Source organism: Lingula anatina, chromosome 3 (assembly GCF_051362555.1).
Source record: "Lingula anatina isolate TDL-2025a chromosome 3, LinAna3.0, whole genome shotgun sequence".
NCBI classification, from domain to species: Eukaryota; Metazoa; Brachiopoda; class Lingulata; order Lingulida; family Lingulidae; genus Lingula; species Lingula anatina.
Window position 1 is genome coordinate 27,760,018 of NC_141769.1, and position 1,127,216 is coordinate 28,887,233.

General features: G+C 36.8%; 99 protein-coding genes, 6 long non-coding RNA genes, 6 other non-coding genes and 1 pseudogene across 183 annotated transcripts; 61 read left to right on the top strand and 51 right to left on the bottom strand.

Moving 5' to 3' along the window:
• Nucleotides 1-1,235: 1,235 nt before the first annotated feature.
• On the bottom strand, nucleotides 1,236-57,147 carry LOC147763162 (tumor necrosis factor ligand superfamily member 6-like). Of its 6 annotated transcripts, XM_087007903.1 has the most exons (10): nucleotides 56,854-56,967; nucleotides 36,259-36,315; nucleotides 29,073-29,111; nucleotides 28,735-28,773; nucleotides 7,279-7,436; nucleotides 6,351-6,492; nucleotides 5,921-6,005; nucleotides 4,483-4,571; nucleotides 4,156-4,270; nucleotides 1,236-2,418 (listed from the first exon to the last, which is right to left on the bottom strand). In XM_087007903.1, the coding sequence occupies exons 2-9, from the start codon at nucleotides 36,263-36,265 to the stop codon at nucleotides 4,194-4,196; spliced, it is 636 nt and encodes a 211-aa protein (XP_086864029.1). In that variant the 5' UTR covers nucleotides 36,266-36,315; nucleotides 56,854-56,967; the 3' UTR covers nucleotides 1,236-2,418; nucleotides 4,156-4,193. The 6 variants fall into 6 exon arrangements, with proteins under 6 accessions (XP_086864029.1, XP_086864026.1, XP_086864027.1 ...); XM_087007900.1 differs by lacking the exon at nucleotides 36,259-36,315 and having other exon boundaries at nucleotides 56,854-57,147; XM_087007901.1 differs by lacking the exons at nucleotides 1,236-2,418; nucleotides 36,259-36,315 and having other exon boundaries at nucleotides 4,155-4,270; nucleotides 56,854-57,147.
• Nucleotides 57,148-57,300: 153 nt separating this feature from the next.
• On the bottom strand, nucleotides 57,301-107,196 carry LOC106167903 (E3 ubiquitin-protein ligase HERC2). Of its 3 annotated transcripts, none has more exons than XM_087007895.1 (75): nucleotides 106,940-107,196; nucleotides 106,354-106,639; nucleotides 105,788-105,946; nucleotides 104,982-105,337; nucleotides 104,378-104,637; nucleotides 103,784-103,955; nucleotides 103,076-103,349; nucleotides 102,572-102,772; nucleotides 101,791-102,019; nucleotides 101,419-101,561; nucleotides 100,968-101,137; nucleotides 100,570-100,757; nucleotides 97,052-97,207; nucleotides 96,471-96,656; nucleotides 96,023-96,205; nucleotides 95,608-95,657; nucleotides 94,856-95,120; nucleotides 94,414-94,657; nucleotides 93,997-94,156; nucleotides 93,473-93,668; nucleotides 92,883-93,145; nucleotides 92,478-92,651; nucleotides 92,006-92,142; nucleotides 91,483-91,669; nucleotides 90,893-91,040; nucleotides 90,507-90,682; nucleotides 90,027-90,213; nucleotides 89,538-89,723; nucleotides 88,975-89,165; nucleotides 88,425-88,575; nucleotides 87,857-88,047; nucleotides 87,294-87,503; nucleotides 86,791-86,950; nucleotides 86,144-86,439; nucleotides 85,659-85,992; nucleotides 85,292-85,473; nucleotides 84,654-84,827; nucleotides 84,062-84,182; nucleotides 83,320-83,481; nucleotides 82,867-82,975; nucleotides 82,435-82,571; nucleotides 81,928-82,136; nucleotides 81,486-81,683; nucleotides 80,813-81,091; nucleotides 80,404-80,485; nucleotides 79,952-80,095; nucleotides 79,536-79,626; nucleotides 79,046-79,223; nucleotides 78,456-78,709; nucleotides 77,949-78,093; nucleotides 77,321-77,546; nucleotides 76,881-77,055; nucleotides 76,399-76,561; nucleotides 76,008-76,130; nucleotides 75,283-75,628; nucleotides 74,828-74,935; nucleotides 74,233-74,523; nucleotides 73,649-73,788; nucleotides 73,091-73,216; nucleotides 72,494-72,762; nucleotides 71,982-72,180; nucleotides 71,355-71,569; nucleotides 70,782-70,959; nucleotides 70,343-70,466; nucleotides 69,703-69,832; nucleotides 69,428-69,567; nucleotides 69,116-69,211; nucleotides 68,219-68,592; nucleotides 67,751-67,892; nucleotides 67,011-67,205; nucleotides 66,506-66,640; nucleotides 60,740-60,902; nucleotides 60,379-60,484; nucleotides 59,752-59,964; nucleotides 57,301-59,400 (listed from the first exon to the last, which is right to left on the bottom strand). In XM_087007895.1, exons 1-75 carry the CDS (start codon nucleotides 107,170-107,172, stop codon nucleotides 59,131-59,133), a joined length of 14,214 nt encoding a protein of 4,737 aa, XP_086864021.1. In that variant the 5' UTR covers nucleotides 107,173-107,196; the 3' UTR covers nucleotides 57,301-59,130. The 3 variants fall into 3 exon arrangements, with proteins under 3 accessions (XP_086864021.1, XP_086864020.1, XP_086864022.1); XM_087007894.1 differs by having other exon boundaries at nucleotides 91,474-91,669; XM_087007896.1 differs by lacking the exons at nucleotides 100,570-100,757; nucleotides 100,968-101,137; nucleotides 101,419-101,561; ... (7 more) ...; nucleotides 106,354-106,639; nucleotides 106,940-107,196 and adding an exon at nucleotides 97,867-97,963 and having other exon boundaries at nucleotides 91,474-91,669.
• On the top strand, nucleotides 97,958-100,302 carry LOC106154752 (E3 ubiquitin-protein ligase TRIM56). The gene is made up of 3 exons (XM_013529216.2): nucleotides 97,958-99,128; nucleotides 99,477-99,550; nucleotides 99,874-100,302. The coding sequence occupies exons 1-3, from the start codon at nucleotides 97,958-97,960 to the stop codon at nucleotides 100,033-100,035; spliced, it is 1,407 nt and encodes a 468-aa protein (XP_013384670.2). The 3' UTR covers nucleotides 100,036-100,302.
• A 178-nt stretch (nucleotides 107,197-107,374) lies between the features above and the next one.
• On the bottom strand, nucleotides 107,375-117,363 carry LOC147763163 (putative E3 ubiquitin-protein ligase HERC2). The gene is made up of 6 exons (XM_087008766.1): nucleotides 117,238-117,363; nucleotides 113,925-114,030; nucleotides 109,048-109,165; nucleotides 108,238-108,438; nucleotides 107,726-107,849; nucleotides 107,375-107,504 (listed from the first exon to the last, which is right to left on the bottom strand). The coding sequence occupies exons 2-6, from the start codon at nucleotides 113,991-113,993 to the stop codon at nucleotides 107,375-107,377; spliced, it is 642 nt and encodes a 213-aa protein (XP_086864892.1). The 5' UTR covers nucleotides 113,994-114,030; nucleotides 117,238-117,363.
• Nucleotides 117,364-118,123: 760 nt separating this feature from the next.
• Nucleotides 118,124-121,115, top strand: LOC106167921 (uncharacterized). 3 transcript variants are annotated; one of them, XM_013546816.2, is made up of 4 exons: nucleotides 118,124-118,216; nucleotides 118,508-118,718; nucleotides 119,241-119,342; nucleotides 119,532-121,115. In XM_013546816.2, the coding sequence occupies exons 2-4, from the start codon at nucleotides 118,558-118,560 to the stop codon at nucleotides 120,853-120,855; spliced, it is 1,587 nt and encodes a 528-aa protein (XP_013402270.2). In that variant the 5' UTR covers nucleotides 118,124-118,216; nucleotides 118,508-118,557; the 3' UTR covers nucleotides 120,856-121,115. The 3 variants fall into 3 exon arrangements, with proteins under 3 accessions (XP_013402270.2, XP_086865841.1, XP_086865840.1); XM_087009715.1 differs by having other exon boundaries at nucleotides 119,241-119,299; nucleotides 119,532-119,700; XM_087009714.1 differs by having other exon boundaries at nucleotides 119,520-119,630.
• Nucleotides 121,116-121,272: 157 nt separating this feature from the next.
• Nucleotides 121,273-124,714, top strand: LOC147763164 (uncharacterized). The gene is made up of 2 exons (XM_087009716.1): nucleotides 121,273-121,777; nucleotides 124,327-124,714. Exons 1-2 carry the CDS (start codon nucleotides 121,706-121,708, stop codon nucleotides 124,609-124,611), a joined length of 357 nt encoding a protein of 118 aa, XP_086865842.1. The 5' UTR covers nucleotides 121,273-121,705; the 3' UTR covers nucleotides 124,612-124,714.
• Nucleotides 124,715-126,266: 1,552 nt separating this feature from the next.
• LOC106167904 (uncharacterized) lies at nucleotides 126,267-128,940 on the top strand. Its single transcript, XM_013546799.2, has 3 exons — nucleotides 126,267-127,237; nucleotides 127,545-128,270; nucleotides 128,453-128,940. The coding sequence occupies exons 1-3, from the start codon at nucleotides 126,481-126,483 to the stop codon at nucleotides 128,938-128,940; spliced, it is 1,971 nt and encodes a 656-aa protein (XP_013402253.2). The 5' UTR covers nucleotides 126,267-126,480.
• Nucleotides 128,941-133,680: 4,740 nt separating this feature from the next.
• LOC106167905 (uncharacterized) lies at nucleotides 133,681-135,356 on the top strand. Its single transcript, XM_013546800.2, has 3 exons — nucleotides 133,681-133,854; nucleotides 134,144-134,797; nucleotides 135,014-135,356. The coding sequence occupies exons 2-3, from the start codon at nucleotides 134,149-134,151 to the stop codon at nucleotides 135,229-135,231; spliced, it is 867 nt and encodes a 288-aa protein (XP_013402254.2). The 5' UTR covers nucleotides 133,681-133,854; nucleotides 134,144-134,148; the 3' UTR covers nucleotides 135,232-135,356.
• A 653-nt stretch (nucleotides 135,357-136,009) lies between these two features.
• LOC147763165 (IQ domain-containing protein M-like) lies at nucleotides 136,010-141,667 on the bottom strand. The gene is made up of 7 exons (XM_087008250.1): nucleotides 141,522-141,667; nucleotides 141,092-141,160; nucleotides 140,723-140,843; nucleotides 139,638-139,782; nucleotides 139,244-139,378; nucleotides 138,700-138,855; nucleotides 136,010-138,363 (listed from the first exon to the last, which is right to left on the bottom strand). Exons 1-7 carry the CDS (start codon nucleotides 141,602-141,604, stop codon nucleotides 138,170-138,172), a joined length of 903 nt encoding a protein of 300 aa, XP_086864376.1. The 5' UTR covers nucleotides 141,605-141,667; the 3' UTR covers nucleotides 136,010-138,169.
• Nucleotides 141,668-141,844: 177 nt separating this feature from the next.
• Nucleotides 141,845-160,089, bottom strand: LOC106165523 (uncharacterized). Of its 5 annotated transcripts, none has more exons than XM_087008256.1 (30): nucleotides 159,776-160,089; nucleotides 157,851-157,951; nucleotides 157,535-157,600; nucleotides 156,506-156,593; nucleotides 155,903-156,049; nucleotides 155,271-155,318; nucleotides 154,876-155,007; nucleotides 154,352-154,550; nucleotides 154,067-154,093; nucleotides 153,097-153,219; nucleotides 152,564-152,692; nucleotides 151,930-152,146; nucleotides 151,348-151,495; nucleotides 150,925-151,034; nucleotides 150,627-150,776; nucleotides 150,143-150,287; nucleotides 149,766-149,881; nucleotides 149,398-149,433; nucleotides 147,710-147,752; nucleotides 147,134-147,263; nucleotides 146,945-146,975; nucleotides 146,331-146,526; nucleotides 145,746-145,985; nucleotides 144,889-145,414; nucleotides 144,623-144,646; nucleotides 143,842-144,054; nucleotides 143,191-143,355; nucleotides 142,531-142,808; nucleotides 142,288-142,349; nucleotides 141,845-141,977 (listed from the first exon to the last, which is right to left on the bottom strand). In XM_087008256.1, exons 1-30 carry the CDS (start codon nucleotides 159,848-159,850, stop codon nucleotides 141,872-141,874), a joined length of 4,071 nt encoding a protein of 1,356 aa, XP_086864382.1. In that variant the 5' UTR covers nucleotides 159,851-160,089; the 3' UTR covers nucleotides 141,845-141,871. The 5 variants fall into 5 exon arrangements, with proteins under 5 accessions (XP_086864382.1, XP_086864381.1, XP_086864384.1 ...); XM_087008255.1 differs by having other exon boundaries at nucleotides 143,191-143,358; XM_087008258.1 differs by lacking the exon at nucleotides 154,067-154,093 and having other exon boundaries at nucleotides 143,191-143,358.
• Nucleotides 160,090-160,821: 732 nt separating this feature from the next.
• Nucleotides 160,822-176,574, bottom strand: LOC106165521 (uncharacterized). 3 transcript variants are annotated; one of them, XM_087008252.1, is made up of 22 exons: nucleotides 176,393-176,574; nucleotides 173,622-175,263; nucleotides 173,044-173,210; nucleotides 172,406-172,513; nucleotides 171,779-171,912; nucleotides 171,440-171,517; nucleotides 171,094-171,267; nucleotides 170,653-170,749; nucleotides 170,357-170,464; nucleotides 169,868-170,056; nucleotides 168,840-169,160; nucleotides 168,379-168,524; nucleotides 165,366-168,016; nucleotides 164,795-165,045; nucleotides 164,392-164,568; nucleotides 164,021-164,125; nucleotides 163,743-163,833; nucleotides 163,112-163,511; nucleotides 162,672-162,747; nucleotides 162,317-162,400; nucleotides 162,033-162,122; nucleotides 160,822-161,731 (listed from the first exon to the last, which is right to left on the bottom strand). In XM_087008252.1, the coding sequence occupies exons 2-22, from the start codon at nucleotides 174,796-174,798 to the stop codon at nucleotides 161,630-161,632; spliced, it is 6,726 nt and encodes a 2,241-aa protein (XP_086864378.1). In that variant the 5' UTR covers nucleotides 174,799-175,263; nucleotides 176,393-176,574; the 3' UTR covers nucleotides 160,822-161,629. The 3 variants fall into 3 exon arrangements, with proteins under 3 accessions (XP_086864378.1, XP_086864379.1, XP_086864380.1); XM_087008253.1 differs by having other exon boundaries at nucleotides 176,472-176,569; XM_087008254.1 differs by lacking the exon at nucleotides 176,393-176,574 and adding an exon at nucleotides 175,847-175,964.
• A 3,967-nt stretch (nucleotides 176,575-180,541) lies between these two features.
• On the top strand, nucleotides 180,542-189,959 carry LOC106167968 (tubulin beta-4B chain). Its single transcript, XM_013546877.2, has 9 exons — nucleotides 180,542-180,748; nucleotides 185,031-185,139; nucleotides 185,478-185,588; nucleotides 186,321-186,565; nucleotides 187,049-187,256; nucleotides 187,508-187,750; nucleotides 188,150-188,335; nucleotides 188,792-188,910; nucleotides 189,356-189,959. The coding sequence occupies exons 1-9, from the start codon at nucleotides 180,692-180,694 to the stop codon at nucleotides 189,410-189,412; spliced, it is 1,335 nt and encodes a 444-aa protein (XP_013402331.2). The 5' UTR covers nucleotides 180,542-180,691; the 3' UTR covers nucleotides 189,413-189,959.
• Nucleotides 189,960-192,296: 2,337 nt separating this feature from the next.
• On the bottom strand, nucleotides 192,297-201,259 carry LOC106167925 (uncharacterized). The gene is made up of 6 exons (XM_013546822.2): nucleotides 199,208-201,259; nucleotides 198,270-198,357; nucleotides 197,986-198,090; nucleotides 196,256-196,376; nucleotides 194,351-195,348; nucleotides 192,297-193,754 (listed from the first exon to the last, which is right to left on the bottom strand). The coding sequence occupies exons 2-6, from the start codon at nucleotides 198,349-198,351 to the stop codon at nucleotides 192,607-192,609; spliced, it is 2,454 nt and encodes an 817-aa protein (XP_013402276.2). The 5' UTR covers nucleotides 198,352-198,357; nucleotides 199,208-201,259; the 3' UTR covers nucleotides 192,297-192,606.
• A 1,422-nt stretch (nucleotides 201,260-202,681) lies between these two features.
• LOC106167963 (uncharacterized) lies at nucleotides 202,682-210,180 on the top strand. Its single transcript, XM_013546872.2, has 6 exons — nucleotides 202,682-202,870; nucleotides 204,947-205,034; nucleotides 205,938-206,042; nucleotides 206,321-206,441; nucleotides 206,661-207,658; nucleotides 208,082-210,180. Exons 2-6 carry the CDS (start codon nucleotides 204,953-204,955, stop codon nucleotides 209,227-209,229), a joined length of 2,454 nt encoding a protein of 817 aa, XP_013402326.1. The 5' UTR covers nucleotides 202,682-202,870; nucleotides 204,947-204,952; the 3' UTR covers nucleotides 209,230-210,180.
• A 5,655-nt stretch (nucleotides 210,181-215,835) lies between these two features.
• Nucleotides 215,836-220,970, top strand: LOC106167939 (uncharacterized). Of its 2 annotated transcripts, XM_087008827.1 has the most exons (6): nucleotides 215,841-216,130; nucleotides 216,589-216,676; nucleotides 217,008-217,112; nucleotides 217,338-217,458; nucleotides 218,246-219,243; nucleotides 219,514-220,970. In XM_087008827.1, the coding sequence occupies exons 2-6, from the start codon at nucleotides 216,595-216,597 to the stop codon at nucleotides 220,659-220,661; spliced, it is 2,454 nt and encodes an 817-aa protein (XP_086864953.1). In that variant the 5' UTR covers nucleotides 215,841-216,130; nucleotides 216,589-216,594; the 3' UTR covers nucleotides 220,662-220,970. The 2 variants fall into 2 exon arrangements, with proteins under 2 accessions (XP_086864954.1, XP_086864953.1); XM_087008828.1 differs by lacking the exon at nucleotides 217,338-217,458 and having other exon boundaries at nucleotides 215,836-216,130.
• Nucleotides 220,971-229,455: 8,485 nt separating this feature from the next.
• LOC106167908 (uncharacterized) lies at nucleotides 229,456-234,512 on the top strand. 2 transcript variants are annotated; one of them, XM_087008323.1, is made up of 6 exons: nucleotides 229,456-229,621; nucleotides 230,093-230,180; nucleotides 230,371-230,475; nucleotides 230,701-230,821; nucleotides 231,582-232,579; nucleotides 232,902-234,512. In XM_087008323.1, the coding sequence occupies exons 2-6, from the start codon at nucleotides 230,099-230,101 to the stop codon at nucleotides 234,047-234,049; spliced, it is 2,454 nt and encodes an 817-aa protein (XP_086864449.1). In that variant the 5' UTR covers nucleotides 229,456-229,621; nucleotides 230,093-230,098; the 3' UTR covers nucleotides 234,050-234,512. The 2 variants fall into 2 exon arrangements, with proteins under 2 accessions (XP_086864449.1, XP_086864450.1); XM_087008324.1 differs by lacking the exons at nucleotides 229,456-229,621; nucleotides 230,701-230,821 and having other exon boundaries at nucleotides 230,127-230,180.
• Nucleotides 234,513-235,935: 1,423 nt separating this feature from the next.
• On the bottom strand, nucleotides 235,936-236,007 carry Trnam-cau (transfer RNA methionine (anticodon CAU)). The gene has a single exon. It is a non-coding gene; the product is annotated as a tRNA-Met (tRNA).
• Nucleotides 236,008-237,225: 1,218 nt separating this feature from the next.
• Nucleotides 237,226-242,971, top strand: LOC106167940 (uncharacterized). Its single transcript, XM_013546844.3, has 6 exons — nucleotides 237,226-237,416; nucleotides 238,627-238,711; nucleotides 239,145-239,249; nucleotides 239,410-239,530; nucleotides 239,768-240,765; nucleotides 240,990-242,971. The coding sequence occupies exons 2-6, from the start codon at nucleotides 238,633-238,635 to the stop codon at nucleotides 242,258-242,260; spliced, it is 2,574 nt and encodes an 857-aa protein (XP_013402298.2). The 5' UTR covers nucleotides 237,226-237,416; nucleotides 238,627-238,632; the 3' UTR covers nucleotides 242,261-242,971.
• An 8,001-nt stretch (nucleotides 242,972-250,972) lies between these two features.
• On the top strand, nucleotides 250,973-256,648 carry LOC106167265 (uncharacterized). Of its 2 annotated transcripts, XM_013545995.3 has the most exons (6): nucleotides 250,973-251,158; nucleotides 252,219-252,303; nucleotides 252,574-252,678; nucleotides 252,846-252,966; nucleotides 253,481-254,478; nucleotides 254,918-256,648. In XM_013545995.3, the coding sequence occupies exons 2-6, from the start codon at nucleotides 252,225-252,227 to the stop codon at nucleotides 256,306-256,308; spliced, it is 2,694 nt and encodes an 897-aa protein (XP_013401449.3). In that variant the 5' UTR covers nucleotides 250,973-251,158; nucleotides 252,219-252,224; the 3' UTR covers nucleotides 256,309-256,648. The 2 variants fall into 2 exon arrangements, with proteins under 2 accessions (XP_013401449.3, XP_086864701.1); XM_087008575.1 differs by lacking the exon at nucleotides 252,846-252,966.
• Nucleotides 256,649-257,804: 1,156 nt separating this feature from the next.
• On the top strand, nucleotides 257,805-267,651 carry LOC106167911 (uncharacterized). 2 transcript variants are annotated; one of them, XM_087008577.1, is made up of 7 exons: nucleotides 257,805-260,245; nucleotides 262,421-262,574; nucleotides 262,816-262,902; nucleotides 263,193-263,297; nucleotides 263,749-263,869; nucleotides 264,294-265,291; nucleotides 265,507-267,651. In XM_087008577.1, exons 3-7 carry the CDS (start codon nucleotides 262,821-262,823, stop codon nucleotides 266,652-266,654), a joined length of 2,454 nt encoding a protein of 817 aa, XP_086864703.1. In that variant the 5' UTR covers nucleotides 257,805-260,245; nucleotides 262,421-262,574; nucleotides 262,816-262,820; the 3' UTR covers nucleotides 266,655-267,651. The 2 variants fall into 2 exon arrangements, with proteins under 2 accessions (XP_086864703.1, XP_086864704.1); XM_087008578.1 differs by lacking the exons at nucleotides 257,805-260,245; nucleotides 262,816-262,902; nucleotides 263,193-263,297 and having other exon boundaries at nucleotides 261,743-262,574.
• A 1,925-nt stretch (nucleotides 267,652-269,576) lies between these two features.
• On the bottom strand, nucleotides 269,577-276,057 carry LOC106167912 (uncharacterized). Its single transcript, XM_087008576.1, has 6 exons — nucleotides 275,970-276,057; nucleotides 275,060-275,146; nucleotides 274,711-274,815; nucleotides 273,465-273,585; nucleotides 271,616-272,613; nucleotides 269,577-271,293 (listed from the first exon to the last, which is right to left on the bottom strand). Exons 2-6 carry the CDS (start codon nucleotides 275,139-275,141, stop codon nucleotides 270,146-270,148), a joined length of 2,454 nt encoding a protein of 817 aa, XP_086864702.1. The 5' UTR covers nucleotides 275,142-275,146; nucleotides 275,970-276,057; the 3' UTR covers nucleotides 269,577-270,145.
• A 3,928-nt stretch (nucleotides 276,058-279,985) lies between these two features.
• On the top strand, nucleotides 279,986-284,840 carry LOC106167890 (uncharacterized). 2 transcript variants are annotated; one of them, XM_013546783.2, is made up of 5 exons: nucleotides 279,986-280,183; nucleotides 280,528-280,728; nucleotides 283,066-283,160; nucleotides 283,583-283,676; nucleotides 283,932-284,840. In XM_013546783.2, exons 1-5 carry the CDS (start codon nucleotides 280,033-280,035, stop codon nucleotides 284,126-284,128), a joined length of 738 nt encoding a protein of 245 aa, XP_013402237.2. In that variant the 5' UTR covers nucleotides 279,986-280,032; the 3' UTR covers nucleotides 284,129-284,840. The 2 variants fall into 2 exon arrangements, with proteins under 2 accessions (XP_013402237.2, XP_013402238.1); XM_013546784.2 differs by lacking the exons at nucleotides 279,986-280,183; nucleotides 280,528-280,728 and adding an exon at nucleotides 281,811-282,040.
• Nucleotides 284,841-285,827: 987 nt separating this feature from the next.
• On the top strand, nucleotides 285,828-300,415 carry LOC106167913 (uncharacterized). Its single transcript, XM_087008987.1, has 18 exons — nucleotides 285,828-286,169; nucleotides 289,709-289,944; nucleotides 290,354-290,440; nucleotides 290,675-290,831; nucleotides 291,306-291,607; nucleotides 291,802-291,879; nucleotides 292,581-292,738; nucleotides 292,899-293,060; nucleotides 293,561-293,734; nucleotides 294,353-294,494; nucleotides 294,625-294,826; nucleotides 295,053-295,232; nucleotides 296,080-296,259; nucleotides 297,076-297,228; nucleotides 297,769-297,918; nucleotides 298,555-298,758; nucleotides 299,130-299,266; nucleotides 299,464-300,415. The coding sequence occupies exons 1-17, from the start codon at nucleotides 286,082-286,084 to the stop codon at nucleotides 299,243-299,245; spliced, it is 2,769 nt and encodes a 922-aa protein (XP_086865113.1). The 5' UTR covers nucleotides 285,828-286,081; the 3' UTR covers nucleotides 299,246-299,266; nucleotides 299,464-300,415.
• A 1,744-nt stretch (nucleotides 300,416-302,159) lies between these two features.
• Nucleotides 302,160-306,889, top strand: LOC106171035 (uncharacterized). The gene is made up of 8 exons (XM_087008767.1): nucleotides 302,160-302,256; nucleotides 302,920-303,158; nucleotides 303,836-303,922; nucleotides 305,010-305,145; nucleotides 305,536-305,837; nucleotides 306,080-306,157; nucleotides 306,299-306,462; nucleotides 306,736-306,889. The coding sequence occupies exons 1-8, from the start codon at nucleotides 302,160-302,162 to the stop codon at nucleotides 306,887-306,889; spliced, it is 1,257 nt and encodes a 418-aa protein (XP_086864893.1).
• A 233-nt stretch (nucleotides 306,890-307,122) lies between these two features.
• LOC147763166 (semaphorin-5A-like) lies at nucleotides 307,123-312,409 on the top strand. The gene is made up of 9 exons (XM_087008989.1): nucleotides 307,123-307,278; nucleotides 307,570-307,711; nucleotides 308,177-308,375; nucleotides 309,113-309,292; nucleotides 309,840-310,001; nucleotides 310,305-310,454; nucleotides 311,025-311,228; nucleotides 311,608-311,720; nucleotides 312,258-312,409. Exons 1-8 carry the CDS (start codon nucleotides 307,193-307,195, stop codon nucleotides 311,712-311,714), a joined length of 1,230 nt encoding a protein of 409 aa, XP_086865115.1. The 5' UTR covers nucleotides 307,123-307,192; the 3' UTR covers nucleotides 311,715-311,720; nucleotides 312,258-312,409.
• Nucleotides 312,410-312,482: 73 nt separating this feature from the next.
• LOC106171044 (caspase-3-like) lies at nucleotides 312,483-319,314 on the bottom strand. 2 transcript variants are annotated; one of them, XM_013551135.3, is made up of 8 exons: nucleotides 318,304-319,314; nucleotides 317,666-317,716; nucleotides 317,123-317,173; nucleotides 315,718-315,867; nucleotides 315,058-315,251; nucleotides 314,187-314,289; nucleotides 313,748-313,930; nucleotides 312,483-313,502 (listed from the first exon to the last, which is right to left on the bottom strand). In XM_013551135.3, exons 1-8 carry the CDS (start codon nucleotides 318,593-318,595, stop codon nucleotides 313,273-313,275), a joined length of 1,254 nt encoding a protein of 417 aa, XP_013406589.2. In that variant the 5' UTR covers nucleotides 318,596-319,314; the 3' UTR covers nucleotides 312,483-313,272. The 2 variants fall into 2 exon arrangements, with proteins under 2 accessions (XP_013406589.2, XP_086865114.1); XM_087008988.1 differs by lacking the exon at nucleotides 318,304-319,314 and adding an exon at nucleotides 317,893-318,292.
• Nucleotides 319,315-320,052: 738 nt separating this feature from the next.
• On the bottom strand, nucleotides 320,053-326,619 carry LOC106152129 (TNF receptor-associated factor 3). Its single transcript, XM_013525622.2, has 9 exons — nucleotides 326,454-326,619; nucleotides 325,001-325,300; nucleotides 323,983-324,087; nucleotides 323,445-323,606; nucleotides 323,145-323,222; nucleotides 322,702-322,776; nucleotides 322,238-322,456; nucleotides 321,649-321,811; nucleotides 320,053-321,148 (listed from the first exon to the last, which is right to left on the bottom strand). Exons 2-9 carry the CDS (start codon nucleotides 325,259-325,261, stop codon nucleotides 320,577-320,579), a joined length of 1,635 nt encoding a protein of 544 aa, XP_013381076.2. The 5' UTR covers nucleotides 325,262-325,300; nucleotides 326,454-326,619; the 3' UTR covers nucleotides 320,053-320,576.
• Nucleotides 326,620-333,776: 7,157 nt separating this feature from the next.
• Nucleotides 333,777-343,461, top strand: LOC106152139 (uncharacterized). Its single transcript, XM_087007505.1, has 7 exons — nucleotides 333,777-334,291; nucleotides 337,071-337,936; nucleotides 338,624-339,156; nucleotides 339,409-339,591; nucleotides 340,128-340,301; nucleotides 340,950-341,279; nucleotides 342,004-343,461. The coding sequence occupies exons 2-7, from the start codon at nucleotides 337,123-337,125 to the stop codon at nucleotides 342,322-342,324; spliced, it is 2,355 nt and encodes a 784-aa protein (XP_086863631.1). The 5' UTR covers nucleotides 333,777-334,291; nucleotides 337,071-337,122; the 3' UTR covers nucleotides 342,325-343,461.
• A 650-nt stretch (nucleotides 343,462-344,111) lies between these two features.
• LOC106167884 (zinc finger protein 474) lies at nucleotides 344,112-348,901 on the top strand. The gene is made up of 4 exons (XM_087007506.1): nucleotides 344,112-344,274; nucleotides 346,232-347,237; nucleotides 347,647-347,967; nucleotides 348,601-348,901. Exons 2-4 carry the CDS (start codon nucleotides 346,284-346,286, stop codon nucleotides 348,886-348,888), a joined length of 1,563 nt encoding a protein of 520 aa, XP_086863632.1. The 5' UTR covers nucleotides 344,112-344,274; nucleotides 346,232-346,283; the 3' UTR covers nucleotides 348,889-348,901.
• Nucleotides 348,902-349,094: 193 nt separating this feature from the next.
• Nucleotides 349,095-374,045, bottom strand: LOC106152140 (ureidoglycolate lyase). The gene is made up of 13 exons (XM_013525636.2): nucleotides 373,857-374,045; nucleotides 372,574-372,705; nucleotides 372,048-372,263; nucleotides 363,723-363,813; nucleotides 360,907-360,983; nucleotides 360,331-360,441; nucleotides 359,719-359,778; nucleotides 359,105-359,261; nucleotides 356,907-357,099; nucleotides 355,774-355,852; nucleotides 353,130-353,222; nucleotides 351,360-351,500; nucleotides 349,095-351,036 (listed from the first exon to the last, which is right to left on the bottom strand). Exons 1-13 carry the CDS (start codon nucleotides 373,992-373,994, stop codon nucleotides 350,764-350,766), a joined length of 1,761 nt encoding a protein of 586 aa, XP_013381090.2. The 5' UTR covers nucleotides 373,995-374,045; the 3' UTR covers nucleotides 349,095-350,763.
• Nucleotides 374,046-374,494: 449 nt separating this feature from the next.
• Nucleotides 374,495-382,483, bottom strand: LOC106167917 (ubiquitin carboxyl-terminal hydrolase 38-like). The gene is made up of 9 exons (XM_013546812.3): nucleotides 382,393-382,483; nucleotides 380,802-381,755; nucleotides 380,254-380,355; nucleotides 379,618-379,776; nucleotides 378,904-379,097; nucleotides 378,446-378,539; nucleotides 376,856-378,150; nucleotides 376,131-376,305; nucleotides 374,495-375,925 (listed from the first exon to the last, which is right to left on the bottom strand). Exons 2-9 carry the CDS (start codon nucleotides 381,744-381,746, stop codon nucleotides 375,731-375,733), a joined length of 3,159 nt encoding a protein of 1,052 aa, XP_013402266.2. The 5' UTR covers nucleotides 381,747-381,755; nucleotides 382,393-382,483; the 3' UTR covers nucleotides 374,495-375,730.
• A 290-nt stretch (nucleotides 382,484-382,773) lies between these two features.
• Nucleotides 382,774-388,814, top strand: LOC106152135 (uncharacterized). Its single transcript, XM_013525627.2, has 8 exons — nucleotides 382,774-383,045; nucleotides 383,957-384,062; nucleotides 384,287-384,372; nucleotides 384,677-384,769; nucleotides 384,970-385,035; nucleotides 385,386-385,466; nucleotides 385,834-385,987; nucleotides 386,454-388,814. The coding sequence occupies exons 1-8, from the start codon at nucleotides 382,974-382,976 to the stop codon at nucleotides 386,540-386,542; spliced, it is 747 nt and encodes a 248-aa protein (XP_013381081.2). The 5' UTR covers nucleotides 382,774-382,973; the 3' UTR covers nucleotides 386,543-388,814.
• Nucleotides 388,815-388,968: 154 nt separating this feature from the next.
• Nucleotides 388,969-399,305, top strand: LOC106152136 (uncharacterized). Of its 5 annotated transcripts, XM_087007507.1 has the most exons (9): nucleotides 389,083-389,118; nucleotides 389,466-389,504; nucleotides 391,360-391,395; nucleotides 394,534-394,630; nucleotides 394,996-395,106; nucleotides 395,521-395,580; nucleotides 396,011-396,214; nucleotides 396,771-397,024; nucleotides 397,318-399,305. In XM_087007507.1, the coding sequence occupies exons 1-8, from the start codon at nucleotides 389,098-389,100 to the stop codon at nucleotides 397,013-397,015; spliced, it is 813 nt and encodes a 270-aa protein (XP_086863633.1). In that variant the 5' UTR covers nucleotides 389,083-389,097; the 3' UTR covers nucleotides 397,016-397,024; nucleotides 397,318-399,305. The 5 variants fall into 5 exon arrangements, with proteins under 5 accessions (XP_086863637.1, XP_086863635.1, XP_086863636.1 ...); XM_087007509.1 differs by lacking the exon at nucleotides 391,360-391,395 and having other exon boundaries at nucleotides 389,056-389,118; XM_087007510.1 differs by lacking the exon at nucleotides 389,466-389,504 and having other exon boundaries at nucleotides 389,061-389,118.
• Nucleotides 399,306-403,959: 4,654 nt separating this feature from the next.
• Nucleotides 403,960-406,505, top strand: LOC147763167 (uncharacterized). Its single transcript, XR_015333475.1, has 3 exons — nucleotides 403,960-404,483; nucleotides 405,391-405,571; nucleotides 406,004-406,505. It is a non-coding gene; the product is annotated as an uncharacterized LOC147763167 (long non-coding RNA).
• Nucleotides 406,506-406,516: 11 nt separating this feature from the next.
• LOC106152138 (uncharacterized) lies at nucleotides 406,517-426,133 on the bottom strand. 2 transcript variants are annotated; one of them, XM_087008886.1, is made up of 17 exons: nucleotides 426,084-426,133; nucleotides 419,359-419,439; nucleotides 414,760-415,063; nucleotides 414,449-414,513; nucleotides 414,196-414,279; nucleotides 413,702-413,784; nucleotides 413,151-413,265; nucleotides 412,810-412,904; nucleotides 412,196-412,325; nucleotides 411,782-411,895; nucleotides 411,241-411,442; nucleotides 410,920-410,984; nucleotides 410,522-410,629; nucleotides 409,962-410,159; nucleotides 409,684-409,796; nucleotides 409,111-409,255; nucleotides 406,517-408,669 (listed from the first exon to the last, which is right to left on the bottom strand). In XM_087008886.1, exons 1-17 carry the CDS (start codon nucleotides 426,103-426,105, stop codon nucleotides 408,521-408,523), a joined length of 2,073 nt encoding a protein of 690 aa, XP_086865012.1. In that variant the 5' UTR covers nucleotides 426,106-426,133; the 3' UTR covers nucleotides 406,517-408,520. The 2 variants fall into 2 exon arrangements, with proteins under 2 accessions (XP_086865012.1, XP_086865013.1); XM_087008887.1 differs by lacking the exon at nucleotides 426,084-426,133 and adding an exon at nucleotides 424,931-425,405.
• A 1,620-nt stretch (nucleotides 426,134-427,753) lies between these two features.
• Nucleotides 427,754-433,851, bottom strand: LOC106152126 (uncharacterized). The gene is made up of 6 exons (XM_087008247.1): nucleotides 433,345-433,851; nucleotides 432,432-432,527; nucleotides 431,736-431,969; nucleotides 431,313-431,475; nucleotides 430,147-430,244; nucleotides 427,754-429,680 (listed from the first exon to the last, which is right to left on the bottom strand). The coding sequence occupies exons 1-6, from the start codon at nucleotides 433,765-433,767 to the stop codon at nucleotides 428,562-428,564; spliced, it is 2,133 nt and encodes a 710-aa protein (XP_086864373.1). The 5' UTR covers nucleotides 433,768-433,851; the 3' UTR covers nucleotides 427,754-428,561.
• Nucleotides 433,852-434,004: 153 nt separating this feature from the next.
• LOC106167970 (uncharacterized) lies at nucleotides 434,005-444,561 on the top strand. Of its 3 annotated transcripts, none has more exons than XM_087008248.1 (8): nucleotides 434,005-434,193; nucleotides 437,041-437,167; nucleotides 438,146-438,202; nucleotides 440,453-440,692; nucleotides 440,996-441,133; nucleotides 441,477-441,645; nucleotides 442,298-442,440; nucleotides 442,847-444,561. In XM_087008248.1, the coding sequence occupies exons 1-8, from the start codon at nucleotides 434,051-434,053 to the stop codon at nucleotides 442,961-442,963; spliced, it is 1,134 nt and encodes a 377-aa protein (XP_086864374.1). In that variant the 5' UTR covers nucleotides 434,005-434,050; the 3' UTR covers nucleotides 442,964-444,561. The 3 variants fall into 3 exon arrangements, with proteins under 3 accessions (XP_086864374.1, XP_013402334.2, XP_086864375.1); XM_013546880.2 differs by having other exon boundaries at nucleotides 440,471-440,692; XM_087008249.1 differs by lacking the exon at nucleotides 440,996-441,133.
• Nucleotides 444,562-445,023: 462 nt separating this feature from the next.
• Nucleotides 445,024-466,563, bottom strand: LOC106167967 (alpha-1,3-mannosyl-glycoprotein 4-beta-N-acetylglucosaminyltransferase B). Its single transcript, XM_013546876.3, has 13 exons — nucleotides 466,391-466,563; nucleotides 461,533-461,695; nucleotides 459,388-459,545; nucleotides 455,471-455,604; nucleotides 453,843-453,892; nucleotides 453,425-453,538; nucleotides 452,949-453,024; nucleotides 452,461-452,575; nucleotides 451,967-452,097; nucleotides 451,561-451,668; nucleotides 450,855-451,048; nucleotides 449,355-449,631; nucleotides 445,024-448,672 (listed from the first exon to the last, which is right to left on the bottom strand). The coding sequence occupies exons 1-13, from the start codon at nucleotides 466,476-466,478 to the stop codon at nucleotides 448,643-448,645; spliced, it is 1,638 nt and encodes a 545-aa protein (XP_013402330.2). The 5' UTR covers nucleotides 466,479-466,563; the 3' UTR covers nucleotides 445,024-448,642.
• Nucleotides 466,564-469,254: 2,691 nt separating this feature from the next.
• Trnav-uac (transfer RNA valine (anticodon UAC)) lies at nucleotides 469,255-469,327 on the bottom strand. Its single transcript has one exon. It is a non-coding gene; the product is annotated as a tRNA-Val (tRNA).
• Nucleotides 469,328-470,232: 905 nt separating this feature from the next.
• LOC106167923 (bile acid-sensitive ion channel) lies at nucleotides 470,233-484,462 on the bottom strand. 4 transcript variants are annotated; one of them, XM_013546819.2, is made up of 12 exons: nucleotides 478,094-478,233; nucleotides 476,262-476,376; nucleotides 475,503-475,663; nucleotides 474,861-474,961; nucleotides 474,238-474,375; nucleotides 473,288-473,440; nucleotides 472,901-473,048; nucleotides 472,431-472,487; nucleotides 472,019-472,178; nucleotides 471,604-471,695; nucleotides 471,132-471,290; nucleotides 470,233-470,714 (listed from the first exon to the last, which is right to left on the bottom strand). In XM_013546819.2, the coding sequence occupies exons 3-12, from the start codon at nucleotides 475,645-475,647 to the stop codon at nucleotides 470,701-470,703; spliced, it is 1,167 nt and encodes a 388-aa protein (XP_013402273.2). In that variant the 5' UTR covers nucleotides 475,648-475,663; nucleotides 476,262-476,376; nucleotides 478,094-478,233; the 3' UTR covers nucleotides 470,233-470,700. The 4 variants fall into 4 exon arrangements, with proteins under 4 accessions (XP_013402273.2, XP_086865091.1, XP_013402272.2 ...); XM_087008965.1 differs by lacking the exons at nucleotides 476,262-476,376; nucleotides 478,094-478,233 and adding an exon at nucleotides 484,385-484,462; XM_013546818.2 differs by lacking the exon at nucleotides 476,262-476,376 and having other exon boundaries at nucleotides 471,159-471,290; nucleotides 478,094-479,017.
• On the top strand, nucleotides 481,266-490,027 carry LOC106164875 (organic cation transporter protein). Of its 3 annotated transcripts, none has more exons than XM_087008962.1 (11): nucleotides 481,266-481,506; nucleotides 484,351-484,461; nucleotides 484,810-484,910; nucleotides 485,310-485,415; nucleotides 485,769-485,923; nucleotides 486,181-486,349; nucleotides 486,653-486,865; nucleotides 487,174-487,397; nucleotides 487,727-487,911; nucleotides 488,576-488,739; nucleotides 488,903-490,027. In XM_087008962.1, exons 1-11 carry the CDS (start codon nucleotides 481,364-481,366, stop codon nucleotides 489,018-489,020), a joined length of 1,689 nt encoding a protein of 562 aa, XP_086865088.1. In that variant the 5' UTR covers nucleotides 481,266-481,363; the 3' UTR covers nucleotides 489,021-490,027. The 3 variants fall into 3 exon arrangements, with proteins under 3 accessions (XP_086865088.1, XP_086865089.1, XP_086865087.1); XM_087008963.1 differs by lacking the exon at nucleotides 481,266-481,506 and adding an exon at nucleotides 482,313-482,618 and having other exon boundaries at nucleotides 484,810-484,912; nucleotides 485,318-485,415; XM_087008961.1 differs by lacking the exon at nucleotides 481,266-481,506 and adding an exon at nucleotides 482,313-482,618.
• A 568-nt stretch (nucleotides 490,028-490,595) lies between these two features.
• Nucleotides 490,596-497,275, top strand: LOC147763168 (organic cation transporter protein-like). Its single transcript, XM_087008964.1, has 10 exons — nucleotides 490,596-491,101; nucleotides 492,725-492,941; nucleotides 493,161-493,264; nucleotides 493,525-493,679; nucleotides 494,052-494,220; nucleotides 494,563-494,775; nucleotides 495,150-495,373; nucleotides 495,672-495,856; nucleotides 496,154-496,317; nucleotides 496,537-497,275. Exons 1-10 carry the CDS (start codon nucleotides 490,959-490,961, stop codon nucleotides 496,595-496,597), a joined length of 1,635 nt encoding a protein of 544 aa, XP_086865090.1. The 5' UTR covers nucleotides 490,596-490,958; the 3' UTR covers nucleotides 496,598-497,275.
• Nucleotides 497,118-497,190, top strand: Trnav-uac (transfer RNA valine (anticodon UAC)). Its single transcript has one exon. It is a non-coding gene; the product is annotated as a tRNA-Val (tRNA).
• A 2,587-nt stretch (nucleotides 497,276-499,862) lies between the features above and the next one.
• LOC106164874 (protein trapped in endoderm-1-like) lies at nucleotides 499,863-502,124 on the bottom strand. Its single transcript, XM_013542916.3, has one exon. The coding sequence runs from the start codon at nucleotides 501,505-501,507 to the stop codon at nucleotides 500,440-500,442; it is 1,068 nt and encodes a 355-aa protein (XP_013398370.2). The 5' UTR covers nucleotides 501,508-502,124; the 3' UTR covers nucleotides 499,863-500,439.
• A 136-nt stretch (nucleotides 502,125-502,260) lies between these two features.
• Nucleotides 502,261-511,751, top strand: LOC106164894 (uncharacterized). Its single transcript, XM_013542935.2, has 6 exons — nucleotides 502,261-502,549; nucleotides 503,663-503,785; nucleotides 510,134-510,170; nucleotides 510,511-510,827; nucleotides 511,081-511,279; nucleotides 511,537-511,751. Exons 1-6 carry the CDS (start codon nucleotides 502,447-502,449, stop codon nucleotides 511,571-511,573), a joined length of 816 nt encoding a protein of 271 aa, XP_013398389.1. The 5' UTR covers nucleotides 502,261-502,446; the 3' UTR covers nucleotides 511,574-511,751.
• Nucleotides 503,842-509,441, bottom strand: LOC106164895 (uncharacterized). The gene is made up of 6 exons (XM_013542936.3): nucleotides 509,199-509,441; nucleotides 508,929-508,974; nucleotides 507,944-508,147; nucleotides 506,766-506,872; nucleotides 506,144-506,297; nucleotides 503,842-505,679 (listed from the first exon to the last, which is right to left on the bottom strand). The coding sequence occupies exons 2-6, from the start codon at nucleotides 508,951-508,953 to the stop codon at nucleotides 505,396-505,398; spliced, it is 774 nt and encodes a 257-aa protein (XP_013398390.2). The 5' UTR covers nucleotides 508,954-508,974; nucleotides 509,199-509,441; the 3' UTR covers nucleotides 503,842-505,395.
• Nucleotides 511,752-513,808: 2,057 nt separating the features above from the next.
• Nucleotides 513,809-526,299, bottom strand: LOC106164892 (uncharacterized). Of its 3 annotated transcripts, none has more exons than XM_013542933.2 (3): nucleotides 526,171-526,299; nucleotides 520,300-520,718; nucleotides 513,809-516,961 (listed from the first exon to the last, which is right to left on the bottom strand). In XM_013542933.2, exons 1-3 carry the CDS (start codon nucleotides 526,200-526,202, stop codon nucleotides 516,813-516,815), a joined length of 600 nt encoding a protein of 199 aa, XP_013398387.2. In that variant the 5' UTR covers nucleotides 526,203-526,299; the 3' UTR covers nucleotides 513,809-516,812. The 3 variants fall into 3 exon arrangements, with proteins under 3 accessions (XP_013398387.2, XP_013398386.2, XP_013398388.2); XM_013542932.2 differs by lacking the exon at nucleotides 526,171-526,299 and adding an exon at nucleotides 524,580-524,747; XM_013542934.3 differs by lacking the exon at nucleotides 526,171-526,299 and adding an exon at nucleotides 523,877-524,377.
• A 559-nt stretch (nucleotides 526,300-526,858) lies between these two features.
• Nucleotides 526,859-531,172, bottom strand: LOC106152736 (uncharacterized). Of its 2 annotated transcripts, none has more exons than XM_013526444.2 (3): nucleotides 531,022-531,172; nucleotides 529,184-529,664; nucleotides 526,859-528,470 (listed from the first exon to the last, which is right to left on the bottom strand). In XM_013526444.2, exons 2-3 carry the CDS (start codon nucleotides 529,653-529,655, stop codon nucleotides 528,319-528,321), a joined length of 624 nt encoding a protein of 207 aa, XP_013381898.2. In that variant the 5' UTR covers nucleotides 529,656-529,664; nucleotides 531,022-531,172; the 3' UTR covers nucleotides 526,859-528,318. The 2 variants fall into 2 exon arrangements, with proteins under 2 accessions (XP_013381898.2, XP_086864490.1); XM_087008364.1 differs by lacking the exon at nucleotides 531,022-531,172 and adding an exon at nucleotides 530,085-530,442.
• A 601-nt stretch (nucleotides 531,173-531,773) lies between these two features.
• Nucleotides 531,774-539,576, bottom strand: LOC106152738 (uncharacterized). Its single transcript, XM_087009948.1, has 12 exons — nucleotides 539,490-539,576; nucleotides 538,685-538,928; nucleotides 538,203-538,399; nucleotides 537,660-537,835; nucleotides 537,283-537,348; nucleotides 535,487-535,681; nucleotides 534,964-535,061; nucleotides 534,077-534,165; nucleotides 533,660-533,782; nucleotides 532,864-533,020; nucleotides 532,507-532,631; nucleotides 531,774-532,110 (listed from the first exon to the last, which is right to left on the bottom strand). Exons 1-12 carry the CDS (start codon nucleotides 539,490-539,492, stop codon nucleotides 531,868-531,870), a joined length of 1,716 nt encoding a protein of 571 aa, XP_086866074.1. The 5' UTR covers nucleotides 539,493-539,576; the 3' UTR covers nucleotides 531,774-531,867.
• A 508-nt stretch (nucleotides 539,577-540,084) lies between these two features.
• On the top strand, nucleotides 540,085-546,397 carry LOC106164888 (uncharacterized). The gene is made up of 12 exons (XM_087009513.1): nucleotides 540,085-540,214; nucleotides 540,762-541,005; nucleotides 541,454-541,650; nucleotides 542,170-542,345; nucleotides 542,756-542,821; nucleotides 543,382-543,576; nucleotides 543,931-544,028; nucleotides 544,277-544,365; nucleotides 544,601-544,723; nucleotides 545,232-545,388; nucleotides 545,570-545,694; nucleotides 546,106-546,397. The coding sequence occupies exons 1-12, from the start codon at nucleotides 540,212-540,214 to the stop codon at nucleotides 546,346-546,348; spliced, it is 1,716 nt and encodes a 571-aa protein (XP_086865639.1). The 5' UTR covers nucleotides 540,085-540,211; the 3' UTR covers nucleotides 546,349-546,397.
• A 1,053-nt stretch (nucleotides 546,398-547,450) lies between these two features.
• LOC106152737 (uncharacterized) lies at nucleotides 547,451-555,918 on the bottom strand. The gene is made up of 12 exons (XM_087009515.1): nucleotides 555,900-555,918; nucleotides 553,686-553,920; nucleotides 553,143-553,345; nucleotides 552,167-552,342; nucleotides 551,555-551,620; nucleotides 550,328-550,522; nucleotides 550,051-550,145; nucleotides 549,755-549,843; nucleotides 549,252-549,374; nucleotides 548,791-548,950; nucleotides 548,306-548,430; nucleotides 547,451-547,778 (listed from the first exon to the last, which is right to left on the bottom strand). The coding sequence occupies exons 2-12, from the start codon at nucleotides 553,777-553,779 to the stop codon at nucleotides 547,533-547,535; spliced, it is 1,572 nt and encodes a 523-aa protein (XP_086865641.1). The 5' UTR covers nucleotides 553,780-553,920; nucleotides 555,900-555,918; the 3' UTR covers nucleotides 547,451-547,532.
• Nucleotides 554,904-554,996, top strand: Trnam-cau (transfer RNA methionine (anticodon CAU)). Its single transcript has 2 exons — nucleotides 554,904-554,940; nucleotides 554,961-554,996. It is a non-coding gene; the product is annotated as a tRNA-Met (tRNA).
• Nucleotides 555,919-556,613: 695 nt separating the features above from the next.
• Trnam-cau (transfer RNA methionine (anticodon CAU)) lies at nucleotides 556,614-556,704 on the top strand. Its single transcript is given in 2 exon segments — nucleotides 556,614-556,650; nucleotides 556,669-556,704. It is a non-coding gene; the product is annotated as a tRNA-Met (tRNA).
• A 2,871-nt stretch (nucleotides 556,705-559,575) lies between these two features.
• LOC106152726 (small ribosomal subunit protein uS2m) lies at nucleotides 559,576-562,817 on the bottom strand. Of its 2 annotated transcripts, none has more exons than XM_087009531.1 (3): nucleotides 562,681-562,817; nucleotides 561,332-561,421; nucleotides 559,576-560,796 (listed from the first exon to the last, which is right to left on the bottom strand). In XM_087009531.1, the coding sequence occupies exon 3, from the start codon at nucleotides 560,732-560,734 to the stop codon at nucleotides 560,000-560,002; it is 735 nt and encodes a 244-aa protein (XP_086865657.1). In that variant the 5' UTR covers nucleotides 560,735-560,796; nucleotides 561,332-561,421; nucleotides 562,681-562,817; the 3' UTR covers nucleotides 559,576-559,999. The 2 variants fall into 2 exon arrangements, with proteins under 2 accessions (XP_086865657.1, XP_013381888.2); XM_013526434.2 differs by lacking the exon at nucleotides 562,681-562,817 and adding an exon at nucleotides 562,443-562,553.
• Nucleotides 562,818-565,976: 3,159 nt separating this feature from the next.
• On the top strand, nucleotides 565,977-566,900 carry LOC106171018 (alpha-1D adrenergic receptor-like). The gene has a single exon (XM_013551107.2). It carries the CDS (start codon nucleotides 565,977-565,979, stop codon nucleotides 566,898-566,900), a length of 924 nt encoding a protein of 307 aa, XP_013406561.2.
• A 6,824-nt stretch (nucleotides 566,901-573,724) lies between these two features.
• Nucleotides 573,725-603,178, bottom strand: LOC106171084 (uncharacterized). 3 transcript variants are annotated; one of them, XM_013551215.2, is made up of 13 exons: nucleotides 602,842-603,178; nucleotides 594,484-594,558; nucleotides 589,561-589,740; nucleotides 583,867-584,165; nucleotides 583,235-583,430; nucleotides 582,532-582,608; nucleotides 582,013-582,097; nucleotides 581,271-581,448; nucleotides 580,714-580,898; nucleotides 579,953-580,105; nucleotides 579,409-579,498; nucleotides 579,014-579,148; nucleotides 573,725-578,785 (listed from the first exon to the last, which is right to left on the bottom strand). In XM_013551215.2, exons 1-13 carry the CDS (start codon nucleotides 602,957-602,959, stop codon nucleotides 576,522-576,524), a joined length of 4,035 nt encoding a protein of 1,344 aa, XP_013406669.2. In that variant the 5' UTR covers nucleotides 602,960-603,178; the 3' UTR covers nucleotides 573,725-576,521. The 3 variants fall into 3 exon arrangements, with proteins under 3 accessions (XP_013406669.2, XP_013406671.2, XP_013406673.2); XM_013551217.2 differs by lacking the exon at nucleotides 594,484-594,558; XM_013551219.2 differs by lacking the exons at nucleotides 589,561-589,740; nucleotides 594,484-594,558; nucleotides 602,842-603,178 and adding an exon at nucleotides 585,395-588,321.
• Nucleotides 603,179-604,998: 1,820 nt separating this feature from the next.
• On the top strand, nucleotides 604,999-607,779 carry LOC106171020 (monocarboxylate transporter 12-B-like). The gene is made up of 4 exons (XM_087008768.1): nucleotides 604,999-605,320; nucleotides 605,683-605,826; nucleotides 606,234-607,268; nucleotides 607,506-607,779. Exons 1-4 carry the CDS (start codon nucleotides 604,999-605,001, stop codon nucleotides 607,649-607,651), a joined length of 1,647 nt encoding a protein of 548 aa, XP_086864894.1. The 3' UTR covers nucleotides 607,652-607,779.
• Nucleotides 607,780-609,947: 2,168 nt separating this feature from the next.
• LOC106171021 (monocarboxylate transporter 12-B-like) lies at nucleotides 609,948-613,541 on the top strand. Its single transcript, XM_013551109.2, has 4 exons — nucleotides 609,948-610,802; nucleotides 611,182-611,325; nucleotides 611,602-612,618; nucleotides 613,000-613,541. Exons 1-4 carry the CDS (start codon nucleotides 610,478-610,480, stop codon nucleotides 613,143-613,145), a joined length of 1,632 nt encoding a protein of 543 aa, XP_013406563.2. The 5' UTR covers nucleotides 609,948-610,477; the 3' UTR covers nucleotides 613,146-613,541.
• Nucleotides 613,542-614,073: 532 nt separating this feature from the next.
• Nucleotides 614,074-618,546, top strand: LOC106171111 (monocarboxylate transporter 12). Its single transcript, XM_013551262.2, has 4 exons — nucleotides 614,074-614,626; nucleotides 615,140-615,283; nucleotides 615,696-616,733; nucleotides 617,422-618,546. The coding sequence occupies exons 1-4, from the start codon at nucleotides 614,269-614,271 to the stop codon at nucleotides 617,568-617,570; spliced, it is 1,689 nt and encodes a 562-aa protein (XP_013406716.2). The 5' UTR covers nucleotides 614,074-614,268; the 3' UTR covers nucleotides 617,571-618,546.
• A 1,078-nt stretch (nucleotides 618,547-619,624) lies between these two features.
• Nucleotides 619,625-624,654, top strand: LOC106171114 (monocarboxylate transporter 9). 2 transcript variants are annotated; one of them, XM_087007370.1, is made up of 5 exons: nucleotides 619,625-619,812; nucleotides 620,200-620,900; nucleotides 621,345-621,488; nucleotides 621,719-622,765; nucleotides 623,480-624,654. In XM_087007370.1, the coding sequence occupies exons 2-5, from the start codon at nucleotides 620,612-620,614 to the stop codon at nucleotides 623,611-623,613; spliced, it is 1,614 nt and encodes a 537-aa protein (XP_086863496.1). In that variant the 5' UTR covers nucleotides 619,625-619,812; nucleotides 620,200-620,611; the 3' UTR covers nucleotides 623,614-624,654. The 2 variants fall into 2 exon arrangements, with proteins under 2 accessions (XP_086863496.1, XP_086863497.1); XM_087007371.1 differs by having other exon boundaries at nucleotides 619,631-619,812; nucleotides 620,176-620,900.
• A 518-nt stretch (nucleotides 624,655-625,172) lies between these two features.
• On the top strand, nucleotides 625,173-628,649 carry LOC147763169 (monocarboxylate transporter 12-B-like). Of its 2 annotated transcripts, XM_087007366.1 has the most exons (4): nucleotides 625,173-625,619; nucleotides 626,289-626,432; nucleotides 626,694-627,755; nucleotides 628,263-628,649. In XM_087007366.1, exons 1-4 carry the CDS (start codon nucleotides 625,259-625,261, stop codon nucleotides 628,403-628,405), a joined length of 1,710 nt encoding a protein of 569 aa, XP_086863492.1. In that variant the 5' UTR covers nucleotides 625,173-625,258; the 3' UTR covers nucleotides 628,406-628,649. The 2 variants fall into 2 exon arrangements, with proteins under 2 accessions (XP_086863492.1, XP_086863493.1); XM_087007367.1 differs by lacking the exon at nucleotides 626,289-626,432.
• A 59-nt stretch (nucleotides 628,650-628,708) lies between these two features.
• Nucleotides 628,709-632,670, top strand: LOC106171113 (monocarboxylate transporter 12-like). Its single transcript, XM_013551265.2, has 4 exons — nucleotides 628,709-629,928; nucleotides 630,312-630,455; nucleotides 630,758-631,690; nucleotides 632,056-632,670. Exons 1-4 carry the CDS (start codon nucleotides 629,316-629,318, stop codon nucleotides 632,190-632,192), a joined length of 1,827 nt encoding a protein of 608 aa, XP_013406719.2. The 5' UTR covers nucleotides 628,709-629,315; the 3' UTR covers nucleotides 632,193-632,670.
• Nucleotides 632,671-633,040: 370 nt separating this feature from the next.
• LOC106171112 (monocarboxylate transporter 12) lies at nucleotides 633,041-637,930 on the top strand. Its single transcript, XM_013551264.2, has 4 exons — nucleotides 633,041-633,513; nucleotides 635,214-635,357; nucleotides 636,267-637,301; nucleotides 637,604-637,930. The coding sequence occupies exons 1-4, from the start codon at nucleotides 633,141-633,143 to the stop codon at nucleotides 637,732-637,734; spliced, it is 1,683 nt and encodes a 560-aa protein (XP_013406718.2). The 5' UTR covers nucleotides 633,041-633,140; the 3' UTR covers nucleotides 637,735-637,930.
• A 1,375-nt stretch (nucleotides 637,931-639,305) lies between these two features.
• Nucleotides 639,306-644,085, top strand: LOC106171066 (E3 ubiquitin-protein ligase CCNB1IP1). 2 transcript variants are annotated; one of them, XM_013551192.3, is made up of 12 exons: nucleotides 639,306-639,398; nucleotides 639,613-639,676; nucleotides 639,871-639,886; nucleotides 640,066-640,125; nucleotides 640,233-640,303; nucleotides 640,760-640,834; nucleotides 641,199-641,313; nucleotides 641,720-641,740; nucleotides 642,078-642,169; nucleotides 642,423-642,534; nucleotides 642,826-642,891; nucleotides 643,546-644,085. In XM_013551192.3, the coding sequence occupies exons 2-12, from the start codon at nucleotides 639,614-639,616 to the stop codon at nucleotides 643,674-643,676; spliced, it is 822 nt and encodes a 273-aa protein (XP_013406646.1). In that variant the 5' UTR covers nucleotides 639,306-639,398; nucleotide 639,613; the 3' UTR covers nucleotides 643,677-644,085. The 2 variants fall into 2 exon arrangements, with proteins under 2 accessions (XP_013406646.1, XP_086863498.1); XM_087007372.1 differs by lacking the exon at nucleotides 639,306-639,398 and having other exon boundaries at nucleotides 639,414-639,676.
• A 166-nt stretch (nucleotides 644,086-644,251) lies between these two features.
• On the bottom strand, nucleotides 644,252-672,192 carry LOC106171023 (phosphatidylserine lipase ABHD16A-like). The gene is made up of 19 exons (XM_087007368.1): nucleotides 672,060-672,192; nucleotides 671,626-671,682; nucleotides 669,066-669,132; nucleotides 668,531-668,617; nucleotides 668,105-668,190; nucleotides 667,739-667,812; nucleotides 667,326-667,418; nucleotides 666,746-666,819; nucleotides 649,940-649,977; nucleotides 649,339-649,443; nucleotides 648,867-648,980; nucleotides 648,160-648,324; nucleotides 647,682-647,745; nucleotides 647,085-647,205; nucleotides 646,787-646,849; nucleotides 646,444-646,520; nucleotides 645,958-646,056; nucleotides 645,476-645,522; nucleotides 644,252-644,965 (listed from the first exon to the last, which is right to left on the bottom strand). Exons 1-19 carry the CDS (start codon nucleotides 672,123-672,125, stop codon nucleotides 644,846-644,848), a joined length of 1,617 nt encoding a protein of 538 aa, XP_086863494.1. The 5' UTR covers nucleotides 672,126-672,192; the 3' UTR covers nucleotides 644,252-644,845.
• Nucleotides 651,150-653,956, top strand: LOC106171065 (uncharacterized). Its single transcript, XM_013551190.2, has 5 exons — nucleotides 651,150-651,427; nucleotides 651,825-652,015; nucleotides 652,448-652,626; nucleotides 653,124-653,290; nucleotides 653,705-653,956. Exons 1-5 carry the CDS (start codon nucleotides 651,187-651,189, stop codon nucleotides 653,752-653,754), a joined length of 828 nt encoding a protein of 275 aa, XP_013406644.1. The 5' UTR covers nucleotides 651,150-651,186; the 3' UTR covers nucleotides 653,755-653,956.
• Nucleotides 654,052-657,941, top strand: LOC106171071 (uncharacterized). The gene is made up of 5 exons (XM_013551196.3): nucleotides 654,052-654,114; nucleotides 654,692-654,881; nucleotides 655,211-655,612; nucleotides 656,369-656,710; nucleotides 656,952-657,941. The coding sequence occupies exons 1-5, from the start codon at nucleotides 654,052-654,054 to the stop codon at nucleotides 657,353-657,355; spliced, it is 1,401 nt and encodes a 466-aa protein (XP_013406650.2). The 3' UTR covers nucleotides 657,356-657,941.
• On the top strand, nucleotides 658,475-664,458 carry LOC106171068 (uncharacterized). Its single transcript, XM_013551194.2, has 4 exons — nucleotides 658,475-658,803; nucleotides 659,256-659,652; nucleotides 662,958-663,247; nucleotides 663,512-664,458. The coding sequence occupies exons 1-4, from the start codon at nucleotides 658,548-658,550 to the stop codon at nucleotides 663,925-663,927; spliced, it is 1,359 nt and encodes a 452-aa protein (XP_013406648.2). The 5' UTR covers nucleotides 658,475-658,547; the 3' UTR covers nucleotides 663,928-664,458.
• On the top strand, nucleotides 659,656-662,500 carry LOC106171067 (complement C1q-like protein 4). Its single transcript, XM_013551193.2, has 2 exons — nucleotides 659,656-660,846; nucleotides 661,109-662,500. The coding sequence occupies exons 1-2, from the start codon at nucleotides 660,588-660,590 to the stop codon at nucleotides 661,537-661,539; spliced, it is 690 nt and encodes a 229-aa protein (XP_013406647.2). The 5' UTR covers nucleotides 659,656-660,587; the 3' UTR covers nucleotides 661,540-662,500.
• Nucleotides 665,112-666,566, top strand: LOC106171072 (C1q-related factor). Its single transcript, XM_013551197.3, has 2 exons — nucleotides 665,112-665,547; nucleotides 665,855-666,566. The coding sequence occupies exons 1-2, from the start codon at nucleotides 665,316-665,318 to the stop codon at nucleotides 666,268-666,270; spliced, it is 648 nt and encodes a 215-aa protein (XP_013406651.3). The 5' UTR covers nucleotides 665,112-665,315; the 3' UTR covers nucleotides 666,271-666,566.
• A 164-nt stretch (nucleotides 672,193-672,356) lies between the features above and the next one.
• Nucleotides 672,357-682,564, top strand: LOC106171062 (tubulin polyglutamylase TTLL11). Of its 2 annotated transcripts, XM_013551185.3 has the most exons (10): nucleotides 672,357-672,746; nucleotides 673,204-673,303; nucleotides 673,476-674,173; nucleotides 674,718-674,932; nucleotides 675,220-675,345; nucleotides 675,789-676,046; nucleotides 676,269-676,372; nucleotides 676,844-676,885; nucleotides 678,822-678,938; nucleotides 679,923-682,564. In XM_013551185.3, exons 1-10 carry the CDS (start codon nucleotides 672,486-672,488, stop codon nucleotides 680,117-680,119), a joined length of 2,118 nt encoding a protein of 705 aa, XP_013406639.2. In that variant the 5' UTR covers nucleotides 672,357-672,485; the 3' UTR covers nucleotides 680,120-682,564. The 2 variants fall into 2 exon arrangements, with proteins under 2 accessions (XP_013406639.2, XP_013406641.2); XM_013551187.3 differs by lacking the exon at nucleotides 676,844-676,885 and having other exon boundaries at nucleotides 672,358-672,746.
• Nucleotides 682,565-687,058: 4,494 nt separating this feature from the next.
• On the bottom strand, nucleotides 687,059-690,908 carry LOC106171074 (heme-binding protein 2). The gene is made up of 5 exons (XM_013551201.2): nucleotides 690,753-690,908; nucleotides 690,233-690,328; nucleotides 689,059-689,188; nucleotides 688,395-688,575; nucleotides 687,059-688,043 (listed from the first exon to the last, which is right to left on the bottom strand). Exons 1-5 carry the CDS (start codon nucleotides 690,801-690,803, stop codon nucleotides 687,854-687,856), a joined length of 648 nt encoding a protein of 215 aa, XP_013406655.2. The 5' UTR covers nucleotides 690,804-690,908; the 3' UTR covers nucleotides 687,059-687,853.
• A 176-nt stretch (nucleotides 690,909-691,084) lies between these two features.
• On the top strand, nucleotides 691,085-700,419 carry LOC106171120 (heme-binding protein 2). The gene is made up of 5 exons (XM_013551278.2): nucleotides 691,085-691,181; nucleotides 696,987-697,209; nucleotides 697,672-697,801; nucleotides 698,306-698,483; nucleotides 698,960-700,419. The coding sequence occupies exons 2-5, from the start codon at nucleotides 696,997-696,999 to the stop codon at nucleotides 699,132-699,134; spliced, it is 696 nt and encodes a 231-aa protein (XP_013406732.2). The 5' UTR covers nucleotides 691,085-691,181; nucleotides 696,987-696,996; the 3' UTR covers nucleotides 699,135-700,419.
• Nucleotides 692,208-696,254, top strand: LOC147763170 (uncharacterized). The gene is made up of 2 exons (XM_087009208.1): nucleotides 692,208-693,599; nucleotides 695,257-696,254. Exon 1 carries the CDS (start codon nucleotides 692,401-692,403, stop codon nucleotides 693,592-693,594), a length of 1,194 nt encoding a protein of 397 aa, XP_086865334.1. The 5' UTR covers nucleotides 692,208-692,400; the 3' UTR covers nucleotides 693,595-693,599; nucleotides 695,257-696,254.
• A 1,826-nt stretch (nucleotides 700,420-702,245) lies between the features above and the next one.
• Nucleotides 702,246-704,814, top strand: LOC106171010 (heme-binding protein 2). The gene is made up of 5 exons (XM_013551098.2): nucleotides 702,246-702,347; nucleotides 702,830-703,024; nucleotides 703,211-703,325; nucleotides 703,603-703,765; nucleotides 704,241-704,814. Exons 2-5 carry the CDS (start codon nucleotides 702,845-702,847, stop codon nucleotides 704,413-704,415), a joined length of 633 nt encoding a protein of 210 aa, XP_013406552.2. The 5' UTR covers nucleotides 702,246-702,347; nucleotides 702,830-702,844; the 3' UTR covers nucleotides 704,416-704,814.
• Nucleotides 704,815-708,197: 3,383 nt separating this feature from the next.
• LOC106171094 (uncharacterized) lies at nucleotides 708,198-712,393 on the bottom strand. Of its 2 annotated transcripts, none has more exons than XM_013551232.2 (3): nucleotides 712,250-712,393; nucleotides 710,941-711,191; nucleotides 708,198-709,315 (listed from the first exon to the last, which is right to left on the bottom strand). In XM_013551232.2, exons 2-3 carry the CDS (start codon nucleotides 711,059-711,061, stop codon nucleotides 708,513-708,515), a joined length of 924 nt encoding a protein of 307 aa, XP_013406686.2. In that variant the 5' UTR covers nucleotides 711,062-711,191; nucleotides 712,250-712,393; the 3' UTR covers nucleotides 708,198-708,512. The 2 variants fall into 2 exon arrangements, with proteins under 2 accessions (XP_013406686.2, XP_013406685.2); XM_013551231.2 differs by lacking the exon at nucleotides 712,250-712,393 and adding an exon at nucleotides 711,992-712,175.
• A 113-nt stretch (nucleotides 712,394-712,506) lies between these two features.
• On the top strand, nucleotides 712,507-721,698 carry LOC106171093 (uncharacterized). The gene is made up of 7 exons (XM_013551230.2): nucleotides 712,507-715,287; nucleotides 717,020-717,220; nucleotides 718,769-718,870; nucleotides 719,348-719,534; nucleotides 719,906-720,045; nucleotides 720,425-720,517; nucleotides 720,782-721,698. Exons 1-7 carry the CDS (start codon nucleotides 713,986-713,988, stop codon nucleotides 720,968-720,970), a joined length of 2,214 nt encoding a protein of 737 aa, XP_013406684.1. The 5' UTR covers nucleotides 712,507-713,985; the 3' UTR covers nucleotides 720,971-721,698.
• Nucleotides 721,519-734,535, bottom strand: LOC106171092 (pre-mRNA-splicing factor ATP-dependent RNA helicase DHX16). Its single transcript, XM_087008422.1, has 23 exons — nucleotides 734,447-734,535; nucleotides 732,904-733,271; nucleotides 732,460-732,594; nucleotides 731,953-732,032; nucleotides 731,381-731,546; nucleotides 730,790-730,962; nucleotides 730,443-730,566; nucleotides 729,947-730,078; nucleotides 729,596-729,673; nucleotides 729,147-729,335; nucleotides 728,691-728,801; nucleotides 728,276-728,391; nucleotides 727,800-727,941; nucleotides 727,340-727,408; nucleotides 726,801-726,935; nucleotides 726,384-726,503; nucleotides 725,749-725,889; nucleotides 725,395-725,508; nucleotides 724,798-725,033; nucleotides 724,127-724,289; nucleotides 723,521-723,682; nucleotides 722,696-722,872; nucleotides 721,519-722,229 (listed from the first exon to the last, which is right to left on the bottom strand). Exons 2-23 carry the CDS (start codon nucleotides 733,099-733,101, stop codon nucleotides 722,092-722,094), a joined length of 3,099 nt encoding a protein of 1,032 aa, XP_086864548.1. The 5' UTR covers nucleotides 733,102-733,271; nucleotides 734,447-734,535; the 3' UTR covers nucleotides 721,519-722,091.
• Nucleotides 734,536-734,556: 21 nt separating this feature from the next.
• LOC106171097 (microtubule nucleation factor SSNA1) lies at nucleotides 734,557-736,651 on the top strand. The gene is made up of 3 exons (XM_013551235.3): nucleotides 734,557-734,746; nucleotides 735,368-735,567; nucleotides 736,117-736,651. Exons 1-3 carry the CDS (start codon nucleotides 734,695-734,697, stop codon nucleotides 736,228-736,230), a joined length of 366 nt encoding a protein of 121 aa, XP_013406689.1. The 5' UTR covers nucleotides 734,557-734,694; the 3' UTR covers nucleotides 736,231-736,651.
• Nucleotides 736,483-739,360, bottom strand: LOC106171096 (B-cell lymphoma/leukemia 10-like). The gene is made up of 3 exons (XM_013551234.2): nucleotides 739,210-739,360; nucleotides 738,472-738,751; nucleotides 736,483-737,901 (listed from the first exon to the last, which is right to left on the bottom strand). Exons 1-3 carry the CDS (start codon nucleotides 739,297-739,299, stop codon nucleotides 737,852-737,854), a joined length of 420 nt encoding a protein of 139 aa, XP_013406688.2. The 5' UTR covers nucleotides 739,300-739,360; the 3' UTR covers nucleotides 736,483-737,851.
• Nucleotides 739,361-740,009: 649 nt separating this feature from the next.
• Trnas-aga (transfer RNA serine (anticodon AGA)) lies at nucleotides 740,010-740,091 on the bottom strand. The gene has a single exon. It is a non-coding gene; the product is annotated as a tRNA-Ser (tRNA).
• A 2,455-nt stretch (nucleotides 740,092-742,546) lies between these two features.
• On the bottom strand, nucleotides 742,547-746,429 carry LOC147763171 (uncharacterized). The gene is made up of 2 exons (XR_015333303.1): nucleotides 746,169-746,429; nucleotides 742,547-743,451 (listed from the first exon to the last, which is right to left on the bottom strand). It is a non-coding gene; the product is annotated as an uncharacterized LOC147763171 (long non-coding RNA).
• A 37-nt stretch (nucleotides 746,430-746,466) lies between these two features.
• Nucleotides 746,467-787,795, top strand: LOC106174963 (TNF receptor-associated factor 2). 4 transcript variants are annotated; one of them, XM_087007362.1, is made up of 11 exons: nucleotides 746,467-746,532; nucleotides 746,977-747,609; nucleotides 778,048-778,265; nucleotides 778,550-778,616; nucleotides 779,317-779,421; nucleotides 780,458-780,619; nucleotides 780,906-780,986; nucleotides 781,387-781,455; nucleotides 781,729-784,566; nucleotides 784,755-784,823; nucleotides 785,184-787,795. In XM_087007362.1, the coding sequence occupies exons 2-9, from the start codon at nucleotides 747,007-747,009 to the stop codon at nucleotides 782,722-782,724; spliced, it is 2,301 nt and encodes a 766-aa protein (XP_086863488.1). In that variant the 5' UTR covers nucleotides 746,467-746,532; nucleotides 746,977-747,006; the 3' UTR covers nucleotides 782,725-784,566; nucleotides 784,755-784,823; nucleotides 785,184-787,795. The 4 variants fall into 4 exon arrangements, with proteins under 4 accessions (XP_086863488.1, XP_086863489.1, XP_086863487.1 ...); XM_087007363.1 differs by lacking the exon at nucleotides 746,467-746,532 and adding an exon at nucleotides 746,549-746,647; XM_087007361.1 differs by lacking the exon at nucleotides 746,467-746,532 and having other exon boundaries at nucleotides 746,931-747,609.
• On the bottom strand, nucleotides 749,428-752,354 carry LOC147763172 (uncharacterized). Of its 3 annotated transcripts, XR_015333306.1 has the most exons (4): nucleotides 752,090-752,354; nucleotides 750,583-750,675; nucleotides 750,400-750,473; nucleotides 749,428-750,174 (listed from the first exon to the last, which is right to left on the bottom strand). It is a non-coding gene; the product is annotated as an uncharacterized LOC147763172 (long non-coding RNA). The 3 variants fall into 3 exon arrangements; XR_015333304.1 differs by lacking the exon at nucleotides 750,400-750,473 and having other exon boundaries at nucleotides 752,090-752,352; XR_015333305.1 differs by lacking the exon at nucleotides 749,428-750,174 and having other exon boundaries at nucleotides 750,187-750,473; nucleotides 752,090-752,353.
• On the bottom strand, nucleotides 756,972-761,414 carry LOC106181382 (caspase-3). Its single transcript, XM_013565752.2, has 5 exons — nucleotides 759,630-761,414; nucleotides 759,188-759,328; nucleotides 758,772-758,931; nucleotides 758,445-758,587; nucleotides 756,972-758,056 (listed from the first exon to the last, which is right to left on the bottom strand). Exons 1-5 carry the CDS (start codon nucleotides 759,964-759,966, stop codon nucleotides 757,671-757,673), a joined length of 1,167 nt encoding a protein of 388 aa, XP_013421206.2. The 5' UTR covers nucleotides 759,967-761,414; the 3' UTR covers nucleotides 756,972-757,670.
• Nucleotides 774,718-778,145, bottom strand: LOC147763173 (uncharacterized). Its single transcript, XR_015333307.1, has 3 exons — nucleotides 778,007-778,145; nucleotides 775,879-775,960; nucleotides 774,718-775,372 (listed from the first exon to the last, which is right to left on the bottom strand). It is a non-coding gene; the product is annotated as an uncharacterized LOC147763173 (long non-coding RNA).
• A 1,806-nt stretch (nucleotides 787,796-789,601) lies between the features above and the next one.
• On the bottom strand, nucleotides 789,602-796,749 carry LOC106174992 (sec1 family domain-containing protein 2). Its single transcript, XM_087007364.1, has 16 exons — nucleotides 796,579-796,749; nucleotides 796,156-796,386; nucleotides 795,589-795,822; nucleotides 794,896-795,048; nucleotides 794,604-794,681; nucleotides 794,274-794,405; nucleotides 793,659-793,840; nucleotides 793,277-793,361; nucleotides 792,892-793,019; nucleotides 792,395-792,610; nucleotides 792,090-792,189; nucleotides 791,785-791,851; nucleotides 791,431-791,533; nucleotides 790,804-790,959; nucleotides 790,324-790,456; nucleotides 789,602-790,011 (listed from the first exon to the last, which is right to left on the bottom strand). Exons 2-16 carry the CDS (start codon nucleotides 796,333-796,335, stop codon nucleotides 789,931-789,933), a joined length of 2,028 nt encoding a protein of 675 aa, XP_086863490.1. The 5' UTR covers nucleotides 796,336-796,386; nucleotides 796,579-796,749; the 3' UTR covers nucleotides 789,602-789,930.
• A 121-nt stretch (nucleotides 796,750-796,870) lies between these two features.
• LOC106174987 (uncharacterized) lies at nucleotides 796,871-854,654 on the top strand. Of its 12 annotated transcripts, none has more exons than XM_087007346.1 (34): nucleotides 796,871-796,913; nucleotides 803,166-803,225; nucleotides 803,611-803,666; nucleotides 808,899-808,962; nucleotides 815,240-815,648; nucleotides 815,835-816,012; nucleotides 816,347-816,419; nucleotides 821,099-821,185; nucleotides 822,027-822,186; nucleotides 823,047-823,233; nucleotides 823,694-823,762; nucleotides 824,011-824,139; nucleotides 824,659-824,790; nucleotides 825,048-825,180; nucleotides 825,598-825,668; nucleotides 826,680-826,869; nucleotides 827,259-827,411; nucleotides 827,804-827,893; nucleotides 828,185-828,309; nucleotides 828,659-828,869; nucleotides 842,986-843,165; nucleotides 843,595-843,732; nucleotides 844,137-844,206; nucleotides 845,837-845,928; nucleotides 846,105-846,202; nucleotides 846,448-846,568; nucleotides 846,756-846,892; nucleotides 847,341-847,533; nucleotides 847,905-848,107; nucleotides 848,490-848,605; nucleotides 848,879-850,858; nucleotides 851,161-851,362; nucleotides 851,509-851,596; nucleotides 851,955-854,654. In XM_087007346.1, the coding sequence occupies exons 5-34, from the start codon at nucleotides 815,597-815,599 to the stop codon at nucleotides 852,168-852,170; spliced, it is 5,874 nt and encodes a 1,957-aa protein (XP_086863472.1). In that variant the 5' UTR covers nucleotides 796,871-796,913; nucleotides 803,166-803,225; nucleotides 803,611-803,666; nucleotides 808,899-808,962; nucleotides 815,240-815,596; the 3' UTR covers nucleotides 852,171-854,654. The 12 variants fall into 12 exon arrangements, with proteins under 12 accessions (XP_086863472.1, XP_086863480.1, XP_086863474.1 ...); XM_087007354.1 differs by having other exon boundaries at nucleotides 815,501-815,648; XM_087007348.1 differs by lacking the exons at nucleotides 796,871-796,913; nucleotides 803,166-803,225; nucleotides 803,611-803,666 and adding an exon at nucleotides 804,360-804,494.
• Nucleotides 809,881-813,828, bottom strand: LOC106171090 (uncharacterized). The gene is made up of 5 exons (XM_013551226.2): nucleotides 813,460-813,828; nucleotides 812,790-812,957; nucleotides 812,198-812,458; nucleotides 811,520-811,782; nucleotides 809,881-811,344 (listed from the first exon to the last, which is right to left on the bottom strand). Exons 1-5 carry the CDS (start codon nucleotides 813,780-813,782, stop codon nucleotides 810,632-810,634), a joined length of 1,728 nt encoding a protein of 575 aa, XP_013406680.2. The 5' UTR covers nucleotides 813,783-813,828; the 3' UTR covers nucleotides 809,881-810,631.
• On the bottom strand, nucleotides 829,319-839,482 carry LOC106174989 (uncharacterized). 2 transcript variants are annotated; one of them, XM_013556785.3, is made up of 4 exons: nucleotides 839,264-839,482; nucleotides 838,539-838,947; nucleotides 830,651-832,176; nucleotides 829,319-830,435 (listed from the first exon to the last, which is right to left on the bottom strand). In XM_013556785.3, the coding sequence occupies exons 2-4, from the start codon at nucleotides 838,778-838,780 to the stop codon at nucleotides 829,801-829,803; spliced, it is 2,403 nt and encodes an 800-aa protein (XP_013412239.2). In that variant the 5' UTR covers nucleotides 838,781-838,947; nucleotides 839,264-839,482; the 3' UTR covers nucleotides 829,319-829,800. The 2 variants fall into 2 exon arrangements, with proteins under 2 accessions (XP_013412239.2, XP_013412238.2); XM_013556784.3 differs by having other exon boundaries at nucleotides 838,539-839,482.
• Nucleotides 854,655-870,374: 15,720 nt separating the features above from the next.
• On the top strand, nucleotides 870,375-874,187 carry LOC106171118 (uncharacterized). The gene is made up of 2 exons (XM_013551274.2): nucleotides 870,375-871,699; nucleotides 872,394-874,187. Exons 1-2 carry the CDS (start codon nucleotides 871,571-871,573, stop codon nucleotides 873,372-873,374), a joined length of 1,110 nt encoding a protein of 369 aa, XP_013406728.2. The 5' UTR covers nucleotides 870,375-871,570; the 3' UTR covers nucleotides 873,375-874,187.
• LOC106174988 (gamma-aminobutyric acid type B receptor subunit 1) lies at nucleotides 874,104-911,354 on the bottom strand. Its single transcript, XM_013556783.2, has 18 exons — nucleotides 910,618-911,354; nucleotides 896,841-896,975; nucleotides 886,476-886,646; nucleotides 883,435-883,536; nucleotides 881,862-881,927; nucleotides 881,480-881,674; nucleotides 880,938-881,074; nucleotides 880,253-880,358; nucleotides 879,839-879,902; nucleotides 879,607-879,684; nucleotides 879,068-879,218; nucleotides 878,665-878,797; nucleotides 878,195-878,302; nucleotides 877,641-877,845; nucleotides 877,022-877,149; nucleotides 876,400-876,528; nucleotides 875,786-875,923; nucleotides 874,104-875,586 (listed from the first exon to the last, which is right to left on the bottom strand). Exons 1-18 carry the CDS (start codon nucleotides 911,068-911,070, stop codon nucleotides 875,125-875,127), a joined length of 2,961 nt encoding a protein of 986 aa, XP_013412237.2. The 5' UTR covers nucleotides 911,071-911,354; the 3' UTR covers nucleotides 874,104-875,124.
• A 1-nt stretch (nucleotide 911,355) lies between these two features.
• Nucleotides 911,356-918,246, top strand: LOC106174991 (box C/D snoRNA protein 1-like). 2 transcript variants are annotated; one of them, XM_013556787.2, is made up of 8 exons: nucleotides 911,356-911,564; nucleotides 912,783-912,961; nucleotides 913,269-913,354; nucleotides 913,629-913,732; nucleotides 913,941-914,009; nucleotides 914,408-914,569; nucleotides 915,271-915,395; nucleotides 915,818-918,246. In XM_013556787.2, exons 1-8 carry the CDS (start codon nucleotides 911,530-911,532, stop codon nucleotides 915,994-915,996), a joined length of 939 nt encoding a protein of 312 aa, XP_013412241.2. In that variant the 5' UTR covers nucleotides 911,356-911,529; the 3' UTR covers nucleotides 915,997-918,246. The 2 variants fall into 2 exon arrangements, with proteins under 2 accessions (XP_013412241.2, XP_086864483.1); XM_087008357.1 differs by having other exon boundaries at nucleotides 912,789-912,961.
• On the bottom strand, nucleotides 916,676-919,848 carry LOC106171027 (hippocalcin-like protein 1 pseudogene; annotated as a pseudogene).
• A 2,232-nt stretch (nucleotides 919,849-922,080) lies between these two features.
• Nucleotides 922,081-925,528, top strand: LOC106171038 (Golgi-associated plant pathogenesis-related protein 1-like). The gene is made up of 4 exons (XM_013551128.2): nucleotides 922,081-922,557; nucleotides 924,014-924,175; nucleotides 924,514-924,633; nucleotides 924,955-925,528. Exons 1-4 carry the CDS (start codon nucleotides 922,545-922,547, stop codon nucleotides 925,146-925,148), a joined length of 489 nt encoding a protein of 162 aa, XP_013406582.2. The 5' UTR covers nucleotides 922,081-922,544; the 3' UTR covers nucleotides 925,149-925,528.
• Nucleotides 925,529-925,689: 161 nt separating this feature from the next.
• Nucleotides 925,690-930,245, top strand: LOC106171028 (uncharacterized). The gene is made up of 3 exons (XM_087008355.1): nucleotides 925,690-925,901; nucleotides 927,421-927,634; nucleotides 927,895-930,245. Exons 1-3 carry the CDS (start codon nucleotides 925,822-925,824, stop codon nucleotides 929,926-929,928), a joined length of 2,328 nt encoding a protein of 775 aa, XP_086864481.1. The 5' UTR covers nucleotides 925,690-925,821; the 3' UTR covers nucleotides 929,929-930,245.
• A 16,308-nt stretch (nucleotides 930,246-946,553) lies between these two features.
• LOC106174958 (galanin receptor 2a-like) lies at nucleotides 946,554-949,224 on the top strand. The gene has a single exon (XM_013556739.2). It carries the CDS (start codon nucleotides 947,158-947,160, stop codon nucleotides 948,313-948,315), a length of 1,158 nt encoding a protein of 385 aa, XP_013412193.2. The 5' UTR covers nucleotides 946,554-947,157; the 3' UTR covers nucleotides 948,316-949,224.
• Nucleotides 949,225-960,996: 11,772 nt separating this feature from the next.
• Nucleotides 960,997-1,022,471, bottom strand: LOC106171031 (uncharacterized). Of its 4 annotated transcripts, XM_087007425.1 has the most exons (33): nucleotides 1,022,326-1,022,471; nucleotides 1,010,847-1,011,416; nucleotides 1,009,477-1,009,605; nucleotides 1,005,507-1,005,602; nucleotides 1,004,949-1,005,065; nucleotides 1,004,350-1,004,489; nucleotides 1,003,776-1,003,989; nucleotides 1,002,910-1,003,087; nucleotides 1,002,173-1,002,299; nucleotides 1,001,298-1,001,451; nucleotides 1,000,398-1,000,736; nucleotides 999,655-999,969; nucleotides 999,244-999,390; nucleotides 998,719-998,914; nucleotides 997,942-998,004; nucleotides 996,074-996,191; nucleotides 995,433-995,640; nucleotides 994,075-995,115; nucleotides 993,095-993,824; nucleotides 984,690-984,802; nucleotides 983,561-984,383; nucleotides 974,787-974,913; nucleotides 973,578-973,661; nucleotides 970,976-971,123; nucleotides 970,226-970,339; nucleotides 969,201-969,326; nucleotides 968,535-968,783; nucleotides 967,876-967,980; nucleotides 966,931-967,155; nucleotides 966,498-966,620; nucleotides 965,680-965,825; nucleotides 965,302-965,377; nucleotides 960,997-964,604 (listed from the first exon to the last, which is right to left on the bottom strand). In XM_087007425.1, the coding sequence occupies exons 1-33, from the start codon at nucleotides 1,022,360-1,022,362 to the stop codon at nucleotides 964,465-964,467; spliced, it is 7,518 nt and encodes a 2,505-aa protein (XP_086863551.1). In that variant the 5' UTR covers nucleotides 1,022,363-1,022,471; the 3' UTR covers nucleotides 960,997-964,464. The 4 variants fall into 4 exon arrangements, with proteins under 4 accessions (XP_086863551.1, XP_086863552.1, XP_086863553.1 ...); XM_087007426.1 differs by lacking the exon at nucleotides 997,942-998,004; XM_087007427.1 differs by lacking the exon at nucleotides 966,931-967,155.
• Nucleotides 1,022,472-1,023,450: 979 nt separating this feature from the next.
• On the bottom strand, nucleotides 1,023,451-1,032,362 carry LOC106174976 (organic cation transporter protein). 2 transcript variants are annotated; one of them, XM_013556765.3, is made up of 10 exons: nucleotides 1,032,244-1,032,362; nucleotides 1,030,448-1,031,010; nucleotides 1,029,598-1,029,701; nucleotides 1,029,030-1,029,184; nucleotides 1,027,468-1,027,636; nucleotides 1,026,925-1,027,155; nucleotides 1,026,149-1,026,363; nucleotides 1,025,383-1,025,491; nucleotides 1,024,833-1,025,051; nucleotides 1,023,451-1,024,586 (listed from the first exon to the last, which is right to left on the bottom strand). In XM_013556765.3, the coding sequence occupies exons 2-10, from the start codon at nucleotides 1,030,865-1,030,867 to the stop codon at nucleotides 1,024,421-1,024,423; spliced, it is 1,788 nt and encodes a 595-aa protein (XP_013412219.3). In that variant the 5' UTR covers nucleotides 1,030,868-1,031,010; nucleotides 1,032,244-1,032,362; the 3' UTR covers nucleotides 1,023,451-1,024,420. The 2 variants fall into 2 exon arrangements, with proteins under 2 accessions (XP_013412219.3, XP_086866060.1); XM_087009934.1 differs by lacking the exon at nucleotides 1,032,244-1,032,362 and adding an exon at nucleotides 1,031,836-1,031,935.
• Nucleotides 1,032,363-1,036,010: 3,648 nt separating this feature from the next.
• Nucleotides 1,036,011-1,040,931, bottom strand: LOC106174977 (uncharacterized). Its single transcript, XM_013556766.2, has 4 exons — nucleotides 1,039,915-1,040,931; nucleotides 1,039,369-1,039,445; nucleotides 1,037,291-1,037,452; nucleotides 1,036,011-1,036,865 (listed from the first exon to the last, which is right to left on the bottom strand). The coding sequence occupies exons 2-4, from the start codon at nucleotides 1,039,424-1,039,426 to the stop codon at nucleotides 1,036,579-1,036,581; spliced, it is 507 nt and encodes a 168-aa protein (XP_013412220.2). The 5' UTR covers nucleotides 1,039,427-1,039,445; nucleotides 1,039,915-1,040,931; the 3' UTR covers nucleotides 1,036,011-1,036,578.
• Nucleotides 1,040,931-1,042,620, bottom strand: LOC147763174 (uncharacterized). The gene is made up of 3 exons (XM_087007575.1): nucleotides 1,042,511-1,042,620; nucleotides 1,041,731-1,041,892; nucleotides 1,040,931-1,041,501 (listed from the first exon to the last, which is right to left on the bottom strand). Exons 1-3 carry the CDS (start codon nucleotides 1,042,566-1,042,568, stop codon nucleotides 1,041,278-1,041,280), a joined length of 444 nt encoding a protein of 147 aa, XP_086863701.1. The 5' UTR covers nucleotides 1,042,569-1,042,620; the 3' UTR covers nucleotides 1,040,931-1,041,277.
• Nucleotides 1,042,621-1,043,611: 991 nt separating this feature from the next.
• LOC106174999 (mitoguardin) lies at nucleotides 1,043,612-1,055,070 on the bottom strand. The gene is made up of 12 exons (XM_013556799.2): nucleotides 1,054,929-1,055,070; nucleotides 1,051,950-1,052,167; nucleotides 1,051,542-1,051,727; nucleotides 1,050,251-1,050,354; nucleotides 1,048,011-1,048,247; nucleotides 1,047,580-1,047,695; nucleotides 1,047,226-1,047,298; nucleotides 1,046,875-1,046,961; nucleotides 1,046,226-1,046,327; nucleotides 1,045,803-1,045,991; nucleotides 1,045,129-1,045,245; nucleotides 1,043,612-1,044,570 (listed from the first exon to the last, which is right to left on the bottom strand). The coding sequence occupies exons 2-12, from the start codon at nucleotides 1,052,149-1,052,151 to the stop codon at nucleotides 1,044,433-1,044,435; spliced, it is 1,551 nt and encodes a 516-aa protein (XP_013412253.2). The 5' UTR covers nucleotides 1,052,152-1,052,167; nucleotides 1,054,929-1,055,070; the 3' UTR covers nucleotides 1,043,612-1,044,432.
• LOC147763175 (uncharacterized) lies at nucleotides 1,052,571-1,053,678 on the top strand. The gene is made up of 2 exons (XR_015333618.1): nucleotides 1,052,571-1,052,637; nucleotides 1,052,873-1,053,678. It is a non-coding gene; the product is annotated as an uncharacterized LOC147763175 (long non-coding RNA).
• A 199-nt stretch (nucleotides 1,055,071-1,055,269) lies between the features above and the next one.
• Nucleotides 1,055,270-1,066,759, top strand: LOC106174998 (integrator complex subunit 5). The gene is made up of 21 exons (XM_013556798.3): nucleotides 1,055,270-1,055,325; nucleotides 1,055,987-1,056,194; nucleotides 1,056,611-1,056,714; nucleotides 1,057,892-1,058,046; nucleotides 1,058,292-1,058,384; nucleotides 1,058,857-1,059,052; nucleotides 1,059,355-1,059,472; nucleotides 1,059,749-1,059,824; nucleotides 1,060,140-1,060,240; nucleotides 1,060,682-1,060,743; nucleotides 1,061,007-1,061,146; nucleotides 1,061,446-1,061,554; nucleotides 1,061,753-1,061,940; nucleotides 1,062,177-1,062,370; nucleotides 1,062,579-1,062,697; nucleotides 1,062,936-1,063,142; nucleotides 1,063,369-1,063,643; nucleotides 1,063,962-1,064,032; nucleotides 1,064,154-1,064,302; nucleotides 1,065,514-1,065,667; nucleotides 1,066,064-1,066,759. Exons 1-21 carry the CDS (start codon nucleotides 1,055,281-1,055,283, stop codon nucleotides 1,066,171-1,066,173), a joined length of 2,874 nt encoding a protein of 957 aa, XP_013412252.2. The 5' UTR covers nucleotides 1,055,270-1,055,280; the 3' UTR covers nucleotides 1,066,174-1,066,759.
• Nucleotides 1,066,760-1,069,335: 2,576 nt separating this feature from the next.
• On the top strand, nucleotides 1,069,336-1,081,125 carry LOC106174968 (neuronal calcium sensor 1). Its single transcript, XM_013556749.2, has 9 exons — nucleotides 1,069,336-1,069,601; nucleotides 1,069,856-1,070,008; nucleotides 1,070,296-1,070,320; nucleotides 1,070,981-1,071,029; nucleotides 1,074,433-1,074,522; nucleotides 1,078,259-1,078,337; nucleotides 1,078,787-1,078,875; nucleotides 1,079,454-1,079,531; nucleotides 1,079,701-1,081,125. Exons 2-9 carry the CDS (start codon nucleotides 1,069,939-1,069,941, stop codon nucleotides 1,079,797-1,079,799), a joined length of 579 nt encoding a protein of 192 aa, XP_013412203.1. The 5' UTR covers nucleotides 1,069,336-1,069,601; nucleotides 1,069,856-1,069,938; the 3' UTR covers nucleotides 1,079,800-1,081,125.
• A 274-nt stretch (nucleotides 1,081,126-1,081,399) lies between these two features.
• LOC106174993 (protein GPR107) lies at nucleotides 1,081,400-1,090,502 on the bottom strand. Its single transcript, XM_013556789.3, has 16 exons — nucleotides 1,090,327-1,090,502; nucleotides 1,089,534-1,089,656; nucleotides 1,089,235-1,089,285; nucleotides 1,088,428-1,088,528; nucleotides 1,087,755-1,088,091; nucleotides 1,087,383-1,087,523; nucleotides 1,087,089-1,087,193; nucleotides 1,086,613-1,086,746; nucleotides 1,086,149-1,086,224; nucleotides 1,085,736-1,085,809; nucleotides 1,085,292-1,085,409; nucleotides 1,084,785-1,084,915; nucleotides 1,084,517-1,084,610; nucleotides 1,084,071-1,084,118; nucleotides 1,083,642-1,083,805; nucleotides 1,081,400-1,083,375 (listed from the first exon to the last, which is right to left on the bottom strand). The coding sequence occupies exons 1-16, from the start codon at nucleotides 1,090,426-1,090,428 to the stop codon at nucleotides 1,083,246-1,083,248; spliced, it is 1,929 nt and encodes a 642-aa protein (XP_013412243.2). The 5' UTR covers nucleotides 1,090,429-1,090,502; the 3' UTR covers nucleotides 1,081,400-1,083,245.
• Nucleotides 1,090,503-1,090,539: 37 nt separating this feature from the next.
• Nucleotides 1,090,540-1,094,497, top strand: LOC106165130 (uncharacterized). Of its 6 annotated transcripts, none has more exons than XR_015333401.1 (7): nucleotides 1,090,540-1,090,705; nucleotides 1,090,859-1,090,957; nucleotides 1,091,390-1,091,461; nucleotides 1,091,833-1,091,921; nucleotides 1,092,257-1,092,351; nucleotides 1,092,729-1,092,833; nucleotides 1,093,215-1,094,497. It is a non-coding gene; the product is annotated as an uncharacterized LOC106165130 (long non-coding RNA). The 6 variants fall into 6 exon arrangements; XR_015333404.1 differs by having other exon boundaries at nucleotides 1,090,859-1,090,928; XR_015333402.1 differs by having other exon boundaries at nucleotides 1,090,540-1,090,684.
• Nucleotides 1,094,498-1,098,228: 3,731 nt separating this feature from the next.
• On the bottom strand, nucleotides 1,098,229-1,099,254 carry LOC112042737 (putative ascorbate peroxidase). Its single transcript, XM_087008769.1, has 2 exons — nucleotides 1,099,196-1,099,254; nucleotides 1,098,229-1,098,796 (listed from the first exon to the last, which is right to left on the bottom strand). Exons 1-2 carry the CDS (start codon nucleotides 1,099,252-1,099,254, stop codon nucleotides 1,098,229-1,098,231), a joined length of 627 nt encoding a protein of 208 aa, XP_086864895.1.
• Nucleotides 1,099,255-1,099,838: 584 nt separating this feature from the next.
• Nucleotides 1,099,839-1,117,033, bottom strand: LOC106174994 (protein GPR107-like). 2 transcript variants are annotated; one of them, XM_087008176.1, is made up of 17 exons: nucleotides 1,116,873-1,117,033; nucleotides 1,108,063-1,108,185; nucleotides 1,107,757-1,107,807; nucleotides 1,106,996-1,107,096; nucleotides 1,106,512-1,106,665; nucleotides 1,105,956-1,106,096; nucleotides 1,105,656-1,105,760; nucleotides 1,105,009-1,105,142; nucleotides 1,104,548-1,104,623; nucleotides 1,104,123-1,104,196; nucleotides 1,103,693-1,103,810; nucleotides 1,103,069-1,103,199; nucleotides 1,102,792-1,102,936; nucleotides 1,102,523-1,102,570; nucleotides 1,101,965-1,102,128; nucleotides 1,101,492-1,101,627; nucleotides 1,099,839-1,101,124 (listed from the first exon to the last, which is right to left on the bottom strand). In XM_087008176.1, the coding sequence occupies exons 1-17, from the start codon at nucleotides 1,116,972-1,116,974 to the stop codon at nucleotides 1,101,119-1,101,121; spliced, it is 1,809 nt and encodes a 602-aa protein (XP_086864302.1). In that variant the 5' UTR covers nucleotides 1,116,975-1,117,033; the 3' UTR covers nucleotides 1,099,839-1,101,118. The 2 variants fall into 2 exon arrangements, with proteins under 2 accessions (XP_086864302.1, XP_086864301.1); XM_087008175.1 differs by having other exon boundaries at nucleotides 1,101,474-1,101,627.
• Nucleotides 1,109,859-1,111,274, top strand: LOC106175329 (uncharacterized). Its single transcript, XM_013557270.2, has one exon. It carries the CDS (start codon nucleotides 1,109,859-1,109,861, stop codon nucleotides 1,111,272-1,111,274), a length of 1,416 nt encoding a protein of 471 aa, XP_013412724.2.
• A 3,601-nt stretch (nucleotides 1,117,034-1,120,634) lies between the features above and the next one.
• LOC106174956 (putative ascorbate peroxidase) lies at nucleotides 1,120,635-1,121,591 on the bottom strand. The gene has a single exon (XM_013556737.2). The coding sequence runs from the start codon at nucleotides 1,121,589-1,121,591 to the stop codon at nucleotides 1,120,635-1,120,637; it is 957 nt and encodes a 318-aa protein (XP_013412191.2).
• A 2,461-nt stretch (nucleotides 1,121,592-1,124,052) lies between these two features.
• On the bottom strand, nucleotides 1,124,053-1,125,012 carry LOC106174955 (putative ascorbate peroxidase). The gene has a single exon (XM_013556736.2). It carries the CDS (start codon nucleotides 1,125,010-1,125,012, stop codon nucleotides 1,124,053-1,124,055), a length of 960 nt encoding a protein of 319 aa, XP_013412190.2.
• Nucleotides 1,125,013-1,127,216: the final 2,204 nt, after the last annotated feature.

Genomic DNA, 1,127,216 nt, shown 5'->3' on the forward strand with positions numbered 1-1,127,216 from the left:
CCTGTTTTTTTCTTAAAAGTTTTTTTTGTTAAAATCTCTTAAGAGATTTTAACAGAGTATAGTCATCAATGGAGGTCATGTGGTCTAAAGACAAGCTCAGATATCAGAATAATAGCTATAACTGCCGTTTTTGTGGTAGAACAGAATATATTATATTTCTATGAGTTATTCACAATGTTTTTATTGTGAAATATAGATCTCATACGAAGAGTTATTATCCCTTTAACCTTCATTTTCCATGCACAGAATCCCCAAAATACCTGTGCAAGTTTTTACAATTCAATGAGTATCCCCTTTATTCTATCAGAGGAATGTCTCCTATACAATACAATGCAATAAAGGTGTCCTGCAATAATGCCCTAGTCAGCCATAACCATGAGGAACAAAACCCAGATAAAAATAAATTACAGCCAACAGCTTCCAATTAAATAACAGAACTACAGAAAGCCCTTTGAGCATTATGGGAATTTGTGGATAACACAAACACAAGGATATGATATCATATCATATCAGAATCATAATACTGCAAGGGTGTGGTCAGATGGCATTAATAAAGAAAGAATACTGACATTTTGAGGTACATGTATCACACACAAATGGACAACACTTAGGAAAAACACACACAACCACAGGGAGCATGGATAATGAGCCTTGTTGTATACCGTTGAGCCATGGGGCTACTGTTTCACATTACTGCTGTTCAGTACAAGGTGCTATTTGAGCATCTATATTTTTTTACTTTGGATTTTTCGGTAAAAGGTTCATTTTTTCAGAAAAAGAACCCCCCTTTGAAATTGCTGGCTACGGGCTTGCATACCATTTGTCACGTTAATAGATAAATACTTACTTACTTACATACTTAAACTTCTTAATAAGGGAAATTTGTTTACTACCCAGGTTTCACTAACACATCTGTACATGCATCAAGAAAATATGATTAAGACACTAAGTGTGGCAATACCCATCACTTCTAAATATACCTTTTCTTTTATAATGGCTATAATACCAAGTATAAGAAGGACCCCACATCCATTTATTGAAAATTCACATACAATCACATCCAACCCTAAAAGTACATGTTACTTATCCATTTTACTACTGGCAGCAATGATTCACATTATATATATATATATATATATATATATATATATATATATATATATATATATATATATATATATATTACTGTTATTGCAAAATATTAATGCACATAACCATAGTCTGACACTGTGTATTTTTACTGCAGTCCTTTATAGAAGTATATATATTGATGCACCTTGAAAGATCTACATTATAGTTGTTAAATCTAATCCAAGCTTTCGGCCCCTTTGCCTTCTTCGGGGATTATGAACAAAAAGTAAAAAACAAACCCCTAGGATACGTGACGTCGGTGGTGTGTTGAAGACATGTGATGGCCCAAAAGCGTGCTATACGTAATCAACACCAAAATTATGTAACAAAGAAAAAATCAATACTCATTTAAAAAACTATTGTCCCTATTGAGTCCATTACTCAAGGTGTCTAGTGTTATTATAAATTTCTGTTCGGCGATCCGTCTTTGCCTAGTGTCGTTTAATCCTTGTCGCCAAATGTTTTGATTCACTGTAATTTCATAAATCACTAATAAAATCAACAGATGCATATGGAATTATTGTGGAACATTTATTGCATCGTGTCACCTAACATGGTGCAAGCCACACCACTAACTCCCGCTCTACCAACTCACGCGTTCAAGACCGGCCACATCATATTACAACAATAGATCGTACTGAAAACTTTTAAACTGGGTATATGTTCAGACTAGTACCGTACATTATAATACAATTAAGAGATAATTTCAACAACATCCAAACATTGGGGTATGCGAATGGTAAGACATAAAACATACAAATAAGCAATTTGCCGAGCACCTATAAATATGTTCAAGCAATAAAATTAACTTTGTCTTATAAAATAAAGGAAGTTCGAAAATGGCGTGAAGGCGTCAATCCATTTGTGGGTCCAGAGTCAAACTTTTGACTTTTCACCTCCTCATCATCTTATCTTAATAAGGTTAATGTCTTTCAGTCCTGCCCAAAAACTGTATATACAGGTTCATACGTATTAAAAGTACGTACATTATAATACAATTAAGGTATGACTTCAACAACATCCAAACATTAAAGGATGCGAGCCGTAAAACATTAAAATAAACAATTTCCCAAGCACCTATAAATATGTTCAAGCAATAAAATTAACTTTGTCTTATAAAATAAAGGAAGTTCGAAAATGGCGTGAAGGCGTCAATCCATCTGTGGGTCCAGAGTCAAACTTTTCACCTCCTCATCATCTTCTGTTAATAAGGTTTATGTCTTTCAGTCCTGCCCCAAAACTGTAGATATAGGTTCATACATACCAAAAGGAACTTGCATTTTTGTCCTGAAACACAAATTTAAACATTTCATTAAATTTCGTAGGTCTGTCTTATTATCAAGTTGTATCTTTGATACTTTTGTATGTTACGATTAAAGATACTGTGAGCATTTGCCATAAACTCCTTATTACAGCCTCACATATATGCCTTTAGAAAACAGATAAATAGTCAGTGTTCACCCGCAAGAAAACGCAGTAGATCGAATCATGCAGTGACCCAATTTATAATATCAACATTTACACACCTCATCTTACGAGTGAAGAAAGGTTATTTTTGATATTTGATATTTGAATGACTTTATTGGGTACATGATTATATACAAGAATTTTAAAAAAGCATAATAAAACAACTTACAACTAAGAGTACGACATCACTTTAAAATAATGCAAAAATAAGATTGTACCCAAAAGGGTTTGCCTAAAGGGTCAATGACCCATGAATGGACACCCCCAATGATATACAAATAATAAAATATATAAAAAACTCTACTTAAGTACTAAAAACAACAATGTGAACATCTAAACACGACAATGTGTACATCTGCAACGACCCACCCAAGTGCAAACGTTCTCGGGGTCAAAACGCTCCACCAGAAGAGTACTATAGTGCTCTCTGACGGATCGTCTAAACATTGATCTGCCAACCCCTGAACGTGTGCAAATGGGAAGGGCGTTCCAGATGGGAACAACGCGATTGAAAAAAGACCGGCAAAACGTTTCGGTTCTACAGAAGTTGGCACTGTGGATGATAAAATTGTCTCCCCTTCTTTCTCTAAAATACAAAAATTTCGTATGATCAAGGTCAGTCCTGCCAATAAAACAACTATGCAGAAAGGTAACGTCTAAAATTTCTCTTCTATAAGCTAAAGGCAGCAAATTTAAAGCAACCAGTCTGTCTTTATAATTCATCTGGTTACCCAGTATATGTCTTGTGGCAGTTCGCTGCACCCTTTCTAGTTTTATTAAATTTTCTTTTGTAATGTGATCCCAAGATACCGAATTAAACTCAAGCTTTGAACGTACTAACGAATCAAAAAGAGGCTGCATTAACCTTGGGTTCCTATTTCTGTCAAACACTCGCCTAATAGTTGCCCATGTCTGATTTGCATTCTTAACAATGTTATTTATATGTGAATTAAAAGTCAACTCGCTACTAACGGTAACTCCTAAATCCCTTACGTCATGTACCTTTGTCAGAGCATGTCCAAGAATGTTATAATAAAATACAGTTATGTGTCTAAATAGCATGTGGAATTGCTTTTTGGGGTTGGGTACCACGAGAAATCAAAGTTAAAGGGATAGTAACTGTTCATTTGGTAAAAAAATGGATTTTCCCGTTGTAAATGACAATTTTCTTATACTTACCGTTGATTAATCCTTTCCCACATTCAAAGTTGATCCCTGTTTTTTTCTCAAAAGTTTGGTTTTTGCAATATTTTCTTAAGAGATTATTACAGAATGTAGCGAGGTCTCGTGATGTGATTCCAAGCACAAATTCCAGAATAACTGCGTTAACCGTTGTTTTGGTGATAAAATATAACTTATTTTATCTCTATGCGTTGTTTACGAGGTTTTTTTTTAAATATGAATATCTTACGAACAGTTGGTATCCCTTAAAGGTCTTTTTATAAGTCATAATGTTGGTTTGCGGATAGATTTACAGTTCAGATTAAAAAAGACATAAAACATATAATGAAGAATTTAATATAATTGTTTTTAAGTGAATGGAGATTGTATACGTACACTGCATAGCACCTGTCAACCATTCCCAGCATACTGCATCAAAATAGCATTAGGATGACTAGTATGACAATGGACCTGACCGTCTTAGCACCAACAGTGGCGGACATATTAGCACCTACATAATAAATGGAGTGTTTATATACTTTTACAAAACTATGTGCAAAACATATAAAATCAAGAAAGGAGAGTATTCAACCTTAGCTGCTCACACCATAATCTTCAATAAAAGCAACTATCATGAGAGGTAATATGTTTACATTCTGTATGGTATTAAATTAGTGGTGACAGTATAGCTTTGTAAAGAAGCATGTTTAATACTGTATTTACCATTTGCACTGGTACATGTAATTCCACTTGTTGTCTTGTTGATCTCCGTTGATGTTTTAATCACATCAGAAGTGCGTGTTTCCTCCGAGCTAAAATGATATACATGAGGAAAACATAATGTAATGATAAATGCTTGTTATTTTAGGAATAGTTAAATAGAGTTGACTAGTTCCTGTACTGGTGTGGCAGGAGCACACGTCTTAGTAACGCAAGTCCTCCCTGGGAGTGCATTGCTGGGAATGAAAGTCCTAAGACATACATTATAAGGATTCAATGTCCGTAGGATGAAGGCTCCCATGTAATGAAAGTCATAAGTATAGGACTAATGGGACGTGCATTCCTAAAATTTCAGTAACGCATGTCCTATATAGTTTACACATAAAACTATGAATATAGACATATCGGGAGCGTTCAGAACAAGTTGAGCTGCAGACTAACAGCGATGTTTTGATTTTCTGATAGGCAGTTTATATCCATTTATTGATAAAGAAACAAAAAGTAACACAGCCTTCATAGTTTTCTTCATTTGTATATTGTGTATATTTTTCTACTCAACGTTAATTAAGTTACATGCGTTAGTGCATCATTTGACAATACTTCCTCTCTCGGAGCAACAATATGTATAAGCCCGTTTTGTATGATATTTTTTTAAACAAGAAAATAAGGTCCCAGCCAAGGCAACATCTCTTCTTTTCCTCCCTTGCAATCTTGACGCAATACAAATACACTGATAAAACTTTCAGGCTAATAGAAATTTAGTCAAAAATGATTATCTTTGTAGTTGTCATTACTCGCTCTTTTTATGACTCTTTTTTCTTTTAGTGTGGTTTTTGGTGGATACTTATTCTTAGTGAGATAGATTTTCCGTATGTTACATGTAGGACCTTAAAATGGATTACTGCAACAGGAATAAAAGTCCACTAGTAATACAAGTCCTGCCTACTATAATTATCGGCCAGGAACCCAAGTCCCTGTAGGACTATTATTCCCAAGTAATGGTAGTCATACGGACAACCATTAGAACCACTGCGGACTTGGACTACTGTTATGCCGGACTCTCTGTCATGTTACACCTGTATTCGCCACTCTACTATGTCTCGCTGTGGTTAACAAAATGGCAATATACCTGGAACATTCACAACACCACATAAAAACCACAACACCGCACGAAAGTCACAACATCACACAATGGGTCAAGTTTGAATGGTCCCCTGGAGCAAACATGATACACATGATACACATGATACTCAGGTTTGCTACTAGCCTCTGTATTTTCAGGAAACAAGTAAACAAAAAATGCCAAATTCCTCATGTTTACTATATAACACATTCAATGAAAATCTGAGTGAAGGATTTTATGTTTATGAATATTTTTAGTACTACATGCACAAGAACTTAGGATCGTCCATGACACCCTGAACACAAGTGCACATATTACCTTAAACGAACAGGTTGGCATTGCTTAAACTTTCTTGTTTTATTGCCCTCGTCAACAACATCTGGTGTCAATTCTTCAATTAATCCTGCAAATAATTGGCAAGCAAGTAAAATGACAGGAAATCACCCTACTAAAATTTTATAATTTAAAATCACTTTATTACTCTGTAATTCATTTCAGGGAGCGAGTTTGAAAATGTAAATTAAGATTGCCATGTTTGGCTCATTATGACAATATTACGGTAAGTTTGTATCTCTTCAGGCAACAGCTATATTAAATTTAATGTATAGGCCTACATCTTTTTAATTGGCATCTACATCACACTATAACCATTATTCAGTGTTGACATTTTTTCACTTAAATGAGACATACTGCAGGGACATAACATTTTCTTTGACAGGCCCATATTTTACATCTACACTAAACTCACCATGTTCAGTACGTATTTTCGGAATGTACCCGTCAGGGCATTTTTTGCAATGACAAGAATCTTCTGGGTTGTTGCCTTGGTCACAATCACGTGGCTTTTTTGGTGCATATCCTCCCGTTTCGTTGCACCAACATTTAGCATTCTGGAAATATGCAAAAAAATATTTAGTAGTACTTGTAGAAGTACAATTCTCAAGTGAAACGCACAGTTACACTCTGCATGGAGAACTGCCTGTTACCAAAAGATTGCTGGCTCCATGAGCCCTGGAAACAAGTACTTTGCATGGCGTATTTTTTCAATCTCTCTCTCTCAGTACAGAGTTCTCTGTATCAGTCTATATGGCTTGTTAAATGTAAAGTATGTAATCGTTAACTTCTAATTAACAAATCTATTATTCCGTTGTCATTGTAATTATTAAATTTTAATGTAAAATCTGACACAATGTAATTAATGTAGCCAAATGTTCACAAGCATAACGAAGCTCTGTTTTTGCTCCAAGTTAAGTAAGATAAGTCCATAGGACTGAAAATTCTCATTTATTAATGACGAAAACTAATAAGATACAAAGTTACAGAACTGGGGAGATATCAAACATACCCCAAACTATATAAGTGCCATAATATAAAAATAATAAAGTATGTTAATGAGTGTAACCAAGATTAATTAAGAAAAATATGAGAAATCACAACAGCTATAGGAGCAAAAGGTTGGCGCAAATGAAAATAAAAGGCAGTTTGGTAATATGGCGGTTTGATATCGATTGAAATAAAATCTAAAAAATTAAGGAAATTTTGCATACGCACCATACGACAATGCTATATTCTTATAAACTGCTCTCATGGTGTCGCAATTTGTTTCTATTCATAAGAACAAGTATAAAAATTCAAATGGGTAGGAAAGGAGCTGAAAATAAACATCATGTCCTTACCGATACGTTAGTGCCTCTCAAAAGAGTGATCTGCCCAAGGGTATTACATATAACCCATCTCTCGCAGCGAACGTTAGATTGTACGGAGATCCATTTACTTTGAAATGTGCCATCTCCACATGATGTGCATTCATTTCCTGCAGCATTGGGCATGTATCCTACAAAAAGAAAGGGAAATATATCATGGAGAGAGGTTTACAATATGAACAAATGTCTTTAACCAGTTCTGAGCATCCGGTGTGAGGAATGCATGGCCCTGGGAGGGTCCTATGGCTGTCCATAGGATGAACTGTCCTACCCGATTCAAGATTCCTAGTTTTTATATACGCAGCTAAAACATACTCTTGTCGGACATCATTTCCTTTTACATATACACAAAAACACAAGTCCTACATATTTAATGTCTGTCCGAACAATAATAATAAACACGAACCGATAAACATATCGGTAATTTTCAGTCGGTTGGTCGCAGCGTCCACACAAGATAGTGAGTAAGGCGTCTGGATGAAATACCAATAACGTAGAGAAAAGTGAGTCCCAATCCTCAACAGCAGTGTTACTCGCTATATGCAGAAATTTTCTTAATTTATTCTCCATTTCAAGGAACAAAACGCACTTTATAAGCACATTTGTGTATAATTAGTATTATTTTGATGAAGAACGAATTAAAATTATTTAAATTTGTTTCAATTTAAATATTAAGAGTTTTTAAACAATGAGCTATTTTAGAATTTCTTTAATCCCATCGAGGGAGACTATTGGAGGTCGTGGCTGAGTTTTACTGGACAAGTAGTGGGCGCTCTACAGTATATAAGAGCATGCAATGTCATGCTTCTTGCCTCTTCCTAAAAGTACAAAGAAATAAAATGGGAAATTCGGGAACCAGAGCCATCATTTCAGATATCACGAGATATCAGATGAGTTTAAAAAATGAGGTGGCAAGAATGTTAAGACTAATAGTAGAAATACATGTCTGCACGTCCACGGTACTGGGTAAAACATTGGGACATGGGGAACATGGTGCTGATCTTGTGAGTAATCTTTCCGCTTAAAATGTGCATCGTATTTTGCTTTGAATTTGCATTGAATTTCATTGAATTTGAATTCATTTTGGAAATGTAACATGAAACGCCTACAAAAATTATTAGCAAAGAGTACACTTAACGTCACAGAGTTGGGAAAGCACGCTGCAATTCTGAATTGGCGGTTAAACAGCGACGATATAAAATCGTCTTTTGTGTGCACGCTCCCCGTTTATAATATACATTGTATTTTGCTTCACATTTATTAAGTTAGGAAAATGTAATATTAAACTCACACAAAAATTATCAGGGAAGAGTTGGGAAAGAACGCTGCGATCCTGAATCAGCGATGACATGACTCGTTTTTCGTGAGTTGCACGCCGAAAAGTGGGTCTGTCCTTTTTCATCTTTTGTGGAAATAAGTGCGCGTGACAAATTATTAAAACAATGCTCGGTTAGAATTGGAAAACAATTACATTGACAGTGTAGGTCTATATCATGTTAATGCTTTTCTTTATTATTTTGCTGTTTCATATCGCCCTCCCAGTGAAAAAAAAAACGATAAAGGTGTATCAAGAAAACAAACTTCACTGGTTGCTTTTTATGTACAGACACAGATGTGTCTGTACATATAGCCATCATCTGCGTCTGTCGTCGCCGTCGTCGCCGTCGTCGCCGTGCACTTTTACCGATAACACGATAAGTGGAAAACCATTTTACCTTTTGACTTGAAACTTGCAGAACTGATGAATATTCATAATACGCAGGTCAAGTTCGAAAATCAGCATGATCGGGTCACTTTTAGGGAATTTATGCTGTTTTTTCACTTTTTTCAGCATATATGCAGCACCGATAACACGATAAGTGGAAAACCATTTTACCTTTTGACTTGAAACTTACAGAACCGATGAATATTCATAATACGCAGGTCAAGTTCGAAAATCAGCATGATCGGGTCACTTTTAGGGTATTTATGCTGTTTTTTTAATTTTTTCAGCATATATGCAGCACCGATAACACGATAAGTGGAAAACCATTTTACCTTTTGACTTGAAACTTACAGAACTGATGAATATTCATAATACGCAGGTCAAGTTAAAAAATCAGCATGATTGGGCCATTTTGAGGGAATTTATGCTGTTTTTTCACTATTTTCAATATAAATGCAAAACTGATAACACAATATAAGAAAAACGGATTGGCCAATTGTAATTATACTCACAGGAGTGGTCAATCTTACTAAAACCAGGTTGAGTTCGAAAATCAGCATAATTGGGCCATTATTTTAGAAGTTATACTGTTTTTTTCACATTTCCTCAGATTCAATTATTAGGCATGTTAACAGTCTCATTAAAAGTGTTTGTTTGATATTTCCTGCATCTTTACAACATTGTTAGTTGATTATGTAAAAAACATGGTAAACTTGTTATCATGTATTGTGTAATAAAGTGTCAAAAATGGAAATAAACTCATATCATTGAAGTTTGTCAGATTCAATCATCCACTATGTTCAGAATCTCAGAATGGAGGAAATTGGACATTTAACACTGTTCTATTGATACTTTTCCCATCTCATCAATTTTCTTAGTTGGTCATATAAAAATGGCAGTAAAATGTTTATTTTGTTTTATGTTAAAAAAGTGTTAAAAATGGAAATAAACCCATTTCAGAACAGTGCTATCTTGTTTACATTTTGGCATTTTCAAGGTGTGACTTTGAAGTTCCATGGGCCTGAAGACCTTTGCTAGTCACATTTTCTGAATATCTGTGATACAAATATTTTATAATTAAAAATTGATGGTCATTAAGCTGTTAAACATTATGTAATATTGCATCAAAATTTGAAGAAACCCCTATTTTGGGCACTGCTTCCATGATGACCACTTAAGGAAATTTATGTCACTTACTGTTCTCAAACTTACAGGAAAGAAACATGGGACTAAAATACAGCTTCAGTAGGCAATGCAGTCTGTTTGGTAAATTTTTTTGGCAATTTAACAGTTTTTTGTGAAAATTTAATTTTTCACTTATTTGCATCTTTATTTTCTGTTCTTTGTCTGTACATTTGACAGCTTTGCTGCCTTGTTATATAATCTGCAGCTTATGTATAGCTAGGGAACGAGCCAAGTGATTACTGCTGATTGAGGGACGCTATATGTTCGCTTAATGCGTGCTGAATGCGCGGGTCATCCGTCCCCTGCGTCAAATACCCGTTGTGCATTCGTTGGGTTTTTTTTTTGCACGTGCTTTATATATTCGATCTTCATGCGCCCTTTATACGCAAAGTAGCCAACAAAACGCTATGTATAAGCTATTAGCTTGCACTTTTCTGGCACATTCTGTCAAAAGTTGGACGCACAACAGCTCATTTGGCATATTTTCATGTGTTCTGTAGGTGTGACCGGACCTTGACAATTGACGGCGTCCTTTCTGCGTCCCGTCTGCGTTCAAAAATGGGTCTAGGACGCTCAATGGTCGCCAAAGGAATTAAATCGTGTCTCAGTGTAAAGGCATCTGCGTCCGTTGTGCGTCCTTTGAACGGCTGAATCTTGATTTTACCTGTTAAACTGCGAGCGACGTGTGCGTCCGGTCCGCCTTCCTTGTGCGTCCCCTGTGTAACCCACGGCGTCCATTGCCATGTTAAAGCGGCCATTGAGCATCCTTGCTGCGTTCTCTGTACCTTCATCGGCGATCAGTGGCGTCCATTCTACTATCTTTCTGCCTTATGCTTGACCGATGTGCGTTGTTTGGGCGTCCTTCGATATATCTAACTCACTTATATTTTTTCATCGGTTCTAACCAGGTCAACCAATTAAGAACATTTTCAGAATAAAAAAACAGACGTGAAGTTTTTAAAACTTTAGTCATGCAAGGTCTGCATGGATTGACAATAAGCCAGTTGCTCATTGTTATCCTTATAAAAAAAGATGGGCAGGCGCCGAAAACGACTGACACAACACATGTGTAATGTTTGAATCCTTTTTCAAATGACGCATTCAGCAAAAAGTTTCGACAATTACTGCATCGTGTAAAAAAGGCAAAACAGAGGATGCAGAAAGGACGCCGTCCAGTGTAATAGGGTTTTAAGAGGGACGGCCACAACTATGGTCTTTCCTCTGTAATAAAAAACCTTCTAATTTCGTATGTTAAATAGATGAGGCAGGTATTTTCGACTCCTTTCTAAACGGTAATTACACTGTTTACCGTGTCTTACAATAGTACAGTAGAAATAATAATTATGTTTCCGTTGTACGACGTTTTAAAAGCGTCAGAATGTTTTAATCCCTATCCTGTGAATAGAAGGGGGCGGACAAACAATGGAAAGCCGTCTAATCCCTTCAAAATTCGAACGCAAAAACACAATTGTTTAGGCGTAATAACACACAATACCTTAGGCGAGTGAACCCCATGACGCCTGTTTCTGTGGTCCAGCGCGAGCGCGACAATCCGCTGTGACTAGGTGAAATTAACAGCAGGATACATCAGCCAGAAGGTGCCCATTGTTTGTTGCGGCGATAGGATTATAGCTTTAAGATGCTAGAACCCATGCTAATGCGTGCCATTCCCATGGCCACCTATCCTTATGTTCACTAGCTTGGCACACGCAGCTGATCATGTTTTAAGTGTTGCAAGATAACTGCTAGTTTAATTTAGTATCAGTTATTTAATTCAATATGAAGTGTTCTGTGGTCAAAAATTGAATTTGATAAACATGCATGAGCATCGTACATCAGCATGATCAACAAATCACCCCGTCTCAAAAAGTTTAAAGATGCTCCGTACACAAATTTTCATCATCGCGACCTGTGTAAAAATAGATTACTGTTTAGAAATAACAAAGAAAGAAACATTATTAAAACAATTTATTCACATTACAAGCTGACGTGTTGCCTCAATTACTACATTAAGTTACATTTTATATAAAATAATAGAGCGAATCCGTAAAAGGATAATAATAGAAAATCTTAATAAATAAATAAATAAATAAATAAACAGGCCCGCAGCCAGGGGGAGTTCAAGAGGTTCGAAAGAACCCCCTTTTGCTGAAAAAAGGTCCACTCTGGGTAAAATTTGACATAAGTACATGGGGGTTTTTCGGTAAAAGGTCCACTTTTTCAGAAAAAGACCCCCCCCCCTTGAAATTGCTGGCTACGGGCTTGATAAATAAATAAATAAATAATTTAAAGAATTAAGTAAATAATTAGATGACATTAAGAAGATAAAAATTAGATGGTATAAATCATTAAAAAAAGGTAAATTATTTCAAATAATTTAATAAATATATTATGATTTAATAATTAAATGAATAAATCGCTGTGAAGAAATAATCATTGTCGCAAATAACGCGGTGAGTGTCTACCCATTATCAAAGGCCACAGATAGATTTTCACTAGTTACCATGATGTGTATCTGGTTATTTGATGGGACCTTTTGGCACGCGCGTTAGGGGAACGAGCACATTAACTAACTTCTTTTAAGATTAAAGTGAGTGTTCTATCATTTGAAAGCCAACAAAATATTTCATTCCACATTAGAGAAATTAGCCTCATAACTGGGTTTATGTAACTCTTCGCTGTTCAGAAACAGTTATAAAGGAAAGTTAGATTTTGCTTGTATGAAACACACTTTTTATTTTGATAAAAATCGACTGCGCATGCAGCATATTGATATAAGGCTTTCGATGATGATTGTGCATGAAACGTCAAGTCATTTTTCCTTTTCATAATAGTGCTGGGCACCCAGGTGTTGAATCTTTTACTCGACGTGCATCTCCTAATATTGTATAGGCATGATTTCAGGTTGTCCGGGAGCGATGACGATTGCGTTCATAATGGGTTGTTTGCAGCATAAGGCCCTTATGCTTTGTGATATATGTGAATAAACCTAGCTTACTAAATAACTATTACCAAAGTGAAGCATGGCTTTAGGTTTAACAGTCCAAGATTTATTCAATATGGGCAGTTAACTTGGACCAGTCTTGTTTCATTAACTTTGCGAATGGAAGTCTCCGTCGTCAACGTAAATTTCCAATATGATTTTACATTACTTATCTGATTTAACAATCTTATTGTTTACGTTTTGTTTAAGGTTGTATGAGAAAAGATAATAATCGCGTTTAACAATAGATTGAGGGTTACAGTAAGTCCCTCCTCTTTGGGCGATGTCGAAGACTGTTAATTCAACGTACTTTCATAAACATGTAGTGTGACCACACTGTCAGCCATCCCCCTTGTTGCACGTTGCAAGCGATTTGTCTCATAACTATGACAAGGCGTTCTTTTTTCTCGTTGTTGTTTAAAAACGGACCACTTTGTCAAGGCTAATTGCTTAGCTCTTTGCGCGTCATATGTACTTAGCTCTTTGCGCGTCATATGTAAACGCTAAGATATGAATGTTATACCGGGTAGTTGATTGTTTTGCCCGGGCGCCGCACTTATGCTTTCTTACTAGAGCGATCTAGAACAACTAAGTCGCTAGTTTTCCCTGTTTGTAACTGTAGCAAAATAAGTTCGACATGCCGTTTCTGCACGTCAGCCGGAGACACAGTAATTGTTTAAGGCATGGTTTAAGCTTGTTCGAGAGATAATAACAGTCGCGTTTAACAATAGATAGTAAGACCCCCTCCTCTTTAAGATGTCTTACACTGTTAATATTGACCGCACTTTCATATATTATGTAATACACTGTCAGACTTTCCCCTGTTGCACGTTGGCGTTGGATTGTACTTGTGCCTCTGTCAATGCACCTCATTTAGTTAAAATATTTTTACCGCACAAACCTTTGTGGTTTAGAGTTATTAGTTTAGTAGTAGGAATAGGATGCTTGGACAAAAAGCTTCTAGTCAACTCGCTTAGACCTAGGGTGTGATGCTGTTATCATCCGAGGAAACACCTACACTGAATCCTCTACCTGAAGTCCCTAGCTGAAACAAAAAATGCCCCTTGAACCGGTTCATTTTTAAAGCGTCGAATCATTTTTGATATCATTGAGCGTCTTTAAACGAAAGCTTTTAAGTGACAAAAACAGAACCGTGTGGTGATTATTTATTAAAGCGTAGGTTTATTCATCATGATCTATTTTGTAAACAATACTTGCCCAGATTTTACTTGGATTGAACATCGTCACTGTTTGGCTACTCGTCTATAATGCGTGCTGAACGACAGACAACTTATAAATATTATCTGTGTTACTGTGTATATGACCACGTTAAGTTAAAATAGAACGGTGTCCGTGATTTAATCCATCCAACATATTTATATTTCTCCTTTTAAAACCAGTGTTAGGTTAACATCAAGACAAAGCAAGCCTTGCAAATTGATTTTGTTTAAATTTTCGTAAATTAAGTAAAGCTAAGTAAAGCCTGTTTCTAGTTCATCCACGCTATAAAACTGCATAAAGGATAACAAGTCTCTGTAGCCAATTAACTTTCACAATGTCCTGTGCTTTAGAGTCCCATGTTATACAATAAAATGAGTATGGCCTGAGAGAAATATAAATATGAGGCGGTGTATGAAGATGTTTCAAATAATAAAAATCAAGAATTTAAACATGTTCGGTACATACACATCACTTAATAAGTCATTTCACAAGAATGGCATCTAATTTTTCAGATTAACCTCCACTTTTATCGATCTCAACGCCTTGTCTGATGTTTACATGTAGGCGGTATACTCCAATATTAATTGCGAACAATATCAACAGCGACTCGAGATCGTTGCCTGTCTTTCACACTTTTACACAAACTCATGAAGGGTTAATAAAAGGATTCGCGTTGCGACATCTATCTCTTTCTTTCGGACAAGCAAATTAAGGGCTGACCCGATGTAAGCTTTCATAACTTATTTCTCTTTGACTGTACAGGGGTATATTGTAATTACCCCACTTGGTCGCCTCCATTGTCTTGTAACAGTGACAAAGAATGTGTTTTCACACGCTAGTTTACATAACTCCTTTACCTTGTGTCTTTATCAAGGTTATAATCAGTTTGAATAGGTTGTCTTGCCTCACTTAAAAGGGAGTTGTTCTTCACACTGGTTGTTGCCTAACTTATGCTAACCTACTTTGTACAATTATGGTTTTAATACATCGCCAAAATTATGACACTAGTGAACATTGTGTATCAAACGTTTTGATACCATTAAATAAATGTGCAGGAAGGATTACGGAATGAGTTACTATTTACCCCCCCCCCCCCCCCCACCACGCGCCCCCCCAAAAAATGCTCTTTTGATTTCGAAATGAATTTGTTTTTAACGCAAAGAAGTCCAAAACCCCTTTCACGACTCAGTCATTGTACAGCATGTTGTAATCGATATTTAAAAAAGTTAATTTTTGTACCCCGCCTTTCAGTGTTTATTGTGGTGCTTGCTTTCATCGGGGACACTGCCTGTTGAGGTTACAATGACGTCGCTATCCTATCTCCATAGGTTACTGGAATATATCTAAGTACACGTAAAGCTTTGTAAAGTCTCTTTTGTCACACATCATAGTTATTGAATTTTGTCTTGAATGAAAAAATACCCTCAAATTATCGTTTTGTGCTTAAACGTTTCATAACTTGGACCGAAGTTTGATATACAGTGTACTGTAGCTACAATGGCATTCCTCAAGTTGGGTCTGCTGGGGGATGGGGGCATTTAAATGGTAAACGAAGAAGTCCAACTGTAAACAGCAGCGGTTTAAATGATCGCTATCTCGGTTCCTTTTTCTTTGACAGCATCATAGAAAATGTTAAGGGAGAAAGTCACACATACCCACGGCGTTGTTTTGTCTTCAGCATTTCCTCCTTCTTGCTTACTGCAATTATTATCGCCAATTAATGAAACCGAGAAAGCAATTAAATGATGGCACATTGAATATAATCACTAGGTGCATTTTGCTGAGTGTTAACAAGATCTAACGAAACATTTTATTTCAAAATAAATTTATATGTGATTTTACCTCTGTCGTGTGTGTTATTTCAAACAATAGAACTATAAATATTTTGATGCATCTAGAAAGATCTACATAATGGTTGTTGAATTATGAGTGAATGAACCATTGGGATGGCCCACAACGTCCGACACTATATACATTATGTAGATCTTTCTAGATGCATCAAAATATTTATAGTTCTATTATTACCAAGATCTATACGGTGAATCAACATGAATCCTCAATGTTATTTCAAACAAAACGATTTCCTGAAAGACCAACTTTAAAATGTATGTCTATTCAGCAAAATAATGTAATTAAATACAACTATGAGTAATGTATTTAAACTACGGCCGTATATGCGATGGCCATGTGGGATTATAATTGCATACCTTGATGCAAAACAGTCTATCGTTTCTTCCACCGCGAGTCCCTTTAATTAATGTATTATATTACTCTTTACCCTTTTTATTTGACACTGTCTCCGTTTCTCTCCCCTTTTCCTTTCTCTTGTAAGAAGGAGGGCAAATAATTAAGCATTCGAAATATGCATCACCAATCTTCAGAAAAGAATGAGTGAATGAATCATTGGGATGGCCCACAACGTCCGACACAGCAGAATAAATTAAGTAACAGCTTTCACAGATTTAACTGCATTTAGCTGTATAGCGTCACTATATACATAATCCGCTGCACGCGCGAAGCTGTTGAACAAAAGGATAGTTCTCTATGGAAGACCTTTTGTTTACATAAGTACTCTAAGGGGGCGTGCCTACCCAGGCGACAAGAGAATAAGGCTAGTCACTATATTCCGTCAAATTCGTTTAGCGACCCTATCATTATCACACTCCCTCTATTGTATTTTCTGACGTTATAATTGTATCTAATCTTCTTACGTTAGATGGAATAAATGCACACATACATAATCTTATGACTGTATATGTAAAAATTTACGACAGGTAAAAATGTCCGACTTTTGGTCTGACAAGTGTGAAAATTCTGTCAAACTGAAGCAAACCCGTCAGACCAGAACAAAATGCATTTAATATTTTTCAACGTATTAAAATCGTAGTGTAATACTTAGCATATTTGTATTACTTTACAAATACGCTGTTAGATTATTTTTATTATCCATTTAATGTCCTACCAAACATGTGCTATGCACGAGAAGCTTATAGAAAGGCTTTTCTAAATAGCAATATATAACCCATAAATTTTCCAATTAACTTGTCGTTGAGTTCAGAAATACATAACTTTTTATTTTGTCGATAACGCATTCAACAAGAGTTCTGAGCCGATGTACTTAAAAAAATGGATAAATCAAGCACAGTTTTAAAACCTGAATTTTATCTGATAACTTAAGAGGAGGCAATGTTTATTGAGCAGTTGTATTAAATTCTATACAGGATAACCCTGTGCAAAATACAAACATGTAGCTTAATACTTTGACATATTTACAAATAAAGCGAAAGGAGAACATTTAGTAACTGCAGAATTTATAAAAAATGTCACTGCAACATAGAGTAATGTGCAGCAACAATTTATGCATAAAAATGGAATTGCACAATAAACCACAACTGGAGACCCACAGAAAAAAGAGTGAAGCAACTATACAGACTTTTTTACATTTTGTTTTGGAGAGTTTTCCTCATATTCATGTAGATAACTTTTCGAAATATAAAATACATAACATTAAATAACAAATTTACTGATGTTTTACTGATGTGACAAGCTAAAATTGAGGGTAAATCTCCAGTATCTTTTCATCCCCATCTCCTCCTTCCATCGGTTATTTCTTTCAGTGTCTTTTTTCATTCATCATTAAATTTTAGGTTACTTGGAACAAAAAATGGTGACACATTCTGGTGGTAGGGAATATTTCCAAATGTTATTCGCGGTTCCATTGTCATTGAAAAATTACGTATCCTACACATCTTATCACCTGTTGTACACTTTAGTTCTAAAAAAGGACTAGAACTTTCATTTTGTCTGATGGGCCTCGCTCTTGGCTTGACACAAAACTCCCTAAAAATTAAATACAGACTTGACATTTAATATTGAATATTTTTTCGAAATCATAATTCATCATTTTTTCCTATTTTGCTCACTGTTAAATTAAAGCAATAATAACTCTTCCTTTGAGATTCAAAATTCCGCAAGGAATACATTGTAAACAACACATGGAAATATATAATATTACCACTGAAAAGGCTATAAATTGTAGTAAAACTAAAATCTGTACTTGTCAATAGGGCTTTCGATGCCTTTCTTCCCGGTCGTCAAGGCATCCGTTGCCAATAACTTTGGGGTGTCACGCGGATTCTCGCGTTCATTCGAGACCAAAATAACATACTGGAATGCAGACGCGTGATGCAATCATCAGACGTAAGTTGCGAGTTTTTGTACAGTGCGTCGGAAAACGAAAAAACCAGAACTGCACACATTGTAGACATAAATGCATTTTGGGCAATAATACGAACATATCTTATGAATCTTATATTATTGTTATATAGTTATATTATTGTTGTTGTTGTCTGCTTTTCCCGCGGTTTTAAGCATCCTTGTAAAATATCGCTTGATATTGCGAGACTATGTAGTGTCAGACAGGGCTTCGTCAGTAAAAATCTCTTAAGATTTTAACCAAAAAACAAACGTTTAGGAAAAAAACCTGGGCTCCGTATCCCGAAAGGTTCTCTATGTTGCGCACGTGCGCACGTGTCTCGATTCCATGGCCCCGTATCTCAAGAGCAAGAGCGGTGTCGCATCTGATAATCCGAAACTTAAACTCTTGAAACTACATCAAAGTACATCTATGAAGGCATAGAGAAGGCATAGAGACAGATATGGTAATATTTATTACTTAAACTCGAATCGTTTGAAAGAGGAAAAACTAGAAAAGTATCGGACTGAAGCTGAGTTTCAAATATTTAGCAACTTGCACTCAGTAGTCAACATGCCTGGGGGTTCACAGAAGAAAACTGTTCAGCCACTAATTACCCAAACAGGTATACAAGAGAAGGCAGCCAAGCGTAAAAAAGGACACATTCAGATGTGGCTAATGAGAGCCTGGAGGGGACAGACTGGGTAGTAATACAATCAGATATCATAGAAATAAAATATGCTCTTAAAATTGGAAAAGGCAGTAGAAAAACTGGCGAAGAAAAATAAATTGCAAGAGATAGTAGAAAATATGATGGAAGATCTCATGGAGAAAATGAAAGACAGTGTGATCAAGCAGTGTACGGAACAGTACCAAGAGAAGATTGTGGAACTCCAAGATCAGCAATACTATATGTAGGTGGAAAATAACAGCCTGAAAGCTAGAATCACACAACTACAAAATAAATTGGACTACATAGAAGGCCAATCGAAGAGGAATAATGTTATTATTCATGGTATCCAGGACTCAGGGCAAGGAACAGAAGAAACGTGGGAGGCAGTCGAAGAAAAAGCAAAAACATTTATATGGAGTCGTTAGGAATGACCCCCGAAACTATAAGCAAGATGCCAATTGAAAGGGCACATCGATTGAACAAACCAAGGGGATTTCAGCGGCCAGTAATTGTGAAATCCCTAAATTTCGAAAACGAAAAACAGTAAACTTGCTGTCATGGAATATATCCAACATAAATAGAATTCTTAATAGACGTGATATTGCAAATAGTATACCACAACACTATGACTTCGTGTCTCTCCGAAGTTTGTACTAATGATATAGAAAAATGCAACAGTATTATGGCTGATTATGCATTATTCAGTAACCTCAGAGAAAGAAATAATTAGACTGGGAGAACAAATGGTGGTATATGCGTCTTTGCTGAAAAGAAAATACGAAAGTATATATTAGAAATAACAAAACCGTGTATTGATAGCCTGTTTATTTTATGTACTGAAGACTTACTAGGTTATGGCAAAGACGTAATGTTTTGTTTCACATATATCCCTCCTGAAACCTCTGGTGTTTATAAATCATTACCTGAACCAAATGGTGATTATAATCTTGGACAGTGTATGATTGAATTATCTGAGAAGTACATGTTTAACCACCCTTATCTTATTAATGCTGGAGGTTTTAACGCTAGACAGGTTTTTATAATTGATGATAGCAGTATATATATATATATATATATGCCTTTAGTTGAAAACTATGACGGAGACACTTTTAATATAAATCGCTAATCAAAAGATGACGGGCAAAAATTAATTTGGTACGTCTTTGTTGTCCTTGTGCAAAAATTTTGGTATACATGTGTTAAATGGTAGAAATGCCCGAGTTGCTCAGGGAGAGTTCACTTTTGTACCTCATGTAGGTAAAAGCACTATTGATTATGTAATTGTACCCACTGACCTGTTCCCACAGGTAACCGATTTTATAGTGTTGGAATGCGACCTATCTGATCATTTCCCCATTGCAGTCTCATACAGAGGCTCACGACCTATAAATATACATGATACTAAACCCATTAAACAAAGAATTATATATAAATGGAAAACAAAATTTACGGAGGTTTTCCAAGATAAGCTACCGTGTATTAGACGCACCTACACAAACTATGATAGAAAAGTTCCATGATACTGTAAAAGTTAACGTAAACACAGATGTTGATATTCTGTGTGATATACTATACTATGCAGCAGACTGTATGTCTTGCAAGCAGATAAGAAATTTGAAAAGGCAACCAAATTGGTGGAATGAAAATTGTGAAAAAGCCAAAGTAGAAAAATGTAAGCTATTGAATGTGTTTAGGCATACAAATTTAAATGCAGATCTCCAAGCATATAAAATAAGTAAGAATAATTTTAAGAAAAATTGTGAGCATGCTCAAATGCAATTTAAAATCAAGACAACGGAGGACCTGTTTAAAGACCCTGGTTCTTCAAATGAAATCTGGGATCGGCTCAAAGAGTATACTTTTTCAAAAGCAGGGGAAAATAGCATATCAGCAGACAATTGGCTTCAATATTTTCGGTCTTTATTAGGAAAAGCTAAACACCCTATTTATCTCGTGTTCAAAAATGAAGCTAAACAGCTCATTGATAATCTGGAAACATTTGAAAATGAAGTAATTGATAATTTAGAAGATGAAATAAAAATGAAAAAATAATTGCTGCAATGACATACAAGTCCCCTGTTTATGTTCATTATATATCCAAGTTATGCAAACTGGGGTCTTCACGGCAAAATGGGAAGAGGCTATTATGCTCCCAATCTATAAAATAGGTGACAAAAATGATCCAAATAATTACAGAGGTATTTCTCTATTAAACGTAGTGGGGGAATATTTAGAAAAGTCCTTAATGAAAGGTTAATAAAATGGGCAGAAGATACAAATAAGTTTCTCCTAGACCATAACCAACACTGTATAACATTAATAATAAAACAACACAAACAACATATAAAGTGCATATGGACGCAGTTAGCGCACAAGTCGAAAACAAAGAACGGGAATCTTAAGTTATAAAGACCCAATTTTTTACTAACAAAAAATCTGTCAGAAATTATCTGTCACATAGCCATCTTTATCCGTTACCGAACTCCACTTTCCATGTCTTTTAAATAACCTGTCTGGAACACCAGCTCTTGTGGCAGCAGTAGCAGCACCTGCTCTCAAACTATGTTAAACAAATTGTTTTATATCTTTAACAAGAGGAGAAAAAGAGGAAATAAATAATTCTCTCATTCTAGTATATGAAATAGGCTTATCATCATCTCTAAAACGAATGCAATTGAAATGCTTGGTGACAGATCTAAAAAGATACAAATCCGAATGCTCAAGATTCACATAAGAGAACAATTACTCTAAATTTTTAACAGGACAAAGTTTTGAATAAGCAATAACCATATGAGAACCATCTCTATAGATGTCCGTTTTGCTCTTTTCAATAAAGATCGACATGTATGAATCGTGAAACGAAACATCGCTAATCCTTAAATTTAACAGCTCTAAAACTCAAAGAAATCCTGCATAAAAAAGCAAACAAGCACATATAGCACATTGAGAATACACATTTCCTTCTTCAAAATTTGCATCAAACATTTTTCCAAAACATCTGGAGATATGGGCTCCTTTTTGCAAACTGGCTGTGACTTGCGCCTCTTATATACCTTCCAACACGATTTTTACTAAATTAGAGTCTGTAGGAGACTCTGCGCTTATAACGGCATAAACCCATTCAAGCCCGTAAAAAGCCTGATAAACAGGACTAGAAGAATTGAACTGTTCTCCTAAGCACGACAAGTACAAAGCAATAGGAAAACCTTTTGCCCGAAAATTCCCTTGATTGCCGTTCTTCTTCGCCCATAATTCCCACTGCATGAAAGCTGAATAATAACCCTTGACTGTGTTCAATGACCGACTCTCAGACAAAAAATCCAGCAACCAATGGCATTTTACCAGCCATCTCGCCAGGAAGCTCAGAAATGTCATCCTTATAAGCCTGCAAAAACAAAAAAATTAATAAGTAATTTAAAATCAGTTTCATTTATTAAGAAAAATCAAATCTGACTGCCAGCATTTTAAACGGCAAATCCACTCTACCAAACAAACCTCTATGAACATAACAAGCTTTTTCTCTCGGTAATTCTACATATGCTACAGCTTCCTTTATAAAACCTGCCTTTAGATAATAAAGGCCAAAAACTAGCTGAGTGCCAACAAGGTAAAAGCACCGTGCCACAAACCTTGCATTGCATTAAATACAGTATAACTCTAGATAATACACACATTGGGGGCACAAACCAACCATTCATACCACCCCAATGAACAGTAAATGCATCAGTGCCCACCGCACCAGGAGTCCAATATCTAGAATAAAAAACTGGCAATTTATTGTTATGATCGGAGGCAAGAAAAATTCAATTTCATGCTGCCCCCAGACTGAATCTAAATAATCGAAAATACTATCTGCCACCGCCCAATCATCATAGTCTACTAATCTGCTGATTTGATCTGCATATACTTACAGAAATCTTGCATACATTAGATACCCAAAGTTCCATTTGCTTCATACTGTTTCTGCTCAAAACAGTTTGTTCATTCCAACATTTAGCTTTAAAAATATCAAAACTCAGACATTTTGTCATAATATAAACCATATTGCAAGTAACAAAAGACATAGAAATGATCTGACCTACTAAACTAGCAACTAAACGCACATGAACTCTGCCTTTTCCTCTAAACAGAGAACGAATATCCGTTATAGTCTAACGAACTTTAAGAAGTCTGTAATCAGAATGCATAAAGTGCCTTTCTCTAAATTCAAATTATACCCTATAGTAGGGGAGCCAAAATCCAAAAGCCTTCAAAAAAGGGTAGTAAAAAAAATTAATGATATAAAATTTTCGAACATATCGTTGGAGAGCCTGATACCTGGGGTTTATGAATCTGCTTATTGGACAAATGGGCTCAATTGCGAAAGTGCTCAAAAATCCAAGATGGCCGCCAGCCATGGTGAATACACAGAATAAACATCAATTATGAAAAGTGATTAATAATATTTCTTTGCTGAAGTGTAGATTACTTATATTGTGTATATATTGTGGAAATATGTACTTCCTGGGAGTCTGTTGCAATAATTTGTCAATTGGATTCAAAATGGCCGCTTCATCCAAGATGGCGGACAATATTTCACTAATTTTTTCAATTAAGTCATGTTTTCTTCAATCTAGAATTTCTTTTAATCGTGATATAAGCAAACTGTCATCAAATATAGCTTTTCTATAATATTTCACACATTTCTGTTGTCTGCATGCACTATGGAGGCTTTTTGATTAAGAGAAAAATCCAATATGGCCGCCACATGCCCCTCACCATTATGAGTCAGAAGCACAATGTATATCTTTTTGAAAGTTGAAATACCTTATTAAATGAAGTATATTTTATTTTTATTTTACAATATGCAGGTATAGGACAATTGTTTTAAATTTTAAAGGTAAATTTGAGATGGTGTCTTGACCCAAGATGGCTGCTTTATTCAAGATGGCGGCCAAAATTTTGCCAATTTTTCAGTTAAGTCATGTTTTATTTAATCTAGAATTACTTTCAATCATGATAGAAGCAACACAAAATCAAATATAAAATATGTACAGTATGACCTGTATTTTTCTCTCTCTGTACAGTATAAAGCTTAATGATTAGAAGAAAATCCAACATGGCCACCATGTACCCCGACTGTTATGGCCTAAAGGTGCCCACAGCATGCACCTTATTTGCAAGATCAAATATCTTCTTAAATCAAGTATATTTCATGTTTCCTTTGCAATTTATTGATAAAGGACAATTGTTTATTTTTAAAGGTAAAGCTAAGACCATATCTTTTTTTCAATATGGCTTCTTTATCCAAGATGGCTGCCATTATTTTACCAATTTTCGCAACTGAGGCACATGTTCTATGCTCTAGAAATTATTTCAACCATGGTAAAAGCTATATTTCAAGAAATATAGATTCTCCTAAATATTTCCTACGTTTTAATATCTGTAAAGAATACGTTTAGGCCTTTTTCATTGGATTTCTCTCTAATTTATAATGGTAAGGTGTATATGGATACCCCTTACCATTATAAATCAATGGTACCATGTGTACTTTACTGATAGTTGAAATCTCTTATTTAATGAGGTATATTTTTCAGTTGGCAGTGATATATATTTTATAGATGACATTCAATTCTAGATGGCATGTAATGAACTTTTCCTTATATATGGAGTGAATGACGTAAACTTTAAAAATTTAGGATGCTTAATTCAAGTGTGGGCTTGAATTAGGAAATTACAATTTCACCTAACTTAGTGGATAATGCAATCTAAAGATTCCATGGTTCATGTCAGATTTACATAAGGTCGCGCAAAGAAAACCCAAGTCCACATAATGACCAGTTAAACGATTTATTTGTAATAAAATCTCAGTACTAGGAAACCACGTTGATATTTCAACTTTAGGAACAAATCCGCTGTTGATAAGATCTTGCTTAATTTAAAGCAATATTCTTACATCCGCTGTACTGCTAATGACAACCAAAACCATCATCTAAATACATCATCACTTCATTGCCCTCTCCTCGCCACTTTTTAACCAGCAGCCTGGTCACTTTAGTAAAAATATAGCATGCCGAACTGAGACCAAATGTTAAAACTTTAAATATAAAAATTTTTGAAAGTATTTCCAAATTTCCAAGAAAACCTTTAAAAATTAGCGTGAGACTCAAAATTATCAATGTGATGATATACAGAATGTAAATCAAATTTGAAAACAAAAATCTCCGTTTTAAATAAAACATTACGAATTTCTTCAAATTTTACTGAAAATTTCCAAAGATGTTTATTAACATGCCGCAAATCTAAAATTAACCGCTTTTTACCGCTACTGCTAATGGCCACTGTAAGCGGGTTAACTTCAACAGATATATCTGAGCACTCACTAATAAAACCTCTGACTAATAAATCTTGTATTGCCTGCTCAACAAATGCACTATGCAAAATAGCAGATCTATTGTTATCCAAACAAACTGATGCGGGTATAGAGAAAAAAAGGAAGCTTGTATCCATTTTCTAAAACATCAAGAATAAATTCATATGTGCCAATACTTTTCCAAAATGCTAATTTACTTCTTAGCCTACCTTTAACCCAGATATCTACATTGCCTTGCTCGTGCTCAAAATAATCAATAGTAAAAAATAATTTATCATTTTTCACATCAAAACAATACTCATCTTTAACAAAATCATGGATTATTGGTTTTTGAGAATCCTGGAGCACTTCCTGGTGTTTTAGTGTAGGGACAATCTCTCCTACAATGGCCGAAGGACCCACACGCAAAACACGACCCGCTCCTTCCTTGTCCATAGGAGCTGACAGCGGAAGAAGTGGCTGGTGGTGTGAAAGAACCTGAACTGACTGCTCCTGGTGCAACACAGGGAAACGCCCATAGTTGTCCACGAAAAATAGGCTGAGCACAGTAAACAGGATAAGTACTACTAACGTTAGATTTGCTGGAGCCATGACCTCCCTTCGAAATAGGTTTGCTCAATTACGCTTTTTTCAATGCCTTGCTTTCCGCTCTGTTAACTTTCTTTTCATCCTCAGAGTCACTGGCCAAAGGATTGGCTTCGTAAAAGCGGACAGAGTCCCACCTGTGTCAATAACTCTTCTAATTCAGTATCGAAATCAAACTGAATGCGGTTGCCTTCTTGACGGCATTTGGTTGAAATCTTTATTAGATAAAACCATGTAATTCGCTCATTAAGATTTCCAACTCAGAAGTTAATTTAGCCTTTAGGTCTTTTAACGATTCCGCCTGCGACTGCACGGACTCTAGTATTTGTATTAGCGAAACGCCCTCCGACACCACTGAAAAATGCGCGCTCCAAAATTTACGTGTCAACTGGTCTGCGCTAACTGGTCGAATGAACAACTGTCGTAACTTACTCACAATTCTTACCAATATCACAACTAACACAATATATACAGTGTCGCCCCCTAGGAGAAAATAATTCCATTCTTATTCACTTCGCTCAACCGAATAGAATTATATTTTGTGAAGAACAAAGTGGGTTTAGGAAAGGCTATAATACAATAGATAATTGCTTCACATTGCAAGCCCTAATACAGAAATATCTTACAAAACAGAGGGGAAGATGCTATTGTATTTTTCTCGACTTTGCTAAAGCATTTGGTTGCATTGACCATACATGATTAATATATGTCTTACTGAAAACAAGGATAATACAAAGATAGTCTAAATCATTCAATCCATTCAAACCATACATTATTAATATATGTCTTACTGAAAACAAGGTTTATACAAAGATAATCAAAATCATTCAATCTATGTATAAACAATTGAAGTCAGGTATACAGATGCAAGATGGTATATCTGATTATTTTGATTATACCATAGGCACCAAACAAGGCTGCGTCTTAAGTCCATTTATGTTTTCTTTATATCTAAATGAATTTGTATATATGTTATGAAATGATGAAAGCTACAGTAAAGCATTTTCGTAAATGAAGATGCACCAAACATCTCACATTTGCTCTTTGCAGACGCTGCAGTAGAGATAAGTGACACGGTTGGTAGCTTGCAAAAGCTTTTAGTAAAACTAGAAAACTTCCGCAAAAAATATGACATGATGATCAACATAGATAAAACAAAAATCATTGTATTCAAACGAGGTGGTTATTTAAATAAACATGAAAAATGGTTCCTAAATAATAGGGAGGTAGAAATTGTTAGCCATTATAAGTACCTAGGGCTGATATTCTCAGCTTTTTGTCCTGGAGCAAAGCTAAGAGTACCCTAGCACAGCAAGGAGAAAAAGCCATGAATATTCTGTTATACTTTATCAGAAAATTTGACGTGCCTTTGACTCAGTCGCTATATTTGTTTGATCATGTTGTTGTACCAACTCTGTGCTATGAAATTTGGGGCTTCGAGAAAAATGTGAACAAATAAAAATAGTTCAACGTAAATTCTGTAAAATGTATTGGGTTTGAGTTCAAGGACATTAAATGTCGCGGTCCTGGGAAAAACTGGTAGATTACCATTGTAATTTTGGAGAGCATATAATGCTTCCAGCGCCTTGCCTCCACTTCATTCTTTTGAATAAACGTTGTTTAAAAAAAAACCATTATATCCAGTTTACACTATACGATGTGTTGAGTATTAGCAGAAATTGCTTAGGATGGAACCAGAGAGGTAACCCAGAGCTTGCTATAATATGTTGCGTGCACTAGATGAACCTGGAAGGACTAACTGGGTGACTAAAGTGAAACAAATAATTTATATGTATGGTTTTGGTTATTCATGGATATCACAAAATTTGGGTGATATAAATACCTTTGTTAGCCAATTTTTACTAAGGCTGAAGGACTGTGTTAGACAAAATTGGGTTGAAAGCATGCAAAATAGTCCAAAACTTTGTGAAAACTATGCATTGTTTAAGAGTTTGTTAGAACCTGAAAAATATTTTTTTGATGTTAATGTTAGGAAATACAGAGCAGCATTTTCAAGATTCAGGGCTTGCAATAGAAACTGGTAGACATGAAAATTTACAAAAAATAGGTTGTGTAAATATTGCTAGGACAAAAAATATTTATGAAATTGATAGCATATGGAAACACAATCTAGGCTTGTTACATACCCTCCCTCTTAAATATATATATATATATATATATATATATATATATATATATATATATATATATATATATATATGTGAATATAACAATATTTTAATTAATTAATATTAATTAATTAATATGCTACTAATAGCAAAAGACATTGTTCGCCACATCAGACAAACCATGCATGCCTCCTGGACACACGGCTTTATGGAATTTCAAAACAACCAATCATTTTTCAGATTTGTTCCTCCTATTTGAGCACCCAGGCACACAACAAAAATCCGTTACCCCATCATGCATCATGCACAGCCTAATAACGTTCTATATAAGATACTTTATACATATCGATATCGGAAAATATTGTATAGGTTTGACCACGCTTAAAAAAAGAGAGAGTTACCTGGTGGGCAGGAGGGTGACGTCGTTGGACTTGCTTTACCTGGAGAGAAAATGGCATTGTCTATGATCAAAGCTCTTTAAGTCAATCATTCGGAAAAATTGCCAATCTTCATTATAAAAGTAAAATAAATAAAAGGTAGAAGATGGTATTCATTCCAGCACTTTAAGCAAGCTTAAATGTAGTTACACCTTCTTAAGATATGATGTGACGCTACCAAGAGGAGTTTACTTGAAGTAAAATTGTACCTTTTTCATTTTTGCAATATTAAAAAGTGTTTCTTAAGAAAATGAGTCATGATCAATGAGGGAAAAGATCTGCTATTTGTATTTTGCACTTACCTGTAACTACCACGGAAATAACTATGAATACCTCTGTCACTAAAAAGAAAATGGATTGATAACATTAATATTTTTACGGTTACCACAACAAATTAGATACATGTATGTATTTACAAGTATTAGCGCAATAAGTTGCCCTAGTGTTTTAACCCAGTGTTTTATTCCCTAAAAACCTAATACCTACAACCAGGAGTTAAAAAGTAGACATCTGTTATAATACAGCGTTCATCCAGCCATGCATACACCACCCCACGCACTTTGCCGACATTGTTCACTGTGACAGTGCCATAAGTAAATCATACGAGTGAGCATAGTTGAATTTTAATTAAAATTTTACAATGTATCTTTACATTCTGTAGTCAATTATTCCTCTCCATTTTTTCCTTTTGTGGTGACCGTGTATATACATTTCGACTTTTCATAATTGCTGTCATGGTTTTCGATTTATAGCACACATTGTTTGTATCCATATTTCCGATAAAATTTCACGACGTTAGTTGATATGTGAAATCCTGTATGTTTTGCAACTGTGAAATTACGCAGGCACCCAAAAGGCCACATTGTGAAATCTCAAACACCAGCGGTGAACTCTCTTTTGTCAGCGGTGATGAATCGGTATCCCTCATGACGAAACTGGAGGAGATTGAATATGAAATAAAGCAAACCGTTAAGAAGGAGGACCTTAGTGAAATTATTAAAACAGTTGTGGGCGAAACAGTCAAAGAAATGAATGCTAAGTTACAGAACCTGGAAATAAAAATTGACGAAATCAGAGAAAGTAGTAAAATAGAAAATGAGGAAAATAAAAGGAAAATAGGAGTTCTACAAGACAAAATTGACGGACTAGAGCTGGAGAATCATAATTTGAGACAAACATTACGAGAAAATGACCAACGCATCGACAAAATGAACAGAGCGATGAAAGAGGCAGCCAAGGTAGCTTCGTCGGCAATGATAAAAGCCAACCATAACGAACAATACAGCCGAAAAAACAATGTAAAAATATATGGCATCCCGGAGTCTGAATCGGGCGATCAGACAACTTCTGCCCTAGTAATTAAAACATTAAAAGAGAAGATACAGGAAGAGGTGAAAGGCGATGATATTGTGGCAGTGCACAGAATTCCCGGCAAACCAGGGGAACCCAGGCCGATCATCTTAAAGTTAAAAAACACAGAGATAAAATCCCGTATCATGCGTAAAAGAGGTGTGCTTAAAAGGTCCGACAGAGCCCTGAGGCTAGCAGACGATGTTACAAAAGAAAACAAGGATCTACTTAAATTGCTGAATGACCATCCGGAATGTGAAAGTGCGTGGTATTTTAATGGCAGTATATATGCCAAGATTAACGGCAAGGAAGGCAAGAAAAAATTCGACATCGGGGACGACATTGGAACAAAAATTCGTCACTAAAACCTTAACACTATAATGTTGATGCAAGTAAAATTGATTGAAACGATACATCTCATGTCTTAATTTGTACAGAATAGTGCAAAAAAAGTAATATATAATTAGGATCTCTGTAGATTTAATACATAGAAATCATACATGTAAAAAGTGGTAATTAGGCATATAGGATGTAAATAAGGAATTTTGTTTTATTTCCAATTATCTTTAGTATTATCCTTATTGCTATTATAATGTTTTCTACATCCACGACAAATACAGAGTAAAGGTGTGCTTCATGTCTAATCACATAGACTAAATGTTTGCCGAAGTGGTATTATTAGAGAGTAAATGCTTGGCACAAGAGCACACAATTATGAAATTCTATTCATGTATATTGCTCTCTGCGCATCAGTGTGGAAATCTTTTGTCAGTGAATCCGTGGATGATGTGTGTGAATACCTGAGGAAAGACAAGCTACTTAAGACTATAGAAATAGGAAGTACTAGTGTGAATGAGATCGCGAGGATGGATGTTGTCTGTGTGGGAGGAGAACATGTGTATAACTTTTGGTGTGTGTGGCTCCTGCATTACACTTGCTGTTCTTTGTACAGACACAGATGTGTCTGCACATACTATAACTGTTATTTGTGTCTGCCGTCGTCATTGGTAACACCGTGACTTTCAAGGACAACATGATAAGTGGAAAGCCACAGGTTAGGTTAGAAAATCAGCTTCTTATATTTTTTCCTTCCACTCTAAATGATTAAAATCGCCACAGTAAATTGTCAAGGACTAGGTAACCCAGAGAAGAGAAAAGACGTTTTGAATTATTATAAAGGGAGAAAATATTCAGTGATATGTCTTCAGGATACGCACTTCACAACAAAGCTAGAGCCCAATATTGAAACACAATGGGGCTATACTTGTATCTTTAATTCATACCGCTCAAATTGTAGGGGAGTTGCAATTCTTTTTAACAACAATTTTGAGTTAGTTGTGCATAAAAAAACACAAGATGATAAAGGTAACTTACTCGTTGTAGACTTAACTATTAATGACTGTCGAGTCACGCTATTAAACATTTATGGTCCAAATGAGGATTATCCAGAATTCTTTGATAAGGTTAGGGAATCCATATTTGAATTTGCAAATACAAACATTATAGTGTGTGGAGATCTTAATATCGCAATGGATCCAATTTTAGATACTTTTAATTACAATAGGAATAATAACCCAAGAGCTAGAAAAAATTAATTGAAACTATGGATGAATTGGATCTAGTAGATTACTACAGAGTTATAAATCCTTCCAAAAGAGCATACACATGGCACAAAAAGAACCCAGTTAAACATGGTAGGCTTGATTATATACTAATATCAAATAACCTCTCAAATCTTGTCACGGATATCTCAATTAAAGCGGGTTACAAATCAGATCACTCGTCAGTTGTCTTAGAATTAAAATTTAATGATTTCGTTAGGGGACCCGGTCTGTGGAAATTCAATTGTTCTCTTCTAACCGACAGAGAGTTTGTTGACAAAGTAAAACTAACCATTAAAAGAATAAAAAATCAATATGCCAATATTTTGGCAAAAGTATCCATAATTGATTGTATTCCAGAAGAAGACCTGCAATTATCCTTATCCGATAGCCTATTTTTGGAAGTACTACTAATGGAAATAAGGGGGGTAACTATATCACATGCAAGTGCTAAGAAAAAAGATAAGAATAAGAAGGAAAAGGAACTTATTGATGAGATACAAAAACTTAAAGATGACAATGACGCAGGAAATTTAGTACATAATGGCATCTTGGAAGAAAAAATACAATCACTAGAAACATTAAGGAAAGAGAAACTACGGGGAAGCATGATAAGATCACGCGCACAATGGGTTGACGAGGGGGAGAAACCGACGCAATATTTTTGTGGTTTAGAGTCCAGAAACTTTCTGAATAAAACTATACAGGTGCTAGATATAGATGGAAAAGGAACAGTCTACGAACAGTCAGAAATCCTTAAGGAGGTGAAGCTTTTCTATGAAAATTTGTATTCAAGCAAAGAAAATGAAATAGATGACGTAGACCTCAGTAATGTACTAGAACCGTATTCCTTTAATAAATTGGACAATGTTACTGCTCACGAATTAGATCAAGAATTTACATTAACTGAAATCCTAAGTGTTATTAAATCAATGAAGAATAACAAGTCCCCAGGAAGTGATGGCTTTTCAGCCGAGTTCTACAATTTTTTTTGGAATGATCTCAAGTACTTTATCAGAAGAGCTATAAATGATATTTTTTTTAAAAAAATGTTGCCTATCTCACAAAGACTCGGAATCATTGTATGTCTCCCAAAAGGAGAAAAATCAAGAAAAGACATGAAAAACTGGAGGCCGATTACACTCCTGAATGTATTTTATAAGATTATTTCTGGATGTATCTGTGGACGAATAAAACGCACTCTGAATTCTCTCATACCTCCATCGCAGTCGGGTTTCATACCCGGTAGATACTTGGGTGATAACATACGAGCAATATATGATCTGATGGACTATACTGAGAATAGACAGATTCCTGGCCTTCTAATGTTGATTGACTTCGAAAAAGCTTTTGATTCCTTAGCTTGGTCCTTCATCTATAAAGTTCTTAACATCTTCGGCTTTGGCAGAAATCTAATAACATGGGTAAACATACTAAACACTAACATTACAGCATCCGTTCTACAATGTGGTTTCCTGTCGAAACCGTTTTCTATCCAAAGAGGTTGTCGACAAGGTGACCCAGTAGCCCCTTATTTATTTATATTGAGTGCTGAAATGCTGTCAATACTGATAAAGAGCAACACATTTATAAAAGGAATAACAATTAATGGAATCGAGAATAAGATTTTACAATATGCAGATGACACTTCACTTACATTAGATGGATCGAAAGAATCTTTATTCAATTCCCTGGAAACCCTTGAATACTTTGCAAAATTATCTGGACTACACATCAATGCCTCAAAAACTAAAGTAATATAGTAAAGATGTGTACCATCATTCCAGATGGAAACTTTATTGAGGGGTACAAATATTTGAGCTGTTAGGCATAACTTTTTCAGTAGAGTTAAGTGACATGATTGATCTGAATTATCAAAAGCAAATGACAAAAGTACAAAGTCAGATTAAACAATGGAAAAAACGCAATACCTCTTTGGTATAATACTGAAATTAAGATTAACAACGCTTCGGTGTTTATCCCTTCCTGGTACAAACAAGGAATAAAAGTTCTTGGAGATATGTTGGACAATCAGGGAAATTTAATGAAAAAGAATGTGCTTGAACAAAAATTCAATTTGAGAGTCCAAACTATGCAGTTTAATAGCATGTACAGTGCAGTTAAGGTTTTTCTAAGACAATTTGATAAGGAAAAGGTGGCTATTACAGTCACCCCTTACTACCCGTTTCATTTCAAGGGGCTTATGCTAAATGAAAAAGGAAACAGATATGTATATAATGTCCTAAATAAGAAAAATATTATTCCCACTGGTGTCTGTACATGGAACCAAAAACTATTCAATAACGGGGACGCTCGCTTAAAAACGGAAGAAATTTTTGAGACTTGTTTTGGAACTTCTCGAGATACAACGTTACAATGGCTTCAGTTTAGAATAATACATAGGATACTCCCTTTGGGTGCTTATTTGAAAAAGATTGGCATTCAGGATAATGACATATGTGGCTTTTGTAAAAGAGACCGTGAAGATCTCCTTCATGTGTTTATACAATGTAATAGTGTGCGTCCTCTTTGGAATAAGTTTCAAGACCATATACTCGAAAAAACTAATGTCAATTTGGATCTCGATGACTATAAAATCTTGTTTGGAATAAAATGCACAACGGAAAGTAAAATTTTTAATTTACTTATTATGTTTGGAAAACTATATATTTACAAGTGCCTGAAACAAAAAAAAGACCCCAAGCTTTCAAAGTCTTTTGGGTTACATAAAATTTATGTATCATGTTGAAAAAATCATTGTTAAACAACTTTGTTAAACAATGGGCACAATGGTTACCACTTTTTGTTGAAGGGGAATAGCAGTAGCATCCCTTTCTTTATCTTTTGGGTTTAAGTTTTCTATTATATTTTATTTAATTTTGTTTTGTTAATCAGCAGGCACTTAGAGATGAAGTTACTATATTTGAGTGAAATGGACAGACAACTAATTAGTCTATTTTTGTAAACACAACTGTGTAATGCAAGGATAATATACATATTAGCAGTGACCAAGTATGAGTGTTGTGCGTACGTGGGTATGTGTGCGTGTATGAAAGGAACATATATATATACTCTATTTGTGTTTATTTATTTACTTATTATTATTTTTTTCCATAATAAAAAAAAAATGTTTTGCAACTGTAATTCCATGGATTTCTGAGGTCTGAATGCATTAAAAATGGAGGTTATATATAACGGTTGAAGTGCTATGAGAAGATTTTCCAATAAAACCCCTTTACCTTACTCTTCGTTAAATAAATTTCATTATAAGAGTCATAAAATGGTTTTTGTATTTGATAAAATTGTACACGTTTTCTTGTTTATTTCAAAACATACACGTTTATTTGGCAATGCAAGTATGCAGTGTAGGCTATGTTTCATAAAGCATCCTACTTTCTTTCAAGTACATAGGCATGCAATTCCTTTCTCTCTAAAAATTAAGTGAAGCTTTAGTCCGCAAGGAGATTATCATCATTATTGAAACTCCGTACTCAGATAAATATAATTTATTGGGCACAATAAAAGGATTTATGTGGGATGAGATTATCAGTGTTAGACAAGTTTCCCAGGGAGCTTGGCTCTTTTAAAACACGCTCTAGATGTTTCCTCCTTAATTTCAGTAAGGATATCTCCTTTGTGTTTTCGCACTTAGACTTAATTACTTTCAAGCGGCACTTGTGAGACAGAATTAGGGGGTGCAACCTAATTGGACAATGCCACTTTGCCTCTGTAAGAGCAGCCAATCAGAGGCATATGAGTTCAGTTACTCAGGAGAAAGTTAATGCTCTCCCTCACTATTCTAATAAAATTCTCAGCATTCAGTAGTGCATTATTCAGGAAAGAAAATTTTAAGGTGAATTTTGGAAAAGTTATTCAAACCCAACCCTGCCCCCCCCCCCCCCCCCCCCCCCCCAATGAAACAGATTTGAGCATTGGTTAAATGTAACATGGTTGTATTTATGATAGTTAGCTGTAAATCGTTTGGCACATTTATCAGTAATTAAAGATCATCTAGATATCATTTGTTTATTAATATTTATCATACATGTGAGATATATTACTTTAAAGCAATAGTTAGGTAAATGTACTATGCAGGGCACATGTGGCAGTACAAAGGCCAAGAGAGACAACTCTTATGATTGGGCTGTCAGAGCAATGAGGAAACCTACGTCCCCGTCCTAAAAAGGTAGGGGTTGCGTAGCTCGCTCTCAGCCTAGGCTGACTTTAGAACGTGAAACTTCTTTTTAAAAAATAACTGCCCTTTGTGGCCCTTTTTTCCCTCCATCTTTGTTAAAACTTAAAATTTTATCTGAAAATTGTAAATAATTTACCATACATGAGTATCATTCATATAATATTATGTAACTATATGTATTTTGAATTCGTACTTTGTGTATTAAGCAAAGTACAAATGTCAATAAAATGACATTTTCAACTAACTACTTATTCTGTTGTAATTGAAGAGATCACGAAATTGCCGACAGCAAACTAGCCCCAGAGACTCCTCTCAATTCATGCACACTTAAATAATACTTACATTTCATTTTTGTAGACTGCAACACAGACTGACTTCTCCGACGTTTGTTCTATCTCACTGTATGAAATGACAAGAAAAAGATATAAATAAACCACATATCCGGGTATATATATATATATATATATATATATATATATATATATATATATATATTTAGAGAGAGAGAGAGAGAGAGAGAGAGAGAGAGAGAGAGAAGATACCGTGCAAGAGTACTAAAAAGTGGTATAACCGATTTTCTTACAACCTCACTACTTACATTCCATCACTTTTAACTTATAGTATATTTCCACGAACATCTTCACATAAAGCATTTTAAAAATATTATTAACAACCCAAGTGCAGTTATGCAAACAATTACCAGCCATGAAGTAAGCCTTGAGATTCCGGATCCATTACAGAGTGACATCAGACCAAAATGACTATTTATCTAGAGACCTATCTGTGAAAAGATCAATCTGTCGCCATGGTAGAGGGTAAGCCATGATGTTTGTGCCCCCCCCCCCACCCCACGTTTAAGAGATCAACGTTGGGCAAATGATTTTCCGCTTGTTTTCTTTTCATTATGTTACCCAAATGTTATATGTTGGAGATCAGCAATAAGAAATTCCCATGCCATGTAGTTGAAAGTGCATGTAGACAAGCATGAATTCTTTAAACGTGGGTGGAGCGCTTCAGTCTACTGCATAGTTGCGGCTTACTGTTAGCACCTCATAAGTAGCCAGTATTGTACACTACCACTCCATTTGCCTGACTTTACCACACAACAGTGTCAACCTGTTCCCTCAGGTAAAAGTGATATATTTTCGGTGAATATCTTACCTTCTTGTAAAGCGTCCTGGGATTGAAGAAAACACAATTAAGGTAACCTCAGTAGCTGATGTAATAGCCGATGGTGGAAAATATCGATGGACAGGTCACTGCTGCCAGGTCAGAGATAAAAGATTCAGGTGACCTACCTCTATTTTTCCCCTATGTTAATTAATTCACTCAGACTGTCCTTAAAAAGGTATCATGTTGCAGACTGTGCTCCTATGCCTAGATCGATCTATCTGGATCGATCTAACTCCCTGGTGGGTCTACGGGGTGGAAAATTGATCACATCATTTAGTGACCGTATCCAATAGTGCTAATAAAGAGGTCGTAAAGAAGTGTTATTTAGGCAGTGGGTCCAAATGAAAGAATTTAGCATCTTAAAGTAACTTTATTAAAGAGACTTAAAATCTATTTTCGTAAGCTTTTGATCGAATATATACGGAACAAAAATATAAACGCACGAAAGAATAATTAGATTTATTTTCATATATGGAACTAGAGTATTTAGCTAAAAATAACAGCAATTTTTTCTCGACAAATAGACATAACTTTGAGAGCATTAGGGGAAGTTGAAATGCATAGTTCAAGAGTTAGGGCATCAAATACACCATGGTATGGAAGCGTGTAAGGGTCACAACACCAACACCAAAAACAAAACTCACAACACAAACACCAAAAACAAAACTCACAACACCAACACCAAAAGCAAACTTCACAACACCAACACCAAAAACAAAACTCACAACACCAACACCAAAAACAAACTTCACAACACCAACACCAAAAACAAAACTCACAACACCAACACCAAAAACAAAACTCACAACACCAACACCAAAAACAAACTTCACAACACCAACACCAAAAACAAAACTCACAACACCAATCAAAGAGCGCTTTAAACAAACCTGAGTATCATGTATACCGTATCATGTCTGCATTAGATAACCACTCTACTTGACCCACTTCAGTGGCCGTTAAAGAACAATCAATTGTCAAGTTTAAGGCCCTTTGATTGAACAACCATATTTTCTCTCATATTTTAGTTTAGAGGTAAAAACTAAAATAGGATAGAAAATATGGTTACTTTGGCTGCTTGGCACGGCTGTCTATCCTGCTTTTGTGAAAAAATCTTAGATGATCTGATTAAGATTAAAATAGATCATTTTCTCTAGAAGGGTTGGAATTGCCACTACTCTTTAATTTGCAACCTTGACAAGTGATTGATTGTTCTTCAATGACTACTGAAGTCGGTCAAGTTGGAATAGTAACCCGGTGCAAACATAATACATATGGTTCTCAAGTTTGCTACTAGCCTCTGTGTTTAAAATGCTCCCCGTGCTTGTTGTTGCCAAAGCAACCAAAGTAACCATATTTTCTATCCTATTTTAGTTTTTACCTTTAAACTAAAATATGATAGAATATATGGTTGTTCAATCAAAGGGCCTTAAACCATTGCAAGCTAATTAACTTTGAGACACTTCTCGGGCTTAACATCCAGAAGTCACACGTACATCGCTTCTGACTGTTAAATCGTTTAAGTCATGTTTATCAACTTCTGTAGTTGAGGATGATGCCTGAATATCACATAATCATATGAGAAAAACATGATTTTTGAATAATTGGCGATCCTCAAATGTAGCTGGGATTGATTGATGTGTAGGAATAGATTCAGAAATTGACAGTTGACTCTTAATTTGTTCTACGTTACGTTATTATTTCTACAAGGACCACACCTTCATTACTGGTGAGCTTTATTTTTATAAACACTGTGCCCCAACAGCCGCACAGCTGAATCCGAAATCTCAATTAAGCTTTATTGTGTAAAAGTAAGACACAAACTTAACATCTTGAAGAGTTGGAACTGCCTCTACTCTTTCATGTGTAGGCTTGACAATTGATTGATTATTCTTTAATGGCCATTGAGTGGTCATATAGTGCAAATATTCATATAATTTACTACTATGTAGAGAAGATGCCTCATTTTCTTTCAAATAAGAAATAAGAAAGACTAAAAACATGTTTTAATTCACTGTGACTTGTTTAAAATATATTCATATACAATTAAAAGAATCAAATGAAAATGTCAATTAATCTGGGGTGGGCACTGCTAAATCCACGCACATTATAGATAGTAGTTTATGGATAAGAAAATTTTTTTCCTGGACAGTGGTAGAAGGTCCACAAGAGATTGAAACTGAAGCTGAGACTGGTAGGAGATATTTCTCAACTATTGGATGTCAACCAAAAGAATACCACCACATTGCTGTTATTGTATGACCTTGAAAGATTAACACCCATTGTCCCATTGTGAAAATTCATCATTTTAAAGTTTTTTTTTAAGATCACAAAAATATTTACCTGTGTGCTTTTGACTAAATCAAGTTATTTAGCAGGACACAAGTACAAAATTTGTATTTTAATCCATTTTTAAAGCAGAAATAGCGAAAAATGGAAAATTTGGTTGACGCCATCTTGAATTGTGAATTTAAAAATTTGACTCCCAAGGACATGTAACATTTAACTTTTATTGATACTACCTGTTGTGCAATATTTGCAACTTGACTGTTCTTTTAGGCAAATAATTAATTTTATTTCTAAAAAGTGGGTTTTTTTTGTTATAATCTCTTAAGATATTATTACAAAGTATAGCCATCTATGGATTTCACATGGTCTGATGAAAAGTTCAGATATCAGAATAATAGCTATGACTGCCCTTTTTGTAGTAAAACAAAATATATTATATTTCTGCGAGTTGTTTACACTGTTTAAACTCAAGTTGGATGATTCATATCATGGTTATGCACCTAGACTGAATGGCAGCTTTAGTGGAATATATTTGTAATTTTTTCTTTAATTTTTAATTTTTCAAACTGGCATTTTTAAGATGTTTTCACTTTTCAGCATATATGCAACACTGTAAACACATTTCAAGAAAAAAACGATAGGCCTGTTGTCATGAAACTCGCTGGGGTAATGGATCTCATTAAATTGAGGTCAAGTTCGAAAAGCGGCATGATCGGGCCACTATTTTAGTAGTTATGCTTTTTTCCCCACTTTTCAGCATATATGCAACACTATAAACACAATATAAGGAAAACAGATAGGCCAATTGTCATTAAACTCACAGGAGTGGTCAATGCTGCTAAAACACACGTTGAGTTCGAAAATCAGCATAATCGGGCCATTAATTTGGAAGTTATGCTGTTTTTTTCACATTTCCTCACATTCAATTCTTAGGCATGTTAACAGTCTCATTAGTTAACTAATAAGATACGTACAAGTGTTTGTTTGACATTTCCTGCATCTTTACAACATTGTTAGTTGATTTTGTAAAAATAATGGTAAACTTATTATCGTGTATTGTGTAATAAAGTTTCAAAAGTGGAAATAAACTCATGTCATAGCAGTTTGTCAGATTCAATCATTCACTATGTTCAGAATCTCAGAATGGAAGAAATTGGCTATTTAACACTGCTCTATTGATATTTTTCTTAGTTGATCATATAAAAATGGCAGTAAACTGTTAATTTTGTTTTATGTAAAAAAAAAAAAACATTTCAGAACAGTGCTGTCTTGTTTACATTTTGGCATTTTCAAGTTGTGACTTTGAAGTTCCATGGGCCTGAAGACCTTCCCATATCACATTTTCTGAATATCCATGATACTAATATTTTATTATTAAAAATTGATGGTCATTATGCTGTTAAACGTTATGTAATATTGCATCAAAAAACTATTTTGGGCACTGCTCCCATGATGACCATTTAAGAAAAACCAGGTCACTTACTGTTCTCAAACTTGCAGGAAAGAAACATGCGACTAAAATACAGCTTCAGTAGGCAATGCAGTCTGTTTGGTAATTCTTACTGCCAGTTAAACAGTTTTTTTTTTTTGTGAAAATTTAAGTTTTCACAAGATATGCTTGAAGACCTGTGCTAGTCACATTTTCTGAAAATCCATGATACGTTTATTTTATTTTCAAAAGTTGCCGGTCTTTATGCTGTTAACCATTATGTAATATTACATCAGAATAGAAGAAAACACAATTTTGGGTGCTGCTGCCATGATGACCATTATGGGAAAACCATGTTATTTATGATTGCCAAACTTTCAAAAAAGAAATACAGGGCTAAAATGCAGCCTGAGTTGGAAAAGTAGTCTAATTGGCTTCTTTTTCTGGAAGTTATACATTTTCAAAGTGTGAACTTGAACTCCCATGGGCCTGAAGCCTTATGCTTGTTACACATTTTACTTACATTGGTATTACCTGTTGAGCATAATTAAAATTTAATGTTGAATTTGCAGTTCAACATAATGTACTTTTTGCATCAGAATTGACAGTAGCCTATTTTGTGCATAGTTATTTCCTGTTTTTTGTCTGTACATTTGACAGCTTTGCTGCCTTGTTTTTTTAATGTTTGAAAAAAGATTTTTTTATAATATTAACTCAAAACATTTACTTATAATGTATGACAATATTAGGTGGGTTTGGCCAGTCTATGAAAAATGTATTTAAAAATGGCAAAATTTGGGCATTTTAGCTAAAATTTGAAATTTTGGAAATCTGCCATTTTTAGAGTTGTTTTTCTAAATTTTTAGGACTGTTTAAAATATTAAGTAATATGCATTTGACTAAATCAAGATATAATATTTAGCAGGATACTAAAATGAAATGTGTGTTTTATCCATGCTTGTTTAGTTTAAATCTGAAATAGGGACATTTTGCCATTTGATTGCCGCCATCTTGGATTAAGAATTTTAAAATTTGAATAATTTTTTGAAAAATGTGTTTGAAAAAAATTTATTTTTGATTAAAACAGTTCAATAATAGGTGGCTTTGGCCAGTGTATAAAAAGTGTATTTGAAAATGGCAAATTTGGGCATTTTAGCAAAATTTTGAATTTTTGAAAATTCCCCATTTTCAAAGTTATTTTTTTAATTTTTAAAGGCCAGCAAAAAATAATATTTTTTATGTTTTTCAATAAATCAAGATTTGGGATTTAGCAACATACAAATATAAAATATGTGTTTAACCATGTTTGTTATTTTTAATATACACAAATATGTAAAATGTGCAATTTGGTTGCCGCCATCTTGGATTAAGAATTTTAAAAATTGAATAATTTTTTGAAAAATGTGTTTGAAAAAAATTTTATTTTTGATTAGAAAAGGACAGTACATGTACTTTCTTATGTAATGTATGGTGATAATAGATGGCTTTGGCCAGTCTATGAAAAATGTATTTGAAATTTGCAAATTTGGGCATTTTAGCAAAAATTGGAATTTTTGAAAATTCCCCATTTTCAAAGTTATTTTTCTAATTTTTAAAGGCCACCAAAAACATTTATTTATATGTTTTTAGTTCAAATAGGATATGATATTTAACAATGTCTGAAAATGAAAAATAAATATTTATCCACATTTATGGTTTTTTAGCTCAAATATAGCTGAAATTGAAATTTTGCAATCTGGATTCCGCCATCTTGGGTGAAAAATTTTAAGTGCTGTTACCATGGCAACCGAGGGTGATTCAAACTAACCAATATCCATTATGTTGGTTTGGGGCTATAATGAACAAATACACCAATTTTCATCAAAATCTGAGAGGGTCATGTGCCACCCTATTCTGAACCTTACAGAGACTGGTACTTAAAAGTCGATTAGTCAAAAAATTTCCTGAATAGGTATGTCTTCAATTCTTTTTTTAAATGCTTGGTAGACTCAAATGATCGGATTTCCAGTGGTAATAAAACTACAACTAAGATAATTAATTGTATTTATGTAGGAAAAGGTTTGTTTTAGTGGTGGTAATAACTTTTTGATAATACATCTACGTTTTGTTTATTGGAAATTAGTCTTAGTTTGGGTCTTCTGTCTGCACATTTTGACCTTAAGTAGTTGACCAAGGCAAGGTGATAACAGGTGTCCAGGGTTATGGAATGTCTTAGCTGCTGTGTATCTAGGCACACATATTTATATTTTATGAAAGATGTTTTGGGGACTAATTCTATCGAGCTGCATCCGTGAGAAGCCATTCAGCTTTGTAGCTGCGGAGATATTTACCCGCAGTTTTAGCAGCTACACTGTATTATTGTTTGCGTTTCTTTATTGTTATTTGTACACTGGTTACCAGCCATCACTTGTGGTTTCAAGATTTGGGGACGGCTATTTGTTACTTGGTGACTTTATTTTCTTCGGATAATATTCAGTTTTCCCCAGCCACCAGTTTTGGTATTCAAGTTTCAGCGACGGTTGTTGACAGCTATTTGTTACTTGGTGACTTTATTTTCTTCGGATAATATTCAGTTTTCCCCAGTCACCATTTTTGTTATGCAGGTTTCGGCGACGGCTGTTTCCTTTTATTGGGTGACTTCAAGTCTTGGATCACACACTGGCTAGTATTTCTTTATTGTCTTTATTTTTCCCCTTATTTATGTGTTCCTCGGTTGGCGGGGATGTGAGCTTCTCTCACATCTAAGGGCCTTTTATTTTCATTTGCGCCAACTTCTTGCTCCTATAGCTGTTGTGATTTCTTATATTTTTCTTAATTAATCCAGGTTACGCTCATTAACATACTTTATTATTTTTATATTATGGCACTTATATAGTTTGGGGGATGTTTGATTATAGAGGCAGCCAATGTAATTCTTTTAAAACTGGGGTGATATGGTTACTCATGGCTGTACGAGTTAATAATCTAGCTGAGATGTTCTGAATACGCTGCAGTCTTTAAATCTGTTTTTTTTTTTTTTTTTTTTTTTATAACCATATAAAATAGAATTGCAGTAATCCAATCTAGATGTTACTAAACAATCTGTAACTGTAGCTGCAGCAGATTCAGATAGGTGATTACGAATTGCGCCTATATTCCTAATGTAATTTACTCCTGATTTGCATATGCTAGTAATTTGCTTATTCATGGAAAGTGTTCTTATCTAAAAAAAAAAACACCAAGATTCTTAGCATGGGGCCGTTGGTTTAATGATACTGGATCCAATTTTGAGTTCAATTTTTTCTAATATTTTCTGATTATGTGGTTGGGTTACAACTAAAAGTTCAGATTTTCCTTCATTGATTTTCAGCTTATTTCTTATCTACCACCCTCGTAGATCATCAATACACCTAAACAGCTTTTCAATTGATTCATTAGGATTTTCTACATTACAGCATGTAAAAATTTGTGTGTCATCAGCATAGATGTGATAGCCAATAATGTGATGTCTCAATATGGCCACAATAGGTAATGTATACAAACAAAAAGCTATTCATTTAATGTATCTTCAAAACATCTAATTATGCTGCTTGAAACACAGCTCCAGCTTCGTGTTACGTAATATTGGATTTTTGGGGACAAAAACACCATTTTAAACACCTGATTATCTCAGGCCCCTGGACAGCTATAAACATGCTTTTAATGGTATTATCAAAGAATTACACAAGGGAGTCAGGGGTTTTTCTTTAGATCAACAACAAGAAATAGATGCAACCAGGCAGGGCTTGTTAGAGGAAATGTCTAAAGTTGTGTTTGTCAGAAATTGGGATAATCATTGAAGAAAAAACATCATGTCGGCCTTGAAAGTGCACATGCATCCAGAACTGTACCTCGCGGTATAACAACATTTTGGTTGAAAATGCTAGGACTTATTCTCCAGCTCATATCTCATGGCCAAAATGAATAATTCTGAAAAAATCAAAATGTTATAAATACTACAGCTCAGTGTAACAGACTGAGACTGACGGGTAGGGATTCACATTATTTATTATTGTAGCTGCAATAGGTTGGACAACGTGAGTTGACAGATGTCCTAATAATAAAAATCCAATAAAAAAATGGGCACCACACAAGAGCAAATTCATTGATCAAATTGAGGGAGTGCAGCGTAGAGCTACAAAACAGTTACCGGGTATGAATAACCTTAGTTACCCAGAAAGGTTACGTAAACTTGGGCTTCCAACACTTAGCTATAGGAGGGTGAGAGGGGACATGATTGAGATGTATAAACTAGTCACTGGGAGATACGACGAATCAACTAGAGATCTTATCAAATTATGGTCCAGTCATTCACATAGGTCTGGTAATAGAGGAAATTGTTTCAAGCTATTCCCCCAAAGAGCCAAATTAGACTTGAGAAAATACAGCTTCACTGTGCGTACAACACAAATATGGAATAGCCTACCTGATCCAGTTGTCAGGGTAAAAAGCCTCAACTCTTTTAAGAACAGATTAGACAAGTGGTGGGATGACCAGGAACTCAAATATGACAATTATAGGTCCGAAATCAACATCATCGGAAGTCACAAGTTAGTTTTGGAGGAAGAGTCTGATAAAGAGGATCCAGTAGGAACCTGAATCGGAAATCGACGCTAATCTAATCTAATCTAATAACGAACAGAACAAATCACAGAACTAAACAATAAATAAATAACATTCAAAATGAACTAAACAAACTAAAAAATACTTATCTTTATAACAAAATAAGACTTAATTAAAATCTTTAGTAAAATAAAAAACAAACAAACCAAGCCAATATTTACCTGCAATAGGTTGGACAGCGTGAGTTGACAAATGTGCCGCCAAATGAGGAAGGGCGTGTATTTATAGTAAAACGGACGAAAAGACAAAAAAGACGAAAAGTCACGAAAACACGAAAAACAAACGAAAAGACACGAACACAATACACTACCACAAGTATACCTCACACATGCACATGTTACATCCCCCCCATGGTTTCCAACCCATTTACAAAACGACAAGGGAATGATAATTTTTCCATTTTGTTAATTTTTTCTGTACAATATTTACAAAAAATAAAATTTATACTCTGTATGATATTTAAAACACCCAGTTGTTATCATTATACCAAACTGGTTTTCTACTACTTCTCTTACTTCTCTTGGGTCTATTAGGAGTATCAGAATATCCATGTTGCTTCTCTAACAAATCATTTTCTTCTAGTGGTAGAGAATATATTGGCAGGAGCTTGTTTCGGTGTACCGTTTTCTTCTCCCCTGTACCATCTTCTCTTTTAATTATGAAAACCGGTATTTCTTTGTTAGGTTGTGATACAACAACATACACTTCAAAAGCAACATTTTGTTAAAGTACTCGGTCCCCCACCGACAAAATACCCCTCTTCCTTTTTTGTCAAAATTCTTCTTTTGTCTGGCCTGCGCTTTCCTCGTATGTTCTACCGCTAAATGATACGAATTGTGCAATTTCTGCCTTTGTTCTTTTATATAATTAGATTGTGAAGTAGAAGTACTTTCAAGAGAACAGTCTAACAGTAAGTCAACGGGTAGTCTAGGGTGTCTTCCAAACATGAGGAAGTAAGGAGAAAAACTGCTTAACCTGTTACGTGTACAGTTATACGCATGCACCAGCGAACCAATATGTTGTTTCCAATTCTTTTTTTACTTGGCTTAAGCGTAACGAGCATATTTAAAAGGTGCAATTCGTACGCTCACACTGGCCAATTCCCGTTGGATTGTAAAGGGTAGTCCAGGATTTTATTATCCCCGCTAACTGACACAATTCACATAACTTTCCCTTCAAAATTCTGACCTTGATCCACCTTTCCCATCCTTTATTGTAAGGTTGTCCATGCAGACTAATTCTAATGGAGCAGAAGACAATATTTCTGCGTGGACAGTGGGCAACGTTTTACGTTTTATGCATCTACTAATGTGTTGAGACATTTGCTTTGTCATTCCGGGCCAATTAACACGTTGTTGAAGGAGATCTACAGCTCTATCTCTTCAAAGATGACCTATTTCGTCATAACAACCATACAAAGCATCTTTTCTCTAGGCTTCTGGTAGAAACAACTGTAGTTACTGACCCATCATTAGATCGTCTTGTACAATAGAGTACATCATCACACAGCACCATTCTCTCTAGCTTTCTTCCAAAAGTCTTACTTTCTACATCTTTCCCTCTCATTCTTTTCTTCACGCCTTTCAAAATATCCCGTACATTTTTACAATAGGATCTGCTTCATGCAATTGTATCTTTTTTCTGATTTATTTGAACAAAAGCAGACAGTACCTTTGGAAAAACACTCCCTGTACAAGGAAAAACAGCAATTAATGGCTCTTGGATCTGAAAACTATGAAAAATAGCATGGCAACTATTAACTGTAATCTCTTGCGGCCATCAAATTCGAGAAAGAGTATCTGCTTGCAAATTTGACTTGCCTGGAACATAAAAATGTTAAAATTGTAGTTAGACAGCTCTGCCACCCAACGTTGACCTGTGGAATCCAATTTTGCAGACGTCAGCACATATATCAATGGGTTGTTATCTGTTCTGACTGTAAAAGAATTTCCATAAAGGTAATCAGAAAATTTTTCTGTGACGGCCCATTTTAAAGCTAGAAATTCCTATTTGTAAATGGAATAATTCTTTTCACTTTGCCGCAAACCTCTACTTGCGTATGCAATTACCCTGTTTTGACCTTCCTGATTCTGATAAAGCACAGCTCCCGGACCGACTCTACTGGCATCCACCCGCAATTCAAATGGTTTGGAGAAATCTGCAAATGCTAAGATGGGCGATTTAGTACATACATCTGTTAACAAATGCATCCTGATGCTCTAGAAGCCAATTGAAATTTTGTTGAGATTTTCTAGACTTTTTATGCACTTGATTGTTCGTGAGTTCATGCAATGGGCTAGCTAATTTACTGAAATTTATTGTACACACTTTGGAACAGGTCAAGATTTCAAAACCTCAGTCTTTGCTGGATCAGTTTGTCCTCCATCTTTAGAAACAATGTGTCCAAGGTATTGGGTTTTCCACTGAAATAAACGGCATTTATTAGGGTTGAGTTTCAACCCATGATCTTGCAATCGTGTCAGCACATCTTTTAGCTTGGTTACATGTTCCTCATACCTTTTGCTGAAAACAATAATATCATAAAAGTAAAGTAAACAATTTACTAGGTTTAAATCCCCCATGCAACTTTCAAGCAGTCTTTGAAATATAATAGGCACATTACAACACCCATACGGCATGCGTACACACTCATAAAAACCTAAAGGACCAACCTTAAATACTGTTTTTGGTATGTCAGATACCTCAATTTCTACTTGCCAATACGCAGACTTCAGATCCAACACGCTGAACCACGAAGCACCATGGAGGAGATCTACTGTTTTGATGGAAATTTTGAAGCAGATACTATAGAAGCCTGAGAAAGCTTACAGAGTTTTGATCCACTGAGAATAGTAATGCTATGGTTGGAAAATTTAGTAATATCCACGGCAATTTTTTTTGAGTTGATAAAGCAGGCTGCACCACATGCACACTAGGAGAAAGTATCAACCCAGCTGGTAGAGCAGACTCTGAAATTTTCTCAGTCATGGCTACAAAACGTTGACATGAAACTACTCTCGACAAGCCGTTAATCAACACCTTCCCACCTTTAGACACTATAACTGACTTGGTAGTGCGGACTTCACCCATCACATAACACTGACTTTTGAGGGTTTTCAAAACCAACTTTAAAGACGTGGGCAAGTTCAAGTTTTGTTTCTTACTGACCTCTAATTTCAAAATGTTATCAAGCGGCTCAATTTTTTAAATAACAAGACTTTGCAAAAGAAGACACTGTACTCACAAAGGATCCAGTATCTAACAATGCTCCAACTTCCTTTCCCTGAAAAACAACTGGTAACTCATTAGAATTACCTACAAGATTTCTCACTAATGATTTGGGGCATTCCGAAACAGAGCCTTACCGTTGCACTGCTCGACGTTTAAATGATTTTGTAAAGACAATTTGACTACCTATGACCTTGATTTCCACAACGTGGCAACAACGTACCTGATCTGATCTTACTAGGTTGGGAAGGATTCTGTCGACTTTGGCAATTTAATCGACCTTCAAGAACACTCATTCTTTCTTTTAAGGAATTCACTGCTTCCAACAATATGTCAAACTTTTCTTGGGACTCGGAAGAAGATTGTTGTAATTTACATGTGATAGGAACTCTTCCTTTCTCTTCCAACTCAATTGTTCGTGCTTCCACCCAAAACTCCTCAAAAGTTGCTCCGCCTTCATATCTGTATCTCAACAATTGTCTTACTGAAGAGGAATAAAGACCATTGTAGAATTTCAATCTCAACATAGACTTACCACCATCTTCAAAAACAGAGGAGGTTTTTTGGAAACCATATCTTGTACAAACCCAAGCTGCTACACTTTCAGCTTTTGACTGATTAGAAGCATAAAACTGTTGTAAAATACAGAACATCACCATAGACATAATCAAATTTCGCCAAAATTTGATTAATATCAACTATCTCTCCAAGATAAGGTATACAGCGTTTCTGCTGCTGGACCTTTCACTGAACGTCTAATCTAATGGCATGTAATAATACTGAATCTGAGTACAGTTTATCCCTATAAAGGGCCCCAGCGGGCAAATTATGTTGTTTTAACATTGAAACAACGTTGAACCATAACGTTGATAATACGTTGGATAAACATTGGATTTGAAAGTTGACTCAACGTCAGATAACAACATTGTATCAACCCCAGTTGTTAGACAACATTCTTGCATGAAAAGACATTAAAAAGACCTGAACTATTTTTTTTATTTTTGGTACAAAACACAGGTACACAATTAAAACGTACAATTTCACAATTTCAACGCATTTAGCTCCTAAGCATGTTTTGCACCTGAGCATGGTATATATATATATATATATATATATATATATATATATATATATATATATATATATATAACAAAGTCACAGTCACCTCAACCTGTCTATCTATAATAGGGTACCGAGAATTGTCAACTTTGTTAACTTCACTCCATCAACTTATTCATCCTAGTGTTAGCTAACCTTGCAAAGAATTCAGTTTAATGGAATGTATTTCTGAATAACAAGTTTACAAAATTCACTAGTTCACTAAAGACACAAAACAACTGTCACTTTTACTTTAAAACACTATTTTATTATTTTGATAAAGTTTGTTACAGTATTGATAAACAAAGTATCACATTTTCAATAATTAATATTTTAAATTACAATCCATGTCTACAAGGTTGTGTCAATGACCGAAATACAACATTGAGTCAACGTCACATTATGACGGTGTTTTGACATGGCTGGAATCAACGTTGATTTTACGTTGAATTTAGGTAGATCAAGGGCAATTCAACGTATCAACCTGTTTTCAACGTTGATCCAACGTCACTATGCCTGCTGGGTTATGAACTCCAAATGTTCCAAAAAATTACTTTTGAGTTCGTTTCCTTGCCAATATGCCATGGTTTAAACATTTAGACTGGAACTCTTTTTTCCTGTTGTTGGTTAATTGGTCTGCCAGCAGGAGCAGTCAAAGTGACGACTACTCTCTTGTGACCTTAACCGTACTATCTAAGGGCAGCTAGAGTAGCCCAAGTGAGTACAAGTACACAACCGAGCCAAGCCTCTAACAAACGCCAAAAATGCCCGATATGTATTCGGCGTCAGCAGTATTGATTGTGAGCTGCGCGCGTTATATAAAAACCAGGTCAAACTTCGATATATCAATGCCTTTCAGATCATTTAGCCTTCAGTCACTTAATTTCAGTCATGATTTGGTCTAAATAGACCATATTTAAATGAGCTAAATCGACTATTGTATGATAGCAATCAAAACACACCAGAAAACCTCCGCGCTAAACACAAATAAAGTGAAAATGCTCTGCAAGTTCCCGAAACTTTAATAAATATAACTAATTAAGCATTTGAAGCAGCATCGAGTTACAGAATGATTCATAAAAAGACAAAGTTTCGCTTCGTAAACAAGATCAATTCTGATACAATGCCAAAAACAGCAAAGCAAAAGAGGTTAAAAATTTAAAACGTTCCATGAAGGATATTGTCACCCTTCGCCCGAAACACCTTATTTACTGCCTTGCGTACATTCTTCTGGGTAATAAATAAATCTTGTGTTTAGGGACTATATTTATTAACATTTACACATGTCATCTTATGGGTGACGTCATAATTGGATAATTGGGGTAAAAACGAAAAAAAAACGTTTCCCCAAATTTCTTTTACCTGAGCACCCACGATCACCGTTTTAATGGCAATTCAATGACACTATTTAGTACTCCAGAACACTGCCAGCGATTTGTCTCAAAAGTCTTTTCGTGATAAAGTCTTGTTCAGGGATGAAGTTGCGCCCTATACAGATTGCTTTCTCACCTCAAAATAGAAAGGTGTGAAATTGATGAATAGAGCTTTGAACTTACCTATGCTTATGCATTGCAACTAAAAAATATAAACGCCGATATTTTATACATTGAATGGCTTTTTCATTGTTTTAAGTCAGCACAAAGATAGATGCATTTAATGCTGAATAATTACATGCAGGGAAAAAACTAAATTTCGGTATCTAAATGATAACAAAGGGTTACAACGTTACATTAATCGGACTAAAGCTGAAACATTCCAAAATACAAGACATTCCTTTCATGTGTGACATACTCTCGTTTTTCTGCCTCGACAAATACTCCGCATTCGCTGGTTAGCTGAACCACTCCACTTACAAAGCTGCAATGATCGTGGAGTTCCCCAGGCAAAAGATATATAGTTTTCATTTCACGCAAAACTCGTTTTGTTTTAAATTCACATTTCGTGTTCATGAAATGTTTAATGTATACAGTGGCTGCTTGATCAAGTTGAACGCTAAAGCACACTTGGCTGTAGATGAAATAAAAGGCGGGAACATTCGAGACCAACAAAGTACGTCTATTGTCCTGTACGACGTGTACTTCACCCCGCTGTGTTTTTCCGTGATACCCTGACTCTACACTCCATTCAATGTCGTCTCCTAATGCAAAAATAGAAAAGCTTCTAATTTACAATACTTGGCACTTTTATGTATTTGTTCGAAAATTTAATATTCAACATAAACACGGAAACAACTTTATGATATTGGAGTGTGCAAATATTAGGAAAAATGTTTCAATATCTTTTTTATGCATGGAATTTCTATCTTCAACTGCAAGGTACATAGATATTCAATACCAGCTGGGCACAATTGCACAGAAATGTGTATTCAATTAGCCAGCAAAAAATCTAGCGAAAAAATCCCTGGGGTCCCTTCGTCCCATATGTAGTTGTCCAATAGGTGTATTTACATTTCACTGCAGCAGAAAGTTGAGAACAGGGCGTTAGATAAGCATAGAGCGTATTCTATGTTTTTCTCCGATCAGTGCTCGCTTAAAGGGATAATAACTCTTCGTTTTGGCCAAATAAAGAATTTTCCTGGAGTAAACAACAATTTTCCCATACTTACCAATGGTTAATGAATTCATTTTAACATTCAAAATTAGTCCGTTTTTTTTCTAAAAAGTTTGGTTTTTTGTTTTAACAAATTAAAAAAAATTAAATTTAAAATTTAAATTTAAAATGAACTTTTAAAAAATCTCTTAAGAGATTGTAACAGAGTATAGCCATCAATGGAGGTCACATGGTCTGAAGACAAGCTCTGATATTAGAATAATAACTATAACTGCCGTTTTTGTGGTAAAACAGAATATATTATATTTCTATGAGTTATTCACAATGTTTTTATTGTGAAATATAGATCTCATACAAAGAGTCATTATCCCTTTAAGCACGATAATGGAAAATATGCGAGGGTGATTGTTAGAATTAGGACTACAACAGAATGAACGATAATGATAGTTTACCATAACGCTGCCCTAGAAGGTGGACTGCAGGTCGGACGTATTTCTCCGTAGAAACATATCCATATCTAGAAACATTCTTCTCCAGGATGGGGCGTGGTGTAGGGATGGAGGCGTTCACTTCAGCCTCCACGAACTGATATAAAAGTATATTTTAACAGTATACATCAAACCACTTAAATATTCCTACTTAAATGAATTTAACCAAGTGAAATTGTGTATTGATAAGGATTAATTGTGTATTGATTAGGATTTTTTAATTGACAATCTACGAAAACATTTATAGCTAAATTTTATTTGCATCAAACAATTACGTTATCCTTCTTTTACTTTTTCTATCAAAATTTATGTTATACTTTAAAATCCAAACGCAAAAAGTAAATGTTATGCACGAAGAATGAGAACTAAATTAGATTATATTTTAAATAAATGGCTTTTAACAAATAAATGTCACCTGATGCAATGCCCTCGACTAACGTGCATAGAAGAAATACTAACCGTTTTGATTAAAAGCAATAACTGATCAAAGTTTTGGGCACAAACTTTGTCCGTCCATTCGCATTGTTCCGGTCTCTCGCCTATGAGGGGAAATAGATCACAGGATAAACAGAAGTTGGACTTCTCAGCACTATATTCTGACGCCGACACATTACTCTGTGACAGGTGTACAAGGTCGGCCCTTAGTTTGTCCAGTTCTCTCTGCGTTGAAACATAAAACCAAACAAAAAAAACAAGGGCAACAGACAAAAATAGCGCCTGCTGAAGGCAAAGAAAGAAACATAGCTTCTTTGACCACGGAGATCCTACAATAATGCCGTTTTTTAATTGGTTGACATAAGTATACTTGTTCTCTGAGCTTCCTGCCACAATTCTCCGGCGACTTTGCGATGAATTTAGCTGATGAGGATTCAAGACGGGTATGGAATCGTCGTCAAAATCACTCTCTGGAAAGCATGCCCAGTCATGTTGAACATTAGACGGCGGTGTTGCCGCGTCATTCGGTATGGCATATAAATGACTTGACTCGTCAGAGCTAGACACGCTGCTCAGAATCTCTGCGGTATTAGGAAGGGGAGGAAGAGGGGCGTTAACGATGCAATGATCGCAATATCCGTTGGCATCGGTTCCATCGCACGGATTGCGATGAAAAAGCTGCAGAGGGGCAAACATCTTGCTTCTTCCTCACTTCCTATGAATATGTAGATAGAATGAGAGGGACATTAAAAACACCGCTGGCTAAATTTTAGTCCAGCTATATATATATGTGTTTGTGTGTCAAATAAAACTAGGTAGAGTTGGCTCTGGGCCAAAATCAACATGCAGGAAGGTTCCACTGCCAGGAGTACATGACCTTATAAACAATTTTTTGTCAGACTCTAAACCAACTTTTAGATCTCTGCGTTTTCTCACAAGACAAACAGAATGTTTTACAATATTTTAGAATGTTTTACAACGTTTTAGAGTGTTTCGGAAAAGATGTAAATGTCTCAAAATAATTTAGAATCATAGGATATTTTCATAAGTTGTCTCAGTGTTTGATTTTATAAACTATACGTTTTAAATTGAAGTTTAATCTTAAACACCACAAAAATGAAATGATTGTAATGAACTAGGAAATTGATGGGCAAATTACAGTCAGACTACTAGCAGGGGGCCTATGTAGTTTTGGAATCTGCAGTCTATATACTGAATCAAAATCAATTTTGGGTGTGCTTGATTGTGGTTTATTTTGTCTTTGTTACATACAATAGAGCCAATGTTTGCACTGAAACCAATGCATATGGTTATGAAAACTTACTGTAATCTACAACTACACTGTAAATAAACATGATTTTGACTGGGCTTTTATTTTCCTCTTAACCAAATGTCACCTTATTGGGTTCCCATTTAAATGATCATGAGAAAAAGAAAAAAAAACGTTAAGTCGAGTTCCCTCATTAACAGCTTAGTTACCGCCGTCAGGCCTTTTATTCTTACGTCTATCAGTCCCATTTCACGATAAATCTACAAGACCGGTTAAACGTCGGTTTTTTCTAAGCTTTTTTTTAGTCGACTAAACCTATATAACCTCTTCGGGGGTGCCTTTAGTCAGCAAGTTCAACTAAATCTCGGTAAAAATAAGAGCACAATCAACAAAACTTTTGGAAGTACATACCTTCTTCATGATATCGTGTCAAAATACCTTCGCATGCTACCGTGCAATTTATTGATTTTTTTAACAGAAAATAAATACAACGACCTAGAAGCCGATCGCGGGTTTGTTTAGACGTTTTGATCGATAGATGTCCGGTACATTGGTAGTGCTCCACGACAAGCAGAGAATTTAACTGTTACTTTTAAGTTGCATTAAAGTTAAATTAATCAATAAGTTTAAAAAACAAGCTTTATATATGTTTTGGCTGAATTTATTGTTTATAAGCGACCATACACATTTAAGTCGGTCAGTTAATAGCAATTTAGTGAGACTCCCCAGAGAGTTAGATCGATCCATATGGATCGATTTAGGCATGGGAACCCAGTCTTAGTCGACTGCATCGTAGTCGATCTAGCTTGGTCACTCAGCTCGGAGTAGTCAACTAGGTCAACTAAAATTATTTGTGAAACCCAAGCCGTTCATTGCTTTAGTTGAGACAACTAGGTGGGACAGGGCTGGAGCAAGGGGTCTCTGTAACCTTAGACTGGGTTCCCATACTTAGATCGATCCATCTGGATCGACCTAACTCCCTGGGGGTTCTCGCTAAATTGATATCAGATCAAGAGGGAACCGAGCGCGCACGAAGGTTAATTACCCCCTAACAGCTTTTAGTATGCGGGGCATACATTAAAGCCGGTTTAGCTGACAGCAATTTAGTGAGACTCCCCAGGGAGATAGATAGATCGATCCAAATATCTGTGGGAATGGTCCCTAATACAGCGGGCTCTGGTGCATGTACATGTAGAAGTTCACTAGTAGTAGAACATGTAGGTATTGCTCGATCTCTTGTCGCCGTTTTACGATTTATACCTTTTTGTAAAAAATGTGATTTTTTTTCTTTCAAAACGGTCACCGAGATGCCACTAGACAAACTCGAGTAGGCCTATTTTGAATTTACAAAATTGCGAGTATTTACCGTACAGAGCGTCGCAAACAGTGGACTATCTCAGCCATGTTACCTTTTCACCTGGTGGTATATATATATATATATATATATATATATATATATATATATATATATATATATATATATCGATTTATTTTGCCTGGAGGCATTCACACTGCCAACAGACTGTATATTGGCCTGGAGGCATTCACTATATATATATATATTCAAATGATGAAGGAGTTTTTAAAAGTCTAAAGTCTGTTGGCGTGAATGTGAATGCCTCCAGGCCAATATACAGTGCTTGCTAAGGTCCATCTTTTGTGCATAATTTGGCGTTGACAGTTGAAAAATGAAGGTTCCAAATTCACTTCCAAATACGTATACGTATCACTGAAATATACTCATCCAAATAACTGGATTGACAGAATTTGAAAAAGGATATGATCTGCAGGGGAGTAGGGTTAAGATGGATATTTGGGGGAGATGGACACATAGGTCCTTTTTATCTTATTTATTTGGTTGTTGATTGACATTTTTGTTGCTTTCTGTTGTCCGGTCTTATTAAGGAGACAATATGTAGAGTGGCCAAGGTTAGAGAGTAGCACAGAACATGGACATAATAAGTCTTAAGACCTAAGGACAATTGGGTCTTTGCATTGTTTACACCATAATGAGCATATTAATTGGCCAAGTAATTTACAGGTGAGGTAAACATATTTTTCAAATATGAACCAGTGCCTACAGCTATATTAAGCAAACTGAACTATATGTGCATACCCAATAATAGAAATAACAGCGAAAATTGGAGTAAAATAAATCGATTTACTTCTAGTGTTTCTTGGATGTAAACCACCTCATGTGCTTCATGCCTGACAAGTGTCCGTTCCACGTGTAATCCAGGTGAAGTGAGAACAACGCAAAAACACACTTCCAAAAGAAAACAATTAAACCCCTACAAGATACTAGGAACTCATATAGGAAAACATCTGGTACTCACACGTGTAGCTGGTTTCTTTGTTCCAAACAGTTTTAAATATTCTGTCTCTCTTCGTTTTCGTAGTGACGAGTTGTGAGAAAGCTCCTTTTTGGTGTTGAGCTGTGAGATAACTTGTCATTCAAGGAAACGTCTGATTGGTCCAATTATGACGTTTCATTTTCCAAACTATGCCCTCGCTTCCGTTGAGCAAATTCAGACATCAGTGGTACTAGCGCCATTTACGTTTGCGACATTTATGAAAATCATTAACTTTTGATGGTCGTATTTCAACTGTCCTATTACCAGAATTTGAAATTGTCATACAAAGACAATTCAATTGCAAAATGGTCACTTACGTTATATTCACCAAAACGTGAGCATTTCACTAATCCCGTCCCCCCTCCCCAGAAAAAAAATTAATTAAATTAAAGAATCTATCTCAGATTGATTAAAAATAAGACGCCTGGATGAGTTTATAACAACTGCTTTTAATCAGTTTGATTTCAAACACAAAAGCAACGTTAAACAGCTATATACATTTACACGGGCTCCTACCATAAGCTTGCTGGATGTCCACTTAACTGAAGCAATCTACACAACTTTACAGACATCCGCAAACCAATTACTCCAACACACGTACAAATATCATATATATTAAGCACATTTGAAATATCAAAATGAATAGACATGTTCAATACATGTACATCGTACATGTAAACAGCTTATCGCTTAGTATACTGTCAGAAAAGGAACCAATGTACATGAAGCGCATTCTATATTTTATACCTATATGACCTACAATTACCGTGTTTATATGGGTGAACACTGACCACAACATGCAGTCACTTAGTCCACTACACAGCTTAAGCAATTTAACCTTCATTTTCCATGCACAGAATCCCCAAAAAATCTGTGCAAGTTTTTACAGTTCAATGAGTATCCCCTTTATTCTATCAGAGGAATGTCTCCTATACAATACATTGCAATGAAGGTGTCCTGCAATAATGCCCTAGTCAGCCATAACCATGAGGAACAAAACCCAGATGAAAATAAATTACAGCCAATAGCTTCCAATTAAATAACAGAACTACAGAAAGCCTTTTGAGCATTATGGGAATTTGTGGGATAACACAAAATGCAAGGATATGATATCATTTCATATCAGAATCATAATACTGCAAGGGTGTGGTCAGATGGCATTAATAAAGAAAGAATACTGACATTATGAGGTACATGAATCACACACAAATGGACAACACTTAGGAAAAACACACACAACCACAGGGAACATGGATAATGAGCCTTGTTATATACCGTTGAGGCAAGGGGCTACTGTTTCACATTACTGCTGTTCAGTACAAGGTGCTATTTGACCATCTATATATTTTTACTTTGTAAAGTATTGTGCTGATGAGAGCTGTTAATTTATTTCTGTTCAATTGTGCTAATTTTGAGTTAGAGGATGAAACAAAGATGGGCTGGTGAAATTTTTTAAACTTAATTCTGTGCTAGGATAGTTATAATCAATATGCATCAGTTATAAGGGTACAGTGTTCTCTCTGAAAAAGTCTAGTATTACATAGTGTCCACGGCTTTGTGGCAACTTACAGGCAAATGTGTATGGCACATATTACTGTAATACCCATGGAAATTTTTTAAATCCAGAGAGGAATTACATGGTCAGATCAAATTCTTTAAATCTAAGTATAATGTAAATCACTACCCAGCACTTATTAATCTCTAATCAAAATTTTGTCACTTTTGTATCAATACATAATAAGGAGCATGAGGACCCACTTATACTTTAGTTAGCAGAGCTAATAATAATACATATACTCACTACTGAATCAAAACATCCATTTTTCTATAACAAAAATATCATAACATTTTACAACAAAATCTAATAAAATCAAACAAATGATCTCGACCAAAGTTTGATGACTGTATCTGTTCAGCCATCACTTTTTTACCCAAAATTAGAGAGCACTGTACAACACATATCACATTAAAGTTTCAAATGTTTCGATGCTGGCACATTACTTCAATTCTGCTATGGGGATCCAGGCTGCTTCCTCTTTTCATTCGTGCTACAGATAATTAAATGCAACACAGTTTTTACATAATATCCATAATCATAATAATAACAACAATGAAGATGCCCTTTTTCTTCTTAAAATGTATACTTAAGGTGTCTCCATCCACATTGGTGATACTGAAGCAGATAAAACGTTTCTTCAGACTCACAAATAGTTTTTTGACCATATAAATATAAATATGTAGCCCCATAAAATAAATAATTCACTCAGATCCATACACCAGGTCTCCATCAGAATCCATACTGTCAAAATCATCGGACTGCACATCATCCGTGGAGTCGTCTTCCATGGGGTCTCCACTCAGGGCGACGCGCGCATAATCGTCCGTGTCTATAGACTTACAGAAATGTATGGCATACTTCAGTTTCTCTCTTAGAACTATCTTGCAGGAGTAGCGTGGGAGTTTGAGGAGGAAGAAGCAGGTGTAGCTCTCTGGGAGGAAATGATCTGGAGGGCTGTACTTATCCAGGACCTGCAGAAGAAATGGTTGAATTTTCATAAAAGAAAGGCCACCAGCCTTTATTACATTTACTGTAACAGGAGCTTAAATCTCGATTCATTTTGCAGTCTGCTCATTCCTTAAGTATATATGAGTATAAATTGAATATATGGGCCATAAATATGTTCAGAGTATATATATATAAATTTATGGATCATGTATATGGGTATATATTGGATAAATATGAATCATGTATATGTCACACAATCCATCATGTGAAAAAGAATGTTATACTGATACTGTATTTCCACACCAATCATTTAATTTAAAAAAAACTGATTTCAAGTTCTTTGGTAATAAACTTTTCAAAAAAAATTTAAATACCTGGAGAACAAAGTCCCTTCCTCTGAAATCAGCAATAGTTCTGGGCAGACGTGTTCTTCCCCAGACAAAACGTAGAAACAAAGACCTTTCCTGATTGGTGAATTCCTCCATGACCTCCCAGAACCACTGAATCAGAGGAGCTGTTGCATCGATGCCTTTGTAAGTGGCCACAGACTTCAGTAAGTTGATAGGGATGTCTGGGCTACCACAAACCTGTAAAGGAAAGAAAAATCAAAATTATATCAAAACTAACTTCTTTTATGACTGTACTCTTCACTGAGATGACTAAATAACAAAATCTTTTGGCTTCATATCCACTTAATTCTCCAGTTCTCATCATATTCTGAGCTTCAGATTTGGTTTTGCGAACTCAAATTTCCATTTGAAGAAAAACAGGGAGGTAAAATCTAAAGGTTAGAGGTATAATAATGCTTAAAGATCAGTAATTTCGCTAAAAACTGCACTGCATAAGCATGAAATAAACAACAATTAACTTAAAGCCTAACAGTACAAACAACTAATGGTGGACATCTACAATATTATTATTACTATAATAATAATAATAATAATAATAATAATTATTATTATTATTATTATTATTGCTATTATTATTATTATTGTACTTACCATGGTCTCCAATTCATATCCAGTGAAGAGAGACAGAAGAGGTACAGGAATAACCCTGGCTATACCCTCTCTCATCCAGTGTATTTGGTCATCAAACTCGTGCAATCTAAAAATGAAAGTGAAACCAGCGTGTCAGTCACAGCCCATAGTGTGTCCTTATACCAGGTTAAATCCTTTACTGAATACAATTTTGTGAGCCTATTAAGACAGTGCTGTTCCACACACTTGCATCCTATATTTTTATTACAAAATCATTTTACATTTCCCTGTATGAAAAATGTTCATACGATATTTTAATACATTTACCTTAACTTCTGCAATATAGTTAGATAAGGCATACTTCACAGACAAGAACACTAACCTGTAATTGAGAGCGAGTCGCACATATTCATTTCTGTTCTCGGTGGTTATCTTGGAGAATTTGCTCTTCAGATGGACTTCATGCCCCGCTGCACTTGGTGTGCTGAAGGGCATATCAGCAGCGCTTAAAGCATCCTCACTCATGTCCTTGATACACATGAGACCTGTAATCAATTTATAAAGATAAACTAGAGGATCAGAGAGGCGATACCGCCTCCGAATATTGTACCACCAGCTGGAGCAAGCGCATTCGTATAGACCCCCACATACACAAAATAAGGGACACAGCCACCAGTTTTGTGCTTGACAAGCTGTAAAAATGCAATCAACAAGAATTTTTAAACTATTGCAAAAAACATATATGGTACAATCAAATTTAAGTTCTTCGTAAGGTAGGTCAAGGGTCAATTTCAAGGTCACAGTAAATTGCCAGTATATGACTTCATATTCAAGTTCAAGAATAACTATGAACCTATCTCTGTCAAGTTTGAAGTTAAAAGAGAAAAAAAGTTCAGTTCATGATAAAAAGTAGGTCAAAGGTCAATTTCAAGGTCACACTTATATTGCCAGTATAGGACTTCCTATTCAAGTTTAATAATAACTATGGACCTATCTCTGTCAGTTTTGGAGATAAAACGGAAGCAAAATTTGCAAAATTCAGTTCATGGTGAAAAGTAGGTCAAAGGTCAATTTCAAGGTCACATTTAGATTGCCAGTATATGACTTTCTATTCAAGTTCAATAGTAACGATGGACCTATCTCTGCCAGTTTTGGAGATAAAAGGAAAGCAAAATTTGCAAAGTTCAGTTCATGGTGAAAAGTAGGTCAAAGGTCAATTTTAAGGTCACATTTATATTGCCAGTATATGACTTCCTATTCAAGTTCAATAGTAACTATGGACCTATCTCTGCCAGTTTTGGAGATAAAAGGGAAGCAAAATTTGCAAAGTTAAGTTCATGGTGAAAAGTAGGTCAAAGGTCAATTTTAAGGTCACATTTAGATTGCCAGTATATGACTTCCTATTCAAGTTCAATAGTAACTATGGACCTATCTCTGCCAGTTTTGGAGGTAAAAGGGAAGCAAAATTTGCAAAGTTCAGTTCATGGTGAAAAGTAGGTCAAAGGTCAATTTTAAAGTCACATTTAGATTGCCAGTATATGACTTCCTATTCAAGTTCAATAGTAACTATGGACCTATCTCTGCCAGTTTTGGAGATAAAAGGGAAGCAAAATTTGCAAAGTTCAGTTCATGGTGAAAAGTAGGTCAAAGGTCAATTTTAAGGTCACATTTAGATTGCCAGTATATGACTTCCTATTCAATTTCAATAGTAACTATGGACCTATCTCTGCCAGTTTTGGAGATAAAAGGGAAGCAAAATTTGCAAAGTTCAGTTCATGGTGAAAAGTAGGTCAAAGGTCAATTTTAAGGTCACATTTAGATTGCCAGTATATGACTTCCTATTCAAGTTCAATAGTAACTATGGACCTATCAGTTCATGGTTAAAAGTAGGTCAAAGGTCAATTTTAAGGTCACATTTAGATTGCCAGTATATGACTTCCTATTCAAGTTCAATAGTAACTATGGACCTATCTCTGCCAGTTTTGGAGATAAAAGGGAAGCAAAATTTGCAAAGTTCAGTTCATGGTGAAAAGTAGGTCAAAGGTCAATTTTAATTTAGATTGCCAGTATATGACTTCCTATTCAAGTTCAATAGTAACTATGGACCTATCAGTTCATGGTTAAAAGTAGGTCAAAGGTCAATTTTAAGGTCACATTTATATTGCCAGTATATGACTTCCTATTCAAGTTCAATAGTAACTATGGACCTATCTCTGCCAGTTTTGGAGATAAAAGGGAAGCAAAATTTGCAAAGTTCAGTTCATGGTGAAAAGTAGGTCAAAGGTCAATTTTAAGGTCACATTTAGATTGCCAGTATATGACTTCCTATTCAAGTTCAATAGTAACTATGGACCTATCTCTGCCAGTTTTGGAGATAAAAGGGAAGCAAAATTTGCAAAGTTCAGTTCATGGTGAAAAGTAGGTCAAAGGTCAATTTTAAGGTCACATTTAGATTGCCAGTATATGACTTCCTATTCAAGTTCAATAGTAACTATGGACCTATCTCTGCCAGTTTTGGAGATAAAAGGGAAGCAAAATTTGCAAAGTTCAGTTCATGGTGAAAAGTAGGTCAAAGGTCAATTTTAAGGTCACATTTATATTGCCAGTATATGACTTCCTATTCAATTTCAATAGTAACTATGGACCTATCTCTGCCAGTTTTGGAGATAAAAGGGAAGCAAAATTTGCAAAGTTCAGTTCATGGTGAAAAGTAGGTCAAAGGTCAATTTTAAGGTCACATTTATATTGCCAGTATATGACTTCCTATTCAAGTTCAATAGTAACTATGAACCTATCTCTGCCAGTTTTGGAGATATAAGGGACTAAATGTTATAATTTTGGAGTTACCATAATGTGCCTTAAATTTCGTACAGAAAAAATTAATTAAAATAAAGAAAATGTCATTTTGGTCAAAATTCTTGAAATAGGAGGTGCTCTGAAGTTTCAGAAGTTCAAGTTTGATGAAATAATGTCATTTTTGAACACAAGTTGTCTGCTTTGCCAAGCCTTATGTTTTATTTTTCCAGAGTTCAAAATTTATTATCCATTACCGTACTGCACATTTTGCTTTTACCACCAATATGTACTTTTTGATACAGGGTAACTCGAAAACCGTATGGAATACAAAAAAACCCGAGACCACCTCCAGTATTGGGCTTTACATGCAAAGTTCAGTTCATGGTGAAAAGTAGGTCAAAGGTCAATTTTAAGGTCACATTTAATTGCCAGTATATGACTTCCTATTCAAGTTCAGTAGTAACTATGGACCTATCTCTGCCAGTTTTGGAGATAAAAGGGAAGCAAAATTTGCAAAGTTCAGTTCATGGTGAAAAGTAGGTCAAAGGTCAATTTTAAGGTCACATTTAGATTGCCAGTATATGACTTCCTATTCAAGTTCAATAGTAACTATGGACCTATCAGTTCATGGTGAAAAGTAGGTCAAAGGTCAATTTTAAGGTCACATTTATATTGCCAGTATATGACTTCCTATTCAAGTTCAATAGTAACTATGGACCTATCTCTGCCAGTTTTGGAGATAAAAGGGAAGCAAAATTTGCAAAGTTCAGTTCATGGTGAAAAGTAGGTCAAAGGTCAATTTTAAGGTCACATTTAGATTGTCAGTATATGACTTCCTATTCAAGTTCAATAGTAACTATGAACCTATCTCTGCCAGTTTTGGAGATATAAGGGACTAAATGTTATAATTTTGGAGTTACCATAATGTGCCTTAAATTTCGTACAGAAAAAATTAATTAAAATAAAGAAAATGTCATTTTGGTCAAAATTCTTGAAATAGGAGGTGCTCTGAAGTTTCAGAAGTTCAAGTTTGATGAAATAATGTCATTTTTGAACACATTGTCTGCTTTGCCAAGCCTTATGTTTTATTTTTCCAGAGTTCAAAATTTATTATCCATTACCGTACTGCACATTTTTGCTTACCACCAATATGTACTTTTTGATACAGCGTAACTCGAAAACCGTATGGAATACAAAAAAACCCGAGACCACCTCCAGTATTGGGCTTTACATGCAAAGTTCAGTTCATGGTGAAAAGTAGGTCAAAGGTCAATTTTAAGGTCACATTTAATTGCCAGTATATGACTTCCTATTCAAGTTCAGTAGTAACTATGGACCTATCTCTGCCAGTTTTGGAGATAAAAGGGAAGCAAAATTTGCAAAGTTCAGTTCATGGTGAAAAGTAGGTCAAAGGTCAATTTTAAGGTCACATTTAGATTGCCAGTATATGACTTCCTATTCAAGTTCAATAGTAACTATGGACCTATCTCTGCCAGTTTTGGAGATAAAACGGAAGCAAATTTTGCAAAGTTCAGTTTATGGTGAAAAGTAGGTCAAAGGTCAATTTTAAGGTCACATTTAGATTGCCAGTATATGACTTCCTATTCAAGTTCAATAGTAACTACGGACCTATCTCAGCCAGTTTTGGAGATAAAAGGAAAGCAAAATTTGCAAAGTTCAGTTTATGGTGAAAAGTAGGTCAAAGGTCAATTTTAAGGTCACATATAGATTGCCAGTATATGACTTCCTATTCAAGTTCAATAGTAACTATGGGCCTATCTCTGCCAGTTTTGGAGATAAAAGGGAAGAAAAATTTGCAAAGTTCAGTTCATGGTGAAAAGTAGGTCAAAGGTCAATTTTAAGGTCACATATAGATTGCCAGTATATGACTTCCTATCCAACTTCAATAGTAACTATAGACCTATCTCTGCCAGTTTTGGAGATATAAGGGACTAAATGCTATAATTTTGGAGTTACCATAATGTGCCTTAAATTTCGTACAAAAAAAATTAATTAAAATAAAGAAAATGTCATTTTGGTCAAAATTCTTGAAATAGGAGGTGCTCTGAAGTTTCAGAAGTTCAAATTTGATGAAATTATGTCATTTTTGAACACAAGTTGTCTGCTTTGCCAAGCCTAATGTTTTATTTTTCCAGAGTTCAAAATTTATTATCCATTACCGTACTGCACATTTTGCTTTTACCACCAATATGTACTTTTTGATACAGCGTAACTCGAAAACCGTATGGAATACAAAAAAACCGAGACCACCTCCAGTGTTGGGCTTTACATGCTCTACAAAATGCAAAAAAGAATGGGTCTCTAGCATTAACGGTTCCCGAATTAGAGACAGTTTTCAGTTTCGGTATCTTATGGCCGCTACTCCCGTGAAAATGCACCGATTGACCCCAAATTCATGGAGATGAAAGATGACCTGAAGGGTAACACTTTCCAATAATATTATTGGTTAAGTCTGTGTGGTGTCTGAATAACAGGGCAAAAAAATTTTTTTTCGTAAAAAATTTCATTTTTTTGAAAATTTTGGCCCATTTGACCTTGAAGTAAAGGTCAAAGGTCAAATCCAAGGGTATATTTGAAATCTACACATATGACTTTTGGAAAGCCGTCTATAGAAATTTTTCCCATAACTCCTTCCGTAGGGTAGATAATTAGCATTTAATTTTGCCATTTTTAGACAAGGGTGCATTGCAATGAGTGCCACACCCAGACCCCAATACCGACAAAGCCCAAATTTTACGTGGAACGAGTTGAGATTATAGGTGACCTAAATCCATGAGATGGGTATGGGGGGCCTTACCGTCTAGGAGGAGAAGCGGTAACGGTAGCCGTCCGGCGGAACCGGCGGAGCCGGCGGAGCCGGCGGAACGATCCGGACGAGACCGAAACCATGTGTACCGCCAGCGCTAACGCTGGTGGTACAATTACATTTAATGCCTATAAGTACAGGCATATTTATTTTTAAGGCTTTGACATGACAAGAATTTTAATTATAATATACAAATGATAATCATGCACTCTGTGGGGACTCGCTGAATGCAATCAGATTAACAGATTAAAACACCTCCTCTCATTTCCAAGGTTCTCGTATAATCACTAGCTCTTCTGTGTTCTACTCAATGCCAGGATAGGCACATTTATTTCTCAGCAAGAGTCCCTGTGGAGTTGGATCAATCTATGTACACCGAAATGAGCTCATATTTATTTGCCTAAACATCCGACCAGATATGCATACATAAATTTGGCCAACTCTGTGGAGACTCTTGCTGAATGCAACCACATTAACCCAAAAATTAATAAATTAACAAACATAAATTAGGCCACACCCCTGTACCTGGCACATAGTCTTTGTCCACCTCCTGGAGGTCAGTAATACTGAGCTGCATACCAGCCAACTGTTTCCACACACACTCGGCCAGGTTTAGACTGAGTGGGCTGCCTGTACGGATAGCTATGCCTATCAACATGCCTGCAACAGAGGAAACATGCTTCCCAAGTTATGATGTATTTTTTAAGCAATGCATCTACTCACTTCAAATCATCATATGAAGAACAAATAATATTACTATTCTGAATAAATTTAACTGAAAAATGGAATAAATCTTTTTGTTTCTTTTTCCATTTTAAATATCATATTAACAAATGTAAAGTGTAACATAAATTTTCTGTTAAATAGCCCAATGTTTATATAATGGTGTAAAAGTAACTTAATTATCATCACTTTCTTACATAAAAATGATGAGCTCTAAACACACATCTTCATCATGACCTTACACAGAAATCCAAACTGCTCCAAAGGCAAAAGAAAAAACAGACACCTGACTACACAAACATCTTACCTAGGAACTTGAACATGCTCTGATGGAGAGCAGTCTTGCAGGTAGGGTTGGGCAGAAAGCAGTCCCTGTTCGCCCCTGACTCATCCCTGCCATTGGGGGTCACTATGATGACTGGGGTGGAGCCATTCTGTAACTCGTCACACATCTCTGCAATAGACTCACTGTAGCCTCCTCCACAGTCATCCACACTCTCACCTGAAAAGAATTTAAAATAGTTGTTAATAATTTAATTAAATATATGCATAAACAATAAATATTTATGTTTAGACAAATAAAAAAATAAATACACAAGTTGAATAAGTCCAGGTCTAGGACATTTCAGAATAAATCAGAAAATATGATTTTTCACTATCAATGACATGGGCAAAGAATGTATTGTTGTTTGGAAAAAATATCTATAATAAAAATTTTATCTCGAAACTTTTCCTGCAATATATACTACCTACAAATTTGACCAGGGTGTGGTAACATCTATCTTACCTACAAATTTGACCTTCCACACCCTGTGTGGTAACATCTATCTTACCTACAAATTTGACCTTCCACACCCTGTGTGGTAACATATATCTTTACCTACAAACTTGACCTTCCACACCCTGTGTGGTAACATCTATCTTACCTACAAATTTGACCTTCCACACCCTGTGTGGTAACATATATCTTTACCTACAAACTTGACCTTCTACACCCTGTGTGGTAACATATACCTTTCACACCCTGTGTGGTAACATATATCTTACCTACAAACTTGACCTTCCACACCCTGTGTGGTAACATCAGGCTGTCTGGACCGAATGCTGCTATCTTAGAGCACATCTGGCCAAACACAGACTTTGTTCCATCTGGACCTGCTAGACCACCTTTGCTTCTAGACCGCTTCACCTGAAAGGTAAGACAAACAATGTATACAGCACAGCCAACATACCCTAGTAATATGTAATGATTACTCACTGGATTCTAACAAATTAGACTATTATTAAATGTTGGACATTAAAAATCTAAATGAAGACGTATATCTGAAAATGCACAATGACTGTAAAAACAAAATTCACATATTATATTAAACATTAAAACCATTTCTCTTTTTCAAGTTTAATATATGATGTAAAAGGAAAAAGCAGTATACAAATTCTCAATTCCATCCTAGATATCACATAATCCATTCATTTAAATGAGTTTACATATATTTGTACAACAAAAATAACCACCTGTATCCTGTTCAGCTCAATCACAGGGCCATGTTGACGATCTCTAATCATGGTCGCCTGGACAACCTTTCTGAAAGACGTCTCCTTGGCTGCCGACACCAGTATACCACGCAGTGCATCAGTCACCAAGAGCGGGCCTCTCTGCTGTCCCTCCACAGCCCCCTCTAGGTCAAACATCGGAATAGACGGACAGAAAAGGTCCGAGAAGTGATGCAGGAGGACCAGACGGTTCCGCAGCACAGGTATGGGGATGTTAGAGAGATGGTTGTACTCCATGGGTATGGCGGAGGGCAGGCGACTGGTTTGTATGGGTTTGTTGGTGGACCAGGCCAAGGTGTGGGCAGAGCCACAGGCGACACGGTTGATCATCTTGCCTGGAAGACACAGATTGAATATGAGTCTTATATACACCAACTGAACAATATATATTTTTAAAAATGTGGGATTATTAGTTTATTTATCACTTATAATGTATTATTGTTTAGCTATGAGTGTAGAAAATAGATTCTGTAACTTAAACGCAATTATTAATGTATTGTTTTTTTTTTTTATGTGAACTATCAAGGCAAGCTAAACCACTGTCACAGTCATAGTTATAATTTCCTGAAAAACCGTGTAGGTACACATTCAAAACTCACGAGTACACACCACCTTCCAGGCTCATAGCCAGCAATTACAAAGAAGGGGGGGTGTTGTTGTTTTCTGCAGAAGCAGACGTTTTACCATGAAATATTTTTGTAGTTGGAGCAAATTTTACCCAGAGCAGACCTTTTCCAAGCAAAAATTGCAGATCATTCAACCCCCCAAGCTCCCCCTGGCTAAAGCCTTGACTTCACTAGGATGTCTAACAATCTTTTATTAATCTCTTCTACCTCTTCATCCATGGTGTCAACTTACCCTGCAGGGCGGCCACCAGTCTGGGTCTTTGGATGGCGTTGGTGGTGCCGTCTCCCAGCTGACCCTCGTCATTGTCACCCCATGTGAACACCTCACCTGTATGGTGTAAAAACTGTGTTAATGTGTGGGTGTGCATGCACATTTTTTTTTCTTAAAAACAATATCATTTCTTAAAACAACATTTTTTTTACATAAAACAACACATCCTTTTCTTAAAACGAAATTCAACTATTTTTATATTTTACAAGCACAACATTTCAAATTGTATTTTCTTATACTTCCTATGAGAAAAAAAAAAACTCTCTTGACTACCTGTGTCAGTGCAGCAGACGCAGTGCAGACTTCCACAGGCGATGTGAACCACATTCTTCCCCTGAATCGCTGTCACACGCTTGGGACGCCTGACGTGGTCATCTGTTCCATGACCTAATCTGTGGTAATCTCCCTTACCCCTAGTTAAATGGGACAATTTCAAAGAGGTATTAAACGGGAGTAACAAGTAACAAGCCACTTTGGAATTTAATACAATAAAGCAATAATGATGAACAGATCAACTTAATTTGCTAAAAGGAACTTGGACTACTCACCATGTATAGACTGCTCCAGTAGAGGTGAGAGCCACTGAGAACTGGGACCCACACTCTACCTTTATCACACCAACCTCATGCATGGCGTCTATCTTCATTGGAACTTTACAGCCATCACTGCCTCCTCGACCTGAGATATCACAACATGTAAAATTGTAGATTTACCACAATAGTATCATCTTTTAATTGAACCTGCTTGTGAATGGCCAATATTATGTGAATAGCACTTACAGACATTCCAAATGCTATTTTTCAGATATAAAGTGTAGGTATACTAACAAGTGAGTCAGGGTTCATACAGGAATATAAAGAACAAATTCTAGGACTGTCAAGGAATTTTGAGTCTCTAATTCAAGTATTTTTCCAGTACTTTTTGAATGCAATTGAGGACAATATACTGTCATCTTTAAGAGTACATAGCAAAGAAAAAAGACGAGTAATATTTCATACAAATTTTACATTTAAACACATTAACAAGGTTAAATAGTCAAGATTTGAAATAATTTTGACATATTGCTAAATGACTAAATTCAAGTACTTTTCATAGGTAGAAATGATGAAATATAAGCCCTTTTCAAGGGTAATAGCAATTCTAAGTACTCTTCAAGGCTGTAAGAGCCCTATGTGTTTTTCTGCTGACCTAATTTCCCATAGTCTCCGTCTCCCCAGGACCAGACTGAGCCATCATTGGTGATACACAGGGTCTGAGCATCACCACTTCCACAGGCTACATCCTGGACAAAATACCCTCGAAGAGCTTCAACCTGAAGGTGTATTAATCAAAAGAGATATTATTTTGTTATAGTATCTTCGTGCAGGCAAGATGTGCACTGTGCTTTGTGAATGGATACTGGTAAAGTAGACGTGATATTTTATGACTGGCAATTATTGAGAAGTTGAATAAAGAGCACTCACACACATATCAGTGCTGAAATAAATGTTCCGTTGAGTTACCAATTTATTTTGGGTATAATCAAATATGGATCAATGTAGATTATTACTTTATGCTGACTTGTGAATGATTAATATACAACCAAATCATAATCAAGTACCAAATATAACTTTACAAAAGAACTCACCAGTTTGGGTTTGAGTTGGTCTTCACTGTCCCCATGACCAAGTCGTCCATATCTTCCCTTCCCCCATGTGTACAGCTGACCACCTGACGTAATGCATGCAGAGTGTGCGCCACCTGCTGCGATGTCAACCACTTCAGTGCCTCGCAGGCTCTCTATCACACGAGGCCTGTCACATGGACTACAATGAAATTGAACACAATTTTACTTTGACAGGAAGTAAAATGTGAATTATTAATATCAATATCAAATTCTGCCTTTTTCCAGAAATTCTCCTTTAAGTTACATAACTCTTTGGATGTTGCTGCAGAAAAATCATGCTGTGAAAATTAAGAGGATATTCTTGTTTTGATGAAATTAATGTTCCTCTCTCCCATGCTTGATAACTTCATTCGTACCTGAGGTAATTGTCTTGCATCTAAGTTTTGTCTGCATTGTCAAATTTCCACATCCTTTAAACCTCATCCTCAGAACAAATAGCCAAAAAATACCTCACACCATTATACCATATTCCCATGCCCCATCTTTTCCTCCATCATCAATATTTTTCACACCTGATAGGACCTGAGAACTAACCTCTTATTTCCATGCCCAAGTTTCCCATCCTCTCCCTCTCCCCAGGAGTACACCTCTCCCTCAGCAGACAGCGCCAGGCAGTGTTTCCCGCCAGAATTCACGGTCACCTTGGTGATAAAGACGTGCTGTATGGACTCCAGCAGCGTGGGGCTGGCCACAGAGTCTGAACCTCCAATACCCAGCCTTCCTCCTGCCCCATAGCCTGTGGCATAGACCTGAATATTAAGGAATTAAAATGATTAAATTAATCTATCCAAAAAGATTTGTAGATCAGATTATTTTTTTTACAAAAATCATAAAGGCACTGTAAGCTTTCTACTGTGACTGCAGTCGTAATCACATTGACATCTTGGATTCGCAAAGGAATGTTTCAAATACATGACTGTGTGACGTTAGTGTGAAGGTGAAGGTGGCTGCAGCCAGATAGCTTAGTATAGTACTTCTCTACTTTTTGGGGCAATGAAGAGCTGCTGGGGCCAGAGTGTCCGTTTTGTTTTAAATCTGTCCATGCTGACACAAATAGATGACTACATCAACAATGCTTTGCATTGCTAGCTCAATATTTACTGCATACTTAACCATTTTAAATGAAAATGCACAGTGGTGTAACAGTGCCCCATATTTTACCTTCCCATCAGCTGTGACAGCAAACAAGGTCTGCTCTCCCCCCACTACTTGTATAGGCCTTAGCTGGGCCAGGGCCTCACAGCTAGAGGGCAGCTTGACCTTTGCCCCTTCCACACCTCCTAACTGACCCCTGTGATTGTGGCCCCAGCCCCAGATCTGACCACTTCCTCCCCAGGACAGCGTCCAGTCATCAGGGTGTCTGGAAATGGACATTTAATTTTTTTAACAAATTGTGTAATACTTCAGCACACTCTTAACTTCCACCATCTTTAAATACCAATATCTAAATCATATCTGTGACATCTAAATAATACCTGAAATACATTATATAAGAGACTTAATGAAAAATTTAAACATCATGATCTTGGAGATTTTTATCAAGTATTTGCATGGAAATATGATAATAATTAAAATTTTCTTACAGTCACTTTTCTGAGGAGTGTTAACACCACAATTTCGCCCACAAAATTCTAGTACACAAGAATATAAGATACACCATCTCCCCACTGTACCTGTTGAGCCACAGCAACAACTGCTCATCCTGCTCTTGCTTGAATATCACATGGTCCTCATGTCCTCGTATCTTCTCATCGTCTGGCGCTATCTCCATTACCTTTTTGTGCACTTCTTCGCAGAAAGGTTGCGGTAATGCTGTGCGATGCTGTAAAGCCACTGCAACACGTGCTGCCATGCAGTAACGACGGAACCACGACCATTTGTGCATTTCAATGCAACAAGACAGAGTATCTAGGCCAAGGTCACAAGCAAGGGCAACCAGCACCTGAAAAGGTAAGACACAAAATAGAGGTCAGTGAAAAAACTGAATATTATGGAAAATGTAATTCATATAAATTTCATACCCACAGAAGTATTATTCTTTCTAGCTAATAAATATTCAGAAAGATCCAAGTTTTAAATAAAAATTTGTCTATTATAAATAAAACAAATACCTTTGAAATAGACAATGCAAACAAATGTATTCAAATACAATAGGAAACTGAAACGTAACCCATGAGAGATTTAATATAAATTCTTGTAAAAACAAGCAAAAGTTTAATGTAATCTCCACACATAATCAGTGAAAAGATCTCTGGCCACATCAGCATTACCTTGAAGAAGGAACTATGCATGAGATGTTTCCCACTCCTGACAATGGGGTCTTCATACTCATACTGTCTCTGAAGAGCTTCAGGGAGGCCTTTTACCAAGGAGGCCAGAGCCGTTCCACTCAGAGACTGGAGTGAATTGTAAAGTAAATTTTATATGTAAAATGTTAAAGCAGACTGATGCAATGCACACTAATAGTAAGGTATTTCCACTCTAGGGCTTATTAAAACCAGCCATCTTAAAAAAGAACCTCGAATTGACATTTTAAACTAGTCTTTCTGTTTTGTTCAATCCATGACAAATCGGCAGTAGAATTATAAAGTGAACAATGATCTAAAATATTACTCATAACACACCTTTTGTAAAACATATCTACTATTCTTATTTAACTAGACTACTTCTGGTTTTATAAATCCCGACCCCACTCCCAGCCCCACTGCGTCCAATCTAAAAGTCTCAAATCCAATGCTAAGCAATCCATTACGCGATTTCAACATTTTCTCTCTTGCCTAAATAATTCCACCATGAAAAACAGGGTTATAATTCCCAAATATACTCACTGATTGCCTTGGTTCATCCAAACCATCTGAGAAAGGGCTGCAGGGAGCCTGCATCAAGGTACTAACATTGATCATTGGACCAAAATTTGTTGTCATCAGTTCCCTTAGCTTCTGTAAAGCCCACATTCTTTGTCTAGCACCTAAAAGGAGAGAATAAGAAATTATATTTAAACTTGTTACAAAATTTACTGTTGATATGATGGCATCATCTAACTGATTAAATAATGATACATACCAACTTTTAAATAGCAAAACTGTAAAATGAGATGAATTTCAGTATTCGTGAGTGAAACAAAAAGAATTGACAGAAGAGAAGGCAATTACCTGTTCAGACTAAAAAATGGAAAATTTCCATTTCTCTTCAAAAATATTGCACATAGTGATAATAAGATCATCTCTTTTAAAAGGTAATCCCTTATTAAAGTTGATATTTCAGTTATATAACTTTAAATAATCTTGCATCATGCATTTTTCTTGCTATAAATATCTATGCATATTCATCATGACTGTTGGGTCATACACATAATAAACTATATTTCTGTCAATATATATAAACAAAATATATCAATTAAAAGGTACTATACCAAGTGAGCTTAATTGAGCACAAGCTGCCAGGGCTGCGGCCAGTCTGGTCACAATGGTCTTGTCCATAGAGGCCTCCAGCTTAAGGTCCAGCAGGCAAGTGACCAGGTCAATGGAGGGCCTGGACTCCACCGTGCGGTCAGAAAGGCGCTCCAGGGCAGCAGCAGAGGGCATGATGGGATAGACGGTAAAGCGCCATCCCCAGCCATTCACTGAGCCGTCACTGGTGAATTTCCATCTGAGTTCTTCACTGTTGATTCTCAACTCCTGAGACCAGTCAGACCACTCCCGCCCTACAGAATAAATTCAAGAAATAATACATATATTAAGTAAATTAGTTAATAAATAGATTATCAATGTGAGAGAGAGAGAGAGAGAGAGAGAGAGAGAGAGAGAGAGAGAGAGAGAGAGAGAGAGAGAGAGAGAGAGAGAGAGAGAGAGAGAAATCTGAAGTTAACTTTTCAGATACTACCATGACACTGATAGTTGGCATTGAGAGACAGCAAAATACTGGTCAACTAAAACTGCAACTGTTGATTGAAAAACCAATCAAATCTTTTATTATAATAACAAACACTAAACACATCATCCACATACCTGATCTGATAGTGACAGTCCTGCCCGAGGCATCCATGATAGTGAGGGGGTCATGACGTCTCTCTGTAGAACACTGGCGGTCAAATTCCACTCGCAAAGCTTCAGCACCTAAAGATAATATATAGTGTATCATAGACTGTGCAACATTTCATCTAACTGGTTTCCAATAACAATATCAGATATACCTAAAATACAATAATCATTGCTGACAGTCGTAGAAATGTCTCACAACTTAAGAAATGTTTGAAGATACATTCTGATTGAGTTTTTCTAAATACCTTTCCTTCACAGACAAGCATACATTAAGCAGTCAAGAAAATAAATTCTGCATGAACTATCACACACACACACACACACACACACACACACACACACACACACACACACACACACACACACACACACACACACACACACACACACACACACACACACACACACACACACCAAATCACCTGGTATCTTCACATGGCCACTGAGTGAGGTATCATCAGTGTAGGGGTGCGAGCTCTCCTGTACCACAGGCTGGGCAGCATTTCGAACCGACTCTCGATCCGCTGCCACGTCCTCCAATTCTGTCACACACAGTTCTAGCAACATCTCCTGGACTTGTGGGTAAGTCTTCCCCAGAGCCTTCAGCACACCAGACAGCGCCTCCTTGCCGTGAGCACCGGCACGACCAGCTACTGCCAGTTTGAGGAGATCAACCAGCATGCGGGCATCGTTGGCGGTCAGTTTGGCCGTAAAGTCATCAAGGTCAGTGTGGGATGTTGAGTGGTCTGTCTCCTCTGGCTCGGCAACCTGGAGATAGTGGTTGTATGAGATACTGTTGATTACGTTTGTAAAATTACATGATTTAAAGACAGTGTGATGGTAACAACTGCTACATCTCTTTGGATCTAATTTTGATCACTCCCATGCATTTATTTCATCAAGTATTTCTAACTCTTATCAATATAATATATCACACGAACTTGACCCTTTACTAAGATAATACATATAAGTTATTGACCCTTTAATAAGATAATACATATAGGTTAATATATTTTGAAATAGGGACAAAATTTCATTAAAAACTTACATTACAATCAAAATGAAAAACATTTTAAGCAATAAGTAATCGTTACTGTCTGGTAATGTAATAATGTGCTATACAAGACTTAAAAACCACATGACTTACCTCTTCTGTTGAGGTGACTGTCTCGGCCAGTATACTGGTGGTGGGGCTGGCTGCCACTAACGCATGGAATGATGGGAGGTGCTCTGGCCTTATGGGTGCTATTGCTGCCATCTGCTGGATTGTCTGAAAACAAGTGGAGAAGTCTGTTGAAAACAGAGCCAACTCTGCATGATTCGTCTGATAGAAACTACTTCTTTAGTCTAAACAGCATGATTAATTTCAATATCTTTCTATCACCACCTTTGACCTTGTACATTATTATCATTTTTCTTTCACACATTTCACACTTGTTCAATCTACATTTTTACAAGATTAAACAGAAATAATATTGCATATCTTAACAAATATGCTTTCCATATCTACATTCATCCAGCATTCTGTTAATTAATACCTGTAGCTCCTGCTCCCCACTCCCACTGAGACTCCTAGGGCTCTCCACAGGAGTGGCCGACACTGGGGAGATACTGGCTGGGGTGGTCATCTTCCAGTTGTCCAGCCCTGGCACTGCACTGACTGTGTCTGGCTCCTTGGTCAGTGCTCCCACTATAGCACCTCTGAGATAATAATAATATTATTATTGTTATTATAATTGTATTAATAGTAAATAGAATAATTTAAAAATACAACCAAAAATTAATCATTAAATCGGTTCATTTTTCAAAATGATTGATAATAGGGTTACCAATGAACTAAAAAAAAAAAAAAAAATTCAGAGACAGAAGACGTTTATTTTTTGCAATCATAAATGTGTACATCTACGTCATCTTTTCACAGCCAAACTATCAATTTTTTTGTCAATAATGGATTATGGACCTCTGAAAAAGGACAGTGTTTACTGGAAAACCACCCTTTATATAAAGTTATATAACTAACCTTGCATACATAATCTGCAGTGCAGTTAGAATATGTTTGAGGGCTTGCTGTTTGGAATAGCTGCTTTCTTGGGACAGAATGATCTTGGTCAGAGAGGGTCGGACACTGCTCTTTCCAATGGCGTTGTTAGGGGTGGGTGACACAGGGCTTTCCTCGGAACTACTATCTTCAACACCTGTGACATAAAAAATTGATTGAAGAATAAAATGTGCTGAACATTCACAGCAACAGGGCTAAGCTTGGCTTATCTTACCATGTTACTTATTAAAAATAATTTCCAATAAAATAAATTGAGAAGGAAAAGAAACATATTTGTCAAAGGAAAAACTACCACAAAATTTGCAGATGGCGTTTGTGAGATGTGCTGCCTTGTTCCTTTCAACACAGACTCAGAATAAGTTAAACAGAATGCAAAACAATCAACACAGAGTCACACTCACCCACAACAGATGCTCCCAGTGGATCCCTAGGTGTCCCAAACATGACAGGTTCGTGTGAGGAAGGAGCCGACATATCGGTCAGTGTCCAGGCCACACTGTGAGATGACCCACAGGCCACACGGGTGATCTTATACCCCTCCAGTCCATGGACCAGAGCGGGCTTCTTGTTGACTGTTGTGGTGCCATTGCCTTGCTGACCATGGTCATTGTCACCCCAGGCATACACCTGAAATATTGCAGCAATACTTATTTGTTTATCTCTAATTTTCTTTACTGAACGAAATAAAATAATACCCAGGGCTTGACACATCCATTTTCGGTAAATAATTTTTCTATATTTGGAGCTGGTCTTAACCTTTTTGGTATACATTTTTCTTACATCTATTCTGTACAGATTTGAAAATACATCATCTTCATTATCAATCATTACCATTTCAGTTAACTATCACTGCTGCTATCATTTAATATTATAACTATTTTTTATAAGCATGAAATGTCTTTTCTGAAAAAAAAAAGAAAAAAACCAACACACAACCCAAAAATATAAAAAAAAAATTGTAACAATAAGTATCTGGTAATGCATGTTTCATTTATGAATCAATCCAAACCCAAAGAAACCACCACCTACCTGTCCTTGATCCTGCACTGCCAGACAGTGTAAAGCTCCCACTGCCACATGAACTATTTTCTTGCCCTTCAGGCCCTCCACCAGCTGGGGTTTTCTCACATGGGCATCTGTGCCATGACCAAGGCGAAAATAATCCCCCTTACCCCTATGGAGAACAATGCAAATAACTTAGTACAATACTTCCCAAGTTTTAAAAATAAATCACAGAATCTGTCATTTTATTACTAATTTTATTTAAAAAATGATTTCCTTCCTCCAACACAAGAGTGCAAGATGAGCTGATATTAACCAGAAAATAACTTAATAAATATGAAATACAGTTGAAATATCAAATCCATTAACTGCACCAAATGTGACATTAAAAATAATCTACAAAAGCAAACTAAGTTAAATCTATGTTCTATTTCCTTTACCCTGAATTTCAGAGACAGGTAATCTTTAACATCAGCATGCCTGATAATGGTTTGTTTCCAATAATCTCTGAAATTCAGGGCAGTTTCCTCTTACCATGTCCAGACCTCTCCTTCTTTGGTCAAAGCCAGCGAGAACTGTGCCCCACACTCTATCTGTATCACCCCCAGTCCTGTCAGTCTCTCAATGATGCGAGGCACACTGCATCCTTCACTACCTCCGCGGCCAAGTTTCCCGAAATCTCCATCACCCCAAGAGTACACATGACCTTCATCTGTCAGTGCCAGGGTCTGGGCGTCTCTGCTTCCACAGGCGACCTGGACCACCCGCTTCCCAGCCAGACCCTTCACCTAGTAATACAGCAACCCAATTTCAAGTTATTAATCTAAGCACCTAAGACAGGTGGTTGTGTAATTGCAGAGCTTTGCTCAAGGCATCTATTACATTGTTAACTTTTCTTTTCGACTTAAGCTGATGTAAAGAAACCTTGGCCCACCACATAGGGCTTCCATACTAAAATAATAGCCATATTACAGAAATACTACTTTCGAGGATTCAAAAAAGGAAAAATAAAAAAGAATTTCATCAATTTAAAAACATTCAATATTAATTTACCCTTTCACTACTACATAACAGTGTAATTTCATCACTACAGGGCAAAGGCATACTATCAGGGTAGCACCAACCTGTTTAGGTCTTAGCTGTGTTAAGTTGTCCCCGTGTCCCAGGCGTCCATACTCCCCAAGGCCCCACGTGTACAGATCTCCATTAGATGAAATGGCTGCGCTGTGAGAGCTCCCACACGCAATGTCACGCACACGCTTTGATCTTAAGGCTTCAATCAGCTTAGGTTTATCAGAATTGCTGAAATACAATCAATATATACAGGTATGGGCTATCTTACAAGTAAATATATTTCTCAATAAGGTATGTGCATGTCTCCTGACTCATGCAGTTATGCAGACAGACACAGGTCTGTGTATCGAGTACTTGTATACGTATATGAATGCATCTGTGCAAGCATGTGCATATTAAATCTTATATAAAACCCCTTTTATATCTTTTAAATACACATTATATACATTTTTACAATATCTTGAGAAATATTTAGGAAATCATTTATTTTCTTTTTAAATCTTCAATCCTAACAGTGGGCATTTTAAACAGAATACTTACAACCTACTGAAGTGTCCCAGCTTTCCATCATCACCTTCTCCCCATGAAAACACCTTACCATCCACAGTTAAGGCAAGAGCATGCCGACCACCTGATATTAATATTAAACAATCCCTTAAAGTATGGTACACATAACATTTCTTAAAGAATCAAAATATTTTAGGTATCTTAGTATTTTCAATAAATGTATGTTTTACCTCAAAACACACCTGTACAGGAAGATTTTCATCATTAAATTAGTGATTTCTTTATCTTTCTTATTATTTGTTAAATAAAATGAAATAAAAACATTCTAATTTCCTTAAATCAACAGCTTTCCCATGATTTTTCTTTGACAGTTCTCAGAAAGAAATTTTCGATATTGCTTAGCTTTAACTAGAATAAGCTCAGAGAGCAATTTATCCACTCGTCTTTACCTGAATGTACTGCAACCTTTTTGATCACATACTGGCTCAGTGAGACCAGCTGTCTTGGAGTGGAGACATTCCCACTGGTAATACCCAGACCCAGTCTGCCATGTGTGGCTTCCCCACAGGCATACACCTTACCATCCTGAGTTACTGGAATATTATAATACAAGCCACATCAAATACTTTTGCTAAAAAAAACTCTATCAAAATATTATTATCATCTGCACCTTGGTGTCTGGTTATGAGTACAAATTGAGGGGAAAATTGGATTTTTTTTACATTTAATTTGTTATCTAAAAATCATGTTTGGCTATTGATAATTAAATCGTAGAATACATATCACATTGTTTTTCCGTGCAAATTTACAAAGTTTTAGTACAATTTTCCTCATGATCTTAAAATGTTCCATATATTTACTGAACATAATCATAAACAGTCACAGCTAGCACAGGACTTACCACAGAAGAGACTCTTGGATCCCCCTGCTATCTGGATACACTTCAGGGAAGAGTTAAACTCATTTAAAGCTGGCATTTTGATCTGGAAAAAAACATAATGAAACAGATTAAAAACTACAATACATACAAATTTATAACTGTATCTAAAACTGGAACAAAATATTATATGATTTTAATATAGATAATATCTAATACTTAACCTTTTAAACTATTCATCTTAAGTGATTCTTTTGTTATAGGCAAAGGCTTTTAGATATGATATGTTGGGTATAGAAGAATTACAGTAATTGTTGTTATTGTTATTATTATCTGAACTTGCTGAATCTTCTGAACTTGCTGTATCTTCTTCATTATAAAAATTCAGTAAAATAAATAAATAGTACAGAACACAAAACAATTTCCCACTCACTTTAGATCCTTTAGGCCCTCCAAGCTGGTCCTTATCATTCAGCCCCCACACAAATACATGAGTCTGGATCTCCTTGTTACTGGACAGCTTCACCTTCTTGGTCTGCTGCTGGCTTGTCGTCTGCTCCTCCTCCTCTTCATCCGATTCCAGGAAAGGGAAGTTTCCAGCCATGTCATCCTCTTCGGCTCTCATCCTCCCTGAGATGGAGAGACCGTGAATCTTACAGTCGATGCCACTGCTGCGGCACTGCTTAATGGAGAGTTCGATGAATCTGAAATACTGCAATAAAATAGAGAGTTAATTTAGTAAAAGAATCTGTTGGAGTAAAGAATTTACAACTTCCAAGGGATTTCGATATAATGTAATAAAATTAAAAATACCCTTTACAGAAATTTTACAATGAAGAGTGATATTCACATTCCTACCAAAACCATTTCATAAATCATTGGGGAATATATTTTTTTTTGGTATAATTGTTGAATTTGCTGAACATATCTCCTAATTATCTAACTTAAATCAATGACATCAAAGGGAAAAAGAAAATACCATTTTTGCAGCTCAGATGCTAAAGCTGCACAGTCAAAATCCAACAGCACTTAAATATGCTGGAGTTACTTTTTAAAACACTGTCCAGTCTATGGTCATTCTTAATTGACCACCAGCCCTGACCTACCTCTGCCATGTCCTGCAGCAGGACAACAGTAGTGTCCAGTTGTCCCACATGTATTGTCCTTATCTCTTTCATGGAGTGGACAGTGTCCCCAGCACTGACTACCACCAGACTGGGCATGTAGCTGGAGTCTGAGGGCTCAACTCGCATGGTCAGCTTGGTGATAATCAGGTCTGGCTGCATCTCTAGCTTGATCCAGTGCTGAAAATGTCAAAAACAAATAAAATTGCAGCTCTGTTAAGAAAATACCTATAAGTGAATGCTATAAGGAGGATTCAAAATCCTTTTTTAACCAGTGTTTGGTTTTTGATTTTTTTAAATAATTCAGTATTTTTTTCCCCAAATTTTCCAAATTTTTGTATTTAATCTCTCTCATTGGGCTTAAAAGCATCAGCTTAATAAATTTGTTTAATTCTTAGCAGTGGCCTCCTTTTCCTTCCTATACCTTGCCCTGTGAGCCCGAACTTTGCCAGCAGCCTCCAGAGCCATCTATCAGTCTGTGTGCCTGGTTCTCTCTTGATGATACTGTCAGGTACTTGACACACCTGTGCCAGTCATCGATGTATGAGTCGGATGTGCCGCCCCCACTGATGTTAGAGTCGTTAAACCTACTGCGATAACGGCTGGGTTTGCCAGCATAGATTGCAGGGCCACCTATGGACATATATCAAAATATAAACTTATAGTGTTAAAAACAATCTTTTTATAGGTTTTGTTTTTTATCAATACAGACTTCTCTTTTGTAGGGACTTCAAACTCCTTTTACAAGTTTCAACAGAAACACTGCACTTAAATGACATATTGAATATTCTACTCCGATTTGCTGACATATATAACTCAAAAGACTTACCCATATTTACCCAAGTAAAGGACATGGTATTTTTTCTTTCTTGCCTAGTCTGGATGTTTATACTCAAATTACAATTACAACCTATTATTTTTTGTTTCATACCTGGGTCTGCAATCCTGTTGAAGGCATGCCTGTGACTGCGTTTACTTCTGAAACAATTCTCACAGAAATCGAAGTCATAGCATGTTTTACACTTGTACCTAGGCCCCATGATGGGAAACTGACCACATCCATCACATCTGCAATGATAAAAATAAATAAATAAATAAATAAATAAATAAATAAATAAATAAAAATGTTATATCATATTATTTCAATCCATATTTTTATTTTGCCACAACTAAACATTTGATTTATAAACAGGGAGTAGCAGTAATAATTTTTCTACATGTGTTACTTTCAAAATTAAATATTTTCTTTAACCTTGAAGATAAAACCCATTGAACAGTTTACTTTAAAAGTGGCACTTTCAAGCCAGATCCAGGGTTCAACGAGTATATATGCTCTTGGTAAAATAAATAATACAGGACTCACGTGACACCAGGATGTGCACTTGGCACCAGTTCCATCTCCGCCATAAGTCCTGTCCAGTGACTTTGCTGTGGAAAATCCACCGTGACATCTTTACCACTGGCACTAATAGCTGAAGAAGTTTTTTATATAAAATTATGTCATTGTATAAATATATATATCTAAATCAAACCAAAATTTAATATCAAAACACCACCATAGTCATAGTGGGAGTCAAAAATGGATTCAAGAAAATTTGATGTATCTGTCATATCAAACTACTATGGAAGATTCTCTGTGACAACTTCTATAATACTGAACCTTTCCAGAAACTTAAGTCAATATATCTATAATATCAAGCTACTATGGCAGATTTTTAGTCACCCTACCTGTGACAACTCCTATACATCCAAGAAATTTCGTCAATATTATATCTGTAATACCCAAATGCTATGACTGAGTCCCCATAACCCCTACCTGTGACAACTCCTATACTGTTATGTGTGACAGAACCCCATCTATACTTTGGAGTTGTCACGCTTCTCTTGACCCGAACTCTGTCCCCAACCTTGATGTTCTGTTGTTGTGTGGCTGTGGGCAGTGCTACTGCTGTTGATGACCCTGTTGTCACTGCTGGTACTGAAAAAAACAACACCCAATTTATGGAATAAATATCAGGAATAATCAGAACATGCTCATTTTGGGACTTGAACAACGTTGTAGGCCAAGAGTGAGCGAAGTCAGAGAGTTTGAAGTGATATGGCAAGATTGCTTTCCAGTCATTTCCAGAAATATGTTTCTGTTCTAACAAAACAGAGGCTGGATACAACAGTATTAGTTTATATTGTCTATACAAATGGTTAGATTCAGCGTTGCTAATTGAGATGTAGTGTAATAGCATTAAAACTGCTGAGCAAAATGTTAGAGTCTCTTGGCCCACACAAAAAAGAACTTATCAACCAGTTAATCTCAGAGAACATTATATTTTATGTAGCTAAATCACATAATTGTTTTGCACAATCCAAAATCATTCCTACAAATTTCCATATATCAAAGTTTGCCATAAGCTGAGATGAAATAAACCAAATATAATATACCAATTTGTTTAACAAATTGTCTTTTCAAAAGTAAATACAATTTATCGATCTTCACTGAACAGCAAATATCAGTACTAAAAATAAATTCCTGCCAAAAAAAGTGGTCCCCAAAGATGACTTACTCTGTTGTCCAGGAGGTATGAATCCCAGCAGTTCTACATGGATGTACCTGACCCAGTAAAGACCTCCCTTCCTGGGCCATTCTGCCTGGATGTTCAGGTCATGAAGACCATCGCTGTCAAGCTGGAAAGGTAATAAATTCGATTATGTTAATTTATCCATCTGTATCAGCGTCTGAACAATTTTCTCAATGACCATGTACACCCCCCCCCCAAAAAAAAAATTATAAATAAAGGAACAGTGTAAACAGACTGATGAAATATCAGCATGCTCTTTTTCTTTTAACTCTTATGTAAACAAACAGTAGCACTACAACAGTAGAATAAACAGCCAACAACTTGAATGTTCTCATGTAACATTATAAGCTGAATAAATTATCATTATTATAATTATTATATCCATATAAATAATTAAAGATACATTATGGCAATAGCAGGTCTAGCTCCATGCCTAATTTCAAATAAGCTTATTAATGTAAACCTTAAATCAAATAAGGACAATTCATACTTGTCATCTAGGACTAAAGTATTCAACATGCTTCAAGTAATTTCCTTTACTACCTACAGACAAAGTTCTGCTGAACTTCATACTTGCCTTCATAACTTTCCCAATATCGCCTTCATGCACTTCTTCGTATGTCCTGCAGCACCTGACCATCATGCCCACTTGGATGTGGTCACTGAGATAGATGGCGTACTCGTCATTGTTAGCGAACTCTGATCTGCGTTTGTACGGCGTGGCAGGCAATGGAGGTTCTATGGCAACTGCCTGAAAGTAATGAGTTATAAACAGGACATAAGGATTGCTATTTACACGTTCATTACTTGTCTATGTCTAAATTTCTCTGATTTAAATATATGAGATATTAGGTTCCAAATATATTCCTACATATATTTGGAATCTCATGTCTTATCAAAAGTATCAAATAAATTGCTACATATTTTCACAATATAATATATTCTGTTTCTCCACATTCTTTGATTTAAAGAAGTTATTCATGGTGTTCACTGAAATGTCGAGAAACAAAATTTCAAAATCCTAAAATTTGATAATCCTTTTAACAGCAAATTTTTGTTTTGATTTTGAATTACAGATATGTAGATAATAATTTGCTCACAAGTTCAAAGTTCAAGAAACTACGATGTTCAATAATGCCTTAGCTCCCCTGGCAATAGTTCTGTTACTAACACAGAAATCTAATCAATCAAACTATCCGTCTTATCTATCCCTACCTCAGCATATCCACCATCCAGGTCCTCCAGCTCATCAGACATAGACTCAGAATCAGAACACAGATCTACAGAGGAGTCGGAGTCACTGGAGGAGGAGGGGGGCTGGACATCATGGTGTTCTAGTAACCAGCCCACCAAGGTCTCTGCACTGGGGGTGTCTGCTCCTGGGGCACAGGCCCCTTCTGGATATCGTAGAGAAATAACATGTTTTTCAGTTATATGACACACTTTAGATATTAGTTCTTAACTACTTTACTAGAGCATTGAAAATCAATTTAAACTCATTGAAGAATTCAACATCATAGGAAAGAGCAATTGTACATTTTTTTCTCTATTTCTTAATATCATTAGATGCCAAGATACAAACCTAGAGCTTTCAATGCCATCTCCACCCTTTTCCTAACGAACCCCATCTCCATCAACTGAGCCACAACGGGCACAGGTGGAGGACTAGGTGGCTTTATACGCTTAGGTTTCTGCAACCTAGCAACAATCTGAGATTCCTGGGGCTTTTGAGTAAACTTTGGCGCCTGTGGAGCAGGCTCGTTGTTTGCTTTGGTGTTGCTGTCAAGAACCGAGGCAGGTGCAGCAGCACCAAGATCGCTGAGGTGTGAACTGGCCATAAGGGAGTCTTGGCTCTGACTGCTGTATGGATTGTTGGCCTGAGCTGTCAGGTGTTGACAAACTGCCAAGGCTGCAGCCTGGAATAGAAAACCAATGAACTTATGACAACCACGCTATAATATTATCATTGTTATATTACACCAGAATACATTTTCATTTCCAGAAAAATCTAAATGAAGAATAAAACAATGCAAGATTATAGAGTTTAGATGGATGAACAAAACCAACTTCTAATTCCTGTCTTGAAAAGACAGCCTTGACTTGTGAGGGTTGGGTGGCTGCCAACATTAGCTGCTGCATCAGAAACTTGGGACCAGACTCAATCTCTGGACTAGTGTCCTCTTGGCCACCGGTATCAGTGCTGCCATCTACATCTGAAGTGGCTTGAACAGATACACTGTCTACAGGAATGGGTTGGAGAAGGATCTTGCGTAGGTTTTCTTGCTTGCTGAAAAGAGCTATTGCAGCTTTCAGAAGTCCAAGTTTCAGCTGTTGAATTTGAAGGAGTTTCAGCTGCACCATGTCTGTAAAAGATAGGTAAAGTTAAAACTATTGAAACTAAAAGTAATGAAACTAGCAAAATAATCAAAAAAGACATACAAAGTTACATTTAAAAATTTCTTCAAAAACTTCTTTAAATCATAAGATCTTATGTTTTATTAAATTTTCATGACTCCATAATAACATGTTTGCTGTTTACCTATAAATTCCTCCAATCATATTAAAAAAATCTATAAGTTTCTCATCCAGCAAATTGTTTTCAAATAAAATTATATTCAACATTTAAAATTAAAGTAAAGGGATGGTGAGCAGATCTGTGCGGAAAATGTTGAAAGTGAAGTAGCTTTAGGTGATGGAGGTCAACCAAAACTGACCAGAAGCAGTTGTCCCCTCTGCTGGCCCAGTTGATGCCTGCAAACTGGTCATGTGGTCCTTTTCCCTAGTGGTGGACATTATGGTGACCAGTTTGGTCCAAATCTGTAACAGACTGTCTGTGAGGGGCAACTGGTCAACCAGAAAACGACTGGACTTTATCTGAAATAAAAAGTTGTTCAAATGTATCAGATGTCTTGAGCAAATAGATAAGGCAAGTTACTTGTAAACATTCACTTTATAAGTTGTTTACTTGAAAATTACCTTAAATGTTAATACTTTAATCTGTATGTTTATTCTTTTTTCTTTGTTTTTTAAGAGTTTAGGAAGATATTCATTAGGAACAACAGATAAGAAAATTACAGTTACTGCATTGCAACATTTTCTTTCTCTATGCCAAATGTCATACACACCACAAAAGATTCTTTTTATCTATTCTTTTCCAACAGCATTATAATGGATCAGAATTGAAATTTCACAAAACATCCCAGAAAATTTCACTCACTGGTTTAATCTCGGAAAGTTTAAACGTCCTGATCTCCTTGTTCTCATGAAACTGTAAAGTCACCTTCCCTCTGACATGTATTCTAGACACAGTAGCTAAACCACATTCTTCATATGTGGCCAGTCCTCCAAGACGCACACGGTCATCCACCCCGCCTATCACTGCCAAAACGGCCAAGATGGACTTGTACGCACTACTGGCTGTGGTGTCCTGTGAACAAAAATAGACAAGGATTTGAAGGGTTAACAATCATATTCCTTCCCTCAGTCCAAATATTTAAAATGCACTTAATATCAAAATAGGTTACTTGTTAATCTTATGTTTTAATTAACTCTCTAATCATCATTCAGTCTTATTTTCAATTTTTGTCATCTTTTTGAAATACGTACACCGAACTACACAAGTCAAGAAAATTCCAATGGTATTTCTAACCAAGAATCTAGTTATGCAAAAACTGCTTAACTTTACAATTGCATTTACAATGAAACGTGTACTAAGTACTTATAAATCTGAAAAAGAAAAACGAGCATATATTAAGGGAATGGTTCCAAGTTTCCCCTCACCTGTTTCCCAGTGAGCAGTTCAGCAACAGCGCCTAACTGGTCGCATAAAAACTTATTGATATGAGGGTTCCAGGCATCATGGCCGTGCAGGCAGCGTAGAAGACTCACCACCTCCTCGGCTATTGTACTGGAGTAGGAGGCAGTCAGGGAAACAGGGGCCTTGATCTTTTTACTGGCCTTGGAATAAGAATCTGTGAGAGGAATAATGAAAAGAGAAGAAAAACACATGAAAAAAGATTAAAGTTTAGAAGAGAAAAAACGAATGCTTCCAGGGGAATATGTGGATGGACAATTTCAATGGAACTAAAAAATCTACAATCGTCCCAAAAAAGGAAGCACAGTATTTTCTGAGAAATGATGCAAAATTTTATCAATAAATCTGAATCAAACCAGGGCAGTTGACACAAACTCTAACCTGAGAATCAAAAGTAAGTCTTCAATATCTCCACTACTTCTGAGGTATGACTGTTCAAATGCCTGATATTTTAACTTGGAATTTCCTATTAAAATAACATTTTCTTAGTATACCAAATATCTAATATTTTTCTTAAAATAATCTGGTGCTTACCCTGTGTAGTGAGTGTTGGATCTGAATCACAGGTCATCAAAACATGTCCCAAAAGACTGAACAGTCTGCTGATAACTTCTGTCATCTTAGACCTGTCCACTCCACTGTCCCAGGCTGGCAGCACTCTTCTCAGCAAACGTAGTGTTAAAATCTGGAATTTTAGCACATTATATGTGTATTGTTTGCATTTCCACACATGGTGTGCCACATGACAACACTTGAAAAAAGTGTTGCTGTTTATGCATATTAAGGCTTACATCTTAGCAATATGACATAATACCAAAATCACAACAAAGGCACATAGTTAATCAGATAAACCACAATGATTGTTTTAATATTTTGTACTTTACCCAAAGTTAAACACCTAATTAAATACTTCTTCAAGAAGAGTTTATACCATTTCTTTAAATGTATTTCTAGACGTGTAATGTCTGTCAAGAAATTTGTAGTCAACAAATATTATCTCAACTGGAAACCTAAACATCTTCCTAAAGAATAAAATCATGGAAGCTTGTCAGGCATCTATTAGTCATAATAGGACATGCCATACCTGTCTAGGCAAATTCCTTGGCTCAGAGGGGTCCTGGTCCTCAGTGAGTATTCTAATCAGGAGTTGGATCCAGGGGTGTGTGCTGAGGGCCTTACACAGACTGGGACTGTGAGCCAGACTGGAGATAAAGCCCAGGCTGCCCCAGCTGTAGTACTGCTCCCTGGCAATTAGTATCTGGGTGGAGTTGGTGTCTGGAATTTAGATAACAAGATATTAGAATTTATGTGACTTTAAATGAATCATATGTTGATCATTGAAATCTGGAGATATTTGAAAATTTTTTTTTTTTAAAATTTTTTTAAATTTCCAACATTTCATAAACTTAAACAGATGTCAATCAAAATTTTAAGTAATAATATCAATAAATCATTTAAATTAGGGAAAAATGATGTGGGACTGATATCTTGTTGAAGACAGAGCCAGTTTTTAATCCATTTTCAAAACCTTTAAATGTAATATCTTAAACCTGGCATAGATCTTCAACTTCCATAACAGTGATTTTCCAAAAGATATAAACTGATCTGACAGTAAATATAATATAACATCATCAATCCACAGCTTACTGAGCCCACTGTTACACCCGGCCTCCACAATATTTCTGACCAGTCCACACAGTGTACAGATGGCCTCCTCCTGGACCTGTTCAGCATGGACGCTGGTCATAATGGCTACACTCTTCAGGAGCTGTGTGGTCACACAGCGCAGCAGGGCAGTGGGATGTTTACGCTCTCTTCTCTCATTATCTGCTACTGTATTATGTAATAAATGAAAACATAAAATTGCATAAATAAAGATATAAAATTTGGTATTAATATAAAGGTATGTTTTAATCTATGCTGAAAGCCAACTAGCTTACTATATGAATGTTTCTTTTAATAATATTTCAATTAACAATTCTGTCATTGTTGGGAAAACACTTAGGAAGTTTAAATTACTAGCTGGACATGAACAGTTCCCAGTGAAAAACTAGGCAAGGTTACCAAAAATATAAACACCATTAACAGAAATCCTGAAAAAATTTTGTAAGAGGTCCTGAAGTAAACAAAACCTACCAACATCATCATCTTCTTCCTCATCCTCTTCAGTGGACATCTGTGGAGGCTCAGCCAGCTTCAGATCATACTTCCCTTCCTTCCCCATTCTGTAGGAATTAGTACTGCCAGTGTCCCACTGGACTCTGATCCAGCCATCTTCTCCAAGCTCTCCTATCACACGACCAAGACTGGGAGGGGGCCCATCCTGGCAAGAGAAAAATACACCATAGATGTCACCAGAAGTTTTTTCAAGATGACCTGCTCCATGGTTACGAGTAGCTTAGAATGAATACATTCTGTCTGTTTCAAAGTAATCTTACATCTCATCCAACATTTCTGCACTTTGACAAATTAGATTTTTAGTATATACCAAAATCAACCACATATACACTTGAAGTATTAAATAAAGTGTGTTAATAAATCTGTGTTTAGCCCCCCCCCCCCATAAAAAAATGTCAGCAGCATTCAAGGGAGCAACATTCAAGATAAGCTGGTTACCTGGTCTCCCCACTTCCAATCCACTCCTCGCATCACCCTGGTGCCCACTTTCATCATGGCTGCCAGCTCTGGTCCAGACAGAGGCACTGGCTGGGTACGTTTCTGTTTCTGGGACTCCTCCAGCACAGCACAGAGAGAGTTACAGCTCTGCTGGGGTATGGTCTCCAGATCTGGGCCTGAGGGGAATACAGAATCGGTTGTGATTTTAAGAAGGTGTTCCAAGTTAAAGTTTGCATGGTTGAAAATTTCTGCATTGTTACTAGTTGATACTGTTATAAGGTCAAAATGGGACTCACATTTGCAAATAAAGAAAGAAAGAATTTTAATAATAATATTATGAATTTATACAACAAACATAAATACTTCAGTTGAAATCTCGTCATCACCTGCCAGTCTAAGTAAGCTCTGTGTCAGAGCCAGGAGACCAGAGTTGATAAGCATGCTGATGCCATTAGCCTGATGCTCTGTGAGAAGTAAGCTGAGAGTTGCCAACAGAAACCTGGCCACTGGCAGCACACCAAGACTAATATCCTCCTGGGAAGCAAAATATCATGATTTGTTATTATTTATTTATTTTTGAATATCAAGGAAATGAACCCACAGTACTGAAGGGATGCCACACATGCTTACACCCAAATAGCAAAACCCAAGCTTTCAAGCACATCCTTCTCAAAGTTTTCATCTACTGGCTTTTTTAAAAATTTTTTTCTTACTATAAACAACATTTACAAGTGGAAAGTAGTTTGTTCATGCAGTTTATAACACCAATTTTCAAGCGACTTTTACTGAGATTTTTATATTTTGCTACAAAGAGTGATGCGCACATTGAATTAAAAGTTTATGTGATAATTATACACAAAAAAATTTTAAAAATTGACAAAACCTAACAAGATCAAATACAGACAAGATACAGATGCGAAGTGAAAAAGAAAACACATCTAGGAAACAACAAATAGCCGCAACGTACCACACAAACCTTGCTATTATCCTGGGTATGAGAGGCGGGCAGGCTATGGGCCTTGAAGAACATATCAGCCTCTATGATACAACTCCTCAAGGTCTTCACCACCCACTTGTTCAGCTCTGAGAACATCATTTCCAAGAGGATTCTATCACAGGGCGGGATCAGGTTCACGTTGGAGAGGCAGTTGATGCTGCTGTCACTATGTGAGAAAAAAGTGAAAAATTACAGAGACACATTAATTTCATCCATGTGCTACTTAATGAGGTTAACCTGTTGACATTCACAAACAACCACAAACAATACCTTTAAAATACATTCTCCAAAGATGTGAAAAAGAAAGGACTGTAACAGCTGTATAAGACATTAAGATATGGCTTCCATCTATACATATAACTAAATATTAATACTCTCGCTCAGATAAAAAGTAAAAAGAAATAAATAAATAATAACACATACAACAACAATAATAATAACAATAAAGCAAATAAACATATTTAGATATATCTTTTCAAAAGTAACAATAGAAAACCAGTACCTGCACTTCCGCTCAGCTGCAATGCTGCCATGCCAGCCACACAGTATGTTATACTTGACTGAAGGGATCAGGAAGTCCTTGTGGACCAAGGTCAGCATGTTCTGGATGCCAGTCAGTCTGGACTCTGCTCTCTCAACCTACAAGAAAACATAAAGACTCACAGTGTAACTTGCTACGAGGCATGTGAAAATTCAGTCCAAAATTCAGAAATGAAGAACTGCATCTCAACTGTGTAAAAAGGTGCCATTTGAGAAAAAAGGAAAAAAAAAGGAAAAAAATTCAAGATCCTTATTTTCTCTACAATTTGGATTCATATATATGAGCATTGAATGAAAAACTGTAACAGTTCAATTTTTATTTATTCATTTATTTATTTATTTATTTTTTGTACCATAACATTCTTACATGCTTATAAAATGTGCTTATAAAATATTTTTTGTTTTAAAGAGAGTTTGGGGTGATTAGAAGTTACCTGATGGTGCAGTGATGTCCTCAGCATCTCAATATCAATGGGGTCCTCATAGAGGACAAACTCTACAATCCTGGTCATAAGGGTAGGGTGGACAATACTGCCGGTCAGCCTCTGCTTCAGCCACATACGTTCTCTGTGACTGGACACAGCATAGTACACCAAGTCCCAGAGTTCCTGGTGGATAAGTATCAAAAGATTCAATTTGAATATATTAAATTATAAACGCATTACTGAACTTGATCACTGGGCATTCATGGGGTCATATTCAAACATGTAAAGATCCTTTAATGATTTGACAAAAATATTAAATCTATTCCTACTGAATATTGCAGTACAGCTAAATACTACTTTCTCAGAACAAATCAATATAATATCAAATCAAACGCGTAACCACATATATCTTACATTCACTCTTCTCTTCCTGGGTGTATCTTTTGATTCCATCACCTGACCTATGGGCTCTTCAATCTTGACCTCATGAACTTTGACCCCCTGACATTTGACACTTGAAGGTTGACCTTTACTCGAGTTGACCTCCCACATGTCCTTGACCTCCAGTTTCAGGTCCTCCTCTTTGATGACCAGCGTGACATCCTCTGGTTGAATTGGACTGGAGTTGTCCGCACTTCCCGATGCCTGAGGCTGTGGGGGAGAGGGCGGACTGGCCACTAATTTGAAAAATACAAATAAATTAAAATGAACATGAACTTGAAAATGTACACACAACTAAATATTGCTTCAGTTGTATCCATGATCTTTACGAGTTCAAACATTTGATTTCTTATTTTGTCCATGATAACAACTTTACTTGCCTCAACTTTTCTGCAATACTGCTTTTAAAGCAATGTATGAAATTTTGCTAATAAAACTATGTTTGAAAAGAAAACGACAATGAAGAAAAAAATCCATATTAAAAAAATGTGAAATGATTTCTCTCCTAACACTCTATTAAATGAGAAAAGTTATATGAACTTCAACTGTTACAGAAGTCTTACATTTCACTTTCCTCTTTTCTGCAATCATTCTCTTGGTCACCTCCACCCAACGTGGTTTACTTTTCAGCATCTTGGATTTCTCCATAGTGTGAACCTCGTTCCCCATGGCAGGACGCAGCTCATTGAACAGGAACATGCAGCGCTCGATCACGGGCGCACACACCTCCTTGTATGAACGACTGAGATCTTGATGAATCTGAAACAAGAAGAGTCAGAATCACATTATCACTCCACCTAAAGGTGTTTCAAATGAGTATTAGCCTCAAAATGACAATGAATAAATCATAAATCTTTAGTTTTTTTTTACCACATGATCATAGGGTGAATATTTTCTAAAATACTGATTATTACATCTATATATAGCTTTCCACATTTTTCTCAAAATTTACAAAACAAAAAAATTGGAGTAATATATTAAAAGTTCTGAGACTTTAAATTGATAAAACAATAAGGGGTCACTCTATCAAGCTTTAACCAAGCTTTATTTGACAGTGCATCTACCACATAAAGTCATGTATACCCACCTTGATAAGAGATCTTTTGACTTGAAACACAGTTTTGCAGACCTCTGCTATAGACCTTGGGAGTCCAAACTTGTTCCCAGACTCACTCAGCCCATGTTCTACCAGCCCCAGGGCCACATGCCCCAGGTCGTGATGCTTTAACAGCACTGCCATCAAACGTCTTAAAGAACAAAATGTACAAATCAAAAGTGGGATTAATAGGAATGAGACTACCGTTTAGTTAAAAAGTTGGAAAATAAGGTGTGGGGTCCAGGTGCCTCCTAGGCCAATAATGCTTTTGGCTCCAGGCCCGACACCTGATGATGATGAATACACAAAATAAATTGAACATGGGACCAAACCATTTAATAAAAATATCTTGAACAAAAAAAGGGGGCATTTTAAGACAATACAAATAACATACAAATCATATCTTACCTGGCGACTTCTTCCACAGGATGATCATTAGGAAACTCAATGGGCATGACAAGATGGTGGTGCTTGGCATAGCGGCTGACGTAGCCCATGAAGGACTGGACAGTGTGCTCCTGCAGACCCCCATCGGCCAAGGACTGCAGAAAGGGCTTCGATGCATCAGCCAGGGAATCCTGGTGCTCTAATAGCTGCTGTTTTTCATTGAGGGATGCATGGAGTTGTTTCTGTTCTGATGTTGGGGTATGGCCTTAAACAGAAAATTTGAGTTTGGGCTCTAATACAACTCTTTCAAAAATATTTTTCTCGACACAGATAGCCTCACAATGTTATCATGACAAGTGCAATTACAGTAGAGAATTACAGCTAGCATATTAAAATGTAAAACAATTTGGCTTTAAAGTAGTTTTCAAAGGTCTGCTTGCCCAAGTGTCCTTGCAATACTAACCAGGAGTGGTGGTGCAGGAACTGGGTGTCCTACTTTCTCCCTTCTCCTCATCAAATGGATTCTGTGGCTGTAGCACCTGTAATCCTCCAGCAAAAAACTCCGACTCCAGCCACTGCTTGCTCTCCTCCTCTTGTGCAGACAGGCGAGTGCCTCGCGCCAGACTTGACGCATGGAGTCCAAGTAAAAGTCCCAGTGTCCTCTCTGTGTCCATCAGGGGAGAAGAAACTGCATTGCTGGGTGTTGATTGGATGAGATCATGTTCAGGCTGCAGAGAAAAAAAGTTGGTATGCAACGGTTCACAACAAAGTCTATTTCTCTTTGTTCTTATTTATTCCATACCATCTGTAAATATATAAAGAGCGATGAGCAAAGAAGAATGACAGAAAAAAGGCGGCGACGATATTTATAAGCGACGAAAGGCGGGAAAGATGACCAATGGGAATGACAGAGTAAGATGACGCCCACGTGACAAAACAAAAGACGAACACGAGTGAAGAAAATACATTCATACGGCTACAGGTATTTCAAAAATCCAATGAACCACTTTGTTTTTCTTTTTTCATGTATAAAGACATTTGTAAACTTTCTTCATATTCAGATTACTTGTGTCCCTCAGACTAAATATCTAAATTCTGTCTACTTTAGAAAATGTTCCCAGTATCCAATCTTAGACAGCTTCTTGATATCATAACTAAGGCAATCAAGTCCTTATTTCAACTCAATGCATTTAATTTCTTACATTTTCAACTTACATCTATATACTGTCCCACAAAAAAGGTTTCCATCATTTCACGAGCAGATTCTGAAAAAATGAAAATCCAAGTTTAACACTTTCTTATTTCACTTGATTAAATTTTAAATGATGAATATGTATATGTATGAATTTTATATCAAAATTAGTAACTACAAACAACCTTGAATGTGCACGTGCACATACACACACACACACACACATACTACAAAAAATTCAAACAATTTCATAATCTCCTTGATACTTTTGGGAAGACGTGAAATTGAATCTCTTTGGTGAGATCATTTCTATTACTGCAACGTACAAAGTACTGAGAGTGTGGTTGCTTCCACGAAAATTTGATCTTTTTAGTAAACTCCTCAATAACAATTGATAGATGTGAAAAAGAAGCTCCTTGGTGAAAAGCACATTCATACCTGCATACTGCATCAGGATCTCCTCTCCACACTGTGCCTGAGCCTTAAAGTCCTGGACATCATAAACTTTGCCATGGATCACAATCCACAGGCCGCCATCTTTATTGTGGTTTTCTAAATCAGATTTTCTAACTACAGGAACATCCTCTAGGTGGTGCTGTATCTGTTTTTCCACAGAAGTGGCTAAAAAGGAGAACATATTTTTCTAGAGAATCTACAAGATATTTCAATGAGCTTCCTTGCTTAAATCCATTTTAATGTATACTTTGGCTTTTGTGGGATTTCTTTACATTGTCATGTTACTGTTTTTATTTTATACATTCTTTAGACAGCATGAAAACACTTATACCATTATCCCAAAGTCACCTCTTCAAAGTCAGATTTTCCATTTCAGCAGCCTAAACAAATCCCAAAAATTCCGACTTGTGTATTAAGCACTAAATCTTACCCATTATTCCAGGCCATGCCATATCCTCCTTGTCATCTTTCTCTAAACCAGGAGCCAGCCTGTTAAATTTGTCTAGTATGGGCAGGAGTGCCTCTAGCAGTGGGATACAACCTGAAGCCTTGATCACTGCTGGGGAGATTGTCTGTAGTAACACTGCACTGGTGATTAGCTCTGGCAAAAGCACACCTGGAGGAAAGTGGTGATAATCATTATACTTTGCAAGCCAAAGCACATTAAAGTGTACGGGGAATCTGGGCAACCAGGGTCTAAGAATACACTGCCCAAAAAGTATTTTACTGGCCTGGCTACAATAAACTGACGTTTGACATAAGGCCAGTGTTAACGTTGCTGTCTTGCTTACTTAATACAGATTTGAGGATAATGAATCATCGCAAAGATCCAATTTTTTCACACATTTTTTATGAAAAACTTTATCAAAGAAGCTGATGATTCACATAATGAAAAACCTTGGTTTGAAGGTTTTGTAAGGAGTGAAACTTGATACAATTTTCTGCTGCAAAAAAAAAAAGTCCATGATTCAGAAAGTGTCTAGTGACAAAGCTAATACTTTTGCAACCTACCTGTGACATCAGCACTTATCACCTTGGCAACCAATGAAAAATATTTGCTAGAATATCCTGCCAAACTTGCCGCCAGAGGGAGAATGTCTGCAACATGAGCCACCAAGAGATGAACATATTTCCTCAGTAGTGACCCAGCACCAAGCAGCTCTGCATCTGTAAAAAGACAAGTTAAAAAGTCCTCAGAATGTTTTAAATATAACACCTCACACTGTTAGCTAGAAAGGTATTTTATATTTAAAAAAGTAGACAAAACCTAACAAACTTCAGAGAAAGAGCAAAAAAATAAAAAGCTGAAAGAAAGATTACACAGTGAATATGAATAAAAACATGGATATGTTATGTATATTGATATGTTATTGAAAAATTAACAATATATGACCATCATTATCAATATAAACAAACTGTTGATTTCAAGAATAGTTACTCAATGCTGCAACACATATTAATAATATAATCAACATCAGTTTAGATGCATGCCCTCAAGTGTAAATAGGTCAAAGCCTTTTTAATTTTCAATCCTTCTCCCAAGCTTGGAATTGCCACAAATCTATGACCTATTTCCCATTGTGTGTGCTATGTGATTTAACAATGAGAACTCACAATACATTTGTGTTGATCATGGTGCAGGTACACAAATAGCTCCAAACAGCATGTTAACTTATAATAGAGCACCAAGCATTCAGATTACTTCACTTTGGCAGGTAGAGAGCTCTATGAGACATTACATATGCGTGTACTTCAACATATTTTAAATTTATATGATAAACTTTAGGAGGAGAATACAAATTTAAACAGAATTATGAAAAGCCTACCTGTATCTAATGTGGGCATTTCTAATGTTGGTCACGATAAGGGAAAAGACTGAAGTCTGACTGCCTGACTTTAACAAGACCACTTTCCAAGATGGCTACATACTCAGCAAAAGCAGGCACAGCAAGCAGAGCTGGAGGTTATGTTACTGACATAGGAAATGTAACAGATAAACTGCTAATATGTTCTGTGTGCAAGGAAAAATTAAAGGAGCCAAAGTTTCTTCCATGTCTCCATACATTCTGTGCTCAATGTCTGCTGGATAAAACAGCAGACAAAGGAGAAGGGGAGAGGTTTCTCTGTCTGGAGAAGGAATGCAAGGCAGACGCAATCCTCCCACCAGGGGGAGCTATGGAATTTCCAGACAATCTCTTCTTGGCTAACATCATTCAGTCTCGGCATCCCAGTGAGATGGACCACCTGTGTGATTTCTGCAAGCACCAAGAGAAAGAGGAGCCGGCCGTGGCAAGATGCCTGCAGTGTCGTGAGTTTTTATGTGCAGACTGCGCTGACATGCACAACCAGACTTCACTCACAATCTCGCATGACGTACGAGCACTTAATAATCTCAGCTCTGCGACCATCCAAGGAAATATTCTACATAATGGCACATCTCATAACAGAGGAGATGCCTGCATCATTCACCCAGACCAAACAGTACAGTTCTACTGTTACCAGTGCAAGTCACCTGTATGTGAAAATTGTCTGGAGGAAGACCATAGTGGACACAAGAAAATCAAGCTGCAGTCTCTGGTGCAGCAGTATAGAGGACAGGCCTTAACCTTGGTGGGGAAACTCCAAAACAAACTGGTAGACATACAGCAACTCTCTATGAGTTATGATGCACGTCTGGCAGCAAGAAACATAGACCAAGTGAAGGCTCAGATACAGAACACCAAGTTGAGCATGTTCAAAACCTTGGAAGACGAGGAACGCAGGTTAATAGCAGAGATCGACAAAGCATTCAAACTGAATGAGAGACAAGGAAAAGGCACCAGCTTTCAAAAGGCCATGCAAGGACGGGAGTATGACCTCAGGAGCAGTACAGAGATCACAGGAGCCGTGCTTGACCATGGCAGTAATACTGAGCTGGTTTATATGCAGCCTTCTATCAAGGCTCGTTTGGAGGCCCTGGACAGGGTCCCGATACCCATTATCCCTCAGCAACAGTCCTTCCACTTTAATCCTGCACCCAAGCCTCTACTGGGGACATTACAAGTCGAAACCCTTAAACCCAAACAAGGGGGCAAGACACAGAAGCAATGTAAGTACAGCTAATTATAACTAGATCTATTAAATGAAATTTTATTACTGTTACCGATTTATGAAGTGTCATCCACTTTTGAAGCAAACTGATCTAATATGAAGCTGTTTTTGAACACAGTCATAGTATTAGTAATTACTTAAAAAAGTATAATATTGTACCGAAGTATGTAAACCTGAATAGACAAATAAACTTAAATACTACTGAAAATCAAGCAGAAAAGTAAATTCCCATGTTAATATTTTAGAATTATATTTATCCATATGTAGCCACTGTCCTTAAATCTAATTATCCGTTAAAAGTTCTGTCATCAAAATATTTTTATCAACTATGTTCTATTCCATGCAGATGAAGGAATGGGAAAGAAAATGGTGCCAGGCACAAAAGTGAAAAGAGGAAGAGACTGGCGCTATGGCAATGAGGTGAGAGGATAGGAAATTTCTATCATAATGTATATCATATGATACAAGGTTCAGATTAGACCCAGTTATCTGACCAGCTGTCTCAATCTCTCCCCCTCAAACTGTGTACTTCTTACATTTTTTTTCTTGTGTAATAAATAAACCTTTTTACAAGCATTTTCAAAATGAAAATTTCAAAAGTAAAAATCACTCCACGTTTTACTTCACATCTTTTTTGCACAAGCGTTAAATACTCCAATACTCTTCCACAATGATATTAAACGCAATCTCTTAAATTTTAAGTGAAAGTCACCAAACATTCTATTTCATTTATCACCTTTCAGGATGGTGACCCCCCTGGACAGGGGAAGGTGGTGGACCAGTTATTTGGCCTGAATGGCCAGGACACAGAGGTCAGTCACATTAAAGTGAAGTGGGACAAGAGTGGACGAACAGAAAAATACAGGATGGGGGCAGACGGCTGCTACGACCTGCAGTTAGCATAATCAGTAGCCATTTCATCAATCATGGTTAATCCTATAATGGGTCAATTAATGATAATATTAACTTTAAATTCAAATGTGAGGTTTTTGTGGTTCTTAATGTGAAATTGGTTTTCTGTAAGTAGCTCTGCGAGGCATGCAAAGTTCATTTTTTTATTGAATAAACGGATACTGTTACTACAAAATGATTTCTTGGAATTATAAAGTTGATTCATGGTCAATGGAAGCAAGGACATTTGAACCCAATTAAATTACTGCCTATTTCATGAAGACAGTGTAAAAAGATGCGTTATAGAATTTGAATTACTTATATATAATTAATATGATGAATCTAATGAAAAATAAGGAAACTACAAACAACTCCTTCTACTTACTGTGGAAAAGTGACCTAATAAGATGCCAAATCACTTCTTAATTTTGATTTAGCAACTACTTTCATGTCTTTTTTTATATGAGTATACATCAACAAAAGCTGACATGCATGATTATATATGTGTATGTGCATGTATGAATGCTGAGTAAATGGTATTTACTGACCTATCTCCATAGACCCCTTCTTCTCTTTGAACTCTTCCCTCGGGAAAATCTTTGCCATGAGCAGTCTTTGAAACTGGAGCAGTAAGTTGATGGAAGCTATGTTGTCTGAAAGGTCCAACGCTTCTGTTTTCACCTGAGGGTCCTGAGACAGCTCATTCAGTCTCGAAAGCATCTGTGTAGAGGCATTCCTGGTGAAAATGGAAAATAGATTCATAAAATCAGGTCAAATTCTATGTCACAGATATTCATTTAAGTGACATTTTAAATTATTCCTTTAGAAACAAGATCATATTGTCCTTTCTGTTACATTGCAGTTTTAAAATCCTGTTTATCAGTCTTTTGCTAATTTCTCAATGTATCAGTGTTTTGGTTTTTAAACAAGTAAAATATATAACTACCTCAAAAGTTGCTGCACTAATTGTAGCAAAGGTATGGACGAATCGCCATCTACTTGGATATCTTGGCACTTTTGTGCCTCCTCCTCTAGAAGAGCTTCTTCTGACTTTAACATGTTGGTTGCCTGTCCAATTTTGTCCATGTCATCTGGTTCTTTTTCTGTGTCCTTTTCCTAAAAGAAAATATGACTCAGTAAGATATCAAATTTCAATAAAAATTTCATACATTATTGCAGATTTTAAAAATGCAAGCAGTAGATTTTGGACAAACCAAATTCAACACTTCTTCAAATATATGCTTATGATGATAAAATGGAGCTCAAACTTACAACAGTCACAAAATAATTTCATTAACATACTAATAACACGAACAACTGATATTTTATTTCAACCAGTCTTAAGGACTATAAATAACCTGTTCCAATTATAAATCCTGTCAGATGCCTGAACTTACTGTTTTCTCCTCTATCCCTTCTTTCTCCTTCTTAATGGCCGTCCTGAGGGCCATCTCCAGTCCACCATCGGCCATCAGGCTGCTGACCAATAGATCTGTCATGAATCGCTGACCAGGACTTAATACTGCCATGTCTCTGGATCCTGCAAGTGTTGAAGACAGCATTATCTTCAAGGCCACATGATTTTAAAGCTTTAACATATAATCCAAATACATACTACTACTAGTTAAACAGCTTTTACATCAAGCAACATATGTTTGAAATATTTAGAACTATTAAGTATACTTCAAATCTAAGAATTCCAAGCCCAATGACACCTGTCCAAGTTTTCAAGTTTATCCACCTATATGTCAATTCAAGATGACTTTTACCTCCTGTTGGCAAGAGTGTGCTCAATGTCCTAGCCCTTTCTTCTGCAGTTGGCAGTAATAATGACCAACCATTCTGCAGGGCTGACTGTGCTGCAGACTGCACTGTTGCTATGACACCACTATTGGTTGCCAGGGCAATAATTCTCTGCTTGAGACTGGTGATAAGTCTGCTTCCAGGGTTAAGCCCTAGGTTCTCAGCATCTTCCTCTTGATATATAGCTGCATACAGCTAAAAAATAAATCAAACTTTTTAACAAACTTCTGCATTGAAGCTCTTGACATAAAGCTGCATCTTAGACTGCATTCCCACAGATTTAGATCGTTCCATCTGGATCGACGTAACTCCCTGGGGGTTCACGCTAAATTGCTGTCAGCCGAGCGGGCACATAAGTTAATTACCCCCTTACAGCTTATCGTAGGCGGGACAGACATTTAAGCCGGCTAAGCTGACAGTAATCTAGTGAGACTCCCCATGGGGATAGATCAATCTAAAATCTGTGGGTAGCACTCTTACACTTGATATAAAGCTGCATGCAGCTAAAATCATGAAATAAATTTTTGAAACAAATTTCCGCACTGAAGCACAGCTTCAGTGTGGAAGTCCTTTTCCATAAAGCTTCAGCAATTTTTTGTTATCTATACTTGGTCTATCTCATGTGGATCAAATCTTCATTCATTTGTCCAAAAATAATCACAAACCACCTCTTAGGCTATCCGATAATACATACACACACAAAAAAGAAATTAACTGTTGATTTAATATACTGTCAGTTGATCTCACCTGCAGACTCAGAAGATTCAGTGCCCCGACTGCCATACATTCTTTCTCTTGTGGCGGTGGCCAGTCACTGCGGCCGTCCATCCCCTCACACACACTGTCCAGAAGTCTGTCCAGCTGTTCAAAAGTGGACTTACACAGGTCCACCACAAATGGCACTCTGGCCCCCACTGACCACTGCATGCTGGATGACCAGGCAAAACTCTAGAAACAGAAAGAGAGCAGTTTTTATACATTCCACTTTGGAGCAATACTGAAGAATGTAGAATCATATTAGTTGTGAAAATTGCACTTCATACAAGCTGACTTTTTTCTGTCTATTAATTTCAGTGTGACTGTAAAATAATCAGACCCTGTTAAAAAGTTGTTGAATGAGAAGACATAAGAAAATCAAAATTTTCCAGAAAAAAAGGATCAAATGATCAAAATACAATGTATTTACACAGTCACTTTCAATACCTTTCACCTGATTAAGCATACAAGTTAACATGTACTCTCAGTTCTCACCTGCCCAGGTCCACAAGCCACACCTATGATATGTTTCCCCTGCAGGTGGGTCACCACACCGGGGTCAGTCTTGGTGCTACTGTGTCCATCTCCCTGCTGCGACTGGTCATTTCTTCCCCAGCTGTACACGTCCCCGTCCTCTGTTAGGGCCAGGCAGTGTGTTGGACCTACGGCAATGTCCACTACCTTCTTACCAGACATGGCCTCCAGTTGTTTTGGGTGGCGTACATGCTCCTCTGTGCCATGGCCGAGTCTGTAATTATCTCCTTTACCCCTGGGAAATAAGTAAGAGGGATATATTTAGTATGTCTTTACAGTGAAAATATGTACAAGGATGCCCCTGAGGAGCAAATAATAGTAAGAGATATGTGTTTCTTTAAAATGTTTGGATAAAAATGCACCCGATTCTATACTCTACATATATTTCAGGATAAAGATACATCCATATTTTTCAAAGTACAGCAATCATCACTACTGCATAAAAATATTTTTTTCAATTAAAATATGAATACCGACTAAAATATATGAACACTACCATTTATACGTGTACTATATACCAGACTTTTCTTGTGGTATCGCATTGATCAAATTTGGCAGACTGGTTCAATAATACAGTAACAGGCTGGCATCAATTGTCATAATTTATTTCTCAATCCTCATGATTTGAAAACTAAGCAAAAAGTTTCCTATATAAATCTAGATACTAACCATGAGTAGACAGCTCCTGCCTTAGAAAGAGCCAGACTACACTGTGCTCCACAGTACACCCGCACTATGTCCAGACCCTGCAGTTTCTCCACCAGTTTGGGGCTCTTGCAGCCCTCACTGCCACCTCTGCCTAGCTTGCCATAGTCCCCATCACCCCAGGAGAACACAGAACCTGAAGGGACAAACACTCAATAACTGTCCATAGCTTCCATATCATACACACTAAAAACAGTTTTTATCATTATAAATGACAAAAAAGATCTTAGTCAAATTTTTTACCATCATCTGTGAAAAAAGAACCTGAAATGACAAAGACTATTTTCTCCCTTTCAAAGTGACCATAGCTTCTACACTAGATTACATCTTACACAGTTTTTACAACATATGACAAAAATGATCTTAGTCTTACACCATGTCTGTACATAAAAATGATCTTAGTCAAACACCTACCATCATCTGTAACAAAAGAACATGGAACCTGAAGTAACCAATATTCAATATTGTCCCTTCCAAACTATTCACAACAAGCGTCTACACCATTAAGATTTTATGTTTTTCATAAATATGAAACCCAGACCTTTTTGAAACCCTTACCATCATCAGTAACCACCAGTGTGTGTGCGTCCCCACTCCCACAGGCCACATCCACCACCTTATGCTCCTTCAGAGAGGCGACCAGGGTGGGAACGGTGACATCCTCGCTGCTGCCGTGACCCAGGCGGCCATAGTTACCCCGTCCCCACGTGTACAGCTCTCCGTCTGCTGTGACAGCAGCGCTGTACGTGCTCCCACAGCTGATGTTGACCACGTGCTTGCCACTGAGGGAGTTGATTTGGACAGGCTGGTCCCTGGAACTGGGATTAGGAATAGGTTTTAAAACAAAGAAGATGTAACAAACAGGCATAATATAAACAAGTAAGCAGATTTTTTTGATACAATTTTGATGAAAGAGTGACAGACTAATGTCAGTTTTCAGTAAAACATTAATTAAACAAACTTATAATTAGCACCATTTGGACAAGTGATATCAGATCATGTGTTCATGAAAGCTGGATTTAGATTGCTGAATAAGCTGGTTTTATTGGGCTCTTCTAAAGCACAAACAGCAAGATAAGTGGACTTTCTATAACTAATGTCAAAGGAAAACTAATAATTAACTACAAATGATAGGTGTTTTTTCTTTTGTTTGTAACCCTACTTGTTATCTCCTAGACCAAGTCTTCCACCATCTCCATTTCCCCAGGCGAAAACATCCCCATCACTGGACAGAGCCATGAAATGCTTGCCATCAGGGTGGGCCACAACCTTCACGATATCTTTATCACCAAACCCTTCCACTGCCTGTACATTCTGTGCCTCGGAGGTGTAGTACAAACTGAAAACCTTGCCTGTCTTGGTCAGTGCCAACAGCGCCCTCTCTCCACAAACTATCTGCTGGATACCCCCCAGGTCACTGAGAGCTTGGACAAGCTGAGGTCCAGTTTTGCTAGTGCCCACCGTCCATGCTAGCCAGCCCCATCCAAGTACCTCCTGAGTTACTCGACTGCTGTTTGACTGGAAAAGAGAATAGGTTTTCTTATAGGTAGAGAAATGACAGAATGTTGCCTAAATGTTGCATAGAACCTCTGTTTATAAGCAAATAAAAGATAACCAGTTAAATTTTGAATAAATTCAAAAGATCTGATTGATCTAAGCATGGCATAAGCAAGGAAAATTTTGATCTGGGTGTAGTTTTAGAAACGGACTTACAACGAACCTCAAAACCCATGATAAATCCAGATTAGTTTACTTAACTGTGAAACTGTTACTGATATATAAAAATAATAACAGTTACATTTTATACAAACAGGCACTTTATTTGATTGGACTACTACTTATTTATTCTGAATCAAAGGAATAAGACCATATCATCAAAGTTTCTTAATCTGGCTTCAGCCCACAATTCCATCTCAATATAATAGAGCAATGAAATAATATATATGTGCATCATTTAGATTGACCAACCTTGTGGCTTTCTTGTGGAGGGTTGTAAGGTCCAGAGAGGCGGTCAAGGTGTGACACAATGACCACAGCACACTGTCTGAGGTCCAGCAGCATGTCTTCATCCTCTGGAATGGTGAGGTATCGGAGAAAACACTCCGTGGGACTGAAGCTGTAGTTGGACTGCAAAGAAAGAATTTTGTTACCTTAGTAGTACTTAATATTATCTCAAATTTTTCAAAAGAAATATGAAGCAATGGCGTGCATTGCCTCAGCAGAATTACAATCAGTCTCATACCATACTTTATCTTGCTTAGAATGACATTTAAAAAGAGTTTTAAAATACATTATTCATTACCTTATTTTCATGATCAAAATATCACTTTGGCAATCCAAAAGCAAATTTCATATTTCAATGTTAAAACTGCTATCTGTAAAAGTGAGTGCCACTGTGTATATGCACAAATAAATAAATGGATGAAATAAAATATATATAAATAAACAATCTACAATAAACAAACAAACAAATGAATAAATAAATAAATCACTGGCAATTGTAATTCAATAAACACAGCTGCCTCTTTCCATACCTCGTCCATTTTCCCATGGTCCCAGGCAGAGTGGGACTTCTGCGACTGAATCTCATTGAACCTCTTCAACAGAGGGACAAGAGGGGCACTACTGAGTCCACAGCTCCTGTTGTCATGGTCATACTTGCTGTTGTTCCACAGATTAAGCAGCAAGTGGACTGCACCGAGCAGGTGGCTGAGAGAGCCACGCTGGACGGCCAGCTCTAACAGTAAAGCTAGTGCTATCTGCTGGTCCTGAATGGGGACCTTGCCTGACCCTTTGGCTGTGGCAGCTCCATTGAGGTCACTGGAAGGTCAAAGTTTAAAGGTCAAAGGGTAAATGTTGATTACTAGGGGCTATAGTTAACTGAACTAGTCTTATATAAAAAAATATTTCTTCAAAAAAATTTTAAGTGAATTCTATCATATGGGGTGATAGCAAAGTGTTTACCAATTGAATTTATTGCTGGGAAATATCAAAAGTAAAACTCCACATAAAAAAATTCAAAAACGTTAGGAAAATAAAGAAATTTACAAAACCATTTTTATCTGCTTGTGGTGAGAGAGCCTTTACAATCTACAATATTCATGCAGTAAAGGTACTTACCCTGCTACAACAGAGCGCAGAAATTTGGATGCTCTTTCCACCACCTCCATCCAAACTGGTGACACTGTGCTCTCATCAAACAGAGTAGCTTCTGGCAATGCTCTGAGAGCATCCAGAGATTCTTGGAGAAGTTCGCTACACAAATCTGCGTCTTCTCCAGACCTCCAAGCGCGGCGTAGGAATGCGAAAGCGAAACTGAGGGCAGCTCTGGAGCCCACCCTTGCTAAACCCATAGTGGCTTTCTCCACAGGTTTCTGACAGCTGCAAGATTGAAATGCAGAAAAACTTCAATAATTTCTGTTTCATGTTCTTTTACAGAGGCATATAGTTAATAGCAAGTCTGTTACAGCATTTCCAGAATTTTCTTTTTCTTTTTTGGAGAACAATTATTACTATCATATATAATATCAACTGATGTGAAAACAAATAAAACCATTAACTCATAACAGCATCAATTTTTAAAACATGCCTTTTCTTTTTGTCCATGTTGGTTTGAATTGTCTGCTTTTTTCTTGTTGGAGATTTGCCCTCAGAGGGACTGTGGCGAGACAAGGCTGTGAAATATCTACAAGAAAACAGAAAACTTGAAAGAAATACTTTGGTACTTATACCTCAAACTACATCCAAACTAAAACTCATGATTCAATCTCAACAATCGCACATCTCTGATTAAAAGCAATTAATATCAATTTTTTAAAATTTTATTCTGTTCATATGATGATTTCATGTAATCTTCCTTCTCTTTAATAATATGGGATGACTCTATGCAGAAAATTATATGCGTACCTTTCCAGCACCACCAGCCTCTGTTTGAGTCTCATGGCGGACAGAGTGGTGCCCGCGGCATCACTCACCAGTTGATGGTGCTCATGAAGAAGGGAGTGAAGGCAAGCATTCAACTGATTCGAGTCTGAAAAATATGTGACACACTCTCGGATAACTCAGATTTACTTAATGTAAGATTTAAAACATAAGTAAAAAGAAATAAGCTATGCCTGTTAATTTGAAATAACCTGAAATCAATCTTCACTTATGCTCAGATCTCAGAACCAACAAAAACCATTGTGTAATCAAGGTATCAAGTCAAAAGTTCTTCATGTAGGAGACAAAAGGATGCTATTGCGTTAAGTTGAATTTCTTTGAATTACAGTGGATACTTCTGAAATGTCTTTTTTTGTCCCCCCTGTATATGCCTTTTTACTTCTAACACACGAGCACACACGCATATGTGCACACACACACATACACAAACACACATGCACATACACACATATACACACACACACACACACACACACCTGGTTGCTGGCCCCAAGTCCAGGAATCTATAATGGAGTGGGATGGTTTCGGCATCTTTGCCTCTTCTTCTTTTCTTTCTTTCTCCTCTTGGTCAAGTTTCTGGCAGGCTGAACAGTTGCAGCCATTGTTTGGACCACAGTGACTATCACAGCAGGCACACGACAACACCTTGGCGCCACAGTAATACCTGCCGGTTTCACCTGTAGCAAAAACAAGGTATTCTATAAACACTGTGATTTAGATAATCTGTTTCTAATTGTCATTGATTTTTCTTAGTCACAGCAACTTTGTGGCAATCTGGAGTTCTTTATGTTTGAGTGAGAATAGCTTACTAGTAGTACTTTTACCATAGAAAATTTCAATCCCAGTGATTCCACAAAACATAAACATGCCAGACAAGACATAGTTCACCAAATCTGCCTTTAAGTTTCAATCTGATTGATTATTAGTTAAGTACTACATCTCAAATTATTGTAACTGGCATAACTTTTCAATAACTGTCAAATCTTTGCCCCTGACCACTGCAGCCTTTTTACCATTTATTCTACTTTATTTTGTTTTGTGACAAGTTTCAAGCATATTTTGTTACTGGTAACAACCTTCAGTAACCTGTCATTTTTTTCCATACAACTGATGATGCCAATTTAACAAATTGCATTCATTATCTTTAGACCACTGCTATAATACCCATCCTGTTTTAATTTGATGTTTCGCTCTGCTTGAAGTATCCTAGGAAATAATTGTCAAGTTTGTTGTTGGCTTGGTTACAGTACAAAAACACAGTTTAACTAGAAGAGATTAACACCTACCTTTCTTGGCCAGTAGCCCAGCACTGTTAAGAATCCCATCACTGACATCACTGACTATCTCCCTGTCTTTGACCAACTCATTCCACAACTGACTCAGCCCATCATGAGAGAAGGCAGCCTGGAAAATAATACAGAAGTCATTAAACATCCCTTTTAATTCCAATGTATTAATTTTAGTCATTAAACATCCCTTTTAATTCCAATGTATTAATTTTAGTCATTAAACATCCCTTTTAATTCCAATGTATTAATTTTAGTCATTAAACATCCCTTTTAATTCCAATGTATTAATTTTAGTCATTAAACATCCCTTTTAATTCCAATGTATTAATTTTAGTCATTAAACATCCCTTTTAATTCCAATGTATTAATTTTAACAAACGATGACTCGGGAGAGGGGGTCAAAAACAAAATATCATCTTCGTCAATAAAAAAAAAAAAAAGAAATACCAAAAAAATTTTTCTGCTAAAACATTTTGAAGTACACGTATATTTAACTTGGGCTCCTCCCAAATGAAAAGCCTTAGAATTTGTGTTGTTTATGAATGTATTCCACAATTTAGTAAGGAAAGGTATCACAAGGCTAAAGCCAACTTCCTTGGTTTATCAATTATGCTAGTAAATTTGCAGCCAAGTATTTCACAAGCCTTTGCTGGTCTGTATCTATTAAAACTGATTTCAAATCAATTTCAAAAATAACTTGGCTCTCAAGTCTCAACTATTATGAAAAAGTGCATACAGTGCAGTAGTAAATGATACACTGATGGATTCCACCTGTTTTTGCTGTTGGTTTATATTATTAGCACTGGCACATAATCAGAAGAAATGTTATATGTAGTCAGAGTAATTGGCTACTTCTTTGTAACAAGAGACCGTTCATCACCACCAACATCACTTCTTTCCCATTAGTACTGTCAGTGGGTGTGTGTAAAACAGGCAGCCTTGAGAAATATTATCTGTTAGAGCAAAGGAAATCTTCCACATAGATCTACATTTCACATCCCTATATACACCATTACAATCTTTTCACCCTGGTAATTTTTTTTTTCCAATACATCATTTATTACCATTTATTAACATGTTAATTTGTTTCATCATTTTATATGTAAATTTCAAACACCTAATTTCTTCTCATATTTCATTTACTGTAATGAATAATTTTTCAAAAATTCAAAATTTCTAGACACTTCATTTCTTTACATTCCATTTAATGATATATAATATATTAACCAAAACAGTTTCTGACATGAATACAACTTGCTTTGCCAAACTTCCAAGCATGATTTCCAAGAATTTACAAGTAAATCACAGAAATATTATTGACCAATCTTGTTTCAATATAGTCAAAACCATGAAGAAGAAATCTTCACTGGCTGACATCCTAACCAACTCTTAGTAATTTCAGAAATTGCAACCAAGTTAAGATACACGCATGTTGTCCTGATTTCTCTTTATTAACACGAACCATGGGATTAGAACATCACGAGCCAGTGCTAATTGACAGCTCTTCCAGAAGAAACTTGCAGTCGATCTAGACTGAGGTGCCTAGTATTAATGATTTCTATACCTGCACTAATCTTGTCAACATGAAGCTCCTGTTCAGAGTGGTAATACGGTAAAAACTTGAAAATTTTGTTGGTCTTAAAAATTTTGTTAGAAGATGATTCTCTGCCAAAATAATTTTTTGTCAAACTTGAAAATGGGCCTCTTGATAATTTTGGAAAGTTTGTCACCAAATATTGTCGTATTAGATTCATGCTTTTTAAAATATTAATTAATTTTTAAGTGACAAAATTTTCAGGTTTTTACCATAATTGCTAAGCTCCACATACATATTGAAGAAAGACGGTCCTGGATTCTTATGATATATCATAATTATCTTGGTCTAGTCATACACAGAAATGTAAAGGATAGAACCACTGAATATAAGCGGGTGGTGCAATTACTAGTATACTTGACCAATGTTCAGTTTTATAAAGCCATCACAGACCAACCATCATCCAACAACTATAGCTGTATTCAGTGCTAAACTATTTGTACACTGAGAAAATGGGAATATTGTGAAACAAACAAGCCGTAAGATACACCAGCAAATTGAATAAACAGTTATTTCTGAGAAAACCATTCATACCAGATAATTGCATTGCTATAAAAAGACAAATTATTCCTGGAATACTGCCAGTTTCAATAAAAAAAAAATCTCAGAAAAAATCCCATACAGGCTCTGATTCATCATATACCATAGGTTTTGGTTTCCAGTCCCAGGTTTTCTTATCAATTTCTACTTCCTTCCATTTTTTTTTTTATTTTTAAGTATTTTATTAAAAAAAACATGATATTAACTGTTCAGATTTGTCAATAATGTCTGAGACAACCCAACTTAACCCGAAATAAAAATACAAAATAAAGAAATAAAATTAATGCTAATTAAAAGGAGAAGATTGTTAGCAGTAAAATTAAAATGTATATATGTACAAGTAATATATCATAAATTATCCATTCACAGCTTTCATGTATTTACTAGTATACTCAGTGCTGTGGAACAGGTTGTTCCAGGAAGACACTAATTAAAAGTCTCGGCATTTCCAGCACTGATGCCGATATAGCACCAACTGTAAGTGGATATTAAGACAAACTGGTGTTTATTTTTGGGAATCCCTGTAGGATATCTGGATGCACTCTTAAACAAATCTTTCTCTGATGAAATCATGAACACTGAAAGGTTATGTTTAGAGGTTTGCCCACACTGTGCGTGGTAAGAGAAACTGCTATCCTAGCTGCCAACATAGCAAAGCTCAAAACATGCAGATGTATTGTTTAACATTTCACAATAAAATAACACTAAAAATACACAGGCAATCAATATTGAAAATTTTTTAGAAAATTAAAAACATTGATTTATAAGAAGAGCTGCGAAAATTGTATTATGACATTCCTGAAGGCTGGACAAATGCTGGCTACAACTGACTTCTCTAGATACTGGGAAGATCTGTTTTCTCTTCCTTTTCTCTCTTTTCTCTTCTATTATTTCTTCATCCTCCCTTCTTTCTTTTTTCATTTTTTTTTCTTTATTACTTAATTATGTAGGTGGGAGGGATGCAAGATTTTCTGGAGGCCACATATTGCTGTAAAAGCACTGCATTTTTGCCACAAGTCCAGAGGCATTCCATTAAGACTGAAGCTGTTCAGACTGTTACCCTGTCTTTAACCTATCTAAAGAGCGTCTATAGCTAGAGGAGTGTTATGGTACTATTGAAGAAAGATCATACCTATATAACCCTGGTACATCTAAGCAGAGGTTGGAGGGCATGAGCTACAATGACAACCTGAAAGTCCAGCAACACTGCAGTTTACAAGACCAAGTTCATGGTAAAACGGATTGCTCTTTCGACCTGCAATTATTATTAAATATTTCGTAGAAAAACAACTCTGCTCTAAGTCTCTAAGTCAAACTATTATTAATAACGCAGTACACTGTACAGTAGATGTGTGTGCCTGCAATACTTCATTCCCCCCCCCCAGCCCCTTCTGCTCAAAACAATTAATCAATTTTGAATCTGCTCCATTAAAATATTTACCAAGAAACCAGAAGCAAATCTATACTGTGTGTGTGTATATAAGGTGCCGTTTTCCAGGCTCTGCCACCTGACCTGGTAATTAGACTTGTCAGGTGTTGTCAGGTAGGTATTACCTGTTCAGGGTTGTAAACAAACGTCTCTCAGTCTGGCAAAAAAAAACAGGGGAAACAATTTGTAGGCAGCTAGAAGCCCATCAGGCCTCCAAACTGCAAGCTTACTGGAACGGTCTTAGTATAGAGACCAAGATCTCTTACTGCCCTCATTATATCGTCTCAGTATATATTAAATAATCTACCGTTGAATTCAATTTTACTTGAAGGGAGCTATCTCATGTTTTCAGATGTGCAGTGAGAAAAATAAATGGAGAAAATATTTAGAATAGTAAATACATCAAGAAACAATTATCATACCTAAGTGTTTACACAGCAGAAAACCAGGACAAAAATAACTGTTTATAACTGAGGCTAGATTGCATGTTATGATAATCAAAATGCCAAATGATGAATATGACTTGTATTTTTGGTCAAAGAAAGACATAATTCTTTTTATCCCAGATGTATACCTGTAACATCTTCATGAAGAAGGTAAACAGTTCTAATGGTTTGGTGTAACCAAGATTGTGATGTGCCTGTGTATATGTGCACACATACACAAACAGAGAGAGAGAGAGAGAGAGAGAGAGAGAGGGAGAGAGAGAGAGAGAGAGAGAGAGAGAGAGAGAGAGAGAGAGAGAGAGAGAGAGAATTTCAAACTCAGATCACCTAGCCAAAGCATTCTCAATCAATAACTAAAAAACCTCAGCCTGCTACTGTTACTAAATGAACTACCTACGGAGTGCTTCCTAACTTGTCAAAACCTTTAACAATAAACCAATCCTTTTATGCCCAGCAGAAATACCAAGATACAAGGTGCTTCAATAAATATTTTAGTCACAGGTCTGTTTTAGGCATATATGTATGTAAGCCTGTTATTAACCGTTTATTTTGATGAAATAGAGTGCTGCAGTGTTTTGCTTGAAAACATCTACCTTTTCTAAAACAAAAAAGCCCAAATGAAAGGAAAAATGCTACAGACAGCTTATGTCTGGCACGGCAGTAAATCTAGTAAAAATTTGGCTTTATAAGTTGCATCTTTGCTATGAACTCGGTCGAAATTTTCACCTGACATCCTTTATCCTTTTACATTAGTACCATCATGAACATAATAAAAAACTGAGATCAAAGCTTAACATTCTTGCCACAATGCCCTTTTTTTTGTGCTCATAAAGAAAGTCACAAAAAAGGTTATTTTTCTTCTTACCTGTATGTCTGTCTTCAGCCACTTGGTGTCCAGGCGAACCTGAGGTCGCAATCTTGGAGCACGCTGCATGTTGGTCTTCAATTCTTCTAACTCACTTCTTCATATTCTGGGAAAAAAAGCACAGTTATAGATTTACTTACAATGCACATTCACTATTTGTACTTAGAACAAAATATTTTTTTTTGTTTAATTAATATGTTATTTGTAACCCTTACTGTAAACTGTCTCTCTTCCTTAGCAGGATGAAAATCATGAGACAACGAACAAAAATATTTCGACATATCAAAAAAAAAAAAAAAAAAAAAAAAAAAAAAAAAAAAAAAAAAAAAAACAGGCTAGGCATAACACAACTTCTATCTTAGAATTGAATAAAATACAGATGGTTTCAGTCTGTTATTTCTTAGTTTAAGGTAAACGGTGTTCAAGTCTAATCACTGTCTAGACTGTACCCACACTGACAAGAACCAACTGTGCCGTAACAAAACATTGGCTTTAATTGATGAAAGATGTGATAAAAATACAAATACTCAGGTTAACTTATATTTACTGCTGGTGATGAGATAAAAGAATACTATTAGATTAATAAGTAAATTGACAAAATACAGAGATGACTGGAGGGAAGAGCAGTAAAACAGATAAAGCCAGTTAAATAGAGGAAAAGTTGGCTGATATATAAGGATGGATGGACAGACTAACCAACCGCTAAATACTGGTGTTATTAAATACTTCTGTCTGGTCAATGAGAGGTCAAATCTATCACTGACCTATGCCCAAAATGTTTTTGAACATGTATATAATTAGTTTGAGTATTAGTTCAGCTTCTCTAGACTGTTTTAAACATAGTCTGCACATGTGCAGAGACTGCCTAAGTAAATGGATCAAGACTAGAATCCCACATAAAAGAAAAAAATTACAGAAAAACCTTTTACCTACAAATGAATAGAAAACAAAGCTGGTAACTTTCATCATATGATTTTATCATTGCTCAGACCATGATTCATCTTGTGTGCAGCTTGCTGTTTGACCCCAGGATGTTCTTAACACGAGCGCACAGGCAATTGATTTTCCTTTGTATCAATTTTTCTGTTGACCCTACAAACAGCCATCTTATCCTAGTTGCAATATCCTGAAAATTATTTATGTTAATGTATTATAATATAGGGCCACATGCTTGGTTTATTACTTTAATCTAAGAATAGGTCTTCACATGATTTTACCCTTACTTTTATTTATATAGTATAAATGATGTAGCAGTTCTTGTTAAAATACAGTATCTATATTACAATAGCAGATCAGCCAAAGTCTCCTTTTCATGTTTTTCTCCAAAACTACAAGGAACTGTTGACAACTGACAAGTGTTAGCAATACTTTAGGGTAGTGGAAAGATAGTGGCCGTAGTTTGTATTTGATTATAACTGTTAAAAGTATATACAGTATTGAAGGCATTTTCTAGCCTTCAGCAATTTTCGTAAAGCTTCGATATGTGTGACAGGTATCATATATATATACTGTCAATAACAATACATCAGATAGCAAGCTTTGGTAGCTGAGTGGCAGCGTCCTAGGCTGCCAAACACGGTGAAGTAAGTTCAATTCCTGCTTAGTCAAGTTTTTTTTTTCTTTTCTTTTCTTTTTTTTTTTTTTTAATTATTATTATTATTAAATGATTGTTGAACATTATATTTGCACCTAAAGGCAGGGTATGGAGGTTGTTTTTTTATTGTTATTGTTTTTCACCAGATTTTGGTTGATAATGCATGTCACAAATAAATGAAAGATCACAATTACCATGATGAAATATTTAGCATCATTTATAAATTACACCAAATACTGTTTATTGCATTTATTGATGTTAAACACTTTCAAAATAAATATTTAATGTTTTGATATCGTGATAAGCTTTCATTGTCTAACTGACTCAGGGCAAGAGTGGAAATAAGACTTTCACACAGAATAAAGTATATAAAGAGATTCTATAAATGGTGTATACTAATCTCTTATCATGGTTCAGTGATTGATGTGACGGGTATCAGCAAGTCACAAATCAATACAAGTTAAAATTTACACTCACAAAGTGTTTGTAACAAAGGAGTAATGCAACCTGGTGAATCCTACTATTTAGATTAGTAAATATTAAGTGAGATAAAGAGTGAATTTTAAACATCCTTAGTCATATTTGGCTTGTAAAACAATATGAATTCCAATACTTCTACCAGTCCGCAATTTCATAGGGCTACTATTCAAAATTATAACTACAATAAAATTTTCTCCCTTTGTCATATTACCATTATCCATCTATTTGACTTAACATGATACTTAGAACTTGGCAAAAATTTACCATACTAAAAACAGAGACCAGTACAGAAAGGCAAAAGTATATTGGTGCTGCTGTGATATACACGTACTAGTAGCAACTAACTTTGATAGATATGCTCATTCAATTGGGAAAATGTTTAATTAACTACAGTAACTGCACCTGTGGGATATACTCAAAACCTGCAAGAAGCCTAATTCTAAGTTGAAGTAGGGGTGGGGGTTCAAAGGAAGAGATGGAATTTGTTTAGTGATAAATATCACATATTTCAATGGCAGAGAAGTTAGTCTGACAGTCTTACCTGCTGACTTACATCCAAGCGAATTTCCCAAATTTCTGCCCACAGTCATAAAGTCTCTATCAATTTACAAATAAGTATTCTAAGCATATGCCATTCAGATAAAGTTAAAACCATACCTGATTAAAACTGTGCTATGCTGAAATGTATGCATTCAAGGCTATGGTAGACATGATAAATTACTAGGCAATATAGCAGCACCAGTGAGTAATTATAAGTGGAGAGATAATTCCTCAAAACTTGTCTCCATTTAGACCAATTTTTTCAGCAGCATAAATCTTCTGGTTATGAGATATAAAACTTCTTGATCATTTAATCATAAATGTGACAAAGAGGTCCTGGTGTCATCTTGAAAAACTGGGAGTAACACCCTGTCTTCAAACTCATACTCTAACTTAAGAGTCTAAGTTTTGATCAAAGTTGTTGGTTGCCTATAGTTGTGCAGCCTACAAGTAATGGACCTTTTACATTTGTCTGAGATCTAAATGCTGCACTTGCCAATGCATTAAAATTCTTAACAAGCGTGAAGCTGGAGGTAACCTGCAGGAGTTTCAAAACAAGCGTGTGACGCCTGACGGCTGTGCCCCAGTAGCACATCTTTGTGGTTGCAAGTCAAAAATGAAAGTTTAAAGAAAACATTTTCACGAGACACAAAATAAAACAAAATAAGTTGCTAACGATTGAGATTGTTCATCACTTACTTTCGAGACTAATCGACATCTCCGAAAAGCTCCGAGGTCACCAGAATTCCGTTTTTGTTGTACGAGTGAAAAGATGCATCGCCAAAACCAACATGGAGACGAATAAGGTGAAGGTCGGGTGTACCGTCGCAATGCTCTATGGCTTGTCTCAACTATCACATCCACTGGACGATGTCTTGCAGGATAAGAAAAGAAATCGTTATCTGTTACAATAGATCTAAACATCCACAAGTGTTTTATGAAAATTTACGATGAAAATGAAAAAAAAGTTGAAATACAAAGAATAAAACGAAGGTAAAATAAAGAACATCATAATACCAATAGAATGACTGTGTTCGTACAGCGGTACCCTAATTTGTTTAAAAGTTCATTGGTCCGAAAAGTGTACAAACTACTAAAATGATTTACTTCATTGATCTAAAGTCTCTTCTCTCCGAAAGTTGATTAATACGACAGCAAAAATTTATCAGTTGGAAGGTCTAACAGTTCCAAACTTATGTATGAGCTCTGACAATTTAATTTCATACATGAAATTCCGAACGTTTGAGAATGGAATAGACTAGACTAGATCAGACTAGAGTAGAATATTTGCAAATCTATAGTAAATAAAAATATGTCTAATTGATATTACGTGTTTTTCACATAAGGAACAAATATCTTGTAGGTTGGTACTTTGAATATACATATGTAATTGGAAAATATTTATCAATTAATTCTATTATTTATCAAAACGTTTAAAACAATTAAATGGATTTTTAAAAAATCTTTCTATATAAAACAATAGAGTGACCCCAGTTTACGTAATATGTAGCCACATAATCATGACATATTCAGCAAAGTTTTTAAAATTTTGCTGCAGTCAACGCAGAAATTACAACCCGAAGCACAAGAATATTGTGTTAGTTGAGATTTCACATCAGACAAATGCAGTGTCGATGTGTGCTTGTTTTCCATACTAACGGAGGTTGAAACTGTTCAAGTGAGTGAAGTCTACTTATTTTTCTAAAGATTTTAGCATTGTATAACAATGATAAATTATCTATGTAATTAAAATTGACCAGCGTCTCTCTCTCTCTCTCTCTCTCTCTCTCTCTCTCTCTCTCTCTCTCTCTCTCTCTCTCTCTCTCTCTCTCTCTCTCTCTCTCTCTCTCTCTCTCTCTCTCTCAATTTATGTATAATTATATTATAATAACATTTTAAATGATAAGTGTTAGCCATGCACATATTTATATGAAGTATTTTAATATCTGTAATTTTATACTTTTGTAAGAACTGGCAAAAATCGAATCTCATCAAAGGAACAAGGTTGATGGCACCAGCATGGAAGATCTTGTAATAACACCATGTATCAATCAAGTCTGGGAAAGGGGTAAAAATGCAAGTTACATAAACATTGGCAAGCAAATAGACAGATGGAATGCTCTAAAGGACCAAGTTCAACTGGAAACTAATGAGAGCCTAGCGAAACATGTTATTGATGTGTAAGTACCATACATGTGTGTGTTAATAGTGTTATAAAGCATCCTGCTCTCATTTCAAAATGTCTCAGAGTAATATTTTTATCCTGCAAAGCTTCTTATCTTTCCCAGTCTCCAGAGTTTGATATTTATGATAAATGCCTTTTATTAAAGTTTATTTGAAGTGTGCCTTACTTTTTGCCTTGAGAATCTTGCAAGTCCCATGTCACCGCATCTCACAGCTTCACATGAAATATATAGAATGCTCTACATTATACGTGAAAAAAAGACCAAGGTCATTGGTTCTTTTCTTACAGATGTGGTGGGAAAATCAAAGATACAAAAATGTTTCATACAAAATCATTAGATGACAAAATATTAAAAGTTGTTTTTTGCCTGGCTTGACTGTGTGGCAGATATTTAGCAATGTATGCAGAATTCTATATTTGTAATATTGAGGGAGGAGGATAAGCAAAGTAATCTTTGACCCCTTTGCCTTTTTACCATTAATATGTATATCACACATCTGTAAAACTTTTTTTTCAGCTACCACATGTTTATCAGGCTTTGTTCTGAACAATACGAGGAACCAGGTTTTATTCAAGGTGATGATGAAGATGATGAAGAAGAATGCATCAGTTCATTTGTGTAAGGATAATGTTTAAGTGCTAACATTAGCATTTTTGTTGATAGCTTTCCTTAAAGATTTAGAAATCTGATGATTTTTGTCCACTTTCATGTTTCTGAATACTGCTTTGGCTCAGCAGCAATCATTTTGAAACTAATAGATAATGCTTTAATAAACCGTTTTCCTCACTCTGTTAGTTTTCTTTGAAGGGTGATCAACAAAGAGCAGACAGGCCAAAATAAATCCATTTGTCAGGATGCTGCTGACACCAGTAAAGATGGAGATGTTTCCCTAGTTCAAGATAATTTTAATATTGAAATTAATTCTATCCAAAGAGAGAGAGACATACCAAGTGAAGAGAATGACTTTGAAGAAGACATTGGAAACTTCATTACACAACTTCCTGATAACCAACAAATAATTATACCAAGAGATAATGAGAGTGAAAAAAACACTGATGTCTTTCAGGTTCCTTTATTAAAGGATGCATTAAGTCAGTCAAACAAGAAATTAAGAGAAAATGGAAAGGAAAAAGGCCCTTTCACCTGCAGGACTTGTGGTAAACAATTTAAATTTTTATGCCGAATTAAACGTCATGAAGCTATGCATGTTCGACCAGCCACACTAAAGCCATATACTTGTTGTTTCTGTGGGAAGGGATTTTTTAAATATGCAGCCCTAAAGAACCATGAAACCATCCACACTGGTAAAAAACTTTTCCAATGTCAGTTTTGTTTAAAGGAATTTGCACGTAAAATAAATTGTATTTACCATGAGGGAATTCACACTGGAGAAAACCTGAGGAAAAAGAGCAGTGAAAGAGAAAAAGGCCCCTTCGATTGCCAAACTTGTAAAAAACAATTTCGATTTTTAAGTCGCCTTAAACGCCACGAGGAAACTCACTTGCGACCACCCAGAGATAAACCGTATAAGTGTTGCATATGTGGGAAGAAGTTTGTTAAGTATTCAGCACTTCAAACGCACGAACTTATTCATACCGGCGAGAAACCATACAAATGCCAGTTTTGTACTAAAGCATTTGCTTTAAAAGTAAACTGTATGCAACACGAGAGAATTCACACTGGAGAAAAGCCATATGAATGTCAATACTGTGAGAAAAAATTTAGCGATAGCCAAGGCTGCCGAAATCATGAAAGGATTCACACGGGGGAGAAGCCATTCGAGTGTCGGCACTGCGAGAAATCATTTCGACGAAGGAGTAACCTAACAAAGCATGAAAGAATTCACCTTGGAGAAAAACCATACAAGTGTCAAATCTGCGAGAAATCGTTTACTGAAAAACGTACACTCAAAAACCATCAGAAAGTTCACTCAGGAGAGAAACCCTTTACGTGTAGTATCTGTGAGAAATCATTTGCACGTAAGGACGCCTGTAAATTACACGAGAGGAGTCACTCGGGAGAAAAACCATTCAAGTGCGAACTCTGTTATAAAAGTTTTGGGCACAGCTTCTCCCTTAAAAAACATAGAAAACTTCAGCATTCTGAAAATTCGCCATCAGAAGAGAATTGAATGTATTTCAATACATGTTTTGAATACTGTTTTAATGAAAGACAATTTTTGAGAGCGCTCACTGAGACTTATGATAGCATGAGAGGGAGTGTATATTTTAGTATCACATTATCTACTCCACTTCGTTAGTTTGATGGCGGTATTGTTTAAAACGGTGGTGAGGTTTTGAATACGGAACTCGGTAAAGCGATCACCAGTTAGTACTTGAAAATTGCAGATAAAACCAGAAATGTTATTGAGTAAATCCTATGAATGGCCTATTAAGTTTTTGTTGTGCATTAGTGTTATTCAAATTAAAATGTATCATACAAATCAAGTGAGTGTCCCGCATTATTTAAACGGGTTTTCAGGTGAAAATTCCAATAACGTCAAACCCAATATCCGCCAGACAGAAAGTATATATTTAAACGGGTACTTAAAAAAAGTCATTTCAACAGGAATAACAGACGTTTTAGCAAACGGGTAAGCTTTTGATATCGTTCGTCATTTCAATCTAGATTTTTCTTCTTTTAGAAGCGGTAATGTTGATGACTAGATGTTATAGTGGCTCATGTCTTACGTGTATCACATTGCTCTTTAAAATGATTATGGTGAAGGAATTTCGAGGAGAATTACCGAATTTGGCTTAAAGAAGCTGCAAGTTGATTTACCAGTGTGACAAAATAGTGATGGGAAGTGGTGCGCGATTTAATATCCAATTTTTTTTTTTACAAAAAAAAACCATGCATGATATTTAGCCCTGTTCTACTGACATTATCAATGACATTCTCGCCAAAAAAGTTTTTTTAAATTGTTATTAGTATGATTCCTACACCGTCAGGACTGTTTGTAACATCGGCATACCACCAACATGAAGACTCTTTTCGTGGTGATGTTATGGGCATGCGCACTGATGGTTCACAGTGGCCCTGTTTCCAGAAAGGTAACAAAATTACATAACCTTAGACGAAGAAGAGAGCTTTTACTGTTTGCACAATTTGTTACTTTTACGAAAGTGTAAATCGACAACAATACTAGTGGATAGAAATGTAAAGGACATGCTATTTTAGAATCGGTTTGTATTTTACTGATGTTTATACATAAAGGTATTTAAGTACCATAACCAGTGTTCATCTTTAAAAATCATCTCTCAAAATTATATGCTTTTCACAATGAATAGTCGTAAGATAAAATAAAAAACCGTGTCAATTTTGTCTTATTATAGACCCTAGCTATTTTCTATCAGTTTGTTTGTGGCCCAACGTATTGTTCATGTTTGCGATTCACTGCTCCCAGTGAAAAGTTTTGTTTTTTTTTTTTATTTTATTTTTTTGCTAATATATGATATAAAAGCAGTATTTTATACAAAAGTGTAAAGTAGTTGTGCTAAAAGTTTTGATAAATTGTCGAAAAACCTCAGAAATATTTGTTGGATTTTTTTGTCCCCTAAACGATTTATCTGTCTCTAGCATCCAGTTTGGCTCTAACTGCTTGCTTCGAGTGCATGATGTCTGGTTTCCAAATCAACCGTTATCTTGTCGGTAATATGCAGGTAAACAGAAATAGAACAATGCATTGAGTAAAAAGAGCTTTACTTATGCCACCTATATGTCAGAGTTAATTGATGTTTCTGCAGTGCGATATCATTTACATCCGCTCAAAACACAGAAAAAATTATCACCTTTTTTACTTCACTTATAATAAAAAGCAAATGTGGCAGATTTGAAAAATGGCATCATATGTTTTTCAGGCTTCATTTGTAGTTTTCGCAGAAATAGTGTGCGACTTTAATCTACTCTTTTTTTTAATACAATAGAAATTTTAGTCTAAAACTCACTTTACTAGTTCCTCTCCAGAAATGAAAACGTTTTTGGCGTCAATTTCTGCTTATGTTTCTGTATTTCACAAAAGTATCGTTTAAATTCAGTATCGCTGCAGTATGCTAAAGGTTTGTTTCACAAATAATAATTTAGATTGAAATTGCGCTTTAAACTTGAAACTTTAAGAGCAAAAATATATTACGAATCTGCCAAAACAAGGTAGAAATTACTACTATTCTTGACCAGCGGTAACTCTACTATCTGACCACAGGGTGCGCTAGTAGTCCGCTAAAATGTTGAAAAGCAGCGTGATTTAGTATAGTTTTTAAGGGGGACTTGATTTCAGCGGGTTTGATAGCTCCATTTCAGTGGTTTATTAAATGCATTTCCCTAAACCGACAAAGACTAAAGTTATTGGTCTAAAATTTAAAATCAACTTTCGGTTTTCAGTTCTTTTGCAAAACCTTCCCTTGTGTGCCCCAAACCAAAACCAAATTGCAAATTAAAAAAAAAAAACGACTTTTGTGTTCTTCTGTTTTTAGACAAATTGTGCACTGGTGAGGTGCCCAATCGAAAACTGTTGTGTAAAAAGGACTGTTGTTGAAGGTAAATGCTGCCCAATCTGCACCCGATTTGCCAATACCAGAGGCTGCATAAGAAGGGATGGTATGCTCCCACTATCACCCTGCCTCAGGATTCCATGCCAGGCCCTGCCGTGCTGTGCTTACATGACGAGCACTAAAATAGCTGGCACCAACTGCCAAGGGTGCCCGGTTTGCAAACTCATTGATCAGAGCTGCATAGCTAGGAGCTCCCCTTAGGAGCAATTAAAAACCACCCACTGTGCGTTTACTGCTCAATTACAGTAACTGATCGGACAATTTTATGATACATGATATTCAGGCTTCGTTATTCTATCTATGAAATAAATAAATAAATAAATAAATAACAACAACAACAATAATAATAATAACAACAACATTAGTAATAACAACAAAAAGAATAATAATGATAACCACAGCAATAAATAATAATAAGTATCGGAAAATTGTTTTTAAATATAGCCTTACCCAAAGATCGAATGGGCGTCAAATCATTGCATAGACATTAAACATGGGGACACCTAAATCTGCATTTCTATGCATTCGGTTGAGATCGATCGGTTGATGATTTTACGAATGTGCCATAACAAGGAAGAAATTACTACTATTCTTGACCAGTGGTAACTCTACTATCTGACCACAGGATGCGCTAGTAGTATGCTAAAATGTTGAAAAGCAGTGTGATTTTGTGTAGTTTTTTAGGGGGACCGGAATTTAGAGGGTATTGTAGCTCTATTTCAGTGGTTTATTAAATGGATTTTCCTAAACCGACAAAAACTAAAATTATTGGTCTTAAAATTTAAAGTCAACTCTCGGTTTTCAGTTCTTTTGCAAAACCTTCCCTTGTGTGCCTAAAACCAGGGGGGAATGATATCAGAGGGTTTGGGATCTCTATTTTAGTGGTTTATTGAATGAATTTCCGTGAACCAATAAGGACTAAAATTATTGGTCTAAAACGTAATCCCAACTTTCGTTTTTCAGTTCTTTTGCAAAACATTCCCTTGTGTGTCTCAAACCGAAAACAAATTGCAAATTGAGGAATAAACGGCTTTGTGTTCTTCTGTTTTTAGCCAAACTGTGCACTAATGAAGTGCCCCATCGAAAACTGCTGTATGGAAACCAAGGTTGTTAAAGGTAAATGCTGCCCGGTCTGCACCCGATTTCACCATACCAGAGACTGCCTGAAGAGGGCTATTATTCTCCCACCACCATCACCCTGCCCCATGATGCCATGCCAGGCCCTGCCGTGTTGTGCAGTCACGAAGAGCACTAAAATAGTTGGAACTGACTGCCCAGGGTGCCCGTATTGCGTACTCACTGATGACAACTGCATGGCTGAGACAATGAAACAATGAAAACCACGGTACACTGTGCGGTCACTGCTCCAATACAGTAATTGGACAATTTTATGATACGTGATATTCAGACTGCGTTATTCTATTTATGAAATAAATAAATAAATAAATAAATAAATAAATAAATTACAACAACAACATCAATAATAATAATAATAACAACAACAACAACAACAATAAATAATAAAAATCGGAAAAATTGTTTTTAGATATAGGCTTACCCAAAGATCGAATGGACCTCAAATCATTGCATAGTCATTAAACACGGGGACACTTAAATCTGTATTTCTACGCATTTGGTTGAGATCGATCGGTGGACAGACTTATATAAAGAGAAAAGTTAAAATGTTAGAAAGCAGCCATAATGTTCGACCAATTTCATTTTCAATTATCCACAACAGAAATCTCTTGTCCAGTATTTCTGTCAGCATTTCTTGAAGTGAACAGTGAATGTCTGGAGGCAACATTTCATATAATATTTTATTCCAATTCTTTTCATGCGTCCTCCATCGCTCAAAATCTTCTTTAGCACAAAAAAAAAAAAAAAAAAAAAAAAAAAACGTTTCAGGTCATCCCTTTAGCGTCTTCTCTCCACATCGGAAAATTTTATCTAGCATAAAACAAATTTCAGTGGCACGCAAAAACAGTGAGTCAAACAATGAATTAATGGAGTAGAGAAAGTTTCAAGTCATCGAGACAAAACGCGTTGGTTTTTACAGATGAATGGACCATTTCCTTAGCTTTCACAGGCAAAAAGGTCATGTAGATAAATGCCATTTTCAGTCTCCTCTGTTGATTCCTTGGTGTATTGGATTGCGGATGCCGCACACAATTACATGAATGGTGGGCAAACTTAAAAACGTCGCTCTTCTCTGTCACAAGACCGGATTTCACCATGTACACTCGGAAATAGGCCTTGTTTTATCTATTTTATGACAGACTCGTTTGATTGATACCGTGGAAACTCAGTTTTTACAGTAATATTGATGTCTATTGAATGACTGTTTGTCATTCATGGATTGTAATGATGTAGCATTTTTACCTGTGCCGAGACAAAATGGACGTTCACAGTTTGAGGAGATTTGCGTTCATATTTACAATTTATCTGAGTTTTGTGGCTCGTACGTATCAGAATATTCGAGAGGGTAAGCGGATTTTATAATTATGTGCCTGTATCATTAAAAATGATTGTTTTGGATTATTATTGATATCATGCGAGAAATGAAAAGTTAAATGACATATTACGACATAATAATCCACACATGTTGTGGCCTATGTTAAATTGTATTTGGTTTTGAAATCCCTAGTACACGAAATTTTCTGTAATGTGTCGATTTTCGTATCAAATTATGATGAAACTTTTCTTTTAAACGATAAAGATTCACGAAGGGAACCATAAACATAAAACTGTCTGAGCTTACGAGTTTGAAAGTGAAATATTAATAGAGGAAAAAAATATTTGAGCAATTTCTCCTTAATCACCAAAATGTTTCCTATCCAAAAGTGCAGCCAACGGTCTTACATTCTAGGTTTATAGATCGTAATTTTGCCAACTGTGCTAGATATAGTTTAACTTGGTAATTTAGGTAAGGGTGTTGAAATCATCAGGAAAATTCTTTTTTTTTCAAACTTTCTTTGTGTGACCTAAAATGATTTTGCCAACACCTCGACGCAATGCAACGTACTTTTTGGTAAAATGTTGATGACATTGAGCGTATAGTTGATGGCTAAATTTTCAATTTTCCAACAGACTGGATCTGTAATGATTTTACCCATTCGATCTGAAAATACTAGTATTTTTAATCTAACGTCATTTTCAACTCATGATCAGGTGAACCTGCACCACTGCTTCGCTTGCCTCTCAATCAAATGTATGGGGGTTCTGACGTCACGGGATATAACGACGCCTACGTGTCATGTTTGGGACTTGAGGAGGGGCCACGCGGGGGTCTAAATGGGGCTTTCACGTTCAGAGGTACCAGGGACTCATTCATTGCACTGACAAACATAACGGGTCAGACAAATTCTGCATCGGTCCTAGTCTCTTTTCTTCCTGAATGCGACGAGTTGAATGCAACATGTAGGGTATTAACATTGCAGAAGCCGAGCAATAAAAACTCTGAAATTCACAACGACAGCAACAGTTACACTGGTAACAGAAGTGCTAGTTATAATGACAGCGATGTGAACGTCAACAAAGCAAATAACATTAGTAACAACAATATTAGAGGCACTGAAATAACTCTATCCATCCAGCCCACTCTTGATTATCCAGGTCTACAAGACGTAGTCCTGCAAATCATCAATTCAGCTTACATTCTTCTGGTGTATGCTCCTGTTCCGGTGCAGAAATGGCTCAGTTTGGCGCTAACGTATGACAACGAGAGTGTAGAACTCTGGATTAAAGAGAACAGTTCGACGTCTATTTTAACACAACTTGTGCAAGTGGAGGTGGATTTGACTGATGACGTTGACGATGACGAAGCAGGGAGATATGATTTATTGCTGGGAACAGCTGGACTGCAAGATGATTGCTGCGATGAACCGTTTCGAGGACGCATGTCATGTTTGCAGTTGTACGATACTAAACTATTAAGTTCAAAACTGAGGGATCAAATGGATTCTTGTAAGTGTAAGCTAGATTTATTTTCCAGACTAAAATGGGCGACTATCAAATTTTGGCTTCAAATCACAAGATTCAACATTTCTCCTATTCTTCAAATCAGTACCACCATTCATTGAGGAAAAAAATTCATATGTCTAAGCAGTGTCTTTCCACTACTTCAACTTCACAAACAGATCATTTTTATAAAGATACCAGCTTTATTCTATGTGAATCAACTAAAATCGATAGAAACTTAGATTTCTTTTTTTTCCCCCATAGATCTTAAAAGCACTAAGTATACGTTTCACTTAAATTCTACTTATTGTAGGTCTTCCCCAACCACAAGGGCTATGGCCCCTGTCTCCACTGTTTCAAAACCAGGATCTGAGTGGAAATCAAAACGAGGCTAGGCTTCATTCAGTGAGATCATCGAACGAATCACCGCACGAAACAATTAATGGATCGAGCGCGTTTTTAGGATCCCGCTCATCTTACATAGAAATACAGAACATTATCTTAAAAGTAGATAACACCAACAGCTTCATTGTACTGGGCTATGTAGCCCTAGAGAAAAGTATAGTGTTTAGCCAAAACAACTCCAGCGTAAACGCTTCCGTGCCATTATTTGAATTCCGGGATAATGAATCCGGAAAAACAAAAATGCATTTAATGGTGGACAAGGAACAAAGAATATCATTGCTTTTAAAAGATAAAAGCACTGCCCCACAAGAAGAACCTAATGTGTATCAGGTACAAAGCGCAACAACACTGATGTTCGGTAAATGGTATTTTGTCGGATTTTCTATACAGAAAGAGGGATCTTCTGAAAACGTAACTGTCAGTGTGTATGTGAACGGCAAACAAGATGCGGTAGTACGTGCAAAAATTGAACATACTGAGATAAAAGGAAGTATACTGTTAGGATATCACACGGAAGAAAAATATCAAGACGCAGTTATTCCTTTTATGGGGAAGATGGCGTGTTTTCAAGTGTATGATGTCGCACTGACAGAGCGAGAAACTGAAGAAGCCATGGGCGCTTGTGATATTGAAGGTGAGAATGGGAGGGTTTTTGATTTGGTTTCGAATATATCTCCTACCAAACCCACATAATAAAATAAAGATTTGGTAAAAATAACTGTCGCATAAAAAAGATCATTAATGCGCCGAGGAAAAGGTGTGACAAATGCGCTTTACATACATATTATAACATTTAAGTTTCCTGTTTTATTTTAGGACTGAGAACTACAGCTGAATATAAAGAACTGTTGGGCCTTATCACCGAAGTGAAAAACAATACGTCTTGTCAACATGCAAACGCGCACTCGGCTGAGGCAAAAACAAAAAAGCTGACAGATTCGAAATCTGTGTTCTCGGAAACCGCGGCACTGTCATATGCATCTTCAGCCATTGTGTTATCGACAGAACAACAAAGCAAGGCATATATGCTTAGTACTCTGCACACGAAAACAACATTAACAGCTACGGCTGAAGTACCAAGGGACCCGTCGCACACACTTGGCGTCCAAGCAAGCATGACATCTTCAGTATATTCTACAGCATCACCAACATCTTTTGCACTGCCATACGTTGAAAATTCCAGCCCAGAACCGTGTTTTTTATATCCTGTAAATTGTCATGATTGGGAGATAAGCGCAACGGAGACGGCATCAGCACAATTAACAACAAGCGCGTCAGGAGGTAAGATATTTATATTTTCTTGACATTTTAAACTTAAAAGTGTTAAATAACATTATTGAAATTTTAAACTTAAAAGTGTTAAATAACATTATTGAAATATAAAGCGAAGGCAGTCACTTGATAACTTGTTACCAACATATTTTGATTCAGATATCTGTACAAATAATTTCCAAAACGGTAAATCTAATTATTTGGGGGAGTCTGGGAGAAGATGTTTATTTGGCAAAAGAAATATATATATGGTTCGGTGGTCAATGTAGAAATTACTTCAATTAACGTAAGGCCACACTTTTTTAATTTTATGGATGACATCCTGCGCGCGCACGGATTTTCGCCCGTTCTCAAAAAAAAAAAAAAAAAAAAAAAAAAAAAACCCCCCAGCCCCCAACGAAGTCGGTTGTCTCAAACGTCGTTATTGAATGTCAGGAAATGAGCTTTCTGCGCATGCGTATTATCGCCACGTGGAAATGCGTCCTCTTTGCCGTCAAATTCATCTCTAGGATTACTTTCAAATTACACAACAATAAAAGTCATAAAGAGAACGGGCGCCATCGTTTTGGATTGGTATGCCATTGATATTGGGCATGGAGATATCACCTTTTTACAATTGTGCGAAAGGCTGGCGGCGGCCGAAACATTTCTGTGACATTCTGTATAAAGCAGCACATTAATACCAGGTTTTCTGTAGCGAAAAAAGGGTCAACAAGGGCGTCGAGGTATTTGGTGGGCTGAAGGTCGGACAGGCCACCTGACGGTTTAGCTGCTTCGTGTGAGTTGAAGTTGACAAAATGGCATCGTCTGAAATGACCTTTAATAGATTTGGTAGTATTAAGCATATCTTTGCATCATTTTTTAAACATTTCTGTGAAGTGTTCAAAATGTTTTAATATTCTGAGAATACAAATAAAGACACACTGTTTGATTGATATTTGTTTTATTGATTGCTATACCAAATGAATGCATGAAATAACCTGAAATAGATTTGGTAATATGAAGTATATCAATTCATGACTTTTTTTACTTTTCTACGACGTATTCACATTGCTTTAATATTTTGAGAGCATGGATAAAGACATATTGTTAGTTTGATACGTGTTTCTGTGGTTAAATTTGTGTTTCCAGCTGTGTACTGACAGCATTCCTTTACTTAAGGAATTTTTTTTTTTTTTTTTTTTGGACTGTTTTTTTTTTTTTTTCGCCCTCTCGCACCGATTTTGGGGTACTCAGAGGATGTCATCCATAAAAATAAAAAAGTGTGGCCTAATGTAATGCCAAGGTAGAAATTACTAAAGATAATGTTTCATTTCTTTTATTTTCGGGTTTCAATAGATGTTTTCTGTCAGCCGACGCCGGAAGTACATGCTACCTTCAACAACGGCTCTGGCCTACACCCTATGGCCGCAGGCACCGTCGTCATGTATTGGTGTTTAGATAACACATCATTTATCAATGGGGAGTTTCAGCGCACCGTTCACTGCACAGAGCAAGGTGTCTGGAGCAAAGAAATACCACCATGTGTAGGTACGTCATCGAGGCTGTTTGGCACTCACTGACAAAAATGTCGATCTATCTCAAGAAGGATTTATAAGAATAAATAAATAAATAAAGCTAATGAATGACTAACGCAGAAAAATCTTTAACTATCACTAAGTGGTGTTTGAAACATTTTCTCATCTTGTTTTAAAGTCTGCAGTGATTTTTTTGTACTCTAATTGTAATGAAAATTCGCATATTCGCAGTTTCGCCAGAACCACAAATTGAATTTAAAGTATTTTCTTTTTTTTTCAGATATATCATTGGTTGCAAATATGAAAGTGGTAAAAGCACCTAAACGCAAATATTCCCAGAATCCCTTGGAAGCTCCTGGCGCTGCCATAATCGGGTCGTTTGGGTTGTCATGCTTGTTGGGAATCGTGTTAGGAATCGTTGCGTGGGATTTATCAACAATCCATCGTCAGCTGAAAGTAATGCTGAGGAACCTGACGTACCTAAGGAGAGTCCGAAAGCGACGCCTTAAACAAAATCGAGTAAGACAGGAATTTGTAGAAGCAAACGTTGTCCAACATGGGAATAACTACATGCTGATAACAGATATCTGAATCAAATGTGTTGGTTACAAGTTACAATAATGACATAAAATATATTCTTTCCATCAATATTTTATCTATATATATTGATGGCCTTTTATTGAGAACCGCCGAGACAAAGCGGTGTACAGGGTTGACATTAGTTACTTGTTATAGTTACCCCTATCTTCATTTTTAGGACAGTTATATCATGAGAAAAAAATAAGAGAACATATTCAGTCCACTTTGTACTGTGGAAAAAATCTCCATGTTGTCAAGACAGTTGGCATCGGACAAAAACCAAGTGAAACCTATTTGTTGTAATGTATTTTTTTACATATTCTTTGGATGACTCATCTAAAAAGGTTTTCATACCCTGAGTTTCAGATACAGACTTGACATTTAATATGGAATATTTCAGTTTCGAAGGTATGCCTAGGTAAAAATGCATTCTTTTTTCAAAAAAATCCGATCTCATATAAGATATGTGAATGGAGAAGTGTGTAGTCAGGTGTGTCGCATCCAATTAACTGAATACCAGGTTAGTTGCGCTGCTGCATTATGTAATATGCAGGGATTTAATTGGGTAGTGCTCCTTTGGGCAGGTCAAATCTTGGCTTTGGCAAAGCATGGTTCTGTCAAAAAAGTATCCATATGTCGGCAACTACTGCATAGAAGAATTTGAAATTTTGCATGCAGGTGGTCGGTTTTGCAAGGTGTAAGATGAGCTATGCAGTGCTCTGCATATTTGTTTATCTGTGGCAGAATGGCGCGAAAAAGACAGACATTGCCAGATAATTGCGCCAAACGAAACGGTCCGCACAGTTTTATAGAGTAATGCCCAGACTGATGTACCTACACAGAGGCCACAACCAACGTATTGAAATCTTACCACCAGGGTACAGGACCCACTGTCTGTCGGGATATGCTATTGCAACTACACAAAACCACCCAGTCCGTTCAGATTGAGGGGTAAATTGCCACCAAAACGCATTTTTCAAGGCCCTTAGCGAACACCAAACTGGTTTTAGCTGGTTAGAATACCAGACGACCTCAGGGGAACCCACTGTAAGCAGCAAAACATCGTTGTATGTTTCTCTAATGAATTGGGGACCCTGATCGTTTCTGAGTTGATCACTGAAACTTCGTGACTTTCTTTATTGAGGTCAGATTTCACCAGTACCGCTCAACCAGTCAAAACAGAGTTTACAGACATCCAGAAGAGGCCAACGACTAAGCGTGTGCCGCGTCTAAAGTGACTAAGGTCATTAACAGCGTCAGTAATTGGAGTGGATACCACATTGGTGCCAAAACACCAATGATGGTCATCCACGAAAACCTGAACCAGATCAAATAAAGGAATAATCTGAGAACCACTTGACTATCATTTGATAGGGGGCACCTTAGGGACAATTTTAGGTTGCACGGTGGAATTCCCGGTACACACATAGCACTTTTAATAGCAGATTACTTACAAAACCAAGGGAATGAGCAGCTACCTTGGTAATCAAAATCGCCATATTTGAACCACATAGACCATATGTGGGTAGGCCATTACTCGCCGAATCAATGGCCTACATGTCCTACAACAAAACTGGACCAAATTGGACAGATTTTGACCGATGCATGGAATGTTATCCCAGATTGAACTCTAAAAACCTAACCCAAGGAATGCCTTGTCACTTGAGAGCGCTGGTAGCAAACAGAAGAGGTCAAGCGTAACAGCGACCGTTACTGTGACTAGACACTGACATGGGGGTTCTTTGTGAGGCGTGTATCTCTTTTACAGAAAACAATTTGGAAAATATGGTGATCCAAAATATCTCTTTTAATTGTTGTCGTATGACATAGAATAGGCAATGTGTTTTTGTTTGCTTCTCTGGCGAATTCCACTAATGAACTGATGTCACAATGACATCAAAGAGATAATTAAAAGTTATTAAAACACAATTTTAATCCTTATTTTCATTTATCAGTCAGCAAAATAGAAAAAAACTGATGAAAAATGATTTGGAAAAAATATTCCATATTAAATGTCAAGTCTGTATTACCGGAGACTCGCCTCTGCCATCAGCATGCCTTCGCCGTTTCCATTTACGTTATTATTTATTTCTGAAATACAGGGTGCGAGAACCCACATAGAACAATGTTACTGTTGACGTCCAGGTGTCCATGTCCCATTGTGTCCTGACTATTGACTTGAAGCTAAGATTCTGCATTAAACCTTATCAAATAATCTCCGTGATGTTTCACAAGAGGGTATCCATTGCACCTACCCATCGCTTAAGGACCATTAACATAAATTAATTAATTAACATTAATTAATTGAATTTGGCGACGGTCAATCTTACATTTTTCAGCAAATAAAACGTTTTTGAAATTGTTTGGTGAGATAAGGATTTAGATTTAGACTAATTGAAAGAGGAGAGGCTTGACTCAGTAGATTATGGAATGAACTCCGCCTCAAGTCCACCCCTGCCCACACATCCAATTAAAACCCCTTTACACTGGACGGTGTCCATTTTTGCATCCTTTGTGCGACAATGAAACTGGCATCGCTGTGGTCGTAGGAAGGAAGCACAAAAATCTCTTTGGCTGCCGAATTAATGCTTAATGATCGGCCAGTTGTCGGCAAGTAAAATATTATTTTTTTTATTCTCAAACGGGGCCACACTACGGGACGCAGAGAGGACGCTGTCCAGTGTAAAGGGGGCTTAATGGACTATACCAATGTCACATTGGCCGTGGGTATAATCGGATTCGCTCCTACGCGCTAACGTACGTCTTTATATATTGGGCTTCAAGATAAATCCGCGCACAGGACGGGCACAAGCACAAGGGCACAAACCCAAGAAGAGCGAACTTACAAAGGTACGTTTAGTTTCATAAATTATTAAAATAAGAACGCATATTTTCCATTCATTGACTTAACAGTATATTGTTCCAAAATAATTCTCATGGTATACTAACTTAACCCTCTGGGTGACATACTATGATTTTATCATTTCAGTGGATATACATTTGATAATAAATAACAATTGTTCTTCAAAGCAGCTACGATCAATTCGTGCCGATTTCCCAATCTTAGTTCTATTTTCGTTGTTTCCACGCCTAACCAGCCCTTGCGAAATAAAACATTTGAAGTTGACTAATTTTTCAGTTGCCATGCATACCCTAGCTGTCTTTGCTTGTGTCGTTGGCGTTTGCGCCGCTCTCACCAACAAAGAAATCGCTCAGTTCGTGAATGGCGTAAAGATTACGAGCACCACCAGCTCCCACAAGATCAGCGCCACTGGTATGCCCGAGCACACACCAGGAAATGTCAACCCTAACGACGCCAAGGCGCAAAATTACAACTTTAACATACCCAAGAAACCGACCTACGGAAGCAAAGGCGGCTGCCTCCCTATGGGTATTATCGGTGTGACCATTCAGGGGGTCGGAATCTTTAACCCCTTGACCGCTGAGGCATGCGATGCTGTTTTGGTGGAGAAAATGGACAAGTGTAACGGCCACCCCGACATGAGAGGCGCCTACCACCATCACGGAGTCCCAACATGCCTAGTCAATGGAACCGCCGATCAGTTTATTGGTTTCGCATTGGACGGGTTCCCAATCTACGGAGCAATGGCCTCTGACCTGAAACGCGAGGTCACTGCCGACGACCTTGATGAATGTCACGGCCGTGAGGTCAAGGGTAAATACAGATATCACGTGACCAAGGAGTGGCCTTACTTTTTGGGTTGCTTCAAAGGTGCCGCCAATAGACAGCAAGGGTTCATGGGCTCACAGGCGTGGTGCACTAACACCAAAGGTAAAGTCAATAGACCATTTTTCAAGTTACTGTACCAATATGTATAGAAAACTTTAAAGGAATCTAAAAGAATCAACATTTCATATGTAAAAAAGGTGAAAAAAGTTCGTTTAAGAATTTTACCGATGCCAAAATCACGATGACAAAGGCAAGATGTAAAATTAATTTGTGTCCCTGAGCAAATTCATAAATCATTTTGAAAATAACCACTTTCAGCCACTCACATGTGTTCCTGCAAGGATCGTAAAGTGTTCAAGAAATCCCCAGGCAGAACCGATGCTTGTCCCGAAAGACCACAGCGTCCGAATGGCAACGGCGGTCCCAACGCTGGGACCAATAACAATGGTGCTACCAGGCGTCCTCACAGACCAGGTGGTGGCTCGAGACCTATGAGACCATTTAGACCCGGTCCAGGCACACTTGTTGGCTTCTAATTTGAAGAGTGTCATGTTGATAAATTTCTCCGTTTTACTTTAATGTAGAACAGTTACCAAATAAAATTTTTCTTTGCAATATAAGCTCACCTGGTACAGAATAATTGAAATTTCGTCTTCCTACATACATGGACTATCCAAACATCTGGGAACTGGCAAACCGAGTTAGTGATACTGTTACATGCCTAATTGCAGTATGGTATCGCAGTGACACTTTTATTCAACGTTATAATCTAATTTTAAGTATTAAAATACTTAATTGGTGCATAATTCGTTAATATCACAAAATTTTACTTGATAGCCTACGTGTGACAGCCCAGTTGTGAAGCACGTATTTACTAGGGAAGATCGGGTGCTGAAAACCATTATAAAATATAACTATAAAACACGTTTTTTCATTAAAAATTTAGGGGTTTTCACACGTGTAGCGTTGTCAAACATAAATCAACATGAAATACTGACCCTGAATGCGTCCAGTTTTATTTTATAGTGAAACACTTCAATTCTCTTTCTTCAGAATTTTACCTTTTAAAGACCCCCCCAATTAATTCGGCTGAATGGATGTAACTAGAATGGAGAACGGTTTATTACTTGTTGCCGAGAGAGATCCTTGTAAGGTTTGCCATTATGCCGAGAAAGACCTTAAAATGCCTTCCCTAAAAATTCAATTATCCACCCCTACCCCACCCCACTCCTCAATACAAGCGACCATATAAATTATTTCATATCATGCAAAAAAAATTGTATCAGTAGGCAAGATTCAAAATATTTTGGCAGATTTTTCATGTCAAAGCTTGTCGTTTTATTTCCATACTCGCAGAACATTGTACTGTATTCGTAAAACTAAATCACATAGGCACGCTGAATGCGATTGTATGTCATAACTCTTATACCACAGTGACGCGAACAAACACAAACATCCTTAATAACAACCACTGACAGTGAAAAAGCTCTAAATTTACTATTTGGAAAATTTGATTTCACAACTGTAATTAATCAAATGATGTGCTATCATTAATTGTTCGACAGCCAGGCTGGTACAAAGTAGTAAGAAAAGAAAAGATCTCAGCATTCACTTCCAACATTTAACCAAAACCCCAGATATTCACAAAATGGGAGTGAAAATAGATCCATTAATTAAAGAAAATCACACATATCGGAACTTATTTTGAATAGATAATAGATAATACGCCTATCACAGACGTTGGAAGAAAAATTCTAAATTTATAACGAAAAGAATGTAAGCAAAGGTTCCATCTACCTATTAAAATAAATATAGCAGACCTATAATCACTGAGATGACTTAAGGCAAATCTTAACATGTGTATATGATATGATTCTGTTCTTGATTTCAAGATAAAAAATTTCAAGGTTGTGACAAGTAAAAAAGTGAGCAAATATTCAAGTACAAAAATATCTGATTGTCAGAAAAAGTTTGGAACTTTCTTTGGTATCAAAAACATTAACACAACAGAACAAACTACTAAAATAAGGAGTAATTACTATAGGAATACCATATTGCATTCTGTGACTTCGTGGCATAGCCGAAAGCCCCCTTTACACTGGATGGCGTCCTTTCTGTGTCCGTAGGACGGTCCCATTTGAGAGTAAAAAATTACTTTACCTGCCAACAACTGGCCAGTCATCGAGCATTCATTCTGCAACCAAAGCGATGCTTGTTCCTCCTTTCTACAACCATAGCGATGCCAGTTTCATGGTCGCACAAAAGACGCAGAAAGGTTGCCATCCTGTGTAAATGGGTTTTAAACACATGGTGTATAAATAAAGCTATACTATAAAGATATCTACAAAGATAAAGAAACATTGCAGTCAACCTGGGCAATATTGAGCACGTTTCACAGTTCACTATTCAGTAGTTTGTACATACAGTACAAAAAAGGCTTATGATCTAAACCAGCAGTTACCATATCTAAGATGGTGCTTAATTTTTGAAAAAACCATTACTTAAAATATCTTTAGCATAACAAAAGTGAAAACACTATCCAACCTAAAAGGTTATCTTTGGTAATACAATACCTGGATTTAAAATAATATAGCTATAAAAATATATACTGTAAAAGCATTGGGATACAACTGATCTAATGCTCTGGAACAATATCATTTGTTCTGAAGTACACCTGTACAGTAAAAATATGGACCGATTTGAAGGAGGGAATCACATTCATAAAGCAGGTTATTTTTCAGCCACTGGCATGCTAGGCATGCATTTAAATAGAAGGAAAGAGACAGAATATGTAAAGTATTATTGTTCATGTTTGTCTGTTGATGAACTAGTTAATATAATATATATAATATACATAAGATATGGACCAACAGTGGCCATTTAAGGAGTCCCGAACCTTCAAAAACACTCTCTCTCTATTTATGTATACAATCTACTCTTACATTCTGACAATATTGTCTTATCATAAATTCATATTAATAACAGGGACAACCCTCCAAAAGAGAATTTATGTAACAGTGACACAGCAAAAACACACATACAAAAAATATTCTTTTGATGGTGGGAATGGGAATTTAACTATTTTACATAATTTTTTACAAGGCTAATTAGTTGGCACACAATTTACATGATGGTGGGTGGGCATTCCTTTAAATGTAATTTGTAATTTACACACTAACTTACTATATGATTTGTTTGATTAGCTAAAACAGATCAATGGCATACGTTATTTGTGGATGAAACCTTGTTATATATTACATTATTCATAAATCACCTTAAGGTGCCATGAATTCCATATTATGTACAATTTATCATACTACAGCACTGGTCCTCTTATCTTTCCCTAGATTATTTTATGTCTAGTTCCGAGTTTAGTCTCACCATTCTTTGTCTTTTCTAATACTGTTCAGGATCTTTGTCAAATTTTTTCTTTCCTAATTGCCTCTTTGGTTCCAGTACCAGTGTTGTTGGCCTTTACTTATCTTCTGATGTTTGGTCTCTTTTTTCTTTTATTTTTCTAGTCTGGTTTGCACCTTTATTCCCCTCTTTCTTCAGGTTTTCTCCAACTGGTGCACCAGAAGCTGATTCTCTTTCCTTTCTCTCCTTGATGGAGTTGATAACCAAGTCCATGCATGGCTTCAGTGGAGCCGGCTCCACCAAATCGCTACCTATAGATGTAAAAATAAATACCTTCAGAAGAATGAATGGATGAATAAATTCAGGGTTCATTAACAAATGAGCTGCAATTTGTCCGAGCATCTAAAATGAAAAAGCTTTTTTTTTTTTTACTTCCAATGAACCTGGGTTTAAATATGTGAAGTATCATGATAAAGTAGAGCTTAAATTCTGAGCACAACCTTCATGTATTTTTTAATCCTTATAATATTATTGCCACAAACTCCTTCAAATTTTAACTTATATTTACTGACCTAATACATAACCTTTCAGATGCCAAGTAAAGTTGACATATATTAGACACAAACACCCACCATTCTTAGTCTTACCTTGGAGTTTCCATGCTTCTTCCCCATCTATAATGGGATTCATCCAGGTGGACTTCCTGCGGTTCTGAAGTCCTGTTGCCTCTGGTACATAAATTTGGAACGTCAACTCCAGCGCCTCCTCCTTGTGCAAGCCACGCTTGTTTTTCATGGATTTCCCTAAAAAGAGAAGGAAATATTATGAAATACACAATGACAAATAATACCTTTGTGAACTTAAACAGAAACACACCTACGTTTGTTTGTTAAAATTTCTCTTTATCTATGCTAATGGGTTATTCTCCTTGTTAAAGGCCTTGCACAAATCATATTTTGTCATGAACCCTACTCCTTACCACCCTCAGAAAGTGACTGCATAACTAATAAGATAATGCCATTCATATTCTAATTGAGTTCACATTTCATAACCTGCTGCACTGAGACTTGTTATCTTTTTCCAAATTATACACTCTAAAATATTTGCTCACAGCACTCAAAAAGCCACAAAAAATGTAAAATTCTTATACATTCTGACATAAAAATATCTCCTAGCGACTGTACTACAAACCTCTGAAGACTGAATCCATTGCCTCATTTATCTCTGATTTGGCTGGGTACAGGTCACTTTCCTTGAAGTATTGAGGAATATCTTCCAGTTCCAGTTCCCCTCCAAATGAGATCTTGTCAAAAACACTCTCAAACCCTGAAAACAAAGAAATAGTATTCAATATCTGTAACTGTTTGTTCCCATGCCAAGAAAAATCTTGGTATGTTATAAATATTTGTAGGATCCCATGGTCTGTTTGTCACAAAAATATTCCTTATCATGTCGCATCCACTTTCAACTTTTAATTTCAATTTAATTTCGATTTCACTTTTAATTTACTTTCAACCTAAAATATAAAAAAAAGGTCTAAATTTTATAAATAAATCTTTCTTCACTATCATTTTTCAATACTTACTTTTCTTTGACTCCATAAATTTCTGGATCTGTTTGAAATCAAATGGCGTTACAGGCTTGGGAACCCCATAGCGCTTCTGTATTCTACGCAGCAGGTCTTTGTAGTCTGTGATGAACTTATCCCAAGATCCCGAGTGCCAGATACCCTGGAAACAGCAATCTCTACTTTTATTTAAAAATCAAGGATGTGCCTTTCATGAGATTAAATGATAGAAAGTGGAACACTATTTTAACCAAATGCAGTCATATAAATGATATGAATTGTGAATGTTCATAATGTTTGTATCTACAAAAGCTTCTATCTTGAGCTTAGGTAATATCAAAATATTATACTTTACTTTTAAAATTCTACTCTGGATGACTGCTAACGGTTTGTCACAAAAATAATCAAGTGCAATGATTCATACACGAAATCAACAAAAACGAGATATAACTAAATATCAGTGCCCAGTAAAATATGAATAATAATGCAGAGAAGAATATTATTGTCCTGGAGATCAAAAAGACGTAAAAGTGTAGAGTGTAAAAACTCTCAAGATAAGTATTCAATTCAACAAGAATTTTTTTGTGGCAAAAAATCCATGCAAACTTAAAACTGTGATGCAGACAGACTGGTCACATGAACATTTTAATGAACAATGCTGGCTCAGTTCTGAACAACTGAGTCACTGTTACACATAACACATATCACTCTCACTACTTACTGAAATCTAGAAAATTAAACAAAAATGGGATGAAAAATGTGATAAACTTTCAACGTGTTTACATTTGCCTTCTCAAACATGCACATAAAAGTAAAAGCAACCTTCACCATCTATATGTTGTAGTGAGTACATACTAAGTCTACTATTGCATCACTATACATGTATGTTACACATCTACATCTACAGTTGCATCCACTTAATTTGTTGGAATTGCAGTGAAGCTGGATATTTTTTCTTACATAATAAGAACTGAAAAATTCCATAGATCTACCAAAGAAGCTACTAAAAACACAATCTGTTATTCTACAAAATCTAAATTATTACATTTTTATGAAGTACATGAAAATTATGAAAGTTTTGAAAAAAGTTTTGTTGAACCCACTCTTCTCTTCAAGGCATCCATCTGTCTTCTAACATTCCATCCCCGGAACATTTTCTGCAGTGTTATTGCAGCCTCTATGATCTGCTTCTTGTTAGGCCCAGTTTTCTTAGGGTGGAATGTGCTGAGAAAAAAAAAAAAAAAAAAAAAAAAAAAAAAGGAAGAAAAATCAGATCATCAAAAAAATCAAAGAGGAATCAGAAGTAAGCCTCAGAGAACTACTATTGCTAATTAAAATGGACCAGTCTGAAGATGAAATTTATAGATAACAGAAAAATAACTGAGGACAATGTTTGCTAAAATTTCCACCAGTCCAATCAGACTGAATAGTAACTCTTGTTCACATTACAATTAAGACATATCAAAACTTACTCATATATCTCCACATGGGGACCAATAACCGACAACTTTGCATTTACAATTGCCTTGTTCCTGGTATGTCTGAAAAGAAATGGGGCAAATTTATCATTCTGATTATGATACAAATTAAACTAATGCACATCCAGCTTAATTTCTAGTAATCCTACACTGAAAATAAAGGTGTTAGTTTTTCAAGCTGGTCTATATTAAGTCATGTGTGTAAGAAAAGATTCAAATAAGAAGTATCCTGGATAATGTTAGTCCGTCAGTCATCATCATAATAAAGGGTGTGTTTATGTCAGATCATCTGTATTACACATCAAATAACATACTTGTTGTCACCTCTGCCTTTTCCATTCTCATAGCTTTCCTTACATTGTATTGTGTTGTATTGTATTGTATTGTATTGTATAATATATTAATATATATTATGTCTACTTACTGTCTTGTTGTCTCCTCGGCTTTCACCATTCTCATAGCTGCCTTTTCTACCTGCTTAGTTTTAAACTCCTTAGCCCAGATCATGGTGTCAGGATTAGGCTCTCGATTGTAAATGGCTTTCTTCCTAGATATATGCCCCCTATATGCTCTGTGATAGAGAAAACTCAAATTACTATATCTGGACTATTCAGACAGTTTATGTAATATAGAAAACTCATAGTGTTACAGGTGGACTGCTGGTGTAATATTGAGAAAACCTCTACACACACAAGAGTTTAAAAAGACATTTTTGTACTAAAATTCTCATGGAAAATTTTACAGACAGACATTTATTTTGTAAAAGTCAAAATTTCACCTTTGTATTTCTATGGCAGCTTTCCTTTCATCCTCCTTTCTTTCTCTCTCCTCTTTCATCAGGTACTTATAACTCTTCCTCACCACATAGCCTCGGAAAATTCTACAGTAAAAACAGTGTCCAATGGAGATGAATTTCTCAGTATAAATTGTTACATAAATTAGAAATAAAGAAGATTCTGTTTCATACTGCTACATGAGAAATGCAATCATGTAAAAATCAGTGATACTACAGCAAGTTATATAAAGATTATATTTTAATTAAAATACTAAAATTATATCAAATTTTCAAAAATCATGAAGAAAATATCAACATGCATTATTCACCTTATGCTGAAAATAACTTATAAATTGAAAACAGACTTATTTCAAAGAACTTTTGATTAAAAAAAAAACATTTCCAGATTACTGACCTCTGGATGTCTACAGCAGCATTGGCCTCCTGCTGTCTCTTGACTGCTTCTTCCAATGCATCCTGTAAGAAAGTATTTAAACATGTACAATATGTGTTTTGCAGCAGTATCTGGTCTAAAACATTTTAAAGAAAATTATAGTAACAGTTAGACATTTTACAATTAGTGAGGAGCATAGTAAACATATACTTGAAATCATGAACCTTAAAATTAAAAATTCAGTTGAATTTCCCATGGACTTACAGGATCAGTTGGCTGAAAATGCTCTGGAATTGGGCGCCCTGCTTTGGAGGGTTCCCTTTCCCCAGTGTTTGTCACAAAAACCATGTTATCCTCTTTATCATCTGTGTCCTCTTGTGATTCCTCAGTGTCCCCTGTGTCCCCTGTGTTATGTCTAGGACTTGTGACAATGGTGACACTTATTGGTGGACCAACAGGGGTGTCATTACTTGTGACTGAATTTGATGTCACCTTCTCTGTCATTGTGTCAGAATTGGAGATGTCTGCTGCATATTCGGAATCTAAAATGTATGCAGAAAATCATGGGATTAATATATAAGTTTCTCTAGATATGTCTTTTTCTTTCTTTCTTTTTATTTAGTTTTTTGTTTTTTTGAAAGTAACTCATGGTAATTATTTAAATGAATGCAGGATCTTTCCCTTCCTAGTACACATAAGTTTGAGATCTTGTGAAAAGGGGTGTTTCTTTCAGGCTTTAAAAATCCTTGCGAGGCTCTAAATGGTCTCAGATACAAATATGCCTCCTGACAGTTAACTCTTCAGAGACGGATCTTGTTCGTGTAGTACTAAAGGTGTGGAAATCTTCACATAAGCATGTAATTGATATACTATTACCCCAATACATTTATTAGAGAAATAAATACATAAATTCAAAGCACAGACCTTTAACACTGAGCTGGTCAGATGATCCAAAAATGTCCAGTTCCTTTCTAATTCCTTCAGAGGTTGATGAGCTTGAAATGCTGGGGCTTCCTTTACTATTTGTATAACCTTCATAACCTGGTAGATCTGGGTCTCTCTGAGGCATCTCTGGCTGAGACTTGCTATCTGCTAAAATGAACAGATTTTATGTACAACAAGTATTTAAAGGTATTACATTTATAATTTTATAATAATAATATATGCATAATAAAATATAATAAAATACTTGTTTTAACAAAGTTGACTTTCTGCCATTATTTTGTGGCATGGTTTCACCAAGGAATAATTTTTATAAACCGGTTGACAACAAGATTCCTTAATATATATTACTTTAAAATTGCAACTGGTTGAGAGCAAAGGGAATACATGCATTTCTTGGATGCACTTATAACATGTAGCAGATGCATAATTCGACCAAAACATCTTATCTTTATACATATCTTTATGTGTAATGTATTGGACATAGTATCTTGAATCAATCTTATATTGGTAAAATTGATCAATTTTTCAAATTTAGTTTGGCCACATGACACAGTGTCTTCATCATTTGGCAAAACATTGGCTAGTACCTAGCTTGAGTCTAGATTGATATTTAACAGTGACTGTCCTTACCATCATCCAATGCAATTTGATTGGCCTGACACACCTCTTCAAACTCATCAAACAGATCATAAGCGTCTTTCAGAGGTACTGGTGTTGGCTGACTTGATGAAGTTCTGGAGTTTAGTCTCAGAACAGTCAATGCTGACTGGAGTTCCTGGGGGTTGCTTGCATGACCCAAATTTGCTTGAGACCTTTCTGTGTCTGCTTGACGTAAATTGATGACTGAAAAACAAAGATATTAAATAATTTGTTTGCAAAGATTCTTTATCATTTTGTCTTTATGGCAGAGATTGTGCAGTGGAGGAATACTTTTTGTTGCTTGTTCACTGCAATTCTTTACAATTAATATTCTACATCATTCTGATAAATGTATAATATGTAATCAATTCAACCAATAAATTCTTATAACACAAGTGTTGTATTTGTGATAAACAAAAGTTAAAATTTGAAAGAAGAGAAAATCATAAAGTTGCAACAAATTCAAATTCAAAAATTTCGTAAGCTGAAATGAGACAGATAACTTCAACAGGTTGGAATAGAATATTAAGCTCTCATGAGGTGGTCACAATTTCAAAATCAGAAATCAATTTCATTGATAATGAAAAATGATATCAATGGCCGATCATAAAGAGATCATCAAAATAATAGTCTTTTGAGAAAAACAGCACATGAGCAGTACACAAGAGCATGGCCATACATCAAAACCACAACAGAACAAAATAATAAACAGGAGATTTCACAAAAGTTTTAAATCAAGAAAATGAAGGTCACGAGATGAATAAAGACTTACTCTTCTTAGCAGTGTTCAACAGGTCTAGGGATAATTAGAAACATGATTGTGAAGAAATTGGCTTAAACTTGTTTTGAAACATTGAATATGTGATAAATATGATAAATGATTTTAAAATAGATTAATGCATTATTCAAATACTTAAAATGACTGGGATTACGACAATAATTATTAATCTATACACAAATATAAGTAATTAATCTACAAACATTAATTCACACACAAACTAGTAAAACTGCAATCTCAAAAACAACATAAAAACATACTTTTCTCCATGAACCTTCGGGGACTCTTCAATGTTCTGGCATGATGCTCCAGCTCAGCTAGATAGGAGCTACTCCTGCTTGCTCCTCGGGGGGTCCTGCCACCCAGGGGGTGATTTTGGGGGCTGGGAATGGAGGGAGGGGTTCTGGTAGGGGCTGATAACAACCTCTTTTTCTTCTGTTGCTGCATGTGCTGAAGATTCTGTAGTCTTTGGAATTGAGCACCGTGAATACGGAGTAAATTTTCCAGTTCCTCCGCCTTGGCGTCAATTCCCCTGGTTTTGGGTTTACTCGGTGGAGCCGTATGAGGTCGACAATCCCCGCAATAGTTCTCGGGTTTCTGTATTGCAGTTAACCAGTGTTCTCCATGGATCAGTTTCTCTGGGTCTGGCAAGTTGCCCTTCATGTATTCCTCAAAGTTGATATTTTCAAAATCCACGTCTGGGGCAAATGACCATGGATTGGAGATGGTCAGGTGGTATTTAGATTCTAGTCTTTGCTTGGCGTTGATGAGGGATTCATTTTCTTCCTGTGGAAAAGAAAAAAATGTTTTAGTATCTTGTGAGTGTGTCTGTATATAACTTTTAATTACCATTAAGCTGAATTTTCAACATATATATATATCTGAAAAAGCTTAGAAATAAAATTCTTTTAAAAAGTCAAAGAAGGTATAAACATTTAGAGAAAAAAAATATCACCTGCATTTCTGACAGTCATCTAACATTACTAGAATACTTTACATAAAGTATGCCAACAACTGCTCTGATTTTAACTGCTGATTGGAAAAACTAAAATGTATCAGTAACCGAGTATTTAACATAGGGTAGGAAATTCTTTTCTGCCATGGATCACAATAATACCTTAGTTTCCTTAGTTTCAAGCCCTTCTTCTTTGTCAGCTTTGTTTTCCTTCTCCTCCCCCTCATTCATATCCTCCCTCTCTCCTGTGATACTTGGAGGCTTGCCCAGAGATGAAATATCACTGGCATTGTCCATGTGGTCAAAGGGGTCATTCTGGTCAGCGTCGTCCACCTCTAGGTGGTCAGGTTGGTCACTTTGGTCTTCACTAATGAGTTCTTGGTCATCTCCTTTATAACCATCCTACAAATGTTGATTTTAAAATCATTGATCTTGGCCATCATCATCTCCTTTATGGCCATCTTACGAGCACTAATTTGTTTGACATTAAACAGAACACGAATGGTAGTTCACTTTGCAATTACTTTTAATATTCATGCTTATAACAGATAATGAAATTCTGAACTTTATAATCCTGACAAAAATTAACTGAAAAATGTTCATCATACACCATGTATGCCTGATTATGAGACATATAACTCAAAAGAATTTTTTTACCAAAAGATAAAATTCAACAATACTTGTTATGTAACAAAATAATGCCAGATTAACTTCATCTCTCCTCCAGGTACCACATTTTTTTTTTACCTGTAACCGATTAATAAGATCCATATCTAAACTCTTCATCATGGTATCTGGCCTGTCACCATCTCCAATGTTGGAGTCACTGCCCTTGTAGCCATAGTATTTCTGAGATACATGTGCACTGGAGATGCTGGGGGAGTCCCCCGCAGCAGAGTGTAGGGGAACGGGAAGATTGACGTCGCGGGGTGTGGTGACCATGCTGCGGGTGGTGACACATAAAATAAAATAAATTTTGAAGTGCACTTATATAGATGGAGGTTAAGGGGATAAAGAGATCTTGGGGAATCACAACTTAAAATTTCGTGATTTCAAAGCTGGATATGTATTTCAAAATAAAAATAGTTTTTACATTTTGTTGATCAAAAGCATATTAAACTATTTAATTTGTGTCTAACTTGGAGACATGTAACATGCTTAGAATAATGTGCAGAATAAAACAATAGTCAGGAGAATAGCTGCAAACAGAAATATGCTAAAAATATGTTTAAAATGATAATAAGTAAATTTGTTCTACAACTGTTTAACTCAATAACTGTGGGCAAGAGCAAATGAATTTCAATATTGGTGGTTTTGAACAACACAAAAATAAAATGACAAGTAATGATAAATTTCCTCACCTTTCCATGTGACCATCTTTCTTTGGGGGTACTAAAATAGAACAAAGGCATTTTTAAATGATTGTTAATTAAAATAAACTTGCTTTGGATTTCATTTTTTCATCTCTTGACATTTGAAAAATAAATTTAAAAAAATTCAAAATAAATAAATGAACATCAGTAGTACAATAAATATAAATAAGTACTTACTTAGGATTGATCTGGGGGCCACAAGAGAGAGGAATTCCATGTCTTTAGAACCTGGAGGAGGATAGTCTGCTCTGAATGAAGGAGCACTGCTGCCACCTTCTGGAGAGAACAGGGTCACTTTGTGATGAACCTGGTGGTAGAAAAAAAAAAACACTCACAGTTGTTGACCCATAAGAGTGGTTACATTCTAAAATTAATTCTTTGCAATTCAATTTTGTACTGTCAAGTTAAATTCCCATCAAATTAATAAGCATGAGTTTAAGATGGCACATTCCTGGCAGTTTATAAGATTAATTTTTAATTTACAAAATAAAATATACTTTGTGAGGTATTTGGAATTTAAGGATAGACTAGTCAAAAATATTATTTATAAAAGGGGAAAATTTGACAAGTGAATGTATGAATGTAAAATTGTGAAAAGTAATTCATTTTAGCGTTTTCAAAATGATAACTACATGAGGATAGTTATTGTGCCAATGATGCCAAACACTGAGTATATTTGGAAGTAAGCAATCAGCACTTGAATGTAAATAGGCAGAATACAGCCCTCTTAAGTAAAATAAACACATAAAATACCTGTTTGACTTTGGACAGTATATCATCTTCTGGTTCTCCTGGTCTGAAAAAGTATTATATCCAGTGAACAGAAAATATAAATTTCAAATAAAAAAAATCCCATATTTCTACATATCTTTTTGCCACTTCTTGATTCAATATATATCAATTTTCACACTATTTTCTCCGCGTATTAAATGCAATATTAACATGTAAGTGCAAATCTTTAATAAATTATTTCAATTTTCACGCCCATGAAAAAAATCTGAACTGAAAGACAACTGAGAACATGAGGGGCTATGGGACCATTCAGATCGTGAAGAACCGATTGCTAGCTAGGCCCCGACCTTAATATAAAGGCAGACCTACATGAAAGGAAGACCGCTTAATCATGTAATGGTCTCTCCACCTCTCACATGCCTCCCCACGCGATGATTCTCAACCGGTTGAATTTAGCCTTGATTTAATTACTGTGCCCCTGCAATGACGATGCATGGGGAGGTGTGTGAAAGGCAGAGAGATTATTAGAAGATTAAGCAGTCTTCCTTTCATGTAGGTCCGCCATACTTAGGTTGTGGCCTAGCTAGCACTTGGCTCTTCTTGATCTGAATGGGGCCTTGGACACAACACCTTATTATATTCTTCACAGTTAAGGGTGAAGGGGAGAATTGGAGCAAACATCTATTAACAGCACTTTTACTTTACTCTCAGATTGCAGATAGTAGAAGTCTTGGTAGATTTAAGCAGGACTCAGTTTCACAAAAGAATAAATTTGAGATCAAAGTTGTTTAACTATAAAAACAAACTTGAGGTTTTAGTCAACTTAACCTAGAGATAATCGGTAACAGTCAACTTAAAAAAATGTTGTTTTCTAAAAAAAAAGTTGTTTTTAAACTTAAAGTACTTCATCTTGTGAGCAGTTACAGAATTTACCCTGGCTTGAAAAAGACCAATTATTTGTTTTAGAGTTCAGGCAAAGTATTTCAGTTTAGTTCATTTGTGAAACTGGCAGGGCCTAGAGAAGGATCTACTAAAGGGCAATTTAGGCAACATGTTGAAACAAGTAACACAGTATCTGAATGATACCATTCACAGTTTGAAATAAAATTAACGAATAAAATTAACTGGCAAGCTTAACAATGCTCTTATATTTATATGAAAAAAATTAATATCCCAGCAAATCTAAATTGCTACATAGTAAAGGAGAAAATTACTCTTCTATTTACGTAGCACAAACAAACTCATTCAGTCACTGGCAATGGAAATTGGGCTCAGTTAAAAATTTACAAAAAGACTTTTACAAAGATTGTTTTACCTGAAAATATTAATGTTAAATATAACTAAACAAATTAAAAATTTTATTACACAAATCAAGAAAAAAAATCCAGTACAGTAAGCAGCACTTGGACAATTATTTACTGCAAAATAGGATGACTTACTATTAGCTAAAGAAAAGGTAAATTTTTTACTTTACATGCATCTCTCTCTCTTGCTCTCTCTCTCTCTCTCTCTTTGTGTACATGCACATGCCTTCCCGTAGTGTACATGTGCATGGGTATTTGCACTTGACAATTATTACTTCATGCGTGTGTGCAAATGCAGGTTGGGAAAATGAAGAGTAAATGCAAAAGGAGTTTCTAAAGGACTATACTAAGGTTTACCAACATCTACTTCCCTCAAATTAATTATAATAACATGCTATACACTACCTGACAATTCGGACCCTCTTAATTTTTGGTAATTTACTTAAATGTTAATGAGAAAAAAAGAAAATAAGTTCACCTAATTATAAGTATTCACAATAATGAGCAATTCTGGTCTACTACTTGTAAAAAAAAGGGTTTCTAAACAAGTTGAAATACAATGTACTGGAACTTACTAGCTAAGTAAACTTAAAGTAATGTCATTAGTACATTGAATATGGAGTACGGAATAACTGCTCAAACCCCAATAATTGTTCTAGAATCTCTGGCTTTCTCAAATACCAACAAATGTGAAATAGAACAACTTAGAGGCAACAAGGTTACCAATGGGTCATATAAATAAATAAATGACTTGTTCATTAAGTCATTCTCACCTTGGATTTCCTGATCCCAGGTTGTGTACTTTCACCATGGAGGAGACCACTGAGGGGTCAACCTGGGTCACGGTGTTGCTGGCCGCCTGAGCTATCCGAGAATTGTCATCACTTGGCTGAAAACCAAAGTCATATTATAGATTTCAGGAGGCTTCTTAAGTTCTGACAGTAAAATTATTAATTTTTAGTTGATAAGACATTTATTATAAATTAAAAATGCTTCTTTTGACTTACATGGACCCCAATGGATTTTTACTTTCTTGTGTAATGCTCGTATTTATCATGTATTTTTATGTGTAAAATAAAAAAAATAAATATTATTAAATAAATTATATCATTATATCATATCAAATATTGACTATTATCTAGCACTATACCTTGTCTGTATTCCACTTCTCCCTGACTGTCATTGGGGCTGTCTTGGGCCTTTTTCCAGCAGACGTACTCCCTGCTGACCTGTGAGATATCTTCTGCTTCAACTTCTTCATGTAAGTGTGGCCTCCAAAACTTGTGGTGGCCCATCTGGAAAGGAAAGGGGATTCATGTATTCATTGCCCCACTATGTGCTCAAACATGTAAAAAAATCTAGGAGTCACTATCAAAGATGTTTGAACATGATTAAAATCTTAAGTAACAGAAATAAAAAATGCTCATACCCCTGAAATCTCCCTGTCGATCAAAATTTTACATGAAAAAAAAAAATTACTGAAATATTTTTCAAGAATACGAAATTATTAAAAAATTGTTACACCTCAGAGGAAGAAGTACAATTTATATGATATCATAAAGACCATATGACATTCAATACACTATCACAACATTTATTCTGAACATAATATGATTATCTGATAATAAACTTACTTGTATCTTGTGGTGTCTGGAGTGATTCTCCCCCTCCAGTCTATTGCCTGCATGACAGGGTTCTGGACAGCGGGCGGCGGCTGTGGTCGACTGAAGTGGACAGTCCACTCAGAGTCCTCCTCTCTTGGAGATTCATCATTCCTCTCAGATCTAAAGGAAATAGGAGACAGAAAATGTTAAAATTATTACCCCAAAAAAAAAAAATAAAAATTCCTTACAGACCAAGCAAACAAATAAGAACTTCCTTACGTCCCTCAAGTTCCCCAAAGTCTCTGATCATATATTGTGTACTACTTACTGTGGACTAGTAGGTGGGTTGGACCTCATGAAAGGTACGGCAGTGTTTGGACGACTAGCGACAACTACAGCGGTTGGTGGGCGGAAGCCATTTAAAGGTTCAGGGGTCAGCTGAAATTGATGGTATGAAGTAAGCATTAGAATGATTTACGAATAAATTCTATTTTGATCTCCAGTTTACTTCTCACCTTTGCAAATTATATTGGGGAAATATGACACATTGTTCACTTCCTTTCATGTATTTCTTAAAATCATTAGTCTATGGCCTATTAGAAACAAAAGAAATATTGATGTAAAAATTATGATTCTGACAATAAACAATTCTGAAATATCAAACATTCTAATGGCCATGGGAAAAAAAGGAATATTTCAACATAAACATCAACAACATCGTAACTTATTAAATCTACCTGCTTCATCTTACCTTTTCTTTGTAATAATTTAAGTCATCAGTGACTGAGTCTATGAGGTTGACCACAGTGTCCAGTTTGACGTCCAGTCTTGGTTTGGGCTCAGGAGGAGGGTCAGGCATCACATGTTGGAGGCTGACCGCACCAAGGGCAGACTTTGACCTAAAGTTGAAACAGAATAACATTGTCAAGTCTTAGAATTTTAGAATATATGTCTTTCAACAAAATCATGATTCATAGAACGTTCCGCAGTGATTCTGACAGGACTTTTGGTATCCATTATTTGTGTGGTCAATATCAAGAGTGTGTAATGTAAAAAGTGTTTGAGTCCACTCCCAATTCTCTCTTTAATACTATCAAATGCCTAAGACTATAAAAACTTCAAGATACCACAGAATGTTTGTAAATACATATCTAGTGCCCAACTCAACCATGGCTGGAACCTCACTGAAAACTTAAACTTACTCAAAGCCTACAATGCCTAGAATATATTAAAGTTCAACTCTATGTATTCCCTTGACTTTAAAGCTGTACAATCAAAGCCATGAAAAAATTATAACAAAAACATCAATAATTATCACAATTGTGCTTCTTACCTATTCTTTGGCGTGGCTGCTCTACTCCTCATGGCACCAAAATTGGTCATAACAGAGGCTGACCTCTTGGCCCCGGGAGGAGTGGACTTTGGCCTCGTTGCAGCCACCACAGAAGAGGGGTATTTGGGTGTGTCTGGGTAGTACCCCTCGGCCAGCTGATAGAACTCTTCTGTAGTTTTGGACACCAGCATTTTCGGGTCAATGCCGGGTGCTGGACCTGTTGCATTAAACGTGTGCATTTAAATAATTGAGATGAATTTAAAAAATTAGATGATTTCAGTTGATGATGTTCTGACTCTTCTGGTGCTCACCTGTCACATTTTAATTTATGAAAATTATTATTAATTTATTAAAATAAATGTTACAATATTATCATCCTATCAAACAAAGTTTTACTATTAATAAAATAAACCTAATGCTTAATGAGCACAAATCTGAAATGTTGCAGTTCTTTTTTTGTGACAAAAAACAGCCAAGCAACAATTCAGGGAATAATCCAAAATTTTACAAGAAACTTAGATAATTGAATCAGATGCTCCATAAAAGCATCTGTATTACTTATTTGCACGAAAAAAACATATAAAAGAGGGTGTTTTTGTTATCAATCACTACAGAAATGAAAAGAAATATGAACCTGTGCCATGCAGTCTAGAATATCCCACAACAATATCCTTCGTGTACTCCTCTGGGGTCTCACCGAGGTCATGCGCTGCGTAACGAACCCCCTGGGGCTGACCCCCACGACCAATAAACTGGAGGTTACCTGATAATAACACAGTCAAAAAAAATTAAAGATATTTTTTTATCTTACAATGTTGCAAAAGTCAAATATTTCTATGCACTACTTCAAATAAGTCAAACCAAATATACTCCCGACAGTTTTTTTTAACAGTACAAATATTGCAGACTGAGGCTTGAATCCTCCTTTACATATTACATAGACCCTTTTGCATTTTTTCCCACACCTTAAATTTGTGTAAGTTTGCACCTGTCAAACTTGTAAAATTAAATCTACTATTCTGACTGGGAATGAGTGTCAATATTTGAGCCAACAAAGTGTCTCATAATGAATACAATTCTAAACTGCAAACCTCTTCAGTAACAACATGAGAAATATAATATAGTAATTAAGGAAAGAAAAATAAATCCTTATAGAAAATAGACTACCTAGCATCTCCTGTCCATAAGTCTGGTCCTGCTGGAATTCATTCCATGATCTCAGTCTGGCATTGCGCTCCTCTAATGGCGTCCTAGCCCTATCTGGCGATAACTGACCAGAAGACAGATTATCTGAAAATAATAGTCTGAAAGTCATTCATATGATTAACTTGACGGATGATACATGTAATTTTAGCTTTGTACTAAAGTGATTTTGTTCTGGGTATTCAGAAAAACTGCAGACTTCTGCTACAAATTGCACTCGTTAATCTTCATCAATGTCATTTATCACTATTCTTAATGTTAATCTAGTCATACACTTAACAATACAAAAAAAAGACTGATGACCCGATTTCAAGCAACACACACTTGCAGAACATCAATTTTTTTTCAACTTTTTTAGGAAACAAAAAAGAGAAATGTCACACAGAAGATGAAGAAATGAAACCCAACTTTTTGCAAACAAACTAAACCAAATCAAAAACAAATAAGATAGAAGTAAACAAAAGTGACAAAACGTAAAACAGTGATGAAGCAAAAATGAAAAGGTCATAAAAATAAAAACTGACTGCTATTATAATAAAAGTGTGACTTTTTCTTTAATATGAGTTAAAAGTAAAAAGGCAGTGGTGAACAGGCACATACCTGAGCATTTCAGATACGTGAGTTATGACAATATTACCAGATCACATAACATGTGATCCTCTGACATCAATAAATAATTATCAGATCAGCACACCTGACATTTGATAATTTGTCAGATATTTTAAAAACACTTGGATTGAAATGACAATAAGCAGAAAACTGTCAAAGTAGCAATCTTGAGATGTCCAGAGTTGACATGTAAAAGTTGACACTCAGGCATGACGCATATCACTAAATGAATGTGATATGCCAAGAACAGATTTCATTAACATAAAATGTGAAACAGAAACTGAAATATCACTCCTGAAAGCAAGAAGCAGTGACACTTAAATACCTTTCCCTTTCTTTTTCTTTTCCTTTACTGAAAGAAATATGTATCAAAACTTGCAATGAATTAATGAAAACTTGGGTGTCGTCCATGAGTGCATTTGCAACCTATGACTATTGTGCTCATATCAAACAACAGTTTAAAATTTATTAGCTACAGATATTTATTATGTTATTAGCTATAACAAAACATCAATTAAACCTCTAATATCTAACACTATGTCTCTCTGTCTCAACCCCATTGGCTATTATCTAATTCATTTGTAAATTTTATAATTAGTGTCCTCATTACCTGGATTAGATTCTACTCTTATTTTCACGGGACTACTGACATCAGACATTTGGTCAATGTCAAAATGAGGCTGAGGTGTGGAGGGGTGATGTTCACTTAATTGCACAACATGGGGATTGACTAAGGCTGCCACCGGGTGCACCATTCTGGGAGGCACAGTGACATCTTCTCTAGGGGCAGGGGGAGGTTGAGGGATTGGCTGAAATGAGACAAGATGTAACTATGTAGTATTGATAATACTGTATAAATATTGTCAAGTGTAATTTGCCTGTTTAGTCTGCTCTTGTTAAAGGATATCTTTTTATTTACCACTTTTCTCATCATTTTCCATGGAAACAAAAACCTATTAGCTCTTATACAGTTAGAAAGACAAAAATGTCAATTCGACATTTATCTTTGGACTCATACCTTTAAAACAGAAAGAGAAGCTCCTGGATATTATCACATAATTAATATTTAATTAACAGTTACTGTTATCAGTCACCAATGATTTCACCAGCAAAATTCTTGCTATTTTTAATTACCTTGGTTTCTGTACTGGCAGCTGGTTTATTATTTGGCACTTCAGTGGCTGGTAAGGGAGCTGGAGCAATATTCTCATCTTGTATTTTTTCTTTGCTGGGTGCTGTTGCCTTCAGTGGCTTTCCCTGGGTAATCTGACAAAGTTATGTTTTCAATAAAATTACCAAGATATATCTTCACTTAATTTTATGCAATAACTTTAAGATAATTCAATACACTGGTTTGACTATGATTAAATTTAAGATATCAACTGAAAAGTGTAAATAATTTTCATTTATAAGCCTGTCAGACTACACCTCTTGTATAAGCACTTTAAAAAGTTATTCGTTAAGAGAGGTTTATATGGTACTTCTGTCAAACAGGTACTTGAGAGCTATTGCACTCTTTCAATATTTACCTTTTCTCTATTCAGCTGTGGAGGGGACTGTAGCCTAGGTGACTCAAACTGGAAAGACACATTTTGAATGAGAAAATAATCTACTGCTTCAACCTAAACCCTGCCACTTTCATTCCACTGCTGTTATTATATATTGAAATGAAAAATATTTGGTCTTTTTTTGTTTAATTTTTTTCCTGAGAATACCTATAATTTTAGGAATTTTCATTCCTCTTTTTTTGCCTGGCTGTACACATATTTGTCATTTTAAGTGTCAACATAAAGAAATCTATTTATAGGCTTCTTCACTTTGTGAAGGCAGTGACTGCATCCAATTCATACATCATTCAGATAAAAAATTGCATTAACTCAGACAAAAATTGTCACAAAATGCATATTTGAACAAATAAACATTTTAGCAATGCCATAAGTTTTTCAAATAGGACATTGTAATTATGTTGTCAACTTGGCATTTGCTTCACATTTAAAATATATTATGAACTATATTTCACCAATGCCAAACTCTCTCTTAGAGTCTTTTATTTTAATCAGTCACCTTAAAGCGAATTTTTGAATAAAGTTAGTTTGGTAAAAAAAAAAAAAAAAAAAAAAAAAAAAAAACGAGTATTCACATTTTGCAGTTTTACAATTACCTGTTCCACTTCCATGAGCTGTACAGCTTTGTTTCTCCGACTTCTAGCACTGCCAGTGCTTCCACTGTATGGTCTCATTGATCCTGTCCTTGGGTCTATACGCAAGATACCTTGGGTGGCCAACTGCTTTTTAGCTCGTCCAAAAATCTATAACAAATGTAATCAAAAGTGATATTCTATCTGCAATGTAGTGATTTGCACCAATGACAGGCTATAAACTGAAAAAAATTCTCCTTACACTATATTAATACACAAAGGTTCTTTTGAAAAGAAATACAACTTTAAATATATGGTATAATTTTTTAAATGGAGGAAATTCCCAGGAATATTGTGCCTTAATAGAGATCACAGCTGAGATTACTCCTGTATGCATGTCAAAGCAATCATATGTTTACCATGGCACGTTTTAATTATAGCAGATAATAAAAAACAAAAAGACTGATATTTGGCTTACTTGCAGCCTTTCGAGACAAGTTGTACTTGATTTAAAAAATTTTGTTTTTTCCACAATAGCACAGTAAAAAAAAAAAAAACGTGATGGGCTTGTTTTGAGATTCCATGCCTGTTTGAAATGTAAGTGTTAGTACAAATGTTTCTACTTACAGGGGCAGAATGTAAAGTCTGTTTATTAGCCATGAACCAGCTGTGAACTTTTTGAAGGTCCTGTTTTTGCTGCTGGTGACTCTCAATCCTAGGATAATAAAAATCAAAACAGTTACATAAATAACAATCCAAGATGAAGAAAAAAATCAATCAACAAATAAATTACTAGTAATTATTTCAAAGCTATTCGCTTACCCAAACTGGCTACATAAAAAAGAAACACATGGTATGGAATTCTTTATCCAGACTGTACAATTCTGTACATACTAATTTTACCATCCAGCTATTGTGCTGTGTTTTTACCCATACTGGACAGCTCTTCTATATTACACATCATTACTATGGGCTCTTATGCATCTGACTGTAAAAGATCTGTTGAAATCAAATTCAGTCACTGGCAAACATCTCTAGAATTCAGAGAGTTTGTTCCATGCATTACTTCAGGTGTAATCACCACGATATCGATTGTAACACAAGTCACATAGGAAGGAAATTCCCTTTTAGAAAGTGTTTTAAGTAAATCATGTGTGAACTCAATAGTTGCATTAATGGATTTTGCACAATAAAGCATGGGACAAACACCATGCTGAGATGGAAATTCAAAGTAGGTCCTCAAACAAGAGCCCACAGTACAGAAGTACCCAGAGGAAATGTCTAGCTGCTGAACCAGTTCACCGACTTTGTATTTTGAGTGCAATAATTTTTGCAGTTGATCAATACCTTTTGACGCAGGAAAAGAAAGTTTTAAGCTCTCATAACTTGACATGTCTACTTCTGGGTTTGACTTAGGAATAACACAACATTAAACTTTATAATCCTTCATCAATTGTTATTGATGAATTTATCCAAAAGCAAGGCTATCAGAATCATTTTTAAATCTGCTTTTCCATAACAAAATAAACAATAAAATAACCATTAATCAACCAGTTTTATTCATCATTTATTAATAAGTAAATTCTAGCTACTGGTTTCTCTCTCTCGTTTTTACTTCCATGCTACTTGCAGGCATTTTTACTATTAAGTACTTACATGCTAACTTCTCCCAGCATATGAACAAGAATATTGAAAAACTTTGTGTCTTGCTGATCATGTTCACTGAAATATAAAAAAAAAAACAATTAATCACTATCTTTACCACCAGTTCTCTTGTCCATTTATTGAAAATTAAGTTCCCAAGCAATGAAGATAAATAAATGCTTACAAAAACCAAGTGTGCCACTGCTGTTTATGCTGATTACTCATTTATTTGCTGAAATATCTATCATCTCCAAGATTTGTTTCTTGGTAACCTTCTCTATCTACAATCAAGAAATAATCTTGCCACAGTTTAAAGTGTCTTGCTTACATGAGATCCTTGGCTTTGCCAGTAAGGTGTGCCAGTCTGATGTCCCTGTGGTGATGTTCTATCATGCTGAACATATCCTTGAACTCTCGCACCTGCATCAACTGGAAGGAAAATAAAATACAATATTTAAAATTTCAATATAAATTTTAGATTTGTTCAATAATCAAAACAAACACAATTTGTGTAGTGATAAAAATTCTTTCTTTTTTCAGTGACATTTCCTACCAAAAATATTGCCATTTCTATCTGAATGCTAAATAAGGGTTGGATCTAATATTGTCCTCAAAAAATCAATGTAAAAAAAAAAAAAAAAAAAAAAAAAACAGTGGAGAAACATGACAACCAGAAATAAACACAACAGCAAAAAATGGAACAAAAATACAAAAATAACCAAAAGCAAAGTTTCAGGATTTAGTATTACAGTCTTACCACTTATTCTAAAAATATCAAAATGTACTGATTATGATTATGGAAACAGAAAACTACTGCGTACTATACAGAGAAAAAAGGTGCAATAAAAAGCCATACAGTCCTACGCAAGGAATATCCCAACTTTGAATTGTAGGCAAATCATACCTAAAACAAATATTAAGTCAACTATATGTAGTTGTCCACTAAAATCAAAGAGTTTGAGACAAGCAGAAAAACTTGTATGATTCTCCAGGCACTGGCGTATACCAAGCATTGCAAGCACCAGTGCTGCTTAAAATTTCTCCATTGTATGCAAGCTGCCTTTATTATTTATAATGTTGACAGAGACGAAACCTAAGTAGCTTTCAAAAAACAGTCTTTCTTACTTCTTATAGAGAAGGGCATGTACTGTGACACAATGCTAATATTTTTCTTGCAAATGTAAACATTACTTGCATAAGTACCTTTTGAATCAATAAAAGTGATTATTTAAATTCTTTTATCCTGGAAGCATCAAATTTGCCATGACTGATGTAATCATCCATTAAATTAATATTCATTACTTGTAATATATATATCATGCTGCCCAGGGTCTCTACCATATCTTGTGACACTATAATCCAGTGTGCCCTACGTGAAAATGATATCGATGTTTTCATTCTAGATTCTACATCTGAAAGTTCATTTTTGTGAAATTTCAAAATGAATAAACAGATATATGTTATATTTTGCATACAGATTTTTGTCACTTTCAGAGGAATAAGTTTAAAAATAAAATTGTCACAGTAAGTAGCAGCACCCTGTTAATTTAATCTATTTCAAATGAAGACAAGTGTTTTTTTCTTTGTTCAAGCTTGAGTTAAAGATCATCTTATGATACTTTAAATTGTTCTAAAAATGTTTTCAGAGCAAAAAAAAAAAAAAAAAAAGCTTCTGTTTTTTGAGGATTTTTTTATATGAATTTCATCAAAGATAAAGATTTAAATTAGCTAAATGTTTGATTTATTTTATTTTTATAAAAATGAATTTTGTTTTTTAAATTTAAATCTTTCTATGAAACATTTTAATATTTTTTAATAATGTTACTAGTACATGTACAATAACCAATTCTCATTTTCATTTGTTTGAATACATGCTTTTTCAATAAATAAATTTAACAAAATTAAGAAACTTTCCTCTGTACAAGTAAAAAAACCCATGTGATAACAGATGTACATAAATCCAGTCACCATAAACAACATAAAAACAAATAGACAGGCTAATGTTTAAAAACATTCTGCTTTTTAAAATATACAAGGCAGCAATTTACACAGATATGAAAATACCAGTATACCAGGTAAGTATCAGACTTGAAGGAGTCATGCGAAGCCCACTCAATCTTAAACTGCAGAGAGATTGAACTACAAGTTCACCTCTAAACCCTAGTCTTCTGAAATCCTTGACTTTTAGGTCCATCTCACCCGTCTAAATTCCATCAAAAAGAACATCATTACAATAATAAGGTGAAAACCTACCCGTGATCTTCTGAGAGACTTTATTCCCTTCTCCAAGAAGGCCACATTTTCTCGGTGGTTAGCGATAGTCGTCATTCTTTTCACTTGAAGTTGATCAAATAATATTTAGCTCAGCTGTTTTAACTTTTCCCCTTTTTCCGGTTGAAAACTTTTGTTGATATTAAACACTACTTCTTTCACAACTGGCACCATTTTGACGAACATATACCGTTCCTAAAAATCCATATTGAAAAGCGTTCCTACATATTCTCCTTTAGGTTAATTCGTCGATAAACTTAAGGAAAACGACAGCGACTGTTGAAACGGCGACCCCTCATGTCAGGGGTAATCCTAGAGAGGGGTGAGAAACGTCCATTGTTCTCGTCAGCGAGGCTGGCTTTTTTCAGGGTATGTACGCACAGACAGAAAACTAAGTATTGTGGGAACGTTACTAATGAAGCCACTGGTAGTACTAGTAGATATCAGCCTGTAGTCTTGAACAAGCGCCTCGATGACGAGTGAACAGTTGTCAAAAACAAAAGACCCAGGTGTGGTAGTTCAACCACTGTTCATGCGTGCCGCATCGACCAAACCTAATTGCTCCTCAAGGTCACAAAACAATATCCGGTACTGACGGCCAGGCTCGTCTTAATCATATAAGTAGCGCGTTTCCACCCCCTGCTCATGTTTACAGTAGTCCGCCATATTTGCCCTAGATATGCAAATAGGATGTAGTCATTGACGACCAACAAGTGCGTGATCACGTGACCGTAATTGGCTAAACGTGAACTACTACTACATGTCGTTAACCACTTAAAACGGCTTTACTTCTTTTCCATTTGTTTTTTTTTTCACATATATATCCTTGTGTTCTGTTATATACTGTAAGGCATTATTAAAAGACCTATGCTACAAATATGAATGCATCATTGAAAAGCAAATATAAAGTTGCTGGGTTATCTAAATTTAAATCTCACTTTCAAATTAAACCAATTTTAAATTATAAATAAATAAAATTTATTTAAAATAATGAAAAAATAACAGAAAATGAAAAAAATTAAACTCACTGTAATTTGCATTATAACACCTTTATCCTTTTATTCATGCAGTGATAAAATAAATAATTTATCCATCAAAATTCAGCTACAGAAACCTGAACTATTTGTTGAATCAATCTAACAATCAACACATTAAAAATTCTGAATTGCATACACAATCAATCATTGGTCAATTGAGTATTTCAACAATAAATGTTGCTGAAAAGTTGTGTCCAATCTACAGGTTAAGATGGAGAAAAGTGTATTTAAAGTTAAACCTATGTATTCTCAATAAATTAATGAAATTCATGTGTACTCAAAATAGTACCATGGGCTATGAATAGTGCAAGAATGACCTTAAAATGGTGCAACAAAAGGTGTCCTTTTGAGAAAAACGCCAATTGGAATTAACAAATAATCATACAAACACTCATGACCCTAACAAGTATTGACTTTCATAACCAGATGATGGAATTAACCACTATAGAATCTGGTTACGTCCTGAATTTTCTTTCTTTTACTATCCCACTCCCTGACTCTACTATAAATACTATACAACTCCAGTCATTCATCTCATGCAGTGTTGCCGCCTTTCTGGTTGCAGAGTCCTATTTTATCCTCAATTACAAAAGTGTTCTTCTGAAATCCATGTCAATGCAATATCAAAATAACATCATTGATGTCAGGCTGTCCAGGTGTCTGGCCAAGCAATACACACACGACTCCTGATATGCGACACAAATTATCATTGCGCTGTTACATCTTGTTAAGTTTTTTCATTGTTTTTTTTTCGCCACTGCTTTGCTTAATTCTCTCCTTCATATTACTGGGCCCTGCATTATTCATTATTTTGTGTTGATTTGACACTTTTGTCTTTTTTCTTTGTCTGCTTTTTTCTTCTGTCACCTTTTTGAAGCTTTCTCATGGTAAATGTGATGCACTGTGAGTAAAGAAAAATTTAATTCTGAACAAACATACAAAAAAAAAGAAACACTAAAAGTAATGCCTTATAATATTCTAAATTCATCTGAAATGTGGCATCGATATCTATATGCAACCTTACATGAACCAAGAATCTAAATTGAAGGTATTTCAATTATCTTCATGGAAAATGTTACTGAACAAAAATAACATAAAAATATCTGACAAAAATTTCATAAACTTCCCTTTAATACTCAAGAATCTTATCAAACAACACAATGAGCCTAAAAATAAAATCAATAAACTTTTGAATAATTTACCTTTTCGTCCAGAAATTCCATCAGTTTTTGCTGTCCACATCTGATACCTGCTGCATTGATGGCATCCTGTAAATCTCCCAGCTCAAGAGGCTAACATAAAATATGGAAGACGTTTTTTTTTTCTTAAATATCTTAAATTTGCTTTAGCATTTTTATATTTATTCAGCAGCATTTTGAATCTCACATACAATTTAATTTTCCTTGCAAAGTCAGAATCTGAAAGACATTTTTATAAATAAAACACATTTTCTTATACTTAGTTTTTTGTGAAAACACTCACTTACCTCATAGTGTAAAATCTTGGAGTGTAGTTGTTTATCAGACAGGATGAAACTCATTAGTTTGGAGTGAAGGTCTGCAGATGAAACCTGTATTCAAATAACCAAAAGCAGACATTAACTGGAGAGTGGGACTGACAGCTGTTATAATATGGGTCAGATGTTTGTCATCCAATCTAGATTTCATCTTCTCAAAGATCATGGAAACACTCCAGACATAGATACTGGTATTTTTCTTCAGTATAATAGAAAACTAAAAGCATTTTTCAAAACAAATCTCTTGATATTCATGCTCAACCTCATTCTTCGATTTACAGGCAATATACTGGTAGGTCAACTGGTTGCATAAACCTCCACTTACCTGCTGAGAAGGTGATATATCTTCATCTTCTTCTGGCATAATAGTTTCTTCCAGCAAAGCTTCCTCCAATCTCTCTCTGAAGTAGTCATGTTTATATTAACCACCACGCACCAGTCAATTTAGATTTCCAATCTTTGAAAAATTTGACAATCCAAATTCATGCATTTTTTGAAAAATAAATGGAATGTTATTGTAAAATTAGCAAAAACTCCAACTGATAAAATTAATTTTTATATTCTTTATAATTCACAGTTCGAAATTTATCAACATTTTTCATTTTCATAATATTCAGACAAATTTAATTCTGAAACATGTAACTTTTCACAACTGTCACAACATGTCAACATGTAGAAAATAAGATGATCAAATTATTTTCAAGTCTTAAAATGATCACATTTCTTTAATATCACACTAATGAGAACCAACAAAATGGCCCTTACTCTTCACTTTCCTCCTGTGTGCTAAAACTCTCTTCTTCCTCACTGGAGATTTCATGTGCCTTGGTCCTACTCTCAGAAACAACAGACTTTGCTCTAGTAGCACTTATCTGGGTTTGTCTTGAAAGAGTGCCATCTGGGGAGGAATTTACTTCAACTTTATTTGTGCTTTTCTTAGGTGCTGCCACCTTTCTTTCAGTCCCAGATACAGAAGCTGCCAACTGTTTGGTTTTTCTTGGACCCCTTGGTCCCCTCTTTATCCCTTTAGGCTCTTTGGTGGCATCTATGTTTGGTAGGCCATCACTGGTATCACCACTATCAGGTCCAACAGCCTTTGCAGGAATACCTACGTCATCTGATTTTTCGTTGTGGAAGCTCATTTCACAGTCTGTGTCAGTTTCATCTGCAAATAGATGGAGCACACTTTCTGAATATATTTATTAAAAAGAATATTACAAAATCTTGTTGTTCTAGTTATTACTCATAATTCTACACAAAACTCTCTCAGAGGTTTCTTGTATATTAAATTCACAAACGCTTCAAGTCAGACACATATCAGTATGAACTCTAATAATACACATTACAATAATATATAGTCTGAATATCAAGACAATTTAATTCTTCTGGTACTAACATTGGTGAGTTTCCTTGTATATATGGGTTAGAAGGGTTCTCATACGTTTCTTTGCCATGTTTGGTCGTACCCCATATTTTTGCACTGCTCTCTAAAAAGAAAAAAATAGGAACAACTTTGAAACTTTAAAAAATAAAAAAAATCATGATATAATTCAAATGTTGAAAGGTATGAAAAAAAACCCTTTAAATTCAGTCTGCAGATTTTTCACTGAAACTGCATAGAAACCATGTTATAATCTTATTGTTTCCATAATAATTACAATAAATTTTTACTACCTTTAATTCTGGTGTGACCATGTCATCATAATTAGGCATAGGAGTAAAGGGAGATGGCACAGTTGGTCGCTTGAGTTTCTTCTGAAACACGGGTGTGCTGGTTTCCTTTAACCAGAGAAATTATCATAAGAATTTTAAGTGAGAATGAAATAAAAAATACTTCATATATGGCTTGCTAAAATATGTATTAAAGTGATTGTTTGTTACAGAAAGTTCACTGAAAATACCTTTACACTATTTAAGTATATCCAAAGTTCATGGAAACTGAACGTTCACATTGAAAAGACATTTCGTTAAGTGAACTAGAATTTGTTATGGTCTGATGCTAACATCTAAAATAAATCTGCATTTAAACAAGTTACAACACTAACTTTCTTAGGATCAGCATTTTGCTTTGCCAGATCTAGAAGTGGTTCATTTTCTTCACTCCAAATAAAACTATCAAGACCAAGCTCTTCAAGTTCTTCTTTAGGAAGCTTCTCTGGAGCCGTTTCTGCAAGTGGTACCACCTGCTGTTTCTTGGGCTGAGATGTCTGCTGTACAGTATCCTAATAGCAAACAAATTGACACATTTACTAGTAACTCATGACACATAAAACACAATTGTTATCCCAATAACAATCACTGCATGGAAACATTATACAATCTGGAAAATTTTGCATAAAAAATTCTGCACTTTGCACATATCTGCAAAGAAATTATACTTCAGATTAAAATTTTCATGTTCAAATTATTGAATTATCTTCTTCTTCAAAAATCAAATCAAAACCTTACCAATTCTTCATCAGTTTCTATAAAAGTGGGTGGGCTCAAATAGCCACCATCTCCATCATCATCATCTTCATCCACATCTCCTCCACTTTGATCTCTGTTCTTTGTGTGTCTCTCCTGTTCTTGTCTCACATATCCAACAAGCTCGCTACCACCAAGCTGTTGACTGGGGGATACTGGGAAGTCTACAAAGCCACCACCATCATCAAAGTCGTCCCACACCCCAGGGTCTGGGTTGTCTAGGCTCAGGTTCACTAAAATACAAAATGTGTTAACATCTTCTAAACATGGGATTACTGATGTCCTGCCTACTCTTTTTAATTGGTCAAGTTATTCACTGCTATAAATCTTAATATTTGTATAAAAATTGCATGATTGTCTTTGATCTCTCATTTAAACAATCATAAATCATCCTACTAGGGTACAGTACTGGGTAAGAATAAACAACACCTTATATTACCTCTTAAATTTATTTTAAAAATACTTCACTTAAAACAAATAATTAAGTAGAAGTTGTTCAGAATGTTAAAATTTCTAGACAAAAGGATCTCACAGTAATGAAAGGTACACCAACCTGACTCCACCACTTCAGCTCCATCACTATCATGAACACTGTCCACTTTCCTTTTCTTGTTTCCATCCCCATCATCCAAACTGTCATTGTTCACATCAACTTCCTCTATACTCTCATCACTGGAATAACTGCGCTTTCTCTTCTGTGAACCAAGAGACGAGTTTCGCTTAAAAACAGGAGAGATATTGGGGCTGTCAAAAGGGGTTATTGTAAGACTCTCTGGTGATGTACTCTTTGAAGGGGACATATTATGGGGTACTGGAATTTGCCCATATCTGCCACTAGAGGGTGCTGAAAGACTGGGCTGTGTCTTGTCTTGAAGAGGAGGTTGAGAACCAACATGAATTGGGGGCGCTGCACCTGGACTGTCATTATCCTTCACAAAGCTTTCCTCAACAAACTCCACCTCATCATTAGAATCTGACTCATTATCAGTACCATTCTTGGTTGGAATTTGAGATCTTGTTTTCTCTTCGTCCTCCCTGTGCCCAATTCCAAAAGAAAAATGATTACCTGCATTGCTCTCCTTCTTTAATGCATCTCCCATTTCTGACGTGCCAAAAGTGGGTGAAAGTGGGGGTGTAGGTGGAGAAGAGGGTGGGGTAGAGTCCTTATGTTGGCTTTCTATGGGTGATGCCAAAGTGTATGAACTCTTTCTCAGATCACCAGAGGGAGACATGACCACAGGAGACAAAGACTGGTCATTGACAACATTTACAGCCAATTTCTCATTATTTTTCCCAGTGGGAGAGTGAGATGAAAAATCAAGTTTCATTCGGCTTGGAGAAAACTGCAATGTCGATTTAGATGTCCAGTCTTCTTTTCTTGTTTTTACATTTTTTTGTGTACCACTTGGAAGACTATTGTTTATGACAGATTTAGCATCTCTGAGGTTCTTTGGACAAGAACTTCTGGCTTTTGTAGAGCTCTTCACACTGTACACAGCTGTGATGGGTCCAACCTTCCTCAATGGAGAACACTTAATGTCTTGAACTACGGGGTTCCTTTCATACTCCTTGTTAACAGGTGACGCTAAAACCTTATCAGAGCATGGGTCATTTTTTACCTTGGTCAGAGTGTGGCCATTCTGAGGTGTCAATTGAGTGTCGGCAAACATATCAGGAGTGCTGAATAAGGAGCAGCTGGACGCTGCACTGGCCCTTCTTGTGGTCAGCGGGGTATGACTTTCAGTTTGGTCTCTATCATACATACTGTCTCTTGATGGTTTTGCTGATGGAGAATTGTCTTTCTTTGATGAGGATCTTATTTCTTTGTCAATTTTGGCATCTCCACAATTCAACTCTTTTAAATCTCCATTCTTTAAAATGTTATCAAAAGAATCTTCATCATCAGAATGCACATCAATTATGTCGTCTAGATTTTCAGAGGTTAATCTATCTTTATCAACAGGTGAGATAAGTTTATTTCCATGTTTACGCAATTTCTGAGAACACTGTAAGTCTTTCTGAAAGAGTGTTCTTTGAGATTTAAGGATTTTTCCAGGGCTAGTCACAGAGGAGGTCCTTTTTACATTGGAATTGGCATGTGATTGATCTGCTCTCCTCATGCTGTCCATGTCGGATAGATTTTTTCTAGTAGGACTGGTTAAGGAGTTCAACGACTTTCTTGGACTGCCAAAAGAGACAAATGGCAATTGATTTTTTGTCTTCTTTGGAGACGGTGATGTCTTTGGAAAATCCGGTTCAACTACTAACATGCCTTCATTGGTAATGACCCCATCATCTCCACTGTCTGAATCTAAAATTTCAACATCTACTTTCTGCTTTTCGTGTTCATCTTTTTCATTATCCCAGGAGCCTAAAATCATGTCATAATCAAAGCTATTTTCCCTAATATCCTGAAGAGCATTGTTTTCAATATCACAGCCTGAATGTTTATTATCAGTTAAAACACTTTCAGTCCTTTCCTCTTTACTGTGATTTTCAGAGTCTTCATCCATTCTATTTGTTAAGACAAAATCTTCCGCCTGTCCTTTCTTCTGCAGACTCTGGGAGTCTAAAACACTGTCAATTGAGTCACGTCCAGAATCTGAATTCACATCATAATTCAAAAAGGATAACTGTTTTTTCTCTTGCTCTTCAATGGGCAACAGATCTCCATTATAAGAGGATGTGCCATGTGTTGTGTTGATTTTTGATAGTACTTCCTCATCAGTCAAACCCACAAATGTGTCATGAGACCTTGGACTGGTTGTTGATATTTCTACCCTATTTTTATCCATGGAAGAATCCAAACTGACAGCGTGACTAGAATTCTGGGAGGATAATGAACCCTGTAAAAACTCTTCTAGGTCACTGTCATCAGTGTCGTCTGCCTTTTCATTCTGCAAATTGCCTGACATCTTCCTCTGTCTCTGTGTTGCCATAATGGTGTATAATTCCTCCATCTCTTCCTCTTCCCTCTCCTTATCCACTTCCTCTTCATTATCTTCTTCAGCATCAGTACCACTTCTATCTTCATTTGATCTGAGGTCATCTTGGTCAACAGCGCCATCTTTTGAATTAGAATCTTCTTCATGCCAGACTTCCTTCAGTAACTTTTTAATGTTGTCCTCAGATGTGCTTGAACCACTCTTCTTATCAGTTGCCATTATTTGATCACATGCCTCCATTAACTCCTGTAGATGAAACCTACAAAGGAAAATGCTCAATGATAAAGAGGTGTATCTTATCACGTGTAAAAAGTAAATTGTGTACTGGTATTTATTACAGAACCAAGACAGATATAAAAAAGCTTGGCAGGACAGCACACAAAGAAATGATACTTTGAACTAACACCATCCCATTACTAAAAGTAGCCTATTAAGGAAACATAGTAAAAATGGTTCATAAAATCAAAGCCACAAAATACTCAAAAAACCGAGTACTATAACATTACTTTCTTATTGCATCAAATTTTCTTTTTTTTTTGAGGGAGGGGCTTCCTTCACATTCAACTAAATTATGTGATACTATTTCTACTCAAGCTTTACCAGCACTGATGACATACTAACCTTTTAGCAATATCACAGACTTGAGGTACAACCTGCAGGGCAATGTCCACCACACCTGTGTACAGATACCTGACCACACTGGACACCGCTGACGTAGTAAAAGTGGACATATCTAACACTGGCCCTGCCTCAGTGTGGGAGACATGCTAAAAATATACAATATACTGACATCAAATAGTGGCAATGTAATATAATTGACATAACAGCATACTGCAGTTCTAAAAAAATGCATCTCTTGGAAGCTTTATCTGTAGAGGCAGCCAAAATGATCACTCTTCTGAATCAGTTATTTTGTAATATGTTAAATGGGCAAAGTGAAGAATTCTTCAACTTCCATAACTAAATGGTCTACCTTTTTCACAGTGAGTGTTAAAAAACATAGCCTTTCACACATTGTGATCAATCATTGATAAACCTATTACAATCCACACTGACAAGAAATGACAGAGCCCAAGCAATACCTTGTACATGACAGGAGCTCTCACAGCCAGCATCATGCAGTGCCCAGGCAAACTCCCATCAGAGCACCTTATGGTCACGTCACTCAGCTCAACCATACCCATCAGCCTCTCTAGATCTTCCTGGAGCTTTACAAGGTGCCTGGGAAGATGAGGACCATGATCCTCTTCCTCCTCCTCCTCCTGATCCTCCCTGGGGTCCTCACAGAATCCCTGGCTGCTAGTTGGGAGGTTTACAGGTGAGGAGGACTGGGCTGCTAGTTTGGCCAGTACTACTGCAGTCTGGGTGAGGGGAGGTGTGTCTTCTTGCTTATCCTCTTCTTCCTGAAATATTAAACAATTGAAAAAAATTTAATATAGTCACTTCTTTAACTACATGCATGAGCAAAGTGAGAACTATAATCTATAACTGAATGTATGACCAAAGGCTGGAAATCCAAGGCTCAGGATAGGAAACAATGGAAAAAGCATGCTGAGGCCTTTGTCCAACAGTGGAACACTATAGGCTCTAAATGATGATGATGATGATGATGATGATGATGATGATGACCAAAGGCCATACCGTTCGATACAACATGACACTCAATAACCATTACGAATGTGTAATAAAATGCTGACACACTTCAGCTGCTTCTCCTTTCTAAGAAACGATTCTTAAACTACCCTTATATGATAGGCAAATGATAAGTTCTCTGTCATCACTGAACAGAGTCAGCAGGAATGTTTACTCTTCATATTACCAATTAGAAGTTTTTAAAAACTATCGTTAGTATTTTAAAGTCAACTTTCTTCTCAAAGGTTAAACTGAATAATCAAAGCTGGTGAGATATGTAAACACAGACCCACTCAAAAGGAGTAGCAGACAGAGGACATTTTCACAAATGAGAATTCTGTGTTGGATTTGCAAATTGCAATTAAAAGCCACATTTTATTCAGTGCCCTTTTATCAAGATTTTGTCCTTTGTATGCATGTGAGGATCCAATTTACAAGCTCACAATCAGTATATAGACAACCAAACAGTCTTCATTACCTCTTTTATCATTTGCCCAGACAATGACACCCTGCCTCTCCCAGGGATCTCCGACATCCTCCTTAGCTTGCTCCCAGCTACAACTTTGCAAGGGGAGATAGGAGGCATCAGGGTGCTCACATAGTAGGTCTCTCTGGGCTTCTCACTGCCATCCAACTCCAAGGCAGTCATCGTCCACAGCGACTGAACCTTATGGGTAAAATTCACAAATTACCAATTTTTCAAGTCATTTCAGCCTGGTCTCTTTTGCCAGTTATATTTCAATCCACGCAACTCCATAGCATGACCAGTCTGTGATGTAAGCACTGGTGATACACTAAATGCCAGTAAAACTGAAGATGGGTGAAGTAACTTTTGAAAATCCGTTAAGCCCAGGTGCACCTTGGTGGTAATGTGGACATTGCTGAAAAATTCAGGATTTTTTATCCATTTAATATAATGGGCATGCAAACACACACTGCATGGCTTTAAACAGCTCCTATCACTCACCTGTTGGCTAAAACTATGTTGTATTGATCTCAGCACTTTGGTGTTGTTAGCTTTTACTTTGCTCTCTGGAAGTTCTGGAGTGGGATGCACATCATCACTGACAGCATCCTAGAGGACAAATAAGTATGGGAAAAACAAAAATAAGTAATAACACTCAATGTTAAATAAATGGCAGAAATATAGTTTAGATTCCAGTAGCTAACTTTGAGAATTATTATCTAGCAACATTGTAAAATATCTTTGTCAAAAATGAACGATGGATTAATCAAAAAGTCAGATTTTGATTCTGTGTTTACCTGTTCTTTTTGCAGCACCATATTAGCAGCTCTGTTGGCCAACCTTTCCTGGATTTTTTCATGGCTCTCCAGCAGCAGTGTGTTAATAGGTTCATCTCTAAAAGGATACATTCAAAAATGTAATAAGCATTTGCTGCCAATAACATTTTTTTTCTTAGTTTCTAATACCATTCTTCTTACGATGACATTATTGTAGATTATTTTAAGAGTTCAAAATTTACTTAATCTGTACAATTCTCAAGACTGGTGGGTTTGGGTAACTTTCAAATTCAATAAAAACACATTTGAATAGCTTAATATATGTCTCTCTTTAAGTCCTATCTCCTATGGTATTTTTTCTCAAGGTTGCCCAAAGATGAAATAAAGAAGAATTACAATGTGGTGCTTGCATAGCAAATGAAAAGGAAATTACTTTTTTCCTTATTTTAATATGTTGCATACCTCTTTTTCTTCCCTCTTTTTTTCTTTTCCATTCCATCCTTGTAAGGCTTCAAGGGCCAATCAATCATAGCACTACTGCTAGCCCCTGTTGTATTTTCTGACTGCTGCTGCTGTTTTTGGTCAAGAAGAGAGCGAGACAAAGCAATGGCAACCTGGGTGTCTTCATCTACCTGCCTGGAAGTATTGTAATTGGAAAGGGTTACTGTAAAAACTGTGGTCAAATAAGCTAAATTCTGCAGTTGTGATAAAGAAAAGTAAAACGAGGAATGTCTTTCTTGAAAAAGAGACTTTTTCTTGAAGAGTGTGTGCGAGTATAAGAGAGTTTAGCTATCAAGGTATTACTCACCTCGTTGGTTCTGTGATGATGTTTGTATTGGTTTCTGTGCTTGTGTTCTTTTTCCTTCCTCTTCCCTTCTTTGGTGGCCTAGAATCCAGTATGAGATTTAGAAATCCAAAACTGTTTAACGCACAGAGTATTTTGGTTCCTTATACATATCTAATCTATAATAATAATAAACTTTATTTAAAGAGGGTAAAACATGTTAAGAGCACACACTTATCTTACACATGGTCCTCTAGAATATCTATATTGATAATAGCTAAAATAATAAGAAAAATTATTCTGCAATTAACAAGTGAGGTCATATTCTTATTATTTTAAAATCCGAAAGATTAAACTACTTACAAAGCATCAGGTGGAACTATCCCAGCATTCAACAGTTGCATGGCTTCCTCCTGTTGTTTCTGCACTATTGTTACCAGCTGCGTTGGTGCTATGCCAAATTTGGTGGAACACTTCTTCAGGTGGGTTCTTCTAGCCTGCAATCAAATCATTCACAGCACACGTTCTTTTCGTTTAGTTTTCATACAAATACATAAATAAGCTTCCTTGAATTGATGACACAATCATAATGGTTTCTCTTTTAAATTTGAAAATACATGTTGTATATTAGGTAAACTGGAGTTGTGACATTGTTTACAGGCCTTATAAACGGATACGGCATTTACCAACACTAACTGCTGATCTTTTACTTTCACCAACACCCATATTAACCACAAATTAACCAACACATCCTAAAATATTTACCACTAACACAGCAATTCTTAGCATTAACTGTATTCATTCGCTACATTAGTGTTGGTTAATTTGTTGGCTAATATGGGTGTTAGTGCTAAAAGGTCTGCTGTTAGTGTTAGTAAACACCAAATCCAGTTATAAGACCTGGTTTATATCAGCAATGACAATAAAATCAATCACAATCTATTTTTTGTTTATTCTTTCATTTATTTATCCTTTCATCATTACACTTACATTTTGTGTTTTCAAGTGCTGACCACAGATTGGACAATTTAGTACTGCATCCTTTGCCTTGGAGAGTTGCTCTGCTTGTAGCTTCTCTTCTTTGGCAGCAATTTCAGCCTTAAAAACAAACAACTTATATCAGATCACAGATTGTTTTCGTCATTCATCAAATTATTTCTAAGGTACGCAGAGACAGCCAAAACATTGATGACTGAAAGAACAGTAATTTTCTAAAGATTATTATCAATGTTATGATACCAGTGTACTAGGTAAAATGAAGCTTGAGGTCTAGGTTCATACTGGGGTGCAAATTCTGATAAATGCTTTAAGTTCTTTACTTTTGTTAAAGAAAATATTTGAAAAAAAATTTTAAGTGTTAATTCGGTGAAAAAATGGCTTCTCAATGGCTTGATGTGCAAAATATGAAAAGACTCCCAAGCTGTTTTAAACTGTCAATAATATGAAATACACAAATACCTTACACTATTATAAAAGCAAAATTAAGGGAATGTATATTTTTTAACAACTTTTTATGAATTGAATGTAAAACATTATTTGTCTGAAATGCATTATATGCCAGCTTAACCCTAAGTATACTCCTTTTTTTTTTTTTAGTAATTTGACTAATAAGAATTCCCTTTAGTTACCTTATCAGCACATCTATTGACATGTTGGAGACGTCTATGTGAATTGAGTTTTGAGAGGTCCTTTTGACAGAATTGACAGAACAAAAATTTTTCGTCTGTTGCTTTTTCCTCTTTCAATTTTTCCTCTTCCCTTTTCTGGAGTTGTCTGGCAAGGGTTTCATCAGATTCTTCATAAAATTTGAAATCAAGATTTTAAATCAAAATCGGTGCTCTTGAAAAATTTCACAAATCTCAGTTTTTCCAACATTTTATTTCTCAAGCTTAATCTTTTTTGTCAATAAATAATAAAAATGACTAAATTAAAAATGATATCTTGGGTAAAAGCAAGAAAATCGCTAGGTAGATATTGAACAATTCGATTCATATTCAGTTGGTGTGTGCTGTATATGAGATAACAGACACTTCTGGGTTGTAACCGAGTATATTAAAGTTTAAAATCAAGAGTCATCAAAATGTATCAAACAGTTTTTAGGTACATCCTTCTACCCCCATTTTTCATTGACAACCAATCAAATAAGTGCTTTCTTTAGACTAATCATCTTCTAGCTTTTTATCATAATAATAAAGACGTCACGAACCTTCTTGGTCATGTAGAAGTGATGCAGTTTTATGGTTTCCGTAGGAAGTTCTCATGCACTGTAAAATATGTTCACGGAACTTGTCGAGCTCTACTACAGCTTTACAAGTGGGGCATCCTTTTCCCTGATTTTCTTCTTCGCCATCAGATTCCTTTTTATCAGGATCAGATTCCGGCTGCGTTTTCTCTTGCTCACTGCTACGTGACGGTTGCTGCTCATTTTGATCAGCTGATGGGCATTTTTGTATCTCCTCAATTTGTTGCTTAACAACAGTTTTTGAATTTTTGTTTCTCGTGTCAACACCATTTGACTCAATATGTTCAATTTCAGTCTGTCCATTGACTGAAGTCTCTGGAATAAGCACGTCTTCATTTTCATTATTTGAAATAGCCTTGGTGGCATTTGAGCTTTTGTTTGCAGTAGTTTGAAGGATTGCATTTATGTCACCTAAATCCTCATTTTCTTTTCCAGCAAGTCCATCCCTTTTACTTGCAGTAATAGTGCTTCTAGACCCCCTCTTTAAGGGTTTTGCATTTTTGTTTTTTGGCACAAATTTAACATTCAATGTATCATCTTTGAAATCATCCGTTTGATTTAGAACTGTGTCATTTTCAAAGATGTCAGTGAACAGTTTTAATTTGCTAGTACCTCTGGAGCCTTTGGCCGAAGATTTTTTGGCCAAACTCAACTTTGCTTTCTTAACTGCTTTCTTGGCATGTTTTTCTTGAGGTGTGGTGCCAGATTTGCACAGTGATGGGCTCTTGGTATATTTTGTATCTGCAGAAATCTCGCCATTCGGCATAGTTTGTATCACATCTTTGTTATCTCCTAAACCCAAAGAACTACTTAGTATTTCCTGACGTCCAACATCTTTATACTTTTCAATTTTGCCTATGTCTTTGCATTGATGGGCAACACAATTTGTTTCCCTTAGCACCAGCAGTCCATCACTTTCTTTTTTATTACCAGATGCCAAAGAACGAAGACTTCTTCCACTTCCTCTCCTTGATTGAGCAACTTCACAGTTCTCGACCTCAGCTCGGTCAATACCTATCACAACTGTTTTAGTAACCCTAGCCTTTACTTGATCATTGTTAAGTTTGGCATACCCAGAATCTGCAAACACTTTTGATTTGTTTTTAGCACTCCTGGTATGCTTGTATGGTGAATCATCCATCAAATCAGATTGTTTCTTCAACAGTGGATTTCATTCAAATTGAAAAATATGTTTCTGTCACAAATGACTTCCTTATTCAATAAGCCTTCCCATTGTAAATTTTGTCATGTGACGTCAAGAATGAATTTTGAATTTAAGCAGATTTCATGTCTGGTCACAAAATTGAGGTAAAAAAATAAATTCAGTGTTTACCAACTTGAAAGTTGTAATAGTAACAATAACATCTTTGTATCATCAGTCATGTCTTTGAGGTATATTTACTCCTTTTTATCAACTGCTGGTGTCTCTGAAGGACCATCCTGAGATTCAGGTAAGTTTTCACTTGTCTTAGATGTAACACGCTTACTAAGGCGCTCCCTTCTTAGTCCTTCTAAATACTGAAGACGCTTTTCATATGCAGCCTCCTTCAAATCTGCCTCTGTCATCTCTGTTGGGCTATTTTCCGCTTTTTTCTTCGCATGCCTCCTATCAGAAAATGAGAAAAAAATTACAGTTTAATTGTCATAATAATACATTTTCCACACATGTGAACTTTTGCTATGGCTGCAAACCAGCCTTATCACTCAGAGGCCCTTTTTCTTCTCTGGACAAGCAAAGTATGACTTGAAGTAAGACGTAAGCAAATGTTTTGTAGCCCATGACTCTCAGCTACCAGTATGTTGCTTGTTGAATGTCCTTTTACAATCACTTACAACTGAATCTTTCCTGTGTCAATACATATAATTCTACATATCAGAAAACATAATGAGTGCTAACACATAAATGAATTTTCATAGAGTATCACTACCACGTCACTTGCCACTGAACTGAAACATGAAATCTGACATGTATATGCTTGGGATAAATCTCAAACATGCTTCTGACATATGGAGGTTTAAAATTGAAAAAAAAAAGTATGCATGGAAACTGGACCTAAGTCTAAGTGCAGGGTATCTACACTGGTCCCAAGATCGACTTAAATTAAAAGTAAAATCAAGGGCATATTCAGACTGCAAACCTTTAAATTATTATATCTAAAACATTTTTATGCTGTTTGCATATATTTGACCTTGACAGATGCCCATAACCAACAGGTGCTCACTGATGTAAAGTGTTGTTTCAAAAATGAACAGATCTACATTATGAAACCAACAAGTCACATTGTAGTACAAGTGCTGCAAGGGCACCCTTTTCAGATGTCTTTAGATAAATTGACATGCAGTCATATGATTCAGTGCCACCCTGTGATGAAATCTCAAGGATGATTACATGGCTGGTAATTGCTTGCTTAACTGCTTAGGCCCAAGCCACTTAACAGACCCAAGTCAAGTCCCCAAGAAGGTTGATTGCTGTGATTTTAATTACTCGCTCTTTTGTGACTGATAAAAATAGCTAGCCCCTTATGTCATAAGTTATGAATATAGCTTGTTACTCCAGACTGAAGTTAACTGAGGAATCTACTGTACTAGCTCCCTACAGAGTGGGTACAATGCCATCTGCGAGCGTGCAGATTTAACTACTTTCAACTGGCCAAAAGTCACAGGGTGGCCTTTTGAAATTTTCCTATGATATCTGCCACCCTAGGGGATAGAGGGTACTCCAAGGGGGTACTTACATAGCAATCAAGCCGCTGCCAATAACGAGAAGAGCTGTAGAGCCGTTTACCAACCATCTCAGAATATTCAATGACCTACTTAAGTTTTTTACTCCCTTGTTATATTCGTCCCTTATAGTCATATTTATTAACTGCTCTCGATCATCTACAGGCAGTTTTGTCCATGTGCGGCAATCTTGCTCTAAATTCGGTCCTGGGCATGCGCAGTAAATTCAAAATTCACCGACTTCCGACACACTCAGTATAGCACTTATCACAACTAACACAGCAAGAAGGACCTACTCTGATTAGACCGAGTTAACTTCTCTAAATATTCGGAAATTTGAAATGACATAAGAGTTTCTCTTTTTTTCCTTTTTCTCTTTCTTTACTTCTTGCTATTTTCCCTTTTCTCTTTCTTTACTTCTTGTTATTTAACAAAGGATATGACACTGCTTCAAATGTGATAGAGTAAAATAAGATATCAATAATAATAATAATAATAATAACAATAATAACAATAATAGTACGTTGTTGTTGTTGTTGTCATTATTATTATTATTATTATTATTATTATTATTATTATTATTATTATTATTATTATTATTATTATGAAAGAATTGGTTGAATATGAAATAATAAGTTTAAAGGTGAATAAATAAATGAATGGATACATTAACAGATGCATATAGGCCTGCATAAAGAATGGAATGAAATTACGTACAAATCAAACGAAAATAACAAATCGATTTTAACTGTTTTAACGATGAGATAGGGAACAGAAAAACAGAAAGCTATACATGTATATGTAGGTTATTAAATGAGATGTATCAACTAGGAAGCCCTCTATGTTTACCCCCCCCCCCCCCCCCCCCCCCCCCGATACATTGTTTGCTAAGGCGTGTACCCCAGTGGGCCTACTACCATCACCATAGGTTTGTATCTTACCTGTATTATATAGCTCTATACGCTTATAAATGCTTTTCTGTTGCGACGAAAAGACTAAACCTTTTTACTAGCCCTCGCAACGCTGTACACAATTAATTATTTAATTAAATTTTATCGAGGAAAACGAGACAAAAATAAGTAATATCCATTACTGTGCCCCACGCATTACAGTAAAAGCATCCTCGTCGACTATTTTACTCTTAAATATGTCCACTGACCCCCCCTTAATTTCTAGCAAAATCTTGGATCCGCCGTTGAGTCGTGCAGCATTCCCTAAAATCTGAAAATCATGAATACGGCGCGCGAGTCACCTCTCTTGTATATAGAGTCCTATGCATATAGACTTATAAAATGTTTAAGTCACGTTTGGAAAGTTGGTGCAGTAAGCCGAAATATCCAACAGGGTCAGCTTACTTTTTGTGTACATATGCATAAATCTAAGTTTGTTTTTTTGTGTACAAATGTACATAAATCTAAGCTCTTCGATATTCGCATGAACAAGGGATTTGTGCGCGTGGAGTTATTGCCGAAATGGATCCATTGCTTTGATTTAAAACGGAAAAAAATATACTAAGGTTTATCATGGACCCAGTTTACTGGGTCCCAGGGTCTAATTCTGGTAACGTGATCATTCACTTGTGTGGTAGAGACGGTAGAGAGTCGCCGGTGTCAGTTTAGACCTAATGGAAATCAAACACTAGGCCTACATAATAAAGTAGGACCTATTGGTATGTTTTATATACGTGTAGTTTGTAGTCATTGATTAATCCATTAAATAACCATATTGTCAATAAATGTAATTATTTATTAAATGACTCTATATGACTTATTTCTATCCAGTTCACTGCTGAAAATAAAGGTGACAGTTCTTATATAGTCTCCCATTATCCAACGTAAGCTTTTGGATAGCACCTAATGCCGATAAGCCTGTGGGTTTTAAGAATACAACTATTTATAGGAAAATCAGAGGCTGGGAAAGACACTTTATTTATTTGCAGAGATAAATATTTGAATGATTCTCGGGTATATATGTTGCTATATATATATATATATATATATATATATATATATATATATATATATATATATATATATATATATATATATATATATTTGTTTTACAGGGCGATGTACAGTGCTCTGGCGGATGGACGACTAACGGCTTATTCAGAGAGACGAGGAAAACCCAGAGAAAATCAAGCCAGTGCGTTTTGACCCAAGAGTAGAGAGAGATGCTATCTGTAAACGGTAGATACAGGTAGTTTATAGGTCTATAGCAATCGAAACAAAACGTTTCCTTTCATTTAGTCACGGCAATGTACTTGGTGCCATAGCTTGAACCCTCCGGTCAATATTAGGATAGAGATGATACGATTCTTTCACTTATCTTTATCGGAAAATTGCGCGGTAAACAAATCAAATGGGTTGGTTTGAAAATCACTTTTTGGCATATTAAATGAAAGACCTTTGCAACTCGGAGGGAATATAACGGGTTTATTATGAAAATATATTGGCGTTTGTTTAGTGATATAGTAACCGTTTCTTTCGATTATACCATTATTTATACCATCACTATATCAACGATTAAGTTTATTACAAAATTAAGAGCCATCAACCTTCAGTTACCCTGCGGTGCGTCTAGCTTTATCTGTGAAATTTTGTACCCACGGTAGGGTTGCGCGAAATTACCGCATCTTTAAGATGTTGATAGTTTGATAAACGTTACTTGGTAAATATCTTTATGCCATAACCTCTGCCCTGTAAACGTCTTGAGTCAACTTATGGGTATCTTTTAGACGCCCTTTGTTGATTAAACGCCAGTAATTTTGCTTCGTTCCTAACCCTCCTTTTCCAAGGTTGGATTTCCGGACACCGATATACGAAAACAGGGGCTATAATCCTTCTTGTCCCTTCCCAAAAAATAGATAAACAAAATGAAATATAATAAAGTAAAGACTAAGGCTTCGTTCACATGCAATGTCTATTTTCTAATTTCTATTTTCTATTTGCGCTATCTTATGATCACGGTGTGTGGCCTGAATATCCCGCCGCGTAATTACTGGCAGCGCGAGCCAGTTACTTATAGTAACTTATAGTAACTGGCTCGCGCTGCCAATAATTACGCCGCGGGATATTCAGGCCACAGACCGTGATCATAAGACATACCGAAAATAGAAAATAGAATTTAGAAAATAGACATTGCATGTGAACGAAGCCTAAAATACATAACATAAATACATTTATAAACTCTGCCCCCTCCACTCTTTATCCGCAAGTGTGTACAACGGTAGCTTCGTAACTTAATGTGTGAGAGAGAAAGAAAATGTTCGAGTGCAGTTTGAGGGAAGCACGCATTTTAAATAAAAAGTCACTTTGTTATATACGTAAATTATCAATTTGTACATGATTAAACTGATAAAAGTACATTAAGATCATAAATTTAAAGTAGATGTCTTAAAAGCAAGCTACCGGTAGTGTGGTGTGAAAGAAAAAGATGAAAGAAGAGTTTAAATGTGCTTATTTAGTTTGACAAAAGAAGATACGATTTATTCATATGAACTTGCGTTATCACTCACAATTCAATGAGATTAAGATATATTCGAAATATAATAATATCACAAATATTTAACGGCAGTAAAAAATAATATATGAAATCACACAAGCTTATATATATTATAAATGTCCATGTAAAATACTATGGGCTGTTTTTATACATGATTTTAAAACAAAATTGAATTGATCGATTAACATATATCTGAGTACTTTTCATTTAGCTGACATTTTCATGGTTTATATGCAATATCTGATCCTTTTCATATTGCAGGAGAAATCACACAGTCAGTAGAGAACGGTCCAGAGATCAATCAACTGGCGGGTGGGTAGAGAATTTCCCCGTGGTTAATACTCGGTAATTGGACGAGGAAAAAATCTCCCAGTATGGCACCCTAAGTCTGCCTGCAAGTCACGCAAGCCACCGTGGTCATCAAATATTTGGTTGCCATCGTGTTATCACCGGGGGATTTAAAATTGAACCTAAATTCATGCGCGTCGTTATCTTATTAATAACACGCCATTCACGGGGGGAAAATCAAAGCTGTCATCGCTTGGGTAAGGCCATTTTAATATATGTCCGAAACTTAATTGTTTAAAACCATCTCCGTTGAGTTAGCTCAATTAGTCATGCGCTATATTGTTGTTATGGAGATACAGGTGCGCAGAGCGCGGAGGAATATTTTCTCACGGGGAGTGCACGCGGCTTATTAAAATCCCTGTTGCTATCCAAGAGTTCAAAGCAGAGCTGTCAAAGTTCAGAACGATATACCCGGAGGGAAGCGATTTTTGCTACAATCTTTTTGTAGACATCCGTCCAAAATGAGAGAGATAGTGCATTTACAGGCTGGCCAATGCGGCAACCAGATCGGAGCTAAGGTTAGTGATTTTTTCCTAAGGTCAGAGAAAATGTTGTATTTTGCTAAACCAGTCATTAAATAACTCAGTTGCAAATCCCATTTAAGCAAGTGCCTTCGATAACATAATACTGGGGTCTCAAATTTACTACAAGTCGAACACTAGCTATTGATAAGGCTGTATAAGTATATTGATTTAGCGCGATTTTCCAAAGTTGAATCGAGGAAAGTTATGTTATTCAGACCATATTTCATCGTCCACTGCACCCCTTTTGTACATGTTTCAAGACGGCATTTTTTCTGTTTGACCATCAGCAAGTGGGCATTGAACCAAGAGGAAACTTCTTATTTATTGGCGTACATTATACATAAAAAGAAAGAAAGAGAGGGCAGGTTTGTTTGTAAATATCACACTCTTATTATATTCCAAGAATGCGTCTAGCTGTGTGAGGGCGTTTTGAATATACTCAATTGTTAATTTTATTATGAAATGCAATGGATAGTGTTACACCTGTTATTGTTATAACAGTATGGTATCGCACGCTTTAAAAGTTTATTCCAGGGGTTAAACTTTACAACTCTATTGTTCGAATCGTGTAAATATACCGGTAAGTGTGAAGCTTATTGTTTGATGTTTTTGTTTATTGCTCGATAATCGTTTCGCACCGAGGGTCTGTTTTGCAGGTCTTGGTGCCAGATCCAAGGTATTGTGACCGATATGAGAAAATGACCAATGTTAATCCTTTGGCAACAAATTTCTTATGTCCATAGATTACACAATGGCGGCGCAATTTCAAGTCAATGATTAAGTGATACAGAGGTTGGCGCGTTGTTGATAGCATAATTTAACAGACAGCATATCTATCTTCGGTTGCTATTTACTTCAACTGAAAACTAAAATGTACATTAAACCAATATTTGTCACTCTTTAAAAGCCACGTGCATTAACATTATTCTTCCTTTAATATCAAAAGCTTAGCATATTTGAATTTGTTGAAATTAAATCAAACAGTTACTTTTCTTCGCTGCCTAAGAGGCAGCAACGACGAAGCTTGGGCATTCAGCTCCTTCCATTTGAGCTACTTTCGGGTAGCATTACAAATGTAATCCTTTATCAATTAAACACTTAGGAAGTTTGAAGAGCAGGACTTCTATAACATTTAGATATGTGTTAATCTTAATGTGAGACTTCAGTATTTGTTGTTCCATGTTCTTTTATTATATAAGCAGTCCGTTAACGTCTTATCCCTAGTACTTGAAAAGGGGAATAATTACTTTACTCGGTCAACCTTTGTTGCAGAAAATCCTGCTAGGAAAGGGTCTAATATTGCCCAAACGGATAATCGGCATCAATTAAGCACTCCAGTAACAATGCCACGTTTACTTTTTCGATTTACGACAAACAAATCGTTTCATGAAAATATACGGTGAATGCATTTGCTTGTAGTAAAGTTGAGTTACTCACAAAAGATCGGGGGGAGGGGTATAGCAGGGGCCGTTGATTCAACAGTGCATTTCACACACGTATAAGATTATTACGATTTAGTAATATCAAAGACAAAAAGTAAATGTTGATTTTACCAATTGAAAGCTGTGATTTTATTACTTTTTGTTGCTGCTTAACGACTAAGTTTAACATAGCGACACCCTTTTCAAAGCGAGGCAGTCGTAAACAAACTGGGTCGTTATGATAACTTATATTGATGCAAAATAATTGTATATCAGAACTTTAGCCATTTCAATACTATAATACAATCCATCTCTGGGTATTCAAAGAAAAATGTGGATGACATATCTAGAAAAAAAAAAGAAAAGATTTTCGATATCATTTGTAAAAATTTACCATTACATGGAGGTTGAAAATAAGTTCTCGTCATTGTATGTTAAGGTATGCATTCCACCCACTGAAACGACTTACCATAAAAATTACAGTACACAACCACACACACAAAAAGAAAAAGAAAAGGAAAAAATAATAATGCTCGAGGCACAATGTTCACAATGAACACGGTATATAGAAAACTAAGGCAAGCTTATTTAAAGGACTGACCTATCTACATTATTTCCATCGATGAAAAGAAAAGCCATTGACACGGAAATATATAGTTCTTAACAAATCAGGATTATTGTATTGATTTCTTTTAATAATATTGCGCATTATTCTCATTGACTTTTACATGGGGAAGGTCTGTATCGAGATGGTTAAGATAGTGCGTTTCTAAGCTTTAAGCTCTTTTTCTCAATTGTAGCCTAGGCAAGGTCATGTTTTGGGTCAGAATGGAAGTAGTGTAAGATATCCAGGGTATTTCATTTTAATTTTTTTTTAATATTTGCAGGGAAATTGTGACGTAATTAAAGAGTAGTGCATAAAGAATTTCTGGGATACAAAGAAAGGGTGGTTTACAGAACATATTCATGTTATATTATGTCATATTCAGTATTGGTTGCGAATTAAAATTTACCCAGGTTATATGAGTACGATTGTCACAAGCACCCCTCCTCTAGATCGCCCTAAAGTGTTTTTCATGAATTTATATTTATGGTTAAAATGACATACCTATACTAGTATTTCTCAGAGATTTCTTATCCCACGATTGCGGAAATGTTTTTGTTGTGACAAAAGAACGACTGTATTCTGAGGCAGATTCATGTTTTAATACATGTACAAAAGCAGGGGAGGGAGATTCTTAATCGCCTCTGCCCTGGTAGATTTTAAAAAAGGTATTAATAGCTTCTTTTGACAGCATTTTTGCCTTTTTGGTGTTCCTTAGTATGTGTGTATCTTTTTTCTTCTCTTTTGAGAGGGAATGGGACTTAATCTGCAATTTTCTTTTTTTTGGAAAAAGGGGGCGGGGTGGGCTCTTCTTAACCCTAGTAATTTAGTTTCCTTTACATGTCACGATATAATCTGATTGAAAAAGAGATTTAAATATTGATGGTATTTGGAAGAAACTATGATTGCGATCTCTTGCCATTCATCACGGTCTAGTCCATCATTTTAAAATCTATTAAGATTCGGCCCTTTATGTTGCGTTGCCATGCCTTCGCTATGTGTACACGTTAACGGTCATTTCTTGTTTATTTAAGGTCAGCGGTTATCTTGTGCTGTAGCATTTTAATTAGGGCCAAACTTATCGATGGATGTCGTAAACAAAAATGGAGAATTATTTACAACTGAGTCTATAGAGTTATCGATAATGCTAAGTTTAGGAATTAATGGGGGAGATTATCGTTTCTACTAGGTTACCAATGGTATATCCCCATTAAAAGTGACATGAATGTGGTTCAAGTTAATTATTCTAGGCACATTTAAACATAGTGGAAAGGACTACGAACCAGAGCAGCACATCGCCTCAAAAATCAGACTGCGATCCACGTAACTCTAGCCTGTTTCGAACCAGTGTGTGTGAACGGAAGTTAGAGATCTGTTTGATCAGTTTCGATGACCACACCCATGATTAAAAACGCATACTCTCACACCCAAAGTAATCGAATGATATAAGGATCGCCGTAACTGTAGCAGTAAAAAAGGAAATAATAAGGGGATTTTGAAAATGTGTTTCTCAAATTCTTTTTTAAATGACAGAAATGAAATTATGTAAAAAATATAGAAGAAAATAACGTAAATCTGATACCTAGAAATACAGCAAAATGAAAATAAGTTATTTTAAAAGAAGCATACCACTGGTCAGAATTCCATCCCACGTATTTTTATGTATTTATTATCACTGTACCTAACCCCCGGTCTTCTGAAGTGAAAGGAACAGGAAATTAAAGGAAGGAAAACTTGCTACACAACAAAGGAAAAGCTGATTCGCGGTTTGTCAATATGTGCACCGCAAACATGGCGGGACCGTGACTCCACACTATTGCAAAGACATATTGCGTAATACATTAACTTTTCAATCAGTTCGGCATACAAAGACATCACAATGTCAAGAGCGAGCACGAGAGAGACGCTCAGCAACTACTCAACAGGGCCAAAATAACGGTTGATTTGTTTGAAGAAGGTTTTTATCAAAGTAACTGGCCCATGAGTGTCAAAGCCAACGGCTGATTTGACGGAAGGAGGTACGGATCTAAGCAACGGGCCCAAAAGTGCCAACTCCATTCAAACTTTATTTTTCCAATAGCATCATTACAGTATACACTCATATGTTATTGCCCAAATATGAATGCTGCCAAACAGGTCTACAAGCCGCAGATTTCGTTCTTCCATCTCTTCTGACTTTTTGCAAATGGGCAATTTCCACCGCAGTTGCTCTAAGATCCGGCCTTTATGCCCAATTTTATATATATTTCAGTTCTGGGAGGTGATATCTGACGAGCATGGCATTGACCCGACTGGCACTTACCATGGTGACTCGGACCTACAGCTGGAGAGAATCAACGTATATTACAATGAAGCCACGGGTACGTTGTCGCCCATTTTGCACCCACCCATCTCTCCCAAGTCACTTATTATATCAGGAACTTTACAAGTCGTGCATATGGACAACCTGTAGTCTTACATGGCATCAATAAAACTGTAAATAAGTACATGTACGGATTGATTGTCAATTTTTAGAGTAATGGTTAACGGGTCTGCATGCTTTTGTAATTATAAAGGCATCAATGCCAAATTAAAAAAAAATCAGATTTATGAAAGTAATAAACGTGGAGTAAATAAAAGTCTCTTAAACATTCAGAATGTGTAAATTTGTGGATTTTTCTATTTGTAAGTATTTACATGGGCATTACATTATTTGTAGGTGGGAAATACGTCCCACGTTGCGTACTTATTGACCTGGAGCCCGGCACCATGGATTCTGTCCGTTCTGGACCCTTTGGACAAATCTTCCGACCAGACAACTTTGTTTTCGGTGAGTACACCATCATTAACATGGTCCTGGACTATCAAATGAGACTTGACCATTCGCACAAACCTTGGTCACTGATGGCACTAACTAACCTCGTATGACCTTACTTTGTTGTAGACACAGAGCACGATGGCGAGCCTTTCGTCATATCTAAATTAAATAAATTTCATGAACATAAGCTAAAATTAAGTAGTCCTGCTGGTAATAAGACCATATTTGATACCATGAGGTATATACCAGATTGTATGCAAAGCTTCCTTGTCTAAAATGTACAGGTATTTCGAATACAGAGTCAATCTCAACTTCATTCGTTGAATATTATTGGCAACTTAACGCGAATTGTAAATCAAGTAAAGGTCTTGACACAATAGTTAAAGCAATAAAAAGATGAAGTATAGATAAAATAAGAAATGAAAAAATATTGACAGTAAATGGCTTCTTGAGGTAAATGCTTGCTCCGCAAGCTTTGAGAGTCTACTGAAAAAATCAGCTATTTGAGGCCGTTTGCTCACTATTTGTGCGTTTTATTAACCTGATTTCAGGGAGCACACTCGTTGAGCTACATGTACGTATTTAGAATTTAACCTATACGTTAAATTGGGTATTGCTCGGGTTTTTATAAGTTTAAGGTGAAGAGAATGTGAAAATATATACATTTTTGTATTATGATACCCGCCTTGCCAGCCCGCAATGGTGTTAAAATTTGTTTAGATGATCATGATTTCCATATTGCAGGCCAAAGTGGAGCAGGCAACAACTGGGCCAAGGGACACTACACCGAAGGCGCAGAGCTGGTCGACTCCGTGCTGGACGTGGCTCGTAAGGAGGCCGAGAGTTGTGACTGCATCCAGGGCTTCCAAGTGACCCATTCACTAGGGGGAGGCACCGGCGCTGGGATGGGGACTCTACTGATCAGTAAAATCCGAGAGGAGTACCCCGATAGAATGATGAACACTTTCAGTGTAGTGCCTTCGCCAAAGGTAAAACTCCACACACACAAATGCACACACATAAGTGCGCAAATGATACTTTGATAATATGTACTTTTCATGGTAACACCCAGACTTCTTTTGTAATTCCACCCACCTTTCGTAATTTAATAATAAATCCAATTTGTTTTTGTCTTTCAGGGTCTGCAAAGTGTATAAAAGTGTGTAAAGTTTTATATTCATTAATCGAAATTGCAAACAACAAGGGTTCTCAATACTTTCATAACAGAAACCACGACCAAAACACACTTCTGACATTAATATCTATCTCCCACTCAACTTTTCGGTATATAGGCCTACACGTATTTGAATTTCTTCATAAAAAAGGAAAAAAAAAACATTTTCCGTCCCTATGCTATAAACATTATCGCATTCGTTTAGTAATCCTTAACTACACTATTTTATCCTCGTGCTACCCCCTCAGCCAAATTTGGGATCTTCAAGTGTATAGGATACACTTTTTCATTTTCACAGGTGTCCGACACTGTGGTGGAGCCGTATAACGCCACCCTGAGCGTACACCAGTTGGTTGAAAACACGGATGAGACGTACTGCATCGACAATGAGGCTCTGTACGACATCTGCTTCCGTACACTCAAGTTGACCACGCCCACTTATGGTGACCTCAACCATCTCATTTCCGCCACCATGTCTGGCGTCACTACTTGCTTACGTTTTCCCGGTATGATATTTTTTAAAAAAATTTATTATACAAATATTGACATTTGAAATGACATGCGTGTGCTGGTTATTTATATGAATATGGTAGAGACATTTTGCCGGACTCACAAACACAAACTTTTCTGACGGTTACGATAAAGACATATTGGCCAATCCTCATTTCTATGTGCTGTTTTTCCTCTCTCATGTTGTAAGTTCTAATTTTTCCGTTCAATAAACGGACATGCATTTGATTTCCCTTTTGGATAACAGGTCAGCTGAATGCAGATCTTCGCAAGCTGGCCGTGAACATGGTGCCCTTCCCCCGTCTTCATTTCTTCATGCCTGGCTTCGCTCCTTTGACGTCTCGCGGCAGCCAGCAGTACCGCGCTCTCACCGTCCCAGAGCTGACTCAACAAGTGTTTGATGCCAAGAACATGATGGCTGCCTGCGACCCACGACACGGTCGCTACCTTACCTGTGCCGTCATGTTCAGGGGACGGATGTCAATGAAGGGTAAGTGCATGTGGGCGTTGATGGCGGATGCTAATGTGGGATGGTGGGTGTATGTGGAGGTGGGGGGGGGGGGGGGGGGGGGGGAGGGAGGAAGGGGGCACAGCAGGCAGGTGCCTGGTGTTATTTTTTAAGGTATCCCATTCCCTCTATTTCAGCCATCCACAAAACAGTATGCGAGTGAAACAAGACAAAGTCATTTCCCCTGGGCCGAATATAAATAGTAAAATTGCCATCATCTGCTGTTTTTTACATGCCAAGCTAAGAGGTGAAGAAAAGTGTGCCAATCTTGGATAATATGTTAAGAACATTATATTTTTAATACATGATGTACTTTTGAGTGGGCAACTTTATAAGAGGATATCATTGTGAATTGTATGTATTTTTCCTTTTTTTGCACAGAGGTTGATGAACAGATGTTAAACGTTCAGAACAAAAACAGCAGTTACTTCGTGGAATGGATCCCGAATAACGTTAAGACCGCGGTCTGTGATATCCCGCCACGGGGCCTCAAGATGTCTGCCACCTTCGTCGGCAATACGACAGCCATTCAAGAGCTTTTCAAGAGGATCTCAGAACAATTCACTGGTATGTGTCGCTTAGGTTAGATATTGTTACGTTAAGTAAATAAATAAATTGATTTGCTCGTTTTCTGGTTGAACATCATTTCTAAGAAAGTATGGATGTAAATGATTTGTAAAATGGGTTTATGATTTTTAAATTGATGTATCAAAATATTATTATGAAAGAATTATTGTGTTGAAATCCATACCAGCCAGAGACAATACCACGAAGTAGTGTAGAGTGAAATTTCAACTCATTATAAAATAAGATTGAGGAGTTATTAAAATATCAAGTTCATCTTGTTGATTCTTATTCATGTGATTTACACATGTAAGCGTTTCATATACACCAACATAGGTACCAGTCTAGGGCCTACTGTTTTAGGCAATCCATTGGGATGAGCGCTATTATAAGCACACTGAGCACCATAATTGTATTGTTTTTTCCGTGTTATTATTATTATTATTTGATATATTTCAGCCATGTTCCGGCGCAAAGCCTTCCTCCATTGGTACACGGGCGAGGGTATGGATGAGATGGAGTTCACCGAGGCGGAGTCCAACATGAACGACCTTGTTTCTGAATATCAGCAATATCAGGTGAGGAGGTTGTGGAATACTGGAAAAATGCACAGTATTACTATTGGTAAATTTTAGATATGTCTAACATCTAAGTGCTTTGCGTTTCTTTATCGATAATCAGTGAGTTAATTCGGTGTTAATTCTAGTGTCGTGTTACAATGTGAGGGGTGGACATGCTAAATTGCTTCACTATGGGAGCGCTCCTATGAGCCTGTCGCACTAGCTGAATCGATTTAACTCTGGAGCGATTTTCGCTAAACGGCATTCACTGTAAGTGGCTTAAATGTCTGGCACGCCTATTCAAGCTGCTATTGGAGGGTAATTAAGGATGGTCAATTACTTCCTAGTTACTCTGTGTTTTGTTTGTGCGTGCGTAGGCGAAAGGTCGAACCGGAATAATTTATTACACGAACTCACACATACAGCTCACGAAATCTGGAGATCTATATTTCTTTATTTCCAGGACGCCACTGCTGAAGAGGAGGGAGAATTTGACGAGGAAGAGGAGGAAGAGGGATAAATTCAATTCTCATACTAAATGCCCAGTCCGCGATTTATTGTTAAAACTTGGACTAACTCCACTGGTCATTGAGTGTCAAAGGCAAATGTATTGTTTATGAAAGTATAAGATGGCCAAACTACATATATGGATTAAAGTTTTTAGAGTGCTATTTGCGAATATAACTTTTATACTCCTTATAACTTTGACCTGGGTACTTTTCAATCTCGCATTTTAATTACTTCTCTGCTTTTGCGGTTTTATAGTGCAAATTTTTTGGTGTGTGCAATTTCGTGCGACAGAAATATCTTATGAGTGAAACAGCTAACATTTAAGTTTTGAGAAAAATTGCATTTAACACATGAGGTTAACTGAAACCAAGTTAGTATATGTTTGTAAGGGCAGTAAGTAGTATGTTTATATAAGGAACTTTTTTTACCATGTACACTGCTGTATTCCTACGGTATTCCAGTATGTATTTTTTCTTCGCATACTTGTGGCGATATGAATGAAAAGTGTCCCTTTTTTATCTTGTATATATTAAACCTTTTCCTACACTTTTTGCTTATACTGTCTTTTGTTATCTGTGGGATTCTGCTGAAATGGACATAAACGACGGGGGTGGGAATAAAAACTCCAGCAAAACACAGCGCCAAAAAGACTAAATTTCTGAGAACAATTTTTTCTATGAAGAAAACACGGACAATGTGCTCGCTTCATTCATAATTCTATTGTCAAAAAACTGTCTTTTTGTTGATATTTTATAATTCTGTATGCAGTGTACAGAGAGCATTCGAACTGTGAACACCCAAAATGTTCGCTTTTTAAAATATGAATTCTTATTTGAGAATGAGTGGGAACAGAAAATTTTCGTCACATCTTGAGAAGTTAAAGCCGACATTTTTAGGGAAGAATTTGTAGTCTGTTACAAAACTATTGTATGGCACACGCTCTAATTTTGTATACTATTAAAAAAGACCTATATCAGAGGGCCACTTAATACATGTAGCCACCCGTCGCTCGGCTATGATGGCACAATCCTATGTCTGAAATTGAATGGAATTGAAAATAACAAAAAAAAATTCGCTCACATTAAGGGAAAGTCACTGTAATCTTTTCTGTAAAACAAAGATGTATAAATTTTACGACCGAAGTATCCTTGACGTAGCATAAGACGTAAAGTACATTCCGAGAGTGTAAAAACCGTAAAAGAACTTACGTTGTCGGTCACAAAAATTCATCTTTTTTGTAGAAAGCAGAGAATATGCCGAAGAATGATGGAGTAAACTTTGCTTTAAACGAGCCATTAAAAAGTTTAATCCTTGCTTACCTGAATTCATCGAGTGAATGTATTCAGTTTTTATGTTCTTCTTGGTTTTACACACTGTTTTTTTTTTCAAACTTTAACAGCGTGTCCTTTTTTTCTTTTTTCTCTTTGGTCTGGCATATTTTTAAAGAATAATTCACGACCTGTCACCAATTGCGGACGACAAAACGGGTTTTATTATAACCACAACTAGCACTGAAAAAACCAGCGGAGCGCAATGTACTATTTATGGAATAATTACTTTCAACCGAGGGACAAGACTTTATCGCGCAACTGTGACATGTTTCGAAGAAAAACTTATTTAAGAATCCAGCTCTATAGAGAATAATTTATAAATAATAATTTTGTTACTCTCTTTTATCTTTTTGTCATAATCTAGGATTAATATTTAGGCGTTAACAAGAACTAAAATGGTGCTATTCCGTAAAATGTTGGGGGTGGTGGAAGTAAAAATCAGCCTGTTAAATCTCCCCTTACTTTAAGATTATGTCCTTAATATCATGGAACTGTAATATTGACTCTGCTGTATCCAAAAAAGTAATAAATAAACAGCATATATTTGACTAGCATATCTTAAAATAACCAATCGAGAAAGCAGACCGTGCAAGGTGTAGTTCAATACAAATGACGACTGGTTGAGAGGGCAATGTTGCCAAATGCAGACAATGAGACCTATCCGATTTTTAAAAGTAGGGCCTAAACATAATATCAGAAGTGATTGCATATGTCTTGTAAGTGAGTACGACGCGTCCATTAATTTATGCATTAACCAATGCAAGTGTATTCTACTTTATAAAGTCGATTACTAACCGTGTTTTTTAAATATTTTTAGCTCATCACGACGTCAATTCGGGACAGTCACAACTAGCTTACGGGGACACCCTCTGTCATTATTATGCACTCGTATTCCAATGTGCTTGGTGACAGATAATTGCCACGTTAATGTCAAATTCGTTTTTTAGCCCGTGGCGAGATTACGTGCTCTGTGAGCATCATTGTTGTCGATGTCAGGCATGTGCCCTCTTTGACATGCTGGCGGCATAGTTATCTATTTTCTGGTTTATGTGGGCGAAAAAAAAATGTTTTTTTCATTCCGAAAAAAAAAGATAAGAACATAAATAACGGCATGTCACGAAAACGCTTCCCAGCCTACATGTAACCCTTGATGTGACAGATTTGTTTAACTTAAGGACCCTCTCCAGAGTGTCTTTTAGATGGAATACATGTACTTAGCTAGTACAGACTTATAATTCGATATTAGTTTTTGTCACAGTGTGATATACGGAGATTTGAAAAAAAAAAAACTCAAAATCTTGTTAGTTTTTTAAACACACAAGTGCACTGAAGCAACGGGAGGGAAATTATTAAAAAAAAAAACATACAGCATGTGAACTTAATTTGGAAAAGACATGGACATTATGAAGACAATACAGAAGGCAACATCAAGATTTTACTTTTAAACACCAATTTTTTCGATCATATTTCCTTGGTATTTGTAAAACCAAACTTGTTTCGAACAAAGGTATTTTACAAGATCATTTTACTTAATGCGAAATATGATAAGTAAAACACGGCATGTATGCTTCTATGTATTTTATTACACGTAACAGTGTATATTCAATAACAAAATATTCAACAACTTCCAATATATATCACTTCAATGGTCATTTCACCGGACAAGTAATGATTATTGCAAAGTGCATAATACAAACAAAACTTAACAACGAAACAACTTCAACGTATGTAAAATTATAGGTTAATATACTTTGAGCTCAGCTACTTCCTGAAACTTGAGCAAAAAAGAATTGGGATAAGAAATAATAACAAAAATAACAAGTTTGTAAAGCTATTTCCATTGAAACGTTGACTTAACAAAGCTGCCAGTTTTCTAACAACTGGCAGCATTTCTGTATTTTGTCAGATCTTCGCCATTATACGCTGTCTCGGTGGGATACTCTGCGGCAATCACCTTCAACACATCAACTCTGGTACAGGCTTGGCCATTGCATGGGTTTGCAGGGAGATCACCGGACTTGACTTTTCTTTGTATCATCCCAACTATAATATCTGGAGAAACGCCGAAAAGTTTTCCAGTCTTGATGTCATCAACAACTTTCCCAGTTATAGGAGCTGCTTTGGCTAAGAACGCTTCCAGTTGTGCCTGTGACTTTATGGAACCACCAATACAGCCGAGTGGAATTCCGTCGTAGGAAGTGCGCGACGGGAATGCGACCTTGATGACCTTCAGGACGGAGAAATGGTTGGGAAGACGGGCATTGAGATTCAGCGTGACCGCGTTCGCCAGCATCCTGTCCAGAGTCAGGCCGTCGGTCACCCAATTCAAGACGTTGGTGGTGACTATGGCAGAGTTGTACAGGTCAATCATTTCCGTCTTGGAGGATGTCAGGGCTACCATGAAGGCTATCTGACTAACCAGAATTGTACTCGAGGTGACGGTGTCTTTATTCCACTTAGAAAGAAAGTCGGAGATAACTTTGATTTGGGCAGCGTCACGGAGGAAAATGCACAGGGTGTCTTGGCAACTTGGGTCGTCTGCAATGGTGTTATCGGTGGTGCTAAAGAGATTGTACAACGACACGGTGTTATTCTTGATTTTTGCGTACAGGTTTTTCTCCGCTGCAAGAAGACCATCTAAGTCTGCCTTTTTCTTTTCCACGCTTGCCTTGGCTTCGTTCAGCTTGCCGTCGATATCTATGATTTTCTGCTCTACACTTTTGCTAGATGAAATGGTCATGTACAAACACAGTGCGACGTTCAGGGCACCACCTACAGTGCCCATGTTCAGAACGTTGCTGACCTTCACTTTACGTCCCCTCCAGTTGAACAAATTTAAGTTCCTGAAAGAAGACCACCCATTTTTAACTCTTTGCGTGAATGTTACTTTTTTGGCAGGCACGTCCCAGTCAAAATGCTTGAGGTTGCCGTCGGGTAACTCGGGGGCTGCTGCTTTAACTTTTGCGGCGTAGGCGTCGAACTCTGCGTCTGTGAGTGTTTTGGAGTTTTCCAAGAACTTTCCTGAAACGATCAACAAATTAAAATTTGAAGTCACATGTAATTAAGATGGACATTCTGGGGGTGTGCTGAGTGTTGTTTCGAACAAAAAATTGTGACCTTATAATTATTTCCCAATGAGCAATTTGGTTTTGCTGATACACATCAATCTCAGATATCGGTATATCGAAGTATTTTAAGAACATTCCTGAAACGATCACCAGAACTTCAGGATTGTTTTAATTTTGCTTCACAACAATTTTTTGATATATTGTGTTTAGTGTTCAGTTTTGGTTCTGACAGATCGGTCACAGTCTTTGGCAAAACGAAAAAATCCTGCCGATTTTGCAAAATTAAACCAAAGGTCGACATAAGTCAAGTAAAATGCTGCCTCACTTAGCAATTCCGCCTCACCGATAAAAAGGTTTATTCAGTTATGCTGTGTAATAAAATGTAATGATCTTTGGAATTATGCGCGATTGAGGGTTTGGTTAAATACATCGTTCTCACATATTGGTTCAACAAAATTGGCCATTTGATTATTTAAACAACGAAACTGCCATCATAACTCACATCAGGTGTATAGTTTCCTATACATTTGAATATTGATTGAATCGTACCTGTTGCTCCTGCTTTATTCAACTTATCCAGCAGGTCAGGGTTAGTAGCCTTCAATCTGTTGTATGCTTTGACCACGGCGATGTCATTTGGGTTCAGAATGTCTGTGCCTAGCTTCAATTGTTTTGGAAGATTAGCGTCAGGGATATCGGTATCGTACTTGTAGAACTTATCTTGATCTAAAGTTTGGGCTTTCTTGACAAAGTCATCGAACTCCGTTGATGTAAGGCCTTCTGTTCTAGTCAGGAAAGCAGTAACGTATCCCTTTTGTTTCAGTGTGTCCAGGTAGTCGGGATTTTTTTGCTGGAGCCGTGCGATTTTCTTGCCTCTCTCAAAGTCGAAGCTTTCAAGGAACTCGGAGACCATGGCGGACTGTCCGGCTGGCATCATGAACTTCCAGAACCGTCCAACTTTTCCGCTGTCACTGACCGATTGCAGAACCTTCAGTTTACCCAATTCCGGCGCCTCTTGCACTATGTAAAGTCGTCCTGACGGGTTATACGCGAGTTTCATCTTTCCATTACCACCAACTATATCTACTACCTGATAGGACTGACTTCTTGTGAGAAAAGCTTGACGGGCAGATGTAAAAATATGGCCAGTGTGCATAGCTACAAGGGGGACCGCTGTCATGATTGCAAACATTACGTAGTCGCGTTTTTTCAGAGAATCTATTTGGGAACCTGCAGCTACCAGTGTTGCTTTGACTCCGTTCAGGTAAGTTTCCAAGTCAACTTGGAAACGTATTCTGATTTCTGTGACATTATCGGTGGCCGAGTCGTAAACTGTGTCCGTTTCTTCTTTAACGCTGATTGCCTTTAGTATGCCCATTAAGCGAAGATTGCTGGCTGTGACCAGTTCCAAGTCTTTCTCGATTAGCTGTAGATTACCGATGGCTTTTTCGTCGGTGGAATTCAATGTTGCCCACTCAACTTGTCTCTCCAGGGTGTGGTTCACTAGGGTAGCTATCGTGCTGCGCTTGGTATCTAAATTTTTTAACCTGAGAAGAATAAAAGGTGAAGGATACGTCAGGATCTATTTCCTTATCCGCATTGATAATGAAAAAATTAATCTTGTCCTGTTAAGAAGTAATGCTGTCACATCAAAAGTAAGGCGGGGTAAATTTGTTAATTCGAGCAAATGACGTAAAAGAAGAGTTTTTGGGTTAAAATTGTCTCCAATTCAAATATATTTATGTCTGTCAAAATGTCTGTCACTGTTAACCGCCTTTTTAAAATCACATTAAGTACAACAATATGGTGCCAAAAACCTAGAAAGGCTTACAACTGATTTTTTCATTAATTTGCCGAAATAATGCCTTTGTTGGATGGAACATCGTAATTGGAGGGCCATATCTTATAAACAAAAATTTAAACCATGCAAATTTTCACGATGATGTCCGAGAGTTACGGAGTTACATCGCGAACTGATCACTATCTACGCCGATTTTCAGTGAAAATGCTGATAAACGGGAGGGGGTATTTAAAAGCAGAAGTGCGTGGGTGGTGAATAAACAAACGGAAAAACTTTTACTCTAAAATTGCTTGATTTCATTGCAATAATATTTAGATAAGATTTTAACATAAATGAAATATGAAAAATGCCAATTAAGCCATTTTAACGTATCGATTTTGATTTTGAGTGAATTGCCCCCGATTTTTCAATGTGCTTACAGCTACAGTTAGTTTTATTTTACGTCGGTTTGAGTTATAAGTGAAATCTTAGCTTTGCAGCTACTCACCGTCGGTTCAGTCCAATTAACATTGTGCAATCGCTGTTTAAACGCAATTTGTCTCAAATTCCTAAGTAACTTTCATATACTCATCGAAAAGGATATAACAGGTCTTAGGTATTAACGAGATGAACCGAGTTATAAATCATCTGCTGATAATATATCATAAACTCACCTTTGGCAAGCTCCGGGTGACAAACTGTTGCAGTTTGCTAGGGATGCTAAGTGAGTTCCGAGACACAGCAAGTCGTCCCAAAAATTTTTAAAGACGAATTTCAATCCAGCTCCTATAATTGCTGCAAGGGAAAATGTTACTTAATTTTTTTTTTATAAAACTGTTTCATGTTTCGCTAATTTGTTTTGTAAAGGAACAAATAAGTTGCGAAACAAGATTACAGCAAGAAAAAGACTAAAATTTACAATCATTAAAAACTAAAACAACTAGAACTAAAAAAAAAAAAAAAAATAGAATAGCTCAAAGAGCGGAAATCTCCAACAAAGCAACTCAATATTCTCACTATCATTATTTTTAATAAACTAATTACCTTGCTAGCCTGGGTCTCATTACTAATTAATCAATTTAATTTATCACTATCAAACTAATGGTTCCCTTTCGAAAGTTTCAGCAAAGACCCTTCCCAATTTTTTGCTTAGTGTTTCTAAGGTACAGACAAAAACTAACAGACAAAGGGTACCGAAAAACAACTTCATTCCTATTTATCCATTTTAATGTAACCAGGCAAATTTTATTTAACGTTGAAAACACTATAAAAGATTTAATTTGGATATACCAGGTATTTTATTACACAATGGACAACACAAAAACAAAATGAACTAAAATAACCAATAAATTTAGTGATAATTAGCTAATCATGATAATTTTCTGACTGAACATTTAGTACTAAGATGAACGTGGCAGAAAACATTAAAAACAGTTTGATATTGAAGATAAATTAAGGGTGAACAACGAATACGAGTTGACACCCCCATAAAAGTTGAGAATAGATAGAAATAGGTAGAAATAGGTTATTCATTATAATCATTGGTTCAATTAAGGTGTATAGGAGATCTAACCTTTTTCACCCAAGAAAAAATAATTAGACAATGCGGTATTCGGACTAATTTTCAAGAATATCAAGGTGTGGTCAACTTTAGCCTGCATGGTATATACAAATTTAAAGAATCGGTCCCAAAATTACCAAAATATTTGAGTATTTTTTAAGTGAGAAAAAGTGTCAAGATTTTTACTAATTACTTTGTAAAAAACAATTCAACTCCAACTGATTAATAACAGGGATCAATCGTTCGCTATTAATGACAAGAGTGACCTCCTCTTCCACGTTCCTATCAATCCTAAATTAAAATGGTTTCAATAGAAAATAAAATGTACCAAAACTTCATACAACTGGTTTGGTTGAGACGCCGGCATGTAAATGGTGTGAGAAAGAATCGGAGGCAATTATTCATCTTTTATGGGATTGTTCAGTAACCAAAACCGTTTAAAAAGAAATTGAAGATAAGTTAAATTGTTATTGAAGAAGATACCGTACATGTTTGGAATTTTAGACAAATATTGTATGTTTATATGCTAGTCTGTGGTGTGAATAGTGCAGTCCATTGCTTTTGTGCTATATTAACTTTTTACTTGTACTGTACTTTGTGCAGTTATTCGGGTTATTATTCATTAAAGCAGATTCTATCAGAATATCAAACTCAGGTTTTCTATGATGACTTACTGTTTTTCAGCTATTATTTACCCATAATTTATTGAATTATGTTGTTTTCACTCGTCCTCCCTAGGTTTATAATTTACTTGCACGGCAATGCCCGAAGTTATCAATGATGTGTATAGTAATACATTTAATTTTCAACTGCTGACGAAGTGTTTAAACTTGCAATACGTACATCTTTTCTCAGGGTTATAACCAGATCCATCATCTTCTTTATCCTCCAATAACTGCACTTTTTTCTTAGCAACCCTTCTCTGATCTCTGATGGCGTAGCCAATAGCTGGAATTGAAGAAAATCATTAATTAAAATTCAGTCATATCACGTTACATTTTATATTTGGAAATTGGATATGGCTGAAGTAAAGGTGAAATGAGGTAAAATGTATTAAAATAATGAAAGACTAAACAGGTAAATTAAGATTAAGAATATATAGCTGATGAAACATTTCATGTACCAACCTGGATGAAAATTCTGCACCAACAGCAGAGCCGTCATCACGGCCCAAACATACAGGGTCGCAGTTTTTGACAGGCGGACCATGACAGCCTGTAAGTATATTAGGATTGGGTTATTATAATTACTCTGACCACAGGGTGCACTAGTAGTTTTTTTGGGCATCCTGTGATTTTCGAGCAATCAACGGGCACGCGTTTCTTGCCAGACATACCCTTTGGATTTGTCAGTGAGGACAATTTCATGCCTAGGTACTGAATAGAGCACATCCCTGTTTCTGTTACGTAATGCAACTCAAGCATGGCCTAATATCTACTCCAGCTTCCCCTCTTAGGGGTGGGAATACAGTAAACAAGTTTATTGACAATCGCCCTACATCTAGGCATAAGTAAGTTTCATTACACTGCTACACAGTCAAATTGGATTTTTCCCCACAGGGGTTCACAATAATTTTGTATGCTATTTAAGGAGCCGCTGGTATCAGAGGGCAACTACGATAACGGTCGCAACTAAAAACTGTTTTGCCGAAGGGGGCCATCAATAATGTCTAGTTGTTACACTGATTGGTGTCAATTGGTAAAGTATCTGTACGTTATTAAGTTTAAAAGCCCAATTTCCTTACATTATTTCCTGAATAATGGTATTTCCACATAAATTTCCTGTTTACGTTCTGTGCTTTATGGAGGGAGTAAATTAAAATGACATTCACAAACCAGAAATTTGAAGAAGGTACAGTTTGGGAGTTTTTTCTGCTGCCCAAGGAATATATTTCTGTGGTTTTCAGCACGTGGTGTTAAGTAGTACTGTGCAAGAATCTAGTGTTAATAATCTACAACCCGGCATTCTCTGTCGTTTCTTATGCATCCTTCATAATGTAGTGAAAACAGCGTCTTATACCTAATAAAGGGAGACACACACACAAAGACACACAGAGAATGCTTACCTTTTTCTCCAAGTAAATGTCTCCGGTATTTGTCCGAACTCCCTTCCGTAGCTCAGGGTTCTGGTGCTGACCAAGCCCTCGTGGTCCACTTTATACTCTTTGGTCACGCGCATTCTTCAGCAGTACTCAACATTTCAACAAGAACACATGTTTCAGAATTGTGACTTCCATTTGCGTAAATTATCAGAGCGTAACACCTGATAACTGGTCAATATATTGCCCTGTAGGTTTTCACAGAAATATTTTCCTAATGCTATTTAAAATGGCATTAAACTTGGATTAATTACAAACAAAATCTGGTAGTTGTTTTATTTCAAAATTATGACTATAAGCACAGGGCCTAAGAGAATGGTGTAAATATCTTAACGTTATCCTGTTTTTTTTTTCAACTCAGGGGAAAATGTGTTGGGAAAAGACGTGATTCGATTCCTCTGACACTTATGGGCAGTAGGAGGCATAAACCAAATTATTGAAACCAAATAGACGCATTTTGTTTTCTTGGTCAATTCAAATTAAGTGTCTTCTTTATTTTGAAATAGGCACAAACACTATCGTGCTGAACCAGTTCCTTTAAAACATCCTCGTGGAAGTTCCTGTTATACAATACCGGAAGCAATGGACGTAGTTTGATGTGTTTATAATTTATAGGTGATATCCAAAATGTTTGAAGGAAGAAAGAGAGAAATGTTAAGTTCATAATTTTGCGCTTAATGAAAGTGATTTTTCAAACGGTTCAAATGAAAGCATGCAACACACTTTTAGGGTGGGGTTTAGCATTTTCGCTCAGTGTTTTGGTCCGGATCAAGCCTTCGCGATCTACTTTATACTATTTGGTCAAGCGAATTGTTCAGCAGTAGCTTTACTCGTGGACGCGTAGTCTACACGCACGAACACGTGTTACAGTACTATGACAGCCACTTGCGTAAATTATCAGAGCGCAACCTCAAACATAATGGTCAATACATTGCCCAGTAGGATTCTATTGAAAAAGTTTCCTTATGTCACAATGACACGGAGCTGGAATAAATTGCAAACAAAATCTGGGAGTTGATCTATACAAAATACCATGGGGCTGACATCACCCTATGAGCGGTGATATCAGCGTATTCTATTCAAAATTAAGGGTTTTGGGTGAAAAACTTGAATGATTTCCTCTGTATGTATGACAAATAATTCTCTGCAATCCCCAATCCCACTCTACGATCGTCCCGCATGCTATCGTGTATACCGGGCGCGTGGGGCAGTGCATTATTTGGTACTTATAGGCTCTATTCCCATAGATTTTAGATCGATCTATCCCCGCGGGGAGTCTCACTAGATTACTTTCAGATAATCCGACTTAAATGTCCGTCCCGCCTTCTACAAGCTGTAAGGAGGTATTTAACTTTCGTGTCCGCCCGGCTGACAGCTATTTAGCGTGAACCTCCAGGGAGTTAGGTCGATCTAAAGTAGGTCGATCTAATCTATGGAAATGGGGTGATACACTTAACGGCTATAAAAACGGGGCTAAATAGAATGCTGTAGATTTTTAACGTCATCCTGTTTATTTATTTTTGTCAACTCCAGGATCAAAAGTTAAAACTGAAACAAAATACGACATCGATTCCTGAGAAACTAGTGGGTGGTATTATTGAAACCAGATTGACGCACCTTGTTCTAGGCCAACCAAATATTATCTTCTCCATACAGTATATATTAGGTATATTTCAAAATGGACACCAAGTACTAAACTGTTTTATTTTTTACATCATCACGTGTGTTCCTTTTGTACAATACCGGAGGTAATGGAAGTAATCATATGTATGTGATATTAAAATGTTTGGACTTGACGTAATTAAAACTAGCTTTATAAATCTGTACACTATGAAAGTGATTTTTCCAAAAGGTTCAAATTAAAGCATGCGACGCTTCTTTTAGGATGGAGATAAGCATAAAATTTTCACAATAAAGTAATGGAAGTATTCTTTGAAAAACAGATGATAATGAAAAGTCAGTGAATATACTATAGTATAATAACATTGGTTCTGTTTTGCTTTATACAGGTGTATGAGTTTCAATATTATAATTCATTCTCATGAGGCGTTATCTGTATTATCCTTAATAAAAATAAACGAATGCGGGGGCGTAAGTAACAGTTGCTAAGTAGTTACGAAAACAGGTTTTACTCATCATAAACATGAATAGAATTACAAGAAGTAGGATTCTTTCACTATTTTTAGTCCTATAATCCACAAAAGAAATAAACACAAATAGAACGTAGGTCAGTTATGTCCTTTTTCTATTTCATTGCTTTAACATGTAGACCCAGGCCACCGGAACTCAAAGCAGGGGTACTCGCGTCAGATGGCCGAAAAACAACATTAATTTCTTCCGCCGGCTAACTACTAACATCACAAATATATTGATGAAAATAACTGCCAATCTGTCACTCATCCTGTGTCATGGAAATAAGCAGGAGATGACAACCCCTGTTCTCATGATATATAACAATAAACGCGAACATTTGTTAATTTATTTGACCTTCATTTTAGCAGGCGGGCTACAGACTGCGTGTCCTATAGTGATCACCGGTCTGTTATAAATTTAAAGTGGCCCCATTTCCATAAACAGGGTACCTACGTCACAGTCTATTTATAGTGCGAGTGGGCAGAACATGTCAAGAAAACACATGCTTGCTTACGTTTCTTCTTTTTATTTCAACATTTAATTTTCAAATTAGAATAATAATACGGGTTGTACAATATTCATTAAGGAGTGGGAGGATGAAATATTTTCTCACTTCCAGAGGCAAATACAGAATAATAAACGATGATAATTTTACTGTAATATGTACTACACATGGATGGAAAAATTGCTTGTCTTTTCTACTTTCGCCTGTTATAATTATAATTTTTTTGGTTGGGCACGGGGTTGGGGGGGGCACCCTGGATCCACCTTTAAACTAAGGCCACAAGGTTGTTTAGCAGAATTTCTTTATAAGCAAATGCTTTGTATTTCTCAAAGTCAAATAGTAATAACATTTTTCAAACTAAACTTACAGTGTACAGCAATTCATAATTCGTAATTGTAAATGACACATCATTTTACTGATGACAATGAGTAATGGGATATTCTGTGACTAGAAATACACATTTCTTTGGGTAAACTTAAGAACAAAAATATTATTTATATATTAACTGAATTTCCGTCTTCCTTCCCATTTATTACGGTATAGCAGTTAAAACTAAGGAGATTAGAAATAAATAAGTATATCAAGTGCTCTCTGTTTCTTTTATCATTAATGCATTTCCGAAGATAAATAATAACGAATAACGTTTGTTCATTCTGTTTTGACCGTTTAACTCATACTTCCACGACCACTGGAGAGAGCAATGGCCCAATAGCGTGGTATAAAGGCATTAGGCAAATGTTGCATATAATTACAGGCTGCAGGGCAATAGTCTGTTCGGAAGTATTTCGCAATGCCCTAGTCATTTACGCAGCCTGTAGCTATGGCAACATAGGTTATTGTAGGCCATCCTTAACCACAAGTCGTGAGTACCGGCCAACCGTATCCGGGACCGTATAGTATAAATGAACAACGCCGCTGAACCCAGCAACAAAACACTGAAAGAAGCGAAGAAGAGAAGTGCAATACTGAATACTTTCAATTGAAGGAAAAAGGTAAGCAATTTTTTAAAAATATTTTTATTGCTCTCTTCGACAGAGTGCACTTGGTTATGTTAAGGCTTCTATGATGAGTCAAAAAGCAACTAACGTTTTCGCATTTAGTATATCACATCTAAATGATAGTTTTTCCAACAGACCAGCTGTCGTTGTACCGGTATGTGTTGTCTTTGGGATATCATCTGTCTTCGCTTGTATCTAGGGCAAAACTGCTACACACACTGGACAATAGAAGTGTCACCCCCTAAATCACAGTAATCAAAGTAGGCAGATCTTGGGTAGTTATAATGCCTGGGTAGTTATAATGTAACTAATGGGTATAAAACCGCTATACCATGGAATTTTATTGTTGGTCTTGTACATGTACAGCAAATGTCATTCCTGTCTTCCTCCAATATGGCAATTTAACGATTACAGTCGTCAAGTTATAAACCTGAAGAGGCGGAATATAAGCAATGTCAAAATATCGATACAGTTGAATTGTTCAGTCAGAACCGAGCAGAGGGTCTGATCTCGGTATAGAAACACTGGATCAAGAGACAAATTGCCTCTGATGGGTCGTCCAAGAAAAACTACTGACCGTGAAGACCGACGACTGATTTTGATGTCCAGTTTGTCAAGGTTCGACGTTGCTTGTCAGTTGACAACACAGTGGAACAATTTCACACATAAGAATCTGTCTGTGAAAACTGCTATGCGTCGGTTACATGCTCAGAGAGTGTACAGTAGGGTAGCAAGACTGAAACCTCTTATATCGTAATAAAACAGGCAACGTAGAGTGAACTAGGGCCCACAGGATCTGGAACTAGACAGCTCCCATGGCAATTGGTCCTATATAGTTTTTCTGATGAGTGTCGCTTTGGTCCTATGCTGGCGAACTGCTGGTAAAGCATTTTAACCACATGCACGGAATTTTCGAACCCGGAGCAGCATATCCATTATGGTGTGGGGCTGCATCAGCATCGATGGCGTAGGTGAATTGGTAGTGTTTGATGGAAACATGAATCACCAGAAATATATTGATGCTTTGGAGTCACCCGCACGAAAATGCAGTAGTATCGAAGTAGCAAAAAAGCATTAACGCAGTAGTGGTGTGGAGCATATTTGCAGTAGAAATGCAGCATAGCCTACTGCAATTCTACTCCAAAAAGTACATAGGTTTGTACAGAGAGGAGCATTAATGCAGTAGATATGCAGCATGATAGAAGCATGTTTCAAATATGCTAATTAGCTCCCAAATCGAAGCAGATTTGAAGCATGTTTGCAGTATGATTGCCGTAGTCTACTGCGGTTTGCAGTATGATTGCAGTAGTCTTCTGCGCTGGAGTATATATATCTTCTGCGTTTTCTTGCGGGGCATGCAGACTTGCTACCATCTATTACTAACATGTTTTGTGACAAGAACTATCCACTTATTCACCAGGATGACATTTATTCACCTTGTCACAGACCCAGAGCAGTTGATGATTGGTTTGACCAACAGGACATTCGCAGGGTGATGTGGCCTGCCCAGAGTCCTGATGCAAACATAATAGAAAATGTGTGGAATGATACGTTAAAACCTTTGACAAATGCCCGTCCAACCAGCAGACAAACTCTGTTAGATTCAGTGTTTCATGCTTGGGCCAGCATAAACCATGAACGCATCAGACAATTATATGAATCCTTGCCTCGCACTGGCAGCTATTATTAGGTCACGAGGCTATGCCACTTAGTACTAATTTTGGACTTGAAACTGCATAACTTGGTAGAATGTATATTTTGTTCTCATTTCGTGTTTTTTTTTTTTTTGTGAAATTTGATGTTAATAAAATGATACCAGGAGCATATCATTCTACAGTCATTTATCTCCCCCAAAGTATTGGTTCTATTGTCCAATGTGTTTATTTGCTTCGTTCTAGCTCGTATGTTACATTAAGAAAAAGTTCTCACTAGAGTAGGTTTCGATCTGCGTAATTTTGTGGTCCTTTACAGTACCGGTTGCTTCACGACGGCGAGATTCGTAATGTCCAATAACAAATTTAATAATTTTGTACATGTTTATTCTGAAATTTATGGAATATTTGCTTACAGACTGTCATGGTTCGCCTGTCAAAGACCGCGACGCTGTATGTTTGGGCCGTGATGACGGCTCTGCTGTTGGTGCAGAATTTCCATCCAGGTGAGTTAGTGGCATTATACCCCCATCACACTAGAGGCGGAATGAGCAAGAATGCCGTGGGGAAGACAAATCTTTGTGCGTTCCTGGATATTCATAGAGCATTCTTAAAATTCCGAGTGCATTCCAAATATTTTTACCCGTTCTTGTGGCCGACCCGAATGTTTTGCTCATGTTAAAAAGTTTCCAAGTGGAAAATTATCGAATGGCGTTTGAATGGCATTCTAACTGCACTATGACTGCTTTCTAAATATTCTCACGGCATTCCGACAGCATTCGAAACATTCTGATCACATTCGAGGGAGAACCGAAATGGCAAGACACTTCAAATCCTGCTAGAATGAGCCAGAATGCAACTCAAATGCATCTCGATCCTATTTCAGCTAGCAATCGAACCACACTCGTTCGGCATTCGAAGTGTATTCTAAATATTCTGACTGCATTCTGGCAGCATTATTGATATTCCTAGTTTTCCAACTACATTCGAGCTGCATTTGAGAGCTAATACAGCCGAAATGTGGATTCAAGGGCATTCTGAGTATTCCAACAACATTCTTACAAGAATTTAGGTCAAGTTGAAATTTCTTCCCGAATGTAGTACGAATTTTTAAATTTAGTCAGTCCGGCTGGTTCTGCTTGATTCCTGCTGATTCCGAATAAGTGTGACGAGGGCTTTAAATGTATTGGCCCCACGTTTTTTTTAACAAATATGTAATAAAACCTGTTTTAGTCGAAATGTTTGAATGTTATAAAGCTTTTTTTGCCCGTGAGTCTGATTTGGAATTTTTACCATACTTCATTCGATCCTTTCTAAGTATTATTTCAACAGTAGGCTACACATTGATCGTTTTAAATTATAATAAAAATAACAGGTTAATGAACGGTGAACCTTCTCCTTAATTTCAGCCATAGGATATGCTATCAGAGCTCCGCGAAGAGAAGCTAATGATGAGATGCGGTTATTGGAAGATAACGCAGCTGATGGATCAAATCACCACATCAAGAAAAGATGTATGTATTGTTATTTTTACGCATATTTATTCTACAACAAACGCTTAAACGGGTGATTTTGATAATATAGATTTTCGTTTGTACCTGTTTCACCCGCACATCGGTGTATTCACGTTCATTATCATCTTCTTCTTTCGAAATTTATAAAAGGACTTTCAAAATAAAATTAGAATGTAAATTTACGCTACATTTAAGTTTTCTAACGTGAAGTGTTAGCTGTAAATTTTCTTAGATCTAACATAGCTATGTATTTTAAGTGAGAAACATTTCCCTTGCAGCAATTCTTGGAGCTGGTCTGAAATTCATATTCAAAAATTTCTGGGATGATTTGCTGTGTCTTGGAGCTCACTTAACGACTCTAGCAAACTGCAACAGTTTGTCACCAGGAGCTTGTCAAAGGTGAGTTTATGATATCCTATTAAGAGACAATTTTACTTCTCCGTTCGTTTCTACCACGGGCTAGGGAAAGGGCTACCTACTTTATCCTCGTTGAACGATAAATACTTTTACACAATCTGCCTTCGAATAATCCCCCATTAATATGTTATGTACATTAAAACTAAAGTCTTGACTTTTTGGATTAATTGAAACGGAAACCGTATCTTTTTTCTTCTTCAGGTTAAAAGATTTGGAAACTAAACGAGATAAGATAGCAACCTTGGTGAACCAGACCCTGGAGACCCAAGTTGAGTGGGCTACATTGAATTCCACTGACGAAAAAGCCATCATTAATCTACAGTTGATCGAGAAAGACTTGGAACTGGTCACAGCCAGCAATCTTCGCCTCATGGGCATACTGAAGGCAATCAGCGTCATAGAAGAAACGGACACAGTTTACGACTCAGCCACCGATAATGTCACAGAGATCAGAATACGTTTTCAGATTGATATGGAAACCTACCTGAACGGAATCAAAGCAACACTGACATCTGTAGGTTCCCAAATCGACTCTCTGAAACACCATGACTACATAATGTTTGCCATCATGACAGCAGTCCCCCTTGTAGCTCTGCATACCAGCCATATTGTGACATCCATCCGTCAAACTTATCTCACGAGAAGCCAGTCCTATCAGGTGGTGGATATCGTTGGTGGCAACGGCAGGATGAAACTCGCGTATAACCCACAGGGGCGACTTTACATCGTGCAAGAGTCCCCAGATTTGGGTAAACTAAAGGTTCTACAATCGGTGAGTGACAGTGGAAAAGTGGGACGGTTCTGGAAGTTTATGACGCCATCTGGACAGTCCGCCATGGTGTCCGAGTTCTTGGACAGCTTCGACTTTGAGAGAGGCAAAAGAATTGCTTGGCTTCAGCAAAATAACGCCGACTATCTGAACACACTGAAACAAAAGGGGTATATGACTGCATTCCTGAGTAGAACAGATGGTCTTACAACAACAGAGCTAGATGACTTTGTAAAGAAAGCGGCAGTTTTAGACCAAGATAAGTTCTACAAGTACGATGCCGATATCCCTGAAGCTGACCTTCCCAAGCAATTGAGACTAGGCTTAGACATTATGAACCCAAATGACATTGCCGTGGTCAATGCATACAACCGACTGAAGACTACCCACCCAGACCTGCTTGAAAAGTTGAATAAAGCCGGTTCAACAGGTACGACCCCATATATATTTAGATACGTGATAAACTACCCCAATCCTTGTATGAGTTAGTTTACTGTGTCTTTAATAATTGGATAATTTCTTTTGCCCACCTGTAAGAACTTTCTATATTAGGTATTTTTCAGTTAAATATTCAAAGATGAAGTTTATTATAATTTTTGGAACATCACAGTGAAGCAAGCCTTTCAAAAATATAACCGAGGCGATAGGACGGGTAAATATAAGCGTTGTGGTTTGCGCAGTTCAGTGGTATATTTCGGTTTAGATTTACCGATAACTACGGGCGATGTGTATCAGCAAAACCAAATTTGTTATTGCGAAAATATGTCAGATTTTTGTTCAAAACAACACTAAACACACCACTAGACACTTCATTTGAAATTAACTTCAAATTTTGATTTGTGAATCTTTTCAGGAAAGTTCTTGGAAAACTCCAAAACACTCACAGACGCAGAGTTCGACGCCTACGCAGCAAAAGTTAAAGCAGCAGCCCCCGAGTTACCCGACGGTAATCTCAAGCACTTCGACTGGGACGTGCCTGCTAAAAAAGTCACATTCACGCAAAGGATCAAAAATGGGTGGTCTTCTTTCAGAAACTTTAACTTGTTCAACTGGAGAGGACGTCAAGTGAAGATCAGCAACGTCCTTACTATGGGAACCATAGGTGGAACCCTGAATGTTGCACTCTGTCTGTACATGACAGCTTCTTCAACCAAAAGCGTGGAAGACAAAATAATAGAAATCGACGGCAAGCTCGACGAAGCCAAGACAAACGTAGAAAAGAAAAAGGCAGAGTTAGATGCTCTTCTTGTAGAGGAAAAAGACCTCTACACAAAAATCAAGAATAACACCGTGTCTTTGTACAATCTCTTTAGTACCACCGATAACACCATTGCAGACGACCCGAGTTGCCAAGACACCCTGTGTACTTTCCTCCGTGATGCTGCCCAAATCAAAGTTATCTCCGACTTCCTTGCTACGTGGAATAATAATACGGTCACCTCGAGTACAATTCTGGTTAGTCAGATAGCCTTCATGGCAGCCCTGACATCCTCCAAGACGAAAATGATTGACCTGTACAACTCTGCCATAGTCACCACCAACGTCATGAATTGGGTGACCGACGGTTTGACACTGGACAGGATGCTGGAGAACGCAGTCACGCTGAATCTCAATGCCCGTCTTCCCGACCATTTCTCTGTGCTGAAGGTCATCAAGGTCGCTTTCCCATCACGCACTGCCTACGACGGAATTCCATTAAGTTGTATTGGCACTAAAATTACAACACAGGCAGAACTTGAAGCGTTCTTACTAAAAGCAGCTCCTATAACTGGAAAAGTTGTTGATGACATCAAAACTTGTCAATTTCTCGGCATTTCTCCGGATGATATCGTTAGGTTAATACAACGCAAAGTGAATTCCGGTGATCTCCCTGCAAACCCTTGCAATGGCCATGCTTGTACCAGTGATGATGTGCTGAAGGTGATTGCCGCAGAGTTCCCCGACCTAACAGAGTATAATGGGAAAGCCTTGGCAAAATACAGAAACACTGCTACTTGTTAGAGATTCCTCATCTTTGTTGAATCCATGTCCCAATTATAAGAGCTTTAAAGGCGGATATGCCATTTAGCAATACTTTCTATCATCCATTACTTTTATTCACTATGCATAAGATATGTAGAGAGCTCAATATACATGTTTAAAAACTTTCATTTTCCCACAAATTTATTTGTTTATCAAGTTTATTTTTGAAAAAGCAGCTCCTATAACTGGTTCAGTTATATTTTGAAAATAAACGTCTGCATCCTTAGTGATAATGAAAACTTGACCAATGGAATGTTTCATAATGGTACGGCGTTTAATGTTTTGTTATTGAACTTGTTGTTTACAAACGCACAATGAAATATACATGGAACCATAAGCACCGCCTTTATTCTGGGTTCTTTTATTTGATCTTTTAAGCTATAATAACTCATCCCTTAATTGTTCCAATCCAAAACCCATCCCTGTATCCAGGAGCAGATATTAATGCTTGATAGTTTTTTCTTAATTGTGTTTGTAATTCTCATACCATGGATCAGACTTGTGTTGATTCGAGAGAAAAGCTGCTCTTGTTATTACCTCTTATCGTTTGACTATATTTGTAACAGGCGGAGCACTCTCAGTATCAGGGTTCGTTAATAATATACTCGTTTGTGTATTTTTATTTGTGAATTTCTTTCTAATGATCTTGATGAAATTCTAAAATGGTTCCACATCAGATTTGTTCAGAGATATCTTTGGAGGAAAATAATTACCATATAGACGCAGACACGTGAACTGGATTTCCTTTGTGCAAAAATCTTTATTACTGTTAACTTGTCTAGGAAGGTTTAGATAAGATTAGTAAAGAAACCCTCTTGGGAGTAGAGGTTTGTTGATTCATATACACTGCAAATGGAATATGACAGAAAAAGTGTAGCTGTGTTATAAATTGAAAATGGCTCGAAGAATAAAATGGAGATTTACTGAAAAGTTACAGATTTATGTTGTATTCCCCCCCTCCTCGTCCATGCTACGTGCAAGACACTGGATCTTATCTAAGATTTATAAACAAGATTTATGGGGGAGTCACCCTATTGAACGAAGGTTGGGAACTGATAGATGAAAATAAATAACTTAGTTAGAATGATTTAACACATACAGGGTTACCACTTAATATGGAATATTATTTTTTGGCGAGTAAATTTTCTACAAAATATTTAATTTCTCTCTAACTACTTTAAATCTAAAACTGAGGTGTCACTCCATGTGTAGCCAGGTGTGTTACCTAATTACCACAAAACTCTCGAAACAATTGATGCATGCAGCTGCATGTTCTGTTGTCAGAAATGTGAGGGGTGGTCTTTTCGGCAATTTCTGCCCTTGTATAAAAACGCATGGGTTTGGTCAATCTTTGGAGTGTGTTTAGAGAAGCAACAAAGGGATCGCTCTGAAACTTGACTGGTACCGTAGTGAAGATATGGTTCGACAGCTAAGCAACGCAGCTTACTATGGGATTCTTGCTCTCAGAGAAAATGACCAGAAATGGACAGCCATTGCCAGGCAATGCAACATTTATCAGGAACCGTTAGTAAAGTCCTCCAAAGAAGTGCTACAACAGGGGGACCTACTCCAATACCTCGACCTGGGTGTCCGCGTATCACACCAGGAAGACAGGATCGCTTTCTCCATAGAGTGCGCCGTGCTGGTCGTCAAAGACAACCAGTGTCTTCAGAAAAGAGTGACAGAATGTCATTCAAACGCCCGTTTCAAGGTCCCTCGTGAACAAGAGATTACTGCAAGCTGGTTATTTTGCACGAAGACCAGTAGGGAAACCAATGTTAACAGCAGGTCATATACAGCGCCGTCTGCAATGGACTGGGGACCACGTGCCCTTGCAGCCAAAACACTGGAATCACGTCGTTTTCGGTGATGAGGCCAGATATGGAGTTTTTAGGGTTGGCGGTGGAATCCGTGTCTGCCAACGTGTACGAGAGGCATAAAACGATAATTGTGTACTGCCTAGGGTACAAGCATGGGGTGTTAACGTCTCTGTTTGGGGAGCATTTCATGTCGGTGTCCAGAACCAGTTGGTTTTTCTAGGAGGCAACCTCAACCAGGGTTCCTACAGAGACATTCTACAGCAAACAATGCTTCGATTGGTAAGAGTCATCTTCAGGAACAACTTTGTGTACCAAGACGACTGAGCAACCCCACATCGAGGCCGCAGAATCACTGTTTTTCTTCGAAACCAATGGGTTCAGCAACTGCCCTGGCCTGCAAACTCTCCAGATATGAACCCAATTGAAAAACTTTGGACAAAAATAACCCACAGAATTAATAGCTATGGTCCTCGGCCGGTAAATAGTGATGAACTGCAACAGGCAAATATCACTGCGTAGAATGATATCCCCATCCAAACTCTAAAAAACGTGTCACAGGGTATGCCATGTAGGATGAGGGCGCTGCAAGCGGCTGCTGGAGGTCATACTCGCAGTTACTGACTTTTCATGATTTACTGTAGTGAGTTCTTTGACTGTGTAACATATCACTGTCTGGAGGCTATCATTTTCTTTAATATCTTAGCTTAAAGTTAATACTGACATCAAACTGTTGATATGGTTTTCTTCTGGGGGTGTTCCTTTCTTTTGAATGGCATCTTATGTCAGATTTGATATCATTGACCAAAATATCTCACAACAGAAGACTAGATGTTTTTATCACTCAGTGACATACTTTTTTAATGACTCAAGCCAAAAAATAATTAATCAGCACTCAAAAATAACAATGATAAAAAATATTCCATATTAAGTAGCAACCCTGTAATTATTAAAGGTGGGGCTTATAATATGCCGCTTGGGTTGGGAGGTGGAAAATAAGGATGATGAAATTTCTCACCTTGTCTTGGGGGTCTTGTGTCCATGTCCCTGTTGCTCTCTTATGCAGGTTTGTTGTATAGTCCTTACTCGTTCTTCTTTCTGTGGTTGTCTTACTGAGTGGCGTAAGACTGCCTAATTGTAAGACAGTAAATGTTGTGGTAACTAAACCTTGTGGACCAGTGGTAACTTACCATTGGTCAATGTGATGTAATAATTACCCTTTGATGTTCTCCTGTGTAGCCATAAAGTCTGGTGTGCACACGTCGGATTAAGTTCAGAAGGGAGAATCCCTGTGATGTTGCAAGCAGGTTCTTGGTTATAAAAGTAATTATAGTTTGCAAGGATAATTTTGGATTGATAACCAAGACTTATTGAATAAAATTATTTGGTAGCTTTTATAAGTATGTGTGGGTGTGGGCGAAAACGGGAGTCACCCTACTAAACGTAGGTTGGTAACTAATAGATGAAAATAAATAAACTTAGTTAGAATGACTTAACACATAATTATAAAAGGTGGGGTTTATAATATGCCGCCGGGGGGGACTTTAGTAAGGTTTCACTCTTGTTGTATGTGACACTAAGTGATTTCTCATGGAAATATCAAACTGGTTACTCAATTGGTAAGGTCTGATATAGTCGTATAAGATACTAGTAGCAGTGGTTTATATGCATTATGGAGATTCCGCACTCACTTCATGTATGTACGCTTAAGGTACTTAATTTGCACCCTGTCTCTGTCTTCAATATTTTGATTACCGTAAATATCACAGAAAAGATGGGGTTGAACATCAGTAACATGTATTTGCGCTCTATAAAAGTGATTTCTCTGCACGATTCAAATGACACGCTCGGGTTAGCATGCGGATAAACATGCAAGCTCAGTGTTCTGGGCCTACCCAAATCCTCGTGGTGTCAAGGCCGCTATTAAAGCTGTCATTAAAAAAAAAATCACATGCTGTAAATGAATTTTCCTATTCCATTCAATTTCCAAAGGCCAGAGATGAGGATGTTCTATAATATTATGTGCCATGAATGTATTTCCTTTTGTTATAGCTTAGAAAATCAAATGTGTTTTCAGGACGTATATGTTAGGAAGCCAGTTTACATGAATCAAATTTTATTTAAAAAGAAGAAGCCATATTATTCACCTGGTTTAAAATGGGTAGTTATTAACCTGTATCTATAAGCCATTTAGTGTCTAAGTCTCCTGTATCATAAGTACATAATTAATTATATACAAAATAATTTTAAACAATGACATCAACAATATTTACACAAAGTAAGACGAAAGACATGGAAGACAGAACAGAGAAAGAAAAATATAAGAGTTTAATATAACAAACAATGCCAAATACACCATAAATAAGTAAGTATATAAATTTAGAAATATGACATTTAAACCGTGGATTGGTCCTTGCTTTAATATATTAACACTCACCTGCAAGAGTGCTAGAACAATTATTTCAACTATTCCAGCCTGCAACGTCCGTCTGACTTTCAAGTGCAAGTGCAAGTGGTCTTCAAACCGATGATATCCACGCACGCAAACGAACATTCACGACACACACTGAACACAATCACAGCAATCACAACAAACCCTTACAGTGGTTTACTTTATTATTTTCGTTCAAACGAATTGTTCGGCAGTACTCATATTTCACTTGTCAGGGAGGAGGGGGGAGGGGGTACTACCACTTGCGTTAATAACCAGATTGCAACACCTGATTTACAATCAATATATTGTCTAGTACGATTCCACCGAAATATTAACTTTATGCCAGAACGAGACAAATTATTACCAATTATGATGTTAATTTATGTAAACTTTATGGCCATAATAAGGCACAGGGTTAAACGGAGTGGTGCAAACTTCAGGATTGGATTAGAGAACAATAACAAAACATGCCCTTATGCGATTCCTGAGGCACAAATGGTCAGGAGTCCGTACATTTAAGTAAAGGTCCTCCACTCCCCCATGCAGTTTCACCGTTTAATAGGGTGGTGGTCTTTAGGGGCATAAGCATTAAATTATTGAAACAGTTGGTCGCATTTAAATCTTAGTCGGTTGAAATTCTACATTCTCATTATACATTCTTTTTAGATAGACACTAAGAGCTGAGCATTTTTCTTTTAACATCATGCAATTTCTATGTACAGTATCGGTGGTGATGGATGTGGTTCTAAGTGCATAAAATTTCTACACGATATTTAAAATATTTGCGTTCTATGAAAGTGATTTCTCCGAACAGCTCAAAAGTCGTTTACAACACACTTTTTGGGACTGGGTTTATCACTTATTTTTAATGCTAAATATAGGCAGTTTCTTACAAAAACCCAAAATATCATCATGAAAAGTTAGAAAAAGCCCTTGCTTTTGCGTATACCTACCTGTATATCTCATCCATCCAACATACACTGTGCATGCATACATAGCATTATAAGACAGGAAGATATTTTTTCCTATTTATAGTTGCATGAGTTACAGAATGTTGATTTTGAGATCAACAAAAATAAAATGTAGGCCAGTATTATCCTTTTGTTATTTACTTTAACATCTTGACCCAGGTCACCGGAGCGGTGCGACACAGTGGTACGTGGTCAGTTGGCCGAAAAACAAAACTAATGCCTTCCGCCGGTCACCACGTGTACATAATGTACGAGTACAGAAAATTATTTACATATTAAATATAATGTTCACAATAACTGTCACTCATCACTGATCGTAAAAATAAGCAGAATATAACACCCACTGATCTCAATATTTTAATAAATATACAGTAACATTTCTTATTTTATTTGACCTATATTTTAGCAGACAGGCTACAGACTGCGTGTCCTATAGTCATCACCGGTCTGGTCTAAATATAAAGTGACCCTACATGTATTTTCCATAAACAGGGTACATACGTCATGATCTATTTATAGTGAGAATAATCAAAACATGTCACGAAAACATGCTTGCTTACGTTTGTTAGTTTTATAATACCAATTATCTTCAAAATTAAAATAACAATGAACGTGGCACAATATTCATCTAAGGAGTGGGAGGATGAAAGAATTCTCGCTACCTACGGTAAACGCAACATAAAAACGAGAACAACTTTGCTGTAATTTGCATGGCACAGGGATGCCAAAATTGTTTTGTCTTGTCAACTTTAGCCAGGTACACTGTTGTTGGGTTTATCGAAAAAAGGGGGGAGGGAGAAGAAGGTTTCCCCCGTAATCTAAGGTTAGGGAGGCCCGATGCCAACAGTGCCCCGCCCCCCTCCCCCATACAACACCTTTCTTTATCCACAAAGTGTTTTAGTGAAATTATTAGAGTAGCTGATATTTTAGCAGTCAGAGTTAGACAACATCTTTCAAATGACACAATATTTTTTCTTCCGTGGTTTTCTAAACCAACTACAGTAACCTGAATAGAAAGCATAAATACTGACTCTCATCCTCTAAAATTTGTTGCATGGTTTAAAATCTATGAAGGGCAACAGTTATAAAACTAGTTTGCATCCTTCGGATACATTCAAACTTTTAAATAACGCAGTCATTTTAACTTAATAGAATAAAATCTATTGTGATATTGCAGATATTCTACAGAAGAGGTTCAAAGACAAATAAGAAATTAAATAATGAAAAATTAGTCACAGTTTCTATAACACTTAATAGCGGTGTTTCTAAAAATAAGAAAAAGGCACTGAATATACTTTAGCCAAAATTGAGGTTTGTTTACTTTGTTTTTATCTCGGGTACAAAATAGCAATACAGGGATCGCATCATAAAACGCCTGGCCCAGCATCGTGTCATAGAGGTATTAAGTAAATGTAGTAAATAAAATTTAGCTGGACAGTGGACTGTCCGGAAGTCGTTTACTACGCACTGATGACTTACGCAGATTGTAGCCATGGCAATTTAGGCCATCCTTGACCACAAGACGTGAGAGCGGCGAAACTGCATCCTTGACCAGAGAGTATAAATGGACAGCGCCGCTAAACCCAGCAACCAAACACTGAAAGAAGCGAAGAAGAGAAGAACAATAGTGAGCATATATAAATTTTGAGAGAATATAGGTAAGCAAACATTTTTTCATTTATTATTTTGTGACTGTCATATTTTCGGCATACTGTAGTTTACTTGGTTATAGTAAGGCTTCTATGATAAGCAAAATGAAAGTAGCTATCGTTTTGGTAATTTGGTATGTCATATTCAAAACATTATTCTTACAACAGGCCCACGTTCGATACATTTAGGATATCATATGTATTTGCTCGTATCTTCGACATACCAAATAATAACTGTTGATTGCTTCGTCCTAACTCCTATATTTTATTTGTAAAAATATTTTGCCGTATTCGCGTAATTTTGGGGGTCTTTGCAGCATCTGCGTGATAAAAAACAACATTATATGAGCTGCTTCACTACAGCAACATTCTGAAATTAAACGACAAATTTATATCTCACATAGCAAATTTCATGATTTCATCCATGTACATATAAATTCTGAGATTTATGGAATATTTGCTTACAGAATATCATGGTCCGCCTGTCAAAGACCGCAACGATGTATGTTTGGGCCGTGATGACAGCTTTGCTGTTGGTGCAGAATTTTCATCCAGGTGAGTGAATGCCATTAACTACTACTTTGGCCCATGCCATAAACTACTATTTTGGCCCATGTTCTCAACATAACTCATATATATATATATATATATATATATATATATATATATATATATATATATATATATATATAAACCTATTTTGGTCAAAATATTTCGACGTTTTAAGGCTTTTGTGCCTGTGGATTTGTGATTTGAAATATAAATATCCGTCTTGTCTTTTACAATCCAAGTTTAGTATTACCCGATTAAGCCACACTGATCGAAAAATTAAGTTTTAAGTTTCAAAGAATAAATGGACAGAAGTAATACTTCTCCTTTATTTCAGTCATAGGATACGTCATCAGAGTACAGCGAAGAGAGGCTAATGATGACGCGCAGTTATTGGAACATAACGAAGCTGATGAATCAATTCACCGCATCCAAAAGAGATGTACGTATTTTTAGATTATGCACATACATTGTACAGTGAACGTGCTAATTGGCGTTTTGGAATTTTGTATTTTAATTGTATTTTAATTTGCAACCGTTTTATCTTCATCTTTTGGAACGTATTAAACGGGTTTTTAAAAATCTGTCAGTACATGAAACTTGTAGCATTGCTTTAGTTAATCTAGCATAGTTATTGAGTTTTAAGTGATATGATTTTCCCTTTTAGCCGTTGTTGGAGCTGGTCTGAAATTCGTATTAAAAAATTTCTGGGATGATTTGCTGTGTCTAGGAGCGCACTTAACGACCCTAACAAACTGCAACAGTTTGTCACCCGGAGCTTGCCAAAGGTAGGTTTGCGTCCTACTTGGTATGACTATGATACAATGTATTACCAGTTGTGGTCGTCTGCTATACAAATGCAGTAAATCTTTCGATAAAATGCAGTATCTGTTTTCTCCTTACTTAACAGTAGTGAAGGAGAGGTCAAAGACATGGCCATGGTAGAACTGACAGCTACGGTAGTACAATTAAGGGATCATATACATTAACGTTGGGTAGAAGTCCTACTGGACACGAATTTAAAAGAACTAATAGGTCGTCCTAGAAAAGTTAACAATCTGTACCAAGCCATATAAAATTGCACATTTACGGATATCCTCTGAATATCTCATAATCATCATCGCTTAGGAATGTGCATAGGTCTTTTAAAATGTGATATTTAAATAATTAATCATTTGATTGTTGGCATTAATGTGTAAGACAAACGGAATTCGAGATTTTAACAGAAAACGACGCTGTGAAAGGAAAAAATAAACCCCGTTGCATACTCGCACTCTCATCAAAGCCGCCAAACCTTCAACCATATAGTTGTAAAGGTAGCCATGGACCTCCGCAAACTGTAAAATGGACTTCCAATAGAACTTTATAAAATGATAATTCACATTGTGACCGGTCTCTTTGCTAATATGCAAACACTATCATGTAACTTTGGTCAAGTGGTAATCTACCCAGCGTGTATAGACAAAAATGCTTTTCTATACGGCCTATACAGAAACATTTTTTTAAAAAACTGTCGTTATGAAAAGTCACATTTCATAACATTTTCATACTTATTTGCAATTGAATCATTTTCAGACTAAAAGATTTAGAAACCAAACGCAGCGAAATTGAAAACCTTGTGAACGAGACACTGGAGACACAAGTTGAATGGGCAACATTGAATGCTACCAACGAAAAAGCCATTACTAATTTACAGCTAATTGAAAAAGACTTGGAACTGGTAACATCCAGCAACCTTCGTCTTATGGGCTTACTAAATTCAATCAGCGTCATAGAAGAAACAGACGATATTTACGACTCGGCCACCGATAATGTCACAGAGATCAGAGTACGTTTCCAGATTGAGATGGAAACCTACCTGAACGGAATCAAAGCATCACTGTCATCTGTAGATTCCCAAATCGAATCTTTAAAACACCGCGACTACGTAATGTTTGCTCTCATGACAGCAGTCCCCCTTGTAGCTCTGCACACCAGCCACATTGTAACATCCGCCCGTCAAGCTGTTCTCACGAGAAGCCAGTCCTATCAAGTGGTAGATATCGTTGGTGGCAACGGCAAGATGAGACTCGCGTATAACCCAGAAGGGCGACTCTACGTCGTGCAGGATTCTCCAGAATTGGGGAAACTGAAGGTTCTGCAGTCGCTCGATGACGCAGGGAATGTTGGACGGTTCTGGAAGTTCATGACGCCATCTGGACAGTCTGCCATGGTTTCCGAGTTCCTTGAAAGCTTTGACTTTGAGAGAGGCAAAAGAATTGCTTGGCTCCAGCAAAATAACGCCGACTATCTGAACACACTGAAACAAAAGGGGTATATGAGTGCATTCCTGAGTAGAACAGATGGTCTTACAACAACAGAGCTAGATGACTTTGTAAAGAAAGCCGCAGTTTTAGACCAAGATAAGTTCTACAAGTACGATATCGATATCCCTGAAGCTGATCTTCCAAAGAATATGAAAGTAGGCCTAGACTTTCTGGACCCAAATGACATTGCTGCGGTCAATGCATACAAAAGACTGAAGGCTTATAACCCTGACCTGCTAGACAGTATGAATAAAGCTGGCACAACAGGTAAGAATTACATAGATTGTTGGGAAATTGTTTGTCAATCGGTTTGATTCTTTCGCCTTCCAGCAGTTAAATAAGTTGACAAGCATTACACTAACTTCCAAATATAATTACATGTATTGTAACAAAATGGGTGGTGCTGTATAACTGCCGGTAAACAAACCTCTTTTAAACGTTTCAGGCCAACTATTTGTTTGATGATTTTTCATTTGTAAAACTCTAAAAACTCTCACACCAATTAAACATCAAAATTCTATTTGTTACTGGTTTTAGGTAAATTCTTAGATAACTCCAAAGCACTCTCAGACGCTGAGTTCGACGCCTACGTCGCAAAGGTGAAAGCAGCAGCTCCCGAGTTACCCGACGGTAATCTCAAGCACTTTGACTGGGACACGCCTGCCAAAAAAGTAACATTCACGCAGAGGATCAAAAGTGGTTGGTCATCTTTCCGAAACTTTAACCTGTTTAACTGGAGGGGGCGTCAAGTGAAGATAAGCAATGTTCTTACCATGGGAACTATTGGCGGTTCCTTGAACGTCGCGCTCTGTTTGTACATGACCATTTCGTCAACCCAAAGTGTAGAGGAAAGAATCGAAACCATTGACAGTAGCCTCGACGAAGCCAAGAAGAGCGTGGAAGAGAAACAGGTAGAGCTAGATGCTCTTCTTGTAGAGGAGCAAGACCTCTATACAAAAGTCAAGAACAACACCGTGACCTTGTACAATCTCTTTAGTACCGTCGATAGCACCATTGCAGACGACCCGAGTTGCCAGGACACTTTGTGTACATTCCTCCGTGACGCTGCCGAAATCCAGGTTATCTCTGACTTCCTTGCTACGTGGAATAATGATACCGTCACATCTGGGACTATTCTGGTTAGTCAGTTGGCTTTCATGGCAGCCCTGGAGTCCTCCAAGACGGAAATGCTTGACATATACAACTCCGCCACAGTCACCACCAACGTCATAAATTGGGTGACCGACGGTTTGACACTGGACAGGATGCTGGAGAACGCAGTCTCTCTGAATCTCGACGCCCGTCTTCCCGACCATTTCTCCGTCCTGACGATCATCAAGGTCGCTTTCCCATCGCGCACTTCCTACGATGGAATTCCATTAAGTTGTATTGGCACTTCCATCACAACACAGGCAGAACTTGAAGCGTTCTTGGTCCAAGCAGCTCCTATAACTGGAGATGTTGTTGATGACATCAAGACTGGAAAACTTTTTGGCGTTTCTCCAGATGTTATCGTCGGGATGATAGAAAGCAAAGTTAATTCCGGTGATCTCCCTGCAAACCCTTGCAATGGCCAAGCTTGTACCAGTGATGATGTGCTGAAGGTGATTGCCGCAGAGTATCCCAACGAAGCAGAGTATTATGGGATAGCCTTGGCAGCATACAGAAACACTGCTACTTGTTAGAGATTTCTCATCTTTGTTGAATCCATGTCCCAAGTAAATGAGTTTTAAAAGCGGATATGCCATTTAATAATAATTTCTGTGATCCATAAGTGTTTTTGCTATGCATAAGATAAATATAGGACCATGAGTGCCATTTTCATTGGGGTTATATTTATTATGTTTTAAAGTTTTAATATTTTTTATTCTCCCAATCTAAAACTTTTTCCGATATTTGATGCTAAAAGGTTATTTCTTAATAATCTTGGTACATGAACCGGTGTTGATTGCAATTTTTCGGAAGAAAATAAATGTTAAATAATTTTTGAATAATTTCCTTGTTTCTTATTTTTTCTTTGTTATTCTTATACACGCAAAACATTAGTCAGAAATATATTGATTCGACAGGAAAGTTAGGCTTGTTATTACAACAAAACATTAGACTTTATGTGCAACAGGTGGAGCACTCTCAATATCAGGGCCTGTTGACTATTTTGTTTGTGAATTTAATGTTAGAATTTCTATCTATTGATCTTGAGTAAATGTTTTAATGGTTACACTTCAAATATCACTTATTCTAGACTTAAAGGCCATTTGAAGAAAACAGATAAGTGAAAAATGGAGGTAAAGTTATAGTTGCGAATTCTATTTTTTTTCTAAATCTCTGATGCCCGCCAACGCAAGTGACTTTCTAATGTATCTACTGCGTAACGTCTCTGTCTAATAATTCAGAAAAAAGAAAAACAATTGATGAAAAAGCAACTCCCTGGCCTTTTTTTCTATTTTTATTATGTCTTTTAATATTCTAGTACTCTCCACGACGTACGCTCTGTGCCTAATTGTCGGTGCGCCCCATTATTTGAACAACCCTCTACTACTCTTCAGTTTCATTATACTGGTACAGATGTTGTTTCCTAGAAAGCTGAGGCAAGAATTTGCCGACTGGACGACCTTATTATCATTTTCGGTTTTAATTTGGATTAGAAGCACAAAAATTACTTTGAACAGCATGTTACACAACGCGTGACCTAGTGTAATCAACGATGTCTGAGCAAACTTACCGATTTAGAGGCCTTCACACGGTGCGAGAGCAAAATTTATTCACATAACAGGCTGAGATAGTTTAATCTAAATAATTCACAGACATTCCATTATTTGCAATCATGGGGCAAGTTAACGCGTTTCAATAAGGGAAACGTCATGTGACCGGTTTTCTATACAGATATATGTATGTCAGTAAATTCGACTTCATGACATATATTCCGTGTATTTTCTTGTGTGCTGTTATAAATACAAACCTATTAGCTTTATGGGCTCTGTCGTTTGCATTCGTTTATCTTTACGGGTTTGGCAAGCGACTTTTAAAATGCATATTGCTGTCTTATGCGCCTTTCAAAAGACACAACCCCGGTAGCTGTCTCCCCGACACTGAGACAGTTTGGTCGGCCTAAACATATACGAACAAGCACTCTGTGTTTGAAATGTGATTTTTGATTGGGTCAGTTTAGTTTCCGTAACCTCCCCCCGCCCCACACTCACACACGCACACAAACACAAAATGATTTATTTGGAAAACTCCACCCTGCCTCCCGGTATTGTTATATACGCTCAAGTCATTCGACGCAGGATTTTACACTAGTCGGGATCACCGTAATTAAATGCTAGTTAAAGAATTGATTATACGGAACCTGGCTTCACGTGTGTAAAGCCTCTCTTCTGGTCCTCAAATCAAGTTCGGTCCCTTGGTTCTAAACTGTTTACAAGAAGCTCTGTACTGGTCCTACACCTGTAAATGTCCATCATGACGAGTTCAAACGTGTTCCCCAAACGTGTCCTTGGCTGACTCTATTATGGTCTCCAATATTTGAGGTTTAAAACTTTGAGAGGCTACCAAAAAACGAACGTAAACTGAATGTTAGAAAGAAATGCATTTCAATTATTTAAAATTGTATTATATTTGCTATAATATATTCTCATATTTTTTAAAGAACACAAAAGTTTTGCTGCGTGACTACCTTTAGGATGCTTAATACTACTACAATATTTATGGCGTTCTCTGCTTCTTGTTTTCAAGACAGTGACATTCGTGGGTGATTGTGTGCATGTGGAGGGGGGCTACTCACTCACTGTCATGGTCGTGCGTTCTTTATTCCGTTTTAAGTTAGTATAAGCTCTTATTTTCATATGGACGCGTTTATTCCCGTGAATTTCCCAAATGTCCACTGGACCATCAAGAATTATAGTGATTCAGAGCTTATATAGGCACAGTATAATGCATTTTTGCTGCATACGTTTTATAAATCTATTAATACTGCAATTTATGTAAAAAGCTCCCTATCAAGGATAGTCTAGCTACTTTATTTTTTTACGCATTTTGTTTTCAGATTTTTTTTTCAATTTTCAGGATTAAGGGTTTAGGTATGGTCACTATAAAACTGCCAAAATGTAGGCGTTTTGTGCAAGTAGTAGAAATGGATTATATTATTTTCGAATCAGCGGATCTAAAATAAACAAAGTTTATTAATAAACGCGCAATATATTCGTAATTAAAGCACAATTGCTTGTTTGACTGCATTTAAACTAGGACGCAACTGACCATAATGTGTGTTTGATTGACGGGGCTGGTTTAGAGATGTGCTGCATACCTTGTTGGTATTTATACCTATGCCTTCACAAGCTACATATCCCATATCATTCGGATAATGTTCAAGTGATGTTTTGCTACAGGATGACAACTTAGCATCCCAATTGTATTGCTTTAGGAGCGTACAGTGAAGGGAATATCATGAAAACCCAGTGATCTGACCAAAGACATTGTGGCGATTTGATCGACTAATGGTAGAGGACAGATCCAGTATAACTACGTAGTATAAGTATGCATACCAATGCAATTTACTGTTACACAACGCTGTACTCCCTTGGGCAAAATTAAAGGCTAACATCCCCGTTTCAATTTACATGTACCACTTCAAGGGAAAGATTCAGAACAGCGCCCTGGCCTGAATTTTGATCTTACAAACTGACCTCTGGAAAACCACAAAATTTTCTTTCATGCCCGAAATCTGTGAATTTAAATACTCGATCCCCACCATTAAAAGTGCCACCGACCCTCACATTGACTGCCTCTCTTGTTATAGAGCACAATTCAAATTAATTTATTAGAGACAAACCTAACTGTTATTACAGAATCGGGATTCTTTAACATACATTTTGTCTCGACTCCAGGGTCGTCTCAATTTCTGTTTCATCCTATATATATATCTTATTCAGATGGGTGGCCCTTATCGCAGCATCTATATTTAAGTTCATTAAAAACCACACATCAAACGAATTGTGTGTACGCGCCGTAATGTACATGATCTTTGGATGGTTATTTTAAGTAATCCGATGTTGATAATTTCGAATCCTATACATTATAGTAGATGTGCGTACATGGAAAGCATCAACACAGACTTAAGGCATTTTCGCGTCGATCATTATACCGTTTTATTTGCATCTCATCTGTAGCGAGATTTGTTGCCAGATTAACGAAGCACCGCACAATTATGTAAGAGAACCACGAAAACAGAGCACCCGCACCAGACACGGGCATTTAATTTTGGTTGGTCCGTAAGGGGCTTGCAGTCGACCGGAGACAGAGTTGTGAATCAATCTACGGTATATTATTTTCCGTTTATATAAAAGTTACCTAAGTCCCGCATAACGCTATGTCAAAAATTGGTCACTTTATGACCCTTTAAAACACCGCTACAGATGTAGACACTCCAACCCAATTAATTAAGTTCGATGTGAGAAAAATTTCAACAAAAAGTGAAAATGTGAGCCACATATATTCAGATTAATATCGGAATAAATATATGACACGTTCCATTACTTTCACTGGTTTATTTCATTGTACCCTCTAACAGGGAAAGCAGTCAGCAGTTATTAAAAGTAATATGAAACATTAATAAAAACGTTATGCAAAACGTGAGCGGTTGGGATAAGTTAATTTACGCTCTCATCTTTCATATGAAAAAAAAAAAGAATATTTATTACAAGAGTTCAGGGTGGGAGGGGGAGCATAAGGGCATAGCAACTATTATGTTATGAAATAACGATCTGAAATGAAAAAAGTCAAGTTGAGCCTTTTTACTGATATACTTTATCGTGTTTCGTGACTATCTAGCTTGGTCGGTTAAGAAGATATATAGCCCCCCTGCCCACACTTATTTCAACCTGTAAGATTGGAATGTCGGTAGTCTGGCTCGGGCAATAAAATCTCACTATCTCTACATCTGGTTTCTATCAAACGCGTTCAGAGCTTCAGAGCTTAGGACAAACATATTGCTCCTCGGGACAGGAAATCTGGAGAGGGGGAGTAGAGGAACATGTCTTCTCAATATGGAAAGCTATATATTTTTGGTAATTTCCTTTGTAACATTTAAAAAATACTATAAAATACCCTTTCTCGAATTAATATCATGTTCACACATTTCTGTAAATATCCTGAATTTAAATAGGGGAGACCGGGGCTAGTTGGACCCCGGGGTAAGTTGGCCCCCCGTCAATTTATGAAAAAGTAACTACGAGGTAAAAAAATTGGCCACATACTCTTGCAAAGTGACCGTAGCCTACAATGCTAAGGAAGTGTCGGACGTTAAAAAGTTTTACTTAAGCGGTGAGTCGAAATAAACGATTTTTGCACCTAAAAGTAATTTTGTTTAAGAGATTTAAAAATCTATTTTCATAGGCTTTTGATCGAATATAAGATATGTATAGGGCATCAAACTGAAGCTCATTGTCTCAAGTTTCACATAGATGTATCATCGTTGCTCATTCTAGCACCATAAATGGCTACCATCCTTTAAAATAAATAATGTGCACCCGGGGCTAGTTAGCCCCCTTGACTCGGGGCAAGTTGGACCCTCATATTACCCACAAACCTTTGCGCGCAACGCTGTTTGAAATAAACAAGTTGGTGAAATTGACAAAGCTTGCCGGTGTCTATTACCGTCTGATTGATTTTTTAAATTTTCTCTCTGGTGTCTTTTTGAAAATTTATATTAGAAATATTCTGTTGATTGTAAGTATTGAAAAGAAAATCCACTTGACTTTCCGTAGAAAAACATTTATTTTGCCTTAATTCATTGTAAGGGGATTCCCTTTGTATTTATAGTCTTATATGTGGCCCCAAGGGGATTTTCCACCCTTCCCTAGCTAGAGACCATTATTGAAACAAACTCAATGGTTTACAACTGAATTTGTTACTTTCTTTCAAATAGAAAATTTATTATTCGTTTTCATTCATTAAAAACCTTCTTTATACCATTATTTATTTATTCTTAATTAAAACAAAATACATTTTATTGATAGATATTTTGGTTCTTGCAACACATACCCCCCCCCCCCCCCCAACAACGTGACGAACGGAAACCTCAATAAATCTGCCTCATTTGAACTGTTTATTCATCAAAGACTCTCAAAAATCAATTAAATAAATTAAAAAATTATAAAAATGTATTTCAATGCGTTTACATGGGATATATACTTCATTTTCGTAAAGGGGGGCCAACTTGCCCCGACCCTGGGGCCAACTTGCCCCATGGCGGGGCAAGTTGGCCCCCTTGACGTCAACTGCGTTTTTTGTCAAATTGTGAGCTACCTGGCATTATATTCGAAAAATAATGACGTTGCATACGTAGCTTAGTTCATGGGGCTTACTTTGAAACCGGTTTTGTTACTCTAACCCACTCCTAGTTGGCTCTACAAGGCCAAAAGTGTCTAACTGGGCCAACTAGCCCCGGTCTCCCCTACTAATGTTAAATGTCAGAGACTTCGATTTATGACGAGAGAGAGAGGTTAAGACATTCTGTAAATGTCCCGAACTAGAGAAGAGTGTTATAAACTAAACACATCTTGGCAATAACCCGTAGACAGTAAGCCTGCAGAGTGGTTTAGTTATTATTATCAGCATTATTGTTTATATTTTTATTAATATCAAACAATTTTACTGTTAGCAGCTATACCTGTTTGGAACCTCTATTCTGTGCCATATAATAACAATATTGTAAAATCCTGCAATGAAATTTTCTTCAAGTTCAAATATCAAATTTTATTAGATGGTTGAATACAACATCAGTAATAGGACAGTAATAGAATTCAGTATAATGATACTGAATTGTTGTAAAGACATGTAGGAAGCAGGGTGACCATATATGCTCGGAATTTTGTCGGAGAGGGAAATTTCTCGAGTTTGTTCACTGCCCTGTGAAGCCACATTTTGTGGTCTGAGATGCCGTATCCGTTACTTCGTGACCTGACCTGTCAAAAGCACGTCTGCGCGCTCTTTTCATCTTTCGTCGATTCTTCCACATTAATCAAGATACGGAGTATCAATTACAAGTGGCCCGTGGGGGGGGGGGGGGGGGGGGCATGAAGGGAATAAATAATTATATGTAGTATCCTTGCGACACACGGTTACTCTGCAATTTATATCTTTCAATTTATGCTGTGAAATAATAGCCAGCAAGTCGGTTGATCTCTCGAATCAACCAAATGACCGTTAGTTGAGTTGCTTAACTGCAAGTAATCAATCCCTTCCCCTCCCCCGAACGTCATACTGGCAGGTTTCCAAATGAAGACTATACCGCAGAAAAAGTTTGGGGCCCAAAAGAGAGTCAGCCAAGGACACGTTTGGTGAACACGTTTGAACACGTCATGATGGACATTTACAGGTGTACGACCAGAACAGAGCCTCTGGTAAACAGTTTAGAACCAAGGGACCGAACTTGATTTGAGGACCAGAAGAGAGGCTTTACACACGTGGCTTTAGGATGGGGGGGGGGGCTAACAGATACGTTAATTACCAGAAAGCAACACCTGATCTCCAATCAGTACATTGTCTAGTGCCATTGAAATATTATCCTCATGCCAGAATGAGACAAATTATAAGCAAAATACGGGAGTTTAATTATATAAACGTAATGGCCATAACAGAGCAGGGTTAAAGAGAGTGCTGCAAAGTTAAAGATTAAATTTTGAAACAATAACAAAACATTCCATTATGCTGTTCCCGAGGCACAAATGGTTAGCGTCTCGTGCATATATAAGGAATATTCTCCACTCCACCCCTAACATGTATTGCAGTTTTACTGTTTTTTATTAATAAAAGGTGGTCGTTAGAGGTATTATGATTAAATTATTGAAACGAGTTGGACGCACTTTATACTTAGCTCAATAATTTTAAATAGACACTAAGCGCTGAGCAATTTTTTTTTAATATCATGAAATTTCTATATACAATATCGGCGGTAATGAATGTCGTTTAATGTTCCTATAACTTCTACTTGATATATTTGAAAACTGGGTTCAACATTTGGGTTCTATAAAAGTGATTTCGCCGAACGGTTCAAATGGGGCATAGAACAAACGTTTTGGGACTGGGCTTAGCACCTATTTTTAACCGTTAAATGATGGAAGTTTCAATTTATAATTAAAATTATAATTAAAATTATTAAAACCAAAAACTGAAAATTGGAGAATTAACAAATAGCCCTTGCTTTTGCGTATTCCTACCTGTATATCTCATTCATCGAAACATGCACTACATAAATACATAGCATTATAAGACAGGAAGATATTTTTCCTATTTATAGCTGCATGAGCTACAGAATGTTGATTTTGAGATCAACAAAAATAAAATGTAGGCCAGTATTATCCTTTTGTTATTTACTTTAACATCTTGACCCAGGTCAGCGAAACGGTGCGGCACAGTGGCACGTGGTCAGTTTGCCGAAAAACAAAACTAATGCCTTCCGCCGGTCACCAAGTGTACATAATGTACGAGTACAGAATATACATCACATATTAAATATAATGTTGACAATAACTGTCACTCATCACTAATCGTAAAAATAAGCAGAAGATAACACCCACTGTTCTCAAAATTTTAATTAATATACAGTAACATTTCTTATTTTATTTGACCTATATTTTAGCAGACAGGCTACAGACTGCGTGTCCTATAGTCATCACCGGTCTGTTATAAATATAGTGACCCTATTTTCCATAAACAGGGTACATACGTCATGATCTATTTATAGTGAGAATAATCAAAACATGTCACGAAAACATGCTTGCTTACGTTTGTTAGTTTTATAACACCAATTATTTTCAAAATTAAAATAACAATGAACGTGGCACAATATTCATCTAAGGAGTGGGAGGATAAAAGAATTCTCGCTACCTACGGTAAACGCAAAATAAAAACGAGAACAACTTTGCTGAAATTTGCATGGCACAGGGATGCCAAAATTGTTTTGTCTTGTCAACTTTAGCCAGGTGCACTGTTGTTGGGTTTATCGGAAAAAGGGGGGAGGGAGAAGAAGGTTTCCCCCGAATGTAAGGTTGCCAACAGTGCCCCCCCTCTCCCCCACCACCACCTTATTTTATCCACAAAGTGCTTTAGTGAAACTAATAGAATAAAACTAACTTAATAGAATAAAATCTATTGTGATATTGCAGATATTCTACAGAAGAGGTTCAAAGACAAATAAAAAATAAATAAAAAAAATTAGTCACAGTTTCTATAACACTTAATAGTGGTGTTTCTAAAAATAAGAAAAAGGCACGGAATATAATTTAGCCAAAATTGAGGTTTGTTTACTTTGTTTTTATCTCAGGTACAAAATAGCAATACAGGGATCGCATCATAACATGCCTGGCCCAGCATCGTGTCATAGAGGTATTAAGTAAATGTAGTAAATAAAATTTAGCTGGACAGTGGACTGTCCGGAAGTCGTTTACCACGCACTGATGACTTACGCAGATTGTAGCCATGGCAATTTAGGCCATTCTTGACCACAAGACGTGACAGCGGCGAAACTGCATCCTTGACCAGAGAGTATAAATGGACAGCGCCGCTAAACCCAGCAACCAAACACTGAAAGAAGCGAAGAAGAGAAGAACAATAGTGAGCATATATAAATTTTGAGAGAATACAGGTAAGCAAACATTTTTTCATTTATTTTTTTTGTGACTGTCATATTTTGGGCATACTGTAGTTTACTTGGTTATAGTAAGGCTTCTATGATAAGCTAAATGAAAGAAGCTATCGTTTTCGTAATTTGGTATGTCATATCCAAAACAATATTCTTACAACAGGCCCACGTTGGATACATTTGCCCTAAGGATAACATATGTATTTGCTGGTGTCTTGGACATACCAAATTGATTGCTTCGTTCTAGCTCCTATATTTCATTTGTAAATATATTTTGCCTGTACAGAATTTATTGTTAGCGTAATTTTGGGGGTCTTTGCAGCATCTGCGTGATAAAAAAACAACAAAATATGAGCTGCTTCACTACAGCAACATTCTGAATATCAACGATAATCTTTATATCTCACATAGCAAATTTCATGATTTCATACATGTACATATACATTCTGACATTTATGGAATATTTGCTTACAGAATATCATGGTCCGCCTGTCAAAGACCACGAAGCTGTATGTTTGGGCCGTGATGACAGCTTTGCTGTTGGTGCAGAATTTCCATCCAGGTGAGTGAATGCCATATATATATAAAGAAACCTACTTCAGTCAAAATATTCGACGTTTTAAGGCTTTTGTGCCTGTGGGTCTTTTACAATCCTAGTTTAGTATTACCCGATTAGGCCACATTGATCGAAAAATTAAGTTTTAAGTTTCAAAGAATAAATGGACAAAGCTAATACTTCTCCTTTATTTCAGTCATAGGATACGCCATCAGAGTACAGCGAAGAGAGGCTAATGATGACGCGCAGTTATTGGAACATAACGAAGCTGACGAATCAAATCACCGCATCCAAAAGAGATGTACGTATTTTTAGATTATGCACATACATTGTACAGTGAACGTGCTAATTGGCGTTTTGGAATTTTGTATTTTAATTGTATTTTAATTTGCAACCGTTTTATCTTCATCTTTTGGAACGTATTAAACGGGTTTTTAAAAATCTGTCAGTACATGAAACTTGTAGCATTGCTTTAGTTGATCTAGCATAGTTATTGAGTTTTAAGTGATATGATTTTCCCTTTTAGCCGTTGTTGGAGCTGGTCTGAAATTCGTATTAACAAATTTCTGGGATGATTTGCTGTGTCTAGGAGCTCACTTAACGACCCTATTAAACTGCAACAGTTTGTCACCCGGAGCTTGCCAAAGGTAGGTTTGCGTCCTACTTGTTATGAATATGATACAATGTATTACTAGTAGTGGTCGTCTGCTATACAAATGCAGTAAATCTTTCGATAAAATGCGGTATTTTTTTCTCCTTACTTATCAGTAGTGAAGGAGAGGACAAATACATGGCCATGGTAGAACTGACAGATAAGGTAGAACAATTAAGGGATCATATACATTAATGTTGGGTAGAAGTCCTACTGGACACGATTTAAAAGAACTAAGAGGCCGCCCTAGACAATTTAACAATCTGTACCAAGCCTTATAAAATTACACCTTTATGGATATCCTCTGAATATCTCACAATCATCATCGTTTAGGAATGTGCATAGGTCTTTTAAAATGTGATATTTAAATTATTTAAATAATGTATCATTTGATTGTTGGCATTAACGTGTAAGACAAGCGGAATTCGAGATTTTAACAAAAAACGAAGCTGTGAAAGGAATATATAGGAATATGTATGTATACTCACACTCTCATCGAAGTCAAACCTTCAACGAGATAGTTGTAAAGATAGCCATGTGGTCGGTCTCTTTGCTAATATGCAAACACTATCATGTAACCTTTGGTCAAGTGGTAATCTACCCAGCGTGTATAGAACAAAATGCTTTTCTGTTCTTTATAACAAGTAATTAATAACAGATATACGGCCTATACAGAAACTTTTTTTTAAACAGAAGTTATGAAAAGTCACATTTCATAACACTTTCATGCTTATTTGCAATTGAATCATTTTCAGACTAAAAGATTTAGAAACCAAACGCAGCGAAATTGAAAACCTTGTGAACGAGACACTGGAGACAGAAGTTGAATGGGCAACATTGAATGCTACCAACGAAAAAGCCATTACTAATTTACAGCTAATTGAAAAAGACTTGGAACTGGTAACATCCAGCAACCTTCGTCTTATGGGCTTACTAAATTCAATCAGCGTCATAGAAGAAACAGACGATATTTACGACTCGGCCACCGATAATGTCACAGAGATCAGAGTACGTTACCAGATTGACATGGAAACCTACCTGAACGGAATCAAAGCATCACTGGCATCTCTAGATTCCCATATCGACTCAATGAAAGAGCGCGACTACGTAATGTTTGCTCTCATGACATCAGTCCCCCTTGTAGCTCTGCATACCAGCCACATTGTAACATCAGCCCGTCAAGCTGTTCTCACGAGAAGCCAGTCCTATCAGGTAGTAGATATCGTTGGTGGCAACGGCAAGATGAGACTCGCGTACAACCCAGAGGGGCGACTTTACGTCGTGCAGGATTCTCCTGAATTGGGGAAACTGAAGGTTCTGCAGTCGGTCGATGACGCAGGGAATGTGGGACGGTTCTGGAAATTCATGACGCCATCTGGACAGTCTGCCATGGTTTCCGAGTTCCTTGAAAGCTTTGACTTTGAGAGAGGCAAAAGGATTGCTTGGCTCCAGCAAAATAACGTCGACTATCTGAACACACTGAAACAAAAGGGGTATATGAGTGCATTCCTGAGTAGAACAGATGGTCTTACAACAACAGAGCTAGATGACTTTGTAAAGAAAGCCGCAGTTTTAGACCAAGATAAGTTCTACAAGTACGATATCGATATCCCTGAAGCTGACCTTCCAAAGAATATGAAAGTAGGCCTAGACTTTCTAGACCCAAATGACATTGCTGTGGTCAATGCATACAAAAGACTGAAGGCTTATAACCCTGACCTGCTAGACAGTATGAATAAAGCTGGCACAACAGGTAAGAATTGGATAGATTGTTGGGAAACTATTTATTAATTGGTTTGGATTCTTTCGCTTTCCAGCAGTTAAATAAATTGAGAAGCATATGTTAGTTTTATTATTAATTGAAAACGATGTTTATCAGGGACGCCAGAACTACATAAACTTCCAAATAAAATTACATATATTGTAACAAAATGGGTGGTGCTGTATAACTGCCAGTAAACAAACCTCTTTAAAACGTTTCAGGCCAACTGTTTGTTTGATGATTTTCCATTTGTAAAACTCTAAAAACTCTCACACCAATTAAACATCAAAATTCTATTTTTTACTGGTTTTAGGTAAGTTCTTAGATAACTCCAAAGCACTCTCAGACGCTGAGTTCGACGCCTACGTCGCAAAGGTGAAAGCAGCAGCCCCCGAGTTACCCGACGGTAATCTCAAGCACTTCGACTGGGACACGCCAGCCAAAAAAGTAACATTCACGCAGAGGATCAAAAGTGGTTGGTCATCTTTTAGAAACTTTAACCTGTTTAACTGGAGGGGACGTCAAGTGAAGATAAGCAATGTCCTTACCATGGGAACTATTGGCGGTTCCTTGAACGTCGCGCTCTGTTTGTACATGACCATTTCGTCAACTGAAAGCGTAGAGGAAGGAATCGAAACCATTGACAGTAGCCTCGACGAATCCAAGGCAAGCGTGGAAGAGAAACGGGCAGAGCTAGATGCTCTTCTTGTAGAGGAGCAAGACCTCTATACAAAAGTCAAGAACAACACCGTGACCTTGTACAATCTCTTTAGTACCGTCGATAACACCATTGCAGACGACCCGAGTTGCCAGGACACCTTGTGTACATTCCTTCGTGACGCTGCCGAAATCCAGGTTATCTCCGACTTCCTTGCTACGTGGAATAATGATACGGTCACCTCGAGTACAATTCTGGTTAGTCAATTGGATTTCATGGCAGCCCTGGAGTCCTCCAAGACGGAAATGCTTGACATATACAACTCCGCCACAGTCACCACCAACGTCATGAATTGGGTGACCGACGGTTTGACACTAGACAGGATGCTGGAAAACGCAGTCTCGCTGAATCTCGACGCCAGTCTTCCCGATCATTTTTCCGTCCTGATGATCATCAAGGTCGCTTTCCCGTCGCTCACTTCCTATGACGGAGTTCCACTTAGCTGTATTAACACTTCCATCACAACACAAACAGAGCTTGAAGCGTTCTTGGCCCAAGCAGCTCCTATAACTGGAGATGTTGTTGATGACATCAAGACTGGAAAACTTTTTGCCATTTCTCCAGATGGTATCGTCGGGATGATAGAAAGCAAAGTGAATTCCGGTGATCTCCCTGCAAACCCATGCAATGGCCAAGCTTGTACCAGTGATGATGTGCTGAAGGTGATTGCCGCAGAGTATCCTGATGAAACAGAGTATTATGGGATAGCCTTGGCGGCATACAAAAACACTGCCACTTGTTAGAGGCTCATTGTTGAATCCATGTCACAATTATAAGTTTTAAAAGCAGATATGCCATTTAAAAATAATCTGTGATCTATTAGTGTCATTTACTGTGCATAAAATATCGAGAGAGCTCAATACAGATGTTTAGAAACTCACTTTCCCAAATATTTACTAATATATCGAGTTTATTTGTGAAAATGTTTTCTTGGCCACTGAAATGTTACCCACCTCTGAGGTATTAATGTTTTAATATAGGATTTATTGTTTACAGAAACACAGATACACATAGAACCAAAAGTGCCATTTTTATTCTGGTTCTTTTATTATATTATAATGTTATAATATTTTGTAATTCTCCCAATCGAAAACGTGCCCCGATATTTTATGCTTAAAGGATATTTATTGATAGTTTTTGTACAGGAACCGGTGTTGATTGCAATTTTTCGGGGAAAAAATAAATGTTAAATTATTTTAAAAGTAATTTTCTTCTATTTGTTATTCTTATTAATGCGAAACACTGATCAGAAATATGTTCATTCTAAAGGAAAGATGCGCTTGTTATTATAACAAAACATTTGACTTTATGTGCAACAGGTGAAGCACTCTCAGTATCAGGGCCTGTTGACTATTTTGATTGTGTATTTTAATGTGTGAAATTCTGTCTTTTGATCTTGAGTCAATTCTTCAAGAAAACAGAAAAGTGAAGATGGCGTTTAAGATGTTATTGCGAATTCTCTTTTTTTCTAAATCTCTGATGACAGAAAGTGATAAATGTGGGATTTTTTTCAATCATTGAACATTTTAAAAGTCATGCCTTGCTAGTATGGGGACGCAGTAACGAAGTTTTAGCCTATTTGGCAATGAAAGTTTTAAAAATAACAACTCTTTCGATAATATTCGCACGTTATTACCATTAACAAGAATAAGACTGCAATAAAGGGGCATTAGTGATGCACGTTAATTTTACTGATACATTTTGTCCTCAACCTCAAGTATATTTTTTACAATGTCTTGTAAAGAATTCGAAAGTTTTTCAAATTATACTTTCTATGAGAAATCAGTTTTGCCGTGTTTCGTGTAACACATTTGACAGCTTCCTGTTTCCATATACTCTTGCTTGTAATGGGTAAAACTAAACTGAGGATTATTAATGGCTATAATATTACAAAAAATCAAGCAACTAAAAATGATGACTTGGTTTTTCAATTTTTAAAAATCCGGTGACACCATGGATATAGATGTAAGCTATTTATTTATTTGAAATAAACATTTAAAATTTATTCTGAGATATTAGACACCGCTGTCGCTTCCTGATTCTGACAAGTTGCAGGTTCTCTACTTAATCAAAAAAGTAGATCGCTTGGAAAATGTGAGATGGTTCTTTGAGCGACAATAACGAATGTTTAAAATTTAGTCCGTTTATGTTTTTTGCTCGAGAAAGGCTACATCAATCATTATTTTTATATTTTAATTTGCTAAACTGATTTTCGGCAAGTTCCACTTGGACAAATTATTTTTCCACTTGCTTTTAATAAAATAAAAAAATGTGAAATGGACCTATTTACTGAAAATGAGTGCGTGTGCACAAGAATCTTTGGATGGACATTATGTAAATCTAATTAGCCTATAGAGATAGCCAAGTTAATTGAATTCCGCTACCGAATGTCATTAAAATAATACCCAATTAGCAATAGCATGCACTCTTTAAAAGTCACGCGTCTCTTAGGGTGTGCGTCTATGCGTCTACGGTGTACTGTAAGCGGCGAGGCCTGCCTCCTTAATTTCACTGGTTGATTTGTTTTTTGTAATTATTTTACGTAGCAAATTTTTTATTCCTTTAATTTTGTTCTGAAAAAAGACAGTGAATATGCGATTTGATGCACTTCGTGATAAATAATGAATTCTAGCAGAGCTAGGTTTCGATCCTAGGACCTCGGGGTTATGGGCCCCGCACGCTTCCACTGCGCCACTCTGCTGTGACTACATAGTGGTTATTTTGCAATTACTAGTATTTCCCATGTCTTTCGTTTTAATAATTTATCAACTATTTAATAAAATTATTTCTTTCTGAAGCACTGAAAACAGTTTATTTCAAAATAAAAAGTGTGTGTGTGTGTGTATGTGTCGGGGTGGAAGAGGTAAGCCTACTGATTCTATGTGCAGTACCTTGGAGGTCGCGCAGGGAAATCTCCCTCTTTATCAGGTTGTCAGGTACATGTATGCCATCACTTCTATCACCTTCTTCATCTTTTGTTACAGAGCTAACATATTTATGTTTTTCTTTCTACTTTTATCGGAAGGTGTAAGGCCTACAATTTGGTTCGCACCTTAATCTTTGCTTATTTCATAACTGTCTTTTATTTTGTTATTATATATAGAGGAGTGATTATATATTTGTTTCAGGAAATTACACTGTATCTCCGGTAAAAAAACTCTGTACCTGTAGCAGAGTATTTGGTTTCCTTACCAGCTTAAATTTGTAGATATTTTCAGTAATTGAAAGTGTCAGTTTTGATGGCTCTTTATAGTGGATGACGACAAGGAAGTCCAAACAACGGCGATCTAAAGATAATGATACCGTGACGTCTGCAGTGCTATATCTGACGTAACACTTCCCGTCTGATAATGCTGAGATAATAGGGTTTTCACTCATTTACTGTCATTTCACTTTGCTTTGCTCCCTTCACCTCAGGCTATTAGCAACGCACCTTGACAATGGAGTCTTGATTTACTGGTAGTTGTGGGCCTGTTTTCGCCGTGTGCAAGTAGAAAAACTCATTAAAATGCATAACAGGCTATTAGCAACGGACCTTGACAATGGAGTCTTGGTTTACTTTTTAAAAAACTTTTTAAAATACATAATTAAAGTTAAGGTTAAAATTTTCAATTTATTCAACGTGAGGTATGTTGTGATTATTACAAACACACTAAAACCTTTAAATATCTTAAAACGTTTCACTCGTTAAGAAATCTTGGATTTAAACCATTCTTCCCCTCTAGGTCTCATTAACACTGCTTGAACTTCCGTATCACAACAAAGGATATATACATTACTTGTACTGTACATTGTACCCCTGTAATTTAGTTTCGGTGTGACCTGTATCGTTGCCCGCCCCCCTTTCTTTTGTACAGGTGAGATTCGGTAATATCGTGTCAATTGGTCAGCAGGGGGCCGGGATATCCTCATACCTGCACCTTTTTACTGGACATTGAAATGACCGGAACTCGGGTGACGCGGTCGGATAGCCAAGTCATGAGTCATGCCAAACAATAGGAGTGACCAAGTAGTATATAATTGGACTGGACACTCTGGGGGAGCAACAGAATATTGACCAAAGTAAAGAAGAATAGACAGATACTGGACACCACCACTTGGAGAAAACAGGTATGGAAACATTTATTTGAATTTTTTTGCAAAGTTTATTCGGTCATATTATGAACCATCTAAGGGGAAAGCAATATTCAAAACGTAGAAAATTTTCCCTCTGTTGAGGAGTCTTTTCTACTTTTGGACTTGCAGCCGATAAAGTTAACATGTTGACTAAAAAGCAACCAGCCTATTCCTATCTTATCCCTTTATTGAGCAGTACTTCTCGCTGTCTGTTTCTCAAGAAATTCCCATCTACTTTCTTGGAATTCTATACCCCCTGATAGCAGGAGGTTTTAAAATACTATACAAAATTAAATACGATGATTTTGTAACAGACTAGTAGCGGATCCTGTGGTCAGAGTGCAGGGTAGGTTTTTCCAGACACACGCCACGACACAGACACACGCGTTCCATCTTAATGTCATTCGTTAAAATACTTCTTGGAAAGATCCATAGGTGGACGCCGTACACACCTTAGGCCAGAAACAGATGCATACTGTACATGTGTAATTTTTCCATCTTGTGCGCGTTTCTGAAGCATGGGAAGCTATTAAAACGGACGTGTTAAGATACTTCATAGTATATTACCACTTCAACGTTCTAAAAGGACCGAGTCCTGTTATTTTGATGCGGTGGGCGTGAATGAGCCGGCCACACGCTAAAGAGTGCATATCACGCTTTATTATTAAATGAGGAGGCCCAACAATGTAATTATCATGTGCGTGATTTCAAGGCAGCTACCATTGTGTGTGTGCATGTATTGTACAACATATGTGCAGTTACGGCATATTATCTGTACATTGAAATTTGTGAAATGTTTTAAACGGATCATTTTATATATATGTGATAGCGTGTACACCCACATATCATTTTACAGTATTTCTGTATAAGCTGTAGCAGTTATTGAGTACATGTTCATCTATTTTGGATCATTCAAGATATGCTCAACTATTAACTGAATGGGGACACTATGGTTTAAACTTAACTCTAAATCTGTTTAAATTATATTAACTGGAATTCTATATCGCCTATTTTTTGCCCTTAAATTCTATTATGTACAAATATTCCTAGGGATTGCCTTCAAAGACATGAGGAGATATGAATTAGGAAACTTAACCGTCTTTATTTTCTCCAGCCGTTATCATGCCTGTCCCATATCACCATGTATTTTAATGTATTTATATATGTGTATGTAAAATAAAATTTATTAAACATTTGCTTTCAGGCGATCATGGTGAGCCTGTCACATTCCAAATTGTGTCTTTGGGCCGTGATGGCTGCTTTACTACTGGTGCAAAACGTCCATCCAGGTGAGTTAATTAAAATTCCTTATCTATGTAATGGTGTGGTGCCCGTTGCACTACACGGGTGAACGTTCGTACTGATAAATTTTATTTACATGTAGCTTTTCGTAAAAACTTAGCCGACAGTCAACCTGCTTCTGTGTTTCCTTCATTTTCAATTTTAATAAGGACACACTTGCCAAGAAAATATTAATTAATAATTTCTTCCATTGCATCTGTATTAAATTTACAAATAAAGAAACATTTTATCCCAAAAAATATTTCTTGCATCGAGAGCTTTTAAAATACTGTTATACGTTATTCGAAATAATTTCAAGCTTCCTCACTGAAGGAATAACTCCACGCATAGAAAACTTTTGATTATAGAGAATTATTTACTATGATATTTAAAATCGATAATGACATAACTGCTAACAAAGTAATAACATCTCGATTTCAGCCATTGGATACGCCGTCAGAGTACAGCGAAGAGAGGCTAATGATGAGATGCGGTTATTGGCACATAACGAAGCTGATGAATCAAATCACCGCATCCAGAAAAGATGTACGTATAGTAAAATTTATCACATTTCATCGAGAGTTTGAGATTTAAGTTTATTCGTTGGACTAAATCAATCAATCATTATTTTATACTGCACCTTGTAAAACGAATTTAAAAGGGCATTTGTATGCACTTGTTTTTAACTGGTATCTTTCTGTTACAGCAATTATAGGAGCTGGACTGAAATTCGTGTTTAAGAATTTTTGGGACGATTTGCTGTGTCTCGGAAATCACTTAGCTTCCCTAGCAAACTGTAACAGTTTGTCACCCGGAGCTTGTCAAAGGTGAGACCAGATGTAACATGAATTCGTATATGCTCTGAAAACATGTATATGTATATGTAATCTAGTAAAGCTGATTAAGAGGCCTACGCAGACGGCTATACAAATTTAGTCTACACTGAGGTCAAGTAATCCTATAAATCAAGCCCACTGGAAAATTCTGTCCTGCTTCATTATAGTTAAGGTTAATTAAAAAACGTTTTACCCAGATCAAATTTAATAAAAGTGATTCTTCTTCAGATTAAAAGATTTGGAAACTAAACGAGATGAGATAGCAACCTTGGTGAACCAGACCCTGGAGAGACAAGTTGAATGGGCAACATTGAATTCCACCGACGAGAAAGCCATCACTAATCTACAGTTGATAGAGAAAGACTTGGAACTGGTCACATCCAGCAACCTTCGCCTCATGGGCATACTGAAGGCAATCAGCGTCATAGAAGAAACGGACACAGTTTACGACTCAGCCACCGATAATGTCACAGAGATCAGGATACGATTTCAGATTGACTTGGAAACATACCTGAACGGAGTTAAAGCAACACTGGCATCTGCAGGTTCCCAAATCGACTCACTGAAAGAGCGCGACTACGTTATGTTTGCTATCATGACTTCAGTCCCCCTTGTAGCTCTGCACACCGGCCATATTGTGACATCTGCCCGTCAAGCTTTTCTCACGAGAAGTCAGTCCTATCAGGTGGTGGATATAGTTGGTGGCAACGGCAGGATGAAACTCGCGTATAATCCAAAGGGGCGACTTTACATCGTGCAAGAGTCCCCGGAATTGGGGAAACTGAAGGTTCTGCAATCGGTGAGTGACAGCGGTAAAGTGGGTCGATTCTGGAAGTTTATGACGCCAGCTGGACAGTCTGCCATGGTTTCCGAGTTCCTTGAAAGCTTCGACTTTGAGAGAGGCAAAAAAATCGGCTGGCTTCAGCAAAGAGACCCCGACTATCTGGACACACTGAAACAAAAGGGATACGTTACCTCTTTCTTGAGTAGAACAGAAGGCCTTACATCGAGACAATTCGACGACTTTGTGCAGGTAGCCAAAGATTTAGACCAAGATAGGTTTTACAGGTACGATAATGATATCCCTGAAGCTGATCTTCCAAGGCAATTGAGATTAGGATTAGACATGCTGAACCCAAATGACATTGCTATGGTAAATGCTTACCAGAGGTTAAAGGCCACTCATCCCGATTTGCTTGACAATTTGAACAGAGCAGGCGCAACAGGTAAGGCTTTATAAGATATATGGAGAACTGTTTATTTATTCTATTAATTCAACATTATTAACAAATTACTTATATTTGATAAGATTTCTTATCAGCCACACCAAATTTTTTGCAAATCACATAATAAGAATATAAAAGACATAATATTACAAAAAAAAAAAAAAAAAAAAAAAAAAAAACTGAAAATTTTGCACATCGAAATAACAATTTTCTTATCGTTTCAGGGAATTTCTTGGAAAACTCCAAAACTCTCACAGACGCCGAGTTTGACGCCTACGCTGCAAAGGTAAAAGCAGCAGCCCCCGAGTTACCCGACGGTAATCTCAAGCACTTCGACTGGGACGTGCCTGCAAAAAAAGTAACATTCACGCAAAGAATCAAAAGTGGGTGGTCTTCATTTAGAAACTTAAACTTGTTTAATTGGAGAGGACGCCAAGTGAAGGTCAGCAACGTTCTTACCATGGGAACCGTAGGTGGAAGCTTGAACGTCGCGCTCTGTTTGTACATGACCATTTCGTCAACCAAAAGTGTAGAGGAAAAAATCACAGAAATTAACAATAAACTCGACGAAGCAAAGACAAGCGTGGAAACGAAAAAGGCAGAATTAGATGATCTTCTCGTAGAGGAAAAAAACCTCTATGCAAAAATCAAGAATAACACTTTGTCTTTGTACAATCTCTTTAGTACCGCCGATGGCACTATTGCAGGCGACCCGAGTTGCCAGGACACCCTGTGCATTTTCCTTCGTGACGCTGCCAAAATCAATTTTATCTCCGACTTCCTTTCCACGTGGAATAAGGACACCGTCACGTCGAGTTCAATTTTGGTGAGCCAGTTGTCCTTCATGAAACTCCTGGAGGATTCCAAGACTGAAATGATTGACTTATACAACTCTGCTATAATCACCACCAACGTCATAAATTGGGTCACAGACGGTTTGACACTGGACAGGATGCTGGAGAACGCAGTCTCACTGAATCTCGACGCCCGCCTTCCGGACAAATTTTCAGTTTTAAGAGTAATTAAGGTTGCATTTCCATCTCTCGAAAATTACGATGGCATTCCTCTCAGATGTATTGGTGGCTCCATAACAACGCAGGCAGAGCTGGAAGCATACCTCAACCAAGCAGCTCCTATAACTGGAGATGTTGTTGATGATATCAAGACTGGAAAACTTTTCGGTGTTTCTCCAGATATTATAGTTGTGATGATAACAAGCAAAGTAGAGTCTGGTGATCTCCCTGCAAACCCATGCAATGGCCAAGCCTGCACCAGAGATGATGTGTTGAAGGTGATTGCCGCAGAGTATCCCACCGAGACAACGTATAATGGGGAAGATCTGACAAAATACAGAAATGCTGCCTCTTGCACAGGTTCAAATTCGGTTGGCCAATCTAAATTCGCGCCTCAAACTCAGGGTCAATTCCGAGCCCAGGGTCAGGGCGGAGTATTGGCTCTGGTATCAATTGCTACGATTTTATTGTTTTATTACTGAATTTATATTATTAACGGGCTATGAAATGTTAGTTATACAGAGGCAGGGGAGCCAAAAATTAGCTTAACCAAAACTCCGTAAGCTGCCCTAAATTTACGGCCTACGTTATTACGAAAGTGCCTGTGAGATAATTGCTTGATAGTTGCATCGGCAAGAGAAAAATTAAATCTGAAATCTGGCGCGACTGGTCAAGAGAGAGGCCAACAAACATGGCAGACAATCAATATTTTCTCAGCGTAAAATGCCTGCTTTGTTTAAGTGTATCGATGCTGAATCAGTGTACATTTAACATCGGTTTGAATTGATATATAATTTGCTTGAGTCTGTCTTCATTATTGATAAGAAATCACCAAAGAATTGTTGTACTGTTTGTATTTCATATCAGGGTGTATATTTAAAATCGGGGAAATTCATGAATGTATCTTTTCAACAACAACACAACACTCATAGACTATCAGCCGTTTTAATCGCCTCATGGACGTGACAAAATTTAAATTTTCTCTGATATTTCTCTCCTCCGCCTGGAGGTAACAATATAGTTTGATTTGAAAAAGGTAATGCACAGACATCCTTATTCAGATACTGTATATATTAACGGAGCTTATCAGATATATTAACTGTCTCGTGGATATAATTGAGCAATACGTGTTAAGCTTTTGAAGCAGAAAATAAATACCACCATTGAACGGAAATAAAATTGCTGAAAAACTATTTTACATGTAGTTGTTTTTATGATTTCGAAGTTGGCGTCATTTCAAAATACATCCAAAATTTAAAATAAAATCTGACCGCCTTTCGTACGTAAGTGGAGAAGGTTTCAATTAACTCTTTTGTATGATTAGTATATTTAAACAGTTATAACAAGTAAAGCACTTACGCTGCGCACACCCCCTCCAAAGACTTACACTGAAATATTGTGGTAGTTGAGATGGCACCCACTGCATATATTTTCGGGTCATTGGTCCTATCTCGCAATAGCGATGGATTGTTTTATCCTTAGGGTGATCCGTATCACTTATAAGTAAGCCCATTTCTTACCCAAAGATTATATTACATTCCTTATAAGTAGATATAGACTTATTTGCAAACGTTCATCATTGTTTTTTATTTTTCTGAAACACAATCAAGTTATTGCCAAAAAGATATATTATCACGAAAAGGACAAATTGCGAATATACAACATTGGTCAAAAAGGTTGTCCCACCCCCATTTCCATGTACTTTTATTTACAAATGATCACCTCACAGCTGTAAATTTTCTTACAGATACCGTGTCTAACATGATTAATGGTTAAAATGAATACAAAATATTGGTGAAAATATTCAATTTTATACCATTTAGTAAATTTTAAGAGAGGTACCCCCTCAAATCCAATGTTTCACTGTGACTTCTACAGATGTAAAGAAATGTCTATTAAATTGAAAAGACGCCATCAAATGTCACCAAATTCACACACAATTAGCATTAGGGTGTGCTCGTCAAAGTTCACGTGCCTAACAGCGTGTGCGTCTACCGCGTACTGCAATTATCTCCTGTAGACTGCGCGACAAGCCGTCAACATGGGTAACAATTGTTTTATGTGGGATATTGTCCCATTCTTCTTAAACAAGTTGGGGGAGTTGGCCCACGTTTTTATGGGGTTGGTTCTCCTATTCACTCCAATTCATGTCACAGTTGATTAGTAAGTTAAATATCAGGGCTCAAAGACGGTTGTCCCATCCTCAGAGCCCAGTGTTTCTGCAACAAATCGCTTGCCAGACGAGAGCTGTGAGCAAGTGCGTTGTCACAATGAAGCCAGTAGCATCCCTGAAGTCACCTCTTGCAAATGGGGTGAGATTACTGTTGAGAATGTTACATTAAAATGCCCCTGTAACGTTTTGTTCTGAAAGGAACAATGTACTAATACCATGGGCTTGGAATGTTTTCCAAATGCGGTCTGATCTAACACCTCAGGCGATATTATCCTACACACACCCTTTCAAGAGGCATTTTTAACATGTCTATGGACCCTCATTTGACCATCGATGGGATACAAGAAATAATTTGATTCTGCATCAAAATCAACTTCCTTCCAGTGATGGATGGCCAGGTTCTGGTGCCTGTGGGATCACTGGACGTAGCATTCTCAGCTTATATTTCATTTCATCTTCAAGAACTAACTTTGGAGTTAACTCCAGGCTTGCACACCTCTCGCCTGGCAAGTGTTTTTTGAAGAAACGCAATGCTCTTTGGATGGAACCACCATCTTTGAGCCCTGATATTTAACTTACTAATCAACTGTGACATGAATTGGAGTGTGCAATGCAAAGGAGAACCAACCCCATAAAAACGTGGGCCAACTCCCCCAACTTGTTTAAGAAGAATGGGACAATATCCCACATAACAGAATTGTTACCCATGTTGAAGGCTTGTCGCGCCGTCTACAGGAGATAATATCAGTACGCGGTAGACCCACACGCTGTTAGGCACGTGACCTTTAACGAGCACACCCTAATGCTAATTGTGTGTGAATTTGGTGACATTTGATGGCGTCATTTCAATTTAATAGACATTTCTTTACATCTGTAAAAGTCACAGTGAAACAGTGGATTTGAAGGGGTACCTCTTATAAAATTTAACTAAATGGTATAAAATATGCATATTTTCACCATTATTTTGTATTTATTTTAACCATTTATCATGTTGGACACGGTATCTGTAAGAAAAAAAGCACTACTTCTAACAATTTACAGCTGTGAGGTGATCATTTGTAAATAAAATTACATGGAAATGGGGGTGGGACAACCTTTTTGACCAATGTTGTATGTCAGAGTGATGGTATACGAAAATTATCAAAACAAAGTTTTTCGATCGGACGTAGGTCTGACTGAAAAACTGTACAATGCATGTAGTCACCCTGGCAGTTTGAGATTACGAAACACTGTTAAATATAAGTGGGCAATAATTTTAAAGACAATTATTCATTTTGCCTTAATACTTTATTTAATTGGTAGTGAAGCAAGAGTGAATGGAAAATTTCACAAGGGTAATTTTTTTTACCTGTGCGAGTGAGTTAATCTGTGTACAAATTTGTACGAGAAGGATACTGTGCCATATTTGTCATCTACGCAGCAATCAAATGTCACAGCAATCTACATATCTATGTGCACAGCAACCACATGTCTTTTGTAACGATTTGCATGTATTCCAATAATGTGTAAGCTAGCAATATTTTCAATATCGTTAGCAAAGATTAAAATTACTACCAGTTTGGACGAACTCCGCCCACCCAGTGTTGTCATCTACCGGGAAGTTCTGGGCAAGCTCACACAAGCACACAAAAATATGGCGAATCTGGGCAATTTTCTTGTTTGTCAACCTAAGCTATAGTTATGAAATCAGTCAAGAGACAGAGTCAACTAATCAACATTTACTACATAGTACTTGTACTCGCCAATTTTCATATTTAGTTGACAGAGATAAATAAAACTCCCTGTAGTCTACAGGTGTCTTTGTAATTTTTAAGGTGCCTATTTGAAAAATGCAAATTGTTGTTCAAACCTGATGATTTTTTAATGAATGGTCATTTGCAAAATTGGAGTGGGTGGCAGCAGTCGGAGATGGACTGTCCACTTAAAATGTGGTTATCTCTCAGTGAAAGTGACAGTGTAGCTAGTCAACCAGTTGGTGATGACAGGGGCATTATCTTTCGTGGCAGGCAAGCACAAAACATGTCATTATCGTTCCTGCCTTCCAGCATCTTGTAATGTAAACAACAGTAAAGACAAGGACTTTAATTGTGCCAGTTCATGATCATGTCTATAGACTCAGTACATGTACATGTATCGGTGCATGATAAACTACTTAAGATGCCAGACACATGCAGGACATATGCTTATACTTGATTTACTTGATTAAGGAATAAGAAAATATGTTTTAATTTTAAGATTAAATTTTCAAAAACCACCAAATACGTTTTATATTAGCATATCAGTTTAAAATAAATTACGCGCTTTGACTTGGCCTTTGCTTTTTTAAGGTAAACAGACGTCTAGTCGTTAGAAGACAGCTTTCCTCAAGATTCTGATAAGTTTTGGAACTTTAGATAGTATTCCCAATTTTAAACTGCACAGTATAACGATTTGCTTTTGTGGAATAATCACACTCACATCCTGTAATCTTGCAATATTTTGTCGAAAAAAAAGAAATAGCAACAAAAGATTGAGGATAAGCAACACGATCAATAACGAATGAGGGCATATAAAATAAAACCGCTATTTATAAAAGACCTGATTCTACGGCTGCAGAGTAAACAAAAAGAAAATAATTTTTTTAACCAAAGGGTTTTTCTTTTGAAGGACACATGGGCATTTTGAACTATCTTAACAAAGGCGTAGCAGGCCACTTAAAGAAAGATAAGTAAGCACGCGTAAATCGCCAAGTTATACAACAGTAGCGCGAAAGGAGAGGGATGATTACTCTGTAAAGGTACATACAGGTAATCGAGGAAATTTATTTTTGACTCCATATCTTTGTTAGACGTATTTTCTCTACAGTATTATGAGCAGAGATTTTACCTTTTGATAAAACATTATTGCCAGCATTTGCAAAAAGTAGTATACCAAGAATAATTGACCTATTATTTTGGGATTTTTACAGTAAATACGGTAGTAGCCTTAATTGACACAATTCAAAAGCATTTGCAAAAAGTAGTATACCAAGAATAATTGACCTATTAATTTGGGATTTTTACAGCAAATACGGTAGTTCCTTAATTGACACAATTTAAAAGCCTCTTTTGCTTTTTAATTTTTTTCTGCATGGTTGCTAAAGCAGTCTGATGTCATTATGACTGATATATTGTTACCCATGTTAATAATATCACATTATTGTCACCATTCGTTTATTTGGCACAAACGTTTTTTTAACAAGGTTTCTACCTATTACTTTCATATGGACAACAGTACATGAATAAAATGCTTTGGCAAATTCCGTGCATTATCGGAAAGTCTCTTAGAGTACTAAAATAATGAATGAATGATGAAAATGTTAAGAAGGAGGTTGTCGAAAAGCAAAAATGTGCATCTCTGTTCACGCACAAAATGAATAATTCTTATAACAGAAATGAAGTAGAAGAAAACGCACTGATCATATTCGTAATGTTTTTGCAGCAGGTTTGAGGTAGTACATGTACTCGCCCTTATAATGACTAAGTCTACGAAAAATAAAATTAAATTTTACTGCTTAAAAGTAGAAAGAAACGCATCGATAAAATCCAAGCTATAGGCTCGGAGTTAAAAAAAACCAACGCGATGATTGCTTAGAGCTGCCGATGATTGAAAGAGAGCAACAGGCCAATTTGAAGCATAGGCGTGAGATAGGAGGTGGGGAGGGGGATTCTTAGTCCCCCTAATTTTTTTCAACCACGACTGTCCTAGGTGCAAGAAGCATGCCTCTTAGGGGCCATGTCTACTTTTTTTTTTACGTCAGAACTAGACTAAAAAGGCATTGAAAAATCACGCAGAAAGCGAGAATCCTGACATCATCTGCTGTCCAACTTAAAGTACATGATTTTACCGTTACCTCCGTGTTTTTGTTGTTTTGTTTCTGAATGGATGGTCCGCACCTAAAAATACTACTCGCCCGCTGCAAAAATTGCATGTTTACTTATTTGCAACAAAATTATACTCTGTCGTGAATACCGGTAATTCAATGACTTATTCATTTGATGAAAATTACATTTCAAATGAGATACAGATATATTTAATTTTCTCTGATGTACAGTTTAATATGAGTAAAATATTTTTTGACAAAAACAAGATGTTGACAAAGTGTCCTTACAGTAAATTACCTCTAGATTTTAGCACACTTAGACCCCATTTCCAGATATTAGATCGATCTACTTTAGATCGACCTAACTCCCTGGGGGTTCAAGCTAAATAGCTGTCAGCCGGGCGGACACGAAAGTTAATTACTCCCTTACAGCTTGTAGTAGGCGGGACGGACATTTAAGCCGGATTATCTGACAGTAATCTAGTGAGACTCCCCTCGGGGATAGATCGATTTAAAAGCTCTGGGAATACAGCCTTACACCCCATTTCCATAGATTAGATCGACCTACTTTAGATCGACCTAACTCCCTGGGGGTTCACGCTAAATAGCTGTCAGCCGGGCGGACACGAAAGTTAATTACCCTCTTACAGCTTGTAGTAGGCGGGACGGACATTTAAGTCGGATTTTCTGAAAGTAATCTAGTGAGACTCCCCGCGGGGATAGATCGATCTAAAATCTATGGGAATAGAGCCTTAGTTCTTCAAGTCCCACCCCCGGCTGGAGTGGTTCATGTACCATTAACAGACCAGAACAACAGAAAATCACATCACAACACAACACCTGTCATTAGTCAATCATCAATTGTCACGACAATAAACAAAAGTTGACAGCCACTGTCTCCGTTGTGCACCGGGCAATTATGTGCGTTAATTGACCTTTCTTGTATAGGGGTATATCACAGCCTTGTGAAGGGGTGTTATTAAGGACCCTTAAGGTATTTACAGTGACGTTTTGACTGGACACTGTGTTAATGTCCTATATGCACGAGGGTCAATATAACACTTTTATCTATTCTTAGTCTTATCTTTACTTATAACGAGTTTCTCCTGGCTTGATCACAATGAAAGTAGCAATAAAACTAGGATGTGAGGAAAGCAAAGTACGCGTGGGTGTTGGTCATTTAGATTATTTTTAGAATAAGGAGACTTCATTTATGTAATATACAAGGTAGTTTAACGGAAGCGCTTAGCTAACAGAGACACTACATGTATATACTCTATAACCTGAACAAAAAATGAAAATCCAACATCAACAAATAATGATACGATAATTAAAGTATTGAAAATGATGATAAAAAGAAGAACGTTCATAGTAAATTATCTGTTGGCATGGGTGGAGTTATCTTAGATATTTTCCTAAAAAAAAGAAACAAAGAAGAATAAATCACAAAAAAAAAAAGACAAATGATAATTTTGGTTCTAAAAATCTGTCGCATGTTTTAGGTCGAAGCAGTATATACATATAAAAATGTATGGGTCAGAAGAATAAATGATGCTTATTTCTACCCCTTATATTCCTTCAATTCTTTTCCGGGACCATGCAGATATTATAACAAAAAAGACTATAAAACAAAATAAAAACACTCCCATTTATCTCTGACATTCAAGAATAACATTAAAAAGCTATAAATATTTAAATACGATGCATATACATTTAAATTTCTTTGTTTTAGATGCAAGTTAAATATATTGAACAATTTCTGGCAAAATCGCGAAAAGTCGTGGACAAAATGTCCTGTATTTTTTCTTTTGATCATTCCACACGGAGGCTAAATCTTTTACGAACACGCTGAGCGTTAAAACTTCCACTTTAACTCACGCCCACGGTCATCGAACCACTCCGCGTGGCGTGGACAAAAGCCACAACGCAGGTCCGGCTCCGATCTCGAAATCCTCTGTCTTCCTTCGGGATGGTGGTAACAATAACAGACAAGAATAATAAAGTATCAGATTACAGCACCAGTCATTTGTCAATCATGAAGCGCCGTGACATAATAATCGCGTGATGAAACACACTGACCCCATTGTGCATCTGACAGTAATATATGTGGTGATTGACCATTCGGCAAAGTTTATGACCTTTCGTGATGTGCGTCACCTACCACGATTACTAGTTACTGTGGGGTGTCTTAAAAGACTGAGTACCCTCTGGTAATTTTTAATGACCTTTTCGTCGGACATTGACCTTATAGAATACATGTAAGATTTCAGTTAGTAACTATTTATAGTTTTATTTTCACGTATGTTGAGGTTATTACAGCTTGATCAAAGTGATAGTAGTATTAAAAATAGAATGTCGAGAGAACACAAACTTGCACGGATGTCATTTTGATTATTTTTAGCATAAGATTTAATTAAATTTAGTCCACAAAGTGGTTTAATCGGGAGCAGTTTACTACCAAAGACTTAATTGGTGTTTGTCAAAGTCAGATCTGCCGGTGGAGTACAATGCGCAAACTTGAATTTGTGTTTGATTTTAAACACAAAAGTAAATTGATCTAAACCACGCACAAGGAAAGGCATACGCAGCAACGTGTTGTTGGGCATAATTGGAATAGTATTTCATTATCGCTATTAAATTATATCAATTTTTTTATAAAAATAACTTGAAGACAAATCAATGTGGAGGAAAGTTTAAGGAAGGAAAAAATATTATGTTATCCACGACCTTTTTATTTCTTATCTTATATATTTTATGAAAACAAATGATTAGATAAATTTAAAAATACATAAACTCTAATTCTAAAAATAAATTCCTGAATATTTTCGGTTGAACTTTCATTTAAACAATCTAATTTATGGGGCACAAAGATATACAGTGTGCGATCCTACATGTATTTCCCACTGCTCAGACATCTTCAATATTTTTTACAATACTATACAGACATTTTACATTTCATTTCTTCCCTTGCAAGATAGAAATGAATTTCATATCGTGTAGGAAAAATATGTTTTCATGTACGGGAACAATACACTGGTACTTTCACCACACACCCATCTTACAGAACTATTTGTTAAGTTCCGGTTAAGCTAGAACAACATGCCATTCGGTTAGTAGGAAAATATGTTTACGTATCTTTTTTCTGGACAATGAGATGACCGGAAATTGTGTGATGCGCTCTGCTAAATTTGGGCAAGTGGTAGTCAAGGCAACAGTTTTGCGTGACGTCGTGAGTAATGCCTGACAACTGGTGGCCGAAGAGTATATAAAGGACAGTGTCCTTTGGGTCAGGAACAGAAAATTGACCAAAGAAAAGAAGAGAAGACTGAATACTGGAGAATACTAGATACCTTCACCTTAATACAGGTAGGCACACATGTAATTTGTCCTTAATTGGTTTGTTATGGATAAGTTTATACGGCAAAATTAAAATGAGCGTTTGGATATCTCGATATTAAAGCAACGGATGGAAAATAAATATTAGCTTTCAGATTCGGGATATTTCAATTCCATTCAAACAATTTGTTCCATAAAACTCGCAGTCGGTTAAAGCGTTTTCTAAAAGATACCCCAGTGCATGTACTGTACACGAAGTACTTTTTTTCTTTCGAATTCCACGAAAGGATGAGACGTGTTGTTGCTCTTACATGTACTAAAATGTAGGGCCAACCAAACGTTTGGTGCGTCCTAGCCGAGATCATGAAAATGAAAACATATCCGATGCTAGTTTTAGCATTTTTAACGATATTGTTCCGATCGAATGTTTTGCGGCCAAGTACCTGTACCTGTAGGACCGTTGCACTTGACATTCGTTAACGAGGCTACATGTACTCACGTGTACATTGTAAACCTAGCACAGATTGAATACAATGCAGAGAGCTTATTCCGCGCTTTTCTGTTAAATGGATAAGCCCGAAAATGCTATTACGGTATTTAGCAATAATTGTAGAAAATAGCTTGTTGTATATTTTTTCTGTAAAATATGCACAGTTATATTTTATTAAAAAATTGTCAAAAGTGCTCAGAGTTAAATAAATCTTAGCAAGCGTAATTACGAGTGTGAGTTGCATTGCGTCTCTCACATCTAAAACATACTTTTTAGTGATCGTATTCAGGGTACTATTACCTTTGTCATATTGGATAAATCAAAATATGCTCAACAGTTACTGTAATTAAATGGGGACATTTTGAATCTCATTATAACGTGGCTATTTCACTATTGAACATAAATTCATGGCCATAAATCCATATATAATTTTCATTAACTCCTTTTTGAGACAACAGTGACCGTGCACGTCGAGATTGAGTTATTATACTTGTATATTTTCTAGATTTGCAGCCGTTATTAAACCTCCCCCTAACTACACGCCTTTTAATTCTTAATATATGGTATAATTCATCACATTCATTAAATTTTTGCTTTCAGACAGTCATGGTGCGCCTGTCAAATACGAAATTGTGCCTTTGGGCCGTGATGACGGCTCTGCTACTAGTGCAAAACGTTCATCCAGGTGGGTCAATTAAATACTAAGAACTGGCGCTGTGATGTAATTCAATAAACATGCATTTTGTCGAAATATTATTTCCTTTTTGTCTGAGATTTACAGTTTTGTCTCTGATTCACTTTCAGAATGTTCTTCTCCGCTTATTAAAAATTTTCAGAGTATATGTTGATCGTAAAGATCCGCTTACTGCTATATTTTATAGAAATGATAACATATTGGTATGCATGGTTCGCCCCCATATTTTTTGCTGACGAAGTAGCCGGTTCTCAATTTCAGCCATTGGTTACGCCATCAGAGTACAGCGAAGAGAGGCTTATGATGAAATGCGGTCATTAGAAGATAACAAAGCTGATGAATCAAATCACAGCATCCAGAAAAGATGTAAGTACAGTATATTATTAGACTTGTCAGTTTTGTCTATAGTTTTACATTCAGTTTTTTTTTTTTGCACCAAAGCTTTGATGATTTCATACCGCATGCTTTCATATCGCTTTGAAAAGGGTTCGATGTATTCCTTTATAACAGACGCCTCTCTCTCTCTCTTACAGCTATTGTTGGGGCTGGTTTGAAATTCGTGTTTAAGAATTTTTGGGACGATTTGCTGTGCCTGGGGTCTCACTTAGCCACTCTAGCAAACTGCAACAGTTTATCACCGGGAGCTTGCCAAAGGTGAGTCCTATATAGCATGATTTCATCGTGCTCTACCCCCAGTACCTCCAAGACCAATAAGATAAAGGTGACACAATAGAGTCGACTATATATGTAAGAGTTAAACAGTCCTAATTATAGTGACCCAAGCCAAGATTTTGAAAACATTCTAAGATCATGCATTGCTTCTTGAGGACAGTTAAAGCGGATTTTGCTCTTTGGCTTTTTCGAAAATTGTCACATAGTTATAGCGAGTGTCAGCAAGAAAAGGTAAATAACGGTAGCTAAATCGGTACAAAAATTCCATTGGCCCCAAGAAATTTAGTTTAATATGGGTTTTTTGGAAAATTCTGGCTTGGAAGGCTTTAAGCCCTTTCTTGTTGTAAAATAGACCTGATTGTAAATTGTTTCTGCTTTATCATGGTTAAATTTATCATTTTTTAAAACTATGTTGCCAACCATAACAGGAAGAGGAATGTGCGCATGCACACTGATCTATTTCATGCAGAACTAAATAATAAGATTTCTACTTCAGGTTAAAGGATTTGGAAACTAAACGCGACCAGATAGCGACCTTAGTAAACGAGACACTGGAGACGCAAGTCGAGTGGGCAACATTGAATTCCACTGACGAAAAAGCCATCACTAATCTACAGCTGGTCGAGAAAGACTTGGAACTGGTCACAGCCAGCAATCTTCGTCTCATGGGCATACTTAAGGCGATCAGCGTGGTAGAAGAAAACGACACTGTCTACGACTCGGCCACCGATAATGTTACAGAGATCAGAATACGGTACCAGATTGAGATGGAAACCTACTTGAACGGCATCAAAGCAACACTGACGTCTGTGGGTTCACAAGTCGATTCTCTAAAACACCACGACTACGTTATGTTTGCTATCATGACGGCAGTCCCTCTTGTAGCTCTGCACACCAGCCACATTGTGACATCTGCCCGTCAAGCTATTCTCTCGAGGAGTCAATCCTATCAGGTGGTAGATATTGTTGGTGGCAATGGCAAGATGAAACTTGCGTATAACCCAGAGGGGCGACTTTACGTCGTGCAGGATTCTCCAGAATTGGGTAAACTGAAGGTTCTGCAATCGGTCAGTGACAGCGGAAAAGTTGGACGGTTCTGGAAGTTTATGACGCCAGCTGGACAGTCCGCCATGGTGTCCGAGTTTCTTGAAAGCTTTGACTTTGAGAGAGGCAAAAAAATCGCCTGGCTTCAGCAAAATAATGCCGACTACCTCAACACACTAAAACAAAAGGGATACGTTACTGCTTTCCTGAGTAGAACAGAGGGTCTTTCAAATACAGAGTTAGATGACTTTGTGAAGAAAGCGGCAGTCTTAGATCAAGATAAGTTCTACAAGTACGATGTCGATATCCCTGAAGCTGATCTTCCAAAGAATATGAAAGTAGGCCTAGACATGCTTAACCCTAATGACATTGCTGTGGTCAATGCATACAACAGATTGAAGACTACACACCCCGACCTACTAGACAATTTGAATAAAGCCGGTGCTACAGGTAATAGATCCATAATTATTTAGATAAAGCATCTTGGAATTTGCATATCTTAATGTGGGTTGACTTCTCGTACTTTTAATAATCGGATGTGTCATTTCCTTTACCATTTAGTCCGAATTATGTGTATTTAAAACCTCATAGTCAAATATTCAAAGCTAAAAATTATCTTAAGTTTTGTGGCGCATCACAGTTAAGCAAGCCTTTTAAAATAGGGCGACAGGCGAGGCCAAACAGATGGGTGAATATAAAAGTTTGAATTGCAACATCGACTGCACCTTGTTTGAATTAATTCAACAGGATTTACCGATTACGGAGTGCGATGTGTAACAGCAGAACCAAAGTTGCTCATTGCAAATAGTTTAAAACGACACTTAACACATCCCCGATAGATAGTTTCACCTGTACTAAAATTCAATTTTTTATTTGTTGATCGTTTCAGGAAAGTTCTTAGAAAACTCCAAAACTCTCACAGACGCTGAGTTCGACGCCTACGCCTCAAAAGTGAAAGCAGCAGCCCCCGAGTTACCCGACGGCAATCTCAAGCACTTCGACTGGGACGTGCCTGCCAAAAAAGTAACATTCACGCAAAGTATCAAAAATGGGTGGTCGTCCTTTAGAAACTTTAACTTGTTTAACTGGAGAGGACGTCAAGTGAAGATAAGCAGTGTTCTTACCATGGGAACCATAGGTGGAAGCCTGAACGTCGCGCTTTGTTTGTACATGACCATTTCGTCAACCAAAAGTGTAGAAGAAAAAATCATAGAAATCGATGGCAAACTCGATGAGGCCAAGGCTAGCGTAGAGCAGAAACAGGCAGAGCTGGAAGCTCTTCTTGTGGAGGAGCAAGACCTCTACTCAAAAATCAAGAATAACACCGTGTCTTTGTACAATCTCTTTAGTACCACCGATAACACCATTGCAGACGACCCAAGTTGCCAGGACACCTTGTGCACATTCCTCCGTGACGCTGCCCAAATCCAGGTTATCGCCGATTTCCTTTCTACGTGGAATAATGATACCGTCACATCTGGGACTATTCTGGTCAGTCAGTTGGCTTTTATGGCAGCTCTCACCGAATCAAAGACGGAAATGATTGACCTATACAACTCTGCCACAGTCACCACCAACGTTATAAATTGGGTGACCGACGGCCTGACACTAGACAGGATGCTTGAGAACGCAGTCACGCTGAATCTCGACGCCCGCATTCCGGACAAGTTTTCAGTTTTGACAGTAATCAAGGTTGCCTTTCCATCTCTCGAGAATTACGATGGAATTCCTCTCGGCTGTATTGGTGGTTCAATTACTACACAGGCAGAACTTGAAGCATACCTGGTCGAAGCAGCTCCTATAACTGGCGATGTTGTTGATGACATCAAGACTGGTAAGCTCTTGGGAGTTTCCGTTGATACGATCGTTACGCTTATTCAAAACAAAGTGGCTTCTGGCGATCTCCCTGCAGACCCATGCAATGGTCAAGCTTGTACCAGAGAAGACGTGTTGAAGGTGATTGCCGCCGAATATCCAGACGAGACATCGTATGATGGCGAGGATTTGACAGCACATAGAAATAGCGCCTCTTGCACTAATGCAGAATCGGCTGCTCAAGCCGAAGCCCAGGCTCAAGCAGAAGCCCAGGCGCAAGCCGCAGCCCAGGCTCAAGCCGCAGCCCAAGCTCAAGCCGCAGCCCAAGCACTAGCTGCAGCCCAGGCTCAAGCCGCAGCCCAAGCACTAGCTGCAGCCCAAGCTGAAGCAATTGCCAAAGCCAAAGCCGCAATGGAAGCTATGCAAAAATCTTTGAAAAAAGCCTTTAGGATATCATTTGGATAATTTCTGCTGCTAATTTTATTTGATTAAATGAAGGAGGATTTGATTAAAAGCACTCCATTTGTAATAGATATGCGCAGTTTTCAAAATTGTTCATTTATGCTCTTGTTAAATTGTGCAAAGAGCTTTAATCCTAAACGATATGCCACTAATATACCAGAGAAATGATCACTGAAACTGTACTTATTGGTACTGTTGCACTTTTATTGTTTTGTTATTGTATATGTTTAATTATAACATACAATGGGAAACATGTAAGTTACATGTACGTGTGCTTGGTAGAAGCACGCATATTGTCTTTCTTCAACTTATTTTTTAAAATACATATCTATTCTTCAAATAAGTCTTCGTTGTTTGGGGGTCAGTATAAAAATGGGATTTTCCTTATGCAGAGTATAGTTCGCACACCCTCTTACAATCTCATCGGTATACACAACGTTTTAAAGCGGTGAAAAATTTTATTTTAAATGTTTTTTCTTCAACTGCGCAGCTTGGATCGAACAATGACACTGGTACATTTGTAAGTAAGTATGTGACAATTTTGCAGCAGAGCCCCTGTTCACGAAGCCGAAGCAAAGTTTAAACCGATCAGAACTAATTGGCGCCTTCAAGTTGTGAAATGGGGTTCTATTCATAACAAGCAGAGACGTTCTATTATTTGAAAGTGTCAGGGAAATGAACATCTTCGAAAATTACATGTAGGTCAACATAATCTGATTTATTTCAGTTTTGTTAGTCGCAAAAGTACCAGTTCATTTTACAAGATTACAGCCTTTATTGACGATAAATATACTCCCCTACCAATAAAGCATCACCCCTTATGCAATACGAAAAATGATACAGAAAATCAAGCTATTACCCATAATTTATTCAACTTTAGATTGATATTTCACAAAAAGTTACTGATTGTACATCCAATTAATAAGCTAACCATACTAAAATAATCAGCCACGATGAGTAAGTAGGATGTTGTCTAATCCTCTAAAACTACATGGTCAAAAATCTTTTTCACTAAGGAGACGCATCTTAAAATTATTCCCTTAGCAAAATATCAGACCTGCTGCACATATGTAGCGAAAATGCTACAATATTGCTGCAGTATTGCTGGAAACTGCAATTCTTTTTGGCAAATTTGCTGCAATATTGCTGCCAAAAAGCAGCAATAAATCATTTATTGCAAATTCCAGCAAACTTGTTTTCTCAAACTTTTAGTTTGCGGCAGATTTTTACACCACAGTAATCTGACACCAGTGCTTGCAACTTCACGTTTAGTAACGTCAGTGATTATAATTTATGAAGTAAACACTGATAGTCTGGGGGAAGTACTGTACCAGTATATGCAATTTCTTATTATTACTGAAAAAAAATTTATAATGTGTCTTATTTTAAGACAACAAAGAGACCCGCATCCTTCCACAAACGTAGTGCTCAAACGAGTGAACTCTAAGACAGGTGAGCGGATATGCGAAAGAAACTTCGAAAAAAAAAAAAAAAAAAAAAAACGAACAAAACACGAGGCGGACGCAATCAATACACTAGCCTGCAATCACTACTAAAGCATTCACTGATGCCACAGTCTGTCATACTAATATGCCAGTTACGCTACCTCATGACTTAAATCGAAAGCGTAGGGCTTGAATTTCTTGGGAGATATCCTTCTGCGGATAACGAATATTAGTAACGTATGCCCTAGTGCTTTCCATTCCTTGTCCTAGGACTTGTATTCGCAGGACTTGGACGTACGCTCCTGCCACAACGGTGGTATAAAAAGACCAAGGGCTTTGTTCCATTAAAAACCATCGGTCTAGGTAGAGTGGTATAAATAGCAGACTGAGGGCCTATTTTCATTAAAACTATCCGTCTCTATCCGATCGATTCAACACACTCCTTGTTTTCAACGTACTTGAATAATCACCAACTTTTTTAGTATTCTGCTCAACGCCAGGAGGAGACATGTTAAGCCGTGAAACTGATTGCATTCAGCGAGAGTCCCCTGGAGTTGGATCAATCTAAGTAGACCGACGGCTTTAATGAAAATAGTCCCTTATTAGCTTGTTATTTATACCACCGGTGCGACAGGAGCTCGCGTCCTGAGAATACAAGTCCTAGGGCAGGGAACTCAGGGAATTCAGTAAACAACAGATGTCATTTATGAATCATCAATTGCCACATCAATAATTGTAAGTTTATTTTCACTTTTTCTATTGTAAACCTGGCAATTGTGTTTTAATTGAACAATAGGCAAAATTTGCGTCTTTTTTGTGTACGTCATGGACTCCGATAACTAGTGCGTCACCTCTATTTTTGATGAGGGTGTCTTGAAAGACTGAGTGACCTATGGTCATTTTCAATGGCGCTTTCGCTGGACTTTGTCCTAATGTCCTTTAGGCACGACACATTATTTAAGCTATGCAGTTAAAGGGAAAACAATTGTTCACTTTGGTGGGAAAAGTGCAATAAAACGGATTTTAATGGGGTAAAAGACAATTTTCCCATACTTACCAATGATTAATGAATCCGCCCCGACTTTCAAAGTTAGTCCATTTTTTTTAAAGTTTGGTTTTTGTAATAATCTCTTAAGAGATTTTAACGGAGGATAGCCATCTGTGAAGGTTCACGTAGTCCAATGGCAAGCACAGATATCAGAGTAAATGCGATAACCGCCGTTTTGGTGGAAAATGGGATTCACTATATTTCCTTGAGTTGTTTACAATTTATTTATCAGAGATATGAATCTTATACAAAGCGTTGTTATCCCTTCAACTGTCTATGGTTTTATTTTGACGTATACTGTCTTTCTCAAGGCTTGATCAAAGTGATACTGTAGCAGCATTAATTACAGGATGTCAGGCAAACATAGGCCTATTCGCACGGATGCATTTTGATTATTTTTAGAATGAGATTGATTTCATTAAATAAAGTCCACAAAATCTGGGGCACATTACTTGCAGAGACTTAATTGGTCTTTGTCAAAGTGAGATCTAGAGTATGATACGCAAACTTGAATTTGTATTTGATTTTAAACACAATAGTGAATTGATGTAAGATATGCACAAAGAAAACGGACAGGTAGTGTCGTGTTGTAGGGCATGGTTGAGATAGTGTGTTCATATTACTATTAAATGATATTAATTCTTTATGCAAAATAACTTGAGGACAAACAATTGTGGAGGGAAGGTAAAGAGTGACAGAGGAAAACGTTATTTTGCATCAACGTCTTTTTGTTATTAATTACTTTAGATATTCTCTTACTAAAAACAAACGAATATATTAATCACAAATCAGAGATAAATTCCCATTTCAAAAAAAAAAAATTGCATTTTCTAAGTTGATCTGTTATAAATCGATATACACGTAATTCATGGGGCGAATTATTTACAGTATATATGCTACTTCCTCAGATGCCTTCAAATTTATTTCAATACCATGCAGACATTGCACCAAAACCATTACCCTGTTCCATATTCATTGCTGGTATTATATACAGAATAAATAAAAAAGGACAAAATATTTCTAAATAGTTGCATACATGAAAAATCAATGCTGAAAAGGTCATATCCCCATTTCCAAAATGGAAATGGATTTCATATTATGTAAGGATAATATGTTTACAATATGTTTACACGTACGGTGACATACTTTTCCACTATCAAACAGTTGTTGGAAACACGTCAGGGCTGTTTGTTTTATTCCCATTTAGTAAGAACAGCATCATGCCATTTGGATATTAGAAAAAATATTTTTTCTGGACATTGGATTAACCGGAAATTGTGTGATGCGCTAGGCTCAGTGGCACGATTGGTGTTCAAGGTAAACATTACGTGAGTAATGCCTCAATGCCCCAAAGAGTATAAAAGGACCAGCAACAACGATTGGCCAAATTAAAGAAGAGGACCTTGAATACTGAAGAATAGTGGATACCTTCACTTGGAGCATACAGGTACTGTGGTATGCAGACATTTGTCTTTGTTTTGTTTTATATGGCTAATTTAAGTGGTACCGTACCTGTATGAATACCTGTCTTTCAGATTCACTATGTGTCATTCAAATTCTATCCACTCGCGGTCGGTTAAAGAGTCTTCTTAAAGTTATCTCTGTAGTGCATTTTCGCTTTTGTATTCCACGAGAGACGCCCCAAAACTCGTGTTTGTATTAAAGTCGTGTTTGTTTTTTTATTTGGTACATCAAAGAATACCCGAATTCTAAAACAATACCGTATTAGAAAAATGAAATTCAAAACGCTGCCAATTTTAGCTATTTTCAGTTCTTGTAATCTCTTGAAAACGGTATTGCAGGATAGCCTGCACATGAAGTGGATCACTTCTAAGACCTGACTGGCGTTCGTTCGTTTTTAATTAAAAAAAATATTGAGGTTTATTACAAGTCCATGCTCTTTCTCCACCTCATGGAAGAAATCGAATGCAATTTTTTGGGCCTTTTTAAAAAGTCTTTTGGTCTTTTAAATTTGATAAGTTGTCTTATTTATTTAGTTGTTGAGAACAAAAATGGTTCTGTTTCCAATAGCGTGTGTAAAAACAGTAACGGGGATGAAATGACTTCGCAGTCACGTAATATAACCGTCTTTACTTTTTATCAACTAGCAAGCACCAACCTGAAATTATGAAAATACAGATTACAATAAATCGTTTCCAATTCGTAGTTGTCATGTCCCCAATACCATTAACAGCAAGTCACTGTCAATATAAATAAGCACCTGTCAATCTTTCTGCACTAAAGTACAAAGGACAACGTTTTTATGCAATATAACAGATTATACTGCCTTGTCACCTACAGTACGTACCAGTGGGTGGTGTTGAGGCTGTGATTTAATTAAGGCCTAGGTCCCAACTACATTTTGGACGCACGGTTTTTTAGTTCCTTGCGTCCGGCTAGGACGTAGCTAGATCGCACGTAGCGGCTGTTGATCATGACGAAAAGTTACTACGTGCTGTTTGCGTCCTCCAAAAGTCGCACGATGGACGTGCTCCTCACGCACGAACTCCCAAGTTTTCCCCATTTTTTTGGCCGTCGACCACACGTAGCAGCCCGTACGTTCGGTTGGGACCTAGGCTTTACGTGGACTGACATCGGCCGATTTTGAGTCTTTAAGGAAGGCTACGCAAAATATATATAATATAGGCCGCTACGCTTTCATTACAGTATATTTACTGAACCATTCTCGGATACATCTTTTCTCTTTGATTTGTAGATGGGGGTATTGATAGTAAAGTATTTAGCGACATTCGAATATAAAGGTAATGACAACTAAAAAGTATTCATATCGCGTAAACCTCCACCAAGGGGAGTCATTTCTCATTGCTATCATTTATTTATTCATTAAGTAAATATTTCATTGACTAAATTCTCATTACAATTATTTAATAAATCAACCACCTCCAAAATCTTAAGCCATAGCTGACCTATTGTGAAAGGTTTATCCAAATCCCCCTATACCGGCAACTTCTTGCATAATGTTCCTAACAGACAAACAGGCTTTATCAATTATTAACTTGCTAGCTAATCTCTGGATCACAACTAAAGCCTGATTGTTTGTTTCTTGGGCTTTCCCAACAGTTTTGAAATTTTCATCAAAATTAACCCACAATTGTTTGCATAATGTTGCAATCAAAGAGACAAACATACAAATAATTAACCAAATAACCGTTAATGAATTAATGGACCACCACTAAAATACCAGTGACTGAAACTGTTTGTAGCTGCCGTTCCATAGAATGAAAATACGCCGCAGAATAGTCTAAAACAGTGTTTATTCTCTAGACATCATAGTATACCAGAGGGTTCATTGGGACATCGTGGAATACTAAAAGCACTACAGATTACAGTAACATATGTAAAAAAAATGAATTTTATTAGCTGACTACACGGTCATCGTACAGTGCATTCACGCACTACTCAAACACTGAAGGTGAGAAATAATCTGACGCTTTACCCACGATCTGACAGCAGTGTTCCGAGACTAACTTGTCTGCTCTCTCTCTTTCTCACACAAACACCCTCCTATCATGGCAACTGCCCATGCGGGCACAGTGTAGTCACATGATTGATTGCCGTGACATGAACTTCAAGAATAAAGGTAGTTCATCTTCTCTTCGAGGTAGCGCACACGTTCCCGTCCACTGGAATTGGCAGAAATAAAAAGGGGCCACGAGTGTGAAAAAGAACATAAATAGGACTGGAATTTGGATCAGGAAGAGAAGATTTTGGGAAGAGAGACCAGAGAAGAACAGAGTGTATTTATTTGGTGACAGGTGAGTAAACATATATATATATATATATATATATATATATATATATATATATATCTTTTTTAACAAAACTGTTAGAAAATCAAGTTATAGGCAAAGAAACACACTATGAATGAAATCTCGGGTTGAATAACCACGTGTTATGCATATCCGTAATCTACATAAAATCAGTATGTATTTTGATATTTTAATTTAATTTTAGTATTTTAATTCAAAAACCTTTTATCTGCTCCTTTTTTAACAGCAATTATGATCCGCCTATCAAAGAACGCCATGCAGCGCCTTTGGGCAGTGATGGCTGCTTTACTTTTGGTGCAAAACATTCATCCAGGTGGGTTGTGCAAAAAGTATTTCAACAGGCGCTATCTATCGTATAATCTACTTAACTCTTAAAATTAGACCTACTGTATTGTATTAGTAGCTGTAAATTATGAGGCGATATTAAGAATTTTTCTATCTGTCAGTGAACGTTCTTGGTGGTTGTTAAATTCGATAAGAATGCTTCATAGAAAAAGCAAAGTACCCCCACATTTCTTGCATGCGCCTTGATGCTATGTTGCAGTTAAAATTTAAAACGAAAATTGTGGGCGACGGATTTTTTTTACCTATCTTCAATTGCAGTTAGAGTTTCGGCCGCCCTAGTACAGCAGAAAGTTGTTGATAGTGAGGTGCAGCCATTGGAATATGAAGCAGCCGATGAATCCCACCATAACATTGAGAAAAGATGTAATTTTTATCAGATAACTTCTACTTTTTCTAATCGTGTTTGTTTCTTTTAATCGAGTTTTTAATAAACCAGATAACTTGGGACATAGGAAAAGTAAAAATGTTTCTACTCAAAATTAAATTGTGTGTAGTGTTGAACATAAGAAACTTTATCTTTACCGTTTCATTACACCATGTAACCGGGTTATAAATAGGAACATCTGTATAGTATTTTTGGAAAGCTCTTTGTTTCAATTTTGAAAACATACAGAGATTTGCAAATTTCTTAAAACTGTTTTACTCCCGTGTGACTTGCATCAACTCTTCTCCCTTTCGCTGTTTATCCAATTTATTTTTACAGAATGACCCCACCTCATGTATATAGGCTAAGTTATTTTCACTCTGTAGTCTGTTTGCTAATTAATTTTGGTATGACTGGGTTTTTAGTCGACATATTATTTCCTTTTTACAGCAGTTGTAAAAGCGGGTCTTAAATTCGTGCTTGACAATTTTTGGGACGATTTGCTGTGTCTCGGAGTTCAACTAGCGACCATGGCGAACTGCAACAGTTTGTCCCTCCAAGCTTGTGAAAGGTAAGTTTATACTTTGTTCCTATATTTGGAACATTTACAATATCTTGGTGCATGTCACACTCTTGAATGTTGGTACCAGATCTGTGCGTCATGTTCAATACTCAGCACATGTATTTTGTGGTGATATCAAGGGAGTCCCAAACCTTGAGATAAACAAAACCAAATAAATCAGCCTTAAAATACACATCCAAATGAAATTATTCAAATTCCACTTCATCTTTTCTTACCGTCCCTATATTGATATTCAGGTAACTGAAGCGTAGATCTGGACACAAATGATATTTAAATATTGCTCAGGCAGGTTAAATTTTCTGAGCTCTAGACAGATCAGTGACCTCACAATACTAACTAACTTTTATATTTTTCCTCTTGTTAGAAACTTAAATATTTACGAAAATTCAATAAGCAATTGATTTTTTAACAGAGTTAGGGCTATTAATGCTAAACGCACCACAGTTGCAACGTTGGTGAACGAGACACGGGAGACACAAGTCGAGTGGGCAACATTGAATTCCACCAACGAAAAGGCCATCATTAACCTACAGCTGATCGAGAAAGACTTGGAGCTGCTCACAGCAAGCAACCTTCGTCTCATGGGCATACTAAAGGCAATCAGCGCGGTCGTAGAAAGGGAGAATCTTTACGACTCGGCAACCGACAAGATCGCAGAGATTAGAATACGTTTTCAGATTGATATGGAAACCTACCTGAACGGAATCCAAGAAAAAATGGCAGCTGCAGGTTCCCAAATCGACTCTTCAGAACAGGGCGACCACTTAATGTTTGCCATCATGACAGCAATCCCGCTTGTAGCTTTGCACACCAGACACATTGTGACATCTGCCCGTCAAGCGGATCTCGCGAGAAGCCAATCCTATCAGGTAGTAGATATCGATAGTGACCAGGGCAGACTAACACTTGCGTTTAACAGCCAAGGGGGACTCTACATCGTGCAGGAGTCATTAGAATTGGGCACAATGAAGGTCCTGCATTTAGTTAGTGGCCGCGCCAGTGTGGGTCGGCTTTGGAAGTACTTGACCACTCCTGGCCAGGCAGCCTTGGCCGCAGAGTTCCAGAATAGCGCTGACTTTGAAAGAGGGAAAATAATTGCATGGCTTCAGCAAAACGACCCCATTTACCTGCGCACACTGGAACAAATGGGCTACGTTCCTGCATTCCTGAGCAGGTCTGAAGGTCTTTCACCAGGAGACGTTGCTGACTTTGTCAGGAAAATAAAACGTTTAAACCAAGATAATTACTTCAAATTCGATACTGACACACCTCAAGGTGATCTTCCAAGACAGTTGAGACCAAGCGTAGACGTTCTGAACCGAAATGACCTTGCGGCGGTAAATGCATACGACAGGTTAAAGACTACGAATCATGACCTGCTTGACAAATTGAACAAAGCTGGCTCAACTGGTAAGGCTTAAAAGATTAGTTTGAAATATAATATGTACTTTCCCTGGTTTGTAGAATTTGTCAGGAACACTAATTTTTCAACGTGCATGTATGTCACAAATTCACTTTATTAGATGCATATCCTAAAATTATAATACAAATTATAATAATTGTGGAAAAAATGGAAACTAAACAGACCTACATCATTTAAACTTTGTATTTGTTCTTGATTTTAGGAAAGTTCATTGAAAACGCAAAAACTCTCACAGACGCAGAGTTCGACGACTATGTCGCAAAGGTTAAAGCGGCAGCCCCCGAGTTGCCGGACGGTAACCTGAAGCGCTTCGAATGGGACGTGCCTGCCAAAAAAGTGACATTCACGCAAGGAGTAAAAAATGGGTGGTCTTCTTTTAGAAATTTTGACTTGTTGAACTGGAGAGGACGTCAATTGAAGATAACCGATGTTCTTACTCTAGGGGCCATATTCAGTACAATGAACGCCGCACTCTGTTTATATGTGATCGGTTCGTCAAGTGAGAGCGTAGAAGAAAATTTGGTGGAGCTTGAAACTAACTTAAACGAGGCACAAATAAACATTGTAGAGAAAAAAGGAGAACTAGATTCCCTTCTCATCGATGAGAAAGACCTCTTCGTAAAAATAAAAAGGAACACTGTGTCCCTATACAATCTCCTTGGAACCGACGATAACACCATTGCAGACGACCCGAGTTGCCAGGACACCTTGTGCACATTCCTCCGTGACGCTGCCCAAATACAGGTTATCTCTGACTTCCTTGCTACGTGGAATAATGATACGGTCACCTCGAGTACAATTCTGGCTAGTCAATTAGATTTCATTGCCATTTTAAAAGATTCTAAGACGGAAATGAGTGATTTGTACTATTCCATCGCAATTTTGACCAAGGTCATGAATTGGGTGACCGACGGTTTGACACTGGACAGGATGCTGGAGAACGCAGTCTCGCTGAATCTCAATGCCCTTCTTCCCGACCATTTCTCCATCTTAAAGATCATCAAGGCTGCTTTTCCATTGCGCTCTGCCTACGACGGAATTCCACTCAGCTGTATTGGTACTTCCATCACAACACAGGAACAACTTGAAGCGTTCTTGGTTATTGCCGCACCTATCACTGGACCCGTCATTGGTGTCATAAAGGCTGGAGCACACATTGGCGCTTCTGTTGATACCATCGTTGTGGTGATAGAAAATAAAGTGAATTCTGGTGAACTCCCGGCAAACCCATGCAATGGCCATGCTTGTACCAGAGATGACGTTTTGAAGGTAATTGCCACTGAGTATTCCAACCAGATTGCATATGATGGAGAGGTTTTGGCAGCATACAGAAACACTGCTACATGTTGATCAGTTGTGCTTGTACATTAAACTTTTTACGTCACAAACATAGGGATTTATCGTATGTTGTTATTTTTTCTGCAACCCATTTGCCTGACGCCTTTTGTATATAAGTTATATTTTGATAATCACTCTGTTTATTCTTTTGAGTAATATTTCCATATTTCTTTCCTAAGCGATCTTCATAAGATCCTCGGTTGAATAATCATTCTGATTGTTATTGGTAGAGAGATACTTTACTGTTAACCCAGGCTCTTTGGAGTCATATTTTTTGTCACTAATGTATGGGAGAGAGACCATAAGAAGTCTGGACTTTCATGTGTACAACATTAACTTTATTTGTATCTCGCACACCTCTTTTCTACTCCATAATATTTACTATATTTATGTACTATCTCTGCCCCTATGGGCCGAATGGAATCACTAAACACAATATCTTTAAACAAAGTTTCAAGCCATAATCATGTGTAAAGCTTTAAAGATATTAAGGGTTCAATTTGAATTGGAATTCAAGAATATGAAATTCTGCCAACAATAAAAAGTGATTTACAAAAATAAAATTGGGCTCTTCTTTACCGTACACAAGCAAGGGTATATTTTGATTAATCCGAATATCTATTGTACTTGTATCTATTGTCTTGTATGTTTTGCTTGCTCCGGAATAAGCATTATGGACGAGAAATCACGCCCGCACACTTTCGTTCATCCATTTTAGATTAAATGAGTGAAATAGCTAGTCCAGTTAAAAAAACGAATGCGAAAACGATTAGAAACATTTGTATACATAAATACTTAAGCTGCATTTAGAAAAGATGATCCGCAGACTAACTCGGCATCGGCATCAAAAATGGCCGACCCCACTGGAAAGCGATGCCACTGACTCTCTCAAGGTCTCTCCGCCTACCATATGCACTAGGCCTGCAGGGGCCTCGATATTACACTGATTAAATCTCGGCTAATTGCTAGGCCCGTGCATTGAGGTTGCTTGAGGGGGCTGGTTGACCATAAGGGGTTTAGGCGGCAATGCTTTAAAGCGGGGTCACACATATAAGTCCGCGGATCAGTTAAGCAGTGGATCATATGTTGTGAATGCGACCTGATCGGCAGAACAACCAGTTTGATGAGAAACATGACTCTATTTTTAGTTTATTGAATGGGGTCGGTACGTTGGGATTTTTTTTTTTTTTTTTTTGCTTAGATAATGCGGAAATAAACATAATCATATTTTAAGATGATGCTACGGCATCAAAGATACATCAGGATGAATTTGCTTGACGTAACAGAAGCGGTTTTTGGACTGAAAACTGCAATATTGATTTTGAATATCTCCCTCGCCCGAACAACTAACGCCTATTTATTCAAAACAGTAAGTACCACAATCTCGATAGACGAAATTTATATGGAGTTATGACTTCTGATTTTATCGGTAAAGAGGAGAAATAATGATTTGTTTAATGGAACTTCCAATTAAGAGATCATACCTCTCAAACATTACAGTTCAAAACAAAAAAAGAGTTACTAGATTGTGGGTAACACCCGTTCCGTCAAACATGCCCATTATTATTACAATATCTTACTAAACTACGCTAACGACAGAAACCGACCAGTCTCTCACACCAATTTACAAAGCAGCGAAATTGGCGCTTAACAACTGTCATGTCTAGGTGGTTAAGAGGGTCGGGTGGTGAGTGGAGCAACAGAAAAAGAATTTTGTATTCCTAGTGTTTGATTCTATTGAAATAATGTTAAGATATATATTTCACAGCAAAGAAACGGGAAATACTATTTTTTCTAATGTAAGCCTTAATGCAAAAAACGTAGCCGACTCTTTTTCTTTATAAGCCGTACAAAGGTTTAATATTCAAATGTAAAAAAATTCCCGAATGCGCAAAAGAAAATGTAAAATGATATAGATTTTTTTACTAAATAGTGAAACGTTTTGGCCAAACTTTAAAAAATGGCCGTCATGCAGGTATCTCTGGTACAAAATTGTTTGCAACAGCATTCTGTTGAATAGACGAAATTACGGAGAGCAGAGGTAGCAATGTTGATAGTCAGTCCAGTAATTAGTCTTAAAAGACATTTTCCATTACATTTACAAAAACCAACAAGCCTATAAGTAAGATCTGCGGTGTTGTCCAGTTTTGAGTTAAAGGATTAGGCAAGTTAGAATGCACGTATACCTGACTATTCACTAACTTGTTTTCTCTGGAAGGTAAAAATCCAAAGATTAAAGGCGCGTTTTTCAAGATGATGACAGCGAGCATTTCCGGCGCACAGGTATGTTTTACAATGTGACATGTGAAGAAAATGGGATGAATTATACATATACTTTCTAGAAAAAATGACTGCTAGAGGGCTTGTGTATTATATTATGTTATATCATTAAGTTAAGAGTGTAGTAAATCCATTCTGGTTTCCAAACGCTAGGTTTCCACTATTGTGCCATTCTTTGCATCCCGTCCAAAATCAGATGTGACATGTGAAGGAAGGACATCTTAAAACTTTCAAGTCAACTTGCATGTGTGCACCCAAATGAATACACGCACACAAACACACACACGTGCGCACACACACACATAACCGTCGTAGCAACTAAAACCATTCCGTAGCCAAAGAGACGTTTCATCTAGACCACAAACGACAATTAAATGTCAACAAGAGGTGTACATGATTCTTTTGAGATTGTTCTATTTAGAATATGTATATTAGAAACATGCGTGTTTATGTAACTGTATGACTGACACTGAATAAGTTGTGTATTTTCTTTTCTGCCTCATAAATGTACACGGGGCGTCAAATAGTGAGCTCTTGTTTTCAGTTATTGCGAAGCATTTGAAAAATATATATACTGGGTTTTTGATTAATTTTTAGAATGGAAATTTTAGATACCCAAAAATTCAAAGACAAACACAACACAGAGACTATATATATGCTTCTAAATATATTTTGTTGCCAGGAGGCAATAAAAATCTAAGACCGAAGAATTAAACACGGTAAAAGGCCTCTATAAGTACAACATTTTCATGTGAAAATATGGTATTAAATATAGATATCTTCACCGGTATTCTGGCTTTTTAAATCCTACGTTATGTTTAAAATAATGTATGGAATTTAAGAAAACTAATTGAAACGGTTTACAGCTGTCATGTGATCATTTAAAAACAACAGCACATAGCACTAAACTTATTTAATGGAGAATGTATTCAGGGTTCGTCAGCAGGTGGTTAATTTGATAATTCTTTGTGACATTAATCAGTGCCAACTCTGTTAAAGTATGATCAAAAACTATTGCTTAATTGTCTTCAGAAAAGCTTACCAGGACGCACTTTATGTACTTTTCATTGAACGTAAAGTGTATGTTTAAAATCTCACAATTTGTCACTTTAAGCTACTTCTATTGTTATCCAAACTAAGTGAAACAAATGGATAATATGAATCATAATGAATGACATATACGTTTTCTTTTGGGGCTTAATTGGAACAGGCGACAAGGATCGTTAACAAGTGGCAGTGCTTCTGTATGGTGCCAAAGCTATGCCATTATATTCTGTTTCGTTGGGATACTCTGCGGCAATCACCTTCAACACATCATCGCTGGTACAGGCTTGGCCATTGCATGGGTTTGCAGGGAGATCACCGGAACTCACTTTGTTTTGTATCATCCCGACGATAACAGCTGGGGAAACGCCAAAAAGTTTTCCAGTCTTGATGTCATTAACAACATCTCCAGTTATAGGAGCGGCGTGAGCCAAGAACGCTTCAAGCTCTGTCTGTGTTGTGATGGAAGTGCCAATACAACTTAATGGAACTCCGTCGTAGGAAGTGCGCGACGGGAAAGCCACCTTGATGATGTTCAGGACGGAGAAATGGTCGGGAAGACGGGCATTGAGATTCAGCGAGGCTGCATTCTCCAGCATCCTGTCTAGTGTCAAACCGTCGGTCACCCAATTCATGACGTTGGTGGTGACTGTGGCAGAGTTGTATATGTCAAGCATTTCCGTCTTCGATTCGGCAAGAGCTGCCATGAAAGCCAATTGACTAACCAGAATTGTACTCGAGGTGACCGTGTCATTATTCCACGTAGCAAGGAAGTCGGAGATAACCTGGATTTGGGCAGCGTCACGGAGGAATGTGCACAAAGTGTCCTGGCAACTCGGGTCGTCTGCAATGGTGCTATCGACGGTACTAAAGAGATTGTACAAGGTGACGGTGTTGTTCTTGACTTTTGTATAGAGGTCTTTCTCCTCTACAAGAAGAGCATCTAGCTCTGCCTGTTTCTCTTCCACGCTCACCTTGGATTCGTCGAGGCTACTGTCAATGGTTTTGATTCTTTCCTCTACACTTTGGGTTGACGAAATGGTCATGTACAAACAGAGCGCGACGTTCAAGGAACCGCCAATAGCTCCCATGGTAAGAACACTGCTTATCTTCACTTGACGTCCCCTCCAGTTAAACAGGTTAAAGTTTCGGAAAGATGACCAACCACTTTTTATCCTCTGCGTGAATGTTACTTTTTTGGCAGGTGTGTCCCAGTCGAAGTGCTTGAGATTACCGTCGGGTAACTCGGAGGCTGCTGCTTTCACCTTTGCGACGTAGGCGTCAAACTCAGCGTCTGAGAGTGCTTTGGAGTTATCTAAGAATTTACCTAAAACCAGTAACAAATAGAATTTTGATGTTTAATTGGTGTGAGAGTTTTTAGAGTTTTACAAATGAAAAATCGTCAAACAAATAGTTGGCCTGAAACGTTTAAAAGAGGTTTGTTTACCGGCAGTTATACAGCACCACCCATTTTGTTACAATACATGTAATTATATTTGGAAGTTTGTGTAGTTCTGGCGTCACTGATAAACATCGTTTTCAATTAATAGTAATACAGACAAATGCTTGTCAACTTATTTAACTGCTGGAAGGCGAAAGAATCCAAACCAATTGATAAACAGTTTCCCAACAATCTATCTAATTCTTACCTGTTGTGCCAGCTTTATTCATACTGTCTAGCAGGTCAGGGTTATAAGCCTTCAGTCTTTTGTATGCATTGACCGCAGCAATGTCATTTGGGTCCAGAAAGTCTAGGCCTACTTTCATATTCTTTGGAAGATCAGCTTCGGGGATATCGATATCGTACTTGTAGAACTTGTCTTGGTCTAAAACTGCGGCTTTCTTTACAAAGTCATCTAACTCTGTTGTCGTAAGACCATCTGTTCTACTCAGGAATGCACTCATATACCCCTTTTGTTTCAGTGTGTTCAGATAGTCGGCGTTATTTTGCTGAAGCCAAGCAATTCTTTTGCCTCTCTCAAAGTCAAAGCTTTCAAGGAATTCGGAAACCATTGCAGACTGTCCAGATGGCGTCATGAACTTCCAGAACCGTCCAACATTCCCTGCGTCATCGAGCGACTGCAGAACCTTCAGTTTCCCCAATTCTGGAGAATCCTGCACGACGTAAAGTCGCCCCTCTGGGTTATATGCGAGTTTCATCTTGCCGTTGCCACCAACGACATCTACCACCTGATAGGACTGGCTTCTTGTGAGAACAGCTTGACGGGCGGATGTTACAATGTGACTGGTATGCAGAGCTACAAGGGGGACTGATGTCATGAGAGCAAACATTACGTAGTCGCGCTCTTTCAGTGAGTCGATTTGGGAACCTGTAGATGTCAGTGATGCTTTGATTCCGTTCAGGTAGGTTTCCAACTCAATCTGGAAACGTACTCTGATCTGTGTAACATTATCGGTGGCAGAGTCGTAAATATCGTCTGTTTCTTCTATGACGCTGATTGAATTTAGTAAGCCCATAAGACGAAGGTTGCTTGATGTTACCAGTTCCAAGTCTTTTTCGATCAGCTGTAGATTAGTGATGACTTTTTCGTTGGTAGCATTCAATGTTGCCCATTCAACTTGTGTCTCCAGTGTCTCGTTCACAAGGATGGCAATTTCGCTGCGTTTGGTTTCCAAGTCCTTTAGTCTGAAAATGATTCAATTGCAAAAGCATGCTAATTTTATGAAATGTGACATTTCATAACAACTAGTTTTTTTTAAAAAAGTTTCTGTATAAGCCGGATATCTGTTATTAATTGCTTATTATAAAGGACAGAAAAGCATTTTTTTCTATACACGCTGGGTAGATTACCACTTGACCAAAGTTACATGATAGTGTTTGCATATTTGCGTAGAGACCGGCGACAAAAAAGTGAATTATCATTTAAACAAGTTCTATTGGAAGATTTACAGTTTGCAGAGGCCCATGGCTGTCTTTACAACTATCTGGTTGAAGGTTTGGGTTTGAAGAGAGTGCGAGTATGCAACGGGGCTTTTTTTCCCTTCAAAGCTTCATTTGTTTTCTGTCAAAATCTCTAATTCTGATTGTGTTACACATTACTGCCAACAATCAAATGATTAATTATTTAAATATCACATTTTAAAAGACCTATGCACATTCCTAAATGATGATGATTATGAGATATTCAGAGGATATCCATAAAGGTGCAATTTTATAAAGTTTGGTGCACATTAATAACTTTTCTAAGTCGGCCTGTTAGTTCTTTTAATTCGTGTCCAGTAGGACTTCTACCCAACGTTAATGTATATGATCCCTTAATTGTTCTACCTTAGCTGTCAGTTCTACCATGGCCATGTCTTTGTCCTCTCCTTCACTTCTGATAAGTAAGGAGAAAACAGATACCGCATTTTATCGAAAGATTTACTGCATTTGTATAGCGAGACCGCGATGATAGATCCCAGAGGGCCACTACTGGTAATATCACATTCATAATATAAAGTGCAATATAAATCGCACCGATTAGGACGCAAACCTACCTTTGGCAAGCTCCGGGTGACAAACTGTTGCAGTTTAATAGGGTCGATAAGTGGGCTCCTAAACACAGCAAATCGTCCCAGAAATTCTTAAACACGAATTTCAGGCCAGCTCCAATAATGGCTGTAAGAGAAAACATTTTTTGTCTAAGAGCATATATCCGTATTGCTTCCACATTATACCGTCCGTATTGCTTCCACATTATACCGATATTCCAGTGCCCATATTGATAACGAACCTACTGACAATCAGCGCACTAAATATAGTAATTTGTGTCTAAGATACATTGGAAAAGCAGGGAAAAGACGAAAAATTGGATCCTAGGAACAAAAATAAAAATCAATATTGACACCGAGGCCTGGAAATTGAACATTTTAGGTATTTTCTCCTTTATTATAGCCAAGTACATATTTTATGTTATAAGGTCCCGTGCGGAATAGTGGAGCAACTTATAATAAGTTTTATTTTCTTAATCAATTGAAAATGCCAGCTACCGAAACCGTGACAATGAGAGACCCTGTCCCTGCCACGTTGTTATAATAATCAGTCACGTGACAACACACCCAGCAAACAATAATCCCATTTGAACAAGATAAACAACAAGATAAAAAACTGTAGTAATCAAGTAGTGGGAATAATGAGGAACATTTCAAAAAAGTGCTCATATGCATGTTATTGATGATAATTGTAGCCGTAAAGATAACAATGCGGTTTCTGCGAATGAATGGGGTGTTTAAAGTTGATATATAATCATATTGCTATATGTTTCTGCGTACCCAGAAAAGCATGTATTGTGGATATTATGAACTCATTTAAAAATAAATAAATATATCCACCCAGCATCGAATCCATCAATCATTTTATAACACAGGAAAATTATAATGATATTTACTATCTTGCGCAACTAGGAAAACGCACAATGGCCAGACACATATACAAACACATAAACAAAATGTAATCACTTTTAAGTTATCCCATTTTTGAACATATATCAAAAGCTATCCATAATTTAGGTAATGATGGTGACGAACGAACAGGCAAACAACCCCCCCCCCCCCAAAAAAAAAAAAAAATAATAATTATAATAAATAAAACAATCAGAAAGCAATAAAAGCCAAACTTCCTGAACAAAGCTGGGTATACTAATATGTTCTTCACTTCTATTATAATGCCTAAACCATTGAAAATCTTCATGAAAAGAAATCAACACGGAATATCGAAAAGACGAATCAGTCTGTCAATGCTTACATCTCTTCTGGATGTTATGTTGGGGCTCGTCAACTTCTTTATATTTCACTGATTGCACCTTACTATCAGCAAAACCCTGCTGTACTCGGATGACGGATCCTATTGCTGAAACGGAAGAAATGTATTCAATTCGCCGTAGCGTGGTTTTGTTATAATTTTGAAATTGCAAAGAATACTGATTGACATGTTACGTTTGTGTTGTACCTGTAACAGGTTTCCAAAATCAACTGTATTCAACGACCATCATATGCTATTGTTAAAGAAATGTAAGGCAAAAATTACAAGACAAACCGTTCATACGTGTAAATACACAAGTCTACAAACATATCTTCATTCTTTTTCTTCTCACCTGGATGAACGTTTTGCACCAAAAGTAAGGTCGCCATCACGGCGCAGAGGTTCTGCAACGCATTCTTCGACAGGCGGATCATAGTCACTGTTAAGAAAGAAATTTGAAAAGAATTCTAATACTTAATTTTTAAAAATTCTAAGATTGTCTTAAACCGAGATTTCATTCTTGGCTTGCTCTATATATAATGGTCTCATGTTATTATTATTATTATTACATACAATCGCAGTCCATAATTTCACGATATAGTGTCATACAATTTGAGAACCAGGCCTTAAGGTATCAATACCTATGATATCACCTATTTCTATGAAACTATTGAGGAACAAAAAAAAAAAAAAAAAAAAACTACAACGTTCTCATGTTAATAAGAACGTGCTACTTTGATTCTAGAGAACAATAACTTTTTTTCAACACCCAACAATGCGCACAGAAGAAGAATATCTCAATGTGATAAGATAAGAATTTCTAGATATTTTCTATGATGCAAATAAATAAACTGTAAAATAAATCCCGTTGGATAAAATGTTCTCACTCGTTTTGCGCCTTCACCACGTTGAAAATCGCGGTATTTTGCATATTAATTAAATAAATCGCAGAATCGCCAAAAGTGGCCATGTAATGTAAAAATAACCTATTCCGTACATGCGCACATATAATCCGTTTCAGCATATAATTGAAGTATAACTGACAAGAAATTTTACGAAATTCTTTAGCTTTCACGGAGAATATGGAGGAGGAAACCAAAATTATGCAAGAGAAAATTCTGACTTCGACCGCAGCGAAGGATCCCTCTACTTTAAATAGACTCCCATTTGGTATATCAGCAGTAAACGGCGCTGTTGAGTCAACAACCTCTGAGTATAAACACAGCTCTTGCACTATAAAAAATACATATACGTTTGCTTACCTGCCTCCGAATGATCTGTATTTTCTCGTCTTATAGTCTTCCTCAATCCTCTGTAGATATCCCGAAGCGTATGTTCTATTTATGCTATCTGGTGAAACCCTTGTTTTGGCGATAATTACCTATTTTGACCAACCACAGTGGACAAACAGATACACGTTTCCGCGGATATAATTTGAATGGACTGTCTGATTGGAAAATTACTGAAATTTCAACCAACGTGCTAATTATCTCATCAATCAAACAATGCAGTCATGCATAACACCCCAAATTACTGTTCTTCACAGTAAATCTCTGATGTTAAAAAGGAATTATCTGCACTGCTGGCTTAGAGCTAGACACACCTGTAACTGTACATTATTCAGCAATTAGAAATTAACACACATTAAACGTAATACCTACATTGTATTCCTAACCCGCTGTTTCTCTTTCTTTTGCGACGTATTCCCCAAAACTCAAAGCAAAAGCGATGTGATACTTTTGCAAAAGTAGCTATGAATACAAGTTTCATCAAACTGTACATTCCAAATGAACAAAAATACTTACTTTCTTACTTACATTTGGACTTGCAGTGACATAATGATACGCATGTGTCTCTTAACTATCAAGATTGCACATTGTCGTTCTTTTTGTTTGCAATTAGTTCTCTAAAGTTGTTACACGACACCACGTCCAACGAAAGTATTAACCTTTATTAAAATATTTCCAGAAAAGGTCAAATAGTTATAATGCAGCGAGCAGAGTTGAAAATGCAAAGGAAATGGTTGATATAGCAAAATCTACAATAGTATTATGGCTCCAATATATCTATTGAAAAGTATTTTGAAAAGAGTATTTTGAAAATAATGAAGTTGGCAGTCCAATGCTTTAAAAGCCTAGGATGCAAATCAAAGATTAAAAAAACAATATTATTAATATTTTTGCACGCCTTTGACAAAGGCTCAGCAAATATAGTAGTGCAATTGCAAGCCTCGTTATCTCCTTAGAATAAGAGCCACATTGGACCAATGTCAGTGTGTTTGAAATCTCGATTTTCACAAACAACGCCTTCATAGCTGCTCACAGATATCCAGAGCACAATGACGTAAAAACAACATGTTGTGTAACACCAAGCTGTTTAGATCAAACTGGTGATGTCAGGAAAAACAAGATAATTGACAATGCAAGCCTCATCGCCACCCACGTAACATGTACGTGTAGGTCACGATGACATAGTGTTGGTGTGTCCCTTGCACGCAGTCAGTATATTGCATAGACTATAATGCAATGATTGACAGGTGCGTGTTAGTGACGCTGGCTAAATTGTCGCCGATGGCATGGGACGCATGACAAATGGAAAACAGATGCAATCATTATAATGTTCGTTTTTTTCTCATTTTAGGTTGCGGGTTGTTGATCGACCAAGGGCAATAACTGTAACGTGATGAACACCTACGCGTATTTCTGTTGCTCCCCCCCCCCCCCCCACCACCCTCTTCCCCTTTTCTTGTTCGAGAAGAAGACCGTGCAGTTGTGCCCATTATTTTACATGAAGTTCATGGATCATGAAAGCAAAGATGAAAGCAGGCGGGCAACTGCTGTGCGTTTTTTTTTTGTTTGTTTTTTTTTGTTTTTTTTTTAACTTAATAACGGTCTGTTAACGCTCCTCTTTTCTCAGTTTAAAGATTATTTTAGTTTATAGATGGACAGTTCATTAGGTTTTGTCTAATTTAACACAAACGAACATAATTTCACTAGAATTTTATTCAAAGAAATAACATACTTGTAGGTTTTGGAATTAGATAACTTAGTACAAACACGAGTGCGTTTTACAAAATAAATTTTATTATTCTTCTTATTATTATTAGACAACGTCAAATGAAATAAAATACCTTTGGCCATGGTTACAATCTTAAACTTCAAAACTTATTGTTCAACAAAAATAATCACGTTTTCATGCACACTTTAATTAATAGTTTGAGGCGGTCCGTGTGTTTAATCAACTTATCATTCAGTTCGATGCTACATGTAGTATTGACAGTATTGCTGCACTGTGTTACTCGAGAAGGATTCAACTACAGTTCGAGACAATGTTTTCAAAATGCCCTGAGTAATATGTTAATGATCTTAATAGTTGTCCCAATTTATAAGACACAAGACTAGTTAAAATCACAAATATAATAATAATTATAATAATAATAATAATAATAATAATAATAATAATAATGGTTTTGTTGTACTATATTTGTAATATATACTACATATATTAAATGCAGTTATCAAAAAAGTATAGTATTAAAATGTTAGATTCAATCACTCAAAATAAACATTTGAAATAAATACTGAAGATAATATTTAAAATGAAATTTAGTTTTCATCATTTATAATTATTTAAAAGCTAAGAGTGCATGAACAGACAAAGTTCATCGATAAGTGTATAGGCAGCATGGCATAAAAGTGCTCCTATATCGATTGGTCCAACATTTTAGTAAAACATAGGTGTAATGATTTCTGAGGTCCTTTTCAATGACACGGGTGTTAGTTAAAAGATGGTTCAATGTAATAAAATCTCATTAAACATTCTTTGCTTAAGTAAGCTCGCTGAGATTCCAAGGGGGTAGTTCAATGATGATCATTGCTTCATGGCATGTGAGCTCAGGCTATATAATAAAGATTGATACGAATTATCCTAATATAAAGGCTGGACGGCTGGAGGAAATTGCAATTTTAGAGATAAATACTAGTTGAAGTGAAAATATGCACGAACCGCTTATATGATTTATCATTAGATTGTATAGTTATGCAATGCCATCACGACTTCCAAAAATCGAAAAATACGAAAACTGTTGATTATAATGATATTCTTTTCTGCTGATTGTATAACAACCCATTTGTATATTTGCGTCGTTACGTATTGTCATAATTGTAAAGAACCTTTGTAATAACTATATTTGTAGTGTCACTGTTTACTGCACCAAAAAATTACGCGTACGCTAATTCCGTATGTTAAAAGACTGGTACAGACGAAACTAGCAATTATATACATTTTTAAAAGTGTGGGCGACAACGAAAGTGAACACGACGCCGTACACAATAAGAAGGCCCTATGCCCTTCTTAACTCGTAGCAAGGTAGGCGCTGATGATTACGAGCACACTGTAGAAAATGAGCCACGCTTCTGGCCTGAAGCCTACACGAAGCATGAGTCTAACTAGTGTGTGCGCTTGACTTCCCGTTAAAAGTGCGCCCGAACTTTGTCTCGTAGACTTCCCTGAGGCGAAGATTCTTAGTTTTTGACTGTGCTTTACGGTGTTTGTCTTTTACCCAATTTTAAGTGTGCTAACCTCCCTGTTAAAGTGTTATAAAAAGTATATATGTACAGTGGTGAATTGATTTCAATATTTCACAGGATGAACCCCAGTCACATGTAATAAAACGTTGTCTATCACGGTTTAATTATCTGCAAGTTTTCGTAGTCAGACATATTTTTTCTCTTTTATATTTAATGTACATGTAAAAGCATCCTAATGCTTTCTTTTGAGCCAAGATTCATAAACTGCATTGAGAAGTATACTGTATAAATCAATAATGCTTTATAGAAATATACGTAAAAAGTCAATTGCTACGGGCTTGGACAGATGGTAAACTATAGGTCCATACCAAGTGTAAAACTTACTTGTACATTTCCCTTAACCCTCATTCGATTAATAAGATAAGAAGATGAACCCATTGTCGCGTATAAAATATAATGAAATGTTCATCAAGACAAGACTTTTTGAGTACCAGTACGAGTAGAATAACGTCATTCTCAAATATGTTTAAAGGCAAAGTGAAACGTTTGGCCAGAGACGCGAGTCTGAAGGAAAGAGAAGAAGGGCATGAATAAATGAGGTCGTAAATTAATTGATGTAGAGTTTGAGTTAGAAAACAAATGTTTGTGAACGAATTGATATTCTGTCCACAATTAAAACGTCCTTACCGTGGCATTATATGTTCCAGCTCATTAAAAAGAGCATAAAAGGCTATAAAGAGCCATTTCTCCACAGAACAAATTTGCCGAAATCTGCTCTTAATGCGTGTGTACTAAAATGATTTGTTCCGGTTCAAGCGCTTTCGAGTTGCATGTAGGAAAGCTAACAGATAACATTTTCCCTACTTGCGCTCACTCCAAGAGAGAGATAATGGAATGGAAGATTATTCTTTTTGTAGTTCTGGGTGCGTCGAAATACACGTCTGCAGGTACTGTACATGTATTTAGATTCGAACTTTAAAGGCGCTAGCCTCTCTCTCTCTCTCTCTCTCTCTCTCTCTCTCTTTGTGTGTGTGTATTCAATAGTTACGTTAATCACATGCACTTTAAAATCTTGTAAATATTCAATAGTTAAATTCTATTATGAAGGCAAAAACGATTTGTTGAAACTCAAAAACACGCTCTTTAAATCACTCTTTTGTGTAACTTTAAGTTTTCGATACATATTCACTTCACACGACAGATTACGTACGGCTATATAAAAGATAATAAACACTTCTTTAAACACATGCTTGTCCATTTGTCTTTTTTTCTTTCTTTCTATTTTACTTAGCTTCCGCTCGGGTGGCAACCTGGGGCCCATGGAGTCGGTTTACCCCGTGCAGCGTGACGTGTGGGGGTGGGACTAAGATGCGGACGAGAGACTGTGAGGTGAAGCTTGTCTACGGGAGACGGGCGCCCTGCCTCACGGCTAGTTACTGCGCTGGGGCGTATCTAGAAAGTCCGCCTTGTAACACGCACGAATGTCCAAAAGGTATGGCATCTTACTTCTTTTGTGAAATTATTTTGAGGGTTTTAAAAAGATGAGTGTCGGAAGGGAAATATTCATAGATAAAAAAACAAAAGAAATCTCACACAAAGCCTGTGAGTAGAAAACACTGACTTGAGGATACATGTGTACCCCCCCCCCCCACACACACACACTTAACCTTGGGATAACCCCTTCCCCAAATACAAACACACTTACACACACACACACACACACACACACACACACACACACACATACACACACACACACAGGATTGAGGTGCAAAACAATTTAACATGCAGACTCACAGGTAAATATAGGTGATGTCCGCCTCCTCATCCCCCATGCCTTTAGTTTTTTATTTTCAATAAAAGAAGACCAGCGAAAATGTTATACAATGTATATGTAAAATAAGTTAGCCATCAAAAAGCGCAGAATTCCATTAGTGGTATGTTGAATCACTGAAATGATAAAATAATAGACGATAAATTTCTTTTAAAACATTAGAAAACCCGTGTTCAGATGAAATGTCAATAACTTTCTTCTTTGTAGAGAATAGTGTTATTATCTACTGATAGTGGCCGCTTGGTGAAATTTCTTTTGATTGTGCCTTGGCAGAGGGATTACCGACAGGATCCTGAAGTTATCCGTGTGCTGCTTCGTTTTCTTTCTCACCCCTTTCCCTCTCCTCGTGAATCCCCACTTACTTGTCCTATCTTTTATTCATTTACCTATTGAATAGACAGGGCTTCGAGACAAATAATGTGGCGTAATGATGACACAAAAATTAAGAACTTAATCATGTTTAAAGACACTTAAATACATGTACTCAGACGCAATCTGATGGGGGAGTCATTAAGTGTAAATGTTGGACCTTGGCGTTTATGAGATATTAAAAAAATTTAAAAAGATGAATACGTGACCACCTTCGTCACCGCGGGTAATGAGGAACCAAAGAACGACATCTATTTAATGCCCATAACGTTGCATTAATGACGCACGCATGGGCCACATCAATCATGAATGATGGCATTTCACAGCTGATGGATGTGATACAAACCAGATGTGCTCGGGACACAGCAAACACAATCAGAAGTCGGCCCACCGGGTCAAACTTTGTAAACAGTTGGAATAAACCAGAATGCGAGGTATTCACTGAACTGCGCCGGTTGATTGCCCGGCAGACATTCAATGATGGCAGCCTCTGCTGTTTCTACCAGAAAGATCGTTCTGATTGCCGTGGTTACTGCTGCAATTGTCTTGGTTATTGTCGCTGTCGTTGTTGGTATTGTCATCGGTGTGACCCTGAAAACAGGTATGTCTATTACCATAGTCATGGGCTATAAACCTTTACGATAGGATGACGCTACGGCGGTTTCTTTACGTACTTGCGGCAGCGGGGAGGGAGGACAGAATGCTTTGATCATGGCCATATCAAGGTTTGCTAATGTGGAGCAGTCATTTATTGACGAATATGTGGTCTTTATGGTCCACTGCCCTTTTGCTTCAGCTGGTACCCAAATGCTCTAAACTACCTCCGTGATGTCATGGAGAACAGGCGGGGTGTTTTTTTCTTTCATTTGGGGGGGGAAGGGGTGGGGTCAAATCCCATTTCTAATTTCTTGATCCAACAGTGTGCAGGTTAAGCTGGATTTTAACTTCCGACTTATTTCCCTTGTTCTTCAACCAACAACACCCAAATAGTTGAATTCTTATGCTTGCATAGACATATCCATATAGGCCTACAACGCAAGTGTTTCGCGGCGGGGTAAGAGATAAAAACGACAGAGCAAAGCATGCTATCATTAGCAGCACTCCTAATGGTTTCCACTGATAAGATTAATAAAATTGTAAAGTTCGCGATATCGATACTCCCGACTCCTGCGTTTACACACATACAGAGTGAGAGAGAGAGAGAGAGAGAGAGAGTGAGAGAGAGGGGACGGGGAGAGGGGGGGAACAACACGAGAAGGTTGGAACATACTGGTATCCTCAATGCGAAAGAGGCGTAAAGGGGGGAAATTAATATTAAAAGGAGAGAAGATGAATCTATAACAATCTTCATGGATCATCGTTTTACTCATATTTTGATAATTTTGCTGTTAGAAAACAGCTTCATTTCAAAGGCAATACCGCTAACCGGCCTAGTAGTACATGCATCATTTACTATAATAATAAATGCTTTTCTTTTTTCAGTTGAAAACACCGATTAAATTAAATGTAAATTGATTCAAATGCTATCAAAACGAAAACAAAAAAGGAAAATCACTGTAGAGATGTCCTTCACAATCTTGTCCCTTCTATTATTATTACTTTTATCACAATTATTATTATTTTCAGAAAATACGCCTTCCGTGAGATACGGGTCCGTCATTAAACTGCCGCCAGAGAATTATCAGAAGTATAAAGAGCTCCACGCTAACGTTTGGCCAGAGGTATTATTTCATTTATGATAAAAAACAAACTCGAATTAAGTTATGTTTTTTTCGCCATTTCAAACTGACAATGTTCAAATAGTTTACATAGAATTATAAATACGTTAGGTCAAATTAAAACATATATGTACTTGATCTAACTTTCCGAAGCAGAGCTAACTCATTATTGTGTCTTCTGTATTAATGTTTCTGGTGCTTTTTCTTAACTGTTGATCGTTGGGCTTGAAAAACCGTACAAAATTTGACTTTTTTTCAACTTTTTCGTCAAAAAAAAAAATCAATCACAAATGCAGATACACATTTGAGTATGGAGTGCTACAGGGAGCATTGTCTTTAAAATATACCTGTATCGTGTATAACATTTAATTTTAATGTTAAACATAAAAATTTTAATAATTTTAAATATCTGGTTTGGTCCCCAGGTGTTAGACCGGCTTTCAAAGAGCAACATACGAAACTACGTGATCTATTACAGCAACGAGACGAGTCTTCTTTTCTCTCATTTTGAATATATAGGTAAGTTTACGCGATAGTTTGCATGCATTTGAACTAAAACTGGTGCTAAAAGAGTGAAGAAGAGAGCGGATCAAATAATCACACTTTGGTTGGATTTATTTAAAAAAGTTCATACGCCTGTTTATGAGTCTCAAAAATTATCATCCTGCCTTCAAAAAAAAAAAAAAAAAAAAAAAAAAAAAAAAAATTGCGTTTGTAGAGATTTTCTATGGCAACCAATTAACAGATTTTCTCATATTATCTTTCATTTCTTAGGAACAAACTATGCCGCTGACATGAAAGCTATAGCAGACGATCCAAAAACTTTAGAATGGTGGCGAATCAATTGTCCTCTCCAAGAATCTTTCACTTGGACCGACTCCAAACAGTTGTATGAGGGCGGGACAGGGAACTGGTGGGCACCCATGCAGGAAGTTTTTCATGACGGGCACTCTGCGGTGAAATTTCTCTAGTTTATGATGGAAAAAGTGTATTGAGCGAACTGTGACGAACTTATTCTTTAATATATGATACGCAGTGAATAGCGGATAGTCTCAATCACTAGATTGGAATGTTAGCAAAGTAACAAAGACAGTGAAGACAGGAGAGAAAACATTGTTGGTGTTATTCGCAACACTGTGAGGTTTCTTATATGTAAACAGTCTTTTTTTAGAACGGGCTCCCTTCTTGTCTTATATACAGTTACACGTATATATGTCTCTTTGCCAATATTAAATAACTTAATCAAAATGTTCTATATGTTATGCAGTAGAGTCAGTCTAAATAAGTAACTAGAAAAGCACTCCGAGAGCGCAGACCTCCGCCAAGGTAGCAAAGTCTCTACGCAATGCCGTTTCACTCCTAAATTTTCATTCTATAATGAATTAGTTTTTTGATTTTTGATTATTGTTTGATTTTTGATCCGGATCACCACCAAAAACTAATCATCTGTTTTTTGGCCCACTTCTGACAGTTCCTGAAAATTTCATCAAAATCGGTCCATAACTTTTTGAGTTATGTTCATGACAGACGGACAGACAGACAAACAAACAAACAGGGGTGAAAACATAACCTCCTTGGCGTTCTGTTTGCAAAACGACATCCAGAAATACATTATATTAGATTTTATTTACTGTAAAACTCATCCTTCCAAAGATAGAACATCGAATGAATGACTGATTTACAGTCAACGGATCTCTTGAATTGCTACTATTGATAATCACCTACATGCCATAACCCGCCGGTTGTTAAAATTGCTTGCTCCATGCGTTCCCTCTCCTGCTTATATCATTGTAGGCAATATCTGGGTGAAATAACATGCGGTAGATGAGAGTTGTATGAGATAGCATTTGGAAAGCACAACTGTCGCATTACGCAGTGGACGCCAGTCGTGGTTTCTAGTTTTCATGCGCTATTTTCTCTCCGAAAAAAATGATATTAACCTTTTATCTTCTTCAAAGCAATAATTCAAATATCATGAAATATACAGCACAGAAAACCTTAATTCTTAAATTCTTGGCGATGAAACGCAGTTAAATACATTTTTGATGTTGTCTTTGCTGCGCGTAAATGATGTTTTTTTCCGAAGAAAACGCGCTAAAGCTGTGAATATAAAACTAATAAGAATAAACTACAAATTTATTATACAATCTATTTTAAAACTTATGACAGTCTTCCGAATGGTTGACTACGCATGAAAATAGGCATATCCCATCAGGCTTAGTATAATTGAAATAAATATCCTACTGAACGTATATCCACATACATGTAACTCGCCAATCTCAACATTTTTACGGTATTACTAGACGAATGATCAAACATCTGAAGTAATCCCCATTAAGTTATTATACACCAATTTTAATCTGCAAATGTTATAAAAATTTGAGTAAATCAAATGGTACAGCACATTCCGACATGTCTATAATATTCAAGGTACTTGTACATTTTTTTTAAATTTCTAATAATTGGTACTGAACACTGTCGTTTTAATAACAGCTACTTTAATAGGAACTTGGTAAATAATTTAATGCTGCAACAAACCTCAAATGAGAAGCCCGTATGTAATGCCATTATCAGGATCATAATAGTAAACGCATGGATCGGTGCAGTTATAAAGAGACGACACCTTTACTCAGGTTCGTTTTTTAAACATAAAACCCTGCTGTTTACTTTGACGGAGATTCACATTATTGTGAAGAGTTAGGCAGTGTTTGCCTGGCAGGCCTAGCAAACAACTACGAGGGTACTATATGTCAACACGGGAACACTTTTACATGGGTAAATGAACACGAACCCCATGAAAAAAGCGCACTGACACAATACACGTGACGCAGCTGAAGTCAGAGGGCGCGGTCGTTGGTGGGCGTACAGTCCTATAAACTGGTCCCTGGGAACTGACGTGCACAGCACAGGGCTGACAAGCAGGGATGAAGTGGCTGAAGGTTGTATCCGTGATTTTTCTAAATACTGGCCTGTTACTGGCCGCCCCGTATGATGAGACAGAAACAGAGACAGGTAGATATAGTCTATGATTGTAGCGCTGATGTAGATACATGTGTACTGCGCATTGATTGTACAGTGTTGCATAAAATATTTCTCTGTCATGCTTAAACATAGCCTGTGCACCTTTCTAGATTAGATGCGTGTTAACATTTTTCACATTTTATGAATTTTATGCATATTAATGAAAAATATTCTTGACAGAGGCAGATGCGAATTAGCCAATGTAATTCCTGCTACAATGTAGGAGCAGCTTTACTGATTTACATGGAAACATTTTGACTATTATTTTGGCAAAAGCAGTCGAATTATATAAATTTACACGTCACTTTGACGGACTGCCTGTTATTAGTCAAATATTCTTCTCTGCTAAAATAAATCTTTTTATTATTCTGACATATAATTTAGAGGAAAGGAAGCCAATACCGGTGCATTTTCGCTGAACATGATTTTTAACTTCATGAATAAGAGCAGTGTATCTATTCGTTCTGATAAACACCCACGCATTGAAACGCAGAAGTAAAACTGACCAGGGAATTATATCGTACACTATGATATAATTTCCTGAGCTGACACTGACTGATGTTACAAAAACAGTGAATACTTGAGCAAAGTTTCAGATTTTCTTTTTCAGATTTTCAGTCGCTCTTTTAAGTCTTGTCCAGCTCGCCATGTACGGTATCTATTATCAATATATACAGAAGTGAGTGCTCTGCACGTATAGTTTTCCCTTTAATACAGGACTTATTATTTTGTTGTGTTTTTGTTATGTGAACTCGGAGAGCCTACGTTACGCAATAACAGTGTTTACAGACCGACCGGACAATATGGCATAGAATCTGTTAGCTTAACAGATCTGTATCTCGGTCATTGGTTTTCCATTGACCGTTGAATACTTCTTCAGTCGAATAATGTTATACACATAAGGTTGGAGTTTCGACCCGGGGGTTCATGGCCTACACATCATGGGTTCAAGATTAGAAGAAGTGGAGGAAGCGGACTGTATAATTGCACTCTGTTCCCCCGAGTCAAGTTTTGGGATACTCTCCACCACAAGTCTGGCGGATGGTGACGTTTCCCGTTAAATGTGCATAAAACTCTCGCTGATCACAGTGCAGAAATATGCACAGAGAAATATCTGTGAAAATCTAGGGGAAGAAATTCTCTCTTTGTCCCTGAAGAGGGTGTGTTTTGGGGGTTATTCTGTAGTTCCCAATACCTCTTCAAAATATAATAATACAGTATATAGTGCTGGGTGATATGTTGAATTATTTCTTAGTGAGACGGAACAATCAAATATTCTTATCTATGTGGTGAGTGTGTCTCCAACACTTATTTGAATAATTGAAGAAAACTTTCTGTGGAGATCAAAAAAGTGATCAATGACGAAAGATAAAGGTAACTGCAGTGATTGCATAATCATCTCCATCTTGCTTGTTTTAAATGTCGTGCTTTCCACGTACTGGCGCATGTACCATAACACAAAATCCCTAAACAAGTGTACCTCTAGTTAGAAGCCTGACAAAAGAATCTAAGCGCCCATTCATTTTTACCTTTTCAACCTAAACTTAAGAAATAAGCTGTGAGATTTGAAGGATCAGCAATTTTAACTCGACAACCGCTGAAAGATCATTAGCCGACGACCATCACTATGCACGTTTTTAAAATAAAGCTCAACTTCTTCGGTGTATGTGTAAGACTTTTTTTTTTTTTTTTTTGGAGGGGGGGTTACGTCATACATCTTTATCCATATACACGATAAAATGGGCCATCATGGGCCAAGGACTTTACACAATTTGACTGAACAAACAATCTGGAGACCTTTCAGCTGAAAGGATGTGCCCCCAGGGGCAGGATCGTGACTAAAAACACAATGGGATCCCATTCCCTTGTTGCATTTTTGTTGTTAAACGGATTTTCGGCGACCAAAGGATTATAATCCATTTCTAGACAGAATTCATTTATGTGAGAGCGGAGAGAAAGGTTAATACCTTTGCGACGTATTTTCACCTGGCTGAAATTGAAAGACAGGTGTAATGTTAATGATAATGCGATGCTACTCATTTTCTTTAATTGTAGTTGGTTTTGAGGCCTGGGCAGAACCTAATGGCTTGGAGTTATTTGTTTAAGTGTTTGGTGGGCGGCAATATATATTTGTTAATAATCCTAACGTATCGGATAACGCTTAAGACATACACTGTATAACAATGCTGAATAAGAAAGTCCATTCTTTAGCTTTCAATAATAGTCCAAATACCATTGCTTGACCTTATTCGTGTGACACTAAAAGCAAATATTGTATCCTCGGCTCTCTCTCTCTCACAAAAAGGATAAGAAACAAATGGCGACAAAAGCAAGGCAATATTCATTCCTGTACTGTACATATTACGGTGAAAACGATTTAGGGCTCATTCCCATTAAATCTATCGGTGTACGTCGATCCAACTCCGCCGGAACTCTCATTTTAACAGATTAACACGCCTCCTCCTGGCGGTGAGTAAGAACACATACAAGTTGGTGATTACACGAGCACGCTGGAAACAAAAGGAGGCGCACCATGTTCTCATATACTCATATACTATATATAGAATTCACCAATGCATTACTCCGTTGAATTACTGTATTGCTCAATGCAGTGGTCCAAGCGTGTGAAAAGGAATAAGCTCTTGACATCATACTTTAAGTAAATTGGTTTTGGTGTGAAACACCTTAATCTTGTTTGTTTAGTTTGCCTTATGTTGGTTACTAATCTCTCTCTCTCCTTTGTCTTTCCCTATCCCTTAAGATATTCCCTCTCCCTCCACTCTCACCCCATTTTGCTTTTCTCTTAAAAAAAAACAACAACGTCGTTGACTTGACATAAAATAAACATAATTGGCATCACCATCGGTCTTCCTAGATTCCTTTCAGCCACAGCAAAATCGATGTTTTACCCTTTTCGAAGTTAGTAATTTAAGTCATATACCACAAGAGCGTACGAGTGTTTGTAACTAATTTTCGTTTTGAGTCCGAACCTTACGCTTGTTTGCTTTATGTATTGTATTTTTATATGGCTTAATAAATAGTGTGTATATATATAGGCTAGCGCACAATATAAATCTATTTAATTTCATGAATGCTATGCATATTAACAATGTTTAAAGTACAGAAATAATGGAACCTTTCCTAACATCATTCAATGAGGCAATGCAAAACAGATCGTTTATATCCATTAGATGTACACATAGCAGGCGTATGATTGACTACGGATAATGATTTTGATACTTTTATCAGTTAATACATGTATGATTAAAATAATCTCTCCAGTAAATACATGGAACTCTACGCTTTTAATATCCTTACCGGTAAATAACTCTATGCTTTTAATATTCTTCCCATATATTCTTTTAATATTCTGTATTTAACTTTATTTTATTTACAAATTAGTAAACTTTATTTAATGAGGGTATAAAAACAAGGCCTTCAATTGCCTTCATGGTAATTTTTTTTTTCTCTCCCAAGGCTTTTATTAATATTCTTCCCCTAAAATAACAGTATTTCCGTCTCTTTAATAGAGGCCGAGGTGGTGTCCATCCGCGCACTGACCCCGGACATCCAAGCATTTCCAGCCCAGCGCGAACTGGACGAAGAAGGCGACCAACACCTTCCTTTTCTTCGGTACCAGTTCGACGCACACGGCCAAAAGTTTGATCTTAATTTGGAGAAGAACAAGCACGTTGACGTGAGGAACGCACCAGTGTATTTTGCAGGGGATAATGGCGAAGTGGCGAAGAGGTCGAACACACCAGTTGTATGTATATACATGTACTAGTATTTAATTATATATACAATCGAGGTTTTAATATCCTTTTTTCATACAGTAGTGTTGTCAAAAGAGTAGTATGTTGCTCAGTGCCGTGTGTGCTCCCTCCCCCCCCCCCGCGCCCCCCCCCCCCCCCCCCCCCGGCTGCAATGCAGGATAGCGCTCTCATAATCACAGACTGTGCGAGACCTCAAATGCAGACCATAGGCATCGTTCTCCATTCTTCCACCAGTGTAGTTCTTAATTTATGGACGTGGTAGGCTTTCGTTGGTGGTTATTAAGTCGACTATGGTGCTGGAGAAAACCCGTAGAACACCACGCACCCAATCCATATCAGGATTGGAAAGACATGTACTAATATCAATATTGCCACTTGCTTTTTCCTTTTTTTTTGCAGAACTTTGCCCTTTACCAAGACAAGAAAAACAACGCTGCAGTAGCGGTTTCAAACGTCAAGACGGACGGAGGGATGAGTAAACGTTTGGTAAGTCTCTCTTACAGCCTTAGATCTAACTTCATCGTGTCACTGCATACTATCAAGTGAGTTCGTATATTTTCGTCATACACAGAGGTTTTTTTTAGAGTTTTGGGTAGTACATTGTAGCTGTATTTTAACAACCTTGTATATTCTAGACTTTGATAACTACTTGTATTTTTACCTATAATGTATTAACTTTTTGTGTTACTGATCGTTTACCTTTAATGTCAAACCACACAGGAAGGATTCGTGATCGACAAGGACAATGTGTTTGAACTACACCATTTAGATGAAGACAAATACCTTGTAATTCGACAACCTGTGGAATCCAGACCCAAACCCAAACCCAAACCAGAGGCGGAACCTGAAAGGCGCTCTTTTGACGATACCTACACAGGTGATTGTATCTTTTCCTTTTTTTTTTTTTTTTTTTTTTTTTTTTTTTTTTTTTTTTTGGTGCGAGGCATTGTATGTTGGCTATAAATTCACTGTATATTATACTTGCGAGTGCCTTGGGCTACGCTACTGTTGACAGCACCCTTGAATTCGTTTTAATTAAATATATTTCATCCCAAAGGATTATAGTTAAAAAATAAAAACGCAGCAAGTAAAAGTGAAGTGTATGCGTAGGCTATATACAGAGGTTTTCGCTGGGTGAGCTTGCGCTGGGCAACTTTGTGTTGCGATAACGAGAGACATAAAGAAAAATTGCTTAAAATAAATCATTGGTCTCATATTTTGATTTGATTGTGACCTCACACAAAGACAAAATGTTGAATTTATGGGCATTATTTCATGTTTTAATTCTTACAAATTACCCCTCGATATTTTCGGAATGTCTAACATATAGTTACTTGCATTTTTATCCTAGCCGAAACTCGGAGACGAACCCTCCACCCTCTCCCTGCCCAAAGGACAGCCACCAATGGTGAGACCAATTTGTTACGCAGTTTACTGAGAATGCTAGACACGGTGGAGGCTAGGAAATCTGAGAAAGTTCTCGAGGCTCAAAAAAAGCAGACGACATTTAGCAGTAGCCACATCAACGCTGGCGTTGAATTGTTGGTTTCAACAGATGATTCTGTCTGGGATTATTTCATGACTCGGAATAACAATAACCAACAGGCGGCAGAGACCGAACTGAGAAAATACTACGCTATTCTTGTCAATGGGGTAAGTCCATAACGTGTAATTTCACACTTTAGATGTCCGTAATGTTTTTGTGCTTGGTTTACACTGATAATGTTTAACGTGTTTACTATCGAGCAGTTTTACTGGATTTGCTGAACACTGTAGATGATAATCTATTGAAGTTATGAAAGGTATGTAATGTAAAATTGTAATAATCCAATTATTTTGCACTGCAGGTTGATCTACGCTATCAGAATATACAAGACTCCGAGATAAATATCTACGTAGTACTGGCTGGTTATCTAATCGCGAAGGTGAGGGCACAGTTATACAATCTAATTTCAATTCGAACTCGCTTCACTTCTCACATAAATAATCTTGGATGATTTCCATGCAAAGTTGTGCCCGGTAGTCGAACCAAGTCTGTTTAGAATACGTTTTGAGCCCGGAAATCGTTTTCAGTACGTGTACGTTGGTTTTATATCAGCAGTACTCAAAACGATCCTTCACATGTGCACGTACTTTTTTGCATTCCCCTGCAGAACTACTTATCTGGCAAACCGTCCCAAAATACTTTTAACTGTTGGTAATGTACTCGTCTCTTTGATGTTGTATTTGTAAAATGATGTGAGATAATCGTTACATTGGCCAACAAAAACAAGTTGAATAGTCCGTAGTGATTCTCAACAGTCAAGGTTATTTGGGCAGAATATATTCGTTATTCTTTTAAATTATTTTTGATAATCAAAATAAGAAGACAATTGATTGAACACCCCCCCTTTCGTCCACCCATCTGCTTTTTCATTGTTTTTTCATCCCAGAATTCCAATTCACAAGTGTAGGGCCAGCTTACAAGCAATTAGTCCCCTATTAGAAGGACAAATTCACCGATAATGTTTGAAAAGGCAAGACAATCCACGGGGGTGTAGATCTGTTGAGTATAAGTTGAACATCTACAAGGTGTCTCATAAAAAGAGTAGTATTAATTCTTAACTGTCTGTTTCCATCACATTAGACTCCAGGGCAATCCTCGTGGTTTAGTGGTAATGTGGTTGGATCGAATGAGGGCAGGGCAGCGGTAGATAACAACAAAGCCTTGGACAAATGGTGTGAACACAGAAAAAACAACTATGACAGTCTCATCGAACATGACCATGGTATGGCGTTCACCATGTAAGTATACACTTAACATTCGATATTAAATATATCATGATGTTTAATGTCCAGCACGCAATTTTGAATTCGTCAATCTCTAATATAAATTACTATCTCAAAAGCCTAACACGCTATTATGACAAAATACTATAATTATTGCTGTTTCTCTACTTCTCAGGCGTGACCTGGCACAATGGAATAACAAGGGAGGACTAAGTTACGGTGTAGCTGGCTATGCACCTGTGTCCGGCATCTGCTCTCGCAGCAGCTCGTGCTCCATCGTCGAGTCTCATGGTGGTTTCACCTCTTTTATTACAGCTGCACACGAGCTTGGCCATAAGTAGGTTGCTATTTTCTGCAGTCTCATTCGATTGGAATTCTTTAAAATAAAGGAACATATTTTTTGGTTTGGTTTCATTTTTGTACAAGGTATACCAAGCCTCTGATAACATAAACGCCACCATTACACATTTTTGTACATTTACATGTAGGTGGTATGTGCATAATCCAGTAGATATATGATGTCATCCTTACTGTAATAAGCAATATATATATATATATATATATATATATATATATATATATATATATATATATATATATATATATATATATATAAGTTTATTTAATTAAAAAAATAATTAGTAAATAAATAAACACGAGACATGTGTGAACCCCAACTCTGAGTTTTAAGGGTATACCCATAAGGTATGCCCGATCATCAGGATGTGTTTATTTAAAAATGGTGTTTCAACCGTTTATTTACACGGCGTGGTGACACTTACCTGTACTTTGGCACCTGTGAGTATTGCAGTGTCATGCCGTTTTTTTTTTTTTCAGCTTGGGGGCCCAACACGACGGCTCGTACAGCACCGGTGGTTCTAACTCCTACGACAACACTGCGTGTCCTTCCAATGCCGCCAATATTATGGCGCCAGTTGCCGGAGGTTCCAATCCTACAAATGGCTATTATTTCTCCGCTTGTTCCATCAAACAGTTCAAAAGCGGCCTGAAGTAAGTTGTACTCATTAAGCTATATGGGTGTACATGGAATTGACAAATTTTGAAGCGATTGGGACTTTTTTAAGCAATCTGTGGTAACCGGCCTCAAGGTATGTTTAAGACCCCAGTTCCATAGATTTTAGATCGATCTATCCCTGTGGGGAGTCTCACTTGATTACTGTCAGCTTAGCCGGCTTAAGCGTCTGTCCCGCCTACTGAAAGCTGTAAGGGGGTAATTAACTATGGTGCGCGCTCGGCTGACTGCAATTTAGCGTGAACCCCCAGGGAGTTAGGTCGATCTAAATCTTAATCTCTGGATCGATCTAAATCTCTGGGAATACACCCTAAGTGAAATTTGCACATATGCGCTATTGATATAATTTGTGCTAATATTCTTCATACTAATTAACAAAAACAAAGTATCTTAATGAGAAAGTTGACTGATGATGTCAAATTACACAGTTCACTGCTCTTTTTTCTGGCCCCAGTTTCACAAAAAAAAAAAAAAAAAAAAAAATATATATATATATATATATATATATATATATATATATATATATATATATATATATATATATATATATATAGTCAGGTTCCCTGGCTAAGAATGTTATAAATTATGTCTTTCAGGGATGCGTGTTGTCTTAAGGATACTGGAAAATACGAAAACCTTGAAGAGTTCAAGTCACATACTCAGGATTTACCAGGGCAGCTGTATGATGTGAATAAGCAGTGCAAAATGCTGCATGGTGAAGGCTCTAATCCGTGCCTGGTGAGTACTCTCTCTCTCTCTCTCTCTCTCACTCTCTCTCTCAGCAATTTTTTTCATTATCAAATTATAATAAAAGAACAGGAGGTGTCTTCACAACCATTTCTTAACTAAAGCTCCGATATATTTTCAGAGCTTTATGTCAAACAACTTTTGTCAGCACTTGTGGTGTACTAACTCTAATGGACAATGTTCCACCGGCTACAAACCACCTGCGGACGGTTCTGAGTGCGCGACAGGAAAATGGTGTATAGAGGGCGTTTGCGTCAGCAAGGACACTCCTCTCAAGAGCAGCAAAGGGAGCAGTGGCCAAAGCACAGAGTGGTGTCCTTACGGCAAGTTTTTGTTATCACCATAAAAATTAAACGATTTATCGGAACAGTTATATTACTGTGTGTTGTGGTGTGAACATCTGGTGCAAGAATGATATAATACTGGTGCGTAGTCTTGCAGTAGAGACGTGTAGTTCTGAAAAAGAATAAGAGGCCAGTATAATGTATAGTATTGAATTATAATTCTTTAAAATATTATTGATAGATAGAGTTGATATACATTATATAGGTTGGCCAGGAGACTTGTGCCCGGATGCAGATGCTTCGGACATTAATGTGGGGAAGGGTTGGGAGAACTGTACAACTGCCATCAACAGAGAAGGAGACAGCTTTTGTGCAAGTGCGCAGAATTCAGCATCCGGTTTCTGCTGTATGCAATGCTATTACTATTCGCAGTCAAAATTAACTGGTAAGGGCCACTTTTATCAGTATTAACTGGCGTCTAATATCAATTTGCATTTATGACTTGTTCAAACTTATCTTTCATAAAAGTAGCAAATCATTCAGAGTTAGTTTCTGAGAGAAGAAAATGTTTATTCAGAATTGTTGTAGAATTTAGAGCTCGACATGTACATATGAAGGAATATATTGTTCATGGGATTAATAGCTATACAATGCCGGTTGCTAGACGAAGTCATTACTAGCAACCGGCATTGTATCATTACATCCTGAGTTTTATAAGGTCCCATGTCGATGCGTGGTAGCTTATTTTATTTTTGAGCTCTTGCACCGTCAAAGGCAAGTCTGGATGAAGTTTATCGCACAGAAATGTTTTTGTATAAAAAAATAAAGTTTTTGAAAATCTAGTACTCCATTTATTAAATTCATTTATGTAAAATACGACTGGATAACAAGCAGACATAATGTAAATTTAAATAAGTTTTCCAAAATTTTGACCTCTTTGAAGGACATTTACATGCTTGTGTTTTCGTTAAAACCCGTGGCACTGTAGATGTACAAGCATTTTAAGATCGCTGAAGTAAACTTAACATTGCAGACACCGCTGCCCTTTCAACCGGTGTAAAAGGAATGACAGTCCTGGAAGTCCGGACACCCATATGCTTAGTACAGGTTAGGGTTAGTTGGAGAATTATATAGGACGTCAGTCACTTGTATAAAGTAATAGGAAGCGGATCACATGTATGGTTCCTGGTACGCCGGCACGCAGAGGTGTACGGGAAATTTGGAAAAGCTGGCCACCAACGGTTCTGAAACTAAGATTAATTAATTAATTCATTGCTACCTGCTTATTTCAGGAGTGTGGGGAGAGTGGCAAGATTGGGGAAGTTGTAGCGCTAGTTGCGGTGGCGGCACTCGCACGAGATCTCGTACTTGTCCGACTACTGGCGCCTGCGCAGGAGAATCTTCACAGACTGTGCAGTGTAATACTGATCCTTGCGTCGTTTCTCAGCCGACCACTACTGGGAGTAATAATGGTGAGTGCCACTTTCATTTGCTAACTTTTGGTGTACATTTTTTGACACTCTGGTTAGTTTTAAAATTGCGCAGGTTCCGAAACTAAGGAACAGGTCATTATATAAGTTGGTGGGTGGGGGTAGAGAGGGGAAAATGAGGGGTCCGTGGAATTATTGAAGCAAAATTTTGGAGGGGTCTTGAAATTTGAAAAAGATAGATATGGGGGGTCTTGAGGCCTTTTTTATGTGACTTGCCATACAAGCCACAGTGAAAAATGTAAATAATTTTGTACATTTCGCATATTTTTATTGCGGGGGCTCATATTTTTCAATCAGTCCAAAAAATATGATGCTATCAGGGGTGCTTTCGAATTTTTTTTTTTGGGGGGGGGGGTGGAGGGGGAAATAACAGGCAATCTCTCTCCCCCCCCCCCCCCCCCGCCCTCCGGCTTAAATAATGACCGGTCCCTAACGTCGTCCCCAGTTGCCGACAAGTTTAGTTTCGGCAATATTATTTTCAAGTTTTAAATAGCTTGGATCCTAAAGCTCCTAACCAAGGTCTTGTTTTCGGAGTACCAGTACATAATTCAAAATCACAGCACATATAAGCACCCGTATACAATTAAACGTTCCAGTGGAAGGAATATCAATAAAGTATTTTTTCTTTCAATCAACAGCTTATATTAAATTTTAATTAAAAAATTACTTTATTAAAAAAAAAATAACACAGCGGTTGAAATTCTTCTCTAAGAGGATATCAATATTTCATACATCAATCATTAAAAAAAGTATTGGCATTTCTCAACTCATCTTTACTTCCCGGCAATGTAATTACAGTACCAGGAACATGGGGCGCTTGGAGTGGATGGTCATCCTGTTCTCAGACGTGTGGCGGAGGTACTAGGTCAAGGTCGAGAGAATGCGGAGACGGCTCATCCTGCAGCGGCGAGGCATCGGAATCTGAGAGCTGTAATACTGAAACTTGTGCAGGTATGAATTAATACGAAAAGGTTATATATATATATAGATATATAGATATATAGAATTAATACGAAAAATTTATATATTCATACAAAGACGCATATCTATAGAAAAAATGCTGATGACAAGAACTTAAATTGCGCCCATGTCTAAACATCTTACAACCACTTGCCTATAAATGCTCGAATAACTTTACCACAGAGCCAGTCAACTTTGCCACTCACAAATGCACATTTTCCTCCAAAAAATACCTTCTTATTTACTTTCAGCTTTTATTTCTTAAATGCCTTGTTATAGGCCTTATACCATATTAACTAATCTTAGAATTGCGTTTAAATGTCCATTTTGAAACTTTGCAACTTTGGTTCTACTGGTACAGGTACCCCGGTATATGTTACGTCATACATATGTACCGGTAACTGCTACCCATGCCGTGTAATTATCTCCCCCCCCACCCCCCACCCTTGACGTAGAGGAAAGTGATACCCTTGCATCGTAGTTTTTATAGGGTTCACATTAACTGACCTTCATTTCGAAATGCGTTTGTAGCGCCCTCTTGGGGCCCCTGGGGCGGATGGTCAACTTGCACCAAGACATGTGGCGGCGGTACCCGGTCCAGAGACAGATCCTGTGAAAGCGGTTCTTCATGCGACGGCGTGTCTTCCGAGACTCAGGAGTGTAACACCAATGAGTGCCCAGGTATATGGTGAACATGCATCGTCATGCATGTGCTTTGACTCTGATTACAGAGCATTAAAATTATGTTACTTAGAAAAGTGTGTTGTTCTCTAACCTTGCCAACTTTAACTTCAAATACTTTGGATTGGTCCGAGTATGATCACAATTCTGTAGTGTAGGTGACGATAAGTTCCATGTGGAACCAATTTGATATTATATCGTCAGAGACTTGAAATCATTTATGATACACGTGAGTCATCTGGTTTTTGTACTTAAATAACCATCCGTTGTGCCACTAGAAAAAAAAAGGGAGTCGCAAATAAAAGAAATAAGCAGTGCAAGTACTGTAATCGATATTTGTCGGAGGTAGAAATTGAATAGTTACCGTCAGTGTCAACAACAATTACATAGGCCAATTTGGGTAGTTTGTTTACAATCTATATGCATTTCAAAAAGTTCTTGCAACGGATCTAAGAAATTTTTGTTCTTTAATTCTTATAAAACGTTGTTTGAAATGTATTTTCTCAAGTTTTGCTTCCTCTGTTACAAATATACCCAGTATGTACATGATGACACATAACGGTGTTTTCTGTCACTATTATTTTTATTCAAGCAAAGCGCGTTTTCCATAAATCCGATCTTTTTCTCTGATTTCAGTATCTTCCGTGGACGGTAATTGGGGTGGCTGGGGACCTTGGTCTGCATGCAGCGCCACCTGCGGTTCCGGAAAAAAGACTCGAACCAAAGCGTGCGATAACCCAGCGCCATCTAACGGTGGATCGTGGTGTTGTTATAACGGCTGGTGTCAGTTTAACAGTTTGAAAAGCACCGAGTTCTGTAACGCTGGCCCATGTGGTGGAGGTGAGTTCAAAGTATTCCTCAGTTGAAAGTGCTTCTTGAGACAATGGGTATACTTTTTATTTTAATGGACCTGAAATGATAGATTATATTTATTGTTTATTTCTTTACTTTCATGCCCACATCACCTATTTCTAGAAGGTTCCAAAAATATTTTGGAAAACAACGTTTGTCAAGTATTGCAGCAAGCCAAATGCTTTATTTCTCCTGCTTCTAATTACGTACGGCGGTGATAATAAATTTGTTTAGAACTAAGTAATTTGATAGAGATGGTACAAACTGGCCGCCGTTCGTATCTTTACGTTATGAGCTAATGCATACACCACTATTTTAATTGATCTGAGATGATTTTCAAGGTTCACTTTTATCTCTAGGTTCGTGCACAGATAAAAGATTCTGCAGAACCTTTGACAGAAGAATTTTCAAAATGTACTGCGTAAAGTCAAAGGCTTTGAAAGATTTCTGCTGTTTGTCGTGTAGTGGTGTCTGACACCTGGGCTGTGAACAAAAAGTAAGTACTTTTTAATACGGTACAATCAATGTATTATATCTGCTCAAGTGAAACGGGCTTTATATCTATCGCTCTCTTGAAAATTCGTGTTTTATATGTACTTAGTACCATATACATTTAAAACTTATATTGTGGTCTTTCATGATGATATTGTAAAACACCTTTAATATAATATATTATTTTATTCCATATTTTAGGTCGAACAACGATTCAAGACAAAAAGACAGGAAAACGATAAAAAGGAATCAAATGGACTTTCAGAGCTTCTACACTTTTGCAGACGCGTTGTTTAAAAAATGTGAAAAGATTCTGCATGATAACCTTATACAGTTTGTACTAGTATGATTTATTGAACAGCAGTCCGTCACAAACTAGCAAAGCAGAGTAGACCCTCACAACAATCACACCAGTAGCATTACCGATATTTTGTTGTACGGATCGCTGTTTTACTGCGTGCATAATATCCTTAGATAGAATCTTTATGAGATACCACAATCTCACGCTATCCACGCCTTTAATATGTATGTATAAAACTAAACTGAACTACGGCTTAATTATCACAATTATTTCTCATTTAAGGTTTGATGATTAATTCTTCTTATATGTGCTAATTGCACTCTGTTAATTCGCATCATATTACAAAAACCCAAGATTTATATACACGTAGGATAATACGTCATTACATTATTTTTTATGACAACTTTTCCTTACATCTTTTACTCACGTTTTTTAAATCTCAGAGATTTTTGAGATAGTCTTTGAAATAAAATACAGGCATCTTTTCGTTTTAAAATGATAGCGTTCTTTAGACTTAATGTGTGTGTAGTGTTGTTGCCATACCTTTGCTCATAAAATATGGTAAATTATTTCATAGTTCTATGAAATATAGACTTATTGTGTGGTAAAAATGCGAATTGAAATGATGAATATGACGACGTCTTTTTAATTCAGTGAAAATATATGTATTACACGTATGTGTAATTATATCTAAGTTTATAATTAACTAAATAATGTTCAATGAAATCAGCTCTAAAACATACGAGATTGTAATCAGTGGTCTAATCAAAGTGTAAAGCCGGGTGTTTTCAAAGAGTATATCCTCCGGTTGACTAAGGTAAGTTAAAAAGAAAAGAAAACCATAAAAATGCGTTTCTTTTTTTATTTTATTTTATTTTATTTTATTTTATTTTATTTTATTTTATTTTATTTTAATTTATTTTAATTTATTTTATTTTATTTTATTTTATTTTATTTTTATTTGTTTGGTTGGATGGATGGACAGACACATTTATTTCACATTGCCGATTTGCAGGAAAGTATCAAAATATCAAACTGAAAATTAAAACTAATAACATAAACAAAATAAATTAAAAAAGCACATGCATATAGGGGAAGCAGGGGAGCGTTACCGTAAACATTTTCGTTTACTGAAGTATTGTTAGTCAATTAATTGCCTTTCTTCCCAAAATTTCGATGAAATTTATATTAAATAATTTGATTAAATGATTAAATGATTTGATTAAAATCGCATCAAAGTTAAATGACAAAAAAAAAAAAAAAAAAAAAAAAAAGATCCCGTTCAAGTTGCTATTTACTGCTGAAGAATTTTCAGGAAAATAAGACAGTCATTCTATATGAGCACGTTAGTGACGATCTGCTACAGTAGGATTAACAACAAGTTGAAATAAAGACCACTCGTTGAAATAAATGCGACGACGCGCGGTTTGTGATTTAATTGAACTGTTAAATGAATTTGTTCTAATTGAAATGTATAGACGAAAAGGGAACTCGCATTTTCATGGTCGGATTAAAGTTTTTTAAAGATAGTTAGCCCAATTTGTTAACACAATAAGCTAATAAGTATATAAAGATGTCATAGTCGAGAATTTCAACTTATACTTATCGATGAGTAATCTACAGGTATGTTTCTTGTTATATTACCTGACACTTTTAACCTGACTTTTAACCCCACATAATCATACAAGGAATTTCAACAACAATCCAAGAGACGGAGTTTCGATCAAGTCCAGAGTTTGACTGCAAATATGAATTCGTGCATACCAACACAAGAAGTGGCTTTTCTTGCGCGAGAGTGCAAACAAAAATTACGTCCTTGTCAACATTTGCTGTTGCGTTTAAAGTTATCAAATGAAGATCGTGGCCATTTTACCTTGTTTCACGGACATTCGCCGGACATCACGTCGTTAAAACTGAAGTGGACCCGCAACTTGATGTGCTTTGCAAGGGGGATAAAAAATTCATGGACAAATGATGAGGTCACTTTCGAAGCACCCTTCAAAAAGGAGCCTTTTAAGCCACAATTGTCATTTGAATAATAATAATAATAATTATTATTATTATTATTATTATTATTGTTATTATTATTATTATTGTGCGCATTAACAGCAAGGGAAGGGAATCTCCGGCGAGAATTTTTTAAACGCCTTTTGGTCCTCTCCACAACAGGTAGATAAGTATAAAATTATCTTCAGCATGGGTCATTTACATTCGAAAAATCATATCTTTTCATATTGACAATATGTTAGAACGTGAAGTTCTACACGACTTTTGTCCATTAAAGTCTATTACCACTGCTGAGGTTATATTTTATACTTTCTGCAAAATTAGTATTGGGGAGACAAGTAAATGTCTTATACATTACTTGAAGTACAGTGCCCATACCCTGGTCACATAATCAAACTAAAAAGCGGACCACTCATATGAACACTGATTTAAACATTCCGCAACATTTTGATCACCCCCCCCCCCCCCCACCTAAATTCACTTCTTAATAAAGAGGTCCCACCAATGGTCATGACCCATGCCTCAATGGGGGCCTATAAAAGGTGTAGCCAGTAGCCCCAGCGGCACCAGAAGTGAATGAGATATGAAAATGAAGAGTGGTTTACCCCTATGTGTGTTCCTTCTAACCGTGACAGGGACGGTGCTGGACGCTGCTTATATCACAAAAATAGATCTCGGCGATGTCCGTAAGTTATTTTACTTCAGTTGTTGTTCTTTTTAGTTTGTTGGATTGTAATTGTAATTTTTGTCGTATAGTTTTTGTCTTTATTTTAATTTTAGTCGTCAGACTACTCTAGATATGTTGGATGTACATGTATTAGTAGTATCTGAAATCAACCATATTTCAGCGGTTAAAGAGAGTTTGAAATCTGCATGGTTCCTTAAAACCAAATACTGCCATTTGCGTGCCTCTTGTTTATTTAAAGCAATTTTTGATATTTCGCTTTAAGAAACTCATTCTCGTACTAAAATTGAGCAATTCGATAAGGAAAAGGGGCTGAAAACTATGTTATGTTTCAATGGATGGATCTTGCGCTTGGCTTGGCAAACATGATTGCTTTAAAAATTGATGCAAAGTTGAAAAACATATAAAAAAGTGTCCCTTCTTCGAGCTGTCGTCTCATTTGGTAAAATTGGGCACTGGGTTTGCTTTCACTGCACAAAGAGACATGCAAAATATTCTTTCTTGAGAGATAAAATAAATTAAGTGAATCAAGAAATTAATATCATAACAGAAACATCACTTGAGGACCTATTGAATTTGAAGTCATAAAGATATATAACTGGCAAACGATAGTTTAAAATTTTTTAAAAAGTACATATATTTACTGTTTACGTGTGTATTTTAGAAGCCCAGGCTGTGAAGGTGCGAGAACTTGCTCCGGATATAGAAGCCATTCCCGCTGAACGAGATTTGAACGCTGCCAGCGACCAGCTTGAGCCTTTCCTTCGGTACCAGTTCGAAGCTCACGGCAAGAAATTTGACCTTCAGTTGGAGAAAAATAAGCACGTGGACGTCAAGAACGCGCCCGTCTATTATGCCCAGGAGGATGGAACAGTAGTAAAGAAATCGACACAAAACAATGATGTATGTATTATACCCGGTACATGTACTTCAATATGACATACAGTACTTTAGCTATATGCAATTATAAATGTGTACTTGTTTTAATCTGAATGTAAACTGAGGTACAATTTAAGTTGTGTTTGTTTATTTACTGGTATTCAGATAACCGTTAAATTGAGAAGAATAAAACGGACTTTGTGAGAGAAAATCAAAAAAGGAGGAGGTAGTAATTTTGGTGTGGACCGAACACAGTGTTTTGAATAATCGAACAAGGGAAAATAGATATAGGGCTCGTTTCCAATGAAACTATCGGTCCACTTAGATCGATCCAAATCCGCAGGGACTCTTGCGCTGAATGCAATCAGTTTAACATATTAACACACCTCCTCCTGGCGTTGAGTGGAATACAGAAAAGCTGGTGTGTTAATTTGTTAAACTGAACGCATTCAGCAAGAGTTTCCGTGTAGGTGGATTGATCTACGAAGACCGATTGTTTTATTGGGGTTGAGCCCATACAGTAAATAAAAGTAGCGAAAATGAGATTAGACTCAATGCAATTTCTGTAGAAAACTTATGAATGGAAAGTAAACACTGGCGCTCACTTGTACTACATGTAGTAACTTCTCATGCGTCAACGACAGAATATACAGTGTGCCACGATTGGATCGAAAATTGATATTTGCACATTTTTTCTCCAGGACTTTGCTTTGTATCATGACAAGAAGAATAACGCTGCAGTGGCCGTTTCCAAAGTTAACACAGATGGAAAGACCAATAAGCGAATGGTAAGTTGTACATGTATTAAGTTTCTTTGGTATATATAATACTTTTCATTGTAATATAGGCCTATATACTTCCAATCGGATGCCAATGATATTGGTATAAATTACATAATTTACTTTCTTTGTCATGAAAAAGCAGAACATAAATGCATATCATTTGACATGCTAGTTGTTCCAGTTACCAATTATCTCCATAAGAGATGCTAAGTCCATTCATAAGATGTTTGATATTTACAAAATGTCTGCCAATTAAATCACTGTCGCCAGCGCTCGGTACTCGCACCAAAAAATCCAAATATTTAGTCCGTTTGATATTATATCATGCATTTACCATATCTAAACACGTTGGTCCGAGTAAGGGTCAATTACAGAGTTAAAGTGGTTGAATTTGAGGCCCTTAGCATAGTTTGTAGAGGTGAGTGAGGAATATAGGGTGTTGAGCTTTCATAAATCAACATGGAACTCTGCCTGCCAGGCTGGTATATTGAATACGATATATAGGCAATCAAAACATTGGTATGATGATTTGGCGAGGGATACATAACCTCTCTCTCTCTCTTCGCCTTGACTACGGATGTGTAAGATGAGAACCGTGGAAACTAAAGCTGTTGGGATGGTCTAAATATAGAGTACAAGTGTGTTCCATTCAAAGATGATCCTGCCCTGGTAAGGTCCAGATGGCGTCAAATATTGCAACAAGTTGGTTTTTGATATGTCATTTGATTGTGTTATAAAAACGACTATTTTGCTAGCATCCCTTGTCGATATTCTTTTAGATGGTTATTTCTTTGATTTCTTAGATCTCTTTACCTGTTTTTATTTGAGTGTACATACATACAGACATGTAGAAAGTAATTTGCAAAACCTTCCTTACCAGGCATTGTGAAAAATATACTCGAGGTTGAGGACAAAATGTTTCACTAAAATAAACATGCATGTACATGTAGATAATCCGCCCTACATAAGATTCATACAAAGTTTACTTCTGCATAATTACTATCTCTTAATTTACTAAAACAGGGTCTGTAAAGTGCATTCCTCTCAAATAAATATCGCCCAATTAATTTTAACATCATGTTTTGTTGAATAGGAAGGGTTTGTCATTGACAATAACGACATGTTCGAGATGCGCCACCTGAAGGACGACGAATACCTTGTCTTCCGGCAAAATATTGAGGCCAAAAAGCCAGGTCCAGAGGTGCGGTCTTTCGACGACACTTATGAGAGTAAGTATGAGCCATTGATATTCATTATGGAAATTTGTCAAAACAGAATCGATTGTGGAAACTTTTAAGTTTAAGTCATTAAAATTACATTACAGATACTGTGAATGAATGCATCCGTTTTGGATATTTGAATGAAATCCAATAAGTAGAAGAATATTTAAAGTTAAAAAAAACTGCACTTAAACAGACAATATTCAGATATCATATGAATAATCGAATTGAAGAAATCAAATAAAACGTGCATTACAGTTTAAATTACAGTAAAGGGCGAATCGTAAATGGAAGGCAAACCTTCCGAATACCAAATATACAGTATATTGCCATTCAGAATACTATAAACTGCTTTTAGTTTGAAGAATGCTGGTATGTAATAAGAAAACTTCATTTCAGGGGAAACAAGCAGACGATCGCTAGATCATGTTTCAGATAAGACAGCGAAATCTAATGGAGGGTCCGACTTGCTGCGCAATCTGCTAGAAGTGTTGGAAACTGTTAAGAACAAAAAATCGGAAAAGGACGTAGAGTTGCAAAGGAAGCAGACGTCATTTAGTAGCAACCACATCAACGCTGGCGTCGAGTTGTTGGTGTCTACTGATGATTCCGTCTGGGACTATTTCTATTCGCGGAATAACAACAACGCAGAGGCGGCAGAGACCGAGTTAAGAAAATACTACGCACTGCTTGTGAACGGGGTAAGTGGTCATCAGTTTGTTATTATAGCAATATTCTACATGATTATTTAAAATATTTTTTACTATGATATAGGCCATACAATACTTTCATATTTACGTGTGCTAGGATTCCTTTTTTTACGGCCTGGTATTCTACTAGCCTAGCTTACCGCGGTATATAAAAAATATGTGGGCCAACATTATCACACTATTCATACAGTACTTGCGTAAGAGGGTTGACATCATAAGAATTACACTTTCAGATTGACTTACGGTACCAAAACATAGAAGACCGGGATTTGAACATTTACATCGTTCTATCCGGATATGTTATCGCAAAGGTAAATATTTCAATCAGCGAATCAAAAACCACACGCAAAGCCAATTCAATCAATTAAATTAGAACTTAAAAGCAAAAAGAAAAATACTCCAAATCAAAAACAGGAAAATTAATCTTACGCTGCAATTCTTGCTATCATCAGAGCCCCAGTCAGTCCAGCTGGTTTAGCGGCAACTTGTTCTCTGGGGCCGTAAAGGACGGGCGGCAGTTGGTGAGACATGACCAGTCCCTAAATGCCTGGTGCAACTACAGAAGGGATAACCTCGGGAGTCTCCCAGAACATGACCACGGGATGGCCTTCACAATGTAGGTGTACCAAGTACCGGTGTTACTGGGCTGTCTGTCTGAACATGAACGGACTCAACTAAAATATAAACCGTGGGTTTTTCCCCTTCAAGGCAGCTTGTTATAATGTGGTATATACCTTCCTTTCTGTGAGCGTCGTGACAGTAGTAAAATATATATTTAAGTATATTCTAATTCGTTCTACTTAAGTACATTCTAAAAGTGAATAGAAGTACATGTAAATTGTTATTTGCATAAGTACACCTTATTATTTTTATTCTTTTTGATATGCAGGCGAGAACTTGCTTCGTCTACATCAGACACCAACGTGGCCGGTTATGCACCTGTTTCTGGCATTTGTTCCTTGGCCTCGTCTTGCTCTGTCCTCGAGTCACATGGCGGATTCAGCTCATTCATTACAGCGGCTCACGAGCTGGGGCATAAGTAAGTTGCACTATTTTTGGTGTCTGTAGGCCCGCTGTACGCTCGTGCGCTGACAGTACCTACCCCGCGACAAGTACACCAGCACGACAGTTTGGTCTGCAAATACCATTTTAAAGGAAAAAAGTAAACTCTATAAGAACCATATCTTATAAATTTCGGTTCTTGTTTGTCTATTCTCCTTTATTCGATATAGGTATTTTATATACCTTTCTCTACTTTAATTTTTTCTAGTCTAGGATCTCACCACGACGGAGCCTACAGTAGCTCGTACGACAACAGGGCGTGTTCTGCCTCAGCCGGAAACATCATGGCGCCCTCTGCCGGTAGCTCGAATCCAACCAACGGATACTATTTCTCCGCTTGTTCTATCGCAGAATTCAAAACGGGGCTAGCGTAAGTATGGGGGTTTATCCTACTTCTGCCGTAGCTGCTTATTATGAGACATTCTGCAAATATTGAGGACCCGGCGAGAACAAATAAATTTGCGTACAAGAGGGGTTGGAGAGGTTACAAAAATGTAACTGGCCTTTAAGCCTATATGTAAGTCAGATTTCATTATTTACAGACTGTGAATGCATTGCACGGTCCTTTCCAATCACACAATAGTATTCAAAGGTTTAGCGCTCCACCCTCGCTGCCTCTCGTTACGAGAGTGAGACTGTAATTGTGGTCATGTCATTTTAGAGATGCGTGCTGTCTTGTGGACACTGGTACTTATGGGAATGCTGCGGAATATAATTCACACACCCAGCATCTACCAGGACAGCTGTATTCGGCAACAGAACAATGCAGGATGCTCTACGGAGATAATTCTGTACCTCGGAAGGTAAAAAGACTCAGTGTTCTTTTTTGAGAAAATGTGCGCGCAAAAACGTGTGTAATTAAAAAAAAAAGATATACAGTGTTCAATTTGAGTACGTTTTTTCTTTTGACAGCAAAAGGCTACATCTTCTGTGTCCTCTATTGTATATGAAGCTAAAATTAAGCTACATATTCTGTATCCTTGACTGTATATGAAAAATGTGTGTGCGCGCGTGCTTGTGTGCTTGTGTGTTCATATGTTTGCATTTATTGGAAAGCAACTTAAATTTTGCCCTACGGTTACCACTTTACTCCAATGTGAAAATATATTTACAAAACCAAAACATGTCGAGACAATTTACATGTCAGAAATTTCACCACGCCGATAACGACACACAATGATTTATTTTATTATTATTATTATTATTATTATTATTATTATTATTATTATTATTTTTTTAAATTATTTATTTATTTATTTATTTTGCAGGAAGAAGGAGATCACGACTTCTGTCAGTACCTTTGGTGTAGATCAGGCAACGGTTACACACATGGCTACAAACCTCCAGCAGACGGCACTGATTGTGACACAGGAAAATGGTGCATAGAGGGCGTTTGTGTCAGCAAGACGGACCCCCTCCCAAGCAGCCATGGTAGCAGCGATCAAGAGACGTCCTGGTGCCCCTATGGTACTGATGCTTTTATTGAACGAATTCATATCTACCGTGCATGTTTATAGTGTAAAATAACCTTTGATTCTATGCAATTTTTTCGTTTAGACTTCTTTTTTTTTCATTTTTCGACAAACTTTCTGAACAAAGGATGACATTCCATGAAAAAAACTTATTGCATAAATACTACGTTTTCTTTAACATTCAACATTATCATTTATAGGCAATTTTGTTTTATTTCAAATTAACGCAATTTTTATAACCAATTATCACAACAGTAACCATAATATAAGACAAGCACACTGCATGCCATTTCAAGTTCATTTAAAACTTTTTTGGAGTCATCGTAATCTACTATGACACAGGTATGTTCATAAGGATATGTTCTTTAGATATTTCTGCAAAATAATCTCTATGCCCCAAACACAACTTCACTGGAAGTGTTTTGATTGCCACATATCAATTAATATTGAGTTGACAAGATCAAAATCCGCTTTATGGATTTCTACATAATGAACGAACAATCCTTGCGGCACATTGCAAACATTTTTAGATTTCGAAGGTTTGTTTACACTGCACTATTCTCAGTGTGTATCTTTAGTCTTTCGTTTGAGGCCAAAAGTGCGTGTTCACATGTAAGTGCGAACGTGCTTGCGTGGCCCTAGCGTAATATGCTATTACTAAAAAAAGCGATACACAACACTTTATCCTAAAATAGTCGAAGTGTTTAATAAATTTCCGTTTTTTTTTTTCAGGATGGCCAGGGGACCAATGCCCAGATTCAGATGCCCCCAGTATAAATGTAGGACAGGGTTGGGAATCTTGTAACTCTGCCATCAGAAGAGATGGAGATCGTTTGTGTGCAAACAGTCAGGTTTCAGCATCTGGTTTCTGCTGTATCCAATGCTATTACCATTCACAGTCTAAGCTGTCGGGTAAGGTGTATTCTTATGTTGTTAATTATCTATTGAACATTACTTTATGAAAGTAAAATAAGAGAAAATATTTTTTTGCATGTACCCTTTTCAGATAACGAGAATAAAATGTCCGATAATTGTTTTAAGGTTTTAACCGTTAACTTTTTTGTTTCTGCGTTTAGGCTGAAAGAATTAATATCCATTATTTCACTCCAGACAAAAGGGTGTAACGATTGTAACAGAAAGTCTGCCCTTTATTTAGTTATAATGGTTAGGGTAAGTCTGTCCTGAGTGCGTCAAAATCTAGGGCGAGGCTTACTTGTACAAATGAATGGGAAGCGGACTCTATCATTGGGGACTCTCTGTCACGTTACACCGGACAGTCATGGCCAGAATTAAGAGTGCCTCCTGCCCCAGTTATAGTTACATGCAGTCTACGGCTAAGAGTCGGGTTAATCTGAAAAATGTAAGAAGCAAGTACATCTTTTTCTTAACCGATGTACGGCAACAATTGTATAGCAAACGTCATATAACGATAAACAAAAAAGCGAATTTCTCACGATAGGTGTGTGGGGCGAATGGCAAACTTGGGGTGGCTGTAGCGCTAGTTGTGGCGGAGGAACTCGCACGAGATCTCGCAGTTGCCCACAGACTGGCACGTGCGCAGGAGAGGCGACCCAAACCTCACAATGTAACACGGATTCCTGTGCAGGATCTGGCACAGCTTGTGAGTGTAATATGTTTATGTTTTATCACCATTGCACAGTAGGAGGATATATATATATATATATATATATATATATATGTGTGTGTGTGTGTGTGAAAACTGAGTCTTAAGAAAGATTACTAGTGGCAATACGTATTCCAAACCATTTCTTATAATGGCCTTTTACCGACTAATTTGGCCGCATACAGGGCTGTCTTCCGTTAATCTGGTCGTCTGATGTTGAAATTGAAGTTGATTTCTTGTTTGTCCGCGGCTTTGAACATTGGTTTCATTCAGCTCAGAGACTTTAACTATCGTTTGTAGCGCCCTCTTGGGGTCCCTGGGGCGGATGGTCAACTTGCACCAAGACATGTGGCGGCGGTACCCTGTCCAGAGACAGAGCCTGTGAAGGCGGCTCTTCATGCCTCGGCGTGTCCTCCGAGACCCAGGAGTGTAACACCAATGAATGTCAGGGTAGGGCAGTTGTCTCCAAATATGTTAATCACCGAGTTAAACTTGACTGGAAATAGCATTGGCCATGTCAGCCAAGGATCTGTTGATAGAAATATGTCCATCAGTTATTACTCCCAAAACGGAAAGGAGTAAACAAAAAATGAACTGAACTCTAGATAAAGTAAATTGCTGAATCTTGTAGACAATTACATATTTATTTTGCGTACTTTTCTTCTTAACTGCAGCTAGACACCTTTTTTTTAATCTATATGGTTTCAAGTATCCTAGCAAAATTTATCTGTAACATGTGGAAATATGGTATGTCTCTGAGGAAGGAAAGTAACTGAATAACCGTTTTCTAACTACGGAATAAGACAATAAGAGGTTGTGTCTGTTGTTCCTTTTAATATTTGTAGTGTGAAAGTGTATGTGTCGGACAACCAACGCGACAGTGATGACGGCGAAGATAGACACAGATGATTAAAGGGTATGATGATGTCTGTAACTAAACATTCACAACAACAGAAGTTTTCTATCCCTTCACATACAGCCGCGTACACTTTGCATCCGATCTTTTTTCTCTGATTTCAGTATCTACCGTGGACGGTAACTGGAGCGACTGGGGAACTTGGTCTGCATGCAGCGTCACCTGCGGTTCTGGACAGAGGACTCGAACCAAGACGTGCAATAACCCAGCGCCATCTAACGGTGGATCGTGGTGTTGTCATAACGGACATTGTCTGTATAACAGTTTGAGAAGTACTGGGTCCTGTAACGCTGGCTCGTGCGGTGGAGGTATCAATCATATTTTGGATATAATTTAGAATATATGAGATATGTTCATTATGAGAAATTAAAAAAGGAAGGCAGTTGCTTAAATCCCCTTTTCCCAAAACAAAAATCCAAATTTGTATACTATTGTACATGTGGGAGTTTCAATGTTGTGCTCATTCACGTATATTGTTTTCCCAATATGATACAAGAGAGTAAAACCTGAAATGCTTTCTAATATAAATTTAGACATTGGCCTTTAAGTTGATAAAATGCTGGTTAAATGCATGTACTCCTTAATGGCCGGGTTTACAGCAAATGATTTAGAACTAGGATCACATCTACGCATACTGAGGTAACAACGCTATGCATTTAACACTGTTTTATTAATTTGCTTTTACAGGCACATCGTCTTGTACCACTGATGCCTATTCCTGGTGTCCGTCTTATGCCGCCTACTGCAGCAGCCTAGAGTTCCTGCAGGAGAATTGTTGTGCCACTTGTGAATAGTCAAAGGTAAAGGTTCCACGAGAAGACACATGCACGGGTTCTGGTAAATAATCTTAAACATGTAACTTCCATGAACTAGTTCGTTTCTCAAATAGAATCAATTCCAACCTGCTTCGATTCAACTTCCTGAGGTGCTGAGACTAATTTCACAAATAAAAGGCATTCCGAAAGTTGGTCCCAACTTTGAGGTTTAAAGTTTACTTAAATTGGCAAAATGTTGGGTTGACACTGTGACTTTTCCAAAATGCAAGGGATATTAGAATTCTTTTTAAAATGCTGTCGACTCGTTATGTGGTTTGAATCAAAATGCAGACGTGAGGAAAACACTTGTAGTCTAAGTTTTGGTTCAGTTTTGTACTGTACGGTCCACCGTCGTTACCCCCCCCCCCCCCCCTTGCCCAATTATTACATTCAGAGAAACTCCAGCTTTTATTTGCAACCGTGTTTGTATAAGCTTTAGTATATATATTCAGTTTAAATGCCTAGTCGCCAGTTATAATTTACATCGAATACAGGTATAAACAACCCAGGTTTTTTTTTCAGAACGAGCAATGGAATCCCAAGATATCATTCAAAGCATAAGAGAATTATGAAAACCAGAAAAGTATAGCTGGTGGAAAATCTGGAGTATGACTTGTGCAGCTTGTTTTGTTTCTATCTAGGCACAGACTCTTTCAACTAAAAGTCGCCACAGGTAATACGAGTACAAACGTTTTTAATGAAGAAAGGAAAGAGGTTTATTTTCTCTTTGACAAATAGAACTACAGGTTAATTTCAGATAGGGATTTATTACATCATTAATTTGAAAAAATAATTTCAGCCTGCTAATACTGTGTTGTGTTAATAAGTTAACTACGATGAACTACATTTCAATATATTATTTTTATACATGTAACTACAATATCCAAGCAGTTATGTCCCATGGATCAGATATAATTCTAATAAATGCTATATGCTCAGTGATTATGTATTGCTTTGTCGTCGTGCACAAATCATACTTTGTATATATATATACATACAAATTAATATTATGCAAAATTACATTTCAGCACTTCAATACGTGCGTCCTCTTCCATCTGTCTTTTATATAATTATATAGTAGTAGCGGTTTATTTCACTGAATGTGTGGCGACATTAACGACAAAATTAATGCCCAATCAAAAATAAAAACAATTATCATTTTGATAGAGATATTTTGTCAACTACTGTAAAACAGTATGACCGGCGCTGAAACAACTATCCCTGCAACTATCTCCGCCTCATTACAATGAACACAGTATTGAATTAAAGCTACTCTCTTCAAGAGGCCAGTTATGAGATGAGGTCATTTCTGTGTAAAATACACAGTAGAATATCTAGTGTAATACCTTTCTGTGGTCCCAGTAGAGAGTAATTAAAGTATAACTTGCACAAACATCAAGCCCTTCTACCTTGATGTGTAGATATACTCGCACTAATACGTATTGTATGTATTCTACAAAAAAGAAACACGTATTTGCATACACAACTGACAATATATGGGCGGTTTTACTTTCTATGTGATTATTACTTGCGACTTTTAAGTGTCAATCAAATACATTTTCTTTCTCAGTGTGGAGACAAATATAGGCATTTGTTTAGCAACAGTCTTGATTCCGTTTGACTCTAGAGGCGCTGTTAAAAGTGCTACAAGTCGTGACGTTTCCGTCAAAATGTCCACAAAGTGTTCATTTCTGTGGTCGGTTATCACCTTACAGAGGTTGTGTATAAACCAAGAACCTTCATTCGTCTGTCGCCATGCAATATGACCTAAAATATACACATTCATTTATTATTCGGGTTGGGAATATGATTTTACTTGAAGACACGAAAAAATATATATCTATTTGCATCATTACACAGCAAATTCCCACCCCATTTGTCTTATGTTATTAACGTTTTAAATGTTCACCATATGAAAACTTAGTGCCCTATTTTGATATGCCTTGACTTTGCACAGCGTATTTTAAACGCAGGCTTACACACACCTCGGTTGTCCGTACCCACCGACTCACCTGGAGTTGTCGCATACGCCACTAAGTTATCTGCATCGATTGGCGTAGAAATTTGGATCCGCAAATTTTCCATCTGCAAGTTGAGGTACTCGGTGTCGTCGACAGGGCAAGTATCTGACCTTAGCGTCGCCTTCTGATGATCTTCACCGCGACAAGCTTGTATGATAAACACCTTGGGCAAGTCTGGAAGCAAAATGAACTTACGTCGCCAAATTATACACTTACAACTGGAATGGAAATTACAAAATTTTGAAGAAAAATAGTCAGAACATATTAATCCTGTTATATTATAAATATATTTATCAGAGAGAGAGAGAGAGTTGTTGTGACGGACTGGTGAATACGCAGATACATGAGATTCAGTATCAAATAAACGATGCAAATTGCCAATGAGTTGATAGATAAATTAGGTAATTAATGATATTGTAGATGTCTATACCTATCATGAGCGGTGTATCTCGGAATATCTCAGTTATTTCGTTTACTGTTATGATTTTATTGTCCCAGGTTTTACCATCAGCTTTGCAGGTGCGAATTCCATCCTTAAACAAAAACGTTACCAAATAATTAAAGAAAAACAATATATTACACAAGAATATGCTAATAACCTCAATTTTAGTGATTTTATGTCGTAATTCAGTGCAACATTCACAACCATGAGTGCAAGTACACAATGAAATACTAAAGATGGACTAGCATTAAATGTGCAAGAATGTTCAAATACTGGACTTAAGAATATGTCTTAAGTCGATTTTTAAAATCGTTGATAAAATCGCCCGTACTTTCAGTATGACGTACTCCAAGCCTGAGACATTTAAAAAGTCTTAACAAAAACGAATCATCTTTATTTTCGACATTGTATGCTGAGTTTAGATCCCTAGCTACAAGATGTGTTCAATAATATTTCTAATAGATGAGGAATGGTAATTGATAAAATGAGATGAACTATGTTGAAAATGATTTTGGTCGGTCTATTCGAAATGACCATAATCATTTATCAACACTATTCAATGTCATACATATGTTTATCATTAATCTGCTTCATTTCTTTTTATTAACGGGACCTTCAATAAATGCGGCCGTCAGCGGCCAAATTTAGAAAATTATACTTCAGTTTGTTCTATTCTTTTAACTGTCATGTCCTATTACTTAAATCAGCTTAGATCAAGGAGACATAAATTGCTTTGACTTTTTTCGCTTGTTAGATATTATTTTATATTTTGGGAGGGGGTGGAGTTTTGGGGGAGAACCTATGAACCTTCTCACTAGATCAAACTACATTGGCCTACGTACGTGCCAAAAATATGTACCTTATCTCCATGACTCAGTATTATCAGAAAGAATCGGCTGTATCCCGGGGTCTCCTGCAGCATGTCCTTTATGTGCTGTAATTTGCTGTCCAGCAGCTCTCTTGACAAGTCTTTGTAACCTGACCCTGTGAGCACCGTGTATTGAAGTAGACCACCAAATACACTCTGTATATGCCTCACGTCAAACTCGGTACCTAAAAAAAAAGTAAGACAATTGTCAAGACCACAATGTAAACGTTGACTTTTGTACATGTAACTCAACCCGTAGGTCTTATGTTCAAACTTGCTGAATATCTGCTTCAAACCAAGTCCCACTATGCTCGATATATCATTTTAAAAACATTTGAAAACTGCCTCGGCAAGAAAGGTATTAAATTGGTCCCGTACAGTTTAGAAAATGCATTACATGACCGCCCGATGTAACACTTGTGACAACATGCACGACAATCTTGGATCTTGTTTGGCACAGAAGTAAGAGAAAAACAATAACATCAACATCAAACAATATCACGTGACCACATTAATTCCAAAATCTCACGACATTGCCTCATTCGCCGTTATAATTCCTCAGAGCATTTGAAATACACATAAATGCATACGTTAGACAGGCTCTAAAATCCTATCTAATATATATATATTTTTTTAATTTGATAATGGTACCTTCTCTTTCTTCTGTGAAATTATTGATGATGACGACAAGGCCACTGTGACGGGAAGTCTCTGTAGGGTAGACACAACTAATAAATCCAGGAGCCACCTGCACAGGATACCTTGGCGTCGGCGAAAAGGTTTCGGAGTCAAAGGAAGAGCCTGTAACAATAACGAGGTGAAGAAGAATCTGCTTATATGTCGATCGAGTTCGATAAAACTGTCACTGAAAAAACAACGGTAAAACTAGAATTCCCAAAAGGGAAAAATAAAAGAAATAGAGTTTGAGAAAAGGCACAGCTGTGCATAGAGACCAATTGGCGTTTATACAAACTGGACGTATTTATTATCTTGGATATGTATATCTTAGGGCATAAGTCGGGGACCATATCATCCAGCTCGTCCATTCGAATGCACCGCCCATCTACATGTACCCTGGTATCATTTTTTTAATAATTCCCGTTGTCCCTTCAAAATATGTACAGTGTAAAAGCGACTGGACGTGGATTTGTCCATGGGGTGAATAATTCCATTTTTTTCACACGAAGACTCTTTCAATTGTGCCTTTGTAGGACCATGTATGAAAGAAGATCCCCTATGCTTTTTATATGTTATATGTATTTTTATAACGCAGTGGCACAGATATCCATTGGGAGCCGGGCGACGGGGGATGATTAGTTGTTAATTTTTTACGAAATTTTTCATAATTTTCATAAGTTCATTGTTGATGAATCTCACGTGCAACAACGCTTGTAAACACTTAGGCAATAGAACACCTGGTACTGTCTCTGGGGAGGATGATCGTATTTTTTTCACACAAAGAATCATCTCATCGATATTTTTTAGTAGCCACGCATTAAGGCAGACTTGGTGTGCTGTTATTTAGTTTAGAACTTATATTCTAGATCCAAACAGCAGCACAGGTTTCCGTGGTGGTAGGATCCTTGAGGGTGAGCTATTCTTGACAAGGGACGTGCGATCATCGACATCGACAGGAGCCTCTGCTTTTGAATCAACAATCGTTTCATTATTGTATACACGGAGTACATGTAGTGCTACGGGACAAAATCGATAAAAGAATGAATTACATATTTGTAGTAAAACTGCTGAATTGATCTCTTACTACATGTTACTGTGACAGCCCTATGATTTCAGTTTTAAAAAAATACTCATCGTTTCATTTATGCATAAATATATTTACTTGCTCGTTCATTTGTCTATTGATTACTTTCAGTTTTTATTTATATGTTATAGTTTTTTTCATTCGTTTCTGAACAAGAGACAAATCAAAAGAAGTCTTTTTATAAAATTATTATTATTAATATTATCATAATTATTATTAATATTATCATAATTATTATTATTATTACATTAATTTATCAACACATTAGTCTACACAGCCTTGACTGCAACATACTTGAACTCGCGTCCGTACCAAGCCGTGACCTCTTCCTTCTAAGTTCAGGGCCTAAAATATTAAATAGTATTAATATTAAATAATCACAAATATCATTATAATGTAATTAACAACACAAACAACAGCCGGATCTTCGCGTTTTTTATCAGCACTTACTGAGAGGTGCCATACATATCGATAAATACAAAGACCATCACACAGGGAGTGCTTAAAAAGATGCCTCAATTAAAAACACCATTAAAATTTAAAAAATCAGAGTATCATTTCTCCAGTTGCTGCAAGGGGAGGAAGGACTTGAAAATCTATTTACTTTTTGAAAATGCTGGGGACCTGGGATTAACATGCTATGTACAGTCACCAATCTAATCTTACCCCGGTACTTGTGCACTGGTAAGTAAAAGTGCTACATCATTTTTGAACCTCTTAATGTATGCGGGTATGAAATTATAGCACGTTCTTGTGTGCTTACAATACAATACAATACAATACAATACAATACAATACAATGCAATACAATACAATACAATACAAATTTATAATCACCTGGAGTCTCGTATGTCCCAGCTTCCATCGGTCTAACCTCTAGAGATGGTCCTAATAAAAATATCATCTTATATGTTAAACAGAGAAGTTAGCAGCTCACCTGACACAATAAAACGCATGACCTAAATAGTGCGCCAATACCGCATTAAAATCTAAAAACGTTCTATCAATGCATAGGCTATTGATAAATCATAAGGCATCTTATAGTGCTTAGGTTATTCACTGACCTCAAAAATTAGTTATAGATAACCCATGCCCGTCGATAAGCCATTGACACAGATATAGTTTGTTCCCTCATAGCATTACCGGTATATCTCATCTTTACATACATCCGGTTTTTCCAACCGGAGAATATTAAGATTACAAGGGACTTGCTTAAAGTGAAAGTAAACGGGAAAATCTAAAAACAAAAAGACATGTTGACACAACCAGTAGGCTCATTTTTAGTGTCCATACATTAATAATAAGTAAAATCAATACAGAAATATGAAGGTGAGAGGACAAGGTACTAGTGCACAGATCTATATGTACCTAAAATACATATACTAATAGCGATAAATACACTAGATTTGCTACGTACAGTAAATGCATCAACTGAATCAATGACACAGACGGCGTGGGGTTGTACATGTACTTACTCTCAGCTCTAATACGCGCCTCGGCGTCTTTTATTGTCGTTACCAGGCCATTAAGACCAGCATGTTGGAACATATCTTTCAAACGGTCATACTTTCCAACCGCCAAAATACCGACGTTCTCCATTGTATTCATTAAATTCAACGAGTCTTTAGCTTTTGCTAGACGTCCTTGGCCAATATCTCCACTCAGCATTTTTTTGAGATTATCAAGATATTGCTCGTCATCAATATCTTCGGACAGCTCAACTAACAGTTTCCTGTGGATATCTTTCTGGTTTGCTGAAAACGGCATGGTCACAAGGATCACATACAAATGTGTTGTTTTAAGAATTCCGTCTTAGTCGAGGAGATCGTGGATTTTGACGTGAATATGCCTGGATGAAAATATAATTCCTTGGGATCTTGTTGCGCGATCTTTACCTGGTTTGAATTTAAACCATCATTGCATGTACAAAAATGTGTGTAGCTTTGTGTCCTTTACATATACAAGCTCAGCTGCTTAACGTAAACAGGTCGAATTCTATATGCCACAATAAAAACCCCAGTAAGCTGATACGACAACAAAAGTCCTATTTTCTAACACATTTCCGTTGCGCTGCATTAATACTATTGACTTAGGAGGTCGTGACGTGACCTAGTTTTTATTAGCTCGCAGATCACATGACTTCCTCATTGCATTACCAGGGCCGTTGCGTACAGTTGCCAATCCCCCGTAAGATCTGATTGAGATCATAAAATTAAGTCTTATAAAATGGAATGTACTATGACAGTATCTCGCCATACAAACTACAGTGTACAGCTAGTTTTCGTACGTTCTAATTGTAACGTAACCGGCATTCTCTCAAACATAAAACACGTTTGGCTGAAGTTTAAGGTGTGGTAGGTCTATACATGTAATATACCCCCGGTACCAGTGCATTTTCTGAATGAAGTAGGCATGCGCTGTTTAGAATATTTAGACATGAAATACTTAATTTTTTTTATAAAAAGATATAAAAAATACAGCTGTTGAAGTCATGATATTCTGAAATTGACCAAATTTTTTAGGCCTACTAATGCGGTTTGGGGAGGGGAGGGCCCCCTCCCCTTATCGAGCCCTGAAGGTACCCCGGGACGTCTCCCTTTCTTTGTCACAAAAGACCAACACCACATGCGCGAGACAAAATAAAAAACTTTTTCCACTTTCATCCCTTTCCCCTATAAAATATAGACAGCCCAGCAAACAAAGAACGTTTTATAGCCATACCATGATGGCCCATTACGCGCCATTGTAATAACGTCCTGTGTTTGCTAGGAGTACAATATTGCCTTCGTCTAGATGTTTTATTTTTTCAACCTTGTCCCCCTAGCAAAAAATCCTGGAACCGGCAGTAGTTCAAAAGATAAAAACTGACAATATCAATTCAGTCATGCAACAACATGGCCCAGGGGCGGATCCAGGATTATTTGAAGGGGGAGGGGGGGTCCACGGATGCGAAGCCCCCCACCCCACCCACCCACCCACCCTTTGGCGTGAGGTTCAGGGCCTGCTGAACGGTCGAGAATTTTTTTGGTATTTTAGAGGGCGAACTTTGCATTTGGTACGGTTTGAAACTATGCTTCAGCTAGTCAAATTTCTGTTTTCATAAGGGGACCATTGGTGTGATTTTTTTTCAGAAATCGAGGGGGAGGTCAGGACCCCCCCCCCCCCGACACCCCCTAAACCCGCCCATGTGGTCTGTAATCGTGCACTTTGACAAATAAAATGTTTTATTCGCCCAAAGTTAAAACTACGAAGGATATAACATTTTGTTTACAAATAAACAGGCTCTTTGTAGGTTAAATATTTAATATAAATCAAAATCGTTAAAAATGCAAATAAGGGTGTTTCTTCAAAATAGGTATATAGAGCTAGTAGGCACAGTATTATGTTGAAAGTTAGGTTTGTACCCCTGTATATCATAGAATAGTATATACAGTGTAGTATGCATATTACATAAATTAGAAATTGTTACTGCGTTTTATGTGAATAACGTACCTACAGGTACATGTGATATTTCTTTAGAATTATTGGTATTACTGCAAAATACCTTCAAAATATCTGTATGCTACAACAACAATGTTGTTGATGACACACACCTGTATTCCCGTGTCTGGCCAATTTAAAATTTGATACTGGACGCGTGGTTTGTCACAAACAGCATTATTTATCGTACACCATGCAACCACAAGACTGTATCTTCCATTTATAACGGTTAGTTTACATTTTTATTTTACAAACTTTTTCAGATTTCCTATGGTTCTTGCAATCCATAGGTGTCAACAACGACCTTGATAAAAATAGTGTCATCTTTTAGATATGTCTCTGACTCTACTGAACTTTGTGGGGCAAACTTGGGGCATCCGCTGGCTACATTCATATCAGAAGTGGGAAACTTGAAGCTACTGTTGCCTGTTTCCGGGCAAAATGATTCCGATAGATGGCGCCCACTCCCATCTTGCGCTAATAAGGCAAGAGTAACTTTTTGCTGAAATGGCCAATGCAGTAAAACGTCATAGTCGCCTCTCATGATGACAAAAAATAAGGAAAGATGAGTTCCTTTACCGACGCCGTCCCCATTTAAGAACACTCTGGCGCACATTTTATAGCCGCGGCTGCTACTATAAAATGGCTGGCTGTACAAAGATAAAGTCTTTGAAGTACAAGCATCTCGTTTCAGGCGGATGTAGTCTTTGATTATCCAAATAAGGGTTCCATCGTATGACGTTGACTCATGAGTGCAGAAACGAAGAGCTATATCTGACATTCTGTCCTCATGCTGTCTTAATTGCAGGTCGTGGGAAGCAAGGAGTTTTTGCATTTGTCCTGCAATGTTAAGGGAAGTGCAAGTAACAGATTCCTTAATTTATAATTACTCTATTAATATCTCATTGGTTTCGTAAAAATGCTGTCAAATATGCACTGTAGTTTCTAGAACAAAAACAACTGAATTTAAAAGGAATTGTGCCAATCCCGCACGAAAACGAAGTAGATACTCCAGCGCAGTAGACTACTGCAATCATACTGCAAACATGCTTCAAATCTGCTTCGATGTGGGAGCTAATTAGCATATTTGAAACATGCTTCTATCATGCTGCTAATCTACTGCATTAATGCTCCTCCTCTGTACAACCCTATGTAATTTTTGAAGTAGAATTGCAGTAGACCATACTGCATTTCTACTGCAAATATGCTCCACACCACTACTGCGTTAATGCTTCTTTGCTACTTCGATACTACTGCATTTTCTTGCGGGATGTGTCGTGCTTGTAATGGGAGATGTAATGCATTTCAAAATTGCACTTTTGACGTTCTATGATACATACCATTAGAATTTTCCAATCTTTGAATCCTTCTTTCGTGATTTCCCTGCTTCTCCATGATATCGGCAATCTCTATAGTCTGTCGTACAACATCGCCTTCTACGGCGGCCTCCTGAAGTGTTTCTTCCAGTTTCATCACTCTTGCGCTCTGTCCAGCCAAAAATTTCTTAAACGTAATATTGATTTTAAATGATGCAATTATATAAGTGCAATTATTTATGTCTAAATATTGTACAAAATGCAAGAAATGTAGGGATCCGTTCAATGATTGGCTTATCCGAAGTAGAGAAAAAGTTTTCATAAAAACGTCTTTAAATATATTGATAGACCGTGTTTAAATATATTGATAGACCTCGTATTGATAGACCACATGTAGATACTCGCAATACGTTTTCAATACCGCCCAAAAATACCAAGAACATAGTCCTATAATTCCTTTACTTTAAAAACTTTATTTCAACGTTATGTCGCAAAAATGTTTCAATCACAAACGCTAACTGAAAAAGTACCCCACCTAATCTTATTGAGAAAATGCACATTATCTATAACCAAAAGCATCCCAAATAAAGCTTTTAAAATAATCTTATCTCACCTCAGATTTCTTTATTTTGTCTTCCAAGTTTCCGACAGTATTATCCAATGAAAGTTTATTCAGTTTTTCGGCTGTCTTCTGTATTTCTATATTCGCTTTCTGATACTTCTTATCGAAATGTTCAACACTGAAATCAAGTGTGTTAAGCGCCCTCGAAAGGATTGTAATATGCTCTTTGATTGCAGAATGTTCATGCTTTCTGATTGTAACTTTGGTTCCCTGAAAAAGGCAAATACAGATGATATTGCATACAGTTTCAGTTACATTTTGCATTTCAGCAACCATAGAACTCCTCAAGTAAACAGAGGAGCCGTTTCAGGATGGCTCGTTACCTATTTTTGATTCAACCAAGCTTGCAATGAATGTTTATAATGATTGGTTTCAAGAAAGAGAAAAGTAAAAGAATGTAAAAAAAGAAATGAAGCACGCCATTGAAAACAGTAATTGTGTCAAGACTGCATTACCGTGAATTCACACCCTTGTCGGTACAAGGGGCATCTCCTTGGCATCTTACTGCACGTTTTGTAGTGCTCTTCCAACTGAAACATTCGAGTATCATATCCTGAATTAAACTTCAATCTTAGAATGAAGCCTAGTTGACCTAACGTTGGCCTGGATACTACTTATATGTATATTCCATAGAGTATTAGGCTACAGCATCGATACAGCATGATGACAATGCGCACCTGATATTACTAACTCAAACGTAACCCATACTAATTCAGCAAGTTTACACTTTTTACGGCGTATCACTTCCGCCAAAGAGATAATGAGATCTGCGCTCTCTGAACGCTTTTCTAGTTGGTATTGAATTACCTCCGGTACAAATATACAGAAATACCTGTACTATACAATATACAAATATACAATATACAAATATACAGTACATGATTCAGAACGAACATACCTGAGGTCTTTTCATGTTCCCGGATCCACAGTGAGGGCAACTAAGTAAAGCTTCTTGGCAAAGCTCCTCTACATGTTCCTATATTTAATATGAAATAAAAACTTTGTTAACTAATTTTGCAGTTGCAATACTGATCGAGACGTATTGTTTCGCACAACTATAGTCAACATTTGTCTAAAATACATTTTAGATTTCTCTATTGCTTTACAACCAGAGGCATTCTACAGCATGTAAAATCTTATAAAATGTTTCTCATTTACCGGTATCGACCGTAACACAATCTTAGTGCTAGCATCCCACCTGTAAATCGCCTGATAACACATTTGTTCCACAGCTAGGGCACGTGACTGGCCGTTTGGGACATTGTTCCTTCTCGTGATGCTCTAGTTCTTTCTGTGCAATCACGTGACCGCACCCCAGGGGACAAAGTAGTGGTCTGTATTCACAGCTTTCGACATGTTTCTAAAGACGTTTAAAAGGGTTAAAAAGACATAATCAAGGTGAAATATTTGATAAGAGAGGTATAGTGTTGTGCCTGTAAAGCCAGAATATCACCATTCATATGGAAAGGGTGTGTGTGTGTGTGTGTGTGTGTGTGTGTGTGTGTGGATCAAGGAGGAAGCCACACCCCCATAAGCCTTTTCAATTTACATATAACTTCTCTTTCAGCAAAAATGAGCACTTATATATTGGACTAATGTCACACAAAACAGCTATGGCCTCCATAACACGTCATGGCTTTTGAATCAGCCTCTAGACATAATGTCCTTGTAGTAGTTCTAAACTGTAGACAAAATAATAAGAGACATTTATCCCAACCAAATAACAGTCTACTTACTTTAATATCTTTCCACTTATAAACGCCGGCACATCCTGTATTTTTATTAGGACAGAAAACCTTTAACTGGCCCATCTCCCTTCGCACGCAGGCATCTTTAAATATCTAAATGATAAATCAAAAATTCTAATTACAAAATATGAGAAAACGAATAAATAAATAAATAAATAAATAAATAAATAAATGCAAAAATATGGGTATGAACAGTTTATAAGGTTTAGAATAAAAAACATATTCAGTAAAAAGATATATGTATAATGACGGAAGCAAATGCGATTAAAAACCTACGGTGATATATCTTTTAAAGCTGCAGGTCCAAAGGAATGGAATTTATTACCGCTGGAAATCCGAGCAATTCAGTCTACCAAACATTTTAAAAAAGAACTCAAAACATACCTTTTTAGGAAATATTTTGATTAACTCTTAATTGGTTTTATAAATCTTCTATTAATTGCATTTAATTGTATGGAATAATGGCTATTTTACCTAGATTTTATTTATGATATTTTATGTAGTATTATTTTTGATATTTTATGTAAAGTCTACTGAACATTTTAAATGGATTTTAGACTTAAAATAAATTTATTTATTATTATTATTATTAAATGACTTTGTAAGTGAAGCAATGCACAAAAGAACAGATATACTGACCACAAACTTCATTTATATACAAGCAAATGAAGGGTCTAATCATATTTGGACAAAAAGAAAATCTATACCAGCACAGACCAAAAGAGGAAACGACCTAAATAAATGTTGACCGGAGCCAGCTGCTGAGAGTGTGCAGCGACTTGAAAAAAACACACAGCCAGGAAATATACTTGTATGTATCACATGACGTGGATTTCATGTCCCATTTCAGTCAATCTAAAGTGTAATCGGTCAGCAAAGAAACAATATAATATAATATAATATAATATAATATAATATAATATAATATAATATAATATAATATAATATAATATAATATAATATAAAGCTTGGATCAAGACTCAATGTACCGAGATGTCAAACTTACTGATTTTGGGTCATTTTTCCTTAACTGATCACAATCTTCTTCCCGTCCCGGGCAGTCTGCAGTGTCTCCGTGTTCAGCAAACAGTTCGTCCACACATATGTCGCACATCCTGTGACCACACGAGGTCTGAAGAGGTCTTCGTAGCATGTTATTGCACTTCACACATTTGTAACGGGCGTCCATATTGACAAACTCTAGCCTCTCAGGGAACAGGGAGAGTGAGCTGCCGCCATCGCTGGGAGGACCCCCGCCAGTTGCCATGGTAACAGAGCTAGGGTAACTTGTAGTACTAGCTATTAACTGAAAAAAATGAGATACGTGTGAATGCATGATACAAATCCAGTACGAGGCAGGAAAGTTTAGCTAGATTTTACTGCCGTGGGATTCAAGGAATACCGGTGTAACGAAACTGAGGGTCCGTGTCACAGAAAGTCCGCCTTCCATTTAGATATAATGGTTAGGGTTAGCCTGACCTATGTGGGTCAAAGTCAAGGGGGCGAGGTTTATCTGTACAAATGAGTGGGAAACGGACTCTCTATCTTGGGGTACTTGCTATAGAATGTACGCTTAACTGCCCTAAGAGAAGAACCGTTGCATGGTCACGACGATAAAACGTACAACATTTTTTTGCCAATTTTTAGATCTTGATCCGCCCGCTCACTGCTAAAAAAATACTTATTGCTATATAGCGTTAAAAACTGAATTACGGATATTTTTTCATTCGAAGATACCAGATCCAACTTTCCCTTAAATAATAGCAAGTGCAGTGCATGAAAAAACACCGTGTGGAGGCGGAGAGACTATCATGGAATTGGCGGTATCGCTTTCGAAGTGGGATCGGTCATATTTAGTCGGCGGATCAGTTAGTACCCGGATCATCTATTCTGAATGGCCTCTTAGTCCGTAATGAATGGCGCACAGACATGTGACCTGAAGTCTGTAAGTCAATATAAAGATAAGTGTAAGTGTGTACTCATTGAAATGTCCCAAAATTTCACCTTCACGAATAATGAAAATGACTTTCTGTTTCACGGAGCCTTATTTTCGTTACACCGGGAAATGATTCGTGGGTAGGCGACAATTGCTTTATTTTAATGAAAAGTATATTTGCGTGGATGGGGGGGGGGGGGGGGGGGGAGGGGGGGGGGATAGGATAGGCCATACCGTTAACATACGGCTTGCAGCACATATAGCTTTCCTGTTTACCTACATATATTAGTCTCTAACAGACTGAAAATAAACCAAGAAAACGTATTTAGTGTTGTTAGACTACCATGACTAGCATGAATATATGCTTTTAACCAGCTGCATAAAACTAGTGACGGTGACTCAGTATTTTGAAGATGCTAAAACCATATTAATGTACGTACATTGTATCACATCATAGACCTATACATGCATGTAGGTTCATTAATCAGAGTCTGACCGCTATAAATATAGGTCTCCTACTCACTTATTGCCCCTTTGTCTTAAATTATCACCCATTAGCATGTGACTTGTCCTATCTTATCTACCGTCCAGTATTTGGTAAGTGGTTCTTCTAAGGCAGTTCATCCGACATGATGATAGTTGCAAATACGTATGTAGCCCATGTGCCCATTATAAGGCCTTCTTAGTCAAATACCTTCAATGACGAAGGCTAAAAATAGATCGGGGGTTTCCCAACGTAATAAGTCATGTGTTTGATAAGAGTGCATGCATTGGTGGTAGCACGTAGGCTACAATGTACGGGTATGGTAGTGGACATAAAGTTATCAAACACCAACGTGGCTGGTCTCACATCTCTGATAATTCATAATATTGATATGGCTATAGTGGCAGTGGATGCTGTGCTCAGTAGGAAAAACAAGTGTGATCAGTGCTGAGAGGTTAAGTCTCACTGGTCCCGCAGTTGTTCTTTTGGCCTCGTTTTAAAAGAAAAAAAATTAATTCATACTTAAGATACATTACACGCAAAATAATTGTGTATCAGTTCATCATATACGTGTAAACTGACCGAAAACTTGAATAAAAGGTATCAGCTCGTTTGTTTAAAAAAGCCCCCTAAGGCGCTTTTAAAAAATCGAACAAAAGGATACTGGGGTTATATAATAAAAGCGACATTGTGTGGCCAAATCTCGTACAATTGATTTCCTTTGTTGTCTTCTTTCTTGTTGTGAATGGGAGTATGAAAGTTTGTGGTACACTGGGATGGAGGAGACATAAAGAACATGGGGCACAAGCACTGCGAGACTCTCTCTCTCTCTCTCTCTCTCTCTCTCTCTCTCTCTCTCTCTTCATTATGTGATTCGATATAGTACTTCATACAAAAAGTCAATACTCATTAATATATATGTATGGTATTGTGCAAGTATTAAATTAACACAATATTGTATAATTATACTAAAATGTAAACAAATTATCGTAACTATGACTGTTATATAATTAAGAGCACCACAATAACAACTGCCTTTTCAGGGCGATGCTAAATCATTCTTCCTCTTTGACCGGAAACACCCTGAAAACACCCTGTAGAGCCGCATTTTACAATCAAACGCATTTTGCCAGCTCAATTGTACAGCTCAATATTGTACATGTATGTACATGTATATATAGCTTGCCATATTCTACTGTTCGGCCTGCACTCTCAACGGCAGCATGAGCGGCTCCTGACAGCCCTCGTCTCAGCGGTCTACCCGGCAGCCTTAGACGTTGACCAGCGGTCTCTCACCGACTTACCGACACAGCGGTCACCCTGCCGCAGTCGACTCGGGCCCGTATCTCGAAAGCATCGCGCATTGCGACCGTGCGCAAGCGGCTCGATTCCATAACTCGCGCCATAGAATACCTTGTAGCCTCTATCATCTATGTGATCTATCGCTATTCGCAATAAGCAATGCTTTCGAGATACGGGGCCCCTTCCTTCGGCGACAGCGGTTTCACCAGCAGCGGTTTTTCAATTTGTTTTGTTTTATTTGAATCGACTTTTTGTATTTTTTCTTTACATTATTTTAATTAATTATTTTATTTATTCTGTTCTTGTCTTCTTTAATATTTGATCCCAACACCTGCATTGCATACGTAAGACCGAAAGCTGAGACAACTGCATGATTACTATGGTCTCTGCTCACCCATCGGCTCTTGTAGGCCCTACATGTTTTGAAATTTGATGTGATTTATTAATAATGACCGTTTTTCTCTCCACAGGTCATGAGAAGCGATGGGAATAGTGATGGAGACTGCTAGGTTAACGTCTAGGTTTTCACTTGTACCAGTTACACATGCAGTGGCGGATTTAGAAGGGGGGTCAGGGGGGGTCCTAACCCAACCTCCCCCCCCCCCCCCTTTGGTTTCTGGAAAATATATCACACCAATATTCCCCTCTTGAAATGAGAGAATTTTTACTAGCTGAATCATAGTTCTAAACCGTACCAAAGGGCGCCGTTTTTACTCCAAAACACCAAAATCCCCGGGGCCCTTGAGCAGGCCCCAACCACACGCCAAGGGGGAGATGGTCGGCTTCGCATCCGAGGCTTGCCAATCTGGACACCCCCCACCCCACCCCCACCATTTCAAATAATCCGAGATCCTCCTCTGACGTATATTTCAGTTTGATTTTCTGTTCAATAATGTTTTATATTATTAATTTGTTTTGTTCTCTTTGCTGCTCTCCAAACATAATTAATGCATGCATTATACCACAAGTAAAGTGCAGTCTTCTGCTACGTCTCCATGATACAGTTTTTCTTATTTGCGGTCATTATTAATAAATCACATCATACTACTAGCTCCGTGCTCAAGATACGTCATTTATTATGAGGATCTTTTCTCTCGGATTTTTCACTTCGTTTGTCTTCATGGCATACCGTCAGATGAAGTCTACGGTGGAGAGTCTTCGCAGATGTTTTTGTTGCAAGCGGAAAGCCCTTGTACCTTTAATGCTGTTAATGACTGGGGCGTTGATTTACATCTTCAAATTCATGAACGGTTTTGAAAGCACATGTAAGCTTTATTCGCCATTAAAGGCATAGAAGACGAAAGAACATACAGCTTATAATTATTTATAGCCTATTAGATACATTCAGTGGAGCCAAGACCATTGAGATAGTTGTAACATGTAAAACTTGTTTTTTTAGCTCTTAGTCAGAATTTAATCTGGTAGGATCGCCTGCAACATTCCATTGTCAGTATGTACTATTTGGCATATTTGAAAATACTTTTTATATATATAAAGAACATTTTCAATATTGTTCATGTATTGAAAGGCTCAATTTTATGTATTTTCGTGTTACTAGTATATTATTATATCTTTATTTCCAACTAAGCCCTATCGTCAGCAGTGGCGAAAGTTAACACAAGTGGCAATTCGGTGGCTATGAACAGGCCCGTTACGTCTGCAGAAATCATCTACCGGAAGAATAAAAAGGGTCCTCTTTCCCAGTTTACAAAGGCAATGTCGACTGTGAGACCAGCCAATACTGGCAGCTCGAAATCTTCTACATCGACATCCTACAAAGAGGATTCGTTAACTGCAGTTCCACAACACTTGGGCCTACATCAAAATGCGACCTCAGATTTTGTCATGGTCTGGTCGCATTATGCCGCAATTCCACAAATGTTTATGGATAAAATAGCGACCTTCCTCCAGTTAAATCCAGGGAAACGCGTTGTATTTTTATGTGGAAGCAGTGGATGTATAGATCAAATAGACGCCAAGTCGTGGAAACACGTAACAGTACTTCGTTTACTGTTATCTGAGTTAGCCCAGGGCACACCACTGGACGATTTTGTCTCTAAATCCGCCATTTTGAAATTGCTCATGGGTCGTAAATTTATGGTAGTCGTACATGAAATAAGTGTTTTACTTGCCCTGTGGAGATTTGGTGGACTTTACATAGATATAAGAAGAATAGTGCCGTCATATTTACCAGCTGAATATTTCAAGGGACAATGGGTGTCCACTGAAGGTATCTTTTTCGTATCCAGATTCGAACAACATTCGTTGTTCGTTAAAAATGCCATGGTCGAGATTCAGTCGGCCTACAGCAGTCTCAGTAGAAGTCAAATCCAAAATTGGGACACTGCTTCAGTCTTACTGAAATCAAAAGTTCTAAGCCAGGTAGATAAGAGACAGACTGAAAAGGGCGGTACAGATTCTGTAATAACATTTTTGCAAGAAGAACTCTTTGGGATCCTAAGTTTTGACCATCGAGTGAAGGTGGCGAGAGACATCAACGTTGGCGACGAGATTCAAACGCTAGCAGGGCTACAGTTTCTTCCCTTTGTGGACCTATTTGTGGACAGGGATACCTGGAACGTCACAAATGTAGCAAAACCGCCTGCACAGAAAAAGACTACTGACAATTTTTGGGAAGAAAACACTAGAAGAGAAAGGCATGGAAATGCAACAAATTGGTCTTTGTACATGACCCAAAATACAGCAGGTAATGGCATACCTAAAACAAGCGATACAAAAGATCCGTTTAGAAAAGGGTCAATTGTTTCCAACGAAACCAATAATCTCAAAAAAGGAATCACAATATTTCTTAATGGATGGTATAACGCCGGCAACATGATGTGGCCACCAAAAGTTAATCTAAACCCTCTGATTTTATCGATGTATTTTGGATCAAGTTTCTGGAAGAAATTACTTACTGAGCCGGGCAGAAATTACCTTCGAAATCATGGCCCTGTGGGTGCTCGTGATGACGTCACTTTTAAGTTCTTAAAATCCCAAAATTTTTCAGTATATAAATCGGGCTGTTTGACACTTTTAATGCACAATCCCAATCCCACCATTAAAACAGAGGATATATTTGTCGTTGATGTGAACAAAAGCGCTTTAGAATTAATTGTTCCATATCAAATACGAAAATCAGCGATAAACGTCACCCACAACTTGCCCAGTTCGAAGAAATTTGATAGATTAACACGCTACGAAGCCGCAAAAAGTTTGATGGAAAGATATTCACGTGCAAAATTAGTTATAACCTCGCGCATCCATTGTGCCCTTCCTTGCGTTGCCATGGGAATTCCAGTAGTTTTTGTAGAAACTGACGTCCTACCTGGAGGTGGAGGGCGTCGAACTGAGGGCTTAACAGAACTTTTTCACACAGTTACTGTCGACCTAAGGATGAAAACCTACAGAGGCCTGGACAACTTTAATTGGGACGAACCGGAAATGAATCCAAATCGTGAAATCTACATGCGCTTTCGCGCCACCTTGTGGTATGAGATACGCAAATCTCGCGCTTTACGAGAAACGGCGATAACATTTGGGATCGCACCCTTTAAAACATTCAGGCAGTTAAACAAAAATAAAACAACTGAATCGGTATTCTTTCAAGTGTACACAACGAAGAATCAGACAAAGCGGAACCGCCGTTCACTCGAGAGTATATTTTACCACCATCCAAATGCGAAAGTGCGCATTCTAAGCAATGCTTTGACACAAAAGGCGTTTTCTGAGTTCAATGAAGCAGGTTTTCAAGTAGAGGTCGAAAACTATACTCTTGAAAACTTACTAAGGCACATTGAAAATCTGGAACCAGACACCTTTGCGGGTCGCTCGAAAGCGTTTTTGAAAAGAATGCCTGTTATTTCAAAAGGACCATACTGGTATAGCCACGAAACTGACTTGATAAGGTTGTTACTGTTATATCTGTACGGTGGCATTTACATGGACACTGACATCATTTTAGTAAAGAGTTTAAAAGTTTTGAATAATGTTACTGCATGGGAAGACAGAAAAAATTCCGTGTTAAATGGCGCTGTTGTAAAATTTGATAAGCACAATCCATTTCTCCGTGAGTGTATTAAAGAATACCTCCTTAACTATAAGCAGAACGATTGGGCGGCAAATGGACCGCATCTTCTCACCCGCGTGGCGAGAAAACATAGCACGTGGGTGTGTGACGTCAACAGTTTTGAGGATGTATCGAAAGGCAAGCCATGCATAGTCAGACGTATGTATCGGCAATCGTTTTATCCTATTGAGTGGCCTAATGTTACACGAGAATGTTTCCTTGATAAAGGCAGAGTAAACGAAGAGTCCTTTTCTGTGCATCTATATAACAAATTATCGAAAGCGTATGGGGACGCTACCAAGCCTGGGACGCTCTGCCGTTACCTTCTGAACATTTTTTGCATTTTCTGTGGAGACTTTGTTTAAACCGTCTATAATGCTTGCATGAGAGAAGCAAACGGCAAAATGATGGGGCTCTGTAATATAAAAACTGCGTGGTATAAATATTTATGGTGATGGTGTATATAATTTTCAGTTCACGTTTCACATGAGAATGCATGTAAGAGAAAGCATGTAAGAACACGAAGTGTTATTAAATAATCGGATTTTCCTATTAATACCACTACTGCTCTGTTTGTTAATAACACATCTAAATTCTTGCTCTTTTATATAGCATTACTAGCCCCCCCTCCCCCCCTCGCTTCAATTGTACATGTTTCGTACTTCAAACCATATCTGGGACTTACAAAAAATTATGTTTGCAAAATTCGTTGTGTTGCAGTTGCAAAATGCGGCTCTACAACCCTAAAAGCAGTGACCCAATTTATACTCTGTACAAATTGTCATTAAGAGGCAAGACACTCGTCGTTATAGAATGGTTGTATCCACGAACAATTAGAAATGTGTCTTTAATAATAAGTAAAGATACGTGTATTTCTCTCTTTTTTAATTCACATTAAATTATATAAATTATATATTATATTTAATTATAAACTTTGTACGTAAACTGTACAAGCTTAACCTTTTCAACACTTAAACCATTTCCTCTTTAACATTTTCGGAGTCCCTTTTTTCTCAATTAACAGATCAAAACATCAATTTCATTCAACTTTAAGTGAACAGTAGTCTATTTCAATGGGATATTCAAAGCAGACATGTGCCCCTGTCGTAGTTCCTGAAATACTCTTTCTTTTACCCCCCCCTCCCCCCCCCCCCCCCCCCCCCCACACACACACACACACGCAAATATATAACGGAAATATTAAAGCAGTATAATGAACAAAATGAAACAGACGTGATTTTCAAACTCTTAATAGGCCCCTTCTTAGAAAAGGAGGAAATTGGCACCTATAGCGTTCCGGAAGCACATAACGTGACTTTACCAGGTATCAAATTACAAAAGAAAACCAGGCACCGCTGTGCATACCGGCCTTGACATTTGTTGATTAACTGCGGTCTAATGGGTGAAAGAGGGATCGGTCACGCGGAAATTTCTCATTTATTGAACAATCTGCCTCTGTTGGATACCAATTCTTGTTAATCTGAAGATCGCAAAGTTATTTTTCACATGCTTATAATGCGTACTCGATTGTGCTTTTCTCCGAAGTTTCTCGGCAGAGTGGCAAATATCTGCGTCGCTACCTAGAAAACTAAATCGAGGGGAGGTATTTCCCAAAGGCCACTTAAGAAAACTACCATAATAGGCATGGTAGTAGGATCAGTACATGGGTCTTTAAAAATGTGGAGCACACAAGCCTACAGAGTATAAATAGCACAAGAGATGAATTCGAGAACTATTTCTCGTCAGAGTTTAAACGCGACTTACTGTCTCAAAGCTTTCTCTCTCTCTCTCTCTCTCTCTCTCTCTCTCTCTCTCATAAGTAGGTCAGTAAGTGCAAAGTGACACAAATACAATGCAGTATTTTTCTTTCTCTTTGCAAATTATTCCTGATAAGATCGACCTTGTATTGATCACCAACAGAAATATCAATAATCCTGATGGCCCAAAAGTGACCCATTGAGTCTGTATACATTAATGAAACAGTAAAAAATGTTGGTGTTGGAATATTACCTCCAAATTACGAAAATACAAGGATTTATAAGACATTTAGAGCAAGTATAAAATTAAAGAACGCCAGTTCTGGTAGAGCCAGCAGGAAACCCAATTAAGCTAACCCAGAAATGAAAATGCAGCTAGGTCACAAGAGAACATAAAGGACCCGCAGGATTTTTTTATTTATGTTTAATTTAGGATTTGATTGTGCTCTTCTCTGAAAAGATGGATCAGTTCGACAAACAGAACTAGGCTGAAGCGAAAAGAAAGCAATGATAGGAATTTCTTTATCAAACTACCTTGTAAGGGAAAAGGCGTAGGCAGAAAATTTACGTCTTCCAATTACATGCTCAATGTTGAGGTAGGCTATTTATAGAACGTGCGCTATAAGCTTTGTACATTTAACCACTGGAGCCTGTGATATGAAAGAAGGAATTGGCAGGAGTGAACGTTGGTATTGTATATTGCAGGATACAGACAGGACACGTACAGTGATCACAGAGTAATAACAGAGGTAGGTAAATACGGTTTGGACATTGATTTGAACTTTCTGGTAGAGTACATTTACTTCAACACGAACGCACATAGTCTCTCTCTATCACGCACACACACACACCTCACACCTCTCACACACACACGCGCGCACACAAACGGGCACATACAAATACTCACAAACGTGGTAACAGCAGCAGTATTACACGTAGGAGAGAGAGAGAGAGAGAGAGAGAGAGAGAGAGAGAGAGAGAGAGGCACTTTCACTTTTAAGTGCATCTCTTCAAGCACGCCCACACACAAAAAACGAAAAAATAACTGCTTACATGAAGGAGACAGAGAGAGAGAGAGAGGAGGGAGAGAGGGAGAGAGAGACACTTTCACTTTTAAGTGCATCTAGGAGAGCACGCCCACACACACAAAAAAAATCGACAAAATATCTGCGTGCATGTAAGAGAGATAGAGAGAGAGGCACGAGGCACTTTCACTTTCAAGTGTTTCTCGGCACGCACGCCCATATAAAAAAAAACCGACAAAATAACTTAAGAGCGAACGGTGAGAGGGACGTACACAACCATTTCTGCGTGCGGACAAGTGCATGATTGTAGACCCTGCACATTTCAGGGCACACGAAGAATAAACGTATAAAGAGAAACGTTTTTAAATAGTAAAGTAATTTTTATTAAGACTGATCCGTGCTAACGTGTATCACAGCTGCTTGTTACTCTTTCACTTAGTAAAAAATTTATGTTAACATCAACCTTGTATCGGTGAACAAGATTGATTGATACAGCTACAGGTACAGGTACACATCAACAACAGTGCGGGCACCTTGTTTTAATGCATCGATTCTACAATAATGTCGTTTTAAGACTAATCCACCGTGATAAATATACTCCAACAAAAGCAGTTTAAACTCGATTTAGATAAAGATGCTTTCTAATGGACTCCTTATTTAAGAGTCTAGCTTTTGATTATAAATTTGAGTCCAAAGATAGATTCGAAAAAGAAATTATCAAATACACTTTGATAAGTATGTACGCTCTGCTCTTAATATGGCGTCATTAAATCAACTCCCAGTCTGCGTCAGTCCCGTCTGAAAGAAATGTATTTTTGCCAGTTTCCTCTGTTGCCATTCTTGCCGTGACCCATTCAAATCAGCGACGTAATAGAATAATGTCCACAATTAAAAAACAAATTAATAAATCAAATGGATAAAGAAATCAGTCAAAGGGTTTTGATTGGTTTCCTCAAAGAACACGGGGCACAAGCACTGCGAGTCTTACTCTCTCTCTCTCTCTCTCTCTCTCTCTCTCTCTCTCTATATATATATATATATATATATATATATATGTATATGCAAGTCCACGATAGTGGGGAACAGCAGTAGTTTATCATCTTTGAAAATCTGTCAAAATATTCTTATGTGTTGGATTACAACGGGGGTGCTTTTATCTGAAAGGGGATAGATATCATCTTAATATATCTTAATATAACAAACAATTTTGTATTTCCATTGCTGTGTATTTTAAACGTTTTGATTCTAAGCAGAAAATGACAATAAATCTGGGATGCAGTCTCTTTTGCAGCTGTACCATATGGAAAAGAAGGCTCTCTTAATAGTATGGTTATGTTTCTTGGTCATCCCAGGGATCATTTACGGCGCACACACTAGAGAAAAAACAAAATTGCTCTTCGTCGCAAGTTTTGATGGGTGAAGAAAACGGGTTGTTGTGCAGTACCATCCTTTCTTCGATTTCAACTTCAGTACAAAGTATTATCTCCCTTACACGTGATCTATTCAATTTCGGGATTTAAATACCCGAAATACACCCTGATTTTCATAAAACAACAATGAATATATAAATCATGTCATCTCAGCGTGTTTTTTACAGATGTTTTGACAATTATCCTGTTTCGTTTCCTTCTGACTCGCACGACAGCAAAACCACAGCTAGCGTATACGTGTGGTTTCGTTTCCCCAACCAGATTCGAACCAGGGACTTAGCGTAAAGAGTGGAGATTCCCAATGATGACGATATAGCCCGGTCATATGAATATAAATGAGACTAATTAAATTAGCTATGTCCGGTACCCATTTTTAGTGTGTAATTCGCACAAAACGATTCCATGTCATCGCTGTTTAACCTCCGATTTAGGGTCGCAGCGTGCTTTTTCAACTATGTGAAGTTAAGTTTTCAGGCCTTCCCAACTACCAGACTCGGCACCGAATAATCCTGAATTCACCGGTTTATCGGACCACACCACCCGTTTTAAAGCTGTGCGTCAGTACGCGCTTCGAACGCGGTGTGATAGTGATAATTCTCAGCGGGTTTGGAAAGTAGTGCATCTCATCTCAAAATTTGTTCCGGGGTTTGATACTGTGAAATGCGTACTGACACACACCTTGAAAACGGGTAGTGTGGTCCGATCTACAGGTGAATTCGGGATCATTCGGTGAATATGAAGCAAAATACGATGCATATTCTAAGCGGAAATGTTGAAATCTTGATGTTCCTGTCCCACTGTTGTTACCCAGCATCGGGGACGTGTACACACACACACACACACACACACACACACACACAGTGTAATATGTACAATGGACCGGTAAAATGTGTGTGTGTGTGTGTGTGTGTGTGTGTGTTATTTCCGTGTCTTTGTGTATTACCGGTCCATTGTACATGTTTAAATAGTCCCTGGAACTGTTGGGAGAGAGTAACCATTTCAATTCAAATTAAAATACAGTGTAACACAAAAAAAATTCTGTAAACTGATTAAACCATTCTTTATTTATTCAGGTTAGCAATCACAAAGAACTGTGTTCGGGCACGTGATATTCACTCCAAAGAGATGGCTGACTCAGAGCAAGTGCAGTGTCAATTTTGTAAAGGAACGTACAAAAAGAGAGGTCTGGCAAATCATCAACGATCCTGCAAACAAAAACCGCAGGACATAAAACCTGGTGAGGACAGCGAGTTGCCATCAGGCAAAGTTTCCTCTACAGAAAAATGTGATCAAGAACAATCAGAAACAATACAATGTGAATATTGCGGCAGAACATACAAGAAAAGGGGTCTGGCAACTCATCAACGGTCTTGTAAACAAAAGCCACAGGATTCAAAAGAGCAGCGTGAAAGCAGCGAGTTGCAATCAAGCAAAGTTCCTCCTGTAGCAAACCCTAAACAAGAACAATCAAACACGCTGCAGTGTCAATTTTGCGGTGGAACATATAAGAAAAAAGGACTTGCGACTCACCAACGAGCATGTAAACAGAAGCATATGGACCACGGGGAAGACAGTGGAATTGGAACCATCAGAAGTGTTTTGTCTGAAACGGTGACTGACCCGGTGCAAGCAGGAACACTGCTTGGGCGTCTTTGCAACGAGACACAGAAAACTGAACTAGAACCACATATGTGGGACTTTAAACAAAACCCAGGGAATATGGCAAGCTGTCCTTTTTGCTGTTGGGAGTTTGCCCACCAAGATTTACCGACACACGTGCAACGTTGCAAACAAAATCGGAGCAGACTACAGTCGGATTCGCAAACTGGTGAGGTAATTTCTGAAAATCAGAAGATCTCTCCACCGTTACATGAGAAATTGCTGAGCACATCGAAGTCATATAACCATAAGCGTGGTGGTGCTGCCAAGGCGAATGGAGGTAATTTCTTTTCGTCCTTTACACTATACACTTTCAATGAAAACAGTAAAAAGGTCCCTTATGTTTTGCTATGTTATAGATATAGCTGTCTTTTTTAGAACCCAAAATTGGAGAGATTTTAACATTTTGTTTTATAGCTTAATAAAAATCATTATTTCAATGTAAATTAGTCACAGTCATAGAATTATCGGTCATCATTGATTGATCCAACTCCCCTGAACTTTTGCTGAATTCGATCAGATTAACACGCCTCCTGTTGTTTCTTACGTGCTCTTATAATCACTAGCAGCTCTGTATTACACTCAACACCAGGAGGAGGTGTGTGAGTCTATTTAATATGGATCTAAGGGGGCATTCCCATAGATTTTAGATCGATCTATCCACGTGGGGAGTCTCACTAGATTACTGTCAGATAATCCGGCCTAAATGTCCGTCCCGCCTACTTTAAGCTGTAAGGGGGTAATTAACTTTCGTGCCCGCTCGGCTAAGAGCTATTTAGCGTGAACCCCAAGGGAGTTAGGTCGATCTAGTTGGATCGATCTAATCTCTAGGAATGGGGTCTGAGTAGAACGATAATTTCATTGGGAATGAGCCCTAACTTAGTGTTGGTATTTCTCAATATAAAACACGATTGCTTATATATTGTCCAGTACGTTTTTGAACACGAACCCATGTTTACTATTTCAGCGACTAAAGACGAGTTGTTACTCCTCAAAAAATTCCTGATCACCCCTCAAGGTGGCTATGCCTCGCTTCCACAGCACGGGGTATCCATTGTGGTCCCAGAGGGGGCAATCACTGAGAAAAGTAAAGAACTGTTTATCGGCATCAGCAATAGGAAGGAAGATCGCCCAGTCCTTCCTACTGGCCAGTCAAGAACTAGCCCAATCATCGTGTGCGGGCCTCACGGCACGCATTTCAAAAAGCACGTGCTCCTCAGTTTTCCGCACAATGTACCAAATGTTGATAACGCAGTTGTAAAGCTCTGGCAATCGCAGACAGATCTGAACCAACAATGCAAATGGGAAGAAGCCGATGCCCGAACGTGTGTTAACTTCACACCGACAAGATGCTTGCTCTCTTTGAATCATTTTACAAAACACACAACCTCTTGCAGCCAAAAGCGTGTACTTGCAGCTGCGTTCGGTGACTACGATTGCGACACTGCTAAGCTCTCTCTTAACGTCCACTGCGTAGATGACATGCCTACTGCTCTAAAGGTAGGCCTACATATAGATATTCGGTTTATTGTTATTTTTTGTATACGCTCTGTTTGCAATTGTTATTGTTATAGCTTTCAGAGTTAATGTTATTCTCTCCTAAAATTATGGAACCTTTATACTCACCAACTAGGAAAAACCACGTTTAATTGAAACGATAACAGAAAAAGTTGGGTTAATAAATCTGTTAGATATAAAGTTAGAACAGCGATTTCATTAATATTCATAATCTATTACTACCCTGTATGGCAGGAGCTGAATGAACAGATGGCAGAGTTGAACATGCATCGCCTGGCACCAGATGGCAGGTTTGTGTTTCACTCATGCGTATGCCGCGAGGATGAGGAGCGAGATGTCAAGGTCGCATTGCTGGACCTTGGAAAAAAGTGGAGAGTGATCTCGCCAGGGGGCGCAACTGGTGGTGGCACACCTCAGGTATACAGTTTTCTGCAGTCAATTGACCTGGAGCATGGTGGACATATACTCCCTCCCACCATCTCGCTCAAATCCTTATTGTCGAGAATATATCTGTCTTATTACATAAAAATAGTAAAATTTCTTCTCTTTTAATAAACAGACTCAGATCTAGCCGTAGTCGTTAACGCCGTCTCCCTGCAATTTCAGTGTTATACAAATAAAATGAAAACCGTTTTACCTTTTGTCTGTTGGTGCTGTTGTTATATGTAGGCCTATATTCGGTAGCTTTGCTGTCTTGTTTAATGCATTTATCCAAGTCATTAATTTAAGTTGCCCCCAGTACTTTTCGTCTTTGTGCTACGGAATCGACGGGTGACTGCTCGGCAAATCAAAAAACATTTTTTTGTAATTAATTACATGAAAATACTGCATCTTGATTTTTCAGATGACTTACCTCGATATATTGCAAAACAACTTGCAGGCGTATCACAACAATTTAACTTGGATCCCTTTAATGTACATGCTGCATATATGTATTAATCTCGCTTTTTCAGATAATTTACTTCGACGAATTGCAAAACAACTTGCAGCCATATCGCAATTACGTTCTCAAGCCACATGGAAAGGACCCTGTCCGTGACCTTCACTGTGACATCGACGTCCGTCAGGAGAACCAAGATCCAAAATCATCAAGCGCCAAAATTCTCGTTAGGAAGTCCATGTCACAGGTATAATGATCTGCATTTTTGGGCTATTATTTATTCTTTTTATTGTGGACCACGTTCATGAACGATCGAGGAACATGTATGGAATATGAATCTACCAGTACCTACAATGTACATGAATTTCCTCAAAGACGCAGAATATTTATTTTAAGTTCTATTAAAAGCTCTTAGAATTATTTACCCATTTTATACTTACAAGGATGCCCTACAGGCTAGTAATCTCACCTCTCTGAGGGAGAGAAGAGATGTTTCATTTAAGAACTTTTTTTACAAAAATCAAGAATTTTAGTAAGTTACACCATCTGTTTAAAGAAAAGAATCCAAGAAATCTAAGGGTCAGCAACAAATTTTTAATACCAAGAGTGAAAACGGAGGGTATTAAATTTTAAATTGAAAATTTTAAATTTCATGTAAAATACTGCTCCAAACTGTCTTATAAGTCTTGTTTTTAGCTTTGGTCTTTTACATTGTAACTTATAATTTTTAGTTACCTTTAAATACCTTATGATTTAATATATGATATATTGTAAAACTTCAACCCTTTAGTTGCGATTATAGCAAATAAATAAATAAATCATTATTAAAATACGACTGAATTATCAAAATTTTAAAGGCTTGCTGTCATACATACATCTTTTGGCATATTTACAGATCGTCAAATTCAATACCCCAAGAAGCTCGTCGTCTGTACAGTTTGAGATCGGCACAGGCACACTAAAATCGGACTTGCATCCAATGCGCTTTTTGTCTCCGAAAGAGCGGACTTCTCTTAACGAAGCTGTCAAAACCCCAAAGATATGGCGTATTATTGCCGCCGACATTGGGCTGGATGGAACCGCAGAAAGAAAAGGAGTGGATTTGGAGCCTTGTGCTTTGGTCTTTTTTGCAGTGGGTGAATCGTTTCTGGAAATGCTGAAATTGTTTAGAAGGGTCGAGCGAAAAGCACATGTTAAAATGCAGAAAAGTTTGGACATTATTTATGTAAGTATACACAATGTGGATTTGTTTTCAGTATGTGCAGGATGCAGTACCTTGTCGTCGTGTGCGTGAACACGCATGTATGTTTGTGTTTGTGGGTTTGTTTTTGTTTGTGTGTGTGTGGGGGGGGGTGGTGTTTGTGTGTGTTGTGAATGCATGTATAAACAATAGCTGTGTTGTAGAAAGTCTGGGTCATACAGAATATACTGAAAGAAACTGAGGTTAATTCTTAGCGAGGTAAAATGTTGAATACCGACCAATAAAGTCTTGACCCGAAAATAAAATGAACACGTCGATGACAGAAAATCAAAGAGATTGTTAGTATAAGTAAATGAACTGAAAATCATAAAGTGTACTTAAGTTTAAAAATTGAAAATAAAAAAGCAATTTTCCTTTTAAACGACGATTTAAACTGTTCACAGAATTGTGCTCCATAAAGTAGTATTTGAGCTCTAAGTTTCAAAGAGAAATTCGCAAGTCTCTGTCTCCAATGCGATTGACTCGAATCTCAAAAACTATAAATTTAATAACAGATTTATGGGCCGTCATTCTGTGAACGGTTTAAGATATGTGGTATATGCCCTTGTGATGAAAAGAAAATAGTATATATTTCATGCAAAATTCAAACTTTGCTGCATGAAGACGTTACATTCATTGTCTTCCTTTATTTGTGTACGTCTAAGAGAGACTAATATTATAATAATACTTTATTTATTTTAATCGACAGAATGCCCGCATCCTAGAAGCAAGCTACGAGAAGTTGAAACGTCACACCCCTGAAATTATAAACAGCGTTGACCCTAAGGACGTATATATACAGCTTTTTGCTGATGGGATATTGACATTCTACGACAAAGACGAGATAGAAAAGGCTTGTACAAGATCCACTGTCAATGGGTGCTCCATTTTACTGAATAAAATCTTTCTTTGTCCAGTGGAGAAAACCCCGATTCCCAAGCTGTGCAATGCGCTGCGCGAACAGAACTGTAAAAGAATGGCAGACCTCCTCGAGTTGTCGTTAGATGACATTGAACCAAAAGAGACTTGACAATCTTTGAAAAATGAGCTTTGTCCATCGATGGATGCACGTGATAAATTCTAATGGATAAATGGGCAAAATAGTAATTAATTTCAAATTTGTTTTTCAATAGTATGATAATCTTTAAATAGTCTTTTTGTATGTATGCATATGCTATCCAGCCAAGTTTATGTTCGTTTGATTATAGTGTTGCAACTGTGTGCCTAGTTACTTAAACACGCTGAAGTATTATGCATTAAATATTTTCCCCTTTCAACGAGGAAGTTTTTTAAGGTGCTAATCTAGTACTTTCCCAAAACCTCCCCTTTTTCTCCCCCGGGCTAACGTGGCTCTGACTCATAATCTCTGGAGATAACGAGTCAGAGCTCTGGCTACAGGGTGCTCATACTTAGACTGGGCTCCCATGCCTAAATCGATCTATCTGGATCGATGTATCTCCCTGGGGAGTGTCACTAAATTGCTGTTAACTTAACCGGCTTAATTGTCTTTCACGCCTACCGAATCAGCTAGGGTTAAGATAATAACCCCCTAACAGCTTTACTAAGTGTGACAGACATTAAAGCCTGTCAAGTTAACAGCAATTTAGTGAGACTCCCAATATCTGTGGGAATGGTCCCTTCAATTTTGTACACTATTTTAGAAGTCCTTGATAGCAGACACAAGGTGGTGAGTCACCAAAGTTATCTTTGAGTGTTTGTATAAACTAGGGATGGGCGTTTTATGGTTTCCAAATATGCAAGGCATCTTATCTCTTACTGGCTGAACTTTTGCTTATGAATTTCTGCTTTTTGTACTTGGACTAACGTCTTTTGTGTTCTCTCAAAGACATGGAAATAAGATAAAGTGAATTAAAAAGATATTCGTGTACAATAAATAAAAAATTAACTTAAAATCAATCAAATTACAAAGACAAGGCACCCCTAGCTGGGTATATCCGCCTTGGCATTTGATTGAACCACGAGGGAATTTCATATTTATGAATCAATCTGCCTCGCTTGAATATCTATTCTTCTCAATCTGAAAAAAAGGTAAATTAATTTTTTTCAAATGCTTTAAATGCATGTTTGGAAGGCATTTCCTAAAGACTTCTTTCTAAAACTACCGTAATATGCAAGGTAGTAGGATCAATACACGGGTGTTAAAAATGCAGGTCTCACAATTAGAGGGGCAAGCCTATAGAGTATAAATTGCACGAGAAATGCATTCGAGTGCTATATCCCGTTTAGGTTTACCCGCAACTCTCTATCTCTCCCATGTAGGTCAGTTACAGTGAAAAGTGACACAAATAGTATTTCACTTTCTCTTTGCAAGAAAAATCCAGATAAGATCGACCTTGTATCGATCACCGGCTGCAATGTCAACTATCTTGTTAGCCAAAAAGTGTCTCTACGTGCCAGTGCATTAATGATACACAATAATGATGATCTTTGAATGGTAATAACCCTCTTACTTACAAGGATAATAGATTCAAAAGTCAAGAATGCCAGTTCCACTTCAATACAGCTATCTGAAAACCAAGGCTTCAGTAAAGTCACACTAAAAGATGTAGGTCACATTACAATAAGAGTACAGAAAAGATTGTCAGGATTTTTTATCCATGTTAATTTGGGGTTTGATTGTTCTCTTCTCCGATATCGCGGACCAGTTCCACGAACAGAATACTTAATACCCGGAAAACTAAAGCGATCATCATGAAAAAATTTATTTTTATCAAACTACCTTATAAGGGGATAGGCGTAGGTGGGTGAATAATTCCCCCCCCCCCCCCCAAAAAAAAAAAAAATAGGTCTTCCAATGACATGCGCAATTCTGGAGTATAACATGTATAAAGAACGTGCGATTTAAGCTTTGTACATTTTACCACGGGAGCCTGTGGAATGAAAGAAGGAATTGGCAGGAGTGAACGTTGGTACATGTATATTGCTGGATACAGACTGGGCACGTGCAGTAATTACAAAGGTAGGTTAACAAGGGTATGCATTCCAATAAGGTGTAAGCTAGGACTAAATGTCCTAATCAAGGTGTGTGGGACGCACATGCACCCCTTCGGGATTTCTCAGACCCTTTAAGGATATTTTAACCCTTTATTAGCATCCAGATACGGAAAATGAGTGTTTTATTGAATCTTATTATTCAAAAATGCATCTACATGTATCTTTGTGCTAATTTAAAAAAATGAAATACCCCTCGAAGATATAAAATATCGGCGTTTATTCTTTTTTGTTGCAACGTGTAAGCATAGACCACTCAAAGCTTTAATTGTCAATTTAACGCCTTTCTATGAGGTGAGATAGCAATTGGTATAGGGCGTAACTTCATCCCTGAACAAGAATTTATCACGAAGATTGGCGACGTTGACCAGGAGTATATTCGCAACAAACTGGTGCCGTCATTTTTTTTTTTTTTTTTGTTATGGAGTTATGAACCCCTAATTACACATTTTCATGAAACCGAGACTTTTAAAACAAATCGCTGGCAGGATTTTGGAGTACTAAATGGTGTTATTCAAACGGCATTAAAACGGTGATCGTGGGTGCTCAGGTAAAAGAGAAATTTATGAAACCGATTTTTCAGTTTGTACCAAAATCGCAATTACAACGTAATCCGCAAGGTAACATTTGTGTAATGTTAATCAATTTAGTTACTGAGCACTCAAGATTGAGACTGGGACTGGGTTCCCATGCTTAGATCGACCCAAATGGATCGATCCAACTTCCAGGGCAGTCTCACTAAATTGCTATCGACTAACCGGCTAAACTGAATCAGATAGGGGGTAAAGATAATTACCCCTAACAGCTTGACTACTAGACGTGACAGACATCTAGGCCGGTTAAGTTGACAGCAATTTAGTGAGACTCCCCAGGGAGATAGATCGATCCAAATACTTTGGGAATGGTCCCTTTGACTGGGTCCCCATGCCTCGATCGATCCATCTGAATCGATCTTACTCCCTGGAGATCCCACTAAATTGCTATCAACTTAACCGGCTTTAATGTCTGTCACGCCTACCGAATCAGCTAGGGTAAAAAATAATTACCCCCTTACGGCTTTACAAGGCGTGACAGACATTTAAGCCGGTTAGTTTGATAGCAATTTACTGAGACTTCCCAGGGAGATAGATCGATCCAAATATCTGTGGGAATGGTCCCTTATTTATTAATCCAAAGAATGTATGTAAGGCAGTAACTAAGGATTTTGGGGCGAAGGGTAACAATGTCCTTAAGATGTCGCGCGCCTCTCGAGACAATTGTGGGTACGGTCGTAAGAGAGATAATATCTTAAGTATGTAGTTAATGGGTAATGTTATACAACATTGATCAAAAAGGTTGTCCCACCCCCATTTCCATGTACCTTTATTTAGAAATGATCACCTCACAGCTGTAAATTGTAAGAAAAAGTGATTTTTATTACAGATACCGTGTCTAACGTGATTAATGTTGTAATAAGAGATGTGTATACATAACACTGGTTGTGGGTAGATTAGGGGAAAACTTAGGGACCATTTCCACAGATATTTGGATCGATCTATATCCCTGGGGAGTCTCAATAAGTTGGTATCAACTTGACACCCAGCCCCAGTGGGCTTATAAGTCACTGTTTCATTTATGTTATTCTAATATATTAATGAACACTGTGTGCACACAGTTTTTCTGAGTGCACTTATTTATTCCATTTTCGTGACCTATTACTATTTATATCAGCGACTTTATCTATCTACATGTATCTGTCTATTTTTTTTTTTTTTTTTTTTTTTTTTTTTGGGGGGGGGGGGGTAATGACGCTATAGCTAGGTGACAACAACTTAAGTTATTTCCATGTCTCCGTGAACTCTAGGGAGAGAGAGATGTAATTTTAATTCAAATTGAAATAACTTGATAAATATGTCTAATGATTATACTATTCTTCATTTTTTCAGGTTAGCAATCACAAAGAACTGTGTTCGGGCACATGATATTCACTCCAAAGAGATGGCTGACTCAGAGCAAGTGCAGTGTCAATTTTGTAAAGGAACGTACAAAAAGAGAGGTCTGGCAAATCATCAACGATCCTGCAAACAAAAACCGCAGGACGTAAAACCTGGTCAGAGCAGCGGGTTGTCACCAGGTAAAGTTTCTCCTGCAGAAAAAAGTGATAAAAAACAATCAGAAACAGTGCAATGTGAATATTGCGGTAGAGCATTCAAGAAAGGGGGTCTGGCGACACATCATCGGTCTTGTGAACAAAAGCCACAGATTTCAAAACAGCAGCGCAAAAGCAGCGATTTGCAAGCAAGCAATATTCTTCCTGTAGCAACCTCTGAACAAAAACAAGAACAATCATACACCCGGCAGTGCCAATATTGTGGTGGCACATATACGAGAAAAGGACTTGCGACGCACCAACGAGCATGTAAACAAAAGCATGTGGATCACGGGGAAGATAGTGAAACTTTAACCGGCGGCAGTGTTTTCTCTGAAACAGTGACTGGCCCGGTGCAAGCATATAATGCACTTGCAACCTCTGAACAAGAACAAGAACAATCAAACACCCGGCAGTGCCAATATTGCAGTGGCACATATACGAGAAAAGGACTTGCGACGCACCAACGAGCATGTAAACAAAAGCATGGGGAAGACAGTGAAACTTCAACCGGCAGCAGTGTTTTCTCTGAAACAGTGACTGGCCCGGTGCAAGCATATAATACACTTGCAACCTCTGAACAAGAACAAGAACAATCAAACACCCGGCAGTGCCAATATTGTGGTGGCACATATACGAGAAAAGGACTTGCGACGCACCAACGAGCATGTAAACAAAAGCACGGGGAAGACAGTGAAACTTCAACCGGCGGCAGTGTTTTCTCTGAAACACCTGGTGGTCATCGTTGCTATGAGGGACAGAAAAGTGGACTAGGATTAGGCAGCAGAAAGTCCATGTCACAGGTATAAAATATTTGTTTTTGGATAATTATTGTTTTTTCTTTTAATTATTGAAATGAACGTGACTAGGAACGCGGAACATGTATGGAATATAGATTCACCAATATCTATTTATATGGTCTGTTTATATTTGCCAATGGCTATTTGTACTTAAAGGAGGTCAAACTATAAATTTTGTGCACCAGATGTAGCATCATGATTTTTTTATTATTAATAAATAATGTACAACATTTGAGATGTTTACATCTCAACCTCAGGCGAATGTTTTGCAATGACCTTCCAATCAAGTAGTCTCATTTGTACATACGTAAATTAAATTTCATCACAGACAGGGGTTTATTTATTTAATCGTTCTTGAAATACACTTAAATTAGCAACATATCATAAAATATTTGTTTTGGCTAATTTACAGATCGTCAAAAACAATAACCCAGGAAGCTCGTCGTCAATTCCGTCTGAGATCGGCTCAGGTGCACTAAATACGGACTTGCCTCCAATACGCTTTTTGTCTCCGAAAGATCGGACTTTTCTTAACAAAGAGATCAAAAGCCCAAACATATGGCCTGTTATTGCCGCTGACATTAGATGGGATGGAAGCGCTGAAAGAAAGCGGGAGCCGTGTGACGTGGTCTTATCTGCAGTGGGTGACTCCTTTCTGGAAATGCTGGAATTATTTAGAAGGGTCGAGGCCAGAGCGCATGTTGACATGAAAAAAAGTTTGGAGATTATTTCTGTAAGTATGAGCAATATGGATGTGTTTGCAGTATGTATATAAACCTTGTCATTGTGTCCGTGACCATGCGATTGTGCCAGTTGTGCGTGTATGTGTTGGTGTGTGTTTACGTTTTGTGCGAGAGTGTGTGTGTGTATGTATGTGTGTTTGTGGTGTTGTGGATGTATGTGAAGTGGTATAATAAGTCTGGAATTTTACATTTTACACCGAATATACAGAGAAAAACTGAGGCACATTCTTAGCCATGTATAATGTAAAATACTGAGGAAACTTAAGCAATTTTCCTTTCAAGCCAAGATATACGCAATCTAAAACCATTCACAGAAGGATCCAATATGAGCTCCAAATGTTGGAGTGCAATTCACAATAAGTTTTCATCTCCATTATGACTGACTCAAAACTCAAATACTAGAAACAGGTTCAAGGACCGTAATTCTGTGAACTGTTTTACATATATAATGTACCCTAAGCTTGTGATTAAAAGATAATCCTAAACGTTTCCTGAAAATTGAAATTTTGCTGCATGAAGACCTAACATTCATTGCCTGTCGTTATTTATCTACTTCTAACAGATAGTCACGATAGCAAGGCTATTTTACCAATATAAATTAATATTTTATTTTTAATTGACAGAATGCCCGCATCCTAGAAGCAAGGTACGAGAAGTTGAAACGTCACATCCCTGAAATTGTAAACAGCGTTGACCCTAAGGACGTATATATACAGCTTTATGCTGATGGGATATTGACATTCCACGACAAAGACGAGATAGAAAGAGCTTGTACAAAGTCCATGCGGGATGGATGCACCATTTTACTGAATAAAATCTCTCTTTGTCCTGTGGAGAAAGACCCGATAACCAAGCTGTGCAATGCTTTGCGCGACCAGAACTGTAAAAGAATGGCAGACCTCCTTGAGTAGTCGTTAGATGACATTGAACAAAAAAAAAGCCTTGACCATCTTTGAGAAAAGAGCTTTGTCCATCGATGAATACATTTGATAAATTCTAATGGATTATTAGGCAAAATAGTAATTAATTTCAAATTTGTTTTTCAATAGTACGGTTATCTTTAAATGGTATTTTTGGTATTATACATCAATTTAGAAAAGGAAAAAAATGCTTGAAATTCACTTTAAACATCAGTTTTTATTTTGTGGAAAGAAAGATAGTGGGGTAATTTTGTGAATTTTACAGATACTGTATTTTCAAAGTCATAATTTCTTAAAATTAGAGCATTCCTATTGGATGGTACATGTTGCAACAACATTAAAAGCAAGCTACTCTATACTTCTTTTTTCTGCAGTAAAATCACCACAAATGCTATATAGAAGTATATTTTTTGTGATTATAAAATTATGCAACTGAAAATCTGATAATTTCTGCCCATTGAAATATATTATTTTGTGTGGTATAACAGGGACCTTTCATTTTCATCTCATATTTAAAGTTCCTTTATGCATTACCATTATTACACTAAGAAAAAAAAGATTTGAAAGAAAAATATGCCCAAAATATTATTAGCAATACCCACATTGTTAATTTCAATTGCTTGTGCAATTGTATAATTCTTAATCATTTGTAAATTAAACTGTGAATTATATGTATCAATCTTGTATGTATGAATGCTATGAATAAAATGTCATTTAGCCATAATGTATTGTTCAGAGCCCAAAAGCTGTTTGCACTCACAGCTTCAAATTTAACTCTTAGCTAGCAAAACGTCAATTTTGTTATATTAACTTTCTAATAGAGAATCAACAATGGCCCATCAGTAGCTGACAATGGCTTAACCAAACAAGCCATTCCTGTTAAATAATCAATGTGTTAATACATTACTTTTATATCATATGTAAACATGTATATTTTCTCTATCTTAAATCATAAAATTAAGATACATATATTAATACAGCAAAATGCTTTTTACTCACACCACAAATTCGACATTGAATTTTTATGACTGAAGTTGGTCACACTAGCATTGACTCCTTTATAAAACACTACCTGTAACTCATTTTGACTTTAAGTCATGTTTCTCATAATTTGTTTTAAAATTTTAAAAAAAAAAGTCAACTTTCCTTTTACTCTAAAACTGGCTAACTGCATTATTCCTGAAAGGACCTTGAACCCAATTTTACCGAATTAAACTCAACTCAACTCAAATATAGACTTGTCTGCTTTGTCCCTTGGTATATCAGCAAGTATTCACTGAATTCACCAACATTTTGACCTTTAATTATAGCCTACTACAAGTAATACATACAGAGATTTAAGATATTTAAAGTCTGACTAACTTCCTGCTTAATGTTTTGTAATTAAGCAAAAGTTTAAATTTTAAACTGACTTCTACATGCAATTCTTGATAGAATTAACAAAATAAGAAATAATACTGTAATATCAGCACCAATGATAAATTAAAAAATCATTTTTCTTTATATTTATTAGTATTCCTAGCTCATATTATAACCCCCCCCCAAAAAAAAAAAGAAAAAAAAAAACATATAAAACAATTATGATAAAATAAAATGTGAAGTTTTGCCATAACACAGTTTGTGTGACCTCGAACCAAGGTGAACCATTTCCTCACCTTATCCAGCTGCCCTAAAAAAAGGAGTTGTTTTTCAAATCAGATGAACCGCAAGGACCCTGTTTTTCAAAACAGTTACTAATGAGTGTCACGGACAATGTCACTGGGAGGTCTTTCCATAGCTACCATGAAGGAAACTGTACCCACAAAAATCGATATATCACACGTAATGAACAACCACAAAAATATATGATAACACAGTTTACAAATGTCATTTCACATGATAAGAATGTGCATTCAAAAATGTACGAGACTCGTACAAGTACGTAGTGATAAATGCTGGGAAGTCTCGCTTGGTGACTATCTCTTCAAATATTTCTGCTGCAGCCAAAAGTCTGTGCCTAGAGGGCTCAGAGTTGAAATCAAAGTGAGGGCTGAGCATGGTTTGTTGTACTAATTTCCCAATAGCCTCCTGAACCAGGTGTCTTGTCACTTTGACAGTGGTGCCCTCTATATAAGCCTGATGTTTGATCCACTGCCAAACCTGATGAAACAAGGCAAAATGTTATCCAACTACTCAATTGCCAAGATAAATGACAAGAAAATTAAATCCAAATTAATAAAACAAATTCATAGTTTCTGATCATAGTATCTTTTAAACTTTTCTGCAATGAAAATATTGCTGTCTTGAATAATTTCTTTAGCCTAGCTGTAACAAAATGCAACATATTTTAAAAAAACCATAAACATGACCGTTTTACCTTTTGGAATGCACTAAGCTGAGCATCATTATTCTGAATCTTAAAATGCACAGAAATTATCATTATGGAAATTCTAAACACTGATAGGACCCATGCTTTCTCTTACCTGTGAGCGTGAAATTTCTGCTGTGGCTGAATCTTCCACACACCCTTTATAATAGAAATGCCCTTTTCCTCGAAGCCATGCTTCAATAAAGAGTACACCTACGCCGATGTTGTGCAGAAGACCTTCTTCTGTTACTCCACCCTGTTGGAAAACAACTAAATCTTTAAATAATCAGATAAAATGGCTCGCGTGGTCAGAAATTTTAAGTACACACTGGACTTTGATTTTTGAATTATTCACTACTTACTTTTCAAGAAAATGCCCTTTTTAACAACAGTTTACTGCATTTCACGTTACTTTTCAATTTTTTTAATCATTTATAATTTCAATTTTGAAGTCATTAAGTAGTGCAATAGCTAATTCCATTTGAATTATAACATGCCTTTCCAGCACAAAGAGGAATACCGTATGTATACTTGGAGAATACAAAGTTAATACTACTTGTAAAGACTGACCCAGCCACAAAATCAAGTTATAAAATTCATTCAAACAAAGTTCAACAAAAGTTGAGATATTTATCAATTTTGTCATGCATGAATTAAAAAAAAAATACTGATTGTTTTCCTTTCCAGGAGCTGTGTTGTAAGGCCACCCACAGATGCATTTTGCCATTGTGTTAGGTGTGACAGCTCAACCAACACATCTATACTCTAAACTGGTGAATGTTGTATGGCCTTGGATGTATTTTTGCATGAAAAAATGAATGATGCTGTTCAGGTGGCACATATTTTTTAAAAATATCTTTAAAAAGATCATTTCTTAATTATTGAAGTTCTGCCATAATGCAGTTTGTGTGACCTCCAACCAAGGTGAACCATTTCCTGGCCTTATCCAGCTGCCCTAAAGAAAGGAGTTGTTTTTCAAATCAGATGAACCGCAAGGACCCTGTTTTTCAAAACAGTTACTAATGAGTGTCACAGACAATGTGACTGGGAGGTCTTTCCATAGCTACCAAGAAGGAAACTGTACCCACATAAATCGATATATCATACGTAATGAACAACCACAAATTATATCCTTTGTTTGTGGTTTTATAGAAACTGATTGAAAACTGAAGGAGAATTCAAAATGCATGTGAAAATGTGATAATGCTCATTTTGCTTATTTTGTAAAGAAATGAAAAAGAAAAACAAAACAGAAAAAGATAATCACTGCCCAGTTTAAAAAAAAACATGATAAGGGTTTTATTTGTTTAAAGGTTCAATGAAACAAAACTTCAGGAGAAGATAAGGAGGCAAACTGTGGCCCCCAACTGAGCAGGAAAAGAGATAGACCAAGAGACAAGTCTATTAGCTTACAGTTCCAAACTAATGCAAACATGTAGATAACATATATGTTTAACTTGATTGTAGAACTAAAATCTTAAATTTCATGTCTGGGCTCCTTATATTTTTTGCAATCTTTTTTTTTAATTTCAAGAAAGTCAGTAAAAGAGTATCAACTACTAAGTAAACACATTTGTATAATAATCATGATGGTTTTCTGAAATCGTTCAATTAAAATGCTAAATTAATTAACTGCATGAAAATATAAAAAAAAAAAAAGTAATTTTCCCAGAACGAAACTTCTGACAGATTAATACCTGCCTGGCAATCTCAATTTTAGCATTGCCTGGTGACGCGTGGAGACCTCTAGTGTGGCAACATGGTCAATTGGGGGCATTACTGAAAATAGCGTACCCACACTCCCTGAATGCAGCACTTCTTTCCCATACTTTGTAGCAGGGGAGGTTCTGTAAGATGTTTTCCACTGCGTTGACTAAATACTTACAGCTGGCATTCTCAGCAAATCACCTGCGGTCACTTTCACGTCCATCCTCTTAACACCGTTCTGATTGACGCCAGGTGCAAAACGCTTAAATAGCTGGAATAATGATGTAACAATTATAACAAAATTATTATGAATCATGAACAATGGCAAACATGTAACTTACAAAATCAAAGTCTAACTTCCTCTGCAGCTCATATTTTTGGAATATTTTTCAACCGCTTGGGGGAATGGATAACATTTTGATTTTCTAGCTAGCCTACTACTTTTGAGGTATTCACTAGATTACCTTGTGGTCAGCATGCCTATTTTCTCTTCTTGGCAGAAGTGGTTAGCTGTACATATATACAGGCTGTCCTTAAATACATCACTTTTCAATATGTGACAAGGTTTCTCAGTTAAATTTTTACTATTAATACCTATTACTTAATTCATTATCTACTTAGTATACATATTTCAACTAAATAAAATGTTTTTCAAAATCAAAGTTCTACTGATTACATCCATTTTTCTGTATGTCCAGACTTCAAGGGCATCCTATTTATAAACCAAAATTATCCAGTTATTTAGTGGACTTCTTTTTAATCACAGATAAAAATGAAATTAAACTTTTTTGGGTTGGTTTCACAAAGAGTTTAAAGTCAGCTTTTGGGGCCTCAGTTCTTGATTAGCCTACTAAGATCCAGCTTACAAAGTTGCCTTTCACAACTTTTAACTAAGCCCCCTTGAACATATTAAGATTGCCTTGAAGAAGGAATTCACTCTCATTGGTGACATTAACCAACTAAGGTCACCATATATACATGTACATACATAGTAACATATATACATACATACATACATACATATATATATATATATATATAAGTAAAACGCGGCCCTCCATAGGTTTCGTTTGCAAGCGTACAAAGGGAGAGTAACAGAAAACTTCTATATACAGGGCCATTAAGGTAGGCTTTTTTTTTTTTTCAAATTTTTCAAGTCAATCATTCTAAAAACATCTTGGACATTTGTGCACTGGCTTTCCAATTTTACTAGACTAAGGCTCTGTTCTCACAACTTTTAGATCGATCTATCACCGCGGGGAGTCTCACTAGATTACTGTCAGATAATCCCCCTTAAGTGTCCGTCCCCGCCTACTACAAGCTTTAAGGGGTAATTAACTTTCGTGTCCGCCCGGCTGACAGCTATTTAGCGTGAACCCCCAGGGAGTTAGGTCGATCCAATGTAGGTCGATCTAATCTATGAGAATGGGGTGTAAGTCTTAACTTGGCACAGGAAAGAATTTTATGTGTGTGTTTGTTGTTGAAAAAGGACCTTGGTGTATGAGAACAGTTATATGAAGAAAGGTAGGAGGTGCATAATTATATTGCTGGATAGAGACTTTGGTTTCATGTAAGAATGTTCATTTTCTCCATTTCTCAATTAAAATGGAACAAAAGCTACAAACAGGCATAATGGTAGACATCAATATTAGCCACGAGAATCTTATCATTATTATTTCTCTTTGTCCAACTTTGAGGTAGGGGTATACTGTGTCGTCATGAAAAATGCAGAAAATCATTCAACAAATCTGGTAAAACTGTCACAGACTTAAAATCACATTCAGCTGTTTTATTTTGAATGTTTAATTCTTTTTGATACTGGACAGTCCTGTAGAAAATCAACCAAGCTGTAGGAAATATTACTCTAATAAGTTTTCATGTACTAAATAATTTCCCTTTTAAGGTCTTCTGTCCTAACTAACACTTACACTAGGTTGATTGACTTAATTACGAAGGTATTTAATCTAATTGACCTTTACAAATTACAGGTTGACAGACATTAACAAAATTTATCAGGAATTTTGGTATTAATGAGAAATTTGAAGTTCAAGTTCATTAACAAATTCCCGTGGCAGCAATCAGTGTTTTTCATAGAAACCAATGCCTAAAAGATTTCCGTGTATGCTCAATCAGCATATCTAATTTAACAGAGGACAATTCTCTAATTATCCAGAATAACACAGTAAAAGAGTAATTAACATGACATATAGAATGCATTTTAGGTTTCTACATCCTTAGAAACGCATGCACCGTGTTGACCAATCCATTTAATGAAGTAATCTAAATAAGCCAGACTCTGATAAAATAAATTAAGCAACCAATAAAATAGACCTTCAATGAGGTACTTAAAGTTTAAGCCTCATTAACACCCTAATTACTTAATGCAGTACAAGGGCACAAACAAAAAGTACTGATGTACCATTTAGCAGAAAACAGTACTCTACTATCTTCAAGGTACCCAGGTACTCAGCAATTTCAAAGATTGGGGGGTGGGGGTTGAAAAAGTAGACCTTTTAACATGAAACCTTTGTGTACCTGGATCAATTTTTACCCACAGAGCCTTTAGAGGTCAGCATATCAAAATTCAATTTTTCACCTTCAATTTGATTGTATTTTTAATCCCTTTCAAGATTGGGTTTCACAATCACCATCTTTTTCTCACTGGATAAAAGGTGTTTTAGTTGAACTCAAATATGTAGAAAATGTTGGGAATGTCCTTCTGCTGTTGCAGTGGCAAACCGCTGAAACTGCTACACACTGTCTGAAAAGGAAATTGGAATCCCACAGCAAAGATGACTAAATTCATAAGACACTAGACTTACCTCTTGCATGACTTTAACAAGGCCAACATCATACACCATGAAGCCGTCTACACCAGCATGTATCTCCTTCAATTTTGAACTGTAAAAAATAGTACAAGACAAACATTAAACAAGAATCCTCATGGTGTCTTTGTAATTTGCCAACTTTGGATTCAGAGCAATTTTTCATCAACTACACAAACCATTCACTACACTACTGGTCAATTTTACCTTAAAATATTCTGTTCTGCCAACATTGATTATACAAGTGCATAACAATATGTCCAAAGCATAAATGATTGTTGAAATAAAATTTACTCTACATAGAAGAGTGCAAAATGTTGATAGACTGAAATCTATGATTAAGTAAGATGTGTTCCATCCCCACATGCAACTTTAGCAGTAGAAATAATTACTGTCACAGTATCTTTTACAAAGGTTATTCTTCTTGTGTTTAGTTATTTTTTAATTTTTACTGGTAATTCAAAAATGCAATTTTCCATAAGACTAGGCTCTAGAAGTCAATAGCTCAACCCTGAAATTCTGAGGATACTGGAAGTCATTTCTACTTCCAGTCACCATATCAGGGACCTACGCAACTTCAGGGTGCCTTTGATAATAAGAACTTGGTTTAACTATAATGTGAATTTTTGAACCCATAAAGAACAGCAGACTAAAAGATATGCAGATCAAATGTGGCGATCAACTAAAAAGCTTGCTGCTTTATTCCCCAATAGATGCTGAATAGATTCCCTGTAGGGATTACACAACAAGCATTCAAGTGGGTCAGCCATATTTGATCCACAGATCTGTTAGTCCTCTGTTCTAAATGTGCTCTTATAAAAATTTAGGAAAATGGAAAGAAAATTTATCGGTAATGCTTTAGTCTTAAATAACATGACATCACATTATAATTTTCCTACAAAACCTTACTACATGTACCTCAAAATGGTACATGTAAGTTACTCAAACACAGTCTATGAGTTCACCATTTTCTACCCCTCTCATTTTTGTAATCTTGAAATAAAGTGTGACATCTAAGATTCAGAATAATATAAAAAAAAACTGATGCAGATATACAATTGCAATTTTATTCACAGTGTAAGCTACTACTGGTAACTCCTATTCCTAGCCATGATATCAAATGTATCTACCTTGCTGCTCTTTCAATCACCTGTTGCCTAGCAACCCAGTCATCTGGCAACAACAATGCTGACATGCCCCCAGTAGCGTGACAACCACGTTTGTGACAAATTTGAATGAGAAGATCCATATAGCTTTTCAAGAAGTGACGGTCCATGTTTACATATTTGCTGCGATCAGGCAGGACAAAATCTTTTCTGTGACCTAAAAATATAATTCCCATCACTGATATTATATTAGGTATCAAACTTTTATAAAAGTATCATTCATTTATTTTAGAACTAGAATAATTAACCTTCAAATATCTCAAATATCATTTCTAGTCTTTAATGCAATAAAACACGTTTGTGCAAGGAGTCCCAATACATATTTTAATAACCTAAATATGATTAGGTTATTAAGTTTCACGATCTTTATTCAAATCATTTTGTCACCCTTAGTTAGAATTCACTTTGTATGTATCTACCCTTTTCAGAGAGAAATTGACTGACTTTCTGGTGACTCACATTACATATCTCAACATTTTTATTTTGTGATGTTCTGCATTATGATGACAAAGGAATAAGATATTTCCTCTTGATGAGACACATAACTATTAGGTATTAGGGAAAGACAAAAGAAATACAACTGAAATATCAAAAAAAAAAAAAAAATACTCAATTCTATTAAATCTTTTAATGTTTCACTTCTGTTTTGATTCATGACTGCAGTGGTTTTAAGAAAATGCCGAAACAGTGGGAGAACCTCGGCTTTGGCTTCAAAGTGGCTTCAAACACAAAAGTGTTTGACTTTAATCAAGGTGTGATGAAAAAAAAAAAAAAAACTCACTGACAAAATTCCAAATATTGTATCAAAAAGGCATCAAAGTCAATCACAAGCAAAACCAGCCTGTAATGCTCTTTCTCTTGATTTATTTTTCTAAAAAGATCCTCTAATATTGAACCAGACTGAGAGTAAAACCTAAACATCATTCAGAAAAGGGTGTCAATAACATGACTGCATTTACCACAAGACACGTTTTCCAAACTTAAATAAAAGGAATTAAATGAATCACACTAAAATATAGTTACTGTTACTGTAACCTTTATATAATTTCTATGATAAAAATATAACAGGAATTATACAGGCACTGCAAGGACTCTATGTATGTGATATAACAGCAAATAGCAACATTGGATTCAGGAGTCAGAATAAAGCAACACACTAATCATATATAATTCAACAACACAGGAGCAGCATATGGCATCAAGCCAATTAACTTATTACTTCACTTAACAACCAATACTGTTACATGAAGATTGACAAGCCTACCGAGGGCCTTTACTTAGAGTGTGTTTTTTATAGCATAATGGAATATGAAAAAAAAAATGAAAAGTGGATATTTCAACTCATTTGGCAGGGGTGCTAGAAAATTTGAAAATTGTACACAATGATCCCAACCAAAGATAAACAAAATTTACCAAAAAATATTAACTCCATAAAACACAATTTTCTGCACCTGATATTATCATTTATCATCAGATCAATCTCTTTTGGTACTGAAGGTTTTAGATTTTGTGCAGAAATGGACTCACTTCAAAATATAAATAAATAAATAAATAAATAAATAAATAATAGGCAGAGCAGACAGTGCTAGCTTGACTTAAGGATAGAGGAATAGACAATTTCACTCAGGTAGTACTGTAAAAACTGAAAATCCCGAAAAAGTATCTTGCAATTGCTCATCACATTTAGACTTAAAAAAAAAGCGAATCAAATGAAGACAGAAAATCCTGAAACCAGGCAAAATCCTAAAAACTTTCACCTATGTACTTTTATCAGAAAAACCAATATAATCGCAATTCTACTTACTAGTCTATTTTTTTTTTCTACTTTACTTATGAGCATTACAAGTGCAGTCCCATTTTTAAGACTAATACATAACATTTTGTACGTAACATAATATACAGATTGGGGGATATGTTTTCCGCCATTAACATTTAACATCCTATATGAAATAAGTTCTCAAAATCAAGTGAGGTATGATAATCAAGATGACATTTCACCTGACCTTTTGGTAGCTTATCCAGGAATTACCATCAACACTGTTTATTTCAAAATTAGCTAATTCTACATAAATCCCTTAACATATTTGAGAAGAAATAAAGCTGTAATGTTAAATTTCCAAATTCTTCAATATATTCTGGTAAGAATCATGAAAATAGCTCACCAAACTTGTTCACAAATGATGCAGAATAGTCCCATATCCCACAGTTCAGTCCGGCTGAGTGGTCTCTTAGCTCGTATAAGATTTCTTCCATCTCAAATGTGGCCAGGATGTTCTCAATGAGAACACAGGCTTTAATGCTGCCATGCGGGAGACCAAGCTGAAGAAGTCAAACATTCACCGATAAAGATCTCTCCCACATACATTTCAACTTCTTTGTGTGCCAATTTTACTATGTTTCTTACATTTTATTCTCATCTATTCATTTTTTTTATTTCTGAAGAATGGCACCTCTTTCTCCCTCAATTATAATATTTGCTATTATATTACATTTAATAACCAAGATGGATTTTTATTTATCTTTGAACTTGAAAATATATCTTCCCTTTTGGTATTATTTGGTAACAACTCTCTAGAATCTCTCGATCTCTCTCTCTCTTCACCCAGCCCTGTCCTACATCTTTTTTTTCTTTTCTTTCTTTTTTTTTTGGTGTGGGTGTGGGTGGAGTTTGAATTGGAAAAAGGATTGTCTGTGAAACAAAAATTATTTTCAAATGAGGGAAATGGGGTAAATAACATGATAGTATTAACCTTCAACTCTCCCTATTATAAAATACCTTTTGTTCTGTCCAGGTAAATATTTTATCCCACAAACGAGCTTCCAAGAACCCCTCTACCTGAAAACACCAACAACTTCAACTGAAAATATACAGATCAATTGTCAACCCTGATATTTTGAAACATCCAACAGCTTACAGGGGCGGATCTAGAGATATTTTCTGACAGTCTTCCATATTATATTTGTTGGTCCATCCTCCATTTTTTGACCGTTTTCCGACAGAAAAAATTAGATACCCGTCAATGTAAACTTGAAAATCTGACCGTCTTCCGGAAGACCCAGAAGACGGCCTAAATCCGCCCCTGGCTTATATAAAAATATTTAAGCAAAATGTACAAAGACTACAGTGTAAGTTCTGTTTGACATAAGTCAAGACTTCCCACGTCTCTTTTAAATTGTCATGGAAGTGCACCTGAAGAATATCTACAGTCACTGTTACCGTGTTGATTTTAGCCACGGTGTTAATTATGGAAAGCTTTATTATAACGAAGCTCAAGTGTCCCATCCCTCATTGGTAATATTTCAGACAATTACCTTTAAATGAGCCCCTCTCCCTAAGAAAAATTATAACTCCAGTTGTGACAAACTTAACGTAGTTTGTTTTGAGTACCTTGGACAAATAGAAGTATGGCCCACTTTCCATCTTAAACAGCCTCTGACCAACATGGAACATCAACAGCCCAAAGTCTACCAGGGGACCTGGGACCTCTTGACCTGCCACCTAGTGGATGCGTAATTGTTAATAAAAAAAAAGAGAGTTAATTATAATTAAAATATGTCCTAATTTTAATTAAAAACTCTTGAGGATTGCTCCCCACAAATATTTTGAATTCCACAGCCACTGAAATTAACTAGGCAAAATACAAAAAAGCATTTACTGTTAAGTACATATTCTGATCAAGATGCAATTAAGCTTTTTTTTTTTTCTTTTTTTTTTTTTTTGCTTTTCAAGGCCTTAATTTAACTTATACCATATTAATTTGTACATCTAAACATTTGATTTTTGCATGATTTTTAACTGCAAGTCACTCAACTGTCTGATCAAAATCTTAATTATCCAAACATTTTACCAGGCTCATGATAAGTAAGTGAAATTTGTCTGAAATTGACATTTCCATACAACATTTTATTATAGGCTGAGATTGAGCATGCAGTAATACATAAATCCTGAAATAACATTTGTTACCAAAATACTGTGCTCCACCATGTTCCAAGCACGAGGTCTTAACATCAAAACTGGGGCTTTCTCAATACACGGAACATCTGGAAATAAGAGATTATTACATTTTTTTTTCATTGGATAAACAAGAAAGAAGAAATCAAGTTACTACAAAACCTTGTCAATTACATAACATACAATGTCAAATATTTTTTATTTTGTTGAAATTTGATATTTTTTTAAACTGCTTACAATTTAAACAGGGAACTGTTCTGAGTAAACCAAATACTTGGTTTCTGTATCTAAGGCTCTCATGTAAGGCCCATTTTATTTTTCATCATAAGCAATTACTTTTTCAACAAATCATCCAAATAAACACATTCAGGTATTATATCCATTCACTTCAACCCCCAAATTTTCCTTAGTTCAGTAAAAAGAAATGCTGGTAATAAGATGTCACAGTGCGTTAACATATCCTAGTATGTAATTTCAGCAACTATCATTTGTGGTAAAAACTGGTTTATAATTTGATATTCACATCACGTGTATATTTCTCTGAAAAACCCTTATTGAATTTTTTTCTTGTCTAAGTAACTGAGGTAGCCGCTAAATACAACTCAGATGTATCAGGTTTTTATAGGAAATGCTAGCGCAGGAAATAACTGGTTTCGACTCTGATCATAACTGACTTCAGATAAGATTTACAGGGAAATTGAAAATAAAGTTATCTGTTAGAAGTCAACTTTCATAAATCAGAACCACGGTCTTATGAGGATGAGGAAACACGTGAAAACGTGAACACATGCAAAAACACATGCTGGAACACATGTGAAAGAGACTAGCACAAAACCCATGCAAGAACTTCAAATACTTAGGAAAACTTAAGAGCGCGAAACCCTGTGACAATTCAGTAATCTTCAACTCAAAATCAAATGCCAGTGTTGAACAATTTTTTTCTGTATGAAAAACCAATCCAAACATGTATTTAGGCCTTCTTCTAAACCAGTCAGGAACCTATAAGGAAACTCAAAGTAATCTCCTCCAACATGTTACAAAAAGCCTTCATTAGTTCTAGTACAGAAGATTAGTATGATAGTCTTTAAGTTAGTGTCTTCCACTTCAGAGAAATGCTTACACATCCCTTAAAGAAAATTCACTCGATACCCTCATACCCTTTTTCCACTCTAAACATACTGTTCAGAGATATGGGGCTACTCTGTGTCAAGTGATAACTGCCCTGCAGAAAAATGGCATCTAAAATTTTGCAAACAAATCCTTGGACCCTATCAAAACATATCTAACTACGGTGTGTACACAGAGTTTGACCACCTTCCCCTCTATACCATAATACAGTCTACATCTATCAAGCTGTGGTGTAAAATTATCCAAAAAATAAATAAATAAATAAATAAATAAATAAATAAATAAATAAATAAATAAATATACTTTACCAAAAATGTGAAAGAGCATGTATGTTGAAATAGTCACAAATTATGACACTCTAAAATTATCAGCCCTTGCTTAGCTATGTCTTAATGAACATAATTCCACATCAAAACTGGGGAGGGGGGGGGGGGGGCGCACACCAGGTCAAAAACTGAAAGGTGTGACAGAACCAGTCACCTGTGTACCCATGGGGCAATTGAAAATAAATACCACTTTATACTTCAATGCCCGATGTACAAAACAGACCGAGAAACCTGGAAGTTCTTTAGTAAAATCTCAATCCTAAAAGCTGATACAAAGTCACCAGAAAGTCAATTATGTAGAGTTTTTAACAGTGCCAACAAATACAATTTAGTCTCCCTCTCCAATTTATTAATAAAACCATTCAAGAAAAGAAATGAAGTGGTAGCTCTGCTTGGTAACTCTTAGGACATTCCTTGAAAAAAAAGTCAGCGTGTGCCCTCTCATCAGTGGAAGTAAACATGGCACATGGTCAAGAGTCACAATATTTATGTAACTATGTTATTTACTTAATATCTATTTAATTACGTAGTTGTAGTTCTTCCTCTCCAGCTTATAAATTTGACTCACTCTGTACTGTGTGACCTATGATTGTGGCCATATGCTTCTTGATATGTGTTTATGGTAAACTTATACCAAGAATTACACCAAGAAGTTCTATCTCACCGTTTAGCTTGAATATATTATTAGTAAATTTAACTTGTACATCAGATATGTATTTGTTCAGACACATACTGGCAACACAATTACTAATAAGAGAATGGGAGTGCACAAATTGTATAGTTGTTATAATTGTATATTAATATTTTGTATTGTAAAAGGTCATGATAATCTATGTACCAGTACAGAAATGAACTGAGTACATACGAAACATGCTTGTCTGGTAACATCAATCTGAAACTCACTTTTTTTTGTCTGAGTACACCTTCATTAACCATTGTCCATTTTTCATATGTTTATTGTTCAGACAGTCCTTGAAGCACATTGGTCAGAAAAAATTAAGATCTTCATTTGGATTTAACTTCATTCATTTGGGTTTAATTTCATAACCTTGCAGACCAATGAATATTCAGACCCATTTTTAAATGTACCAAATTAAAAATTGTCAGTTTTTCGTCATTTTTGCACCAGCCAACATTCAGATCAAAGAATTGTTAGACTAATAAACAATGAAACCAGTATAAAAACCCATTTAAAACATATAAAAAAAGCTTTACTGGACAATTGTAATCATCATAATTCAGTAATTATACTGGGTGAAGCAAGGGCCATTTATGAATGAAGATATTGCATTTTGACATCATCTTTCATCAGATTTTATTTAAAACATATTGATATTAATATACTTATATTAATATTAAGATTTATTTTCTTACCTGGCAATAGGTTGTGGACAGACAGGTAAACATTATACCAGCCCAGAAGCTGATTAGACTTAGTCGGACAGTGGCCATCGTCAAAGTCAGTCTAAATATAAAATCATATTGAAAAATTACCATCAGTTTATAATATGTAACTAAGCAATAAATACATAAATAAATAAAGTTTATTTTGAATTCACAAAGATGGTGAGGATTAAACTCCACAAATAAACAAAAAAGATCTGATGAAAAACAAATTAGACCTTAGACTAGAGAGGAGGCTTTTAGCCTGGTAAAATCACCTAATAGTATATTTAACAAATTCTTTTTTTACAAAATGTAAGTCAGAGAAGAATCTCATCAGCTGTGTCATGCTATAAAAATTAAGTAATTTTTTTTCTTCAATCAACAGCTTTATATTGGAGTAAATACTGAAGGTAAACTATTTCAATAATAAGCTGTTCAATGAAGAAAAAATTACCTTACTCTTTTCTTACAAAAGATTTCAACAAGCGTAATATGAACAATTGTGCATTACTATTACTGGGGATATATATGGCTAGATTGTTATTACATACTAGTAATTTTGTGGTAAGCAGCATCAAACTACTTCATCACTGATAATCAAATTGTACCAAAGTACATACCGTAAACAAAACAAACATGAATATCAAGCCAATTCATTTTGATGAATGCAAATTTAAGAGGTGATAAAAAAATTAATGAAAATTTAAAGATTCATGAACAAATAGACAAAGGAGGAGCACAAAGGAAAAAATCATTGTTCATCGACTGTTTTATGCAGCTGGATCACATTTAACAAGAAGTGCTATTCCAAATGTGTTAACCACAAATAGGAGATTTTGAATTACTAATTGGATCTGCACCTCTGACCAAAATCAAGTATGAATAATACGACTCTATGAAAATCAATATGCATGAACAGACAAAAAGACTAATGCCCAAGTTTTATGGATAGTCAAATTTAACCAACATTTCAATTTTCAGCTTTTGTTAATTTTAATTATTTATAATTGCTTTCATTAAATTTCAGGGTGGATGTCAGTATTAAATCTATTTACATACAGCAATGCTACTAAAACGAACAACATCTGAACTGTCATAGTGGAAATGGATAATATTTTTCCTTTTCCCTCCGAGAAAAAGAGCAATCACAGGAAACATGACATTCAATTAATTAGATCAAGTTTCTCTCCATTCAAAACAGAGCTTATATAATTATCAGACCTCTGACACACCTGCCGTCCCTAATTTTCGTATGCAAATGTACATCCTCATTAGTCTGTACCTACTGTCAACTAATTAACACCAAGTTGGTATATAACCAAAATGGGAGAAACCTTTCCAGAAGTTTCAAATCCTTAGTGACAGGGAGCAGCTTTCCCAAAAATATTCAGAAGACTTGACATACAAGGCACACAGTCAATTTTGAAAAGTCTGGTAAGTTAACATTTCATTATTCATTTCTTTCTTTTATCTTTTCTGCCTTTTTTGTTCTTTTTTTCTCATTGAAGTTGAAGTTGAGTTACTTCATAAAATTTTTTTAATACATTTTTATTTTCAGGATTTTCTCAATTCAGTTAAAAAAATTTTGATAGGTTAAAATTTAACTGATTTTATTATTACTTCAATTCCTCTTAAAAATGCAAGACACCAACCAAAAAGGATTAGAAAAGGAATTTTTTAATTAAAATTAACCTCTTTTTATTAAAAAAAAACTTTTGAAATTTCTCTTCTAAATTCTCTTGCTTCAGTTAAAATTTTTTCATAATTTAGGATTTAATCCATCTATTAATTTCCCAAAAAGTGAAAAATAAAATCAAGCAAAGAGGAGTAGATAAAGCAAGTATTTTCCCTAAAAAAAAAAAAAAATAGAAAAAAAAAAAAAAACAAATTAAATTTTTGAAATTTTCTTAACTTAGTTTTAATTTTAACTTCAAATAAATTCAAACCTTATATATATTATGAAATGTTCCATAGTTAATTTCAGCCTTACATGGCAAAACTTTTCTTTAACAATATTTTTATAGCAAACATCAAAATTTCATCTTCTTCAGATAAAATTATCAATACATTTAACCATGTATACTATTGCTACATTCAGTTTGACAAAAAAAAAAAAAAAAAAAACATTTTTACCATAAATGCATTAGTTTAATTAATCTTAATTAAATGAATCTGAATTTCCAACATTTTTGTGAACTTCTGTCTTTCAATCTCTCCTAGACTTGAATATCCAATTTCAATGACCAATTGGAATTAAAACTAAACAACCCTTTAACTCTTATAAAATATGACAACCCAAGAGATATGTTTATATCATCCCTTGATTCCAACTTTTGTTTACACACATTAAAAGAAAAATAACTCCAAGAAGACTTCTTACTGAATGCTAACCAAACAGTACAGTTCAAAACAGAAAACACTTCCAAAGTATTGAAAACTTCTTTCTGACATTAAGTAATCACTTATCCAAACATTATGCACAGTATTTTCTTTCTTCTCTTTTTTTTTCAAAAAAAAAAAAAAAGAAACTCCAGCTGAATAAGTTTTACCAGCAGCATTTTTGTGAAGGGTGATTTTTTTTTCTGAACTGTCATCTAACCATTTCCCCCATTGCTCTCCGTTTTTTTTTTAATCATTTCATTAAGTAAAGCTCTAAATTTCCTCCTGAAAATTTTCAACTCGTAACCATAAAATGTTATAAGGTGACCTTTGATATTCTGATGATATCCAGGCCCTATATAAGTGATGGAAAATGATGAAAATCTCAGTCTTATTGGATTTTCATCCAGATGATACTTAGACAATGGAATGAGCAGAGGACGGTTAAAATTTTTCAAAAGGAGACCATTTCAGCAAACTAAGGATGCAGTTGAACTGATTAAATGGATAGCAGGGCTGGTGCTTTACTAAGATAGGGAGTCCTTTTTTTTTCAAAAAAAAAAAAAGTATAAAAAATTAATGAGATAAGAAATTGTTTACATTTCAGCAGATACATTGAATCAGCTATGGGATTTTCCATACTAAAAATTTGATGTCAAAAGATGTCAATTTCTTTTATTTTGTTTCAAGAGAAAAACTTCAGGAAGAATTTTCAAGAAATACTGTTATTTATAAACTTCGCGTTCCATTTGTGATATTATGAACATAAAGGACCAACCTGTGCAGCTCCAGTATCACGTGAATGTTTTATTCAAGCAAATAGCTGAATGGTGGAGTGTTCTCAGCGAAGTCACTCTTTAGTGAGGTTTTGTTACATGTTACATTGATACAAAATATTCAGTGAACATCTAACAAAAGTCATTTTTGAGTGAAGAGACAGCATCAGAAGAGAACAATGGGGAAACCAGCAAAAGCTATCAAATTAAATCTATGCTTATGCTTTTGATGACCGATATCCAAATTAAGAATTAATCATAAAAATTGCTGCATTTTAGCACAAAGGAAGCAGACTATTGGGATGTGTAAAATACCATAATTGCATCAGCCAGCAACTCCAGCTACGTTTTTAAAAACTGAGTTTCCAAGGCCTGGGTTTGTAGTGTGGTCTTGTTTCATAAAAGCTTCATGACCACAATGCAATTTCCAACGTCTTGGGAATCATACACTGCTACACAGGACTAGATAAGTGAAATCATTAAAACAAGATGCTAGATCAGATATCACTTTCAATAAAAGGTCAATAGCCATGGGCTTTTAATATTATAGTCTGGTTAAATATAGGTTCAATTATATTCTATTTTGGCTAATTTCTTAATTTTTACTTCATACACAAAAAGCATATTATTATTTATGATCACTGGTACATGTAGGGCTATAATTATGGACTCTAAAATTTTGCGTTTCCGTCTACTTAATTTAAAACTCATTAGTAAAAGTTTACGGCATGCGTTAATTAATAATGTGTTTAACACACGCACATACACAAACACACGCGCACACACACACACACTCAGTTCAGATTTAATAATCTGACTTTTGGTCCCTGTGGTGTTTAGCTTGAGTTAGTTACCCTAGCAGCCGTCATTTTGTAGCACTAAGTTGGTTTTTAAACTTAATTTAAAACTCGTTAGTAAAAGTTTATGGCATGCGTTAATTAATAATGCGTTTTACACATGCACATACACAAACACACGCGCACACACATACTCAGTTCAGATTTAATAATCTGACTTACGGTCCCTGTGGTGTTTAGCTTGAGTTAGTTACCCTAGCAGCCGTCATTTTGTAGCAATAAGTTGGTTTTAAAACAAAAGTTTGCAAACAGTTTTTATTATGTCAGCTGGGGCAGTAAAAAAAAAAAAAAAGATATTATATCTCCTTGGGTTGTGACTTTTTTTTTTCTCTCAAGAACTGTCACTTTAATCAATATCCATGGGGTATAAATTGAAGCCACAGACTTAGTCATCCTTAGGTCTAATATTTCCATTCATCAGCAGACAGTTCTGCTTAAAACTCTTTCCTTCCTCTCAAATTTTGATAAATGTCACAACATTAATACTTCTCATCATCTAATATATTAAGTATTTATCAATGCATATCAGCTTACTAGTTTCTTTATACTTCATTTTATGTTAAATTATAATAAATTATTTATCTACTTACCATTTTTAATTCAATTTCATTTTATGATCACTTTCATTCAATTTCTATTTTGCAATTAATTGTCAACTTCCCAATTTTTCCCCCTACAAACAAAGATATTTAACATTGCACTTCATGTTTAAAGCCTGGCACTTGAAAAGTATTTATTAATTTATTATACAAAGAATTGTCCATGCTGGATGCAATATCATTCAGAAAATGGAAATTTATCAATTAAATACAATCATAAAAAATCCATGCAATTGCTTTCAGGGCATCATATGACAAAAAATTGATATGATTGAAAAATAATAAAAACCAAATATCAAATTCAGGATGTCGAGTGTTTTTTTTTTTTTTTTTCTTTTTTTTTTAATATCATGGACAACAAAAAACTGAATTTGTCTTGATTGTCAGTGAATTCTTGAATTTTATTTTTAAAATATAAAACCGATTCTTATCAATAATGATACTGTCAAAGTTGTGTTATAATATTATTATAGCTGGTGTATTTTTAAGACGAAATTTCCTTCTTATCCATTTCAGGCATGAACCAGGAATTGTCCAATCTTAAAGACAGAAGAGACAAGAAAATGATAGGCATGACTACAATGGTGTAACCTAGATGTCACAGTTGGTATATAACAAACTGGGCAGCTTTTGCACTAAAATAGCCTTGCCTCTTCACAGCCAGGAAGGCAAAATGATTTCATTTACAGATACCATAACCTGGTCAGGAGAGCACATTGCTACTTAGAGTCACAAATATTCAAATAAAGCACAAAACGCATTAGGGTTACTTCCAGTTACCTAAACCAAAACAACCCCTTACATAACGCAATACTTTGCATAACACAATATAATGCACAAACAGGAAAGCAAGACACCACAAAATTTGGCAAGTTAAAAAATCTCAGCCTGCTTTTTGTTAAATAAAGCCGACTAGTATATTTCAGGTTAAAAAACGATCAAAAAAAAAAAAAAAAAACATTAAGTTTGGTAGATATTGGTAAACATCACAGGACCACAAACAGAAAAATTCAATAACCTAGTACATAGCTTGAAATTATGAAATTGTGCTGGTTTGCAGCCTAACCTTTTTTGGTCAAACAGAGTGCCATAGTAAATCTAAGGTGGAACAAAAAAAAGTTTAGCAGATGTGTCAGACAACTGGCAACAGTAATGACATGTAAAAACATAGTCAGGTAATCAGAATTTAAACAGACACTTAATGTCTGCATATATGAAATAATACTAAAGAAACATATCAATTCTGGACATCCTTGCTATACATCAAATAGTGCCATTTTTTCAACAAACGATTTTTATACATTAGAAATTTTTTGAAAAAAGTTAGAAATGAAAATATTTGTCTTTAAGAAGAATTCTTAGCTCTGCAGCTGGGGTTTGAAAATAAGAATTGAAAAGTTCATCTTTGTTTTGATTAGAGACAGAATATCAATTTCACTGCAACTGACATTATTTTGAACTGATATAAGAGGGTTAAAAATACACACTAGTACACAAATATTTATAACTTGTATAAAGGTGGCTGTAACAAACTAAACACAATCTTAATTCTTATTATAAGAATAAGGACGAGCTAATGTGTTGAAGTTAAATTTGAAATAATGTGACTGTGATAAACTAAGGTTCAATCTCACATTTGATCGTGATTTAAAGGTCTGATTGGGAGGTTTACAAATCTTATTGTGTTTAGTTATAACCACCTTTTATACAACAGACATGCTGAAACTGTCGGTCCGATCGGTCATGACCGGCAAAATTTGTCTGGACCGGTAAAAAATTGGACTAAGTGGGTCCAAAGGATTTTGAATTCACAGCCGTCATTTGACATACTTCACTAATAAAATTATATAAGACCCAAAGCGTTTTTCCCTTCCATTTCAAACCTATCACATTCACAAACAAAGTAAGCTACCCTAATAACATTGGTAGTATCTGTATCAAACAAATAGGGTGATTTTTGGTTCGACAAAAAGCCATTCGGTCCGGCATTTTTTTCATTACTGCCAGTCCAAATGACTGACCATTCTGGATAGTTTTCAGCATGTCTGAAACAACCACCTTTATCTAGTAATAACCTTAAAGATAGTCTGTCCCTATAAGTAACTCATTAAAATATATATCCACATCATGAAAATACTAGAGTCAACACTCATAATGGTTTACAGGGGGGGGGGGGTTATTTAATTGTTACTGTCCGTGTAATCTTTGTACTTGTGTATAGCGCAGTCCCTTGTACTACATATTGCAGTAAAGCAAGCTGAACTCCATAAACCTTAATCTCTTGTTTACCCCTGAAGAGATCAAAATGTGCAGAAAATGTTTGGAAATGACTAGAAATTATCACTTAATTAATTTTTTTGGCTCTAGAAAATGCTGTTGTCCATGATGATTCAAAATCAAATAATATATTTGCTGTTAAGGAATACTTTATATTGATAGCTATATTGGTTGCTAAAAAATTGCAAAAATGAAATTTTTACCCCCAAAAAAAGGCTTCTACCTCAATTAGGACTAGCAGATTTTGAAACAGGGGTTACAGCTAGTAACTAAAGTCTATTAATAATATACCACGGTATTCCAAAAGTCACTTGTACCAGCCTACCAGGTGACAGCTGTTTTGTGCTAACCTGTCACAGCATCCATCCTTTGGACCCATTCTGAATGGAGGCTCCAGAAATTCATTACATGCCACTGAGCCAAATGCATGGCTAGTTGTAACAACTATATCGTGCCAAAAAAAAAACATGCTAGTTTTCCTGGAAGCGGTTTCAATTGCAATCACAATATCTCTTGTGTCAGCTTCCTCTTGGACATATTTTCAGTCTTCTGAAATTTAGTTTTTGACTATGGATAGCAGCCACAATATGAATACAGGTGGGATATTAGACCTACAAAGCCTCCAGCAATGACTTGAAGCTGCTTAGCACTTTGAAGCCCATTTTCCTGTGGTCCTACAATCTGTAAGCCATATTCATACAGGACAACTACTAGTAGTTAAATTTATTCTGTTTGTTGCTGGTACTAGTATACATATTATTGCTTTAGTAGAGGAAGATAAAGGTTTCATATCTTGACTTCCAAGTATCTTAGTATGATGCCAGATCCCAACCCTTGTGTTAAGTAAATAAATGTTACATCCGTTTAAAACTTGATTGATTTACACCTAACTGTAAGAAGCCAGTAATGATGGGATTTTGTTTTTGTGACAATTTGCTAAACACCTCTGATTGTTAAGTCTGAAAAAGGCCCATGGCATTATATATCACAGAACCTGGGATGTTTGAGAGTCTAGCAGCAGCAAAAACTACTGATAGAAGTAACTACTTATAGAACTACTTAACTACTTATAGAAGTATGCTCACAATTAAAAAAATGTAAAGGTTCTATACAAAAGCAAATTCTCTTTAACTAATATCGTAATTAAATGATGACCTCACTGTAAGTTGAAAAAAATTAGGTGACTTATAATATATTGTAATATATTGTAATATTGTTGGGTTAATTAAATTTCAGGGGTGCAAATCACAGAGAATTTAACTAGTAAGTCACTGCAAAACTCTGTAAGACTTCTAAATCAATTTCTGAAATAACAGTCCATATACTATCGTGAGCATGAAGTGCATCACAAATTACCACAAAGCCCTCATCCCTAGGCCTTATAGTGCCCAAGTCTGCTTACATAATGATTCGATATTCTGATACCTGAATTCCCTGGGCAGTGGAGCGTAGTGCTTTGACAAAATGCTCTGTGTTGGAAGGAGAAACATCCCCTAGATCAACATGCCGGCACTGCAGACGCCGTGGTACTGGCTTCACTTTCCAGTCAGCCTGGCGAATGCTAGCAGAATCTGGGTGGAAATCGGGAAGAGCTCCTGTTTGATCGAGTTGCACTTTTCTAATGAGTCTTCTTTGGTGCAACTAAAGAACCAACAAATAACGGAACATGACACAAAAATTGAGAATGAAACTTTCAACATGGAGATTGCACAAGGAATATATTTGCAATTTACAAATTATTTACTGTAGTAGAGTGATATACAAACCATTAAACTGAACTTGACAGCTGTTAGGTCCTTGCAAATGTTTTTGTCAACCCTTTGTAATTTATTTTTGCTTATCGACATGACTGTCCATTTCAATATATTCTGTTACTGTGTCTCTGCAAACTCATCCACTCATCATGAAAATATATTTGAAATATGTTTTTTGTGTGTGTGTGTGATTTTACCTGGTGCACATCTCTGTCAAATGTTCTACATAGGTCAGCAAGAAAAATCACTGCCTCTGGAGTCAGCAGAGTCCTGAAGTGCTCCTCATAGCCCACAGGTGGTGCTTCAACTTCGACATCTTTTACCCCAAGCTAAAATGTAAAAGCATCAAAAAAGCTTAATTTAAACATGTATCTATGAAATGAAATGCTATATAACTTTTATTTACGAATAGAAATATTTACTTTATCAGAGACATTACATTGGAGTTTTTTTTTTTTTATTATTTCTGATGTCTGACTTCTTATTGAATATCACATGTCTTAAATGCTTGTAATATCTCTTTTGTGAAATAACATTTCACTCCCATGTGTAGGAAAGAAACTGACCTTTCACTCACTCTCAGAATAAAACAACTTAAAAGTGCATATTCAACATAACAATTATTTCTCCTGTTTGGAACTTGATCTAGTCATAAGCCAAGTGAAGAAAAGAGTAGGCATAAATCACATACACGTATACATTTGTGAAGATGAGAGATAAGTGATGGAGATCTTTTCACACAGAGATGAGTGAACGATTAATTTTTACTAGTACTGAGGTACCTTGGCGGTATTGATAAATGATCATCTTTCAGACTCAAGCACAGCAGTAAATCTTTTTTTTTTATGTAAAAAGAAGGCAGTTTTAGTATCTGATCAACTGGGTTAATCCAAGAGCAAACAGGTTAGGGCTAATCTGGGCCCCATATCCCAAAAACATTGCGCACTGCGACCATGGCAAGCGTCTCGATTCCACAACTCGCCTATACTCTCCCCACATAATACATTGTAGCCTCTATGTGATATCGCTATTCACAATACGCGATGCTTTCCTGACACTGGGCCCTGCTCTCCATTGGCAGCAAAAAGCCTTTGCCTTACAAAAGTGTGGGTCATGTTAACATCAGACAAATAAGCTAAGAGCTCTGTCACACCTCCAATCAATTCCAAGACTATTTTGGCCATAAATTCCTCTAATTTCTTAATTCCCTCTATCCCAAAATTACTCTATATGTTATAATACTGTACATGTGTTCAGCCAAAACAAACATGAATGATGCCAAAAAAATGTAACTACATGTTCAGCTTAGCTGTTTAACTTATACCATATGACTAATGTATGCAGGTCCCAGCTACTGGCACTGTAAAGTCACAGTATGGAATTACGTGACCGAAGTGATCAGCAACTCAGTATTAAATAAATAACGAGTTGTCCTTGCTGGAATGCTGGTCTTGACATTATGCATACAGTGAATACATACTCGTTCTAGTTCCTTCATCAGATTCTTCCGATCATCAACATTTGTATTTGCTGCTCCTTTAAGTGCAATCTTGCTACTTCTAAAATTACTAAGAGCAGGAGAAAGAAAATGTGACTTATAAACTTCCAACCTGTTCATTTTGTTTTTATGTGCTGCAGTTATGTACCTCCTGACACAAAAGAAAAGGACAGGCTACATGTCACAGTCGGATTGAATGTGGCTCTCTTGGATCACGCTCGGCCGTCACCTTGAGATCAAAAGAAATCTTTATACTAACATATTAGTCAACCATATCAAAAAGAAAAAAAAAATTAAAGCCTGCCTTTTAAAAGTATTTTTAAACGAATTTCATGAAAAGAAATAAAAATTTATAAAAAAAAAATTTTAAAAATAAAATAAATAAATAAATAAATAAATAAATAAATAAATCACAAAAATTGACATATTTTCGCCTTTCTGATTTTGGCATTGAAAGTGGGATATTAATGCATTTTCAGGTAATAGAAAAAATAAGCAATAGGCCAATTTTGTTACTTTTTAGTCTAACACATCTTTTGCGATATTGATATTGATGGCCAGTAAAACAATGACGAATCCCGTAGGGCTAAAGATGCAAGAACACACCAAGACATTTCTCTCAAGTTTATTTTCCCATCTTTCTTTTATTTGATTTTGAAAATTAAAACAGTCATATGTTACTGAAAAAAAAAAAAAAAAACACTAGCAATTTGTAAGTGAATGTCTTGTCAATTATTATATGATATAATTTTAAGTTTTCTTTTTCAACAACTTATCAACACTTAAATCTAATTTTTACACATGATTTGGAACTGTTTAAATTGATATACTGGTATCTGGTATGTAACACCAGCCAGAAATGTTTCAGTGATTTAAGTCCAAGTTATTGTTGAGCATTGTTGGTGCAGAAAGATATGCAAATACTGTTAACACTGTCATAACAAAATCTGTTAACCATAATAACATTATGACGTGCACTGTCTAAGTGAACAAGTATATACCAAAGATAAAAAAAAAAAAAAAAGAACCAGACACAATAATAACTGCAATGGAAATGAACTACAGAGATTAAATTATAATATTAAGCAATTTTTATCAATATTAATCTTTAATAATGAATACGATGTGTGAAGTAATCAAACACAACTACAGTAATTAATCACAGTTATCAAAGACAAGTATCAAGTCCATAAAATTTTTAGTGCCAATAACACTAACAGTCTATTGTACAAGTAGAATCTATATCAAGGGGAGGCACTTCTATTACGAAAAAAAATGCAATACAATGAATGGAAACAATTACTTGTTTTCAGGGTACGTTTACAGAAATGAAGCCAAAACAGAGGTAGAGCTTAAGTACAGTTATAAGAACCCTCCACAAATAGGTCAAATCTAATTACTTGTCTGTGTAAAAGAAAGATTACATTGATTGCCCTCACTTATTGTATTAGTTCTTAATGTATTTTCTCAAAATCCAAACAGTCACATCTTCATGAATCTATAAGAAAACAATCCTTCAGTTAGAGTGTACTTCAAATGTTAAGCACCGCTTATAAAAGCATGATAAAACTTCATGCATCTAAACGACACAGAAAAAATTAGAGAATTAAATAACAATACATGCAGCAGTTTAGAGAAATAACAAACACAATTTCTCTTTATAATGTATCAACTTTACTACATGACATGTACTACTGTAAGGATCTGTTATGTACCCATAAATAATTGATATACAGGTCTAACCATTTTTTAGATTCTGTAGAATCAAGTGAGTTTTTGCTTATCCATAATAGGAATCTACTCTGACTATCATATATATTATGCACTTGAAGATGAACAACTGTCCAATCAAATGTCTAATAGACAAATCTTGACCCTGAGAGATCTATTCCACCAAACCCACCTCCTCCCCCACCCCCACCACCCCCTGGACCACAACTCCCAGGGGGTCCCCCCTTGTCGTCAAAATCACTCCATCGATTCCAACTTCGTGCTGGGGACGTGCTAAGGCTTCTACGAACTGCTTGACTCCGCGCTTCCAATTCCTGCTCCTGAAAATGACAAAAAATATATTATGTATATATATGTATTAAAATATATTATCATAAAATATATTTTATTTTTTCAAAACCTTGGTTCAAAATCTCATAGTCAAAAACCGATGGAATTTAATATCATTATCATATCAATAAGAATTATAGTTTAATGAACTAATATTTTCAGTTAGATGGGTTGAAGTTTCGGTAAATTACTGACCTGCAAGTACTTAGCATTATCCTGTATCACAGCATCTCTGAGATCTTTCCTGAGAGGGGGGTCTACCACAGCTGGGTTGATGCTATCATCTAGGTTCAGAATGCTGTCATCAGAAGATATTTTCTTGTAGATCAGGACATAGGCTGTGTCACGGGAAAATCTTTTTGTCACATTACTGTAAAAAGAAAAATACATTGAGGCAAAAAGCAAAAGCAGGTTCTATCTGAAATAGCGGAAATGATGGAGAATAATTAGTTCAAAATACATGGGAGGTTATCAAAAAAAAAAGGAAAGAAAAGAAATGTTTTTATAACTAATGATAAGAAAGCAGGGTTTGTCTTACAATAATATTTTTGTAAAACAACTGCAAAATGCAAAATAAAAACAAAAGTTGGCATAGTCTTGGTTTTTTTTATAACTGACATACAAATGCTTTCAAGATAAAACCATTGACTTGAACTGTCACTGGTACATGTTTGTCAGTGTGTTAGAAAAATATATCAAATTAACAAAGCACTTAACACGGTTCTTCCGCTCTAAGCTACCCCTCATTGAACCTATACTAGTATAATATTTGTCTCAGCTGAAAAAAAATGTTTGGCCGAATCATTCAATTAATACAAAAAGATTGTTTACTTTGAAAAATATTTTTTGAAAATTTTCTTACTAATTTTTCTATGAAATTTATTCAACAAATTAGCACAAAACAGCATTAAGCTCCTAACCTGAAGGAGTCAAAAGAAGCATAAGTTACTCTGCTGTCATTGAACAAGTACCACTTGTCCTGCAAGTAGTCCTGGTCATCACACCTATTCCCGGTCTCCTGGTCAGTCTCCTGGTCAGTCTCCATTCTGTCCACCAGGCAAGTGACTGGTAGGGAGTGACGGGCATAGCAGTAGTAGTGGCCACATTCACTCGATGCACCTGAGTGTATAACTACTCCACAGAGTGCATAAGTGGCCAGAGCAGTCGAATCGTCAAAACCCGAATCTGTTGTCGTCTGCTGTGCAAATGCATGCTGGGGCTTATCAAGTACAGCATAATCGTGGGTTCGTTGATCAAACTTGAGCGGGGATTGCACTGGATCATCGGTGGTAAATTTCACTTTCAGTTCATCTCTGTGAACAGGTAACATTAAAGTCTTAGGATAGCTCACCTCATTGAAAAGTTTTGAGCGCGACTGAGTCTTGATGTTGTAAGAGAATCTTAACAAAGTCAGAATTAGAAAGTTTGGGGAGTGAACAATTTTAATAGACCTTTCCCCATCTTGCAGACCCTGGCACTTGTCACAATAGTACTTATTATCACCTTCCAGCTTTTCTGGCTCAAGATAATAGTCCAGCAGATTTTCCAATGTCAAAGAGTCATTTCCGCCATCCTTGTTATCAAGACCTGCAGAGCTTCTACTTAATGTATCTAAACCTTCCAATTTTGATTCTTTGACTTGAGCTGCATCCATTTTTGTCTCCCCTGTTTCATGCTCTACTTTCCCCACTGTGTTCCCCTCCTGTTCCATTTCAACATTCTTTTCAGCTGGAGTCGATTTACCTCCTACAAGGGAGGAGCCATGGCTTGATATCTTATTTCCATCAGGAAAAGCTAACGGCAAATCAAAGAAGGACTCTGTTCTTGCCGACTCATGTCCACATGTTAAACACCTACAGGTGGTCATCACTTTCCCACCAAAAGTTTGTCCAACCAGTGTTGGATCCACATCGTCTTTAGTTTCGATGACAATCTCTCTCTGATGCTGCTGCCCTCTAGTGGATTGTTCCTGTTGAGCAGAGCGCAGTTTTGATTTGTAGAAGTTTGGTTCCACACTGTGTTCTGGTGAGGACATGGGGCTGGGGAGTTTAACAGGGGATGTAGGATTCCGTTTTCTGCGTAGAGCGGTGAGTTCTTGTTCATGAAGCTGGTCTAGTAAATAATGGAGGAATTCAGCACAGTCCTGTTGATGTCCAGGTATAAACCATGGGGGCCTGGATACCTTCAAGAAGGAGGTCGGAGAAAAGGCAGCTCTCTACATAAATAAAAAGATGACAGTTTTTCCTTTTTATTGCATGCATATATATATATATATATATCTCAATGATTTTTTTAATATGTTAATCTACATAGACTGAGATCAAAAATAGACTCATCTAACTATCACATTTCAAGCATTACTATATGATCGTGGCCACCAATATTTAGGAGATTTACACTTAAATTTTTCTTCTAACCATAATAAATACAGCCTTTACATAAAACCTTCTAATCCAAAATTTAATTTTAAATATACAAACATGTAACCATAATTTGAGATCTTTTCATACCTGAGAATGGCCCAGGAAAGCTGCTAAATACTGCATTTTGACCAATAGAGGGCAGTGTGGATCTGCTGGGGAACTCAACAAAGCTTGACGGAACCTTAAAATAACAATTTACCTTGCCTCAAATACTGAAGTCAAACAAGACATAACAAAACTATACTCTAAATCTAAAATCTTAATGCAATGTACTGAAACAATACAAGATGATATATGAATAAAAAAAAGCAATTATATGAAAAACATAATTCTCCTACGGAGGTGAACTGAAGGTGTTAGTACTATTATGATGACTTAATTCAATAAAATAATGACTTTAAGAATATGCATGATTGACAATTGAATTTAAAATTAACAGATTACTTAACTAACCAGTCACAACATCAATACGTAACTTAACAAAATAAATAAATAAGAAGAACCTATCATATATCTGATAATTATAAAATAATCTTGCCACATACCCATCACACATATAAAGTGCCTGTATCACACTGTTCATATAACATGTGTTCCCCAGGTTGACCAGTCCAACTTTCCCAGTCTCTGACTTCCTGGTTATCTTGGACAGAACTCCGGTCGTGGATTCCTGTTGAACTCCCCATCTGTACTCTGACAGTCTCTGCTTTATCACATCTGAGGAGGGTCTGGGAAAATCCTTAAATGAAAGAGAAAAATGAAGTACATATGTTGAAAATAAAATATATAATGCTTGATAAGAAGACTTCATTAAAAAGTAGTAATATATCATAAAACGATACTGTGTGAGTTTGCACGTTAAGTTTCATCTTTGAGTAAGTTTTTACATAACAATTCCCTCAACACCATCACTGCATCATTGAAGGCAGGCACTGGCTCGTATAACACAAACATGAAGGATAAATTGTTGAAAATTACAACCTAAAGTATGAAGTTTTAGACTTAAAGTCTCAATACAAAAGAGTATTGTAAGACACATAAAAAGTGTGAAAAAATCTCACATCCAGATCATTTCTGACATAACTAAGAGGAAATTTGAAAAATATCATTCTTAAATGATTCTTAAGTTGCTTTCTTCTAACATATTTGGTTTCATTTCCAAACAAATAAGCATCTCACCCTGTATGTTCAAATATTCAATTCAAAATGATCTGAAAAAACAATTCCTGTAAAATATGAATACATATATTATTACTCACCTTAATGGCTTCCAACACAGGATCATACAACTCAGGAAAGCCTGCATGCAGATACATGAGGCAGTGCAACATATGTGAAAGTTGCTCTAAGCAGTTTTTACTACTAGGTGAGTTCTCTGCTCCCAGGTGGGCTATCACAGTAGGCACATCGTTGACTATCTGGAATTTAAGGAATATGCGTCAAAATACAGACAATCCAACCTGTGTTTATAAAACGTATCTGCACAATCCTTATCAAATCCTGAGCTCGGCATATATACATTACGTTTACCGGCCTGGCAAAAGTCATTTCTGGAGCTGGGACACTAGAATTTAAGTCACAGTTGCCTGCATGTGCAAGTGATTTGTTAATGGATCGCTTGTCCATCAGAGATTGGATTTTTTATTGAATAAGAGCATATTTTTTCCTATATTTTTCCGGAATTTCTTCATACGAAAAAGACAGTGGGCTTACTCTTATACCCACAGAACAGAACCAGTCTGTAAAGTTCAATTTTAAACCATATTGAAACAATTAAAAAACAAGAATCCTTGCTATCAAAACAAGATCAGGGTAAACTAAACTGGGATACATTATTTGAAACTGAGTGAAAATAAAACTCAATCTATCGAATGTGAACAGTACTTTATCCTCACCTTGTGAAATGCATCTGGTGAATGTTGGTATCCTAGCAACAGGCTGTAAAGCACCCTGATCACACCCTGACGTGCAAAACGAAACTGCAGCAACCTGAACACCTTTGAAAATTATGAAAATAATATTTACTCTTAAGTTAACTGTACTTCAGTTTATATGACTAGGCGTGAAATGCAAAACAAATACTTTAAGTAATACTTAAGTACTTTAAGAAAAAATAAGATCCAATTCACACAGAGATGGCGGCAAGGCGAAATAAGAGGAGAACAGACGGTACACACCGTGACACGGGTCTGTCAAAGCACTTGCCAGAGCAGAATTTATGCACTGACATATGCAGGTTGATGAGTGTGAGAAGGAAGAACTTGATTGTTACCATTAGGTAACCCAAGGTTATCCCGTCCATATCCAGATACACTTAGAACTGGTGGATCAAAAACGAAAAAAATGAATGGCAAACAAGTACCTAATTTTAAATGTAGGAACTAATTTTAAACCATTTTGCTAACACTTTTCTGAACATGCCTTCTATATTCCATAAACTTACCATGTCAATGTTCTCCTCTGTGATCTTAATCAATATAGTATACTTGTGGACACTTGCCAGGCCCTGTAAAAATGAACCCAACCACTCGTCCACCCCATCTGACTTTGGCCACCTAAGCCAGTCCAGCATTCTGGTCAATGCTATGGTCATCATGTTGTCATTTATCCTAGGATCAGTGACCACACTCTTGACCACTGTCTTCCTCATGTCTTTTGGTATGTGCTGTACCAGGGAAGCCAGGCAGAACGGGGGACCAAAGACCTCATCTGTACAAGAGATAAGCCTGAAGACTGTCTGTAGGCAGCGGACTATGGTATCTGTGTCACTATTGTCCCAGATATGTTTTAAGAGAGAAGCAACCTCTTCAACGTGATGAACAAATTCTGGTAATTTCTGCAGTTCACCAGCACCATCTGGTGGTTGTAACATGCCCAAAGCTGTGATAAGGGTCTCGCAGAAGGGTCTACTAGCTTCACCTTGAGGTATACAGTTTCTGAACTCCAGTAAAAATTTGGCAAACTTTCCAACCACCTCTGCATCTGGGTGTTCCCTCACAAAGCTTGCCCCTTTGACTGCTATGATTTGACTAAGGTGCATGAAACTAGGGCTTGCCTGAAGTATTCTCATGCTCTCATGAATGAGGTCCACTAATGCACCACTATTCTGATACTGTCCAGACAACAAAGAAAGTAACACCTCCTTGGTGAAGAAACTCTCAAATGTTGCTCTGTTATGTCTGGCCCATGATATGTATATCTTAAGACCTTCTTCGTATTCCACTTGTGTTTTTCCATCAATCACACAATGCATGGATATATTCAATACTTCTGATATAGACCCTACTTGCTGAACTAATTTGCCTTTCTCTGCTATCATGTTGAATAAGGCCCTCTTCAGAGGTTCTGGTTTGTCGGAGGCAAGCACACCTCTTAATATCTGTTCCATTGTGATTTCCTAGAAGTAACAAGAAAGAGTAAAAATTGAAGTACTTCTTCCAAGTAATAAGAAAATGAGAAATACTGAATGAATGAATTAACAGTATTTATTTAACAGGACGGTGGGGGAGGGGGGGCTCCCCCCCCCCTCCCCACTCACCCACCCGTTAAATAAAACTGTTAATTCATACATACAGGATGAAGCAACAGAATTTGGAATATTCATGTCAAGTTTACATGTAAGCTTCTATCATAACGTTTAAATGTTTTAATTGAACTCATTAAAGGTAACCGAAATCTTATTTTCGCACATCGATCACTGACTCAGAGTCAAACCAAATCGTAGCTTTCTATCACAAAAACTGGGTATCTTAGACTTTTTACAATTATGATCAGAACAAAAAAAAAAATAATAATAATTCTTCAATTCCAAACAATTATATCGACTGACACTTGAAGGGATTTGTTCGACCGACCAGCGTGACATCAGGAGATTTTACTTTATTTCGGAAAGCCTACAGGCTACATTCAGCTCAATGTAATGCAGTTCAACCCAACGCTACCATCATCCTGGTTAACCTCGAGATGATATTATTAGAAATTTTATTATTAGAAATTTGGCTTGAGTGGGTAATTTTGATGTTTTTACTACTCACCGAAGATGTACCTATAGCAAGTGCACACAGAAAAGCAAACTAAATATTATCAGTGCAACAGGGCGCGTCACAAGGAGGCGGCCATGCTGGGTCGATCTAAAATTAGACTTACATTTTGTAGTAAAGGGACGTACGGTTAAAAAAGTTCAGGTTTATTTAAATCAAGTAATCAAGTAATTTTAATTATTTAAAAATAACATCCAATCGACGCAAATCTCTTGACAGTGGTAATTATTATTATCATTATTATTATTACTCTGTCCCAACCCACGTTTGTTTTATTTCTTTGCTTTTTTTTTGTTGTTGTTTTTAACCTTCATCGTCCTCACTGCACCCATAACTACTAATGTGTGATTATTAAGTCTTGGCGTAAAAACTATCAAAACACGCTAGCGCTTTCCAAATGGGTGTGACGTAAGTACCTGCTGACGAAATACACATTTCATTTGGAGGAAAAGCTGGGTCGAATTTTCTACGCGCGTAAGATCTTACTTAAAACTCAATCGTAAACAAGCCAACGTGCGGAAATCTACCTTGGTTTTACAAAAAATTGTAACTGAGACCATGCAGGAATCAAAACAATGACGATCATAAATACTTGTTGCTGTTGTAATCTACGAATTGGCGCTTTTGCCTGTGGAATCTATACTGCTGTAAGTGAATATTTTAGTAAAATGTTTCGCTCACGTGTTAATGAACTGAACGTGATATCATGCACAGTTGTGTTTATCTTGGCTTTGGAAGAATTGTGATGATTTGGACACTAGTGATTCAGAATAATTTTGATAAATTTCATTGCTCAAGGCATCACCATTAACCTGTTGAAAGAGAAACAGACTTTATACTTAAACCAGGGTTATTTATTTTATGCTGTTATTTCTGTGATTGAGTGTTATTGTTAAAAAATACACATTAAACGAGTGCTAATAAGTCAAATTAATGCCGCAAAACCCGACCAAATGCCACCATATAGTTTCATATAGCATTACATAAAAATTTCCGCAGAGTTTTATTACATTATTTTCTGAAAAGTGATATTTGCACTGCTATTTATAGCCTCCCTTCTGAAACTATCAGTGCAAATATGAGCATATAAATTACTAGTATATCATCAAAAATATACCGTAATATAGTCATCCTTTCTCTCAAAGTTGTGTTTTGACCTCCAAATGATTATTTTTTGTGCCTTTTGAAGATGATATTGAATGATCTTTCACTTTATGTGACATTTGTCAGTATAGAATACTAGTACATGCCTGTGTCCTACTCATGTACTGTATATATACTCGAGATCATGGGTCATTGCTCAGCAACCTAGCTGTCCCTGCACTTGCATAAAGATTTAGTGTTTTATTTAATTTAGTGTGCAGAATTAATGTTTTGGTAGCAGATGTTTCCTGTTTTGAAATTTTAGCAAAACATGTACTAAGACACCTCAAATGTTTTGAATCATTTTACAAAACTTTTGAATAGCCAGGATTTTTACCTTTTAGCTAACTGCTAGTAGTTCTATGATCTGTAAATGTTGCCGTTATTTATTTCACTCATTCCTGTATTGTTTTAGATCTTATCCTTGGTTACTAGTGGTCTGTCAGGATACAATTTGTACCATATACAGTTCTTTGACCTTACTCGAGTTGAAGATGAAACTGAGAAGCAAATGTGGGAAGGTAACTCTCTCTCTCTCTCAGTTTTACTCACACACATACACACACACACACACACACACACACACACACATTTGCAGTAATGACTGAAAAAAATCATATTATTATATTATTAATTTTGCTTCTTTGGTCTACTGGTACATTATGATTCTTTATGTTTGATTTATAGATTCTATATTAATTTTTGTTTGATTTGGGTCACCTTAAAGCTAATTTCCTTTCCTTAGGTATTGAGGCTTGGTGTTATGCCACATTAGCATTGTGTTCCCTAACGTTTTTGGCTTCCTTACTTCATATTGTTGGAGTGCATAAGGTAAGGATAATTGTACGTGCTCACATAAAAATCAGTATCAGATTAATTTGAAAAGGAAAGTGAGAGATAAATTAAACTATTTAATTTTCTATTTAGAAATATATAAATTTACTAACAAGGTCTTAAGTAGTTATTGATAAAATTTAACTATTTTGTAGACATATATTGACTCCTTTTCAAATGTTTTAAGATGTAGGACTTGTTTAAAAACATTGACTTCTTTTGATTAAAAAATGACTAACTTGGTCAATCTGTAGAACTTTCTGAGATACTAATGATATTCCTCAATATATATTTATTTCAGGATCAGAGATTTTTATTCCTTCCATGGATGTGTATGATGGTCCTTGTTATACTGGTGGATGCCATCTCAGTTGTTTATGGTATCTTTACCTATGTAAGTTTATCATTATTTGTGTAAAAAAAAAAACTTATTTTTGTCTAGTCTGATGTTTTTAAGCCTTTTGACCTCAAGAGAGAGTAAAGCCTTTTATTTATTTTTTTTTTATTTCCAAAGAGTCATTACAAAGAAAATTATTATTTATTTATTACAAAATTATTTATTTATTTGTCTGATTATTTTGTATTTATTTGCAGGATAATGTTGAAGTTACGTTCTCCATTATCCATTCTATCCTGTGGCTAATATTTACCCTGATCAGTGTAAGTGATATTTCTATCTATACATCACTAGTAGAAATATGGATAATGATAACAGGTTAAATTTAATATAATTTTATATCTTTTTAAGAAACATAGTGCAATTACCTGTGTGTTTGAAAATTTTAATGCATCTTTGTTATGCAGTTGTAGCATGAAAAACATTTTGAGATCTTTCCACTTTTTCTTTCTTCCATTAATTGTTCAGTGGAAGGGATTTAAATAATGTCTAATCTTTTTTATTCATCTAACTTCAGATATGGAATGAACTGATAAAACAATGGGACATACCAAAGTTACCATATGCCCATTCTGTTTCACACATTCTTCTTATTTCCTGTTGTTGTTTCCAGATGTACTGTCTGTTGTGTGTAATCTCCCAGTACCAGGAGTTGGCAGCAGGAAGAGGAACTGCAGCAGATTACAGGCATCCAGTAAGGAAGAGATGATGATTTTCAGTGTGTGTGTGTGTGTGTGTGTGTGTGTGTGTGTGTGTTATTTCTGTCCAAGTGAATGAAAAACAATGTTTTACCCAAGTTTAGATCATTTGTAGACCTTCAGTTTGTTATGAAGATTTCAGACTAAATACATTTCTTAATGTTCTTAACTGGCATTTGCAGTCTTCTTAAAGCTATATCTTTACATGCCATGGTTTGGTTAATAGCTAGTGATAGAGACAACATTGCCATGTCATTGAGTGTCTTTCCAAATGTTTTTTTTTCTTTTTATACTCTCTTTTTTTCCAAAAGCAACATTTTGATATTTTGTTTTTCTCTGATTGCTGTGTAATGTTGTTTTCAGGCTGTCATCTATGAGTCCTCTATCAATGAGGTGATGATTGCTCCAGGCCCAGTTATTATTTATCCACATCACGGGGCATACAGTGCAGTTCCCACTCAGCCTGGAGAGGAACCACCCCACTACCAAGATGAGGATGAAGAAAAGGAAGGGACATGTAAGCCACATTCACATTTAAGTTCCAAAATAAATTTTGTCATTTACCGAGATAGTGCACTGAGAAATGCTGTGCAGCAGAATATGATATGAAATATTTAATACAAAGTATTTTTGTCATCATTAAATTAAAAAGTCTGAAGAATGTTTGGAGAATGTGTACCAATAGGCATAGAAAATTACTTTATGTCATTTTCAAATGTAGATAGACCAGTATACTTTTTGTTTATTATAAACAAGCAGAAAAAATGCAAGTGCACAATCAAACAATGGCCTATAATTATGACTATATCCAAAGGTGATTTAGTAATTTAGTTGGCTGCTGCTCTGAAATTTGGACAAGTAGCAAATCATATTCAATAAAACGGGGCAACAATCGTGATAACTAAATTTAAATGGAAAGAATGCTCCTCATATTTATCAGTCTAAAAAAACATTTGCTGACTATTGTTATTTTATTTTTTCAGCATCAGCAGAAGCCTTGTTGAATGATGACAACTTCCCTTCATCACAAGAACATCTGGTGGCACAATCAAAAAAGAAGTCAAGGAGATAAATTACCTTATCTACTGTGAGATTTTGTATGCTCTTTTAGCAAAAACATGTTCTTTTCCAAAAATGAAAATAAGGTTATGCTTACAGAAACTGAGTTGGATTTAAGAGTAAACTTTTGAGTGAAAAATGTTTTTTATTGATGGGTTTTTCCCTGAACTGTTTACTGATCATCTGGAATTCCATGAGCAGTAATACAAGAAATACAATATAATACCAAAAATCTTGAGGGTGTAGCTTTAACCAGTGTCATAAAAGTGCAGAATCCACAGTTACTTTTGTACATGTAATAGAAATAGAAATTTCATGAGGAGGGTTGATATTTTAGATAAAATGAAAGAAAGTTGCGTATTAGAGAGTATATTATTTTGTGTAAGTGTAAGGTGTATTTGCACATTTGCTATTAGCTTTAGGATGCATGGTTTGTTTTCTATACATATTTCATTTTGTTTTTTATATGATAGCATAATTGTATTAAGCATAGCAGGATGTTGGAATTATTTATAATGCCTTATATTTATAATATAAATTCATGGGTAATAATTAGAAGGTTGAATCTCTTGAGGTGAAGTTGTTTTGCACCGGCAATTTGATGATTTTTTCTTTCTTCTTTTTTTAAGGGTGGGGTGGGGTGGAGTCACCATTTTTAAAAGAACACCAGTTAACTTTTTTTCTTTTTTAAGAATAAAATGTCACTTCACAGAATGGTTATTTGTACCCAGTGCTAGTCAATTCAAAAACTTTCAGATGCATTTCACAATTATACTAGTGTGCATTTCTGGCTCTATACATACGACACACAGATGTACATTTTATAGTTAGTATATGGTATAAGGTCATAATCCCTAGATATTCGTATGGGCATGAAATTTCATTTTATTATTTATTGTGATTATAAATATTTAAGTACTTAGAAAATCAGTTAAAAAGATCATACCAAAATTATGTTGTTTTAAGACTCCAAGATTATAATGTACGTTTTCTCAAGCCAAGTACATTATATACACTCTGAATTGTCACTACTATTTTGGTAAAAAAAATTTACTTTTTTACATTCAAATCAAAACGCTTTAATTCATTTTTTAAAATATCTAAAGAGCATTACAAAGATATGTGAGTGTAAGATTTGAAGATAAAGATCCCTGGTCTACTTTTTTTCTATTTGAGCTAATTTGAGAATGTTTCATATACATGTCACATCATCATTATACCAAACTGTAACACGTTTATAATGGTATTGCTATATTTACAACAAACTTTTATCTGTTCCATTGACAAACTGCTTTACAGTTTATTAATTGATATGATTGCTTCAGGTTATTATTATTATTATTATTATACAGGATATTTATACAGGGCATTGAATGTATAAAATTGATAAAGAATTTATAACAGTGACATACATATATATATATATATATATATAAGAAAAGTTCCCATTTACCATGCTGGCACCTAGAGGTGGGGGTCCCCCTCTGATGCATCCTCATATGCAATAATATATTAACATAAGATATAGGTTAGAACACCCTCTTCTAAAAACACATACATATTTTTTAACATTTGAAAATTCCTGCCATTTTTAGGACATTGTTTCTCTAAAATAACAGATTGAAAATAGAGTCGATAATTTATAATTTGGTATAAATGTTATAAAATGGTGCCACAGTTCCGATTATCTTGCTATGGTGAAATCCTACTCCAAATATTGGACATAGTATTATTATAAAATGAACATAGCTTTGGACATAATAATTAAAAATGTTATATTTTTCTTGTTATGTTGAGTTCCACACAGTTTGCATATTCTTAATATTAAAAAAGTATATAAAATTTTTATTCTTTTTTCCTCTGTCAAAATCATTGATAATTTTTAACATGTTGAAGCTGAAAAACGTCATCATCCTATCTGAAATGTTTATTTCAGCCAGATATGCAAAAGGAAAATAGGAAGTTACCTCAGGCTCAAGTTATGTAACAGAAATGTGACCAAATATTATCAGTTCTTAATTCTCATAATTAATCTGTCATTATAAGGTTGATATTTTGTGTGGAATGTCTAATATTATTTCATTAATTAGCACAATTTGAGCATTCTTGTTTTGTTTCATGTGTTTAAGCTGATCTTATTACTGGTATTTTATCACTGAAACTGCTGACAAATTAAAGTCTACGCACATTCAGTAATGACTATATTTGTTCCCATTTGATAATTTCAGTGCTGTATAAATACCTTTTCATACGCTTGCACGGTTTCAATAAATATGTTGAGATCACTCGGTCTTCATATAGATCTACCAACTTATACTGAGACTTTAGTAATTTACGTTATAAATATTGCAATTTCCATATATGTCAATAAAAGTAAATTCAAGAAAATTTTATTTGTTTGTTCAATCAGGGAATTCCCTGGTTCAATTCATTGCTACGATAGATGTGACCTGGAAAACTGAGGCGCAACTGTAGCAATCGGCAGGCTAGCAACGATCACTGCATTGACCGGGGCACGTCTTGCTAAAAAATAAACAAACGTTTTACATGGAGACATTACCAAACAAAATGGCGTCCGAGAAGGAAGCGGTAAGTGCGTCGCAAAGCCACTATGTCGGCTTTAAAATATCATTCTGCATGTTAAAATGTTGCTAGTCAGCCTGAAATATTTACATCAGTTTGCATTATGTGCTGCAAAAATTCTTCAGTTGACGTTTAATCTGATAAAGCTAAAAGCTACCGTCAGTTTGCTGTGCTACTAACGTTGACGTCTAATCCTTAACTCCGAAAATCACTGCCTCGATATACAGAAAAAAAAAAACGTTGGACTGAGGCTAATTGTCAGCACATACACCTGCTTACCATGTAGAGATAAATGTGGACCGTGGAATTGCATGTTTGCTTTTCTTGCTTTGCTTCATTGGGCATGGTTTCAGGTGAAGACAGAGGAAGTTGTATTGAAAGCCGACAAAGGGGTATGTGGATATTCCCGATACACATGCAATATTAGGCCATCCAAAATAACATGTCTTTGATTTTCAATGTTTTCCTGTATTTGATTATGTGGTGACTATTTGGTCAGTGTATCTGCTATTGAAATTACTGCTGGTTAGTTGTTTGAAAATTTGCTTACAGTACTACAAAAGCCTTCCAAGACTGGATTTTCACGCCAAAAACTCACATTATATTTAACCAATTTTCCCCCCTTTAAGCCTAACAAAAAGTCAGTGAATAGATTGCAAAGCTATTTTGGATAGCAGGACACTGATCAAGTCACTATGCACAAAAATGAAATTTGGAAAACCATAAAAAAATCTAAGACTACGTAAGGCCACATTCACAACAGCTGACTAACAGATATGGCAAGACACTTAAAAACTTGCTGCATAATTCACTAATAGATACTGAATAGAAAACCCCCCACAGGGATTATACGACAAGCATTTAAGTGGGTCAGACATATTTGATACAGGGATTTGTTAGTCCGCTGTTGTGAATGTAGCCTTATGTATAAAGGTTTAGGGGGCATGCATACTGCTTATAAATACTGATTAGACCAGATATAAATACTCTCCTACAACGACCTGGATTAGATTTACACCCCATTTCCATAGCTTAGATCGACCTACTTTAGATCGACCTAACTCCCTGGGGGTTCACGCTAAATAGCTGTCAGCTGGGCGGACACGAAAGTTAATTATCCCCTTACAGCTTGTAGTAGGCGGGACGGACATTTAAGTCAGATTATCTGAAGGTAATCTAGTGAGACTCCCCGCGGGGATAGATCGATCTAAAATCTATGGGAATAGAGCCTTAGATTGTGATATGTAGTGTACTCTTAGTATGCTTCATAGTTACTGTATGTAGAAATTTGTAAAAAAAAAAAAAAAAAAATTAAAAATTAACCACACCCAAGTATATACAGGTTCTCCAACAATACCTATAGAAATGGGCAAAATTCTGGAAAATGACTTCCCACCTTTTTTCGCCATCAGAGAAAAGTCAGATTTCCTCAAATTGGGAGGAAAATTGAGGAATTTTGTTCAGTCACAATTTCTGGTATGTGTTCATACCAAACAGCAATAGTTCATTTTTTAGGACCTACAAAAGCTGTTTCAAATTGTTAGTATTCAATATTTTTAAACAAAGCAATAGTCCAAAATTATACATTTGCACCTCAGCCTACCAAGAAAACTTGTACACTGTATTAACCCACACTATATTAACATTTTAATTTTATTAAAGTAGAGTAATATATAGATATACTAATTTTTAATGATATTAAATTATATGTTGCTGATTCTAAGTGAAATACTTCTTTGCTGAACCTGAGTGAAATTAGTTACTAGTATCTGTTTCTCAACTCGCAGATAACAGTGTATGAGCAAGTGTGCATATATGCCAACCATGTGCTTGGAGACAGAAGCTGAGCGTTAAGGAACCCAATTAAAATATATAAGATATTTTATGTTGTTAATTGCAATAAGACAAATTGCTAGTAGAGAAATCTCATGTGGTCCTTTAAACATGGTTCCTGAAAGTCAAATAGGAGGACAAATTGTGTCTGTGTTTAGGCTTATTGCAGTGCCTAAATAATTCAGGAATTTCCAAAGTTATTTCAAGTCCATAAGAAAATGGCAAAATTTTTGCTCTCTCTCTCTCTTTTTTTTTTTTTTTAACTGCTTTGGCTAAGCTAATTAAATCATTTGAATCTGTTTTACAACATTGTAATATATTACCCTTTAGCGTATCAGTTTAACCCTAAAATCTTAAAATAATAATCACTTTTACTGACACAAACCTTTTGACTATTTGTATGGGCAATTTTAGGAGGCTTCTCTTGCTACTGTATCAGGTCAGATTCAGGTAAGAGAAGATGAGTGACTTAATAGTTTTATGATTTTTTTCTGATTTTTATGATGTGTGAAGTAAAGGAGGGTCAAAATTATATCAGATTGCCAAAATATATAAAAGAAAAAAATACTATAAAGAATTTAAGACAAAATAAACATGATATAGAAGGAGAAAGAAGAAAAATGACTGAAAAAATTGTTTAAACAATTTATGCTTTTGTTAAGAGTTTTTTTTTTCTAAATTCAAGAATGATGCAGTAATCATTTTTAAAGATGTTTCAACAAATATGCATGTATTACATACAAGATTACATAATTTTTGACTCTTCTTAGCCTAGCTAGGTTTGTCATTTTTAGAAAACATCAAACTTTATGTTTTCCAATATACAGTCTTGCTATACCTGCAGGTCCATGTTGTCACAAGTACAGTTTATTGATCCTGTCATTTCAGTTTGTTTGCAATTATAGCAAAATACCAGTCATATAAGATACTAGTAGATTTTTTGCCTTTAAATTATTTAAATGTGGTTTTGATCACCTGCAGTTTTATCCAGTGCATTTAAAGTGTTGTGTGTTTATTCTGAGTTCTGTCTAATTTTTAAATATTAAGAAGTTGCTTTGACTGGAGTAACAATGTTTGTTTTTTTTTGTTCACTTTTTCTTGAGTGTTTTCTTTTTCTGTTATTTTGCACTCTCAGTGTTGTCCATCTAATTCATTTGATTTATTGTAACATTATTCTTGATACAGTGTTTTTGGTGTGCATAGCATTATTCTAAGTGCAGTTTAATGTAGGTCCAGGTGCACTAATTACATGATGGTATGGTAGTAACAGGTTCATTACATACTGAAAGGATTAACTGTAGTTATGTCTAGGTGACCGTAGTAAAACTTTCAAACTTGTTTCAAAATCTGTGAGGTCTCACTCTAGATTCAATCTACATGGTGATGAAGTTAGCCCTTTGAGTCAGAGTCACCTGTTTGTAATATAATTGAGATGAGTCTGATGACAAGTTAATAAAAAATTCTGAATGCAGGTGACATTTTAACATAAAAGCATTGTATCAGATTTATTTGCATGGCATGGAAAACATTTTGTAAGTGGTTGCACGAAAAAGAGGAGAATTTAGACCTCAGAAAATGCTCCAATGCAAATTAGGGTTCAACAATAACTTGAATCTGAACATTGAGACAAAATGTGATAAGAATAAAATTTAAAAGTAAAAAAAAAAGATAAAATTTCAAGTGATGTAATATCCCAGTGACATGTGTATCTTTTGTTTGACTAAAAAGAAATTAATGTCAAGACTAAGTTGACCACACCCACAGATTGTTTGGTCAAAGTGCTCTCTCTCTGTGATAATATTGTGTTGAAGCTATATGAAAGGTTTAAAGATATAACTTGAAAACACGTGTTTGAATAATGGTTTAAGATATATGCATGCCTTTCGTTTGTGACCTGCTTAATATATTCGTATGCCAGCTGGGTAGCTGGTTGATTGCCCTTTCTATACATCTATATTTACCTGCACAATATACAAAATACATATACGGTCTATAATATCTGTATTATTGATGCACACATGGGTCCATTTCTATAGTCTCTTTCACCTTCAGCAGTAAAGTGATTACTCAGACCATTAATGCAATGTTTAAGCAGTCAGCCCCATTGATTGGTATTTAAATCTCCTTGGACACAGTGCACATTCTTACTGGTCACACCTTTGTACACACTTTGGCTTAAGATCTACTCGGCTTAACTCAGTCTGGGCTGTTTACATGTATATTAGTAACAGCAGCAACAAGTTCCATTAAATACTGCCTTATGCTGTGCATTTGTCAACTGTATTGATCATATATGCATACAGAATCATGGCCTGTACACATTTATCTACATTAAAAAGACATTCGGCCATAATTATCACTGTGGTTTTTTCTTCCTCTGTTCTGAATTTTCACATTAAATATATTGTCTCGGGAGGGTGGGGGGTTGAAAGAACTGCTTTTTTTGCCAGGAAAAGGTCCACCCTGGGTAAAATTTGAGCATACTAGTACTCGGTACATGGTTTTATGGCATGAGGTCCACTTTTTCAGAAAAAGACTCATCTCCCCCCTTTTAAAATTGTTGGTTAAGAGCCTGCACGTGCACACACACACACACACACACACACACAAAAAGCACACATTTCCTCCCAAATACAAGCATGCAGTTACTAGTGCACGGATGTGTCTACGTTGCATACTAGCACACAGATCTTCATGTGGTACATATACATGGAAATCATTTAGCAATACAAAATCATCAGAGGTGAAATATTGATCAGTCCCCTATTATGAATGGCTGATATGCACAGATTTTGTCTTTGATGTTATATTGTGTGATATGAAGCAGGTGCTTGGTTGTTTAAAGCAGAGGAGATGTGATAAGCAGCTGATGGATTAATAATCAAACATGCTGCCATGATGAGGAGAAAATTGCATTGTATATCACATATCTAATGCTGTGGCTTTTTTAGTGATTAGATAAGGGATATTTGAGGGAAATGCTGACCTGGGACCTTCTGTGACTCTGTTTTGTGATAACTAGTTCATTACTGTGGCGTCACACAAAGATCATAATCTGGAGCTGTTATGATGAAATCTTGACTATTAAAAGAAAAACATTTCCACAACTTTGTGTTAAATGACCATAACAATACTATTATGTCTGATTCATAGTTCACATTTCTGTCATTTATCATAAGTAATATTTTTCTCTCTTTCTGATTAGATTAGGCATATGTAAGGAAAGGAGTCTTAATACTGGGTACAGTAGTTTGGCACTTGAAAGAATACATCTTCAGAAAAATTTACTGAATATGAACTTCTAAATTTCCTTTGTAATCCTGTAAGGTATTTTGTCAGCATGAGGCATTATAGGTTAAGTCCTTACTTAGCTACCGGTACCAAGAAGACAATAGCTCAGTGTCAGGTGACAGCATTTAGTATGATTGAGTAAGCAGAATCTGAGAGGGATCACACACACACACACACACACACACACACACACAATCACACTTGTAGGTGTATACACTTTTCTTATGAATTAGACTAATGTTCACTTGAAGAAAGATGACAACTTTCAACTGTTAACTGTTAAATTGCTGTTGATAGGAGGCAGAAAGGACAGTTGAGTCCCCACCACCTCCATACAACTATGGCTCTGGAGCTGCAGCCCCACCCTCCTATGTGGAACAAGGAGACACAATGGGTAATGTCACCATGTACACAGTGTGAAATGTAGTGTTTATGTGTATACAAGATCAAGTTATGAACAAAAGAGAGAGAGAGAATAGGAGTAGAAAGTGGTACATAGAAAAGAATTTTTTAAAAAATTCCTTCAGCACCATATGCATAATGAATATGAGATCTTTTTTTTTTTTTTTTTTTTTTTTTTTTTTTTGTAATTAAAATATTTCAGATTTTGATAAAATTTTCATTTCAATATGAAAATATTCCCACTCAAATTTGAGCTTGTTGTAAGCATACAACTTCATGCTAATCACGTATATGAAAGTCTGTCAGCTTTATATTGAATACATAATATTCATGATATTGCTTTGGCTTTCATTTCAGCTCCTCCTCCTTCATATGATTCTCTTTATGGTAGGGTCAAGTCATTAAAACAGGAGTCTTCAGGATTTGTGGACTTCTTCAAAAAATTCATAGTCATTCTTTTAGGAACAAGTAAGTTGTTAGATTTCTGTGATTCAGTCTAAATGTGAACATAAATTACAGGTTTGAGATATCAATATAGAATTTTATTTTTTGAGTCCATATAGAGATTTAACAACATACATTTAGACTGGTACGATTGTGACACTTCAAAAGAAAATTGATGGTGAATGTGATGAATCAGAATGACTTCACTATGTTTTTAATCTCTGAAATATAGAAATTGTCTGGTCTGATCCAAATGTCACTGACTGTACTTTTTTTGGATAGAAAATCACTTAAGAGCAGTTTTCATCTGAAGAATACTACAGAAAGTATTCTTTAGTAAGAAAGAAACTAAGTATTTCAGTAATTGCTTATGACAGTGATAACATTGTGTAGTAATAATAATAATAACAGTAAAACATGTTTATTATTGTATTTTAGTTGGCTGCACCATCTGTATAGGTCTGATTCTTGCTATTCCTATATCAATGATAGCCATGGGTAAGTCCTTTTGTCCATACAAGATAAATGGGTTAATAGATATATTTTGTTACAAAATTTTAAAGTTGTACATGTTTCACAGATGATATAAGAGAGAATTTTCTAATTTGATTATTTTGATATTTAAATTATCTTGTATTCCCTCTTCTTTCAGAACTTTGGCCTATTGTGAGATTGCTAATATAAAAGTACTAAAATATGTAAAGATTCGTTCAGTCTTTTTTCTGCTGCACATGGTGTTTATTACATTAAAGTCTTATACTCATACCTAAATTCATTTGGTATTATCATGAACTCTAATTTTTATTTTCTCTGAGCATTAACAAAGTTGTCTCCCCCCCCCCCCCCCCCCCCCAATTAATCTAATAATTTGGTATAAATATAAAAAAGATAAGTTTTTTCTCATTCTTTATTATCATTCAACTTCCAGGATCAGTATACTTGTACCAGTGCCCCATACAAAGGTTCATCCCTATTTATCTCATAGTGGGAGGAGTGTTTGGTATCATTAAAAATCTCAGCAGCTTTGGACAACGTGCACGCAATCAAAAGGAGGACAAAACCGACGAGAATGCCAAGACAAACCCATTTGATGGTTTGCTTGGCTGTTTTCTTTGTGCCTGGTTCATAGCAGGTAAGTGACACTTGTTGATAAAAATGACTCTTTTTATATGTTCAGGTTATTTTGAGTTGAAAGTAGTGTAAGAATACCACACCAACTTATTTAGTAGCCAGTTGGAATGTTTCATTGAGCTCAGTTAGCATATGAAATCTGGTATATGTAATGCGACAGGTGAGGGACATTTTTTTTACATGATGCAATTGACATAACAATACAATGTCCCATGAAATTAGAACATGATTGCCAAAACTAAGGTTTTTGGCAATTTGTATTTCTTTGGGTTCTTTCTTCTCATGAGACAAGGTTTGACAAATGTGACTTGAGAAATGTATATGGTATACATGAAATGACATTGCTTTGTAAAGTCTAACCACTTTGATTGAAGGTGGCAAGAAGGGGAGGGGGGGGGGGGACGGAACAGAAACATAAAAAAGAGGATATTCCCTCAGCATAAAGTTAAATCTGAACCACTCTCACCAGCTGCCCCAGACTCTACAATTATAGCATTTAAAATTCATACATGTTCTTTACTAACAAAACAACAATGCTCTGTATCACTGTTTTCCAGGCAATTATTGGATCTACAGTGTGCATAGGACTTGGTCACCAAATGAGATGATCCCTGGCCCTGTCAACACTACTGTGACACCAGTCCCCACAGCTGCCATGGTTGCCAATCCCAACTACTGTCAACCCACTCTGTATCTGTACGCATTCTGGCTCACCACGTCCTCGTACATCCTGGTCGGGTGCATCTGCTTCTTCATGTGCTGCTGCGGCATCATTGCTGCTTGCTGTGGTGGCAAGGATTAATTTGTATTGGTGAGTATGAATTGTGTGTGTGTGTACTGCAGGGAAGAAGTGAGATGCTGCTCTCTTACTAACAGGGGGTTGTTTCTGTTGTTTCTGTTCGCTTTGAATTCTCACAATTTGATAATCTTTTTTTGATTTGATTTGGTAAAGATAATAAGCAGATGAAAATCAATGTGTTTTTGTTTTCAACAGATGTTTGTTTCTTGTTTTTATTATGATAGATTAATATTGATCTTTCAATTACAAATTAATATCATTGACTTATAAGATGCCTTAAAATGTTCTATATTTTAATATTTCAGAATAGGACTTGTCACGTAGACTTATCAAGACATTATGGTGTGGGGTTGCTGTTGTCTAGAATTAGAATTGTTTTGGGCTGAAGTCCATTTATATATATATATATTTTCTCATGAGATCTGAATAATGTAAACAACATAGAAGTCAGGGCTAATAATGATGAATTCTTATATGCATATTCATTAATGTCTCTCAGTCCAATGATGAGTGAACTTATAAAGGTTGGAAGACTAAAATTTTGTATCAGTAAGGACTGAATTCAGGATTAACAAAACTAATTAAACATTTTTTATCAAAATTTTCGTTCTCCCTTCGATAAGATATATAATGGAAATAAGAATTATGAGGACTGCATTGTAGAAAGGACCGTTGCATATTATATTTCTATTTATAAAGGTTTTTAGAATCCCTATTAAAATATTTTTGGGATCCTATTTTAGAGGGATACAGCATATTATTTTATAGGATTAGGTTATTATCCATGTTATGTAGGAGTATTTGCATGAAATATCTGGGAGTATATTTTATACAGTTTAAGAATAGAGCAGAAATGTATGATAAAGCCTTTATGATTGCTGATATTTTCAGAGATTCAGAATTTTTCATGAATTGTGCTCCAGAATTAAAAACAACATGTTTCATAGGTTCAATATAACCTATGTGTATGTGTTGGTAAGAAATGAAATATTTTGTATTGTGTATTTGCTGAATATATTTTGACTGAATATACACATTTCTCAAAAGTGATCAGTTTGTTGTGCAAGGCTATTTTTTGTATATCATTTTTATTATTTTATTTATCAATTTAATTTTATTATTTTGGTAGTGTTTTTTTTTTTCTGGTCAATCAGTAATTGATTATTTTTGGCCTTGATTGATCTCTTCTGTGTGAAATCCATTCATCCTTATCAGACATGTTATCATCTTAGAAACTTAAATATATTACATTTAAACTGTAAAAAAAGAATAATAGAAAAAATAAGTCAAAGTTAATGATGCACTGCTCCATTAGATAAAGCACTTGCAGGTACATGCCAAAGTAGCTTTTGCCAAAATGTTTTTAAAATGTCAGTTCTGAAAAAAGTTATATATATTGTGTGTAATGGAAATGTTTTGCAATTGAAATGTTAGGTGTGGAAGTTACATAAAATATCATTAATCATAGTTTGTTATTTTTCAACCAGTCTTTTGGTTTTTGTTACATGATCATTAAAATATTTACTGATTTTACTTTGACAATATTGTTGCAGTGTTGAATTAACACGTTTATTTGTTGTGTTAAGGTAGATTTTGGACTGTGATGTGTATATTTTTTGTTATTCTCGGGTGTGGTTTACGACTTGTGTAAGATTTTCCTCTGTCAATTCAATTCTGTTATGTTTATTATCTTTAAATCAACTCAGGAGTGGACTTGTGAATATATATATATATATATATATGTATATATATATATATATCAAGTACAAGTTGACTGGTGAAAATGTGGACAGGCATGAGATGCGCGCAAATATCAATAGCTAGGTAATTAATTAGGATGAAGACCATAACAAGGATGAGATGAATAGAAGATGGCTATTTCCACTCCTGGTGTATATAGTTCAGGGCACTTACCTTTTTATTTTGGGCGAATTTAGTTTCTTCAGTGTCTGTGTAACCGTGTAATTTGGCACATAGAAGGGACAGTAAGGAAATCTGTTTAATCAAGGACCCACCCAGTATTCCTTTGCAATATAAATCTTACATAATGATATTAGATGTTGTGTTGATTCTTTTATGGAGTTATATAATTATTCACTTTTGAATGAATTTATTTTCATGAAATTTGAAACTTTGGGGCAACTTACACGTAAGCGTTTTTAGTATAGGAACCTCTCCTCTAGTTTTCTATAAAGGACTGTCTGGAATGGGGCCCGTGGCAATGGTTGCCTAATTTAGATATTTACTCTTTATTGAATACACTTTATTAAATAAACGGATCTTTTCAAAAATTCGTGTATTATCTTCCTGTTATTGGCACGAAATCTATACAATAGAATTGGGGTGTAATGAAAAAATAATTTAGTTACGACCTTTCATTAATGGAGGGACACTTATTTGATGTTGGAAAATTTACGACCTTATATATCAATCCTCTATTAGACTCGTATATCATAACTGCGCTATAAATTTTGAAGCTGTGGAGAACTTATTAAACATGAACGCAAAGCAAATTAATTACAACTGCAGGCAATTTTTTTAATGTGCGCTCGTCGTTGAGTTTCGTATACGTATAGAATATACCACGTAAACATACTATTGCACCCTGCAAGATATTTTGTTTTGCTCTCTCAGTTCGCAAAAACTACTAAACCAAATGTACTGCCGGGTACAAGGTGTCGCAAGAATTACAAAACAAAACTATACGAAAAATATTCCGTTCAACTAGAGTGTTTTTTCAATTTCAGTGCACTGTCATTTACGTAATGAATCAGGCATTGTTAAATTTCCTTACTTAGATACGGCATGCACCTTTAAACTTTGCAAAGATAACGACCTTCTATATAATTCCTTGTTTATCTGACTTATCCCGGATTATCTCCATCGCATTTCGGAAATGTTTTTCGTTTCTTTTCCATACTTTCACCTCTTAATTTACAAGTTTTCATGAGTTGAATGATCGAAATGAAAATCGAACTGATTGTTTTGTTCAGCTGTTTCACCGTTAGTAATTAATTCGACTCAAGTCAATGAAAGGGCTAGTGGACAACATAAATTATGCTTTGATAGCTTGCTTGTTGATTCAGTGAGAGCAGCGTTACCGTAATCATTGCACGATAGCCATTACTATCAAATTGCTGATGATAAATCTCCCCTAGCTAAATAATCTCTAATCGTATCCTCGTAACTTCTTGCTGTGTTATGAAGTACCGCCTTTCAAAGCCAATTTGGACATTGAATTGTGGATGGGCACAGATGAGACCCAGGAGTGAAAAGTTTGGGTTTAAATTTCAAAAAAAAAAAAAAAGAAAAGAAAAGAAAAGAAAAAAACGATCACATCTTATGTACATGGTATGTAATCTGAAACAAAAAAACCCTGATTAGTCTCGCTTGAATCAGTTCGAAACCAAAGAGCATCTTGCTCGAAATAGGGTCAGATCATTTTCTCCAAATGTAAACCAGACTTCACTGTAAACACACCATGCAGTTTGTGGACCCAAGGTTTTGGCAAGTGGTCTAACGCATCACTTATGAGAAGATTTTTGATCATGATTGGTACGTTTGGAAACAGTGCACTGGACCTAAAACGTGTTTAAACCAAATAATGCTTACCTGGAAAACGTTGGCTTTCTGCGTTTTGACAGCAACAATATTGAAGAGTGGTCATAATGCGTGCGGTGGGTAAACAAATATTTATGATGTTGGAAAAGTTTTTTGAAGATATTTCCTGACATTTTTCGTTTGGTCGTTTGGTCGCTTTCAGTATTAATTCTGCCTTTGATGGCGCTTGGATAGCTAAGAGTAAGCAGAGATTTGTCTTTAATGAAGAGAAATAATTAATTTGATTTTAAATCATTAATTAGGGTGACCTTTAAAAATTGTTCTAAGTTTACTATCATTAATGTTAATTTTCAGTCACTCGAGAAGCCGACATTGCCTTTCTTCTGGACGTGACTGGTGTCGCAGGCGACGCGGGAAAGATCGGAAACTTCATCAAAACATTAGCCAACGATTCTTTCATCATAGGTCCCAACAACGTAAGCGTCGCCGTTATATCGTTTATACCGTCTGTCACAGCAATTATTACACTGGATCGTGAGCAGTCTTATGGAAACATATGGAGGAGCATTGATACAATTACTGTTGACGCTAATAATTTCCGTGGGAGCCAAGCTTCGAGAGCTCTCAGCTACACGCGCTCTTCGTTTCTAAATCCATCACACGCGCAAGGTGGGCGTCATAATACAAGGAAAATCATCGTGCTCATGACAACAGACTTGTCGCCAGTACTTTGCAGAGCTGTAAAGAACAGCGTGTTAGCAAAAAATCAAAGTATCGAAGTGTTTGTCATAGGCATTGGAAACAAAGTCAATATTTATGAGCTGCAAGCATTGTCTAGCGATCCTGTAGACACGCATGCGTTAGCCGTCCAGACGTTTGGGGACCTGGAGGATGTAACCGTCAACATTTCAACGTCTCTCTGCGCAGGTATTCTTGTGTGAGAGTGTGCCTGTGGCATTTTTCCGTTTCCATAGCTTTCCCTTTTCAATTTTTCTCTTTCATATGTTTTGCCCTCTTCTCCAGTTTCGCAATCATTTACATATCTTTTTATATGTTCAAGTGGTAATTCCTTTTCAGCGAATCAATTAATTTATTTATTCTGTTTTACAATATATATAATTAAAAAATTCACATAAATAAAAGGTGCGCATCGAAAATCATTGAAGTATTCTTCTTTTCTTGATAAAGCAAGTGGTGCAAGTTATGCGCTGTTTAGTTTCACTACAATTTCTTCGCTTTCCAGTTCCAACAACCCAAAGTACAGATCGTACTACAACTAAATGGTATAATTACTACAAACGCCAGTGTCCGGATCCTACGACCACAACTAGAACTACTTCATCCACTGCCAGATATGACTTAACACTTTCTACAGTGACAACATCGGACTCGTTCACTGCCACAGGTGGCCCGTTTACACGTTCTGATGTAACAAGCCGAACCGGGCTCGGTTGTAGTACACGTAAGCAGGCCACGTCAACGTCTCCGACCAATGCAAAAAACGAAGACATTTTTAAGAGATTTAATCGTGAAGAAGTGATCATCTTTGGTCTAAGCGGTGCGGTATTTGCTTTAGCATTTCTTTGCGGCTTGTGTGGATTATTCTTGTATCTGACAAAAAGACGTTTAAGGGTCGAACAAGACCGCTCTCGGGAAGGAAAAACAGAAGGTGAGGATGATGTGGCGATAAAGAAGAAAACTGACGATGCTTGCACTTTAGAGGCGTTATAATTTCTGTGCGCCTTGTTTACGAATAGAGCACAGACAGAAGTGTAAAAGACAGGCGAATTATAAATGGTTAACAGGGGCGGATTAAGGCCGTCTTCTGGGTCTTCCGGAAGACGGTCAGATTTTCAAGTTAACATAGACGGATATCAAACTTTTTCTGTCGGAAGACGGTCAAAAATGAGGATGGATCAACAAAGATATTTTGGAAGACTGTCAGAAAATATCTCTGGATCCGCCCCTGATTAATAAACCCAATAAAAGAGTGTGTAAGAATGACAAGCCTTCTGTTTATGGCACTACGTAAACAGAAGCAACATTATGCAAAATACAACGAAAAGGTGTGACAGTTAATAAGACTTTCAATGAACTGGTTGAAGCACCAGATATTTCTCCTTTTTTTAATTTTCATATTTTTTCTCACAAATTGAAAAAAGATGAAAAACGATTTCAGTTCTAAGTTTCATGTAATTGGGACGGAGAAAGTAATTGAAATAATCAATATTTTATTTGTTATTTAATCTTTTACGCCAAAACAGACAATTACAAGGTTGTGGTTAATTCTAAGGATAAAAACATTGTCATCGAGTTTCAGATGTATATCTTCGCGAACAGGAAAAATCGGTTTGTCAAAAATTTGATTTTGAATTATTTGAACAGTTACTTAGTATCCATAACCCACTCTTCATTTAACTATGGTACATTTATTGGACTAGGACCTGAATAAAAATCACTACATCTTTATAGATTCAAGTCTGGTATCATTGTTTTAAAACAGGTTATTAAAAGCATGATGATAAATTGTAATACACTTCTTCTCGCTTCAGGGATATTTCTATTGCCCTTAATATAAATCTCAGTGGGAATCTAGCTGTTGTTTTATGAAGACCTCCGTACCCCTGTAAAGTGTAATATCTAAAATTACCTTGCCTTCTATGGAATACATGCACTTTAAATTTCACAAGCACCCTCTCTCTCTCTCTCTCTCTCTCTCTCTCTCTCTCTCATACAATTGCGCCGTTCAGATAATCTCATATCCTGTTATGTACTTTCAATACTCTGTAATGTGGGATCGTCATTTCCTTCATTTACAAAAGAAAGGAATATTATTTTTGTCCGCCATAGAGATCTGCTTCCCGGATCTTCCATCATTTTAGAAAGATATAGTGTGTGTGTGTGTGTGTGTGTGGGGGGGGGGGGGGGGGGGGTTCTCCTTTAAACAGCCAAAATCTGTACATATCAGCCATTCATAATAGGGGACTGATCAATAGTTCATCTCTTTTGATTCTACAAATGTGCTAAATGATTTCCATGTACCACATGAAGATCTGTGCACCAGTATTTCACATATACACACCTTTTCACTAATAAGTGTGTGCATGTATTTGGGAGGAAACGTGTGCGTTTGTTTATGCATATGCATACCAGTAGGCCTATGTGTGTGTGTGTGGTGGGGGGGGGGGGGGGAGGGCTGAGGCGTTTGACATGGAGTGGGAGCGAAAACTGAAGACCATTTCTAACTTGCCTTTGCCTATGGGACCGTTCGCAATGAATTTTAGCTGATGTGCACTAACTCCACGGGGACTCTCGCTGAACACAGTCAGATTAACATGCCCCCTGGCGTTGAGTAGAGTACAGAAAAGCTGGTGATTATTTGAGGACGTTAGAAACAAAGTTAGGCGTGTCAGGCTGATTGCATTCAGCAAGTCCCCTTGCAGCCGCACAGAAGCCAGGCCGATAAAATTCGTTGTTAAACTCAACACGCCGCTGCTTCTTAATACGTTGACAAAGGAGGAGGGATATCAGGTGACTGTCTGGCTTTTCGATAAAAATGTGATACTCGTAAATTAGGAAATAAAACGGGACTACTAGTTACTAACGGAACAAATATGAGATATCACAAAAAAACAATTAAGTCAAAGTAATAGACACTGATTAAATAACTGATGCCACGCTGCCTTTATAAAGAGACGGCTGCACACCTTTTTCAAAATTTTCGTCAAAATCTGAGATCCAGCTACTTTGAAAGAACAAACCTTTTGGTATTCTTTGAGCACCTACTAGTTAGGAGACCACCGCGTAGAGAACATACTTCTACGAAACCAGACAAGATTCTCAAGAAGTTACACCAAGACAATTGGAGGAATTCAGAACTGATCTTGCATTGGGTTGCTGCTGCTAGAAGGTGAGTTTAAAATAAGATGTGAGTGCACCAGTGACCGATGTGATAAACAAGAGATGAGGTTGTTTAGGGGATGAGTTCTGTATTGCAGTTTGGAAAAGCGTTCTTGAATAAAGAAGTATTGCGCGTGAGTTTGCGAGCTTGCATTTTATACAGCTACATTTATTTTGTTCGTCGATGTTCTCAAATGGTAACAGTTTCTTACTTAATTTTCAGGTAGGTAATCAAACTTACGGTTTACCAAAACGTGTGAATATTAATACGGTATATAAAATCACGAAAGTTTTGGCTTTGGGTCAAAGTTAGGAGAACAGAAAACGAAGTTGATGCTGATTTTTATCAGAATTCACCTAGCCCCCTGCTAATAGTCTCTCTTGGACAATATTTATTTTATTTGCGTCTTTTGGTCAAAACACTTTACTAAATGTAGGCTTAAGTCTATCCTTCAAGTATTCTTCCCAGGTTAACCAATTGGCTATTATTTCAAGACCCTATGTAAATAGTATTTAGTGTCTGTTGTCTTACTGTCAGCTGTATTATTCTAAACCACACCTCTACCCTTTATGAAATTTTGAGAACAGGGAAAAACAAGTTGCACTGCAGCTTCTTAATATTCTGCAAGGTTCTCCAGCGTTTTGTTCTTGGGATACATATAAATATTCCGAGTGACATCTTTCCTTTTTTGGCCGAGAAATTAGCATGGTGTGTTTTTAAACCAATTCCTTGTAAGAACTAAAATTCTCTTCTGAAAATTTTTGGAGATTTTTTGTCTCTTTGAGAGGTAAAAAATTGTAGTCGTTCATACCTCATTCACTAATGGTAGTTTTGGGATAGTGTAGCGAGGGTTGGGGAATTTCGAACGGGGAAGGGAAAAAAGGGGGATTAATGTTTTACACCTTTTGATTTTCAGGAAAAACGTTTGGCATGGCTGCTGGCAAATCGTTCATTTCCATGACATTCACGGCCTTTCTGCTGATTGGTTGGATCATGGCAGAGGAGGAGACTGAACGGCAAGGGATACGTACTCTGGGACAACTGAAACAGTTGCTGCGAACCATCAGCCTGGTACTGGATGTTGAAAGCAGAGTAAAGTAAGCTCTTAACATATGTGTAATTTGAGTTAAACTTCCCAAAATTAGCGCTGAGTGTTTTTCTATTTTAAGTTCCTTGATATTTGAATACAAAGAGACCCGCTTGCATCACCATATTGGAGTAATTCCCAGAAAATATCGGAAAATTCGGAACTTCGTGTATTTTTGCATGCGGCACTAAATTTGCCTTTCACGTTCGACGTCAAAACAAAAACTGGTCGGTTGAAAATGGCTCCAAAATACACATTGCATTTTGCACACTGAACGGCAAGGGATATTATCATTATAATGCAGCAACAAACAGGCCGTACGACCACTTCATAACGTGACAAAATTTTATGTAATGTTTTATATTCCCCAGCCATTTTGCCCGTTGAGAACATTGCAAGAATAACAGATTAATCACCCTTTTTTCTCTTAATATTTTTGCAGATTTGGAAAGCGCATGTGGAATGGACACTTAAAGGCTAACTCTACCATCCAAAGAGATGCGGAGTGATCTGAAAAAAGAATGCATAATGCGAAAAACGACCCGATTGCTCTACAGATTGTAACGCTTAACGTCCCGATCTCCATTAATTTTGTTTCGTGATTTTAGCTTCCTTTTGCGTTCACATAAAAACTTTTTTGTTCAGAGATGGTTACCGGTTTTTTTTTTTTTTTTTTTTTTTTATCACCTCAGTGAGTTTGGTTGCAAAAAGGGAAAATCAAATTTGTAACGAAATAAACAAAGAACATAATATACGTCTTTCAGGATATGTTATATCACATTACACATCCATGCAAGGGTAGCAATATTTATGAATATTTATGTAAAAACGTTTGTATGGTTTTGGGGTAGTGGGTGATAGCAGCAAAAAAAAAATCTTGCTAAAAAGGGCAATTAAAAACCTTTTATGTTTGGCATTTAAAGGTCATCTTTGATTTAAAAAAACATAAACCTAATAATTATGTCATAAATTTTATTACACGTTTATAACACAACTTACAATATTTACTTAAATGTATTAAATGGCGAAGATAGAAAATATATACACTTTTCTCATCATTTCGTCCTTGTCAATTTTTCATTATTGGATGTGATAGCACCTTTTCAATTCAAACACCGTACTGTATGCAACCATTAGGTAGTGCAAAGAACCAAATCGTCGTTGGCGGCGATTTCTTTCTCTTTCTTTCTTGTTATTTCTCATTTACTGTTCATGACCATTTTTAACGACGTGGTGTACGACACTTATACGTAAATATATTCCAATAAAACGTGAAATTTTCATTTAAAACACCCTCAACGATACAAACGTTGTGGTCTTACATAACATAAATCTTACACAATTTTGTGTATACTTTAAATTAAATTTGTGCGGTTGTCTTGGACCGTGTCAACTTGTTATTTGCAAGTTATGCAGTGGTGCTACAGTAAGCTCAAGTTTGGTGGTATTTGATTTCAAAGACAGTCAACTGTCCGACAATCGATCCACAAATCTCATTTAGATCTAGCACTCAATACTGAGTCCTACTTCAGATGGACTGCCGCTGACATTTTCTCTACCAAGAAATAAACGAGAAGGTGGTTCTAATGCGTGTTGTTTGCTGAACAAAACGGAGTAATAAGTGACTTAATAATAACGAGCATACATTTATATTTCTTACATTGCACATGTATCTCTAACTTTAAAGCTGGCCCAAATTAAACCGTTGGCATTTTACCAGCGTATGTTACGTTTACATAACTAAACGTAAAACAACGCTGTGAAGATAAAATGATGAACAATAATAAGCGAGCACCGTAAGTATGAAATGCTTACTAAATATTTACAATCAGCAAGTTATTACAAGGGCGTCCATTAGCAACGATTACATATAAAAAAATAAATAGGCGTACATCCACTGTTTTATAGACACAGTTGATTTTACTAAATTTGTCATGGCAATACACATTGAAATATGGAACAAATGTCTTACAGTTATTCCATTGTGTCGTTTCGTGTACATCTACCAGTACCGTATCTTTGCAAACGTTTATGAATTCGACTATTTTTGCTTTAAGCCAGAGAAATGCCACTAAACATTAGGACAAATGGTGCATTTCAGGAACGATTTGAGTTTTCGAAAAGGAAGACACATGTAGATATTTCACTTTCATCAGGTAATCACAATACCCTGGTTCCTAAACCTGGTTTTGATTCAACCGTGGGTCACCTTTTATGTGTTCTTAATTTATACATAACATGATAACCAATGCCTGCACATTTGTTGGTGGCAACCCTGAAGTCCATTGGGAGTTGGAATTGGCTATCGTAAAGGAGTCGGTTAACATAAATTACACAACGCTTCTAGACAGTTGAGAGCATGGGGCATTTACATCACAGTTAAATAACAGATACACTTCTATTTCTTAATCAATCTCCGATGAATGTTGTCACTTCTGGCACCTACATTCTTGCTACATTCACGTGAGTGGAACCACGCACGGTTCCAGAGTTGTTTTTGTTGCATTCTGGACTAACAATGTTCATACTTTTAGGACATAACAAATCAAGCCTCACCTTAAGTATTGGCCATATAAAGAATTTTTAAAAAAATGAGCAGTGATAAAGCTCGCTGGGTGATTTAATTGACACATGTTGGAATGAACTTTCAACACATACTGTACAGGCGATTCCAGTATTTCTAAAGAACAGAAAGGTTTATTTGCTTGTTAAAAGAAGAACTGACTCATACTTCTTTCTATTTTACACATTAAACGGTACATCTGTCTATTAAGAATTTTAATTAGTTCACACACGCACATTTCTCCCTAATTCTAAAGCTACCTACTTAAGCAGTTACTCACTGCATGTACAAGAATTTTCCGTACAAAACTTTCTCGTACGTGACGATATCTGTAAACTTTATTTCACTCCCCTGCACACGGACTTATCAAATGTTACTTTTCATCTTTACATCATTTTAATGAAAACAGCGTAGAAACAATATTAAAACTAAATAAACGAAACTTTGACTAATCATCGTCTGGCTTATGCTGGTGGCTCCACCTTTCGAGTTGACCTTAGTAGCCGTCTTGCAGTATGATTGGTTTGTTGGATTTGACCGGTTTTCTGAAATCCCAAAAAGTATTTGAAACGCAACACTTGTTTATGTTTTTGTTTTTTTCTGTTATGCGCGTAATTATTAAAGGATTTTTTTTCCTCAAGGTACCAAAATGGCGACTTAAAAACAGATGTACATGCATTTACAAACACCAACCACGGAACAAAATCCTTTGACCTGTTTTTCAAACATTAATTTCGAAGCCTTTTCATCCTACTTTGTTAATAAAACACATTGTTAGCAAATCGTGTTATTAAATATCGACTATGTCATCTATGAAATAATATATCAAATCAAATTATCCAATTATCCTCAATTCATACATGTATTTCCAATATCTTTTGTTATTGGATTTTCCAAATCTAGTAGCAGAAAAGATTGTTTTCTTATTTCCTTCATCAATGAATTTAGGAAATTTGACAGGTACTAGTAATTGGAGTTAGACTCACCTAAATCTAGGTAATATGATGCCGACTGTGTGTCACTTATCGTGACATCTCTCCGCGTTCCCTCGTCACACTGTGGGGAGGGCATTTGATATAATACTGGTCCTTTTCTGTCTGTTGGTCCAGAGCCTGTATAGTTCGTTAACACCTGATAACACATAAAGGCAACCGATGATTAGAAAAAATGGCCAAAAGAAAAGAAATTGGTTTACTTTGTATTGAATTACTTAACAGATTGTTTTATAATGGTTGTTTATTTGCCGTTAGTTTTACTATGGGGGATTTTGTATTTAAGTATATCGTATATGGCCACGGGTTCCAAACAAGAGTGCGAACTCAATGGTCTATCGAAATTTCCATCTTATATAAAAATATGAAGACTGATTTAAATATGCATATGGCGGCACAATATTTTTCATAAAAAGCCTTTCTAATTTTATTTTTTAGAAACCATCTCTAACTCTTGGTTAATTTTTTAGTGTTATCCGTTAATAGATAGATTGCTATCCCATTGTAGGATGAAATAAAGAGTAAAGCATTCTTTTTATGTGAATATAACAGACACTGGAAACTTACCCAGCACCTAAATCTGCTCTGGTTAAATGCTCTGTTTTTGTCCTCGGTAATAATAAGAGTATCATCTCCACTTGTTTTCTGTGGCACTTTTAGGTGTGCCAGACAAGTAAACCCTAAAGAAACCAGACAAAAATTACGCTCTCTCTTCCATCAAAACAACTGCCGATTATCAAAATATTATAGGCTCTGTTTGTTAGTTTTTAAAAAAATCAAACGTTTCTGGTTCATTTCAACAATGTGTTTTATCTCGATTTCATAATTTGAAGTTAAAATCAAACCTTGATCGAGTCCTTTTGGCTCGCTACAGTCTCCTTTCTTGTCCAAGAACAGCCATAGTGAAGTCTCATTGGACGTGCACGTGGTTTGGTCGTACTCCCCTATGTGTCCTGTGCATGACGCACCCCGGCCTTTGAACATGGCGTCAAAGGGGGTCTTGCCTGGCAACCCACAGGGAACGGGTACTCGTTCCACAGCAGCTAAGATAAAATACAAACGGTAGTTGTTTTGACACCATTGCTAATGGAACATACTGCCCCGTGGTGTTTACAGGATCCTTTTTGGAGGTTTTGAAATACAACTTTTTTTATTTAGTTATTTTATTCAGGCTAGGTTCCAACAGTATGTTAGATCATGGATTCAGGGCATGGAATCAAACATATGGTAGTGCTCGAGTCATCTTAAAATATCAAAGAGCTTTAAAACTCATTAACCAACGGACAGCGTTTTTTTGTTTTTTTTTTTTTTTCAGACACAAATACGGCGCTTTTGGGTTTGTCATTTGGCATTTTTCCTGCAATGTTCTGTAAACTGTGCATGGTACTGTGATGATAAAACTTACCGACTAGATTTTTGAAAGAAGCACTTCTGATTAGTGCGTTCAGGGGAGCAGGGTCGTTGGAAAAACTGCAGATCGTTTCTAGTGGTTCGTCGGATCTGACGCTTTTTGCTGAAAGTACAAAATGCAACCTTACATGTACAGGCTATTCTTGTATTTCGCTTTGCTTTATAGTCACTATCATCTCAAATGAGTTTCTCCTAGCACAATCGGTAAATTCTCTTTTCAAGTATAACACATTTTAAAAGACTTTTCAAAGTAATAGCATTTTAACGTAGTTATTACGTACATATGAAAAGAAAAGTAATTACTGCTTCAGTGGTGTAGTTGGTCACATTAGAGTATTCTGTTCTATTCTTTCTACTCTAAACTAATCTGGTTTAAAGAGTGTTTGTACTTACAAAGTCGATACTTGAGGACATTTGGGTTAGCCCTCTTGAAGGACATACACGTGTATCGTGGACGGCTGGAAATGGACGAAAAATACGACTATAAACCCCCAAACACGATTTTATTCAGAAGCAAATAGGTCTACCTTTATGTCACAAAATAGGACTCTCTTCGGTTACATAGAAATGTGTATGCTGTTGTTTGTAGGCCTATTACTGTTCTGTTTAACTATCCCTAAAACACTGTATGGCATAAATCTGATTCCCCCCCCCCTCCCCAAAATAAAAAGAAATAAAGTTAAATAAAAAGAAGTAGAAAAAGACATATCTTACCATCCATTGCCAAAAGTTGAAACCATCTTATATTCTTGCCCTTCATACTTCTTGCCGATACAAGAGAACGTTCCCAGCTCAGGAGAATGGACATGTGTTTGGTTGATATTCAGGTTAAAGTTTTCAATGACTTCCTGTTGCACCCACTGACCCCGAATGTCTTCTGCTAGGTTCTGGGTAGGGGCTGGATTTGGAGCTCGGTCTGAAAAGAGTAACAATACAACGTGTCCCAGCGTGCCTTGATACCCACTTTATCTAATTTTGTGAGACAGCGCGCCTTCTGTTGACTAAAAACTATTTCCTTTCCTTCCATTTTAGGTGATGTATGAAATTATATTACGATATAAACATAATCTTTTTGCCTGGTAAATTATGCGGTCAACTACACAGGCCCTACATGCATATTCTCTATAAAACTGTGTCCACTGGCGTTTCTATTTGAGAGATGGGATGTTATTTGCCTCCAACAGAATCTTATAAAGTCAGACAAAGTGTGAAATAAAATGAAATTAGATAGAGTACACGAAGGGTTGGTACTCACCGCACAGGTTACAACTCTTCTTACAAGGCTCACTGTAATTTGGGTCAGAGCACATTCCAAGAGATTTGAAATTTTGACAGTCCGTTGGATTGACGTCGAAACACAACTCGGCGGCTTATAAAATAAACAACATTTATAACTTCATCAAAAGAGAAATAAATGTTATCTTATGTAATGGGTTTACGTCGAGATAAAATGGACCTCTTATTTTAGTCAACTGTGTTTATGATTTCGACAGGAATCATGTAATCATCAAATTACACCATCACGTACCAACACAGCATACCAAAAAATTGCCAAGGTTTGTTGGCGAAACGCAAAAAAGGCATTCCGCTGGAACGAAACTAGTCTTTTACTAGAAATTACCAAAACACCCGTGACAGACAAGTTTATCATATTCTCAAGTTATCTTACACGTCCTGGTCATTGACATCTCCAGGTGCGTTACATTGCGTGGAGGGACACCAGTGGATCCGATAGGTGCTACGGCACCGACGTATAAGTTCGCCGTGAAGGTCGCGTCGCCTATGGTCTTTGGAAAAGTCTAAGAACAGAACGTGAATATTGATATTTATATGTACATAAATGAAATTTAAAGCATTATCATAAATGTTCATCGTATGCAGGATCTTTAACAAATTAAAGATAAAGATTTAATTTAGTAATTTACTGACGATAACGTCAAAATGAAAATCAAATAATTTCAAAAGACTACTTGTTCTTCAGGTAGCAATGTTTCACTTTTATTTATTAAGTGCTGCATAAGTGAACCACGGTAATACACTTAGTGGTCATCCATTTTTATCACCATTTTCACAAGTCTACAAAGAGTAGACTTTTCCCAGACCCCCGACCCTCCCCCTTCAGACAGTACAAGGTGAAAAGCTCAAAATGATGATTGATGAATTTTTACAGCAATTTGCATCATCATTTATATTTTTTACAAAAGCGTACCGTGTACGGTTTGAAGACTTGTGAAAATGATGGTGAAAATTACTTAAAACGTATTTGTACCTATTCAGACCTACCATGGCAAATTTAGGCGGTAACTGCCTTGGCTGGCTCATGATAAGGTACATCCAGTGTTCGTCCTCCCAACTAGCATAACAGTGTATTTTTTCCTCTGTAAGCACAAGTAAATTTTATATCTACCCTCTACCAGAGTCACAGGTTGATTTTTCACTAGATATTTACAGATATGCTTCTGGTTAATTGCTGACACTTTTATGCACTGTGAAAAACTTGCACAAATTTTATCTGCGGCCCTAGATTTACTAGATATGACTGTGTAAAAAACACTGTATTGTCAAGTAAAAAGCCAATATAAGTAATGCAATATGTACACTCTAGTGTAAACATTTGGACTTACCTTTCGTGGTGGATATAGGATTGCATTCTTCCGTAGGGAAAATAAAGTCCATCCCTTCTCCCTGAATGCATTCACTCTCCAATCTGGACGGAATGAATTGTGTCGGACACAACTTCTGTAAGAGTCAAAGACATGAAAAGCTGTTATTAAAATGTTCTAAGTAACGATGCCTGTGGACAAGCAAGCTATAAGAACAAGAACGATTTAAACCCTTAAAAATTGTTGTCACTTCCAAGGGAGTAAATTGTAATGGCAATAAGAAGAGAATTCTTTTAAATTCCATTGATGACTCAAATGATAGGGGCCTACTATGTAGAGAGAAATTTAGACCCTGGACAAGTACATTACGTACATATTGATCATTCTTCAAGTAGTACATGCATATGTACATGTTGTGTGCACGTGCGTGTAAGGCTGTATGCTACACATGCGCGTGTAGGTGCAAACACAAAAGTCAACCACTCATCAGAGCGTGTGATTTTACAACCTCATGAAAAATATCCATACGTAAGGACTCGGCTGAGAAGAACGAGATTCTCGCCAAATCTCACCTGTCTCTTAGCAATGTCCGTGGTGACGAAGTCAAACCCTCCAATGAGCGGGCACTCTATCCACTGTTCCGTCAGTCTAGGACCTGGAGAATAAGCACGTGAGGTTTGAATCTTAGAGCAAAATTTGAAGCAATTTTCAGAAGCACATTTACGACAGTAATCATACTCTAACAGGGAGATTCAGTGATTACATAGTGTATCACAGACTTCTCATTGATATTTGACATATATAGATTGGTACACATTTCAATCTTAAGCTAGAGATTTTTCAATTAGTTTTAAACTTGCGTAAATTCTAAATTTTGTAAACTGAGTGCTAATCATATAGACTTTTCAAGTTCTCGCAATTGATTCCTAATTAACTTTCAAATCTAAATGGGAATAATCGGCCTCCAATGATTTACGCCTTTATGTCCTATTAAAAAAGAAGGCAGGTGTCTATTTATGTAAGTAGCAATTGAACACTATTTTCCTATTTCAGACACTATACTAACCAAGCCACGGCCAGTCATAATCGGCGTCCACGGACAATGAATCATCGTCGCATTTGACTTGGTCTATCGACGACCACGCCACTCCTGAAATGTTCAATTAAAATATTATTCAGTTTAAAATGTTGGCAAAACACGAACGCTTACTCTATCAGGCGCTGTTAAATATATCTCGTTTTATTTTCTTATTCATTTTTTTTTTCAATCTTTAAATATCAAAGCACTAGGGGAATTCCCAATATACTTCATGTATTACCTGTCCGGACTTGTACCACTATACCACTCCGTCTGATAAACTGCATGCATTTATATTCTTTGACTCTGAAAAAAATAAAAAAAATCTAAATCCTATAAAAAATTGTGATACATCATATAAAACGACAAAAACCATTTAATTAACAATATTTTAATTCTCTAAGTTTTATGGACACGATCACAACAAAGAATCAAACAGTTTTGTCAATCATCACACAAGTAGAGTAATTTTGTTAAAAAGAATCTCTGTCACATTCAAATAAGACCTTCTCTAACACAATCACACAAACTCAGAACAAGCATGGAAATTACCCTGGGCGGTGTTTCTTCGTTTCTCTTACAATGAATTTATTATGGTGTTGGCTTTGCAGACAGACCCTCGTGTAAAGCTCCGCCGTGCTGATGCATATGCCATCCGAACAGTCTGCTTCGTTTCGCCGTAGAGATTCTATGGTGTTTTTGTTAATTCTGTGTTCCACTTGGGTGATCCACCGGGAGCCGTCCGCCTTCCACAGTCTTTGTGTTATCCAGGGCATGAGATCGCCATCCTGTGTCATGGGACTCTGGACGAATCTTGGAAATGTGCACTCACTCGGGTGATCGTGCTGAGCAGCCACTTGAAAAAAAATTGTAAAAAAAAACTCCAGTTTCATTAATGAAATAATTAATGACGATTTCATTTTGAGACGATCAAATGGAAGAGATCGAAAGTAATTGGTGATTTAGGGGAGTGTGGAATGTACTCTTGCAAAAGGTCGAAGATGCTATAATGAATGAGTAAAACCCAAGGTATCAATCTAAACTAGTGAATGATGTAATAATGGCAAAAGATTTATCATAATCAGCGTTAAGATGAACCAATTTGCCAAAAACAAAAAATGCACTTGTAAACTCGGGCAACAGATGACCAAAAATTGACAAGAGCCTTAGATCGCCCCATAAATGTTCAGGAAGCTAGTTTCTGTTATCAATCATAAACACATTTGAGTATCGATCATTTTCAAGTGTTATAATAATAACAATGCACATGTATATTCACTAACCTACCAGTTCTTTATTGCAATACCACAGCCGATTACGTAAGTATCTTTGAATGTTCTTTATAACTCTTTTCAGCAAAGAGGTAAGTTTGAAAATAGAGAAAAGAAGAGGAGAGAATGAAAGTAAGAAAATTGATTTTCTTAACAATCAGAAAATTTTAGCATTCATCCCCTTAGTTTTTCTGCATTGCATTTCATTTGTTGTATAAACCCCTTAGGCCTTAGAATGATCAATGGGATTTATTGCAATTCAGATGGCACGTTTTCAATTGAGATATCTTCTCGGCGAATCCTGCATTTATAAAAAAACATGCAGCGGGAGTAATTAAGGCCTGTTGGTGAATGAGAGCAGATGCCATTCAACTTACCATGACGCTAACTCGCAGGTCGGTATTTAAGTTTTATTTATGGCCAGGAGACCAGCTGCTACATACGTAAACAGAATGGTGTTTGCGCAAACTAATTTGCAGCCAACTACTAATTTGAGATAAAGTAGGGGTGCTCTTTTGCGTTATATTAGAGCCATTTATGTTGAATGTCCCATTTATAATTAGCCAATTTTGTTAAAGCGTTTCTGTTTAGTAAGCTATATCCATCTAATTTTTTTTTCATAAACCAAAATGCCTTTGAGATTAGCTAGAAGAAGGCGATACTGGTTTGCTCACATTCCCATAGGACGTCTTTTGATTTAGAAGTTTAATATTTTTTTTTACTTCTTGATAAACAATCTTTAAAGGAAAAATGGAAAGTATTTCCTAAACTTGTCCTTAACACTGAATTTCGATTTAAAGGAGCAAAATGAAAATTTGTGTAGGTGGTTATTTTCTTTAATGTTGGCAAGTAAAACATTTATAAAAACGTGTCGAAAAACTTCCCAAATTCCAGAGATTCGTTTTAGCCACAGTTACTCATCAAATCATTGACAATGGAAGATGCAGGGGCGAAGGTTCTTCCTTCTCCATCACACACACAAAAAATATAAATAATGCAAACGAGGCGAACCAAAACCAAAAAAGCCCTGTAACCCTCATATTATAGCACAATGTCCTCGTCTACTAGTTTAAATATTTCGTGCAGAGCAGGGCCAAATCTTAATCTCTCTCCCCCCCCCCCCCCCCCACCCCACTTAGCTGGACCCGCAGTTGTACTTCCTTTTACTTAAATACTTATATTCGGAGTTCCTTAACAAGAGGTATATTGCCCAGGATTGACTGTCAAACCTACAGTTGAAACTTTATCAAATGACATAAATAGCTAGGTGAACATGCTCTAAATTCGACCTTATAGAGCGAGTTGATCATAAAAAAACTTGCTGCATTCGTTTTATCAGTGAAGACAGGAAACATATTGTGGTGAGCGTATTTTAGAAAGACCTGTCATTATTTTTGGTGACACCTTCCGTTCCATCTTCCTCTACTTCTTCCTCTAAAGTGAGCGGTATCGTTAACTACGTGCTGCAGATGCCGTTAAAAACAACATCACGATGCCGTGGCTTATATAGCGTTTGACCACAATCGAACGACCTATTTTATTTTTATTTTTTTATTATTATTATTATTATTTTTTTTTGCTTCGGTCAGGACTCGGACGATTATTCATCCAAGGTCAGGATGTCAAAATATCTAAACCTATTTTCCCTGGGCTATTTGAACTTTTCTTAGGTCAAGCTTAAGCTTTTGCACCACCAGAGTAAATCAAACTGGTATCAAATTTAGATCTTTTTTGCGTCACCTGTGGACAAGGGCATATCTTTTTACTTACTACTTCGCCATGAACAGAAAAAACACAATAAAACAACACACATCATATTAAAAACACTTTCCAAAATGACTACAATAATCAAAAATTACAATTAAGCCCAGTTTCTCCATAAATGAAAAAAAAAACATTTCTCTATCTATACGTTAAAAATAGTAATTGTCTTTCTATTTTTTATAATAGCTTCTTTTCTGACATAACTTATAAGTATAATATCTGAACAGTTATATGATCTTCATTTCCTTTGGCTGTCGTCACAACTTCGAAGACTATCAATTAAAAGTGATACATATATATTTTACTTGTGTGTTCATTGCAAAAATTCTCACTACCCTTCCCCCTCCCTCCCCCCCCCCCCCCCCCTCCACCACACAAAATGTAAAAATGCGATTACTATGTTACTTATAACGTGCAGGCCGTATCAAGAGAGAGAAGAGAGCCTGATTAACCATATCTGCCTCAACCTTGCTACAGCCAAGAAATATCCTCCAATGCCCCAATCTGCCCCCGCGCTTCAAATCGACCAATGTCATTTAATCAAAGTAGATGGTCTATAGATAGCCAAGTTAGACGCATTCATTATTCAAAGCTCAGGGGATCAATTGAAACGTACATCTTTTCTCTCAACCGAAGTAGTCGTTTATTTTCTCGTTCATCTGGGGCCGCCTGCAGTTTTACTCGGTTGGCAATTCCCAGTTCGTACAATGCTACAAGCAGTGTTGCTGAGCCATGAAATGCCATAGACACGAATGGAAAATGAATGAAAGTTTCCTGAAATCGCTTGTTTTATTTACAGATTTCCTGGAATATGTTCAGGGGATTACTTTTGCGCTATTTATTGCATATAAGACGATCGTATTTTACTACTGAGCGTAATGAGAGGCTCAATCGTGATAAGCATGCACATTTAAGTACCTTTCTTACCTTTTGCTTTTCTTTCTTTGCCTTTTTATATTATTATTCGTTTATCTATACATATATTTATTCATGAGAAAGAGAATTTACAAACATTCCCTATCGTACCATCATAGAAATCAGACAAGAACAGGGCTGTCATTACCACAAGCCATAGGCCAAAATTTTTAAAAAAGCAATTGTTACACAAGGTTAACATTATTTCATGCAACGATAAATTGCAATAATACAGTTTTATTTTCACAGCCATACAGATGTGTTACTTTAATAAACGTTATTAGAATATAATTTTTCGCTCCAAATCAATATAATGATAGAGAAATGCATTTCTAATTAAACTACAGAGATGATGTTTCCACAAAACGAGTCTTTTTCTCGTAAAAAGTCCATGAAATAAAGCAAACGTGATGGTTGAATTGGCACAGCTACATATATCGAATGAAAAAATAAAATATATCCATTGTATTCGCTTCAAATTCGACGTTTACTTTCCCCATCAATCTTAACAAATAATTTGTACATGTAAAAAAGCATCCCAAATGCCTCTCTATCTTCCGTTAGATGCTTTACGCTTAACGCTTGCAGATCTCAGAATCTCGTTAGTTTCGCATAATTGGGTGCCATTTATGCTTGCGTTCTCTTATATTCTCTTTTATCTTCACATATTCTACGTCTAGTATTGATCAAAAAATACAACACACTGGGTTTTCGTTCTGACTTCAATTATTCAAACCATTTTCCATCCAAGCAGGATTCAGCTTAAGCAGATATATCAATAACCTTTTTTGACTTTATTTGTTTTTACACAGATCATTCTGGATGCCTGTATACCAATTGCAAAATTTGATAGTAAGCAGAAGTACCAAATATCCAGTTTGAAAGTCAGTATTGTAAAAGGGTAGGGAGATTGTATCTTGATGCTTTCAATGCAACGTTTTCAATTACCTGCGGGTTGAAATCCTTTAATCTTTAACCTATGCATCTGTTTCCTAGCAACGCACGCTGGGAGCGGGGGAGGGGAGGGGAGGGATTGCAACAAGCCGTTTCTGGGTTAAATGTTTAGTGCTTCTTCGTACAACAGGTAAGATACATGTAGGTGATAAGAAATCGTTGAGATAATACTCGGAAAATCGATTAAAATTTATATATTGGTCACAGCTTTATAACACATTCACGTCTATACACTCATTAAACTAACCTGGTAGAATGCTAAAATTCACAACCAAACTCCACAGCGCCAAAATACACCACCGCCACATGTCCACAGAGTCTGAAACGGCTGGAAAAGAAAAAAGGTATTCTGGTAAAACAATGAGAAAAACACCACAGAAAGTACGGTTTCCGTTTATTGTTTACAGAATAAACGTTTCCCTGGATTCACCAGCCCATGCGTGTAGCTTTGAGGGCTAAGACTGACCTTACAGAGGCCTTTCAGGCAGCGCCGTCCATTACGCCAATTGGCCCAAGCATTTAGCGATATTGTTAGACACGATTTTAAGAGAATGAACTCGGGAGAACAACCGCTGATTCGTGTAGACTGCAAAACTTGCCATAATATGACAGTCCCATTTTTGCCTTGCCCACTTCATTGTCCATTCTGCGCTATATTTCGCTTTCAATTTCCTCTCATGACATTTGAAATAAACTTCATCTTTTCTTTACCTTTAATTTAAAATATTACTCACACCTCGTGTTACACTGTTTAGATATAGTGCACATGCTCGGTAAGCGTATATTACGTTAATGGGAAGCGGAATTACGGATTGAGCCCAATGGTATAACTAGTGACTCATATCTACGATGAAACATGCTTCTTTTAAAAATTCATTTGGACTCTGTTTAATACGTATTTTTATTAGATGTGGTATTGAATCGGAACGGATGGATAAGATAAGTGTTATCTCTATGGCGGGTTTTTCAAAATGTTACATTTTATGAGACAGAGATAGAGAGAGAATTTTTGTTATCGAAAGGGAACAGCTTAAAGATTACAGCGGAAAAGAACCCGGAGTTTCAGAGATTACTTACCCCACCCCCTCCCCCAACCCTCTAGTGCAAGGAATAATAGAAGTGAGCTTCCGGTAATCCATAAAATTCAGGGTAGGATTTAGAAGACCATTGTTGAATAGAAAAAACTGAAGCGAAACACACGGTGCAGGCTCATGTTCGCTGACCTGGGTCGAAAAAGATAGCGGAATACCTCGTTGTTGTTGTGAAATTCCTGAGAGCCTATCAGGTGTATTCAGTAAACACAATTTACCCTAAACTACCGTTAAATAAGACGCTGCAAGTGGTACAAAATAGATGATATTTCGCTAGGGGTTTTCTACATCGGTGTAGTGTTTTTCACATCGTGTCAGCTGCCCTTTTTATAACCCTTTTTTTTTTTCATTCACTCATGTTATTCAAACCTTTTTTTAAAACAGTAACTACCAGAAAGTACGCACATGCAATGTCTGATTAAGTATAGTCAAACAGTAAAAGGTGAGAAAAAAGTAAATAATTCAGTTTGATATGAGAACTTTTACTTAGTTACTTTTAACATACATGTACACATATAGGCCTACATGTCCGTACAAAGGGTCGCAGTCACATATAAAACACTGCTACATGCATACATTTCTTACGTTTTTGAACGGAAAACTTTGACAGTTTTAAAACCTTATCAAACTCATAAAAATGATGGGAGTATCAACTGTGATTAACTAAGTCTCCTCTCGACAAACGAGTATCGCTACACCTGCGATTATTACAATGCGACATAACTGTTATCGCCTACTTCTTCAAACTTTCTCTTTCTCCGAACGCCACGAATCTCATGGCTTGTAAACAGTGAGCAAAAAGATAATTTTATCGTCCCGGGTTGGCAGTTATTTTGCACTTTTATGTGGCGTAGGAGGCGTTTGCGGTTAGATTCTGGTATGTCTCACAACTCAATTACTATATATACCAGTAAAGCTAAGGAAACTTTGGTCGAACCTAAGACAAAACATAATGACGCATCAGTCCGTGTTAGGCTAACGGTGATAGTTTCTTTCCGAGTTTCTGTAAAATTTTAGGAAAATCGATAAACGCTAGAACTTAACTTAACTTTATAATCTTTTTTAAGGGGACGCAGCTCGTTTTCTATAAAATTAATGAAGAAGTGGCCGATCCTGTCAGATCCTGTGATATACCCGCATATGTCGCGGTTGTCCTTGGTGAATGTCTTAATGACATTCATGAAGTGTTGTTTTATTTCGAGATTCTGTAAATTCAAGTGAATGGGCGTGTACTTGTCGGTAGTCATGATAAGTAGTTCACCACGACCATCGAAGTACCGAATGCCCATGACCCAAGTGAACTCAAAGAAGCGAATTCTCTTGAACAATGAGTGGAACAATGGGTTTTTTCTTTGTCCTGGTAGTCAGAAGAGCTACATCTGTAGCAACGTATTTTCTTTAATTTACGCTAGGGCCCATAATGCTTTCACGGGTCGAACGATCATAGTTTTACCTGAACCGCACCGACACAGATAGTTTTGGAGATACTAAAAATAAAGATCTAAAAAAAAATGGGAGGGGGGAGATGTGATTTAAACATATATAATTATTCTCTTAAGAAGCGAAGGGATTGGATAATTGCAATGAGCAAATGCGTGGACTTGGCAGGTACATTTATCATCTCAGCTTGTAAGTTCGTTCTCATAGTTGGTGGAAAGTATCTTCATCGAGTATATTAAGAAAAAACACGAGTACCCACCATACCTTTACCTAATGACTCACATCTGGGGGAGTTTTCCTTGTGCAAACTCTTGCGCTGATATTGAACAAAATAATCAACCGTTTACCTGCAGTAAATGCATCTTGAGAGGAGATATATTAGTGCATTCAACCCCTCTGCTCACACCATACCGTCATGTTAACTGTAGTTCGCTATTGTCAGTCTTGTCTGTGTTCCCGTTAGTATCGACATTATACTCAAATGTGCTCGTTAAATTAAACTTCTTTTAAATCCTAGTTGGCAGGTTGGATCGTAGACAAAGCAAGAGTTTGACCTGATAGCCCATGACATGGTTAATAAGGAAGGGTTGATGCTGATGACGGTAATCATGATGATGTTGATGATGATGATGATAGCGGATATGATGATCACAAGGATGGGAGAACCGAAGGCATCAGAAGGCAGACGATTTCCCGCCCTAGAATTTGTCCAGATATTCACCGTTCAGTCTATGCCCAGGTGAGAAGGCACAGGATTCTGAGAGATCACTACCACGGGGTGGTTAACCTGATCGATTTTCAACCTATCTACCTCAGGGCAAGGACAAGCGTGATAGTGGACAAAACATACAATCAAAGCATTAAAAAATCGGTCGCTCGATAAAGGTTGACATGTCAGTCTTGTAATAATTTGATTACGTCTAGCAGTATTTCCGTGATTTATGATAACACTCTTAGCTATAACTGTGCTTCCCATCTATATTGCCATGAGCTTAGATAACGTTTATCTAATGGTGATAATTACTTTGATAAATGTCACTTTTAATACAAACTGGCTGACAGTTATTAGATTAATAACCGATTTTGCACTAAAATATTAACTTTGAGCTTCTATTATAATATACTCGACACAGAAAAGGGGAGGCGGGGAGGGTAACATATATCCAACTGGTCAATTATATTTTTGTTATATCAATAAACATTTGTTCCAGGAACAATTTCTCACTTTAACATATATTGGGTACATATATTTATATCAGGCTCAAACTACTTCATGGGCCTTTTTTATCTAGGGTCATCCATTTTCATCATCATTTTTACAGGTCTACTAACCGTACGCTTGGGGGTGGGCGGTGGGGCTGGGGGTTAATGAACTCTGCACGCTTTTAAAAATAATTAAAGTGATGATCCAAATTGCTGTCAAAGGCTATCATTTTTACTTTTTCACACTGTACGCTCTAAAGGGGGGGGGGGCTGGGAAAAGTCAAAGCTTTGTAGACTTGTGAAAATGATGATAAAACTGGTACATGTAGACCCCTCATTAGAATTGCTCTGGAGGACCAACATTATAAGTTTTCGTGATGGGGCTTATACAACTGTATTGTTTATGATTACCATAATATACTAAACATACAGATACTCAAGCATAAAGTAGTGAGAAAGGAGTTAAACTGAAAACTAATATGTCCAAGTATCAGGCTAGAACTACTAAAATATAACCCAAGTAAGGGAAGACGTTTTCTATTGGTATATTGCTAAATCCTTTCCTTTCAAGGGAATTTGCCAGATAGGAGTCGAGGCCATCCAGTTAATAGTTTGTGGTGAAAATGTAGCTCAATTAATACTTGATAGAATATGTATATGTATCAGCCTTCTTTTCTGTCCCCAGCTTTAATTCACATACATCACTCTAAATCTAGAGCAAAAAAGATATTTAGCTGAACAACAGCACAAATAACATAACAACTTTAACATACTCTAGGAAAGGTTGTACCCCGTCATGGTAGAAGTCTATTCCCATCAGATATAGGCCTAACTGTTAGAAAATGAGGTTATAAAAAACTATTTCCCTACCTGATGTTTTCTTTTCAAACTTAAGCTTTCACGCCACAGTAGCTTTCAAACTCGTCAGGATACCAAATTCATATTGACTAGGTGTACAAATTACCATTGCAAGTATGCAGCGAAAAAAATTCTAGGCGCGCCTCGGGCCAGACAACACCGTCTTTTTATTTTTTCAATTCTGGCTTTTCACCAAATTCTACAGGGTTGAACTATGACAGCTCGTCTTTCACGGCCTTAATAGGTGTACCGGAATTAACATTGCGTCGGTTTTTCTTATGTCAATTTGTCAGGTGAACCAAGTACCGGCTTACAACCTTACATTGAGTCTTGAAGCACAAACTGAAAAACCCAAGTTAAGGTATTTTACTTGTTGGCCGCCATATATATATACACATATCTTGACTGTCTCTAACATGGATACAAACCATACCGTCATTCTAAAATGTTTTGCCAAGGAAAAGGGGAAATCCCAATTTGTCGCTACGCCTACAAAAACCATTAGCTAATGAATTAAGCCTTCTGGTGACATCATCTAGACTTGAATGAGGACAGGTATATATCTGTGTCAAAGCGCATCCTTTTGGTGACGGAAACGGTTATATCTGGATCGTGGTCAAATCAAGGAGCTCCAGCAAAAACTCCGTGGTCAAATCAACTCTGAAGTAAAACAGTGGGCGGCTTTAAGGTTCTACAAGAGTGCACGACTGACAAACAAAGACAGACAAAAAATGCAGAAAAACAGCGCTCACCTCGATAACGAAGCCAATAACGACACACTAACACAAAGAACAGCCTTTATCTTTCAGACAAACCCTATCAGGTTTACTGCTCCTTTGAAGACATGTTATCTGAACAAAAAATAACCGCACATCCTTTCGAATCCTAACTCAATACACAGCGGTAGTGAAGGGGGGGGGGGGGGGGGGGGGGGCACAGGCACCAAATGCTGATGTACGAGCTAGTACAATTACAAATAAACCGACTTCACCTGGAGTGAGATGCGATGGAAAATTAGTCTGAATACCGTCTGCTGCTGCTAGCTGTTCGTCTACTGCTGGTAATGTAGGGGGAAATAAAACTCGTCAACCGTAGACGATTAAGCTTGCCCTTCATGTAAAGGAAAACGATCATCTCTGAATGCATAACTTAAAGCGACAGCCAAGCCACCGGTATTCCGGGCGGTTAGTTAGTTCTTCTATACTCCATTCTACCGGTTCTACCTACCTGACACAGTAGATATTCCGTAAAGGTGTGAGGAGGCTCACAATTCAGAATCAGAGAAGCAATACGGCAGTCACTTTGTGCCTTCTTAACAGCTGAGCGTTAAAATGAATCCTAGCTCCTTCCACGAATCCCCGTTCACCAACCCAAAAGCTCATGTGGATGAGTCAGTTCAGCAAGGTGAAACGCATAGGTGAACGAATCAGTAAACTTCATTAATATTTTCAGCTCGGTTATAGGGTCCAACCTATTTACTCATATGATAAATCCTGGTGCTGTCTACGGCAGGCTCTCCTCAGCATATGAACTTGCCTTCAAGAGCTTCAGGCGCTGTGCAGATCTTGCTGCTAATGTCAATCACACGCTTACTGTGCCCATATACACACATCCGTCAGGCTTATAGGCAAACATCTAACGTTATGGCATAGTTGCAAGGGAATGAATCGCATCAGGTCTGATTTTTATAAGACGCATGGTCCATACGTAGCACCGAATGGGGTTGTTGTTTGCAGGAGGAGTTCAAAGTGACGTGGAACCAAGTGCGCGTGACGTGAGAGAGGGGGGGGGGGGGGCGGGAGAGAGAGAGGAGAGAGTCTGTAGAGTTGTGTCGTAGGCTGAGAAACAATACAGTGTGGGTTAGCAGGTTACTTGTCTGACTTGGACCGCCTATAGTATACTGTACTCATCCAGACGCTTACTGACGTTCTTTTAATTACTGTAATGGAGAAGATTTTGTGAGACACTGCCGATGGACAGGAGAACGATAAAAGCTGACACTTTAAAAAGATGCTCGAAATAAATAAATAAATAAATAAATAAATAAATAAATACCCCCCCCCCTCCGCAGTCCTGGCCCTTGACAGCTTGAGAGAGACATTGGAATATGTTTTTGTTTCCCACACTAAGGGTGAGATGTTATCCAATCTGACAAATAGAAAGACCAGAAATAAGATACTCGTTCTCGAATATTTAGATTTATTTCATAAGATGACATGTCCCATGAGCCGTCTGGATCCCCGTAGTAAGAGATAGCTACATGTACTGTAGCACAGTCACTTTTGATCCCCTGACTTAAGGACAGACCACATATTACATTAAATCATATTGGATAGATATAAAATGGGACATTCATTGTTTTGGATTTTAAAAAGCTTACCTGAATACAGTTGGAATTCCATTAATACGGGTCAGGGTCGCGGCATTGGCCTATTTAAGCCTAAATGCGTACGGGTAACTTTTAAACGAAGTCAAGCCGTAAAATATTAGCATAACAGAGTCAGGTTTTAGAAAGAACGTGGGCGTATTTTTGATTCTGTTTAAGAATCAACGCCGGTTTTAACAGTGGGCTGTGAACGTGACTTAGTGATGAGCCTATCACGTACCCTTCCAAAAGTTTTCCCGTTTCTAGCTATTGATGATAGAAAGGAGACTAGTCCGGCTACAGATGTACGTATTAAGATGCTGACCCCCCCTCCCCCCCCGCCCCTCTGCCCATGGCATTTGTTTGGGCTTGGTGTCTGTACTCAAACTGTAATATCACACCTTCGCCATAAATGTCTGTGACACTATTTTTTACATGGGTGCGTCGTGAAGTGGAAATATGTAGGCACTTGACTTCATTCATCAATTTCCACACAACCCGTTTGACAACAACACCGGCAGCTATAGCCTCTGCCCTACCTGACTGCCGACCTGAGGTCCTGTTCTCACCAGTTCAAGCATAATCGAGTTTAAGATATAGGGAGTCAACACAGTAGGGATGGGAGAGAATAGATATAAAGGGCTTAATTGACTTTATGGACTTTATGGATCTAGCTAGATTTCCGCCGGCGCGGATATACAAGTCCAAAAACAAGTCTGACTTTATTTACACCAAGTGAGACGGGGGTTTCCTGTGCACACCTTTGGTTTCAGTTCAATTGAACTGGCATCATTAAGTAATGATATCACCATTTTACAGGTCTGCCTATGTACGTGTAATCACCGCGTGTTTCAGAGTACTGTATATATACCGGTGATATGTCACTACCCATCAGACGCACTCCATCAGCCCTAGGGATTAGAGAGGATCTAAGGGCTCATTCCCAATGAAAATATCGGTTCACGTAGATCAATTATCCACTACCCATCAAACGCACGTGCAATATCAGCCGAATAAATGAGGTTCTAAGGGGTCATTCCCAATTAAACTATTGGTCTACGTAGACTGATCTAACTCAGTGGGGACCCTCGCTGAATGTAATCAGATTAAGAGATTAACTCGCCCCCTGCTGGCGTTGAATAGAATACAGAAAAGCTGATGATTTTACGAATATGATGGGAGAAAAGAGGAGGCGTGTTAATCTTTTAATCTGACTGCACCCAGCAAGAGTCCCCACAGAGTTGGATCGATCTCCTTAGACCGACAGTTTCATTGGGAATGAGCCTGAAGGTTTTGATCAGCCTGAGATGAAGGTCCCTACATGTAACTGCGACTTTCCCCACACCGGGAACTAGCTAAAGCTAATGCATGGACTCGATGGAGATTGTGATAGAGAGCAGTTTCCCATTGCCTGTCAAAACGTTAGAGTTGTCGGTCACGCACCTGTTGCACTGGAGTACTTGTCTGTTTTAGTACGTGAACCTCGGTGTTCGCCGGTGCCTAATAAAGACGTATTCATAAGGATTTAAGTTTTTAATGTCCGATGTTGTCCTGAATACCTATACACGGGATGCACATTCGGGAGTAAACAAATATAATCGTGTATATATTTTTGTTGCGATTTTAATATCTTGAATATATCTTTTTCATGTTCATTTTTCGGGTAAGTTGATAAGAAACAACGATTAACAAAATCATAACTTTTATTGCATTTTGGCTAGTTTTTTAAAATAAATATTGGTAGTGCTTCTCATATATTCATAGAGCTCTAAAATAAATAAACGGCAAAAGGTGGTGATGAGTTAATTAATTCTGTAATATACTGGTCTTTGAAAACTAATTAAGAAACATGATATTATTTTTAGGCTGAATATAACTCCACTCTTAAATCTTATTGTATGTGAATATAAATAAGTGCATGCACTTAAAATATGCTTCAAAGCAAAAAATACTGGAAGGTACATGTATTATGTGTAATGAAAACTGCTTCTCTACACCACAATATCAATATCACTCACTTATTTAATGAAATATTGCATCATATTTTGCATTCTGTCATCTCTACCTTTAAAACCCATTCACACAGCATTAAAGAAGGAGCAGGGTTATACACACTTTGCCAAGAAAAATTTCCAATGTTTATTTTTGCTGGATTTTATTTCATTTATTCTCCTTAAAATATAAGGAGCTTGCATTTATTCTCCTTAAAATACATGTATTAGGAGATAATGTATAAAATGGGTATCCCACTTCATTGTTTTACATACGCATAGGTCACCTCATAAATAGGCCAATTTCACTTTAGTAGAATTCACTTTTAAAGGGGAAAATTTAAAAAGAAGCATATTATATAGTAATGCAATGCTCTTTACTAATAGTCAGTCCATGGGATATACATGCATCACCGTATCCAACAACAAACATTAATAAATAACATGCGATTAAGTACTCCAGTAAAGAGCCCATTGCAAGTAGATTCTCTGTCATGACCAGTCATTTGTGTCTTAGTCTTCTGGCAGCTTTCCTAAGGACCCTACCACTTGATTTAAATGTCACTGCTGGACTGAGAGCAAAGCGAAACTCTCCCGTCCCAAACACACTTGTATTCCCCGCTGCTGCTGCACCATATGGATTAGACAAGGCTTGATCCGAATTAGAGGCAGCTTGTCCAAGATCACTGAAAGCTCCATCTGGGTTAGAGACACCTTGAATTGAATCACCCCTTGCTTGATCTGGATTAAGTGTACTTTGATCTGAATCAGGCAAAGCTGCTCCAGTAGAAGTGCCTTGATCAACTGTAACATTGTGACCTGAAGTTATATTTTGGTCACCACTGTGACCGTGATTTTCAACCAATGCACTGTGTGATCGTGTGTTTTGATTATTTGGATTCTCAAGAGTGAATACCTCTGCAGTTGACTGCAGCAGCTGTTCTTCCTCAACACTTGGCACAGCATTGAAGCCAACTGTTGGATTCAGGGGACTCCAACCTTCAGTGATGGGAGTGACACATGCATAAGGCCTCTCACTATCCGAGTCTGTATTGGAGAGAGTAACAGAGGAAACTGATCCTCTCTGAGCTACAAGAGAACCACCAGAGCTCATTCTTTCTAGTTCTGAGCAAGAGTGAGGGGAAAAAGCACGGGGTGCTGCTCCTGCAAAACCTGTGCTACGATTCCCCGCTGGGTTCGTAGCACCCACTCCTTGTTTTTCCCCTCCTCTTACTGCATCCAGTGGTTGGTCAAATAATCGAGAAGAAATCGACCTGGCCTCTTGAGCTAAACTCTCCTGGTTGGGTCTTGTCATTATGCTATTAGATGCTGATGCTCCAGCAGAACCATTACCCCTGAAAAAAAGACTTGTCCCATCAGGCACACTAGTTGACTTTGACTGATCTGACCAAAAGCTTGTCAGCGTAGGCGGCACTGTGTTTAAAGCCAGTGACCTCTCTTTGCGTCTTGGTTTGCTGCTTTCTTTGTCAGATTTTTTAAAGCCAACCTCAGCAGGAATGTCTTCAGATGAGAAACTGAACCTTGCAAAGTAACTGCTGTCCAGCGAGTTTCTGGGAGACCTGGATTTAGAGCCCTTGCTGAGATGACAATTTTGCATGTCCTGTAAAATAAGTAAAAGTAATTATACAATTTACAGTATCTAAAAGGGTTTTGGTCGCATATATCCCTGTTTCTCCAAGTCTGGGATGGTAGTTCCATATTGAATGAATATAATAATTCATATTGAATGAATAATAATTTCTGTACTGTGGCTTTCGATCCCTTTCAATTAACTATACAGAAAACAGTTCTTGGGAACAGTGCTTTGTTACAGTGTTAATAAGTACTAGCTATGAAGGAAGTCTTCTTTAATTAAAATTAACACATTCAAACGTGCATTGCATGGTGCAATAACACTTTTCCATGCACACATACAAACATACAAAAAAAATACCTTCATTTACATCTTTGACTATCCATAACACAGTCAATATTACATTTCTCAGCTGTACTCCATTAAGCAACACCATACTAAAGCACACGGCCTGTACATGTACATTATATACATATACTTCTTAATCATTTACCTTGACAATGTCCTTCAATTTAAAATTTGCTTTCTTGCCATGGGCCAAAGGCGTTTTCTTTCCAGTGTAGTTGGTATGCTGTGCATTAATTGTCTTTTCTACAACAAGATAACCATACTTAAGTTGATAGTCATTTACTAGTAATGACATATGACAGTATGGGGTCATGCATTTTTTATCATCTTTCTTCACAAGGCTTTAAATCGTACCCTTGGGAGGGGGTGTTAATGCCCTCTGGACACTTTTGAAAATTAATAAAAATTCTGATCCAAATTGCTGTCAAAGGTCATAATTTTTTAGCTTGTATTCTCCGAAAAGGAGGGGGGGGGGGGGGGGGGGGAGAGAGAGAGGTCTGGAAAAAGTGTTTTCATTGAAGTACCATAAGAGAAAATGATGATAAAAATGGACGGCCCTTAAGAAACAAGAGAGAAATGACATTTCCAGTCAAATTATGGCAACTTAATAGCACTATTACTGAACTTAGTTATACATGTAATATTGGCCTTTTTTTAGCAGACCTTGTGATTCAATTTCTAACCACAGGAAGCCAATATACCTAACACTCAGATACCTTAATTATTAGTACAATGATGGTGGGCAAAGCCACAGAAAGATGAAACAGGCTTCCTATGACAGGAAATCAATGTACGTAATACTACTAAAAGGCATCCTTAGGCTAGTTCTAGTGTAAGACAGGAAAAGTGTCTTTTAAAAAAAATCTTACATACTTTTTTTAACACAAAAGCATAACTGCCATGATAATACCAGTAAAGATTTCAAATTGATAATTATAAATGAAAATGCCATGAAAAGAGGTGAAGGGATGTGTGAGATTACTTGTAGATGGCATATTGTATAATGTATTATCAAATTCAATTTTACACACTGTCATACTGTTTATTGGCCCAAACTATTAATGCCAATTTAAAATCAATGTGAAATTGGAAAGAGAACAAAAATGCTCTAAAATGTCTTTATCCAAATTAAACTAATTTACCTTACACTTGGCAAATATTTTATCTAGCTGAAAACTTGTGCAGATACATGTATAAACTTAATACTGGTTCATCAAATACTCTACATTTATATTATCTAAAGTATATCATTATAGCATACAAACTTTTCTGCCCAATCAATGATTTACTTTAGATAATAGTTATTAATACCTTGCATAAGACCACTCCCGCTCCCATTCCAGCTGAGAGCTTTGATGGCATGATCTACATCTGAGAAGTCCACCCCCTGGTGTCTCATTGTCACCTTGCTCACCACCCCAGTATCACAGAAGGCCACAAAACTGGACAGCTTGGCAAACAGCAACTGCATCCCCTGAGAATGTTATATGGCAAAAATTAATAATTGAATAATAATGAGGCTTTATCTAATTAATTAGTGAAATAGAATAATAAATAATAATTGTAATATTCTAATTAATAAATTTAATAAATAATTAATTGGCTGATAAACTTATCATTACATAATTAAAAATAATGAGTATTGAGCTACCCTGGTACAAATCAACACTTTGAGTACTTTTCTAGCTCTTATTTCAGACCCATCACTCTAAAGACACCTTTCATCAGTCATACCCTCAGTTTATTTTGTGATGTCCCAGTAGAGCGGACCAGTTTGTTCTCCTTCAGCATTATGTCCAGCTGCTGTTCCTTCTTTCTTAGCTCACTGGCAAACTGATGAAGTGGAGCCAGGTCTTCAGACAGTGCCATTTGCAAGGATGACTCCAGTTCCTGCTTCTTCATGTTCAGCAGTGCTATCATGATATCACAGTTACTTCGCATTGTTTCAGTTTTTCTTTTGACTTCTTCCTAATTCAGAAATAGAGACTACTGTACAGTAAAATCAAGGTTGTCAGCAGTCCCAAGCTTGTGTCTGCTACGTATGACTTTTCTCATATCACAAGCACAAGAGTGTATATGCTGGTAACTCTATAAAACAACTAAACCAGAGAGAGAAAGAGAGAGAGAGAGAGAGAGAGAGAGAGAGAGAGAGAGAGAGAGAGAGAGAGAGAGAAGCACATGCTCTACAAGAAACACAAAAACTAACTTTAAACTGATTACACTAGTTAAAAAATACTACTGGTACATAATTCCAATTACATTGATACTTGATTCCAGTTTATGTACAGAGGGAGCAGAACACAAATATAATGTGACACCATGATAGGTGTAAACAGTCCTCTACTGATGATCAGTGACAGTGCAATATATATTTGGACTGACATGAAATTCAACCCATTTTGATAGATACATGTGCATCATGATTCTCACCTTAATACTTTCTTCTTCTGCCTTAATTTGCCTCTGTTTTTCATGGATGTCTCCTTGTAGTCTCTTAGCTTCTTCAACCACAGGATTTAATTTTCTCTTTAAAAATACAAAAATTGTCTATGTTTATATATTATTAATAATAGAATTTAGATATACATGTACTCCATGACTAAACAAAATTTATACCAAAACACAAGATTTTTTGACAGGATACATTTGCACATCAAATTGGATGGCCCAAAAAAAGAGACCTGGTCAACCGTGTATGCCAATAATGTGGCAAAATATAAAACAATGTTGCTCATTAACATCAGTGAGTGGTCGCAAAGACAGGGTGACAGACAGTAAACAGCAGTTTATGCACAGACACAATGGAGATGCATTTGCATTGACTTTTATTAACAGACACCTCTTTTAAGTGTTAATCCATAGTCATCGGTAAGGACTTATCTAATCACCTAACTGTGTTCAACAGAAGCTTATTTTTCCACTTTCCAATTAGCACCTACTAGTAGATATTTCACAAGAATAAGATCATTAGATGGTGGATTATTAACAAGATACAGTGTACTACATATACTACTGTAGTACATGAACTATTGTAGTACATGCATCTGTTCTCAGTAGTTACATGTATCCAATAACTTATAAGTGTCTGATCGATCATATATGTGTACAAAGCTGAAGGACTCAGCATGATGATACCAGCCTATTTTGAATACTTGTAAATGTTACAATTAATGTTGTAAATAAATCAAGAAAAGAGAACTTGAGCATCCACTTTCACTTTTAATTATCATAGCATACTGTAGGGTGACATGGTTTATCAAACACGCAGGGAGACACATTACTAGTTACTCGTTACTTAAACTTAAGAATAAATTATAATGTAATTCCAACCAGGAACATTTACCTTCTCCTCAGTGATAAGCTCTTCAACAGCCGCCACATGGTGACCGAATCGGAGATGGGACTCGTCCTTTTGCAGACATTTTTGGCACATGTCCGTTTTACATGTCGTACAAAACAAATTTCTGGGTTCGTTGTGTAAGAAACACATACTGGCTGCCAAGGTGTTACTTTCTTTCTCCTTAATGAAGGCCTTGACTACCTGATTAAGACTTCGATTTACAGGGAGAGAACTCAAAAATGAACGGTCTTGCACCACTTCTCGACGGCAAGTGGGACAAGCGAAAGTCCTTGCTCCACCACCGTGTCGTACGAGGCCCTGAATGCATTGTTCACAGAAATTATGTGTACATGGCAACATCAGCGGTGTTGTATATAACTCTAAACATATCGAGCACGTCAACTCTCCCTCCATTCTATTGATCATTGACCTACATGATAACTAAAAACGTCAAAACAGCACACAATCGCGTCGGCTGCACTATTTCAACTTCCTGTTAGAGCAGAGCAGCCTGGGAAATCTTTTTTATAAAATATATTCTTATAGTTTTCTTATCCAAACTGAGAAACGCTCACAATTATGCCTGCATATGATTTAAAAAACTTTTTAATATCATTTTGACTAAAATAGTCGAGATCACATCAGCTCATTAGATATCGACATTTCGTTGTAATAGTCTCGCGTGACAAAAGTGCAGTATTGATTAAAAATGGCGACTCACAACTCCAGTAAGCCAGCTGATTCTAGAGTAAACGACTTTCCACAGAATTTTTTCGACAAGTACAGGAAAAGCGGTGCTACGAGAGATGGCGGTAAGATGCAAGAATGCTTCCGTACATTCGATACTGATAGGTAAGTAGACTGACCAAAGTTATTTTCGAAAGTCTGTCAGTGTTTACATTTACGAATGCACGCTCGGCTGTCACCTTGATTGGATAGTAAACGATTGTCGTAAAATCGCTAAATGATATTAAAACCGGGTGCATAAACTTGAAAACCACCTACAACAACCTTGGACTACCACATTAATCCAATACAATGCAAAAATAAACTATAACAAGTGGTTAAAGCCTTCAAACCGAATGTCGTAAAGTCCCCATATACCTCCATAGAGACAATAAAATAGAATGAGCTTCTGAAACAAACCTGATCCAGTTCCAACAAAATAATCGAAATAAAATACTGCCGGGCATCGGAGCGGCCTAAAACTTGGCACGCTTACCGCTAATACTGCAGGCTACATCATCCCGTCGCTCGTTTGTAAATTCCGTGCATGGCATACGCACAATCAAACCGTAAAAAACAAATTCTCGGGGTGTCGTTGGCTAGGTCCACTCAACAATCCAATTCAGGAAATGACGTAACCGCAGAGGTCGCATTGTCCAATGGCATGGCTTCTTTTTCGTAATGGTAGGTTAGAGTGGACCTGGCCAACGACACCCCGAGAATTTGTTTTTTACGGTTTGATTGTGCGTATGCCATGCACGGAATTTACAAACGAGCGACGGAATGATGTAGCCTGCAGTATTAGCGGTAAGCGTGCCAAGTTTTAGGCCGCTCCGATGCCCGGCAGTATTTTATTTCGATTATTCTGTTGGAACTGGATCAGGTTTGTTTCAGAAGCTCATTCTATTTTATTGTCTCTATGGAGGTATATGGGGACTTTACGACATTCGGTTTGAAGGCTTTAACCACTTGTTATAGTTTATTTTTGCATTGTATTGGATTAATGTGGTAGTCCAAGGTTGTTGTAGGTGGTTTTCAAGTTTATGCACCCGGTTTTAATATCATTTAGCGATTTTACGACAATCGTTTACTATCCAATCAAGGTGACAGCCGAGCGTGTACGAATGCACGCTCGACTGTCACTGTACGAAGTTTAATGTGTTTAGCATTCCTATTTACGATTTCTGATATGTGTTATTTGCCCACATGGTACGTATCAGAGACCGTAATCAGCGGTGGTAATGCATGAAACCTTGTGCTTGGTTATAAACTTGATGGGTTAATGAATCTAGAAATCGTGTGGAAATAGTGAAAAGCAAAATCCTACAATCTTGGCAGATTGAAAATGATAAAAAAATAAATTATGAGAAAATCATTTAAATCCAAGTACATGGAAACACATCCATCTCTTATTGGGATGAGATCTCTACCATATTATGGGATATGACAAAAGCCACTGCAATATCTGTACTAGTACATAAAAACTGAGCAGTTGGTATTAATCAGACAAGTGAAGTGATAGACAAGTGTTTGTTTTGATATTGAAAGATAGAGTTGGCAGTTGCATACCTGTTTGGAAATTGCCAGGTTCAGAGATTTTTCATGCTTCCACCCTGGAAAACTGTTAGGTTGGGAGCTTTTTGGTCTGAATTCAGAGACTGGGAGAGTAGTCCTATACTCGGGAGACTCCCTACAAAAATGGGTGAGGTAACAGGTCTACAGGTGATGATGAAGTGGCTTTTGTCATGTATTGCTCCTACCCTGAAGCATGACAGAGCTAGTGCATATTTCTCCTCTACATGTAACATGGCTCCCATTTAACATTCTTAGTTGTTATTTGATACTTGTTGCTTGGGATACTATTCAGTTGAACACAATGATTTTGCAAGTGGTCATTATTCATATAATGCATACTTAGTCCTGTATGCATACCTTATCCATATGGCTGTCCATCCAAAATGCTTGATCTCAAATCTCAGTCTTCTAATCTTTTAGCGTTCTTTATGTTAGCCAGACAGGCTGCAGACATTGCAATGTGGTGATTCAGCTCACTGCACATAGACTGCACGAGATGTATCACAGACACAGCAGTGGCTACATTCAAACATATCTGAGGAGAATTTTAATGTTATCCTCTATAACAGTTGAGCTGTTTCCTGTTCAGTGTCACTAGAAAATTCAATAGACTTGATGTTCTTTCATCTTACTATAACTATTGTATATCATGATTGTTTATATTATCGTCTCAGTTTGAATTATGAATCCACTAGTATATGTATACAGTAATAAGCATGTTACAGGTTACTGTTAATTTATGAATGGAGTCTGAGTGTATCTATATAAGGCTCTGTTGTCTTCTTTCTTTTAACATAAACAGTAGTTTCTTGTTTTTATCTAGTAAACACACACACATACACACACACACACATACATACACACACACACATTACATATATATATAATGATTTATATATATATATATATAATTTATATATATAATATATATATAATTTATATATATATATAATTTTGCATTGGAGTTTTAGTAAAAAAAATACAGGGGTCAAAAATGTCCCGTCAGAGACCGACCTTTAAGTGATTGTCATTCCCACATTAATTTCAATATAAATTAGCTGCTTGTTTTGCATAATCCTTTATGGTCTAGCTAAATAAAAATGTATTTAAAAGTAACCATGTGGATCATTTTCCAACTGTAATTTTTAAAATTGTCTCTAAAATGTCCCGTCAGAGACATTTCAAATACCGTGTTTTGACCCATATTTATTTTTAAGATATCACAAACACACTTGCGTCACTCTTCTTTAATTGTATTTATAACAGTTTGAATGTTCTAGCATCTTGGCTATGCACTAATAAGTTTGTAGGAATGTCTTATCTGTTTTACAGTTTCTGAAAAAGACATTGGAAAAAAAATAAAATGTTCTTTTAAATGTATTTTTATTTTAATTGCAGAGATGGATACCTCAATACTTTGGAATTTGATGGCCTCCTAAGCCAGTTATTTTCAAAAAGAGGAAAGCCTTATTTATTAACAGATTCTCAGAGGACAGAACTGTTCAACCTGGTGGACAGCAACAAGGTAAGACATTAAATTTAAGTTACTAGTATATATAAAGCAAGCATGGTTTTCTAGTAACCCATATTAATTGTAAAACCACTTCTAACAGTTTGTTATATAACTCAAATCTTGCCGAAAACCCAAGGGATAAACCAAATGAATCACTGTCTGGATCAGTCATAAAAAACAGGCTTTAAAGCTGAAACTTCTTCAATATTTTGGTTGTGAATTGACCTGCTTATTTGACGTACTTATCTTAATACAGCTACAGATAGTTAGCAGAAAATATTGGTTCTTAAAAAATATAATTTTTCAGTAATATGAAACAGTGCCCTCTACGTTATACTATCAGAAACTATATGGTGGCATTTGGTCAGCATTTATAGTAAAAAATTGACTTCAGATGCATCTTTTATTTACCACGTTTTTCATGATTTTTGAAAATAATTAGTTGCAGCTTCCAAGCAAATGTTTTGTTTGTTTTTTTTTTTTTTTTCAAAATTCGAATAACTGCATGCACAGCTGCAGTAATGCTCTATACATTACTACGTCATTTGGCAGACTAACAAACTGGAGGGACAGATAAGTAGGTTTATTTAAGACCAGAAATTTGAAGAAGTTGCAGTTTTAAAGCTGATTTATGGCTGATCTAGTGACTGATTTGGTTTATGCTTTAGCATGCCGACTTGATTCGAGTAGTATAAGAAACTAGTACAAATGGTTTACATGCATGTAGGGAATCCATGCTATTTTCAAATGGAAGAAAATTCACTTTATAGATGATGTTGTCTTATGTGTATATTGCTTAGTTATGACTAATTCAAATAATAAAACATTTTCTTACAGAATATAAGTTCCCTTTTAAGTGTGCTCTACTGTGATCATGTAATATATGGCTGAGGTTATTTCTCTATTTTTTAGTTTTAATTTGCTGACATTATTGACTGTAAGAGTGAAATTGGATATAAAGACACTTATAGCATTTTTTTATTTTTTAAGGATGGAAAAATAGACAGTGAAGAATTTAAAAATTGCTGGCACAAGTGGATAAGTCAGGTATGATAATGTACATAATTTTTTTCCTTCTAATGGGCAATATGCCCTCTTCCAAGGATGTTGTAAAATAACTTACTTAATTAAAAAGTGGCAGAGTACTTATTCAATGTTCTGAAAAACATTCACTCATGTAGACACATTAACTTCCACTGCCTTGCTTAAGGAGGGAATGTAGGTTTGAGATTTTCTCTTAAAATAAAGGTCTTGGCTTTTTTATTCCTGTCACATTCATTTAACGTATCTTCAAAATATCTAATTATGCTTGGAACACAGCTTTAACTTCATCGTGTGACGTAATATTGGGATTTTGGGGACAAAAACACCATTTTTATACACCTGATTTTCTCAGGCACCTGGACAGCTATAAACTTGCTTTTGATGTCATTATGACACTTGAACAAAGTACTACAGCATGGAGTCAGGGATTTTTCTTCAGACACTTATTGTTGATTTTATCTATAAAAACGTGAAATTACATCAAAATATTAGGGAATTTTCACTTTCAAAGTCTATAAATTAGAAAAGAGAGGATCAATCAAAATTTCTTAAAAAGCACTTTTAGAGCATACTGTTCATAATTAGCATGGTGAATTTGGTCTCCCTCAGGTGTACAGGTAGATAGTTAAAGCTTGTTAAGATAACGCTATCTCGTCAATATTGAAAGCAAAGAAAACGAGCAAAAACCCTTTCAGTGAAGTTAATTGTCCATATAAGCAAATAAAATTGTTGACAGCTTTACCTGTTATCATTCTGACGATCGCGAAGATGGGTACTCTTTTGCCGGTTGAAATTAGCTTGTTTGCATGTATTTGGATGTCAGAAAATCTTATTTTTGTATCAATCTCACCTCCTGTTAGTAACTTCAAGGGGTTACCGCTAGCACTGCCAGAATGATTGACAGGCAATCAAGTAAGCCCTAATGACCCAAGCAATCAGTGGCCACGTCAATTGCCGTCGGGGCAAGTGTTAGGGATGCGCTCTAGGATGTGCACACAATAGCAGCATCGCATGCGGTCTTGTCCACATTCGCCAAGCGAAAAATGGTTCGAAAACAAGGTCGTGTTACAGGACGCCGATCGGACCACCAACAACAAGAAATAGACGCAACCAGAAAGGCTTTGTTAGTGGAAATGTCTAAAGTTGGGTGAGTCAGGAAAAATTCTGCGATAATTGTTGAAGAAAAAAAAACACTATGTCGGCCTTTAAAGTGCGTACATGAATCCAGAACTGTACCTAGAATTGATGCTAAGGCTAATTCTCCAGCTCATAATTCGGAAAAATCAAAATGTTTATAATAAGCTCTTTCGTGACCTCAGCCTGATATAGTTCGCGCGGAGTCTAGCGATATCATTAGATTTATTTGCTTTACTTTCTTTAATGCACATGTATTGAACCTATGCGCCACCCAGTGAATAATTATGCTAGAGTGTGGGCTCAAGTCTTGTATTTACGCAAAACAATCTTGTGTGTTATTCCAGTATATTCCATACAGGTGACTTTAATAAGCAGAGAATTGCTTTATGTTCCGTGAAAAATACACTAAATTTATATAAAATAATATCATGGTTGGCCAAAAAAATGTACGCACAGTGCATCCGTGCGTATGCCTAGTTACCCCCATGTATATTTTTAAAATCTAACATTAAACTGCATCGACCTGTTGGCGAAAATGAATAGAAAGAATGACGATTGTTGTCACGGGTAGCAAGCAACGGAATTTTCTTCTTTTCTTTTGCGTATCTCAAAAAGTTAACAAGAAAATCGAAAGAACGCGTGTAACAACAAGCAATATTCAAGGGAGAACGAGTATTTCGAGCAAATCCAATGTGTCGGAAAAGATTCATCTTAGCGCTGATCACAATCAAGAGAGACTATCAAAACAGCTTAAGCGGAACAATAGGCACTGCTTTGCCGATCGCTGTTTATGACAAAGGGGGCATGGCGCATCCCTGTTATATTGTTTCCCTAGACGTGCTGATGCTGCTAAGGTCCGCCCACCGAGTTTACCCATGCCAACGGCCCTTGACAACGAAGGCGGGGCATATACCAAGCCACCGCTGTCGATGTGTGCAGCATCAGAATAATCAGAAAAAACAAATTTTTTGTTCAAAATGTAAAAATTTTATTCTGTTAAACGTTAAATACACATTTAACCAATAATTAGACATAAAAAACCAAAAATGGCTATTTTTAGCTATATTTGGGTACATCCGCTCCTTAATTCTTTTTGTCTTCTGGTTTCTTCTTTAGAGTCTCTGTCATTTTCAGATTCTTGATCCAGTGACAGCCTTGATAATTGTTGATGTCCAGAATGATTTTATCAGCGGCTCTTTAGCCATCCAAGAAGGGGAGTTGATCGTTTCTCCTATTAATAACATTCTTGACACCTACAAATTTGACTTAGTGGTCTACACTCTAGACTGGCATCCACATGATCATATATCCTTTGTTGAGAATGTGAAAAAAAGAGAAATAGACCCAGCGTCAAAGGTAGGTCAAGCACCCTAGTTTGCAGAAAATGGTAGATTTTAATTTGATGCCTTGTTTGGTAGTAATTATAGCATTTTTAAAGAAGTGAAAAAAAAGTCATTATTGCAGATTAATACCAAAATTAATGACAAAAGGTCAACATTGGTTTAATGTATCCATCAAAAAAAAAAAAAAAAAAAAAAAAGAGGGAAGGAGGCAATATTACCTTAAGTGTACATTTTTTGAAAATTGCAATGTCAAAAAGTCTGGCATTAGAAGTGTTTATCCTATGTTTTTACAAATTCTTATGTCCTTTGTGATCAGGTAAAAGCAGAGCATGCAAAGGTACAAGATGAGGTTATATTCAGGATCCCTGGCTATGAAGAGGGAAGAATACAGACGGTGTGGCCGAGGCATTGTGTTCAAAATACTGAAGGAGCAAAATTGCATAAAGATCTTAAAGTAAGTCTCTCTCTCTCTCTCTCTCTCTCTCTCTCTCTCTCTCTCTCTCTCTCTCTCTCTCTCTCTCTCTCTCTCTCTCTCTCTCTCTCTCTCTCTCTCTCTCTCTCTCTCTCTCATATGCATGTTTCTGTTTATCATGGAAGCATAGATGTACTGGATATGTATGTGAAATAACTTCATTATACTGGTCTAGAGTCACTAGGTTTAAGGAATTGATTTAAGCAATTATCAAATTAACCTGTTGAATACGTACTGGTTTTGTGTTTATTGCATCAGCTGTTTTTCATGATACTTACATTATAAAACACATTTTCATCAGGTTTTTATAACTTGTTTCTTCCAGTTATTAAACAATGCACTGTACATAAACAAGGGCACAGATCCCGATATTGACAGCTACTCAGCTTTCTGGGACAATGGCAAATTAAGGCAAACTCAGCTAGAGGCGGAATTAAGGAAAAGAAAAGTAACAGATGTCTATGTCTGCGGGCTGGCCATAGACATCTGTGTCCGTAAGTAATAATTGTCTGGCCTAGAATATGTTATCTGAAATCATCTTGCATTCATCCTACCACAATTAATCAAACTGTGACCCATTTCGCTACTTATTTGGATAAATGGCTGTAGTCTGAATGGGGTATTTATTGATTGTTTCAAGATGTAATAAAAACATCTATCATTATTTTTCAGTTGATATTTATTTAACTATATTTAAGATTATTAGATTATGGATTTTTCAAATAATATTCTTCTGAATTTACAGATGGGATTTTAATGAAGTAAGAGATGTCTATTTGTGTGGGTTGACTATTGATGTGCGGGACATGTTTTTTAGCCCAGTTCATATTTATAATTATTATGCTTATGGAAATTTTGAATGCAAGCAATTAGTGTGTGTTTGTGTGTGCATGTTGATTTTCATTTTTGATTGCCAGGTGTGTCAACCAGGTACTTGATTCATACTAGTACAGCCAGAGTAAAAGGAAAAAAAAAAACAATCACTGTAATTCTACTTGAAATTAATGGAATACTGATGAAATGTATATATTTTTACAGTTGTTTTGTTAACAATACATGAAAAATGTGATTAGAAACAAATGAAATGAAGATGAATTCATGACACTAGTCTGTGTAATTACTGTATTGTTTGTTTTTTTCCTTCAGGTTTTACTTCTCTAGACTCCATTGCTCATGGCTTCCGAACTATTCTGATAGACAATGCTTGTAAAGGCGTCGATCAACAAAGTGTTGAACCAAGTAGAGAACAGATCAGGAAAAGTGGAGGATTGTGCATTGACATTTGTGAGGTATGACCTCCGCACTGTTGTCTCTTCTCATATGGTTTGAAGCTAGGTTAATATGGTGAAAGTTTTCAGGATTATGCCTGATTTCAGGAGTTTCAGTCTTCATTTTTATTATTTTATCAAAAAGAAAAGATACACATGTAAATTAATGTCTAAGAATCACTACGAGGTGGCAGCACAGACACCAGTGTGACACATTGATAAATATCAATGAGTGGCTCCCAGGTGTCAGCACAGTTGCTAGTGAGATTTATGCCTGAGAGCCACTGCCTCAAAAATGAAATCGGATAGTTTTCTTTATTTAATGAGAGGTCAAAGTAAACCGTTTGGTTGAACATTTGACACTTGCACCTGAATACACAATTCAATATGCACTAAAAGTATGTTTTTGTTCTTGTCCTGTTTTCAGATGGGTGATATTTATAGTTTGGTAGACCGACGTCCAGAGATTGGTCTTCATGCAGCGAGAACAGCATTAGGTGGCAAGAAGTGTGACGAAATAGAGAGGAGAGTCATTACCCAGTAACCTTCAGGTCATGGGTCAAAAGAAGGGTCAAAGTTCAATATCTACTTAATTTATGGCATATCCCACTGACCAAATTCAACATATGGAGCTGAAAATGTGGCATGCATTAAGTATTGAAATATTGCCAGACAGAAATTGATCGAAGAAAATTTAGTTCACAGTTCATATTTAATCATGTGACATATTAAGATGCAATAGAACATATTTTTTAAACCTGTAATAGCATTACGGAGGGGTTTGTGCCTATGGATCATTCAGATCTCACAGGTTTTATTATGATCATTATTTATTTATTATTCATAAATTTATTTATTTTGTAGGGGGTAGAGGTAATGATATGCCAAGTATTCACTTATTAACTAAACAGACTGCACTGATAACAAAATTTTAATTTGTGTGTATTTTGTGCTCTCTCAAATTATTATTTAAACAGGGGAAATAGTCTAAAATTGGGCTTGTGAAAGTACTGATGATTTTAAGTCATTTTTAGATGAGGCCAGTCAGCAAAAATATTCAGTATGTTTGATTAAAATTTAAAAAAATTTTTAAAATATTCTTTTTAACTGATGAATATGACTGAGGCATGTATGGTATTTTGACGCAAAATACATTTGCATAGAGGCACACGTGCATACAGTGTATGAATGGCATTGTGATGTTAAATATATGTTCATACAAGTACATGTGCACATCACAGTGTTGGAGAAACACATGCACACCTGAATAGTTCTGAATAACAGGGTATACACTAAGAATATAGCCTTGTAAATCACCCGGGCTTCTTTTTTTGCTCAATGTACTTCCGTTGGTCTTTATGATGTTAAGCTGATTTATCCCTTTACATGTCATAAATGTATTAAATTTTCATTTTTTTTTTAAATTGTTGTACATTTTTTACTCTCTGTAACATTTTGTAATATGGTATGTATGTTGCACCAGTATAAAGGGAATTATATGGCTAAATGACATAAGTGATGTGTCTTGTACTGTAGTGTTCTAGCCATGGTGGAGGTTGATATACAGAATTACTGTTTTCTTTTATATATGATATATAAATATGTTTATCTGCACAGATTGCAGTTTATCTTCAGTGAAGAAGTAAGATGTCCATTGATTGGATTTTGTAAAGCATGGCAAACATCCTACATTTCAAAAAAGTTATTATTTTCAGTATTTTTTGTTTTGCAAAACTTAATGAGTAGGTAAAAGTATTTAACTGTCTCATTCATAAAAATGTTTAATCATATTGTAAGCATCAAGTTATTTTTTAAACCCGGTAAGTGATAATTCTGACTTTGTATTTTGTATACTGGCTTTATATTTTCATAGTCATAAAGATATGAAATTTTACGTTTAAGATTTGTAACTTACTATTTGTCTGATGAAATTACACAAAAGACACACAATCATAAGTAATTTTTTTCAAGTTATCATCAATTTTAAGTATGTTGCACATTTAAATACAGAGGAAGATTTTACAGTAAGGTACTTTTGTGAAGCATCTGTACCATTTGGAAAAAAAATGTGATTGGATGTATTATGCTGTCATATTTATATATTTAAAGAAGGCTTATTAAAAGTCTAATAACAGTTGAAAAGCTTTGTTTTCTGTTATTTCAACTAGCTCAAAACTGCAAACTCGATTTTGGCAAGTTAAAATTTAGCCACCAGATCCCACCACATAGCTTCAAATAGTATAACTTAGAAAACATCATTTATATTATCTGAAAATTGATATTTAAATGGATGGATGGATGTTTTCTTTCTTTTTTTTTCGTCTTGTATATAACAAAGGTAGAGAAATAGGTCAATTTGCAACCAAAAATTTGATGATGGTGCAGCTTTAAAGCTCTTTTATGGCTGATTAAGTCAAAATCCATGGTGGAAATGTTCTGAAAACTCCTATTTAATCGCAAACACTTTTAAAAGTAAAATGGTGATGTATGCTCAGGGCTCCTGATACAGTCTTAAAGCCAGTTTCAAATGCTTTCTTGTCTTGTGAAGGTCTTGGGCCTGTCACAAACAACACTTGATTGCAACGCAATGCAATGCATTTCAAGTCATTGATTACTATATTTATTTTACAACTTTATAATATTTACAAAGATGATAACTTAAAAAAACCTAATATATACCTGACATATTAAATATCTTGATCTGAGATAGTTGTTGGCACTTAATCAAAGATGAAACCCTTTTAGATGGCTTAATTCCAATATTAAAATCTTATGATAATCCATTCAAAAATAATCATTTATGGCAAACAAGTTTATGAAGTAAGAATTAGGCATTTATAGCATTGTATGTTCCACAGTCCAAATTACTGTCCCCTTTTTTTCTCAAGGATCATAGTGTCAATAGGAGAAAATGGCCACACTAAAAGTCACCATATAACATTTATTAGCACTCTGATAGGATAAAAGATACCCCCAATCAATCTGTAACCATCAATAAAATGTCTGTAACCATTCTGTACCAAATGCTTCTCTTAAATTAAATGTTTTTCTGCTGCTCAAAGAAACTGAATGTGCCATTATTGGAATAATTTGTCTTCTATACCAGAAGAACACAATTTCAACACAAAATCTACCCATTTCGACATTCAAACTGCAGTTGACATAAATATGAATAAAACCTACATTTTATATAAAATTCCATCTTCAGAAAGCACTTCTAGCTTAAAATAGTTAAAATTCACCATAATTGAAAATTTGAAAAATGTACCAGGTTGTTGTCTGGGTTTTCAGTTTTCAAATTTGTCTCATAAATTCCCCTACTGTACAACAAATTCACATCCCTCACACAGCAATAAAAACAAAATTGCAATGGATATATATAATATAGCAGATAAAATAAACTGGTGTTTTTTTTTTTTTAACCTTGATCGTGAAAAAAAGTTTTCACAACCAGTTAGTGACAGATTAGCTTTTGAGCCCATTTCACAAAGAACTCATGTTTTTGGGCTTAGTTCAGACTTATTGTCATTTTTCTACTAATGCCCATTGCTATGACTCCATTAAAATTGTTTTATTAAATCTAATTCTTGAATAATCAACTAATATAGTAACTGTATCAACTTTTTTCCTTGGATAGCACCTGGTAAATAATTTGGGAGATCATAAATAATCATAAAACAAGGCAGCAAAGCTGTCAAATGTACAGACAAAAAACAGGAAATAACTATGCACAAAATAGGCTACTGTCAATTCTGATGCAAAAGTACATTATGTTAAACTGCAAATTCAACATCAAATTTTAATTATGCTCAACAGGTAATACCAATGTAAGTAAAATGTGTAACAAGCATAAGGCTTCAGGCCCATGGGAGTTCAAGTTCACACTATGAAAATGTATAAATTCCAGAAAAAGAAGCCAATTAGACTACTTTTCCAACTCAGGCTGCATTTTAGTCCTGTATTTCTTTTTTGAAAGTTTGGCAATTATAAGTAACATGGTTTTCCCATAATGGTCATCATGGCAGCAGCACCCAAAATTGTGTTTTCTTCTATTCTGATGCAATATTACATAATGGTTAACAGCCTAATGACCGTCAATTTTTAATAATAAAATATACGTATCATGGATTTTCAGAAAATGTGACTAGCATGGGTCTTCAAGCCCATGGAACTTCAAACTCACACCTTGAAAATGCCAATATGTGAAAAATTAAATTTTCACAAAAAAACTGTTTAACTGGCAGTAAGAATTACCAAGCAGCCAAAAAGTAAAGCTGCCTTCCACTTATCGTGTTTATAATGAAAGTGCACAGCGCCGGCGACAGCGACGACAGGCGTAGGTGATGGCAATATGTACAGACACATCTGTACATATTTACTGTACTGTTTGAGAACAGTAAGTGACATGGTTTTTCTTAAATGGTCATCATGGGAGCAGTGCCCAAAATAGGTTTTTTTCAAATTTTGATGCAATATTACATAATGTTTAACAGCATAATGACCATCAATTTTTAATAATAAAATATTAGTATCATGGATATTCAGAAACTGTGACTAGCAAAGGTCTTCAGGCCCATGGAACTTCAAAGTCACAACTTGAAAATGCCAAAATGTAAACAAGACAGCACTGTTCTGAAATGTTTTATTTCCATTTTTAACAATTTTTAACATAAAACAAAATTAACAGTTTACTGCCATTTTTATATGATCAACTAAGAAAATTGATGAGATGGGAAAAATATCAATAGAGCAGTGTTAAATGTCCAATTTCTTCCATTCTGAGATTCTGAACATAGTGAATGATTGAACCTGACAAACTGCAATGATATGAGTTTATTTCCATTTTTGAAACTTTATTACACAATACACGATAACAAGTTTACCATCATTTTTACAAAATCAACTAACAATGTTGTAAAGACGCAGGAAATGTCAAACAAACACTTTTATGTATCTTATTAATTAAATAATGAAACTGTTAACATGTCTAAGAATTGAATCTGAGGAAATGTGAAAAAACAGCATAACTTCTAAAATAATGGCCCGATTATGCTGATTTTTTAACTCAACCTGTGTTTTAGCAGGATTGACCACTCCTGTGAGTTTAATGACAATTGGCCTGTCTGTTTTTCTTATATTGTGTTTACAATGTTGCATATATGCTGAAAAGTGAAAAAAAGCATAACTACTTAAATAGTGGCCTGATCATGACGATTTTCGAACTTGACCTGCGTTTTAGTAAGATCGATTACTCCTGTGAGTTTCATGACAACAGGCCAATCGGTTTTCCTTGAAATGTGTTTACAGTGTTGCATATATGCTGAAAAGTGAAAAAAACAGTATAATTTCTACAATAATGGCCCGATCATGCTCATTTTTGGACTTGACCTGCGTTTTATGAATATTCATCAGCTCTGTAAATATAAAGCCAAAAAGTAAAACTGCCTTCCACTTATCGTGTTTACAAGGAAAGTGCACGGCGCCAGCGACGGCAACGGCGACGACAGACGCAGGTGATGGCAATATGTACAGACACATCTGTGTCTGTACATAAAAAGCAGTAAGATTGTGAAAACCATTTGTTGTAGCACCAAATCCCAAACCGTCATGGCAATTAAAACAGCACAGAAGATTAAAATATTTGAAAATATTATAAATATCAGCAAAATTGGAGAATTTTCACATATCCCTTTGAAATATTAACACACGCACATATAAATATATTATTATTACAAATAAATTGCCTCTATCCGTGTAAAAGAAATTCATATTATTAATATATATTCATAAACAGCTCAAAATAAAAGTGAATTTCCTTAATATCCCATAATATTAAAACCAATAAATGCCCTTTTTATGCTGAGAAAAATCATGAAATCATAGAATCACTATCGGCAAAAAGGCATTCTTGATGACAGCATACATAAAATGATGAAATGAACACTATAACCGATTTAAAATGTAAAGCCATCAGTGTAAACTTGAGTAAATACCTCACACATAAAATAAGAATTATGTAATTCATAATTGTTTATAAATATCATTTGAATTGATCTAAGTGTTATTATCTACATGGTTTATAAATATTCCAAAATGAACTTGCAAGCACCTGATATGAGCAATTTGGCATATCAAAATTTAACAGATCATTTGAGAAATAAAAAACACCTGTACATTGGGTCACATGTTTCCAGTCTTGTCAACTGCCTGTAGCCATTCCCTGTCAGCTTGTCGTTAATGGTTTTATGTAAATCTGGAAATTTTTGAAAAACAAATTTAAGATGCAACAAACACATTGGACATTTGATAATTTCACTCTCTTACCACCACCAGAAAATATTTTCTGTACAGAACATTTCCAATGCATGAACTTGAAAATTTTAATCACGATGACTTTACTTAGATTTATATAAGTAAAGATTGATCGTTTTGTATACATTATTTAAAACAACGAAAGCCTTTAAACTTTATTTACTGTTTATGGACATTTTCCTCACCCCAACTTTCAGAGTTTACAGAGTCACATAATTTTATAGTATCAGCTTGGGCATCTGCCATTTCCAATCATTCTACTGAAAATTACAGACCAATACCAGGCCTACCCAGGCCTACCACACTGCCCATTTTCAAGGTGTGTGTCAGTACGCATTTCACAGTATCATACCCAGAACAAATTTTGAGTGGTGATGCAATACTTTCCAACCCCGCTGAGAATCATCACTATCACATCGCGCACTTGGCAAGAGGGGTGTCGCGTCTGATACTTTGAAGTGCATACTGACGCACACCTTGAAAACGGGTAGTGTGGTCCGATCTACCGGTGGATTCAGGATCATTCTGTGCTGAGTCTGGTAGTTGGGTAGGCCTGAATACTAATAACTGAGATGACTTTCCAGTTACAATGTACCACTCAAATTCAGGGTGCTTTTTCTTACCTCACTGAGGATAACCCATGCCTTGCTCTCAGACTTCACATGCAGTCTTAACTCCAATATAGGACCAAGAGCAGCTCCAACATCCCCCTTGGCCACGCTATTAACAAACTCCCCCATGATCAGGTAGCCGTCGTTTGTGCGATTGTACTGTTGGTAGTTCACGTCATTGGTCAGGATGCCATCTTGTTTTTGTGTGTGCGAGTATGGCATGATTTCAACAGTTGTGTTATACAACTGATCCCCAGGGTGCTCCGGATTACCACTTTTGAAGTAAAAGCTACAAAGATAGGTAAGTATTAATAAATAGATTCATTTTATGGAAAATTCTGACTTCTTTTGTGGGCCTGAAGAGTGTCTTTCTCTCCTACTGAGTAGGGAAGGAGACTGAGCTAGACATTTTGTTTTGAAAAAAAAAAAAAAAAACTACAAGTGACGACAATGCACTATTTAACACTAGTACAACCACAATGCTAAAAACTACAAATAATTATCAAAACTTTCATTTAATCAAAGGCAGCAATTTTTCCTGAAAACTGCTAAAAAATATAATTTAGTGGCCTGAAGGTCCTTATAATAATAATAAGATTCTTATATGGCGCCTTACATTCTATCTCAAGGCGCCTTACAATAATGGCTAATATACTAAAATCATTAAAATGACTACAATATTTTAATCATAAACTCTCATTGGAAACCATTTAAAATTTACACTACTAAAAATCAATCTTATAAAAAAAAAAAAAACATATATATATTAAAATAAAATCTAAGAGATATAGACAGAATTAAAAAAGTGGGTCTTTAAAAGAGATTTAAAATTGTCAAAGTCTTCTGTTTTCCTAATAAAATTTGGTAGACCATTCCACACTCTTGGGGCGTAGATTATAAAAGCACGATCTCCATAACTTTTTAGGCACCCCTTCTCTAAAACAGAATGTTCTAAAATAAAATCATTCTCAGTATTAAAACGTGTGGACCGCCGTGGTAAGTTAAAACAGATAAGATCAGATAAATATAATGGTCCTTGTGAATGGATCGCCTTAAAAATAATACAGAGTACTTTAAAATCAATCCTCTGCTTCACAGGCAGCCAGTGTAATTCTTTCAGAATGGGATTGATATGGTGTGTACTATTGTACTTAATTTGACAAACCAGTCTTGCAGCTGAGTTTTGAATAACTTGTAACTTTTTAATCTGATAGTCACAAATACCAAAGAGGAGACTATTGCAGTAATCTAATCTTGATGATATAAATGCATGTACTAATTTTTCAGTGGTTTTGTTATCTAACACTTTCCTTATTTTTCCAATGCGCCATAGTGCATAAGATGCTGATTTACACACTTCAGATACACGCTTGCCCATAGTGCTTATCAATGAACAAAACATCATTAATTCTCGTGTGAACATTTTCTGCATATCACGGTATGGAAAAATCACCCGAGGATTTGCTTGTTGACTTTAGTTAAAAACCCTGAAAGCGAGCAATGTTATCTCACCTCTCTAATGCTATTGGTGGATTAAACCTGAAGATACACATATCGCCAGCTTTGGGAAAGGTTCCCCAGAAAAAGTCCAGGCCCAGATAGGCGTCATCCAGGGAGTATTTCTGGTATTTTTCTATCGTGGTGGACACCTCAGCTGGAGGGTTGGTGTGGGGATGATGGAGCTGAGCCTTGCCAAAGTCCTTGTCCTGATAGAACAAAATATATGTCTGAGGTTTTTATTTGAATTTTTATTATCTTTAGTATCCCATAGTCAAATCTCACCATGTGTTCAACAAGCCTAAGGTTCATATCTACTGTAATAAATTTAACCTGCAATAGAAATCTCTCATTTGTAAGAAGAGGATTAAATAACATTATATGACTTATGGACACATTTCGATTTGTTGAAGGTAATAAAAACACAGCATGACTATTGGGATTGGTTCAATTTGATCTTTAGCATTTAATAGACATATGTTCAAGGACATATGGCTTGGCTTTTTGGATTAGATTATTTCCAGCATCAAGTGAATGTCTCATCTTGAAACGTAATGAAATATTGATTTAGAATCCTTATTACAAGATGCAAAAAATGTTAAACCAGACTGTTTCATTGTATAAAACAAACTTGGGGAATATTTTTGCAATACATTAAATTACCATATTTTTGTGAAATTTCTTGTTGCAATGACATATGCCTGACCAATATCATTCTTACTTTTAATTTCTGCACTTTTCCCTTTAGTGAAGAATGCATTCCTACGTGCTGAAACAGGGAGGGTTTGAAGCGGCGGCGTAAACTGCTCTTCATTCGGTCGCAGTATTTCTGAAAAAAAAAAAGTCATTTCAAAGACTGCTTTACACTGACACAGGAATAAATTAGTGCACTAGTACAACATGTGATTCATAGGTTTTAAGCACACTTATGAAAAATGTGTTTCACATTTTCAAAATATGATAGTAACAGAAACTTAAATCATGGCTTATTCCTACTCAATTAAAACAAATAACATAAAATTTCCTGAAATTTTTCTGTTATGTAATTTTTTCCTTATATTTCTCCCCACATGATAAACAAGGAATAAACAATAATTGTGTATTCATTCCCCTATTCATTTACTCACTGCATCCTTCTCTGGACTACACAATTTGACAAACAGATAATGGTCAAGTAGCCAGTCTATGGGCTTCTCTGTGTAGAACATCAGGATAAACTCTATCAAGTATGGCAAATCAGCAGACTTGAACATCTTCCCTGGAATAATAATAATAATTATGATATTATTAATAATAATGTAACAATCAGATTACACCCCTGGGCTTGAGTATCAAAATTAGCACTTCACTGTCCAGCAAAAAATGCAAGCATGTGCCAGTTAACACAATTCACTACATACTTGTTTCATTAAACATTTAACAATTTACAAAACACTCAAAATGTAGCATGATATTAACAATACAATAATATTTGAAAGTGGCACAAATTGATACAAAAAAGGACATAGAGTTGCTGGTTATCTGTATCACTGTATCCCCCAACATGTTTTCAATATTGTCCCATGCACAGCTCATATTTCTATGACTATGAATGTTTCAACCCAGTTTACAGCCAAATCACCAATGAAGCCCAGGTATGAGAACTCCAGCAGTAGCCAGTCATCTGTTTTCTGGCTGAGAGCAAAGTTCTTCATGATGGTCACGTAACCAGACTTGGCCATGACATCATCTTCCAGCTGGAAAAGAAAGAAATAGCACCCAATGCTGCAGTTACTGTGTCACATGTAATGGCATATCATGATTAAAAGTAAGTAAAGTCATGCCCTGTATAATTCAGAGATGAAACTGCCAATTTAAAAGTGAAAAAAAAAAAAAAGTTGGAAAAATATCATCTCTGATAATTTCAAGAACTGGATGGGTTTTGTTCTAAATATGGTACTGTGGGTTTCAGATGTTACTAAAAACTGACCCCAATTATCAGCATTTCTCTCAGTCTATCTCTGGATTGATATGATATAAAATATCCAACAGTTAAGTTTGCAACACAATTTCACTGCTTCAAAGTGTACATAGCGTTTTATTAAAGAATTCATATCTAAATCTTCTTACCTGTACATAATACGTCCCCCTTGTTCTGGCATACATCCACAGGTACACAAAGTCCAGGTTTTGTTTACTTCTCCATCTGAAATAAAGTGTGAGACAAACATGATGTGAGTAAATACTGGTTGGCTGGTTGATGAACAGATAGCCCAGCAGTGAAAATGAAAATAAGTCCACTTTGTTATTGTTATATCAAAGTTAGGTTAAAAAAAAAAGCAAACAAACGATATGGACATACATCTTAAAGCGTTTGCAAAGTCATAAATATTTCCAGTAAAGCATTAAATTTTTTGTAAAAAATTAAAAGCCTTAAGATTTAGCATTACTTATGCATGAACCAACCAAAAGTATCAGGGGCATATCTACAGAAAAGTTTACTAATAACTATCACATTTAACAGCTGCAAGAAAGTAAAAAAAATGGAGTGGCGCCCTCTTCAAATGGCACCCCAGGGTAAACACCCCCAGGTTAGTGTCTCTCACCTTGTCCTCTCCTTGGAGTCCCCCAGGGTCTCCTTTATGCTGTCCAGATCAGGGTAATAGGAGGCAGAGGGGCCTAACACCTCAATAAGACCTGAACCCACTTCATCTGGAAAACTGATGACAGGATATATTATATTATATTATATTATATTATATTATATTATATTATATTATATTACAACATTCAAAATAAGTTAATTACATCTAAATGTAGAAATACTAAAAGGAAGTTTCATTTTGTATACATCTTCAGATTGAACACCTTTGCTTGATTAAACTTTTTTATGCAGACTGCACATATACATGCTTTCTCTGCAGACACCATCACATCTGAGACTAGGGTGGAAGAGGCAGTATAATTAACCTCAGGTGCATTTGAAAACAAAACTTTCTATAGGTGTCCATAACAGCTACTCACTTTGACTTGACCAGCTCTGCCTGGCTCTGGATGTACTTCACATCATAGGGCTGAAAGCAGAAATTTTATTATTAAAAGTAAAATTGCTAGTATGAACAGGTTCTTCTTATTAAGTAATATACATGGGCTTCTTTGTTAATTTACCCCGTTACTTGAGGTATCCTATCCTGGGATTTCCAATCAAATCTAATTTTCAAAAAAAAAAAAAAAAAAAAAAAAAAAAAAAAAAAAAAAAAAAAAAAAAAAAAAACTCACAAATCCTTGCTCAGCCATCCCTGCACTTGGATCTGAGGTTTTATAACATTATTTTGTAAATCTTAATTTAAAAATTTTAATTTAAAAATCAAATAATTTAATTCTAAATGCCTGGCCTGTCACATAGACCATCAAGTCTTCTGTACATTTTAGAAGGAAACATTGACATCAGGTACTTCATTTTTTTTTTTTTTTTGTGTTGTTGTTGTTTTTAACGTCTGAATTGAGAAAGATATTGAGCAGACAAAGACAATTTTATTTTGGGATATTTTCAAATATGAATAGTATAATTTACATTAAACAAAAAAAAAAAAATTAAATCACCTGAATATTTCTTTTAACTGTTCAATATGGTTTTCTTTCTTAAAGTAGTAAATTAATCAGTAATTTTATGACACAGCTGGTTGCAATTTACTTTAAGCTATATTAGCTTGAGAAACAATAATCTATCAAAATGAATATATTTGAAAGAAAAAGGCATTAAAAAGAGAAACTGCATCACTTACCATACCATACTTCACGAAAACATCACGACTCAACATAATTAATGTACCATTATATAACAATGGTGAACCCAAATGTAATCACTAACAGCTGTCACTGAATTGTATTTTCTATAAAGTTTCCCATCCCTTATTCCTTGTTGAACTGCATACTAAATTCCATTTTTTGTATGGGTTTTATTATACCGTTTATGGAGATATAGTCAGGCTCAAATAAATAACCTCAACAGAAAATAAAATGATTTTTCTAGTATCAGTCATGCTGCTCAAGTTTTGTCAATAAAATCAGATGTTATAAGCATGCATGATAAGTACATGAAAGGGTAATTTACTTTTTACTTGGAAATCGGGATGCTTTTGGGAATAAGATTCAACATGAAGAGCCATCTTCACTTTTACTTTAAGAGTTAGTCAAAAAGGCCTTGCAAGCATGCTTGCTTGCGTGTGTGTGTGTGTCTGTGTGTGTGTGTGTGTGTGTGCACGTGCATATGTGTGTTAAAAATTCAAGCCACATCTGGTAAATGTTCAGGCTGATTTTAAAAATTTGAAAAATAAATAAATAATATTTATACAAGCCATTTAAATCTACCTTTACTTTTCAAGAATTAAAGTAAATTCATACTATTTGACATGTGAAAGGGAGGGACTGCTATCTATGACATTTCTTTGGCAGAAAATGGAAATACTTAAAAGACTGTTTGAAGATTTCTAAGATGAGAAGAGGTTTTGGGTTTCCAGTATCTAAAAGTATGTTCAATTCATTCCAGTGGTGTGAAAATGCTAGCAAACCAAACACATTCCATCAATATTAACAATGCACTCTCTGATTGCTTCTCTAGTTGTAAATATCACACAGTCAATCATACCTACCTCTGCTATTAACACAACCAGCAATGTATCATTCTTTTCTTCTTCATTGAGGTTATCCACCAGCGACCTCAAAGTATCCAGTAAATAGCTGTTTTTCTCTCTCTTCACTGAGGGAATACCAACAACGATTGATACTGGAAAAATAGCATATTTATCAATAAGTTATTTGATTAATAAGATGTGATATGGAAGATGTTGTTCCCATTTTTTTTCTCTCGCTCTCATACCACTATGTGACCATAAAAATGTAAAATATATTTTTGACAAACATTACAGATTATGAAGTAACTTTTTAAAAAACAGTGGGTTTAAAAAGCGAAAACAATCAATCTGCCACTATTATGTGTAGCCTACTGATTGCCCCATAGAAAAAGCAAACCAATGGACAATAACAGAGGAAGCAGACAGTTGGTTAAATGTGTCAATAGAATAGTACTGGAAATGAACCACTAATTGATCATGAATTGTATTAGAATACATGTAGTACTGGATATGAACCAATAATTGAGTATGTATTTAACTGGAGAGATAAGTAATGGCAGACTCAAAGGTGAATCAATGAAACTGAGCATGATTATATTCAGAACGGATAAACAGAATAATCCAGAACACCTTCATAATTTCAAATAGATCTACACAGCATCAGATCAATCATATTATGTTTTGTATCAAGAACCAATCATCACTTGGAATAAGTCATTCTCTCGTATTTTCTACCATATATAATCACATGCTCTGCTTTAAACAATAACCTGCCATCTTTTATACTTTGTAACTGCAAAACAATTTATTTGCAAATTACTTCATCATAGTTCACAAAAAATATCATACCAAACTCACTTTTAAAAAAATTCTTAAAACTAGATGTAAGCAAGTATTCTCAATAATCTGAAAGGTCACACAATTTACCATTGATCATACTTTTGAATATGGAGAGCTTACTCAGCATGGTGAATATAAAAATTATAATGCAATAATTCTGTCAATACTAGTACAGGTTATAAGCAAATTATAATATGCAGCTAAGGGATTCTAAAGGATTCCTTATAATAGCAAGAATATTCCATGAAACTGTTTTCAAAATTAGACATCATGAAACAAAATTACCATTATTTGAAGTGACGGTTCAGTCTGAGACCCATAATTTTTATTGTCTTAAACATTAACATTTTCTATCAACTAAATTTCCCAATATAAATAAATCAACAGGCCAAATGTAGTCTAAAATTGCAGTTATAAGTGAGAATGGAAAGAATTCAAAGCAATAGTGTCTTTTTCCCCCCACTGGGAATCAAGGCAATGAACAGTAGTGAAACTTCCATTTCAAGATCAATCATCACTCACAATTACCAACAGAACAGCACTAAGTACAGCCTTTCTATACCGATTTATATGAGAAAGAGCTTTCAACAGATACTGACAATGCAAGACAGATATATATATTATTTAAAACAATGTGTCTTAACATGAAGGATATACATTACAGCAAATACTGTATTCATAAACATATTCCAACTATAACATCTGGAGTATTGGTGGACCCAGTCTAGGCAGCCTGACTTTCAGAGATAACTGGAAACTAAGGGCTTATTCCCAATGACACTATCATTCTATGTAGATGGTTCCAACTCTGCAGGGACTCTTGCTGAATGCAATCGGATTAACAGAAAACATACCTCCTCCTTGCATTGAGTTGAATACAGAAAAAACATTGCTTATATGAACAAGTTGGAAACAAGAAGAAAAGTGCTAAGCCATTAATCTGATTGTATTCAGCAAGATGCCCTTACATCTTAGGGTGTATTCCCAGAGATTTAGATCGATCCAGGGATTAAGATTTAGATCGACCTAACTCCCTGGGTTTCACGCTAAATTGCAGTCAGCCGAGCGTGCACCATAGTTAATTACCTCCTTACAGCTTTCAGTAGGCGGGACAGACGCCTAAGCCAGCTAAGCTGACAGTATTCTAGTGAGACTCCCCACAGGGATAGATCGATCTAAAATCTATGGAAATGGGGTCTTAGTCCTAGTATATAAAAATTTCATTGGGAAGATGATATCGAAGGATTCTTACATTTTTTCAAGTCTAAATGCATTTTAGCTTTAATATAACTACATGATGCATGGATTATTGCAAAGCAAAGAATTATATTACTATATATTGTTAAAAAATCTCTTCACAATGTAAAATGTGTGAACTGTGGGGTAGCTTTATTTGGAACCTAAAATTGACAAGCATACCTACATCATAAAAAAAACCCTCTTTATACTGTATAAAAAGAAAGTGGCAGTCATATTCATCTTTAATCTTTGAGACAAAAGATGGCTCTTTTCACAAAATATCAATGATATTTCAGCCCCCAAACCATAGGCAACAGGGAGGAAGAGAAAACACATGCTGTTGGAAGATATGAGTTTACTGAATAACAAATATAATTGAAGTGGAAATTAACAGTTGATTCCAAATAAATACAACTCTCTGCAATTTCCTCTTAAAATCATGACTCATTGTTTCAAATCCTGTTACTATCTACATGCTAATTAATTTTTGAGAATTCAAACACTTCCTGACTTGAGGGGATCTAAATGATTCATATAGATGTCTCTAAATCTCTACTGTTCCATAACCATGCATTACCTCATGCTGAGACACTCACAGGTGTCTATTTAGTAGCAGCCGGACTGGCCTATTCGAAACTTAAACTAAACATTAATAGGCAAGCCTGCCTCAGGAAAAGATTTGAAAAACTGGCAAGAACTGCTCACATATTTCTCAAGACCAGTCAACATTGAGATTTATTTTTTTGCTCTAAATCAAAAATATATAATTGTTATATATATTCATGTTTTCTCCTTATGTTTTCATGAAAATATTCTGATCACCCCAATTTCATATTCAAAATACACAGATCTTGAAAAAGCATGTTTTCCATGAAGCCAAATATATTGAATGGTGTATGGACCCCCGCACTTTCTAAATGGGTGCTTAAAGAAAATTTAAATGTAGTCAAATTCACTGAACCAACAGCCACAGACCAGTAATAGTATCTTGAGGACAATCAGCCAAACTTGGAAATCATCCATTATTCAAAGCCCATTGCGTCAATGTTTAACTTGAAACACCTGTGACTTTGGGAGCAGAAGTCATTTCATTTTACGCCACACTACACTTCTTTCTCTTTTGCAAAAAAAAAAAAAATCTCATTTTGAGAATTTTATTTGTTCTTTTTTTATCATATCAATCATTTTATGTTATAAAATGGGTAAAAAAAAATTAAACAACATTATGATGAAAATATTGCAGGTTTGATAAATTTTTATATAATTTGAGAAAATCACGTAATTGTTGAAAATCAGGGTGCATGTAGAAGTATTCAAGTGCACAGCTGGTTTTGGTTATTTATTTTATACTCAGTTTGCTAAATAAAACAACAAAATTACAAGGTGAGAAAACAGCATAAAATTTTTATAGGAAGAGAGAGCTGACATGTGCACAACTGCTGCAAAATAAAACATCTATTAAAAATAAATATAAAACAAGGCAGCAAAGCTGTCAAATGTACAGACAAAAAGCAGAAAATAATGGTGTACAAAATAGGCTATTGTCAATTCTGATAATTTTTTACAACATTGTTCTTGACATTTATCTCTTATAACATCTATGTCTGTACATAAAAATAAAGTCTCAAGATTTGGTCTCAGTTCAGACAGATAAAATCAGAGCCCATTTAAAATTACAATTTTCAAAAGTTTATCTCAATGATTTAAAAATCCAAAGATAATAGGAAAAACAACTGACAGAGCTGCTCTACTGGTCCAGCTAGATTAGTAGCTTAAGTATTTAAAAAATCTTGATACTACAGACTATTATAAACTTGCATTTAATTTAATGAAATAAAAAATTATCTTATACAAACCTCCTGTTCTACCCCTAGAGATCCTAAAAGCTGGTGACAGTGCTTCAATGCGGCCATTCAAATGTGTCAGTTCATGGAACATATCAGGGGGACGGATGGCATCGTAGCTCAGACTGGTCAGTAAGTCCCTGTACTGCGACCTGAGAGCAGTACTGATGCTGAAATAAAAATTAAAAAAAAATATATGTAAATACATATTAATTACACACATATTTGTGGGAGATATTCTTTACACCACACAAAAAACATACATATGTAATTGATAGTTATCATTGTGGCTTTTTGGAATTTAAAAACCATATGCCATGTTTAGGATAAACTGTCATTGTTTTGAAAACCATTTGAAAATTCATAACTGTGCACGGCATGATGAATGTCGTTTACAGTCTGTGCTAAAAGATTTTTTGACTACTAACCCTTTGGATTAGCAGGGTGTAACAGTGGGAAAGTGATACAATAATAAAATTTAAACTTTTGCCTATATCCCTGTGCCTCTTTACTGGTAGTTGGACAATTGCCTCAGACTATGGCCTAACAGTACCGAGTACGTTTATCACATGAAAAATTCAAAAATTAACTGAAATACATGTTGGAATGCCATCTACAGAATTTTCACTGAATAAATAACTTTAAATTAAAGGTGATGCTAACACTTAGCATTAATGTTATAGCAATGCAATATGTTGTATAAATTCTATCATAAAATGTGCCAATAATACGGCCTCTTTGCCTTTCAACATTAAAAATTTACTTCACCTTTGTGTCAAAATGTGAAGCAAATAAAAAACCATGTAATATTTAAATACTAGAGAAACAAACCTTTCAATGTTTTATGAACAGCTGTTCTCATCTCTCTATTTTTATTATTATTGCTCAACAGAGAATAAATAACGCTCCTTTAAAGGGATAATAACTCTTAGTTTTGGCCAAAAAAATGAATTTTCCTGGAGTAAACAACAATTTTCTCATTCTTACCAATGGTTAATGAATCTGTTTTTACATTCAAAGTTAGTCCCTGTTTTTTTTTTTTCTTAAGAGATTATAACAAAAAAAGATTAAGAGATTATAACAGAGTATAGCCATCAATGGAGGTCACGTGGTCTAAAGACAAGCTCAGATATCAGAATAATAGCTATAACTGCCGTTTTGTGGTAAAACAGAATGAATCATATTTCTATGAGTTGTTCACAATGTGTTTACTGTGAAATATAGATCTCATACGAAGAGTTATTTTCCCTTTAACTTAAAAAAAAAACCTGTGCAGAATCCATAGGTACCGGATAATTAACCTTTTGGCATTATAAGACATTTCTTGCTGCCATTATGTAGCCCGTGCTCTCAATGGCCAACTTTAAAATAATTGCTCAAATGTCAGACATAAAGGCTGTTTTTCCAAATACTTGGAGTGGAAGCTGAAGTCATTAAGGCAGACAAGATTATTAGTGAACTTAAAAAAATTAATTTAAAAAAAATGTATTGCTTCAAAACACAAACACTATTGTTGAGTTGGTTTATACTTTCCAATGAATACGATCATTATTTTTGGAAGGTAAAATTTGCATGTTTTTCTTTACATGCTAGCTTTGTACTGACAAAAACATGACATTTAGCTTGAAAAGCGTGTAAATATATGCTGGTATATATATTCTATCATTCACATACGGGCATGTTAATTATTTAAATAGGAGATTTCAAAAGTAGTAGTGTGCAGCTGATGTATAATTGATGTTAAGTATGATTATTCAAAGTTAAATATTTCTGTAGTAAATGACATGTCTGATTATAGGATAACTATAGGATTATGAGTAATATCGCTGTTTCCACATGATTTTCATAGATTTACCACTGAAAATATAAGACGGAGGGAAGCTGTATACCTGTGAAAACCATGAGGAAACAGCAGCAGTGCTCAAAACTGTATGTAGATATGGACCCCTATATTTTTATTGGTAAAATGCAGGATTGCACAGGCTTGAATTGTGTATAATTTCAAGAGAGTCTGAGAGCAAATAAAGGTATAAGAAATGTAGCAGAGAACGTTCGTCTAGGGTGTGATATCCATATATACTAACTCTCACACGCACACACACACACACACACACACACACACACACACATGAACACAATTGTAATTTACAAACCAACCTGCTGTCATTACTGTCCTTCAGTTTATTCTGCAGGATAGAACTAAACTGTCTCCGAAGAGATTCATATGCACTCTGTTTCTCCTTGCCAAGTTTCTCGGAGAGAAGTAATTTTGCACTAAGTTCTGTAATACGTTGGTGCATCAGTTGCTCCCGGCTCAACCCTACAACAAAGAAATAAATAAGATAAATAAGAAATGGTGGTTATGTCATTGAGATTATAATTAGTAGGCTTCCCTTATAATTTCTTTTTTTTCCCTTAAATACAAATGAATATACAAGATAGACTTGAAAATAATCTCAACCAAATGCGCACATGCATGCAAAAAAAAAAAACATGCACTGTAATATATCATCAATAATTTTGTTATTACATCTGATTCATCAAAACTGTCCTTGGAGAATCCTAAAATAAGAAAAATATTTCAGTCTTCTTTTAAATTATTTTTGTGCTTTATTAGCGAGTAGTCTGAAACCGACAAAAAAAAAAAAAAAAGACTGGTTAAAGACAGACCTTACCCAGACCTCTGTCAAGTAAACAGATCCTGCCATTATATGGATTAACTGGACTAAAATTGAGTTACTAATTGATTTGTCAAAGGGCATGACCAGAAAACAGAAAACAATTAGCTTAGGGAAGATTGCCTAGACTGAATGAAATATCTTGGTGATTAGTTTTGTGAGCCTCATGTGGCTGCTCATCCAGCTTTGGCAAAATAAGCCAAGTCTGTATACGGTGGGCGTGGGAGTGTTAGAGAGGGCTCTTACTTGCAGAATTTAATTTTGTCAAAGGTACCCAATTTAAAACTTTTTGTTATTGTAGGTGTAAAAGTGTATGTGAAACTCTTCACATTTTTGACCTAAAATAGTTATCCACTTACCCACACCTTCATACACACAAACACGATTTACTCTTTTTAATAATTTAAAGAAATTACCAAATTTATGCAGAAATTTGACATGGAATAGCAGAAATGATCATGCCGCTTACTAAAATTACACGTAGAAGGCTTGCTTCTGTATGCTTCAGTTCAATATACCTGAAGCATACTCAGCAGCAAAACTAACATCTGGCATGCAATCTTGGCAGTTCGTTTATATGAGATCTAAGAGTGGGAAAAGGTCTTCTTTTTTCATTTTCATTTTCTGGCATTTAACACAGTTCAATTTCTAGCTTAAAGTGTACACTTTTCTGTTGGAAAATACCAACATTTGATTTGTACCTGTAACCTATCTCTTCTTTGTGTTTATTAGATAAAGGTATTAGTAACAAAGCAACCCCTTAAATCTAATATTCATTTCCCCAAGGAGTGGGCTTATTATTTACGTAATAATAGCACTTCCAAGAAATACCCATCTTACTGAGTGAATAATTTGCGGTATGTGCATAAAAGACCTGTTATTTTTATCAGCATTGGTTACAAAGTTAGCTTACTTGTACTCAAGTAGCAGATAACAAGGCAAAGAAGGTTTCAAAAAGACCATCTAATTTTTTTTTTTTTTTTGCTATCATTCATTTATAATTCTTTCTTTGTTTTCTAGTTCAGCATGCACTCGTGATCATTTATCTATACTTTTTCCTGTCTGGTGATTCTTTATGGAAAATTAATTTCAAATTTTGTTCTTTTAATTCCACCATTCAAATGGTCTGCTTTTTTAATTTGGGGGGGGGGGGGGTTGATGAGGCTGGATCACCTTCATGAAGACAGCTAGTTTTTCCTTTTTTTTCTTCCAATGAAAATGTTTGCTCTTAAGACATTAAGGACAATTAATTTTTCTTCCTATCTACCTGTTTTTGAACCAGTGTTCCTAAAATCTCCATAAGACAACAATACGTACAGTAATACACCAACTATAATACAAAGCACCAAGTACACATCAAATACTGGTACATGGATGAAAATAACAGTGGTCAAATGCTTCACTAGTGTGTAACAGGACACCACGTATGTATACACTTGGCACCTAATCAAGTGTACATAAGCATACTAACAAGCTTTACCTGTTCTTTATTCAGCCTGCTGTAGCATATTAAAGTAAACATGGTCACTGTTGACTAATGGGATAAAGATACAGAAGTCAATACTGTGTTATGTCACATTTTTTTGTATTATTAATGCAGTGTATGCACAAGGGAAGATCAATGCCTCTGAAGCATGAGAAGTTGCTACAAGCTGTTGCTATCCCAGATGAATTTACTTACAGTATCTTATCTGGTGCTTTAAAACAGCTAGGAGAAATGTTATAAGTTGCTAACAGCAACAACTATTTCTTTTTAAGTATTGTGTATTTTTAAAGTATATACAAAGAAACTGACTTAAACACTTTTATTTGCATTCAGGTTTGAGATACTAGTATGCAATTTTCATTCCTTCTGTGCATCCTGATATTACCAGACAATGTAAAAAATCAGTAAAGAGAAGAAATTGTGGGAAAATTATCTCTATGCATGGTTTCATATAATGATAAGAGTTCTGACTTACATGCACTAGTATATCATGACAGATGTCGAGGACAAAAGACCAAGACAAGGTGGAATTTGTGTGTGTGCATGATATGTATGGGCACCTTGGTCTCCTTATTTCTGCCTTCAAGTTGGTAAAACTATGTCCATCAGGATCAAGATCATTACGACAGTTATTCTCCATCTCCAAATTCTCTTTCCTTTGTTTTCTGTCTTGCAACATTTACCACAATGAGAGACAGACAGAGCTTGGTATTCAAAACTTATGTACTAATATTCCAATAATAAAAAAAAAAAATCAGGCACTCCCATGGGCAAATCTTGTGAGGACAGGGTGGGTGGGTGTGTGTGTGAGTGTGTAACCCAACAGATGAGGTCACCAGCAGATTAGCTTCGAGTAAAGTGTACCATTCTTTTCCTGATAAGTTGGAGGTCATAGGGTGGTACACACAGGGATAAGACTGGCATTAAGTGGAAAAGTTGGAAAATATGGCATGGGGTTCGGGGGGGTGACTACGCTTATTATATTTTTGGCTCCCAAAAAGTCAGAAAGCTGTGGACAGTCAGAAAAATCTAATCTCTGTACACAGTGGTGAAATAGGGGTAATAATCACTGTCATTAAACTCAACTCTTTGCAAGTTTTTGACATGTTTTTTGTTATTCTGCCTTTTTATCTTCTGATAAAATTTTTGTGGGTGTCTTGTGATCTTAATGCCTTATTGGTAACCAAGATCAAGTCTGAATAGTTGACAGTAGCCTCAGGTTAAGGAACAAACAGATCTATATTCAGAAGTCTCCCAGTTTCATCTCCGTATTAGTAATTTGTTGTATCATTTTACATCTACTCTGATACTAGGGAAAACAGGTACATGGGGGGGGGGGGGGGGGATACAACCACAAAGCAATGGTTCCATGATAAATAGAAACCCTTTTTTATTGTGTACAAGAAACTATATAATATAAAATGTCCACTTTTATGCAGCATTAGCAACAATTAAAATCAATATACTGGTACTAGTATGTCTCTGATCCCTGACCTCTGAGGTTTGATTAAAAGACCCAAGTACATTTGTTATTCACGCAGGATCTTAATTTTACCATACATAATTGATCAGTAAGTCAGACACTCATGTCAGCATTCATTCAGCTTTAGTATGTCAAAATATAGATTTTTTTTCTTAAATGATGTTTTATATGATCCATATCACAAAAAACTGATAATCTGGTAGCATTTCTCAAGAGACTTCTATAATGTAGTAGATTTAAATAGTTACTCTGTAGAATCCAAAACAGTGTTTAGAGAAGGAAGAAAGAAAGGAAGAAAGAAAACAGAGTGAGAAAGAAAGAGTTGTTTTGTCTCCACTAATAATAACTGTAGCACTGGTGCTACATCAATTAGATAGAGACAGAAAATCAATACTATGATATATAAAAAGGGCTACAAGGAAGACATCAAAATATCATTATAGCTAGTGCTGCACAAGCACAGCTTATAACCAAATGCTCTGCTTCACACTATGGTTCAAATTCTAAAGCCATTCATTCATACATTAATTCAATCATTCATGAGCAATCCATCAATTCATTCCTTATTTGGTTCATTTATCTATTCATTACACAGGTTCACATTTTCTTACTATCAATAATCATTAGTTCAATTTATGAAATATCTAAAATGTGTATGTGGTAAAGCCCCTATAGTTGTTATGTGGGCTTGTGTTAACTTGGATACTCGGATTTAATATGCCGACTCACACCACCTTCTAAATTGGGGCATTGGTAATATTTGATAGTCAGCATCAAATCCGTACTTGGGTTTTTTTCGTGAATTTAAATATTGCAGGTTTTTCTTCTGATACATCTTTCTGACAGAGGGTCAAAATTTGTTCTACAATCTTTTAAATTTTCCCTGCATTGTTACAGCGTTATGGAGAGTGTTAGGAAACAACAATCAAAGGTTGGTTAGATAAAGAAAATAATGTTCACCCCAGGTAAATTTCAGCTTTTAGCAGGGAAAATTCTACAATCATTCACTGACAACAGACAAAGAATATACACAACGTACTGTACATCGCTAATTTAAGTAAGTATATATTAAATTGTTATTTAATTAAGAAAAAAGTATAAATATAAAAAACAAAACATTTTGTCAGAAAGATCAATGAGAAATGCTTATTCAACAACATTATTGATTTCAATGTAATGCTTGGATATAGACCAGTATAATAATGATCCGATAACTGCGAGTGATTACCAAAGTGTAGTATTGATAATGAGCTATCGTTTCGTGACTACGGACAAAATGGTTTGTCCAACAAAAACACAATATTTTATGCACATCAAATCAAAATCAACAGATAATACATCTTTATCAATTCCCTTTCTTTCACTTACCCGATCTAAATCCCACGAAAAGGGCAAGAAACGGCATAAAAAGTAGTAGCATCGAAAGAAACACAACATTTTTCAGCCGGAAGCGCATGTGGTTACTTCAAAAATTGGGAATGACAGTTCATCCGTTAACCGGAAAAGAAAATGCCCTCTCTTCGGATCATCTTTTTCATGTTAGAGCAAAGCATTACTGGTGTACTAAAAGCCGATTGGGTATGGATCTAGGACACGATAAAATATACATGGTTAAATACCATATTCCTTATTATCAATATCCTAGTCTAGCACTAGCAGACAAAGGCGATATTTCTTTAGCTGCTAATCAAGCTAATTATCAAACTACGAGCAAGTCTGTGAGTGGAACTGTGACACGAGGCTATTTGTATGTTAAAAGCCTTACCAACGCAAAATTAAATTCGCCATAATTCGCAAATTTACGAGATAAATTTCATATTTAACGTCTCTCGCCCAACCAACTTGATTTTCAAAGGACAATGGAAATCGCCTAATTAGTACTTGTGGAAAGGTGAATTTTCAGTGCCGTCATGGTGAACCACAAGGACCTCACATAAATGCCAGACGATAAAACAAAAAAGTAATTAAATTTTGTAAATTTCGGATGATATTTGTACCCTAGTCACAATTACGTGGGCGTCTTTTATTTGCTTAAACCACAATGATAACAATGAAATAAAAATATAATTTTATAAAGAATTAACCAAGTCAATGAGTTTTAACTTTTAAATGAAAATCTGAATATTTCACCGAGTTTCCATTATTATAACGGTAATTTATCCTCTGTGAGGTTCGTTTCATTTTACTGTCAGTATTCAACCCTCATTAGGCAGAACTTGACCAAGGTAACGTAACAGGCCTAGGGCGCGTGACAATCACACAAATTCAGGCCCTATCGCTGCTTAGGCTACACTATCGTGTGATGTACAAGGTAGGATATTAGGCTCTATTTACTCCGCAATTCCCGACCAATCAGATTCGAAAAATTTACTCAGAGACGTGTTAACGTTGATTGGCCATACACGATGCCATGGATGTGTTCTTGCACAGCATTTCGCATGATCGCATCTAAAGCAATTGGTCACTGAAAGTCTTGATCTGCAATGCTCGGTGAATGATCTGCGTCTCGGACCAGAAAATCGTTTTCCCTTTGATAACTTCAAAACATCATGTTTGTTTAAATTTGCTTTTGACAATGAAAATATCCAAAAATATCCAAGCATCCATAAAACCATGATTTAAAAGGGTCGGATACAAGATTGCTTTGTTTTTATTCCCCCCCCCCCTTCCCTCTCCCCTCCTAAAATATAGAAGTCATTAAATTATAAAACCAATTTACAATTACAAAACCAAAATATTTACTTTATGTAAGATCGATGGCTGTGTTCAGAATAAAAGTTATCGTACTGGCAAAATCGATCTTTCTTGCGGCCTACTACATGTAGCCTAAAACACGTATAGGCCTACATAAGAGTTTTCCTGTGTCCAAAATACGTAAAATATTAAATAGATTTAAATTTAAATAAGTTAAAAAGACGCTGTATCTATTCACATTCGTTAGCTCATTATTGCTTCATAACAACGGATCTTGGTCAATAACAGCAGTGTTGGTCTCCCTTTCAAAGTTAATAACCATCGTTTTTCAGCGAGAAACTGGCTCTCGGTGACACGCTTTTCCATTCAAAACTTGGCACACCTCATACGTTATGTTAGGGTCCTTTCCTTCCTTGACGCACTTATGTCATACTGTAAGTATGTTTTTACGTGCGTAAAACGTTATCTCTTTTAACCAGAAAGGTGAACGGAAGCGTGATTTTGTTTGGTCCATTGAACATATTGTTTAGCTTAGTATATCTCCCGAGGCCAGAATGATAAGTGAAAGTGGTAACAGCTAGGTTAGAAAATATCAATTACTCACAAAATACATCGGCACAAAACGGACATGCCTCACTTCAGATCGGATTATTTGGACATTGGTCGATAAATAACCGTACGTATGTAATCTCTACCATTCACGTGGAGTAGACACACATCCTAACAATTAAGGTTTGAATCCGGCATTATTCAATTACCGACACTAGTAACAAAAGTTGATCAACGCATTTAGTTCACGGAATAAAACCCTGGTCTGGTGTTACCACTTTGGGATCTGGGCTATTCCATATAAATCAAAATGTTGATTTTTGCAACGCAGACCTCTGGAACCCATCATTTTATTTCTAAGCATACAATGCCTATTCGTACAGCACACAGTATAGCCAAACAAAAAACAAAAAAGGATTTTCCAGAAAAACTTACGGTATTTTCTTTTGTCGCCATTGTATGTCAAATCCAAAACTGCTGATACAATTACGTTCTACAAACTTGTTTTCGATTACCAGTAGCCTAAGTTTAACCCTCTTAAATGTATTTATCAACATTATGAGAATGACTCAAAAAATAAACACTAATTGAGAACTTAAACACGACTATGTAGACCGTAACTCTGGCTTTGGTTTACCTGGTTATATTAACTAACAAGCGTACATCTGTAGATATTTAAAGCAAGTGTTGGGGCCCAGCTCTGAATCGTGTTATTTTGGTAAAGTGGAATCTAACTAGGGCATGAGCCGACCACCCCCAACACAATTGTCATGCTATATTTGTTGTATAAGAACGTCTAACCCTTATCAAAAGCTAAAACGATGGTGTAAGAGTTAAAGGCGGGCGTTCGAAGGGGGTTCTGCCACGTCTCAAAAAAAAGGGACGTCCTGCGTGTAACACAGACGATATCACCACTACACTATAGGATCTTCTTTGTTTAATCAATATATAAAAATGTTATAATAAAGATATAAATTGTGGAAATAAACTGGTCCTGCCAGGTTTCGAACCTGGGATCTTATGCGTGTAAAGCAGACGTGATGACCACTACACTACAGAACCCCATGTTTTAATTGTGATTATGGGTATTTGTAACTGAACAATAAGACTAGTACTACTAATAATAAAGATTACAATAGTCCAGAATACAGGTTCTGCCACGTGTGTGTTACAATGGTTATGCAAGGGTTTGAACATGGCACCTTCTGCGTGTAAAGCAGTTGTAGTAACCAATGCACTTTAAAAGCCCGCATGTCATTTTTTTCATGCAGTCGACCGGTGACAATATACTTTTAAAAAAAGAACACACGCAATATGTGCAGCAAACTGACTTTAACTTGTTGACATTACTCATGAGCGGTAGATACCAAACCGCTAATAATAAAGATATCAATAGTCCAAAACGTTCCGCAAGAAAACGCAGTAGATACTCCAGCGCAGTAGACTACTGCAATCATACTGCAAACATGCTTCAAATCTGCTTCGATTTGGGAGCTAATTAGCATATTTGAAACATGCTTCTATCATGCTGCTAATCTACTGCATTAATGCTCCTCTCTGTACAAACCTATGTACTTTTTGGAGTAGAATTGCAGTAGGCTATGCCGCATTTCTATTGCAAATATGCTCCACACCACTACTGCGTTAATGCTTTTTTGCTACTTCGATACTACTGCATTTTCGTGCGGGTTGGTTCTGACAGATTTCGAACCTGGATCCTTCTGTGTGTAAAGCAGACCGTGATGACCAGTATAAAACCCTTTTTCTATACAACATACATGGGTATTGAAGACTGAACAACGTGAATGTTAATGAGAAAGATAACAATAGTCCAAAATACTGGCTCTGCCAGATGTGTGTTAAAATGGTTCTGCAAGGTTTTGAAGCAGCTGTCATAAACCATACACTTCAAAAGCCTGCTTGTCACGGTTTATTCGTGCGTATGTGATTTCCACTTAACTATAGAAACCTGTTCGATAAAGTTTTATTCGTGCCATTAACATGACGATTGTTAAATGCACAAAATGTTCAGAATGTCCAGAACCTTACCTGTCAAAAGCATTCAAATTTAACAAAATTGCTATTAGTAAGAACCGAATGACTATTCTCCAAAACAGTAATCACTCAATACCAGTCTATCATGGTTAAAATGAACAGCACCACACCATCAATATCCACATTATGACGAATTGTAGCAGGACAAATGTACAAGGAAATGGATTTTAAATATAAAAATCGAGTCGCAACTTGTATTGGTATTGCAATCTTCAAAACATCACGTTGTGTGATGATCGATTCCAATCGGGATGGACGTTTTCTCAAGTGGTAAACTGTACTAAAGCCGCCCTTCGTGTGATTGAACTGTGATTAGAAACCAACCGTCTCAACGTTGATGATGAGGGTAGTCATTCCTCTACAGGTACGAAGAGTCCATTTCACATGCCGGATTCTGCAAAATACAATTGGTTTACACGCAGCAGATGAAGTTGTCGTATAGTAAGGCTGTAAACTGTTTCACAGTCATTGTAAAAATCTATTTTGCTTAAAATCTCAACCTATACCTGAAACAGTCACTCCATATTTCTAACCAGTATTGACAGACCGTGGGTTAAAGCTTCCAATCTTTTTAAAAACCTTTTGCTTTTTACAGAACATAGATCCATTCTATTATTGGCAATCATTAAATTGGTTTACAGGGGCAAATTTTCCGATCCGATATTATGCAGTAAGCGTCCGACTTGTACAACATGGTAACCTCCTAAAAACTATATTTTTCATTTATCTCCAAACTCAATTGATTAATTTAATCCAAATCTAATCCGCCAAAAATATAATATTTATATGTGAAGTGTAAACAGTCACTAACCGTTAACTTTAACATTATTCGCCACACCTTTACTTTGGGAAGTCTTTGGCTTTCTTTTTCTGCAGCACTGGATTATCTTGAAAATAATGTATTCACCGAATTCCATTAGGGTCAGTGTACTCATGCCAATAAACAATCCCAACTGTCCTCCTATGTCACCTGAAATCGAGAGAAACCATTTCAAATGTTTTTTTAGTATATACATAAATCAAATGTTACATTTGTCTACATACAGTAGTGTAAATGCGTTTCCGTACAGACGGGTTCTAGCTTTGTATTAGTTATTGAATTTGTATACATGTATATTGTACAGCTAATGGTTTGAGCATATGAAGGAGTTCCTAAAATTATCTTTGAAAATCTATAGCTACGGTTCATTGCGCCTAAGAAAAATCAAATCCTATTGTTATTTGCACGTTTCCTCCATATTGGCTTTATTTTGTAGAAATATCAAAATAAAATACCAACTTACTGAGCAAACCAGATGGCGTCATCGCTGGGTTTTTCTTGGTCAGACGGTTGTTCAGATCTTCGTAATATATACTCAAACCGACCAAATTTTCACTTAAAAACGAACAGAAAACACACATAACACATCTGGTCATAGCATAATCATTGACAAAGCACTTCACATCCAGTACACAGTACTGTGCCTACTTGTCAAACATGTGGCGGTACCTTTGGCATTACCCGATGCATTAATCTCTGATGTCACACAGCCACAAGTTCTCGTACTTAGTCCATTCACGCCAATATCCAAATTTTATATGAGTGATATACTGGTACTTGTATTTATACTGTATATCCGTTATGTGTGATTTTAAAATGCTCTCGCGATTTATCAGTTTAATGCAATTATATATCAATGTTTTATTTAAAAATCGTACCTTGCATAATTTGCATTGGTTCCATACATAGTGGCCAGTTCTTGCGCCATGTAATAGTTTGGAAACGGTGCGTAACTCACTGTTGGGGGGTATTCAATAATTTGACAGGCTTCTGGGCACCGAGCACCACACTCTTTTTGGAAATTGGAGGCAACTTTAACTGAAAACAAGGTTAACTGAAAATAAGCTGTGGCATGAACCGGCAAACTTACGGCAAAGCAACAGTAAAAGGCGGTCAGCTATGTGTTGTAAATTTAGATAACACTTGCATGCGTGTATGCACATGTACGGCAGCATACACATATTGTGCCTATGCTGACTATATATGAACTCGGCTATAAACATGTATGTAATATACGTATGCCTTGTTTTAATATAGACGCATGATATGCTTATAAATACTATTACTTACAAATGGTAGGGTCTGCACAAAGCACTTGGTCAACGGGATTGCAATTAACTGCATTGCCTGCAAGAATACATAGGACCCTTTGTGTAAATTAGGAACATATGGGATTGGATTTCAGGTTTTAACTAACGCAAAATCACTTTCACCATTTAGTTCATACGTTGTTTTAAATGAGACAATAATACGGGTCAATATATTTTGTGTTATGAATGACAAATAAGACAAGCCATGAGAATCAAATGTTTCATACAGCTGATAGTACCGAACAACAACCAGCTTAACATACAAAAGTCGGAGTTACCGACATTATTCTACAATCTCTTTACCCAAGGAACATTTTACCTTGAATGAGCTAAATACTAAAATGCCATTCAGGATAATCTTATCAATCATAATTTAATCAAAATTACATGACTCAGTCATCAACTTTTTCGTTTCTAATACACATACTGTAGGTGTTCACGAATACATACCAGGATAGGCAAATGGCTTACATCCACATAATTCTAAGATTTTTTCTAGGTAGCATTCGACCTCACACCCACTTCTACTATATCTGGAAAAGTGTTTAAGGGTTCGGTCGTTACTGCAATTCCCCCACGGATGAGCCAAATTCTGAAGCTGATAATAAATAGAAAATAACAAGTTAGCAAACAGTAGTGCACGTGCATCTGCATTTGGCACGCGTTTCATAAGGCACAGTAACAACAAAAGCACACAAACTGTTAGAAATACGACTGCGTCATTTAAAGTTGGAAACTGGCATATCATGCACAAAGCCGTCATTTTTTTCAACACCGTTTTGGATATGCTTAATCGTTATGGACGTACATGTCTTAAGATTCCAACCATTGGCTTACCTCATTTTGATGCATGCTCACTAAGGCGGCTGTACCGATACCTGCACCAAGACCGTGCTGTGCCACATTGGGTCTTTCGTACCAGCTATGTATTTGAAAGGCAATACCCACGCCCAGTGCGCCATTCAAATTTAAAAGTTCGGTGTATTCGGCCTGGAAATATTGTTTCATGGTCATATTCTTAATATTTATTGACCGACTTTAGAGGCCGGCATGACAAAATAGTTTTAACTGGAAAATTGGTCTAGCTCAGTTCAAGATGAATATAGTTTGATCTGAAACATTATCACGTCTTTCCTGGCATAAAATGGGTGCATTCTTCAATTTATTGGCCCACAATTGATTTATATGGGATGAAAATAGGCTAGCTAGTAGACTCAAATTTTGGACATAAATTTTAGAGCAATTTTTGGGGCAAAAGTTCTGTTGTAAAGGAGGTCTCTGTATCTAAATTCAATAATGGATAAAATAACGTTTCACTGTATGCTTGCCCAACGGTACTTGAATATTGGAAGAAAAGAACCATATGCCATTGCCTTACAATTTTGGGCAACCGCCGAAATTCATAGGCAAGGAGACGAGGGCATAAGCCCCTTTAAGATTAACTATGAAATTAAGACGGCTAAATCTCAGAAAACCAGACTTTTAGTCAAAAATTTGGAATATTTGTGAAACGGGTGTCAGATTTACACTGTAGCGATCTTTTTGTTAAATTGGGCAAAATAGCATATCTGTAGTATTTGAAATATTCCATTATTCCCAGCAAATATATGCACAGACACATATGATTAAGTGAATATAAAACAACGAATCTAAGCACCAACATAAATAAAAGTGTAACAGTATACTAGTGTGTATCTGTAAATAGACACAAAAAACTAGTATACTGATAACTGGTAACTTTTATTAATACATGTGTGCCAATTTTAAAGAAGAACGTGGTACAATACCTGCTGAATATCAAACAGTATATACAATCCTTGCTGTGACCCTGGTCTGGTTTGTTGAAGCGACAGACTGTCTTCATCATGATGAGAGTTGAACGTGTAACAGTTGCCATACTCTGATTGAAATACGTGGGTAAAATTCTGAAAAAGACCGACAGATATGTGCTTCATTCGTGTTATACAAATTTAATACGAAATATGTAGTAGCATAATCAAATGATTTAGATTGAAATATGTTTTGGTGTCTCTTGTGTAATAATGGCAGAAATTTTAACGTGCCCAAATAGAAAAAAAACGCGGCACGAGTTAAGAAACGATTGTTTATATTTCATACACAAGACGTCCATTTTTAATGTTATAACTATCTTTGCTTAAAAATAATTTAACATTTCGTTTCTATGGAACTTAAACAAACGTTTCCAAAGAAAACAAAAATTGGTGATATTGGTTACAAATCAATAATTAAATATTTGATAAAAAGGGGACTGAGACAAATACAAAAATGGAAAGAATGGGTTTAAACGGTTTTCTCTCTCTCTCTCTCTCTCTCTCTCTCTCTCTCTCTCTCTCTTTTTTTTTTTTTTTTTTTTTTTTTTTTTTTTTTGTTACTAACAAGAAGAATGTACCTCTGGAAAACACTGTTTCATTCGAAAGAGACATACTGGCATCGTTTCATTGTTGAGTTCCCAACCTATATTTCTAGTGAAATTCCCGAAGTCAAAACCTCCTAAAAAGAATATGTCTTGTATGAAAATGTTTAAAATGTCAAAGTAAATTGATGTCTGCGGCTTATCAAAGGCCAATATAAGTCCCCATCTAGACACCATCGGACGACCCAACTCCGCAGGGACTCTCGCTGACTGCAATCAGCTTCATTGAATGGCACGCCTCCTCCTAGCATTAAGTAGAATACAAAAAAGGCTTACGTTGGAATCAAGAGGAGGCATGTCATTCAGTTAAGCTGATTGCAATTAGCGAGAGTCCCCCGTAGACTGATGGTGTCTTTGAGAATGGGGTCGAAGGATATTTAGATAGACTGTGTGACATAAATGAATAAATAAGTAGGATAAATATATTTATGTTTCAGAATGAAATAAAATATAGATAAATTGATAAATAAATAGACGGGCAAATTGGTGGATAGTTATTCGAAATTGACTAATTAATTGACTAATTTAACTGTCATTTAGCATGCTAGCATTCTTAAGAAATACAAGTAAAAATTACGCAGGATTAGTAAAAAAGAAACAATTTATAAATATTTATACCTGGGTATGTTGCCGTTAGATTGGCCTCAAACCCTTCAAACGCTGCCCTTAATGCGGCTGTGGCTTCCGGATCATAATCTGCCTCAAAAGCATATTTCTCCGCCAGTTTAGAGTTAGCATAAATATACCAGTCTAACGCCGTCATGGCGGATCTTCTGTATCTTAAGTAGATAATTACACAAGTGATAAATAAATAAAAATAAATAAATAAATAAATAAATAAATAAATAGGTATTAAGTTCAGACAACAATTATTCTAGTTATGGCCATGGTTTGATGACGAATCGCTTTTCAAAAGGTAGAGAAGCGATTTAATATTATAACTCGAATTTCATGACTTATATTACAAAGATCACTTCCTAAACCAGCAGGATGACATGCGCTATTGACATTCTAATTTTTTAATGGTGATGGATAACTTGTACAGTTTTAACTGTTAAAACAATATCTTAGATCATTCTACTATTCCAAAAGTATGAAGATATGTGCATACGGCACAATGGGCAGACCAGTCACAGGTATTTTATATATATTATGACCAGTCTAGTCATCCACCCGCATTGATATTGATAAAATAAATTATATATCTAAAATAAATAGGCCTACATTATGAAGCATATTTTGTCGATAGTTATATAAGCGACAGAGAAATGAACTTACAGCTCAACCTCAACCTATTGTTGCTGCCTCAAACATCAATTAAACCCTGTCTATTAATTAATTTATGTTCTTTGCAGGATTTGTTGTATTTGCACTTACGTATCCAGGAACTTGTACAAGGACAGCTTTAATTAATGCTATTTGCCATCATTGACGATTTTTCACTCTGTTTAGATACCAGTGTTTCGTCGAAGCGAGCGTTTCTTCTCTTTTTCTATATATAGTGAAATATAAATTATTGAAAACAAGAGGTGTATTAATAAACGAATGGGTAATATTTTTATCTAGTGTAAAAATTCAGTTTTAAATCAGGTCAAATCAGGGAAATGTACATCAACCGATTTTTGTTAACTGTTTCATTCAAATTCATTTTTTAGAGTTTCTTCTAAAATTGATTATTTATACAATCTCCTCATACTCTGAAAGTTGAATACTTTTTTTTAACTATTTCAGATTAACATCTTTATTTCGTGTTCAAAATGTAAAGAGAAATCGTACAAATCTTACTTGGGCTTTGGCAAAAATAAAAGCAGTTCTACAACCTAATCAGCCTATATTTTGTGTTGGTTTAATAATAAACCTTTTACTAATCAGGACGGAAGGGACACAGAAGACTGTTCGTCCTGATTTAATTCAGTAAAAATGTGTTGACTAAATAAAGCGACTCGAGATCCGGGTACAAATATATAGAGACAATTGAGCTCAATGTCAATATTTCACCAGTTAAGAACAGCCATCATCAGTTTCAGAGTACTTAAAGTCCAATAAAAGCTCTAACGAATTAAAAACAAAATGCAGAATCGATGGGTTACAATGTCAATATTGTGTCACTTTGGCTTGAATGAACGTGTAATTTAATCAAACTCAAGTGGAAAGGAGAGCCTAAAATAGAAGAGCCTACCTATTAAACAACCCTTAGCACATAAAATGTCTGGGTATGACAATCAAGGAATCTCCCCTCCCCCCTTTTGCTTTCCTCACTGGTACACGCACGCACGCACGCGCGTTTTGAAAGCTTTTTTGATATTAATATGAATGAAAGTAACCGAAGGCATCGTTTTTTTTTTTTTCACATTATATTAACACATGTGAATAGGTCTTTTAACATCACTTGTCATATTCAAGCTACTTAGGGTACGTAAAACTGGATGTCTCGTCCCGAGTCCGTTAGAAATTTACAGGTGAGGGTAAGTGTGACATGAGTAGTCCAAAACCAGGACTGGGCTCATATGTATTATACAATTATATAAGAACAGGATTCTCTGTCATGGGGGTTACTTTAGTAAGTGATACCGTTACAGCTATAAAGTTAAAATATAACGCTCGACGGTGAAAATGTCTTTAGTTTTGAATAACTGCCTACATAATTTATGACTCTTTCGGTATCATTTTGCCACTGAATCAATTCTGATATGCTGTGAAATAAATATCATTTCCCAAAATGCAGCTGTGTAATATTATTCTTATTTAAACAACAGTCATTAATACTGTCGGTATGTTTACCTTTCTTATAGAAAGATTTGTGATCAAGAACAATTCTCTTGTTCAAACAGAATGCACTAGAGGTTTTTATTCAGTCGCATGATTGTAAATACAAAGAGTAGTTACTATACGCATTGCCATACTTGTGTGTTTTGTTTAAACATGACCCATATAATATTGACTTACCTGTGCGAGCATATACCAAGATTAGTGGACTGTCACGTACATTTTATGATTACAAGCTTACCATTGTAATCACAATGTATATCTTTCAAACTCATTAAGGAAAATATTTATTACACCTTGATTGTTGGTCGCCATACTATCGGAGAAAAAAATGAGAGCGTGACGACGAAAATGAACGTACTTCTTGGTCGGCAAGAGATTATGAACTACTTTTTAGGCTAACACAACCCTCATAGACTATCGGTTACATACAGCACACTTACTTGTTAAAATTGCAAAACGTCACCGCGGGAAACTCGAGCGCATATTTCTCTTCCACTCTGATTTCTGTGCTTGTCTCGTACTTAAAATAAACTTCAATCCGACTGGAAATCATCCAGGTGGTCATCCCAAATCCCCAGAGAATGGCCACTGTCCAGAACGCCCGATGAGGCCATTTCTTAGCAACGGCCAGGCGGTTAAAGCCATGGCAGGTGGTACCGGATGCAAATTCTGTCTCAAGAGACTCGCCTTCTCCTTTTCCCATTTTGAGTGTCGTTTACACCAAGAGATCAGAACACAGTCCTTATTAATCAGAGTTAACTACGTATATGCACACGCTCGTGTTGATGGTATATTATGTTGCCCAGCTTCCTATGCAACCACGTGCGTACTTGTTTGTGTATTAAATCCCGCACTTAATTCTGATGTTAAATTGAGAAGTGACAGACTTCGCAAATGTGAGTCTGCGCAGCAAAAAAATGAAACTATTCTAAAAAACTAGTTCCTTCTTGCGAGTCTCTCTGCTTCCTACCACATGTGATGTGATGGAATTTCTCTTAATATCGATAGACGCTCTATTGCCTAATACGGATTAAAACTCGAGTATATTCCGAATACAATCATTAAACACTCGGCGCTGAATATATATATACACCTGCATTTGGGAACACATCCGCACAAATTCAAATATTCCCGGGAGAGATCAATATAACAATATTGTTATTCCACGCAAATACGCGTTACTCACCTATTCGATATAATGGTTACGATACGACTAACTAAATGCAAACAGTGTTGTCAAGAGATATACAGGTATGCTTGACAGTGTTTAAAGATGAGCTAAGTGCTTCATAGGCTTACTGGACACGAAATGGCGGTATTTGGTTTCTTAGAGAGAGTGCTATGTATGACACTGGTAATACAGCTACTCTAACAATAGCCGTTGTAATAACCATTACATCGATTTCTGAGATAGACATATTGTAGTTAACAGTACTCTTTTTCTGTACCCTGCATACCAATCACAATTTCTGTTATTTTGAATTTACACCGTGAGAATCTTTACGCATAGATTTAAAATAGAAATGGAGAGTGACATCCACGTCCTTTGTTTTAAAAATTTAGACAGAAAACATTTTAATGTAGGCCTATACAACACAGAGACATTTGTATTTTTAAAAAGTTTTAAAATTTTTTCTTTGTTTTTTATTGCTTTACACGCAGAAGATCCCAGCTCAAAACCGGACAGAACCAGTATTGTGGACAATGGGTATATTTATTAATATCAATATTGTACAGATTCAATCGCCAAAAAAATGTGCTAAAGAAAAGGGTTCTTAGTGCAGTGGTGATCATGCCTACTTAACATGCAGAAGAACCCAGGTTCAACCTTTTTAGTGCTGCGTTCAAGTTACATTTATTATCGCAGTTTATGCAGAGTAATTTTTTTTTTTTTGTTAACGGATTGATTGTTGTATACAATAATATAATAAATAGTTTGTTAAAACATAACAACCAAAAGGTTATAGTAAAAATGAATTAGAATAAACTATTCGAATTAAAATATCACATGAAATAAAGGAACCAGTCAGGGAACCAGTCCTGGATGCGTTAGTTTCTTTTCCCACCGTTTGTTATGAGACGACCCCTGGCATTGCGTCATCTCGCGCAAAGCATGTCGGTATCTCAAAACGATAAACTCGACATGCAAAATTATAAAACGACTTTGCAGAAAATACTTTTCTCTCAAAATGATGAAAGTGACGATCTCAAAATGATGTTAGCACCTCGCAAAAAAAAAAAAAAAATGGTCAAAATGATACTTTCACCTTTTTTGTACAAAGGCTTCTCATCACTGTATGCAGACCTTGCATTACTGCAGTGTGCGAACGAAGTTTATTACCAATATTAAGATGTTCTTAATTGGCTGACCTGGTTACAAGCGATGATAAATATAAAAAGAGACGCAATATATCCAAGCACTGTGGGTAGCCCAGCAGTCGCCAAAGGACGTCCAACAGACTTTGATCGGTCCCACAGGCAGAAAAATTGTAGAATGGTCGACAATTGCTTGCCACTGGTTGCCGACAGTGATACAGAGAACGGAAAAGGGATGCTCAATGGTTGCTCAAACATCGTTCACGGGTCACCTGCACCTCCTGTTATCGGTGTTGGACACCGTAGGTCGCACAGAGGACGCACAGGGAAGGCAGACAATTAAGTCGCTCAGTGGACGCACAGGCCACTCGTTGTTCTTCAGGAAAAAATCGAGATTTGGTCGTTCAAGGAAGCATTTACACCAATACAAGGTTTTCTTCCTTTGGCGACCACTGAGTCTCCAGGCCACATATTTTGGTCGTAGAAGGGATACACAAAAGCCGCCTTCCAGCCTAAAGGAAAGTTTGGCGTAGTCAAACGACATTTTATGGCGACAACAATCTCCAGAGCTTATTTATGCACATGTGCATTCTGCACATGCTCAATTGTGCCCTAAGGGGTAATCTCCTTTGAGGCACATGTTGCTACTTATACCATGGGGCATCACTGCCTGGCCTCATTTTGCTTGATTCATTCTGTTCACGCGCATGATACAATTAAGCTACAAGTTATCTCAAATCTGCAACTGAAATCTTCAGTTCAAAAAATTTCATTTTACCTCTATGAGAACTTTCCAGCAGTTCACTCGATCTGTTGAAGCGTACAGTGACAGATTCTGCACAACTTCAAGCATAGTGGGGGCCTCTTTGCAACCCCACAAATGAAATTTGTGCAAAATTGTTGGTAAATAATAACTTTTGCTGACTCGTCGCATCATAATTTTTAGGATGATGAGTCTTATTGAATATTTGATATATAATTTTTATCCCTAAGGCCATAACATTTAATACAGGCAACAATTTGCTACATTGTTATTATTGTTAAAACGATTACGATAGAGGGGTTTTATAATAAAAGCGGCCTGGTTTGGCCAAATCACGAACAAACAATATTCCTTGTTGCCTTCTTTCTTGCTATGAATGAGACTATAAAAGTTTGTGGTACACTGAGGTGGAGGAGACATAAAGGGGACTTAAGGCATTATACTCAAGTGGACATAACCATCAGAAAACCACAATGTTGAGCGGTTAATCAGGTTTGCATACACGTAATCGGTAACTGCGTGCACTGTAAACAAACCGGGAACTTATAAATTAGCGTTGAGGTCGCATGACACTGTACTGTACACCGGATACATATAACAAAGATCACCGCATTAGAAACTGAAAACAAAAATGAAGTTTGACGAGATACTGGAGCACATTGGAGAGTTTGGCAGGAGTCAGGCTTGGGTTTTGTGCCTGCTTTGTATCCCACAAATCAGTGTCGCCTTGCAGATCGTTGTGGTGGTGTTTATGCAGGAGACTCCTGACTACAGGTGAGACGATTTAATGAAATAACTGTAAATATAAACACGTGCTCTAACATATTCTCGCAGCTGCATGTAGCAGGACATGCTAAAAAATCTCAGCAAATTTTGGTGCCGCGTGACAACCGCGTTGCTGCGGCGCTGTTATGTGACACATATAGCCACGTGGTCCTACCGGGAATACTCAGTAGGTGTGTTTTCTGGGAAACAAGAAGAGAGAGAGAGAGAGAGAAAAGAGAGAGACGTGTATGTTAGTTTAGCCTATTGGAACAAAGAATGGATAACCATGTAGGCTACGTGTCGTCCTTGCACACACACACACACACACGCGCGCGCGCGCGCACACACACCAACGTCGTCCACGTAGTTTTTCTTTGCATACCTTTTAACCTTTATAATCAAGTCATAAAATTATATTTGTCTGAAAACAAATAAGAGGATCATTAGAGCTATGTCACAAATACACATAACAAATCCAGGTCTACCCAACTACCAGACGCAGCACCGAGGGATCCATCTAATTCAACGGTTGATCGGATCGCGCCACCGGTTTTCAGTGAGTCTGGTCTGAGCGTGCATGGTCTGAGTATCTTAGGACTGAGTGGAGATGGATGTTACCCAGACTGAGAGTCACATGAGTTAGTACATTCCTGGGCTCCGTATCTCGAAAGGTTCGCTATGTTGCGCACGAGCGTTAGTGTCTCGATTCCATAACCGATTCTGTTTCGAGATACGGGGCTATGGAATCGAGACACTAACGCTCGTGCGCAACATAGCGAACCTTTCGAGATACGGAGACCTTGGCTACACCTGAATGGCATAGTGAGCAGTAATCAGATGTGTTATCTTATTTATCCTATAGAACACACTGTACTACACGCCGAATTACACTGTAATATAACACAGAACGTTATACCAGAGGTGGTACCACCGCTCTAGGCAAAAGGAGAATAAACTAACCACCGAAGAAAACCAAAAATGAAGTTCGACGAGATACTAGAACACATTGGAGAGTTTGGCAGGAGTCAGGCAAGGATTTTGTCCCTGCTTTGTATCCCACAAATTAGTGTCGCCTTGCAGATCGTTGTGGTGGTGTTTCTGCAGGAGACCCCAGACCACAGGTGAGACGATTAAATTAAATAATTGCAAATATACACACGTGCTTAAGCACACTCTCGCCGCTACATGTATATGTAGGTGCACATGGACATACCGGTTCGATATACAAATCTCAGTAAATTTTCTGGTACCACGCTGCGACCACGTTTCTACCACGCTATAATGTGTGATGGCTACCTGGGCATAGGAGGCGTTATTTTATTTTATTTATTTTTATTTATTTATTTTATTTTTTTTTGGGGGGGGGGGGGTACAAGGAGAGAGAGAGAGAGAGAGAGAGAGAGGGAGGGGAAACCTGAATGTCAGTTAGGTTATTTGAAAACGGAACAGAACACCATGCATTCCTCGGCAATGATTACGTGTCGCCTTTTCACACATACGGTATACACCAAAAAGACCCGCGTTGTTCATCTCTGCATACATATGTTTATACCACTATTACCAAGGCATAAAATATAATGTATTTGTCTGAAAACAAAGAATAAGGTCTTTCGTGCTATGACACAAATACATATGACAACTAGAAAAGGCAATATAATTTAATGATCCTCAAGATATCTTTTTATTCCGCCCAAGCACAGGTTTTATGCCATTGCTTAGCCAATTAAATCACAAGCGGCAGTAATTGTGCCAAAGGAACCTTCATCACGGTTGACGACCAACGGAATTTAAATTCAAACTATAAAATGATAAACTTTAAGGTTGATGACACGTTCAGTTAATGTGTGAAGTACATGTTAAAATTCTTGCCATTGCATCCAAAGGACAATAACAGCATATATGACATTGCATCAATTGTCTCTCGTCGACAAATATAAATTGATAAGCAGCTATATATTAGTGTCTTAATTGCCTGTCTTATGGCACTGAGAGTAAAAAGTGGTTACATTTAATAAAACTAAACATAAATAATGATATTATTAACTATAATAATAAAAAACAATCAACTAATGAATAAAACCGACTTATCCCCCGGAGAGAGAAAAAGAGAGAGATTTAATGTTTTTCAAAACGATAAACAAATTGATTTTGATCAAATTTTAATTAAAATCATTCCGAAATCGTAGGCTATAGTTTAAGGTGGAGGTAACACCAGGTGGCGTACTCCCAAAAGAACATTTACTCGCCATCACACCACTTTATGTAACATCAGGAATCTATTAGTGCCACTTGTGCTTTCTTGTCACCATAAATTATTATGCCTAAAGATATAAAAATGTCCGGTTACATGTGCATTTGCAATTCAGCAAAAGAGAATTATAGGTCGAAGGTAATACACATAGCATTAATATAACGCAGAACGTTAGGCCAGAGGTGTGCATCTCCGCTCTAGTAAATGGAGAAGAAATTGAGAAAACAGAAATGAAGTTCGGCGAGATAGTAGAGCACATTGGAGAGTTTGACAGTACAGAAGCCAGGCTTGTTTATTGTATAACTTAAAACAAAGGGGGGGGGGGGGGGGGGGGAATAACAATTGTACAGTAGTATTTTACCTAAATCCTACATTTAAACCTGGCCTATACCGAATACATTTGCATTTCAGATAGATAGTGTTAGCTACTCCATTATACCCATTTTTAATTTATATTAATATGATATGAAAGGATGTCTTTTGGTATTTCTGCAAGTTGTACTATTTGAAACCATATGGTGGCCTTTGGTTCGGTTTCGTGGCAAAAAAGGTGCAATTTAAATTTAATTATATAACATAGAGATACACGTGTCCTCTTTTAGGTGCAGTCTTCCGGCATTGGTGAATGATACTTACCTCGTACAAAACTCATGGCACGAGGATCTGGTGAACCTTACTATCCCAATCAATGACAAAGATGGCGGCTACGACAAATGTAGCCAGGCGGTGGAAACGCGCTACTTATATGATTAAGACGAGCCTAGCCGTCAGTACCGGATATTGTTTTGTGACCTTGAGGAGCAATTAGGTTTGGTCTTTGCGGCACGCATGAACAGTAGTCGAACTACCACACCTGGGTCTTTTGTTTTTGACAACTGTTCACTCGTCATCGAGGCGCTTGTTCAAGACTACAGGCTGATATCTACTAGTACTACCAGTGGCTTCATTAGTAACGTTCCCACAATACTTAGTTTTCTGTCTGTGCGTACATACCCTGAAAAAAGCCAGCCTCGCTGACGAGAACAATGGACGTTTCTCACCCCTCTCTAGGATTACCCCTGATGTAGCTACTACCGGCAAACCGACTACGGGAACAAAACGTTAGCTGAATGCGACACTTGGGTGTATGACACATCGGTCTTCTCGAAGACATTCCCAATGGACGTGAGTATTTGCACACATTAAGCCTCGTGTACATGTGCATGGAATTGTTCTGAATATGCACATGGGTTCAATGTATCCTATCCAAAATTTTCCATCCAAGTCAAATTTTTTCCTACTCACAAACCGGCGCCTTTTGATGAGTTTTTATTGTTATAAGAATTGAGTACACTGGGAAAGATAAGTAGCTTTGTACAATATTCAGACCAAATATGACACTCGAGCAAATTTAAAACACCGAATTATATAGAACTACAATTTAATTCACATCCGAGGAAGATTATTTATGATTGAGTGGTTTTGTTCAACAATGCTATGCCAATTATATTCTTCTGCCTCTCCCAGCACTTTGTCCATCTTTACACCTCTCATATACTCATATTCCAATGGTTAACTGTATACTTTCAGTTGGTGTGCAAGAACTCATTCAAGGTCCGTAGTATCCAAGTCATCTTTTTGAGTGCTGTTCTCGTAGGATCTATAATTGGAGGAATTTTAGCTGACTAGTAAGCTGATATATCACTCTTAAAGTATTTTAAACTCCTTTTTTAGGATTTCTTTTTTTCATTTTTGAGTGCCCGCATTAGTGCATGCGCAATGGCTCGTTCCCGTTACGTAGGAAAACCTACATGTACAGTACACGTAGCTTTTTAAGTTTGAAATTGAAGTAAATGATTTTAAAATAATTTAAAATCCATGGAGCAAATTGTTATATTAAGAATTAGCACGCCAACTATTTTTTAATTTAATTATATAAGAATACAAAAAAAAAAAAACAAAAAAACATTAAATGATTTTTTTTTATAAAGTGAAAAGTGTTCTAACCTTCATACTAAGATATAATACCTATTTATTTCAGCTGTGGTCGTAAGCCTGTACTTCTCGTATCCTGTCTTCTCCATGCAGGAGCGGGAGTGGGTGCTGCTTTCTCTCCAAATTACACTGCTTTTGCCGTCTTCAGGTTTTTGGTTGGATTGGCCAGTCCCAACATATTCGCATCGGCGCTGGTGCTCGGTAAATAAAACAAATAATGCCTTCGTTATCTCTTTAATGCAGCGTATTTCCTCTTGTATTAACCAATGCTTTAACTGTTTTGATCATAGGCCTATCCCATATGTTTAATATTTTAAAGACCATTTTAAAGGTATCATTTCATAATGTTTAAATCCGAACCCTAAAGATAGCTCTTGGACTGAAGGTTTTTTATTGACAATTTATTTATTTATTTATTTATTTATTTATTTATTTATTTATTTATTTATTTATTTCAGCCTTGGAACTTGTGGGCCCAAGTAAACGTATGGTGGCAGGTTTAGCTCCAGAATTTGCCTTCTGTACAGGCTTGGTACTTCTGACACCTCTTGCTTACGGCATACGGGACTGGCGATATCTTCAACTCGCTGTATCTGTCCCTTCCTTCTTGTATATTTTTTTATGGTGGTGAGTATAATCTCGTAAAATAATCCATCATATGATGACCAGTTACGCATCTTCAACTCTACCTTATGGTTTGGGACGAACAAAACGCGCCTGCAAATTATTAGAACACTGAAGGCATATGAATCATATAATAGATGGATGGCATCAATATATTCTCCTTAAACGCCTTAACACATCTTGACAAATTACGTTCAGTTCTACTTCTCTGATGTTGTGGACCCTACATACAGAATTTAAAAAAATACATTAGTTATTCGGCTTGTTTTTACGACCTGATGGCTTTTTCTGATTCTTTTCGTGTAGGCTCATACCAGAATCTCCTCGTTGGTTACTAACAAGAGGTCACACAGAGAGGGCAGAGAAAATCTTACGCTGGGCCGCCAAGGTGAACAAGAAAACCCTTCCTGCCACGATTTTTGACGAGAAAACACTCGAGAAAACGGAATATGTGAGCCCGCTGGAGATGCGAAAGACTCCAAGGCTCCTTCTACGGACTTTGCTTGGAATGTTTGTTTTGTAGGTTTAGCATTAGTGTGTGAAAGGTATTATAACTTGATTTTACCACTATGATCAATAACAAGGATGACAGTGTTTACCCCTATATATACATGTAGTTAAGCAGTTTTTTTTTTGTCGTAGGCATCAATCTATCAATAAATGAAGATCGAGAACAATAAAAATTCTAGGGCAAAATGGACAGAAGAAGACGGAAATCTAAGTATTCGTGTTTTCTTTTGGGAAATGCGGACACTCGGTTTCTCTCCCTGTCGGCTGCTGATTTGACGGATCTATTGAAGTGTGAAATTTACTTTTTTCATTTTCAGTTTTGTCATAACTTTGGTATACTACGGTCTCATCCTAAATCCAGGAACACTGGCCGGGGATCTCTTTGTGAATTATTTCCTCACAGCCTTTACTGAATACCCGGCTTACTGCATTTGTTTCGTCATCAATAAACTGGGAAGAAGATGGCCGCATGCTATTAGCATGATGGTCGCCGGAGTTGCTATGATCTCCACTATATTTGTCGAGCTCTATGCTAAAAAAGGTAATGGCAGAAAATTGGTTTGAATATGAGTAATGTTTACTATACTAGTATGTGCAATATTGAATGGAAAATGAACATCATAATTTAGCATAAAATGGAGACCTATGTTCTTATTAGGAAATTGTCAGTACTGAGATATTCATAGATAAGAATACTAATTGGAAATATACATGTATATAAACTTGAATGTACATATTTTTTTATTTATAAACAATTTTTAGAACTGTCACAAAAATACTGTTCCTCTTTCAAAGTGTTCTAATAACTATGAAAACGTTTCCGGACACGGAATTAAGATTGACATATTTTCTCCACGCCTCATATTTCAGGGTTACTGTCAACAGACGTTGCTCAAACCTCTCTCTTTATGGTTGGCAGAACTGGAATCACCGTAGCGTTCGGTATTTTCTATATGTGGTGTGGGGAATTTTCCCCGACGCCCCTCAGAAATTTTGTGGTAGGCATATGCAACGTGAGTGGTCGGTTGGGCGCCGTGTTTGCACCGCTGATAGTGGTACGTATTTTTCATTTTTAATTTTTTTGAATTACCATGGTAATTCACAACATTTTGATAATTATGAGTTTATTAAAAAAAAAACCATAGCATTTAAAAGGCTCAAGTAGTCTAATTTGTAAATTTACAATGTGCTTTAGATCTAGCAGAAATTTCATTGTCATGGAAGTTTACGGACTATACCCTTATCAACCAAGGCACAACTAGTAGAAAACCGTTGACAAATGCTTATTATATCCTCATTCGAGTTTAATGTTGCGAGTGTTAAAGTCACTGTTGTATATGTAAATAACGGAGATGGAGACTGGTAGAATTCATTTGTAAAGGTAAAGTTGGGTTTTAGTAACACGGAAACGGGATATATAGATTGCAGTCTTGAACAGGTCTGGATATGGATTACCTTCGTGAGAAAAGCGAAATTGTTGAAAATTTCAAGACGATTTTTTGTTATAATTGCGTGTAACATACAAGAATGTCACTTTTTTCATCCGATTTTAGTGCACATTGTACTTTCTATTTCTGAAACTTGTATACAGCATTTTCACCATTAGGCGATTTAACAGAGAGAAACAGAGAAACATGAAACATGGAGTCCGATGCAGTATTTGCAGCTATGCGGGGTAAATATGGCCTTTCTACTGAAATTACAACTGTCTTTTATCAGGAAGAATTTGGAAGAAACGCACAACTTGGGAACACAATACCATGGACAATATTTGGCGTATTGGCATTGGTTGCTGGAGTAAGCTCCCTATTTCTGCCAGAGACTCGCAACAAGCAACTCCCAGAGACATTAATGGATGCTAATGTTTTTGGTGTGAAACCAACGTAAGGATTTCAAAGCATCTCTCTCTTTCTCCTTCTCCTTCTTTTATTCTCCCTCTCTAGTGACAAAGCTGTCCATAATAAAAGAACAAACTGTATTTTTACAAATGTCATAGGGGATATTTACCGTTACGTCACATTTGCATAATTTTCCATATTTTTTCAGCAGGGGGTCCGGTTTATCAGATCCAGCACATGCCATAGCCCTCATACCAAAGCAGTCGCCGAAGGACCCCAAAAATGACACGTTACTACAAGACAAGTCCAGCTCTTTAGGCATCTAGGAGAATATTTCGCGCTGCAACGCCCTTAACTGTTCTCTTCAGAGTACAAAGATAGAACACAATCTGCAATGGGTTCAACAAAGGGTGCCATGCGCTCAAGACATAGTGCCCTATGTACTGTGTACATATATGAGATTTTCTATATATGAGAAGTTTTCCTTGTTACTTTTTTGTAAGCAAATTTCTAACCAGCTGTAAGATATTATAGTGGATAGGGATCTAGTGAGGACGTTTTCATTAAGACCTGTTTAGCACTACTTAGTCTCAATGTACCGTGCCATGTTTTAATCCGCCTTGACCTGTCTATAAACGTGCGCGTATGGGGATAGATAAATAGATAATCCCTTAGGAAAATGAAAAATATGCAGCAAATATGCAGGAAATATGCTGCAAACTAAATAGTTTGCAAGAAAACGATTGTAGCTGTAAATTGATGCAAATTTGCAAGGAATTTTAAGTTTGTGAGAATTCTTCGCATCTTATCAAATTTGAAACAGTACCTCATTTGCATGGTTAAATTCTTCCTTACAAATTTGCAGCAACAGTTTGATAAAAGCCAAAAATTTTGCTAAGTATAGATACATAGATAGATAGAAGTTTGAAATTAAAAGAAAGGAATAATGAGCAGTATATATAATTCTTAGATATGTTTATAAATGAAAGAAGTCTGAGATACCAGGATGATTTGAGTACATAAAATTCACTGTTCATGCACTGTAGACTGTTTATATAAAGTGACCGAGAGTTCTCGATGGTTATTTAAATGTAAGTATGGGGGTTCGGTTTACATTTGAATTTGTAGGTATAATTTTTTGCAGGATATTTTTGCTGCAATTCTACAGGTTTAGGACCATTATTTGTGGTGCATTTTTTTGTCACATTTAACAAGGCAGAAAATATACCTTTTGTGAGATGTATTAAAGCTGCCTGCATTAGTATAGATTTTATACACAACACTGTTTTCGTATCCTTTGTTATCTGAAAAATAAAATAAATATTATTATATATGTTTCGTTGTTGTTGTTTGCCACGCTGGGCAATATGGTACCTATTCTCTGATGGTTCTAGATGTGTTATTTGTCATGAAGGTAAAGGTCATTAATGCTTTATCGTTTTAAAACGGTGTCCAGTCATTAGGAACTACTTATGAAGTTTAAGTTAAAAAAAAGGAGACATCGTATCCAAGTGCTGGAAAGGGTCGATCGATGTTTTTGAGTCCGGGAAAATTATTCTTTACTCCCCGAGAAAAATTTTGGCTGGTAAATCACGCGAAGAGTAACTTTAACTTTAAAAGAGGTATACACACTAAACATAGTGTACCAGTATACGTTATTCAGAGACCCTTTAAAATTTGTCGAAAACTAGCAAATTAGAGTTGAGGGGTTTTGATCTGTTGATCAATTCGTACTACACGTCCCCGACTGATCAAACAAACTACTACAAGCTGCATAGTACGTGCATACTATGATGCTGGTAAATGATAAAAACAAGCGTGTACACATATTTGCTAAACTGATATATTTCAGTCATACATGTAGTAACGATTGGTGGTGTCGAAACCGTTGATAGGAAGTCAATTTTTATCAATAAGGTCAATGGGAATGCTAGCATGAACTTTTCACCTTTTGTGATATGTCAGCTAGTGCTACCATGAGCTTTATTTTGCATAAAAGTGTGCACCATATAGTAAAACCCGCCATGGGCTTAATGGATCGGAAACTGGGCCAGTTTGGGTGAACAGAATATGATAAATGATGTCAATGTGCATAACTACATCGGCGCAAAACTGAATCAGATTTAAAATCGATTGAGCAGTAAAGGATAAAAACAGTCAAAGGACATAAATCGGATTTGAATCTATCGCAGCACGTAATCGCAAATGGTACCAGAACGTGACGCACTTAATGGTGAGATTAGTGACATCTAAGAAAAACAGTCATGAAGTTTGATGAGATCCTCGAGCACATCGGAGGGTTTGGAAGGTGTCAGGCAAGGTTGCTGGTTCTCCTTGGCATTCCTCCGATAAACGTGGCGTTACAGATGTTAGTCATCGTCTTCCTACAACAAACCCCTGACCACAGGTAAGAACATGTACATACCTCCCCCCTTTATTTGGTTGTCATCTTTTCACATAATAAAGCATCTTCTTGCGAAGATGGGGTCTAAATTCCCTCTACCAGGGCGACAGATTGATTTTTCACAAGTTATTCACAGATATGTATTTAGATAAATAGACAGTTATCTGATTTTTGAAAATTTACCTGTAATATCTGCCACCCATCTGCCACCAGGATTTGAATTGGCCAACGGGATATGTACGGTACTCGTGCTTAACAGCAGGCAAAATGGATTGTTAAAAGTGTCCACAGCGTTTGTGCATGCATGCATGCACGTGTGTGCGTCTGTGTGTGCGTCCAACTTATCAAAACTAGTAATTATTTCTACTTTTAACAGCCTCCAAAATGAGTATTTTGGCATCAACAACTGAACAGGAACTACAACACCACCTGTTGAATGTACCATTTTCGTACTCTGGAGGTCATGTTTGAAAAAAGGAGTAGGCCCTAGTAATCATAAAAATTTACCACAGGTTAATTTAGGCCGTAATCCGATGTTACACTACCCTGAGTGTCAGAGCAACGTAAAAGCTAGCTTGTTAAATATATACCTTGTGATGGAGTCGCTTTTACTAGCTCTGACGAACAGCGACAATCTGAGGGCGTTCTTCTTCAAAATTTTGCCTGGGGCGCTTCCATATTTGGAAGTCACACGTCACAGCTGTGTCCGCCTGGATCCATATTTGGAAGTCATAAGTCTCGTACGTCACAGGTTTGACCGCCTGGAGCTGCCTTTCCCGCCTCGCGCTGAAGTTATCTCGTGCAGACGAGACAAGAAGCAAAGTGCCTGACGAAGTTTGAATTGAAAATATCTTGCAGTCGAAGGTCAGTGCCACAATAGAAGCAACATTCTGCTTTAAAAACTGATTTTGGTGTAGCCATTGCGCAGCCCTTATAGTGGTATCGGGTATACAGTGTAGCTGTCAAATTTGGCACACGGCAAGCACGTGTATTGCGCACGTGTACATCTCAGGACTAAATGTTCTTTGATAAGCAAAAAATACAAAAACATTGGATATATCTTTTCTGTTCGAAGAATATTATTTATTTTTTTACTTTACATCTTAAATACAGCAAATAAAATTAAATAAAGCAGAATTAAATCTGTTTTACGTTTCATTTTGGTCTGATGACATTCAACTGCAGATTCACTGCGGAGCAGTTCTATTTGATTGATGGAAGTGTAACATGGCCGCTGGTCACTAGAGCCGGTATTGTTGATATGGGTTATATATGAAATCAAGATCGAGCTGGCAATACCGGAATCTAGAACCTAGGGTAATGTTACACTAGATTATAACGTTATCTCTACCGGTCCACTCCTTGACTGAATGGTTAAGTCTAATCATCATAATACTATCTTTGCCACCCTTGGAATTACATGTAAAAGTGGTATCATATCTCCGATGGCCTATATAGTATGACTAAGCCACACAGTATGGCTTTATTATGTCAAAGATGTTAAAGAGATTTGGAGGCATACCCAAAACATTTTAGTTTAGCCTGTCATCGCGCAAACCATCTTTTACCTATACGTCCTTAACTTGCTACCCTGCGGTGCATTCAATGGAATGTTTAATGTTGCAGATGCCGTCTTCCAAATTTTTCCAATGACACTTATGAAGTGCAAGGTCCATGGCACGAACATATGATAAATGACACAATTCCAGTTAACGACGAAGATGGAGGGTACGACTCCTGCAGTTACTATGAAACTACTGGGATCTCAGGGAACAAAACAATGGTAGAATGCGACGACTGGGTTTCTGACACATCTGTGTATTCACGGACATTTCCAATGGACGTAAGTTTCTTCTTGCCTTGGTTTTCTTCTTTCTAGTTGTTAAAAATTGGTAATCGTTGTAAGTGGATATAGCTGTAGGATTAATGCTTTAGGTGTCAAAAAAAAAAAAAAAAAAAAAATGAACGAATATTTAGTAGTACATTCTGGTACAAGACACCGAGAATGATGACTTAGTAGGCAATACACTGTAGAGTAAATCTTTTCGGCTTCAATTTCCAGTTCCAGTTGTTGTGTGCCGACAAACCCAAAGTGCGTTTAGGTCAGGTAGTCTTTCTGAGCGGGGTGGCTGTTGGCTCTATAATAGGAGGATTATTGGCAGACTTGTGAGTATTTACTGGTATATGCGTTTAGAGCTTCGACGAATAAAACGTTTTGTTTGTCCAAGTTTACACCAAGTGTGTGAAACTGATAAATACGTGTTGCATATGGAAAAACTACCTATTGCAACACGCTGAAGGTTATTAAAAGGGTTCATTTCTAGTGCGGGCACAATATTGCGTCTGCTGGCATTTACAACTGTTTTGAGGACGATATATAATACTACAGGTAGATGTATTTTATTGCTTCTCCTCATATGTTTCAGCTTGGGTCGAAAGCCGGTGTTTATCTTAGCGTGTCTGCTCAATGGGTGTGCAGGGGTGGCTGCGGCGTTCTCTCCAAACTTCGAGGCTTTTGCCTTGTTCCGATCTCTGGTTGGATTCTCTAACACGATCATTTTTAACACTGGACTTCTCTTGAGTAAGTGAAGACACATTGGCAAAGGTGGCTTGAAGATTCGGTAATCTCTATTCTATACAATCTCCATCCGGCATATGTATAATCTATTATCCAAATATATTAGATAACATCTACTGTATGTTTGTGATATCTCATTCATTAGTGTTTTGCCTAAGCTACCTAAGCTAGTAGATTTTGTTTTAAACATATTAAAACAACGTCAAAAAAAAAAAAAAAAAAATGAACACAGTCCTTGCCATAATTAAAGACAAAAGGACTTCCTTTTACATGTAATTCACCGCTTAGCTGCACTCAAAAGCTCACAATTAATCTATCTGTTATAACAGAATAAATCATATTGAAGACTCACGAATTAATCACCTTCAACTTAAGCACTGGAGCTTGTCGAACCATCTAAACGAATGTTAGCAGGAATGTTACCAGAAGTAACTTTTGCATTGGGACTAACCTTGCTGACTCCTTTGGCCTATGGTATACGGGATTGGAGGTACCTTCAGCTGGCCGTATCGGTCCCATCTTTTCTTTACATATTTTACTGGTGGTGAGTGCCATTTTTCAGTAACAAGAATCTCATTTGATCATGACAAGTCCATAGCAGCGTTCTTTGCAGAGAATTGTTTTACCCATTCTTCATACATTGAAACCCACTTTTAATTTCGGATGTTTTTTCGTGATAAGGAACAACAAAAGTATTGTTTTATCACAAAATCTCTATTCTTAAAAATAAAAACGTTTATTTATTTATGACCTCTTGATTACATTGTTTTCATTCGATGATCGTTCTCATTTCGGATAATACCAGGAAATCCCCATAGTCTGTACTATTCTTAAATTTACATGCATAATAGTAATATTATAAATGATGTTGCCTCTGTTCTTGCAGGTTTATTCCCGAGTCTCCTCGGTGGCTTCTATCCAGAGGTTACACCAAAAGAGCCCAAATAATTCTACAGTGGGTCGCCAAGTTAAACAAAACATCTCTCCCAGCGGCCATGATAAGTAAGACGAGTCTGGAAGACTCACGTCACATCAGCCCACTTGAACTTCGCAAGGCTCCAAGGCTTCTTTTACGTACCGTCATTGCGGTTTTTATCTGGTTGGTAACAAAAGGCACGCCAACTATTATGGAATGTTCTAAATTTGCGTGGCATTTTTGAAAGCTCTGTGTTTTTAAATCGAAATCGCTATAAAAGGGACACTGTTGAGTTACACGTATATTAATATACATATTGGTTAATAAGTAAAAACACGCATAAACGTTAAGATATACGGTACTGCTTTTCAGATTGCAATTGTAAATTTTAGCCGATCGAAAGCATTGTTTTGAAGTTTATTATTCAGGTTCATGCACTAAATTGTCAATACGCGCCACACACATAAAAATGAAATGAGCCACAAGCAGTAGAAGATCTATAACAAGTGCCAGTTCGTTTTTACATATCTACGGCGTCTTCCTTCACCTACTTTTAGGATCGTTATTGCCTTGGCGTATTACGGTCTCACTTTCAATCCGGGCAACTTGGCTGGTGACCTATATATCAATTCCTTAATTATGGCTCTCACAGAGTTCCCTGCGTACTTCATGTGTTTCGTCATCAACAAACTAGGAAGAAGATGGCCGCATGCAATAAGTGCGATAGTCGCTGGCCTTGCTATGATTTGCACACTCTTTCTCGAACTGTACGCCGCACCAGGTACTGTAGCTATACTTTATATAGGTAGTAATTGACATTTATTGAATTAACCCTTTAATTTATATAATGAAATTTTCAAAATATTAAAAAATATGTATACAGTAATACATGTATATCCGTTTTTCATTTTCTAAGTAACTACTTTTAAATCACACAAAATGCTGTTGGTTTCAATTTTCTATGCGTTAAGTCAACATTTAGTGGAATTAGATACGCTCAGAAACATATTTATGTACTCTAACCTACCACAATTATTTTTTCATGTATGAAAGTGCAATGTAAGACTTTTATTTAACAGAGAGCAGTTATAAGAACGCTATCCAAGTGACTCTGTTCATGGTTGGCAAGACCGGAGTTTCGGCCTCATTCGCTATTATTATTATGTGGGTTGGAGAATTCTACCCGACTCCACTAAGAAACTTCGGAATGGGGATTTGCACCATGTTCGGCCGCTTAGGGGCCATGTGTGCACCTATAATAGTGGTAGGTGCCTGGTGTGTTTGTATATATGTATACAAACACATGAGTAAGGCAAAAAAAAAAGTATTCTGTAGCTCGTATTCAGCGTTCGTCATGTAAAAAAATTGCCCCCACTCTTTTATTGCCATTACAGTATATTTTTAATATTTCTATATTTAGGTAGTTGTTAGTATCCCTCTTTGAATTGTTAACTGCGTATGAAAAGTTTACTATTTAGAGCGAAAAATTGAGCCCTATATGGCAATAAGCTGAATATTTTGTTTGAAACAATAATACAGATGCAGATTACCTATTTAATAGGGAGCATTTGAAGGCAATGCCAAACTTGGGAACACTGTCCCATGGATTATATTCGGAGTATTGGCGTTGATTGCTGGAATGTCTTCCCTTTTTCTACCGGAGACGTGCAATAGACAACTCCCAGAGACATTAGAAAGTGCCAATATTTTTGGAGTAAAAGAAAGGTAAAATTACAGGACAGTATGCCTATCCTTAATATTCTAATCATGTTGATGGGGATGTGCTTGGTAAATATGAAATCATTTCAAAAATGTAAGTACAAGCTATTCAATTTCCTTATGATTATCGAAAAAATTTTACAAAATTATTTATTTATTAGAAAATTATTTATGCGCCAATTAAGAAGATGCTCTTGACTTATATAATTTTTATTAATTCTTCAGAAAAGGCCCGACTGCTGACATCAATGGGACGGTATTAGAACCACTATCAGAAAACAGCTAAATAAAAGCAACTGTCGACTGTCAGTGTAAAGAAAAAAGTTACAGACTGTAGTAAATTACATTTGAAAATAATAATACATTCTGCGTTGAAACATTTTAAGATAAAATAATTCCTTTTGAGGTCGCAGCCAAAACAACTGCGATCATTTATTGCCTTTAAGGTAAACATAAATAATCAATATTTGTAGTTTTCAAGTTTGCATTTTATGCGTTTACTTTGCATTTATAGCTAAGAAATCCTTAGAAATGAAGTATTATATTATTATTATTATTATTTTTATTATTATTTTACGCATTCAGTCTCGTTGAACATAATCTGTTTTTCTTTTAAATAAAACAATAAGTTTATAATAGTGAAGTGGTAATCACGTTTGCATTACTTGCAAAAAGGATCCAGGCTTGCAACCTGTCAGAACCAGTATTTTCGAGAATTGATTTATTAATTAATTTATTTATTTATTTAGTTTGGTAGTCATGTTGTTCAGAGGCAAACGCCCATGTCATTTATATTGTTTAGCTAGGGTTCTGTAGTGTAGTGGTCATCACGTCTGCTTTACACGCAGAAGGTCCCAGGTTCGAAACCTGGCAGAACCAATACATTTTAGAAAATCTTTCAGTAGGCATGTTATTCAGTCACAAATGGCCATGAACATTGTTAATAAATACCCTAGGTTCTAGATTCCTGTATTGCCAGCTCGATCTTGATTTCATATATAACCCATATCAGCAATACCACAGCAGTAAAAGATTAGTAAAAGTGACTCCCAGGTATATTTAATATTTATCAAGCTAACTTTTACGTCATTCAGGGTATTTAAATAAAATAAATATTAAAATAAATAGCCTTCTGTAGTATAGAGATGACCACGCCACGTCTGCTTCACACGCAGAAGATCCAAGTTTTGAAATCTCGCCTTCGAACCTTCGAACTTTCATAAAGAAAAAGGTCCTGTTGTGCAGTGGTCATCATGACTGCTTTATTCAACCCCCCCCCCCCCCCCCCTGCTGAACAAGATGTTAAATGGATAGATAGATAGTGGTGGTAGAAATACAACTTGAAACAGCCCAGTGGCGGAGTTAAGGGGGGGGGGTCAAGGGGTCCTGACCCCCACCCCCTTCGTTTTTGGTTCCCTCTTGAAATTATAATTTTGACTAGCTGAATCATAATCCTAAACCGTATCAAATGGCACCGTCCACCCTCTAAAATACCAAAAAGTTTCGGGGTCCTTCAGCGGGCCCCGAACCCCACACCAAGGCCGGCTATGAATCCGCGGACCCCCCAACCTTCAAATAATCCTGGATCCGCTCCTGCAGCAAACAGATATCCAACCACATATGTACCTTTAAGAGAATCTTAGACACACGTGCTACTCGAAGTGATTCTCTGCACTTTCGTATTTTTGTTAAGGCCACACTTTTTTATTTTTATGGATGACATCCTGCGCGCGCACCGATTTTCGCCCGTTCTCCGAAAAAAAAAAAAAAAAAACCCTCCCCCCCAGCCCCCAACGAAGTCGGTTGTTGCAAACGTCATTACTGAATTTGCCAGGAAATGAGCTTTCTGCGCATGCGTATTATCGCCACGTGGAAATGTGGCCGCTGTGCCGTCAAATTCATCTCTAGGATTACTTTCAAATTACACGACAATTAAAGTCATAAAGAGAACGGGTGCCGTCGTTTTGGATTGGTATGCCATTGATATTGGGCATGGAGATATCACCTTTTGACAATTGTGCGAAAGGCTGGCTGCCGCCAGCGATTATGGCCCGAAAAATTTCAGTGACATTCTGTACAAAGCAGCACATAGGCTACCAGGTTTTCTGTAGCGAAAAAAGGGTTGACAAGGGCGTCGAGGTATTTGGTGGGCTGAAGGTCAGACAGGCCACCTGACAGTTTGGCCGTGTGAGTCGAAGTAGACAAAATCGTCCGAAATGACCTTTAATAGATTTGGTAGTATTAAGCATATCTTTGCATCATTTTTTAAACATTTCTGTGAAGTGTTCAAAATGTTTTAATATTCTGAGAATACAAATAAAGACACACTGTTTGTTTGATATTTGTTTTATTGATTGCTATACCAACAAAATGCATGAAATAACCTTAATAGATTTTGTAATAAGAATTATATCTATTCATGACTTTTTTTTTACATTTCTACGAAGTATTCACAATGCTTTACTATTTTGAGAGCATGGATAAAGACATATTGTTAGTTTGATACGTGTTTCTGTGGTAAAATTTGTGTTTCCAGCTGTGTACTGACAGCATTCCTTTACTTAAGCAGTATTTTTTTTTTTTTTTGGACTGTTTTTTTTTTTTTTTTTTTCGCCCTCTCGCACCGATTTTGGGGTACCCAGAGGATGACATCCATAAAAATAAAAAAAGTGTGGCCTAAGATGAGATATGAGGCAAAATAATGCTCTCGATTACTGGTGTCGGGATCAAAATGTTAGATCTTGTTAAACTTCCCGTGATATCATGGACACTATTTTTCTCTATAAACAGCTGGCAAAACGAATGTTAAAACCCAAAGGAAAAATGATCTTTTTGTTATTGTTCTCGTATATTACAATGACGCAAGCAAAATGCTGTCGCGTTTATTTTTAACACGAGTGTCGGATAGCAGCAAGCATCTGTCTATGATAACTTAGTTTTACTAGTAATCGAATATATTCGCCCATATATTTGTTCTTCTCTCACGTCGCCTTGTCATTTTTCTAGGTGAAGTATCTATAAATTCTGCGTACGTGCGACGCGTGGATAGAAAAAGTAGAAACCAAATGCTTTCATCTACAATGTTTGGATGCAACGGGAGATAAAAGACTCTATTTCACTTTATTCACCCTAGTGTGGATGGTTTTGTTTACTCTTCCATTGTAATAACTTAGCCGCTTTTCATCTAAATATCGGTGAAGTGTTTTGTACAGTTATCAAACAGGAGGAAATATTAAGAGTGAAACTAATGGTCTTGATAAGACTACCAGTTTTCACGACACGACGATATGTTTTTTTTCATTCTTTTTAAACAAGCATTTGAACGCGTTCGTTTTCCCTAAATACTCGCTGGTGTATCTCAAATCCCTTTTTACCGGAAAGCACCGGATCACAACTTTGTCATTAATTTTGCAGAAAAAATGTTAGAAAAGTTAAAATTCTTTAAAACATCTGGTCTTTCATCAAATATCGAAGAAAGCACCTTGAAGTAAAATAACTTATATTATTTTTCTTAACCTATTACAAAATGTATAAGGGATATTTTTGAGGGATCGGCATTTATAATTGAAAACAAGCAGATTTCATGATTGTTCTTCGGCACTTTTGAAGTTTTTATTCCTCTATTATTTATAATAACTTTACACGTGTAGAAGTAGCGTTCCTCATTCATAGATTTCTTCATTTCACAGTGTATGCAATAAAGCTTTGTCCAGAACCACACTTTACTCACTCAGGTTTTTATGTGCGCAATCTTCAGTCCTTTGACATAACAAGTCTACTTACAAATAAAAACCTGCACAAACCGGTGTAACGAAACTGAGGGTCCGTGTGACAGAAAGTCCGCACTCCATTTAGTTATAATGGTTAGGGTTAGCTTGACCTAAGAGGGTCAAATTCTAGGGCGAAGCTTACCTGTACAAATGATTTGGAAGCGGACTTTCTGTCGTGGGGGACTCTCTGTCACGTGCCACCGATCAATGTTCATGCACGTACACGTGCAAGAAAAAGCGCGTACTGCCTGCGATTTCTTTCCTCTTTCGCTTTAATGTCACTTGCAATAACTGCAATCTTCGTGTCAGTTTTTCCAAGAAGAAATCTCCATCAAAAGTTCGCCAAATACATAAAATATCACGCATGTTGTGGCACGTATACAGAAGACAGCGGCATTGATCCCCGCTGTGTGTCCAAAGGCACCGGAGCTACACGGTTCACCGAAAAGCAACGGCATAAGTTCATTGCTCTGTAAGCGTCACGGAAAGTCTGGTTCATTAAAGCGTATACGACCGGGTTGACAATGGAAGATGAGTAGATGAGAAGGTAGGTCCCCTCCGTGTAGAATGAATTCAATGCGCCGTCCACTTGAAGAACATTCACAATAAAGCATGGCGTAATGGCCACAACAAATGACAAATAACATATTCCAAACATCTGGGCAATTTTCGTGTTTTGACGCATCTTCTGGGCTTGATGGCGCACGGCCTGGTTTATATTTATCATCCGTCTTCTGTTCAGGAACACACTGACGCTGATATGGGTGAAGCAGTAGATCATAGAAAAGTTTGGAAAGCATATGAAGACGACCAAAAATGTGTTCCTGAATTCTGCACTTTCTGACTGGAGTATAGTACACCTCTGTCTGTAAGGGTCAAAGCCAGCTTTGCCAACCGTTCCGGTCAGTACAGGAAGGAGAATCAACAGGGGCAGTACGTAGCACGTTATGGAACAAACCACGTAGACGATCTTCTCCGTGGTTGGATTGCACAGTGTTATATGCTTCACAAACCACACTATGTATATGTAGCGCTGCACGGTAATGCACATGAGGCACAAACCTGACGACGCAAGAACGAGGAACGTAGCGCACCCGATGAAGGCGCAAAACGGCTCCCCAAGGTTCCATTTTCCGGTGAACCAGCCGTAACAGTCAAAAGCTAAAAATAAAGAATGCACAGGGCCGTTGTTGATGCTTAGGTTAACAATTAGAATATACGTCGGCGAAGCGCGCATCTGCTTACTGTGAACGATGGCAAAAATCACGAACACGTTGGTAGATAACCCTAACAAAAGGATGATGATGCCCACGACACCCCATAGGACCTGTGATCGAACTGCATCCTCGGCGCCGTTTGGTATCGATGTATTTAATTCTTCTAATGTTTTATTCATTGCTATTTCAACAAACGTGGTGTCCATCATTTAATGTGTCACGCCGGCTGTAGGTATGAGCGTAGAGCTGGAGAGATACTGTTGCGCAATTCTTCAGGCAGCGGAACGCGCTGTGATGGCTTATCTTTTGCCTCTGTTGTCTTTTATACAGCGTCAGTTCAGAAGGCTGTCGATTAAAGCATGCAGTAGGCATTAGACGCTTGGAGAAGAAAAATTAACTTCCTGGGAAATTTAGCACTTTTTGTTATGACCAAGGTATGCACTATTTTAAACTGTTGGGGGAACTGTTGTAAAAACCTTTTTTTCAGTTTTAAATTTCCAATTTCAATTTACTATTTTCTACCGTCTAGAGTGAAATTCACCGGTCGCTATCCCCATCAGACGAGTTTCTGAAAAATGCCTCCTCTGGTTTTCAACGATCTCGTATAATCATTAGATTTTTTTTGTATTCTATTCAACGTCAAGAAGACACGTGTTAATCTGCTAATCTGATTGCATTCAGCTAAAGTCCCCGCGAAGTTGGATCGATCTTCGTAGAACGCTAGGGCGTTAGTCCGCGAATTTGAATTTCAGAACAAGTTGATCCGCGGACTAACAGATCGCGCGTGGGCAGCGGAAGGGATAAAGTGTCATATTTGATCCGCGTTTCTGTTAGTCCGCGGATCAACTTGTTTTGAATGTGCCCATAATCTCACTGGGAGTGAGCCCTAAGCTAACAGTGTACGCTAGACTTCAAATACATTTTTATCCAAGGCAGAGGTGCTTCTGTGAGACTTGTGTTAGTTAATTATGTAAGTGAACGGTTCACTCAGACTATTAATCAAAAAATATATACGCCCTTGCCAGCTTTAAACTACAAAATCCGGTTGGCGACGTGATATCTGTCAGTGTAACTTACAACCCGGGCACGATTTGGTTAAGAGCCAACGTGTGGTACGATATAGACAGACATTTGAACACGCTGCCAAGATGGAAGAGGCTCCTTTCATTCTGTGCGCCAGACTTGCAGTCATTGTGCTCGTATATCTGTGCACCTTTACTCTGCAATGTGAGGCCCAGTACTGTCGGTGCGGTGAGTACCATTAGGAAATACGGAATGTAATATGTGCTACATGAATATCTGACGCTCATTGTAAGCCTTCACTGTACAACCTTTATAGCAGAGCAGTTCTGATATTCAATGTATGTAAGGTGGCGACTCCCCGAGAATATAGGGGAGACCGGGCTAGTTGGCCGGGTAGGGGTAAGTTGGCACCCTATACTTAAATGCAGTTAGTATCCCATGTAAACGTTATAAAATACTTTTTTTACACATTTTACCTTATTAAATTGATTTTTGAGAGTCTTTGATGAATTTAAGTAGTTCAAATGAGGCAAAATATTGAGATTTCTATGCGTTACGTTGTATTTGTTGTAAGAACCAAAATATCTATTAATTAAACTTGTTTTGTTTTAATTAAGAATAAGCTAATAATGGTATTAAGCAGGTTTTTAATGAATGAAAACGAATAATAAATTTTCGTTTTAAAAGAATCTAACAAAGTCGGTCTTAAACTGGTAATTATTTAACAAACCATTGACTTTGCTTTAACAATGGTCTATTGCGTGCAAAGGATTGTGGTCTATATAGAGGGTCCAACTTGTCCCGAGCCAAGGGGGGCAACTAGCCCCAGGTGCACAATTTTTAGATCTAAGGATTGCCATTCATGGTGCAAGACTGGACTACGTTATAAGTATACTTTATTCCATCAAAAGCCTAAGAAAATATATTTTTTAATCTCTTAAACAAAATTACTTTTAAGTGCAAAAATCGTTTATTTGAACTCACCGCTTAAGTATAACTTTTTAACGCCCGACACTTCCTTAGCATTGTAGGCTACGATCATTTTACAAGATTATGTGGCCAATTTTTTCTACCTCGTAGTTACTTTTTCAAAAATTGACGGGGGTTCCAACTTAGCCCAGGGTCCAACTAGCCCCGGTCTCCCCTACATTTGTGTGTGTGTGTGTGTGTGTGTGTGTGTGTGTGTGTGTAAAAATAGTGAAAAGAAATTTGGATTTTAAAATGCACTAAAATGCAACATATGATTAAAGGACGCCCTGTTGTATTCATGACCTCCATCAGTTGCAGTAATAAATAGTATCTTGTTTTAGTGTGTGCTCTACTATTTACATCTTGTTTTAGTGTGTGGAGATATTCGCCTGATGACCTCCTGCAAGGATTATCTCAGTTCGAACATGAATTATGGAAGCGGATATTACTGGATATATCCAGACAGTGGTGACATCTCCAAGCCGATACAAGTGTGTAAGTTCTCATCTGAAATACAGCTATATTTACGTAATGACAACTAGGAATGGAAGTCCGGGGTCCGATGTGATTATTCAGGTTAGGGTTAGTCGTAGTTTTAAAGTGAAGAATGACAACGATCTGGAGCTTTCGAACGTTAATTAACCGAGTACCTTTTCCCACAATTTCACAAGTATTTAAACTCTACATCTGCTTACTGATCATGCATTAACTTGTTTTCTTTCCATTGCCTTTGCGTGATTACAAAATATTTTCCATTAGCATGTTGCCAATCACCATGCAACATTTCCTTATTAGGTAATCCCTAAGAGACTTGTTTTCAATTAAAGATATCTGAAATATTATTTGTATTACTCATGCTTGGACCTTATCCAAAACTCAGTTATCATGTGATAAACAGATGATCAAAATTAAAATATGTTATGGAATTAACCAATCACATAAACTGTTACTGACTTTGACCTTTTCCATCTTTTTCTGACACTAAAAACATATTCTACACTTGTTGACTCTTGATGAAACTTAACTTACACTCAATAACTCCCTATCCTTTTACTCTTTTGACTCCGTTTTAATTGTCATCTGTAATTAGTTAAAGTGTAAGTCATTCGCTTTACAACAGTAGTATTGGGGTTAGATTCAGAAACCTTCGCCGGGCATCCAAAACTCGTACCTTAAGGATAGGTAAAACCAACTCCAGAAGAAAAGTGTCATTTCTAGATGAGAGGTGTGCATAATTTTTACTATATTCATGTAGGCGCTATAAATTTGCTACGTACGCTGTTGTCGTCCGGCCCCACTTGCGTAACTGACAGCAGGGCTGCATCCATGGCTTTCCCTTTTATGGAAAAGGGGGGAGTCTATGAGGGCAGTCAGAATAAGTCGATTCGCGGACTAACAAATCCGCGGACTAAATATGGTCGACTCACTTAAAAGTAGTGCCGACTAATTTCCTGACGGCCTCCCCGCCTCCACACGCACCGTCGCTGCAGGGACTTTGCAATTTAACGTCGGAACCGAGATTCAATCCGTTTAATGGTGCGTGTGGAGGCGGGGAGACCGTCAAGGGGTTGCTTTTAAGTGAGGTCGGCCATATTTAGTCTTCGGATCATCTGTTCTGAATACGCTCTATGCTAATTGTAACAAAAGACGCATATTTCATAAATGTGTTTATTCCATTCTCTCTCTCTCTCTGATGACTCACTCCTTCCGCACACCCAAAGACACGTTTCCCCAGAAACTGATGTCCATGTACTAATCGCAGCGAAGAGGGTGCCCTTCCTTACATTCTATCTTGCATATGCTAAATGTTGCGTGCAAAATGTCCATATAACTATCTATGAAGAACGTATAAAGACTCCTAATCATTTTCCGTAATGAATCCCTTACCATAGTAATGATAGTTATAAACCACTAAATGTCAGTCTTACTATCTCATGATTAGCAATTATTCAACTGCGGTGTTTAAGTCAAAGCGTTATGCATCCACTGGTACGAAGTTTAAATGACAAAAATATGTCCAAACTTGCTTGACAAAGAAGGCAACTTCAGTTACTATTTAATGCTGACAAAACAAAATTTTAATAAAACTTCCAGGAAAAAAATTCCTAACAAGGTGAACCTTTTGTTGGTACACACGGAGGCGCACAGATAAAATTCAGCGGAGTCGCCTGATTTCCGAAGGCGAATATGTTTAATACATTGACCCATGCAAGGAGAAATGGCGAACAAGCCACAGTTGCGGGCGCGCGTCTCCCCCTTGATCTAGCTTCACCCATGGACAGAAATTCCGGTCCCATGGAACTTCCCGTTTCGCCCTTACTTTTTCTAGACGGATGTGCCATCATCCGAGTTCCCTGATCTTCCTCAGTTGCTCCATATAATTTGGATACTGCGAGAAAAGATACAACGTACAGAGAGTGAACAGAATGTTGTACATTGAATAATAAAGTGATTGAGTATAAACGTGTCACTGTACATGGCATCTCTGTGTGTGGTCTGTCCATTTTGGAAAATGACTAGGTCGAAAAGGTTGTTTCGTTTAGGGTTGCTTAAATTGACGTGTATGTTTATGATATTAAAAGAACGGTAGTAGACAGACTTCTTATCTAGCCAATTCTGTAGTGTAGTTCTACTTTGTTTTTTTAATACCCGTCATGATTTAATATTAAAAGAAGCAACATTCTTAAAAGAAGCAACATTCTGAGTATCAAAACAGTTTAGGCCTACTGTACTTGATGATTCCATTTCTATATGGACATGTACAACATAATATGTAGTCCACGCCTAAAGCTAATTCTCTATTTCTAAAAATAGTAATCTGAACGCTAAGAACAGTGCTGTTCTCATTCGTACCTTCCCGTTTTCGTCTTCCTGGTGGTACCACAAAACCGGGCGTAATCGGCAACGTTCCAGTTCCCACGAGGTTGCACGTGTCCTCTACGCATGCCCATATAGGCACTTGGAAGCTGTATTCCACCGTCAGTTGACACAGAAACAACACGATAGGCTAGAAGTGGAGCATAGACGAAATAAATGAAATACGTGTGGATAACAAAACACAGGCATAGTAAATCTATTTGTGGTGATAATACAACATTAAGAAGCTGGAATATGTGTTGATTACAAAATATAAGCCAAATAATTGATGTGTTGATAAAACAACATTAAGAAGTTAATTGTGATATAGATTGATAACAAAACATACAAAGAGAATATAAGTGGATAAACTGTATGTTGATAATTGAACATAAAACCTGTAGGCAAAGTGGTTGAGCGAAGCTCTTATAATATGAATCAAACAGTAGGATAGAGCTCAATGCTTGCGCACCTTGCAAGGAACTTAAAGAATTTCGTATGTTTTAATTGAAAGACCAATAATCTGTTCAACAGTTATGTGCGGATGTGCGTATGTGCGTGCGTGCGAGCGAGCGAGCTTGTGTATGTAGGCGAAGTGATGGCAATTCCGCTGACATACCGTAAAGAATTCAGTGAAAGCAGTCGGCAATCCTAGACTGTTTATACCAATGCAGTCAAATGTCTTAGTATTGCAGTCTTGGTCATTTTGGCAGGCCAATCCTTGAACTGCAATGATATGCACATCAGTAAACTTTGTGAAATCAATAAACAAAAATTAACTCTGATGTTCACAATCAAATATTGTTCTATTACCAACTGCACGTACGGATTTAAGGCCATGTAATGTAGACATACTCGGCGTAGCCTGTAGCTCGTTAAGATTTCAAAATAAAAAAAATTGTACTGACAATTTCATCGCACGCCGCCCGCCTGTATAAATGTAATCTAAGCTTTAAAATCGTGTCTATGTAATTACTCCGAGATTCTCATAAAGATACACTGTCGCACGCGACATCAACCCCTTAATCCCCAGCATGGAGCAAGGGGCGCCCAGGCACCGTTTTCATTATTATAGTGATTTAATGTATATGTTCTTTTGTGTTTAAGTAATTGCCAATGTCTGTCACTGATATAGGATGTACCTGTCTGATATTGGTTGGGTGCGCCGCACAAGAGGAAGATAGTTCTGTTTGATTGCATGGAAGATACCATACAGTAAATAATGTTGAGGGCTGCCTATTATCAAATTCATATATTGGTAGTTAACAGATGGCTGGACAAATTTCTTCATATTTCAGCTGCCTTGTGTCAAGGAAAATTTTGGCAAAGAGATACTTAGAGTGTGTTTCACGTATCCTAAGGAAATCTGGCCACGTTTGGACATGGTGGTCGAACAGAATAAAAGGAAATGACTTGCCACAACTAGACACACACGCTTCCAAGTAGCAGATACGACCAGACGCATTCCAAGTCTTTTAGCAGGCGCATCATCATTTACTGACATATCACCGAGAAAACGGGGAAAGTCATAACAACCCCAATATTGCGCTTTAGACATTGACATAATCTTGAATCTTGAAAATTTTAACAAATCCCTTCAAAACACCAACGTTTTTACAATTTAAAAAAATTAGCAAGGTATACCATGTCAAAAACTGTTGACAATAAACCATCCATGTAAACTTTAAAATCTGACCGTCTTCCGGAAGACCCAGAGGACGGCCTCAATCCGCCCCTGGTACTACGTGTAATGGTATGAAGAGGATAAGAGGCTTGTAAATCGCAAAAATCACTTACTGCTCTGGCACCTTCCGTCCGGCAATGGCACCGCCGTGAGCGGGCAGAGACACGCCTGGAAAGAGCCGACTATTATCGGAAACAGCAGCGGGTTCCGTACACATCGGGTGTTATCGCCACATGCCAGTGGTGGGAAAATATTGTCCGCTCCCAGTGAAGTTGAACAAGGCCGGAACAGGCTTGTGCTGTTATCGTTTGTGTACCCTGGAGAAAATAAGGAATAATCTATACAGAAAATGACTTTTGTCTATAAAATATAACTTCTTTATTTTGAAAAGCGTGTAACAAAATGTCGTAATTTCAGACTCCAAAAAACGTGCTAAAACGTGTTCTAAAGAATATAAAGATAACACCGTGACGTGGCGTTTGGATATTTTTCACATTTATACAACTTCCGACATCCATGTGAGAATGTGAGAGTGTCGTCCCAACCCACCAGCTTGTAAAGTTCATGGGGACTCTCGCTGAATGTATTCTGATTAACAGATTAACACGATTCCTCTTGTTTTCAATAGACTCGTATGATCGCCAGCTTCTCTGTATTCTACTCAACCCCAGGAGGAGGCGTGTTAGTCTGTTAACCTGATTGCATTCAGCGAGAGTCCTCGTGGCGTTAGTGCACACCGGCTATTGCGACCCCACTCATTATGAACGCCCCCATAGTTACAGTGGAGCCAAGTTGCTTACTGCGTTGTAACATTTGAGGAAGGCCTGCCTGTACATTTCTACAGTTAACAACTACAACTTATTATCTGTACATTTAATATTCAGTTGCCAGAATAAGATCATTAATAGGCCTATAGTTGTGATGTCAAAAGAACAGCAAAAAGTTAAATTCTGTGAGTTTTCTGTAGAAATTGAAAAGCTTAACGACCCGTTTAACTGTCACGTTTTTAAGACACAAAATGGTTGGCAAAATTGTTCTGTTTCCTGCAGATCCAGATATCTATATCTACTTAATGAAGTACAGGCAAAGATAGTATACCTATAAGTGGCGGAATGTCTGCCATACTTCACCTTTAAATGATGGTCTGAAAAAAAAAGAAGAAAAAAAATCACAAATCGCTTTAATGTAAATCGAATTAAACCAAATAAACGCGTCCAGTGACAAAACGAACATACATGAAAACATGGTAATGCTAATCTTATTATATCTCTTTTTTTAAACCAGGTGTTTTTTTTTTTTTTTACATATACAGTACTTGTATTTCACATGTACAACACTGGTGAATTGTCACAATTATCTTGTATCTACCTGCGAGAATATCTGTGCTGGCGAATACTTCGTGGTCCCTTCAAGCCCCTTAACGTCCACTGTAGTCGTTCTGGACGAGCAATACACGCTCTTAGATGGCAGATCTTCCTTTACCGGTAAATTTAGAGCCGCCCCTTTACTTGATTGGATGCGACCTATTTAAGAGGAAATTAACAAAAAAAAATATAATATTTAAATAAGCCATACACACACATATATATGCTCGTCAATGTCAACGACCCGGCTAAGATTCCCTTTTAAAATATATGATGCGGAGATATCTTGTATGCTAATTGCCAATATCTTGTATGGCTAATTGTGGAGCGTGCATTTAATTGCTGATAATCTCGAATATGTTAATGTCGTAAATATAGCAATTTGTATATAGATAGGAAGCATCTTTATCATTTTAAATAGTAATTGCTTGGTCATAGCATGGTCTAAATTACGAATTATGTCCAAGGTTATGGTTATGCTTATGATAATCCGCGGGATTGTTACCTTGGCAGCAGTATTTTAATCAAAGCGTTTTATCTTCGAATGGTCGAGAGAAACCCTAGACTCATTCTTAAGCATTTTATTTCCGTAAGTTTATGTTTACTTTTGATTTATTATCATGTATTTTATTTTCACATCAACCTTGCCAGTCCAGAGGACCTGTGACATCGGAAAATCTTGCAGATCCTCTAGCATTTCTAGCGGACATGAACAGTCGGTCACGCAGTTTCCCCATGTCTGCAGCCTTGTACATGTACCAGTATAGTTATCGATGCTAATTTACCTTAGCTCATTCTAATTTGGCGGAACTGGATAGTTTTTTATATTGATAATCAAGCGAACAATCAGAAAAGGTTTTCGTAAATAGGGAAGTCAGCAATTTTTTTCAATGAATATTTAGCACTGTTTATAATAATAATACATTTATATTTATTTAGTTTGTGATCAAGAAACAGATGGCGGAGGATGGCTCAGGTAAAAAAATCTAGAGCGATAGTTGATATTCAAGGTGGTTGAACTCCCAAGACTGAAGTGCGGAACCCTCGTGCTTTCAAAAAAAAAATAAATAAATAAATAAATAGATAATTAAATAAATAAATAAATAAATAAATATAAAAAATAGCAAATCCGAGTATGGAAGTAAAAAGAGCATAACTGTGTCTCAACTTTAATCTTATCACATATGAAGGACTTCAGATTAATTTTTTTAAAATGCACGTCAACATTTTGATTGGAACTTGACCTCGATACATGCAGCTCGATCCATATCTTGTTCATGTTTATACACAATCTTTCTCGTTAACGTGATTTCCAGATTATATTACAAATCCGGTCCTGCAACCTGCCATAGCTATCCAGGGTTTAAATGGACAAGCGACCTTGTGAATAGTATGGGAGTTTACCAGGGAATATCTCAGCTGGCCGTTAGCGATTCCGAGCAGACTGTTAACAGCAGTGGCTCTTGGGTACTGGAGAACGCCAAATGGAATAGATTTGTGGCATGTGATGCCAACAAAGTATGTAGCCAGGGAGCACTGGAGGCACAGTACGGTTTCAGTGGCGATGACGTCATTGCGAATCTTGCTAACTGTCGTACACCTACCAATTCTTCCTGGTCACAGGCGTATACTGGTAAGCATAGGTTACTGTGTGCTTTTTAATAGTGTAGACTGCATGTACGCGAAAGGGTTAACAGTCAATAAATAGAAATATACCTTTCTTCGTAGACCATGCAGTTTTGTCTTTGTACAGTGTTATGGTGGATCCTAAGATGATCGAAACTGAGGCCCCGTTAAACCATCAAACAGAGTAAGCCCACCATTCTCATCGTACAGGTTTGGGTTAGCATGACGTAAACGGGTAATGACCAATTTTTTTTTCACAGGAGGTTACGCGTTTGTGGCTGGTCGCCTGGCCACTTTTGGGACATGGAGCCGAATGCATTATGGTTGTAACACCTGGGTGAACGTAGGGGACAACACGACGTTTCGCTTTGGGGGTGGTGTGCACCACAGTGGAGAATTCGTCCACACCTCGTGCAATGATTACTATCCTAATCAAAGGAACAGCGTGACTTCCAAATGGTAAGAATGGCGAGTGTTTTCCCGTCTTTTTTGTCTGTTTTGTTTTGTTTTTGCAAGCTTACTTTAGTTTCCTCCCATCTCCAATTAGACTCCATTAGAGCCAGAACCTTATGAATTTTATAATGTCTTCTGATGGTGTCATCTACATACATACATACATACATACATACATACATGATTTCTTACTTTGGTGTGCTTATAATTTTCGTATAATTCAAGCAGGGGTTTTAGCATAAAATTAAAATATCTCTTTCCAGGAATACTGACAACGTGCGTGTCATCTGGATTCGTTAGCAGAGGTGAACGTGGGCACGATACACGGAAGTGTTTGATGTAATCTGCTCTAAAGATATATCTGATGCATTTTTCAAGACTGCCATTTAAAATTTACTTTAAATCAATTTTCCTATTCCTAAGATATGGATAAAATCCGGGCTTGTAAAATAGGAAAATAAACATGATTGTGCCTTAATCTTGAGCATTGCAGTTGAAATGTCATCCATCACACAACCCACCTTTGCCTACTCCTCCGGTCCATCTCGTGGACCATCGGCTCTCTAAATCGTCCCAAAAATTTCTAGTAAACATCATCTTTGTTCGATTTAATCCACAATTTAATCAATTTAATCCACTGTCATTCTAAAGTTCAATCGCCTCGGGTCAAAGAGCTCATTCACATTGACACCATCGATCTACGTAGATCGACCCAACTCCACGGGGACCCTCGCTGAATGCAAGCAGTTAAACAGATTAACACGCCTCCTCTTGTTCCCAACGTACTCGTATAATCAACAGCTTTTCTGTGTTCTGTTCAACACCAGGAGTAGGCATATCATTCAGTTAATCTCCTTTGGCGATTTCTGAAAACAAAAAAAAAAAAAAAGAAAACACCAATGGCCCCCTCTTGAAATTAGAATTTTGACCAGCTGAACCAAAGTTCTAAACCGTACCAAACGGCACCGTTCGCCCTCTAAAATACCTTTTTTTTTTTTTTTTTTTTTTTTTTTTTTGGGGGGGGGGGGGCGCTTAAGCGGGGGAGGGAGGGTCGGCTTCGCATCTGCGAACCCCCCTTCAAATAGTCTTGGATCCGCCCCTGATCTGATTGCAATCAGCGAGGTCACTGCGAAATTGGATTTACTTACGAAAACAGTTCATAGAAATGAGCCCTTACATGAAAAAGACAGCACCGAATAACCAAACAGTTTACACGGGTGAATTAATTAAGTCTACAGGTCGGTAAGTGGTGGGCGGTCTGAAAATTGCATCCACAGCGTAGCAATAACCGCAGTTTATGTAAATTCACTTTGTTCCTTTTAGTTTTAGTATAATTTTCTTTTCCCGATAGTAAATAATTTATTACTTCTGGAAAATTATTTGCTTTACTAATTTTTGGTTATTTGATTGTCTCATTTTACGTAGGCCTACTGGTTTTCTTTATGTGCATAAAAAGTCATTTTTCAAATTCCGCCTCCTTATTGCCAAAGACTGCCCAATTTCTGCACTGCTGTACCTTGCAAGACCTCTCAATATCTTTTTTACAGTGGCATCTAATACATCTTAGACACGCTTTTAATAAATTCACAAACAACAAACAGAGATATTTTCTGACAGTCTTCCAAATTATCAATGTTGTTCCATTCTCAATTTTTGACCGTCTTCCGACAGAAAAAATCAGATACGCGTCAGTGTAAATTTGAAAATCTGACCGTCTTCCGGAAGACCCAGAAAACGGCCTCAATCCGCCCCTGACAAAGGCTGCACTAACATGAATTTCAAATGCAAATCGAAGAAAATTTTCGCAACTATCGCATCCATCCATTGCACCCGCGGTCCAACTAGCACATTCTTGTCTAAAATGCGACCTCGAGGAAAAGAAACCTTCACGTATACCAGATCGGTTTGTAGCGAACAAATGAACGTCTTATCCATAGTTATGCTTGGATTTTGGTCGGTTGAAAATTGTTATTTTGTGCCTCAACCGAAAACCAACCGGAAGCCATAAATTTCAAAGGGGGGAGGGGGGGTCTAAAACGTTGACTTCTTACCCCTTTATAATTAGTTGATTCAACTTGACTAACGGCATAAAATCTAAGTTTCTGAGTTTGATACAGAGCGGACCTTTACCCACCAAAAAGGTTGTTCTATCCACCCCCCCCCCCCCCCCCACACACACACACATGCTTTGGGACTCTACCATACTGTAGATCATAGAATTAGTAGGGCCTGTGCATATTATTACACAGTACCAGTAGTATGCATGAAAATTTTAAATAGAAAATCAATCGCTGTTTTGGAGTTATTATCCATGTGAAATGCCCAGATAAGCGACCTGGTAGTATTGTGGCCCAAACCTTTCCTTCGATTAGATTTTAGTGTAACACAAACAGTTTCATACAGATGTGCAAACAAATTTCCCTCTCTTCAGACATCTGTAAGTACATTTGACCCATATGGCAACTGTTATAAAGGTAATACATGGTTGACATATGCAGACAAGACTCAATAAAAGCTAACAACTCGACCAGAAAGTAAAGCTAAAAAGCTCCCTTTATTTTCTTTCACTAACAAATTACATTTAAAACACAGATCCAACAGAAAAATATATATTTAATTATAATTTATACTTTCGACCACTATTGCTCTGACAAATGCTTGCGAACTCGATATTTTATAATATATGTATACTGCAGTGTAACAACGTGACTGACTGATCCTTATATCTAAAAGAAAAAAGTACATGTTCGATGATATCTGAAGGAATATTTTCAATATTACCATTGTCATTATTTGAATTACAAGTTCTTAACAACTACAGACTGTCTACAGCTTCAGTAGTATTGAGAGTAATGTAAAAAAGGAGAAAACAACTTATGCAATATTTACATTATTTACACCAGGCCAGCACAAATGATCCTTCTGAAAATACACCAAAATAAAATTTTCAGCAGTATAATTTATGTTAAAGGAGAATTTGTGCATACAGAAAATGTCTTTTTTCAAGTCAAGACAAAATTGGCAGAGACCAAAAATAAAATTCCTTTCAGATGGATCAAATGTCCTCTAAAATTTCCCTTTCAATGGATTAACTTGTTCTTTGCAGAGATATGCAATACAGTTTTAGTCGGGCAATCAAGTGTATGGTTGTCTTAGGACAAACGAGGTACATAATTTCTCTTCTCGTATCATTCACTTATCACAGTACATACAGCACACAAAATGTAACTATAAGTGATATAACACATTAAGTTATCATGAAATCAATGGGTAATACTGACCACTTTAATCCATAAACACACAAGTTTACAATGGTCATAAGTGCCATGCTTGTTGCTTTCTTTCAAAGTTGGCTCCTGACTAACAGCTTTTTCAACTACCTTATGACTCTCTACACATTACATATGATAATGCAATCAATATTTCAGCTGATGCCTCTCTCATTTAGCCACCATTTGCTCCATTAAATGCACTATTTTTATTAATGTGAAAATCTTATCAGATAACACTTACTACCAAGTCTATACTATCAATATCATCTATTTACAAACTGCTGTCTCTAAGCCCCAATGATGCCCATGAAACAATTTTTTTATCAGCTATTCAACTGTATGATACATGTAACTAAAACAGATTTTGTCAGAAATATTGTTACTAATGAGCACTGAGACCAACAGAACAGCAAGGGAATATATATAGTACATACATATATATATTCTAGGTCACAGTGACCTCAATACATGTAGTTATCTAGGCCAGTGTTTTGGGGCACTTTATTTTTTGTTTTTCTTTCAAAAATTCATAATTTTATTTGAAAATATTCAAAATATAAAACCATGGAAAATATGACCACCCCCCTTACATGAAAAAATAGAAATATTACAATTACTGCTAAAAAGCCACAAAAACATTTGATACAAATGCAAATTTCTGCCTTGAGATGCTGCTTATTAGTTGCTATGCTCTTCAATTCTTGGTGCAATATTACACTGCAATATTACGCACCAAAGTTAATCAAAATATATGAACAGAGTCCTGTCACAGGGGTGTGAAAAAATGATTTTTCAGAGAGCACACCACTAACATCCATATAAAATATTTTTGATTATGATGCATGTACAAGCAGCTGATACATCATGTTCAACCACTAGCTGCCCCTTATAACATGACTTGCCTGGGCTATTAATTAACATTTATATTTACATCAAGATTTGTGACCCAAAGCCCATTTCACAAAGGAACTGAAAGCTCAACAATCTTTTGGTCTAAATCTCTAGGAGTCAGTAGACTGTTCATGTGCTGGTCTCAACCTTACTATTTTCCAGACTTTATAAAACAGTAACTGTTGTAGTATTTCATATAATTGAATCCCTACTGCTTTATCTTGGGCTTAAGGGGCCTAAAATTAAAAACTTACATTAAAGCTTGATCTAATTCTGGGGCTTTAGTCACTTTGTGTAACAGGTTCTACAACTACTCCTACATCTTAAAAAATAACCTTCATAAACGCTGTCATTTTTAACCTGGGACCAGCTAGCCAGCGGCTCTTGTATTTATACTGCACATTCATAGCTGCTTCGCATCTAATATATGAATGAAACAGTGTTAAAAGCACTGACCTCGGTGTAAGTTGTTTTTCCTTACATAGCACAGGGAATTGCTTATAGACCCGTCAAGATGGTCTTCTCCGACTTGACACTGAGTGTTTGAGCAAACTGACAAGTAACTGTGATGTTATAGTAATTTATCTGGTTAGTTAGGCTATGAAGCGTGGCTATTATGGTAATTTTTTCATGACATGGACAGTCAGTTTCTCAGATGTAAATAAATTTCATTTAAAAATAAATAAATAAAAAGTATATATATATATGTATAACTTCAACCTTCGGGTTGCAATATTTCAAAAAAAGATTATTATTATTTTATTATTATATATCATGCTTAATGCTAATGACATGGACAGCAAACTTTATTATTCATGGTCTAGATGGTCATGGTTGCTGTTCATGACATGGATAATCTGTTTGTAGTCAGTTTATCATACATAGTCGAGAAAATGTCCATCTCAGGAACATCATACAGCATTATAATCAAAACTCATATATTTTTATATTATATCTATCAACTGGTGAATATGAACACAGTTTTCCTTTTTAATACACAGTCCATATAAAATACATAAAATCTTAATTAAATGTCAAAAAAATGCATTGTCCATATTTCAGTCAAACATTTAAATATGTACAGTATCATTCACAAACACATTATTAGAAACCATATCTATATTCAAATCACTGACATGTAATGTATACATGTACATAAATCAGCATCCTCATATGATCAGGTCTCACTGTTAAAAATACCTGCCAGCATTTCAATGATGGCGACTGTATGCCCATTTGACTAGTGAATTCCTACCAGATGCAAAAATAATAATAATAATAATAATAATAAATAAATAAATTGGAAAAAAAATCCAAACAGATCAGGCTAGTGTCCCTCTAAATCACTGGTAGGTTATCACGTCAGATGTCTGTCTCTAAGTGAGAACTATTGGTAAAACAATGATCAATGTCACAATTGTAGCGGCAATCCCAACAGCCCCCACTATACGTGAAGCAAGGCCTAGGCGTCGTGCTAACTCGTTGCACTCCTCGTCGTGATCGTCACTCATTCCATGGGAGGCCCCTGAAAATTGATGAAAAAATAAAGGTCATCAAATGTCTGCTTAATACAACTTCATTAGATCCAATAGATAAATGTCAATATTAATGTATAAATGTTACCTTTTCAATATTAACTTTTTTTTTTCATTTTTGATGCTGAATGCATATAAAAATAAGTACTTCCGTTATATATATATGCGCATTCTAGGACCCTGTTATCTTTAAAGACAAAAGTATACAATACCAACTTAAATCAACTCACTATGTTCAGAACTTTCCCTTCATTTTTTTCAGGTCTTTAATATATTTCAACAAATATTTTCAAGATTTAAACCCTATCAAACTGCACTAAAACAAAGAAAATTAAAAGTAATAATATCTAATTTTTCCTTTTTAGCCTTTTCCCCATAAATTCCTGTATTCAGATACATCATGGTCAAACGCATAAACCAAGAAATCCAAGCATAAGTTAGGACAAAAAAAAAAAAAAAAAAATCTGTAATGGTGATTTACTCATTCTCAGCAGCATTCATGTGAACTTCCCAGACTGAATATTCCATATCAATTATCCCTGAAGACCGGATGTGTATTTATTGTTATGCCACAAAAATTAATCACTCAGACCCTGCAGTAGTAATTAACTTATCTATGGTACCAAGATAATAACCCTATTCAAAGTGGGTTTTATTTAAACAATTGCTGTCATGAAGATCTTAAAATGACTGCAATATTGTACTAGTACTGTCTAAATTGTTTCCGTGAATCTTATTGTTTAAGGTTTGAATTTAGAACCAGGAGAGATTTGGCCAATTCCTATTAACCCCACCAAGTAAAGGGTACACTAAGCATTTGGGGAATTCATTCGTCATATTTACCAAGATCAATACTGGAGATTATAAATGGTATATTTGTGGCTTCAGAGAGAACTGTATAGTTAGTTAAATAATGATGATAACCATTATCTGACTTTTTGGTAATATCTAGTAAACCTATATGACAGCACTAACTTCAGGGATAGTAAATCAATATATATTTCTAATAAGTTAACCACTGATTTACCAACTTAAAATCAGCATTTCTGTAAGTTTATACCACCAAAGTATGGAGCAGTGCTGAACAGTCTGCAAACCGAGTCTGTGTTTACATGACTGCCGTGCTCTGTTTACACAATCACCTAGGGAATAGGCCCCTTTCTTTACATTATTTGACTTTGTGTACAAAAGGACAGGTAAACTATAAGTAATTTAAGGCACAGATAAAGTGCTCCTCAACTAAGTCGTGGTAAACATTTCTCCATCTAGCAAAGCTGCATACCATATCCAGTCTTTCCCCTTCCCGGGCATTATTCTCAGGCCCACTGCCAACAATTTCAAATTTTTTATTTATTTATTTTTTTGAAAAAGTGGATCTTTCACCAGAAAACCTGCATGTACCTAGATAAAATAATACCCAGGGGGCACCTTTTCCCAGCAAAAAGGGAGGAGGATTCTTTCAACCCCCCCCCCCCCAGACTACATTCTGATTCTCATGCAGGGGCTTAATGATGAACGTTTGCAATCAGATTTACAGACTAACAAGCCCTCTCCCCTACATGACCAGCTAACTTGATTTATTTTGATTGGTGTACTGGGGCTAATGAAAAAAAGTAACACTTCACCCCACCCCAAAGCATAATGACATCATCAAACTGGTGCAACAGAGGACATACCACACTAGCTTACACTGTTTGGGTAAAAGTAATCTAGCTAGAGAATCTGCTCTTTCATATAAAGAGCAAAACATTTACTAGTAACTGAGTAAAAACTATCATATTGTTCCTTACTGGTCATGTTGAGTGCGAAAACTCTCCATTTCTAGTAAGCAGTCGACCTTTCGAAAAAAGAATGCATAAGATGGAATGCTGAAGATAGAATGCTGAGATGTGAAAACACCATATTGTGATGACAGGTTATCAAAAGGATGGCAAACAAAGTTGTGCTATTAATCTCAGACTATGGTAATGACTCTATCTTTTCAATGGGCAAAAATTATCAATCTTTCAGGTCCATAATTTTATAATCATAAAAATTCTATTTCTTCACAGCACTTGTGGTGCATGGAATAGAACGACAAATTTTGTTGCTACCACCCAATAAGTATGTCCAAATTTTGAGAAAGTTTTTCCCATAGAAAAGTTGGAGTAATTACCATATTCATCATCCTTTGTCATTTCCAGCTGTCCTTATTGATTATACAATTACATACATGTGGAATCTGCTCTCTATGCTATAAAGAGATATAGTACCAGCATGCCAAGACCACCAAATAGTGCTGAATTTTAAAAGATTTTTTCAAGTACTGTCCATACAGGGAATCACGGGTCATTCTGATAAAATATATCAACTGGATCATATTTAAAACTGATCTTAAAACTGATGTAGAGTGGGGGGGGGGGGGGGGGGGGGGGGTATGATTTTTTACCGCATTATCAATGATTTGTAACCTAATAATTCCTCTTCCTGAAATTTTGAAGGTTAAAAGGACTCAGATAAATAGCCCAAGTAAACAATGGAATGGTCAGAGAAGCAGTTCAATATTAATCCATTTATTTCAAGGTGACCTCGAATCATTGTGGCTATATAGGACTTTTTCTCTACTAAATATACAAATTACCCGAGTCAAGGATTTATGAAAATGACCTTCCTCCCTGATTAAAACATCCACACCTTTAACAATATGTTGAGTTTAAGGAAAATGAGAAAAAAAATTCACCAATTACCTCATCACTGATGAGGCATAAACAAATGAATTTTGGTTGATACCAAAAGATAATATTATGTTATCATCATCTGAGGTATCCTTCTTAAGAAAATGAGAATAAATACTAGTTATCAGTTTGTTCAACGCTAAACAGTACATGTGCCTCTAAACATGGAGAAAATCAAAATCATTCGGCCATGATAAGCATAATCTACAATTACCCTAGATATCCAGCAGTGAACGTGTTTCATGAAGCGAACTACTCACATGATAGGCAAATTGCAACAATCCCAAATAGTGGGTTTAGGATGATAGAAACCCAGGCAAACACAATGTAGGATTTTGGCCTCTTCAGGCGTCCTCCCTTCACCGGGTAGTGTGTTGGCTTCTCATAAGGGGAAGTTGGTTTCTCGGTGCTGTTATCAACATCTTCTTTGTCACCTGAGGTACTCATCTTTGAACCAGACACTGTTTTTCTATTCAATCCTACACCTTTTAAGCCTTTAAATTTGGAGCAAGACAAAATGTACGCCTTCCACCATGAACTATAGCTGGCAACTGCCCTACTTATCCTACAAAGCTTGTATAGATATGAGAGGCCAAGGGTTTACAAATACTTACATGATAAGCAAATTGCGACAATCCCAAAAAGGGGGTTAAGGATGATCGAAATCCAGGCGAACACAATGTAGGATTTTGGCCTCTTCAAGCGTCCCCCTTTCACAGGGTAGTTGGTTGGTTTCTCGTAAGCAGAAGTTGTCTGTTTATAAGGAGGAGCGTAAGGCTCATCAATGTCTGAGATTTTCACATCCTCGAGTTTTCGGGCCTCCTCGCTGTCACTCGTCACCTGGAGGTGTGTCCTCTCGTCCACATGGTCCTCGTGGTCGCTTGCTGCGTGGTTTTTCTCCAGGTTTTCAGGCATCTGAATGCATTCATCTTTACCAGATACCTGGGAATATTTTACGTTGCCATTCTGTACCGCATCGTCTTTTCCTGTGCTAACTTCACTCATTGTGTATCCTTTCTTGATTTGATAGTTCCTGAAATGAATATTTTTAAGTGGTTTTATTCCAGTGCAACTGATCTCTTCTGATTGTGGGTTAAAAATGGAAGTTTTTCTTATTGTGCTTAAATGAAAATGGAAATAATTCTTATAGTTTATTTACAACATCTATCACACTTTTTTCAATATTACAGCATAATGGAAGTGCATTCATCAGACTTTTGAAAATTATGACAAAGACTGTTTCATATTTCATATCTAGACTATGTTTCACTTAAAATCATTTTCATAATCAACTTAATATAAAAGCCTTAAAGTGTATTTTAAATGCATAATGACATACTAGTACATAAGTATTCTCTGTATGATTGATTTAAAATAATTACAGGTGCAGTTTCATTGCTTTTCTCATTTGTATACAACACATGATGTAATTGGAAACTTTATGCATTGAATGAGTCTCACATACAGTTCCTACACAAAAGGAATTTAAGAAGCTGCCCATATCCTCAGCACATTTTTTTTCTAACTAAATTAAGGCAATGAATTTGGCAATGGTCACATAACTTGATAAGTATACATAACATAAAACTGTTCAACAACTCAGTTAACTTGCTGTCACTGAACTGGTACTTAGCTGAAGTCTCCTCGACTCCTGTTATCTGTTTACAAATAACAAACCCTTGCAGATGAGAGTGTGTTTTTAGGCTTGTCCTTTTCACACTGCACTGTGCAGTTTCCTGTTTCGCAACATTTTGAGAGATTTACAAAATTCATAGCCTGGCTATTGCGTAAGAATCATCTACAAGACCTGTCAACTTGTTCGGCCTGGTCAAAATGTTGTGATATGGACAAGTATACAGCACGATGTGAGTGGACATTTGACTAGATTTTTTATTTAAAGCAAACATGCATCTGAAACTCAGGGCTACAGTAACTTGGCTCAGATAAAGCACAAAAGGCCTCGCATTAACTCTAGATAATGATATCTGCAACCGAGTCGATTATTTCTGGCCAAAGTAGGTCAGACAATATCAACAAAATAAGTGATATGAAATAATAAAATGACATTAATCAAACAGTATCATTTAGATTTGTGTGCTTCTATGGTATATTTTATTGATCAGTCATGCATTGAAATGTTATAAAAACATTGGATTTCCAGGAGAAAACTGGTGATAAATCAATTTTGGACACAGTTGTAGTACAGTCAAATAAGATGACGAAATCCGGTTCTGTATGTCAACATTACCTTAAGTACAACATAATCTCAGATGTCTTGCAAGATAAATTGTAAAATATAATTCCTTGATAAATATATGACAATATCTCAGTCATAAATTGCACTGGGGCATTCCCCATTATATTATCCTTCAATATCTCTTCAAATACAATAAAAGAGAAAAAATTGCTCCTCATATGTGACTTTGGTCAGCTGTCATATGTGGAATCTATTTCGTCCAGCCTGAGTAAATTTAAAGTTCTAAACAGAATTTTTTTCTGATTCTCAATCTCTTACTAGTAATATAATTAAGTGTATAAATATACTTCAAGTCCATTATTACCCCCCCCCCCCCTCAATCCACAAAAAATTTGACTGGTTGAGATAATTCCAAGTCTTTATAACATCATTTCCACATATGTGAGAGCACATACATGAGAAGTAGTCATTATCCAGTCTGAAGATAAACATTTTAAGGTAATGTGTACCTAGGATTAGCCTCCTTTGTTTGCACTGTGCCAGTAAAAGATTAAGTGAATCTTGCAAATAAGGTTTTGCATGGCTACCTCTGTAAAAAAACATCAATCCGAAATGTCTGATGTGAACTTTATTTCCAAGTGGCTTGTAGCATATATTCTTCCGTGTCAGTGATTTAACTGCACTGCCGCAGGGTAGATAGTAGCAATTGCTTGCTATATTTTGTTGCTCTGGAGTATGACTTATATTTTTTAAGTACTTCAGGGCTGTATTTTGGCAAATCTGTTACTTACAAACCTTCAAGAATACCAACTTGCATGAACAATTGTACTTTCGTGAAAAGATACAAGAAATTCTATATCCCAACATTTCTTGTTTTTTTTTTTCTTTTTTTTTTACCAGTGTGTTTTGTTTTGCATGACTACTCTTGTTAGTATGCATAGATACTCATCAGACCATACCAGGCACAACATGACAGACGCAGAGCAGTGCTGCCTATTTACTTAAAATATCAGCACCAAATCATAAAGATGAAAAATATGAGTTTTGATTAACTATTGATTTCCTAATTTTTTGAGATTTCACCTAATTTTTCATGTGTTATCCTTATTAGGGGCATGAAATATTTGATGTCTGACAGAAAATTTGCAAATTAAATTAATTTTTAGTGTCATATCCCAAAAATAAGAATTCTTTCTCAATGCAATTTTTCACATTAATTTTTTCAAACTGAACACTCTATAAAATCATGAATATACATATTACAGCTAAATCTTTTACAAATCCCAAGCCCTGAAATCTTTTTTTTTTTTCAAAAATTGTTACTTATGGTCGATTTATTAACAGTTGAAAATGTTATGTCCAGGGCACAAATACCACGGCATGCCCCATGACCACAGCTGCACACTATTTACTGTTTTTCTGGTTTATGCTGCCATTATTTATTTTTTTGTTGTGGTGCATCACAAATGACATATAACACTCCCATATATCTGTTGTTCATATAGCTCAATATTATAATCAGTATGGCAACTTGGTTCAATGATTTGATAAGACAAGTGCATCTGGACATTTCTTGATATGAAACAGTGCATGAAAATGCCTGCAATAGAAGTACTGTTTAAAATCCTCCACATCCACGTACTACTTCAATTACTAGCAACCAATGAAGGACCAAAATCTAAAATTTTCTGGTTTTCTAAAAGTATACTTTACATGTGTACTAAAAGTATACTGTAATATGACTGTCATTTAATGGGCAATTAAGACAAATTAATTTTTTACTTTACATATGGCCTAGTAAAATTGGGAATGGAGATACTGTGTTATATATAATAGAAAAATACCCATCACAAGATATCATAAAGAAAAACATAGTTAATACATTAACATAACAAAATTAAATAAAGGCAGTAATTTTGTGGAAGTAAGTGTGTGTGTGTGTGTGTGTGTGTGGGGGGGGGGGGAATGGTATAGTGTCATAAAAAACTACATACATTTAGAAGTTGCTTTTATGATCACTCCACCTGGCATATTCAGTCCACTTTATCTTCTTGGTGGTTATAAAAGGTTTGATTTACAGCAGCAGGTGCAGATGTCAAATAAAATGCTAACAAATTAAATTCTTGTCCTAAATAAATGTCACTTGGTGCAAAAAAGGCTGAGGGCAACTCCATCTTTGATTTCAGTGAGTCCTTTGTCTTTTCAGATATAGATCTATCCAAAAAGGTGATATTTCTACAGCACACGACTAGTTATCATACATTCGTATCATTATGGCTCGCTGTTGTCAATATCACCACATCGACTTTGTCCATGTTTAACGTCGTATTTAACAATGAAAACGCAAGTTGTGTCACTGCTGTAGACCATTTATTATGGTTCGAAGACAACACTGTCATTTCAGTCAGCGTAAAACGAAGCCATATCCCAGCTACCGTTCCTTCGTGAATTTACTTAATACCTCCACCAGTATAACATACACATACTGGTGGAATAAGTAACTACAACTTAAATTTGGTGCTCGTAAATGATCAACTCCAAGTTGACCTGACATTTACGTTCAGTGACGTAAATCTGGCGTCGTAAATGTACACAACTCTTCAAAAAACGCTAAAAATCACGACCATTATATGTTTGTAGATCTGACATCAAGTTGAATCACAAAATATAACTATTAATTTTATACAGAGTACTTACCGCTTCTTTTACTTGTTTCTTCAGTGATTGTAAGTCGTTTCTTTGTCCCAAATATAAATCCCGAACGCTAAATGTTGCGCAAATTTTCCAAATTTCCGTCTGACTCACCACAGGAAGTTTATAAGTCATCCAAGGTTACGCATGCGCAGAGCTACAAATGAGGATTGGGTAAATTTCCTGACGTTCACGATCTTGTTTAAGAAACTGCTAATCTTTTAAAATTTAAATCTGACCGTGCTGATGGCATACCCAAATCTTTTGACACTTACATTTAGCAATACCAATTACTTTCTGACTCTAAACGCATATGTTATAGGTATATTACCCTGTAGCATGTAAGATAGGCGAAATTATACCAATGGTGTAGACTACTAATGCACCAGTAGGGGCCTAATTAAGTGTAATAGAAAATGTCATTTCGTACCAGTAGAATTTATTCATATCCATCCCATTTCGTTATTAAAAACGATCTTAAAACGATTAAAGGGCTCGAATAAAAGTACCTGATGTCCTATTTCCGCTTTAAATGTTCACGAAATTTTGGCGATGGTAGGCCTATAATTAATAGGCTTAAGCAAGGAGTTATAACTGTTATAACTCCTTGGCTTAAGTAACGGTCAGTTATTTAAAAGTAATTTAAATTAAATTATTTGATTAGGAATAGTGCATGCACATGTGCTGGCCCCAGTAGGCCTATAGCCTAAAACATCGAAACAAAGTGCATAGACAGACCGGGTTATGATTCGTAATTTCTCTAGAGATTTTTTTTTTTTTTTTTTTTTTTTTAGAAAAGTTCAATTTGTGGGGAGAAGGGATATCAGTGTGACAGGAACGGGCCTATATTGGTAGTCCGCTAGGCAGGCTAGTCCGTTCCCCATTTCTTTGTACAATGTGCAGGTGACATTCTTCCTATACAATATCCCCAATAGGCCTACATGTACTCCGACTAACCCTTAACTGTGATGGACTTCCATTCTTAGGACTCTTTATAAATCATTCTAAATACATATAAGGGCGTTCTTTGATGTAGAACAACAGACAGACTCATCATCATTAACCTTTTTAATGCTTTTGTACCCGAAGGTGCAGCACTATTAAACGCCCATAACTAGATCACAGTTTGGCCAACAGTTTCTGCTTAATCCTATACCAGATGTAAACTCTAAACGCGAGGCAAATACACATGTACTGTAGGCCTATATGTCTATTCTTTTATTTGGCAGCATCGTTTTCTCTTCAGTATTACTATTTTCTCCACATAATAAGAAGAAGATGAAGAAGAAGAAGAAGAACAATATAAATAATAATAATAACACAAGCAATAACTATTATTACTAAATTTACTATCATTATTGTTATTATTAAAGTTGTTAGCGCCCAGGTGTACATATCAACGACATATCCTGGGTCCCTGTAACTAGGTAAAGCGGATACAGTCCACTCCAGATAAACAGTTTAAGTCAAGCGGATGTGCACCTAACCTGGGTATGTCGTAACACATGCTAAACATGTACCTGTAGGTGCGCCTCTCTCTCTCTCACACACACACACACACACACACACACACATTCACTCTATCTCTTTCTCTTACCATTCCGTCTTTTGCTCGTCGACGTTGTCCATTGAAAAAATAAATCACAGCCGAGTGGGGCCTTAATATTAGCCAGATTAACACCACCCTGTTCTCATTCTCTTCCACTTCCGTTACATTAAATGAACTATACTGCACCGTCTAAGGCCGCATTCACATCGAGTTGAGCCATGGCTCTACTAAGCCACGACCTAAATATGGCGGACGTACATGAAAGGAAAAACGCCTAATCTGTTAATAGTCTCTCCGCCTCCCCACGCGTCGGTCCTGTGGGGGTACAGTCATTAAATCTCGGTTCCATTCGCCCGGAAGCTGGGGAGGCGTGTGAGAGGCGGAGAGACTATTAAAAGATTAGGCTTTTCCCTTTCGTGTAGGCCTACGTCCGGTCCGCCATATTTAGGTCGTGGCTTTGTAGAGCCATAGCTCAACTCGATGTGAATGCGGCTTTCTACAACACACCAACATTTTTACAAATAAAATCTACTGATCACAATTACGTTAGGTTTTATTCGTCCGCAGATCTAGATCCAGCAGAACGTTGAAATTCATTACTATCCAGTGTCATCACAACGCTCAGCTAGCCATGCCTTACTGCCCGCGGTCATTGTCGGTGTATTGTGACGACTGTGGTTTAACAGCTTTTTGATTACCCACTAAAACTACAGTTACAACGCTATGAAATTTCAAATAACTAAATAACGCTTATTTTATTTCATATACAGTTCTTATATAAATCAACTTCATTTTGCATATATGAGTATTTAAATTGGATAAAATATAACAGAAAATAATATGATATATCATATTTGTTGTTTGTGTAGGCTACTTGTACAGTGCGAATATATCAATGTTTGATCAGTTATCACTTGTTTATGAATAATCAGGTTAAGTGATAATAAAGTTCTTTTTTTATAGTGTGCGAGGGTGCAAGTTATAAATATATATACATACTAGCTATTAATATACACACATATTTTTTTCTATTATCTAAAATATTGTTTGTTGCAGTATCTAAAAGGCGGGAGCAAAATGTCCTGAACAACGGATGGTATGGAGGAATAATTTCACGAGCGGGAGGGTACGTACATGATACATATGATAACAACATTTGCATTTTGGTATTCAAATAAAATGTGTATCATCTTTACTTATTTTCATTGACTCATGAAGCCTCTTGTTGGTGCTCTAGCTCTATCTGCCAAGCAAACGTCGATCCACCTGTTTCTGTAATTAAATTACATTCCCCGTTCAATTAATACGACTTAATGACCATTTCGCGGAATAATGACGTTCTCCTTATTTGTTACATGGAAAGATCGATAAAAGCAATTCCTAGATTGTGTTACATGAAAAACAACACAGTTCAAGGTTTTCTCGGATTTCCATTGCAAACATGTGTACAGTACGCCATGTTTCAAAAAGCAATTACTCTCATTTCTTTCTTCTTAATTGGAGCCTCTTAAGGCACTTGCTAGAACCAGTCGTGATGATATTAGGTAATCCATACATGTACATGTAGCCTCTTCCACAGCAGAGTTTCGTAGAACTATTACAAAAATTTCGTCTATTCTTTCATTTTGTATGCTACTTTAGAGGCCCCTGATATCAGAAGGCAGTTCACTACTGTGGCAGTTTACTTCTTTCCTTGCATACAAAAACATAATAATGAAATAACGGTCTAAAGGAATTATCTACCTAGCTTATTGGATTGACGTATGAAATAGCAAAGTGTTCTATACGGTTCGTAACAAAATTACCAATAAAGGTCGAAGTAATACTGTAAAAAAGTGGACAATGATAACTAGAAAAGCACTCAGAGAGCGCAGACCTCCGCCAAGGCAGCAAAGTCTCCATCTAAGGCCGTTTCACCCCTAAATTTTCGATATTTTTGATTATTGATTGATTATTGATTCGGATCACCACCAAAAACTAATCACTTCTAAGTTAAACCATTTCTGACCTACCCTGAAAATTCCATCGAAATTCAGCCTTAACTTTTTGAGTTATGTTGATGACAAACAAACAAACAAACAAACGAACAGGGGTGAAAACATAACCTCCCTGGCGGAGGTAACAAAGCAAGTTTGTTAAATAAAAAAAAAATTCGAAACGCGTCTTGTAATGTTTTGTTTGATTCCCTCCACTTATTCATATCACATCGCTGTACCGCAAAGCCAGAACAATTCCCAAGGCGGCCAAAGTACAGCAGATTCCAAGAAGTCCTATGAGAAAGGAGGCCACCTGTAGTCTCTTGGAATGGCGAAGGTTACGCTCAGATGTCTCTGGTCTAGTCGATGTACCTGAAACAAATATGAGAATTGCTAAAACTCGAGAGTAACCTGGTTTTGCTAGGGTATAGTATAACCGGCAGGAAAGCGAGATTGATATGGGAATGTATAAAAACATACGTCATATTTATAAATAATCTCCTATAAAACCACATCCGAAACCAGTACATATTGTGTTAATTTGGGACATTTTTTCACTATTGTTTTTCATTCTTTCTGCTACATAAAAGAGTCGTATCTTTTTTCATGCACTGTTAAAATACACGCATATGTACATGTATGTGTTGTGTGCGTCCATTAATCATTTATCATTTCCATGGTTTCCATGCTTCAACCACGAAATGGTTAGAATACTCCAGATTTCCCAAAGCGACTACTGTAATCGGAAATGTGATAAATTTATGCGGTTGTTTTGCAGCTAGAATATAGGTCTTCGCTCTTCCCTATATTTTACAACTGTATAGAAACTAAAGAATGTGGATGTTCGAAACACCCGCGCGCGCGCGTGCACACCTACACATACACACACACACACACACATGCTGCACATCGTTTGGCGCTCGCGGATTTTTCTTTCTCGTTGTAAAACATAATTGTAGATGGCATTCACTTCTATATTAACATCAATGCTATTGTATCAAACATTGAGTTGATTAGCAAATATATTCACAAGTTATCTTGGTAATCTTAATTAAGTGAAGGATTAATTGGTTGCATTTACTTACATAATAATAGCAAAGAGAATGCTCCACACAAAGGGTTAATTAGACAGGAAATCGAGACCATGATCACTTGGGACTTCGATAATCTTTGCTTTGATTTTACCTCTTTGACGATTGGGAAAGGAAACGTTGTGGATTTATAAGGAGGGCTATATACTCCCAGCTTTCCTAGTTCTTCCATTTTTATATCAGCGCTAATTTGCCCGGGACTTGTGACGTAGTTTTGCGAATCCGTGTCTGCGCTTGTTTTGATTGGTTCGTTCGAATGAGGTTTTGATGACAGCCCGCTTCCTGTTATTGTCCTTTCTTCATTTGTGATGTTCAGAATTGCATAGTTCTCAGATTCCATTTCCTGTTTGTCATTGTTAGTTGTTTGAAGGGGTACTGGAATCACTGTCTTCATGCACGTAGTGGTACAAGTTGGACTTTCAGAAAATCCCATCGCGTCATCTTCATGTATCTTCTGCTTAATCATTGCCTCAATCTGAAACAAAAATTAAAAAAAAAAAAAAAACGTTAAAGGTAAAAAAAGGCTTCCTAAAGAGCTAAAAGTTAATTGAGGTAAATGAGTAGCCTTATATAACTCTAACAGTGTATGTCAATTTTCTGTTTCTGTGTATTCTTTTTTTTCTCCATTTTTAGGCTTTGTAGCGGTACTCAAGACGTACCTATGTACCGGTAATAGACGTACCCCCCCCCCCCCCATGTACCGGTAATAGACGTACCCCCCCCCCCCCCATAAAGTGTCCTCCTGCACATCTACGTAGGCATATTTTATTTATAGGTTATTCGTGGAGAAAAGTCAACTGGATTCCATTAACTGGTATAGTTGCTAACCCCTTTCTCACACAACGGGTCAATTGTTTGGACCCGGAATGAAAGTATCACCGATGAAAGCTCTTACAAATGAGGTATTCCGGATATGAAGAGCGGATTTATTTAAGTAACTTGGCATCCTTCAGGGATGGTCTTGTACATTTCTAATAATTTGAAAACATGTTTACTTCGTCCCGAACGAAAAGGATCTTGTGGGCATGGTAACAGCTCAATCTCTGATGTGAATTGATTCTTTATTGTATTAATTGGCACGATTTCTGGGTAATTTCTTACTGTCAAAGCTGAGCTGAGTTAAGTGACATTATTTACAGCTGGCTACTTTTTTCTTTCATTGAGTCCCATGTACATGTACTGACAGGTGTGCACCAGTACGTAGTTGTCGGGGATAGCCCAAAGCTTCTCTCTGACCACAGGATCATCTGGTAGTCTGTTACAAAATATTGTATCGCCTTCACTGTCATTTTGTACAATTATTTAGAGCCCCCCCCCCCCACCCCCCGGGATATCAGAGGTTAGGTTTATACCCTCTACCAGGTCCATTGATTGATTTTTCACTAGATATTCACAGATAATATATCTGGCTTAATTTGGTAATCTTCTAACTGGCTGGTGGAAAATGTGCCTATCTGCCGCCCTGGTGGAGGGTAGGTTAATGCAGTTTATATTCACTCAAAGCTTCTTACGTGACTGTGCTAAATACTTTTAAGTACACTCAGGGCTTCAGCCACGGCTCTAAATTTTATAGATGTACAGTACGACACTCTGCAAAATTTTATTAAATCCGGCACTGCCACCGTTTTCCATGGCTAGCGACTATTATGCCTAATATTTAAATATTTTATTGTCGGTAAAAACAGTATCCCAAGAATACAAGCCTTCAGTTTTTCACACGAGGCGTATTTGTATGATGTGTTTGAATTCCCAATAATAAACCGACAGTTCGAGAACTTTTTTTTGCTTTCTATTGATCTTATTTACACGTCGTTATGCCACTGTATACTTACATGCTCGCCTCTTCCCAGATGAATCCTGCTTTCATGTTATGTTGAATCGTTCCGGTATTTATGTGTTAAGTATTTCTATTTTGCCGCAAACAGGATATCCCAGAAGACATAAATAGAACAGTTCCAGGAAGTTATATTCAGGTCTTAAAGTGGTAATGGACAGATATTAATGGCGTATATGAGTGAGCAGACGTGTGTCGATGTATTAGTATTAGTAAGCTATCATTCTTGATTATTTCGATAATGTACTGGTACAACGCACGGTGCAGTAATCGTTATTTGCTCAGTCGTAAGCTGTGATTAACCGATCACTGTCTTTTCACATACAGTACATGTAGATCTCTCTCTCTCTCTCTCTCTCTCTCTCTCTGATTCTAGAATAGGAGAAGATTTGGTGAGAAAATTACAGATAGGATACCTTATAAGTTAGTTCATTTTATGAAATGACCATGATGCACCATGAACTGAAGAAGAAAAAATATCTAAAGATTGAGACTAATATGTTTAGAATAAAATTCTTTTATAAAGCCAGTCTCATGCAACTTTCTCTTAAGCAGTATATCTGAAACCTGCTTAATTTTGACCAGAAATCGACTCAAACTCGTCACCAGAAGATCAACTCAACTCAAAAATACAAATCCATTTTATCCATCTGGTCCTTTTACGCATGTAAAGGTTTAACTCGTTTTAGACAAATTTTCGTGAAATTAATACTAGTAAGTTATAATTTGGGAAAGAAAATTAACAAAATCTTGCGTGCTGTCGATTTTATTTATACCCAGAAATATTGCACAAATTACAAAGCAGAGCTTTAAGTTAAATTGGCACAATATTGTGTATGTAGAATTAATACGAAATTGGTTCAATTAACATATTTGCATGTGTTTTCCTCTTCAAAACGAGGTCAGCCAGAGCCTCGTATTCCTTCCATGCAGTGCTGCCCTCTCCATGGATGGGAAAAATGGGATAGGTTTGACGGAGAGTGCCTACCCCGGGAATGTTTGGCAACTTCATTCTTATTCCGCCTTTACTCACGCTGCGGATAACTCCCTTCGGATCGAGCACGCCCTTTGGTTTTGCGTCGCCATACTGAAATTCGCACGATAAACATCTACTGTTGGTGAAAGCCATTACCATTTAATGCAGATATAGACTCAGCGGGTGACGTACGTAAGCGAAAATTAAGACATCTTCATTTGAATAAATCAATACAAATACAGGGTAGATAAAGTTATTCATAACATACAACGCGTTTAAAAACAATCGATGAGACAAGACCAAATGACAACTGCCATACGCTGTTTTTTTATTATTATTTTGTCAATCGCTTACTGATACAAGTAGCTTGATCTCAAAAATTAATTCTCACTGAAAAGTTTTCTGTCATATCTAATATTGCAGTCTGACAAGTAATCATTAGTTATTAGCTTATAAATTGTAGCCACACGCTAAATTCCACTAAGCGACAAACTTATTTAAGTATACCTTAGAGCTTCCGAAAAATTCACTAGGCGTACTGTAGTAAACGTATTCGCTGATCCCGTTGTAGGCTGTGGAGTTTGTAAACCTGCCTGTTCGCCCTTTGTCGTATACCGTTTTGTCATCATAACCTAATTAATTAAATATCAGAAACTTATAATCCATAATCCCGCTTCTGAGTCGACATACATGTTCATGTATTAAAGTATTTGCAGAAGTTTTATTACTTATCACTAAATAAAAGAAATTCTTACTAATATCATAATGAAGAAAAAAATTAATTTAAGCGCAAACATTGGAAAATATACATGTACTTGTAAAACACACAGGGCAGTTACTATAAAAAATATGACATGAACCTACTCTTCATGTGCATGGTCAGTCCATATGGATTCCAATTAGCCAGTGGGTTAAGGTAGGTCACGAAAAGCGGAATGGCGTACGACCAACGCTGTTCATAACTTTTACATACTTTTTTCCCTCCAACAAAGTTGCAATCCTCAACCTTCATCCCTGCTACCTATACGAGATTAATACGACATAAATCATTGTAAAATGAGGACAAGGTAATATGATTTACTGTACAATGCAATGTGTAAATGTATCTTTATTGCTGTATCTAGTATGATGTAAAATATATCCTTTCAATTTTTAAGAAGCTCTGCTACTGAAATACTTAAAGTACGAGTATCTATATACATTACGTTTAAATTGACATATTCATGTCTATGTAAACACGTTTGAGATATCAAATCTTGATTCATCCAGTTGTACGTGGACATGTACTACATGTAATGTAGTAACCACGTGCTAGACATTGCCGTACAGCTGGTATGAGCTCCATCTGTACGTCAGTGTCTAGCATGTCATTTAATATTCCGTTCCTCAATGTTTGGGACATATTTCTCAAAGGCTCTTGTATTTTAATTATTAAATCCCCCCCCCCCCCCCCAAAAAAAAAAAAAATAAATAAATAAATAAAAATAATAAAAATTAAAAAAAATAGCACTGCATGTATTTCAAACAAATCAATGGTAGGTTTCAATTAAAACCAACTGCGTCCATTAACGGCGTATTAATTCCCATATCAGAAATCTCTTGGAAACATTTCAATTTCAATTATCCAAAAATACATATCACTTAAAACATTAGGTCCTACCGACGGCTGTGATGTTTGTGCCATGAAAACTGTGTTGTCAGAGAATCCTCTGTGGCGAGCTTTAAGACTCCCGGTTCCGGTCTGTGAGACCTTTGACCATCTGTGGTAAAACGCGGTGTTCAGCTGGATAAATGGATTGAAAAAAATTTTAATGTATTCATGAGAGCTAGTATATCCCCAACTAAAAGACATGTTCTAAAGGAGCAAAAATTGAGGGTGCTCCTTCAAATAGGTAGATTTTGAATCCCTAAATTATTTTCAAAGTATTATCGATGGCTCTATTTTTGTCATGTGAAATATTAGTAGTGATAAGAGCATAAATATGTCAGGGGACTCCGAAGACCATCTAGACCATCAACATTAGACTTACAATTCAAAGGGGGCACGGTTTTGAATATGTCTTTACTTCATTCTCACCTTGGCAGCATTGTTGTTGGTAGCGGTAAAAGGGTGGGTTGGTTTGGAGAACGAATCGTCATACAACTTTCCGTCGTAGTTATTTGGACCTAGGAAAAAGAAAAAATGTCAGGTGAACCAAGAAAATCTTTATCCGGCAACTACCAACTATAAGTTCCCAATCGAAGCAATCAGGTGGCTTTTAAAGCATACACTGGCTTTTAAAACATAGATGACTCTTTAAAGTTCTTAAAAAAAGATGCGCAACCATTGTAGAACGGAAAGGCAAGCACCTACAATCCAAAATAGTGAACTTCCCCCATTTTCGATCACTGAAATTGGGGCTGCTTGGAGAACATATTTTTGTCCACTCTCACAAATAATATGCCACAAAGGAAAAGGCTGCAATATTCTAAATTGAATAACACTGACAAATTAATTTGATTTTGTCTATTAAATATTGTCAAAGCCCCAACGTTGAAGGGGTGAGGGCGAGCAAAATTCTTTCTCTCAGTGGTCACAAGATCGGTGTTACAGGGGCTTCGGATATACTCTAAATTTAATCTACATAATTGCCTTTTTTCATGGCCATTTCGGCAAAATAGGGAATTTATACGGAATTCACAATTTTAAAATTATCTAATTCTAGTTGTTCTGCAAATGTCTTTGTCCATTGAAAAAAAGGACATTATGTTGATAAGATGTGGTGCCCATGTTTGTTAAAATCACACAATGTATAAGACCTTTCTACAGCGAGCAAAAATGAATAATTCTGGAAAATCTCAGCATGGTATGCCCTATCCAAAACCAATGAGAAAAAATTACGAGTTATAAACCTAATTTTATTAATTTCTAATTTATACCAGACTCCAACTCCATTACAGGAGGGTTTTTGTTACACAGCCTACCTGGGACCTGAGACATCAGCTGATCGAGGAATTCATAATCGGAGTCGTCGAACTCTGAATTTGCTTTCCATGGCCGATTCAGTGGGTTAAGCTGGAACCTGTGGATTTGTGATAAATATATAAATCCGATGTAAAATGTTCACAAAGATAGTTAACAAATTTGTTTGGCTACTCTCTCTCTCTCTCTGTGTGTGTGTGTGTGTTGGCGATATGCAATTTCAGACAATTTCAGATTGAATACCTGCCTGTCCAGAGTCCTAGTAGCTTTTGGATATACCTGCTAGTGCTTTATAAAAGAATTGTTTGTGACCCACAAATATTCAAATGAATTTTAATTCATCATCTATTTAGCAATACTCATTTAAATTTTGCATACTACAACGTGTACCACCTCTGTGGCTTTGTCTGAATGACACTGAACCTTAGCAATCAATATAGAATAATGCCCTAAAATTTAATAATCTGAAAGTGCAAAGAAACGGAGAAGGGAGTGTCTGACTTTTTCATAACAACATGCACTAACTTGGCTGTATCACTACGTGAGAGTTGAGCCACAGTCCATTTCCTTGGTGTCCGCATACTCAAGTCATCAGCAACACGGAAGGTGCTGATGGGGATGTCTTGCTTCACCGGGTGACACAGAACTCTGTAGTCCCACGTAGCAAACACGGGTTTACCGTTCTCAAAGTCGACGATAGACGTTGGTCTAAAGGTATGTCTGTAAGATTTAAAAATGGCATATCAAGCCATGGATAGATATACACACACTGGACAAAAGAAGTGTCACCCCCTAACTCAGAGTAAGAAAAGTAGGCAGATCTTGGGTACTTATAATGCCTGGTCTACTTATAATGTGACTAATGAGTATAAAACCGCTATACCATGGAATTGTATTGTTAGTCTTGTACATGTACAGCAAATGTCATTCCTGTCTTCCTCCAATATGGCAAGATACAGGCAATTATCTAACGGTTATAGGTGCAAGTTATTAACCTGAAGAGGCGGAATATAAGCAATGTCAGAATATCGATACAACTGAATTGTTCAGTCAGAACCGTGCAGATGGTCTGGTCTCGGTATAAAAACACTGGATCAAGAGACAAATTGCCTCTAATGGGTCTTCCAAGAAAAACTACTGGCCGTGAAGACCGACGACTGATTTTGATGCCCAGGTTGTCAAAGTTCGACATTGCTTGTCAGTTGACAACACAGTGGAACAATTTCACACATAAGACTGTGTCTGTGAAAATTGCTAGGCGTCGGTTACATGCTCATAGAGTGTACAGCAGGGTAGCAAGCCTGAAACCTCTTAAATCGTTACAAAACAGACAACGTAGAGTGAACTAGGGTCAACAGAATCTGGAACTGGACAGTCCATGACAATTGGTCCTATATATTTTTTCTGATGAGTGTCGCTATGGTCTGACCTCTGATGACAGACGGGTTTGATGCTGGCAAACTGCTGGTAAAGCATTTGAACTACATGCACTGAATTTTCGAACCCTGAGCAGCATATTCATCATGGTGTGGGGCTGCATCAGCAACCATGGCTTGGGCGAATTGATAGTGGTTGATAGAAACATGAATCACTAGAAATATATCGATGTTTTGGAGTCAGGCTTGCTACCATCTATTACTAACATGTTTGGTGACAGGAATTATCCGTTTGTTCACCAGGATGACAACGCTCCTTGTCACAGGCCCAGAGCAGTTGATGATTGGTTTGAACAACAGGACATTCGCAGGGTGATGTGGCCTGCCCAGAGTCCTGATGCAAACATAATAAAAATATGTGGAATGATATGTCAAAACTTTTTACAAATGCCCGTCTAACCAGCAGATAAACTCTATTATATTCAGTGTTTCATTCTTGGGCCAGCATAAGTCCTGAACGCATCAGACAATTATATGAATCCTTGCCTCGTATACTGGCACCTATTATTAGGTCACGTGGCTATGCCACTAAGTAATAATTTTGGACTTAAAACTGCATATTTTGGTAGAATGTATATTTTGTTCTCATTTTGTGATTTTTCGTGAAATTTGATGTTAATAAAATGATACAAGGAGCATATCATTCCACAGTCATTTATCTCCCCCATAGTATTGGCTCAGTAGGGGTGACACTTCTTTTGTCCAGGGTGTGTATTTATGTCATACTTGAGGGGGGAGGGGTTATCTTAATGTATGTATTTTCAATGACAATTTCTTTGTACAATACTATATTAAAAAGTTTAAAGATATCGTATTTAAGTTAATATCTAAAAGACATATTCAAAAAGAACTGGAATACTTAAACCGAATTTTTTAAAGACTCACCTCTCTACTGGAATGGCTCCGCTGTAGGCTTGGTACCGGGCGCGTTCCTCGTTGGATAAAAAGGACCTTTAACAAAAAAGTTAATAATAAGCATAAGAAGTTTATTGATTTCAAGGCAACAACGGCTTGAAGCTTCACAAAGATAATAATAATTTTTTTAAATAGTTATACATGTACTTAAAATAAGATATATTAATATGTTTTCTAAAAGCTGGTAAAACGGAATTTGCAATGTTCAGGATGTTAGGTGAACTTATATTCCAGTGGCAGTTAGGCCGTTTCGAAAGCTTTAAATATATTACAATTAACAATGCTTGTCTCTTTTTTTCTGAAAAAAAAAAAAAAAAAAAACGAATGTGTAGACAGAATCTATTTACTGTGAAAAAGGCAGTTTGTCGTCTCCTTGACTCTTCAGCCATTTGCCTTCAAGGTAGCAAAGAATAGGTTTGAAGTACTTTCTGTAATCCCGCACTTTGTAATTCTGGTCCCTCCAAGCCTTGAACCATTCTTTCATCTCAGCGACCTGCTCTGGCACAGTCTTTTTGGCTAAGACCTACAATAAAAGCTTGGGTGTCTGTTAAACGATATACGACCCAAACACGCTGGATTTTAGTGTTAGGCAACATACCTCATGTTAGCTAAATAGGCATACGTAGTAACGTTACCAATTTGGTGTTTCTTATAGAAAGAGCCCTTAAATTATAGAAGGGGTTTGATGAATAGCAATATGCGAAATAAATATAAAGGCTAGATATACTAGCTAGTAATTATAGCTCTAGAAAAACACCTAAAATCGAAAATTAACCCGATGGCCCACGTTGGCATGATAAGGGTTCATTCAAATAGTAAAATGAGAACTAGAGTGAAGGTGTTACACACAGCATAGATGCCCTGTGCGTGTGTCAAAACAATTAAATTACCTGTGGTGGCACTGCCGGCAGAGGCAGTCTTCGGAGTGGACTTTTGAACGTTTGACCAGGCCTGTACAATATTGTTTTTTGAGAAGCCATGCGAAACTCAACTCCGTTAATCACGGCACTGGTGCCAGTCGTGCCAAAAGAATCCCTTGCCTGGGTAAATGGATACAGGCCGCCTGCCACCCAACTCACGGTGTGACCTGAAAGAACCAAATTAATATCGATCGAAAAATAATCTCCCTGCTCCTGCGAACATTGTGCAGGTTTTGAGAAACTTCTTAGAGAAATCCCCATGTGCGTCCTTTGTGTCCTTTGGGCAACTTGTCTTGTGCAATCTACAGCAACGAGCACTGCCATGGCGCCTCAAAGGTTGACGCGCAGAATAGCAGCTGCCTTTCCGGCACAAATCCCCGACCAATTTCCCCTCTTTTGTGAAATCAAAAAACAAATACAATTCTTACTGGGGTACTACATGTATTTCTTACTTGATGTATGGTATGGCCTTGTTCCAATGGTACTCCATCTCGCCTGTTTTATTCCTGAGCCGCCGTCTGTTCGTGTGCGTTCCGCTATGAACATCTGCTGGAGCTGGAGCTGACGCAGTAAGATATCTACTTTCTGCGTCAGTTTTTGCAGCTTTTTCTCACACACGGTTGGGATGGTAACTGCCCTCTTCTCTGCGAGAGCGAGACCGCCGAGGTATACGGCCAATAAGGCTAAAAGCACCTTCTGTAAGGTAGACAGACACTTTTTAAAATTATAGTTTAATACCGTTAAATTAACAGACACATATGAATATTGTTGACCGTTTTGTAAAAAATATTTTTATTCTAAAAAGAATTATTTGTAAATTATTTGTGAAAAAATCTATCGTATCTGTATCTATTGTATCTGATACTATTAGCCTTCCCAAAATATTATGTGAATATTAAAATAGCCGTTGCACATAAGACATATAATAATAATAATAATATAATAATAAGAATACGTGTACCAGTATCAAGTTGCTCCTGCTGCCGTATACTTCTTATATCTAAGTTTTCAATTTATCGATAAACAGTACATGTACTTTATCAGCATTATAATAACAACGAACTTTATTAATGAAAACATATCAAAAGCTGTAAACTTTATAGGCCCGATGCAGACGTTATTTGGTTTCATGTTCATATCAGCATTTTACCGATTTTTTTTCAATGTCAATGAAAAACATGAATCTTGAACGCGCCTTTTTTTAAATATGAGCTATTGAAAATTTAAATATAGTATGGAATATAGTGAGATACCTACCATCTTTGGAAAGACCTACGGCACCCACTCAGTGGCACACCGACTCTGTCGTTCTCACTATATCGGGGTTAGGGGTTGAAAACCGTGAACCCCTGGACGAATTTAATCTCAACATCATGTTTTGCGAGGGTTGTGCAAGGGAGATGGTTTACCAGGTCAGCTAGAGCCTCGTATTCCTTCCATCCAGTGTTCCAGGAATGTCTCACTGACCCTGTATATATTTGACATATTTTGAGTAGTTGTATTTATTTGTGTATTTATTGTGTTTGGCAAATTACAGTCTACAAACTCGTTTTTGTTTAAATTTCTCATTTATAGCATCACGAGTAAAATTCACAGTAAATCACGTTTCAGTTGGACATGTTTCTCAGCAATGGTTTTACCGGCCGTCGATTTCTAGTAGTTTTGATTTGTAGCATCTTAGAGGACATAAACGCTGAGAAACAAAATATCTCTTTACGTCTACCGGCCTAGTATTAACAATTACAGCAACATTGGGCTGTCTCCCAAAGAAGACGTTCCTTGAGTACACTGTTATCTGTCCCAAGCATATGTTGGTCCTCGCATGCATGATGTTGAGATTAAGTCCGCCCCCAGGCACACCGTTTTCAACCTCTAACCACATGATAATGCCGTTGACAGACTTCGGTGCCACATCGGAAAGATAAAACTGGCCACGTTAATACCTCGAACTGTTACTCTGGTGGTTGCCGTATCCTAAGATGGTAGGTTTTTCGTTATCTGACATAAGAGGTATAAGCTGACATATTACGGACATATTAGAAGAAGCACCGGGCTAGAGAAAATCATCATGGAAGGCTAGATGGAAGGCAGCAGAGCGCGTGGCGGGCAAAGAACACAATAGTTCTCCAACATCCAGAGCTGGATGGGGATGCGGACGAGGGAGCTAGGTGAATTGGCGATGGAACGTAGTGCCTTCAGACATAAAGGCGCACGATACCTGACGACGACGACGACGACATATGTTTTACTTTTTCAAAAACTGATACTTAAAACAGCGCGCTCAAAACAAAATCGGTTTATTGTGCACCATAATTCTATAAATTGAACAACGTTTCATATGTTATTATTTCATAAAATAAGGAGGCTTCATGTGGTGTTATATGTGCAATGATTACACGTAGTATTTTTTTTCGGCAACGCAGACAGTATCATATACGGTGAGCAATATATTTTGCACAAAACAGATTTAAAATGTCTCTGTTAAACGGCACTAAGATATCATTAACAAAAGCTTTTAACAACTTTCAGAAGGTGCTATTGGCTCTATTGGTCGTGTGCCTCAAAGGTTTCGCTCTCGCAGAGAGGAGGGCAGTAACCACCCCAACCGTGTGTGAGGAGAAGCTAAAAACACTGACGCAGAAAGTAGATATCTTACTGCGTCAGCTTCAGCTCCAGCAGATGTTCATAGCGGAACGCACACGCACAGACGGAGGATCAGGAATAAAACAGGCGAGATGGGGCGCCATTGGAACAAGACCATATCATACGTCAAGTAAGAAAAAGTATACGTTTTTATTGCTATCCTAGTCAAAAACGAGAGAAGGAAAAGGGAAAGAATTCGAAGGAGCTTTCATGCCAACCTTAGGCGACAGATAATGGTTGCTTAGGGTTGCAGGTTGGGTCTGGGGAGGGAGCAGACATGTAGCTTAATTGAGGCGCAGCTTAATCGTAGCCCAACAAAAATCTTGCAAAATGTAGTTTTAGTTGTTCAAGGGTATCACATATTGCAGAAAAAGAAGAAGAAAGGAGGAACGATAAAGCAGATACACAAAACAGGTTTTTCTATATTGAGGCTAAAATGGATATAACGTCCTGTTTATTATTATTATTATTATTTATTTATTTATTTATTTATTTATTTATTTATTGCTCCTAAGCTGTACAAAGACCGTTGTAGGGCGCTTATGATTTCGATCTAAATTATATTCTTGCCTTTTCAGGTCACAACATGAATTGGATAGCAGGAGGTATTTTCCCACATTCCCAAGCAAGGGACTATTTCGTCACGTCAGGCACAAGTGCCGTGTTAAACGGAGTTGAGTTTCGCATGGCTGGCCAAGGACTGATGATGTACAGGCCTGGCCAAACGTTCAAAAGTCCACGCCGAAGACTGCCTCTGCCGGCAGTGCCACCACAGGTTAGTTGTTAAGATGTGTCCTGGATACACCTTGGAGTGAGTTGTTGCTTGTGACACCTTTTACTCTAGACATTTAATTAAGAGTATTCGTCTTCGTCTATTAGAATAAAACATTGTAGTACCGTTTTTAGTTTTAGATTAAACATGGGACATCGTCGTCATCTATTTTTTTTTTTTTTTTTTTTTGCGTGTTTTAGAAGGCAATCTGTCAAATTGCTTTTCATGCTCATTATTAATTTTTGCATTACTACAGAATCTGCATTACCTGTTACGGTATTTATGAAACGCCTGTTTTTTTCTTCTTATTTCGTTATCTGTTAAGTACTTGTATAATGTGCATTAATACTGCTGGAGGGCGGGAATATCTTCCAATCATCTTAATTTCATTTGAAACAATTATTAGGTAAATTTAGTTTACCCAAATAGAGTCCTAAATACGTGGAGCAGTCCAGCGCTTTTGGTTCGTATGATCGTTTAACAGATACCTGTCATTCTTAACTATACATACAATGTATGTAGGTCTTAGCTAAGAAGACTGTGCCAGAGCAGGTCGCTGAGATGAAAGAATGGTTCAAAGCTTGGAGGGACCAAAACTACAAAGTGCGGGATTACAGAAAGTACTTCAAACCTGTTCTTTGCTACCTTGAAGGCAAATGGCTGAAAAGTCAAGGAGACGACAAACTGCCTTTTACACAGTGAGCAGATTTTGTCCACCATTTGAATAGTCACAACAACGTAACATATATTTTTTGATGTATAATCTATCAAGAGGCGATGCTTTATAGTGATTTGAAAGGCGGGACAGTATAGTATGAAATAATATTAAGCAATTTGATCGGGTTTAGCGCCTTTAATCTGAAATATGTTCTCACTTAATATGCACATTTAACTTTTAAAGATCCATGTAGAAGTTGAGTTTAAAGTTAAGGTATACCCACAAAGTTCATTCCATTTTTAAAAAGTTAAAATCAGTTTTTAAAGCTTATACTAAAGAAATCTTTTTTAGCGTTTAATTTGTTTAAGTTCCGTCCTAACCAATTTATTGGCGTTACTCCAATCTGTTGTTGTGTTGTGTTTGATAAACGTATTATCTTTATTTTTATAGGTCATTTTTATCCAACGAGGAACGCGCACGGTACCAAGCCTACAGTGGGGCCATTCCACTGGAGAGGTAAGTAGCATAAGTTTACTCAAATTCTGTTGAAATTTTCCATTTTATTTTGAATTGACCTATACTATTGCACTTAAATATGATTAAATACATGTTTGGAATCATGTGTTGTGTCTAATCTATAGGTCCGTTTCATTTTGTGTAATACTGTAAAATCATGTAGATTGTTGTGATGTTGTTGTACGAAAATTGAAGCAAGTAAACAGAAATAATTTATAAAACATGTTTCCTTTATAACAGGGGTGTCTTAATTCAATCCATTTGTACTAGGGTTCTACATTGATGAAATTATTGGACCTATACTAGGTTGTCAATTAATTCAAAGATAAATGCAAATTAAACACGCTCAGTTTCGGAGGAGTTATGATGATCCCCTCTCCCACCCCCATCCCGTTTTCAGTCCCCCAATCAATAGTACATGGCGTACCGGCTTCTTGGTTATCCAGTGGACTCGGCAGCTGCTGATGATATTTGATAAACACATCCACTGGGGGCAATTTAAATAAACAACTGTCATTCATACACACATACACCCAGGACTTTATGTACATATCTTACAGACATGCCTTCAAACCGACCTCCATCGTCGACTTTGAGAACGGTAAACCCGTGTTTGCCACGTGGGACTACAGAATTTTGTGTCACCCGGTGAATCAAGACATCCCAACCAGCACCTTCCGCCTTGTTGATGACTTGAGTATACGAACCCCAAGGAGATGGACAATGGATCAACTCTCACGGCAAATGTTAGCTAAGTATGTTAGTGTATATTCCTTTGAAAAGCCAGACGATACCTTTAGGTATTGTTTTGAATTGATTGCTGATTCATTTGAAGGGTAATGATCAAAGGATGATACAGAAATGTTAGTATGAAGCAATGCGCACTGCAAATTTTCTCATATAACGTAAAAGTAGGTATACACTGTACCTCAATTAGGCAAAGCTGCTGTTTGATTATGGACCGCAAGTTTCTTCCTGAAATTGCATATCGTCTAGAGAGAGAGAGAGAGAGAGAGAGAGACGCTATTGGCAAAGAATCCTTTTTTTTTATTTTTATTTTGCACATTTAACATTGGATTAATGTTTTCATATTTTTATCATGATTTCAGTTTCCAACTTAATCCATTGAATCGTCCGTGGAAAGAAAATTCAGAGTTCGCCGATTCCGATTATGAATTCCTCGATCAGCTGATGTCTCAGGTCCCAGGTAAGTTGCGCACCATAATAACAAGATGCCCTCAAAATGGTGAAAGGAACGTGAATTTCATTTCCTAGCGGTATAGACCAAGAGATGGATACCGGCATTTTACCTCCTTCTTTATATATATATATGCTTACGCTTTCATTTTCTAAATATTAAACACCACAGTGCCTAATGCTATGTTTTTGGTAAAACTGGTAATTGGCAGAATATACTCTATGTCCGACTTAGTTAACTTGACATCTTTTTCCCAGGTCCAAATAACTACGATGGAAAGTTGTATGACGACGCGTTCTCCAAACCCACACACCCATTTACCGCTACCACCGATAAAGCAGCAAAGGTAAAAACGAAGGAAACATCGAAGTCAAAACTTGAAATTGAATGCTGATGTTGCAACCTGAGTGTGCCTTTCCCATTGACACTGAATCTTGCAACGAAATGTCTTTGAATTTCTATGCTTTTATTACTGCTAGCATGAACGTGCATGATAAAAAGGTCAGCATTTAAATGCAAAAATAGTTTGGAAATGATTGCTTATTTCTTTTAATTTAAGTTTCCCCAATCCATTTATTTAGCTGAACACCGCTTTTTACCACAGATGGTCAAAGATTTCACAGACCGGAACCGGAAGTCTAAAGGCTCGCCACAGAGGATTCTCTGACAACACGGTTTTCATGGCACAAACATCACAACCATCGGTAGGGTGTTATGATTTAAACGTTTTTTTTTTTTTTGGGGGGGGGGGGGGGAGGTGGCGTTTTGGAAGGGATGTTGTACATTGGAATTAATATTGTTGAATAACCCAGTTGTCTTTAACTTAAACGTTGCACTGTTTGTTTGAAACAGCTGCCACCAATGTTTCGATCAGGTGACAAATATCAAGGAACCACAGTACACATGAGATTAAAAATATTTTCAAGCATAAGGAAAGGAAAATTACATCACACACTAGACAAGTAGTATGAATTCCGGTTTTGCTCCCACAGACTTCTTCAGGCAACAGAACCAATTGTAACTGTTGTCATGTGGTAGACTTCGACATGAAGGCTTTGATTGTTAGTTTATAAGGTGTCTCTCAATGTCGTTTCAAACCATTTCCATAATTGTGAGTGTAATTCCTGTTTAAAGATTTTGATAGAATAATTATAAGAAAAAAGCAAAACTCTGTCCTTGTGAATTTTATTCCTAGCGCATCTCGTTGTATAGGTAGCAGGGATGAAGGTTGAGGATTGCAACTTTGTTGGAGGGAAAAAAGTATGTAAAAGTTATGAGCAGCGCTGGTCGTACGCCATTCCGCTCTTCGTGACCTACCTTAACCCGCTGGCTAATTGGAATCCATATGGACTGACGATACACATGAAAAGTAGGTTCACATGTTGTAAATGTCCCACATGTGTTTTACATTTGCCAATTTCAATATCCAAATAGCATGGTATAGTTTTAAGGCTGCTCTCTCTCTCTAGCTTTCTCTCTCTCTCTCTCTCTCTCTCTCTCTCTCTCTCTCTCTATATATATATATATATATATATATATAATTAAACTAGGATACAACGATGTAACGGTACACGCAAATGGGCGAACAGGCGGGTTCACAAACTCCACTGCCTACAACGGGATCAGCGAATACTTTTACTTCAGCACGCCTGGTGAATTTTTCGGAAATCCTAAGGTAAACTTGAAATATTTTTGTTGTCTTGTAGAATTTTGCTAGTGGCTAGATTGTACATTTTATTAAGCCCAGTAAATTGCAAAATAGAATGTTACAAATTTCTTTTCAGAAGCAACTCAAGTAAATTGACCTATCAGTTACATTTTGATAGGATGTTTCTTGTAAAACTTTCCTGGTAGGTGCGATACTTGTTCAAAATATTGACACGAAAGTTAACAGCTTTTGACACCTGACATTTCATCTTATTGGCGACGGTCTGTATTTTATGACGGGTGACTTTGTCTGTATTAAGCTTCTGCTGAAAGATGAGCAAGTGATAGTCACTCACGTTCGCCACCCCTATGTCTATATCTTTTTTAAATGATAAAATCTGCCATCTCATATTATAAATCTTTATCGCATGACATTCAGAACGGCGAAGCAAAACCGAAGGGCGTCCTCGATCCAAAGGGAGTTATCCGAAGCGTCAGTAGAGGCGGGATTAGAATGATAATCCCAAACATTCCCGGGGTAGGCGCTCTCCGTCAAACCTATCCTATCTTCCCTATCCATGGAGAGGGCAGCACTGCATGGAAGGAATACGAGGCTCTGGCTGACATCGTTTTGAAGAGGAAAACTCATGCGAATATGTTTATTGAACCCACACAATTTTAATTCTGAATTCATAAGATTACAAGGATTCAATATAAGTGCCATGTTTTGTATATTGACATTTCAGATTTGAAATAAAACTTGCAGCACAAAGTAATTTGTTGATTTTCTTTATCCTGACTTTGGAATGCATGTGTGCTCAGATATTGGTTTAAAGCGAATTCGCTGAAACGGATTTTTAAGGTAGGGTTGAATTTTTAGTCATCACCTTGTATGATCCCATGGTGGCACGTTGTCTGGTTTCTGTTCAAGAATATTCTGGACTTAAACTGCTGAAAAGAAAGCTGCCTGGTTAAAACCTTCGAAAACCAAGACGACTATGAAAGACACAACTTGCCCTGCGTATGGACAGTATTTTAAACAATGCCTTTTAAACTCTCTTTAAAAAAACAGTTAAAACCAGTATTATGTCATTTTAATTCATTCTTATCTGAGATGGTAACCACGTTTACGTTTTATATATATAAGGATAAGATAAATCCACAGTTTTCCACCTAATTAAAATACGCATTGGTCTAAAACATCGGAAAATCGGTATTAGTACCATATGATACTCATTTATACTGTTACATGTATTTGATGACCGAAATTTGGGAGTGGTTATAATTATGACCTAATGTTATAAGCGTTTTGTTGTGATGTCGTGATATATTGGAATCAATAATATCCTTTCCATCGATATTCCACAGGTATTTTCTATCCAGAAAAGCCCATTGCCATTTATTGTTGAGCCAAGGTTTTAAGTGTTACGGCATTCTGCATAATCTGCGTAATGATCCGTATAAATTCAATGCCCTATACACCTTATTTGTTCCACTTTCCTAACCTCAAAAATGTTGAATACTGTTTATGCGACGTATCATCAATGGACTTGAGAAAATTGCCAAAGCAGAATAAAAACAGAGTGTCTCTTATTTTCGAAATGTTTTGTACTTTTCAGCAATGCTTTATTTTTATGTTTAGCAATGATGTGACTAACTAGGCTGTTTCCAGCATATATACATGTAACATTACATTTTCTTAGGATAGATAATAAAGATTTTTCTGATATTCTCAGTATGAACGTAACCGCCTTCAACTATGTGACAAAAGGACAAAAACAAAATGGTGCGTAATGCCACATTTATTGATAAATGTATCTTGAAATGTTGAACAATAAGCAAAACAAGACCATCAGTAAGACGTCCTTAAATGTTTTGCAGTGGTTCAAGAAACATGTTTGCATGCGTTTTCCTCTTCAAAACGAGGTCAGCCAGAGCCTCGTATTCCTTCCATGCAGTGCTGCCCTCTCCATGGATGGGGAAGATGGGATAGGTTTGACGGAGAGCGCCTACCCCGGGGATGTTCGGTAAAATGGAGTGCAATCCACCGGTGCTGACCTTGCGAAGGCCTCCATTCGGGTCAAGGACACCCTTCGGGGCTGCTGCGCCGCGCTGTAATGAAATAGACAAAATTCAGACCCATTATTTTCTCAAAATAGGCTTATTAAATCATTATAATGCTGAAATTGCTCTACAAAATGCAAATAGATTCATACATGTATATTTGCGTATATAGGTAAACATTTTCTGGTGCTTGCGTCAAATGTTCACATCAAAATGCATAACAAACCATCTATGGACGCCATTTACGATAGTGTCTTGTTTCCTGGTTGTCAGATTCAGGCGCAAAATCACTATCGACGTGACCGAGGTCCGGCACGCCATGTTTAACGTTTTGTTTTATAATATTATCCAGAGGTTGAGCAGACTATACTTGCTTATCAAGAATTATTGTGCACATCCAAACTCGAAACATTATTATGACTGCATGTAGATTAGATTTTTTCCAAAACTTTTGGATATTATTGATATACATTGGTGATTTGGACAAATTATAGAAATGTTCCAGGTAAAATGGTATCGTACTGTCTGTACAAAAAATATTTTTGGTCTATTGGATGAATTTGTGTGAAGTTTACCTGAGGACTTCCAAAGAACTCCGTGGGAATGGTGTAGTAAAAGTTGTAACTTGTGCCGTTGTAAGCCTTGGCCGTTGTAAAACCACCATTGCGACCTCCAGTAAATACAGTGCGGTCATTGTACCCTGTAAAAATCAATTTTAGTTTGAAAATTACAATGTGGGTTGGTTTTTTATGCAAGACAATTTTCAGGAAATCTGAAGTTTTCCCTGAATCATCAAACTGTTGAGATTACAATTTATAAATACTTTTTCGGTTTCTAATTTTTAGCGTCACGAGTGAAATTCCCTCTCCAGAACAACTATAATATAAACATATAAAACTTGGCTTATTTTAGTAAAAAGGCAAATTAATCTCAATCATGACGTTACTTTGATGCAAACGTATCCAATGTTATGTGCCTTACGCACTCAGTTGAGAGCAAAATTCAAAATAACAATTTCAAAATATTCACCAGCACGATTGTATTGTACTGGGTTTCTTACCAAGTTTTGTGTGGATGGTAAGTCCATATGGGTTCCAGCTACTCAGAGGGGTTATGTAAGTTATGAAGAGCGGTATGGCATACGACCACCGCTGCTCATAACTTTTACATACTTTATTCACTCCAACAACGTTGCAGTCCTCGACTTTCATTCCAGCGACCTAGAAATGAAACCAAGTTAACGGTATGGCTATAAGCAAGCTTAAAATACGTTTATCGTTAGGATCAACAGATATCCCTAAATGTAACGCAAATAACAGCGCTATCGTCTGAGTATTAAAATAAGGGCAAATACACAAATTAAATTTTGATCGCAGTGAATAACCTTCAAAACAGAGAAACCTCTTTTTTTTTTGAAATTTACTAAAACTAATATTGTCTAATATTGTCTTATTACATGCACAACATGAGGTACGTATTAGATAAACGACATAACAGCACAGTAGAATTTACTGAATGTACCTGAGGATGCGAGGTTTGAGCCATAAAAACCGAATTGTCCGAGAAGCCTCTGTGACGCGCCTTCATACGCCCGGTAGATGTCTGCGACACTTTAGACCATCGGTTGTAGTAGGCGGTATTAAGCTGGAAAATATAAACAGTTTTTAAACTAATGAAAAATTAATTTTTTTAAATTGATGTGCCAAGTACAAGTGCACAAGTAATTACATAGACACACTTGGCAATGACCTTTTTGTTCTGTACTAGGATTTTACACTTAAATCTTGGGCAAAATGCTCATTCAGAGACGGAATATTGAGTAATTGTGCTATTAAAATGCTAATTCAACAGCAAATAAAACAGATTTGCATAGCATGGCAATGTTCAAGCGATGTCGGCTGAATACAGATAAATTATGTATGTTATTACAATCATCATATCTAAGTTACACTTCTGTTCAACCTTTCTTTTTTTCTCTTTTGCATTTTAACCCCAGGAAAAATTGTTTTCACCTAAAATCTTACTTTCGGTTCTTTGGAAGTTGCAGCTGTGAACGGATGGACTGGTTCAGCAAATGAATCGTCGTACAGCCGTCCGGGATAGTTGTCAACGCCTGAATGGCAGCAATGCAAACTATATACAAGTTATGATAATCACACTCGGGCTAAATTTGTTGCCATTTTTGTAAACTCCAGAACTCTCAGTACCAACATGAAATATTCATCTAAAACGCCACATCGTTTTGATAGTGTGTAATAATTTCACGTGGTCATTTACCGAAAATACCTGTATTTTGGCAGTATAGTATTAAGTAACGCACCTGGTATTTGAGCCATCAACTGATCGAGGAATTCATAGTTTGACGAAAACTCCTCATTCTTGGCCCAAGGGCGGTTCATCGGGTTCAGCTGAAACCTGCAACCAATACCCAAACAATGTTGGTAAATGGAAATGTGCGTGATTGATGTCATCATATGCATGTATTTCTAAATATTAACGTGAAATTGAATGAACTTAGCTAAATAAATCAGAATATCCACCAAAACAAAAAATCACATCACGGTAAGGATCGACTTAGGCCTTTTCTTTATACCTACTTTGCTAAAGTTGAATGAGCAAATCTGTTCAAATCCCAGCGCCTAGGGGTTCGCTCAGCAAGGTCATCAACAACGCGGAAAGTGCTGGTGGGAATATCTTGATTCACCGGGTGACACAAAACTCTGTAGTCCCACTTGGCAAACACGGGTTTGCCGTTCTCGAAGTCGATGATGGATGTCGGCTTGAAAGTTACTCTAGATATTAGAAAATACAAATTGATGTTTATGTGCAAAAGCAGTGGCATAACTGCGAAATCTTTAATGCATAGGGCCATGTTGTATTGAAGTAATGTCGAAATCAGTGTTAGGAAAGGAGTCTGTTCAACAAAATTACACTTTATTACGTCTGGGCATAGGACATGTTACTTTGTTCGACTTGTGTGTTAGGCCACACTTTTTTTATTTTTATGGATGACATCCTGCGCGTGCACCGATTTTCGTCCGTTCTCCAAAAAAAAAAAAAAAAAAAAAATCACCCCCCCACAATCGAAGTCGGTTGTCGCAAACGTAGTTATTGATTATGCCAGAAAATGTGCTTTCTGCGCATGCGTATTACTGCCACGTGGAAATATGGCCGCTTTGCCATCAAATTCATCTCTAGGATTACTTTCAAATTACAGGACAATTAATTATATAAAGTTATAAAGAGAACGGGGCCGTCGTTTTGGATTGTCATGCCATTGATATTGGGCATGGAGATATCCACTTTTTACAATTATGCGAAAGGCTGGCGGCGGCCAGCAATTATCGCCCGGAAAATTTCAGTGATATTCTGTCCAAAGCAACACATACCAGGTTTTTTTTTTTTTTTTTTTTTTTTTTTTTTTTTTTTTTTGTAGCGAAAAAAGTATTTAAGTAAAAGTATTTCTTTTAAGTATTCACAATGCTTTAATATTTTGAGAGCATGGTTAAAGACATATTGTTAGTTTGATACGTGTTTCTGTGGTAAATATGTGTTTCCAGCTGTGTACTGACAGCATTCCTTTACTTAAGCAGCATTTTTTTTTTTTTGACTGTTTTTTTTTTCTTTTTTTTTTTTTTTTTTTTTCGCCCTCTCGCACCGATTTCGGGGTCCCCAGAGGATGTCATCTATAAAAATAAAAAAGTGTGGCCTTATATATATTATGCCTTACTTCGGTCACTCCAGACTTGTTGTGCCGACAGATTGTGTTTGTTACGACCATACAGTGACCTCTAATGTGTTAGGTGTGATAGGACATTCCTTACCTTTCCTGTGGCAACGCACCACTGTACGCCTGGTACCGGGAAGTCCACTGCTGCGCAATTAACATCCTATCGGTAAAATACATACAATGAATAATTTTTCTTCAAAGTATCAAACCGACACTCTTAGCAGTGACAGATGTTATAAGGTAATAGACAGTCGTTTATTTTTAAAATCTATCTTAGTAAGAAAAATAAAATCCGCATTGAAAGAATATAAAATAACTGGACTATGGGAAAGATATCATGAATCAAGGTGTGGCATAAAGTCATAGTCATATATGAGTATCGTGGAAGTTAAATTTGAAAAATACTTACAATATGCGTTAGATTTATATTTGACACAAAATCAATTAATCCTCTTGGAATTTTGCATTTTTTTTTTTTTTTTTGGAAAAATTAAACAAATTTACCCTTATAGCCAGTGTGTTCCCTACCCAAAAGTGTTGAGGACATTGTGATATGTTAATCCGTTTTCAAGTTCTAAGCATCCATTTTACCGTCGGGACAGCTATTCAATAGTATCCATCTCTTACACGTATGTAACCTACAATTAAAAACTTAGAAATAAAGAAATGTGTTTAAAGGTTGTGATTTTGTCAGATTCACACTTACTGTGAATAAGGCAGTTTGTCGGTTCCTTGACTTTTCAACCATTTGCCTTCAAGGTAGCAAAGAACAGGTTTGAAGTACTTCCTGTAATCCCGCACTTTGTAGTTCTGGTCCCTCCAAGCTTTGAACCATTCTTTCATTTCTGCAATCTGTTCTGGTACAGTCTTTTTTGCAAGTACCTACACCAACAAAATGAATCCTGGTTCAACCAACCTATCGAAACGCAGTGGCAGAAATTCAGCATTTTGCCTGAGCAATCTGCTTTATTTACAAATACTCAGCATCGAGATACAAGTATAAAAATAAACTGAGGAATTTATTTTAAAAAGAAGAAAGTGTTTTTATCATCATCATTATCGAACTGTTTGCATATTTTTCAAACATGATTGATATGCACGATTCAGGCCCGTAGCCAGGGGGTGGGGGGTTTGGAGGTTCGAAAGAACCGCCCCTTCTGGTGGGAAAAGGTCCACTCTGGGTAAAATTTGATATAGGTTCATGAAGTTTTTATTGAAAAATGTCCACTTTTTCAGAAAAAGAACCCCCCCCCTTTTGAAATAGCTACATACGGGCCTGCGATTTCAGATAACTTGTCCTATTAAGATTGAAAAAATTATGTCAAGATAAAGGCCTCTATCGAACAAGATCTTTGGAAAGGTTAATAAGCTTATACTGTCTCTCCCTTTCTCTTATTGCGTTTGACAATCTTTCAGTGCATTTGAATCATCACCATGAACATATTCTGAATATCCTTATAACAATTACAAGCTTTTTTCGGCTCTATTGACCAACATAGTTCAGCTGCTATTGTTTGGCATTATTATTGTAGTCGATCCACTTGGCGTAATCAAGCCAACCTTTCTTTTCACTCACGGAGTGGACTGTTGCTGGGCAGGCGATTGCCTAATCACTTCATTTCACTACTACCGAAACTGCTATTTTTTTTACAGAAATTATTGATAATTTTCATTATACGTACCTGTGGGGGCACGACGCCCAACGGCACCAGCTCCTTTGCGTGGAATGCTTTACTGGTGCGACTCGGCATCTTTAACTGATCTGAGAGCGTTCTGATGGGGAACTCGACGCCGTTCAGCACCGCGGACATACCGAACAATGAAAACAGGTTCCTCTGTGGTGGCCGGGGATAAGCGGCTCCGGCTGACCAAGTTAAGGTATGGGCTGAAACATTTATTTATTTATTTATTTATTCATTTTGAAAAATTCGATTTGTCTTCAGCAATGGCTTTAAATTTTTAAAAGTGAAGTTAGATTGTGATTCACGTTACAGAGCGAAGCATCCGTTTTACCTTCTCTTTTTATTAGAAACGTCACCTTACCATCTAATGCTTAATCTGCGACATTTCCTCTACCATATCACGTTCCAAAGTCAAACAAGAACAGCAAACAATATCAGAATGAATTCCCATTCATCTCCAAAATTCATTTTTTTCTTCCTCTTTTCAGTTCATAAAATTTTATATTATATCAGTGTTATATATATCAGGGGTGATTAACTTACTTGACGTATGATATGGTCTTGTCCCTATCGAACTCCATCTCGCCTGTTTTATTCCTGATCCTCCGTCTGTGCGTGCACGTTCTTCTATGAACATCTGCTGAAGCTGAAGCTGACGCAGTAAGATATCTACTTTCTGCGTCAGTGTTTTCAGCTTCTCCTCACAGACGGTAGGGGTCGCTGGTGCAGCGAATCCGTGGCTCACGAGAAATACGACCACTAGTGCTGTCAACACTTTCTACAAACAAAAATTAAAATACACTCTGTACAGATAGACAAAAATGCATACTCTACTTCGTCAAAGTTGGTCTTTGTAAACTGTTAACAAAAAAGACTGTCTAATGCGTGTAACATGGTTTACAGTTTGTCATCATTGAATATTTTGAAGCACTCAAAACAGGGGCGGATCCAGAGATATTTTCTGACAGTCTTCTTTGTTAATCCATCCTCCATTTTTGACCGTCTTCCGACAGAAAACATTAGATACCCGTCAATGTAAACTTAAAAATCTGACCGTCTTCCGGAAGACCCAGAAGACGGCCTAAATCCGCCCCTGCAAAACGAAAGTTAATATACAGTAATAAGTGCATAATATTTGACGTATTTAGAAAAAATCTTGCCTCGCATTTTTCATTATGAACAATTGTAGTATCCAACTTAAGAAGTAAAAAGTTCAATAGTTGTGAGTTTTTATTTTTAATTTGTGATGAAAAACAAAGACATACTGTACACACAGACACATCAGTATGCGGACTGACATTCAAGGCATAAGTAGCAAATTGTAACTTAGTCTTGTTGCAAGAAAAAGGTTTATCATTTAAGGAAAAAATTAGTGCTTCGTGTTGGAAATAAGCAAAAAAGAATTAGAGACGCAATGACGGGAAAAAAAGTGCCACTGAAACAGGATTTATTCCAATCGTTTTGGAATAAACTAGATTTCTTTCTTTCAACATTATATCTCTGTAACAGTATTCTTGTAAGCATCGAGGTTTTCGATACATAAAGGTCAACCTTTTTATCCAATCTTATCAATGTAACAGGTCACCTTAACCATTTTAGTTTCTAAGATAGAACTTCGATTACCTTTCCAATCAAGGGGATTCTATAAGTAACTGATACTGTAAACCAAGACTGATTCCGATAAATGTAGTACTGCGCATGTGAAGCAGGTAAGGTTACCTGCCCAGCGGCTCAGGTGTGCCGACAGGTGAGCCTTCATCAGCCTCGATAGCGCAGTAGGCAGCGCGTCAGTCTCATAATCATGAAAACACCTGGGAAATCTGAAGGTCGTGAGTTCGATCCTCACTCGGGGCATGTCTTTTTCATCCTGGGGGTGGTGAGGGGGGGGGGAGATTAAACAGAGGATATGTTTGATAAAATTTGTGTCAAGTTATTTACCGTATTAGGTTCACATTATCTGTGTGGCACGGTTTTCTTTTTTAAAATAAGGTTTGGCAGTTATCGGGCAAACGTCACCAAAATTTGCAAATAATAATAATAAAAACACAAAATAATTACCGTAAATGTGAGCCAATCATGCTGATTTTCGAAAGCAAACTGCCTCTGTACCAAACAAAGACGTACGGTAAATTTATAGTAAAACAAAGATACGGTTTGTAAGTAATGGGGCGAACGTTGTGTTGGACAGCGACGGCGACAGCGACGGCGACGGCGACATCGACGACGCGGACAGACAGACCAATCAGAATCAGTATATAAAATTTGTTTTTGTGAGGAAAAAATAGAACAGCCAACCCCAGGGACAGTTCTACACAGAGTAACTCTATATAATTCCGTTAGGCCAATGCACAGGCATAATGATACATGTACTAATAAGCCCACCAGTGCTGTAAGTTTAGCCTAGCATTGCCCCAGACCCCTCGCTCTAAATCTTCACTCCAATGGTCCAGAGGTACATACATTTAGCTAAAATTAAATTGTGAAAAAAGAAGCACTCACCCTCTAGGAACAGACCAACCCCCAGTCTCAGTATATAATTCCACATGGCCTAAGGATATCCACGATGAAAGGCACATCAACAGCGAAAGTTTCAACTTCCTCACTCATATTTATGTCCGAGGAGATATATAGGTAGGCCTACATGTAACTACATGTACAAACGCATGGACGGGTAGACGCGCATGATAACATGATCCCCGGCTTCTGTCAGAAAAGTTGAAGAGTGGGGATAATAATAAGACCACCCCTATTCCTTACCGTCTGTGCAGGTTTTTGACAACAATCCTCACAAAAATAGCTATGGCAGAGGTAGCTAGGGATTCTGGCTACTATTCATAACATTCGCCAAGGCCCTGAGAAAATACGTAAGGAGCAGGCTACAGGCGTTAATTTAAAGGTACAATACCTAAGTTTGAAAATGTCTCAAAGTCATATGGTCTATATCTACCAATTCAACAAAAGTAATGCTATTTTTCCAATTCAGGACAAGTTGAACATTCAGAATATCTGAAGATATTTTTCGGGGTGAATATGTTTATAAACGTTTTTTTTTTCTCTCAGGTCGGCACGTAAATGTCTATTATACTAAACGTTAATGTTTTAAGCTATTCCCTTTGTAGTTTAGAATAGGCAGCGGACAGTGCATTACAGCGCACTTTCTTTTGCCCGTGTTTGCTGAGGGTCTACAGTGCCGCAGCATACCTATGTTGAGCAACGGAGCGTACGTGAGCGTGCAGGTGAAAAGCTTGATATGATTGGTTCACGCAGTTAACCATGTGATCTGTAGGTATTGAATGGCGCTGTCCAGTTATACGCATGGGCAGATTTATTTTTTCTTAAAACCATTAAATTGATATTGAGATCGCACCTGTGATGTAAATTACTTAAGTCTATTAAGATTTCCTTGGGTGTAAATTAGGATTTGTCTCTTTAATGGACTGGGTTGCTCAGATGCGCTGCAAATTTCCAGAAGCCTCGATAGCGCAGTAGGCAGCGCGTCAGTCTCATAATCATGTAATGTCGGGAAATCTGAAGGTCGTGAGTTCGATCCTCACTCGGGGCAGTAACTTTTTCAATTTTTAAAATAATTATTACGTGTTTTTGTTGTTTTTTTTTTATTTTAGTTACATTTCTTTTTTTTTTTACTAAATAATTTTTTTCATTACTTGTAAGTCTACCTTGAAAAAACACTATATTATAAAATCAGTCAATAAATAAATAAACATGAAAGAAAGCCTTCTGTCTTTTGTTCCTCCAAAATCACAAATTCTACATTTTTTAACCATGGTCCATGATTTTCTTTAAAAAAGAAAAAAAGCAGTATCACAAAAATATCCACAAGCAGAATAAATTCAGTACAACACCTTCTTAATAGGAAGTAAATCATTGAAATTTTTGAATTATTCAGCTACAACACACAGACGACTCACCATTTTGCCCTAACGCTGTACTGGTTTACTACGTGCAAGAAGACCCCACTGTCCGCTTTTTATCAAAATTAGTGACTGTAACATCCCAACTTGGAATAAGAACGAGTGGGCGAGTTTCGCAGCGTCAACTAGGGTGTCGTGATAAAGTGCTCCCTTATCAGTCTTAAACTCGCGTCTTGTGTTTCAAGACACACCATAAGAGAAAGACCTCTTATAAAAAAATCGCATAAAAACTGATTTTTCCGTCGATGAACCTTACATATTATGGTAAGATTTTTAAACTGAAGCGATTTATGTAATTATGTTAAGTTACCGACAGAAGCGAGACATTATTTATGTTTTAATTTATCATTACGGCTATAATTATTCTTTTTTGTAGTTACATTAAGTCTTTTATCTACTTTTCTTTGTCTCCCCACCTTAGCAAAATCGTTGATCAGCGGTTTGAACTAACAAATAAAGCAGTTATCTAAGGAGAAAGAGAAAACTGCCTATGATGAACACTACTTCGAAAATAGTGTAGGCTTAGGGATATGATGATTGTGATCACGATGCAGACGATAGCTTGGTCGCACCTGTCATTTCACAGTGCTGATAGTGTTCATCAGTAAGCCAGTGGACAGGTTTTCGGACAAAGTCAAACCTTGGACTTCGAACTTGACAGGGGACAGAGGTTAGATGCTGATTGCAAATAGGGAAAAGAACGCTGTTATCTCCTTAAAGAAATATTAAAATAAAGTGAATAAAAGAAACACTGAAAATTTAAACATTGATCTAGTAATTCAAAACTTAAATAAGATGGGAGGATGAGTGAATGAGTCTTATAAAATATCTTACATTTATAAAAAGAACACGGGTCCTGAATTACTGTTGGAAATCTCAGAAATGCTCCTTACTTGCATAAGCTTCTTCTTGCTCTTCTGTAAAGCGAGGGGTTTTTGGATCTATTTTTGTCCAAAAACTTGGAAAAAACTTGGAAGAAAACCCCCGTCTACCTTGCACCCGCCTTACCGCAGTTGGTAGAGCGGAGAACTGCAGTGGAAAATTTCAGATATCCTCAGGTCGCTGGTTCAACTCCGGCTCGCTCGATGATTTTTTTTTTTTTTCTTATTTTAAAATGTGAGCGACATGAATTAAGGAGAAGTATGCGCCAATACACATAAAAGTGCTAGAAATTGTTTTATGGAGCATCACGAATGTAAGTATCAAAACGACAATGGAATAATAATTAATATTTTAGGGAAGTCAAGGGATTAAAATACCAGAATTTGATAGGCTAAATTTAGCTGACCACATTGGGTCTTTGTCAAAATTTAGGCGAATCTTTGGCAAGAAGATTGGCGTGATTGAGGATTGTGGCAACAAAGACATTTGCCTCTTTCGTTATTACGATCCGAGCTAGAATACTGGCATTCAGAGAATTAATGTGATTTACTCAGGTTAAGCGTACTTGATTTTGATGTTTTTTTTTATTCCATCACCAATGCTTACTTCACAAATCATCTCAACGTTTTGGGGTAAATTCTTTACACAACGTTTACTTAGGGAGTTAGTTTTTCAAAAGGTATCTTTCTACGTATAAAATGTCCCAAAGTCATATTTTCCAAGCCTACATGCCAGGCAAAGCTGTAATTTATCTTTCCAATGCAGACCTTAAAAACGTAAACACCCTGCAAACAGGAGTACCTTATGTCCATATTTCTCAAATATACCGGAGGGTCTGAAGGTTATGGGAAACTTTTAAGAGCTAACTTATTACAAATACGACATAAAGCGTCGAGTCCATGGGGCAGGTCGAACAATGATTTAGGAGTAGAAAATATGATTTTTATATCAAGATAGACGGAGGGCAAATCCCGGATGGGAAAGTGTACGTCAAGTTGTCTGATCCTTTAAGTGATCGCCAATATTATTAAGGCCGAATTTGCGTTATAAATATGGGTCCATTTAGTTCATTAAAAAAAAAAAAACAGAGTCACCATGAGATTAAGAGATTAAAATGCAGCTTTTTCATTATTCGTACCTAAAAAAAAACAGAGTCACCATGAGATTAAGAGATAAAAATGCAGCTTTTTCATTATTCGTACCTAAGATTGAAATTTAAATGTATAGGTAGGGCGGGGTAGAGGCCTTGGTTGACACTTCAAAAAAATCAAAGGATGGCAAACGTACTGTTACTCTTGACCGCGATTACGTTCACAATATGCTTTCAGTCCAGTCGTCCACTCTTTCCTTTTTAAACCACTGCAGTTCTTCGCCGTGACGTTTTCTCTTGCATTTCTATGGTCTCAAGATCAATGTTTGATGTGAAAAGTTTTTTTCCTTTACACATTCCTTTTCTATATTGCACAACTCCGTGATCTGAACACGATTAACGGTGCTCTTTGGGATGAAAACGCGCTTCCTCCAGATTTTTTTTTTTACAGTGCTATGCAAAGTATTTTTTTCAATGCTATGCAAAAAACTTCATTGAAAATACCTAGCAAGAAATAACACGGGCAAGCTTCAGAAAAATGAAATGTATAAATAGAAACGATCATTAATGCCATCCATGATCACCACATTGCTGGACATAACATTTAATTACACTTCAATATATATAGCAAACAGCAGTATTTTCTGCCATTGTCAGTTTGCAGAAGTTGTGTATTTTGACCAATTCTGTGTTTTTGTGCTCCTCCCACCTGCTCACACCAAAGAATTCTATTAAAGCTACTTATTTTATTTTATTTTTTTAGAATTCTACCATTATATCTTATTCACTAGCCACAAAGAAATACCTTGACGATCACAAAGGATAAAACGTCCTTGAAGATTTTAATCTTGAAATATCTTTAAATGTAAAACTGTTATGGAAAGTATATAAAAAATAATCAATGAAAACACCACATATTCTGTGGACTGAAAGTTGGCTACAACTAGATACTATTATTTAGATCCCTTTTTTTGGATAAATGTAGGCTTCTTCTTCTGAGGTTTGTCAGGGACATTACCAGAACCACCTACAGACTTTGTTGCAGTTTTCTCTAATTTCTCTGAAGTCTGAACCTCCTCCACCTTTTTGGTTTTCTCTCTCTCTTCCATTTGGTCCAGTGCCAGTTTTCTGGCCTGCTTACCACGCCAGATTGCAATCTTATACAATGATAGCAAATAATGCACTGAGGAGGGCGTGTCATCATTGGCTGGGACAGGAAAACTGATTAACCTTGGGTCACAATTCGTATCCACTACCCCTGAGGTGGGTATCATAAACTTGGAGCACTCAATGATGGCCCTGTGTGGAGAAGCTGCAAAGTTCTGTGTTTGTAAAAATATAACAAGGTCTGGCAGCCTGTAGTCGAAACGAGTCCTGTTTGTTAAAGTTCCACCTCTCCAGTATCGACAGTGGGCATACTCTTTCACATCAAGGGCTGCCTTTTCCACAGAAGCAATGAACTCGGCCCTGCGCGTCATGAACATGATAATGCCACCCCGGTACGCGACATGTGCAGTAAAATTTAAAGCACGTCGCAGCAATGGTTTGGTAGCATTCAGATCAATGACGTCCATTCCCAACCTCGTGCCATAGATGTAGTTTGTCATGAAGCGGTTTCGGACTTTCTTCTTGTGGCCCAGATGCACTCTTGCCTTGAACATGTCCTCTATGGAGAGCAACTCGTTCATACAGAAGTAGTCTGGATGCTTCAGTGGATCAACCAGGAGGCTTTGTGATGGCCGTATTATATCTAGAATAAAGATAGTTGGTAAGCAATTGAAGTTAAGGGTAAAATCCAAGTGAATAGACCTAATGATTGTCAGCTCTAGTACTGTATTGAATATGATGGTGTGTTCACAACCAAGTTGATCCAAGGACTAACTGATCTGCAGGTTTGTTTGATTTTTTAATTGTTTTAGAAAGGATGCCTAGCTAGAAGGGCATCGGCTTAAATGTATGGACTTGCCCCTGCATTTCTCACAGCTGTAAATCATATGTTATCACCACTTAACACCACTTATTTTGGATTTGAAACCAATATCTGTAATTTAATCAGTTTTTCATATATTTGTAGCTGTGTTTTATCAAACGAAAGGTAATCAAAGGTTGCCTTCTTGATGTATTGCATATTAGGTAACTGTTTGTGCCATTTCATAGGTTGATAATAATCACTAACAAAATGAAAAAAGAACATTACGTTTGAAAATAAATTATAATTCAGAGATCTCTAGAAACAAATCTCATTATCTGTCACTGAGAGAAAGGTGTTAAGGTCATAAAATTACCTCCAGTGTCAGTAGATTCATCCAGCTTTTGAGCAGGAAGTGGGGCAGAGGAGAGACACCTGGTCACCACATAGGAAACACGCCATGGTGCTGAAAAAGGAAGATATGAATTAAAAAAAAAAAAACTTTCTCTATTCTTCCCTAAAAATATTACAACCGTTTACATGAAATAAAACTCACTTCCAGTTGATAATTTGCTGAAGCCAAGTGCACTAGTAACTCCGTTTTTTTTTTTTTTTTTTTTTTTTTGTTTGTTTTTTTCTTAATTATGACTGCATTCCCATGAACCCATCTCACTAGCTGGATCGATCTAACTCAGCAGGGCTTCTCACTTTAAAGTGCTTTCAGTGTTATCAGCTTGATTGCCTGACTATTGTTAATTACCCTGTAGCAGATTGAGTAGGAGAGCCAGACATTTAAGCTCCTTACGCTGAATGCAATTTGGTGAGAAACTCCCCAGAGTTAGATCAATCCAGCTAGTATGATGGGTTTATGGGAACAGTCCCTTAAATTTTCACTAAGTTGGTCTATATAATTATAACTGAATTCAGCCAATCTCACAAGCAGATCATCTACTGGCTGCAGACTGGGGAAAACTTTGGAGGTCCAGAAGCTCTAGAGGACCTGCACTACCAAGTAATCTATGGGTCTTCCTAATTCTATCTGTAAGTTTCCTTTAGTTTGCATTTACATATGATATATTTTCATGTATTGAATTTTAACATTTAATAAATAAATAACAATTTTAATTCCCCGTGATCCCCATTTTGTATTTATATGGCATCCCTTGACTGAACCAGTGACTTAACTTCCAACTTGTACTAGCACTGCTAAGAAATACTGACCAGAGAAAATGAAAATGTGTCACCCCTGGGTTGTAGAGTATCATAAATACTCCTAAGATTGCCTTTGCTATAGATGTACTATTAAATTATCACGTTTCATTAGCATCTACCACTGTGCCAAACACCCACGAGTCTAGTGAGCCTTTAAAAGGTAGCTAAACGTATAGTCTGGTGGTATTACAAAAGCAAAAGACAAAAACGAAGCTATGAAGCTAGACTGCTGAATTATACGCGAGTATAACACGTTGAAAGCAGCTTAAACTTACAGTGGCGAGACAGCATGAGCGCGGCCATTTTGTTTCGGAGACAGTGTTTAGTTTACTATTTCAACATAGTCGGGTTTCTATTAAATTAAGTTTCTTTTTTCTATGAATAATTAAATACTATTATAAAATAGTATAACGTATAATTTACAGTAAATGGGTGTTCTATGGAGAAACTCACTATGTATTCGAAACTAAAATTAGGAACATTATTCTACTTATCACGCCAAATGAGTCTCACCAAATGCAATTTGCAGTAGCCCTTCTTCACCGTGCGTGCGTCAGTGTGAGACATTTCTAATCTCAACGGCACATTACAGGTTTCAAAAGAATGTCTTTGTGCAAATGCAAAACTGAACCGTTATGGCACCACCTTCTCCTTTTTTAATAATAATTCTTTACTGAGTACTAAAATGTATACAAATAACATTTTGCAGGCTGTCTATTGTATATATGACCCAATGAAATCTCAAGGATGCATGATTACATGACTGGTTATTGTTTGCATAATTACTCGGACACTGACACTTAATATAATAATGCCAAGTATCCCTGACACCAAAAAAAGACAGTTAATTGCCGTTCTGTGACAACCAAAGTGGCCCCTTGTGAATAGCTTGTTACTTCAAGGTATTCCTTAAAACCACGCAACTTAATTTGTTTCGGCAGACAGACAAACCAAGACAAGTTTCGTAATGAGTGTTAAAGGGATAATAACTCTTCGTTTCGTCCAAAAAATGAATTTTCCTGGAGTAACCAACAATTTTCCCATACTTACCAATGGTTAATGAATCCATTTTTACATTCAAAGTAAGTCCCTGGTTTTTTTCTAAAAAGTTTGGTTTTTTGTTAAAATCTCTTAAGAGATTTTAACAGAGTATAGCCATCAATGGAGGTCACGTGGTCTAAAGACAAGCTCAGATATCAGAATAATAGCTATAACTGCCGTTTTTGTGGTAAAACAGAATATATTATATTTCTATGAGTTATTCACAATGTTTTTATTGTGAAATATAGATTTCATACGAAGAGTTATTATCCCTTTAATCATATGGGCACGAAGCTAAGCTCCCAACGAGCTCCTGCAGAGCCGTTGCTTCCATCGCAGGGTCGATCGTGTCTGAGAAAAAGTCCACTTATATTATATCATACGCGGACCCGGAAGAGGGTATGGATTCATTAGGTTTTTATCTTGATTAATTCATTTAATCTATATATTCATTCATTTGTTTTGAAACACCCCTCCTTTAAACCAAGGCAATAGCGAATCTAAGACACAACGGGCACGGGCACACACCTCTTAACTTCACCCCCCCCCCCCCCCACCCCACCATACACATACACAAAGAGAGAAAAAATAGCAAAGGCGATTTCGAGCAAAGGAGAAATCTCATGTGTCTGATTAGCTCCTGATGATTAATAATTTTCTGCACAAATGGTTCTACATATCAGAGACCGTAAATAGAAGCACTTCCGTATGAAACTTTCATGTTACACATTTAAGCGGATGTCATCCAATGTGTCTCTGACTATAATTTGATAGGCACAAGGCATAAATACCTGGTTTTATTCGTTGATTGAACTCTGATCGACGCCAGATTGGACGAACCATCATAATAAATGTGAGATTAAGACAATTGGAACATTTATTTGCTAAATGATGGCAAGTTTTTTTTTTTTTTTTTCAAAATTTGCAAAGAAATATAAGTGCTTGCTTTAAGGGTTACTGGAAGTGTTGTGAGCTGCAATATCTTCTTTATATACACGTTTCTTACAGTGCAACCTTTTAAAAGTCGAAGCCTGCCCTTACACCACCGTTTCTCTTTTTGAATATTTATTTATTTATTTATTTATTTATTTATTTATTTATTTATTTATTTATTGCAATTTTTTTTTCATTTTTTCATTGAAACATTCTTTCCGTTAGACCATGAAAAATTTTCTTTCCAAACTAACAAAACAGGATGCAGTAATTGGCGGGAATGTTGAGAAGAAAGCCGGCTTAGTCAAGAATAATTAAAATAATCCGATTGGCGTTATAGCATATATACATGTACATGTACAGTACGGACAATTATTAAAGCGATTAGAACTGTTTATTTTGACCAAAAACAGATTTTCCTGGCGTAATCTAATATTTTTTTCTTTCTTTCTTTCTTTCTTTCTTTCTTTCTTTATTTATTTATTTTGTTGTTGTTGTTGTTGTAATAATTTCTTATGAGATTATTACAGAGGTACGTATAGCTATCTACGAAGGTCCACGTGGTCTAATGGCAAGCACAGATTCCAGTATAATTGAGACAACCGCTGTTTTGGTGGTGAAATCGAATCAATTATATTTCTACGAGTTGGTTACAATGCATTTATTTTGAAATATGAATCTCATACTAACAGTTGCTATCCCTTTAATGACGTGCCATAATTTCATTTACTTAATGCTGTAACATTTAAATTAGATTTGTATGATGGGATTGAAATGAAAATGACACAACGCTTGGTTAAAAGCAGCAGAAAAGATAAGATGGACAAATCCACCAAAGAAGCTTAAGAAGAAAGGTCTTTACGTGAGTTGGAGACGCTTACACAACTAGTCTATGCATGCTATGTTAGTGACAAGTGCAAGAGAGTTGAAAAAATTCCGTTGTCTATGTCGACAGTGACGTTAATCTTTGGGTGTGTTTTCGACATCGAAACCCTTCATATTCGTTCAATTACCAGCATCATCGTGACCAGGTTCAACACACTGTCGGTATATATTTAGATACAGATACAGGGTTACTTAAAATGGTTGTCATACCCTCAAAGAACTGGGTTTTTAACAATCTTAGAGGCTTTAAAAGCTCTACGTAAGTTTATATTTTTGCTGCTTTTCCCCACAGTAATCACTGATTAGTCAGATATGTGGAAATGAGTGTTAAGGATACGTGAATAGATGTTGCTAGCTTGGCTATAAAAAGTGGTGCTTTTGCCTTGATATAAAGTCGATCGTTGGGATAGATGAGAATGACCCCCACCAAACTACAGCAGTCTAAATACAGAAATGTGCTTGGAATTTTGACATTGATTATAATTTTCCATGGAGAAAAATATTTGTTTTAATAGAATCTGTGTTCAAAAAAGCTAATTTTGAGGGGACATATTAAAACACTTCTTTTATCCGGAGGAAATGTGCAATATACCCATGCTTTTTGTTTCTTTTGCATGTCTAGTGATTAAACATTTGGTGGCTGCAAAGATACAACTGTACAATAAAGAAAAGTTGATATTTGTAACATAATCCAAAAAAATTATTAGGTGTGACATTCATTTTGAGCAACGGTGTATGTAAGCCTGTATACATATATATATATATATAAATGGGCGTAACGTTTCATTTGCTCAAAGTTGTTAGCGATATCAGCCAGGGGATCCAAGATGAACAACTCAAGCGCTGTAAACGCAAGTTTGTTACATGGTTTCGAAATTGACTTTCCATCTAGTGTAACGCAGCGATTTTTGCATTTCACCTCCACTTTTTTGAGTATCTTCATAACCTTCATGACAGCAGGGCATGTTTGTGTGTTTCTGTGTTTCTACAAGGATCGATCACTCAGAACACCATTCAACTGCTACGTGGTGGCACTGTCGGTGGCGGACTGTCTGATATCCATCATCGCAGCCCCGATTCACTCAATACAGCAACTCAGCACCAATGGATTGGCGCCGGAAATATGCACTGTCAAAATCACCGTGGCCACCTCCTCCATTGCCTACTCCCTTCTTTCCATGGGGGTGATCGCTGTCACTAGGTTGCTGGCCGTGTTGAAGCCCTTGAAGTATAGGAGCATGACGATCAAAACCGTTATCTTCGTGATAGGTGTACAGGCTACTGTTTGCATAGTAGTGACCGCACTGATGCAGGGCTCCCCCAACGTTACCTGGTCGTGTCGTCTGATGCACATGATGCACACGAAAGAGGCATATGAGAAGGCATTCGTTGTCTTCGCCAGAGAGCGAGGCAAAGCAGTCAGCGAATACTGGTGGATTTCAATCCCATGCATTGCTCTAGTCAGTTTCCTGGTCACAACCGTTTCATATGTGCGTATGTTTTTTGCGTTGCGATCTCGTCCTACCAACATTGTTGTTCCTCAGAACCAAAGTGAAGCTGGTCTGCAGATCGAAAATGAAGCTGGTCCGCAGATTGAAAATGAAGCACCTGAAACCCAAGCCACAGTAACAACCCAGGGTGCATACAAGGCAGACATTCTGACACTACAAACTGCATTTATACTAACTTTGGCTTTCTTCGTTTGCTACATCCCGTCCTTTGTGATAGGATTTTTGGTCGGATCAGGGAGTGGTTACCTCTATCCGATTGTAACTTCACTCACGTACTTTCACTGTGTTCTAAATCCTTTCGTTTATTTGTGGAAATCGCAGCAATTTAGAAAATCTATCAAGAAGTTGCTTACCTGTTTTTGAAATTTCACAAGGGAACTTTACCAAGAAATTATTGACATCATGCAGACTATCAAAAAAAGTGTGATCATAATTTGGCATAGAAAAAATCTGAACGTTAAAAAATCCCGTCAAAATATGCCTAAAACTTAAAATGGACTTTTATGTCGTGGCAGACATCGTGGCTGAGGTAATTATTATTGTCATTATATTATATTATATTATATTATATTATATTATATTATATTATATTATATTATATTTGTTCTTTGATAATGTTGGTTTCATGTTTAGCGGCCACATTCTAAATCAGTGAAAATTATAAATTAACATGTAGCAAATGGAGCTAGTGGAATTGATTACCCAACAAAGGAGTTGGCTTTTCTTTACAACTTCAGCACTTTAGCACGTGTAGTGTCTGAAGTTCCGCATTTAGCACGAAGCCACTGTCATCATGTTTCAATGAATAGTCAGAGACAATAATTGTAATTTAATCGGTTCTCTCTTCCAGCGCCATAGATTGATTTTTTTCACTAGATATTCAGAGATACGTCTCAGGTTAAATTGACGATAATTCTCTGCACTGTGAGCAGACAAAAAGTCTACAAAATATAATGTGCAGTAATTGGCATAGAATAGAACTTATATCCAGGTATTTTCTGTGTGATTAAACCAGATATCCAGCCGAATATGTAAGTCAAAAAATTTATCATTATATCATGTATTCTGCATTATGCTCTTGTGTATATAATAACAGGTCAGCAGTGTTGTGGAAATAAGATGTGTTTTTGGTATCGTGTTGCACTGAGCACAAGTGCACCTTTTCTCATACAGTAATTTCGTTTGACTTAATAAAATTTTCCGGTGTGAACAAAACTACTTCAGTTTCATCAATCTGTTACCTATACCTATTTTGAAAATACAATTTCTATAAAGAATTTTTAGTCAGATAAATAACTGAATACCAAGGATGAAAAATTCCAAAAGCAACTTTTTAAAATAAAATTTCGGTTACTCGAAATAGAATTACCGAAGTAGGTACACATGTAGAATTTTTACCGTCGAGCGACTCGATCAGACAGATAATTTTACTCGATTCGTAAAAAGCGGGCGCGTTGTTTCCGGTCTACAGTAGGGTTCATAAGTAAGTTTCCGTTAAATTCCATTTTACAGCGTTTAAAATATTTCAATCCCTAGTTTGTGAATAGAAGGTGGTGGGCAAACAATGGAAAACCATATCAAGTCCGTCAAATTTTAAACGAAATAACACAAAAGCTCTGACGGGATTACACAATAGCTTCTAAGACGGAATAAGCAATAGCTTAGACGGAATTACACTATTTAGCCAAGCTATAGCCCTATAAACGGTCCATGACGCCGGTATCAGTGCGAGCGCGAAGATCCGCTGTAATCATGTGTCATTAACAGCGGGGAAACATCAGCTAGAAGATCAACATTCATACATGAAAATTATCAGACACAAGCCTAGAAAAGCACTTAGAGAGCGCAGACCTCTGCCAAGGCAGCAAAATCTCCATCCAATGACGTTTCACCCCTAAATTTTCGATATTTTTTATTATTAATTATTGATTGATTATTGATTCAGATTACCACCAAAAACTAATCATCTGGTCCTTGGCCCACGTCTGACAGTTCCTGAAAATTTCATCAAAATCGGTCCATAACTTTTTCTGTAATGTTGCTAACAGACAGACTGACTGACAGACAGACAGACTAACGGAACCAAATACATAACCTCCTTGGCGGAGGTAATAAACAATTATAACTGATAATGGGAAATATTCCTACAGTAAACACAAACACGCCGTATAGAGATGCACATTATGTGCATTGGGTTTATGCAACAGACCCAGTAGATCTATCTAGGCTCGTAAGGAAATGAATTTTGATCCAATTAAAACACCCATTATATTTGATAATATTTACAATAAATATAAGCCAACTTCTAAATCAGGTTTGTGCATAAAGCTGTTCCTTATTTCAATAGAACACATTCTTCTAAGTTACAAAATAATATAGGTAATACAATTTTCCTACTGTAGCGTTTGTGGCACCCTGACCTTCAGAGATAACTTGAAGATAGGTTATAGTGAAGAGGTTAGTGTTAAGTTATCTCTGAAGCTTAGGGTGGTTTGTGGTGGCAGTGCACAAAATCCCTTTTTTTTTTTTTTTTTTCGTCAATTCTGATGAATATTACATAATGACCAATTTTTAATTATCTGCTACCATACGACTTCATACCCGTGGGAGTTCAATGTCACACCTTGAAAATGCCAATATGTAAAAATGATTTTGTTTTTCTCAAAACAACTGCATAACTTCCTGAAAAAGAATCCAATCAGTCTGGTTTCCCAACCGAAGCTGCAATACAGTTCTTTGAATCTTTTCTGTAAGTTTGATAATCACAAGTAACATGGTTTTCCTTAAATGGTCATTATGACATGATAAATGCCCAAAAGAGGGTTTGCTTTGAAGTAATATTACATAATGATAATCCCCACCATTTTTAATATAATGTAAGTATCATGGATATATTCAGAAAATGTGACTAGCAAAGACCTTCAGGCTCATAGAAGTTAGAAGTCACACCTTGAAAATGCCATGATGTGAAAAATGAGGATTTCACAAATATGCGTAACTTTAAATAAAAATTAATCCGATTAAGCTGGTTTTCAAATTTTAGTTATATTCATAGGTCTTACAAGTTTGAAGACAATAAGTTAAACAGTTTTCCATGATAATGCTGTCTGTACTGCATGAACTGTAATATTTTCTGAACAAAAAACAAAACAAAATAGGTAGCATGATATTTGAAAAAATGATCCGATCAAACTGTTTTTTGTTCAGTCTCAACCTGTATCCTTCTCACATTCACCAGTCCTGTCTGAACACAAAAGGTTTAACGATTTTCTATGAGATGTGTTCTATGTATTGCATATTGTATAACACATGTTGGAAAAAAGCATAACTTCGAGAAAATGGTCTGATCGAGCTGATTTTCGAAGTTGAACTGCATTTTACTAACACTGATTACTCCTGTAAGTTAGATCTTTCGGTTTTCCTTGAATTTTTTTTTTTTTTTTTTTTTTTTTTTTTTTTTTTTTTTTTTTTTGTATTGGAGATAGTATAATATATGCAAAAAAAGCTTAACTTTTGGAAAAATGGTCCGATCAAACTGATTTTTGAACTCGACCTTTATCTTATGAATAATCATCAGTTCTTTTAGTTTGAAAACAATAGGTCAAGCCCCTTATCCTGTTATCTCCGTAAGCATTAGGGGACAAAGGCGAAGACGGCTACGACAGACGCAGGTGAAGGCTATATGTGCACAGATATCTGTGTCTGTACATAAAGAAATAAAGAAGTGGTTAAAAAGTCTTCTACCCACGTCAGATTTCTACATAAAGTCGATAAGCGCGTGATGATAATGTCACACCCGAACAATCATTTCCAGGTGTAACAGGAAACCATTGTACTTCTGAAGCACGCAAATCAAAACTTGGATTAGCATGTGAAAATTTAGTCACGGAGACCTTCTGATTAGAATTACGTCTTCTGTAATTCCATACATGAATCGGTGTGGTCTGGAAGTATTGGAAAGTTCTGCTTAATCGAATGTTTTGTCAAAGCTATGTGTTGTCTCTAAAAACCCGAGAGATTATTGAAAAGGCTAGCCCTTCGTGGAGGCCACGTGGTCCGAAAGCAAGCAGAGATTCAAGAAAAATTACGATAACCTCTGTTTTTGTGATGAAATAGAAATTATTATATTAGTTGTTTACGATGTATTTATACTCATACGAAGAGTTGTTATCCCTTGAAATAATATTATGACCTAAATACCAAAAACTCCAGGAAGGTCTGCACACGTAAATCACAGAGTGTGATATTATATTCTGCACTTATTAATAAAAATTTGACCATGTAAAGTATTCAGTATGTCAAATTAATTCCATATATATTGTTAATCATGCTTCGCTGCCTATTGTTAGTTAGAAACTCACATCCTAGGGCTAATTTCTTTATGATTCCAAATAAATACAGTTTATCAACATTTTTTGTGCTCGAGAGTTTGAGACCAAAATTTTGAACAGCTCAAAACTTTTGCTCCAGTTTTACAATCTCTCAATAATTGCAAGAACTGACTGAGAATAAATAAGAATCAGCAACGAGCTTAAAGGATTTTTATCACGATTAAACTAAGAACCCTGGAATTTACCAATTCCTGGAATTCGTGACAAACATGATATATAATTTGTAATAATTAGTTGAATTTAAGATATTGTGATTGCATCTGGCAGGAAACCATTTCAGCTCTGATACGGTAATTATGTACAGCACGGTATCACAGCATGCGATGAATTAGGTGGATGGCATGGGCTCAGCTGTCATCGGAGGTCTCTGGTCGTCTTGCCTTGCTCTAAGGTTAATTCAATGCAATTTTTTTATATCCAAAAAGATATGTCGTTTGGAAAAACAGATTTTGAAAATAGTACGTAGACACTAAATTTAGTGACCCGAAACGTAGTGCCAATTCTGAAAGTTGACAATCACACCCGTGGGCTACTTTTTTCAATGAGTATATTACATATATTAACCAAACTTAATTTTTTCTAAATGTATACAACAAACAATTCCATTCTTTAAAAGCGGGCCAGCAACGGTTCTGCATTCAAATACTAAACATAGTGAGTTCTCAAACCCCATGGTGATAGTACACGATTGGCCATCTCTCGAAAGAACCTTAGACCAACATTTAAGTCTAATTTGACCAACAATACATGGAATAGATTTGTGGTATTTCATTCAAATAATTTGCACTCAATTGAATGAGACTAAATTTTTTTGTCTTTTGATTGAAGCCAACATTCAGTTTAAAATCAATTTGCGAAACCAGTCCCACGAGGCCTTGTGACTGAATAATGACAATAATCATGTCTTTAGTCCAACATAGATACAAATTCGTGAGTTAAAAATCTGCAAAGCCATCAGTAAGAATCCTTTCAAAATGTGATTACAAATGACACAAAACAATTCCATCACTAATGCAGTTACTTTTTTATTTAAATGCGATTTTTATTTTCTTTTTTTCATAGTTAAAAAACTATGTCTTAAAGATATATTAAATAACTACAGTACAAAACCTACAATGATATTGAAATTATGCTTTCACAGAAATTGATATTCAGATCATACAGGTAATTATATTAAAAATTACTTTGCGTAACTGTGGTATTTGATCAAGGATATTCTTTCTCTCGTTGCAGTATATTGTAACATAATGTGCCGCTGTCTTTGTTGTCTTCAAGTTACATGCTTGTGAAATATATTTGAATTCTTTGTTATTGAAGTTTCTGCCGAGTCCAGTGCCAGGAATTCTCATAGGTATCAAGGGAATGGGATCAATGGGGAAGAGATATTCTTTACAATGTGGTTAAGAACGGGGCTATGAGATGGCTACCAGTCGGCACTATCTAGCATTTTTTGTATTTCTTGGATGTGTATATTAATTGACCTGATTGCTGGTTAAATTGACCTGGTTGTTGTAGGTGAATATTGTTTAATGTATTTATTATCATTGGCCTGTGTAATGTAATTGAATGTAATTTACAATGTCCCAAAAGCCCCATATTTAATAGTTTTGATTTCGTCAAAGTCAGAATCATTAATCATATATCTAATAAAGCTTGGTTTGAAAATATACCAGGGTGGGAGAAGTTAGTAGGAAGCTTTTCTTACTTGAGATGACAATTTCTATTAGTCACTTATAAAAATTGCCACCCTGCTGTTTGGGCGCATTCTGTAGAAATGGAAAAGCAAGATAATTTCCGGAAGAACCAGGAGTTGGCTGATGAGTGAATGGATAAGTAAGAATCATTGGGAAGAACTATTGCTTAGAAACCCTTGGAACGAATCTACAAGCAGGACGCTACAACTTTACCAACTTCAAGCAGTAATAAAAAAAATGCATGGCTATTGGATCTCCATATATTTTTGCCGTAACTGCAGATCTATTCAAGTCAAGACGGGACTTTCTTGAGAAAAAAGTAATTTTTCTTTGATCAACAGCTAATATTGACATGTAGTATTGCTTCCAATACTTCGATGTCTCTCAGGGCCTCTTCATATAACAAAGTTTATTTGATAAAAAGCTGGGTCACTGTGAGATATATTGAAGGTTATATTTAATTAGCTGTCAATATTAGCTTTTGGTTGAAGAAAAATTACTTAACTCTTATACCATAACACAGCTGATGAAATCCTTCTCTGAGACTTTTCTAACAAACAACCAGAGTAGATTAAAACTAGTATCTTAATACGTTGCAAATTCTTTGCCCAGATCCCAATGCATTTCCAAATCGTGTGCCAATTTCAAAACAATATTCTCATGTTGTGCATGTCACAGTTTGGCTTTTGTTCATCGAGTGCTCTTTTTTTTCATTATTTTATTGTCATTGTCTGTGAAGTACACATCCTCTCGCTTTCTCGATAGAGCCGATAAACAGGTGATAATTAGGAGGAGCTTTTAATCACCAGGAAACGTTCTGAAGTGTGACATGAAACCATTTCATAATGCTGACAGGCACGATTGCTCACGATTCGGTAGCATTTGTTACAGAACAGATTTCTCCCGAGTGTAATTACAGATACCATAAAACCATTATATCCCTAACGCTATTCTGCGTCAGCGACTTGCTGATTTGAAGTACGTCTTCTGTAATTTCATACACAAAGCGGTATGGTCTGGAAGTATTGGAAATTCTGTTAAGTCAAATCTTTTATCAAAGGTGGCTCACGTGTTGTCTCTAAAAACCCCAAAACTACACAACTGTATTTCAAAATCTGAACGTCTTTTATTCCATATTTACAGTTCAGTACTTTGTCTAATTAACAATTGCACATTGGTTGCACAGAGACGTGTTGAAGCCCATCGTGAAAAAAGCACTTGTAAAAATGTACGAGTAGGAATACTAACAGTTGCTTGTTGCGGCTGACCTCAAAATGACTCATATTCCATGCATGTGTGAGTACTTATACCCATTACAATGAAATTTGATTTGACAAAAATAAAATAAATAAATGAATAAAAATGAAAATTAAGAAAGAAAGACTCTGTCAATTAATGTTATGACATATATAAAAATAACTCCAGAAAGTTTTGCACAAGTAAATTACAAAGTTATATATCAAAATCTGCAGCTCATCAAAGTAACTTGAACATATTGAGTATTCTGAAAACATGCAGTGTGTCAATTAATCCCCTATATGTGTTGAAAAGCATGCTACACAATTCATATTCTTAGGCAAGACAATCAGATCTTAGAACTAATTTAGGATTCCAAATAAATAATAACAGAACTTAATTGCCTTTAAATGTCTACAATATTCACTTTTTTAAAGACGACCAATAACATTTCTACATTCATATACTTAAAAAATAGTGTTCAAACTCTTTGACCATAGAACACCAAGGTGCAGTTTCCCCAGAGAACTTTAGATCAACAGTTAACTCTATTTTGACCCAAGGTAAATCTATGCATTGAAATGATATATTGAACCACATTTACCACACAGAAAAACTGTTTAAGGTCAGTAGTTTACAGTGGACAACAGTATTTTTCTAAATTGAATTAGACTACAACTTTAGTCTGTATCAACTTCCAGTCTAAAATTCATTTCTAAAACTGGCCTTGGAGGACCTCTGACAGAATGGCATGTAGAACCACATCAAATCTTCAGTACGTGGGTACATTGCCTCTATTGAGCAATTAGATATCTTGGTTACAAGGGGTGACATTACACCAGTCTATTTCTGATGTGGTTATTTTGCAAAGCTGAGAACATGATATATAATTTGGTAGCATTAGTTGAATTACCGATATCAAATGAAGGGTGCTTACAGGTAGCATGAAACTATTTCATCTCTGATATGGTTATTTTTTGCACAGAATCATTCCCTTTCTGAGACACTTTGTAAAGGAGAACTTGCCTGTAAAAATAATCTCACAGCTACATAATGCTTTGACGCATGTCTTATGCAACTTCACACAGAAATTAGCATGGCCAAGGAATATTGGAAACACTGTTTCTTCTATTTGTCAAATATAAGGATTCTTTAACAAAACCACATGGTTCAAAGTCCTGAAGTGATGTTTAATAAGGATGTGCAACTTTGCAAACTGGCAAGAGTATATGTTTAATTTTTGTGTAAGCTATATAATGTCATCAGCATGAGAACCATTCCTTCTCATGCTCAGTTCACTTGAAGCCAGCCTGACAATATTTGTTAACTAACAAACAGCACTAATTCTGTAACAATTTAGTTAAATACAATGTATTGTGCACTGATGACCTGTAGAATTCAATCAAAGTAAACAACAATGTAACCTTTAATGTAATAAGCAGCTGTAGTAAAACGGACAACCACTGTGAAATATAATACATCAACAGTAGCAGCAGACCACATAATAAATTCATAATGATAAAGGTTACATTCACTGCACATTCATTCAAATATGGGTATCTTAAACATTACAGCAAAGTACCACATAGACAGCATCCCACACAGCTACTAATACTGATTGATATGGAATTCTGATAATCAGATATACTGATAAATTAACTAACTAGTTGTGCTTTGCAACACTTCTGCTATCACGGAATCAGCTTCACACACTAATAACAAAGAACATGAAATTAAAGCACACATAAGCCAGCGATTTCTTGTGCTAAATTCTATATTGATATCACATGCATTTATTAAGTAAAGCGCACTGGCATTAAAATAATGAGGAATGATTATATGCAAATGACAACGAAATAGAATAACTTTTTTTAACAAACTTGTGCCGAACTGCACAAGTTTGGACATTCAAAAGATAATCAAATTTGTATCATATCTTAAAACACCAGCTATTTCAGCCAAAAAGGAGAATTTACAAATCCCCCTTTTTGTAGCAGTTACATTTTCTTAACCTTCAGGTCGTTTTGCTTGGAAACAATTAAACCTATCAGCCAACAAAACCTTTGGGAACATCTGCACGATAATATGCACGTGACCAGAACTTTGAAAAATTTAAAACATAGCAAGGACGAACGACTACCTTTATTTCTGTGCCAAAAGTGCTCTTAAAGTTCTTATCCCTCTTGTGATAGTTTGAGGCATAACCAAGTGGAGCATAATTAACATGAGGTTGTCTTATCCTTGTGTGAGGAGAAAATATATGTACAGAACAAGGCATGTCAGAAGTGATTGTGTTAGGTGACAAAAACTGACTGTATGAAGTTTAAGGTATATGACAGCATAGTAAGGAACAACATAGAGACAGTGCTTACTTCTTCATGCCTACTCATACTTGGACTTACTTTCATTCTTCTTCAACAAATGTCACATTCAATTACACTTTCACTCATGAATATTTTCTTTCCAATTCAATAAAGCTACACCATATTTACATCTAGAATAAGCATAAGTTAATAGACATTTCTACAATTATATATGACAACAAAAGACAGAGGGGCCACTTCTTCAATGTCACTGACATATGTGGTCTAAGCAATGATATCTGAGGAATCTGTAAGATTACTAAAATGAAAGTGAAAGTAAAACTGATCCAAGGACAGACTTCACCTATTTATAATGGTTGAAATGTCCTTAATTGTGGTTTGTACGTCCTTGCAGACACGTACTTTTCTCTCTGGTGATGCAGTTAACATTTTTCCCCCTAAAGTCTCTAATTTTGTGAGCATTTCCTGTACTTGAAACTTAGCATGGGGAGGCAAAGTATCTATCAATTTACTACAGTGGGAATGTAAGGATTTCACCCTCTCTGACAGTTGAGAAAAACTGTCTTGGTCACGCATACTTAGAGTGGACAACTTCTCAATGCTTGAGACCAGGCTGGATCCCATGTCATTGACTATTTCTTTTGTAGTAGTTTCAGGATCAGCTGAATTCTGTTTACTGTTTTCTAAAGATTGGGTCAGCTTAGGTTTGTTGGTAGGCAGCACTGGTTTGCCTCCTGGGAAGATAGATTTTCCGCCTGGGGGGACCCGAGGCTTGGGAGCTATAGGTGGGGAACCCACTCTGGTTCTGGGCCTTTCTTGGGACAATTCCAACTCATCATCCCCTGGTGGTGGAGATTTAAGTCTCTGAGAGCCTCGTAGTCTCGAAAAATTGTCCCCCATTCCTCCTGTGCTGAGATCAGTCTTCTCTTCAGACTCGCTCCCACTCTCAGACTTTCCAGACGTAAATTTTCTCAGCCTGTCACGGATCGACTGAGGCTTGCGAGGCACAGGAGGACTCAAAGACTTCTGTGGTGGTGACGGTGATTTTGATTCAATCTCAGAATTCCCTGGTGCATAGGGTGGAAGAGATTGCCCAGGAAATGGTGCTCTGCCATTCTCTTGCTGAGTAGCCTCATCCCCATCTGCTGCTTTAGAAAAGCGGGGTGAAGGTTTGGGTTTCCATTTAGCATACTTGTCTTCAGCATCTGAATTCTGTCTCTGCATCCAAGGGATGCGGACAGGGCCTCCACTATCAAAACTGTGATTAGCTGTGTTAGCACGAGAGAAATAGTGATCATCTGGTACAGTTTCTGATTGCGTCCTTCCTTTCCAGGGGGGAGCAGAGGGCTTGCCACTTAAAACTACAGGCCTACTGGTGGTGCCCTCTATATTTGCAGCATCATTGGCTATATCTGTCTGGTTTCGAGAACCAGTTACATCAGACTTCTGTCTATTGAGCCAAGCAAGAACTGGCTTGTCTTGGCCACCTGACATCACATGACTTGAGGATGACCTTGACATTCCAGAATTGATATTGTCTGAATCAGATCCCCTCCTTTCACTCAACCGGTCTTGTAATTCTTGTACATTTACTCGTTGCTTGTTTTCTGTCTGTCTATAGTCAGAAACACTGCCCTGCTGTTTATACTCCTGCTGTTTGTTCTCTGATTGACTTTTGAGGTCATTTTTAACATTTTCCTTTTGATTATCAACTGAAGTACCTGTGCTAGGCTCTAAAGACTTAAGATACTCTCCAATACGAGTACTTTTTGGAATTGTTCCATACCGACTGATTGCCCTTTCAACATTCCCTTTGTCTAATGCCACCATCTTGCGCTCTTCCAACTGTCCCTTAGAATTCAAATTCAAGTCATCTTCTGTGCGAGATCTCCTTTCTTGAGAAGATTGCGTCTGTTGAGCCTGGAGAGGTTGTGACTGTGGCTGTTGTGATTTTCTCTGTAGTGCCCTCTGTGGAAGAGGCAAGGGAACTTTGGGAGCCTGTCCTGTTGGGGACACAATCTGACTAGTTGCAGTGGTTGTTAGTGCAGACTGATTTGGTATATTGCCATTAGACTCAGCAGGTGCCCTGTCCTTCTTGGGCAGCATCCAGGGTCTTGCTGGCTTGCTGCTTTCTTCAGTGTATGACTTGGACATGAGTCTGTCACTTAGTGAAGATTGCACCTGACCCTGTTCCGAGTCCAGCAACGGGCTCGAGTGACGCGAACCCTTATCACATTTGCTTCCCATAGAGAGGCCAGAATCGTCTAAAAATTCAAACTCTTTATCTATTGTATCCGATATCTTTTCAACATGTGGTCCAGATGTTTTTTGTTGTGCAAGATATGCCCTGGTGTGTCTGGGGGACAAGTTCTCCTCGTTTCCTTCCGTCACTGTGTCTGGAATTGCTACTCCATCCCTGTCACCTCTTTCGCGCTCCTGCTGCTGCTGTTGCTGCTGGTCTCTAAAAGAACTTGTCCGTTTTGGAGGAGTTGGGGCCTTTTTCAGTCGACTACTGTTTCTCAATGCACTGGTAAGGAACGAACTAACGCTGGATGTGTCTGCCGTCTCAAAACCAAATTTTCTGCCACCGCTTGACTTGGTAACTGCAGTATAAATGGTGCTCAGTTAGTCTTTGTGCAAAAGACTTTTTATTCACAACTTGGGAGTTAATAAAAATCATAATTCCCTTGACAAACGATCACCCCCTTGACACAAGGCAATACTTCATGTGCCAACTAATACGACATTTGAAATTATGTTAAAATAGTTAAAAGTCTAGGAAAAAATTTAAACCCCCTTCAAAAGGTGAGTAAAGGTGCAAAGAGCCCTACTTGAAGCAGTTTCCATATTCTCTATATCAGCATTCTCCCCACTCTGCCATCTTTTCTTTTTTGGTAAAGTTGGCGTTGGCATGCTTGGATGTTGTATCTCTCCACTCTTCTCAAGCTCTAGCTCTTTTTCCACCTCTGAAAATGTATAAATTAAATATTGTTCTGAAAATACAGGCTAGGACAGAGCATACAGACTTAAGTTCTGTGTGTGTGTGTGTGTGTGTGGGGGGGGGGGGGGGGGGGGGGGCTTCAGCAGTCATATTTTCTCTACAGCATAAATTAATAATAAATTAAAACATGATATCTTATTGCTTTCAAAGTTGGAAAAAAACAACAAAATAACAAATAACAGCAAGTGACAACATTAAAAAGCACATCACTGTTAACATACATACCCTCTCCTATGCTGGAATTCTGGAACATGTTGTCAAGGTCTTCTTTTATTTCACGGAATGTTGGGCGCTCACTTGCCTCCCACTGCCAGCCTAATCACAAGACAATCATATCACCCTTGATGAATAATTTGGTAAAGGCCTCCAATCATACAATATATATATATGACACCATTAGCTACCATATGACTCTTAAACTGTGTACCACCATAATCACACACCAAGGTGACAAAAAGACCAAGCTACAAACTAATATTCCAAATCACTGCTAATTGCTGTTATCTTCAGGAAAACACTGCACTTGCAAAGCAATGTTTTAATGAACTACCAAAATGCTCTAATAATTTATTTCTTAGCAAAGGCATTTAACCTGGTGATAAACTGTGACATCTTTTAACATCAAACTTATATGCACTCACAAATAATTCCAAATAAACACACACACACAAACACACAAAATGTGCTCATATTTCCTCATTGGTAAGTCAATATTCTTAGGAATCTACTCTCACAACTGATTGCAGCACATTTAACACAATGAACTCACATTTCCTCATCAGTAAGTAAATATTCTCCGGACATCCTTGTGGTCTCTCCATGCGGTAACCACGCTCTAAAAGGTGGTAAACTTCTGAGAGATCCACTCCAGGATATGGCGACATGCCATACGTTGCCAGTTCCCAAAGCAAAACCCCAAAGGCTAAAAGTAAGACATGGTAAAATCGTATGCATTATATAGTTACATGTTCTATTAAACACATACAAAAACTAAATACCTTTTTTTATTGAGGCAAAATTTGACCAACTAAATCTAAGTGCAATCTAAAGGCAACTGCATGGCTTGTAAATCATGCTAGACAGGTAAAGGGGAACTGAGTTCCATACACTATACAAACTTTTTTCTCAATTGTAAACATCACTGCCTCATATATAAGATAAGAAATGTCCAATGAAGTGTAAAATACTTACAGGAAATTTTCATAACTTCAAAAACTCCCACAAATCACACTGTAGGCCATATTATACCACATTAACTACAGAGGCAACTTTTGAGCAAGGAGAAGTCACATTTTCCACTCTCTCCTTTCTTTTTTTTTTTTTTTATTTTGCCAACTTCCTTTTTAAAAACATTTTAATCTACATTTTAAGCCATATCTGCTAGTTCACTTTTTAGTAAAGTATTTAAGTGGGACATCTAAACAGACTCTTTTTTAATTTCCATGTTAACTACAGTTTCAATTTTTGATGCATTATTACATCAAGACTATCTCCAAAACTTAAATGGCAAAAACTGAAGTTCCTTCTTACCCCAAACATCAGACTTAGTGGAGAATGTATTATAAGCTAGTCCTTCTGGGGCAGTCCACTTGATGGGAAATTTGGCTCCAGCGTGGGCCTGGTAGGTGTCATCCTTCATCAGACGAGCCAGTCCAAAGTCTGCCACCTTCACCAAATGGTTTTCACCAACAAGACAGTTCCTGGCAGCAAGATCTCTGAAATTATCAGCACTAGATGTCAACACCAGGACATTTATTTATATTCTGTCAACAGATGGCTTTCTATTTCGAAACAGTTTTAACTGTAATGTCTCTGATTCAGAAGTCATATATACTACTGAATGTTAAACCAGTTAAAATATCTTTGGATAAATAACGTTACAAAGAATAACTGTCAAGATGAATATTAAACAAGGAACAATTATTATGATCTGTTCAATATCATTTCAATTCAACCATAAAAAATGGAAAATGCTTAACAGTGGTGTCTGCATATTTCATTTTTTTTACTCATCAATATTCATCTTCAAAAAGCAAAACCCGTGTCCACCATATATGACATCATACTTAATGAACAAACTGACCCACCTGTGAATAAAAGGTTTGTCCTCCAGGTAAGCCATCCCTGAAGCTATCTGTGTTGCCATGTAGAGTAATACTGTGGGTCCCAGGCTCTCCTGAGAGGAGTTCCGCAGAAAGTCCAGCAGATTGCCATTGGGCATGAACTCCGTAACGATGTAAAATGGGGGTTCTCTGGTACACACTCCTGTAAGGGTAAGATACAACAGGGTGTGACAAAAGTTTATGCACACTTATTAGATTACTAGATAAGGGTAAGCAACGTTTCAATACTCTTCAAACATAATTGCTCTTCTGTACATTCAAGGAAATATAGAGTAGACTCAGCATAATTCATAACTTAAGAAAATAAATTATTGTATATCTTGAAAAAATCTGACAGCATGGATTTTTTTTCTTGGGTATTAACTGAAATAAACTTTAACATTGCCTAACTTGAATCTCTGTGTAACTCAAAGGGATTTCCTGGTCCTATGGTGTCTGAATGATGCAGAGTGTACTGTGTAGGGTTTGGAAATAATGTAAAATTAAGGAAAGGTCTATTGATCCTGCTATTGTTTAGATACTGTGCAGTTCTCCTGGAGATGGAGTAATGGTACTGGGAGATTTTGTATACACTAATGAAAGGAATTAGAATGCTTATTAAAACCCTGCATATCTTTCTGGCATCAATGAAACTGTGGCCTCAATGCACACATTACATGTTGTCAAGTCACTCAAATGTAAGTATAGAAAACAGCTGCCATGTTACCTAAGAGCTGGACAAGATTTTCATGTTTCATTTCTTTCATAATGGCTGCTTCTTCCAAGAAATCCTTCAGTGCCATGGTGTCCTCCTATAAGAAACAAACAAAGAATAAACAAATCTTCACATCCAGAGTTGTTCAACTTCAAAACGTTACATGGAAATAAATGTAACATGATATCAAGAAATAATCATCGTAAATTGCTTTGTTTTGTAATACAGTTTTACAGTATAGTGTATTGTTATAATGAAATATTGGAAGATATCACTCAAATATTATAACCAAGATGATAAGGGGTTTAATTACATGGTAAATTCCAATCATTTTGATAAACACAGATAAAACCCCACTCACTTAAAATACAAATACATTCTGCAGCCTTTCTATAGATTTCAGATGTTTCACCCAATTAAAAAGGTGCTCTGTTCTCCACAACAAACTACCATTTGCCATCCAAAAATTGTATATATTCTGTTAAAGGCAAACTTGATAAGTATACAATCAGTATATGTACTTTTTCTTACCTTCAATGTTTTGACAGCAACAATTTTGCCGTATTTCTTCCACACACCTTCATATACATCCCCATACTGGCCTCCACCTGAAGTAGATAGCATGGTTTTATACACATCAGAAATATCATAAAGATGAGCTAACACTACTAATTATCATTTTCATAATTATCACTTTTTTTCTTTCATTCAAATCCTCTTTGTTTGCCGATTGGGCTAATTTTCTCTTTTGATATCTGGACCCTGGCATATCTCTACTGGCTGATTCTTAATTTTTCCACCTCTTTGTCAGATACAGTACTCAAACACTACCAAAAGTAAGTCTAGTCCTGCACTGGTGAGTCTCAACAGAAAATAGGAAAACAGAAAAAAATATTTCAAAAACTGGAATTTTATTGCAAATGCATAGGAATAATTCTGTTAGTAAGAGGGTTTCCCAACACCCCTAACAGAGTCTGGGGTAGCGCTAACACTCGCCAATTTAGCCAAATGCTAAAACTGCTGTAAACTGGCTAAACAAAAAGGGCTTAATTTGACTCATTTGAGCCATTTGGATAACAAATTGACAAAAAAGAGATGATTTGGCTAAGTGAAAAAAATTGCTATCGCTACCCCAGAGAGTCATATCGGTTTACCATACGTCTTTACTTGTGGTAAATAATACCATTTAGCTTAACAACAATCACCTAACAATCATCAGGGCAGTAAGCCTTACCTAGTCTGTGTTTCATCTGTATCTCAGTTCTCTCTATCTCCCACCTGTCAGGCTCTGGGCTCAGGCCGAATACTGTAGGTTTGTCTCTCTTAGCAGCTGGGTACAACAGGGTGGTGATCAGACCGTCAGAGTGCATAGAGTGGTGATGCACCAGTTCCGCTAGCGTGTTAAAGCGGTGCTCTTGGGTGACATACACCTGGAAAGGTGATGTGGTGAAGCATTACAGTGAACTGAGTGACTAAATTCATTAGTAAATATTGATATACTCAATCTTATGAAAATACATACACTATGTAATCTTATCAAATACCTGACGTGTTTACATTACATTACATATTTACATCTTTAAGTCACTGAACTTCTTTAAATGATAAATAATAGCTTGCTTACATTAGTTTTTCACTGGTGATACTAGTTGTAACTATTTTCCCACATCAATGCTCCAGTTTGCAGATAAAGCATCTGCCAACTTGTCACAGTTTATGCATTTCTGCTCTGGTAAGTTGTTTCAAAATAACAGGACTCTCATAAAACATGGCACAGTCTATCTTACACCTTTCATTTAGGCCTTATTGTATTGGACTAATATAGCAAGTAAAGGATTTCTTTTTCCTGGGTGTACACAATTTTACCTTAGAATCGCTGTCTTCACTAATCCTATAATGATACACCCTTCCTTCATAACGTAGAGATATGGACCTCTGGCCCGGACTACTTTCACTCTCGCGCACCAGGAAACTCCCGTTGATCCCACTACTAAGTAGATACTCTGCTGCGTTCCTGGATATAGGGCCATGGTACCAGGAAAATTTGTCTAAACTGTTGACAGGGGCGATGTAGTTGCTGGGCACCCAGCCCAAGGCATTGGCTTTGTTCTGGACTTCACACCATTCTCTCCCTTTGTTGTAACTTAGGATCTTCACTTGTTCTCCTGGAATGAATGAATGAATGAATGAATGAATGAATGAATGAATGAACAAAAAATAAATTAATAAATAAATAAATAAATAAATGAAGAAGAAGAAGAAGAAGTTATAGCTTAGGATCTTCACTTGTTTTCCTGGAATAGACATTAACAAAAAAATAAGTAGTCTTAATTTAGGATATTCACTTGTTCTCCTAAAACAGATGTTAAGGAAATATGATGAAGAAGAATTATCAATAGGTAAAACACATTTTCTCTGGGTGTCCAGTCATTTTATTTTCTGTCTCTGTCACATCTGGAAATCTGCACTTATTCTACTTGAGAAGAAATAAACAGAAAACAAGGAAACACAATATACATCAAAACATAATCAATGTCCTCCCTATGTCATATCTGCGTTAAATTTTTTCTCCTGTTCTTACTTAACAGTAACAAGAAAAAATGTAAAACACACAAGTATGGAACATATAATTAGATTGTTTGTTGGAAGCATTTGGTGACAAAAGTTGATTTATACACTGTATAAATATATAACAATTTACTTTTCCTTCATCTTTTAATTAAATGGTCTACATTTTATGACTTTTTGGCATTTTGCATTCCGGGAAAGGCAAAATCAACATGTCACCTAATGTCACATCACAGCAACAGTCAAAGTTTGTTTTTTTTTCTGCTGGGGGGGGGGGGGGGGGGGGTCGTCTATTTGTCAATTGAGTGACATCAAAGATAAAATAATTTTTAAGTTAGGTATAAAAATGTTGTAAAAATGAAACCTGGTAACAAACAGGCAGAGATATGTTGGAAAGCTATTTACTTAACAGTGCTTGGCACTTATGCAAATTCTCAACCTTCTGAAAAAATCTACATTGCCAAATTCCATACACCATTACATGCTTTACTGTGTTGAATTTTGTTTTCAGCTAACTTTACTTCCCAAATTTTCCAGAAAATCTTGGGTCAACATTGTAGTGTTTCATATAGATAACAACCGCATGTGCAGGAAGAAACGGATGTCAAACTCATAAATTTTGCATATCCACAAAACAAAATCCAATAAAACATTTTATATAGCTATGCTTACTAAGCCATTATGTATGTATTGTGCAAACATAAAAATCATGTAAGATGCAGGTGTAACTTTATGGTACATAAGAATATTACTGATTTAAAACTAACACGGAGAGTACAAATAAATCCCAGAGCTATCCGAGACATCTGTACACAGACACACATACCTCTACTAAATGATCCCATGGTGCACAATAAAATACCTCGATATGTTCATGGATCTGGATTAAAAACTATAAAATCCTTAAGGCACAGTTCCTCCGCACTCTGACTAGGTCACATAGAGGGTGAACAACACTTTGTAGATGCTTGCATGGCTAGGTGTGTAATTCTCTTGTGAAAATATCCTGACTGTGACATCACAAATACTGTGCGGGACACATGCAGGCTGATAATCCCAGGAATTTATTCACAGCAGTGTGATGTGTCTTGTCACAAAGTTCACCGTCTATATTCATGTGCTTGCTTGGAGTGAATGCACATGTGATGCCACCTTTTAAGGTGATCTTGTACATGACACAAGTTTAAATTATCATGAGATTGGTCACTATTTCCTTGAATCTTCAATCACCACTCTTGCAGCTTTCCTTCAAGTTAATTATTACTACAACATGGGCGGTCTGATTAAATACTTAGCACACTCAGCCAAATTTGCATAATTCTATATGGGTACTGCTATGACAGTATTCAGGCACTTTTCCTCCACCTCAGCATATCAGCATTGATGCACAATAGTGAATATCTGGTTGAAAATACTAGTATCTTAATTGCAGTCTGGCCACTCTTCCAGTTTCTCCCTTCTATCCCGCTATGGCAAACCAGCAAAAAAAGATCAAAAATACAAATCCTGTTTAAGCTCCAGCATCACTCTTGGTCTCATATAGAGCTCAACATAGTCAGCAGCCTGATTCATGTATTTCGTGTGTGGTCACTCACTGGTCAAGCTACATCCTGGACAGCTAGGCCACTGGCTTCCTGCCCTTCCCCTGTAATGTTCCTGTACTGCTGAGAAAGCTACCGGGTATATTATGTAGCTGTCACTGGCTTCTTGCTCAATGTCCAGCAGTGGTCACTACCTTACAGCATCAGAGTATTGTGAAGATACTGGACAAAAGTTTTAATTGCAGCCCCTGGTGACCACTGATCACTGACGGATATCACTGTAATGATCTAAGCAAGCACCTGCCAAAGTGAATGCTTCAAAGCAATGCTGTCCCTGAACAGAGATATGGTCACCTGGTGTTCACAATTAAAACACAATGACTCCCAAGTTGGCCCTCTGTAATCAACACACCAAATCTTTTAAAGTACCAGGAGCCATACACTAAAGCTTTTCTCTTTGACAGTGTTTTGTGTTGTTCTTTAGACTGTACATATATGGAACAAAACACTGTCTCTGTCCTGAAAAAGCTATATGTCTATCTACAAACAGGTTTAAATGTACAGCACATATTAAAGGTACACCACGTATGAACATATCCCAAGTCATATGCAAAGCTGCCTTCCCAGGCAGGGTACCTTTAATCTATTGTTTCTGAGTTCATAAAATCCACATCAGCTCACACTGCCCGAGGCCACAGCACAGAGATCAGACTACAGGTTCCTGAGCTATGCTGAAGTATGGCTAGGCCTGCCAGATAATTACCCTTTGTGTTTGATTACAATCTTTAATCTTCCATCTCTGCATTAGGTGTGGATCACCAAGCCAATCAGTCAATCATTCCACTCCTTAAATCTGTACCGTATACATACAGGAATAGAACCGATACCAGTTATGTTTTGATATGGTGTCCTAGAGCTCATATACTCATGTACTAAAAAAATTTCCTAGTTCATTACTCACTTGATCCTCCATCCCCTTTTAAAGCCTCTAGCTCCTTAATCGACAATTAAAGCCCCTGAAAGTTCAGTAACTTTTTAAAATGCACTGCTGAGGTCAAACTGGAGTCTTCAAGGTGATGACAGTCTTAAATTACGTACACAAATAACAGCAATGGTCCAGTAATGTCAACGATGAGCCAATAACAATCTGCACTACCTGCATATCATATACACTACCTGCATAGCAAGCACCAAATATTTCTTAATTAGTGCATGTATGTATACCTATACATTAAATCTCTGTCCAGATGGGCATATGTCACGCATTAGCTCCTATCACAGCAAAGTTTTCATGGAAGAAGAACTCTACCTGGCAGAGAGCAGTAATCATGTGTAGTTAGATTCTACTCTGCTCACTTGACCATAGATATTCATCTAAAACATCTCAGCAGTACTCAGAACCAAACCGTGTCAGTTATGAGTTATGATTTCTGTGTATTTGCACTTATGTTCTGTCACATAAATCTAAAATCTCAAACTCTTCCTCGGTCCTTCAAAACATTTCAAAACTTTCTTGCTCCATGTGTTCCAGCTCAACCCCCACTTGCATGAAAGGCATAAATTCAAGTGTTATCTCTGAGATTCCAGTAGGTCCCTAATATAAGTGGTGACTTAATTGCACTCTCTGTTCCTGTCTTGCTGTGTATAATTTCCTCTGGCCAGCTGTAGTGTCTAGCACGCAGGTGCCCTTCCTCACCTGGCTGCAGTTTAACACACACTGCATCCGCCATTAATGCTGGCTTACTTACATTTTAAAAATCTGACAGCAGTTTTGGCACTATTCTGATAAAATTTTTATCCTTTGAATCTTTTTTTAAATCATATCAAAACTTAACAACTTTGATAAAATCTGCACAAAATTCTTTCATGAGTGAGTTTTTGTATTTAAAAATCCCCATTCACAACAATGTACTTTCAGTTCAAGCTTTTTAACTTCAACCAGACTTCCCACCATCTAACTTTCCTGCATCACCCTGGCACTTCTTTCATACAATACAAAGTCATAGTTCAAACACCAAGTTGTTTTTCACAATTCTTAACCACTGCATCCTTTCTGGTCCCTATGCTGCATAATCCTGGTGTCTCTGACTACATGTACTTGTGTGATGGGAGTAATTGCACAGGTAACAGCAAAAGGTGTTGACAAGATAATGAGAGGCAGCTGATCTTTGGTTTGATTGGTGTACTCACCTTGGTGACTCTTTCATATTAGCCAATGATTTTCATAAGTGATATGATAATCAAATGTTATTATCAATCATCAATTAGAAACACCTTCATTTTCTAAGGTTAAAGAGATTAACAAGCTGGTATGTGCCGATTTCTTATTTCTTTTTCAAAGAACTGTATCATTTCATAGACCTTATCAACCTATTGGAAATTCTTACTTGGCTACATAACGGATGCTTTAAAAGCAAACTTATGAATCAACAAATAATCAAATCTCTTTCATATAATGTCAGATTCAACAAACTGATACATCACTCTGTAGTGTGCTGTAGGTGTTTATTGTTTCATGATGTGCCAGGTCAGTTCTCCTTTTTTTTTTTCTTTAACTCAGCATATTTGGACTTTTTTGGGGGTCTTTTTATTTCATCCAATGGCATTCATTAGAGTTTTTTTTTTTGCAGAATAAAAAGCATTACAGACATAATGAAGTTTTTTCCCAAACTTACAAAGGTAAGAGTTTATCTTTACTTCTCAATGTTTTTCATTATTTTTATAATTATTTCTTTAAATCTTTTCCTATGTTCCTTTTGGTCCACTGGAAATTTCTAAGAATAACAAGCATAATGTTACAGACATAAGCAATATCTTCTTTCCTCTTGTGTTCACCTGGCCCACTTACAAAACACAACACACATATACAAAAACAGTTAATTTAAAATCCACGTCTTGAGCCTTCTAACAGCCCACTCAGGCCCTGCAACTGTGTTTTAATGTGCATCATAATTTATACATGTAAAATGGTGTATATGTAGTGACCAGGGGCCTTGCTCTGTATAAAGGTAACTGTGCTCCTCCCTAGCAGCAGCATGTGAGCCAGGTGTCTACCACATCTGACACACTTCCAAATGTATTGAGAAACTTCCATTTAAGTTTATACTGATTATTATTAATACATAATATAATATGAATGATTAATTTGTGCAGAATTCTGCCTGGAGGTGTAGATCCTAATAAGCAAATGGCTATCATTAAGCAATTATCATATGTTAGAACTTGCAAGATGAGTTGAATTTATACATATATAATCCATGAGCGAGAATTCCAATGAGATAGATCGATCCTGCTACTATGATAAGGTTATGGGAACACATTCTAAGATATAACACTTGAAGTGAAAAGGTTATAAACTTTTCTTCAATTAAAATGCATAAATACTGCATCATAAAAGCAACCTGCCATTATTGCCAGACCCTTGCATTCGTGATGAGAACATTCTCCTTACCTTTACTTAGAGATAACTGATTCTCCCCACCACTTGAGAAATCATAGAGAGCCACAAATAAGTTTGGATCCTCTTCGCCCTGTGTGAAGGACAATAAGTTTTCCTTTGACGTCCATCTTGAGCTGAGGCTGCCCTCAAACAAGGGGGCATCTGGGAGGGGACGGGTCTGCAGCAACGCCTCTGAAAATAACAAAATGTTACAGTTAATATACACTCTTGAAACTTCCTTAATGCCAGACACGATAATGTAATTGAATGACTAGTCTTACTTAGACACAATGCATAATAATTCTAGCTTAATTACTTTTATGTCAAATCCATATCACATTGATAAAATATCAAATATTATTTGGCTCTGAACAGGTGAAAAGGTCATTTGGAAAAAAAAAAAGTGATAGATCTTTTAATAGGATTCCAATTTCCATAAGTAAGTTGCTAAATCAAAACTTTTCACTTCTAATGCTCTTGCAGTACAAAGCACATGTTATACCTGAGAGATGCATCTATACCCTGTGTTTGAACAGTCCACTCGAAACACTACACTAAATATCTACAGTTACTTCCTCTCATTCTTTTTCCTCTCTGATGCTACAGTACTATTAGTAAAAGCTGTTACACATCAAAATGCAGTCTCTCTCTCTCGCTCTTGACATAATGTGTATACCTATATACCAACAGTCACCAAGGGGCGTATAATGTTGCAGCTGACGCCATGGGACTATGTGACACTAGTTTGCCATCATGTAGACTGAATGCGGAGTTCATACTAGTCAAACCTGTGCACTCTATTTTAGGGATAACACCACTCATAATATCCAGCTTCCATGTATGTTTGAAGAGGCATGTGGATGGACATCATGAAAGACTGGGTAAAAATACGAAGTGGTGGTAGTGGAGGTGGGGAGGGGGGGAGCTGGGGTACTGGTAGGTGCAGATTTAGGCCGTCCTTTGGGTTTTACAGAAGACGGTCAGATTTTCAAGTTTACATTGACGGGTATCTAATATTTCCTGTCGGAAGATGGTAAAAAATAGAGGATTGATCAACAGAGATAACTTGGAAGACTGTCAGAAAATATCTCTGGATCTGCCCCTGACTGGGGCTTTAAGTCTGTAAAATATAATGAATCAACAAATTTTCCTCTGATATACTAGTACTAGTATGCATGTTTGGAGTGTCAAGGGATTGGTTTGCTTTGAATAATACAGTGTGAACACACATACAACAGGCCAGCCAGGTTTGGCAGTTAGTCTAGGGTATTTTGCCAGCACCTACCAAATAGTATCCTAATGGAAATAATCCAAGACAGCCCAGACTTGCTACAATTAGCTTAAAATCATGAAATTGCAAGATTTTTGGAAAAGAGGCAAAAATAACAGCAGAATAGCAAGTTTAAACGAATAAATGGTGATAAAATACACTGTTTTTTTTTTTCTCACTTTGGAAATGACAAATAAATGGTAAAAACAGTCAGAACACCATAATGACACGAAAATTATCATTCTTTCTCCCTTCTTTTGTTAAAAAATTAACAGCTATTTTTGAAATATCAGGAACAGTGCCTCTCATTAAAACTCATTGAAAAACGGAATAAAGGTGTCAAATTTTTTATTGGAGTTACTTAGTTATTCCTAAGATCTAATAAACGGTATATTAGATCTTAGGTTATTCATTAGTTCAATGAATAATAACACCAAATCAAATGTAACTTCATACATTTTCCATGCAAGTACAAATCTACATACCCAAAAAATACGTAACATTATCTGCGGAGCTCAAAAAAAGATCTGAAAACTGATCTTCACTCATGTCAGCTTCATATTCCATAGACTTGATCTTTAGTATTACATTGTAATTCCTACTCCAAACACAAAAGTTGGTCATAAATTTAACAATGACCTAAAGTTATAACGTACATGACTATCTGTTGCATGGTTTGCATACTAAACCAGTAAAATATAAAACAGTTTAACCACAAGTTCAGCTCAGCAACAATTGGTTTTATATCATATAAAAACATTCACAATTGTGGTCTACCTTCAAATCCTCAGGTCTAAGTTAACATATAAAATGTGGTATCCAGGGGCAGATCCAGAGATATTTTCTGACAGTCTTCCAAAGTATCTTTGTTGATCCATCCACTACTTTTGACTGGCTTCCGACAGAAAAATTAGACAACTTCAATGTAAACTTGAAAAATTCTGCCCCTGATATCTGTTTGTATAATATCGCTGGCTTGAGTCTGTTTGATTTCCGTCTCTAGTTTTTTAAGCAAGCACAATTATATAACAATACAAAATGCACGCTCAGTGATATCAAGGAAAACAAAACGTGGTCTATATGGTACATTTGGTCTCTGGACCATTAATATGGCCTAACGTTACAAAGGGACAGAAGATTTACCAGTATGTTTCCTTAGACATGTGTTTTAAGTTGTTTGGAATGCTGCCGAAATGGTGACAAAATACTTTGCCTTGTTAGAACCACTGCAGACCTCAGTCCAGGATGTTGTAAATATTAGGACTACCGTATGCTATGCGCAGTTTTAATGTCAGAATGTGTTAGATGTGAATGGCTGAGCTGATACATAAACACATGCGGCATTAAGTTAGATGTGACTGTAAAACCAGACTCAACTAAATGAAGACAAAGTTGACAGTAAAATTCTACGTAAAATTATTGTCATTCCACAAATATCACACATCTAATTTTTTTTTTTTTTTTAGTCTGATCAAAATTAACAGGTTATCCTCTGTATTATTATATATATATATTTTTTGTCTTTTTACAATAATGCAAATGTTAATAGTCTTGAAAAAATAAGAAGATAATTGCTGTGAAATTTACTTTAAATAGTTAAGAAAGGAACTTTCAAATGATATGAAGAAACGTACAATCTTATTTTCATTTTTCTTTGCTGAAATACATGGCATATGGTACCCAATTTTTCAAACCTGTTGACAAAAAGTACACAGCAAGTAGGCTAAACATGAAAAAAAGTCTTGAAACCACTAAACTGAAATTGCAATCTCAAACATTTCAAACAACTGGGATAACAGGCAATTTCACTACAAAAGCAGTTCCAAAACAAGTAAATTAGTTAATTGCCACCAGATGTCTCTGAATGAGGTTTTTGCCAAGAGAATCCACAGCTGTTCCCAGCCGTCTGCCCCCTGTGACCTACAGATATTGAGAGCTATGAAGAGCATGCTAAGCAGGCATCTCACCATGTCTGCTTGAACATAAATATGCCTAGCACAAGTCTCTGATTCCTTGAATTCAGTGTCTGTGTCAATCAGTAATATGTGCTATGTCAAGCATCTGATTCACTGACCTTGTATGTGTACAATGGTGAGAGGTAATGGAAAAATATTAATAATATTCCAAGCAGCAGATTCAGACAGTCAGATTACGGAAACAAAATTCTGTCCTACTACTGCAATTTGTAAGGCTGATGACGAGAAAAAACAACCAGTCATGTAAATTTATCAGTCTTGATAAAGACATGATTCACTGAACTTGATTGTGCACAGTGTTCGAAGGTGGGATGGGCGGAACACTTCAGGCAGGGACAATCCCACTGCACTCTCAGAAAATACCAACAGGATTAGAAACTGAAACTTTAAAATATTTTCAAACAAGTAGGATAAGGGCACTATTTATACGTACCCTGGCCTTACTGCATGGTGAAACACTGAGATGGAATAAATAAATTGATGCATCATAATATAACCTGGGGAATATATCCTGTGCCAGCTTCATTGGGACTTGTGCAGTGTAGTTATTAGTGGTTTAATTGAAACAGTTGCTGAAGCAGGAAGCCAGACCTATCTGTCCATTACATGTGTTTAGAAGCTGTGGGTGAGAGATAGAGAGAGGCATCCAGGTGAAGCTGTACATGCTGAGTGCACCACTCAAAAAGCAATAAAGAGTAAAGAACAGTCTCTCTCTCTTTCTCTCTCTCTGGTCAATACATTAAGCAGCAAAATCAGAACAAATCTATCACAAAAAAAGCAAAAAATTATTAAAAGTAACACAAACACATCACACTCTAACTGCTAGTACATAAGTTTTTAAATGACATACATCACTTTCGTAATTTTTATGTGCTTATCAAAAAAAGAGGGGCATACACTTAGTAATGGAGGCTAAAATCCATGTTTATACTCTATGTTAAGAAAATATATGCCTTAATCTAACCCCCCTCCCCATTCATACAGTTATTTTGGTTAGTTCATCTCACTTCACAACGGGCATACTGTATTTTACCCAGGGTTTCAGAGAAGGTATTCAGACTAACAGATCCACAGAACAAAAATGGCCAACCAACATTTATTTTAAGCAGAGCCAACTTATCCACTGATGGTCTCCCTGTCTCCACATGCACCATCCTTGTAGGGGTCTAGGAATTAAACCCTTGGACCCATGCTTTAATTTGTTTAATAGCGCATTTGAAAGCAGGGACACCCTCAGTAGATTTGTCAGCTCTTCTTTTATGTCGAGTCGGCCATATTTACTCCGCGGATCAATAAGTCCATGGATTATCTGTTCTGAATGCACCCAGAAATCACTGGAAACTCTTCTCTATTATCAGGGTGCCTCTGAACACAGCTGACAATAAACAGGCAAAGTTCAGGACACCTGTGAAACTCAGGGTGATATACTGAGGTTACAGGGTTAACCCACGCCAAGAAACTCCCAACCATTGGTCAGAGCTTCTTGACCACACCAACAGAGCTCTGGTGGACAAGACAGTTGTTTAATAGTTCCAGTTGGTTATCATGGACACTGGGTTAATAGCCTGTGGTTACCAGCCATGCACCCTGGGTAACAATCACTTGATATATGTCACAACAAACAAATTTTCAGGCACACCCTGGGTTGCATGGCTAGTTTGTACACAAGCTTTAATAAATGATACCAGCCTTTAATTATTGGTCCTTCCCTGCTATTGGTTGTCCTAGTGTCTTTAGGGTGTATGATGGTTAAGTCTTTGGTGCCTGGAGGAAGGACAACAACAATCACAATGACCATGCATACACAAAATGATAACACATTAGGGAAGAGGCAATAAAATATAAGGATATAAATGATATACTTTATATAAAAACAAAACCCATACATGATTTCTACTTGTACAGTATGATTTAAAAACAAAACAAAACTACATAAAGTTGATGTGACATGCAAACAAAATGAGATGTGATAACGAAGTATGACAATGAACAAATCCATAAAAAGATTGAAAATATGTCTAAATAATTTCACAAAATGTTCAATCCACCAACAAAATAATAGTTAAAAGGATAACAACTGGTCATTTTGGCCAAAAAAAATGAATTTTCCCGGGGTAAATGGCAATTTTCCCCTTCTTACCAATGGTTAATGAATTCATTTCAACATTTTTTTGTAATAATATCTTAAAATAAGAGATTACTGAGTTGTTATCCCTTTTAAATATAAAATAGCTGAATGTTCAGTACATAACAGGCAGATGAAATATTGAAATATCATGCAGGGTATGCTTGCTAATGTAACCATGCAAAAACACAGAGGAGACATATCTGTATCATTTATCATGGGAACCTGTACACAGCTAAGTCCTGAGTCAGTCACTCCACTCAGAATTACAACCTTCTGTAGATTAATTTCCGTACCGCATGCAATGAAAACACAACATGCACTTGGCAAAGGAGGGGAGACTCAGAGGATTCACAGCAATGATAACATCTAAACTTAAGACTTATAAACAGACTAATTTTAATCTTTATATTTTGAACATATAAGATCACCTGAGCAGCTGAGCACACGATTTCTATGATTTTCAGATTCAATCCTCACTTTACTCAAATGTACAGGCTAACTGTCATGAAAAGACACCATAATTTGAACTAGTCAACTTCATGGGACAAACATTATCATAACTGAAAACATTTCATTATTTATTCTGGCAACATTTTCTCTCCTGTCAGTGTAGAAGACTATCTCTGCCAGCCACGGCACCAGACAGGTGATGATGTTATTACACCAGTCTAATACAAACACAAAGAAGATCAATCTTGAAGAAAGAGATGTAACTTTCACCCTGCTCAGTGACAGAATAAGGTCAGGTTCACACAAGAAGTAACTTGGACCAGAAAGGGATTTATGTGGCATAATATTGAGCAGATTTGAATAGAAAACATGGGGTGCAGATCTCCCCCGCCCCCAAAACATTCCAAGGCAGTTATGGGCAAATAATGAAACTAATTTGTAATAAGGCCTTGTGATTAGGTCTGTTTTAGTACTCGCACTTAGTTTGTACCCTTGAACTGTATCTCTACTCAGACTTCAAAATAAAGTCTTAAACTATGGCTGTCTAAAATCAGATATTTTGGTTGATTTATGTCTTGTTCTCCCGCTTACAACCCTCAGCTTTTGGCCATTGTGGTTTGACACATAGCTCAGGGAGAGGGAGCAAGGTTCTTTATCATAAGGATATATGTGCATGTGGGCTGAAAACCCTTGTTTGGAAGAAAAATCTTATTTACGAAAATTTCAGCTGGACAAAAAATTTAAACCAAAAACAATTTCCACAGCACCTTCAAAAAGGTAAGTAACACGTAAAAACTCCAACCTTCCTCAGTCAAAGGATAACTGATGATGTCAAAGACATACAAATTTAACCTTCTCACCAACAAAGGCGCTTCTGTATCTCAGAGAAAATGTCTATATTATACCCAATCATCCCAATGTATGTTATAAATCAGCAGAAAATAATATAATTTGTTAAATACACTTGTAATGAAAAATTACCCAGGCACTTGTCTTGTGTGGTATACTTGTTCTGTAGACAAACCGTACATTGTGGTTGACTCAGAAATAAAGGTATGAAGTCTACTTCCCTGTCTCATCTTTGTGTATTAGTGTTGCCAGGTGACCTACATTTAATTAGTCCACAATGTAGAAGACAGTCTCATGAGAGAGAGAGAGAGAGAGAGAGAGAGAGAGAGAGAAATCAGGGTGTTTTGTGAACTTGGACACCAGCTTAAATCAGGAAGTAACTGAAGTCTGCACACCATTTCACCTCTGAGATAAGACTGAGAGAGCAGATAAATGTTTAATAAGTTAATGCAATATGATATCACTTTTCATGTGTGATTTGAACTTCTCATGTCTTTGACCCAATCGTCAACATATCTCCAGGCCATTGTTTTATTGTGATCTATGCAGTTCAGTGTCATTTCACTAAATAGCACTTATTTATCTATGGCATGTCTTATCACATTACAGCATGGGTAAAACCATATACACAGACAACTGACTCAGATTTAGTGGATATATGAAGTATTTGTCATCAATAGTTCACTGTTAATGTTGCCATCATACCCAAATATGGAAGTCTAAATTATCTGAGTCCCATGAGTATTCTACGTGGATGCTGTTTACCACTGGTAATATGATTTTGATTCTTTGCATCAAGTCTACACTTGATTTGTCCAAGGCAACCACATTGTTATTATGGTGTACAGAGGACAAGTAATATTCTTCACCAGTCTATACTGTGGCAGGGACTTTTGCCAAACAGATCTTGATATTAGCTACAAAACATGTGACCACTAATATATGTATTTATATCTTAAAACAATACATCTGACTACAACTGCAGGTCATGTGTTGCCTTATTCCTTTTCTGCTGTCAATTTTAATAAAAGCAGCTAGGGTACAATTTGTCTAAGATACATCCTTGCTAGCATATACCACTTTACTAAAAACACATTTTTAAAAATGGAGAGACAAAGAATAATTTGTTAAACCTTTGATGATGACTAAAATACAACAATGATTGCCACACCCCACACACTGTCATCACTAACACACTGTCCCCACTATCACACTCCAGGCCTTTGTCCCATACCTGACTCTTTGTCCCACACTAACATCTGAATTTTTACCACATGCTGAAGACATTTTAACTTGGCTTTAGCCCAGAAATGTTGATTTGTTCATTGTTGTTTTAATCCACATATTCTTTGGGATCAAATGACTTAATTTAAATTTATCCACAAGGTATTTGAATGAAAAAAATCATACTTGGCTGACCAGGAGACTGTTACTACCCCCACCCCCCAAAAAAAAATGTGGTTTCACTCTGTGCAGTGCACTCTCCATCCTATAACCCAGGTGTTAGGAAATACCTGGCCCCATACGCCTTTAATCTTCCTTGAGACTACCACCTTCCCAAAATAACCCAGACTGTGGTGAGGCCTGGAGTATGTACAAGTGATCAATATCTTCATGATCAGTTTATAATCAGTATGTGTTAGCTCAGGGGGTGTATCAAAACTGATGTGGACCAGATGGTCCCTCTAATCCACTAGAGGGCATGTCAAAACTGATACCATGCTAGCAACTGTCAGAATAATCTTTTAAATTTCAGCTTATCTCAGGTACTTTGTATTACAAACTGTAATGACCTCATACCTGGTAGTATAACTTCAGCTTAGAAAGAACATGAAAATCTAATTGAAAAACATATAAACATTTTTCTCCTTTCATGCCCTGACTGCAAAGAAAGTATGTAATGTTAGGAAACACTGCCAGTGGCTTTTAGCACTGATGTGAGTTCAAGGAGTATTTCCAGGCGAGGATGTTTGTAACTCAGGACATCTTGAAGCCGAGTTCTCTTCAGCAGCTCCTAGATCTCCATGTGGTCAACTCTTAAATGAAGGACGTGGCATTTCAAACTCACTGAAAACTTTTCCAATGCTCCTGTTCCTAGTCTCACTGGTTGTACAATGCCCATAGCAGGTCATTTAGTATACACACAGTTTAACTTATTATGAAAAAAATATTGACAATGGAGCCATAATATTTAAGTCTTACTAGTAGCCTTTTAACTTTTAACCACTTGAAACATAGGTGCTGCATTACAAGTTACACTCAGGTTAGATGTTCCAGTCCCAACATCAACAGCGAGGACATACCAGCACATATTTTATAACATGTCTCAAGTGCCTTTAGTTAAATATGTGTCAGTTGTAAATGATCAAGCATATCTTATTATTACGAAAGTAAATAAGTTTGTGTAGATACAAAAAACTTTTGACTTCCCTTTTATTTAAATCAAAATATCCTCCACAAAACTGAATTCTTGATATATTTTATAAGGTTAATAACATTCATGCAGCGATTGGAACTTTTTGAAGAATTTTAATCTTTGAGATTTATTGTAAAATCACTTGAATGACATAAGCCAAATTCTCGTAGCACAATATCAACCAGTGTCTGCCCACGGTTGACAAAGAAAGAAATTAAAGTGCCAATATTCAAATAAAGGTTCATCACTGTGCTTATACAACGTAACCAGATGGATTCGGTTAATCCGTACTTTCAACTAACCAAGAAGTGGAAGGCATAAAGTATGTTCCACAGAACACACGTACACATTAAACACTCTAGTTTAGCTGTCAGACAATACTATGTAATAGGGTAATGACTTTGTACTGCCTAACCTTTGTGGAAATATCAATTATGCTATGTAGTAGTTGCACCGCGGGATCAATGTGCGTGTGCGTGACAGTGAAATATGGGTCTATTATTATTATTCACCTTGTGAAGCAACCGGCACAGTGTAGGCGAGCTAACCAACACAGTCCATGTCATCTATCCTGCCTTGGGGGGTAAGGAAAGTAGTACAGACAAGCCTGTCACATGTTTATCAGTTAAATATGGTCTTCTGCTATACCAGGATATATGTATGCAAGTTAACCTCAAAAATAGTCCTTACAGTATCTGGATGGGTTCACTGACACATGTTCTGCCCTACCTCCACCTACTCCCCGCCACAAAAATATGAAGAACATTATCATGCTGTGAAGGAGTTGCTTTGTAATTAAAAGAGGTGAAAGTGGACCTTATTAAAATCTGGAAAACAAAAGCGATGTACTAAGTTGTGTGTTCAAGAGTTACTCTATATGGCAGTGCGTATGTGTTTTTGTGCCACTGTGTGTGTGTGTGTGTGTGTGTGTGTGTGTGTGTGCGTATAGAGAGGGGGGGGGGGCAAAATTCAAATATGTAAATTTATCTGACTGTTCTTTCATCCCCCTGCCCCCATCTTTCTAATTTCAAACTGATGAACCGCACGGCAAGGCAATCAACAGAAGTCACCTGCCCTAAACTTTATTGGTATTCAGTAACCAACTGGTTCAGTCTGCTGACAGATGGTGCCTCTTTTTTTCCACCCCTCCAAATCCGACTCTCCCTCCTGAGTATTGAATTCCAGCAAATAACAAATTAGCAGCTAAAGGGGAGTCTCCTTTATTGATCTGCAGTACAGATAATTACAACTCCACTAAATTATTCATCAAACTTTCCACAAAACATCACATTCCTATCTTCTAAAAACATACTAAATATACATGATACATTTTTGTAATTACCTTATGGAAAAATAAACATAATGACTTAGCTGTAATAATTTGAATATATATATCACAGTGAACACTGCTTGCATCCCAAAAGTAACAAGAGTTGATCTGTGACTATCACACAAGGAATCTTTCACATTTAAACAAACATCTAGAAAATTAACATTATTTAATGTATAACAAATAAATTATTCATGTTTAGTCTGGGATAGATAAATTGGTGCATTTTTCAGGTATTTTTAATTTTTTTTTTTTTGGCCAATGTCTATCAAAAGTGGCCACCCATTTTTCATCAAATCATCGTAAACATCTGGCAAAAATTCCTTACACTAGCACGAACCTAACTACTAGTAATATGAAAAGAAAAGTTCAGATGAAGATAATATATCCTAGCTTACTGTTAAGAGATTATCAATACTTGTCGAAAAATGAACTTGTATCTATAATAAACATATTTGTGGGAAACCGACTGACTGAGTTAATAATTATCTCTATTTTTTTACTGGGGAGAAAACAAATAACTTCAAAGACTTCCTTCCTAATCACAGATCCACTTCAAAGGCAAACTATTTAAAGTGACAGCTTCCGGGTTCCAAAATGCCTGTACCTGTACTCTTAAACTTTCTGTCTCTGTTCACAAGTTAAAGTAATACCCAGAAATCACATCAGCAACAGTTCCACATAACACAAAGTGACACTACTTGGGAGAAGGGGGTGTGGGTGTGGGTGGGGCTAAGGTGGGGGTGAGGTCCACAAAGAGGGTGAAGTGGAGATGACAAACTGTATGATAATAACAAACTGAATTCCAACTTAACTAGTTTAAAACATATTTCCTAAAACAAAGACTGGCAAAAACAAGAAGATGACCTAGTAGCTTTTAATCACAAGTAGGGTGGGGTGTACGTCAGGAAGAATTTATCTTTGTATTACAAAAAATCAAAGGAAATAACAAGTGAGGTATTTAAAAATTGGGATTTAGTCATATATCTGCCCCTCTCCCTTCCCACTAAGTCAAAACACAGCAGTATATGACGCGTTTAGTTTCTACAACCCCACATCAACACAGCTTAGACTGGGGGAACCTTATATGCCATGTAGTCTTTAACAAGAAACAGAGATTGTTCCATATTGCATGTTAATGTATTATCCATGACTAAATGTAATGAATATGGGCAAAGGAAAACTTCAAATATTCAATTTATCCTTGGTTTGTCTGAAAATATGTTTTCTTTTGCTAAAGTGAAAACTTTTACTTCTATATGGCAAATTAGTGTTTGACAGTAGGTAAAATGTATCAAGGATACAGACAGGGGAGCAAGTGGTTTTCTTCATTTCCCTGATTCTCAGAAGTAATTGATTTTTTCTATGTATAACACAGAGAAAAGCAATGTAGCATGGTATTGGGAACAGGTCATGAAGTTCTTACTTTCACTGCTTAGCTCTTGTATATAAACACATCACACAGAAAGAAGCCACAAGTATCAAAGTGCACATAGCATATTTTCTGAAGTCCATAAAAATGCAGCCAGTGACCTTGACTGACCCCTCACTGAGGCTCAACCTACATGCTACCAAGGACTGATACAAAATAACCAAATTCTCCCTAAAATTTACATACAATGTGCATTCAGATACCCTTTGTGTTGTATAAGGACACAACTGGTTGGCTGTGTACTGAGGCCTGTTCACATCAGGACTAAGTCAAGTCTAGAGGTTAGAGGTAGTACCACATTAAGACTGAGATATACAGTCCTATACTGAACAACCTGATTGCCTTGTGATGTTCCTAAATGAGTTTCCATGTGTACAGGCCTTACATAAAACAGTAAGAGATGTTGAGAGAATACTCGTATGTTGCCTTTGATCTTTGTCTGTTTGTAAAAAGCCAGTTTGCAGAATTTGCAGATTTTGAATAATGTATAGATAACTATATTTTATATAATAAATTTCTTATCTTTCAGGAATGCATGTGTGTGTGTGTGTGTGTGTGTGTGTGTGTGTAACTTGATAAATGATGAGACAATAGCTGAAAGCCTTACTTATTTTTAGCATTTCTTTTGTCCATGCCAATCTGACAGTTTATATATATATCATAAACTTATTAACTAGTGACTTTATTTCTCCTAAGCAATAGGTGTGTGCTGCAGTCTGTGCATTCTTTATAGAAGCCTTAGAATTAAATGCCCAACTTGATTTGATCTCTTTTATTTCATAACAAAGTGAGATTCATTTTGATTAAGTCCTTGCACTCACACCAAAACAACCCAGAGCCAGTGAGTTAAATTCATACAAGGGCAAAACACTTCAGCTTGGTCAAATGCTTGTTTTGTTATAAAGAAGTTGCATTATATATAAAGACAGCATTAGCGATGCAGCTTATAAAGAGAGCTTTTAAAGTCTGCTTCATTATGCAGTTCACCAATTAGCAAACAAAATGAAGTGATCCAATTCCAAGTCATGCTTAATGCTGAAAGCATACCCCAGGAAAGAGTCCAGTTTTGTCTGCCAAAGCAATTAAGCAGCATACATGTCTTTATGGCAAAAAAATAATAATTCATCCACTACTTGTTGATCAAATGCTATATTATGAGTAAATACCATCTTTTCAGGGGGTAGTTCCCGAATATATTAGATAGCAAAATTCATTCAAAATCATGAGCTCTCTCTTATTTGTCACAATGTTAAAATGTAAAATCCTAAATGGATATAACAAAGAGGGATTCCTAACATGAAATGAGTAAATCGATAAATCAACCTCGAACTAAGGCTAAGCCAGCATAATGCTTTACTTCCGCTTCGTACCGATGATGTAATTATCCATCAAAACAGAATCGAATACAACACTTTCGTGTATCGAAAGCAAGGGTCGCTTACCATTGTGTTCAGCAAATATATTCCCAGTGATGGGACCCGCGATCTTCGACTCCTTGCCTTGTTTTGATTTCTGTTTGTTGGAACTCCCCTTCCCCTCCTTAGCTTGCTGGGCACCCATTCAAAATGATCGTCTGGCACTCTGGGCTACTGACTAACCCCACTCTGTGACCATCGCTCAAATATGCTTGGGAACAACGAGCCAAAGTATTCACACAAAAAACTTCTCCAGTATTTACGTCCCCATTTGTTCCGGTTTTGAGAATTAAAAGAAATATTTTTACATATAAAAAATTTCTACTGCTGGCTCCGCCATTTCTAATACTAATTCTGGAAACGAGGCCAGCCACTTGCTACTACTTCCGGCTCTGTTCTGTGCAGGTGGTTGACATCTGAATGTTGTAGTTGAGATGACGCTGAGACGGAATTGTGATTGGTGATTGTGCTCTTGCGTCTTTGTACCATTTTGCAAAATAAATAAATTAATAAAATGGATGAAAAATAAATAAATAAATAAATCATAAGAATAATATCACTCAATCAGGAATAAATCACTTGCAAAATTCTAAATTTACATTGATTGCAAATAAAAAGGTCAAGTACATAAAAAATGTATCTAAAATTAAGTTAGGCTTATATATCGTACAACAAAATGTGTATTTCCATAAATTTAGTGAGAAGTTCTGGACCTATACACGACAAAAGTCAGCTGATGACATGTCCCTGCATATCGAGTATGACCCACCGCAAGGCTTAGTAGATACTAGTACGTCGTCAGCAGATTTTTTCCCCTTTTTTCGTGTCACGATGTTCATTGATGCATAAGTTAAAGTAAAGGGACTTATGCAGCTGTGGTTCTGAGTGTCTTTAATCTTCTTCCAGTAAGTAGCACAGACAGAGCCGTCCATTTTGCTTATCTGACCCCTTCCGGCGCCGGGGCCGTAGCGATAGTCCGAAGGTTCAATAGTCCGAAGGTTCATTGGTCCGAATGTTCACTATAGAACCTTCGGACCAATGAACCCTTGATTAAAAAAATCGATGAAAATGTTACCACTTTTCGGACCAATGAACCTTCGGACCAATGAACCTTCGGACTATCGAGACGCCCTCAACAGATCGCTGTGTGACCCGTATGCGACTTACAAGTTGATCCGCGGACTAACAGATTCGTGGATCAAATATGGCTAACCCACTTGAAAGCTTGCCGTGTAGCCCCTCAAGGAATGTATTCAGTTTCTCTTAGGGGATTATGCGACAAGCTTTCAAGTGGGTCGGCTATATCTGATACCAGTATCTGTTAATCCATCTTCATCTTGTTCTGAGGGAGCACTAACTACTCCGCGTATCAAATATGGCGCGCACTTGACAATGGATACCCGCCCCCCACGCGCACCGTCCCAGTGGGGGCAGAGCAATTAAACCACATTTTCAAGTGGGTGGCGACATATTTTATTCGCGGATCCGTTAGTCTATAGATCAAATTGTTCTGAATGGGCCCTGAGTCTAAGTCATGACCCAGCGTTCTTGTTCTCCACAAGGTGATTACATAATACGCGAGCCCTCAAACAGGCTTATTACAGTAGTGTTAACTGTGATAAGACAATGTATACAAGGATGCGAAAGGTCACTCAACAATATTTGTCGTGAACACGCCTCATTGTGTAGTGATATCAAGGTTGGTTGAACACCAGGTACGTTGAGTTTATCGATAATTTTGGCAATTTGTCTCTTTTACACACGGTACACTTGCAATAAAATGTGCGCTGGTTACCTATACATTGGTTTCCTTCGTCCCCATCCCAAATGTGCTCATGAAATAAAGCACAGGTGCTGAGCTCATTTATGCCACGATTTAAATATTTATCGAAAGATTCATCAAAGTGGTAAGTTGAAGTAAGCTCAGCAATTGTGCTATATGTGGATCGTGGAAACATTTGGGACGAAAAAACGCGGAAGAAAACCAATGTGTATAGTTACTCGGTGCACATTTCAATTTAAGTATATTAGTTACTGAGTGGAAAAGAGACAAAAACAGAATATAATTAATGTTCTCAATGTACTTTGTTCTTGAAAGTTCAACCTCCTTGAAATTACAGACGAGAAATTAACAGAAGCACGTATCTTTCTATGCCTTGAGAGAGGAAAACCCGTAAAAAAGAGATGTGCCTGGATACATGTGTACAGGATCCAGAGAGGGCGTCGAGCTCTGCACATGTCGATGGAGGAGCAGGTTCTGATGCTCGTGGGAGAGTTTCAAAAGACATGTCGGGATGTGAGCGCCTAACAGTAACCGAGACTCGAGCTCCAGACGGGGGGTGGGGTTGGATGTGTGTTTTAGGGTTTTTTACTGTGAACATTCTCGGAGCTGGCATGGACAGGACGTTTGGAGTAATCTACCTTATTCTGATTGATATGTTTGGTTCTAGTGCCAAATTAACAGGAGGCATCTTGTCGGTCTTTTCTACGTGTCGTTATTGTCTAGGTGAGTACCTGTTTTAAACCGTTTTATTTTAACTGTACATGTACATACTAGTGCTGTTACAATTAAATAGCACAAATAATAATTCAAGCACCCGTTCGCATTTATAAGCCAACAAGGAACTTGAATATAACAAGCTTTTACATGTGTCGTAGCACAGCAAGTCTATAGGCCTTCCTTTTGTATAATCTATCATTTTGCAAACCAGGCCATATTTTGCCGCATGCTCTACATACTAATTAAGTGTTTAAGCTTGTTGTTAGTTCGTTAAAGACGCAAGATAAGCCAAATAATTTACTAGAGAATTACAAAAGTGAAGAAATTTAAAACGTAAGAAAATTATATAATAAATTTGTTGTGTATAGGTCCGGTAAGCAGTTCCCTGGCCAATCTGTTCACAGTCCGGAAGGTGGTAATAAGCGGTGGTGTATTAAGCAGTCTGGGTCTGATACTAAGTGCCTTCCCACCTAATATCTACTACCTGTTCTTTACCTTCGGAATAGTTGCAGGTAGGCTTTGATGGCATGTTTAAGGTTTGAAGACATAATTTGCAACTTTTACTGAAACATAAACATCCAAAATCATTTTAAAATGATGGAATATAAGATGGCCCCAGTTTGCAGGACCAAATGAATGAACGTGGGTCATAATTTCATACCAAATATTTTTTTTAATATCTGAAGTGGTATGATTTTCGTCTTTTAAAACTTAAACTTCTAATATTAATAACTGAAAATAATGAAGACGACCTCTGTTTCAGGACCGAATGATGAATGCATTATTTGAAATACCATAAATCATTTGTTTCATTTTTCTTACATATGAAGTTATTATTACCCACGCCACTCCATGATGCTAGAATGATTATCATTGCTATTTTATAAAAGCTGCAGAAGTATATGTCATGCCTTTCCAGGAATTGGAGCTGCTTTTGGCGCTACCCCTAGTGCAGTGATTGTGGGGCAGTATTTCCACAAAAAGCGTGCACTTGCCAACAGTATTGCCTCCATGGGTGCTGGGATAGGTTCCTTGGTTCTACCGCCGTTTCTAACTTATCTGGTATATCACTACGACTATAGTGGCCAGATGCTCATCATGGGGGCTATCATGTTGAACCAAGTGGTAGGCGGCGCCCTCTTTAGACCTCTGACTCCCAAGAGAAAGCACGAAGGAAACATACCTTCTACAACGACAAGAAATATAAAGGAATGTTCTGAACCTAATGGCAATCCCAAGACTGTTAATGAAATGAAACAGACGGAAGATTCCCAAACATTTGACATTACAACAGCTGTTAAATTGGAAACTATTTTGCGTCACAAAACTTTAACAGCAGTGACAGGAACAAGTGAATGCCCAAAATCACTGCCAGATACATTCCCTGAGAGTACACAGGAGGAAAAGTGTTCACAAAGATTGGGAAATCCTGCCAAGAAAAGCCCAATCTGGGAGAGAAATGCGGTACTCCGTGAACTACGCGTATATGGTAATCTTCTAAAAGATGCCCGCTTTTTGACCTTTGCGTTGAACTGGACTTGTCTAGCTATGGGTCCTTCAACAGGTCTAATGTTCCTTGGTGCAATAGCAGAAGAGCACGGTGTACCACGAAGTCAGTCGCCACTCCTTTATTCCATACAAGGTATATTTGATATTGCATCCAGGATGATGGTAGCTCTTCTGTGTGACCGCACGTGGCTAAGACGGCAGCGACATCATGTGTACAACATCAGTTTTGTGATCTTGGGCGTTGTTCTATGTATTGTTCCAGAAGGAAGAACGTTTCTCCAGTTTGCTGCTTGTGCATCGTTCATGGGCATGTTTCAAGGGATGATAATGTCACTGAGCTTCACTGTGATTGTTGACGTGTTTGGGCCAGATATGTTGAAACACACCTATGGGTTAAGTTATTTCTTTTGTAGTGTTGGTACCCTGTGTGCACCATCAACGGCCGGTAAGTTAACTCTGTCGCTGGTTTGGAAATCATCACACTGCATGAAATGTCACATTGATTAATTTAGTTTTCAACTCTGTTATAGATTTACAATTTTAGTTTAATTACATCTTTCTCTCTTAGAGACTTAATTCAGAGTAACTTACAATAAGATAAGTAAGCCTGAATTGTAAATATTATATTTATGCGACAAGCTTTTTGGAATAATTTAATTGCCGTATTCATTTTCTCATTCAGGATTGCTTAAGGACGAATACGGGACGTACCGCTACCCATTTTATTTCGCAGGGTGGTGGTGCTTCGCTGGAGCTGGTGCCTTTCTTTTGAATACCTATCTCAACAGGAAGGCAAACAAAAGCCACGAGAGAAAAATAAACTTTTAGAAATTAAGAAACTATTATTTGTAATATGTTTAAGTCTTATTGAAAAAAATCAATACCATCAGCATGATTCTGATCTTACACTTATACCTCTTAATATCAATCAAAATAATTTAACTTTTATCTGCCTACCCTCTGTTAGGCAAGGTTGGGTCTTCCCACTTTACTTCATCATGACAGCAAACTTAGTCACAGTTCTCTATTTGCGAGTGTTTTTTACACAAACACAATGTTCTGATATTAACCATACTGAGCACGAATTGGAGTGTGCCATGCAGAGGAAAACAAACCTCTTATATCTGGACCAATCTCTTTAGGAAGAATGGGACAATATCCCACGGAACAGAATTGTCAAGTTGGACCGTCTACGGGAGAAAATAGACACACACGCCATTAGACAAGTGGGCTTTAACAAGCACATCCTAATGCTAATTGTATATAAATCTATTAAATCTTAATAAGTAAACATTTATTTACTTCTATGGAAATCACAGTGAAATATCGGATTTGAGAAGGCACATGTTATAAATGAATAAATGATATTAAAGATGGATATATTCACGGCTATTTTGTATTTTCTGTAGCATTAATCATGTTAGTTACGGTATTGGGAATAAAAATCACTATTCATAACAATTAACATCTGTGATTTGTAAAAAAAACACATGAAACTGGAGGGAGGCAACCTTTTTGACGAAGACTGTGAACAGTTCACAAAAGTCTTTATTCTGCGCTTACTTAGTGTCACAGTCACATATTATCCATAAAAAGAAAACGTTGACGCCTTACCTATACACCTCTATGCTTTTACTGCAATTCTGTAATAAATAATAAAAGTACTGATTACAACCTTATTTCACTCGTTATATTACAACCTAAGCCCCCTGGTTATATAACACTCGTTTACACTTGCTACAATTATCTAAATGCAGTCGTTATTTATCCTGTAAATATTTTCTGACAAGGCATTACATTTTGATATTACCTTAGTTTACAAGATAAAACAAACCATTTCATCTGTTTTTAACGTTACTTTACAACAAAAGAGCAATACCCTGAACGTTAAAGGCGTATCTCCACTGAAATTCAACATCATGCAAGCGAAACAACACTGATCCCGACATCTCACAAATTGTTTCCGAAGAATAAATGTAACGGCGCTTAACAATAAATATGTTAATAATGTGAATTTGAACATGCAATGAAAGGGAAGGCTAAAACTAGTACTACTTTAATGAAATGTCACCTTTAACTATATAAACATGTGCAAAATAAAACTATATAATTATTCTGAATTAGTTTGCCGCAAAGTAAACGTGGAGACAAAGCTGTAACATGTACAGACAAATAGCAAAAATAATGATGCTCAAAATATGTTATTTTGTCAATTTTGGTGCCATATTACATAATGTTTGACGATAAAATCAACACCAAATCTTAATTATGCGCAACAAGTAACACGGATATTACGAACATGTAACTAGCATTAGTCTTCAGGCCCATGAGAGTTCAAAGTCACTTTTTGAAATGCCACAATGAGAAAAATGAACTGTAAAAAATAAATTGCTTCAGGAAAAATAATAATCCAATCAAGCTGGTTTCCAATTAGAGGTATATGTCAGTCCTAAGAATCATTCTTGTTAATTACAAAATAATAAATAACACATTTTCTTTTCATATCGTTTGTGGTGGCAGTGCACAAAGTAGGTTTTATTTGGAGTGAATACCACATTAGTGTCAAAACACCAATTGTAGTCATCGACGACAACCTGCACCAGATCAAATAGAGGAATAATCTGGGAACCACTTGACTATCATTTGATAGGGGGCACCTTAGGAACAATTTTAGGTTGCACGGTGAGACTGTCAGTTCACACAGATCACTTTTAATAGCAGATAACTTACAGAACCAAGGGAATGAGTAGCTTCCTTGGCCATCAAAATCGCGATATTTGAATCACACAAACAATATGTGGGTAGGCCATTACTCGCCAAATCAACGGCCTACATATTCTACAACAAAGCTTGACCAAATTGGACAAGTTTTACCGATGCCTGGAATGTTATTCTAGACTGAATCTCGGCGGCACACCTTTAAATGGGTGGCGCCATTTTTGATCCGCATATCTGTAAGTCAGCAAATCAAATTGTTCTGAACGGGCCATGAGTCTAATTCATGACCTTGCGGTCTTGTCCTCCGCAAGGTGATAAAAGGTTACTTGATATACGAGCACTCAAACAGGCGTATCAGTGTCACCTGTGATAAGACAATGTATACATGTATAAAAGGATACGAAAGGATACTCAACAACATTTGTCCTGAACAGGCTTACTTGTGTAGTGAAATCAAGGCTGGTTGAACACTCAGTACGTTGAGTTTATTGATAATTTTGGCACTTAGTCTTTTTTACACACGGTACACTTAAATTAAATGTGCGCCGGTTACCTACACATTGTTTTTCTTCGTCTTCGTTCCAATTGTGCGGATGAAACATAGCACAGGCGCTGAGGATCTATGTCCCGATTTTGGTGTGTATTGAAAGATCATCAAATTGGGGCATAAAAGTAAGCTCAGCATCTGGGGTACAAATGGGACGAAATCACGCCGGAGGAGAGCCAATGTGCATAGTGGTGCACATATCAATTACAGTATACAAAGTAACTGTGTGTAAAAGAGAAAAAACGGAATAATCAATGTACTCAACGTACTTCGTTGTTGGAAGCTCAACCCCCCTTGAAATGAAAAACGAGAAATTAGCAAAAGCATGTGTAGACGCATCTTCTTATGTTTTAATGGACGAAAGGAAGTGAACCTGTAAGGAATAAGAGATGCACATTGGGACAAACGCGCATGACTCACAAGTGGCGTCGGGCTGTGCGAAAGTCGATGTAGGGACGGACACTGATGCTCGCGGGCGTACATCAGAAGAGATGTCCAGTTGTGAGCAATTTGAGACAGAAACTGAGACTCGAGCTCCAGACGGGGGGTGGGGTTGGATGTGTGTTTTAGGATGTTTTACCGTGAATACTCTCGGAGTTGGCATGGACAGGACGTTTGGAGTAATCTACCTTATTCTGATTGATATGTTTGGTTCTAGTGCCAAATTGACAGGAGGGGTCTTGTCGGTATTTTCTACATGTCGCTATTGTCTAGGTGAGTACCTTAGTGACGATTGTAAAGTTACTTCGTGACAATATATAATTATTTTAACTGTACATGTAGATACTAATTGCTGTAACAACCAAATAGCACAAATAAGAAATGAAGCACCCATTCGCATTTATAAGTTTACAAGGAACTTGAATATAACAAGCTTCTACATATGTCGCACAAAAGCAAATCTACAGGCAGTCGTCTTCTATCATTTTGCAAACCGAGCCCATTTTTGCCGCATGTTCTATATACTAAGGGTTTAAACTTGTCGTTAGTTGATTACTAATCATAATGTAATAAAAAATGTATATAAAGTAAAAACCTGAAAACATGATTCATTGATCATGAATGAATAAAAAATCAATTTTTTTGTGGATAGGTCCAGTAAGCAGTTCCCTGGCCAATATGTTCACAGCCAGGAAAGTGGTAATGAGCGGTGGTTTATTAAGCAGTCTGGGTCTGATACTTAGTGCCTTCCCACCAAATATCTACTACCTGTTCTTTTCTTTTGGACTAGTTGCAGGTAGGCTTCGATGGCATGCTTAAGGTTTGAAGACATAATTTCCATCTTTTGAAACCTAAACATCTCATAACATCCAGCACATTTTACAATGGTGGAAAATAAGATGGCGCCAGTTTGCAGGACCAAATGATGAATGCATTATTTGAAATACCATAAATCATTTGTTTCATTTTTCTTATATACATATGAAGTTATTATTACCCACGCCTGTCCATGGTGCTAGAATGATTATCATTGTTATTTTATAAAAGCTGAAGTATATGTCATGCTTTCCAGGAATAGGAGCTGCTCTTTGCGCTACCCCTAGTGCAGTGATCGTGGGGCAGTATTTCCACAAAAAGCGTGCACTTGCCAACAGTATTGCCTCCATGGGAGCCGGGATAGGTTCCTTGGTTCTACCGCCGTTCCTAACTTATCTAGTATATCACTACGACTATAGTGGTCAGATGCTCATTATGGGGGCTATCATGCTGAACCAAGTGGTAGGCGGCGCCCTCTTTAGACCTTTGTTTCCCAAGAGAAACCATGAAGAACAGATACTTTCTACAACGAAAAGAAATGTTAAAGAATGCTCTAGAATTAATGGCAATCCCAAAACTATTCATGAAATGAAACAGTCGAAAGTTGGAGATGATAAGTTGGAAATGAAGCAAACTATTTTGGGTCACAAAAATTCATCAGCAGGAACAAGTGCATGCCCAAAATTACCGCCATATACATTCCCAAAATGTACACAGGAGGGAAAGCGTTCAAAAACATTTGGAAATCCTGTCAAGAAAAGCTCAATTTGGAAAACAAATGCGGTACTCCATGAACTACGCGTATATGGTAATCTTCTAAAAAATGTCCGTTTTCTGACCTTTGCGTTGAACTGGACTTGTCTAGCTATGGGTCCACCAACAGGACTTATGTTCCTTGGTGCAATAGCCGAGGAGCACGGTGTACCACGAAGTCAGTCGCCACTCCTTTATTCCATACAAGGTATATCTGATATTGCATCCAGGGTAATGGTAGCTTTTCTGTGTGACCGCACGTGGCTAAGACGGCGGCGACATCATGTGTACAACATCAGTTTTGTGATTTTGGGCGTTGTGCTATGTATTGTTCCAGAAGGAAGAACGTTTCCCCAGTTTGCTGCTTGTGCATCGTTCATGGGCATGTCTCAAGGGATGATCATGTCACTGAGCTATACGGTGATTGTTGACGTCTTTGGTCCAGATATGTTGAAACACACCTATGGGTTAGGTTATTTCTTTTATAGTGTTGGTACCCTGTGTGCACCATCAACGGCCGGTAAGTTAACTCTGTCGCTGGTTTGGATATGTTTATCTGTCACTGGTTTGGATATATTAATTTAAATCATCATTATACTGCACGAAATGCCACAACGATTAATTTAGTTTTCATCTCTGTTATAGATTTACAATTTTAGTTTAATAACATCTTTCTCTCTTCGACACTTCGAGCTGCCATGGCTACCTAAAAGTTTGGGAAGATAATAACGACACTAGGCACCCTTCAGATAAACTTTTATGTGTGGATTGTTATCGTGTTTAGGGTCTGGATAGGATAGTATATGAAGAGAATTTGTAGAGTACCATTAACTTCCATAACAAAATAAAAAATTTACTTTTTTTGGAATAATTTAATTACCGTATTCCTTTTTTCATTCAGGATTGCTCAAGGACGAATACGGGACGTACCGCTACCCATTTTATTTCGCAGGATGGTGGTGCTTCGCTGGAGGTGGGGCCTTTCTTTTGAATACCTATCTCAACAGGAAGGCAAGCGAAAACCAGGAGAGAAAAATAAACTTTTAGAAATTAAGAAACTATTATTTGTAATATGTTTAAGTTTTATTGAAAAAAAAACAAACCTCTATCTCTTTAGGAAGAATGGGACAATATCCCACGGAACAGAGTTATCAATCTCGTTGAATGCAAGCTAGACCGCCTACGGGAGAAAATTGCACTATGCGGTAGACACACACGCCATTAGACAAGTGGGCTTTAACGAGCACATCCTGATTCTAATTGTGTGTAAATCTGTTAATTCTTATTAAATAAACATTTATTTACTTCTATGGAAATCACAGTGAAATATCGGATTCGAGAAGGTACATGTGATAAATGAATTAATGGTATTAAAGATGGATATATTCACGGCTATTTTGTATTTTCTGTAGCATTAATCACGTTAGTTACGGTATTGGGAATAAAAATCACTATTCATAACAATTTACATCTGTGATGTAATCATTTAAAAAAAAAGCACATGAAACTGGGTGGATACGATTAACAACCACGTGTCGAAAAAAGAAGGTTCTACGTCTATCTTTTCATATCTTTTTATTTATGTAGAAGTAACGATTCCTTTCTTTGTCATGAAATGGACTTTTAACACCAACTTTTTCATTCATTCCTAAAGACGGTTAGATGTCCAAGTTCACATTGGGTATCTAATCTTTTCTGTCGGAAGACGGTAAAAGATGGAAAATGGATCAACAAAGATAATTTGTAAGACTGTCAGAAAATATCTCTGGATCCGCCCTTGCTCCACCAGATAGATATTCACAGATGGCACTTTCGAATATGGCACTTTTTGCACATAATTAATCTGCGGCCCTGGTAGAGAGTAGACTTACATGGCCTGTTAGCGCGCAAATAATGGGCTCATAATTCAATTTTAGCTAGCCCATTCACCTCTTAACCCAGCTTAAATACCCAGTACAGGTGCATTTGCTGAAAGCATGTTCGCTTTTGATGGAAGTCTTTATTTGTTAGTTTCCGGATGATTATACGTCATAAAGCTTTACTGACGTCATTAATCACTCAGCAACTGGCGACTCATCAGTACCAGCTGGGGTCTTAAGGTCTCGTGCACAGGGACAAACAACACGGTTAAAACAATTTCGCCTTGTCCAGTGAAGTGATTAACGACGAAATGGCGGATGGAGACGTGTCTGTCCATGCTTTAGGGGAAGAATTGTGTCCAACAGACGGCGAAGGAGAGAAGTACATTGAAAAATGTGTACAGGATCTAGAGGGAGCGCCCGGCTCTGCTCGCGGAGAAGTATCAGAAGAGATGCCGGACTGTGTAGTGTCTCCGACAGAGACTCAAGCTCCAGACGGGGGCTGGGGTTGGATGTGTGTTTTTGGATGTTTTATCGTGAGCATTCTTGGAGCTGGCATGGACAGGACGTTTGGAGTAATCTACCTTATTCTGATTGATATGTTTGGTTCTAGTGCCAAATTGACGGGAGGGATTTTGTCAGTATTTTCTGCGTGTCGTTTGTGCCTAGGTGAGTCTCTTCATGCGTATTTCAAATATAGTTTTATTTTAAATGTACCGGTTTATGCATGTACCGTAGCTACTGGCAACAAAAACCGCAAAAAGAAAGAAATCAGGCACCTCCTCGCATAAAAGGCCACATATATTAAATGAATATACTGCAACAACCAAACAGCATGGAAAAGAAGGAAATCAAGTACACATACCATTTGCATGTAAGTCTTTTTATGCGGAACCTCATTATGTTTTCACTTGCGGCGGCGCCAAGCAAGCTTAAGGTATACATTTTCATATTTTGCTATCAGTTTGCAAATCGAACCAACTTCACCACATGTTCCACTTGAATCTTACTTACAGCTTGTTGGTTAAAAGCACAAATTGAGCCAAATATGCTTGTAATTTTTACATCTTTTTAAGTAATGGAAAGAGGAGTGGTGAATTTCACTCGCACAGATATTTTAAACACGATAACTGGTTCATTATGAAAGAAATAACAAGTTTGTCATAAATTTGTTATGTATAGGTCCAGTAAGCAGTTCCCTGGCCAATATGTTCACAGCCCGGAAGGTGGTAATAAGCGGTGGTGTATTAAGCAGTCTGGGACTGATACTTAGTGCCTTCCCACCGAATATCTACTACCTGTTCTTTACCTTTGGACTAGTTGCAGGTAGGATTTGGGCCCCTCCACAATGTATTTTTGTACCTAGCTATTGCGCACTAACTCTACGGTGAGTCTTGTTGAGCTTGTTGATGACCTACTCAACTCCAAGAGGCGGCGTGATCGTCTGTTATTCGGATGGCATGTAGCGAGAGTCCCTGTTGTGAACGGTCCCATTGATTGCATGTTGCACCTTTTGAAACTTAAACATCCAACTAAATTCAAAATGCAAAATTAAATAAATAGATAAAGAAGTGAAGAAGTAGAGACTGTTTTCAGGACAGTATGAATTTGTCTTTCTTGTATTTAAAACATTAGTTTGATTACTTAGTGGTATTATCAAACACTCCTCTTCATGGTGCAAGTATGATGACCATTGTTATCTTATTATTGATGTTCAATATATGTCATGCCTTTCCAGGATTTGGGGCTGCTCTTTGCGGTACTCCGAGCATAGTGATTGTAGGGCAGTACTTCCATAAAAAGCGTGCACTTGCCAACAGTATTTCCACCGTGGGTGCTGGGATAGGTTCTCTGATATTACCGCCGTTCCTCACTTATCTGGTATATCTCTTCGACTACAGTGGCCAGATGCTCATAATGGGGGCTATTATGCTGAACCAGGTGGTTAGCGGTGCCCTCTATAGACCTCTTGCTCCCAGGAGAAACCATGACCGACAGGTTCGTTCTACAACGAAAAGCGCTGTTAAAGAACACAATGAATTTGAGGAGAATATTATTTTTGTGGAAAAATGCATGGATGATTCTCAAATAATTGATATAACGACAGCTGATAACTTGGAAGTAAAACAAACTTTTATGGAAAGGAAAACATCATCAGCGGTAAGAGGATCAACTGAATGCCATAAATTACAGCCCGATACCTTTCCAGAGAGTACACAACAGGAAAAGTGTTCACAAACATTTGGAAATCCTGTCAAGAGAAGCACAGTAGTGAGGAGAAATGCAGTACTCCATGAACTACGCGTATATGGCAATCTTTTAAAAGATGCTCGTTTTCTGACCTTTGGGTTGAACTGGACATGTCTGGGAATGGGTCCTCCAACAGGTCTTATGTTCCTTGGTGCAATAGCCGAAGAGCACGGTGTACCACGAAGCCAGTCGCCATTTCTCTATTCCATACTGAGTATATTTGACATTGCGGCCAGGATAATGGTAGCTCTTCTGTGTGACCGCGCGTGGCTAAGATGGCGGCGGCATCATGTGTACAACATGGGTTTTGTGGTTTTGGGCGTTGTTCTATGTATTGTTCCAGAAGGAAGAACGTTTCTCCAATTTGCTGCGTGTGCATCGTTCATTGGCATGTTTCAAGGGACTATCATGTCATTGAGCTACACTGTGATAGCTGATGTTTTGGGACCAGAAATGTTGAAACATACCTATGGGTTAAGTGTCTTATTTTATAGTGTTGGCACTTTATTGGCACCATCAACGGCTGGTAAGTTCACACTGTTACCATTTCTGTCACGTCTGAATAATGATCTCACACTACTAGTATAGCAACTAAAGGGATAACAACTGTTCATTTTGGTAAAAAAAATAATGGATTTTCTTGAGGTACCGTAAACGGCAATTTTCCCACACTTACCAGCTGTTAATGAATCCGTTCCGACATCCAAAATTAGTCCACGTTTTTTTCTTTCAAGAGATTTATGCAGAAAATAGCCTAGCTTTCATGGAGGTCATGTGGTCGGAAGGCAAGCACAGATTCAAGAATAACTGCGATAACCGCCGTTTTGGTGGTGAAAGATTAATTATTACAATGTATTTAGTGTGAAATGCGAATATCATACGAAGAGTTGTTATCTCTTTACATTTTTTACTTATTTATTAAACCTATTAATAGATTCACAATTTACTTGATGACTAACATACGTAAGTATAACACAAATATATTTTGTATTACGACCCAAATGAGTTGAGTGGGGATATCAACTGAACTCCACAGTCACAAAATGCCTCTACTGGAATATGTATACTGGTGTTAATCAAGAGGGTTTCAGATATTGTGTTTCTTTGGACATCACTGTGCCGTTTAATGTTAGATTATATCTTAATTTCTGTATCAAAATAAAGCTTGACTGTTGTTGAAATTATTTAACTACCATATTTACTTTCTGATTCAGGATTACTAAAGGACGAGTATGGGACATACCGCTACCCATTTTATTTCGCAGGATGGTGGTGCTTCGCTGGAGCTGGGTTCTTTCTTTTGAACACCTATCTCAACAGGAAAACAAAAGCCAAGAGGGAAAAAGAAACTTTAAGAAATTAAGAAATTATCATTCTAATGTGCTGCAAACTTCTGGAAATATCAACGGGTTTGTCACTTTGACTCTGCTCTTCTACATAGTAATTGCTTAGCAGGGAAATCAATAATAATATAATTTACATCAGAGATTTAATTAGAATTATAGATGAGTTTTGGTTTTGTTCCTGTGTAAGTTGTAATCCTTGACCAACAGCTGGAGGACAGAGAAGAGACCATAACAAGCACATAGTGATAAGCTGCCAGAATGCCAGGCAAGCCACAATACAAAAGTAAAATTATGCACGTGGAACTAGTTTATTGAAAGACAAGGTTATATTATTATATCTTATTGTACAAATATTGACTCTGGAGTCGGAAGTGAATTATCCAAGCTTCAGGTCGATAAGTCGCCGAGATGACCAAATTAGAGAAAAAGGAATTAGACAACATTCTTCACCAAGAGTGTATATAGCTATCTAAGCATTTGATCAATTAATTGGAGTAGTGTTTTTTAATGGACAGGTGAGATAATAAGGTATTACTTGACTCTTACTCAATGCCTCCCATTGCAGCATATTGTGATCGGCCATCATATGCATGGACCTATACAATGGGAATTTGTCTGCTAACAGACACGGCTTTAGCATTTCATACTAGAAGTCAATAAGGTGTCTAGATCTTGTGTAAAAGGCCCATAATAATAACAGTTGAAAACCGTTAATAACCCTGAATATTAAGAAGGGTTGGATGGGACTTCAAGGGTCTGCCCTAAAATTGGGAGGGGACTGAATTTCCCATAATTAGTAACTGTGCATACCGCCAGTACTATCCTGGCGTGCGTTGGATTTTCAATTTTTTTCAGTTTTGTTAACATATAAGTACCATATAAGTGAACAGTAATTAAAATTTAATTACACAAAAGACAGGAAAGTTTTTTCGTCGGTTACGTCGCAAATACATGACAATTACATGTAGTTCAATCACAAAAATAATACTAACAATAAAGTGTATACATCTACATGTACACCTGTAATCGTATTGATCTCAAACTCGTTGACATAAGTGTTAAGACAACGGCTAATTGTCATTTTAACTTTTTTAACTTTTAATTTAAAATACATCTGGTTTGTCGATCGCAAAACGTGGTAGTCAGCTTTTCTGCGCATTGTTTATAATAGTAAGTTCACATTAGAGGCACAGTCAATTTGACAGCTTCAACATTTGCTAGTGATGTAGACAACTCACCGCTGTGATAAGGAGAAAGTTCCAATCTAAGTGCTCAAATCATGGCATGATGGCAAAGTTTATTGTACATCAGACCAGCTGCAGTTTTTAAGACATTTAATTTGCTGAAAGCGTGTGCTCTTACAGGGCCGTTCGCTGCAGGGAAAAGGCAGGGGGCGCTGCAGGTAAAACAGTGTCTTTATACAGTATATTATTAGCCTTTTCCTTTCTCTCAGTCAAGCAGAAGTATCTTATTTTTCCTTTGATCGGCGCCTTAATGAGTGCCAAAGGCTAAATATTTAACCTGCTTGTATGTACAAATAATTAATAGACCTTTTTTTAGGCGAGCAATCCCCTCATCCCAGCATTTTTCTCAGCTTGTAAAGCCCTTGAAATTAATATTTTGGATATTTTTTTTTTCTTTGTAAAACTCGGCCATGAGAATTGTAACTCTCCAATTCCAGCGTCAGCCATTCAAAACCAAGATGGCAACGGTCATGGTGCCGTGGAATCAGCTGGTTACCATGGAGTCAATCAGTTTTGTGTTAGAGGGGGATAATGAGGTTGAGACCACTCAGCCTTGTGCTGTAGAGTATGATACCAATACTATCAAACCACTGGAACTGTCCATTATGCACTCATTAAAAAAACACGAAAATATTCACTTTTGTTTATAAAAGACTTAATAGGTCATAATACAATGGAGTTGTGTAATGCCCAAGGTGCGTGTACCACTGGTTCTGTCTTAAACTGTCACTAAGTTTACTTTTCGTGAAAATCAACACAACGCAACCGCAGTGTATACTGTTATAGCAAACAACTGTGAATACGTGAAATCAATACGGTCTGTTAACACAGTACTGACCAAAATGTCACTGAAGGCGCCACTGCTAATAGCATCGAATGTTGTTTCGACTACAGAACCCAGCTTGTCCCTCTGTACTCAGTACATGGTGTAGCCACAGGCGACCCATTCACTTACCGGTGTGGCGTGACAGAGAGTTCCCCATGATAGAGAGTCCTCTTCCTTTCATTTGTGCAGGTAAGAGATGCCATAGATTTTGACTCACTTAGGTCAGGCTAACCCCAACCATTATAACTAAATGGAGGGCGGACTTTCTGTTACACGGACTCTCAGTTTTGTTACACCTGTACTGTGCGTATGTTGACCTCTACTCTGGTTAGTTGGTAAAGGCTCAATAAACGAAGGGGGCCGCCTGCAGCTAGGCTCATTCAAATTTTCAAGTTATATATTATCACATATTTGACTGCACACAACCTCTCTGCGTAACGCCCGCCATTTCTGTAGCCGGGGACATTATATCTCTTACAGTATGACACATTTGCATCAGATATTCAAACACAGATAAACGAATTATAAGTACTGAACACTACTTTTTTTCAGAGGACGTTATACTTATATTTTCAGATTATTTTTTCTACAATGCACCGCGGACACCAGTTAACCCCACAACCGAGAAACGACTTCTGAAATGCCAATCGATTAAAATATACACACAAAGACGATCTCAAGCATGCGCAGTATGAAATTTTAAGAAACAGTGAAGAAGTACTCACTGCGTTGTTTATTCTATGGATGGTGCCTTGAACAACAGGATAATTGTACTTGTATTTCGCTAACACGTTTGCTTCATTGGAGTAAGCTGCTCGTTTTGTATTCATCACCTACTGCACTACTACACGCACTTAAATATCCTTATCAGTGTCAACTGTGGCCAGAAGATAACATGTCTGACATGAACAGGGACAACCACTAGTTTACGATCAGTGTTATCACTAAACAACGTTCTTTCTTTGAAGAAGTACCCCAGTGCAGTGAAATGACGAACGACAAAAAAGCTAATAGTGACGTGCATTCCTGTGTTTTAAGGAATGAAAGGTGTGGAAACAATGAGGAGAAAGAAACGTACACGGAAACCGAGACTCGAGCTCCAGACGGGGGCTGGGGTTGGATGTGTGTTTTAGGATGTTTTACTGTGAACATTCTCGGAGCTGGCATGGACAGGACGTTTGGAGTAATCTACCTTATTCTGATTGATATGTTTGGTTCTAGTGCCAAATTGACAGGAGGGATTCTGTCGGTCTTTTCTGCGTGTCGTTATTGTCTAGGTGAGTATCTTTATGTGTACCTTGATGTTTCAAACCGTTTTATCTTAAGTGAATATTCACGTACCGTAACTATTGGTATTCAAAGCACAAAAAGAAAGAAATCGAGCACCAGCTTACACAAGTCTTTCATTATAACATCTTTACATAGTCCGGCTCATCTCAGCAGGCTTGCAGTTCGTGGGCTTTCATCTTTTCCTATCCTTTTTCAAACCGAGGCTTTGCCGCGTGATCTATTTATTGCTTGGCGTTAGTTTGTTTAAGGCGCAAAATGTGCTAAAAGTTTATTTTGTGTCATTTTAAATAACGAAAAAAGGACTAATGTATTTTACTTGCAAAGAAATTTGAAACGATCAGATTCAATAAACTGTTTAAAAAATTGATGTGTTTATCATGAAAGACAATTACTGTTATCTCATGAATTCAGTAAATTTGTTGTTGATGTAGGTCCAGTAAGCGGTTCTCTTGCCAATCTGTTCACAGCCCGCAAGGTGGTCATAAGCGGTGGTTTGATAAGCAGTCTGGGTCTGATACTTAGTGCCTACCCACCAAATATCTACTACCTGTTCTTTACCTTTGGAATAGTTGCAGGTAGGCTTTGATGGCAGGTTCAAGGTTTGAAGACATAAATTATTTTTAACTTAAATATCTAACTTAACATCTATAAAGGTGGGAAATAATAAAGATGATGCCTGTTTTTTTCCTTTTATTTGAAGTATAATAAATTCTTTGATTAAAATATATATATATTTATATTTAAAATGATGACCAAACACGCCTCTTTGCTGTGTGATGATCATTGTTTGATGTCATACTTCCAGGTTTTGGAGCTGCTCTTTGCGCTACCCCAAGTACAGTGATAGTAGGACAGTATTTCCATAAAAAGCGTGTACTTGCCAACAGCATCACGTCCATGGGTGCCGCGATAGGTTCCTTGGTTCTACCACCGTTCCTCACTTATCTAGTATATCACTACGACTACAGTGGCGAGATGCTCATTATGGGGGCTATCATGCTGAATCAGGTGGTAAGCGGGGCCCTCTATAGACCGCTGGCTCCCAAGAGATACCACAACCAACAAATACTTTCCAAAACGAAAAGTAATGTAAAAGAATGCTCTGAACTTAATGACAATCCCAAAACTATTATTTCAGAAGGGGAACACACGGCCAATTCTCATACAATTGATATTACAACTGCTGATGAATTTGAAATAAAGCAAACTGTTATGGGTCACAGAAAATCAACAGCAGTGACAGGAACAAGTGAATGCCCGAAATCACCGCCAGGTATAATTCCAGAAGGCACACAAGAGGAAAAGTCTTCACAAACATTTGGAAATCCTGTCAAGAGAAGCACAGTAAGAAGGAGAAATCCAGTACTCCATGAGCTACGCGTATATGGCAATCTTCTAAAAGATGCTCGTTTTTTAACCTTTGGGTTGAACTGGACATGTCTAGGATTGGGTATGCCAACAGGTCTTATGTTCCTTGGTGCAATAGCAGAAGAGCACGGCGTACCACGAACTCAGTCACCACTTCTTTATTCCATACTAAGTATATTTGACATTGCGACCAGGATAATGGTAGCTCTTCTGTGTGACCGCGCGTGGCTCAGGACACAGCGGCATTACGTGTACAACATTGGTTTTGTGGTTTTAGGCGTGGTACTTTGTGTTGTTCCGGAAGGAAAAACTTTCCCCCAGTTTGCTGCTTGTGCATCGTTCATGGGCATGTCTCAAGGAACGATCATGCCATTGACCTATGTGGTGATCGCTGATGTTTTGGGCCCAGATATGTTAAAACACACTTATGGATTAAGTGGTTTATTTTATAGTGTTGGTACTTTATTGGCACCATCAATGGCCGGTAAGTTAACTTTTCCAGTGCTTCTGACACGGTTATTAGGTTCATATGAGTCATGATAACACCAACATAAATTAAACTTTAATACTATCACTGGAGTTACAATTCATTCCAATTGTCAACATAGGTTGCATCTCCCCCTCGGCCCTGGGAGACTTAGAACGGTGTGACAGGAATCGTTATTCTAAGAATGGTAATCATATGGTTATTACAGGTTAGGGAAAGTCGGAATTAATAATGGGGTTAGTATATGAGACTAATGTGATCTTTACAAAGTACCTGGGAACGGACTACGGTTAATAGCGGACTGCCGTCCCTGTCACACCGGTTTACAGCTAGGCCAGTTAGACTAAATTGTACGTCCGGTAATATATATAAAAGCTTCAGTTATATGAAACTTGAGTAGATGACAAACCTACGAGGAATAAAAAATATATATATATATATATGTTTTTTATTTACACCTAAAAGCGCATAGTACACCTACATGTATATTATTGAAACGCTACTGTCTGAAATGCCGGTTAATTGTCATGGAAATGAAAAATAAAGAACGCTTATTGTAAAAACTTGTATATGTGTAGTGATGTTAAACAATTAGCGAGTTTAGGAGAGTTGATGTCTTTGGATGTAACTATGCCGTTTTATATTTGATTATATTTTCAGCCTTCACTGTTTTTGAAGCCATATAATTATCATATTCACTTTCTGATTCAGGATTACTTAAGGACGAGTATGGGACGTACCGCTACTCATTTTATTTCGCAGGATGGTGGTGTTTCGCTGGAGCTGGCTTCTTTCTTTTAAACACCTATCTCAACAGGAAAACAAAAGAAACTTTTAAAAGTTAAGGAATTATTATTTTCAAATAACTAAAGGTCTGTTAAAAAGACAAGTTAGTCGCCGTTCAGCTTAGGTAGGCGTCACAGACAACTAAGCCGCTTAAGTTGATTGCAATTAAGTGAGAATCCCCTCGGAGATAGTTCGATCCAAAGCTAGTACATAGGGTGTGGGATTGGTCACAAAGCCTCTCCAGAGTACTACATTTTACTTCAATGTCATTTATGTCCACCCATTTAAAGTTGGCTGAAAATGGAAACCCAATGACGATTTCAAAATGGTGGAAATATTTCGGTTTTATTAAAGCCATTAGGTCTTTTTGAGCTGTCCCATCAAACTCTGTTACTGCACCTTGCGTGATCTGCTTCGGGCCAGTTCAAGGTCTGAGTGTTATGCAACCTTTCTAACTGGAAAATATAGTCATATTTAGGGCAACTAAAGTAGAAAGTAAGTTTGTCTGGAATTTTACATAGGCACCATGGAGAGATTATACGCGGGAGAGCTTAGCGCGGTTCCAGAAGTTATTCTTTAACGCGTTGTACTCATTATTTTAAAGCATTTTCTCAAGACTTATAAACTGATGTGTATTGAAAAAAGATGCGACATAATTCCTGTTTTTCCTTGGCAAGAATGGGATTATCTTTGTGAAGAAAATAATTTCCATAGGTGGTGAGTTGCTACGATGGATAATTAAATTTTGATTAGGTGCCGTAATCCTCAAAAGTATGTGTTTTATAGTTTTGTAATGTCAGTTTCTGTGTTATGTGTATTAATGTGAATTAAGTCTGCTGCTTTTGCGCGGTGAGTAACTTAAGTTAATTATATATCTGATATTATATATCTATAGTGTGTTTTTTCTGTGAGTTGGGTTTGTCAGTGGATGTGTTGTTTAAATTTGTTATTCTGACTATTGTATGTTATTATATTATATTATTATTAAATGTTACAAGGTAAGGTGTGCCCCAGGCAGGCCATCTCAAGAATTTTTCCACGATCACCAAGGTATACATGTTCCAAAACCTTTGAGAAAATAAAGATCCGTAAAAACCGTTTTTGAGTTTTATACGAAAGAGGAGCAAGACAAGAAGCACTCAATCAGTCGGTCAGCAATGACAAGGGTCGTTGGAAAAGGCTCAGGAAATGTAAGATTATTTTCAAAAGTATAACATGCGAAGTGAGAAATCATTACAATAGTTTCTTTCCAAAAAAGATTATTTAACCGTTTGGATCTAGGGTTGAGCATCGAAATGCTTCTACATGTAAGTACTGTTCGTTTTCCAATTCTTTTTTATGTGTCGCATTTTAACGGAAATTAGTATACCTGTAAATTATGGGACAAATCTCCTATGACACAAATACTAAAACTTTGCATCAAACCTATCCCAATACACTAGCCTACCCAAGCAGGTACATGCCTTGGTCTAACGCATGCTGTCTGTCTTTAAATATATGTCATTTACTTAAATAATGTACAGTTTTGATGATAGTCTCTATCTACTACTACTCGTGGTGATTGGACCATGATATCAACAAACACTCAATGACTTGTGACTTATCAGGGCCACCGGGGCCAGGAAGAAACCTGTACAAGGGCAACAAGGACAAACAGCACGTTTCAACAATATCGCCTTGTGCAAGGAAGTGGCAAACGACAAGATGGCGGATGGTGGCGTGTCTGTCCATGTTTTAGGGGACGGAATGTGTAAAACCGACGACAAGAGAGAGGTGCATATTGATTCACGTGTACAGGATTCACAGCAGACATCGGACTGTCTGAAAGCCGATGTAGAAGAGATGTTGGGTTGTGAGCGCTTTGAGACAGAAACCGAGACTCTAGCTCCAGATGGGGGCTGGGGCTGGATGTGTGTTTTAGGGTGTTTTACCGTGCACATTCTCGTGGCTGGCATGGACAGGACGTTTGGAGTAATCTACCTTATTCTGATTGATATGTTTGGTTCTAGTGCCAAATTGACAGGAGGGATTTTGTCGGTATTTTCTGCGTGTCGTTTCTGTCTAGGTATTTCTCTTCACTCGTATTTCAAACCATTTTATGTTAAAGATATCCAATGTAGGATTTTAATCTAATTTTAAGTGCATGGATAGCTTCCTGTTGGAATTATCTTAGGGAAATTTAAACTTTTGAAACATCAATTGACAAGTAAATTGCCTCAATCAATATCGCACAAATAATCATATTCGCCGTGCCTTGCCAAACTCCCTAGTCCGCCATCTTGACACGGTTTGAAAATATAGTGTGGTTCACGACACAAAGTTCTCGAGATATCTGGTACTCGAGTCAGTGGAATGAACAGCGTATATGGAAAACTTTTACTTTTGCGTGGGTTTTAATCTTTGCCTTTTTCCAAAATTGTTACCGCATTAAAGCGAGCGTCAGGAAGGAAAAGTTTGGCAGGTCGGAGGGAAATGCCTTTGGCCCCGGGGTAATTCATTATATATGATTTTTTCGCACGAAAATCTTTTTGGATACTGTACCTTTCAATGTACATACTGGAGCACCCATACAGCTAAAAAAGATAAATGAATCAAGCAATGCAACATTCTGTCACAACCACGGGCGTTAAAAAGTTTTTTGTTAATTTCACATAACGAAAAATAACCCCCTCAAAAATTAGTTTATTGATTATTAAAGGCAAATACTAGTATATAATAAATTTGTTGTGGATAGGTCCAGTAAGCGGTTCTCTTGCCAATCTGTTCACAGCCCGGAAGGTGGTAATAAGCGGTGGTTTGTTATGCAGTCTGGGTCTGATACTTAGTGCTTTCCCACCAAATATCTACTACCTGTTCTTTACCTTTGGAATAGTTGCAGGTAGGTTTTGATTGCTTGAGGTTTGAAACACATTTGATCTTTTGAAACCTAAACATTCAACAGTATTGAAAATTATTTTAAAGTGAGGATAAATAAGAATCATGCATGTGTTTATTTTCATTGAAGCAATGACACACCTGTTGTTTGGTGGATCCTAATTTAAAATTTTATAAAAATCATTTGTTGGAATTTAAAAAAGAACAGTTAAAGCCCTGACTATTATTATCCAATAGAGTTGTATGTCAGATTTGCCATTTCCAGGATTTGGAGCTGCTCTTTGCTATACCCCGAGTACAGTGATTGTAGGGCAATATTTCCACAAAAAGCGTGCAGTTGCCAACAGCATTGCCTCCATGGGTGCCGGGATAGGTTCCATGATTTTACCACCGTTCCTCACTTATCTAGTATACCACTACGACTACAGTGGCGAGATGCTCATCGTGGGGGCTATCTTGCTGAACCTGGTTGTAGGCGGCGCCCTCTATAGGCCTCTTGCTCCCAAGGGGAACCATAACCAACAGATACTTTCTACAAAGACAAATGAAAAAATGAAAAACAAAGTGAAAAAATGCTCTAAGCTTAATGAAAATCACAAGACTGTTATTTTAGAGGGGAACCCCATGGCAAATTCTCAAACAATTGGCATTACAACAGCTGATAAATTGGAAGTAAAATCAACTAATATGGGTCACAAGAAATCAACAGCAGTGATAGGAACAAGTTATTCCTCAAAATTACCGCCCGATATATTCCCAGGAAGCACGCAAGAGGAAAAGTGTTCACAAACATTCACTATACTCTACATGAAAAGCACAATCTGGGAGAGAAATGCAGTACTCCATGAACTACGCGTATATGGCAATCTTCTAAAAGATGCTCGCTTTTTGACCTTTGGGTTGAACTGGACATGTCTAGCTGCGGGTCTTCCGACAGGTCTTTTGTTCCTTGGTGCAATAGCAGAAGAGCACGGTGTACCACGAACTCAGTCGCCGTTCCTTTACTCCATACTCAGTTTATTTGACATTGCGGCCAGAACAATGGTAGCTCTTCTGTGTGACCGCGCGTGGCTAAGATGGCGTCGACGTCATGTGTACAACATGGGTTTTGTGATTTTGGGCGTGGTGCTATGTATTGTTCCTGAAGGAAGAACGTTTCCCCAGTTTGCTGTATGTGCATCGTTCATGGGCATGTCTCAAGGGACGATCATGTCACTGAGCTATACGGTGATAGCTGATGTTTTGGGGCCAGATATGTTGAAACACACCTATGGGTTAGGTTATTTCTTTTATAGTGTTGGTGCTTTACTGGCACCATCAACGGCTGGTAAGTAACCAAAGTCATTGGTTCCGACATGTTGATTTAAATCATGCTACTCATGATAACACAAAACATTCAAGTTTTCATATATATTATAAATACACTTTGGTCCAATGACTACGTTGGCATAAATGTTGGAGACTAAAGCTGGTTCACTGAGAATACGGGTTTGTCAGGCTAAGTTGTGAGTCCAGTTATAGGCTAAGAAACTTTATTGAAGTAAAACTGAACAAAGTACAACAAAAATATATTATGTATTTCCATCCATTAACGCTGGGTATAAATAATTATAAGATCTACAGTCAGAAAACCGGCCAATGGACAGCAAAATAAAATACGGTTTTTGTGAAAGATTGTACATGTTTAGCGATGTTAAATAATTAGCGAGTTGATTTCTTTAGATGTCATTGTGCCGTTTATTGTTACTCGTAGATTATATCTTAACTTCAAAATAAAACATTGGCCGTTTTTCAAAATATATAATGATCATACGTGTATCCCTTTTTGATTCAGGATTACTGAAGGACGAATATGGGACGTATCGCTACTCATTTTATTTCGCAGGATGGTGGTGCTTCGCTGGAGCTGGAGTCTTTCTTTTAAACACTTATCTCAACAAGAAAACAAAAGCCAAACGGAAAAAAGAAACTTTTTGAAATTAAGAAATTATTTTTTTAATTTAGAAAAAAGGTCTTTTCTAAAAACAATTTCGTTACTGAGTTTCTTCATCTTACGTGGAGAAATATCTTTTCATGTACTTATGGTTATATTTGTATTCTTTTAAATGTATTCAACAAGAAGGCAAACAAAAGTAAAAAAAATAAAGGCAACTTAAAAGTTAGGAATAAATTAGACGCAGGGTTGTTGTAAAACCAACAGTTTTGTTTGAAACACTGGGAAGCACAGGAATATGTCGACTATCAAAAAAGTATAATGACAAATTGCGAAAGGGTGCACATTTTTTTTTTTTTTTTACCCAGATATATATTATAAGGGTTTTAAAGATATGTAAAACACTGAGAATTAAACAACATTTGGTAATGGCACTTTTAAGGCAATATTTCCCTTATATTCGTGTGACATTGGTAACCATCTTGGATTTTTTCTAAATGCCCTAGGATTCATATGTCACATATGTATTTTGATGGTTTTAAGGATTATAAGAATATAATAGAAAATAAAATTATCTGAGATTGCCCCCTGGCAACCTGGCTATAATGGAACCATTCAAGATACAACCTAAAAAAGAGTAACAGCACGAGTTGATCGGCGCTTCCCCCGATTATAGGAGTCTTCCAAGGCGTGTGAGAAAATGCTTGAGGTGGGGTGGACTTTTTGGCAATGAAGATGAAACCCAAGAAAAAAATGACACGCAAAGCATGGTGAATACTGATGTACAATACACTGTAAGTCGGCAGTGATAAATCACACACCTCACTTATCTGCAGGTCTGACTCGGCTACATATGGCCTCAAAATCCCACAAAATCTCGCTTGATTTGCAGTAGGTCAAGAGACTTTGGGCTATTTCAGATACTTAAGTGGTACAAGTGGCACACATCAAGATATGAGGACTAATCCCCCTATCTATCCCCCCTTCCCATGTACGAAATGTCAGAGAGGATCGCGATATGATTACATGCAATGTGATTGCAGGATTTATCCGTGTCAGCCTGAAGTTGGAGCTGATATTAGCCGCCCTCTTGGTCATTTCATTCACTCACGGTTTCTGTTTAGACAAGCTTACTTATTTCAGGACATGGAAAATGGCAAAACAGTAAAAAGTATTTTGCCTATTCAAGCACTTGGAGAGGACTTGGTAGAAACAGATGGCATTAAAGAAACACGCGCTCATGCACGTGCTCAGAGTTCAACAAGTGCTGCGGTTGTGATGACAGCCGATTTAGAAGTGGGCACTGGTGCACGTGCTGAGACATTAGACAGAGGGTCTGGCTGTGCTGGTTTGGGGACAGAAACAAGTGACGAGCCAAGTTTTCCGGCTCGAGATGGGGGGTGGGGGTGGATGTGTGTTTTAGGATGGTTAACCGTAAACATCATAGGGGATGGCATAGACAGGACGTTTGGAGTAATCTACCTTATTCTGATTGATATGTTCGGTTCTAGTGCCAAATTGACAGGAGGAGTTTTGTCGGTATTTTCTGCATGCCGTCACTGTCTAGGTGAGCGTCTTTAATGATTATTCCCTTAGGGACATATTTGATGAATAATTAAAACTTATTAACGATATTTATACTGCTGATATAACTTTAAAATAGAAGGAAAATGGCGTGTTAGCAAAATTGAATTTCTCGGTGGGAACATTTTAAAAATCCATATTTAAGAAAACTTTCAGTGGTGTTTTGTAACACTGCACCACTTTCTGCTAATATTTAAAGAATAATTTATATGTAATATAATGTGTATATCAGACGAGAAATAATGTGTTGTTGGTTGGTCATGATTATTTATCAGAACAAGAACAGAGTTTACGTTAAACTTTTCGCTGATTTTCGTGCTTGAAGGAATGACATTCATCAGACTATCGAATTTATATCGTCGGTAGGTCCTGTGAGCAATTCTCTTGCAAATCAATTCACAGCGCGGAAGGTGGTAATAAGCGGCGGCCTGTTAAGCAGTCTAGGGATAATACTAAGTGCTTTCCCACCAAATGTCTACTACATGTTCATTACCTTTGGACTAATTGCAGGTAAGCCTTAAAGACGCAAGTACGCTCCCGCTCGTGTATGTATATGTAGACGAGAAGAGTAAATTATTGACCCTTACGAATTGTTTTTTACATATATTCACTTGCAAACCCCTGGATCTCTCCCCTGTAAATTATACACACTTATCTCTTACTTTTAGCAGCCCCTTTTGCTCTTTTCGTTATATGCTTGAAAATCTGTCCTCTCACTTTTGGTTAACCTTAAATAAATGTTGTAATTACGACACGCTCCCTGTAACTTTTTATTTTTGAAGCGCAAGTAGCTAGATAAGTGTTTTTTGCAGGAATTGGAGCTGCTCTTTGTTACGCGCCCAGTGCATTGATCGTCGGCCAGTCTTTCCACAAGAAACGTGCACTTGCCAACGGCATTGCCTCCCTTGGTTCTGGGATAGGGTCCTTGGCTTTACCACCGTTCCTCGCTTATCTTGTATATCATTACGACTACAGTGGCCAGATGCTCATTATGGGGGCTATCATGCTGAACCAGGTAGTAAGCGGGGCTCTCTATAGGCCTCTGGTCCCCAAGAGAACTGTCAAGACCATTTCTGAAAAAGATGCCAAGAGGACGCAGAAAAAGTTAGAAATGAAACAAATGAATAAGGAAAATAACGAGGATGAAACAAGTCAATTACCGTCGCAGCTATTTGCAGAATGTACTTTGCTGGAAAGTTGTTCACAAACATTTGAGAATCACGCCAAGGAGAACACAACTTTTGAGAGGAATGCAGTACTCCAAGAACTGTGCGTATATGGCAATCTCTTAAAAGATGCGCGTTTTCTGACTTTTGGATTGAATTGGACATTTCTTGCAATGTGCGCTACGACAAATGTTATGTTCTTTGGTGCAATAGCCGAAGAGCACGGTGTCCCACGAAGTCAGTCGCCACTTCTTTATACCATACTGAGTATATTTGACATTGCAACGAGGGGAACTCTTGCTTTCGTATTTGACCGTGATCAGGTAAGATCACTGCGGCACCATGCTTACAACATCAGTTTTGTCGTTATGGGTGTGACGCTTTTTCTCACTCCAGAGGCAAAAACGTTTCCCCAGTTTGCGGTGTGTGCATTGATCATTGGCATCTCACAAGCGATCATCATGGTGCTCACCTTTGTGGTGATTGCTGATCTATTTGGCCAAGATATGCTGACGCATACTCTTGGACTTGGCCTGCTGTTTTACAGTTTGGGAATTTTAATGGGACCACCAATTGCCGGTAAGTACATGCGACGACGCAACTCGCTTTCTGATCAAGACTGCAACTAGAGACACAATTAATTTCAATTTCTCAAGTATAGAAAGCAATGGGCCAGTAAGTCTTTTTATGAAGCAAAATCAATTGCTTCACCAACTCTCCAAAACAACGCTTCGTGCCAGGGAGAATTTAAACCTGCATCAGTGTCATGGCATTAAAAAATACTAGGGTCTTATCTCTGAAAATTGTTCACGTCCACCTCTGGCGTTCCGTAATAGATCACATTTTGTCAAGACTTTATAAATATAATTATTTGAAACTGAATGAGTCCAATTTTAAAAAAACAATATGTTAGCTACTAATATAACACTTACTGTCTGATTCAGGATTGCTAAAGGATACATACGGGACGTACCGATACTCATTCTACTTCAGCGGTTGGTGGGCTATAGCTGGAGCTGGGATGTTTCTTTTGAACACTTATCTCAGCAAGAGGGCAAGCAGACCTAAGGAGATGGAATGAATAATCTAAATACCTGCTGGAAAATCAACAATATGCTCTTTTCTTCTGTGGACTTCTCCAGAAAAATTGGACCAAGATAAAAACATTGACAGCATAGATTTTATGCTATTCGTCGTTTATTGTTTAAAAAAAAATAGAACAGCTAGGAGTGAAACGGGTTGTTTGTAGTACATGCAGTTTTGGCTTTGTCATTCTCCAGCAATAAAGGTATCCAAGCCACAAAAATATTCACAATACGTCAAAACATATTTGACTTTGTTGAATGGTTTTAACTCATAATCATTCATATCATACATGGGCAATATCTGTTTATGCATGCATATATGTACATTGCATAAAGGTGGCAATTCATTAATTCGCTATTCTAGCATTATATGCTCACCCTTGAAAAAATTACAATACATGGACTCCTAACTATTTCATAAATAGGCCTAATAGTTATGATGGGAAAACATTTAAGAGAGCTCACTGCTGACCATTTATGATTATATATATAGTTTATAAAGTAGAGATTTAAACATCAAATCTACCCAAGCACAATTAAGATATAGACCCAGCAAAGAGTTAAGATCTAAGGAATTACTTGAGTGATGCAACACCTAAGCAGTACTTCTGTTCTAGGTTGAGATTGTTCAGTCAGCGAATAGATAGGTACCAATGGCATAACAAATCCCCCGCTTGCGTTTGTATGGGTACTTTATGCCTTGAGCAGAAAAGCAGCTACCACCCTAGCTTTTTCCCCAGCTTACAACTATCCAACTTCTTGATTGATATGGTCCCTTATAGTATAACCTCTTTAAAATGTTTTATCAGTGTCACCTGTGTTCAGAAGATAACATACATATACGTAAAAGGACAACCAGTGAGGTCATTTGATTACTCAGCCACATTCTACCGTAAGAAGCAGCCGTGGGCGGAAAAGAGCAAACGAGAAAATAACGCAGCAACATGCCTTCCCATATCTCAAAGGGAGAAGTGTGTAGTACCAACGTAAGGGTAGAGATGTACATTGATTCTTGTGAACAGGATTCACAGAGGACGTCAGGCTGTGCGAAAGTCGATGCAGAAGCAGGTGCTGATTCTCGCGGAGAAGTATCAAAAGAGGTGTCGGATTGGGTGGGCTCTCGGACAGAGACTCAAGCTCCAGAAGGTGGATGGGGGTGGATGTGCGTTTTAGGATGTTTAACAGTTAACATCCTGGGATCTGGCATGGACAGGACGTTTGGAGTAGTCTACCTTATTCTGGTTGATACATTTGGTTATAGTGCTAAGTTGACAGGAGGGATCTTGTCGGTATTTTCTGCCTGTCGATTCTGTTTAGGTGAGTCTTTCATACTTATTGCAATATGATTCAAATAATACATGAGCGACGAACAAAGTTTTACATATTTGAAACGTGTTTTGTTTAAAAACAACAAGAACAGACTTCATAAACAATAATCGCCGTTTGCGATCTTGAGCCACAGATTTAAGAGCGCGAACGCACAATTAACAACTGAAACCACGATTAGTCTACGATAGTCTACTAGTCACGCTCTCATCGAGGTCATCAGCTGTTTACAGATAATTTTATTTCTCAACCCTAAACTATTTTCAACACTGAAGTAATGCTTTCTATGGGCGGCGGTTTATACAAAAATGCAAAACACGATTAGTCGTCATCGTTATCAGATCAGTCGAAATGAAAACACGATTAGTCGTCGTCGTTATCAGATCAGAAGGCAAAATACGACTAGTAGTCGTCAAAACGCAACTAGTCATCAAAACGCATCTAGTCATCATCAAAACGCAACTAGTCATCAAAACGCAACTAGTCATCATCAAAACGCAACTTGTCATCATCAAAACGCAACTAGTCATCATCAAAACGCAACTTGTCATCAAAACGCGATTTGACGCCAGATGGCGCCCATTGTACGAAAATCTAGGCCAAGTCACATGATCCACAGTGATCAAAATGGCGGACGTTATTGAAGCAGCATTATCATATTCCTCGCTCGAACTCGAGAATTATCTCTAGGCGTACAATCTAATAATGATATTATATATATAATAATATCTGGAACTTGTGAAATGAGTACAACAATAAAGCAGTGCTTCACAAGTGTGTGTTTTTGTTTTTTTTTTAATTTATAACATGTCCAAATTATTTAATAAATTATTTAATTATTTATTATTTCGAGAATTATCTCTACGCGTACAATCTAATAATGATATTATATATATAATAATATCTCGAACTCGAGATAATTCTCGAGTTCGAGCGAGGAATATGATAATGCTGCTTCAATAACGTCCGCCATTTTGATCACTGTGGATCATGTGACTTGGCCTAGATTTTCGTACAATGGGCGCCATCTGGCGTCAAATCGCGTTTTGATGACAAGTTGCGTTTTGATGATGACTAGTTGCGTTTTGATGATGACAAGTTGCGTTTTGATGATGACTAGTTGCGTTTTGATGACTAGTTGCGTTTTGATGACTAGTTGCGTTTTGACGACTACTAGTCGTATTTTGCCTTCTGATCTGATAACGACGACGACTAATCGTGTTTTCATTTCGACTGATCTGATAACGATGACGACTAATCGTGTTTTGCATTTTTGTATAAACCGCCGCCCATAGCTTTCTCAACATTCTCCGGCATATACGTAATACGGAACGCACCGAACGGGTAGGTAAGCGTATAAACCGTTCGTGGTTTGAAACACGGTGCTAGTGACCAATACTTTCACGTTCGCGCCATGATATCCCGGTTTATGTCCATAATTTGACGTTTGTGTTAATAACAAATCCTAGGCTCGAGATCGCAAACGGCTAAGTCGTTTACAAGGCCTGAAGAAGGCGGCAAATAACGCATTTGCATTCAGAAGCATCACGGAACCTCAATATGAGGAAGCAGAATAAAACATTCATTAAAAGAACAACATTAAGAGTTTGCAGATTACTTGTTTTTTATTACCATTCTTGGCTGATTTTTGTGCTCAATGCAGTATTATATAAAGTACTCATTATCGATAGGTCCAGTAAGCAGCTCCCTGGCCAATATATTCACAGCCCGGAAGGTGGTAATAAGCGGTGGTTTATTAAGCAGTCTGGGTCTGATACTTAGTGCCTTCCCACCTAATATCTACTACCTGTTCTTTACCTTTGGAATAGTTGCAGGTAGGCCTGAAAGTGGGTACAAGCGTGTGTTTGCATAACGTTAGAGTTACTGGGGCCTAGGAATTGTACCATCAAACATACTTTTTAACACACACTGAATCTGGTAAAAAGAGAGAACCTGACTTTTTGTTTTAGTTTTTCTAGAGGCACAAGGGTGGACAGTAGTTCAAGAAACCATTTCAAACAATGTATGTAAAAAAGAAAAAAATGCCTATCTGAACCTTGAAAGATTTCAAACAGATCTCCCTCAGCTGAAGCGCTATCAAAACCGTTTTTTTACGTCTCATTTCACAAAACAAAAAGCACGACAATCCACCGGTGCCACGGGATTTTGTTGAAAGGCTTACTTTTGATTTTATCAGGCGACATTATGCCTTTGTTTAGAGAACATCGTAACTAAGGGCTAAATACATTTCCTTAAAATTTAGCACTGGCACCATATCGTAGTTCACCCCCTAGACATTGACCATGCCAATTTTCCTGATAATTTCAAACTTATTTATTTACGTCGAAAACCTATCACCATCTCACACCATTTACGCTCGGTTACCCTTAAACCCCCTTTACACTAGATGGCGTCCTTTCTGCGTTCTTTGTGCGACGATGAAAATGCCACCGCTGTGAACGTAGAAAGGAGGTACAAGCAACGCTTTGGTTGCAGAATGAATGTACAATGATCGGCCAGTGTAAAGGGGGCTTTAGTGCTGAAGCGAGTAGGGTGGTGATTTAAGCTACAAATAATGGATTCTGCTCTTAAACCCTAATTATTTTTAAAACAATTGAAATTGTGCTGATACGGAGATAAGTATATCAAATAAAAGAAACAGACAGAGAAAGCTATTTTGCCAAAGGTAGGTCTTTTTAATAATATACCCTCAATAGGTTTATTTGTGATAATACTTCTTCCAGGAAGTGGGGCAGCACTTTGTTACACACCAAGCACTGTGGTTATTGGTCAATATTTCCACAAGAAACGTGCACTTGCCAACGGTATTGCCTCCGTGGGTTCTGGGATAGGTTCCTTGATATTACCACCGTTCCTCACTTATCTAGTATATCACTACGACTACAGAGGCCTGATGCTCATCATGGGTGCCATCATGCTGAACCAGGTGGTAAGTGGAGCCCTCTATAGACCTCTCGGACCTATGACTCCCAAGGCAAACCACGAACGACAGATAATTCCTTCTGATGGTAATGACCATGCTGAAAGCGCCACTATTGCAAGTACGTGTAAGTTCAAAGGAAATTATCAACCGGTTGACACAAAGAAAGAAGAAAAGTTGGAAATGGTCCCAACGAGTAAGAAAAGTGTCAAATCACAGGCAGAGGATGGATCGTCTGAATTTCTCGAATTACCCGCCATGGTATTTGCAGGAAGTGTTGTGCTGGAAGGTGCTTCACAAACATTTAAAGACCCAGGCCAGAGGAACACAATTTGGGACAGAAATGCAGTTCTAAATGAGCTATATGTATATGCAAATCTGCTGAAAGATATTAGTTTTCTGAGCTTTGCTGTACATTGGACATTCCTGGCTATTGGCGCTCTATCGGGTCTGATGTTCCTTGGTGCAATAGCCGAGGAGCACGGGGTACCGCGAAGTCAGTCGGCAATTCTTTATTCCATACTGAGTATATTTGACATCGCAGCCAGGATAGCGGATTCTCTTATCTTTGACCGGGCGTGGCTCAGAACACAGCGATGTCATGTATACAACATTCTTTTGGTCATTTTGGGCGCGGTGCATTGCCTACTCCCAGAAGGAAGAACGTTTCTCCAGTTTGCGGCATGTGCATCTTTGATAGGCTTATTACAAGGAGCAGTTATGGGGCTATTCGTTGTAATGCTCGCTGACGTATTAGGCCCAGCTATGCTGAAGCATACATTGGGACTAGGTCTCGTGTTTTTTAGTGCTGGTACCTTAACGGGACCACCAGCTTCGGGTAAGTTGATAATGCAACATGCCAAATTAAGATATATGAAGATGGAACCCACATCATTCCCATTCAGATACAATGTAGTGACACAAAGATCATCTTACCGTGTTAATAATTAATAACCTTTATAACTGAACTTCAAATACATTAAGGTACAGCCAATGAAGAAATACAAAGGATATGAATATTTACACTTCCGAACTTGTTCTTTCTTAATGCTCATACGTGTACATATATTATAATATAAGGCAATATTATTAATTTTAGAGGGGGATTGTACAATTTGATATAAGACCTTTCTTTTTCAGGAAATCTTAAGGACGCATACGGGACGTACCGTTACTCATTCTACTTCAGCGGCTGTTGCTGTTTTGCTAGTGCTGGCTTCTTTCTTTTGAACACTTTTCTCAACAAGAAGTCGTGCAAAGACCCGAGATAGATTTTTCTCATGATGAAGGAATTTACATGTGACATTTTTAAAGGGGGAAAGGGGTGGGGTCTGTTGTATTGGGGCCTACTAATCTGTCGATATGAGATTTTAAAACTTGAATTTTTTTAATAGCTAAGCAAGTAATCAAGTTGTTACAAATTATTTTTAAAATAATAATAATAATAATAATAATAATGATAAATAAATAAATAAATAAATAAATAGATAAATAAATAAATAGATAACAAAAAGGACCCTGAAAAAAGACTGAAGTAGCTTACTAGTGTACGTCATACGTTAATTATGATGTAAGTCTATCTTTGTAGGGCCAATTTATTGGACTACACAGGTCTGCATGCAGTTAGTGTAATTCATTTTTTAAAGCCCGTGGAACGTTTTTCTTTTTACCACTTTCATCACCGCTCTCCGATCTCTGAACATTGTCTAGTAGGCATACAATTTTTGCAGAAATGACTGTAGTGAAATTGGGAGTGAGCCACATCCTACCTGTACGTAAACATGGCATGCGTTAATTTCTTCTTCTTCTTCTTCATATGCCATCACCAATGCGGTATTTGACGAACGTTGATATTTGCCAAAGGATTCTGTTTCTCGCCACTGACCAAAGGTGTTTTGTTGGAAATTCAAAATTGTCGAGGAAAGTATTTCGTTGTCTGCCTCGGGCACTTATGCCGGGTATTCCACCACCAAGGCCAAGATTCTCCAATCCCTCTTTTCTGATGGAATGGTCCGTGTACTTTAGTTGTCTATCTCTAACTGTAATGAGGAATTTGTCTTTTTGGTCAACCCGTTAAGCCGGGTATTCCACCAATAAGGCCAAGATTCTCCAATTCCTCTTTTCTGATGGAACGGTCCGTGAACTTTAGTTGTCTATCTCTAACTGTAATGAGGAATTTGTCTTTTTGGTCAACCCGTTAAGGACCTCTCCATTGGTAACCTGATCAATTTAGAAGATTAGGAGAATTTGCCGGTAGAACCACATTTCGGCTGCTTCCATGTTGCGTTGAGTTTCGGCTGTCAAAAGTCCATGATTCATGATCACAGCCATACAAAAGAGTTGGCCAGACATAGGTGTTGAGAAGGCGGATCTTTATCTTAAAGGACAGTCCACGATCCTTGAAAATTGGGCTGAGAACGAATGAATGCATTTTTCGTGTGACCAATTATTCTTGGAAATTGTGTCTTGCAACGGGGGTTGGATGTCAACAGGATCCGAGATCGTTGAATGAGGACACCTGCTCAATGGGAGTGTTCCCGTGAAGAAATCTGCAAAGTGGTGCTTTGTGTGTTTTATTGTAGCAACCAAGCACTGCAATTAAATGCGTGAGATTAAAGTTATTTTTACTACGATATAATACGGTTCTACCCCACTACCTTGGATGTGAGCGGATGAACTCCATTTCCCAACTAACGCAATTGGTGCTGCAATTTCCAAGATAAGCTTTTTTTTTTTTTTTTTTTTTTTTTTTTTTTTTTTTTTTTGCATAACTATGTCTACATGTATCAGAATCGAAATTATTGACAGTTATTTCCTATACAATAATTGTTCAAACGTATTTTCTTCGTATGATTTTATTCGTTCTCTGGCTTTTCTTGTGTCCAAGAGTAGTGCCTCACATTGAGTTCTCGAATATTGGACCGTAAAAAACGCCGTGAGTAGATGTTTTTGCCTATGTTAACCACTTTGCTCATGCAAAACCAAGAGTGATAAAGCACAATATTTTTTAACGGAACTGCTAATGTTTTTAACTACAGCTCGGTTACAGCTAGTGTTACAATTTAACCTGAATTTTACATCTAACTTTACCCTTATTGATCTGTTTTTGATTTTACCTGCAATAAATCGGTTGTTTGTTATTTTTCCAGAATGGAGGGAGAGTTGAAGTGTAATTTTAAGAAGTGTAGAAAAGGATTGAACGCAATTGCTTATGTCAGTACTTATGCTAATGGAATTTTTTTAAAAATCAAGTTGATATGGAGTCGTAAATGCGTGATCAAATTATTTTAAAAGAAAAGAGAGAGGGGGAACATTTAAGACGACAAAGAGACCTAAGAATTGAAAACTGTGGAGATGAATCTTAAAATGAATTAATATTCTAAAAAGAATTTTTTTTTATATTTCAGGTTACATCATGTTCACGTATCCTTTGAAATTTAATAAAATAAGATGAGTTAATAGGAAGATATGTAATTATTATGATTTATATTGCATAGAAGTACAGCACATATACAGGGTGTGGGTTAACTTTAGTTCACTGAATATTACATTGCATAATTGTGTATTCATAATTGAATATATTCTTCCTAAAGAAATTACAGATATATTTTGTGATGAAGATGGAACAAGGGAATTTGCAAAAATTCTTCAGTGTCCAGCCTGTAAGTAATAATAGTAATTCCCTTAAGTATAATGTCAAATTGAGTGAACAATTATTGCAGTCTAGAATAATCATTTTACATTAAGCTCAGCCCCGTTGTATTTTCAGGTGAGACTTCCCTTCCCAACAAACATGATATTCTCAGGATTGATCTTCATCCCCCAGAGCAGTATAAAAGTGCAAGTATACCAATTGCATTGAAATTTATTCAACAATGTTTCTGTCTCTGCTCACCCCTAGAACTAGTAGAACAGAGGGTGACCTGGATTTCTTTGCTTTGTATCTACTGTTTCCCACTTTTTCCCTTTAAAGAAATTAAGTTTTTGCAATCTACACTTTGGTAAAAAAAGGTTTTAGTGAATAAGTTTGAGTCGGTGGGCTGAAGTGATAGCAAAGAAAAGTGCATAAAAGATGTACGAGATTGTGTTTGGTGAACAGGGGTATTGTGTCAGGTGAACAGAGGTATTGCGTCTTGTTGTGACAAATTCTTTATCCTCTTCAAAGTTCCATATGTTTTAGTGAATGGGCATCTTGTGTTTCCTTATTATTCATTCCATGCTCTTCTGAAAATAGTATAATGCACCATCAGAGTCACAGAAAACCTTTATCCTTTAAGATGGTTTTTGTGTTAATAGATGGTTTTAGCAGGTCAGAAGCCTGACACAGTGGTTGAAGTGATGTCCAGAGCTATCTCATTCTGGACTTACCAAGTAAGTGTAGACCTGAAATGGAATAACATTTATTCAGGAAGAAGTGAATTCATGCATTAAATTCTTCTGATAAAAAAAAAAAACATTTTTGCATAGATCTTTTGAAACTGATAAAGTTTGTTGTTCAGTATCAATATGACTGATATTATGATAGTCTTTGTGACTGGCCTCTCTTTTAAAACTAATTTGATATTTAATTAAAAAGGACATAAAGCATCACATCCAAGTGCAGGGGTAGATTGAAGAATGGTTTATGAGTATGAGCAAAGTTTTTTCCAGGGAATTTCCATTTTGGGATAAAAACCCAGGAAGGATACCCTTAAGAAAGCTAGTGAAGAAGTTATACATGTGAATTTGTTTTCAGACTGATATAGAGAGAAGTCACCTTGAAAGAATGGCTGCCCAGGCTAAAGAAAAGGCAGAGAAATTGGAAGGATGGTATGAGAAAATTGTTGCCAGGCAACAGGCTGAAATTGAAGGTACCTGAAACAAAGTAAAACAAATAGTAGGCAAGGATTGATAGTAAATGGGGTTTTCTTTATAAGCATAGAAATGGTCTCTGACTTTTGATTGAGCAAAACCTTTGCATTTCGCAGAGTTTGTTTTAAAGTTGTGTTAAATGCATTTGGTTTAAGAGACATAACAGGCCCATAGCCAGCAGTTTCAAAAGGGGGGTTCTTTTTCCCAACAAGTGGACCTTTCACAGTGAAACTCTGGTGCACCTAGATCAAATTTTACCTGGAATGGACCTTTTCCTGACAAAAAGGGCGGTTCTTTCAACCCCCCGAACCCCCCCCCCCCCCCCCCCCCCCTGGCTCGGGCCTGCATAACAAAGTGAGAATTTTGATAATGTCATCTTTACTTTGTGTTTTTATTCGTTTTCAGCTTTGAAGGTGCAGCTAACCAGTAAGTGATGACGTTTAAACTGAATTTTGGGGTTTTTTTTTTTAGACTTTAGTTATGGTATATGTTTCTCTGTACAATCCATCATTTTATTATTATATTATTATTATTTTCTATATTGTTTAGTTGTACAATTATCTTACGATTTCTGTTCTTTTCCTTTTAAAAACCAATGTTCATTCCTTTTAAAGCAGGATTTGAATGAAAATGAAGCAATATAACTGTATTTTTTCCTTTTCTGGCTCTTACCATCCTTGATACTAAACAGATACCCCTCCCTGATTAGTGCTTTAACTTGACATAAAATAGAAGTGTTGATTCTGCTTTTTGTGCTTTGCAGATGCCAAGAAAGAAATAGAAAGCTTAAAGAAGAAGTATCATGAGCTGGCAGAAGTTAATATGGAGAAGAGTAGACAAATCACAAAACTGCAGGTAATTTAATGAGGAATCCCTTAGGTAAAATTGTAGATTGAAATGCAATGCTGTAGTTGTTAAAACCCCATACTACCAGAGCTTGAATTTGTAAATAGTTTATAGTCAAGACAATTAGCTGAATAAATTCAAACAAATTTCCATTGGTCACGGTAAAATTATGCAGCATTGTTGGAACAAGGATGGTCAGCAGATCCTTAGAGATCAAATTAATGGATCGCCAAATTGAATATCAATCCTTGTTTTATTTCAGGGTCTCTTTGAATCCACTCGTCGCAAGAATGTCTACCTTGCTCAGAGTGATGCAGCAGAAGCATTGAAACCACCAGGCAGAGTGTCGGCTCCTCCATCCATAACACAGGAAGGTAAGAGGGGTCATGAATAAACTACTACTCTCTGGGTGTGATGTGTTTTATAGTATACATGTAATGTGCAAACTGATATCAGAGCTGTAATATTTTGGAGAGTATAGCACAAGCATGGATTACCCTAACCTTCTAGCATTAATTATGCAGCCTGGGATTAACTTTTTACAGACATTACCAGGTTGGTTAAATTAAGTTAGCATACTTGGCTTTGTGGTAGCACTAATTTTGCTCTGAAATTGCTAATACTGTATTATGGAAGTTTTAATCTTTTACTCTGTCTGATTTCAGATTTTATGTGTTTAGGTCTGGGAGATGCTGACCGCACTGTTGTACTGAGGACACCATTTGATCACAGTATGTTATTGACCTGACACACATATTAGCATATCAGTTTATTTCAAGTGATGTAGGCTGTTATAATACAGACTGTTTGTACACTGTGTTGGTTGTGACTGCTGTCTGATGTGTTAGGTGTGCCATGTGTGATGTGTTAGGTGTGACTGGTCTGATGTGTTGGTTGTGACTGCTGTCTGATGTGGTAGGTGTGACTGGTCTGATGTGTTGTTTGTGACTGCTGTCTGATGTGGTAGGTGTGACAGCGCAATGTAATGCTATTCTTTTTCTCCTCTGAAATTTTTTCATATTTGCATTTGGAAGAAACTGCCAATTCAATACATTCTTGATTTGTATAATTGTAACAATCATGCATTCTCAGTAATATAAATATGTGCAGATGAGGTACAATTAGTGTGCATTATACAGTGAAAAATTACTTAAATACGAGTAGTGAAAACCTGATGAGCACTACAAGCTTATTTCATCATGGTGGGTTGTTATGGTAACTCCGCCTACCGTGTAGGATATAGCCCTCAATCATGATATAGCTTTACAGGCTAACTTTGTCTTAGATTTAACCTGACTGTGCATTGAGAAACCCTCACTACATAACCAAATGCGAACAGTTCTTTACTAGTAGTATAACAGTGAATTATTTTGTGGGGTTTTTAGGTGGTAAAAAGGTCACTCCAGTTATTCCTGGTGTAGTTGGTGGGATGAATGCAGTGCAGAGACACTTCACTATGGACCTGAGCACACCTCAGAAGCTAGCTCAGAACAAACACGGCCGGCCGCCATATTGATAGCATCAACAGTATCATATTAATGCAGAGATATTCTTGCAACTGAGGATGTTTTTGTAAAGCACTCAAACATGCTTCGACAGAGAATAATTCATGAATTTATGTATCTTGAAAATGGCTTTTTTTTTCATTGCAAATGATAAATTGTAAGACCTATTTAAGAAATACTTGATATTACTCATGTCCAAAGCTTTTCTTTGTGAGGGTTATTTTGTAAGTTTACATATCTTTTAAAACTTTTGTGCTAATGTTGTGATTTTTATCTATGGCATTTTTGTTTTACTTAACTGCTTAAATTTTGATGGTTGCCATATTCTCATTGTTATTTGCGTTTTAATTACAAAACTTTACATATGTTGTCAAAATTAATTTTTTTATTGTATATAACAAATCACTTCTTTTGAACCTATTACTTGTCAGTGTTATTTGATTAGCCAGCACCGAGCTTGAATACTGCAAATATCTTGGATTATTTCAGTACCAGTATGTGTTATACTAGTATAATTCTAAACTTGAGGTATATTCGGGCACGATTTCCATTAACACACATGCACACACAAGATCAAGTCATTCACTTACAATGAAATCCATAAAGTTTAATGTCAAGGCCTAATAATAAAAGTCAACTGCTGAAATATGCAGTGTTGCTCAACATAGTTAAAATTCTCTGTACCGAAAAGGTGAAAAAAAGACAATTTTTTAATGATTTGATTTTATTCATTTCATTTTATAAGTACTTGGTTATACTGATATTACAACAATAATAATTGCAAGCAACATGACCAAAAATGATGGCATTTTATACTACTCTTCACAGTTCTTGAATCTCTACACCCAAATCCAACGTAAGATGTATTTCTATGCTTTCAATCACAATGTCCAGTTTATACTGTCTATACAGACATAATTTTTATATTCTAAAATGATCTTAATAACTTACAGACTTCAGCATGCATGCATGTACATCAATTTCTCCAGCAGTTTGGCTACAACCAAACAAGATCCACATTTACACATAATGGCCACAAATCCTGCAATCTATAAAATATACGCTTAGCAAGGTGAATGACCAAGTGCAAAGTCTGACCAGTGACCAATGACCAGTGCACATGGTTAATCACTGTATAATATTACAGCAAAGCATAACACAACTGATGATGACCAACAGATTAATCCACGTCATCGAAGTTCCTGGCAGTGACAAGTTTTGGTTGCCATGGTAACTTGAAGTGGGTAGTAGGAAGAGGCGTGCAGTGGGTCGACTCGAAATCTTCCATGTGTTTGTACGCCTGAAATTTGGTAGAAAGAAGGAATTTAACTCAAGTTTGTGAAGTAATACAATTTATACAAAGATACCTAAACATAAGATACCTCTTCATACTATCAAAACTGAAATGTTAGACAGGAAACGTGTCCTAAAACACAAAATATAATATCAATATATATTGTCATTTTAGTTACGCAAAATGTCAGAAATTGGTATAATGTGTAGAAAAGTTATAATGCCAATTATCTTGTATCTTTTAACTCAAAGGAATAGTAAAATGAAAGATGCTCCATGGCAACTATCATTAGTGCAAATTTGCAGGTATTAAATTGATACATTCGACGCCAGAAACAAATTGCAGAGTTATACATGTATTTCCTGGTACATGCATTTCTCACATGAACTGTGCACAAAATCAAAAAAAATCATTCCCACTCTGACTTTATATCACATCAAACATCCTAGGGACTGTTCTATTTAATGCATTCTACAATAGCACATGAAACATGATCATGCTGAAACTACTACCCACCAGAAACAGTGCAAGTTGTGAGCGAAGATCTTCACTGATGCCTTCACCTGAACAAATACACATTGAACTCTGTATCAATGTTACTCAATCAGTAATGAACAATACAAAATATTAAAGAGGGAGTTAATAAACCCCAGTTACTTTTTATACTGTAACAAAATGCAATAATAATGATAATAATATTTAAATAAATGAATGAATAAATTATTGAACATTACAGGACTGGTGAACATCCACATTACACATAAATTTCTTAATCCTTGTGATACAAAACAAAGAGAAACCACTATAAAATTTTACAAAATCCTTTAAATTGTACAATTAAATTAATTTAAAAAATTTCCTAGCCACAGAAATATCACTGCCAAAAGCGGTATTAATATGAATAAAGACAACAAATATGGAGGAATGACATCTTATTCTGCTGTTGTATATACTATATATTTTATTGGCTAAATAAACATTAGTCTCATCTTAGTTACCTATCTGCATGGGGAAACTTAAGGAATTCTCCATGACAAAGGAAGCAAATGTGGCCTCACACATGTCATCATCCACACCGTGGTTGGTGAGGAATTGGACTGGAAAGAAAAACAACATATTATATTGTAACATTTTTCCTTTTTTTCATTTTCTTTTTGTCTAAATAGAGCTGCTAGCTAAAAATGGTCAAAAGTAAACATTATTCTCATTATTGATCAATTATACAAAATTTATACATATTAGGTACAGAAATATTTCATAATCCATTATAATTGTAGTTTTTTTTCTCCTCACGCATTAGGGATTTTTTTTTTCGGCCTCGGGCATAAGTTTCAAAATCTCAAGAGAATGTCATCCATAGAATTTATTAGAGTGCCTTATTTAAGAATATAAATCAATCAGAAATTACTGCAAGTATGCAAATTGATAAATATAACAAGTAAGCTGACAGTTTTTAAATTTCTAAATTAAAAGCAAATTCTTACGTTTGTCCTCTGTATTTTTACACTCAAGCCAGTTCCTAAGGAGGACCTCAGTGTCAGAATTCACAATATTTGGATATCTGAAAAAGATTACATGGTCATAAACATAAAGAGCCTCTCAATATTCCAGTAAAATGTGCATGATAACATTTCCTATCTCCTTTCCAGCTTCATAGAGTATATTCATACTGAGAACATACAAAGTCAAACAGATGGCTACAGGGGATGGACGGGCAAGGTGGAAACTGTTTGGGTGTGTCCATTTATAAAAACAGGTGGACTCAGACCTACCACTTCAAAATAGGGTCTTTTACAGCTCTATGGTTTCTACTTCTCTCCTTCTTACCTATATTGTAATAACTTAATCAGCAGATCATTTCCTCTGTTGGATCCTATCACTGTCTGATCTCTGTAGATAAAAAAAATTGTGTAAATACAATATATATATTTAAATAATATTTAAATGTTGGAAAATCAAAACCATGACAGTGCTGTTCTTGTCCATGTTTAGAGAGAGAGAGCGTGACAGTGCTGTTCTTGTCCATGTTGAGAGAGAGAGAGAGAGAGAAAAAGAGAGAGAGAGAGAGAGAGAGAGAGAGAGAGAGAGATTGATTGATTCTATATATATATATTTATATACTTACACAGTAGTGATCATTTCATCATTTGTTCTCCTAATTAGCAGTACAGGTCCTGGGTACTGACACAGCTGACTGGAGATAGGAATGTTGAGGTAGCGCCTCACTGTCATGGACACCAACCCCCCTGGAACACAGCAAGAAATAAATACATTGTGGAAAATGAAGCCATGATGGCAGCAAGATTGCAGATTGTGTTGTGTGCATGCAGATCTTTTCCATACAAAGTGACAATAGTTGTTGCATGAGATTATCTACAAATCATCAGCATAATGTCAAATGCAAGGTATAAATTGACCTGAACGCACGTGAAGATACGTGTGAAACAAATGGGGGAGGTCTTCTATACCTTTAATAGAAAAATTGATATTTCAAAAAATCTACAAAAATTTTCAGGTCTTTTCTTCCTCAGGTTTTGCAATATTTTTGTAGACAGTGCATGTACTTACAAATTGTTGGTATTTGACTTCAAATTGTTTCTACATATTCACAGTAGCATCTATGTAGATTATGTAACAAATTAAAAACCTATGGTATGATAAACCCTTTAAATACATAGTAAGATATTCTTTCTTAATTTCTCTAAAACCAGTGAATACTCACTCCAACTCTGTGGCATGCGGGCTACTGCTAATGGCATTACATCATCAAAAGTAGCATCAAGTATCTGGAATAATCAAAATACATTTTAAGACTATTGTTTATCACAGTCACATTCAACATAGCCATTTTTGCAGAGATATTCATTCAGTGTGCATGTGCATGTGAGTGTGTTTGAATTTTTTTTTTTTGTGCATTCACATGTGTTTGTGTATACCCAGTATAAGCATATTTCGGCTGTGTTCACAACCAGTTAATCCATGGACTAACTAGTAACATGGTTCAGACTTGACAATGGATCTCCGCCTCCCAGCAAGGGCAGAGCAATGAAATCTCAGCATACTTTTAAGAGGCTTGCACCATATTTGATCCACAGACTAGTTAGTGTCCGAATCAACTGGCTGTGAATGCGCTCTTAGTCTTGTGTACAGTGTGGTAGGTGTGACAATTGGTTGAGACAAGTCACAATCCTCCCACTTACCACAGCTTTTACATCAGGGTAGTTCATGGCAGCGAATGAGGCGGGGAATCCCCCTATAGACCACGCAAACAGAATGATCTCCTCTGGTTTGAAGCCAAGTCTGGTAATAGCATACTGCATCACAGTGTCCACTGCATTCTGTTCCTGCTCTGGGAATGGGGCTCCCTAGAGGTGTATGGGTAGTATATTGTATATACTAGTATAATCAGAATATAGCAAGTTAAAGAATAAGGTCCCTTGTTATTACAGATTTAACTATAAAATAGTTAACTATAAAAAAATGCTTGAAGTTGTACAGAATTTCATCAGCTGTGCCATAAGCTTAAATCAGTTGAGGTTAAGAGGGAGATTAGTATATTCAAAATTTGGAGATACTGTACACTGAATATGCATCATGCATGATTGCCCAAAATTGTGCTTTTCTTGCACAGAAATGTAAAATATAATAGAAAAACATTCCTTCAAATAAATCCAAAGCATGTAATATAAAGAGGGAAAATTGTTTTGAACGAAACTATTAAAACATGAGGATATAACAGGGAAGTATATCATGAAAACTAACATATTTAAAATGTTTCCCATAAAAAGATCCTCAGGATAAGAGAATAGAAGTGAGGTAGAAGTATGTAGGGTCAACTAATAAATAAAGAATAAAATATCCAATCACCTGTTCAGGTATACAGGTATGACGATAAATGTGTACTTACCGTGCTGCCTGAAAACCCAGGGTGATTCCATCCCAGTACAGAGTACCCCGCATCCATGGGTGTCACCATACAGCCAATTTCATAGAACCCAGCATTCCCTTCACTGCAGACAACCTGAAATACACTTTTCAATATATTCTCTCTCACATTTCATTACATTAACAACAATGTGTGCTGTTATATGATAATGTTGCATGTACCAGCATCAATGTGTGTGCTGTTAAATGTTCACTTTCAGCCTACTGGGTACGTGCATGAAGAACTTCAGTGATGAGCCATTAACGACACATGTAGACAATCGCATAAATGATCACAGATAAAAACTTCATTAGCTGCATAGACATTGCAATTATTACACTATGTCATGAAGCACATCCCTTTTTTTACTCTATTGTAAAATATCATCATATTACAGAAACAGTAACTATTAAAATATTAACCAACTGCAATCCATCCACTGTACACCACTTACCAAATACTTCCCATTGGACATTTCAAAGCTGTCCCTTCTATCAATAAACATTGTGTCTATGTGGTTACCATCTGGAGTCTCCACTTTGGCTCGGAGTCCATTTTTCTGAAATTATGACAATAGAGACAATCAGCATACTATAATTTGGTGTGATTGCTGAATCCAAGCAAGTACTATGAGAGAGAGAGAGAGAGAGAGAGAGAGAGAGAGAGAGAGAGAGAGAGAAAACAGTTTTCTGTTTTTTTTCAATGTTCAACTTCATTCTTATAAATCTGTGAATTTAATATTTTATATGACTGACCAATAAAAAGAATATGTTACATATGTTAGATTAATATGAAACAATCAGCTCCTCCCTCCCCCCCCAAAAAAAAATATAGATAATTATATAAAAATTAATAAAAAAAAGAGAAAGCGTGCAACTACAACAAATATCACATTGAATTTCATGTTTTAAGTAAGGCTCAAGCTACAAAATTAATTGTATATGGTTATATTCATTAATAAAACCCTATGTAGCACTTATTTTATTTGAAACCCCCCTGTGCCATCTTAGACCAAAATCTGGCACACACAGACAACCTTAAACTATCATACCTACCTCTATTAGCTTACTTCTTGCTTCTAAGATAGGGCTAACTGCAATGCAAATAGAAAGAAAATAGCTTGCATAGTTCTCATGATACCAATTATATCTGCTGCTTTTGCATGTTACAGATGGAATGATAACAGCAAGTTTAATAGCATATAGCCACTACCAATTTTTAATTTCATACTACTGTTATTAACGAACTGAGATGAAAACACATGGTATCACAAAAAGTTCATGTGAGTCAAAGAATTGCCACTGATTGCAGTGGCAATGTAGACTAATCCTGCCTTTGGAATTTAGACAAAATGTATGTAGCATTCATTTCATTGATGACAAGGTACACGTATATCATGAAAACATGTAGTAAAGGACGATCGTTGGGCCCAATGCTAAAGCAGGTTTCCACTTCAATATACACTTTAGGACCAGAATAAAGGTTACATAAAGGACATTATTGTAGTGTGCAAGGTTTGGGTGGCGCTTTCAATATTTTAAATGCACATCTCTGAAATTGAGAAATTAATGTTTTCCACACAATATTGAATTCTATATGATAATAAGTGCACATACTTAAACCTGACAAAACCAAAATCTTACTTCTACTCTCCTTTGTCTAATCAGAACAAAAAAATTAATATGCAATACTTTATAGGTAATGAGCAGATCATCCAATTAGGCCATAATTCATTCATCATCATAAATGTTTTTTTTTTTTTTTTGTCTTTTTTTCAGTAGAAAAATAAATAGGGATGTCATTATAGGCAAATGAACGAAACTTTGATTTCCTTGTACAAGAATGGCAAACATAATAAGGTCTATTCCTTTCAGGTCTAACTTCACACAGAAAATATAAATCTGTGGTAAAGGCATTCCCTGTGTAATCTGGGCATTATCTGATGCAAAATAATTTATTTCTGGTATACGTTAGTTCTTATATGAACAGGTTCTGAAAATAAGCTACAACGGATATTGCAAACCATACCCAATAACCTTGATGAAACAACTTCATAGTTATGGAGCAATTACTGCTACTAACATTTACTAATTGCCTCTGTTTCCCGGAATTCAGCTGTTCCTGAACAAAACATTCTACCACCACAGAACTAATATTTCTCGGAATGTAATCACCGTAAACTATTTCCTCATAAATGAAATTCATGAGAAAATTTAGAGAGAGTTAATCAATTAAAAAAAGGCTCATTTCATAAATATCTATAATATGAAAAATTAAGGTTATCCAAGTCAATTGAGATTCAATGATCAACACAGCTAAGATGATGATGCTCCAGGCTCTCAAGGACCAGACTGAGAAACTGCCAAAATTGATGATTGTGCTTCTTAGTTTGTTAGCATTTTGTGATTTCGAGGCCCAAGCAACTGTTCAGCTGACTAATGGCAGGTGCTCCTTCAGCCTAGAGGAGATCTCACCTGAGCAGGAGTGCTGTGACAGTCACAAAATTAAACAGCTCATTGCAAGCCTTAAAACCAGGGTGGATGGTAAGAATATTAAATCTATCTCTCTCAAAAAAAATTCCATGCTTCTGATTGGGTGTAAGTGCAGTACATTTTTAGCATCTGATCAAAGGATTGACATTAACTTATTTCAATTTTACATGGTGACTTTTCAAGCATAGCTTTTGTAAAACAAAATTCACTGCTATTCAGTTTTTCAATGACTGACTGTCCTATGACTTCAGCGAAAATAGAAAAAAATCCTTTAAAATTTCTAGTTGAATGCATGCAGTGGTTATTTTTACAGCTCAGAATTATTATGCACAGTCAAAGTTCCATCAATGTAACCGTCGTACAACTTTTAAAATCATCTTCTATAAAGAGAAATCACAATAGACGGATGGGATTTACTGAGAATGCACTTTTTGTTAAAAAATTTCAGCGCTGGAATCAGACAAATGGCGTCTGGTTTTCAAGGCCGTGGCAGGTGCAGGTGGTGACATCTTTCAGCTGTGGAACTCCAACCAAGCTTTAAACGAGGAAAACCCCCAAGCCAAACAGCTGAATGATAATTTGAAAGCACACTACAAGTCCTCAGCAGTCAACAACTGGACAAGTCAAAATATCAGATATGTGAGTGGGCCATTACTTCACTACTGACATGTTGCTGGGGACCCAACTCTGAGCCATCCAAAAATTTCAAATGGTTGAACACCCCCCCCTCCCCTTCACTGATAGTTGGACTGATATCTTTTTTTTTAAACATCATGCTGATAATGACCCATAAGAGATGCTGATGCTGATATGAAGGCTGTTTAACAGCAAGGTTGCAGGGGTCTAAAATCGCCCCACAAACCATATTATTTTTTGCCTCTCTGCACCGCCTTTAGATATAGTGGCAATTCTATCGACAATAATCTTAGCAATATTATAATCCCTGTGTCTCAATATATGTACAAACCTCATTACTTAGCAAGCTACTTCAAATTTAGATATCCACTCAAAAACAATAAAATACATTGTTTTCTGCTAATTATAAATCACAAGTGTTTTGTCTAACTCCAGGTGAAGGTTGCTCTTTATCAGGCTGGTATAGAACGCCTCACTCTGGTCTTTAATGCCGTGGGAAGTGACAAGATGACTTGGTTTACCAAAGACAAACTGATCTCTTCTCCGTATGCAGACATTGAAACCGCTTCGATTTCAGCAAGTGGCTACTACTTTAGTATCCGAGGTGACATAAGGTATGTAATTTGTCAGTCTGTCTGTCTGTCTGATCCTGGTCATCCAGAAACAAAGGACATATTATTGTGCAACAGGAACTAGCTAAATTTGTTTCAAAACCCCTCCCTTTCCCCATCATCTGCGATGGATGCAGCAATAGGATATTAGTTTGAAATGCTTAACTGCAATGTTTCAATCCATTACAATCAAATCTAATAAAAACAAATATAATAATTTTCAAGGTAAAATCAAGAAAATTATCACTGTAGCTTTCAAGTAAGTATTTTAATAATAATTTTCAATTATATAGTGCATCTATTATTATAAAATTCAGTGCACTTTACAAGTACATAAAATATATAATTCTTATGAATTACAATCATGCTAAAAATGACACAAACATAGTTTAAAAGTTTAAATATATTAATCATAAAAACTTCAAAAGGGATTAGTTTTTAGAGTGACTTTAAAACTGTGGCACTCATAATCACTTTCTGCTCTTACATAAAAATTACAGGTCATATTTGGCTCGTCATTTTTTCATCAACAAGTCCTATAACGGCTGTGGTAATGATGTTGGCTGGTTGTCTGTTATCAATAGAGCAGGCTGTCCCTATGAGGTATTCTCCAGTTATCCTGCCTTTATCTTTGCACCAGGGCATATGGCCATACGGTATACAAAAGGTTGGTGAAATCAGGTTATCTATTTATAAGACTTAGTCATGTTCAGAATGATTTGAGCCAAAACCTCTTTAGTGCAAGAATTGTTATCTTATTAATTTTTTTAATGCAACCTCAGTCTAGTAATTCTGTATTCATATCTAAGCAAGAATGATATGTTAATATTAGTGTCACTTTTTATGAAATATACCCTTGTATACATTTACTGATAGCATTTAAATTTTACAGGCCCATAAGTGGAGAAATATACAAGAATTAGATAACCCAAATTTATGTAATTTAGCATGGATTTCTGTAAATTAATCAACCCCTTTGACAGTTTCCTGCTATCCATAACTACACATTAATTGATTATCAACATACTGCACCAGTTACTGTTACAGTGTCATTTTTAAAGAGGACTTTTTAATATTCTAGAAACTCTGGCACATGCTGATGTTTTTGCCATCTTCACAGCAACAGAATAACCAACTTGAAGTGAAGAACAGCATCAAATAACCCTGATCTTTTCAGTTTATTTGTGAGCCATTTACGATCAATGCCACTTTCCACATAATTTATGTATTCTGACTTGATCACTGAGATATTGGAATCTTACCAATAAATATATAGAATTATATTAAAGTCTTATAAAAGTCTGAAATAAAATCAAACATTTCAATCTTTAAACTGAAACTTCAAGCAATATATCACTGTCTGTCCACAGCAAATATGATAGAGAGAGAGAGAGAGTCTTTAATGTAGAAATATCCAATTACAAGGGTATGTCACTTCTGTTCCAGCACATATACTGTGTACTAGTGTTCTTTTCGTTTGGTAACAAAAAGGTTATCAAACTATGGGACAAAATACTACTTTAATTGCTCAAAAATTCAAATACCTCTTTTTCTTGTAATTTATTTTTAAAAAAGATTTCAAATTAGTTAACAACAAAACTATTATTCCTGTGATGAATCCCACTCACCATTCAATACATGAATCAACTTTCACCATCATAAAACATTGCACTGGTAAGTAAAATTAATTAGTTTTGTGTGAATATTCACAGTAAATACCATACACTGCAAATAAAAGTAGTTCCCACACCCTTTCTATTTACCTTCCAACAGAAATTTCCAATCACAGATAACTAATCATATCTATCTGTCATAAAACATCATTGGTACTGATTACCCCTATACTTTTACATCTGAACACTATCCCAATTCCTTCCTGATTAGCAGCTAAATTCTATCTCTGATGTAAAACTAACATAAGAAGATATGCAAGCGATTATGATATAAATTAACAGAACACGGTGCTCACTTCAGAAGCTGCCATAAAACAAGATCAAGACAATCAGGCAACATGGGGTTACTTCAACCTTTAATATTGGTCATAGCATTGGCCACTGGACACACATAGATACTACCAATCACACCAAATCCATCCTCATCATGCAGCTGCTGTGGACAGGGTCCCCAGGGGGTGGCTGGCCCACCTGGCGCCCAGGGTCCTCCAGGAACCCCAGGGATTCCAGGTAACCCAGGGATTCCTGGACAACATGGCACTCCAGGAGAGAAAGGAGAAACTGTGGTGAAACCCCAAACATCAGGTAAATGTTGTTTGCATTTAGTAGTTTATTTAAGCAACACCTGGCTTGATGTAATGATTACATTAAGTCCTGTAATTGGTCTTTATCTATAATTTTTATGTTAACTGTGTCCTGAATTGATTATACATTACTAGAAAATCTGACTTTCTTTACCACAACAAAAAATAAATACAAATATGGATACACAAAAAGTAAATATTATAACAGAAGTAAATAAATAATTTAAATTGAAAAAAAAAAACAGCTGTAATCTATTTATTATTTCACTCATCTGAGCAAAAAAAAACTATAAAAAAAACATTTCTCAGGGAAAACTTTGTTTCTTACAGATGTGAAGAGAATTGCCTTTGCTACAAAACTGTCCCAGAACCACCCGCAGACAGGGCCACTGTCGCTGGTCAGGTTTGACACCATCATTACCAACACAGGGAATGGCTATGACAGTAAAACTGGAATCTTCACCACTGCCACCAACGGTACCTACTTCTTCACCTTCCACGCTGTTACGAACTCAGCCACCAATTCGGCTACGATGCAGATCGTGAAAAATGGCATATTGGTCATTAAGGGTTATGGGAACTCGGGACACTGTAACTGCGCTCACGCCACCTTGAGTAACAGCATCATACTACAGCTGGTCGCTGGGGATAAAGTTTGGGTGGAGGCTACAGGAGGAGGGATATATGGAGCCTCCAACGACCCTCACGCTACTTTCAGTGGTTATCTCATTTATGAAAACTGAAATCAGCTGGTCTAGAAACTCATTTAAACTTATTAACAGTGTTATAAATGTCTAGATGATTCCCAAATTGTGCTGAACACGTACGTGCACACACACACACACACACACACACACACACACACACACACACCAGTGCATATACATAGGACTATAAGTAAATCAGTCTCTAGTTCACTATATATGCTAGAAACAATATGTCAGTGTAAGGCTATGGTGATATATTTCAAAATAAACTACGATGTTGATAAAAAAGAAGTGTTGTTCTAGTTTTAAATCAGAGAGAGAAGGGAGAGGGAATGAATGAAAGTATACAGTAACCTCCTTTAGTAATTAGCCAGTCTTGATATTTGTCTGTTTCATATGTTAAGACAAGGATTACAATCAAATTATTTGTGTACAGAATATCTATATATCTTACCAAATTTGCCCCCAAAAATTTGACACAGGTTCAATAACAACACATAAAGAATTAATTACAGAAAAAGAGAATAAAGATGTGACCTATTTTTATTACATCAAAACCTGTGATTTCAATCTCCAACAGCTTTCTTATCAGATGGTACAGGAGGCTTTGAACAAATGGTCCTATTGATAAGTTTTACTAGCCCTGAATAATCAGTAAATCAACAAATAAGATGTCTTCAATGTTATAGATACAACAGATGACCTGAAACAGTTCATCCTGCACCCTTCCATAATGGATTAAATATTAACAGAGAACAAACAATTTACCCCTTTCTGATAGGTATGACCATACCAAATATAAACGAGAATCTGCTTTGGCAAAACAAAAAACTTCCAAGGATTGCTCCTATACAGCCCGTTGTTTTCAATTCAGTTAACATGGGATATCTTACATTCTCAATACTGGCTCTTCTGTTTGTAACTGTGGACACACAGTTAAGCCAGAACCTGAAGATCCCATCATGCAACTGCTGTAGCCAGTGTCCCCAGTGGCCCCAGGGGCCAGCTGGTCCTCCAGGAGCCCCTGGGATTCCAGGTGTTCCAGGAATTCCTGGCCAGTGTGGTACTCCCGAAACAAAAGAGGGCACCAATAGTGTCACAGTAGATAAACCTCAGAAATCAGGTATGAAAGTGTTTTAGTCTGGTTTCTTGCTGTTTATTACATTTGAAAACTGTTTTTGGACTTTCATGTAAATATTAGATTCAGAAATAAAAAAGATATACTATATTTGTGTAAACTGCATAATATACTTAAATGTTTGATATTCACACAATCAATGTCCTTGTACTATTTCAGTATTGTTATTCTTTTGCTTGGTCATGAACAAATGGTAATTAAATCTATGAAAATCTTGCTTTTTCAGGAGACAAAAATGTTGCATTTTCTGCTCAACTAGCCCAGATTCATCCCGAAACAAACCCCATGATTACAGTCAAGTTTGATTCCATAATAACGAATGCAGGCAATGGCTATAATGGTATGACTGGAATCTTTACTGCTCCAACAGATGGGACTTACTACTTCTCCTTCCACGCTATTACAAATTCTGCCAAGAATTCTGTCATGCAGATCATGAAAAATGGAATATTAATTATTAGAGGATATGGCAACTCTGGACATTGTGGCTGTGCTCATGCCACCATCAGTAATAGCGTAATCCTTCAGCTGCAGGCCAACGATAAAGTGTGGGTCGAGGCTAATGAAGGGGGATTGTATAGTCTTTCAACCAACCCTCTCGCATCTTTTAGTGGATATCTTATTTTTTAAACAAGGCAACAAAGCTTTCAACTCTTTCAAATGGATAGACATCATGATATATGGCAATACTGACAAAAAATAATGAACAACTAATTCTACAATGAAAGTGCACAAAATGTTATGTCAATTTAGAAGCAATACCACATAACCATGGTTCCTATAGCAACATAAAGAACAAATTCATGGACATTCAAAGACTTAAGAAATTCTAATAAAAATACTTTTCAGGCTTTTTTAACATCAGAGATTGATGATGAAATGCAATTGGTGAATTACCACTAAACAAGAAAAGAGTAAATTTTAACGATGTTCAAAAAGGGTATTCTCTGTTACTATGAATTAATGAGACAGTAACAGTCATTATTCAGGTGAAAAATAACAATTCGAAATAATGTTTTGACAAATTGCTTTGTGGTCAAACTTAAGTACTTTTCTGGGACAATATGATGAATACTAGTACAAGTCATTACTAAGGACACAAAATTAATTCAAGGTGCTAGGCTAAAAATTCAGGCACCTTTCAATCAACCTTATTGCCTTCAGAGAGTCACCACGGAGTTGGATCGATCTACGCAGATTGATAGTTTCAATGGGAATGAGCCCAATGTATATATTAATATACTGTATCAAATTATGGCATTTGCAGCATTGAGTAAAAATCTGATTCATAAACTAAGAAAAGTTGAATGTACATTTCACAGGGAGGTCATCAGTGGGAAAATGCAGTGGAGTTATGAATAAGAACTTTATCCCTAAATGACCTGTGAATGGTTTGGCTTATCTCCTAGTCACCTTAAGTCAAGATTTGTTTATTTGAAGCACTAAATGCTATCTAATCAGTTGAAACAAGAGGCTTTTAACCAATGGACACTATTTCTTTTTGACTGGTTTACCCCAGAATGTATATTATCAGTGGATCAACTAATGAGGCCAGTATATCTTCACCTTTGTAGAGATGACATGTCCCTTTCATAAGGTGGAAAAATATGTGGTAAATTAAATATTAACAAAAAACAAATAATCTAACCACTTTCTGATAAGTTTGACAATACACCACTGATTAAATATTGACAGAAAACAAAGAACTTAACCACTTTCTAATATTATAAGTATAACAATACCAGTGATTTGAGCCAGTCTGAGCTTATGATTTGGCAAAAACAAAGTTCAAACTCTTGCTCCTATACAGCCTTTCTCATCGATGAAACTGTCAAAAGTTATCATGGACCATCTAAAATTCTTAGTACTGGCTCTTTTGTTCGTTTCTGCAAAAACACAGTTGATCCAGAATTCAAAGAGCTCATCATGCAACTGCTGTAGCCAGTGTCCCCAGGGGCCGGCTGGTCCTCCAGGAACCCCAGGGATCCCCGGTATTCCAGGAATTCCTGGCCAGTGTGGCACCCCTGACACAAAAGAGGGCGCTACAAGTGTCATAGTGGATAAACCACAGACATCAGGTATGAAAGTGATTTTAAAAATTGGTTCTGTTAACTAACAGTAAGTGATACAGCTAGTTAACCCTTCTACGAGATATGATATATTGTCAACCAGTTAGCCAAACTTCCCCCGAGCAATGCATCATCCTCTGGTTTTTACACAAGGTGAATGGTTTGATTAATTAATTAATCTACAAAAATGGAAACCAAGGATTTGATATAATATCATTCTTGCTATTAATTGTATTTGAAAGCTGTTTAATGGGCTCTTATGTAAAATACTGTATTTAAAATTATAATAAAATAAAGTAATATATAAAAATTTATAAAATGATATAAAAAGGAAGGTTCAGGTACTAGTATATACTCAATGTTTGATATTCACATTATCTAAATATGTTCTTGTTTTTCTATCAATGAAAGGATATTTGATCATGAACAATTGGAAAAATATGTTACTCTTGCTATTTCAGCAAACAAAAATGTTGCCTTTTCTGCTAAGCTGACCCAGGTCCATCATGAAACAAAACCAATGGTTACAGTGAAGTTTGACACCATAATAACCAATGCAGGGAATGGCTATGACAGTAAAACTGGAATCTTTACTGCTCCGACTAATGGGACTTACTTCTTCTCCTTCCATGCTGTCACAAATCCTGCCAAGAGTTCTACAATGCAAATCATGAAGGATGGAGTATTAATCATCAAAGGGTATGGCAATGCTGGGGATTGTGGCTGTGATTATGCCACCCTCAGTAATAGCATAATCCTTCAGCTACAGGCGAGAGAGAAGGTGTGGGTAGAGGCGAATGAAGGAGGGGTGTATGGTCACTCAACCAACCCCCATGCATCTTTTAGTGGATATCTTATTTTTTAAACAAGGCAGCAAAGCTGTGATTATACATGAATATTCAAACATTTAAATGGCAAAACTGATAGAAAATGATGAAAAAAAAAGTGCACAAAATGTTTGTCAATTAGATGAAGTATCACTTAATCATGGCTCCTATCGCAACATTATGAACAAATTAATGGACATTCATTGACTTTTGAGCCTCTAATTCAAGTACATGTACAGTACAGGGTGACCTTCTACTGTACCATGTATAAGTGGACATGACAAAGAAAAAATGAGTATTCACCAACTGTATAAAATTTGTATCTTGATGAACTACAATTAGTGAACTAAAACAAAACCAGAAAAAGATTAAATTGATGATGTTCTAAATGAGTTTCTCCCCTTCTGTGAATTATTGTGTTTATTATGTGTAAAAATAAAGATGAATTTGAAATAATGTTTTAACCAATTGCTACTGACAAACACAGCAGGTACAATTATTTAATTATTAATATTAAAAAGAGTGGGCTGAGGATCAGCCTGAGTCTTACACTGCAACATTATCTTATGAGATAAAAGCTATTATTATGTATTAATGTACTTTTATTACATTAAACAGCGATGCTTAATTATTATCAAAATTGACCAGTCAACAAATTCCTACAATAAATTGCTCCACAATTAGCACTCATATGAACCTTTTGTTGATTAATGATGCCATAATGTTGCTAGCTTTTAATTAGTTTCATAGAGTGAATTAAAAATATACTCCCTCATCCCCAATCAAACAACAGGGTCCCTTTTCATAACTTAAAGATCAATCAAACTTCTATCTACCATCCGACCAGAGATATAGTTATCTCATTAATGTTTACAAATTGAAAAGTAAAGCTCCTGTTCGGGGGTTGCAGCACACTTCACACCTGCAGTTTGTTAAAGAAACCACGCTCTATCTGAACTGTTCAACATGGTGCGACTCTCAAGCATGAGCAGCCAGCTGTGGCTACTGTGTCTGTTTCTTGTATTTATTCAGACACGGGCACAAATTCCTCCTAACAAGCTTCCTGGAGATACTAACAAGATACCCACGGTGAATAACAGCCAGTGTATTCAGTGTCCCCAGGGTCCCCAGGGTCCCAGGGGATATGCAGGCGATAACGGCCCCCAGGGGATACAAGGACCAAAGGGACAGAAAGGAGAGAGAGGATATGTCACAACAATAACCAGTATGTTTATGATTCAACTTTCTGACTTACTGCATTCATTAATAATATAATCTTTTCTTAATGCTACATTATTTTGGCATGTTAAAAAATTTATTAAATAATGAATGTAAAATAATGCCCATTTAGAAAGAAATTATAGAATGCCATTCAAATCAATAAATGAATTGGGCAAAAAATGAAGTTGGTTTTGAAAGTTTTTTTAGAGTATTAAGTTACTCAGGATTTATATAATAGCTAACTGATACATTATATCTAATTGCAGAATATGCATCCCCACCAAAGATTGCATTTACTGCCAAACTGACTAAACACCACCCAGATACCACTACACTGCATACTGTGAGATATGACACAGTTGTCACCAATTTCGGGGACGGTTTCAACAAATACACAGGAATATTTTCTGTTCCAATGGCCGGCACATACTTTTTCATTTTTCACGGATTAACAAACTCCAACAAAAGTTCCCACATGGAGCTTGTCAAAAATGGAGAACAGATCACCAGTGGGTATGGGAATTCTGCTCAGGGATCTGGAAAATTTGCCACAATAAGCAACAGTGCCATCCTTGAGGTCAGACGTGGAGATAAGATGTGGGTGCAAGCTAGTGGCGGAGGAGTCTATGGTTATCAAAAGGCTCCTCATGCAAGTTTCAGTGGTTATCTCATCTATGCCAATGAAGACATTTCATGAGTGGTAACAAAAAATAGTTTTAAAATAGTGCCATGTTAAGCACTGGGATCTATATGACTGAACTTAATATTTTCTTAATAACACTAACGTCTCGAAATTTCAAATGTACTTTGATTTTTCAGTAAATTCTTTTATGTTTAAATTAAAAATTAAAAATGGTTTCAATCTAAATATCTTGTTATTGATACCAGTGTGGTATATTCCACCACTCAACCTGATTTGACAATCAAAATATAAAATGACTAAATTTTGACAATCAAGTTATTTTTCGGAATTTTAAAATGACTTCATCTCTGTTGTTAGAATAACATAACCAGATATATACATACACAAACCTATTGCTTGACCAAAAATGATGGAAATGGAAAAATGTAAAAAAGGTTTCAATATTCAAAAGTAATAAATACTTCTTTTAAGTAATCTGCCATTTATTGACCTGCATTATCTTGTTCCACAGTTGACGTAGCAGCAAAAGCCATGTTGATCAGAGGTGAATTAATACAATTAATTTATACAGTAATAGCGTAATCCTTCAGCTAGAGGCGAGAGAGAAGGTTTGGGTCGAGACGAATGAAGGAGGGGTGTATGGTCACTCAACCACCATCATGCATCTTTTAGTGGATATCTAATTTTTTAAAACAAGGCAGCAAAGCTGTCATTACAAAGGTATAGTTTGACATATAGATGGCAAAACTGACAGAAAATGATGAAAAAAAAATGAAAGTGCACGAAATGTTCGTCAATTCAGATGAAGTATTACTTAATCATGGTTCCTCTAGCAACATTATTAACAACTTCCTGGAGATTCATTGACTTTTGAGCCTCTAATTCACGTACATGTACAGTACAGGGTGAGCTTCTACTGTACCATGTATAAGCGGACTAGCATTCGACATGTGAACCTATTGTTGATTAATAATTATATAATGTTGTTTGCTTTAAATCAGTTTCAAAGTGTGAATACACCCCCTCCTCCCTAACCAAACAACAAGGTCCTTTTTCATAAGATAAGGCTTCGTTCACATGCAATGTCTATTTTCTAAATTCTAATTTCTATTTGCGGTATGTCTTATGATCACGGTCTGTGGTTTTGAATATCCCGCGGCGTAATTACTGGCAGCGCGAGCCAGTTACTATAAGTTACTATAAGTAACTGGCTCGCGCTGCCAGTAATTACGCGGCGGGATATTCAGGGCACAGACCGTGATCATAAGATAGCGCAAATAGAAATTAGAAAATAGACATTGCATGTGAACGAAGCCTAAGTCTAACTTTTTTCCATCACCCAACCTAGTTTACTTAAAAAATGATCAACCAGAGATATATTTCATCTTATCTCATTAATATTTAACAAAACGCAGAATATAGTTCCTGTTAGGGGTGGTTGCAGCACACTTCACAACTGCAGCTTGTTAAAGAAACCACACTCCATCTGAACTGTTCAACATGGTGCGACTCTCAAGCATGAGCAGCCAGCTGTGGCTACTGTGTCTATTTCTTGTATTTATCCAGACTCAGGCACAAATTCCTCCTAACAAGCTGCCTGGAGATACTAACAAGATACCCACAGTGAATAACAACCAGTGTATTGAGTGTCCCCAGGGTCCCCAGGGTCCTCAGGGATATCCAGGCGATCCCGGTCTCACTGGGAAGCAAGGACCAAAGGGAGAGAAAGGAGAGAGAGGATATGGCACAACAGTTACTACCAGTATATTTATGATTCAACTTTCCAACTTACTGCATTTATAAATAATATAATCTTTTCTTAATGCTACATTATTTTGGCAAATTTTAAATGATGAATGTAAAATTTAATGCACATTTATATGGTACTTTAAAGAAATTAAAGAATGCCATTCAAATCAATAAATGAGTTAAACAGAAAATGAAGTTGTTTTTGAAGGTTATTTACAGTTACTCAGTTACTCAGGATTTAAATAACACCCAACTGATACATTATATCTAATTGCAGAATACGTATCCCCACCAAAGATTGCATTTACTGCCAAACTGACCAAGTACCACCCAACTACTACTTCACTTCATACTGTGAGATTTGACACAATTGTCACTAACTTTGGAAACGGTTTCAGCATATACACAGGTATATTTACAGTTCCAATGGCCGGCACATACTTTTTCATTTTTCACGGATTAACAAACTCTGACAAAAGTTCCCACATGGAGCTTGTCAAGAATGGAAAACTGATCACCAGTGGGTATGGGAATTCTGCTCAGGGCTCTGGAAAATTTGCCACTATAAGCAGCAGTGCCATCCTTGAGGTCAAACTTGGAGATAAAGTGTGGGTGCAAGTTAGTGGCGGAGGAGTCTATGGTGCTCAACACGCCCCTCACGCAAGCTTCAGTGGTTATCTCATTTATACCTAATGCAGACATTTCATGAGAAATAGTTTTAAAATAGTGCCATGTAAAGCAATGAGACTTCATGTATGAACTTAATATTTTCTTAATTAAATACTTAAAATTTCAAATGTACTTTAATTTTTCAGTAAGTTCTTTTATGTTTATGGTTTCAATCTAAAGATTTTGTAACCAACACCAGTGTAGTATCTTTCACCATCTCAACCTGATTTGACAATCAAATTACAAAATGACTAATTTTTGAGTTATTTTTCAGAATTTTAAAATGACTTCATCTCTGTTGTTGGAATAACATAACCAGATTTATATATACGCCACAAACTTATTGCTTGACTGAAAAATGATGAAAATGGAAAAATGTAAAATAGGTTTCAATATTCAAAGGTAATAAATACTTCTTTTAAGTAATCTGTCATTTATTGACCTGCATTATCTCATTCCACAGTTGACGTAGCAACAAAAGCCATGTTGATCAGAGGCGAATTAATATAATGGTATAGGTAATACAATGCCAAATAAACACCATCATAAAAAGCATTTTTCTTAAATGTTTTGTTGTTTCTTTTAACAATAATTACTTCTTTTACCAAATGCATATGTGTTAGTCCATCCTAAATTTGTACATAAAAGTACCAGTCAATGTATTAACTGCTTTTGAATTTCAATCTAAATCTAATAAATTGATTCTGCTACTGTAAAGTTAAATGCACCGGGCCCTGTAGGGGGGATGACATGTCTGTCCCTGAAACAGATAGTTGCCCACAGTCTGGATAAGGTAATCTCAGGGCAGCAAACAAAAAGGTTATCTGACTGTAGTTTATTTAGTAACCAGTAAGTCCTCAATCGGGATCAAAGCTGGGTCACTTGTTGTAGAATTAAGATACTAATTATAAAACACCGACACTGATAAACTAACTGCAACAAGACAAAAACACTGTTGTGACATGGTGATATTTTTGCAAACCCATGTCCACAAGCACATTTTTTTTTCACTATGTATTTACACTTAACTAGCAAATTAAAGAAGAACATCACATAACAAGAACTTGTTATTTGACATTATTCATAACTCATCCCTAAAACATCCATACAATGTGATGAAAAGAAGATAAAAAAGAAGGTGATAAGATTAATCATGGTGTGAGTTAGTGATAAATTTAATTTGAATGTAACAAAATGTCTTGACAGGCTGACAGTATTTTAATATATAAAAGATTAATGTTCACATCATCTTATAACCTGTACTCTCACTGTCAACTTGACCCAACAACAAAGGCATGAGGTGAAAAATGCAGCCATAGTGATGAACCTAATCAACACCATTTCATTATAAAACCAAGCCAATATCAAGTCATCACCTCAAACATTGGGGGAAAGACAGGAACACTGAAACAATGGGGAATCGTGCTCTGTTAGCAGAGTATTCTGTAATGGTCTTTCTGGTCATTTTGGGCCATTCCCAACTAGTCACTAGTCAGTTGGCATCTCAGGGTCGCCAGGGGGTGGCTGGTCCTCCGGGACCCCAGGGACCCCCAGGGACTCCAGGAATTCCAGGCACCCCAGGATTACCTGGTTATCCAGCATTTCAATGCAACCAAGTGACTTCAGAGAGAGCAACATCGTCAGGTAGGGACACCCTAAAGTTTCTGACATTTTCAGAAGTCTTACTTTCAAATTGGTTTAAAAAATTCCAGTCTAAGTCAGTAAAATGTCCAAAGATGAATATCAGCAAAATAATTACACGAATGTTAAATTTTGTGAGACCAGCTTCTTACCTAACTCACGAACAAATTATCAACCAATTCCAGTATTAACAAGTGCAAATGCTTTTGGGTTATAGAATAGTACTGTTTATAAAATCAAGTAACAACCATCTACTACTTAATATGTGCTCCTACTTACTTCCATAACACAATGCATAATTTCAAATTAGGTGTAACTCCGCTTCAGACAGCCTTTACAGTCAAGCTCACAAAGCACCATCCAGCTACCACATCACCAACAATAGTCATATTTGACTACAGTATAACTAACCTGGGCAACAACTATGACACCAACACTGGAGTGTTCACTGCCATGAGGAAAGGCACTTACTTCTTTAGTATCCACACCCTAACTAATACCAACCAAAATGTGGACCTCTGGATTGAGAAGAATGGGGTCAGAGTTGTTACCAGTTATGGGAACTCTGGACAGTGTGCCTGTGCCTTTGCCAGTCTGGGGAACAGCGTCACGCTGCAGCTGACAGCCGGAGACAAAATAATAGTCAAGGCGACAGGTGGGGAAATCAATGGTGATTCAGGCCAATCACATTCTACTTTCACAGGATATCTCATTTACTCTGGTTAAGACTCAATGCCACCATTGCCTACAGACTTGCTTAATTTTATCAAAGTCAGTTCCATGTCCAAGAAGTGGGCTACTTGTTGTAATGGGCAATCTATCAAATGTATTAGCTTTCTGACACTTTTTAATTTTTGCTAAATCAAGAAATTATGCAAAGCTTCAACAGTACTTCTCCTCTTTCAATGTCCTAAGGACCCTGATCCTTCAAGATGTTTTTCCACACCACAGTACCACATATAGCGGGTCAATAAATTCAAACAAAATAAATATGAAATAATTTTGTTCAAAGCAATATTTTTCGTAACTCTGTTAACCTCCGATTCAGAAGTTTTAGAAACTTCATTGGCCTAGTATTGAAAAGTATATTTCAGTGAGAAACAAAATTGATAAATCCTGAAATTTTCAAGTGAAATATTAGAGTGAGAGAGATGTTTGAAAATTTAAAGTAATCAACCTAGCTGTCACAGTTTTTACTTACAAACCAAAGTGTTCATCAAAGACGTGGCACCAGGATACATCATTCTTCTTCCAAATGTGTGTGCTACCACATAGCTGAAAACACCATTAACTCAACTGAATGTAACACACAGTGCATTGTATGGTCAGTTACAGTGACAATTTTTTTCCTAACAACAGGTAATAAATTAATTTTACATTCAAATTGCATTGTATTAGGATAATATTACGCAAGTGACTCGGTTGGATCCCAGAATACAGGAGTAAAAAAAAATAAATAAAAGCTGTTGTTAAGAAAAAAACGGTTGCTGCTCCTTGATTAAATGAAAAGTTTGTATAACACTGGTCCAAAATTACACTTAAAATGACAAAGAATGCTAATTTTTTACCATCAAGTTTGTCTGTTGACCAAGATGTGAGCACATGAATAAAAAATGCAGTTTACACATTTTACACTGTCATTCCTTTTTTGGGGGGGGTATCATCAAAATTTGTCACAAATGGAATAAACAATTGCCACACTAATTTACATATTTACACATTACCTACGCAATTACAAATTGCTAATAATCAGCAATGTCTGCCTAAATTGTCAACTTTACCTGACTATATTGCAAGGAAGAAACTTGATGAGGCTGACAATCCCCCTGGATTTGGCTGTGCCAGGGAGCTGGATCAGAGGTTTGCTGCCATCACTGAAACAAAAGTCAGTAATTTCTTGGTGAGTGCATATTTGTCTGGTATGACAATGTGACACATGCTTAAAGATTCGACAATACCAGGAGCAGTAATGTGCATTCAATCTTTTTGTTGCATTAATTTTGTATTTGTAAGACTAAACTGTACACTGCTTTATCTATTCTCCAAATCCTAATCTGATTTTTGTCCATTTGTCTGTCTGTCTGACTCTCTGTCTGTTTGTTTGTCTGCCTTTCTGTCTGTCTGTCTTTCTGCCTGCTTTTCTTTCTGTTTGTCTGTTTGTCTGTCTGTGTGACAACCAAGGCCCATGTCTCACCCTCTGCTGCCTTCTTTCCAACTGAAGTTGACAGGCCAGGCCCAAAATTCAAAATCATATCTTCTTAATAAACGCTGAATTAAAAAGGAATCATTACTATTCAACAAGAAATTCAGACATTGTGTTATATAATATCTAATCTATCCACAGTTCCATTCACAAGCAGCCTAACTTAAAGAGAACTTCAAATGGTTTAATACAGTACTTATCTAGTATATGGTTTAATACTGCTTTTTACAGTAGACAGTCACAGAGTAAATGTCTCACTCTAATGTTTAATTTTTAAATTTTATTTTCAAACTGGTAACCCTTGGACTTGCAAATGGTTATTATAGGTTTCCTTCTTTATACTTCAATCCAGCTCACCATATTTTCTGGAGTTAGAGATTTCCTTGCAGCCTGCAGCACAGCAATGAATGTAATATAATCTGTATTGGTAAACCTCCCTATACCTAGAAGCAAATTAAATGATTACAGATGCACAAGATGCCCAAATGTTCTGCATAAATTACTGGAAAGGTCCCAGTGCTTCCTTTTAATAATAACTTTTATAATAAACACTCTAGTCTCAAATTTAAACCCTGTGAATTTTCAGTTGCACACAGACCTTCCACATACTGGTAAATATGAGACTCATTATCTGTAAATGTTTATTTATCCTAGGAAAGCTGGTCCTTCAAATACAAGAATATTAGTTTTGTAATTGTAAAATTAACAATTCTAAAAATTATAGTTTATCCTGCACAAGGTGTAAATATAACTGGTCTCAGAATATATTCTTAACTCACTCACCTCGGAATAAAGTTGATCCCACTATAAGTATAAGAAGTCCTGCTGCCATTCTACTCATACTTGCCAGGCCATCCATACTGAACCAATCTAAAATCATACGTAATAGAAATGATAATTCATGGTTTAGTATCATATGTTAAAGATTCAAACTACCTGCCCAGTACATCATATAATTATGTAGTGTATCAGAATAACTTTCATTTTTGTGTGTGTGTGTGTGTGTGTGTGTGTGTGTGTGTGTGTGTGTGTGTGTGTGTGTGTGTGTGTGTGTGTGTGTGTGTGTGTGTGTGTGTGTGTGTGTGTGTGTGTGTGTGTGTGTGTGTGTGTGTGTGTGTGTGTGTGTGTGTGTGTGTGTGTGTGTGTGTGTGTGTGTGTGTGTGTGTGTGTGTGTGTGTGTGTGTGTGTGTGTGTGTGTGCATGCATGTGCGCAAGCACGCACGCGTGTGGGAGGGGGTAAAGGATTGTGCGCTATGTTTTCTAACACTCTGGACTTGCTGGCATAGGAACATGCCAATATATCGCTTACAGTACTTACTTCTCCTGTACATCATGACCAACAGAACAGGAGACGTCCACCTGCAGAGACCCAGACAGAACCTTAACTGGAAGAGAAAGCAGTACAAGTTCCTTTCTTAAAAATCCAATGGCATTTAACTTTTTTTACTTTATCTAATTCATTTTTCTTCAACAACTGTTTATAAACACATGAACATATGAGTTTATGAACATAAGAAGACAGTCAACTTCTGTAAAAACATCAGGAATATTCAGTATGCATATGCAAGTTGTTTTTAATTTACCTGCTCAGATGTTCAAAGAGGTTTGTCACTATTCACTCTAATATGTAGCACAGACTCAGACTTTTACAATGAAAGTTTATCTGCTGTTTAGTTGAAATAAATGAGTGATTTGATACATGTGACAAAGAGAAACCATGCAACATACACAGACGCCTTTTATATGCAGCATATATCATTTGCAGGGGCGTAACCAGACCATTTAAAATTGTACGCACAGAATTTCAAAATTCCCAGGTATAGCTAAATGTAGATCGACTTACGCAAAAGATGAAGGGCAGTTTAAATTATATGTGCCAAATATAATAGCTTAGTTTTCACCGTTTATAAAATCATTACTTAAAGTTTAAAATATTCCCACAGTATAATTAAGTTCCAGTAAATTATTTCACCCAGAACCAACGCTTTTTCCGGCATTGGGGTGCAGGCCGTCCATAATTGCCATCTGTATCTTACTTCAAAATTTCAGGGCCTCAAACTTTTCCAAAAGCCGTGAGCGGGGGTGGGGGTGGGGTACAAATTAATGGAGTCTTTTTTTAATAATAAATTTCATTGGGAAAGAGGGTTAAAAATAATTGATACCGATCTCCCGTCACGCTCTTCCACGAAAGACCGCCCTTGTATGAATATAAAAATTGCCTTCTCGTCTCGCTCGGATCGCGAACGATCTCTGGCTGACAATCTTCTGCGAACGAAGTCCATTGAACGAATGTGAAAATCGCTTTCTCTTTTCGCTCAGATCACGCTCGATCTCCCGCTGAAGATACGAAAATTGGCTTCTTGTCTCGCTGCGGTCGGTAACTATCTCTTGTTCCCGACCCTCGGTTAACGAAGTCTCTTGAACAAATATGAAAATTGCCTTCTAGTCTGTTTCGGATTGCGAAGAATCTCTCGCCGAAGATATAAAAATTGCCTTTCTTATGTATTAGCTTTGTCAGATGCCATACGTATAAAGATCCGAAAGTGTCCCCTTTCATAATTTGGCGGCAAGTTAGGTCATATTTCATTTAGGGCCTACACGTGTTTTGTACCGAATGTAGATCATTCTTGTCACTTCTGCATTATGTATTTTAAAGTTAATGGAAACATTTTATTGTGTTTTGTAAGCTTTAGGTAGTAGTTACGTCGTGACTGAAAAACACCGTGCGCTAGAAAGAAGTTTAATATTCATACGTCAAATTACTGCAATGGATTTTCATACGACGTCCACAGCTGCCCCGACAAGTTAAGACTTTTTTAATCAGCTGCCGTCCAATTGGCAGCTGGAGGACTCGCTGAAAAAAGCCTTGCTTAGAATGGTATATTTATTGAACTAGGGGCTTACTGACACAAACTATGAAAACATATGCAAATTATGCCCGCTTGTATCAAGCTAAATTCTAAATAACGGTGAGGCACCTTTGTTCGATGTGGTTTGTTGCGGTTATCCCGAGTTGTCAGAAAATAATCTTAAGAACAGTTTATCGTTGAAGGATTCTTACACCTTCTTGCTATATTATTCGTCATGTCCATGGTCAGCTTAAAGATGAATCTTCTAAAAGTTGAACTTATATATGGTATCATCCAAAATCAACCAATTATATTACAGGATAAAGCTCTGTTTGTTTGTGAAAATTGCCCATATCACCCTGTTAGTTTAGAGGGTTAAGCTGGGTCAAGTCCGTGTCAAAATTCTTTACAGTTTTGCAGGAAATATTTTTTTTGTTTCTCTGGCTCCTTATAAAGCCCGTTGTCCAGATTTTATCTAGTGTCCTCAGGTCTGCTGGAGCTGCTGTTTGAAAATAACACAGGTAGATTTTTATCTGAGATAAATATCGCCATCGAGTGTGCATTCGACACACTTAAGACAAAGGCTACCTGAGAGTTGAAGGGCATTCAAACTTCCAATCCAAAGAGGTAAAGGAAGTTCCAGCTAGATGGATGATTAAGATAGGACTTCTGGAGGTAGCTAGTATTGTTTATTTACCTCAGTTCTGTGAAAGCAAACGAGACGGGGGGCGTCAGAACAATGGTGCGTATACGATTCATACAGAAGATTTGTACATTCAGGTGACTCTAACTTGCAATCGAAGAGGATTTTTCGTGAAAATACACTAAATTTATAGAGAATAATATCGTGATTGGCTCAAAAAAATTGTACGCACAGTGCATCCGTGCGTATGCCTAGTTACGCCCATGATTTGTAATAAAATTCAGGAAGTCAGAATTTCTGACAAATAAATGTGGTAAAAGACTGCCCAAATATATAAAAAGAATTTATTAGCCAAGCAAGTTTTTGGCTCAACAAGCCGTACTTACCCATTTGATAACTAAATCACTCCCATGTTCAACACCATTTGGGGCATAATTCCTTCCCTGAAGGTACGTGGAAAAATGATAAAAGTTCACTGTACTGTAAGTACATATGAAATTGAAAGCTCAAAAAAAAAAAAATCAAATGTGTGCAAATATTATGCAACATCACTGACATTAGTTGTTATTGTATAAAGATGACAAAGATACATTATTTATTTAGATTACTAAGGCAGTATATTGATTAGTTTATATAATGGCATTACATTCGTTTCTAACTTTTCTCAACATCCTTTCGAGTTTTGTATGTATACTTAAATATCTCGGAGTTTCAAATCTGCCTCACATTCGTGCAAGGTGTTAATGTTTTCGGTCGATTGCTATTACATAAGTTCAATGGGATTGATAATAATTGCACCCACTCTCACTTAGGTACGTACCCGTTCAGTTTCATTTTTGTGAATTCTAAACAATCTCGGACCGAAAATGCAGCGAACAAGTGCCATGTTTTGACTGGAAACTTATTCGATAGGCGTCGCTCTTAACGTCGTCTAACACTTTGGTTGAATTTTATTAAAACGTTAGGTGCTTTACGTGAATTTTAACCTCCAAATCTTTGATCGTCCGAAAGTTACACTGATTTAATTTGAATGAAACTATTTATATTGGCAGAACAAAATATATATTAGGTTTGTACTTTTTGTCACGTCTTGTGTGGGTCGAACACTTTCGAAAGCCCTCTATCGATGATTTTGGTTGCCTGTTAAAGAGAAAATGGCGTAGCGTAAACAATAATTGTTGGACAAAGGTCATCAAGTAAATTTGTCCAGGTTCTCAGGAAAAATGCATCGGAAGTAACTCCCAATATGAGTAGTCCAATAACAAAGAGACTCGATCCTTTGGAGGAGGTACCCAAGAAGACAAAGAAAAAAGATGCGAGTCAAAAAGAATCGAAAGAGCAGCGGCAGCTGCGACACAGGAAAGAAAACATGCAACGATACACGAGAAAAGCGGCTGTGAAAAAGAAAGTCTTTACGCCAAAACACGTCATCACAGTTGATACATCAAAAGCCAAGTATAACCAGGACATTGTGCGCTTATGTGTAAAGGAACTTGGGTGGAAAGAGGTAAGCGTTTAAGTTTACAGACAAATGTTTACAGGAAATCGCACTTGCTGACCTGAAAATAGGGTGGGAGCACCTGTTGTTATTGTGAAGTCTCACCTCTGCTCCATATTTACTGCAGACACGTATGGGACAGGTGAATCTAGGCCACCTGCTGATTGTTCAGTGTTGTGACTGTTTTATCTGTGAAAAGTCACATTTAAATTGAATTGTCCCTGGCTAATTTTAAAACTTCATAATATTATGTTTAATTTTTTTTAGCCAATCTGCATTTCACCCCATCTACAGTGTATACCCCCCCCCCCCCCCCCCATATTGTCACTGAGGTAAACAGAGGGCCAGACCTATTTATGTCATTAGAATTTAATTACAATTTTATTAATTGCCAAATATTTTTTTAATTAGAACTGTAGTTTTGCAAAAGTGTACTATTTTGCTGATACTGTTATTTTTTCTCCAGTATCCATATGGAAAAAAAGATGGCAGCTGTGATATCTACTGGCATTGTAATGGGTTCAATGACACTGATGTCATCTCTGGCAGAGTCAACAAGTTTCCAGGTAAGCTTGGTTGGAGAAAGGCTCATAAATTTCTTTTCTTATGATTTTAAAATTAGCTATATAAATTTCTTATCTTATGATTTTAAAAGTAGCTATATGATAATTTTTTTCATTTTTGTAATGTCAGATTTAAAACATATCTGTTCCCTCACTGTGCATTATATTTCCCTAGGAATGGATGAGCTGTCTAAGAAGATTGAACTGACCCGGGCAATGGAAACAATGCAATTCTTATTCCCAGATGACTACACTTTCTACCCCAGAACATGGCTACTCCCCCAACAGCTCACAGAGTTTGCCGCAGAAGTGAACTTGAAACGGAGAAGACACCCCAAACTGAAAACCACATACATTGTCAAACCAGATGGAGGCTCACAGGGGGATGGCATCTACTTGATTCGTGATCCCAATGATTATATGCTGACACATAAATCTCATGTTGTACAGGAATATATAGACAGACCATTCCTGCTGGAGAAGTACAAATTTGACTTGAGGATATATGTAATGCTGCTAAGTTTAGAACCTTTGGAGATTTACATCAGCAAGGAAGGGATGGCACGGTTCTGTACAGTGCCCTATGAGGCACCTAAGGTTAAAAACTTACACGAAGCCTACATGCACCTGACTAATTATTCCTTAAACAAACACAGCACCACATATGTGCATACAGAAAACCAGCACGACGGGAGCAAGAGGACGTTGAGTAGCGTGTGGAGTAAACTGGACAGCATGGGCCATGACAGTGATCAGATATGGAAAGAGATTGAGCTGGTGGCTCTGAAGACCGTCTTTGCACTTGCCCCAGAGCTGAGAGTTGAGTACAAGGCGGAGATTCCTGAGGAGAAATCAGGACCTGGGTGCTTCCAGGTATACAACTCATTTGTGAATGACAAAGGCTTAATATGAGTTTTCACAGAAGAAGTTGGATAAGTATAATGTCCTTTTCAAGCATATTCAATATGTATTCAGTATGCATGATCTTTATCATCATCTTCATCATCAAAAAATATTTCATTGTATTGTATTTATTTTAAATACTGTACATAATATTTAACTAATAAAAACCTATTTCCAGTTAAGATGGGTTAACCCAACCTAAAATCATTCAGTTTAGCCAGCTGTCTTGTTTTGGTTAGCCCACTATAGGAGGTCAGTGTAATGACTTGCTTGCGTAGTCACGTCGGGGTGGGAGGAACAACAGAGGCTTAGATTTGTTCCCTATGTAGAACTTATCATAATTTGTTAATGACATCAGGCAGTTTTAGCAGTTTGACATTATTGTGGCTGTGAATGGGACAACAGAGGAATCTGATAACAGATTTGTTCCCTATGACAGTCAGCCAACGTAAGTAACATGGACCCATTGTCAGTGTAAACACTCCTCATTATTCCAATTTTATTTGTTCTCCAGATCTTGGGGCTGGACATCCTGCTAACAGAGGACCTGCAGCCCATACTACTGGAGGTGAACTCTAGCCCCAGTCTTAGGACAGACTATGAAAAGGAGGTGGCCCCGGGGGTGGTGGAGTACATCCACAGTCCAGTGGACCTCGATATCAAGAAACCAGTCATTATGGAGACACTGCTTCTAGTGGCACCAAAGAAGAAACTTCAGATGAAACAGAGGTGAGAGATTTTTCCCTGCTCATGTTGTGTAAAGATATGATTTGTAGGTTTTGCCAACTCCTGATACAGTAACTGCTTTATAATATTAGCTGTGTAACGACTAAGTGTCACAGTGCCTGCACCCTGTATATAATTCCAAACTCCACTGCCTTTACGAAGTTAACATACTTTCACAATAAAAAAAGGTTCATAATATGCTATTTTCTGCATCATTCTTTCTTTACAGATTTAATTTATTTACTTCTTTCATAAGAGCTGATTTATAAATATAATACTCTTTCTTTCAGGAGATCAAACAGATCATCTAAGAAGAAGCAGGTAGATAGTCTGTGTGTTCCTGTACAAGATTCCATCAGCCAGAGCCCCCCTGTCACTCCTCTCTCCTGCAGATATCTGCAGCGGGACTACACTGGGTACGTAAGACAGGCCTTTTACCATTAGTTTAGCTTAAGATCAAACAAAAATTTCCATACGTTTTAGGATTGAGAAAGTTTGGGGAGTAAGGAGAGTCACTGACATTCTTACAAACTTCAGCGTCAAAAATTCTAAAGGAGATTATGTTGATAGAAGCCATTACCTCATAACTATTTGCACTGACAAGTTCATCTGCTAACTGAAACACACTTGCAGAGCTTGGTCCATTTGTGTGGGAAAATTTTTTCTTGCATTATGGTATTTTGCTTCATTGCTTTGAAATATTGCATGAGAAGATTGGTGCATGGATAAATGAAGCTCAATCTTTGTATGTTGATTTTATTCCTAGTGATTGAGACCTTGAGGAATGACCCTAAACTCTTTTCTTGTCTGCTTTTTTTCGCAAAAGATGATATCATTTATTATATTTCTCACCTGTCAGATATGAAGAGGAAGATGAAGAAGACCACCACTCAGACCCTTCCTCTGGTACTGAGTCAGACTCCCCAACTCCCTCTCACTCATACCCTGGGATTCACAGCCCCGATGAGAAAGTGCTGTACCAGCTGTACCCTGGCAGGTACAGTGGTGTGTATGATGACCTCAGGGTGCTGGAGAGGACAGCTGATATCTTCCTGAAGTGTCTCGGGGTGCGCAGCTCACTGAGGATGGGACCTACAGGGTTTAGAATGTTTACTAGGTGGGTTTATTTGATAGAATGTAAATGTAAATAAATGGTAGCAGTGAAATAAAGTGTTGCAAAAACCATGATTTTTTTTTTTTTTTTAGAAAACACCTCTAAAGATAAAAATAGACCCTAGATTAAAACTAGAATAACTAGATTAAATTTTAGTAGTTATCACAGCACTGTATTTCAAACATAACAATGATTTTTATGTTTTACCCCCTTCTTTTACAACAGGAAATGCCGCCTGACTACCAATGGTTTGAGTAACGCTGCTGTTGATATAATGTTTATAGAGCTGCATAGAAAGTGGGAATTCCTGAACCCAGATAGAACTACAGGTACGTAACACAGTGACTCTGTGAGGTGCCACTGTCAGATATATATAATGTATTCATTGAACTTACGGTGTAGTTTCAGGAAATATGGACATTACTTAACCTGGATAGGGTATTGTTTTATACTACCAGTAGAGAGATAAAAAATTAATGGAAAAAGGATTTTGAAGATTTTAACATAATTATGACACCTGTAGATGCAAGTATTTCATTTAAAGACATTCTGATATTTTTCCCAGAAAAAGTAAAAATTTTCTTGCCTTTCAAATAGGGTGAGAGAAGGACTCCATTTAAACTGAAATCTTATCAGAAACTTTCAGCTTTCAAACAGAGGCAACACACAAGTCTTCAGAGCATTTATCCCTGATCTGAAAGATACATATGTATTGCTCTTTGTATTAACTACATTAATGCTTACCTTTATTTTCTGCCAATACAGAAAAGTCTGACAAAAGAGTGTTTTTTCCTTTACAGAAGCAAAGAAGCTAGCTCAGTTGGACTTTCGCCCAAGAGAGTGTATGCCATTATAAATTGTTTATTAATGATTTATTTGTTAGACATATTGTATCAGTTGGACGCAGGATTCAATTACCGTGCAAGGACTTGATCATTCTTTGAATAAGTCATAGGTCAAAACATCCCACTAAAGCCAGTGCGATTATTTAGTGTTACCACAAATCCATTGTTATCCAGTGTAAAACCCTTGCATATTATTGGTCCACCTGATACAATATACCCAGTACTCCAACACTTTGAACAACCTTCCTTGAGAAAGCAAGTGACCAAAAGTGGTATATATTTAAATTTTGATGAACTTGTAGTCTTGTTTTTGTTGTCAAGGAAACTTGTTAAAAGTTATGAATTATTAAGCATAGAATACACTATATTTTATTTGCTTGCAGTCCCTTATCCAGCACAATATGCACTACTACTTAATATAATTATTTAATTATAGTTAAAATGTAATTAAGCAGACAGATCTGTTTTGTTTATATCTAAGTGCATGTGTAGGATAATTATGCAATTTATTATATACTCATTAACTTGTTTTTAAACTGAAAATGAACATTTGGGATACATGTAATTAATATAAAAAGGGATTGGCCTATACAGGCATGATTTGACTGGACTTTTTAGAAATTTTAATTATATGAAATTTTACATAAATGAATATTAATTATTTGAAGAAAAAAACATGTTTAAGAACAAGTTCTTATTATTGTTTACTCTGAATTATATATTCTATTAGCTTCAGTATTTCCCATAGAAATGCACCCTCTTTGTTTGCTTTTGATTCCATAAATTCTTCAGCAAACAAACAATACAAACAAAGATTACTTTTATCATTTTTGCATAACTTTGTGATATTTTGTCCTTTATGTTAGCATAAAAAGAAAACACACAAGTTATTGGTGAATTCTGTAATCATTTTCCATTCCTGATACATGTATTTCTGCACATCAAATTAATTTAAATTAACAAAGACAATGTACTTATATTATGTTACCAGCAAAAATGCTTGTTTTCTTTTTTATTTGCATAAAAGCTAGTTATTAGAATCCATTTTTGCAGGTAGTATTTTTAAAATTATTTGAATTTGATTTGATTGCACACTTTCCTTTGCACGTAATCTTAGATGAGATATTTGAGCAACTTAAGAAGCACTCTTCGCAGACAGGTAGAGTTGGACGGGGCAGTGTTCTCCTGAGTTTTGGCAGTAACTCTGTGTCTGGTTTAGGCCTATGAATTCTGATTAATGTTGATATCAGATATCATTATACTGTTATATGATGTTTGTCTCAAACACTTACTCATACAGTTATAAGAATTGTTACCAAGTTTCTCTGGAACAAGAAGTGAATGAATGGAAAGATGAGTTAACTTACAAAAGATTTTTTTAAGAGTATAGAAGCAAGTAAATTGGATTTATGTGTTAAGCTAACTGAGTTTACAAGATTCAATGTAAAAAAAGAGCAAGAGAATGCTGTGCTATGATAGCACCTTATACAGAGAACACTGCCCTTGGTTTGTTCTTTTAGTTAAGGGAGATCAATGCATTTTATAGTTTTAGTTTTCCCATTTGTGATGAGTTACTGGGAAGAGGATTTTATGATGATGCTCCTGTATGCATTTGACATATTTAAAAAAAAACCTGCATGCTTCTTCTTAACAATTTTCCTCTTTTTAGACTTTTCCATTTGTTTGACAGAGTGATGAATTTTCTGTGGTATCTTATGCATATTTTTTCATTTTCTTCTTTTTGTATAAGCAGTTGTTGGAAGTATTTTATCTTCATTTCTATATTTAAATACATTAAGTGCCTCATTGGACATGATATGTAAAAAAAAAGGCTGATATTTGAAAGCTGTGTTATTTCTGTGTTCACTGTTCACTGTATCACTTTGCTCTAGTAATTCTGTTCAATTACATCTACAATTATTGGTTTGTTTAGGCCTGTGCTTTCAAGGCTTCCTAGAGGCAGTGTTCACTATTGCCAAACGCAAGTTCCGAGGGCTGAGCAGACTGGATGGTGTTGCAGCACTCATAGACTACTGTGAGGCCAATTTAAGTGAGTACCACAAGGTGCATTGTTGAATTGAACATATTAATACTTAAACATTGACATTTTATGTCTTGTATTTTTGGTACATCTTAATGAAAATGACCAGTCTTGGTTTATTATTTGTTAATCTGTTTGGAGTCACTAGTATACTGTCATTAAGTTGGGGAACGGCCCTATTGGAAAATGGGAATGGGGGGGGGGGGGTGAGTGCCTATTAAATTGTGACTTTAATCATGTTTATTATATATTTGTACTGTGTTAACTGAATTAAAAATTGAACTATTGCATGTTTGCATGCTTTCACTTGGACCATCAGAGAGGTCATCTAGAGTGGGTAAGACCATCATTGATCACTTTTATTTTCATGCTGTGGCTGGCCGTTTGTGTCACAATTTTTGGATGACTTTGAAGATTCCTGTCACTTTTGTTTTTCAGCTATATTTCTAGCACATGTGCATTTTGCTTAAAAGTCATATGAAATCGGGTTCTTCCAAGATCAGCCTGAAGACTTGAAAATGATTTATTATTTTTTAGTCAAACAAGTCTTTAAGTGTATCAGTTCTAGAGTTGAGGTTATTTCCAGTGCAATCTAAGTTTCATCATTTTATTTTATTTTTTTATTTATTTATTTATTTATTTATTTATTTTGAAATAATGAATAAGACAGACCCTTTTTATCTTGCATTTTGGCACATTACCATTCTCATTTTATTTCATAATTGTTTGTAAGCTTCACTCCACAAGGAGCGCATTTCATCACAATTGCTTTTCACGTGGCTGTTTTGCCCTATTTGTGCTTCCACTTTGAAATTCTCTAAATTTTGTGAAAATGGATACTGTGGGTAATTGGTTGGTTATATTAATGATAAAAATGAACCCATTGATTCTTATATTCATAATTTTTTATCTTTGCTGTGATTAATTTTTTAGAGAAGAAAAATGTTCATGCCATGTTAGTTTCTCATCTTGTACTTGCTATTTTTCTTTCAGACTTTGGGAGACACGCTCGCCCGACCTATCTCCCTAAGGTGATGATGGCGGAAGCGGAGGACAGGCTGCAGCAGATGTCAATCTCGAAGCCGTCTAAGTACACGCGGCTGACCCAATCAGATCACTTCATTGAATTCATCCGGCAACGGAACAAGAAAAAAGCAGAACAGGAGGACAACTTGAAGAGTGATGGCTAATATATTCAGATGGACTTAAAATTGCTCAAATCAAACTTGTCCAATAATATTAAATCAAACTTTAGGATATTTTACTACAGATGTGAAATAAGGTCAACAATAATTGGTATAGCAATTGTATACATTGAGTACTAAGGTGTTTTGAAGGCATGGTTTTGATTTCCATGAGAAAAAGGTTTTATCCGAAGTGAGAGTTTAAACTTTTAATTACTTTTCAAAAAAAAGGGTGAAGGTGCAATTGGTTATAAGTATTTGCAAAAAGTTTTATACATCAGCTTGTATTTAGAAAGCTAAAAAGCAGGCAGCACTGAAATGGTCATATAGCATATTTTATATACTACAGAGGAAGGTTACAGTATGCAATATTGCCAAGAACAGAATTAGATAAAGTGCTGATTGTTAACTAGAAAGCTGTGTTGGTGTAGTGTAGTAATATCTTAAAGTTAGATTAAGATTAACAGTAAGGACAAAGGACAGTTGTCACTTGTTAGTTAAGTGAAACCCTTATTGAAAAAAAACATTTGAAAATAACATTTTTATAATAGCACTGAAATAATGTTTATTTTTTAGTCATTCTAACTGAATTTAGAAATTTTATCTTGGATTTGAAAATTATTATTAGAATTATTATTAGAATTATTATTATTTTTACGCAACCTGATATGTACTCAATATGTGCTGTATATTAATATGTGGTCTGGTCAGAATACTATGTGATACCCTTTAGAGGTGAGAGAGCATTTTTCTCTCACCTTTGGGTCATTTTTAGATATATTATGACATGCATACACCATGACATAATAGGCCTATCCCACCTCACCATTAAGAAAACTCAATATACGAATATATATATTTTTAGATCAGACCAAAATATTATTTATATATTTTGGTTGCATTCTGCCTTCAAGTATGTGTAAAAGCTGGCAGGGATAGTGTTGTAATTGTTAACATTTTGATACAATACAGCAACTCAGTAACAGCAGAAACTGGCCTTCCTTTAAAACAAGAGCTGCAAGCATATATAAATAGATAGTGGAGCTTTATCTCAACTTCCTGGAAGCTACTGTTTTTCTTCCATGACGTATTTATGTACCATAAAGTGCTAAGGCCCACCGTCCTACATTATGGCCAAGTGAGGTATCTGCCTGGTTGCATTTGCTTTTTATTTAAAAGAAAAACAAGTTATATCAATGTGCACTTTAGATGTAACAACGCACATTTTAGCGGTACTACCACTTTATTGTGGTCAATGGAAATAATTAAATATTTAATGTACTATTTTTCATATAATTTGTACGTGCTCGTTTTGGTGCAGCATTGCATAATTGTAGTTGTTATCCGGTTGTACCTTATTTCCGTCCAGACTGCAGTTATCAGCAGTGGGTTGCTTCATGTGGTGTAAAAATTGACACCTGTATGAGTTGTATTATAATAGTGAGTTATCAAAATATTTTCTGTTGTAAATGAGGGGTTGAAATCCTATAGTGATTGCTTGATTTATTAAGTTTATGATTTGTTCTATAATACTCATGTTTGTTGCCAAATGAGAATAATGTTTATCAAGCCGCAAAAAGGCAAGGTAAGTCCTTGAAAGTTAAGAGTATATTTGCTGAGGCGTCAAGTTCTCAAATGCAAAGCAGGTGATTTTCCCCATTCTAAGCTTACTGGTGAATTATTAGGCTAAGCACTATACGACTTAGAAGTGTCATGTTAAAAGTAATGCAAGTTCGTTTGTTCTTTAACAGAACACTGGAATTTCTTGATAGTGTTACCATGCTCAATTTCTCCTGATGTCAATGAATAATAATTTAACTTGTTTTTATTCTGTTTTAAGTGCATGACAGAGTTTTAAGTTGAAACTTGACATGCAGGAAAAGGTGACTTAATGCAATAATCTCTGGGAGTATTTCCCTGCAAATTCACCATCAATGCCTTTATTCTTGTCAGGATTTCAAAATTATTTTTCATTCTTGACAGCTCTACCTACATGATATTGCTCAAGTGAAAACTTCACAACTCCTGCAACTGTGACCAAAGAATGACGGAGTCCTAATTTTTTTACTAGAAAAATTATTTTAAGAACAAGAACCTCCATCCTGCGTGTGAAAGCTTTAATTTTGTATCCAGCATAATTAACTGGTGTTAGAGTGATATGTCTTTGCATGTTCTACAAAAATACATAATATGGTCAAAAATAACATGATAATAAAAACAAGGCAGCAAAGCTGTCAAATGTACAGACAAAAAACAGGAAATAACTATGCACAAAATAGGCTACTGTCAATTCTGATGCAAAAGTACATTATGTTAAACTGCAAATTCAACATCAAATTTTAATTATGCTCAACAGGTAATACCAATGTAAGTAAAATGTGTAACAAGTTCACACTTTGTATATGTATAACTTCCAGAAAAAGAAGCCAATTAGACTGCTTTTCCAACTCAGGCTGCATTTAAGTCCTGTATTTCTTTTATTGAAAGTAAGGCAATCATAAGTAACATGATTTTCCCATAATGGTCCTCATGGCAGCAGTGCCCAAAATACTTTTTTTTCAAATTTTGATGCAATATTACATAATGTTTAACAGCATAATGACCATCAATTTTAATAATAAAATATTAGTATTATGGATATTCAGAAAATGTGACTAGCAAAGGTCTTCAGGCCCATGGAACTTCAAGTCACAACTTGAAAATGCCAAAATGTAAACAAGACAGCACTGTTCTGAAATGTTTTTTTTTTATTTTTTATAATTTTTAACATAACACAAAATTAACAGTTTACTGCCGTTTTTATATGATCAACTAAGAAAATTGATGAGATGGGGAAAATATCAATAGAGCAGTGTTAAATGTCCAATTTCTTCCATTCTGAGATTCTGAACATAGTGAATGATTGAATCTGACAAACTGCAATGATATGAGTTTATTTCCATTTTTGAAACTTTATTACACAATACATGATAACAAGTTTACTATCATTTTTACATAATCAACTAATAATGTTGTAAAGATGCAGGAAATGCCAAACAAACACTTTTACGTATCTTATTAATTAAATAATGAAACTGTTAACATGCCTAAGAATTGAATCTGAGGAAATGTGAAAAAACGGCATTTTTTTAAAATAATGGCCCGATTATGCTGTTTTTTTTAACTCAACCTGCGTTTTAGCAGGAATGACCACTCCTGTGAGTTTAATGACAATTGGCCTGTTTTTCTTATATTGTGTTTACAGTGTTGCATATATGCCGAAAAATGAAAAAACAGCATAACTACTAAAATAGTGGCCCGATCATGCTGATTTTCGAACTTGATCTGCATTTTATGAATATTCATCAGCTCTGTAAATATACAGTCAAAAAGTAAAATTGCCTTCCACTTATCGTGTTTACAATGAAAGTGCACGGCACCAGCGACAGTGACGACGGCGACGACAGACGCAGGTGATGGCAATATGTACAGACACATCTGTACATATTTACTGTACTGTTTGAGAACAGTAAGTGACATGGTTTTTCTTAAATGCTCATCATGGGAGCAGTGCCCAAAATAGATTTTTTTCAAATTTTGATGCAATATTACATAATGTTTAACAGCATAATGACCATCAATTTCTAATAATAAAATATTAGTATCATGGATATTCAGAAAATGTGACTAGCAAAGGTCTTCAGGCCCATGGAACTTCAAAGTCACAACTTGAAAATGCCAAAATGTAAACAAGACAGCACTGTTCTGAAATGTTTTTTTTTTTCCATTTTTAACAATTTTTTAAACATAAAACAAAATTAACAGGTTACTGCCATTTTTATACGATCAACTAAGAAAATTGATGAGATGGGAAAAATATCAATACAACAGTGTTAAATGTCCAATTTCCTCCATTCTGAGATTCTGAACATAGTGAATGATTAAATCTGACAAACTGCAATGATATGAGTTTGTTTCCATTTTTGAAACTTTATTACACAATACAAGATAACAAGTTTACCATCATTTTTACATAATCAACTAATAATGTTGTAAAGATGCAGGAAATGTCAACCAAACACTTTTACATGTCTTATTAGTTAAATAATAAGACTGTTAACATGCTTAAGAATTGAATCTGAGGAAATGTGAAACAAGACAGCACTGTTCTGACATGGGTTTATTTCCATTTTTAACACTTTTTTTAACATAAAACAAAATTAACAGTTTACTGCCATTTTTATAGCATCAACTAAGATAATTGATGAGATGGGAAAATATCAATAGAATAGTGTTAAATGTCCAATTTCCTCCATTCTGAGATTCTGAACATGGTGAATGATTGAATCTGACAAACTGCAATGATATGAGTTTATTTCCATTTTTGACACTTTATTACACAATACATGATAACAAGTTTACCATCATTTTTACATAATCTACTAACAATGTTGTAAAGATGCAGGAAATGTCAAACAAACACTTTAATGTATCTTATTAGTAAAATAATAAGACTGTTAACATGCCTAAGAATTGAATCTGAGGAAATGTGAAAAAACAGCATAACTTCTAAAATAATGGCCCGATTATGCTGATTTTCGAACTCAACCTGCGTTTTAGTAAGATTGACCACTCCTGTGAGTTTAATGACAATTGGCCCATCTGTTTTTCTTAAATTGTGTTTACAGTGTTGCACATATGCTGAAAAAAGGAAAAAACAGCATAACTACTAAAATAGTGGCCCGATCATGCCCATTTTCGGACTTGACCTGCATTTTAAAAAGATTGATTACTTCTCTGAGTTTCATGACAACAGGCCTAACGGTTTTCCTTAAAATGTGTTTACAGGGTTGCATATATGCTGAAAAGTGAAAAAACAGCATAACTTCTACAATAATGGCCCGATCATGCTGATTTTCGAACTTGACCTGCGTTTTATGAATATTCATCAGCTCTGTAAATATAAAACCAAAAAATAAAACTGTGTTCCACTTATCGTGTTTACAGTGAAAGTGCACGGCGACGGCATCGCCATCGGCATCGGCATCGGCATCGGCGACGACGGCGACGACAGACGCAGGTGATGGCAATATGTACAGACACATCTGTGTCTGTACATAAAAAAAAGCATAACTACTAAAATAGTGGACCGATCCTGCCGATTTTCGAACTTGACCTGCGTTATAGTAAGATAGATTACTCCTGTAAGTTTCATGACAAAAAGCCTATCAGTTTTCCTTGAAATGTGTTTACAGTGTTGCATATATGCTGAAAAGTAAAAAAACAGCATAACTTCTACAATAATGGCCCGATTATGCTGATTTTCGAACTTGACCTGCATTTTATGAATATTCAGCAGCTCTGTAAATATACAGCCAAAAAGTAAAACTTTCTTCCACTTATCGTGTTTACAATGAAAGTGCACGGCGCCGGCGACAGCGACAGTGATGGCAACAACGGCGACGACAGACGCAGGTGATGGCAATATGTACAGACACATCTGTACATATTAACTGTACTGTTTGAGAACAGTAAGTGACATGGTTTTTCTTAAATGGTCATCATGGGAGCAGTGCCCAAAATAGGTTTTTTTCAAATTTTGATGCAATATTACATAATGTTTGACAGCATAATGACCATCAATTTTAATAATAAAATATTAGTATTATGGATATTCAGAAAATGTGACTAGCAAAGGTCTTCAGGCCCATGGAACTTCAAAGTCACACCTTAAAAATGCCAAAATGTAAACAAGACTGCACTGTTCTGAAATGGGTTTATTTCCTGTTTTAACACTTTTTTAACATAAAACAAAATTAATAGGATACTGCCATTTTTTATATGATCAACTAAGAAAATTGATGAGATGTGAAAAATATCAATAGAACAGTGTTAAATGTCCAATTTCTTCCATTCTGAGATTCTGAACATAGTGAATGATTGAATCTGACAAACTGCAATGATATGAGTTTATTTCCATTTTTGACACTTTATTACACAATACACGATAACGAGTTTACCATCATTTTTACATAATCAACTAACAAGGTTGTAAAGATGAAGGAAATGTCAAACAAACACTTTTATGTATCTTATTAGTTCAATAATGAGAGTGTTAACATGCCTAAGAACTGAATCTGTAGAAATGTGAAACAAGACAGCACTGTTCTGAAATGGGTTTTTTTCCCATTTTTAACAATTTTTTTACACAAAACAAAATTAACAGTTTACTGCCATTTTTATATGATCAACTAAGAAAATTGATGAGATGGGAAAAATATCAATAGAATAGTGTAAAATGTCCAATTTCTTCCATTCTGAGATTCTGAACATACTGAATTATTGAATATGACAAACTGCAATGATATGAGTTTATTTCCATTTTTGATTCTTTATAACACAATACACGATAACAAGTTTACCATCATTTTTACATAATCAACTAACAATGTTGTAAAGATGCAGGAAATGTTAAACAAACACTTTTATGTATCTTATTAGTTAAATGATAAGACTGTTAACATGCCTAAGAACTGAATCTGAGGAAATGTGAAAAAACAGCATAACTTCTAAAATAATGGCCCGATTATGCTGATTTTCGAACTCAACCTGCGTTTTAGTAAGATTGACCACTCCTGTGAGTTTAATGACAATTCGCCTAACGGTTTTCCTTAAAATGTGTTTACAGGGTTGCATATATGCTGAAAAGTGAAAAAACAGCATAACATCTACTATAATGGCCCGATCATGCTGATTTTCGAACTTGACCTGCGTTTTATGAATATTCATCAGCTCTGTAAATATAAAAGCAAAAAATAAAACTGTGTTCCACTTATCGTGTTTACAAGGAAAGTGCACGGCATCGGCATCGGCATCGGCATCGGCATCGCCATCGGCGACGACGGCGACGACAGACGCAGGTGATGGCAATATGTACAGACACATCTGTGTCTGTACATAACAATATGTTTGAAAAAAACATTGGTCTTTGGTATTTTATTTAGACAAAAATAAATACCCACCATCTTTATTTCTTCTTATTAACAGATATAACTTTAAATGATCCAGTCAGTATAATATTATTTTATTTAATCAAAACTCTGGTGACAATCTAAAAGGATCATCAATTCATACAAAATCTTTGGAAATCATTTATAATAAATGATCTTAAGAATGAATACACACAAGTAACAAGTACATAACCAGTGGAATGCAAATAGATTTAAAATATTTAAAGCATTAAAATACTTCTCAGGTTAAAACCCTAGCATTAATAGAACAACTGGCACATTCAAATTCAGAGAACATAAAGAAAGCGATTCGACTAATTGCACTTGAAATATGTTACATATGTGCCTCTTGTCCCAATTAACTTAGTTTATATGCCAGGAAAGCATTGGAGGTTACTTCAACAGAGCTACAGATAAGCTTGATATATAAGTCTGATAGCACTTTCAACTTAATAAACCTAAAAGACCTTTTTGCCAAGTAGGAATTCTACTGCTTTTAATGGTCTTAGGTTCCTTCTCCAAATACATGTTTTCACATATTTACAGTACAGCAAGTGCTCCTGTGACATCCACTGATGCTCGTCACATCTTACACAACAACTTTTAATTCTCCAATGTACAGGTACCTGTAGTGTATAATGAGACTGCTTGCAGCATGGTCTCATGGAAATGCTATATTATCTATTTTTTTGATTCTGTCAATAATCCATAATCATAAATGTTTTTCATGAGTTTGAGACATTTCATCCACCTAGTGTTCTTGAGATTTTTGCTTTTCAAACCAAACTTCATTTGTCCTGTTAAACATTTTAAAAGGGCTGTCGTATCCCGCAGTATAGTAGTAATCCTGGGCTATGGGCTCATCATTTTTCTGTAGACTGTTAGCTAAAGCTTGGGAGTGGTCTATCCACTTGTCATCATTGGCAAACCCTCCAAAGCTCCTAGAAAGGAAACAAAATACTGTCAGTTTATGGTTTTAATTACAGTCTGTCAAAATGCTAATGGAACTGAAATGAGCCAGTAATATTTTTGATCATTTACTGGCCACTATTTCTGCTTGGGGATGGTGGATTCTTATACCATGGTGTTGTGAATGGATAGTGAGCTAAAAAGCTTTGGGGACACACTGAAATCAAAACCCTGTTATATTTCTACAAACAATTTAATTTTTTTATATTTTATTCCAGAACAATAAGACCCATGGAGTGTTTTCACATTATGTAGAATGTCTCAAAAATATCAGCAGTACCAGAAACAAATTCAAAAGATCAACAGATAAGCCCAACCTATACCTCACAAACACATGCTTGGCAGGCCATTCCTCTAAGAACACGTCTGGATTGGTTGGTTTTGGGGGATTTCCCTCATGTTTCTTCCCAATAAAGAACGATACAGTGAATGTGTTCTCACAGTTTGGCCCTGCCCCAGGGACTATTCTTGTTGCCACAGGAGCTGTCATGTCTATCTTCATATCTGAAATATACAGAAACTAGATGAAATGCATTTTACTCTATATTCATAGAACCAATATATATTCATCTTTATTTTCTACAATTTATTTGACACTGACAGGGGGTATTAATGAAGAGCTCTTAAATAGACATTAATTTCAACAGGTGAAATATTACTGGCCTATAGCATAATAGCAGCAATGAAAACTGTAAATCATGTCAAGGAATCAGATTCTTCATCTGTAAAATTAATTGTCACCATATTTATCAATAACTAGGTTTACTTACTACTATATTCTACCGGTAATTAACAATGAAGGTGTTAATGAACTGAATAATTTAAACTTAACATAAATGGTTATTTATGAATACAACAAGATTTCATACATATAATAGTAATAACAGTTTCTCTGAAGTATAAAAACACACCAACCCTTTAATACTCTTGCTACCTGATACTATAATTATAAACATACGAGTTTATATAAAATCTGATGAAAATTACCCTTTTCATTCTTCCCTTGAATATAGTTGAAAAGTTTCCAGAACCCCTGCCTCACAGAATAGCTATGGTCCATGCCTTTCTCTGTGGTGCTAACCCACATAGTGGCTGGATAGGCTCGCTCCTCATAGTCCTGCAGAATAATAATAATAATAATAGAATCATTTTAATTACAGGCCTAAAACTGTAATTAATATAACCCAGCAAAAGGAGAAATGAACCCTAAATATTTAGGAATTCTACATGCCACTTTTTGAATAGCTGTTTGAAGTCATATATTTAATGAGTTGAGCTCAGCAGGAAGTGTGGTATATATATATATATATATATATATATATATATATATATATATATATATATATGGAAAGAGAAAGAATAAAAGAGTACTAGTAGGCATTATCTTTGACCATCATTATCCTTTTCTAGAAGCCCAGTCCTTCATATGTCAAGGCTAATCAGTACTACAACTTTCTCATCATATGCTTCTGAGTCATCCAAGTTTACTGGTACAAGTACCCTAAAACACTATGGTACTGGAATGGCACAATGTTCAAATACCATATGTGTACAATGTAGGTATAAATTTTCTGTGTCTTAGCTGAAAATACATGTACCTACATATATCAGCAGCAGATCTGATCTACAGTTCTATAAGTACAATATATATAAAATATAGTTTTCTTGACCACTTCTAGGTTCTAGAGCTTATCTGATGAGAGACACATGACAGACTTGACAGTCCAGCCAAAGGTTAAACTATTAGATAAAGTGCTGACACTGTTAACATGTATTTGGGTCATAAATCAGAACTGTCCACTGACCAGGTTTCATGTACTTATGTATGTTTTCAAGGATATCTATTTGTTTATTGATGGATTTATTTTACCTATAATACTGCATACAGCTGTCTATAGACATTTTAGCAACTACATTATGACTTAAAATTTGAGGCAATTCTATATAAATGTGCCATTTTAAATTTCAATATCACAGGAAGGACGATCACCTGCAATAAAACTTATGCTTCCAAATAAAAACAACTGACTAAATGGCAGAAATCAAAAAGAAAATCGGACAATTTCTTAAATACTACAGTGTAACTACATCATATATTGAACTCTACTGGTACGTACACGTGTACTGTATAAGAACAAAGTTCTGTAAATACATTCAATACCTCATTCTTCCTGACAACTGTATAACTGGGCGTTTCTATGCCACTGGAGGTGAAGGCAGATGCAATGGTTTTCAGGATGGCAGTCATTTTGAAGTTCTGAAAGTGAGCATGTACCAGTAACGTGAAAAATTGACATTAATGGTACTTAACTTAAATGCCCGCATGTTCCAACTAGGTCATTCCACAGAAAAAGTGAACCGAGTCATATTTTAGTGGTGGACACACTTTGTGACATGTTTGCAAAACCCTGTTCTAAAGTACCCTCTATCAAGGGGACAGACTGATTTTTCACAAAATATTCACAGATGTGTCTTAAGATAAATAGACAGTCATTTGATACTCTGACTTTTTGAAAATTTGCCTAAAATATCTAACCCTGGTAGAGGGTACATGTACATGTACATGTAGTTCTAAACTAATTTAACAGCCAGAAAAATGCCAGTACAACTAATTAAAATATTCGACAATCATATGAACAATTTACACCTAAATATCATCATCTTAATCCAGTCGTTCTCACCCTTGTAAACACTGAATTTGTCACCAGTCTGTTCCCGTTTACTGCTAACATTCACTGGGTTTTATGTTGTACAGCCTTGTCAGTGAAACCTAACTCATGTTTTCATAACACTCAAGGCCATGCGCACAAACACGTGCGGTTATCTAGGTCAGGTTGGCCGAGTCCAATGTTTGAGGTAGAACACGATGCTTAAAATTAATTTTAGTCTTCATTATTTGCCATCAGCATAAGAAACTTTTGGAAGACATCCAGTATTAAGAGTTTCTTGTACGAGCTTCTATCTTTATACAACAAGTGATGTTTTATTTGTTCTTCTTTATATATCTTGCCAAAGACTGTCTTCCCTTTTCATGAGACGGGTTGATTTATATTACTGTGCATATTATTATGTTGTGTAACGTGAAAGTTAGTACAAGTCGTTGGCTACAGGTGAGTATACAGTAAATCTCTGTGTTAAATATTGAATTACTTATTGTCGTTGTGTAAGTGCATACCCATGTGTTTGATTTGTCTTGAAGATTTTACAGGACATGTTCCCTTATTTTTCTGCCTAAGAGTCATGCAACAGTGCTGCATGTACCCGCGGTGTAACAGGAATGAAGTCCGCTTCCCATTACTTTGTACAGGTGACATTTGTCCCATATACTAACCCCAATACTCAAACAAACCCTTACCTGTACTTATATCATATGGGAGGGGGGGGGGGTCCGAACGGGATAAATTAACCCGCCGAATAAATTTTCCTCGAGAACAAATGCAATTTCCTGTACTCATGAAGCCTTGTTCAACCCATCTGTGCATTTGCATGGGTTCTATGTTCAAATTTATTTTATTTTATTTTATTTTAATGATTGAGATAAAATTCTGTCCGATCATTTAAAAAAACGCGCCTTCTGTAAGTTGTAGCTAAAAGTAGTAGGGTTGTAGTAGTATTGGATTTATATTTTCAAACTCACAGAAAACAGAGGGGCAAAAGGAGATTCAACTGGGATCTCATATTTGCAGATGGTGAAATCATGATAATAATAAAGCTTTAAGACAGAAAACAAAACTGAAAATAGAAAACTGTCCTAGCTCACTTCTCAGAACCTATAGTAATAGCTTGTTCTCAAATTTAAAGGGCTTGTTACTGAGAACGTGTTTTTCCCTTTATGCTTATCTAACATAAACTATGGCTCTATTCCCATAGATTTTAGATCGATCTATCCCCGTGGGGAGTCTCACTAGATTACTTTCAGATAATCCGACTTAAATGTCCGTCCCAGTCCCGCCTACTACAAGCTTTAAGGGGGTAATTAACTTTCGTGTCCGCCCGACTGACAGCTATTTGGCGTGAACCCCCAGGGAGTTAGGTCGATCTAAAGTAGGTCAATCTAATCTATGGAAATGGGGTGTAAAATAAGTGCTTCCAACATTTTGACTTACCATGGCACATTAGGCCTATATACTAGTAATTCTTTTTCGTAAGAAGAATTTCGTTGGTCTTAACTGAGATCCGGTTGCGCGCGCAGGGCACTTTAGGTTGCACGCTAGTTGAAGCAAGGAGTCTTGGTGCAATACTCCTTGGTTGAAGGGCGAATTTGTCTAGTGGCGCTGATCTTTTTCACCGAAACGTGGTTTTGGGTGATTTTTATTGTGCACGTGGTGCATGCTATATCGTTATAGACAGTGGTCTTGCCGTTTGCAACGGTATTTGGCGCAATTTCAGTCAGGTTTCGTCGTCTGCTTCTGGACACGTGGTGTCATGGCGGACGAAACTACATGTAGTACCATTACTAAAAATGGACCTGAACACGTGAGTGATGGCAGGAAGGGTAAAGGGAAGTCGGCTTCCAAAAACCCTAAGTCTGTGGAGAAATCCTCGTCAGAGGATAATATTATGTCATTACTGGTATCTTTAAAAGCCTCTGTGGACGCTCAGGACGGCAGGTTAGAGAACATCGTCAGCCGTATTGATAATATGGAGGCGCAATATTCTCAGTATGACGACGAAGTTTACGTCGATTATGAATGTGTTGAGCCGGAGGAGGCAGGCACATCGGGTGAAAAAAGGAAGTTGGACTCGTATCTTCCCGACACGGAAGACAACCTGTTTAAGCACATGGCCAAGAAGTTTAACATGTCGGAGGAAATGGCCGACAACGTGGATGATGTGCTGGCCAAAACTGTGAACGATCTTTTTATGAATGGCCTGGACGAACAACATTTAAACGAGTTGATAAAACAGAACCACAGGCCAGGTAACTGTGATTACCTGCAAGTCGTGAAAACCAACCAGTTGATATGGGACCAGGTCCCAGGTTGGACCAAGGCAAACGATAGGAAAATGCAAAACATAGCACATACTTTGGTTAAAGGTGCAAACATTTTAGTTAAAACTGTAAACCAGATGGCCTTATATGAAAGGAATCCAGAAAAGGACACGAGTGATCATATTGGCAGCATGATCGAAAACTGCAACGATGTCCTAGCACTCATGGGACATATGAACAGGCAGATAAATATGACAAGGAAAGATTTTTTGAAACCGCAATTGAGCGGAGAATATACTCACCTCTGCAGTCATGAGCTGGCTTACAGCCAAAAATTTTTATTTGGAGACGATCTTCCCAAAATGGCAAGGGATATAGAGGATTGCTCAAAAATCAAACATAAATTGTTTGACAGATCTCTCAGAGGACGTAGAGGACGTGGTGCCAGAGGCCGTGGATCTGTGTACAGAGGTGTTAATCGACCTACTGGAGGGGGAAGACCCAGAGTGTGGCAGGATGATCCTGGAGCAGGGCCTTCTTTTGCAAAAAACTATGTACGCAGGGGACAGAGGAATCTGCCCAAGCAATAAATGAGGTAAATAATTATTTTGAAGCAGGTAGATTGGCAGACTTTATTGATCAATGGAAACTGATTACAAGTGACCTATTTATTCTTGACATTGTAAAGCATTGTCATATTAATCTAGATTTCAACGGTGGGATTCCCGCCATTGTGAAATCAAATTGCAAGTTTAATAGGTTAGAAATGTCCATTATTGACATAGAAATTAAAAAATTATTGGACATGAAAGTGATTATTCCTGTGAATAGTGAAGCAGGCCAAATTTTATCACCGATTTTTTTGAGACAGAAAGAAAATGGTGAATACAGATTAATTCTGAATCTAAAGAAATTAAATCGGTTCATTCCATATCAGCATTTAAGATGGAAACCTTTGAGAAAACCCTACCATTGATAACCAAAAATGTAAAAATGGGGTCTGTCGATATCCGTCATGCTTATTATTCAATTAAACTTGCAGATGAACAGCAAAAATTTTTTAGATTCCAGTGGAGAGATAAAATCTACCAATATACCTGCTTACCCAATGGGGTCAGTGAAGGCCCGCGATTGTTTACAAAACTTCTTAAACCAGTTTTTGGGAAACTGAGAAGTTTAGGTTATGTTAGTTCAGGGTACATTGATGACAGTTTAATAATTGGCTGTGATGATTTAGAATGTACGGAGAACTTAAATGCAACAGTTACACTTCTGTCCAAATTGGGTTTCATCATAAATGAAGACAAATCAGTTTTGAGACCAACAAGCAAGTTAAAATTTTTGGGAAATGTTATTGATTCTGACAAAATGATAGTAACACTGCCACTTGACAGGCAGGAGAAAATAATTTCTGCATGCAAAGAGTTGTATTATGTTTCAAAGGCACCTATTAGACAAGTGGCGAGAGTCATTGGGTTGTTAGTAGCAAGTTTTTCAGCTGTGGATTATGGCAAACTGTACTATAGGAAGTTAGAAAGAGCAAAGATTAAGGCTTTACAAGAATCGAAGGGTAACTATGATGCACCCATGATAATATCAAACAGTATGAGGTCAGATTTAATTTGGTGGATTGTCAACTTGAAATCCCAGCATAGGGTTATTGCTAGACCAAACCCCTCAGAGACTTTACATACAGACGCATCCACTTTAGGTTGGGGTGCAAGTTATAAAAACAATAATATTGGAGGTAGATGGACGGATGTAGAGGGTAAATTGCCTATTAATGTATTAGAATTAATGGCCATTTTGAATGCACTCAAGTCCCTCAAACGTGATCTTAAGTCAAAGCATATTAAGGTGATGTCAGATAACACTACGGCAGTGTCATACATTAACAACATGGGAGGCACAGTTTCTGAAAACTGTAATAAAGTAGCATGTGACATATGGATTTGGTGTATATCACATGATGTCTGGTTAACATGTACACATATAGCTGGCAAAAATAATGAGGCAGCAGATAAGGCTTCCAGAGAATTCAAGGATGATCTTGAATGGAAATTAGACAGCAAGATTTTTCATAAGATATGTAATTTTTGGGGAATCCCAGATATAGACTGCTTTGCATCTAGAATAAATGCTCAAGTAGAAACATATTGTTCATGGAAGCCTGATCCAAACTGCTCTTTTGTTGATGCTTTTACCATTGACTGGGAAACTTTTAACTCAGTTTATTTGTTTCCACCTTTTAGCTTACTGGGAAACTGTGTGCAGAAAGTCAGACAGGACAGAGCCAAGGGAATCATTGTAGCACCAATGTGGCCCACACAAGCATGGTTTCCGAGACTGATGGAATTGTTGGTGGAGAAACCAGTCATAATACAGAAAAAGAAGAATCTTTTAAGACTTCCTCACCTGCAGTTGAAACACCCTTTGGAAGGGAAATTAAGACTGATTGCTTGCAAAGTGTCAGGAATAGTTTCAGAGAACGAGGATTTTCAGAGGACTCTACCAAAATACTTATGTTGTCTTGGAAAACAGGGACACAAAAACAATATAACACACACATTAACAGGTGGTTTCAGTACTGTAGTAAAAGGACGATTACTCCACTTTCGCCAACTTTGGAAGCAGTAATCGAGTTTTTAACTGAACAATTTAATAAAGGTTTGGGTTATGAGAGTTTGAACACTGCACGTGGAGCTCTCTCAGCTTTAGGAATAAACTTTGATGGATTCAGAATTGGAAATCACCCATTAATTATCAGATACATGAAGGGTGTGTTTGCAGCCAGACCATCACAACCCAGATACACAGAGGTGTGGGATGTTGAAAGAGTATTGACATATTTGAGGAAACTTTCTCCTGTTAAGCATATAACTCTCAAAGATTTGACATTAAAGCTAGTGATGCTCATGGCTCTGACTCAAGCTGCACGTACACAAACTTTGCAGTTGTTAAGTTTTCAAGGTTATAAAAAATTGAGAACTGAGTTTTTGTTCAAGTTAGATGGTTCTTTAAAACAAAATAGGCCAGGTTATAATGTTGTTTCAGTATCTTTTAAGGCCTACCCTCCAGACAGGAGGCTTTGTGTGTATACTGTATTGAAGGAATATTTGTTTCGCACGAAAGTCATGAGAAATGACAAGAACTGTGCACGTTTGTTAATAAGTTACATGAAACCACATCATAATGTCGCAAGAGACACAGTAGCAAGATGGATAAAAACTGTTATGAGTAGAGCTGGTATAGACACATACATTTAGCTCTCACAGTGTTAGAGCTGCAGCTACCTCTAAGGCAAAAGCCTCTGCAGTACCTATATCAGTCATTATTGACAAAGCTGGTTGGTCTAAGAAAAGTACTTTTGCGAAGTTCTATGACAAGCGCATTGTAAGTAATCAAGACAGATTCCAGGATGGAGTTCTGGGTAAATAAAGAATCTTTTGAAATGAATGAAATGTTTGTCACATTAAGCTTTAAAGTCTCAGTTAAGACCAACGAAATTCTTCTTACGAAAAAGAATTTAAAAAATTAAACGAGACTTACCTTGGTTAAGTCGAAGTTTGATTTCAATTCTTTGAGTAAAGAATTGAGGGAGGGCTTAACTGCCACCCTCCCACCCAACTTTGGGTTACAGCTCATTGCTTGTATTATAGAGGAAGAGAGCTGTGGGGAATTAATGTAATTAATTCCATGTGGTTAATGTGACAAACACTTTGAAAAGTGCCCTGCGCGCGCAACCGGATCTCAGTTAAGCCCTCCCTCAATTCTTTACTCAAAGAATTGAAATCAAACTTCGACTTAACCAAGGTAAGTCTCGTTTAATTTTTTAAATTTGTAGTTTTAACTAAAATTCCATTGCTTGCATGCAGGTTAGACTATATCATTTAACATTGTCCAATTTTTTTTTTTTTTAATCAGCTGTATTTACAACATGGTCATATGACTTTCTAATATGTGTAATACATATGTATTTCAGAGGTGAAACAATGCAAAGAACAATTTCAGTCGCTTTTTTCTTCCTGTCCCTGAGTCTTGCCCAAGCTGGGATTTTTGATGAAATCGCAGACCAAGCACTCAAGTTTGTGCCCAAGTATGCGCCCAAGTTTATCAAGAATGTAGAGACAGGCACCTCTTCAGGCAAACCCGCATTTTGCAATGACCTGGACTGTCCACAATATACGGTAGTGAAGAAAGAAAAAGTAAGTTTCTTTAAAATTAATTCATGTTGTTGCTTCTGGCAGATTTGTAGTTACCCTGTCATCTGTATAAAGTATATTGTAGGGTTAGGATGTTTTGCAAAACTTGTCTTACCAAACAGGACATAAGTGTGGTTTTTAAATTAAATAAAGATCCAGAGTTTTTTCAACATTGAGCAATTTATATGACATGGATATGTTGTGTTGAAGTATTTCTGTTTCTTATTTTCATCAAATTGAGTGTTTCCTAAGAATGAAACCCATTTTTATGGTCCCCCAAAATATTTGGTCTTAGCCTTTTAGTTGTTTGCACTTCCAAGTCCATATAAATACATTGCAGTATTTTAGTAGGCACAGTGTGTGAGATTTTGAGTCAAAATACAGATAGTTCTACATTTAAAATAACTGCATAAATGAAGACATTTTGGCCTACATTTTCAGTATCCCTTTTTTTGTTTATTTCAGGATTATGAAGTACGCAAGTATGTCAAAACCACCTGGGTGAGCACCAGTATGAATGGAATTAGCTATGATGAATCCATTTATAAAATGTTCATGAAGCTCTTCAATTATATCCAGGGAGATAATGTTGCAGGTTAGTGGTAATTTTTAATTGATGATTTCAGTAATAATAATAATAATAATAATAATAATAATAATAATAATAATAATAATAAAAGTAGAAGTTTTATGGTTCTGTTCTCAAGGAAGTGATTAATAATTCCCAAATAATTAAAACTACACACACACATTTACACACACACACACACACTTAAATAATAAATATGAGACGTGAACCCCAACTCTGAGTTTCACGGACATACCCATAGGATGCCTGATCATCAGGAAGTGTTTATGTATACAGTACAGTTAAGTGTATATATATATACACTTTCACCTTAGAATGCAGGGATAAGTAAGAAAACTATGGCTTTACAAGTAAACCAATGCTCTACAAAACTGTAAAATACTTGACATATAGTTGACATAATGCATAATGGCATGTCAGGATTCCATTGAATACCGGTAAAAGCTTTTTTGAATTGAAAATTAGGATTATAAAACTTATAATTAAAAAAAAATAAATCTTTTCTTTCAGGTAAGAAGATTGCTATGACTGCCCCAGTAATAAACCGCCTGATTCCTGGCCCAGGCCCAGCTTGTGAGAATAACTTCACCATGTCGTTCTTCATGTCACCTAAAATCGAGGACCCACCTAAGCCTAAAAATAAGGATGTTTTCCTCAGTACTTTGCCAGAACTGACTGCCTATGTCAGGTAAGTCTGTCAAAATGAGGAGTATTATATATTCAAAGGAACCAAATTTTTAGTAAGAATTAAAATGTTGCTTTTTATTAAGTTGCCTCTTATAAATTAAGTAAACAATATGTTAATTGAAGGGGACAAAGTAGTTGTTATATGAAGGAAGATTAGGATCCCTACATGATTTTGATATTTAAAATGGCAATGTTAGGGTGTTTAAAGGAATGCATATAAATTGTAATCAGTTCAGTTTTCATTGTGTACTTCCCAACTGCAGTTTTTTTACCTGTTCCTTGAAAAAGCAGCCTATATTGTCAATCAGTAATCCTTTTGGTAATTGTTGGAGTTTTGCCACATCAGATAAAACGATAAATCTGTATTTAATTCTTTTTTTCAAATTAATTATCAGTACTTGTATAGCTGCCATACATGTTACAGATCTTATATGTAGATGGTCTTTGAATGAGCAACATTTTGAAATCCCTTTACAGTTCATTTGGAGGATTTGCCACAGAGACGGATGACATTCAAAAAGCAGCAAAGTTGGCTCAGATGTTAAAGGATGCTGGAGTTTCCTTCTACGAAGACTTCTACTACACTGCAGGTTATGACAGCCCGTTTAAACTTCTTAACCGCCACAATGAGGTGTGGTTTATTGGAAAGTAATATTATAACATGCCAGTGCTGTAGGTTGGGTTGAGGAAAAAAAGATGGAGGGGGGGCAGCTGAGAAGCTGATGCTGTAGATCCACTATACAAGTACGCTATTTGCAGGCCTAACACTTGTGCATCTCATCTTGACCAGTCTGAAAGATATTTAGGGACTTCTGATGGACCTTGAAAAAAGAAAAAGCTAACATTTCATGAAGATAAAATTTTCAAGTTTTTATTTATATTTATGAAGGAATAACCCCCCTCCCCTCCATCCCCTGCTGCCTGCAGCCCTGGGTGTGTGAACAGAGATAAGGGTAGGGGAAAAAGATTAGCCTCTCCCCTTCTATTCAATTAACCAGTGCTTATTGTATGCTGAGCCAAAGTTACATCTCATTTAGAAGATCTTTCAGAAATCTGCTGTCTTTCTCTTTACACTTAAAACTCTCTTGCTGCTTTTTGTAGTGTTAACATGAACTATACTGCCTTAAAGAGAGTTGTCTATAATAGATAAATTACATCATAAAACATTTTAAGATACAGTGTTGATTGCAGAATATCAGATATGTATTGAAGACTGCAGGGTAGTCTGGACACTCTTTGAATATTTTTATATGTGAACCTTCATTATAGGCATAGAATAGAAAGCATGGATATTTTGATATTAACAAGGTTGTGATGCATTAATTCCAATTTATGTTCTTGTTATATCTTAATTTGAACTAATATTACTACTCTATAAGGGGGATTTTCTATTATTTACGTTTTATTTTACAAATTTATAAAAGAATAATTTCTCTGTTATCTGCCATCAAAATAGAAATTTCATGTGGCAAGCATAAGAACATGTCTCTTTCTTGATGTCATACTGCAGGTCGCTTAAGTGCACAATCTGAATTTTGATTTTTAAGTGTTGAATAATTTTTATTAATACTTCATTTTGGTTGGGGGGGTATAGTAGGGTGATATCTCTAACATCATGGGCCAGTGACTAAAGTTTGAGAGACGTAGCGCCACAAGTTTTAATTCGGAAGGGCATGCAGTGATGTGAAGCAATACATTGATGATACTTCTAGTAAAAGCAGCATTGTCTCTATGCAACTGCTACGTGATGTCGATATACATCGAACTCTTGTGTTTAAGACTTGTGCAATGTTCCATACGATGTGATAACGTCATGGGATTGCTTAACAAAATTTTGTGAATTATTTTTGTAGCATTATGGCACATTTTGAATTTACGTATTCTCTGTTAGAAAGGAGACGTACTCGGATCTTTATATGTATATATTATGCTGTCTTCGTTTAAATAAAAGGAATAGTTATCCATTTGTTTGTTCCAATTTTCTTATAATTCATAATGATATCGTAATGATATTGTGTGAAAAAGTAAAAGCCACGTATTTAGGCGGGCAGTACAAACAAAGGCTTTATAAATATTAAGTTATCTGAGTATTACTTATTAAGTAGCTTTTATCGCGATTGGAATTTACCCTTTTCACTTTTGGTTGGATAAACAACGATAAAAACGGCCTATATTCTAAATTTTTTCCTTGAATTATGATTTGAAGAAACGTGAAGCAGCTTAAAAACAAAGGAAGTTTCTGGCCGAAATTGACCGATCATGAACCGTCGTGAAAAATCCAGTGGATAATATACATGTACCAAGCTGGTACTTTATTCTGATTACTACGGGTGAATTATTACCTCGTTTGAGAGAATTGCTCTCTATAACTATATATATAAATAATATCTGAACAATATGTGCAGCTGGCCTATATTGTTATTGATATTTTGTGATATTTTAAGCCTTTTCGAGCGTTTTTAAAGGTTTGTCACTATTTTACTGAAAATATCTCCTCAGATTTTTGTAGTGCGGTACCCTGGGCTTCAGATGCTTGTCTGCTTCATTTTAAGGCTTTTGATAATAGGGCAAATGTGGGGATCTTAAAAGAAAAAAGCTAATTCTGGTAGGCCTAGCTGTTCCGCATCAGATATAAAGCTCGAGCTATTATATAGATAGGCAACTACATATGTGAATGCGGACTAAAATGTAAACTGACTATATAAGGGCTTGTGTTCTTACAAAGGGAGATCAAGAAGTTAAGACGGATTTGTGGAAGATGGTGATGAGTTGACACCTGCCGTGGAGAGCTGGATAAGGGGTCAAAGTACTGCTCTGAGTGATCGGGTTTCAATGATTTATAAGTTGTACGGACAAGTTGTACTGTTTTAATTAAAGCTGGGATAACTTTTATATAAATTGTAGATAAACTTACATAATTTTAATATATTTAATTCAGATGTAGTGCGTGGCAGCTAGGTTGCATGTGACATGCAATCCTTTGTTTAATGTTATGGAAATTAACGAGTTAGGGTGCAAAAAGAGTATTATTATTATTGGTATTATTATTATTATACATACGGGGACAGATAGGTAACGGAGATTATTTCAAGAATTTTCTACCAACAGGAATAAAACACGTAGCAGAACTTTGTAAATATTGGTCTCCATTATCGGTTTTCGTGGTGTGGGTGAAACAGATTATCGTTCGCAACCACGACCAGAGATTACTCCCCCCCCCCCCCCCACCTCCCCCGAGTTTTCGCTCATAAGGTGCAACTGTGTGCTTTGCTGGATCTCAGCACCCACTGCAGTCATCACGAAACATCCGACCTCTCATTAGATTTATCAAACCAACCACTTCTCCCATGATATAATATCCTGTGTGTATTTATCATGGGGGAAAACAAGGAATGGAATGAGTTTCTTGATCACAACCTCTGCGCCTAAAACAAAAATCTACACAGCCCGTTGTATGTGTAAGTGTAAACACACTTACTGGAACCAATCTTCGCCATCTCCTTAGCCAGAAATGACAAACAGATGTTTAAATCCGTTGTATAAGAGCTCATGTGCACACACACGTGAATTTAGACAGATCAAGTGGTGGGAAGGTTCCAAAAAGTAAAGGGTAAAACGGTTACTTTTTATTTAAGAAATTCTATCATTTAAGAAACATAAACTTATTTGTTTTTGTCAGAATAAAGTGCAAATTTTATAATGAGTCCTTTACTTCAAATCTCCGCATAAACATCTTTCTCAATATTTTAAGTACATAAACCATTATTTAGAATCTCACCCCTCAATCCGCCTGCCGTTGGGTACTTAAACAAGTGCGCACGCGAAAAAGCGTGTGTAAAGAAGTTAGACAGAGAGAGAGAAACAGGTATGTGCAAAGTTTGGCCGGAGTGTTTTTGTCTGGTATTTTCTACCAAGATACTTATGTAGAAAGCGCTTATATGCTTGCACCGACTTAAATATTTTTCGATAGGTTTTATCTTGATCAAAAGTCGGCGTAAAACGGTTGGGTTTTCATGGCCGATATTGTAGCGATTCTGATAAAGAGCAGCTCAGGGTATTTTTTCTTCTCTCTCTCTCTTTCTCTCTCTCTCTCTCTCTCTCTTGACAATAAATCGAGGTAGTAATTATTCATATACCATGAGCGACAAGAACCTGTCTTTCATGTATAATGGCGCACGTTTCTAGTTTATACAGGGGTTATTCGAAGTGTTACAGGTTATTTTGACAAAGAGAAAAAAATACCTGAATTGGAAATGACCACAGACTTTGCTGTCTAGATTTTAAAAATAGATTGCAGAACGTAATCACGATCTCGAGCGGTTTCTTACAAATTGAACGTTTCTTCAGATCAGGACAGCGAAAATGCAGATCATCCCTACACTCACGGTGTTGTTCTTGTCGGTAGCAGTGACCCAGGCAGGGATAGTAAACCGAATACTGCAGTACATTCCCTCCCTAGGGCTAGGTGGCGGCAATGAGCAGGAAGTCTCCTTCTGCAACGGGTACGACTGTCCCAAATTTGAGAAGTTGGAGAAACACGATGTGAGTATAGTCAAATGTGTTAGGTGTGACTTTATGGAACTATCTCCACAAACTATTAAGTTTGGGAAACTTTTGGGTAGATGTAATTATTTGTATCTTATTTATTTAAACAGGGCCATAAAAAGACGGTTCGTCTATAAAAGCATGTGTCTCTTTCTTACCATATAATATTTGTTCTATTACAAGGTATACGAAGTGCGAAAATACGTTCCCACTACCTGGGTCGCTACAACAAAATCTGATTCTGGCTCCTCGACATTCATGAAACTGTTCTATTATATCCAGGGAAGCAATGCTGAAAGTAAGTTGTTAAAGTATAAAATTTAAACTAACGGGGTTAAATATTTATTTTCTAAGACGAACTTGTACTAATCTTCTGCATCAGTATAACGATAACGGATTTTTTCATCAAATATATTTCCCATAGTTCATTCATTACTCAGTGTATTTCAAATCTGCCAAAATTGTATTTCTAGTGCATACTTGTTTATTGCTTGTGTGTTGACGTCTCTAAAAATGGAGCCGTCAACTGTTTTTACCGAGAAAAGTTATGAAATTAATTCCTCATACTTTTTCAGGTAAGAAAATCGCCATGACAGTTCCCGTGATTGGGAATGTAACTCATGGCGAGGGCAGGACAACAATGGGTTTCTATCTCCCTCCTAAAGTTGGCGTCCCACCTGCACCCACGGACGCCACCGTCTTCATCCGCAGGCTGCCTGAACTGACGGCTTATGTGATGTAAGTATATTGCGGTACATGTGACTATATAATGTAATAATGATTGTGTTAGTTGTGACAGTAAGAACATTGTAGGGTATGGTGTTACAATCCCCGTTTGCGGTTGGCGTACTTAAATTATGCCACTAAACCGCCATACCTTCTTTTTCACAATAATTAATACAAACTAACAAACAATTTAAATGCGCCCCGAATCCTCAAGGTACAATTGGATGGTGCATGTGTTAATTTGGAATGTGGGAGATGGAATACCGTTCGAAGGAGACACTTGGCATCATGATTAATGTGATTCGCATTAGACTGAATATTCCTTTATTGTTTTAATTTAATTTGCAGTTATAAATGATATTTAAATTTAATATTTGATATATTTATCCCACGTGTAAAAAGTTCTGTATAATGCATATGCTTTTGGTGACATATGTGCTTTTGGTGACATCAAAATTAACTGTGTGTATTTTTTTTTCATATCTAGTGAATTTGGTGGTTACGCGAATGCGGAAAAGAACGAAGCCAAAGCCAATGAGCTACGCACAGCACTTAACGAGGCGAACGTCCAGTATGAAAAAGACTATTACTTTACTGCAGGGTATGACAGCCCTATGAAGTTCTGGAACCGCCACAATGAAGTGTGGTTCATTGCTAAATAAAGCACCAAATCATGTAGAATTATGTGTCTACTCTCTGTTGACTGACGTGTATGTACTGTATACAGCCTTAATTGTGATTCTGTCATTCAAAAAAAATTAATAAACAAATAAAATAAATGAAAATAACAAGAACTAAAGATGATATATGATTTTTCTTATTCAAAACATTGGTAGGATTTCCACTGTAGGTGTGGCCAGGCTAGACCTGTCGCTGTTTATGTAACTGCTTGCTGGTCGAGACATCTATTTTTTATTAACAGTATTTTCTTCAAAATTATACTATTGAAAAATCGTACAATGATAATCATTTCAGTTATGGATGTACGTTTACGACGACGTGACATTTTGCTATTGATTATTTTCAGCGAAATAAAGGTGAATAAAAGTATATCATCTGTGTTTAAGGTCGTTCGGGCTTAGTATTTTGTTCCTTGTATATAAAATTTCTTAAGACTTTATAGCTTGACCTGTTCCTATCAAAACATTTATTTGTCTAGTGAAAAACAATAACATTCACTGAAATGTTAAACCCATGACCTGCTTATTTAATCTTAAGACAAAAAATAGTAAATATTTAAATAATAAGAACATTGCTGAAATTTTGGGCTGCAAAAATCCACATTATGAAATTTCCGGTTCAATCCTTGGTTAAATGTATAACCTGCTTAATTTTGCAGATCCTGATTTTACCCCTATGCAATAAATTGGCACACTCACTCAACATGTAAACACTGTCAAGTACTGTGAAATAGATTTCACATCATTCATTTGGGATCATTAATGTCAGTGTCGTTATTGGAAGGCCAGGCACTTATATGTTATACTCCATACTTCATTTTTATAAGAATTGGAGGCATACGGACTTCCATGTCGCGTGATAATTTTCACATCTTCATACCGTTTTTGTGTGTATACGTTTAAAATACTGAGCCAGTTTTTACATCTGTTCATTGACAGTCACAATTATTACCAACCCAGCCCAGGAGTTGGTTCTATGAATAAATAAAAGAATGAATGAATGTTTTATTAAACGAATGACTAGAAAAATTGTTAACCAAATACATTATTGTTATTTGCAAACTTAGCTTATCGCTGGATAAGCTGGTATCTGCATTTTCACCAAAAGTCCTTTTCAAACGTTTGAGAACTGCATTAGTTGTTTTTATAACTTCAAATCTCAATGGTTCTTTTGTGTCTTCATAAGAATGCAACGCATTCTTTGAAACCCAAATTATTAGTTTAAGTTTCAGTCTGATTAAATGATATTTCACTTGGATAATGTTTCCAGTGTCACATTTAAATTTTCTACTTTTAAAACAAAGCAAAACAAAACAAAACTAAAAAATGTGCTTCCCTTGCGTTTACCTTACGTGAGGTTAATATCTGCGAAATAAAAAAAATACACGTTAGGTTTTGAATTATTCAAAAATCATAAATGCTCTTGACTATTGAGTGCTTGAAAGTACATTTGAATAAGAAATCAATATACATACCCATTGGCACATGGCCGTGAGTATAAATAGGCAGCATGGATTTAGACTTAAGATAACGGCAATAGGTTTTAGTTTTAGGTGCAACTGGCATCGAAGTACACGTGGAAAAACGGAAGGACAAACGTGCAGAAGTTCTACTACCAAAAGTAGAATACATGGTTAATTGCATGGGCGATATTGGAATTTGAACTTACAGTGAACATTACCTTGACATCCTCCGGTCTATCAGGCACTCGATGAATACTGGATGGACATTTACAAATATGTAGATTAGTTTACTATGTAGAAAAAGTGCCTTAAGATGTGTACAGCACTTGGGTGTATGAGGCACTTCCTCTGTCAACCAAAATATGTTTAGACGTTACGAGTCGTTTTAACATTTCTGGAGGCAGTACCACGAGGAAGTACCATTCTATTCGACTTCTGAATATAGACAGGTATCAGTGGACGAACATTTTCTTCTTAACTTATCCTGTTTTATACGAGTTATTTTCCTTCTGGTAAGGGTATTTCTATCAAACCACTTCTATAATACAAGTCTTTAATTTTTTATTGTGTTGCCAAATTCTTAGTCAAGCATGGCTGAAATCTACGCGGCGGAATGCTGGAACTACTTGGGGCCCTGCAATAGGATAGCAGTATACGTTTTCACGGCTTTGTCATCTCTCGGGAACGTATGTACCATAGCTGTGATTTTAGCCAGCCAAAGACTCAGGCGCAAGTCAACTTTTGTGTTTTTCCTGTTCCTGGCTATCGCTGACGTTTCTGTCATGGTACAACTGACAACAGACTGCGCGCTATACGATACCGTTTATGTGGACAACTCCACTGGATTAAGATGCGTATTTGAAAACGTGCAATCATGGGTAGCTCACAGCACTTTATATTTGTCATACATCATTATTGTTATGGTGACATTGGAACGCTTCTGCGTTGTATTTTTTCCTTTTCGTGGTCCCGAGGTTTTTGCCCACAAGCACGTGCTGTGGATGTGCGTAATGATTACTTTGGTCTGTTTTGGTTGTAATGTGTATCATCTCTGCCACACGGTGGCGTATTATGCGGATAGCCTGTGCGACTTTAGTCAAGCGCCGGGCGTATTTAGTGAAATACGCAATTATTCTACGTTCATTTTAGCTACAGGAGCTTGGATAGTGCTTCTCGTACTTTGCATAGCCATTGCCCTTCAACTGAAGCGAGCGACAAAAATGCAAAAGAAACTGACAAGATCAACTCGCAGATTAAGTTGCAAGTACAGAAAAACTCACTGTATGTTGCTGTGCAATGTCGTAGCTTTCCTTTTACTAGTTGGCCCTGTTCGAATAACGGACTTCTTAACAAGAATAATGTCGGATGTTCCTATTCCTTCAGCAGTCCGGGATTCGTTGTGGCTCCTGAGTAAAGTGAACCACTGTATCAACTTCGTCCTGTATGTTTGCAGCAGCACAGAGTTTCGAAGAGAGACGCTGAATTTATTAAATCCGAAAAAACGCCGACGACATAGCCAGTTGAGCTGGAGCAATCAACCTGGTGCGACAACGATCTCGGGTTTAACAGCGGCCACTGTTTTGCATACGAGGACAGCCGAGAATGAAGTATGATGTGACAATGGTCTTCGGAGAGCCTTTCTCACGTTTGAATTACAAAGACAATTTAATTAAACTTGTTCTTAGTGCAGGGTCGCTGGCTGAAAAACATATGGGGATCGGGGTAGATGTTGAAGGCTTTCGATATACAATTTGGTCAACATGCAATGCAAGCAGGTTGTTGGCCAACAGCTTCTTCTACTTATTTACACGCCGACTAAAGGAAAACCAAGAGACTTATAATGGATTGGGAGAAAGGAAAAAGGCTCACCGTTTTTTTTTTTCCAAAAAATTCTGGAGGGGAAGGGGGAACTCCCCCTCCCACAGCCTACGACCCTGTAGTAAAGATTTGTGACATTGTAACTAGGATCCATCCTAGATTTTAACAACTATGACTGTGTAGTTCTTTGTATATTAATGCACAGACAATCATGCAGTCTTCATTTTGCACACCAACTATGAATAGAAGGCAGTAGTACTGCAGTTCCAGGTATGGTTGGACTTTATATCATTTAATATAGAGTAAAACTATTACATCTCAATTTTATCAAAGTCGCGATTTGTATGACAAGGTAAACTTGTATCTTTAATTTCTATCTCTTCAAAGCGTTTTTCGTCGGTCTGTCATTTTTTAAAACATTAAATGTTTTAGAGACGTCAGTCCCAAATGCATATCTACTTCTTTAAACCAAACGCATAATAATATTATTCATTAGATTATTATTTTATAATATTATTGTAAAATTTGACATAAAAATACATGTAACTTTAAACTAATATATGACTTCTCCTTGACATGAGATTGAAATCGTTGCAGGTATGTCCCAATATTTTGTGCAAGTTGAACACGACAAATTAAGAATATTACATATATAAAGAATGTTTTAAAACAAGTCAAGGGCTAATCTTCTAAGCTTCAGAGTTTTTCAACCAAAAATTTTCCACTGATAAGTTTGTATATATATTTTTGCAAGGCTTGATGTGGTTCGGAATAGATCAAAGATGCACTGAAGTTTGTCTAGTGATTGTCAATTGCCCCACCACACTTTTTGATACGTTTGACGTAAGTCACCGACCTTTGCCGCGCTGTGAACAGCACCCGTGTCGTCGGCTGGTTCTCATTTGCGGGCACTTCGCTGCGGATATGGGTTACAAATTCACTATGTGCTCGGACGCATACGCCTTTCGCGCTATGAATCAGTACACTAAGGGCTGCCTGGTCGAAGCGATGGTTATTTTTGGAGGCACCCCTTGGGGAATTGCAGTCTTTGTTTAGGGCACACTTTACCCATAGAGTCAAAATGTGCCTGTGAGCTAGTCCGTCTTTGGTCCAACCGGTCAGACCCCCAGCGTAGGAAGGGTTTCCCCAAAATGCCTCTTTCTTCACGTGAAGAGCCTTATACATGCCATCCGCAATCAGCCGTGTCATATCGAAGTCCTGTCTTTGAACGAAAAAGTGACCGTCCTGTTCGAGAAGCTTTTCTATTTCATTTAGTGGACCTCTGAATTCAGTCCCTGCGTCAATCCATAAAATCTTTCCATATTTTTCTAACGCTTTTTGTACGACCAAAGGTTTCCAAGCGAACTGGTGCAAGTCGGACACGTGCTTTGGGTATTCGCTGAAGTCGAATCGCTCGTAAGTGACTCTACACCAGGTTTTAACTTCAGTGACCTCATCAGGAGTTAAACCCAGGTCGTACACCACAATCTTACGGTAGGGCTCCCAGAAGTGGATAGAGCCGATGAAATTTCTTAATCCTCGTTTGAAGTATCCGGTATTTGCCCCAGTGATGAGGGTAAAGTTCTTTCTTTTAATTAAATCTGAAACGGACATGTTTACATAAAGATTGAATAGCATATAATGATATGGTATGTATTGAATATGTAAACGACTCACAACGCACTAAGGCCACACTTTTTTAATTTTATGGATGACATCCTCTGGGTACCCCAAAATCGGTGCGAGAGGGCGAAAAAAAAAACGGTCAAAAAAAAAAATATACTGCTTAAGTAAAGGAATGCTGTCAGTACACAGCTGGAAACACAAATTTTACCACAGAAACACGTATCAAACTAACAATATGTCTTTATCCATGCTCTCAAAATATTAAAGCATTGTGAATACTTCGTAGAAATGTAAAAAAGTCATGAATAGATATACTTCTTATTACAAAATCTATTAAGGTTATTTCATGCATTTTGTTGGTATAGCAATCAATAAAACAAATATCAAACAAACAGTGTCTTTATTTGTATTCTCAGAATATTAAAGCATTTTGAACACTATTAAAGGTCATTTCGGACGATGCGATTTTGTCTACTTCTACTCACACGACCAAACTGTCAGGTGGCCTGTCCGACCTTCAGCCCACCAAATACCTCGACGCCCTTGTCGACCCTTTTTTCGCTACAGAAAACCTGGTAGCCTATGTGCTGCTTTGTACAGAATGTCACTGAAATTTTTCGGGCGATAATCGCTGGCGGCCGACAGCCTTTCGCACAATTGTAAAAAGGTGATATCTCCATGCCCAATATCAATGGCATACCAATCCAAAACGACGGCACCCGTTCTCTTTATGACTTTAATTGTCTTGTAATTTGAAGTAATCCTAGAGATGAATTTGACGGCAAAGCGACCACATTTCCACGTGGCGATAATACGCATGTGCAGAAAGCTCATTTCCTGGCAAATTCAATAACGACGTTTGCGACAACCGACTTCGTTGGGGGCTGGGGGGGGGGGGATTTTTTTTTTTTTTTTTCGGAGAACGGGCGAAAATCGGTGCGCGCGCAGGATGTCATCCATAAAAATAAAAAAGTGTGGCCTAATCGTCAATTTGTAATTCGAATTAAAGTTTATCTGTCTTGTTAAAATTTTGTCACTGTGAAATGTAGGCCTACAGTTTATTGTATATGCTAGTTTTTTGTCATTATTGATATTGTTTTCTATACATGAAGTTGGTACTTGAATTTATGTCCATACGCTGAAGAAAGACTTCAGCAGCCTGTATTAAAATATGTGTATTACAGTCTGTTGAAGCGACAGGATATCACTCGAGCTTCACAAGTTGACTGAAAACGGCCTTTTTATCAACAGAATTTCTTTGCTTTTTCATTAAAATAGCAAGCACATGCAAATGCCATACTGTACTGTACCTGGGTTGGTCTCCAATAGGATCCTTAATGGGATTTTGGACAGAAAAAAATATAAATTCAACGATTTTCCCTATCAATGTATCGTACTTACAAGAATTACGATGATCTCAAAAACCCAATGACAATATTTTTGATTTATATTTTTTAACATCTTCAACTACAGATAATGAGCCAAGAAATGTTTCCTTCAACGCAAGTTTGCGCCCATTTAAGATGCAATGCAACTGCCAAGAATATAATTCTTCCTTTACGTAAGTCCGTTATTACGGACGAGAAACAACTAAACACACCTTTTGTAGCCGGCGATGATATGAAGTTATTGATACCAATCATGCCGACGAACATGAGGCCGGTGATTAAGCTGCAGATGGCAATTTTTGGTAATACGCCCACCCGACGCTGTTGCAGCATTTCAATCTTTACCAGAGGAGGAACTTGAACTAAAGGGAAATCGGCGTTTTTTTTCTTTTTTTCGCTTATGTGAAAAGAAATCTTCAGAGCAGCATTCACGTTAAACCGTGAGCTTGATCAATGGGTGAATCTGAAAAGCATACCACAATAAAAAAGATAAATAAATGCTTAAAATCAGTGGAATTATAAGTATAGTGTATTGGTCAAAATAAAATGTGAGATGGAAGTATCAATAGGCTGTCAACGTCCTAGGGACAGAGTTGGAAAATAAGGATGAAATTATTCTAAGTTGGCTCTACAAGGCCAATAGTGTTTAACTGAGCCAACTATAGCCCGGGTCTCCCCTACCTACCGAAAAAAAAAGAAAAGCCGCCAGGGGAGGCACTCAATTAAGCTAAACGTAGTGATACTGATCAAAGTCACCACATAACTTCATATCGATACACTACACACTGAGAATAAATAAGCTATTATTGAGTGTGTGTGTGTGTTGGGGCAGGGGGGTAGGCCAACCGCCGTTCCTTTCATGATGACAAGACGGTTTTGTCGGCCCTACTCCGAAACGGTGTGGTGAAGAAACGATGTAAGAGAGTGCCGACACAGGAATGTATTGACCCGGATAATATGTTCGTATGTTAGGCCTATATCGTACGTTTACTGTTTGACCTAGGGAAATAAAGACGAGGGGGAGTTATGATGCATCTAAGTACAGGTGAGGAGAGTATATCAATGTGAGGTTGTCATGATAAGGGGGCTAGTGTAAACAAAAAAGATATGATCGCAACACCGCCACGTAATTCGAAGTTAGAATACAAGACGACAACAGAATAGAAGGTACCCGATCAACAAAGTAAAGTAAATTTCTCAGATCATCCCAACTAATATTCGTGTTATCTTGAGACGAGGGATCTAAGTTCACCATAGTCTTACCTGCACTGACAAAGAAATATCGATCTCACGAGTCCTTTTTTGGCATCCGTGGATTTTGAGCTTTATGCTCTGCCAACTACAAAATGGTAAACTTTTCCAGTCGGTGCTTGGCGAGTTCAGGCAGACAACTCAGACTAGAAGATTTTCTTCTTTTTGAAACAGGAAGCACGATGTGAACATTTTCACAATAACCGTAATGACAGGCTGTCAACACGCAATAAGATATAGAATATTTTTATCTAGAATGATCTAACTTACAAATTGTGTGACTGTCCTTCCGTCAGTTCTAACCAGCATGGTGCAGAAATGGACTGAACTACCTGTTTTATCAAGGTGACTTGTGTTGTTATAATGTGTGTAGATAATGTGTATAAAATCTGAGTTCTTGTACATAATAAACACACTTTTGATTTGGAACTGAAGATGTGATGTTGTTAATTGTTATCTTCCCTCTCCCCGACAAGCGATATTTTAGAACGAACCTGGGTAGGGAGTATCATGGACCCCTACATACGCCCCTATTTATTTAATGATTCAATTGACCTTTTAAAAGATAGCCAAATCAAAATTAATAGAAAATGTTGAAATATTGTTAAGGTCCACTAAATGCATGTGATGAAATCACTCATTTACATATTATGTTTATACTTGTAATCAGTCAGCACATTATCATTCACCTTACTTCAGTCTTGAATGAATATTTATCATCCTCTGTATAGGTATACCTGATAAGTAGAACTCATATAACTTAAAAGTAGAAGCCCTCAATTGTTATCTATTGCATTGCAATTAGTATTTAAATGAGTTGCTGCCACTGTGGCATGCAGATAGATTCTCTGGTGATAATGTGTATAAAGGCTGAATGCTTGGACTTAATAAAGGACTTTTAGACTTGGAACTGAATATGTGAGTTTGTAGTTATATTCCCTCTCCCATGCATCAGTGACAAGTAAAATATTAGAAGAACCTGGGTAGGGTGGAACATGGACCCCTACAATATGAAACGGCTTATCTTTGGGCTTATTATTTAAAAGAATATCCGATAAACTACAATGTTTATAAAACATAGCCCTTTATCTCATTAACCTTTGAAAAGTGACATGCATATTTAGATCGAAATTTTCGTTTTGTCACACACTATTTTGAGATAGGCCCACTCACGGATAGATGGCGCCACTTATTAATCCCATCTCTAAAAGAGCGCGCTGGGGTAGAATGCAGCAAATTAAATGTTCTGGATTGATGTGTTTACATGGGGATTATAAGTAACCTGAATATTTTAATGTGTTCTCATTCCATCACCAGCCCTTTCAGTTGACTTACACCCCACCCCCCAAAAATTAAATAAATAAACCAAGAAATAGAATAATAAAAATAATAAGCGAAAATTGTGGAAGACTGCTGTAGATGCATGCATTAAACTTCAGATCTGTGTATTTTGTCCATAATATAGGTGGCAGACTTCAACAATTGTTGAGAGCTTTTTTTCCAAGTGGTTTCGCTAAAGTGGGCAGCTATCAATCACCTTCCTCTTAACAAAACGCTTTCTATCGATCCTGTCAGTGCTTTACCAACCGCGCCTGGCAGATCGATGCTTTAACAAAGGTACCACCCTGCTTGTATTGGTTACCAAATGACAATCAATGAACGGAACAGACTCCGACATCGGCACATTATCCACTTCGATGTTGTTTGGGGTTTCCATTAATCGGGAATATGTATATTAATTGGATTACATTGAAAACCCATATTCCATATATTTACCATTGTTGCTGGGCCCGTAAACTGGTTCGTGGTACCTATATTCCTTCCTGTAAAGTATTACCGTATTACCATCGTACCGGTATCAAATTACATTAAAAATGCATGAAGCACCGCTGCCATTTTGAGTGAAAAGTTTGCTGCATTAGGACCATTTATAGAGCTGCCTACATGAAAATGATGATACCTTAACGGTGTCCGCTAAAAAGAACGGAAAGTGGTGAAAAAAGAAGATGAGTTTTAAGAAATCGCCGTTGTACAAAATTCTCACTTCCCGGTCGCCAGACACGGTAAAGAAAGCATTGGAATACATTCGAACGGATGAAAATTTCGATGCGGATCTGAGCGAGAAGAACGGGGAGGGCTACCTTCATTTGGTCGCCATTTTAGAAGGTGAAAACAAGAAAGTCAAAGGTGTTCCAAGCCTGGTTCCCGTGGTATACGCTTTGGCAAATGGCGGCATTGAAGTGGACGGCCAGGATAATCGCGGCAACACAGCCCTCCACACCGCGGTGATGTGCGACGCCGGAGGAGCTCTGGTGAACGCTTTGTTCAAAGTCGGCGTCGACCCCACCATCACCAACAAAGAAGGCAACACGGCTGGAGACTACGTGCCGGACGATGAAAGTTCCACCCTGTACGCCACCTTTGAGATGCTTTTCCCTGGTCTTTGGAAGGCAGTGGAGGATGGGGAAGCTGACAAGGTGGAGGAGCTCCTGGACTACTGGTGTAAGATCGACCAAGTTAAGTTTCGGAAGTCTATTCTGGAGATGGCCAGAGAGAAAGAGAATGAGAGAATCGTAGAATGTTTGGAAAAGGCAGGGAGAACCAACGAAATGGTTCACTCTGCCCTGGGCGGGGACTCAGCCAAGGTGAAAAATCTCCTCAAGGATGGGGATAAAGTTAACATGGACACGGTGGATGAAAGTTACATGGATGAGAATGGACACGTGGTTCCAATGCCTCTCTTAGGAGTAGTCGGACTGTACGGTCTGAACGACGTGGTGAAGGTACTGGTCAGAAAAGGCGCAGACGTCAACAGTCGAGTTTTGAACCCAACCACAGGTGAAAAACAGCCTTTGTTTTATTATGTCATGAAGCGCTCCAAAACGGTTAATGTGGATTTTGTCCGAACCTTGGAGAAGGCAGATTTGTCCTTGATCACAGACGACAAGCACGATATTCTTTGGCGCGCTTTTGATCGCGGGTACCCCCTTGAAGTGATGGAGTACCTCAATGACAATGACTTTTCACTGTTTGAGTACAGTCGACAGGGGCACACTTTGCGCCAGAAAATCATGATCAGGTCCATTGGACTGCCCGAGGACGAACAGAGAAAAAACCTTCTCTTTGTCGACGAACACATCCTGGGCTACGCAGCAAATGGGAACTTGGAGCGGTTGAAGGGATTGGCCTTAGATGGCTATTATGACCTGAACGTGGAGAATCACAAGGGGAAAAAAGCCGCTTCGCTGGCCAGGAAAAAGGGTCATGACGAAGTGGCCAATTTCCTAGAAGAATTAGACGATTTCCAGGTAATAATTTTCAGATTTATTGTGTATTTATTGTGTATTATTATTGTTAAGGGTTATACGTTAAGTATATGTCCATGTGATGTAAGCAAACGTTATTTCTCCTCTCAGGATTCAGTGTAAGTCCACCTCTGCGGCCACCATTGTCCAATGTCGATTTGCCGTATCTTCTGTCAACGGCTTAGCAACAGTAGTTTCTATTGTATTTGAATAGCATGTCACTCACGGCAATCAAAACGGACCTATTTGGCATATCCTGCATAGTCGTAGGGTATGTTAAGGGAGGAGCTATTATCTCTTTTCCAGATTTAAGAAGTATTTTTGTGAGATATTGATAGCGCGTAAGTCTTTTAATTTTTTCAGAGGCTAAGTCTCTAATTTTTTCATTAGTCAAAGATGTTTAGTTCTGTAGTGTATATAAATACCAAAGTTCAATATATAAGATGTAAGTTAAAGTCTCAACAGAAAAGAGATACATAATACAAATATTTAAACAAGACCGTAGACTGAAAATTAATCAAAACGTACATGAAAACATAATACTAAAAAATAAAATTTCTCTTACTTCTAAATATTGGCAACAGGTCTTGGCTGTAAAATGAATCATGTTATCACTATTACTCAAGAATAAAAATTACATTATTCACATAATTGACACATTCTTTCTGGAACAGATAATTTTCCATATCCTTCTTCGCAGGGGGGGGGGGGGGGGGGCACCCCATATCTGACCTTAGCCAGTGCACAGGAGGTAAAGCCCTATAAAAACTTCACTGAATTGGAGGCTTTCAAAAGCTAACCCTTCTTTCAAGTACTTTCAACAGTCTACGGTCCTACACATTAATTAAATTATCTCGCGTCGTCGCACGATGTCCTGTTGTTTATGGTAGCTATTATATCTGTTCTTCAGTGCCCCTGTGATAGAGAGTCCGCTTCCCATCCATTCGTACAGGTAAGCCCCGCCCTAGATTTTGACCCACTTATTGCTAGGTCAGGCTAACCCTAACCATTATAACTAAATGGAAGGCAGACTTTCTGTTACACCGGACACACGGGCTTTGCTGAAACAGGAAAGTTAATAGAAAACGTGCCACTATTAACTCATTCTCATGGGTTGACAATAAATAATAAGTGCAAATAATGCGGGACTTATCGATCACTACAATGAGTAAACATGGATAATCGGGCACACTTCATAGAATAAAGGGGACTGGTGTTGATCGATAGCGTCATCTTTACCTGGGCATATATCTAGTGTGTTTAGATGGCATCCTGTTGTTAGGCAATCCGCTCTCATTTCTCACTTCTAGAATCCACCGAACTCCCCCTCTTTCCCCTTGATCATTGCATTATTTCAGGTCTTCAGCTCAGATCTGCCAAATATCAATTTGCCTCGTCATAACGACCTGCTAGAAAAACCAAAACAAAGGACAAATCGAAGTAGGACACGACAATAAAATCGACAAAAACCAATCAACCTTGAACTCTTTTTGGGCCTCTTTCTTCGCCAGCCACGTCTCTCCAAATTTTCTGTATTTTCTGTATTCTAACATTGCATGTATATTTGGTTTTGTTTCTCTATAGTTGTTAATATTTTGTTAATATCCTTAAAAGTGATGACGTCTATCCTATTTTGAAAAAAAAAACAATTATTGAATATGCCCTTTCTGTTTTTACTATATGCCTATATAAACGAAATCGTTTAACTATAAGTGCCAATGCGTATACTTTTCAGGTAAAAGTGATACAACTGCACAAAGCCGTGGAAAATGCCAACATGTCGGAGGCCAAGAAATACCTTGATGACAGAGATATGGGGCGTGCCAAGGACAGGGGTGGGCGCACTCCACTGCATAAAGCCGTCATCTACGAGAGGAGAATCATCATCAAGTTTCTGATCAAAGACTACCCGGAGACACTGAATATGAAGGATTTTGTAAGTCAAAACTGCTGTTTCAATTAACACCAATATTTTGTCCAATAAAAACCAATAGTCTGACCATCTCCTGTAAGTTCAATAAATAGCGTAATGATAATCTAATGTCATTGCGTGAAAGGACATTAATTGCAGCATATTTAGGGCAGACGACAGGGAAGAAGTGTGTTCTCAAACGAAGGGATCGAGTTGGCAAAAAGTATGCCATTGTGGGCTCCTTGTTAAGACAACCGTCCCGGGCTGAGTAATCACTAGCACGCGCTCGTGCGCACACACGCACACGCTGGAGCTGATTCACGAGTAGTGGGAGCTGTTTGTGTGTCTCTCAGTGTGACGTCAGTAACGATCTCAGTAATGATCTATGCGTTGTTGTTAAATCCTTTATCAACATCCTATGTGATAACGATCCCTCCTGAAACCTTGTTTTGAAATCAAGGCTGTATCAATGGGTCGATCATATTGATTTTAGGTAATGTGCGTATTGTATTATTATACAACTCTTCATGTCCTCATGTCGCGAATAAATTGCTCTTCACACATAGATTGCTCTTGGGCACAGCGAAAAACGCTCTCGCTTCCAACAGGTTAAGTTCTTTTTTAATGACTCATATATATATGCACACTGTATTGTTAGTTAGACGTTTTGTAATAGAGCAGAACGACTGTTTCTTCATCATTTAATGGCATAAGATATTTGCAGGTTCATATGCTGCATTCAGTAGAACAACACTTGTGAATATTCCTGATGGAGTCACCCCAATTCTCAAAGTGGTCTCTTTTACCCTACAAACACCACACGCCACCCATAACTCCAGATTACTACTATAATTATGATTCAGTCTGTCTGGTTTTGTTATGTAACCTATCTGTGCCGGGATTTTTAATTTTCAGACAATATCAGTTGTGTTTTAATAAAAGCCCCTAGAATTATCGATTGGATCAAGAATTTCCGCCTTTCGTCCGAATGAAACATCATTCAGCTGTTGTTTAAATGCATTTCCGCTGCCTTTTATTTCTCAAATGTTATATATGTTTTTAGAACTACTTCGGCTTGGATTTCATCATTATCAACAATATCATTAACAAAGCATCAGGCTACTTAGTCTGATTAATCGGCTGGTTTTATTCGGAATATTAATGAGCCAGGCAGTGTGTGAGATAAATGTATAGGGAGACTTCTCTCTCGAGTACGCTTAGTTCTTGCAATGACTAGGTTCTCGTCAAAGTGGCATATTATTTTTTAATCTTCGCCCAGTTAGAGTACACCGTTAATCAGATAAAATAGATGCCACTATTTACTTTATTATCAGAAATATAATGATCAAAACTGTGGAATCCAGAAGTAGCAAATGCGCAAATGTTTTTTCTCTTGCATATTTCAAATAAATAAATAATTAAAAGACAACTACTGAAGGTGTTCTGACACACTTCAGATGATAGGGATACTGAGTTAATGTACACAAACCTCTTTACTAACTGATTAAAAATCATATGTCAAAGAAATGACTGTCTTAAGTTTATTGTTGTTGGTTTTTTTTTTTTTTTCAGAATGGAAGAACACCTCTTCATTTCGCCTGTGCGTTACCAGACGCAGACGACATCGTGGACTCTCTGCTACGGGCCGGGGCTGACAAGAATATCACAGATTTTGTAAGTGTCATGGTTGAAATAGAGCCAGAGAAAGTTAGGAATGAAAAGTATTGCATTTCACACGTACAAATGCACAAAAGCAGGAAAACGAGCGTAAACAAGCACTGATACATGTAGGCCTATGTGGCCTACTCGATTGAACACACATTTATGCTAATTTTTTTGCATTTTTTATGCTTAATACGCGTTTTATAAAATAACACATCCTGCCTTTTAACTATCAAATGCAAACAAATACAACTGTCACTAAGGAAGATAAACCCGCCTTCCTCTTCTACCCCAATACATGTAATACAGAAATATTCAGTTTTTGATTATCTTTCTCTTGTCACTTTTTAATGTATAGCATCAGATTATACATAGTTTTCTGTATGTGTATGTATTCACCACTCTGAGATGGTAAATAAATAAATAAATAAAATAAAATAAAATAAAATAAAATAAAATAAAATAAATAAATAAATCACGATATTGCAGGACGGTAAGACTCCCGGGGACTACAGAAACAAGGACAACAAGTTCGTGGCGGCTGAGAGAGAGACGCTGCCTGGACTGGACCTCTGGCTACGGAACCAGTACCACAAGTGGGTGGACGCCATTGAGGAAGGCGACTACAACAAGGGGAAGGAATTACGGGAGGAATTGCCCGAGTGGCTGAACGCCGGTAAGAGGCGGAGGAAGATCGGTGACGTGACAGCGTTGAAAAAAACTTGACCCAAAAGTGCATGATTTCAAGTCTGGAAGCAATGTGAAAGTTAATTGCATTACGGCATATAAAATCTGCATTAAATTCTGGCATTTTAAGTTTGATAACCACTGCCGTTGTGTGTTGCTTATTAGTTAAAACATTTTCGTTTTGTTAGCGGCGTTGCAATATACCTGTTAACGCCCGCGTGGGAAGGCGGGTACTAGCATATCCTATACGTAGACCGTTCCTTCTCAAAAGCATGTCATCTTGAACGAATAAAAATCTTTAAGGTCCATCACAGTATGCCATGTAAGTGTTATTTCACATAGTCCGTATTGTCTTTGTAGGAGATATAATGAAGCAAATGTACCTGCTCCCAGGAGAGGAGAAACCGAAGGACCTTCTCTTTGTCTGTGTGACAAACAATCAAGAGGAAATGGCCCTGTATCTGGTAGAGGAGGGAGCCGATGCAGTCATTAAGGGTCCGGTAAGATAACGAACACGCACACTTACACACATGACCGCATGCATTCCTAGATTTGCGACTGGTGATTGTCACGGTTGGATCAATGGTTAATATATCATTAGTCACAAAAACTAGCCCCCGCTCATGCCTTTAAAGTATACTTCTTTCTTTGAAGCGTTAAACGCACAGACAACTGAGCAAAGAATCCGCTCTCAAGGTCAACATTATTTTTAGTCAAATCTTCCTCGGCTTTAGAAGCAGACCGTCTCTTCTCCTTCAAAATTCTTTTTGAAGTACGTCCAAACCTTTAAAACTTAGTCGCCCATTCGAGGAGATTATTATAATATGAATGTAATCGGGATATGTGGATTGCAATAACTGTTTTATTTTCACCTTTCAGTACGGTAAGGGAGGCAAGGTGGTGACACTACGCGAGGCCGCTGAAGAACGTGGAATGCGAGACTTGGCCGAGCTGGCGGAAACAGCCGAGGAGGTAACGTAAAAATAGACATCATATTCGAACTGAAGTTGTACTATTCAGGCAGGGCCGAAATGAAAAAAAAACTTTTACTATAATTTAAAACTAAAATATCGAGAAAGATTTAGAAATTAAACTGCTGTTGTTCAAAATATGTTGAAGACAGTCGTTGTGCGAAGTTCAGCTGCATCTTCTTCCCAACCTGCGATAGTTTGAATTTTAAATATTTCAAAAAACAAACTGCGCGAGCAAATCTACGACCATTAATGGTAATTTCAGATGGCCAAGGAAGAAGACGGGGAATTAGAGGACCTGGCAGACCATGACATGGACAGTAACCCAGCACTGCAGAATGGGACTTCGAAAGGCGGGAAGGGGAAAGAAAAGAACGGGCACGCTAACGGAAACGCCAACGGCCAAGACACCCCAGAAGGCGAGATAAAAAGCAAAAGTTGCACCATTCTGTAAATGACCGTTCCAGCGGTAAATAAAAAATCAATGATAATGATAGTTACTGTGCAGAAAAGGGAGCAAACGCCAGTTTTCCCAGGAATAACCGGTCGAATGGCATTTGAAGCCGCGAATACCCAGAAATGGGAGAGAAACCGTTAGATTGTGAAAATGCGGTCTGCGCGTGGAGTAATACAGGCAATTCCAATTGGCTTAAATTAAGCTACTGGCATTTTTTGGATCGCTTCAAATTTCAATTCAGGCACTTATTTTTACCCTGAGCGGTTACTGTAGTTCCATATGTGGGTTAATTGTACAGGATTGGACGTAATTCAAGACAAAATGTATGGGTGTCTTGCATTTCATATCGTGTCGATGTAAAAAATCACCTCGAATGGGTTAAGTTTGCCTTTCCTAGGTCGTCCAACATGTTCTGTTCTTATAATAGTTTTAACTTTGTTAAATAAAAGAGACATTCAGAAAGGTCAAATTTGAAATGAAAAACATTTAAACAACATAATCAATTCAACTGTGATACAATTTTGCATTGGTAAAGCAGTTAAATTAAATTTGAAAATCATTTTATTTCAAAGATACATTATATACGGACATTTTCCATGTATTTCAGTTTCTTATGTGCTAGTATATGTACATGGTACAGTAATATTATGTACAAGATGCACTCTGTACTTATATGAACAATATACATGTATGTCATAGATAATAAATCAACTGTCTACAGCCAACTGCTAGGAACTGTGTTCATTAATGTTTCCTAATCATTCCAGGCCTTAGTTTGGATGTATGCTGCATGCAAACAACATCACACCTGTATTTCTTGTTATTTTTAATACATGTTTTTTCAGGTCCTGCTATAATCAATTCGGTCCTGAATACATCTCTCACACTCATTCACTTTCTTGGCCATCTTTTGAACACATGGAAGCCTTACGGGTCCAACTGAATCTCCTGTCTTGTTTTTCTTTTGGTATTTTAAGTACTTAAAATAAACTTTCTTCTTGCATGTTTCAGCACTGTAATAATGGAGTTTAGTTTCATCAGTTTCATCTCTGATACCTATCAGTGTACAATTTGTTTTCCCAACTCTGGATTACGTGGCGACTGCCCCTGATATTATCTCAATAAGTCCGTGTCATCTCAGCCTTGGACTTGCCAGTCTGTTTAGGCATCTTTTTATGTGATCCGTCATCCAAGTCCTTAGCCTTGTAGTAGTGAGGGGCCACTTCCAACAACCACTGGTTCTCAATTTCTATCACCTGTAACAACAACAGGAACAACATGGGTAAAAGTTGTAAAAACTGAAAGTTCTGAATAGGTGTTTTGCAATTTCTCATTGCATTTAGACCACATGAAAAAAAAATGACCAAAATGGAGACTGAATATCCTAAAATCAGGCATAACCCTTAAGTTTCATCCAGGCAACATCAACAAAATTATGGAAGGAATGTTCTCAACATCAATACCTCACTACGACAGAGGTTTGTCCCTGGGTTCTAGATAGGATGATAAAAAGTAGCATTCTTTACTTAGAGACTAAATAACATAAGTGACATGAAAAGTGATAAAAAAATTCTTTACTTAAAGTCTTAATAACACCAATCAAACACTACGGCATGTTTTATTTAGTCTCTTAAGTACAGAATATTATACTCTATCTTAATAATACCACACTGTGCTAATATATACGGTAACCGTGAATTATGTGTCTAATATCCCCATTACCTGTCTCATGAATTCTTTGGTGGTGAGTACCAGCTCATGGTAGATCAGCCATCTTGGATGTTCCTCAAACAGACTGCTGTTGGGGTGGACCATCACTGTCTGCTGGTGCTTGACAGTTTTGTACTGACCACTCTTACTAAGACGAGCTGTGTGGTAGAAAAACCCTGCTGTGATGGCCTGAAAATAACAACAATTACATAACAATATATCATATCAATAGCAGTTATAATTATTATACATCATAATAAAATATCATTATATAACACACATCGTAAAAAAAAAAATGTGGTCCAGTTTTATAACCTTTCTAGTTCTAATTCAGTACTTGTAGATTTTCTCCATAGCTATTTTACACAGTTAAAAACAATTTGACACATTTGGCTGGTGAAAACACTATCGTCTATTCTTTATTTGTTACGGAATAAGTTCACAGCAATGGGACGTGATCTTTTCCTTGCTCCATACCATATGACACAGACATCTAGTTGGTCATGTCCTAGTCTTAAAAGCCTCAACCAAAGACAAACAAACAATGAGAAAATGATAAGGATGTCATATAAAGACCAGGCGACTTAGAAAAGAAAAAAACAATTCAAGGGACTTATAGTAAATATGAACCTGCTTGTGTCCACAGATGATTCCTTTGAAGACTGAAATAAACACTTCTCTCCTCTGATTTGGCTTATCTACAAGGTGACTATTCCTGGAATTCTCTCAATAAGTCTTTTATGTGGCAAAGCAACTTCCAAAAATCCCAAAATTAAGCAGCAGGGCAGCTAAGATGTGCTTTGCAAAACAGTCTACACACACACACGACATCCTTACCTTCCTGATGGCGACAGTGTCTTCCTTATTGGACTGAAGCTCTATCTCCACTCTCTCCATCAACCCCTCCAACTGCTCTCTCACGTCCCTGGCACGCTTCATGGATCTGTGCTGGATGAAGTTCTCATAGCACCACTGGGTGGAATAATCCGTCTCCATCCACTAAAATAAATACTACAGTGATGAACAGTGTCGTCAATGTAAACATTCTACTAGATCTGTGCTGGATGAAGTTCTCATAGCACCACTGGGTGGAATAATCCGTCTCCATCCACTGAAATAAATACTACAGTGATAAACAGTGTCTTCTACATCGACATTCTACCAGGATTAAAAGTCCTTTTTTGTCTATGTTTGAAATAAAAAAGCTAAACTTCTAAGTTAAGTTTATTTTTTAGTTATACAAATGTGTAGGGCCAGTATAATAAAATGTTAATATAAGAGACACAGGGCTAGTGTAAGGGTCATAGGGCCAATATAATATCAACATTTTAGATTGCTTTGTATACTGGCCTTGTCATACAACACACACACACACACACACACACACACACACACACACACACACACTACAAGTTGAAGAAATAAAAAGAAAAGAGCAGACACCTGTGTATAGACATTCATCAACGTCAGGTGGTCTCCACCAGGCACAAAGAAGTTCTGTCTGGCCGTGTCTGCGTGAACGATCTTATCCTTGGGACGGTAAAAGATGGCGTTGTTCACTGACAGCATGGCTGTGATGGTGAGGATCTCCTCAGAGCATTTGTACCTACAAGAAAAAAATACATCAGAAAGCATTACCTGTTACCATACTGGACAAAACTGATTTTCAACATGAAATTAAATCTGATCAGTTCTCTGCAAATGCATATATCTTACATCTTGATAACACTTAAGGCCTTGTATAACAGAACGTATCCTTAAATTAACAGTTCAGTAGTCAACATCTCCTGTGGCACAAAACAGGACTGACAAGGACCTCAACCAAAAAAAAACTCAAGCGGTTAGGGGGTGACTAACTTTTGTGTGTTCGGTCGCACTTAAAAGGGAGTGAAAAAGCATTGAGAAACATAAAGCACAATAAGTTAATCACCCCCCCTCCCCTGCACAAGAAAGTATTTCACTGAGTAAATCCGATTACATTCAGCGAGGGTCCCTGCAAAGTTGGATCACTCTACCTAGTACAAGGAATGCACCCTAATCAGGACCTCAAAGATATTTATGCTATCTAAAGGGACACGAACACAACTAATTGCTGCCATTATCTATAAAATTACTTTTCAGAGGCCAAAATCATTTTAGACAGCATGGGGTCCACAGGGAACTCCGCCATTCTCCTCCCCAGCTTGGTCAGCTCTCCGCGGTGGTTCAGTGCTCCCAGAGCATACAGCTGTTCCAAGGCCAGAACGAGGGTCTCGTGCGGAGGGGGGTCCATGAAGTCGAAGTGGATCAAATCGTTGATCCCCAAACTCTTGAGGAGCAGAACCACATTGCCTAAATTGGTTCTTTGGATCTAGAATGGAATAAGTGACAGAAGTGATAATAAAGTTAAATTGGGAAATTAATAAACTGACTTAGAAGATCTCTCATAATATGAACTGTTCTTACAAGTAAAATGAAACAAATGATAAAATGTTGTGTTACTTCCTTATTTTTTATTATTTTGAAAAAAACTATGTTTGTCAGCACAAAATTTAAGCCTATTATGAACTGAGGCATCATGGGATACTGCTGTCAGTAGATACTTTGTGCACAAAACTAAACAATGAATAATTTTAAGAGTGGTAAAATTGCCTAAAAGTCTATAACAACTAAGCCATTTATGCTTCTGTGTGCAAGTAAGCAAGCACATAAGACAGCAAACATCCTCTAACCTCAGGAATAGTGTTGTCTTCCAGTTCGTTTTTGTATGCCCAAGCTGTGTACAGGCGGAAACATTTCCCTGCAGACACGCGCCCAGCTCTTCCGGCTCTCTGATTGGCTGCTGCCTAAAAGCGGGGTAAAAAAGAGATATATTATAAAACAAGGATTCAAACATTATAAAGTGTTGTGAATTTCAACAACCCAATCAAGGCCATGCTAAGTAATACTAAGGTCTGCTATTTCACTCCACAGCAACAATACCAAAGGTATCCAACTTTTTGCCTTAGTAACTAATACTAAACATCGCATTTGTGCCATAGAATCCAGTGTCAAGATTCAGAACTAGTAGCTATGGTAACCAATACCTTAGATATAGGTGTCACCACCAGTGACTCCATGCCCGTCCTTGCATTGTAACTCTTCTGCTTACAGAAACCCACATCTATCACAAAGGTAATGCCGTCTATCGTAAGAGATGTCTCTGCGATGTTTGTTGCCAGGACAACCTGTCAATGTAACAGATGTGCATTTAACAGAAATCACTTAGAATAACGTAAAATCCATCATTGCTGCAATTTACAAGAAACTTACATAAAATTAATGTTCATTTCAGCTGAACTAAAAAACATCTCACCGAATTATATTTTCATAATTGTAAATCCCAACTTCTCAGCAGCCAGAGCACTATATATAATGTCTGTCCCAGACAGTCATCACTATTAGTAGGTCTAAAAATGAACTGCTAAGATTTATGATGTACATATCACTACTAAAAATAATGCTTAGCCTGGTAAGATCGATATTTTATCCGGAAGCCAGGATGATCACTGGTTCAAGACCATATACGTGACCAGTGCTGCCCCAGTTTTATATACATGTAGTGGACCCCTTTGTTTTAAAACAAAAATATTACACAGATCATGTTTTGGACAATTACCTATGAATACAGATAAGAATTTAATATTTTTCAGCTAGCTGTAAACATGAAGCAGTAACTCACTTTTCTGGCACCAGGTGGTGTTGGTTCAAATATTTTGGACTGCATATCTGAGGGCAGTGTGGAGTAGATAGGCAGAATGATCAGCTCTTTTAGCTTGGACCCTAGCTTTTTAGTTCTCTCCTAAAGTGTAGGTATAAAGGGTTGTAACATTTTTTTCTTTAATAAAAAAACTTAATCAATCAATCAATAACAGAGGTATCATAATTTAATGCTTATTTTTAATTTTTAAACTTACAATTTTTCCATTCACTCACAGATCATAATACAAGTATAATTAAAAAAAGACTTAATAAAATTGTTCTTCCATTCCAATATTTTTTATACATTTTCATACATACAGTGAAATATATAATTATACAGATGTACATTTTAATTCAGAGAAATAAAGGTTCCCTAACATATGCAGGTCTAACTCACCATAAGCATCTCATTAGCAGTCTCAATCTCTTCCTGTCCTGTCAGAAACACCAGAATATCTCCCGGCACTGGCTGAGTGCAGTGGATCTGTAGAACTGAGACTACTGCAGCATCGATGTAGTCAGCCTCGGGGGCCTACAACATAACAAAAACAGTTACACATCTCTGTAGTCAGCCTCTGGGGCCTACAACATAACACAAACAGTTACTGTAGTCAGCCTCAGGGGCCTACAACATAACACAAACAGTTACACATCGATGTAGTCAGCCTCTAGGGCCTACAACGAAGCATGTCTTCGCTTCTGATGTAAGAGAAAAAGAGGCTTTAGAAAATAACTGATTTCACAGCAATTAAAAAAACAAACAACTGTCATTACATTATGTATCATCACATCAAGAAGACATAATTTACAAAGACTTTGCAAATGGGATGAAGGTAACATAAAAAGGTGACACAACCATCTAACATGTCTTCACAAAATATAACAAATGTTTCCATCTCCAACTCATTTCAATAAGCTTCTACAAGCATACTGTACCTTTGTGTAATATATGTCCACCGGATATCTTCTCCCTGGGATTCTGAATACTGGGGCATCATCAAAGAACTGCAAGGATATTCAACTGATGTTTTAATTGTTATTTTAAATATTAATTTTTGACTTATATTATTACCCAAATCCACATGCTGAATATATGTGTGATAAAACAAACGTAATGCATGCTATCTCTAACGGATTCTCTAGGAACCTTGTAGTAACAGTTCTGTAATTTAACCCTGATTAAAAGTACATTGTACTGCAAGTAAAGTAATTTGATGTTCTAACTGTTACTGTAATTTTTAAATTAATCTTTAACTTATATCATTACCCAAATCCCCATGATTAATATATGTATTATATAACAATGAATTTAAATCATGTGTAATGGCTTCTCAATGAATCTTGTAGTAGCAGTTTTGTAATCTAGCAATGAAGAACACTGTACTATATGTCTCACCATAGAAAACTTCTCTGCGTCAAGTGTAGCACTGGAGATGAGCAGTTTGAGGTCTGGTCTGAACCTGGCGATGTCCTTGACCAGTCCAAACAACACATCTGTGTGGAGAGTTCTCTCGTGAGCTTCATCTATGATCAGAACACTGGAGCAGAGGAAATATTAGAAACTAAGTAATGGGGTTTGACTGGTGCTGCAATATCCCTTGGATATATATATATACACACACATGCACATACACTCAAACACACAGAGCAATCTTTCTCCCAAGCACACATGAGAGAGAGAGAGAGAGAGAGAGAGAGAGAGAGAGAGAGAGAGAGAGAGAGAGAGAGAGAGAGAGAGAGAGAGAGAGAGAGAGATCCACATGTAACTGAATACATCAAAACACAAACACAGACATACATGTTCACAGAGACAGTCACACACATGTACACACACACACACACACACACACACACACACACACAGTGACCCACCTGTAGCTGGCTAGGTCAGGTTCTCCCAGAAACTCTCTCAGCAACATTCCATCTGTCATGTACTTCAAGACAGTCCTCTCTGAAGTACAGTCCTCAAACCTGATGCTATAGCCAACCTGGAGTATTCAAAACACCAACACACCATAAATATTTACATTAATTTTTTACTAATTTAAAAGTATTTTGATGAATCTGACTGATCTTGTCTATATATCTGAACATTAAATCTACATTCTGATCATCATTTTAGTCACTGAAATTTGACAGTGTACAATTAAAATAGTCTTCTATAGCACACATGCATATAAAACTCATTAAAGAGAACAGAAGAAAGGGGGGTGGGGGTAAATGCCTGCTGCACCCCACATCCACCCACAGCCCCCACCCACCCAGCCAGATCAACAAAAAAATTTACCTCATTCCCCAGTTTAAATCCCATTTCCTCTGCCACTCTGGCAGCCACTGACATGGCAGCCACTCTCCTAGGTTGAGTGCAGCCCAGCTTCATGCCATCCTTACAGTAACCCTGGAAAATATGACACTTGTAAAATTAAGCTTCTTTCTTTGATCACATGATGGTGTGGTAGTCTGCACCAGAGTTCTTCATCTTAAATGTGAACTAGCTAAAATATGTGACTTTTTTCAACACCTACCCAAAACAACTGCACTTTGGACATTATGAAATTGAAAGGTATCAAAAACAATGTCCTAAGACACTTTATTGTAGCAATCATTAAATCTCATTTTGTCATCATACACAATGAGGATAACACATCTTGTGCTGCTGATTATATAGAAATTTTTACATAAGTTTGTTGTGGTCATTACCATTATGTCCATTACTACGATTGTTATTTATTTTTGTACTTACAGCCTCATGTAAATACTGTGGAATCTGGGTGGTCTTTCCACTTCCAGTCTCGCCCTCTATAATCAGCACCTGATATGTCTCCACAGCTTTCAGAAGGTCCTCCCTGAACGGCCAGATTGGAAGACTTTTACGCGTTTCCTCTATTGTCATCTTCTTCTTTTGTCGCTCTGACAGCTCTGGTTCATCTTCCTAGAATAGTCATTGTGATTATTGAAATGATATTATTTTTTCCTTGAAATTAGATTCATTACTTTACAAAACTAAAAAGAGTTTCCAGAAAATGCATAAGATCTGTTCAACTTCCCTTGTTTAATCGAGATTTTCTCTTAGATTAAAAAAAAGAGAAAGAGTAAAAAAGAGACTAGTTTGACCCTTATCCAGTTGTTGGAACTGAGCTTCTATAAAAGAGAAGTCAAATGAATACACTAAATTCTACAATGCTTGTTCACCTTATCTCTAGTGCCAGCCATTGGAATAGCCTGGATAAACTCTATCTCTTCATCCATTACAAAATCATATTCTTTTTCCTGAAAAAACAAGTATATATCTGTTGTCATAAAACAGATCATTTAGAAACTTGCACTTTCAGAACTTGGCAAATTTTAAATACTTTTAGTACTTAATTCAAATTAAAACCGGAGATTAAAAAAAAAAAACACTATGGATTTCTGGAATCTCTAATTTACATACTTTTTACCAAAATGTATCACTTCTGAACATAGTGGGTAAAATATACAACTCAAATAAATTCCATTTTCAAGGTTTTCAAAGTATGAGTAACAGAAGCAAGTTTTTATTACCTTTTTCTTAGCCTTGGCATCCTTGGCTCCAAACTTGAGAGTGGCAGCGTGGAGCTGCTCTTCTTCCCACCTCTTCTGTTCATAATTCAACCCTTTCTCATTCTCATCTTCTACAAATCGGTTTTCAGGTTTCTACAAAATAATAACACATAACTCATAGTGCTGTGTGTGTCAGTGACTGATATGTCAAGCTTTGTTTTAGGTAAACTGATGGTTAAACACAACAGATCTTTTAAAATAGTAAGATAAGCAACATTGTAAACCCTAACAGTAATGTGGTTTTATGCAGTAAAAAAGATGTTCTTTCCACATTTTGCAATTTATAAAGAAGACACAGTTTAAACCCCCCCCACACACACACACACAGCCAGACTTACACCACACACAAAATAGTATTTACTGATCACTCATGGCAAAAAAAAAAAAAAAAAAAAAAAAAAACATTTGAATTGCATTAACCACTACACAGTAAACAAGAACAGTTATCAACCCTCACCTCATCCCCTGTAGGCATGTAGTATCTGTTCACTTTCTCCACATCCCCGGCCCTCCTATGTTCCTTGGCCAACTTTAGGACATTCTGTTTGTACTCCTGCTCAGCCTTCTCCCGCTTTGTTAGGCTGGACAGATATAATAAACATATAAAGGTGTAAATACAGGTGAGAGTTTGGTAAGATATTTTATTTCTTACATTAAGGAAATTTTCAATTAATGTTCTATTTTTAATCATGAAAGTTTTTCATTTAAAGCAATCAGATCTCAGTATCTCCAGACCTTACAAGAAAAAGAGATTGTTACAAATGTTCATAAATGAAAACCAGGTCTCAAAAAAATAATTCTTACTTGAGATCACTGAACAGATAGTCTTCATCCATGAGATCTGCTTCCAAATCCTCCAATTTCGCAGCTTGGCGCTTCTTCAAATATTCTCTTCGTGATTGTTTTCTTAGCTCAGGAACTATTTTTTTCTTGTCTTCAGACTCGAGCTGCAGCCTCTTTTTGGCTTCTTCATAGGCCTAAAAACCCACAAAATGTAAGAAATCATTATGTTCTTTATGAAAGATTTTAAATAAACATCGATTGGCTGATTGAGTACGGTAGTTATTTCTAAGGGCAGGAAGCTTCTGTTTGTTGTTTTCTTCACTTGTCCATTCTTTACCTTCAGTCTGCTTACATTTTCATTAACTTCAAATAAAAAAATACTTTATATCAATCTACTTGTTTTATTTGTTTCAAAAGCGACTCAATAGGAAAAATAAAGATATGCTAAAACATATTCAGCAGTGTGGTAGCACGGTAGAAAGTTAGCAATAGCTGAATTCGGTTATTTTAAAAGGCAAGTTCCCATGTCTACTTTTTACTTGTCATTAAAATACAGACTAATCAGATGCAGCAACATATTATTGAATTAGCAGTCTCTGAACAAAACTCTACCTTTTTTTCTGACTTTGACATTACATTCCTTGTTTTTTCTTTATCTTTTGTCCTCAGACGGTTAGAAAACTCATCCTTTTCTTTCTGGTCAAGCAGTCTTTCTTTCTCCTCTCTGTCAAACTCATCTTCTGATGACTCAGCTTCAACTTTCTGCTGTCTTTTTTCTCTTGAAAAACAAAAGAAAATGTTGGAAACATCAGACTTTTATAATTCTGTCAAAAAATAAATGAAAACCAAACTTTCATTTCTATCCAAATTATGTTTTAATTCAGTGCAATACTTATTTTCAGTTCTCTTTTAATCACTTAACATAATTCATAGAGCCTATTGACACTTTTCCTTACTTCATCCTCAAAAAAATATACAAAGAAATTCAATGACATTACTATATAAGCTATTGTCAAATCTATAATGCACTAGCAATAATGCTTGTAAAATGTATGTGTCTTATGTGACCCGATTATAAAATATAGTGACTTTTGTCTTGTCACACACAGCAGTAGTTCTGTTAACAAATATTCTGCTTAAATTGCAATATGCCTACAATTCAACAATTATATATTGGAGCTCACCTCTCTCCATCACTGTCACTTTCATCCGACTCTGTCTTTCTTCTAATGTTTCTTTTCTTTTTCTTATCTTTCTTAGATTTCTGTAAATACAAAAAATGATGAAGATGTGGAATACTTTTTATGTGATAAACACCGTGACAGCTCAAATCAATAACACATTCATGATAAAATAATCACATGAGAAATCCAAAGTCCCTAATTATTTGCAAAATTATTTTACAAACTGTTTGGACTTATGAGGGCACACAACATTCTTAGAACATCAAGATTTCCTAACTGATTTGGAGGGGGGGGGGTCTCCCTTCAGCTGCTTGGCTAAAGCACTATTTTCTGTGGGTGCTATAATATAATATTTAGCAACTGATTAAGATGAAATAGCTGCTGGGGGGGTGGGGGATGTGTTGGTTTTGCAACATCTTCAGTGGTCTGGAAGTCAATTCTTGTTTTAGCTGATATGTCTTGACGAGTTCTTACTCACTTCACCAAAGTGACAAAGCCATTACTTACTTTGGCTGGAATAACAAATTCCTCTTCTTCCTCATCCTCTGACACCAGCTTGTAGCTTCTATTCCTTTCTTGTAGAGCAATGGCTTCCCTTTCCTGGATCCTGGCTAGCTTTTCTCCTTGCTGTCTTCTAGGGACCTACAGAAAGGCATATAACAGAGCTGTTATCAACGGCACTCAAACAGACCAAAATTAACTTCCTTGTAAGTTGTAGGAACTCGAAAAATAAGTTAAATGCTGCCTCATTTAAAAATTGAGATCACTCAGACATACTTGTCACATTTCAGGAAGGAAAATTATTAAATTATGATGGATGACTAAAAAAATATGAAGACTGGTCAAAAGAAATAACACGAAAAAGTATAAACACATACAACTATATATACACTATAAATACTCGCTGAGAACAAATCTTCAATTTTACCTTGAGAATAAAATAACATATACCTTGGACCAAAGTTCCTTGGCAAAGTTCTCCATGTTTGCATCAATATCCACTGTCTTTGTCTCCTTCAGCTTTTCAATGTAATCATCAGAGCTGGCAGCCTTACTGGCCAGCCCAATCAGATACTGGCCAATGTACTTGTCTGATATCCCAAGGATATCGTGCAGTTTATCATTTACCCAAGTGTCTATCATCGACATGGTGAGAGATTTAGTAGTGGGATTCAAATATAGTCTGTGTCCTTACAGCTGTAAGTTTTGGCCAGCTATATGTTGTGTTACATCCTTATTTCCATGGCTGTCGCCCTTGTGCCTCAGTCATGTTGTAAGATTTTTAAGTTTCACACTGCTCACAACTTTTCTAACACATCCTATTAATTATATATTAGGCTTTTCGGAATCTCAAAAAACATATTATATATCTCAGTTTAAATGTAACAAAAACCGAACCGACTTACATATAAATTGCTTCAACACATATATGGGCGGCCAAAAGGGCAAAAAATCATGTCGTCGATTCAGTTATGTTTCGTCGATTCACTGCCTTCCCATCGATTCAGTTTCAAGTTTAAACGATCCTGTCATAAATTCAACATCTACTTTCGTCAATTCAACTGTCAAACATTTCTCATCTACGGTGTATTAAAACCAATGCTGTCACTATTTTCGTCGATCGTGTAACTATTCTCGTCGATCGTCTAATCTCGTCGATCGTCCAACTAATCTCGTCGATCGTGTAACTATTCTCATCGATCGTCTATTCTCGTCGATCGTCTCATCGATCGATCGCCAGAGGGCGCTGCGGTAGCACATTGGCCTATCACATGACTATCAAAATGGCAGAAAACAAAATGATTGCTAGTGAAATAAGAACATTTTCTCAACAATTTCAATTTTAGTTGTTAATAATTAAAAGATATTCGGTTGTAGGGACATTATTTTCTAGTTGTGCTTAACTCTGACCATGGCTGGCCGAGTTAAAAATTACCGCGTGATTGACAGACAGAAGCACGTGTTGCTACCGCAGCGCACTCTGGCGATCGATCGATGAGACGATCGATGAGAATAGTTACATGATCGACGAGATATTAGACGATCGACGAGAATAGTTACACGATCGACAAAAACAGTTTGATGATCGACGAGATTAGTTACACGATCGACGAAAATAGTGACAGCATTGGTTTTAATACACCATAGATGAGAAATGTTTGACAATTGAATTGACGAAAGTAGATGTTGAATTTATGACAGGATCGTTTAAACTTGAAACTGAATCGATGGGAAGGCAGTGAATCGACGAAACATAACTGAATCGACGACATGAATTTTTGCCCTTTTGGCCGCCCATACACATAACCTTCAATCAAGACACAACAGACAAAATGCGTTGGGGAAACGTCGCCTGGAGCTTGTAAACAACACAATTCGAAGCAATTTACACCAAAAATTGACCTGGTTGGTCCCTAAAGTACTGTGTAAATTAAATAAATACAGTGTACTATGACAAAGGATGATTGGATGACACTATTTACTGAGTTCAAACCTCAATTTTCACTTCTAGATCGTAGTATTCAATCTTGTACGAGTTCACTTTTCGTATTCATGGGCGCCGCCATCTTGAAGGTTTTGTGCTACACCGCTTTCAGTGACGTAACGATTAGCAGAGTTTGATGACGTCTACACACAACTGACAGCGACAGATTAACTAAAGAGACCGAGACATTCAATTTTTTAAGGAATTTATAGCATATTCGTTGTTCAAAAACCAACTTGAGAGACTTCGCCGACAAAATGTCACAACAAGGCGCTGCATTACAGAGTTATAACAACGAGTTGGTTAAATGTAAGTTGTTTTGTGTGTTGTTCTCGTTGCCAAGTCGAAAAGTAGGCGGTATTTTTGGTTTTTCGTCGAGAGATAACATTTCATATTCTTTGGTATTGTTACTGTTTATCACATGTTTACAAACATAATTTGGTATTTATCCAATTACAGTCTGTGTTGTTGGACATTAACCCTATGGAATTACCCATCTAAAGTAGAAAACTTGAAGTTGTGTATTACACTAGACCCACTACATGTAGAGACTGAAGTCAGAACAGTAAAAGGCCCATTTGTCCTATTAGGGTCAATTAATACAAATTACCAAATTACAAGGGAGCAATAAATCTCATGCCTTAGTTATTTATTGAAGACACTAACATAGTAACTCACTGACACATAGCTTATGAATTACTTTACTTGGTATATTGCATTAAACATTGTTTGATGTCTTTCAGGTCAAAAATAAATAACTTGATAATCTCCATTTCAGCTTCATTTTTGAGTTTTAGAGGAAGTTGGTTGCACTTTGCCATTGAAGTGTGATGGATGAGAGACTCCTCCTATCTTGATATAATTATACAATAATGATATTAACTCCTAAACCCTTTTATCTTTGTATTTATATCCATTTTCATTGTCCAGGCATAGAAGATCTGTGTGCCAAGAGAGATGCACTAAATAAAGCACTGGAGGAAGAAGAGGAAGAAAAAAATAAAGTTCAACATGACATAAGGATTTTGACAGAAAGACTGGCAAAAATAAATGAAAGTTTAAGCAAGAAAATGGCATCTAGAAATGAATTTGATAAAACCATCGCGGAGACAGAAGCAGCATACATGAAGGTAGGTGACCATAATAGTTATTAGTCCGGCCCATAGGTGGGGGTGAGATAGAAAGAACTTCACTTTGGGGTGGAATCAAAGTTTGATCTAAGTGACTAAGTCCTATGTCATTTTTCATATTGGGCCAACTGCTAGTAAGCATAAAAAGGTCCATTTTTTTAGAAAGTCCCCCCCCCCCCCACCCCCCCCATTTGCAGGACTGTTAGTGATAAGGAACTCACATATGATGTAATTTTATTTGATTTGAATTTAACATAGATAAATGTCACTGGACAGATGGTGATTTAGTACAGTTGCCAAATATCCTAGGACAGGTGATGATTTGTAGTGAAGTAAAAAAAGTTTTGTTTTGTGACCTTTAAGAGTGGTTATGTGTGTTTTTTTTTGTTTTTTTTTTTTTTTTGCAAAATTTAAGGATTATAAAAGTGAATGACTTCTTCAAATTCTTTATTTCTTGTGTTATCTTTTACCTATTTGATTTTATTTTAGAAAATAATTTTATATCTTCCCTTCAGTTTGCTTTCATATCTTTTGGATATTTCTTTTCAGATTTTGGAGAGTTCACAGACACTGCTTAATGTGTTAAAGAAAGAAGCTCAGTCCTACAAGGAGAAAAATATTGTGAACCCAGGGGCATCAGGGCAGAAGATAGAGGGACGCTGACCTGTTGTATTTGACAAATCTGTGATGGACCTAGTTGTATTACAGGCAGTTTCATTTCATATAAACTACGGCAGAAAGCAGTGGACTTTTTCCTGCAGAAAATCCTTCATTTTGCACTTTAAAGATGTATATAACTGATATATTGACATTAATCATCAATAAATCATCAAGCTAGATGTGTGATGTGTGGCCTCTTAACGTTCAGGGGCTCAACCATATTGAATACATGAAAAAAGAAACCCTTTACAGCATTATATATATGTATGTATAGCATAATCCATATGGCTTTATTTATATTATCTGAACATTTTTGTGAAATACTTTATGCAAATATTAAAATGCCTTACATTTTCACATGATATGCAGAAAGATTATAGATATCTACATGTTCTCCAATAAATGTTCTCTGTTGATACAAAAATAGGTCGTCTTTGTAACTGTCATCCCATAGAAGGTGTACCCATTCTGAAGGTTGTAGGAGGTTTATACTCTTCATAAACCTTCCAATACCACAGCTACTATAAATTGTAAATAATTGGAAAAAAAAGTTTGCCATGCTCAGGTGCCGTCATGACTAGCACCTTCCTGAAAAACTAATCTGGCTTTTTTAAATAGCGAGTATCTTGAAAAGTTTTGCCCAAAAGGTGCAAGATACAACAAATATATGCATAAACAAATAATTGTTGCATTTTTGGTATTACATTTACCTTGCCTTGAAACTGCTATTACGCACCAACTGGATAACATTAAACATCCCCTGGGAGGCTCTTTAAAATGCTTGAATACAACCCCAAAAGGCAAAAATAAAGAAGATTAAAGGCAAATACTTTCAGGCAAACATTAACAAATTTTCATGATAACAAGAGTAACAAAATGTGTCACAGTTGAGACATTAATTATATATTTATAAGTAAATGTGATTCTGCAACTATGTTAATTAGTTTCAACTAATTCTATGTTAATTAGTTTCAACTAAAATGGATGTCTGAACTCACATTTAGTATATGCACATAAAAAGAACTTAAACTATACCACATGAAAGAGTGGAATGACCTGGTGCTTTTCACATTACTTCAGAAAATGAAAATTTAGTTTCTACAGTTTTGTACATCAGAATCTTCTAACTTTTTATTACAATTCAAGAGGTAACAACCCCTACTTAGCCCAAATTATAAGGTTAAAAGAAATGTGGTTTACAGTATCTGTAAAAATACAAATGAACAATGTGGTATTTTACATACTACTGGTCCGCTCTGTAGTAAGAGTATAAAAATTGTTCAGTTGTAAATAATAAATGTCATAAGATTTTCCCTGAACAAATTTTTAAATGATATGTATCTGAATACAATAATTTGATATCAAATAGTTTTAAGTTGCCATCAGGCTGGAGTAAGTATCAAATATAAAACCAGACTGTTTTGATGATCATCATGTGCTGGCAATTTACAAAAACTGTCTTTAAAATAAATAAAGGGTTTTGGGAATAAAATGTTTACAACTGCAGCATTAGCTGTGCTGGCAGCATGAGATGGAAACTGCTGACAAGCTGGACAGGCATTTGTAGAAGTCCATAATACAAGAGGTAGGTGGTATGTGTGATTATTTTAGGCTACATCAATCCTCAGCTGTGTTCACTTGCTAGGCTGGTTGGCAAGAGGTGAGGATTTTCAGCTGCAATAGGAAAATAATAATCTTAATTACATAAATAAATGCTCAATTTTGATAGGTCTGACCAAATGTCACAAAGACAATACAGTGTATGTCTGTGTGACTGGTTACCATGAAAAAGTACTTATCTAGTTATAAACTAAAACATACTTGGAAAAATACATTTGCCATTCCCAAGGAGGTTATTTTTTGGTTCTATTTGTGTGTTTATCTATAAGCAACAAGGCGTAAGAGTTGCAGGCAGATTTTGATAAAATTTTCACAAACTGCTTAGTTGGAGGGTACCAAGTTACAAATAATTATGATGAATTGATTGATCAATAGTTAATTATCACTATTTGTCTGTATGTCTATTTACAACAATTATACAAAAAGTTGTGGGCAGATTTCAGTCAAATTTTAGGACAGGTGAGAAGTATGTGGACTATATTAATCCATTAATTAATCAGATAATCAATGATATAATAAATAAATAATAATAATAACAATAATGAGAATTGACATAACATATTAGTTAATTAATAACTGATAATAATTTTTAATTATTCCTCAAATGGTCTTCTGGCCTCACACCTATCACAAGTGCTCTCCTCCTTTCATATTCCTCATTCAAATGTCTGAGTAGAAAAAGTTGTGAACCTTCCTTAAGTAGAGCTTGGCACAGATGGTAATAAGCACTGGGGCCTCTTTTCTGCAGTATATCCAGAAACTTCCCCGCCTGTGAACTCGGTGTCACTTCATGGTTGATCTCAGCACAGTCATCTTCAGACAACATATTCACACTGCGTAGGTAAGCGTAATGCCTTTTTGGCTGCAAGTTTTTACAAAGCAAGGGGCGGCTTTCTTCCAAAATCTGAAAAATGAAAGTTTGTTACTTTGCTGTTATTTGACATTCAAGTGAATATATCAGTTTAATACCTTGCTGAATAATTTTGATATAAAAGTCACTTAATTATTTTTTTTTTTGTTTTCTCTGTTAAGTCTTTTACAAAGTCATATAGAGTAGCATGTACATGTCTTATACTATACAAATGAATGTACTAATCCTACATGTAGTGTATATACATGTGTATATTACAATTCAACAGTGTGATTTCAGTTGAAACTACTACTGTAGTACATGTACCAGTACATTGTACCTGTACGTACAGTACATCAATGTACACACTAAAACATTCTGTACATAATAACAGTGCACATGCATATTAAAGACTTCACTCATGGCTGAAACAATCACATATTTTGTGTTACCAAGAACGCACTGACATAACATATATACATGTACTGTATGTACTAGAACTTCGAGATCACCTGTAACTTGACGTGATACAACAGGTTGTCCAGCGACACAGAAGGGTCGAATTTCGACATCTCATTCACCTGTCTGCTGTCGGTCCGCATGCCCCGTTGAGTCCTTGCCGAATCTCCGAATCTCCAAGTGCAACGGTTTTCACTATACTGGCCAGAAGCCGCTACACATTTTTTTGCCACTGAGCTCAACCTGACCGACCTGACACAGTTCTTGATGACCTCAAATCTCAATATTTATATTTTAATATTTAAGCAGAAGGCCTTATCCAGGACGTCTCGTTAGCTGGGCGCGTTTTAATATTTCGTATTCATAAATAATATTGTCATTTTATCAAAAGAAACCGGTAATTTAATCGCTTATATCAATCCGATACCCCCTGTACGTCACTTCCTTCTCCAGGGTTCTACAGTATATATGCAGTGGTATATATGGTTCATTGTCTCTATTTCCGGCAGGGGAATAAATAAGCTCACGGAATGCCGTTTAAATGCATTTCTTAGACTTTATATAATGAAAACTACTGTTTTACTCGGGTTAAGATAAAGTACACACGTACGCCCCAGCTGCAATATATGACAACAGGATCTAATGTTTGTGTGAAAAAGTGATTGCAGCAGATGTGATGATGTCGCACCTGCAGCATCGATGTGATAAAAAATTTATTTCACAGCAAAAAAGAGTTATAATATTGAATAATCAAAAAATTGTTTTCAGTATATATCTGACCAGTACCTTTATGAGTTAAACAGAACGACAAACGAATTGAAAATTCATGGGAGATGAAAAATTGAAAAAGATTCGCAGTCGACAGGATTCGAACCTGTGCGGGGAGACCCCAACAGATTTCTAGTCTGTCGCCTTAACCACTCGGCCACGACTGCTCAGACAGTGATCATGGGAGAATTTGTTGACCTGTTGAATGAGAATGCGTATTTAAGGGCGGATGTTGATAAAAATCTCAGTGTCTGAAAACAAATCATTTTAGATGAATAAACTGAGAATCTGTCCAGTTAATTATGACTATTGTGATCTCAGTGTATTTAATTCAATATAATTTGTTGAGGTTTATATTGTTTCGAAAAAAAAAGCTTTAAATTTAGGCCTACGCACTGCGCAGTCCTTCTATATACGATAGTACTCTCGACTCTCACAGTACCTAACTGATTGGTTAGTCAACCCAATGGCGGTCAACCCAAGGAAATAAATGTGTCTAGATAAACTTCCTTGGTCAACCTGAACACAGACGATAACTACTTCTATGGTCCTATATAACAATAGCAAATGCTTCTCTACCTTTTAGGCCTATAATTCTGTCCTCTTTAGTTTATATCTAAGCTTGGGGCCTATATCTTTGTATTATCTGTGTGAAATTAATCAGACAAGTTGTGAGAGACGTACGCAGGGGCGGAGCTAGGATTACTTGAAAGGGGGGCAGGTCTGTAGCCAGCAATTTCAAAGGGGGAGGGGAGTCTTTTTCTATTAAGTGGACCTTTTACCATAAAATCCTCGATCATGTAGGCTTACCTAAATAAAATTTTACCCAGAGTGGACCTTTTCCCAGCAAAAATTTAGGGTGTTCCTTTAAGAAACCGAAGACGGGGGGGGGGGGGGGGGGGGGGACTCCTTGACCCCCCCCTGAATCCGCCCCTGAGACGATATATAAGATTCCGTTAAATGCAGCAAAAACTGAGGTTATTTGGTTTTCTAACTTTTGTGTACACCACAGTCTTTCTCCTGCCTCCTTCCTCTATCTCTCTATCTCTCTCTCTTTCTCTACTCGTTGTTCCACAAGAAAAAAAAATACATGTAACGTTTTTCTACATTTTTGGATTTTCTGGGGTAATTCACGATTAATTTGATTTCGTACCACACGATAAGCTTTAAGGACAGTTGCTACTTTTAGAAGTAGGCCTACACATTTCAGAAAAAGAAAAAAATAGGCTAAATTTAAGATAATCTAATGAGCGTTTGATTTCTCTCTATCTCTCCCTCTGTTCTGAGTAAAAAATCAATAACATTCTACTCCGCTTTCCTTCAGTCCACGTACCTTCATAAACTACCGATTACATTTAAAGTAAAAGTTCATATTTCTCGATCAAAACCATTCCATTTTCGTTGCTGTTGATAAAGGCCTAGCTATATAGATGTCTCTGAAATAGTCATCAAATGTTGAAGCTTTATTTCAACTCCATTGGTCCCGCAACCCAAATGATAGACCCTATGTATTATAAATTCACTGTTATCATTTCATAATTTCTACAGTTACATGTAGGTCTATACACTGGGTGGCTCGCTCCTCTGTGGACTGATATACAATTATCGTAAAGAGAATTAGTCAGACTTCTATAACTGTTCCAAATCAATTTTATTACAAATCTATGTCAAAATGACCTAGGAAGATATGAATAATCGATAACTTTCCAGACCATCGTCAGTTCAGCAAGGGGATGGATACAACATGAATTCCTATATATAGGCCTAGACCTCTACTTTTGCCTTTTCTCTCGAACTTTTTTTTTTTTGTCTAAGTAATAATAAACGTAAATCTGACGCACGGCGGCCATTACATATTTGTATCACCTCTCATTCCACTGAAATAGACCTACATGTGATTCATGGAGAAATTGCCATATATCCCGTCAATTCTAAGAAAGTAAGATCATATATTTCATCGAAATATTGATCGACACTTTTAGAGGAAAGACGGCATTAATTCAACCTGACAAAAAAAAAAATGGTCCATTGATAATATTCGGACCGGATTTGTGACGGGATGTAACACGAGATGCGCAACGTCAGGCTTCAGTGGTCAGGCATGAGCCACATCTCACTTGTCACCGACTTGTAGGCCTACCCTGCAAACAGGTCATCATGCATCACGTAGCGTCCACCAGTTTATAAATGTGATTATCATCACACATCATCTGAAGTCATTCTTTATTTATAACGACAGAGTCGATCTGTTATTCAGTTAAATCCAACTAAATATCTCACGGGACTTCTGTTCTCCGAAAACAGAGGCTTTATGCTGTAACTTCGTCAGGAAGATCTGTAACGGTATGAATATGACGTCAATATGACGTCAAGTGACTCAATGAATTATCGAATAGAATGATTTTCATTTCATTTTCTTGTAATAATCTGTAATCAGTCTTTCCTAAAAACGCAAAATTAGTTATCGGGATATACTTATCGCTGTTTGTAGCAACAAATAACCTTAAGTTCACCGTTTAATCTACACTTATCTTTGTCCGTTTGTGTAACTTCACTTCAGATAAATCATATTTGATTATGGTTAATACTGTTAGTACATAAACAAAACAAACTGCTTTGGGATTGTCAATCAAAATTTAATTATCTTCTGTATAAAAACATATCAGTATGAAATTTATCTTGAATATAACTGCCAGTATTGCACAATTTACAAGTCTACATAGGCCTACAGACAGACAGGCTATAAATCACGCAAAATTTCCGGAGTATGTAATAGTTTCAAGCTGTCCATTTGACGGTAGTGGTAGCATTTTTTCCTTCTTGAGCAGTTAATATACATGTGAATAACGTACTCTCTCTCTCTCTCTCTCTCTCTCTCATTACAAACTAAAATTACAATATTTGCGACAGAAATGCATTGAAATGTTGCTCGAATGTTCAATCTGTGAAAGGAATGCACTTCACCATTTGTTGACTACAGTCACAGGAATGCCTCGCACCAGTAACGGCACCCGTAACAAGCTAAAAGCGACATATCGGCCAAACACGTCGACGCGGGCTGTGCACTTTGTAGCGTGTGTGGCACTGTGGTTACTGTCACAGATGTCCACATTGCCTTCCTGTCTGCCATACCTCGGCCTAATGACACCTGGATCATCGGAACAGAAGCCGATGGGGTTGGTAGGAACAGTAGTTGATCATCGGATGTGGAAACCTCCCATTTCCATTGCTACTCTTTCCACCTTCAGCGAAACTCGCACGCCGGTGCTCTTTTCTCTTAAGAAAGCCCAACTGTCTCATATAAGTCTCCTGTCAGTATGAAGTAACTTTATATCACCTGGAGTCGCCTGAGACCACTTTTTACATAAATGTTCTGTCATATAACGTCCGTATGTCGGAGCACTCCCTCTTTCTCATAGGTACAGCATTGTGGTGGTGACAACCTGACCGTCTGCTTCAGCCGGCATGGAGAAGACGCGCGCGGCTCTGGAGGCACCGCGTCTTACGGCTTTGGCGGCGTTCCTCATCTGAAAATAAGATTGATTTTATTAAATACTTTATGGTTTATAATATAGTTTTACGACAAGATTCAATTCATATTTTTTTCTAAAATGTTCTCTTTGAAATCATGTCTGTACTTACAGCGATGTTGAAAATAAGCAAACATCATCAGTTTACCATATTAAAAAAGACCAAGGTAGATGTGATAGGCCTATATCTAACCAGACCAAGGTAGATGTGATAGGCCTATATCTAACTAGCTTTTCTGCAAGGGCACAGGGACAGGGAGGAAAATCTATTTGGTCGTTTACATCTAAATTTGATAGGACCTGTGGACATATCCCCTTCTAAAGAGTTGCCCCCCCCCCCTCCCAACTGTACTTGTAAGAGCTGCTTTTGACGTAATGGATAAAAGCCTCTGTGTAGGATTCTGATATAACTTAATTTGAAATGGATTTCGTCTAAAAACCATATAAAATGAGAGTCCAACAGGGAAATCATTTGGCCGCCAGCAGCATTACAAGCTAGGGAGAAAAAGGGGTCACCGTCCCTTATTTCAAAACACTCTGAAAGAGGTGAAGACAAAGCATATGGCACCTGCCGATAAATCTATTTTGTGCATCAACAATAATGGCTTAATAAACACACCGGGTTAAATAGGTAAATAAATTTGTAAACAAACCAAACCAAAAATGCCATAATCATACGTTGTTTACGTTTAACCTGCGTCAAAGACATGGGGTGCGAATAAGAGCAAACATTGTTCAAAACACCACCAATACAGTCGGTTTACTTTGGGTTTCTTCTTACAACAATAACGCAGGTTTTGTACAAGTTCCTTTCTAGAATAGTTGCCCAAAGAGCCATGAAATTTGCCCTCAGTCAAAACTGACTCAGCAGCGTGACAGCAGTATACCAAGCGCGCTCCTAAATAATTTAGTTCCGTAAATATCAGTTGTATTATCATATACATGTATTAGTATCAAGGCATTATTATTATTATTGGATCGAAATCTGATCAACTGAACATTACATGCAAAAGGCAGATGCAATCACCAAGCCCCGGGCGAGAATAAAGTATCTTATCTATCTCAATTCATAAGAAGCGTGAGCGTAAACAAATGCAAAATCATACCTCAAGTTGACTTTAACTTCTAGAGGTATTAATTTGCATTTGTCTACGCCCAAGTCAAGGCACGAAAAATATATCTGCACAACGCGTATCCCCCATTCTCCAAACCCTGGTTGTTATTTTTTTTTCCTTTCTAAATAAATTTAGAAAGAAATATTAATTCTAAGAAGGAGTGGGCAGATACTAAGGCAAACTTGGCCCATGATGTAGCAATATAATAATCACATAGTTAAAATCCTAAACATACTCATATTCCACAGAAGTTTATGATCAACAAGATCCCGTAGGTAAACAAAGGGTCATGTGTATCCCTGATGCGAATTCTAATCCTGCAGGAAATAAAACGCAGTCTTCCAGCTAAAATGTCTGTCAAGCGACCCGTACATTTCTGATCAATATCTATAATTGTGAAACCAGACTCATTCACGTATTGGAGGCTTGAATAAACACACAACCGGCATACTGCCCTATTGTTGCGTATATAAATTATAGTGACTGGACGGGTAAAGGCTTGTTAAAGTTCAGCTCGTGATAATGGACCATATAAAGACACCTGTGTGCACGGGAGTCCACATATACCTATGTAGTTACCTCAGTATGGGCCATTTTATTTTGCATTTTGGCTAACAGGATTTTAAATCGTGATGATGCGTCCTTGAGAACCGTTGTCCATTTTTCTGTGTCATCGCGATAGTACCAAGTATTGCCTCTCAACTTTGAATTTAAAATTCAAATCATGCTTAGGACAATTTTGAAGAAATGTATATGCAGTTGCAGTGTTTTAATCTGTAGGCCAGACACTGTATTCTATTTCAAATTCCCACCAGATAAAAATGTGGGCAAAACAGATAAAAGTTTGACTGCATTGGGGTTTGCGGCGCTGAATGATTTATAAAGTCCTCAATAGGTTCTTTTAATTATGGCTGTAGTCTGTAAAATTACATCAAAAACACATGCATAAAACATGTATATCGCTGTTATCTTTCTAAGATTGTGTCTACCTCTGCATTCAGCCCTCATGTTATCTATGTGCCTGGGGATGAAATAATTAATTACTGAGTCTTCAGTCATTTTATATTCACTTTCTCTGGGGCCGGTTTGAAAACTCCAGATACCACATTATTTTCCACTTACGCTAAACGAGACCAAACTATTTTCTGTTACATCTACTAACGTTGATTAGACAGTGGTGGCATGAGAATGGATTCAATGTCACGCTCGCAAAATGCGCGATCTTGTAGAAAAACAGTAGGCCTTATATACGTCACACAATGAAAAATTGCCACCTTTCAATTCATCATATGCATATGATTTGTGTTCTGAACTTCCAACAATCATTTTGGCATCTTTTTGAAAAAAAATTGAACGAAACTTCCTTCTATTTGGCAGTTGATATTAGAAATACCATATGAGATGGGGTGAGATGTGCCTATTTTTGTAACGTTCATATTTCATAATATTTTAGCGTAACACGAATGTCTCAGGCCCCGTTGACTAGGCCCATTTCTCTCTGAATGCTCATTTGGCCAGCCATAGTATACAACAACAGACCCAAGCCCTAACATACAGGTGAACCTTGTGATGCGATATGATATGCCCGCCTCGACTCACCCTAACTCTCCATCTCTTCTCTTTCTTCTCGGGTTTTACGTTATACGTAAACGTCTCCTTTACCCCCGAGTCCGTGTCCTCTACGTGTACATAGAACAGCGTCTCCTTCTCTTTCTTCATGTTATAGCCTTGGTTAACTACACTAGAAATAGTGCCCCGTCTGTTAAGTACCCCGCGCAGTGGCTAGTTCAGTAATTGTGGTCTTTTGTCACCGTGTTAACCTGACCCCAGCTTTAACGTGAGCAGTCCGTGGTAGATGTAAACAAAGACCTCGTGGTACCGTGTGCATGTAGGTCACGTGGTCTATGCCTTAACGTCATCAGCACAAAATGTGTTCCACTGACGATTAAATAATCAAACTAATGTAAGTTTACAGTTTCACTCCTTTGATAATTTATTTGGTTTATTTGGTTTAATAGGTGGCGTCGTGAAAAAAGCAGGATGCACACTTTCGTCTGTGCAAAGAAGTAGGCCTACCGGTACGCAGTACTAAAATAGTTCAGGGGATTTTTTTTGGGGTAAATGCAGTTTGAGACGGTCTTGATTCGGTTTCATGTTTTAAGTAATGATATTTATGATATGCTTTGAAAACACTACTGTTCATAGTACTCATGTGATATTGAAAAATATAATGTCATTTTACATATAAGAATGTTCTCAAATGTATTTTCTTGGTAAAAAATCGGAAAAATAGGGTAATATATTCATGAATATGCTGAATAGGGGAACTCCATGGGCTTTATTTAATTTAGGGACTTTCCATCATTATCTTTTTTGAAAACAAAAAATAATCATGGCTATGTTGCAGGGAGAAGAAACATTATTCATAAGCTCTCTAATGAAACGTATGAACAGTTTTGTATCAGCAACTGTAGCGACGATAACAGCCAACGTCTCCAATGCTCTTAGTAGTGTCAACAGGTGCCGCGTTAGACGGTATGCTGATGCGATCCTGAGATCGGAGACGGAACATACAACCAGATGCACAAGTATAAACAATTTAAGAGAACTTCATCAAAATTTATCCGACATTGTTGAAGTACATTCGAGACAATCTGAGAGACAAAGGGGCACGGTGATCATTGTGAACGGACACGACTGCAGAGATGAAGTGGTCAGTGTTGGATCAGAAGAGATGCCTCGGACAGCATTTATAGATCAGTTGGTGAAGAAAGTGTTAATTGGTCGCACATCTGGTGCCATCTGGATTATTTTGGCCATGTGTCACGGCCACCATGGGGTGGAGCAGAGGGCGACTGAATCCAAGAACTTGGCGTCCAAAGATATAATAGTGACCTTTAATGAAACAGATGACAGCGATGGAAAGCCTTATTCAGTGACGGGTGTAGAAGATGATGTGGGCCTTGGTTGGACGGAGATGGACCAAGAAGAAAACCACGAAGATCAATGGAGTTTTGTTGAAGCTGCCCATGAAATTGAAGTAGGGCTTTTACCTTTAACGAATTTGCTTTTAAACATATTTTAAAATGAATTATCATCATGTCAACATGAAAGGTACATCGTTGGAGCGTGACTTTCCAGTAAGGCCACACTTTTTTATTTTTATAGATGACATCCTGCCCGCCCACCGATTTTCGTCCATTCTCCAAAATAAATAAATAAATAAATAATCCCCCCCCCCCCCCCCCCCCCATCGAAGTCGGTTGTCGCAAACGTCGTTATTGAATTTGCAGGAAAATGAGCTTTCTGCGCATGCGTATTACTGCCACGTGGAAATATGGCCGCTGTGCCATCAAATTCATCTCTAGGATTACTTTCAAATTACAGGACAATTAATTATATCATATATTATTATATAAAGAGAACGGGGCCGTCGTTTTGGATTGTTATGCAATTGATATTGGGCATGGAGATATCCACTTTTTTTACAATTAGCGGCCAGCAATTATCGCCCGGAAAATTTCAGTGACATTCTGTCCAAATCTCAGATCTAATATACCATGAGCCGAGGATTGCCGATTGCGGCGGCGCTGGGGGCCGCCATGTTGGAATACTCACTTCCGTCCCGCTGCCGTATATGATCTAGTGCTGACAATGGGGATTAAAATTAAGCCCGGCTATCAAAACAACTTAAGGGGAACAATAGAGCAATGTTTACCCGTGCGAACGTCTGGTCAAAAGGAAAATGCCGCTGTCCAATCTTTCCGTTTATTAGATCTTAGGTCCAAAGCAGCACACCAGGTTTTTTTGTAGCGAAAAAAGGGTCTACAGGGCGTCGAGGTATTTGGTGGGTTGTTGGTCGGTCAGGCCACCCGACAGTTTGGCTGCTTCGTGTGAGCAAGGAGTTATAACAGAAAGAGATTACACGCAAGCCTTTCTATTGTCCGATGTCTGTTACGGTGGGCGGAGCTAGCTACGGGGGGCCTCCAGTCTCAAGGTAAATTTCGTCTGCGTCGCTCTCCTCAGCTTGGAGATAAATTTCATATGCGTTATTTCGCGTTAGAATTCGAGATCAGTAATGTCAAAGCGCCGCTGTATGCTGACGATTTTTTTCACAGCTAGGTAATTATTTGGACGATGTGCTGGAAGGGAACGATATCATAGAAAGCGATTATAAGGTGGTGACTGAGGATGGTCGCCATGAGCTTTTTTTAGTCGGTGATAGATGGCTTTTTTATGGCACAACCCGGTGAAAAATCACCAAGGAGAAGTCAAAAGAAAACGTCCCAACTGTGGTTTGTGAAAATGACATTCAAGTGAACGTCTGTCCTCACTGCCAAAGGACATAATATTAATACATTAACGTTTGGACCCTCCTGCCCTTGGGTCCCATAAACATATACATTGTGACAGTGCCTACGCTTTGTGTCTGGTTTTAAATTTCTTAAAGTATTTTTTCTCTCACTCGGTATAATTTTAATATTATAATGCATTTAATTAAAATTTTAATCCAAGGTTGAGGCAATGCCACGACACGTCAGTTTACTGAATACTCGTTATAAATTTCTTTATCTTGGAAATTTCCCTTTTTTTCAGGATTATTTGACACGTACTAACACTGTTCATATTTGTCGGTAAACAAGTGCACAGTGCTATACATTAAGAATAATTTTTATTCATTCATAAATATATTTATGTACAAAATATATCAGAAATTTTAGTATTCACTGAGCTCTTTAAAGTGAAACAAATAAAGATGAGAATATTGAATTTCAAACTATTATTTACTATATTAACTTAAAATATCTTTTAAGTCAACTCTATACTCAAGCACTCTATACTCATTGAAAGTAGCATCTGTGAGTAAAACCATTTTATTATATCAATAGAAGAACAAAAACAAAAATTTTACACATAAGCAGTAATAAATGAAGTCATAAGAATGATTAAGTTGCTACAGTTTTCCAGTTTTATGCAGTCTATGATGGCATTTTTTTCAATCGTGAAAAATATAAATAATTATATTCTTTTTTTATCTGACTTGCTGATACCAGTCTGTGCCAGATACTATTCCACTTACAGGCCAGCAAGGTCTGAGAATCTAATGGGCCGAATGAAAAAAAAAAAATCCTAGAAGATAAAGTGGTCAATTCTTACAAATAGGATAAAAAACATGGGATTTTCAAAAGGTTATTAAAGATCAAGACAACACTTAGTAAGAACATTTATAAAATGTAACAGCTGAAAAAATTAACTGGTAAGTAAGCAGTAAGTGACTGCTTTAAAGAAATTTCACTGAAACAGAAATTTCACTGGCAATCAGGTAGACTGTTATACCATGGCACTCAACAATTTATATATAGGTTTTGAATTTTTTTCCACGTAACAGTAACATAAAATTTATGTCCACTTTTGCAATGTATAGAGTCAGTTAGGTGACTGAAAATATTTTAAAATGTCATAAAGGAGCACTATTAATTTAATGCAATCTCTGTTGGCCAGTCCTATCCAGTTTCTTCTCCAATAAGGACAACTCAAGTGAGAATTTCTTCAGGGCCTTTTCTTCTGCCTTGCTAATGCCATGCCACTCAGAAAAGAGAGAAACCTGTAGGTTAGAAAAAAAAAAACATAATAATAGCATTATGAACTACTAGTATCCATGTAGACATTATGGAATTACGCAGCGAAGTTTAATGTGTCTTGTTATGACTTGACTGAAATAATGTTCACCACATAAATGAACAATTTACAACTAAATTTATATAGAACATCAAGATTCATGATCACAAGCTAATAACCCCAAGAAATTGAAAGAAATTGTACTTATTACAAGAAATTATTTAAATCCGCCCTGGTTCCTACTCTTCTGACAGGACAAAAAGGGGATTTCAGAGAGGCTGGTTGCTAAAAGGAAAATGCCCAAGGTTGTTGTATTTTGAAAAAAAAATTAAAAAGGGTACTGTTGTTAGTGAATGTTTAATGCATCTTAGGCATTATGACAAAAGTAACTTACCCCAGACACACTGACCTCCTTTTTTCATTGACATATTTTAATTTTTTCCAGCCTGACCATAATTCATATTTTCAATGCAGCCTTCTCCCATATCTATAATAGAAAAAAAAAACTTGAGTAGTGTTAAGATATGCATGTCAAATTCATTATCAATTTTGAGAGAATTTCTGTTTGAACACTACAAGATGAAATATTTAATTTCAAGTAATGAATAAACCTTAATAGAGTTCTATTCTTTTGTAACCACCAAGGCAAAGCTTCTTTCTTAAAATGAACTGAAACATCCAAGCTTGCCACCTAACATGCCAAAGTAGTGAAGTATAATTTAAGTAGAGAAGCAAGTACCCCTTAATTATAGAGGTGTCTTACACAATAAGGTGTGTCTTACACACCTTGACTCAAAGAGAGATGTGTAGTGAGATAACAGGTAAAGTAATTGGTGGAGCCTAGGTGAACTTAAAACCTTAAGACTTTAAATTAAGAAGCACCAGGATTCATGTGTGTTCTTTTCAAAGGTTTAATATGAATTAAAACATATATATGTAAAAAGAAGACTAAATAAGTTAAAAATAACTATACCAAAGACACTGTGAAGTCAAACTTCCTGTTAGACCGCCATGATGGAAAATGCTGGGTGGAGGCAAAATTTTCCAGTCACAAAAACTGAGCACTTTACTTTAACAACAAAGTTACCACTCCAAAGCCACCCACCATGGTGAGAAGAAAAATGATGACCAACTGTCATGATAAGTCTTTTTAGATTTAAACATGAAAAAGGTAAAGGCCAAAATGGTACATTTACCCATAACACTAGAGTAAAAAATTGGTATTCTGAACAAATCAGGTTATTTTTTTCAAGAAATATTGGAGCAGTATCCATGCAATATATACCACGCCACGACCAAGATGTTCAAGAATCTAAACACACCAATTTTTTTTTATAATCTTGCATTTGAAAAGTACAAAAAGCGGTAAGGCTTTTGGCCTTAACAAGCGTAACACTTTTTGATCGGAACTCATGAAAATTGTCAATTGTCGTATCCAAGCTAGACCACATGTAAAATCGCAAAAAAAAAACAATACTGCTCAAGCAAGTGTGTTGCACACATAACAATTAGATAAATTTTATGACTGTCATGTGACACAAGTTTCAAAAAGTAGGACGAAAATGTCTTTTGGAGTAATTTTTTTTCGAAATATTAACAAGATGGCGGCTTAAGCATCTGCTTGTTATTCGGCTACTGAAAGTGCACCTAAGTTTTATTCTTTGCTATTGCCACAAATTAATTAACAATTGCAACTGTATAAAGACCAAACTTTCTTCATCTGATACTATATTTATAGGCACTTGTTATGAGTGGGAAATATTTTTCGTGCAATATTTATTCTCCACACACCACCTCGCGAGATCAACGTGTAGCTGGACACTTACACAGTGAGACCCTACGACATAAAAGTTGCAATTTATCTTCATATTTCGTGTAGTTATGCATTTAAAAGCACTTACCTGTTTTTTGAAAACCTTGTCCAACGTAATATCATATAAATTCTGTATTTCTCTCATTTTTTAGAAACTTGGGACTCCGTTTCTGTTTCTGTCCTCAAAAATCAACAGACGAAGGCACAGATACTAACAAACGAGATTTAAACGAGAGTAGCAATTAAGCGTAACAGAGATAGGCATCCATTGTTCTCTGGGTTCTATTCATTCCGACCAATGAGAGACCGTAATACGGGCTCCGCCCCCACGCGTGTAATCTTCTGTTATAACTCCTTGGTGTGAGTCGAAGTAGACCAAATGGCATCGACCGAAATGACCTTTTATAGGTTTGGTAGTATTAAGCATATCTTTGCATCATTTTGTAACATTTCTGTGTAGTGTTCATAATGCTTTAATATTCTGAGAGTACAAATAAAGACATGCTGTTTGTTTGATATTTGTTTTATTGATTGTTATACCAACAAAATGCATGCAATTACCTTATTTAAAATAGATTGGGTAATATATGCAGCATGTCTATCAGGCCCGTAGCCATCAATTTCAAAATTTGAAAAAGTGGACCATTTTCCATAAAAACTTAATGTATCTAGATCAACCTTTTCCCAGCAAAAGGGGTGGTTCTTTCGAACCCCCTGGCTACGGGCCCATTTATTCATGACTTTTTTTACCTTTCTACGAAGTATTCACAATGCTTTAATATTTTGAGAGCATGGATAAAGACATATTGTTAGTTTGATACGTGTTTCTGTGGTTAGTTTTTGTTTCCAGCTGTGTACTGACAGCATTCCTTTACTTAAGCAACATTTTTTTTTTTTGGACTGTTTTTTTTTTTTTTTTTTTTTTTTTTTTTTTACGCCCTCTCGCACCGATTTCGGGGTCCCCAGAGGATGTCATCCATAAAAATAAAAAAGTGTGGCCTAACACATATAAACCACTTCTACTAGTTTCTTATACGACTAAAAAAAGTCGACATGCCAAGGAATAAACTGAATAAATCACCCGATCAGCCATAAAAGAGCTACCTTTAGACTGCTCCTATCTTTAAATTTTTGGTCAGAAATTTAACCTACGTACGTGACCTACTTTTCTGCCCCGTGTAGGCCTATATGTCAAAAGCTCGGACCAAATCTAGTCCTATGCACAAAAAGCCCAGACCCCATGTTAATTACGCCCTGGCTGGGCCCATTCTTTATGGTGTCTTTGCATTGTTAACAGCATAATGGACAAGTTAATTGACCAAGTTAATTGGCCAAGCTGCCAGTTTGTTTGTATGGCATGTGCAGGTGATGTCTTAGATCAAGCTTGGACATAATAATTCGTTATTATGTCCAAGGATCAAGGCACATATTATGATACTTACAGGTGTGGCAAATGAGATATAGTTGTATTTCATTACCTGTGATTTGTAAAATACATCTGAGGATGATACTTTTAAAGATGTTTCATGTTTAAAGAAAAGGCATGTACATGTACTGTAGATTGATTTAGTAACATTTACTAAAGGAATGTTAAATTAAAGGTGGGCTCCATTTGTTAGTGTGTTATTTTAATTATCTAGATTTCATACAGATTATAGGAAAAAGTCTGCCCTTTAATGTTTTGTTGACCTTTTGGGAAAATATCTGCATTTTTTAAGGATAAATTACAAAGAAAAGTGTGAATTAATAGCAAAACTTTGCTCTATTTGCAGGCATAGCTATAAAAACTCCCTAAAGTTATAATATATTTTTATTTACATCATAATCTATGCCAGTTTAGAACACTGATCAAGTCGATATATGAGGGTACATGCACATGAATCCTACCTAAGACTTAGGCTCTATTCCCATAGATTTTAGATCGATCTATCCCCGCGGGGAGTCTCACTAGATTACTTTCAGATAATCCAACTTAAATGTCCGTCCCGCCTACTACAAGCTGTAAGGGGGTAACTAACTTTCGTGTCCGCCCGGCTGACAGCTATTTAGCGTGAACCCCCAGGGAGTTAGGTCGATCTAAAGTAGGTCGATCTAATCTATGGAAATGGGGTGTTAGGGCCCATTAAACAAGTCCTAGATTATACCGAGGACTTAGATATCCACGTCCTTAATTCTACACAGTTTCATTTACTTTTGCTTTATGTGTATGTGCATATACAAGAAAAATGTTTTGACCTGTCCTCACATTACCCAAGGATCTATCAGTATATATAGTGCTTATCGGACTTGTCAGGCGCTGACAGTACTCTCTGACCACAGGGTGCGCGAATAGTCTGTTACAAACTTATTGTACACCGGGGTCTGTAGGAAGAAAGGATTTCGAAAAAGATCGATTGTGCCGGAAGTTGTGACTTCGAATGATGTATTAGGCTGGAGGTACATGGGGGTATAAGACGTGAGTGACGTGAAAATTTTTTTAAATCAAGTTTTGTGGTAAGTCAAGGATTTTACCCGCTAATAAGGAAAAGAAAATAAATGAGGGGTATCATTTCAGCCAAATATATGAATGACAATAAAAGTGCTTTAACTCTAAAAGTACCTTTTACACATTTAGGGCCGGGGGGGGGGGGGGGGGGGGGGGATTGAATGTTCAATAATAAAATGTACAGGTTGTTAGAAAATCGAACCCTTTGATAAAAGCAAATGGCGTTTGAGGTCCACCTGGTTACAGCTTTGATTTGTTCCCCGAAGCTGATTTAAATCGAAAATTTATCCGTAGCTTCTGTGGTTTGGTGTTACAGAGACCAGTGCCTGTCACTGTGGACATGCACCGATACTGTGCAGACTGTTTTGAATATATCATCAGGAGCGTTTTTCGTTTCTTAAGGTATTTAAACAAGATCAAAGATGAAACCTTGGCTTATCACCGTTAGCCTACTAATAGGAGAAATTTTCTTTAGAATTGATCAGATAAACTTTATTTTGAAGTGTATGGTATACTTATTGAAACAATAAAAACATCAGTTCTAAACAGCTTTTGGCATAATACATTTTAGATACTGAAATGCTTTTATTCGTTGTTTTTTTAATTAAAATAAATGAGTCATTGTTAGTAGACTTTTTGGCAGCTTAACAGAACAAGTTTGTAAGTCATGTAAAGATTAGGGATATGACATACGTTAAGCAGTCGCAGGTACACTGTAATGGCTAAATTAGGGCACTCCTTGTTAACAAAAAGATAAAACTACTTGTAGCTTTGCTATGCGCGTGATTTATATAATTTAAGCTAACGGCTTTTTGTTTCATTTTTAGCAAAACGTGGACCAACGTACCATATAGATTTTATACATTTAATTGTTAAAAGCGGTGACTTTGTAAGCCCATAGGGCTGGGCCGTTACACATATATATGCATTATGTATTATATTTGCATATATTCGGCATTGTCACGAAAATAAATCAATTTAGCTAAACATTATGTAGCCGAAAATGGTACTGGGAACAATGGTCCACAACAAAAATTTAAGAACTAACATCAGCTTACCCAGAATGATGGCTTGTGAAAGGAACAGTCTACGCAAGTTGTAACAAAATAGGGACGGTTGTTTTAGATATGTTTCAGTATTTGTTGCTAGCATCCAAATTCCATTGATTTCGCAAAATATTAAAAACCTATTCTCTCTCCCTTACACACACACACACACTCTCTCTCTCTCTCTCTCTCTCTCTCTGTGTTTGTGTGTGTGTTTGTGGGAGGGGGGAGCGCGGCTGTGGAAAGCCCACAATATGCATGCACGAGCAGATTAGCCTGTGATACTCATCTAGACGCTAATGTGCAGGGTAAGAGAATGCTGATGGACTAGTGGAAAGGAAAAGATTGATACTTGATAAAGAAGAAGATAAAGTTCTCGCCCATGGCCCTGCATCAAGTGTATCCACAAAACAATAAATAGAATGAAAGAAAGGATTTACGAGTACTCTCCACTTAAAATTACATATGAAGCGAGCATAGGTTTCCTGTTATGCATATACATCATTACTACCATTCACATAAAGTTTACATGCCAAAATAAAGTTTTAAAACTGCACCTTTTCAAATTTCTGGTCGTAAATTGGCCTATTTAATCCTCCCTCCCCCTCATTTCGATTAAATGGCGTAACATAATGTTAGACGCATACCAGTTGCGCGCACAATTTAATTATTCAAACGAGGATTGTCGAAAACAGGTTATATTTTTATAAAGCAGACAAAACATGTTTAATATTCATTGTTTCGGAAGATTGAAACGATGCCCCTTGGTGTTTGATATGCTATTTGAAACGATATAATGTCATCTGATCGGGTTTAGAGACAATGTTTTGACATGACAACTTGCTCAATATAAAATGCATCTTTAATTTGCTAATACGACTCGATTAAGTAGAAGCAGCATATGGGGGTACAAAACTAAAACATACCCTGTAGTTTTCATTGAGACTTTTTTGTCGGAACAGTCAACTTCACAGCTATTTAATCACAACAATGGGTAGCACAAATTGGTGCATTAGAATTTTCTGAAAAGTGGTTCCTTCTGATTACCTTCTGATGCCTTTGATGAAACATCGTAAAAAGTAATTAATCAACTGAGTATTTGTCTTTTACTTGTACCCTAGGTTCTAGATTTCAGTTTTGCCAGCCCGTTCTTGATTTCATATATAACCCACATTAGCAAAACTGACTCTAGCCAGTACCGTCGACCTAAGGGCGTGTTCGGCAGAATTTTGCCTGGGGCGCTTCCATATTTGGAAGTCACAAGTCTCGTACGTTACACCTATGTCCGCCTGGAGCTCCATATTTGGAAGTCATAAGTCTCGCCTGGAGTTGCCTTTCCCGCCTTGTGTAATTTGTGTTTATATCTCCAGAAGCAAATGTTTTTGTTTTTTTTTTTTTTAGGCAAAAAATACAAAAAAAAACATCTGGTATATCTTTTTCTTTCAAAATATATTATTTATTTTTCAGTTTAAATCTTATATACAGTAAATAAAATTAAATAAAGCAAAATTAAATTTGTTTTACGTTTCATTTCGGACTAATGACATTCAACTGTAGACTCACCGCGGAGCAGTTCTTTTTGATTGACGGATACGCAATATTGTCACTGTTCTTCAGCAGTACTGTGAAGCCATCCCGTGAAAAGGTTTGAATAGTTAACAAAATAACTTCACAGTGTCCCTGACACTCAGGGCATTTACTTGAAGCATTTTATTCAATGTATTGAAATTTAACCTCTTTAACTTCTCTTTACCAGGCAATAAATAAACAAAAATCATATAAGTCAAATATCACTTACTACTAATTCGTAAAAGATTTCTCTTCAACCCCCTCCAAAAAAAGTAAGAAAAACATGGATGCAGCACGTGCACGTTCCAGCTTAGCCATTACTTCTTTTACCAGAGGATTCTTATATACTGTAAATTTGATCTGCACTATGAAAGAGGACTTTGTGCATACCATATCGTTTATGGATTTTCCTTTGTTACAACGCACATTATCAGTCAGATAAATACAATAAATAAACAGTCATTAAAAAGCGTGGCCAAAGCAAGGTTCTTATTTTAAAGAACATTGGGGACAAAACACTCTAATATTTTTCTAGATGTTTCGGAAATTCTGATATATCATTATATATGTTAATTCATTGCAGGAATTGTGAGATAAAATGCTTTGTTAATGCTCAAAAAAGAGCAGTGTACTTGGTTCTCTTTCTTTTTTAGCCTTTTTCCAGTTAACTTCAGGATGTCTGTAACACATTTGCGTGTTCTACCTTTACGGTTGTAGTACTTTTTTACACAACCTAAAAACGTTTTAATGAATGGGGACCCTGTAGCTGCATATCTTTTTGCTGCACATCCCGGCAAAGTTGCAAACGCCGGCAAGAAATCTGCTTCTTGGGCGGCGGGGACTGTGCTTAATGATTTTTTACAGTCCTTTTCGCCTTCGGCATCTTTCATGATAGCACTTCTACATTTAGTTCTTTTGGAAACGGCTTCCTTTCCCGTGTTATCGGCACTCCCACCTGAAATGTAAAATCAATTATGTGCATGTTCATACCCTGGTTGAGAAAGACGAGGCATTTCCCTGAGATTTTTTTTATATTGGTAAGGTTTGGAGTGTTCTGCCTTGTCACTATGAAATATCTGATCACCGACTATTTTTTAAAAGCTTTAACATGCAATTGCAAAAGCGCGCCCTTATCATAAAAGGTTAATCTGCAAAAGGTAAATGAAAAGAAGTCACTATGAAATACTGTTAAGTACCATATATATTTTCTACTAAATATGGCTGGAGATATGATATTATTTTGATTCGGCAAACAAACCACTTGTGCTAAATTTTAGAATACTATAGCTTTCAAAACGGTGCTCTTCCCCTTACATAGTGTTGGCATTATCGTCGGTACATACCATCATTAAGTTCTGCGCCACCTAGACACATTTGTGAGACGAATAACCTTGGTTTATTTTCAAGCTGTGGACAATTCTTCGAATAGAAGTACGATATTAAATCAGCCAAAAAAATACGCTCTCCGTCCACTGTGTAAAAATAACTGAAAGGATGGGACATAAAAATAAAATGAACATGAACTACACGTCTTTTATATGCGCGTGACAAATCAGTTAAAAAGAAAAAAATTTGGCTTTGTAATAATAATTTAAGGAAATAAACTTAGAAATATGTTTTGTCATGAATATACATGTATATAAAAGCAGTAAAGAGTAATGGATGCGTACCCGTCTTCCCCGTGCGAAAGCACGAAGCAAACAAAGGAGTCGTAATGAGCTTCCATTTTAGACCCCAACTGTCTCAAACGATGTTTCAGGTCAGAACAAGTATAGTCTCTGAACTTGATGACCTTATATTTTAGTTTACTGAACACGTGTTCTATGTGCTCTGAAAAGACAATAAGAAGTTTACATTTTTTAAATGCACACCCAGGCGGCATGGGTAGATAAGCATGTATAAAAAGGTTACGAGGGAGTGTTGAAAGCAAAAATAATTTTTAGATTTGGAAGACCCTCCCCAACGCGCCTCTTTAATTTTCCTTTGTGATATGTGCGATGCGTTTTCCTACAATTAATTAATTAATAGTAAAATACAACCTTGAGAAGAAAAGAAACATGTTATCACGGATATTTAGAATACTTACTTTCATCCTTCATTGTGCCGTAACGATTGTGCATTTTTGTCGCTGGGAAATAACGGCAATTGTTAATGATCAGAGTAATTCCTCGATATTGGCCTTCCGAAGTGATGCTATAAGCACTCTCTGTGGAAGATGCGGTACTCGCTAAAATTGGACAAAAGTAATTAATACTATTTAAATGTGGACAGTGTAATATTTCTGAAAAATTTGCTGTTATTGTTAAAATTGCCGCCACATCTTATGCAGATTAAATGAAAACATGTATGCAAATTTATTTTAGGGTTTATATACTGATAATAAAATAGTTTTACATTATTTATACGAAAAATAACCGATCACTTAGATGTTAGCATTCTCAACATCAGTAAAGACAGAAATACACAATATAGGAATGAAATAAATTCTAAAAACATTCCTATCACTCGATTTGGGAAATGGAACGTACTCTCTGAGCATGTTCTGGTCCTCCGATTTCCCGTAACTTGTAAGCCTAATCTGGGGTAGACGTATGGTGGAGTTTCCACATGAGGGGAAGCCTCTGAGTTTTCGTCCTCTTGAATTTCAGGAACACAGCTTTCCATAATTGGGTATTTTAACACAGGGGCACTACTGTTCGTTAAAACGGTGGACATGTTTGTTTCACCAGAACTGTTTTTGTTTTTATCAAATTTAGACCTTTCTATCTGCGAATTTGGGCCTATTCCAGTGGTTTTACCGGGCACTTTTTTTGGAGGCTGCCTTGGTAACTTTGCTACATCAGGTTTGACTTTGTTGACCAACATTGCTTTGCCATCGTTACGATTTACAGCACCTCTCCTCTTTTTACCTTTGCGACTAGCTTTCTTTTTTCTATGAAACCTGACAAGGTGTCGAATTTTTCTTTTTATGAAAATTGGGTCGAAGAATGGTCGGTAAAAAACTACAATTAAGAGAATTAATTGTATTTATGTAGCAAATGGTTTGTTTTAGTGGTGCTATTAACTTTTTGGTAATACATCAACGTTTTGTTTGGGTCTTGTGTCTGCACATTTTGACCTTAAGTAATTGACCAAGACAAGGTGTTAACAGATGTCCAGGGTTAAGGAATGTCTTAGCTGCTGTGTATCAAGGCACACACAAGTATATTCTATGAAAGATGTTTTGGAGATTAATTCCATCGAGCTGCATTCAGTTAGAAGTCATTCAGCTTTGTAGCTGCGGATATATTTACCCGCAGTTTTAGCAGCTACACTGTATTATTACTTACGTTTCTTTATTGTTATTTGTACACTGGTTACCAGTCATCACTTTTGTGGTTTCAAGATTTGGGGACGACTATTTGTTACTTGGTTACCATTTTCTTCGGATTATTCAGTTTTCCCCAGCCACCAGTTTTGGTATTCAAGATTCAGCGACGGCTGTTGACGGTTATTTGTTACTTGGTGACTTTATTTTATTTGGACAATATTCACTTTTCTCCAGTCACCAGTATTTGATATTCAAGTTTCGGCGACGGCTGTTTCCTTTTACGGGATGACTTCAAGTTTTGGATCACACACAGGCTAGTATTTGTTTTCATTTCCCCCCCCTTTTTTCACGTGTTCTTATCAATACATTTATAATTGTTGTGTTATGCAACTACAGTTGTTACCTATTTTGTTTAGGTGTCACTCATCATGTTATTTTTGATTTTTTTTCTTTTGTGTGCATCTATTTTATTTATGTTTATATTCCTATCGGGCCAGGTGTTTTTGCAGTTTCCATATTTCCTATTTCCTGGCTGTCATTGACATGCCGTAATCTATTCATATCCTATTTCCGATTGTCTCCGTGTCCGCATTACCAGGTGGAGTATTATTAGGGGTTTCTGGTCGACTAGGCGATATGCATTTTTGGAGTTTTTATGCTCTTTTTTCTGGGTGTACTTCCCAGGTTGTTAACTGTTTGCCTAGTAGTGAGAACCCTGTAGTGGTATCTGGTATACTAGGTTCTGGGTGTATTTCCCAGGTTTTTTAACTGTTTGCCTAGTAGTGAGAGCCCTTTGTGGTATCTGGTATACTAGGTTCTGGGTGTATTCCCAGGTTTTTAACTGTTTGCCTAGTAGTGAGAGCCCTTTGGTGGTATCTGGTATACTAGGTTCTGGGTGTATTTCCCAGGTTTTTAACTGTTTGCCTAGTAGTGAGAGCCCTTTGGTGGTATCTGGTATACTAGGTTCTGGGTGTATTCCCAGGTTTTTAACTGTTTGCCTAGTAGTGAGAGCCTTTTGTGGTATCTGGTATACTAGGTTTTAATTTTTTGGGAGCTGTTGTGCCCCTATTCTGGGGAGTCACCCAGCTATATGTTCGTTGCCTAGTCGGTTTTCCAGATATCCCTGTTTTTACGTGCACGGCTAAGCTGAGGCTGTTGCCTGCATGGATTTTCTCTGGCGGCGGACTAGGAGATGTTTAATTTTTTGCACTTCTTATATCAATATGGCTCATGCCATATCTACCCAGGCTATTCGTTGGGTTTATGCCGGGTTTATATGTTCTCTGTACAAGTGTATATTTTATTCATATTACTTATTCCGCTTACTTACTTAATTACCTGGCCCGGGAAATTTTTATTACTGAATTGTCTTATATATAAATGCAACTGCCTTCGGTCTTCTTAGTTTCCTTTGTTTTTATGTTACCATGCCTTCCAAGACCCCTCCCGGGTGGAGTACCGTAAGCGGTCCAGGATGTCGGTTGTCTCCAATGCGCGCTCATTATCCAGCAAACGACGATTGGCTCCTGCATCCACTGCTCCTGGTGGAAAGAAGCCGAATCACACCGGCACAGTAATGCCGTGCGCTTCTCCTTCTCCCGACTCCTCCCTGCAAGAGACTAACGTTCAGCAGCAGATACCCTGTACCCAGTATCAGCAGACTCTCGACACTGTAAACACACGGAAGTGATCCACATTGGAAGTGATCCACATGCCCTCGTAAAAATCGCTGATTTCCCTTTACCTTTGGACTGAAGTTTTTTTTTTTTGTTTTTGTTTTCAGCGATTTTCTAACAAAAATTTTATATGATTCTGTAAACTTACTTACGTACGGCTTATCTATTAGAACATTAAGAAGCTCCTTATGCTAATGATTGGCGTCTTTATATGACGCCTTTTGCAACTTACGACCAACACTACTGGTCCCGTGGGATAAGTTTTCCCTGTGTTACCGTTAAAAGTGGCAACCATGAATACCCCCCCCCCCTTTTCTACGTCCCTTTCGTCTATGCATCTTTTTTTTGCTTTTTATAAAAGGGAGTAATGCACCTTTAGTCTATGCTAATTTAGCACTGTTGCCAGTACTGGGATCCCATCCTAAAATCGATTGCCCCACATCCCACGCCCAGTTACAGACCCCGCCTACAACATTGTCTAACAACTCCGATTACCCATTCCCTGTTACAATTGGTACTTAAGGTTAGGATCCTCATCAGGTGATTTTCTCATCAATATATTTCCAAGGGTTCCTGCCTTCTTGCACCACCACTCCTAGCATTCACGCATTTCATAATCATTTATCAGCCCGTACTCATCCTGAAGCGATTTTGGATTATATTAATCAGGTTTATCCTCTGGGCGGATTGCTGGCCCAATTTTATCTCCCTCTTCCATATTTTAAATGTTCACCATTACACATTATTACTAAATCTGAACCTTATAAATTCCGTGTTATTCGCGACCTTTCTTATCCCCACCTGGACTCGGTTAATTCTAATATACCCAGAGTATTTTCTGTACAACTCAATATATTATACGATTATCGCCCATGTCCAACATTTCGGCCCTGGTGCTCTTTTAGCTAGGTCTGACATTCTAGTTGTTTTCCGCATTTCAGCTCTTAGCCTTTTGGTTTATCATCTTCTTTGTTTTCTTGGAATGAATTATTTAATTTGAAACATGTCTGCCAATGGGTGCAAGTCGTTCGTGCCAAATATTTAATCACTGAGTACAGCTCTAAAATGGATGTTTAAAAAAAAAAAAAAAAAAAAAATTTCATGCCTCGGCCATATCCTATATATTGGATGATTTTTCTTTCATTAGATGTGAGCTTCTCTCACATCATATGGCCTTTTATTTTCATTTGCGCCAACTTTTTGCTCCTATAGCTGTTGTGATTTCTCATATTTTTCATAATTAATCCTGGTTACATTTCATTAACATACTTTATTATTTTTATATTTAGCACTTATATAGTTTGGGGGATGTTTATTATCTCCCCGGTTTTGTAACTTTGTTTCTTATTAGTTTTCGTCATTAATAAATGACAATTTCAGTCATATGGACTTATCCTACTTAATTTGGAGCAAAAACAGAGCTTCGTTGTGCTTGTGAACATTTGGCTACATAAAACTACAATTAAGAGAATTAATTGTATTTATGTAGCAAATGGTTTGTTTTAGTGGTGCTATTAACTTTTTGGTAATACATCAACGTTTTGTTTGGGTCTTGTGTCTGCACATTTTGACCTTAAGTAATTGACCAAGACAAGGTGTTAACAGATGTCCAGGGTTAAGGAATGTCTTAGCTGCTGTGTATCAAGGCACACACAAGTATATTCTATGAAAGATGTTTTGGAGATTAATTCCATCGAGCTGCATTCAGTTAGAAGTCATTCAGCTTTGTAGCTGCGGATATATTTACCCGCAGTTTTAGCAGCTACACTGTATTATTACTTACGTTTCTTTATTGTTATTTGTACACCCTCCACCCTCCCCTACCACCTGCCTTCATCCTTGTGGTGTTTTTAACACTTAGACTTACTTACTTTCAAGCGGCACCTGTGTGACATAATTAAGGGGGGCACCTATTTGGACAGTGCCACTTTGCCTCTGGTAGGCCTGCTAATCAGAGGCATATGAGTTCAGTTATTCAGGAGACAGTTAATGCTCTCCCTCACTTTTCTCGTAAAATTCACAACATTAAGAAGTGCATTATTCAGGAGTAAAAAATTTTGAGGTGATGTTTGGTAAACTTATTCAAACCCCCCTCCCCCCCCATATTTTTTTTCTCTTTCCATGACTAATGAAGCAGATTTGAGCATTGGCTCAATGTAACATGGTTGTATTTATGCTTGTTAGCTATAACTCATTTGGCACATTAATTAGTCATTTCAGATTATCTGGTTATCATTTGTTTATTGATATATATCATACATGTGAGATTATTACTTTAAAACTATAGTTAGGTAAATGTACTATGCAGGGCATATGAGGCAGTACGTAGGCCAAGAGAGACAACTCTATGATTGGGCTGTCAGAGCAATGAGGAAACCTACGTCCCCGTCCTAAAAAGGTAGGGGTTGCGTAGCTCGCTCTCAGCCTAGGCCGGCTTTAGTATGTGCCTTTTGCCTTTTCTTTTCATTTGCGCCAACCATTTGCGCCAACTTTTTGCTCCTATAGCTGTTGTGATTTCTCATATTTTTCATAAGCCTTTTATTTTCATTTGCGCCAACTTTTTGCTCCTATAGCTGTTGTGATTTCTCATATTTTTCATAATTAATCCTGGTTACATTTCATTAACATACTTTATTATTTTTATATTTAGCACTTATATAGTTTGGGGGATGTTTATTATCTCCCCGGTTTTATTTTCATTTGCGCCAACTTTTTGCTCCTATAGCTGTTGTGATTTCTCATATTTTTCATAATTAATCCTGGTTACATTTCATTAACATACTGCCAACTTTTTGCTCCTATAGCTGTTGTGATTTCTCATATTTTTCATAATTAATCCTGGTTACATTTCATTAACATACTTTATTATTTTTATATTTAGCACTTATATAGTTTGGGGGATGTTTATTATCTCCCCGGTTTTGTAACTTTGTTTCTTATTAGTTTTCGTCATTAATAAATGACAATTTCAGTCATATGGACTTATCCTACTTAATTTGGAGCAAAAACAGAGCTTCGTTGTGCTTGTGAACATTTGGCTACATAAATAAAATTCTTGCAGAAAACAAAATAGTTTGAATGGAATTCTGCTAAGGGTAACCCTTTGAAAATTCCTTGTGAGAACGAGAATTGATTTCCCTTTTATGAGAATGGTGCTAAAAAAATTTTGGTAATAATCGAAGCTATCCAGAAAACAAATGCCAACTGAAATGTGGACCGAGAAGTTTTCAGCAAGCATCACCGGCAAATCGTCCAAACTCATACTTATTGGAAAATACCTGTAACTACATATACACCATGCCATAAGTGCAATTATAGATTCCAAATGTGCTGCGAACTTGAGGTACGGCCACGTATTTCTTGCAGAAACACCGACTAGTTTTGCCATGATATAACAAGAATCGCGGTTGCAAAACTTTTTGAAACTTTTTCGCTGCAGAATAAAGACATTCGTCTTGGCACCAAATATTCTATCTAATTCTGTTGCCCACTTAAATATAAAAATGGCAATGACCACATAAATAGCAAATAGCTGAAGCCGAAATAAACTAAAAAATAAATTCCTCATCTCCTCCACAATGCCGACTTGTTTGATGAATGACCAAGATGACAAAGCGGAGCATAACATAGAGGTCAGTCCCACGGCAAAATGCAACGTCGATGGAAACACTGACATGACCTTGAAAGTAAAGAAAAGTTATGTCTGTGAATAAGACAAGAAGGAAACTTTAACAAATAGTGGCGTTTACTCAACACAAAAGTTGAAGTAGTATATTTTTTACAAATAGAGACGTTAACTCAAAGATTAAATGTTAAAGTAATATCCATGCAAGGCCATTCTCCAATTTCTAACACTGATTTTTCGAAATCACTGCATTATACTTTGTAGGGTCATGTTGTATGTGCATACTTTCAAGAAAGGCGAGGCATGATCTTTTTCAGACCATTTGCCAAGAAGCGATCGAAGCATTGGCATTGAGTTATTTTACTTGATGGCCGTCCATAGAAACTAAACTGTCGTGTTTAAGACAGATTTGAAAGTGATAAACTTGGACCCATCAGTACAAATTCAAAAGTTTTAAATATAAGCTTGAGCATCAGTCTTTTAAAATACTTCGAAAACAGATTACGACTGATTTGCTCCATACATTATTTTTCTCGTAACTTAAATAAAACACCCAATACTTTATTAAAATATTTAAATAAAAGTGTCATTTGAAAAGTCTTCTGACCATGCAGACCTAGCTTGTCGAAAATATCCATTTATTTTAAGATCCTTAGTGTCTCGTATCTAGCCTCGAAAGAACTTCTAGAAAGAACTTCTAGAAAAATAAACTTGTTGAAATAGTAAGATAAAAGTTCTTCAAATCATAAAAAAATATGTGTGTGTGACCCCGTTTCGTCAGATTTGAGTAGGGGCCTACCTATTTTGTCACACGTGCTGTCAAAAGCTGTGTAAAGTTTAATTTATCATTAAAGAAGAAAGTTATCTCACTGAAGTCAATAATCTGTCAGTAATTTTGTTGTGAAATATGGGATTGAAAGGAACAGTAATATCCGTGAATATTGCAAGTCATTCATCAGTCCATCGTATTCTTCTCTGGAAGCCATGATTAACACTTCATCTTTCCAAATTGTTATGCAGTTGGTGCTTTTCATCCAAAACATTTTACTGTGCACTTACCTTTGCAAAACTAATGAAACGTTGCAATGGACCCATTTTTTTCACAGTTGATTCAGCAGCCAGTACATTATATTTCACTTCTGTTCGCCTATCAAAATAGATCGGTGTTAGACCCTGTTACAAATGTCATTGATTTCAATATTTAAAGCGGTTACAGTATCCAAAATATTTAAGTTGTGTGCTGGTTTATATAGTAGAATTGCTTTCTAAATCTAAAACGAAACTGTAAACGTGCGTTTTATGTGAAATTCCAAAACATGCAAATTCAACGTTAACCTACAGGTACATTACAGGATTACAGGAAGCCTAGTAAACGAACAAACTTCCCCATTGAGAGATGGAAAAATGTTAACTTTGTAAGGCCACACTTTTTTATTTTTATGGATGACATCCTCTGGGTACCCCAAAATCGGTGCGAGAGGGCGAAAAAAAAAAAAAAAAAAACGGTCCAAAAAAAAAAAAAAAAAATACTGCTTAAGTAAAGGAATGCTGTCAGTACACAGCTGGAAACACAAATTTTACCACAGAAACACGTATCAAACTAATAATATGTCTTTATCCATGCTCTCAAAATATTAAAGCATTGTGAATACTTCGTAGAAATGTAAAAAAAAAAGTCATGAATAGATATACTTTTTATTACAAAATCTATTAAGGTTATTTCATGCATTTTGTTGGTATAGCAATCAATAAAACAAATATCAAACAAACAAATATTCGTATTCTCAGAATATTAAAGCATTTTGAACACTTCACAGAAATGTTTAAAAAAATGATGCAAAGATATGCTTAATACTACCAAATCTATTAAAGGTCATTTCGGACGATGCCATTTTGTCTACTTCGACTCACACGGCCAAACTGTCAGGTGGCCTGTCCGACCTTCAGCCCACCAAATACCTCGACGCCCTTGTCGACCCTTTTTTCGCTACAGAAAACCTGGTAGCCTATGTGCTGCTTTGTACAGAATGTCACTGAAATTTTTCGGGCGATAATCGCTGGCGGCCGCCAGCCTTTCGCACAATTGTAAAAAGGTGATATCTCCATGCCCAAAATCAATGGCATACCAATCCAAAACGACGGCACCCGTTCTCTTTATGACTTTAATTGTCGTGTAATTTGAAAGTTATCCTAGAGATGAATTTGACGGCAAAGCGGCCACATTTCCACGTGGCGATAATACGCATGCGCAGAAAGCTCATTTCCTGGCAAATTCAATAACGACGTTTGCGCCAACCGACTTCGTTGGGGGCTGGGGGGGGGGATTTTTTTTTTTTTCGGAGAACGGGCGAAAATCGGTGCGCGCGCAGGATGTCATCCATAAAATTAAAAAAGTGTGGCCTAACTTTATTTTATATTTTGTGTATAAATAAATATTCTTCGGGGGGGGGGGGGGGGGGGGGGGAGATCGTCCGGGGGGGGGGGGGGGTTGTCCTGGGGGGAATCGTCCGGGGGGGATTGTCCGGGGGAAGTGTCCGGGGGGGGGGGATTGTCCTAGAATCGCTTGTGGGGCTAGTTACTGATAATGACGAGAGTGCATATAGAGGGGGGGGTTGTCCTGGGGGGAATCGTCCGGGGGGATTGTCCGGGGGAAGTGTCCGGGGGGGGGGGATTGTCCTAGAATCGCTTGTGGGGCTAGTTACTGATAATGACGAGAGTACATATAGAGTATCTGTTGAGTCGTTGAACGTAGCTAAAACCAGAGAAATGATAGTGGATTTTAGAAGGAATCAGAATGTAAGGCACCACTAATCATTGGTAATGTTGAAGATAGTAGAGTAGCGGATTTTTAACTACTTGGTAGGCCTATACACCTGAATAGTCAATTGAATTGGAAAGATAACACCGCGAAGCGTGTAAAGAAGGCACGGCAAAGACTATTTTTTAAGATCATTGAGAATTTTTACTGATAACGTGCCTATTTTGGTCAATTTTTACAGGTGTGTAATTGAAAGCATTCTGGCGTACGGAATTATAATATGGTATAGCGGAACAACTGGGGAGGAAAGAAAGAAACTAACCAACGTTGTAAAAACTGCAATCAAGACTATCGGACAGGATCTACCCAAACTGGATGATATTTAAAAAAAAAAAGAATGGAGAAAAGAACTGTCAAAACCATGGAAGACTCTTTTCACCCTACACCATCACTTTTTACGTTTTTACCAAGCAATAGTAGACTTTTAACTTTTAAAGGCAGTGAACGCTTTTTAAACAGCTTTTATTCAAGTGCAGTGACGCATTTTAATTTGATTTAAAAACAAAATTCTTAATTTATCTGTTGTATTACTTTTACTCTGTATATTATCAAACTTGCTCCAATAGTAAAATGATTTCCGCTGTTTATAATTGGCTAAATAAACTCTTATCTTATCTTTAAAATGCAACCAATGCCATAACAGTTAAAAAAGGGAAAACTCCCATTAAGTTTATTAATTTTATCACATCTATGGGTTGCCCAATCCAAATCTTTGACGCGATTAAATTCAGTAGAGATCACCAAAGTCTTGCGACTAAGCATCGAATCAAGTGTGACTTTGAAGGATCTTTGCAAGAGTGGAGTGAGAAATAATCTGAGACGAGCCAGGCTTTGCAAGTCACTTTTGTATTGCTTTTACTAAAATGATTTTCAGGTGTACAGAGTCTCGCCCTTAAGTCTTTAAGGTGTCCCCCGACACTGAAATGAACCAATTTCATAATTGCAAGTGTAATTTATGCTTATATTTTTTTTCTTTTTGTCTGATATAATGAATACAGAAGACCGGTTATCATACTAAATGTGAAAAATATTCGTTATTCGTCAGCAAAAAGCATATAAACTCTTTGTCCTCTCGGCATAATTTTTACATTATGTCCAATTCTTACAGTTGGCATGACGTCACAGGATGGCCGACTAGGATAAAACAAATCAAAATCATTGAGAGTAATGGGCGCAAGCCAATGTTTTACCCTAGTCCTAAAATCGAGCCTCGTTCTGGGTTAGATAATCCTGAAACCGACTGTAAGGGTCTATTCCCACAACTTTAGATCGATCTATCACTGCGGGGAGTCTCACTAGATTACTGTCAGATAATCCCCCTTAAGTGTCCGTCCCCGCCTACTACAAGCTGTAAGGGGTAATTAACTTTCGTGTCCGCCCGGCTGACAGCTATTTAGCGTGAACCCCCAGGGAGTTAGGTCGATCTAAAGTAGGTCGATCTAATCTATGGAAATGGGGTGTAAGAATAGGAAGGCTTCTATTGCGGGTAATGAGGCTAATTTGACCTTGACATTTTAAAGGGACTGGCTCGACTGCTAAGCAGTCTTTGCCGTTCCTTCTACCGGTCTTGTAGCTTTCCTATGATATTAACGGCCGAGATCACAAAAAAGGGACACCACTGCTACTATTGGGTGGCCAGCTCATCCTATTGATAGTAAAATGTTCCAATCTGAGAGTTTAAAACATAGGAAAAATGGCCGAAATGAGAGGTTGGCCGACCTACAATTAAATACTTTAGGATATTTAGGGTTTGTAGCACTCACAATATTTTACAATCACAAAAAAATGAACAGCATATTTGTTTTATTTACGTATTTTCCGACCATATCTTACGGACTATGTATCGATAATTGTACCCCCAGCGTCGGCTCCGCCGCCAAGTCACCGTTACCGCCTCTCCTCTTAGGCTACAAGGGCCTACGTACCCATCTTTTGGATTTTGGTCACGTATAATCTCAACTCGATCCACGTAAAATTTGGGCTTCGTCGGTGCTGGGAACTAGGTGTGGCGCTTGTCGCAATGCACCCTTGTCCAAAATTGGCAAAATTAAATGCTCAATATCTACCATACCGAAGGAATTATGGGAAAAATTCCTACAGACGACTGACCGAAAGTCATATGTGAAGATTTCAAATATGCCCTTGGATTTGACCTTTGACCTTTATTCCAAGGTCAATGGGCCAAATTTTTTTTTAAAATGGGCTTTTTTTTTTACGAAAAAAATCATTTCTCCCGATTTTCAGAAACTACACAGACCTAACCTATAATATTATGGGCAGGCATTATCCTTCAGGTTATCTTTCGTATTCTTGAGTTTGGGGCATTTTCACGGGAGTAGCTAATTCAGGAACCGTAAATGCTAAAGACCTCTTGTTTTTTGCATTTTGTAGAGCATGTCAAGCCCAACACTGAAAGTGGTGTCCGTTTTTTTTCCAACGTATGGAAAAGATAGCATAAATCTTAGCGAGGCAGACAACTTCTGGTCAAAAAATGACATTATTTCATGAAATCCGAACATGTGGAATTTCTGAGCACCTCCCATTTCATGAATATCAACCAAAATGACCTTTTCTTTATTTCAGTTAAGTTTTTCTTTACTAAATTTATGGCACATTACTGTAACTCAAAAATTGCAACATTTTAGTCCCTTATATCTCCAAAGCTGGCAGAGACAAGGCCATAGTTACTATTGAACTCAAACAGGAAGTCATATACTGGCAATCTAAATGTGACCTTGAAATTGACCTTTGGCCTACTTTTCTAAATGAACTGAACTTTGCAACATTTTAGTCCCTTAAATCTCCAAAACTGGCAGAGATAGGATAGGGCCATAGTTACTATTGAAGTTGACTAGGAGTGCATTCCCATAGATTTAGATCGATCCCTGGGGGCTCACACTAAATTGCAGTCAGCCGAGCGCGCACGGTAGTTAATTACCCCCTTACAGCTTTTAGTAGGCGGGACAGACATTTAAGCCGGCTAAGCTGACAGTAATCTAGTGAGACTCCCCACAGGGATAGATAGATCTAAAATCTGTGGGAATGGGGTCTAGGGAGTCATATACTGGCAATCCAACTGTCACCTTAAAATTGATCTTTGGCCTACTTTTCACCTTGAACTGAACTTTGCAACATTTCTATCCCTTATATCTCCAAAACTGGCAGAGATACGCCCATTGAACTTGAATAGGGAGTCATATACCGACAATCTAAATGTGACGTACCTTGAAATTGACCTTTGGCCTACTTTTCACCATGAGCTGAACTCTCCGAAACTGGCAGAGATTGGGCCATAGTTATTACTGAAGTTGAATAGGAAGTCATATACTGGCAATCCAACTGTCAGCATAAGATTGACCTTTGGCCTATTATTTACCGTGAACTGAATTTGCAACTTTTCTATCACTTAATTATATCTCCAAAACTGGCAGTGATATGCCCATAGTTACTACTGAACTTGAATAGGAAGATATATACTGGCAATCAAACTGTCAACTTAAAATTGACCTTTGACCTACTTTTCACCATGATCTGAACTTTACAAGGTTTCCATCTCTTTTATCTCCAAAACTGGCAGTAATACGCCTATAGTTACTATTGAACTTGAATAGGAAGTCATATTCTGACAATCTAACTGTGACCTTTAAATTGACCTTTGGCCTACTATTCACCATGAACTGAACTTTGCAACTTTTCTATCCTTTATATCTCAAAAACGAGCAGAAACAATCTAATTGTGATCTTGAAATTGACCTTTGACTTACTTACTTAAAACTAATTAAAAATTTTACCCATGATTCTGTTTTAAATGGTAATTTTCAGAAAATATATTGAAAATTTTTGTTTACTGCATTTTGTAGAGCTTGTCAAGCTCAACACTGGAGGTGGTGTCCCTTTTTTTGCCTTTCCATACGAATGCACTTACCCCAGCTGGTGGTACAATACCCGGAGGCGGTATAGCCCTCTCTAATCCTCCAGTTACTTGAACCACGATTCCATGGTCCGATTGTAAAACTACTTCTTGTGAACACCTCGCCAAGAACTGAAGTTCCCTCACCTGCCCATTCAGCGGGTTCTCAATGCGCCAGAGACTATCGAGAGCGAACTACCGTGTATTTATACGCAGTGGGAATAAAAGAAGAACGCGATTGTTTGGGACTAAGTTGCAACAATAGATTTTGTTTCATTATCAGTAGGGATGGGTAAATGTAACCTTTTTTTGGAAATTTAATTTCAGACAAGTGGGTTCTGTGGCCATTTTGGCTGCTGAATACAAAATTAATGTCTTTTTTTTAATTTCAGATTACATATGATATTTGTATCAAGCGATTTTTCAAAATGACCACCAAACTCCCCATCAAATCACAGATTTCTCATGTAAACTTTTAAATATCAGTTCAAGTATGGCTTTTTATATGTCTAACCATATGATTTTATGATCAATGAATGCAAAATAGATAAATCACTTTTGTTGGGCCATTTCATTTTGGGCAAAAGAGGATTTTTGGTCATTTTGAGGTAAAAATCGCCCCTAAATTACCATTTTGTATACAAAAATACCAATGTATATGCAACTGTGGTTTTTAATTTGAGAAAACAATAATACAACAAATATGGCCAATATTATTCAAGGTTCTCATGAAAATGTACAGTCTTGCCATATAGAGTAGTCATAATGTTAGTTGCATACAGGTATATTTATAGTAGTACACTCAGTAGCGGAGCATAAAGGACATTGTTACCCTTTATTATCTTCCAGATACCGAAAATGAGTTTTTTTTCTGCATCTAACTATTCAATAATGTATCTATCGTTGTGCTGATTTAAAACAATGAAATAACTCTCGAAAATATGAAATATCTGCGTTTTTTTTTTTTTTTTTTAGGTGAGATAGCAATCGGTATGGGGTGTATCTTTATCCCTAAACTAGATTTCCACAAAAATTGGCATAGTGGACTGCAAGAGCATGAGCTACAATCCCGTGCCAGCGTTTTGGTTTAAATGCTTTTGTTATGGAACTATGAGCTTGTAATTACAGATTTCCATTAAACAAAGGTATTATTTTGCTTTTTCAACGATAAAATCTAAACTAAGACTTTAAGAAAAATCGCTGGCAGGGCTTGGGAGTACTTAATGGTGTCATTAAATCGGCGTTAAAACTGTGTTCATGGGTGTTCAGGTAAAACAGAAATTTCAGTGTTTACCCCAGAATCGCAATTATGATGTTAACCGTAAGATGACAACTGTATATGTTACTTAATACAATCACTGAACACTGAACATTTACTTGTTACCCAATATAATGTATGTAAGGCAGTATATAAGGAGTTTTGGGTGAAGGGTGACAATATCCTTAATGTCTTCATTTATACCCTGGTCACACTATAGGCGGAATGAGCTAGAATGTCGTAGGATATTTAAAGTGTGTTCTAAAAATTCGAAGCACATTCCAAATCTACGGGCCCATTCTTGCGTCCCGTCCTTTCGAACTTTCGAAGTGCATTCCAAGTGGAGAAATATCGAATAGCATTCAAAGTGTATTCTAACTGCACTATGAGTCGCATTTTTAATATTCTTGCAGCATTCCTCATGTGTTCCAACCACATTCGAGATGCATTTAAGAGTTAATACACTAAAATGTGCATGAATCATTCCAGGCAGGTTTGAAGCGTATTCTGAGTATTCCAATGGTATTCTTACAAGAATTAGGTCAATTTGAAACTTCCCACCAAATGTGGCGCCAATTTTTGAAAATTCTTCATTCCGATTCATTCTGCTTGATTACTGCTGATTCCGAATAAGTGTGAGGTGGCCTTTACAGTGCCTTCTGATCTCAGTGTATTTCTTATTGATGCATTCATGGTGGTGGCGAGATACTCTTAAACTACACAACTGAAACTAAGTACCTTTTTTAGTGTCAAGAGGTTAGAGGTTGTTAGAGGTTGATGCCACCTGTTCCGAAGAAAAGGAAAATTAGACTGGGTTTCCATGCCTAGATAGATCCATCTGGATCGGTGTAACTCATTGGGGAGTCTCACTAAATTGCTATCAACCAAACCGTCTTAAATGTCTGTCACGCCTACCGAGTCAGCTAGGGGTAAATATTATAACCCCCTTACAGCTTTATTAGGCGTGACAGACATTTAAGCTGGTTTAGTTGGTAGCAATTTAGTGAGACTCCCCCGGGAGATAGATCGATCCAAATATCTGTGGGAATGGTCCCTTCTACACTATAACATTAGTTTGTACACGTCCATGAAGGTATTTTCAGCATTGTTTTTAATACCAAACTGTTATCCACGAATTCATTATGTACATAATGGTCATTATTTGCATTTATCTTAGACTCGAAGCGTATATTTGTTTTAAATAACATATTTTTAAAGATATCACCCTACCAATATCACCATTGTCTTAAATATGCTAATATATGAACTCTGCAACCCCCAAAACATATGGAAAGACATATTACCCATAATTTTTATGCACTTTACTGTGAAATTATGGCCAAAAAAGCCATTCCCCCCTTCCTTTTTTTACAAACAAATAGCAGAAACCAATATAAATCTTTAGCTTTGGTAAAAAATATTGTCGGATTTGTGTTCAGCAGCCAAAACGGCCACAGAATCCACCTGTTTTTAAAAAAATTTGTCATTTGCCTACCCCTATTATCAGAGGTCGCCTTCTCTCTCCATGAAGCTTAGAGTATATCCTGAAAATTCCCCGCGCTTAATTTAGACTAGGTGACGTGGCGCACCGGTATATTTGTTTACCATCTCATCATTTTGAATTACAAGCACTCCCGATCATAATCCAACTCGACGGTAATGTTAAAATCATATCTGAAAAAAAAAATAAAACAACAGACTTTCTTTCCTCAGTGTGGGTACTTGGATCCTACCTGCGGCCTTAATGCACATGCATTTCGCTTGAGTATCTAGCAAGGAATAAACACGCTCGGCTGTCACCTTGATTGGTCAGAAATCGATTGTTGTAAAATCTCTACATGATTAAAAAAAAGGTGCCTAACCCTTAAAAAAAACACAGAAAACGACTTTACAGTGTCAGAGTAGTCTATCCTTAAGAAAAAACTCGAAATCGGTTTAAGTATTCAAAACAAATTTTGTTTTTTTTTATGTTGCGATTTTACGATTTTACGACACTCAATCAAGGTGACAGCCGAGCGTGGAAAGGGTTGGGTAGACCTTTTTGAACCTTTGAACAATCAAAGTACCCGTATGAACGAGGTGAAATAATGAAGGTTTTCAGCTTAAACAAATCTACTTCAACATTATCAGTGAACTGCCACTGAACGAAACTTATATGCTTTGCATTATAGGCCACTAACCTTCGTGCTCTTTAGTCTTTATCGCGTCGGACTATTTGTTTGCGCGTAAGGCCTGTTCTTAGTTACACCAGCCGGTAAATATCTACGAAGTAAAGAGGAAATCCCCTAGAGAGGGTTTTGCAAGAAGATGGTGCAAGATAATAATTATAAAATTATATAGGTAAATAAAAAAGTGGGACGATCTTCACAGTTGTCAACTATTGTAAGCATACTTTGTTTGTTGAATATTAAACAAAATCTCAGCTTCGACCAGATTGGATTGGCATTTCTGTCATAAAAATCCCCCATGATAAAAAAGTAGGCCTATTTATGAGTAACATTTGATTTTCGCTGCAATATCTTGTAACGCAGTTGTCTCAAATGGAGCAAAAATTTACCATAAGCTCTCTAACCGAGTGTTTGGTCAACTTAGCATCAACAACAGTGGCAATATTAACAGTCAGCGCCTCCTATGCTCTTGGTAGTAGGCCTATCAGCTGTTGCTGCGTTAAACGATATGCCGATGCCTTTTTGAGGTCGTCGACGGCACATAGAACCTGGTACACTCGTATTAACACTTTGGGGGAACTTTATCAAAACGTGTCAGATATTGTTGAGGCACATTCGAGACAGTCTGAGAGACAAAGGGGCACGGTGATCATTGTGAACGGACACGACTGCAGAGATGAAGTGGTCAGTGTTGGAACAGAAGAGATGCCTCGGACAGCTTTTATAGATCAGTTGGTGAAGACATTGATGATTGGTCGCACATCTGGTGCCATTTGGATTATTTTTGCCATTTGTCACGGCCACCATGGGGTGGAGCAGAGGGCCACTGAACCCAAGGACTTGGCGTCCAAAGACATAATAGTGACCTTAAATGAAACAGATGACAGCGATGAAAAGCCATATTCAGTGAGGTGTCTAGAAGATGATGTTGGTCTGGGCTGGTCGCAGATGGACCAAGAACAGCAGCAAGAAAACCACGAAAATCAAGAAAGTTTTGTTGAAGCGGCCCATGGATTTGAAGTGGGACTTTTACCTTAATTATTTTTTACATGTATTGGAATGAATCATCATCATGCCATTATTAATCAGCAGTCAGAATGAAGTGCATTTTCTATTAAGAGTTCGGTATTTCCGGTAATTCCCAATTTAGCAAGGATGTGTTGTATTAAAGATGGACCAAAATGTGCCAAGAATCACAAGAAGAATAACACGAAGATCGACGAAGTTTTGTAAAATCGGCCCATGAAATTAAAGTAGGGCATTGACCACGAAAGCTTTTTATTGATATATAGCCCTTGTTTACCGTCATTGGTCCAAAGTCAGAATAGTATCTATAGTATATCTGGAAATCCCCAATTTCGGAAGGGCGCGAATGAATATCAATCTTTGAAAATCAAGCAAGCCAATCAAAAGTTATCAAATTTCAAGAATGCTAGTCGGCCAAGCAAGCATATGTACATGTAACAGTGGAAGCCAAAAGTGTCACCTAATTGCCCAATCAATTAAACAAAATTGGCATAACTTTTGAATGGGGTAAAATATCCATTTGAAATTTTTCGGAAAGTTATACTATGCCAAGAAGAATCTGACAAGATACAATTTTCTGTAATTTATCCATTATTTCCATGGCAACCATTGCTAAATATCAAAAGCGATCGATACTATCCCTGTGGGAAGTCTCACTTGATTACTGTCAGCCTAGCCGGCTTAATCGACCGTCCCGCCTACTGAAAGATGTAAGGGGGTAATTAACCTTCGTGTCCGCCCGGCTGACAGCTATTTAACGTGAACCCCCAGGGAGTTAGGTCGATCTAAAGTAGATCGATCTAATCTCTGGAAATGGGGTCTTAAATGCGGGTCACAACGTGCGGCCAAATGTAGCGAGATTACACTACGTCGTGCAAGCTGTGTGACATATTTACATAAACAATATGAATACACAACACTTTTGAAGAACTTAGCAACGTACGTGAAGCCTTATTCTAACTAGTTTGATTTTATTTTTGACTAGGTGTACATGTATATACTAGAAAAATTGTACATGTTCTATCCTGTCCTAACCTTACCCAGCGACCTATTATTAATATTATTAATAATATTAATAATATTGATATTATTAATATTATTAACTAGTACTTACCGGACTTTTCGGGTTTTGACGCCTGTCCTACTCTTTTATAGATAATAGCCACAGACAAGGCGGGGGGAACAATAACCCGTACAACAACTAATACCAAAAATGGCAGCGGAAGTCCTCGTGGTTACAGCTTTGATTTGTTTCCTGAAGCCGATTTAATTCAAAAGTATCTCTGTAGCTTCTGTGATTTGGTGTTACGGAGGCCTGTGCAGAGTCACTGTGGACACCGATACTGTGCAGATTGTTTTGAGTATGTAATCAGGTACGTTATTTTGCTATTACTTTTCAGATGATAAATGTTAATCTATTAAGATACTCAAACAAGGAGTTTAAACGCAGATGAAATTGGTAACCTACTTATGGGATTATGGGAGCAAAGTCTACATAGAAGATAAGATAACCTGTATTTTTCAACTGTTTGGTATTCAAAAACCGTGCTAAATTGTTCTTGGGCCGCTTAGATTTAAATATGGAAATATATCTTCCTTTCGTTCATATTCTAAACTGAAATTAATAAGCCTGTGTTATATGGTTTTGTTCTTGCAGCTTGGATGATCCAGTCTGTAAACCATGCGAAGATGATGGAGATAAGGTGTACATTACGCAGTCGAAGGTAATGAAGATAACAAGAAGTACACTCTGACCAGTTTATTTTTGTTTAACTACCCTCTACCAGGGTAACAGGGAGATTATTTTTGTCTCTAGCTCAGGCCTCATAAACAATAATTGCTGTATGGTACCATGAGCCTTTGGTTTGTGAGTAATTTAATTTAAATTTTAATTAAAATTACCCCAACATAGAATTAGTAGACACGAACACAGTGTCATAGTGGCTCGTGTGTCGTAACGCTGTGGTCGTGGCTAATAATTTTACATTGGGGTACTTGATTCGTAGCCTGAGTCGTAAATTTGGGCGTTCGTGCCCACAACTCTGAGGTTGGAGTTCGCAAATGCTCATCCGTTATAAGGCCTGTAGCTAAAACTGTGCGCTTTTCAATACTGAAAACTAACGAGTAAATAAAATGTTTTGCAAACAATGTTGGCTAAATTGGTTTAGACCTTTAAGAGTTCTCATATTGATCTAAGTGTTGCATTCAGCGATAAAAAGAGTCTTTGTTAACTTATATCAAGGGTATAGCGTTGACATATCGTAGAAAGAAAAATGAATGGAAAATAGGAAGCATTAGGACAAAAACACTTTAAGTATTATAAGGAATTTGATTCCAAACATTTTCACTTTATATATAATCATGTAAAGGATTTTGATAATGATTATTTTCACTTGTTTTTCATATATCCAAAATGCCATTTAGCAATTCCCTGACGTTGCAATAAGAAGAGAGTTGGAAAGAAAACTAATTGTGGTTTGTAAAAATCAAGGATGTGAATGGAAAGGAAAATTTGGAAACTACGTCGAGGTAACTGTTACACTGTAGCTATTGTAATCTTCTTTAAGCTTGTGTTACCTAAAAAAAACAGACCTACAGAAATTCTCCCTTAATTTTTCCACAATCAACATAAAACACCGCATAATATTTCAAGACCACAAAAAAAAAAAAAAAAAAAAAAAAAAAAAAAAAAAAAAAAAAAAAAAAAACTGAAGTGTTGGAAACAACAGTGATTGTTGGTTACCGAGATGAGCACTAAAATCCAGGGTGTATCTTTGTTGAATTAAGATAACCGTTGCTATTCACTAGAATAATCTGTTTGTAAGGCAAGCATTAGTGGAGTACTCAAACCTTTTGAACAAAATTGCCGTTTGTTACTTAAAACCACAAAATTGTGATTGTAAGCGACCTAAACAGCGATTTCACAGTGCTATAGGAAAAATACTTGTTGCTAGCATCGCAATGTATTTTACTATTTTATTTTGGAACGAATGCATTTTTCACAATGACATTGACGTATTTAAATTACGATAACAATTTGCAAACAGATGTTTAATGTATTCAGTAGGGTTAGTTCATTAGGTAGTGGATGATTCAGGATACAGTTTTATTATTGTTGCATATTGTTTTATGATGAGGCAAATTCTTTATTATATATATATATATATATATATATATATATATATATATATATATATATATATATATATATATATCATTGGACAAAATATTTGAATTATTCATTTTTTTTTGGGGGGGGGGTGCACTTTTTTTTTTTTTTTTTTTTTTGGGTATCTACTCCGTAAGATTTCTAAATCATGTGCTCTTATTCTGAATTTTGCAAAATTTTATGTCGTATTTTGGTATTGGGGCTGTCGTGTATAACTGCAAACCGTAAGTCCTCTCACCTTCCAGTTCCGCACGTTCTGTGTGTACTATATTAATAATTCGGCAATCGCAGTCACATACCCACGGCTTGAAGTGACAAATGCAATTATATTTTTGATCTGGCCTGGGACTGGCACAGAAAGATTTTTTTGAATGATTTACTTTTAATTTAATGTAGGGTCACGAAAATTCATGTCCTTTCCGCGTGTCCAGCTGCCCCAATAATTGTGGGCAACAGCTACCCTGGAACCAAGTGGACAAGCACTTGAAGGACAAATGCCCACTGAGAACCGTTAAATGTCGCTACTGTCCGAGGTCATTCATCGCTAACAGAAACAAGGTATTAAAAGAGGGCTATGGGAGAATAGAGGCTCGGAGCACACTGTTTCTGACTCTTATTTTGGACATTATGGCATCCATGTAGAGTAGCTTAAATATTTTAGTAAGAATTTTAATAACATTACTTTTAGGGAGTTATTATATTAATTTAGAATAGATATTTTATCATAATTTTTATTCTGTTTTTCTCTTGGCCAGAAACATAATTTGCCGAACTTCGACCTCGTGTTGTCAATTTACCTGCAGAGAAGTTATTTCAAATATATATTTTAAATATATTTTTGTAGGAGCATAATGGAACGTGTCCCAAATTCCCTATTCGCTGCGACATGTGCGACAGTCTCACGAAAAAATTACCGAGAGATCAGGTTAGTATTTCTTGTTTTAAAGTGCGATAGAAAAACATATCCCATTTAACACAGAAAGTTATTATAACGTTACCATAACGTAACCTTATATATATATATAAACGTTGCGGTGACGTTATAAAAACGACTGACTTACCTGGGATGCATTCAGTCCTATACTTAACCGAACTAACTGTCGCCTCTAGGAGTTACGTGTAAAACTATGATACAATTACCACAAACGGCTTTGGTTTGATTTCGTAAATTGCTAAAATAATTTCTATATTAAAGGTACATTTTAACGCTGTCATATTTCGTTCATATATTTATAGGTCCAATGGCTGTTACCGCTCATCTAATTGTCGGAAAAAACATGCTTTCAATAGCCTATTGAAAATAATCTTTTTCGTTTTCGTGTTAGATAGTGAGACACCAGCGAACCAACTGTCCCAAAGACAAGATAGTATGCCAGTATGGATGTCAGAACAAGGTATGTGCTAGTGATAAAATAGTTATAGGATACAATTTATGACTTGGCAGTTTTCGTAGTTTTTCTCTGACATTTATTGGGATTAACAAAACCAGATTTTACTGGGGGACATTTCTGGCACAAAAATAATCCCTTGTTGTTGACCCACAAAATTGACCGTTTTCCAGGTTATTTTCTATAAATGTCGACATTTCATTTTGACCCTTAAATCAAAATGAATATGTTAACATGGTACCCGATAAAGTATATGTTAGCGTGCAATGTTATTTATAGTTCTCCGTTAATCAAGCACACCAACATAATGAAGAAAACGTTCCGAAACACCTCGACTTCATGCGGGAGAGGATCAAATCTCTCCTGGAGGAAACCGAACAGAAGCAACACGACAGATACGACAGACATATGGGCAACCTGAAGCGACGGCTCTCTTCCTTACAGCGTGATGTTGACAACTTGAAAAGCCAAACACAAGAGGTTAATACAAGAGTAGATTCACTGACGAGCAAAAAAAAGGACCAAGAGGCAACAGCCTCCGAATCTGTTCGAAAAGACCTTGAAGCTCTGAAACTGAGGGAAGGTGTGATGGAAAGTAAGTCTGGTACTTTTGAGGGAATCATTGCTGTTTTGAACAGAGAAATCGAGAAATGCGCCTCACTCTTGGAAGAATACGACCGACAAATGCGTCTTGACCGGGAAGCTCTGACCAATGCTGAAAGAAAATGCAAATCCTTCGAACGCGCCCTTGCCCTAAGAGATGTCAGTATGGCGGAACAGGACCTCCGCATCCAAGCCCTAGAGACCGCCAGCTATGATGGCGTCATGGTCTGGAAGATCGCCGACTTTTCTAAGAAACGCCACGATGCCATCACTGGCCGCCTGACCAGTTTCTACTCCCCCGCGTTCTATACGGACCCGCACGGCTACAAAATGTGCTGCCGAATTTATCTCAATGGCGACGGAATGGGGAAAGGCAGTCACATCAGCCTCTTCTTTGTCGTCATGCGCGGATATTACGACGCTCTTCTAGCGTGGCCATTTAAGCAAAAGGTCACCCTCATGATCCTTGACCAGAGCAATCGTGAGCACGTGGTGGAAGCGTTCAGACCAGACCCTGCCAGCTCCAGCTTCAAGAAGCCGACATCAGATATGAATATCGCAAGTGGCTGCCCGATGTTTCTGTCGCTGGAAAGGCTGGGTGCGTCCAACACGGCCTATGTGAAAGATAACGCGATGTTTGTGAAGGTCGTGGTGGACTGCACAAATATCTAAATTGATATTGATCCTTTAAAGCCTAAGTATTCCAAATTGGTGCATAAAGTGCAATATGCTACGTTTCGTTTTTTTTCACACTCGTTGGGATTTTGTCCAAAACCATATTATTGCATCTTCAAAATATTCTTATACAATTATATTCGTACCCCTAAACAACTCGGCTCTCTATTAAGCCCCTTGATAAAAAAATCCCCAAATAATTATTTTTTGTAATCGCACGTAATTTAAATTGCAATTTGTTGTCAGATGAATAACAATTTGAAACCATTTCATCAGTAAGACTGATGGTCCTTTGGGGGACTTTTCTTGCTAAACGCTAAAAGGTGGATTAAAATTTTTCAGAAGGCATTTTTTTTTCAAAATTTTTCTTTCCTTCTCTTCTTTTCTAAAGTGATTGTCAACTTCAACGTAAAATTCTGTTTATTAATTTTACCTTTTTATTCTTTGTTTGTTTGCGCATGAAATAGGAACAGCATATTTGCAACAGCTTTACCGCTCGTTTTAATAATGTGTCATTACCGTAATTTTTTCCTCAAAATAGTTAACTTCTGTAATGAAATTTTACTAAAACTAAAACAGCATAACATGTCCAAAAAGGTTCAGTTTCAGTCGTAATCGAAAAACATTTCACATTGATCGAGAAATCCATGTCCTGTTAAAGCAAACAAACCATCAAAGAAAAACAATATCGGCACCAGAATGGGTGGGGATGAATCAAAGACTTCGAGATATTTATTTCTTTTTTACTCTTTCTTTTCTTTACCTTTTATATTCAAGTTAAAAATCCTTTTCAAATTTAATTTTCTTTCTTTCTTCTTTATCATTAATTTGGTGAATAATCCCTATCCTTAATAGCTTTGTTTTAGACTGGGTTTCCATACCTAGATCGATCTAACAGGATCGATCCATCTCCAAGGGGTTTCAGCTTTAGCGGTTTAGATGCCTGGCACGCCTACTGAAACTGGTAAACGATAATTAATTAGCCCCTAGCAGCTTCAATAGGCGTGACAGACATCTAAGCCGCTTAAGTTAACTGCAATTTAGCGAGAATCCTCTTGGAGATAGAGCGATCCATAGTTAGTATGATAGGGTCTGGGAATGGTCCCTTAGTCGGGGATTTTACTAAACCAAATTATATATTTTATGATACCATTACCGGGGTAGGGTAAATAATAACTTTTTGGGGAATTCTCCAGAGGAAAAGGTGTTCTTAGAGTCCAAATGGGTCAAAAAGGCCATTCTGGTGAGAAATTTGAGTATTTTTTTAGCCTACGTCGGTAATTCCACCATTTTCGGAAACCATGCACAACATGTTTGCTACATGTAGTTACAATGTATAAATATACCTATATCGAATGGGGTTGTAGATTGGGCAAATCTTAAATTTTTTTATAAATAGCTGTTTTCTGTGGCAGAAATTGATGCTAAACACACGTGACAACTTTTTTTTTTCACAACAACCATCTAGGTTGGTAAAATGGCAATTTTCGAAATGGCAGACAAAATCCCAAAACAACTGTTTTGTCAGTGGTAATTGAAGGACCCATAATTTGTATTTCGCTTTTCTTATGTTTTGAGGGTTGTAAAATATATTTTGTTTTATTAAAATAGATTATCCATATACAGGAAACTATGACATACTGGAACTTGACCTATTTTCCTTTTTAGCAGAATTAATGGTTTAAGCTTTCATAAAGACTATTTTAAAGTTACCTGCACAGTACTTGAATGTTTTGTGTTATATTTTGGTGTAATGTACAGTGCACTATGCTATAAGATTGCAGCTTAAAGTTGACAACAGTGTCAAAAGAACAGTGCTGAAACAAGGGACTTCCACAGGTAATGATAAAACATTCATATATATATATATATATATATATATATATATATAACTTGATAATTTTAAAAGTAAATGCTTTGATCATCTGTTGGATGGTACTTTTGTAAATTTTTAATTGCTGTTATTTCAAATAAAAAACATTTAGTTTCACATATGGTTACCTTTACAAAACAATTTTATATTTCAGTTGTTGCAACAAATCTTGGTAATTATACAAATAAATGCCACAAGGACATCACTTATCCTGGAAAACAAGGTAATGTGAATGAAAGAGGCGGAATTAAACATGTAATAGCTGTTTTTTTGCCTATTTTGTTTAGGTCTTACTTCATTTAAACTCTTTGTGTGGATGAGAAAGTTTTCATATGCATTTTGTAATCCAAAAAAGAAACTTAATGATACACTTTTGCTTATATATATGTGTGTGTGAACATACGTATGTATTGGGTCTTAAGCATATGGTATCTGTTGAGATGCCTTCCTCCTTTTCAGAATTGGCTAGAGTGAGTGAATTTGCTTGTGGCACATCTAAGTACATACTTGGAGTTGGATTGACATGTTTGCATTGTATTTTAATAAAACCAATTGGCAATAATTTATTTTCTTCATATTTCAGTCTCGACTCTGCAGCATAAATTGATTGATTTAAGAGGTTTTCTGTGGCGAGATAGTTCCTAAATCAAACTGGACAGTACGATTTATAGCTTATATTGGCCCTTTGAACTTGTTTTAACATTAAAGTGTGAATGGATCAAAATGTAATTTGTATGCATTATTTTAATAATTTTAATAGTTAAAACTATCATAATAAAGCTTTGTGATTTCATATGTAAATGGCACTGTAGGTCCCTGGTTTTGGTCCACGTGTTTTCAGTTCTAGATAATGATATATCTCTAAGACCGCATTTACAGTGAGTTGAACCATGGATCTACAAAGTCACGAACTAAATATGGCGGATGTACTTGAAAGGCAAACCACCTAATCCCAATGGAGCCGAGATTTAATGACTGTACCTCCGCAGATCCATGGCTCAACTCGATGTGAATGCAGTCTAAGCAACAATACCAACTTTCTGTCCAACTGCATAACTGAGAATGATAGGTGTTTTAACTAGTTTACCAAAAGAGAATTTTTAAAGATTCCAAATAAAATGTTTTTATATGTAATGAAATAGTTACTTAAAATCAAAACTGAGGTGCATTTTTACCAAGAATTGGGTACTCTGCATGCAAAATTTATAAGGTACATTTTACACTTTCAAACAGGTCTGAGGGATGGCACCAAAAGTACATGTGAATGGTGAAAATTAAAAAAAAAATCTCCATAATTTTTTTTTTTCGAACTGAAAATCCATGGACTCACAACATATGGGCATTGCGAACTTATGCCATTCTGCTTGCTTCTAAGGAAAAATAATATCTGTATTACATGTAACCTCATTGGATATACAAATTAAAGTGCGAGTAAAGCAAGCAGATTCAGTTACATGTAAAGTGCTTGTTCAAGACATGTGCTTTCTCTGTGCATTACAGTAACGGTCACAACACTTCAAATGACACTGTGCAAGTCAGATATTGACAAAAAAATATGAATAACAAAAAGCTAACACTTTACTTTTTCTCATCAATGGATTTTACAGTGACAAATCCCTGTCCATACACATGGCCTTTACTTTTTGCCAAATACCCTTCAAGACTTCGTCCAGTTTTGAAACAACTTAAAGGGCCTTTGATAAAGAGTGCATTAAGTTAAAGTTTTCTTTTTTAATTTTATGGGTCCCGTTTCTGATACATTATGGATAACCGTGTTCATTTGATAAAATTGTTATCCTGAGCTATATTGAACTGTTTGCCTGTGGGTAAAGTGATGTTTCCTGAACACTAGATAACAGTTTGTGTCTGATATTCCTTTTCAGTGGTAAAAGATGGGCCACATACCCTCAGGATTACTGTCCGAAAGATAACAAATTTATCGAATAGACACTGTTATTCATAGGATAGCAATATCAGGTCTTATAAACGAATTTGCCATTACCGTAAGCAGATTAATGGTTTGTGGTTTGTAGCATTGTGCCCATGGTCATTATTGTAAAGTGCGTGCCATAAAATTGTGGTTGGATTCCTTAATTTGGGCGTTCGCGCTCAAAAATCTGAGGCTGGAGTTTGCCAATGGCAATTACTGTTTATAAGGCCTGCCTAGCCAGTGTGAAAGAAACGGGATTCAGCAGAATTTGATATGTTCTAGTTAAAACTAACTTGGACAACATTAGTAATGGATAGTTAAAATTAGTTAGGCAGGTTTGGTGGCATTTCCATCCCTTTTCTCGTGGGCAATAGGGTGTGTCGTAGGCACAAAGTGCGCTTAGGTGAGAGGGCTCCGATTTGAACTACATGCAGGTCCAACTTACATCATGAGAATGCCAGATTTAGAAAAAACTTAAGAATATATTTATTTTATTTTTTATTATTATTAGGTATAAAGCAGGCCAAAATAACACCTTGAACATTATATTTGACATCATAAGTGATAAAACAACCTCAGGCCCAGCAGTAGTCAACTATACTTTTGACAATGTTATCTACTGCTGAGCTTGTCTCTCTGATTACTAGTGACTACAACCAAGAAATGATAAATAACATCAATTAGAAACTGTTTTACTCTTATCTTTATGAACTAAGTGAGGAATTTTAAAAGGTAATTAATATTCATTGGTTCTTGTAACACATATATATTTTTCTGGGAAAACTGAATTCATTATCTTTGCTTTGTTATAAAGTACAAAAATACTTGGGTACATGTGGTAGAATTATCAATCATATTCTTACTTTGTATTATTTGATCATTGACTATTCTTAAGGTGTTGGTTTTATTAATATCAAAATGTTATTCTTTTATAATTAAGAAAATTATACTTGCATAAATATTTCTGATGGAAGTTAACTTGGGTGCCACGTTAGCATTGTCATCATGTTGAAAAATTTAATTTTTTTCAATTTCTACACAAACTTTTGAGTGTTGACAAGGACATTGTCATCAAAGCGCACTTTCGGAAGTTTGTGAAGAAATTGAAAAGTTTAAGGTTTGTCAACATTAGTTATTCTAATGGTATGGAAGGGATGCACATCTGAAATGTCTGTAATAATTCTCACTATTGCACTGGCCTTGCTATTATTAGATGTGGTTAATAAAATTCTCAATAGATGAGGTAAATAAAATGCTTGCTAGAAGATTTTTGCATTGTCAATTCATTAGAGCCGGGAGGTGGAGGGGCATGATAACTTGACCTCCTCAAAAAGAAGAATGTAAAATGTAAGGAACTTTTAAGGTAAATGACATTCTCGATTCTGATGTTGTGTGATTCTGTACATATAACTATTGAATTTTGTTAACATGGGAGCAATCTTGTCAACTAGCAATTGTGATACATTTATTCATTCAGCTTCTGTATACTTTTTAACAATTTCAATTTAAAAACTTAGCACCAAAAAAAAAAAAATAAATAAATAAATAAATAAATAAAATAAAATAAAATAATAATAATAATAAAAATCAAGCCAGCAGTGTCCAAAAATAAGTTATACTGAACAAAATAACACTTATTATGAAACTGGCCCCACACTCCAGACTACCATAGTAAACAGCAGAAAAATGACTGAAAATAACATTGTAGACTACCAAAATAAATAGCAAAAATGATTGAAAATAATAATGTAGTACTGGATTAATCACAAGTATGAGAACAGTTGCAGTCTGCGCCAAAAACTTTTTAGACTACTAGCCCTTCGGGCTAGCAGACTCTCAAACTTTACTAGCCCGAACCAAAAATCACTAGCCCAATTTAAATAATTCATTTAAAAAGTTTAAGCAGATGTTGTAAAAAGTTGTGGTGCCATACTGTACTTTCTTGTAAACCTTATTATAGAAGTAGAGCAAGTGAATAACAAAGTCAATCAGGTTAATTTTCAGTTGATGGGGTGGTAAAATTGATTTAAAATATAATTAACTATTTAATATTGAAAAAATTCCCTTTTTTAATATGTAATACTGAAAAAAGTTACCCTTACTTTTCATATTTTTATAATACCTTTCTTTCCATTTTTATATGCAATCAAATTTTTTTTAAAATTCCTATTCTTTTTATTGACAATGGCTCTTTTCCGACAATTTATTTCCAATAACATCAGTACATAATGCCACTTCTAATTTAAAATACATAGGTACTGTAAGGGTAATTAAACAAACGTCTTGCAATTTTTTTGGTTACAATTCTTTTGGTTATACAGTTGTACAAACAACTTTTCAAGTGTGGAGGGGTAGCCATGGCATAAACCCAACTATGCCACATTGTCAAGAATAGTTCATAGGGTATTTATGTCACATGTAACTGCCAGGGTCTTATTGTTTTTAAAAGGCAATAAGCAAAGGAAAATGTATTAACTCGTGGATATTAAAATTATAAATAAAAAATATAAACAAAAAAGGAAATAGAATACTACACCCCTCAGTCTGCTAAGTGGTCCTAACCCAAATGTTCTATGAGATAATGCATACATTACACTTGCTTCGGAGACAGTGTTGTTTTGACAAAACCTGTTGCTAGTACCAAGGAATTCCGGTCTGATCCAGTAACTTGATTGACAGCAATTTGTAGTCATAACAACAAACTGGTCAAATAAGAAGATGCCGACAAGCTGATCAGACAGACTGCTGCTATAAATAACTACAGTGAAGTTATTTATAGCAACTAATCAATATTCAGTAGTTAGAGCTAGGTGTGAGATTTTTCAACTGAGAGGCATATCATACTATCTAGAAACGTCAAATTAGAGGCAGGGGCAAAGAAGACTGGCGACTTATATTTTTGAAATCTTACTGAGTGTTACAATAGGCTCAAAATTTCAACTAGCCCGTTCGGGCTAGTGCTTTATAAATTTTCAACTTTTTTACTAGCCCGGTGCCACTTTAGGTAGGCAATTGCTTGGGCTAGTGCCTAACGTCGCAGACTGAAGTTGCCAACATTATGAATTCATGCATGTTTTTTATCTATTCTTTATTTTCAGGCTGGAAAATAATGTAATTAACAGAAGCTGTACACGATTTTAAACTTCAATGTCAACAAGATCACAATTAGTGAAGAATCCGGCAGATTTCATCATTGTCATCTACATCACCATACTGCTAACTGCTTCCAGGACCAGAGGCAGATTTTTTTTTTCACTAGATTTTCACAGATTTTTTTCTGGCTAATTCTGTGCAAAATTCTGTTCAGTGTCCAGTGAGAATTTTCACTCAGAATTTCAGAAATGATGGCAAGTTATGAACTGTCAATTCAGATTAATTTAACCACATTATAAGACCTTCCTCAGCTCTCTAACAGCGGGTTAGAAAACATCATATCCAGTACATCACTTGGTTTCAACAGCTTTGTACTGCCAACAATAACCTACAAGAAAATAAACTGTAGAAATGTTTTGTGTACACCATACAGTAAAATTGTTTTCAGGTTGTCGCAAAAAGAATCACATTTGCTGCAAATTTGTAGTAAGATTAAAAGTTTGGGGGAAGTTTGCAAGAAAGTCTTCAGGCCTCATTTGCAGTGTAAATATTGTTCTTGCAGATTTGCAGCGAATTTTCTGCAAACTTCAAATTAAAACCAAGAGATGACATTTCTTCTCTTCTTTTCATGAAACCTACCAAAAGTGATTGCTAAATGAAGGTCATCATATTACAAAATCATTGGTATTCTGACACTTACCCGAGTTCCAGTCTTATACGAGGTCACAGTGTCCTTGATTAATTTCACCTCTGATGCAGTGACGCCCCCTATAATGAACAAGATCAGCAGGGGGCTGTCACTGGGACGGGGTTTGCTCACATTCATAAACAGGCTGAAACAATAGGAAATGCCACTTAATACATAGCAGAACTGAGTACTGAAAGCTAAAATATATTGTTGGTTTTTATACTGATGGAATATCAAACAAAAATTAGATAAAAGGATAAAAATTGAATTATTTGTAAAACATAAAATAATTCCTTAATAGTATCAAGGATTTTCACTACAACTATTCGTAGCATAAAATAATCCCTTCATAGTATCAATAAGTTTCAATACATTGTGTATTCGTGTATTGAAAAATAAGTAAAAGACAAAGATAGATGGACAGACAGTCACTGACAGACAACCAAACAAACAGACAGACAGTGAGTCATATACACTGAGACTCGACCATACCCAAACCCAGACTTGAGCAGATCCTTGAGTCCACTAGACTTGTGTTCTATGTCCAGCAGGTCAGGCTTGGCTGGGTTAAAGATCTCCTGGAGCACCTGTTTTAACACTGGGACATGGGAGGCCTGGGAAGTCAGACTACCTGGGTTGTACACAGTCCTGGAACATATAGACCAGATACTTATATATGTTGTACTGAAGGGAATATATGGCTAGGATTAGGGAACATATCCCGTGGTTTCAGACGGCAGTAATTTGATATTAAACTGTTTTGTAACAGTGAAAGACAGGAAAATTCTTGATGCAAAGTTTAATGGCAAATATACCATAGCCATTACTGGGACAATGTACAGCATAACAGGCACCATACACTGTTAAGTAATACTGTTACTGTTTCAAAGACAAAATAGTGTCTTAAGGTGCCAACTGTGGACTTTTATTATCTCAAGTTCTTTTCACAAAAAATTACATGTTCAATGTAAAGCATTACTGTTGGCTCATAACTCAAGACAATCACTTTAATTTGATTTTTGGTACTAGCTAATATGTATAAATCAAATTGCCCACAGTGCATGTCTTATTTTCTATCAGACAGCCTACCAAAAGTTAAGTGACTGATTTCCAACTTACCTGAATTGTTTTAAGTCATCTCTACATGCTCCCAGACTCCTCAGTTTCTCAAACACCTGCTCTATGGCTTTAGTGACACCATTAGCTGTGACAGGGTCACCAACTGAAATATCACATGGTATCAACATGTGTGCCCTATTACTATGATATGAATAACTACAATATTAATATGATAAATGTTAATATAAGTATGAACACATACATTGGGAGTTCAGAAAATTATATCAAGCAAAACTAGAAAAACATCTTGAACACAACTTACTGCTTAAACCTGGCCAGTTGAATATACTAGAATGTACTAGTACAGTTTTAATTTTAGTCTTTTAGATTAAAAAATACATGCAGTCCTCTTACCAAATTCAGTTAATGCTGCGGGAATGTCCTCTTCTTTGCTTGACAGAATGGCTTCTGCCAAAAGACTCTGAAATATATGGCATAAGCTTCCTGACAGTCAAATAATTCACAAGCAAGAATTAAATTTATCGCAAATAATGTCAAAATTAAACCTTAAAGCAATATTAAATTCCAATGCATATGATATCTGATTCATTGGCCATTAGTTTTCCAAGCCCCCTCTGAAAACCCTGAGATAGCATGTATTGTGTGTGGTCAGGTGTGTTTTGTGGGTGTTCCTAGCATCAACACATAGCAAACTGTACCATCATCTTCCTTTCCTCATCTTCTGATTCTGCTGCATCCTCTCCAACCAGAGAATACACATATACCAGCAGCAGTAGAATGTCTTCTATTGTATACAACCTGCAACCAAGAAATATATACATATACATTTCATCACATCTAAAATGAACCATATACATTAAATGCACTGCACAGTATGTTTATGCATACAATTCTTAGCTAATGTAAATGTCCCATTTATCATCTAACTAAAACTTGCCACCCCACTGAGGAGACTTCTACTTGTCTCCTCATGTCTGGGCTCCTGTAAGGTGGCGACACCTACCTCTGATCAGTCTCCTTCTTCATCTCCCTCTCCCACACCTGTATCACCTGGCTCAGTCCCGACACACACTCCTCATCACCGAGACTCTGTAGTAACATCTTCTCCAGTCCCAGCAAACCCTCCATATTGGAACCGCTCTCTTTTTGCATGGCCTGGATAGTTGCCATAGCAACCTGAAGTAACCCACTGTGCTTCTGTATTGCCTCTGGGTGCCCCCTGAGAGAGATGCACTTATTTAATGTTGTTTTTTTTATGACAGACCAGTATATGAACAGATATTTATAGTACATTATATTCTGAGAGCATTCATTTTAGGTGTTACAGTAGTTAACAGTACATTCTAGCTGACGTTTCATTTTTTTTTAGATCATTGTCTTTCTGTAATGTATCTGATGAGCTGTAACATAAAATACTTGTTATTTTGTATCTACTTCTGTAACAAGCTTAATATTGCAAAATCATCATCAAAATCATATGCAGTAGCAGTTTTGACTAACTTGAACAGTTTAACATGGCTGTGTAGTTGTTCTACTGTGACTCTACCAGGGCGACCAGAGAGGCTGAGAGGAAGATGTTCACTGGATGCTGCCTCCACCAGTTGTCTGTTCACCTCCATTAAGGCTTCCTGGAGAAAACATGCTCTTCTTGATTACCTAAATCCTCTTTGACAAGTTTGTACGAATTTTCCTGTTTTAATATCAGAAATATAGTCTGCATTACATTCTACTTAATCTTTAATTGTTAATCTTTTTCAGTTTACCAATATCAAACATTTTAGTTCAATTCAATTATTTTTTTGCAGTAAAAGTTTGTATGAGACATTCTGCTTAATATATATATATATCAACTTCACACTATGAAAAAATGTACAAGAGGGAGCACCTTGTGTTTTTTAGTAGCCAGTACATTCCTACATGAAGAATCTGCATGTGCTATACAGCCTGGAGCCAAGACTTCCTCAGCGTCACTTGAAAATAACATTACAAATAAAATTATATTAACACACTGAATGTCATCATCTTCTGTGACACAGCCTTGAACTTAAAAACAGCAGACTGAGACTGAAACTGATGGAAAAACTGAGTCACTGAAAGATCTTTACTCTCAAGTAAGATGGAAACAATGATCAACTTAACAGCTAAAAACCCATGCTCAAAGTAATAAGGTTTGTACTAGAATGTACTAGTATAAATTCTGTAAGAATGATGTGTCACTGTACAATAGTTCTTCTATTGCAAAGGATTATTTGACTGCAAAAACTTACCTTGTAACAGGTTGCGCAGAGCAGATGTCAGCCATACTGACCATGACATCATTATTGTGACCTGGTAACCTAGGCAACAGGGTCAGTATTCTGTCAAATAAGGTTTCCCCTTGGTGACTGACAGCTCCAGCCAGGTCCAGGCTCCTGTCTATACAAACTATGGAGGCTCTGCTTTGAGATGTCTGACAAAGAAAAACAAAACATCTAGATTAGATCAAGACTCTCAGAATACATGTCACAATGTGAATTGGGTATACTGACTTTGTTGGGGCCTCTGCAATTTTTCACTGCATACATTCAAACTAAGCAGTGATCTAATTTGTTAAAAACAATTAAATTCTTCTTTACTTAATTACTGCAAAATCAATTTTTACATCAAATATCATAAAATGTGTGCTTATGTTCATATGAAATACATGTGGAATCAATTATTCCAACCCAGTGTCCTTGGTAACTGGAAATCTCTATGGGCATCTACTCCTAAAATACCCTGCTTTACCAGGAAATCACAAGCTTCCTGCTAACATTATGCTAATGTTATTCATGTTTTACCCATGCCCTCCCTCTACCCCCCTCACCTTCACTCCCTCCCTCCACCCCCCTCCCCTCACCCACCTTCCTCCTGTGCCTGGCCCCGGGGTAATTGGCCAGCTCTGTGGCCACCAGTCTGCTGAATGGACCCACAGAATAAGGGTCATCCTGGAGGTGGAGCTCTTCAAACACGTCATTCAACGTGGCTGCAAGCATCTGGAAATTATTTCATTTTATGTCATGAATAAAATAACATTGACAATAAATAATTTTCAAACATTGTTTGAAATTATGTTATATCTGCACAAGCTTTGACAAAGCATGGCTGACAGTATATTTCTCTATCAAGGAACATGTTGCCATACTGATAAAGACTGGTGTGAACTTAATTAATATGCAGCACTTTACACTTACCTTGACTTTCAACTGCAAATGCTTAGGAAGATGGTGAGTTTCTATTTCCGCCAAACTCTCAAAAGATTTCTTGTCCCCCTGTAAAAATGTGTTATAACATAACAATATATTAAGTATTAATTTAATGCAATGGAGACTTTGGGTTTGTCAAGTAAACTTCACATTCACATGTACAAGAAATCTAAATATACCTTGAATTATCAAAAAGTGTGGTTTGCAACAACACCAAGCACTTGGAAGTGACACTTTTAAAATTTGAACCATTATATATTATATATAATATCATACATACCACCCTGGCTTTTGAAGAGTTGTATATGGCCTCCACTCCAGTGACATCTGTAGGCATAAGAGGGAAGAGTCGTGGGAGTCCTGGCGTTACAAATAGAGATGGACACACACTGACTGTACACACGGGAACATGGAGGACTTCAGCTGTGTAATTCTGTAACATAAACAGGCAAGTTTGTCAAACATGAGCCTAGGTTTAAAAAAAAGTCTTAACATTTATCATGGGACCCAACATCTAATCTTGACCAATTTGCACCATCAGAATTGAATTGAAAATGTGGATTTTTTTTTCACATAAAAACCTCAAGTCTGGTTTTCAAAGATAATACCGACAGACAATTAGACATACTGTTGAGATTTATTTCAAATGCTCCCACACAATGTCTTGCTGTCAAGTCATAACTACTGAAGCTGTTGAACTGCCATAAGCATTTATTGCATTTTACTTCTCCTATTAAAACTATTTTAAGGAAACTATATCAATTTCATAATAAATGAAAGATACACACATGCAATAAGTCTTTTTGCAATACTTGTATTAACACAGGTATCCACAAAACAAAACAAAACATATATATATATATATAATAAACTCTGCAACCAACCCTTTTGCGATCTATTTCAACCAGTTAACAGACAGAGGCAAGCACAGAGCATCCGTAGCCAGTACCAAGCTCTGCCATACTGTACATACCATATTTCCCATCCACTCCAGCACCTTCTCTTCAAAACTCTGGAAAACATACTGTTCATCTCCCTCATAGCTACCATGCTTGGCAAACATATGGACAAGTGGGCCTTGGGCAGTGATGACCACCACGTACTGGAACTGGCTGTTCTGTATGATATCTCTTATGATGGTTTCTGTGACATCGCGTAGAGGGGTGCTCACGATAAATACGGCCTTTTTCTCACTGGGCTCTGCACACTAAAAAGAAAAAAGGACACATCACATGCTGAGTACCATGGTATCTTGGTAAATAATAATTTTATTCTGTGTTTGAATTTCCTTTGCAAAAATGGGATATGTTCAAATGAGGATGATGGCTTCTGTGATATAACAAGAGTATAATTAAGAGGAAATAAAAGCACAATCAACTTGTATTTGATGCATGTTGCACCCAGAACAAAACGTGTGATTTCTCACCCAATGAAGACATACAAGTAATTTCAGGAATTGTTACTATATAATTTGACATCATTATCATTTTAATTTGTACTACAGCTGCACAGACTTGGAGACCTTTCAAAAACCACTCACCTCAAAGGAAGAAAACTCTTTAACATTAATTGCTCCAGCGTTTACGAGTCTCATCAGTCCCCCATTCCAGTGTAAACTCTCAGCGCAGGCATCGTCCACAAACACGACGGCCCTCCTCACCTTGTCACACACCTTGGTCCAGGTGTGAAATGCTACCTGACCCACATCAACACTGGTCATCTTACACCTGCTGTTAACCACTTGATATGTGGTTGTGTAGATTACTTATACCTGTTGAATCAAAAACAGTTTTTGTCACTGCATTGAGGGAGGGGGTAGGATCTCGCCTAAGTTTAAACTGTAGTCAAGGGTCTAGCAAGAAATAAACATGACGCTAAAAATAACAGAAGATAATGTACATATTCAATTAAAAAAGCAAGGAGGGAATGCTCAATATATAACTGACGTGTAATATAACTTTACCAGGTAGGAAATTCAAACACAGACAATGTTCTTGACTGCAAAAACATCACGGCTTCTAGACTACTGCTCGTCTTGCCACATATTTTACTAATGGCTTACGCGCGAAAAGGGTTACAGATGATCAAACAGTCATTTGTAAGTATTAGAATAAAGAACAATTATTACGACGAAAAATAATAAAAATAGACATAGTAATCTTTTTATAGAGTATTTGGTATATTAAGTACGTTTTCAAGGAGAAACAAATAATTTATATCCAATAAATTTATCGACGCTATACTTGCACTAGACTCTACAATAACACAAGAGGGAAAGCGGATCTCTTTGAACAGCAGGTTGGTTTCGTTCTTGGATTAACGGCACTTTGTCCACTTTGGACTAAACGATACACTTTTTCGATGCTTTAAATGTGCATGTGTTTATATTAATATTGTCATGTTACAGTTTCATGTCAGCAAATAATGAGAAATGGGAATTTAACGATAAATCTGTATCCTGTACAGTACGTGTAGTCAAGTGAAGTGAAGGCAGCGGCTTTTCACACTTAACAGTGTTAAATGCAGATCCTGGTAATGCAGTTTGACATACACTGCGCACACGGCGCAGTCCGTTCAGTGGGTGTGTGTGTGCGCTCTCCCACGTGTGTGTGCTAAAAAAGGTGCTGATATACACTGCTTTAATCATTTATTTTTGCAACTACCACTATTTATTTTATCAGTATTTCTACTGTAGTTTTGAAAGCATCTCAGGATACATGGGTCAGGATTTCAATTTGGTCCAGTGACTGCATCCCTTGCTGGACCCTCCCCCAGTACCCCCCCCCCCCCCCCCCCCACACACACACACACACACACACACACATGCACTAAAATGCTTGTAAGATTCCATTTTCCCACAGGTTATATAAGTCTTTTAGGAAGAGAAAGGTTACCTGTACCCTGAGAGCATGACTGCATTTAGTCTATAGCTACTCTGATTTTGAATCTTGAGGACAATAGATAAGGATCTGCTCCAGGTGAGGGGGCTGATTGAACAATGGAGATGTTATTCCACGTTTGCCTGAAAGATAGGCTTAGTGCACATGTCTAAAAGGAGGAGATCATTACTAGTAAACCACTTCTGAACATAAACGAAATTTCTAATGAAAGCCACAGTAGGATGATGGGCTTGGTCACCTTTCAGTTTTATATAGAGATTTTAGATTGCACAAGAAATGTCTTGTGTTTAAAATTTTGTGGTAATTTCATTTGCATCTGTAGTTTAGAAAGCATCTATGATGCATTTATATGAACATCATTACATCATCTTTTTACTGGTTCTTGTACAGTATACTGAAGGGAGAGAACCTAGAGTAGTTAGTGACTTTAATAGGCAATCTCCATTGAATTTGGCTAGTATTTAGGATGTCATTTATCTTAAATAATTTCTTTATTTATTTTAGTAAACCGATAACATTATTTATTAATAAAAATATCAATTCAGGATTTCTTTAATATGTAGACTGCACTCACTCTGTTTAAATAAATATTTTAGCTGTAACTGCAGAGAGCAAATGGTTTGATAGTCGGTCATGTAGTCGCTCATTAAGCTAGTATCACAGCGAGTGCTTGGTGGGAATATAGATTGATCACAAAGAGTTGAGAACAGTTTTAATAGCATTTAAGTCTTGGATTTAACCACAAAACACATTGCATGAAGACCTCTGAATGCAGCCTTAAAGTCACATGAGGACACAGCACACATTTCCTACTCTGATTAAAAATTAATTGACAAGAAAAACAGATTGAATGCTTATGCACTGAGGCTGACTGTATGTGCTTTAGTGTCAATAATTGATGGAAGTAAGATACATTATATGAAATGACAAGGAAGAGTTATGAGCAAGGCAGGTGATTTGGCAGGGGGATATCATAAAGGAAGTTTTATAAAGGTGGTTTTCAAAATTAAGGGAGGGGGGTTGGTCATAAGAGAGGGGTGTTAAGGAGGTGTTTCATAAGGAAAGGGTTCCGTTATGGTGAAGGAGGGGTACCCTAAGGAGAATGTTTTGAGGGAGCATTGTCAAGAAAAGGGGTATTAATGGCATGAAATATGTTAGTATTGTGTGGATTGAATTTTGAAATTGAAAAAAATGTTTACTCAAAGAAGGTAAAACCAGAACAACATACCAGGTTCTTAAAAATTTATTTTATTTGCAAAGCATTGTCGAACATTATTATCCAGGGCATAGTCTAGTGAGAACACTAGTATAAATCCATCCTGAGAAGTGCACCTGCATAAAGTACAACCTTGATGTCCCTTGCTGTGAAAGTGGAGGGATCGTGGTGACTTTCCATTACCATGGGCGTAACTAGGCATACGCACGGATGCACTGTGCGTACAATTTTTTGGACAACCATGATATTATTTTATATAAATTTAGTGTATTTTTCACGGAATATAAAAGAAAACCCTCTGCTTATTAAAGTCACCTGTATGTACAAATCCTCTGTATCAATTGTATAGGCACAATTGTTCTGTTGTTTATCTCAGGTAAAAATCTGCCTGAGTGTTATTTTCAAAGAGCAGCTCCCGCAACCCTGGGGACACTAGATAAAATCTGGACACCAGGTTTATTAAGGAGCTAGAGAAACAAAGGAAGAATTTTTCCTGCAAAGCTTCAAAGAATTTTGACACGGACTTGACCCAGCTTACCCCTCCAAACTAACAGGGTAACATGGGCAATTTTTACAAACAAATAATTAAACTTAGATGTATCAGTGCTCTGTCGTGTCATACAATTGGTTGTCTTTGGGAGCCATGCATCCACATGTAAGGTGAATGAAACCGTATGTTCAACTCAGAGGTGGATCCAGGATTATTCGAAGGGGGTTCCACATATGCGAAGCTAGCCTCCTTTTAAATAAATATACCGTTCTTGGTAATAAGAATATTGAAACTTTTTTAATTGCGAGAATATTTCTGACTAAATGATGATTTTATTATTAATGGAAATTAAGCTGCGATGTGTGGTACATATGCTGTAATTACGCTGTCCTTCATCTCTTGTGTTAGTCTACATTTTGCTGGGAATTTTAAAAATCTGTGCGTACAATTTTTAAAGGTCTGGTTACGCCCCTGATTACCTTAAGGCACCTATTTGTGTTATAATTGCTATCCCCGACCTCAGACTGTCTGCCTTTAATCCCTTCCAGCTACTGCCAGACAGAGAACCTTGGAGCTGTGATATCAGGTACAAGTACATGTATCCTGACCTTGGCTGAGATATCAGGGATGCTAACCTTGACTAGGAGTGTGTTTTCTCAGAGAGATCATAGAAGACTGGTTGTTCCCAGTTGACTTTGATGTCTGATTACAATATGAGCTGCCCAAAGTGGTTTCCTCACAGGAAATGATAATTTTCAATTAGCTGGATGTTAATTGATTTCTAATATGTCTTGGTTGTATGAGTTAAGTTTAACTGAGGTGCCTCAGGTACTTTAATAGTACTCAGGGACAAAATGAGTTTAAGTGGAAGATGGGTGTGTTAGCATGGTCTAAAAGTTTATGTAGGAAGAAACAGGCTCTCTTCTGACTCTTCTCTGGTTGAGAATTTGTGCGGTACATACAAAGAAAATAAAGTGTAATTCTTAATGTACTTTCTTTAAATTTGAACAGTTGACTTAACCATTTAGGGAGATGCCAGCTCCAAGTTGTCCATGTAGGTTCAGATCAGATGTATGCAATGTACTCAAGTGCCCTACTGCTGGGCTGGTGATTAGATGATTAAAACTAGGATTTATAAAATGTTTTATTCATCCAAGATTAATGATACATATAGAAAGCTTATTAAAATCTTCGTTCCCATGTGAGTGCACCTCAAGGCCAAATTTATCAGCATGTCTAGGGCTGTATTCCCAGAGCTTTTAGATCGATCTATCCCCGCGGGGAGTCTCACTAGATTACTGTCAGATAATCCGGCTTAAATGTCCGTCACGCCTACTACAAGCTGTAAGGGGGTAATTAACTTTCGTGCCTGCTCGGCTGACAGCTATTTAGCGTGAACCCCCAGGGAGTTAGGTCGATCTAAAGTAGATCGATCCAATCTCTGGAAATGGGGTCTAGATCTCAATCAATGAGGCCAAGGTGACAGAATGAAAACATTTGATTAATCTGATAAAGGAGTCTTCAGGTATCCAGAAATATAGAGAATCTCCTTTGAAAGCAGGAGATGAAAACGACAGGGTTATTAGATGCTTGTAATGATCTTGACTAGGATTTTCAACCCTTGGCTGTAGAGTCTGTTGAAGGAGGTACTAAATGCAAGGTGGAAGAGCATTGTTGCTGGGAGTACTCTGAATCTCAGGGAGACAGAGAAAGGTGGAATTTTCAGGTTCAGATACTAGTATACATGTGTTCTACCAAAATATGTAAGTTGTCAAAATAGGCATACCAAAACATGTGAATCTAAAATATATAGTCTAATGATTATGAAGATAACTGCCAAATAAAATTAGTAAACTTCATTCAAATTATCCTCCAAAGGGGCTCCAAAATAATTATTTTGAAGATCAAAATATGAATATGAGAGGTATGATGAAGGCTGGTATAATTTTCAATAGTGATAACAATTATTTCAAGTGTGGAACCATGTATCACATTGAGTGCCTTCTTTGGAGATTAATAACACCTTTGCATGTATACAGGTAATCCACCACATGTCACCCCCCCCTGCCCCCAACTAACCCCCAATAAAATGATTATAGTAAATATCTTAGCAGTGCTTTGCATGAGGAAGTTGCTTTAGTGGTAGGGTTCTAGCAGAGACCACACATAATTTCGGTACTATAATTCTGAGTCTTGTCTGTCATGTGATTACCACAGCAACACAAAGTAAAGTAAATGTGTAACTCATGGAAATGAAATCCTTCTTATTTAAAAACATGTGGAATACACATCTCTAGGTAGGGGCAGGGAATTACATCGGATATATAATTCCCTGGTAGGGGTGACAGTTGTGCACGTTGAGTTTGACTAGTACATGTACATCATACCTATTTTCCTGTAAATAGTGGTGACAAACTTAGCTTAGTATAGACAGCTGTGGCTTTTATTCACCTGAGAATTTACACAGTTCCATTTGAATAGTAAAGCAACATTTAGACAGCTGACTGGTTTTATTTTTACATTTGACCTAGTTGAGAAATGAGTAAAAAAATGAAATGCGTTCATGTATTACGTAAGGCAAATGAAGTTGAAAAAATATTGAAGTTATTTTGTCAACATGAGGTCAAACAGAAAGCATTAGTCATGTAATGTCTAGAAGACATGCAGATTTTTACCTGGAGTACTGAAATATCCTCCATGAATAATAAAACTTATAGACAGGTGACAGTCTTGTTTTTCTTCACCTGACTCACCTGGACTGTTTGTCCTCCTTGCTACGCATAGAAACAACACTTCAATTATAGATAAATATATCCACAGTACTTAGTGATATTAAATTCCAGTTGAGATAAAGAGGTAATATATTATTAATATACTAAGTTTTATTATATGTTTTAAAAATGATGAAAAGGTAAATTTTAGCTTTGAAAGGGAAAATGTGTAATGTATTTTTGTCTGTTGATTAATTAATAATTGGACTTAAAGGATAACTTTGACAGACTTGTTAGAACTAAGTGTTAATTTTTTAAAAATTTTAATTAAATTTGTTAAATTTGAGATTAGATGGGGTATGCATACATTGATTTGGTGCATGAGAGTGGGTGGTTTGTTGTCTTAAAATGTGTCAGAAAATTTAGTTTTAAATTGTTATTAATTCTGTTTATATGTTAAACCTTTTGACAAAAAATTTGAACTTTCTTGTCTTATCTTTGGCAGTTTCACCAAATGATTACTAGTAAAGGAAAAATATATAGCATGACTAGTATGGGACTTATTCAGCTAAGATTGGGGTCCCATACCTAAATTGAGCGAACAGGATGGATTCATCTCTGAGGGGTTTTTCGCTAAGTGGCCTAAATGTCTGGCATGCCTACTGAAGCTGCTAAACGATAATTAATTACCCTCTCACAGCTTCAGTAGGCGTGGCAGACATTTAAGCTGCTTAAGTTGATTGCAATTTAGCAAGAATCTCCTCAGAAATAGATCGATCCACAGTTGGTACGATAGGGTCTGGGAATGGTCCTTAAAGTACATTTCACAAATTTTCAAGGGCTCTTACCTCATTTTTATTTCAGTATTTTTCCCGAGCAACTAGAGCAAATTGTTATAATATCTTGACAGTAATTTTTACCTTCTGTGGGGACAATAACCAGTTTAGGCTGTCTTTCAACTACATTTAATTTAGCCCTATCCTTTGTCAAACACAACTAGACCAATATCTTTAAGTCACGATTACCCTGTAGGCTATCCAAGTTATCGCTCTAAATATACCCAGAAAACTATGTGTGTGACAACCTGTTAAAAGGGGCTGGTGACACTGGTGACAGGTTGACAATATTTTCAAGACAGGCCTCAGATACTCTAAAAGATCTAATCACTATGTCTGCTGACAGTTTAAGATGCATCTCAATTTTAATGTCGAGTATATAATATTTATTTTCCAGTTTGTAGGTAATCTGGCAAGTCGAGGTTGTGAAAGTCAAAGCTGCAGACAAACAGGACTAGTAAGTATAGTAGGATTGCATGTGTACCCGTTTGTCCTAGATATCATTATATTGAATGTATATTGTACTTTTTTCATATCAGTAATTAGTCAGAGTGCACACAGTATGAAAAAGATTTTTAAATCTTTTAAGATTGTAATCAGTTAAAGGTAAAGATGATTTTGATGGAATTCCTTACCATTAGTATAGATACTTGCTTAAAAAAGGAAAATAAGAGGCAAAAAAGATGCTTAGAAACTAGATTTCAGTTAAGTACTAGTGCTATATTTTGAGGCAAGACATCACAAGTCAATTGCTTTTAATTAGATGATCCAGAGTGACGTATGAAAAAAAGTGAAGGCATTTCTGAAATCTGGTTGACCTTACTTGGTTCATACTATTTTAGCAGGCCACAGGAAGCTGGAACTAGCTGTTGTCTCTCTCACTGCCATGGTGCTAGAGGTAAGGTGCATGCCATCAGATTAGTACTAGTAGCTTTCTGTAGATTCTATTTCTGCTTGCCTCTATGGGGAGTGTTCAGATAAATCCATCGAACTAGGTGGATCAATCCAACTCTGTGGGAGATTCTCCCTTAGTGCAGTCACTGTAATCGACTTTAATGTCTGACACGCCTCCTCGAGTTGCTTAGGGGTAATTAAATAATTAACTAGCTGCTCAAGGAGGCGTGTAGAAATTTTTTTCACGAATTTCTGATGCATTATGTTCCTACATGTAAGTTACAGGCCAAGAGACAGATATTTGAAAGGGGGGGGGGGGGTCTTTTTCTGAAAATATGGACCTTTTAACATGAGATGTTCATATACCTATTCTAGTAGATCAGTTTTTACCCTGAGCTGACAATTCCAACCCCCTTACCCCCGAATCCCCCCCTGGGTATGGGCCTGAGTTATGTAGCTCTGCTTCTACTTGAATGGAAACACAGTCCAAATTGTGTGTCTTGGTGTTAAACCAGTAACACAAAGCTTAACAGGAAATACATCTGAGATTATCACTGTTTATAATCTACCATGATAACTAGGCCTGTTATTAAATTGTAATTTCCACTGGACCACAAAGATTTTGACACTTTGCAACTGGTCAGAAAGTTTTGTGCTGTTTGCAAACTTTGGTTCTGTCTGCAAAAGGTAAGTGAAGGGTAACAAAGCTTGAACACAAAGAGAATCATTCAACACATTTACCATCATATTCAGGCTGCTGCATATTTTTATGGAATTTTGAAGGGTTGAATAACAGCTATAATCTACATGTACTTATTGCGCATGCAGGTAGGTAAGGATTTTACTGCAGTTTGATTATTTTATTACCACTTGATTACATAAGTCTTTCACTATTCCTTGTGAAAAATGCCTTGTTTTGACATTGACTGCTTTTACCCAGCTTGTTGAAGCTGGTTGAATTTATTAAATTTTTATCATGAATCTAAACCATAGGCTATTTGCCTTTGAATCATTCTCATGTTGATCAACCATTTTTTTAAAGAATTGTTATATAATCTTTTGCAACGATATCTTACAAACCATTAGGAATTGGAATTTAGACAGGGAAAGACTTTGGATTATTCTCAAATATGTTTCAAATTGTAAGTGTACAAAAGATAAATATAGCTACGCACAGGTTAATAGACTTGATAGATGTTAGCCATGACCTGGTGGCTAGCTTAAAGGGATAACAACTGTTCATTTTGGACAAAAAATGGATTAAACAACAATTTTCCTGTACTTACTTACCAATAGCTAATTAATCCATTCCTACATTTAAAGCGGGTCCCTATTTTCTTCTAAAATTTGGTTTTTGTGATAATCTTAAGGGATTATTCCAGAGGGTAGCCATCTATGGAGGTTGCTTGGTTGGATGGCAAGCAAAGATTCCAGAATAGTTGAAATAACTGCCGTTTTGGTGGTAAAATGTTATTTATTATATTTCTGTGAGTTGTGTTTATTGTGAAATATGGATTTCATACGAACAGTTATTATCCCTCTCACCCTGGACCACAGAGCTCTCTGTATTCTAGTCTGTAATTAAGTGATGCTCAGGTGGAACACCACTCTTTGTAATCCTCTGATTGCCCACCTAGGTGTTGAATGGTGCATGTCCTTGTCCATGTTATGTTATGTATTAAAAGCTATAAAGATAAGGTCAGGCATGGAGTCCAACCCACTCCAAGTACCCAGCCGTTTCATTGCACCCAACCCAAAATAAAAAAAAATCAATTTATCGAATAAAACATAAGAAATAAAAAGGTAATAGTAAAAAAATTCTCACTACCTTCGGACAAGAATTAGATAGCCATGGGGTGCCTTGTCAGAAATATAAGCCACATGCGGTGAGCTGAGGGGTAGAGCCCATGAGCTCCTTGATCAGTCATTTAAAATGGTTTGTGTACCTCATTTATCATTCATGATACCAGTATTTTAAATTGGTTTTCGTCTTTCCATGTAGTGATACGGGTCATCTGGATCACATTGCAGATGTCTTCCTCAGTTGACCTTGTCTTGTAGGGCCATTTTTCTGATGACAAAATACTGGTAGTTGAATTTCTTAGAAAATAGAACCATGATATATCTTTGAAAACAAGAGCCAAATGTCAGTCATACTTTCCTATATTAACATGATTTATTAATAAAGACATAACCCTTATTAGTACATACCAACCTGAGGATTTTTCCCAGGTAAACTTTTCTGGAAAGCTGAATAAATAATCAATATTATAAATTAGAAATTAGAAATAAATTGTCTATGGGAATGTGGCCTGAAATTAATGTGAACTGTGCAAATTACATCAGATATTATCACTTACCTATTATACCTACACTTACCTTACCTTATATTATTCTTAGTTTGTTTGAAGCAAATATAAACAATATAATTAACATAGTTACACTGTTGGTTATTTAAGACTCCCTGTAGCAGGTAATTAAGAGTGTCTGTGATGACATACCGCTATCACTGGGCAGCCCTGACCTGTCCTGCCCACGCGCTGAGGTAACTCTCAGCTTAACTCGCCTTTCCAGTCTAGTTGTTTAAAAATGGGAACTAAAATTAGAGCAGAGATTATATACTGGTACAGGACACAATATATAAATATAGTAGTAAGGGATATGTTTCAATTATAATGCGATGTAGTTAGGATATACTGCATTAGGAAATATGTTGAAGAAAAAACATCTAAACATAAAAAATGGAGCAAGTTAGAAAAAGTGAAACAAAAAAGGTTAATAATAATGCATAGAAATCGAGCCTTATTTAAACTGCACAGCAAACAATATAATAAGGATGCAGTATATAGCTTAGTATTACATGTAAGCAGCTGGCGGTAGAAGTTCCATGTTTAATGAGGGCGCTGTTTATCTTGGGCCCAGATTAGCAGTGTGTGAGGGTGCATGTCGCAGTGGAGCAGAGACGGCAGCAGGTAAATATTGGTTCAGTTGCAGAAGACGGAGGACTGTATCAAAACATAATGTGAAGCAGATGAAGGTAGATGTTGTGAATTTGTAGATATGGGTTGTTTGTGTGCAAATGCAAGTTTGCATTTTTTATTTGTCAAATTGTTGTTGCTGTGTTTATGTGCTTGTGTGTATGGAGATGAAGTTTGAGAAAAAAGTGCATAACATCTAAAAGCAATCAGTCAAGATAAAATGCAGGAGACTTGGTCTGTGCATTCGTTAAACTCAGTGCATTTAATTTCAGCTTATAAGTAAGTGTTGAACGTCAGGTATTTAAGCCGGTCACAACGGTTTGGTTTTGACTGTGTAATAAAGTTAAATGGAGCACAGTGTTTTCCACCAAAATTGGCTAAGATTCCAGAAAAAATATAATGGCTTTCAGAATGTTGTACATCGTGTAGTCTACAGACCAATGTATGACAAAATGTGTAATAAATCTTCAGCATATATGCACCACATAGATAAGGCAGCTTAGATCAGTATCAAAATTTTCACCATCCAGGCAAGAAATTGCTGTGTTAATCCTAGCAGCCATAGACCAGGTAATCAAGGCACAGGTGCTCTGATGGGTATTACATGGTATTGCATATTTCATGTAAGTGGAGATTGTTCACTGTGGGTTTTATTGTGTTGATAAAGTTTGAAAGTACGTATATAATTTACAATACACAACCAAGGATTTTCATGCAGAGAAGTTAGATTAATGTTTACATTTTGATAGGGATCTTTTCAGAATGTTTTCATAATGATAAAAATCCAGTAACTGTAAACAAATGAACTTACTTTGCTGCTGCTCATAAAATTACAATTAATGACTTACCCAGCAATTCCGTAAACAGAGGCGTTAAATACACACCAACTGATAATATTATGTATACTTCATGAAGCAAAACAGTTGCTGCATAATAATTATCAGATTTCATGAAATACAAACACTTAAATTAATATTTTGACCACTTTTATTATAAACAGGATAATTTTGTTGGCACATACACAATTTACCCCTTTTAACCTTTGTAAATAGCTGCTCTGTATAAACAGTCAGGATCCCCCCCCCCCCCCCCCCGAAGTTAAGTGTTTGTTAACAGTTAAAAAATGAAAGAATTTCTGAGTCAGTCTTGGTAAAAAAGTCTTAAGGTGTTCCAAGTTGTACTATGTGTTTTTTTGTATATGAAGAAGAGGTGTTTTTCTGTAATGGTAGAAAAATAATGCATAAAGAAATTTGAATCAGTCTTGGAAAAAAGTTTTGGGGTGTTTTTTTTTTTTTTAATGAAGATGAGATAATAAAAAATCTTAATAAGAAAAGATGAATACCATTAACAATATAAAAGATTATTTCTGCTGTATGTTAAAGCCTAGATTACATTTGAAATATGATGCCCGTACAGTGCACCATTTTTTGTAGAATTTTTATATGATCTTTTGCAACAATATCTTACAAACCGGATTTAAAGCCATGTAATTGTAGGCAAGTTTACCAAGTAGAAAAAATACAGATCAAAACAGTCTAATCAATTCATCTACATGGACGAATGACTCTGTATCCAGGATAATTTGGAGTGGTTTGATAACCTAGTATATAAAGCCTTTAGGTTATTGTGATACTTCAGTCACTTATAACTTTGAACTATATTTTGGATAAAATGCAACGTTAATTGTTCAAAAGTCACTGGTTTTATTAAGTACTGAGGACCAGACTTCTGTGATCTCATTTCAAAAAACTCATGGGCATTTTATAATTAAATGATGATGGAATCCTGTTGCCACTGTACCTGGAAAATTCATATTTCAAGGTATACAGTCTACATGTGAAAATGCCCCAGTTCGAGTCATATTATTCATATACTGCAAAGCTACTTGTACTTTTTTTAGACCTTTAAAATGAAGAAGTAATGTACAGGAAGACACGACAAGTCAATTATTTGGAATAAAGGAATAAATTAGAAATGGTGTTAAAATTGATTCCAAGTTTAGGGAAAGGTCAAGCAAATAAATAGGAGAAAATTGATTATATTGTAAGAAAAATTTCAATTTGTCAGTGATTGCAAAAATCCCTAATAGGATATATACAACTGAAGAGTCACTGAGGAGCATGATAACTGAAAAAATTAATGGGAAAATGAAATCGATAGCATTTGCTTTAATGTAATCTTGATTAATACCAAAAGTAATACAGCAACAGTATGGTTGCTAGGTAATAGCATTAATGTAACTGTTTCTTTTTTTCCAGTTGTTTAAGTATGGCTCAACCAAAAGACAGATAAGTGAAGAACAGATCAAATTGTGAATATAAGGTAAGTTCTGAGTTTGACGTAAGATAAATGCAGATTTATGAAAGTATAAACCAACGTTAATTGCAATTGAAATTATTTATTCACAGGGGCAGATCCAAAAGTAAGATATTTTCTGACAGTCTTTCAAATGATCTTTTTGATCCATCCTCCATTTTGATCCTCTTCTGACAGAAAAATTAGACATCTGTCAATGTACACTTAAAATTTTGACCACCTTCTGGAAGACACAAGGGGACAGCCTTCATCCGCCTATGATTCACAATCTCCATCACTTAGGCTGACCTACCTATGCTTAGTTTTTGTGCATGTCATTGTGGTATAGTGCCATCACTTAAAAGTTACACAAGCACAATAACACCAGCCTCTGTGAGTTATATATAGCTAGGTGCATTTCTACTCAAGTTGTGACAGTTATAACTTACAACTAACTATCGCAACTGATCTTGCGATTATGAGTTTTTAATCATGTACTGTATGATACTCAGCAGGGGTTGGGGGTGGGTTACTCTCTACAACAGACTGCCTGGGTGGTGACGTCTCTTTGTGCAGAACATTATTCTTACTGGTAACACATGCCAGTTAATAGCATTTTTTTGTTGTGAATGACTGTTTATTGACAATGAAATGCGACAAAACAAAAAAGGAAGTGTTTGATTTTGAACATAACTGTTTGTTAAACTTTAAATTCAAAGTAACAGCAAAAAAATTTCCAGTGAGATATCAGTTCATCTTGGAATGCCATCATGAGACATCTAGTGGTTGAAATCTATTATCAAATGTTGGTGCATTTTGTTTTTTGATAGAATTTGCACCAAATTTAATTTCTGTACTACGGGAATCCCTTAATTAACCTTCAGAAATAACAGGCTACTAATAATTATGAGTCTATTTTTGTCTGTTACAGTACAGTTAGCAAGAGAGGTTTTAAATATTAATTTATTGTCATGATTGTAATCAGAGGGAATGTGAGTGCCTGGTGTAGTAATGTTATAGTGACTATCTCTGTATACTAAAGTACAGACCTTACATTTCATTACAGGATCAGAGTTCAGCTATTGAATATTAAGAGAGATATCCTTAAATATCTAGAGAAAATCCTCTCTTCTCTTGGAAGAGGGTAGAGCTGGGTAAGGAATCCTTATCAAAAAGTGTGGCTAAAACAAGATGTACCAAATTAAAACGCCACAAATGGACCGTAACTACAACTGTTAAAAGTGTGAAAAACAACCCCACCCTATCTTCCAGGTCAGGCTTAAGTTGCCTTATCTGTCTGTGAAGTTGACAGTGTGGGACTGTCGCTTTCTTTGCCGCTCTGCCCTTGGAGCACTGATCCCACAGATTAAGATAAACTGTCAGGTTTTGCTCTGTCAGATCGATATTAGTTGAGCTTTGCACAACAGTTAAGGATACTGACCTTTTGCAGATCTGTACTGTCTAGTGTAATTTGGCACAAATTTCAATTGATTGTCCACAGCATTATGTTTTATCAGCATATAATTTTTTGAACAGTGACTAACATATTAACAAACTTTCTTTTAAGACAACATTACATACTCATGTCTTTTCAGGCATTACTGACCCTAAAATGTATAGATGTATCTTACACATATAGCAGTTTTCCTTAAGATTTTATTAAAATTTAAAGTTACCAGTGGTATGCTACCAACAACTATATGCCTAGAGCAATAGCAGCAAATATGGTTATTATTCCTTTTGCAAAATAAGCTATTGAAAAGGAGCCACTTGTGGAGCAGTTTTCACCATTTTTCCCACAGTTGGTGTTGGTTCTAGGTGGTAGTTTAAGATCTCGTAGGAAGACAGTAGTGTTTGTGTCGATACCAGACACTGTCATTGTGTCAATTATGTCCCGATTTGGTTCTGAGGAACTGAAGTTCACTTTAACCTCCGATGTGTAGTTAAGAAACCAAAATAAATTGGTTGGAGAAGCATACAACTTAAACACATCTTTGTCTTCTGTTGGTAAAAGGGGAAAATTTCCCAAACTCCCATACAAAAATTTTAGTACTTTGTCTGTGCTGTTTTCCATTGTACCCATGGCAACTGTTATGTTCCCATAGAAATAGTTGCCAAAAGTTCCTGTGTAGTCCACTAGAGGTCTCTGCTCTGTCAGTCTTTTCAGACTTGAAGTCTGATTGGTAGAAGAGATAATCCAAGGAAAGGGAAAAGTACAAGTAGTGCTTGCATTCAACCAGGGTTCCAGACCCATCAAGATGTCTGCAATGTATAAACTCATGGCTCTTTGTGGATTTGTCTTCAGGTTTCCAGACGTTGTGGTATATATGGCAATACTTTCAGCTGGAATGGTAGTTATCAGCGATAATTGTCCATACAGAGAGCCAGCATGAGAAATAGTTCTGTAACCTGAAAAAATAAATTGACAACATATATGTTGAATGGTAGGACCTTATGTGTGAATGGAACCCATGAGTGACAGGCAAAGTTAATAATTAAATTTTGCCCACTAATTGATCTTTTCTATATAATTTTTTTAATTTTTGATTTTTTTATAAGGAGGAATCCATTGGTAGGATGTTACCTCTGTAATAGCCAGCATACCACCCCATGGCGTATCTGTCTCGTACATCTGTAAATGGAATTTTGGGTCTGGTATAAAGGTCATCTTCAATGGCCACTTCACCCCAGATGTTCCTTGATGTCTTTGTGTTGTCCAGAGAAACGTTGCTCACAAGCTGAGTGCCGTTTGGTAGGACACCATTGCTGAGGTGAAATGTTAACCACTTTGACATATCGGTGGGTGTGGAACACAAACCACCAGCTCCGTCTACAGCATGCAGTGTACTGGAACAGAAGACATGAATTATATATTTATTATTACAATATAGCTTATTTAATCATTCTTCAGTGGAGGACAGTAGAAACAGAGTGAACAAACTGGCAATGGGTTAGTGAGGTGAAGCCCGCCCCTTTCTTAAGTGAGATGACTAGTTAGTCAAAAATGCATGTCTTTTGGTTTCTTTGGGTTTTTTCCCTGCCTGCTGCTCCCCTGCATCTAACCTCTCTTTAGTTTCATCTCCAATGGTTATGTTACAGACACCCTTTTCCCTTTCCCCTCCCTCTGTCGCAGTGCAGTTGTGCTCTCTCTCTCTCTCTCTCTCTCTCTCTCTCTCTCTCTCTCTCTCTCTCTCTCTCTCTCTCTCTCTCTCTCTCTCTCTCTCTCTCTCTCTCTCTCTCTCTCTCTCTCTCTCGTTTTTACCTATACAATTGGACATCAACCTCCTTGGGTCCCTCATCAGTCACATAATAAAACTTGGCATAGTCCTTCCCCTCTGGCTTCAGGTCATAGATTTGGGTTGTCCGTTTCATATCCAGAGGGTCCAGGATTTCTTCCTGCAGCAACACTTGGAATGGTTTCCCTCCCAGTGCCTCAGCCACACGGCTAGCTATTCCATACATCCAGTTGTTGTAGATGACCTGGTCGCGGAAGCCGTATGTGGCATTCATGTATTGTATATGTCTTAAAAGTAAAAATGAAAGTGCATTACATGTTGTCTTTGGATAACTGAATTCATATACAGTGTATGTGCAATCACGCCATTCATGTCTTGAAAGTAAATGTCAAAGCACCAAGCTTATATATGCTGTTCCATTTATAGTACAACTGCGCAGCTGATTCAGTGTTTGATGCCTTTCTAATGCAAGATGTAAAATGTAACTCTAACATGTAAAAATTATGTACCATAATCATTGAAAAATATGTCAGTTTTTGATGTCAAATTGAAAAAAAAAAAGATCAAATTTGAGTGCTAAGCAGTTTTGATTTTGTACTTATAATTACTATTACTCACCTGAAGAAAGTGTCCCTGGTAAGTCCACCTAGTACCCAGGCAAAGTCGTGTCTGCTCATACCCGTCCGATGAGACACCAAGTCTCGTATGGTGACATGGTATGTGGTGTAGTTGTCACCTAGCAACAGGTCTGGCAAGATGTCCTTCACCTTGGAGTCAAATGTATGGCTGGAGTGGACATTAAGTTGTGGTTAGCATGGGTATCAAGCACATCACTTGTACTCTAGTATTAAGAAGTACATGTAGTACACAATTTACTGGTCTGTGAGATACCAGTACATGAGAACAAGTGTAACTTGGAGAATTGGTTTATTTCATATTTATACATTTAATCTCACTAAATATACATGTAATGGATACAGATACAGATACAGTGGACATTGGGTAATGCTGTAGGACCTTAACTACTTGATAAGAGAAAAGACCTTTTTAAAGGTCCAGTGAGCAAACATGAACAGAGTGTAAAGGGCTATATAAGGTCAGTGGATAGCATGTGTTGAACACAGTCAATGTTCAAATACAAAAACTTAAATTTATCCCTCCTTCCAGGGTATATATATATATATATATAGTTTTGGTCATATTCTTTTAAGCAGCTTATCAAGTTGTCGTTCATTAGCATTGACCGGGTGTATTTTTTTGCATAATTAATTTACATGGATATATTTACCTTTTGTTTCGATCTAAGAGTTTTGCGAGTAGAGTTGTTGTGAAAGCCTTGGAGCAAGACGCAATACAGAACTTGGTCTCATCAGTGGCCTTTATCTTCTTCACATAGTCTGCATAACCATACGACTTGGCCAGTACTGTTGTACCATTTTTGACCACGGTAAGGGCGAGGGAGACCACTTCAGACCCATTACAAGCCAGCACCTCTTTTGCATACTTATCAATTGTTTTTGCCAGGTTCTCAAAGCTAGTTGGGTCGGTAGTTTGGCAGATACTTTGGTGAACAAGAACCAAATACAACAAATAGAAACACCAATACCCCATGTTTACGTTTTACCTGGTGACCTTGACTCGGTAACATTCACCTGGGTAAGGTGCACCTGTGATAAGAGATGGAGTTCGTACCCCACTTAAGTTAGACATTGGTTACACAAGTTTTGACATACAAGAGTCTATTAAAGAACATTAACTAACTGTTAATCACTGGAGGGTTTTGCATTAATGTTTTCAGTCCCTTTATGTTTATGCAGCTTAGAAATCTGATATATGTGAGCACTTGTTTGGAATGACAGGTGAACCCAGCAAAGAAAAGCAGTAATCAGCATAACTTATACCTCATTCACCCCCCTCCCCCCCACCACCACCACCTCCACCACCAGAAAAAAATTGTTGAATTTTTCATTTTTTTTTTTTTTAATTTTACCTACATGTTAATTTCATTTTTATATGAAGACGAGATATTCCGGGTATGGCCCACTTGAAAACAGAGATGTAATAATATCTCTAACAAATTAAGTTGTTGGGGTGTTTTGCATGACCCTCAAAACTCAATATTCTATAGTGGGACCGATAGTTTCATCGTGTCTGCAGTTCTGCACGATGTGAATATGTGGATATTCTGAATGTATTTGTGGCTCATTGAAAGTGGAACCTGGAATCACGTTGCCTGATAACATCAGGTACTGTTTCTGTTTGAATATCTCTACCAGCATTGTAGCTGCACTTTACTGCTAATTCTAGATAAACAAAGCATGAAAAATTGATAACAGTCTGTTAGAACAATGATATTTTGATATTTTGTTGTCAAAAAATTGAAAGATTGAATATTTGTCGCACAACCATGCATGCATGCATGCACAAACACCTCTGTTATAAGGAATAAAACTCACATGTACACATACTGTAAGTGAAGGCATGTGTAATACCAAGGTCTTAATTATGACAGGGCAATTAGGGATATAAGAATATCAATAAGATATGAAGTAAGAATCACAGTGAAGTATGTAATGGCATTCTAGAGGTGACTGACATGATTAAGAAGTGTTTACATTAAGATTAAGGGCCTTATTTATTTATGTGTTGTCTGTTAGATGTCTGAACATTTGGTTTGCAAGCTTAAGGTACATGTATGTTGATTTCATTGGAGGACTTTGTGTTTACCTGTGGTGCAGCCTAGCTGGGCTATACTAGTAGGTGGTAGATTTAATATGCTATGACTTCGAACATTTTGCAAACTGCAAAGGGCATTTCTGCTATAGATTCTGTAAGATCTGTACTTAAATTTCTTTTTCCTCTTTTTTTCAACATGCAGCATGGACAGATAGGCAAAACAGAACTGTGCAAGCCTAAAATACCATCTAATGTTTTATATGTTCATGTTTCCAGGATCTTTTAAAGTATTAGTTATCATGGAAAGCTGATGTTGTCAGACATATTAAACATTTGCAAGGAACTGTGTTATTTGTAATAACCTTTTTTTTAAATGATTGTCTGTATTTCAGATAGAACCCTGAAGATTATTTAAAACAAAGGAAACCGACTCATCCACAGCATTGAAGATAATTCATTTCCATGAGAGAGGAGTATTCATTATCTTAACATTCTTTTATGACCAATCACCAGATGGCAGCAGAGAACAATGTGTTTTCCCTGTAGATGGCAGCATGGTTGTTATTGCAGCTATAATCCCCAAATGGCATCATAAGTCGCAGGGAATTGGGCATCAAGATAACAGCTCAGTGAATAATATATTTACTCCTTAGATGGCAGCAGTGTGAACAGCATTTACTCACCAGATGGCAACACGTACCTTCCTACATTTACACCATAGATGGCACCATATGGAATTCTGTCACTAGATGGCAGGGTGGCATAGTCTCTCGGGATATTTGTATTATCGCCCAGGAGGAGGTTTGTGTGGTTTTATTCGATAGAAATGTTTTTTTTTTTTAATTTTTGAGAAAATGATCAGAAAAGTGTAATGAGATAAAAAAGAGTTTGCAATCCTTTATGTATGTTACATTAAGTGTTGAGGATGTTAAACTTTAGTTTAGGTTCATGGTGCTTATAAAATTGAAATATTTTTTCCATTTACAGCATTTGGTCGTATAAAACCAAAGAAGCGTTATTGGTATGTTTTTGATGACAGCCAAGGAAAATTGCTGTGCTTTAAAAATGCAAACGAGGCAAAAAAGAGCAAACCCACTGATAGCGTTGATATAAAAGATGCCACCATCTCTCTGAGTTTAGATCAGAATAATCAGTTTATTGTTAGGTATGTTCAGATTTTAGCAAAGACCTTTAAATATGAATTAAGAAGAGACAGTTACTGTGATGTTAAAAGGCTTTTGAATTATAGATATCTTTTTCAACTGTAATCTTCACCTAGAGCTTGCCAAATTAACAGCAATGAATTTAAACTCATTTTAGTGATAGAAGAATGGAGAGTGAGTGCTGCTTTCTAAGTGCACATATTCATGTTTTCAGCGATACCATTTAAATCAAATCAAGATTGTGATATTTTTACATACCATTAAAATTGAAAAGAAGACTAGCAATATTTTGTTTATTACATACATGAATAATTTCTAGTTTAATTTTTCTTTCAGCATTGAGGGCAAGGAGTTCTACCTTACAGCTGACAACCATGAGTCTATGATGATATGGCTGCTGGGTCTTCAGGTGGGCTTTACACTGTCCTGTCACCTTCAATTAAGCTGCTGTAAACTGTCTTTGACCCTGTGACACAATACCTGTAAGGGAATCGGTGGCTATTGTCACTTGATAGTTGGGTTGGGCAGCCCTTTTGTGTCCGTGTGACAAAGGAAACAATGGTGCAAGACTTGGTGATGACTATGGTCATTTTGTGATGCGTGATTGTAAAATGTTAAGCACAGTCAAATATTGTCCATCTCCCCTGAAATTAAATGTCTTGAAAGTTATAGTCAGGCTGGAAATAAGATATCTTAATGGTGAGACTTGATGTGGTTAACTGTCAACATGAGGATTGCCACCCCGAATTTTAGACCATTATGGAATCTATCTTTTGTGGCAGTTTAGGACTCCATATCATTTACATTATTATAAAATAGGATTACTGTTTCGTTGCTATGAACCCAGCTGAAGGCCATAGCACACTGCTGCCCTCTACATTTTTCATGGCCTTAATGCGGCACAACCAGCATGCACATAACCAGGTGTTATCACAAAAGGCGTCAGACAAAAACTTGAACTGAGTGAAGGTTTTTAGATCTTCTATATTTTTATGTACATCATAGCTAGAGTATTCTGTGATCTTGAAAAATTTTTTTTCAGAAATTTCATTGAGTCAAGTCAAAACAATTATAATTTATATATATGATGAAATGCTTCCACTGCAGGGAATGAGTGTTAAGTGATCACAATCAAGCCTAAACTTTGTGTCAGAGATATGTTGTGAAAAACAATAGAGGGTGCACAAATAAATATTTTCTCTGAACCAGTTAGAATGCAAAAAGATGCATAATAATAGTGATGTTAAATAAAAGACCATAGATGGATGCAGGTTTTATATTTTAATTTAAGCTTTAGATTTCAAACAAAAGAGCATTTAATGTTACAAAAGAGCAATGTCTCTAGAAACAGACATGGCCTTGGAATAAGTAATTACAAATGAAATGAATTAAAGATGAAAATGGTGTTTTAATGGCTCTGATGAAAGGTAAAGCAAGAAAAGTTAATTATTTGTCAAGGTCATCTATGCACCAGTGAACACACGTGACAAGTTTCTGATCATGTGTGACTGAATACGTAGTATCTGGAGCACACAGTAGACCTTTGCTGATCACATCATCTCATACAGGCCTACAAGTATATTGCTAGCAAATGAAGGCCAGCATATTATGTGGTATGGCCTGAATCAGAGAAAATGGTCTTATCAAGCTGACTTATTTAAGCATACTGTTAATATTGGTCCAGTAACTAGACTAATTGTACCACCAGCGTTAGCGCTGGCGGTACACATGGTTTCGGTCCCGTCCGGATCGTTCCGCCGGCTCCGCCGGCTCCGTTGGCTCCGCCGGCTCCGCCGGACGGCTACCGTTACCGCTTCTCCTCCTAGACGGTGAGGGCCCCCGTACCCATCTCATGGATTTAGGTCACCTATAATCTCAACTCGTTCCACGTAAAATTTGGGCTTTGTCGGTATTGGGGTCTGGGTGTGGCACTCATTGCAATGCACCCCTGTCTAAAAATTGCAAAATTAAATGCTAATTATCTACCCTACGGAAGGAGTTATGGGAAAAATTTCTATAGACAGCTTTCCAAAAGTCATATGTGTAGATTTCAAATATACCCTTGGATTTGACCTTTGACCTCTACTTCAAGGTCAAATGGGCCAAAATTTTCAAAAAAATGAAATTTTTTACGAAAAAAATTTTTTTTGCCCTGTTATTCAGACACCACACAGACTTAACCAATAATATTATTGGAAAGTGTTACCCTTCAGGTCATCTTTCATCTCCATGAATTTGGGGTCAATCAGTGCATTTTCATGGGAGTAGCGGCCATAAGATACCGAAACTGAAAACTGTCTCTAATTCGGGAACCGTTAATGCTAGAGACCCATTCTTTTTTGCATTTTGTAGAGCATGTAAAGCCCAACACTGGAGGTGGTCTCCGTTTTTTTGTATTCCATACGGTTTTCGAGTTACGCTGTATCAAAAAGTACATATTGGTGGTAAAAGCAAAATGTGCAGTACGGTAATAGATAATAAATTTTGAACTCTGGAAAAATAAAACATAAGGCTTGGCAAAGCAGACAACTTGTGTTCAAAAATGACATTATTTCATCAAATTTGAACTTCTGAAACTTCAGAGCACCTCCTATTTCAAGAAATTTGACCAAAATGACATTTTCTTTATTTTAATTAATTTTTTCTGTACGAAATTTAAGGCACATTATGGTAACTCCAAAATTATAACATCTAGTCCCTTATATCTCCAAAACTGGCAGAGATAGGTCCATAGTTACTATTGAAGTTGAATAGGAAGTCATATACTGGCAATCTTACTATGACCTTGAAATTGACCTTTGACCTACTTTTCACCATGAACTGAACTTTGCAAATTTTTCTTCCCTTTTATCTCCAAAACTGGCAGAGATAGGTCCATAGTTACTATTGAACTTGAATAGGAAGTCATATACTGGCAATCTAAATGTGACCTTAAAATTGACCTTTGACCTACTTTACACCATGAACTGAATTTTGCAAATTTTGCTTTCCTTTTATCTCCAAAACTGGCAGAGGTAGGTCCGTAGTTACTATTGAACTTGAATAGGAAGTCATATACTGGCAATCTATATGTGACATTAAAATTGACCTTTGACCTACTTTTCACCATGAACTAAATTTTGCAAATTTTGCAAATTTTGCTTTCCTTTTATCTCCAAAACTGGCTGAGATAGGTCCGTAGTTACTATTGAACTTGAATAGGAAGTCATATACTGGCAATCTAAATGTGACCTTAAAATTGACCTTTGACCTACTTTTCACCATGAACTGAACTTTGCAAATTTTTCTTCCCTTTTATCTCCAAAACTGGCAGAGATAGGTCCATAGTTACTATTGAAGTTGAATAGGAAGTCATATACTGGCAATCTAAATGTGACCTTGAAATTGACCTTTGACCTACTTTACACCATGAACTGAATTTTGCAAAATTTGCTTCCCTTTTATCTCCAAAACTGGCAGAGATAGGTCCATAGTTACTATTGAACTTGAATAGGAAGTCATATACTGGCAATCTAAATGTGACCTTTAAATTGACCTTTGACCTACTTTTCACCATGAACTGAACTTTGCAAATTTTTCTTCCCTTTTATCTCCAAAACTGGCAGAGATAGGTCCATAGTTACTATTGAAGTTGAATAGGAAGTCATATACTGGCAATCTAAATGTGACCTTAAAATTGACCTTTGACCTACTTTACACCATGAACTGAATTTTGCAAATTTTGTTTTCCTTTTATCTCCAAAACTGGCTGAGATAGGTCCGTAGTTACTATTGAACTTGAATAGGAAGTCATATACTGGCAATCTAAATGTGACCTTAAAATTGACCTTTGACCTACTTTTCACCATGAACTGAACTTTGCAAACTTTTCTTCCCTTTTATCTCCAAAACTGGCAGAGATAGGTCCATAGTTACTATTGAACTTGAAAAGGAAGTCATATACTGGCAATCTAAATGTGACCTTAAAATTGACCTTTGACCTACTTTACACCATGAACTGAATTTTGCAAATTTTGCTTCCCTTTTATCTCCAAAACTGGCTGAGATAGGTCCATAGTTACTATTGAACTTGAAAAGGAAGTCATATACTGGCAATCTAAATGTGACCTTAAAATTGACCTTTGACCTACTTTACACCATGAACTGAATTTTGCAAATTTTGCTTTCCTTTTATCTCCAAAACTGGCTGAGATAGGTCCGTAGTTACTATTGAACTTGAATAGGAAGTCATATACTGGCATTATAAATGTGACATTAAAATTGACCTTTGTCCTACTTTTCACCATAAACTGAACTTTGCAAATTTTGCTTCCCTTTTATCTCCAAAACTGGCAGAGATAGGTCCATAGTTACTATTGAACTTGAATAGAAAGTCATATACTGGCAATCTAAATGTGACCTTGAAATTGACCTTTGACCTACTTTTCACCATGAACTGAATTTAGCAAAATTTGCTTCCCTTTTATCTCCAAAACTGGCTGAGATAGGTCCATAGTTACTATAAAAGTTGAATAGGAAGTCCTATACTGGCAATCTAAGTGTGACCTTGAAATTGACCTTTGACCTACTTTTTATCATGAATTGAACTCTGCTAATTTCTTTCTCTTTTAACTTTAAACTTTAAAATTTGCTTCCCTTTTATCTCCAAAACTTGACAGAGATCGGTCCATAGTTACTCTTGAACTTGAATAGGAAGTCATATACTGGCAATTTACTGTGACCTTGAAATTGACCCTTGACCTACCTTACGAAGAACTTAAATTTGATTGTACCCTATATTTTTTTTGCAATAGTTTAAAAATTCTTGTTGATTGCATTTTTACAGCTTGTCAAGCACAAAACTGGTGGCTGTGTCCCTTATTTTGTGTATGTGGGGGTCTATACGAATGCGCTTGCTCCAGCTGGTGGTACAATATTTGGAGGCGGTATCGCCTCTCTGATCCTCTAGTTATTCAACTGATTTCACCTTGGGGAGGGGATTGAGGGAAATAATGGATTATAATTATTTTGTACAACCATCAAAATGTTAATATGCTATCATGAGTTGGTTGATGTCATCATACCTTTCTGTAACCTGTGTTATTTTAGGCCAAGAGAGACAGTTATGTGAAGAGAGCGCTTCGAGAGTCCAGCTCTGACAGCGTCAGTGATGGGGAAGCATGTGGCAGAGAAAGGGTAAGGAACAAGGTGTGGTATGTATTTGACTGGGTAAGGATAAGGAACAGTGTGTACTATCTATTTGGGAAGGGGAAGGAACAGTGTGTGCTATTTATATAGCAGCCATGAATTACACACATTTTCTGTTATGATGATGTTTCAATATAATAAATGCATAAGTTTCTGTGATGGTTGGTATGTCTTCCACCTTGATAAGCAGAAATGATCATGATGATTTTCTCAGCTCCTGAATGTGACCATACTACTTGCTGTGTGGTTTGTTATGTGCACAGTCAATCTCTATATACACTACACAATCTAGTGATGTGTCATAATGTTGTGGATATATAGTACCTGGCATAGATATATTATTCATGGTGTTGTTATGTAGTATTAGAAGTGCCTGGATGGTGGCAGTGTAAAAAGCTTACGCATAATTAGATATATGCCTGATGTGCTGAATGTACACCTAAATACGTGTGTTTGGAGTAGAGAGACACATGTTTGTGGGTGCATGTGCATTCTTTGCTTCACTGTCATCCAGATATTCGGACCAGTGTGGTATACATCAATTACCAAACATGAGAAGTTTTTTCTGGCAATTCAGTCAACAAAAATAATGGTGGAAGATTTGCAATCAAATTGTAAATTGTTGGCATACTAGTTGAGGTTTTAATTTTTTGGTGTTTGGTTTTCTAGAAGATTTCAGCTCAACCAAACTGTTTTTATGTCGAGCCATATCAGCAGCCTTATCAGAAGTTGCAGCTACATGTATACATGTAACGTGCAGCTTGTTTTATACACACTTTATTATTGCAGAGAACGTGCAGCTTATTTTATACACACTTTATTATTGCAGAGTCTCTCAGAAAGCAAGTCTTTGGTGAATGACATGGAGACGACTCACTCCTCTGTTGTGAGGTGTTCCTCCATGAGGGAAAGAAGAGATGTGTTCCGCCTGAGGTTCCAGAGGTTCGGTACCATAGATACAGGATACGGAGAGGAACGCCAGTTTGCAGGTGGGTAAAGGCATACCTTTGTCTCCAAGTAACTTTTGTCGTGTTGTGAAAGTTTTTCCTAGTAGACATCTGACACCTAAGATGACAGAGTTTATGGTAATGACATGATCTTTTATTTTGGAAAATAGTGAATTTTACGGATACTGTATTTTTTAAAGTCATGAATTCTTCAAATTAGAACATTGCTATTTAGTGGTGGCAAAGATCAAAAGGCAGGCTACTTTATGGCTTTATTATTCTAAACAGTAAAACCACCACAAATGCAAATACAATTTGACATTGCATCGGCAAACATGTCTCAGGCTAGTGTTTTTAATTTCTTTCATCAAAACACTAATTTCTTTCATCACATTTCATAATTTTTATCCTCAAGTGAATGTTATATGCTAACAGCACTTCTGATTTTAATACTATTACATATGAACTATTATAAAGCTGATATAAGAGAAAAAGCACTCAGATTAGTACCCGTATGCTACTATACATTACTAGGTACTGTAATTGCTGAAGCCCTCATCTTCACTTCCTTAGTAATGTTTTAAGATTGGGTATGCACTTACAGTGGGCTGTATTTCAATCTACCAGCATAAAACAAGAGAAGGGTTAGAGGATCTATGGTCTCCTTTTGGTCTCTGATGTAGATGTCTCTGTTCACAAGGCAGTCTACAGCCAGCTGACATGCCTCAACTCGGTGTAGAACTGATTTATTACAATGAATATACTGCTGCAGCATGAAGTTGTATATGTGATCGATTTGTTAGGCTTGAGAAAAATGCTGAAACTATACAGAAATATTTTATAACCATTCTTCTGAAATTAGTTAATACTGTTCAGCTTAGAAACAATTTTATTTGTTTCAGTGCCACCATTATTGTCCCCAGATGCACACAGCTTGACTGCGCCATCATTTCAGCTGACTTCTTCAGCATCGTCTGCTTCTAGAAAATGGAGCAGCGGAGCCAGTGGGGAGAGTGACGATGCTTTTCTGCACACAGAGGATGCTGGGATAGCTAGAGAGGGCAGGCATAGGCAAGGGAGCGAGAGAAGGTATAAGCAGTAGTAAACACTTTGATTTTTGTTGCTGTGTCAAAGTTTTATTTTTTCTGCTTTATCAATTTTTCAGTATGGCAACATTTAACAATTAAATAATGTTTTTTATTTTTTGAAATGATATTTTTTGGAATGGATTTCTGCCTTTTGACAGAATGAGATATTTTTGGACATCTCTAAAAATTGTATTTTGCATACAGGTACGCAGTGTATTTAAAGCTGGCCTAAAACAAAAGATAAAGATAAAGATAATCTTTTAAGATTTATTTAGCCAATGAATATATAAGCTATACAACATCGGGAATGATTTGCCTTCTAAATTTTAAACTGTGAGTTTTGTGATGAATGAACAAAAGTTGCACATGAAAAGGAGTTATACAGGGGTCTGGTTATATGCAAGTTGGCAACATATTTATACACAACCTGATGGAATTAACTCTACCAGTTAACATTTCAGTGCCAGTGGTTCCAGCGACTCTGCCATTGACTCAGACAGACGAGTGACGGAGCTGGAGAGAGAGCTGATGTAGGTACCTTTATGTCTTTGTGATTCAGTTTAATCAACTCTGGGGTATTGATTTTATTTTATTTTATTAAAGAAGTGTGAATGCTTTATATTGGGTTGATTCATGGAATGAAAACAAGTCTTAGCACAATTTTTATATTACAACCTTTGAACATGATTTATATATTTCTGTTTTGCAATTTTTAAATGTTGGAATAGTCCTTGCAGTATCTTAAAGTCACAGATTAACAATATGCATTGTATAACAGGAAGGTCAAGGCAGAGCTTGCCTGTTCCTTAAACCAGGAGAGCAAGCTGAGGGAGGCACTGGAGAGGAAAGACGCTGCCAGACTGGAAGTTGTGCAAGAGGTGACTGCTGACAATGAGAAGGGGAAGAGGTAAATCTTTTATAGATCAAAAGTGTTAATTGTTGTGAGGAAATAGAAAGAGATACACTGCAGACATTAATTTAAAAAAAAGGAGATACTATTGAGCTGCCTGTCATGCCTAGAGTTAGGTTTTACGTTCTCAAAGATGAACAAATAGTGGATTTTCCCACCTGTAGAGAGAGGAAAATTAAAATTGGTGTAGAGATATGTATGCACATAAAATAAGGCACTTAATATGAACCTGTATTTTTGAAAAATGGGAAGTCATTATATGGTAATAACTGTACCTTAGAAGGCAGTAAAATAGATGAACTGTATTGAATGTTCGAAAAATATAAATCATTGAAAAATTAACCAGACATGTTTTTCTACATATAAGGTTTTATCATACCTGCATCAAACTGCCTGGATCGCACGACTGGCTCTTATCTCTTTTTTCTGTCATTAAACAAGAGATATTAAAAAACCCGTCACACCTCTGAGCTCATACCAAAAGTTGTTAACAGCATGCTTCCTCTTTATCTGCAGTTCTAAGCCTGATGCCAAGCTCCAGGAGAAGACAAGGGTGTTGCAGAACCAGAACCGGTTTCTGAACGAGGAGGTAAAAAAACTGGGGAACCTCAGGCAGCTTGAGAGGGAGAAATTTCAGGACCAGGAGAAGTAAGTGACAAATTGTTCTTAATTTTTTTGTTAAACAGAACACTAGAGAGGGGGGCCTTTCAGGAAAATGGTCTTAAATGAATGGTGGGCAGCATTTGATTTCCAGAAATTTATGGATCAGTAATATATGTTATCACATGGTATGCATTATGTAAAATATCTAAATTTGTCTAAAACTTTTTGTCAATTTATTTTGTAATCTTTATTGTATTTTTTTACATAATTTAATATATTTTCCTTATTTTCTGATCCTTCAGAAAAATCCACTGCCTTGAGGCAGAGATAGACCAATGGAAGAGGGACTATTTGTTTGTGCTCCAGTCTACCATTAGGATGCCTGACGGGGACTTGGTGGAGGAATATGAAGTAAAACTGTATGGAGGAGACAGGGTGAGTTAGTTATTATCATTGATAAAAATGATATATTGGAAATCTTTCATATTTTAAGGGGGTCCCATGGGGGGGGGGTAATGATCACAGTTCACGGGAAATAAAGCCCTTAAATCACAAATCACATCAAGCAAAACTTTAGTCATATCTCATTGAAAATGTGAGTCTTGTGAATTGTAAATCAAGAATCCCCAAGTATAAAGACTTTGTTTTACGAAGGACACAGAATAAAAAGCCACATTTATGAGGCATGGAAATGGGGTGCTTCATGGAACACCCTAAATAATTTCAGCATTCCACACATCTAAGACCCTTTTTTACACTATTTGTGATGTTCAGTGATCACCATTGTGTCAATTTTTTGTTTTATAGATGTTTCATTTATATTTTTATCACTCTGTTTTGTTTTTTAACCAGCATCAAGTGAGACTGAGGCAGTTGCTGGATGAGGCACATAAATCTAATCCCAGTCTGCCCTCTTATGACAGGTAGAGTTAGTTATCAAACATTTTATGAAAGTGGCACTTGCTTTCATCTCATAATCTTTTTAGCTTTTTTCCCCTCTCTCTCTATCTCACACATACACTCAAGCATGCACTCAAACACACACACTCACACACACACACGCACTCACACACACACACGCACGCAGGCCCACACACACATTTCTCAGCCTGGGTCCAGAATGCTTCAGAATGCTTCATATATTAACACAACTTCAATTACAGTGACAGTGGAAGGAGTAGTCTTGCTGTCTATGGTGGTCCCGGCATTGGCACACTGCCCTCTATATTGAATAAAGTGAGACAAAAGTGGCTGCAGTACTGCGGATGGGTTTCTTCAAGATAGATTGGCCCAACTTTGCTGACAGCACTTCTGATATCTTTATAACATTATTAGCTGTAGATAGTTAATCTCCACTAGTTGATCTCCCTCAGTTTATCTCCCACAGCTGTGGATGACACATGTCTCAACTTTTCATAGCTCCCAGGTCCGTATCTCAAGTCAATCCAATTTACACATTTATTTTAGGGTTAGCATCTCAATACAGCCCTATAGCACAATGTTAAAAAAAACACAACTCTGGGGACTGTATCTCAACAAACCCAATCTAATTAACACAGTTCTTGAGACCTTATCTCAACTAACACAATGTTATCAACACAGCTAACTCTGGGATTGTGTCTCCGCTAACACAATGTAAAAAGCCTTTGCCAAAGCATGTTATCTAACTAGCAGGGTAATTAACACATCTATATAGGCTTAACCTCAACTCAGCTATGGGAATGCTATATAAAATAATACAATGGGATCCACAAACTAAGCTCTGTGATTGTATGCCAACACAATGTTACCCAGTTAACTCTATAACTGTATATCAGCACTAACACAGTGTTATCCACACAATTAACACTGTGATCCTACGTGAACTAGCAAACTTTTATCCACACTGTTAACTGTATGTCAACTAACATTGTAATCCCCCTGTAATCCCCCAGGCTCCAAGAAGGCGAGGCCCACATAGACAGCTACGGTTTTAAGCAGAGACCAGAAAACGACAGTCTCATCCAGCACTTTGTGTGCACGCAGCTGTACCAGCACTACTGCCACCAGTTACAGTCTTATGAACAGCACCAGCAGGCCTGGAGGGACTACCTTAAGCTGCACAGACACAGCCTGACCAAAACTGTGAGTGGGACAGTTTGAATGTGGTAGATGTGCTTGGTTGTGTCGAAAAAGCATTGTGTTAGAATTCCATTTGTTGTTGGGATAAGTCTCATCCTTTAACCAGTCATAACATTAAGGTGTATGGCACAATTAAGTTAACTCTGGATTTTTGCAGCTAAGCAATATTTTATTAATTAAACTTTTGTTTGACGCATTAGACAATTGAACAAAATATATCAATCTTTCTTGTAATCTGAATAATTAGTTGTCTCCTGTTAAAATTATTCATAAATGGAAAAATTAAAAACCCTCTGTTAAGCTTAATGTATAAATTTAATTCAGTTTTACTAAATCAAATTGAACAAAGCTGTCAATGATCATTCATATATAGTACATCTATGTGTTTTCAGAAAGAGTTGAAGACCCTGTGTAGGGCAGGTATTCCTCCCCAGCACAGAGCCGAGGTGTGGACTCAGCTAATATATAACCAGGTGCAGGACCTGGTCAAGACCAAGGGACCCCATTATTACCAGAATGTCTGTAATATGATGCCAGATTCTGTGGTCAGTATGAACATGCATGCAAGCACGCACGCATGCATGCATGCACGCACGCACACACGCACACACACACACACACACACAATTCAGGTATGCCTGCACGTATGCACTGTGCATGGATACAGGAATGAAGTTCATGGCATTGAAAAAGCAAATGATTTTGGATTTGTTTGTAAAGTAAATGGTTAATCATCATAAAATTGTCTTTGTGTAAAATGTAAGAAATCATTGATGTTAGCAGAAAGTAGGAATAGTATGATAAAATATTAGGAGTTAAACAATGTATTGTATTTTGATATTCCTTGTCAACATGCAGACTTTTGTCATCATTTTTTTTTTTGGTTTATATTATATTGAATACTGTTATGTATAGTATGGCCATTGTCATATTTCAGAATGCTAACAGGTACCTACGACAAATATCTCTGGATTTAATGAGGACAATGCCCAACAACATCCACTTCAGCAGTCCCACATCAGATGGGGTATGTCACTTGCACACCATTCTACATACACTATTTCTTATTTCTGAATATAAGATTAACATGGGTATTATTTTTATTTCCCAATGAGAAAGATGTATTTTTGTGTGTGGTCAACCTTTTAATATCTTTTAATTTATCAACTTGTATAGAAACCCTTTCAGTAAGTTAATTTTCACCCTGCAAAGTTAGTTTTATTGAAATTAACTGTACAAACAGATTTATCTTTAGAACAAACATCATGTTTTTTGTATGGAAATAAGAAGTAAACCCCATTTTATGTAATATTTTCAGATAAAGAAGATGCGGGAGGTGCTCCAAGCCTTCTGCGTCCACAATCCTCAGCTAGGGTATTGCCAGGGGATGAATTTCATTGTTGGGATGGCTCTTCTGTTTATGGAGGCCGAAGATGCTTTCTGGTACGTTTTAAACAGTTCTGGATAGAAAAATGAACTCCGCATAGTTATTGCCGTTTTTATCACCTGTTGCAAAGGAAACTTCTTTTATATTGTTGTATGTTATTGTTAACATTGACAGAGAAGCATTTTGTGGAGTTTTAACTTCAGTGAAATATTATATAGTGACAATTATCATAGCACTTTGCCAGGGTGAACAATACCATTCCTTGTATTTATTACTGTGTGGAGTGTGCAAATGTTTGTTTGGAATTGTAGTCCATGATATACCAGTATGTGGAAAATTACTATTCTCACTTTGACTAAAATAAAATGGCATAAACTTGAACTCAACATCCTTTCTCAATCCTAGGACCCTGGTGGCCATCACAGAGAAGTACTTCAGTCCAAACTACTTTGACCACAATTTAGTGGGGGCCCAGGCAGACCAAGAGGTGCTGAAGGAGTTCCTGAGAGAGAAGCTACCCCAACTGTGGCAACACCTGGAGGAGCTGGACATAGAGATCAGTACTGTGACCCTCAACTGGTTCCTACCTATCTTCTTTGATGCTGTGCCTTTTGAGGTATGGTATTATAAACCCATGATTGAAAGCCAAACCCCTACTTCCCTTAAAGTTTTCTTTAAAGAGACAGGGTGCCTTTTGAGGTATGGTTTACAGAATATTGAAAACAAATTCCCCACTTCCTTTTCCTTTAAAGAGATAGGTGTTGATTTATTTGAGAAAAAAAGTTGTACAAATTGTTTTCACTCTTTTGATATATGCCCCTTTCCTCTTCAAGACATTTGATCCTTTATTTAAAGGATTTTTAAGTGATAAGGAAGGCGGTGTAGTAGTTTGTGCCTATTGAAGTGACAGTAATATTTTAGAAGTAGCATCCAAGTGGCTGGTTTTACAGGAAGTTAATGAAATGAGAAGACTTGTTGTTACTCTGTGAAATATTGGCAGTAAAGACACATTGCCCACATGTGTTCAGATCACAGTTATCATTCCCATCAAAAACAATATGCCCACTTTCTATATATACATACATTTTATTTCATAGAAATGTAATAAACGGACGGCAGTTGTCTAGTCAATCTTGATACCATTTACTGATATACTTATATATAGTACACCAGTAGCACTTGTTATTTTCACTTTAATTAAAGGATTATGACCTGTGTCATTAGCCCATGTAAATTATTAGAGGTGTGGTTTACTACATCACAGCTGCTCCAAGGTTACTACTATCTAACTACAAAGTCACTCATGTACAGAAGTATTGGCAAAACTGTGGCACTTAATTCATTCACACAACAAGTTCTAAGCTACAAGACTTTGACAAAATAAAAAGATGCACATAGTGCATTATGTAATACATTCAAATGAACTCAACATACAGAATATTGGCAAATTTTGTGGCAGTCTATCCTTCACTTCTTTCAGTACAGATCATGGACAAAAATACTCACACGGACAAAATGAAAAATAAAGTTCTGACACAATACCATTATCAACTAACATCACCAGATATTGAGGACCGTAAGGGTCGGACTTTCATGTTCACTCTTTTCACTTCCATCCACTCATCTCTCTCGTGATTAAACCACACAATCCCTATGCTATATCTCCCGTTAAGGTTGCTATAGTGACAGTGTTTGTACCACCAGCCAGATGTGTAAAACTTGGCGCAGTGGGTGCTGCTGGCGTCATTGTCTCTGTCCAGTGAGCTGAACGCCATGTTGTTGGAGTACGAGAGTGAGTCTGATGCATTGCCATGGTAACCTCCAACATGGAGGGCATATTTGTTACTCTCGTTGTCAACTTTGAAATAGTCATATTGGGCATACCAGTAATTACTATATATATCCCACATTTCTATAAGCAAAGTATAATTAGTTTGGGATGTTAAAAAGTGCAAGTTTTCATTTCCAATCCAGAATTCTCCTTGCTCGTCCCCAAACCCTGCCTTGTATTCCTTCCATGGCCGACCAAACTCCACAGATCCATCAAGGCGTCTTTGGATGAATGTCCATCCGCCATTTTTGTCCATTTCACAAAATACGCGCAGAGACTCTCGACTCCTCACAGGTTTGATGAGGTGAATACCCGTCAGCTGGTTACCATTGTAGTTCTTTTCCTGGCAGTCTAAAAAGACATAAGACATCAAAATTTAGTGGGTATTAATGACTGTTGAGATGTTTTTACATGGTTTGCATACACATGGTCAAACTGAGTTGTTAGAGATATTAAAACAGAAACACATTCTTTATTGGCATCAAAATCATTAGAATATTTTGTCAGAACATTTAATGTACTACATGTATTATTATTATTATTATTATAATTATTTAGTAACTTACCAGTGGGTAAATCCATAACAAAATTATTGACCTCTTTCTGGACATGTAACAACATAGGAAGCTGACTCGTGATGTTATCTGCTTGGACCACTAATTCATCAATTACAGTGCTCTTCGCAGAGAATTCCTTATACACACGCTGCAGGTTGTTCTGAACACGTTTCACATTGTCTTCAACATCTTCTATTTTGTTATTGGTCTCTGAGAGCTCCCTCTCAAGTTCTATCAGTTTTGACTCCTGCAGCCAATCCCTGTTGGATTTCTGACACGAAATAAGAGATGCGTTGAGGACTTTGACCTCTACGTGAGCGAGGCGATCGTGAATTGAGTTGTACTGGTTACGAAGTGTGTGAAAGTCTTCTCCTATCTCAGATATGGCGTTACTGGCCTGACTGTTCATGTATTGCAGCTTGTGTTTTATTTCTTTGAAGTCGAAACCAACAACGTCTATTTGGCTGCGAAGGTAGTTGTATTTCTGTGTGCTCTCGTAATTCATCTCTGTGAAGAGAGTTTTCATGGATTCTCCCTCCTCACTGTTCTGCTGAATGAGTTGGAGGAGATTCTCCAGTTGCTTTTTACTTTCCACGCTAATGTTAACAAAGGCTTTCTTATTATATTGCCATTGTTGACTGATGTTATTGACTTTTCCCTTCAGCTGCTTCAGCTCATCTTGGACAGCTTCCACCTTGTTGTCATTTTCCACACTATTCTTAACTTTGGTAAGCTGCAGGGTGACATTGTTGATCAGTTCCTCTAGTTTTAATAGACTGCTATCTTGTTGCTGTACATGTTTGTGCATTCCTGTAACTTCCTCCTTTATTGTTCTCTCATATTGGGTGAGGTGGTGAATTTTGTTGTCTATTGTATTTTCTTTTTCTTCCAATTTTGACAAAATGGCATCCAGAGGAGAAATGTCTCCTGATCCTTCTTCCTCTGGCGCATACCTCACATTCGCTATCACATTTAACCTGTCACTGCCTGAGAAGGATGGTTTATATACAGAGTAGGGGAATGAAGGGTTGCTGGATGATGACGAAGTTGAAGATGGTAATGTTGTTGATGCTGTTGTTGTTGTTGTAGGTGGCAGTGATGATGAGGTTACAACAGTCGTAGTTTTGTCTTCTTCTTTTTCTTCTGTTTCGTATATAAAACTTTGCAGTCCAGTCTGAAGCTGTTTAAGGATAGTTTTATCCTTTATAACCCCAGTTCTAAGATCTCTCATGTCTTTCTCCAACAAACTCAACCTCTTATTAATCCTGTGTGCATTTTGGGTGTTGTTGGACTGCACTTCCTGTGCCACGTTGTCAACTCTATCGCGTATCGTTGTCAGGTTTCCAAAGAGGTACGTCTGTTGGTTTTTAAGGTCCATGATTCCCCAGCCCTGGTTGGCCGACTGCTTGGTCAGTTCTTCCAAACTGTCTTTATTCTCCCCGCGAAGGTTCTCCAGAGCGATCACCTTAGTTCTCAACATCACAATCTCTCTTGCCTGAGCAGCCACTGCAGATTCTAGTCCTGCCAGCACTGTCCTGAAATGTGACAGTAATATAAACAAATTTAATATGTAATGAAATTGCTAATTCAAGTGACAATATCTGATTGTGAGTGAAAGCCGTGTTAAGTAGCCAAGAAAACTAAATGCATGAAATGGTTGGAATATTTTGAAAAGAAAATTGCCATTAATTATATTGTGACATATTACTAAGACTGACAGTAGAGCATTTAAGCTAACTATTTTTGGACTTTTTTAGTTTTGCCTAAAATGCACAGTTTGTAACTTTAAATGTTTATTCAAATTTGAGTGTGTTGGGATATGACTGGCTTCTCTAACGAAATATGTTTATCAACATTCAAAAGGACGATATAACTCATGTCCTATCCTTTGCTATTTTGACTTTCCTCTGTAAAAAAACAATGTCAAACAGTTAATGTTGTCATATAAAAAATACTCAGTGAAAAAATGTTTTTACAACAAATATCTCTTAAATTCAAACAAAGAGCACCTGGTTTAGTGGCGAAAAATACACACCAAATCCAGTTGGTCACATCACAGGACAAGTGGTATTAATCTTCTTATGAGAACAGAATTGCACTATGATTTGGTTTAAAACTGCTATGATTTAGTGTAAAACTGCCTGGGGCATGTATTTTGCTGTATTTAGAACTGGAAAGCAGCCACACATACTAAACCCCTTTTTCACATCCTGCCTTATGTGACGTGCAGTAAACTTAACTGGACTGGTCTTTTTTTGAGAGATTGACAACTTTAAATCGCCTGGCTATTGTATATATAAAAGAGTCACCGAAACAACATTCTGTTAATGCTCGGTTAATTTGCATTTCATTTTTTTTTTCTTAAAAGTAGCATTATTTTCCTTTTCTATATCTTTTGTGTAACTTATTTTATGTATTCTCAAAATGAAAAAAAAATGTTAGGAGTTTCCCTAACATATAAAAGTATAAACCCAAGTTTAAAAAAAAAAAAAAAAAAAAAAAATATATATATATATATATATATATATATATATATTTTTTTTTTTTTTTTTTTTTTTTTAACTTGGGTTTATACTTTTAAAATTTCATGATTCTTTAGAACATGCACAAGATTTTGAGAAAAGCAGTCAATTTTTGATCGATTGAATGGAAATGAAGCAACATTTTACAAATAATTAGAATAGCCAGGATAGCATAGCTCAGGATTTAAGCTTTTAATCATAAAGGTGAATAGGGAATACTGGGACATGTTTTTATAACTTGAAAATAGGGAAATTGTGAAATTGAAAAAATTCAGAATTTAATTTAATAGAGTATTTCTCACATACAATTGGAGTGACAACACTATTGTTCCCTTTAAACTGGTTAAAAATTAAATTTCTGTCCATAAAGTCATTACATAAGAAGAAAAGTGTGCATGTGTGAAAAATAAATAAAACAATGGAACTTCTTTATTGCTTTATTGAATGAGGTGAGAAAAAATTGGCTGTCGCACTCTGGTTTACAGATACACAAAGCTGACTACTTCAATATGGTCAGTTTTTTAGCAGTGTTACTGTAGCTGGATTAGATTTGAGGGGTCAGTGAACAGTTAAAGTGCTCTGTCGCAGAAGAAAGCGCAGCATGGGAGAGAGCCGTGCTAATCCACCACTTCATGTCAACCATTAGCAAAAAAGATTTTGAAGAATTTTTTTCTGATACTGACACAAATGGTAATGATGGGAGTTGTGCGAAGTGCTCCCATAAACTATTTATAACACTCGTCTCCATCTCATTTATGTTTGGGTTTGCAGACAATTTTACCTCATTTAAACTAATTTAAATAGGGTATAAAAGTTCAAATTTAAATTGAATTTTCTTCTCTATTGTGCCCCAGTTGGCATTTGAAATACATAAATGTTCATAGCATAATGTCTACAAATATGAGGCATATGTTACAAAGGTCAAACTTTTCTGAAAGAGGTTTTATTTCGTTAATGCTATGGATCCAATGTGCAAGATGATGAAATATTAAATTTAAGTTCTAAAGGATGCAAGTGATATAACTGACCTGCATAGCACAACTAGAAGTTTGTGGAACTTGAAGTATGTACAATGGTTTATTTGAAGGATTTGTGAAGTTTGGTATGCAAAATAACCTTTGAAGTTTTGTTTTAATGACAGTTACAGCATTAAAAATTACTCTTTTTTTTTGTACAATCAATAGTTTTCTGTGTTGATGCTATGTTGATATTGGCCTGTCAATTAGAATGTTGAAACGACATGGCAAATCCAAAAAATAACTCTTTGATGAAAACCTGGTTTTACACTTAACAAGAAATAATATTTACAGATTTTCGTATTTTTTCAGGAAGAACCACACCCATTAAATATTTTCACTTCACCTGTCTTGTTTCCGTACACCTCAGAAGAGATGTAAATTATGGTTTGTAATTAGGTTTGGTTTTTCTAGCCACATGCCATGTTTGTTTGTGGCGACCTCTAGTGGCCTCCCAGAGGGGAGCAATCAGGACCACATGATAGAGAGACCACCAAGTGGAGAAAACTGTTTTCATTCAGTAAATTCCCTAGTCTGTCTGGTGCAGGAGGTTAGTTACAAGCTTCATTTCCTGATGACATTCACCAACAATTATGAAAATATTGGTTTCAGGTTGTTTTAACTAACCACACGGCAAAGACTGTATGTGCATGAACGTGTGTATATTATAATTAACAGCAGAGAAAACTGGAGACCAGATGAGAGTTTAATTTGGAAATTATTTCCATTAAAAACCACAATATTATTTTCTTATCACCTCACTATTAAACCAATGGGTAGCTTTTGATTTAACAAAATAACTTATATACTGGTTTGTCTATACCTAAGGTAGCCATTGCAGCAAAAATATAGCCAATGAAATGAGAGATAACAAATAAAAGGTGCTGCGTGTGGGTGATAATTATAGCTCAACCACAACTCTGTAGTTCAATAAATCTTTATAGAGAGCAAGTGTAATATTTAATTATGTTTAAACAAGAGCTCTGGTGTTTTCTTTTACTTCTTTGTCTATGTAAGAAATGAAGACATTACAGACAATTTGGTCAAATTTAACAAGTATATTACATGTACAGGTACTTATCGGCATTATATTAAGGGCTACTTGTAGACACAGAATGTTGCCAGAGTGCATTAATCTGTAATTGGTAGTCATATTGTCTATACATTTCAAGGGCAATAGAGCTAACAAAGGGCCCCTCTACAGCATTTCCAGGAGTAATATTCCTCATATTTTCTTAATTTTAGACAGATGTTAACTGGATTAATTCAAGGAACTCAAATTTCATGTTTCACTTCAGATCTGGTCGGGCTTCACAGGGCTGACCACTGCCATATGAATAAAAAATGAGGGCTTTGATGTTGAAATTCAAGATACTATCACTGAAGTGTTTCTCTTTAAAGTTATTTTTTATTCTAGATGTCTAACAATGGTGCACTGTACTTACATGAGTTTTAATGTTACAATGTAGCTAGCCAAATTTTGTTTTAGCACCTGGCTATAGCATGCTCCGTCTTGAAATTAATGAATGAAGACAAAACAATATTTTTATTGTGATATTTCAGGAAAAAATAATTTCTGTTTGTTAATTTGTTGATCTAAGCAGTATCTTTCAAGAGATTATTTGTATGGAGCTGATGAAAGAAGAGTGAAGCCATTGAAACCCAGCAAGAATCCTTGCTTGATTTCATTCACAGGTCAGATATTGATCAGACATAGAAGCCAGATTTACAAACAAGTCTTCATTTCCCTTAACTGATATAGACAGAGGCAATCTTAGACTGTCTTTAATCTTGCTGACAAACATCTACATGATGATTGATGACTCTTCAACAATTGCTGATTTTTTTTCATTTAAATAAAAAAGTGATAAATTAAAACCCTTTAAAAGCTTTTGGCCTGGGTCTTATTAAAAGAGTTGTAGATGTTAGGTTAAAAGGCATCAAGTGCTTTATACTGTTACTTGGCCTTTTTTGCTATGCATTGTTATGACTATCAATTTAGACTTTGAAATGAGAAGACTATAAACATTTCCAGTTTTGATGAGGGAACAGATAAATATGTGGAAACAGCAACTCTCTATGCTGGAGTTTTCAAAGGATTGGAAGAAGGGCATTATACAACATTTAGATTAAAGAAGGTGTTATTCTTCTGCACAAAATAATTATAGGTGAAATATGAGGTTACTTGATCCAGCATCGTAGCAATGTATGAGTATGACGGAATAGGACATATCAAATGAATCCTCTATCAAGAAAAAAATAATGGAATTATTGCTCATTTAAAATGCTAGCATTATCTTTTGAAGTAACATGGCATCCTGAACAACCTGCAAGTAATTTAATTATGTTGCCTGTAATCTCTATTATATTAAATTACCTATATTCTTTCAATCACACACACACACGTGCACCTTTGCACGCACACACACACACACACACACTTCCCCTGCATGCGACAAACACATAACTCCCTGTATCCTTGTCATGTGGCAAACAATTGTTTACTCTTTCAAATTCTCAATTTCAATCTCAATTTATTTCTGTTTGCATTTTATTTTGTCTTCGGGGCAAATTCAACAGTCTGTTTTCATGCAGTGTAAGGTTACTAATTCACTAATTCCATTCATTTCCTGTCACTTTCAATGCCACTAAACTTAAATCTAATGAATGGTAACCATTATTGCTGCCAGTAATACATGTCATCATGTAAGTTCACGATGCTATCACACTTGGTTAGTAAATCAGATTCAGTTCCTTCTCACCAACTTTTTTTAAACCATTCAAATCTGGGCTATTTGCCTGCAAAGACCATGTATTTTTAAAAATTAAATTTCACTAAACGGATACTAATCTATATCTACATTGATTAAAGTTTTTCTGACAATGTGCTTTGAGCCATGCAATTGAATTTGACAAATAGATACTTTCTCCAGCTATTTCCACAGAAAAATCATTTAGACAGTGGGACTTTCTAAAACTGGGTATTTGAAGCCACTTTGAGCTTTTGTTTGTCTCTGCAGTATCATCGGTCATACACCTATATGTATTTTAGAAGTTGGTGGTTTAAAGTAAATTAATCACACAATGAAAAGCTGTTTGCTGATGAGGGCTTCATGAAACTGTTCCCAGATTACTAAGGAACACCATGACTCTGCTAAATGCCATGTAAAGAAATAAGCTAAGGGAGTCCCGTTTCCAGTCTAAGACAGCTCTGTTGTAAGCATGCCATCATACCTAGTCAGAACTATCATAAAACATACATCTAAAACATCGATCTACTAGTACATTTCCCCCTGCCAAGACACAATATACACAGATCAACTTGTAGAATTTAAGCCTTCCTGGTTACAGTGACTTAGGGTTATGTCCAGTTTCAAACTTAATAGTGCAATAAATGGTATATTTAGACCCTTAATGTCACTGTTTGACCTGAGTAACCAACATGTTCTAAGTACATGTGGTACATAGAGTTTTGAGTGCTTTTAATTTTTGTTATGATTTTTTTTTATCCTGACAATTTTGGACAGAAAATCAGGCCCGTAGCCAGGGGGGGTTCGGGGGGTTTGAAAGAACCGCCCCTTTTGCCGGGAAAAGGTCCACTCTGGGTAAAATCTGATCTAGGTACATGAAGTTTTTATGGGAAAAGGTCCACTTTTTCAAAAAAAGAACCCCCCTTTTGAAATTGCTGGCTACGGGCCTGAAAATTTAGCTGTAGCAAATAAGATACATATTCACAAAGTGTTAACCTGTTTCTTTACATAAATCTGTTATTCACAGACCCCCTATCTCTCAATCACTCATGCTGTTAAACACGCCTAATGGTTACGCTTCTATATTTGACCAAAGTACAACAACATATTATAAGAACTTGCCACTTGTATTGCCTACAGTGCTATCTTTGCAGTGCTACCTCAGATGTTGCCATCTTGTAACAGGGAAATGAGATCTATTATCACAGACCCAATATCAAATGCTGCTCCTCTCAACCCATCCCTTGCTTATGAACCCCGTTTGTCCTCAAAGTGAGCCAAGAGAAAAACCATCCTTACTTGGCAGCACCCCATAACTATACTTATTTCCAAGGTTTGAGAGTCTTTTGCTGAAAATTTAAAGTTGGCTTTTTATCTTCTTTGAAGATCCTTCTAGAAATGGCATTGAATACAGATAAAATTTTAATGCAGAGTGAACCTTTTGCAGCCAATTCCAACCCCCTGAACTCCACCCCCCCCCCCCCACCCCCCATTCTTATGGGCCTGCAAGAATAAAGGTTTTTACTCGTTGGTTTCCGAGGAAAATTGCCAGTAGACCATAAAATCAGGGTTGTCTCAGAAAGGGTGCCTGTCATTGAGAAAATCTTACCTCTCTTTCTCCTGGACTGCCTGCATCATCTTCATTTGGCCCAGCAGGTGCTGCAGAACTTTACCCAGATTCCCAGGGTGCATGTACTGGTCATTTTGACCCCTCTCATTATCAGTCTGGTCCGCCAGCAGGTTGATCTGGTCATTCTCTTTGTCTGCTACTGACCGTCCAGAACACAACTTGACAAAAAACAGAAGCAACACGTAGAAAAAGTGAACTTGGAATGGTGCAGAGGGTTTCATAATGGCAGGAATATGGTGTGTGCGTCTGGTAAATGAAATCTTTCTCCTTGTGTCTCTTTTTCTCTCTCTCGCCACTATCCCCGTCCAGATGAGATCAGTAGAAGTGTCAGCTGTTTCTCTTATTTATGTGTCCAGGCATCAGGCAGGAACTGGCATATATCATTCCACTGAAAAGATACAGATGCTCTTCCCCAATGTTTTCACTCCCTAAACTCCTAAATATAAACTTCTTTGAAAGTCCCAGGCAACTGTGTTGTGAAAGGTGTCATTTAGGTGATGCAAGGTTGGCTTTTCCTTCAAAACATCTAACCAGGATCTTTTTTACCAAAGGCTCGAGTTAAATGATCATATTACAGTATCATTGAATTTATCCTTTGAAGTTTGCTCAAAAGGTAACCCATGTATTATAAAATGATTTTTTGGGTTCAGCTGCTCATTCTTCCTCCTCTCTCCAACTTCTCAAACACTTCCCACTGAAATTACCTGTACACTGACACAACTTTGCATGGAGTCATTTATCTTGTCCTAGACGGAATGTATAAGGAAACAATATCCTCAGTAACTTCTTGGAAAACGGCTACACCTTTCAGTCTTTGACTTAATCCGACTGGTCTACGGCCACTGCCCACTCACTGCCCTCTCACTGCACTGACCGGTCCATCCAGGTATGAGGTCAGAGTACTGTCTTAGTGCACCTGATCAAATCCATAGGGTCTACAGCTTTATACCAGACCTGGGCTGGGATAGTCCATTGTGCTGGCGGGGAGGATGGGTTGGCTCATTGCTAACAGGTGTCTTGAGAGGGAAGGGACTGGTGTGTGTATCCCTTGTTTATATTGGCTGAAAAACCAGCTGTAGTTGTGTAAAAATGTGTCATAAATTGCAGTTTTCCAAATTTTTGACCAGAGTGAGAAAATGTTCCTTTTTTCAGAAAGGAATGAAAAAACACCCTGCTTGCAAACAGTTGTGATGGATTTATTTGTCCCTAGTGGTAGAAGCCATTCCAGTCCATGATAAATGGCATAGTAGTGGCTTCCTGCTCTTACAGGTCAGAGGTCACCAGGCAGAAATCATTTGGTGAATACTAGTGAAAGGAAAGCCTGTCAAACTGGGATTTGAAAGGGTTGGTTTATTATTGTCAGTAAAAGTTCCCAGGTGAATTTTTGCTTCATTTAATTATATAGACTTTTTTTAAAGTTGTCACTTTCTTTGACAATTGAAACCAAGAGGCATGGTTTTCTGTGACAGTTGTATTTGTTAGATAAATTATAAATCAATGCAAAAGGAAAATAAATACAGGGTAGGCAAGTTTGAAAAAAATTACTATGAAAAAGTATGTTCCAAAAACAAAACTATTTACTAAAACTGTTTACTATTTGGTATTTTTCTATGATAGCGATAAAACAAGTAAACAAATACACTTAATCTGTATTCACAGATAGTAAGTGGAATTCAATTTGGTACTTTTTTTATTAGATTTAAAAAGCAAAAAGTGTATGATGGTCCTCCTGGACAGACTATATCAAAGGCTCTGTTCTCACAACTTTTAGATCGATCTATCACCGCGGGGAGTCTCACTAGATTACTGTCAGATAATCCCCCTTAAGTGTCCGTCCCCGCCTACTACAAGCTTTAAGGGGTAATTAACTTTCGTGTCCGCCCGGCTGACAGCTATTTAGCGTGAACCCCCAGGGAGTTAGGTCGATCCAATGTAGGTCGATCTAATCTATGAGAATGGGGTGAAACATAAGTGATGAAGTGATGTTTCACAATTTGTTTTCTGTAACTTTGAACTTGATCAATACTTGGATGCAACCGAACTCCCTTTCATTGTAATATTTTACAGTTTAATATTGCACATATGAAATTACAGATATTTTTTTAAATGCCTCATAGTGAATGTTTCAGTGGAATATAAATCATACTTTTTGTCGTTGTTGGTCATATTCTATATTGTTTATATTCTGTGTGACATTCGGCCACACTAAATCACAGAAGGAAACAAGTAACATGTGCTTCTTATCACAACCGTTCACAGACTCGGGAGGTGCGCGATCTTTAAAATTATTTCAAATTCAAGAAGTTGGCAGAGATTTGATTTGTAGTTAAGAGGTTCTGTGAAAGTATGTGGGGATTGGTTTGTGCTGTGATTTGATTTGTAATACCTGAGCTCAAACCTGGCAGAAAGCAAGGGGCCAAGACTTTGTAAAGATTTGTCAGTTATTATAAAGATAAGGTGTTAACAGCCAATAGTTAATACTGGTAATAAGATGAGAGTGCATCTAGGTATATTTTCAGTTACAGCCAATCTACCAGCTGTGTTCTTTACTGTCCATTACACCTGTACTGGTCACTGCAGATGGATAAAGTCTTTGTCTATCTGTTTTGTTGGTCTTTTGAATATGTTTTTTTTTTTTCAAGTTATTAAAAAAATTTCAAAGATCATTTTCTGATGGACTGCTGTGTGAAATGATAATTTGGTATTTTTGCTTTGACATTGCTGGCCTGTTATAATTGTCTGATCTTCCCTTTGTTTGCAACTCCCTGAATCCATATCTACAGGTCACTTAATTTACACTCCATGGCTTCTTAGGCATGGGCTGCCTAATCTGCTGTTGGTGGGTGGGTGGGGTTGGGGGACAGTTGTAGCTTCTTGTGGTAATTTATGCTGTGAAAGTGGTTTAAGATTTTATCAGTCTGAATCGATTCGCTAGAATAAAAAGATCACGAGTTTCATTTACATGGGTGTTTTGTGATTTCAAATGAATTTTTTTTTTCAGTATAACCAGACCAACAGTTCGGCATTTGCCTATTTAATTCTAAAATAGTGAAATGATTTTTTTACATTTGGATAAGAGAACAGAGTGTAGAACATGTTCTATCCTGTCTCTTCACTACTTGATTTTATTTAGGTTTGGATCGAGTAACTGTGAGCATGAAAACTATTGTGTAGGGCAGATCTCTATTTATTCACGTAGTAGGCAGAATAAGAACCTCTTGGGAGGTGTGAGGTTAGATAAATTTCCCAACTGTTGCCTAACTCATGGTGCTTGTCCAAACATTGACTTTGTGTTTGTTTTGTATTGTTTTGGGGTAGGCTTCCAGAAATTATTAAAGTAGGAATTCCACTCACTTGGTTGTGATGATTTTAACAATGACCCAAGATAACATAATTGAAATCTTGTTTTCAGGAAGAAATTAAGATCTCTTTGCCACTCAAAATTCACCAAAAGTTGATGTCATTTTAAAGGATATTTTGTCTTATGACATATTGTAAAAGCAGCATGCATGGCAACATGTCACAAAAGTGTCAGATATAGTTGTATGATTTAACATTTTTAAAAATATTTTATTTCTGGCTAATGTTTTCAATATATCACCCACCGCCTCCCATCCCATCAACCAGATGAAAAACAAAACCTTGAAAGCACTTTTTCTATCTATCCTTTATAGAAAGGAAATACTTTATATTTTTATGTAATAGATGAAATGGCTATTAAGAGACCCGTTCATTTAAATACAACAAGGGGTCAGTGTTTTGGGGCTTTCAACCTTTGCCAATGAAATGTTGTACAATGTCATGCGGTTAAATGTATGTAAACAGAGGCCAATTTTTAAAGCCAAATTGAAGTCAAGGTTTTGGCAAAAGTTTAAATCAACAAATGCCAAACAGCATAAGGATTTTCTTCCCTTTTTTCCCCTCTGAGGTAATGCCTTATCTGTGTTGCAGAACATTACTGGGAATTTGTAGATCTTGTTAAAGATTTGTTGTAGTAGCCCTGAGTGGTGGTCAAGAAAAGGTGAAAGCATCAGTGGGAAATTGACTTTTTCTCTCGACAACATAATCACTTAAGGCTATTAAATGCTTGTTTAGGATTTCAGTGTACCATCCGGTACTGTGTGAAGTGCAGTGTGGGGTCTGGCAGGGATAGCTTATTGGTCATTTTATATATGGACATTTATATAGAATATATTTAAAGATCTATAAAGTTTTATTGGAACACGTAGAAGACCCTATAATTTTGTTATAATCAATGTCCATACCACAACTACTACTACTGATCATGGGTATAGCAGATCAGCTCTGTAAAGTTTTGATATTCACTCAAAGTTTTTCCTTAAATATATATATGTTATTATTTTGTGATATTATAGCAATATTTGAAAAATGAAAGCCATTAAAATGTTTCTGTATTATTTTGTAGACTCTGCTGAGAATTTGGGATTGCTTTCTTCTGGAAGGACCCAAGGTGTTGTTCCGTTTTGCACTTGCCATTCTTAAAATTCACGAATCTTCGGTTGTGCAAAAAACTGAGACCATTTCCATCATGAGACACTTGAAAGCCTGCGCCAAGTTGACCTTTGACATTGAAGGGCTAGTCAAGGTGAAGATATATTTTATTTGGAAATTGATTTTGATTGCTAATGCACTGTAGGTGCCAGCTTGGACCTTAATAACACTTTCTCGAAGGTCAACAGCATCTGATGGTGTGACTCTTCATAAGATGTTGTTTCTCCATGCCACACTTTTCTACATGGGATTCTATGTAGAATTAAATCAATTTATAATGACAAATCTGGGAGTCACCACAGGTGTATATTTAACTGAGAAAAAAAAAAACATTTGAATATTTTGCTGAGCATGGGAATATCCTGCATTAGGCTAACTTTGGAAGCATTAGGCATCATAATGCAGCATATTACTATTTAAGATGGCCATTTCTGTAATTATAATAGAACCTAAGAAATTCAGGAAGCATCTTGACACATTTTCTTAAAGATTTTAAATTAAAATGTTCCTGTAATATCTTCAGACTGCATTTGAGGACCTAAATCCATTTCCTCGAAGGAAAGACATCACATCCAAGCAGGCGTACTATGTGAACATATTGAAGGAGAAGGTAAAGAAGAGAGAGAAGCAACAGCGGGCATTCCTGGAGAGAGAAAGAATGGTAAGAACTACAAGTTGTAAAAACCAAGAAATCGGGAGATTGAAAACATACTAAATTGATAAAAATCTTCAATGATAATAATAATAATAATAATAATTATAGTTTGATCAGTAAAATGGCAACCCGATGGTTGAAATTCTACAATGTTAAAAAAAAATATTTGTACTTATTAGGTAAAATTAGGTAAGATCATAAATATCAAAACTAAATTGCTTCTAATACACTTAAAAATAGACTGAGGAGTAAACTGTCACATCCTATGCTGATTGTTTATTTATTTTAACATTGGCCCAAGATAACATAATTGAAATCTTGTTTTCAGGAGGAAATTAAGGTCTGATTTATTGAAAATAAATGTAATCTAACTTCTATTTTGATAGATTTTATTAATTTTACTCCTTCAGTTTGAAGATCTGGACCTATACTCTTCAGGGAAGAGAGCCCTTATAGAGTGTGCTGTACAGTTCCAGGAAGGTGAGTGGATTGCAATCGTCTTAGTATTAACAGGGCCAGATTAAGGCCGCATTCACAACCAAAGTTGATCCTCAGACTAACAAGGTCAACAGATCAATTATAGCTGACCACTTGAAAGCTTCTCATGAAATCCCCGCAGGGAATCTATTCAGTGTATATTAGGGGATAATGCAGCTAGGTTTCAATGGGGTCAGCCATGTTTGATCCACGGATCTGTTTCACCTCTGAGCAACTTCTGAATGCGCGTCATCCAGATTGACTCCTAGCCCTTGTGCAGTCTGAAGTTCGTTTTGCTGTCTATTTAGCATTGTAATTTTTTCAAGGGACATTTCGACTGTCTTTGTAGAAACAAAGGGACCAGCCTTATCTGTCCCTACAAGTCCTACCAACCTGGACAATGTGATCTTTTTTCATGACATAGTTTAATAAAAGATTCTCAAATAATAGTAACTATGTAGGTTATTAGTCCAGCCGTATTTAACATAATTTAAGTGTTTTAAATCTTTTACTTTACTTAAAGTTTAGTCTTATTTTTATAATTTACGATGTTGCATCTCTCTCATAGACTTAAGCCTGTCTTTTGAATTAACAGGTGAAATTATTCTAAGACTCTGCCATTATAGGTGAAGACAACTTTTTAAGATTAAAAGGGCAAAAAGTGCTCCCTGTTATGTATATATTTTATTGCATTAAATGAACACATTTAACTTAATACCTTTTTTGTACAGTACTCAAGAAAAAAAAATTGGATTAATATGCATTCAACATGGCAGGTTTGCGAAGAAATAATTGACCCAAACTCTGACAACAATAGCAGGCACGTACTGAGTAAACATTAAAACTCCCAATTAAAACTGTTTTGAGTTGGACTGACGTAACCTTTTACAGCTGATGAAATTGTTGAAGAAAAACATCAAAGTCGAGAACACTGCTTGCAAAGTGCATCAGACAGCATAAGGTTAGCATTCTGCCCTGAAAAGTGGCTGGCAAGTTGGTAACAGGCATTTAATTTGTTGTAAGCTTGCAGAAACAGCCTTCAAAAGAACAGTATATCAAAGCAGGCATGCCGGCCAGACTTCTGTCTGTTTACTTTATGCAGATGGCCGCCAGTTGTACTACACGTGGCCATTGGCAGGGGGATTAGGGAGAAGAGGGGTTACAAAAGTACTGCCCCTTTGGCTGGAAAAGGTCCTCTGTGAATCACAATTTCATTCTAGGTTTTATGCCATTTCTCAAGTTGGGTGAACAACAGAAATGCCCAAATTTTTAAGCCTTCCAAAAATTTTGGCCTGTCAATAAACTTAAATAAATCAATGTGATGAAAGTTAAATAATAACAAAAAATGGTGGGTATGAAAACAGGAGGAAGTATAAGGAAAATATATCTAAAATATTTAAGACCACTTATTTAATATGTAAAAGCCTTCAGAAAAATTTAATGATTGTAATAAAAGATTTTTTTATTGTTGCTTATAATAACAAATATAAAAAAATATAAATTCCTTTAAAGGTGGTACAATAACAAACTTTTTTCCTTACTTGTTTCATCCAATTTATAACAAACAATTTGCACATTGCATATTTTGTCTTTATGATAACCATGTCTTTGACAACTGCTGTCCTTGTTACAGGAAAGTTGTGGGTTTTCCATGGCAACCAGCTGTCATCCAGGGTCGCAGAGGTCAGATGTCAAAAAGGTTTTATGTATGACATAAACATAGAGGTAAGAGTTTAGTGAGCAGGCACAATATTTTTATCAGCTCTGTGTAATTTATTTCATTAGCTTACTTCCCTTACAGTATTTACTTTCTCGGTTCTCTTCCATATGCAGTTGTCAAATTTAACCTTTAAAATTTCTGTTGCAACGCTTTTGACATTATTTTATTTTACCTCTTCCAGTTTGACACTCGAGTCCTGTGTGCGTGTGCCCTCAGCCCCGAGGTTGTATTGGTGGGAACTCTCAGCCAATCACTGTTTGCCTACTGTACAAGGTCAAGGTAATTTGTAGCGCAATGCCAATGTTATGTATGATTGAAATTTATGAAAGTAGTCAAGATCATTTAGAATTGATACACATATAATGTACATCCTGGAACTTTTTCATAGATAATTTTTACAGTACATTTTTTGTGTATTATTACAATGGATTAGAAATAAGCTTTTTAAGGCAAGCAGTTACAATTTGTTTATTCATTTTATACTCTGGACATAATATATGATATTAGTGTCTTGCTTGCTTCAGAGTACAGCTGTGGCATGTACGCCTTAATGACGCCATCTTTGCACTGAGAGTGATGGATGAACAGGACAGACAGAAGAAGATCTTCGCAGCTCTGGCAGACGGTACAGTGGCAGTGCTGGAGGTCAGAAACGTCTATAGTAGAATTCATCTCGTAACAGTGTATTTTTCACATTTTATCAGGAAGATGGCTACATGTCAGATAACATTTCTGTGACTTATGAAAATGTGAAAAAGTGAAGTGTTTGAAATTAGCTTAATGTGAATCTAATATGTTGATTTCTATAACATTTTGTTTTGTTTTCTTTCAGAAATTGTCCTCTTCAGACAGTGCCCAGTATGAAGTATTCTACATTCCCGTTGGTCAGGGGCCTGTGACCTCCATGCTGCTGATAGACAAACAGTTATGGTGTGCAACAGGGAACATGGTCCATATATTACATGCTGTGTAAGAACATGACTTGTATAATCAGTTATGAGATTTTTCTGACTATCGTCAGATTTCCGACTTTTTGGGAGCCAAAAATATCACTTTTGTGATCCATGCAGAGTGCCCCCTAGACCTCTTGTCAAATTTTCAGACTTTTCACTAAATGGCAGTTGCATCTCTGTATAGTAAGCTGTCTGTTCTTCACTGATTATGCCCTCTTAAAAACATGCATTTGATCATTTTCTGTGTGTTGAATTTAAAGTGTTTGTAAGTGAACATGATTGTCAATTGATCTTTATTTTGAGGACTACAATGTGAGCAATCTGAATACACTCTTTTGGTAGAGTGAGTATATTATTAATAAAATTGATGCAATGAAAAGGTAATGTCATGTATTTGGCCTTATGATGTAGAATTCATGATATATCGTACTGTAAGTTGTTTACTTTGTTTTTTCTCTTCACAGTACCCTGGACCCCATGGACAACTTTGTGGTGTCCACCAACCCCTATGACCACATTCTGACCCTCGCCATGAGCCAGTATGGGGTCTGGATTGCAATCAAGGGGTCGTCCATCATTGAACTCTGGGACAACAGACTGCTCACGTGCATGATGTTCTTTGATGTGAAGGATAATAGATACCCAAACCTGAGGAAGGTAGGTTGGGTCTGCTTTATTGCACCAGTGATGATAACCACAACTCAACATATCTGTTGTATCATTCACAGTGTTAAGATTAGGCTTGTATTGGTTAACAGGTGAATGCCTGACATTGTGTTAGAGAAGCTGTGATTGTGTTGCATTGATCTATGCAGCGTGGGCAACAGCACTGTCCTGGGCTCACAAACAGATGTTTTCACAACCACATACAGAAAAAAGTACATGCAAATTTGCAATAAAGTTTGTGCAAACAAACAGACAAGTGCCATCTCATTTTTTTACCTGAAAAATTGTGGGTAAGGCTTTAAAACAAAGATTTAAGCTCTCTGGTTAGGACAATTGAACAGTGATCATGTTTTTTCGCACAGGAGGATTGTTGTTACTTCAATGGGTCCCGTATCACAGCAGTCCTGCCCATAGACCATGCTGTGTGGATAGGAACAGGAGACGGAAATTTGCTGCTCTATGATGTCATAGATAAGGAAGGTGTCTTTCACAGCAAGGCGGCGACCCCTCACAGTGACAGCAACCTCAGCTCTCCATACTACACCAGCTGTGGACAAGTGGTCAAGTGAGTCCTCTGTTGACAAAATTGTTTTCAGTTTTGTCTGCTGAAATTGGAATACTGAATTGCCAACACTGCTGATTCTGATCCACTTTCACAGATTTCAGAGATAGCACAGTCAGGTTGTCAAATGTCAGGGCCATTGGGATTATGTGTACATTTTAGAATATTGTTATGTTAAATGTTGAATAGTTGGCGAAGGTAAAACACTTATCATACAAGTGTCAAATCCCATTCATGTGTTGCACATAAAAAGTGAGAGGAGAGTGATTTAAAAGCAATAAATCCAGGTCAACCAATAACAAAAGCAGGTTGATTAGAAGACATTAAGAAGTCTTGATATTCATATCTCAATTAACTTTACATTTGTTTTCCATGTGGATTCCAGGGACCTGAGAACACTACACCAAGTGGGGCACAAAGTGGAGGAACTGTACTACCAGAGGCTGGAGGAACAGAAAAGTAACAGACTCAGTCCTCGCTGCTCACTGGGTGGTGGAGTTGGTGGGTGATATTTGTGGAAAATTGGGGGGAAAATCTTGATTTTGTAGATAGGAATTATATTGGAACGAATGACTTCAGATGTACTAAATGAGGGTCATCTTTCTGACAAAAATGATTGACATTTTAATTGAATAAAAAATGATAGACATTTTAATTGAATGAAAAAATTATATTAAAAAATTATTATTTCACTATTATGAAGTGATTTCTGGAAAAAATTGATTGTCTTCGTGATCTTTCTGCCATTAAAAGAATATAAATTATTTATTCCAGAAAACTCCAGATTTCTCCAGCAGGGGGCGCCAACCAGGCAGGCCATCAGCGACTCTGCACTGGACCAGTCTTCTAGAATGCGAAAGATCTCCCGTGACAGTGGCGTTACTGTCATCTGGAACAATCCAGCTTTCTGTGACAAAGACATGGAGGAAAACCTCACACCCAAACTGTGCAGCTCAAGTGAAAACAGACTGGAACATTTCACGTTTGATCTATCAGAGTTTAATGGGCAGAAATTTGATAAGGTCAGAGAAAATGAGGCACCTTATTTATCTGGCTGGAAAAAAATAAAACAAGATGGTGGAAATGACAATGTCAAAAATAGTAGTAACGAATATTATTCAGATACTGACAGGGTTACTCATCATATCAATGGTGAATGTAAGTTGTCACCAACAACATATAAGAATGACATGTCTCACAGCGGTGTCAGTAAGAGCAAAGAAGACAAAAACAACGACTGTACAAAGTTTGTACATGATGCTTCCAATGGAAGCAGTGTCAGTAGGCAGCAGAATGGTGCTAATTGCAACAGTGGTGCTAGTGGAGAGGTTGGTACTGAAGAAGGTCAGGCAGCAGGATTCTTGTCTCACAGCCAGAAGGCAACAAATACATGTGCAAGTGATCAGGAGCTGGAGGAGGTGGAGGGGAGAGTTAGAGATGAACAAGCCGAAGATTTTCAAGGTGAATCAGATTTCAGTTGTGTAAATTTGGAGAAAGATGCTGAGAGGTTCCAAATGGAGGCATGTGCAATAAAGCAGGAGAGTTGTCATGGGTTGGAAAAAAGTTCATGTAGTACTGCTGAAGAAGGCATACAGGCAGCTTATCATATGGAGAAAAATGAAGAAAAGCAAGGTGTCATGATTTCAGATTCAGACTTTGACACAGGAAATGAAGAAATACATGAAAATCAAATGTTATCTAAACTTGATCATTCCGCCAGGCAATCAATAATAAATGATAACAAAAATCAGGAATCTCAGTCACAAGCTGAAGAGACACACCAACCTTCTCTAAAAGAAATAATTCTTGAAGCCATAAGGCAACATGAGCGGTGTGAGAATCTGCTATGGTCAGAGCACTGTTCTCTTACAACTTCATCAGTGCCTGTGCATTCTTTTCAAACAGAAGAATCACTGATTAGGAAGCATAGTGATAACCTTGACCATCCAGGTCAAGGTCAAAGCAGTGCTGGTAACAGTTCAGAAAGCACTGATCCTAATTCATCTGAAACTGTAGTTCCTGCCTTTTATTCTAGGAGTCTTAAAAAGAAAAGCACAGGAGTGGAAGATGTTGTGGATGTAGTGATCAGTGAAAGTATTGATCTGCATAATGGTTGCTATAGAGATACTGACCCTAAGCCAGATGAGAAGTCAAGGTCAAGTAGTGAAGTGACTGACATTGACCTTGATGGGTCAGCACGAAGGTCAAGGACAGACAGTGACCTCACAGACCTCGAAGCTAGGATTGAGTCTCAAAAACTTTTGAAGAAACCCAGTTTACAATGGGACCACAATATTGGTGATGAGGAAGGATTCATCAGTATGGAAACTGCAACTGACAATGAGACATCTTTCACAGACTTTGCAACTAAAGAAGAGAAATTTGACAATGGCCTCATTTTATTTGAGGTTGGCGAGGGAGGAGAAGAGCAAGCAGAAGATAGTTCCAGTGGCGTTATAATCAATGTCGAGGATTTCGACAACCTTCCAGTGACTCATAACCACACTTTGACCCATACTTCAAGTTCTCCAGCCATTCTGTCTACAAACTCTATTCTACAGCAAGATGGTGACTCGCCCCTGGAGAAAAGAGACCTGCCTATCAGCCCCCAGGCTTCCAGGAGGACTGTCAGTTCCAATGGCAGACAAATGGGGATAAACGGCAACATGCTTGGGTGTCACTCCAGGCAAATGAGTCTGGACACCAATGCTAGCTCTGTGTTCTGGTCAAGCGAAGAGGAAAGAGGGTCAACTGGTCAGTACTTTAATTAATTTAATGAGCTTGGGGTCTACAGGGTATCAAAACATATTCAGTTTGGAAGTATTTTATCTTTGCATAATGGTGCAAGATCGACTGTAAGTGCAGTGTATGAAAATTTCTAACAACTGTCATGGAATGATGACACTACTGTCACTTTTATCTTTAAAATAAGAACTACAATTAGTATATTTAGATTGGGGTAGACACCAATTTGAAAATAAGTATAGTTTTTAACTGTGATTAAAACAAAAGCCAGCGGAATAAATAATAACCTGTCAATTATTTTCCCTCGCTAGGCTCACTGAAGGAAGGCGAGGACACGGATGGTGTCGTAAGGCGTAGCAGCGTCTCAGGGTTCTCCAGGCGTCTCAGCTCTATCAGCGTCGCATCTGCTTACTCCACCATCAGCACCAATGAGGTCCCATACCTGTTTGACCTTTCTCTGCAGGCCAGGGTCAAGGTCGCAGATAAACCAATCAGGGCAGTTCTGTGGACAAGGTACATAAACCTTGGTTGATACTAACATCTAGAATCCTTGCAGGGTCTAAGAATATTTTAGCTTAAGATGATGCATATGATAAAATTGCTTTAAATCAAAATTTGTTTAAGTTTCTTTTTCACTCCAATCCCTCTTGTAATTTCAGATGTAGTGGTGAGCCTGTCATTGTCAGCTGTGCTGGTTGCTATGGTGATGATGAATCTGTCCTCAAATGGACCAAAGAAGAGGGTGAGGTGAGTCGGCATGTATTTGGAGTTGATATCCTGTTAACTCTGGAAGCACTTGGTCAGCTTGTACTGAGTATATGGTAAATGCCATGGCTGATTTAATCTCCCATTGCTGATAAAAACAAGTGGAATTTTGACTTAATATCATCCACACACTAATAACTTTCTATACCAGTGCCCTCTTTCCAAATATGGGAGAAAATATTTTGTCCTTGATTTTTGATTGGATTATATTTTGTTTCTTTTGAATATATTTTTTCAATTTAAAAAAAGCGTTATTGAAAATTTTTACCATTTAGTTCTGTGTCCATGTTAGTGCTTCGTAAACAAATTCATTATTCGTCATATTTACCTGTATTTCCAGAAAATGTGGACCAATGAACCCTTCATGGAGATCTGCCCCATTACTTCCTCCCCGAAACGCCCCGTGTACATGTTCAACAAACCTTTCTCGCCAAAGAACAGCATAAGGAGCGAGAGTGACTTGTCGTCCTATGAGGTCATCCAGCTGGGAAGTAGCCCAGAGAAACATGTCAGCTTTCACCCACAAGAGAAATCGGCAGATCACCAGTTTTATTAAATTATTTCTCAGTCAACCACTGGATAATTTCATCTTTTGTAAATTACCCAGGCATTTTGTCAATTGTCAATCAAGAAACAATCATTGTTATTAAAAAAAGTATTGCCAATATATATATATATTGGATCGCCTTCCCTTGGAGCCAAAATCTAGTCCTTCAAACCCAAAATGATTTCAAATTTGATTGCATTTTTGATTTTATACCTTATAACTTTGTTGAGGATATAATGTACCTTCATGTCAACTAACATGTTAGAATATGAATTGAGGTTGTGGTTGACACTGTTATTAAGATTTAGTGTTTGAAGTTATTAAAAATTTTAATTAGGTATTAATATTTGGATTCATCAGTACATCATGTGCACTGACTTGTAACATATATGTGTACTTATGTAGTATGCTTACATAATGCCTATGATTATAATATTTCTTAAATGTCGACTTGTTTAATGAACATGTATATGTATATATATATATATGTCTACACATCAAATATTTCATGATGGTTACTTACAATTGGATCTTTTTCATTAATTTTTTTTAATTTAGATACATGAAAATGGACCATGTGATTTTTGTAATGCCCTCTTTTACATTATCTTTGCAAAATCAACAACTATTATCTTTCTGGACATCAGTTTAAAAAGAAGTTGTTGAGTGAATCATAGTTAAAGAGGGTGTAATTAATACAGTCATATAACTCTTAATGGAGGAACCAGATCATACAGGCTTTTATAGTACTTAAACAGAGTGATTTATTTTTATGAGCGTGCATATGAACAGAGTGTTAAATGACATGGACCAATCCAGAAGATAAAGCTTGATTTATTTTCATATGTCTGCTGCTTGCGCATTGGAATGCATCTTGTTTTATGCAGACACAAATCCCAAACAGGCACATGCAGAATTAAACGTGTAAAATTTGCAGTCCCAAGTGAGAAGAAATCTCCAACATATGGATGGAGGGATTACATGGTGTGAAAACTACATGTCAAAGAAAGCTTAACAGAAAATAACTCAAGATTTTGTGCTTCAAAATTGGTGAGAAATTGATGGTAAAGAATAAAGCATGCTTCTTATCATGGCTTACATAGAGCATTAATAATTAATTTTTTGTTATCTTATTAAAAGAGCAATATATTATTCTGTGATAATATAATCAGAAATATGATTGTTTCATATTCAGAATTGTGCTTAAGTATATTTTGCTTACATGTTTGTTGATATATACATATATATATATATATATATACACATTGCTGATGTTTTTGTTGTTGTATACATTTAATGTTTTTGCCTTAAAAATAATTAACATTTCGTGTACATAAATTTTTTGTCAGCGGTGATGGTGGGTTTTACTGAAAAGTTGTTTGTTAAATATTGCCTAAAAAGTCAACAAAGAAACGGTGCTGATAGTTGCAACATTCATTGTTATATATTTGTTTTTAAATTGTTAAAATTAAGTGAATCAGGTGGCTCAGTTCATTGCCAGAAATCAGAAAAACTATTCAGAGTGCAACAATGGAACAAAATGTTACTTAAAAGTTATATTTTTTATAGAAGTGTCAGTTTTGAGATATGGAAATAAAACACGACAAATTACAACCTTTGAAACTTATAGATTTTTGTGTACTACGTACTTCTTTTTATGTTACAAATCTACTGGCGGATAGTTTTAAAATCAAATCATAAACAATGGAAAAAGACAAACGGGATTGTTTATCTAAAACTAAATCTTTATGAAAGAAGAAATATTAACTTATTATGCTAAAGATGTTCTACTTTATGGAAAGATACTTTATGGAAAGATAGAGGTCAAGTCGTTTGTCATCTGTTAGTTGGTAAATACAACATGTATATGTATATATATATATATGTCTACACATCAAATATTTCTTGATGGTTACTTACAATTGGATCTTTTTCATTAATTTTTTTAATTTAGATACATGAAAATGGACCATGTGATTTTTGTAATGCCCTCTTTTACATAATCTTTGCAAAATCAACAGCTATTATCTCTCTGAACATCAGTTTAATAAGGAGTTGTTGAGTGAATCATAGTTAAAGAGGGTGTAATTAATACAGTCATATAACTCTTAATTGAGGAACCAGGTCATACAGGATTTTTATAGTACTTAAACAGAATGATTTATTTTTATAAACGTGCATATGAACAGAGTGTTAAATGACATGGACCAACCCAGAAGATAAAGCTTGATTTATTTTCATGTCTGCTGCTTGCGCATTGGAATGCATCTTGTTTTATACAGACACAAATCCCAAACAGGCACATGCAGAATTAAACGTGTAAAATTTGCAGTCCCAAGTGAGAAGAATTCTCCAACATATGGATGGAGGGATTACGTGGTGTAAAAACTACATGTCAAAGAAAGCTTAACAGAAAATAACTCAAGATTTTGTGCTTCAAAATTGGTGAGAAATTGATGGTAAAGAATAAAGCATGCTTCTTATCATGGCTTACATAGAGCATTAATAATTAATTTTTATGTACAGACACAGATGTGTCTGTACATATAGCCGTCACCTGCATCTGTCGCCATCGTAGCCATCGCCGTGCACTCAGCGATAACACGATAAGTGGAATACCGTTTTACATTTTGTATTCCAATTTACAGAACTGATGAATATTCATAATTTTTAGGGAAGTTATGCTGTTTTTTCACTTTTTTTAGCATTATTATAACACCGATAACACGATAAGTGAAAAACCTTTTTACTTTTTGGCTTGAAACTTATAAAACTGATGAATATTCATAATATGCAGGTCAAGTTCGAAAATCAGAGCTATCGGGTCAATTTTATGGAAGTTCTGCTGTTTTTTCACTTTTTTCAGCATATATGCAACACCGATAACACAATAAGTGAAAAACCGTTTTACCTTTTGGCTTGAAACTTACAGAATTGATGAATATTTTTAATACGCAGGTCAAGTTCGAAGATCAGCATGATCGGGCCATTTTAAGGGAAGTTATGCTGTTTTTTCACTTTTTTCAGCATATATGCAGCACTGATAACACAATATAAGAAAAACAGATGGGCAAATTGTCATTATACTCACAGGAGTGGTCAATCTTACTAAAACGTAGGATGAGTTGGAAAATCAGCATAATCGGGCCATTATTTTAGAAGTTATGCTGTTTTTCACATTTCCTCAGATTCAATTCTTAGGCATGTTAACAGTCTCATTATTGAACTAATAAGATATGTAAAAGTGTTTGTTTGACATTTCCTGCATCTTTATAACATTGTAAGTTGATTATGTAAAAATGATGGTAAACTTGTTATTGTGTATTATTCAAATTACTGTTTTTCTTTTTATCAAGAGCTTGTAAAATATGTGGGTATTACCTCCAATATTTCTGTGACTGTCAGTCACCATCATCAGGGAGTAAATGACTTGGGTCATTTCACCTGGAATGAAAATCCAGGTCAATTGCCCCTAATCACTGGCCTTGTGTTGTAACTGTTCCTTGCTCCCCCCGGGGCTCCTCTGCATCCCTCTGGAGCACCGTGAGGTAGATAGCTGGTAAATCATACCCCCCCTGTCTGTTCAGGTCTGGTTGTTTGGTCCTGATGTGTACAGCTTCTGCTATTTTTCTTTGGAATGTCCAGTTTTCCCTGTCTATCACTTTCAGGCTGTCAAAGTCTATGTGGTGACCTGGATGTTTGCAGGTATGTTCTCCAAGGGCTGATTTCCAGTTGTTTTTGGCCACTGAGTCTTTGTGTTCTTTCATTCTTGTGGCTAATGGTCTTCCTGTCTCGCCAATGTATTCTCCATGGCAGGTTCCACATTTGACTGAATATATACACCACATTGCTCTCCTTGGGTTAGAGGATCCTTGGGCTTCACTAGTGCTTGTCTCAGCGTCCAACCTGGCTTATGGTGGAGTTTGATGTTATATTTTTTATAAACCCGGCTTAGTTTTTCTGACAGACCTTGGCAGTATGGTAACACTATACTTTGCTTTGCACCCTCAATGAGGCCCATTGCATCCTTTTCTTTGTCATGTCTGTTCTTGCCTCTTTTTATGACTGTCAAACTTTCAAAAAAGAAAGACAGGACTAAAATGCAGCCTGAGTTGGAAAAGCAGTCTAATTGGCTTCTTTTTCTGGAAGTTATACATTTTCAAAGTGTGAACTTGTTACACATTTTACTTACATTGGTATTACCTGTTGAGCATAATTAAATTTGATGTTGAATTTGCAGTTTAACATAATGTACTTTTGCATCAGAATTGACAGTAGCCTATTTTGTGCATAGTTATTTCCTGTTTTTTGTCTGTACGTTTGACAGCTTTGCTGCCTTGTTCAAATATTGAGACTTTCATCATGTGAATTTGAACTCTCATGGTCCTGAAACTGTAACTGAATCTTATTGAAGGGGTGGGTTGAGACCATCTTCTGGGTCTTCCGGAAGACGGTCAGGTTATTAAGTTTATATTGACTGTTATCTATTTTTTTCTGTTGGAAGACCATAAAAATGGGAGATGGATCAACATAGATACTTTGGAATACTGTCAGAAAATATCTCTGGGTCGACTCCTGTTATTGACCATGTTACCTGTTGTGCATGATTAAAATTCAGTGTTGACTGACAGTGCTATTATAAGCATTATTTATTATTGCATCAAAATTGACAAAATGACCTATTTTGCATCTTTATTTTCTGTTTTTTGTCTGTACATTTGACAGCTTTGCTGCCCTATTTTAAATAAATGATTTCCTTCTAAATGACTACCCTATCACTTGTGACTCCCATATTTACATGAACATTCCAAAAGGAAATATCCACACTAGGTTCTTTTATTTTAGTGATTTTAGTTGTTTTTGGAAAAAAAGTAGCTTTGCAGGATGTGCTGACAGGAAATATGACTTTGGGACATTTTCAAATACAGTTTTTAAGTAAAAGTTTTATCCCATTTCCCCTACTGATTGATGGGACCCATGGAAGGGAGGAACCACAGGGATGCTGCAGCAATGTTAACACACTGATTGCATGATGGAAGACCACGTGTGTCACCACCCTGGAACAGAGGGTTCTCTCATGATGCTGAACCATCTCATTGTCTGTGCGAACTAATTTTAGTGCCGCTGCACACAGACCCAGTGTGTGCGGCTCACTCCTGATGGATGTTTTTCACTTTCTAATTCAGTAACTAACTGCTGACATGGGAAGCATGGTTGAAGGATGATTACGAACATCATATGTAGGCAGTACTTTCTAGTTGCCAGCTCTGCCAGATATTAGAAACACATAGTAGATGTAACAACTGATGAACTTTTCTGTGTGTTACATGCATTTTGACTTAAAGGATGTTATCAAAGGTTGCACTACCACTGTGTTACTTCCAGAAACGGATACATTGTGAAGGTTCAACTGAAGAGCATTTGACCTTTACGCTTACTTAAAGTGGAAGTAGCAACTTTCTAATGCAATGGAATATTTATGGATTTTGCTCATATCAGGGCAACCCTTTGAAGACTAATTTTAGTTCATAGAGAAGATAATTAATATTATATTACCTTGGATTTTCAACATATAGCTAAAGACTGAGGTAAAGAGGGATAGAACTGGATGTAAAGTTAAATACAGGTATGGTGAATAGCAGGAAAGTTCATATTGCTTCATGAAAAAGCTGTAGGATTTATTTATTTATTTATTTTAACATAAAAGTTTTCTTTGGAAAATTGTTTTATCTGATTTGCTTAAATGTTGACAAAAGTATTAAGAATAGCTGGATACAATGAAAATGAACAAATAATTGGAATTTAATCAATACATAATTATTTTTATTGGGCAGTTTTAAAAGTGTTTTTGACCTGGACCTAAATAGGCCTAAATATACTATGCTATAAAAACCACACCTTTGAATTACTTTATCACAGGTGTTTACATAGCGATGTGGTAGGAAAAAAGTGTGTGAATGGTTAGAACCCTGGCTTGAGCTAACAGCATTTTTATTGTAAATGAATTTTAATATTACTGTTGTTGGTGTGTATCCTGAAGATCCAATGATGGCAATGGAAATCATCCTTGCTATACCAAAGTGTTGGACTTAGTATAAATTCTAGAGAGATTTAGTAAGATTTGTAGGATACAGGAGTCGTAAATAATTTCAGACTAGCAAGCATGGAATGGGATTGAAGAAAAGCTGACAAATATCTGTGGACATTGTATTCTGGCTGTTTTCTCTAAAGTTCTGTGGAATAAGTCTGTTGCACAACAGTGCGCATTCACTGTTGTGCCTGTTGCTTTCTAAGACAACATACCTAGTGCATAGGTAATCTTTGCTATAAGATTAGTCCCATCTCATGTTGGTCCTTGCACTTTTTCTAGTCTTATGTGACATCTACTGTGACATCATCGTCATTTAAGGCTTATATGTAAGATAATTTTTATGTACAGATACAGATGTGTCTGTACATATTGCCATCACCTGCGTCTGTCGTCGCCGATGCCGATGCCGGCGCCATGCACTTTCCTTGTAAACACGATAAGTGGAGGGCAGTTTTACTTTTTGGCTTTATATTTACAGAGCTGATGAATATTCATAAAACGCAGGTCAAGTTTGAAAATCAGCATGATCGGGCCATTATTGTAGAAGTTATGCTGTTTTTTTCACTTTTCAGCATATATGCAACCCTGTAAACACATTTTAAGGAAAACCATTAGGCCTGTTGTCATGAAACTCACAGGAGTAATCAATCTTACTAAAACGCAGGTCAAGTTCGAAAATCGGCATGATTGGGCCACTATTTTAGTAGTTATGCTGTTTTTTCAATTATCAGCATATATGCAACACTGTAAACACAATAGAAGAAAAACAGATGGGCCAATTGTCATTAAAACTCACAGGAGTGGTCAATCTTACTAAAACGCAGGTTGAGTTCGAAAATCAGCATAATCGGGGCATTATTTTAGAAGTTATGCTGTTTTTTCACATTTTCTCAAATTCAACTCTTAGGCATATTAACAGTCTCATTATTGAACTAATAAGATACGTAAAAGTGTTTGTTTGACATTTCCTGCATCTTTACAACATTGTTAGTTGATTATGGAAAAATGATGGTAAACTTGTTATCGTGTATTGTGTAATAAAGTTTTAAAAATTTAAATAAACTCATATCATTGCAGTTTGTCAGATTCAATCATTCACTATGTTCAGAATCTCAGAATGGAAGAAATTGGACATTTAACACTGTTCTATTGATATTTTTCCCATCTCATCAATTTTCTTAGTTGATCATATAAAAATTGCAGTAAACTGTTAATTTTGTTTTATGTTTAAAAAATTGTTAAAAATGGAGAAAAAAAACATTTCAGAACAGTGCTGTCTTGTTTAAATTTTGGCATTTTCAAGTTGTGACATTGAAGTTCCATGGGCCTGAAGACCTTTGCTAGTCACATTTTCTGAATATCCATAATACTTATATTTTATTATGAAAATTGATGGTCATTATGCTGTTAAACATTATGTAATATTGCATCAAAATTTGAAAAAAACCTATTTTGGGCACTGCTCCCATGATGACCATTTAAGAAAAACCATGTCACTTACTGTTCTCAAACTTACAGGAAAGAAACATGGGACTAAAATACAGCTTCAGTAGGCAATGCAGTCTGTTTGGTAATTCTTAATGCCAGTTAAACAGTTTTTTTTTTTTGTGAAAATTTAATTTTTCACATATTGGCATTTTCAAGGTGTGACTTTGAAGTTCCATGGGCTTGAAGACCCATGCTAGTCACATTTTCTGAAAATCCATGATATGTATATTTTATTATTAAAAATTGACGGTCCTTATGCTGTTAACCATTATGTAATATGGCATCAGAATAGAAGAAAACACAATTTTGGGTGCTGCTGCCATGATGACCATTATGGGAAAACCATGTTACTTATGATTGCCAAACTTTCAAAAAAGAAATACAGGACAGTCTAAAATGCAGCCTGAGTTGGAAAAGCAGTCTAATTGGCTTCTTTTTCTGGAAGTTATACATTTTCAAAGTGTGAACTTGTTACACATTTTACTTACATTGGTATTACCTGTTGAGTATATTTAAAATTTGATGTTGAATTTGCAGTTTAACATAATGTACTTTTGCATCAGAATTGACAGTAGCCTATTTTGTGCATAGTTATTTCCTGTTTTTTGTCTGTACATTTGACAGCTTTGCTGCCTTGTTTGTTATCTTATTAAAAGAGCAATATATTATTCTGTGATAATAGTATCAGAGTTGAACTTCAGTATCAGTGGAAGAATGAGGGATCAGCAATAACCAACAACAAGATTTTCTGTTGCCACTGACTTTATTCTATCTCTCTCCCTGTCCCTCTGTCCCTCTGTGAGGATGCAGGGGATTATATACACAAATATCAAAGACATTCCTATGATCAAAGAGATACATTTAAGATAACTGTAAGGGCGACAACATGTCCCTTCAACTTGTGCCCAGCCAGTGTTACGGACCTGTATTTCAAGTTAAATGCTAAATATTTGTCATGGCAGGTCATTTCTGACCCTGCCCTGTAATTATCAAAATGATGCTGGAGATGTGTGTGGTAGGTCATCTCTGACTCTGTGTGCCACGGCAGGTCATTTCTGACCCTGCCCTGTAATTACCAAAATTCACCAAAAATCACTAAATTTAACATGAAACATCTTCCTGGCCCAATAAAATTTGTGCCTCAAATTTTGTTCACAATGTAATGACAAACAGAAATATTGTCTTATAATAGGACTACCATAATCGTAAGATAAACATGAGTGCAAGCTATTATGCTGGCAATTATTATAGCCATAAGCAACAAAGTTTAACATTAGCATGCCTTTTCATAGTAATAATGATAATAATGCTGAAGTCTCCCTATAATAGTCTATGTCTACAAATAATTAATGCTATTGAGCATAAAAAGATATTCTTTTAACTACCAGTAAATATGGTACATCTCTTAATTCACTGTAACAATCAAATTTGATTGCCTTAACATTACACAGACAGATACAGTATATAATATATAATCCTGTGTTTACACATTTAAGAGATACATGTGTAGCATTGCTTGACAACCTAAAGTTATCATTATCCATTACATTATCAATACCCTCCACCATCAAATCAACAATTGTTTTGTTTCATATTTGTCAATTAATTATTATAACTTTTTCTATGTGGTTACATAATTTCCAGAATCAATTCTGATTTTCTCATTAATATCATATTGAAAGTCATTATTTTATTATATCATGATGGAACATTAATATAATTCATGTATACTGTCAGTACACTCAAATATACATCTTAGAGTTACATGTACATGTATAGTTATATTTCACATCATAAATGTTATCATAATCCATTATATTATCAATACCCTCCACCATCAAATCAAAGATTTTTGCTAAATATTGGTCATTGCTACATCAATTAATTATCATAACTTTTTCAATGTGGTTACATAATTTCGATAATCAATACTGATCGTCTCATTAATATCAAATTAAAAATTATTTTCTTATATTATGATAGCTCATTAATATAATTCATGTATACTGTCAGTACACGCTCAAGTATACAACACAAATCACTGTGGATCACACATAATCACACTCACACTCCGTAGAAGTGGACTGTTCATTAAATTGTTTTACCCTTTATAGCGTAATAAGGTCAAATTGGTATTCACAGGAGGTACATTAAACGTTCATGATGCAACACTACAAGATGCGCATCAAATGGCTGATCAATTATTGACATGATAGAAAAATATTGCCACCAGGACAAGGGGACACTGGTAGGCAATGGAATGAAGTGGTTCACCTGTCCTTGAGTCACTTTTATTGTTACATCTCCCCATTCAAGCACTAAATTTGGTCTTAATCCCTTTATTACTATCAGGTTAGCAATAATTTGATTTCCCATTGCTTTGATATCAAATGGACACTGTTTAAGATGACATAGGTGTATCAACATGCTCTTTTCAGCATTGTTTATTTCTAGTGCTAGGCCATTTTGCTGGTGCCTACCTTTACACAAAATAATTACTCCCAGAATGATAAAAAGAAGAAGTATTGCTGAAAAGTAAACTGCAGGAGCAATTTCATGCGTTAAAATTTTATAGATGTCGAATTCAATTTTGGGTGACGGAGATGGTGAGCTATATTGGTAGATAAAATTGGGAGCAGTGTTTGCCTTGGCATGGGCCATAGTTAACATTGCAGTGCTTAAAACTTTGATTTTATAAGTAAGTGTGGCTGACAGAGCAATTGCTAGGATTGCAACACCCAAAGCTACATACCCAATTATATCATCCAGAGACAGTCCTCCTGTGGGTAATGTTAAGTCACCAGACAAGAGGGGCTCAGTCAGCGACTGAAATATAGTCTCTCCCTTTTTTGCTGCTGACATTACTTTTCGCAGATTGAGTTTAATGGAGGAATCCTTGGTTAAAAATTGTGAAAAGTTATGATTGTATAGGCGTAACGTGGGGATTGTTACTCTGGGGGGTGTTTGAAAGACGGAATGACCAAAAATATCAGAAAAGTTACCTTCATCAAAAAGTTGCTGTAAAAGTGCTAAATTTATGGGATGAAGAATTTCAGTAGTTTCATTATGTTCACAAATTCGACGGGGAGGAATATATGTGGAGTCCCCTTCTATAGAGCAGGAACATGGCACCTTCAAAACACAAAAATCACAACCAACTTTGGTTACATTGGATGAACACCGCATTGTCAAATTTTGAATTCTGTTAACCAGAACTTGATCTTTCCCAACTGGCGTTAAGGTGGAGGAGATGCTATTGGGTAGGAGTTGGAAATCGCAGAGGTCTTTGATGCTGGTTTTATCATTTAGTAGAAGGGCCTTTAAGCAATGAGGTTTCTTGGATACCTTAGTATTTTCCAGTGCACAAAACATGGGGTTTTGTCCAGTGCAAGATTTCAGAAAATCATAGTTCAGGCTAATGTGGTGGTTCCCAAAACTGGCAAAGTATTCAGGAACATTGTGGAGGAGGGTGGCATGTTTACTTGTCGCATTGAGGGGAACTGGTACTGCTTTAACATGAAACACTGTAAATAAATCGTGGGATGCTATGGGAATTTTGATGGTGATTGCTATTGACTGATTTAAGTTATGTGTGGCAATTTTGCCATAACGGTAGTAATACTGCAAATTTTGGTTGATAAGTAGTCCTGGAAATTGTTTTTGAAGAGAAGCCTTAATTTTCTTTAAAGTGCTGCTTAGCATATGAGGGGGAAATAGAATTGGTGAAAGCTTTCCATGGGAGACATCATTCATACCTATCATTGTATTTTCGATTTCAAAGGTGAGCTTGTTAGTTATGGTACTTACATGCATTAACTTTGTAAATAACCCAAGTGTAAAATCTATTTCATTCTCAATATACTTTAAATCACCTCCTAACATTATGTTTAACTGGTGATTGTCTTCTATCTGTTTAACCATGTTCATCATGCGTTCATTTTGCCCACTTACAATTGACCCATATTGAGAACTAAATTTGGAAAAGGATGTCAGGGCTTTTTGCTGCCTTGATTGCAATGCATTGATGTGATCAATCACCTTATTAAGTTGGTCTTCCGTTGCCACTCCAAAGAGACTATTCGCCACCTTACCTACAAATGGAAGTGCTGATCTTTTTTGTCTATTTTCCTCAACATCATCATTGGTAAATATTTCACTTACTCTATGCCGAAGTGCTCTCAATTCACTTCTTGTTTGACTATACAACTTTCTACCTTCATCTACTGCTCTTTCGATTAATTTACATGTTTTCTTATTTAAACGCCCATCGCAATTATACTCTAAGTTAGGCTCCATCGGAACTTCTGGCAAGTACACAAACATCGTGTGTAGCCAATAGTCGTTTACCACTGCCATCGTCCCTTCATTTCTAAAGAAAACACCGTAGTTTATCCGATTTTCAGCACTGGTAAGGGGCAGAATTGCCACAGCCATCCAGATGACAAGCCATAGACTTATGCAATCGTATTGGGGTCCTGAGGAGAAAAATGAGATTTTAAGAAGTGGCCTTTACCTATCTTACTTATAGAACCGGCTACAAGAAGATTGCGCATTAGGTACAAAACCAAAGATCAGAAAGGAGTAGGAGAACAGGACTGTACAATAAAAAGGCATAAGGACTAAGCGCTAGACATTTTAGAAAGACTGCCAATTCTATACTGAGGAGTTGCATTACATCTGATCACAATCTATTGACGAGTCACCAGTTTACGCTTTTTCTTCTTTCCTTTCTTCGTCTTATTAGCGTGGAATTCCTGAATTAGCAAATCTGGCACTTTATCAGCCCTAACCCAAGTCGATGTTTTTATACCTTTCCACTTTATTCTATATAGCTTTTCTCCTTTGTACCATTCATAACATAATATTTTCTCTACCTCTTTTTCCTGTGGGTTATCTATCTCAACTTCACATGGGACAGGAGTGTCAGGTACATTAGCATCAAATTGTGCTTCTGGTTGGATATTTTCAGTATCATTGATCGGACCATTAACTGGAACATTTTGTGGAGTGATGTCATCAAACTTTGTTCTGATAATGGGGTCTTTGTATGGTTTAAGTCTATTGGCATTAACAGGGGCCTTCACAAGTTTGTTGGTGATACACTCTCTCAATTGGTATGTGGCATTGCCAAGCACTCTCACTATATAGAAAGGCCCTATAAATTTTGGAACGAGTTTGGATGTCAAACCTTTTGGGGTTCTTTCATTTCTTAATAAAACTTTGTCCATTTCGGCATATTTTGGATTTGTAGCATTTCGGTTATGATATTTGGCATTTTGCCACTGAGATTCCAGTTTTATTTTTGCTGCCACCTGTCTACCCTTGTTTAGAGAATCTAATCTGTCTGATACATATTTTGCCACATTATGGGGTAGGTCCCTCTTGGGTAGTAATTCAACATCTAAAGGTGTGGTCATTTCCTTTCCAAAAAGAATGAAAAATGGACTATAACCCGTCCCTTCTGTGGGAGAACTTCTATAGGCCATTAACACTGATTCTAAATGATCTGCCCAATCTGACTGATCTTCTCGACATAGGGCACGCAGTGATTGCCATATAAAACTGTTGAACCGTTCACACGTGGCATTTGTTTGGGGATGATACGATGCTGTGTAGTGTCTTTCTACATCAAAAATGTCACAAATGGCTTGTACTAACTTTGATCTAAAATTTTGGCCTCTGTCTGTAATAATTTCAGAAGGCGCACCAAATCTTGTAAAAATATGTTTGTATAAGACATTTGCTATTTCAGTAGCCTCTTGTGATTTAAGGGCAAATGCCTCTGGCCAACGTGAAAAAGATTCGACAGCTAGCAAGATATACTTGTGTCCGGACTTTGTTGGTGTGATTGGACCTAGTATATCCAAATGCCATGTGCTGAAAACATCTTTTATGGGAAGGGGCTGTAGTAACGACTTTGTATTGTGATAACCTCTTTTGACCTTCTGACAAACACTGCAGGACTTGACATAACGTTTAATGTCCCTTGACATTTTTGGCCAGTAATATTTTAACCTGATTTTTTCTAGGCATCTCCTAAAACCTGGATGGCAAGCGCCTGCTCTGGCATCATGGTACGCTTTCAATACCTTAGCCCTGTATTGTTTTGGCACTGCTAACTGCTCTATCAAGTTTTCATCACCTGCCTTTTGTTTTCTTCTATTTATGTGTTGCCTATACAGGATACCGTTCCTAATCAGGAAAAATTGTTTCAGGTTCTTCTTTTCTGATTGTACACTAGTAGGACTTTGGAGGAGTCTGATGATTGGAGCTAGGTCAGGGGAAGCGCTTTGATTTTGAGCCAAGTCAGTTAGTTCTACCTTATCTGGCCATTTTGTTAGTGGTGTTTTATTGACACTTGCAACTACTACTGGAGGATTTGGTCTGCAGTAATTGAATTTGATGGTATGAAGTTTCTTGTCAATTTTTGATGGGGGTGTCAGGGTATACGTGCCCTTAGCATCATCTATCATGTTGACTTTAGGTTGTGTTAGAGCTATGTCATCGTCTGCTTCATCAGTTTGTCTTGATAAACAGTCTACGGGGTTCGTGCTACCTTTCTTGTAATAAATTGAAAACTGTAAGTCTTGAATTTCAAGTGCCCACCTATTCAATTTCTGGTTTCCACTTTGTTTTGATTGCAACCACTCCAGAGGTTTATGGTCAGTAAAGATTGAGAAATGATTGGGTTGAAGGTAAACTCGGTATTCCTTAATTCCCTCAATTAAAGCCAAACATTCTTTTTCTGTAACATTGTAATTTCTTTCTGCAGGACGCAGTGTTCTAGAACCATAAGAGATAGCATGTTCCCTTCCATCTTTGTCAACTTGACTAAGCATATAACCTATCGCAAAGTCTGAGGCATCAGTCGTTAGTTTGAATTCTCTGTTCATGTCGGGGAATGCCAAGATAGGGGCTGTCGCTAAGGTGTTTTTTAGCTTGTCAAATGACTGTTGGCACGTGTCTGTCCAACTAAATGGTTTATCCTTTCGTGTTAATGCATTCAAGGGGGCTGCAATTTTAGCATAATTTTTGACAAAACGACGATAGTAATTACACATACCCAAAAAGCTTTTCACTTGTGTGCGAGTTTTCGGTCTCAAAACTTTTTTGACTGCCTCTACTTTTGACATATCTACTGAAATGCCATCTTTTGAGATGAAATGACCTAAAAAGGCTATTCGTTTAGTAGCAAATTTGCATTTTTTTGTTTTCACTTTGAGATTGGTTTCTTGTAACCGTTTGAAAACTAATTCCAAATGTTGGAGATGTTCCTCAAAATTTTTTGAAAAGATCAAAATGTCATCAATGTAACACAACACCATTTTCCAATTTAAATCTTTTAGCACACGGGCCATTGTGTTTTGGTAGTGCGCCGACGCGTTACGAAGGCCAAACGCAAGTCTTTTAAACTGAAAATGACCATGGTGGGTCACAAAAGCTGTTTTATGTCTGGTAGTCTCTTCTAAGGGAAGTTGCCAAAAGCCCGAGAATAAATCTAAAGAACTGTACACCCTGGCATTAGAGTCAGCAAGTATGTCGAGTACGTCAGTCAGTCGAGGCAAGGGAAAGTGGATGGGCGTGGTCACTTTATTTAAACGTCTATAGTCTATAGCAAAACGCATAGATCCGTCTTTTTTGCGAACCAAAACCACTGGGCTTGCCCACTCACTATTTGACTCCTCAATGATATCATTTCTAAGCATCTCATCTGTTTGTCTTTCTATCTCAGTCTTTTGGTCAGTTGTCTGTCTATAATGTCTTTGTCTTTGGGGCGGGGCGTTACCTGTCTCTATCACATGTCCTTTCACTTTTGCCTCTCCCATTTCTGATAAATCTGATGCAAATATATCCCTGTATTTCCCTATTAATATTAATAGTTCACCTTTCTGTTCTTCTGTCAGGTCAGTTTCATCTAAAGATAAGCCCGTTTCTTTAGCTAACTTCAGGAAATGTGAGTTATCTATGGACTCTGCCTCTGTTGTCCCAATAAAGTGTTCCCGTTTTAAGCATGAGCTAATGTTAGCTGGACCCTCCTCACCCATGGGTAGAATACAGTTTGTCTCTACAGGGTATGCTTTGGCCAAGACAGTGTCATTTGGAATGGTTATTGATTTGTCAGTGGGATTGTATATTCTGCACATGCTCCGATTCTTATCTATAACACACCTAGCCACCAAATAGTGGTTATCGACAGGATCTAACAGTAGACTTTTAGCATTGGTCTTATTTGCTCCAGATATTTTTACAGGTATTAAGCTTTCAGTTCTGGGACCAACAGTTATTTTGTGATTGGTACGCACCAGGCCTACATAATTTGGTTTATTTGTGTGACAGAACTTCTTATCATTAAATGACAGGATGCTATTTTTCATGTCAAAGGTAGCTCCATTTGTCTTTAGGAAATCAATGCCCAAAATAACATTTCTTGGAAGGTTTTGCAAAATGTAAAATTTATGAGTGAAGGAGTTTTTGCCTATGACAAAGTCAATTAAAGCACAACCAATAATTTTATGGGATTCTCCGCCTACTCCTGAGATTGTTAACAGGTCTGATTTTAAAAACTTAACTGTTGATTGCTTTTCATGTTTTAGTTCTCTCATGATGTTATCCGAAATGCAAGATATTGATGCACCTGTGTCAATCATGGCCTTAACTGTCAGGGTATTAAAATGGATTTTAATCAAATTGTGTTCTATAGGGTCCCCTCCCATGACATTCCCTAGAAAACAACTCTCCTGTAAATTTTTCAATTTTTCCTTATTACGCAGACACCCCTATTGTTTTATGGTTCTGCAAACCACAGCCAAATGACCAATACGCTCACAGTTGTAGCATTTCATGTTACGGGCAAAACAATTTAATTCCGTATGAAAAGTCCACTTACCACAACGTGAACACTTCCTCTCCTTTTCCTCTCTTCTCTCCTTCCTCCATTCACCCCTTCTTTCTGCACTCCTTTCACGCATCCTCTCCTTGCTGCTATCTCTAGATCGATCTGCTGGCTGGAATGATACTTTTCTGTTACTTCTCTCTGTTGAGACTACCTGTACACTGGGCCCTTCCAAAACTCTATTTATCAATTGTGTTATTTGGCCCATCATGTTTTCTTGCATTGTGACAAATTTGTTAAGTATTAAATGATTGTTGTCATGCTCTTTCAGGTCTGTAGACAGGGGTGCCACGGTAAGATCTGGAGACACATTAGTGGTAGCAGTTTCAGCCAAAATAGCTGCTTCTTCTAATTGTCTCAAATTTTGAGGGTTCTGCATGGTTACAGCTGCCCTTATTGTAGGTTTAAGGCCATTAATGATGGCTGCCAAAATGTGTTGCTCAGGCAATTTTACCTGATGTCCCATTTTCATCATTTTAGAAATGAAGTCTCTTACCTTTTCTTCGTCCTGTCTACTGGAAAATATAGATGCAGTCATGGATCTGATTTTGCTTGGACTAGGTCCATATCTTTCTAAAAATGACATTTTTACTCTTTGATAACTAGTTTTGTTCTGCAAACTTAGGTACCATGTTTTGGCATTTCCTTGTAATAAATAACTAAAATGCGAAAGTCTCATATTGTCATTGTATTGCATAATATCACAATATTGATCAAATTGATAAACCCAATCTGATGCACAGTCCCCATCCTCTCCCCTAAAAGGGAAGGGAGATAGATGTTGTGGCATCGTGATTACCACTGGAATCCCTTGATTTTTCTGAGCTGCCACTGGACTCCCTTGATTTTGTTGAGCTGCACTGGGGGGCATAGGTGGCGGTGGTGGTGGTGGTGGTGGCATCTCTATCATTGCTTGGGACTGCTCCTGTTGCTGCCCTGGGGATCTTATCAGAGAGTTGGTCTGCTGGGCTTGTTGTTGTCTCTCAATCTGGTCCAGAGGCTGCAGCTCCTGTTGTTGCTGAGGACCAGGCTCATGTTGCTCTGAGGGTACGTTGTGGTTGTTGCCCATCTAATTCAGGGGTATGCTGACTCGAAGCCTGCTGTTCTGTTGCTGCTTGCTGCTGGTTGGAAGTTCTGGGGGATGCCCGTCTCATTTTTGTTGCCCTTATGGTTACTCCACCAGTATCAGAGTTGAACTTCAGTATCAGTGGAAGAATGAGGGATCAGCAATAACCAACAACAAGATTTTCTGTTGCCACTGACTTTATTCTATCTCTCTCCCTGTCCCTCTGTCCCTCTGTGAGGATGCAGGGGATTATATACACAAATATCAAAGACATTCCTATGATCAAAGAGATACATTTAAGATAACTGTAAGGGCGACAACATGTCCCTTCAACTTGTGCCCAGCCAGTGTTACGGACCTGTATTTCAAGTTAAATGCTAAATATTTGTCATGGCAGGTCATTTCTGACCCTGCCCTGTAATTATCAAAATGATGCTGGAGATGTGTGTGGTAGGTCATCTCTGACTCTGTGTGCCACGGCAGGTCATTTCTGACCCTGCCCTGTAATTACCAAAATTCACCAAAAATCACTAAATTTAACATGAAAATATAATCAGAAGTATGATTATAATTGTGCTTAAGTATATTTTGCTTACATGTTTGTTGATATATATATATATATATATATATATATATATATATATATATATATATATATATATATATACACACACATTGCTGATGTTTTTGTTGTTGTATATATTTAATGTTTTTGTCTTAAAAACAATTAGCATTTCATGTACATAAATTTTTTGTCAGCGGTGATGGTGGGTTTTAAGTTGTTTGTTAAATATTGCCTAAAAAAGTCAACAAAGAAACGGTGCTGATACATGTAGTTGCAACATTCATTGTTATATATTTGTTTTTAAATTGTTAAAATTAAGTGAATCAAGTGGCTCAGTTCATTGCCAGAAATCAGAAAAACTAATCAGAGTGCAACAATGGAACAAAATGTTACTTAAAAGTTATATTTTTTATAGAAGTGTCAGTTTTGAGATATGGAAATAAAACACTACAAATTACAAACTTTGAAACTTATAGATTTTTGTGTAATACTTCATTTTATGTTACAAATCTACAGTTGGATAGTTTTAAAATCAAATCATAATCAATGAATAAAGACAAATAGAATTGTTTATCTATAACTCAATCTTTACGAAAGAAGAAAAAATTAACTGATTAAGCTAAGAATATTCTACTTTATGGCAAGGTAGGGGTTGAGTTGTTTGTCATCTGCCAGTTGGCAGCCTTCGAGCAACCTCCATGTGAGCTATATGCCATATTGAAAAAAAAATCATAGATAGTGAATTTATTAACATATTTTAGGAACTATACCCACATTTAACAACTCCACAGAATGTATCTACTACTACAGTATATTGTCTCTCACATAAAGAAAAAATTGACTCAGATTTTATATCAGCAGTGTGGTATTCAGTACAAGACAGTGTCAGTGCAGGTTAATATGATGGGTCTGATGGCCAGAGGGCAGCACATGATAGTATCAGTGTAAAGTTGTCCACCTTGGCCAAACGCCCCTCAAGCCGACATTGATTTATATCAGTATGGACATATAGGGTTACATTCCCAATGAAACTATTGTTCTAAGTAATTCTTAGTAACTCCTGGGGACTCTCACTGAATTCAATCAGATTAACACACATCTGCTTGTGTCCAACGTACTCGTAAAATCACCAGCTTTTCTATATTCTACTCAATACCAGGAAGAGGCATGTTAATATTTTAATCTGATTGCATTGAAGCAGTGAAATTCCCTGCTGAGTTGGGTTGATCTACGTAGAACACAAGTTTCATTGGGAAAGAGCCCTAAGTGACAAAGGAATCTACATAATATATATACATTGTTAGAAATGCTTTTAAGTCATATTTTCTGTAGACTGACCATTACTTTCGGAAAAGTTGAGGATAGAAGTATGGTTCACAGAAATCTGCTGTATGGCTTGGCTGGTGCACTGGTGCTGATGGCGCTCTTGATAATGGTAAGTTCTGGCTGGTGGAATGAGAATCATCCTTTCCTTTTCAGATCACTTTTGATTCTTGTGCAATGTTTGATGATTTTATGGGTAAGTTTGACTGAAGATGATGTTGAGTTCTTTCGAGATAATACCACACCACATTTTGGCTGTTTATTTGACTGGTGATAAGGTGTTTTTGGTGATGGATATATTGGAAGGTCTTTCATTCAGGTGTTACTTTGCAGGAAGTTAGAAGAAGTCAGATCTGTGTATTGTTACAACAGTTGGCTGTGTGATTTGTATGCAAATTTGGGTTGTAGAGGCTTACAAAGTTTCTTATGAATTATGAATTTGATTATAAACTGTATTTGGATCAAGTGGATCTTTTGTTACCTTTAACGATGCACAGATTAGATAAATTTTAAAATGGAATTATGTTCACATTTTTTATCCTTGAGCTTAAATATTTTATATTTTAAGTGATGGTCACAACATTTCTGGCTTATTTGAAAGTTTTCTTCTAGTGAACTGAAGATGGGATAGTTGTCACTTAAGTGACATGGTGACGTTTTGAAATGAGCTCAGATATATGTTTGTTTAGAAATCCAGTAATTTGAAAAAAAGCAGTGATTTTGTACTTTTTCAAAATTGTTCAATTACTAAACATATCATAGTATTCTAAGTGTTCAAAATAGTTGTAATACTCATGTTCTTTCAGCTGCCAAAGAAGTTTGAAATGCTGAAGACAAATGGTGAACCAAACCATTTACCAGAACCAGCCAGTAAAAATAACCAGCATCAGACAGAGGTCTCAAGGGATCATCTGCATTTGGCACCATCTATTGACAACCCCCTGTCTCCTCCTTGTGGGGAAGTCTGTGATTTTTCCATCCACAAAAGCAAAGGAATGTCTTTTGTCAAGAAGAATTTTAATTGTCGTAACATATTTCTGAGACTTAAATACCCTCCTGGAAAAGTGTATAAACCACCTCTACGAGAGCCACCTACAGAGCTTTTGGATGCGTTCACACAAAATGGAGACATGGCACTGGGATCTTTTTACATGGATGGCACAACGGCTTCTAAGGGCTCCGTGTTCAAGATAGAGGACATGAACAAATTAATCAAAGACGATAAAGAGCTAAAAATGATTGGAAGTTACGGAAAAGAGAGTGCAAAGTTTAAGAATGGTCTCAGCAAATACAAATCTGAACTGACGGGCAAGTCTGGGATAGTGATTGGGAGTATTCGTCCTTGGATAGAAGTAATGCTCATAAACATGGGTGTCAAGCATGTGACAACAGTAGATTATAATTCTGTCATATTTGAGCATCCTCAGATATCGTTTAAACTGATGCCAGACTTGGCAGACGAAAGTATAAAAAATCAGCCACCCCAGTTTGATTTTGCTGCATCATTTTCTTCCTTAGAACACTCAGGACTTGGTCGCTATGGCGACCCTATTAATCCATATGGTGATTTTGAAGCTGCAGCGCAAATATGGTGCATGCTTAAGCCTGGTGGGTTATTTTTTCTTGGTGTTCCTGCTTCATTTGGAAAGAGAAAAGGGACGCTGGAGTATAATGCACATCGTATCTACGGTGAAGCTCGTATCGAGCAACTCACGGCAAACTTTGAGGAAATTTATAGGTTTCATACTGGTATTCACGGTGTATTTGTGTTGAGAAAGCGAGTGTGATCAGATCGCCCTGAGGTTCAGAGCCTGTATTGGAACCTCTCTGAATATCAGAGTAAACTGCATTAGATCAATGAATCTGTGAGTGGGGATTATTGATAATATATGGAAATCATTGGCAAGGAGGAAGATGTACTCTTCATGCACATTAAATACAATAAAGTTATCTGGTTTGCAGAACTGAAAGTGGTGTGATACACCAAAAAGTAATTAAAAAGCAAAAAAAGTAAAATATGGATTTGATAGCATGGCGTCAAACCAGAAGTGATGAGGTGAACTGTCTCCTGTTTAAGTGGCTCTTGCTCCCCCTCAGGGACAACATTTATCATTATGCCTAACATGATACGACCAGATATGACTCCCATAATTTTAAACTCCCTCACTTCATCTCATAAGTTTTGATAGTATGTCGTCCAAATTTGCATAAGAATTTTGACATGTTACAGTTCTCTCACCAAGACTTGCGTCATAAAATATTTAATGCAAATGGTGATCTAAGTTAAGTATAATGTTATCTGGCATTTTTCACCTCAGCTATTTAGTTTGAAGAGTTGATATTTAACTGGTAGGTGCCCTTCTTCAGGTACTGAAAATAAAAGTTACTAATTTTAACTGAAAAGGCCTATTAGTAACCTTTCCTTTTTATTTTATTTTACTTTATCATTATTATCATATTTTGTACTGGTGACAGTAAAATCATTTAGTTAAGTAAAATATGAAAAATTAAAGATATTATGTTGACAACCAGTGTTTATTTGAGAAAAGAAACAACTATGAATTGAATTGCCATGATAAATAACAAAATTTGATTTCTGACCTTGTTCTTTGGACATTTAACATCACAGCCAATGGAGAGTAAAAACATAAGTCAACAAGATGTATTTTTAGAATTGTACAAACAAAAAAATATTTTAATCTAATTAAAATGAGTGAAAGCTATAACAAAAAATGTATATATAAAATGAACAAAAATAATAAAATAATACTGTATATTATACTAAACTATGCATTATTAACCAAAGTTACACTCTGAAATTCATAATTATAATGTTTACACTGCAAGGGTGCTAAATGCCCCTGAAAATGATCTCTTCTCATCTAATCTCGCAGTTGTTACAAAATGCTGCATTCCTGTGGTCTTTTTTTTTGCATATATTTAACCCAAATTCAAAGACTCATCCATCACTTATAAATGGGTAAATAAAATACAGATATATTTCTAACAGGGGATGCTAAATAAAATGCACATGCTGGCATGACCCTGGAGTTGTGCCAACTCTTCTAAAAAGTCACCATTTCACTGAGGGTGTTTCCATCACCATGGAAGAATTAGCTCATCATCAGACAATTCCATGGTATGGGTACTGTCCAAAGGAGATTTAAAATTTTGATTTGTCATATTCCCATTCTACTCATTTTTAACTACCAGTAACTAGGGAACTAACTTCCTTAGAAATCCAATGTAAACCTGGGCCAATATGACCCATTATCCCCTCAGTATAAATAATAAAGACAAGTGAAAGTGCTATCTGCCACTTGTATAGAGGCACAGCACAACTAATATGTGCTGTTCACTAAATATCAATGTTCTATTTATAGTCTTCTATTTACGACTTCATGCTATTTATTGTTAACTTTCATAAACCCAAAATATAAATGAAATCAGAGCATTGCACAGTCAATAAAAGAGAAGTTTTGTACCACGTAAATATCAATTAAAGAAATGAAAAAACAAAAACAGAGATCTGCAGTATCATAGACTAATCTCCATTATGGCATTTTCCTGCAGGCTGTTCACTTTCTGATCTTTCCTGTCTATTTTTGGGGTCACATGCAGATCAGCCACAATGGCCGAGTCACTATTTCCATCATTCCCTATAGTCAGGGCATCCTCTACCTTCAGGGATTGCCTCAGGTTGGTCTTGGCGGCACCGCCAGTTTTGATATTGTCATGTGTCATGGCTACTGTTGTGGGTGCCGTTGTACAGGTCGTGAAAGTACTGTAACTGTCAAAGACACTATCTCCATTGCTTTGGTAATGGGTGGGGCTGCTGTCTGAAGTCATGCTTCCCATTTTTGCAGTAAAGTTTCTAGAAGTTTTTCGCCTGAGAAGATTTTGGGGTGTGTCGTCTGCAGCAAAAGGTGGTGACCTCTGGTGGTACTGGCTGGCTTTATCCTGCAGATGTTTATGTAGCTGACGAATATGATCTTCCTTCTGCAAAATATAGCAAATACTTTATAAGCCAATTATATGATGCAACTTTCTGAATAGTAATGCTCGTTTTAATCAATCCCTGCTTTAAATTTGTGTCATAATAGAAATTACTCTTTTGAAAAAAAAAATTCATTTGCTGATTTTTTTTCACACTTCTTAGGACAAATTTATCTGACATGTGTTCCATATTCTAGACTACCTCTGATATTGCTTTCTTAAGATCCTCGTTATCTGTGACTAGCTGGTTGTATCTGCCCTCATCTTCTTGAACCACAGTAGCATCTGTCAAGGAGACATTCTCAGCTCCATCTCGGGGGTTCCTTATTATTTCTATAATCTGCAAAATGTTTTGAAAAATTGACAGAAGTGACAGAAGCTGGACTGACTTTTGAACGGAATGTTTAGAAAGTATTCACATCATAGAAAATTTTGTACTTTTTTGCAACATTCTCCACATGGGCCCTTGAGAATTAAAAGAAATACAAATTTTAAGTAAAAAATTCATAAAGATCATTGTCAAACTGAAATGGAGAATGAGGTTAAGAAATCTTTAAAAAATGCAAAATTAATTTGACTTTCTGGTGGTAAAACTTAACAAATATATATGAATTGTCAAGTGAAACAGTCCAATAAACTGGCAGTTAAAGTTAATATAAAACAGATAATTGTTAAAGTTACTTCCACCAGTAAAGAACTTCACATGTACATGTAGATAATTTCATTGCATATGCCATATACAGTTACACCACAAATTAAAACAATCAGATATCTAACAATGTCCACTCAGTGAAATCACCTTAAAACCAAGCTCACCTTTGGTACAAAAATCAGCCCCATGGATAGAAAAGAACACAATATGATTGCTATGGAGACAAAGGCAAAGCTGGCATCAGGCTGGCTACGTATGACAAGTGTCACTGGACCTGTGATAAGACTGACCACCTAGATTGGATAAAGAGTTTATTCAGCCATTGATATACAAATATAATTCACATATAATAACAGAAATCAGATTGCTATTCAGATAAAATGTATAAAGTATAAGGTAACAATATAGTTTATTAAAATATGGTTACTAAAAATTCTATTTTTTTCTTTTTTGATGTTGTTGTTGTTGTTGTTACTTCTATTGAAATAATTTACTACATATAAGCAGTCTACATAATTATGTTGACAGCCAGAACACAGCATACACTGAATCGTGAATACAAACAGGACAATCATTTTAGATGAAGTCAAATATAGTAGACTTTTATCAAATATACCAATTTCATGCGTAGTCACTGTTTTAAAAAGTCAGTATCCGTAGAAGCAGCTACCCTGTTCAGAAATATTAAAAATTCCACTTTTATTATAGCCTGCTAATAAAATTGAATAAATGTCAGAATGAGTAATGAAATTAGGCAGTAATTCAATGAGAAGCATGTCTACCCACCACAACATTATAGATACTCATTCCAATAAAGCGAGAGTCATTCACTTGTTTCATCTTTATACTCCTCGTTTCATAGGCAAGAAATAGTCCAAATAGAAGTAGAAGGCCTTTGTATCCAAACACAACACCTGAAAAAGAAAAAAAAAACACTGCCTTATACTGAAGTGCAAAATATCAAAAGAAGAAAATACTGTTGGTCATTCAATATCTGTTCCTTTGTCTGATATCTATACTCTTACATGTGGTGAATTCAGGGTTTAAAGAATTTGCCTTAACACACTACCAACACGGCCTATCTCAATGCAGTCTCCCTACACACACTTAGTACAACATACATATGTAATGAACATAGTGTCACACCTAAAAAATATCACTCCAGACAAACTGTCAAACCTAACACTCTGTCATCGCAAACATAAAACACATTGTCATACCTTATAAATTACCACGCCTAACATGTTGTTGAAGGTTGCACATTGTCACACCTAACACACTGTAACAACAAACACATTGTCACACCTAACACACTGTAACAGCAAACACATTGTCACACCTAACACACTGTAACAACAAACACATTGTCACACCTAACACAATCACACTTTACATCATATCCTACCTATCCATATCATAAAGTGGTGTGATTCACAGTGCTCCAGCTGTGGCAATATCTTCACATCTTTGTGGATATCTGGAGGGTCTTCCTGGGGGAAATCTTCCAGCTCTCTGTACAGAGGATCCAGCACCTGCCACACAGTGAGAGCAGCCAGGTCCAGAACCAGGATGACGATGAGGACAATGTGGAGCTCCCACTCCTTCATTAACTGAAACATGTTAAATTATATGTGTACATACATCATCTTAGATTATTCAAATTTTAAAATAATTTGTTTGAAAGAGATTATCATGAACTGAAAAGGTCAGATAATGTACCAATATATCAATCTATGTTTTGTAAAGTCAAAAACGTTGTTCAAATTAATAAAATAAAGCCTTCAAAGTTTCTCATTATATACTACAGCACTGTTTTGAGACACACTGAGCTATCAAATAAGGATAAGAAGAAAAGAATTAAATCATTTGGAGATGTGTGTAACATGTGTCATAAACCAGTTTGTTAGTGACAAAGTGATATGTCAATTAAGTGACGTGTCAAGGACAAAGTGTCCTCACCTCTCCCTCTTTCTTCCCCCTGGTGGTCCACCTGTGAACTGCAGAGATCTTGGAGAACATGGAGCCATAGCCGAGAAGGAAGCCAATAGACAGTAGCCACAGTCTGGCCTGGGGATAAAGAAGATTCAACAATTCTTTAGCCAAGTTATTATAGACTGACCGCAGTTCCAGTGTAAAAAAGCATTTTGCTGACTAATTTGCTTAGTCAGTGGCTCATGGGCCTATAACAAAGGTGAAGCTCTAAGATAACTTCCAGCAGAGCCTGCAGACAAGAGGATCACAGCTAAAATAGTATTATAGAGACTGAAAAGTACTTTTGTTGCTCTGTTTTACATGTGAGATAAACTGGTCCTATATCGATTCCAAATACAAGATTTTGTGACTAATTTAACTTACATGTTTCAGGCTACATATTAAGTATATTGAGTATATGAATGCATCCTTCCAGTATAAAAAAGTATTATCCCTACCTGGCACATCTGAGGGAAAACCTCAGGTGGAATAAACTGTCCGTCCAGTCCTTGTAGGAAGACACAAAACAGGCAGATCATACAGCCTATCACAGTGATGTTGTTCACGTCTGGGTGGGACATACGGATCAACCTGAAAGACACAGCAACTAATGGAGAAAACAGGACACCAATGCCATCTGGTGGACAATAGGTGAATTACTCATTACAGCGCAAAAACTCACACAGAGACTTTTAAATAATTTCCACTAGAGCATTTGAAAAACGAGACTGATAACAGTTACTGTGGTACTGAGAGAGAGAATAAAAAAGTCATCAAATATTCTTCTTTTGCTTCCTTCTGCTTGTCTTTGCTTGTTTTTGATTTTCAGTTTCATTCTAAATGCTCTACATGTGCACATACCTACGATGTCTGTGTTTATAGTTGAACAGCAGGCAGCCGACGCCCACGAGGATCCCCAGTGCAGCAAACACTGATATGGCGATATACGTCCCCACTGACAGCACTCTGAGTGTGGGCTCCAATAGTGTCCTGTCTGCAGGAGGCTGGCCATCTGAAAGTTTTGAAAATAAGTCAGCAAAGCTGTCAAATGGACAGAAATGTACAGACAAAAAGCAGAAAATAATGATGCACATAAAAGGTTATTATGATGCAATAATACATTAGGCCTAACAGCAAAGTCAGTGCCAAATGTCAACTATGCCCGTCCTTTAGTATAAAAAAAATATATATATAAAAACGTGGAGGTATTTTTTTAAATGCACAACACCGCATCCATTGTCTTTAACTTATTTACCTGGTTTCTTACATTTTATGATATGTGAACATAAAGTTACAATGAATAAGGATTCTTTAAATATTAAGACAAGAAATATCCCTAAAATGTCCCTTTCCTAATTTTTGTCCATATGTCAGCCATGAAATCAAAAGTTGTGACTCACCAATCCATTGTTCGATATTGTACCAGATCAGCTTGTCTGCTACATAATCATAGAAACCAGTCTTATTGTAGATACCACCTGCAAGGGAGAATACAATGGGCTTTGTGCACAGGTCAATACCAGGTGAGAGTTCAAATTTAAGAAATTGAAACTTTATCCAGTTATGTTCGATTTTGAAATTCAAGCTCTTTCATACATAATTTCATCTAATTCTGTAGCCTGTTTTACGTACCAACCATCTGTTCTATCTGGACCCATGCTATTCGGTCACCTTCAGAGGTGAAAGAGACTGGACCCTGGAATGGAATGTTCACATTGGTTAAAGGACAGTAAAACAGCTGATTACCCCACAAAACCAATCACTGCTACTGATATTATTCATGATACGATTTTATGTACACTGAAGTGATACTTGAAAAGAAAAACAATTTGTTGCAAATTTTCTTTCAGCATTGATGATGAAACAACTAGCTAATACAATCTATTAGACTAAGTCCCTTAATGCTTGGGCCATAGACAAGTTGTTACGTGAAAATGTACTCATCATCTGAAAGTCAGCCAACAACAGCTAGTACTTGTTCCTGTGAAATGTACTGTACAAAGTTGATTTTGGAAAACAACAACCAGCATTCATTCTTCCACTTACCGAGACTCCAAGAAAGTTAGTAGAGTTCATGGCATTGTAAATCTCTTCCATTATTTCTCTTTTTGAATACTCAAAATCTTCAAGTTTCAGACCCTTTGCAGCAAGCCTGGATAACAAACAACATCAGCATATATTGTGCTGCCACCTACTGGTTGCCTATGGACATTATGATGAACAAAACCATTCGCTGACTGTCCAAAATGTTAGGAAACACATTTTTTGTTTCAAAATTGAAGATTAAACATCAGACAGATTTTTACTATCATACCAGGTACGTTGAATAAATATATTATTTGCTATATATAATGTCATTAAATAGTATCTATTTACTTTCTTGAAATAGTGAATGATAACATCTATTTCAAGTTGCAATGAATATGTAGTCAAGTGACTTTTAATATTAAGCTATAAAAGCACATGATGCTGTAGCTGATCAAAGGATTGTGATCTTTTGGAAAAGAGTCAAGTATTGTAACTATCTATTCAAGGCTCTATAATCAAAGGAAACAAGTGAGTACATGTGTATGTGCATGCATGCACCTGAAATCATAAGCCAACAGCACCTGTGTGTGTGTGCGTGTGTACGCACGCGTGCGTGTGGGTGTATTCACACATGTGTGTGTGTGTGTGTGTGTGTGTGTGTGCGTGCATGCATGCATGTATGCGTGTGTGTTCCATGTGTTACCTTGGTATTGTCTTATTAAAGGCAAAAGCCAGTGCCCAAATGGCGTCATAAGCCAGGGGAGCCTCTGGATAACCCTCTGTGTCAGAGGGAGCCTTTCCAATCCTCTTTTTCAGCTCGTCTTCAAACTCTTGAGCTGTCTGAAACAACAGTGCACCAGCTAAACTTCAACAATCTTAAGTCAAATTCATAATCCTTCGTGAAAATATCTCATTTTACAAACCTTGTTTAGATAACTTTGATTCTCTGTAAAATATCAATTGAATTCTGAAGATGATATCAGGAAATAAATAATTAAATAATACATCTAGAACAATTTCAATAGAAATAGACAAAGGATAAAATGTTACAGTTGTTTTCAACTGGATTATTCAATTGGACTTTCAAAATTTGTCAAAGTTTAACCTCACTTTTTATTTTGAAACACTTTGCACACTGAAAACTAAAATGAAGCAGCTGACACACTGACGTCACACCTAACACATTCTACTTCTGATGGCACAATCCTTCTGATGTCACATCAAACACACTCATTGACTACTCACAATTCCAGCATCACTGACAACAGTTTTGTTTTGATTCAGCATCATGGCTTCTGTTGTGAAATGTCCCTCCAAGGCCTCTTGCAGTTGCTCAGCTGTACAATTCACATTGGGGTCTGGTTTAAGATACCACTTATCTGGGTACCAACCAATTAGAAACCACACATACTTCTTACCATAGAGTTTTTCTTTGTAGACCTTAAATGATAATAATAGAAATAACTATAAAATATTTCAATGACAGCACTGTCTATTCCATAGGTTTATATGTGGATGTAGCTGTACAAGAGACAAAATGATTTTTTTCAAAACTTCTCTAAAATCAAGCAAGGAAGAGAAGTGTTGGCAAACACTGAGAATTAAACAACTATTGTGTGATCTTTACCTCGCAAAACACTCTCCTGGCCATATTTTCATAGAACACTCCAACAATTATTCGTGGGTCCTGTTTCTGAAATAAACATAACAAAGCACAATATAGATTCAATTGAGATTAAAGAATGCCTTTAAGTTGCTTAAACTGAAGCCTGTTACAAAATAAAATTGACTGGTTTTGAAATAAGCCCATAGAAGCTCACCAAAAAAATTCAATTGCACAGCAAAGTAACATGTGAGGGAAATGATCAATAGCTTTCAGCATTGTTGAATCATCTATTCTGCGATGACTGTCAATTTTAAGTGCACCCTAAGCACGTAAGACATTTAAAACTTTTAACGGAAAGGAAGAAATACTGAATCAGGCATAAATAGATTTAGGAGCAATGTTTATCACTATTGCAAGGAAGTGCCTGATTATAATACATAAGAACAGCAAGGGGAGGAAGTGGACCCAGTCAAAATCCAGGTCTGCAGCCAGCAATTTCAAAGGGGGGTCTTTTCTGAACAAGTTTTAATTTTAAAGCAGACCATTTTCTGTCAAAAAGGAGGGTTTGTTCTACCCCTCCCCCAACCCCCCTGAAATCAGTAAAATCAGTAAAAATGCTGGGTCTTTTCTCACATCACGACTGATTCTGAAATGAATCAGAAAGAAATAAGAAAGTTTAGCATGTCCAAATGACAAGTTTTATGCTGACAGTTTGTTAGTCACAGCAAGATCCTCCAAACACCAAGTGGGAATTCAGCTGCCTTCATTACACAGTGGCTCTAATTTCCTCATCAATCTCACTAACCACTGCGACTCTCCGAGGAAAAAATAACTATTTCCTAAATGAATTGGTTTTTAAAAAAGTCATCAGACCAAAAATGTCACTGTGAAAACAAGTCTGATTACTGGAATTATTGTCATTATCTGGTGAAGCCACCTTGTGTATACCTCTGGCAAGCTGACAGATCACCCTGAGAACCCTAACGTACCACAGAACACACAGAAGACACAATGACCCCATTCCCAGAGATTGGATCGATCCAAACTAGATCGACCTAACTCCCTGGGGGTTCACGCTAAATAGCTGTCAGTCGAGCGGGCACGAAAGTTAATTACCCCCCTACAGCTTGTAGTAGGCGGGACGGACATTTAAGCCAGATTATCTGACAGTAATCTAGTGAGACAACCCATGGGGATAGATCGATCTAAATGTCTGGGAATACGCCCAATGTCTCTTTTGTCAGTCTGGTTTTGCTGCTGAAGTAAGGCTCTGTTCACAACCAAGTTGAGCTGCAACCTAACTGGGCCGTGCACTTGAAACATGCTGTGCATGCTGCATAATGACTTCTCTGCTTTCCCATATGCATCATCCCTGCAGGGATTACATGGCATGTTTTCAAGTGGGTCGCACCATATTTGAGCTACAGCTCAGTCAGATCCACTCAACTTGATTGTGAACAGAGCCCAAGGTTGGTGATTAATAAATATGGTCTCTCTATTATCTTTCCAGTACTCTTTCATCTTTTTCAAACTTAAATTTCATCCTTTGATCTCTCTGCATTATTCTCTCTGTACTTTCAGTGTTGTAATTTACCTTCAAATTTCTAACAGCAACGGCTGGGTTGGTAAGGAAGTCTTGCCGGATGGCTATCTCTATTCCAGCTTTTCTGGCCCTTTCCTCCAAATCTTTCACAGTCTGAAAAGAAGTAATAAATTGAAAGGGTCTTAATATGAACTGGATAACATGCATTTCCTTTACTGCAGCCACAACAGGATTAGTTCATTTTCTTACTATACAGTAAGTACTAAGAGAGTGATGCATGAAGTTTCATGGAGACTGTTCACAATGAATTTTGTTGACCATACTAATGCAAACTAACTCCACAGGTGCTGTGGCCAAATGCAATCAGATTAACGGGCTAAAGGTGTATTCCCAGAGATTTAGATCAACCTAACTCCCTGGGGGTTCACGCTAAATTGCAGTCAGCCGAGCGCGCACCATAGTTAATTACCCCTTTACAGCTTTTAGTAGGCGGAGCAGACGCTTAAGACGGCTAAGCTGACAGTAATCTAGTGAGACTCCCCACAGGGATAGATCTATCTAAAATCTATGGAAATGGGGTCTAACACTCCTCCTGGTGTTGAGTAGAATAAAGAAAACATGGTTATTATACATGTATGTTGGGGAAAAAGAAGAGGCAACAAAATTCATTACATTCATACAGACAGACAAATAGGCAAATCATTATACCAGAATAACAAACAAAGACTAGAAAAAATTAAAGACATACAATGAGCTTTTGACTATAAAGGCATGGTTAGAAACAGAGTAAAACTTCCATGACACCAGTGTATCCATAATGCAAACAACTGATTACATTTAAAACAGGGTGATTACATTTAAAACTAACCCTATTTTACTTTTGTTTATTCATATTAAATTAGTGAATTATAACCAGATTCCCATTCTAGAGCTAATAATGCTTATAATGTTTTGAATTATTGGTTGTCACACCTACATGAACTAGTGGCACTCTGAAAATAGAAATCTACACCCCAAAAAGGCGTTTATGAGATATACAAAACCTTGTTATTTCAGCAGATTTGAATTAGATATATTAAAAGTTGGTGTTAAACGGAAAATTGTTGAACTTTCCAGGAAAAATCATTAAATGATCTTATGCCTACACTCAATCATGCTTTCCTTCCATGACAGATACACAGACACAAAAAAGAAAATTTAGCAGATGAACAAAATAACAATAATTATTATAGAGTCAGCCCAAAGAATGATTCAGCAATGTGTGGGATAACTTTCACTTCTACGCAGAGATCCTTTAAAAACCAAATTAAGATTGAAGTAGAAAAAATGTTTTAATGACTAAACACTGTTCTTGGATAAATATCAAGTAAACACATTTGCCATCTTAAATGTTTTCCTAATTTAAGTAATGGTTTTAAACGCAACTGCCTTAATGCAAAGAGAAGTTGTTCCACTATGAATAAAAGTTGCTTCAGCACAAAGAAAACATACATATTCCTCTGAGAATTTCTCATTAGTGCCAGCAATTTCAATAACAGTATAAGACCTTATCTTTTTACAAACCTAACCTTTAACTCACCGGAGATTGATGAAGTTGTCCAATAAAAACTGAAATCTCTCAAGTGAGTAAAAGTTAAAGTTTGCAAGAAAAAAAGAAAACTAAGATCTTGAAGTGTATTTCAACATAGACACTCATGAGGCTATCATCTACTTTCGAACAAACAATCAATCAGTGTACTGCATAATTATCTATAAACTTGTTTTTTTATGTCATCTACATGCAATCCCTTAACCACCAACTAAGTTAATGAGTTTGGCTTCATTCAACTTTACTGAACTTTACAGTCAGACAATTTCATTTTGAAGACTGGTAGTTCTCTTTTCCGATCTTATTGCCTCCACTTTTGCCTTTGTTTTGGTTTTTATTTGTTAACAGACTGACTAAAAAATCTGTAGACAGATTATGATAAAAATTTTAGGCTAAGTCAGATAGGCTAACTTACATATGTTTAACCCAAAAGATTTTGCTGTGGTTAATTAATTAATCAATTAATTTATCTATTAACCAATAATAAATATTGAGCTGACTTGGAAAAGGTCTGCACACTTTAAGTGTTTTTCTTGTAACTTATCAAACAAATTTGCTGCTCAATGAATTTAATAAACACAATTACTGCTATCTCAGAAGTTAACTTTACTGAGTATGCAGACACCATTTTGTAACAGTTCTTAAAAAAGTGGACAAAAAATCCCCTTTTCAGTTTGTGATAGATACCTAAACAGGTTAGTTTGAAATTCTCTTTAAGTAAATTTTTAACGGAGCCTGTGTCATCTCTCAGTATGCTACATGCATGTGGCAGTGGAGACCTACACTAATATCATCATGCAAACTCTAACCAGCTATATAGATAATCAGGCATCAGAATTCTTAGCATGACAATATTTTCCTTTCTGCTTGATGAGCCTAGGAATCATAGAAGTCAGCTAATTTCACAGAGTGTATGTTTTACTTTTGCACTATAAATTTATACAATAAATCATGAATACACCATTCTAAGCTATCTATGCTGGCTAAAAAATTCCTTGCAAAAGAATCATTGATATGCCATTAAAAGTTATTTTTAAGCAATCTCAACCAAAGTCAGAAATGTCAGACAAACGTACAGGCTTTTAAAATCAGTATTTTCTTTACTTAGCCATATAGCCATGAGGTTTCATGCATTTCTTTATTTTAAAAACACAGAAACATGTTTTGAGGATCATAAATAGGAAGATCAACAAGAGAATAATCTGTTATCACAACCTTTCAACATAAGTCGATGTCTTAATCCTTTCAATGTGGAAGATTTTTAATTGTTCAGATGCATAATTTTGGAATCATTAAAAAAATTATATTTCAATACAGCACTTATGATGCTTTTAATATATAGAATAGAATTAAAGATCAGCATGCTTTTCAATTTTGTTTCTACCTCTCAATTGGAATGTTCTGGTTAAAAAAACATATATATAATTATGACTAAAAAATACAGTGAGCATAAAATTCACTTTTTCCCCCACTTAAGGGTTCGAGTCATTTTTGTAATACCCACCGTAGTGAACACTTCCTCCGTCTGTTGTATGGTAGCAATGCGGGTCCAGCCCCATTTCTGGAACAACCTCACACGCGTTGGGTTATGGAGTGTCGCTGAGGGATGGGTGCGGAAAAATGTTGGAAACCTCTCCCTGTTGGACAGCGCTGGAGAGCTGGAGCCATAGGCAAGCTGTAAATATTATTATTATTATTATTATTATTATTATTATTATTATTACAACAATGAAAATAACAAAATATCACAGAACTGGAGCCATATGTAGGATATAAGTTTTATTTAATATTATTATTATTTTTTTTATTACAACAATAATCATAAAACAATGAAATAGAGCTAGAGCCATAGGCAAACTAGAATTATGATAATGGAACAATGTAGGAAATTGACTTTTACATAATAATTCAAATTATTGTATGCTGGCATTTGTTTGATTCTGATGAATTGTGATAATATGTTCAGGGCCATCTGCCTCTGGGAAAATGAACAAATGCAATTAATTCCTGGCAGCTCTACTGCCAACATAACTGTAACTAGAGGATCAGAGAGGCGATACCGCCTCCAAATATTGTACCACCAGCTGGAGCAAACGCATTCGTATAGACCCCCACATACACAAAATAAGGGACACAGCCACCAGTTTTGTGCTTGACAACCTGTAAAAATGCAATCAACAAGAATTTTTAAACTATTGCAAAAAATATATATGGTACAATCAAATTTAAGTTCTTCGTAAGGTAGGTCAAGGGTCAATTTCAAGGTCACAGTAAATTGCCAATATATGACTTCCTATTCATGTTCAAGAGTAACTATGGACCTATCTCTGTCAAGTTTGAAGTTAAAAGAGAAAGAAATTAGCACAGTTCAGTTCATGATAAAAAGAAGGTCAAAGGTCAATTTCAAGGTCACACTTAGATTGCCAGTATAGGACTTCCTATTCAACTTCAATAGTAACTATGGACCTATCTCAGCCAGTTTTGGAGATAAAAGGGAAGCAAAATTTGCAAAATTCAGCTCATGGTGAAAAGTAGGTCAAAGGTCAATTTCAAGGTCACATTTAGATTGCCAGTATATGACTTTCTATTCAAGTTCAATAGTAACTATGGACCTATCTCTGCCAGTTTTGGAGATAAAAGGGAAGCAAAATTTGCAAAGTTCAGTTTATGGTGAAAAGTAGGTCAAAGGTCAATTTTAAGGTCACATTTAGATTGCCAGTATATGACTTCCTATTCAAGTTCAATAGTAACTACGGACCTATCTCAGCCAGTTTTGGAGATAAAAGGAAAGCAAAATTTGCAAAATTCAGTTCATGGTGTAAAGTAGGTCAAAGGTCAATTTTAAGGTCACATTTAGATTGCCAGTATATGACTTCCTATTCAACTTCAATAGTAACTACGGACCTATCTCTGCCAGTTTTGGAGATAAAAGGGAAGAAAAATTTGCAAAGTTCAGTTTATGGTGAAAAGTAGGTCAAAGGTCAATTTTAAGGTCACATTTAGATTGCCAGTGTATGACTTCCTATTCAACTTCAATAGTAGCTACGGACCTATCTCAGCCAGTTTTGGAGATAAAAGGAAAGCAAAATTTGCAAAATTCAGTTCATGGTGAAAAGTAGGTCAAAGGTCAATTTTAATGTCACATAAAGATTGCCAGTATATGACTTCCTATTCAAGTTCAATAGTACCTACGGACCTATCTCTGCCAGTTTTGGAGATAAAAGGAAAGCAAAATTTGCAAAATTCAGTTCATGGTGTAAAGTAGGTCAAAGGTCAATTTTAAGGTCACATTTAGATTGCCAGTATATGACTTCCTATTCAAGTTCAATAGTAACTATGGACCTATCTCTGCCAGTTTTGGAGATAAAAGGGAAGCAAAATTTGTAAAGTTCAGTTTATGGTGTAAAGTAGGTCAAAGGTCAATTTTAAGGTCACATTTAGATTGCCAGTATATGACTTCCTATTCAACTTCAATAGTAACTACGGACCTATCTCTGCCAGTTTTGGAGATAAAAGGGAAGCAAAATTTGCAAAGTTCAGTTTATGGTGAAAAGTAGGTCAAAGGTCAATTTTAAGGTCACATTTAGATTGCCAGTATATGACTTCCTATTCAAGTTCAATAGTAACTACGGACCTATCTCAGCCAGTTTTGGAGATAAAAGGAAAGCAAAATTTGCAAAATTCAGTTCATGGTGAAAAGTAGGTCAAAGGTCAATTTTAATGTCACATATAGATTGCCAGTATATGACTTCCTATTCAAGTTCAATAGTAACTACGGACCTATCTCTGCCAGTTTTGGAGATAAAAGGAAAGCAAAATTTGCAAAATTCAGTTCATGGTGAAAAGTAGGTCAAAGGTCAATTTTAATGTCACATATAGATTGCCAGTATATGACTTCCTATTCAAGTTCAATAGTAACTATGGACCTATCTCTGCCAGTTTTGGAGATAAAAGGGAAGAAAAATTTGCAAAGTTCAGTTCATGGTGAAAAGTAGGTCAAAGGTCAATTTCAAGGTCATAGTAAGATTGCCAGTATATGACTTCCTATTCAACTTCAATAGTAACTATGGACCTATCTCTGCCAGTTTTGGAGATATAAGGGACTAGATGTTATAATTTTGGAGTTACCATAATGTGCCTTAAATTTCGTACAGAAAAAATTAATTAAAATAAAGAAAATGTCATTTTGGTCAAAATTCTTGAAATAGGAGGTGCTCTGAAGTTTCAGAAGTTCAAATTTGATGAAATAATGTCATTTTTGAACACAAGTTGTCTGCTTTGCCAAGCCTTATGTTTTATTTTTCCAGAGTTCAAAATTTATTATCCATTACCGTACTGCACATTTTGCTTTTACCACCCATATGTTCTTTTTGATACAGCGTAACTCGAAAACCGTATGGAATACAAAAAATCCGAGACCACCTCCAGTGTTGGGCTTTACATGCTCTACTAAATGCAAAAAAGAATGGGTCTCTAGCATTAACGGTTCCCGAATTAGAGACAGTTTTCAGTTTCGGTATCTTATGGCCGCTACTCCCGTGAAAATGCACCGATTGACCCCAAATTCATGGAGATGAAAGATGACCTGAAGGGTAACACTTTCCAATAATATTATTGGTTAAGTCTGTGTGGTGTCTGAATAACAGGGCAAAAAAATTTTTTTTCGTAAAAAATTTCATTTTTTTGAAAATTTTGGCCCATTTGACCTTGAAGTAGAGGTCAAAGGTCAAATCCAAGGGTATATTTGAAATCTACACATATGACTTTTGGAAAGCCGTCTATAGAAATTTTTCCCATAACTCCTTCCGTAGGGTAGATAATTAGCATTTAATTTTGCCATTTTTAGACAAGGGTGCATTGCAATGAGTGCCACACCCAGACCCCAATACCGACAAAGCCCAAATTTTACGTGGAACGAGTTGAGATTATAGGTGACCTAAATCCATGAGATGGGTACGGGGGCCCTTACCGTCTAGGAGGAGAAGCGGTAACGGTAGCCGTCCGGCGGAACGATCCGGACGGGACCGAAACCATGTGTACCGCCAGCGCTAACGCTGGTGGTACAATAATAATGTGTAGATTTATTCAGTGTCATATTGTGAACAATATACCAACCCCAGGAAAAAAGAAAAAAATATTTAAAAGATATTTGTGTACATGGGTAAATATCTGCCTCAGGGCCCTCTATCAGAAAAAAGCAAATAATGCAGTATCTATTATATAATATATTCTGATCTATATGGGAATTAAATATATTGCAAATATATTGCAATGACTTTTGGGAGGACATTGATAAAGTCATGAATATAATGACCTTCACTGTTTTACTTGAAGCTACTGAAGTGATGTACAGTGAAGAAGAAATAAGCCACAATCTTTTTTTCAGGCAATATGAACCTAAAATACTCCCCAACTCATAATCTAGTTAAAACTCTCCTTTATTTTATTATCAAGGATTTTCCCAGTGAGCCGTCCAGACGTCATTTGAACAGCCTCCTGCATCACCAAACAGCTTGGACTCCCTGAATTTTTGTAGGAAACTAAAGGTGGTCATTTTGAATGGCCAATATCCCCAATCCTGGGAAAAGCCCTGATTATAATACCAATAATCAAGTTATATCAGTTCTGGGCCCCATAACTTGAAAGCATTTTGCATTGTGACTGAGCGCAAGCGTCTCGATTCCATAATTCACCTATACACGCCCCATGTAATACTTTGTAGCCTCTATGTGATATCGCTATTCGCCATACGCTGTGCTTTACAGGGCCCAGGTCTACAGATGTTGCTGCAGGCCCCAACAGCATCTTGATCTGCTGCCGAATCCTACACTATAATTTTTCAGATGACATCAAAGGGAGACCGTGACTAAGAAAATGAACTTCTCACATTATGGTCTCCTCTGCTCACAGGAAGCCTTATTATCAGTTCATAAAAAAACTGGAAACACAGAAGATTAGTGAACATAGGTTTCTGAATCTGAGCTAAATCTCAGCTTTGTCATCTGTCAAATGGAGGAAACGTATCTCTGAGAACTCGCAGCTTGACACAAGGGAACGTCAATGTACAATGGCCCCAAGTTCTAAGAATGCAGGATCACTTCTCCTGCTCTGAGTAAAGAGGAAATTAAAAGAGACGTATTCTGTTCTTAATAGACATCATAGCTTCAAATGAAGCTAGGGGTGTCAGATCAGATATATCAACTAAGCTTCTGCTTTAAATGTCAATTACTAGCTAGAGAAGGGAAGTGCTGACGAGTCATTTCATTGTATTGGCACATATTGTGCCATAGTTTTATAAGGTGTTGTGTGCATGTGTGTGTGTGTGTGTGTGTGTGTGTGTGTGTGTATGTGTGTGTGTTCATACATGCAAATGTGCCTGTGTGTATCAATTTTAATGTGCAAAGTGTACATATATCTATGGCCTCATTCAGAACAACTTGATTTGCCGACTTACAGATCCGCAGATCAAAAATGGCCAACCCACTTAAAAGCAATGCTGCCTAATACCCTTCTGGTCTCCCAGCCTCCATACTCGCCACTCAACCCTGCAGGGGCTTAGCAATTAAACAAATTAAATCTCGACTCCTAAGTTTAATTGCTAGGATCCTGCAGGAATGGGGAGTGTGGAGGCAGGGAGATCAGCAAGGGATTAGGCAGCATTGCTTTTAAGTGGGGTCGGCCATTTTTAGTCCACAGATCAGTTAGTCTGCAGATGATCTGTTGTGAATGCGACTTACGTTTGAAAAAAGTTCACTATGTTCCACATACATCTAAAAAAGGTTCTAAATCAGATTCCTTTGGTCCCATTGACTATTTCCTCAATTTCCAGGCCTGCACAGACAGTTGCTTGATTGCAGACTTCAAAGGCAAAGTAAACCACGCAAAGAAAAATGTGTCATGAATTAATAGAACATCAAACCCACCATTTGACAGGCTTTTCCAATAGTTTTACAGCCTTAATACTGATATATGTGTAGCATGTCTCAACATTCATCCCCATTATTTGAATCACATCCTCTAAATTGGACTTTAATTACTAAAAGAGATACAAACAGTTGCTGGGTAAATGTTAACAAATGGTGCTGTCACTGGAGGTTGTCTTAAACTCTGCAATCAACAGGAGTGACAGATCCACAGAATCTGTGTAGAAAATGCATTGGGTTTGTCTACAGGAGCTAGGTAAAGAGGGCAGGAAGGGTGGTTAAGACCCCATTCCCATACCAAGATTGGTCTAGCAGGATCGACCCATCTCCGAGGGGATTCTCTCTAAATTGCATTCAGCTAAAGCGGCCTAGATGTCTGGCATGCCAACTCAAGCTGTTAAACGATAGTTAATTACCCCCAACAGCTTTAGTAGGCATGCCAGACATTAGAGTCACTTTAGCTGAATGCAATTTAGTGAGAAACCCCTCAGAGATGGGTCAATCTTGCTAGATTGGTCTAGGTATGGGAACCGGTTCTAAGATTCTTTTTCAGATTGCTACTGTACTATGAACATGTGCAGACACAATTTTAGGTTGTTAAAAAGTTGGAAAGATGTCTCTAGGGCATTACAAATGATGGCTTGGGGGCCACCACAGTGAGTAGAATAATGCCAAGAAAAAAATCAGATGTAAGATTTATTAAATCAAAACAAAATCATTATAGTCTATATGTGCCAGCTTATCCAAGAAATCATTTTCAATTCAGGATCTGTCTGATCCTAGCCAAGTTTTTTTTTTTTTTTCCTAATGGCATCAAGCACTATATATCAGTTACTATACATCAGCTAGCGCATCATTTTTCCAGGGTCTACAACAACGCTATTCTAAATTATATATAATTCAACTTCTGGTTTCCACAATTAGTGATCAATTAATGTCAATCACAATATTAATTGCAATATACTTCATATACAATGCATCATAACACAATACCATACAACACAAAATGGTGCAGTGAAAATACATGACAATACCAAATGATTTTGTGACAGAAATGCCTTAAATCAAAGACACAAAGGGAAAAATTTTGTTAATCTTGACATATTATTTCAGAAAAAAAAGAGGCATTAACCAGCAAAAAAAGGTCTGGGAATATTCTATCTCTGAGGGACAAGGGTGTCATCCATTAGCAGCTTATCTTTATGAAAGAACACACAGGCTGCTTCAATTTAGTCTATTGCATTTGCATGCTCAGAGCATTTTTCTGTGTTTTCCTTTCATCTCTTTTGATGTTTTGTATTTTATCTGAGGCTGGTTACACATAGTTGCCTAAAAAATCAATGTGACAGCTTTGCATTCATCTCAAACCACGGTCTTTTACGGCAGCATATTATCCTGTCACAAAAAGTGCTATGCATCACTTCAACGAGCTGTCAATCTCCGTAGCAACAACACCAGGGATGTGACACTGGAATTACCAGATGACAATAACTTACACAATTCATAAATAATTCAACCGAGAGAGACTTTACTCTTCTGCTCTCCACCAGAGGTCAGCACTGTACAGGATCACATAAATTTTTCTATGAGCGCATTCAGAACAGAGAACTAACAGATCTGGGCAGACATGCTGAAAACTATTCGGAATGGTTGGACATTTGGACCAGCAGTAATGAAAAATTTACTGGACCAAATGGATTTTTGTCGGACCAAAAATCACCCTATTCCTTTGAGACAGAAACTACCAGTAATATTAGGGTAGCTTACTTTATTTGTGAATGTGATAGGTTTGAAACAGAAGGGAAAACGCTTTGGGTCTTATATAATTTTATTAGTAAAGTCTGTGGAATGATGGCTGTGAATTCAAAATTGCAGCTCTTAAACTCTTGTCAGTCCTTTGGACTGACTAAATCCAATTTTTTACTGGTCCAGACAAATTTTGCTGGTCATGACAATCGGACCGACAGTTTCAGCATGTCTGTCTGGGGATCAAATATGACGACCCACTCAAAAGATTGCCACTTAACTCCCGATTAAACATTGACAGATTCCTCGCGGGGATTACGCAACAAGCATTCAAGTGGGCCAGTTTCCTTTTTTTTATTTTCTAAATATTTTTAAATTTTAATTATTTATTTATTTTTTATGTTTTGCCAATTGGACACAAAAAATTTCATTAAAAAAAAACATCTTGGATGTACGAGTACTCATTATATAAGGACCAAAAGATTATTATTAGACATATTAGAATATAGCATATATCATTATCTAAAGTTTTTAGATAAAAAAAAGTTTACACTAAGCCTTAGGCTTCGTTTACATGCAATGTCTATTTTCTAATTTCTATTTTCTATTTGTGCTATCTTATGATCACGGTCTGTGCCCTGAATATCCCGCCGCGTAATTACTGGCAGCGCGAGCCAGTTACTTATAGTAACTTATAGTAACTGGCTCGCGCTGCCAGTAATTACGCCGCGGGATATTCAGGGCACAGACCGTGATCATAAGACATACCGCAAATAGAAAATAGAATTTAGAAAATAGACATTGCATGTGAATGAAGCCTTAGGTTGTTTTAGCCATGTAATGACCATGACAGATATAACTAATTGATAAGGTAAGATACATCTGTACGATATCCTGTGAATCAGAATTTACCAATCAATCAATCAATTTAGAAAAAAGCATGAAAATGTTATCAACATTTTACACTGTCAACATAATAGTTCCCAAATTGTTTATCAAAATGCAGCCCACAACACAGTTACTGACAATAATAATATCATATGACAGACAATTCTAAGTCTTTTCAAGGCTCTATGGTCAATTATGCCCAAATTTCAACAGAATGTAGATTGTTGAACCATTTTTCAAAAAAAAAAAAAAAAACATTTAGCAAATTCCGTTGGGATAGCAGAATTTTTCTGACTGTGAGGAGGAAAGATTTCCATAATCACACAGACAAACGTCCATGGAGTTATCAATTTCTATGACACATACGAAAATGTTATCTGTAAAATTTCTCAAAAAAATCAGAAATCAAGGGAAGTGATGTGAACTGCATTAATCTACAGTTAGCCTTAATAATCCCTGACATATACTGAGATGAATCATGTGTTCATTTCACACCTAATGCCATTAGTATGCATTAAAATTATACCAACTATGAAGCCAACTGCATTAAATTCAATCCTCATACAGTATGTTCTTCAGCTGTATCTTATCACATAATACGATCGAGGAGCATTTATAGCTGCCAGCTCATCACAGTGTTAGAGTAATACATTCATTTTTAATAAACAAGGTCAAACACCCTGAGATTTAGATATTTGACAATTTTAAAGTTCAAAATTTCATTTCAACAATTTGAAATGGTTAGATGAATAACTGAAGACAAAGAGGGAGAGTCCTTGGCACTTAACACTCCATGCTATTGGTTTCATAAAAATCACAATACTTCTCCTTTGATGACCAGAGTCACCTTCACTTTAATCATTTATTTAAAAAACTAAGTTTTTCAAATCTTTCTTTTTCATAAATTTTCTAACATCTATACCATCGTTTTATTAATTCAAGACTCCATGTGGGCATGAACTGCAATTTTAACTTTCAATACAAGTGAAGGAAAAGTGACTTAATTTTCAACTGCATATCTAAGTCATGTAATGATTAACATATGCAGAATTTACTTTATTTTGATAACAAATATATCCTCTGTGACTAAAAGAAATAATGAAACTACATCTTTCTTGGCCAGGTCAACCACAAGCCTTGGTACCAAACTAATCTCCACCAGAGTTTTCCTTTTTTTTTCCAAAATTCTTCGCTGGACAGTACAGAAAATTGCAGTGAAATAGCCGATGAAATATCTACAGTGAAAAAATTTTCTGTGACTCTGCCAGATGCTAGCATCTCCTATAGTAACCTGTTGTCACTATTAATTAAAGCAAAACACTAGTAGACGAAGAAGCTAAAATCACCTGCTCTATCAGCCTGTCTGCACCTGGTCACAATCAACATACCTGGTGGCAGGTGTAAATATAGCAGCCCCAGGAGGATTATGCCACAAAGAGCAGTTTTCCTAAATCAAATTTCAACACTTTGTGTATGAAACGCACACTCCCCATGGTGAGAAAATTAAGACTGATGTTGTTTGTCGTAAAGAGCAGAGTTAACCGCAGCAGTTTTACTGATAGTATTGTATGCATTATATACAGAACATGTGTGAAGTTTTACAACCAATGAAATGCCATGTTGGAATGGCTTCAATTTTACTATCATAACTGCTGTAACTTTTATTGTTTTCTTATTAAATAGCAAGCAAATACTTTGTAGGTTTACTACCTAAAAATATGCCGATAACTTCTGTTAGACATACTACCAGAAGCAGAAACTCTTTGAAAGCCAAAATCTTGCTCTACTACAATAAAGTATAAAATCTATTGCAAGCCACTAAAATAATTCTCTAAACCATAAGCAAATGGCCTCTTTCACAAGCCACTAACATAATAAATTCTACTAGTTCCAAAATAAACTAGGATTTGCTTTTAAATTGAAACAAACTGTTTGCTCAAGTTAGTCAGTAAACAAGACCCCCTACGAAAATAATAGCAGTCAGTGCTCTGTCCTGCATTTCCTGGAAAAGATAAAGATCCGTGCTGTGCACGCTGCAATGCAGTCGTTTGTCTTGGATTTTCTACCTGCATTACGCATACATGTACATGATAGTTATCTTTAAACTGACATAAAATGTGCTACTCATAATAAGTGTCTTTAAATGAGGTTTTGTTAAAGAGGTAGCAATGAATGGTTCCCGCTTCCAGCTGATTGTGCTATTGTGCTACTACTGGCAAGGGTTGTGCCATTGTGTTAGTTGTGAATTGTGTTAGTTGTGAATTTTAGTTGTGAATTGTGTTAGTTGTGACAGTCAAATTGTGCCAACTTACCACCACCAGGTTCCACATCTTAGCTGCCTGTGCCACAAATGTTGACACCCCGCTGCAACCTGTAATCAGCATAATCTTAGGAGGCTGGTTGTAGAGTAACTCGTACATCTTGTTCATGCCGAGCCCAGGGGTGCACTGCAAGCAGACATAAACATACTGTTACAGATCTCACTGTGTTAAACAGGATCTCAGTGAAGTGGTGCCGATGACATGGGGATTCATCCACATTACCTGATTTACAGCACTTCTAGAATTAGGATTTCCTACAAAATACTCCAAATTTGTATAAACAATAATATAGTCTAAAACATATATAAACAGAAAAATCTACAGTATTTCACTGCTGCTTATTTTCAGCAAACTGCTTGTCATAAGAAAAAATATGCAACATGCATTTTATGTATAATGTACCAATAAACCCTAAAACAATAATTTGGCAACATTCCAATGATTTTACTCAATAAGTATGACATCATCTTCCGAAGATCCCAAAATCAATCAACTTGGCTTCTTGATGAAAAGAAAACAATTCAAAGATCAAATGTCATCAAACGCGGGGTCAAGACACTGGATACACAAGGTCACCTGTGGAGAAAACAAGATGCGCACTGCTGGATATCCAGGTACAAGTTTGATGTTAAGAAACCGAAGATAACCAAGATCTTTCTCTTTATGAATATAAGAACTTAATCCCCCTCCCTCTCTCTCTCTCTCTTCCCACCCCATCCTTTTCCTTTTTCTCTCTCCGAGTCTCTCTCCTTAATTATTATACACACTAGTATGGGGTTTCTAATCTCCTGCACAAAATGATTGGGATTCATTGTAGGGACCTGACATTTAAAATGTCAATGTATTAGGTCTGCCAGTGACAATTTATTATCCTGTCTTCTATATCCAAGTACAACACAATACCAATGAATGATTTACCATAAATCTGTACCTGGGCGACAATATCATTTTTTAACTTTTTCTCACAGTGGCATCATACACAGTCAGCATGTTATTATAAAGATGTCAAGTGCAGTAAATGTCATGGCTGATATAAAAACCAAAGAACTTAAGTTCGATTCTGCTGATAAGACAGGTCCCTGCGAAGAATTGGTCCAGATCCCTTTGGTCAAAGAAGTGGTCCAGATCCCTGTGGTCAAAAGGGCGTGGTCCAGATCCCTGTGGTCAATGGGGCATGGTCCAGATCCCTGTGGTCTATAGAGAGTGGTCCAGATCCCTGTGGTCAGTGGAGCGTGGTCCAGATCCCTGTGGCCAAAGGAAAGTGGTCCAGATCCATGTGGTACAAGGGGAGTGGTCCAGATCCCTGTGGTACAAGGGGAGTGGTCCAGATCCCTCTGACATCTAACGGGTGTGGCCCAGTGCCCTGTGATTATCTCATCATTATTCAACTTTTGACTCAATAAGCACAGTAGTCTTAGATCATTTTTTTAAAATCAATATTCTTGCAATGGAAAGAATTTATTTAAAATACTACCCATAGTTAAAATAGTATCTTCCAATCAATTATCTGTGAGAATGTGTTTTCTGTGTGACTTAATTCTCCTGCTGGGTGTAAGAGAGAACAAAGATATCAGAGCCATATATACCACGGATCAATTCTGCTATATATGCCATCATGTCTTCAGCTCTCAAAGGGGGAGGTTATTACAGCCAAACCAGATCACATTTTCAACAGTTTTTGTTCAAAGAGCAGCTACAGAAGAGAACAGCCTACTCATCAGTCAGGTTTGAACAAAGGCCAACAAATCTACTGCAGTTAATTGGCCATGTTATTCATTCATAGCAATCATGTTAATTGTGCAGAAATGGATGTTTTCCAACACTGTTGTATTCTGTTGGCTTAACTAAAGGCATCAAATATTAAATACCAATGACTGCTATGATTAGGTTGAATCAAGTGCGAGAATACATAAGTGGCATTTTTCCATTTTCAATATGATGTGTGCTTGTCAATGATCTGAAAAGGAAAGCGCTAGAGAAAAGACAATTCCGAGCTATAGAGAAATATCTGTAGCAAAATCAACTTCGGTTGAATTATTAATACCCAAATCCAATAAAAATTCCTTCCTGCTCTCTTGTGTTACATAACTCTCTCTCTCAAGGATAAAGCTCCTTACAAAAATGATGGGCTACATTAGCAATAATATGATGATGTTCCCATGAAAACCCATATTGATGAAATTGATTTGTACACTACGGGAGTCGAGTTACAGTCACTGGTCAAATAAACTAAATATATTGCCTAATGGACTGCTCTAATGTTATGCTATTTTTTCTTCTTTTTTTCCCAGAAAATTAGTAATTTTGTTGGAGGTAGCTATAGATGACATATGCTATCTAGCCTACATTCCAAATGTATTTTATCCATAGTACTCGCATATGGTTCTAATAACTGTAGACAATACATTTAAATTAATGCAACAACTTGAAAATTGCATTTTTTTAAACCAAGTCCACGAATGTGAAATATTTTTGACTGATTTACACAAACAACTTCATTTAGTTAAACATAAATTCATCCTTACATGCAGCCAGCAATCAGGATTTCATCTATATACATGTACATGTATGTGTTAATTACTCAATGTCGTATTTTTTCTTACATCTGTTGAAATTATTTTGAACTTACTAATACTCATGTACAACTATGTGTAATTAATTTTAACTACATGACTATCACCTAAGCATCTCTCTTTTGAATATCAATTTTAACAGATTATGTTGACCCTTTTTTAATCTAGTACAAGTTTTAAAATGTGCAATGTATGTACAATGTACTGTACATATTATTCTGCCTTTGCTTTATTACATTTCATAACAAAATTATCAGTTTTAAGTGCAAAATGACATTGAATTTGTACAGATAATGTGAACACTATACTTTTCCCTCATACACAAAGAACAAAAAAAATTTGACGAAGAATGCAAAATTAATCGAAATCATTCTGGCGCCAGTAATTGGAGACAAACATGCCACTATCTAACAGATACAAAATCAATACCAAACTCTCTCACGTGAAAAGGGAAAATAAATCATTGTCAACTCAGATTCAATGTACCTGTATATTTGCTCTATATGTATACTCTTTTTTTTCCAGACAATGGAAAATATCAAACGACATAAGCAGACGTGCATCTAATTGAAAATGGTAGGAGGGGGAGGAGAATGGGAGGTACTGATGGATAGCAATCGAGTCTTGCATACTCTTCAGATCAGGTGTATGCTGCAGTAATCAGATTGCATGGCATCATGCTGTGAACTACATCCCACCGACTGGAATACCTGCCCTAGCTCCTTCCCCCTAGATTACATGTACAACCGCAGCTGTGTGTAATCTTGATACAGAGTTGCCAATATTTACCACTATATTTACATGGGTGATGCCACTATATGCCAGTTAATGAAGAAGTAGACAATCAAATTATCTGCCGGTGAGCTCAATAACATTAGAGAGATCTGACTGCCCATGGCAAAGAAAGCGTTTCTCACATGAATCGTATGAACTGAACAATTCTACTGCTCACCAGCCCAATATACACATTAGTGATCGAAGCTGTTGTGGATAACAGGCAAAAGAGTAGCAGCCAGTGTATTTTAACATTTGACATTATACATACAACCAAAATTTGTATGTTTTCTTATTAAAAAACCTAATTTTGAATAGAAAATGTTTAAGTCACTGCGTGCGCAGGGTGAAGTCAAGAAATGAACTTGCTGTGTTTACTTGCACCAAAAGTGTCTGTATAATTGTGGTCTCCATCCAATCACTGAATGGTTTATGATTACACGTGTATTGTCAGAGACATGAGACAATGATATTTCATGAGAAGTTGCATGACTGTATGATTCCCTGTCTGTCTCACGTCACTCCCAATATTGGTCCCAGCAGGGAGTTGGGGGGGGGGGGGGTTCAAAAGAATTGCCTTTTTGGGTAGAACAGGTCCACTCTGAATACAAATTTGATCTACTAGCAGGTTCTATTTCATTTTTAAAGTTGGGTCAACTAAGAGGCTAAAAAAGCCCATTCTTTCAAAGAAAGAGCTCCCTCACCTCCCTCTTGTGAAATTGCTAGCTACAGCCCTGCTCTTGATCACTATAAATGTAAATTTTATCATGCACTTCATCTTCAAATTTTTATTTGAGTTTACGACTACTTTTTTGTTCAACTGCACCTATACTTTCATGGCATTCCTCACTATTGAAAAATAAAAGATCTGATATATATGGGCAAAATTAAGGCAGTGATGTTACCACACAATTGTTGTACCCAGAAAATTGGATACTAGAAGATATACAAATATACTGTACAAGTCTGATCCACTTCATGAGAGGATAATTATGGATTGTAACTTCGATTCTAGATCCCACATTTTTTCCCACTCTGTATGTGGACCCCAACAATATGTCAATTTGAAGTAATACATCTAGCCTGGGTAATTTCTTGTTTAGTTTACATCTTCTTCAAGCTAGTCAATACATCACAAGTAAAAGCAAAGACCACTGTGATACCCTGATCCAAGACAATAAATCTCTGTTCAAAGATGAAAAATAAAATATCATCCAATCTTATTTAATAGCCATAAGATGATACACTGATGTTATTTCTTCACAATTATAGCCAGATTATCGACAGAAGGCAGTAGATACTGTAGCACATCAAGATGTCTGCGAATCAATCAACTTACCCAAGTTGTCAAACAGAATAAAGACCCGGTACTCTGGGTACTTTGCAATTCTAAATCCCTCAAGATTTCTCACCCCCTTTCAATATTCCCCTCTCTCTGAGTCGACTTTAAATCCTCTTTGCCATCATCATGAATAATTGAAGCAGGAGGACCCAATAAGCTCTGCTCCTGCCTACAGTTTATTTCGTGCATTTCTGGAACATGGATGTCAGTGAACGAATGGTAAAAGGGCCTAATCAATATCGGTCCATTACTCCAAATCATCTACTTGAGTAAAATGTTCTAGCAAATATGATTACAACAGATAAAACGCTCTTGGGGAATGTTGCTTTCAAATAGTCCATGTTAAATTTGGATGATTTCAAGGATAAGAGAATTATGGGTACAGAAGTTAACTGGACGATCAGTCGTGCAGGGCTAGTCCAGGGGTTATTCAGCGGTCAGTTTTTTGATTGGATGGCTTAAATCAGATTCTGTCAACTTAAGTTACGGCCCTGGGGCAATGCATATAATGAAAGAAAACTTAAACATACTAGGAGCAAAGGGGAAGATAAATGTCTTCAAGTAATGTATTTTCAGAAAATGTCTCAAAGTATAATGGACTAGAGAATCATCTGCGTAGCTTATCTGCCCATGAACCTGCCAATAAAAGGTAACCCAAGGACATCTTATAACACCCAATTATGACTGTCACTGTGCAAAGAATTCATCCTAGCCATTAAATCTCAAAATAAACCAAGAATAGTTCAAGCAGCCAGAGTCACAGAGTGACAGTTGTATTAAGCTACTCCTGTACATGGCTACGTGCATCAACCATAGTAATTTAATTCACTTGCCCTGCATAAAACTTTAAGAATTTATTATAAATATAAAACAGAATAAATTTAAATATTAGTACTACCAGCAATTGCTGTCCAAACAACTGAAAACATAGTGCTGTTCTCCTCTTTGTCATTTGTTATAAACCAAAAATACATTTTAAAAAAGGACAATAATGCACATGCAGCAATATGTCAATATCTCAACTTTACTGTGCACCAGGGGCCAGTTGGATGGTGTCATCATTTCTGAATCCTATACAAAAATGCTGACTAAATGCTACAGAAATGTGCACAGAATAAGCCAAAGAAATGTATGTGAACAATATTATAGTAATTGTAATCATAATGTACAGTGATTGATAAAGCAGAATTTTTGTTTCAGTTTTTTCTTTTTATCCTTCAGATTTTTCTTAATCAAAATTTTAGGGTCTTTTTAATAAGCTTTGTGTAATTTTTATAATTAAGTCTTATATTGCCATTTTAGCTCTCAATTTTGTCAATTTAAAATCTTTATTTATTGTAACATTTAGTTCTTAAATTGAAAGGTGCATTGAGATTTTAAATGGAATGTCCCATATAAATATAAATTATTTTTAGCATAAATATTACATCATTATTAAATCTCTGAGCAAAAATCTCTTTCTTTGTCCCTGGTAGAGGGCACCCCAATCTGGATAAGTCAGCCGCGATTCTCCACCTCGCCACCACACCAGTTCAGGTGATGTCAGTGCACCCTACGACCTCCATCAACGGCAGGTACTTTCTCTAGCCTACTTAAATCATTAAATATTTATTCTAGAACACGTTGGCATCACATCTAGGATGGACCTAGGATCCAAAATATTTTGGATCCTAGGATGGACCAGCAACTTAAATAGACATCATGGGGTGTTTCTGTATCTAATAGCTACAGCTGGTGGTTGTGCAACGTGTCTAAATGCGGGTGCACATGTGCATGCATGAATTCATGTGCATTTGTATGTACAAGTAGCATGTATACATCAATGTTTAAATACATTCACGTTAAGTGCCTGTATTATTGGCTCAGCAGCACACAGGTGACCTTATGCAAATACAGGAGCCAGCTTTTCCAAGTGAAATTTCTTCTGCTCTTTTTACTGGCATTAATAGCAAATAAGAATATTAAGTCATGTTGAATAAAGCATGTGACATCTTCCGTAAATATTATTTGCCAATTGATTAAATCTTTTTTTTTTTTTTTTTTTTTTTTTTTAATTTACATATACTGACACTAGTACTTATACTTTTATTATTGCCAATTGGTTGATTCTTTATTTATTTGATTTTATTTTTATTTATTTATTTATTTATTTATTTATTTATTTATTTATTTATTTATTTATTTATTTATTTATTTATTTACTTTAAAACAAAACTGACATATAACCAAAGTCCCAGGACAAAAACCATAGAACCTTACATTATACAGAGAGTAAGAATGGTTCTGCCCATTAAAATGAAAACTGTGAGAAGAAACAAATCAATGCCATATTTACAATGATGAGGGTTTCAGCGGATTCCTACCCAGGCTATCCCAAACTTCAATGATTATACACAAGGATATCTGGGCCAGCATGTGGGCAGTTTCATTAAGAAGATCGATTTGTTACTCAAGGCAGTATTACATCTATCCACATTTTATCCAGGAGAAACTTACTTCTAGTTGAGCAATACAACTGTTCATTTTCATTTTGCAAAAATGAACAAATCTTTGTGTACATAGCTTATTGTCACCCATGTGGAGGGGCTGTTGACATAATTATTTGACTGCAATGGTAAGCCATCAGAGGACTTGGTCACACTATAGTTTGTCTTAGACTGCATTTCCATGACCTTATCATGCCAACTGGATAGATCTACTGGTACCTCAGCAGGAATTTGCGCTTAGGCGCTTAATTCTCTGGCACGCTTCCTTGCAAAGCAACTTTACCCAAGTTCTGTACTTTAAGTTACAAGGGGGCATGTAGTTAAACTGAATGCAATTTAACGAGTATCCCCAAGGAGTTAGATCGATCCAACTAGTACGATAGGGTTATGGGAACAGTTCCTTAAACATTCACAAAATCTCTTGTTGGCAGTACTTTTATACATGGTTTTAATCATGATGCTCTGGGTTCAACATCATAATTTCAGGAATCTGGGATACAGGGGCAGATTTAGGCTTCGTTCACATGCAATGTCTATTTTCTAAATTCTATTTTCTATTTGCGGCATGTCTTATGATCACGGTCTGTGCACTGAATATCCCACCGCGTAATTACTGGCAGCACGGGCCAGTTACTTTAAGTTACTATAAGTAACTGGCTCGCGCTGCCAGTAATTACGCGGCGGGATATTCAGTGCACAGACTGTGATCATAAGATAGCGCGAATAGAAAATAGAATTTAGAAAATAAACATTGCATGTGAACGAAGCCTTAGGCCGTCTTCTGGGTCTTCCGGAAGACGGTCAAATTTTTAAGTTTACATTGACGGGTATCTAATATTTTCTGTCGGAAGACGGTCAAAAATTGAGGACGAATTAACAAAGATAATTTGGAAGACTGTCAGAAAATATCTCTGGATCCGCCCCTGGGATACTACAATGTAGTACTAGTAAGGTTCTGCAAGAAGGTATACTTGATAACAGGTTAAAGGTATCCTATGCATGGTTTTCCTGCAAAAACTTCATTGAATTCAGTGTGTTATACCATTTCTAATTCAATGATTTGGTTTGAAATGCCTGAACAACCACATAGACCACATGTCTTTCTAAACGTTTCAGAAGAAAATTATCAATATCAATATATCATCCACCTTCTGTTTCATTTTAGGTTTTTTTTTATCATTTTAAGGTCTGAACTGGAAAAAAAAGGAAATATGGACATGATAGAAAATATGACATTAAGGCATTTTGAAGCACAGTATACCTTTACTTGTAAGTGAGTTGTTTTATGTGAATTAAAATCACCTTTGCAAGTACAATTCTTAGTGAAATCAGATGACTTAAATTATGCAGTACAAAGATGGGGAAACAGCAAACACAGTCATACATTCAATTTGGCCAATGCTAACACAACACTTGTTATATACAGTACATTGTTTATAATCTGTCAGAAATTTGGATAGAATACGTTCAAATCCATAAGACACTCCTACATGTATGGACATTAGAATACTGTATTTAGCTTCATATAAAAATTTTAAAAAAACAGTAAACTTAATGTCATATAATTTATCTATACAGATTTTACATTTGATGTCACAATTCATTGAATTTTACCTGGAAGTACAAAAAGTCAAGAATGATCATACTACGTAAGTCAATTATGTTTTGGATTGCTGTCATGGAACTATGATAATACAATTATTGATCTTACTAATAAAGACATAAAACATTAATCATTTCATCAAATGACAAATGTTGTGTTTCTAGTAACCCTTTATCCTTTTTTTCCTGCAAAAAAAATTAAACCCTATACAGTAGATCTAGGATACTGAGTAAAAGCATTGATCTATTTGTAACAGACCCAAGAGCATTACTGTTATTTTCTCTTTGAGCAAAAAATAATAAGAGGGGAGCTCTCCACTTCCAAAGATTCTTGAGAGAGCGACACAAAATTTTCCTGTTCTGGCAATCTAAATTTACTTAAATCCTACAGCAACTTTTGATAAAGATCTAGGTTTGCATGCTACCATTAGGGTGCTTTCCCAGAGATTTAGATTGATCTAAAGATTAAGTTTTAGATCGAACTAACTCCCTGGGAGTTCATGCTAAATTGCAGTCAGCCGAGCGGGCACCATAGTTAATTACCCCCTTACAGCTTTTAGTAGGCGGGACAGACGCTTAAGCTGGCCAAGCTGACAGTAATCTAGTGAGACTCCCCACAGGGATAGATCGATCTAAAAATCTATGGAAATGGGGTGTTAAACTTTACAAAATGGCAGTAGTACATGTATAAGTATATGTATTACAGTATATGAGTATATCATTATATGGACTGAATTTCCCCCATTTACCTAACCAAATTCCATGTCCCAATAGGCTGACCACCTAATATTATATTTATCACTTTGGGATTTGTTGGCTAAACTGGTATCAGCCTGTTGATAAACTGGAATATAAAAATGTGTAATTTTTGCTATTGTTTCAGCAGCATCATATGCCAAAATCTCATAATCTATAAAAAAAGGAAAGGAAAAAACTCAGATTGCTTATGTACTTTTGTTGCCATGTATAAATCAGTATTACATGAACTTCATTGTCGAACAATGATGTAAAGCTGAACAAGGGGCCCATTCCCACTTCTTGATAGAGCACATCAGGGGTGGATCCAGAGATATTTTTTTCTGAGAGTCTTCCAAATTATTTTTGTTGATCCATCCTCCATTTTTGACCATCTTCCAACAGAAAAATTTCAATCTGACTGTCTTCCAGAAGGCCCAGACGATGGCCTCAATCCACCCATGCACATGTGATTTTACAAGACAGGTGGCCACTGTGTAATATATCATCTGAAGTCATCATCACGTCATAATAAGTTCATTCATCAGCAAGCTGTGTCTTCAGCTATACAAACTTCACATTAGTCCAAATGGAGCTCTTCTACATTCAGCAGCGCTTGGTTTCAACGCTATGTGAGCAGAATAGATCATTTTAAATCACAAAAAGGCTGCATCATTCAACCAGTTTTATAATAAATGATATAATTTGTCCCACAATTGTTAAGATGAAATATTATGTTGCATTGAGTGCAAGAGGATGTCGATGACCATAAATAGATAAGGCCTAGGAAATCCAGTTTGGTTTTTAAAAGTGGTAAATGGAATAAAATAAAGTATGGATATGAGGGGCAATCAAATAAAAAAACTGTCATCATTCATGTCAATGTGTTTAAAAGAACTGACATTGTACATAAGTGCCTTAATAATTTGACATAAACCAGAAACACTTGGATTCATCATTGTAAACCACCTGAGACAGTAAAGCCAGGCTTGGTGTTAATGTTCTAGCAGTTCTGTATCCCTTGACAACATTAACTTAATTTGTCTTAAAAGAAGTTGTTAAGACATTCTACCTCTGGAGCTTTTCTGGCCATTACGGAGAAAACCTCAGGAGATCAGGCTAACATATCGTAAATGATTTCCCTTAGCAAAACAAAAAGTTTCCAGCAAATTAAGAGTTACCAAGAAAAAAACTGTTGCTGTAAATTTGTGAAAGCATACCAGTAATGATGTCAAGTTTGCAGCAAGTTTGTAAGAAGCCTAAAATTTTCAGAATGGGAGGCAAGGTCAGTCAAGAAAGAAAATACAATATATCACTTGTATATGTATGTCCATGCATGCAGAAACACACATCATATAATCTATTAATTAGATGAAAACTTTAAGCTAGATTACACCATCACATCATCTTTACAGCTAACAGATGAACTACTGGCATGGGAGAGCGATGAACAATTCACATGGATAGTGACATAGGCCCCATTCAGAACGGCAGACTTACAAGTCCCAGGGTCAAATATGGCCTACCCACATGACTTGAATACTATTCAGCGTCTATTAGGGTATTAGATGGCAAGCTTTGTAGTGGGTCGTCATATTTGACCCTCGGACTAGTTAATCCACAGTTCTGACTGTGGCCATAGACTAAGGCCAGTTCATAACACAGTCCAGTGACGGATCTGGTCAAAGATGTCCCTTAGAAATGAAGACTGGCAATACAGAGAGGTGATCAGAACAGAGCCATTGGACAGTTGATAGTGATCTCCTGATACTGTGTTCCGTGGAATAAGAAGACTGACACTGACATTATTATTAACGACAAATGAATTCCAAATTAAATTTGAACCACAATTGTATTTTTTTATATTTAATATACATTTTTGATTTAAACTGTATGCAGTCTGCAGTCTTTTAATTTATATGTACAGATTATTTTAAGAAACAGAAAACTGTTCAATGCCTTCATGATTAACCCAAATTCAATTCTTTTGTAGTTTCCAATGAGAAAATGAATAAAACTGATCACTTTTGGAATTGCATAGCTGTGCAAATATTTAAAGAATGGAATACGTTTGGTTCCATATTTTATCAGCTCTGAAAAATACAAGTACAAATGACCCTTAGCAATATAAGTAGTGGGTCAATAAAACAAGTGAGCGCAGGCATTATCATCAAAAAAGCTCCAGTTCTCATCAAATACGCTCTGATTGATCAGTTAAGCAAACGCTGCAAAGAAGTTCTACTTATCACAAGAAGCTGCTTGGTTGTATTAAGCTCTGACCTGGCTGCTTTCTTTTCTCAATCTACCTATCTCAAAGAGTGAGAATATTCTGATGAAGGGCAGAAATAAACTACCATCTGGGGCTAAGAAATTTTCTGTAGTGAAACTTTAAGTAATTATAATTAAACAGTGATTTGATCACAAAATTAGCTTCGGTGGATTTTCAAAATACACAGTCAGTCTATTGGTAGAATTGTTGCAAGTCTGTTAAAACTGCTATTTCTTATTAATAAATGTTGAAAGTGGGAGACACAATTTTTGTATAATCAAAAAGTTTTTCCAGAGAGTAAAAGAATATAAAAAAAATGTGAAAATACTTGGAATGACTCCAAATCAAAATATTTTCCCAGTTACCGCTCTATATAAAATGATTTTCTACATACAATATTTCAATAATCAGCTAAAGAAGGAGTTTTTATATAAGGTATATCAATCATGAAAAGCATCTGCTATTTCAATTAATATCAGAACAAATTCTGTCTTTGGTCGATTTTTTCCTCAACTTACAATGTCATTCTTTCTCATTTGTGTATAAGTGTTCTTCCGTTTTAGACTGTTCATAATTGTTTGACATTTCAATGGCTCTTAGACTCTCTTCTGCTCTATCTGTGCTTTTATTAACAGATAAATCCTGAACTTTATTGTCTCTGGCAGATCTTGGCAAAGACTAAAATAATGGATCAGGATATGAAAAGCTGCCAAGCTACATGGAGTGCTCAAGGCATCACAAATCTACCTCATAAAGTGCGACAGTACCGATACATCGAATAAAACATTAATCAATGGAACTACAACTGATGAGAAAAAAATGCTCCTGATAATTTCAAATAAATAGGAGACTTCAATAAAAAATATAGATACTGGTAATCAAAATGGTATTAAAACTGAATTGATGGTGACATTCATTTTCTATTTCTTTTCATAGGTGTATTATTAAAATGTTCAACATTGAATAGCCCCATAGTGCACAACTAATAAAATTTCATAAGCAAAAAGTAAACTTATTGAGCTATATTTATTTGTATTTCAGCACACTTTATGAAAAAAACTGCCATACCAAAGTTAAGTTTTAGCCAAATCTAAATTAATGAGTTAAAACACACTTTTTTTGGATTTTTTTTCATTGTAAATATTTCCCATTGCTAATTAAATCCAGTATCAGTGTTCTGAGTTTATATAAAAACTGCATGTAATATGTTTTTGTTTAACACATATTTTGTGCATTGAGTCAATTGTAATAGAATTTTATAGCAGGTTTGGATGTTCAGAATTTTCCTCACACATTGTGCAAACTCTCATTAAGTTCTACATGTGAAAAAAAACAGGTTAAAAATACAGCTTTACTGGCAATACTGCTCCAGAAATCTACTAGTAATATGATCCTATCTAGAAATTCAGAATAGGTTATTTAGGCCCTCAGAAGTTGAGGATGGGTGAAAAGGATAAAAAAAAATATTATAGTAAACATCTATAGTGCAGAAATGGTCATTCTCTATAAGGATGAAAAGCATATCCTTTAGAAAAAAAAAAGCTTTCTAGTGCAACAGCTAGGGGTCTAAATGTTACTAAATATATATCAAGACATCATTTCATCAATACTGGTACAGTATATGTGAACCTTGGATTTCAAGAAGTGCAGGGAGCAAAATTAATCCATATACCCACCATCTAGACAAACCAGAATTTATAATCATTGACACCTGAAACAGCATACTGTACTGAATGGATAAGATTATGTGATTTCAGAGTAACATTTTTATTGGGGGCGGCAAGTCTGTGTGCACAATATATAAATTTGTATTATGCCAATTCTAGATCTGCCTTTTTACAAGTACCAAGGCTGACTGCAATGAAGTAGTTAAGACCCCCCCCCCCCCCCCCCGCCCAGCAGCATATCCATCATATACCTGTAATACCACCTGTCATAACACTTCTACACTGTGTTCAATAACATAAACACACAGCTATACAAGTACCTTGCTATCCTTGAATGTTACAACGAGTCTGTATCCCTGCAACAAGTCCGTCCTGTTGTTCACGTCCCTGAGGGCCATGTAGACAGCGGGCTCACAGCCCTGCCCTCCTGCCCAGTCCCCGGACATCGGGAACAACCCACCGATGTGCAGCAGGACCCGACCATCACTGCTACCTGACGGAGGGGCGATATATTGATGGTACTGTCTCTCAAGGCTATATTGTGTAGTGTCTGTTAGATTGGGTGTCCCATTCGGTGTCAACACAGGCCCCATGGAGGTCAAAAATGAACCCGGGGTGGTCGGTATAGAGTTGTCCGGCGACTGGAAATTATGACCAGAAAGGTTGCCAAATCCGCTCTGATTCTTTCCTTTGCCGACCGAAATGGCAAACAGCAACAGAGTTACAAGAATTATCCTTGACACTGTACGGTATCTTGTCATGATTACTGCCATTTGGTTGGTCGATAATCCTAAGTGTTAATGTTCCCGAGGTGTTTGTAAAACACGACTTACTGCTCGCTTCAAAGCCCTAGACCAGGCCCGACGTTACTTATTTCAAGTGGATTTCTTTGCATCAAATCAGCGGCTCTAGTTCATCTCCATTCAAGCACTGAGTAGTCAGTTGATGCAAAACACAGTCAAACCTCCAGATTGTGACTTACAACATATTTTTTACGGTGCGCGTGCTTTTTGGAGTTAAATTCCGCCCGCCTTCGCTTGAGTAACCATAATCAATCTGACAGGTGCTTGCGAAATACGTCATTGAAAGGTGGTTATTTGGATTAGTGATTGACACTTCCGGCGACGTCATCAAAAGGTGTGTAAGTACACATGCACATGCACGGAAGTCCACGTGCAGGAGCAAAATACGACGATTTTTAGTTTTATTTTAGGCAGATTTAACATATTCATATGGAAGAGGAGAGGGAGGAACCAAATGCACACAGGTTTGTTGTATATTATTTGTCTTTTTTAACACAAATGCCAAAACATCCACCTCAATCTCGCTCGGCTTGGCTAGCTCGTTGGCTGCGTTCAACATGTACCAGGCAATTTAATTGTAGCAGTGTGACTCTGCATCACTTTTATCAGATTGTTCATTTTCTCCTTCCCCGTAATTTCCATTCCACAGACACCTAAGTGTGGTAATGGACATTAGTACCTACATTGTACATCCAATTTTACTGGTTTTATGATGTTGTAGAATTTACGGTTAAAAGGCAGTAAAATAATTAGGGCCCACAAATTTTCCCAATAAAGATATAAATTTGAAATATGATACAATCATACAGAGGCAGCTGCATATTTGTTTGTGAATATACCATTTGATTTTTGGGACCTCAGTTTACGGGAGTAGATCTAAAATTATTCAAGTTTTAGTAACACCATAAATTACTTAAAATGAGTCAAAAGTTAACCCACTTGATTTCCACCTCCTAAACATTGTCCTACTGCTGTAGCTAAGAATTTATCACAAAATAGGTAAACTAAATAGAGTTGAACACTGAGTGACAATAATTCAGCAAATCTTAATTACAATTGAGGAGAAATACAGTAGATTGCTGTCCATCCATTTTTGTGCAATCAATAAAATAGCTCTCCTTGGAAGCAGACCATTTCTAGAACATTTCTTCTCAAGTCATGCAGGCCAAAGGCTAGCTTATGGAAGTCAGTTAAGGATTAAGACCATCTGAAATCTAAAAGCTACAATTAACAGTCTTGGTGTGAGCAAACAGTTGTAAAATGTACAACTCCTTAATTGATTTGAGCCAGTAATTTTTTTTTTAGAGAGCATTCACATTGAGAAGAGCCAAGGTCTAGCAAGGCCGAGACCTAAATATGACGGACCAACATGAAAGGAAGATCACGTAATCCTTTCATAGTCTCTCATTGGCATTGACATCGACCTCGGCTCTTCTCAATGTACATGCTCTTTTAGTCTTCAGTGTGCGTATTGTGTTAGAGGTGATGGATCACAGATGTTCACTGCAATGCAGAAGTCTTTATATTTGCACCATATGTCACCTAATACTGAGCCTTCAATTCTTAATTCAAATATCTAAAAATAACTGGTTTATTTTCATATCAGTTACACATACTTTTTATGCTGTTTTTGAAATGATCACAGTAAACTGTTGTCATTCACTTATAATTGGTATATTTAGTTTCAGGTGTGAGGTATGTGCACAGCTAGCTGCCAAGTACAAGTGTCCTCGCTGTGCCATCAGGACATGTTCTTTACCTTGTGTGAAGCAGCACAAGCTGAGGCAGGACTGTAGTGGGGTCAGGGACAAGACAGCTTACGTGGCAATGAAAGATTTCACAGACTTGAATTTGCTCAGTGGTAAGAGGATACAGAGCATGTGTTTTGTTTGGTGTACCTTTATACTTGCTATGAATGTTTGGAGAGGGAGGCAGTCTGCCAGTAAAGAAATTAATATTTAGATATAAAAAAAAGGACATGTTTAAAGATAGGTTTTTAGGTCTTTTGGATTGGATGTCTTGTATATGCAACATTTCCAAACTTGTATAAATTTGCCTTGCTGTTTTGTTCAGTATGTTGGCATGAGTTGTTTGGTGTTAATCACACCTGTAGACCATTCAAATTTAGATCTTTCATACTTAACATTTTCAAAATTCATTTGTTGCAGATTACAGATTTCTAGAAGATGCAGACCGCAAATCTGACACAGCCAGAAGAGACACAATAGCACGGCGAAGAGAAGTGCCTAGATATGTAAGTTACTGCACTTAACTGTAAAATAACAACAAGGATTTTGCTCTTCGAAAACTTTTGGGTATTGTATATTTCATATTTGATTGACACCCCTGTAAAATAGGGAGATTAGAGGAATGCCCTCAATAGAAAATAAAAATTCATTTAATCTACACTGTCGACACTTTTTCATTACAGAACTGAGATACTAATAAATTCCGTACAAGAATGAACCTGTAATTAGAGATGAATTGTGAAACAGACCTAAATTGTAATGATTCTCAATAATTTTCAGCTTAAAAGAGTTCTTAATCAAAGCAGACAGAGGGGAATCCATTTGAAACTGTTGCCTATTGGGATGACAAAAAGAAAACTCAATTCCACATTCTTTCAAGAGAGGTATGGATGAATTTAGTTTTTATTTTTTCTTTCATAATATTATTTTCATACAGACATATTTGTTTTAATGTGAAGTACTAGCATACATTTTGCATAGGGGCAGTTACAAGATGAATGATTAAATAATTTCATTGCAACTAGTGACTGTGGAAATAAGAGTGTACTTCAGTCAGTGCAGTGATTGTTATACTGTGTCGTATATCTTCAGAACCAAAACCATCATGTGGACACTAGAGTGGGTGTTTCCTGCTGCACAAGCCAAGTATAGGGATAAGAGGTAACAATCATGGCATGTGGACAGTTTTGAATGCGGTTACAGTCCTGTATATTGTAGTGTATAAACACTCACCCATGTTTTGCAGAATGTTTTCTTTTTCTGTTTCAGACTGACCATTGGCATTAGTCCTGCATAAATCTGTCTCTGTGTGTGTGTGTGTGTGTGTGTGTGTGTGTGTGTGTGCGCGCATGCGTGCGTGCATGCATGCGTGCAAGTGTGAAAATATAGTGGACAGTCATTCAGGCAAGGAGGTGCATCACAAACATGTAGAGTTAACAAAAAAATGATACACTGCATGCCCAAAATGTAAGTGAAATATATGCCAGAAAAATAATTAAAATAGATATAATAGGCCTTAGGTGTGATAATCATCAACACATATTCATCTTTTTTTCCAGAGCTGGTGACATTGAGACCTTGAGATCTCTCCTGGGGAAGTACCTGACCCCAGGGGTTGCAGACCCTGTGGTGAGACATAAGCTTAGACAGTATGAGAGAGCAGGAGTGGACAGTCTTACACTGGTCATGAAGGTAGAAGGGAGACCAGCTAATTCTGTCAGGTACATGTATACCATGCAGATGGCTGGAAATTGTTCCTATCAGAATTCGGAAATTTATCTACTAAATATATCCGCATGGTGTTTTTGAATAGATAATGTAACGTGAGGTTGACATGTAACTGTGATACAAAATGCATCGGAAATTTTAATATATATTAAAATGCATTAAATTTTGCTGTTTGGTAAACAAAGAAAAATCTTCAAACTTCACTAAGAGTTACTTGTTTGGTGTTACATTTCTCTAGGAGACTACATCTTCTTGTTTTGTTTTTTTGTTTCGTTTTATTTTGTTTTTCAATTTTGAAGACTGCCTCCCAGTAAGCCCATTCACATAGTACTTGCAATAGCAGAAGGTTGAAAAGGAAAGATAGCATTCATCAGTTCACACTTTAGATTGCATGAAAATGACTGAGAGTGTCAGTCTTATTTTGGGTGAATAAAACATTATCCTCAGCTTTCCAACTATACACTCTGTGTTATGTGAACTTTCCTACTTGTATCCTTCTGGACATAAAGGGTGGTTCTTTAACAATTTTACACGAGTTCCAGCTTGCACCACTTAACATATCTAACATATCATGACCTTGTGTAATACTAACGTCAGTTGCATGTTTGTATTTTGGTTTTCATTGTTGAAAAATAAGACAAGAATAAGAGCCAGTCTTCATCACATAAAAAACTAGGGTCTCTGTTTATTTCAGATATCACAAATTGTGTTTAGACAAAACTCTGTGCGAGAATCTTAAAGGGAAGCTGATTGTGGAGTACCCTACGGTGTTTGTCCTGTTGCAGAGTCAGCCTAAAATATACCCAATACTTGGAGAGGGTGAGTGAATTGTTTACATCAGTTTTGTCAAGATATAGAACAGACTGTTTTCATTCAGAGATAGTGAAAATAATCTTGATTACGGATTAGATTAAAAGTATTAACGTAGCCCTCCTAATTGTAGAGATATTTGTATTATAAGTATGGTTGCAACTTAACAAGCTTAATTCAATATGTCAGATAATATTAATTTCCTCTCTGTAAAAACTTATTATCATAATTATCAGTCTTGAATATGCATTACTGGTTGTGTAGCTTAATTTAATAATTAAGTATATACACTAAATATTTACTTTTATAATTACCTTACTTATGTTAGTCATAGCCTTTGTAAAAACTGGCTTGAACTAATAAAGAAAATTATTATTATTATTATTATTATTATTCCTGTTAATGGACATTTTTCTCTCCATTATAAACAGACAACAGTAACAGCAGCAGCAGTGACAGTAGCAGTGACAGCAGTGTATCAAGTGATGAAGATGAAGCCAGTACTGCAGCGACAGAGAAAGCTGCATCTGCTGAGGAGAGAACAAAAGATACCAGTATCATTAATGAGACAGAAGAAACAAACTGCACAGACAATATTAATCCAGACTGATAATTTATGGTCAGCAAAGTGCATTCAGTTTGATGTGCATATTTAAACTAAAGCATCTTAAATGTTGCAAATCAGCCTTGGAAGAAGTACTTTTAGGTATCTTCAAATAAGCCTGATGGGTCTGATGATTGAGACTGGACAGTGAACAGAATGTGAGAGAAGCAAGTTTAATACTAGTTACCTAATCTATAATTTATATGCAACACTGTAATGCAAACAAGTTTGCTAATAATCCGTGTTGAAACAACTGCCCTTGTGCCTATTTCTCTTAAAAGCACCACATGTAAAACTGTAGTATATCTACACACAGTGCTGTTTTAGTTGCTCTGTATTAGCATGGTGCCTCATTTCTCACAGCAGAAGTACAGCAGTTTCAAGGACTCTAGAAAAAGACCACCAACAAGAGTTGCTGGCAGGAGATGTAATATGAAAATATCTCGCTATTATAAACAAAACTTTTCTGTTCATGACTTGACTTTGTTTCCTGCAGAAAAATTTGCCATAACTGCAATTCTACATATGGAGGTCAGTTAAGCCTCCTGTTTCATCAGAACTTGTAAAAGGAAAAAGAAACAGAAGCCAAATAAAAGAACGTGAAATTCCAAAGTTAACATTGAACATGAAATCCACAGAAATTTTTTAAGCGATAGATTTTTTTTCTTTTTTTTTTAATTGCTAAATTGATTCTTTGTTAGATTTATGCACTCCGTACTGTGACAGTGAGTTCCGGTATTAAATTAAATTAATAATTATGTAATTGGAGATTTGCAAAAACGAAAGAAATCTATCAAAAACGCCATTGTAGGAAATATGAACCATGTGATGTTTTTCGTTTTGGCCATGAGCTGTCTTTGATCTAGTTGTATTGTAACCTGTGTGTTACTCGCCCTCGTGTTATGAAAGGGGATTGGTCACTCTCTTAGTGAAATCACTTGGTGGGAAAAGAGGTTCACATTGTTTACGGTCTAGTTGCATCAAGGTAACTATTGTCGTCCACAGCCTAGGTAAGTGCCGCTTTTGTTCCCTCCTATCTTGAATATCTCTACATTGGCAATGAAGATGTCGATAAATTACTCTTATCACAATATCGTTTTGGTGCACTGAAACTGAAAGGACTTTGTTTCGTGGGACTTACAGTGAGTGAAGTGGACTGGTTGCAGGTTGTTATTGTTTCTAGTTTGATAGATTCTAGCTTATGTCCGGTCTTGTTGGATTGACGTGGTACCACCCATCTCGGCAGGTCGACTTGCGGTAATTACCCGATCTTTTCAACGGTCAAAAATTATCAAACTTTCAGATACACAATTTCATAATCACAAACATTATATTTCTGTATGGCATTTGTGGTGCTTTTACTAAAACGAAGTAGCCTACCTTTTAATTTTGTTGCTACCACTTAATAATATAGACTTTTAAGACCCACCAAACGCCTTAGCAATAATTAACATTGACATACACGTATGCTTATCTATGACGACTATCGACACAAACATCAAAATATATGCCAAGCTATCTCTTTGTTGACTTTTTCCCCTTTCACCGACAAAAGGATGATGGTGAGTGTGAGATGATACTATCTTACGTGTACCTCAGGCACCTCTGAGTGGACAGTCTAGCGAAATCCTCGAGTGACACCTTCCAAACTATGGCAGACGCTTTCTTTTTTAACCAACACAGTGATTAACTTTGCATATTATACCAGTAAGACGTTTAATTTACAAAAAATCATAAACATTTCGCATGATTAATATATAAAATGCTGCTTGTCACAAAATGATATGTTTAAACGGCCCCGTCTTCATTTATCTTAATGTGAAGAATGAGTTCAATTATGAAAAACTGTCAGTAACGGCAGATCATTATTTTTACTTGACACGTACGTCCTGTGGAGGTGTCGTTTGTCTCATCCTGTGCTCGACCCACGTGTTTTAGTTACGTGATTCAATGGCGTGGTCCCCGTCTTTCTGCTCTATTGTCATTTATTTTATTTCTTTGTGGCGGTCATTAAACCGCTCCTGCTATCAACCCTTGCAGACAACTAATTTATTTCCACTCATCAATAAATGAATGAACTAAGATATGAAGTGATATGCAATATGCCTTATTTTTCTGCGTTTTTCTGATAAAAATAGTTCTCTGGATTGGTATCAGAGGAATCCTCTGAACGCCCGTACTTTCCTCCTGGTTCGTGTTCGAATAATTTAGCTAATGTCACGTATTACGGCTTGCATACAGGGAGCCTCGATCGCATTCAGAATTCTACAGAAGAGACTCTCCAGAATGACGTGCTCTCTTGTGAGTAATTGCTAACGGCAGAAACGACCCTGGCTTGCTTGTGGTAGAAAGGACTTTGTTGATGTGAACGGGAAGATGTACAGTAAAAGAACAAACCTTTTTTCAGCTACAAATGATTGACTGTAAGCTAAATGTGCAAGTATTTCGCTGAACTTGGATTTGGTAGTAAAAATATATCTCACAAAAATGTCAGGTGTGCCACATCAATTTATGTAAATTAGGCCCTGCTGGTAATTATAACGTGCCAGAAAGTTTTAGCACATCTTGTCTCTACCGTGATAATTCATGCAATAATGATACCTATTATGCGCTGCTACGGCTGCTTCAAAGTATGAGCAATATCGCCGTAAATGTGACGTGGTAGTTAATCTAGTATTGTACGCAATAATCCTCCTGACAGGCTGAAGATGATTGAAAATCAAGGCCCCATGACGTCGGCCTTCAACATGCGGCACAGGAACTCGTCCTTCAGGCATCCATTAATAAACTCTTCTTTGGTGAGATCTCCGGTGTCATCAAGGTCCATTTTGCTGAATATTTGGTCAGTGCACTCTTCTGGTGTCACATAATCAATATCGCCCTCTTTGCGACTGATTTTACTGACGGCTCTCATAATGTGGAGAATCTCTTTCTTGCCTATCATACCGTTTCCGTCGATATCACACATAGAAAAGGTCCAGCTGAGCTTATTCTGGAGGTCCCCAGAAGAAGTGATACTTATGGTGAGCAGATAGTCGCGGAAGTTGATGTCCCCGCTTCTATCGGCGTCAAAAGCTCTGAAAATATGCTCGTAGAAATCCGCCGCTTTCCTTGCGTCGATCGTCGGATTGATGCACGAGAAAATGTGCATTAGTTTTCCCCGACTCAATGTCCCAGATGGATTTTCCTCCCAAAAACTCTTGTGCAGTTGCCTGATTTGTTTCTTGTCATACTGGGTGTGTTTGGCCAAGTAGAGTAAATCTTCTTTGGAGATTCTGTTCTTAGATCTCGAGTTGCCCATTTTGTCGAGGCACATGTAAGATTGAAATATTTTGTCCTTGGTCGTCCGTTGGTATCATGTACGTCCTTTCTCCCATTCAACTCTGCACCGCACCGCAGGTCAGTTATTACATATGGCACTTCAATGCAGACGAAGGGTTTACGCATAAAGCACAGCCTTTGTTACGCATACTCCTCATGGTCAATATGGCATAGGTCGCACCACGGTTTCATTTAAGGCCAAAACGATGTCCAAATACTCACAACTCTCCTATTCCGTTCTTTCCTCTTAACCCAAGTCTTCTAAAAATGAATTCCTTTACCCAATTCCTCCCCGTTTAAGATTTGATTTTACCTGCTTATTTTCTGGCGTTCCTCGCGCCCAGGGACGTAATGACTAAAGCTCCGGCTCATCTACATGTTAAATGTCCTATAAAATTAATACTCTGTCTCAGCATCCACGATCAGCACGATTCATGTATTATAATGTCTAAATATTATTAAACATATATGTAAAATACCAGGCACAATAACACGAGTGTGGGTGCACCGCACGCTGGAAGTGAAATGGCCCTATTGCGTGCCACAGTACCGCCCGACTAGTATTTCATCTCTTTTCATATCACGGGATTATCTTATCTCACCAAGCCACCAATGACACGCTAGTTTCTATATATGATCATGTTCCCTGACCAACTACATATAGTTTTACAAATAACCTAATAATAAAAAAATAATAATAAATATAATAATAATTTTGTATGTTTTGAGCTTTTTTTAATAACTAATCTACCTTTGATTTATCACAAAACTCGCTTATAGTTTCGACAAAGCAAAGCCACAAACCCAGGTTACAATTTATCTGACGCCATCAGAAGGTGAGGAACATTCTGCACTATAAAACTTGAGGCCGGTGACCGAAAAGGGGATGTAAACAAATGATTTATGTTTTATGTACTGCAAATCTTTCCTCGACCTTTTATATTACAGCTCCCAGACAAGATAATGCGTCTTTTTCCACGTACATCGCAGATCTGATTCAGATGTCTACAAATATATAACACCGATAAGAGTAACTATAATACTGTCTTTAATCTATACATCCGATATCAAGAATGTATTACAGTCTACTGATATGTAATACATTCTTGTCGATATGTACACATGTATTTAACAAATCAGATAAACCACATGCATTACGAGAGCATTTTTCAACAATATACCTGGAGAAATGCACATTCGAACAGCGTTTTAAGGTGTTGTTTTTATTTCATTTAAAGGGATAAGAAGTGCCCATATTGGCGGGGAAAGCGCCATGAAACGCATTTTCTTGGTTTAAACGTTTTCTCATACTTACCAACAGTTAATGAATCCGTTCCGACATTCAAAGTTAGTCCTTTTTTAAATTTGATTTTTGTAATAATCCCTTATATGATTATAACGAAGAGTAGTTAGCCATCTATAAAGGTCCACGATGTCCGATGGCAAGCACAGATTCGAAAATAATTGCAATAGCCTCCGTTTTGGTGGTGAAATGGAATTAATTTTTTTTAGTTGTTTTCAGTGAATTTATTATAAAATGTGGATCTCATACGAAGAGTTGTTATCCCTTTAACATTGCTGACATGCGGTTAACGTTGATAAGACCTTTGCTGCATTGAAGCATCCAATAATTTATAAACAAGCGTGCTTTTGTGGAAATACTGTAGATAAATGAAGAGAGAGTAAAGCTATCGTAGTTTAAAAAGAAATGAAGTAATTAAGTTATGAAGATTTATTGACGGCATGCAGAGTTTGTACTTCATAATATCATAAGGGATAACAACTCTTCATGTACATTTGAGATTCATAATTCCACGATAAATAAACTTTAAAAGACAGATGGAAATAAAATAAATTCCATTTTACCACCGGCGACTATTGCAATTATTCTAAGATCTGTTTACCGTCAGAGGTGGACCTTCATAGATGGATAACCTCTGTAATAATCTATTAATCTTTTAAGAGATTATTACAAAAACACACAGTTTGCACTTACTTTAAATGTCGGGACGGATTCGTTAACCCTAGGTATATGTAGGGCCCTACAAAGGTGGGAACATCGTCGTTTACCCCTGGAAAATCTGTTTTATGCCACTTTCCCCAATAAAATGAAAAGCTGTTATCTATTTAACCTTACGCGTTTATACAATTTTGGAAATTTCTAACTTTACTTTCAATGAGTTATTTTTGTGTTTCGTTTTATATCATCCGGAGGCACTAAAACAGAGGCGGATCCAGAGTTATTTTCTGACAGTCTTCCAAATTATATTTGTTGATCCATCCTCCATTTTTGACCGTCTTCCGACAGAAAAAATTAGACACCCGTCAATGTAAACTTGAAAATCTGACCATCTTCCGGAAGACCCAGAAGACGCCCTAAATCCGCCCCTGCTAAAACACTGTTGTATGCACTCGTCTGTCGCACGTCAATCATTATTCATGACTCGTTACGTGTAATAAGTCTGCGGTATTATCAATGAACTTGATAGCCAGTTTTTAATATACTATGGCCATTCTTCGGCGCACTTTGTGCAGTCAGAGTTATCAGCAGTGTTTTGCATGGACAATTTTGTGGTAGCCGTAGATCCAGTAGGGCGATAAATGGCAGCTCGTTCGTCACTGCCATGGACGCGGCTTATCTTGACAGACCAACCCCGCCACCTGTTGAGGTGGGTGTTTTGATTTATGTCCTACCCATAGTGTGTCGCCCGTAAGATATATTACCTGACTTTTGAACATTTTAATACCAAAGGGCCGTTTGGGAATTGGGTAGGGGTGATGGATACTCAACATCTCTCCTACATTTTCTATTTTTTTTCATCAAAGATACACACTCGCAGTTGCGTTGAGAATGATCAACAGGGGCGTAGAAGTTAATATGAAGCTAAAACTTAGCGTTCATGGAGGAAAAGGAACACAGGAAATAAGATAAAAGTTATTAGATCTAGGAGAAATTAAGCTGACAGGCCCTGTCTCAGGATTCGAATGTTGTCCTCGTCTCCCTGCTTGATTTAAAAGACGCTTTCAAATATATCAATATACAAACAGTTATCGCACAAAGCTTACTGAAATGAATATTGACAAAATATAAAGCTTCGGTCACGATATATAATGTTTGCACAAGATTTGGTAGGCAGGATTAAGAAGGCGTTAACAAGGTCGACTTAAAGTAGACATTCTTCAGATCATTTACAAAAGGTGCATATCACAAGACACAGGGTCCAGAGCTGAGAATGAACGATAAAGGTAGGATGATTCAGCTACGAGTAGGGTCATCTCACAAAAAAGTGGCCATTTTAGTCATGTCAATGACACACACATTTTGTGAAATATTTACATGTCTGTTTTTATCGCTTTTAAATTACTGTTGATTATTCTTTATATTGGAGGGTGCTATAGTATAAAACGGCGAAAATTATGGGTCAAGTAAAACTTATGCAAATATTACCCAAAAATGTTGCCATTGACATGTCTCAAACGTTCACTTTTTGCATGTGGAATAAACCGATATAGTTAATTCCATATACGTAGTTTCACAGAAAATTGACTTTTGGTGCTGATTAAAAAAACCCACTGAATTGCCTATTGGATTTGTAAATATTTGAAATTTCACTTAGTTTATATATCGTTTTAAAGCATAAAGACAGAAAGGCGCGACTCCTTTCTTCTGTAAAGATTTGGGCAATCCCACAGAGGAATTTAAAACGAGCAAAACAGTAGAAGAACACTTTGTTTTGTTGACCTTTTATTCTAAACCAAAAAGAACACGTAACGCGCAGTTCTAAGTCACAGTTGTCACAGTTGGACATAGCAAGTGCTGTGGCACTGAAACATGGGAGTTAAAATACGTATATACTGTGACACTGGAGTGCAAAGTGCTCATCCTTTGGAAGGATGGTCGAAAGCGAGGCCTGAACATCAACATTGTCCAAGGGAACGGAACAGTACGACTCTCTCTCTCTCTCTCTCTCTTTGGTGTCATACGATACGACTTAAAATGCCAGTTTGAGCGTCCTTTTCCCTGCTCCGTCCCATATTTTCCTTTGCGTGTTGATTCTTGTGTTTTTAATTTAGTTGGTTTAGGAACAGCAGCCTTAACGACTATTAGGCCAAAACATAAATAGCGTGGGTTTGCTGAAAGGCGAGACTGTCTCCACCATTCATCTCCTGTGTACTTTATTTACCCAACTTTCAAGAGGTTCGTGTCATCGCGTGTCATTTATCCAGGTACAAGCATGAGCAAACACACGCTTTTACTTAATGCTACCGGGCACAGTGACACAGAAGTGTCAAGGTTTTATTTACAGCATGTGTCTGCGCGGCGACATGATTACAGGGCGGGGGTGCAAAACAATTGGAGGATTCTGGCTGAAATAATGATAGACCTGGAGACTGTTTGTACTACAGATTGTCATTATCAGAATTTATTACGATTGTAAAAAAATACGCTCTATCACGATTCAATGCGTGTTAATTATTATTTTTATAATCACTTTGAAAGATACCGATTTTTTTATTTCTTTTCGGAACACATAATACAGCCGCGGAATAACATCTCCAAGCAAGGAGATTACACACACACATGCACGCACGCACGCACGCACACACACACACACACACACACGCACATTTGTCTCCTTAGAAAACAACATCCCGTTAAGTGTCTTTAGGATGCGCCTTAATCTCAATCCTGACATTTCAGAGCTGCAAGCGTTTCAAGAGTCCTGTCTCCGTGCACACAATGCCTACAGAAGTGACCACGGGTGTCCGGAGTTGACCTGGTCAGTTGACCTGGCCAAACAAGCACAGGAGTGGGCGGACAGGGTGGCAGAGAAAAAATATCTCCAGTACAGCGAAAACCCGAGTAAGCGCCCTTGTTATAATATATTTAAAATCTTACATCACGGGAAATAAAATAAATTAGACTGTGCCTAGAAATTTATAACAGCCGGTGTGACAGGAATGGTTGTCCGCTAATAACCGTAGGCTGCTCCCCATTACTCTGTTCAGGTGGCATTCGCCCCATATACAAATACTAACCCCAATAATCTGACTTACCCTAATATCATAAGGAACCCTGGATTTTCATATTTAGGCCTACCGGCAAGGACCGACCATGATTATAGTCATTATAGGCTAGGGGTATTGGCAGTTTGGACTTATAATTAAAATCAATCCATTTCGGCGATTTCCTTGTTTCAGATGTGGGGGAAAGCATATCCCTAGTGGATTCTGAGGACCAGCTGACTGGAGAGGCTGTAACAGAACACTGGTACGCAGAAGGATACGGATATGAATATAAAAACCCAAGGTGGAGAAAAGGTAGCATTGCTCACTTAATAATGCGTGTGCATCATAGCGTGTGCGCATGTCTGAAAACTGGTATATGTTTGTGGGCGAGTTTGTGCGTGTGCGTGTTATAGGTCTATGCTCGCGCACGCGCGTGTGAAAGAGAGAGAGAGAGGGATGGAGGGGAAGGGAGAAAGTATGATTATACAGTATACGATTAAATATTTTACAGTCGCCTATAATATGTTTTGTGTAAAAATAAATTTGACTATTAAATGTTATACAGTAACTAATAACTACCATTTTAGAATTTAATGAAGGAGAGAAAGGCATAAACTTTTATCCATTTTCCAGATAGCAAGCGGTTCAGTCAGTTAATATGGCGGAACAGTCACGAGGTTGGAGTGGGCGTGGCACATATTCCAGGAACAGGAAAGCATGTGGTGGTGGCTAATTACAAACCTCCTGGCAACGGAAACTTTCCCGGAGAATATAGGAAAAATGTTCCGCCGCCGCTACATGCTAAAGATATCCCCATTGAAGACTGAAGTATAAGATGTGTTAGCCTTTTGTTAGGAATTTCTTACCTGGTTTCTAGAACGCCAGTCTAGTTTCGCATAATGCAGTGAACAAGAAACCTGCAAAGAAAAAAAAACAAATTGAACAAATGAACAAACTGTCTAATAGATGCGTTTTATCGAACTGTTTAGAGAGAGTTTCAAGGAAAAACATTTATTATATGTTCTTGTCGGTATCATAAATCATGCAATATTACTTAAATAGCTATTTGATACAAAAGGTTTTGTGGTTTTGTGCAGAATGTTTATATGAAATGGATTATGAGCAACAGTTATTTTTTATTTTAAATATGTACATCTGAACCTATTTCCAGGGACATTAAAATGCTATGTCCAGCTCTTGCAATGTACAGAGCATTTCCGTTACGTTATTTTTATTACCCTGGACAGCTGTGCCATGATAAATGTGACTGTGCAATGCACTGGAAAAAACTATGCTTAGCTGTAGCACAGTCAATGTACTTTTAGAAAACGTAAAGATCGTGACAGCTGCAGGACACTTAGTAAATACTGGTTTTTAGGAATTTCCGCGTTTGAGGTTAAATGGTTGACCGTGTCCAGGCAGTGCCCCTGTACTGCTGATGTTTATAAACGGTATGCGCACCGTGAAATTGTTCTAGTCGGTTCGCAGGAGAATATAATAATGATAAAAATGAAGACTAGCACTGCTTGGTGGAGCTACCTGATATATCTGAGCTTACAACTTGGACAGGGATTTTGCAGGTATTAATTTTTCATCTTCATAAAAATGTGGAAATTTAATGTCGCTTAAAGAGTGTGTATATGGTTTACAAGTTGTTGAGCACAATATTCTACTTAATAGTCGCAGTGTTGGTTAGGACGGGATGGAAAGCGAGCGAACAAGAAAGCGAGAAAGACGAAAGCAGTGAATTATATAAAAGAACGCTCGAAGTGGCTTCTCGTGTTCATGATTTTTACTTGTAAAAGAAATAAAATTAAGCGACATTTTACTACATCTTTTGTCGGATCTAAGTTGCAGATAACAGACATTTATTGAATTTTTTTTTCGTAGCTGATAACTGGCACCATAGTACGGGTAGGGCCTGTAGAAGTAAATTAAATTTTTGTTAAACAGCTCTTGAATATTACATGAAATTTATTCTTTTCATATAGTCTGTAAAATTATCCTGTACTACAAATGTTTATAGAGTACATTACATTGTACGACAAGTCAGAGCAGAGCAGGGCGTCAGCCGTTCTCTCTCACTACATTATATTGGAAAGGAAATTACAGGCGATGTATATCATTAACTCTTATTTAATAAATTACAGCAGCTCGTTTTGGGTAATGTAAAAAACTTCCACTGCCAGTTGGGAGCTTTTTTTAAGGACTCGGAAAATACGAGTACGTAGGCCTATAACTCTAAAGCTGTTATACCATTCCGTTTATTTTAAGTATCCCATGTATTATTTCCCAACAATTTTTGTGAATTACATGATTATTGTCTTTTAAAGAATTATTTACACAATAAAAAACGTAAACCTTTTTTTTTTCAAGGATGTCATCAATGAGTTACATTTAATATCCTCATCTCCGAGTATTCAATTAGAATCGTCCAAAAATCAATTCGCAGAAATTGGAGGAGAGTAGAATCAGAAATGACTGAAGACTAGCAAAAGCTTTGCGGTAACGAATTCAAGCTGACGAAATTTATTCGCGGATATTTTTCTGTTTTTTACATGTATCTCCTCCGGTCTGTAGAATTTCAATCTATTACGCAACAGTGCCAATTCATCCTGTTTTGCGTGTTTCCTTTGTATCAATTTAAAGTCGCTGTAAGACGACATTTCCAACGAAAAAAATTTTGACATTAAACGTGAAAGGTCCTCCCCCCCCCCCCGTGAAAAGTCCCCCCCCCCCCCCCCCCCCCGACGCAGAATCTCGCACGTTTTCCAGTTGCGTATGACGTCACTCAGTGCCGACAGCCTCGTTCTAGGCCATCTCGGGTGATTTTCATTGCGACCTTGGCAGATTGGCATGCTGTATGGATTTGGATAGCCACTGGGACATAATATACATATAGTGACATGTGAGGACGTATCAGAAATTTTGCACATTTTTCCTATCACGACTGTCAACCCTACCCTGTGACCCCAGAGTTTGCTAGTAGTCTGCATTACAATAATGTTCAATGGCTCACAGTGTACTTTCGTATACTATTTTAGGAGCCACTGATATCAGTGAATCCAATACCTAAACACCTAATTAACGTTGTTTCAGTCACTGTCTCCCTGCCCCTGCTCCAAACCGAAGTACATTTGACCCAGCTAGTTTTACAATGGTCAAAGACGACGGCGGGCAGACAGTGGTGCTAGGCCCCAGGGGGGAGACGTGGGCTGTGGCCACAGATTTTGATGACGACTGTGACACGGACATCTTGGCTGGTAATGGGGGACATGTGTATCTGCTGGAAAATAAAGGAGACGCAGAAAAGGTACGTGAAAGGTATAAACAGCGATTACGGTCTACAGAAACAAATACCTGAAGTAGGTGCTTTTTTTCTCTTCACCTCTTGTCACGTTTAATAGTTAGGTGTTTCCTCAAAATTCAATTATGCGTAGCAGAACATTTCTGAATTTGAAAAAAAAGAGAACCTTTATTCAATTATAAACTTAATTTATTCAGTGTATCTGAGCCAAATTGCACATTAAATACGTTGGGCGTTCGCAATATTTTTTTATTTTTTTTATTAAGGGTCAGTTTGCAGCTCCTCGGAAATTGACCAAAGCAGATGGAACCACAATTAACATGGGGTATTGGAGTGGCGCTCCAGCATACAAAGACATGAACGGAGACGGTCTGAAAGATCTGCTCCTCTCCGAGTGGGATGGTGCCCTCACCCCCCTGTCTCTCTTCATCAACGTCGGAACTTCAACAGAACCCGCTTTTGCTGAACCACGCGTGCTGCTCAGGACGTTGGGCGGTAGCGGAATCAGGTTTGACGTGGCGGATTGGGACGGGGACGGGTTGAATGACGTCATAGTGGGACCGAATAAACAGCCGTTTGCTTATTATCCCAACGAGGGGACGGCAGCATCTCCTAGAATCAAAGAGTTGCCTGTCCTTATCCAGAAGCATTATAGCACGATAAGGGCTCACTTCCCCCGCGTAGTGGATTGGAGCGGCGAAGGCGATCTTAAAATTCTCTACAGTGGTTATTTCGCTAGCAGCGGCGTGAATCTTCTCACTGTTGACACTGTCACGAAGACAGAGACTGATCTCCGCCTTTTGGACAGGAGCGCAGATATTCAGGACAAAGTGGGTTACAGGCTTTCCGCCGACATTGCCGATTTTAACGGAGATGGGATTGCCGATATAGTTATATCCGGGAAATCTGGAAAACTCGTCATATTTTGGGGTAAAGACATGAACAAGGTTACGCAGCAGTACATTGGTGCGCTGGACGCCATTTTAACCCAGTACAGCACCAACCTGGGGGAGGCGATGGAGTCCAGTGATGAAGTGTGCGACGACCTCCAGGTCATCCAGGACGCTCTCCTGAAAATTGCTAACCATCCAACTCACATAACATTCAAAGAAAACTTCTTCGCTAGACTCGCAGCTCTCGTCAACAAACATCCCCAATATCTGAAGAGGCAGCGTTTTTCATCGCCTTACCTGACTTATTTTTCTTTTTACACCTGGATCATCATGCTGGAGGGAAGAGACGACACGAGAGAAAATCGACTGGAGTTGGCTGAAGTCACTAATCAGACAGGTTATGTAAAGGACGTTCTTGTTGAGAGGGGAGTAGTGTTTCTGGACAATGATCAATCTTCGGAACTGGCCCTTCGCCTTTTGAGAGACTATACACTGTCTTTGCGTCCGGAATATTTCTCAGTAGAGCGCATTAGAAGTAAGCAATGCGCGGCAGACATAGACTGGGCCAGATATACCTACAAGGAGATGAGAAAGGGTGGCCTCAGCATATTCTGCAGTGGGGAGGCCAGTTCGACGAAAAAAGCAATGCTTCCTGGCTGCAAGGTATGTCACAAACACGGCAACCCAAATGGGAACTCTTTTGTTTCCGTGATCGCTCACGAGATTGGCCATAACTTTGTCGAAACTGCTCGCCTGCGTTCAAGAAAGTTCAGTTTGATACGTCGAGCTCTGCAGAGAAATCCTGACATTTTCTGGCAGAATGACGATCGTTATGACGAGACGAAAACAAAGACCCATTTCACGAATCGAGGCTGGTACGATGCAAGCACTGATGACTGGAGCACGGTAATACAGAATTATTTCAAAGGAAAATACGTACCAGAGGCTGCCGAAACACAATATCAGATCATCACCAACTCCAATCCTGGTTACGTTGGCCTCACCAACACCAAGGAGTTCTTTGCCTCCCTGGCCCAGTGTTTCTCCATTGACGCCAAGATGCTGATGGACATTGCCATAGAACGTTTCCTTGGTTTACCATCGTACAAAGAGTCCATCAACCAAATCCTGTACTTGATTGAGTATTACTCCCTCGGTGGGGGCACGTCGCGTTTCTGGATGCATACCCAAACAGGGCGCGTCTATTTTTACGATGTGATTCTAGAGAGAAACGCCCAGGGCCACATCGTCGGCGTTATTGTCCCCAAAGATGTCGCCAGGAAAGTTGACGACCCTGGTGAGGCATATTTGGTGGATTTGCCAACGCCACATATATATGTATTCAAGGTTGATGGCGAGGGGTATGTGACCGCTATTGTGGACCACCCGTCATATATTAATCTATAGAATATTACTATGAGAATATACAATAGGTTTGTCTATTTATTTTATAAAATATACGGACAGGAGACAAGCTTCAGCTGAACCACTTGAGTGGGATTTTCCTTTGAAAATCAAATTAGAATTTTGTTAGCTTAATTTAAATGTGCTTTAAAAACATTGTCTTGAGGGGTTTCGATATTTAAGGATTTTCGTGGTCTGTTGAGATAATTTATAATAATTATAATAATAATAATGTTTATTGAAACATTGCAACCAAAAAGGTTGAAGTTGTACAGATAAATGAGTTCGAATAAAAATGATAAATAAAATGTTTACATCAAATAAAAGATTTACATTAAGTCAAATTAGGTTCGCAATGAACACAGTCCTCTAAAAGTTAGTTATAGAAAAAGGGATTAAAGTGTTATGATAAACGTAGTCATGTTCTGATATAATGATGTTACATCAAATGTACATCGTGGTGAATATAATAATTCGATCTGATGGCAAAACAGCAGTGCTTTTGTGAGGAGAAAACTGTTATTTTGATTTCACACGGATCTTTGGGACATCGATTATACGCACAACTTTGAGCGAGTGGAAACACCCGTTACCAGCGTATTGAAATTAAGTTAAAAACAGCATATGGAATTGTTTTTTTAACATGCTCAAAGCAATTAATCTCCTTCCTTCTGCGAACTCGAGACGTACACGACGTAAGTCTATCGAACCGCGTATGTCTGCGTATGGGCAATTTTTCTTATACGTTAGTGCTATACGCTAGGCGTGACAGTGCTTCAACAGGCAATATATTTGTGGAATGACCTATGTTTGAATATAAATCGATCAACGACTAGTTGAGAAAAATATTGTTACGTGCTCCTCAGCAAAGAAACCATGGAATGAGAGAAAATTATACCTATTGTCGATCGCTAAGCCTTAATTATACTATTATATAGAAATTGGCCGAGTAGTAAATTTTGTCACAGCTACGATTATTGTCACATGTGGCAGCTCGTATCTGAGAATTTTAACATTAAAATGGAAGCAATGCACTTTACTGGTTTTAAAAACATTATAAAACTAATAAAATTGTTCGGAAACCAATCGAAGTCACAGTCTTTCCAGCCTTGAAAAAAAAGGGCTGATAAAGTGACCATATTTCAGAAGTCTGGGGGAATACTGTTTATTCCTACCAGAGGCCAAACCATGTACAAATACATGTATTACAGTAGACAAGGCACTGGCAGCAGTATGCAAGGTCGCAGAAGATAATCATCAAAAGAGATTGCAGATGGAACTCCAAAACGCTTCATGTCATTATGGAATTGCGTTTTTGGACTACGGGTTTTGAATTGATCGCTGCAGGGATATTACGAAAATACTAGTACACTCGAAACAGAGGCAATATCATGGAGTAGTTTTTAGTAAAATTTGTTAAAATGTCATGCATGGTTGATTAGTTATTAGAGTGAGATTTCTAAGTCGTTGTTTTTTATTTTTATTTATTTATTTATTTATTTATTTATTTATTTATTTTATTATTTTTTTTGTCTACCAGACACAGTACAGTTTACTGTCGTGGTGATGTACGTAAGGGTACACTTTCATAAGAGAAAAATATTAAGATCACATATGGTGATTTTGGCAACTGCGTAAGACAACTAGATAGGGATGATATGTTACTAACAGTGTATACTGTTGGCAACTTCACTCGCACGAACGCACATTCTTATGCGAACACACTTTGAACATTTTTAAAAATATAAAAATACAGCAGTCAATGTAGTGGAAAAGTCTGGGTGCTTCGCAAAACACAGAAGAAAGGAGGTAAGCGATACTTTCTGAAACGGAATGTAATCGGATGCAGTTCCAGATGCAGAATTAAAATTAAATCTTGGTGCATTTGTTCCAGGATAAATAAGTATCATTCCATCATAAATTGCCAACAAACATTTCAGAATATATATTTGGTAGGAAAGAGCCTAATATCTTCATTTATATAGTGTGCTATTGATTTATCATTTTTTCATCGTACACTCACATTGTTAATGAATTTTGTCTATAAATCTAGTGACATGTTGAATGACACGAAGAGAAAATTGATAGAGCATACGTACAGCATACTTCCGGTTAAGATTCAGATACCCTTCAGGTGTAATCAACGCCACTTCACTCTCTGGCAATAGGGAGGAGGAAAAATTGACAGCAATTTTTAGAAATTTCATTAGACACGAGAAGGTAGTGTAAGTAGTAGTAATCAATTTAGTATTTCAACCAGGTCAAAGTATAAATCGGAGCATTTAAAGTATATTTGAGTATGTTTTATTTTAACCCATATCAGAATACTTCACTGGATCCACATGCATGCATGTATATTTGTTCACATACAGATGCAAGTACGCACACGCACACTATCCGGAACCGCGCAAATTTAGCAATGCTTGAAAATTAATAACAGACTCGAAATACGGACACCGTTGTATACTTTTAGGTTGGATAACTCGTTAATACTACTTTCCAGATTCGTGGTCAAAATATTTCGTGTAAGGAAATCCAACGCCGACAACAATAACCAGTTTCAATCATTTAAAGTTCACTCGTTGCTAGCTCAAGTACATTCTGACGATATGTGGGGAATCCCGCAAACCATGACAAAGGATTCACACATTGGCACTTGATGGCAATGTTGTCTCTAATTAATCTACCTGAATCATGCAATATTGGATAAAGATCGAGTATTGAATAGTGAGCCTTTCGCTGTTTTTTTTTTTTTTTTTTTTTTTTTTTTGTTTTGTTAAAGGGGAATCAGTTTTTACGTCAGAGTATATATGATGATTAGTTCAGTAGACATAAGGAGATCGGGCTAATTTCTCTTGTCAGTGTTCATGTGGCGCTTTCAAAAACTTGGTTTTACCGGCGTGAAACCGCAGTACCTTTAATCCCCATAGATTGGAAATTATCCTATAATGCAGATAAGATCACAAGTCACCAGGAGTTCATCTACCTCTGTAAGATATGACATTAACTATTAGGTCATTTATGTACTGCATGCTGCTTGGCGCAAATTGTTTTGAAACGGCAAAATGAAAATGATAAAAAAGTCTAAATATGAATAAGAAAAAATAAAACTTAAATATTTTAGTGTAATTGGATTTTAATTATATGGTGTTATTGCTTGGACCTAAGGACAAACTAAACAAGTTGTTTGCTTAGTCTTAGCTTGAACCCATCTTGAGCAATGTATTATTGCAAGAATCATGTTTGGCAAAAATAGGAGAAAAAACGGTGAAATGTGCATTAATGTTGAGACACAAGTGAAATAAAAGCAGCTGAAATGATACTTTCAGTCGTTATTTTAAAATACAAGAAAGTGTAAATGACACGAAAAAATATTTAATCAAAAGTTAGCAAAGTGACATATTGAACAATAATCAGTTAAGAAATATCCACTATTATACATGTATATGTTATTTGCTTCAAAAGTCAATAAGATTTGTTCTTCATTTTGTATCGTCAAATTAAGATCTTCAGCAAAATTTTAATCAGTGCACTGAACTCCAAAAACAATGCTGTAGACTAAAGAAGCCAATATAATAACACATGTTGATCTATGTTCTTAGCCAGAGGCTCTTCTAGCTGTTCCGAAATTGGACACAAGTCCATGTAGTTTTTAAATAAGTACATGTAAATTGGTCTCTGTGCACAGTATCGGTGGTTAAACGATTATTATTCTGGCTCCCTGAGGCTAGTAATCATACTTGATTCAACCATCACAAACTAACTAAAAGAGTGGCTCTTGGCACTCTCGTCTCTGGTAGATAGTAGTGCTATTAAGCATCTTTGTTTCACGTAAATGATAAGATTTACGTGAAAAATATTTTTTCACACAGAACCTTAATCAACCCTTGTACTTAAATAAATATCAATTTTAACTTTTACTATTGATACGGTTATCATGGTACAAATAAAATTTCAAGATATTTTACAAATATATATCACTCAATTAACAATATATATATATATATATATATATATATATATATATATATATATATTAAATATGATATTTCAAATCAACAATAATCCAAACTAACAATAAATGCTAAATATATATATTATGTATAAATACGAACTTAAAACGAATAAGAGCACAATAATTCCACTACACAAAAATTGCCTACCCCAAAGACCTTCGACCAAGATGGCATTGCCTTATTCTTAAATTTTCATCCGATGTTCAACGTAAAGTAGGTATCATAAAGCACAGTATCAAAGTATTTGAAAACATATGTCTGTTTTAAATGTTTTAGTCTATTGCCGTTCATTTGAATTGTGCAAGTCTCCTCAAATCTCCAACGGTCTTCCGTAGAATGAAAAAGTAGGTCCTTGCGTTCGTCCATGCGTTCATATTGCATAGTTTATTTTATCGGTCAGATTTGCGCCATGCATTTGTCCTATATTTCCAATGTTTTTAAAGTGGCTTCTGGATTACTTAGGGAACACCCTTCACGGACGCTAATAAATGAACTCCACCTGTCTGTCCTTGTTATGCCAATAAAGTTTTGGTGTTCTTAGCCATGCGTGGAAAAAGGGTTACACCTGCCGCATGCTGCAAACTGTGGACATTATCTATCAGGTGTCGATTGTAACAGGCGTGCCGCTGTAACTGAGAGTTCATATGTGTACGGCAGTGGTAGCAGGAAGTGGACACGTTTGCGTAACGTTGGGCACCGAACTTGCCCCACTCCATCGTATCCAAGGAAGATGGCTTGTTATTTGAACCGTCACTGCCCTGAGAGCAGCTTTGACAGCTTTGGCCTGTCATCTTGCAAACGTCAGAACAGTCATGACAGTGATGGTATGATGTTCATATTGTTGTTTCATTTAGCACTGGCCCTGGTAAAGTTCTGAATGCAGATGGTTGGAAGTGTACCGAGGCTTCAATGCGGAAAATAAGTCAATAGTCTCAACAACGTAAGTCACATATGGTGTGAAAAGACACTTCGGCAAAAAGTTTTTGTATATATGTGACGGCGTCTCGAGCCGACCGCAGTCCTTAGCTTTCATTTGTGAAACATATGTATCACATTGTCAGAAGTTACTAGGGTCAAATTCCTCGGCCAATGAAGACTGTTATACGACGGTTTTCCGTACATTTCAATAGAGTTATAATAGAGTTATATCAAGTGTCTTTACTCATGTCTTGACCCATTTCTTACGTTCCATTCTCTTTCAATGATACAGTACACTTCGTCTGTGCTTTTTTAACTGATATCAACATCACAAATTGTGACAACAATTTAATAAAAGTTACAACATTTATGCACCATAAGTATCTAACCTCTATCTGGTAGATAAAAATACACTCACCATGGGATACTGAGACCCATGTAATTTCACAGAATACCAAAGCTTGGCATACTCTCAGTCTCTTGAAAGTTTAACTCAACAAAAATTTTAAGCATTCAAGATAGCGCTCACTTTAAATTCTTAGCTAAAAAAAAAAATAAATAAATAACCCTAGCGTTTTGAAACATTCTTAAAGAGAGTCAGTTGTATTATCTACACCTTTCGTCCTTCTTTTCCATTTACCCATGTTGTCTTTATGCCATCTATGAGGTCGAGGGTATTACAGTATTGAGTGATAGGCCTATACATGTATAGGTTTGATCAAATTAAAATTTTCCAAATACAGATAGCACAATTTTTATGACTAAAACTAAAAAATACTTTAACTACTTAATTTAAATCAAGCTACTTATTTTTGAATATATATTGATAATATCATCTTCATCATCATCCCCACGGATTCAAGAATATAAGACTGTCTCAATACTAGATTATCTTTTGATAAACGTGATAGTATAATTTACTGCTACAGTAATATGCATGTATATATATTAAATACTTCACTATAATTATTAAGACTAAAACAATAAACCTAAAAAAATACAACACACATTCCGCTTTATCCAAACTTACAGTACTTAACTTGATTTCAACTAGAACGTATTTAACCTCAAAGTACACCTCTTGTTTTGATTGTCAACGTACTTTAAAACTATATCATTCATTAGATAACACATTATATTCTGTTTAAACTATTTCAAATCAACAGTAACTCTCATTATCTCATTAGGAATAGAATGATCATCAATCGCAATATTTGCCTTAAATGATCCGCTTTCTTTAGTTTTTATAAACATTTATGAAATTTTATTGTAAAAGGGTCGTTATATTTTCAAAATAAGTACGGTCATTCGGTGTCGTATTACTAAGAGTAAAGCAAGCAAAATATAGTTGCAAAAATACGTCATTTAAACGGACTTCAAACACACTTTCTATTCTTTTCTTTGGAGTTCAAATGTCAACTTTACAGTTTCTTTCCGCCAAAAACAGTGTATTCAAACGTAATGTCCAATTTCATTCTTTGAAAATCGCTCTGCCAGACAGAATTTTTTTGTCCTGACTTGCAATTATAAGCTGCATTGCTTAATGTTTATATGCTTAATATAAATGTTTTCTAATCTTCCTTCTTGCGCAAGGAGCAACAAAGAGATTTGTTTATGCCGTCAAAGACCGGCACATTTCAGTACAGTTATAATAGAGTCATATCAAAGTGTTTTTATTCATATCCTAACCCATTTGTTACGTTCCATTTTTTTCAATGATACACTTGGTCAGTGCCATCTGATATCAACAACACAAAGTATTACAGTGATTAAATAAACATCTCCACTTCACTACAATTATGCACCATAAGTATATAACCTATACCTGATATGCAAAGATGCAATCACTCTCGGATACTGACATATGCATCTAGTTTTTCAATGCAATTTCACAGAATACCGATGCTTGGCATCATCTCTGTCGATTTAAAGCTTAACTACCCAAGATTTTGAACCTTCAAAGTTGCCCTCAATGAATACTCCTATTCCAAAAATGCAATTATGAACCAAGCGGTTCGAAATATTCTTAAAGAAAATTAGTTGTTTTTCCTACACCCTTCGTCCTTCTAATTCACCCACCACGTAAGGCTTTGGTCATCTATGCATGAGGTCACACCTTTTACAGTACTGAGTGGTATACATTTATACGTTTGATTAAATTAAAATGTACCAAATACAGATAGCAAAAATTGAACTTTTATATCTAAACTGAGATAAATCATTTACTTTAAGTACTTTTAAATCTAAACTACTTATATATGTAAAAATATGTAAAAATATTAAAAATATAATCATCATCATTTGGTTGCAGATATACTTTCCATGCTTAGAGCAAGCAAAGTAAAGTTGCACAAATCCCCGATTAAACTAGACTTCTTTTTTGAAGCTGAATGTCAACTTTATGATTTCCTGCCGCTCCAAACACTGTTTACACAGGTTCTGTGAAAACAGTGTTTAGTTCTTTGAATTTCGTTCCGCGAGACAGAAATTCATTGTCCTGACTAAATAATAATAATAATAATAATAAATTCCGTTAAAATGTTCAGTGGACTTTACATAAAGACAATACTTACGAACACAATGACAAAGATATTAAAAATTATGCAAATAAATTTAGAATTCAGATAAAAACATCTTAATTCTCACACAAAACAATTCAGATAATAAAAAAATAACAAAAAGAAGTGTTTTAAATCCTTTTTAAAATTATTACTTGATTTAATTGAGCGGACTTCAATTGGTAGCATATTCCACTGGGCCAGCTGACTTATAGCCCCATAAGCTTTAAGACGCATTTGTACAGGTTCAGAAACAGTTGATCTGCTCATTGAAAATTTCTGGTAGGAACTTAGTGAACAAGGAGATCTTTTAAGTACGTTGGTGCCACTTCATAAAAGCATCATGGACGTAAACAAAAAATTTAAAGGAAAGCCTGGCTTGGAGTGCAGACAATGTAGTTCTTTTATAACTGGTGTGATATGATTGCCCGTAGTCGTGCGGGTTAATAATCTATCGGAAATGCTTTGAAAACCTTGTTATCTTTCTTCTGACATCCATATAAACAGCAGTAATTCAGTTTATACGTGCAATTATAAGTTGCATTGCCAAATGTTGCTTTTTCTTTTACAATTAGGTGTTAAACAGTTACTGGGATAGTCAACTTACATAATGAGAGCTCCCTGGTTTTAATTCGATTCAAATGACCTCTTTCTTTTTCTTCCCAATCCTACATAAATTTCAAATATTTCAATATCGGTGAGTTAATTGGAATGTGTCTTGCTCAAGATTAAGTCGATCATCAAATGTCGCCTTGGACCTAATTTGTGAATTTTTCTTTCATCGTCTTATGCGCACCTAGAGCAACACATGGATTTCAGAGTACGTTGAAACGTTTTACCGAACAATCCATAAAAGAAAAAATTGATAGAAGAGTTAAGCATTGCTACGAGGTTAAGCACTTGGAAGAATAACGGCATATTTCGTGTAATATTCTGCGGCAATGCTCCTGGATAGAACCCAATAATAAAAGTGCAAGAATAAAACAGATGAAATACCAGACAAGAAACGGCGATCATTATTACAATTTTGTCAATTCTCGGTCTGTGGTCTTTTTTTAGCGAAAAGCACTGCGCGTCGTTTGGATAGTTCTCGCAGTCTGCGTATTATTCGCACATTGCACTTGGTTACAATTAAAAAAGGAATACAAAAATAAAAAAGAGCGTGAAAAGCAAGCCAGTAGATCTTATGCTCGGGAAAACGGACAACGGGTGGTTTGAAGCAAAATGGATAGGTCTTGTTCAAGGAACATGGCTGAAATGCGGCTGAAACGACGAAAAAGTACTTTGGTATAACACTTATAAAAGAAGCAATGACCACGATGACCACCCATCCTACCCACGTCTTCAGAGATGTGGTATCCAGGAGCTGTGAAATGGGCCGACAAATCAGACGGTAGCGGTCAACGGTAACAAGAACGCTCATCCAAATCGGAATAAGAATGAACCAGTTGTTTAATGACCAAAGCACTCGTGAATGTTTCGCAATAAAGGGAAGGGTTCCTGGAATTAGTTCAATGTACGAGAATATGGATGGGATGCTGATAAAAAACGTTTGCGAAAGGATGAAGAAATTGTCTGCAACTGCCAAGCAACTGAGCAAAAAGGTCGATGAATTCTGGACCTTGAAATTTCGTAACACGACAAAAGACACCGTGTTCAAAACAAGACCAGCCAAACCAGTGAAGAAAGCCGAAATTCCTCCGACAAAATATAGAAACCCTTTGTTGTCTACATCACTACCCAATCCTTTCTCTACTTCTGAAATATTTGAACTGATATTTGGAAGGTGGACTGGTGTCACAGTGTCATTCATCTTTAAAAAATTTCCTGCTTACCTCTGAGTCCCAGTGAAATTCAGGTATTCATACAAGAAGCATCTAAACTGAATCTGAAATTATCACGCTTATATATATACATCCATACATCGTATTTGTAGGTTGTAAGTACCGTCTAACAATCTTGTAATTATCATCATCCGGCATTTAATAAGGAAAACTGATACCGAGCACAATCCCGTAAATTGCTTTCACAGAATTTCTTCGTCTCAAAGTGACCCATGCTGCTTAGGTAAGTTGCTGACAGAGATTGCAACCGTTTATAGCACAAAGGTTAGCTGAGAACACTAAACTTGTGGTACTCGTCTCAACAGCAGAGATTGAAGTTTTTGGGCCTACCTTAGGTGACTTAACTTGCATAACCGACAACATGCACCTTAAGTAGGTTTCGTAGTATTGTTCCACAATGTGTTTTACAAACGACAGACCACCAATGAGTAAAGTTGGCAAATCTTAATCGACTTTGGGCACCTTGGCACCAATGACAGAAAACACTATCAGGACAATCACACCACGTTCTAGTGGTTCAGTTTGAAGACCAACGGGATTTGTGAAATGCAGCATAATTAACAGTTTTTTTGGGGGGGGCGAGACTGAGTTTTTAAAGAGTTTTTGCCCAGCTGCTGTCTCTCATTTTAACAACAAAAATATAACTTTTACCAACTAAATTTTAGATAATTTATTGTTATGTTATACTTTATACTCTTTACCCGAATATAGCAATCCAATTTCCGTTTTATGTGAATTTAATTTATATATCAATGGCTGAATAAACTCTTATCTTATGATTAGGCACGATGCCCTGCGGCAAATGCTGATGGTATTTTCTTGATTTCTTCTTTAATCCTACTAAGTAACACACCGATGGCTCATATCATAAACCAGAAGTACTTATTTAGCAGCAAGACTGTCATCAAGCGTTACTTGCATACGGGTATTTAAAGTGAAAAAGTTTTTACTTTGTCATATATCAAAACATGATATCAGATTTCTACCCTACACAAAGTACTGTATATTCTTTATTTTAATTTTTAACTATTCTAATTTTTTATTCCTTATTTTCTCGGTAGGAGAAATAAAATAAAGACTTATTAGTCATTTGCAATCTATTCTATGTAACAAAAATTGTTGCTGTATACTTCACAGTATCTGCGGTTGCAGCTCTCAAAACTAAATGAATTTTTTTCTCTAGTAATTTTTTCAACAGCAAGGTCCTGTAATAACCAAAAGTTGCAGCCATATTAGGGCTAGTATACCAGCTAGGACTAGTATGTTTTTCAACAGTAGCCTATAGTATATCAACAGTACATATAAAGAACATACCTTTTACACGTACATATGGACTACATGATTTACAGTACATGTTTGTGCAAAGCATACTTCAATCATTTTCAGCATCAATTAACTCATAAATACATGTACATCAATACCTTTTTTTAAAATCATCAATAATCATTTTTTAATATGTTCAAATCCTGTTGTACCTTATCCCAGGCTTCTTCTGGTGTCTGTAAATCTGTAAATAGAGATAATTTTATGTTGTGCAATGGTCACTATTTACTGGTGCATCTACAGGAAATCCTGACCCTTTTCAAATGAAGCAGTAGTTTTGATTGGAGTATTGGGGTTTGTACATGGGAGGAATGTCACCTGTTCCACTCCTTTTGTCTTTGCACTTTGCAATCTGTGCACATTACGAACGCCTAATGAAACTTGAATCAAAATAATCGAACGTCTTAGTGGTCTTTCTTTTTTTACGATTAATATTATCTAGGTCCAAATCCAATTGCTGTAATGATTGTAAATGCTCAATGTCAAAAAAAATACTGATTACTCTCACAAATATATATCATATAATGAAGGAGAACCTCAGAAATGAGTTTTCTCTGTCTTCCTATTTTCCCACATGGCATACCATTTCACTGACAATGAAACCATCTTTCTTTAAGAGAACAAGTGATTTATCCACATTTTCTGCTTTCTACTGCTTATTACTACATGTGCCCCATCCTGCGATAATCTTTTGGCTATAGAAAATCCAATGCTGAAGAAAAAATCTGATTTTAACAGGTTTTACGGACCGTCCAAGCATTGTACGGGGGGAAGGTGATTTCTATTTCGTCATGAATGGTCAAAATGAATTGAAAAACATTTTCGTTTTTCATTTTAAAATGAAAAAGGAAAAAACGAGATTTTTCTTCGTTTTTTCCAATTTTTCTATGATATACAAAAATAAAAAACGACACATTTCCAGACATAATAGAAAATAGAAACATCCACTGTTTTCCAATGTCAAGAGAGTGAAATACTATATCAGATTATACGTCCTTTTCTCCTATTGTGAAGAAAAGAAATATCTAAACTTGTTCATTTTTTCCATTTTAGAATGATAGGATTATTCCTTGCTTTAATTTGTATAAGTTATCGGAGATTTAGTAAAGAATTTCAAGAAGGATGGATTAAGGAATTTCAGATATTCTATAACTACTGTATGTGTACGGTTATGGAAAAATAATGCGCCATCGCTGCGTTGTTCAGAAATGTGAAATAAGCCCCCTAGACTAGTACCTAGATCGAAGTGGAGAAGAAATGAAGGTTGGATCTTTTTCTAGTAAGGACTTTTTGTATCACTGTTTTGATAGAAAAAAGAAATTTTTATCACGAAACTATGGATATCATGTTCAGAAAATTGTTTGAATGATTGTTATGTCACATGGGCTGAAGTGGTGGTTTGGCCTCAATTGACGTTTGTGCTCACCCAGAGAGTTTCACTACAAGCTACAATGATCTAATATAATTTTTAATTAAGTGCGACTGGGCAAAACAGTTATACATGTATACATGTAGATGCACAGATTTTGTAGCTGTGTTCTGTGGTTAACGCTGGATAAATTAATAAAAAGTGTGTTAGAATATTTACACTCGTGCGTCTTGTTGCTCTTGAATGTTATTCTACCTTAGTGAAAGTTAAGGTTAAGTTAAAAACTTAACTAAGTTAATGCGATAAATCAATAAAATGTAAAACTGATTATAACTTCTGTTCTAATCAAGGATGAGAGGAAAGAGAAATTGCGCGTTTTTAATCGTGCCATTGAATTTAGTGGTAGGCCCAAATTACAGTGTATCTACAAATCAGCGGATCTAAAATAAACAACAACAAAAATATGATAATGATTAAACACTTTATAAAAGCGTTATTGTCCATGGCAGTTCAATTGACAGTGTGCTAACTAAAACAGTCTGATTAGGATATATTTTTCAACATGCAGATGGCTAACACGTACACTATTTGCTAATATACTGTTACACAAAGTGGAAGTCTCTTGTACACATATTTCATGTATCTCTGTTTCTGTTATGACTTCAATTGGAAGATTTAGACCAACGTCAATAGCAACTCCCCAAATTTTGCATTATTCATATTATAATTCATTGCATTTAAGCTTTATCTGATAGAATTAAACACCGATAACTTGCAGCGGCCGCCATTTGTATGTCTGTGTCTGTTCGTACGTTTTTTTTTCCATTTGCATTCCTAAAATGAAAATAAGAAGAACGAGCTGGCTAATTAAAATCGAACATTATACATCCATGAATACATAAAATATACAATTACCAATCATTGATGCTACAGCAAAGCAGAGAATAGACTGCCATAGTCTGTAAACATCTCTACCACAATGGAGAAAGTCAGATGTGCTTTGGGGAACGACTTCTGGTCTGCACATACTCTGTATATTAAATCCAGCTAGTTGGATAATTTAATCAAGACACAGTTAATCAAAAACGTTAAACGAAGTGAAAAAGCAAAATCTTATTAAAATTTTTTCTTTTCAACGCGAAAGATCAAGAAATGAGTCCTTCGAAAGATGAAAGCTACCCGACAATCATTTGCGAATGACCAATAATATCAAAACAATTGCATGAAAGCCATTCGTGACATTTTAAGGTCTTCAACCAAGAGAGTTTATGGTCATCTTTAAAGTGGTTTCGCGAGCAACATGGTCATTAAGTGACGCTGGGGATTAAATACCAGAAAAAAACTTAATCGTATCGGTGGCAAAGTACAGTAGATAGAATTATCATGGTAGTAAGGGCAGTGACACAGCACTGACAGCACGCTTGATATAGTCTGGTATTCGTGCGTACGCGACTGAAGTCACCAAAGGAAAGACATGATGACTTATATTTTCTTATTCCACTAAAGCAATTACAGTTTGCAAAAAATATCGTTCTATTGTTGCTGTTGTTGTTGTTGTTGTTGTTGTTGTTTGTGACGTTAGTTATCACTATTTCCTCCATCAATTTAGCAGAATATTGAGATATCATATGAATGAGTGGACTACATTGTTAAATATCTGATTATTTTAAGACAAAGTTGGCTGTGAAACATTCACATTATATCTAATATGTTAAACTTTTATCTTCGGGCTATAAAATCCAAGTGGCTTAAAATTAATCACCTTCCTGAAACGCAACTGACAAGCACACAACTTAATTCTTCAGGAAAAATTTAAAGACAAATTTCAAAATAATAGTTACAAAGCAAAATTACGGTTTCGCCAGCGTAGGGTATATGCGTATTAAGTTATGCCCATCTTACTCTCTCATCATAATTTTGCTCTAATTCCTTCCACCTCCCACAAATCACAAGCTGGCAGCCTACTTTCCATTCCCAAGTTTCCATTATTGTTAAGTGTACCCGATGGTGTAAGATATCATCTTATATTTTCCCAACTACTTGTATATCAATTAAGTCTTTCCTTATTCCAATTAGTATTCTCTCATTTTCTCTTGAGGGGAGAAAGAATTTGTGACCCAGAGTTCAATAAGCGAGATGGAATGGCATGTCCAGATAGCGGGGCAGACGTAATGGCCACCGCGAGGGAAATTAACTTTCCACTTAAATTTCCGAGAACTACATGTAGATAGCCGCAGATAATGCTCAGAGGCAAGACAGAAAATGATAAAAACTCTGTGTGAGGTGTGAATGAAATGATAATATGGTAGATCTACTGGTAGTATAAAACGTAACTTGCAGTTAAATGTAACTAAAACATCAAAAGTTCTTCATTTAATGTTTTTACACTTGTTACCACACGGGACAACAGTGACGCCTCAACCTGTGATACTGTCATGAACATGAATTTAATCGTAACATCTATTACAAAATTGAATTAAAATGATATCATCACTAATATCCGGAAGTAAATTGGTATATAGTGCTCGTGATGTCAAGGCATGGCATTTAGTATTGACTGCTGTTTTCAGACATGTTTTAATTAGTAAAAAGACAATTAATAACATAATCTTTATTGAGCACTAAAATGTTTACAAGTTGCATTTTACAGGCTCTCTACTCTAGTCATAACAACTTTACAACAACTATACAAATCTATACAAATACTTGTGAATTAAAGAGGATGAAATCAATCCCCAAAACAAATTGTTTACTTGCCTAGTTGACCCATTGCTATTGGACCTAATACTGCTTTACTATTTAGAAACATTACATCTATATCATATAACACTTTAATACCCTTTAATTAATAACAGACGCAACTTAATCGCTAAAATTTTTTTCTTCCTGCGGAGATCAAGCAAGGAGTACGAAGCTTTCACAATATTTATAAATTAGCAACAGGAAAAATTGAAAAAAAAACGCATGCTAATTCATAAATAAAACTTGAATGTTTGTTTATCAAAGTCACAGCATTTCCAGGCTTGAAAGTGCAGCGACGATAGTCTCAACAAGGGCGTTATGATCTGACCATATTTCAGAAGTCTGGAGGAATACTCTGTATTTCTACCGGAGGCCAAATCATGTACAGATACATGTATTACAATGGACAAGACACTGACAGCAGGATGCAAGACTGCAGAAGATAATCATAAAAACTAATCAGCTTTTCACAGAGATTGCGGATGGAACTGGCTTTTGGACTATGGGTTTTGAATTGATCGCTGTAGGGATTTTACGAACATACTAGTACACTCGAAACAGAAGCAATATCATGGAGTAGTTTTTACTGAAAATCGTTGAAACGTCTTGTATGGTTGATGAGTTATTAAAGTGAGACATCTAGGTCGTTTTTTAAATTTTTTTGACTACCAGATACAGTATAATTAATGGGTCTGGGTGTTTTGTAAAAAGACAGAAAAACGAGGTAAGCGATACTTTCTGAAACGCAACGTAATCGGAAGAAGTTCCAGATGCATAATTAAAATAAAACCTTTGTGCATTTGTTCCAGGATGAATAAGTTTCAGTTCATCATAAACTGCTGACAAACATTTCAGAATATATAATTGGTAGAAAAGAGCCTAATATCTTCATTTGTATAGCGTGCTATTTTAACCATTTTTTCATCGTACACTAACATTGTACATGAATTTTGTCTATATTATATCTAGTGACACGTTAAATGACACGACGAGACAATTGACACAATGGGGAGGAGGAAAACTGACAGCAATTTTTAGAAATTTCACTAGACATATTATCATTATAGATAAAGAATAGAAGGTGCGAGGCAATTTTTTTCTGCCGTTAATTCTCCCTCTGAAGTGAATTTTCCTAAAGCGATAATTTTCATCGCTACTGATAACCATGGGATCTATATGCAAATAAAAAAAAGAACCCACGGAAACGCCTTTGCAATTTGTGCATGGAAATCACTGGCCACAATGACTGCATACAATGGCGATCCGTATTTAGAGTTCTCGCAGCAGAAATGGTGAGTTTCACCCCTAACGGTACAACAACATTGCAACTCGAAAGCGTGTTTAAAGCTCGCAATTGCCTCAAAAGCATTGGATAGGATATGCCATCGTAATTCAATAAAAAACATTGAAATAAATTGTTTTGCTGTATATGGCAGTCTAACGCGCACTGTATGTCCTCAACATTCATTTTATTGTGTGCTTACTAATAATATTGACCTCTTTGCAAGATATATGCTTCTGTCTATTTCAATATATCAAATTAATTTTATCTGCTAGGTCCGGGGCAATTTTAATCATAAAGCTGCAAAAATTCATTATTTGAAAACTACTTCAAACGCCCATTTTTACGCAGGTCATAAGGCACACAACCATCCATAGTGGCAGAGTTTCCTGTGTTTATGTAATGAAAGAAATCCGCTCTTATCGGAAAAAACAACAGTCATAGCTCTCACCCACACAAGAATATTTGTTGCTCGTCTAACATGACTGCTGATAAACAAATAATACACGCGGTAAAACTTTTGATTTGAAGGGGAAATCTTTAAGTCTTGCGCATAAGGTGCTTTGGTGGCAAAATCATCGGATCAGATGTTCTCTTATCGGAAATAACATCTAAAAGAATGATATTATATTTCTAAGAATGTAATTTCACTCGCACCTTGTTGAAGTCTGCATCGTTATACACGGTCACTCCCAGGAGATTCAAGCGTTATTTTGACGTCATACGCAACATTTAAGCCTTTCGGCAAGAACCGTAGGCGCAGACGCGTGTTCTAAGTGATGACAACACTGTAAGAAGCGTTTCAGACTTTAAACGGCCTCTAGAGCTGGCGGAAAACACTTCAGATATAAACCATGGGCCGCTGTTAATCTCTTCTGTTGGAAAATGTGCCCACTCAGTCTTAATTTGTATTAAACTGATCAACTAGTGTTAGGGCGAAGATACAACATGTTGCGGAATGAGAAATACATGTCATTTTCACTTTCCAACTGAACATGCTTACGGCTGAATCAGGGATAACAGGTCTCTAAACATCGGTAAGCCATAGGGAAAGAAGCAACAACAGACAAAGGCTGTGTAAATTTGCGCTGTGGTTTTGCACAATAGTAAATAATGTTTTAAGATCTTCAGACAAATAATTCAAATGAGAAACCCACCTGTTCGGTAACTAGAAGAAATAATGGAAGAGGACTGCTACCAATTGAATCTTTCTTCAGCAAAGATGCCATTCAATGGTGACTATAGCGGGAATGTCACTTATGCGGTATTGGATGGCGGAGCAGTGGAGGGCTCGGGCTGCCACATGAATGAAAGTGGCACAGTGTGGGGTTATGGTGATGATGGCCTAATGAAGTTTATGATGGATTTGAGGGAAATATCATCGATTTTATTACCAGTGATATACGGCCTTGTTCTCGTCGTTGGGATATCCGGGAATAGTTTAGTGATATACGTTATATTAAACAACAAGAAAATGAAGACCTGCCCCAACATGTTGTTTCTGAACCTTGCCGTCGCTGACTTACTGTTCTTGTTGTTTTGTGTTCCGCTGCAGAGCGCTGTCGCCATCTCAAAATGGCGCCTTATGATTGGGGACGTGTTATGTAAGATGTTACGTTTCACGACTTATGTCACCATGGGAGTGAGCGCCTATTCTCTTGCCGTCATTTGCATGTTCCGCTGCAGGGCGATAGCGTCTCCGATACGGGCGTCTCAGTTCCTAACCAGACGCCATGCCATTACCGTCAGTCTGATCGTATGGCTGGCTATGCTGGCTTTCAACATACCAACGGCTTTATATTACCGGGAGATTGGCCAATGTAGTATGCACACGGAGACGGACGTGGAGTTCTATCTACTCTTCTCTATTATAAGCGGTATAGATTTTTTTATACCTGTGACCCTCCTCGCACTCTCCACGGTAGCCATTGTGTGCCACATCAGGAGAAGCAGGTTTACCCCGGAGAGCGAAACCCTGGTGGCCGCCGGTTATAACCCAAGAATCATCGTAGTCCTGGTGGCCGTGACCGCCGTCTTTGTGTTGTGCTGGGGACCGTTCCACGTTAACTTCATCCTCATGATGTTGGAGGTACAGGGGATTAGTCGAGCCTGGGTTGTGACGTCCATATCATCCATCGTACTGGCCTCGGCCAATTCTTGCCTTAACCCTATCATATATAACTTTGTTTCCAAGGAGTTCCGGAAAGCGTTCCGCCAAACCATGAGTACGGTGATGAGGTCACGGGAGCACAGCTGCAGCGGACATACTGTGGTCAGTATGAGGTCGCTCCGGACCTCTGCAAGAAACACGAACTCTTGCACGTCTAACGAGGTTTGAAGGGATTTGAGATGACGTATTAACGTGTCGTTTTCATTGTGATACGAACTTGAAATGCGGACTTAATGAAGTATGTGTCACGTCATTTTAGAGCGAGAAAGTCGAATTGCAAAAGTAATTCTAAAATGTTAGGCAATATCAGTTTATCGTAGCTATTATGATGCATGGCAGAAGGCAAATGAGATTTTTTACGTCAACGAAATTCAAGTAACATAAAAATCATGATAATGAGAACTTGCTATCAGTCTGGTGCATCGTTTTGTCAGAGCTAGTGTAAGTTTTGCTCCCTCATGTAAGTTTACGTAAGTTGCTTACAGTGTTTCAAATACCTTAAAGATGCATTTAAAGTCAAATTTTTTACAAAAAAAAAAAAAAAAAAAAAAAAAAAAAAAAAAAAAAAAAAACGGACCAAATGCCACCATATAGTTCCAAATAGTATAACTTTCAGAAACACCTAAAGAAATCGTTTCATACTATCCGAAAAATGATATTTGAACTGATTGCTTGTTTTTTACTGTACATAAAAGGGGCAGATAAGTAGGGCCAAAAATTTGAAAAGGTGCAGTTTTGAACTTTTTATCGCTGAGTGATTAATTCGGTTTACACCTTGGTATGTCGACTTAATTTGAGTTGTATAAGACACTAGTAGAAGTTATTTATGTGCTTTACTGGGAATCCAGTTATCACGCTCCACAAACTAGCCAGTTGATTAGACGAAATATACTTATAGTGTACGTAACACCTTTAGCCAAGTCATTTGTAATCTTGTTCAGCTTTTAGCTTACTTTTTAAGACTTTAGTAAATCCGAAGTTGCATGGCAACATTTACCTTTGTTTTGGTGAAAACGTAAAGAGGCTTACTTCTGAGATCGTTTATTGGGAAGGAGAGAATGAACAATAAATTATAACTGAGCATTGGTGCTTTTTGGATTTTTTTCAGCGCGACGTACAAGTAAATACAGACAATTCGAATCATGAATTCGTTAAATGGCGTTATTGGTAAAGAAAATGAACAGATGTCCAATGTCTGGCCCAGGTATAATAAAAGCTGCCCGAAATTCAGAAAGGCGGTTTTGGACAAAATTGTTGTAATCCAAATTACTTCAATGGATCTTATGTAGTAATACTGAAAGAACGTTACGTTACATTTAGTTTACCTGTGGATCCACAGCATGCCTCTCTTTGGTTGCAGGCCCGTAGCCAGGGGGGGTTCGGGGGGGGGGGGGTTCGAAAGAACCGCCCTTTTTGCTGGGAAAAGGTCCACTTTGGATAAAATTTGATCTAGGTACATGAAGTTTTCATGGGAAAAGGTCCACTTTTTCAGAAAACGAACCCCCCATTTGAAATTGCTGGCAACGGACCTGGGTTGCCTCTCTTGGTTGCTATTTCGTGCTGCTTCTCTGCTGCCTTCGTCACATTGGAGTCTCAGGTGGAAGCGATGAAGAAAAATAATGAGCTTCCGATGTGATCAAGGCAGAGAGAAGATGCAAGAAACAAAGATAAATAGTGATGAGTTAGCATTGTAAATTAATGCCTTAACCAATCCCTACACATTAACTTCGATATTTTAACAACTTGAGACCCGGTCACTGAGAGGAGTTAAAGATACGCGTTGAAATGTGATGAATGGCATGCACTGACGGATTGGTAATGAGAGACAAAATAAGCACAGAATTCGAGGTCTGATTAATAACTCGACATTGGCCATTGACGTCAACACCAGGCATAGTACAATGCTCTCTTTCAACTCCGGCAAAACACCGTTTGTTATGAGACTTTCTCTGATGCTTCCCTTTTGATGCCGCATGCTTGCATGCCAAAATTAAAGGCACACTCCATTGGTTTGAAAATCCACAAGTGGCTATCTTGACATCAACAGCTTCTTATAAAACCTTACATACACGTTGAAAACAATCTAATCCCTTTAATGTTTTTTTCTGGAATCTGATGTTGATACTTACATAATGCGTTATAGGAATATAGTCGCTGGTTATAATCACAGGCCAGCCATTTTAAACCAAATCAACCTTAATGAATTTAATTAAAGGTCAAATCTAAGTGTACAGAGGGATGGATAAATGTTTCGTGACTTCGAGAAAATTGCTTATTTCCTCAGAAAATCCATTTTGGTGGGAAAATCCCAAGGAGTTACCCTTTAGTCGAGTTCTTGTTTTAAATTTCTTTTTTTTTTTCACGCTCCGAGACGCATTTTTGACACCTTTCCTTAAAAGCAAAGACGGGACTGCTGACTCAGACCTAACAGTTCATACTTGCCATTGTGTGCCAGCTTATTAATTATATTTGCTTAATTGACCTTTGTTTCCAGTATGCGTGGAAAACAAGTGTGATTTGACAAACGACACTTGAGAAAAGGGCGTTTGGGCAATTACGAGACACGAGAGGGCAATTAAGGTACAATGTAGGTGCTTAATACTAATCGAAGGTTCGAAGCATGTGGTTTGGTTAACAAAAATAACAGAAAACAATCGAAGGAAATCTGAAACAACAAAAACAACAAAATGGCAACAAGCAAAACAAGACGTTCGCAGTTACGTGTCACAGTGACCTAGGTCAAGGTGACCAATATTGCTGATAAGAGGTTCTGTATGTCTTTTAGGTGGTATTATAACCTTAAGCCAATTTTAGGTCGCTAGATTCAAAACATAGATGATTTCTAGGGCACTGAAGATGGGTGGAAAGAGAAACCATCTCGAACTCATCCAAGAGCCCCGTAAGGGCCTTCTCTGTCGGATTATGTTCCTCTGGCTTTGTTCTTCCTCGAGGTATCGCATTTACAAACTAAGCATAAGAAATTTCCGAAACATACATGCAGACCATTTGTTTTGGTAAAGTGGATTTGTCATCTGTCATCAAGAGATAAACGCTTTAAAATCATGCTGATGATGTCTCTGGCCTACAAAAGTAGGTCAAGGTTACCCGTAAAAGGTACCCCCCCCCCCTGCCCCCGTAACCGCCCCGCAAGCCCACCAGTGTGGCGGTGATTGGCTTGTAGCGTGCAAGCTTTTCATCACTGGTAACTTTGTACTTAGAATGTAAGCACTAACAGGTTTCTGGAAATCCTTCAAATATCCGAAAGACATAGGAAATGAATAGCAGCATGGTTTTCATGGTAATTATAAAATTTCGAGGTAACTTTCACCAAGTCTTTGATCTTCAAGAGGCACTTGTAAGTTGACAGTTTATCACGAACTAACGTAATGTCAGCGTTTTATAGGCTAAATGTCACATTCGGTTTCAAGGATTTCTTTGTCATCACAGCAGCTTTGATTACAATTCCATGGGTAATGGGTTTCTATCACAAAGGTATAGTGCAATTGCGTCCAAGTATATTTTATTTCCACAGACTTTATTCTCTACCGTGAATCAATTATTTGATAGATAACAATAAGAGTTCCAATAGGCTCACTTTAATAATACCATTAGATAAAGATAATAATAAACGGATATAGTGATCCAATTTTCAGAAAACTCAAAACAATTATTTTTGACGAAAGCGTGTCAGCATTTCAGTAATTCTGACTAATAAGACGACAGTATAAATTGAGTATCAGTCGGAAGCTGACAGAGAGAGTTCATATACATATAGTTTTCTCATATAGCAGAAGCAATCTGTGAATGTCTTTGCGAATAGTGTGAAACTGCTATGCTCAAAATTACGCGTGCATGGACACTTTATCCTGCTGTATGTCAGTGCAATACCCTTTTTTTTCTAAAAACAGATGGTCTTTTGTCTATAGCTTGGGAAATCAGTTGATACTTGAGAAGCCAATGTTTCGTCTGCTTACAGTCAGAATCCATAAGTGAGTATTCTATTGCTTATCAGCAGGGAAAAGGCCGACACACGCTTTCTTTGACACAAAAAAATCATCTGCAGTTGAGTATTCTATTTCAACTAAGCCAAAACTCTGCAGAAATTAACGCATTAGCCTATATGAACAGTGGGATTTAAGTTTAAGATGAGCGTTGATGTTGTGCTGTGACGCAAAAAGAATATCCCCAACAAAGCTCAATCTAAAGGAAAATTGAATTATCCCAATCAGATAATAGACAATTTGACAAAATGGCATTTCAGTTTCGTTACGTTATTTGCCTTTTATTAGATGATGGTATAGAAATTATATGATATGATTGGTATGAGATGATATAGCCGTATTGCATAGCCGAATTCTACATGTATACACGTTTTCCATGCAGAACGAGTAAAATTTACGACGGACTATTATTGATCTCATTATTAGTAGTTCTTTACCGGCCTGCACACACACACACACACGCATTTCATCACACACAAGTGCGCATGCATTACGTTTCACGTTGTATTAATTTTCAAAGAAATTTTAATAACGCCTAGCTAAATTTTCATCGACAATAACTTCAATACTATTTTCAAAGTAGCTTCAATTGAAAGCGTCCATTTCGCTGAAAAATCCGGTTATTATAAGACGACACCCACAAATTTAGAAGTAAAATGACAGATTGTTGATGTATCTGTTTGGTTTAAAAATATCCTGGTTGAGGCCTTCACATAATTATTCTGATGTCGAAACAAAAATGGCAGCAATGAGCCAGCCGGGTACATCTATCGTTTTGATATCCCGTCGACCGAGGACAAGCATAAATAAATATTTAGTCCATTTTTGTCATCTCAATTAGGATTTTTCCCCATGCCCATGGATTTCCCAGGAGATGACAACTCACCTAAATAAACAATGCGTTTTAAAATTTGACATGGCATGTCGAGTATTGGGATGATTGCCAATCTGATTCAGATATGATATCGCCAAGAAGTCCTCTACCAAAAGCCAACTGGGTGATGACGTCGTTTCTGAAATCCTTTGCAATAATTCTCGCTCACAGTACAGTGCTGAATGATACAAAGAAATCTGTGAATAGCTAAAATGGTATTCTTAATTGATAAACACCTTCACATATGAGGTGCAATCAATATGCTCCACATTTAATATCATGCCATGCTTTACATCGAACTATATCAAATAAATAAGAAGATAAATATCTACTGTGGCCCTATTAAAGTGTTGCACCAAGATGCTCAGTCGGTAATTGAATTTCTGCTAGACAACAGACAATAACAGCATGCACCCGTGACAATGTGTTGACCTGGCTTGCATCGAACACTTACGGTGAATTGAATTCAAACCACATCTTGTAATAATCACTGTTTGTTGAATCTTGTCAGCAAACTATATTGCTATGGAAACTTCGGCTGTGAAAGACGTAAAACAAAACGCAGTCGAACAATTAATGACAGACCAATTCCTCGATGTTCACTTTTCTTAGAATAACGCAAGCTGATAAGTATACTATACTGTAGGTATTTTCCATACAAAAATCTATTTAAACTGGAGATGGAATTTGTGAGCTCATAGTCTTTTTTTCGTTTAGTTGTATTGGCTTTTTGTTAGGCGACATTCCAGTTTCATTTAAAACATTCCCGTTGGGTGGAGACAAAACTATTAAAATGGCTCGGTTAACTATAATGGAAGAGTGGTCCTGCATGTCATACGTTACAGACTAGCAATTTGATTACAAATTTAATTACGGTTGTGTAACTCATGGATTAGCAAGGAGGACTACAATTGATCTGTTTCTATCTATTTTGCAATCCAATCCGTGTGACCTTCACTTGACCTGTAATAAGGTCAGGGCCATAATTTCAGTTGGGAAAACGATGCATGTAATGGAAAATGCTCCACTGTGAGCTTTCAGATACTATGCAGTGCGCCAACATTATGGAATTAGATCAGTGTCATTCATTAGCTTAGACATTTCCATTAAGTGTTAAAACTTTATTGTGCTTGATTTAGGCCTATGCTTCTTTTCCTTTTGAAAATACCTAAAGTCCATTTGTCCATTTATTCTAGCAATCTAATCATAAAAAATGAAAACGTATAGACTCAACCTCAACAGCTTAAAAGGGTAGGAAGCCATGCAAGGCTTTTTGTGTCCTTTCTCAATTTTTTTTACTTATATGGTCTCCCAGCCGTGCAAATGTGCGTTTTTCGAAACGTCATCCTGATAACTACTCATTCGGCGAAGTGCATGTAGGCCAATATATATTTGAAATTTGGCATGATACTACATGCGGAGCATATTGTATATATCTTTCATACAATATGCTGCACATGTAGCATCATGCCAAATTTCATATATCTTACATGTCACAATCTATAAGGAAGATCCCGACTGTGTGTTGATTATTTGACATGTACTCCGTTAACATCATATTGGTACCTATAGTCAGTATACTTCACGTTGCTGTGCGAATTATGTAACGATATTTCTACAAATGGCTTTCTTATTGCACATGGCGTGATGCGATGAGATAATCTCTAGTTGATCACCGGTTTCACAAGCGATGCTGTCAGTGTCACCATGAACAAATGTAAGTGGCAGATGTATTTTATTACTTAAGACCAACGACAACTCCCGCTTCTTCAATTGATGTATGGTCGAAGTAACAGACAAGATGCATAATTTTTGGATAGAATTTACAGGGATGTTTTTCTCCCACGACAGCCATTTCCTTCATATATCTAGAAACACGACTTTATAATCGAAATCTTCATTTAGAAACTTGGCAACGTAACGACCTTAGTTGACATACCACACTGAGAAAACAATGGGGCGCCTCCTCCTTCTGATGACGGTAAACGTGAAGACAGCTTCAAGGACTCCTGGAATAGACAGATGACTGTGAGGCAATTACAGGGCATCTGGGTACGCCACAGAGAGTTGACTTGAAATAAATTCTTTCTATTATTGTGGTACCTGGCGACAGAAAAGATAATGATGAATTAAGAGAAAAATGATAAATTAATGTCAAAAAAACGTGATGGGCTTTCCCATAGCACATTTGAAAAAAAGTCTTCCACGTTTATCATGTAGCTGAAAAGAGTAAATTAATGTCTACGTGTAGTATGCAGTTATCGTACCATTAAAAATTGGACGCATGGATTTTCTCATTAAGAGCTTATCTCGACAAAAAGGAAATTTATGGCCAATTCCCCAAGGCGTTAGCATTATGTAGATTATCTTGCCGTTAACACCTTGACTGGACAGGAAATGATGGTAATAGACATAGTCCTGGGTGACCGCCATCAAAGATAGTTTCTTTCTTGTTTTTCTACAAATAAATGAATGGATACATACTTGAAATCCTCATCCTACACAACTAATCCTCGCGCATTTATCTGGTGGGATGCGTTTAAAGGTGCTTTCCCAGAGATTTAGATCGATCTAAAGATTAAGTTTTAGATCGACCTAACTCCCTGGGCGTTCACGCTAAATTGCAGTCAGCCTAGCGGGCACCATAGTTAATTACCCCCTTACAGCTTTTAGTAGGCGGGACAGACGCTTAAGCCGGCCAAGCTGACAGTAATCTAGTGAAACTCCCCACAGGGATAGATCGATCTAAAATCTATGGAAATGGGGTGTAATACACAAGTGCTGAGAGTGCAATAGGGTTTTTCTAAAGAAAAAACAATTTTCAGGTAGTTGGTGTCCTCAGAGACACTGATACCCCCTCAAGGTGATATAAGTCTGCACAACAAAGTTTAGTGTGGTTCCGAGTCTTTTCTCCCTTATTTGAAGGTGGGAAACGGTGGCTAAACATATAAAAAGTGGATTCCGCCTGTAAATATCACAACATTTCAAAATAAAGTACGTTAAAGTACACAGAAGGTAAGGTACCCCAAGCGGCTTCTTAAAAACCCTCAGTGCCAAAGTTTTCATATTGCAGTTAACTCCAACCTTCAACGCTATCTAAACTTTTTCTGCATTAAGAACAAAGTAAAAATGTATGAATCCCCACTAGTACATTAAAAAGACGCCTGTAGAGCCGCTAAACCAGGCTAAATTTCATTCCTCCAGATTGTCTGCCAGTCTCGGCGCAAACCCCTGGGCGTCCTGTAACATAAGGATGCGCCAGAAAGTCTATTTAGTAGCCTAAGGGGTTAGGGTTTATGCTACATTTAGACATTTGGTCTACTTTGATCTCGTTTGATTTGCCAGGTTTAATACCAGGGGATCACCGAACATGCCGATCTCCCTGGCTTTTGCGGTATAAACTGCTTTTCATTGTGAACAATAGTGTCCTTGGCCACCAGGTCCTGGAAATAAAGTGAGCACTGGGCAAAATGCATTGGTAATCTACCTCACCTACGTCTACCAAAACATTCAATACAACCAAAGGGGAATAAAACTCATATCCTAGTCAGTTTTTTTTACAATATGCGAATAGATTGGTAAACAATGAATTACGTAAACCCCATTCGGATTACGCTGTCTCTGCACAAACTGGAAGAATAAAACGCAGGAGTGTGGAAAAGTGATTTGGCAACGTGCACTAAAAGAAAATCAGTTTATGCAGTCGTCGTCATATCAAAAGACTCAATCTGCACTTTAGTTTGGTTATTATAAATAATAATAATAATAATAGTAGTAATAATATAAGGGAAGTAAATTGATAATGATAAGTGACAGTGATACTCTATTGTTCTAAGTTGTTTTGACTTAGAGTCTTTCTAAATACATTCAACAACTCTTTAGTTATTAGTTTCTTCCCAAACAAATCATTCTTAAATAAATGCAATAATACCCAAGCCCTTTGCAATTTCCCATTGGTAGTTAAAATAACCACTGAAAGAGGCATGTCATCAGACCACGTACGTGTCCGTTAAGCCTCGGTCGATAATACACTGCCAAGATATCTGCCGGATATTGTAGCCATTCCGTGACGTCGCCTACAACAGACCATTTAGGGACAACAACAACAACGATAGAATACATACCATGATTAAGATACGTGCCTTCAGACAAGTCGGGTCATTTTTGTTGCATCTCGTTGACATAAAACGAAATTGGAAATTTGTTTCAGAATCAGAATTGCACATTCGCTACACTTGAAGTGGGTACGATACGCTATAAAGGCCTACATTTAGGAAAATTGCTTTAGGAAAGATGCTTTTAGATAAAATACTTATTTAAATATTATTAAGATATGAAGTAAACTCATTTATAGTAAAATATGGCTTTTTTTGTTTTATACCCCACCGCACGGGCCTCTGGACCCAGAGTGGCCAAGTGTTTATCGTCAATTATGCTGCTTTGTTAACATTACCAGGTGCAAGATAGTCAATCTGTGCCTTAACATTAGGACATAAATAACATAATATTTTTCATTGGGGCCATTCAGAGTAGATTGTTTAAGTACTAACTGATCCGCCGACTAAATATGGCCGGCCAAACTTCAAAATCGATACCGCTGATGGTTTACCCGTCTCCACACGCGCCATTAAACGGATTAAATCTCGGCTCCTAGGTTTAATTGCTAAGCCCCTGGAGCGACGGCGCGTGTCTCTCTATTTCAGATTGGTAAAGTACAAATTGTAAAAAGAGGTTAGATACTAGTTTTCCTATGTCCGGGATACAATGTGATGAATCAGATATGCAATGTTACTTGTGCTTTCCTTAAAAGCTTTTAAAAATACACAAGACTTTACCGGAGCGGTAACAATGTAGCTGTTATAAGGCTGGAGTAATATGCTCAAAAGCTCCAGTTTCCCATCTGTCTAACCCCTCCCCCCCTTCACACTGGATGGCATCCTTTCTGCGTCCCGTAATACGGCACCGTTTGTGAGTCTAAAAAATGCTTTACGTGCCGACAACTGACCGATTATTGAGCATCCATTCTGCAACCAAAGTGATGCTTGTCAGGGCCGTAGCCAGCAATTTCAAAAGATGGGTTCTTTTTCTTAAAAACTGGACCTTTTTCTATAAAAACTTAATGTAACTAGATAAAATTTTACCCAGAGTGGACCCGCAAAAAGGTCCCCGAACCCCCCGAACCCCCCCCCCCCCCCCCCCCCCCCCCCCCCCCCCCGGCTACGGGCCTGCTTGTGCTTCCTTTTTACGACCACGGTGATACCAGTTTCAAGGTCGCACAAAGGACACAGAAAGGACGCCGTCCGGTGTAATGGCCCCTTAACTAATCTAGCTGTTGAATTCTAAATTAGTTGTACTTTCTTTGACCTTCACTCACTTCAAAAAGATTGCTATTACAATAGTCAAAGTTTTAGGCAACAAAAGCATGGAATTATTTTGTGGTTAATGCTGTGTGATGTAAAAAATTACGTACTTGCATGTTCTCCATAGTGAAATAATTCGGCTGAAATATGTTTACAAATATTTTTGATTTGTTTTTTTTTCCAAAATTCCCAGTTGATTAAAAAAATACCGAAATCTTTTCCACTGTCAGATGCCATCACAGACACGTTACTCATGCAAACATTTGTAGCACGCCCATGCTTTTAAACTTAGACAAAATCCGGATAGTTTCAGTTTTACTGTCATATGTAGCAACCTTTCTATATAACCTCCACAGAGGGATCTCATCAAGTAGTTTTTCAAGGGCTTTTTCAAGACATTATAATCAGGCAGGTTTATCTCAGTTGACGTATATCTGAGTGTCATCATCAAAAAACTCTGTCTACAGATTGCGTTTAGGAAGACCCCATGTAGAGTAAAAAAAAAGTTGAAGATTTAGATCTGATAGCTGAGGAAAACCATGCTCAAGAATATCAGACAAAGATGAACGCCTTACATTTACTGGTGTTCATTATCACTCTATTTTATTTATGATTATCTTTATCATAATTTTTAGAGAGAAAACTGTGATTTGGCACCAATACCAAGGATAGCATATGTTTTGTTAAACAAAGAAGTTTCTACGGTTAATGTGTTTTAGTACTTATATTAGCTATTTAAAGGAAATTACTGATACTTTCTTCTGGGCTCTCTCTACGTAATGGGATCATGAACTTCGCAGCGTTTTCAATCTATTTTATCGTGTTAGCTTATGTAATCAGCGATTCCTATTAGTGAAAAAAATGGTTAATTTTGCCTTAAGTGCTCATGCTTCTGAACTACAATGTGCAAAAGCTTGTAACTGGTGTTACTGCGCCGGCGTAACATTAGCATTTTCACAATGCAACAATGAGTTCCCTTTTGTGCTACAATTGTACGTAACTGGATAAATTGTTAACACTTATTATCTTAGTTTTTTCATTATACCGATTATGGTCGAACACTCAATGTCCGGTATCACTTAAATGCTATCACAAAACTAATACTACTCGTAATTCCAATCGATAAAGTGGCATTTCAAAAGGCATTTCGATGATTGTCTTATGAGATCCAATAAAAGTACATATTTATATAAAATAATTAACACACTTCAACTGGACAAATTAGATCAAGAGAGTGTTTTAATGTAGAGCAAGGCTTTTGCACAGCACAGCAAAGCGGTTACAATGTTCACCAAATCAGAGAACTGTGACGATAGAGAGAAAAGGAACTTGGATCTACGACGTCACACTTGCTGTAAAACACAAACGCGAACGCGCGTACTTTTATACCTCGTAGACAGTGCCACCTCTGTCTTTGCACGTACACGACAAGAGCGCCATTTAAAGAAAGTGGACATATTGACCGTTTAACAAGGTTAAACAAGATCAAAGGCCAATTTAAAAGTAGGTTAGCGTTAATTTCTTATAACTATAGGTGATGTATCCTCTTTTCTCAACAGGAAAGTGGCTAATTCTTTAATTATAAAATGTTAGGCGCTATCTACTACTTTCAAAGAGGCACAGAAAGAAAAAGGATACACGTGATATGTCTGTGCTTGAGAGGTGACCTTTCACTTCCCCTGGGGAACACGTCACATCACTAATTTACAAAGTGACGGCTTACGAGCAAAAAAAGAAAAAAAATCCATCTCTTTTAAGGTTTTTTCCCTTTAAGGTTCTTTCCCATGAAATAGTTCATCGTCACTTTTGCTGCTTTGTAAACTGTAATGAGATACGTGATGATCAGTTCGAATTTCCAACGAACTCTATAACTAAGTAGGATGTTATCATGAAAATCAGCATGGTCGAAAGCTAGGGTGTGACTTATTTTTCGGTGCAAGCGTTTAGTATTGATTTTGTTTCGAAGATATGGGCCCTTAATTGCGATGTTCCATTCAACAAAGGCATTGTTTTGCCTCTTTACTGATAAAATCATCAGTACACCTTTCAAAAAAATTCCTGGTACTGTGCTACTTATTGTTCTAATTAATCATGCCTTAAAACGGTGCTGATAGCCGTTTAGGCGAGAGAGATTTGCTTGAAATAGAAGATCCTTGCCATAAAAACGCTGCTGTTGGGTCATCAGCTCGCATTAGCGGTGTCTTTTTGAGGCGACAGCATTATCACTTCACATTGCAAGGTTTATTTCCGCATTATCAAAGCGGGAGGGAATAATCCGAACAATGGCATCACGTTTTCCTTCAGGGATACCAGTTTGTTGCCATGCCAACGGGTATAAGTAGAGGTAAATGAAAACCAACACTCAAACGGCCACGTAATTAATCGTTTGGAGACTGGCTTCAAAGAAAGGATAAGTGCATTGCTCAGAAATATCAAATTGCATTCTGACTTTGTTAAGCAAATTGATGAATTGACTAATGATCATATCTTTCTTGTCAGCGTCTTCAGATCATAATCAATTTTGCATTCAAATGACTATTTTCATTAAAGGCACCAATGAAAATAGTTTTGCGAAAAAGGTTATCAAATTTAACAAACAAACAAACGAAAAAAATTCATATGCATATTTTTTATTTTTTGATATTTTCTTGATGAATCCATTATAAGTGCTGTACAAAAATGTATAATTATGTTAATGATGTGACATGCGATGCAATCTCTACAATATTCTTAAAACCAGTTGACCTTAGCTATCTACACTCTTATGAAATATATGTGTAACCATGAATCAGCAGAAAACACTTGCATTTCAGTATTTATAGAATGCATTAATAGAGAAAAGTACTTTTCACAATTGGCATGCACTTTTAACTGGACCCGTCTACTTTGAAAGATTTTTGAAAATCAAACAGGGTGACTATTACGTTAGGGACCGTTCACATGCAAAATCTATTTTCTAAAAATCTATTTTCTATTCGCGGTATCTTGTGATCACGGTATGTGCCCTGAATACTCCGCGGCGTAATTACTGGCAGCAGGAGCCAGTTACTTCCAAAGCTGTAATTAACTCTCGGCTGCGCTCGGAGTGAACACAAGATACCGCGAATGGAAAATAGATTTTTCATGTGAAGGGAGTCCTAGAGAGTACCCTAAACATGTCCCACCCTTGCCACGCCAATTCACTTAAAACAACAGCAGAAGGCAAACTTATGGAGAAGTTGTGAGCGGGAGTAGAAACCCTGTGATATAATTACATGAAAGGACCTGTAAAAGCGGGCTGGTCCAGTTAATGTACCGCTTGATGTGAAAAGGCCCCAAGTTATAAAATTACATCTCTTCTGTACTTTACTTGTACTATGCAAGGCTACAGACTACTGAAGCTCTTTATGTAAACTGTGTGCTCCCAGGATTTAACCCAGCAGTTGATGGGTTACTCTACATACAAAGTACTTAAAGGTGGACACAACAAACTGGAGAGTTAAGAAGCACATGCTTTGAAATGTCATATGAAATTTATCAGAAAAATGGCTATATATTATCTCTGTGCTTTACTCACAGATAACAATATATCAAAATAGCTATCAGTAATCAATTGATCACAATGCTGTCAATGCATCTTCTTGTGAAAATATCGGTAACATTTTAGACAATTCACTAAGATTTGAACAAACTGGTCCTTGTACAATACTTCTATGAGAAAATGGACAATTATTGCAAGTGTAAAGTAGTACTTCCATCACTAGAATACAAATGTTGCATACATATATTGGCAGGAATTTTCTGGGCAACATGTAAACTAGAAACAGCATTTTTAATGTACTTGTGTTAAATGTTTTCAGTGGCGAATCATCCAGCAAGGATTTTGACTAGAATTGCATCTCGATAATGAACTACTACTGATTGTTCATTTCTGACTTGTAATCGCCAGTTCCACCGAATACATTCCCATTAGAAAAATAAATGGTCATCCCAAGAACATTTTATCTTAAAATTAAGGTGGTTTATAGAATTTCCTCACATTTGTCTGCTGAGCTCTGGGGTCTGTATAGTTGTGAACTTTTTTTTAGTAGTTAATGATATACAATTACTGGGAACAGTATAGAAATACAGTTAAATATCTAACATGTGTATAATAATAAATATAGATGTGATTTTGATAAATACATTTCTATATGTCTATCTACATCAGTTTACATTTGTACAATGGTTAAAAGATAAAAGATACACTTCATGTAAATGAACTGTTTTTTTTTCTGGGAATAGAACCTATCTTTTCTTATAAGTTCCTTTCCTTCATAATGCTTCTTTAATTAAGCAGATTTGCTAACTGATCATGCAAATAAAACTGGACAGAATTAAATGCAAAGACTTACATACAAAATATCCTATCTATTGGTCCTCTTCATCCTTAACTTTCGCTCAAGATCTCTTTTACTTATTACACAATTTAACAATATCTTCGTTTGGAGGACTGAAAAATCACAGCACTTCCTCCGCAACCCAAAACTGAATTACTTTCATAAAACACTGTTTTCTCCTAATATCAGAAACGTGAGAGACTAAATGCCTACAATGATATTGCAAAATCTTAAATACAAGTGAAGACCTTGCATATTAGCATAATGTGGATGATTTTCTTACATAAACACATAAAATGTATACTGCTAATAAAACAATACCTTGAAAATTAACTACAAATTATGCTAATTTCTGATATTCTTTTAAATCTTCCAGATAGATTAGTTTGATAGGTAAATTCACACACCATCTTTAAAGTACATGAAAAAAGACACTGTTTTGAATACATCCCTGAACGTAAGACCCTAATTTCCTTCTTTTATAAAAAAAGACAAATATGTCACTTTAGGCACTAAATAATTTGGACCATAACCTTTAAAAAGCCTCTATGAACAGCAGTAGTGGCAAACTTGCTTCGTAAATAAGATTAAAATTCAATGGAAACAATGTTTTCTGTGGTCACTTCACCACGTAAGCCAAGCCATTCTGGTGGACATGTCACCATGTAAGCCAAGCCATTCTGGTGGATGTGTCACCATGTAAGCCAAGCCATTCTGGTGGACATGTCACCATGTAAGCCAAGCCATTCTGGTGGATGTGTCACCATGTAAGCCAAGCCATTCTGGTGGATGTGTCACCATGTAAGCCAAGCCATTCTGGTGGACGTGTCACCATGTGTGCCACTCAATTTTTGGTGCAAGTTCTCTGTGTGAATGGCAATACTCTCAATTCCAGTCACTCTAACTAACAACCCTTAAGTGAACTCTGTTCCCAAATCTATTCTACTTGCATTTCACTGAGAATAAAAATAAATCATTATTTTCTCATTCAAGGCAATGGATATCTTACCCCAATACAAAAACTTGAAAAAATAAATATTCCATTTGAGACGTCTTACACCCCTGATTTCTGTTTTAATGGACACATCTTGTGCATTCAATAACATGGATGGAGCAACCCACTGAATATCTTAGGGGTGACAGGTTGGAGGGAAAACCAGGCATAGCATCACAACCTTCCATGTTATCTGAGATCTGTTTGGACATTTTGATATGACTTGTCACATTTGATGTCACTAAGTTATTTAATGTTGATATTCCAAGGCATTTTATCACATTTCTTTAATAAAAACAGTTTCTCACTTTCTTGGCTATAATATATCATATCAGCCACAATCTATCATTACCTATATTTTCTTATTAAAATGCCTTATTCTTATTTATTTTGTCCCCAAAGATACCAAGACTATATTTCCCTGTATAAGAAACATGATAGGCCTAACATGCAAACTTGATGTGAAGATATTTTATGATTTTGGCTTTCTGTAGGTTCTCATTACAGTAAAAAAAACCTTTGGGGAAATTATTTTCTTAATACAATTTCACTGCTTCAGACAGCTGCATTTATCGTGCTTGGTAAAGGCACTTTAACCATTGTCCATTTTTTTCAAAATGTTTCTGGTTTTCCCTTAAATAGATGTCATTTTCGGAAAAAATCTATCTCTTCATACCACACACTGCTTTTTTTGTGGTATGTTAACCTTTATCACACAGCTGGAGAAAGTTTAAATCAACCTTTCCTCTGGAGGGGGTTTCAGCACATTGCCAAGTTCAACACGAGATCCTTGCATTTCCTGGCGACTGGGGCTGTACGTGCCTCGCGTGGCTCTCTTGCTGCGGGCCATCACCAAGAAGATTATTACAGCTACAAGAAAAAAAAAAAAGAAAGCCCTTCTTATGAAATAATATAACAAGGGAAACATATATCAAAGAAATAAAGCCAAACAATTCTTTTTCCTGCATGTGTGCACTAAAGTTTTGATCATTATATAACAGGTGTTTGTATATTACAGTGTGTTTGGTGTAACAGAGTGTAAAATTGTACATGGGGCAGTGTGTTAGGTGTAACTGTATAAAGTGGTACATATGGCAGTGTGTTAGGTGTAACTGTATAAAGTGGTACATATGGCAGTGTGTTAGGTGTAACTGTATAAAGTGGTACATATGGCAGTGTGTTAGGTGTAACTGTATAAAGTGGTACATATGGCAGTGTGTTAGGTGTAACTGTATTAAGTGGTACATATGGCAGTGTGTTAGGTGTAACTGTATTAAGTGGTACATATGGCAGTGTGTTAGGTGTAACTGTATTAAGTGGTACATATGGCAGTGTGTTAGGTGTAACTGTATAAAGTGGTACATATGGCAGTGTGTTAGGTGTAACTGTATTAAGTGGTACATATGGCAGTGTGTTAGGTGTAACTGTATTAAGTGGTACATATGGCAGTGTGTTAGGTGTAACTGTATTAAGTGGTACACATGGCAGTGTGTTAGGTGTGGTAGTGTGTTAGATATTACATTGAATTAGCTGTAGTAAGTAAGACAATATATGAAGTATAACTTACCAATGACAATCAACAGGACCACACCCCCCACCACAGGGCCAATGATGACAGCCAGGGGGGTATCCTGGGTCGATCTCTGAAACACAGGGAAAAAATAGGCCACTTAAGACAGGTTATGAATATATTGATTCTTTTAAACTGAATGTGAAACTATAGTGTAACTGCTATAGAGAATTAATCTCTACATCTTTAAATAAGCATTGATCTTATTGATAAATTAAGTCATAAAACTGATATATAAGGGACAAGAAAGGCTTTGTTGAAACTGAAAAAACAGACATAGAATGAAACATAAATACAAAACTGACTATTGATGTTATTAATAATAAAGTAAGCTAAAACAGTTCTTAATAGTGTTCAATACTTCATCTTCCTTACCATGGTCTCACACCTGACTCCAGCGTAACCGTCAAGACAGGTGCATTCGGCGCTGTACATGCCCTCCTGTTCTCTGTAGGCCAGACACGACCCACCATTAGAACACACGCCTGGCTTACACGGGTCTTCGTACTCACAGTTAGGACCTGCAGCAAAGAACACAGCTTTAGATTGGCTTGCGTGTGAGAGGTCACTTACGCAATATTTAATAGGTATATCATGTTATTTAAGTCGGTCTAGATCAAGGAGACGTAAAAATTAAAATTGTGTAATAAAATGTTCTGAAATCTTTAATTACCATGAGCTTAAGTACACAAGGGATGTCATTTCTCAACCCCACCCTTGATCTTAGATATGCAGGGTATCACAGCCTGAAATTTACAGTCGTTTCATTCACATTGAAACTATCATACGTAAATAGATCCAACTCTGCTCGAATACAATCAAATTAACAGACTGACATGTATAATTACAGACATTTCTGTATTCTACTCAGTGCCAAGAGGAGACATGTTAATATGTTAATCTGACTGCATTCAGCCCCCATTCCCACAGATTTTAGATCGATCTATCCCTGTGGGGAGTCTCACTAGATTACTGTCAGCTTAGCAGGCTTAAGCGTCTGTCCCGCCTACTAAAAGCTGTAAGGGGGTAATTAACTGTCATGCGAGCTCGGCTGACTGCAATTTAGCGTGAACCCTCAGGGAGATCGATCCGGATGGATCGTTCAAAATCTCTGGGAATGCACTCTAAGATCGATCTATGTAGATCAATAATTTCACTGGGATAGAGCCCACAGACATTCCCCTTTAACTTACCCAGGAACTGAGCAGTGCAGGTGCAGTTGTAGGAGCCAAGCAAATTGTTGCAGGTCGCACCATTTTGACAAGGTGTCTTCAGACATTCATTTATGTCTTCACTGCAGTTGACACCCTCCCAACCTAAAAACAAACAATAACTATCAAGATTTTCCTTTTCTTTGTGACTTGAAATAACACTTTATGAACATAAAATACAATCAGTTTGCTTAAAAAAAATTTAAGTGTTCTTTTTTTTTTGAAAAAAAAAATCTTTTCAAAAACTGTTACAAATATAATACTTTATTCCAGTCATTCATTCTGAGCTACTGGCTGTTAAATACCAAATGGTGGTTTATTTCTAATAAATGAAGTATTCAGACATCTTATAAGATATATATTTATATAAATAAATTCAAGACAGGCTGGTGACCATGGCGCCACCTATCCTTACCGTCCTCACACTGACAGGAATACTCGTTAACAAGATCGCTACAGTTGCCATGCACACAGGGGTCGCCAGCACAGTCGTCAATGTTAGTCTCGCAGTTTGTGCCAGTAAAGCCTAGAATGCAAGCGCACGCGTAGCCACCCTGCGAATTTGTGCAGGAGGCGTTGTTTTGGCAGCGACCAATGGCACACTCATCTATGTCGTCTGCACAAGTATCGCCTTCCCAACCTGGAAGTTGAAGTCATGCTCTTCTGTTAGTGCGTCATGCACTGTCATGCTCAGTCAAGTTAAGATTAATATGAGACATGATTGCAAGATCCCCATTTGTATTACATCTTAACTGTTTCAAAGATTTAAGCTATACATAATCATTTGCCAATAAAGAAATCTGATCATACGCTTTGCATTCAGCAAAAGAACTTATCAGAATTTCAAGCTTCATTGTTATTTGTACAGTTGTATTACTCAACAGCAGGAAGTGAAATATAAGCAAAATCTGTCTTTCACACCAAAATCGCATTATCATGAAGAGCCTCAATTCAAAATAAAATGTAGATGGAGCCACTTCCCAGCCAAATTCAACTGGAGGTGGAGCCACAGCTGTGACAAACAGTTATCAGGAACAATAGACTTCAGTGTTAACAAGGTATACATGAGGCAACACATGGTTTCAACATGTGTCAGGGATTGGTTATGAATAAGCTCAATTATTAAGCAACCATGCTAGTTTATCACATTTTAACTAACAAAGCAAAAGTACTTTTATTTAAAGTTTTTGTTCTTTGAAAAAATTAGGAAATTTGAGGAAGAAGCAAAAATAAACAAATAAATAAATAATTAAGTCAGCTAAGCCTCAGAATTTATGCTGGGGTATCACAATACAGAAAGTACAAATGAAATGTCTTCAAGATTATCCGTCATTCGATCCTACCCTAGCCCTTTGCCTACCTGGACCACAAATACACTGGTATCTTGCTGGGTCATCATCACTACATGTGGCTGCATTCTGACAAGGGTTGTCTGCACAGGGATGCTTTACATCACACTGTGGACCTGAATATGTGGTACAGAACATGAGAATCAGATATGTACAGATAGTTCCTACACGATGAAAAAACAAAACTTACTAACAACAGTATACCTCTGTTGTCAAAACTGGTATTTTTACTTAGGCCTGTGAAAAAGGCCTCAACAATGAAGTTAATAAAACTGTCTCTAATCTTTGTCCATTAAAATAATCCTCCATTTTATCTTTTATCTTCAAATCAGGTACACCACTAGGCTTTAGGTCTTAGTTCATATCCATTTTGCAATTAATCTTTATTTCTCTTAAGGTTATAATTCAGTTATAATTACAAATGACTCATTCTATATACGACTGGGCACTTGTAGAGATATTTCCAAGACTTGAAGCGCATTCAGAACAGAGACTAACACATCCGCAGGTCAAATATGGCTGACCCACTTAAAGGCTTGCTGTGAAATCCCCTTGGGAAATCCATTAAGTGTCTTATCAGGAACTAAGCGAAAAACTTTTAAATGGGTCGCCATACTTGATCCGTGGTTCTGTTAGTCCGCTGTTCTGAATGTGCTCTCGGTGCACTTACCAGCATAAAACTCAGGACAAACACATAGCCACTGCTGGGCCTGAGTGGTCGAGTTATCGAACACTTCACACGTAGCGCCATTTTGGCACTGGCTGAACGAGCAGTTTGCAATCTCGCAATCCTTCCCAGAATACCCCAGCAAGGTGGAACAGTTGCATAAATAGCTGCCGACCAGGTTGTAGCAAATGGCGCCATTTTTACAAGGCCGTTCTGTTTCACATTCATTGACATCTTCAGAGCAATTTTTACCTGTAAAAATATGTTCCTAGACATCATTTCAAAACTTCTAATTAACAAAATTGTCTTAAAATAACAGCACTATAAAACTTTTCAAACAAGTGTGTTTAACTACAAGTAAATTATTCGTGTAGCATATGTAATTAGTTCCATAAAGGATTTTTTTACTGTTTCAGCATGACCCCAGGCGATTATGACAAGATGTGTCAGTCTATGAATAATACAGCTGTCAAAAGAATGAAAATGAAGCTGCTGGAGCACTAGTCAATAAAAATGTACCAAGTGCATATGTTACAGTATTAAAAAGACATATGCATATGACATATGCACACACAGGCTTACAGAATGCATGTTCTTGCACACTGAGAGAGAGAGAGAGAGAGAGAGAGAGAGAGAGAGAGAGAGAGAGAGAGAGAGAGAGAGAGCTACCTTGATATCCTTTGTCACAGCTACAAGTATAACTTCCTGCTGGAGCATTGGTACAGGTGCCGTGGACACAGGGGTTTATCTCCGTACACTCGTCTATGTCCCTAGAACAGTTCCACTCTGCCCAGCCTGAGGAATAAAATGGATGGATCAGTAACTGGTTTAAAATCCTGGGCCCAGTTTTATAAAGGACATTTAGCACTAACCATTGTTTAACTCTAACCAGACCTAAATAGTCTGTTAGTTAACTGACCTTTAAATAATCATTTAATCCAGTTAAACACTGGCCATTAACTAATTGGCTGTTTTCCGTCAGAACACTGTATATGTAACACAATTTAACCATCTTTTACTTAATAGGTGCTAGGAGAATTTATCAACTGGTTAGGCTTATCCACTGGTTAGTGCCAAACGTCCTTTATAAAACTGAGCCCTGCTGTTTTCAACAAATTTAATAGAATGAAAAGCAGGGAAACTATTCACGTATCATGCACTCAGTAATTTCAGTTTTTACTCCAAATATGTAAAGCATTTAATGTCAAACCTTTTTGTTAAATTCTCAAGTTAAGAACAGTGTTGTTAAGTAGGGCTGTTTACACAAACACGACAACAGCAGGGTGTGAAACCTTGTCAATACAACCTTATCCATTTCAGTAATGCAACAGTTTTGTCTCACTTCATTAAGCAAGTGGTACTCCTCACAGAAAAGACATTAGAAGATTACATTCCTAAGCAGAAGCCAACAAATGCTTTTGCGGGTAATAAAAAAAAATCTCATCTCTAGTATTGGGTGTTTAGAAAAGATGCGGACAGCAGCAACTCCTCTCCATATTCTTCTATAGTGGAAACCACAAGTTGAAAACTACTAAGGTTGCCAAGAAAGGTATCTTTGTATAATTATAGTTAAAGAACAGATAGAAATGGTTAGATTAAGATACAGTACAGGAATGTGGTTTTTCTGTTTTTTTTCCTGATTTCAGATTTTTAAACTTCATTCTGACATACTTTGGAACATTTTCCCTACTTACCTGGATTACAATTACAAGTGTATGTGTCTAGTCCATCCACACACTGACCATGTCCACTGCAGGCGTTAGCTGGACAGTCGTCCCTGTTCACTGTACAGTTCCTACCTGAGTAGCCTGGAGAAAGAGAGAGTGAGATATGAAGTGTAATGTGCTGATCAACTTATCCCTTGGCAGCAGACAACAGAGAACAGAGAGAAATTAACACATAGATACTTGATTTATCTATCTCTGTGCCTGTGTGTCCTTTCCAAAGAATGATTTGGGGAAAAAAAAACAGGGATTAAGACAGAGAAAGAGAGAGAGCAAACAGTTGTGTTCAACAGGCAATGACCATTCAAAATCTCATCTTTGACAGTACCACTTCACCATAATAGGCAGAATGACATTTTCTAGTTTTAAGTGCCAGAATTTTCAGGTAATAAGTCACACCTGTGATTTAACTACTCTGTCACAGAAGGTCTGTTCTGCCAACAACTGAGATAATTCAAAATTAAAGACTTTGAGGAGCAGACAAACTCAAACCAATACATATACGTAATAGTGACTGAGCAGTTTTCTTTACACCTTTACTTTGCATTTCAAATTAAGAATTTTCATATTTCTGTAAAAGTATCATACCAAAATAATTACAATGTTCTCCATGTTAAAAAGATTCTATGAAAACAGTGAGGTAAATATCACGATATTGGCTCAGAAGGAGTTGTAAGCACAACTATAAACAAAAGATAAGTGTTTTTGCGAGGTCCTTACCTTTAGAGCAGTTACACTGGTAGGTAAATAGTGTGTAATCGTTTATACAGGCCCCTCCATTCTGACAGGGCACGTCCTCGCAGTAGTCGATCATCTTCTCGCACAGTTGGCCCTCAAAAGGTCGAACACAGCTGCACTTAAATAGAGGCTGGAAAAGAAAAGGTACTTCCTAACCAATAATGAATATATTCTGTTTTTGCTAATATGCTAAATACTGCCAAAGAAGCTGAGATGTAAATTTCTCTGCACACTTTCAATATTGTTTCAACAAATTTGTCCACATTCTTAGAAAACCTAGCTTCATCATTACCTTGTCTTGTAACAATGTTTTCAGTAATCCGTAGCTTCAGCTCAATTTATATGTTACTCTTACAGTCTATTCAGGGTGATAAAACTTACCTAAGAAGCTTACAACACAATCTATGACAGAAAACTATCTAAAACAGCCCAGATAAAGGAACAGAAAATTCTTCATTCTGTGCAAATAAAAAACCCTAAACAAGGTAATAAAACATTTCTCCTGCATGTCTGCTTTACATCTGCTATAATTATGCAGTACCACATTCATACAAATGATTCAACAGAATCAACTACAATAAGACTTACTTGCAGAGTGAAGAATAAATTTCATGATAGAAACTACAGCCTGGTATCTTTGAGAACTCTGCGAAGGGTGTGATAGCTAATACACGTCCCACCTCATAGACCATGGTGACAGCTTGCATTTCTCAATTATACACCAACAGGGCATACATGCTTAACTATCCTATGCCCTGACTGAGGATAACTAACATCTGCACCCATGTAGTATCCACAACGGTCCCTCCCAATGCATGCACCTGGCCCTGGACCATGATTACTTAATAAATATAAGAATAGTAAATAATGTCTCCCCAGCTGGCCAATTTTCCTGGCATAAAAATGTGATGACAAGATTCAAAGATGGAGATAGATCAAATTTAAGTGGCCGTGATTAACGTGGGGATTGACAGATGGCAGGGTGACATGAAAAGCTACAGGAATGCATTTCATAGATTGTGATGTCTACAACAGATATATCTAGCACCAATCTCTAGTACCAAAAGATATTTCAATGGGTGTCCATCATGAAAGAGTGCCCTGATGAAATTCTGTGTTGTCCCGTCAGGTTCTCCCTTAAATTATGAAGGGAACATCGTAATTCCCAGTGCAACATGCACCTTAAGATTTTATGCAAATAATGAACCAAGTAGAGAAATCTTTCTAAAATGCGGTGTGCTTTAATATGTTGTGTGAACAAAATAACACATAATTACTTCAAAGCAGGCACTTAATACCTGGTTGCTTTATACATTATCTGCAGACAGCAAATATATTGAAATAAGGACATTTCAATGCTGCCATACTTTCTTATTTCTAATGGAAAAGGTATTTATACATCCAAATGATTGTTCACTCATTTTAGTAAGACTCAACTATTGTGTCAGGTTGAGTCCCGATCAGTTTCTAAAATACGTAATACCAGAATTCTCTGGCTGATCCCGATGCAAGTTCAATTTGTCCAAGGTTCGGTGTCTACATATACGCAAGTGAACTCATAACGCTAATTGAATTCCCATGTACAGTTTTTAACTGTAACATGACATTTACTTCTAACAAATAGCATGCACTATAATTCATGTCTCACTTGAGCTCATTTGCTAACTTAACATCATGCTGGTTCTAGAGAACAATCATGAAAGACTGAAGTTATGTAAAGTTTAACACTGATCCACACAATACCCAACATTTATATCCAATAGTTTTTTTTTAAATAATGCCCAAATAATAAACAGTACATCATTTAAATAGTCAATCTGAAGATGGTCTGAACTCAAACAGCCCACGTCAATCGCAGACATGGACCTGGCCTTCAGAGTGACAACAACTAATATCAGTTTAAACATAAATCTTCAATTAAAGGTAGAACTGGATCATAAAATGTCCAAGTGCTTTGATGTGCCCCTTAACAGTCCCATCAACTGCCAAGCCATGACTTAACATGGTCATTAAATCCATCTGACCATCATACTAAGGATAATTTTAGTTTGACCACAATAGCTGGACACCCACATAAACTTAGCCATCTTGTTGGGGGGAGGGGGGGGGGGCTGTGGCAAAAGTTAAAAGGTTGAAGGTTCGAGAGTCCAAATTTTTGCATGAATAAAGTGTATAGTGAACTGGCAATAAAATTTAGTTCATCAGAGGTGTGTACATATGATTTTTCGAACCAAAGAGCCTTCAAACCAATGAACCTTTAGATTATCGCGATGCCCCTTCTTGTCAGTTGTTATCTAAAAACTACTCTTTCAAGGAGACTTTTGTGTAAAGTGCGTATGTGTAACATGTTAATTATTGTGTTTATGGTGCATCATGCATAATCTGTTTTTTATTATCCAATTAAGGAAAAGAATTCTGCACTGTGCATCTTAGTCTACAATGATCAAGTTGAATTGTTTTTTCTTACTTGATCTCTAGTTATAGCATTCAATAGTTTTCACATAGAACAGCTACTCCCCGTGTTTTCCCATAGCATACTTTATCAGGACAGGTAATATTATATTATTAACACTAGAACACTCACCTGTCCCGGCTCTGTCTCATTGCGGTTTATATCCACACACGTTGCATTGTTTTCACACGGCTCAGAAGCACAGGTGTCGCTGATCTGAAACAGACAGAACAACATACAATCATTTGAAAACATTTCAAACCATTCGATACAGTATTATATTAAAGGGGCCAATTTAAGCTGTCTTCTGGGTCTTCCAAAAGATGGTCAGATTTTCAGGTTTACATTGACGGGTATCTAATTTTCACTGTCGGAAGATGGTCAAAAATGGAATATGCATCAACAAAGATCATTTGAAACACTGTCAGAAAATATCTCTGGATCCGTCTCCCTGTATTATGCTGAAACCAACCAACTTGTAGTTATTAATCTGTGAGAATGTTCTGAAATCATCCCTTGCTGCACACAGAGGCAGGCTTGGATTGTGACATCCAGCACATCCAGTCTCAACTACCGCAATTACATCATTCACGCCTCAACTATTGCAAACCTGTTGCGTCTAACTGGTATCACATGCTGGTTTTTTTCCTTTATCATTTAAGCAAATAAGCACAATTCTTTATCAACGAGGCATTTTAATAATGATAATAAGGGATGTTTACAGAAGAGTTTGATAAATAATTTCCTAACAAATTTGGATTTAAATATTTTATGGTGGTGTAGAGGTTTAAAAAATGAAATAGGTTAAAAATAAGTGCTCATTTAGGAATTAACGGCAATTTCATGCTCTTTTTTTGTATTTTTATATTTATTTTCTTTTGACAGGCCTTGCAAACATGTGACTGTACCAAAGTGGCCCAATTTGATAAGATTATTGTGTATGAGACATATGTACAGTCCTTGCTAGCAAAAAGAGAATTCTGCTCAACACAAAAAGAACATATTTAAATTAGTTAAAGGGATAACATCTATTTGCTTTGGCCAAATGGTTGAATTCATTCCTACATTTAAAGTTAGTTCATGTTTTTTTCCTAAACATTTTTTTTGTAATAATCTTTTAAAAGATTATTATGGAGGTATAGCCATCTATGAAGATAGCCATCTATGATGGCAAGCACAGATTCCAGAATAATTGCGATAACCACTGTTTTGGCAGTAAAATGCAATTTATCATATTTCTAAGAGCTGTTTGCAATGTATTTCTCATGAAATATGAATCTCATACTAAGAGTTGTTCCCATTTAAGAAAGTCACACACAAATAAAATAACAGAATACTTACATGTGTTTCACATACTGGTCCAGTGAAATTAGCAGTACAGTTGCACTCAAAAGCGTTCACTTTATCAATACAAGTGGCGTTATTCTGGCAGGGACTAGAGGCACACTCGTCAATATCTGTCTGACACCTGTAATATAACGAAAGACTTTTTAAAATATAATATAACACCTTATTGGGAAGATTGCTTACTATCTATCACTTACCTTTCTGTTCAGTATTTTCTGGCTTTTGACATTGTTTTCAATCAGAAATAAAAGTTTAAGGGGATGTGGCATGTGTCCTTGAATGTGTGTGCTGGGGGTGGGGGTGGGAGAGAGGTTGAGACTTTGAATAAAATATATATAAGAATATATATATATATCAAAGATAAGAGCAATTTACATTGTTTCAAAACTTCAAAAATTAGCAGTAAAAACATATTGGTTGCCCTAATCTCTTCTGATAAAATATATCAGATAAATCTGGGGTAAATCAGGACCAAGATCTAAATGTAATTTCCTAAAAGGCTCATATCAGTTTTATGCACAGATTTCATATCAATACCACAACTTCAAACTGAACTGCAGCCAAGTTGAAATCATATCAGACAAATGTCATTTTAGGTTGCTGACTTTATATTATAATATAATATAATTGCATTTAGTTGTTAAATTAAATGCAGTGCTTCATACAGAGACTTGCTTGATCAATTTTAATACATATATAACAGATACGCAATTAAGATAATTTTATAACTTCAGAATTAAACAGTATATTAAACAATGTGAAAGCAATGTGCAAATGGACCTCTTGCCCCTCCCCCCCCCCCCAAACCTGGGCTTCTGACACCATGATTACCCATATTAACCAGAAGGCAATCTCCCCATTACATCTAGTTCTTAACACCAGCCACAGGTAATCATCCCAATAGTATTGACCTAAGAGTTAATAACAGGTGCTCCCTTTGATTTCAACCCACTGCTCTATTCAGTGGGGTTAAAAAGAAAAGAATAACAAAGTCCTGATATTGTAGACTACATAATTATTAATGGGTGAATTGCTCCCCACAGAGTTTATATATAGTCTGTGGACAATAAAAACACTAATGAACTTTCACATTCAGAACACCCAAATAATAAGCTATTGGGATATAAATCTTAATGAAATGTCCTTCGCTTCAACTGAGCATTATCAAATGGAAAGCCTTTAAACTGGATCTTTTGTCAGCCTTCATTTTAATTTCAAACCTTTCTCACCATTAAAAAACATGAAGGTGAAATTAAATTGTCATTTAATACCATAGGGTTTAAAATAGCCCTTGTGATAGTCTGGGTGTTTTTATGCACTGGGAAGATATATGCATGATAAAGAATATTTATGTTTCATAAATAATTTCTAGTCTGGTTACTCACTGAAAAAAAAAAAAGTCAACTGGAGTCACTTGTGTGTTGTGAGAAATACTGTAATGAAAATGTTGTTTGTGAATAATATAGATTAAAAATTGGGGCTGGAATTGACCTTGTGTGTGTGCGTGTGTGGGAGGGGGGTTGTTGTTTGTAACTCACATCCTAAATTTTCTAAGTTTACAGGAGATGAAAAAGGAGATCATTTTAACTACTTCGAATTTCAGTGAGCATCAGAAAATCAGGAAAACATGTTTTATTAGCTACATTTTTAGACACCATTTCTGTCTTTTAAGTGAAATAAAAAAAAATCAAGTTTATAGAATTAATATATGCAGAGCTGTCTGACCATAAGTAGAAACATTCCACACATACTTTTGGGGTATTTTACATACATGTACAGAAATGCCAATTTACAAAAACATAAAACCACCCAACCTAGATTTTAAAATGGCAAAGCATGCTTACCTGGCCTGAGGAATGAAAGCTAATAAACATGCAAATACAATGCACCAAGTCAGCATCCCTCTCACTGAAGAATCCCAGCGTGAAATTATACTTAATTTGCGATTCACTGATTCTGAACACGTCCTTGTTTTGGGAAAGTTGAGTTTTAGGAGCACTGACCCTTTTGGATCAGTTCTCGTTTTGGTCCTCATTGTCATGCTACAATATATTTTCTCCATAAATGTCGTTTTAATCACGGTCCCAGTTGGAATGGACAAATTCTGCTTTCACTTCCAATGTACCTTGACTTGTCGTTATATTCTAAGTAGAAATCGACACAGATTTTCTTTCTCTCCTAATACAGAGAATTAATCTAAGTTTTTGTTCCAATCAATGCCAATGAATCAATCCCATTTCATGGGACTTATATAGAACATTGGTCACTTCTTTCATGCAGGCTTGCAAAATCCGACCTCCTACAGCTTCCAGTGTATAACTTGCCAGCCAGCAAGTTCCTTGTTTATCAAATTGTTCTTTTTCAATGAATTATTCAACAAACACACAACAAAGGCAGGTCAAGTATCTTCAAGTAACAACATGTTAATTCCTATCTAGAGTAACCCATATCTGTGATGCACTGCACTTCTCAAGTAATCAGGCCTTGTAAAGAAAATGTTTTTAAAAATCTGAGGATGTTGAACAGATTCTGTATCAGGTAAAATCAGTGCAGTGACGTCGGGTTTATTAAAAATAAGAGTTTTTGTCACATTATCCTCCAATTAGACCACAAATAGTCTTGTAATATCAATTACTGAGAATTGCACCACATCCAGGTAATATGGTAATCAGTTTCCCAGGAGGCAGTTTCTTTCGTAACCGTTAATTTCCTTTATGTCAAACCACTAATATTGAGCCAGTGAAATGGATGCCCTTTTCTCAAATCCAATTTCTACTGTTTTCCCTTCTGATTGCTTATAGTTCACTATTTATTAAGTAAGATGTAAAGTCACACTCCAGTGTAATCAAGATGTGGTAAAATTCCAGTGAACACTGTAGCAAAACTGCTCTATCTCTAAACATTTATGTTAATATTTGGAGTGTGGTTGACATCTGTCCTGACACAAAAGGTCTCACACTACTAATATGAAGCATGGGAGTGCATGGTGATCACAACATCACAGCATCATTCCTTTCCTGTCGCTTTTACGATCAACTTCCAACTTCTGGTAAGATCAGAGATTGTAATGTCAAAACATTCCTGTTATTCTACGTCAGCCATTTTTCCAGCATTAAAATCACATCCTCCTCACTTCACCTCAACCTGAAAAAATTCATCAAATCAACCAGGAAGTCGCAGTTTTCATGGTAACTGTTGCTTGTTTGATCCAGCAACTATATCAACAGCAAACTACTGTTCTTTGATCGGTGGAGTAACAAAATGTCTTCTTTCCCAACGTGTCCTGCCTTCTCTCAACCTCTGCTAATAGCCTGCTGAGTGGCACAAATACAGGTGATTCTAATGATAATTACACCTAGGTCCTACAGCATGCACGCCGCATGATTCATCTCTGATGACAAGCGGGTCCTTCCCTCAAGCTGAGAGAAGCCAGGCTGTGGTTACTCACTAAACTGACTGCTGAAACTGGCCATGCATTAAATAAGTATGGTCTCCTCCTGTGCCAAACGACACATATACCCTTCTAACAGCACTGCAATATAGCCATCCATACATATAGGTGGAGAGAATGGGTGAGACAAAAGACTTCAAAACCAGTCATGGTCCACTCGTAATATTCTCGCCTGTGACTACAGGTGGTCATTACTGGTCAAGCTTGACCTCATCTACCTATACAGGGCACTTGCTGAACTGTCCTAGGGCACCTGTCGTACTGGCTTCCTATACCTAGAGGGCGCCAGGTGATGAAGTTATCATAACTAATTAGCGGAAGTCTCACTTTATCTACTACCTGGTGTCAAAGTCTGAGAATTATCATGAATGGCAATCAAAAAACAACATATCTTAAAGTACTTTGAGAAGACCCAAAGGCCAGTTTCTATTAATGGCAGTGAACAAATTTCCCAAGTAACACATTAAGCCAAAAGAGCGAGAGAAAAGGTGAGGATACAAAGAAAACAACAGGTCTGCCCTTGAAATACACTGTTTACTCTTGTGGTTTTCATATAGATCTGTGTTAAAGAGGGGTGGAGGGTGGGACTTACTATTGCCACCTTGCATTAGGGATGTAAAATCAAAGCCTGCCAGCAGTAAAATGACAAAAGGGATGGGGGAGGGATTATGTTGACATAAATACCTTAAGTTTCCAATTCATTTCTCACTATACCTCAGATCTAGATCAAAATTACTGCCCCTGACCACATCAGACTTTTGAAGTTTTCCTAATTAAACATCAAATCCAAAATGAAAACCACTTATTTTTTTAAAAAATAATTGCCGGTCTGAAAGTTCTTACAATAATAACAAAGTTTATCCAACCACTGAATATTATAAAACACAACAAAATTATTGAAAAAAATTTTTTACCAAGACAACTCTTTTTGCCTACAGGGTCCCTGAAGACCCCCCCCTCCCCCCCCTTGGACTAATGCATCAGACTGGGCATCTGATAAAGGTTTAAACCCTGCCAGAACAGTACTGAAAATTCACAGCAGAATGTCATCTGGCAAACAACAATAAAATAATAATGAGGTGATCTCATTCATTCACATCTTATTACATCTTCCCTATCATGTTACTTCACCTTATCACTAATACAAAAACACCTGCTTCTACAGCATGACAGAATATAATATATAGTCACTCCTCAATGAACTGTGGTGATCAAAATACAGCGAAATCCATAGTTAATATAACTGAGCTCTTTCAAACTCTGTCTATTTTGACTGTTACAGGCATACACTAGTCTAGAACTCTACTGTTACAGGCATACACTAGTCTAGAACTCTACTGTTACAGGCATACACTAGTCTAGAACTCTACTGTTACAGGCATACACTAGTCTAGAACTCTACTGTTACAGGCATACACTAGTCTAGAACTCTACTGTTACAGGCACACACCGTTTCCTATACTGTTTATGCAGTTCACCTTGTCTAAGAGGACTCCCTCCAGATATGTAAGCTTTTTATTGATATCATATTGACATTGTGCATTCTGCCACACTCCCATAAAGTGAACTTCCGTAAATGCTTTTTCAACCAGAGAAAACCCACATCATATAACACTATGGCTACTTCTACACAACCCCGAGGATCAGAACGTCATCAGTTCTACTGTTGCTTTTCTTGATATGTCTTTAGAATCTCTCTCCATATCTGCTAAAAGGGAACCACATACTCATAGCAAAACATGTCAATTAAGTCTAGTGCAAAAATCTGGCCACCTTTGTTAATCAATTGACTTTAGCAATGGAGTCACGCAGGATTAGGATCGCCAAATCAGATATTGTTGTTTCAGCACAAAACATCAATAATATATTGATTAAAAAAACTGTTCAATAAAAGATACAAAGTAGCCTCGCTGATGTTTATCTTTTCAATCAATGCAATATTGACTTTATTTGTGCACTTAATGGCCCATGCATTTGAAATGATACTACCATTCTAATTTGAAAAAAAAAAATACACTAAAATATCATTTTTTTGATTACTTGAAGATGCTATATTAAGCCAGTGATAAATCCATAGGCATTGGTGGTCCTCCCATAAATAGATAAATTAGAACAAAGGCCAATAAACCTATCACTTCAAGATAAAAAACTCAAAGCTAAAACAAAAGTATTAATCAACTGATCACAGCAAAATATCAGATCACATAAACTTTTTCACACAAGTACTGACAAGTAAAATATTCTAAAACTGCTGAACTTGGGGGGACACAACTTCAAATAACTGACTCTAGCCAATATAGTAAACCCAAGAACACTAGTACACAACAAACACTGTCTGAACATGAAGTTTCCGCTCATTTCCACGTTTAAGTACCTTCATATGAAAGACGTAAAGACATGATGACAGGTTATTTCAGGTACAAAGACAAGTAATTAGGTCTCAATGTTCCTGAAGCTGATATTTTGACACATTAGACAAGGTGACACTGACATTATCATCAGCTAGGTTTTACACTGCCTGCTGCAGTGCAGCTGTATTCCTCAGAGCTAATAACAAGAAAGCATTGAAAACTTTGCTGAAAGCCGTGTCCGACAACCATTTCACTCCGACATAAGGACCTAGATTATCTATTCTGTGTCAATATTAAATGATTTATCTCGACCCATACTTTTTTACTGATAAAATCTACCTGGTTTATGCAAACTTAAGCTGAACACTTCTAGACACATCACAGATAAAAGGCTCTTTTGTACCATTCAAGCCACAACAATAATTCAATAAGAGTCAAATTCTATCTTCATTATTTTCGTAAATACGTGTATCACCTCTGGCTAGTTTAGCAGACTAAATCTTTCCCTACTCACTGAACTCCAAGTAAAGAGAAACTGCTCACCACACAAAGAAATAAGAGTGAGGACAGCATTTTAACTCGATTTTTGCTCCATATTCAGCATAACTCCCAACTCGAGCAACTCATCTAATCAGCAAAACAGTAATTCCTATAATTGGTGGCAAAAAATCTGATGTGAACTTCTTCTTTGCCATATTTTTGGCACAAGAGTTTTCTCCCATGAAATACTCAAGTTTTTTTACACCAGAATGCACAAAGAGAACAAACATATATTCACCCTGCTACCACCATTTTATTCACCTCAAATGAAAGTCTCCAACAGATAATCCTTTAGAGTCCCAGCACAAAACAAACCACTGACAATACCTATGCCCTGCTGGTGCCTTGTTCACCCCTAAAACCTAAGCAAAAGTTTCCAACTGGCAACAAAACTTGGTGAACTTTCCCTGACTTCACCGCACACCTCTCTTCACCTCCGACTTAGCAATATCTTCTTAAAGCACTTGAAGGTTATTAAAGTTCACAAGTTTGTTTCCAATTTATTGCCTTCTGTGTGTGTGTCCTGTTGGAATGGAACTCCAGCATCCTCTTCACGAGATACAATCAGACTGGAGAAAATAGCTTCCACTTTGAAAACATTTTTTTAAATAAGTCACAGCAAGTTATTTAGAAAACAATGTCCACATCTCCTGTTCTAGATATAATATCACTTCCATTCCCATAAACTGCCTGGCGTGACTTCCTACAAAGAACACACTGGACACTTTATCACTGTGCTTAGATCTACTTCCTGTGACTGATATATAATATGCTTCCACATGACGAATGTCCTCCAATAAATTGTCCACTAATGATGATGGTGATTCTTAAATCCATCATTTTTCTTCTGCTATGTAGCAGTGACAATTCACTTACTAGTTCCCAATGTCACTGCTTTGATGGCTCTGTCCCACGAGCTTGTTAACTGCAGGTGACGGTTATATTCCTCTCCAGGTGAAGTCTTCATAATGACCCTGTCATAAATCCTGGATCCCGACCCCTAGCCCAAACAGGGATTATTCATGTATTTTCCTGTGGTTGGAATTCAGCCCTGGGGCCCGTGATAGTCTGCTCAGTCTTTGAACAGGTGGTCGTGCATAGAAATCCATGTTACATGAAAGCATTTGTAAATGTACTACACCTGAGCATGTATAATCAATGAGGTGCTCTGTGCATGGTAATTAGGCACTACAAAAAGCTATAAAGGTGCCTTGGTACAAAATTATTGGGGGGAAAATTAATTAGGTAGGGTGGGAGAAATTGAACGGTGGGATTCTGATATCTTCTGATTTGAATCATGCTCTGTGTTTGTTGGATAAAAAATATCAGATAGAAATGTGCTTCATTCATCAAAATCTTTCATGAGTTCCTGTTAATCTTTTCATCTATCTGTATAAATTTTTTTGACCTGCTTCTCCCCCAGTTGAATTTTTTGTTCACTTTCATGTTCATGTCAAGTAGCTGTGTGTTTTTTAAGGTAGGGAGAGTCATTAAATACAGTAATATCAAGTTAATATTTATACATGACAATGTATGAACTATGGCTTTTAATCAACCAACAAGGGAAAGGAGTTTTTTGTTTTTGTTTGATGGTCTATGTCATATTTTCACATTGTTCGGTTAATAATTTAATAACATTTGTATTGAGTGTATAAACATCCCAGGAGCAAATATAAGGATCATAGTTAAAAGAACACTTCATAAAAGTGAACAATAGTTTGTGGATTCATGTGAATAAATCTCTTTAGTACCTTTATGCTAATGAAAAATTGATTTGACTGCAACATCTGGAAAGACTGCCACAGTAACTAACCTAGTGCTAGGTATTATTACTATTACATTCCTTTAGTTTCAGGTATATTCTGTTGAAAGAAGCATGACAAACAACAGACGTAAATCTTTGCATTTTGAGAACCATGATAATGTATACAGTACTGCAGGTGGCTACGATAAAAATCAATTTTCTCTAAGCTAAGACGAGTGAGACAATGTTAAAATTCATATTCAGACTTCAATGCCTTTAAATGGACAATCAGTATGACTACAGTGACATGATGTCCTCACTATGAGGTGTTAATTTGGTAACTGGTCACTTTGTGGTCAAGTTGTCATGGCAACCATCTAGTAACAGATACTGTGAATCATTTAATAGATTTTTACAGTTGTGTATATATCAGCTAAACTGCATGTCTAATGATCTTCATGCACTTAGGAAAAGGGCTTGATCAGAACAAAACTGATCCAGAGATCACATATGGCAAGCACTTGACAATGAATTCCCCGCCTCCCACGCATGCTGTCCCTGCAGGGGCAGAGCAATTACATCTTGACATGCTTTTAAGTGAGTTGTACCATATTTGATTCAGGGCTTAGTTAGTCCGTTGATCAAGTTGGTTCTGAACAGGCCTTAAGACTGCAGCACTCACCTGGCATCAGTATACCCAGCCTGACAGGTACAGGTGTAGTTAGCAATGCCATCCACACAGGTAGCTCCATTCTGGCACTCGTTACCTGGGCAATCATCGATGTTGTTCTCACATAGCCTTCCATTGAAACCCAGGGGACACTGACAGGTGAAGTCGTTGAAGATGTCTACGCAGGTGGCTCCGTTCTTACACGGGCTAGGAGCACAGACGGGGTCTGGGGTGCAGGGGGTGACTATGCTGGCCTTGGTCATTACCTGGAACTTCTCCAAGCTGCTGTCATTAACCAGTGCGGAGTTGAAGAAGAACGGGAGCAGGTAGCGCCCAAGTCGGACCTCATCCATGCACCCTTTGAATTTGCTCAACGCAGACTGTGTGTTTGTATTTGGTGATATGGCGACAGTGGTGTCGTCAATGCCACCCAGGAATACCATGTCACTGCCTCTGATCACCTGAGCCAGAGTGACCGCTTGGACGGGCTGGGGCTTGGACTTGGACTTCTCGTCCTGACCCTGGTCCATAGCGAGAGTCAGGTGGGTGTCATTGACCACTATGGACACGTTGTGGTACTGACCATCAGTGACCGCCCAGTTTGTCGGCAGCTCAGAACTTTCACCGAGGTTGTACTTCAGATTCAGTTTACGTTCGGAGACTTCGATGGTGAGGAACCTTGACGCAGCTGCATTGCTACGAGCATGGAAGATGATAGCATTCTCTTTTCTTGTGCGGAATTTGAGGCTCATTTGGTTAAAGGTGGTGGTCGAGTTGATGGTGTTGTTGTAGCGGAGGAGACTGTCCATTCCATTGAATGTGGCCTCTGTTATACCTGAAAATATAAATATACATTGTGTAACACAGGGATATTATACATCATAAGTAATCTGTCATACAGGATAAAGAGTAACTCAAACAAATGTCACTTAATCAATTACATTTAGCTTATGAAAATTATGGTTTTACAATATACAGAAAAAATGCAGGTAAATCCTGAAAATCAGCAGCTTAGGCACATTTCTCAGAACCCTTTTCAAAAAGATGGATGGATTTGTCACTTTAACCTTCGTTCCAAACACATTCAGTGTACAACCTGTCAGACGTAACACAATGCCTCCCACCATCTCCCTATACTTACATTCATAACCATCAGCCAGGTCCCTGCAGGTAGAGTCTTCTGGGCACTTGGAATACATGCAGAAATCCAAGGCACTGCAGTTCTTACCCTTGTAACCCTTGGGGCAGTCACAGCTTTAGAAAGAACATAAATATATATCATGCTAAGCACTTGGAGAGAATGAGGAAAAAACGCCAATGAAGAAATGTGAATGTACCTTATCATTTCAACCCTTAGAGAGTCACAGTTCTTAAAAAAATTGAAATAAAATTTCACCAGTGGCATGCAATTCACAACCATATTTATATCTTCTTTCAAATCATAACCAAACTACTTCCTTACTGGCTTTTCAAATATTTTTACAGGATAAAAAAAGCATGCCAAAAGCACCAACAAAACTGCAGAATTTAACTTCCTATGAAAAAGACATGGAGAAATATATAACAAGGCAGCAAAGCTGTCAAATGTACAGACAAAAAACAGAAAATAAAGATGCAAAATAGGTCATTTTGTCAATTTTGATGCAATAATAAATAATGCTTATAATAGCACTGTCAGTCAACACTGAATTTTAATCATGCACAACAGGTAAAATGGTCAATAACATGAGCGGACCCACAGATATTTTCTGACAGTATTCCAAAGTATCTATTTTGATCCATCCTCCATTTTGATGGTCTTCCAACAGAAGAAAAAATAGATACCAGGCAATATAAACTTAATAACCTGCATGACTGTCTTCCGGAAGTCCCAGAAGATGGTCTCAATCTACCCTTTCAATAAGATTACAGTTTCAGGACCATGAGAGTTCAAATTCACATGATGTAAGTCTCAATATTTGAAAAATGATGACAGTGCATAAAATAATATTACATAAGTAACATAATGTTTAAAGACATAAAAAACAATACAACTGCTTATGTGGAAAAACAGAAATGTCAGAGTCTCAGGCGGATGAGAGTTTAAAGTCACAAATGCAAGTGTTTGAGAAAAAATTATAAAGGAAAACAACAAAACTAGAAAAGCACTCCGAGAGTGCAGACCTCTGCCAAGGTAGCAATTGTTGATTATTATTGATTTTTGTCCTCTTTGGCCCACTTCTGACAGTTCCTGAAAATTTCAGCAAAATCGGTCCATAACTTTTTGAGTTATGTTGATGACAAACAGGGGTGAAAATATAACCTCCTTGGCAGAGGTAAACATAATTCCAATGAAGCTGCTATTCAAACTTTTAATCTTTCAGTTTGATATATATATATATATATATATATATATATATATATATATATATATATATATATATATATATATATATATATATATATATATAACTTATTTGCAATATTAAACAAAATTTACCTGCATAATTATCACTGCTTCCTTATTATTAATCTAGCAGAGAGCTTAACCTATGGGAGTTTACAGGGAAATATCAACAAGTGTGCTTTATGTAATCTCAAATCACAAGTGTGCTTTATGTAGCCTATCAATTAGGCAAATTACTTTATAACTGAAATTAGCGAAGTGATACCCAAGGGAAATTTATAGACTGACCCTCTCAAAGGTCTTTCAGGCCCATAAGTCACAACTTAAGAAGAGCACAAAACAATAATGCACAAAATAGGAGACTACCACTTCTGATGCAATAATACATTATGTTTAAAGATGCATACAAAGTCAATTTTTTGTCACAAAAACCAACCAAATGCCAGGATATAGTTTCAAGTAGTATAACTAAGAGAATTACCAAAAAGCATTGTTTAATTTTACCCGAAAATGATGTTTGAACAGATTTTTCTGCTGGCATTCTAAGCTGTATGTCAATGGGGCAGGAAAGTAGGTCACGGAAGTAGGTTAAATTTACAACCATAAATTTAAAGAAAGGAGCAGTCTAAAGGTCTTTTTTGGCTGATCGAGTGATCTATTCAGTTTATCCCTTGGCTTGTCAAATTTATTTGAGTCATATAAGATTCTAGTAGAAGTGGTTTACATGTGTTACTCGGAATCCACACTCCACCGATGCTCGGTTCGTATGTACCTTTAACTGCACAGTCAACATCAAATTTTAATTTTGCACAACAGGTAACACCGATGAGAGTAAAAGCATAAGGCTTCAGGCCCATCAGAGTTCAAGTTTATACTTAGAAAGTGCCAGAATGAGAAAAATGAAATTTCACACAAAATTGCATTAAATTCAATAATAAATGATAACCCAATTGACCTGGCTTTCTAATTTGAACTGCATGCCAATCCTAAAAATCATACTCTTAAGTTAAATATAATAATAAATAACACAGTTTTCTTTTCATAATGTTTGCAGTAGCAGTGCAAAAAGATTGTCAATTTTGATGTAACATTACATAATAAATTATAGAATAATTATCACCAATTTTTGATTATTGACTATAAATAGCATGAACATGTAGAAAATTTGATTACCATCCGGCTTCATGTCCATGGGAGCTCCGAGTCCCACAATGAATATGCCAAAAAGATAATGAATATTTCACTAAAATGAATCACTTCCAGAAAAAGAAGCCCATTAGACTGCTTTTCCAACTTGGGCTGCATTTTAGTCCTGTGTTTCTTTTTTGAAAGTTTGACAATCATAACGAACACGATTTTCCCATCATGGTCATCATGGCAGATGTGGATGATTGAATCTGACAAACTGCAATGATATGAGTTTATTTCCGTTTTGGACACTTGATTACACAATACATGATAACAAGTTTACCATCATTTTTACATAATCAACTAACAATGTTGTAAAGATGCAGGAAATATCAAACACACACTTTTACGTATCTTATTAGTTCAATAATGAGACTGTTAACATGCCTAAGAATTGAATCTGAGGAAATTTGAAAAAACAGTACAACTTCTAAAATAATGGCCCGATAACACTGATTTTCGAACTCAACCTGCATTTTTGTAAGATTGACCACTCCTGTGAGTATAATGACAATTGGCTAAGCTGTTTTTCTTATATTGTGTTATTAATGTTGCATATATGTTGAAAAAAGTGAAAAAACAGCATAAAAAATTAAAAGAAAATGTAAAATAAAACATAACAAAAAATACCAATAAAGCTGCTATTCAAACTTTTAATCTAGCTGTACAATTACTAACATGATATGAATAACCCTATTGAGTTTGAGAATAATAAGGCACTGTTATTTATTGAACCAAGTGAATTTTATGAGTATTTTAAAAGTCTTTGTGAGGAAACTGAATCAAGTAAACACAACTTTGATAAAGACTTCAAGCTTAAAATAGAAAATAAACTAAGGCAAAGTGAAATGAATTCTCCAGACAGAACTGCACTTGACCATGACATTAGTGCTGATGAGATCATGAGCAATATAAAAAAATTGAAAAACGGCAAATCAACAGGGGAAGACAAGGTAACCAACGAAATGATAAAATCAGGGAAGGATTATCTTAAAGATGTAATTGTAAAATTGTTCAATATCATATACAAAAGTGCTAAGTACCCATCAATATGGAACAAGGCATATATAGTCCCTATCCACAAATCTGGTGATGAATCAAATGTTAACAACTACAGGGGAATATCTATTACAAGCTGCCTCGGAAAGCTGTACAACTCGGTCCTGTTAAACAGAATTCAAGCACACGCATCCCAACAAGGGGTACCCCTACCTCATCAAACTGGGTTTAAACATGGTCATGGTACTTCAGATAATATCTTTATATTTAAGTCCATTATTACAAAATTTATGAAAGGAAAGAAAAAATTATACACATGTTTCATTGACTTTTCAAAAGCATTCGATAGTGTTTGGAGGAACGGACTACTATTCAAACTAAGTACTCTAGGAATAAGAGGACTTATGTACAAAAACATTAAAAGCATGTATGAAAACTCCCAAGCATGTGTTAAGACAAGTAGTGGTATATCCCCGGCCTTTAATACAACACTAGGTGTAAAACAAGGTGACACATTGAGCCCGTTTCTTTTTAATATTTTTATTGATGACCTTCTAAGATCAATTGATGGCGAAAGTGCTGCAAGTCCAGATATAAATGGAATACCAATACAAGGTTTACTCTATGCTGATGACCTCATCCTTATGTCCAAGACCCCCAATGGGCTAAGGCAAAGTTTGGAAATAGTAGAAAATTTCTGTAACAAGTGGAGACTGACTGTAAATGTCACCAAAACTAAAATAGTTATTTTCAACTCAAAATCAAAAGCTCACAGTGAAAAATTTTTTCTGTATGGAAAACCAATCCAAGAGGTCAACAAATACATGTATCTAGGTCTCCTTCTAAATCGATCAGGAAGCTTTACAGAAACCAAAAATAATCTCCTACAACGTGCTACAAAGGCATTCTTCAGTCTGTCTAAGTCTCTTCCACTTCAGAGTAATGTTAACACATCCTTAAAAGAGAAATTATTTGATACCCTCATTTCCCCAATCCTTACATATTGCTCAGAGATATGGGGCTACTCGGTGTCAACGGATAACTGCCCTACAGAAAAGTTGCACTTAAAATTTTGCAAACAAATCCTTGGCCTCCATCAAAACGTATCAAACTATGGTGTATACACTGAACTTGGCCGCCTTCCCCTCTATACCAAAATACAGTTTGCATCTGTCAAACTATGGTGTAAAATTATTCAAATGTCTGATGCTACACTAATGAAACAAGCGTACATACAAGAGATAAATAGTTACAAGTTGCTGACACCCTATGTCCCACCCGCAGTCCACACACTCAGACCAGCTTGTATGTCATGGTCTGAGGGTATTCGAAAAATCCTTTTCACATTTGGCCTTGGTGATGTGTGGCTTAGCCAGTCACCCCCAAAAAACTTCACCACAATTTTCAAACAAAGACAAACTGACCACTTTACCCAAATATGCAACAGCAAACTTCAAGCCAACAGTAAATTATCTCTCTTCCGTATACTTAACCAAAAGTGTGAAAGGGCAACTTATGTTGATAAAATAACAAATTACGACACCTTGTCAACCCTTGCTAAACTACGTCTGAGTGACCATAAACTCCACATCGAAACTGGGCGGCACACCAGGCCAAAAACTGAAAGGTGCGACAGAATCTGTCACCTGTGCACACAAGGGGTAATTGAGGATGAATACCATTTTATATTCCAATGCCCAATGTACAAAACAGACCGAGTCACCTTTTTCAGTAAAACCTCATCCCTAAAAGCTGATTCAAGGTCACCAGACAGTCAATTATGCCATGTATTTAACAGTGCCAACAAAGATACTTTAGTGTCCATCTCCAACTTTATAATCAAATCATTCAAGAAAAGAAGTGAAGTGGTTGCTCTGCTTGGTAACTCCTAGCATATCCCTTAAAATGTCAGTGTATGGTGCCACTGTTGTGAGAAGTGACTCGGCAGTGGGACTGAACATGGCACAATATTTATATCTGTGTAACTTATTTACTTATCTGTCTTATGTAATTGTCATTAATCGTAATTATCAATGTCATCAAACTGGCTTTGAACAGCCATGTAAACAGCTATGTAACGGTGGTTTTAAGTTTTTAAAAAAACATATTTAATTCTTTTTGTGTAACATGCTTATACTATGTTTATGTTAAATTTATAATCACACCAAGGTTTATCTCATTGCTTAGATAGAATATTCTATGAGTGATTTTACTAGTACTTATCTTCATTATATAAAGATGGTAATGCACTAACTGTATTGTATCATCATTTGTATATCATATTGTACAAGGTCATGACAATCTATGTACCAGTACAGAAATAAATTGAATTGAATTGAATTGTTATTCATCTTTAGCATTAATGTAAGCGTTACACAAATTTTTTTTTGTAAACTTATTTTCCATATTAAATAACATTTACCTGCATAATAATCATCGATTCCTAATTATGTGACACAGTTAAGAAAGCTAAACCGATGGGACTTTACAATGAAATCTCAATGTGTTTTTATGTAATCTCATTTAATACCCACTTGAAAATTAATTAAGCAAATTATTTTATAACCCTGAAATAACTTGAAAATCAATTAAGCAAATTATTTTATGGCCCTGAATTAACTGCCTACTATCCATATACATTTATTGCACCAAATAGCACTGTACTGCATTGCTTTCAAAACAGAAAACAATTACGATGGTTTTCCAACACAAGCTGCACTTCACTCTTTTCAGTAAGGTTGATTATCATAAGTAACATGGTTTTCCCTTAATCGCTATCCTGGCAGCAGTGTCCAAAATAGGGTTTTCTTTAACTTTCATGCAATATAACATAATACTTAACAGCATAATGACCATCAAATTTTTTATAAAAAAATAAAAGTATCATGGATATTCAGAAAATGTGATATGGAAAGGTCTCCAAGGACATGGAAGTTAGGGTCACACTTTCAAAATGCCAAAATGTTAACAAGAGATAACTGTACTGAAATGATTTTCTTTCCATTTTCAACACCTTTTTTACATAAAACCATCATCAATTAACTGTCATTTTTAAATGATCAACTAGGAAAATTGTTGACATAGGAAAAATATCAATAGAACAATTTATAATGTCCAATTAGCTCCATTTGGAGATTCTGAACATAGTGAATGATTGAATCTGACGAACTGCAATGATGAGTTCCTTTCCATTTTTGATACTTTATTACACAATGCAGGATAATAGGTTTACCGTCATTTTTATATAATCAACTAACAATATTGTTAAGAAGCAGAAAATGTTAAAACAACACTTTAACATATCCAATTAGTACCGTTATGAGACTGTTAACATGCTTAAGAATTAAATCTGAAGAAAAACCACTTATATACAAAAAGGCTAATAACTTCATCAAAACTTAACGGATCAAGCTTATTTTCAAACTTGATCTGTATACTGGTCAGATTGATCACTCCTGTGAGTTGCAAGACAAAAGGCTGATTGGTTTTCCTTAAAATGCGTTATCAGTGTTGCATGTATGCTGAATAAAGGGAAAAAAACAGCATTACTTTTGTAAAAATAGTCCAATCAAGCCAATTTTCAAACTTGACCTGCGTATAATAAATATTCACCAGTTCTGTAAATTTCAATCCAAGGAAAGGAAAAACATTTTTACACTTATCATGTTATCGGTGTTATAAAAGTGCTGAAAAAATTGAAAAAAAAAAACAAAAACAGGATAACTTCCATAAAAATTGCCCGATCTTGCTGATTTTCAAACTTGACCTGCATATTATGAATATTCATTAGTTCTGTAAGTTTCAAGCCAAATGAAAAAACAGTTTTCCACTTATTGTGTTATCAGTGCTGCATATATGCTGAAAAAAGTGAAAAAACAGCATAAATTCCCTAACAATAATCGAATCATGCTGATTTTCGAACTTGACTTGCGTATTATGAATATTGATCAGTTCTACAAGTTTCAAGCCAAAAGGTAAATTGGTTTTCCACTTATGGTGTTATCATGCGGCATATATGCTGAAAAATAGTGAAAAAACAGCATAAATTCCCTAAAAATGACCCAATCATGCTGATTTTCGAACTTGACCTGTGTATTATGAATATTAATCAGTTTTGTAAGTTTCAAGCCAAAAGGTAGGATGGTTTTCCACTTATCGTGTTATCGGGGTTGCATATATGCTGAAAAAAGTGAAAAAACAGCATAAATTCACTAAAAATGACCCGATCATGCTGATTTTCGAACTTGACCTGCGTATTATGAATATTCATCAGTTCTGTAACTTTCAAGCCAAAAGGTAAAATGGTTTTTCACTTATCGTGTTATCGGTGCTGCATATATGCTGAAAAAAGTGAAAAAACAGCATAAATTCCCTAAAAATGACCCGATCATGCTGATTTTCGAACTTGACCTGCGTATTATGAATATTCATCAGTTCTGTAACTTTCAAGCCAAAAGGTAAAATGGTTTTTCACTTATCCTGTTATCGGTGCTGCATATATGCTGAAAAAAGTGAAAAAACAGCATAAATTCCCTAAAAGTGACCCGATCATGCTGATTTTCGAACTTGACCTGCGTATTATGAATATTCATCAGTTCTGTAAGTTTCATACCAAAAGAAAAAACAGTTTTCCATTTATCGTGTTATCGGTAAAAGTGCACGGCGACGGCGACGACGGCGACAGCGACGACGGCGACGGCGACGACAGACGCAGATGATGGCTATATGTACAGACACATCTGTGTCTGTACATAAAAAGACTTCTATGACAGATAGATTTGACATCTAAATACCTCTCACAGAAGATGACGCAGGATATAAAAATAATCATGCAGCAAATGGATAAAACAGCTAAGTACATAATTTATCAGGTAAAATATAGCTCAATCAAATAATTTCACCTTCAAATTAGAACCACAAAATATCCGATCCCAAGCAAGTAGTATGAGGCATTGGTTTTTTTCTATACTTACTTGAAATCATTAAAGAACACATTATTACACGTTCCGTTATTTTCACAAAGATTTCCAGTGGCGCAGAGATCGTCCGTCTGCTCCCCTTCCACCACACCGTCCAGGGTCACCGGGTACGACTCGTTCAATTGGAAACTGTCGGGAACGGAAACGTTGTAAAACAGCAGCAGTTTGTCATTGAGCCGAGCATCCTGGATCGTACCCTTGAAAGGTTCCTGGACAGTAGCAGAGATAGGATTGTACTCTGTAAGTACTGTTTGTCGCCTGCGTCGCCCACTGGAGGAGGAGCCCAAACCGGGCAACCCGCCAACGTACATCTTTGCTGGATTCAGCATGGTGGCCGTCATGGTCTTTCCTGATAACCTGACGGAATCGATACGGATTTCTAATTTATCACGGTTTTTATCAACTTCGATCAAATGTTGTGAACCGTCATTCAAATTGCTGCCCAAGTTGTCTTCATATCTTGCATATGTTCCCTCCATGGTGTTGTACAGATTGAGAATGACATGCAGACTTGTGCCTTTCAACTCAGCAGAAACGAAGGCTTTGTCGCCTGGGCTATTGGTATTGACACCGCCCAGGTAGAAAATAAAGCCGTCAGGTTGGCGTGTGCGTATAAACATGCTGATGACATTGACATACTGAAGGAGATTTTTGTCTCTAGCTGGAATAGTAAACTGTGCCAGACTTGACGATGAACCTTGACTGAAGGTGGCAGCTGGGAAGGCTGGAAAAGATAATGTTATGGGTGTTATTACTTGAAAATATTACAGTCACTTTATCAAAAAAATGACAATAAGTCACTTTCAAGGCAAAAACAAAAGAATCAAGAAAATTGTTTGTTATAACTGTATAAAGAAATTGTACAAGTTTTTTTTTCTAGAAATCAAGTGGTGATACTGGACATTCAAACTCTATACAACAACAAATTCTTAAGTGAAAATAGACATCTCACTCGGCACTCTTCTCTCACTTACTCTGGTTACACTGGGGTCCAGTATACTTCCTCAGGCAGCGACATTTATACTGCCACCAGAGGTCAGCACATACACCCTTGCCGCTACACGGGTCGGGAACACACTGGACCTCCCTGTTGCATCCTGGGTAAACTCCCACCAAAGAATTCGGCACATCTTGAGGAACAACCAACTGGCCGTTCAACACAATATCTCTGGTGCAACCAATGAATGTGACTTCTGATTGGTCAATTGCCCCTGCCATCACTTTACTACCAATGTAGGTCGTGCCGAAGGTGAGGGGGGAACTTACATTGATATTGTCTTGATAAGTACACACGCCACCTGGACAATGATTTCCATAGATATGAAGCTTTGTGCTCCCCGCTGAATTCACCGCAAGTTCGATCTGGTGCCACTCTCCATCTTTTAATCGTTGATTCTCCGATGCAAAGCTGACAGGATTGCCTGTGACCTGGTTAAAGGTGAACTGTAAGTTGTGTCCTGTTAGTGTCAGGAGCATGCTGTCGCCAGATGGTAACTGGTGGTGCATCAGGACGCCGCTGAGCAGCGTGGTACGCAGCCACAGCACCAGGGTGAAATTCGACCAGTTTTGTGTCGAATTTAACACCATGTAGGAGGTACCATTGAAAGAGGCTGATGTGGGAACTTCACAATAGAACCCAGTGAACCCTGACGGACATGAGCAAGTGTAGTTATGCACAGCGGGAGTTTCAGTCACCAAATATGGCCGGCAAGTGGCGCCATTTTGACAGGCGTTATTTGCACAACCAATCAGCTGTACTGTGCAGTTCTTTCCACCATATTCTTTCCCCTGTACAGGTCTTGCACACTGACACGTGTAGTCTGCCAGCTTGTCCGTGCACGTGGCCCCATTTTTACATGGTTGGTACTCGTCGCACTCGTTGATTTCTGTCTCACAGTGCGTGCCAGTCCAGCCTGCCTCACATGCACACGTGTAGCCATTCAGCCTGTCGTTACAAGTGCCATGCACACATGGGTTAGAATTACATTCATCAATGTTCACTTCACAATTCACGCCTGAAAATCAGAGGGAATTCCAACAATCATCATTCAGCAACATAAACTAAATATCACAATAAACAGAAAAGTTGGCAATTTCTTTAAAATGTGATGATTGATCTTACAACTTTGAACATATCAACTACTCTTCTGATAATGTATAATTAACACAATATCATAAATTTCTTAAATTGGTATTCGATATCTGTTTCAGTGATACCAGTCAAGTTACATGTTGACCCTTATAGTGGACTAAAATACAGCATTGTGTGAATTGAAAATTCTGCATTGCAGTAGTTGAGATAAAAAAAAATCTCCATATTGTGTTTGCTCACCTGTGGACCCTGGCACACACTCGCACACATAACCAGCCGCAGTGGAGAAGTTAAAGTTGTTGAAGTTCAGGTAGCCCTGCTGGTACAGGGAGAGGTCGGAGCGCTCGAGACACGTGCTGTTATAACGACACGGGTTGGACTCGCACTCGTTGATGTCGATCTCACAGTTCTTGCCCTGGTAACCTTCCCAGCATGTACAATTGTAGTCCTAAAAGTGAGGAGTACACATTCCAAGGTTTATTTAGAAGGTTGTTCCATGGAAAGAGCAAAATTTAAAAGAAAAGAGAGAATAAGTGTATTTGTCAATGTAATAATTGAAGGAAGATCTGAATGTTTATCACACTGGTGTTCAACACATTAAAATGTTTTTTTAAATCAAAAGGTGAAAACTTTGTATATCCCAGACATAAATGCCCATAAAAAATGTTCCTGATAAAATACCAAGTCGTAATAACTGTGATACAATTTATCAGTGCCTTGTAAAAACTTACCACTTCTTAAATGAGGGAAGAAGGAATGAAATGAAATGAAATGACATGAACTTACAGTTGTGTTAATACCAAACTGCAAAGAGGAAGCAAGAAAATTCTGTCTGAAAAATCTGCCAATTTATGTAGGAGAACTATGCTTATGACACTCACGTTTATCCCGTCTGTGCATGTGGCTCCGTTCTGACAGGGATGGTACACGGCGCACTCGTCTATATTCAGCTCGCAGTGGGTGCCGTTGAAGCCAGTGCCAGTGCAGTTACAGACATAGCTAAAATATGGGATGGAAGAGTTATTCAGGGAGAGCAGAAACACACATCAGAACACATGTAGACCAGTTACGTTAAAACACAAACAGGGAAATGCCACTGTGATAACATTAGGTATGGATTGAAAATGCTTGATAATGTTTTTTTCTAAATTCAATTTAGAATATATTCTTATTAAAGCGACTTATCAAAAATGTTTAAAGGATTTGTAAACTATTAAAATACCTAATAAGTAGGAAAATAGAATTGTTGGAAATCTCTACTACTTGTTGCCAAGATGTCTTTTCACCCTTTCTTATATGCTTAAAATATTTTTGAAACATTTGTGCAACACAGATTTTTCTCTAAACCTATTTCTTATATAAACAGTCACACAATAAACAACAAAATGCATGCGGTTGCAGATTACTATAACTTCAACATGCACAGTCACACACACAAGAATATAATATAATATAATATGTGTTATAGACATATATATAGCATATGTATGTATATGATGGTAGATAGGCTGCTTTTGAAGCTCTATCAGTCTTGTGAATGGGTTACAATACACAGCTGATTTGACATCTTTGACACGTTACAATACAGATGCCCTGAATTATTCTCTAAATTAGTTTTAGGACAAAGATCTCATTTTCAGTGATGATATTTCAATATTATTAATGTATTAATTAAAATCATCATACAGAAGATGCCTCTTTATCTTAATATGTGTTTGTGCTCCAAGCGGTATTCTATTCAGTGCTGCAGTTTGTGGAGGAACAAACATAATAACAGTAGATTTTAACAACAACAGTATTGTACAACCAACACTATCTAGGAATACAGAAATTGAAACATGCACGCAATGCATTGGCCTCTTTACCTTGGGATAATGGAGAGCAAAATAAAAGTATAATAATATGAATAAATTGAACTAAAGCTATGAATTCAACACAAAATATTTTAATTTCTTTTCTCTTTTTACATCATGAATGATTAGTACATTAAAAGGCCTAGGGTTAAGTTTTATTAAGCATGCCTTTCCATAACTCGAAAGTGGTTTCTGTTCCTATATTAAAACATATCACACACACATTTTCTCTAGAATAGAATGACCATTAAGTTAAGACCAGATTCAGGTTCTTACCAATGGTAAAATGTGACATTTTATTCCTATAAGTATTTCTGTACAAAAAAAAAAAAAAAAAAAAAAAAAAAAAAAAAAAAAAAAACGATCCTGTAGTTTGCTTGATGCACATACAAACACAGATTTCAGTTATTTACTTGCATTCTACTGTCAACAAGTGTGTGCGCCTGTGTGTGTGCGTGTAGGTGTATGCATGTGTGTATGTAGGGTTACTGATAACAATTTGCCTGTATTAAAGCTGATGGACATACATTAAATGTTAATAGTACACAGTTTCATTCAAAAACATAATGCAGGCAAGTTAAAAATGCAATCAAAATATCTAGGCAAAAAGTTGATTCGTAAATTTTGAAACAATGCTGTCTTTTGTGCAAAACATGGATGCAGACTTGACAAATTTTCATTGCATTTTTAACAAAAAAACTTCAGGCTTGGTTCCATAAATACACACTGAGTATAAATACTTCTATTGCTTTTGAAAAACTGATGCCACTTATGTTTTACCAATGTACAAATTTGACTATAGGTGTCACTGCTGCAGCAAGGATGCTAATTTTTGATAATAGATGTCACTACTGCTGCCAAGATGCAAATCTGAAAACCATGCATTACTGTCCTACCCTGTGTTATTATCCACGCAAGTAAGTTGTAAACAGATTTTGGTAACATTTAGAAGACTCGGACTGTAAACAGGAAGTGGTAAACTTAAGATGACCAGGACGATAACAGGAAGTTGTAAACATTTAGACGACGAGACAATATTTCTAACATCTTTCTGTCAATTAAAAATTGAGAGTAAGTGGTTCGATAAATAATATAAGCATTTTGTGGGGATGTGGACTTGACTGTTGTCAATTTATCTAAATTTAGTCGGAATTTATATCTGGCAATATTTAATACAGACTTGTGAAATAACTTTGTCATATAAAATGCTCTGCTTTATCATTGTGATTATACATGTTGCTGCTGTATAGGAATAAAAAGTGCAGTTCATTTACAAACCTATGAAGAGAGAAACTATGGCACAAAACAGACAACTGATACATGTTCACCCAAAATGCCATACAGGATTGGATGGGGAAAAAAGCTGGCATATGTGCAAATAACTTTCTTTCATTCTCAAAAAAAAGGAGAATATAGCTCAAAAATTAACTTTGTCAGATCCACAATGGCTGCTGTATGGTGTATAATAAAATGTAGTCATGGTAACTAAAAAGCAGCAGAATACACAGGGGGAGGGAGTTCATACAAATACGTATCGTCAAACATATCTTCAGCATTGCCTTAAAAACTGCAAACTGCTCAGTTGATACTTCAAATTAATGTGTCCACTGCCTTTTACATAACATCTGAACTTACATGTTACCTATTTACCCCTAAAAATTTCTAGAACTCACCCGTTGACCAGATCAATACAGCTTCCGCCATGCAGGCACGGATCTGAGGCACACTCATCGATATTAGTCTCGCAGTGAATGCCCGTAAATCCTGGCGCACAGTCGCACAAGTAACCATTGACCTGGTCGTCACAAGTTGCGTTGTTCTGGCACGGGTTAGATGCACATTCATCTATGTCGATTCTGCATCTTCTGCCTAAAAATTATCATTCTTTTTTCAATAAGAAGAACGGTTACATTAATAAGACTGCAAAGGTCTCAGTAAACGAGAAATCTTTAGTGGATTTAACCAAAATCATTCTTGCATACCTGTAAAAGCACAAAACAAATCTTAAATACAAGTAATAAGATGCACCTGACAAAATGATAACTTCAGTGTTTGAATCTCTAAGAAACAACTATCAGTAAGTCAGGTGAAAAAAAAAAAAGACAATCTATGAGGAATGGATTACAGAGCCAGGAGCACCATCTTCACTCCAAACATTTCACATTTTAAAGAAAATGCCCTTCTAATATAATTTTCACCTGTCCATCCTGCAGAGCAATTACACAAATAGTTTCCAGCTTCTGCTGCAAGGGGGATGCAGACGCCATCGTTCTTACACACTGGGGGGTCGTCTCTTGCCAGATTTCCACTAGTGCAATAATCCGTCACCTGCTCACAGTTTTTACCTGTGAAAAACCCAGAACACAATGATAACTAAATAAGATGATCCTAAAATGTGAATTCATTAAAAAAAAAATGGATGTGTGATATGATTTCTCCAGTTCTGCTAAAAAGTATGGCAAAAGATCACATAAATTAATGTGCTTTAACAACGTGTAGTGCAAAATCTACCAGACTGATGACGAAATTCACTCCAATTCCCACTGCATTTCAATCTAAAACATAGGCAAACACAGAAACATTTGAATCACATATCAAACAGGGTTTACCTGAATAATATGCCCCTTTTTCTTGTGACGGTGCACAATAGCAGTCAAAGCTGCCGTTCTTATTGCGACAAATGCCATTGTTCAGGCATATCCCCGGCTGGTACTGACATTCATCAATGTCTCTTTCACAGTTGGTGCCGTTCCATCCACTGATATAAAACATGTCAGGATTCCCCGTATACTGGGTGAGGTTGAAATAGTTTTGCGTGCAGTTACATGTATAACTGGCGATACCGTCGACACACCTGGCGCCATTTTGACAGGGGCTGTCGGCGCAGTCATCGATGTTCACAGAACAGTTATCACCAGCAAAACCTACAGGGAAAGGTAGGCTATGTAATTATTTGCGTACTTTGTCTTAATAAGTAACATGACTTATAAACATACTTTGCAAGGACAATAAGTAAACAAATTTACAATGATCACCTGACAATAGTGATTATGTAATCTAAATAGCACTGATGAGTTAAAATTTTTAAAAAATAGTACATGCCAGATGCTATTCTTACCTGAAAGGAATTTTTAACATAACAATCAAATATATCTTTTCTGCATGAACGTATAAAATATACATCTTATGTCCTATGTCATCCTTAATCTGTTAATTATTCTCATCATCATCATCATCCTTTGCCCTTGGGCAAAATAAAATAAAATAAATCATTTCAATTGACATTAAAGTTTTCATATGTCATAAACAAAAATGGTCATGAAATCAAATACTTAACCCATGGTCAACTTACCTATTGGACATTGACATTTGTAGGAGTTGACCATATCAAGGCACACCTCGCCATTAATACAGGTGTGGTTGACACAATCATCAATGTCCGTCTCGCAGTCTGCACCAGTGAATCCCAACACACACATACACGTGTATTCAGGATTCGGAATTATACTGGTGCATGTGGCCCCATTCTGGCATGGAGAGAAGGAGCATGCGTCGTAAGGTTGTGAGCAGTTTTTTCCCATCCACCCTGAGGTACAGTTACACATGTAGTCGTTGACCTGGTCCACACACGGCGCGCCATTCTGACAGGGTCCTGAGGCGCAGTCATCTATGTTGGTCTCGCAGTGAACCCCTAGTGTGAAGTACAATAATATTTTACTCATATATGTCATTGATTATTGTAAGTGCAGGTGAAATTCATGGACACTAATGAAGAGAAAGGTGGGGTTTTTATGCTTTAGCTTCATGATTTGTCAAAAAATATTTTGTTTTCATTTTTTTAAATTAAATTTTGCTTGTTTTGGAAATTATTTCCTTAAATGGTCCAAGCATTTGATAGTGCAAAGAGAAGATGGAGAAATAAGATGTGGGAAGTGGTAATAATGGTAGTGCTTGTAGAAATCCAATTAAGACAATAATAATTCAATGACAGCATTTGGATGTACACAAAAGACAGAGTAAAAAATAACTGTTAATCAAGTTTTGGTCATGATTTAGTACTAAGACAACAGACTTCAGAATAGGGGACTAACTAGTCCAAGGGTCAAATATGGCCAACCCACTTAAATACTTCCCCATGGGATATCTATTCAGTATGTATTAGCAGAATGGACAGCAAGCTTTGTAGTGGGTTGCCATATTTGACTTGTTAGTCCCCTATTCTGAATTTGGCCTCAGAGACAGCAGTACATACCAGTGAACCCGGGTCTACAGACACAGTCGTACATGTTCAATCTATTCTGACAGGTGGCGCCATTTTGGCAGGGGTCAGATTGGCACTCATCGACGTCCACCTCACAGTTGACCCCCGTCCAGCCAGCAACACAGTCACAGGTGTAGCCATTCACCTGGGGATGAAAGTATACACAATAATAAGATCGCATTATTCACTCATTAAACTAGCCTTATGTTTAGCTGACAACACAGACCTGCAGTCATTCTACTGATAGCTAGAAAAGCACTCTTAGGGAGTAGAACTCCACCGTAGCAGCCCAATCTGTCTTATTGTTAATTAAAAAAGAAATGGATCAACAGCAAAATCTTATTGGTAGTAAGTTAGCCCTTTACTGACCTATTCTGAAAATTTTATTAAATCTCTTAATAACTTTTTAAATTAGGCTGTTCACTAACAAACCAAAAAAGAAAAATCATAACCTCAAAAAGTCAGAAAATCACTCATCTCATCAAACGCAGAACTGAGATTTCACCGAGCTATGGATATCCAACATCCAAATCATTCGCAGTTATAATCAATTCTATAGTAATATCACTGTCAATCAAAGCTGATTTAAATGCTCATTATTATAACACTAAAGGGGTCATCCATTTTTATCATCATATTCACAAGTACACGAAGCGTAGACTAATTCCCTACCCCCTTCCCCTCCAGAGAGTACAAGGTGAAAAGCTAAAATTGTTGACCTTTGACAGCAATTTGGATCATCATTCTTGTTATTTTTCAAAAGCGTACTGAGAGCATTAACAACCCCCATTCTTCAGTTTGTAGACTTGTGAAAATGTTGTTAAAAATGCATACTAGTATCCCCTTTATGATATTTGTGACATTACCTGGTCCATGCATGTGGCACCGTTCCTGCAAGGACTGCTAGCGCACTCGTCTATGTTGGTGGCACAGGTGGTGCCAGTGTAGCCCGCCGCACATGAACAGGTGTACCTGTTGATGCCATCAACACATCTAGAAAAGTAGAGAACATACTAGTACATTACTTAACTAGTCATGTTTATGTTAGAAGAATATAGAATTATGCTACTGGGTCTTCAACCCGGGAGGGGGGGGGGGGGTCAGGAGAATTTGAAAGGTTTCAAAGAACAAAGAACCCCCTTCTTGCTGGGAAAAGATCTGCGCTGGGTAAAATTTTACCTAGGTACATAAAGGTTTCTTGGTAAAAGGTCCACTTTCTCAGAAGAAAAGATGCCCCCTTTGAAATTGCTGACTACCGGCCCACATAACAATACTGACATATGACATATAAAATCTAAAAACAGATCTTGTGTATAAATAAATTGTGTATAATTTGCGTGTGTATAAAAGACATAAAAGAGAACTAAAATAATTAACATGTTACAATTTGCAGGTAATTCCTGTGCACCTCACTGTCTGAAAGTTATATGAAACAAAATACTTAAACAAACACTTTTGAAATTTACAGATATTTTCACTTTCAATTTTTACCTTTATTTAGTACATATGCCATGTTCCACCTTTGTTAATATCATCCATCACAATAATGTTAAAAATACAGGTAGATACTGTGTACTCATATCAAAGATGCAGGAATACTTACGTGGCTCCGTTACTGCATGGCTGGCCAGCACACTCATCAATGTTCACCTCACAATTGACGCCAGAAAACCCCGTCACACAGCTGCAGTTGTACGCGTTCAAGAGATTGGCGCATGTTGCATTGTTACGGCATGGGTTACTGGCACATTCATTAATGTCTACACAATTGCTTTGGTCTCCTGAAGTAAAGATACATTATGAATGCATATCATAGACTTAAATATTTTTTCACCTTACACATGACACATTTGAATTTCATAAATTAAGAGAAAGATGGAAGTTTTGAGAGCTAGCATTGCTGTCCACTAATATATGACATAATGTCAAGCAAAAAACTTTTAAAAAATCGATATTTTCCAAGTGCAATATTGCAATTTATGCTACAGTAGATGTTGCGGAGGAAAGATCCAGACATGGTGTATCTGGCATACAGACACCATGCGCGAATAGGAGTTACACCATGCTTGGGTCTTTTGTTCCATAGTTATTACCATTCATCAGCGTAGTATATGTAGCATCTATTATTTCTTCACACTTGTGTATGTCTCATATGACTCACTGACTCACGGCGTATCTACGACATATTTACTCACAAATTTCCCCACCTGCAGCATCAGTTCATATTAAGATATTGTGAATGTTTGAATTTCTACACGAACTGAAAGCACAGAAATCGTCCCAACTTTTACAGGTCTGCTACAGTGTAGAAATTGAACAGTTTAAAATTTCCTTAATATGATGCTTTCATCCCAACTTGTACGCATACACTTTCAGTTAGTGTAAAAAATGAACAGTTTATAATTCCCTCAATATGACTAACAATAATACACAGATCCATTTTTGTCAGTACGTAAATCGGTTACCTACCCGTGAACCCCGGGGCGCATTCACACTTGTAGTTCAGTACATAATCTACACATATCACGTTATCTCCGGGACACACGACACCCACGCAGTCATCAAGATTTGTCTGACAGTTCTCTCCACTGAACCCCGCCGCACATGTGCACGTGTACGTGTTAAGGCCGTCGTTACATGTGGCACCGTTTAGACAGGGAGATGAGGCACACTCGTCGACTTCCTGAAAACGGAAAGAAAATTCAGTTGTTCAAGTGGATAAATATTATCTGATAGAAAATATGATTATACATAATGTTTTAAGGGCAAACTAATATCATTAAAATGAAAACTGTGTGGAAATATTTTGTGTCTTTCTCACATAATAACTGTATAAAAACTATAATGTAGTCTCCAGTAGCTTCTCTCCATACATATAAGTATGCAATAAAATCAGAAAAACAACCTGTTGAAAAACTGCTATGTCAAAGCTGAAGATCTTTGCTTAGTCTAAAATTAAACCACAACAATTTCTATGAACTGCTGGAGGGTTGCTAAGTTATGTATATGTATTCCTAAAAGTCTAAATATAGTCTTTACATACCCTCTCACAGTTATTGCCATCATAACCTGGGGAACAGATGCAGGAGTACGTCCCCTGGTTGTTCTGACAGGTGGCGCCATTTTGACACGGAGAGGCGGAACACTCGTCCATGTCATCGGTACAGTCTTCACCTGTGTATCCTGATTACCAGAGAGAAATAGTTGTTACCAGAAAAATATGGGAGAAAATTGAACAAAAATGGATAGGAAACTCATATACAACATTTTTCCTTGGCTTATCACTATAAATGACTAAACTTAATGAAAGTTGGGTAACAGGGGCAGTCAGAGGCCATCTTCTGGGTCTTCTGGAAGATGGTCAGAATTTTTCTTTTTACATTGAAGGGCAACTTTTTTTCTGTTGGAAGATGGTCAAAATTGGAGGATGGATCAACAAAAATAATTTGGAAGACTGTCAGAAAATATCTCTGGATCTGCCCCTAGGAAAGCCTCATCATGAGACAGGATTGCGCTCAGTGGTTGTAAATGTTTGGACATCATATACCTGCTACCACTGATGTATATACATATTATGAACTTGTACAGGGAGAACGATTTTTAAAAACATCTTTTCTTCTCTTTCCCTCCCTTCCATCTTACCTGTCCCTGTGCAGTTACAGACAAAGCTGTTGATCTGGTCCGTACACTGGCCGCCATTTTTACACGGCTGGGAATCGCACTCCTTCACTTCATTCTCACAGTGGGTACCCGTGTAGCCTGAAAACCAGCATGGCTTTTATGATAAACTCTTTCTAAATCTCTTTTTTTTTTAATTATGAAATCAATTCTTATTCAAAGTCTTTATATAAAAACAGAGGGTAAACAGTTGTTCTGTAGTCATCTTCATGAATATCTTTTCAACATGCAATATGTCAACTCTTGCAATACAAAATACACTTGCATTAATGAGGCTATCTTGAAAGATAAGTGTACATCATACTCATGAGAAATAAATGAATAATTTGAAAAATAATTAAGTCCAAAAATAAAAATAAAATAAGATGACATAAAGTGAAACAATTTAAAAAAAGAACAATCAAAACAAAACACACTTACAAAAATGAAAATTAAAATAAAAGAACACATACAATCATAAAATAATAAATAGTACTTTATTCTTCTATCTAATTCCTACTTTATTCTTCTATCTTTCCCTACCTGGAACACAGCGGCATTCATACAGCCTGGTCTGACCAGTAACATCCACACATGTTGCACCATTCTTACACAGCCCCGTCTGGCAGCCACTGGCACCTGGAGAGATGGAAAGGATACAGGGATTAGATATAGATGTCAGCACTGGCCGAAATACCAGTTATTAAAAAAAAAATTAAAATATAAATATTAAAATATGACAGACAAAACTCACAAATGTCTCTGAAAAAAGAACTTCTCTAATTTGAGATTTCTTTTACTTAATTCACAAACAATTGATTATAAAACAGAGAATTCATTTTGTCTCACTGATGGCAATTCACATTAATTCATATTAATAATATGACTGTTTTAAACCAGCTGACTGTCAGCCTCAGACATGCTGAAAATGTCTGTCCTAACTATCATGACATAAAAAAAATTCAAGGACTGGTAAAAACTTGTTCAGTTGGTCCAACAGTCCATTATTTTATGAGCAACTTTTAGAAAAGTTTTAACATAATCAGTAACTTTCTCTAAATATATGTTAAGTTTTCAAAGACCATGAATACATTTAACTATGTACTAGTAATTTTCCTGTTTGATAGCTTTATTCATACAAGCAGCTTTAGGTGACCCTGACAGCCATGGCACTCAATTTTTTCAATGGGCAAAAATGATCAAACTTTCAGATACATCTTTTTAAAACCATGTATAGCATTTGTGGTGCTTTTAATATATAGATTAAAACTATAAGGTAGTCTGCTTTCCAATTTTGTTGCCACCACTTAATAAGATAGCTCTTGTTTTAAGAAATTAAGACTTTAAAAAATACAGTGTCTGTAAAATTCACAACCTTTACCCATTGAAAAGATCGAGGCATTACAGTAGTTATAATATCAGCTGATCTTTTACTGGAGCATACCAAGTATCACAAAATGTCCCATCCTGCCTACTCCTACTCCTATGTCACTTACCCTCTGCGCTCCCATCAGTCACAAAAATCATCAACAAAGTCAGTAATGCTGTTGTTTTCGCTGTTATAACGCGACATTGTACCATGGTGTAACTGTGTGACCAAATGTGACAACCTCACTCAATATTGTCCCCTGTCCACAGATCATTACTCATGTCCCCATCTAACCAGCCCTGGATGGGTTGTTGTTGACAAGGGAGTAATTTGCCACAGGTTTACTCAGCTGAGACACTAAAGGGATTGTTCCACGGGGAGAACAACATGCAATCAAAGACCCCATTTCCAGAGACTAGATCGATCTACTTTAGATCGACCTAACTCCCTGGGGGTTCACGCTAAATAGCTGTAAGCCGGGCGGACACAAAAGTTGATTACCCCCTTACAGCTTGTAGTAGGCGGGACGGACATTTAAGCTGGATTATCTGACAGTAATCTAGTGAGACTCCCCACGGGGATAGATCGATCTAAAAGCTCTGGGAATACAGCCAAAGGCAGCCATGTGAAACCTCCTCTATTTGCTCTTATCAACCATGAGCTGTCCTTTCCTATTAGATCTTGTCAGATAACTACAGGTAGCATGCCATCTATTAGTTCTCTGTGAGTATGACTACTGCTTAGTCATTATTCCTTTTCATATTACATAAGACACGTTCTTAGATATAATAACAAGGCACAGTCTGTATCAAGCATGTTTACAAATAAGTTCAGTTGAGTTTCAGAAAGTGTTATAGTCTGAGTTGTCTGGTATACAAACCTGCTCAATTTACAGTTGCACACCATATGCATGTGGGAACTGTTTGATTCTATCTAATTTTTTCCTTTGGTATTAAACAATTGCTCCATTTTTATACCAATTAATTACAATGCATACTTTTTTAAAAAACTTTTTAACAACAATTGCAGACATAATGAGTTAAATGTTGTAAATCTTTTTTTTTCTTACTATAGGCTACTGGATATTTATGCATCCAATGACTTTTCTCATGGAATGATGTAATCAAATATTCATCATCATATTTCTTTTTTTTTTAAAGCAATTTTGGTACTTTTTTAAAAACAATTTAGGTATTGTATTCAGTGACACTCTAATCCTGATACTAATGTATATTCCCAGGGCCCATTTTTAAAGAAAAATAAGAACATTTAAAACTTAAACGGAAAAACAAATATTGCCCAGATTAATATCATAATTATCTAAAGCACAGTGCACATTTTTTTAAGACCATTACATTTTTTTTTTTTTTGGGGGGGGGGTATAAAATCAGAACCAAATCACTGCTATTATTTTATTTCTACACTGCACTCATAATCCCATTTTTAAAAATTTAAATAATCTTTTTAAAAAATATAATTTTGTACTCAATTTCCAAATCTCATCAACAAAACCTTGGTTATACCATTACACTGGAAACAAGAGGAGTCTTAGTCTGTTAATATGATTGCATTCAGCGAGCCCCCTTGGAATTAGTGCATATATTAGCTAGGTGGACAAAATTCATTGTGAACAGTCCCTCACAAATTGTTAAGAAATAAAGTATTTGGGCAGACCTAGACAGACAGTGAACCTCCTCTGCCATCTACTGTTGAACTGACTACTTGACTGTGACTGTCTGATGACTGACTCATAGCACCCTGAGTTATACAGGGTAAATATACTGACACCAGTGAACCTCTTCTGTCATCTACTGTTGAACTGACTATTTGACTACGACTGTCTGGTGACTGACTCCCCACATCCTGTTTTACACAGGGTAAATATACTGACAACAGTGAACCTCCTCTATCATCTGCTGTTGAACTACACGACCATGAATCATCACACCCCGTGCTACACAGGGTAAATATACTGACAAAAGCAAGATCTATGTACACAGATGGTGTCTTAAGAAATGAGCATATTGAAACTCAGGGCAAGTGGGTGGATCATGATGGAGACACATAAAAAAAAACTTATCAGACGAAAGTAAGCATGCTTCCCAGTGCCTTTTGAATACCCTTCCCTGGTCTTATCTTCTCCATTTCAGTGTCTGAATTCTATTTTTCTGGTGACTTTTTATTTCCTAAGCTGACTAAAACTAGATGTTCCTGGATTGAGATTTTATTTAAAATAATTCTGCTTTTAAATATTTAAACAAATAATTTTTATAGTTGTATTATTTAAACTTATAGTAATATTTTGGAATTTTTTGAAGCTTCTTAGATGTTCTTCAAAATTTCAAATTATTTTTATCCAGAAATTTCCCAGCTGAACTTTTTTTCACTATCTCAGCCTGAAATTGTTAGAGCAGGTCAACAGCTGAGAAATGTCTAGCCAGCTTAGAATGAGGAGAAGGAAGATAAACTTTCTTTTTATCCACAGGGCAAGAGAGACATTTCAAGAGAATGAGCACCTGGTACAAATGGAGGGAAGCAGGAAGCTCTTCCAATACAAATCTCCTTACAATCTAGAGTGCTTTATTTACGAAACCACCTACATAGTTATTGCACATTTTATCCAATAATCTAAAGGCAGCCATACTGCTACTTTGGAAACCAAGGATCTCCTTTTGCAGTCCAGTCCCTTAAATATTTGTGAGTGCTAAGATACCACACACAAACATTACCCTGCCCTGAAAACTAAATGCATCTCCTTATCTTGGACCTTTCACAGGCACAGGGATGAAACCCCCGTTTGGTGAAAAAGCTGGAAAATATATTGTGGCAGCCAATGCCAATGGTATTTTTGGGTCCTAAAGTCCGAAAACTGCCAACAGTCAGAAAAATCTTATCCCTGCATGTAGACTAAAATGCCATGAATGAGAATAAAGATTTAGATTTCTCAAGGACTGGTTTCCTATAAGGACCTATCCTTCCCTATGCCAGAAATCACTAAAACATTAACTGGAATTATGGGTTATAGAATGAATTATGGGTTTTAGTACTGTATCTACTTAGTTTACAAAACAGGAGCATTTTTCTATCATAAATCCAAAGAACTCTAGATGGCATTTTATTTCATTTTACGTCAATATATCTCACCTAGATCTGTCTCACAGTTTCTGCCACTGTAAGGAGGGGGGCAGACACAGGTGTAGTTCTTGAATCCGTCCTGACACACTCCAGCATTTTGGCACGGCTGACTCCAGCAGTCGTTGATGTCAAAGTCACCTGAAATGACAAATTATATGTAATGTAGGGTAGAGGCAGGCTGTTTGCTTCACCAGTCAACTTCAACACATATTTTTCATCAACACTTGCTAATGCTAAAGTTATTCCAGAATAATTACCATAACTACCATTTTGGTGGTAATAAAGTTACAAAATAACTAACTTATTTTAAATAAATAAAAGCAACAAGTGAGAGTGTGCTCTGTTTCAATTTCATTGACTCAAGTCTGCAATAAGATAGACAAAAGTGTTCTAATAAAGTTAGCTCTGGCAGTTACTGATGCCAAAATTGTTAAGGATTAACAAAAGAGTACCTTCTTAATTGTTTAATTAACTCCACAAAATGCATCTTTTAATTTTTCAACTTATTATTTACAAGCATAGTTACAAAAATGCTGCAGTTAAAACTATTTTCAATGGGTAAATTTTTAGAAGTTCTAACAAGATTCTTTTCTCAACTACAGCAATCATGACTGTTTCCAGTGTATGAAAAGTATTAGCAGCCTTTCAGGCTCCCTACTGCTCTATCCCAACTTAAGCCTCTTTATCAGTTTTACAGAAGTCTATGTTTCTTTGAACCAATTTTTACAACCAGGTGAGTGTCCCAAGAGTAAGCAGGTGCCCAGACAGGAAGATATCAATGCAGTGAATACATGGACAGGATGAGTGTTAATTTTAACTATGAAATCTGACACTGTGTCAACATCCTGGGATATCATCAGAAAGACTCCTTAAGCTTTTCAACCATGCCAGAATATATACAAGAACAAATTTTAGTTAAAAGCTTTGGATGGGGAATTTTTTTCTCAAAAATGACAGCTATAACAGACTTACCAGTCACTGATGGCCATCTAAGAAGAAGTTATTCCATCTAAATAAAGTCTGTTGAATTAACATTATTACAATTTGCCTTTTTGTAGAAAAGGGAGATTTTACCAGATCAAACTCAATGTCATATGTTTCTTGCCCAATCTGAGCTGCCTTGTTAGGTCTGATACATTGTTACTCTTGGTCCACAAATTAAAATCTACAGACTGCTAATAAAAGGATTGGTTCATTTTGACTAAAGAAAATGAAGAATTCCAATAATTTTTGGCCTACTTATCTTTCTTTCTTTCTTTTCTTTCTTTCTTTCTTTCTTTCTTTTCTTTCTTTCTTTCTTTTTTTCTTTCTTGTTTTTCTTTTTTTTTCTTTTTTTTTTATTTATTTTTTTTTTAGACACAAATCCTGATTATACTCACTACAAGGCTGTGACTCCAGTGGACAGTTGCCCCAGTCTACATTGGCGTGACCCGCTATATTCTTGTCCAATTCCACCGTGAGAGCACCTTCAATACAGCCCAGATAGCCTCTTCCTATCGTCAGTGGACTTCCTCCAGTAAAATTCAAATTTTTAAAATCACTGTTATATGTACTATTGGCTATAAGGCGTTCATATCTTTTATTCGAGCCCTGCTCGATTGTTAATGTGACGTTGCCCACCTGGTATTTTAGGCTGAGCTTATACCAATTGTTATTATTCAGATCTTGACCGATTGTTAAAATATTTGACACAGAATCTTGGGAAGCATTCCATTTTAAAAGTAAAGATCCATTTGTGTTTACATAAAATTCTATGGAGTCCCCGTTTGCTCCGTGGTCAGATAAAAGTTGCCCTTCGGAACAAGTCCGAAATTGAAAAGTAGTCCTTTTGTGCACGTCAAATGTGTTTGTTGATTCCACATATGCGGATGAGTTAAAATAGGCCTTGTTCTGGAACTGTGCCTGCGTGAGTTGACAGCAGGCCAGCAACAGTACCAGCAGCAACATCTCTGAAATGACAAGAAAAATACTTCAATAATAATTCTAGGGCATTCCAGGGTATTTGTGTCCTGGAGAGAAAATTTTTAAATGCACAAAAAATCAACAAAAATAACATTTTCTGAAAAAAAAAGACTTAAGGTTTAGGGATTGATAAAAGATTGTGAATTCATGAATTTATAGAGCATTTAAATTATTTATTTTTGAACATGTAGTGTGACTTATAAAAGAATAGATTAAATAGCTATAATATGAGGTGAAGATAAAAATTAGTACATTAGAAATGGTTTCAAAGGAATGCAATTAGCAGTTGGTCAAAGGTTTCATTGGATAAGACAGGGGAGGTTAACAACTGAGGGAGATAAACTGTAGATCTACATTCACAGTATTTATCATTCCACAGAGCGCAGAAAAAAGCCACCTCTAAACTTAATGCCCCTGTCAGCAGCACTTATTATTTAACATGTATGTCCTGGGGGAGAAAATTGATGTTAAAAGTCCTGAAGTTGATCCATGTGTGAAACAAGTTATTCAATTAAAGTATGTGGTGTATTCTTAAATGTGGGTAATATGATATTATCTACACCCATATAACCCACCTTCTGCTCCACCCCATCATTACAGTGGCCTATGAGATTACAGAACCCTTAGCCCAGTGTATTAAGTGGGTTGGGGGGTGGGGGGTTGAGGGGAGAGGCAGAGAGAAAGTTTGGACCAGGGGCGGATCCAGGATTATTTGAAGCAGACCCTCCCCCTTTGCGTGGGGTTCAGGGCCTGAAAATATTTGTTATTTTAGAGGGCAAATGGTCATTCGGTGGTTTAGAAAGTTCTATGATTCAGCTAGTCAAAATTTTAATTTCAAGAGGGGGCCATTGGATTTTCCGAAATTGTAGGGGGGGGGGGGGAGGGGGAGGGTCAGGACCCCGATGACCTCCCTCTAAATCCGCCACTGTGGACTGCCCTCTTTTTTCTCCTCGGACTGGCTTCCAGCCACACTTCTAGGACACGATCCCGTTTTTCTCCATCACAACAGAAAGCAAATGTGTTAAACCATTATAAGGTATTTAGTGACCTGGAGATATGTTATCAGTGAACTTAGTCAACAGAATGATACGCAGCTCAATAATGTACTGAGATTATTTGTCAATAAAGGATGATAAATTATTTTGTGACCCAGCAATGAAAACTAAATAGTATGATTAACATTTGCCCAAGACTTTTCTGCTAAATATACACTGTACAGACACACGTTGTTCCAGAAAAAAAAAACAGCACCAACATATTTGTCATATTTCTTTAGCCAACATAAAACTTTTTCTGATGTGGTTTAGGTGACTACACGCCACCGTGAGCATGGATTGTGGTATTATTATGTAGTGACATGAGAACATACACCAAGAAGAATGGCCCCAGTGTGAAGAGAATACCTGTATATACATGTTGACTGAGGTTGAAGGGTCCTGTGACATTCTGACTTTATAGGCATGTGTACACTGGCCACTTGTTGTTTACAATTAAATATTATGGCTAAGGAAAGCAAAAAAAAAAAATAATAATAATAATAATAAAATAAAATAAAATAAAAAATCTTTTGGGGCACTTCTTTGATTTGTCAAACTGATAGTAAAAGTATGCTAGGAATATTCTATGTAATGTGTTAGCAGAAAGTCACCAGCTCAGCAGCAAAACCACCTGCATATATGACTGAATGCAGCAGTGAAGTGTAGTTACTTAATACAAAGGTGGCCTAGTGCTGAGCTGACGCCTGTCCGACAACTTAAGTTGAATGGTGGCACAAGTTCTACATCCAGAACTGGTCTCTCTCTGTTGTCAACCTGAACACACCAGTCTCGTTCTAACCACCTTGTCCTCCTGACCCCCCTCCTTTATAACCTGATAACATCTGCAAAAGGAGCTGCTGGTATGTTTCAGCTTGGCTACATAACAATATTATGGTATGTGTGTATGTGTGTGTGTGTGCTTGGACAGTTGCCTTTCACCTGGCTACACCTGTCTACAGGTTGAAATGCTGACTCGATGCTAGGACCCAGCTCGGCATTATTAGCTAAAGATTCACATCATGTCTACACTTCAAACGATCCACCTTTAGTGTTACTTTGATCAGCACAGGTAAATAACCCTTCTCTTAGTGAAATGCAGTTAGCTGCAGGATAAGCCTAATCAGATTATCCGTAATATCTTGTGATAGGGTGGCAGAGCTGAAAATTTGTCGTCACCTCTTCGCCTGCTTATCTGCCCTACATCGCCCCCTCCCCCCCCCCCTCGACTGATCCTATCTGCTTCACATCTTCAAGCCAGCTGTTGAATATCTATTACTAGTACCTGCATTAAGTCAATAAGAGGAATTTTTTTTAAGAAAGGTCCTTAGAGCCTCAATCTTTTGTTAACAACGGAGTAATTTTTCTTTCAATTCACAAAGCGATGTCAAGCTCCAAAATGACCAGCTACTTGTATCACCCATCTGGAAACAACACTATACCCATGGCTCCTATATCCTCATGAAATATTAAAATATTTCAAACCTTTATCACTCTCCATCTACCTGCATCAAATAACTGATGATTTTCCTCACACTTTAAACAGTTAATCCTGCACTGCAGACACTGTGCACAGACAAATATATGTGCATATAATATAAGAGAAGTAAAACCCTCACCAGATAAATAGCACTGATAATATCTGACTCTGACCAGATTATGAAATAAAACACTGTGGTAAGTTGAAACAAAGGACAATGGCACTATATATATATATATATATATATATATACCTTATACTTATGGCCATTGCACAGGAAAATCTAAATATATCATAATAACATACGAAGGCTCAATCTTTACCACTTTGCCCTTGTAAAAATTATTTTAAAATGTCAAAAACTGTGAACATGAACTTCATGTCTTCACCACTGACATGCAACAGATTTGGACTACAAAAAGGGGATACTTGAAATTATATTGCAGCACATGAAAATGTTGTATTTTTATTCAACTGGCTACTAGGGATCTAATCTGTTTATTTTAGTTTGTTTTTGTTTTTTTATGAACTGAATAGTGTTTTCTTTCTGCGTTTTCTTTAATTGCACTCTGCAGACAGTCCTGAATATTTTTAAGAAGGACTGGAGATCAGGGACTACACACATGGAAAACTCCCATACATCCTGCCATCTCTTCAACCTGATGCTTTCTCATTTCTACAATAATCAAAAACCCATTCTCAAAAAAAAAAAAAAAAAGAAAAAAAAAAAAAAAAAAAAAAAAAAAAAACATTCTCCACCACAAAACCACAACATCAATAATCATTTTCACTTCTTTCTATTTGCTCAGGCTCATCTCTCCAGTCCAGTGCATCTCTAAGGCCTGGACATCTCTCCAGTGTGCCTTCTAACAACCGCACCATTGTTCTGAATACCATAATACTCCAGCCACACTGTTGGGCCGCATTCACAATCACAGTTGATCCACAGACTAACAGATCCTCATATCAAATAATTATGGTTTGACTTAAAAGCTTCCTGCCTAATCCCCGCGGGGGAATCTATTCAGTGTCTATTGGAGGATTATGCTGCATGCTTTCAAGTGGGTCGGCCATATTTGATCCACGGATCAGTTGGTCAGGGGATCATGTTGTTCTGAATGCATCCTTATTGTACACATATCACTACTGCTAATATATCCATACAGTTGTGCTCACATAAATGGGCCCATTCCCAATGAAATAATCGTTCTATGTACATTGATCCAAGTCCATGGGATTTCTTGCTGAATGTAATCAGTGGAACACTCCTTCTCCTAGCGTTGAGTAGTGATTACATGGGTATGTTGGAAAGGAGGTGTGTTAATCTGTTTATCTGATTGCATTCAGCGAGAGTCCCACCCCGCAGAGTTGGATCGATCTATGTGAAACAATAGTTTCATTGGGAATGAGCCCTATAATAATGTCCCAAGTTATACTGCTATTTATACCTATTAATGAACAATCCGTGCCATACAGTCACTTAGGTCTTCACACTTAAATACTGCTATCATCACATGGATAATGTCCACTTTGAGGTTTACAAGATGGACATTTTCCATGAGGTATATGGTATTTTGATTGAGTGTGGAAAATAATCTCAGCTATATAATTATGTTAACTGGCTAATTCAGTATGGCATACTACATTCCTTTCAGCCAGGTTAGACAACTCTAGCCTGTGTCAGTGGACTGAGGTCTCTGTAAGTGAAAATAACTGTCATCACCTACAAATGTCAAAGACAGACAGGATTCTATAGGAAATTGGCCCATGATCCTATAGGACTTTTTCATTAGGGTTATTTAGATTCTCATGGGTGTAGTGTACATGATCTCTTCCAGTTATATTTATTAGCTGTGTAATTCTTAATAAAACAATACTACCCTTCTCCCAAATTGATATGATTTAAACTTCATCAAACATATGACTCACTATTAAAGTACTTGAGTCTCTTCACCAGAAATAGCAGCTTGCATGACTGGGTAGTTAATCACTTGTTTTTCAGATTAAGTAGTTTTAAAAAAGAAACCACTTTCTGAAGTCTTATAATTCACACACCCAAACTTCTGTGTACTGCAGAGCACATGCTGATATAGAACATGACACTGTCCAGTCCGAAAGAAACTGCCAGGAGATTTATTTCACTGTAAAATGAGTAAGAAGAAATAAAAAACCTGTCTGGCAGGGCCTTTACTAGCCAAAGACTCCTCAATACTTGCTTGATTATTTGATTTACCCTACATATCAGATAAGGATTAACTTAGCAAACAATGCTGTAATAAAAAAATTTGGTTGAGAATAGTTTTAAGATGCTGGACCCAGGGTTATTGCTTGATACTTTAGATAACAGAAAGCAGTAGACATATTATTTGTGAACTGTTCTACAACTGCTGACAAGTTAAGGTGCAAAACATCTTTCTCCAGGGCAAAATCTGGTCAGTCCAATACACAGGACTACAAGAATTTGAATGCTTGTATCTACCTGGATATAAAAGTCTTACAGCATGACCCCCCTCCTCCTCCCCCAATACGAACTACGGTGGCTGGCACAGCTAATAACAGCTGCAGACAGAGGTCAGTCTGATATAAGGGCTCCACTCTTAGACTGGGTTCCCATACCTAGATCGATCTAACAGGATCGATCCATCTCCCAGGAGTTTCTCTCTAAATTGCTTTCAGCTGAAGGGGCTTACTAGTAGATGTCTGGCACGCCTACTGAAGCTGCTAAACGATAATTTATTACCCCCTAACAGCTTCAGTGGGCGTGAAAGACATCTAAGCTGCTTCAGTTAATTGCAATTTAGTGGGAATCCCCTCACAGATAGATTGATCCACATTTAGTGGGAAAGGGTGTGAATGGTCCCTAAGAGTTATCTACCAGTATGTGCTAACTGACACCCAGTAGCCAGCTGATCACATACCAGACTGGACTGAAACACTTTACTAGTACCTAGACCAAACTAAGCCACTTCACCTCCAACCTACTCTGTATACTATAACTAGCATGTTACACGTTCACTTGATGCATCACATGGCTAGTGCAATGACTCTTGATGAATTTGTATTTTTAAGAATATCTGTGCAGTAATTTAAACACAAATCTCTTCATTTTTTTTTCTTTAACCTAGGAGCAAATGATCTTCTCTTTATCATGTACGCAGATGAACTCCTTGGCAACCAATGAAATAAACTTTAAGAGGTAAATTTTCCGGATGCCAGCACAGAGATTCTTACCACACCCAGGCTATATGTGGCGGGCAGTGGGGTAACCCTTACTATGATATTTCCAGGAAAAGAAAATTTTCTAAGAATTCTGGGACTGCCTATTAGAAATATGGCTATGTGAACAGCAAACATGCATCACCTAATAATAGTCAAAATTTGAAGAGAGGGAACATTCTTCTGGGCAGACATTGCTGCTTTCTTGCTGACCAGTGACTGACTTTTTTCTCACAATAAATCTGGAAGAAACCTGCTACACATTGACTCGAAATTACAAGAAATACAATTAATTATATGGCTGCATCCAGTGCAAATTCTGGAAGCACTTGTCATGTTCAAGTTTCCAGGTGTAACACAATTGCAATTGATTTTCATGTTATAATTTCATGCAATTTGAATGATTTATTGCCATAACATATGGGGACTTCACAGAGTACAGAAGATTAATTTGTGAAGTAATGTGCTTAATCTTCCATGAAATGTGTTATCTCATTTACTCAATTCAATTAGAGAGAGAGAGAGAGAGAGAGAGAGAGAGAGAGAGAAGCTGGTAGGAAATACTAGTAACTTGTAATAGACATAATATCCACCCAATAAGTTAACAACGGATGTGTAAAAACCATTTATGACTCCCCAGTGGTCCTATGTCACAGTGAACCTGTCAACAAAGATAAGATAACGTGAACTATTCAAGTGTGCACAACTGTTCAGAGAAGGAGCACTTCAGACTAGCAAATTCAGATGAAGACAGCCAGAGACTTGGAATGGATGCCAAGAGAAGAAGAGAGAGTACTTTAGACCAGATTTTTATTTCCAATCGTTCTGCCAGTAACCCAATCTGTGAGACGCAGATTTCTTAGCCACACCCAAGATAATTTGCAGCTCTTGCAATGCTTTTACATAGCTTCCTCAATGGTAATGCCTTCTAAAAAGGTTGTTAAAAGGAAGTTACCAACTCTTCTTTTGCCTTAAACCAAAGAAAATTATAAGCTAAAGTCAATCCAACCACTACAGAACCAAACTGATACAATATACATCCCTTTCTTTGTGTTTCTCATTATCACTACAAGTAGCATCAGCTAACAGATGCAGAGCAAATTAAAAACTAATATTTTCACTTTCTACATTCACATCCTAACAACATGGGCAGCAATTTTATGAACAGAGTACATCTGCACGGCTTCAATCAAGGCATGCGGGTATATCCCACTGATTGTGAAACCAGTCAACTTTCTAAACAATAATCACATACACGTTATATAAGCGTTGGGTGGCTGCTAGAATAATATACCATGCAGAGAAAATAATACCATTGCTAGTCTCTTGTGCAGAGTTAAGACATCTAACACTGAAGAACACTATGTTACGATAGGTATGCTTTTGAGCAGACTTCTTACCTAGAAGAGCACTAGTTTACAATAACTAGTCTCTTGTGTAGAGTTCAGACTTCTAAACCAGAAGAGCACTTCTTTACAATGGCTAGTCTCTTGCGCAGAGTCTAGCCTTCTTACTCAAATGCCTACTATTTTCCTAGCCACAGGATACTACTATACCTTTCAAATCAAACACTCACTCTGCACTAAGGCTGTATTCCCAGAGCTTTTAGATCGATCTATCCCCGCGGGGAGTCCCACTAGATTACTGTCAGATAATCTGGCTTAAATGTCCCTCCCGCCTACTACAAGCTGTAAGGGGGTAATTAACTTTTGTGTCCGCTCGGCTGATAGCTATTTAGCGTGAACCCCCAGGGAGTTAGGTCGATCTAAAGTAGATCGATCTAATCTCTGGAAATGGGGTCTAAAATCCAGAACAAAGTCTACTGTTTAACATTCAATTGCATTACAAGTGATTTATTTGACTAAAACCTGGCTGGAAACTGCTGATTGATATCATATATCATTTGACATTTGTCAGAAAAGTTGCAGACAATTTTTTCAACACCGATCTTTATTGGTCCAAAACTCCTTTCTTTCAAAAAGACCAGGGCTGAGCTAATAATAATGAAGAACAATAATAGCATGGATATGATAATCTATAGTGAAAAGCTATACCCAGTTGTGAATATATGTTGTTTGGTTCAAGTGGAATTGAGTATAGTTAGAAAGATTGTGAACATGACCTCAAATATGGTGCTTTCTCGGTTTCCTGACTAAGTATTTAATACAATACTTGACTTGTGATGCAAACAAGGTCCATTCCCCTGCAATGTTTACCAAGAAGATTAACTATTACAGAAGTGACTTATCATGATCTACAAATATTTTGAAACTTCACTGGAACCTAATTTCTTATCCAAAGAGAGAACTGAACAACTTTCTTTAAGGAACATATAATGTGACAGACTTTCACATAGACTTGCCTGATAGGATTTTTTATTTTATTTCACAGTCACTTGAAAACAAAGCATGACGCTTTCTCAAGATTCGGAAAAAAAACAATAACTCAGAACAGGAAGACTAAAGGTCAAACATCTTCATCATAGCTTTCAGAGCCAATAGAAAATAAAGTAAAATATGAGTGGAAATATCAGGATACACATCTCATCTTTTATTACAAAAACACTTCAACATGGTGTAAAACTTGGCCTGGAATAAACTAGAAACAGCATGGATGCTGCACAGAATAAAGTGAGCTGAAATGTTGTCTGCACATTATGACTTACTGGTCAGGAATTTAAAGTGCCAAGAAAAATTTATATAAGGGAAAAAAAGCTGTGTGCAAAAAGGCATCAGAACTATGTGGCAATATGTTATAAAAGGTCATTTTTGTCCACCAGGGCCATAATGCCCAGTATAATGTACTTAGACCCACATACTAGCACTCTACATTTAAACAAAGAAATTAATAAATTCTAATTTAAACCAAGGAGTTACAACAGTTGTAACTCCTTGTTTGAACAAGGAAATTATAAAATTTATTATTGATAAACTGGTTCAAATTTGTGGTTCAGCTAAAATTCCCCAGCTCTTTGGCAAATAAAAAAACCCTATCATACTGAACACAGAATAATATCTTTGTCAAAGTGTTTGTATAACAAGTGATTATATAAACACCAAGATACAGAAATGAAACTGGAAAATAGGCTGTTTATATAATTTTCAATATTATAAAAGTGCAAATGTAACAGGAAGATTTTTATAGGTATAAACTGACCTGAAAGGTAAGGTCCAAAATACCTGTGACAAATCTTTACAAAATTAGCAGCCAATCTGACTATCTCAAGCACATGTTGAATTATGAAGTAAGCAAGGGCACCACTTTGTGGCAAAGATGAGGCCAATTTCTCTAACTGCCTTCATTAACAACCTGATGAGGGCATAGGGAGCATGCAGCCCATTTGGACAGCATCCCAAATACCATTTGGCCATTTAATACAGATAATATAGCTGTTAATTGTCTTCGCTTTGCTTGGTCCTAAAGGGACATTGGTTATATGGTAGATTTTCAGTTATTATTCGTCACATTCAGACCATGACTTACCTGGAATGGATTTCAGTTCAAAATCCACCCTCAGACAAGCAGACCACAAATTTTTCATTATAATCCATTATTTCTACTACCGTTTATAATCATTTATCATCAAAAATGTACTAACATCCAGAGAAAAATTATAACCCATTAGATCTAAATTGATCTATTCTCAAATGCCAGATTTTAGACCAATCTCCAGTCCAACATCATCATAGTCTAAACCTAAACACAACTTTAGATAACTCAACAAGGACTTGATATGTACAAACAACAATCCATTTTTCCCCTTAAGCATGAACCATTAATGGCATACATAGTTGGTCCAGCTATTACGGGTGATGTTATTTAACAAGGGCAGTGTCACAGAGGTCTCCTTAGGTTAAATACAGAGGATGGAAGACTGGAGTGATTTATGTATCTTGTCCTTAGCAGTTGGCACAGTAAGGTTCCTTGGTTATTTTAGACGAGGAATAAGACAGAGCACTGTCTGACAAACATTTTTCCATGTATAGTTTAAGAATTTATCTTTATTTACTAGTTAAAGAATTTATCATTCAACATTTTCCATTTAGAGAGTGCCAGGTACTTTGCCTTAAGTATTTTTCCACATATACTTATTTTTGGTTGTTTATATTATTTTTTTTTTCTTGAAAGAGGGGGGGGGGGGGTCCAAAATATATATATATACATTACTGCAACAAATTAGGACACTTTTTATTTTCAAATTTAAATCACTTCCCATTCATAAAGAGCTTTGTTGATGAAATATCAGTAAACCAGCTGTTACGGGGATCAAACAGTTTACTATAAGGGCAATCCTATTAGCTAGTTGAGTCAATGACCAAGCTGTATTTAATTAATGCAATAGTCTCTGGATATTCCCATCCCCCACATACAAATCATAGCTGAGGTTACACACCAGACCACACAGTGTACTATAACCAAATGCGTCTACATTACATATGTGTACATTATACTGTAGCTGTAGGAATTCCTTGCAAATGATTGGGGAGATTATGCCAATACTGTGTGATATATCTCAGTATTTCGTTAAGAATTAGTCAAATACATGTTTAATATAGAATTCATTGTGAACTGGGGCATTTATCTATTCCTATAATAAATAACAGTTAAAATTAAATTCTATAATTAATTCTTCTGTATTTAAAATAGGTACCAGTATTTGCATGTTTTTTTGTTAACCATGATTTCTGAAGCATTGCGCCAGAAGAATGGAAGTCAGAACATGTTCACCGTTGACATTATCAGTCATTTATAGGGCAAACAGGGAGGAGAAAGTTTAAAGAACCTCCTGTTCCTTTTCCTGATCAAAGAAGTTCAATATTCGGTTCACCTCGTACAAGTCATAACTGACTAGTAATTCCCATTTACTAGTTTCAGTGCGGAACTTTGTGAGACAATATGTGTCAACACAGCAATTACTGGTCTGAATAACAGCCGTTGCCATCACGACCACTCCAAGAAAGTGATCACCAGACACGATCCCAAACCAGCAGAAGTAGATATTGCTCCAAAGATGACATGTGTAGCTGATGGTAGAAGAACCGATCATTGTTTACGGTGGCAGCCATTTTTGGGCAGGGCACTTGCCTACAGTACAGAGGACAGCCTGCGGTGGCCGATTTGATTTTACCCCTTTCTACTATAAAGTACTCCCTCGATTTCACCTACCTGTTAATGTTATATCTCTTCTGAACTGAAGACCCATCCTTGGACCATTTCCCGTTAGTCATGCGATGAAATACATGGCCCTCGTTCCTCGTATATATAACAACGTGAGTAATGTAGTACGCACAGTTTGAATAACAGTAGTCACGTGACCCGGAAGTGCACCGATACCATGCGGTTACTCGTTCTGAAAGTGACCGACTTGGAAATGCTTTTGTTGTGAAAACAGAAGTGCAACAGAGTGTTTCGTTTTCATCTTTTCTAAGGCATTCCGACGAACTGAATCACCGTGAATGTATTTTGAGACGGCCTATTTTTTTCTTTTTTACTCCCATTTCCCCATCAACCAATAATAAATAAACTGAATTTTAAAAATCAAGTGTGTGTGTTTGTGTGTGTGTGTGTGTGTGGTGGGGGGTAGACCGAAAATATAAACCCTAGGCTTCTTCACCTGCACCAAACTCTTTCAATTGAGATATTATTGTCTTATTCTATTCAATACTATGACATGTTGGAACTTTGAACTTGGGTCAAATGACGAACCTAAAGGAAAACTGCGTGAAACGTTCTCTTCAAATGGTGCGATAACTGAAGAATTAAACGATAGGGCCTACACCAGAGGTCCATCTACAGAAAATTGTTTTATTACAGATTATTTACTAGTTCTTATAATTCACACGAAGAAAATATCAATGGGAACGGCATTAATATCTGCATTACGTGCAGAGCTTTTTTATCCCAGAGGTACAGAATCCTGTGCAAATACCGTAGTTTTTAGAAGGTAACTTTGTGCGTGTGTCGGGGAGGTCTCAGATGGGTCAGATCACTTTTAAAATGGTTATTGTGGGAGTAAGTCGTGAGCCCAAACATGCCCCCTTTAAACTTGTATCAATTACACGTGTTTTGGAGATCCCCTGGTGTTTTGATTTTTATCACATGTCCATCTCCTAATTTTGAAGGAGTCAAGGCGGAGAGGTAGCCTGGGGCTTTAATATTTTATAGATGTGGTTTTCAAGCTAGCGCACTGTGTATATAAGTGTGCATTTCTTATTGCACAGCAAAATATATAGTAAAATGGTGCCTGGTTATTCTGCATACAAATAAAGCAAATGCACAAAACTCGCCATGCATACATACATGTAGATTACATGTACTTTTATTTCATAACATTTTTTTCCTGGAATAGAAACATTTCTAAAAATCAGTCGTCCGGAAATTACTAATGTGAGCGTATAAGCTTTCTAGTAAGTGTATAAAAGGCCAGAACCATAAATCATAAGAAGAATGAATTTTTGTTTTTCCGTTATGTCCTGGAACTACCGTTTATCACCAGTGACATGACACCATTACGATACGTCAGAGTAATTGTGGTCACGCGAGATCGTGATTGACGTCTCGTGGTTTGTGTGGTTGTCACGGGACTTTGGTTACTGCTGATACCCTGACCATGGTTACACACACCAAAGCCACAATATACTGTCATTTCGATGCGTTTCAAAAAATGTGTAACCAAGAAGTTGTAACTTCTTGGTGTAACATAAAATGCAATTGTCAAATACACACAAATGAAAAGACTTTTCATGAAAAAAAAAAGACAAAGTTGGCTATGTTTAACCATATACGATAAAACTGATAGTTTAACTTCATTCTTAAGGGTATTTTTATATAAGGTATGCTATCCGTATATAAAAATACCCTTAAGTCGTAACTTCTCTGTCTATATACATGTATCTAGACATTTGAAACTAAATCATTTAATCAGAAATGACATAATACATCGAGTCCAAGTTCATGGATGGGAGGCACAATGATTCGGGAGTAGAAAAATATTGCTTTTTTTCTGAAGGAAGATTCGATTTGGAGCAAAGATCCCAGAAAGGATATCTTTCATTGGACTATTTGGCACTAGGCGAATGGGAGTTGAGCTTCGCTCACCGATGAAGGTGGCAGTCGGACCTGAGAATTAGAGAATGATACTCGATGAGATATTGCATAGAATCGGCCCAAACGATGTCTCCAACAAATTGCCAATAATGGTTTTCGGTTGCAGTTTTCGTTGTTTCTAGCTCAACATAAAACATCACTTAGATCCACGTCTTCAGACATTATTGGGAGCAGATGTAGTGCAATCTTCAGAGTGAGCAGGAGTGCCATTTTTCATCAGTTTTGCATCTACATCCGGGTCGCTCGGCGTGTCTTCTGTAGGAAATGATTCGGAGCCATTATCGGAATCAGTGGCGGCAGCTTTACAGTGACCAAACAATCTGAAACAGCATTGTTGCAAAATATAACTATGTTATTCAATAAATCACGGTAAACATCACCCCCATCCCTTTCTGCCAAGGGCAACTTTATGGATTTTTTAAAATCATAAATACAACCTTAGATTTATGATGCACCTTTTCAGTACAATGTACGTTATTCAGCAGCTCTCGCTAGACAAGGGCAAGACCTTCAACAAAATTTATTATTATGAGTGTAGAGATAAGAGATATGGTCGTATTCCTTACCCAGCTGAATTCAATAACGTGTCAAACTCCCTTATGTTCTGAGGAAGTTTGCGGTTCACTGTTTCCGGGAGCAGCATGGCCAGAAAGCCAGCGGCAATAGCATTGAGCCCAAAGATTACCATAGGCAGATAGGAGACTAAATCCTTCAGCATCATTATCTGTGGACCAAGAGCACTGCCGAATCGTGCAAAGGCAGATCCCATACCAATAGCAATGATCCTGAAACACCACAAAACGTGTCCTTTAATTCACTGTGAAAAAATCCAAACCAAACCCCCCCCCCAAAAAAAAAAATGCGAACAAATTTGCTTCAAAAAATTAATAAAATTGAGACAGCCGTACTTATAGATTAAGCACACAGACAAAGCAAAATACGACAAGCTGATACGTTCTGTGAAGCAGAAAATAAAACAAAATAAAAATCGCAAATAGGGAGTGTTTTTAAACATCGCTGATATTTCATTAACAATTTAAGGCTTGCTATAATTGCTCCTTCTACGTTACACAATGTATATGTTATGTTTTAGCATGCTGCAACCCCTGGCCTTGCCTCATCACTGTGGGGTAGCACTCGGCCGTGAACAGCCAGATGATCACGAAGGACGCTGAGATTCCCATCTTCCCAATGATTGCAAAGGTCACGATTAACCAGTGGACGTCTGGATGTTTAAAAGATAGCTCAAAACAAGACATAAAATGACAAGACATTGTTTCCCGTTATTTGATTACCAAACATAAACTTATGATATTCACGCAATATTACTTACAGTATAAAGAGCAAAAAAGCGTGAAAACGGCAGATAGTTTTTGATTTAATTTTCGAAATTACAAATTACAAAACAATTCATTTGCTCAAGTTTTTGTCTGTGACGTAAGCAAACTACATGTACATCAGTGGCTACGGTGGGATGGTTTAAATCCATATGACTAATAAACAGAAAAGCCGGTGGTAGGCCTATAATCGCTTCATCGTCATCCATCAAATGACCTGTTCTTAATTTACATTAATGCCAATTTTTGTATTCCATTATTAATTAAACGCTTTGGACACTTCGATTTTCTGATGTATATGATATGGATGGGGGCTTTATTGACTTCCTTGTAAAGACACGCCAGATATAATCAAATAAAATTGAAATACAAATCTACTGTCAAAACTTGAACAACACAAAAAGGAAAAAATCTTATTAACAATGTACTTGGAAAATAAAACCTACATTACTTGAACAAATGCTTATATAATCTAGATTAGAATTTTCTCGTTTTGTGAAGCAAGACTAAATACGAATGTTCTTAAAATGTGTAGGCCTACCCACCAGAAGTTAGGCACCCAGACACCAAGCAGCCAATGCCACCAAGTAACATGGTACCAATCAGCGTCGTGCGTCTTCCGATCTTGTTTACGGCATATATGGCGAAGGCGTACGCCGGAATCTCAATGGCGCCCATCAGGGTAAAGTTAACGTAGAGGTTGCCGCCGAGATCTTCCGTTCCCAGAGAAACACCGTAGTAGACCATGCCGTTCACCATCCTTGGAACAAGAAGGCCTTTTTATGAAATATGTTTTTGTGATCTATAGATAGGAACTATTCTTTTACTTAGAGACCAAGTATCATGAGTCAAACATGACATTTCGATCCACCATCTATGGACAAGTAACCAATAAGAGGTTAATTAAGCGACATGGTTGACAAATCTCGCATTCTTCGCAATTTGGGCAGTAAGAGAGCTATTCCATTGTAAATAAGAGAGACAAAAGAGTCATTTATCTAAGCACCTGAATATCGATGGCTTGTTAGTTTTATCGAGAAGAAGAATACATGTCTCATATGATTTAATCGTGAATATCGCAAAAAAAAAAAAAATCAGATTTCGTTATCTCAGAAATGTCAGTGTAACACATTATGTTACAACCATCACAAAAATATTGGTGCAGTAGCTGTTATATGTCATCACTGAAGCGTTCTGTACAAAAATAAGGGCCCAAAAATACGTTTTACATCCTAGAATAGATCACGAAGGAAGAACATGTACGCATAGGCAATCAACAAGGCAATGCAGTATAGATTATACTGGGTAAGACAACACTAACCAGATAAAGCACATGCTCGCAGTGATCGCCAGTCGACGCCTTGTTCTCACTAAGTCTAACGGAGTGAAGGTTTCGGCCAGCGCCTTGGCGTCTCTAGAGGTTTTTAAAACCCCCTGTATGTCCCCCTCTTTCACGTCGACTTTGTTCCATCTTGCCACCTTTCGAAGCAGTTTCTCAGCCTCACTATGCCGACCTCTAGACAATAGCCAGCGAAACGATTCTGGTAGCGTCCTTGAAGAAAAACCAACAATTTCATTGTAACCTGCCAAAGCTAAAATAAGCTATATAGAAATGTGCATACATGTATGCATTATTGAAGAAGTACAATGTTTGTAAAAGCTACATTAATTTTGAATCGGACAGTCATTTTGTGATAGTTGAAAAGTGGAACTGAAAAGTTAATGTTCCCAGTTAAAATACTGCGTCAGCAGTATGATGCCATGGGTCTCTGGAACAGACCTTCGAACACTGGTCGTCAAATATACGCATTCCCGTTCTCAACGCTTTTGATTATCAACCACCCACTGAAAGGCGAATACTCACAGCCAGAAGAATCCAAATAATATACAAGGTGCGTACAGGGCCAGAGCAAGGTGTCTCCAGTCACGGATGAAGTAGGCAAAGAGAACGAGGACAAAATAGCCCAATGTGAAGAAGTAGGTCATTGAAATAGCCGCTGAATTGCGCTTGCTTGGACCCACGAACTCAACGGCTGAAATGAGAAAATTTCAAATAGTCATGCATTCTGCTCAATTACAAATTAAAATAGGATATATTTAATTAATTTGGGTTTCTAATAGTATTCCGTCTGCCTGTCTATAGAGAAGATACACGCTGGCCCCTTCTGTACCTTTAAGCATTCCAAAACAGTTTTTTTCATAATTAACGAATTTTTTCGGGGTAATAGCATTTTCCCCCTCCTTACCCACCTTTAATCTTCCTTCTCTGACATTTGCCATAACTCTGTAACAATTTTGGAAAAAAAAGCTAAAGGTCAAAGCTGCGCTTAAGCGCAGGTTTTCCTGATACGCCATTCAACCAATGGCTCTACTTCCGGATATTCCGAGACAATTGTGCCGTGATTTAGTTAAAATTGCGTTTTTTTCAAACTGTGACTGACTACCAGGTTGGACGGGGGACAAGGAGTTTTTAAAGGTCATATATATGTCATTATAGACCTATTTTTAAAAGTTTTATTGTTCTCAGATAAGTTCAACAATAAGCTATCCATGAATTTAGAATGCGTTTAAAATCCTGGCTTGGATTGCCTAAAATGACAAAATACTGACACGGCCTATACTTTAGTAAACCTAAATTGTGCTAGAACCAATAAATAGGCTATCATTTGAAAACTGCCAACGCGTGTGACCAATAGAGAAACAATAATATGGTGTTGCATAGTGAGATTTACATAGGGCATGAACTACTCTGCGTGTGCTGTGTTTTGTATTATATAAAATCCCCCTGCTCTGTCACACAACCTATATCAGATGGTAATAAAAACATCATGTGTGTTTTAATATCAAAACAATACAGAAGCAGGACAGACCTAGAAGATATGAACATTCTTATGTCTTGACATTTACGACGACTATAGGTTGTTTTGGAAGGCGGCAAAAATGGCTATACACTGAAGTACAGCAAAATAATTGTTGCATTTCCAGAACACCAGCTTGAAGGGATAACAACTATTCGTTTTGGAAAAAAATATTAGGGGAAAACGACAATTTCCCATGCTTACCAATGGTTAATAAATCTATTTCGGACATTCAAAGTTTGTCTATGTTTTTTTTTTCTAAAAAATATTTTTGTAAATATTTCTTAAGAGATAATTACGGAGATATAGACATCTCTGAAGGTCCATGTGGTTTGATGGCAAGCTCAGATTCCAGAATCATTGCCGTTTTGGTGGTAAAATGGGTTTTATTATTTTTCTATGAATTGTGAACAATGTTTTTATTGTGAAATATAAATCTCATACGAACAGTTTTCTCTCTAACACCATGCAATGCATGCCTCTGCTTATTCCCTAACAAATGATGCCTGCAGTAATGAAGAGAAAAATCGTTAGAATACCTGTATACTTAAACATGCAATATACATACCTATGGTGTAAGCCACGTTAAAATAAAACCCATTTAGCACGCCTTGGATACCCTGAGATACAACATATACCACCATACTGGGAATGAGCGCCGTCGCTATCCCCAGCAACACGGAAACCATCAGAGCCAGCAACACCGAGGGGCGACGACCAAACCTTTGAAAAAAGAATAGTACGTTTAAGGTTTGCTTTTTTCATGAATTTCCCTGAAATAGTACAATCCATTCAAATATGTGCGCACTCCTGTGTGCCTTTCCTTAGTAGACAGATTACATAGAAGTATAGGTTTGAACGTTTACATATTCTCATACCGGAAAATTTCACTTTTTTCTTGAAACCTAAATGAATTCGACCTGCTCTCCTCTCAAATAGAAAATGATTTGGTATCAAATTAATGCATTTTAAGTACGCACGAATCTCATTGCGGTTTATGGAACCCAAAAACGAATTTCTTTTCTTTTTTTTTTTTTTTTGGGGGGGGGGGGAGTAATCTTTTTAATTTATTTATTCTTTTATTATTTTTCTTGCTATAGTTTTAAGGCGTTGGAAGTGGATTTTTGAAGACATACCTGTCTGAAATAACGCCTGATATGATGTCCCCTATTAGCTTCCCTATAAAGAAAACTGACTTGCTGGTACTGACTTGCCACTCGCTGCCGCACGCTAGATCAAACTGAAAATAATTCACAGACAGATCTAGATAAAATCATGTTTTCTTAAAAGAAAGTAATGTTGATGGTGTGACCCTTGAATATGTTTTAGAAAAAAAGAACAACTCCAGTAAAGTGGTTATTTGCCTCAACAGATATTCAAAAGAAAGAAAACGTTAAATATTTTGTTCCAGATCTTTTTTAAAATAATCGTATCCCCCCTCTCCGTTTATGTGCATCTCTGAGTACTGTTAATACATTTAAATGTGATCTATTGATGAGATTAACTGTTCAAATGGAATGATACATGCAATGCGCACAACAATATTCTCTAAATATTCATTTGATATGCAAAACTGTAGCATAAACATGCAGACAATATTCAATGTTCCCATTGTAATGTGTTGGTCAAATGAACCTGTTTTACACATGCTGGTTCGAAACATGAGGGCCGATGAAAGGAGTTATACAGGATGAGATCACCATTTAATGAAAAGGTCGGAAAATATGGCGTGGGTTTCATGGGCTGCCTAGGCTAAAGATATTTTTGGAACCCCATAAAGCCAAAAATACACCGACGGTCGGAAAATGTCATGCCTGTTTATACCAAGCATATTGCTAGTTGAACTAATCTAAAAGATACAAACAATTGCTTTCATTATGTCGCATTTGATAATATTGTGTAATACTTTGATATAATGGGTGACTTTTTGGGTTCATAATCGTTCAATAGAGAGTTTGCATACACGGGGCTTGCATTAAAAATTACCTCAGATACGACCGTGGACGTGTAGATGTCTTTAGCGTAGGTCCTCCCTTCAGGGCAAGGCAGCTCTGTGCGATTCCCATCAGACTGGCCCGTCCATGCCGAAATGAAGTCTTCTGTATCATTTCCAACGTTCCGAATCACGATGCTACATGTGCCTGGTACCACTCTATTGACATCTTGGTCTGTTGGAAATGACGTGTTTGGCGGGAAGAGTCGCGAGGACAGGTTGTTGTAAGGCGCGAGTGTGACGTTCTCGTAGACTTGCGGTACCTTGCAGTGGTAACTGGGGGTGGCCGTAAAAAAGACTGATCCCAACATGTTAAAAGTGGCATACATATTGATCAGACATATTGAGATATACTGCAGCCTTTGGTATCTCCCGAACTCCCCGACTATCTTCAGAAAATCGTCCAGATGCATGATGCCGTCTAGATGTGTGTTGAGTGTAACGCGTCTCGTGTTTTGTGGTCGCCCTCACCACGCTGGAGTCATTTATAGACAAAGACCTTGTCCGAGAATGCGTCAACCGAATGGAAAAATACAAACTGTTCGCTTCAGAATGCCTGGAAAGGTCAATGTAAATGTGTTGTCACAATCCTGATAAACATTCATTTAAAGGTAAAGCCATTGGTTTAATATTATAAAATCAAACACTGTCACCTTCGAATTTCAAACAGGCTAACCATTGGACGGCATAAGGTGCAATCCACCAGCCCTGTTTTCAATAGCCAAAACCTGCCACCAATTTGCCGTTTATCAACATTCTTCCATCGCAACTGCCATTAATGGCACCTCGGGGTGACAAATTTGAGTCCGTTTACTGATAGAACGGTGTAACGTGACAGAGAGCCCCCCATGACAGAGAGTCCGCTTCCCATTTATTTGAACAGGTAAGCCTCGCGCTAGATTTTGACCCACTTAGATCAGGCTAACCCTAACCATTATAACTAAATGGAGGGCGGATTTTCTGTCACACGGACCCTCAGTTTTGTTACACCTAGAATGGCCAAGGGGGGTTGGTGCCAAAGTTAAGAGGCTTTACATGACAATTTAATTTTAATTTGAGAGTTGGGTTCTTTTTAAGTTGTTAAAGGGATACCAACTCTTCATATGAGACTCAAAATTCCACATTAAATACATTGTAAGAACAACACTTAGAAATAATATTAGAAATTCTATTTTACAACCAAAACGGAGGTTATAGCAATTATTCTAAATTCTGAAGAATTCTATTCCGATTCACTCTCGCTCGGTCTTACGTATGTTGTAACAGGAAGCTCAACGTTCCCATTATACAATCATGAACATCAAAACTGGGCTGAGGATATCACCTTAGCATGATATAAACATGACCTTAGTTCACAATTATCATTTATTACAATTCTTACGATTCTCTCCAAGCAATAATGTGATTGGCTTCTCATCTAACACATTCCACAGTAAAAGATACTCAGGCCGCATCCAGCTGCCTCCTCTAAATTTCGCTTGATAATAATAGCATAGAGATTTAATTATAAAATAAAACTATATACACGAAACAAATTGCTTTTCTTAATCCTAAAATTATCTTAGAAAATCTAAACGTCGTCTGGTACGTTATTACCAGTATCTGAATGTTGGACTGCGCGTAGCACTTTCAAGATGTGAGCAACACTATACAAACTAGACGCTAACTTTTTCGCAGATGCAACATCCAGTAATTTCTGTAAATCAAGAGTGCTATGTAATGTGATCAATCTTGGTGTCAAAACATTTAGATAAAGAATTGGCTATAACGAATTGGCTATATAACGTACCTTGCGTCCGACGGGCTGCGTCATACAACATCCCATTCGAGCCAATGCAGAGAAATTGTCTGGCTCGTGATTGCCGGAGTGTTACCTGTACACAAAATAGGAGCATGCATTCGGCACATCCGAACTATGTTACCTATGTTACCTATAGTTACCTAACTAATGCACCATGTCCTTGGTAACTACTTATAAATCAACTGTTATAGTACACCTGCCGAAAGCCTCTCCAAAACAGTGGAAAACATAGTACTACCTAATGGCAATTACTGGACATAAACGCGATGTTTATGACCACTATATGTCCGAGAGTACGTGCCTTTCATTGATATAGGTTCATTTTAAAGAAAGGAACATAATTTCAACAGTTACAACAGGTGTAATATACTTGAAAAGAAGAACCACCGTCTTAACCAAAATGATTTTTAAAAGTAAATTAACTGTTATTGTACACCTGCCGAAAGCCTTTCTAATACAGTGAAAACATAGTACTACCTAATGGCAATTACTGGACATAAATGCGATTTTTATGACAACTATATGTCCGAGAGTATGCGCCTTTCATTGATATAGGTTCATTTTAAAGAAAGGAACATAATTTCAACAGTTACAACAGGTGTTTAAACCTTCTAAACCGAAATTATTTTAAAAAGTAATTAAAAATATATGCATTTTATATATTTTAATGACTCGCGTTTGATCAACGTACTATTTTACCTCGTTAAAGCCCCAAGATGGCTCCTTAATGCAGTCGCCGAGAAGGTACGCAGTGTGACGTCCTGCTCTCACAAGTTGTCTCTGATCTCCAACAGAATAAGCTTTGTTCTTATTTGCACACAAAAAAAGGAATATGTATGAGACTCAGATGGCACTAAATGTGCTACAAAACATTTTATCAGTTACTATGGGGTACAGGCTGTTCCTGACACTTACGGTGATGGAAAAATCCGATGTTCTAATTTTAGGGGAAAAATGCATGGAAAATTTTCCTATGCTTGAATAGTCCATTGAGAACTAAATCCATAATTAAATTAAAAAGGTTGGACGTTGATTTTAGGAAAACAAAGAAACGTGTGGGAATGGAGAAAGAATGGACCCCACGCGCTATGTGCAGAATCTACATCCTTCACTTGGTGCTTACCCACGAGAGAGAAAATAACACACTTTTTATCAAAAAATAATGTTAAAACAGCAAGATATAACAGTGCAGTCGGGTGCTGTATAACGAAGACACAAATAAGCCGTTTAAATTAACAAAAGAATGAGCCTATTGCCCGCTACAACAAACTGCGTAAACTGTACAACAGATTCACGAAACTTATATAAACATATGACATTTCATGATTACAAAGATGGGCTGATAAAAAAGTCAGTCCAACCAATGTTCATTCTCAGTCAATCGAAAAAAAAAAAAAAAAAAAAAAACAGAACAACCTATTTTACGCACATGACGATCCTGGGGACATACTGAAAGTAGGAGTGTAAATAGTTTAGTTAATACTTATCGTTAAGAATTTTTTAATTCCTTAATTGATGTTCGGAGTGTTTACATTTCTATACGTTACAGAAATATAAGTGCCTATATGTTCAAAGTACTCCAGTGTGAGCGTAAGGGTTCATTTCCAATGGAAGTATTGTTCTACATAATTCGACCCAACTCCACGTGAACTCTCGCTGAATGCAATCAGATTAATAGATTAACACATTTCCTATTGTTCTCAATGTACTCGTATAATCACAGGCTTTTCTTTATTCTATACACAACGCCAAGAGGAGGCGTACGCGTTAATCTGACTTCCCGTTGGAGTTGGATCGATCTATGTAGAACAATAGTTCCATTGTGAATGAGCCCTAAGATGGCCGGACAGTCGGCACCAGGTACGGTGCGCTCCTCTCTGTGACCTAGCAACCGCGAAGTTCCCAAGAGCACGTAACCTCACCACCTAGGTCAAAAAAGCCTCCAGAATATTTGAATTTAACCACAACTATAACAAACGGCAGCCGTCTTAAGAATTTAACAATACAATTTGAAAAATTGCTTCAAGCAGTGTTTAATTTTGAAAAAATAAGATTACTGACCTTTCCGATGTGTTCCCTATTTCAGTTTAAGGTCAGTGACGGTCTTCACATATTTTACAGAAATGCTTACGTATAATGGAGAAAACAGCTGACATACTAGTTGAATCTTTTTAAATGTATTTTCCTTGCAGAGCATCCTTCTTAAGCTGCAATTATGTTAAAGTTAATGACCGTCTGTTCACACCCAACCTAATAGACCATACTGCCGTTAGCACTCCCATACTCTTAAATAAGGAAAGACGTAAAAATTCTTTTCGCTGTACAAACAATTAGATAACAATTTCAGGAGAAATCACAGTTTTGCTATCTAATTCACTAGGAAAGAAAAATATATTAACCTTTAATGTGAACATATATTGTGAAGGAAGGAAACCAATTGAAGAAAAATATATATTCTCGAACTTTTGAATACATATAATGAACGATTTGCAATCCTGTATTTCATCAATAAATACATATTGGCGAGTAACCCTGCTGGTAATCAATTAAGAGGTAATTCCCACACGCCAGTTTGTGAATATCAGACGCTGGACGAAGCGGCCTGTATATAGCTTTGTCTCTGTTGCGAGTTAATTGAAAAATAGTGTGATGAAAACAGCAGTAATTATGAAACCGTAAGATACGTGACCTGATGGGTTCGACCGAGGTAGCCTTTTCCCAAGGTAGCTCCATCGCGTGCTTTCGCAGAAACTTTGATGTTTACCTGCATTTATTGAAGAGTTATATCGGTGCAAGAGGGAAGCGAAATGCAGCAGTACTTAAAAAGAGAGACTAAACTGCCTTGAAGACGTTCTGATTCAAAAACCTAAACTTTTAATCTAAGATCCATAGATCTTTAGATAGAGGACTCTTTTGACAGACATAGCAGGTGCCAATGACAACAGTAATGCTCATAAGGATAATAGTGTTTTTTATTACTTAAACTGAATGTATTCTTATGGTGATAAAATTCTGCCAAATTTCAAATACTAAATCTCTGGGTCTATTCAACGTTCTTTTTTTTTTTCATTTCCATCTATAATGACATTAATTTTGATAAGCATGAGTGTATGGGCGGGTTTAGGCAAGTGCTCCTCTATATATCGATTTGAATACTGCTTTTAAATCTTGCCTATCGGAACAATGACTGTTTAAGACATTAAACCACACTTAACAAAACTGAATTTCAAACCTGTTGGTCCTTCGTCAGATTTTTTTCATAATAATAATAAGAAGAAGAAGATATACCTGATGACGTCAGAAGGAACCTTAAGAGATGGTTCGACTTATTTTTACTCACATCTGTCGTGAACAAACGATATACTGTTAAAGTAAGGTTATCACCACTACTACTTCATTTTGCCAGACAAAAAATCCCGTGCATTAAAAGCAATTTTACTTATTTCCAATATTTCAACCATTTATCTTCATAAACAGTGGGCATTTTTTTTTTTTTTTTGAAAACATCAGGTTATGAAGGATTTTTAAGAGTACATTCAGAATAAATATGGAAGAATCCCTTTAAAAGCAAGCCAGTTACGATCCCCTGATGGTCTCCCCGCTTCCACATGCGCCATTAAACGAATAAATCTCGTCCCCGAGTTTTAATTGCTAGGCCCCCGCAGCGACGGTGCATGTCGAGGCGACGGTGGGGGGGGGGGGGGGGGGGGGGGTCATCAGGGATTTAGCGGCATCACTCTTTAGTGCATCAGCCAAATTTAGTCCGCGGATCTGTTAGTCCGAGGATCAACTTGTTCTGAAGGTGCTTCTAGGTTACTGGTAAATGTGTCTTTAACTTGGCAGATATGACGGTGCCGTCATGATCGGAGCCTGTCACTATATCACAGATTGTGAAGTGCTTCTAATAAATTACACAGGTAGGCCTATATAGCCATTCTTTCATTCGATATTATTTCCCACGAGACCAAACAGAGTGCACAGACAGATGTGTTCAATTAGGATGGCACTGTATATTTTGTGACTGATATTTATATTTTTTCTTGTCGATTAACTTCCTTCAAAAGTCAAAGTCACTTTTGAGATTGATATCGGTTCATTATGAACGTCATATCATATTTGTAACAGTACAACATACATACCCCTGAATACCCAGTAATTATATTTCATTTTTATGTTTCTGTCGTAGGAAAATATTTTTCTATAAAAAATTAATCATACCATTTCTAAAATCACGATTGAATGACTCAAATATGCTAAAGCGTATATCACGATTTTGTGACTGACAAAAATAGATTGCTCGTTTGCCTTTGCTCCATCTTTCCCTCACAAATGCTTTAAGAAACTAAACTGACAGCAATGGAAGGACAGCATACTGAAAACCAACAAGGCCGACGCAGTCACTATGGCCCCCGCGTTGCAGTAATCTATCTCGCAGTAACACTCCCACAGCTCTCCATTCTCCCAGTCTCGAACGCCAAACCAGCTGCCCCCGCTCTCCCCGACTTTTGTCCCCCTGTAACTTCTCTCTCCGTTAGAGTCTATGTAGCCGCATGCTTCCGCACTGACGTAACTGGTGAAAACGTCACAGCCGCGGCTCACTCCTCCGCCGCCTAGATTAAGAATAGAGAAAATATATTATAATCTACATATTCTTTAAAATATACCATGTTCTGTTTGAAAATGCCCCAGTCATATTTTTATGACTAACTATCTTACAAACATTGTTTCCCAATTCAGACTAAAAAAAGAAGATAAAGCCGCTAAAATAAAAGTATCTGACGTCGATATTTGATTATGAAATGTATTATGAAATGATTATGAAAAGGATGGAAATGCGGTCTTAACCAAGAATTGTTCGGAAATAGAATTGGAACAAAACAACGCATCCAAGTGCAGGAACGGGATGAGTAATGATCCGTGAAAAGGAGAAAATTCCTTATTTTTTGCTCGGGGGAAAATTAAATTTGGCGCAAAATAAGTCATGTAAATATTTTTCTGACGTCACATGAAAAGCTATGAGTGACGTCATACACACCTGACTTTGCTTCTTTCCATTTGTAGCACCTGTCGCACTCCTGGGTAGGAATAGGCCCGGTTATTGTGGCGTTAGCGGGGATGTTGGTGTTGGCTGCATCAAAAGGATCGTCACACCCAGGGTAGGTGACGGAATCGCACACGTAACACGTCATGGAGCACGCTGGAAGAAAGACAAGTGGAATTGAAACATCTATATACCGCAAGTAGAGAGCGAGAGAGAGAGAAAGTTGTGTTCCAAAACTGCAAACTGCTTAGATAAATAGATAATTTATTCCAACGTGAGCAGAAAGTACAAAGTATTTTAAAAGCCCAGAATATACGTAATATACACAAACTGGACAATAGAATTGTCACCCCTACTGAACCAATACTATGGGGGAGATAAATGACTGTGGAATGATATGCTCCTGGCATTATTTTATTAACATCAAATTTCACAAAAAATCACAAAATGAGAACAAAATATACATTCTACCAAAATATGCAGTTTCAAGTCCAAAATAAGTACTTAGTGGCATAGCCACGTGACCTAATAATAGGTGCCAGTCTATGAGGCAAGGATTCATATAATTGTCTGATGCGTTCAGGGCTTATGCTGGCCCAAGCATGAAACACTGAATATAACAGAGTTTCTCTGCTGGTTAGACGGGCATTTGTCAAAAGTTTTGACATATCATTCCACACATTTTCTATTATGTTTGCATCCGGACTCTGGGCAGGCCACATCCCCCTGCGAATGTCCTGTTGGTCAAACCAATCATCAACTGCTCTGGGCCTGTGACAAGGAGCGTTGTCATCCTGGTGAACAAATGGATAATTCCTGTCACCAAACATGTTAGTAATAGATGGTAGCAAGCCTGACTCCAAAACATCGATATATTTCTAGTGATTCATGTCTCCATCAACCACTATCAATTCGCCCACGCCATGGATGCTGATGCAACCCCACGCCATGATGAATATGCTGCTCCGGGTTCGAAAATTCAGTGCATGTGGTTCAAATGCTTTACCAGCATTTCGCCAGCATCGTATCCGTCTGTCATCAGAGGTCAGACCAAAGCGACACTCATCAGAAAAAATATTTAGGACCAATTATCATGGACTGTCCTGTTGACCCTAGTTCACTCTACGCTGCCTGTTTTGTAACGATATAAGAGGTTTCAGTCCTGCTACCCTGCTGTACACTCTATGAGCATGTAACCGACGCCTAGCAATTTTCACACACACATTATAATGTCTGAAATTGTTCTACTGTGTTGTCAACTGACAAACTTTGACAACCTGGACATCAAAATTAGTCGTCGGTCTTCACGGCCAGTAGTTTTTCTTGGACGACCCATCAGAGGCAATTTGTCTCTTGATCCAGTGTTTCTATACCAAGACCTGACCCTCTGCACGGTTCTGACTGAACAATTCAATTGTATCGATATTCTGACATTGCTTATATTCCGCCTCTTCAGGTTTATAACTTGCACCTATAACCGTTAGATAATTGCCTGTATCTTGCCATATTGGAAAAAGACAGGAATAACATTTGGTGTACATGTACAAGACCAACAATACAATTCCATGGTATAGCGGTTTTATACTCATTAGTCACATTATAAGTAGACCAGGCATTATAACTACCCAAGATCTGCCTACTATTATTACTCTGAGTTAGGGGGTGACACTTCTATTGTCCAGTGTGTATATATATAATCAGCATAACAAAAACAAATTCATAATTTTACTCAAGTTGGTCGAGTCAATATGGCCTTAATATATGTTAATAAAACGATAACATAAGGAAAATAAACAGTTTACGGCATACATCAAGTGACACACACATCGTGCGTAGGCCAACCTCTCCAAAGATTTTGTACCGAGCTAAAATATTTGACTGACTACCAAGCTTACAGATTTGACTCCTGTTTTATCCGTTAAATTACCCTGGAAACGAAGAGTTTGTCGTCATTCAGCTACTGGAGGTAGCAACAAAGCAGTCATTAATAGTAAATAATGTTTTGACGATGTTATGAAATAAAGAGCATTTTACTCCAATCATATTTATGGCTATTTTCAACAGAGGCTCACCTGTTCTGGCAGTCCCAAGAAATATGACAAGACAAAGCGCAGCGTTCAAGGTAACCATGGCTCTTGGTTTACAACATCTGAGACGCAAGAAAGTAAATGGTGAAATAATTGCTAGCGGATTAAATAATAATAATACCAAAATTCAGGAACACCCATTACGATATTTTATCACTATAAAACATAAACAGCAATGCTGAAGTTGCCTATTAATTATGAACGGGGCTGACTGGTTCATTGAAGACATCGTAAATTAGGCGTCAAGTATTTTTAGTATTCCCAAGGCGCGTGGTCGAAATACAGTTGAAATGTCTGTGCTACACAATATAATTAATGTTATGACGCACAATAAAATATATCTTTAGAAAGACTGTATTTATCAAAGACGTTTGCCTAGAAAAACAACGGATTCTTATCATGCTTACATTGACATTGATTATATATAAATTATATGGAAAAAAATGAAGCTCTGTTTTGCTTCTAACTTTCACCCATTTTTCGCTACAATTAAAATGATCTTTTAAAAGTAAGTACTGAGAAAACACTTACAGTAAGTTGCTCTCATTGTATTTCAAACACGAAAGAGTGTTGGTTCGTCTGCACAGTGCATTGCCCTCCAACGCGGAGCGTTCCCTGAAGTTTGAACGCTGTTGCTCCACAGACAGTTCTGCTCCACCAGGGGTCGGGCTGGGGTGCCTGCTATTTCCCTGAACGTACTTAATCAAGTCCCAGCAATACACGCCATTTCCCTATTTCAGGCAATCTGAATCGATAGTGGACGCACGGCGTTCTCATTTTTTTACCTGTTTTACCTGGAAATCTTTTTATAATGAAATAACTTCATGACGTGATGACATTTCACCGCAAATTATTTCGATTTGAGCAATATTGGCACTTGGGTTTTTTATGAGTCAAAATGTTATATTTTCGTTTATGTTGTAAAGCAGATCGACAATGAATTGGAAAGACGTTTTGGCATTGGAAAGGTATCTCAAATATAAGGCTAAGTAACATGTTTTTAGATGGCTGCATCAAAGTATTATTATTATTATTATTATTAGTTTAGCAATCTCTTTGTAACGTGACAGAGAGCCGCTTCCCATTTATTTGCATAGGTAAGCCTCGCCCTAGATTTAGACCCACTTAGATCAGGCTAACCCTAACCATTATAACTAAATGGAGGGCGGACTTTCTGTCACACGGACCCTCAGTTTTGTTACACCTAGAATGGCTAAGGGGGTTGGTGCCAAGGTTAAGAGGCTTTAGAAGTGTTGTGAATTTACATGACAATTTAATTCTAATTTGAGATTGGGTTCTTTTTAAGTTGTTAAAGGGATACCAATCATTCATATGAGACTCAATTCATTTTACCACCAAAACAAAGGTTATAGCAATTATTCTGAATCCTGAAGACTTCTATCCCGATTCTTCCTCGCTCGGTATTACGTATGTAGTAACAGGAAACTCAGGGTTCCCATTATACAATCATGAACATCAAAACTGGGCTGAGGATATCACCTTAGCATGATATAAACATGACCTTAGTTCACAATTATCATTTCTTACGATTCTCTCCAAGCAATAATGTGATTGGCTTCTCATCTAACACATTCCACAGTAAAAGGTGCTTAAGCCGCATTCAGAGGCTTCCTCTAAATTTCGCGTGATAATAATAGCATAGAGAGATATTTATATAATAAAACTATATACACGAAACAAATTGCTTTTTTTAATCCTGAAATTATCTTAGACAATCCAAACGTTATCTGGCACGTTATTGCCAGAATATAAGTGCTGGACGGTGTCGTAGCACTTTCAAGATGTGAGCAACACTATACAAACAGGGAATTATATCTGTGTCTTCAACTTGGCAGCTATGACGGTGCCGTCATGATCGGGGCCTGTCACTATATCACAGATTTTGAAGTGTTTCTAATAAATTATACAGGTATATGGTCATTCTTTCATTCGATATAATTTGCAAGGCTGACGCAGTCTCTATGGCCCCCGCGTTGCAGTAATCTATCTCGCAGTAACACTCCCACAGCTCTCCATTCTCCCAGTCTCGAACGCCAAACCAGCTACCCCCGCTCTCCCCCACTTTTGTCCCCCTGTAACTTCTCTCTCCGTTAGAGTCTATGTAGCCGCATGAAAAGAATGGAAAGGGTGTTTAAACCAAGATGGGTTCGGAAATAGGATTGGAACAAAACAACGAATCCAAGTGCAGGAACGGATCGAGTAATTATTCGTGAAAAGGAGAAAAATTCCTTATTTTTTGCTCGGGGAAAATTTAATTTGGCGCAAAATGAGTCATGTAAATCTTTTTCTGACGTCACATGAAAAGCTATGAGTGACGTCATACAACCTGACTTTGCTTCTTTCCATTTGTAGCACCTGTCGCACTCCTGGGTAGGAATAGGCCCGGTTATTGTGGCGTTAGCGGGGATGTTGGTGTTGGCTGCATCAAAGGGATCGTCACACCCAGGGTAGGTGACGGATTCGCACACGTAACACGCCACGGAGTACGCTGGAAGAAAGACAAGTGGAACTGAAACATCTATATATACCGCAAGGCGAGAGAGAGAGAGAGAGAGAGTTGTGTTCCAAAACTGCAAACTGCTTAGATAAATAGATAATTTATTCCAACGTGAGCAGAAAATGCGAAGTAATTTAAAAGCCCAGAAAATACGTAATATATATATATATACAATCAGCATAACAAAAACAAATTCATAATTTTACTCAATTTGGTCGAGTCAATATGACCTTAATATATGTTAATTAAACGATAACATAATGTTAGCATTAGGAAAATAAGCAGTTTACAGCATATATCAAATGACATACATCGTACGTAGGCCCGCCTCTCCAAAGATTTTCTACCAAGCTAAAATATTTGACTGATTTTCTACTAGGCTTACATTTTTGCAATTACAGTTTAATCCGATAAATAACCCTGGAAACAAGGAGTTCGTCGTCATTCAGCTACTGGAGGTACATTTGTAGCAACAAAGCAGTCATTTTAATGACTGCATCGACAAAACATTATTTACTATTAAAATAGTAAATAATGTTTTGTCGATGTTATGAAATTAAGAGCATTTTACTCCAATGATATTTATGGCTATTTTCAACAGAGTCTCACCTGTTCTCACAGTCCCAAGAGATATGACAAGACAAAGCGCAGCGTTCAAGTTAACCATGGCTCTTGGTTTACAGCATCTGAGACGCAAGAAAATAAATGGTGAAATAGTATTGCTAGCGGATAAAATGACAAAACCGAAATTCAGGAACACCCATTACGATATTTTATTACGATAAAACGTAAACAGCAATGGTGAAGTTGCCTATTAATTATGAACGGGGGTGACTGGTTCATTGACAGTTCTGCTCTACCAGGGGTATCGCTGGGGTGCCTGCTATTTCCCTGAACGTATTTAATCAAGTCCCAGCAATACACGCCATTTCCCTATTTCAGGCAACCTGAATCGATAGTGGACGCACGGCGTTCTCATTTTTTTCACCTGCTTTACCTGGAAATCTTTTTATAATGAAATAACTTCATGACGTAATGACATTTCACCGCAAATTATTTCGATTTGAACAATATTGGCACTTGGATTTTTATGAGTCAAAATGTTATTTTTTCGTTTATGTTGTAAAGCAGATCGACAATGAATTGGAAAGACGTTTTGGCATTGGAAAGGTACCTCAAATATAAGGGTAATTAACATGTTTTTAGATGGCTGCATCAAAGTTTTATTATTATTATTATTATTCTTAATTTATCAATCTCTTCATTTTACAACCGGACACGTGCTATGGTAAATCTGATGGTCGTTAATATTCAGTGATTCGATTAAGTGATTCTGGGTCAGTGACCTTCAGTTAAGTTCTGAGTGGTTGTTGGCGAGACGATTATTTCCTTATTCTAAAACAAGCACAATTTGTATTGTAGTGTCCACATCGAACACAGTGTTGAACAAGAATGCTTTTTAATAACGTTTAAAAATCACATTCCCTTTAAAAATGTGGAAAAGCTGGCGTTTGTGGACTGGTTTTGTATGTTCGTTTCGTTATAAGTTCGTAACTGGGATGTTCGTAACTTAGAGTCTGTCTTTACGAAACTGACATAAGATTTAGATCGTAATGCAAGGACCAATGTCACAAGAAAACGCAAAATTTTCCGAAGACGGATTTCTCCTTATAAATTACACTGAAGAGTAAGTCGAAAACAACCGTTCAATTATCTTTCAAAACACTGTTTATTGTGTATCACAATAACGTGCATAATCCACAAAAAAATGTCAATTTTTACTGGCACATTTTTCCATATCAACTCTTTTGAGAGGGGGTAAGTATCACATCGTTTGAACGCTGCAGTATATCGTTTTACACAAAAGGAACACAACGCAGGTTTTTAAGAACAAAGCTGGTGTTTAAAATCACTTTCTGCACAGCAGCAATAACTAAAATTTTATTTACACACATTTTATCACATATCTTTATACATAATTATATGTATATATGTACAACACAATCGTTATGTAACCTGTGATATATCTACACACATTACATGTCATTTAGGAAATTTCTTGATATCAATGGTTTGTTTTCACAATGCTGTTAGATACGTATGATATTATCCTGACACCTACAATGTACTTTCTGCAACATTGAAATTTGCCAACCACACCTGAGGAAGATTTTTGTTCACCTTTCTGGTTATCGTCTTCAAAAATTAATTCCATTACAACTAAAGTTAACAACATGTGAGATAGATAGTGGTAAAAATGCTGTTTACAGCACCAGTGTTTCCAGATCAATAGGATCATAAATGATTTGAATCAAAAGTTACATTGAAATTCACCCTGAGTTACAGATCTGTTAGTCTTACCAAAGAACAATCATCACAACCCAGCGCATTTTACATTTTACAGATTGTTTCAAAACAAGTTTTCTGGCAGATTCTTGAACACACGAGGTACCTTTTTACGTATGAAGTCATTTTTCCGACTTCAGATATTATGCCTCACAAATGCTCCCGTTTCCCATGAAAAGTTTTGGTCACGTTAATAACTTCTCCGCCAGGATCGCCCGTCTCTCGCGGATCAGGCGCAATATGTCGTCTGCAAACTCCTCCACGGTGTTAAACCGGACCTTTTGGAAGTCAAACATGTCTTGAATAAAACCCAGAACTTGGCCCTGTTACATGAAAAATAGAAATAGAAAACATCTTCAACGTGATTCGGTGAAAACGGTGATTTCTTCAGCTTAGAGATTTCAAGTGATCTCTATAAATTGTGTAGGTTTAAAGAGCGAGCATAAGCTCGATATGCTAGAGTATCTTTTTATTATTCATGTGATGCTTTCAATGATAAAGCTATTAAAAACAAATAAACTTTTTTTTTGATTCTTATGTATCAAAACACTAAAACAGCACAATTGATTTTTTTTAACTAATGTCAATGGATAAAACTTAAAATGTTTAATAAATGATACGAGAGAAAAAAAAATGATTTAAACCCATATGATTTAAAAAAAATACCCCTCACTTCCTCCTTATTGACCCGTTGGGATTCAACCCACATAATATTATGTGGAAAAAATATTGTTTAATGGGCAATGGACCACAGACAGCAAATAAAATTAAGTGGAAAGAAGATGGGGGAAAAAACCTAAATTCTTCACCTCGAAGAAGAAACACAGATTTCCCATTTCCTCCACAGAAAGAAGAGGGTAAAAAAAAACTTAATTCTGTACCTTGAAGAAGAAACACAGATTTCTCATTTCCTCCACTGGCCCCATGAACCCCCAGGCCAGCACTGGGCTTACTGTCTCTGATATGGCATAGAAGTGGGCCATGAACCCGTCTGAGAACTGAAACAGAGGAAAAATAGATAGTAGTACATACATATGAGGCTCAAATATATTATTATATGCACAGCTGTTATAAAATTGTTCTAAAACAGACAAACAAAAAGGTACTGTAAAATTTACGATGCAATGGAGTGATTAATAACTTGTAAATGTTTGACACTCTAGCTATTAATCTCAGGGAATGTTTCAATTTCTACAAAATATTCTGTTGAATATAAACAGCTACCTAGAGTTAATTGTTAATTTCTGGGTAAATCAAAAGTGACACATTTTGCCTGCTCACTACCATTACCACCTCAAATGATGCAGCATTAATACCACTATGGTAATGAGTTGTATATTTCCTCATATTTCTAATGGAAGGCTAATAATACCCATGTGTAGCGTAGTTAATAAATCACCAAGCACCCTCTTTCATGTAACAAATCTGTTTTGACTACTTCATTCATATTCTGCTTATGCTTATGCTCCTTTATGTTGTATAGTTATCTGAACAGTTAGGTCTACTTGCCCACTGGACAGTTATGTCTATATGCTACTGGACATTGGTCAGTTACCTTTAACATACTCCTCTTTGCTTTGAGCACTGACCACACAGCGGTGGCCAGCGCTGTCTCTTTAAACCCATTTGACAGCCACCTGTTCTCCATGACGGAGGTCAGAGAGCTGGGTGGATTCTGGAGGTCGTCGAAGGCATCCATTAAGATGAAGTCCAGGGCCACGTCATAAAATGTGATGGCTCTCACCTAGAAAGTCAAAAGAGCAAGTTTTAGGTCCAGAAATAGGGTCTGTTTGTAAAATGTTAAATGAAAAATATCACATTTACAACCTGAAGACCTGTTTGGCTGTGCCACAGTTAAAAAAAAAAAACAGAGAAAACAACAAAGATGAAATCATGTCTAGCCAGAAAAAACAAGGTCACTGAAATGTGTGTGCATGCGTGCACGCAGGGAAGTGTGCTTGCATGTGTGTGTACTTACCCCTCGTCCCTTCATCAGCTCCTCTTCAACCTGGGCCATGTTATCTGGATTTTTGATATAAGCCATCATTTCATCATAAGAAGTGTAAAAGTCTTCTGGATCCTGAACAAAACACATAAATTTAAGCAATTTTAAACTCAAAATAGAAACCAAGAATATATGTATACATATATCTTATTCTATTTTAATGCTGTGAAAGCAAATTTTAAACCAATCATGATCCTTTTCAAACATAAGTGAAACAATGAATTTCATATTTTTTTCAGCAGCTGAGCAATTTTTATTCAGAATGGGCTTGGTGTGTTTGTTGACAGAGGCACTTGCTAAATATGGTTCAAAGAATCACTAGCACCAGTTTGCTGTTCTACTTCAGACTGCAAGTTACACTATGCTGGATCTGTTAGTATTTCATAGGGGTACTTTGCTTCTTGTGACATCAATTTTTTAAACAATTCCCCTGGCGATTTTTAAAATGGGCATGTGCCAATCTGTTGGGCATGTCGGTCACTGTCTTACACCACAATGCAATTTAAGTCACAATATTTATGTGTTTAAGTGGTTACTGTACGAGAGACCTTGTGCCATTGTGTTAGGTGTGACAGAGGTCATTATTGGTGTGACATAACTCATTGTGTTGGGTGTGACGTACCCTGTCAGCCTTGATGAGTATTGAACTAATAAATTCTTTCCCTGTTTCTTCTATCCACTCTCGTATGCTGTGATCTTTTAATAATTCCTGTTGTAATGAAACAAAGACACTCATTTATACTCAACCATTTAAATATACAGATAAAATGGAAATGTAAAAACCAGTTATTGGGGTTTTATTTTTAAGTTCAAAATTAAATTTAAAGATTTTAAATTGAAATTAGTAAGAATATTCTGATCATCCTCTTTTCTTTGTCAGCAAATAATTACAATTTAAAAAAATCAATTGCGAAAGATAATGAACAATACCAAAAAATCAATGAAAAAAACATAACTAATTCCTAAAACCCACCCCCAGGGCCAGCCTGACACAGTGGAGCTTGGCTAAAAACTCTGCATCTGAGCTGCAATTTAATGTTTTTGTCCTGAAATGAACGATTTAGTATATAGATAAAAAATAACATTATATTTACTATCTGCTGCCAGTAATACTTAATGCTCACAACATTGAAATCCAACTACAATTCAATGAAGTGATGAGTTCTAGGCGTCAAGAAAAATGGATTTATTTCACTGTAATTAAAATACAAAATGTTTAATAATTTTTAATTTATTATTATTCAAATTACTCAGAGCATCAATTAGCTTCAAGTAAATGCCATTAAATATATCCATTCCTTCAGGTTCACACCTATAGCAATCTCACCTCAGTGTTCTACATGGAATGCTGCCAAATTTAAGTTCTAAAAGTCCAGCTTCATACAGTGCCCTTTGTTTGTGGTGTAAAGTCCTCAAAGTGTCCAAGTCGGAGAGGTCTGGTGTCTGAAATAATTATATAAATATTTTATGAACAAAATGACTTTTATATTTGCCCTTTTCTACCCACTTTTTTTTCAAAACTCAAAACGTCTCAGAAATAATAAACTAACAATCTTTTTTATTGCTGTTGTTCTATCATTTACTCACATTGCTGTACAAGACCCGTCTTCTCATTCAAATAATATTTCTTTATGAACTTGGCATGACAAAACTGTTGTCAAAAAAAAACCACAAGGATATTCTTTACATTTAAAAATTTTCTGACTCTAATCATGAAGTATTCCCTTTGTACCACAAGAAAACAACTAGACCTCTCACCTCTGCTGCAGAGAAATACGACCCCTCATCTTCATCATCGCTGGACCCCTCGTCACCCCGCGATGCCTTCTGTTTCAGCTCATACTCGCGGTTCATATCTGCCAGTGCTGCCATTGCTGTGTCCAGTGCTGCGCTGTCCACCTGCCGGACAACCGTGCGCTCGTACTCGTCCTGTATACCATACGCCTTGTCCAGCAGGTCGCTGATTTGCTGTCTCAGATCTGTGGCTGATAGTTCCTAGAATAATAAGAAACAAACATCAAGTATTCAAATACTTATTCATTATGCAATTATAAAATCCATTTGAAGTCAATTTTTTGCCACAAAAGCTGACCAAATGCCACCATATAGTTTCAATTAAGAAATATTTCATTAAAATTCTGAAAGACATAGTTACATATTAAGTGAAAAATTATATTTGAATGGATTTTTCTGCTTGCATTCAGTGCTGTATATAAATGGGGTCAAACTGACGACCAAAAATTTGAAGAAGGTGCTGTTTAAAGGTGCATTTAATGGCTGATCAAGGGACTAATTTAGTTTTATTCCTCATTGACTATATTTGAGTCGTATAAGAAACTAGTAAAGTTGTTTATATGCATTACTGGGAATTCCAAAAACACTCCAATGTACCTTTAATATTTTAATGTTTTAGAATATATGAGGAAAGAGAATGAAATATTCATAACAGGTTTTTTCCACATGTAGATACTGAATCAAGGCAACAGCTTTGAGGGAATCTTCAGCAAAAATTGTACCCGAGACTGAGAAAAAGCATTTACTTCCTAATCATAAGTTCTTCTTTTCCTAATATTTTAACATAAAAAAACCTTGTGGATAATGTGTACGTGCATGCGTGAATGCATGTATGTGCATGAATACAAACACACTGGCACTTCTCCTACGTCTTCCTTTTATTTTTTCTTTCTTAATTTATTTCTCTCTGATGCCAAGTTGAAACCACAAAATCCTGTCACAGGTGTCCAATAACTCACCACCCTCTCCCATCTTTTTAGTAGACTTTGACTCTGGCAGTTTGTATGTAGCAGACATATATCAAAGTAAAATATTTAAAAAAAAAAATAACAATAGTGCAACGACCCTCAAAACCCTGCTTGTCCTAAGTGGTTTACCAAAATATTAGAAGTTTTCTAGTCTCACCCATAAAATCCATACAAAGGAAGAACTTAATTAAATACAAGGCAGCTTAATAAGTGGTAAAAAGTATAGACGTGATAGAAAAAAAACATTATAAACCAGTTTATCTTCATGTCACATCTCCTTCATCCTTGGTTGACCCTTCTCTAGGGTTTTCATCAGACATATCCTCATGACTATCAAGCCAGGTAGCTTCAGGGCAATTATGGTTACCAACTTGCCAGAGATATGTTCTGATGTGTTTTGACTATTGATATCTTTGATATCTGTTAGTCGTTGATTGCATAATTTAACAACAAAAGATATCTATAAATATAAAGATGTGATGGCCCTAACCCTGCAGCTACAAGTTGGCAGGTGTACACAGGTGAAAATGATATGTCAAAGGGCCACTCCACAGGATTTTCCTGCCAAAATGGATTTACCTACTGGTAGGATGAAGAGCCATTTTGTCCTACTCAAGAACTATTGCTTGACCCATCCATGTACTTGTATTTGATGTTTTTTTCCAGCATTCCCGCACTTTTGGCAGTCACGTGAGCAGGTAGTATAAAGTCCCCGCTCAATAATATTCTTTGTAAGTCACATGTCACGTCTTTTGGCAGTCACATGAGCGGGTAGTATAAAGTCCCCGTCCAACACTATTCTTTGTCATTATTCGCAATGCCACATTAATATGCATGTACAGGACTTAAGAAGGAATAAAGAAGCTGATCCTTATGATATATAGTTGATTTTGTTCTGTGATACTCGGCTACATTCCTGTTTCGTCAAGATCTTTAAACACTGTATTTAATAGTTTCAACAGTTCATTTTGATTGAAAGATCTGAAATTACTTGCAAACTAAAACTTGTTGAATTTATTATTTAAATACAAGTCACACAATATATTTTCAAAAAAAAAAAAAAAAAATACAAGGTACCTCACTTGGAATGAATAGGAGGTATTACACAAAATCAATTACTACATGCATCTTCTTGATAGTACCTGCTGCTTCCTAATACCTTTTTTCTTCCCATTCTCATCTAGACTTTAGAATACATTTAGATAACCCCACTAGAAATACAATGACATAACTCACTATGTGTTCTTGATTCCCATCAACATCGTCTACTTGTTGGTCGACATCCAATTTTTCTAGGGCATCTTCCCAAACTCGGATTGCTGAAGACAGGGACTCCATACCTACAGAATAGATATGATAATAATGATAGTAATAAATACTGAAAATGAAACAAAATTGAACTTCTGTTTGGTATCATGGCAAAAATGTAATGTTGAAACGAAGTACTGAAACTACTGAATCTCCAAAAACTGGCATATACTAAACATGTCAGGTAAAATATGTTTTGAATAAAAGAAAAACATATGACTAAATCTCACCTGCGCTGCTTTCAACATATCACCTCCCTGATGCACTAAAACTTATTTTCTCTATTCCAAAACTAACTAATAATAATAAAAAAGACTTAATTCAACAAAAACAACCCATACCAGTAGTGTTAAAACACTTGACAGTATCAATAACAATCACATTCATATTCACATAAATTCAGCAAATTCAACATCAGTCACTTTTGAAGATGTTCCAACTACTAAGTTAAGCCAACATCACGCGGTCGTATTTTGTTTATGAGTAAGATGTTAAGATGATGTATCATCCCCAATATCGATGACAGGGGCCATAACCCTGTACAAGTAGCCAGCAGCTGATCCTTTCCTTACAAGAAACATCTGACAAATCTCGAGTTGTACCTCACACCAAGATTCAAAGATAACACCTTGTACGTGCACAGTCAACCAGGGCTACAGAGAGAATTTCAGGGCAACAGGGTGCCACTCAAACCATTAATCAAACATAGGCACCACCCACTTCTCCAGTGCACCCACCCATTAAATTGACTTAAAGCCAGCAGCCAATCCTCTTCAGTGGTTTATCTCCCATGATTTGGAGATACAACCTAGTTGCACTCTCAATCAGGGCTACAGAGATGGCTGCAGGGCAACAGGTGATACTCAAACTATTATTCAAACACAGACACCGCCCACCTGTCCACTTAGTTTTTACTCATTTTGTCCAACCTACAGCTGTCACTCTATTCAAGCTCTAAGCTCTACCTTACAGGGTTTACTTAGTGAAAAATGCTGTTTATTCATGAACTTTTGCAAAATTCTATCAAAACGCAATCTTAAGCAAATATTTTCTGTGACAATAAACACAAAGATATTTTTTCCTTGCGAGTTAAAAAGTGAAAATTATACTTTTTCTAAAAAAAATTCAGATATATCAAACATAAAGAATAAGACTTCTTATTGATCATCTATCTTCTCATCACATCAAGAAGAAGACTTGTATTTGATGATCTACTCACCAATCTGACAGAGGTCCTGTGCTGACATAGAGCTGGTGTCCACAGGGACTGGGGTATTACAGATAGTGGAGTGTGTACTGGTGGAGGCACCTCCCAGGCTGGACATGGAGTTGGACTTGTCTCTCACCAAAGATCTCGGGGACTGGCTTCTCTTGACAATTACACTGGCTGATTTATTGGGAAGATCTAAAGAAGAATACCAATCACCTGTGCTAATACATATATACAGCACATTTGGATTCATTATAATTTCATACAAAGAATTTAAATCATATTTAAAACAAAATAAAAACACTATAGAATGGCCCTGGCAATGCTCCAGGGAATGACTTACTGCTATTAAGTTATGTAGATAATAGCGTAGTACATCAACAGATAACAGTAAATAAATTTGGGCAATCTCCTCACCTCCATTGGGACTGAGCACTGGTGCTGGCACCGCTTTCTTCTCCAAAACACCACTCGGTCTTCTTGGAGGTGATGGTCGCTTTCTTCGACGGAAATAAGCTGCCAAAATCCCCATCAAGGCCACCCCCAGGGTCACCGAGATTACCGTTACCCTCACTGGGTGGCTGATCCCACTCAGCTTGAGGTTACTGAAGTTAGGCATGCTGAGATTGGGGATTCTAAAAACAACGAAGAAGGTAGTTAATGTAATGCAGTTTAATAAAGCAAATTTGCAGCTTCAGATATTGCCTAATAAAATATACCGATGTTGACCATTTGTAGTTGATATCACAACTAAATGAAGGACAATCAAATGGCATTTGAAAACTTGAGATATTCTAGCTTGGAATATACCTTTTGGGGTATTATATCAAAATGAAAAATATAATAATAAAACATGCGTGCAATAGCTTACATTAAAGGAAATTTGGTATTTTGAAATGTGTGCTTAGCCAACATGATGTCAGATAAAGTTTCACAGACAACTTCTCCATTTGAATATAATAACATCCTGTCCTGAGTGGACATAAAATGACATCACATGCTCAATATCGATAATCAATCACCGATTTTGTGCATCTCTGCTATTCTTACAGTCGGCATGACGTCACAAGATGGCCGCCACGCCCGGACTAGGGTAAAACAATCTGTAAGCTCCATTACTCCCCATGTTAAAATGATCAACTTTGATCGTCTGTATCTCTCACACCGGTAGATAATTAAACTTGACAACTGTTTGATTATATTAACGTAGGTATTTAGTGTCAGGAAATGGCCATCAAAGACCTTTTCTAGCATTGATGCCGATTTTATCAGCGATTGAAATGCACCTCTCTTACACTGTAATTATATGAGCTGCAGTTACAGTTCTGATCGTTTTTCAGGTAAGAAGTTCCAATGGCTTTGTTATCGGATGAATCTGTCCACTGACAGCGATTGAACAGAACTTACCTGGATCCTCAAACAATCATAGAGCCCTCTGAGGTGGCTTAATTGGAAGAAAGTGATCTTATCAGTTGGTGTCATTGTAGCAAACAGAACTTAAACAGATATGATCTTCACAGGTGTGGTCATTGTATTTGTCTTTGAAAAGGGGAGCTGAAAGAAAGCTCTAATGACAATTTACTAGCCTGATTTTATTACTGAAAGTACATGCCATTTTGAGAATTTAAACAATTTTTTCTAGTAATTTTTTAATACCCATGTTGCTGCAGACAGAATTGAGATCATGGACAGGAATAAAATTTTTACATACTCAATAAATCATTTAATTATTGTACTATGAAGTGTGTAAATGGCAATAATGTGCTATTGGAACAGATAACTAATACTTTTTCTTTGTGATATTGCACACTTTCATCAAGAGGATAGAACGCAAGAAAGGCTATCAATGAACATACTCCAGAATATGAACTGGAAGAAACAAGCGGGTGGAGCTGTTTGCTGAGTAAAATCTATTAATCAATTAGAAAAAACACTCAGCAATCAAATTTTTGTTATGGATTCAGTGTTTTTATCCTTTGGACATTACTGTTATATTTGCTTAAGTGTTTTATATCATAGAAATTCTAATTCATTTTTACTGTACAAATGTTAATTCAGAATGCAACTTTACAGCATATGTCAAGGAATTTTATAACTCCTTTCTTGCATACCTTATAGATAGAAATAAAATGTAAATTTAAAGTCGTTTTATTGTATCTTTCATTTTGTTTAAGAATTCAAAGTGATTTATGACGGTTAAATATGCATTCAATTCTGATTTTTATAGATTGTACTTTGTATTGTGATATTGAGTCTGATGTTCTAAAAACGAAAATGAAATCACTACCTTATAAATTTATATAATTTTCTTTAAAAAAAAAACACCATGAATTTCATTTAGCATCAGAGTCAAAAATGATTTGTAGATTTTGACAACTTATAAAGATTTAAGTGAGGCTTTCATTCAAAACTTTTTGTTTAATTGGATAATTATGGATGAATCTATTTATGAAAAATAAATTTGGCAGGCCTCTAGTGAAATTTTTTACATTTTTGCAGAAATTATAAAAGCTGAAAAAGTATTCCATAGACTCTTCAAACGTAATCCAGACAACAGTAGAAAAAGAAATTTTAATGAAAAACACAGCAGTGACAAATTAAAATTCTTTTTGAAAGCACATTAATTGCATTACTTGAGACACCTGCTTTGAACACGACAGGTGAGCAATGCTACCCAATCCCCCTTTTCTTGCTTATCAAATTTTTCAAACTGAGACCTGTAAAAGCAATATGAATATAAAAGTTTTCTTTGTTTAGATAATGATTTGATTATACAAGAATTCTGACTGCATATTAATGAACTCGGCGCGTATAGGTCATAGTGTCCCAGTAGGAAAAATTGCTTTAAAAATAGTACACCACCATCGTTGATAAAGTCGCCACTGACGCCAGAAAATCATTTTGATGGCCATTTCCCTGAGCTAAATACGTAAGTGAATATCAACAAACAGTTGTCACGCGTATTTGTTTACAGATATACTTGATACAGACGATAAAATATGCCTATTACAACATGCATCTGGTGTAAACTGAAATTGCAGCCCGTTGGAGGAGTGTTGGTATTATCACTGATAAAATCACCATCAGCTCTAGAAAATCCTCCTGAGGCCCATTGACTGACGCTAAAAACCCTAGTGAATATAACCAAGTGGTTGTCACAAGTAATTGTCCTCTGGTCTGTTTGATATGAACGATCAAAGTTCACCAATTTAACATTGAGAGTAATGGGCGCAAGCCAATGTTTTACCCTAGTCCAAAATGAGAGCCTCGTTCTGGGTTCACTAATCCGGTAACCGACTGTAAGAATAACTTCCAAGTGGAAAGCAAATTTCTTGAATTCAACGGGATGATCAGTACAAAAATTACACTCTTACAAAGTTTTCAATGCAAACTTACACTTCCTTGGTTATTATGTCACATACTGTACTGTTTCAGCAATAAATAATGTTGGTAATTGACGGGAGTTTCGTTTCAACTATCTCGGGCACATAAACGTTATCACATTTTCTGAGAATGCAGCGTGACCTTCAAAACGGCCTTCAGAATATAGAGTTAGAAGAAATTGCAGATATTTTTTCGTATCTGCTTTATTGTTATTTTAAAAATAAAAGTTTTAATAAAGCCTATTTCTTTTCAATATTAAATAAAATTAAAAATTGAAAAAATATTTCCATGTTTTGGATGAAACATCAATGATTTAGAAAACAGAATCGCCTTCGCAACTACAATTCAAATCCGCTTCAAAACAATGGCCGCGGCAAGCGACGGTCACGCTTTCCCTTTCACTTCTCAGGTAAATTGTCGAAGATCCGCTGTAGTTTTAAGGCTAAAATATTACCTGAGGTCTAAAAACGATGTATCTGAAGCTAAATCTTTATGCATTTTCCATGTTCGCTTAACGGAATACTAGAGGGTTGTTCTAAAGCTATGCCTCAATTTTTCTTAGAAAAGTCAGTTTTCGGCCTTATATGCTACTTATCAGGCCGAAAATGAAGACCACTTGTTTGATAAGCGATGCATTAACACGCTACAAATGATAAGAAATTTAGAAATCATAAATCTACATCATCTCTTTTCAAAGACACAATATACTTCAGTTATAACTCAAACAGTGTTATTCCTGTGGTACAGTACATGTACACGCACTGCTCGGTACCTTACGTGTAGTGTACATGCGGTACATATGCTTTTAGTGCGCTTTTTGATGTATTTTTAAAGCAGGCTAAAATCAGGGCTTTCACTAGATCAGCAAAATATGTGAAAGACGGAGACTTACCTTCTGTCTCAAAATACTTCTTAATTGTAGTTCACCCCCCCGCCTCCTTGATGTAGGCATTTGTTCTAGTACCAGTCAATGAAATATAAGTGTTTCATGCTACAGAACCTCACCAAAATTTAATAGAAACAATCCTTATGCTGCTTCATAATTAAATAAAGCATAAAGTGAATTTCAGGACATCAAAACAGAGGTGAAGAACTTCATCCAGGGGTCTTCTACCTTCCGTAACAAGGTGAGCAGTGAGGAGCTGGCCAAATCTGCGCTGTTCCTCTTGAAAACACTTCCCTCTGCCAGACACGCCGTCCTGGAGCACCTGTGTACTGTGTTTGATGATGCTGTCAACACACACATACTGCACCTAGAGATAGGGTCCAATGTATCAGGTAGAGTGGCCTTAGTGTTTAAGTGTTTAAGTCCACAACTAAGGTAAAGACTGAATCAGTACACCTGAGGGATGTCGATAGGTTGTAATATCTATTGCAGGCCTTGTTTTCCTGATGAATCTGAGTGTCAGCAATATTGGCTGCCTTGGAATTCTCAGTTAATTTTTTGTTGAATTTTTGACAAAGGAAACTGTTTGTTTATTAAAAACACATAGCCAATGAAACTGTTCTACAACAAATCTGCTCCTGTTTAATTGCAAAAAGAATTGTATCATTATGATTTTTTGACAATGTGTGTTTTTGGGGTGGGGGAATGGGGAGGGAGAATGTAAGCTTATTAACATTAAAACAAACATTAACATTAAAACTGCAATGAATGAAGAATTTCAAAATTCCTGCTCCTGTTTGTTTCTTAGATACCAGCATGCCTAACCTAGATGCTGTCATACAAGATGCCTGCAGTGTGCTGGTCACATTTATCAAAACTAACCCAGAGGCCTGGGCACCCATCATATCACAGGTAATACTACATCTCTAGTTACCCAAGTTGTCATCGGTGTAAGATCTCCAGAATATTAATTTTTAAAATGTTTTTTAAATTCAATTTTATTTTATTGTATATAATTTTATAATGAGCAAAAATGTTCATTAGCTTGGTTGTTGGATAAACATGAAAATTCTCAGACACAAGCCTAAAATTTTCCGTACCGTTAGCTTACGGCCAACCTGGTTGAAGGCCAGGACCCTCTTATAAATGTCAGGTAGATCAACCCCCCCGTCCCTATTCATGGGTGGCTGGTGTCGACTGATGTTGATAGCCTCTCATATTTTTCGCGGGATGTCGGATGATTCAGATTCAAGAATCTTAGTTGAATTCCAATCGATACTGTGGCTGGTGTCTATTACATGTTCAGAAATGGCAGAGCTGGTATTGCCTACAGTCACTGATTTCCTGTGTTCACTGACCCTGATCTTCAAAGCCCAAGGTGGGTAACCACACATCATGAGAGCCTCATCTAGTGTCTTGTTCTCCAATGTCTTGTCTTTCTCATTAGTCACGATCGCGTTGCACCTGTGTTTTAGAGTTCTTACTACCCCCAGTTTCTGATGTAATGGGTGGTGCGACTAGAAGTTTAGGTATTGGTTAGTATGGGAGGTAAGAGGGTCCTGGCCGCTATACCACCTAGTGGTCAGTGAGTGTGAACAACTACTCACGTCAGTCTGATGAAGGCCTTTGACCAGGTTGGCCGTAAGCTAACGGTATGGAAAATTTTAGGCTTGTGTCTGAGAATTTTCATGTTTATGATTTTATGATGTTTTGGGATATTTGGAAATTGTTTGTCATGTTCAGAGAAGAGAATAATAGATGCAAGGTAACACTAGTATTTAATCTTCTTTAGATGAATTTTCAGACATCAATCACCCAGAATTCCGCGTTTTTTAATTCAGTTCTGATGGTTCTTGATATTCATCTTGTCTGAGATTCCATAAATGTTCAGTTTTTTTTAACCTGGGCTCATGTCTGATGTTACTCCAAACATTAAAATCCTTTTTATTTTCTATCGTATTTATTTCACTTACCTATTGGATCTAAATGTCCTCCTTTTCCAGCAATGTTTTTGCCTGCACACGAATATCTCACATTTAAGTGAAGTAAGTAGATTAAAAAAGCCTAATGTGATCATTGCTAATTTCAGTGGTCCATCAACCTATTGGGTCAGATAAGCAGCAAGTACTCGGAGAGGAGGGCTGTGCCCCACTCTGCCAGTCTCAGTGAGTTATTACAGCTGTGGATGACATGCCTGGCTACCAAGACCCTCATGGAGCTGGCATCTGAATGTTTTGCTGCTATGTAAGTATTCATTAAAGAATTTTGCAGATTTCAGTGATTATGAATCTAAGTTTTTGCTTGTGGAAAGCTCCATACTCTTATTCTTTTATTCAAACAGCTATATAACCTTATGATCATATTTCATTTGTTTAAACACAATCGCTTATTTATTTATTTTATTTATTTATTTATTTATTTTTGTAATTTTTCATTTGTGCAATTTATTTCATATTTTTCTAGAACATCAACTTGTTTTATTTTATTAGGATCAGTGGATCAGCAGATGTTTGTGTCAGTGCATTACTAGAGGCTTCTGTCAAGTATTCTCCACACTTTGACTGGGTTGTGGCTCATCTTGGGTGAGTAAATTTCACAGGCAGAACTCTTAATGTTTTTCATGGGCTAATTACAAAAACTCCTAAAAAAATACTAGTAAAAATAATAAGAAGAAATGGCAATTACAGGTGAGCTTGGTAATGCATTAGAAAGAAAAAAAGTATACACTGACATTTTAGTAGCTGGTGTTTTAGTGATTGTTATCCATTATTTTGGAACAAAATATTAGTGAAACTAGTGAAACATAGACACTTTGTTCTTCTAACAAAGGCATCATCATCAGGCTGAATGCCCGAAGGTCATTGGGTGTTGGTGAGGGATTCTCACTTGGGATAGTTATTGAAACTTGACTGTTTCACTTATACCTTGTTCCAAAGTGAGTGATAACTGTCACTAAAGCATCAGTTAAAACAACTCCTTGGAAAGATGCACAATCTTATTGATGATATAGATTAGAGTATATCAATATATTTATTTTCCTTGCCCTCCAACCAGCTCCTGCTTCCCACAGACCATCATCACCAGGGTGCTCATGTGTGGCCTGAAGGACTTCTGTTACCATGGCAGCAACCAATCAGACATGCCATCTTCCGAGAAAGTTCCCAAGATGGCGTCAGTGGTGGGAATTCTGGGACACCTGGCTGGGCAGCATGGCCAGAATATCAGGAAGGCTTTGCTGGGACTGTTTGAGGTAAGACGAAAACTATTACCCAAGACTACTTCATCTAGATATTTGTATAACTAACTGTTAACAGACTGTTAAGATATTTGTATATTTTACTGTTAGCAGGCACTTAATGACCGACTGTAAGTGTTTGGCAGTTTTTCGCATCGAAGCTAAATAATGAAAATAACATTGTATAAATGCAGGAATCGGATGCATATGTCCATTAAAAACTAACTCATAGATATGAATTTATATGGAATAAAAAGGAGGTGTGGGTTTGTATGAACATGTTATGTAGTTATGTATCATGTTGAATTATACTCCAGGAAAGCCTGAGGCCTGATGCAGATGCCATGCAGCTGTCCACTGTCCCATTCCTGCTTCAGCTGGCTTCTATGTCCAACATGCTGTTACAGGTGCTGACCACTGATATTGTCCATACTTGTAAGTCAGTTTATGAAGTCACTGTTTTAGCAACTTAGATTACACAAACATGCAAATTCAGCAATGACATTAAGTAACATGTTGATTGTGATGCTCACTGTTTAAATTTACAATACATTAATGAAAGAAACAGATTTTTCAGTAAAAGTCAGAAAATTCATGAATCGTCTGGAAGTACACTTGACTTTAAACAGATAAATTCCATAAGGGAATTGCCAGTATGAAGTTTGATGCTGATCTCAGAGGGTATATTGTTTTGTTAAATATCTGTTTTAGTATCCACCAGTGCAATGAACAAGTTGTCCAAACAGTTCACTGAGCAGAAATCTCCCAGCATGCAAGACACTGCAGGGTAAGATCACTTCGTGATAAAAAAAATGAATGAGCTTAAATTGCTAATGGTCCTGCAGCCATTCAGGTGGTAAAGTGATCACACACAGATTTTTAATTTAAAAATATTACATGAGACAACATTTTTTGTGGTAATTGAGAAATGAAAGTAGTTTAGAGACATGTGTTTTCTTTTTAGATTGAGAGTTATGTGTATTAACTAAAACAGTCACTTAATGAATAATGTTGCATGTAGATATGTTATAATACTGCCACTGAGATTTAGATTAATGCTGAGAAGTAACAGTAATATAAAACTGTACCCCTGTGTATTTAGATTGTTAAGTCTGGTGGTACATCTAATCACAAGGAGCAGTGAGGGAGCATACAAGTTGTTACAGTTCTTACTGGACTCTGCAGTGTGGAGCCCGGAGCAAGGTAATTGAAAATAATTGTGGATTTGATTGTAGTTATGATTTTTCCTGTGAATTAATATTATTGTTTGTGTTGTTACTGTTGTTGTTGTTATTGTTGTTGTTCTTGTTTTTTCTTCTTATTATTATTATTTGAGATGTAGGAATACAATTGATTTAACAGTCAGTATGGTGTAATAGCCTTGTGTCCAAGAGTCTAAACTAATTTTGGGGATCAGTATCTGCATAGGTTTCAGACTTTCTGCAAATAAATGAACTATATTGAAAACACATCTTTAAAGATCAATTATGATGGATAAAAGGTGCCAAGCTTTCAGCTTGTGTGCCTTCTTCAGGGACCAAAATAAATCAACCAGTATTCATAAACATATGGATCAGTTTGACTGGACTGTACTTATTGAGATTGTATTGTACACACTGTCCATCCTGTACATGTGTATTTCAGACTCTATGGACTGCGAAGACCCTCTCTCTGCCAAAGTACGACACACCTGCTCTGTGGTGATGGTGAGTGAAAGATTAAAAGAAAAATAATTAATTAACAAAGATGAGTTAAATCAAAGTATGGGTCCCTTTTAAAAATCAGTATGATTTATGAACTGAAAATTATTAAGTTATAAGCTTTCATGTTTGGTTGTGAGATAATTGTATGGTAGCAAAATTCTGCTAAACCCTTCCTTTTATTGTTTTATCTATTTTTTAACACCATTTATAATTTATTTAAAAAAAATTAACAGATGTCAGTATCATTTTTTTTCACACTACATTAGGACCAGTTGGTAATTGACCTACAGCAGATTATCCACAGGAAAGGCAGCAACCCTTCCACTGAGATTCCATTCCTAGCAGCTCTCCAAGGCCACGCAGTACACCTGGCAGATAAACTTATGGCTGACACCAATAGTAAAAGGTACTTTCTTACCTGGTGTTATTTTCCACAGATCTACTTTATATCTGATGGTAGTAACTTGCATTTAAGTATTAACGTATCATGGAATGATTTTCAGCGATTTTTTTCTTGATTGTAATGGTTACTATCATAAACTTAAGGATCTTATTATCAGCTTGACCTACAGCAAAAAAATTTGGATTTTTTAAAATACTTTTTCAAAAAACAAAACAAAGTCAAACTGTTTACTAAAAAGAACATTTAGCAAATTGTTTGATCAGAATAAATGACAATGATATTTTGTTCACTTCCCTGCCCAGGTGTTCTTGGCTGTCCAAGCTGCTGTGTCAGGTGGGGTTGTACTGTGGCATCACCAGTGCCTCAGACATACTCTGCCATATAGTAGTCAATGCCACAGACATGGAAAAGGTGAGTTATACTGACATTCCACTTTAACTGCATTTTCTCTCTCAGACCTTATAATATGATTATAATGACACATCTGTCTTCACAGAGTAGATATATATATGTTAAAGACTCAAATTTGTACATAAGTGAAACGAGAGACTCATTGCTCTCATTTATTATATAAAGTCTTCATGTTATGATATTGACTTTTTCATTCAGTTGAACATATTTATTGAAATGAAATGTGAAATGGAGACGCGTTTGCCTGATGTCACACCTAACACAATCCAGAAGGCAATGGAGCGCCTCCAGCCTCATTATGACGTGGATGTAGCCAAGATGATCCACAACCTGCTCTGCATCATCAAGTGGGAGAGACAGACAGGATTAGAGTTGGACTCAAACAAGTATGTTCTTTTAGAATGCTGACTCTAAATGAATCTTTTTAAGAAAGAAGTTTTTGTTGTTGATAATGTAGGAATTTTCTGTTAATCCTGTAATAATGACAGATGTGCCTAGTTACAAACTTGATGAAAAAAAGGTAACCTCATTGAATAAGATGGACAATAGTGCAAAAATCTACATGAGATAGTTTTTAAATTTTGGTATTGATATGCACTTTCTAATTCAAATTCCTCATTAGTTCCGTGTTTAGCTGCATGAAAAACCATGTGGTTGACTTGGCAACTCAGTTGCTAAGGCACGATGTGAGCATCTCCATGGCAACCATTGAGCTGTTAGCAACCCTGAGGTTAACCAAAGCACTTAGCAGTAGTGTCAGTCTTAAGTTGGCTGGTTTGGTGGTCCATTTTTTCTTCAATGCCCTCTTTGAAAAAGGTAAGCAACAACTATATGCAGGATAAAGCTGAATTTGAGCCAGAAAAAAAAAATGATAACTTGATTTTGTAAAGGATGTCCGGGGTAATGCTAACTCTGAAATTCAAGTATCTTTGACAATATGAAACAAAATGTATATTTTATCCCAAACTATTTTGAACCATCTATTTCTTTTATTCCTCAGGAGGTGTTGTTTTAACTATTTCAGATGCAAGTAAGAAGGGTCATTGCCTAGGTTACTGTAGGAAATTCATCAAGTGTTTATGCCAGCACCCAGAGGTGAGACAGATGATGGTGAGATTTCTGCTGGAGGCTGCAGTGTCACAGGTAATAAACTGATGCTAACTTTTCTGGTCAAATATTGCTACAGCAAGAGTCGACTTACATTTCCACTCTTATCATCTGACTGTTTATTTAGACATTTCTGTATTAAGAGAACGAAAACCTTTCAAATATTCCCAGTTCATCATAATCATTGAAGCGGTCTTAGTCCCAAAGCTTATAATTGATAAAAATCATAATTGATATAAATTTACTGTTGACTACAATTATTGTTATAATTTAGGAGTATTCTGCTGCTCTTGGTGGGAAGTTTGACCCATTGACCTCTGCCGAGTCTGTCAAAGTAACCCGTCCTAAGCCAATGATATTGGAAGCCAATAGAAAACACTCTGTGTACATGGCACTGCCTCAGTCACATGCCTCTGTGTTCCATGCTGGAGTCATCGGAAAAGGATTGAAGAAACAAATAGATACACCTATACTTACCAAGGTTAATAAGTTGTGAAATTAAGATTAATATGTGACTACCCACTTGGTTCATCTTGATGAGATTAGAAAGGGGCATAAAGTAACATGTAGAGACACCAACATTAAACAAGTTTTCTTATGATCCACTGTCCTTACACACACCAATTAAAACATATATCTTATAATAATAATGATGTTGATAATGATTAAAAAAAAATTTCATAATTACTGTATTTTCATTCTTCTAGGCCCAGGTGTTTGCCAACAGACAGTTCTTCTCTGAGGTCATCTGTGACTGTTGTTTCAACCAAGGACCAACTCCCCAGGGTCTGTACCCCCAGTCGGACAGCAGCTCTAGTAGAGACACCTATCTCACTCTGGTCCAGGGGAAACCAGTCAGTGAGCAGACAGAGCAGGCACTGAAGACACTAGCGCTCCTGGTGGTGGAGTTGACAACTATGGATGTGCTGTACAATGGTCTGCACTGGCCAGAGGAGAGATGGATGGAATTCACTGTGGAGAGGTGGGTGTGAGTTTGAACAGGTGGGTGTTAGACGGGTGTGGATGTGAGGGGTGAGTGTGGGTTTGAGTGGGTGGAGACCATTGTGCTGTAGGGGAGGGAATGGGGTTTGGGAATAGCAGGGTAGGGAGTTGTCCTGGGGGGGGGGGGGGGAGGGAGGAATTTCCTAAAATCGTGCAGGGGAGAGAGGACAAAGACTTGTGGAGAAGTAAAAATATGAAAATCCGAGGCTGTATATAGCTTTTAAAAAAGAAATTGTTAAGATATAGTTAAGAGATATATATTTGAAAAATAATGGAATTTTTAAAACCCTATTTCTAGGAATCTCTTTACAAGAAAAAAGATAGAAGCTTACCCAGTTTTATGGAACATGTTGGACATCATATCATATGGTAAGTTGTTGATTATTAAAAGATGATAAGTTGTCATATAAGATATCTTGGATGCTTTAATTAAGATACATTTTCTCCATTAAGTGGCACAACCTTGACAGCCAGTGTTTTTATCTTTCAGACTATTCTGCCCTTAGTCAGTGTTCCTGTGTACTGCGTGGTATGGCGGCTGCCATGATGGCATTCTGGGAAGGTGCGCGAGACAAGATGGCCAGCAACACACCCAAGCAGCTGGAGCTCTCATGTAGACTCATAGAAGTCATGGGGAAGGTAACAGAACATATAAAGATTTTTCTTCTAGTTTATTCTAGTTCTTGTTTATAGTGATATATGCAGGGATGCTAGTCTTCCGGTTTTTACCGGAATTCCGGTTTTTTGCGTCCAGTTATAAAATTTTCTGGTACTATATTTTGTTCCGGAATTCTCGTTTTTAATGTGGTCGCGGACTGGACGAACGATGCGTCAGAGGAACGTCGCATTTCAACCATTGCGACAGAGCTGCGTTTCAACACAATATCTAGTCACAACTGTAGCACGTGATTTATTTATGGCGCTTGATTGGTTGGAAATGTTGGCTTTAATGTCGGCACCCATGTGGAAAGTTTTGACACCGCGTGCGCGGAATTTTGAACTAAACCAAACTAAATGGATTTCGCGGAGAGGGGAACAGACGATATTAGAAACATCGACATTACTGTCAAAAATAGATTTAGTTGGAGTTGGCTGGAGGAAAAGGACAATAATGACGATTTTTTTTCTACCTATGTTCGGAAGCGAAAGTCCCCCGGAGAAGCTTGGTGTGTATGGTGCAACGACGTGATCCGGTACGGAAGCAGTGGTTAAAAAGCTCTGAAAAACCATGCTAAAACAACTAAGCATGCCAAAGCACGTAGTTGTCTTTACACATTTTTGTTGCTTGGGCATTACCACGAAAGCCATTACCAATCTTTGAAAATGATAAATGAAAGGGATTAACATTTAGTGACTATCATTATCATGCTGGTGATTATCAAGCTTACGTGAGGGATCATTACTGTCTACTATGGGTGGTAGGTATTTATGTACTGATGGCACTTCCATCTTGTCAATGTCAAGATTATCCTTGGAAACAACTGTTGAAAATTACCATGAAGTTGTGATGACATATATTGCAATATATTTATTAAATAAAATTTGAAATATAGTAATTGTTTCATAATCAATTTGTACCCCCCCCCCCCCCCCCCCCCCCCCCCCCCCCCCCCCCCCCCCCCCCCCCCCCCCCGTCTTTGCCAAAAAAAAGTTCAGGTTTTCTTTCCGGACCCCACTAGCATCCCTGTATATGTATTTTGTCACAGAGTGAATAATAGATTTTAGAAGTAAATTTAACTTGTCTTTTTATTAGAGTTTGACCAAGTAAAGTGGATTCAATGCTTTCCGTTTTCAGCTAATGTATTGTTTGCCTTTGAGAAGACTGAAAATTCAATTATTGAATATTTCAGGGTGGCCTCCTTCCTCCACCACTGTCCTATATAGGGGAAATCTTCCCCCTGTTAACTCCATATGAAGTGAACTTACTGCTGTTAAGTGTGTGGAGGTATATGAAGGAGAATCCCCCTATACCTATGATCAATGATGAGGGAGTTATGGATAGGCGTAAGTGGACAGAATTGTTTAAGATATGTCAGGGATTGAGCAAGATCTGTAGTGGAATATTACATTAAGAAGGAAATTGTTTGGTAGCATATAAAATTATACATCATGCAAAGTGCTGATTTTGCATTGTACACCAGGCATTTATAGGTGTTAGTGCAGTTATATAAGACAATCTGTGTGTTAGTTGTGGCATATTTGCAGTGTGTTAGTAGTGACATATTTGCAGTGTGTTAGCTGTGACATATTTGCAATGTGTGAGGTGTGTCATGTTTTCAGTGTGTTAGGGGTGACATGTTTGTATTGTGTTAGTTGTGAAACAGTTTTAGTTAATTGTTGTATTGTATCAGGATGTGCTGTATTGTGAAATAGTAACCTTTGATTTGTTCACATTTCCAGCATGTGGCCCTGAGCACACAGAAGTGATCCGCTCCATTCTACACAGTAATATTGGAAAACTGGGACATCTGTACGCCAGGTTCTTCACAGAGCACAAAGAGAAGACTTGAATGACACCTGCAAAATAGACATTTGGCTTAAGCTATATGTTTTCAGGCCTATTTATGGTGTCTGTTAAGATTGGAAGTAGAGTTCTACCCATCAGAACTATGGCTGCGTTAGCATTGCCAGTGCTGGCAAGAAAATATTCTCTAGTCAGCTGTTGGTCAAAATGTTCTTACCTTAATAGGTGGGTATTTTTAATATCAAGTATTCAGGGAGTGTCAGGAATTTAGGAAGGGATGTCCAAAGTCCCCACCAGTGAGATCTGAAATTGTGTTATTGGGATGTGTGGTGCAAAACCCACAGTGCCATTGTGCTGGAGAAGACGGGCATATTGCGTTAGGTGAGACCACACTTGTGTAGAAAAACGGTATTGTTACGCTGGATACCAGCCAATACACTCGTTTGAAAGTGAACAATTCAATACCTCCGAAACTTTCTGTAGGACACACTTTCAGTGGAATGATTTTTATCTACTGAGCTGGCAGTTTTCAAGCAGATGTTCATAATTTAAAGCCAGGACAAAAATGAATGAGAAAATGGAAATGTATGGATAACGTTTGCAATTAATAAAGAATGCGTTTACTCTCTGAAGATGTGTTTTCCTTATCAGTTTATAAAAGCTTCTAAAAGCTTAATGAAATTTTTTAATATTTGCTGATCAAAGCTACATGAAATGCTACTTGCAATGTAGCAATCCTTATCAGAGGAAGGTGGGTATTTATAGCGTCCGCTCTGACTTATTTACACAGTTGAAGTGGCTGCCATCTGGATGTGTATGCACCACTTCCCCGATTCATTTAAGACCAAGTGAGCGAATCTTTTGTCGCATAAAGTAAGGCTTTGTGGTTCTTTACCATTGCATGACTTACAAGTGCAGTTTCTGAAACATTTAAAACCCAACGATTGTTTGAAAAAAGACTGAAAGATAATTTGAGGAACTTTATAATATCGACATCTGGCAATAAATTTCAATTGGCTACTTCAATATTAAGCCATCCAAATTATTTAGGGTTATATTTTGAATGGGAAAAGGGGATGGGGGGAGGCAGTAAGACTTTTATTTGCATCTTAAATTATGTTAAGATACTAACCGTTTGACCAGTGGACTTCAAAAGGTCATTACAAAAATACCACATTTTGTTTATTCGATGCGCACTTACTGACAAAACAAAATCGTTCCACGAGAGAAGTGGGCGACCCTCACGCCAAAAGGTTAAGTTTGCGGTCATAGCGTTTTTGGACCTGCGTAGGTGTTTGTGAAATATTTGACCCCCATATTTAAAAAAACAGTTGTGTAAGTACCTGTGGCGCTTTGAAACGGGAAAACGTATTGGCACTTAATGCGTCTTTTTTTTTCTGAATCACAGTCTGCATTATACGCTAATATCTTCTTCCTGTTCAATTTAGCGCGTTCGTGATTTCTTGGAAATTGAGATCAAGAAATCCCTCCGATCAATTTTTTTCTGTCAAGCAGTATTAAGGCGAGAATATATAAACCAAGCAACTGTGACCATATTTCACTCTCAGTTGTATCGGACGTCACTCGCTCATTAAGTTGCATGCTAAATTGTATTTTATTTAGATTTCTACTTCCAGGGATTCCTCGATCACCAGAATGAAAAAAAAACATTTTCCCGATTATTATTCACCTCGTCTTTTAGTCTGTGTATATATAAATGTGAGGTCATACATACACCTCTATTTTCAGTTTCACACAGCGTAAGCCTAAATCAATGTACATGATAGATTTATATTAGTTTTGGAATATTTTTGCTTCTCGAAAATCAAAACGTTTCCATCAATCAATCGACTGGTATTTTGCTACAGAACGCCCACATTTCAGAGAATTTCAATCCACTCTTTACGATACTGCACGCACGGATCACAAACGCACCGACTCCTTCAAATTCGGGGCACCTTGCCACAGTTTCGACGTAAGCGTTGGAAGTCGCTTACGGTTTTTTTTCCAGCATGACTGAGCTAGGTAGCTTAATGGCAAGACCTTTTTGAACACGACGCAGGAAACACATGTTGATTCATATCTTATGTTCATCTCGGTACATCAAATGCCTGGCAGTGCAAGGGCATGTCTTGAGAGTGTTTCATTTGTTTTAATAAACACCTCAGTTTACCTTTATGAGTATACATTACTTTCTTTCGTGGTCTTGAATCGGGTACGCCTCCCTACTCAGATTCAATTAATGTCTTTTAATTTCGCTTTTCTTTCAGTCCTGTTTTTATCCTTAACGCTTTATTCGTTAACTTTAAATTTACTCTGAAATTTTTGTGCTCAAACCTGATTCGCTCCACAAACCCTCGTGGCTGTCTTTGAGACAGATGTTTGCTATGATTTCTTTTAGACAGTTATGAGAAAATGGTAATGGATTTGAAAGAAATTCATAACAGCGAGGGTATTTATGATAAATGCAATCTGATTTTCCCTTTCACACAATAAATCATGACGATAGTATTGATGGTGTTGTGCGCAGTTCTTATGACCATTAGTATATAATATTATATATTATTTTACTTTAACCCAGCGACCCAAAAGGGGAGTAACCACAACATAAATTTATGTTAGATACAAAAGTTTGATAGCTACAGGCGACGTTATATCATAACGAATTAGCCCCCCCCCCCCCACACACACACACAAACACACGTACACACGCACACACTTTTTAATCAAGTCAGTCGAAAGTGCGGGAAGCGTGGTGTGATTGAGGAACCCCTCACCTTCCACACACATGCACACACACACACACACACACACACACACACGTTTCCTTTTTTCTGTGAATGACAAACCTCTAACCTAAATTTTATTTCCTGCGTGCTGTCCCTGTAATCCAGTACAGTTACCTGACCCTATGGGCCCCACCAAGTAGCTCGCACACCATTCATCAGTTTTTCTCCAACTACGATGGCAATCCCATCTCAAATTATTGCAGTTTTAATCGGTATCAATTTCTTAGTCTGTCATTAGTTTTCTATTTTTCACCGCTCCTTGACACGCCCCATTGCTATATCACAACAAGATCGAAAGTCACTTCCCACAGACAACATAATTTTTTGTCATTCAACCTTTTGTTAAAAACTACAGCAAGGTACTAAATAAAAAACAAAAGAGCCACATTTTAGGAATTTTGCATTTTAAATTATACTTATAGCATAAAGAAAAAGAAAGGAGACAATGATAAATGACAGTCGGACATGCACGGTCAGTAACACCTGTAACTTGGTCAGTTGCAACAAGAAAAACTGGTCATGACTCGTCAACGAAGAAGATTAACGATCTTTTTAACGGTCATATAAGTCCACCTGCAGGCCCGCTAAAAACGGGTAACGTGAGCAAGACTCTAGAACGGGAATGAGTTGAGGATGGAAGGAGGTAGAACGAAGGAAGTACCAATGTTTCTGAAACATTTTAAAGGTAATGTTTAAAACTTCTACGGATGTCATTTTTGCTTTGATTGTTGAAATCGACGCAGACGTGCCTTTGCTCCTCCGTTCAGTGTTAGCCCTCTGACAGTTCAGATTATCGTATTATATCGATCATCGACCGCCCTCTGTAGCACGTTACTAATCAATCAAGCGTTTCTGAGCTATAACGCACTGTCACGTGACCAAGCTTTACGAGCACCGGACTTTGAAGTGTGGGAATTTTGTGTTTGATTTCCTTTACAGGTTTCAGATAATCCGTCGCCGTGGCGCTGTGCAGATGTCTAAGACGGAGGGGAAAAAACGAGAGAGAGAAAAAGAGAAAAAAGATGGGGAAAAAGAACAGCAAAATGCTGATACCTTTAGATGTGCTGGTGGAGCTTCAAGAACGAACCTATTGTGAGTAATAAGAGCAGCGACTTCGATGTTGTATCAATCGACCGGTTATTGATACCGTAGGCGGTCCATTTCTATAACTCTGATGTTTACCTAGGATTGCGTCATTCATGTTAAGAATAACAGACTGTTTTTTGCGTCAATACACAAGTGGACAACTACAAGTAGTAGCGATATCGATGTTAATTTGATCACAGTTAAATTTTTTATTTAAATAACTATAGATTTTAATAATATTTCATTAAAGTATATAGAAACTCTTTAACCTATCATGTTTCTTTTTATTTTAGTTAACGAAACGGAATTAGAAAGTTGGTAAGTGTGGACACATATTTGCAACAAAATAAATATATTCTTTTGTGATGGAATCCTAATTGTTCACTAATTAGTAAAACCAATTATAGAAACATGAATTGACAATTGGAATGTGCGAGGTAAAGCTAAGACCTGTTCAGATGGGGACATGAATTATAGATTATATGTGTATCAGTGGCATTCTTCAGAGAACTGAAGATATTGATCTATTGTTTTAGTACCAATATGGTGGTATGTCAGGAGTTATATGTAATCAATAATACATGTAACAGCATGCTACCTAGAGAGATTGCTACCAGATATTGATATTTTGTATTAGCATTTATAGGTGTTATATTTCCGATATCTGTTAATCACTGACTGTTTCTCTTTCATTTCATCCTTTCTTCCTTCTATCCTTCTGCTGTGCCCCCTCTTTGTTCTAGATTTTTAGATTCATATAAATTCTCTCTCTTTTTCTCTCTCTCTCTGTTCTTAATTTCAGTTTGTAATAGTGGTTTCAGTCTGTTTTATCTCTCTCCCTCTCTCTCTCTCTGTGTGTGTGTGTGTGTTCTTTAGTTCAGTTAGTAATAGTGGTTTCAATCTGTTTTATCCCTGCCTCGCTCTCTCTCTTCTTTAGCTCAGTTTGTAATTGTAGTTTCAATCTGTTTTATCCTGTAGGTATGCCACGTTTAAGAAGGACTGTCCTGGGGGCAAGCTCACAGAGGAGGTGGGTTATTGCAATACATTAATTCATGTATATAAATATAAATGTATAGATATTCAGAACATAGAATATTTTACATAATTTTGTGCAAATCTGTACTTCTTCTTTAAACAGTGTAAGCTTTTTGGCACAGAGATACATAAAAGAGTTAATAATAATGGGTTTTTGCGCAGGGTTCATTCAAGCATATAACTTTTATCTTTAAAAAATTTAAAAAATATTTAAACTGAATAAGTTTTAGTAGTTTAACCATAGATGCAAAAGAAATAATCTCATCATGTTTGGAAGTTTCAGCTGAAATATTTCTTATTTTAAATAGATAAGTGTTAGTGGTTTACAAAAGAAATTATATCATCCACATTTTTTTGTTATTTTATTTTCTCAAAGGGACATGGTTTTGCTCAAGATTTTTGCTTGCAAGTTTATAACAGACATAACTTGATAAATTCAGGATTTACTTCACTCTGTGAATTTTCCGCAGTGTCTCTGGAGACAAACCACATTTGAAGAAGGCCGTATTTTCAGACAGCATTAAGAGCAATTGTAATCAACACATTCTGCTTATCTCATTTGTCAGTCTGAGGATGCATTTAACCTTACACTTTAAAACTCATCTTCCATGTTCTCTCTTCTGGAGAATGATATTTAAAAATAGAACAGCTAAAACAAAAATAAGCATTCTGCCCTTGGATAGAATACCTGTTTTAGGCATTTTTGGCCTATAAACATCTCACATGTTTGATAAAACAAATAATTCCATAATCATGTATAAATGTATATGTATTTATGTAAAAGATAAAAATTGAAAATGGTATAGAAATTAGAAAAAATATGGAAAAATAATCACCAGATTTTTCAGATGCCATCTCTCTTTTGCTCTCTCTTTCTATTTCTCTCTCACACACATACACAAATCTATAGCTCAAAAGATGCACATTTGTACCGTCTGTATCAATTTAGAGAATAATGCCTTGTAAAAGTCAGAATATTGTTTTCCTAGGAAGATATCTAAGTCAGCAGAACTGCATAATTCAGCTGTGAATCGATGTGTTCAGTTTTACCAACTTCTGTGTCCACACCAAGGAGAAATCAAGGCCACATATAATAGTAGCTATATATTTAACAGTCTGTGGCAAGACAGGAATCCTTATTGCAATATATTGCCCTTGTTTGCTTCCTTATTTTACCACTTAGATCAAAGAAAACCATACCATTATCGTTCAGTGGAGTAAGTTGAATTTAATGCCTTCTTCAAGTGCAATATATCTTGACCCCGAGGCGAGGAAAATGTTTGATACATTGATACAGGCATATATTCACTCAGGTGATGTTACAGGTATGTTTACCCCCTGTAATGGCTGAGTTCTGTTCCAGCAGGTGATACAGTGTTTGTATTACTCATTTGGTCTTGGTTTAAGTGTTAAGGTGCCTCTGGTTTATGACTGGGGGTAGTCATTAAACATGTAATAGTAGGTTGATATGTAGGGGCAGTGTTACAGGGGTTATGTACAGTGTAACTGTTAGACTGATGTTTTCTTGACATGGATTATGGACATGTATGAAATGTTTGGTCATTGAGTAACCACAGTGAAGTTGTGAAATTCCTATTTTAGTAGCATAATAATATTATAAAAAATTATCAGAATTGGAATTTCATTCACAGTGTGAGGCTTATCAATCACAACATTCCCTGTTTCAGTTTAGTAGGACTCCAATTTAAATGCAGTGCAGTGTAACTATACCTGATTTGTCAGATTTGTAGGTGTTACACAGGGTCAATCAGCAATAAAGGGAGTCTGGCTTACAATAAAAGTTTTAAAAAAAATGAATAAACAATTAACAATTACTGTTTAACATCAGGAATTATCTTTTTGGGAGTTTCAGCAGTTACCTTTATAAACACATACATATGATATGTATAAATCTGTTTTTGAGCAAAGTAAAAAGTTATCAGTAATTTTATTGCACTGAAATTTTAGTCGACTTGAAAGAAATGTACTTGCTTGTTCAATCCTCTTAAGTTGTGCTCAAAAACAAATTTACTGATAGGCATGGATATACTCATCCTTTTCAAAAATATCCAATTTTTTGTTGAAGAGATATTGAAAAAAAATTCAGAGAGTTCCATTTTAATTTTGCGACTTTCTGTCATATACTTAGGCTGAAGGTTAAATCTTTTCAAATGTCTGAACACATTCCATCTTTACTGCCTTAGTTAAACTGTATGTGTAGAGCCTTCATAAAACATCCCATGGTAAAAGTGAATTAGTGATCAACTAGTTCAGGGCAATTAAGACACTATAGCAATATATTTCCCTTAAAACTGAAAATATCGATTTAATATTATTTTCTCTTTACTCATGCCCAATCCTTGCAATGTGCTTGAGTGATGAGATGTTTGCGGTCTTCGTAGAATTTTTTCATTCTGATAGCAAATCCATGACAAGATATACATGTTTTTCATTTCAACTGCAACATATGTGGGTTTGAGCTTTAACTTCTCTTCCTTAGTATTCCCAGTAGAGTGAGATGTTATGGAAAGCACTCAACTTGTATGACAAATGTCTTTGCACTGATTATGAGGGAGGATTTATCACAATTCTAGGTGATTTCACTTCAGCTGATCACTTGCTGTCTGGTCTACGTACATGTTATAATGTGTCATTAACAGATGGCTCATCTCTTTGATATGGTATTGAAAATTGGGCTTAGTTCAGAGTTGGGATTTATTTGAAAATCTTTTTATTTTTTAATCTCAGAGCTCTTGGTGATATTTCTAAAAAACAGCAAGACAGCTAAAGCTGACAAATGTACAGACAGCCCATGTCAGTTATAGACTATTAAAACAAATGCACCTGTAATTAAAGCCATTCTGTACAAGATTTTCCTGCCAAATCTAATTTTCCTAAAAAATATGAAAAGTAAACTTATGAATAAATAAAGAAATAGATAAGTAATTAAAGCTCCTCTCATGAATCATAGCTAATCTTGCCCCTGCACTTGGAATGTTTTTTTTTTTTACTGTATCTTAATTATTTTGATTTTCGCCTGAAATCATTAGATGCCAAAGCAATATGAGCTAGGAATAATTAGTTCATGTCCCTTTTCTAACTTAGCCTGCATTAATAATTCCGGTGAGTTTAAAACAAAACAGCAACACTATCATTTCCTCCTGAGTTATTGAGGCTACAAGAAAAGTGAAAGGAAGCTGCTTTGGCGTCTGCTTTGGCTTCCTCTCCAGTTCTGGAAACGGGTACAGATTCATGTGATAGGACTTACAATGCCTTAATTAATTGACATTATAGCCTCTATGTCTGTACATGAAATGTACTCATGAATCAAAGAATGTAGTACTCTATACTTTGTAATCAAATAAAATGCTGAAATGTATTTTTTGTTTTTTCAGGGTTTCAGAAAAATCTACCAGCAGTTTTTCCCATATGGAGATTGCACCAACTTTTCTGCTTTCGTTTTCAAGGTCTTTGATGAAAACAATGTAAGTTACTGTAATAAAAGCTCAAAGTCAAAACGTTATGCCAATGTCTCAAAGACTAATGGCATTATAATTATGCAGTAGACCATGGCAAAGGAAAATGCATTTTTCTTGTCAGTTTGAGGCAGTCAAAAACTAATGTTCTCCCGTTTTTTTTTTTTTTTTTTTTTTTTTTTTGAGAGAGAGAAAGAGAGCAAAAGAGGGGACACTGGATAAGCCATCTGCTTCCAAATGGAAGTACGGATTTGTCTTTGCTAATGGACTGTATAATTAATCACCAGTATCTGTATTCCCCCATTAGGTACTAGTATTGCCCAATCCTGTTATTGAACGATGTGTAAAAGTGACAAGATGTCCTGTTTTGGCAGGACCATTACACACAGTCACAACAGATAAAACCTTTCACAGACATTTGATAAATGCTGGTATTTAAAAGTTGTTCTGTTATGTCTGGTGAGGGTTCTTAGTAATATTGTCTTCAACTCCAAACAAAAAATCATAAATCATTTGCATTGCCAAGTTTGATTTTTTTTTCAAATTATTCCCCAATCACTGTTAACTGTATGGTATTTATATATCAAAGGCTTGACTTTTGTACATAAACTGTACTGTACAAGATATTAAGAAAACAATGAAGGGGGCTGGCTGAGTCTAGACAGGATATAAATATACACTGGAATTAAAAATATCTGTTCCATATCTTTACCAAAACTGAACATTTTGCATTGGATATTTCAATTATTTGTGTACTTTATCTGTTCTGGTTGAGAGACAGCTCAGGCAGCTTGAGTGGTAGCAAGGGGAACAAAACAGATGTCAGATTTGTATCTTCTTCCATCTTAAAAAGGAGATTAGAAGATCTTGTGAACAGTAAAAGATACTTTATCTGTCAGGAGGTATCTTTGCAGTTCTTATCCTGTGGATTGAGACTTCAAGGAGCCAAGTTCACACAGCAGTGGGGGACTCTTTGGGGCAACATGTTTGACAGCAAATTATACGTTGAATTGCTTATATGCAGATATACAGGGGCAGATTGAGGCCATCTTCTGGGTCTTCCAGAAGACGGTCAGATTTTCAAGTTTACATTGATGGGTATCTATTTTTTCTGTCCGAAGATGGTCAAAAATAAAGGATGGATCAACAAAGATAATTTGGAAGGCTTTCAGAAAATATCTCTGGATCCGCCCCTAGATCTTACCAGGGAGGTTAATTAACAGCAAATGTATTCTGATAAATAGTGATTGCAGGCATAATTAACCTGTTGATAGTTTTTCAAATAACTACCTAGCTTAATTAACACATCTGAATAATAATAAAAAATATATTTATATATGTATAATTGACATCCTGAATTGCTTCACCAAATCGATGAAAGATATCAACTAAATATTTTAACAGCATCTAGCCAAGGGCAGGTAAACCTTAAACCTGATGTGTGAGACTTTATTCTTAAAAATTTTTAAAGAGTTTAATTGTTACCCTGTTTGTTATCTTAGTCTCATTGGGTGATATGTGTGACTGACTGCACTATCTATAGCTAAATAGTACTTCATATAAATCAATACAGGGTTGTTTTATATTTTAATTTTGGCATTTCCTCCTTGTTACTTTTATTGCACCATGAATCTTCACATTTGACATGTCACTTTGGGTGTCTGCGTGTTTAACAGGGAAAAATTCCCCAATTCCAAGAATAATCAATACAAACCATTTCCACAGAATCATCTCAGCACATCATCTCACTGAGGGAGACATTTCTAGGAATGTTTCCCAATGATTTTCTCAGTAAGGTAGCAGTTCAGTTGTAAATGTACATACATATTCACACAACAAATATTAATGGTCAGAATGCAAGCACTCAGTCAGGTCGTCTCATGAAAATTAATTGCATTTTCTTGGTATCATTTCCTATTCTCATTTCAAACCATGAGGAACATAACAATGGGAAAAATAATACTTCCTGAATACCTGAAAACAGGGTTTTATTTATATTCAGTATTTTTGAAACAGTCATTTAAGTCACTGCTTGGTGGCAGCTAGTTGCTTGGAAAGAATTGTTGGGGATCAAGCTGTGATGATAAATTGTCAAAATGCATCCGCTTCAGAAGTTTGAGAGATATTTACAAGCTGGTGTGGAGATATAAAATCCTTAATCATTCTAGTTGCTGGATTCCAATATTTTTATTACTTTCATACCCTAACCCGTACTGTGTTTGAAAGGTGTACCAATTCAATGCTCCTTCCAAGCGTGACTAACTACAACATTCTTAACCTTTGGAGTTGATCTTCAAAACTTCTACATGTGTGGCATAGCTGGTTCTATCTGCTGCTCCTAATAAATTGGGCGTCTGGCAGTGACGTTGTTTGTAGTAAATCATAGTTATTTTTGTGGAATATTTGATATTATGTATGTGTCATTAAGATTGGTATTACAGCATGTGGTAGCTAGAAGGAGTCACACAGGGTAAAAGGGATCTTAAAAGCAGGAGCTGCATTAATTGTTTTATTCTTATAGAGACTTTCCAATCATTTTATTATAGCTTGGGAAGATTTTGTGTCTTCTATTTGGGTGATGTCTCAAAATATACAAAAAGAAAGGTAAAGAGTAATTCTTACCGTTGAAAAGCATGAAAGCCTAAAAGAAATTACGGTTTTGTTACTTTGAGTTACACAAGGGGTAAATTTCTTGTCAGATCTCTTGCCCTAGAGATCAGTGGAGGCTATATTTTGTTTTTAAGGATTCTGCCTATTAACTACACACCTGAGACCTACACCTGAATATTTGACATTAAGGTGTATTAACATGACCACCTGCTCCCACAACATGTGTATACAATAAACCAAACATGGACACGTTAAGTAGTGTACTGACGTATATCCTGGAATTTCTAGCTTGTTGTTGGTATGTATTGGTATGAATTATCTGAGTGATGCCAAACCAGATGTCATACGTACCTTGGAAAAAATAATTTAAGTAATGAGAGAGAGAGAGAGAGGAAAAGTTTGATATGAAAAATGAGGTTTTGAAAGATGAGGTGACAAGAAAATTTAGTATATATCAGCTGCTGCTCTCTAATTTACTGGTATCATTTTTACCATGATTGCAGCCCATTTAATCATAATCTTACAATGAATAAAATAATGAAACTTTAAAGAGAAATGTGTAAACTTGAATTAAGTTACATGTATTTATTGAACAAAATGCCTTTGGCTAATAAATTGTATATTTCTGAGTGAAAAGCAATGGTGAATATCATTTGGACAAAATTTTCATCCTACAACAGGATCACACTTCATGATTCTAGATAAATTGTTCCAGAAGTTTTATTCCTCCCAAAATTTAGGAATAGAGTTTGGGGAGAAGTTTGTTTGAAAAAAAAATGTTTCTGGCATCACAGACCCATTTATTTCCCTTAAGCCCTAAGTAACTATTTTTTTAAGTGAATCAGTTATAAGGTTGATAAAAAAAATGAATTATTATCCCGATTTCCAGGCAAAGAAATTAACTTTCAAGTTTTTGTGCGAGTTTTACATTATGGGAGTGAGCTAAAAGCTTTTTGATCACAGATTAATGAATGGATTTCAGCTCTCTTCAGGGTGTGTTCACAATGAATATATCCTACTAGCTGATCTGTTACTCAAATTGCATTCAGTTATAGTTCTCACAGAGTTCGTTTGAACTACTTAGTACAATAGACTCATTGTGAATGTATCCTAATTCTTGTGTTCTATTTTCCAGGACAATCAAATCGACTTCAAGGAGTTCATCTGTGCGCTGTCTGTCACATCCAGAGGCAGTCTAGATGAAAAACTGGAATGTAAGGCAGATATATTATTTATCATTTTTGCATTCACTTTTTATGTACTGAAAAGAAGTTAATGGTAGAGCATGCATATAGGGTCTAATCCAAGAAATTTGAAAAAAGAGCATTTGTTTGTTGTCATATGTATACACAGTTTCTGAAAAGTTGGCACACCTTAAAAGTTTAACTTTTTTTGTCATTTTGGGGTAGTTTATTTTATATCTTCAATATTGAGATTATTGTTTGTTGCACTCTATTCAGTAGTCTAAATTGACACATGTTAAGCCATATACATATTGGCAATTTTCAGAGGCCCGTATTAGTTAATTGTTGCCAAAACCATAAGTACTACATGGGGTGTAAAAGTTAATACATATCTTTTCAGATTTTAGTTTACATGTATTGAAAATACTAGATACAAATTTAAAGCAAAGTGAACATATTTACATGTAATTGTTTTCCAGGGGCTTTCAAACTGTATGACCTGGATGGGGATGGCTTCATCACGAGGTCGGAAATGTTGGCTATAGTGGATTCCATATACAGTATGGTGGTAAGTAAAGGTGGACCAGGAAGTCAATTATCTACCTGATCATGATTATGTAAAATAAATATATACAATAATTGCTCTAGTTTGGGGCAGTTGCCTTGTATGTACCGGAGCAGGTGATAAAATTAATGCTGCTGATAAAGCTGCTGATCCTTTGATTTTTTAGGGATCCCGTCTCCCCACCACCCTGCCATTAAGTTACTCAATTGTTATCATTCAATCTTTGACGTAATGTTTCCCACTTTAGGCACATGTACAGAGATTGAAACAATAGAGTTTCTGGTCACATCACATTACGTAACAATATTTTTTGATAAATCACCATATCTGAACTATATCCTATTTAAAAAACTTGTACCTCTGGGGAAGGTGCCCTCATTTACTCATCTTGGGAGGTGGTGAAGGCTGTTCTTAGGTTGTGTTTGATTTATGTTTTTGTATAAATCATATAAACTTAAAGGGTGGTTTACATTTCTGTATACAATATATAAACTCAAAGGATCAATGGCTTGAACGTCTAAATTGAAATTATTTTGCCTCAAAGAACTATTTATGTCATTTGCCCATTCTCTCCTTTTCAGGGTAGTCAGGCCAAGCTCCCAGAGGAAGAAAACACTCCAGAGAAAAGAGTAAACAGAATATTCAGTGCCATGGACAAGGTAAGAACATTAGAATTTTGCAAGACACATTATGCCTTGTATAATTTATCTTTGGCCATTTCACTGGAATTTTAAACTCAATGATCAGTAAATGCAGTATTAATGGGTTAAAGCACCACTGTTTTGTATGAAAATTGGATGCTTTGAAATCTTTTTTTTTTTTTTTCAGAACAGAGACAATTTATTAACAATGGAAGAATTTCTGGAAGGGTGCAAAAATGATCCCACAATTGTCCAAGCACTGACCCTCTATGATGGCCTCGTATGACACAGTGAAAAGATGTCTGGAACTGCCTGTACCTACAGCACTGTTAGGCCGCAAAATGTCATAGATCAGACATGATTTTGGGTTGTAAGAAAAAACTAGGAAGAAATGGTTCATCAGCCTTTCGACCAGTGATCAGAAGCTCAAGTCAGAAAACCATCAAGAAAAAATTGGATTTCCCATTTAGATCTGTAAAAAAAATCAAGTCTGGTTGATGGATATCTCTTTGTCAATGTGATCAGTGAAATAAAACTCCTACGCTGATATCTCTTGACGTGATAAAAAAAACATGGATGTGCACAACATGGGGCTTCATCACTTTATTTGAAAAGACTTCAGTTAAATTCATTAGTATGAGGCTATTATCAGTCAAGGATTCAGACCCCATGCTGGTCACCTCAAAGTTTACTTTTCAAGTATGCTGTAAACATGCAAATGTGGAGTTTTGGAAATTAAGAAGCTGGCATGCATCAGGGCTGAAGCTTTGGATCAAACAACATCAAGGTTCATGTTCACAAGTTAAGAAAACTGGAACATTTTTTCTAAGCAGAACATCAGACAAAGGAAGCTGAAGGAAATCATGTCTTATTATGAGTTGCTACTCCAATATTTAGACATGTGCTAAATGCCCTAGCTAAACAATAACTGTAATGTTGCTTAAATCATCATAAATACTTGCCTTAACCATTTTCATTTCAGGGAATGCATGCACAGATCATATCCTTCGATCATTAATTTTGTCGTGAATACCATTGCAACTGCTTTTGCTTCATTATTTTGATGTATAAAAACATCAGGTTGATAATAATTATTGTAATTAGGGCTGCAGTCATTTATATCACAATTCATCACTTAATTCACTTTATCACAATTAACGGTTTTATAGAATCTCATCTTTTAAAATTAGCTTGTTTTATGCTTCTATTGGTGTAAATAATTATCCACATTTTTTGTTTGTAAATGCTTTACTTTAACCACTGTAAAGAAACAAATATTCCATTCTTGAATTTTGGTTCAATTCTGTGCATAATTTAAGAAAGGTGCAAACAGACATGCCAAAATAAGTTCTGGTAATGCGGGAGCATATGCTGTGATGAATCATAAAAGCAGTGGTCATGTTTTAAACTAGAAATTTTTAGGTTAATAAGTACTTCTATTAAGAAAATCTTGTATTATGATTGAAATTGTACAGAATGTTTAAGGTGCAGATAATGTATGTAATTAAATGATATTTCAAACTTCAAAGTGTTTGTTTCTGTTGAGGTTAAGAGAACTAATTGTAATATTTGTCAAATAATTAACATGCATCATAGCGAACCAGTTCATGTGTATACCCCAATACTATGATGGGCCAGGAAAGAAAAGTCTTACATTATTTGCTTGCAAACATTTCTTAAAAACTTCAAAAATGAGCATATGCTGTCTACACTCCTTTAAAATATAATAAGTCTCATGGTTGAAAATGCATTCTTATTACTTGAGAGTGCACCACTCCTCCCTCCAACCCCCCCCCCCCCCAATCAACTCTTCTTACAGTAACGACAATGTCTGACCACATAACTTGAAGGCCAGCTTAAAAATCTGACCAACCAAAATAAAAGCGTTCAATCTGATATAGTTTATTTTACCATATTTATCTAAGAACAGTCTGTACATTCTGCAAACATCTTAGTGGGACACATAATATATAAATGAACAAAACAATAGATGGGCTACAGGTGGGGGAACTTGATCTCAACACATAGCGTAGACCACCCCCTTCTCTTAATCCAACAAACATATGCCATTCATTTCAAATATGTTGATGACTAAAGGGATGGCAGGAAGCATGGGCTGGTATCTTAGGGTGCATTCCCAAAGATTTAGATGGATCCAGAGATTTAGATTTAGATCGACCTAACTCCTTGGGGGTTCATGCTAAATTGCAATCAGCCGAGCGTGCACCATAGTTAATTACCCCCTTACAGCTTTCAGTAGGCGGGACAGACACTTAAGCTGGCTAAGCTGACAGTAATCTAGTGAGACTCCCCACAGGGATAGATCGATCTAAAATCTATGGGAATGGGGTCTTAGAGATGCTGCAAAGGTACTCTTAAACTCTGGATATACCCTGAATTTAGCAAGGTACTGTGTCTAGACACACAGAAACAGGCATGGAGATGATACAGGTTAGTTTCTAGTTAACTCTGACTCTCAGGGTAGAGCCACATTAACAAAGACTGCATTCCCACAGATTTTAGATCGATCTATCCCCGTGGAGAGTCTCACTAGATTGTTGTCAGATTAGCCGGCTTAAATGTCCGTCCTGCCTACTAAAAGCTGTAAGGGGGTAATTAACTTTCGTGCGTGGTCGGGTGACAGCAATTTAGTGTGAACCCCCAGGGAGTTAGGTGGATCCAGATGGATCGATCTAAATCTGTGGGAAACCAGTCAAAGCCACTGTTTCAATATAGTTTTGCTATTGTAAAGAGAAAAAGCTAGAGTGGGTAAAACTTGTGGTATGGAAATACCTCTGCCTAAACCTTTTAAGTACAAATTCATTCACACAGACTAATGGCATGGCTTTGTTGGGAGTTAAAATGAAACTGTTTAAAAAACATAACTTTCACATAAAACAAAAAAAGCTTGTTTATTTGCGAGAGAAATTAAAATCTGATATTTCAATTGCTTCTGATTATGTCACAGTGTCTCTTGTTTTGCTATTCAAGATATTTAACATTCAATTCTTCAAACTGCTCTGAATATCAAGAAAGAACCATGACAAACAACAACTTTGATTTAGGTGTTCCTTCAAATATACTCAAAAACAATTCCTTTTATATATAATACTTCATGTACTGCTACAAGTATCACATTTAAACACAGCGAGCCCTCAGTCAGTTATATGTTGCCATTCCCTCCTAAGCTTGCCACAAAAACACTGAGAAATAAATACTGCTGTGTTTCACCACAGATTCTCTGTGTCACCAGCTGGGTAAAATATGGGACATGATTTCCACTATCAAACTTGAGAACATTGCTCCCACTTAATTCTGAACATTCTTTCTTATTGTTAGCAGAATTTCATTTCTAAATAATAAATAATAATAAAAAAAATAAACAAAAAATGACATCTATTAAATTAAATTAAATTAAATACAATTTTCTTACATATAAAAGTACTATAAACTGACTGACAAGTTTCCATAAAGACTGATGGAGCCATATTTTACAATGCCTTATATACTGGGCTTTTACCATTCCCTCAATTCTTCCAATCAAGTATACATCAAGTGTTCACATTAATACATCATTCAGCCTGACAGGGATGGTGCTGCTGCACACAAAAGGTGTATTTTTACTTTTACTTTTCAACACAATACATATTATCTCAGTCTAGCATCCAACGCCCTGTCAACACTGGGGAATACTGACTAAAACAGCTGGATATACCATGCCGATTGCCTTCACTAGTCGTACTCATGACTGGCCTCTCTCTGCTTGGGTTGTGGCCTGGCTTGTGTGACCTCGTGGTCATCTCTGTCTGAGTGTTTTATGTTGACCTTGGTAAGAGTGTCGTACATTCCAGTGTGGGTCAGACTGAAAAAAGAGACACTGTCTTATTCAGAGCACTCTGTGATGTGGAAAGAGAAAAAAGGGCTCGACTCAAACTTCCTTAAAACTATTTATTTCAACTGTAGCAAGTAAATGTAATTTGAAAAAAAAAAAAAATAAACATGAACTCATGGTGCTCCTCATTAGAAGTAACTCTTCATTTGGCCGTATTCAAATAAAGAATACCACCTACATGCAACTACACTTACCCCCCCCCCCCCCCCCACTCCCTCTAAGAGCTCCATACTCACACTTCCTCCATCTCCAGCTGTTCCTCGTCCTCCTCCGTTGGCACTTGTAGATATGGGTTGTTATCAGCTGGCTGGAACTTGTAGCCAGTGATCACAAAGAAGATGAATGTGGCCAACTCAATGAACAACTCTGAGAACCATGAGTAATGGAATGGTACTGTAATCTTAAAACAGAGAGGAAACATATTAAAATCAATCACAATGGAAATATTCTTTCTGGTACCAACTCATAACTAAAAATACAACTACTGCCACAAGGAAGGCAGCTGAGCTGAGAACCTGATGGGCTAAAACTCTTTTTATACCTATTTTCTTAAAATAATTTGCCTTAAAATTCCAAAGACTTAGTCATATATTAAAAATCACACTATTTCTAACCATTAACCAAGGTGACAACAATAACGGGTACCTGAAGAAGTGAACTCTTACCTTTAATAGATATACAACTATCCTGGTGGAATAAATATAACATACAACCTGAAATGTAGGATTTTGCAAAACATCAGCATAAAAATTAAATATAAACTGGGGTAGCGCTAACACTTGCAAGTTTAGTCAAATGCTAAAACTGACTTAAAATGGCTAAACAAAATAGGTTAATTTGACCTTGTTTTAGTCAAATTTAAACCAATTTGTGAAAAAGGTAATGAAAAAGTAGTGATTTGGCTAAGTGAAAAAATAGCTAGCGCTACCCCAGATAAATATCTAAGTATAAATAGTTGTAATATCAATAATATGTAAATACCAATCATAAAAACTTAAACCTCTAATTTCTCTAAATATAACTTGCGTGGGAAGAGCTTTACAGGGTTGAATACCTGAATAAATTTCAGTAAACTGCCAACTAGCTAACCCTGGGTGGGTATTATACTTACAATAATGTAAAAATGCCTAAATAATTTAAGTTTATTTAAATTCATGGCTGCTTTTCCATCAGTCTGTGAGGCATCATGCAGATGACGAATTGACCTAGAAATAAGATGTGAGCATCTCTTAAAAGGTGCATGTAGAGACCATGTGTGAATTAAAAAATTGTATTGTATTACAAAACACAGAGAGAGAGAGAGAGAGAGAGAGAGAGAGAGAGAGAGAGAGAGAGAGAGAGAGAGAGAGAGAGAGAGAGAGAGAGAGAGACTGACTTACCACACTACAGGGAAAAGTATGGCTCCACAGCACAGTAAGTCCACTAAAATGAGTATCTCATTCCAGTAAGAGTACACTTGAGAGCCCTCCTCAGTTTCTTCTAATATAATCTGTGCCACATTAGTCAAAACCTGAAACACAGACCAGTATATCTCCATATAGTAAAAAAGCATGACTTAATTTATGGAAAATGATGACTGTACAATACTGAGCTTATTAAAGAGACAGTAAGAGGGAATTTCTTTGACTCAGAAATCAGAATTTTCTTATTAGATAGCCTGTACCATTGCAGGTTGCAGACTTAATCCTCTCCTAACAAGATGCAAACCAAGGCTATTTCCGCCACATGCTTTTTAAGGACTTTAAGCTTGTTAACTAACTATATACTTGTAGATAAAAGATTGCAAAATATATGTCTAGTCATATTACGTGAGCATTGACTGCACATCACAAGCAGAGTAAGTATAAGAGAAAGACTATGTAACAAGTAAATAAACATGAGCTCACTTGTAAAGAAATTGCCACCAGAATGATTTTTTTGTCTCTGTCTGACAACATGTGTTTGACAAAGGCCCAACCTGCGCCAATCAGAGCAATCACAGTGAACAGAAGGACACCTTTCAACCTGAAAAGAAATTTAATACTGGTAGATTGTTTACAAAAATAAATAAATAAATAAATGTTCCTGTAATCTCTATTACAATTTTATTTCAAAAAAGACCAACTTTGTTTTATAATACCAGTCTGTGCCAAATAAGCCTAATGCTACTTGCCTTTTGGGCAATCAGGGTCTAAAAGTTGGCTGGTAGTGTATATAATTATTATAATATTAACTTTTATACTAGCTCAGTGTCTCTTGGGTAGGCTATTGCCGTGGGCTTGTGCCTAGAGGTGCTGAGTGTAAAACAATCACACAGAATTCCTGTATGTACAATGTTCAATGTTACTTACAGGTGTGTGATGTAGTACAATACAGCCCAAGCCTCTTCATGGTAACCAAGCTTACCAATAAAATGGTAGTTAATCTGAAAGAAAAGGATTTAATCAGTACAAAATATAAAACATGAATATAAGTCAGTCATTTGCAATGGTATGCATTTTATGTCAATTAGGTATTGCCAACCTGACAGCCTTATATGACTGGATATAAAATTACACTGAGTCCTTTTGGTCATTTCACATAAATTTCTATAGAGAATATTAAGATGTACTGCAATAGCATTCACTCTGTCCTATAAGAGAGTACCTTATTTTCAGAGGCATTTATATTAATCATATCTATGCATTATATTGTGCTCCTTTATAAATGACACAGATACAGTTTCTGATAAAGACAAAAATACCATCCACTCATGTCTACCTACAGCATGGAACAGGAAAGAGACAGATTTGACAATCATGATGGCAAACATCAGGTAATGGATCTTGTACACTTCACTCCTGCAAAACAAAGCAGTGCATCTTTTTAATAATTAACAAATATAACTCAAACATTCAATACAAACACCCGTCTTACTAGCAATAGATAAATTGACATAACAGATATATGGGAATAAAACAAATTAGTATAAAAAATGTGTTGTTCATCCCCAGCATATATAAATCAAATATTCAATACTGAAATTTATGATAGAAACAAATCAATATAAGAGACATATATAAAGAAAAAAATAGTAAAATAAATATAATATCTTGGTATAACAAATCATAAAGGGATGATTGTAGTAAGGAAAATAATCTTCAAAAACAGAGAGTAAGCTATATGAAGTTGTCATATTCTACATAACTAAAAAGCAGAATTCTTGATAAAAGCCCGTGTTCTACTTACTTGGACTTCCTGAGCATGTAGAGCCAGACAAAGCTGGTCAATAGGTACAGAACACAGAATGAGAAGTAAAGAGTAGGAAGTGGCACATTTCCAACTGACAGGAAACTATCCGGGTTCCTCTCCACAATATGAAGCTGAAAGAGAACATCTAGTTTTTAGTTTTAACTAATTAGATGTTAAAACATCTAATTGCTGCAGTGAGGGGGTCACAAATTGGGGCACCATTAAGAAAGCCAGGCCTCGGTTTCAGTGCCGACAGTTTTTTCATAAATGCCTTTTGTCAAATCCAAACTCTGGTGGTGTTTGAATGAAATTTGCCTCACTAAAATGTTAAATGGGTCTATTAAATATATCAATCATATGCATTTCTTTGTAACCATTGTTTTTTCAGTGATTAATAAAATAACATCTTAAAAAAGATCTTTAGGCACTGCAGTGTATTGTGCTCCATAAGGAATTTTAACCATCAAACTAACCGTCAAATTGATTGCAGCTTTGTCTTCATCGTTAGTATTAGGACAGCTGTGGAAGTACAAGTTATACAGTCCCTCTTCTTCTGGGTTATGGATTTCAACACGGAACTGGAATATATATGAACAAAACGTGTGAAAATGAATTCTAAAATATAAGGAAATATATGTCTTTGTCTTGGTATGTCTCAGTTTCATCAGCCTTATAATTTTCCATCCATGTTATTCACAAAACTATGTGCTACCAAAAAAAGATATTTATAAGTAGAAGATAAATTCATTTCAAAGTGAAATACTTACAGAAGCCTGCCAGATCATTTCTCCTTTCTCATTCTCTACTTCATTCAAAGGTATTGAGTTTACCAGTTTAGCTGCTGACTCAGCAGTGCTCTCACTGGTGTCATTACTGGCTTCTGTTACACTGGGAGCTTCAGTGGCTGCCTGGAAGTTTGATATTAATACAGTTAGCACCCATCCATGAAGAAAATATTCTTGGTAGTGGAAACGAAGCAATATATCTGGTTAGTGAAGTTACACAAAAATTAAACTTGACATGCATTAAGATAATTATTATATATATATAACAGTCACTAATATTATAACTAGATGTAATACTTCAAGAGTTACAAGACGGATTTTGAGCTATAATATTGCCTTAGTAAAGATACTTACAGTAGATGCTACTGCCTTGCTTTGAGTGGGAGCAGGGGCTGAGGCAGGTGAGGGACTTGGGGTTATCAATACTTTCTTGGTAGTTGGGGTGGGTTTAACAAGAGCATGTTTTGTTGTTCCAGTAACTGTCTTGGTGTCATTACCAACTCTGTCGGGGAACTTTGTCGTTCCTTGTGCTTCTACCTTTCTTCTTTTTCTGCTGTGAGAACCTGCGGCTGTGGTCACCCCTGGGGAAAACGCCCCTGGGGAGGACACCCCTGGGGAGGAGGATGTCCCTGGAGAGGTCACCTTGATGGTCAACTTCTGCACGTCTGTTCCAACTCTTTGTATGGTAATTCTGAAAATGAAAATGAAATAAAAATTGTATAAAACTTATCCAATAAAATGGCTCTAACATGCCCATTTATTTTAATTCTACCTAGAAGTGGAAAAGGGGAATTCTGATTCCAAGCCACCAGTACTGTTATTTATTACTTCTGACTGAAATGAAAAGACTGACAATACAATTTACCTGCTATGCTCCTTTAAAACCATGTGCTTACTACTAAAACAAAATAAGTTAGGTCTACCAAATAAGTTAAGTCTACCAAACTTGTCTAGAGTTACCACTCCTTAATCAACTTAAATCAACTTTGCCTGGCTTTATATTCAAAGTTTAAAAACTGAAACCAACCTTCTGTTATCCAAGTCAAACCTGAAGAAGGTGACGGCCACATTCTTGTCCTCTTTATCTGTGCTATCCATTAGTATACAAGCTGTTTGCTCTTGTTTTTCCTGAAAACATGAATTATTTCTATTTTATCACAAACAGAGAAGGCATATAAATTTTCCTATATTTACAGTATTATTAATAAATTGGACTTTGATCTTGAACATTATACTTGCTTATACCAAGGAGTTATAAAGAGAAAGTCTCTTATAACTCCTTGCTTATACTTATGAATATAGTCAATTGGAAATTTAGGAGGTTTGATGTATAGCTAATGACATTTTCATATTGAAAAAAAAAAAGAAAATCTAAACTGTTCCACTGATATTTCAGTGTAAGTAATGTTATCATTTAAGCATGTCCCCATTTGTGATAACCACAAGTTTTTTAAAACACCCGTAAATGACAGCCTCATGAGCTGATATATACAATGCCCCTGCCAAATTTCAATTATAGATGTATGTATCAGGGTTTCCCCATAAAATGCCATTAAAAAGATTCCATCTGTCATGCAAGAAATACCACAGAGTGCCCTATAGGGTGCATTCCCATAGATTTTAGATCAATCTATCCCTGTGGGGAGTCTCTCTAGATTACTGTCAGATAATCCGGCTTAAATGTCCATCCTACCTACTACAAGCTGTAGGGGGGTAATTAACTTCCATGCGCGGTCGGCTGACTGCAATTTAGCGTTAACCCCCAGGGAGTTATGTCGATCTAGTAAGACCGATGTTAATCACTGGGAATGCCCTCATATATGTGTTAACTTACCCAGTAACTGGAGATACCACTGCTGCTACTTTTATCCAGGGTAAAGCCAAACTGAAATAAAAAGTAGGTATGAGTATTCATAACATTTTCAGACATCCACTTCAACTTAATCAATAACTATGCTAAAAACTCAAAAACACAGAATGTATTTATTTGATTCCAAAATTAGGAAAATTTTTCAAGCTTTTTTCTTTGAAAATTGTTCCACATAAATAAGTATGTAAGACATCTACAACAGCTAAAAAAACTACATGATATTCTATCAGTCCTATGATTTAGGAAACAATGCTAGTTCTTACTGTTCCTTCCTGCAGCTTCAAGGAGCTGTCCATCCTGTAGGTGAAGGTGGTCATGTTGACATCGAGGTAGCCACCTTGCAGGAAGCCAAAAGTGCTGGACACAAACTGAGCTCTCTTGTCATTCTGAAACAACAGTTTATTTACAGCAAAATACCACAGGTAACTGGGCAACACATGTGGCAGTTGGGAAAATTAATTGTTAAGTTTGAGTAAGAAAGGATAATTTGATTTCACAATATGGTTAAGGAAATTTAATTTATTTTGATATATAATGCTTTCTTTTTTCAAATGGCTTAATTAATTGATTTAAAGTTTTAATTGTGATGACTTTCAGAGACCCCCTCTGATAGTGAACATTCTAACAGAAAACTGACTCGCTTTATTTACTTTGCTCAATTGTATCAACCAGTACTACAGGTAAAGGCTATATTTACAACAAATTAGGTGCAATTAATGAAAATTCAAAAGCGTTAAAATTGATTAACTGTAAAACCTTAACCTGAAAACTTTGTTAAACGAAAGAGGAAATACAGATATATGCCCATGTTGAAAACTGAATTAATAAGTATTATAATTGCAAGCTGTCAAATAATTCTAAATTCCTTTTCTTCTCAAGAGTTTATGTACTTTTTTCTTTTTCTCTTGAACTGATCATAACAAAATGACTCATACAACACGTTTGTCACTATGCTCTACGTGGAAGCAGCTGGAGGTTGAATTAGACTGAATCGTTCTTCTATCTGCAGTGTTAAACTATACGTTTAAATTCATATCACACAAATAAATCATTTACCTTTATCGTCAGTGTGTGATTCCTGCACCTACATTCGTCAAATATGACAAGACCAAGAAAAATTATCCGCAAAATATATTTTGTCTGCCTTTGATCGGCCATCTTTGAAATGTAGTAGAGAGTGACGCGCGTGAAGCTTTGATAAGCATACTTCTTCGTGATGTTCAATGAATAAGCACGCGGCTAAGCCCTATGATTGCGATTGATGCGGTGATTGCGGAAGTAATATTCTAAGATGGGCTAGGGGATTTTGCCAATAGAGGGCTTCGTGTGAAAACTAGTTATTTTTCATACCACTTGGTGCGCTGTATTCCCATTCACAAAATGATGACGTAGACATATTAAGCTGAAAATAGCGGTAAACTTGACAGCAAAGAAGGTCCTATTTGAATATATTATATGATATTTACGTGTTTGAATAATGCATATTATAAATTTTAAAGCTATCAAGATGTTTCCAAGATCTTTAAGAGAAAATGAATTATTTGGTCATGTGAGGTAGAAACATAATCATTTACTATTCTTTTTACAGGTGTTTCATTCCATGTGAGCCTTCATGTAATGTTCAGGATTGTATATGATGGAGACATGACTTATTTTTTGTAAGGTTACCCATATTATCTTTGAATAGGTAACTGAATATGCTTTAAAAAAACTTTTTTTTGCCTATATATATAATATTTCTTTTGACTTATTTTTTTCCTTTCCATTATGTCTCAAAGGACATTGTTTTTTGTGGTTGGTGTTATAAATTAAACCTCAAATAATACAATGAAAAAATTGAATTTTATTTTAACCACCTTTAAATGTGCTGGCACTTTTAAAAATACATTGATATATATGTAATAGTTTTTTAAAAAAGGTTTCCTTATTTATGTTAAAAAAATAATTCTCAATACTTTTCTTTTTCTACAATTTCTTTTTTTTTTTTTTTTTCGTACAGGTATAGGTTTGGTGGCATTTAGTTTGTATAATTGTTTTTTATCCCAAATGGCAATGTATGAATAGAATAATTTGAATTAAATTCCACTTGCTTTTAATTTTAATTTTTTGTCTGTGTTAGTGATATAAAAAGACCTGAGAATGTTATGTGACAGAGTTTGCATTAGATGAGGACACGTACTATGCTGTCTTGGTAAGTATTCAATCCATTATATGGGACTCTCTTAGATTTAGATTTTGGATTTGGGTTGTTTTTACTAAATTGAATGAAGGCAGTTTATCTCTGCAATAACTGTAACTCTGCTATAAGATATGCTTGACATAAGGCAATAACAAATCTATATAATTTTAAAATAATCCTGTTTTAATAAAAGAAATCGCTACATTTGTTTGTGTATTAAAATAAGTTAAAAGACATAATTTGGAGAATTTTAGTATTCTGTATTAGATCTGATATTTGACTTATTCTCCACCCAACACCAATTTTTGTATTTTGTTAAACATGAAGACATATTGAACTGACTAGGACTTATTATTTTTTTCACTTGTGTCTATTGTGCTTAGAATTGTGGAAGAAAGGAGGGTAAATTCACCTATGTCAATTCCCTTGGAGATACTGACCAAGAAAAGGACATTATCACAAGAAACTGGGGGTAGTTGAATATTAAAACAGTCTTGTCATGTAAAAAATGTTATATATTGTATTGTATTAATAATTGGTTTACAGGGGTGGATGCAGAGATATTTTCTGAGTCTTCCAAATTATCTTTGTCGATCCATCTTCCATTTTTGACCGTCTTCCAAAGGAAAAAAGTAAATACCCACCAATGTAAGCTCGGACCTTCTTCCAGAAGACCCTGAAGACAGTCTAAATCTTTCATCTGCCCCTGTGTTTATATAAATTATGTTAATTATATGTGCAAGGTGCAGACAATTCAATATTATGATTGGGTTAATAGGTATAATTTTTCTTGTAATGTATTTTCAGCAACTTCTCCAGAAGAAAAAAAAGGGTGCCAGTTTGTCACCATTGAACATGAAAAACAACTAAATGGCTACACTTGTCGGCTGTGGTGTACACATGTGAGTTATGCTACCTAGGAAGCACACATTTCAATATAAGTTCTAAACTTGTACACCTCTAAAGAGTCCCCAAGGGGATTGTAGGCCAATGAAATAATTTTTAGATTTAAATTTTATTACTTAGCTCCCAAGCAAGGATTAAACATAATTCAATATGACCAGACCATGTACATAAACACAGAGCAAAAATATAAACGCCCAATGTGAATTTATTAACATTTTATGAACAGCACAGACAGTTACCCGTAATGTATTGAACATCAAAATCACTTTTGTGTAGACATATTTGTATATATATATATATACATTAAACCATTGTGTAGGGATTTTCCTTTTTTCCTGGTATATTAATAGAATCATTATTAATTTTTATTCAGGCAGTGCAGTACCTGTTGGAATATGGCTTGGGCAAATTAACAAAGATGTGCCATCCAGACTTTTTAATGGGCTAAATGTAGCCATTCTGGTTTTAAGAAATATTGGTATGAATATGGAATTTAATTTTGTTAAAAAAATGATAATGAGAATTATGATATTTATTTATTTATTAAGTAAAAGTTGGATGTTAGATTTAAAATACAAAAAATGTAATTCTAGCTTGTATTCATATTTATTTTCAATAATGTATTAATATTTAAATTTATGAATTTAATGCGTTTGATTGCTTTAAAGTTTTTTATGCCCTGAAAAAGCCTTTAAGGATCTCTCAGTTTTTGACACTTAAAATTCCTGGACTCTTGTAGCTTCCAAAATAGATGGGGTCATGTTTTCCCACCTGTCTGTCTGGAAATGTCACTGTGTTGTCCCTTTGGTTTGATGTTTAATGCTAATAACTAATATAGTATCTTTTTCTTGATTTTCAGTTGTTGCAGACAAAAGCCACTTCAAAATAATACCTATCGGCATAAGAGCAGATTAATTTTGTCATAATGCAACACTTGTGACAGTTTTTTTTTAAATTATACAAGTGCAAAAGGGAATCTTAACTGGCCCAGTGAATATAACTGTGACATGCCGTTATTTAATGCAAAAACAATAATGGATCCAGAATAATTCTGTAAGAGACCACTACTACCAAATCCTGGAAATAATTTTACTATTATATACTGTCATATATATATATATATATATATATATATATAAAGAATATTGAATCAAACTTTTGCATTAACTGTGGGGGGTCCATTACATTTTTTTATTGTTACTATTTCTATAAGGTGCAGATGGGATGCTGTGTTGAAAATGTTGTCTGGGTGATTGACTTGTTAAAGAGTCATGTGCACTGAATTAGGGGTATAATATGTACTGTACATTATTTATGTCCTTATTTTTATATAATTGTGGGAAAATCATTTTTAGATCTGAACAAAACAAGTGAAGTAATGAAAATATTGATATACATGAATACAGTTAAATTGTTATTTAAAATAAAATTAATTTTGGGTGGTTCGCAACATTTTTTTCACTTCCAAACCCAAGGTCTCTTTATTACCTGCAGTAAACACACCTTATGCAGTTTATCTAAGAGAAATCAATATACTTGTGCAACAGTAACTTAAAATGGTTAACCTACTGATTGTTGTAAAATATATATTAAAAGATGAGGCTCTCCTCTTATCTTATTTTAAATGAATGTACATTGTACTGTGTACTAGTAAAGACAAGTGTGAATTTTATTTTAAGAATAGATCACATTAAATGATAAAATGTTGACCAAATATTTATATAATTTTGTTTATTTACAAGAAAAAGTATTCTACCCAAGAGAACAAATAAGTTCAGATGCTTCCCCCAACTCTGAAGAGATTATCAGAGGTTAGTCATCTGTGAAGGTCACATGGTTAAGTGGCAAGCACAGATTCCAGAATAATTGCAAGAACCACCATTTTGGTAGTAAAATTGAATTTATTATATTTCTCTGAGTTGTTTACAAAGTATTCTAAGTGAAATATGAATCTCCTATATAAATGTGTGTATGTAAATAAGTATGTATGCAATATATTCCCTAATTGAGATTTATTAAACTCCCTTTTATCAACTGCATCTTTTTCTTTATAATTTTTTTAAACCACTTTTTTCTGTGGGTGACATGGTAATGCTAAAAGTACTATAAGTTTTATGAGAATAAATATATTTTTATAATACACTTTTTCAGTTTTTTGCAATTTTTTAGTAACCAAAGACATTGGTTAAAAGTGGGAATTCCTGTGCAAAACTCTCGACCCAATATGTCTCACAGGTTTAAACTCAGTAGATTATATATCATGCAAAGCTCAGTAAAATAAAAAATACACAGTGAATAAAATATTCACTTCTACGACTTCAGTTACAAGATTCCTAACAGGAAAAAGAAACAAAAAAATTGAATTAATAAAGAACGAAGGAGTGTTTAATCAAAAAATATCCATAATCCATCCACAAATGTCTTTCATATCGAAACTGTAAATTTATATATATATTTTCTTTTAACATTTGTCTTGGTAAGAATGGATTAATTAAATTGTTAAATTATACTTTGTTGGTGGCAATAAATTGGAAAAATAACAGTTATTTTTTTTATATACAGCATTTGCTTTTATTCTTCCTGGGCTAGCATTAAATTCACAAATCGGGGCCAAGAAGCAAGTTATAGGTTTACCATTATAAACTATATATACGTAGGACAAATCCCACTTTTCTCAACATAGGATTGATACTACTACTTAGAAATAATCCATGCATGTCAGGGGTGGATCCAGGATTATTTGAAGGGGGATCTGGCTTTTTTGGAATGACAGGTTGCAGATGCAAAGCTTGTGGGGAACCCCCTTAAGACCATCCCGGGGCCCCACATAACATAAAATAACTTTTTATGATATAACCCTCAGGGTTTGGGCTCGATGGGCTCACAACTTTGGATAACGCTATCTGCAATACTGCTACAGAGATTCCCAGATTCCTCGTCTTAAATTCTGCACTCGGAAAAGAATGAAACGACTTCATGTTGTAACTTCAACAGAATATATTTTAATTACTACACTAAAAGTTACATGATACAAGTATGACTTCTCTACTCCTCCTCTAGCTATTACTCTCAACATACTACTCTCCTCTACTACCTATTCTACCCCTAACCCCCTATATTAAAATTTACAGGGTTTTTATGCTAAACTTTATCATCCATCACCTAGCTTAGAAACTGATTGGTTACTTCATACGCAAGGCCACCTTCGTCCAGGTGGGCATTCCTAATAAGACCCTGTAATCTAGTTTTAACAGATTACTGGCTTCGGAACAAAGGACATAAAAATTTGAACTGCAAGGTGTGAAGCATTATCTGAACAACTTGTACAACTTGGCTACAACTTGGCTTCCCATGTCTGAATTTTATGTAACAATGGCTTCCTCTGATTGAGTTAATGCAACATCATGTAGGAAAGTTTTCAAAGTACTAATTACACTTTTTTTCTATATTATGGTTCCTGACAAGCTGACCCTCGTTCCACCTCTATAGGGCGAACAGTGCTATTTATTTTAAAAGAGACCAATGCATTGGTGTGATTTTTTGCAGAAATCGAAAGGGGGGTCAAGACCCCTCCCCCACACGCACCCCCCCCCCCCCCCCATCCACCACTACATGTTATTCATTAGAAATCGATTAATAAAGTGTAATTATAATCTGTTTAATTTCAATTATCCGTAGATTAATTATCTATGCTCTAAGATGTAATTGACAATTTCAGCTGCAAAAGAGTGAGAGGGTACTAATTACCCTCAACAATTCTCAATTGGTAGTTTATACAGTATACTCGGCTGATAATGCTGATTGTTTTGCTCATTTATAAATAATATAATACACATTTTATGTTATTCATAATGATGTGAGCCCCCCCCCCCCCCCACCTTCTTCAGTTGCCAAAGTCGACACCCTGAAACATGTTATCTGTATTAAACATTCATTTTTAAATAATCACGTGAAAATGCTTGTAATTTCATTGTAAATAATAATAAACGCAGGGTCTACGTTAATTTACATAGTGCATACAGTATATATCTGTTCCTTCCAACGCGCTGTTTCAACTCATGAGTTATTCTGTTCTCATATTACATGTACAATTCCTTAAAACAACACACACAAGAAAACACGTAAACATAATGGTATATTTTAATTGTGACTTGCTGTTAAGTACATAATATCCCTATTTTCTTCATATATTTTCTTGAGCAGTACGTAATTATCCCTATTTTCTTCATATATTTTCTTGAGCTTAAAAGGGTCATACGCCGTCATCATTTTGTGAATGGGAATACAGCGCACCAAGTGGTATGTAAAATAACTAGTATTCACACGAAGCCCTCTATTGGCAAAATCCCCTAGCCCATCTTAGAATATTACTTCCGGTGATTGCTTTGGCCAAGGAAGTAGATATCTATTGGCTTTTCTCAGTGTAAGGCCTTACTCGTCGACTGGCGGTAGGCCTATATGAAGCAGAGTAAGGCTATATAAACTGAAAAATAATTGCTGCGTTTCATAAGTTAAGCTTGCTGCAGTTTTCGGTCTTACAAAAAACATGCCAAGTAGGCCTTCCGCGCGGTTACCAGGACAAAAAAGTTACGAAGACAAAAAAAGTGAGGCAAATGTTAAAGCTATCAGCAAGCACGTATAGGCCTATAGTAAGGTTGCTGGGAGTCGGTATTAACCGGGAAAAGAAGGCCTATTTATGAAAATGATTTTATCTAAATAAGAAAAAAATTAACAAAATCTTTTGTAAAATTCTAATTCGTTGGTATATTCCCCTTTTCTTTCGGTGAATCAAACTCTTTTGTAATAAACGATTACAGTGATAGTCCAATGCAACTTTTATCTGATCTGAAAAAAAAGGAAAAAAAAAACACGTACATGCATGCAATGGCTCAAATTACTGGAAAAGGAAAAGCTTGATGTTAACATTGGTCCGTGGCCACCAAACAAAAGTTGGTCGAAATTTAACTTGACACCAATTTAAGTCTACTTTGACAAGAGATGAATGAATAGAATTATATAGCATGTTTTGAATCTACAATTACTCATGCGCATTTTTTCCGCATCGAAATTGATCAAATGTTTGTTATAAAGTAAGGACTAACTTTGATAAAAAAATATTGTGACCCCCCCCCCCCCCCCAAGCATACACACACACACACACACACACACACACACACACACACACGCACACACACACACGCCTTGGTCACTGATCTTAGTCATTAATTGCCCAAAAACATAATAAAGCATCTCGAGTTTCTTTATAAAAACCTTGTCAAAACCTTGTTTAAACCGTCTTAAAAGCCCATCTGCTCTCCCATCCAGGATCTTTGTCTCGAATTTTAAATCAATGAAAATTTTGTTTCAAGAGAAAGGAAACAACTGGTTTATTTCTATATATATATTCATATAATTTTACTTTTCAGTTAATGTAACCCATACGGTTTTTATTTCAAAACATTAAGTATAAATGTTTAACAATACCAGATGCTAACTTTTGTTTTTAAGAGGAATGTATATTGTAACAATGACACCACATAAAGTTGGTGATAAAAGAAACGTAAACCAAAAATAAAATTGATCAATCTACTTGATAAGATTAGTATATAAACCGAATAAATAAAACTTTATGGAATTAATTATGGTGATTAGCAATTAAACGATGAAAATAATTTTAAAATATATAGTATAGGCCTACTTATGTTAAATTATTGTAGCTGACAGATTAATCCACGACGTCATGTTTTGTGCATAATAACTATATATATCTTTTGATAACCAACCTTCTAGTTTTTCAATAAATAAAGTATCTTTTCAGCAGCAAAATAATTTAGTATATGTGGCGTTGGTAGGGCTAACGCCATATATAACCCCTATGCTGGGAGCTGCAGGTTTGTACTCCCGTGTTCGATCATCTTCTCGAACACGTCGGAAAACTCCGCCATCCACCCGGCGTTATTGGCTGCGAACTCCTCTACAATGTCCTTGGTAGCGGCATAGGGGCACAGGGCTGGGTTCGTAGGGCAAGTCAGGGTCTGGCCTGTAGTGGCATCTGGGCTGATATCCCTGTACAGAACCATGTCGCTGTTCAACATCATGTGCCCGCGTCCACTTGCGTCGTCTCCGTCCCATTGGTAAAGGGTTCCTCTTTGCAAACTCGTCTGACTCCAGCTAACACCACCCCCATCAGCCAGCTTAACGAAGTAGTCGTTATCAAAGGAGTCTTTCCTAGGAACCCACCTGCCCCGGAATCCAGAGTTTTCTCGGTGAGCTTCCCCAAGGGTGTGGGCCCCCAACAGAGCCACCGTTTCTCGAGACGTGAAGCCAAATTCACTGGCGAAGAACTGCAGCGTCTTTGTCAGGTTGGCGATACTGGAGGGAAAACTCCTCGCGGCGACTGTAGCTGGGTTACAGTCTGTCCTGCCGTAGCGGAAAGTGACGCTAGGGGTTGGATTGACATATTATGTCTTATTATGAGTTGCTACTCCAATATTTAGACGTGTGCTAAATGCCCTAGCTAAGCAATACTTGCAATGCTACTTAAATCATCATATTTACTTGCCATAACCATTTTCATTTCAGTGAATGCACTAATCATAGCGTTCATTAATTTTGTCGTGAAAACCATTGAAACTGCTTTTGCTTCAATATTTGATGTATCATCAGGTTGATAATAATAATTGTAATTAGGGCTGGAGTCAGATACATCGCAATTCATCACTTTTAATTCACTTTATCACAATTAACGGTTTTATAGAATCTCATCTTTTAGAATTAGCTCGTTTTATGCTTCTATTGATGTAAATAATAATCCAAATTTTTTGTTTGTAAATGCTTTACTTTAACCACTGTAAAGAAACAAATATTCCATTCCTGAATTTTGGTTCAGTTCTGAGCATAATTTAAGAAAGGTGCAAACAGACATGCCAAAATAAGTTCTGGTAATGCAGGAGCATATGCTGTGATGAATCATAAAAGCAGTGGTCAAGTTTTAAACTAGAAATTTTTTAAGTTAACAAGTACTTCTGTTAAGAAAATCTTATATTATGATTGAAATTGTACAGAATGTTTAAGGTGCAGATAATGTATGTAATTAAATAATATTTCAAACTTCAAAGTGTTTGTTTCTGTTGAGGTTGAGAGAACTAAGAATTCTAATATTTGTCAACAATGAACATGCAGTTGTAGCAGACCAGTTCATGTGTGTACCCCAATACTATCTGTGATGGACCAGGGAAGAAAAATCTGACATTATTTGCTTGCAAACATTTCTTAAAAACTTCAAAAATGAGCATATACTGTCTACACTCCTTTAGAATATAATAAGTCTCATGGTTGAAAATGCATTCTTATTACTTGAGAGTGCACCACTCATCCCTCCACCCCCCCCCCCCACCCCCATCAACTCTTTTCACAGTAACGACAATGTCTGACCAAATGGCTTGATGACCAGCGTAAACATCTGACCAACCAAAATAAAAGCTTTCAATCGGTTATAGTTTATTTTACCATATTTATCTAAGAACAATCTGTACATTCTGCAAACACCTTGGTGGGACACAAAATATATAAATAAATAAACAAAACAATAGATGGGCAACAGGCAGGGGAACTTGATCTCAACACATAGCGTAGACCACCCCCTTCTCTTTATCCAACAAACATATGCCATTCATTTCAAATATGTTGATGACTAACAGGGTGGCAGGAAGCATGGGCTGGTATCTTAGGGTACATTCCCAGAGATTTAGATCGATCCAGAGATTTAGATTTAGATCTACCTAACTCCTTCGGGGTTCACGCTAAATTGCAGTCAGCCGAGCTTGCACCATAGTTAATTAACCCCTTACAGCTTTCAGAAGGCGGGACAGACGCTTAAGCCGGCTAAGCTGACAGTAATCTAGTGAGACTCCCCACAGAGATAGATCGATCTAAAATCTATGGGAATGGGGTCTTAGAGATGCTGCAAAGGTATTCTCAAACTATTGATATACCCTGAATTTAGCAAGGTACTGTATCTAGACACACAGAGACAGGCGTGGAGATGACAGACGTGAGTTTCTAGTTAATTCTGACTCTCAGGATAGAGTAACATGAACAAAGACACCGTTTCAATATAGTTTTGCTATTTCAAAGAGAAACAAATAGAGTGGGTAAAACTTGTGGTATGGGAATAACTCTGCCTGAACCTTTCAAGTACAAATTCATTTACACAGACTAATGGCATGGCTTTGCTGGGACTCCGAAAGAAACCATGTAAAATGCGTTACTTTTACGTAAAACAAAACAAGCTTGTTTATTTTCTGAGAGAAATTAAAATCTGATATATCAGTTGCTTCTGATTATGTTAAAATGTCTCCTGTTATGCCATACAAGATTTTTACATTTTTACATACAATGATTCCAACAGCTCTGGGTATCAAGAAAGAACCATGACAAACAACTATGATTTATGTGTACCTTCAAATATACTCAAAAACAAACAATTCCTTTTATGTCTAATATTTCATGTACTACTACAAGTATCACATTTAAACACAGCAAGCCCTCAGTCAGTTATATATATATATATATATATATATATATATATTGCCATTCCCTCCTAAGCCTGCCACAATAACACTAAGGAATAAATAGGTATGAGTTCCGCCACAGATTCTCTGTCACCTGCTGGGTAAAATATGGGACATGATTTCCACTGTCAAACTTGAGAACATTGCTTCCACTTAATTCTGAACATTCTTTCTTATTGTTAGCAGACTTTCATCCCTAAAAAATAAATAATAAAAAAAAAAGACATCTATTAAATTTAATTAAATTAAATTGTATTAAATTAAATTAAATACAATTTTCTTATATATAAAAGTACTATAAAGATTAACTGACTGACATGTTTCCATAAAGACTGATAAACCCATCTTTTACAACGCCTTATATACTGGGCTTTTACCATTCCCTCAATTCTTCCAATCAAGTATACATCAAGTGTTAAGTTAACACATCATCCAGCCTGACAGGGATGGTGCTGCTGCACACAATTTTTACTTTTACTTTTCAACACAATACATATCATCTCAGTCTAGCATCCAATTCTCTGTCAACACTGGGGAATACTGACTAAAACTGCTGGATATACCATGCTGATTGCCTTTACTAGTCTGGCCTCTCTCTGCTTGGGTTGGGGCCTGTCTTGTGTGACCTCGTGCTCTTCTCTGTCGGAGTGTTTTATGTTGACCTTGGTAAGAGTGTCGTACATTCCAGTGTGGGTCAGACTGAAAAAGAGGCACTGTCTTATTCAGAGCACTCTGTGATGTAAAAAAAGAAAAAAGGGCTCAACTCTTACTTCCTTAAAACTATATATTTCAACTGTAGAAAGTATATGTAATTTGAAATTTAAAAAAAAAAAAAAGAAAAAATCATCCCAAATTTTATCGTTTCCACAGACATCTTTCCATTAAACATAAACTCATGGTGCTCCTCATCAGAAGTAACTCTTCATTTGGCCTTATACAAATTAAGAATACCACCCACTTGCAAGTACACTTACCTTCCCCCAACCACCCAAACTAACCCCCCCACCCCCACTCCCTCTAAGAGCTCCATACTCACACTTCCTCCATCTCCAGCTGTTCCTCGTCCTCCTCTGTTGGCACTTGTAGGTATGGGTTGTTATCAGCTGGCTGGAACTTGTAGCCAGTGATCACAAAGAAGATGAATGTGGCCAACTCAATGAACAACTCTGAGAACCATGAGTAATGGAATGGTACTAAGATCTTAAAACAGAGAGGAAACATATTAAAATCAATCACCATGGAAAATTTCTTTCTGACACCAACTCATGACTAAAAATACAACCACTGCCATAATTGTGAAAATCAACAGATATGTATTGTTGGCAAAAGTAAAACAGTCTACATATCGGGCATTTATAATAACTTGAAATGTCATAATAATTTGAAAGTAACCAGCAAAGTACAAGTCCACCAGACCCCAAAGTTCAGAGTGTTACTGTTTAGAGATGAGAACCTCCCACTGGGTAAAACTCCTTTTTATACCCATTTTCATAAAACAATTTGCCTTAAAATTCCAAAGACTGCCATATATGTAAAATCATACTATTTCTAACTTTTAACCAAATAACAGCTACCTGAAGAAGTGAACTCTTACCTTTAATAGATATGCAACTATCCTGGTGGAATAAATATAACAGACAACCTGAAAGGTAGAATTAAGTGATAAATCAGCATAAAAATTAAATATAAATATTTAAATATAAATAGTTGTAACATCAGTAATAATATGTAAAAACCAAACGTAAAATTTTCAACCTCTAATTTCTCTAAATATAACTTGCATGGGAAGAGCTTTTCACGGTTGAATACCTGACTAAATTACAGTAAATTGTCAACTAGCTAATCCTGGATGGGTATACTCACAATAATGTAAAAATGCCTAAATAATTTAAGTTTATTTAAATTCGTGGCTGCTTTTCCATCAGTCTGTGAGGCATCATACAGATGACAAATATTCGTGACTGCTTTTCTATCAGTCTGTGAGGCATCATGCAGATGACGAATTGACCTAGAAATGAAATGTGAGCGTCTTTTAAAAGGTGCACACAGAGACCATGTGATCCATATCATGTGTGATTTTAAAAATTGTATTGTATTACAAAACATGGAGAGAGAGAGAGAGAGAGAGAGATCAACTTACCATACTACAGGGAAAAGTATGGCTCCACAACACAGTAAGTCCCCTATGATGAGTATCTTATTCCAATAAGAGTACACTTGAGAGCCCTCCTCAGTTTCTTCTAATATAATCTGTGCCACATTAGTCAAAACCTGAAACACAGACCAGTATATCTCCATATAGTAAAAAGCATGACTTCATTTATGGAAAATGATGACTGTACAATACTGAGCATAGTTAAAGAGACAGTAGGAGGGAATTTTTTTTGTCTTGGAAATCAGAATTTTCTTATTAGATAGCCTATACCATTGGATTTATCATCTTTTTCTCGTGACATAATCAGTACCCCCTGCTCATATTTGTTTCTTTCATTTTTTTGTGTGTGAAGCTCTAAAGAATAAGATATACATCCTATCAGTTAAAGAAAAAAAATAGATTTCTGAAATGTAAATTAAGAGTCCACCAGAGTTTGGGGTTTGATATTGGTGACATTGAAAACAGCACTAAAAATTGTTAAGGACCCTTGGAAAACCCCTGCAGGTTGTAGACTTAATCCTCTCCTATCATTATGCAAACCACAAGCAGAGTATCACAAGCAGAGTATAAAAGTAAGACTATGTAACAAGTAATTAAAAATTTGCTCACCTGTAAAGAAATTGCCACCAGAATAATTTTTTTGTCTCTGTCTGACAACATATGTTTGACAAAATCCCAGCCTGCGCCTATCAGAGCAATCACAGTGAACAGAAAGACACCTTTCAATCTGAAAAGAAAACAAATACTGGTAGATTGTTTACAAAAAATAATATATAAATGTTCCTGTAATCTCTATTACATTTTTATTAAAAAAAATTATTTTGTAATACCAGTCTGTGATACATAAGAGTGATGCTACTTGCCTTTTGGGCAATCAGGGTCTAAAAGTTTAATTGCTGGTAGTATCTATAATTATATTAACTTTTTTACTAGCTCAGTGTCTCTTTGGCTAGGCAATTGTCTTGGGCTAGTGCCTAGTGGTGCTGAGTGTAAAACAATCGTACAGAGTTCCTGTATGTACAAGTTCAATGTTACTTACAGGTGTGTGATGTAGTACAATACAGCCCAAGCCTCTTCGTGGTAACCAAGTTTACCAATAAAATGGTAGTTAATCTGAAAGAATAGTGTTTAATCAGTACAAAATAAAAAAACATGAATATAAGTGAGTCATTTGCAATGGTATGCATTTCATGTCAATTACTTATTGCCAATCTGATGGCCTTATATGACTGGATATAAAATTACACTGATTCTTTTGGTCATTTCACATAAATTTCTACAGAGAATATCTTAAAAGATGAACTGCAATAGCATTCAGACACTCTGACCTATAAGAAAGTAACTTATTTTCTGGGGCTAATTTATATTAAACATATATATATGCATCATATTGTGTTCCTTTATAAATGACACAGTTACAGTTTCTGATAAAGACAAAGATACCGTCCACTCATGTCTACCTACAGCATGGAACAGGAAAGAGACAGATTTGACAGTCATGATGGCAAACATCAGGTAATGGATCTTGTACACTTCACTCCTGCAAAACAAAGCAGTGCATCTTTTTAATAATTAACAAATATAACTCAAACATTCAATACAAACACTTGTCTTACCAGCAATAGATAAATTGACATAAAAGGGAATAAAACAAATTAGTATAAAAAATATGTATTGTTCATCACCAGCATACATATAAATCAAATATTGAATACTGAAATTTATTATAGAAACAAATCAATATAACAGACATATATGAAGAAAAATTAGTAAAATAAATATAATATCTTGGTATAACAAATCATAAAGGGATGATTGTAGTAAGGAAAATAATCTTCAGAAACAGAGAGCAAGCTACATGAAGTTGTGTTGTCATATTCTACATAAAATGCAGAATCCTTGATAAAAGCCCGTGTTCTACTTACTTGGACTTCCTGAGCATGTAGAGCCACACAAAGCTGGTCAATAGGTACAACACACAGAATGAGAAGTAGAGAGTAGGAAGTGGCACATTCCCAACTGACAGGAAACTATCCGGGTTCCTCTCCACAATATGAAGCTGAAAAAGAATAGCTAGTTTTAGTTTTAACTAATTAGATTTTAATACATCTAATGGCTGCAGGGAGGGGGTCACAGATTGGGGCACCCTTAAGAAAGCTGATCCTCGGTTCCAGTCCTTACATTAAATTTTTTTCATGAATCCCCTCTTGTCAAATCCAAATTTTGGTGGTGATTGAATGTAATTTGCCTCACTATCAAATGTTGGATGGGTCTATTTACTACAACACATGCCTTTCTGTGTAACCAAGTGGCACATTTCCAACTGTAAAACCTCATAAATAGCTGTCCAAATGTGACCTGCGTGGTAAAATTCAGTGACACACACTGATGAAAGTCTGATAAAGGGGGGCATGTGGAGGTTGAAAAACATAGAAGATGGAACGCATCATATATGAAGCTCAGGGTATGTAATTCAAGCTTCTTAAATTTTTGGAAATTTTCACCATTGTTTTTTCAGTGATTTATAAAAAGTGTATTGTGCTCCATATGGCATTTTATTCATCTAACTAACCGTCAAATTGATCGCAGCTTTGTCTTCATCATTAGTGTTAGGACAGCTGTGGAAGTACAAGTTATACGGTCCCTCTTCTTCAGGGTTATGGATTTCAACACGGAACTGGAATAAATATGAACAAAATGTGGTAAAATGAATTCTCAAATATAACGAAATATATGTCTTTGTCTTGAAATACAATTCTCAGTTTCATCAGACTTATTATTTTCCACCCATGTTATTCACAAAACTATGTATTGCCAAAAAAAAAATTATTTATAAGTAGAAGATAAATTCTTTTAAAAATGCAATACTTACAGAAGCCTGCCAAATCATTTCTCCTTTCTCATTCTCTATTTCATTCAAAGGTATTGAGTTGATCAGTTTAGCTGCTGTCTCAGCAGTGCTCTCACTTGTGTCATTGCTGGCTTCTGTTACACTGGGAGCTTCAGTGGCTGCCTGAAAGTTTGATATTAATACAGTTAGCATCCATCCATGAAGAAAATATTCTTGGTAGTGGAAATGAAGCAATGTATTTCATTAGTGAAATTACACAAAAATGAAACTTGAAGTGCATTTTGATAATTATTATATATTATATAACAGTCACTGATATTATAACTCCAAGAGTTACAGGACTGAATTTGGACTATAATCTTGAACATTATACTTGGTGAAGATACTTAGGCTAGATGCTACTGCCTTGCTTTGAGTGGGAGCAGGGGTTGTGGTGGGTGAGGGACTTGGGGTTATCAATACTTTCTTGGTAGTTGGGGTGGATTTAACAAGAGCATGTTTTGTTGTTCCAGTAACTGTCTTGGTGTCATTACCAACTCTGTCAGGGAACTTTGTCGTTCCTTAATTGTGCTTCTACCTTTCTTCTTTTTCTGCTGTGAGAACCTGTGGGTGTAGTCACCCCTGGGGAAGACTCCCCTGGGGAGGACCCCCCTGGAGAGGAGGATGCCCCTGGAGAAGTCACCTTGATGTTCAACTTCTGTACATCCGTACCAACTCTTTGTATGGTGATTCTGAAAATGAAATAAAAATTTTATAAAACTTATCTAATAAAATGGCTCTAACATGCCCATTTATTTTAATTCTACCTAGAAGTGGAAAAGGGGAATCCTGATTCCAAGCCTCCAGGACTGTTAATTATCACTTGTGACTGAAATGAAAAGACTGACAGTACAATGTACCTGCTATGCTCCTTTAAAACCATGTGCTTACTACTAAAACAAAATAAGTTAGGTCTACCAAATAAGTTAAGTCTACCAAACTTGTCTAGAGTTACCACTCCTTAATCAACTTAAATCAACTTTGCCTGGCTTTATATTCAAAGTTTAAAAACTGAAACCAACCTTCTGTTATCCAAGTCAAATTTGAAGAAGGTGACGGCCACATTCTTGTCCTCTTTATCTGTGCTATCCATTAGTATACAAGCTGTTTGCTCTTGTTTTTCCTGAAAACATGAATTATTATCATTTTATCACAAACAGAGAAGGCATATAAATTTTCCTATATTTACAGTATTATTAATAAATTGGACTTTGATTTTGAACATTATACTTGCTTATACTTATGAATATAGTCAATTGGAAATTTAGGAGGTTTGATGTATAGCTAATGACATTTTCATATTGAAAAAAAAAAGAAAATCTAAACTGTTCCACTGATATTTCAGTGTAAGTATTGTTATCATTTAAGCACGTCCCCATTTGTGATAACCACAAGTTTTTTAAAACACCCGTAAATGACAGCCTCATGAGCTGATATATACAATGCCCCTGCCAAATTTCAATTATAGATGTATGTATCAGGGTTTCCCCATAAAATGCCATTAAAAAGATTCCATCTGTCATGCAAGAAATACCACAGAGTGCCCTATAGGGTGCATTCCCATAGATTTTAGATCAATCTATCCCCATGTGGAGTCTCTCTAGATTACTGTCAGATAATCCAGCTTAAATGTCCATCCTGCCTACTACAAGCTGTAGGGGGGTAATTAACTTCCATGCGCGGTCGGCTGACTGCAATTTAGCGTTAACCCCCAGGGAGTTATGTCGATCTAGTAAGACCGATCTTAATCTCTGGGAATGCCCTAATATATGTGTTAACTTACCCAGTAACTGGAGATACCACTGCTGCTACTTTTATCCAGGATAAAGCCAAACTGAAATACAAAGTAAGTTTGAGTGTTCATGGCATTTTTTTGGGTATCCAGGTCAACTTAATCAATAACTATGATAAATTACTCAAGAACACAGAATGTATTTATTTGATTTCAAAATTACGTAGGAAAAAAATTTTAAGCTTTTTTCTTTGAAAATTGTTCCACATATCAAGTATGTAAGACACCTACAACAGCAAAAAATATTACATGATATTCTATCAGTCCTATGATTTAGGAAACAACGCTAGTTCTTACTGTTCCTTCCTGCAGCTTCAAGGAGCTGTCCATCCTGTAGGTGAAGGTGGTCATGTTGACGTCGAGGTAGCCACCTTGCAGGAACTCAAAAGTGCTGGACACAAACTGAGCTCTCTTGTCATTCTGAAACAACAGTTTATTTACAGCAAAATACCACAGGTAACTGGGCAACACATGTGGCAGTTGGGGTATTAAATATTAAGTTTGAGTAAAAAAGGAGAATTCAATTTTACACTTTGGTAAGAGGAAATTTCACTTGTTTTAAAATTTGTTTTCTTTCTTTTTTTTTCAAATGGCTCAATTAATTGATATCAAAGTTTTTATTGTGATGACTTTCAGAGACCCCCTCTGATAGAGAACATTCTGGTACTATTGTAGTATACCCCCCCCCCCCCCCCACCCTGTAAAATTTCTGTAACTTTCACTTTTCAAACAGTTTTTTACATTTTCTTGTTCAGCAATGTCAAAGCTGTTGAAATATAATGCTTTTGTAGTTACCTGTGGTCTTTTTATTAGTTTTAATTACGTTTAATACAGCCCATTGAAATACAAAGTGAGAATCTACAATTCACCCGCAGTCATTAACTAAGTTAATTTTATGTGAACAAGTATAGCAATAAATTTCACAGAAGAAGTCGAAGTATACAATGTATCAACCTTATGTTCACATAAAATTACCTTAGAGTTAGCCAACGAAAACGCGGCAAGCTATTGACTGCGAGTGCATTGTAGATTTTCACATAGTATTTCACTGGACTGGATTAAACGTGATTAAAACTAATAAAAATACCACAGGTAATTATAAAAGCATTTTATTTTAACAGCTTTGACACAGATGAACAAGAAAATGTAAAAAACTGTTTGAAAAGTGAAAGTTACAGAAAGTTACAGGGTGGGGGGGGGGGGGGGGAGGGGTATACTACAAAAGTACCAACATTCTAACAGAAAACTGACTCGCTTCATTTACTTTGCTCAATTGTATCAACCAGTTCTACAGGTAAAGGCTATATTTACAACAAATTAGGTGCAATCAATGAAAATTCAAGAGCGTTAAAATTGATTAACTGTAAAACTTTAACCTGAAAACTTTGTTAAACGAAAGAGGAAATACAGATATATGCCCATGTTGAAAACTGAATTAATAAGTATTATAATTGCAAGCTGTCAAATAATTCTTAATTCCTTTTCTTCTCAAGAGTTTATGTACTTTTTTTCTTTTTCTCTTGAACTGATCATAACAAAATGACTCATATGTAGTGGCGCCGACCCCGGAACCGGTAGTGGGGTCGGCCCATGCGCAGCGAGCGCCCCCTCTCTCGACGTCAGCGTCACACTGTAGCAGTAGAGAAAACCTTTAGGTAAGCATATCTTCCCCGATCGTGTGTTTAAGTTGCACATCGGCACAATATTGGTGGCAGCGGTGCTGGTAACAACCTAAGGCAACTTTTGGTGTAATTTCTTGAGCTCGCACGCAGTTATTGCCATAATAATAGCGTTTTTAGCGGAGCTCGAAATTCGTCTGCTAAAGTACACACTAACGCACGTATCGATCCCAACTTTTATCTTTCTTTCTATAAATAACTTAATTAAATCTCTTTCTGTCTTTTTGTGTATTATTTTGGTGTTTTGTACGTCTGCATTGTTTATTTTCTTTTCCAGCTGGTTTTATTTCCGCACATTTTAATAAAATACAATATTTTAATCTGTGTGGGTGTTTTTATGAGTTATTCTTCATAATAAAGTATTATACAATACTTTTATCTGTGTGTGTAGTTATTATTTTTCATTTCTATATCATGTGGGATCAGGGGGAAAGGAGTGAGTTCGGTGAGACGCGCGTGTCCGGCCCGTCGTTCTCCCTGCCTGCCGTGTCGGCTGTGCAGGTGAATTTCGCGAGCGAGGAGGAGCTCGCAGCGATTCCCGGAGTTGGGGCGAGGCTGGCGAGAGCCCTCGTGGCAGTGCGAGAGAATGCGGGGAACATCACGCGCTCCGTGTTGGAAACTTTGTGCCGTCGCACGTTCACGGCAGTCGAGCTGGAGGGGATTGATTTTGCTCCTAACTCCAGCTTTCAGGACGCGGAGGGCGACGATGCAGGCCCCGCGTCTGGCATCAAAACAGAGGTTTCTCCACCGCGGAGCAGTAGCGACTGGGCGCCCCTTTTACAACCCAATGTTGCAACAGCTAAACCAATAGTTGCTACGTCGTTGGCGCCCCCGGTGGTGCCTGCCGGAGGTGCACCGGCCCCGAAGCCGTTGTTGCTGACCCCGGCGGCGTTTACCGTGGGACGGCCAGATCAGGGGCGAAAAACATCGCAGCCTATTTTTAGCCCACCTGAGAGCGTATCGTCGGAGTTATGTAGCTCAGAAGGCCCCAGGGGTCCAGACAGTCCGGTGGTAACACCTAAGACGGGCAGGGCGCGTGACCCCCTACGGTCACTGCCTAAATCACTTAACTACGACGGGAGTTCGAACTGGGAATCGTTCGAACTAAAGTTTACGCGTTTCGTCCAGTCTCATGACTGGACTGAGGAGGAGCGGTTGGATGGGCTGATATGGTGCCTCAATGGCAAAGCCCTTGACTTCTTTCGGCTAATCCACACTCAGGGTGTGGTTTCGTACCTGGCCCTGCTTCGGAGGATGAAGGAGCGGTTCGGGGATGTCGATGCCCCGGTGTCGACCCAGACGCGATTTCAGCAGGCGTCACAGTTAGCCGGGGAGTCCCTGGAGGAGTGGGCAGACAGGGTTATTACCCTGGGCTGCAAGGCGTTTACGCGGTTGCCGGATGAGTTCGTCTCCCGGCAAAACGTGTACAATTTTTGCCAGGGCCTCTGGGATAGAGAAGCAGGTCAAGAGGTGTGCCTCCGCGAGCCGGCGTCTATTCAAGACGCAATACGATTAGTGCGCAAATTTCAACAGGTGCACGCGGCTTTCGGAGAAAAGAGGGATAAAAAGCGCCTCCCCGTCAGAAATGATGAACAGGATCCTCGAGTATGTGCGGCTGCAGCGCCAAGCGCTAGCGCCCCGACATCGGTGGATTTTACTAAAGCTCTGAAAGAGTTGGAGGAGCGACTGACGAAGTCTCTCCAGTCGGGCAACGGCCGTCGGTATCAGGCCAAAAATAGGTCGATGGCTTGTTATAACTGCGGCGAAGTTGGCCATTTTAGAAACAACTGCCCAAAGAAGGCGTTAAACAAGAACGGGTCGGGGAAGTAGGAGGTCGCTCCCCGAGCCCGCAGTTGGCTGGGACCTTAGGTAATGGGCATGAACGGGGCAGTATAATTGTATGCCAGGTACGATCAGCGTCGCAGTACGCGGTGCCAGTCCAGGTCGGTAACGTCTCTGTTCGAGCGGTGGTAGATACAGCCGCTCAGGTCACCATTATTTCCGATAATGTGTATCGCGCTCTCAGTAGAAAACCGAGGCGGGTCAGAGACGTTAATCTGCTTACAGCCGGACGTGAAATGGCAATGTCGGCATTCATCGCCGGTCCCGTTAAGCTAAGGATCGGTCATAAATGGTATAGCGAAAATGCGTACGTCGCTCCCATAGAACACGATATGCTCTTAGGATTCGACATGCTGCGGGACTTAGGTCAAGCGGTACTCGACATGAGTAAGGGTATGTTATATTTTGATGGGATGCGGATAATGCTGGACGTGGACTCTGATGAGGGGGTCCACGTGGCTCGGGTGAAAGTCGCCCAGCGGCGCGTCATTCCGCCCCATTCAGCGGTATAGATCTCATGCACTATGGACAAGGAAATGAGAGATTACGTAATTGAGCCTCTGGCACAGGATAAATTCCTTGTGCCGAGCGTTCTCCGCAGTGAATTCTCCGACCCCGTTGTCTGCGTGATCAACCCCTCGGACAGGTTTCGCCTCCTTCGTAAGGGGTGTGAAATAGGGAGGGCGGTCACAGTTGAAAGCGTTCTTGAGGACGCTGAGGAGTGCAACGAAGTCAGTGCCGCTGTTTGTCAAGTGGAGGTCTCCAGTGACTGTGATGAGTGCCTGGTGATTCCAGAGCACCTCTAGTCGCTGTATGAGAGCTCATGTACGCATTTAAGCGAGCCACAGTGCCAACAGTTGGCTCAAATTCTAGTCGACTTCCAAGACGTCTTTGCAAAAGACGAGTTTGACTTTGGTAATTTTACCGAGATCGAGCACCGTATTGACACGGGGGACGCTCGGCCAGTCAAACAGCGAATGCGCAGGACGCCTGCGTGTTTTGCCGAGGAGGAAGAGGGGCATCTGAAAAAGATGCTAAAGGCGGGGGTAATACAAGAGTCGACCTCTGACTGGGCATCGGCACCCGTGCTGATTAGAAAACGCGACGGTTCAGTGCGTTATTGCATTGACTATAGAGCGCTCAATGAGGTGACTGTTAAGGATGTATACCCCCTACCTCTGGTCGATGACTGCCTAGACACGCTGGCAGGTAGTGTCTGGTTTTCAAAGTTAGATGCCAATTCCGCCTATTTTCAGTTAAAGATCCGGGAGGAGGATCGCAAAAAGACTGCGTTCATAACGCGATATGGTCTTTTTGAACATGTGCGTATGGGTTTCGGCCTATGCGGGGCTCCCGCGACATTCGCTAGAGCTATTAATTTGGTCCTCCGGGGGTTGAAATGGAAAACAGTTCTTGCCTTCCTAGACGACATCCTCGTGTTGGGGAGGAGTTTTGAGGATCACATGTCCAATCTCAGGGACGCTTTGGCCCGGTTTCGCCAGTACAGGCTGAAACTGAAACCAAAGAAGTGTGTCTTCTTCCAGAAGGAAGTAGAGTTCCTCGGCAGACGAGTGAGCTCGGACAGCTTGTCCATGTCTGAGAATGATATTGCGGTCGTGCGTGATTGGCCAACTCCCACGTGTGCCTATTAATACGATTGAAATAGCTATCTAAAAGTTAGCACAAACTCCAGTGATCTCTGTCAGGATTTTCTCTTTTTATTTTTGCTTTTGATTTTATTTTGATAAAACGTGAATTTTACGAAATATATATGGACCTTCCAATTTCAGTATTAATAACTTCAAAAATAAAAGGTCAATCCAAAAACCAAGACTCAGTCGACTAGATATTATACTGAAACAGAGACACATCAAATTTCATGTCAATCTGACAGTTACAGAATGAGATATGGGTATTGAAGTTTAGACTATGTTATCAATCTTCAAAGCTGAGAAATCGCTCCTAAACCATTTTGCTCAGGTAATTGGGCTATTTAAGCAAAATAATTGCACCTCCACCTTACCTGTTATCATCTTGTTGATCGGGAAGGTCTATACACCATTACGTGTTAAAATTGGGTTGTTTGTTTCTATCTAGATGCCAGAAAATCTTACTTTTGTACGCAAACTTATTCGTACCACGAAAGCCGCTCTTCCCTGAGAAATGATTGACAGCTAAGTAGGTCTACCTTCTCTCGTTTCACTGACGTAATTAATCATAATTGTGCCTGACGCAGTAGGAGTCTGTGCACTGCCTAGGAAGTGTCTAAGGAAGCGCTTACAAACAAAAAGAGGATTACTTGGTGTGCCAGCAGAGGAAATTTGCCACCCGTCGTGCGTGGACGCCGCTCTACACACCAAGACACGAAAATTGAGAAAGCAAAGCAAGATTTACTCCGAGAAATGGCCGAATGTGGGTACGCATATGCCATGATGCCACAGAGTGCCAAGACCGTAATATGCGAATTTGAAAATGTTTTGGGTGGCAATATTACTTAAAAACTTGCTTGCTATTACAATCTTTATTGTGCATAAAATGATTGCCTAACGATTTTTTTCTGACAACCCCAGACGTTGTACGAATACTCAGCAGTTCAAGTGTGATCTCGAGTCTTTACCTAGACGTGATTTAGACTCTATAGTAGAAAATTTAATATATCGTACACTCTCTTTCAAAATTCTCTTGTTTTCCTCGCTCATCCGTTTTCTCACGACTTTCTTTCTTCCCATGACTGTTTATATAACTGTGTTCTGCTTAGCTGACGTAAGACTTATGAGCTGCCAGGGCACGCGTAACAGCTTAAGAAGTTAGACAACCATTCTTGCCCCGCCCCCCATAGTAACGGTGCTTGACAACGGAGGCGGAGCCTAAAGCCTGCCACCCGTACCAGTCAGGACAGGTAGAAAAACTCGTCCAAATGTATATTTTTAGTCCGTGTTTCACAAATATAACTTAATTGAGTATTAGATACAAAATTGATTATTTCTAACGTATAAAAAACTAAAAATCGAGTTTTAGACGTATTTTTAATATCCTAGACCCCTTAAGAAAGCTCTGACTGAGTCCCCAGTTCTGGCGTTGCCTAACCTGGAAGATCAGTTCATCCTGGATACTGATGCCTCGGATCACGCTATTGGGGCAGAGTTGATCCAGGTACAGGGTGGCAAAGAGCGAGTGGTAGCTTATGGAAGCTACGCCCTCACGAAGGAGCAGAAAAGATACTGCGTGACACGCAGGGAGCTCCTGGCGGTAGTCAGATTCACCAGACAATTCCGCCATAATTTGCTGGGCAAACCTTTTATAGTAAGATCAGATCATTCTAGTCTGAGGTGGTTGTTGCACTTCTGTGAGCCACAGGGGCAACTGGCGAGATGGCTGGAGGAGCTATCTCAGTACAATATGGTACTGCAGTACCGTGCGGGTCGTGAGCACTGTAATGCTGACGCATTGTCGAGAATGCCCTGCGGGGAGCAGACATGCTCAGCTGACCGAGCGGGAGCACGACTGGAAGAGTTGCCAGTGGTTACGTCTGGGGACACAGATGGGGACACTGCATTGTCGATAACCCCCCTTGGGGGACAGGCATGCTCTGGTCTCCATGCTGGTGTAAGGCCAGAAGAGTTGCCATGTGGAGGGTGCAAGTACTGCACCAAGGCCCACGAGAGTTGGCACTCATTCTTCCAGGAGGTGGACGAGGTTGTTCCCTTGGGGAACATGGGTTCACAGTCAAGGGTTCCTTCACTGATCACGACGGGAAGGTCAGGGCTGTTAGAGAGGTCTGTCAGGGACCTCTGGGTAACGTCCATGGGGAAGAGGAAGGAAGTGAGGAGTTATCCACCTATGTGGATGAGACCCAGCTTTTTGGTGAGGTGCTACCTGTAGATGGTTCAGAGTGTGTGGGGAAATTGATCGATGCATTGGATATCATTCCCTGGGGTCATGAAACTAGCGAGGATACTCCTAGTGTAAACATGGTAGGCACCCGGAGCTCTAGTTATAGTGGTAATCAGGGTGGGTCGGGTCCAATACCCTCATCTGCTGAAAATGGACAACTCCGTACGAGTTGGGGGTACAGCGTTGAGGATTTAAAGGCGGCCCAGTCCAAAGACACGGACCTCACCTTTGTGCTGCAATGGTTAGAGGATGGGTCTGTACCAGATTCCTCAGCTTTGTTTAGAGCTAGACCCGCTGCTAAGCACTACTGGCTGAATAAGGAATTATTGGTCCAAATAGATGGGGTGCTGTATCGCACAGACCCTAACTCAGAAGATAAATTCTTGGTGCTTCCAAAGAGCATGACAGAGCAAGCGATAGCCTTACACCATGACTTGCCCTCTGCTGGACACCAAGGGGTGGCCCGTACCACGGAATGAGTTAAAGAGAAGTTCTTCTGGTATGGCCTCAGTCGTGATGTGTCCAGGTATGTGGTCGGTTGTCCTCTGTGTAACCAGAACAAAAAGACAACACGACAAGGCAAATGTGCTCTGACAGAATTTCAGGCAGGAGCCCCCATGGAGCGGGTCCACCTAGACTTCCTGGCCCCCCTGCCAAAGACAGCTCAGGGGAATGAATATGTGTTGATGATTGTGGATCAGTTCACAAAATGGGTGGAGTGCATTCCCGTCCCATCACAATCAGCACAAGAAACTGCACAAGCAGCAGTGAACCATTTCTTCTCTCGGTTTGGAACCCCCATGGAGATCCTCACAGACCAGGGGAGAAACTTCGAGTCTAGGTTGTTCGCTGAACTGTGCAAAGTCCTTGAAATTCACAAGACCCGGACTACCCCTTACAGGCTGTCAGCGAATGGGCAGGTAGAGCGCTACAACCGCACCCTCATGGATGCTGTACGGTGTTTTGTTGGCAAATCCCAGAAGCAGTGGGACGTACATCTGCAACAGATTGCTGGTGCCCTGCGATCATCTGTTAATCGTATGACTGGGTTCTCTGCCAACATGATGATGCTGGGTAGGGAGGTTAACACGCCTGCAAGTCTAATGTTCCCCCTGAAGGCGAGCCAACCACAATCACCTGAGGCATATGTGAATGAATTGGAGTCCACTCTCCAGAGAGCACATGAGACAGCTCGGATGGTCATGAAGGCCACTTCTAACCGCATGAAAAGGGACCATGATCTGCGTCTGCTGGAACGCGCGTATCAGGTGGGGGACCCTGTGTACATCCTGGACACTGCTGTATTAAAAGGCAAGTGTAAAAAGCTATCTCCTCAATGGAGAGGCCCCGGGATTATTGTTGGAAAGCTTTCTGGAGCGGTTTTCCGCATAAAGGTACGTAATTCAGTGTTTGTTACAAATCACGACCGCCTTAAACCATGTCGTGACCGAGTTCTTCCCCGCTGGCTGCAGAAGATCAGAGACAGCCCCAGTGACATAGCCCAGTCAGCTAGGGGTGATGACAGGGTGTACTGTTTCTGTAGAAAACAGTGGCAGCAGCGCAACACGTTTGTCACTATGCTCTACGCGGAAGCAGCTGGAGGTTGAATTAGTTGAATTAGTCTGAATCGTTCTTCTATCTGCAGTGTTAAACTATACGTTTAAATTCATATCACACAAATAAATCATTTACCTTTATCGTCAGTGTGTGATTCCTGCACCTACTTTCGTCAAATATGACAAGACCAAGAAAAATTATCCGCAAAATATATTTTGTCAGCCTTTGATCGGCCATCTTTGAAATGTAGTAGAGAGCGACGCGCGTGAAGCTTTGATAAGCATACTTCTTCGTGATGTTCAATGAATAAGCACGCGGCTAAGCCCTATGATTGCGATTGATGCGGTGATTGCTTTGGCCAAGGAAGTAGATATCTATTGGCTTTTCTCAGTGTAAGGCCTTACTCGTCGACTGGCGGTAGGCCTATATGAAGCAGAGTAAGGCTATATAAACTGAAAAATAATTGCTGCGTTTCATAAGTTAAGCTTGCTGCAGTTTTCGGTCTTACAAAAAACATGCCAAGTAGGCCTACCGCGCGGTTACCAGGACAAAAAAGTTACGAAGACAAAAAAAGTGAGGCAAATGTTAAAGCTATCAGCAAGCACGTATAGGCCTATAGTAAGGTTGCTGGGAGCCGGTATTAACCGGGAAAAGAAGGCCTATTTATGAAAATGATTTTATCTAAATAAGAAAAAAATTAACAAAATCTTTTGTAAAATTCTAATTCGTTTGTATATTCCCCTTTTCTTTCGGTGAATCAAACTCTTTTGTAATAAACGATTACAGTGATAGTCCAATGCAACTTTTATCTGATCTGAAAAAAAAAAGGAAAAGAAACACGTACATGCATGCAATGGCTCAAATGAATGGAAAAGGAAAAGCTTGATGTTAACATTGGTCCGTGGTCACCTTCAATCAGTGAAATAAGCACATATGTTTGTATCATGCAAATTGTTATTGTTTGCTTCTCGGTCAGCACGTGCACCAACCGTTTATCAATAATTAGCATGAGGGTCATTGTTGATAGCTCGTTATTTTGGTCATTGAAGAATCCAATGAACACCGGTAGACCAGCATGTTCCTTATGTCCAGCAATTAACCTCCATCAAGTATAATTTATTAGACGGTAATCGATAGTTTCGTGAGCGACATGGCTTGACCCATGCTGGTGTGTGTGTGTGTGTGCGTGCGTGCGTGTGTGTTTTATTTAGGGTGAGGGGCGTTTAGCTTAGCTTTAACCAGGGAATTATATCCGATATTATTCCCTGCTTTAACTTATATCATTTTAGAGCTCAATCCCAATGACACTCGTTCTAAGAAAATAACGCCTTCATGGTGCCTGCTTCACCAATTTAAGTCTACTTTGACAAGAGATGAATGAGAAGAATTATATAGCATGTTTTAGATCTACAATCTTTCATGCACATTTTTTCCGGATCAAAATGGATCAAATGTTTGTTATAAAAGTAAGGACTAACTTCGATCTAAAATTTTGTGACCTCACCCCCCCCCCCCCCCCAAGGACACACACACACACACACCTTGGTCACTGCCCTTAGTCATTTATTGTCCAAGATCATAATAAAGCATCTCGAATTTCTTTATAAAAACCTGGTTAAAACCTTGTTTAAACGGTCTTAAAAGCCCTTCTACTCTTCCATCCAGGATCTTTGTCTCGAATTTTAAATCAGTGAAAATTTTATTTTAAGAGAAAGGAAACAACTGGTTTATTTCTATATAGGACTATATATATCAGTGTATGAAATGGCCGCCTGCCCGCCAGCCCGAGGCTGGTAACTTTCAGGCCGGGCGGGTAAGATTTGCAAATTACCCGCCCGGCGGGCTGGCTATTTTTACAGCCTATTTCCACTTTTATTTTGTCTATGTTCACAAGCGATTTCAGCAAAATATCAGATAAACTCAATGTTTTCACCCACTTTCATAGAAGCAAAGAATTAAGCTTGCAATCGAACGCTCTTATCGAAATGTAACCAACAGTCTCCCTCTCAGTGGCCTCGTTTTCGAAGTTCCGTCTGTGTGATATGAAGTTGAAAAACAATTTGAAACGAGGTACATTGTTCTTAACCAGCTTCAGTGCACAGCAGATAATGTTACGTCATTGTTTTGTGTAGAGGAGATACCGCGAGTAGCAATTTGTAGGTTGAGAGTAATAAAAATGTGAAGGTATAAAAAATTATGATATTGATTAAATAGACTTATAGGTACATGAAGTGCTTATAATCAACAGTAATCAAGGCAACAGAGGCAAATTAAAGGAAAATTTTACAAAAAATTTGAATCCCAAAATTGTGAGTGAACGTACGAGTTTACGCCGTGCGTCAGATGTAGTTTTTTTCCCATGTGCTTTCATCTTGGGCTGTCAAAAATGAAAAGATTCTATCAAGTCCGATAGAGAAGTTCACAAAAGAAAAACAATTGAGGAAAGAAATAAAAATAACAAAGATTACGACAGAACCAAACGAAAGAGAACAAATTGGGACTCATGGAAAGGTGACTTCGATTTGCAATTAGTCGAGCGGCAACATTTTTTGTAAAACCGTAGGCCTAACTCCAAAGTATCACGCATTGCGACCAAGCGCAAGCATCTCGATCCAATAACTCGCCCATACTCGCCCCATATAATATATTGTAGCCTCTATATGATATATATAGCTATTCTCAATAAGCAATGCTTTCAAGATACGTGGCCCTGCAGGACTGTCTATGGGCCATTAGCGTGCAGGACCGTTCCCGACCGCTTTTAAAAGCTTAAAAGCGATATTCAAAGGGACCCTATACGTGCTGAATTCTTTCTTCTTTATTGTTAGCACAGAGATCAATTTATTTGACAACAATATATATGTTTGGTCATACTTGTTGCTATACAGAAAAGCAAAAATTATGATCAAATGATATCACGAAATCGGAATAAAAGTTATGAATAAATTATTGAAGAAGAAATGAGAAACAAAAGGGGGACATAAACTGAATTGACTACCCCCGCCCTCCCCCGCCCGCTAAAGGGCCCTGAAAATTTTTGGTATTTTAGATGGTGAATGGTGCCATTTGGTATGGTTTAGAACTATGATTCAACTAGTGAAAGTCTTAATTATTTCAGGAGGTGAGGTTTTTTTTACAGAAATTGAAAGTGGGGCGTCAGGACCCCCCTGACCCCCCTCTAAATCCAACACTGACAAGGTATCATTCAGTAGAAATTCCAACCAATTTCTAAATTTCCATGCATAAGGCATGATATTGCCCTTTCATTTCCAAATTACTCTCCCAAGAATGCACTCTAGACCCCCTCAGCATACCTCTCTTAACTCTAGGGGTTATCATAACTAGGGCAGGTAACTACATGGCCGGGCTGGTAACTTTTCAGAGTTACCTGCCCGGCGGTCTGGCTAGTAATTTCCTTGAATTTCATACACTGTATATATTTATTTAATTTTACTTTTCAGTTAATGTTACCCATACAGTTAGTTTTTATTTCGAAACATGAACTATATTTTACAATATACCAGATGCTAACATTTGTTTTCAAGAGGGATGTATACATGTATAGTAACAATGACACTACATAAAGTTGGTGATAAAAGAAGCGTAAACAAAAAAATAAAATTGATCAATCTACTTGATAAGATCAGTACATAAACCAAATAAATAAAACTTTATGGAGTTAATTTTGGTGATTAGCAATCGAACGATGAAAATAACTTTAAAATAGGCCCTATAGCATTCTAATGTTAAATTATCGTAGCTAACAGATGAATCCACCACGTCATGTTTTGTGCATTGATAACCAACCTTCTAGTTTTTCAATAAATAAAATATCTTTTCAGCAGCAATATAATTTAGTATATGTGGCGTGGGTAGGGCTAACGCCATATATAACCCCTATGCTGGGAGTTGCAAGTTTGTACCCCCGTGTTCGATCATCTTCTCGAACACGACGGAAAACTCCGCCATCCACCCCGCGTTATCGGCTGCGAACTCCTCCACAATGTCCTTGGTGGCGGCATAGGGGCACAGGGCCGCGTTCGTAGGGCAAGTCAGGGTTTGGCCGGTAGTGGCATTTGGGCTGATATCCCTGTACAGAACCATGTCGCTGTTCAACATCATGTGCCCGCGTCCACTTGCGTCGTCTCCGTCCCATTGGAAAAGGGTTCCTCTTTGCAAACTCGTCTGACTCCAGCTAACACCACCCCCGTCAGCCAGCTTAACGAAGTAGTCGTTATCAAAGGAATCTTTCCTAGGAACCCACCTGCCCCGGAATCCAGAGTTTTCTCGGTGAGCTTCCCCAAGGGTGTGGGCGCCTAGAAGAGCCACCGTTTCTCGAGACGTGAAACTAAATTCATTGGCGAAGAACTGCAGCGTCTTTGTCAGGTTGGCGATACCGGAGGGAAAGCTCCTCGTGGCGACTGTTGCTGGGTCACAGTCTGTCCTGCCGTAGCGGAAAGTGACGCTAGGGGTTGGATTGACACAGTTTCTGCCACATCGCCTCTGTAAAGACGCCCCTACCTCCACGCCCACTATACCTGCCAGAGCGTAGAAGTCCGCACGGGAGATCAGGGCGCTGATACCGTTGGATGTATCGCCATACAGTGCATCTAATAAGCCGACTACTGTCTGAAGTCCGGCGTTATCTGCATTCGAAAAGTCAACGCAGCCGTCGCATCCCCCAACGCAATCGTGAAAAGCTAGGCGCACGTTAGCGGCAACCAGTGGCCTCTCGCCGTCGCTGTCTTGAGTGTTAACAAGAATAGTGAGCAAATCCTTAAGGTTTTCCACGTCTGTCGTTGTTAGGGATTGCACGGCAGAAGCCGCGAGCACACACAGCAAATAACGTATCATGGTGGTTGTTTTGTTGAAAATCACTTGTCCCTGTTGATTAGAAAAATACCTTCTTGGTTATTTGGTTGCCCACCCTTTATATATCTTGTCAGAAATATAACATGTAAAAAAAAAAACAAAAACGTCTGAGGTGTCATCTTAACTGTCAGGTGAGGAGAATGTAGGTGTTTAACACCTGTGATCACCTATATAATTAGACAGGGGTTCTAAAGACGTTTTGTCTTTGAGCAGACGCAATTGATGAAAACCCTCCATTTCAGACAAAACTCCGATTCCTTGCGAAACTAATGTCCACCTTGTCGATTACGACATTCTGGTACTTACCAATACTGGGCCATATTTATGATGAAAATTATCAGTTCCCCAACAATACGTTTGGGACTACTGATAATTTTCATCAAGTACATATACCTTATGACCAGTAATAAGCCTACATCAAGTGTAATTGACAAGACGATAAATGTCAGCTTCGTGAGCGAATTGGCTTGGCACGTGTGTGTGAATGTGTGTGTGTGTGTGTGTGTGTGTGTGTGCGTGCGTGTGTGTGTGTGTGTGGTGGTAGGGTGAGACTCGTATTGTTTTAATTTAAATATAGAAGGCAGGTATTAGATTGAACTCACTCGTTATAGAATCCTGGACTTAAGCGGTGGACACGCTCAAAACGGGTCAATAAAGGTGTTTCATTAGCCCCTACTTGGACTTGTTTCACAAAATGCTGTCTATCTTAAGTTATAGACTTATAAAATTTCACATGAAGGCACTTTTAATAGGCAACTTCATGGGATTTACCCACCAAAATGGATTTTCCCAGGGAATAAGCAATTTTCTCGCACTCACAAACCATTTATCTATTCCTCTTTGCATTTGAATTCGACCTTTGATTTATTTTTTTGAAATTTTATTTAGTTTAAAATGACTTGTCTTATAATCAGCGGCCATCTTCCTCAGCTTTGATGGAAGCATCAACATCAGATACGTTCCAGAAAAAAATAATTTAGGAGGTTCAATTGTTTTTAAGGTGTATGTTAGATTTTATAAGAAGCTGTGGATGGCAAAAATAAACATTTGGAGGGGTTCAAACCCAAGGAGTGTACCTTTAAATGAGGGCATTAAACCTTTTTCAAAGAAAAAAAAGGCAGGAGATGGTGAATGATGTACAGCACCAGTTACTTCAGTATTTATTTTGGTAGATATATCCTTCATGAAGGAAACCAAAGTATGTGCACTTCACATTACGCCAACGTCTCAATTTTTTATTCTTTTCTTGAGGACGTGAACCCTTGGGTCCGCTTCACAATAAATTTTTTGTCTGAAAATTGGTCGAATGTTTAACACCAAAATTTAAGGTTACTTTAACCAAAGAAGAATGAGAAGTAGCCCAATTCAGTGGCATATTAGACAAGTTTTATAACATGTTTTGGATCTATAGTTATATATTACTCATTGCCCATGCGTTTTTCTAATGAATAGAACAGGCTAAATTTTTGGAATGAAGGCGAAGACTAAATTCAGTCTGAAGTTCTTTTCTAAAACACTCCCTCCCACCCTTGGCGTCTTATTGTCCAGGTACGTAATAATGCATCTCGATTTTTTTTCTGAAAACCTTGTTAAAACGTCAGAGGAGAATTTCATCAGCTGTTTTATGTTATACCCGCCTTTCTGAAGACAGTTAGAGGGGGCGGGGTTTATCTCCTGGATAGAGATTATCCACATGGATACTTAATTCCCTGATGAAGATGCTCTGAGAGACATCGGCGCGGAATATTGGAGGTAATATTAGCTGTTGATTGAATAAAAGAAAATGCTTTATTCTTATTGAAATGGTCCTAAACTCCCTTCATCTCTTCCATCCAGCATCTATGTCTGTGATTTTTAATCAATTAAACTCTCATTTCAAATGAAAGAAAACAAATCGTTTATTGTTATAAATATAGTTATTTAATTTCACCTTTCAGTTAATGTGATCCATACAGCTATTACTTTCAAACATAAAGTGTGAATTTTTTACAATAAAACAGACATTAACTTTTCTCTGTAAGAGGAATGTATATTGTAACAACAATAAACATATAGTAAAGTTAATCATAATAGAAGCGTAATCCTCCCCCCGAAAAAAAATAAAACACTACCACCGATTTATGTAGTTGAAAAGATTAATATAAAAACTGAATAAATAAAACTTTATGTAAATATGTAAATGATCATAAGGTCGTGTTAATTTTGGTGAATAGCTATCAGACTATGAAAATCATTTATTAATTGTATACATGTATCAAGAACCGTAGCGAACAGATCATAATCCTCGTCGTCATGTTTCGTCCATTATAAACATGTAATTATGAACATCTATTCATAACCATTCATGTAATTTTTCAATTAACAGATATAGGCCAGTTTCTGTTGGCGGGTAATTTTTGTATTTGAAAAGTAAAATATCTTTTAAACAACAAAATTTTAGCCCCTATGCTGGGAGCTGCAGGTTTGTACTCCCGTGTTCGATCATCTTCTCGAACACATCGGAAAACTCCGCCATCCACCCGGCGTTATCGGCTGCAAACTCCTCCACAATGTCCTTGGTGGCGGCATAGGGGCACAGGGCCACGTTCGTAGGGCAAGTCAGGGTTTGGCCGGTAGTGGCATTTGGGCTGATATCCCTGTAAAGAACCATGTCGCTGTTCAACATCATGTGCCCGCGTCCACTTGCGTCGTCTCCGTTCCATTGGTAAAGGGTTCCTCTTTGCAAACTCGTCTGACTCCAGCTAACACCACCCCCGTCAGCCAGCTTAACGAAGTAGTCGTTATCAAAGGAGTCTTTCCTAGGAACCCACCTGCCCCGGAATCCAGAGTTTTCTCGGTGAGCTTCCCCAAGGGTGTGGGCGCCTAGAAGAGCCACCGTTTCTCGAGACGTGAAACTAAATTCATTGGCAAAGAATTCCAGCGTCTTTGTGAGGTTGGCGATACCTGAAGGAAAGCTCCTACCGGCGACTGTAGCTGGGTCACAGTCTGTCCTGCCGTAGCGGAAAGTGACGCTGGGGGTTGGATTGACACAGTTTCGGCCACATCGCAGCTGTAAGGAAGCCCCCACCTCCACGCCCACTATACCTGCCAGAGCGTAGAAGTCCGCACGGGAGATCAGGGCGCTGATACCGTTGGAAGTATCGTCATACATTGCATCTAATAAGCCTACTACTGTCTGAAGTCCGGCGTTATCTGCATGCGAAAAGTCAACGCAGCCGTCGCATCCCCCAACGCAATCGTGAAACGCTAGGCGCACGGTAGCGGCAACCAGTGGCCTCTCGTTGTCGGCGTTAGCAGTGTGAATGAGATTAGCGAGCAGGGCCTTAATGTTTTCCATTTGCGATGTTGTTAGGGATTGTACGGCAGCAACGGCGCTAAGCGCACACAGCAGGTAGCGCATCATGATGGCAGCTTTAATTTTGTTCAAACTCACTTGTCTCCGTTGCTTTCAAAAAATCCTAAATTTACTTGTGGACCTCAGAGCACAATTGTCTTGTTTATTTAGTTGTCCACCCTTTATATATATCTTGTCTCGGCTATAATTGGAAAAACAATTACGGTAGCTGGGGGTACAGGTGGTGATTGCTCCCGGAATTGTACCCGCACCCACACTGTGACGTCCATTTGTATCGGGTCGTAAGGGCAAAAGTGTAATAGTTTTATGGGCGAAGCCACTGACCGCTATGACAGGTGGTCAAAAACAAGATATGCCATTATTGTCATCGGTGTGTTAATATGTTTACATTAGATATTTTATTTGAAATTTCCAAATTAATGTTCTTTCTTAGGGTTTGTATGAGGAATCATGTTCCTTCACGCATTATGACTCAAGAGATTTAGTTGGGGGGGGGGGGGGGGGACATGGATAAAAAATGCGGATCAAAGCAAGGTGAATATGAAACAGTGTATTATTAGTTCCAGAGCACTAGAATAGTCACTTGTTTGGTCTTGTCCGTGCAGTGAAAAAAATGAGGAAGGGGTATTTTGATACCTTCTTAAATGAAGGCAACCAAGAATCTAAAAGAGGTGCATGTGCCCACTGCACCCCCCTCCGCCATTGCAATGTTAAATATTTATTGAGGGCGTAGAATCAGTTAAAGGGGCTAGTCTTCCATACAGATTTACTCCTGAAAGTTTGATATCTTCTGAAGGTACACCTGCACTAAGTACTGACCCACACTATGTTAGTTAAAAACAGGCAGAGAACTAGCCTGGGACAGTTCAACTAACATTTATGTCATTATAAAATTTTTTTGTCCATGTCAACAACACCTTCATGTTGGACGCATAGCATCTATTAAGGTTCGGTTTTAATGGAACCACAAACAATGGCAGGCTTCAAAAAATGAAACATCGCGACAATATTGTCTTTTATCATGGATATTTATAAATCACATGTTTTATAGATTTAAAAATACCTTAATTAATCTTCAATGTTTTGCAGAAAGCTTTGGTCTTAAAAAAGTGAGTTCAGTCGAACATTAATTTTTAGATTTGAAATGATGGTAATTACATTTGATTCAATATTTCTGAGACAATACAATTAGATTGGTCTTTAAAAAGCAGGTTGTTAAAATCACAATATGAAAAGTTTGTCTCACAAACGCTTCAAAAATACCACTTAAACTGTTTCTCAAAGGCAAAGGGTCGGGTTTTGATCTCGCATTCGGTATTTTCTTCTGCAGGTCTTTTTAAAATAACAGAGACAACTCTCTCATCCAAACTTCAAGTCAGCTTATAATTAATACAAAGTGAGGTCGGCCTCGTAGACCTACCAAAACAATATGTTGTGGCTTGCAAGTCACGACGACCTGAGTATGGGTGAAGACAAAACGAAATGGGGTGAAAAGTTTATCTCCTGAAAAGTGTATCCTCTGACATCAATGTTTGTTTGTCATCAGGTGAAATGAATTTCGTAAACAAAATCATATATGCTATTATTGTCGCACATGTAGCTATCACTAATAGTAAGCACATCAAAACACGTTGTTTACGTCAGTGCCTTTTTAAGTTTGTCACTGGTCACGCGTGTCTAGTTAGCGTGCTCAAGTTAATTATATATGGAATCTATCCTTAAACTGAATAGGCAGCAGCTAACAATTCACCACTTCTACCATTTATTATTCATCAAGTATAGTGCCTGTTTGTGGTCACTCCCTTTCTACAGTAAACAAAAGAAAGTGATATTTCGATCTGAGGCTTGATACATGTGTATCTTCGGAAGAACGGGGGTCCGACGTCTGATGTTATATAACTCTTGTTTACAGTTTATATCTTTTAGGCAATCTATACGACCGTAAATAAATGCTATTCCTGCCTCTCTGCACCCTACTTTTAATATGCAATCCGTTCTATCCAGTGGACAACGCCTCGGTGTTGTGATGACAAGTGTGTCATTGACACAGTGACGGATCCAGGATTATATGAAGGGGGTCCAAAACGCCAAGCCTCGGATGCAAAGCCGACCATCGCCCCTTTGGCGTGGGGTTAGGGGCATGCTTAAGGCCTAAAATATTTTGGTGTTTTGGAGGGCAAACGGTTTAGAACTGTGATTCAGCTAGTCAAAATTCTAATTTCAATTTCAAGGACCCCCCGACCCCCCACTCT

Coding starts and splice junctions, on each gene's coding strand:
- LOC106174999 (XM_013556799.2), bottom strand. CDS start 1,052,151: ATGCCTAACTTCAGTAACCTCAAGCTGAGTGGGATCAGCCACCCAGTG. Junction 1,046,962..1,047,225: donor GTGTCAGGCTGGCCCTGGGG/GTGGGTTTTAGG, acceptor TCATTACAACAG/GAATTATTAAAAGATCACAG. Junction 1,045,246..1,045,802: donor CAAAGAGGAGTATGTTAAAG/GTAACTGACCAA, acceptor CCTCTGTTTCAG/TTCTCAGACGGGTTCATGGC.
- LOC106171044 (XM_013551135.3), bottom strand. CDS start 318,595: ATGCCGTTTTCAGCAAACCAGAAAGATATCCACAGGAAACTGTTAGTT. Junction 314,290..315,057: donor TACTGAGTCATGGAGATAAG/GTACATATTTTT, acceptor TTTTTGTTTAAG/GATGGAATTCGCACCTGCAA. Junction 313,503..313,747: donor GGCGTATGCGACAACTCCAG/GTGAGTCGGTGG, acceptor TGTATATTTTAG/GTCATATTGCATGGCGACAG.
- LOC106175329 (XM_013557270.2), top strand. CDS start 1,109,859: ATGTGGGATCAGGGGGAAAGGAGTGAGTTCGGTGAGACGCGCGTGTCC.
- LOC106171066 (XM_013551192.3), top strand. CDS start 639,614: ATGGAGGGAGAGTTGAAGTGTAATTTTAAGAAGTGTAGAAAAGGATTG. Junction 640,126..640,232: donor AATTCTTCAGTGTCCAGCCT/GTAAGTAATAAT, acceptor TTGTATTTTCAG/GTGAGACTTCCCTTCCCAAC. Junction 642,535..642,825: donor TCCATCCATAACACAGGAAG/GTAAGAGGGGTC, acceptor GTCTGATTTCAG/ATTTTATGTGTTTAGGTCTG.
- LOC106171067 (XM_013551193.2), top strand. CDS start 660,588: ATGGTGCGACTCTCAAGCATGAGCAGCCAGCTGTGGCTACTGTGTCTG. Junction 660,847..661,108: donor ATATGTCACAACAATAACCA/GTATGTTTATGA, acceptor ATCTAATTGCAG/AATATGCATCCCCACCAAAG.
- LOC106167904 (XM_013546799.2), top strand. CDS start 126,481: ATGTATGGGGGTTCTGACGTCACGGGATATAACGACGCCTACGTGTCA. Junction 127,238..127,544: donor GAGGGATCAAATGGATTCTT/GTAAGTGTAAGC, acceptor TACTTATTGTAG/GTCTTCCCCAACCACAAGGG. Junction 128,271..128,452: donor GGGCGCTTGTGATATTGAAG/GTGAGAATGGGA, acceptor GTTTTATTTTAG/GACTGAGAACTACAGCTGAA.
- LOC106174956 (XM_013556737.2), bottom strand. CDS start 1,121,591: ATGATACGTTATTTGCTGTGTGTGCTCGCGGCTTCTGCCGTGCAATCC.
- LOC147763164 (XM_087009716.1), top strand. CDS start 121,706: ATGAAGACTCTTTTCGTGGTGATGTTATGGGCATGCGCACTGATGGTT. Junction 121,778..124,326: donor GTGGCCCTGTTTCCAGAAAG/GTAACAAAATTA, acceptor TTCTGTTTTTAG/CCAAACTGTGCACTAATGAA.
- LOC106171092 (XM_087008422.1), bottom strand. CDS start 733,101: ATGTCGATGATAGACACTTGGGTAAATGATAAACTGCACGATATCCTT. Junction 728,802..729,146: donor CACAGTATTTACATGAGGCT/GTAAGTACAAAA, acceptor CATATTTTCCAG/GGTTACTGTAAGGATGGCAT. Junction 725,890..726,383: donor CACCACCTGGTGCCAGAAAA/GTGAGTTACTGC, acceptor TTACATTGACAG/GTTGTCCTGGCAACAAACAT.
- LOC106152738 (XM_087009948.1), bottom strand. Junction 537,349..537,659: donor GACAAACTGCCTTTTTCACA/GTAAATAGATTC, acceptor TTTTTGTTAAAG/GTCCTTTTTATCCAACGAGG. Junction 532,111..532,506: donor AATTTTTCGGAAGCTCTAAG/GTATACTTAAAT, acceptor TGCGAATTTCAG/TATGGCGACGCAAAACCAAA.
- LOC106171112 (XM_013551264.2), top strand. CDS start 633,141: ATGCCTTCCCATATCTCAAAGGGAGAAGTGTGTAGTACCAACGTAAGG. Junction 633,514..635,213: donor TGCCTGTCGATTCTGTTTAG/GTGAGTCTTTCA, acceptor CATTATCGATAG/GTCCAGTAAGCAGCTCCCTG. Junction 637,302..637,603: donor AACGGGACCACCAGCTTCGG/GTAAGTTGATAA, acceptor TTTCTTTTTCAG/GAAATCTTAAGGACGCATAC.
- LOC106174989 (XM_013556785.3), bottom strand. CDS start 838,780: ATGAAACCCTCTGCACCATTCCAAGTTCACTTTTTCTACGTGTTGCTT. Junction 832,177..838,538: donor GCAGTCCAGGAGAAAGAGAG/GTAAGATTTTCT, acceptor GTCACATTTCAG/GACAGTGCTGGCAGGACTAG. Junction 830,436..830,650: donor TGTTATGGATTTACCCACTG/GTAAGTTACTAA, acceptor ATGTCTTTTTAG/ACTGCCAGGAAAAGAACTAC.
- LOC106167265 (XM_013545995.3), top strand. CDS start 252,225: ATGGTGCGCCTGTCAAATACGAAATTGTGCCTTTGGGCCGTGATGACG. Junction 252,679..252,845: donor TCACAGCATCCAGAAAAGAT/GTAAGTACAGTA, acceptor TCTCTCTTACAG/CTATTGTTGGGGCTGGTTTG. Junction 254,479..254,917: donor GAATAAAGCCGGTGCTACAG/GTAATAGATCCA, acceptor TGATCGTTTCAG/GAAAGTTCTTAGAAAACTCC.
- LOC106167967 (XM_013546876.3), bottom strand. CDS start 466,478: ATGCGCTTCCGGCTGAAAAATGTTGTGTTTCTTTCGATGCTACTACTT. Junction 452,576..452,948: donor GGGGGACGTATTATGTACAG/GTAAGAAGATTT, acceptor TTTCTTTTCCAG/CTGGAAGATGATGTCATGGC. Junction 451,049..451,560: donor GAAAAGTGCAGAAATTAAAA/GTAAGAATGATA, acceptor TTGTTCTATCAG/GACAAGGACTTTGGCAAGGC.
- LOC106171114 (XM_087007370.1), top strand. CDS start 620,612: ATGACGAACGACAAAAAAGCTAATAGTGACGTGCATTCCTGTGTTTTA. Junction 620,901..621,344: donor TGCGTGTCGTTATTGTCTAG/GTGAGTATCTTT, acceptor TTGTTGATGTAG/GTCCAGTAAGCGGTTCTCTT. Junction 622,766..623,479: donor ATTGGCACCATCAATGGCCG/GTAAGTTAACTT, acceptor TTTCTGATTCAG/GATTACTTAAGGACGAGTAT.
- LOC106164894 (XM_013542935.2), top strand. CDS start 502,447: ATGGAAGAGGCTCCTTTCATTCTGTGCGCCAGACTTGCAGTCATTGTG. Junction 510,828..511,080: donor CTGGTCACAGGCGTATACTG/GTAAGCATAGGT, acceptor TTTTTTTCACAG/GAGGTTACGCGTTTGTGGCT. Junction 511,280..511,536: donor AACAGCGTGACTTCCAAATG/GTAAGAATGGCG, acceptor ATCTCTTTCCAG/GAATACTGACAACGTGCGTG.
- LOC106165523 (XM_087008255.1), bottom strand. CDS start 159,850: ATGACGACTATCGCTAACCACCGAGAAAATGTGGCCTTCTTGGAGAAG. Junction 152,147..152,563: donor TTCTAGACTGCATGGCACAG/GTTCATATTTCT, acceptor TTAATGCAACAG/GTCCAGCACCCGGCATTGAC. Junction 145,986..146,330: donor ATCTTATTAATCGGTTACAG/GTAAAAAAAAAA, acceptor CAACATTTGTAG/GATGGTTATAAAGGAGATGA.
- LOC106171028 (XM_087008355.1), top strand. CDS start 925,822: ATGATAAAAATGAAGACTAGCACTGCTTGGTGGAGCTACCTGATATAT. Junction 925,902..927,420: donor CTTGGACAGGGATTTTGCAG/GTATTAATTTTT, acceptor ACGTTGTTTCAG/TCACTGTCTCCCTGCCCCTG. Junction 927,635..927,894: donor ATAAAGGAGACGCAGAAAAG/GTACGTGAAAGG, acceptor TTTTTTATTAAG/GGTCAGTTTGCAGCTCCTCG.
- LOC106167908 (XM_087008323.1), top strand. CDS start 230,099: ATGGTCCGCCTGTCAAAGACCACGAAGCTGTATGTTTGGGCCGTGATG. Junction 230,181..230,370: donor GGTGCAGAATTTCCATCCAG/GTGAGTGAATGC, acceptor CCTTTATTTCAG/TCATAGGATACGCCATCAGA. Junction 230,476..230,700: donor TCACCGCATCCAAAAGAGAT/GTACGTATTTTT, acceptor TTTCCCTTTTAG/CCGTTGTTGGAGCTGGTCTG.
- LOC106167912 (XM_087008576.1), bottom strand. CDS start 275,141: ATGATCCGCCTGTCGAAGAATGCGTTGCAGAACCTCTGCGCCGTGATG. Junction 272,614..273,464: donor TCACCCGGAGCTTGCCAAAG/GTAGGTTTGCGT, acceptor AATCATTTTCAG/ACTAAAGGACTTGGAAACCA. Junction 271,294..271,615: donor GAATAAAGCTGGCACAACAG/GTAAGAATTAGA, acceptor TACTGGTTTTAG/GTAAATTCTTAGATAACTCC.
- LOC147763169 (XM_087007366.1), top strand. CDS start 625,259: ATGGCGGATGGTGGCGTGTCTGTCCATGTTTTAGGGGACGGAATGTGT. Junction 626,433..626,693: donor TACCTTTGGAATAGTTGCAG/GTAGGTTTTGAT, acceptor TGCCATTTCCAG/GATTTGGAGCTGCTCTTTGC. Junction 627,756..628,262: donor ACTGGCACCATCAACGGCTG/GTAAGTAACCAA, acceptor TTTTTGATTCAG/GATTACTGAAGGACGAATAT.
- LOC106171096 (XM_013551234.2), bottom strand. CDS start 739,299: ATGCGGACCGACAGCAGACAGGTGAATGAGATGTCGAAATTCGACCCT. Junction 738,752..739,209: donor TGTATCACGTCAAGTTACAG/GTGATCTCGAAG, acceptor TTCATTTTTCAG/ATTTTGGAAGAAAGCCGCCC. Junction 737,902..738,471: donor GAGGAGAGCACTTGTGATAG/GTGTGAGGCCAG, acceptor TTCCTATTGCAG/CTGAAAATCCTCACCTCTTG.
- LOC106174987 (XM_087007346.1), top strand. CDS start 815,597: ATGGCAGGGTGGCATAGTCTCTCGGGATATTTGTATTATCGCCCAGGA. Junction 847,534..847,904: donor GATACCCAAACCTGAGGAAG/GTAGGTTGGGTC, acceptor TTTTTCGCACAG/GAGGATTGTTGTTACTTCAA. Junction 851,363..851,508: donor AGGGCAGTTCTGTGGACAAG/GTACATAAACCT, acceptor TTGTAATTTCAG/ATGTAGTGGTGAGCCTGTCA.
- LOC106152736 (XM_087008364.1), bottom strand. CDS start 530,135: ATGCCAAGTTACTTAAATAAATCCGCTCTTCATATCCGGAATACCTCA. Junction 529,665..530,084: donor ATATCCGGAATACCTCATTT/GTAAGAGCTTTC, acceptor TTTTTGTTTCAG/ATTGAGGCAATGATTAAGCA. Junction 528,471..529,183: donor ATTCTCTTTGCTATTATTAT/GTAAGTAAATGC, acceptor TATTTGTTTCAG/GTACATCGACTAGACCAGAG.
- LOC106152135 (XM_013525627.2), top strand. CDS start 382,974: ATGACGATCATAAATACTTGTTGCTGTTGTAATCTACGAATTGGCGCT. Junction 385,467..385,833: donor CAGCAGATTACAGGCATCCA/GTAAGGAAGAGA, acceptor TGTTGTTTTCAG/GCTGTCATCTATGAGTCCTC. Junction 385,988..386,453: donor TGAAGAAAAGGAAGGGACAT/GTAAGCCACATT, acceptor TTATTTTTTCAG/CATCAGCAGAAGCCTTGTTG.
- LOC106171074 (XM_013551201.2), bottom strand. CDS start 690,803: ATGTTAGCAGTAAACGGGAACAGACTGGTGACAAATTCAGTGTTTACA. Junction 690,329..690,752: donor CAAATTCAGTGTTTACAAGG/GTGAGAACGACT, acceptor GCTCACTTTCAG/AACTTCAAAATGACTGCCAT. Junction 688,576..689,058: donor TCAAGGGAAGAATGAAAAGG/GTAATTTTCATC, acceptor TGTATATTTCAG/ATATGAAGATAGACATGACA.
- LOC106152726 (XM_013526434.2), bottom strand. CDS start 562,470: ATGGCCGCGCTCATGCTGTCTCGCCACT. Junction 561,422..562,442: donor GCTCATGCTGTCTCGCCACT/GTAAGTTTAAGC, acceptor TTCCTTTTTCAG/CACCATGGCGTGTTTCCTAT. Junction 560,797..561,331: donor TGAATCTACTGACACTGGAG/GTAATTTTATGA, acceptor TCTTTATTCTAG/ATATAATACGGCCATCACAA.
- LOC106174968 (XM_013556749.2), top strand. CDS start 1,069,939: ATGGGGAAAAAGAACAGCAAAATGCTGATACCTTTAGATGTGCTGGTG. Junction 1,070,321..1,070,980: donor GAAACGGAATTAGAAAGTTG/GTAAGTGTGGAC, acceptor TTTATCCTGTAG/GTATGCCACGTTTAAGAAGG. Junction 1,078,338..1,078,786: donor TCTAGATGAAAAACTGGAAT/GTAAGGCAGATA, acceptor ATTGTTTTCCAG/GGGCTTTCAAACTGTATGAC.
- LOC106171084 (XM_013551215.2), bottom strand. CDS start 602,959: ATGGGTGCCCAGCAAGCTAAGGAGGGGAAGGGGAGTTCCAACAAACAG. Junction 584,166..589,560: donor TCAGTTATCTCTAAGTAAAG/GTAAGGAGAATG, acceptor CATTCATTCCAG/GAGAACAAGTGAAGATCCTA. Junction 579,149..579,408: donor GAATTCCAGCATAGGAGAGG/GTATGTATGTTA, acceptor ATACATTTTCAG/AGGTGGAAAAAGAGCTAGAG.
- LOC106167963 (XM_013546872.2), top strand. CDS start 204,953: ATGGTTCGCCTGTCAAAGACCGCGACGCTGTATGTTTGGGCCGTGATG. Junction 205,035..205,937: donor GGTGCAGAATTTCCATCCAG/GTGAGTTAGTGG, acceptor CCTTAATTTCAG/CCATAGGATATGCTATCAGA. Junction 206,442..206,660: donor TCACCAGGAGCTTGTCAAAG/GTGAGTTTATGA, acceptor TTTCTTCTTCAG/GTTAAAAGATTTGGAAACTA.
- LOC106174991 (XM_013556787.2), top strand. CDS start 911,530: ATGGAAGAGGAGAGGGAGGAACCAAATGCACACAG. Junction 912,962..913,268: donor AGACTTGAATTTGCTCAGTG/GTAAGAGGATAC, acceptor CATTTGTTGCAG/ATTACAGATTTCTAGAAGAT. Junction 913,733..913,940: donor TCCACATTCTTTCAAGAGAG/GTATGGATGAAT, acceptor GTATATCTTCAG/AACCAAAACCATCATGTGGA.
- LOC106174988 (XM_013556783.2), bottom strand. CDS start 911,070: ATGGCAGTAATCATGACAAGATACCGTACAGTGTCAAGGATAATTCTT. Junction 877,150..877,640: donor CCACTTTATGATATGGATAG/GTAGGATATGAT, acceptor TTTCTTTTTCAG/GTGTTGTGTTTGGATACAAA. Junction 875,924..876,399: donor GGCTGATTTTTGTACCAAAG/GTGAGCTTGGTT, acceptor AACATTTTGCAG/ATTATAGAAATAATAAGGAA.
- LOC106164888 (XM_087009513.1), top strand. Junction 542,346..542,755: donor GACAAACTGCCTTTTACACA/GTGAGCAGATTT, acceptor TTATTTTTATAG/GTCATTTTTATCCAACGAGG. Junction 545,695..546,105: donor AATTTTTCGGAAATCCTAAG/GTAAACTTGAAA, acceptor CATGACATTCAG/AACGGCGAAGCAAAACCGAA.
- LOC106181382 (XM_013565752.2), bottom strand. CDS start 759,966: ATGTTGGTCAACAAAGTCAAACCTGATGTAGCAAAGTTACCAAGGCAG. Junction 758,932..759,187: donor CGGCACAATGAAGGATGAAA/GTAAGTATTCTA, acceptor TTGTCTTTTCAG/AGCACATAGAACACGTGTTC. Junction 758,057..758,444: donor TGGCGCAGAACTTAATGATG/GTATGTACCGAC, acceptor TTTACATTTCAG/GTGGGAGTGCCGATAACACG.
- LOC106171120 (XM_013551278.2), top strand. CDS start 696,997: ATGCAAAGAACAATTTCAGTCGCTTTTTTCTTCCTGTCCCTGAGTCTT. Junction 697,210..697,671: donor CGGTAGTGAAGAAAGAAAAA/GTAAGTTTCTTT, acceptor TGTTTATTTCAG/GATTATGAAGTACGCAAGTA. Junction 697,802..698,305: donor CCAGGGAGATAATGTTGCAG/GTTAGTGGTAAT, acceptor CTTTTCTTTCAG/GTAAGAAGATTGCTATGACT.
- LOC147763168 (XM_087008964.1), top strand. CDS start 490,959: ATGAAGTTTGATGAGATCCTCGAGCACATCGGAGGGTTTGGAAGGTGT. Junction 491,102..492,724: donor CAACAAACCCCTGACCACAG/GTAAGAACATGT, acceptor TTAATGTTGCAG/ATGCCGTCTTCCAAATTTTT. Junction 494,776..495,149: donor GTCATTGCGGTTTTTATCTG/GTTGGTAACAAA, acceptor ACCTACTTTTAG/GATCGTTATTGCCTTGGCGT.
- LOC106171021 (XM_013551109.2), top strand. CDS start 610,478: ATGCACATTGGGACAAACGCGCATGACTCACAAGTGGCGTCGGGCTGT. Junction 610,803..611,181: donor TACATGTCGCTATTGTCTAG/GTGAGTACCTTA, acceptor TTTTGTGGATAG/GTCCAGTAAGCAGTTCCCTG. Junction 612,619..612,999: donor GTGTGCACCATCAACGGCCG/GTAAGTTAACTC, acceptor TTTTTCATTCAG/GATTGCTCAAGGACGAATAC.
- LOC106152129 (XM_013525622.2), bottom strand. CDS start 325,261: ATGGCAACTGGCGGGGGTCCTCCCAGCGATGGCGGCAGCTCACTCTCC. Junction 323,607..323,982: donor ATAAGTGGAAAGATATTAAA/GTAAGTAGACTG, acceptor AAACGTCTTTAG/AAACATGTCGAAAGCTGTGA. Junction 321,149..321,648: donor AAGATTGGAAAATTCTAATG/GTATGTATCATA, acceptor TTAACATTGCAG/GACAAATGCAAAAACTCCTT.
- LOC106167939 (XM_087008827.1), top strand. CDS start 216,595: ATGGTCCGCCTGTCAAAGACCGCAACGATGTATGTTTGGGCCGTGATG. Junction 216,677..217,007: donor GGTGCAGAATTTTCATCCAG/GTGAGTGAATGC, acceptor CCTTTATTTCAG/TCATAGGATACGTCATCAGA. Junction 219,244..219,513: donor GAATAAAGCTGGCACAACAG/GTAAGAATTACA, acceptor TACTGGTTTTAG/GTAAATTCTTAGATAACTCC.
- LOC106171018 (XM_013551107.2), top strand. CDS start 565,977: ATGACAGCAGGGCATGTTTGTGTGTTTCTGTGTTTCTACAAGGATCGA.
- LOC106174955 (XM_013556736.2), bottom strand. CDS start 1,125,012: ATGATGCGCTACCTGCTGTGTGCGCTTAGCGCCGTTGCTGCCGTACAA.
- LOC106167940 (XM_013546844.3), top strand. CDS start 238,633: ATGGTGAGCCTGTCACATTCCAAATTGTGTCTTTGGGCCGTGATGGCT. Junction 238,712..239,144: donor GGTGCAAAACGTCCATCCAG/GTGAGTTAATTA, acceptor TCTCGATTTCAG/CCATTGGATACGCCGTCAGA. Junction 239,531..239,767: donor TCACCCGGAGCTTGTCAAAG/GTGAGACCAGAT, acceptor ATTCTTCTTCAG/ATTAAAAGATTTGGAAACTA.
- LOC106171062 (XM_013551185.3), top strand. CDS start 672,486: ATGAGTAGTCCAATAACAAAGAGACTCGATCCTTTGGAGGAGGTACCC. Junction 673,304..673,475: donor CAGAGTCAACAAGTTTCCAG/GTAAGCTTGGTT, acceptor ATATTTCCCTAG/GAATGGATGAGCTGTCTAAG. Junction 676,373..676,843: donor GAACCCAGATAGAACTACAG/GTACGTAACACA, acceptor TTTCCTTTACAG/AAGCAAAGAAGCTAGCTCAG.
- LOC112042737 (XM_087008769.1), bottom strand. CDS start 1,099,254: ATGCTCAGAACTGAACCAAAATTCAGGAATGGAATATTTGTTTCTTTA. Junction 1,098,797..1,099,195: donor GTTTCTTTACAGTGGTTAAA/GTAAAGCATTTA, acceptor TCCAACCCCTAG/CGTCACTTTCCGCTACGGCA.
- LOC147763163 (XM_087008766.1), bottom strand. CDS start 113,993: ATGCAGCGTGCTCCAAGATTGCGACCTCAGGTTCGCCTGGACACCAAG. Junction 109,166..113,924: donor GGCTGAAGACAGACATACAG/GTAAGAAGAAAA, acceptor ATTATTTTCCAG/GCTGCCTTCTCTCATGATGG. Junction 107,505..107,725: donor AGGCTGGTGGTGCTGGAAAG/GTACGCATATAA, acceptor GTTTTCTTGTAG/ATATTTCACAGCCTTGTCTC.
- LOC106171111 (XM_013551262.2), top strand. CDS start 614,269: ATGGCGGATGGAGACGTGTCTGTCCATGCTTTAGGGGAAGAATTGTGT. Junction 614,627..615,139: donor TGCGTGTCGTTTGTGCCTAG/GTGAGTCTCTTC, acceptor TGTTATGTATAG/GTCCAGTAAGCAGTTCCCTG. Junction 616,734..617,421: donor ATTGGCACCATCAACGGCTG/GTAAGTTCACAC, acceptor TTTCTGATTCAG/GATTACTAAAGGACGAGTAT.
- LOC106167903 (XM_087007894.1), bottom strand. CDS start 107,172: ATGGGTTTAGCAAGGGTGGGCTCCAGAGCTGCCCTCAGTTTCGCTTTC. Junction 96,206..96,470: donor GGCATGGCCTGGAATAATGG/GTAAGATTTAGT, acceptor TCTCCTTTTTAG/CCACTTCTGTGGAAAAACAG. Junction 76,562..76,880: donor CTGCAGATTATGTATGCAAG/GTTAGTTATATA, acceptor TTATTATCTCAG/AGGTGCTATAGTGGGAGCAC.
- LOC106171035 (XM_087008767.1), top strand. CDS start 302,160: ATGAAGAGTGGTTTACCCCTATGTGTGTTCCTTCTAACCGTGACAGGG. Junction 303,923..305,009: donor GAAAGACCAATAAGCGAATG/GTAAGTTGTACA, acceptor TTTGTTGAATAG/GAAGGGTTTGTCATTGACAA. Junction 305,838..306,079: donor ACGCACTGCTTGTGAACGGG/GTAAGTGGTCAT, acceptor TTACACTTTCAG/ATTGACTTACGGTACCAAAA.
- LOC106152136 (XM_087007508.1), top strand. CDS start 389,424: ATGTTTGCTTTTCTTGCTTTGCTTCATTGGGCATGGTTTCAGGTGAAG. Junction 391,396..394,533: donor CTGTATCAGGTCAGATTCAG/GTAAGAGAAGAT, acceptor TGCTGTTGATAG/GAGGCAGAAAGGACAGTTGA. Junction 395,107..395,520: donor AGTCATTCTTTTAGGAACAA/GTAAGTTGTTAG, acceptor ATTGTATTTTAG/TTGGCTGCACCATCTGTATA.
- LOC106174993 (XM_013556789.3), bottom strand. CDS start 1,090,428: ATGGCCGATCAAAGGCAGACAAAATATATTTTGCGGATAATTTTTCTT. Junction 1,087,524..1,087,754: donor GCAAGGCAGTAGCATCTACT/GTAAGTATCTTT, acceptor TCAAACTTCCAG/GCAGCCACTGAAGCTCCCAG. Junction 1,083,376..1,083,641: donor CAGCTGGAGATGGAGGAAGT/GTGAGTATGGAG, acceptor CTCTTTTTTCAG/TCTGACCCACACTGGAATGT.
- LOC106174958 (XM_013556739.2), top strand. CDS start 947,158: ATGGAAGAGGACTGCTACCAATTGAATCTTTCTTCAGCAAAGATGCCA.
- LOC147763162 (XM_087007898.1), bottom strand. CDS start 53,943: ATGTTTGCCCCTCTGCAGCTTTTTCATCGCAATCCGTGCGATGGAACC. Junction 52,910..53,271: donor TATTGCTTTTAATCAAAACG/GTTAGTATTTCT, acceptor CTTTTATATCAG/TTCGTGGAGGCTGAAGTGAA. Junction 51,912..52,776: donor CCTTCTAGGGCAGCGTTATG/GTAAACTATCAT, acceptor TTTTTGCATTAG/GAGACGACATTGAATGGAGT.
- LOC106171010 (XM_013551098.2), top strand. CDS start 702,845: ATGCAGATCATCCCTACACTCACGGTGTTGTTCTTGTCGGTAGCAGTG. Junction 703,025..703,210: donor AGAAGTTGGAGAAACACGAT/GTGAGTATAGTC, acceptor TTCTATTACAAG/GTATACGAAGTGCGAAAATA. Junction 703,326..703,602: donor CCAGGGAAGCAATGCTGAAA/GTAAGTTGTTAA, acceptor ATACTTTTTCAG/GTAAGAAAATCGCCATGACA.
- LOC106171071 (XM_013551196.3), top strand. CDS start 654,052: ATGTCACTTCTGTTCCAGCACATATACTGTGTACTAGTGTTCTTTTCG. Junction 654,115..654,691: donor TTTCGTTTGGTAACAAAAAG/GTTATCAAACTA, acceptor GGACACACATAG/ATACTACCAATCACACCAAA. Junction 655,613..656,368: donor TTTCAGTGGTTATCTCATTT/ATGAAAACTGAA, acceptor CCTTTCTGATAG/GTATGACCATACCAAATATA.
- LOC106174977 (XM_013556766.2), bottom strand. CDS start 1,039,426: ATGGTTACCTTGAACGCTGCGCTTTGTCTTGTCATATTTCTTGGGACT. Junction 1,037,453..1,039,368: donor TCTTGGGACTGCCAGAACAG/GTGAGCCTCTGT, acceptor TCTTTCTTCCAG/CGTGCTCCATGACGTGTTAC. Junction 1,036,866..1,037,290: donor ATGGAAAGAAGCAAAGTCAG/GTGTGTATGACG, acceptor TTCTTAATCTAG/GCGGCGGAGGAGTGAGCCGC.
- LOC106167968 (XM_013546877.2), top strand. CDS start 180,692: ATGAGAGAGATAGTGCATTTACAGGCTGGCCAATGCGGCAACCAGATC. Junction 180,749..185,030: donor GCAACCAGATCGGAGCTAAG/GTTAGTGATTTT, acceptor TATATATTTCAG/TTCTGGGAGGTGATATCTGA. Junction 188,911..189,355: donor CTGAATATCAGCAATATCAG/GTGAGGAGGTTG, acceptor CTTTATTTCCAG/GACGCCACTGCTGAAGAGGA.
- LOC106154752 (XM_013529216.2), top strand. CDS start 97,958: ATGGCTACATACTCAGCAAAAGCAGGCACAGCAAGCAGAGCTGGAGGT. Junction 99,129..99,476: donor GGGCAAGACACAGAAGCAAT/GTAAGTACAGCT, acceptor TATTCCATGCAG/ATGAAGGAATGGGAAAGAAA. Junction 99,551..99,873: donor ACTGGCGCTATGGCAATGAG/GTGAGAGGATAG, acceptor ATCACCTTTCAG/GATGGTGACCCCCCTGGACA.
- LOC106167970 (XM_087008248.1), top strand. CDS start 434,051: ATGGCGACTCACAACTCCAGTAAGCCAGCTGATTCTAGAGTAAACGAC. Junction 440,693..440,995: donor AAATAGACCCAGCGTCAAAG/GTAGGTCAAGCA, acceptor CTTTGTGATCAG/GTAAAAGCAGAGCATGCAAA. Junction 442,441..442,846: donor TGTGCATTGACATTTGTGAG/GTATGACCTCCG, acceptor TCCTGTTTTCAG/ATGGGTGATATTTATAGTTT.
- LOC106171090 (XM_013551226.2), bottom strand. CDS start 813,782: ATGGGGTATTGGTGTTTCTATTTGTTGTATTTGGTTCTTGTTCACCAA. Junction 812,459..812,789: donor ACCAGGGACACTTTCTTCAG/GTGAGTAATAGT, acceptor TTTACTTTTAAG/ACATATACAATACATGAATG. Junction 811,345..811,519: donor GTATGCTGGCTATTACAGAG/GTAACATCCTAC, acceptor TTATTTTTTCAG/GTTACAGAACTATTTCTCAT.
- LOC106171068 (XM_013551194.2), top strand. CDS start 658,548: ATGAAACTGTCAAAAGTTATCATGGACCATCTAAAATTCTTAGTACTG. Junction 659,653..662,957: donor TCTTTTAGTGGATATCTTAT/TTTTTAAACAAG, acceptor AGCTTGTTAAAG/AAACCACACTCCATCTGAAC. Junction 663,248..663,511: donor TGGCACAACAGTTACTACCA/GTATATTTATGA, acceptor ATCTAATTGCAG/AATACGTATCCCCACCAAAG.
- LOC147763170 (XM_087009208.1), top strand. CDS start 692,401: ATGCTATATCGTTATAGACAGTGGTCTTGCCGTTTGCAACGGTATTTG.
- LOC106171072 (XM_013551197.3), top strand. CDS start 665,316: ATGGGGAATCGTGCTCTGTTAGCAGAGTATTCTGTAATGGTCTTTCTG. Junction 665,548..665,854: donor AGAGAGAGCAACATCGTCAG/GTAGGGACACCC, acceptor ATTTCAAATTAG/GTGTAACTCCGCTTCAGACA.
- LOC106171094 (XM_013551232.2), bottom strand. CDS start 711,061: ATGCTGCAACAGCGTCGGGTGGGCGTATTACCAAAAATTGCCATCTGC. Junction 709,316..710,940: donor ATCATCGCCGGCTACAAAAG/GTGTGTTTAGTT, acceptor TGTCCGTTTCAG/ATTTAATTAAAAGAAAGAAC.
- LOC106167913 (XM_087008987.1), top strand. CDS start 286,082: ATGAAGTGGCTGAAGGTTGTATCCGTGATTTTTCTAAATACTGGCCTG. Junction 291,880..292,580: donor CTGGTTATCTAATCGCGAAG/GTGAGGGCACAG, acceptor CCATCACATTAG/ACTCCAGGGCAATCCTCGTG. Junction 297,229..297,768: donor TAATACTGAAACTTGTGCAG/GTATGAATTAAT, acceptor ATGCGTTTGTAG/CGCCCTCTTGGGGCCCCTGG.
- LOC106167884 (XM_087007506.1), top strand. CDS start 346,284: ATGGCTGACTCAGAGCAAGTGCAGTGTCAATTTTGTAAAGGAACGTAC. Junction 347,238..347,646: donor GCAGAAAGTCCATGTCACAG/GTATAAAATATT, acceptor GCTAATTTACAG/ATCGTCAAAAACAATAACCC. Junction 347,968..348,600: donor AAAGTTTGGAGATTATTTCT/GTAAGTATGAGC, acceptor TTTAATTGACAG/AATGCCCGCATCCTAGAAGC.
- LOC106167923 (XM_013546817.2), bottom strand. CDS start 478,356: ATGGGAAAAGGAGAAGGCGAGTCTCTTGAGACAGAATTTGCATCCGGT. Junction 474,376..474,860: donor TGAAACAGTGTTTTCCAGAG/GTACATTCTTCT, acceptor GGTCTTTTTCAG/AATTTTACCCACGTATTTCA. Junction 471,291..471,603: donor GACGCCATCTGGTTTGCTCA/GTAAGTTGGTAT, acceptor TCTCGATTTCAG/GTGACATAGGAGGACAGTTG.
- LOC106171038 (XM_013551128.2), top strand. Junction 924,176..924,513: donor CCAGTACAGCGAAAACCCGA/GTAAGCGCCCTT, acceptor TCCTTGTTTCAG/ATGTGGGGGAAAGCATATCC. Junction 924,634..924,954: donor AAACCCAAGGTGGAGAAAAG/GTAGCATTGCTC, acceptor TCCATTTTCCAG/ATAGCAAGCGGTTCAGTCAG.
- LOC106174998 (XM_013556798.3), top strand. CDS start 1,055,281: ATGGCCGCGGCAAGCGACGGTCACGCTTTCCCTTTCACTTCTCAG. Junction 1,058,385..1,058,856: donor TGGGTTGTGGCTCATCTTGG/GTGAGTAAATTT, acceptor CCCTCCAACCAG/CTCCTGCTTCCCACAGACCA. Junction 1,061,555..1,061,752: donor ATGCCACAGACATGGAAAAG/GTGAGTTATACT, acceptor TTTTTCATTCAG/TTGAACATATTTATTGAAAT.
- LOC106171065 (XM_013551190.2), top strand. CDS start 651,187: ATGATCAACACAGCTAAGATGATGATGCTCCAGGCTCTCAAGGACCAG. Junction 651,428..651,824: donor CCTTAAAACCAGGGTGGATG/GTAAGAATATTA, acceptor AAAAAATTTCAG/CGCTGGAATCAGACAAATGG. Junction 652,016..652,447: donor CAAGTCAAAATATCAGATAT/GTGAGTGGGCCA, acceptor GTCTAACTCCAG/GTGAAGGTTGCTCTTTATCA.
- LOC106174992 (XM_087007364.1), bottom strand. CDS start 796,335: ATGACCAGTGTTGATGTGGGTCAGGTAGCATTTCACACCTGGACCAAG. Junction 794,406..794,603: donor ATTTGCAGTTGAAAGTCAAG/GTAAGTGTAAAG, acceptor AATAATTTCCAG/ATGCTTGCAGCCACGTTGAA. Junction 790,012..790,323: donor CGTATAAGACTGGAACTCGG/GTAAGTGTCAGA, acceptor ATTTTCTTGTAG/GTTATTGTTGGCAGTACAAA.
- LOC106174963 (XM_087007361.1), top strand. CDS start 746,962: ATGGCTATGTTGCAGGGAGAAGAAACATTATTCATAAGCTCTCTAATG. Junction 747,610..778,047: donor AAGCTGCCCATGAAATTGAA/GTAGGGCTTTTA, acceptor ACTCTTTTATAG/ATAATAGCCACAGACAAGGC. Junction 780,987..781,386: donor AAAAATTACCGAGAGATCAG/GTTAGTATTTCT, acceptor TTTTCGTGTTAG/ATAGTGAGACACCAGCGAAC.
- LOC106167890 (XM_013546783.2), top strand. CDS start 280,033: ATGATTTGTTCCGGTTCAAGCGCTTTCGAGTTGCATGTAGGAAAGCTA. Junction 280,184..280,527: donor GTCGAAATACACGTCTGCAG/GTACTGTACATG, acceptor TATTTTACTTAG/CTTCCGCTCGGGTGGCAACC. Junction 283,677..283,931: donor CTCTCATTTTGAATATATAG/GTAAGTTTACGC, acceptor TTCATTTCTTAG/GAACAAACTATGCCGCTGAC.
- LOC106167917 (XM_013546812.3), bottom strand. CDS start 381,746: ATGGAACAGATATTAAGAGGTGTGCTTGCCTCCGACAAACCAGAACCT. Junction 379,098..379,617: donor CTGTGTTGGAAGCCATTAAG/GTGAGTAATAAT, acceptor CTTTCATTTAAG/GATTTTCCCAGACCCTCCTC. Junction 375,926..376,130: donor ATAATGCTAAGTACTTGCAG/GTCAGTAATTTA, acceptor TGTCATTTTCAG/GAGCAGGAATTGGAAGCGCG.
- LOC106167925 (XM_013546822.2), bottom strand. CDS start 198,351: ATGGTCCGCCTGTCAAAAACTGCGACCCTGTATGTTTGGGCCGTGATG. Junction 196,377..197,985: donor TTATAACCCTGAGAAAAGAT/GTACGTATTGCA, acceptor TTTCCCTTGCAG/CAATTATAGGAGCTGGATTG. Junction 193,755..194,350: donor GAATAAAGCAGGAGCAACAG/GTACGATTCAAT, acceptor TGATCGTTTCAG/GAAAGTTCTTGGAAAACTCC.
- LOC106164892 (XM_013542933.2), bottom strand. CDS start 526,202: ATGGACAACGTCGACGAGCAAAAGACGGAATG. Junction 520,719..526,170: donor GACGAGCAAAAGACGGAATG/GTAAGAGAAAGA, acceptor TATTCATTTCAG/GAACTATCAAATCAAGAAAG. Junction 516,962..520,299: donor TGTCGCAATTTGCTTATCAT/GTAAGTATTTGT, acceptor ATCAATTTTCAG/GGGCCTCCCATGGAATGAGT.
- LOC106174994 (XM_087008175.1), bottom strand. CDS start 1,116,974: ATGGCCGATCAAAGGCTGACAAAATATATTTTGCGGATAATTTTTCTT. Junction 1,107,097..1,107,756: donor GTGGTATCTCCAGTTACTGG/GTAAGTTAACAC, acceptor TCATGTTTTCAG/GAAAAACAAGAGCAAACAGC. Junction 1,103,200..1,103,692: donor TGGTGGCAATTTCTTTACAG/GTGAGCAAATTT, acceptor TCTGTGTTTCAG/GTTTTGACTAATGTGGCACA.
- LOC147763165 (XM_087008250.1), bottom strand. CDS start 141,604: ATGATCTGGGCTAAGGAGTTTAAAACTAAGCAGGTAGAAAAGGCAGCT. Junction 139,379..139,637: donor ATTTATGGAGTCAAAGAAAA/GTAAGTATTGAA, acceptor CTTTGTTTTCAG/GGTTTGAGAGTGTTTTTGAC. Junction 138,856..139,243: donor AATGGATTCAGTCTTCAGAG/GTTTGTAGTACA, acceptor TTCTCTTTTTAG/GGAAATCCATGAAAAACAAG.
- LOC106171118 (XM_013551274.2), top strand. CDS start 871,571: ATGCTTTTAAGTCATATTTTCTGTAGACTGACCATTACTTTCGGAAAA. Junction 871,700..872,393: donor TGATGGCGCTCTTGATAATG/GTAAGTTCTGGC, acceptor ATGTTCTTTCAG/CTGCCAAAGAAGTTTGAAAT.
- LOC106167921 (XM_013546816.2), top strand. CDS start 118,558: ATGGAAGATCTTGTAATAACACCATGTATCAATCAAGTCTGGGAAAGG. Junction 118,719..119,240: donor GCGAAACATGTTATTGATGT/GTAAGTACCATA, acceptor CTTTTTTTTCAG/CTACCACATGTTTATCAGGC. Junction 119,343..119,531: donor GAATGCATCAGTTCATTTGT/GTAAGGATAATG, acceptor TTTTCTTTGAAG/GGTGATCAACAAAGAGCAGA.
- LOC106171023 (XM_087007368.1), bottom strand. CDS start 672,125: ATGGCACTTGTTCGCTGCATTTTCGGTCCGAGATTGTTTAGAATTCAC. Junction 667,419..667,738: donor TGGAAAGAAGGCAGCAGAGG/GTGAGACATGGG, acceptor CTTTTGTTTCAG/TGATGGCAGCAAACCTCTGA. Junction 649,978..666,745: donor TTTGATGAACACTTTGGTTT/GTAAGTAAAAAC, acceptor TTTGCATTGCAG/TTAGCCCTATCTTAGAAGCA.
- LOC106167905 (XM_013546800.2), top strand. CDS start 134,149: ATGCATACCCTAGCTGTCTTTGCTTGTGTCGTTGGCGTTTGCGCCGCT. Junction 134,798..135,013: donor GTGGTGCACTAACACCAAAG/GTAAAGTCAATA, acceptor AACCACTTTCAG/CCACTCACATGTGTTCCTGC.
- LOC106164874 (XM_013542916.3), bottom strand. CDS start 501,507: ATGATGGACACCACGTTTGTTGAAATAGCAATGAATAAAACATTAGAA.
- LOC147763174 (XM_087007575.1), bottom strand. CDS start 1,042,568: ATGGTTAACTTGAACGCTGCGCTTTGTCTTGTCATATCTCTTGGGACT. Junction 1,041,893..1,042,510: donor TCTTGGGACTGTGAGAACAG/GTGAGACTCTGT, acceptor TCTTTCTTCCAG/CGTACTCCGTGGCGTGTTAC. Junction 1,041,502..1,041,730: donor ATGGAAAGAAGCAAAGTCAG/GTTGTATGACGT, acceptor GCGGCTACATAG/ACTCTAACGGAGAGAGAAGT.
- LOC106164895 (XM_013542936.3), bottom strand. CDS start 508,953: ATGGCAGACATTCCGCCACTTATAG. Junction 506,298..506,765: donor CTTTCACTGAATTCTTTACG/GTATGTCAGCGG, acceptor CTCCACTTCTAG/CCTATCGTGTTGTTTCTGTG. Junction 505,680..506,143: donor AGGAAGACGAAAACGGGAAG/GTACGAATGAGA, acceptor CTTTTCTCGCAG/TATCCAAATTATATGGAGCA.
- LOC106171113 (XM_013551265.2), top strand. CDS start 629,316: ATGAGGACTAATCCCCCTATCTATCCCCCCTTCCCATGTACGAAATGT. Junction 629,929..630,311: donor TGCATGCCGTCACTGTCTAG/GTGAGCGTCTTT, acceptor TATCGTCGGTAG/GTCCTGTGAGCAATTCTCTT. Junction 630,456..630,757: donor TACCTTTGGACTAATTGCAG/GTAAGCCTTAAA, acceptor TGTTTTTTGCAG/GAATTGGAGCTGCTCTTTGT.
- LOC106152138 (XM_087008886.1), bottom strand. CDS start 426,105: ATGGAATTCCAACTGTATTCAG. Junction 410,160..410,521: donor TTCTTTCAAAAATCTAGTCG/GTAAGTTTTATC, acceptor ATTTTATCTTAG/CTGCTGTGGAACGAGTACCC. Junction 409,797..409,961: donor GCCAAAAGGACTCGATCAAG/GTTTGATTTTAA, acceptor TGGTTTCTTTAG/GGTTTACTTGTCTGGCACAC.
- LOC106152139 (XM_087007505.1), top strand. CDS start 337,123: ATGGCTGACTCAGAGCAAGTGCAGTGTCAATTTTGTAAAGGAACGTAC. Junction 337,937..338,623: donor TGCTGCCAAGGCGAATGGAG/GTAATTTCTTTT, acceptor TTACTATTTCAG/CGACTAAAGACGAGTTGTTA. Junction 339,592..340,127: donor CTGGTGGTGGCACACCTCAG/GTATACAGTTTT, acceptor TCGCTTTTTCAG/ATAATTTACTTCGACGAATT.
- LOC106165521 (XM_087008252.1), bottom strand. CDS start 174,798: ATGGATGATTCACCATACAAGCATACCAGGAGTGCTAAAAACAAATCA. Junction 171,268..171,439: donor ATCATCACAGAACCAACGAG/GTGAGTAATACC, acceptor CAATACTTCCAG/GCAGGTAGATGAAGACACCC. Junction 169,161..169,867: donor CTGGGCAAATGATAAAAGAG/GTAATGAAGACT, acceptor TTAATATTTCAG/GAAGAAGAGGATAAGCAAGA.
- LOC106174976 (XM_013556765.3), bottom strand. CDS start 1,030,867: ATGCATCTGGACGATTTTCTGAAGATAGTCGGGGAGTTCGGGAGATAC. Junction 1,027,156..1,027,467: donor TTATTTGGATTCTTCTGGCT/GTGAGTATTCGC, acceptor TTTTTCTTCAAG/GACGCTACCAGAATCGTTTC. Junction 1,025,492..1,026,148: donor GTCTGGGTGCCTAACTTCTG/GTGGGTAGGCCT, acceptor TTAAACATCCAG/ACGTCCACTGGTTAATCGTG.
- LOC106164875 (XM_087008962.1), top strand. CDS start 481,364: ATGAAGTTTGACGAGATACTGGAGCACATTGGAGAGTTTGGCAGGAGT. Junction 486,866..487,173: donor TTGCTTGGAATGTTTGTTTT/GTAGGTTTAGCA, acceptor TTTCATTTTCAG/TTTTGTCATAACTTTGGTAT. Junction 487,912..488,575: donor TGTTTGCACCGCTGATAGTG/GTACGTATTTTT, acceptor GTCTTTTATCAG/GAAGAATTTGGAAGAAACGC.
- LOC106171097 (XM_013551235.3), top strand. CDS start 734,695: ATGTCACAACAAGGCGCTGCATTACAGAGTTATAACAACGAGTTGGTT. Junction 734,747..735,367: donor TAACAACGAGTTGGTTAAAT/GTAAGTTGTTTT, acceptor TTCATTGTCCAG/GCATAGAAGATCTGTGTGCC. Junction 735,568..736,116: donor CAGAAGCAGCATACATGAAG/GTAGGTGACCAT, acceptor ATTTCTTTTCAG/ATTTTGGAGAGTTCACAGAC.
- LOC106171020 (XM_087008768.1), top strand. CDS start 604,999: ATGTGCCTGGATACATGTGTACAGGATCCAGAGAGGGCGTCGAGCTCT. Junction 605,321..605,682: donor TACGTGTCGTTATTGTCTAG/GTGAGTACCTGT, acceptor TGTTGTGTATAG/GTCCGGTAAGCAGTTCCCTG. Junction 607,269..607,505: donor GTGTGCACCATCAACGGCCG/GTAAGTTAACTC, acceptor TTTCTCATTCAG/GATTGCTTAAGGACGAATAC.
- LOC106171093 (XM_013551230.2), top strand. CDS start 713,986: ATGAGTTTTAAGAAATCGCCGTTGTACAAAATTCTCACTTCCCGGTCG. Junction 717,221..718,768: donor CACTGAATATGAAGGATTTT/GTAAGTCAAAAC, acceptor TTTTTTTTTCAG/AATGGAAGAACACCTCTTCA. Junction 720,046..720,424: donor ATGCAGTCATTAAGGGTCCG/GTAAGATAACGA, acceptor TTCACCTTTCAG/TACGGTAAGGGAGGCAAGGT.
- LOC106152140 (XM_013525636.2), bottom strand. CDS start 373,994: ATGAACAGGTTGGAAGTTTATAAGTCACATTTTCTTTCTCCTGCTCTT. Junction 359,779..360,330: donor CATACTTCTATTTGTCCAAG/GTACTCAAAACA, acceptor TGGTGTTTTCAG/GTAGAGGGGTTCTTGGAAGC. Junction 351,037..351,359: donor CAGAAATTTCACGCTCACAG/GTAAGAGAAAGC, acceptor TTGTTTCATCAG/GTTTGGCAGTGGATCAAACA.
- LOC106167911 (XM_087008577.1), top strand. CDS start 262,821: ATGATCCGCCTATCAAAGAACGCCATGCAGCGCCTTTGGGCAGTGATG. Junction 262,903..263,192: donor GGTGCAAAACATTCATCCAG/GTGGGTTGTGCA, acceptor CTTCAATTGCAG/TTAGAGTTTCGGCCGCCCTA. Junction 263,870..264,293: donor TCCCTCCAAGCTTGTGAAAG/GTAAGTTTATAC, acceptor ATTTTTTAACAG/AGTTAGGGCTATTAATGCTA.
- LOC106171031 (XM_087007425.1), bottom strand. CDS start 1,022,362: ATGGGTCTTCAGTTCAGAAGAGATATAACATTAACAG. Junction 973,662..974,786: donor GACCAGTATGTGAAACACAT/GTAAGTATTCTG, acceptor TGTCTGTTTCAG/ATCAGCGACACCTGTGCTTC. Junction 967,981..968,534: donor TTGTCCTGAGTTTTATGCTG/GTAAGTGCACCG, acceptor CCACATATTCAG/GTCCACAGTGTGATGTAAAG.
- LOC147763166 (XM_087008989.1), top strand. CDS start 307,193: ATGGCGCCCTCTGCCGGTAGCTCGAATCCAACCAACGGATACTATTTC. Junction 309,293..309,839: donor TTCACAGTCTAAGCTGTCGG/GTAAGGTGTATT, acceptor TTCTCACGATAG/GTGTGTGGGGCGAATGGCAA. Junction 310,002..310,304: donor TGCAGGATCTGGCACAGCTT/GTGAGTGTAATA, acceptor TATCGTTTGTAG/CGCCCTCTTGGGGTCCCTGG.
- LOC106152126 (XM_087008247.1), bottom strand. CDS start 433,767: ATGATCAATAGAATGGAGGGAGAGTTGACGTGCTCGATATGTTTAGAG. Junction 432,528..433,344: donor AGCTTATCACTGAGGAGAAG/GTAAATGTTCCT, acceptor GTATTTTTAAAG/AGAAAATTAAATCCTGTGGT. Junction 431,970..432,431: donor CAGAAGAAGAAAGTATTAAG/GTGAGAATCATG, acceptor TTTCTGAATTAG/GAAGAAGTCAAAAGAAAAAC.
- LOC106152737 (XM_087009515.1), bottom strand. CDS start 553,779: ATGTTCATAGAAGAACGTGCACGCACAGACGGAGGATCAGGAATAAAA. Junction 552,343..553,142: donor TGGGCGTCGTGCCCCCACAG/GTACGTATAATG, acceptor TTGTTGGTGTAG/GTACTTGCAAAAAAGACTGT. Junction 550,523..551,554: donor GGTGCGTTGCCACAGGAAAG/GTAAGGAATGTC, acceptor TCTAATATCTAG/AGTAACTTTCAAGCCGACAT.